The following is a 1,153,433-nucleotide window of genomic DNA, read 5'->3' on the forward strand; positions in this document are numbered from 1 at the left end:
GGCCAGTACAGCTTTATGCTGAGGTGCCTCTGACTCTCTGGTTTCTCTACTGGGAAATGTGAACTCAGGGAGGACAACCAGCCTCCCCAACATTGTGGGTTACTTTGTGGGACTCCCCTACTCTGATCTTGCACCACACGATTGTAGGGGGAATCTGTGGGACCCAGCCAACAGGAATTTGACTGTGATAAAGAAGTAGGGAGGGGCTTGCACATAGATAACTAGAATATAACTAGCACACAGATCTTGGTGGAATGTGTTCACATTTGCAGTGCCCAAGTGGTAATCCCAATTAGAAGCTTTGCTCATCTTCAGAACCAAGTTGCGGGTGCCCTCTGACCGCGGAATGATACGGATCCTCAAATGAGGACTTATGCTAGCCCTAGAGCCAGTTTGTCCCAGGCCTAAGCAAGGTGTTGAGTCCAGCCCTACCTTCTGTGAAGAGTGACTTCCACTAGTTCCAACTGACCAGAAGGACTGATGACAACTCCTGGAAGTTGTGCATCCCGGAGGCACTTGAGCCAAGAGGTGGGTGCAAAGCTAACTGCCTCCAGAGCAAAGGCAGTACTGGGCATTGAGTCTCTGTGTGTGTCTCAGGGGGAGTAATTCATAACCAAGGCTGAGGGTAGGTCCTGGCCCTTCCCAACTGGAGAGTCTAGTTGAGAAATCAGGAGTAGCCTGTTACCAGCCCCTCCACCTCTCACCCAGACAAGGGGGCTCAGATACAGCCCCACACACTGCGAAGAATATATTCTGGCCCCAACTGACCAGAAGGGCTCTTTACACCTCTTGGAAGATATGTGGCCCAGAGGTGCTAGAGATGAAAGAAGGGCAGACAGAGCCAATAGATGGCAGGACAAAGCCAGAGGAACCTGGGGGTGGGTCAGCTTGAATGAAGACAACAAAGCACTTTGCCAACTTTAGAGCTGCTTCTCCTGTTATACCAGACAAGGACTGTAATCCATATCCCACCTCATTGATGAATACAGTCTTAATCCTGCCTGACCAGAGCACATAGGAAGCGGTGTAGCCTATTCAACTGCCCTATGTATAGTGGCAATTAGAGAGCCCAGCCCTTGGCTTCCCCGTCTGCAGAGCAAAACTGGTACCTCACCTGGCCAGGGCACTCAGTGTACACTCAGGCCTAACTCAGGCCCTGAAACGATGAACTATTTAGGCCCTAGGCCCTGGCCTACTGCCCTGACAGAGTAGAGAAGCAAATTTATAGCCCCAGGTACTACTGAATATAGTGACAAGTTCTGACCATTTAGTAAAGCCTTACCAGAGAATTCAAGCAACAGGGGAGCCTATTCTACAGCATCCCTTGGGTAGGGAACCAAGCCAGCAGTCTTATACACCTGTTCTCAGCCAGTGGTACACACCCCCCAGTCCCCATCCTCAAAGCTCATAACACTTGCCTCAACAAAAAAATAGACTTTAATAGCAGGCCCCACCTGCCCAAAGACATTACCAACAGACACACCAGAAACGCAAACTGAGCTGACAGGTATAGAACTATCTCTGCCAATGTAATTCTGTACAGCTTGGAAAAGGAGCCCCTTCACTGAGATGTACAGATATCCATGTCAGCAGTCAAGGGTCATGAAAAAATCAGGTAAGTATGGCACTACTAAAGGGAAGTAATAAAGCTACAATAACTGGCCCTAAAGAAATGGAGATCTCTAAACTGTCAGACAAAGAACTCAAAATAATCATCTTAAGGAAGTTTAGTAAGCTACAAGAGAAGATAACTAAACAAAATAAAATAATAAGTTGACAAAAACAGAAATCATAAAGCTAAAAATTATGGTAACTAAACTGAAGAGTTCAATGGAGTTTCAAAACAAGCTTCAACAATGCAGATGAAATAATCAGTGTCCTGGTAGATAGGATGTTGGAAATATCCCTGCCAGAGGAGCAAAAGAAAAAATGAAAAAGGACCAAAGAAAGCCTATAGGAATTATGAAAATTAAATATGAATTTAATGAAAAGAAATAATATTCACATAAAGGAAATACCAAAAGGAAAGGAGAAAGAGAAAATGACAGAAAGCATATTTAAAGAAATAATGGCTGAAAACTTCCCGAACCTGGAGAAAGAAACGATCATCCAGGCCCATAAGGTCCAAAAGACCCCAAATAAGTTGAAACTGAATAGGGCTATACTAAGACACATTACAATTAAATCGTGAAATGTCAAAGACAAGGAATTTTAAAAAGAAGAGAAAAGAAGTTACATACAAGGAGGCCCCATTAGACTGTTGGCTGATTGCTCAACAGAAATATTTCAGGGCAAAAGAGATTGGGATACCTGTTCCAAATATTGAAACAAAATAAATCAACCAAGAATTCTATACCTAGTGAAGCTGTCCTTTAGAAACAAAGGAAGAGTAAAGACTTTTCCAAACAAAGGCCAAGAAAGTTAATTACTGCCAGACCTGCCTTTAAGAAAGGCTGGAGGTGAGTTCTTAAAATCAAAGTAAAAGAATTCTAATTAACATCATAAAACACAAAAAGTTAGCATTAATCTCATTAGTAATGCTAAAAATATTATATAGTTAGATTCTGCAATAAGGTAATAATGGTGCATAACTCAGAACTCTAATTTGAAAGTTTTTTAAAAAAGCAAAAATAGCCATAAATACAATAATGTGTTATTAGCTATACAGTATACAGAATGTAAACTGTAACACCAATAACTTAAAATGTAAGAGGGAGAAAATGAGTAAATTATACAAATTCTATTGAATTTAAGTTGCTTTCAGTTTAAAAGATGACATTATAAGCTTAAAATATTTTATGTAATTCTCATGATAACTATAAGGAAAAATACTGTAGTTACAGAGAAGAACATGATTAAAAATAGTCAAAGCATACTGAAACCAAAGACATCAAAACATATAAAAGACAGGAGGATAAGAAATAACAATGGATCTACAAAACAACTAAAAAACAATGAACAAAATGGGAGTAGTAAATCCTACTTGTTAATGATTACTGTAAGCATAAATGGATTAAATTATCCAAATCCTCTAACCCAAACATATAGAATGGCTGAATGAATTAAAGAAAAATCTCTAACAACATGCTGCCTACAAGAGACTCACTTTTGCCTTAAATACATGCATAGAGTGAAAGGATGGAAAAATACATTTCAAGCAAATAACAACAAAAAAAGCAGGGGTAGCTACTTATATCAACAAAATGGACTTTAACCTAAAAATGGTAAAAGACACAAAGAAGGTTACTATGTAATGATAAAGGGGCAAATATATCAAGAAGATATAACAAGTGTAAATATGCACTGGACAGTGAAGTACTAAATATATAAAATAAAAACAAACAAGAGATATGGAGAAATATGCAGTAATACAATAATAGTTGGGACTTTGATACCTCACTCTCAACAATGGATAGATCACTGAGACAGAAACAGTGGATTCATGAAACGTGAAAAAAGATATATAAGATATTCATCACCCTCAAGAGTTCCCTTGTTCCCTTTGCAGCTGGTCCCCTCTACCACACTCATTCCTAGGCAATACTTAACTTATTTTGTCTTTGCATTTTTGCCTTTTCTAGAATGTTATAGAAATGGAATCATACCATCTGTAGTCTTTTTTGCTTGGACTATTTTCCTTAACATTATGCTTTTGAGATTCTTCTAGTATGAACATATCAACAGTTCTTTGTATTGTTAAGTGGTATTTTATTATTGGCCTATAAGCAAAATGTGTTTTCCTTTCACCAACTGATGGGTATTTGGGTTGTTTCCAGATCTAGGCTAGTTTGAATAAGCTGCTATGAATATTTGCATACAGATATTTGTGTGAACATATGTTTTCATTTCTTCTGAGTAAATATAAGTACCTGGGAGCTGAGTAGCTGGGTCATATGAAAAGTGTACTTTTAACTTTAAAAAGAAATTGCTAAACTGGTTTCCAAGTGATCACACCATTTCTTTTCCCCACCAACAATGTGTAAGAGTCCCAGGTGCTATATATTTACATCATCTAATGTCTAAGCTTTTTAGTTTTAGTCATTCTTATAAATGTATACTAGTATATTTTTATGGATATAATTTACATTTTCTTGATAGTTAATGTGTTTGAGCATCATTTTCGCAATCTTTATGAGCCATTTGTTTATTGTCTATGTTGAAGTGTCACAACACATTTTTTGCCCTATTTTTAATAGGTCATTTGTATTCTTATGTTCAGTTGTAAATGTTCTTTTTATACTGAGGCTACACATCCTCTATTAAATATGTGTTTTGCAAACATTTTCTCCAAATCTGGTGCTTGTATTTTCATTTCCTAACAGTATCTTTGTGAACATATTTCTTTTAATTTCAGTGCAGTCCAATTCACCTATTTTTCTTCTTTTATAGTTTGTGCATTTGGTGTCATATCTAAGACTTTTACTGTGATAAATATTTTTCTGTATTCTTCCATATATTTTATGTTTTTAAGACTTAAACTTATGTCTATGATCATTTTAAATTAATTTTTGTATATGGTATATGTTGAGAATATCTTTTCTTCTTCATTAAATTAACTTGGCACCAAATATGCATATATATGTGTGGATGTATTTCTATTTTGTCCCATTAATAGATCTTTCTGTCTAATTACAAATCTTATATTAAAAAAACCTTTAAAATATATTGCTATAGCTTTTTAGTTACTACTGATTCAGTTAGTATGAGTCTTCCAGCTTAGGTTCAAAATTGTTTTTGCTTCTCATTGTAAATTTTAGACCCAGTTTTTCAATTAAAATACTCCTGGTTGAAACTTTATTGAATTTGTAAATTAATGAATATAACTATTTGAATAATAATATTGAGTCTTCTGATAACAGGGTCAACTTCTTCATTTACTTTATATCTCTCAATAATGTTTTGTAGTTTTCCGTGTACAGGTCTTGAATGTATTTTGCTACATTAACCCCTAAGCATTTCATGCTTTGTAATAGAACAAATCTTGACTTGTATCCTGTGTTCTTGACATACTCACTTTTTGGTTCAAATGACTCTTTTCTAGATTTCTGGGAATTTTCTATGTAGACAAGATGTTGCTATCAAATAAGACATGGAATTTCTCCTTTTCAATCCAAATACTTTACATTAATTTTTCTTTGTAATTGAATTTTCTTATTTTTTGAATAATAATCCTATTCTCAGTTGCTTCATTTTGGAAATTTGGGCTATCTTAACATTTTAATATGCATAATTGAAAATTTAAATAAAATATGTATCCCTTAAAATCTCTTTGGCTTATTTTATGTCATGTCGAACATTTATCCCTTAAAATCTGTATGGCTTATTTTATGTCATGTGTAACATATACCAATGGCTTTATTGACTTCTGTCACTATACATTAGTTTGCATTTTAGAACGTTTTAGATAAAAATCATAGTATGTGTTATGAAGTCGTGTATACTATTTTCCTTCATTCATCATTTTTTTGATATTTATCCATGCTATTGCATATATTAATATTCCCTTTCCTTTTGCTGCTGATTAGTGTTCCATTGTATGGATATACTAGTTTGTTCTTTTATTAACTTGCTGTACATTTGGATTGTTTCTAGCATTTTACTATTACAAATAAAGCTGCTATAAAGTTCATGTCCAAGTCATTGAATTGACATATATTTCCCTTTCTTTTAGGTAAATACCCAGGAGTGGAGTGGCATGGCATGATCATACAATAGGTGAGTGCTTAACTTTTTAAGAAACCACCAGACTGTTTTGTGTAGTGGTTTTCTCATTTAAGATAACCAATCAGCCATATATAAGACATTTTGTTGCTTCACATACATTCCAGTAGTTGATATTACCTTTTTAAAAAAACTGTACCAGTACTGTTGGGTGCGTAGTGATATTTCACTGTTTTTGATTTGTATTTCTGAATGGTTGAATGTCTTTTCATGTGCTTATTTACCGTCTGTATATCACTTTTAGTGAAACATCTCTTCATATCCTTTGACAATTTTCTATTTGAATCATTCTGTTTCTTAATGTTGGGAGTTGAAAGTTCTTTTTTTTTGAGGTATAATTGATGTATATTAGTTTCATGTGTATAGCATAATGATTTAATATATGTATATATGTGAAATGATCACAATGTCGAGTTAACATCCATCACCACACAGTTACAATTTTTTTCTCATGATGAAAAATTCTATTTACTCTCTCTAGCAACTTTCAAATATACAATACAGTATTATTAACTACAGTCACCATTCTGTACATTATGTCTCCTTAGCATTTATTTTGTAACTGGAAGTTTATAGTTTTGGCCCCTTTCATTCAATTCCCCAGCACCCCCAAATTTAAAATTTTCTAGAACTTCCAGTATAGGTTTAAAGAGAAGCAGTATGATTGAACATTCTTGTGAGATTTTTTTTAATTAATCATAAAGGTAAAGAATTTCATTTTTCACCACTAAGTAAGATACTTACTGCTGGTTTATAGATTATTATTTGTTTGCTGAAGCCCCCAGTTTGCTAATAATCTGTATCATGAATAAGATTTTTTAAATTAATTAATTAATTAATTTTGTTGTCATTAATCTACATTACATGAAGAATAATATGTTTACTAGGGTCCCCCCTTCAGCAAGTCCCCCCCACAAACCCCATTACAGTCACTGTCCATCAGCGTAGTAAGATGCTGTAGAATCACTACTTGTCTTCCCTGTGTTGCACAGCCATCGCCGTGCCCCCCCCCACATTATACATGCTAATCGTAATGTCCCCTTTCTTTTTCCCCACCCTTATCCCTCCCTTCCCTCCCTTTCTCCCCAGTCCCTTTCCCTTTGGTAACTGTTAGTCCATTCTTAGGTTCTATGATTCTGCTGCTGTTTTGTTCCTTCAGTCTTTCTTTGTTCCTATAGTCTTTGGGTTTGAGGTGAGTCTCTTGTAAGCAGCATAGAGATGGGTCTTGCTTTTTTATCCATTCTGTTACTCTGTGTCTTTTGATTGGTGCATTCAGCCCATTTACATTTAGGGTGACTATTGAAAGATATGTACTTATTGCCATTGCAGGCTTTAGATTTGTGGTTGCCAAAGGTTCAAGGTTAGCTTCTTTAGTATCTTACTGTCTAACTTAACTCGCTTATTGAACTATTTTAAACATTGTCTGGTCATTCTTTATTTCTCTCCCTTCTTATTCCTCCTCCTCTGTTCTTCATATGTTGGTTGTTTTATTCTGTGCTCTTTTGTGCTTCCTTTAACTGCTTTTGTGGGTAGTTGATTTTATATTTTGTCTTTAGTTAGTATTTGGTTGGTCTGCTTTCTTTGCTGTGATTTTATTTTCTCTGGTGACATCTATTTAGTCTTAGGAGTGCTCCCATCTAGAGCAGTCCCTCTAAAATATCCTGTAGAGGTGGTTTGTGGGAGGCAAATTCTCTCAACTTTTGCTTGTCTAGAAATTGTTTAATCCTTCCTTCATATTTAAATGATAATTGTGCTGGATACAGTATTCTTGGTTCAAGGCCCTTCTCTTTCATTGCATTAAATATATCATGCCATTCTCTTTTGGCCTGTAAGGTTTCTGTTAAGAAGTCTGATGATAGCCTGATGGGTTTTCCTTTGTAGGTAACTTTTTTCCTTTCTCTAGCTGCCTTTAAAACTCTGTCCTTGTCCTTGATCTTTGCCATTTTAATTATTATGTGTCTTGGTGTTGTCCTCCTTGGGTCCTTTCTGTTGGGAGTTCTGTACACTGCCATGGTCTGATCGATTATTTCCTCCCCCAGTTTGGGGAAGTTTTCAGCAAATATTTCTTCAAAGACACTTTCTATCCCTTTTTCTCTCTCTTCTTCTTCTGGTACCCCTATAATGCAGGCATTGTTCCTTTTGGATTGGTCACACAGTTCTCTTAATATTGTTTCATTCCTGGAGATCCTTTTATCTCTCTCTGCATCAGCTTCTATGCGTTCCTGTTCTCTGGTTTCTATTCCATCAATGGCCTCTTGCATCTTATCCATTCTGTTTATAAATCCTTCCAGAGATTGTTTCATTTCTGTAATGTCCTCCCGGACATCATCCCTTAGCTCTTGCATATTTCTCTGCAGCTCCATCAGCATGGTTATGAGCTTTATTTTTAATTCTTTTTCAGGAAGACTGGTTCGGTCTATCTCCTTCTCAGGGTTGCCTCTGTGATCTTGGTCTGTATCAATTTCTTCTGCCTTTACATGGCGATAGATATATTTGTGGGGAGCTGGCGCATGTGTTGGGTAAGGGAAAGTTCCTTCTTGCCAGTTTGTGGCCCTCCTCTCCTGGGAGAAGAGCGGCCTCTAGCGGCTTGTGCTGGGCAGCTGCGTGCAGATGGGGCTTCTCATCTTGCCCGGCCGCTGTGGAGTTTATTTAGCTCTGCTGCTGCTGTGGGCGTGGCCTGCCTCAGGCTGCCTCTCCAATATGGTGGAGCCGAGTCGGAGGGGGAACAGGCGGGAGGCTGTTTATCACAGTGAGAGGCCTCTGAGCTTCCCTGCGGGGGTTCGGGCGCCCAGAGTTCCCCGGAATTCCCAGCTGCTGCGCTAAGTGTCCCAGGGCACTTTCATCCAGCTGTGTGGTCCCTGTCCCTTTAAGAATTTCAAAAAGCCCTCGCTTTTCTTTGTCCCCAGGGTGCCAGCCTCAGGCACCTGCTCACCGGTCCTACTGTCCTATTTCCCTAGTATCCAGGACCCCACGCATGCACTGTGTCTGCGCTCCGGTCCGGATGCTGGGGCTGGGTGTTCAGCAGCCCTGGGCTCCGTCTCCCTCCCGCTCCGACTCCTCTCCTCCCGCCGGGAGCTGGGGGGAGGGGCGCTCGGGTCCCGCCGGGCCGGGGCTTGTATCTTACCCCCTTCGGGAGGCGCTGGGTTCTCGCTGGTGTGGATGTAGTCTGGCTGTTGTCCTGTGTCTTCTGGTCTCTCTTTTAGGATTAGTTAGTTGTATTTGTTGTATTTTCAAAAATATATATGGTTTTGGGAGGAGATTTCTACTGCTCTACTCATGCCACCATCTTGGTTCTCTCTGCCCATGAATAAGATTTCCATTTTAATTTTTTCAAATGCTTTTCTGCATCTATTAAAATAATCGTGTGATTTTGCAATTTGTTGTTGTCTGTAGTTGTTGGTGAATCATACGGATCGATTTTCAAGTGCTAAAAAATACTTTCATTCCTGGGTGAAACCATTAATATATTACTGTTTTACATATTGTTGGACTTTATTTGATAATATTTTGGTAAAAATCTTGAGCCAGCATTCATAAGAGATATTGGTTTGTAGCTTTGTTTTCTTGTGATGCCTGGATTTTTAGTATATTATAAAATATGTTTAAAAACATTTTTAATCCTCTATTTTATAGAACAGTTCATATTTAATTGGTATTCTTTAATGCTCAAATGTTTGGTAGAATTTAGCACAAGAGCATCTGAGCCTGGAGTTTTATTTTTAAGGACTATATATTTAATTTCTTTGATATTAGGTTGTTTAATATTTCTTCTTGAATGAGTTTTGGTAGTTTATATATTTCGAAGAATTGTCCATTTTGTCTAGTTTTCAAAACTATTGCCAAAATGTTGTTTATATTATTCCTTATTATTCTTTTAATGCCTATGGGAGACAGGGTGCTATCTCCTCTTTCCTTCCTGATATTGGGAAGCTATATTTTTCTTGTGCTCATTCTACCTTGAGTTATCAGTTTCATTCATCTGCAACTATTTAAAACTTTTCATTGATTTTATATTCTACTTTGTTCATTTTTGTTCTCATCTTTATTATTTCTTTTCTTCTGCTTGCTTTCAGTTTAATTTGCTCTTCACCTTCCAGTTTATTATATTCGAAGCCAATATCATTATTTTGAGGTGTTTCTTATTTGATAATATAAGCATTTACTGCTTTAAATTTGATTTTAAACATTGCTTTAGCTGTTTTCCACAAATTTAGATGTTATATTTTCCTATCCAGTCCATTCAAGATATTGTTTATTTGTCCTGTGGTTTCTTTAAGGTGTTGGCCATGTGGGAATGTGTTTCTTACTTCATGATTATTTAAGGACTTTCTACACATATTATTATTTATAAGTGTAGTTCAGTTTTGTTATGGTCAGGTAGCAGATTCTGTAAGATTTCAATTCTATTAAGTTTGTTGAGATTTGGTGTGGGAGGTTATAGCCTCCCTTACTTAATTTTTCATGTCTACTTGAAAATATTATACATCAACTGTTGTTAAGTTGAAAGTTTTAAAACTATCAAATAGTTGTTTTTTACTGTCTGGTAATTTTCTTGATTTGAAGTGTATATTTTCTGATATTTATAAAGCCACTGTAGTTTTTGTATTATTCTTTTCATGGTATGTCATTTCTCTGTTGTTTCACTTTTAAACAGCATATAATTGGGGATGGCTTTGTTGCTGAATTGACAAACTCTACCTTTTGTTAGATTGTTTAGACAAACTACATTTAAAGCAATTATTGATATGTCATTGATATGATAGCAAATATTTATATATTTATATCTTCTTATTTTTTGTTTCAATTTGTCCCTTCTTTTCTTTTTCCTCTTTTTAGACTTTCTTTGAATTGTTTTTACATTCAAATTTCCTCTTTTTATACTTTCTTTGAATTGTTTTTAAATTTTTCCATTTTACCTCTAGCTTATTGTTAAAACTTTTTATTTTGTAATGATTGTCCTAGGGTTTCCAATATAAGTTTTAGATTATAATGACCTACCTTCAAAGACTATTATACTACTTCACATACAGTGTATAAACCTTGTGCATATTTTCATTTCTCCCTGTCTCCCTTTGTGCTATTGATGTCAGATGTTTTACTTTTATGCACATTATAACCCACAAAATATATTGTTATTAGTTTGCTTTATATATTTTCTTATAAAGAGATAAAAAATAAGGAAAATATACTTTGTTTTCTTATATTTTTACTATACCTGTAACTCTTCATCTTTTGTGTAGTTATACATTTATCTGTTATGTTCTTTTTGAATAATTTTCATTAATATTTATTTTAGGTTCTGGGTTGACTGTTCTTCCCTTCACCACTACTTGTCGCCATGGTCTTCTGACTTACATACTTTCTAAGGAGATGTCTGATCTTTGATTCTCTCTATATAATGTGTTTCTATCTGGGGGAACCTTTATTAATTTTTATTAATTCCTGGTTTTTAAATGTTAAACCATGATGTGCATGTTATTCTTCATATTATCCTGCTTTGAGTTCTCAAAGATGCTCAGACTTCTGGTTGGTTGTCTTTCATTAACTTTATGCTGTTCTTACCCATTCACTGATTACTTCCTCTAATATGTCCAGTTTGGAAATAAGCCTGTTATAGAAAATTTTTAACTTTGATATAATTTTTTTTAATCTACAATTTCCTTTTGGCTATCTCACTGTGTCCATCCCTCTGCCAAATTTCAATCTGTTCATCCATGTTGTTTTTATTTCCACTGAGTTCATAATATATTTAATATATTTATTATATTTTAAAGCTCCTGTCAAATATTTTCAACAATGGACCATCTCTGATCTGATTCTGTTGACTTCTTTATCTTCTGATGGTAGTCCCTTTTACATGGTTATTTGTATCTTGTAATTTTTTTCCATTGGATTTTGGATATTATGTGCAAGGGAAGAGACTGAAGTTTATAATATTCACTCTTAGGGATCAAATTCTTTTGTCTGGTTGTGTTAAGAGTTGAGACAGTCTAGCCATTAGTTCCTATGATCCTGAACCCTAGGAAATGCTCTGGGCTTATTCTCAGCATTTTTGTCCCTCCCGTGACAGCAGCCAAACTGGCTTTAATAGATGGGGAGTCTTGCCCAGGGTATCTTGAACACAAGCACATTTCTTTTCTTCCAGTGACAATAGCACTCGGCTTTTTATTTAGGAAGTATGCTTGAAACAAGACATTTTCTATCCTTCCACTAGCAGTAGCTACTTTTTCTGGAACAGGAAGAAGGGAGATTTTTCTGTTTTTCTCTGAGGAACAGACAGCTTTGTTTTATTCCTTTCCCAGTGGTGACTCACGCATTTCTCAGATTGGGGGGCAGGGAGGTTTCCTGCCCCACACCTACAGGAGACAGCTCTTGTTTTATCTGAGAGAGGAGTCCTGGTCGCTTGCAGGTTTCATCCTCTTCCTCAACAGCAGCTGATTATCAGGCTCTCATCACTAAGGAAGGTTTTCTAAGGTATACATTTTTGCCTCCACTTTCTTACAGAAGCCTGGTGATGGCTTCTGAGAAACATCTGGCAGGGACTTGGGATGCCTTTTGTTTCTGGGACTCTCAGGGATTTTAACCTGTCATACTAGCTCAGATGCTGCATTTAGGTGTTTGTTGACATTTCAATTATTTTTTTTTCTTACCTACGTTCATGGGTGCTATTTCTCTGTCTTGTACTTTGCCGATGCAAAACAGTTTCTATGTCTTGTCTTTCATTGGAGGACTTTGTCATCCTTTGAAATTCAATTCACCTCATTGCCTTGAGACCTCACCTCACTGAGGGACTCAAAAACCCAAAAAACAAAAAACTCTGCTTGAGTGTATTTCCTTTGCTTTTCTTTTTGGGGGCAAAGCAATGTTCTCCTGTGGTTTTTCTAAATTCTAAACAGAGGTAAGACTTTGAATGGGTCTTTAAGCATAATCCTTAGTAAAAAAAGAAAAGGGAACTATAATGAGATACATAACATAATGCCATTTAAGTAAATTAAAATATTTGCACATTACGCAATTTGCATTTTGTGAAAACATATTCAGATAAACAGAAACATATTGAATACATTAAAATTGTTGCCTGTGGATGAAGGGAAAGAAAGTGGAATGTAGAGATATAAATGAATGAATTAGACAGTGAATGAAAAAGCAAGAGAGGAAACTTTCATTATACAAGGTTCTGCATATGCAATAAACTGGAGCTCTTGACAAACTCAGGCCCCTGTATCTGAGATCTGGAAGGTATTAACAAACCAACAATCAAACCCAAAACAGATCAGATAATACGGTGTTATCTTATTCCAATGTATTGTAATAAGTTGCCACTGTACATGCATACCATCTTTGTACATGTCAGAATATACTGCCTAGAATATGCTACATTTTTCATTTTAATAGTATTCACTGTCTTGTAGAACTTAAAATTCGACTCAATGCGTTGTTGGAAATATTTTCATATAATTTTTTTATGACTATATGTAGCTCATTGGAAGATGAAGTACAATGTCTGATTACTGTAATAGCACACAAGAATTACTATATTTTGGAGCAAAAATAATAAAATACTGAGGACATACATCATGGGGAAACATTGTATTTATTGATTTAATGCTAAATTATTTCCTTGAAATCATGTTAGGTCTGTTTGCCCATTTGAGATAAAAGCAGTAGATGAAATGATTTATCTAGGCTGTGAACATTGGGAGTAACTTGGGTCAGCAATTTTGCCAATTTTAAGTCTCAGTTTTTTCATTAGATTCATGAGATGGTTAGATTTTAAGGTCACTTACAAATCTTATAATAAGGAAGTCCCAGAAGGAGGATACTGAAGCAATTTGGCCAAGATACTGGGAAAATACATTCCTATGTTGGGACACTTTGATAAGGAAAAAAGAAAAGGGAAACATTTATAGGCTGAGATTCATCTGCATTCTTTAAAGAAACCAAGCCAGTCAAATATTAAAAGAGTAAGGATAAACTGCCATTGATGGCCTCTGTAGAAAAAGCCTTGAATAATATTAAATAAGATCATGACTTCACTCTCATGTGCCTGGACATCTACCTCTGTACGAGTCTCGCTGAATCTGCAGATTGAGAAGACTGAAAGTTCCTCCACAAAAACACTGTCAGTATTGTGCATGGGATTTAGATTCCCCTCCAACCTGGCTCAGTTTCTATCAAAAGCAGAGACTGAACAGAGGTTTTGTATAAAAGGATTTGTATCTAAAGAGCCAAACTAAGGGTCCGGTGAGCGTGAGCGGGGAAAGCCAACGGACCGTCCCAGAAGGTTCGCTGGGGGTGGCCCCTGGAGTTCCACCCTGTTCAGACCTTCTCGGGAGGAAACAGAATGCTTCGCAAAGTATTCACAGAAGATCTCTGAGGGAGAGCACTTGGCACCACTTCTTTTGTAGCTTCCCTGGTCGGGCCTCTTGTCCCTGGGCTTTGCCTGGGTACAGGCCACACAGTTCCTAACCACTGCCCCACATCAGGGCACTGGGGAAATCCTGAAAGAAGCAGAAAATCACACGGAGCATAGTGGGGCCAATGCACTGTGAACACACCGTAAATCAAATCCTGCAGGAAACGATTCACAGAATCAGGTGGCCCTGAGAGGATGCAGGGCAGAGTGTAAGAGGGTCTGATACAGCCTCTGGGCTCCTGAAGCTTTGGCAAGGCATGCATTGGTTGAATTGCCTCCACCTGGGATACGAGAGACAGTTCCCCTGTGCGATCCGTAGAGAATTTACTTCTTATTTTCTCCAGGCTAGAGTCAAGACCACTGTTAGTCGCAGAACCATTGCCTGGGTCTCTGCCTAATCTTTCAATATACTCAAGGATCTGTACAGGGATATTGGATGGGACATTTTTTTCTAATATACTCTATGTCTGTTTCATGGAAAAACTAATACATTTTTAAGTGCGGGGTTTAGAGGGGGCACCATTAATTTTCATAGGTAAGCACTCCCGGAAATAAGAAATAGTATTTTTATTCATTTACACTTGAGAGATCACTTTCCCCTGCTGTTTCTTCTGCTCTCCTCACTGTTGGCAATTTTCTATGCCTTTAAATAGCCTTCCAAGTGCTGGGGTTGCCTCATTCAAAGCTCTCTGTCTCCGAGTTCCAATAAACCCAAATCCATGCCATCAGACTAGAAACTCCAGGAGCTGGTTTTTGATTGGTCATAAGAAAGATTTTCTAAATTTCGAGTTGCTTGTTCCCACCTTATCTTCACAACACAGAAGCAAAGTAAAGCAGTCGAAGCCTTTATTTCCTCTGCAATAAACTATCTCTTGGGCAGTGATACTAGTTGTTGAAAGTATCTTCCACCTCCAGGTGAAAAATTAATTGATGTTTTTCCTTTCTTATATCAGAGTTTCCAGAAAAGTTCTTTTTAAAATTAGTGTTGTATGTATGTCAATATGTTTAGAAAAGTGAAATACAAAAAAGGTCTTTTAGAAAGGCTAATAAGATGTAATCTTCAAAAAAAGAAGAGTTAGGGACAAACTTCTTTAAAAAACGTAATACATTTGGCATCAATAAAAAAGATATTAGTCGGTGGCAGTGAGAACACTGGAGGTAAAATAGTAAGAGAAAAAGTGGAGGGAGCCAACAGAGGTTAGATTTGGCTCACAGAACTCTGAGAAAAATGGATGAGTCTTGGTGAAAACCTCAAACACATTTTGGATAGTAAAAGAAAAAAAAATTAAATCCTAACTTCTAACTCAGGATTTAAAATATTTGAAACTTTTAAGTCAAGACTATTGAAAATAGTAAATGCAATGTCCTTTTAGTATAGTTTTATGTTTCTCCTGGTCTTCACTGTGCTGTAAGCATTTTTTCTTTCTTTAATAATTAGTCTGCTCTTAGTATGAAATCAAATATCATTTCATTCCTTTTTGGTAGACGTTTATAAAAAGATTATGCTATGAGCTAATCAACAAAAGGTAAAGCTGACATTAAGTAGCCACCCACCTTTGGCATTCTCTGCTGTGAAATGCAAAGAAATAAAAGATTCACCCAGTGCGCGCCTCCCACCGTCCTTGCACTGTCACACAGGATGTGAAAAGCCCGACTCGGTGGGTTGGCAGTGCCACTGTGGAACGCCATGCGCTTTCACTTCCTACACAGTAAGTGTCCAACATATTAATCACCTTTGTTGACTATTTCTGGATTGCTCCTTTGATGTATTTCCCTGTAGAAATGAGTTAATAGAGTCCCAGATTTGATGTACACTTGGCATAGCTAGAATATTAAGTGGGATGGCCTTATGGCTGAGTTTAGAAGTGGCTTTGGCAATGGATGAGGAGAGACATTCAATCAGGCAGGAGAAAAAGAGGAGGACAGACTCACCCTCTTAGGGGGTTCATTGTCAATAGGGGAGGAGAATGTTGAAATTAGGAATTTGAAAAAAAGATGAAGCTTTGCCTGGGGCTTTTCTGTTTCGTGCACATGGCCCGAGCGTCCCTCCGTGGCATCTCCCTCGGTGCCGCGAGGCCCTTGGACCGGTGTTAGGAAGGAGACCATCTAATTCTGCCTTATGGCTTGGACTGCTCCATTACCTCTTGGGTTCTCACACAGGGTTACAAAAGACTTATTAATGAAAATATCTGTAACAGGCTGCATTTTAGAAAGTGAGGCAATAGAAGTACGAATTCCTTTGGCTTGAAGGCAGAGTGTCAGGCTGCTACGCTCACCACCATGCATGACAGGGCAGTTCAAATCCAGATTACTTTGCCTTTTTATAAACTGGTGATAATCAATATTTAGAGAGTGCACATTTTTAAAGTATTAACTTTAAGCTATACATAGCTTTAAGTAAAGAGATAAAATATTATCTAATGAATGTCCCCCTGAGGAGCCTGTTTCCTTGGTCCTTAGCATCCTATTTACCTCTTTTCTTATGAGTCTCACAGTTTCTGTGGCTTGATTTACATTTTATGGAAGTAGAAAAGAGTTTGAGCACAGATCTTTCCAACATCCTACTGCTCTACATTTCCCCAAACAGACAAGCAGACAATTCAAGGGAACAACTGATTAGAATTACATTTAATGACAGAGAATAAAATTCCTCTCTTCTCTCTTCTCCTTACTTCCATCACACTTCCAGAGTAATGTCAGCCAGATGTCAGACTGGAAGGTCACATTCAGAAGAGGTGGACAGAGAGGGAAAACTGATTGTATATTGTATCTCATAAAGTGTATTACATCTCATGTGTGTATGGATATATAATGCAGTGTGTGTAAGTGTACATATATATATATATAATGCATTATCATAAATATACCTTATTATTTGATTTGAACATTCAGTTTACAATGTGTATAGTGTTTATGTATGCCGGAAACAACATTCTGACTTATAGAATACTTAAAGGAATTTCATCATACTTGCCCCAATATTTTTTAAAAAGCTCCTTTTCACAAATGGTTGGAATTATTTACTGATTCATCATCTCCATAGTAGACCATGAGCTTCTAGAGGGCAAAAGTATTTTTAATCATCTTTGCACTTCATGGTACTTAGCAAAGTTCTTAATGTAAGACAGGTGTTCAATAAATATTGAATAACGGAATGGAAATTGTCCAAATGCACTGTTTTCTGTAGAATCTTTTCATCCCTTGCTTTTGATTTCACAGATCCTCTAATAGTTATTATTAAATTATTAGTTCAATTAAACAGAAGTTCCCTTGGGGCTACTGGAAGGGTCTATTCTGAATAGTCAGCAAGAGCAATTGTGTAATAACTCTAATGGGCTATTTCTCTGTACCTCTGAACCTCATTTTTTATTTAGCTGACATGTTCCTAAATGGACGGTATGTTGCAACTTCTGTGATACTTAACTGCTTCAAAGAAACTCAAAGAATTCCTAACAGATACTCTTTATAAAATGTGAAGAATTGTGACTTCTTTTTTACAGTATATTTATGTCATAGTGTCCTATGTTTTATATCAAATTTTCTTAACTCTATTGCTTAGTTAGCACTTTGAGGAAATATTTTGCTACTGTTCTCTAAAGTCTAAATTAAAGACATGCCAAGAATTCAGAATTTTTCAATGGAGTTTAGTAAACTTAAAATGATTTTACTCTAGATTTACCTTTTTGTTTCCATCTTCTCAAAAAATGTATCACATCGTAGCTGAATGGAAAAGATAACAGCAGAAAGGAAGTTTCTGGTTTAAGATTCAAGAGTGAAGTGTGGTGGTCCCTTAGATTCCATCACACCCTCTGGGCTGGCACACAGGGTTCTCTCACCTTCCAGAGATGACCCTCTGCAGTTTGTGCAAAGACCCCCCTGAGTCATGCAGCTCAGAAGATAGCACCTCCTCAGGCCCTCCGCTCTCATCTCCATTGCCTCTGGGAGGGAGAACAGAGTCAACTTTCAGCAGAGCCAGGAAAGCATGGTCTGTAATCTGAAGGAAAATGATTGCACACAGAAGGAATTGCAGGATTTGGCCAAAGTCCTGACAGCACTTGAGGGATCATGTGTTTCAGGCATGCAGTGGATTGTAAATTTATGTAGTGTTTCTCCAAGTGTGGCCTGGGACCAAGAGTGTCAGAATCAACTACAAACCTGTTAGAAATGCAAATTATTTGGCCCCACCCCAGACCTAAGGAATCGGAAACTTGGGGGTGGCACTCAACTGTCTGTGGTTTATCAAGCCTCCAGATTCTTCTGACGGACCACTTCATATCTTTTTAGCTTCACTAAGCCTTGTTCTAGCCACTCTTGTGGCTATCTGCTCTTCATGGGCTCCAACAGACTTCCTGAAGGTGCCTCCTGTCCTGGGGCTGAACTTTGGGTTCCAGAGGCCCAAAAAGAGTATGGGATTCAGCTCAGTGGCCATGTATATGCAATCAGAAAGTATGGGAATTCCCAGCTTCCCTAGGGCCACATCTTTGACATATGGGAGATAGGAATGGGGAATATATCCTTCTCATTTTCTCCCTCTGGATAGGCTGTTTTGAGATACATTTTGTATGGTTTCTTAAAGAAGAGTTCTATGAGATCAAGCAGTCAGTGGCCATCAACTCAATAACAAGTTCTTATAATTTACTCTGCTTTTCTGCTCTGCCTTAGTCCCCTGTCCCTCAGGTCAGCTCTCTGGGATTGCATTTCCTAAAATTGTAGGAGCGCAAAAGCCTTCTCCTGGGGCTCCAGTTTCTGGGGGAACCAGGCTAAGACAAAGGATGCCCAGTATGCGAGATTCATTGCGGTGTCATTGCTGCAGCTCTGATGTGTACTTTTTAGATTAGAAAATAATATTCAAAATAAATGTTTCTATAATAAAATATTATAGCAAACATTTTGTTACATTTAACATGTTAAATTATTAAGCAAATGTCTGGTAGCAAACTAAGGTATTGAATATATGCATTTAATTTCCTATTTGTTAGACAATTCTAGCAGATACTCACTGAGATGCTACACACAGTTTTCTCCTTTTGCTCTGCACCTCCATAAAGTTGAGCAGACTTATGGGTTCTTTAGTAGAACCATAGCCTCTGTACGCCATTCAGGAATGAGGAGCATTTTGCATCAGCCCTGCACTTACCTTTGTTTGAGATGGCCTAATTTTTATGCTGTTCTGTTGGATTTTCTTTTCTAGGAATTATTCACTTTGTAAACAAAGTAATGAAGAAAAGTTTATTTCCATTTCTGGGGGGCCTCAGTGGATCTTTATAGTAATTAAAACCTACTGTGATCCAATTTCCCAGAGGGCAGAGATGCCCTATATGGAAACATGTTAACAATTTTGGTGATCCACATCCGGGACAGGGATATTCAGCCATTCCTCTGTAATCTGCTTCCTTACATGCCCATCACTAGAAAGGAATGTCTCCAGCTCTGAGGAAAACTTTTCTGAAACCAGGCCATCCTTTAGTTTGTGATTTGGAGGAGGATTTGAGAAGCTTCTGAAGTGAAATATCTCTTTAATCTGTTGACTGTAGTGTCTTACAGTCCCCACTAAGGATCCTTTTTTCCCCAGCTTTATTGAGATATGACTGACATACAGTATTGTGTAAATTTAAGGTGTATGGCATGTTGACTTGATACACTGAAAAATGATTACCACCATAGGAGTAGCCAACACCTCTGTGGGGTCATCTAATCCCTGTTTCTTTTTCTGAAGTGAGAACATTTAAATTCTACTCTTTTAGCAACTTCCAAGAATATCATACAGTATTAGTAACTATAATCACCATGCTGTGCATTAGAAGCCCAGAGCATAGTTATTTTATGGCTGGAAGTCTGTACTCTTTGTCCAACATCTTCTCATTTCCCCCAGCAGCCCCTGATAACTGCCATTCCAATCTCTGTTTCATGAGTTTGGCTCTTTTAAGATTCTACATACAAATAATAGCATACAGCATTGGTCTTTCTTTGTCCAAATTATTTCACTTAAACGTTGTCGTGAATAGCATGATGTTCTTCTTCCTTATGGCTGAATAATATCCCATTGTATAATACACCACGACTTTATCCCTCCACCCACTGATGGATGCTTAGGTGGATTCTGTATCTCAGCCATTGTAAATATCTTGCAGTGAACATGGGATCTTTTGAGATCCTGTTTTCATTTCCTTTGTATATATACCCAGAAGTGGAATTACGGGGTCACAGGGTAGTTCTATTTTTAATTTCTTGAGGAGGCTTCATAGTGGCTGCACCAGTTTACATTCACACCCACAGAACACAAAGGTAGGTATCCCTTCCTTCAGCAAGGTTTGGTTACCAAGAGGCTAGTATTAGAATTCTCATTATACCTGGAAGGAACTAGTAATTATTAAACTTGCTAACAAATTAATAGATATGAAAGCTCTAAGGTGATAGGTTATATAAATCTGGAAGGAGACAGAAGAAGAGAAAAAGTCTTAAGTTATTTTATTTGAATATTCAAAAGAGCTGGATATTTGAGTGGAAAAAAGATATTTTTAGTTCTTTCCAACTCAGTGCATCTTCTCTAAGCTCTCTATTCGTAGCTCATTATGGTTATTTGGGATATCCACTAAAATCTTTTTCTTGGATCTTACACTATTTGGTATATCAGGATTTCTGGCCTTAACCTAAATCTATCTACTTTTCATACTTTCACACAACTCTGCTATGACCATTTCTTGATGTCGATTCCCATCCCACTCTACAGCCTACCTCTGGCTCACCCTCCATCACTGACTGGCCGGGTCCTCGTCAGAACTCTACACCATGATTTCTGGAATGAAGGTCCAGCAGCAATGGCATCCTCATTCACTCACAGCCATATCCCTAGAGTCCTTGCCAGCAAAGTGGGTAATTGGATAAATGGTAGAGATTCATACTGGTAGAAAGCTGGTCCTCTGGGATTTTACATGTTAGAAATGGAAAGGGAAACCAAAGAGAATAATGCTATCAATTGGTCATGAGACTGGGACCGATAAAAACAATGCCATTGATTTAGTCTTCTTGAAAAATTCCACTATATTATATTCATTCCCATGAATTTCCATAGATTGCTTTTACTGATAATTTTTAGTACATATACTGTATTTGTTTTAACCACTTCTCTGTATGCGGCTCTATTGATATTCTCCAATTTCTTAAAAGGTATTGCAATTGAAAATCGGGTTCCCCCTAAAAGTAGTCCTCTTGTGTGGAATTATGGTCATAGGATACATACGCCCAAAGGAAGAATTATTCAGTCAAATTGTATAACATGTCTTTTTGCTACATATCGTATATTACAAAACAAACAGCTGTGTTTTGTTGTATTAATTGACCCACAATCTCACAACCTTTGAATATTTCTCTGTAAGCAAAATTGTTTCACCCTTAGATGATGAACAGAACAGTGTCCTGAGAAACGTTGATTTCTTTTCTTTAATAAGTGACAAGTGTACATTTCCATGTATTTATAATTTATTCATAAACTTTGCCTTATTTAAGATGAAGAGCAATATTCCATTAAATAATCTTTAATAACTAAATGTAAACACTTTGAAAATCATGTTTAATGCAAATATTTTCCAAACATATTGATTTTATCTTAGTTGCCTTCATTTGTACAGAATTTTATTTATTTTGTATACTTTAATTTGTTAACGTTTTTTAATCGATTTCCTTTCCTATTTCTAGAAGTTAGCACATGCCCATAGAATAAATTTGTGTATAATTCTATGTATCATCGCTTCTATATCTAATCTTTTTCATTAAGTGATTTTATTTGTTGTCCATTCCTTTGGCTTTAAACAGCATTTGTATCTAGATGATCTCTAAATCTTTATGTCCTGATTCAAAATTTCCCTAGTGTCATGCACATGTCCAACCGATTTTCATACATGTCTGCCTTGCTCCAACTCCTGCCCACTAAAATATGCAGCCAGATAGCATTTTAATTCTTTTTTTTTTTTCATAAATAAGATCATCTGATTCGTCTATCTAAAACTTTCCATTGGCTTTTCATCCCCCATTGAATGCAATCCAACTTTCTTGTCCTGACTTTCAAGGCTCTAGATGGCTGTCCACTATGGGTCCACACCTACCTCTTAATTCATAGAATTTGTCCATTTCTCTGTATTCACACTGCACATTTCTCTGTCCTCAAATATGGCAAGCTTGTTCCCACCTCAAGCTTTTGCTTCTGCTTGTCTCTGAATGGAAAACTTGTCCTTGTCATGTGTGAATGCCTACCTCTTTTTTCATTGAGTCATTTTTGATGAGTTCAAAACTCATCTCCTCCAATATCAATCTTCAAAGAGGCTTTCCCAGACCACTCTACCTGAACAAAACAAAATACTTCTTAAGTCATTGTCTATAGTGTCATGTGATTTTATCTTAATGATAATAATACCTAGTACCATCTTATATCATCCTGGTTTTATTATATCTTTAAAGTGGTCTATTGTAAAAATGGTCTTCCTCCCTTACAAAAATAGAAATTCCAGGAGAATAGCCGTCTTGCATATTCCTCTTCTGTTCAGCCTGGTACCTCCAGCATCTTGAATAGTGAAAGTAACTCAGTAAACATTTGTTGAATGCATGATTGAATTGAATTTTTCTACTGCTATATAAAGCTGAATGTCATTTTGTGACAAATCAGGACATGAGTACTTTATTTTACTTGTTACCTTTCATTTCATAGTTTCTTTCTTGATTTAAATCTGAAATTTTGATAGGAAATTCTTTTGCACGGTCCAAAAACCTTAACTATAAAATTCTGTGTGTACATGTTTCTAGACCACATCTCTTTCTTGTCTGTTGAGTTCTCACTTTCATCACTTAAATAGGGAAGAAGTGTTTTTAGCTACTTGTGAATGCATCCAGAGTGCTTTGTATGTATACAAATAGCTACAATAAATATTTTTATTTTCTACCTTTTTTAAAACACAAACATTAGCAAAATGTAAATACTGTCTTGACTTCTATTTTTTCATCTAATCATATATCCTGGAGATTTTAGGTAAGTTCTCATTCTTTCTGTAGCTCTATCATTTTCCCATTGAGTGGATGTACCTAATTTAACTAGCACTAGTCCCATATCATTGGAAATTTGATTTTTTCACATTATTTTCCTTTTAATAATAATGCTGCAATGAATCTCCTTATACATACTTCAGTATGCATATAAGCAAGTGTCTAGGACATTACTCAAATTCGAAATGTTGTGTCAAATTCAAATTACATGCCCATCAGCCATGTACGATAGTCACTCTTTCCTCACAGCTTTACCAATAGGAAGTTTTATCAAGTATTTGTATTTTTGCCAAACTAATAGGTGAGATGGAATAATTTATCTTATTATGACTAATAGTTGACTATTTTTTAAGATGTATGAAAGCCATTTCTATTTTCCTTTCTACAATCTATATAGTCTTTGCCAAATTTTGCTATTTGATTCATATATCCATTTGACAGATATTTACTATTGTGGCAGGCAATGTTATGTATACTTAGGATACAACAGGTACACTGTCTTGCCTGAGGGTTTCAGCCCAGAGAACGTTCACTATGGATTCAGTGAGACCGAGAAATGACAATGAAACGTTCTTGGGGAAAAAAGGGTTTATATCAGCTTTATTCTCGTGGCAATAGGTCCAGCACTAGAATCACATCTGCATCCAGCAGTCCGCAGGTCCGCAATCCACCTCTGTCTCTGCCTCCACCCAGAGCACTGGGCAGAGCTCTTTATATAGTGACTTAGTCAATAATAGCTCATTGCCAATGGGTATAGAAGCAGTAAACTAGCAGCAGGCCAGTTACAACACCATCACGTAGTGAGGATGAGGATCCTGGCCATAGGAACTTCCATTTCCCCCATAATACATATGTGATATATGTTGAAAATACACTTATGTTTATGTGTTTTGACTTTGCATGTTTCTAATTTTCTTTTTGGCCATGCATAGGTTTTGATAGGTAATTTAACTTTATTTCCTTTCTAAACCTTATCCAGGAAGATTTCACTGCTGACCTGCATACAAAGTATATATTTTTGCACTATTGAATGAACTCCTCACTTTCAGGAAGTAGGTTTTTCTGGTGCCTAGAAAAAACTTCCACTGCCAGGCTACTTTCTACTCCAGTTTTCTTTCTCTTGTACAGCTTCTGCCAAATCTCACCAACTTACACAGTAAATACACATATATTTGCTGTATGCCCAGTATGTGTGTCTCCTAGTTTCACTGAACATGGAATGTGTGGGAAAGCTTTGTATAATTTCCAGGAACAACAGGTGTGGGGGGCAGGGAGCTGGTATAGACAGCCATATTCATACCAGTTATTTATTTTTATAAGACATGTCTAATTATATCCCCCAAGATAGTCATAGTCACAAAGAAAATCCAGAAAAACAGTTTTGGCTGCTCTTACAGTGTCTGGATAGAGGATTCTTGAAGGAAAAATTCATTCTTCAAAGGGCACTGATACTGAAAGTAAACTCTCAAGTCAGAAAATCAAGAAGGTATAAAACACAGAATTGCCAAGTGCCAAAAGGCAGACTAACTCTATTTTATCTCAAGTACCCTATTGACTTCTAAGACAATATAATTCTTGTAAAATACCTCTCCAATATCCTAACAAGAGTAAAGATATAAAGATGTTAAAAATGCTTATAACTTTAACAGAAATGAGAATTCCATAAAATTTAGCTATGGCTTGGGAAAAAGGCAGTGATGTTTGTGTCTCTTAAATAATATTCTACCATGACCATTATTCGGGAGTGGCAGTTAGTTCTGGCATCACCAATTTTGTGTAGCATATATTCCTATGTATATTGCATGAGTTAGTGATGAATAAGAATATCGCCCAGTTAATTGAGGCCTGGTCTGGCTGATATCCAACCCCCACCTTCCCCCACCTTCATTTCATAATGAAACGAAGAGTCAATATTTCATTTTCTAGGTGCACATTAACCAGTTTACAAATAGTTCAAGCACAATAAATAACTGGAGGTTCTCTTTCTCTCAGCCAGTCTCTCTGGTCAGACAGTAGCTTAGTAGAACTGGCTCTCGCTCTTCTCCCGCTGGGATGCTGGCCACCCCCAGGAGGGTAGGAGAGAGCAGGAACAGAACTGAGCGAAGGCGTAGCATGGCTGATACGTTGAGAGCTTTCATTGCAGTCAACTGTGTCCACCTCATTCTATTTCTCATACATTCTTAGAAGTTCCTAATACATGTACACAAACCAAAAGCACAAGTGAATTCACTTGTTTTCTGCCCTTCTAAAATGGGAAACTCATGGAGATATCTCTGAAACATGATTCCACATAAGGAAGGGTCCGTAGTAAGGGTAATGGGAGGTCTTATCTTTACTTGACTAGCAGGGAAAGGATTGTAAGATACAGGAACCATGTTGACATTTACCAATAAAAATAGATTTGCAGTTTGAAGTGATGGACATAGACATGGTAGTGCCAATGAGCAACACCAGATATGAGTAATCTGGAACCTGTCTTCATAAATAATTTAAATCATTAAAAGATCATTCTTTGTCTTTTAATCTAACTCGCTTAGTTCTTGTTTATCACTTTCCCTAACTATGTCTCTATCCTGCTGTTTACAGGCTTTGTAGACCTGAATGCCAAAGGGGTCCCTGGTATCTGAGGTCCATAAATCCTAAATTCAGTAAATATAAGCCAGCAGTTTCTTGTTTTTTCAATAGAAAAATACTCAATTAAAAATAACCTAATTAGAATGTTACAGGATATAGCTTTAAGTTTATTTATTTATCTGGAACTTACTCCATCCCTAATTCTAACAAGGAGTAATATCTTTTCAATTGCACATTCTTTTTCTTAATATTATAGCCATTTTACCAGAGGAAGGCATCCTCTAGTCTTCTCATAATATGACAAAATTTACTAATGGCTCAAACTCTTTATCTGTATAGCCAAGTAAATGTTTTCGAAAATAAATTTTGATTGCTGGGACAATGACACCCAGTGTCATATAAGGAAATAAAATAAAGGATCTTTATAATTCAAATGGGCAAAATTTGATTTTCTACTGTACCCTGTAATCTCTCAAATGCAGGCACCAGTGTTTTAGGTGGCATTGCATTCTCTAGAAGTAGGTCGGCATGTACTGAATAATGATCAGAGAAGGAAATAAATTTTATTTCGTTTGCTGTTATTGAAAATGTTTTTTTTTTTGTACCTAAGGAACATGTACCACATCTAAGTTTGTTGTACATACACCTAGAGAATCAATGAATTAAGATAATTAGAAAATTCCGAACAACAAACACCCTCACTGAAACAGAATGATACCTTCAAGAAGTCCCCTTCGTGGCTAGAATAATAGGTGAGTATTCTATGCTTTGAAATCAGAGGAGAGTTAGAAAATAAGTGAGTGTGAGCATGGGCATGTATTTTATTTGAATGTCTTGGATTTACTCTGCCCAAGATACCACTGAAAAAATAAGTTACTGGATATATACATATAATAACTTTATAAACATATATTTTCTCTCCTATACTGGAGAATCACCACATTTTTCTATTGTTCCCATCTTTTTCTCACAATAAATACTAGAATTCTAGTATTAGTATAGATAATTAGTAACTTTTTATTAGCCCATAGTATGAATGTATGGCATTTTAGAAATTCATAGTTCTTCAAAAGACAATAACACTGCAATGTAAAGGTGAGAATTTTGAAATGACCCCATCCTCCCTTTTAGTTCAGGCATCCTAGACTTCCCCTTCCGTGGGAGGCTTCTTTGCAGATTCATCCAAGGAACGGACCTGCCTAAGCTGGTCTCTGCTCCCTCTTTAAGTTTGCCAGTTTATGAGGTTTTTTTTTTCCATCCCAAAAGGGGTTTTAAGAGATATCTTTTATTACACCATTCATTTAAGAGATATTTTAAATTCACCAATTAGGTATGGCATCAAAAAGAGTGATCACATTTACTTTATAAAGCAGATGATTGAAAGTTTATCTTAAAGGCAAGAATGCTTCAAACGTGAACCCTCAACCATGCCCTATCATTGTATATTCCTAGTCTTTCAGTACATGTTCCGCACATAAGTATGGCAGGTTAGTGATCTCAACTCCTGAGTTTATTGTTTCCCAAAGCCGTAAAATTTAATTAACTCCTAAAATTTGCAGGCTTTAGTTTCTTGTACAACATAAGCACTAGAAAACCATTCATATATATCTCTCAGTTTTCTGCATCACTTTTTGAAAGTTAAAGGAAACATTTAGTGATTATTTGAAAATCAAGCCTTAGTATCTTTGACTTGTCGAAAGCCTTGGATCTCATAGATTTCTTCTGAAGAGCCCTGTCCCTTAAAGCTAGCTTTAGACCAGGGGAATATTTATGCAGTGGCAATACGACTATAAACATCTCTCACTGCCCTCCTCACCCACTCCCTCCCCTATTTATTGGTAAGAGTCACAGTTTTGCTATAAAATATTCATGTTTGGGATATCAGTCTGCTCCCTCCTGTCAAGTGGATGACAGTCAGCCTGGCAGGCAGCTGTGCATGTAAATTAATCAACCTCGCTTTATTGCCCGAGTACATCTTCTGTTTCTTTGGGATTGAAAAAATATCCAGCTGTTTTTCAGTTCATTGTGTAGTGGGGTAGATTTGGGAGGTTTCTCTAGATTTGACTGCGTTCTTCTCCAGTCTACTAGAACAGTTGGCGTTATTGTCTTCGTGAGCACTCTGTGAAGCCATTTGTGGATAAAAGGAAGGGATGCAACTGGCCATTCTTACAAAAATGTTGGAAGGGCTCATTGGGATCCTCAGGATCACAAACACACATGGTGAATGTTATTGGCTCTTCTTTACCTTATACTGTGGTTCTCGAATTGTGATCCTTGGGAAAACTACAGCAGAATCATCTCAATTAGAGCCCTGGGGTTGAGGCCAAGGACACTATTTGCACATGGGTTTTCGTTGAACAGTTTGAGGTCCAAAGCTCACATCTCTACAATCTGGTTCTAACTGATATTCTGCTGTTCTTGTTTATCACTTTCCCTTCTAAGCACATGAAAGTTTTCATGTTCTTTGGCATGCCATCCTCTTTCTTTCTTCCATGCCTTTATAGTTTTTCTCTACCTAGCCTGCCCACTCCCTTATGTATTTGAAAACCCTTACTCATTTTAAAAACTCAGTTCAAATATTATTTTTCCAGCTAGAGTCTGTACTCTATCTCTTTGCATCTACAGCTCTTTATATATTTCCAGAATTACATCTTTTTACATCAGGCTGCAATTAAGTATTTGCTAATCTGATTAACTCTAGGGTTTTGAATTCTCAAGGACAAGAATCACATCTCTTTTTTTTTTAATCCCTGTAAGTATTGGACTTATTTTCTAACAACATTTATAGTATTTGCAGCAAGCTGCCAACTCAAATTTCAAAAATACTTCTTAAATTTACATAGAAATGTGAATACTTTAAAAAATACATAAGGTGACATTTGCACACTTACTCCCTTAAATATATCTTTTAATTTAGAATATATGTTTAGGGCTTTCCAAAATTATATCTGTAGCAAATCATTAGTTGATAAATTTCTGCTTCTTTCATTAAGGTATGTTGACCAAGAAATATGCCTTTGTAGCCCTGAGAAACACTTGTGGTCCCTGAAATTCTATTTGCAAGTTATTTTGAAGAGATAAATGATTTTTTCAAAAGTTCACTTATGCTGTTTTTTTCTATTAATGAACCTTAATAGGAACTTTCAGAGGTCAACTTTGATTACCTTGTTGCTAGGTTATTTAATTTTTCATAAGCCTAGAAAGAAGAGTCTATAGCCTGAATCATTTCAATTAGAAATGATTAACAATGCTCACTACCAAAACAATTTATTTTTAATCTAACTCACTCAGTGTAAATGTATTTTCTTTGGTCCTGTTTTCAGAAAAGATAGAAATCAGGAGGTCACCATTCTCTGCACAGAAACTCCTCATATATTTGAAGACTATCAATAAGCCACTCTTTTCTAGCCTTTACAATTTCTCTCCCTTTAGCTGCTAAAATGCTTCCCATAGTCCAAATATTAATCATGTCTCTAGCTCTTCTCTGATTGATATCCTGCCTCCCATAATTGGTGGGTTTCACAATGCTTTTCCAGGTGAATATACAGTTCTATTTTGATTGCTTACATGTAAAACAGCATTTTTCTATAGGCAATTTAGTAGAGCTTTAAAAATCACATTTTCTAGAATGTTCCCACTAGACTTCTCTACAGGCTACAAAGATGATTAATATAAATACTTAAAAGTGCAAGAGATTGTTCCCATAAGTTCCTTTTTGGATAGTGCATTGCTAGTGTATAAAAATGCAACTGATTTTTGCATGTTGGTTTTGAATCCTGTAACTTGACTGAACTTGTTTATCACTCTGAACAAGACTTTATTTGTGTGTACAAAGCCTTTAGGGTTTTGTACATATAAGATCATGTCAATCTGTAAACAAATATTTTTGCTTCTTTCTCTATGATTTTTATGTATTTTATTTATTTTCCCATTTATTATAGAATTAAAAAGAATAAGATATTTGGGAATAAACTAAAAAGTTAAAACACCAGTACTCTGAAACCTATAAAACATTGATGGAAAAAACTAAAGAAAACACAAATAAGTGGAAAGACATCCATGTTTATGGATTGGGGGACTAGTATTGTTAAAATGTCAATACTACTCAAAGTGATCTACAGAGTCAATGCAATCCCTATCAAAATTCTAGTGGCATTTCTTACCAAAAGGGTGAAATCATTCTAAAATTAACATGCAATCACCATAGTCAAAGCAATTTTGAGAAAGAAAGAGATAGAGACATTGCATTCTCTGATTTCAAAATATAGTACAAAGCTACAGTAAATTAAAACAGTATGGTGCTGACATAAAAAGATATATAAGTCAAGGAAACAGAATAGAGAACCCAGAAATAAGCCCATATGTATATGATCAACTAATCTTCATCAAGAGTGCCAAGAACATGCAATGGGGAAAAGATAAGTCTCCCAGCAAACGGTAGTGGGAGAACTGGATATCCACTTGCAAAACAATGAAATTGGGCTAATTTCCTACACCACAAGCAAAAATTCAACTCAAAATGGATTAGAGACCAAAAAGAAAGATATGACACTATAAAACTCATAGAAGAAAACAAGGGAAAATTCTTGATGACACTGGTCTTGGCAATGGTTTGTTAGACATGACATTAAAAGCATTAGCAGCAAATACAAAAATAGACAAGTGGGAATACATCAAACTAAAAAGCTGCATAGCAGAGGAACCAAAAGAGTAAAAAGGCAACCTGTAGAATGGGGGACAGTATTTGCAAGCTATATATCCAGTAAGGGGTCAATATCCAAATATATAAGGAACCCATTCACCTCAACATCAAAGAAAACCCAAGTAACTAAAAATGGGCAAAAGACCTGAGTGAATAATTCTCCAGAAAGATATACAAACAGCCAACCAGTATATGAAAAGATGTTCAACATCAGTAATTATTAAGGAAATACTAATCAAAACCACAGTAAGTTATCACCTCATACCTGAAAGGATGGCTACTAGCAAGAAAAAAAAAAAGAAAAAGTGTGACAAATATGTGGAGAAAGTGGAATTTGACACTGTTGGTGGGACTGTAAAATGGTGCAATTGCTATGAAAAATGGTATGGTGGTTACTCAAAATATTAAAAATAGAATTGCCATATGATCTATAGATAATCCTCCTCCTAGATATTTATCTCAAAGAATTAAAATCAGGATCTCAAAGACATAATAATTTTCCTATGTTCATTGCCTCATGATTCAAAATAACCAAGACATGGAAACAATTTAAATGACTATCAACATGAATGGAAATAGAAAATATGAAGTCTATTCATATAATGGAATATTTTTCAGCCTTAGAAAGGAAGAAAATCCTGACATATACAACAACATGGATGAGACTTGAGGACATTATGTTAAGTGAAATAAGCCAGTCACAGAAGGACAAATATTCCCCTTACATGAGATATCTTTCAAAAAGTCAAACTCATAGAAGCAGAGAGTAAGTTGGTGGTTGTCAGGGACGGGGGGGAGGAGGTGGAGAGAAGTGGAGGATTTGCTATTAATCAGGTATAAAATTTCAGTTATGCAAGATGCATAAATTCTGGAGTTCTGATGTATATAATGTTGTGCCTACAGTTAACAATACTGCATTGCACACTTAAAATGTGTTAAGTGGATAGGTTTTACAATCAGTGGTCTTACTATAATTTAAAAAGTATGCAAGAAAGCATACCCTATGGATACTTTTATAACAGTTTTGAGAGTGTAAATTTAGTCAACTAATTTTACATCAAGGGACTTTCTCAAATGGATTGCTATGAAAATGCCAGTGGCCCAAAATAACAGGTCACTTAGAGCCTGTCTCCATTGAGTTTAAATGGTTCAAGTTGATACTATAATCAACTTCAGTTTACAAATCCACAGAAACTTGGTGTAATGCAGATAGTGAAGAAAAGATTGCAAACTGGCCCTGAACAGGTCATTATTTTAGGAATGATGATGGGCTAATGTGTATGCAAACATACCAGTCCCCTTTTTTCATCAGCTGTGCCTGGTAACTAAACATCTACAGATGTGTAGCTGTGGCTACAGTGAAATCTTTGGCCAAGACAAGAGAGTAACCATACACATGCAATGGAGTAAGATTTCCACTTAGCTCAGTGGGCATAACTACACTTGAAATTCCCTTTCAGTGTAACCCTTTTGGTTTTAAGCCGTTCTTCTCATGCTCTCTGCCCACATTAGTAATAGGCTGGAAGACTTCAAAGGAGAGTAAATGGTGGCCATCATCCTAGTTCACCATCACGGAAGAGGCATTGGCGTAGTGCTGATGTGTTGGAATTGCGGTGCTGCCAAGGAGGTCACTGCGTGGGTTTTTCTGTTCTTCTGCTATTCCTGATGGGACAGGGGCATCCTAAGCAGTAAATCCTTCTATCATGTTAATGGCACACTCCAAATTCTATGGCAAGTATGAGGTCTCCACTTCCCACTGCTCACACCTGCTCCAAGAACGGTGATAATATGTGTCAAGGCCAAGGGTATATAGCTACGTCTGGAAATTAGGTTTATAAGGAGATTGCTATTTGTATTTCTTGTCTATTACTTGTTAGTGTCTCTTCTTGGATCTTTTTTATTAGTATATCATTTCATACTTATTGTCTCTATTAGAACTTTATTAGCTGGGCTGCCACAGCAAGCTAAGCCTGTGCTTTATCTTGCTGTGAGACAAGTGCTTGTCAGGAACAGATCAGTTTGGAAACTAGGTTGAAAAGAGAGAAAAAGAAGCATTTTTCCAGACATCTTAGAGATTCCTTGTCTAAGCAACAAAAGCAAAGCAATAAATATCTGTCTGTCTATCCATCTATCTATAGAAAGAGAGTGAGAGACAGAAAGAGAGATCACAAAGAACTGGTGTATGTAATTGTGGGGATGAATGAAGTTAAGTCTGAAATCCATAAGGCAGAAAGTCAAGAAGGCAAAATCATAAACATACTGACAACTCCATGGGCCCTAGCTGAAGATGTTGTCACAAACAATCAGGAAATAAAGATCCTGTAAGGGAAAAACAAACTGTAGACCAACAATTGTTGGAGTATGGCTCAGGGGTTGTCTAAGTCTTCTTTTAAAGGATTTCCAGTGATTATGTCAGTTCCACCGGGATCGTCTCTCCTACCTAAAGCCAATTCTAATTATTTCTGCACGACTCCCTCACACTGGCACCCAGGTTAGTGTTTGATTTAAAAGAACTGGAAGAAAACATGTATATATTACAAAATGCCTTCTGTACTCCTTTCTGTCCTTGTAGTAGTATAGTCAGCCAACACATTAAAAAGTTATCAGAGTTGTGTGTTTTTCTGGAGTTTTCCGCCAACATTTTCTTCATTTGTGGCCTGTCAGAGGTCTCACTGGCCATGCAGTTATGAGCACAGAATTTAGAGGGCTGATCTTGACCACTTGGAGGCAAGGCTGCCGATCAAACTGTTGTAAGCAGACTCTAAATTTTAAGAAAGGGATGGCATAAATGAGATCTGGAAGGAATCTGAAACATCACTGTGCTTACTTGTTCATAAATCAGAAAGGTTCAGTGATTTTGCTGTCGTTACAGTGCTAGCTAGTGTAGTAAGAGATCATGTCTCATGGCCTAATCATATCACAGCATATCAGAATAACTACTTGAAGACGCCACTTTAGAATATTTCACATGTGGAAACCAAGGAAAGGAGAAATTAAATACCTTCCTTGAATTACTATTAGTAAGAGAGGTAGAATTCAACACAGGTAGCCTGTTTTCAGACCGTTTTAACCTCTGTCTTTCACTACCTGTCCCAGATTACAGTATGCATCTTGTGACTAATGGTAAAGTGTAGTATTTTTTTTTCCAGTAGTCTTTTATTTATCATGGAAAAATTATTGCAACTTACTTTTAACACATGGCACTTAAGAGAAGCCACTATCTAATGCTTTGTTTTCTTAGTTCCATTTCTTCTTCTTTTCTTAAATTCTCTTCTTTCTCTCCTAAGAAAAATACCTGAAATGTATCTGTATATTATGATTTGTGCCCATTTACATATTACTCACTATTTCTTCTCTTTTTCTTTCTGTGTCATGTCCTCCAACAGACAGGTTTTTTTTCAAGACATTTTTGTATATTCTAGGGTCTTTTCCTCATCTTCTCTAGTTTTCTTAACTATAAAACTTGAGCTGAGCTTTAACCTTATAATGGCTACACTTTCTAAATATCTGAAGTCTAGAATCTTAATTTATATTCTTTCCTAAATCCCACACATTTAAAACCTTTAGAAATGATACATATAAAAGATTGGCCACATGTTTAATGTGAATCTGGAAAATTATTGTTTCTTAGGGTAACATGGAACCCAACCATGGTATTCCTTAGAGAGTTTGAGTTTTTTCTATAGATAGGATTTTATTAGGTTTTACTAATACAAGTGGATTTTCATCCAACAGATTTTGGATGGCTTACTTCTATATGAAATATAAAATCACATTAAAAAATCAGACAAAAGCAATAAACAAAAATAAATAGTAGTCAAGAACTCAGGTAAGGGTGATGCAAATGCAGGAAGAAAAAGACACAGTTTTTGACAACTTTATTGAGATATAATTTACATATAAAGTTTACCTATCTAAAGCATATAGTTCATTGTTTTTCAGTTTATTTATGGTCATGTAACCATCACCATAACCTAATTCTATAACATATTCATCACCCCAGATAGAAACAGTGGACCATCACTCTCCAAGCACCTCTCTGTCTGTCTCTAAGAAACCACTAATCTACTTTCTGTCTGTATAGATTTGCCCATTCTGGATATTTTATATTAACAGAATCATACAATACATGGCCTTTTCTCACTAGCTTCTTTCTCTTAGTTTAATGTTTTGGAGATTCATACATGTTCTAAACATATCTCGGTACTTCATTCCTTTGCACGTAATTTTCCACTGTTTCATTGTTTATTCATTTATCAGTTGCTGGTCTTTTGGAGTGTTTCCACTTCAGGGCTATTATGAATAATTCTGCTGTGAAGAGTCACATATAGGCTTTCATGTGAATGTATCTTTCCATTTTATTTGGGGTATATACCTAGAAGCGGTATTATTGGTCATGTGCCAATGCTGTGGTTAACATCTTGAGAAAGGACAAAACCATTCCTTTAGAGAAATATGTTTCAAACCCTTTCCTATTTTTAAATTGTGTGAATTGCCTTCTTATTGAGCTGTAGGAGTTCTTTATGTGTTCTGAATGTAAGTCCCTTATCAGACATGTGATTTGCAAATGTTTTCTCCCATTCTTTGGGTAGTCTTCTTACTTTTTTGATGATGTTCAAAGTACAAGGATGTATTTCTGATAAAAAATATTCACCAGTTTCTTTAAGTGTTGATGTGTCTCAAAATCACCTGATTAATTGGAGAGAGAGAAATATACTGACACCAATTCTAGGGTCACTTAATACAAACCAGAGGCAGGTAGAGAATGTAGTGTTCATGGCTCTACTGTAGTCAAGGATCACTGAATTGATTAGCTTGGTATTCTAAAATACTCAGAGGGAGTGTTTACATCTGCTTTCATGCATTAAGACTTCTTTAAATTTTCAGTTAATACTCTCAGATAATATATATAAGAATGTTTAAGGTAAGACATTTGGGTATTATCCCAGTTTCAGTTTATAGATTTAACAAGATATAGAATTTTCTGTTTTTCTGAGATTAGGTTAACACACTTCCTAGCAAACTGGGACAAATTTCTGTAATTAGTACCATAAATATTTATAAAAGATTTCAGTAGACACAATTTAGCTTTTTAGATTTTGTATAAATGCTACCTTACTCACTATGTCAAATGTTTCCCTTGCAAATGAATTTTCTCATATGACTGCATTCAGAATCAATAGGGCTCAGGAAATTTCCTATACCTATACACTAGAGGTGACAAAATGCTGTCAAAATAAAATACAAGCAGATTCTCAATGTCAACATTTGTCTACATTTGATATAGGTTCCCAGAAAAAGAGTCTCATCACAAACCTATCATAAATAATAGCAGTGCAATCTACTACATTTTTTTTTACCCTGCTCTAGCTGACTTACTCATTCAATTATTTAAAAACATCCACCACTTTCAGCTCCTATATCTGAAGTTAAATATCTTAATCTATAATGACTTAAAGGTCATCACTTCATCTGTGCTTTGTGTCAGGATTATGAAGGCTTTGCATTCTGCACAAATTTTATACTACCTTCTACTTTGTATGAAGCCCTTTAACAGTCAGCCAATAAGTATTTACTTAAGGACATAGTTAAAATAAGTGGACAATTAGGTGGTGGTGTGAGAGGAGAGACAGAGGCTTCCTCCTAAAACTGGATACAATTAGAAAATATAGTTGGCGCAACTAATCCTGAGAGAGCAACAGGAAAGAGGACGGTGTCAGACTGCACACACCTGGAGAAAAGAGCAGACCTCAGCAAACGGGGTAACTACCAGAGCTGTGGCTCCAAGCCCCTCCCCCACCCCAGCTCAGCGGGGGGAGGAATAGAAATGGAGCAGGGAGGGAGTGGAAGGCTTGGGACTGCTAAATACCTAGCTCAGGAGATCTGCCCTGGGAGCACAAACCTACACTTCATGGTGCTTTCATGAGTCTCGCATGACTACCAGGTTGGAAAGTTAATACAGGCAGAGTCCCTGGGGACACTGGGATTCTGGCCACTTGTGGAAAGCAGGGATCCATATCCGGCTGCTCTGGGACAAAACTTATACCTGTGTGCCCTCCCACTGGCTCAGGCAGTGGAGACAGGCACAGGAGCCAGGAGGCGGGGAATAGCTCTTTCCTCCCCCCAGTACCGCTCCCCTGCGACCCCCGACATTGCTTCAGGTGATGAGCAGCTCCAGAGACTACAGCTTCTGGACACTAGAGGGCGCCATATACAAACATGAAACGCCAAAGGAACCTTGTCCAGAGTAAAATTGTTAATACAACTCCAGAGAAAGATTTAAATGATATGGACCTCGTAACTCTTCCTGAAAGGGAGTTCAAAATAAAAATCATCAACATTCTAATGGAGGTACAGAAAGACATCCAAGAACTCAGGAATGAATTCAGGTCAGAGATACAATCGTTAAAGAACATGATGGAGGGTATTAAAAGCAGGTTGGATACGGAGGAGGAGACAATAAATGAAATAGAAACTAGAGAAGAGGAATACAAAGAAGCTGAGGCATAGAGAGAAAAAAGGATCTCTAAAAATGAAAGAATATTGAGAGAACTGTGTGACCAATCCAAGCAGAACAATATTCACATTATAGGGATACCAGAAGAAGAAGAGAGAGAGAAAGGGATAGAAAGTGCCTTTGAGGAGGTAGTTGCTGAAAACTTCCCCAAACTGGGGAAGGACATAGTCTCTCAGGCCATGGAGATCAAATATCTCTCAACAAAAAGGACCCAAGGAAGACAACACCAAGACATACAGTAATTAAAATGGAAAAGATCAAGGATAAGGACAGACTGTTAAAATCAGCCAGAGGCAGAAATAAGATCACATACAAAGGAAAGCCCATCAGGCTAACATCAGACTTCTCAGCAGAAGCTTTACAGGCCAGAAGGGAGTGGCATGATGTACTAAATGCCATGAAGCAGAAGGGCCTGGAACCAAGATTACTTTATCCAGCAAGATTATCATTTAAATTGGAAGAGGGGATTAAACAATTTCCAGATAAGAAAAAGCTGACAGAATTTACCTCCCACAAACCATCTCTGCAGTCTATTTTGGAGGGACTGCTATAGATGGAAGTGTTCCTAAGGTTGAATAGCTGTCACCAGAGGTAATAAAACCACAGTAAAGAAAGTAGAACAGCTAATTATGAAGCAAATGCAATATTAAATTAACTATACACAAAGTCAATCAACAGATAGACAAAAAGTACAGAATTTGATGCCTAATATATGAAGAATGAAGGAGAAAGAAAAAGGAGGAGAAATAGAAAAGAACGTTTAGATTGTGTTTGTAATAGCATATTAAGAGAGTTAAGTTATACTCTTAGATACTAAGGAAAGTAACCTGGAACCTTTGGTAACCACAAATCTAAAGCCTGAAATGGCAATAAGTACATACCTATCGATAATCACCCTGTAAATGGACTGAATGCACCAATCAAAATACACAGAGTCACTGAATGGATAAAAAAACAAGACCCATGTGTATGCTGCTAACAAGAGAGTCATGTCAAACCCAAAGACATGCACAGACTAAAAGTCAAGGGATGGAAAAAGATATTTCATGCAAACAATAGGGAGAAAAAAGCAGGTGTTGCAGTACTAGTATCAGACAAATAGACTTCAAAACAAAGAAAGTAACAAGAGATAAAGGACATTACATAATGATAAAGGGCTCAGTCCAACAAGAAGATATAACCATTCTAAATATATATGCACCCTATACAGCAGCACCAGCATATGTGAAACAAATACCAAGAGAATTAAAGGAGGTTATAGAATGCAATGTGTTCATTTTAGGAGACTTCAACACACCATTCACTTCAAAGGACAGATCCACCAGACAGAAAATTAGTAAGGACACAGAGGCACTGAACAACACACTAGTAACAGACGGACCTAATAGACATTTATAGAACTCTACATCCAAAAGCAACAGAATACACATTCTTCTCAAGTGCACATGGAACATTTTCCAGAATAGACCACATACTCGGCCACAAAAAGAGCCTCAGTAAATTCAAAAAGATTGAAATGCTACCAAACAACTTTTCAGACCACAAATGTATAAAACTAGAAATAAATTGTACAAAGAAAGCAAAAAGGCTCACAAACACATGAAGGCTTAACAACATGCTCCTAAATAGTCAATGGATCAATGGCCAAATTAAAATGGAGATCCAGCAATATAGGGAAATAAATGACAACAACAATACAAAGCCCCAACTTCTGTGGGACACAGCAAAAACAGTTTTAAGAGGAAAGTATATAGGAATCCAGGCATATTTAAAGAAGGAAGAACAATCCCAAATGAATAGTCTAACGTCACAATTATCGAAATTGGAAAAAGAAGAACAAATGAGGCCTAAAGTCAGCAGAAGGAGGGACATAATAAAGATCAGAGAAGAAAGAAACAAAATTGAGAAGAATAAAACAATAGAAAAAAATCAATGAAACCAAGAGCTGGTTTTTGAGAAAATAAACAAAATAGATAAGCCTCTAGCAACACTTATTAAGAGAAAAAGAGAATCAACACACACCAACAGAATCAGAAATGAGAAAGGAAAAATCATGACGGACCCCACAGAAATACAAAGAATTATTAGAGAATACTATGAAAACCTATATGCTAAGAAGCTGGAAAACCCAGAAGAAATGGACAACTTCCTAGAAAAATACAACCTTCCAAGACTGACCAAGGAAGAAACACAAAGTCTAAACAAACCAATTACCAGCAAAGAAATTGAAGCGGTAATCAAAAAACTACCCAAGAACAAAACCCCTAGGCCAGATGGATTTACCTCGGAATTTTAACAGACATACAGAGAAGACATATTACCCATTCTCCTTAATGTTTTCCAAAACATAGAAGAGGAGGGAATACTCCCAACCTCATTCTAAGAAGCCAACATCACCCTAATACCAAAACCAGGCAAAGACCCCACCAAAAAAGAAAATTACAGACCAATATCCCTGATGAATGTAGATGCAAAAATACTCAACAAAATATTAGCAAACTGACTTCAAAAATACATCAAAGGATCATACAGCATGACCAAGTGGGATTCATCCCAGGGTTGCAAGGATGGTACAACATCCGAAAATCCATCAACATCATCCACCACATCAACAAAAAGAAGGACAAAAACCACATGATCATCTCCATAGATGCTGAAAAAGCATTCGACAAAATTCAACACCCATTCATGATAAAAAACTCTCAACAAAATGGGTATAGAGGGCAGGTACCTCAACATAATAAAGGCCATATATGATAAACCCACAGCCAGCATCATACTGAACAGCCGAGAGGCTGAAAGCTTTTCCTCTGAGATTGGGAACAAAATAGGGATACCCACTCTCCCCACTGTTATTCAACATAGTACTGGAGGTCCTAGCCATGGCAATTAGACAAAACAAAGAAATACAAGGAATCCAGATTGGTATAGAAGATGTTAAACTGTCACTACTTGCAGATGACATGATATTGTACATAAAAAACCCTAAAGAGTCCACTCCAAAACTACTAGAACTGATATCAGAATACAACAAAGTTGCAGGATACAAAATTAACACACAGAAATATGTGGCTTTCCTATACACTAACAATGAACCAATAGAAAGAGAAATCAGGAAAACAATTCCATTCACAATTGCATCAAAAAGAATAAAATACCTAGAAATAAACCTAACCAAGGAAGTGAAAGACCTATACCCTGAAAACTACAAAACACTCTAAGAAAAATTAAAGAGGACACGAACAAATGGAAACTCATCCCATGCTCCTGGCTTGGAAGAATTAATATCATCAAAATGGCCATCCTGCCCAAAGCAATATACAGATTTGATGCAATCCTGATCAAATTACCAACAACATTCTTCAATGAACTAGAACAAATAGTTCAAAAATTCATATGGAAACACCAAAGACCCCGAATAGCCAAAGCAATCCTGAGAAGGAAGAATAAAGTGGGGGGGATCTTGCTCTCCAACTTCAAGCTCTACTACAATGCCACAGTAATCAACACATTTGGTACTGGCACAAGAACAGAGCCACAGACCAGTGGAACAGAATAGAGACCCCAGATATTAACCCAAACATATATGGTCAATTAATATATGATAAAGGAGCCATGGACACACAATGGGGAAATGACAGTCTCTTCAACAGATGGTGCTGGCAAACCTGGACAGCTACATGTAGGAGAATGAAACTGGATCACTGTCTAACCCCATACACAAAAGTAAATTCGAAATGGATCAAAGACCTGAATGTAAGTCATGAAACCATAAAACTCTTAGAAAAAAACATAGGCAAAAATCTCTTGGACATAAACCCGAGTGACTTCTTCATGAACATATCTCCCTGGGCAAGGGAAACAAAAGCAAAAATGAATAAGTGGGACTATATCAAGCTGAAAGCTTCTGTACAGCAAAGGGCACCATCAATAGGAGAAAAAGGTATCTTACAGTATGAGAGAATATATTCATAAATGACAGATCTGATAAAGGGTTGACATCCAAAGTATATAAAGAGGTCACGCACCTCAACAAACAAAAAGCAAATAATACAATTAAAAAATGGGCAGAGGAGCTGAACAGACAGTTCTCCAAAGAAGAAATTCAGATGGCCAACAGGCACATGAAAAGATGCTCCACATTGCTTGTCATCAGAGAAATGCAAATTAAAACCACAATGAGATATCACCTCACACCAGTAAGGATCACCACCATCCAAAAGACAAACAACGACAAATGTTGACGTGGTTGTGGAGAAAGGGGAACCCTCCTACACTGCTGGTGGGAATGCAAATTAGTTCAACCATTGTGGAAAGCAGTATGGAGGTTCCTCAAAAAGCTCAAAATAGACTTACCATTTGACCCTGGAATTCCACTTCTAGGAATTTACCCTAAGAATGCAGCAGCCCAGTTTGAAAAAGACAGACATATCCCTATGTTTATCACAGCACTATTTACAGTAGCCAAGAAATGGAAGCAACCTAAGTGTCCATCAGTAGATGAATGGATAAAGATGTGGTACATATACACAATGGAATATTATTCAGCCATAAGAAGAAAACAAATTCTACCATTTGCAACAACATGGATGGAGCTAGAGGGTATTATGCTCAGTGAAATAAGCCAGGTGGAGAAAGATAAGTACCAAATGATTTCACTCATATGTGGAGTATAAGAACAAAGGAAAACTGAAGGACCAAAACAGCAGCAGACTCACAGAACCCAAGAATGGACTAACAGTTACCAAAGGGAAAGGGACTAGGCAGGAGGTGGGGGGAAGGGAGGGATAAGGGCAGGTAAAAAGAAAGGGGGCATTACGATTAGCATTTATAATGTGATGGGGGGCATAGGGACGGATGTGCAACACAGTGAAGACAAGTAATGAGTCTACAGCATCTTACTACTCATGAACAGTGACTGTAATGGGGTTTGTAGGGGGGACTTGGTGAAGGGTGGAGTCTAGTAACCATAATGTTCTTCATGTAATTGTAGATTAATGATAATAAAATGAATTAAAAAATAGTAAGTGGACAAATATCACAGGCTTGCCATTCCTCTTTGTTTCATGAAAATTGCATGTGAATTCTCATAGCCCATTACTTTAAAAGTGGAGGTAATAGGGATAAAAAAGAAGCAGGCATTTTTTCTACTTGGAAACCAAGGCACCATGACTGATATCTAAGTGATTCAGTTGTGTACAACCACTCACTGGTCCCTTGAATTACTCAATCCTTTACAGTTTAACTAGGTTGTCTCCCATGTAATTATTCACTCTGAAGTAGATGACAAGGTGTGGTTTTAAAAATATTGTGATATATCCATCATGGTTTGTTATCCTTAAGCAGCAACATTGATTGATGCATTCTGAAGACCTACAAAACAATAAAGTAAATTGTGGAAAGTGTGAGTTGTCATAGGTCACCATAAATACACCCTAGGTGAAGTTAGGGATGTCACTGACAAAAGCCTTTGTAACAAATAAGAGTGATAAATAAATAGTTTCTAGCCTCATTCTACGAAGCTCATCTCCTTTCTCCAAAGAAAGCCTGCTTATTTACATGAAGCCTCTAATTTAGCATAATATGATTTGAATCTTGGTCCACAGAGGGCTTTGTCCATCCCTTTTTTATTGTCCTGGGTCTAGCCCCTGCTGGGACAAGTCTGCCGTGGGAGATTGAAATTGCCTCCTTCACTTCAGCTGCAGCTGCCAAGATTCTGCCTCTCAGGCCCGTGTTCACCAAAACAATGATTATCTTGGACACTTGCAAAATCATGGAAACCTCATTTGCACCTAAATACATTCTATGTACATGAATAATAATTGCTCATCTTTCGGGTAAAATTATATAAACATACAGAGAAGGCACAATCTTGCACATATTTATGGCAGCATGGCTGAGAGTTTTCAGAAATCATTACATCAAGCTAATTGATCTTTCAAATTGTGCACAAGGAGGTCTGTCCACATTAACAAGTGCCAGCCTCGTTCTTCTCATCTCCTACTGTTCCACATCTCAAACCAAACTGCCTTACCCAGCCAAGTTCCTTAAACACAGTTTTAATAGACAATTTACACAGCATTTGATGTGCATGAGACCCTAGACAGAGGGTTTCATATGCAGGAAGAATATTCTACATAATCACAGAGAGCTGGTCATGGCATGACCATGACAAATGAACACTGAACATTGAACATTGCATTTACATGTACCTGAGTTCAAATCTTGGCTAAGTCTTATGCTAGCCTGGACTTAAACGTTCTAAGCTTTGATTTCTTCATCTCTGAAGTAAGGATGGTAATCATAACTCAGAGAGTTTAAGTAACTTGTCCAAAGAATCAGAGCCAGCCACACGGAGAGTCAAACCCAGGGCTGAAGTCCGTGTTCTCAAAGAATGTGTTTCTGGCTTCATTATTCTCTCGTTTGCTTTTCTACCTCTCATGAAAGTGTTGAGGTCCATCAGGATTCAAGAACACTGTTCTTCTCATAGCCTATCAGAAGTCAGGATGGCCTGACATGATCTTATGTTTCTGGACAATTTAAATCCTACCATGCCTTTTAGTTTTGGAAAAGTCCTCTGCAGTGTTTCCCATAGCCTGTCCACTCCTCTCTTTCTTGTTGCATCTCTCAAAGTGAAGTGTGGGCACCGTGTGTTGTGAGGTGTGGGTGGCAGGGCAGCACATGGTGACTGTTATGTATAGAGAAAGGGGGGACTGAAGGTAAGTAATGGGTTCTTAACTTCAAACCTTGTACCGGTGTCCTTGGAATCTGAGGACAAATGTTTTTCAACATTGGTGATTGTGTCTAGTGGACTGAAGTCTTTAGGCTGTAATTTTCTTTTTTAGTACTGGTATACATTGTGGCAAGTAGAGGTTAAAGATAGAAATGAAGGAGAGACAAAGAGTGCTTTTTGAAGTTGCTGAAATCTAAGTGATAACCATAAAGAGTTACACAAATGCATATAAATCCACAAGCCTTTAGAATATCCTTGCCTTTTGCTTTGTTTTATGAAGAACGTGGTGTGAACTCTTGAGCTCTTGTTGTTATAGGTACTTCATCCAAAACCATCTGACAGATTGGATTAGAGGAAACACAATACATCTCTGAAATGTTATTTTAACTCTCTTTATTGGCACATTGTGCACACACAGAAACTGTGACTTCGCAGAGTCCTTGTCTTCTCCCTGGTAACCTGAGGATGCTGAAGAAACAGATCTTTGAATTTCATTGGATTGACACTTATTTTTATCCAGTGGAGTGCAGGTCAAAAGCACTCCATAAACTGAATTTGTAGCTTTAGGAAGCAGTGTTCTGAACCAGAAAACAGGAAAGAGTATTAATCAAAAGTGAAAAGGTTCTGTTGAAGGCAGAACAGCCTTGGAAAATGGTTTGAAAGATCACTTGCCACGCACACAATTATTCTGTAGTTGCAGTCCATGCCAAGATGTTGAAGAAAACTGATAGAAAAAATGTATAATTCAAATACACACTATATATACAGTGTCATCCCAGTCACTCACCAGGGCAAGGCAAAAGTGACATAAAGATAGAATATTTTAAAAATCTATTTGTCCCATACTGTATGAAGTGAGCTTTCACTGCAAATATTTATTTCCATTATGAGGTCTACAGAGGCATAATATTGTTAAAATGAGAATAGTTTCTGAACTGGAGAGACTTTTATGGATATTTTAAAACATGTCTGTAAAGTGATGAATGACTGGCACTATTATTCCTTATTTTCATTTTTTCATGTATTTTACCAGCTCAGGAAGGTTCTAATTTAACATAACTTCCCATCACAGTTTGTAATTTCCTCTCCATTTTCATAGTAGTAAACTGAGCCCCTGTTACAGACATGGTTAAACTAGTTCAAGGCATTGAGGGCACAGTTTTGCCATTTTTTTAAAAAACACTTGTTCCTTAAAGATGGGACAATGTAGCCTTATGATGAAGCATTAGGTACTCTGTCTCACAGAAAACCATAATCAACCAAAAAGATATTTCCTTTCTTTGAAATGCCAAACCAGTGAACCACGTACTTGCCCCAGAAGTTTCTAAATAAGGTCATAAAAATACACCCCAAAATAACTGTCAATTCATAAAATGCCCAACTAGATAATAGTAGAATTAAGTGAAACCACTTATTACATTGAGTGGATTGTTTTGTTGAAATAACTAGTTAAGCTAGCATATTTCACTAATAGACTTTTTCTTTCATTCTAATGCCAATCATAGATTTGTTTCAGCTTAGGTAAGACTGTTGTGGAGAACTAGGAAATATTAAGTATCAATCATCAAAATATTCTAAAATACACTTTCAGAAATAATCCCATGAAGGAAAGAGGCAGTGTTTTTGGGGGCTCCCCACTAGTTCCCATATTTGGACTTGGAACTTCATTTGTTCTAATTTCATGGAACTCACTGTGCTTCAAAAGCTCGTTCTCTGAATGCAAGCAAGTCGGTCAGTTCTGTAAGGCCGCTTCATACTCACCCAAACTACTGTTTTTTCAGAGGAATCAAAGCACACTATGCAATAAAAATACAATGCGCTATGTGATAAAGTCAGTACACGCCTCTGATGGGCTTTTATATAAATGTCACTTCTTCCATATGCTTATCTTATTATTCTTCTGAAGATAGTATATATAAATGGGCCTTTGTTTTAATGCAAAGAGTATTTACATACATTAAACTGTCAATTTTTTGTCCTCTTTCTGGACAGCTTACTATTTTAATATTTTTCATTCTATCATCAAATACTTATTAACTGCCATATAGCTGTGTATATCACTATACATTTTGATCAACAAGTGCTTCCTGAATGCCCATTATGTGAAAGAAATTATACAGTGGGATTTGGGTGGAAAACTACACAGTCTGGGTGATCTTAGCCTCTAAAACCTTACAAAATGCAAAGTAATGAGCCAAGTGTTGCTCAAAATTGGAAGTCACGGTGTAATTTTAAGTCCTTCGATGTAGTCACAAATAATACCAGAGAAACTCCAACAGCTCACTGTAAACATATTTTGGTAATTAGACTGATAGCATTTAAAATACAGTTGTGCTATACCTTCAAATTGCATAAGTTACATACCTTATCTAATGCAAATGTACCTGATACCTGAAATATTTTAATCCCTAATAACATTACTAATTATTATTTTTAACTTCATGACATTTTAAAATACGTAAAGGGAGTTTTTATTTAAATGGACCTCTATGATGAATTGCTTGGTAGCTGAAGGAATCGCTCCAGGATTATGCAGCTATGCAGCAGAGGGAACCACTAAGATTTGACGTTTCAGAAAACTTTTAAATTTCTATGTTGAGGGAATAACTATTAAAAACTACTGTGGATTTATAGGACATTTTTTGTTGTTTAAGTTAGTCAAGTTTTAGTTGAAATTTTCTCATGTGCATCTTCAAGTCAAAATCTGGTGATTATTAGTATTTGAGATCAGGAGGACTAACTCTTGTAACCTTATGGCATAAAGAACCATCCACTTATATGTGTTTCAGTCTCTCAAGTGCCAAGAAGTGACTAAAGATGAGGATGAAAGTATAGCTACACACAATGCTGGGAGAATGCCCTGCCACTCTCATGAGAGCTGTGAGTGTTAACGATATATGGATAGTTGTGGGTGGAAAACTTACTGCTAATAGTATATGACTATGTGTTATTTTTTTTATTAAGGTATCATGATATATAATCTTATGAAGGTCTCACATGAGCAACAATGTGGTAACATTTTCCCCTATTATCAATTCCCCTTCTAAACCCCATTGCAGTCACTGTCCACCAGCATACTAAGATGCTATAGAGTCACTACTTGTCTTTGTGCTATACTGCCTTCTCCATGAACCCCCTACATTATGTGTGTTGATCATAATGCCCTTTAATCCCCTTCACTGTCCCTCCCCCCCACCAACCCCTTCCCTTTGGTAACTGCTAGTCTCTTCTTGGGTTCTGTGAGTCTGCTGCTGTTTGTTCCTTCAGTTTTGCTTTGTTGTTATACTTCACAAATGAGTGAAATCATTTGGTCCTTGTCTTTCTCCACCTGTCTTATTTCATTAAGCATAATACCCTCTAGCTCCATCCATGTCGTTGCAAATAGTAGGATTTGTTTTTTTATGGCTGAATAAACAATAAATTGTATATATGTGCCACATCGTCAGCGTTTGTTGTTCCTTGTCTTTTGATGTTGGCCATCCTAACTGGTGTGAGGTGATATCTCACTGTAGTTTTAATTTGTATTTCCCTGATAACTAGTGATGTGGAGCATCTTTTCATGTACCTGTTGGCCATCTGAAATTCTTTGGAGAAGTGTCTGTTCATATCCTCTGCCCATTTTTTAATTGGGTTATTTGATTTTTGGTTGTTGAGGCATGTGACTTCTTTATATATTTTGAATGTTAACCCCTTATCAGATATGTCATTTACACGTATATTCTCCCATGCTGTAGGATGCCCTTTTTTCCTGGTATGGTGTCCTTTGCTGTACAGAAGCTTTTTAGTTTGATGCAGTCCCATTTGTTCATTTTTGCTTTTGTTTCCCTTGCCTGAGGAGATGTGTTCAAGAAAAAGTTGCTCATGTTTATATTCAAGAGATTTTTGCCCATGTTTTCTTCTAAGCGTTTTATGGTTTCATGACTTACATTCAGGCCTTTGATCCATTTTGAGCTTACTTTTGTGTATGGAGTTAGACAATAATCCAGTTTCATTCTTTTACATGTAGCTGTCCAGTTTTGCCAACACAAGTTGTTAAAGAGACTCTTATTTCCCTGTTGTATATCCGTGGCTTCTTTATTGTGTATTAATTGACCATATATGCTTGGGTCCTGTTCCATTGATCTATGGCTCTGTCCTTGTAACAGTACTAAATTGTCTTAATTACTGTGGCTTTGTAGTAGAGCTTGAAGTTGGGGAGCATAATCCCCCCAGCTTTATTCTTCCTTCTTAAGATTGCTTTGGCTATTTGGGATCTTTTGTGGTTCCTTATGGATTTTAGAATTATTTGTTCTAGTTTGTTGAAGCATGCTATTGGTATTTTGATAGGGATTGAATTGAATCTGTAGATTGCTTTAGGCAGGATGGCCATTTTAACAATATTAATTCTTCCTATCCATGAGCATGGGATGTATTTCCATTTATTGGTGTCTTCTTTAATTTCTCTCATGAGTGTCTTGTAGTTTTCAGGGTATAGGTCTTTCACTTCCTTGGTTAGGTTTATTCCTAGGTATTTTATTCTTTTCGATGCAATTGTGAATGGAATTGTTTCCCTGATTTCTCTTTCAGCTAGTTCATTGTTAAAATATAGGCATGCAGCAGATTTCTGTGTATTAATTATGTAACCTGCAAATTTACTTAATTTAGTAATTAGTTCTAGTAGTTCTGAGGTGGATTCTTTAGGGTTTTTATGTACAGTATCATGTCATCTGCAAACAGTGACAGGTTAACTTCTTTCTTACCAATCTGGATGCCTTTTATTCCTTTGTGTTGTCTGATTGAATATTTATTATTTTAAAAACAATTTACTATTTTTGATTCTAGCTAAAACCAGGGAGGGAGAAAGGGAGGAAAAGCCAGAGGGAGGGAAGAAGGAAAAGAAGGAAAAGAAAGAGGTAAATCTTCATGACCTTGACAACAAAAGATAAAATAATTACATTAGATTTTAGCAAAATTAATAACTTCTGTGAATCAAAGGACATTAACAAGAAAGTGAAAGGAAAGAATACAAAATGGGAAAAAATTGCATATCATGTGTCTGATAAAGGTTCAATATCCAGAATATGTAAAGATCTTCTGCAGATCAACAACAGAAACCAGCAACCCAAATAAAAAATGGGAAGAGGACTGAAACAGACATTTCTTACATATGAGAAAAGATAATTTAAATGACCATTAAGCACATGAAAAAATGCTCAACATCACTGGTCATTAAGCAAATTCAAATTAAACCTACAATGAGATAGCAAACACCATTACCACCATCAGAAAATATCAAGACTGGGGAGGATGTGGAGACATTCAAACCCTAATACATGGCTGGTGGGAAGGAAAATGGTTCAGCCACTGGGGAAAACAATGTTATAGTTCCTTAGAAAGCTAATCAGAGAACGACCATATGACTCAACAATTCCACTGCTGGATACATACTCACTAGGACTGAAAGCAAGAGATTTAAACATACACTTGTACACCTATGTTCATTGCAGCATTATTTGAAAGAGCCAAGTGATGAAAGCAACCCAACTGATGAAGGAACAAAATGTAATATATACACATGCAATGTAATATTATTCAGCCATCAAAAGGAATAAAGTTCTGATACATGCTACAAGAGGAATGACTCTTCAAGATACCATGTTAAATGAAATAGCGCAGACACAAAAGGAGACGTGTGATCCCGCTTGCATGAAGTATCTAGAGAAGGCAAATTTATGGAAACAAAGAGTGCATTAGAGGTTACCAGGGACTGGAGGTAGGAAAGGGCACTTTTTGCTTAATGGATACCGAGTTTCTGTTTGGGAAGACAAAAACATTTTTGAAATAAATGGTAATGGTTGCACAACATTGTGAATCCAGTTACTGCCACTGAATTGCACACTTAAAAATGGCTTAAAGTACTGATGTTATATAAAGTTTACCACAATAATATTTTTAAAAAGTTACTGAAGTCTACTTGGATAAATAAAACTCTACAAGAAAAACAATTATATCATCATTCGTATTCTCTAAGAATTATGTCAAGGAATTTTATTGAGTGTTACAATGTTCCAGGCCCTGATTTAAGAACTGCACAATTATTAACTCATTTACTATTCATAATAACCCAGTGAAGTAGAAATTATTATTATGTTAGGCATTTTACAGATGAGGAGGCTGAGGGATGGGGGATTAAATAATTCCTGCTAGATGCAATAGACAGTCAGCAGCCAAAATGAGTGACAATCCAGGCAGTCTAGTTCCAGAACTGCTTCTAACCTCTAGGCTTGGCCATTTTGACATTTGGCACTTTATTTTGCTTTGATATTTTGGGCTTAAATTACTCGCCTTAAAAGGATATTCAGTGATGACTTGCAGGCCCATGTACAAGTGAAGTGAATTCTTTTCAATTCTTTCAAGACAAGTTTATGATGCTGTCTACCAATTCACCCTGGAACTGATTTAATTGCTTCTACTACTAGTTATTATTAAAATGTGGCAAGTAGTTATCAGCACCTTGGCAATCAAACTCTTCCTGTCATGTCTCATTTTCCATCTGCCACTTGAAAATTGCTCTTTAGACAGTTTGGCTCTCACCGAGAGCTGCGCTGCTGAAAGCGCAGTTTGGATATGGAATGTGTTACTGAAGGAGCCTTCCCATTCTTCTATGATCTTTCTGTCACAGTGTTCTGTCACCTGCACAGTGACAAGAGGACAGTTCAAATTTCTTCCTTGAAAGGGACCCATACTGTATTTAAGTCATCTCTGTCCCTGGTACAGGGCACCATGGTTGGCATACAGTAGGTGCTCAGAACTCTTTTAATACATGAAGGAATGAAGGGATGGCACAGCACCTCTGAGTCATTTCCTAAAGTCTCTTTAGTCCCTTAATCCATTCTGTGACATTATAGGTAGACAAAGCCCTGCGTCCTGTCCTTTACACATGTGCACGTGTCGTGCCGAGCTTGAGCGTACACTCTGGCCTGTTTCTGCAATGATGCCATGGTTGGACTTTATGTTGTTCTCTATTTGGAGTTGATACACTTTGAGTTCGAATGAGCTGATGATACAAAATATATCACTGAGTATGAAAAGGATTGAGGGGAAGGAAAATTATTTCTCGCCAGAGTAGAGAAAGCACTTTTTTTTCCCCCATTACTTCTTGATAGAGTCTTATCAGGGCTACAAAGTCTGCTTTTAGGGGGATGGATGTGAGGGGCTGAGGATGTACAGTAGGAAACGGAGCTCCCTCTCGGGTTTGTGCAAGGGCAGGGCTGGCACTGACGCATAGAGGGCCTCCTAATGCTTGCACCATACACGCCTCTCCTGCCCTGAGCCTCAGATATAAAAATGGCAGCCTCGGGCTGACACTGAATGAGTCCAGAGCAAACTTCACATGGAAGCAAAAGTCTGATTTTGAGATGTAGGAAGAGTATGGCCGTGCTCAGCTCAGGAACAGGCTTATAGGTATATGAGATCCCTCATCTTGATTTCATCAGGCTCCTACTAGGCCTTGGTGCAAACAGGCTCAATAATTTGAATTGCTTGGTTGGCAAATGTTTTATCTACAGGTATGTTTGGGTATCCCATAGTTACAGCCCAGGAAAGAACTAGGCTCCTGAGGCAGAGGAGATGGGGCGAATCTGTAAAAACCGGAAGGGACCAAGCTAATATTAGCCTTTAAGGAGGTCTGAAATCTGAAGATAAAGGTTCTATGGTGGTCTAAAGTTTTCAGCTTTGAGTGACTACTGACCATCCTGCTGTGCTAGAATATTCTGTGTAATGGAGACTTTCATTTTGTTTAAATAACTTCAAAGCATTATCAATGATTAGATGGCATTGTTTATGACTCTCAGCAAAATAACCGTTGCTTGTTGATGTGGACAGCTATAACATTCCATGTGTGGACTTGGTAAGTCTCACTGCCCCCAAAAATGTCAGCATTTCCCCCAGATGCCCTGGGATCCCTTTTGACTCTATCTTGTGGCCACGCTCCCACCCATGCCACCTCTCAGCTTCTATATACTTGATGTGTGCTTTTGTTCCTAGCAGCTTGCACTTCTCTTTGCAAAGGCCTGTGCTTAGCTCCTGGGTCCTGTCATGCCCCCCACACAGAAAGTGAGAGGCCTGGGAGATTGTGCCCTCTCCCACCTCAACACCAGCTGGAGGGAAGACCACAGTCCTTCACATGCATTACATGATCTTCCTGGCCTGCCTCCTGTCCCTCTTGTGAGAATCCTTGAGTCCCCCTGCCCCATATCCGGTCACTCCACCAGGCTGGATCACAGGCCTTTGCCTTTGGTTTCCTGTGAAAATACTCCTTTTCCTCTTTAACCAGCTAACTCATCCTTAAGGTCTTGGCTGAAAATAAATTTTCTTATGGATAATGTCCCTTGTCTCCTAACTCGGGGTTTAGGAATCATTTAATTTGATGTAATCCCAAAATGCTTTATACTTCCCTGACAAATTTACTTATTATTAATTTCCTATTTGAGCATGTTGAATTTCTTTTCTCACCACCACACCTCTGAACTTTGTGCAGGCGTGGATAAAGGTTTTAGCAAAACTGCTTTAGGAATCAACACTTAAACATATAAAAGTCAAATAAAGATAGAGTTCTATTGATTTTTTAAGGGGTCAGGGCTCAAAAGCTCACCAAAAATTCATGCTTATTCACAGAACGGATTTCCTAACTTGGGTCAATATCTGGCTACAAATGCGTAAGTTGTTCTCCTACCCTGCATCTCAGTTTAAATGCATCTATTTAAACATTTTAGAATCAGGGTTGGGTTGGGTCCCCTGCCACAAATATTCCCCACAGTAGAGCTCTTTGCCTCATCAATGTCTAGAAGGAGGGGATCGAGGTGCAAGGGCTTTAACCTGGTGGGCCTGGGGGGTGAATACCTACTCTGACGGCTTTTGTTTGGTCCGCCTGGGATCCATTTCATTTTTCAGTTAATTGCCAATGTCTAAAATCAGTAGGGTTCACATAAGGATTCGCCTCACTTCCTAATGGTGGGATTAATATCTCCCACAGCTGTGTTATGTTTGGTCATCACAAAATCTAACTTTTTCCCCAAAGAATTGCCACTGTCTGAAATTAAGAAGAGTTCACATAATAATCTGGCCTTTCTACCTTCACTCCCCAAAGCGGACCTTGGAGAAGAAGCGCTGGGTCTACATTACCCAAGGCTGGAAGGGAGTCATCTGCGTGGCGTTGATGACTTTCAGATGGGTGCATGCTCAGTGGGGCATTACGGCTTCATGTTGCCCCCTGCTCCCATCTGCATAGTGTCTGTCCCCTGTAGAGGCCTGCATTGCAGACGCCTGTGCTAACAGCTGAGCCACTTATCAAGGTACATGGTTAATGTGCCTGCCCACTCAGAAGCATTGTATGCCCGCCTCTACCGCAGTCTGCACCCTTGGCAGCTGTCCCGTACAGATGGTGTCATGTGGGATCCCTGTACGGGGAGGCTGCGGGCTGGTCCAGGCAGTGGGAGGCACTGGCAAGATCACTGGTGTCACAGCGCCTAAAGGGAATACAGTAAAGCACTTATTATTATTTTATTATTATTATTATTATTAATGTAGCCACCCCTTTCTCGAGTCCTTTGTCAAACCCTCTCTCCATTTCACGGGAGCTGAAGATCATGCTCTTCGGAGCTGCATCTGCCATCCCTGCATCATGGCCCAGCCCTGTGTTCCTACTTACTGACCACGTGCACGGCTGAGGCCTAATCTGCCGCCTGGCTGTGGTTTGTGCTGCTTTGACCTGACAGCAGATTGATTGGCTACTGGGCCGGGAGGCTCCTTGCTGGGCTCTCATGTTTCCCACTGTACTTGCCAAGGCTTCAAGGGGCCATAATGAGTGTCCCAGGCACCAGCTGCAGCCCGACTGGTCTTCTTATAATAAGCAAGGGTAGTCAAGCCTCTTATCGGCTGAGTAAGAGTGGTGTTTGTGACTTTACACTGTGTACTTTCTCAGTAGCAACCGGTATCAGAAGGCCTTTGGAGACCAAGTTTTGATCCTGGCACTGCAGGGAAAAGCTTCCTGCAGAAGAGAAGGCACTGGAAGCCCTATGGAGGCAGTGACTCTGAATCCTGCCCACGATGATGAGTAAGCTTTGGATCACTACTTGGTGCAGCTTGCAAGAGACCAGGGTGCCTAACTCCCAGCCATGTGCTGAGCCCTGAAGACCTTCTCAGCCTGCTCAGCAGCTCTGAAAAAGCCCTATTAGACTAGTTTCAGATTTAGTTATTTCAACAGCTTTCAAGCTCCTGCTCCCCACCCTGCACCACAAAAGTAGAGACAGACTTGGGCTGGACCACTTGCTTTGCCAGTTTGGACAAGCTAACCAAATTTTTGTGTATCTTTAACATAGAGATAATAATTTCATGTAGGAAGATAGAAATAGGTAAGTTATGTCAATTGCTAGTCCAGTATCTATTATATAAATGCCCACTTGAAAAATGTTAGTATTATTCATAAAATGGAATCTAAACTCTTCATCCCTACTAACTATAGAATGCTTGCCAAGCATTGGCCAGTTTTATTTTTCTCAACCACAGCATACAGTAGCATAATCTGTATAAAAAAAAAAAAGTATGTAATCTGTAAAATCAGAAAGATCTGGTTGAACTATCTAGGAAGTTAGGAAGTTAGGAAAATCTGCACCTCTCTAACTGTATAACATTAGGAAACTCAACTTATTTGTGTTTTAGTGTATTGTGTCTGGAATCATATTCCCTTGGTTCAGATTCCAGCTTTACATCCTTCTTAGCTATGTAACCTTAGGCAACGTACTCTACTTTTGTACGCATCAACTTCCTTGTCTGTATGTAGGCCTTAATACCTGATGTCATCTGCCTATTAAGTCATTGAGATAGTTAAAAAGGTTCATTCTTACCAAGTGCTTGTAACAATGCCTACTCAACAGAAGTTAGCAAAGACTAGTTTCTTGGTCTATAAAGTTGGTGAGATGGTATTTATTTAGAGTTATTGTGGATTTTAAATGAAATAATAAATTATACAGAACCAGACAAAATTTCCCAGATATGGCTGTATGGCAATGTCATATATTTTAATAACACATAAAGCTGTTATTAACACATAAATATAATAACATATAAGAACACATAAACATAAAGCATAATGGCTGATACATATTAATTGCTTGATAAATGTTGCCTGTCATCATTTCATGATCACATTAAGGTAAAGAAACATAAATCATGCTAACTTATTTGGATGCAAATAATCCAAGTAAGACCCCATACCATCTTCCCAATAAAGCCCCCCAGTGCTGCTTAGCCATGTACGTTTTTTGTAGGTGTGAAATATTAGGTCTCTCTGGTCTAAGCATCTGTAGAGAGAAGAGATATGAGCTTTCCTTCTATATCCATTGCATTTCTTGAATCCAACTACTAACTCTTGAAAACAAAACAAAACCTCATTTAATACCACTTCACAGAGACCTGGCCAAGGTCTTTTCTAAAAAACATATCAGTTTTCAACCTCAGTCCCCAGGGCTCTAGGAGGCTGTGTCCCACCTGAAATGCTTTGGGTATTTTGGGGCCAATTCCAGCTTGTGGTGAGTTTGGGTTCCATGGTCATCTTCCAAGTTGCTTAAAAACCTCCCCCACTGTCCCTAGTTAGTACTGGACCCATCACCCCCCTGACATGATAGTTATTTTAATAAAGAATGTGTGGCTTTTGGTGTAGAGCAACATAGAAGCTGGAAAAAGAAAACCCTCTACAGACTCTTTCACTGAGCTCAGCTAGGCATCTATCACTTTAGTCCAACATCAGAAAAATGGGATAATAGCCTTCCTGGGAAACAAGGTGGGCTTTTCCGGAGCCAAAGGGAGAGAGGTGGTGGAAGGCCAGGGGGACTTTGGCGGACACCTCCTCAGGTGGTTGTTTCTGAGAAGATGGTCAAGAAATGTGCTGAAAGGGTTTTTCATTAGATATATTGTTCAAATGTATTTATCCTAATCCACACAAATGGTTAAGTGATAGAACCACTGTTCTGAAGAAAATCCTCTGTTCAGGTCTCTTTCCCTGATTCTAAGCAGGACTGAACGAAAATCTCTGCAGAGTGTGTTTTAAAACTCATTTGAAACAAAGGAGGCCAGTGAGGTAACGGCTGGTTTAGTAAAAATGTGCTGCGAGAGAACAAGGAAAATTCCTTGCCGTAAAAGTATTTTTATTTAATAATTGGAAAAGCAGAATGAAACACCTGCAGTTTATAAATCAAAGTTACCATATGGCATATAACATTTGCTAATAAATTCTTAAAAGTACAACCCTAGGAGGGAAGCCTTTTTAAAAGTTTTGCTATAGTGCAATACCAGTTTATATTGGTTTACTTCATCCTAAGCCTTTTATTTTTTCAAATTTTAAGTTAGTAGGTTATAAAATTGTATTTTAAAGTTCATTTCAAACTCTTACTAGTGATAAAAATACACAGCAAAGCAAATGACTGGCACATGAATGGCAGCGATAAATTAACGATTAAGGCATCAGATAAACCTTTGGATATCTTTTCCTTAACTTTTTGTTAATGCTCAGTTTTATGTTGATTCTCAGAGGTTGATAGAAGCAGTAGTTTTTCAATGACAAGGTGGCAATAGCAAGAATCTGTTTTCAGACACCACAGAGTAGACTGCTCTAAGCATCAGTATTCAACCTCTCAGAATTTTTTCCAACATTTCTTCCTTCTCTTGGGAAAGAAAAAGCAATAATAAAAATGGCATCATGACCCCTTCTGAAGGCCCTATTAATTACTCTTACTTTTTGCATGGGAAAGAACAGTTTCTATTTTAAAGACAGATAATACATCACTGACTCCACATCATGAGCACCTTCCCGGACACAGACTGTCATAGACCCAGGTGTCACATATCCCAGTCCCCATTTACTTCCTGAGTATTTCATGCTGATTAATTCTCATACCCTAACTTAAATATTGACTCTGCATGGTAGAAATGGAGTTATTAAAAACTCTATTATATGCACACATCTGAGAGAGAGTTGCCTAGTAACGCCATTTTCTAAAGTCTCTAAATTTGTTTTGAATGGCCTTGGTGTCTGGTCTTATACTTTTTTTTGTTTTTTTGGGTGGTAACTGGCTCAACTTTATTTATTTATTTTTTTTAGAGGGCATCTCTCATATTTATTGATCAAATGGTTGTTAACAACAATAAAATTCTGTATAGGGGACTCAATGCACAATCATTCATCAACCCCAAGCCTAATTCTTAACACTCTCCAATCTTCTGAAGCATAACGAACAAGTTCTTACATGGTGAACAGTGCAAGGGCAGTCATATCACAGAAACTTTCGGTTTTGATCACGCATCATAAACTATAAACAATCAGGTCAAATATGATTATTCGTTTGATTTTTATACTTGATTTATATGTGAATCCCACCTTTCTCCCTTATTATTATTATTATTTTTAATAAAATGCTGAAGTGATAGGTAGATGCAAGATAAAGGTAGAAAACATAATTTAGTGCTGTAAGAGGGCAAATATAGATGATCAGTGGTCATATACTTTTGAATATCCTTAATGAATCCAACTCCAGTCTTTGCCCTCTGAGGATGGATTTAATACTTTCAATTGTCCAAAGGGTTCTAGAAGCCAAATCCAGTGCAAAATGAGCAGGAATAAGCTTTATTAGAACTAATTGCACTTATGAAATATTAAGTTCACTTCTTCTGTGTCAGTAAACTCATGAGTCATTTACTCTTAAATAACTGAGTGTATTGCCACTATTTTAGGTTAAGAGAAAACTTGTATAGGAGTATTTTTGAAGGGTGGTGTGTAAACCTGACTTGGTGACAAATAAATTTAAGATTAGTGAAATAGAAGCTTCCAATCTGCTGGATATCCGGCAGTGATTTTGTTTTCTCTATAAGTGCTATTCTAGAGCAAATCTTTATAATAATCCTGGGTAAAAAAATAAAAATTTAATGTATAAAAGGTGATACATGTTGAACAAGAAATATTACCACTAACATTTTGAACAACACTAATTGCTATTTACAAAATTTCTCTCATCTCTAATATCACCATTTGATTTCAATTTAAATAGTGCCACATATCAACCTTGTAGTGAGCTATTGATTTACCCACACACACAATTTGAAGAGCTTAGTTACCTTCCTATGAACAAATTTTTGATGGAAGTAGCCATTTGTCTTTTACAGAAAACATTTTCAAAATTGAAAATAGGGTTTTACATTTATGTTCATGTAATTTTCTCTGTACCTGTTTCTCCATGTATTTTTTAACCAAATTGCACAAAGGCTAATTTTCCATTAATATATTTACCATTTTAATGAAAATAAATCAGAAATGCTACTTGCATTATTTGCTGTATAATAAAATATTAAATAAAATTAAATAGAACATTGCAAAAATATTATTTGGCCCTTAACATCCTAATAGCAAAGAAAGTTATTTTGTTTTAAGCGTAAGCCAATATCTATATTGTATATGTTTTAATTTTCCTCCTCATTTTCTATTTCTCATCTGAATCTTTTGCTATAAAGGAGGTTAAGTAGAAATCCATAAATTTGTCATTTTTAAAGTCCATATTTACTTTGTACTAATATGCTAATATTAGAAACACAATTATTTAACAAGTAGTGTTTTTTTTCCCCAGACAAAACCTCAAAATACTAGAGGCAGTTATTTCCTATCCACTTTGAAAATACACACAAACTCAAAATTTAAAATAAAATGTAACTAGAGCTCAGAATGGCCATAGGAAATCATGGAAATTATGCCTGGCATATCTAACTCCAATGAAGCCATTTTTGGTAGATCACAGCTTAAGCATGCCCTGATTCTAGCAGTGTAATTGCCATCTTTAAAGAACCCTACAATTTTCTGTTTCAAAAAAATGATGTAAACACTTGAATAAATTAACTTTAAAAGAAAGAAGCACAATTTAGAGGGTGGAGCCAACATGGCGGCGTGAGTAGGACAGTGGGAATCTCCTCCCAAAAACATATATACTTTTGAAAATACAACAAACACAACTAGCCCTAAAAGAGAGACCAGAAGACGCAGGACAGTGGCCAGACTGCAGCTACACCAGCGAGAACCCAGCGCCTGGTGAAAGGGGTAAGATACAAGCCCCGGCCCTGCGGGACCCGAGCACCCCTCCCCCCAGCTCCCGGCGGGAGAACAATAGGCAGAGCGGGAGGGAGACGGAGCCCAGGACTGCCGAACACCCAGCCCCAGCCATCCGGGCCAGAGCGCAGACACAGTACATGCCCAGGGGGCCCTGGATACTGGGGGAACAGGGAGTAAGACCTCTGAGCGGGTGCCAAAGCTGATACCCCTGTGACAAAGAAAAGCGGGGGCTTTTTGAAAGTCTTAAAGGGACAGGGACTTAACAGCTTGACGGAAACAACCCAGGTCACAGTACAGCAGCTGGAAATTACAGGGAAAACCGGGTGCACTAACCCCCTGGGCAACAGCTCTGAGACCCCTCACGGAGGCAAACAGTCAAGCAGCCCCCCCATCCATTACCCCACCGGGCGCTGCGAAAGCAGAGAAGCAGCCTGAAACAAACTCCGCCCACAGAAAGGGAAATTTCTCCCTTCCGGCCAGGCAAGACACAAAGACCCACTCTACACGCAATTACCCAACACAAGCCACTAGGGGTCGCAGTTGTCCCAGTAAAGAAAGGCCAGTAGCAAGTGAAAATTTTGGCCCTCCCAGCTGACAGTCAATAGCACCTGTCAACATGAAAAGGCAAAAAAATATGATCCAGAGAAGACTAACCCAGACAGCTTCGGCATCTGCTACATCTTCCCCTGAGAAGGAATCTGGGGAGATAGATTTAGCCAGTCTTCCTGAAAAAGAATTCAAAACAAAAGTCATAACCATGCTGATGGACTTGCAGAGAAATATGCAAGAACTAAGGAAGGAGAATTCAGAAATAAAACAAGCTCTGGAAGGACTTCAAAACAGAATGGACGAGATGCAAGAGACCATTAATGGACTAGAAAACAGAGAACAGGAACGCAGAGAAGCTGATGCAGAGAGAGATAAAAGGATCTCCAGGAATGAAAGAATTTTAAGAGAGCTGAGTGATCAATATAAAAGGAATAATATAAGAATCATAGGCATTCCAGAAGAAGTAGAGAGAGAAAAGGGGATAGAAAATGTCTTTGAAGAAATAATTCCTGAAAATTTCCCCAAACTAGGGGAAGAAATGGCCTCTCAGACCACAGAGGTATACAGAACTCCCATGACAAGGGATCCAAGGAGGGCAACACCAAGACACATAAAATTAAAATGGCAAAGATCAAAGACAAGGACAAAGTATTACAGGCAGCCAGAGAGAAAAAAAAGGTTACCTACAAAGGAAAACCCATCAGGCTATCATCAGACTTCTCAACAGAAACCCTACAGGCCAGAAGAGAATGGCATGATATACTTAATGCAATGAAACAGAAGGGCCTCGAACCAAGACTACTGTATCCAGCACGAATATCATTTAAATATGAAGGAGGGATTAAACAATTCCCAGACAAGCAAAAGTTGAGGGAATTTGCCTCCCACAAACCACCTCTACAGGGCATCCTACAGTGACTGCTCTAGATGGGAGCACTCCTAAAAAGAGCACACAACAAAACACCCAACATATGAAGAAGGGAGGAGGAGGAATAAGAAGGGAGAGAAATAAAGAATCATCAGATTGTGTTTATAATAGCTCAACAAGCGAGTTAAGTTAGACAGTAAGACAGTAAAGAAGCTAACCCTAAACCTTTGGTAACCACAAACTTAAAGCCTGCAATGGCAATAAATTCATACCTTTCAATAATCACCCTAAATGTAAATGGACTGAATGCACCAATCAAAAGACACAGAGTAATAGAATGGATAAAAAAGCAAGATCCATCCATATGCTGCTTACAAGAGACTCACCTCAAACCCAAAGACGCGCACAGACTTAAAGTCAAGGGATGGAAAAAGATATTTCAAGCAAACAACAGAGAGAAGAAAGCAGGTGTTGCAATTCTGGTATCAGACAAAACAGACTTCAAAATAAAGAAAGTAACAAAAGACAAAGAAGGACATTACATAATGATAAAGGGCTCAGTCCATCAAGAGGATATAACCATTATAAATATATATGCACCCAATACAGGAGCACCAACATACCTGAAACAAATATTAACAGAACTAAAGGAGGAAACAGAATGCAATGCATTCATTCTAGGAGACTTCAACACACCACTCACTCCAAAGGACAGATCCACCAGACAGAAAATAAGTAAGGACACAGAGGCACTGAACAACACACTAGAACAGATGGACCTAATAGACATCTACAGAACTCTACATCCAAAAGCAACAGGATACACATTCTTCTCAAGTGCACATGGAACATTCTCCAGAATAGACCACATACTAGGACACAAAAAGAGCCTCAGTAAATTCCAAAAGATTGAAATCCTACCAACCAACTTTTCAGACCACAAAGGCATTAAACTAGAAATAAACTGTTCAAAGAAAGCAAAAAGGCTCACAAACATATGGAGGCTTAACAACACACTCCTAAATAATCAATGGATCAATGACCAAATCAAAATGGAGATCCAGCAATATATGGAAACAAATGACAACAACAACACTAAGCCCCAACTTCTGTGGGACACAGCAAAAGCAGTCTTAAGAGGAAAGTATATAGCAATCCAAGCATATTTAAAAAAGGAAGAGCAATCCCAAATGAACAGTCTAATGTCACAACTATCGAAATTGGAAAAAGAAGAACAAATGAGGCCTAAGGTCAGCAGAAGGAGGGACATAATAAAGATCAGAGAAGAAATAAATAAAATTGAGAAGAATAAAACAATAGCAAAAATCAATGAAACCAAGAGCTGGTTCTTTGAGAAAATAAACAAAATAGATAAGCCTCTGGCCAGACTTATTAAGAGGAAAAGACAGTCAACACAAATCAACAGTATCAGAAACGAGAAAGGAAAAATCACGACGGACCCCGCAGAAATACAAAGAATTATTAGAGACTACTATGAAAACCTATATGCTAACAAGCTGGGAAACCTAGGAGAAATGGACAACTTCCTAGAAAAATACAACCTTCCAAGACTGACCCAAAAAGAAACAGAAAATCTAAACAGACCAATTACCAGCAATGAAACTGAAGCGGTAATCAAAAAACTACCAAAGAACAAAACCCCCGGGCCAGATGGATTTACCTCGGAATTTTATCAGACATACAGGGAAGACATAATACCCATTCTCCTTAAAGTTTTCCAAGAAATAGAAGAGGAGGGGATACTCCCAAACTCATTCTATGAAGCTAACATCACCCTAATACCAAAACCAGGCAAAGACACCACCAAAAAAAAACTACAGACCAATATCCCTGATGAACGTAGACGCAAAAATACTCAACAAAATTTTAGCAAACCGAATTCAAAAATACATCAAAACCATCGTACACCATGACCAAGTGGGATTCATCCCAGGGATGCAAGGATGGCACAACATTCGAAAGTCCATCAATATCATCCACCACATCAACAAAAAGAAAGACAAAAACCACATGATCATCTCCATAGATGCTGAAAAAGCATTTGACAAAGTTCAACATCCATTCATGATAAAAACTCTCAGCAAAATGGGAATAGAGGGCAAGTACCTCAACATAATAAAGGCCATCTATGAAAAACCCACAGCCAACATTATATTGAATAGCGAGAAGCTGAAAGCATTTCCTCTGAGATCGGGAACTAGACAGGGATGCCCACTCTCCCCACTGTTATTTAACATAGTACTGGAGGTCCTAGCCACGGCAATCAGACAAAACAAAAAAATACAAGGAATCCAGATTGGCAAAGAAGAAGTCAAACTGTCACTATTTGCAGATGACATGATACTGTACATAAAAAACCCTAAAGACTCCACCCCAGAACTACTAGAACTGATATCGGAATACAGCAAAGTTGCAGGATACAAAATCAACACACAGAAATCTGTGGCTTTCCTATATACCAACAATGAACCAACAGAAAGAGAAATCAGGAAAACAACTCCATTCACAATTGCATCAAAAAAAATAAAATACCTAGGAATAAACCTAACCAAAGAAGTGAAAGACTTATATTCTGAAAACTACAAGTCACTCTTAAAAGAAATTAAAGGGGACACTAACAGATGGAAATGCATCCCATGCTCATGGCTAGGAAGAATTAATATCATCAAAATGGCCATCCTGCCCAAAGCAATATACAGATTTGATGCAATCCCTATGAAACTACCAGCAGCATTCTTCAATGAACTGGAACAAATAATTCAAAAATTCATATGGAACCACCAAAGACCCCGAATAGCCAAAGCAATCCTGAGAAAGAAGAATAAAGTAGGGGGGATCTCACTCCCCAACTTCAAGCTCTATTATAAAGCCATAGTAATCAAGACAATTTGGTACTGGCACAAGAACAGAGCCACAGACCAATGGAACAGACTAGACAATCCAGACATTAACCCAGACATATATGGTCAATTAATATTTGATAAAGGAGCCATGGACATAAAATGGCGAAATGACAGTCTCTTCAACAGATGGTGCTGGCAAAACTGGACAGCTACATGTAGGAGAATGAAACTGGACCATTGTCTAACCCCATATACAAAAGTAAACTCAAAATGGATCAAAGACCTGAATGTAAGTCATGAAAACATTAAACTCTTGGAAGAAAACATAGGCACAAACCTCTTAGACATAAACATGAGTGACCTCTTCTTGAACATATCTCCCTGGGCAAGGAAAACAACAGCAAAAATGAACAAGTGGGACTATATTATGCTGAAAAGCTTCTGTACAGCAAAAGACACCATCAATAGAACAAAAAGGAACCCTACAGTATGGGAGAGTATATTTGAAAATGACACATCCGATAAAGGCTTGACATCCAGAATATATAAAGAGCTCACACGCCTCAACAAACAAAAAACAAATAATCCAATTAAAAAATGGGCAAAGGAACTGAACAGACGGTTCTCCAAAAAAGAAATACAGATGCCAACAGACACATGAAAAGATGCTCCACATCGCTAATTATCAGAGAAATGCAAATTAAAACTACAATGAGGTATCACCTCACACCAGTAAGGATGGCTGCCATCCAAAAGACAAACAACAACAAATGTTGGCGAGGCTGTGGAGAAAGGGGAACCCTCCTACACTGCTGGTGGGAATGTAAACTTGTTCGAACATTGTGGAAAGCAGTATGGAGGTACATCAAAATGCTCAAAACAGACATACCATTTGACCCAGGAATTGCACTCCTAGGAATTTACCCTAAGAATGCAGCAATCAAGTATGAGAAAGACCAATGTACCCCTATGTTTATCACAGCACTATTTACAATAGCCAAGAATTGGAAGCAACCTAAATGTCCATCGATAGATGAATGGATAAAGAAGAGGTGGTACATATACACAATGGAATACTACTCAGCCATAAGAAAAGGGCAAATCCAACCATTTGTAGCAACATGGATGGAGCTGGAGGGTATTAGGCTCAGTGAAACAAGCCAAGCAGAGAAAGAGAAATACCAAATGATTTCACTCATCTGTGGAATATAAGAACAAAGGAAAAACTGAAGGAACAAAACAGCAACAGAATCACAGAACTCAAGAATGGACTAACAGGTACCAAAGGGAAAGGGACTGGGGAGGATGGGTGGGTAGGGAGGGATAAGGGGGGGCAGAAAAAGAGGGGTATTAAGATTAGCATCCATAGCGGGGTGGGAGAAAGGGGAGGGCAGTACAACACAGAGAAGACAAGTAGTGATTCTACAACAGTTTGCTACGCTGATGGACAGTGACTGTAAAGGAGTATATAGGGGGGACCTGGTATAGGGGAGAGCCTAGTAAACAAAGTATTCGTCATGTAAGTGTAGATTAATGATTAAAAAAAAAAAAAAGCAGTTCCTATGTGGTGACCTCTAATGAGTTCTACACAATGATATAAAGGGCATATAAAAGTGTAGGCAAAGGGTCTGTTTGTGTTTATACAGAGGATCAAAGCCTAATTTGGCTACCCCAAAAATGAACTAAGATACGATATGAAAAAGAACTTCCAACATCAGCACTCTCGGGAAGACTCATGACAGAAGATGATCAGCAAAAAAAAAAACTCCAACAAAGATCCATGCACTGCTACAGCTGTAGATGCACTCATCCCACCAGTTCCTAGACTTGCCATGGGAATGATGAAGGAGATATCTAAGCTGGCCTGTGCATACAGTAAAACAAAAAATTGGACTGGATCTATACTGTTGGAACTCAACCAAGAATTAGGAGAAGTGCAAATTGTAGCGCTCCAAAATCTTACAACCACAGACTATTTATCGTTAAAAGAACATATGGGATATGAACAGTCCCCAGGAATGGGTTGTTCTAGTTTATCTGAATTCTCTCAGACTGTTTAAGTTCAGTCGGACAATATCCACCATATCATAGATAAGTTTTCACAAATGCCTAAGGTGCCTAACTGGTTTTCTTGGTTTCACTGGAGATGGCTGGTAATTACAGGTACGCTTTGGTTAGGTAACTATATTCCTATTAAGTTAATGTGTGTGCACAATTTAAGTAGTAGCTTAAAACCTATACATGCTGAAGTTACTCTACAAGAAGATATGTCAAAGAAATAATCAATCTTCCCATGTTTTTTTCCGCCTGCTACTTCTATAGCTTTTCTTCTTCCTTCCTAATTACAACCCTTCAATAGAATTCGTGCCTCATATCAAATTTACTGAGTATCATAATTCTTCCAAGTGGTAAAGATACCTCAAGACAAATGCTGGGCATAGAAGCCACAGGGCATAAATATGCAAAGAAGTAAAAAGCTAACCTTTTCAAACAATAAGGCTTCCCTCTCACTTACCAACTTCACATTTCCCTGTATGGCCCCGGAAGATGACTGGTTAGCCAGAGACGGGTAAGATTCCTCAAGGGAGGAACAACCTAAGACAGGCACAGTCGCAGGGGGGCCATCAGGTGAGAAATTGGGGATCAACGAGGTGAGGCTTAGAACCTCACCCCCCCGTTCTGAGAGAAATCTTCTGCATACGTGGATGTTTATTGCCCTTGTCTAGCTCAGATTAACACATAGTCTACAGGCACACACCTGATCATCTACATTTGCTCTCTTACAACACTAAACTCTGTTTTCTACCTTTATCTCGTATCTACCTACCACTTCAGCATTTTATTAAAAAAAATAATAATAGAGAAATGTGGTATCCACATATAAATCAAGTTTAAAAATCAAATGAATATTCATATTTGAACTGACTGTGTATAGTTCATAATGCATGAACAAAACTGAAAGCTTCTTTGATGACTGCCCTTGCACTGCTCACCATGTAACTTATTCACTATGTAAGAATTTGTACTCCATGTAAGAATTTGTTCGTTATGCATCAGAAGTTTGGAGACTGATGAAAAAAAAAAAAAAAAGAAATAGGGAACCTGTTTAAAATACTGGAAACCTGTGGGAAGCTATGTTTCTTTGAATCACACATATTTATAGTCATTGTTCTTCTATGAAATCATCATTTTCAAACTGAGTCCATGGCTCACCTACCACTTTTGCTGAGGTAGTTATTTATCAAGCAAATAAAATACTATGGACAAAGAAAAAAAAAAAAAAAAAGAAAGAAGCACAAATACTCTGAGTATCCTTCCCTCCTCCTCCTTGAAAGTGAACTATAAATTTAAGAGGACAAACTAATAAGTTATAATGTTTCTAAAGTACCATTGGTTATACTTGGTTTCTAACATACTTTAACTTCTTTTTAAAAATTATGATAGATATACACGATTTGGTTTATCTTATTTCCAATAAGGAAACCAGTTGATTCAAATCCTGTATGTGAACTTAGTAAAGGGCAAAATAAACTTCAAAAGAGTGATTAGGTGACTACTTTTTGAAGTTAAACCAAATAAATACCCATAGCAATGATCCAAAATTCTTCAGTAATCAAATACGACAGGTCAATGTATTTCTATATCGAAAGGGAAGATACCGTGTATGTAGAATTACATGTCAAATTGAATAAACAAAACATATTAATTAATAGACTGAATTCACATTGATGAGTTTCATAGGAATGGCATTTGGGGGAAAAAAGAACCGATTCACTTTTGTCACAATGAAATAAGGAGGTTGAAAAATTCTCTCTGCAGAAAGTGACTATAAAGCTGTACAGACTGTCAAACAACTGTTTAAATGTTTGGGAAGTAGATAAGATGTATACAACAAATCAAAGAGTGTTTATTCAAACTGAAAACTATTAAACTTTGAGTAAGAACATGGGTGTGCTTGGAATGTCTTTTGACAAAATCGTTCAACTGGGATGGGACAGACCACTAAAATTAGCAGTCTCGCTGCTGCTGCTAGAGGTGGATCCCCAGTCAAAGCAGTGATCTCACTGACAAGCAAAAACAGAGGGGGCCAGTAACTCTGCTAGCCCTAGGTTTCAGTCCTTTTAGGACAAGTGCATAACTGATAGACGATTTTCCAGGGAGGTCCAGAAGGTACGGTGGCTGTAGGGAGCTTGGCCAATCTTTGTATATCCTGGGTAGACCCAAGGCTCAAGCACTGCAGAGGCTGAAGGAAGTCCAAACCACGCATGCATCACTGGCCAATGGATCCTGTGCACACAAGCAGAGGAGACATGAGAGGGCATGGCATAAAATAAGAGCCAGAGCAGACATAAAAATGGCTTAAACTTGTAAATGTGTTCCTTAGGCCACACAGAGATCTATCAGTAGAAAATGGAACATTTACTGTCTGGGTGTATTTGAGCACAACTTTTGAACAATCTTTGGCTAAATACCAAGATATGCAGACACAGAGAACCCCTTAGGATTCAAGCTTAAAAATAAAAACTGCAACAACAAAAAAGCAAAACAAAAATTCACAATGGAGGGAAAAAAGATTTCACAGATTTAATATAGAGAAGTTACCAAGCAAACAAATCAAAACAATTACAACCCTCAAGAAGAAAACATTAAAATTTCTAAAACATATAAAATGTCCTGTAATTCCATAAAAATCTATCAAGACAAAGAACTAAGAAACCGTGTCATCCTCAGAAAAAAAAAAAAAGACAGAAACTGTCATTAACTGTCTCTAGATATTGGCTATAGTAGACAAAGACTGCAAATCAGTAATTATTCATATTTTCAAAGAGCAGATGTCAGCCATATTAAAAGATGTAAAGGAAAATGTGGCACTAATGACTCAACAAATATTGTATATCAACAAAGTGACAGTAGTTATAAAACAAACCAAATGAAAATGCTTACAAAGTGGTCAAGAAACTTAGAATAACTACTCAAAATTTCAAAGTATGGGAACTCAGTAATTTTCAAATACTCTTGATGCTACACCTAAGGTCATCTTAAAAACATGTTTTTCTCAACATATGCATTGCTGTGTGTAGCATTTAGCAAATACTTTATCTCTATCACAGCTGTAACTGGTACTTCCTTCCTGGAAAAATAGGTTCTGGGATTTTTCTAGTGTCTTCACTCTTCTTCCTTCCAACCCAAAAAAAACTTGCTCATTCAAAAGCAGTAGATAATCCACTCAGCACATTCTATAAGGAAAAAATAAAATAATAATAAGCCCAACTATAACAATTTTTCATACCATTTAAGTAAGAAACAAAAGATAAAATTAGTACATTATGCATTTTTTTCCAGAACAAGACTGAAAATCCATTGATAGATGATGTACATCAGTGTGCTACTAAAAGAACAGAATCCAATTGAAAACGGTAAAAAAGCAGATTGAGATAAAAGAGTCAAAAGCCAGACTGAGACATCAGGACATTGGATTTTTGTACTCAGCTGCTCAAACCATCAATGTTTCCCAATCACTGAATGGAGACAGACGGGCCTTGAAGTCAGTGTGGTAGTCATGTGAAGATGGATTAGAGAGAAATGATGTTGAAGGCAGGAGAATTCAGAGAAAGGTATTTTCAGAACAGACAGTTGGACATCAGAGGAGGCCTGATGATCACTTCCGGGCCCCCCAAATCAGACCAAATGTGAAACTTCATTTTTAAGAACATAAATGTCCCAAACTCTGACAAGTTTACATGCATAACTTAACAGCCTGTGAGCCCTGACTCAACTCAAACATTCTCTCGTGACTTTGCATTTTCTTCTGACATCTTATCACAAGCTTTATGGAACATATATTTTCAAGAAATTTACTTTCCTATATATTGTCTAACAATGTAATTAAACTTGCAGCTTGGCTATAATACATATTTTTAAATACTACATGCTATCATAAAAATGTTATACATAGCACCATCTGTTGGCTAAGGTATCTTTAACAGATGAAAAATGTTTTATGTAAATTAGATTAGAATATCATTAAGAAGTTTGAACAGAGAAAGGGAAAACAGCTTTAATTTAGATTAGAAAAGGATGAACCCTATATGTGGTCACTGATGCAGAGTGAAGCCTGATCATTCAGATTATTTTGGATTCTGCAAACAGTAATAGCATCGATTTTGACAAATTAGGCTAGTGATAATTGGTCTTAATTAGAGTTAATAAAAAGGATAAAGAAAAAACCATACTCTATTTATTTTAAGCACACAGACCTCACCTAAAACAGGTATAAACAATGAATGTATTCAGTTTGAAGCTGAAATATGATGTGTGAAAAAGTCTTATGAAATAGAAACACCATTTAAGAGGCAGTTAGAAGATGAAATTAACCAAGTAATGTGTACATTACATATTTTTCCTTCCTTCAATATGTGAATATTCAATGGTGTAATATGTGTACACATGTAGTAAGATAAGCAGGAAATTTTAGTTGTATTTGTTTGCGTATACTTGGGAATTCAGGAATGAACTGAATATCTGTTCTTTTCTCAGTATGTATCTCTTTGTAGGTATTTGTAGCAAGAACACAGGCAGATTCTGCTTTGGTTTTCTTATTTGTTTCTTTGTGTTTGTTTTCTGGCTTTTCTTGAGGTTTTGTCTATTGCCATTAAGAAATACCAACAATTGAAAATTATCTAACAAATTCAAGCATACTGTTTTCAAGTGTTGGATTGTCACCATGCACTAGATCAGCATATCAACAAATATTAAACTGGGTTCCATGGCCTAATACTAGGCAATCCCTGTCTTTAAGGAGCGTATATTTTAAAACAAATTATAAGGCATTCCCATAAAGCATACTATAGAAAGAAAGGTGGTATGATTTTCATATGTAATGAATATTCAAGACAATAGATGATAATGGTGTTCAAAGGGAAGAGAGTCCTTTTAGATCTAAAGTAATGGGTGCAAGTGAATGCATTTATCTTTAATGCCATTTCTGTACTGATTTAGCAGCTTCTAAACTCTAGCCCACTGGCCTATTTGCTGCTTGCTAAATAAGAGTTTCATTGTTCTGTGTGTTTGTAAAATGCATCCTCCTTTCCTGGGAATGTTCATTCTCTTTCTTTCTTTGGTAAGCCAGACTCGCCCTCTAATAGTCATCTCACCAGGACTTTCCAAGTGCTTTGTAATATGGTCTCTGCTTATTTCCTTTACTTCTCAACTTCTCCAGTATGTGATCTGCTTCATTTGTGCTGAACTTCCTTACTTTCCCAGAGCATGTTATATTCTCTTTTCTGGATATTTGAATCGCCTGTTTGTCTGTCTGCAATACTTTATTTTTGGGGGGCATATCTCACCATTACTTTATAATTCCAGCTCATCCTTTGGCTCTCAGACTAGAAATTATTTCCCTTCTTGATGTTTTCCTTGGTTTTCTAATATGAGTTAAGAGTTGGTCTCAAGTACGCTCATGTACTACTGTGTTTTAGTATTTACTACAGCCATATTGTAAATTCTCAGTTCCTCTCTAGACTAATTCCTGTATATCTCCTTCGAGACTAGAGACCCTAACAGCTAGAACCATTTCTAATCTATGGTGCTGGCACAATATGTAAATGAATATATGAATGAATGATCTCTCATGAGAAGCAGAGGTAGGTAGCTATTCCTCTTTATGTTTCCAACTTTTGTCATAATATTTACTACAATTATTTTAGAGACTTGTTTAGTCTTTAAATGAAATGGCAAGAACTGTCTCTACAATTTTAAACCTGAGCATAATGGAATATGATTTAAGTAATGCTATGCTTTAGATAAAGGTCTATTAATATATTAATGATATTTTTTAAAATAAGGAATCAGAATTGTTAGAAGAGCTAGAGAACTGAGATGTACCATTTGCCTTTGATTCTGCTACAAATCGATTGTGTACACAGCAAACATTTACCAAACAACCAAAACACAGAACTTTAGTTCTCTGAATAATGCTTTACACTACTGTTTTTGTTTGCTTTTTCTCTGAAAGGTATCAGTGAATATACTTGATATATATGAAAATAAATTTTTAAGAAAATCTCTTTATTGTGGAATTTGCTATTACTTGTTATTTCTATAGTTTTAAAGTTACAAGGAATATGAATATAAATGACATGAGCTCTTTGAACTAGTTTGATAACCTAGAGTAAACATTTGTAAACTCTTACGAGAACCTTAAACATACATGTATATATTTTTAATTTTGAGTCAGTCTGTATATCCTGAAGAAAGAACAAATACCCAGTATTCTTAGAAGGCTGATTTAGTGTGTGTGTGTGTGTGTGTGTGTGTATGCCAAATCTCTGATAGATTGCAAATAGTTACTCCACACTACTAGACATTTTTGCGGAAACTGAGATATTGCAGTGGAAAAGTAAGATAATACCCCTGCTTTAATGGAGCTGATAGAGTTAAAGACAGGAAAATGAAAAGGAAATAAAATGAAGACATTGAAAATAAAAATAACTCAACAACAAAGTTGATTTTATTTAACTGTAACTTCCACTGAGAAAAATTAAGTTAGATAGTGAGAAGGTCAAGAGGAGATAGAATTTCAAATACACTGACCAGGAAAAAACCCAAAACCTGGAATATATGATACAGTTAGTGAAAAGGTAAAAGGGTGAATGATGCTATAAGACAAAAGCAGGTCAAAACTGAGTCACCAAATGTTCTGTTTCCTTTAGCACAAACTGATGTTTTATTGGAGGTACAGTTAACTCATGTCCCTTGGAGGCTGGGCCAGACTGGACAGCCTGGTGGGTTAAGAGGAGTGAGGGGAAGACAGCTTCTTTCCATTGTAGGTAATATCTTGGTAGAGCCACATGCATTTCATAGATGCTGAGAGGTACCTGTTGACTTGATCTGAGAAGTTTTTACTGGCATAAGCCACCTTCTCTTTCATGACAAGAATACATTCAGAACAAAACACATTGCCTAAAATCAGGACGCTAAAACCACAGAGACCATTATGTGAGGCAAGTCCATTTTAAGCCCAACAAACTTGAAGGGGTCCCTTTGAGCAGGAAATATTACAATGGGAAGAAATAGCTTCCTTACTGTGTCCTTTCTTTAGGACTAAGATCGATGCTTGCTATGAAGCAGCCTGCTCTATCTCGCGGGAGGTCATTTGGACCTTTGAGAAGAACCATGAGACAATCAGCCTGGTTTGAAATGTTTGTCTGTGGTCCTCAAATCCCTGAAGAAACTTTTTAAGATTCTGGCCAGGGCTGCTGCTGTTGAAAACAGTAAATATATTTTCAGAAAATTAGGGCAATCGAGGGTGAAATAATTCACCTGTAGCCTTTTCAAAACTTTAGTTTCCTTTTGGGAGCATGGATTTGGTCCTTCACCTCATTTGACTATCAATTTTGAGTTGCTCCATTAAAGTTTGCACTGAGTTAGGGCCAGGTTTTGGGGAGGGTATGAGAAAGTATAGAGAACTGAAAGGCTGTAGGCTGCTTTTAAGGCATGTTTTCTTGTGTGCATTTGGAATTTAATGTGTTTAAGGGTTTTAGGGGGAGGAGTTGTACTACCTGCCGTGAGGCAAATTCTGCTATGAAAAGTACAATTATTGATGTACAAGTTAGTGGTAATATCCACAGAGAAATATTTATTTATATTTTTATTTACCTCCATAATTATTAAGGTGAAGGGCTAATTGGTATCAACATCTGGTTTCACAATCTCAACTTTGCAAGTTAAGTTGAGGCTTTGCAAGTTAGCCTAGTTCAACTCTCTGTGTATATTAAAGTAGAAATTCTCTAAAAGAAATATACTTAGGGAAATTTCCTCCCCTATTATATGTGGAAACTAAGACAATTCAGCCTGCACACTTTAGGTATTGGTCTATCATTTTTACCACTGTCATGATCATCATCAAGATTCATGTAAGAGTATATGTGTTCCAGGAACTAATCTAAGTACTTTTTCATACACCTTATTTCATTTAATATCTATAGTAACATTATAAAGTGACTACTTTTTATGGCTATATTTTATGGGTGAGAAATAAGGAGACTTGACAGTACAGCTGAACTCTGCAGTCATAAGATTTCTAGTAGTGGGCAAAGAGGTCCTCAGTCCTCTCAGAGTGTCTGTGTGAAGACTGAACCCCATGTAGCTCCTCATACAATGCGAGCAGAACATCTGAGGAGTCAGTGTGTGGTCTAGAGACCAACATCTGGGGCGGGGAGACGAGAATCCTCTGCCTTGATTACGTACTGAATCTATTACTTACAAAATGAGGGCTTTGAAACAGTTGCTATCTCTGGTCTTCCCCCAGATATTTTTTAAGATATATATACATTAGTGATGTCCTACACAGCTTTCTCAACAGGCCTCTCCGACTCAAAGCATTATATTTTAGCCATAAGAGTCATTCTCTTATCTTATGGTGTTCTCAATACAGTCTCCTATTTACTGTTGACCCATGTCTTCATCATTTAATCCTGCAAATTAATTTGTTATTATGGAAATAAAACCCACAAGTCATTTTATGTCAAATATGTGTATTACAGCTAGACACACTTGATACAAAATTTATTGTATTTTTTGGCAAAGGGTTTTGGATCTTGAGCCAGCAAGCATTTCAAAAGCAGCTAAAGGAAAGATCATAGGAATGCAGTGTCTTGTGGTGATGTGGGTTAGAGCAAGGAACACTGAAATATTGTGAAGATAAATATACAAACGGTTATAAAGAGAGGTCATGACACAAGTTCATTCACATTTAAACAGGCCAGAAATAACAGAATCAGGTTATTTCTGAAAGTCATTATGAATGAGATTGATGTTTCTAGTCTCGGGAAATCAATACTATGTCGTCTCTATAGTACATCTTGATTTGTAATTCACATTGTGTTATGAAAAGTTATAAATCTCTAGGAAGAAAAGCCTAAGGAATTCATACAAGAGAAACTAAAGTTAGAGAAAAATAATGACTCTGCCAAATATTACACTCATTCCTTGTCTTTTACTGTTTGGTTCTAACTTTATGCAAAAAAGCCATGATATCTATCAAAAGCTATCATTGGAGGTCAAGTCATCTTTGTTTCTCAGTTATTGAAAGTCTAACTTACAAGTCAGACAACATATGGAACAGGGAAAAGTTTATATTTTTAAGACTTCATTTAAGATTATGAATATATATATATTTTTAATTAATGCAATATTCTAGTTCTTTAACATGGTATTTCAATTTATAACCTATGGCTTTGAGCATAGAGCTACCATGAAGAAGACAGGAATAAGATTTAATTTAATTTAATTTAATAGATTAAAGCTGATATGATATTTTAGACTTAAGTGAAAATTACTTGATACAACTCCTAGGGATGGGGTTACTTTCTTTGCCCTAATATATACAATTATCATCTACTTATACTTTAAGAAGGAGGATACAAAGTAGGTGTTTATTCTCTTTTTGAAGTCTCATTCCAAGTTCTTGGGCTTGTACCTGACTTGTTTTTATCATCCATGCCAAATAGAAGAACTTAGGCACATATCAGGCTCACAATAAGTGCATAAAAATAGCATAGCACAGCATATCATAGAATATTATAGAATGTTCTTTTTCCCAAACACTCATTGAAATCTGTCTACATAAAATAGTAGAAAAATAGACCTACCTTACATTGTTATTTATAACTAATTTTTTTTTAAGAAAAGAAACAATGGGGATTTATGTCCACAGCATGAATGGCAGATCCTGATGAATTTAGTTGCAAACCTACATTAGACTGTAAATGCCACTCTGAGTCAGATGATAAAGATCTTCCATCATTGAGATATGTCTTTAGTTAGCCTTTCTTTTTTCTTTAACACACTCAACAAGATTTCCTCAACACCATAATAGGAATACACACTCCACAACGTTCACTGTTGTGGACCAAATCACAGCACGCTGGATTACATGAATAGGTTCGGGCTACCTACCCACCCTACTATCTGCCAACCTGGCTTAGAAGAAATCTTGGCCAATAACGAGATTGTTAGTTCCATTCCACACTCAAATATGATGGATTTTTTGTTAGTGTTCTGGAGCCAGTGCTTACAGGAGCCAATTTTGCACATTTTCTCCTACTCTGTGTTCAGTGACATCACATTAACAGTATTAACAATATTACATTGACCATGGTGAGAATATTTACACCATGGAAACTGGCAAACACTATGAATTAGGCCTCTTTTTTTCTGATGACCAGATGTTTTCTTTTCTCTTTTTATTTCTCTTTTCTGAAGAATATTCTTTTATCCTCTTCCCATTTCTTTTTTTTTAAAAAAAACTGGTAACTTTATAACTGCTAATAATTATAAGTGATTATAGGCAAAAAGAAAAAAATTGCTATTCTTGAATAGTCATTGTAAGTATGTATCTGATATATTGTGTTTCAATACCCATGTCTGACTAACCTTTCAAGCTCTGATAATTCATACTTTAGAAAACATCCTTTCATATTTGGGCCCCTAAGTTTATTTCATTGAGGACTTAATTTTTCTTCCTATTATTTCCTACATGCTAATTTGCATTTTAGGAGTTGTCTTCAAACAGTGGTAGGTTGCAAAATATTGTTGATTATTTTTTAGAATGAAAGTATTAACGAAAACCAAAATAATATTTTTTTAAAGAAAGTATTATAATTTAACTTTAATTGTATTTAACCATTTTTGCTCATTGACAATATTTAAATGGTATTTTTTTCTCCTTTACTTTCTATGTGGGCCCAGGAATTAAATAACATCTTCTCTCTCATCTTTAATCTAAATAGAATTATGAAGTAAGTATGGAGTTCACATGGGATGCTTTCCATTTGCTCCATATGTATGTCAGAGTACATATGATTTATGCTTTTCTCCTTAAGTCAAACAACATTAGTTTCCTTTGAACATCTGGCTGGCATCTGGGAGATCTACTCCATGCATTATTAATCAGAATATCATTGTGAAGTTGGAGTAATGACTGAATGTGAATAGAATATATTTATATGTAGTAAAGTTCACGTTATTGATTTAATAGTACTCAGCGTCCTCAAGTGCTTTGGTTTTCAACACAGTTTAAAAACATTGCCAAAGCTTTATTTATTTAGTGAACATACACCGTATTGCTCTTCCAAAGTCCTATAGAGCAACAGCAATGAGGCAAGATCCAAAACGCACTTTTGTGTTCCTTCTTCAGTTATTGGCACAGAGCACTTTCCTACGAGCTGGTTCCGAAATTCCACAGCTGTCTGACTTAACATGCAATGCGCCCTCCTCTTCTTCCTTTCTCTACAAGTTCACTTGCCCTGTTTTGCCCAGTCTCCTCACCCCAACCCCTCTCCTTCTCTACCTTTGTCTGTCTCTTTTAAGATTCATTCCAACCTCCAATGAAGAAAAGTTAAAACATGAGAATTAAAGCACCTTTCAATGTCTTGATAGGTTTTCTCTTTAGTTTTCGTGCAGCCTTCCTTTCAACTCTACCTGAATTGTTTGCTTTCTTGTTGCTTTTCTCTGAGTACCTCTGATTCTTATCTTAATTTAAAGATAAATTATCATTTTTTGTTGTTGTTTAGGTATCCATTTAACTATCTCAATTTAAGAGTGAAGAATAAAAAAATAAAGAGAAAGATATTAAAAATATGAATTGTGATTCACGCAAAGCTAACAGAAATTATTTCCAAAAGCATTATTTAAACCCAAAATTCCAATTAAAGAATGAGCCCCATATTGAAACTTGCTACTCTTGATTTCTATGATTTTTTTTACCTTTCTGAGTGTTCTTTGGTTCCTTAGTTGTTAATCCTCTAAGTGTAGGGACGATGTTTAAATCAATATGTAAAGAATAATGTGCCAAATGGACACTAAAGATACGTGTCTCCGGTGATCTAAATAATCAAATGTTAAGTAGTTTTATCATCAGTTTTCCTTTTACTTATGGGAACAATTACTCAGCATAGTGAAAGGCAAAGGGAGAGAATGGTCTCTGAAGTTCCTTTTTCTTATGCTATATCTCTGACAATAGGACATGAATATGTCTATAACTTTGAAATATTGATTCTGATAGCAGAGTCAAAACCATGAAGGAAACAGGAGAGTGTGTTGCAACAGATTCCTCTGGACAAATCAACTCCAATAGCCCAGAATCCCCAGTGATCATGGCCATCTCTTCATCTCAGAAGATCTTTGTGATACGAGATCAATTATTTGATTCTCAGTTGCCTGAGAAATATGATGGCGACTAACCCTGGTTTTAAACAGCAGTGCCTACTTTTAATTTCTATAAAAAATATGAAATCTGATATTTCTCTCTAGTTCCTAGCCCAGCTTCCAAATGACTTTGCCCTGTGGTGATTATGTGCTATTAAACTCTGACTGAGGTCTTCCCCAGATGATGCACTGGTTAAGGAATTCCTTTAGTAAGGTTTGGGAAGTGCTCTGGGAGTTGGTGTAATGGAAGGGGCTTACTTATAGGCTGTCTCAGTAAATCAGAGGCTGCTATTTCACATCCAGGAAGGCTAATGAGCCAACGGTGACTGCACAATAAAAGCAAAGTGGGTGTTGTTCATCCCACACATAGCTGTTAGGAGGAAGGCGAACCAGCTGTAGATCACGCTGAGTCGCAGCCACAGAACAACCAATTTTACCATTTCCTACCGTTTGCTTTAACCATCAAGTTCAGCGCTTAAAAAGTCACAATGCAGTTCTGTATCTTACAGATGCCACATACTAAAATATTTTAAATAGACATTTCTCTTTATAAGCAAAAATAAGACAGTCTCATGCAAAGAATTTATCTACCAGGTAACAATTTAGAAAAAATAGAGGAGAATGGAGTGAAAATACAAGGAAGGGATGACCTCTGGTTTTCCATCACCCTCTCCCAGCCACCAAAGCCCCTCAGTAGCTATTTTCTGCCAGCTATATAGATCGTTACCTGGGGTGCCCTGGGGGTAGGTTGGTTTGCTCCTGTATTCTGAGGTGCATTCTCCTTGTACATGTGGGCTTACAGACACTAACACATTTCTACCTCTAATTATACTGTTATTCTGGGAAGAGATACTAAGAGAAAGCACAGAGGAAGGAACAGCAGTGTGGTCTATCAAAATCTAGGAGGAGTTTCTTCTTGCTATGCTCCACTAGCTAGGATCTCCAGCTCTCTTGGGGAGGAAGGACTTGAAGTGCTGACTGAGCTGATGAAATTCATAAGCAAATGCCTGAGTTGGAGATGTGAGAACAGACACAAACAGGAGAGGATGTGGAGAGACAAAAACTCAGCTCCAGTGAAAATGTGGCATGATTTTTAAAACAGAAAGAGTGATGGAAAAGTGGGGAGAAATGCAAATATTTTGGGGGAAATGTAACTATTCCACTCTCCCATTAAACAAGCTGGGTTGAGCCTATATACCTATGGCATGCAAGCACACACATACACACACACACACACAACACACAGAGTAAGGGACCATCAGTCATTCTTCTGTATTTTTATCTCACTATTGAGAATGAAAATCATTGCCCTGTATGGGATTTCAATGTCTAAATACCAGAAAGAAAAAAAAAGGCAGAGATAACTTTTTGCCAAATTGTGCATTCTTGTTCCAAGTTCACAGAAGTCCACTTACAAATTGCCCATGAGGGTCATGGATTTGAAACTCAGAAAGGGGTCTGCTATCCTTGGTCCCCATTCTGAGTTTCTGGACAGTCATGAACCTTTCATTTTATGTGATCTCATGGGTTACAGGGCTGTACACCTGCTTGGCTCACAGTAAACTACATTTTTTAAAAGTGTAAATATGTAACAGATGCAACAGAGGATTTCATTCTGGGAGGAATTTGCTTATAAATTCAGACACTGAGCACATCCCCCACAGTCATAATCCTATCGCTATGCTGTAGTTACCATATAGATTGGGAAAGTTGGCATTGTACGTTCCTTATGGAAATGAATCTAATGTGTTTTCCACATACTTGTTAGATATGCTCAATAAAACATACCCCATATACATTTAAAATATGAGACAGTTTTATGCATTTTATTAGAAATATAACCCAGTTAAACATTTCACATGACAGCAATAGCGGATAGGTAACATTCTATTTGCAAGTCTTTCTAGAACATATTGGGGTCACCAAATCTGTCAAAGCACTCTTGAAACCTACTTCTTCCTGGAAGTTTTCTTCAACTAATTAGGGAGTGATGCTGAAGCCCCCTGACATGAAAATTCTGCATATCCTCTATCTACACAGACCCTCAGAATTCCCTATAGAATCAAAGGACTTTATTTCCCCATTCCAGTTTTCCTTAGAGAAGTTACTCTGTACCTTTTCTCCTGTTGATACAGTAGATTTCCGGATCACAGTTTATCAAACTTCACTCCTGAGTGTACTTCCAATAAAAGTACATTTGCCATATGCAAGTAAGAACTCTACTAGCTATGAAATATCATCACATTGGTGTATTTCTATACTCATTTATTTGAAAGGTACATTTCATATCACTGTTATAGATGAGAAGTTGGTGGTTTTTTTTTGGCAAATAGAAGATGAACATAAGGGTAAATCAGTGCAAACCAAACGAAGTGACTGAATTCTAGCTTGAGTTTCAAGGCGAGAAGCAAGTGGTAGGGAGATACGAGGATGTAATAGGACCAAGCTGAGACTTGCCTCTGACGTAAGCAGAGAAAATAGAAAAGAATTAGATGTGCTTAGAATAAGAAGTAAAAAGGGATAATTAATTTCCTCATTGTTACTTAATGTTGTAATAGTAACACTGACTACAGTCTTCTTAGGTATTATTACCACCGTGTACAGCACGAATCTGGAGGTGGCTTGCTTTGTGTGTGTGCAGTGTTACAATGACAGCAAAGGTGTATAATGTGATGCAAAGTATAGACAGAAACATTTTTATACAGTAAAAAAATGTATAATTTCATATGTAAAGTTCAAAAACCCTCTAATCAATTATGATGCATCAAATACATGGTCACTTTGGTGGGTTAATGCAAAAGAGCCAGTGTGTGGGGGGGGTTTCCAGGGCTGGTAATGGCTTCTATCCAGGTGGTAGTTACATGAGTGTGTTTATTCTGTGAAAATACATCTAGCTACACACTTAATACATGTGTCCGTTTCTGTTGTGTAATGCTTCAAGAAAACATTATTTAATCTAGCAATAATAATAGAAAGATACACTTACTTAGAAAGTTCATAGGAACAGGAACTTTGGAGTAACGAGATCCCAGTGGGGTTCTGGAGCTGAGCGGTACTGGCTCATGAGAGCTGACAGCTAATTCTCAGGAATTTTAAACACAGCATTGCTAAAAATCAAGAGATATAAACTTGTACCTAAATAAATTATATTAAAAATAAGATGGCAAATACTCAAAAACACATCACTTTCTTATTATTTTACTGTTATTGGTAATCTTAAAGTTACGCTATCCTTTGTATTTCTATGGTGGAAAGACTACATAGTGTTGTCTTACTGCGACTTTGCATTCAGTGACAGCAGATTGTTACCTTGAATTGGCCATGATGGGTGTAATTTCACCACAAAAACCTGTAAACATTATAAATTAGGATTTCCTTTACCCCTGCAGGGCCAGTTGTTAAACATTATAACACAGAACTAATAAATCCAGCGTTACAACAGTGATATCAAGGATCAAAGATATTTGTAATACATACAGCTGACAATGGACTGATACCAGTTATATACAAAAATCATTAAGAAAAAGATAGACACCCACATAGAAAATTGGCAGAAGATTTGAACCTTATAAAAGGAGCTATCTACATGGTGAGAAAAGCATATGAAATGTGTTTTTCCTCATAAGTCATCAGGAAAATGTAAATTAAAATCATAATGAGATACAAATATAAATCCATCAGAATGGCTAAAATAAAAAAAACTGAAAAATCCAAAAGTGGATGAAAATATAGAACAATTAGGACTTTCCTACCCTAGCAGGAGAGGTATAAATTCGTGCAAACCAGTTTTGAAAAACTGTGTGACAGTATTTAATAAAGCTAAGCCCCTGAATGTCCCCTCTCCTAGCAATTCCCTAACGTGTGTTCATTGTTGAATGTTCTCAGCAGTGCTAGTCATCATAATCCAAAACTGAAAAGCAAAACAAATGCCTATCAACAGTAGCCTGGCTAAGTAAATGTTAGTGACATATTATGGAACAATGAAAAAGACTGAACGGTAACTATACACAAATCATGAATGAATCTTAAAAATAAAGTTGAGAAAAAACATGACTCACAAGTATACACAGTGTAGGACTGCAATCAAGGGAAAATAGGCTGTTCCAGAACAGGATAGTGGGTACCTTTGTGGGGGTGAAACTAGGAGGGGCTGCTCAGGAGACTCCTGGGGGCTGGGGAGATTCTGTTTCCTGATCTGGATCCTGGTTCCTTTGTGAAATACTCCTGCTGGCTGCAAGGTCTGTGCCTGGGGGCTAGTTCCTGTTTGGTAAGAAGGGAGATAAAAGTGTTAAAGAGATGTTGAAGACATGAAATTTTCTCTTTGAGACACTCAGAAGGAATGAGAGAAAACTGAAAATAGCTATACATTTAGATTTGTGCACACTCCTATGCATGTATGACATTTCAACAAGAAGATAACTTTAAAATAAAATGAAATATATTTGCCCTCCTGAGAAAAAGCCTATAGTTTGTATGTACTGCCGAATTCGTAGAGTCATTTCAACAGTGTCGTTAAAGAATCTCTGTTTATTCTCTCTGATAACCAAAGAGCTGGCTTTATCCCAAGTCTAATTCCCCTGTTGGATGTATGGCTACCTGCACTGGGGGAGGGAATATATATTCTTTGCTTAAGTCTGGCACAAGGCAGAGTTTTCTCAAATCTCTGTTGAAGAATGGGAAAGGACTCCCCAGTAGTCTGTAGCAGTTTTACCCTGGTAGGTCATTGGTCAGAAATTGACCACATGCTTATTCTTCACTAACGCATCACTAAGGAAATGGATATTGCCTTTCAGTTCAAGGCATAGGCCTGACTGGTGTTAATTCTCCAAATTTTAAGGTATGTAACAATACAGGGAATATAGAATACGTGTTTAAGGTCACATAGCACCCAAGCTATTCTGGTGCTTACTGGTGGACACTTTTTAACTGGTGTTCGATACTTAAGCCAACTTTTTAAACCTGGAAATTTCTCAGCATAGACCACATCAGAATGTGCATTGTGATAGTAAAGCATTAATTCTCAACCCCTATGTACCAAAGATCTTGTTAATGTCCTTAATGAAGTTCACAATTCTACTCACCTTCACATCTCAGCTTAAAATTTTGATACATTGGTCTAACTATAATATAAAAAATATTATTTATAGTAAACTAATGCTTCATTATTAAAATAGGTAGGATTAACTACAGTAGTTGATGTAATGATACAGCTGGATGTTTGTCAACATTTTATAATGAATAAGGTTATATTCAGAAGAAGGAAAATCACAATCAACAGAGGACTTTGACACGTTTCCTTTGTACATGACATTTTAATATGAGGACTAAATCGGCACATGACTATGTCAGCTACAATTGCAAACTGATACAGGCAGCTTAATTGATTCTGGCATCTTAAATACCACGGGCGACATTGTCATGAGTGGAGAGATTTTTCAAATGAATAACTCTTGGGAATTTTCCAAACAAAACAAGTTTTAATCTTCCCCCTGAATTATCTGGAAGTTGAATTTCTGGAAAATTTAGTACATACTAAAACTTTTACAAAATCTTTATTTTACATGCAAAGCAGAGTTAAGCTTGAGTTTTGTAAAATTATAAACAGGTTGTTCTTCTATGGTAATCTCCAGGGAAACATTCAAGTCACAGACCACACAAGTCATTTCTTTATTGCATAAGATTGTCTTAATATTGGAGGCTGTCTAGACACTGTCCTGAAACTCTACCCGTTAAATGCCAGCAGTGACTCAGACACATTTTGATAACTAAAAATGCCCACCCAAAATTTCTAAAATACACTTAGATTTCTAAAACACACCTACTTTAAAAAAATGTCTTAAAATAGAATGGGCATAGGTCTTTGAATTAGGAAGATATGGTTTTAATTCTTTACCCTAGCGCTCATTGCTTATGTGGTATTTAAGAATGATAATTCAGGGCCTTCATTTTCTCTTTTGAGAAATAATATGGCAGCTTTGTTTTTAGGGTTGATAAAGTTACTAGGCACAGAATAGATACTCTCCCAAAGTTATTTATCTTTCCATTCATTTCTCCTCCTGTTTCTTTCTATTTTACTCTAAATGACTCTTTCCGGCATCTTTATATGCTGAGAAGCTTTTACCAAGAAAGGAAAACATAAATCAAAAACAGGCTCCGATCCAGCCTAGGAGACTTTGGCAACCATATGGAAAATTATGAAAGGATGTAATTAATGATACTTTCTTTCTTAAAAAGGGATAATTGAAGGATTCAATTTGACCACTGTTATATCTATGTATTAACTGTTTGTTTAGTTCTTAAAATTTGCAAATAACCTAAAAACTTCTTTGCTAGCTTGAATTTCACACAGCCCTCAGATCAAAAGTCCAGACTATGTAAATATCACCTCACAGATAATATCATTACAGCTAAATTTTTCAGAGTAACAGTACCAAGAAAATTGGCTGAGATAGCTATCCACACAAACCCTGTGATGATTGCATTCAATTGTTTGTGTGTGTGTGTGTGTGTGTGTGTGTGTGTGTGTAACACATTAAAAAAAGTGGCTCTTAAGCCAATTTTCTCCTGTTGACAATTCACAGATTTCAAGAGGAGCAATTCTGAGTATAGTAATGAATTTTTTGGTTAGAAAAATTGTGATTGACTGCCTCAGAATTACTAGGGGTTATTTGGAAAAGTTGGAAATATTTTTTCCATATTTTTCAAAAAGCATAAAGGCTTATAGTTGAGGTAGGTCTTTGACATGGATATCTGCATATATTAGGAGGTTTGAAGGATGTGAGTATACTGCACTGACTCAAAGGTCCCCAACAAGCCCCATGATATCAACTGCCCTAAATATCGGCAGTATCCACACTAGAAACTTTACCACAGTTGCTTGTTCCATTGTTTTTAATTTACTAATATGCTCTGTTAATAGCTACATTCCTGGAAACAAAATGGAATAAATAGAATGCAAGTAATATATATGTATGTGTATACATATGTACATGTATGTATATGTATGTATACACACACACATATATATAATAAATATAGTGACCATAATGCAGCCACATTATAGAGGGATTTTCAGTTTTAAAGACAACAGCATCAGTACCATCTAAATAATCCTTAAACATTTTTTACCCTAGTGAGAGGGCCACATTGAATACTGATATATTGCTTTTCAGTAACTTAAGTGCTCTCAATTTTTCCTCCAGTATTGGAATAAAATCCTGCTTTTTTGACTGAGCAGTGGGCAACCTAGTTTTCTGGCACATATGATTTGTTTTATTTCAAATATACAAATCTTAACATATTAAAGCCATGCCTAATATATGAGAGATACTCATACAATAAAAGCTGTTACAAACAAGGCTTGCTGAAGAAACAACAGATTTATTGTTTCTAAAATTAAATTTACATAAGGAAGTGTAGGGGCTTTATAGAAAAAAATTAAGATATTTTTGAAAGACGTAAAATATGTCCTAAATTAAAGGGAAGCTATAATACTTTCATTGATGAGAAAACTCACAATATCACTGTTTCAGTCAAAGTTCCAACAGGCATTTGTATAAGGTAACAAATAGCTTATAAAATTTATATAGAAGTATAAATGCCTGAAAATATCTAAGACTCTATTAAAAATAAGGAAGGGGGAATTGATTTCCAGATATCAACTTCTTTTATAAAGCCAGATAATTAAAATTGTGGTACAGAAAGGCAGAAAAAGACAAACAGATCAATGGTACAGAGAATTCAGAAACATATCCTTGTGTATCATGAAAACATGGAATGAAACAGTGGGAGTTGACAGTTCTTTAAGAACTTGAAAAATATTGTGCCTACAACCTTCTGGTTTCTGAGGTTTCAGAAGAGAAATGTGCTGTCATCCAAATCCCCTATAAGAAATGCATAGTATTTTAGCATTATTGCAGTTTAAATGAATAATTAGATCAATTTATCAGTTTGAATAGTTCAAAAACACAATGTTGACATGAAAAGAATCAAAAGGTAGAATAAAATACACATTCTAGTAAAATTTATATAACATTTTTTAAACACTCAAGCTGTATTGAACATATTTATTTGTGTATGTATACAAATTGTTAACTTGGCCTAGAAATTTTCATACACAATTTATTACTGCGGCTCCCTTTTAGAGGTTGAGAGGGGATAAGATGGAAGAAGGGAGAAAAAACAGTGACCTTATGCATCATGTTTTGTTTCTTCTCTAAAATCAGATTTGAAGAAAATCTGATAAAACATACCCTTTTTCTGATCAAGAATACATAGGAGTATGTATTATCTTTTTGTTTTGAGGTACCTGTTTTCATTTTTTTTTCAGTATATAAAAAATAGAAGCTGCCATTTGTGGGTCCTCTCATTCCAAACTTTTTACTGATGGTAATTTTGATAATATAGTAAAAATATTAAATTTAATATCACTTGTGAAATGTGTGTCAAGAATTTGGTAAAATTCAGTGGACACATTTAGGAAAGTCACAGTGCCAGTGGTGCAGGAGCTGGGATGTGGACTCAATTACAGGCCCCTCTTTTGGCTGAATTATGGACATTCTGACTGAGAGCTACAATTAGGCACAGCTCCCTCTAAACTATAATTCTGTCTTAGGTGTCTAGTAGAGGTATACCTAGAATCAAAAGGGGAAATCTTATGATAGTAAGTCTTTTATTCTCTTACTATAAATTACAGAATTGACCTCCAAATCTATGATGTCTCCACATAAACTATACTAGGTAGTATTCTTTAAAAATTATATCCTGTGAAGTAGTAAATTATAAGGTTCCTAAAACTTCTAACCATCATAATTTTTACAAACATGAAACTCTCTTCGGTAATGCAACTGAGCTTACCCAAAATTAAAATATATATTTAGGTGTTGAAAATTTTATGCAGATGCTCCTATGCCATAAAACATTCACAGACCTATGCTAAAGTGTTGACATTTTGATTTAGACATAAGAATTTCTCTATATTAGGTATTTCTAATAAAGTAGAGAAAAAAATCCAACTTCCTGGAAGAGAAAGTTTTATTTTTGAGGCTTCTAGCAGTTGTAAATCTCTACAACCTCTACCTTGTAACTCTACTATGCATATGAAATTTCATTTGTCAAGTGTAGGCTTTAATATCCCATTGCAAATGTATGATGTTCTGCATGCATCAGATCTAAAGTTGGCTTTGTAAAATGATCATGTCTCTTGACCTGTCATATTAACTGATTGTCAGGGAGTTCTAAGTTCCCAACCAAACTTTTATTTGTTTTTCTCAGAAGGATTAGAGAAAGACAGAGAGGGAGGAAGAAGGTTGAAGAAACTTTCCTCATAAGGATAATAAGCAACAAATAATAATATCAAGAAAATGCCTCAACGCTCCCACAGCTCTTAGAATGAGAAGACACTGTTTTAAGCACCATAAAAATATTAACTTACTTAATGTTCACAACCATTCTCTGAAATAGATATTAATCTTATTCCTATTTCACAAATGAGGAAATAGAGTCACAGAGGACTGGAGTAACTTGCCCAAGATTACACAGCTAGTGAACAACGGAGCTGGGATTTGAACCCAGGCCTCCTATCTCCAGAGTCTATATTCTTGGTTGCTATGTCACAGTGCTACACAAAAATAAATGCAAGGTTTTAAAAAAGGTGTTGATAAAGAAAAAAACAAGGATTCAGTGTATCTTTTCATATCAATATTGTTTTAGATCGAAGAGTTTGAAATATGTTTTATAATGTTATTTTTTTCTCACCAAAAGTGTTGTTTCTATTTCTCATTGTCTCTCTTAGTAGCTGCGAGTAGGAGTCATCTAATAACACAAGCTAGAAAAATTAGACTTATTCTAGATTTCTACTTCTTTCATACTTTCTATAACTCTTCAGCGGCCACACCTCATGGTTTATGTATAGGAACATTCAAACAGTTTTCACTGACTGAGCCCTCTGGTCACAAACTGTTCAAGTTTCTTTACCTGTGATATTCTAATTCCACAAAGTTATTATTAATCCCTACGTGAGTTTCATAAGGTTTCATTAGTTTGTTTAAATCACTTTCTAATGAGTAGCTGAGCTGGGATTAAATTTATATCTGTACCAACACTCATGTTTTTACAGCTATAACATACAATTTCTTAAATGTCTGTCCAGTGGAACTCACCTTTTGAATCCCAGCCATACATCATAATTTAATTTAATTTAATACTTTTTTTATTTTATTTATCCCATCTCCACTTCTTTAAAATCTTAGCACATTTTCCTGTTTTTAGTGGTTTCAAAATTTTCTTACTCTCATTCACACAAAGCCTGCTGACAAATTATTATCTAAAGGACAAATTTAGTCAGGCCACACCTCTGTGAAAAATAATCCTCATTTGCTACAAGGGGCAGTTTCCTACATTCATAGGCCCTTCCTTACGGCTGCACACCTCCCTTCTTACTTACTCAGACCACCCCCATCTCCCACTGCACACACATGCTCTCCATGCCCCAGTTAAATTCAGCTATGGCCAAAGCTCTGAAATGCATTTCAGTGCTTTATATTTTTATATACATTTATTTATTCAAATCTCCTTTGCTGTGATGACTTTTGCATTTTTTTCATAAACCATGAACCTAATTGAAGTACTACAGCTTCATGAAATCTTACCCACATTCCTTTTCCTCTTCGTCCAGTCTGAGTTATGGCTCTTGCTCCTCTAGACATATGTTTATCATCAGACTTTGTTGTAATTGTCCATTTTATTCTTTTTAGATAATGCATACAACGCGAAGAGCTTTCAGAATAGAGTTTTAAAGAAGAACAGGTATTATTAAGTTCTTCAGATTTTAATGGTAGAACAGCTACATTTCTGAAGAATTTCTGAAAGGGTTTAGGTCAGGTCAGTGGTAAACTGTGAGAAGAGTCATACTTTTGCAGTTCCAATTAGATAACGTGTAGTTAAGCTAATAAATATTTCCTAAGTAGGCCTGCAAATGAACACTGCTCAGAAAGGGTTGTATATTATCATTTGTTTCATTTTGGAAATAAGCTCTTTTTAATCAATGGAAATAGGCTTTAGAATGTTGGCTAAAAAACACTGCAGATAAACAATGATTTTTTACCCTGTGTAAAGAGATGTTTCTATGTGGTTAATAAAAAAGGAAAATGTATCTTTGTGCTTCAGTGTCTGAATATCAAACTCATAAGGGTAAGTTAATCTGGTGTTCATGTTGGTAGGCAAATTATGCTATATTCAACAGATACTTGCTCGATGTCTGAGAGAGAGGAGGGGGGAGGAGAAAGCACTTTCATGGGCCCATTATGACCTGTGATGTTCACTGGGGTGCTGGTCCAGATAGATGGAGGTCAGAGTGCCAGAGCACACAGTGGGCAGTGGGAACAGCCAGCACGGAGCACTGGATGGAAGGGCCTTACATGTGTATTTCCGAAGATTTGAAGTTATCTTGAAAGTACAGTAATCCACTGGAGACTTGAACAAGGAATGTCATAAATGAATTGTAATTTTAGGAATATTTCTGTAGCCCCGTCTTCAGCTTTAGCTAGGAGGAGACTAATTGCATGGGGTTGCTTCAGGGTAAACTGATGGTGGAAAGACAAGACTAATGGTAATCAAGGAGGGCGGGAGACAAATGTATAGTCAGTGACATTGGCTAAGTAATAAACAGAATGAGATAGTTTCTAGAGGAGTTGCATATTGATGGTTGTATCAGCTTCCTATCGCTGCTGTAACAAATTACCAGGAATGTTGTGAGTTAGAACAAGGCAAATCTATTACCGTACCATTCTGGAGATCGAAGCCCAATCAGTTTCACTGGGCTGATTTCACAGTGACAGAGGGCTGCTTTCCTTCCGGAGGCTGTAAGGGAGAATCCATTTCCTTGCCTTTTCCAGTTTCTAAGGCCTCCTGCATTCATTGGCTCACGGCCCCTTCCTCCATCCTCAAAGCAGCCTCACAGGGTCTCCAAGACCTTTTCTCCTTCTGGCCTCTGCTTTATGACCCTGCCTCTCTCTTATAATGACCCTGTGATTACATTGCACCCCAAAGGATAATCCATCTCAAATCCTAAACTAAATCACACCTTCATAGTCTCCTTCCCTGTGTAAGATAACAATTGCACAAATTCCAGGGATTAGGATGTGGATATTTTGGTGTGGGAGCTTTATTCTGTCTATTGCAAAGGTAAATGAAAGGTTGAGTTTCAGGCTGATGTTCAAGTATATGTCTTGGTACTGTGGATAACCGATGATACTATTCTCTGATGCGAAGAATAAAGAGAGAGGAGAAGGTTGAAGGGACAGCAAGTGAGTTTATACGTGGACTCAGATTTTGGATTTGAGCTAATGGTGTGGGATACCATATAGTTAACCAGGAGGAAATTGGCCATTTGTATTAAAACCTTAGGAGGGAATTTGGCAAGATAATTTGATATCAGAGTCATCATCAATATTTAAACGAATTCATTTAAATGAATGGTGGGAATGATACTGTTACAGGTTGAGTTTATTCTCCTTGGTTCTTGTCCTTGACGCAACAAAGAATCGAAGGGCAGAGACCCAGTAGCAAAGCACAATGGAAGTTTTATTTGAATGCACTCCAAGGGAGCAGTGGGCCAGAGTCAAGGTAGGCAAAGGCAAGAAAGGGAAGCTCATTGAAATCCTGCTTGGCCTTGGGCAAATCTCTTGCTAACTCCTAAAGTCAGCGTCACCGGGTGTCCAGTGTTACTTGAATCTGCTTATGGGATTCTAAGCCCCTACAACCCCAGGTTCTGGAGGAGCTGCAGAGCACTGGATGGAGTAAGATTATGTTCTGAGAACTTCCCAAAGGAAAGAAAGGAGATTTTCAATCAGGCTACTGAGGAGTACAGTTGTACAGCTGCAGTCCTGTCTGGGTCACCCAGGTGACAGGAACTTGCAAGCCCCCTGTCAGAGCTCTCAGCAGCCCCTCCCTACCTATCTGGAGTAGAACAAAGAGAGTGACACACTCAAAGAAAGGGGAGTGCGGGCAGCCAGAGAGGGGGCTTGCTTAAGGGTTTAGAGCCTGGAGTTTTATAAGGCCTTTGGGGGTAGGAGTCGGCATAAGGCATCATGTATTCAGGTGATTTATAATTCCCCCACAGTTTTGTCTTAGAATAGGGTTATTTAGGTGACTGTATTGGTCCGGATCTCGTTATTCTTTATCCACATAAGTGTATTTACACTTTGAAGGTCTGTTAAGCTGGGCCTCTTTCACAGGCTAATTAGATTTTACAATAGCATGATCTAATTGGTACAATGAAGTTATGGGCTGCGCTCAGATGCTTTTCTTTATCTGGGGAATATGTGAACACTCCAAGTCACTCCTGCCTTAGAAACTTCAACTAATTAACTCATTAACTCTGTGAGTCCTTTCTGGCTCTCTGGTTTTATCTGGTTAATACTTGGAGGCCCTTTCAGTGGGCTCCACTGACCTTATTCTCCCTCTCCCCACTCATATCTTGGCTTTCTGCCTAATATTACTTGTGTTATATTAGGCCATTAAGGAATAGCTGGTTCTGAACTACCTCTCCTCCTATAACTAGCTATAAAACTTGACAAATATATAAGGCAGTGGTTTTTAGGCATTGGACAAACACTGAAGAAATATTTGAATTTCCTCATTTAATAAAATGCATTGACATTGAGATCCAAGAAAGTCAGTGAACAATAAGCTAGATAAACAGAAAGGCACATCTAGGTAAATCACAGAATATCATGAAGAAATATTTCTAGTTATTATATCTATATTTATTACTATTATCCTGACAAAACACAAGGATTCTGTATCAGAGAAAACACCAACTGTTTACTTAGAAAGCATCTTAGCCCAGGTTTCCCATTCCCCAAACCCACATGCAATGGTTCAGTGAGGACAAATGGCACCCATATACATAAGAGCATCCATAACACAGGACAGAAACCCCAAAATAAGAATTGGGAGTTCATATAGTATTCTTGGTGCCACACCTAATCCTTTTTCCAGACAGGTTGAATGCCCTTTGTTCTTGTGTTAAATCCTATTTGGCCCCTGCTTTATGACCCTGCCTCTCTCTTATAAGGACCCTGTGATTACATTGCACCCCAAAGGATAATCCATCTCAAAATCCTAAACTAAATCACACCTCAGAGTCTCATTTCCATGTGTAAGATAACAATTGCACAAATTCCTGGGATTAGGTTGTGGATATTTTGGCGTGGGAGCTTTATTCTGTGTATCACAAAGGTAAATGAAAGGTTAAGTTTCAGGTTGGAGTGGGAAGGTCCCTACGTTCATTACACTTTGGAATGCAAACAAATGGCTCAAGGGGAAATAAACCTACAATGTCTCTGAAGATCTCTATCATTTATGAATAATTACCAAGGATTGTTTACCCTTCCCTCATCCTTTAATACAAGTTGACAGTAGATTTGCTCTGAAAGCCCTGATCCTGCCTACACATGAAACAATTTTTTGTTTCCAAAAAAATGTATGCCAATAAATTTGAAAACCTAGATGAAATTGACAGATTTCTTGAAAACCACAACTTAGAATTTGCACACACACACAAATAGAAATCTGCATAGTTCTATAATTAAGGATTAAATTTATATACATTTGCACAAAGAAAACTGGGAGATTTAAGGGATCAATTCTACCAAACTTTAAGGCAAAAATCATGCCCAATTTGTATAAACTCAGAAGATAAAGGAGAAAGAAGCAATTTCTGACTTATCTACTAAGGCTGACATAACCTAACACCAAAACAGATGAAAACATGACCTAAAGGACATGAATTTAAAAAAAAGAATTGAAGGTTGACCTCTTCTGTGAATATAGAAGAAAAAATCCTCCTCAAAATATCAACAAATTTAAACTACCACCATAAGAAAAAAAGTGATCTATTACGATACAAAAATATAAATGAGAGTTCATCTCAGATACAACTCTAAACTCAATGAATTTCACAATAGCAAAATGAAAAGATTCAACTCATGTTACAGATGCAGAAAAATTACCTGACAAAATTCATGCCCATTCATGATAAAAGGACCCAGGAAACTGGAGTTAGAAGGGAATTTTCTAAACTTCATAAAAGTTGCATATGAAACACCTACATCTAGCATAATACTTAATGGTGAAATATCAAGAATTTTATCCCTAAGATTGGGAATAAGACAAGGATATTCACTATTATCACTTTTATTCAATATTATTCTCACAATAACATTTCTATTTCTAAATCTGCAGTTGTTCCCTATTGCAAATGAGACAAATTACCACAAATTTAGTGCTCAAAAAAATACAAATGTATTCTCTTAAAGTTTTGGGGGTCTGAAGTCTAAAATCAAGATGGGGGGCCTGATTCCTTCTGAGAAGCTTCAGAGGCTATCCTGTCTTCCAGTGTCTAATGACCACCTGCATTCCCTGGCTTGTGGTTCTTTCCTCCATGTTAAAACTGCATCACTTCAGCCTCTGGTCTGTCCTCATATATTCATTTTTCATGCTCCTTTGCTTCCCTCTTATAAAGGCCCTGATTTATTACATTGGACCCAACTAGAGAGTCCAGGTTGATCTTACACATCTCAAAAATCTTTAAATTAATGACGTTTGTTCTTATCATGTAGATAATATATATAAAGTTATAGAAATTAGCTTATGGACATCTTTGGGAAACTTTTATTCAGTCTAATACAATAAACATATATGAAAGGTCTATATCTGGCATTATACTTACTGGTGGAATATTGAACATTTTCTCCCCAAGACTGGCAATAAGACAGGTCAAGCATCGTAAGGGGAAGCTCAGGCTCCCAGATGGAATTCCTAAGACTCCTGTGACCCAACTACACGAGTCATACAGCATCATCATTTCTTCCACATCCTATTGGTAGTGCCTGCCCAAATTAGGGGGGAGAGGAATTTGGATCTATATTTTAATGAGAGGGGAGAGGGGTAGTGAAAATTTTGTGGCCATTTGTAATCTATAACACTGTCCGGTCTCCTCAAATGGATAAAGTCACCACAATTCAATCAGAATTTACAGCAAGCATTTTTTTCTTTGTGTAGAAATCAACATACTGAATCTAAAGCTTAAATTAGAAATTCAAACAACCTAGAATAGCCCAGATAATTTTTGAAAAATAAGAACACATTTGGAGAATACATACCAACTTACTTCAATACTGACATGAAAACTACAGTTCAAGGCAATGTGATATTAGTGTAAACATAGAGACCATGGATACAGGCTCACATGTATATGGCCAACTGATTTACAAAAAAACATATCAAAAATCGGTATTTCTAATAAATAGTGCTGGAGCAACTAGATATTTTAAGGAAAAATATGAACCATGACCTCACTTGAAACCAGCCACAAAATATATCAATATTTATCATGGACCTAAGTGCTAATATACAAGTACAGAACTTCTAGAAGGAAATACAGAAATCTCTGTGACCCTGAGATGGACAGATATCATTGATAGGATACAAAAAGTTCTAAACATGAAACACAAAGTGATAGGTTTGACTCATCAAAACTTAAAATGTTTACTCTTTAAACACATCCTTAAGAAAATAAAATGTAAGCCACATAAAGGAGAAAATATTTCCAAGACCTATATTTAACAGATTATCTATTTTTAGAATACAATTCAATAAGAAGAAGAAAAAGAACACAATTGTAAGTAATGGGCAAAATATTTGTTTTGACACATCATGGTAGATGGTATATGAATGGCCAATAAGCACTTGAAATTATTCTCAACATGTTCAGCTAGGATATGCAAATGAATCTGAAATGAGAAACTGCTCCATAGACATTTGAATGTCAAAATTAAAAAGTTTTAGGGAGTCTGCTGATGAGTAATTGCAAATTTCTGGTATTGCTAGAGGAGCTATAAAATGTAAACACTTGGGAAAACTCTCTGGTTGTATCTTATAAATACACATATACCTTTAAAGCCAACAATTTTCTCTTAGGAATTTACTCAAAAGAAATAACAACCTGCTTCTACCAAAAGACTTGCAGATAAATGTTCATAGCAGCTTTATTAATGATTATCAAAAGTTGAAAATAGTTGAGATGTCCATCAACATGAGAGTGAATAAAATTGTGGAATATCATACAATTGAATAATACTTAGCACTATAAAGAAAGAACCTATAGATACAATATGGATGGATTTCAAAGAAATGCTGAGTGGGGAAAAAAGCCTTACACAAAAGATATATGTGCCTGATTTTTCCATTTATGTGTGGTTCTGGAATAGGTAAACCTAATCAGATGAGTGATTGTTTCTAAAATGGGTGGAGGCAGAGAATAGCTATGGTAGGGCTTGAGGAAAATTCTTGGGTTATATTAATGTTCTATAATGTGAAAGGGGCGTAGGTTGCACGGGTGTGCGTATCTATCAAAATTCAGAAATGAATACTTGTTGTTTGTGTACCTTATTGTATGTAAATTTCATTTTTTAAAACTGTGAGTACTGAACTTGAATGATGTTCATGCTGAAATATTTAGGGAGAGTGAACTTATGTTTGCAATATATTTTAATATCTTCAGTTTGCTTTGGATGGACAAGTGGTGTAATCCATGAATAGATATGGAATAAAATGAGTACAGTCAATTATTTATAGTAGAACATAGGTGGTATGTATATGGGAATTCACTACACAATTATTTTAACACGGATGAATGCATGAAATTTTTCACAGTGCAATTATAGAACAAATATATGAAGCATGCTATAAATGAACATTCCTAAATACATCGAAATCTGTGAGATAGATTCTATTACTTTTTGCTATATATTCTATTGCCATTTTCTACAGTGACCCTTCCTGACAAAAGATTATATAGTTCAGCTCTGTTGTATTCAGGAGTGGTCATTTGATTCATGAGTAGAAGTGATGAGTGTCATTTCTAAGTGGAAAGGTTAAGAACCAGAACATGGTTTACCATTGTTTTTGTTCTCTCTCTGCTGTAGGCCTGGGGAATCTCCCAGGTAGACTTTCTCTATGTGCCTGACACTTCTTGAAGATGATGTAGGCCAGAGCTGTCACTGATCCAAAATGGACATGCATGAGGGAAAACCAAAAACATTTTTCTTAGAAGTCTCTGAGATGGTATTTCTTGCCAGAGCAGAGTCTACTGTATTCTGGTGTCTTCAGGAAGAGGAGGGGTCAGGAGATAGACAAATGATGATTAGATACATAGATGATAGATAGATAGATAGATGAGAGAAAGATAGGAAGACTTTGCTTTCACATTAAGTAACTAACAGATTCTAGGAAAATGGTTGAGCACCTGAGAAACATTAGCTTCAAAGTTCTCTCATTCTTTCAGGTAACCAATAACATGAGTTTATATCTTAAGAGTTTAAATTCTCTGCTACCCCTGATTTAGCTAGGAGAAGTTAAAATATCTTCAGTGGTACAATGCAGTGTGGAATGGAAACCAGTCTCAAAAAATAGAGCAGTTTGTCTTGGAAGAATGCATTATCTGTGACCCAGCAATATTTTCATTTATCAGGTCATTTAGTGCTCATGTTTTAGCTTCAGATACGATGACCATCAAAGAAAAAGAAAGAAAGAAAGAACAAAAAAAATCACTAAATCGTATAGCACCCCTAGCCCTACAATTTTAATTTCAGGGACCATGTAACATATTAAAAAGGTCAAACCAAAAATACTGAATTGCTAGAATTTTTTTCAGTTCTGATGTTGATTGTTTTCATTTTAATAGCATAACAGATTTTATCTCAGGCAATGGGATGTGTGAGAAGATAAAAATAAGAATGACAGGATTGGGAAAAGACAGACAGGTCAGAGGGAAAATGAAGAGCGATGAGGTGCAAAGAAAGAATATAGATGCAGATGTGGGGTGATAGAAAGCCTTAAGAAATGAAGAAAATACTGACATAAAGTACAAGGACACATTTCTTTGGAAGCTGAATTTTATATGATGTGGATAGCTGTCGTTGTTTTGGCATAACACAAAACAGGAATTCGTTTTTCCCATTAACCTTTCCCTAAGATCCAATATGCAGACAATGTCCATTCAGAGGTATTCAAGCAGGCTCCGAACATTGGCTCAACTTCAGATGGAATAGATTCCTACACTGGAAAAAAGAAACACTCTTCTAGTAAATGATTATAATAGATAAGAGGCAGTATAATGTAAAATGGCTTGAGCTATTAACATGTATAAAAATGCGATGGTGAAATGCACTGTAATTATCTAGTTTCTTTTTCTGGTTTGTTACCCTTAAAAAATTTTTAAGACAGATATATGATCAGTCTTTCAAAATAGTCTAGGTATGAGAGTAGACAATCTTTGTGATGGGTCAGCTGGCTCATAGAGCAAGACAAAGCTAGGGTCATCTACTGATGTTTGTACATAAAATCACGCTGTGGTTTTTATAACTTTAGCTCTTACTATTTAAATTCTCATAAGACAAGTGGCTAATTTTTCTCTGTTGGGTTTCTGTCAATTTCCCTGTCTGTTGTTCCTTCTTCAACTCCTAGTTCTAGCACTGTGGTGTCTCCATTTTTCTCCCTTCCATATCTCTTGCTCATTTTCATGGATGGGCCCTCAAACAAACAAAAACCAAACCCCTGTCACCTCCTGTCTATGGACTTGTGCATGTGTGTGCTTGGGGCTGTATCTGTGTGTGTGCGGAGGAAACACAGGTGAAGACAAGAAAGAATAATGTTAAAAAATAAAATGTCATAAAAAGGCTGAGAATCTGAAGTTGGAGAGAGAGAGTAGTTGCTGATAATGGACCAAGAACAAAGAGCAAGGAAACAGAAAAAAACAACAACTATGTTTTCATTTTTCCATTATTTTTGGTCAGTATTCATATTAAAATAAAATTTGATGATATCAGATAATATTTCAGAGGCAAAAGAACATTAATGGCTAGACAACACGTGTAGAAAAGAGATTCTAAGGAAATATGCTGAAATAAGCATGGAAAATTTTTCCTGTTGCTTTGTAGTAATGGTGAGAAGAATGTTATAATTGTTGCTAAAAGATGAAGAAAGGTGGGTTCAGATAAAGTAATGAGAGGTTTGAGAAAGTATGTTCTTATGTTTGGTCTGTTTAAAAAAGAGGTGAGAGTTCAAATATGTGTCAAACTAATGTCCTCTCAGAGAAGGAAATGGAAAAATAATCTTGGTACAGGAAGAAATTGAAAATAGTGGAGGAATCCAAGGAGGGTTTATAAACTCATTCAGATTGGATTTGAAGATAAGAGGAGAAAAATCAGTAAAAAGAGTTAGAGGAAATAGTTGATTATTGCTCCACTTTGTGGAATCATGTAGTAGAGTGGCCGTAGGGTGACCTTTTGAAGCCTAGAGAATCCTGAGAGCAAAACTGAACCAGGGAAACTGTAATTATTAAGAGCGAAAATTAGACTTCGCTGGTGTACAGGGCGGCATGAGGGCCAATTCTAGCAATTTCCCTTAACTCTCATGCATATGAGACCACGGGCTCAGCGATAGAGCTTTATTTGAGGTCAACAAGAGAAGCAGACACAGGTCCTACAAATAAAGCAGAATCTGAAGTGAAGTGAACAATATTTCAAAGAAACACAAAAAAGGGTTTTTTTTGTTGCTGTTTTCCTTCTGTCTTAAACAAGGAAGGAAGACATCATTCTCAAAAGCCTCCAGAGGGAGGAAGTCAGTTAAAACAGGACATGACAGGTCAGGCAGGGAGGGCAGACGAAAGGTGGCCAATAGAAATGAAAGGCACTGGATGCCTGCATGAATGAGGTACTCATTTTAGAGTCACCAGGTGCCCCCCTCCCCACTTTCAGTGACGTTAGTGACCTGTGTATGATCTAGTAAGACTGTCTTCTATTCTGGAATTTTAGGTTCTTTTGAGTAAGCAACATACTTTCTCAAGACTCTGCTTGTTTGCTGAGAGTCACTAAAGGAGGAAAGAAAAGAGCAGGCTTAGCTAGGAGATGGAGACAGTGGTGGTTCCATTTTCAGATAAAAAGGAAGGAAAGAAGACCCTGGAATCTAGTACTGAAGAAGGTCACCCACTGGCAGTCAAAATGCCCCTTATGAAGAACATTCAAGGCACATTCTTTTATTGCACATATTATTTGATGATTTGGGGAGACTGGTTTTGGAAAACTGTCATCATGAGCAGACAAGGAAAAAAACCAGGTAATGAAATTTCTAGAAGACTCTAACCTTCCCCAGGGCTTGTTTATGCACCCATGACTAACAAAAGTTCCTGAATTACTCTTGAGCAGCAATTGTTTAGGAGGCTAGTAAATATCTCTTTCAGCTAACACTGTTAACACGATACATCACCCTGTATTGATTTTCTCATTGTTTCTCATGTGCTGAAAAACAACACATTTCCCTTTATTCTTAACAAATATTTCAGACCCAGAAACAAAAGGGTGAAATCATATCACTGTGTATGCATATCCCCTGGGTTGAGGTTAGTCCAAGGGGCTTGAGGAAAAGGGATATGAATTAAAATATGTACAGAAGGAACAGGGCACGTCTCTGTTCCAAGTGACAAAAAAGTGAGGAGAGAGACACCAAAACTCCAGAGGGATACATTATTCCTGTACTTAAGTGAATTTTTTAAAATCAACAATTAAAAATAATGTTTCTTCAATAAAATTGACTTCAAATGGTTGCATTCACACAATGGATTAAGGTTGTCTATGTACAAGAATCCTCAGATTGTTGTAAGGTGAAGCTGATGTTGACTATTGTCCATAAATGCTCTGAGGCAAGAGCCTAACGTCTGACCACATTATGCCCAGCCTTGTGTAAACTTATATTCTCTCCTCTGCTGTAGGCCATTAAGACCTGAAGTTTACACAGCTGCTATAATCCTTGTAAGAGGTGTTTACACAATAATTCAGAGCAGGTAAATGCATAAATATATGGTTACTTACCTTTTACTCTTTCTCCCTTAAACGTTGGTTGTGTTTATTATTTAGCTTTAGGTCATTCTTTTTTAACTTTTTATCAAATTTTAGAATTTGATAAAATATGTATATAGAACATACACATAAATTCTTTAGAGCTTTGAGTCACCTTACTAAAAATCCTCCCTTTCAAGGGTATTTTTAAAAAACTATTTAGTGTTTAAGAGATGTGCCATGTATGGATTGGTTGAACTTTGATCACCACTCCTGTTGCTTTTTTACTTGTAGGTCATGTCAATAATTAAGCAGGGTCACTCCGAACATGGGAAATGGGTTAGAGGTGGGACAGGTATTTTGGGTTAGAGGGAGATGGGAGGGTAGGAGGGAGAAGGCAGAGGTGTGTGCAGGGAAGAGTAAGAAATAAACCAAAAGACAAGCAAGAAATGCAAAGTAAGGAATTTTCAATTACCCTTTGGCTCAGAATATTGTGTCTCCATAACATGATGCAGAGAAATCAATTTCTAGTCTGTTCTGAAGCCAAGATGTGACATGTGGCTGAACTCCACCCTCTATTAAATCCAAGTTTCAATTATGGATTGAATTCCTGTCATTCTCTATATTTTTTCTTTACTTTTCACAAGAACTAAAATAAATCAGTGGTGAGGCGGAACTAAAATTGAGGTAGAAAATAGGGAAGAGGAAATATTACATTGATGAAAGACCATTTCATACAGATTTCTTTTTCTCCTAAATGTCCTGTCCTGTTCTCCTTGTTCACAAAGAAGTTGCCTTTGAGATAGCTGCGACTCACACAGGAAGGAAGGTTGTCATTCTAAGCTCATCTCTGCAATTTACTAATTTGTGTTTGTTAAACCCGTTATGAGTCATACTCTAGAGTCAAATATCTTTGAGGTTACAAGCCTATTTTACTACTAGGGTATAGTTCATGTCTGTGATACTAACTTCTGACCTAGATAGAATTATTTCTGGTTCTCAGAACACCTGTCAAAGAGTTAGGGCTTTCTGATAAGCTGATTATTGACTATATAAACAAAAGCACTCCCAAGGTAAATATGTCTGTCTCTTTCAAAGTGTGAAAGACCTACCTGAAGAATTTAGGTGTGCTTTATCTACTTTGGCCCTTGAAATACTGGAATCTATCAGATCGCCTTTGCCAAGATAGACTAATGATTGATGGTTGAGGTAAACTTGTTTTCTATAGGCAACCGATTGACAACTTTGGTGTGAAATGATGGCAGAACAGTTTAGGAGTTATTTGTCTCTGACTTTATTCAAAAGATAATCAGGCCGGGCAGAAAGGCAAACAGCCTGAGTCCATACAAGCAAGTCCTCCAAACAGATTTTAAAGTCATAGTTAAGTCTTTTTATTTTTTAAGCTTGAAAACCTCTTACAGCCACAATTCACATTAAAAAAAAAAAAAAAGAACAGAGCCCACTTTTCAGATAATAATGCAGTGGGGGCCTTGTAAAAATTCCTTTGTATTCTTTGACTCATCAAGAATTACAATTTTTATATTCAAACCAGGTAGGCAGGTGATCAAACAAATGTAGAACAAAATGTGATTTCTTCAAGCTGGTGTAAAGCTGAGGGGATCTGTGGCACAGTCTGGCATAGAACTATATATGCTCTGGTGATCACTTTCTACTGAATTTTCTTTTAGAACCCTTGATTGGTTAAAAGTGAGTCTCTCAACTCCTCTGTGTGTGTGGACAAATTTCCCTACCATTTTGGCAGGAAAAAAAAATTTCCTGGCTCAAAATGGAAAACCTAAAGTGTTGAATCATATTTACACTGAAAAATAAGAACCCTTCTTCAATGCTCACATCCATATCGATGTTGGCACAGAGGTTTACAAGGACAATAAATTCAAACAGAAAGCAACTGTTTCAACTAGTTACTTTTCCTGGTTCCTAAGCTCTTCCTAACACCTACCATGCAGGCTGAGGCCAGCTGAAGGTTGGTAGATATAACTGGCTACTGGCTGTCAAGGTTCCACATGGCAAAGGAACTCTGTGTATACTCTGAGGGAGACTATAATACTGTTCCATCTACTTCTTAGTAACACTAGCAATAACATAGCTACAACCTCACACAATAGGTGTGAATACAATACAGTTGAAGAGATTCTGTGGCTCTGAGTTCCAACACTTGATGGCTAAAGTCATGTGCCTTCTGCCCTTACCTGACTATTGCTCAGCTTCAGTTCTTCATATCAGGGCACAAACCATCAGGGCCAGTCCTGTATGATTAATATAAATTATAAAAATTTTACACTCAGTAAATAATTGCTGAACAATGCATATAATCTTAAAATGCATTTGAGTGATTTGCAAATATTTTCCTTTTGTAACCTCTCTAACAAATATTAACATCTCTGTTTTACAGATGAGACAGTGATATCCAGACAATTCATAAGACTGCCTTTATTCTATATGGCTTAGTAAATGATGGAGGTGGAATCAAAATCAGTTCTGTTTTCTTCTCCAGGGCTGATTTCTTTGGCCCATACAACGTGGAAAATTAATTTCCGGTTGCCAGTTATCCCAGCTGGGTCTGTCCTCTGTAGGACTGAGGCCATAACCCCTATTGAGGCTGAGGATGTTACATGAGTTTTCTTATTCCCTATATTTGATTGTCCTTCTTTCTTATTTAAGCTCACCCTGGGTCTTCTGGAAATCTCTGACCGCTGTCAGCAGAGATTACTGTGGGCCGGAAGACAAGTCCACAATTACCCAGGTCAAAAGGCAGGGTGGTAAGCACATTCACTTTATCTGCCCATATTTTAAGAAAGGGAATCTGAGATGAATGGCCAGATACATCTTCACTTTTTAACCACATTTATAAGGTTAGCTTTTATGTAAGACACAGTGCTAGTAATCTACTCAAAAAGAAATGGGGAGTCTCCTGTTCCCTTTTTGAGAAATTCATTTGTTTATATACTCAACCAAACGTATTGAGTGCTTCGTGAGTGATAAGGACTGTGTGAAGTGCTGTGAGTATAGGGTGAACAGATATGCCATCACACCTCACCTACACATGGATTGTGTGTTCGGGTGAGGCGGACTCTGCATACTTGAAGTGATGATTGCTCTCAGCACCAATCACGCACATGGCATCTGCCTGATGGAATTACCAGAATCACAGTGCCTTCACCTTTGATTTCTGCAGGCATCCATCTTCTTGGATGGAATTGGTTACATTCTCTAGTAGAAAAGTAGAAGGAAAAAATCAGTGCTTAGAGTTACTGGGAAAAGGGATTGCAAACTAAAGCAAGATCCAACTTCTGCACTATTCTGGAGCTGGGCACCTTCCCAAATAAGGCCTGAGACCCAATGATCAAGTCAGATCCCCAGTCACTTCCACTGACATGCTGGGTCACAGTTACAACTATGATAGAATGATTAGTCTGGAGGCCATGTTGTAGATTCAGCTTTTTTAGTCTTTCATGGAAATTAAGAATTAATACTCAGAGACTATAGCAATCCTTACCTGCAAGTGGGATTCATAAGGATCCTTTCTTGAAAATGGAAAAATATTGGGAATGGCAAGCCAGCTTGGCCTTGATTCATTACAGACTCTTGGAATACTAGGCTGGAAGACTCTGCTAAAACTTAAAAGTATTTCCCTTGGTAGAAATGGGAGACTCCAGCTCTTCCTATGGCTTTATGTGCCATGAGAATCCCTTAAGCCACTATTGCCATTGCATACGGACAGAGAATGAACAAAAGAATTTTCTAGGTGGATGAGCCAAAAGCTCAATTTTATTAAAATGCCAAAGTGGTTGGCTATTATGGGAGATTAACAGAGAACTGCTAATCCTATTGCTTTGAGCTCTAAGACTTGATAGCTAAAGTCTTGTGCCTTCTGACCTTACCTGACTATTGGCTCAGCTTCAGTTCTTCACACCAATGGCCATCCTGTATGATTAATATAAATGCAGAAATTTACTTGCTGTCCTCCTATACCTTATCAGTATAGGAATGTTTAGGTGTTTTTAAGAATTTGTCCTGTGGGCATTCTGAGCTTTGTAAGGATATTAGGTCAGATTTTAGGGTATGTGATCTTTAGACATGTCCTCAACAAATAGAATTCTGTTACCTGTTTTGTAAGATAAAGAGTGAATTTACCTTCACACCAATGCAAAAAAAAAATCACCTAAAGATAGTCATGGAAAGGACTTTTTATTTGGGGGTGGGCTGATAAACCATATTTCTGGGGAGAAAAGGGTCTTTCATGTCACATTTACAAATTTTGGGGGCATATATACTTCTACTGTATGAGTTTAACAAATGGCTCTCAGAATTCCTGAATATTTAACAATTGGCTTTTGTAAGCCATTATAACTGGCTCCAGCAAAGGCTTTTTAACTGCATATTTCCCACACAGGAAGCAAGTTGACCTTGATGTAACCTAGCTTACTGTTTTGGACCAATTAAAATTAATTACGAAGAGAGCATTTTCCCTCTCCATTTGGGTGGAGACTGTGCAAGAATCAGACCACACCACTTAGGTTGCCAGGCCACGGAGGCATATTCCAAGGACATCCTTACCTTTACGCTGTGCTGAGGTCATGGTCTGCAGAAATGTCAAAGCAAAATGCACAGAGAGCAGCTCTCAACAATATCGCCAAGGAAGGAGCCTCAAGAATTGATGATGATACAGGAGGTAAAAGCAAGAGGAAATCAAGAATTGTAAAATACGTCAAGAGAAATAATTCATTTTTTGTAATCATTAATTCATTTAACATTAAACAATGTTTGCCTTATGGACCCTATATTCTTGTAGGGGATGAAGAAGTCAATATCAGTAATTCTTTTTAAAAACCCACATAAGACAATAAGAGATAACAACACATGCAATAAAGAAATTAAACAAGCTAATGAGATAGAGAAAGAGAGAGTTGGAATTCGCAGGTCATGCTGAGAACTCACATTTGAACCAAGACCTGAGTGATTAAGAGAGAACCAACAAGTAAATATCTGGAGTCAGCCATAGGGCAGAAGGAACTGAAACACAACGTACTTTGAGGCAGGAAGAGGCTCTGTAAGTTCACGTGGCAGGTCTGTGGCTGGAGCATGCTGAAGGACCATGGAGAAGACTGGGAGATGAGGCTGGACAAATGAGTAGGAGTAGTTCCCCTGGAGTCTCATCTGTCATAAAAAGACTTAGAATTTCATTCTAATTTTAAGGAGATGTCTTTGGAAAGTTTACAGCAATGAATGGTACCTGACTGTTATTTTTTAAAAGATCACTCCATTTTCTTTCAAGGAGTTTGGGTGGCAAAGGAATGATGGGTGGCTGGGAGTGGGCTAGTCCAGAAGAATCCAGAGACAGACACCTGTGGTTGCTTACCACTCAGTGTTCACAGAGATTTGCAGATGCGCAGAGCCCATAGAGGGCTAAATACTTGTCTTTAAAAGGAACTAACAACGTCTGTATTGAGAGTACACAGAATCCCAGGTTTTTGTCAGCGTAACTGAATGCAATAACTCCCAATGGCACAATGTTTTCTGCATAGCACAGTGCAATCCAACCTCTGAAATTAAATGTTTAAATGGAAGGGAGTCTACCTCAACTTTTATATTGATGGTTGCCATTGCAAATGATTGGTTTAGTCAGCAAATGCTAGCAGAAAAATGGAACTTGGAAACTCTCTGACAAATAATGGCTTGTAGTACAAAGAATGAAATTTAGTGAATATCTCTTCTCCAAAGAAATAAATTAAGGAGGGATCATTCATTTTCCATTTAATTGGATAAAAAGCCCTTCGTCTGATGACTTTAATTGTGCATACCACAGGCAGGCAGACATTTCATGAATTCACCATGGATTTAGAAGGTCATAGACAGCAAAAGCATTTCTTTCATTATGCCTATTTATGGATTCTAAGTTTCAGTAATTAACCCAGAAATGGAAGAAACCATTTTTAATTAACCTGAAGATAAAACCTTTAAGAGATCCATTTTTCTATAAAATTTTAAAATTATTCTTTATGAATTAGTTCTCATTTTAATTAAACAAAAAAATGCTAGATTGAGGTTGAGTCACTTACTGATGTGCCTCAAAATTAATTAGTTATTTATCATTATGAAATACACTTGCAAGACATATTTTCAAGTCTTGTTTGTGGTGAATTTTCAACTTCATCATTATAATGATAATATAATGGTGACAAAATGCAGTAGCTGTTTTATGTCTTTGAACTATTCCTCTTTACAAAGTAATTTCTTACATATGTCTAAAAATCAGATATATGATGATTCTCATTGCAAGTAAGGTTGTTACATTAAGCAGTTTCAGACCTGTTATCAAAGACCAGAGCTACACTTGTGAAAAAGTAAATGATTATGAATTAATTTCATTACCTTTCTAATTAACATCCAGTAGTTAGTATTGACAATATGTACAATATGTGAAATATCTATTGTCATATTGACAATATGTACAATTTTGTATAAGATTATTCTGTGTATATGAAACACACATATATGTTATTTACAGTCAGTTTTCTAAATATGAAGTGTCTTGCAACAGATCTTGTGTGTAACTTTTTGTTTACATTATCACTTTCTAGGTTAACTATTGGTGCATATGGTAACCTAAGATTCATAATGCATTAGCATACTAATCATTTATCCTATTGACTGGGAAAATAGCATTCTGATAAGGTGGAATCAGAAAGAGCTAGAAGGGGGGAAGGAGGAAGAGGCCAGTGATGAACAGGAGGAGGATGCATAACAGATCATAAACAAGTAACGGAATAACAAGAAGGAGAAGAAGAGGAGGAAGAAGAAGAGGAAGGAAAGGGAGGGAAGAAAGCAGAAGATGGGGAAATAGAGGGCAGTAGAAACTTGTCTGTCGTTCATTGCCTGAATCTGGAAGGTGACACTCACCTCTCCCCTTCCCCAGTATGAAGTCAGGATTGAGTGGTACCTTCCAGCCACCCTGACAATAGCTATCAAAACTTTGTTTAAAACTTTGTGATTTCCCATAATGTTTAACAGGTCATTTTTCACAAGCCAGCTACAGAAACAATTTTTTAAAGTCAAAATAATGTGGGAGGGATTTTATACTCCTGGGATTATACAGTGTTCATCTATTTATGAGGAACAGAATCATTCAGGTTATTTTAACAATAGAAAATATATTATAAGGACACATCAGGACCACGTGAGTCAAGCCTCTGAGAAACATAGTGAAAGACAAACACGTTTGCCTCTAAAAGAAAGCAGGAGCTGGAGGGTAATCAGGCCTCTTGATAAATTCCCAGGATTCTTGGAAGTTCTGCTGAACCTCTCAGCAGCAGAATTTCATTGCTCTTTGCTCCCATCAGTATCAACTAGCTTGTCCCATTTACTCCTCCTCTTAAACCAAGTCATTCATTTCCCCTATGTGAGTTTTCCTCTGAATCACTATCATCCCTGTTTGGGGAGAGCTTTGGCATCACACCACAATGAAGGCCACTGGCAAGCCTACATGTGAATTAGTTTTTAGTTTTATGAGTGTCACTCCTGTCCATTCAACTGTGGTCAGGAGGCTGGGTCAATATTTACAGCAAATTCCCTCCTTTTATGTGTAAGACCATGGGAGTGGCTGCCATTTGGATGTTTGGCTCTTGCAGTCTTGGAATATTTGAAATGTGATTCTAATTACAGCTTTGAAAGCCCCACCTTCTAGAATCTTAATATTTAAGTTATTCACTTAATGGTAATAAAAGGGGAAAGATGGCATCAAAGAGGAAAGAAAATCTGTATAAAGTTCTTTTGGCAATCTAATCATACTGGACAGTGAAATGTCTTTTCAGGGAAATACATCCCTGAACTTCTGAAAGCAGCACATTCATTTAGTCATTCATTCGTTACATGATTTATTCCACACATACTGATTTTCAACTACAGTTCATGAACTAAACAAATAAGGTCCCAGCCCCACATCCCCACCAGATTTCATGAGCCCTTAAATTATTTTAGGAAATAATATACAATTAACTAAATGATAATGGGGTATGAAGAATTTTGTACTTGAAATCAGATGGGGATGTCTATCTTCTGAGATTAAATGGGAGACTCCACATGAAATAGTTTACTCAGTGAAGGTATCTCTGATGAGATGCTACTTAAGCTAAGACCTGAGAAGTGAGAAAGAACCAACCAAAAATTGGGACCTTTGACTTCAGTATCCCCTTGTGTATTGCCTCACAGTAGTGAGGATTAATAGCACAAAACAAGGTTGAGTTTTTTTTTTTACATCAATTTATGACCTAGCTCATTCAGTTTTTAGGGCAAAAGTGGATCCAATGGGTAAGGTATATGGGGAATTTTCTTCATTTCTTAGTCCTTTATACCACAATGGTACTCCCATAATAAACCATTTATTGGCTTGTTTGAAATGTTACTGTAATTTGGAAATGAGAAAAGAAATTACCACCTGGAAGAGAGTATTTCTCAATAACGATAGGACAGCACATACCATGAAATTTTAGTAACAGCAGCTGAACACTGATCCATCTGGAAAGTTTAAACAATGCATCTGGCAATTTACAGGTAATCACTTGCCAAATTTGACAGAAAACATCATAAATATTTCTTATTACTACCAAACAAGACACCTGTGAGCTCAGGCGAACACTTACAAATCTAGGGGCCATATTGGCTGGCTGTCCTGAAGTAAACATAAAGTCAGCTAATGTTTCAAATTGGAAAATGCCACAAACATACAAAGAAGTTGTTAAATTTGCAAATAAAAGTAAGCGGCCTACTGGTAGGATGCTACTGGATTTCATATGTACGTGAGTCTTTGGCAGGATGACCATAGATGCCTTTTTTCCTGGAAACTCCTGATTTCACCCATAATTTTACACATTTTTAAGAAGAATCTAGCTTTACTTTTTCCTTTTCTATATAATGTTTGACTGTATATAATTATGGATTCAAAAAGTATGTGAATCGTTATTTTCAAAGTTTTAATTTATTACTTTTCAAGAGTTCCTCATGGTCTCGGCATTGCTGCATTTATGGTTGCATAATACCCTAATTAACTGCTATTGTAAACTTAAGAATATTTTCAGAATTTACCATGATAAATAATGTTGCTTTAAATTTCATATCTTTTATTTTTTCTCATGAATTCTATCTTTAAGTGGCAATATGTGAAAGAAGAGTGGTTTTTTCAGGTAACACCTCTGTCTTTACTCAAAGGAATGGATTAAAATTGGAGTTTAATTAAAAATGTCTTCCCAGTGGCAAACCTTAGGGAAATACCTTTAAGCAGCCAATGTCGTTGACTTCTTGAATCTTTCATTTAAGTGTAGGACTGATTGTTCTGTTCATGAACTTCCAAGTAAATCACAGTAGAAACCTGAGGCAACCCTGCAAATTCAGATCTCTGTGCCCAATGGGCTATATTTGCCAGAAAGGTGCCTTTAGTTTAATTAATGTTTTTTACACATATAGCCAGCATTGCTTGTTTAGGAAACTGGACTAAACTATGGGTAATTTCACAAATAATTTTTCCTATACAGAAAGTTTGTCCTCATAAGCATATTTACTCATTTATCATCATTTTGTCTATTTTGCAGACCTGTTTTGATTACTCCTAATATCTTCCCTTTTATCTAAAAAGTATGGTCTCTCTCTAATACCAGGTTATTTTTATTTTCAGAGTTGCACCTCATTCAGAATACAGAGGTTTCTTTCCTGAAAAGATGAATTGCCCATTTACTGCATATTTCATTTCCTTGGTAGGAGTTTTTGTGTTCAGCCCTGGTAGGATATGTTTGACTTATCTCTCTTGATTTATGTCACTTTCCTTTTCCATCTCTGCACAGCCCTCTAGCCTTCTAGCCTTTCCCATTCATTTGAGGGCACAAAGGCATGATGCAGGTGAATTGGCCTCCCTCAAGACAAAGAGTTTGACACAGATTGCAGAAACTTTCCTATAAAGTTGTATATCAGATGAAGAGTTGTTAAAAGAAATAGATGCCTAAAGCATCTCCTTTCACAATACCCGGAGAGGGAGTTTTTGTCAGAAACCATCATACTGAACAGGTAAAAATGCATTGCCCAACATACCCACGAACAGCACATTACAGACATTACTCCCATGAATAATTGAAATTGTTTCCCACAGAGTTCATATTATTAGCATTCATTTGAGCACCATGATAATAAATTCAGAGAAAAAACTCACTCTGAATATTTAGTAATATTTTGCATTTTTATGGTATGTTACATTTTGAAACTAAGGTTTCAATGAATTATAATGAAGTTCCACAGGATGTACTATGGATGCAAGTCAAGCTTGTTATGCCCATTTTGCGGTTTAAAAAACAGAGCATCAGAGAGAGTAAGAGATTTGCTTAGTAGAGCTGCGTGACTGTGATGTTAGAAGGAAATAACATAAAATTGCTGGTCCTTTTACTGAGGTCTGCAGTTTGAAGAAATTTTAATCACTCTGTTAGGAAAGGGGGAATTAAGACTTTTAATAGAGTAATATACATAGTGTTTCATATTGAAATTCAAGTGTCTAAATATCCAACGGAACTGATAATACTTCTCATTTAGGATGGTAGGTGAAGTAAAGAACACTGGCTTCTTGATTCTTTAAAACTCTTCATCAATGTAAATGACTGTAAGTAGGTATGAGGCACATGTGAGAATTCTAGGTAATGGCAGGTTTGAGATTCAGGTCGTGAGTATTCTTCTGCGTCAAGAAGCAATTGTACAAACTGATACGTGGGCTTGCTGAAATACATGATATTAAGTGCCTCCCTAAGGACTCTTTGTCTACAACCCAATTTTAAAGCATTTTGTAACTGGCCATGAGAAATTCAATGCCAAATATTACAATGTAGCCAGGCATTCAGGGCGATTAAAACAACTCTTAATTTCTGAAAACTCATCAAGTCAAGAAGGCCATTTCCTAAATATTTCCAGTTTATCACCTCCAAGTAAGGGAAAGGATTCTGATGTAACTAAACATTGTGTGTGTGTGTGTGTGTGTGTGTGTGTGTATTTAGTTTACTTATATTTTTTTGCCAAAAAAAGCTGTAGAGAAAAATAGCCCATTGTAAATTCTTCTAATACTATAAACAAGACTATACTTGCATAAATGAAAGCATGCAGAGACATAAAATGTATGTATTTTTTTTAAAGAGCATATGTTTTTCATGTAAATTATTCCATTATTAGGTTAGTGGAGCATGATAAACTTGGGACTCATTCGATGCTAACTCAGAAATAAGCATATTATCTAAAACTACCTGACAGTAGGTAAAGGTATAAGATACATTTTTCAAGTAAAATCTACATCAATACAAATTGATGGGATAAAAATAAGGAGCCTAAAGCACTGGGTTAACTTTGGCATATTTCAGGGCTAGTCCCAGAAGTTCTACAGTCACTTTTGACAAATGTCAAGAGTCAAAGCAGTAAGGTATTTTCACCAATGGACTAAGAATAGTAATAGGATTTTGGAAACTGAATATATTAGTATTGAAAGAACCTAGAAGATCATGTGCCTAATCCCCTCATTTATGGCAGTTCCTATTGGGGTTCAGAATTATTCTATCGAGTGTCCCAGAACAGATTAGTGGCAGAGATTAAATCAGAGTCCTGATCACTTGATTTTAGCTCTATTTTTCTTTTACGCTTTTCTCATCTTGCCTCTTGATGGAAAATGGCAACAAACTGAGAGTTGCTTTTTTAAAAATAATTCATTTCTGTATTTTGAAACGGCATGTCATAATGGTAAAATGCCAATCATTTAAATACGTGCTTCATAATGGTGAAAGCTTATTGTATCAACTAGTCTCTGTCTCCTACCCCCAAATTTTAGTGGTTTTTCTCTTGACTACAGAATAAAATTCCACCCCTTTGTTTTGATGTGTAAAGACATATAACCTTATTTATCTGAAAATAAATATTTACCTTTATTTTATTCACCCTCGATTCTTATGACCAATTTGCATTCTGGCCAAACTGAATTAATTTGGAGGCTCTTTCTTATTCTTTGCGACCTCCTTGGTTTGGCTCATATTCTTCTCATTGCATTGAATTTTATTTATTCTCTCTCCAACCTGCCTGAATGTTCTCAGCAGCAAAGCTAATCTTAAATTCCAGATCTTCCCTGAAGTTTTTCTGCGCCCCAGAGCTGAAAGAGAGCTCTCTCTTCTCTAAGCCTTTCTGAGGTTTCTTTCTAGAGCATATCCATATTTATCACATCCGATCTGCCACACTGTAAATTCTTTGCAGGTTCGATTTCCAGATGATTGATCTTTGTCTCTTGATAGCATTCCCAAAATAAAACACTTTTTCTTCATTCGTCTGCTCATTCATTCATCCACTCAACCAATATTTCTTTAGTTCCCTCTAAGTGCTAAATATTGTCTTGAGGTACTCAATAACTACTTTTTTGAATAAATAACAATGAGGTAAAAAGGTCAGTTTGAAAGGACCTAGAAGTTATATAAGAAGGCTACTGGACAACAGAGATAAAATAGACTCTGGTTCATTAGACTTCCATGCAGGTTAATTCTGTTGGTGGATAAATCCCATTTACAGTAATAATGGCAGCCTCTAGCAGATTCAGCAGCTGTAGCTAGGAAGAGAGAGAGAGAGAGAGTTAAATCCAGATTTTGTGTTCTATCCTTGATACATTAGTTAAACTAGCTTTTCTAGTGAAGATTTGAGTGTGAAAGCTAACATTTTCTGAGTTCTGAAGGACTGATTTCTACCCCCCAGCCCCTCATATAGTTTCTTAGCTCTTCCATATATAAAGCAGCTTCCTTTGAAATTAATAAGAATTCATATATGGCAGAAATAAAAATATTAGTAATAGTTCTTTAAACTCCTATCAGACACATACAAGAATACTTAGAGAAAGACTTGAGGAAATCATTTTGCAAGACCAAAACAAAAAAATGACTTCTAATACTGTAAAGAAAAATCACGTATTAAGATTTTTAAGGCAGATGGAAATATGTTTGTTTATATATTTATTTCAGACTCCAATAATTAATTTCAAATACCTTGATATAGAATGAATGGATGTCCTTATGCTAAATGCCCATATCATATGCCAGTGTTGCCTTATTTAAAACATAAAAAAGATACTTGTTGAAATTTTCTAAGAAATATCATTGCCAATGTTGTTTTTGCTTTTCAAGGATGGATGTGTACCTAGAATATAATATTGATGCCTTTCAAAACCCTCTTTAAAGGTTGATAAGAATTCTTCATGGTACACATCTTATAAGCACAGCCCAAAATATGGATTGTCAGGAAAAAAAAGGTAATCTCTCACTAGCCAATTTATCTTTTCTGGAGGGGAAAACTGCCTGGAGAACTGTACATCAGTGATGGAAATTAAAAAGGAATTAAAAATATTATCTTAGTTACACACTTGCTGTCAGCTTACATGTAAACAAAAACTACACTGTTAAATGAAGTGTGTTTGTTCTTATGCTGTGTCCTTTCTATGAACTGAGTCATGTTAATAGAGGTTACAGTTTGGCAGGTGGGAACTGAGCTATTGATGTGTCTCTCCAGAGGGTTGATTGCAAGCTTTAAGGATTTGACTCAAGCTGTTCAGCCCACTGAAGAATTGATACTATGTCACACTTTTCCAAAGTTACATATATATATTTTAAAAGGTTGTAAATAAGGTCATCATGAATTTTCCTCTCTTTTAAAAAATTTTTATACTGTCAAATTCAACTCTCAGGTTTTTCTGAGAAGGTAAAATGATGCTTCTTGAAAATGAGTAAGTTTTGGTTATATCATAACTTGAAGATTGCTTTTTCTTTTCCTACTATTTTTGGACATTTGTTTCAATATGGATGAGACCACAGGACCTCATCGCTGTTTCCTTCTTTTTTTTCCCATCTGATCAATTAACATTTTCTGATCAATTTCTTAGCCTATATCTTTTTTTTTTTTTAATAATTATTTTTTATTGAAGGGTAGTTGACGCACAGTATTACATTACATTAGTTTCAAGTGTACAACACAGTGATAAAGCATTTATATACATAATTCTAGGTTCCAGCTATCACCCTACCAAGCTGTTACAATATCTTGACTATATTCCTTATGCTATACATTACATCCCGGTTACTTATTTATTTTACCATTGGAAGTCTGTCCTTTTTTTTTTTTTTTTTTTTTTTTGTGAGGGCATCTCTCATATTTATTGATCAAATGGTTGTTAATGACAATAAAATTCTGTATAGGGGAGTCAATGCTCAATGCACAATCATTAATCCACCCCAAGCCTAATTTTCGTCAGTCTCCAATCTTCTGAGGCATAACAAACAAGTTCTTACATGGAGAACAAATTCTTACATAATGAATAAGTTACATAGTGAACAGTACAAGGGCAGTCATCACAGAAACTTTCGGTTTTGCTCATGCATTATGAACTATAAACAGTCACTTCAAATATGAATACTCATTTGGTTTTTATACTTGATTTATATGTGGATACCACATTTCTCTCTTTATTATTATTATTTTTAATAAAATGCTGAAGTGGTAGGTAGATACAAGATAAAGGTAGAAAACATAGTTTAGTGTTGTAAGAGAGCAAATGTAGATGATCAGGTGTGTGCCTGTAGACTATGTGTTAATCCAAGATAGACCAGGGCAATAAAACATCCACGTATGCAGAAGATTTCTCTCAGAACAGGGGGGGTGAGGTTCTAAGCCTCACCTCTGTTGATCCCCAATTTCTCACCTGATGGCCCCCCTGCGACTGTGCCTGTCTTAGGTTGTTCCTCCCTTGAGGAATCTTACCCGTCTCTGGCTAACCAGTCATCTTCCGGGGCCATACAGGGAAATGTGAAGTTGGTAAGTGAGAGGGAAGCCTTATTGTTTGAAAAGGTTAGCTTTTTACTTCTTTGCATTATTTATGCCCTGTGGCTTCTATGCCCAGCATTTGTCTTGAGGTATCTTTACCACTTGGAAGAATTATGATACTCGGTAAATTTGATATGAGGCATGAATTCTATTTAAGGGTTGTAATTAGGAAGGAAGAAGAAAAGCTATAGAAGTAGCAGGTGGAAGAAAACATGGGAAGAGTGATTATTTCTTTGACATATCTTCTTGTAGAGTAACTTCAGCATGTATAGGTTTTAAGCTACTACTTAAATTGCGCACACACATTAACATAATAGGAGTATAGTTACATAACCAAAGCATCTCTGTAATTACCAGCCATCTCCAGTGAAACCAAGAAAACCAGTTAGGCACCTTAGGCATTTGTGAAAACTTATCTATGATATGGTGGATATTGTCCAACTGAACTTGAACAGTCTGAGAGAAATCAGACAAATTAAAACAACCCATTCCTGGGGAATGTTCACATCCCTTATGTTCTTTTAACAGTAAATAGTCTGTAGTTGTAAGACTTTGGAGCGCTACAATTTGCACTTCTCCTAATTCTTGATTGAGTTCCAACAGTATAGATCCAGTCAAATTTGTTGTTTTACTGTATGCACAGGCCAGCTTAGATATCTCCTTCCTCATTCCCATGGCAAGTCCAGGAACTGGTGGGATGAGTGCATCTACAGCTGTAGCAGTGCGTGGATCTTTGTTGGGGTTTTTTGATGATCATCTTCTGGCATGAGTCTTCCAGAGAGTGCCGATGTTGGAAGTTCTCTTTCATATCGTATCTTAGTTCATTTTCGGGGTAGCCCAATTAGGCTTTGATCCTCTGTATAAACATAAACAGACCCTTTGCCTAAACTTTTATATGCCCTTTATACCCTTGTGTAGAACTCATTGGAGGTTACCACACAGGAACTGCCCTTTTTTTTTTGGTTTGTTTTTGGTATCACTAATCTACACTTACATGACGAATATTATGTTTACTAGGCTCTCCCCTATACCAGGTCTCCCCTATAAACCCCTTTACAGTCACTGTCCATCAGCATAGCAAAATGTTGTAGAATCACTACTTGCCTTCTCTGTGTTGTACAGCCCTCCCTTTTCTCCTACCCCCCCATGCATGTTAATCTTAAAAACCCCCTACTTCTCCCCCCCTTATCCCTCCCTACCCACCCATCCTCCCCAGTCCCTTTCCCTTTGGTACCTGTTAGTCCATTCTTGAGTTCTGTGATTCTGCTGCTGTTTTGTTCCTTCAGTTTTTCTTTTGTTCTTATATTCCACAGATGAGTGAAATCATTTGGTATTTCTCTTTCTCCGCTTGGCTTGTTTCACTGGGCATAATACCCTCCAGCTCCATCCATGTTGCTGCAAATGATTGGATTTGCCCTTTTCTTATGGCTGAGTAGTATTCCATTGTGTATATGTACCACATCTTCTTTATCCATTCATCTATCGATGGACATTTAGGTTGCTTCCAATTCTTGGCTATTGTAAATAGTGCGGCGATAAACATAGGGGTGCATCTGTCTTTCTCAAACTTGATTGCTGCATTCTTAGGGTAAATTCCTAGGAGTGGAATTCCTGGGTCAAATGGTAAGTCTGTTTTGAGCATTTTGATGTACATCCATACTGCTTTCCACAATGGTTGAACTAACTTACATTCCCACCAGCAGTGTAGGAGGGTTCCCCTTTCTCCACAGCCTCGCCAACATTTGTTGTTGTTTGTCTTTTGGATGGCAGCCATCCTTACTGGTGTGAGGTGATACCTCATTGTAGTTTTAATTTGCATTTCTCTGATAATTAGCGATGTGGAGCATCTTTTCATGTGCCTGTTGGCCATCTGTATTTCTTTTTTGGAGAACTGTCTGTTCAGTTCCTCTGCCCATTTTTTAATTGGGTTATTTGTTTTTTGTTTGTTGAGGTGTGTGAGCTCTTTATATATTCTGGATGTCAAGCCTTTATCGGATGTGTCATTTTCAAATATATTCTCCCATACTGTAGGGATCCTTTTTGTTCTATTGATGGTGTCTTTTGCTGTACAGAAGCTTTTCAGCTTAATATAGTCCCACTTACTCATTTTTGCTGTTGTTTTTCTTGCCCGGGGAGATATGTTCAAGAAGAGGTCACTCATGTTTATGTCTAAGAGGTTTTTGCCTATGTTTTCTTCCAAGAGTTTAATGGTTTCATGGCTTACATTCAAGTCTTTGATCCATTTTGAGTTTACTTTTGTATATGGGGTTAGACAATGGTCCAGTTTCATTCTCCTACATGTAGCTGTCCAGTTTTGCCAGCACCACCTGTTGAAGAGACTGTCATTTCGCCATTGTATGTCCATGGCTCCTTTATCAAATATTAATTGACCATATATGTCTGGGTTAATGTCTGGATTCTCTAGTCTGTTCCATTGGTCTGTGGCTCTGCTCTTGTGCCAGTACCAAATTGTCTTGATTACTATGGCTTTATAGTAGAGCTTGAAGTTGGGGAGTGAGATCCCCCCTACTTTATTCTTCTTTCTCAGGATTGCTTTGGCTATTTGGGGTCTTTGGTGTTTCCATATGAATTTTTGAATTATTTGTTCCAGTTCATTGAAGAATGTTGCTGGTAGTTTCATAGGGATTGCATCAAATCTGTATATTGCTTTGGGCAGGATGGCCATTTTGATGATATTAATTCTTCCTAGCCACGAGCATGGGATGAGTTTCCATCTGTTAGTGTCCCCTTTAATTTCTCTTAAGAGTGACTTGTAGTTTTCAGAGTATAAGTCTTTCACTTCTTTGGTTAGGTTTATTCCTAGGTATTTTATTTTTTTTGATGCAATTGTGAATGGAGTTGTTTTCCTGATTTCTCTTTCTGTTGGTTCATTGTTAGTATATAGGAAAGCCACAGATTTCTGTGTGTTGATTTTGTATCCTGCAACTTTGCTGTACTCTGATATCAGTTCTAGTAGTTTTGGGGTGGAGTCTTTAGGGTTTTTTATGTACAGTATCATGTCATCTGCCAATAGTGACAGTTTAACTTCTTCTTTACCAATCTGGATTCCTTGTATTTCTTTGTTTTGTCTGATTGCCGTGGCTAGGACCTCCAGTACTATGTTAAATAACAGTGGAGAGAGTGGGCATCCCTGTCTAGTTCCCAATCTCAGAGGAAATGCTTTCAGCTTCTTGCTGTTCAATATAATGTTGGCTGTGGGTTTATCATAGATGGCCTTTATTATGTTGAGGTACTTGCCCTCTATTCCCATTTTGCTGAGAGTTTTTAACATGAATGGATGTTGAACTTTGTCAAATGCTTTTTCAGCATCTATGGAGATGATCATGTGGTTTTTGTCTTTCTCTTTGTTGATGTGGTGGATGATGTTGATGGACTTTCGAATGCTGTACCATCCTTGCATCCCTGGGATGAATCCCACTTGGTCATGGTGTATGATCCTTTTGATGTATTTTTGAATTCGGTTTGCTAATATTTTGTTGAGTATTTTTGCATCTACGTTCATCAGGGATATTGGTCTGTAGTTTTCTTTTTTGGTGGGGTCTTTGCCTGGTTTTGGTATTAGGGTGATGTTAGCTTCATAGAATGAGTTTGGGAGTATCCCCTCCTCCTCTATTTTTTGGAAAACTTTAAGGAGAATGGGTATTATGTCTTCCCTGTATGTCTGATAAAATTCCGAGGTAAATCCATCTGGCCCGGGGGTTTTGTTCTTTGGTAGTTTTTTATTACTGCTTCAATTTCGTTGCTGGTAATTGGTCTGTTTAGATTTTCTGTTTCTTCCTGGGTCAATCTTAGAAGGTTGTATTTTTCTAGGAAGTTGTCCATTTCTCCTAGGTTTCCCAGCTTGTTAGCATATAGGTTTTCATAGTATTCTCCAATAATTCTTTGCATTTCCGTGGGGTCCGTCGTGATTTTTCCTTTCTCGTTTCTGATACTGTTGATTTGTGTTGACTCTCTTTTCTTCTTAATAAGTCTGGTTAGAGGCTTATCTATTTTGTTTATTTTCTCGAAGAACCAGCTCATGGTTTCATTGATTTTTGCTATTGTTTTATTCTTCTCAATTTTATTTATTTCTTCTCTGATCTTTATTATGTCCCTCCTTCTTCTGACCTTAGGCCTCATCTGTTCTTCTTTTTCCAATTTCGATAATTGTGACATTAGACCATTCATTTGGGATTGCTCTTCCTTTTTTAAATATGCTTGGATTGCTATATACTTTCCTCTTAAGACTGCTTTTGCTGTGTCCCACAGAAGTTGGGGCTTAGTGTTGTTGTTTTCATTTGTTTCCATATATTGCTGGATCTCCATTTTGATTTGGTCATTGATCCATTGATTATTTAGCAGCATGTTGTAAAGCCTCCATGTGTTTGTGAGCCTCTTTGCTTTCTTTGTACAGTTTATTTCCAGTTTTATGCCTTTGTGGTCTGAAAAGTTGGTTGGTAGGATTTCAATCTTTTGGAACTTTCTGAGGCTCTTTTTGTGGCCTAGTATGTGGTCTATTCTGGAGAATGTTCCATGTGCACTTGAGAAGAATGTATATCCCGCTGCTTTTGGATGTAGAGTTCTATAGATGTCTATTAGGTCCATCTGCTCTACTGTGTTGTTCAGTGCTTCCGTGTCCTTACTTATTTTCTGCGCAGTGGATTTATCCTTTGGGGTGAGTGGTGTGTTGAAGTCTCCTAGAATGAATGCATTGCCGTCTATATCCCCCTTTAGTTCTGTTAGTATTTGTTTCACATATGCTGGGGCTCCTGTGTTGGGTGCATATATATTTAGAATGGTTATATCCTCTTGTTTGACTGAGCCCTTTATCATTACATAGTGTCCTTCTTTATCTCTTGTTACTTTCTTTGTTTTGAAGTCTATTTTCTCTGATATTAGTACTGCAACCCCTGCTTTCTTCTCGCTGTTGTTTGCCTGAAATATGTTTTTCCATCCCTTGACTTTTAGTCTGTACATGTCTTTGGGTTTGAGGTGAGTTTCTTGTAAGCAGCATATAGATGGGTCTTGCTTTTTTATCCATTCTGTTACTCTGTGTCTTTTGATTGGTGCATTCAACCCATTAACATTTAGGGTGACTATTGAAAGATATGTACTTATTGCCATTGCAGGCTTTAAATTCGTGGTTACCAAAGGTTCAAGGTTAGCCTCTTTAGTATCTTACTGCCTAACTTAGCTCGCTTATTGAGCTGTTATATACACTGTCTGGAGATTCTTTTCTCTCCCTTCTTGTTCCTCCTCCTCGATTCTTCATATGTTGGGTGTTTTGTGCTGTGCTCTTTCTAGGAGTGCTCCCATCTAGAGCAGTCCCTGTAAGATGTTCTGTAAAGGTGGTTGGTGGAAAGCAAATTCCCTCAGCTTTTGTTTGTCTGGGAATTGTTTAATCCCACCGTCATATTTGAATGATAGTCGTGCTGGATACAGTATCCTTGGTTCAAGGCCCTTCTGTTTCATTGTATTAAATATATCATGCCATTCTCTTCTGGCCTGTAGGGCTTCTGTTGAGAAATCTGACGTTAGCCTGATGGGTTTCCCTTTATAGGTGACCTTTTTCTCTCTAGCTGCCTTTAACACTCTTTCCTTGTCCTTGATCTTTGCCATTTTAATTATTATGTGTCTTGGTGTTGTCCTTCTTGGATCCTTTCTGTTGGGGGTTCTGTGTATTTCCGTGGTCTGTTCGATTACTTCCTCCCCCAGTGTGGGGAAGTTTTCAGCAATTATTTCTTCTAAGATACTTTCCATCTCTTTTCCTCTCTCTTCTTCTTCTGGGACCCCTATAATACGGATATTGTTCCTTTTGGATTGGTCACACAGTTCTCTTAATATTGTTTCACTCCTGGAGATCCTTTTGTCTCTCTCTATGTCAGCTTCTATGCGTTCCTGTTCTCTGATTTCAATTCCATCAATGGCCTCTTGCATCCTATCCATTCTGCTTATAAACCCTTCCAGAGTTTGTTACATTTCTGCGATCTCCTTTCTGGCATCTGTGATCTCCTTCCGGACTTCATCCCATTTCTCTTGCGTATTTCTCTGCATCTCTGTCAGCATGTTTATGATTCTTATTTTGAATTCTTTTTCAGGAAAACTGGTTAGGTCTGTCTCCTTCTCTGGTGTTGTCTCTGTGATCTTTGTCTGCCTGTAGCTTTGCCTTTTCATGGTGATAGGAATAGTTTGCAGAGCTGGGACGAGTGACGGCTGGAAGGACTTCCTTTCTTGTTGGTTTGTGGCCCTCCTCTCCTGGGAGAACAGCGACCTCTAGTGGCTTGTGCTGGGCAGCTGCGCGCAGACAGGGTTTCTGCTTCCTGCCCGGCTGCTATGGAGTTAATCTCCGCTGTTGCTGTGGGCGTGGCCTGGCTCGGGCAGCTACTCCAAAATGGTGGAGTCGCGTTGGAGCAGGAGCTGCTGGGAGGCTATTTATCTCCGTAAGGGGCCTCCCTGCTCCCTGCCGTCCAGGGGTTTGGGTGCCCAGAGATCCCGGATTCCCTACCTCTGGATTAAGTGACCCGCCCTGCCCCTTTAAGACTTCCAAAAAGCACCCGCCAAAACAAAACAACGACCACCAAAAAAAAAAAAAAGAAAAAAATTTTTAAATTTTAAAAAAAAAAAGTTTTTAATTAAAAAAAAAAGGTGGTCGTTCGTTTTTCTTTATTCTCTGGTGCCAGCCTCAGGCCTCTGCTCACCGGTCTTTCTGCCCTGTTTCCCTAGTATTGGGGGCCCTATCCCTTTAAGAGTTCCAAAAAGCGCTCGCCAAAACAAAACAGCAAAAAAGCAAAAAAAAAAAAAAACGGTCGCGCGCTTTTCTTATGTCCTCCGGCGCCCAGCCTCCAGTGCCCGCTCACTGTTCTTGCTGCCCTGTTTTCCTAGTATCGAGGGCCCTGCACTCTGGCCCGGATGGCTGGGGCTGGGTGTTTGGCAGTCCTGGGCTCCGTCTCCCTCCTGCTCTGCCTGCTCTTCTCCCGCCGGGAGTTGGGGGGAGGGGCGCTCGGCTCCCGCGGGGCCGGGGCTTGTATCTTACCCCCTTCGCGAGGCGCTGGGTTCTCTCAGGTGCGGATGTGGTCTGGATATTGTCCTGTGTCCTCTGGTCTCTATTCTAGGAAGGGTTGTCTGTTATATTTTCATAGATATATGTTGTTTTGGGAGGAGATTTCCGCTGCTCTACTCACGCCGCCATCTTCCCGTCCTCCATCGCCTATTTCTGTTTCACCACTAGATTGTGTTATTTCCTCCTGCATTTCCAAGTCTACTTGTAATCACTGTGAACTATCTACATACCCTATAACTCGGTATTTAAATGATTCCACTTACTCCAAATTAGATATTTTCCACTGATTCTTTATATTTAATAATTTTTCATTTTGAATCCAGCATCATGCACAAATTTATTGGCCTCATTAGTACTGTTTTCTTCTCACATTCTTTCTTTTCTTGACCCATTTCACTATTTTAAAAACTTGGGAATGCAAATGATGTTGATATCTTTGCTGTAAGAGACTGCTGTGTTATCTAAAATACACCCCAGGATAAAATGAGGATATTTAGATGGAAAAAATCTTTACTTATATTTTATTTACCTATATATTGTATAAATGTATTTTATAATGTCAAGATCCAGTTATAATAAGTAATATTCAACTACTCATTATCAGTAAAGCTGAAATAGGTCTATTGCCATTGCAGGAACAGTGGAATTATGAAGAGTGAAAAAATATGAGCAGTCCACTGGAAAATTTGAGAGTACAAACAATTGAATAAAGAAGATAGTGATGGAGTTGTGTTGAAGGAAGGAAAGGAAGTGAAAGTATTTTTGAAATTAGATGATTTAAAATCTCATATAACTATAACCAATATGAAGATAAAAATACAAAATAATGATTTAGCATGTGAACCAAATTATAATATGCATAGTAAAGTACTTAATTCATATATCAGTACATTTTCACAAAGTGAATATAATCATTAAACCATCAGTCAGGTAAAGAAATAGAACACTTGGACAGTCCCAGAAACCTCTTTTGTGTTAGCAGAATATGATATGTAGATATTTTAATTGCCTTTGTTTTTTAGAACAGTTTTTGGTACATAGAAAAAATTGATAGGAAGGTACAGAGAGGTCCATATACCCTCTGCCTCCACGTACAGTCTCCCCCATCATCAACATCCTCACCAGAGTGTTACAATTGATGAACCTGTATTAACAAGTCATAATCATGCAAGTTCATAAGATGCATATGGTTCCTTCTTGATGTTGTAAATTCTGTGGGTTTGCACGCATGTGTAATGGAATGTGTCCATGATTGGAGCATTCTGCAGAGTAATTTCATAGTCCTAAAAATCTTCAGGGCTCCACTTATTCAGATTTCCCTCCTCTCTGACCACTGGCAATCACTGAGCCTTTTCCCTGATTCCATAGTTTTGCCTTTTCCAGAATTTAATACAGTTGGCATTGTATGGTGTGTAGCCTTTTCAGATTGCCTTATTTCACTTAGTTTGTTCCATGTCATTTCATGACTCAATAGCTCATTTCTTTTTGCAGCTGAAAAGTATTCAATTTTCTAGATAAATCACAGTAATCCATTCACCTACATTAGGACATCTTGGTTGTTTCAAGTTATGACAATTATGAATAAAGCTGTTATAAACATCTGTGTGCAAGATTTTGTGTAGACATCAGTTTGTGACTCCAAGGAGCATGATTGATAGACTGTATGGTAAGAGCATGTGTAGTACCAAACTATCTTCTCCAGTGACCCGTACCATTTTGCATTCCTGTCAGCAACCAATGAGAGTCTTATTACTCCACATGCTTGTCTGCATTTGGTGTCAGTGTTCAGGGTTTGGTCATTCTAGTAGATGTGCAGTACCTGTTTTAACTTGCATTTGCTTGATAACATACAATGTGAAACATCTTGTTTTGTGCTTATTTGCCATCTTTATGTCATCTTTGGTGAGGTGTCTGTTGAGGTCTTCAACCCTTTTTTTAATTGAGTTGTTTATTTTCTTACTGTTGAGTTTTAAGAATTCTCAGAATATTTTGGATAACAGTCCTTTATCAGATGTATCTTATACAAATATTCTCTCACACTCTGTGAATTGTCATTTCAGTCTCTTATCAGTACCTTTCATAGAGCTGAAATATTTAATTTTAGTGGTGTCTAGCTGATCATTTCTTTCTTAAATAGATTGTAGTTTTGTATTGTATCCAAAAAGTCATCACTAAAACCAAAGTCATATAGATTTTCTTCAAAGTTATCTTCTAGAAGTTTTATAGCTTTGTGTTTTGCATTTAGGTCTGTGATCCATTTTGAGTTAGTTTGTTATGAAGGGTGTAAGGTCTATGTCTATGTCTAGATTTTTTTTGCATTTGGCTGTCCAATTGCCCCATCATCATTTATTAAACTATTTCTTTGCTCTATTATATTGCCTTTGCTCCTTTGTCAAAGAGCAGTTGACTGTATTTGTACAGATCTTTTCTGGTCTCTCTGTTCTGTTCCACTGATGTATTTGTCTCTTCTTTTGTCAATACTGTCTTCATTACTGTAGCTTTATAATAAGCATTGACATTGGGCAGTGTCAGTTCTCCTAACTGTTCTTCTCCTTCAACATTGTGGTGGCTCTTCTGGGGGTTTTGACTCTTCATATAAACTTTAGTATCAGTTTATCAATCTCTACAAAATAGCTTGCTGGAATTTTGATTGGGATCCCTTTGAATCTATAGCTCACTTTGGAAAAAATTGGTACCTTGACAATATTGTGCCTTCTTATCCATGACCACAGTGTATCTTTTCATTTACTTACTTCTTCTTTTATATCTTTCATTCAAAGTTTAGAAGTTTCCCTTATAGCTTTTGTACATACTTTTTTTTAGACTTACACCTAAGTATTTCATTTTTGGGTGTGTTGTTATAAATAGCTTTGTGTTTTTATTTTAAAATTCTACTTCTTCATGCTGGTATATAAGAAAGCAATGGCCTTCTTGTGTGTATTAACTTTGTATCCTGCAACATTACTTACTGGGTCCAAGAGGGATTTTTTGTTTTTTGTCAGTTCTTTCAGTTTTTCAACATAGGCAGTGATGTCATCTGTGAACCAAGACAGTTTGATTTCTTCCTTCTCAATCATTATACCTTATATTTCCTTTTTTTGTATTATTGAAATCACTAGGACTTTCAGTATGATATTGAAAAGGAGTGGTGAGAGGGAATATCCTTGCTTTGTTCTTCATATTATAGGGAGAACTCATTTCTTACCACTATTTATGATGTTAGATGTAGGTTTTTGGAAACATTCTGTATCAAGTTGAGTAAGTTCCCCCTCTAATCCTAATTTGCTGAGAATCATCAACAGTGTGTGTTTGATTTTGTCAAATGCTTTTTGCATCTGTTGATATGATCATGTGATATTTCTTCTCTAATCTGTTGTTGTACTGAATTATATTAATTGATTTTTGAATATTAAACCAGCCTTACATTCATGGGATAAATCCCACTTGGTCATAGTATATAATTCTTTTAATACATTATATTTTGTTGAGTTTTGCATCTATGTTCATGAGAGATATTGGTGTTTTATTTTCCTTGTAACATGTTTTTCTGGTTTGGGTATTAGGGTGATACTTATCTTGTAGGATGAGTTAGAAAGTATGCCTTCTGCTTCTATATTCCTAAAGAAACCATAAGTAATTGGTGTAAATTCTTCCATACGTGTTTGGTAGAATTTATCAGCACACCTGTCTGGGTCTGGTGATTTCTGATTGTAAAGTTATTAGTTATTTATTCAATATCTATAATAGACACAGTCCTATTCAGCTTGTATATTTCTTTTCTTGTGAGTTTTGGTAAATTGTATCTTTCACAAAATTTGTTCATTTCATCCAGATTATCAAATTATGAGCATAGAATGGCTCATAGTTTTCCTTGATTATATATTTAATGTCCACGGTATCTGTAGTTAATTTTACTGTTTTAATTTCTGATATTAGTAACTTGTGCCCCCTCTTTTTTAACCTAGTTAGCTTAGTTAGAGGATGATCAGTTTCATTAATCTTTTCAAAAAATCAGCTTTTGGTTTCATTGCTTTTCTCCACTGACTTCCTGTTTTCAGTTCATTGATTTCCACCCTAAAAGTTATTATTTCTTTTCTCCTCCTTACTTGGGATTTTATTTGTTCTTCTTTTTCTGGTTTTCTAAAGTGGAAACTTAGACTACTGACTTTAGATCTTTCTTCTATTCTAATGTATGTATCCAATGCTATGATTTTCCCTCTGAGCCCTGCTTCCCTGCATCCCACAAATTTTGACATGCAGTTTGAATTTGCATTGAAATTTTAAATTTAAGTATTTTTTAAATTTAAAGTTAGAATATTTTTAATTTCTCTTGATATTTCTTTCTTGGTTCATCTGTTACTTAGAAGTACATTTTTAAAATTCCGTGTATTTTGGAATTTTCTATCTTCTGTTAAGGATTTCTAGTTTGTGTTCTGAGAGCAGACATTGTATGACATCTGTTCTTGTAAGCTTAATAAGTTTTGTTTTATGGCCCAGAATGTAAGGCTTATCTTGGTGAATGTTCCATGGGAGCTTGAGAAGAATATGTATTCTGCTGTTTGATGAAGTAGCTTATGGATGCCCATTATTTCTAGTTGGTTGATGGTTTTGTTGAGTTCAACTATGTCCTTACTTTTCTGCCTTCTAGACTTGTCCATTTCTGATACAATGGTGTTGAAGTCTCTGACTACAGAGTTGATTCATCACTTTATCCTTGCAGTTTCTATCAGCGTTTGTCTCACATAGTTTGACTGTTGTTAGGTGCATACGTGTGAAGGATTTTTATGTATTCTTGAAGAATTGGACCCTTATCATTATGTAATGCCCTTCTTTATCCCTGATAACTTCCCTTGCCCTAAAGTCAGCTCTTCTTGAAATTAATAGAGCTACTCTGCTTTTCTTTTTATTAATATTGGCATGGTATATATTTCTCCATTTATTTACCTTTGATCTATTTTATATCTTTATGTTTAAAGTGGGTTTCTTGTATGCAGTATATAGCTGGGTCTTGGTTTTGATCGACTCTGATGATCTCTCTCTTTTAATTGGTGTATTTATACACTTGGTGTTCAAAGTTGCTATTTTATATACTTGGATTAATCTCTGCCATCTTGTTGTTTTTTATTTTGGGATTTAAGTGAGCATTTTAAGTAATTACATTTTTTCCTCCTGTCTTACTATGTGGATTATGTTTCCTTTTAAAAACAATTGGGATGGTTGCTTACAATTTGCAGTGCATATTTACAACTAACCTAAGTCCACTTTCATGTTATACTATGTCATTTCACAGGTGGTGTAAGTACCATAAACAACCAAAATAAATTTAACTCTTCCCTTCTGTCTTTTGTATCATTTTTGTCATTTATTTTATTTGTACAAAAACATATATAAACACATATAAGTGTTTTTTTATATTGACACACACACAAATGCTTATACAGTCAAATAAATTGTTGCTATTATTATTTTGAACAAACTGTTATCTGTTAGTTCAATGAAGACTAAGAAAGATAAAAGTTTCTATTTTACCTCCACATATTCCTTTTTTGATACTCTTCCAGTTCTTTATATACACCTAAGTCTCAAACTATTTCATTGTCCTTTTCTTGGAAGAACTTTTTTTCCTTCACTTTTTAAAGAGAATTTTGCATAGTACAGTTTTTCCCTCTCAACAATTTAAATATTTCATTCTACTCTCTTCTTACTTGCATTGTTTTTTAAGAGATGTTGATGTTATTATCTTTACTGCTCTGTATGAAAGGTTTTATTCCTCTGAGTTTTTACAGGATTTTTTCTTTAGGTTGGATTTTTTGTAGTTTGATTATATACCCAGGAAGTATTTTTGGCATTTACTCTGCTTATTGTTCTCTGAGATGCCTGAATTTGTATTTTGGTGTTTGACATTAATTTGGGGAAATTCTCAGTGACTGTTTTCAACTATTTCTTCTGTTCCTTTTCCTTGTTCTTCTCTTTCTAGAAGTGCCATTTCATGTATCATACACCTTTTTGTAATTGTCCCATTGTTCTTAGATATTCTGTTCTGTTTTATTTTTTTTTTAATCTTTCTTCTCTTTGCTTTTCAATTTGGAAGGTTTCTATTGAGTTATCCTCAAGCTTAGAAATTCTTTCTTCAGCTGTGTCCTGTCTATTAATAAGCCCATCAAAGGCATTCTTCATTTGTTATAGCACTTCTTATCCCTATCATTTCTTTTTGATTCATTTTTAGAATTTCTATCTCTCTGCTTGCACTAACAATCTATTCTTTCATACTGTCTACTTATCCATGAGTCTTTAGCATGTGTGCTTTTAAATTCCCAGTTTGATAATTCCAACATCTTTGCCACATCTGAGTCAGGTTCTGATGCATGCTCTGTCTCTTCAAATTGTGGTTTTTGCCTGTGAGCACATTTTGAATTTTTTTTTCTTGTTTACTAGACATGATGTACTGAGCAAAAGGAACTGCTATAAATTGTTCTTTACGAATATGGTGGCAAGGTGTTGGGGAGAGAGAAAGCATTCTCCAGTCCTATGATGAGGTCTCAGTCTCTTGACTGTGAAGTTCACAAGTACTTCTTGTTTACCTCTGCATCCCTTTTAGTGGGACGGGATGGCTAGAGGGAGCTGGAGTTTAGTGTATCTCTTCCCCAGTTCAGTTAGGCTTTGACAAAAACTGCAGCAGATTAGGTTCTGGTTAGATAGTTTCTCTTCGGGTCAAACCTTGTGAAGAACAGAACGCTCGTGTATTTCCAAATGATTTCTTTTCTCTTCCTCTGCTGGCAGCATGAGGGGATTTCTCTCTGATATTCACTAAGTGCACCCAGTTAAGCCCCTAGAGATAAAACTCATGAAAATATGAAGGTCTCCTACGACTGGATCTTTCTGGGATTTTGACTTGTCCACACTGAGCCTCCAGCAATTCTTCGATTACACTTCAGGTTTTCCTATCTTGCACTCGTGTCAGTGGAATTTTTTGCATGAGAGTTTATGCTCTTGAGGCAGATGATAGTGGGATGCAGGCAATAGAGTTCAGGGCCCCTGTAAGTTTCAAGAAGTTTCAAGGCCCTTGTAAGTTTCAAAAAGCTCCAATCCAACTCAGCCATTCAAAGGTACACTTAGATAGGCCTCTGCTCTGATTGGTTATGTGCTATGCAAATGAAGCCTTGTACTTTCAGCCGATCAGAAGTGAGTTGTGATGTCATTAGTTTAGTTTTCTATTAGGTCTGTGGGGCAGGACTTCCTCCCTTCAGGAAGCTGCATAAACCCTTGACACAGTAGCCTTGACAGCATCTTCTTCTGGAGCCCCTCTTGAGGAGCAGGATACCTTTTATTTTCAGTCCTCATTAGAAGAACTTTGCTGGTTGCTCCATACTCTTGTCTGCTGGCTTCAATTTTCATTGCCTCTGAGACACGATCCTGGAAAAAAAACACTGCAGCCCGTACTACTCTAATTAAAGTTGTTTCTTTGTATTTGCCTGTCTATCCAACTTGGGGCAGTGGCTTGCCTTGTGACCTTATATCTCTGCACCAGTTTCCCCAGTGCTTCCCTCTGGCAACCACTAGTTTGTTCTCTGTGTTCATATGTCTATTTTTGGTTTTCTGCTTATCTGTTTTATTTTTTTAGATTTCACACACAAGTGAAATCATATGGTATTTTGGTCTTTGTCTTTCTCTGTTGACTTATTTCACTTAGCATAATACCCTCTAGGTCCATCCATGTTGTTGCAAATGTCAAGATTTCACTCTCTTTGTGGCTGAGTAATATTCCACTGTGTATGTGTACCACAACTTTATCCATTCCTCTATTGATGGACACTTAGGCTGCTTCCATATCCTAGCTATTTTAAATAATGCTGCAGTAAACATATGGGGTTCATATACCTTTTTCAGTCAGTGTCTTCATTTTCTTCGTATAAATATCCAGACATGAAATTACTGAATCATACGGTATTTTTATTTTAAATTTTTTGAGGAAACTGCATACTGGTTTCCATGGTGGCTGTACCAATTTACATTCCCATCAACAGTGTTCAAGGGTTTCCTTTACTCAACATCCTCACCAACACTTATTTCTTGGCTTTTTGATACTAACCCGACTGGTTGCAAGGTGATATCTCCTTGTGGTTTTCATGTGCATCGTCCTGATGATTAGCGATGTGGAGCATCTTTTCATGTGCCTGTTGACCATCTGTGTGTCTTCTTTGGAAACATGCCTATTCACAGCCTCTGCTCCTTTTAAAACTGAATTTTGTATTTTTCAGGTGATGAGCTGTATGAGTTCTTTATATATTTTAGATATAAACCCCTTTTTGGATAGATCATTTGTAAATACATTCTCCCATTCAGTAGGCTGCTTATTCATTTCATTGATGGTCTCCCTTCCTATACAGAAACTTTTTAGTTTGATGTAGTCCCACTTGTTTTATTCTGGTTTTATTTCCCTTGTCTGGAAAGACATATTCAGAAAAAAAGTCCAAGATTGCCTATGTTTCCATGTTTTCTAAATTTTGACTTGAAAAGATTATTCTTTCCCTAGTTACTTGACCACTTATTCAAAAATTAATTGATTATAAAAATTATCTGTTGACTCTTTTGTTCCATTGATATATGTCCTTCCTTACCCCTATAGCCCAGTATATTAATTGCTATAGTACCATAATATGTCTTTAGGTTAAGTAGTATAAATACTGTAACAGTATTTTTCTGTTTCAAAATTATTTCCACAATTCTAAATATTTTGCTTATCTATATATATTTTAGAATCAGTTTATTGGTTGCTAAAGAAAAGGAACTGCTGAGCTTATAAGTAGGATTGTATTAATTCTATAAATCAGTTTGAGGAGAAATGACATCTTAAAGTTATTGAGATATCCAATTCGTAAGCATGGCATATCTCTCCGTGTTTTTGGTCTTTAATTTCCACCAACGTGTTCTGCTCATGAAATTCCAGGTCAGAGAGCCCTACCAGATTGGTTCCTCATTTTGTATGCCTGTTAGTCTCTGAGCCCAAAAAGACAAAGGTCAGCTGTGACAGCTCTTAGTTCACTGGGATTCTTGCTATGGCTCTGTCAGTGGTCACAAGGGCGCCTAGAACTCTATGCAGAAGCCAGTCTTTTGGAAAAGGGAAGCCCAGAATTTCCCCATGTGTCACAGAGTGATGGTAAGTAGGGCCACACCTATTCTTCCACTTTGGTTCCTAGACCCAGGTATTCTTTATGTTGGGATTTAGGACCATCTAAAGGTCTTAATTGAATGTCTGTTCTTCATCCTGGAGAATGGTGGCCCATCCTCACAGAACATTGCCTCCAAGAGAGTGCTGATGATAATCTTAATTCAATTTTAGGAATGAGACATTTGGAAGATGTGAGATCCAGTTTATTTTCAATTTGCCCTGACTCCTGCAATATAGTTTTCATAATTCCAATCTATTGGATTCCCAATCACCAGGCCCTGAGTTATAACTTTGTTATGCTAGCCTGGAAATGCTAACAGAAGTTCTATTCAGCTTTTAGCCTTTTACGTTCTCTTCCAGAATATGTCATACTCAAATACATGTAGCTGGTAGGCCTCAGAGAATAACAGGGAAATTCTTATGATTTCTTTCTTTTGGGTTTTCTTAGTTTTGTGCCACTATGAGGTGGTCCTCAGTAAATACCTGTGGTTATTGTTGCTTCTTGCTTCAAGTGATTATTGGGTCAGTATGGCTAGAGTAGCTACTTATTTCATAAATTAGAGATAACACCATATTTACAATATTGCATGTTTTAGTTTCCAGCTCATTAAAATGTAGCCTTTGAGAAAAATCCAAGAAAATAGGGGAGAAAGGTCTTAACATGAAAGTTATGTCATGATTTTAAAGGAACTGATTCTGAGTATCAACTTAGAAAATGTGACTCTGGATGAAAATATCAGACTAAGAAAATACAAAGCAATTAATATTCTTTTAAGTGCTAGGCCATACACTAAAGAGACTTCCTGAGATAATTGTTATTCATGGTGGGTCTGGGTTTATTAATGCTCATGACAAGCATTTAAGCTTGGTTGCGTCCTCCAGGTCCCTTGCAGAATTCTGTGGCCTACTTTATTAGGGCCTATTTGTTCATGAGTTTATTCATTCAATACATATTTATATAATACCCAATATATTACAGGCACTTTGAAAGATATTGAGGAAAAAGAATATGTAATGAATGCAGGACCTGCTAAGAAGGAGTATACAGTGTAACACAGCAGATATTATTTTTAATTCAGTGAAGAAGATATTAAGTGACAGGTTGCAAGAGTGTATGAACCATCAAATAAAAAACGTTGAAAAGTAAAGCAGATGATATTTCTAATTACATATTATAAGGTCATTGAATATTTTTGCTGTTTGTACATAGTAGACACTCCATAGATGTTTTAATGACTCACTACAGTTTTCTAACTATTGTGGTGATAACACAATAATGTCTAAATCTTTAGTTTTTACAAATTAGAGCATAAGTCATATACACAATCTAATTTAAATATTTTTTCTTTCTTTCCAACACTTGTCAATAACATTGATATCCTTGTGCATTCTCATAAACTGGTAAAGCAATGGTTTTACTGCAATTTTAGATCATAAAATTCAAGAAACATTTGAATAGATTCTAATTATATAACTCTATAGTTGTGTATATGTAGATTATATATGTATGTGTAGATATATACATGTGTGTATGTATATATAACATATATATTTTCATATACAAGTCTTTTGTTATTGCATTATTTCCTTTGACCTGCAATGTTCCAAATAGATGTGAGTTGAAATTATGAGAAAAATATATTCTTCAACTTCCAAATCCTTAGGTGTGCTCACAGCAGCCCTTCACTGCAGGGAGTCTCCTGAAAGATTGTCTCGACTTTGGAACTGTCAGGAATGTTGCTGCCTCTTTTAAGCAAAAGCTTAGATTCTATTCACTTGACACACGTACTACTCCAAGTAGTTGCAGATCAATCCAGTTACATCTGAGCCACTGGAGGTCTCACTAAATAGTAACACTTGCTAACCACTTCTTGTCCCCATGTTGTCCTAAACCAGGGGGTATTTTCAGAAACATTTCCGAGGTCTCTCCCATCTGAAAAATGGGTACCTAGGTCAGCAACTTGGGCATCTGTCCTTTTACTGTGTGTAATGTATAAAGCAAGGCCGATATTACTTGCTGTCTATTTTGTAATTAAATAGCAAGAAAATGTTATCCAAAGTTACTAACTTTTTTCCCAACTCATGCTCCGTAATACTCAGCAACTTACATTCTTTTATCAAAAGGCAGAAAACGAGAGAAGCAGTAACAAGAAGCAGTAGCCAGCAGCCATTGTAACTAATCTGATAATAGGCTGACTTATCACCGGCTGCTTTTAGACCCCAGTACCTGTCATGTGTGAGGCACAAGGCTGGGCCCGGAGAATCCTAAACTCAGTAAGATATAGCTCTGCTTTGAGATGTAGCTAATTTACTGATGGCCTTCTTCAAGGAGTGTGCCTGTTTTCTGACACATTTTTTTCCCTCAGAGATTTAGAGTCCATCAAATGTTTAAATCTTTGAGACTAGTTTTTGTTGTTTTTGATCATAAGTGCCTATCAGCCAGATCAGATGGGAAGGGAATTTCCAGACCAGGGAAGCTCTTCACCTGTTGCGGAGGAAGGAACGCAGTGCATTGGTTTTTCCTGTTGTTGTTTGGTTGGTTATTTTGTTATCACACAAGGAATGATGTTCATTGTAAAATTTTTTAGAAATACAACTGTGTAAAACTGGAAAGCCTCTATTTTTCCTCACTCAAGTGTTTAATGTACTTAAAGGCATCTCATTAAAAGGAGCAATCAGATCAGTTGGGAAGTCTCAGGGCATTCAAAGGCTGGGGAGTCCAGAAAGCACCTGGGCCCCCTAGAGGAACGGCTTGGCTTTACTCCTGAGGAAGAGGAAGCAGTGAGAATGCTTTCTTGCCGTCAAATTGTTGAAAGGTCAGCCAGCGGAAGGCAGAGCAGTCTTGCACCAGGCAGCTGGGGCCAACTTGTATATGGTGACAAGGGAATCACATTTCTGTCCTACATGAAAGAGATTATCTTAACAATTAGTGCTGCCCAGTTATAGGGTGGGCTGCCCTCTCATAAAGGGTATGCTGCACATGGGATACACCTGAGGCAGTACTAACTGGCCGTCAGCAAGGACACTGCAGTAGGGTTTCCAGTTAGATATGAGGGTAGGTTTAGGGGATTTCATCTTACAGTGCATTTCTGCTTTCTCTCCTTGGCTCTGGGCTTTTTCTCTCTCACTTCAAACATCTACATTCAGGTCGATAGACTCCCAGCAAAGAAACACGAAATAAGTAGTTGGCTTATGAGCTATGGCCAAGAGAATGTGATGAACTATGTTCAGCACTTTATTAAGGGAACCTCAACCCTCTCGAGAGGAGAGCCTTGGGCACCCTCTTCCCAGAACAGATGAATACAAGATGTTGGATTTCTTTCGCTTTGATTAAGATGATTCACATCTCTTTAATGTCCAGGGCCTAGGGCCATTATGCTCAGCTTAAAGCAAACAAATTTTATTGTCTCTCTACCACATAGGAATATCCCATTTTTCCCAGAAAAATTCATAAGAAATTCTTGAATAAATACAAACATATCTGAAATGCTATTTATACCTAATATTGCCTGTGTATTAAAAAATAAAGCATATGAAATTCTGTTATTCTTGTACTTACTGATCGCCTCCTCCTCCACTTCTAATTTCAGTTGAAGAGTTTTAAAAAGAAAAAGAAAAATAGCAGAACAGTATGAGCAGACAGATGGCTATTCTGATGACAAAATCCATTTGACTTTTACCACACTGGGAAATGGAGAGCTTGATTAATAGTTGGTCAGCCAGTGAACAATATGGAAAGAAAAGCTACTTGGCAAAATGTTTCTCGAGTGAATATAAATACCTTATAATTGCTTGACTTAAATGTTCCTTGTGGAATCACCATTTTACATCAGTCTTGCTAAATATGCCTGCATGAACTAGCTCAGACCAACATAAAAATGATTCTAGCATTAAGACTAGAACATGAGCCATTATAAATGTATTTTAACCACATCTACTGATGAGGTGAAAAAGAAAATGCTACTGGAAATGTAGTGCCTTTCCCTGGATGACACTGTAATTCATTACAATTACCAAAGACAAAAAAGATCAAAGAAAGTCTGCCTATACAGATTATTCTTGGAATAATAGAACGTTAGAGTTGGAAAGAGCCTGAAACTTCTAAGCCACTTACCTTTTTTTTTGCAAATGAAATTAATGAGGCTCAGAGGAATAATGTGATGTTGCTGAGTGATTCACATAGTTTTCCAGCAAAACTTACTCTAGAACCTTAGATTTCTAATCTTCTAATCAATATGCTGTATCCTTTGCACCTTACTCTGTGTATAGTCAGTATTTCATAAATGGTGAGGTTATTTCATCTTTTTAAAGTTGGAGGGGACACTGAAGATTCAATTACATGTGTCTGTGCTATAGATGTATATGAAATTCAAGTCATGTATCTCCAAGTAAACCTGTGTGAATGGCATTATGTAATGTCATTAGAAAGAACCTAACTCCTTGTAAAAGCCTGGGACACATTATGATATGTATGAATTTTAACTACATTTATTTCTAAATATTGGTCTAGAAGGGGAGAGAATTTTCAAGTCAATGATTCACTTGGGACCATTGACCAAACTGTTGTTATTCTTGAGTTTTGTGAACCCAATTGTCATAGTATGGGAGAAAATAGCCAATAATAGCCAATAGGGGCAATAACAATAGAGCAGATGCTCCTTTGAGCTAAAATTTTCCAGGGTAATAAATTACGTGGGAAAAAATTGCAACAATTTTAGCTTCAAATTGAGAAAAATGTTCAAAATGTTGTGGTGGTTATTAAACAGTGGTATATTATGTGGATGATTTGAGGGGAGTTTTCTCTCTCTCAGTATTATTTGACTGTACTGGAGTGCTTATACTATTTTATTCATGGTATTTCCTCTCATTGCCTTGAGAGTATGCTGCACACACACACACAATGTGCTGTCTATAGCTGTACAGTGTCAGGTAATATCATTTGACATATGTATAGTACAGATCAGTATATGTGGCATTTTTCTTTCTTGGTACATTCTGTATAGTTTATAACAGAGGTTCAAATGTATGGTGTGTCAAGTCATGTCTTCTGTGTTATATCAACTGAATAAAGGAAAAGGTTGACATGATATAATTAGCTTAATTGTATAGATTACATTTGTCCTTACTTAAAATTGATTCTCATATTTTTGAATTGAAAGTTATTTGTAAAATTGGATAAGCCAAATGATTACACTCCCAGTTGTCCATTCTAAAGGCATTTTTATATTTTTAGTAGTTTTTTTCTGTAGGAGAAACAGTTGATGAACTGTTTATAGTCCCTAGACTATAATAAAAAAATGCTCAACGTATATTTTCCTGAATTACAGTGGATAGTTGTATAAATCAAAAATAGACATCACTCATAACTCATTAATGGTATACTTTAGATTGGTGTATATTACTGTATGTAAAGTTATCTCCCTGTAAGAATTGTGCCCACATACAGTTATTTAACTCTACTTGATACTACATATGCTGAAGCATTTAGAGGCAAAGTGCACTGATTTCTGTGTTATTTTGAGATGCATCAAAATAAAGATGAATGTGAATATAGATAGTTCCATAGATTAACACACATTTAATAGACAGAATGTGGCAAAATATCAATTGTAGAATCTATGAGATGATAATTGAATATTCACTGCAGTATTGTTTCAATATTTCCATATATTTGTAATTTTTCATAAAATTTCTGGAAAAATCTAGATATGCCAAGTTGAGGTTACTATTTGATAGTTTCCTTCAAATATCTCCAATCCTAGAGACAACTTTACAATTCCAGTAAAAACAATCAACTCAAATTTTATCAGAAAGGACTCATGACTTAACCAATTTTTAAATTTAAGGATTATGGCCTCAGAAACAAATGACATAGTACTTCAGGTACAATGCATTCAATGTTCATTCACTTCTAAACACTAGTTTCAAAGTGCAAGCTGTAGACTCTAAGTAAGTCTGAAGAGCAGGTCAGCTTCTCCCAATAGCTGGGGACATAGCATATATGCTGCTCAAGCTGACAGCCTTCTAGGAAACTGGAGCTGGTAACTCTCGCTCTTGAACATTACGTTCCTTGCCGTATGGGAATGCTGGCATTTTAATTATGCGTTGGTTCACATTCTGGAGCAAATCCCTTGTCACTCTCTGGCAACCCCTTGGCCTACCTTCCAGTGCGGTGCAGTGGTTTTCCACCTTCATGACAACATTTGTCAGATCATTAAACTCTCACTATGGAATGTCAGCACAAACACTGTGATAGCACGTGAATACACCCTCAGTGCCTGAGCTCCACAAATGTTTCACATGTGTTTTCTGTGCCAAGCCTTGTGCTTGGTCCCCAACACCAAGAGGAGAAAAACGCAGTGAGATATCAGGATTTTACCAAACTTAATAAAAAATGTTAGTCATTCAGGTCCTGTCTGAAAAAAGGATTTAAGAAAGAACTCTAGGAGAAAGGCATCTATTCTACTGGATTCTCAAGTTTTAATTTAATTATCAAGATAGATAATCAGATGGCCGCATAAATGCATATATTGAATTTTAATATTAATCTTTTAGGTTTAATCAAGGGAAATAAAAGAATTAAAAAATTGCTTCTATCTTGATGCTAAATCTGATTCCATAGGCAGAGTATATGTGTATGTTCCTTGTAAAGTCAAAATAATCAATTATCTTTATAATTAAATATTAACAAAATTTTAAATGTAGAAAATTTGGTAGGCTACTTTTATCAAATAATTAAAATCACATAATCTGTTTTTTCCCAGACTTCCAAGAAATTCAAAGTGAAATGAAATGTTTAGTAACTGTAACTATATTGCTTTTCTGTTTCCATTTTAACAATCATAATATATGAGGATTTTTTTAAATGTGACTGGCCAAAATCATTTTTTAGGAAGAGATTGATCATAAAAATACATAAAATATTAGTCTCTTGTATTAAATACATATGTTCTGCCAAATACATGTTCAAGATTTTAGATTAATATGTTGAGTTGTATTTTAATATATTGCATCGATATTAATGTCGTCCTATACTTTCTGACTATGGAGTACTTTCACATTGTTTAAAAGCCAAGGCAAAAATACACATGAAAATAAATGAAAATCTTAAAAATAAATTATTGACATCATCTTATAGGACAGCAAATCACATGTGTGTAGGCCTCCTCAAGTTAAAAGAGGGTCACTTATTTATATCTATTGGTGGGTGTGGTGATGGCTTTTTTTCTCCTTTCTGTGTATCTTAAAGAAAGTTGAAAAATTAGCTGCATTGCTTCTGATACAGGTCCAGGAAATGAGATTTGAAAAGAACTGGACGCATTTTCCATGAGAAACACAGAGCTTCCTAATTCGTTTTAGCAGTATCCTCGTCATCCATCTGCAGGGTATTGTATAGCCTCCGATATGCGAGCCAGGGAATGAGGGCCAGAGAAGGAAAGGGAGAAGGGGGTTGGGGGGGAGGGGGAGAGAGAGAAGGAGATGTTTTATAAGGGTTTATTTTCCCATCCTTTTCATTTGGATTTACCTACTATTCCAAAGGTGCTGGGATGATTAATGAAATAATAGTAATGGTAACACTCGGAGTCTCTCAGAAAATGTTATGTTACTTTAAAATATTATTATTGGCTAAATAGCAGTAACAACAATCTCTGAAAAACATAGTTATTGATTGATAACTGGTAAGCAGTCCCTTTCTCCTTAGGTAAGTGTGTGCTGCTTACAGAATTTGTTTCATGATGGCATTGAAATGTCGTCATTTCCCCCAAAGATGTACATGTCACCACTGAGGAAGTCCTTAAGAGTCTTGTATCTCAGGGAATGAAAGCCAATATAATGCTGCATTAAGTCTACATATATAATCTAATTATCAATTAATTATAAATGACTTAGTTCTATCTATGCTTATTATTGTGGAACATGTGGGACAAAGTTCACTTGTTTTATTCCTTATTTAATAAATTTCAGAAATATAATACTAATCTCAAAATCACTAGCTCTATGGCCACAGGTACTATGTTATTTATATCAAGACAACCTTTGGCTCTGGCATTGTAACAGGTTTATACTTATTTCAGCTGAAGCCTGCCAGTCCATCTCTGTTCTCCCATCCTTTCCTAGAGTAGACAATTTTCAATATTTGAAAGTTTACCTTCATTTCGAATTAGTTTTTTAGTGTTTTTGGCAAAACAGAATATCAAGTGGTAATTATTGTCAAAATACTGCTCTCATAATCATTTAAATTATTCGATGACTGCTTGGTTAGAGAACGTGATATTTTATTCAACTTAAATAGATACACAAGAAGAGAGAACATATTTGGGCAACAGTAAAGCCCATTTAACTCTTTTAGAGTCTATGTTTAATAGAAAATTCTTTTTTCAAGAGTTTTATTTTACTCGCTTGGTAAATTAGTGATTCTTTTACTATGAACAGCAGCAAACACATTGAAATGCACAAACTATGTACTAGGCACCATCTATTCAAATACCATGTATGAACTCATTTTACTCTTACAACAATCTGTTAGGTAGTACTCTTGTTATCTCCATTTTATGGATGAAGAAACTGAGGCATGGAATGATTAAGTAACTTGGCCAATGTCCTAACAAGTAAAAGGAAGAATTAAGAGCAGAATCCAGGTAATTTCCTCTAACATCCATGCTTATAAATACCTTCCAAAATATCTTTAGGGAAACACCTAAGAACAACTTATAGAATCAACCATATATCACAAAAAACAACTTCACGAATACCTTAGTGGAAATACATTTTAAACGCAGAAGCATGGGTTGTGTTTTCTTTAAGCACAACTGAGTTAAAAATGCCCACAATTTAAAAATCAAAATACCAAAAACTGAATTGGGTCTTGGTATTTAGAATACATTTAAACATTGTATGCTTCCCATTCCATATTTTATCTTGTCCACTGCTAAAAATTTTATACAATGAACTCCCATTACAATAAATTAAATTTGCACTTTATGCAGTACACCCTATCCAGTATTTTTAGTTAATCAAGCATAAACAACATGGTCTCTGCTTTCGGTGAATTTATAATCTAGAGGGTGGAAATGCAGGACCTCTGGGGGGTAAATATACATTGTGAAGTCAGATCACAGAAGCAATTCCTTACCATCATGAATAAACGTGAGCAAATGAGCATGGAAAGTTGTAAATATTACACACGGTGGTCTCTAATACATCACGGCAATTAGAAATGGCACTGAGGCACGGGTCAAGTTAAACATAGAGAATTTTTCAATAGTATGTACCAGTTAGGGGGGACTCAGAGAGACGGTGGGTACGAAGGCAGCCCTCAGAAGTACACTTACCAAGGCAGGATTTCAGAAGAGAGCCATCAGACACTAGCTACTTTTGCAGGATCTTGGATTACAGTTGGCGGAAAGTTAAAGGTTAAAGAAAGGAGATGTCCCCCTGCCTGTACGGAATTGACCCTGGTAATAGCCTGAGACCAGAACGCTTGGTTTCAGGACTCCAAGAAGGGCTGCCCACAGCCACAGACAAGCTCCTCTGGCTCTTGAACCCTCTGTTATATTCAGATTGCAGAAAAGTTGATAGAGGAATCTAAATCAAGACTTATGGTGGAGGAAAAAGAAGCCTTAATAGGCAGAGAAAGGGCAAAAGAATGTTCAACGGTATTACATTAGATAATAAAGAAGTGTGGACATATCTGTCTAAAGAATAACAAAGAGATGAAAATCCCTAATACAGCCACTGTGCCAAACCAACAAGTAATAAGAACAACAGGAAAGAACACAATGCAAATGGGGGAGAAAAGGAGAAACCAGCCTGGGAGAAAATGTAACTCCAGGAACAAAAGAAAACTTTCTCTATAGTATCCCTGTGTAATTTTCCTTACAGAATATCTTTATAAAAAACCATTTAAATGAGCAAAAAGTGAAAAATGAGACAATGAAACAACAGTTGAAAAGAAACAGAAGCCCTAATTAGTTTCATTGTAGAAACAGAGACAAAGAGGGAAATCAGGCAGGAGAGGGATCAATGCTATTGAAAATCAAATTATTCACATGTTGCAAGTCTTCAGTTAATCACATTATAAGCAGGGAGAGGGGAGAGAATTTTATTAATAGAGGGAAGATGATAGATGTGGACACAGATGAGGGTGATCTTGAATAAGGATAATTGTGACTGACTGAGATGAAGAAAATTCATTGTAATGAAGTAGCAGACAATTTTCCTAGAATGAAGGAAGAACTTAAAATGCATTTCAAAGGGTTGCACTTAATTACAGGAATGATACCAAACTGGACTCTGAGACATCGCCTAGTTAAGTTCTTGAATTGCAAAGATTAAAAAGAATAATTTTTAGACATGTCAAACAGACAAAAGCAAGTTACCTTGAGGCTGGCATCCATGGGAGTGTTCAATTCCATAAAGCAATAAAGCGATGTGTATAAAACGCTGAGGTGAAGGTGAGCCTGGAGCATCATGGGCAGCCAAGCTGTCGCTCCACTGCATAAGAATAACGTACATTCTCGCACATAAAAACTCAGCTGATTGCTGTCTTCTTGTCTTAATAAATGGGTGCCCATCAGACCAAAATGACTTCCTGTGGAAAGAAGCTGCCATCATTCCCATACACATAGGAGCAACAGACACAGGACTAGAAATGAGGAATGTTCAGAAAATTGGAGCACGATAGTTTTAAAAATGTATTTCCCTGACTAGCAGAAGCAGAATCACCTGGAAACTTGTTACAGAAGAAAAATTGGGGGTACCCCCTCAGATCTTCTGAATCAAATTTCAAGGGAAGGGACCAGACATCTTGCTTTTAATACATCTTCCAGGTAATTCTGATGGTCACACGAGTTTGGGAACCACAGTGTGAGTGTATTCCTTGTATGGGCAGGTATTGATATGCAGGGATCAAAGGTCAAGAGCAGTTTAGACTGTATGGGATTGGGATTTCAGCAACATCCCTAAGACTAGAGGGCCAAATGTAACATACAGGGACTCTGCAACCAAGGTTATTTTCCAAGTTTTACATTTATTCCTTCAGTAGCTACTCCTGCCTATGAAAGAGGAAATGGATATAATGGAATGGGTCATCTTAAAACAGTTTTCTATGACCAGTTAAGTCCAATGACTTCATGAAAGCAACTAAAGAAGCAGATGGCAGATGAATTTGGAAATAGGTAATAGAATATGTCAACAGAATGACAAAAAGTGGCAGAGACACACAAAGTCCCACCGGGATTTCTGTATGCATCATGGCTGCAGCCTTGAAATGAGCTGACGTGCTGAAGGGGGTCCTTGTGGGTGTTGTGTGCCGCTGGTCTCAAAGTCAGGGCACTTTCTCCTAGGAGACACAAAAGATAAATGCATGTGTGGAAAAACACTGTGGTTTATATATCACAAACTATAAATTAGTACATGATACCATAGATATACATTGAAACAAAACCAGAGGCTATGTGTGCATACCTCTTGAAGACATTTCTTGATGAAATCTAGGCAACAGTGAAATGAATAAAATGTCATATTATTGAAATATTTTAAATGAAGAGCTAAGACCAAGCAACTGGAATAATTATGGTTGCAAAATACAGAGGATTATTAACCTTCACAAAGAATGTATTTACTGTACAATCACCATGGACTGGAATTTGGTAAGACTCATGGTTGCTGCACTGCACAATGTCAGGGGAAGTCATTCCTCTAAGATAAAATGTGAATGGTGTTCCCTGTCATTAAACAATGCAGGAACTTGGGGAGGAAGACTGTGGGAAGTGTGGGGGAACCAATCCCTTATCGAGTTTCATACTGGCTAATCAGCTGACATGATTTAAAATCGAAATATAAAACTGAAAATACATAATGACTCTACATTTAGCAATTTTTGTATTCATCTTTGAAAAACTATTTTTATGTACCACACTCTCTTTCATAGAAAAAAACTGAAATTTATTTAAGTTCCTTGAGTTGTTCATTGTTTTCTTTCTATTGAATGAATTCAACTAAAAAGAAATTCATATTTTACTTAATAATAGCATGCATTGTCAAGTCCCACTTTTAGATACTTCTCTGTGAGTGATTTCTTGTGTTCTTTCTTATTTTGCTGGAATTTTTAATAATGAGCATTTACCAAAAAAGTCATTGTTAATTTTTTATAAAAAAGGCAATGTCCTTTTTGGCACTGTGACTTGTCCTTCTTGTGGCCTCATGTTTTCACATTCACAGTGAAGGCAATGTAGTTTTATTTTGCCAGTCAATGAATACTTTGTTGTAAAACCATGAAGTTAATCTTCTGCTCAGTTATAAACACTGAGTCTTAGTCTCAACACTTTCTCTCCATCTTACATTTATACAACTTTGTATAACAAAAACAAAATGAACAGCAAGAACAGTCATTGCATTCTTCTTTCTAATGGATCCTTATGGACAGACTAGAATTTATATATGCTCCCATCTTAAAACTTCTCTGTTAGACCAATGGTTCAACATGCATATACACACACGCACAATTTTTGACTCAGCTAGTATTTTTGGAAAACATTTTATGATAGCAAAATATGAGTAAAGGAGGTTGAGTATTTACAAGGAAAAAATGAAAAAGTGATACACTGGGTATTAATTCTCAGTTCATAATGTACACCACATCCCTTGAGGAAAAAGATCCTATTTATCTCAATGTATACATAATAAATAAACGATCTTGATTAAAGGCACATGCACTGATGCAAAGACTATAAGGCTATTCTGGAGTGGTTTTGTAGAGAACAAAAAAGGGACCTCAAAGCATCAGGGTAGAATCTGAGGGTCATTAGCGATGCAATGCCTAGCCATCATTTTTATTGGAATTTTGCAGTTAAGTATACTTTTTTCCAATTTAGAAAGTAATAACTATTCACTGTGAAAATTTTAGGGGAAGAAGCCCATTGAAAGCAGAAAAAAATGAATAAACAGGATCGATTGTTTTGAATGAATGGAATTAGGTATCAATTATAAATGTGACCAAGGAAGTAAAGATCTGAGTAAATTTCCATGTTTTAAACATTTAATATGGGACAGGACATTTTACTTATTTGATTATTAAATGTTTAACATTTAAACAACCATACATATCTTCTATCCCAAGATGAGTAAACCGAGGCTCAGAGAGATGACGTAAATTGTCTAGGATCTCAAGACCAGTTAGATGCAGAGCTGGGGGTCAAACACTGGCTCGGCATTTCCTAAAGACCACCTCGGAACCTGTATATTAGTAGTCTCAATCCTGGTTGCATATTACAATCTCATGAGAAACTTTTTTAAAGTCTTGATGCTCATACAGAGATTCTGATTTGATTGGTCTGGAGTGTGGCTCTGCTGTGGATCATTCTTGAAGCCTTCCAGGATGTGCAGCATGTAGTCAAGTCTGAAGCATGTCCCGTGTCAAACTCCTTCATCCTTTGGTGAAAAGTCCAGTAGCTCTCAGATCCCAGCCCTTTGCCTGTGACCCAAATTATAGTTTGCCCTTGGTTAGAATTTTTAGTTACAAATAAAGATAATGGACATTTCTATTCCTCATGTCAAACATATTAATTGTCCTGACAAATTTTAGTATAGGGCATGGGGACGTAGGAGAACCTATTAAATTCTAACATATATGTCCTGACAGTGCATATTCTAAAGATAGATCCACTATCAGCACGCAGCTTTGCCCTCCACCCTACTCCACATGTTTTGAGGATAGGGAGACTGTATTGAAACAACAGTTGTCAGATTCAGATTTACATTTTATTGAGATTTTTATGTAATGCCAGGTTAAAGTATTTTATTCATATCAACAAAGACTGGATCAATTCACTTGGAAAGCTTTTCATTTAAATAAGAATTGGAGTGAATAAAATAAAGGGACACATCTGCTGGAACCTGGAACAGCTTGTGGGTTGATTTTTGCCAGAAGAGGCAGACCTTCGGTTAATCAGCTCTGCCCTTACCAACAGATGTCACTGCAGTCAAGAAGAATTAACTGGTGAGGCGGTTGTACTCTGGGCAATGTGATGAGATCAAGGTACTAAAATTCAGTAACTCAGTAAGCAAATGTTAATGTTTTTCTGTTTTCCTTTTATACACACACACATGCATACAAACACGGTGTGTGCATACCAAATTTAACTGATTATCATTTCTTTGCTACTGTTCTCCACGTCTCATTCTTTCCCTTTGAGATGTTTTTGCAGAGGCTAGCCTTTGTGTGGATGAACGTTGAGAAAGCAAAGGGTGCTGGAGTTGCAGCTCACTTGGAGATACTTCTCTTGGATCCATGTTTCTGATTTTCAACTTGTATATTGATGATTATTAGTGATGTGAGTTTTTATAGGTGATTTTTTATTGTTAAAATAGAATTTTTATTGTTCTATGTCATTGAGACACGCAAAGCAGATAGCCATCCTTAACTAGTCCAAGGAGTCCTAAGTGACAAAAAGGACTGAAACAGAGAAAAGAATGTGACTCAAAGAAACTCAGAATTGGAGGAGGAGATAATGAGATGGGTCTGACAGCACAAAAGCATACCTAGTCGCCTACTCTCCAAACCAGCAGGGGCCTGGCAGCTGGGAAAGAAGAGGGTTGCAAAGACAGGCACCCACAGCCCACGGGCATGTCAGCCCACAAGGAGGAGCGATTTTCCTGCTTCCTGCCAGTGCTAAGGCTTATTCCATGATGGCTTAAGCCTGGGAAACCCACAGACATCCGTGGATATGGATCATGTCTGGAAAATTTCATTTCTTCATGTCTCAAGATATAAACTAATTAAGTATAAAAGAAAGATTTTCTTGGAATTCAAACTCTTTGGTTTTACAATTGAAATCAAATGCTTAAAAGTAGCTCTCAGAGCTTCCAGATCTTATTGGAAACCACAGTTGTATACAAACGACAAACAAATGTATCTTTGGTCTGTCTCCTCCTTATATGCTACTTTTCGGCAAGACCAATAATATAAGCAATCTTATTGCAATATTTTGAAGTGCCTTAAGGAAATGATCAACACATCAAAGCTATCAAGCACCTTAAATATCCACTAAAAAGTAGAACATCATTCTGAAGTATTTGTTTGTTTTAGTAAGCAGGAGAGAAATGTCCTTTGTATCAGTGTATTTGTTTATGAGCTGAATGGTACGAATCAGAGAGCCCATACCCCCCGACATGAGGCAGAATCAGGAGATATTATTTCCCTCTCAACAGGGATGTTCAACTTTCAGTTTCCGCAACATTTCTAAACAGAAGAAACATGCCAAATGGTCTTCATTTGCCTCTGAAAGCCTATTTTGACAGAAAGCATGTAGTAGATGATTCTGCAAGAAATGATACCCTGACAACTATTGACAGTCGGTACCATTAAAGGGCATTACTAGGCTAATTCAATCTCAACTGTATCTTGCATTAAATGAAGATAACTCTTCACTTCATCATGTTGTAAAGTCAGGCATTGTAATACCCTCAGGGCACTGGGGAAGAGTGGTATTTTTAAAACAAATATAATACATGTTTGCAACTCCAGAAATATAATGAACAATACCTTGCGGTGCCTTCAAAACATCAGTGTCTGTACTTACAGACATACAAACATACAGACAATTAAATAAACAAAAATCCTAAACTCACAGATCAACCTCAGATCATCTGTTATGGCTAATCAGTGTGGTGAGATCTTTAAGCTATCACATAACTTTTAAGTGAGAAGGACATCAGGAAATTCACACAAAATGATATTCGGGAACCATGGTGCAGGTCAAAATATTGATGGGGGAGCGAATAAAGTACAAGGCAGTTTTACTGAACTGATTTATTATACATCTATGCAAAACTGGGGAAATAATGTCATATTTCACTGGGATGAACTAAAAGATTATTGAACTCTACAAATCTCGATATATTTGGAACTCAGGGAGTTCATTATATGCAAGAAAAGTCAGAACCCTTAAGCAAATGGACTGATGAATGCAATAAGAATATTTAACTCTGAATTACTTTTTTGGTGTTGAGTTGTATGAGTTCTTCATACATTTTGAAAAGTAACCCCTTATTATAGATCATTTGCAAATATCTTCTCCCGCTTGTAGATTGCCTTTTCATTTTGTTGATGTTTTCTCTGCTGTGCAAAGCTTTTTAGTTTGAGGTAGTCCAGCTCGTTTACTTTTGGTTTTGTTTCCCTTGCCTGGGGAGATATATCCAGAAAAAAAGCTAAAACCAATATCCAAGAGTTGACTGCCTATGTTTTCTTTTAGAAATTTTTGGTTTCAGGTCTTATATTTAGGTCCTCAATTAATTTCAAATTTATTTTTATATACTGTGTAAGACAGTGGTGCAGGTTCATTTTTTCACATATAAACATCCAGTTTTCCCAACACTGTTTATTGAAGAGACTGTCTTTTCCCCATTGTATGATCTTGTCTCCTTTGTCATATATTAATTAACCATATAGGCATGGGTATATTTCCAGACTCTATTCTGTTCCATTGATCTATGTATCTATTCTTTTGCCAGTACCATATTGTTTTGGTAACTATAGCTTTGTAGAATAGTTTGAAATCGGGGGAGTGATACCCCCAACTTTGTCCTTCTTCAAGATTGCTTTGGCTATTCAGCGCCTTTTGGGGTTGCATACTGATTTTAGGATTATTCTGGTCTGTGAAAAATGCCATTGGTATTTTGATAGAAATTGTATCGAGTCTATAGATTTCTCTGGGTAGAATTTTTTTTTTAAGTTTCCCTTGGAGCCAAGGCCTCTCTACTTTTTTGAAGTCATACAAGGGATTATATACAAAGTTGGGTTTGAAAACCACTGACTAACCATATACCTAGACTGTATGGGTTATGGTAAGTGGCAGGAGATACATATATGATCAACACTCAGTTCATTTCCACAAGGAACTTAGCAGAGAGAAAGGCATAGGAAATAATATTATAGCAATAATAGTGATACTGCTATCATTAAGAAATATGCATAAAATACTGTGAAACTTCAGAGACAGATACAGCTAATTCTAGAATCTCAGAAGAGGAAACAGGAAACACAGTGTAAATGTTAAATCATGATTACAGAACAATTTTCACGCAGATTGTAGGGAAGAGAGGATCTCCTAAACATGAACTACATCTGCAAAATAGACCGGTGATCTGATGACCTGTCCAAGCAAAATCAAGCATTTAAAAGTACTAGAAAGGTGTGTGTGTAACAGACATTAAAAATTCATAGACGATGAGTGACATAGTCATTGAGAAAACTCTACAGAATGGAGAATGAATTCAGTGGAGAAAAGAACAGAACAGAAGGCCATTTAAGAAGCTGTTAAAATAGCCTGGATAAGGCTTGATTAAGCACGAACCTTTGACAGCACAATGGAAACAATGAAGAGAAATCAGATTTAAGGGCTATTTTGGAGTTAACAGTGGCATGGCCTGATAGCAATCAGGGTATGATGTTATAAAGTAGGTGGAGAAGTTGAGTATTTTTATTAAGGAAGAAGATGGATGATATGCCAAATACTGAGAGAATTTTAGAAAGTCATCAGTTTTAGAAATAAGTGTGGATCTGTTATATAAGGCATGAGGAGCAGGTTTCGAGAAGCAAGGCGTATCTTCTCTATAGCATCCCTGTTTGATCCAGAGTAACTTGGAGTAGACAGAGGTAGGTTGGCCTAAAAAGGTATGTAGAGATTTTATAGACCACCAGCCCATATGGGGCTGACAAAGCTGTGATCTCCACCTGGTCACAGAGAAGGAATCTTGCAGAAGTTAATCCATGAGACTGAGTGTTACAGTAACCTCATTTAATTCCTGCCAATTCTAGCCATGACTGACCCATAATTCCATGATAAGCAATGCTGAGCTTTTGAAGATTTAATGCAGTGAAATATCAAATATATAAAGGCAAGAATTGAACATATACACTGTTAGAAATATGTATATATATATATACATATTTCTATTGTTACATAATTGTTTAAATTAGGATTCTATAATCATTTGGCACTTAGATTCCAAAAGCTCCTATTCAGGCCCAAATTGCCTTATTTATATTTTCATATCAGGAAGTGGAGTTTATCTCAGAAGGCCATGAAAGAAGATGAACAAGAAAAATAGAGAGGAAAAAAAATAAAGCCATTCTAAGTCAATTAGGTGGTTCCACAGAAGGAAGACTGAGCCATGACATTATACAGCTGTTCAATCAGTAGCGTCTTTCACCTGGAAATGGACAAGTCTGCTTTCAAAAGCTTTCCGGCCTCTCTATTTAAAGTCAATTCTGTTTGAATGAAGTCTTTCTTATGAGTGAAAGGATAACTCCAAAACTTCCACCATTTCAACCTTAACTAGTTAATAATCCCCAAGTACAGTGATGTTGGAAGTCTTTTAAGGTATACATTTTAGTCTCTGTGGTCATGTGAACAGATGAGATTGTCTAGGAAGATGGAGCTGAAAGACAAGAATGGATGACTTGAATAGAAGCCTGAAGAAAAGCAATATTTACTGGTGATTAAACAAGTACTGTAGATGACCGATCCAAAGTTAAGGAAGGAAAGCAAGGAGACACCAAGACCTCAACGGGAGTGGCAAATGCTTCTTCCTTGCTCAAACCTTAACCACAAGATGAGTCGTTTTCTGCTACTCCGAATATGAGCTGTTACCAAATGACAAGCATGCCAGACTTTTTAAAGTACTGAGTATTATCTTAATAAATACTTCCCACACATTCTGCTACTCAAGGATTGAGGTACAAGGCCTTCCAAAGGGACACTTCTTTGAATAAGAGAAGATGACGTGAGGCCTTTTAGCTTGTATTAGTTGAAGATTCCTTGGGTGATTAACAATTATATCCTATCTTGACTTATGCCAACAACTGCTCAAATCCTATAGTGTTAAGATATGAGCTACAGGAAATCTATATAATTTAGAGTAAATGTTTTACCCAAAGGGGTAGCAGTACAATCTACTGCTATTATATATTATGTATTATATGTTATATGTTATATATTACATTATTATATGGGCACAGGAAACTAGTGTTCTTGCTTTGCAAATAGTTGAGGCCTATAGGAAACTGTTGTGAAAGTGAGATCTCTAGGATCTAGAGCTTGGAGACCAAGAGTAGAGTCAAAAAGAAATTTTGGGGGAGCTGCCTATGGTCCTGGAATTTCAGAAGACTACTGTAAATAAATATGAGCCTGCACTGGGATGAGAACCATTAGAGAAAAAGGGAGACTGAGTGTGAAAAGACAAGGGATCATGTAAACAAAATTGCCTTATTCATTAATTACATTAGGAATGGTCCTGGGCTAAGTGTATTTGATTATGCTCACCCTTAATTTGGACTTCAGATGGATGAAGTTATTAATTGACATTAACTTAATTAGAACATGAGGTACAATACAGTATTGTTAACTATAGTCAGTGTGTTTTACATTAGATCCCCAGAACTTACTTATCTTATTGCTGGAAGTTTGTACCATTTGGCTAACATCTTCTCATTTCTACCATCCCCTAGCCTCTGGCAACCACTATCCTATTTATCTTTCAATGAGTTTAGCTTTTTAAGATTCTACATATAAGTGAGATCATATAGTATTTGTCTTCCTTTGTCTGACTTATTTCACTTAGTATAATGCCATCCAGGTCTGTTCATGTTGTCACAAATGACAGGTTTTCCTTCTTTTTCAGAGCTGAATAATATTCCTGTGTGTGTATGTGTGTGTGTGTGTGTGTGTGTGTGTGTGTGTGTGTGTACCAGTCATCATTATCCATTCAACCACGAAGGGACACTAAGGTTGTGTCCATATCTTGGATACTTGTGAAGGTACTATAATGAGCATGGAAGTGCAGATATCTCTTTAAGATCCTAATCTCATTTTCTTTGGGTATAGACACAGAAGTGGAATCAGAGGATTATAGGATGATTGTATTTTTAATTAGATCTTAAATGTTCTTACATACACACAGAGGTAATTATGTGAGGTGAGGAAGTATCAACCAACCCTAATTCAGTAATCATTTTGTATGTAAATGTACCAAACCATTACATTGTACACCTTAAACTTACACAGAGCTATATGAGAATTAATCTTCAGTAAAGCTTGGAAAAGGGGGAAAAAAGAACATACGGTATAAATTTAAAAATTTCACTAAATGCTCAATTAAATTGAGGTAATTTTCTATAAAGAAGAAATTTTGAACATTTCTTTTTTTGTTTCCTGGTATAAAAAATTTCTTTTTTTTTGTTGCTTCTCCATATGTACAACACACTGTCTTACAAAGGCCTTCCCAACTTCTAAAATTTGCAAATAATATATATTTCCTTGGACACTAGAAAATGCAGGGAAACAAATGAAAATCGCCACCAGAATTGAAATATTCAGTAGTGTTGTCAAATGAAAGGAAAAGTGTAGTCAATAATATTCCTGCATATAATGATCATTTATAAAAATGAAAAAGAGGTCCAGTTTGTCATAGAACATACACATATATAGAATTATATATACATATATATATAGTATTATGGTTTAATATTAATGTTAATGAGATGTTTGTGATCTACATGAAGAACACTAAGAAATTATTGAGAGGTTTAATATAAACCTCAAAAAGTACAGACATATAACATTTCTGTTTGGTAGAAAGGCTTAAATATTTTTAAAAGGTTAATTATTCCTATTTAAGAATTTAGTGTTATTTTAAAATAAAATCCCAAAAGATTATGCACTATTGGTACCATGTAGGGATTTCTTTTCTGAGTTTCTCATTTGTGAAGAAGGTAGAGCGAAGGAAAAGAAGTGGACATTCTAAGTTTGTTTACCAATTGCAAGTTTTAAGAGAAAAATACAGAAGTAAATCTGTGTACCTGCTAGCTAGAGTTGAATGCAAAATATTTTAGTTCCTAGTGTTACAATGAAAGTTTTCACATCTATGACACACATAGAAAATGATATTCTTTGTAGGGCAATCTGAGGACAGTTAATAAGGCTATTTATGGCAAAAAGCTACCAGTTTTCCCAAGGGTTGAAAAAAGATCACTCTCTTGGCATAACTGTAACCTACATCCCACATACAAGGGTGTCCTGTTACACATCAGTTGAAAATCTCCAGCTAATGTACTGGACTAACCTGGATTTTCTTATAAAAATGACTGAATTTGGGAAAACAGGCATATCAGAAGCAATCAGTGTAGGAAACAAGAAAAGAAATATTGCCAGTGTAGCTTATTCCTCCTGGATTACCCTGACCTTCAGTTTCTACCTCGAGGGGAAAAATGACACAAAATGGAATCAAGGGACAAGAGAAAACCAAGAATTGTGAATTATCTGTGTCATCCTCCTATTATTTTTAATTTTAAAAATATTTTATTTAACTTATTTATGTATCTGTCTCATCTTCTCATTAGCAATGAAATTCTTCAGTTCTAGATCCCTATTGGAGACAAACTGGTATCCCTCACAGATACTATGTGTTTAATAACTATAAAGGGAGGTCAAGTGAAAGAAGAAAGAAAAGAGAGATAAAAAGTAAACGGAGGGTGAATAAGGGGAAGAAAATGGAGGGATATAAATTTAAGACTTTTGTATAGGCTTAACAAAGAAATTACAAATTGATGTTAACATTTATCCATAGGAACCGTGAATCCTATTTATCTAGACAGCTTCTCTTATTTATCACATTGCTAGTCACAATAGCAATAATGATAGTTATTAGAGATAAGAAGCAGAGAATACAGAGAACATGGGAAGGGGGGAATTTTTGACTCATTTGATCTAAGAACCATCTATTTTGTGAAATATAAGCTTACTGCCTAGACCAAAATACAGACTTAGAAATAGACAAGTTTATAGTACTTTGCAAACTGCTGTAAATTATTGGTGAAACAGCTTGGTTCAATATTTCTTCCAATACTCATTATGGATGAGTCCTTATGCTTTCGATAGTAAAGTTGTCACAGTAGCTTTGTATCAACCCTCTGTTACTTAGTTCTGCAGCAAATCCATATTAGCCAATATTGGATTGATTTATAAAGTGCTGATAGATACCCCACCAAAAGGCTTTCACATATAAAAAGAAATGGAAAGCAACAACTTTGTCCTTGACTGATAATGGCAACTTTTTGTAAGAAAAAGAGGGGGTACTTGAATATATTATATAACTGTGTATTAGCTTTTTTTCCTCTGCTCTTTTTATGAGTTACAGTATTTAAGGTAGAGAAAATTCACACAGGCACTTTCTCAGCATATAGAAATCATGTCTTTTATTCTTTACTTCCATTTACTTTCCTTTATTTAATATGACTATGTGTGTTTCCAAATGATGATTAATTCAGGTATATTTATTAAGAATGAACTCTTCCTTAGTTCATTCTTACATATATACCTAATTCTAGTCAGTTATTTTATCAATTCAGTATAGAGTTCAATACTGTAGCTCTGGATGGAAGGGTGTTCCTGGCCCAGGGCAAGTCCCCTGTGAATCTGATGAAACTGAAATGTCAAGGGAAAGGGTAGTTTGGAAGAAAGTCTTTTATTTCTTACAGTCATGAGCCATCTCCAGCTCCAGGTGACTCCACCAGCTGCCGCTCACACTCTCGTCCCCCCACCTGCCCGTTCCCACAGGAACTCCACGGGAGTGGGGGCTGTGGTGACTGACTGCCACCAGACCAGTTAGGTACCAGGAACAGAGAGAATGACTGTTTTCTCTTCACCCCTTACTCTGGATTCACCAGAGGCTGAAACACCCACTGATATGTAAATGACTAAGACCAGGCAGGAGATTCTGGAAATTCTGCCATCTACCCTACAAATATATTTTTTAATAAAGCACCCTGGAGATCATAGATAATATCTTTACAGTCCAAAATATCAAAAATGAACTATCTCAATTAGAGCATTAGAGAAGTCATATTTTTGTCGTGAATAGATTTACCATAATTTAAAATACTATATAGCTTTTATCACTATTCAAACTAGTCAGACTGTTGAAAAAATCAGTAATTGTTATGACTATTATTTGCCATAATCAAAACCCATAATCAGTTGTTTTTTTACCCCAAATATTAAATGTTTAGTGTAGGTATATGAGCAGTGCTGAGACAAGGTGAAAATTCCTATTCAAGATTAACTCATGTAGAGAACTGATTATTGAGTCTGAGAATGTGTAGTGGTGAATATGTAAAAATGTATTTAATGTGATTTTTATGTTGATTCTTGGATGAGAGGAAATTTAACTTTGTGAGTTTTGTGTTAATTCATCTCAGATATTCACAATCTATACTTCCTAAATATAGTCATGGACTCAAGCAAGTGTTTAAAAGGTATAAATAAATTCCTACATTAAGCAAATAGGGATACACACATGCATGCACCACTGTCCCTGGGACTTGGAGAAGCTTATTGACATTCTGATATTTTTATAATATGAGTATGGCTCATCTTCCAGTAGTTGATCCTTAACAATATTTCCCTCTTCTGTTTTCAATCATGAGAGAAAAACATAAACCATGACCAAATAGACCTAAATCTAGAAAACTCTAATCAGGAAGCCGGGGCTTCTGAACTCTACAAAATGACTCATGGCCAGTTATCTAACATAATCTAAAATTATATCCCTAGTATAAATGCAATCCTTGAGGATGTCTATACCTCCTTTGTATCCTATCTTCACTTGTATAGAATTAGGGTGCATGTGCTCCATCAAAGCTAGAACTTGTCTACCAAATTTGGGGTGAGGATGTTGACTAAAACCTGCTGATGTATTATATATTATGGAAATAATACAAAAAGATATATAGATGTCAGCCAAATAGGTGGCAATATTGGAAAAATATATAGACAATTTCCTCTAGGAACTGAGGTTATAAATTTTGTGTAGCAAAAAATACTGTGATGAGCATAGTCAGCAACCATCAACATGTCAACAAATAAGAAGCACATTTTGAGCAGCTATTATATATGATGATGTTATTGACCCACCATCAGCGGGGCATGTACTAGGAGCTGCTTGGGCTGAAAGGGATGATGGATCTGAGCTGATGTGCCTGGATTTCTTTAGGAACAGCAGCACAGAGTAGAGAAACAGAGTCTTCTTGCCAGCTGAATCTATGTGACCTGAACTGGCCTGTGCTGAAGGATTGCCTTTACTGGCCCCATTCTTATCTGGGCTCTGATAGGTAGCAGTGTGAAATAAAGGGTGCTCATGATTTTAGATTGTACTAGCGGTATTATAACTCTTGTTGTGGAAACCATTTGTTATTTAAAGACAAGGGGTTCCGTCCTCTTGAGGGAATAGTGTCCTTTCAACCAGCTAGAAAAGTGGTGTTTGCTCAGCCACCTGCTCCCTACCGTTTCCACCTCATGTAGACTGACTACCCAGCTGTGTGCTGGGAACAGTGACTACAGTGTTATCCAAAGGTTTGTGTTTCTAAAGCAGTTTTGTAAAGACTTCAGGCAGTGGAGTTATGTGGACTAGGTTCTGAATCCCAATATCCTAATACGGTATCTTAAGCAAATTAGTGAAATCTTCTGTGCCTGAGTTGTATCCTTAATAAAATAAGAATACTGATATAAAGAGTATAAATTAGACAAGAATACTAATACTTATTTCACAACGTTTTTGTGAAGACTGATTGATGATCTGACTCAGAGTAGGCACCAGGAAGTTTTAGTTCATGTATTCATTCACCCAACAGTATCAACTGAATGCCTGTTTTTTCCCCCAAGCACTGAAGCAGTACCAGGATTGGTGTGGTAAGCAGCACAGAGTCATTGCTGTCTCCTGAAGCTTATGTTCTAGATCTCTGTACCTAGTCCCTACACATTTCTCTTCCCTTCTCTAGTATTTAGTGTCAGTCATCTATATGACAACAATGAGAAAATCCTTCAGAAGTATCTCCCTCAAAATATGAGTCAAGAAATCCAAAGCAAATGATTTGATAAAACATTTCCTCTGGGTAACATGATTTTGGAACTCCATTGCTGTCACTCAAAATGTAATGCCTGCAGGTATGTTTCTGCAATCTTCTCACCATAGTCTAAGTATCATGGAATTTGTCAATTTCAGGAAAGTCTTTTACAAGTGAAGATAAAATAATTGCAAAAAAATAGGAAAACTTTTGGGAGATACTAGCTAGAATGTGGTGCAAACTGTATTTTTCTTTGTCTTGAAATGTATTAACATAATAAAAGGTAAATCTAATCTTGCTGATGTGAGAACCAAAGGATAAAGCAACCAAGCATTTGCACAAACTTACTATGTGCCAGATAGTGTTCTAGATGCTTTAACATATTCATGTTTTTAAACCTCAAAGCAATCCGATGAGGTAGATATTATTAATATGACATATTGCAGGTAAGAGAAATGAAGTACAGGGTTTAGGTGACTTCCCTAAGTCACAGATCATGGAAGTGGCAGGACCAGGATTCCAACACGGGATGTAGGACTTTCAAAGGCCTTTGTCATCTCTAGTAAGGCAACTGTAGGAAAAACAGCAATGCAACAATGAGATCAGCTATGACCTTCCATTCTCTATGTACATACCCACAGCTTTCAAGACAGTCATGCTTAGAAAAGAAATTGGGGAGAGTTGTAATTCTTCACTTCAAGTTAGCTTGGGAGATTGGGTAATTCCTAGCTCATTCTATGTTCAACGTAGAAGCCTCCTCACATGTCCTAATTTGGGCTTCTTCTTTTGGATATGGTTCTCTCATGCAAACTGTGCCTTCTGTTCCCCAGTGTCTGTCTTACTGATGCTATAACAACCACACACTTAGCAGCTTAAAACAACACACATTTATCATCTCATGTTTCTGATGGTCCCAAGCCCACCACAGGTCCTACTGGGCTAAAAATCAAAGTGTCAGTCATGCTGCCTCCCTTGTGGAAGCTCTAAGAGAGAAAGCATATCCCTGCCTTCCCAGCTCTGGAGGCTGCCAGCATTCCTAACTCGGGGCTCTGTCTTTCACCTTCAAAGCCAGCTATGCAGCACACTCCGGTGTCCCGCTCTGACTCTGGGCCTCCTGTCTCCCTCTTAAAAGGACTCCCATGAATTTATGGGCCCACGTGGATAGTCCAGGATAATCTACCCTTTTCAAGGTCCTTGACTTAGTCACACCTTTAAAGTCCCTTTGGCTCTGTAAAGAAACTTACTCCCAGCTTCTGGGGATAAGGAACTGAACTTCTTTGGGATACACTCAGTCTACCAGACTCAGTCTTCCTGAATTGTTTGATGGGATATTGTTTGATTTATGACATCGTTGCATTCAACGAGCTTTGTTTAAGAGAAAACCAATGTGGCCTTCAGTGACTCCAGTGGCTTATTCATTCTGTCACTGCTTCCTCAGATAATCCTGATGACTGGGCCTCCTTTGTAATTAAGACCCTTCTGGTTGGCAACACCAGGGGTTATATTAAAAAATTCTCTTACGCCATTGAAGAGAGTATTCATTATGTAGGCCAAATCTATATAAAACTTTTTATTAGTCTCCTTACCAGTTTTAACTAGAATGATAAATCTGACACCCATTCAACCATTACAGCTGGGAATGATAGTCACTCTAAATAATGGTATGCACATCTGTTACAGAATTCAGTTTATACTTTCATGAAACCTAAACCTAAGTCTTCAGAATTCCCATGATGTGCTTGTTTCAGATGAAGTAAAAACTGCAGTTGGCCCTTGGACCTGCACATTGCTGTAAACCAAAAATATTACAAATAGTATCTGATTTAATCCTTACAACAATTATTTGAATAATGTGAATTCTGATTCTTCTGTGACCCTACTTCCTAACCCTCTCTGAGCAGCAGCCACCCTGGCCTCTTATGATGTCTCAAATACACAATCATGCTCTCTATACAGGACCTTTTTACTTGCTGTCCCCCAGAAGGCATAGGGCTTCTTCATCTTATTCATGTGTGCTCAAATGCCACCGAATCATGAATAATTTCTTGACAATTCCATCTTTGGTAGTCTTCAAAACTCTATCCTCTCACTCTGCTTTTTCTTTTAAACACCTGTCAGTAAGGTCACTATATATTCTTTTGAATTTTCCTTAGCACTGCCAGTTCATCAGGATCCTGCTATTCTGCAGTGTGGCATGCCATCTATCACCAGTTCCTAGAACCATGCATGGCATCCAAGAAGCAGCCAAGAGGGATTTTATAGACCCCCAAAACTGAGATTTAGCAGCCTGAAGCAACAATTCCAAGGTCACATTCTCTACAAATATATGTCCAATATCTTTCATTTCATAACTGTTTCCAAAATGTGGTGCTATCTTACTGCTTCCCTCCCCTTGGATGTATGAGTACTGCCTAAATCAAACATAAACAAAAAAATATATAGACCTTTGGCTACAGAAACTCTCTCGTCAACCTACATGGCTTTTTCTGATATACAAAATATTAATAAGGACCCTAATGCTTTGATAGCAATTATATCTGTCTCTGTGAGTGCCACTCTCTGGCCGCTGATGTGCCAGGATCCTATTATCCCCCCTGATACCAGGGAGCCTAGTTCTAAGGCAGCACCCCCTTTGGTCAGCTCTGTGTACAGAGAAACAGCCAGCCTTCCTCACAAGCTGCTTCCTTTCCCTTGAGTTGAAGGCAGTGCTTTTCTGTGAACCCGAGTCAGGTGCTGGGGTCTCCAATCTCACATGTTAAATCCATTCTAGTCTCCCGTCTTCCTGGGTCTTCTGAACTGTTCAGTACTCATCAGGTTTCTGTAGCAGCTCCTCCTTTACCTGAGGTCGTTGAGCAAGCTTCAGAGGCCCTCCCAGCAGTGTACTGATGTGGCAGAAAAACTCTAAGAGGGGCTGCCAAACACCCTGCCTCACGGTCCTCTTGCTCTTGTAGAATCCTTTCCACCTGAGTGTGAGCAGAAATTCTCATGGACTTGCAACCAATAGATTATGGCTAAGATGATGGGATGTCATTTCTGTTATGTCATATAATGTTCTCTCCATTGCTGGCTTAGGTGAAATCAGGTAACTGTTGTGAGCTGCCCTATGAAAAGGCCATATGACAACCAATGGAGAGAAGCTGTTGGCCATTGGCCAACAAAACCTGAGGCCCTCAGCCCAGCAGGCCACAAGGAACTGACTTCTGCCAACAGGTGCATAAGCTTGGGAGTCGATCCTTCCCCAGTCAAACCTTGAGATGAAATTGCAGCCCAAGTTAACACCTTGGTTGTAGCTTTGTGAGTTTTGAAGCAGAGGGAGCAGCTGAACTATGAGTCCAGACCCCTACCTATAGAAACCAGGATAATAAAAGCTTACTATTATAAGCTGCTAAATTTGTGGTAGTTAGTTACACAGCAATATTTATCTAATATTGAGGACAGTCCCAAACACCTTTGCCGGAATGCAGTCTCCTATGTCCAGAATAGTGCTCAGATGTCAATGACTTTTCCCCTATTCGGATGTGTCTCCCATACATCCTCAGCTCAACATCTTCAAAATGCACTCTGCTTGTTTCCACCAGTACACTTAAGTCAGATCTTACAATCCTTTGTAAATGAATGCTCTCAGAGCAGAATATACCTTCCATGCTTGAGCTGAACTGTAGTTATTGGCCTGCAAGCAGGGAGGGGATGGAGGAAGAATACTGAAGAGAACAAGTTTTATTTTGCATGGCCCCTTTCTCATGTCGGGTCTTCTTAGTGTCTCTAGATAATAGGAGGCTGCTTGCTCATAAAGATGAAGAAGGAGCTGTTCCCATTAACCCAAAGGGTAAGGGCAAGTCAGGCTTGGAGTTTAATGATATCATTTGATCTGCATCTCAAAGTCCCACTATCTTCTAGTGCACCAAGTCTCATACTTGATATCACTTCGGGTTGTGCTACCCTGACATTCAAATCCTGAGACCTTCTTGACTTGACAACATGCTTTGGGTTTGATAGATGCCTGACCTAAGCCTGCCATTTTATTTTTTTAAGGCTTTCAAAGCATTAAGGTAGCTACCTCCATAATGCTTATGCTTATCATTGACCCCATAATGTGCAAGTGCCGCGGCAGCAACGTAAGCCAACGAACGCTTCACTCTCCCCTGTCTGTCATCCCGTCCTATCTCCTCATCATCATGAATTTCCTGAATGTCATGTATTAACACTACCCACCTTACATCAGCAAAGTTTAAAGCAGTACCTCACTGGTAAATAATCCAGTTCCAAAGTGTCATCATGTGTTTGTTTTCTACATTATTTGATACTTTTCTAGTATCAAATGTCTTAGCCTGAGTTCCCTCTGGAAAGCAGAACTGGAGAAAAAGGTCTTGCCTAAAGCGATTTATTTTGACCAATGATCCCAGACAATGGAGGTCTGCAGACACCAACACAGAGATGGAAGTTGAGTTAGTCACTACAGTGGGCAACTGGGGTTTGGTCCCTCTGGGACTTCCTATGAAGCTGTTTAAATGTATTTCAGAATTGTTTACCTGAAGGTTAAAGGGAGAGGATTCTTCCATCCTCACCCATCCCCAACCAGTAGAGGGTAAACCCGTGGGGTGTTACCTTTCCAGCATTCTGAGTTGCCATGAAACCTGTGAGTGCCCAGCAGGCCCACAGATATTCCTCGCCTTGGAATGAGACCCCTGCTGGAACGCAAACAAACCGTGTAGACCACGCTGGGATGGGATGCCGTAGGGGCGGAGCCGGGAGTAACATGCTTGGGTCAAATGGTGTCAGGTTCAGAGCTTTGTTGCCAGGGTTTCCCCGGCTGTCTGGTGTTGGATGTTAGTGTTGAGAAAGAGGAATGTGCTGGATGTTTCCAACTTCTGGGAAACTCATTTTAGTATCTAGATACTTTCAGAAGTCTGTCTTTATCTTCGAATTTTAAATGTCATTACCTTTCCTGGAACACAGGGGGCCATATTCATTTGCAATTTCTATTCCTCCTTCATTTTAATTTTTTTAAATAAATTTGAATGGTTTTGATAGTTTTGATGTGTTCTCCACTTCGGCAAACTAATTGCCATGAAATTAAATTATTTCTTGACTTTCTTATTATCTACTCTCAATTTTGTTTTAGTCTTTTAATTTTCTACAATTATCTGCATTCATGTTAATTACACCAAGCTTTTCCTCTGTTACTTTACAGTTTATAACCATGCCCGTTTTCTAATCAGATTATTTTACTGTTGAATTTTGAACATTCTTTATGTGGTCTAGTTAACAGTCCTTTGTCAGACATACGGTTTACAAGTATTTTGCCCCAAGAATTGCCTTCTTTTTGTCCTCTGAACAGGGCAAAAGAGTTTTGATAAGATCCAGTTGATCAGTCTTCCCTTTTGTGAACTATTTCATGTCTCTCTTTAGTTGTAGGACTTAAGTAGGTGGATATGCTTACAAATGAGTTAGTCAAATGGGAGATATTGATGATGTAGGAGAGATTTTGATGGATCGCTGGGCAAGAATCTGGCTCTGATTCAGAGCATTATGAGATGAACTGGCTATGTTCAGGGGAAGTAAAACAGGAGAAATCTGTATTAGGGAAGGCACATTGTTACTAGCTGCAGGAACAGACAAGTTGAGAGAATGATCATCTTGTGGCCATTATCTTCTTTGAATTAAAAGCTGTGGTCTTACCCTGAGAAAGATCCAGTAGGCAGTTCTGAGGTATGACACAGGCTTAAAGTAAATACTAAGAGATGTGTGTGAGGGTCCTTAGGGTTACCTGGGAGGCAAAGAAGCTCCCCTGGGGCTTAGGCTAGGATTCTCCAAACCTTCAACCAGTGGACTTGTTTTATTAGGCTGCTTTAGGGAAAAATGATAATTTAAATACCATAAGAGTCTTGAACTCATCGATTCTACCTAGGCCCTAACATTCCTTTGTCTTGTGTCTTGTCTCATACATTAGAGTTTGAGAAACCCTGAATGAGACCAAGAGGCTGCCCTGGCTCCGATGACTGGCAGGAATTGGGGCCTTTGATCTTGGCTGTTCTCTCTTCTTGGTACTACTGTGAACTGCAGCAAGAGTTGTCTGTCACCTTAGCCAGTTCATAAGGAAAATGAGGTTTATGTAACTTGTTCAGACCCAGCCCCGACTGAGTGCAAAAACTAGGCTCTCCAATATTTCCACCCCACCAGCTGTTGCCCATAGAAGGCATTGCTATTTTACTGGTTATTTTTAAGTAGAGTGCATTTGTGTTTAACAATTCAAGCTGTCATGTATATATTTTTGTCACCAAATATGTTCACTATCAATAGGACATATAATCTTTATTAGAAAATAGGGTACACATCTTAACTGCATGGACAAAGCAAGTGTCCACATTCTTTGTTATATCCAAATTGGTGCAAAAATAGCAGAGTGGCAGATGGAGATTTCTGTAGCCTTCGCAATAGAGGAATGAATCAGGAAAGCATATGTCCAAAGCCCATAGTCTTTGATGGGAAGGAGATTAACTCAGAAAAACATATCTGCAATATTACTGAGTAACTTTGAAGAATGTAATTTCTTCCAGAAGCAGTAAGTATCAATCTTAAAGTTCTCAAAAAATATTTCAGGATGCTGTTCTTCTGAATTACATCTACAAAACTTCTTTCTTTGGAAATACAAGCAGTCAGTTCTTGTTGAGAATGCATCGAATATACCCACAAGTAACAACTGTGCACTGACTTGGCTTTTATAGATAAATAATTTCAAGGCAAGAATGTGAAACATATTTCCAAGTTCCAGTGGACAATATCAGAATCAGAAGTTGTAGTGCTTATTATATGACCTAGTTAACACTAGGAAATTCTTAACATTTCAGGGTGGTGAATTAAACAAAAGGGGCCACAAGGGTTCCTGTTTCAATTTGAAATATGAATTTAATAGAATTTGAGCATTAGTATCATTCCTTACATACTCAGCAATGCAGGAATTTTATTTTAAATGCTTGAAAACATGCAGTGATTTTTGTAATTCAAGATATACAGGCAAGTACTTAACTCTTTCCCCAGTTTATAATCTAGATAGTTTCTTCTTCCATTCTCTTAACTTCCTTGCAGACGTGTAAGCAAAGATGTGTCTGTCAGAGCAATATCCTGAGGTCACCTAGAAAACCTAAAATGACTGTGATTTTTATCCCATGGTGATACTCCCAGGTTTCTCCTCCATTGTTAATATCTCATGATGGAAAGACTATTCATTGTTTTAGAAAGCAGCATTTTATTTTTTCATAGAATGGATTCAACCATACCTTAAAATAAGTGTTCAATAAATACAATTGTCAAACGAAATAGAGTAGCAGCAACAGATGTGCAAATGGTCTCCTTTCCCCTGGTAGCTGCCCTCCTTCCCTTTTCCGTGCCCACCACGGTCCTCCAGGCCACCATCCTCTAGCAGACCTCCCATTACCAGGCCCAGCCAGGACCTTTGCTCCTCTCACCTTCAGAACTCACTCAACCCCTCTACTACTGCACAATTTGTTTTTGGTTTTTTTTTGGTGAGCATTTTTTTTCTCTAAAATAAAATTGCAGTCTGTTCAAAACACAGAGATCATCAGAGTAAAATGGAGACTTTTCTCAAATAAAAAACTGTCTGCTTCTATTAGAAGAGTTTCAGTTCCTTTCAGACTGGAGAGGAACCAGTGTACATATATTCATTTGCTCATGTATTTAGTCTGTAAATATTTCCTGAGCACCTGTTATGAGATGAGCGCTGTTACAGATCTTTGAGATACTGCATTCTCCCCAGGACTTAATACGTACATCATTTTGCATGTTTTAGGTTTTTGGTATCATTGAAATAATGAAAATCAATTTAATGGAATCATTATAATACTAAATTGCTTCCAAAGGTGAAGTATTGAGATGCTCAATTTTCTCTGAATATACTTACCACAAAGGCAGGTTTCTAAACTAGTAGTCCAATAGTGTAGAGGCGATTAAGAAGCAAGAAAGATTTATGGGGGAATACATCATCTACCTAAAGTATTTGGGCAAGAATAAGAAGTTTTCTCTTTTTTTTTGAGGTATAGAATTTTGAGGAGTCTAAGTGGTTGATCTTAGGAAAAGCAGACTGTTACTTTGAAGACCTCAGAAAGACAGAAGAGATAAGTATACCCCAAATACGGGAAAAGAGCAAAATAGGTAATGCTGGATTGGCAAAGATTCCACTGGCCCTTCCTAAGCTCTTGTGTGCTCACCTGTGTCTCTTCAACAGTCACTGTTATTCTTGTAATAATCTGAATCCAGGAGACCAGTAGGTGGTAGAAGGGCCAATAGTCAAAAATGACCCTAATTCTCCCATTATTTCTCTAAACATTAGCAGCTGGCTTCCCAGGACATAATAAAAATAAATTGTTATAAGAGGAATCATCCAGGAGTGATTATGAACTGGTAAACTTATTTATGGACACCATATTTATTTACAAATATTTATTATTATAAGGTCAAATGAACAATTTACAAATGAAAGAATTTCATTTTTCATCATAAGACCTTATTGAGAATTGATGTTTAGTACATTGAGAATTGATGTTTAGTACATAGATTGTACTTTTTATTAAAAAAAGGACTAGAGATTGATCGATCCATTTATACAGCTCCTCTTCTCAGGTGGCTCTATTGATTCAGCATTTATTCTCAAGTATTTTTGAGCACTGGCATTTTGGGCATTGCACTGGGCACTGGGTTGACAGTCTTCGCTCCTCTACTACTTTTGTCTCCCTACACTCTGTCCCTCATATTTTAATTTATGGGTTTGCTTTTAAAAGCGGATTCAAAGAGTAAAATGACTTCAAAGACTACATCATCTCCCCAGACTTCCTTGGAGCTCCAGCTATGCAAGCCGAAATCTCCCGACTCCTCTTTGATTGCTCATTCTCTCTTATGTTCCATATTCAGTTCATTAGCAAGTCCCGGCATGTTCACCTCCTAAATATATCTCACATCTGTCCATCTCTCCATCTATACTCCCAACACAGACATCCGAACCCCGTCTTTGTTACTGTGTCCTCCTACACAGTCTCTTACTTCCGTTCTTGTTTCCCTCCATGCTATTTTTCAGAAAGCAGAATAATCCTAAACATAATAAATCAGACTACATTGCTACCCTCCTTAAAACCCAACACTTGCTTCCCGCTTTTCCTCAAATAGCATCTAAACTCCTGTTCATGGCATTCAAGGACTCTGATCTGCTCCCTTTATGTATCTTTCACTGTGTCTTATTTTATCCTCCTCTTCTAGTTCTTTGCATCTGTCTCATACGCATTATTTTATTTCTTAGCACTCACAAAATTTCTAAAAGGAAGAGGCCTTGCTTGTTTCTATCTCTCCTGGAACTGAGCAGAATACCTAGAACCCTGGAGATACAGAGGTAATATGGAAGAAATGAATGGGGATTCCCAAGTCAGTGAAAACAGATGTTTGAAGCTGAGCACCCTTAAAACATATTCTCTAGAAAGGCCTGAAATTCATACATAATAAGCAAATGAAGAATTATTATAAATTACAGTGCAAAAGGACAGAGATGAGAAGTTGGAGAAAAGTTAAGAAATAATAGTACACATCCAGAACTTTATCAGTCTAATAGGGGTTCTAGGAGAAAAAAAGAAAATGGAAAAAAAAATTGAAAGATTCACAGACATAAATAATGGGGAACAAACTCTCATGGTTGAAGAAAAATAGAAACCTTTCCACTAACACTTCATACTTCACAAAGACTCAGGGCTGGAGACACAATCATGAAATTTCAGAATCCTGAGGAAAAGGAGAAAAATCCTAAATACTCCTAGAGAGGAAAAACAAACAAGCAATCAAAATTCAAAAACAGTCTTTCCAAAAAGAAAGAAACATCACATTAGCATCAGATTCCTCAATAACAATATTGATTTCTATAAAAAAGGAGAATGTCACCCACAAAGTTCTGATGGAAAATAGATTCAAGTTCTGAACAAATAGGTTTAATCAATTGACCTTCCTATGGAAAGAAAGCAAAACTATTTTCAGACAAGCAAAGGTTAATTTTATCCTCAATAAACCTCTGAAAAATATTACTTAAGAATGTATTCTAGTAAAAGAACAAAAATCCAAGATAGTGAAATGTGGTTAGAAACATATGAAAGCTTAACTGAAAGACTGAAACTTCTATTTGGTTCAAATTAATTTTTAATGCATAAAAAACAAGACCAAAAACAATGACATAAAAGTCTCAGGTGATTTTGATATAAAATGGAGATGGAGCCTATTGCCTCATTTAGAAATGAAGTTAGAGGATATATTATTTTATAACCCTGAACAGTTTTTTTCTAATATCTAACTCTGTGTGTTGAAGTGTTCTTGATAAGCAAGAATTGTATGAACCTTTTACAATAAGATTGCGTTTATAAAGAATATGGTAATTTCAGAAATCAATATTATACAAGGGTAGAGACGAGATGAATTGGATGCAGACAAAAATAAAGCTGCATGGTCAGATAACATGGAGACACAGGGTCTGAGCCTTCAACTTTCCTGCATAATCATCAAATAAAATAATGCAAAGGTATCTGAGGTATGAAGCTTTATTTTTTCAACCTTTGCTTTCATTATATCTGACCTTGGCAGGCAGGCAGTAAAGAAAGGTGTGAGAAATACCCTAGGACTTCAAGCTAAGTAGGGCCAGATGAATACAACCATGCTAGTCTTTATTAAAACCCAGGTGAATAAAATGTATATACTTATAAAGAGTAACTTTATAAAGCCCCTAAAAACTTCCTACCAAATGTTCACTGCCTTGTTGCTGGGTCTCAACAGTCACAGTTCTGAAGTATATTATGTAGACCATTATATCATTGTGTTTCAAAATCATCCTTTCTCTCATATGTATTTTTTTTTTTAAGATAAGGAAAGGAACATAAAATAGAACAGCTTAAGGAAATTAGAATTTCGCAATACTCTGGAGGCTGAGAAGTTGATAAAGGATTTAGTTTTCCCTGTTAATGATTTACTGATCATCATGATATGAACTGATGAAACAAAATCTCTCCCTTTGAAATGTAAATGAGAAGCACTTTAAAGTGTATAGTGATATGCTATTGTGTCTCAGAAAACACTAAGACAAATTCGCTTTGGACTTTGGGGGAGGAAACATTAAAACTAGTATGTGTTTCCCTATGATACTCTTTGGGGTGCATCCTGATTGATTCACAAATATTTTCTGGTACTCTGGCTCTTCTTCAAGAAAGGATTTCGTAACAACAAATTCACTTTTTGATTTAATTATGTTCCTCAATTCTCGTTTTCTTTTTGAAAATGTTCCCTAAGGACCTACTATGGGCAGTAGTCTTTGCAGCTGTGTTGAGAAATGTAAGGATGGATAAATGATCTACCCCGAGCTTAAAGAGAAAAACAACCAGACAAATAAAAGCATGCTATTTGAGGCAAGGTGAATACCACATGTGCTGCTTCCTTGCATGATCTGCCCTTTCGCAGACAGGCACAAAGAATTAGAAACAGTCATTTCCTGGGCAGACCAGAAATTTGCTCATTGCAGCTGTTAGTTTAAAACTCATCAGAGTATTTGTGGTAATTATAAATTATGAAGTTCCTACAACCTGTTCTCCTATGATATAGACAGGGAATCTTTTGTAAGAACCCAAACTAAGACAAGGAGACGTGGAAGACTGAAACAAGAAATCATGAAAGAGTTTCCACAGAATAATTAGAGGCCTTTGGCTATCTTTTTAACTAGAGAGAAAGCAATTTCGTCAGTACCCTAACCTCTAGCATTCATTCATTAGTTTATCTGCTGCATTAGCAAGAACTTGAGCATGCTCTGAAGGTAGTCCCTGCCTGCAGCCCTTCTCCGGATGTTCCTTTATACATAGGTCCCAGTGCTCCATTCTGTCATCTCCCATTACTCAGACTGAGGGAACTGGGAATGGGAATCTGACCCAAGTCAGACCTACAAACTGTCATATGCTTGGAACAAGAGTGCTGCTAAACTTTGACGACTTTTCACACTCAGTGATGACTGGCTGAATGAGACCCCTTCTTGGGGACTTTAAATATAAAATACCTGAGGTACCTGAATTAAGTAAAATTGCACAGAAGCAGAGGCACACAGGGAGTCTGCAATAAACATGAGGCATGAGAAAGCAGGTACCATAGTGTAGAGGAAAGGAAAGAATGTGTAGTCACCAGGGAGATGGCAGCCGGCCCAAAGGAAAAAGAAGAGCTGAGTATCTATAAGCATTAAATACCAAGAAATGGAGTGTCAGGGCTTCTCTGCGGGGCTAGATGGCTGCAGAGGAAGTTAGAGGTTTACTCTTCTCTGTTCTGTACTCTCTGAGCTGATAGTCCACCGGACTTCCCTACTGCCTGTCAAATCCCATAGCGAGTCCCCCGCCCACCCACGCAGCCCTGTTAATGAAGGTTACCTGAGACTGCTTGTCTCTCTCCACACAGTCCCATAAAAAGAAGTGGCCTGGAACAAGATAGAAATGTATCCACAGAAGGGTCATTCCGGGCCTTTTTCTCCGCCAAATATGCAAATTGCAGGATTGATGGAGAATGGTTCTACAGAGGAATACTTTTAAGAGAACACAAGGTATTGCCTGGGCACGCACAGCCCTTGGGGCATGTTTTCTGCAGCACCCTGCAAGCGCGCTTCCCTGCCCACGTGACATGGCCCTTCACGGGTGGGTGATGGTTATACACCACACAATCCCATTCACAGTTGTTTCTGAGTTTCATAAATGTTGTCTTTAGGAACAATCTACATGAAATGTCAAAGAGCAATGACCAGGAAACAATGTTTTCCTTAACAAAATTTTGCTTGAAAAACTGGTCACCCCTGATCTATTTACCTTTTGTTTCAAAAGCATGCCTAATCTCATCAGGTGCATATCCCAGACCAAATGATTCTGATTCGTTTTCAGTCAACGTCTTCCTTATCTTTAATATCGGTGAGCACACTGTTTAAACCTCTTAGTGTCTTTTTATATTAGGAAAAATTCCACAGGACAGGTAAAACTTTGTTCTCTTGGGTCATTTCATCCTGACACAGTATTGATTATCAGTACCCGACAAAGAGGGACAGAGATGCAGGAAATGCTGTTCTGAAGATTATGTAGTGATTTGTCAGTTCTCAACAGCATTTTCCAAAGAATTAATAAGGAACTGTACCACCATGAAGCCAGGAGAATACAAGGTAGGCATGCTCCTACTGTCTAGCTACTTCGTAGAACTTCTGTCAAATTAAGAAATTACAAAATAGATCAAAGCAGCAAAGTCATGATTATTCTAATGGGTACCAACAATTTCTGATGATCATTGATAATAATATTCCTAGGTTAAAAAAAGATGAAATTATTTCAAAATTATAGTAACCTTAAAGCATTATAGTGATAAGTGAAGAAAGCTTTCCCAAACTAGAAAATAAGGCTTCCTCTAACTCACCTGCCCTAAAATAAGATGTAATATTTTGCACAGGAGAGAAAAAGAAATCGAGATTACAGAAATAGTTCCAAATGTACATGTACTTATATATGACTCAGATGTCATTAAAATGAGTTATATAATGCTGGTGATATTGGCATAATTGGTTATCCATATGGAAAACTCTAGATTTACACCTTGCTCCTTTTATAAAAATGAATCATTGGATTGGTTAGAAATGTAAAAATAAAAAAATATAGATAGATAAAAACAATAAAATGCAGGTATTTAGGGACTTCTTAAAAGACAGAACATTCAGAAGATATAAATAAAGAATATTATGGACATTCATTTGGTCAACAAAGATTTATTGAACACCAACAGTTATTGGCCCTATTCAAGATGCTAATGATTCTTGAATAAATATGGCAGAGTCAGCCCCAGCTTTTCATGGAATGTACATTGTAGTGATGGAGGCCAAACAAATAATAGGATGATCTTAGCAACCTTTTGAAAAGATAACAATATTGAAATGCATTACAGGATAAGCAGGAGATAGGAAGCTAATATAGATAGTCTGACCAGAGAAGCCTCTTTGTGGAGATGGCGTTTCAATGGAGACCTAAAAGATAAGGAGAGAAACATTAAAAAGTCTAGAACAGGGCATTCCAGAAAGAGAAAACAGCCAAAGTCTGCACAAATGCGTGCATTTGGCATGTTAAAGTATTGAAAGCCATCGATGTGGTAAGCAAGAACATAGTGAGTGAAGAGGGGATTAGTAAAAAGACGAGGGGATAGGTAATCAAGGGTGATGTTGTTTAGGTCCTAGTCTGTCTGGACAGGGTTTGAACTTCATTCAGTGCAGCTGGAAAATGTTGGAAAGTTTTAGTCCCAAAGTAAATTGCTGTGATTTTAATTGTAAAAGCACTGCAATATTACACTCATGTTTGCAGAATGGATGGTGTGGGGGACACAGGCAAGGGGGAAGCCAGTTTTGTTGGCTGTCACATTAACCCAGATAACAGCAGGTGGTGCTTTGAGCTAGAAGAATAACAACAGATACTGAGAGAAGATAGGCACAGAATGTATTCTAGAATTAGAGTAACAGATTCAATGAAGGATTCTAAGGAAAGAAGGATTCAGTGAAGGATTCTAAGGAAAGAAGAACAAATGCCTCAGGATTTTGCTGTGAGCTATTGAGTGACCCAGGGTGCCTGCAATCTACTGAGATGGGGAGGGACAGAACACTGGCAGGGAGTGTGTGGCACAGTTTGTAGAATTCTCTTCTGGACATGGGAGGTTTGAAGTGTGTATTCTATATCTAAGGGAAGATGTTCAGCAAACAGTCGTGTAGACTGGTCCAGAACTCAAGGAAGGGGTCGGGGCTGGAGACACACACTTGGGAAACATTAACATACAGATGATATTTGGGGCTACAAGACCATCTGAGATCACTAAGGGAGAATGTACAGATCAAGAGGAGGTCACAGGATACATATTCCTGCAAAATTTTAAATATCTGTGCATGAAAAACATGAAAATATCAAACTGGAAAAATACATCTAGTATAATCAAGCCAAGGGTTAATATGTCTAATTTTAAAAGAGCTACTATAAGAACAATAAATAAAATATTTTATTTAATTTTTGTTTCAATTGTTATTTCAATTTGAGTAATACAGAAATCCACAAAAGTAATCAGCACTTACCCACAATAAAAAAAAATGGATAAAGAATATAAATGGACATTTCATAGAAGAAGAAATTCAATAGGCCAATAAATGCATGAACAGATGGGCAACCTCACTAGCAATCAGGGAAATGCAAATTATAACAACTGGATATAATTTTCCATTTATCAGATAGGCAAAAGTTAAGGAGAGCATTAAGTCACTTGCTGATAAGGATTTATGGAAATGGATATGCATAAATTGCTATTGGAAATATGAATTTTATAGAATTTTGGGAAGGAAATTTGGCCTTACCTATAAATTAAGCATACATATACTCTGACTTAGCAATTTTCAATATTGAGAATCTATTTTAACTGTTTTTAAACATGTTTATCAGGATGTTGGTTATAGTATTTTTAGTGTGGCAAAATAAATTGAATGTTCAGCATAGGGGAATAAAACATAGAAAGCTCATACTATGGAATATTAGGCAGTTATAAAAGAAGTTTTAGATATTTGCAATAAATCTGTTTTCAAAAAGGGAACTTGGAGTCTGTTTAAAAATGAAACCTGTATGTGTGTATAAGTATATAATCTTTTGCTTAAAATATTGTGATATCAAATGATCACATTTATTTTCATCTAAGGAATCTGTAATTGTGGGTAAGTGTTGATTACTTTTGTGGATTTTTGTACTATTCAAATTGAAATAACAATTGAAACAAAAATTAATTTAAATATAATCAGTATTTTAAAGAAAGAAAGTATACCATTTTTTTAAAGAAAAAGGAAAAAATGCATTTTCAGAGCTGTTTAGTACTCATAAATTCTTCTGATCGTTGTCTGTTACCATGATGTGCACCTTCTATTTAACTGTTGAGGTAGAGGAGAGGATGTTAGTAAAGAGGGAGACAGAGGCAATTACAATCTTTGTTATAATACAATCTTTGTCAGCAAGACAGTTCATCATTGTGCACAGATGGGCTCTGTGAGAAAATTCTGAGGCTTTAAAACTAGTTTTTAGTTGTACAACCTGTCTTGAAATGGTTGTTAAAGAAAAGCCTTGTCGTAGATTGGGGAAGGCGCTACAAAGACTAACCATGTGGGCCATCCTAATTTTATAATAACTATAAAATATCAGATACTAAGACAAGAGCAGCTTGCAAATTCAACCGACACAGTTGTCTACCAATGAATTCTTCCTAGCCTCCTAAAGAGCAATTTAGCACAAATAGGAGGGCCACTGCAAATATATTTCAATTTTTGAAATTTTGGGACAACTTACAAGAAGTGCTCCCTTGTAAATGTAATATATGCCAGACTAATGTAAATCAAAAGGGATGACTCTGGAATAACTGTAGATGGCCAGAGATAAAGACCAAAAATGTCCTTAATTTTCCCTTATACTAACTGAATGCCTATTGAAAAAAGCTGTGAAAAATATAACCATAAAAATAAAACCCATACATATTTCTGGAAAGAATAGTGGCATATGTATATTTGTTTGTACAGAAAGTGGGACTATTCATAGTGCTCTTAAAATAGAGCATATAATTATAGATCTGTGCTTACCTGCCTGGAAATGCATCTAGGAGAAAAGGAATTATTTTCCTTCTCCTCCTTGGTACACGAGCCATTTGTACTTGCTGAATTTGATATAAGAAAGTCTGTACCGCTCGCTGCATTGTCCTTAGAATGTGCAGAGGGAAAAGAAAGTCACAGTCAAGGATTTGGGAGTCATGCAATTGTACTTGGTCTGAAAATAAAGAGTATCTTATCCAGAGATAAAAACAATTAAATTAAGGTAACTCAAATAAAAAATAAAATTGAAATAACATGGGCTTTAGAATCAGAAAGGAATTCTAGCCATGATGTTCGGTGCTCTTCACCTTCAGAAATGAGAGCAGAGAACAACTCATGGGGGTTCTGTTTCCCTCTCCGCCAGGGAGTCAGGCCACTGTCTGGGAGTCATGGCTATTCAAACATCACAGCATTGCATCCCTACTTCCACGCACTTGTAATTATACAGAACAGTTGTTTTCTAGACATTCCCCATGTCTGACTGCCCTGGTTTTAATTCTGGCTTTGCCATTGTCCGGCTGGTTAACCTTGGGCAAGTTGTTGAATGACTCTTTGCCTTTGTGTCTTTGTCTCCAGGCACGGACAGTGATGTAGAACCTAATTCTAATGTGAGATGATGTATCTGGCACATTATAGTAGCAATACTAATAGCTAATAACAACTATAAGGTTACTGAGTATCTTTACCTCTCTTAGTACTTTATATTTATTAAATACTTTCCTCTTCACAACCTTATGGTATAAATACTTAGAAAAACAGTGATATTGTTATCCTCACTGTACAGGTGATGAGATGCTCTCTCATGTAATGAACATACGTAAAGTTACACAGCTAACATGTAGAGATGCCAGAACACCAACAGGAGCATTATGGCTTCGAGCCATTCAGCTCTCCACTCCCTCCCAAAAATATCTTTGACTCTTTGTACATTACCTCTAATGCTTACAGCCTGTTGGATGAATTAGGGTCAAAAACAAAATAGCTCAAGTGAAAAAGAGGAGCTATCCATTCATAGGTTATGTGTACTGTCCAAAGTTCACACATTATTACTTAATCAAGTATGATTTCCCTCTGTTAAGTGTCTCATATGCATGTGTTTTATCTCTACAGTGAGATAACCTTCCTGACAGTAGGGGATATTCCAAAGTTCTTGATTTTTGCTCGTATTGATGGGTAATTAAGAGATTACTCATATTCCATGTGTACCTCCTCTCTGATCATATACCAAACAATCAATGCGTAGATATTCACCTGAACTCTCAATCGTAGTCATGCCTTTTCAGTCTGCCAAACTGATGGGCATGCATTTCAGATCAGTAAGATTTCAGTGAGGTAGATATCATTTATAAATTCCCATGGGCTATCTCTTGCCACATAATTTTCCAAGTTCCTGAAGATGTCTGTTGGTAGGAGGAAAACTCAACTCTTGAGTTGAATGCAGGCAAAGTACTCCTCGAATTAGACAGAAAGCACAGAGATCCTTTGCAGAGCAGTTCCCATGAGCAGCAGGTTTATAAATAATCTTCACCCTGACATAAATACAATCATAAGGGATCCAAGGTGAATGGTGTTAAAACCTGGGAAAACAAAGGCAGATGGACAGTTTGCCCCAAATGATCTCCTGGGCAAAGGCACAGAAAAATATGCAAATAGTGGCAAGAAAGCACAAGTCTGCTCAAGACGTAATTTTACAAGTTGATGGAGCCCCAAAGAAGAGAAAGCACATTGTGCTGGGATTTTGAAGGTCCTGTTTGGTGTCACCTAGTCATTTTTCTCTGCCTGCTTTTAAAAATCGTGTCCATTTGTTGCAGATATTCAACCTCTGCATGCCCTCGCTTTCCTGAGTTAAAATCTTTTTTGATAAGTAAAGCAGGAATATTGCAGGCTAGAATATTGCAGTAAACTGCTTGCTAAACTGTCATTCTTCTAAATGCAGCTATGCAGGGAAAGTGCTGACAGCTCAATTACTGTGAGGAGGAAAACTGAGGAAGTGCCTTTTGGAGAAGGCATTAAACCTGCCTACCAAGAGGCAAATGCCTTGTCAAATGCTGCCCAACACCTGTCTACACTGAGGAGACCTGATTATGTGTAAAGATTCACTATCTCATTAGTGTGGTAAACACTTACAACTTCAGGGAATATAGCATACAGAGGATAGGACCCATGCTCTTGCAGAAGACCTCTGTTCATCTTGTGACCTTGCATATCTCCAACCATTGCCTTTGATTTATACACTCATTCCTTCACTGAGCAGGCTTGCATTGAGGGTCAGCTCTGTATCAGGTCTGCTAAGAATGTTAGGGATGTATGGGAAGAAAAACACAATGTTGCTGCTTTCATAGAGCTTATATTCCAGTGGCAGTAAAACACAACAAAAATGATAAATAAATAAATAATTTCAGATATTACTATTTAATATGAAGGAAAGAACCACTGTGATTCAAAACTAATTAATTAGTGTAGATGAGGCTACTGAAGATTGGGTCCTTAGGAAAGTCTTTGCTGAGCAGGTAACATCTTTATTTTTAATTAATTGAAGTATACTTGACATACAATATATTTTAGTTTCAAGAGCACAACATAGTGATCCAACAAGTCTATACATTACTAAATGCTCACTACGGTAAGTGTAGTTACCATCTGTCACCATACAAAGATACTACAATATAATTGATTATATTCCCTATGCTGTGCATTTCATCCTTGTGACTTATTGTATAATTGGAAATTGGTACTCATTTACCCCTTTTAAATATTTTCCCCATTCCCCCACAGCCCCTCCCCAATGGCAACTACCAGTTTATTCTCTGTATCTATGAATCTGTTTCTGTTTTTTTGTTTTTAGATTCCACACATAAGTAAAATTATACAGTATTTGCCTCTTTCTGACTAATTTCACTAAGCTTAATACCCTCTAGGCACATCCATGTTGTCATGAATGGAAAATTTTCATTCTTTTTCATGGCTGAGTAATATCTCACACATACACACACACACACTGCACCTTCTTTATCCATTCACCTATTGATGGATACTTAGGTTGCTTCCATATCTTGGCTATTTTAAATAATGCTGTCATAAACATAGAGGTGCATATATCTTTTCGAATGTTTTGTTTATTTTAAGCAAATATCTGGAAATTGAATTGCTGGGTCATATGTATCTTTATTTTTAATTTTTGGAGGAACCTCCATCCCATTTTCCATAGTGGCTGCACCTATTTACATCCCACCGACAGTGTACAAGGGCTCCTTTTTCTCCCCATCCTCACCAACACTTGTTATTTCTTGTATTTTTCATACTAGACATTTTTTACTAGTATTTGTCACTGACAAAATACTAATCAGTATTTTGATACTGACTGGTGTGAGTTGGTATTACCTCATGATGGTGTTTTTTTTTGCATTACCCTGATGATCAGTGATGTTGGATATCATTTCATATGTTTGTTAGTTACTTGTATGTCTTCTTTGGGAAACTGTCTATTCAGGTAACCTGCCCATTTTTTAATCAGATTATGTGGTGGTTTTTTTTTGGTTGAATTACATGAGTTCTTTATATATTTTGAATATTAGCCCCCTATCAGATATATCATTTGCAAGTATCTTCTCCCATTCAGTAAATTTCCTTTTGTTTTATTGATGGCTTCCTTTGCTATGAAGAAGTTTTTTAGTGTGAGGTAGAGCCACTAGTTAATGTTTGTTTTTGTATTCCTTGCTTATGGGAAGACAAATCCAGAAAACATTCCTAGGACTCATGTCTAAGAGTTTACTGCCCATGTTTCCTTTTAAGAAATTTATGGCTTCAGGGCTTACATTTAGGTCTTTGATCCATTTTCAGTTTATTTTTACATATGGTGAAACTAAGTGATCCAGTTTCATTCTTTCACATGTAGTTGTTCAGTGTTCTCAGAACCATTTATTGAAGAAACTGTATTTTCCTCATTGTATATATTTGCCTCCCTTGTTATTGACCACATAAGCATGGGTTTATTTCTGGGCTCTCTATTTTGTTCCATTGATCTATGTGTCTATTTTTGTGCCAGTACCATAATGTTTTGATTATTATAACATTGTTGTATAGACTGATATCGGTGAACCTGTTACTCCCACCTTTGTTCTTTCTGATTGCATTGGCTATTCGGATCTCTTGTGGTTCCATATAAATTTGAGGATTATTTATTCTAATTCTGTGAAATATACTCGTGGTATTTTGATAGGGATTTCATTCTGTAGATTGTCTTGGGTAGTATGGACATATTAGTCACTTCAATCCACAAGCATGGGATATCTTGCCATTGATTTTTGTCATGTTCAATTTCTTTCAGTATTTTAGAGTTTTCGGAGTACACATTTTTCATCTCTCTGGTTAAATTTAGTTCTAGGTATTTTATTCTTTTTGATTTAACTGTAAATGGGATCATTTTTTAAATTTCTCTTTCTGGTAACTTGGTATTAGTATACAGTGTGTATTTTATCATGCAAATTTACTGAATTCACTTGTTAGCTCTAATAATTTTTTGGAGGGATCTTTAGGGTTTTCTATATGTACTATCATGTCACCTATAAATAGTGACAGTTTTATTTATTATCAATTTGGATGCTTTTTATTTATTTTTTCTGTTTGCTGTGGCTATTATATTGAATAAAAGTCATGAGAGTGGACATAGTTATTTTGTTCCTGAACTTAAAGAAAAAATTATTGACTTTTCACCATTGATTATGATATTATCTGTAAGTTTGTCAAAAACGGCCTTTTTTATTTTAGGTATGTTCCTTCTAAACCCACTTTGTTAAGAGTTTTTGTCATTAATGGATGTTGAATTTTGTCAAATGCTTTTTTCATCTATTAAGATGAGCATATGGTTTTTTTCCTTCTTTTTATTAATGTGGTACATCATGTTAATTGATTTGTGAGTATTGAACCATTCTTTCATCCCTAGAATAAATCCTACTTGGTCATGGTGAATGATCCTTATTACACACTGTTGAATTTGGTTAGCTAATATTTTGTTGAGGACTTTTGCATCAGTGTTCATCAAGGATATTGGTGTGTAATTTTTCTTGTTTATTAGTGTCTTTCTGTGTCTTGGTATCAGGGTAATGCTGGCCTCACAAAATGAACTTAGAAGAATTTCTGCCTCTTCTATTTTTTGGAATAGTTTGAGAAGGATAGGTATTAAGTCCTGTTTGAATGTTTGGTCAGATTCAGCTATAAAATCATCTGGCTCTGGGATTTGTTGGTAATGTTTCTTCTTTTTTGATTGAAGTATTGTTGATATATCATCTTTTTTATTTTTTATTGTAGTAATTGATTTCAAGTATACATTGGTTTCAAGTATACAACACAGTAGCTTAACAGTTTCAAGTATACAACACAATGGCTTAACAGTTGCCCATATTATTAAATACTCTCCCCAACTAGTGTAGTTACTATCTGTCAACATAGGAAGATGTTAGAGAACCACTGACTGTATTTTCCATGCTGTACTACTATCCCTGTGACCAACTTACATTATGACTGAGAAGTTTTGTGCCACTTTATCTTCTCAGCCTCCCTACTGGGAATTTTTAATGGGCAATTCAGTTTTGTTACTTGTAATCAGCCTGTTCAAATTTTTCCTTATTCCATTTTGGAAGATTGTGTGTTTTAGAAATTTATCCACTTCTTCTATGTTATGTAGTTTTTTGACATATAATTTCTCATACTAATCTCTTATAATACTTTTTATTTCTGTGATGTCAGTTGTAACTTCACATCTTTGATTTCTGACTTATTTGAGCCCTCCCTCTTTTTCCCTGATGTGTCTGGCTAAAGGTTTATCAATTTTGTTTGTGTTTTCCAAGAACCAGATTTTAATTTCATTGACCCTTTCCCTTTTTTTTAGTCTCTATTTCCTTTATTTCTGCTCTGATATTTAGCATTTTCTTTTTTCTATTAACTTTGGGTTGTGTTTCTTCTTCTAACTAGTTCCTTTAGGTGTAAGGTTAGACTATTTTAGATTTTTCTTGTTTCTTGAGGTAGGCCTGAATCACTATAAACTTCTCTCTTAGAACTGCTTTTGCGATGCCCAGAGACTTTCACCATTGTGTTTCTATTTTCATTTGTCTTGAGGTGTTTTTTTCATTTCCTCTGATCACTGAATCATTAACCAATGGGTTTAGTAGTATGTTGCTGAACCTCCACTATTTGTATTTTATCCAGTATTCTTTTCTTGTAATTGATTTCTAGTTTCATACAGTTAGAGTCAGAAAGATGCCTCATGTGGTTTCAATCTTCTTAAATTTATTGAGATTGTTTTGTGGCTCAGCATGTGATCTCTCATGGAAAGCATTCCATGTGTACTTTAAAAAAATGTGTATTCTGATGTTTTGGGATGGAATGTTCTGTATATATGTTATAGCCCTGGTGTAATGTTTCAGTCAAAGCCATTGCTAATTGTTGACTCTGTATGATCTATCCATTGATGTAAGTTGAGTGTCAAAGTCCCCTACTATTACTGAATTGCTGTCAATTTCTCCATTTATATCTATTATATTTGCTTTATATACTTGGAATCTCCTGTGTTGGATACATAGATATTTGCAATTTGTCATATCCTCTTGTTCGATTGACCCTCTTTGATTGTGTAATGCTCTCCTTTTTCTCTTATAGTCTTTGGTTTAACACTTATTTTGTCTGATATAAATATAGCTACCCCAGATTTTTTTCCTCTTCCATTTGCATGAAACATATTTTTCTATGCTTCCATTTTCAGTCTGTACGTGAGTCTAAAGTGAATCTCTTGTAGAGAGCATATAGATGGTTGCTGTTTTTTATCCATTAGTCACCTTATATCTTTTAATTGGAGCATTGAGACCATTTACGTTTAGAGTAATTATTGATAGGTGTGTATTTACTGTCATTTTGTTTATTGTTTTCTGGTTGCTTCTGTAGTTTCTCTGTTCCTTTCTGCTTCTCTTGCTTTCTATCCTTGTGATTTGATTATTTTCTTTAGTGTTATGCTTGGATTCCTTTCTCTTTAATATTTGTTTATCTATTATAGGTTTTTGGTTTGTGCTACAAAGTTCATATATAAGATCCTAAGTATGTAGCCATCTATATTAAGTCGATGGTCATGTCAGCTCAAACACCTCATGAAAGCACTACATTTTTACTCCCCTCTCATGTTTTAGGTATGTGATCTAATATTTCACATCTTGTTACCTTGTGTACATATCCCTTAACTAATGCAGATATAATTGATTTTACTACTTTTATCTTTTCAACTTCATATTGGCTTTATAAGTGATTAATCTACCTTTACTCTTGTTTGTCTTTACCACTGAAATTTTTCCTTTTATAATTTTCTTCTAATTCTGGCCTTTTCTTTTCTTCTTATACATGTCTCTTTCTTCTAAGTCCATTTCTTATGATACCTTAGTGTCAGTGAACTCATTTAACCTTTTTTGTCTGGGACACTGTTCCACTCTCCTTCAATTTTGAAGGACACCTTTGCTAGGTGGAGTATTCTTGGTTGTGGTTTTTTTTTGTTTTTGTTTTTTTTATCTTTCAGCATTTTTTAACCTTTTGGCCTGCAAAGTTTCTGCAGAAAAATCAGCTGATAGACTTGTGGGATTTCCCTCATACATAAGCAGTTGATTTTTCTCTTGCTGCTTTTAATATTCTCTTTTTCATCTTTAATCCTTGATATTTTAATTATTGTGTGTGTTGGTGTAGACCTCCTTGGGTTCCACTTGTTTGGGAATCTCTGTGCTTCCTGGACTTAGATGTCTGTTTCCTTCACCAGGTTAAGGAAATTTTTAGGTATAATTTCAAATTAATTTTTTGCCCCTTTCTCTCTTCTCCTTCTGGTACCCCTATAATGCAAATATTAGTATGCTTGTCCTAGATATTGTCCCAGAGGTCCCTGAAATGATCCTCATTTCTCTTTATTATTTCTTCTTTCTTTTGTTCAGCTTGAGTATTTCCATTACCCTATCCTCCACATCACCAATGTGTTCTTCTGCATCTTCTAATCCAATGATTCTCTCTGGTATATTTTTTATTTCACTTGTATTTTTCAACTCTGATTTGTATCTCTTTATTGAAGTTCTCACTGAGTTCATCCACTTTTCTCTCAAGTCTGGTAAGGATCTTTATAACCGTTACTTTGAACTCTTAATCAGGTAGATTGCTGATCTCTATTTCATTTAGTTCTTTTTCTGAAAGTTTGTCTTTTTCTTTTGTTTAGAGCATATTACTCAGTCTTATCACTTTGACTTTCTGTTTTTGTTTCTCTGAATTAGGCAAAACAGTCTTGAAGGAAAACGCCCTTTGTGTACTCTATGTGCCTGGCAGCTTTGGGCGGCTGGCTAGAGCTGTGACCGGCATAGGCTGGGGGCCCTGGGGTGCTCCACACCGAGGCTGTCCTGGGAGGATGGCCGCAGCTGAAGTGAACATGGGCCAGGTGGTCCTGGAGTGCTCTGCACCCAGGCCGTCTTGGTGAGCTGGCTGGAACTGTAGTTGGCTCTGGCTGGTATGGTCCCCTCTCTGCTGGCCTGGTGCCACTTTGGTGGGATGGAGGGAGCTCAGGAGGCTGTTGGTTAGGGGGCCGCCTCAGGGCACAGCTGGAATTAGTACCTGGGGCTCACTGAGGGAGAGGACCAGCTAGAGCACCCAGACCCTGCTCCCACTGCACTATCAAGATGGATGGGGAAAGTAAGCAATGGCCTTCTGCAGCACCTCCATCACCAGAGTTCCAGCAGTTCTCCCACCGTTCGGCAAATCCTGTAGGGTTAGTCATGGATTTCCTTCACTTTTATTCTAGTTGCCCTGTAAACTATATTTTGTTTTCTGTGCCCCCAGGTAGGTGTGTTTGTATGCAGGTCCCTCAGGGATATCCCTCCCTCCTGTATTTCATAGTCTCAGGGGTTGATTTTCTGTAGATACTGTGTCTCTGTCTCTCTTGCTGTTCTTGTGGTCTCTCTCCTTTGTTGTGCAGAAGCTGTTCAGTCAGCCCTTGGTTTTTTGGCCCAAGGAATTGCTCTGTATATTTGGGTAGTTTCAGTATGTCTGCCTGGAGTTGGGGGTAGTCAGATAGAATTAAAACCCAGTATAAATATCCCAAATAAGAACTAAACTTGTTGAACTGGACATAGGTTAATGAAGTGTGACTAAGGATAAGAAGAATGGGGAGATTTTAAGGAATAAACTCCAGATCATGATGGTATATATATTTTATTTTATGATAGACAGCCAGTAGAGATGTTTGAGTAAAGGGCTAACAACATGGTACATTTTAAAAAGATCATTTCTAACTTGTTAAGTGGGGAATAGAGGCCAGGAGACAAGTATACTACGTAAAAGGCATCATTCTAGGTGAAAGATCATGGTGAGTTCAAATAGAGACAAGAGATTCCACTTGCAGAAATTATAGAGCAATTTATATGTTACTCTCCCACAGCAAAAAATTATAAACAATGGAAATTTTAAAAAATAAAAACAACTATTTGTAGGCACCAAAGATTGACCAAAAGCAGGTAGAAACTGAATGGCTCTTGAGAAAAAGGCACTAAACATCTTGAGATGTATTTATGCAACTTTTCCCTGAAGTTCCCAGTCTGCATGGACTAAAGCAGAGAAGAATCTAGCAGATACTGTCTCTAAGGAGTCAGGGAATGGAAATTGGTGCTCCAGAGATATTCAAAATTGAGGGAGGAAATTTTGGAAAGAGGTGCCACCAAGTGAAGGGGGAGCCCCAAATCTCTATATAAATTCTAATCAGGCATTTTTTTGACCATGGAGCCTGGGGAAAACTAACAGCTGAAAGGCTGCAAGAACCAAGAAGACCTTTCAGAAGCTGCTCCTCACAGAGGAGAAAGAATTCAGGGGTTTCATCCAATTTGGTTAACTTCCTCTAGGACAAAACTCATTAATCTTCAGATAAAGGTAAGAAAAATCCAGAATTTCTATAATGTGTCTTCCACCATGTGTAGTATAAAATAAAAAGTCATTAGACATGCCAAGAAACAGAAAAAAATGTGACTCCTAAGTCCTTTTCTTCGACCCATAGACAAGAGACAGAACAGTTGAAAAACCAGAGATGATGTAAACATCTTAATTAGGAGAAAAAGACTTGAAAGCAGCCTTTCCACATATGCTCAAAGGCTAAAAGGAAAATAAGATCATAATAAATAAACAAAGTAACTTAGTAGGGAAATGTCAATTAAATATTCTTGTAATACAACCAAATGGTAAATTTAAAATTAAAATGAGCAATACTAAAAGAAAATTCACTGGGTAGCATCAAATAAGACTGCAGATGGCAAAAGGACCAAAATTTAGTGAAATTGAAAGTATATAAAATTAATCAATTTGAAAAGCACGAAGAAAAATAATTGACCTGTAGGACAATATGAAGTAGTTGTATATGCGTATAGTTAGTTTAAAATGGAAAAGAGAGAGATTGGTGCTGAAAAATATATATAAAGGAAAAAATTACTGAAATTATTCCAAATTCAGTGAAAACCATAAAGTTATAAACTAAAAGTACTGTGGCCTAAATTTATTGTAAAATGCTACCTTAAAGATATAAAAAGTTATTTATCCCAAGCAGGATAAATGCAAAGAATGCTATACTCAGGCACATCATACTCGATACTGCATATTCCAATAAGAGAAAAACCAATGATAAAGAGAAAAATCAAATTTGATGAAGGGGAATAGTAAGAATTCTCATCAGAAACTTGGGAGGTAAGAAGTGAATTCCTAGTACTGGGGAAAAAAGTCAGCCCAGAATTCTCCATTCAGCCAAAAGATCCTTCAAAAAGAAAGACAAAATAATGACATTTTATAAAGATGAAAAATGAGCTACTCAGTTGTCATCAGACCTACACTGTAAGAAATGGTAAAGTTATTGAGCTGGAAAATAATTATACCAAATACAAACTTAGAAGAAATTAAAAACACCGGAAATGATAAATATGTTGGGAAAAGTAAATGGGTATATAATTTTTTTCTCTTAATTCTTTAAAAACTAACTTTTAAAAGCAAAGTTATTGTATAGTTTATGGTGTGTAAGAACGTGATGTATATGACAACTGTAGCACAATGCATGATGAAGAGTGGGTTACTTGAAATATATTGTTTCATTTTATGTGACACAGTACAGTGTGAATTCTACACAGACTGAGATAAATCAAAGAGGCACATTGTAATTCCTAGAACAGCCACACACACAAAAAAAAGCAAAGAAGTAACTAAAATGTCAGTAGATAAATTATATTAGAATTCTAGTAAAATATTCAAATAATCCAAGAAAGGCAGAATAGAAAGAACATAGTAACAGCAAACAGGTGGTATGGCTACAGAACAGCAAAATGCCTAAATTAGTTAATAGTAACAATTTTATCAAGTGTGAAAAGACTAAACATTGGATAAGAAAGTCATCTGTGAAATATATTAATTCCAAAAGATGAAGTTTGAATAGGAAGACACAGATAATTTGAAGTGAAATTATGGTGTAGAAGATACATCATGCAAGCAGCACAATAAAGCGACTGGCCATATATTATTATGAGACAAAATTGATTTCAAGATGAGGAATATTGTAAGAGGCAATGATAAAAGGTAATTATGGAAAAAAAAGTTCCATTCAAAAGGATGACTTAAAGATCACAAATGTACATACACCTAATAACAGAGCTTCAAAATGTGTGAAAGGGAATCAACAGGACAAAAGGAAGAGAAAGAAAAATCCACAATTACAGTTGGAGATTTTAACACCCTGTATCAGTATTTGGAAGAAAACTAGACAAAAAGATCACTAAGGATATAGAAGACTTGGAAAAAAACCATTAAAACCTCCCTTGACCTTACCAAGTTGAATTTATATATCACACATTCAACTGCAGGATAAAAATCTTTTCAAGTTAACATGGAATATTCATCAGAAATGGACCATAAATTATAAAATACAAATGATTGAAATCTTATAGAACACACTGTCTGACAGCAAGATAATTAAAGCAGAAATCAATAACAAGAAGGTATGTATAAAAGCCCCCATTATTTAAGTATTGAGCATCACACCTCTAAAAAACTCATGGATCAAAGAAAATAACACAGGGAAATTAGAAAATATTCTAAACTGAATGAGATTGAAAATACATCATATCAAAAATAGTGAGATGCACATAGAGCAGCAGTATAGGAAATGTATAGAGTTCAGAATTTGTATTAGAAAAGAAGGAAAACATGCCTTTCTATTTTTTCCTGTCCTTAAAATTGGGTGAGGAGGAGCAAAGACATCTGAAGTCTGTATCTATATTTTAGGGAAGTACATTTCAGTGGTCCTGGCTGGCAGAAAAATTTAGCAAGAGGCAACATCTAGAACAAATACTTCACAGAATTTTTCCTATTTCATTAGTGTAATTTTATAAATATTTACATGAATCTGCTGGGGTCTCCTTTACTTGGCCTTCATAGCAAAAGTCCCTGAACTATACTCCCCATCTGAATGTGACTCAGTCTGCACCAAGCTCCGGGGCCAGTCGTGGGAGGGCAGAAGCTATGGCAGGCATACTGCACTAACCAATGAGGCTTAGATCTCGGCTCCATTATCAAGGGACACAGTTTATGTCAGGCCAGGCTATTCCCTTGTATGCTGTGATAATCTCCAAGCTACCCTGTAGCCTATTGCCTTTATAGCTGGAATAGCCCTAGATTCTACCTATACCATGTTTTTTCCCTGTTAGGATGGGGGTCCTACATCCTGTGCACTGGCTGTAGTTAGTGTTTTTCCCTAGACAAGGCCATCCATTCCTTAAAGGGAAGAGGTGAGAACAAAAAGAAGAACTGTTGTTGGAAACGATATAGAAAGATTATGCAAAGCTCATGCTTAGTGTCATAACCCAGGGCATGCAAACCTGTTCTGTTCTTCTAAAAATATCTATTGTAGGCTTAAGCAGCATCCACAAATTTGCACCTAGAAACCACACAGAGGTATTCCTGCCACCTACCAGATCTTTGACAAGTAGGAAGATAGTTCCTTTCTCACCAGTCAGAGAAACGTGGGACTCTCAAGCTTCCCTTGGTCCACTTTTTTCCTGGCCACTTGTTTTTCCTGGAAGGACTCTCTTAAATACTCAAGACTTTCCATCTACCCTTTGCCAGGGTCTCCTAATAAGAGCACTGGCCTATTGACATGTAGGGCCTTTATATCTTGCAGAGCTTAATGCTTAGAAGCTTGCAGTGGGCCCTTAACTCATGCCTTCCTACAGAGCTTTCCTTTCTTGGAAGGAGATCTTTACCACATCCCCTCTGGATTCTGTTGCCATGTGAGAGTGCCATGTCATCTGTCATGATCATGGTTAAAATTTAATCCTATTATTCTCCCTTCCCCAATTTTCTTCTTCCATCAGAAAACTCATTTCTAGGAAGAAATAGAAAAGTATATTTACCTCTGCTCAGTACACTAAGATGCAGTGGCAGCAAAATCAGAACTAAAGATTTGCCTTATTAAAAATTGCCAATTGCTTTTCTTTTCAGTGTAAAAATGTTCACGTTACCTACAAAGCCTGGCAATTTGAATGCAATTAAAACACATCCATTACCTTGCAAGAATCCATGACACACAAAACTAGTTTAAGTGGGCAAACAGACCCCCCAAAAAGAATTTTGAGCACCAGTGGGAAGTAATTTCCTGTAATTTTTTAATAGTAATAGGGGCCAAGAAAATGTTATGAAACAGCCTCTATTTCCATGATCAACAGGGTAGTCTTCCTTGACACATTAAAAATATCTGGTAAGAGGTAAAAGTAACCCTTGGCAGATGAGGTAAACAGTCTGTATTTTCGAAGTGTTGGTTGTGTCATATTAAAAAGTTGTTTTTTTTTTTATATTCAGCTTCAAAAATCTGCCTTGAATCAGCAGTCACTGCATGTCAACTTATAGATCCTTCTTTACACTTAACATTGCATTGCAGGCACTGTTGAGATTATGGCTTTATTGCCTGTCACCATGGATGCCTAGGACCTCTGCACCTCCAAGCTGCCTTCACAGCTTGTGACTCTTCTGACAATCCAAGAAATGTGGCTTTTCCTTCTTTTATTTCCCTCCATTGGCTATGATGTGAATAGGCTTGTGGCATGACCATATTCTTTAGGGGATGGAAGACCATAAGAGAGTGGCTGACAACAAAAGAATATGTTTGTTAAAGTCTCATTTTGGGGGTTGCCTTGGAGGCAGAAAGCTGGGGATCAGAAGAATCTACAGATTGTTAGTGGATTTATTGATAGCATTTAAGTATTAGGCATGTTAATCTAAAACTATAGGTTTCTGGATTCTCTTAAAAGGTCAGAAGCTATTGAAATTACAGACTTGGGTGCTCAAATAGCACATGCAACTAACTCTTCCCTTGAGGCTGGTTTCTCTCTGCCATTGTCCTCCTAGTCTTTTTCAACCATTCGTATTTCCTAGGCACTGGGGGCAGTTGTTTGAGATCTCTGGATAATGGCTTTTCTCCTTGTCAGAAAACAAAAATAAAAACAAAAACATAAATAAAAGCAGTATCCTTACAGAGAAACACAATAGCTGAGACCTTATGACTCATATATAAATATGAGTGAGTTTATTAGATTGCCTTAACAATTTTACCTAGTATTATTAAACCTAGCAAGAACTTAATTGGGAAGTAGTGACTTAATTGGGGAAGTTTTACAAATCATGAATCTCAAGGGTTTAAGACCCCAGATAGTCATTTCTCAATAGGAAGAGGTTGTTTTCATTCAAATATCAATTTTCTACTAAATCTTGCCAAAGGAGACACAAATCTGCCTGAATCATCTGGGCAAATGCCTCACACAGTCAGATGATAATCCCAGGAAATGATTCTGGAGATCAAAAAGGTGTTTGTATGCAACTGAATTTTATTTCAGTAACAAAGCCACCCACCTTCGGATCCCCAGGGACACTTTAGTCAATGATCTCTGCCCATTTCTTCAGATCCCCAGGGACACTTTTGTCAATGATCTCTGCCCATTTCTTCAGATCCCCAGAGACACTTTTGTCAATGATCTCTGGCCATTTCTACAGCAGGGAAAACTTCAGCATACCTCAAACTTCTCAGTCAGAATGGGTCTTCTAAGAATATTCAGAGAAGCAGAATTTACTGTGGTTTGAGTCTCCCACAAAATCATTACAATCTCATGCCTTAAAATTTTACACTGGTCTGGTTATACTCCATGCTACTCTAGCTAACAATTCCATATTGAGTATTGGTATTACATTGTAATGCATACATGGGATTTCTAGTCAGAAAAAACATTCCTTTTACTCATGGCTCTATCACGTTTTAACTGTGTGACCTCAGGCAACTTGCCTGACCTCTCAGAGCTTCACCCATAAAATAGGCATAGTGCTGCTATTTCAGAGTTAGATGAGCTACATAAGGTAATGAACATGACAGTGACTGACTGTCTGGCACTCATAGTCATTAGATAAATATTTGTTTCCCCACTTGCCAACATCTACTAAAAAAATAAAAGAGCTGCTCTCACCCTTTGCTTTCCAGCATGTACTTGTCATACTTTTTTATACTGAGAACCAGCATCTCCACTTTTATTTCTGAGAAGCTGCAGCCGCATTGAGTCTTACGATGCATTTACTGATAGGTTTTAGTTACAAGAGAACCTAACTCAAACTTTAAACAATGAAAATAATGCACTGGACCAAACAGATAAAACCTTGAGATAAAGCTTGATCAAGGCCCCGAATGACGTGACCGGTGTCAGTTTCTCCCTGTTCTTAGGACTACTGGTCCGTTATGAATACCCGTCTCGGGCAGGCTTTACCCTCATAATTCACAAACTGCTGTCACCATTAGCAGAGACTATGTGGATACTCATTTACATTCTGTAAGAAGTAGAAACTTCTATTTTCCCCTGAGGTGATACCTAAATCCCGAATTAAGTCTCATTGACCTGATTCACTTGAGTTACATCATGTGCCCCCCACGGCTAGGGACCTGGGATATGTCTATTCGTAGAGCCAATTTAGGGGACCCTGTCATAACTCTACGTGGGGATTTTTCTCATCCCAAAATCCTAGCTGGGAAATTTAATTTCCAACAGGAAAATGAAAGGGAGAAGTATGTTCTGAGGAAGCTAGACAGTGGCCACCAAGCTAGAATGTGTTCACCGTTCGAGTCCAACTGCCCAGCACCCCCTTTGTGACGCCGTATATTCTCCAGCTACGTGCCCGCCTCCCCAAGCACGGATGAAGCGTCCTTCATCAGAGCTCTTGGAGACCTTCTCTTTCTCCTCATTCTTCAGCAGAGGGGAGCCTCATGAGCCACAGCCTATGGGATTCAGAATTGTGGCAGAAATGATAAAATCAGAATCCTGGGGGCCCTGGGTCTGCTTCTCACCATCTATAGGATCTATCATCGTTCTGATGGTAGAGGACACAATACATATGGAGAGTAAAACTTACTTAACAGTGTGCTTGGCACATAGAAAGTGTCTAATAAATTAAATAACCGCTCTGTACTAATGAGACCATGCTTAGAAGATACACCTATAAAACACTTCCCAGCTTTTCCCAGTCAAAGCCTCTGTCTCAAATCTGCTCCTTTGTCCCTTAGACAAACGCAGGAAAGTAAATGTACAGAATGTGGGAAGTAACACATACCTGCTGTATAAACTGTATAAACCCCTGACAGCAGGAAGGTATCTATTTTTATTTCTACCAGACCATTTAGCATATTAATTTGTATAAAAATTGCCTGCAAGCCAACATTTATTATAGATGATTTCAATAAGTGCTCAGCCGAAGGTTTGGTGGTGTTGATATTAACAAGATGATGCCATCAAGATGCTCTGGGTGCTTTTATGGGAGGGCCAATGAAAATATGGGAAACGTACATGAGAAAGTGTCAGCGCTGCAGGAATTCCTTGGGGGTGGAAATCACTGAGGCTGAATCCGAGCAGGCATCTTCACCCAAAGTAAAGTTAGGCCAGCTCTGAGAAGGGCCTGGCCAGAAGCACTGGGCCAGCAGCACTTTTCTTTATTCCCTTCACCTTGATGGAGGTATAATTAACAAACAGAAAGTATACATTTAAATTGTTCAGTGTAAGTTTTTGATGTATGTATACATTGTGAGATAATTACTACAATCAAGTTCCTCACCAAATCCCTCACCTTATACAGTTCCCATGCTTTTCAGTGCAGTGAGAATACCTGAGGTCTACTTGCTCAGTAAATTTCGGGCACACAATATAGTGCACTTAACTATGTTGCTATGCTGTACATTAGATGTCCAGAACGTATTCACCCGCCATCACCAGAACTCTGTACCCTTTGAGCAGCAGCTCCCCGCTTCCTGACCCTCTAGCCCCTGGTGACCACCATTCTATGCTTTACTTTGTTGAGTATGACGTTTCTAGATTCCACATATATGAGAGATCTGCAACTTTCTAAAGGAAGCAGCCTGTCTGTAGCAGTGGGCAAATTTGCAGCTGTGCTGGTATCTCTGCCCGGAGAGAAATAGAAAAGGCAGGTGTTTGCTGACTAGAAATATGAAGGCAGTGGGTGACAGCCAGAGAAATAGGACGTGTGGGGAAATTGGGAAGGACCACAGAGCTGGCTACAGAGTATAACAGGTTTTACCTGTTAAAATTATGACCAGTGCCTCCTCTTGTGAGTTTTATTGGCCTTTTATATATATTTTTTCCACTATTTTTCTTTCATCAACATAACCTCAAATCAATATGATTATTTTTCTTCTTTTACTTCACTACAGACCAGACTTTCCCTTGTGGCATCATTTCCCAATGCTGGAACATGAAAGCACACACACACACACACACACACACACACACACACACACACACACACACGTGCCCACATGCACATTTTTGTATGATTTGCCAATAATGTTGTTCTCAATGTCTCTAACTCTGCTATCTTTGCCTCTGTAAGCATTTTGGCATCATCCTTCTCCTAAAAAGCACACTTCACATCCTTCTAAATTATGCAGAGGTTATTGAGATGTAACAATGCTACATCTGCTTTGATTCTAATAAATTCCAAATAAGAATGTTAAATCCAAAATGTCTCTCTTCAGCAGCCCGCGCCATGTCTACAGGAAACATTCATTGTTTTGGGTTTACTTGACTACTTCCCAGGTCCCTTCAGGAGTGAGTAGGTTTGAATAAAAGGAGAAGATGATAGGGACCCTGTGTAGCCATGGGGCAATGCTGAGACAGAGGCTGAGCTGGCAAGATGTGTAAGTGGGAGGTTGGAGGAGGGAATGATGACAGCTTTAGTTGAAATTTTTAGGAGTATTTCCATGCTACAGACATGCTTTCTTGTGAACCTGCTGAGTACCTTGTATTTAGAGACACTCAGTGAAATATTCTCCTTCCTGCAAATGTTCCTAATAAAGAATATACCATGTTCTCCACTGGTCTGCCCCATAAATAATGAACTACCTTCTTCCCATGAGCACCTAAAGAAAATTTCAGATTAGGAGGAAGCTCCTGTAAAGTCAAGTATTGTGAATTTTTTTTTATGGCTTTGGCTTTTCATTTAGAAGATCAGATCTGTTTCTTATAAATTATTTCCCTTCATCATCCCTTATAACTTTATTTTGGGCACCTAACTAACCTTTAAGAAAAATAATCTTAGGGGAAATTCCTCCTTAGAGAAAGGACTGGAGCCATCATAAAGCTGGAACTGAGGATACAAGTGTTTTCTGGGCAGCTTTACTGCACTAACTTAGATACTTCTGAGCAAGTCACATGGCTTTGCTGATCTCAGTAGCATCATAAAGCAATTGGAATTGAGCCAGATGAAAATATTCTTTTTGTATCACTAGCCTAGTAATTGCCACATACCTTACCTTTAAATCTCTACGATAGCTCCCTGAGAGGTATATTTTAGCAAATGAGGAAAAGGAGGCTGAAACAGGCTGAGTGGCATGCTTAAATTCACTCAAGACTAAATCGTGGAGCAAAGACACAAAGACAGAGCCCTCTGGCTCAGCAAACCATTGCACTTTTACTAGGCTGCGGTTCTCAGCCTTTGGATGGTAGTAGGAACAGCTATTTAGCTTCAAGAGTCTATCATTATATTCAGTGATAGATATTCACTATATATGTCTTCCAAAGAGCAGTTCAAAATGTTAAAAATAAGCATTTATTGATGCCTGTTTTATGCCAACTGAAGTACACTTGGGTTACAATTAACAAGAATCATTGCAACTTAGGAGCTAGAGTAACAGTTGTATATAATGAAGGTAAGATTCCAAGACCTAAGAGAAATTCGGAAATGATTTTTTATTGATAGCCAAAATTATTCCCTGCAAGAGGGTACTCATAGCATGCTAAGTTGTTCAGAACAATTCATCCTTTGGGGGATAAGGATGAGGGTGAGAATGAGGCTGAATCTGTAGGGTCTCCTTGAAAAGATCCTCATGTAGTTATTTGGCTAGAAATGGGTGCCTGAGAGGACCACAGAAAGAGAATGCTGTTTCTGGGAGGGACAATAGCAATCAGTCAAGTTATTCAAAGGGGACTATTTTAGTATTAAAGAGCTATTTTTTAAAAGTTTTCTAATCCATCATAGCCCAATGTAAAACTCAATAAAAATAGAAAAATGAAATCAAAATATGTATAAAATACAAGCCTAATTAAAAGAACTATGGATTCAACACACATAAAATGTACACTCTGGTTGTTATAAATTGCCCAAACCCATGCTCTCAATTTCTATACCTAAACTGTCGTGGACCAGTAAAAGTCTGCAGACTTGGCTGGGTCATTCTTGGAGTAGTATTGCTTTGGTCCATTGATACCTCACCAGTCAGGTCAGCATTAGCGATAGTAATGAGCAGATCCCTAAATAGGGGGAGGCTTAAACATAAAAGAAATTTATTTCTTGACTGTCACAATCCAAGGGGCAGTCCTCAGTGCAGCAATGCGAAGGACAAGGGTCTTCCATCCTGTAACTACCATGCCTAGCTTGCCAATCAGGGCATTTTAATGCAGACATGGAAAGAGAAAGAAAGCACAAAGAGGCAGTTGCTTCTTAAAAAGCATTGGTCCAAAATAAACACACATCATTTAAACTCATATTGGTGAGAATTAGGCATGTGGTCACACAGACACAAGTGAGTCTGGGCAATATAATTACAGAATGAATAGTTACCTCTCACAAGTTAACTATGTTATGGGAGAGGACGCATAAGCTTTATGGGACAGTTCACTCTGTCTTCCTTCATCAAAACTGATCATTATTTTAGATTCAATCCACTTTTGTTATGAGAGTAATAACAACAAAATAATAATAATAATAATAATGACAGATGAAAGAGTCAGTATTTACTGAGAACATCCTATATACCAAGCATGGAACTAAAGACTTTGAGTCATGATTTTATTTTAATTAGATAAATTGGCAGTTCAGTTATTAGTAAGGTTTTGTCAGAGGTTCTTGGGTCTGATTGCTTCTGGGTGAGCTAAAAAAGGAATTTCTAGGCTTTTATGGTGGAAGGCTGGATTTTAGAAGAAAACCCCTCATGAAAGAGCATACATATAAATCCTTCCTTTGTTTTATTGCTTCCCACTGTAAATATATCAACAGGGACACAGGATTTTAAACATATGTGAGAGGAGTTAGACAGAGGTTCTTTGCCTTGTGTAGTGTTTGTGATTGGTAAGAGAATGAGTTAAGACTGGGTGGGGCACAAGGAAAATTTCCATAGTTAGCAAGTCAAAAGTCATTTGGTCTGACTTGGAAAGTATTACCACATGGTTTCCAAGGAGAATTTTAAAACATCCTCCCAAACATGGAGGTTTTCCCATTCCTTTTCAAAAAACTTTATTTTAACATGGAGTATTCTTCGGTTGACAGCACAAAAGGAAAATAAACATGTCTGAGATGCAATGGGAACTGGAGAAGGAGGGACTAAAATGGGTGAACTTACTTTTCACTCCACTCTCTTACTGTTCTACCCTTAATATCAGGTGAAAGCCCTCAGCTATATTTTTAGCTTCTCTGATCTGTCAGCAAAATTGTTTGAGATATTCTGCTTCTGTACTGCTGGTTCCTTTCAAACAAAAAGAGGAATCCAGACAACCTACAGTACCTTTCCTTGAGACCATCTAAGTGGAGATCCTGAGAAGCTGAATGGCAGGCCAAGAGGAGGAGGTCTCTCCCTCCTTGGAGACAGAATACATCTACTTTTTCACCTTAGGCAGAGTAGGAGGTCAGACCTCCATGAAAAGGGGAAAGATGAAAACAACTAAATTTTAGGGAGCTCTTTTAGACTCAGTGATGACTCATGTGACACTGATCCTCAAGAAACTCAGATTCGAAGGAGAATATGGGTTCATAAAAAAGGTTGGGGGTAGGGTAGAAAATGAGAGAAGAAAGTGTGAGAGCCCACACCCCCTGGATGTCACCCAGGCAAACAATTCTATTCTCTTCACAGATCTATTTCCTATTAAGAGCCAAAGCTTTAAGCTGCTGGGGGAGGTCTAGGAAATATTTTCACCCTGAGGGCTCAGTCATGCAAGGTCTCCTGAAAACTGAGAGTGGACAACGCTAGGACAAGTGTGGGGGCACTCCAGGAACCTAACCTACCAAGTTAGGTAACGTCAGGGCACTGCTGAAGTGCAGTATGCTGGAAGTCAATATATTAGCAACAAAAAACACAGACTCAGTGTAACTACTGACCAGACTTGCTTACTGACTTAATCCCATACACACTAACAGCCTGATAGAAGAGGCATGACCATTTCTAGGTTTAAATGCCATTGACTTAGGTCTCTACTGTCCTTCTACATACAATGGACAAAAGTTTAAGTTTTTAAAAAACCAAGACCCACAGAAAAGTAGGGAAAATGTCCCATTTAAAATGTTAAATGATAAAGATGTTAAAAACTGATCCAAAGAGCACCCCTTGGCTGGAATTATTCAAAAGGTACTATACACAACCAGTTAGCAAATCATATGAAATACTGGAAAAGCTAGAAGACATGCAAGAACAAATGAAGAATTTCAGCATAGATGTGGAAGTTATAAAAATTAATCAAATAGAAATGTCGTAAGTTTAAAAAAGGAGAGAGAAAGGAATTCTTTCAATGTGTAGATTGAGCCCAAGTTACATTGAGTCACCCACAAACGGGTAGGGAATTAGTGACTTTGAAGACCAGTCAGTTAACATTATCCAAATGGAAAATTAAAGAGGAAAAATTCCAAGGGTGAAAATATAAGATAGAATGGAGTAACTCACACTTTTAGGTAACTTCAAGCAGTCTAATACAAGAATAATTGGAGACCTACAGGAAGAAGAGAGAACCAGGCAGAATAAATGTTTATAGAAAAAATAGCAAAGATCATAATTTCTTGTAAATCTAAACACTTTCCACAAGATTCAAAGTTCTAATACCTTGACATACCTGAGAGAAATAAAAAAAGAATGTCCACCCACAGACAGATACTTGAATAGTTACGGCAACTTTATTCACAACATCCACAAGCCAGTTAACAATTGAAATGTCAGCTGATAAATGGATACATAAATTCCATTATAGCCATATAGTGGAAAATGAATAATCCTCAGCAATAAAAAGGAGCAAACTGTACATGCATCAAAATGTTCGAATCTCAAACACATTGTACTGAGTGAAAGAAGCTAGGTACAAAAGCTTGCATTATTCCATTCGTACGACATTCTGAAAAAGGCAAAATTATCCAGTCAGAAATCAGAGCACTGTTTGCCAGGAGCTCAGTGGGAGGAATGGGACTGCTTACAATGCTTTATTAGGGACGTTTTTAAGGAGATGGAAATATTCTAAATCTTCCTCACAGTAGCAGACCAAGACTATCAAACTGTCAAATCTCATTAAACTGTATACTAAAAAACGATTAATTTTATTATAAGTAAATGATACCTCAGTAAACTGTGGTGACTTAAATACCTTGGGAAAAGTTAAGGAAAGTACGGAAGTCTTAGATGAAAGTATTTTTTACTAAATAAGATCTCCCCAGCATACTTCTTTGCCTAAAATTATAGGGAAGTCTTACTACTGTGTCTTAATAAATGGGACTTCTTAGATTTATTAGTTCACTGATATCTTTGAAAATAGGCAAAGCAGGATTTTGGCTACAAGTTCAGAGAACATAGTTTTTTAAAAGCTCTCAATGAATAAGAAATAACAAGATGACAGCCTTGTAGGAAGAACCCACACAATATGATAACACTCCATTCCTGGAAAACTGTCTTTAATGGTTATAAGACCTTGAACAATTTTGTAAATCCCTTTTGAAAGACATGATCTTTTAAATTATATTGAGTCACTTCAATTAATTATGAAGAAAATAGGAAGTTAAGGCTGAGAGGAATGTGGGTTACTTTGCCTCTTAGAAACCTGTTTTTGGATAAAAGTTATTAAAATATTTGTACCTTTTGACACAGAATTTAACTTTATAAATCTAAAATAAGAAATAAAGAACATAAAAAATGTACAAGAATGTTGATGTATTTTAATCTCAATAGAAAAAGTTTGAAATACCTTAAATTTCTTATATCCAAGCACATAAATTATTAAGAAAATTATAACATCAATAATTCTGTTTTTCCTTTTAAAAATCATCAAAAAGGCTGTATATTTACATGGAACTGTCTGATACTATAATGTTAATATTCAGCAGAATATAAAGTTAGATGTGAAATGTGATTATAGTTATGTGAAAACTGGAAAAAGTACAAATTTATTTAGAAGATATTTTTAAATAAAATAATGTTGGCTGTTCTAGGACTCATGGTATAATAGATGCATACTTTATTACACTTAGTCCTGCATGGTACTAATTAATATTAATTGTGTATGAAAAATGTTTTTGAAATCTTATACTTTCACCATTTGTCCCCAAATTAGTCCAGAGGAGCTAAGATCATCTGTTGAGTCACAGCTCTGGGCTAAAAGCTTTATGCTTGTCTGAGCAGCAAGGTTGGTTCTTAGTGAGAAGAAGTAATGTGATAGAGAGGGGCGGTGCAAAGAGAAAGATCCCTTTCTGGGCTTTAAAGCTGGCTTTGTAAGTTTTTGTTACTGTGGTTTTTCTTCCATTGCAGGCTGTAGTACCATGCATATTAGACAACCAGAATTTGTTACGGCTATTATTATACCAGTTATCTATTGCTGCGTAACAAGTTATCCCCAAACTCAATAGCTTAAAACAGTATGTTCACAGTCTCACTGTTTCTGTCATTTAAGAATATGGGTGTGACTTGACTGGAAGCTTCTGTCTCAAGCTTTCATGAAACTGGAGTCAAGCTATTGTCAGGGGCTGCAACCACTTGAAGGTTCAGCTGAGCAGGGGAACTCTGTTGTGGAGCTTACATGGTTCCTAAACATGAAGCCTTCACCGTAGACTGCACGAGGATCCTCATGACATGGAAGTTTATGAAAAGAGAGAAAAAGAGAGAGAAAGAATGCACCCAAGATGGAAGTCACAGTCTTTTTATAACCTTAGTAGCATCATATCTCTTCTGTCAAATTTTGTTAGTTAGAAGTGAATGAGTAAATCTACTTTCTATTCAAGGGGAATGGATGACATATAGGCATCAATACAAGTAGTCCAGAATGACTGGGGGTCATCTTAAAGGCCTCTACCACAGCTGTCTTCACGTTTTCCATGGCCAAGCTTCACCCTGGCCCTATAGGAATTCCGGCTCTTTTCCACCTGGAATATACCTATTTTTTTTGGCTGACACATACACATGCATGTTAATATGATCATTTCTAATCTTTATTAGTGACATTAACACATTGATACTTAAAGTCAGATTTCTTCGTAAGTGTAGCTCTCTTTTTTATCACAATATTTTTTTCTTAGGTGATAATAATAACAATCAGTTGTTTGAAGGCCTTAAAGAAAACCATGATTTCTAACTCTTTATACAAATAATTTATCTAAAAGGAGAAGCAACAGATTCTGAGCAGTTGTCATTTATGTAATAGATTGACAGAATATATCTCCATGATTAACTGTCTAAAAATGTTAAGCATATTCATAAATATAATCCAATGTGTAGGCAGTAGATGCTGCAGGTAATCTCGCCATTCCTAGATACGACAGGAGCCAGAGAACACCCGTATGATATCCATGTCCCTGTCTTGTACTGAAATAGAAATTAAGCAATTTAACCTACAACCGAAGCTTAAACCCTGTGTGATTAAAAATAACCTAAAGCCCTAATACTTAGTTTAATTTCAGAATGAGAAATGACATAAACTGGTTACTCAAATAAGACTCCCTTGGATTAGCTAGGTGATCTACCAAAACAGAAGTCTGCAGATCTGCTCTGACCAATAATTATGCTGATAATTGACTCATGGATATTCACTATTTTGCTTTTTTTCTCCTCTATGTGCACAAGCCTTCTTCTAAAAGAATGCACTCTTTATTTTGTAGAATTTGTTCATTCATTCCCCCATAATATGTAGTTCTGGAGGAAACTGCCCTCTCTTCAGATAACCTCTCTTTTCCCAGCCACATGGAGAACGGGTGCCTGAATCAGGCTGACAGACTCATTGTGATCCTTTCTGTTGAACAGTCCTTAGCTTGGGATTGGACACATGTGAGCTGATCAGAGCTTTTTTCTTTAATTTTTTTGAAAAAGCTAAAAAGAAGAGGCAAAAATGAGAAAATGAGAACCTTGGAAATGCCAGTGTCTGCCTGTTTCAGAGGCATGGGAAAGGTTGTCTGGAGAAAGCTGACTCAGGGACAGGAGCCAGAGAACACCCCTATGACGTCTGTGTCCCTGGCTTCGGTCACCTGAGATCGATCTGCTAGACCTGTTGTTGCCCAGATAGGTTATATGAGTTGATAACCTCTTTTTTTTTTTTTTGTCTAAGCACATTTAAATTAGGTTAATGTTACCAGATGTCATCACATTTAGCTCATGCAGAAATATTCATACTTACATATGGGTAATATATGAATTACAGGGAGTAATAATATGAATGAACTAAAGACTTAAAATGTAAATGAACAGTAAATAGATGAGAAACCTAAGTAACATAAACGTGTGAGTTTCCAGTAAATAATATAAAAAAGAGTGGTTGGGTGTGCCTGAAGAATAAAGGTAATAATTTATGAGGGAAAAACAGAAATAGTTATAGTTTATTGAGAGCTTATTATGTACCAGGTGATAAGCCATGGCTTGCATATACCCAGACAAACCTTTCTAATTATTATGTTAGCAATCCTGTGAGGTGAGAAAATTGTTTTCACTTTATTGTTGAAGACACTGAGTTTAGGGGAGGTGACTATACTTATTCAGGTCATTCAGTCAATGCACTGTCAGAATTTGAACTAAGACTTGTCTGACTCCACGTCTATATTAAGCCATGAGTGCTAGACTAAGCAGACTAGGCACCAGAGAGAAACTAAATTTTGTTAGCTTGTACGTGTGTGTTGGTATGCATGTTTTAAAATAGGATCTACCTTTGTGAAAACTGTATTTTTCAAAGGTGAGTTTTCATAGTGGTATGCAGAATTGGATCTGAAAAGGGCCAGACGTATGTTAAGAAGCCATTAAGGAAGCTCAAGAAAGAGTCCAGGTGTGGGATGATACTGGGAAATGTTTATAATAAGCAAAATTATAGGTTTGTGCGTGTTGAGAAACTTCCCAGTATTTGGAAAATACAGGGCCAGATTTTGTATGTATGGTTTACCATTTCCTAAGAAATGTGTGTCATAGGAACTCTGATTGTGAAGGTAAATTTAAGAAGTCTTATCTGATCAATGCTTATAGCAGCAAAACCGTTTTTTCCCTGCAGAAAAGAACTAAAAGATACAAGGTCTCCTGGAACAGATTCAGAGATGCTACGCTACCCAGCTTGGAGTCACAGGTAATTGCTGAGGTGATTGACAGTTAGACTGCTTGTTCCTACCCCCCACAACTGGTTGTCCAGAAAACCACTAAGATTTGCAGCTGTGTCCCATTATCCCTGGTTTTCCCCCCTTGCTTGTATTTTGAAATAATTCAGAGGGCAAATTAATTGATTAATACACTTCATCATAGTCCTGGTGAAGATGATATACCTTTACTCCCTGTCTGATTTTTCTCTACTTCCCTGGAAAGGAGTGTAACACAAAGACAGAGCAAAGACAAGTTCCCAGACCTCCTGATTTCAAACTGAATCTTCATCTACAAACCATATAATATGCCTGACAAAATCATGTAATTTCAGCATATTCTTATTTAACATCTAGTCTGTGTCAGACATTGAGCTTTCAGCTAAGGGGCATGACATCAGTCAGTAGACTAAGACAAAGGATTCTTTTAGGAAATAAATCAAGAATGCAGCATTTTCTTTATATACCATGAATTAGAGCCAATTTAAGAGACTCAGGTATCACTACATACCTTGGAGGAGTCAGTGACAGACACAATAGATTATCGTTAAAAATGGTAAAACCTATACTGCGAGACCCTCCTTCAACCACAATGATGGCTTGGCTTCTGTCTGGACATCCCACATATATCAGCAGCCCACAAGATGCCCTCTCCAATTATGGGGCTGTTTCCAAAGCTAAGGGCATCAAGTGGTAATTTTTCTGTTCTCCAGCTCCAAGGAACACATCAAAGTAAAAATATAACCTCAGGTGTGGGTGGATAGGGACAAGCAGTAACTGCCAATCAACTCAGAAATTACATGTAACTCCAAGCTGGTATTACCCTAGACAAGGTAACAGGAAGAACTCAATGGGAGACCAACCTCATGCTAATTAAATTACTCAGAGCAACTTGATATTAGCTTTACATTTGGATTAAATACATGAATATCTTGGTTCACAGTGGTGAGTTTATGAATGTTTTAGTTAAACCTTATGTTTAGATGCAGAAATGTTCCTATAGATAGCAGGGATGTTTCCAGAATTTCTTTAAAGGAAGGATTTAGGGATGGCAGTCTGGTTTTAGATGGGATGAAAGGAAGTGTGTTTCAAGAACATTTGCTTAACAGTTTTTAAAAAATATTATTGTCTATATTAAAGAGCGGGAGAGGTACTCTGGGGCTTGGGAGGGTGCTTTGAACCCTAATGGGGCCAGTGCCTCTCCCCACGCCTTATTCTACCAGCCACTCCATGATATTCTCACTTAGTGAAATTATTGGCTATTTTAGGACATCTGACAAAGTCCCAATTCATCCGAGTTTAACACAACTGGTTTGTAGCTTTAAATTTTAGTCAATTTTCAATTATTTTATCTACCCAACATCAAACAAACATTCTAACCAAAATTTTCACAGAAATAATAGAATTGGTCGATTGTGACACTATATAATCATAGCCCAAAGCTACATTGCTACATTCAGAATAAGCAACCGTATTAAAACTAAATATGCAATTTAATCATTTGTAAAAATCAAAGCAAGTCACAGCAACTATTTCAGAGCTTATCTAGAAACTGATTAGTGGGAATTTTAAATATTCAAAAATGGCATTTTGCGTGTATAAATGTATTTTGTATGTATAAATGAATTTTAGCAAATTAATTTGGTTTGTCTACAATGAATTCTATACACTTTGAAATTATTGCTCCCATAATTGTGAAGAAATAACTTGTCCTTTAGGCAATGAAAAGAGCTAATTTAACTAAGTGTGTAGAGCAACAAACTTTTAATGATGGCTCATATCTACTGAGTGCTTACAATATGCTCAGCACTATAGACTAGCATTTCATATTTTCTCATTATCCACTATGTTGATAAGAAAACAGAAGTACAGATAGATTAAGCAATTTGACCAGAGTGATAATTTGAACTTGGTTAGTCTGATTCACAATATTTGCTTATGACCCCTTTTGTAAGAACCATGGAGAGCGTAATAATGTGCTTCATTCAGAAAGACTTGTTAATGACATTACATTTATAAAGAAACTCATAATCAAATAACTACTTTTTTTGCTTAAATTTTTTTTCAATTTTGGCCATTGGGAGCTCTTTCAGTAAGTCCTATGTGATCACCCCCATCTCTGACACATTCCCATTTTTGTGATTTTGTTTTGACACTTCCTTACTCTCTGGCACTAAGATACCCAGGTATAAGATGGTGTGAAGAGAACACTTATATTTATTTATAGGAATAATGAATATTCCTGCCCCAGTGTTAGAATCATGCTTTTCTCCTAGAAGTCCTGTTTTTTTAATTAGACATGGTATTAGAAACCAAGATCTGGGTAACAGCCATGACAGGTGACATTGTCATAGCCTTCTCAACAGAAAAAGCAAGAATATAGACTCTTTCTATAAATATTTCTCTATATGTCCATCTCTATTTATATTAAGCTAAACATAGGTTCATATTGATGTCTCTAATTCTGATTCATTACTACATAGAACATTCTAACTTTCTTCCTTAGCTTGTCTGTAACCCCCAGCTCCCATAGTGAGATACCTGTCTCCTACAAGCAGCCATCCATTTACTTATTTAAGTCCAGTATACATGTATAGTTGACCCTTGAACAAAAATGGAGGTTAGGGATGCAGGACCCTCACCAATACAGTCAAAAATTCATGTACAATATTTGACTCTCCCCAAATATTTGCCTTACTGATAATGTAAACAGTCAATTAACACATACTTTATATGTTATATGTATTATATAATTATATAGTCTTCCAGTAAAGTAAGCTAGAGAAAAGAAAACATTAAGAAAAACATAAGAGAAAATGCATTTACAGTACTATATGTGTCAATACCATGTTTATATCATTTGTTAATACAATGAATCATCTGTCTCAGTGTCTCCATCAATATTGCCCTAGATGATACAAACACTGTAGATGTTATACAATACCAGATATCAAAAATGAAAAGATAATGAAAATTCATATTTATTTACAGGTATAAACAGTTCATGCCTTGTTAATGAAGAAGCAGCAATATGATTGCTTTATGGGTAGCCTGCTTTAAAGTAAGATTGCTTTAAAGTAGCCTGGCCTTTATACTAATGAATGAATCATTCATAAATCCTATGGCATATACTAATATCATTGTATTCAAAACACAGTATTGGAAATATTGTTACATTTTTAAAAAACATTACCTGTGATGATAGGTTGATACACAGTTTCTCCAATCTGGGGGTGGGGTGGAAGGGGCATACATACATATGGTAATGTAATTATTTGTAAGCAAAGTTATAAAAATTAACATTGTTAGTTTTATATTAAGTATCACTCACCTTCTGCATATGTAAGGACAGGCTATCCACTTGCACACAAGTCTTGCATGTGATGAATACTTGGACCATGATGGTGAAATCAAAAACTTCTCACACAGTTCTTGCCATACAGTTACTGTATTTGCACACAAAGATACCACATATCCAACATATAAATTTTTTGAACCCCATGATGATGCTTTACTATTCATGAAGTGGAGGCCAGTCATCATAAAGGTCTGCATTCTCTGTGTCTTCACGTTGAGTGGGCTGAGGAGGAGGAGGGTGGGGGTTGGTCTTGCTGTCTCAGGTGGGTTGGAGGAGGTAGAAGGGCAGACAGCAGAGGCAGGCACATCTGATGTAACTTTATGGAAACACATCATAATTTCTGCCTCACTTCTTAGCTTTTCATTTCTCTGAAAATGTATCTATGGGACACCAAGCCTCCCTCCACCCTGTGCTTTAGGTCTGGTGTCTGTATCGCAGAAGAGGTCATGTCTTAGAAGAAATCAAAAGCCATCTTGAATAATTGGAGCCCCTCTGTGAGACCGTCTAACGTCCATTTGTTTTCTGGCCCTGCTTATCTCATGTCTTCTTCCTCATCGTCTGGCGCTGGTTTGGAAGTGCTCATCCCCATCAAGTCGTCTTCTGTTAATTCCTCTGGTGTGGTGTCTATTAGCTCTTGAATTTCGCTAGGATCTCTATCTTGAAACACTTCATTCCCACCTTTTTTGCCAAAATCTTTTTCATGATTTCCCTAATCAGCTCTGTTGTAAATCCTGTGAAGTTATGCACATTTGGACACTGTTTACTCCACGAAGAATTTGTTTCAGATGACGTTTCACAGCTTTTTCTGTAATAATGATGGCATCTTCAGTGGTGTGATCTTTCCAGGCTTCCATGATCTTCTCTATCAGGGTTCTCTCCCCGAGCATTGGCAGTCCTTTCCACAGAGCACCGTATGTAACGAGCCTTCGAGGTCCTCATGACCCCCCACTCTAGAGTCTGAATCAGAGATACTGTGTTTGGGGGCAAGTAAAATTGACACCTTTGTTGTTGAGCTTATGAGATTCTGGGTGGCCAGGGGCATTGTCCAGGATCAAAAGAACTTTAAAAGGCAGTCCCTTTCTGGCAAGGTCCTTCCTGACCTCAGGGTCAATGCATTGGTGGAACCAATCCAGAAAAGGGGTTCTGGTTGTCCAGGCCTTCTTGTTGTACAGCCAAAAGGCTGGCAGCTGGTGTTTTATCTTTTCCCTCCAAGGCTTGGGGCTCAGCAGCTTTACAGGTAAGGGCAGTCCTGGTCATAAACGACACTGTGCTTGCACTAAATTACTGTAGAGTTAGTGTATCCCTTCCTGGATAAAACCATGGTGCTTGCTTCTCTTCCTTACTGATTTGTGGCATTTTTTTTTTCCAAAATAGGATACTTCCATCTGTATTAAAAACCTGTTCAGGCAGATCCCTTTCTCCTCAATGATTTCCTTAATAGCTTCTGGGAACTCATTTGCTGCCTCTTGATTGGCAGAAGCTGCCTCTCCTGTTATCTTGACATTGTTTAAGCTGAACCTTTTTCTAACATTATCAAACCATCCTGTGCTGCCATTAAATTCACCAGCTTCAGATCCTTCACCTTTTGCATTAAGTCATCATATAATGATTTCACCTGTTCTCGAATCATTAGGGTCTGTAGGTACACCTTTCTAACAGCAATCCTGCACCTGCACAAAAGCTACATTTTCAATACAAGTTAAAAAGGTACTTTGCAAGAAGTACAAGGTTTTCATGCCGGCTGGTGTAGCTGTAGCCACAGCATCATGAATTTCCTTTTCATTTTTTACAATGGTCCTTACTGTGGATATTTTTATCTTGAGATGGCAGGCAATTGCAGCTGAAGACCTCAATCTACAGAACATAACAAGATATTCAACTTTTCCTTGTAATGTCATGACTCTGCTTCTTAAGTGCACTTTCAGCACCACTTAGTGGCAGTTTGTATGGGTCTCATGGGGTTATGCAAAGCTTACAGTATTGCACTAAACACTATTAAAAATATGTGATGCACAAGAGATCACTTCTTACTGATACACAATTTGCTGGAGAGAACAACTTCTCACGCAAAGATGATTAGTGTCACACAGTGTTTTAAGCAGATACTCACAACATTTGAGCCCTTCCCAATAGCAGCAGGAGGTGACCACAAAATTATTATGATAGTACAATATGTAGTACAGTTAATTTATACAGTTATGTTTTAATGCTGCATTTCCACGTTTACATTTCTCTGAACTACAAATGGTGCCATGTACAAATCTATATGTGTGCACAAGTTTTGATGAATTTTGACTTTTTGTCTGAGATTTGCACATGTTATGGTAGTAAATGACAAAATAGACTAGTATCTATGTGTATTTTATGCATTTGTGATGCAGCTTTCTCCTTATTTAAATTTTTTTTGATATTTCTAGGCAGTTCATCTGCAAGTTTTTTCAAATTGTCACAAATCTCCAAAACATTTGCCAGTATGGTTATTAGAAAGAATCTGGATGTTAAGTGGATGCTTTCACTTGTTTCAAACCCATGTTGTTTGAGGGTCGGCTGTATAGTGTTTTGTTATTAGAGTTTTCATTCCATCCTGGAATCCTCTGGCCTCCTACATGATTTTTAATTGCATACATTAAGATATGATCTTTGTGCTATAAATTTTTATGGGTTTTCACAAATTCATTCTGTCAGGTATCTATCACTGAAGGATCACAGCATAGTTTCATAAATAAGTAGGGAGAAGATACAAATCTCCAGCACAGATGAATTTCAAATAAATTATGTAGATAGTACACCCTCTAGGAGACGGCATAACTCTCCTCTCCTTAAGTGATTTCCTTCCCGAGAGTACAGTATGGAAAAGGGGGGGAATAGCCCTATACTGGAGACACCTGCCAAATACCACCTCAGCCAGGTGATTAATTAAGGTCAGCGTCAACAGTAATGAACCATGCTGACGGCGGCTACCTCTGACATGACGTGATAGGGATGGCCGTTTATCTCTGATTTTCCCCTCCAAAACCCATGACCCCGGTCTAGTCATGGGAAAACCATCACATCAAACCCATTTCATGGATCTTCTGCAAATATCTGATTGGCATTCCTCAAAATTGTCAAGGTCATTAGAAACAAAGTAGGTCTGAGAAATTGTCAGTCAGAGGAGCTTAAGGAGGCAGGAAGAGCAAAGGTAGTGTGGTGTCTGGATGGGATCCTAAAACAGAAAAAGTGCATTAGGCAAAAAGTAAGGAAATCTGAGTAAAGTTTGGCCATTAGTTAATAATGGCAATACCGGAAATTAATTTTGAGCACTGCACTCTACTTATGTAAGATGCTAGTTATGGAGGGAACTAGAAGAAGGTATATGAGAATTCTCTCTACTATCTTTAATTTTCGATTAATCTGAAACTATTCTAATATAAAAAGTTTAATTTAAAAAAAGTAAAATAGGAACAACTTTTAAAGAAGCATGACTCTAGGATAGGTGAACTTCTTGTAAACTAGGTTGTTATGTATCTAAGTGGTTACGAGAAATTTCCTGGAAAGAGTAGCTGTTAAGATTTCAAAATAGAATTTGAAGGACAGACATGAGCAAATTCCAGACAAGAAGTTATTATGACCTGGGAGTAAGTTTTGAGAAATAATTTGGGTGGTATTTTTAAAATGTGCTAGAATACTCAACATATATAAGAAAGACATGAAATGTAACGACCATGTCTATTTTCTGGAATATCCAAATATTGGAAGTGTGTAGCTGGCAAATCAGATTTTGACAAATCTAAGTGTCACAGGTCTCTGGAAAAAGATGGTAGTGCTTCTCAGAGATGTTAATGGCTGCCCTGAATTCTGTTGGTGCGCTGCAGTAACTTCCTTTGGAAGGCCAAGCATGTGAGATGAGCTCATGTAAATTTACTCTCCTGTTCCAGGGTGACTAAATAAATAAAGCCTTATTCAAACACTCTAGCTTTTACATATCTTTGAAAAAAGACATATCACCACCCAAATCATTTTTTTTTCCTTCCGGTAGTCATTATGTTTCATATTCCTTTCTTCATCACTAAATGAATTCGTGGAATATTTCATTTTTCTTCTTTGTTAGGCAGTTGTTCTGAATATTTCTTCTGTCTGACAGTGAGAAGTTGGTGGTGCCTCTTAAACTTAAATCTGTGGCCTGCTGATAAGCAGTTGGTCTTGTACAGTTCAACTGTGCACCCTTCTTCCCATTAATGATCATTTTACTATCAATCTCCTCAGGGTGAGGAAAGAGAGGCCTTAGAGAAGATGTGCTGGGTTGACACACAAGCCTTTTCAAAGCTTTCTCTTTTCGTGACTGTTAAAAAGCCCCAACTGTATGATAGTTGTGACTCTCAAAGAGTCAGCACAAAGTGACAATAATACCTTTCATAAAGAAAATAATGAGGGTTTGCTAAGTTTTGAACAGGTCCTATAGTATATGTAAAGATTAAATTCCAGCAAGTCATCACATCCTACCTCCAGTTGATTATAAGACAGGCAGAGCTCCTTCTGGATGGAGAGAATCCTGGCAGCTACTAGAGCCAAATCCTTAACATGGCCGCCAAACTTCCAACTCCTAGTGACTAATTCTTACACAGATTTTTGCTTAAATATAGCATAATGAATGCACAGCTGCAGAGGATGTACAAAACAGTCAGAATTGTACACATTGCAATCTGTGAGGGATATTTTTCTTTCTTTTTATGTCTGGGGCGTTGTTTCCCACAGCCGTGCGGATGCCGTCTTTGGCAACCTGCCATTTCTCTAACACATTCATAAAACAATTGCAATGGCACTACCTGGGAGTTTTTCACAGAGAAGCATATAATATAAAACAGCTGCTCTTCTATTGAAATCATTCTCGAGTGTCAGTCTGAGATAGGAGTGGGCATTAGTTTGAGGATCATCGATGAATAAAGACAAAGTGGGGTTTTGACAAGTGATCTGTGGTTCCTCTTGTGTTTTTGCACAGGAGCTTTCTGTGGGGTTGCTCAACAAGAATCCCACATGTCAGTTGGGAATACCGTTCTATTAGCTTCGGCACAAAATGTAACAGCTCTATCCTTTGTTAAGCAGAATATTCTCAGTGAGGTTGGAAAGATCATGGTCCTTAAGGAGTATAATTTATAGGATGTGCAAGGTGGGGAATAGAGAAATCAGGGATTTCCAAAAATTCATGGTTCTATGAAGTAAATGCTTGCTTTTCTGACGATAAAAATCATTAACCACAAGTGACAAATGGTATGTCACTTGGTGACAGTTTATATATGTGTATGTGTGCATATGTGGGTGTGTGACATACCATTCTGTCTGTGGCATAGTTAGCAAATATTTTAGTAAACATTCATTGCACACTATATATGATATATTAGTGACTCGAAAAGGAGCTACAAAGGGAATGAAGCATGAATGTGCCTGCCCATATGGAGTTTATTTTTACTTTTAATGAGGGAGACAGAGTTTCACATAGCGGTGTGATAAATAAAAGGGAGGTACATACATAGTCTCATCTTCCTTTTAAACTCCCAAAGTACCCATGCTGTTCAGGAAATAGAGGAAGGCAAAGCTTCAGAGAAAATAACATTTGAGCTGTTTTCTTAATGAATCAGTAGGTGACTAAATTGAGCAGACTGAGTAGAAGAAGTCTGGTAGAAGACTGGGGGGAAATGTTTCAGAGGCCAATAATATTATCTGCAGAGGGACAAAACTACAAACACTGTTATTTGAGAACAGTAGGTTTGGAACAAAAAGCAAGTACAAGGAAGAGAGAAGCTGAGACTGGAGAGAGGAGAAGCCAACGGATTGTGTGCATTGGTGATGAGCAGTTTGGACCTCACTGTACACCAGCATTGCCCTGTGTGTTCCTGTCCAGTTGTTCCCTAAAATTGCTCTGTCCAAAAATAAAAAGTTTTCGGTGGAAAATGCATTAGTAATACTATGACATATGTCTCCATCTTAGAGATTCATGATTCATATTAGGAAATAAAAGGCTTGGAGGAGACTTACAATAAATAAAGCAGTTTAACTAGGCAGTAGGGACCTAATCAAAAGATTTAAAGCAAGGAAGTGTGCTAATAAGGTTCATTTTAAGGAGCAAATTCTACCAGCTTTGTGGAAAATGAACTACAGTAAGGAAGCCAAGGAGAAGAAAGCAATATTATGAGTCCATGGGACAGTGATGAGACCCTAAAAGAAAAGAAGTGACAATTGAGCTGGAAAGAGTCATAAATGTTTTCAGGAAAATAGGATCTGCTCACTGAGAATAATAGAGGATATAACTATAATAGCATGTTTTCTATTGGACTACATACAATAAGTTTGTGGGAGCAGTATATTGCCGTATTGATGGCAGTAAAATTAGCTATCGTAAATTGAGTATCTCCTCTGTGTTTCACACTATGGGCTAGACATTTTAAAAAATATATTCGTTTTCTCTTCACAGCTAAGGAGGGATTTTTGTGGAACATGAGCCTCATGAAGGTTAGGAAAACTAACCCATGAACATATATTGAGCACCTAACAAGTTATATGGTAGGTTTCCAGCCCCAGAGATTCTGCGGTAGTACCTTTGGGGCCAAGTGCACAAACTGGAGAAGAACCTGCACCCAGAAGGGACCCTCAGAGCAGAAGCCCCCAGGGGCGAGGTCGGGTTCCCTAGGCCAATACTTTGCTTGGAGAAGGGGATCTCTTCATCCTCACATAGTTGTGTTTTGTAGTCTTGAAAGTCTGCTAAGGACAATGAGGGAAAGAGGGCTGCTGGAAGATCCAGTCTGGGGCTAATGCTTGCAGCGCTGCCCAATTTTCAGAGGCCACTGAGACAGTACACTAGTCCTTCTTGACTTTTCCAGAACTCAGGATAAAGAATGGAGTCTTCTTCACAGCCAGACCTGATGGCGGAAAGCCCTGTGCGAGGGTTTGTGCATCTCCCTTATTGGACAGTTCGTTGGAGTGTCCCCGGAGCCCTGACTGCATTCATCTCAGACCCAGTTATTAAATAAGCTGTGACCTAATTCGCCAGACTGCAGCCGTGGAATGTACAGCCAATGATGAGCCTGGCTGGCAGCTACTATAGCTGGCAAAGGGCGAGAGAGAGAGTAATGGGCATGGAGTCGGAGAGAGGATGCCTGAGGGAGCCTACGCAAAAGTATTTCCATTTCTGGAGGAAAAAAATATTCAAAGAAACGAGCACATGTTAACTAGCTAATTTAAGATGAATAGACACAAATAGCATGGTAAGATGAAGTGTCCAGGGCATTCTTTTTATTCATCTATTTATTCCACAAAATGTATTAGGTGCCTTCTAGGTGTCAGTCTCTGTGCTTAACTGAAATGCAGAAGACTTAAAATAGGGACATGGAAATGCTGATATGATATTCCCTACCTAGGCCCTGCTAGAAAGGCTTGAAAAATATCTTTTCCTTTTCACCCAGGAATCCGCTCCCACACCACCTCTGGGGGGCCTGCCAGAGAGAGTTGGGATCCCAGGATGCTGTGTCTGAGTGTGGCCACCCCTGCAGAGCACAAGGGCGATCGGCCTGCCCTGGGGCTTAGGAGGCACTGGAACCTAGACTCCTTCCTATTGGGTGTTTTTTATGGTACTCATTTATTCCTGGATGATTTTTTGACAGCATCACAAACAGCCTTTGAAATCTTAATGGATTGACTCCCATTAGCCTGGAATCGCTCCATCCTAACACTTGGAGCAGTATTTCCTGGTATCCACTCCTCTGGGAGGGGAGCTAGCAAAAGCTAAGGAGGTGGAGGTGCAGAGTTGTTCGGGTCTAGAGGGGGTCATAGCCGGATGACTGCAGACAGGTGTGTGCTTCCAGAGGGTTCCTGAAGAGTACTCCGGGAAATCAGAATGTGAAAACTCTTATTCCTTAGTGATAAATTTCTAAATAAATCACACTCTAAAGTGTATTAGTTAAAGACAACAGTCTAAAAATATAGTTAACCTTCATAAGTCGTTTGTTATAAAACAGCTGCACAGACAGTAAAACTGTGATCTGAAAATTGAAATCAGCGCATGACTTTCCTATACAGATCAGCACAGAGATGAACCGTTCACCAATTTATAACAACATTACATACAAAGGTCTCTTTCTCAGGAGAAACATACAGGTAGAGGTCGTCCTCAGGTTCCGACATAGAGTAAGGTAAGAAGATAAGATCCTCTGTCAGGGAATACTGTTAGTTTTTACTTTCTTTGATATCAGGTCCCAAAGCCCAGTTTTGACAAAAATTAAGATGTTTCTAGCCAAGGAGAAGGGGAAGGACACTTTCCATGCTCACAATATATTGAAAGAGCTGCCTGTGGTGAGCGACCACTCACACTGCCTCGGCTGGTCGTTCTAAAGGCTAGAAGGTAGAAGAAGGAGTTTTGTGGATGGTGGAAGCACAGGAAGAAAGATGCTTCTCACTGGAGAAGCGCCCAATGACACACTCCCTCCCTTCCTGACGCTGCACAGAGGGCTATGCCTCCTTCTGATCCAGTAGCATGGCCACCGCGGGACAAGACTGACCACTTCCCTACCTATGCAGACACCGTTAACTGACTTAAACTGAGCTCCAAAAGGGGCAAAGTAAACCTATTTATGATGAGAAGCAGTGAAGGATCTTCCAATCACAAAATTTGCAAAACCACGAGCATGTTATTTAATACGGGTGTCTGAAAGAAAATCAGAGAGCAAGGTTTATCACCCACTGTGACTGTTTTCCTTGGGGCTGTAGCATTATGTTTGACTGATTAGGTGAATGCTGACCTTCACAGTGATCCTTTTTTAAAATGCTGAACTGAGATCAAGAGGCAAACTGTCTTATTTGAGAGACCCATTCGTGGTAACATTTTATAACATCATGGTGAAATAGCTAACAAGTCACTAACGGCAAGCTATGTGTGTTTAGAAGACATGCCAAAACATTAAACTGGTTTTTTAAATAGCGAATAAATTGAGGAAAACTTTCATACTTGGGCCGTTTCCTTTGCACAAAAAACCCTCCTGTAGAACCTTGCCAGAGTAAATACTTTTTATCCATAAGCAAAAAAGTTTCTGTGACCATGTAGCTGAATCAGAATTTTGAGTAATTCCAAAACACAAGTTATTTATCTTTGCATTTCCATTTTCTTCTCCCTCTCTGAATCCATTTACATTGATTGAAGTTTAAGAAAGGTTTCAAATCATAACAGAATCCTTAAATGCCTGCATCTGAATTAACATCAATGAATGTGACACATAGCATCTGATATGGACATCGCCCAACCTGGGATTTTACCAGGGGGCCTGGATTGCTTTCAGTTTCACTGGCCAAAAGAAAAGTTGGTCCAGGCCCTTCTCTTCCCAACCACTAAAACATAAGGCAAATTCTGATACCCTGAGGCACTATTCCTCGCCAACCATCTGCACCCCCCGCCCCGCCACCAGGCATCTCTCCGTGATGTAAGCCCCAGGCTCTTTTCTTCAAGTATGAAGCCTAAAGGATTTCAGGAGCTAATTGTCACCGACTTGGAAGTCAAATCGCAATGATAAAGAGGGAGTATTTGGCCTTCACAGTTTTCTAAAGTGCCTATATTGAAAGCATGAAATAGCGTTTCAGGAATGCCAGAGAGTGGATACTTCCTTGTTCTTTCTACTGGATTCAAATGAGGTCTTTTGTGCTCTAATGCTTATTTTGCAAGATTAATTCAGGCTATAATCAATACAGTCAAACTCTAGTTCTTTTGAGACTGAAAGTCCACAAAGCAGAAGAATAATTGGACATTTAAAAATACAGAGGAGGTAATAATGCTTTCGAAGAGCATATGGTGCTGACCACCAACTCAAATGGCTTGATTAAAATAAAATGCTATTTCTATTTGAAGTGTCAGATTATTTTCTCTTTCTATAAAATGAGAAATATTAGCGCAATGGTTAGCTCATGTCCGGAATCCTCTGTTATGGGTAGCCAGTGTGTTTATAGTTATGTGTAATCCCATGGACATATCTTACGCTTCTTTGATGTGTTTTGCTCTCTTGTTGATTATCATTAACCTTTCAGACAGCAATAAAAACAGGTGATAATGACAAGTGGCAAACATAACAAACTTCAGACCTTCAACCATATCTGTTTACCAGTTTAGAAATCCCATTTCTTCAACATACTCCATTATAAACCAGTTGTTTTTGCCAGAGGGATTTCTAAGTACATGTCACACCTGATAAATCTTTAAGTACATCCTGGGTTGCAGAAAGTCAAGAAAGTAGGGACTGCAAAGCAGGTCAAAGGAAAGGCTGACCTTTGGAATCAGACAGCCCAGTTTCAAATCGTACTGTGATCTAAGTATATATATGTGATCTTGGGCAAATTACTGTCCTTTATTGAGCTTCCATGTCCGCATCTATAAAATAAGGATATGAAGCCCTAATTTCTCATGATAGCTTGTGAGTATTCAGTGAGGTAAACAGTAAAAAGCACCCATCTGAACAAATGATAGCTTATGGAAGTGTTAGAATAGTCTTTGAAAACAGCTTCTCAGTTTTAAGAACAGCCTACTCACTCCCTACCTTCATCTAGTCCCCTCCCCCTGCCTCTGGCCAAAATAAAGTGATCATATTAGAGACAAAACCAATAGATCTCATAGGGATGGGTGGATTTGTGCTTCCTTTTGGGTTCTGTGTCAGCATCTCTTATTTAAGAACCTAGATGGTCATCCCCTCAGAAAGGGAAATTCTCAATGAAAAATAAATAAGTCTTGTCCTGCACTGAGAACTGCAAATCCCCTGCTTCAAAGATTTCCTTGGCTTCTAACAAAAAAAATGCATGCTGCTCTTTTCTTCCCAAAGCCCCCCTGAGAGAATATTTGTCATCTGTAAAGCAAAGTTGCCATGAGCCGCTATGCCCATTCTACCACTGAGCCTCGGAGAACACTCTGAAACCACATGCAATAGCAGCAATACAGCACAGGCTTTTGACTAACATTTTTAAGGCCGTGTGCCAAGAGCCAGATCCGGTTGATATCAAGAAGTCTAAACAATTCCACAACAATATGCCTACTGCTCTGTTTCCACAGCTCTGTCTCATTCTCTTCACCCTAGCAAAAACATTTTGGAAAGCCACGCTTGTGTCATATCTCTCAGGTTATCTAATCACTGAGTTTTTAATTTAAAAAAACACAGAATGCAGTTTAGATGTTTTCCTGGAGTATCCCACACCACTTCTCTCTTCCCTTGACTACCAGATAAAAGATTAATTCCAGAAAATTGGTCGCTTTCTCTCCAGGCACTTTTTTTAAAAGTTAAAACATTTTTGGATGTGTTGCCCCTTTTATGTATGTTGAATATTAAAATGTTCATTGTATATACACTTTAAACACTTTGCAAATCACTCATCAGCTCAATAACTGGCACAAAATCTGGAATGTTCTAACGCTCTGTGGTTCAACACATCCCAAGCTTAAGGACAAGATTGTTTTTACTGAGAAAAACTTCAGTATGTTCAATTCAGAATTGATGTGTTTCTGCTGCTCTGATCCAATTAGGCCTGTCCAATTAGAAAGAGACATTTGGCTTTTGACATGATTGGCACAAATTTTTTTTTTCTTTTTTTTTCTAGAAATTGTTTACTTTCCACAACCTTGTTTCCTTTTTGATTGGCACAAGTTTTTAATAAGGCATCCTTGAAAGAGTATTAATATGCTAAAGAGCCCTAATTTCTAAGTTAGGAACTTCCATCTATGGCAACTAGTTGGGAATGATTACACATATATTGGAATTAATATCCTAAACTTATTTTCTTGCTCACAGAATGACTATAAAGGCCAATTTCAACTGGTTTTAAAAGTTTTCTATTAATGTAAGGAGAGAGGTTAAAAATGAAATGACCTATTTGTATTTAATGTCTTCAGTTGACCATGAAACATTAATAATTGCTAAAGAAAAGTCTTTCAGTGTGTTATATCACCAAGCAAATAAATAGCCTAGGGACCTTGGGAGTTGACTTTAAATCATCATTGTTTTAAGCGAAACCTAATTTTGCTATGGTGTTAATGATTAAACTGTGACTTCTTTATATTTTACCAAAGGCGAACATTCTAAAAATTAATTCTTTCCCAGTTAACTTTCAAAAACTTAGATCACTAAAAATACCTTTGTGCCATCTTAACCGTACATATATTTTTTTTGTAAAAATATTTCTTCTTGATGAATTCACAAAACATCTAAAACCTAGTCTTCCATCTAGTTTCAAAAAGTGAAATGAAATGTGTGGAGAACCAGGAAAGAGCTACATTTTGGAATTTCCAGAAAGGGAAACATAACATCATTTTCTTCTGACTTGGAGAGTTAAATGCAGTACTAAGCCACTGGACTTAAGAAAATAATACTTTATCAGAGAGGGGTGGGGAATGGAGTTTGTGATTGCTGGGCTTGGAGTCAGGAGGACATACACATCTGGCCCCCAAATGATGAATACACCTTGTTTTATAAGCCAGGTATGCCTAGTGCTAATAAATAAATCAGTTCACAAGAAAATGCCAGAAGAGGGGACTAGAGTGTGGCAATTCACAATTCTTTTGGAATGTGTTTGCTGGGTAAACTATTGCCAGGCTGCTGAGGGTGACAGACGTGAGAAGAGAGAAGAGCTTTGTATGCATTTTGCCACAGTTCATCTCGATTTAAAGAAATGAATGAAATTCAGTGCAAACTGTGTTGTATCCATCGGGATGGATACAAACTTGACCTTTTTGGCCAACTTGATTGTGCTAATCATCCAAGTAAGAGAGATTAAATAAGGTAATACATTTATTTAAAAGTTAAAACATTTTTGTTTTCAAAACCAAAGCTTTAGTATAAACCTCATTAACATTCTTTGCTCACCCACGTATACACACAATATACATATTGGAAATCACGAAGGTAGGATTTTCTCAGAAAATTTATTTGAGAAGAAATGACGTGGAAATCCCAAACAAAAAATTATAATTCAAACTGAGCTGCTAAACATATAAAGACTTCTCTATGCAAAGATTCTCTAGATCTGTATCCAGAATTTGGCAGGATACAACATGTAAAGAATAAGTTAACTGTGACTGAATTCTTTGCCCAAATCTGTTTAAAGGAACAGTAGCTTCAGCTTGCTTATTTTGGACTGGTTGTTGAAATTTCAAATATGAAAAGCAGCTCACTTTGTTACCCTATGAAATATTGCTAGATATGTAAAGACAAATTTGTGGAGGAAAAATAAAGCAAGAATGTTAAAATGGCCTACAGAAAGAAAATAACAAAAATAACTGAATTGTTGCCAAAGAAAAATTCAGCAAATTAAAGACTTTCTATATCTTTATTTCTATTCTATGTCTCTTAAGCTAAATTTTAATACTTAATTTGTTGGGTAAATACTCACTTCATCATGATATGTGTACATTTACCCCACCAGCATTTTTAATATTATTCATGTTCCAATACCTACTATCCCCCATATTCTCAGCACTATATAGCAGAACACAGAACATTGACTACAAAATAAAAGTCTGAAGACAGATTGATTAAGAATTAAAATGAAATTATGAGAAATGTCAGAGTGTTCTCTTCAAAATGATCATACATTTGAGGATTTCTGTAACACTGATTTGAAATGCTTGTTTCAATGGTCTTCAAAAGAATATCAGCAATCATCAGAGCTGATTGGATCAGAAAAATGAAACATGGCTCCTGTAATTATACCTTTAGATAGAGATAAATAGCTATAGATATAGACATAAGTAGATAACGTTTGTTCAGCTAGAGGGTTATTTTATTCATTAGGCTTCACATCTGTTATGTGATTGAATTGCTGTTAGTGAATCTATGGATTGGCCACAGAGCTGCCTTCGCCATCTCGGGATGCTGCAATTCGGGCATGGAATTAATTCTGGGTGATGGGCATGTTAACAAAGAGGGCTGCTGAAAAGCCATGAGGTTCACAGCAACAACAAAAATTCAAAGTTATCATAGAGGCTATCACAGCAAGTATCTGACTGCAGCCCTCTGCGACCAGCTTATTAAGAAAGGCTCATTCTGATTCTCAGTTTCAGAAAAACCATTTGAAGTTTTACATTATAGCCACAGATTTCTATTAATTTTACCAGAGATGAAACAAAAATTTGATACATTTTTGTGTAACAAAGATCGTTACTGATTGAATAATGGGCATGTTGTAAGATGAGTTTGGGTTCCCGAGGAGGCTCTTGGGAATGTGTTCACATTCAGAGAGTTCTTGCCACAGGGAAAACTGGGCTGAGTAGCTTCTGCTCTCAATTCTCATTACTCTGGACACACCCAAATTCATCAATACAAGGATATTAGAAGGACTAGATGTCATCAAAATATTTGTGGCTGACCAAAAGAAACCAAAACAAAGGAGACCTGAGTTTGTGTATATATAGATTGCTAGATAGACAGAGGTAGGGTTTATTTGTTGTTTCATTTTCACAGAACTCCAGGTAAAGATGTCCCCTAAAATTCCATTTCCCAGTTACCAGCATACCTAACAGAGCTCCAAAACATTTATATTTGATTTTTTAATTAAACAGGCACATTCTCCTTAATCTATAAAAACTCCTGTGGTTAATATCTTTTACAAGCTTACTAAAAGTCTTTCTCTTTTAACCTGCTTAATAATGAAGGAAATATGTGTGTGTGTAGGAGGGTGCCTACCTCTGTGTGTTGTGGACTCATGGATATAACATGCGTAACAGTGCTCGCTCCTGGAGAGAGAGGGGACTGAACTATCTCCGCACAGTCGGTAAAGAGCGGCAGCTCCAGCTCCTGTGAGGGCCCTGTCCACCTGGGCTCCCTCCCTCGCCTCATCTGTCCCTCTCTGCCAAGCAGCTCTTCCAGATCGAGCACAGGAGGGGAGCCTCCTTTAGCACAGCAGGAGTTCCAAGCCAGGGGCAGGAATCTGGCCATATCAGTTCTTTGTGCCTCTGGTTTGCTGTTTTTAGATAATTTGCACATCACCTTGGGTCTGTTGTATGCTATTTTGCTATTTGCTCATATTTTACTTCTTAGATTGGGTTATGGATTTATGGGTGTTTAGTATATTACGAATTAAACATATAGCAAATAAAAGAGCAAGGGGCAAATACACAACTGGACACCTGAACTTAGTGTTCTTCGTTTCTGCGGTGGTTTTTCCTAAGCTTTGTGGCTCTGAATGATAGGCTTTAGTTACCTTTTCCACTTCTAACTGACAGTCAGCCAGCAAATTTATCCCACATATTTTCCTGGAAGACATAATCCTTACTGACATCATCGATACCGGGAGCACTGCCCAGAGAGTAAGATTCAATATTAATTGTTATTACTTATTGAGCATTGACTGCATACTTTGGATTACCTAAAACACAGGAGACAAGTTCTCTGGCCTGAGGGTTTTGTAGAGCTTCAATTAGTGAGACAGGAGAATTCAGCTGATGCATAGACAGGAGAGACTGAGTAATGTCGTGTTCCCTCCGTGGCCGCCTAGCTTTATGTACTCACATAACAGGTCTCTGTTAATCTTGCTGGAGATCTCACTCTCAGAGTGACGGCTTTTTTGTTGTGTTTGACTTTTATCATCTGTTTGTCCAATTTTAAGGCATTTCTACCTCCTTACATATGTAGGCAGCTTTCTAACTGATGTTATTTGAGGAATGCACAATGATCCAATGTGTCCTACTGTTTCTCCAGTAAACTTGCTGACATTTGTTTCTAATCATATTTCTGACAATATGCTAACCAGTCTACCTGTATTTTTTCATTAACTGTTCACTAATTAAAAAAAAAAACACTTGGTATAAGGTTAAAAGTTTGTAAGAATAAGAACATTTCAAACAGGAGGGATGGGAAAAATGCAGAATCTCTTTTAGGAAGAAAATTCTCATTTTGTCAATGGGCATATTTAGACATGAAAAGTGGATTTCCTCTCTTGCCCAAAACACACTGAGAATTTTCAGTGGAGAAAGTCTGTAACTCAATTGTTCTGCTTGTAGAAGTAAGTGGGAAGCTGGATTTTTTTTATCCAGAAACTGGAGGATCTAATGACTGAATTATTTTAAATTTGGAAATAAAGAGAGGTGAGGAAAAAAAATGGAGAAGAATCCATTTGCGAAAGCACTGGAAGAGTCCGTTTGGGAAAGGAGGCTAGGGCCCAGCTGAAGGGCAAGTCCATCAAGAAATTCCCAAGGTAGGGAACAGCCAAATTTTTCAGGGCAATGATACCTGATATTCCATTTTAAGCTTCTCTATGTTGAGTTATAGTCCTCTCTGCTCACCCAAACTTTGAGGAAAATCTATTACATGATCCAGGTGCCAAAGGCAGTTCCTCAGAAAGAATAGAAGCATGATAGATAGAATTTCTAAAATGACTCCTCAACGATGCCCTAGCCTAATCTACAGAACCCACTTATATGTCAAGACGTCACCCCTGTGTTTAAGCTATTTTATCAAGTTGACTTAAGACTGGGGAGATTAGCCAGGTAAATCGAATCAAAACACATGGGCCTGTAAAAACAGAGAGCTTTCTCTTCCTGAGAGCAGAAGAGACACAGGAAGCCTCCGAAGGACTTGATGCATCATTCTTTATGCAGAGAGGAATGCGATCATGTGAGGGAACACAGATGGCCTAAAGGAATTGAGAGAGACCCCTGGCTGACAGCCAGCAAGAAAACGGGGACCTTAGTCGTACAACCACAAAGAATTGGTCTGCCAACAATATAAATGAGTTTAGAGGTGGATTCTTGTCCGCAGACTCCAGATAACAGCTGAGCTCAGCCAACAGCCTGATTGCATCCTTGAACATAGAGCCCAGTCAAGCTGTCGAGCTCATTCAGATCTACACAAATGTCAGCTAATAAATGGGTGTTGTTTTAAAACCAGTAAGCTGTGGTAATCTGATACATGGAAATAGAAAACTAATAAGTCATCATGGGTCAAAAGGAGTGAACATAGAAAAGGCATCATAAGAGAAAGAGAGAAGGCATCAAAGAGGAATAGGACACAGAGGAAAGATGGCAGAGATGTGTAAGCTGCAGAGGGAGGACTGAGGATTTCACACGGTGGAATGGGTGCTCATCCATTCTACTTAAATATTGAGTGTTTGGGAACACCCTTCAAGTGTTCAGACTTGGAGTAATACACTGTGGAAAAGACATAAAATTATTGCTCCCATTTTAGGAAAAAATTGGTGAATAGGGAATTTTAGTGACCTGGGACATGAAGGAAGGTAGAAAGTCCCTAGCTGGGGTACAAAAATAAAGCTATAGTTAGCCATCTTATATATCAAATGCAACCACCAGAGATCAGAGGTCTTCTGTGGGTTCCAAGATAATATCAAGTAAACTATGGATTAAAGGTATGCTTTTGACAACAATGGTATTACACTTGCAATTGGATGGCATTAGTCCAGAATATGAGAGGTCAGAATATCAAAACACATATGCTTTCTGAAGACTGTCGATGAAGCATGGAAAACTCAACACACATATTCACCGCTAATCTGCTGAGGCACTCCATGAAAGTGTCAGACATTAATGGCTCTACATCGCCATGGCAGAAAGACATGAAATCTTATAATTAATCTTGGAATCTCCTTTTAAGCCTTTTCTTAGGTCTTTTTAATTTTCAAGTCCTGTTTATTCACAGTGTCTCTTTTCATCTCTTGCAATGTATTCTCATAGCTGCAACTTTTGGTCAAACTTCACCTGTTTTATCACCAGGCTAATACAGTAGAGAAAGAAGGCTGAGAAGTCTCAGTGTCCTGAGCCTCTGATCTAGCATCTTGCAGAATAATTGTGTGGAGTGACTTGTTTGCTCAAAGCCTTTTCACAGTTTCTAGGACCTTCTGAAACAGTTCAAAATACATTAGCATAGTAACCAATAACTGTGTGACCTGCCATCAATATCTAATTGTGGCTGTATTTGTATATCTAGACACAAACAAGCATACACACACACACACAGCCAACTGGGACCTCTCCGTGTTAGCTGGCCTTCCATTGCTCTCCCCCATATCACTCTGTTTTTCCTAGATCTCTCTCTTCTCCATTTTATTTTGCACTCAGCCATCCTACGTAGGCCAAGATGTAATGTAGAGATTGCGTATTGGTGGTTCACAGGTTAAATACGGGCTTCATATATATTTTGTGAAATTAATTGGGTGCATATGTAATTTATATGTATTTAAGTTTTTTATATACAGAGTATAATGAGTTAATATATAGTTATACAAATCACACCTATAAATATATATGTATAAATTACATACATATAACATTTTGCAAAATTTGAGGGCCAAAGATTGCATATAAAACACCCCGACTGGTAGCTTCTTTGGAGAAATCAGAAGCCCTTGCCATACCAAGTCATTCTCAGCTAGAACTAAGGAGAATTTTCCCCTTTAAAAAGAACCTGTACTTTTCAATGTTCCTTAGTCTTTGCCGTCCCCTTTGTCTCACAAATGGCTCACCCACTGTCTTCATTTGTATCACTTTCCTGTCCCCTGTAGACCTTTAAGTTGGTAACCCTTGGTTTATGTCTTCTCCATGAAAACATCTCTGGTTATTCCATTCACTTGAGTTTCCTGGTTTCCCTGCACTCCGGTATATATTTTCAAATATTTGTTTTACATGTTTTATATTAGCAACAAAACAAACAAATAAATAAATATACACTCAAAAGCAACATTGGATTTTCTCTCTCCTAATGCTTCTTAAGCTCCTTGAGAGTTGGATGAAATCTCATTTGATGTTTTTTCTCCCAAGGAACTTAGCGAAGTAAAATACAAGTATTTAGCAAACATTTTTTCAAGATGGTGAATGAGTAAATAATTAAGTTTCCCTAAAACACATTTTCAATAAATTTAATTTGTCATTTTCATTAAAATGACAAATACACAGATATAGCTCAAGTGAGACTGACATACATAAGAATTATTTGGAATTGTCACTTATATATATAATTAGTTTTTGGTGTTTTACCTTTCACAGCTTAATAAATTTGGTATTCTTCAAACCCAGTATTTGATAGTTTCATTTGCACATGTTTTCCCTCATATTCTCTGTAATTACCTTGATGGAGTCCTTATTTGGACACTCGCAGATCTATCTAGCCATATGGAAATAACTCATTTGATATGACCTTGAATCATTACTTCAGCCTCTCAAAACACTTTTCTATTCAAGTGAAAAAACCAGTCTTCATTAGTGGTTGAGTGATTTGTTCAAGGACAGAGAGTTATTGAATCTCACAGTCAACCTATTAAACCCAAATTACTAAGAAGATCATAAATTTGGAGACAGGGCTCATCTTTCCAAGTTGGATAAAGCATAGAGTTCAGTCTCATGGAATCCGGTCTCAGATTTGTTTGAATGGTTTAAGCATCTGGCTCCAGGGAATTAAGAAAAGTGGACTAATGTTCAATAAATTGTCTGACTAAAATGTAGCTGTTCAAACAGAATAAAAATTGACTAATGGATTACTCGAAAATTGGTAGCATACCTCCTGATAGATTAGAGACCTAAATTCTTCTTTATCATTTGATCTAGGAGGAGAGAAAAATAAACAATTCCTCTACTCCTTAAATTTGTACCTGCATTTAACCTTCTAAATACTCTGCATTTGTTTTGCTTTCCTTAGCTCTGGAGAAAAGGAACGATAAGCTCATGACGTGAATTAAAGTGTGCTTGTTGCATATTAGTCTAATGGAATTGTCAGGTCTCATTAATAATAGGAATGTATCACTTGCAATCAGTCAGCTATTCATTGATAGAAATAGCAAGGCTGTCTTCATTTTTTAAAAATACCATTTAGTTAGACTGAGATTCTTTCTACATGTTTTACAATTGTTTTACAAACCATTTTACAATGACTGTCATTTTCACTTTTTTAGAAGAGTTCATTTCTGTCATGTCTATGTGACTGCAAAAGAATCAGATTAAGTTAAAATATTTAGTTTGGCTGATTTATACACCACTAAGTGGTTTCTTCTTTTCCTTGAACCTTGGTAAATCGTAGAGCAATGTCCTGGTTTGAAGGTAGGGGCATTTTATACTTCTCATTACATGTATGTGTAAAGAATTAAAAATGAGCCACGCTAGTGATAGCATGAACATGGGCAGGGAAATACGTCAAATTTGTGGGTTAAGGTTTAGTTTCTAACTCCCTTTGTTTTCTGAAACTTCTGCTAAACAAGCCAGACCATGAGGTGAATCTGCTTTCTGTCCCTCGCAACTTTCTAAGAATCCTGAGCCAAGAAAAATCTTTATACTTCAATTTTTCTCCCTATGATATACGAAAATCATAGAAGTTTCAAGTGTGAAGTAAAAATCAGTTTCTCTCAAAATGCTGAACAAGTAAACTACAATTCATTTTGATATCTGCCTGCTGGTTATTTTAAATATAATTTTAAAAATACTTAAAGGGTAGTCACAGTTTCCTGTGTTAAAAAAAAAAAAAATCAATAGAGTATATGGCCTCAGTGTCATTATGCAAAACACTAATTTTTTAAAATTCATCAACAGCTCCTTCTATTTACAGTTAGTGGGCATGATTAATAAACATGTAAATGATATTCTTTCCTTTTCTTTTAGGTAAATTTTTACTGAATATAAAGAGCAAACAGAAAACACACAAGCCATAATTATACAGTTTACTCTGTATAATCATATGCAAAGTGAGCGAGCTCATTAAACCAGTGCCCAGATAAAGTTACAAGCAACCCGAATGCCTCATATCTCCTCCCTGGCACCATCCTCTGGTAGGTAACTACCATTTTGAATTCTGACACATAGATTCATTCTTTTCTGTTTCTGAAAGTAGTGTGTACTCTTCGGGCTTTTTTTGTTTTAAGTGTGTTATATTTTTTAGTTGATCCATGTTATTGCCTACAGCAATAGTTTGTTCATTCTAATGATGTCCAGTATTTTTTTTGATGAATACAGCACAAAGTATTTGGTTTGGTTTCCTTCAAGGCCACTACAAAGACTTTCGTCATAAAGTGAATAAACATATCTTTATTTATTTTTTTATTTTTTATTTTGAAGAACATTATTTTACTAGGCTCTCCCCTACCCCAAGTCCCCCCCACAAACCCCATTATAGTCACTGTCCATCAGTATAGTAAGATGTTGTAGAATCACTACTTGTCTTCTCTGTGTTGCACAGCCCTCCCCTTTCTCCCACCCCCCACATTATACATGCTAATCATAATACCCCCTTTCTTCTTCCCTGCTCTTATCCCTCCCTACCCTCCCATTCTCCCCAGTCTCTTTCCCTTTGGTACCTGTTAGTCCATTCTTGGGTTCTGTGATTCTGCTGCTGTTTTGTTCCTTCAGTTTTCCTTTGTTCTTATACTCCACAGATGAGTGAAATCATTTGGTATTTCTCTTTCTCCGCTTGGCTTATTTCACTGAGCATAATACCCTCTAGCTCCATCAATGCTGTTGCAAATGGTAGGATTTGTTCTCTTCTTATGGCTGAATAATATTCCATTGTGTATATGTACCACATCTTCTTTATCCATTCATCTACTGATGGACACTTAGGTTGCTTCCATTTTTTGGCTATTGTAAATAGTGCTGTGATAAACATAGGGTTGCATCTGTCCTTTTCAAACTGGAGTGCTGCATCCTTAGGGTAAATTCCTAGAACTGGAATTCCTGGGTCAAATGGTAAGTCTATTTTGAGCATTTTGAGGAACCTCCATATTGATTTCCACAATGGTTGAACTAATTTACATTCCCACCAGCAGTGTAGGAGGGTTCCCCTTTCTCCACAACTTCGCCAACATTTGTTGTTGTTTGTCTTTTGGATGGTGGCCATCCTTACTGGTGTGAGGTGATACCTCATTGTAGTTTTAATTTGCATTTCTCTGATAATTAGCGATGTGGAGCATCTTTTCATGTGTCTGTTGGCCATCTGAATTTCTTCTTTGGAGAACTGTCTGTTCAGCTCCTCCGCCCATTTTTTAATTGGATTATTTGCTTTTTGTTTGTTGAGGAGTGTGAGCTCTTTATATATTTTGGATGTCAAGCCTTTATCGGATCTGTCATTTACGAATATATTCTCCCATACTGTAGGGTACCTTTTTGTTCTATTGATGGTGTCCTTTGCTTTAAAGAAGATTTTCAGCTTGATATAGTCCCACTTGTTCATTTTTGCTTTTGTTTTCCTTCCCCGGGGAGATATGTTCATGAAGAAGTCACTAATGTTCACATCCAAGAGATTTTTGCCTATGTTTTTTTCTAAGAGTTTTATGGTTTCATGACTTATATTCAGGTCTTTGATCCATTTCGAATTTACTTTTGTGTATGGGGTTAGACAGTGATCCAGTTTCATTCTCCTACATGTAGCTGTTCAGTTCTGCCAGCACCATCTGTTGAAGGGACTGTCATTTCCCCATTGTATGTCCATGGGTCCTTTATTGAATATTAATTGACCATATATGTTTGGGTTAATGTCTGGAGTCTCTAATCTGTTCCACTGGTCTGTGGCTCTGTTCTTGTGCCAGTACCAAATTGTCTTGATTACTATGGCTTTGTAGTAGAGCTTGAAGTTGGGGAGTGAGATCCCCGCCACTTTATTATTCTTTCTCAGGATTGCTTTGGCTATTCGGGGTCTTTGGTGTTACCATATGAATTTTTGAACTATTTGTTCCAGTTCGTTGCAGAATGTTGTTGGTAATTTGATAGGGATTGCATCAAATCTGTATATTACTTTGGGCAGGATGGCCATTTTGATGATATTAATTCTTCCTAGCCAAGAGCATGGGATGAATTTACATTTGTTAGTGTCCTCTTTAATTTCTCTTAAGAGTATCTTATAGTTTTAAGGGTATAGGTCTTTCACTTCTTTGGTTAGGTTTTTCCTAGGTATTTTATTCTTTTTGATGCAATTGTGAATGGAATTGTTTTCCTGATTTCTCTTTCTATTGGTTCATTGTTAGTGTATAGGAAAGCCACAGATTTCTGTGTGTTAATTTTGTATCCTGCAACTTTGCTGTATTCCAATATTAGTTCTAGCAGTTTTGGAGTGCAGTCTTTAGGGTTTTTTATGTACAGTATCATGTCATCTGCAAATAGTGGCAGTTTAACTTCTTCTTTACCAATCTGGATTCCTTGTATTTCTTTGTTTTGTCTAATTGCCATGGCTAGGACCTCCAGTACTATGTTAAATAACAGTGGGGAGACTGGGCATCCCTGTCTTGTTCCCGATCTCAGAGGAAAAGCTTTCAGCTTCTTGCTGTTAAGTATGATGTTGGCTGTGGGTTTATCATATATGGCCTTTATTATGTTGAGGTACTTGCCCTCTATTCCCATTTTGCTGAGAGTTTTCATCAAGAACGGATGTTGAATTTTGTTAAATGCTTTTTCAGCATCTATGGAGATGATCATGTGGTTTTTGTCTTTCTTTTTGTTGATGTGGTGGATAATGTTGATGGATTTTCGAATGTTGTACCATCCTTGCATCCCTGGGATGAATCCCACTTGGTTGTGGTGTATGATCCTTTTGATATATTTTTGAATTCAGTTTGCTAATATTTTATTGAGTATTTTTGCGTCTATATTCATCAGGGATATTGGTCTGTAATTTTCTTTTTTGGTGGGGTCTTTGCCTGGTTTTGGTTTCATGGAATGAGTTTGGGAGTATTCCCTCCTCATCTATTTTTTGGAAAACTTTAAGGAGAATGGGTATTATATTTTCTCTGTATGTCTGATAAAATTCCGAGGTAAATCCATCTGGCCCAGGGGTTTTTTTCTTGGGTAGTTTTTTGATTACCGCTTCAATTTCTTTGCTGGTAATTGGTTTGTTTAGGTTTTGTGTTTCTTCCTTGGTCAGTCTTGGAAGGTTGTATTTTTCTAGGAAGTTGTCCATTTCTTCTAGGTTTCCCAGCTTCTTAGCATATAGGTTTTCATAGTACTAATAATTCTTTGTATTTCTGTTGGGTCCGTCGTGATGTTTCCTTTCTCAATTCTGATTCTTTTGATATGTGTTGATTCTCTTTTTCTCTTAATAAGTTTGGCTAGAGGCTTATCTATTTTGTTTATTTCTCAAAGAAACAGCTCTTGGTTTCATTGATTTTTTTCTATTGTTTTATTCTTCTCAATTTTATTTATTTCTTCTCTGATCTTTATTATGTCCCTCCTTCTGCTGTCTTTGAGCCTCATTTGTTCTTCTTTTTCCAAATTTGATCACTGTGACATTAGACTATTCATTTGGGTTTGTTCTTCCTTCTTTAAATATGTCTGAATTGCTATATACTTTCCTCTTAAGACTGCTTTCGCTGCGTGCCACAGAAGTTAGGGCTTTGTGTTGTTGTTGTCATTTATTTCCATATATTGCTGCATCTCCATTCTAATTTGGTCATTGATCCATTGACTATTTAGAAGAGTGTTGTTAAGCCTCCATGTGTTTGTGAGCCTTTTTGCTTTCTTTGTACAATTTATTTCTAGTTTTATACCTTTGTGGTCTGAAAAGTTGGTTGGTAGGATTTCAATCTTTTTGAATTTACTGAGGCTCTTTTTGTGGCCTAGTGTGTGGTGTATTCTGGAGAATGTTCCATGTGTACTTTAGAAGAATGTGTATCCTGTTGCTTTTGGGTGTAGAGTTCTATAGATGTCTATTAGGTCCATCTGTTCTAGCGTGTTGTTCAGTGCCTCTGTGTCCTTACTTATTTTCTGTCTGGTGGATCTGTCCTTTGGAGTGAATGGTGTGTTGAAGTCTCCTAAAATGAATGCATTGCAGTCTATTTCCTCCTTTAGTTCTGTTAGTATTTGTTTCACATATGTTGGTGCTCCTGTGTTGGGTGCATATATATTTAGAATGGTTATATCCTCTTGTTGGACTGAGCCCTTTATCATTATGTAATATCCTTCTTTATCTCTTGTTACTTTCTTTGTTTTGAAGTCTATTTTGTCTGATACTAGTACTGCAACACCTGCTTTTTTCTCCCTATTGTTTGCATGAAATACCTTTTTCCATCCCTTGACTTTTAGTCTGTGCATGTCTTTGGGTTTGAGGTGAGTCTATTGTAAGCAGCATATAGATGGATCTTGTTTTTTTACCCATTCAGTGACTCTATGACTTTTGATTGGTGCATTCAGTCCATTTACATTTAGGGTGATTATCGATAGGTATGTACTTATTGCCATTTCAAGCTTTAGATCTGTGGTTACCAAAGGTTCCAGGTTACTTTCCTTACTATCTAAGAGTCTAACTTAACTCACTTAGTATGCTGTTACAAACACAATCTAAAGGTTCTTTTCTATTTCTCCTCCTTTTTCTTCCTCCTTCATTCTTTATATATTAGGTATCAGATTCTATACTTTTTCTCTATCCCTTGATTGGCTTTGGGGATAGTCAATTTCATTTTGCATTTGCCTCACAGTCAGCTGCTCCACCCTCCCTACCATGATTTTACTACCTCTGGTGACAGCTATCCAACCCTAGAAACACTTCCATCTATAGCAGTCCCTCCAAAATAGACTGCAGAGATGGTTTGTGGGAGGTAAACTCTCTCAGCTTTTGCTTATCTGGAAATTGTTTAATCCCTCCTTCAAATTTAAATGATAATCTTGCCGGATAAGGTAATCTTGGTTCTGAGGCCCTTCTCCTTCATGGCATTTAGTACATCGTGCCACTCCCTTCTGACCTGTAAGGTTTCTGCTGAGAAGTCTGATGTTAGCCTGATGGGCTTTCCTTTGTATGTGATCTTATTTCTGCCTCTGGCTGCTTTTAACAGTCTGTCCTTATCCTTGATCTTTCCCAGTTTAATTACTATGTGTCTTGGTGCTGTCTTCCTTGGGTCCCTTGTGTAGGGGGATCTGTGGATATCCATGGCCTGAGAGACTATGTCCTTCCCCAGATTGGGGAAGTTTTCAGCAACTACCTCCTCAAAGACACTTTCTATCCCTTTCTCTCTCTCTTCTTCTTCTGGTATCCCTATAATGCGAATATTGTTCCGCTTGGATTGGTCACACAGTTCTCTCAATATTCTTTCATTTTTAGAGATCCTTTTTTCTCTCTATGCCTCAGCTTCTTTGTATTCCTCTTCTCTAGTTTCTATTTCATTTATTTTCTCCTCCACCGAATCCAACCTGCTTTTAATACCCTCCATTGTGTTCTCTAACAATGGGATCTCTGACCTGCATTCATTCTTGAGTTCTTGGATGTCTTTCTGTACCTCCATTAGAATGTTGATGATTTTTATTCTGAACTCCTTTTCAGGAAGAGTCACTAGGTCCATATCATTTAAATCTTTCTTGGGAGTTGTATTTATAATTTTACTCTGGACAAGGTTCCTTTGGTGTTTCATGTTTGTATATGGCGCCCTCTAGTATCCAGAAGCTCTATTCTGGAGCTGTTCCGCCCCTGAAGCAATGTCGGGGGTCACAGGGGAGTGGTACTGGGGGTAGGAAAGAGCTGTTCCCCGCCTCCTGGCTCCTGTGCCTGTCTCCACTGCCTGAGCCAGTGGGCCATACGCACAGGTATAAGTTTTTGTCCCAGAGCAGCCAGATATGGATCCCTGCTTTCCACAAGCAGCCAGAATCCCAGTCTCCCCAGGAACTCTGCCTGTATTGCCTTTCCAACCCGGTAGTCATGCGAGTCTCATGAAAGCACCATGAAATGTAGGTTTGTGCTCCCTGCGCAGATCTCCAGAGCTAGGTATTCAGCAGTCCCAAGCCTTCCACTCCCTCCCTGCTCTGTTTCTCTTCCTCCAGCCAGTGAGCTGGGGTGGGGGAGGGGCTGGGGTGTCGCGGAGCCACAGTTCTGGTACGTTACCCCATTCGCTGAGGTCTGCTCTTTTCTCCAGGTGTGTGCAGTCTGATGCCATCCTCTTTCCTGTTGTTCTCTCAGGATTAGTTGCGCCAATTAAATTTTCTAATTGTATCTAGTCTTAGGAGGAAGCCTCTGTCTCTCCTCTCACACAGCTATCTTTAATCCAACATATCTTTATTTTGAGCGTATACTGGATCATTAGGTCAAATGGTAGACCCACATTCAACTTGGTGGATATTGCCAAATCATTTTCCAAAGTGATTTTTTTCCCAATTTATGCTCCCCCAAAACATTCCAGCTGTTCTATAACCTTGTCCACACTTGGTATTGTCTGCCTTTTATTTCAGCCATTCTTGTGAGTGAATAGAGTTTTTGCTGTTTTGTGATTTTCATTTCTCTGATGACTAATTAAGTACTTTTCTTATGTTTATTTGCTATGCTGGGTGGTATCTTAGTTTGAACCAACTCAAATATCTTCCAGATGGGTTCTTAACATTAGGGCTCAAACTGTCTTTTTTATGAGAATGAGACTATATCAGTGGATTAACGCCTACGTGTCATGAGAAATAAAACTGCAAAAGACATTCTTCCTTCACTCCCCCAATTTCATCCTGACTATCCCCAAACTCTTGTAAATGTAGGTTGGGTTAGGCTAAGGGGAGATTGGGTAGATACAAAAGAAATGTCTAACAGAGCTAAAGAAAGGTGTCATGACATTCATAATTTTCCTATTGTTGAAAATATTTTTAACTTCAACAACTCCAATCAAACAACAAACATAAACAAAAAAGAATACTCTTCTTGTTCAACAAAGACCACCCAAAGTGCAGACTGACAGAGATAAGAGAACACAGTCCTCCCTTGCATTCTGTGGTCCACATGGAAGGAAACAACCCCACAGACAGCAGCCAACAAAGAACATGGTAAAGGAACTCAAAGCTGGTGCACGTGCAAGCGCTCAGCACTTCCAAACAATAGCAAGGGTCCGACAACAAGCAAACACCAATGACTGGTCATGGGTAACGGCAGCAAGAGCCATCCTGAAGGGAAAGAGAAACTATTCTCTAGGCCACACTAGTTCTAAAGCCTTCACCTGGTACTTAGCAAAGAGAGTCTAGAAAAATATATTAAAACGAAGTTATATAGGACTTAAAGAATAGATATATGAGTGGAGCTGATCAGGTATGAGGAAAAAAAAAGTGACTGTGCTGTTTAGACAAATTATCTTTGATTGCCTCTGAAAGACACTTCAATGGTCTAAGGGAGACGTGTAAAACAGAGTAAATTAAGAAAAGACAAAAGGGAAGAGAGGTAAATTGGGCAAGTCTCTTGGAATGTGAAAGAGACAAACTAATATGCCAGAGTGTCTTGAATATTTTTTGCATCCAAAGCTGGGGAGTGAAGCACCTGTGTGTGGGTGGTGGGTAGGGGGACAGCAAGCTGGGAGAGAAAAATCAACTGGACAAGAATGTCTCCGCTCAGCAATCCTGGGAGGCACCTGGCACCCAGTGAGGCCCCCGTGCTAACAGCACAAATGCTGCCAGTGTCAGGCTCCTTTGTCCTTGACACCCCTACCTTTCCTGTGGTGCCAATATACACAGAAAGGGCCAATGGAGGTTTCCTTTGCTTTCCTTTGTTTCTTTTTCTTTTCAAAATATGACCGTCTAACCAAATTCCCAGCCTTTGTGTCATCTGAATGGATTCTCCCGTTTTAGCTTTTTGACAGATGGCTTTTCCTTTGCCATGTCTGCCTAGCCCACTCTCCTCTTTGCCAAACCCTTCTCCATTCCCTTCTTAAGAGAGACACGCCTCTCTCCATGCATATGATAGGTGAATCTGGGTGGGAGGAAGGGCTATTTTTTCCCGTTGACGTGTGATTGGGCATTTGTGACATATTGCAGTTAAGACTGTGTGCCAATTATTGACTTGGCTATCAGTCTCATTTAATGTGATTCCCACATAAAACTGTCCACACAAACATATACATTTATATATTTTATTTTATAGTTAGGGAATAAGGGTCTTTCAGCTTTAAAATAACAACTGGCAGGTTGTGGATGTTGCCTGCCTACTGAGTAGTTTATTGCGAGCAAAGCTACATTAACCTGAGCCTGGTCATGGCACTTTAATTTATCTTTGGAACAGGATTCATGATTTGGATGACATTTTATTTTCCCTTAGTCCACAGTTAAATGTATTTCCATCCTATGGAGCTCGGCCTAGGCTTAACTCAGTAACTTGGACATGACATCATACCTAACTTTTTAAATTTAAGTGTATAGGCTTGAGAAATTAGCTTACAGATCTAATGAAATATTACATGATGTTAATTTTGAAATCTCTCTCAATGCATTACATAAAAGATAAAAGGTGTCATGTTCTCTATTTGTGAGGAAACTGGAATGGTAGGACAGTCCACCTGCCTTTATGAAATCATGTAGCACCCCTACCTTCGTCCTGACCCTGGGGACTACGTAAGCTCACTTATTTTATTCTACCTTTGCAGATAAAAAAGTGGAGGCACAAAGAAAGGAAATCACCCAGGACCTTAAAGCAATATTGTGTTGGAGGGCAGGTCAGCACATTCCAGTTTATTAGCTAGATTCCATGGGGTTTCCACACTAAAGAATGATTTTATTTTGATCCATATGTAATCACTATTCTGTGAATAGCGTGGCAATCCAAAACCATCTTCCCAAAAGTTCTGCTTTCTGGGCTTTCTGAGAAGGGCACGTTTTCTTCTACCTCTCCTCCTCTCAACTCACTTCTCTTTAAAAAGTATGGTTAAGCATAGCCTGGGTTACTGTATCTGTTTAGGATGTCAGTAAAGACCTAGAGATCAATGAGCAACATCAAGAGCATAAGTCCAGGTTCCATGAATAAATTTCCCCAACCATGAAATTCAAATAGGTTTATCTGGATGCCTCCGAGAAAGCTGGAACATGAAGCCTCCCCCACTAGAACTGCAGGGAGCAGCTTCATTGGGGAAATACTGGTCTGGCAGATACAGCTCTCCATGAGGGTTGAGTGACAGCATCATGAAGCTGGAATCAGGACTCATTACAGGAAATTCTGAGCATTTGTCTGCGACACTACCGTCCTGCGACCCCAGGCTTTCTGTTGGAGAGTCCGCATGAATACATCTGGGACGTAATAAGCCAAACCACAGAGATTTTGTGCTGAAAAATAGAAAGCAGCAATGCTGGAAGTGGGCCAAGGTTATGGAAAGGCATGAGCGTATCATATAATATGGATGTCCAAGATGAAATACGGATGTGCCCGCATGATGAGCGGCATAAGGCCAAAACAGAAAACACATCTGCCCTTTGACTTTAAGTTCCAGGCATCTGCACGTGGGAGACATTTCTATAGAGGAAAAAGCTCAAGAATGGGAAATAAAGCAATTGAGAAGTTGATTTTGATGGAGAGATTAAGTGAGGTAAATGGGCATAGGCTGCCTATTGTAGACAAAAAAGACAAAGATTTAAACAAGACCTTGAAGAATTTGTTCTGTATATCCCTACTACCTAGCAGAGTTCCTGGCACACAGTGTGTGTTCAATAAATACCTGTGAGATGAATGAATAGTTTTTAAATATAAACATTATTATTTTAAAAATGTCATGGTTCTCTAGTGCTCTTGGGAAGATTAATAAAGATGGTAGACTCAATTATTATCTCCAAGCATGAGACAAAACTTATGTAGTCTCATAATGCACAAGGGGAAAATGAACTTCCTCATGATACTGCTTACGACATCCTCTTGGACGTGGAACATTCCAGGCCTGTGCATAAGCCCCTGCAGTTGTTCCAACATCCACAGACAGAAGCTGGAGATTTTTGTATATAACAGATCATAGATTTTCCAGAAGGAACTGCAAATGATGAAAGCTTGCAGCCCACATGCCACCCAGAACCCTATTGTTCCTCATGTTTGGACATCTAAATGGAACTTAATAAATTGCACTTTACTGAATATATGAAGAGTTTTGGCTTTGCCTTGTTTTTTGTCACAAATTCCTTCTGCAATGGAATTATACTGTAAATCTTGGCTGATTTTTAAATAGCTAAAGTGTATTCACAGTGTATGGCTGCAAACATATAATGTGGCATGCATTTGATCAAAACTTTAATAAATTGCAAGAAAAATCTATGTTTCCCATATGGGAAGTTGGAAATGAAAGAGTAATGCTTATAACCCAACAATGCCATGTTTAAATTATTGTCCCTGGTGAAATTTATCCAGAATTCTAGCCCTATAGAGGAGATCAAAGGGAAAATCATGGAGACTGCTGCCATCTTCAATGGATCACCTGCAACTAAAATGAAAACAAGTTACCTTGTATCCAAAGATCAGGATGTAGGAAGACTGAGGAGTACTGAAAGGTCCATCCAATCGTTTGTCCTTTTTTTTGTTTGTTTTGTTTTGTTTTCATTAATCTACAATTACATGAAGAACATTATGTTCATTAGGCTTTCCCCCTCACCATAGCTTGTCTTTTAATAGAGTTTAAATGGTCTCAGAACATGCATATTGCTCACAGAACTTTTAGATACAGAGATAGAGCCTCTTTTGTGACCCCCTTGCTTTCTCGGGCTAGCAGTAAGCAGACACAAAATAAGAAGTAAGTGTAAGAAGATATAAAGTAGATGACTGGAAAATACAATTACCAACATGTGGACAGGCTGCTGTGGCATTAGATCACCTTCTGCTTCTAAGCAATTACTTAGAATCTTATATGGCTAATCTTAGTTTCCTACTGGGTGAGGCTAGCCTTTAATCCAAAACCAAAACGAGCCTCCCACACAGAATTCTTATTCTATGCAGGGCTATTTTTGCATTAGAACATCATTAAATTCAATTAACTTTTTGAGATGACATGGAGGGAATATTGCCAAGAGGAGCCACACACATCAGACCATTCAAGCTCTCAAAATAGAATGGGTATCTGTAGGCTCTCTGCGGGTTCTTTAGCTCCTGCTTCCTGTTCTACACTGGGGAGGGTGACTTCCAGCAACACCAAAAATAGAATAATCATCTGTTTTTCTCTTTTCTTTACCAGTGATGTCCTTATCACAAACCCTGGGTCTCTCTCAAGTTTACCTTCTTTGCTGTCTCTACAGCACTTACTTAGCTGTTCACCATAGCTTGTCTTTTAATAGAGTTTAAATGGTCTCAGAACCATTTAAATGGTCTCCCCTCTTTGCTGGATTCCAGGACACAGGATTGCCCTATTTCCCCCATCTCTCTGAGCCTTGGTTGGCTACCTCCCATATCTGTCCCTTACCCTTAATGTAAATTGCATATAAAATTCTGCCTTCACAGCTCTTCTCCTTCCTAGTGTCTGTCCATTCATTCCTTCTTGTAAAGAATCCTATATCAATAATGCACCCAATTTTCATGGCCAAGAGACCATGTCTCCATGAATGTTCCCTCATCATTTTAAATTTAATATGTTTACAGCTAATCATCCACTTCCTCCTCATGTATGCCATCTTACTGTTTGTCCCCCTAATTTTCATTGAGAGCTTGGGACAGAAGCTACGGTCCCAGTCACACAGACTTAAAACCTGAGAGTCCTTCCTAGGGTTGGTCTGCATTACAAATCTAGTCGTCAATCTTGAAGAAAGTAAGGAGGTAAACAGTACTCCCTTACTGTCTTTTGCATGTATCCCCTTCTTTTCTATTGCTACTGACAATCGAGTTCAAAGCTATCTTCTCTCTCTTGTGAACAGTATCAATAAGATTTCTCTTTTTATAATTCCTTCTTTGAATCTCCTGTATGCAATAGTGAGAAAAAAGTATTGTTAAAGCACAACTCTGGTCAAACTGTCCTCAATCACATCACTTTCAGAGGTTTCCCAAGCATTCCCGAGTAAAATGCAGGAAACATGAGGAAGACTAATTCCAAAGCAAAGGCATTGGGTTAGATGAGAGGGAGACCAGAGGAAGAATCAAAAGTAATAGCAAATATTTTCCATGAATAAGCTGCAGGCCTCTGGATATATGCCAAGGTATCACCAAAGGAATCATGGGAAGGGGTCATGGTGGTGTGCAAAGAACCACCCTCTGCAACTAGATCTCTACCCTTCTACACAGCATCCTTCCCTGCTCCCTCAGTATCATTCTCTAGATACACATTTATAAAATTAATTACAGCTCCAGGATGTATTATGAAATTTAATCAATTTCATGGCTGTTGGCATAGGTCTGGGAAAACAAGTGAGAAGCCTGGGGATGAAAAGCTTCAGGTGGCCTCTGAAAGGCTGAAAAGCTTCTGCACTGGGCCGAGTCACGAGGAATAGTGTTCCGATGTATACGTAGTATCACCAAGTCTCTGTTGTGTCAATAACTGCTGATTGTCTAGAAAGGGAGGTACTGCTATAAAGGGTTAGCAGCCCTTCCCAATAACAAAGATTTATTTCTGAAAAAACACTTTGATGCTGCCAAAGCCCAAGAACAAGAAAATTACTCTTTCTCTCTGAAAGGTCTTATTATACCACACAATGAAAATCACAAATAATTCTTCAAATCCAGATTAAGTTCCATTTTCCATGAGCCTTCCTAAGCCATTAGAAAAGTTTTGGTCCCCTACTTTATAAGAATTTATCTGAATATCATTTACAATTTATTATATTATGTCAGATGTCAAAGTTACTTCTATCTCTTAACGTATTGTCCATTCATCAATAGCTATAATGGAACTTCTGTCTTTTGTTGGATAAAATATGGAACATGGAATTAAAAGACGGGTTTGAGAAACATCTCTGGCATGTATGAGTTCTATGATGGGCTTTGAAGTCCATAACCTTTTTGAGATACATTTTATAATCTGAAAAATAGTAATAATAGTCTTTCCTCAAATAAGCAATTGTGAGAACTTTTATGATCTATCTGAAAGTACTTTGAAAATAATAATGTGCTCGGCAAATATTACTTATTATGCATATCCTACACTGCACCTAAGCAGTATCTTTTATATATGAGGTGCTCAATAAATGCTTATAGAATCAAATTGAATTTCAACCCTTCAAGGTAAAATGGGACATATTTATTAATACAAAATTTAGAAAATATACTTTATATCCTGAGATTGTTTTTTATAGATAAACAATTCCCCCAATGAATACAAACTAATAAGAAATTGCATTAGTAGTAGCTCAATATCTGAAATGTTCTGGTTTAAAGCAAAATATGTCTTCATCATTTTTTTTGGAGTTATCAAGAATAGAACATAGTCAGGCTTGATAGTACTGCCTTCGGCTCCAAAAGACAGAAAGAACATGTTTATAAAGGCAGACAAACAGAAAGTGAATGAGAAAGAGAGAAATTAATCACTGGGGAGAGAAACAAAGAACATGTATCTTCTACCTAAAGAATACTATGATTGCATTTCTCTGCTTTCACATTAGTAGGGCAAGTGAACATCCAGAATAATAATCATCTTGCTTTAGGGAAATGCTGATTTTGATATAAAGCATAAATGCTTTCTGAAGTCTGATCAGACCTAATCAGACCTTAAATTTGAGGAAAAGAAACAAGGTTAGTTTAGATTATTAGATATTCCACATATAATTTTCATGACCATAGAATGTAGATATTATTATGCCCACTTTATAACAGAGAAACCTGGAGCACAGAGAGGAGGGTTCTCACTGCTGCTTAAGGAGAAATTGTCAAGAGGGCCCAAAGTTATATTGGTGTTGTGCCTCGGAGACAGGTGTGAGTGGTATCGAGGGAAAGACTCCTGTTCTGTGCAGAACTAGTGTATCCCAATTCATGACATTCATTCTTGGTGTCTCGGGGGGGCATTATGCTGGTCACAGACATCAATATTATCAGGGATGGCCAACCAGTCTCTGGGAGAAAACCTAGAAGACTTGAATGGCTTTCCAGGAAGCAGTCCTTAGTAAGAGAGCCTGAGAAGGTGAGAAAGAATAGGGTAGTCCTAAAAGCAAAAATGATAATGGCCAGCATCTTCTGAATGCTTCTATGTGCCACTCAATATTTCTCCCCTCTTCCCTTATTGAAATGCTCAAAACAACGCTATGAGGCATGCCTCCTATTCCCGTTATGACAGGTCCAGGAATGGAGGCAGAGATGAAATACCTTGTCCATGGTTATGTAAATGTCAGTTGGTTACAAAGACTTTGCTCATAACCATTCACAACAATGCCTTCATGCTCCCTGCCCCTCTGGAGAGAACTGAAGCTGCCCACCTGTTTATGGGCAGGTGTGTCAACACACACCTGCAGTGCCTGTAAGTAACCTGACGCCCCTGAGAAGGGGACTGAGGATCTAGGTGAGCATGTAGGGAGAGCAGTTCTTAGGGCCTTTCACTGCTGAAGAGCCAGGTGTTCCTGGGTTAAACTGCCTGAAAATATAAATGGAGTTCAGGTCCCCTGGACATATGGAAGATGCTCATAGCTCAGGTTCCTCTCAGAAAACCCTCCTCAATTTTCTAGGATCTGAGGATAGAAGGAAAAATATTTCCATGTTGCTATTTTATTCTAATGTCATTGTCAGCTCCTCACTGGAGCCACTGCAAACCTTTTGGCTTACTCTTGGCCAGGCGCATGTTCCGCCGCCTGCCTGTATGGGCGTATCATGGGCAGTAGGCTTATCAAAGTAAGTGTCAGAGAGGAAGGAAGACAACTACGTAAGGAAGCTGGAGAGGAGAGGCTCACCTTATAGGGGGTCTAACAGCTGTTTCCTTATAACGTTTTGGGGCCCCCTTCCTGTAGAACATCTAAACACTGAAGTATGGAATGTCTTTTGATGACCCCAACTTGTCAGAACCTTGTTCTTTATCTATGAGTTTTCTCTGCCACCAGATGCATGAAGTAGCCCTCACATGAGACAACTGCTTCCAGGCCCTGCCTTTACACTATGGTGCAAATGAATAATAATGATTTGAAACAATGGTTCTTAGACTTACATTTTTGTACAATGGGACACTTCTGCAGTCTAGTAATATTTAGGATAACCTTCTCAAAATGGTGTTTATAAGTACATAAAGTATTTTCAAATAATATATTAAAATACCATAATCAAGTTATGTCAATATAATATTAGCTATTATAATATATATATGTTATATATTAACATATTTTATGCCTTGTAAATATAAATATAAATTATAATATATTCTAATAAATTCTAATAATTGCATATAAATATAATTATAATATAGTCTATATGTTCTAATAAAATATATATAATGCCATATTATATATGAATATATATGTTATATTACAATATATATTATCTTATATAATATAATGTGGAATTAATAGATGTATTTAAAATATATAATAGAAATCATTTGCATTGAAACACAATTATCAAAATATTCAAACATTTGTAATATATATGTTCTTTAATGAGTAAACCAGGTAAAGTTCTGGCAGGAAGTCTATCATAGTAATTTCTAAGTAATGATGAAGGTAAACAGTATTTTGCCATATTGTGACAACCATTTATGAGTAATTTCTAAGTAATGATGAAGGTAAACAGTATTTTGCCATATTGTGACAACCATTTATGGGACAAAATATCTGTGGACCTCTAGTCATGACAAAATGACAGTTGTTACTGCTGTGCATGTTGCATACATTCATAATTGAAGACAATACTAAATTTCAGTTAGAAGTTAGTGGAAACAAAGATTTGGTATCTTTCTGTCCTCAATTTATCTTTATGGATGTCTTTGGGATTCTTGTAGACTTAAGATTCAGAACATTGAACTAAGTGGTATCTTTTAGAATCCTTTTCTGATTTTTAAGTTTCATAAATGAAAACTATTGAATTGTAAACATTAGTTACCAGATGAGAGAGAATTTAGGCAAGCAAGCCATTGTTTTCTTCCCATTCCAAAAAATCATGCCATTAACTGGGGTAACTGCTATACATACAGAAACCCTGAAATTCCCTTTTATCTCACAATTTGTCATCCAAAGGGGCAGTAAAATACACAATTGCTATTTGCTGAAGTTAATGCACTTAAAAATTTGAATTCTCATTTAAATTAATATCCAGTTGCCTGTCTAGTCACGCACCAAGATATATATATAAAAATAAGCCACAGGCAAGTTAATTCTGAAGTAGAGATGCATGCATGGGGGACCTATCCTAGGAGGCATCACAATACACATGTATCCTAAGGAGGCAGAGGGCTGATGGACCGGACCTAAAACAACAGAGAGCAGCACTCAACAGGGAGGGCGTCATAGGCGACAGGTGTGCAGCTGCTACACATCGTTCTCGTGTACGGCTAGCCCTATGGATGACCTAGAAATGAATTCCTTCTTCTGGCCATGGAATTATGGACCCTGTAAGAGTTAAGTTTTGTGAAAACCACCCTAAATAAAGACTGCACAAATCATTTTAATTACATACCTAAAACATACATGTACTCTTAAAAATTCAGCTGTCACAGATGAAAATACAATGTCTTCTATCACCATCCACAGTCCAGTTCCTTTCCTCTATGTGAATATATCAATGCTGAATATAGGTCCATACTTCTTCTATTATATGTATATATTTGGTTTATGAGTTTCTTTTTGTCATATAATTGGTAACATGTACATATTTTTTAATTTTATTTTTTCTCAAAAGCGTAATTTGATATCCCATATTAGTGCACATATCTATTCCTCTTAGCCATTGGGTATGTACTATAGCTTACATAAGCATTCCTTCTTTATCGGACACTTGGCATTTTCCAATATACTTACCATTATAAACAACACAGTAATGAATGTGTTTCAAACACTTCTTGAATTCGTGTGCTGTGTTTCTGTAGCATATAATCTAATAAATAGTCTCGCTGGGACTTTGTGTGTGTGTGTGTATGTGTGTGTATGTGTGTATACACTGCCAGGTTGTTTCCTGAAATGTATAGATTTATATTTACATCAACAATGAATAAGAATTCTGACTTTCCATGCCCTTGCCAACATCTGACCTGAAAGAACAACAGGCCTTTATTCTATAGTCAATCCCTACTGGAAGAACTACAGAACTGAATTTAAAGTCATTCCTGTACAAGAATTCCAAGGTCCTCTTTTTCCAGACGCAGTTAGTTTTTCTTATGTTCATTGATCAAAGATAAGGAAAGCTCAAGATGCTACCAGCCAGAACAAATGCAAACTGGAAACTCAAACCTTATATTCCAATCTTTAGTTTTCAGTCTGAAAAGAGAGGAGGAGTGAGACAAAGAGGAAGACATTGAAGGGAGGAGTAATGGGAATGAGCAAGAAGGAAGAAACTAATATCCTCAAAAGAAATGCAGTTATGCACCAAGTTTTATGTTAGGGGCTCTGATAGGAGGATAAAGGGTGTGTACAAGAAGGCTCCTGCCCCAGGGAGCTCTCAGTCTAGGGAGAGAGGAAGCTAAGCCATGGACACTTATATTCAAGTAAGACACATGTTAATATAGAGGTGCTGTGGGATCATGAGAAGGGACACCTGACCCCATTAGGAGTCCGGCCCCTGCCTGATGAGGAAGACAGGGAAGAGGAGCCACTTGAGAGGACTGCCATGCTTACCAAGGCCTCCACCACCCTGGGATTCCATATCTACACTGAAATCTAGATACCACATAATAGAGAAGCTGTCCTTACAACACATGCAATGGAACAGTCTTATAACTCAGGCTATTAATGAGTTCTTTTGGGATTTGGGTGAGATTCAACATGGGCCTGTCTTAGGAATTCTATATTCTAAAAAGCCATTAATGAAGAAGGTCCTAATAGCTATAAAATATTGAGAAAGAAAAAACGGCTCCCATGTATATGTAAGTACTAAAATGGCAAAAGAGGCAAATAATGTTGGAAGAGTTTTTTGTTTCTTTATTAAAAATGGCAAAGAATGGGATTTCTGTAGCTGTGTTTTTTGGTTATTTTTTAAAAATGGCAAAGAATGGGATGTGTGTAGCTACTGTGGTAATGCTGTCTGTGGCAGCGGACTTAAAAAATAAAACGACACGAAGAGATGCCAGGAAAGCGGCAGGATGGACGTGTATGTTTATGTATACTTGTGTTTATACAAAGCCTTTGCCCACTGCCATAGCCTCTGGGTACATTTGCATAATTAAACACAGCAACCTAATCAGCATGCTGGAAAAACATCAATAACTAGATAGTGCTCCAAACTTAAACTCCTCTGAACATTCTCTAGGAAATGCATGTTGCTAGTGAAGTCCACTAGTAGACAGGCTGAGCCTGTTATTGAGACGTATGTCCTGAAGGTCAATGGACTCTGCCTTTTGAACCAGCATAGATAATGGTATTTCGTAGTGTGGGAGCTTTGACTAGGAATATCCTTTCCAATAGAGAACTTTCCTCTAGTGATCTCTAAATTCAACAGTGCTCTTAAGAACATACGTGGCTTCTTTGGTTGGGAGAATAAAGCAATACTTTCCAATTGCACCCAGAAGCACTCAGGGAGCCTGGCTGTTCCATTCCTGTCAATTTGTGAGGCATCCGGGGCAGGAGGAATTTCAAAGAACCAGCTGCCGCCTAGACAGCTGGAGCCCGCCAGAGCCAGCCAGCCCTCTGCTCTCCCTGTCTCTCCCAGTGCCGTGAGATCCCTGGGAGGTTCTTTGTGCTGTGAATTTCTAGTGAAGCTTATTTCCACCTTCAATTCTCTTATGCCTTCATAAAGTGAAATCCCAGCTCCCCGTCATGTTCAAGTCTTAAATGTCTTGGTTTGTTTTCACGGCTCTATTCAAGTACGAGTGCCGGGAGAATTAATGAAGGAAATGCTGATGGAGAAGGGGCAGAAAGGACAAAGCATCTCTCCATGGGCTCCCGCTAACATACCGATAAGAGAGAGGAACAGCATAGGGCAAGCAGGGCTCATGCATTACTCAAGTTGTCTAGGCAATAATGACCCATTTGCTCTCAGGGTGGAAACAGGGCTGTGGATACAAACCAGAAAGCATATGCTCTTGCAACAAAAATACATCATGTCACTTCCATTTTCTCTAATAGCTGTAAAACGGAGCCTGGAACATGACTGAGTCAGAGAACAAGAATCTTTCCATGCAAAATAGCCTATTGAAGCCCTATCTTCATAAACTAACATGTAAAGGATCAAATGTTCAGCCTTGGTGGATGTAGATTGCTTGTTTTCAATTAAAAACATTGATTGCCCCGGAAATATGATTTGGTGTCCAGGGAGACCTTTTTCTGAATGGAGCCCTGCAATGGGGAAACATCTGTTGGCTTGGGACTTTCAGTTTTCCCGTGCCCGACTTTCACCTCTCTGTGGAACGTCATACGTGCTAAGGCATCGTGACGTTATACATGCATTATGCACGACTCGACAAAACGGAGTCGTGGATGGACGTAAGAAGAAAATGCAGATCAAAATATATGCAAAGTTAAAAGGACACTTCTCGTTCCCAGTTGTTCTTTTAGTAGTTGTGATCCTCATTCCCTCCAATTTGCACAGGTGTGTTTGTCACAGTACCTTGCAGAGTTTGAGCTGCTCATGAACTGAAAGCACACAGCTCAAGTTTACAGCCGTGAGGCCGTTTCCTGCCAAATTGAGCCTCAATGCAGAACTTGCCCCATTCCTCTTTATTTTCTCCTTTACACCATTTGTGTACAAGCCTCTACCTTCTATTAAGTTTTAAGCTCCTGTGAAACCTACATTCTATTTTTATTCATCTTTTCATATCTTCCAACATAGCCCCTAACACAGCATCTTGTTATCATTAGTAGTTCATTAAATATTTGTTGGAGATACAACAGATTTCAGTATTTCCCAAAGGGAGCTGCATACTATGTTTAGATCATAAATTAACCTCTTTATCTTAACAGCATAATTATTTATGCTTATTAAAATCATATAACATATATCTGATCCATAACTTTACTGGCATCCTTATGACAAGTTATAAAGGACAGTGAATCTTCAAATAATAAATACTAACAATATTAATTAAATACTAAGATAGGTTTTCTGTGAATATGGCAAAAAATTGTGACAATGGTGTGTTTGAGAAGCAATGATATGAGGAAACTAAGGGGTCCAAACCTAACCAGTATTTATGAGAATTATCAATAGGTTTTAGTGGAAAATAATCAAAATCCTGAAGTCAATTTCAGAGCAGGGAGTAGAACCCAGGACTCTTAAACGATGTTGGGAGTTGGAGCCGGCAACCACTCTCAATCTTGACATTCTCATCTATAAAAGCAGCTGATTGGAAGTGGGCTGCATAGTCTCTCCTGTGCCCATAAGGCCCAACATAAGAAACAAATGAGTGTGTTTCAGGATGTCTGTGTGCTCCTTAAAGAGACAGTTCTAGCTTCTTTTTTGACCTGTAGTAATTGAAGTTTTAGATAATATTTTTCTCTTGGTAAATAACACATTTTATAGAGCCAGTTTATGCTCCCATATGTTACCCATGATGGTGTCTTTCTATTAAGGACTTCTCGAGCACTTACAGCCACACTTCATCAATAAACACAGATTTATATTGCTTCTATGAGCTCTAAAGTAGTAAATTTTCTCTAAACAAGGCTTATGGTAAATATAATTGAATTACGGAATCAACGTACACATTTATAGAGCTACCATGTTACTGGAAGCCCATGAACAATGTAATTGATGATAACCAGCAGAGCATTTACCATTAGATACGACCTTGCCAGCCTGTATTTCCTTCCATATTCTCGGCTTTCCTATATGTAACTTTTAGGAAATGAGACTTCTTGAATGAAACTGCCTCTGTTTGCCTTAAATTTTTACCTTCTTTTCTGACTTTAACTTCTTTAACATGCCGCTCTGTGAGATCTGTTAGTATGGATGACTATAAAAAGGTTCCCTCTTGTTAGATTTTGGGTCGGTTTAAACTATAAAATGAATAGACAATTTTACTTCCTATCTGGCATGAAACTACATGACTGAGAACAGTCTAACATGAAGTGTAATTGCTCTAGTGATACCTGAAACTGGCCTCAGAGGAATGGTGTGTGAAGATCTCCGTCGATATTAATTCCATTAAAATTGTGTCTCTCGGGTCAGCCCCTAACTTCCCAATTTTTCTTTAGTGATACAGTATGACGCTATGGAAGTATGTTCACAATCAGATTTGCTCTCCTAAGCAGATGTTACAGCCGATCTTTTGTTCACCTCGGTCAGTTGGCTTGAGTGACCTAAGCAAAATGCTTTATTAGATGAAATGTTCCCAATTACTCAGTGGATTAATACAAATCTGTTTATCTGAATGTACATCTGGCAGCGTAAACCCTCCTCTGAGTTCATTGAGAACACTCTAAGAAAGGTCACATTGCTGAAGAAAATAAAGAAAAAGCAATTGAGTGTTTTCAGACCAATGGGGCATGCTTTTGTACAACCTGGCAAACAATGAACTGAGAGACCTCATATCCTAAAAGGCAGTGGGACTATTCCTAAGTGGCTGAAATGACAATGAAGCATGAGTGGATCATTTGGAGATAATAATACCTTGCATATCCAAAATACCACTTCCTGTCCTAAAACCTACAGACCAACAACTCAGGGCCCCCAAAGAGTGATGTTTTAAAAAAATTCACTTAAGTGTCTTAATTATTTACTTCACTTTGATAACCAAATCATAAGGCAAACACATTTATTTAACTCCACCATGAACCAGCCATTACTTTAGGCCTAATCACATATATTTTCTTAATCTACTTAATAATGATATGAACTTAATGATGATATGTAATTAGCCATATTTTCCAAGTGAAGCAACTGAGACTCAAGGAGATTAAGTAACCTTTCCCAAGGTCACAGACCTAATAGGTAGAGAAACTGGGGTGTTAACATAGACAAGCATGGTCTAGACATGCTAGAGCCATGTACTCTGTACTGTACTGAATCATATACTGTATCATGTATCTCAAATGCTAGGTTGAGCCATAGAGAATTGCTGTTTTATTAGTCAAAAGGAATAGAACATAGTCAAGTATCTATGATTCAGCCTAATAAACTTGGAGTTGCTGGACTTTGGATGAGGCACAGAACAGGTTGCATGACAACACAAGAGGGGCTCTGAGTGTGAGGGACCACAAAACCTCGGACGGTAGGAGCTTTGGAGAAAGTTTAAGAGTGTGTTTCATATAATGACCTATATACTTTTGACCAGGGAATAAACCAATGCTTCCCAAACTCTTATGCACATACAACCACTCAAGGATCCTGTTATCATGAAGAGTGCGACTCATTAGGTTTAGGACCTGCAATTTTGTATTTCTAACAAGTTTCCAGGTGATGCCAGGGTTTTGGTCTGAGAACCATACTTTGAGCAGCAAGAGATTAGACAACTGTTATTTAAAATGAGCATCCATTCTTCAAGAATTGTTTGGCATCTATAGCAACTATTTCCAGCCCACAAAGTTACTAAAAGCAGTCTGTTCTTTGCCTGGCTTTCCCAAGCTGAGAAATGAGAGCTCTGCATGGCTAGAAGCAAGGACCACTGCATTCTGTGAGAATCACCATAGGGCACGTGGCTCTGGCTCTGTTTTCTTCCTAGCTCTGCTCAAAGTCTCTTCCAGGACTAGATAAGTAGTAAATATTTATAAAAATGATTCCTTTATCCTAGATAGAAAGATACCACCAACTCTGTGATGGGTTGTGTTAGTTGTAAGCAGTGAGAGAAAGATAGTAAATTCAAGAAATTCTGGTTATGGTTAAACTAGAGAGACCATTTTCCAACCATGCAAGACTAAATTCTCAGAGTTTTGAATCTCTAAATTCAGCTTTTTCTAAATTCTTCTTGCAAACTGTTGCAGCTCCTCCTTCAGCTCACCCATATCTTCCTGTTTTATCACACATAACCATAAGCAAACACTGGCACTTTCAACATTCTGTTTGGAGATTTCCTTTGCCAAAATCCAAAAGTTGATTAGGTACACGTTCTGTTTCCCAGCTTATTACAGGCAACAATTTGCCAATTGCTTTGCTACTATAGAACATGGGTTGGTAGTTTTCCAGTCTGTAGTAGAAAATTTCTGTGCCATTTTCCAAGACTTTGCTAAGAGTTTCCCACCCATTGTTCTAGCAAGCCTTTAGCAATAATTTATTCACAGCTTTTCCAACTTCTTCCTACTTTTTGGCCCCAAAACTAATGCCACATGCTTTGCATTTTTGGTTGGCAACAACCTGCTTCTAGATATGAATTTTTGCCTTAGCTCTTGCTATATAATTCACCCCAACACCTAACAGCTTGAAATAATATACTTTTTTTTTTTAATTCTGTGGATTTTCTGGACAATTCTTGTGGTCTGGATTCTCTGCTGGGGTTTTGGAAGGCCTTGGTGTCTAGAAGCTCTTTTCACATGATTTCTCGTTCACAGAAGGCTGGTCTGACCATGGTAGTCTCAGGGTTCTAGTAGTAATGGCAAGCAAGCCCCAGGTGAAAGTATTTTTTTGCAAGTATTTATTGGCAAGGTATCGCTTGCATCATATTTGCTAATGTCCGCTAAGCAATTAGTCACATGACCAAGCAGCAGTTCGGGGGAAGGAAAGAGACTTCACCTACTGACAGAGCTGTAAAATATTATGGCTTTTTTTTTTTGAACTGCTACTCTAGCCCCCTAAGAAAGAGCATTCTAATTTATTAAACTATTTGGACAACTAAAAATCCATTTATTTATTTACCTGGACTATGTTAGAACTGCCGTCCTCCTGAGGGTATCGGCCTCAGGCAAGTTCACTCTGGATTTGGTGAGAAAGTTTAAGGGGGTACAGGGGCTCCTCCCAAGCTTTACTCTCATGGTGGTGGGTTGAGCGCCAGAATCCCGTCCGCCTCGTCTCTGCCTCTGGCTCAGCCTCTGCTCAGGCTCTGTGCTCGCCTCCAGCCTCTGCTCCCACTTCTACTGTTCTCTTGCTCTCTTCTCTAGGCTCTGTTGTTAACACCAGGGAACCTCTTTTTATAGCAATATCAGCAGTAATGGCTTATTGCCAACAGGTATACGAGTATGCACTTGCGCAGTAGGCTAAGTATTACATTAGCGCATGTATATAATGGGTAGATTAGATTAGGATCAGGTGAGAATCCTGGCCACGGAATTTCTATTTTCCCTATACTGCCATTTCAAGAAACATACAAACACACATATGCTAGATGTAGACACAAAATGCATACATATACATACATAGCATATGTACATATGTATAAAGTATATATGTATATTCCTAAGAGGATTCCTGGACCCAATTTTAACATGTCTGTGGAAACTTCTCCACACCAACAAGCAATTCTTAGGTACCACCAGCAGAGTGTCTGTGATTCAACTCAGTTCTGACACTACTTCCACCCTGAGATGCAACCTGTCTGCCCAGGTACAGGGCTCGGGCCCACAAGACAGCCACAGCCCTCTACTGCAGATGCCAGTCACAAGCCCAGGTTCTTACCTGTACTTCTGACCATTTGGCCATAAACGAGAGGTTTCTGTGACCCCCTCCATGGGTTCAATGTGCTAGAATGGCTCAGAGAATTCAGAAAAACCTGTCTACTCACTAGATTACCAATTTCTTAATGTGCTAGAATGGCTCACAGAATTCAGAAAAACCTGTCTACTCACTAGATTACCAATTTCTTACAAAGGATATGGAAGGATTTGAATCAACAGCCAGATGAAGAGATATTTGGTTTGGAACAAAGAAGCTTGTGTCCTGTGCAGACAGGGACCTGGCAGAGTAGCACATGGAAGCATTCTGGTTCCCTAATCTGGAAGCTCTCCAAAACCCCTCCTTTTGGATTTTTATGGAGGCTTCATTATTTAGTCATGATTGATTAACTCATTGGTCATTGGTGATTGATTCAGCCTCACACCCTTCTTCCTACCCTGGAAATAAGGGATTGGGACTGTAAGTTTCCCACCTTCTCTTCAAGGTTGGTTCCCCTGGCAACCAGTTCACATCCTTAGGTGCTCTGCAAAACCACTTTCATTAGCATGAACCCAACTGTGGTAGAAAGGTCTTGTTATGAATAACCAGACACTCATTTCCCTTTTATGGCTCTGAAGCCAGTTCTCAGGGACTGAGGACAAGAGACCAAATATTGTAACAAAGATGTTCCCTTTGCTCTTATTGTTCAGGAAATTCCAAGGGTTTTAAGAGCTGTGAGCTAGGAACTGTGGATGAAGTTCCAATATATATGAGAAATATATTTTGGTTATTTGAATGACCAAATACATAGATTTCTTATAAATCACAACATTGTAATTCCTAAATCAGAAATTAGATGTTTCTCTTTTGAATGAAAAAGCATGGGACTCTTTTTAAAAAATAAATCCTGTTGCATTTTTCTCTATTTTATTTTGCTGTTACTGTAATACTCTTTACCTTAATTCACTTTATTTGGTTCAAGACCTTTAAGGTGAGAATTTTGTTAGTCAAAATCATACTACATCATACATCAAAATCATGCATAATTTTCATGCATTCTATAAATCAATTATATTTTATGCAGAGTCATATGATACATTCCCTTTTTTAAAATGTTCTTTTAAGAACAACATTCCTGTAATTGCTATAGTGTTTACTTTCTGAATGCTGTCAACCTTAAAAATGCCAGTTATTTTACTAGCAAAATGAGTTTACTTGGGTATAGCAGAGGAATTGTAATTCCACACATGCAAGTTACAATGAACCAAAAGCAATCCAAAGAGACAAAGGGAAAATCAACATATACTGGGTTTTAGGGTAATTGGGGAGGGTTATTTTAAACAAAAGTTCAATGGAGAACAAGTTTGAGGTTATGATGGTTTCTCATTGGCCACAAACAGTGCATTGTATTAAGGTAGGGGCTTAATACTCTTCGTCTTAAAAGCAGGAGATGAAATTCTGTGGGTTTAGCCAGCTTGAGCTGGTCTGCAGGTGAAGCCTACTCCAAGGGTCCTGCAAAATATCTGAGCCAAATAACTGGTGATATCTGTGTCAGAGAGGTTATCTGAGGAAAAAACAGCACAGGCTTTTCAAATAAAAGGCCATCAGTGAACTGGTTTCATTCCAAATTAACTGTAGGGTGTACTGTTTCAGTAAAATGTTAACAAAGGTAGAATTGAATTATTACCTTTACTTTCCAGGGGTTTTCTTGAGAGTTCTAATTTAAATTATATGTTTAAATCATTCCAAGTAAAACAAATAGTAATTTTACATACCTGGGATATTTTTTCCACCTAAGACATGTAGCCAAGTACTTCAATATTGAAAATTTAATTCATCTTTGAAAGATTAGAGTGTACATGTAATCGTGAACTTGATCCATTTTCTGTTAGGGCCTGGAATACTTGAATATGAAGATATTTTGGCAACATAATTACAAAACAATAAATGTGGTTTTTATTTGTCCATAACAATTCAGAGCAGTTTTTCTTATACAAAAACACTTAAGTAATCCAGAACTTATTTTGTGACTACAAGGATCTTAAACATAATTAAAAACTGAGTAATAACAAGAGAGCTAAAATGATGTGTCGTCAGACCCTGCATCAAATCCCCGAGGCCCTCTCCAGTACATACGCACTCTTGTTTTACCAAATAATTCATTTGGGAAATGGGTTTTGAACACTGGTTTACATCAAAGAGATGCTAGGGACAGAACCAGGAAGAGCGAGGAGCCCGTCCTCCTTGCTGTTATGGAGCAGGAGATGATACCAGCTAGGCAGCCACAGCATGTGCGGCTTTGAATGGAAGGACTAGAAGAATTCTTGATGGCCCAGTGATGTGGGAACTGCCTGCCAAGATGGAAGGACTGAAAAAAGATTTCCCCCAAAAGGCAGTTTCTGAACTGAAACCTGGAGGTTAAGTCAAAATGTGTCAGATGGAGGTAGTGGTAAGGAGGGGCAGGAAGGAAGGGAGATGATTCAGGGAGAGGAATGGCATGTGCAAAGCCATTGGGATGATAGAGGGTGGCTCTCTCCACCTCCTCTCACTTCTGCCATTGGGCCAAATTTCAAACAGTCTGCTTCCTCTGTCTGGCATTTCTTCTCACCCCAAATCACTCCAATTGCAAATGCGCTCTGCTCAGACTACTGTCTGAATCCTCCATGTCCTCTCTTCACAGAAGGAAGACACCAATTAAGCTCTTTCTCCTCCTTGCATGCTGTCAGAGAACACTGCCTTTTACCTTTGTAACATTTACCCCCCGCTTTGTAACATTTACCCCAATTGAATAAAATAATTCAGTAATGAGTTTAGTTCTTGTTTGTTCTCATGGATTCAAAGCCCCGCTAAGGCAAGAACTGTGCCTATTTTAATAACCTTGGCCTACCCAACATATTTCACACTCTAGAACTCTTTCATTAGATGAATATGTGAACAAACAATAAAGCACTCAATGTTGGCTACCACCTTCTTCTTACATTTTGTATCTCTAGCAGCACGAAGCAACTCAGGTACAGGCAAGATGAGGCTTGTATTTACTGAATGATGGTGTTTTGTGAGGTGGCTATAATTAAGAAGGAAAACTGAATATGTTGGAAAGAAATATGGGTCAAAATAATGGGTGAAATTGATAGAGGCAGAAAAGGTACAAGTTAATGGATTAACGATCTTAAAGGAGGATTACAAACACCAGGAAAGAAAACAGGAGTTGAGAATGGGTAAATGAGGGCATTATAGACCCATTCCTCAGAAGGTCTCTCTGTTAATATTTCCCAGTGGCATGTCTCCTAGTTTTCCAATAAAATAATGTAAATAAATACATGTATGTGTCAATATAAATTTCTTCAATCAATGTTTATAAAAGGAAATATTTATTTATGCAATTTTTAACTCAGTATAACATTCAGAAGCTACGACTCTTTGTTTTGGTTCATATGTTCCTAATCTTTTACATGCACTTGGTGTAAGAAGAGTCCCATAGTGAAACCAGCACCCCTTTCATCCCTCACTTCCTACTTTCAGTTACTTGGCTATACATAACGTGCTAAGAATGCTTATTGGTTTTCAATTGTAAGCATTATCCTTTGATTGCCGGCTGTGAATGAGGATTTAACTCTCTCTAATCCCTTCTCCTTGGCTGCTACAGATGGGCCCCTCTTTGTACTCCCCTGTTCCCTAATATTGTAATTTAGGACAGACCAAAGTTCACTGTTTGTACTATAACTACTGCACATGCTCTCCCGTCCCCGTCATCCGGGACAGATGTCCTTCGTCTCTCTTATGTTTCATCTCTTGTTTCTTGTCTCCCAAATCTTTCTCCCTTCTTGGTTTACTCCCTAATTATGGGAGATTACAACCTCCAATAACTTCCTGAGAAAGGAAATACACGGGATCATAGGAAGTTTTCTTACATGATGATGTTTTGATTGGATAAAGAATTCTGTATTGGAAATAACTTCCCCGCAGAATTGTGAAGACATTGACTCACTGTTTTCTACTTTCTGATGTTGCTGCTGAAAACATCCAAGCCCTCCTGATACTGTGATTCCCGCTACGTAACCACCACACCCTTTCCCTCTGCCACCTCCATGGAAGCTCATAAGGTCTTCTGTCCATTTTATAATATGACTTGGTGTGATCGATCTTAGTCATGTATGTAGGTAATCAGTAAGGCCTTTCACCTGACAGTGAAAGTCTTATAAATATTCTTGAATTACCTCATAGATAATTTCATCCATTTGTTTTTCCTTTTCCATTTTATCTGGAATGCCTTGTATTAAGATGCTGAACTTTTTTGGAAATCTAATTTTTTCTTATATCTTCTTCACAAATATTTTCCAACTATGATTTTCTTGTGTACTCTTCATTTCTTTGACTTATTTTTCATTGTTTTTTTTAATTTTCAAGAGCTCCATTTTGGTTTTCTGTGTGTTCTTTAAAACAGCAACTTATTCTTGCTTCATGGATTCAGCATCTCCCCTCAGTTAGCTGAAGATATTAATGATAGTTCATTTGAAGAATTATTCTCTTTGCCTAATATTCCTTAAGGCTGCTTTTGTTTACATGCGTGTGCACAAGTATGTGTTGGTCTTCAAAAATATTATACTAAAGGCTTTTCTTGGATACTGCTTTTAACTTATTTTGGTCTTTCATTTTTTTTGTTGTTGTTACTGTTAAAGACTTTCTTCAGATATTGAGTAATCCATACTTTTCTGCTCATATTTAAGACTGGGATGCTGGAAAGAGGGTTGGGATCATGCAGATTTGCTGACTGGCTTCTGTTCTGCCTGAGCACATGATTTTGTGTCTTTACCTTGACAGGCCAAGTCACCAGAGTGGGATGGTTCAATCTCCTGTCAGCATTCGGGAAGCCAGTTGGCAGGAGAGGGTTCAGGAGCCTTGGGAATTGGTGTGCAAATACTAATACGCTGTTTCCATACAACACTCCTAACCAGTGACTGTGCCTACCTTCTCCTATCCCTGAGTCTCTTCTGTTTTCCTTCCTGAGAGAACAGGCCTCAAGTTCTGCTGAAGTAGAGGAGAGATGGTTGTTAGGCGAATGGAATTTAGAGGGGGGATTGGGTCAGAGTTATGCAAAACCCACAGGGGACCTTCTTGGTTTCAGCCAAACATTCAGATTGACAAGTGTACCCTAGGCCACGCCAGACCAGCTGCTCAGAGACGAAGGCAGGATCCACAGCTGGGCAGGAGGACAGTGTCCGGCATTTCTTCAGAGTTCTTGCAGCAGCTGGTATAACAGTTCACACAAACACCCAGGAGCTGGGCTCACCCTAGACCACAGCTCCAGGGCCAGGACGTGAGTCCCCATCAGGAGGTACAGGAGTCGCTCTGGCTTAAAAGATTCACGCCTGATAGAAGGCGGTATCTCCTCTAAGAATTCACAGACACAGCTTCCCAAGTCCTTGCAAAAGACGTACCAGTTACAGGAGGGAGGACCACAGTCACATCCAGTCAGGATGTAGTGTATCAGGAGTCACTTTTGTCATAAGAAATATTACCTAATGACGTGGTTAACGTACCTTTGGTATCAGTTACCAGAGCAACAGAGTTAGTGGGCTAAATGAAGTTCAAATTCTCAGACCCAAAGGAATGGATGTCATTAAGCCTTTATCCACACAAGTCTGATTGCTTCTTTTACTTCTTTTTTTTATTATTAATGAAACAAGAAGAAAAGCCACACATGGATAGAAATATGGAGAAGAAGGCAGGCTAACGTGGTGTGAAGATAAGGGCATTTCTACCTCTTTCTGTATTCTCAAGGAGCGTGAGGTAGAAATATGGCCATAGAGTAAGTATGGGGAACGCAGTGTGGGAGATGAGAGAAGGCAGGAGGAAGTGTGAGGTCTGGCCATCTTGTGTAAGTATTTGAGGGGACCCCAACTCCTCCCCCAAAACGTTACATATAAGGCTTAATTTATAAGTATGGCATATTACTTAGGCTAAGCTAAATACAATAATAGACTTCAAAATGTGTAATGGCCCAGACACCATGAAACCTATGTCATGCTCATGTAACAATCTTAGGCAGGAACATAGTGTGGGGAGACCATCATTTTGGGGAGACCAACAGCAGAGCCTCTGCCATCATCTGCACTTGGCTTCTAAAGTCACTGGGCCCTCTTTTTTCCAGCCAGAATGAAAAAGTTCAAGGGGAATTTCATTTGAAGTCTGCCTGCAAGTGGCATCTGTCACTTCTGCAGAGTGACTCCTGCACCAAATTCAACCAGCCAGAGAACTAAGGCAAACAACCACATTAGTTTCAAGTGAGGCTGAGAAATGCAGTCTAACTAGGTGCCTATTAAGATGGGTTTTATTGAGCCTTAATATGTGCCTTAGGAAGATTTCTATTAAATATAAAATAAACATTATTTTAGAATCCAAGGATGTAGCCCATTATTTTAAAAGAGCTTACTTGGAACATCTAATTCCTTAAAAATGTCAGGTCAATAAAGTGGTATTTTAAAAATCAGTAGCAATAATCCCTAAAGCATTACATGAAGGCTAATCATTATGTCATTATAGTGGTAATTTCCATGTACATACAAAATTCTTTTATATAAAACATACCCCTAGACTTTGCAAAACTGCCCATAGGTCAATTACCTTCATAATAAATGTAGTATTCATTTTTACTTTAAGAGAGACATTTATTTTTATCTCTATGGCTTATTTTCATGGCTATTTACTTCTTTCAATTCAGGTACCAGAGTATCTATTTAACACTACATGTCACCAAGTTACCAGGTGGTAGTGGACATGCCATTTTAATGGGACAAAAGCCAAATGTGGAAGTAGGAACATCCAATTCATTCAAATGCTTCTGTTACTCAGCCTGACACGTACTGAGGCTCCATTGTTTGGTTACTTTACTTTTCTTTTTTTTTTTAGTATTATTAATATACAATTACATGAGCAACATTATGGTTCCTAGACTCCCCCTATTATCAAGTCCCCCCACATACCCCATTACAGTCACTCTCCATCAGTGTAGTAAGATGCTATAGGATCACTACTTGTCTTCTCTGTGTTATACTGCCTTCCCCATGTCCCCCCCGCCCACCGTGGTTACTTTACTTTTTAGTGGAACATGGGAGCTGTAGATAGCAGAGCAAATACCGTTTTTACTTTAAAACACACTCAATGAACCAAAATAAAATAATTGGAGGATAAATCTTTAAACTCACCCTTTAAAATATATGTTAAAAAATGTATCCTACCCCTTTGCTCATTAGTGTGAGTTATTTTATCACGAATTTAGTTTTACCTGTTTAAGACATATATGAGGTATCTTTTGCTTCACTTATGGTGGTTTAAGCACACCTATTTTTTTCTTTTTAATAAAGTGACTTCCCCCAAAAAGAGAAGAAAACACAAGCTCACTGTTTGACAGCCTGTTTCCATTCATTCACATCTTTCTGTAACATTATCCTTTTGATCTAATGCGCTCCAGTAAAAGATGAAAGTTTTCATGGTGTATGAGCCAGACTTGCATTGCTGTGCTTAAGTTCCACAGGGATGAAAGGAAAATGCTGTCCCTACGCTTTGATTATTTTTGCATATGTGTAACTTAGAAAGTGACTGTAAAAATTGAAACTTTCCATGGGTCTAGTTTGTGAAAGGCAGCCTCTCACGGCCAATTTAGAAGAATAAACATTCAAATTCTGAATATTTGAAAAATTATTCCAAGGCCAGTCCTGTGGCATTTCAAACATTTAAACTTGCCCTCATTGATGACAGTCCTTTCTGTGTGCTGAGGAAATTCACACATGTGGCATAACTATTTCATAGTTGGGTAGTGGGGGCGTCTTTAGAAGCCTGCCCTTTTACTCTCGGGCTGGGGAATAACAGTGAACCAAAATGACACAGTATGACAGTGTGTCTGTAATCCCTCAGCCTCAGGAATGAAGATACAATTACAAAGGAAAATAAGTCTGCATATGTTCAGAACACTTGCTATCCTTAAAAAGCAGAAAACAGTGTACATTTGTTTAGGCCCTAAAAATCATCAGGAAACATATTTCTCATCAGAGGTTACAACAGAAAAAAAATATTCACATGTCTAATTTTATTTGAGGGAAAAAGAGACAATTGGTTTTAATGCTGAGTTAGCATTCCAAGTCCTTTAAGTGTAAGATGTTTCCTTCCAAAGTGATATTTTCAGAATGTAATACTAAAAACACCATGGAATTAAAAGTGACCCCAAAGATTGTCTTGTAAATCTCCCTCCCCCTTCTGTTGATGGCTAAAGTAAGACAAAATGACGTCAATTGAAGGTGATAATAATCGTAAATTTTAATTCCATACAATGGCCAGGAGGACCTGATGCAGGGTGAAATCTGATGTGCTGTGTCTGGCTGGGTTTTTAATATTTTACCATGATAAGCACAGAATCTGAACATCACTTTTCTGAAACTATGATCAGAATTCCAGAAGATCTAGATTTCTGCTCCCTTTTGTTTTTATTATTGAGAACTTCAAGCTTGTATGTTATAGAGATTACACATCTCCCAAACACTGCTCCCTGCAATGCTGGTGATGTATGAATTTCCCTGACTCTATAAGGACCTTTGGTCTTGGACGAATGAGCATGTCCAAGAAGCTCTGGGAGGTTCTTTATGGTTCAAAGTAATCTGGGAACATGTCATCTAAGAAACCACAGTCTGTTGTAAATGTGCAAGTGGTCCCATTACTCGGTGTAAATATGACAAGATAGAGAAGGCCTGTGAAAATGCTACTGTCTGCCAGTCACCTCTTCAGAAATCCTTCATCCCATCTCCCATAGCATCTGGTCACATCTGTCTGTTTACGTCTCTCATGTCCATTCTTCCCCTTCATCCCACCACTCTCCTCTTCACTCAGACCCTCGTTATCTTTCATGTGCACTTTTTCTATCATCTCCCAAGTCTTGTTCTACACCATTGCCAGGATGCACACCTGGCCATACCATCCTCTCTTCTGTTTAAATGCAAACTTTCTGTGGTTTTACCATACTTAAACAATGAAGTCCGACTCCTCAATGAGGAACAGGACAGGAAGTTGTTTATCTACCTCCTCCCAACCCCTCTGCTCTCACCTCTGACCCCTACCCAACTTCCCCATGTGCCAATCAGAAATGGCCCAAAGCCACTCACAGTTTCATGTCTGCCTTCCCTGCCCCTTTTATTTTGTATGCCACACTGTCCTTCTCTCAGCTCAGCTGCCTTAAAAATCTTTGAAATTAAAATTTTAAGTTAACATCTTTAATATGTTGCTGGCATACCTAACCATCTCCTAGACCTAGCCTTGGCTGGGGGAGGACACTACCTCAGCTCAAAACCCCTGCTACCATTTTGTGATTTCTCTTAAGGTCAAATGTATCATGTACCCTCAAAAAAACAGAGCAGATTGAATGAAAAGTAAAATAGCTGGTTTGTGTGACAGGAGAGATGTGAACACAGGGAGCTCTGTGTTTCACACCCACTCTTGCTTCTTTCTGCATTGAATTATACTTGCTCTTGGACGAATGGAGTCCCAGAACTACCACCATGCAGATCATAGCTCCAGAGGATATTGGATACGGGCGGGATGCAATGACTTTCAGGCAAATCTCATGCCTTGGGGCTATGCAGATCAAATATGCTGTTTGGCAACTGACTGATGGTTCCACTAACTGATATTCAAGTGACTTGAGAGTTAATGGAAAGGTGTATAGCTTCAATGCCAAGAAGAAAAATATGTGCTTGGCTCTATCTGAGTTCAGACATTCTCATTACTGTTGGAAAGAAGGATTTACATTTGGCAGATCTTTTCAGGTATACCCTATAAAAGAAGAAACTGTTTTGTTCATCCTGGCAAGAGCAATATTTTCCCTTTTAGATTTATTTTTTAAATAATTTGCTGATTGGAAAGTCAAACAGGTAAATCATTTTCTACAGAAGTAATGACATTCCCAGGCCAGCAGGCTTTAGTTTAAAATACTAAACCAGGTGCTGTCTGGAATATCCATTTCCAAACCCTGTGCCAATGGGCTCAAATCCTGGCATGCCAGACCTATGTTGGAATGAGTAACATACTTTCAAAATAGAACTAGCAAATCAAAACCTTCAGATTTCTGACCTTGGCCTAGAGATATGACATGCTTGAGGTTGAATTTACTATTTACTATGAAGCATCAACACCTGGCTGCATAGTAATCGTGAAAGAAGGTGACATTTAATTGTTAGTAAAACCACAAAGTTGCCCTGAAGCAAAGTCTATGATATAAAATGTCTATTAGAGGGCCTATGAACATGCATTTCAGTGCTCCCAGTCAAAACCATACTGTTAATCTCACCTAGACTTTCTGTTGCATGAGTTACTCACTGTTCAGTGTTGTGTGATTTTCTGACTCCATTCTAAATTCCCTAAGAGTAAGAAAATGATCATCTATTATATTTCTTCCATAGCCTCCATCCCTTTTTTCATTTATTCAGTGTTTCTTAAGTGTCTGTTACTTTCAAAACAGCAATGCTGAGGGTTGCAAATACAAACTTCCCTGTTCCTTACTCCTGAAAACTACAGTTTAATGAGAAAAACTGGTATGAAAACCAATGGCTATAATGTGCAGGGAAAAGTGGTATACTACAGGCCTGTAAAGAATGCTTTGGGACAAGAAAGCGAACACGTAGGCCTGGGGAGTTGGGGAAATCACCTTGGACTTGGCCTCGAAGAATGAGTGGGATTTGAACCATAGCAAGAAGGGGATGAACAGCACAGGTAGCGGCAAAGACCAGAAGACTGCCCTGTAGGGAAGAGTGTGCTCACCTTAGTGCTGGTCCCAATGAGTTTGGGGCTGGAAGAAAACGCCTTTTCCATAAATCTTGCTATAATTAGATGATTTCTGTAAAAGAAACAGGAACATAATAGGAATGTAAATTCTGAGCAATATAATACAACAGAAGTGTGTGGTTTAAGACAAGCAATTTGGAGCCACACTGCCAGGTATGGATTCCACCCTGAGCATATAAATGCTTAAAACTTTCAGCAAGTTATGTAAATGTTGTAAGCTTCAGGAGCTTAAATGTAAACTGAGGAGCTATTAGTAACTGCCTCCTGGAAATTATTGTCCAGATTAAAATAAAATTTAAAAATTTCTTAGGAATGTGATGGTTATGTGAAAACTTACCATAAATATTAGCAACATATGTTTGAATTATTCACTTTTTAACAGTGTTATTGAGTTATAATTCACATACACTACAATTCATCCATTTAAAATGTGTAAGTCAGTGATTTTTAGTAAATTCACAGGGTCATGCAATCTAATTTTAGAATGTTTTCCTCCCCTCAAAAAGATAGAGAAATTCATTCTCTATTTCTACCCTCCTACCTCCCAGGCCTGAGTAAAACCTAATCATTTTTCTGTATCTATACATTTGCCTATTCTGGATATTTCATATAAAAGTAATCTTTAAAAAATGTGGTCTTTAGTGTCTAGCTTCTCTTTTTTCTTAAGACAATGTTTTCAAGATTCATCCATGTTGCAGTATTTCATTCTTCTTTATGGTTGAATAATATTCCAATTATGGAATGCCACACTGTAGTTTCATCAGTTGGTGCATATTTGGGGTTGTTTCCCTGTTTTGGCTACTTTGGATAATGCTGCTATGAACATTTATATGCAAGTTTTTCTCTGGGTGTGTGTTTTCATTCCTCTTGCCTATATACCCAGAAGTGTAGTTGTTAGGCCATATGTTAAGCCTATTTTTAACATTTTGAAAAAATGCCAAACTGTTTACCAAAGCAGCAGCACAATTTTATTTATCAGCAGGAATATGCATGACAGTTTCAATTTAACCATATCCTCATTAAGGATTATTTTATATATTTTTGTGAAAACTGCTATTGAAATTTTGATAGGGATTGTATTGAATCTATAGATAACTTGGGGTAATGTGGACATTTTAATGATATTAATTCTTTTGCCCCATGAATGTGGGTTATTTTCTATTTGTGTTGTCTGTAATTTCTTTCATCAATGTCTTGTAGTTTTTAATGTATAGATTTTTTACCTCCTTGGTTAAATTTATTCCTAAGCATTTTATTGTGCTTGATGCTTTTATAAGTGATGCTGTCTTAGTTCTTCCTCAGGTAGTTTATTATTAGGGTATAGGAAAATAATTATTTTTTTGTGTGTTGTTTTGTATCCTGAAACTTTACTGAAATTGTTTTGGTGGAGTCCTTAGGATTTTTTATATACAAGATCATGTCATCAACAAACAACACAATTTTATTAATTACTTTCAGATTTGGATGACTATTATTTCTTGGTCTTGCCTTATTGCTGTGGCTACGACTTCTAGTATTATGTTGACTAGAAGTGGTGAGAGTGGGCATCCTTCTCTTGTTCCTGATCTTGGAATGCAAGTGTTCAGCTTCTCGTTATCACAGTGTGATGCTACCTGGGGGGTTGTCTTATATAACCTTTATAGTGTGGAAGTAAGTTCAGTCTTTATTCACTTTGTTGAGAGTTTCTATTATGAAAGGATGTTGAAGTTTTCCAAAAGTTTTTTTCTGTATCTATTGAGATGATCACATAATTTTTATCTTTCATTCCTGTGGTATTTCACATTTATTGATTTGTGTATATTGAGCCATCATGTATCCCACAGGTAAATCCCGCTTGATCATGGTGTATGATTCTTTCAATGTGCTGATCAATTTGGTTTGCTAGTAATTTGTTGAGACCTTTTGCCTTTATGTTCACTAGGGATATTAGCCTAATAGTTTTCTCTTCTTGTATCATCAGTATCAGGGCAATACTGGGCCTTGTCAATTAGTTTGGGAGTGTCCCCTTCACTTAAAATTTTTGGAAAAGTATGAGAAGGATTGGTATTAATTTTTCTTTAATACTTGGTAGAATTCACCCTTGAATCCATCTGGTCCTGGGTTTTTCTCTTTTGGAGTTTTTTTATTACTGATTCAATCACCTCACTTGTTATTGAGTTGATCCAATTTTCTATTTCTTTATGATTCGGTCTTCGTAGGTTGTGTGTTGCTAGAAATTTATCTATTTCTTCCAGGTCACCTGGTTTGTTGGTATAGAATTGTTGATAGTAATGCTAGTACATTATTTTTGCATCTATTATGATAGAATGTTCAACACTCCATCTCTCCTGTCATTGTACATTTTGCCACGTCTTTTTCTTTAGTCTTTTTTTTATATATAAGAAGCTGCCTTTGCCCGTGTCCAATAAGAACTTCTATAATTTAAAAAAAGTGATACAGTCATATGTTTTGGATTTATCTTACAGGCCCCTCTTGGATAATCAAATTTCTCTTTTGAATATTAAAGAATCTAAAAAATCTTGCACAGAGGAAAATGGGCTCTTTATGAACCACTGTTTCCTAGTCATGTGATACTTTATGGATAAGAACAGAACAAAGTGTGTGATCTGGAAATTGGAGGCCATGGTAGAAACAGAGATGCAGGGAATAGGTGCTAGGACACACCAGGGATCATGGGCCGAAATCTCCATTTAAACAGTGGTCAGTGGAGGTGTATCTCTGCCATGACACGATGAAACACGTAACCCTACCCCTCAGCTGCTGCCAGAACTTTTATGCCATCCAAGGAAGGAGGCACATGGAGGAGAGAACCTTTGCCTGATCATGTGCTGATTACAGAGACTGGATTTTAAATTAAACTGACTGAGTTGCCTTGGTTCTATTTCTCCTTTGACATAGGAAAATGTTTGTGTCCCCCAAAATTCTATGTTGAAATTTAATCCCCAAGTATTGATATTTGGAGGTGGGGCCTTTGAAGGTGATTGTTATGAAGGCAGAGCCCACATGAATGGGATCAGGGACTGTATAAAAGAAACCCCAGAGAGTCCCCCACTCCTCTGGCATGTCAGCACAGGGGGATGTCAGCAGTCTGTCACCCAGAGGAGGACGCCCCCAGAACTCAGGGATGCTGGCACCCTGATCTCAGACTTCCAGCCTCCAGAACTGTGAGAAATAAATTTCTGGTGTTTATAAGACACCTAGGCTCTGATATTCTGTTATAGCAAATGCCCTCCAAGCAAAAATGAATAAACCAGATCAAAGTTCAGTTCAGTTATAAAAATAAAAGGAAGGTACATATTTAAACACTTGCATTTCAAGATTAAAAGTTCAGACCTGCTCTATTGCCTTGCAATATTCCTATGTAGATATCACTTGAAAACTAAGAAAAAGATGAAATATGAGGTGAAAAGGAAAATTTAAAAAACATCATGGTGAGTGGATGTTTGCCCTCATGTTTTTAAGATGACCGAATATATGGTGCTCCAATATTTAACAGAAAAGATGCCATTATGTCACTTGCCATGTGTGTGTGCGTGTGTGTACACACACGCACATACACACACACTCACACACACACCACTCAGTTCAAATATGCTCAGAAGAAGTTGGCTCTTAAATTTCTGTCATTATCCCAGGCTGGTGATCACAATGCATTAACTTTAAATGACTAAAATTATGTGTAATAATTCATAAATTCCCCATTATATCTCATTTATAAAAATTTGGACAGAAAACCTGGACCAAATTTTTCTTCTGTGCAAAGAAAGATATGTCCTACAAAACACTAATGTATAAGTAGACCACTTGGGAGATGCCTAAACAACTTATGAGTAACTTATGAGTATACAAATACTTTTGAAGCATGCCAGGCAATTTATAAGCTTTTATTTATACAAGAATTGCTGAAAGTTAATGTAGAAGGTATTTATATCTATCCATTTAAACAAGCCCCTGCGGACCATTAAAATGCAACACTTAGATGAGTTCTACATATTATACTCTGAAAGAAAGTGCAGTTACAGAACAACACACAGCATTGTGCATGACCCCCAAAGTCATGGCAAAATAAACTTCTGCAAAGAATTTTGAGTTCTGCCTAATTTGCACACCTTGATCTTGTGGATTAGTACTTCTGTTTGCATCTTGCTTTAGTTATATTATCTTTTATTTTCAAAATTGTCTCAAGAGCTCAGTATTTTTTCTTTCCCTTTGTATATTTTGTCCCTTCCACCTAAATCACTCTACCCCAACATTTCTCCAAATTGGAACTTTCCAAATAAACAGAACTGGGAGGCAGTTCCTCTTCTGGGAACCTTTACTCCCATCAGCAGTCAGAACCTTTCTTTCTTACCTGCTGACTCTGTACAACAAAATTCTGTGCACGAAATAAAGGACTTGGACAATTTGCCTGGTGATCCAGTTTTTTAATAGCCCTGAATACTGCATGCCAGGCATGATACAGAGATATCCATTAGCTTTTAAGGGATGAAGTGAACAAAAAATGACACACACCTCTTTCACAGTGACAACAACTGTGGACTTCTTTATTCCTTCCAAATGGATCTGCCAACTGAGGTCATCTCAGAGCTGTCAGGGAACTGGTATGTAGAAGTTTGTTCAGCATTCTGACACACACTTAGGAAATAAGACTGATGATGGTCAAATCTGCCTGCGGGATGATAAATAACAGCAACCTTCCGCAGCTTATCCAGAGGCCGGTGGCTGACAGCAGATGCATCTGCTTCAGTGTGTTGTCCTCTGAAGTCAAATCCCTGGAAGACAGAATCACATCTATTTCTGTTACACAAACTTTACTGAAAGTAACGACACTAAAAATTATTCATACATGTCCAGTGTCAACATTAGTCACATGAGTTTAGGAACCCAGGAAGAAGGGGTTTCTCATTTAACTTGGATGTATTTTCCATTGCTTTGCAAGCATTTTAAGGTTGCTTGCTGGGAATTCCTTTCTGGGAATCACTTCATAGTTCTTGCATGATAAATGATACATTAGCTGAATAAATTAAAGTTTTAAATATATTTCCTGCATATATACATTCTTTATTAGTGCCAAGTACTTCTAAACCAACTACTCTAAAATATCAATAACTTTATGTGTCAGGTGGCTAATGTGATCACCAACATAAACTGTGGAGTCTCCTTGGCCTAATTTCTAAATCTCTAGGAAGCTGTACGGATTGGGGCTATGAAGTGCTCCTTGGCTATTTTCTGTTTTCATACCTTGTGCAGAGCCTGAATTGAATTTTCAGAAAAGAGTTGATATGACTTTTCAGGCATATTCTTTTTTTTTTACATCAAAAAATATTGTTATCTACATTATTAGATGCTTGCCCCAACTAGTGTAATTACTATCTCTCAACATAGAAAGATGTTACAGAACAATTGGCTATATTCTCTATGTTGTATTTTCATATCCATGACTACTCTGTATTATGATTGCAATTTTGCACCTCTTTATCCCTTTCACCTGTTTCACGCACCTACCCTAACCCCTCCCCCATGGTAACCACCAGTCCTTTCTCAGTGTCTATGAGTCTATTGTTGTTTTGTTCATTTTGTTTTGTTTTGTTTTGAGATTCCACATGTAAGTTAAATCATATGGTATTTTTCTTTTCTGCCTGGCCTATTTAACTTAGCATAATGTGCTCTTGGCCCACCCCTGTTATTTCAAATGGCAATATTTCTTTCTCTTTTATGTCTGAATAATATTCTGTTGTATATATGTACCTCATCTTCTTTATCCATTCATCTACTGATGGACACTTTGGTTACTTCCATATCTTGGCAGTTGTAAATAATAACAGTGAACACAGAGGTGCATATATCTTTTTTGAATCAGACACTTTGTTTTCTCTGGGTAAATTCCTAGGAGTAGAGTTACTGGGTCATATGGCATTTCCGGTTTTGGTTTTGCAGGAACCTCCATACAGCTTTCCACAGTGGTTGTACCAATTTACATTCCCACCAACAGTGTAGGAGGGCTCCCTTTTGTCCACATCCTCACCAACACTTGTTACTTCTTATCTTTTGAACAGTGGCCATTCTGACTGGTGTGAGGCAATGTTCACTGTGGTTTTTATTTGCATTCCCCTGATGACTGATGTGGAGCACCTTTTCACCACCTGTATGTCTTCTTTGGAAAAGTGCCTATTTGGGTCCTCTGCCCATTTTTTAATGGGATTTTTTTATGGGGTGTTGAGTTATGAATTCTTTATGTATTTTGGATGTTAGCTGCTTATCGGTTATATCACTTGAGAATGTTTTCTCCCATACTGTAGGCTGCCTTTTTGTTTTATTGATGGTTTCCTTTGCTGTACAGAGGTTTTTTAGTTTGATGTAGTCTCATTTTTTCATTTTTTGTTCCCCATGTCTGGAGAGATGTGTTCAGAAAAAAATTACTCATGCTTATGTTCATGAGATTCTTAGCTATGTTTTCTTCTGAGAGTTTTATGGTTTCATGTCTTATAGTTAGGTCTTTAATTTATTTTGAGTTTACTTTTGTGTATGGTTTTAGACAGCAATCCAGTTTTGTTCTCTTGCATATAGCTGTACAGTTTTTCCAACACCATTCATTGAAGAGACTATCTTGTCCATTGTATATTCTTGCTTTCTTTATTGACCATATAGATGTGGGGTTATTTTTGAGCTCTATTCTGTTCCATTAATCTATGGGTCTGTTATTGTGCCAGTACCACACTGTATTGATTACTGTAGCTTTATAGTATAGCTTGAAGTTAGGGAGCAAGCTATCTCCAGCTTTGTTCTTCTTGCTCAGGATTGCTTTGGCTTTTCAGGATCTCTGTGGTTCCATATGAATTTTAGGAATAATTATGTCAAATAAAGCTCCAGAATAATGGCAAGTCATTTTTTACACTACATGACATCACACAAATCAACTTTTATGTTAAGACAGTAAAAATAAAATGTCTGAACCTTTTTGAAAACATATATAAGCTTCAATTAAGATATTGTCTACAAAGGAACTCCTGGCAGCAGGAAACTGAAGTGGTTAGCAGCCTTCTCTTTTGCTTGCTGAAGCTCACTGTAGATCTTTCTACTCTCACTAACCAAACACTGAGAGTGTTTTTGAGGAAAATGTAAGGTGCAACATTGGAGGCAACAGTTTCTTCAGAAGATGAAAAAATACTTGTATTACTAAGAGGTGGCATTAGATACTTTATAGGTTGCTGCCTAAGTAAAAAATAAGGAACCTGAGTAATTAGATCTTTTATATCAAAATGTATCATATACCACTGTATTTCAATTAATTGCCAGACTAACTATAGGATGACAAGAGATTTTGAACTAGTTTTAGGGACACTTAGCTTTTCACCACTCAACCCTACATTAGTAAAGAACAACATAAAGGTTGAAAATGTCTTATTGAGATTTCTTCAGAAATAATCGTTAGTACACTAGTGTCAGTGTGTACACAAACACATATATATAAGCACATGGGGACAGGGGAAAGGGTGTTTATCTATCACCTGAAATCAAGAAAAGTGTGTAGAGGATTTCTCCTGTGGTATCTTAAATTTGGGGGGTATATAGGTTGATACCTGTTGAGAAGTGTTGAGATCCAAAAGCAAAAGGCTGTGGGTGGTTAGACCAGCTTTGGTTGGGATCTGGGTGTAGGAGATTGAAAGACAAGACAAGCCACACTGGGAGCAAGCTGACCTTCCACTGACCTGATAGTGAATATGTGGTTCTGGTGGGCAAAATCCCTACCTTGTAGAAGGCAGCTGTGTCAGTTTTAACCTATGGCCACAAATTTGTTTGATATTCTCCTCCAGTGAAGAAGTAGGAAATTCCCTAAAGAAGCTTAGGACTGAATCCTTCAAAAGGGTTTGGCACAGGTGAAGCTAACATGACTTCCTAGCCTAGGTTATAAATGAAATATACCTTCCAACTTTCTTCTGGGATACTCATTTTTTGGAGCCCGGAACTCCAAATGCTGAGTTTTTAAGCCACAATGCACCAGTGTCTGATAGTCACCCTTTTCAATAGTCACAGCTGAGGACATAGCAGACAGCCAGCATCAACTGCCAGTCAAGTGGGTAGCCTGTCTTGGACATCCATCCGGTGGAGCCTTCAGAGGACATTAATGACAGCCAGCATGTGACCATAGCTGCATAAGAAACCCAAGTGAAAACTGCCCAGCTGTGTCCTTCCCAAATTCCTAAACTATAAAGCAGTGAGCAAAATAGTTGTGTTAGATCACGTTTTTTTAAATTAACGTATCATTGATATACAATCTTATATTCTTTTAATATAACACAGTGGTTCAACAGTTACCCATAGTATTAAACCCTCACCTCCACTAGTGCAGTTACTATCTTTCAACAAAGGAAGATGTTACAGAATCACTGTCTATATTGTCCATGCTGTACTACCATCCCTGTGAACAACTTATATCATGATTGACAGTTTTTGCGCTCCTTTATCCCCATCTCCCTCTCCCTCCTCCTTGGCCCCTCCCCCCATGATAACCACCAGTCACTTCTTAGATCACTTTTAAAAAGCAACTTATCATGCAGCAATAATAACCAGAACAGGAGCTAACCACTAACCTCTCAAATCTCAAGAGAAAAGTTTTAAAATGATGACAGTTTGGAGTTTTTTTATTTTATGGGATTGGAAGAATTTTTGTTATTTCAAAAATAGAGCCCATTAATATATTTTCTGCATATGTCAAGAAAAGCAATGAGATTGTCTTAGATTTCATTCTGCAAGGAAAGGTATGCCCCATAGTGCTGATTAAAAATAGCAGTTGTAAAAAATAATGATGTTGCTTCCTTGCAGCACCATGTGGAGTCCAGCTTATTTAATAAATCAGGTTCCAGTCCAGGTAGAACACCACCAGCTCCATCATCACCGTTACCATAACAAGAAATTCATGTGGCCTGATTAAGTTGTTAAAGAGCCTCTATTAAAACACATTTATTTTGGCAGGCAAAAAAGAGGCATCTTTATAATTCTTCCTTAAACCATTTTTAGTGATGAGCTAATTATCAGTGGTTTCTTCGTAGATGATTCCTTAAAAGACAAATCCTTTTGAAGCTGACGTCGAGGCCCAGGAAGCCAGTCTCAGTGTCTCAGAAAATGGTGGGGGAAGAGGATGGAAAGAATCAGAAGGAAAGAAAAAACACCAAAGACAATAATTTTGCATGTTTCTAATCTATTTACACACTGAGATGACCTTATGCTTGAATTATCTTTGGTTTCTTTTGATGTAAGGCTCACCTTCTTCCCTGAACTACAGAAGTAAGTCCAGTTAACCTGAACTGCCATCATTCTCCACAGAATCTCTCTCTCTACTAATCTCCACAGCAGCAGAAAAACTATCAATTAATTTCTCTCTTAATTAAGTTGCAAAAAAATTCTCTTTTACTCCAGTGTCCTGCCTATGTGACTCCATGTAGCAGGTCAGGTTTTGAGATCACCCCAAGAGTCCACCTCCTTGTATGACCCCCACCATCCTAGGTGTTGGTGGACCTATAAATGTGTTGACAGGTCACTCCTGTGATTAGGTTTGTGAGGGAAGATCCTCCTCGCTGGCCCTGGCCTCATCGGGTGAGCACTTAAACACACAAACTATGGGCAGGATTCCACGTGAGGCGGGTTCTCTGTGTCTGGCTTTGAAGATTTGAAAATATCAGCTGGAAAGAGAAGCAGGTGGCAAGGGACGCGAGCCTCCTCTAAGACCTGAAATTAACCCCCCAGCCAACACACCAGCAAGAAAAAGTCCCCAAGCCAACGACCATTAGAAACTGGATCCGCCAACAGCCTCAGTGAGTTTGGAAGCAGACCGCCTCGCTGAAGTTCTTCCCCAGAGGCTCCAGGAAGGGACGTAGCCGTTCTGACACCTGATTTCCATATGTAAGACCCTGAGCAGCCATCCAACTACCTCAAGCCCAGACTTGTGACCTGCAGAACTGAGAGCTTGTAAGTGGGTATTGAGTAAACCTCAAAATTGGACATGACTTGTTCACAGCAGAAAATGAATGCAGGCAATTAGATCATAATTTTACTGTATCTAATGCAATTCCAGAAACATAAAGTTAATTGTATCTCAAATTTTCTTAGTGTAATGAAATCACTTTTGTCTCAGGGTCAATAAGTTAAAATAAAGGTCAAATTCACTTTGGTAAATTATTTATTGTATATCGTTGGGATTATTGGTATTTAAAAAGTCATCACATCTCTAACTACTTTTCTATCCGAAGACATATGCTACATCCCTCAGGATCCTCTTTCACAAAACTTGGAACATTAACAAATAGTCCACTTCAAGGAATTTAAATAACAACTGTTGTCAAATTAACCAAAATGTATTCAGTCCTTCTTTGAGGAGAACTTTTATTTCAACTCACACCTCACTGGGACATGAGTCTTGCCTCTTCCCTCTTTTGTTGTATTTTCTCCCTAAATGCTACTTGCTCTTCTGAAAAGAAGCACCATGTGCACACATCTCCTTGTGTCTCCCTTTGGTTACACTTGAACATTCTGGCCCTAGAGTCCCTTACATGTTTGCCAGTCTCCACAATGCCACTGGCTGAGTTTCCGGAGAGTGTGGTCCATGTCCATTGACAGCCTCCCTCAAAAAGTGATGAAATAACCCCAAGGAACACCTTTTCTCTTTGTGAGAATACCCTTCTTTCTTCTTCCACTGACTTAGCCTGCATTTTCTAGAAAACAAATGCATACATGCTAACTCTTTATCACAGAATGCAATCCCAGAAGATTAGTTGTAAGGGAAAAAGGGAAATTTGCAGGGAAGAAGAGAGAGCAAATACATGAGGATATTGACCAAGCTAGCCGCAGCTTTAAGATAAACACAGCTCATTGTTCAGACTCCTGGAATATCTGCAGAGAGGCTGTAAGAACCATTGCATTTTATCATATTTGAAGCATTCTGACCCTGGGGAAGGAAGGGAGATATATTTATCTGCTAGATCTCTTGTACTCCATTGCCAACATGTCAAAATCCATTCCTCAGAGCCTTCACACCCTGGTGTTGTGGGGTGTGACCATGCCCTGCAAGCAATCAGTGATTCTTAATCAGAGAGCAAAGAGCCTCTATAGATCCAGCCAACTATACCACATAGGGCTTCTGTGCAGGTAATGGCGGTATAATAAAAGTATCATTGATTCAGCAAATGACCAAAAAAATGAAACAAGCCATTTCTCCAAGTCTTCTGGCTGGAAAGTAAAAGGGACTGAGCCTTAGGGTGAAGATGATCTGGGGTGTCACCTGCACTGAATGCTCATCACCTTACATGAGAGTATCTATAAAAGACCATCACCAACTATGTTTTACCCCATAGCTTACACAGTGAACACAAGAAACATGGCACCCACATGGTTACTTGCCCCTGGATTCCTCCTTGCTCGCCTCCTTTATATCCTTTAATCCAAATCAAACCTCCATCCCTCCCCAATCTCTCAAACTTTTCCACAGTGTCCTTTGGAACTAATGGTCTATCAATCCCCTAATCCTGAATATTCAAACTCTCTTCTGTGAATGAACCTTAATTTAAGCTTCCCAGGTTCTCTAGAAATTAACTTGAAATTTATCACAGAGCTAAACGTAAAAGGTGTTCCAATAATATTTTTAGAAGAAAACACAGGGGGGAAAAAAATCACCTGACTTTGGGTTAGACAAATAATTATTAGATACAAAAAAAGAAAAATTAGATCTTATAAAGTTATGTTTTGCTCTTGGAAGTCACTAGGGAATTTAGGCATAGAAATCATCTTGGAATTTATTTCCATTCCTGATCTAGTTTAATTGTTTCTCGTTGCCCCAGATTTCTAGAAACACTCTTACGTAGATTCTCCATTTTAGTTTTGCTGGAGTCGAGTATTCACAATTGATTCAAAGGAGGTAAACTGTTAAAAAGCATCATTATTGGCCCAAGCTCTGGTGTGATGATTTGGAAGTGAACAGATTTAAGGTTTTCTCAGATGTTGAAGATACCGCCTCATTGTCTTCTGGCATCTTTTGCTGATCTAACATCTGATACACGAATTTACGAAGTGTTTATTCTTTGTTCGTTAGTTTTATCTTTCAGAAGTTTTTAGCCTTCTTTCCTCTGAGTCCTACAGTTTCACCACGTGTGTCTAGAGATGGATCGTTGGCATCCATTGTGCTAGGCATTCGGGTCTTTTTTTCAGATATGGCGCATTGTTTCCTGTTATTTCTTTGATTCTTCCTCCCACTCTCTCTCACACACAATTGTCTTTGTTCTATCTTTTGGGGACAGCTATTAGCAGAAGGTTAAACTTCTTGTATTTTCTTGGGTTTCTTGGATTGCTTCACACGTCTTAACTTTTCTCTAAGGTTTTTTTCATTTCTGGCATTTTGTTCTTCCACATAAAAGATTTGCTTGGGTCTATTTTCCAGGTCTCCTATGAAACTATTTCATTTTGGCAAACACATGTTTGATTTTCAGGAATTGCATTTTGTCCTCTCATTACTCTGTTTACATAACAGCTTCCAATTTCAGTGTCTTTGCAGAATTTTCTGTCAGAGTATCAATCAGACTTTATCAAAACCATTCTTCTCGACTAACTTAAATACATAGGTTTCTTCAAGCAGCATTGTTTGTTTATTTTGATTCTTCTTTGGGCAGATTGGTTTGTCTCTAATTTCAGGCCATCCTGGTGCCCTATTCATATCTATAAGGAGAAAATTTAATCAATCAAGAAGCAAAAATCCTCTATCATTGCTTAGCTTTTTGTTTGTGAACAGGAACTGTTGACTACCAGACAATTTTTAATTAATTTTTGGTTTGGAAATGATTTCAACATAACAACTTTGTACAAATTAAAATGGTACACAGAACACCATATATCCTTCACCCAGATACATGTGTCATTAACATTTACCTCATTTTATTTGCTCTACCCATGTATGTATGCATGTATGTGTGTATATACATATATATATTTTTTTAATCACTTAGGGTAAGTTTCACGCCTTTAACCTTTAAATACATGAGTGTGTATCTCTGAAAAATTGAGATAATCTGTTCCTCCTAAATCAACTGTGTCAATTGTTCTAAGAATGTCTTTGTAACATTTTTCTCTTTCCAGTGAAGAATCCAGTCTAGGATCAGATATTTTATTTAATTGTCATGCCTCTTTAGCCTCCTTTAATCTGGAACATTCCCACAATCTTTCTTCATCTTTTATGACATTGGCATGTTTTGAAGAATACAGCCCCTCTCTTTGAAGAAAAGGTTTCATTTTGTGTTTGTTTAACACTTGCTCCTGATTGAATTTAGGCTACACACACTCAGCAGAGATATTGCACAGGTGAAGTTGTGTCCTCAGGGGATCACATCTGAGGCCACATGTGGCCATATGTCCCGTGCTAATTATGTTAATTTGGATCACCTGGTCCAAGTGCTATTAAGTTTCTTTACTGTGTAATTACTGTTCTCCCACCTTGCAACTAATAAGCAGTCCATGAGGAGATACTTCGAGACCATGTCTATACTTGATTCTCATCAAAATTTTCCCTGGGCTTAGTATCCACTGATGACTCTTGTTTGATCTCTGTCCTGATGGTTGCAGAATAATGATTTTCCTCTGTGTGTATCAGCCACCTTTTTCATTCTACTGTAAGCAAGAACTGTCCATTCTACTTCACTTACTATATGCTTATTCATCTAGTTATCATTGGTATGGGCTGAATTCCTACTTTTCTATGGTTTAAAAAAATTTACTATATTATTTTGGTGTTTAAAGTATCCTAAATTTGGCCAGTGGGAGCCCCTTTAAGCTGCCTTCTATGTCCCTGTGACATTCCCTAACCATTTGTCTGGGGGCGGCTGGGGGGACAGTACACTTGCTTTTATTGTGTTACAGCAAGATGTTCCAGGGTCATCTTGTACCTACTCTGTCCCAGCCCAGAAGTAAGCCTTTTCCCTGTGAAGTCTTCATTCCTCTTAGTGAAGAATAGTAGAGATCAAGACCTCAACACAAGCTATGCTCACTGCCAATGGTTGTCTCTTGGCCATTTCAGTGGACATAGCTAAGAAATATATGCATACATACATGTAGAATATAAACACACACATACACATAATATGTACACATGTATATTCACATGTGCATATGCACATACAAACGTGTGTTTTAAGAAATAGGAGTTCATACCTATATTCCAATTCTAATCCACAGGAATACCTTTTTCCATTCTATATTTGAATTCCACCTCCTTCACAGGGAGAACCCTGGTTCCCAAGTAAATCAACACATTTACTCATTTGTTTAATCTAATATTAGATACAGATTAGCTAGGAATTCACCTGTGCAGTAGACAAGCACACTGAGATGACTTAAGGACTCCACACTCCATCCTGCCCAAGATTGAGGTATATAGTCAAATATTATATTCATAGATGACTTGGATTAATTCTTTCTGCTATTTGTCTCTCTTCTTCCTTGCCTCCTTTTCCCCTTCCCTTCCTCCCTTCCTCTCTTCCCTCCTGCATATACAGTTTTGTTAGATGTCACCAATCTCAGTGATGCAGGATCACTTGCATTTCCACTAATGATACAGAACAGTGCCTATTTCCTGCAAGCGACAAGCTCTATTTTGCTGAGATGCATGATGAGCAGGCGGTGAAGCTGGATCCGGTCTTGCTTACTGTCTCAAATGGTACATTGTGGGCTTTCCCTTAAAGATTAAGGGTTTTCTTTTGCTTATTTTTCAGGGTGTGGGATATTTCCAGCCAGGACAATTGCTCTGTGTGTTGGGAGATGACAGGAGAGGAACATATTCTTTTCATGGTCTTTAAACAACAGCCTTATAGCCCAGTCTGAGTTCTTCTAACTGTGTGTTTAACGAATGACAATACTGGGAATTGTTGGCTCCATGGATTGATACTATTTCATGAGTCAAAACATTTCTGCTCATTAGAGCCCAAGGAATCTTTAAATTGGCTTTTATACTGAAAATAAAGCAAAACAATAAACATATATTTAGAAGGCAAAAAAGCTCCTCTGAGGAATCGTCCTCTGATGAATAAGATGATATTAGCTGATATTCATGGCAACAGCAGGCTACGAAATGGTATAGTTTTCTTTACATCCTTCATTATTTTAGGACTTATTGTTAAGTTCACTCAGCTCATTTTATTATCAAGGGAGGAAGGCAACCATTTGTTAACTTACGTGGTTCTTACCATCACCAGTATGCTTGTGTCAGTGTATTTTCTGTGGAAGGCAAACAACTGTTAGGCATTAGTTGTTCACAAATATCTGTTGAATGAGTAAATAACTAAAGACAAGACATATTCTGAAATGGGAGGATATAATTTTAAATTAATGTCAAGAAAAGGAAGGAAATTGGAGACAATATTTTTGTTTTACTTCTATCCTTTCAGCTAATTACATTAAGAAACAAAGAAAATTTTGCCATAATAACAAATGTAAATTATTTATTGCACTGGCACATGGTGCATTTCATTTCATTTTTAAAGCAGAGCACAACAGTGACCATTTGACCTTCCTTTGGGGTTAGCCCAAAATGCAGTTATTTTTGCAGTAACTTATTTAACAAGGCCAGCCCCTGTCTATAATCTTCAGAGTATATTGGATGATGAACATTTTCAAATTACATGGTCTGCAATTCCTGGTTTCACTGCATTTACACCTGCTTTCAGACTCACTGAACTGCATTTGATGAGGCTGCATTTGGCCCCAAATCTTTCTTTGGGTACATAATTGAAACTGTTCTACCAAATCTGTTTCACTTAGACAGTCTATAGTCACATCATTCTGTCAGCCACTGAGAAATACCTATATACCACAGACACAGCACTTGTGTTAAAATGCCACTTAATCTCTCTTCTTTGGTGTGGATGGCATTCAACCCAACTGTTCAGTGACAGACCAGGTTGACAGGTTCCGTGACAAAAAAGTGACTATTTCAGTGGCTGCATCCTCTGAGTATTATGAGTATTCAGACATGAAGATGTCACATAAGAAGGAATATAAAAAAAAAAGGTCTCCAATTTCAAAAACAGGTGTCTCCAAAGCTTAAAATGAAGACTTCCATATGCCCAATCAGATGTAGTTGTCAATTATTTGATCCCCTCTTCTTCCAACAGGGACATTATAAAGCATCAGACGGTTTAGAGAGTTGGATAAACAGATACTAAGCACAGTTCTCTCAACTGCTTTTTTTTGTTTTAACTCACATACTTAGAAACTAACTGATTTATTTCTCTGGTCAGGCATAGAGCAATAATGGCCAGCTTGTAAGTTTGTCTTTATTCTGTACCAAAAAAAAAAAAAATTCCCTTCTAGGCTTTCTTCAGATGTACATGTTTATCCAAAATGGAAAAATGGTGCTGGTTCAGTAGAGAAATTAATGACAGAGAGGGCACACTGAAGCACAGGACAGAACTTCTGTTTTATTGAAGTCAGTTTCAAGGTGCATATAAAGGAAAGTAGGCAATGTTGCTAGAGTGAGTGCAAAGTAAATGAATGAAGAATGAATGCAAGTAGCAAAATCATTAGAATGTACCTACTGGTGATGCTAGCAGCTCCTTCTGCTGAAAATGCGCATCACAGATATACACTATTTCTCTTCAGTTTTTATATAGATGAAGGACCCTGAGAACAGCATTATCCTTTGCCATGATAATGGCATGGACACTGAAAAAGCTAAGAGAGACTGGTTTCTTAACATGAGAAAAAAGAAGAATTCTGTATTCCTACACATAATATTAGGCTAAAGACTTTATGCCTTATCCTCTGTGGGACCTTAAACTCATCACATAAACTCCTGTACATTTGCTTTCTCAAGTGTGAAATATAGCAATTGCAATAAATAATCTCATTGCCATACACATTGGCAAAATGACCAAATGAGAATACATTTTTGTCAACTGGGAAGTGTTACACAAGTTGAAGTTGTTACTGTAACAGTGTATTTTCCCCAAGGAAGACTGCTTGGGGTGGTTGCTCTGTCCTCTATCTTCTCATGGCAAATGAGTCTCCCCTCTAGCTCAGACATAATTATAACATGATATGGTAAGTGCTCTCTCTACTTGAAGACAAAGAGCTAACATGGGGAAGGGGATGCATCTGAGAGTTCTGTGTCCCAGTGCCTTATAAAGTGCATGCCACTTATTACAGACTCCATAAATTCATGACCATAGTATTGTGTGACCAAGTACAATCAGTTTGAAAAAAAATGTAAATACATTTATTTATTCAGCCTATACAACATCAGAAGTGTTGGACAGAAAGGTAAACACAGAAACCTGTAGGTTATTCTATCACTCCTCTATTCCAATCAAAATCAGTTCCCTAAACCACCTAACTATAGAAATACATAATCCATGATGATCATGGCTTGCTATTACAGGGAACATGAAAAGACCTGATAATACAACCTGAATTAAGGTTTGGCTGAGCATTTGGAGAAAAAGGGGTTCAGAAAAACTCTAATTGCCATTACTTTTTGGCAAGCCAAAGAAAAGTCAAAGAGAAAAGGAGAAGGTGATCACATACAGAATAAAAATACAAAAAACTTGAACTTGATTCCAGAGTAGAAAAACTGATTCTTCCTTATTCTTCCTTTAAATCTTCAATGAATAAGCAGATATTTAAAAAATATCCCAATGATTCCAAAGGTGAAATTTTATTCTAGGAAATTACATGTCTTTTTGTCATTCTGCATATCCAGTTTCCACTGTGGGGCGGGGATCCACCCACACCAACAAAAATTCTAAGACACCAGTTGGTTGTCTGAGAATTCAACTCAATTCTGACATTACCCAGAAATAGCATCAGATTCCACATTGAGGACTCAGTCCGCTAAGATTGTCCCCCACCACCACCCACACACGTAGAGGACCCCCCCACACACACAGACACGTACACACACACTTCAGATGCTGGTCCTAATACCTCTGACCAACTGGCTGTAAATTGAAGGTTCCTGTGATCTACTCTTCAGCTTTGACTAATTTGCTAGAGTGTCTCTCAGAACTCAGAGAAACACTTTACTCACTAAACCACTAGTTTGTTACAAAAGGATATGACGCAGGAACAGACAGAGGAGATGCAAAGGGCCAGGTATGGGGAAGGGCATGGCGCTTGCACGTCCTCTCCAGGCACAGCACTCTCCCAGCCCCTCCACGGGTTCACCAGCCTGGAAGCTCTCAGAAGCCTGTCTTTCTGGGTTTTTATGGAGACTTCATTACATAAGCATGATCACTTGAATCATTGGCCATTGGCAACTGATTTGAGGTCAAGTGCCTCTCCCCTCTCCCCTCCCAGGGGCAATAGGTGAGACTAAATTTTCCCACCCTTTTATCACATAAAAATCACATTGACTCCATTGGCATCTGGCTCCCTTCTCATTAACAACAAAAAACACCATTATCACCCTCTACACTTAGGAAGTTCCAAGGATTTGGGGAGCTGTGAGCCAGAAGCAGAGGAAGACTAAATATATATTTTTTATAATATAATCCACAATACCACAACATGGCTTCTAATACTATGGCCCAGAAGCACATGCATAAGGAAGGCCTTACATTGGGCCTTTGGTAACATTTAGTGCCTTATAGTTCATGCTGCTTCCCACTAATTAAACTTGAATTCACGTAACCTTGAGTAACAAATGTCAGCAAGAAAAAATGCTGCCAGAGTACTCGTCTGTGGTTCTCAGTCCACTGGGGGGTCCCAGAGAAAGGCCTGTGTCAGCAGGGCAAATACGCCTACTGGGAAGCCCACAGAAGGGTGCGCAGATTTGGCTGTTCATTCAGCCTAATTCTTTGTTAGCTTATTTTAAATAGCAGGTGGCATAATTTTACTATTTCCCCTAGGATACTATTCTTTGATGATTCTACTTGTCTCCCCCAACTGAGATAGACTCATCTGACTATCCTTGAATTACCTTTTAGTATTTCTGTCAACCTTGAGCTTAGACACAGGATTTTTCCCCTTCAAATATTCATAGTATTTCTCTTGGGTTCCTTTTATTGATTACTTCACTAATTTAATACACATGCTCCTTTAATTTTTCCACATGCATAAATTTGTCCAGTCTATGTATGATTATTTTTCTTTAAACTATTTCCAGGTGTTGGGTGTTTCTGCTTCTAGGCTCTGAGTCACCTGCTAGGATCGTTAAGTGCTTAGAAACCACCAGAAAACCACCAATTAGGGCTCATGACCTAACCAAAATGATTCAAAAAAGAAATTTAGATTACTGAGCTTTTATTTTTCTTTAATAATACATTTTATAGGTGGTAAAGAAAATCGCCCTATACCTTACCAAACAGTTGATTCATTTTATTCATCTCATCTTAAATAATTGTTAAGACTCTTGCGAATGGCACGAGCTCGGGAAAATAACACTGAAATGGGACTAAGACAACCTGAGTCTTAGGGACTCTGCAAAATGTGACTCAAGCATCACAGAATGTTTTTCACTTCCTTGCATAAAGAAAGAAACCGTATTAGCATTGTAATACCTGTCCTGCCTTCTGTGTAGAACTGTTGGGGGTTCCCAGTGAGATACTGGGAATAAACAGGCCTTGTATATAGTGCATTAGAATTATAAAGTAGGATTAGTCCTTCATGCCTTGCACACTGGCTTATAAAAATGGTAACACTGCCACTTTTTCATGCCATTGTAACTGAGTTTAACTCAGTGACCATGAATTCACATAAAACCATAAGACTCTGATGAGAAAGTATTTCATAGGTGACATGTCAAGCTATTACTAAGAAGAGGGTTGAGAAGGTTACAAAGAACCACATTAAAGTGGGGGAATGACAAAGCATTTGAAAAGAGAAAGAAGAATGTGATTATTTTATTAGAAGGAAGGTGAAAGGTCAGAAATGAAAAGGAAGAAACAGGAAGCTCAGAAATGGGCAAAGAAGAGTCATGGAGTCAATTAGGTGCGGAAAGGCCACTCCAGATGCCAGAGGAAGTGTGGGAGAGGCGTCTTCTGGGACAAGGACCCAGACAGCTGCAGCAGACTGTGACTGACGCTGCAGATTGTAAATCAAAGACAATGTTTTTCTTTTTGGGGAAAGGGAAATAACACTCATAAAAACATTATTCTCTTCCTTATGTCATTGCCCAATTTTAACCTTTCCTTTTAGGATATGCTTACAAACGCTGCCCCCCAAATCTTAAAGTCTTATAGTTACTTTTTAAGAAGTTCTAAAAATTAAGTACATCCATAAAATTTCCCAAGAAAATAGGGGGGAAAACAGAAAGTGGTTGAACCAATGCCAGGTTAAAAATCTTGCCCACACACAGCAAGGAGTCGCCCAGATGAGTTGGTTATTGTCATATTCTGATTCCTTTAAGAGAAGCCTTAGTAAATTTAATTCCTGAATCAAAAAAAAAAAAAAAAAGGAAATCCTTGTTAGGCTCAATACGTTGAAAATCTTGTAAAAAGAGCATATTAAAAATGAAGGTTCTCTGAGTTCATAGTATCATCTTTATCCACCTAAGAACCCAGTTTAACAAACTCAGACATTAGTAATAAATTTGTACCAATTCGACATCCTCAAAGTGTTTGAAATCCTGTCTTTCCTATTTATCCTTGAAGCAGCAGCTAATTATTTTGTTGTCTTTCTGCAGGGAAGGGTAGCTGTCTTAGTAGCCTCCTGCCTGCTGCCTTTACGAACAGTCAATGCTCAGCTTAGGTGTTCTTGTAACACCTTTCTTGAAACAGTTCTCAAATGCTGGTATCAGGACCACTTTTATTCTTAAAAATTAATGAGGACCCTAAAGAACTTGGGGTATGCATGTTATATCTATCAGTATTTGCCGTGCAGGTAGTCTTCACTTTGTGTTACCATGTTAACTGAAACTCAAGTATACAGAGATTTTAGCTGAATTACCACAGAGCTGAGCAAAAAGCTAGGACACTGTGGCAGCATGCACGGGTCACATTTAGCATAGGTCAGTGTGAATTGAGGATTGCTTTTATTGGAAGCTAAAGTGAAACATTTACAAAATATTTACTTACCAATTTATTAAAAAATAACAGTAGCAAATTAATAATATGTTGACATTAATTAAAACTATGTTTTCTGGAACAAAAGAAAATTAGCAAGAACACATTGTTTTACATTTTTGCAAATTTTAAAAATATATGCTTACCAGAAGACAACTGAATTCTTATTATCTACTTTTGCATTCGATCTTTTGAGATCTGTTTTGACTGAAGTATGTAAAGAGAATATGGACTAATGTAATTGGAAAGAAGAAAGTTGTTTTATTAGTCTTCTCAGATAATTATAAATATTCTTTGATAGTATATCAAAATTGGCAAGAGATAGAGTCTTAAAAGTTAGATGCAATGAAGAATGTGAACCTATCTATATCAGCTAACTTTTCATTATCTTTTATGTTAAAATAGATTAATTTATTTACTTTGCATTTTAATGGATTTTACACATGCATTATTTTTTTTTATTTTTTAGCATTATGCAATGGTCATTTGGAAAACATTAATTCATTGAATTTTACCAATCTTCTAAATGTTGAAATACTTCTTTATAAAATATCAATAAAACAGCTCATGAATCCCATAATCTCATCTGGAATGACTTTCAAGAATTAGCAAGTCATTAAGCTATCAGAGGCAAATATAAGTTATACAAAATTCTAATTTTTCTTTGAAAAAACTAATGTTATCATTTGCAACAAATATCCTATGTTGTCTTCTTTGTACTGACAGCCTCACTTCATTCATTTTTAATATGCATCTGTCAAATACACAGGTCTGAACAACCTCACATTATCTGTTAGTCATTCTTTCAAATAAAAATTATTTTCCATGAACTTGTCAGCTTGACATTCCAACAACAAGCTCTTCCTTGAGACAGTTGTAGTTTGTATCAAAAATGCTTAATGTATAGTTTCAACTATACCACATAGCATATTAAAAAGATAATTTATTATGATTCAATAAAGTCAGTAATCTCTATTACCTCATCAAGGACATTCTTAAGTGAAACTGGTTTTTTCTAACAGAAAGTGCTTTGCAATTAACAATATATGAACTGCTAGTACTGTTTGATGCTCCTAACTTGATGTGGGCTAAGATGCCAGATTTATCCACCATTATTTTCCAAACATCTGTTCAAATAGAAAACAAGTAAAAATAAGTATATAATGTCAGTATTATTATGAAAAAAGTTTTAACCCTGCAGACCCCTGAATGTGTCTCAGGAACCTCCAGGGAGCCACAGACCACACTTTGAGAATCATTGCTTTCAAGCCAATCTGATTGTATCAGGCCTTTCATCTTTTGTCCTCATGTCAAGCATATAATCTCCAGATCTGATAGAACTTTGACAGTCTGGACCCACCTGCCTGCAGACTCTTGGCTGCCTGTCTTGCTGCACATGTCCTCTCTGTGTTCCTACCTGAGCTCACTGTGTGCCTTTCATCATTTTGGGCTTCTGTGAAGGTGTTACTTTCTGCCAGATCTTTTTCCATCTCTATTTTCCTGAAAAACTCCTCATTTTTAAAGATCTAATTCAAATATCAGCACCCAAGCAAAGCCTTTTTTCTTACTCCCGGCCAGCTGACCAGAGTTAGGTCCTTCTTCCTCCGGGCTTCTAAAGTACTTCTTTTACTCATTCAACAAAATATTGGGAGCATCTATTCAAACCAGGCACTCTTCTCAGAGCTGAGAAAACAGAGATGAACAAGAAAGGAAGACGTGTCTAATAATCTGATCTATAAAAACTTATCTAATAGGACTTAAATATTAATGGAATGATAGACAAAATACAATAATAATAAAGTAAATAATAAAGTCATATGGCTTCAGATAACTGGTGATAAATGCTTTGAGGAAAGAATGAGAAAGAGATGGAGAATCATTGGGTAAATCACAAGTATTAGTTAAAGTGTTCAGAGAAGGATCATCTGTGGAAATAATAGCTGAGCTATAACAGGGAGATTGAGAGGAGTAAGTCAGGTCAAGAAATGAGGAAAAGCATTCTTGATAGAGGTAATGGTAGATGCAATGGAAATGTGAACTCAGGGTGCTGAAAGAATAGAGAGAACCCTAAGCCACACATAGCTCATGACAAAGAAGTCAGATTCTGAGTGGATCCATTCAAGTGTGGGCAGCTGTGGAGACATCCATTTTCCAGAAGCAGCTTGGAAAAGTTCTGGGGGGTCCCACAGTACCTGCATGGATGGCAGTGTAAGCACTTTATCCACTGTGCAGTTTGTGGTTTAGGTCCCCTGAGAAGCCTCCAAGCCTAGTTCTCAGATCCTACAAATGATGCCTTGAGCAACTCTATACCCTGAAATTAGTTATCTTTTTCTTGAACTAGCTAAATCGTGTCTATTGTTTGTTGCTAAGAGCCTTGACTCACAGAAGAGTCCTCACTATATACATGTTATTTGGGATCTTGGGGTGCATGGGATAATCTAGGGAGTAAATGGGGATGAGAGAGCAAAGATGAACTCTTGTTGCCTTTCAGTTCCTTACTTCCCTAGATAGATCGTGTCAGCTAATAAACTCTTCACTGGTAGGCCCTTTGGTTCCCAAATTTGAGATATGGATAAATTCACAGAAACATACAACCTACCTAACCTGAATCATGAAGAAACAGAGAATCTGAAAAGCCTGATATTAAGCAGATTCCATCAGTAATCAAAACCTCCCAACAAAGGAAATCCCAGGACCAGATGAGATCATAGGTGAATTATACCAGACATTTAAAGAAGAATAACTCTAATCCTTCTCAAACACTGCCACATAATTGAGGAAAAGGAAACACTCTCAAATTCATTTTACAAGGCCAGCATTTCCCTGATACCAAAGCCAGATAAGGGCAACACAAGAAAAGAAAATTACAGGCTAATACCCTTGGTGAATATGGAAGCAAAAATTCTCAACAAATTACTAACAAACCAAATTTATCAGCACACCATGATCAAGTAGGATTTATCCCTTGGATGCAAGGCTGGTCAGCATGTGCAAATCAATAAAGGTAACAAATTACATTAATAGAATGAAAGATAAATACTGTACAGTAAAAGCACTCAACAAAATTCAACATCTTTTCATGACAGAAACTCTCAACAAAGTGGAACTAGACTCAGTGTATATCAACATACAAAGGTCATATATGATCAGCCCATAAGTAACATCATACTCAACAGTGAAATGTTGAAAGCTTTCCCTCTGAGATCAGGAACAAGACAAGGGTGTCCACTCTCACTACTCCTATTCAACATAGTACTGGAAGTCCTAGCCAGAGGAATCAGGCAAGAAAAAGAAATAAAAGGTACCCCAATCTGATAGCATATAGAAAATCCTAGGGACTCTAGCAGAAAACTGTTAGAACTAATCAGTGATTTCAGTAAAGTTTCAAGATACAAAGTCAATTGTATATTGTGTGTATATCAGTGTGTCTACATAGTAACAATAAAACTGTCTTAAAAAAAATGAAGAAAATATTCTTATTTACAATAGCAATAAAACACTGAAATACTTAGGAATAAATTTAACCAAGGAAGTGAAAGATCTTCACACCAAAAATTATGACATTGATGAAGGAAGTCAAAGAAGAAACAAGCAAATGAATGACATCCTGTGTTCATGGATCAGAAGAATTAATACTGTTAAAATGTCTGTAACTCTGGGGGAAAATCTTGGGGCAAAATACCTTGCAAACCAAAATCAGTCAAAAGGATAAAGTTTAAGAAACCCGTTTATTGTTTACGAGCAGTCGTTCTGTCTCTCTCCTGACCTGGCTGCAGCAGAAGAGAGCTCTATCCAACCTCTGTGGTCCAGATAAACCCTTGCTCAACCATGTAATTACCTACTGATATGGAGATGGACTACCTCTCTTCACCCCTTGAAAACAACTATTGATATGCAGATGCACTAAAGCCAGGCAAGAGATTCTGGAAATTTGCAACTTTACCCATAGCACATCCCTCCAGAAATCTCACCTCACAATCTACATGATCTCCATGTTCTGCAATAGTCCCTGTGCAAGAAAATTGGAGCATTATAACCAGACTAAAAACATAAAATCATGGCAATCCTCAAGGTGGAGGATTCAGTTAGATTCAAAGTTCTATGCTCACCCATTCCACAAGCAGTCAGTAGTTGAACAGGAAGGGAGTTCAGAGCAATCATCATGCAGCAGCTGCAGCCAGGGAACACATCCAGGCAGGAAGGATTGTAGGTGAAAATATCTTAAGGGTGATAAGATACATGTTTGAATTATACCAGCATAGGCAAATCTTGTCTTAAGGGTACATCACATAGTATGCATGCAAGAGAGTGCTCCTGTGATAGGACAGTGGCAGGAATGGGATCTAATCCTGGTATAGTACACCAGACTTTCACCCCACTCCCTGTGGGAGTTACAGATGGGTCAGTATATGGGGCTACAGGAGGTACATGCACTGGCCATAAAGATAAAACAAACTTCTCTGTAAGATGCTCTTACTTTCTGGACATTTTGGGTATACTACCATGACCTTTGGGGGCCCCTCTGCTGTTACTCTAGGAATACACATGAGGCCAGCTTCCAGGCCTTTTCCCAAGGTGCAGGAAGGGCCAGGCAATGCTGCTCCATGTGTCAAAATGTCCAAGGCCATGTCCATTCAACAATGTTTCCAGGGTTTAATGCAGTTGGGGCTGGTAGCAGGATGTTTCTCTGCTGGCCATATCCTGGCTTCAGTAACTCCTCTTTGGTTTGCACATACAGTTGTATAGGAGAGGCAGCATGTGTGTTAGCATGTCCACAGGAACCAAGGCTCCTTTTCAGGGCTTCTCATTCAAACACCATAGCACTGTCCATAAGCGAACTGACCAGTCCCATAGACAATTGGTGTTCAAATTCAAGCCAGATTTCAACAAACCTTTGTACCTCTCTATCATGCCAGCACCAGTAGAGTTATACGGTACTTGAAATTTCCACTTTATTCCTAATTGCTGCACCCATTCTTGTAATGCATGTCCAGTAAAGTGGGTGCCTTGATGACTCTCAGTCACCTGCAGCCAGCCATAGGCTGCAAAGAGACACTCTAGGCCCCTTTTGGTGGTTTGCTGATCTGCATGATGTGCAGGAACAGCAACCAACAGGCCAGTAGCTGTGTCCACACAAGTCATGGCAAAGTGATATCCTTCTGATATTGGCAGAGGCCCAATATAGTCTATCTGCCACCTGACAAGGGGTATTGGGCCCTTTACTATTGTCCCATGTTGCTGCAGGACTTGGTGTAAGTCCCTCTTAGAGCACACAAGGCACTCATTCCGGGCTCTGCTGACTTCTTCAAAGGTCAGTGGCAAGCCCCACTGATGGGCTACAGCCCACATTGTCTTTTGCCCCGTGTGTAACAAACACTGATCTAACCATTTGGCTATATCAGAGGCAGGCTTTCCTTTTAGCCAGTACACCTGGGCCAGTGTGTCTGCTTCATCATTCCCTGGGGATGCCAGAGGCAAATGGCCAGTCACATGATATACAGTAACAGTCTTAGTCTGACCAGAGGCCCACAGGTCTTGCCACAACTCTTGACCCCAAAGGGGTCAGTGACCGACCATCCAGTTGGCATAATGCCATGGTGGTAGCCACAGGGTCAAGCCCCGATAGACAGCCCAGCTGTCAGTGCAGATAACTATACAGGATGCCTCCCGGGTGATCATGAGCCATACTGCCTGCAACTCAGCCCATTAGCTGCTCTTCCCTTCTCCATCTTCCATTCACATTTTCTCAGTCTTAGGATGGAAAGCCACAGCCCTCCACTTTGGGGGCTGGCTATGACTGGAGCCATCTGTATACCAACTGTCTTCAGGTATAGCGGCTTTTCCCTCCTGATAAGGAGTCTCAGCTACCAATCCCTCAAAAGCAAGTTCTTCCTGCTTTCCATTGGTATAGGTCACTGGCCCCAATAAGCACTGGAGTTCTCCACTTCAGTACAGAGGGCTCTGTGCTGCTGTAAACATGTGCCCCATTTGGCCAGTGTAGGCATCTGTGCCATGCCACTCTGTGCTCTTTGGGTCCAGTCTCACACCCACCCCGCGATGGGATAGGTGGTTATTACCTTGGTTGTAGCTGTTCCAGTGATGGGCTCCATAGCCGGCAAGGCGTGGTACACAGCAACCAATTGCTTGTCTATCAAGGTGTGCCGGACCTCTGCTCCTTCCCATAGTTGTGACCAGAATCCAATAGGTTGGCGTGTCCATTCAAACTGCTGCCAAAGACCCCATCCATAACCATCTTCAGTTACATGAACATCTAGCTCACAGGGCCTTGATGAGTCCATTTCACTCAAGGCCTGTATGGTCTTGACTGCTTGCTTAGCAGCAGTAAAAGCAGCTACACATCTCTCATCCCAGTCCCACCTGATGCACTTTGATACCAACTAGTTAAGGGCTTCAGAATTTGTGCCAAGTGCAGGATAAACACTCGGCAGTAGCCCCAAAGACCCAAATCTCTTATAATACTGCCACAGTGGTAGGGGTGGGGAAAGCCTGGAACTTGTCTATGACTGCTTCAAGAATAGTTTTAACCAACCAGACGACTCCTAGGAATTTTACGGACAAACTAGGTCCCTGAACCTTCATGCTGTTCGCAGCCCATCCTTTCTCCTGTAGATGTTGCAGCAATATACGAGTACCCCTTCTACATCTGCAAGAGAATCAGATGTGAGCATATCATCAAGGTAGCAATATAGCTGCACCATTTGCAGTTTCTTCCATGAGGTATCCCTGTGGAAGGACAGTGAACGTCCACTGCTAGCTTTCCCATGTAAAGGAAAACTAGTCATGACTTAGTGTGTCCATAAAGGCTGCTATAGAGGGGACAGCAGCATGCAAAGGGGGTGTGACTTTATTCAATTCCCTGTAGTCCATGGTCATATGCCGGGAGCTGTCTGGCTTTTTCAACTGACCACACTGGGGAATTAAAAGGACTATGAGTGGGCTTTATGATGTCCACCTTCTCCAACTCTTGTAGAGTTTCTCCAATTTCCTGTGCACCCTAGGTAATTCATACTGCTTAGTATTTGTCATTTGCCAAGGTACAGGCAGAGCTACAGGCGGATGCTTAGCACATCCCCTCAGAGTTGCCTTTACCACACATAACCTCATTCTGAATTCACCTGCAGTGGTCTGTAACCACAGGCCCTGCAGGATATCTACCCCCAAAATATATTTCAGGATGAGAGAAATGTACACAGTGTACTCCTCTGGGGGTAAACGCCCTATCCCCAATGGGATTAGGGCTTTCTTTACTCTAATTGCCTTGCCCACATAGTCATCTACCGCAGCAGGGGTACCAGGAAAACACTCAGGGTTGCCATGAATCAGAGAACACTCAGCTCCTGTGTCCACCAGCGCTGGGACACATTCTACATTCACAGGGGACCAATGAATTGCTAATTCTACATATGGCATCTGGTCCCCACCACGTACAACAAGGTGGGGGCCTTGACTCTCCCCTCAGTTGAACCACAATGCCCAGTCATCCTCCTGTTGGGGTGAAGGCCCAGGAGAAGCCTGAGTTCTGTTCCCCCAGGAAGGCTTACAGGGACACAGGCCGGTCATGGGGCTTTGCCTCCAGCTTCTGTGTCCAGGACCTCAGCGGCTGGAAGTGCTGCTCTGGCTTTAATTGTCACCACAGTTCTAATAAGATCCTATTGGGCTGCCCATCAAGTTTTTCTTTTACTACCCAGGTCTTTATCAAATCAACCCACATCTGGGTCCTTGAGACCTTCATGGGGCCCTTTGCACCTCTCCTTTCAGTGATAGCTCATACTTCCTTCCGTGCTCTCATTGTTTCAACCTCCTCTGTATGGAGCTGTATGGAGCACCAGATTTCTCATCCCTACAGTGAACAACTCCTCATCCAGGCCCTGGGTGTCCATATTATAGATGATATTTTTCATGCCCAGCTCTCGTAATACCTGCTGGAGCTCTGCATATGTTTTCCAGCTAATGGGTGAGCATGGTAAATCACCGTGATTAGGCCAAACTGCCCTGATGGCTGCTGTCAACCAAAGCAAAAGCACCCAATTCCATGACATGTGATGGGCACTTTGCAAACACTGTGGGAGTGAAGTGTGAGTCATCAGGGAAGCCACTACTCATTTCAGAACCTGATATAACAATACTTTCCACCCCCCTATCCCAGAGATGCAAAAACCATGTAGACAGAGGTTCTGATGGCTTCTGCCAATATTGGGGATGCTCATGTCCACCAGCTCTTCCTGGATATAGGGCCAGAGCATGGAGTGCTCCACAACCTGGGGAAGGGGCAGCTCCTCCCCCTGAGGAGCCCATGGTTGTTGCATTTTTACTTTCTTAATTACAACCGGGTGGGCCTTTAATACAGGAGATGCTGGTGCCTTGGGCAGTGGCCTTGGCAACAGATCAGCCCTCAGCCACACCCCCTCATCCTTTCCTGACATCTCCTCTACCATCTCAGGAGCTGAAGGCACTGCTCTTTCCTCCCCCTCCTCCACAGCCTCCTGCAATACAGATTCTCTCTCTGCCTCCTCCCTCGCTGCTAACTTATCTTCCAGGAGCTCGACCCATCTTCTCAATAACTGTCTCTTTTCCTTAAGGGCTTCCCCTAGGTCATTGCTCAGCTCCTCCAAGTGATGCTGAAGTGTGTCTCTCTCCTGCCAAAGTCTCTCTCTCTCCTCGATAACCCTCTCTGTCTCCTCAATAACACTTTCCACTATCTCAACGAAAAGAGATCCTACAACCCCAGATGCTACATGGCCATTCAGGGCCTCTAAGCAGTCTTCTATCTGATGTAGGGCTAATTCTGCAGCTTCTGGTGTCTCCACCCTTCTCCAATTCTGGGGAAGGCCTCACCTTTCTAGGAGGGGCTACCCTAGACCAATTCCCCACTAAGGGCTCCCCAGTTGGAAGCCCCACATATAGGGGGTTCCCAAGTGAAGCTGCATTCTCTACTACTACAGCCACTGGGGCCTCCCCACCATCTCTAGGGGCAGCCCACCCAAGGGTCCCACCCATGTAGACAGATTTTGGGTTCAGAGATCTCACCAACTACCAACACATGTAACTCCAGCGGGAAAATCCCAGGGCCAAATACCTTTGAAACTAAAATCAGTCAAAAGGAGAAATAAAGTTTAAGAAACCCATTTATTTCTTATAAGCAGTCATCCTGTCTCTCTCTCAACCTAGCTGCAGCAGAACAGAGCTCCATCCAACCACTCAGGTCCAGATAAACCCTCGCTCACCCATATGATAACCTATTGATACAGAGATGGGCTAACTCTTTCCACCCCTTGGAAACACCTATTGATATGTGAGAGATTCTGGGAATATCGCAATTTTACCCACAATGTCCCCATTACCCAAAGCCATCTATAGATTCAATGCAACCACTAATAAAATTTCAATGGCATTTTTCACAGAAATACAACAAATAACTAAAATTAGTATGGAACATAAAAGACACCACAAAGTTAAGAAATCCTGAGTAAAAAGGACAAAGCTGGAGGCATCACACTTCATGGTTCAAACTATACTACAAAGCTATAGTAATAAAAAAATGCAGTACTGGCAAGAGAAACAGGCACATAGACCAACTTAACAGAATGAAGAGTCCAGAAATAAAGACACTGTCAAGTAAATATTCCTTGGGAAGGGATGATTTCTTCTATAAATAGTGCTAGGAAAACTGGATATCTACTTGCAAAATAATGAAATTGGACCCCTATTTTACACTATTCACAAAAATTAACTTGAAATGGATTAAGGATTAAATGAAAAGTCTGAAACTCCTTGACATTGGGCATAGCAGTGAATTTTTGAATATGACACCAAAAGCACAAGCAGCAAAAGCAAAAATCAATTCTGGCTGTGTAACCTGAACAGCTCTGGCAACAAAATAAATAATCAACAAAATAAAAAGCCGCCTATGGAATGGGAGAAAATACTTGCCAAACTATAAAGCTGATAAGTGGGTAATGTACAAAATATATAAGAAACTCACAAACTCAATAACAAAAAGTAAACTGATTGAAAAGTGAGCAGAAGAATGGAATAGACATTTTTCCAAAGATGTATATATGACCAAAAATACCTGGGAAGATGTTCAACATCACTAATCATCCAGGAAATGCAAATCAAAACTACAATGAGATACCATCTCATACCTGTTAGAATGCTTAGTAGAAAAAAACACAAGTGTTAACAAATACTGATGAAAATGTAGAGAAAAGGGAACACTTGTATGCTGTTGGTGGGAATGCAAATTGGTGCAACCACTATGGAAGATACTATGGAGATGCCTCAAAGTATTGAAAACAGATATATGATCCAACAATCCTAATTCTGGATATATATAAATATATCCAAGGGAGATAGGTCACTATCTTGAAGACTTGTGCACCCCATGTTCCTGGCAGTATTATTCAAAGGCCAAGACATGGAAACTGAAGTGTCCACTGATGGATGAATGAATAAAGAAAGGGTGGGGTATGAGTGTGTGTGTGTGTGTGTATGTGTATTAATATTGTTCAGCCACGAGAAATAAGGAAATTCTGCTGTTTGTGACAATATGAATGGACTTTGAGGGTATGATACTAAGGGAAATAAGCCAGAGAGAGAAAGAAAAATACTGATAATCTCACTTATATGTAGAACCTAACAACACTGAATTCATAGAAACAGATACTAGAAAACTGGTTGCCAGGGGCTGAGGGGTGGGAGACAATGTTGGTCAAAGGGTACAAACTTCCAGTTACAAGATGAATAAGTTCCAGGGATCCAATGTACAGCCTATAATAAATAATACTATAGTATATGCTGGAAAGTGACTATGAGGGTAGAGCTTTAATGTTCTCACTGTAACAACAAAATGGTTACTCTATGAGGAGAGAATTTGTTACCTTCTTGGGGTAATCATTTTGCAATATACATATATCAGATCATCTACTTTACTCAAAGTCTACTGTTAATTCCATTAATGTTATCTGCATACCAAACACTTTCACAGAAACATCCATAGTAGTATTGGACCAAATAACTTGGCACCATGGCCCAAGTTGACACATGAAATGAATCACACTCACCCACCCACCCTGATTTTGGACAGAATCACCCAGTCATTGAACTTTTTTTTTTTTTTTAAACAGAGTGGCAAACTTTTTAGTGTTTCAGTTTTTTAGTCTGAAGATCCATGATTTATGGGACACCAACATAGAATGCCTCAGAGGGAACTATCTAATCAGTGAGTATGTCTTCAGGCAATTACAAGGAAAGGTCAAGGAGAATCCCCTGTTGAATACTAAAATCATGTTGAATGTAAAGTGAAAGTTGCTTCAACCCTGGTGAGATTCATCCCGACTCCCTGAAGCAGAATTCACTGAGATGTATAACCCAAGTTATACTTGCTTTATAAATTTATCAGTCAAAAATATTTAGATGTTACCAGCAGCATCCCAGCCTCGTGGCAGAGAAAAATACATATGGAAACTGTCTTGAAGGACTCACAATCTGGAGAAAAAGGTAGAAATCAGTAGAGGATCATATGCACATACACACACACACACACACACACACACACACACACACACACACACACACATATTCCTGGTGGATGTTGTTTTTTAAATCATTCAGAGAATGAGGTTCTCCATAAAAAATGGAGAGATCCTTAGCCATGGAGATCAACTTTTCCGGAGCAAAGGACATTAAGCTTGGGACATGGTGACAGACAGAATTTGAAAACTGAAGGATACCAGAAGAGACAGACAGTGGCAACAAAAGTAAAATGAAGAAACTGGCTCAATTTGTCTGAAAGTAAATAGAAGTAGGCTTGAGGGAAACTAAACTTGATCATGATGAGCACTTCAAGTTCCCAATATTTGCAAAAGCCAGTTTACAGTTCATTTTACCCTTCCTAAATTCAATGAAACATAAATGCTAAAATATTTATGAGAGTTCTTTAAACAATTAATTATCAGAAAATACAAAAGCAGTTTCTTGCTAAAAATCACTACTTCTCTGACCTCTTTACTTCCTAATAATCTGCATTACTCACAATTTCAGTTGTTTTTCTTCCCTGAGCCGTTCTACACAAAGTGAAAAACAATCTATTGAGTTGTAAGAGCTCCTGCATGTTTACTACGAAACAGACAAAAGAAATTTCTCTTTCAACTCCAGATTTGTTCTCTAGCTAAGTGATCTTCACTCCTAAACAACAGTTTCACAGTGAGAATCAGTATCTCAAAAATGGGTGGAACCACAAATCCCAAACAAGGAATGTCATTTACAGCACTGAGTTTAAGATTGGGTTGTCTGGACTGAAATTGCCTATAAAATGCTTAGAATGTTGCGTGGAACATGACAGATACAAAAATTTCTAGCTATTAATCCTCTTTACTGTAAGAAAAAATAATCACGGGCCATCTAGCATGACATCAACTGACAGCAGTGACCATTTAACTAGGAAATTTAAACTGCAAAAGGAAGCCTTTGAAAGTTTTAACATAAAGGAGAAGATAAAAGATGAAGAGAATATTATGTTTATGATAACTCTTTTCCATTTTACCATGCTGAAATTATGCAAGGGTTATCAGATTAAACCAGGTATAACCATCTTATTTGGGGGGAAGTTCTAGAAATTTATTTCTTCCTAATTCCTCTTTTTCAATTATCCTACTTTTGAAGACATGATTTCTTTCTGAGGAGCATATTCTTACTCCTTTCTGTGAAATGACTTTCTAGCCTCACATGTTGATAACACACAGTTATAACTAGCACTCCTATGAAAGGATATAGATCATTTTTAGGATTTCTAGGTTATTCACCACACAATAGTTACAGCTAATCCAAGCTGTTGTATTTTCAAGGACGCGGCTGCTTTTCAGGGCATAAGGCTGATTTTCTTATCTCAGCCCTGCCGCCTTTAGTTATGTTTGTGATCTTGATCCTCCTGAATTCTTTCCTGTAGGGATTCAAAACAGTATTCCTGATTTTCCACATGAGCTTAAAAATAGCACGTTGACTTTCTTTCATGTGTACATAACAAAGAAAACCTGAAAACCTTCTTTGTGGTGGTGTGGTTGATTTGTATTCTTTAAAGGGAGCTTTATATTTTTTAGTCCTTTTGCTCTTGTAGAATTAATATGCTTTTCTTGTGTCTAAAATAAAAAGCATCTGTCAATCCAATTTTTTTGTAATGTTGGCATACCACATGCATTCATTCAGTAATTCAAAATGTATGTATTATGAACATATCTTTAGGGCTTACCCAACCAAGGTGAAAATATCTTGCAATTCTTTAACCTTACTAAATATTTCAACTTCACATATACTAGGATATATAGCACCCAAATGTATAAGCCTGACAGATGTGTTCTAATTACTTTTGGCTTGGTGTAGGTATTTTTCTATTCTTTCTCCAAATAAGATTTTCTAAAAAGTCAAAGAGGTCAAGACTCTGTTCTGTGCTTCAGTAAATAGTACTGATATATCTTACTAGATGGAGACTACCATTACACACCTCCCCTGGGGTCCAAGATACTGATGACCTCTTTTACAAAAAAAGGAAATGAAAACGTCCAGCACTCTGTCTATAACAGGACGCCTCTGATGGATTTAGTCATGCAAGGTTACAGCTGTCAAAGGAAATGCTTGGTCTACCTCAGTTTGAATCACCTGTCTCATTTTTCTTCTGGAAGGGAAAAAAACCTCTGAATTATTCAAGCCAATAGAGAATCTTTGTTCTAAAATAACAAGAGTGGAAAATGCCAACATGTACAAATTTCCATTTTGTCATTTGTTTAGCCATGGGCACTTCTGTGAGTTATTCTGAGCCTATGTGACTATGTAAGATAAAATGGTGAACGGTAGGAAATATGATCATTAATTCGTCTCAGAGAAGTGAACAAGGGTTCCCTCAGTACTTAAGACCAAATGTGTTTTTAAAAATCCCTGGATGGAAATTATAAATTCTAGAACAGGCTACTTTGAGAAGTTGTAATTATCATACAATTAAAATTTACTCTCATTGTTTAAGAAAACTCTCTGGCAGAAATGTAAGTTCATTTTTTACTTGGTACAGCTCTCATCATTTAAAAAAAAAAAGCCCTTTCTGAAGTGTCAAAATGGTGAATTTCTAAAATTATAAACTAGTGTATTTGATACTAACCACAGCTAATCATTACACAGTCTATGCGAGCCTATTCATGAAGAATCTGTTTTTAAAACCATTTCATGTATTTATAAATATATATGAGTAAGCAAACAACTATACAAATGTATCTGCAGATATAATGAAGTGTTATTATCATGCAGTGTCAATTGGTGTCTTAACAAAAAAATGACAACGTAAATATAAAAGTCAGAGATAAGACTAAGAGAAGAGCATTTGTATGTAAGCAGGAATGAACAGGAAGGAGCGTTAATGAACCTGAGCATTGTGGGGGGGAGCACCGAGCATACATCCGGAGCGCGTAAGCGTACAAGAGTGATCTTGGGGTCCAAGATCTGAACGATGAGGATGAGGCGGTCCAGCACCACTACTGGGTGGGGTGCGGGTGGAGCCTCTCTTATCTTTTGATCTCAAATTTCACTTCAAATCAGGAACTTGAATGATCATTTCTGAGTTTGGTTTTAGGAATTTAAGTTGAGGTTCAAAGGAGAGAACAGGATGTGCTCCAGCAAATAACAGAAGTTGTGAGCACAGCTGGGGAAGCTGGTGAGTGAGGGACGGTAAATGGATGGCACATGGCATAGGACCTTATAAGTCATACTGAAGCTCTAGACTCTTAACAAGCACAGTAAGGACCTGGTAGTCGGATTTTAAGCAGAGGTGCTTCGTAATCAGACTTAATTTTTAGGAAATCTTCCTTGGCTTTAATGTGGCGAATGCATAGGAGATCAGGATCTATAATACAGGAAGACAATACTATAGTCAGCAGACATCCATGTACTATTTGAAGGACATATGGCCTTCAGTAGAAAAGGGTCATTGAGAGTAAAGTGACGTGTGTGGCCCTGGGAAGATAACTTGGATTCCAGATAGAGATGTGAAATTCATTCTTAAATAAATGTAAATGAAGGAATGGGTGAAACCTCTCAGAATTGTGGGGAAAGAAAACATAATTCCTAAGGCAGAAAGAATCCTAAGAAACACGGGAAATTTAAAGAGCAGGATAAGAAAAAAGAGCCTGAAAAAGGACACTTTCAGAAAGATGGAAGGAAAACTTTTTTTAAATGATAAGAATTACCATAATAAAGAGAAGATATATTGCATGAGGCTAATGTACATTAAGAGTGTTGCTGTGTCAGAAAATGAATAAAAACGAACAGAGCAGTGCTTGGAGGCAGAAGTATCAGGGGAAATGAAGCTAAGGAGTCACAGTCACTTATTCATTCATTCATTGATACATTCAGGAGCTTCTTACGAAGCATTCGTTGTAAAGCACTGTAAAAGATGTTGCAACAAATATGAACACTGAATCAAGCAGAGAGGCTGGCCTTCAGGAGGGTGAGGACTATGGTAAGAGATGAGACATGTGCCTTCATAAATAATTTGGGTAGAACAAGACATGTTTCCTAAACAAAGCACGGAAAACATACTAGGGAAGGTCAGCAAAAGCATACAAAGCACGACCAGAGGTCAGGCACGATGTAGATCCTCAGCATATACATACTGAATCCAGTTGCGCCATCCAGCTGGAGAGGGTTAAAAATGGCTTTCTGTAGCAGTTGGCATGTGCCATTAAAATAGGAGAGGATGCTTAATATTTAAATATAAGAGAAGGGATTTAGATAAATCGGTGGCAGGTACAGGGGCAGCAGCTGGAGCAACTTAATCTGGAACAAAGACCTGAGAAATGTATTCATTTAAAAAATATTTTGAGTGTGTGTCTATATTAACCTCATATTCCAAACAAAGAAAACACCTCATTTTTGTGGCAGTGGCAGTTTCACTGATCAAGAGCTAAAAATAATAATAGCCATATCCATTCAACAACGTATAGTGTCCAAAATACTTCTGAGTACATTTCATATTTAATCCTCAAAAACAACTTAACCAATCAGGACCGTTATCTTTGCATGTGTAGTATGAGATCCAAGTAGTAAAATAGAATAGAATCTAAGGCTTTCCTTTGCCCTATACCCCATGTTTTAGAATGTTGTGGACATTTTCATAATGGCACTTTTCATAAATAAATTTTACAATATTTAAAAGTGGATAAAGCCATTCAAAGGAAATTCTAATTCTTGGTCATATCAGCTGAGAATAAAAGTGTCTGGAAGAGCAAGTGGAGTGTGTAGTGTGTTGGTTCTGTCATGCACACGGTAAGGGCTTCAGAATGAAATAACTGGGTTGGTCTCGAAGCAAGAGCTTCAGAGACTTATGCATATTAAATGGAGGGCTTAGCAAAACACAGTAAGGACATTTAAGCGATCTCAGCTCTGAGTGACCATTTGGAAGCCCTGTGTCTGGCCCTAGATGCACGTTCATAAGCTGGTTGCTGATTACCTGAAAGCCATTGAGTATTACAATAACATTTAAAGGCTTGTGTGGAGATTGATGGGGAAACAACAATGAGGTCTGAAGATCTCTCACCTAGAGAGATCTATACGGTTTTTATGTACTAACAGAGTCTGTGTATGTTTATACTGGGTGTATAAGTCTGGGATGTATCAATTCAGTTCTCATATGCAACATGCTAAGTATATATACATGTTATCATTCAACTCATAAAACCCATAATTCAGCATCTAAAAAGCTACTTTTTATTTTAATTAATTCTCCATAGGGCATTAAATATATAAATAATAATATTTTATGTATGAAGAATGTCCACTAACTTAGATATTTAGACTTACACACAATCCTTTTCAAGTAATACATCTTCTGTGCTTTCCTCTTAAAGTAGCATAGCAGAAAGTAGTACATTTACTTAAATTTCTAGTGAACATTCTTAGACTCCAAAACCTTTCCATGTATGGACCTGTTATATGCTATGAACCTATATCACAGTACTTAGATTTTATACCTAACTCAGTGTTACTGTGCTAAGGTTATGGATAACACAGTTCTTAAATACCTGCCCTTGATGTGTATTGTGTCAGATGTAATATCCCCAATGAAAAGTGATATAAGTTCTCTCTTTGGAAATTTGACAAGGAATACAAAATGTTAAGTAAGGTGCCCTTAACATACGGCTTCTGCTAGGCCCCCTACATTACCAAATGTGCCCCAAAGTGCCCAAAGACAGAGGGGTTCCGAGGCACTACGCTCTGCCAAGCTTCTCCTTACCATTCTTGAACGTTAGCCAACTTTAGCTTAAACTTCTGCCTTAAGTTTAATGCCGTTGCATAACACACACAGAGTAAAAATCGCTTCCAGTGCTTAAACTGAAAAGCGCCACTACCCAGGAAGTCAGAAAGGCAGATTATTTTCATGTTAGGAGCAGGCAGTGGGAATAAAGAAGAGGTAAGATTCTGATGTACAGATCGCAGTAACTCCTGGTTAGAAAGCACTTTCCCCTTAGTTCATTTTTCACATCCCAATTCTAAATTATTATTGATGTTTTCGAAAATCTCAAATCTTGCTAGAAATTCGATAGGCGTTTAGGAATAACTAAAGCAGGTTTTGTCCCCCTTCACTGGAACAAACATAAGAACAAACGGTCATGGATTTACAAGCATTCCCCTCCCTACATGCATTTTTCTGAATGGCAGGCCATGCTGAAGACTTTGTTTTTAGTATGTGTGTGTGCTTGTGTGTATCATCTAGGCAGGAGTATCATAGTGTGTGTATATATCCTTATGTATAAACGTTTTGAGCAGGAAAATGGAAGTCATCCATATGAGACAGACATATAGGAAAATTGACTACTCTGATTTTCTGGAATGATTTTCTGACTGAAAATAAGAAAGGTTTGCAGGAAGCAAATGTGGGGACAGAGTCTATCACTTTCTAAGGGATGGATCCATATATTCTGCCAAAGCAGAATGCCCACGGACCTCCTGAGTTTTGAAGTTTTGTATTCTCATAGCAGTGAGATAAAAGATCAATTTGGGACCTGTTAGGGTCCAGTCAACAAGCGGTCAATAACAAAATCCGTGGTACTTAGGAAAGTTCATCACACTGAAGCCTTCTGTGTCCAGTTCCATTAGCTAACAAAAGAGACTAGACCACGTCACAGTGTCATGAAACTGTTTTGAAATTCAGTTAATTTGACAAGAAAGAAATATGTTTTTCTCATCAGTTTTTATTTCTTTCCACAGTACATCACAGCATGAAATGTCTACCACAAAAAGCAAAATGTGATCGAATAGAAGCATTCTAACAAGACCAAGTGAATTGGATCTGGCATACAGTATGTGATTTCACTGGACACGTGGTAAAAAATAAGCTCTATTTTCCTAAATTGGATTGTGAAGCTCCTAGGCTGACACAGTAAAAGTTTGCAGTGCATATATGTTGTCTTGTAGCAAAATAGATCAGATTCATTTTAGTGACATTCGCTCATGTTTGTATCTCATGTTGCCCTTCCAAAGGTGAATGTACACCCACCTCTTTAATGTGTCTTACATGTTTGGGTGAGGTTCAAGAATGGGACTCTTCAAGATCTTAAAATCCATGCAAGCCAAAGATAGGAATTACCATTCTTGTAGAATAAAAATTGAGACAACTTAATTAATCCTCCAAATTCATGTCCAGAAATACATGATTCCCTTATAGTACCTTTACCCCTAATTATATCATTAATGTATTTTATATCATCTTCTGTGTTGTACTGGACATTTACTAGGGTGGGAAATGAGTTTCACTTACTATACACCTCTAGCACCTGCATGGTGCTACCATCTGGGCAATGGTAGGCTCTCGATAAAGATGCCCGTTCCCCACCCTTGTCCCCCCAGTGACGCACTTGCCCTTCTCTGCTATCTCAGAATGTTTGCTGTTACCGTCATTGTTGAATGGCCTGCTAGGTAGGGGTCACAGAACCACACGCACCAGTCACTTTCCCTCAGAAGCCAAACTCCTAGCCAAACTTACACAGGTTTTTTTTTTCCTTTCTATTTCTTACTATTGTGTTATCAAATTTAGGCAAATTCACTCAAATTCTGCCACTCTAACATTTTGATTCTAAATTTCACTTCAGATGAGGAACTCGCATTGTAGAACCTGAAGAATCAAAAGTTAGCATAAGCACAGCCATCTTAAAGGCTCAAACACCATTTTCTAATCTAGAAGGAGAAAAATTACTAGAACTTTGAAAAACAAGTTAGTCAGCCAGTGTTAATTGTAGTGACCTTTAGTTAGCCAACCTCAATCAGTTAAGCTTATCTTGCTAGAACCACCCTAAACATTCCGAAAGTGATTTTATCTAATCAGACCCCCAGGATGAGGCGTCAGCCGAAAATTTATGTGTCTATGGAAAAAAAAAAACAAAAAAAACAACAAAAAAAACCACTGTATTGTGACTGTAGAAAATACTGCCCCTTTGAAAATGCTATAAAAACTTCTGGCTTTGTGAGTTCGGGGTCCTCGTTGAGACCCGCTGCGTCGGGCTAACACATGGACCCCAGCTAGCTGGCCTCTGAATAAATTCCTCTTGCTTGTCGCATCAAGAGACGCCTTCCGTGAGTGATTTGGGGCGGCGTCCTCCTCTGGGAGAATCCAACAGCATGATCTATTTCTCGGGTAAAGCCCATGGCATTGAATGAATGGAAGGTGAGGTTGTAAATTCCAGATTATTCTGTGCTCCTCCTGCATTGCAATACATGTTTTATTTTTTTCTGGAGTGATGTTTACTGCAGTTCGCTATAAGCATCCTAATTTAACTTACCCATCTCTAACCATACTTTCATCCATGTAAGATGTCAGCAGTATTTCCTGAGAGCTTTAGGGCCTGCTCTGATTATACAAAAAGGAAAAAAAAACATTTACTAGTGTCACCCAAGCAGTAACATTACAAATAAGAACATATCTAAGTCAACAAGATCCTCAAAAGAACTACAAATGAATGTCACTAAGAGCTCTAAGCCCAGAAAGGGTTCTCAAATAGGAAGATCAGCTAATAAGCCCTAATTCGCCTTTCAAAGTCCAAGGCTGATTATGTTTGGTTTTCCCACACATACCAAATGATACTACTAGTCTTGTAACTTTAGAAATTTGCTGATATCAGAGACAATGTAAAGGGATTTCTGCTTTCTGGTAATGACTAAGTTATTCATAACATCCTTGCCTCACCTTTCCACTACCATATGGAAAACTTATTAAAACTTTCTAAAATGCAAGGGTGACATAAAAAGATAATAAGGAATCGCTAGGATAAAATCAAAAGGAAATGGAGAACCCTGGGCATGAGCAAGGACCTCACACATTTCAGGACCTGTAGGGCTTTTCTCTGAGAGCTTTGAGCTGTCAGGGAAAAAACCACACTAGATGGAATGAAGAAGACAAAGAAGAGTTTATTGAAGGCTATTACAATAAGGGAGACAGATTTCAGAGGACACAACTCCTCTGAAACAAAAGACGGAAGCGTTTGCAATCGCTTGGTGAGCTCCTGGGAACGTGCTGTGCTGGGAGGAGGCTGGCTGGGGTGGTGGGCCACCTGTTTGTTAATTCTAATTGGCACCCATGGAAATTAGGCTCCTACCCTCCCGCGGAGACTGGGAGGTGGGGCCCCCTCTTTCTTGATGATTAGCTTTCAGTGGGATGGCTCCCACTTCCTGGAAAAAGACATCCCTGGGTGGTTGAAGATTTATGTCTCAAAAGGGCAGAGAAAGAATTTGTAATTGCGAGTTTTCTGAAGTGAAGAAGAGGAAGATTAGGGTCCTTAAGTTAGAAAGAAGCCTATCTAAAATTTGCTCAAGGTGAGGGAAACATTAAGGTTATGTTGGTCAGAGCTTCAAAGCAAAGTCATGCACACACCAGTTGTCTGCTTTTGAGAATGGACGCCCAGGGTCAGCCCTGCCTGTCATCACCCCCTGTTGTGCCTGGTGCTCCACAGCCGGGAAATCCTCCTGTTTGCTCCGGAAGAAGTCTCTGGTGTCCCGCAGGGACTGGGAAGGGGTCGGATCTGGTCGCTCAGGACTGGCAGATCCCCTTCTAACATCTCACCGCACTTTTCTATCCCAAGTCTCAGCCTGACCTTCAGTGTTGCCTGAGACTCTCTGGGGCTCTAATGAATTAGACTTTTTCTCATCATTATCCCTTCCTAGTAGTATTTAGATTCTAACCTTTGCTGGTATTCTTATAGCTACTCTATGATCTGTCTGATGTCTTTCCAAAACTGGTTGGAATCTCATATTCACCATTGCCTCGTATGATATCATTCTCTTAAGTCCTATAAGCTGTAATATTTTTGTGTTTATAACTTTTCCTTTCTTCATTTTATTTTAATTATTCATGTGAGAGGGAAGATAAATACATGTAATTGACTTCCTATGATAAACCATAAACTTAAGCTCTTTGCTGCTGACTTTAATGCAGGTACCATCACGTTCCAGCCTGCAGCCTGGCAAGAGATGGCCAGCAGTGGGAACAGCTGCACGGCACACAACATTCTGACTTATCTGCACAAATATGTACCAGCTGGGCCAGCAGGCAGGGTGAATGCCGACAGCATGTGCCCAGAGGTTGTTCTTGCTGTGGGGATGACAGAAGAGACCTGAGGTCTCTCTCTTCACTTTCTCTATTAAAAAACACTCTTCTGGGTGATATTTCTTCCTGAGGTTCAGTAAGGTATTGAAGGATATAACTGGGCCTCTAAAAAAGTATTATACAAGAGAGAACTGGGACTTTGAATTTCTCATATTTTCAATAACAAAACTTGAAAAGGTCTCAAGTGGCAAATAAAAATCCTGAAAGTATTTTTTTAAAAAGCTCTGAGAAGAAAAACAACTGAGCTTTTTTATGAATTAATTTTCCAGAAGAGAATGACAATTGACAGAAGCAGAATATTTAAAAGAAATGTTCATGAAGTGACAAAGAGAACTATGTCCACAAATCAAATGCACACTGGGCAAAATTAGTTGTAAGGCATATGCTGGCCCAACATTTGAATTTCATACATACATTTAAAAAATCCTAAAGGCTTCTAGGCAGAGGCAAAAAAAAATGTGTTAACTGAACATAATCATATATTAGGTTGGCCTAAAAATTCAGATTTAAAATCTGGACTCAGTGATGTTAATGTGAGAAAATGGGATACAGAAATGATTATGTAATATGATCCCAAACAGGTAAGAAAAAATGTGGAAAAATAGGAATCTCAGCAGAAATAATGCCAAACTATTAGGAGTGGATGCCTCTGATTGGTGGCCATTTTATTAATGTAAATTCTGATATTTTATGATTTTTTGCTACTTTCTGAATGGAAATGGTCCTGTATTGCATTTAATAATAAGGAAAAATATAGTTTAAAAGCAAAGAAAAAGAAACAAAAACATTTTTCTCACTAACGTTCTTTCAGGCTGAGATAGGTTCACTTTGGATCATAAAATTCCGAAATGGTTTCCCGACATCACTCACTCCTGAGCACTGGTTATACCTTAAAGACTGAGGAAGCCTGTGATATTTCAGTCTAGTCTCACATGAATTTCAAAGCCTTACCATAAGCTTTCTATGGTCCTAAAACTTTAAAAAATTCTTTATAACATTTTGGAGTCATAAAAACAAACTTTCCATTAGAAAACACTACATTTTTTTTTTTGAGAACTAAAAATTTCTGTAGATGCAATGATTTGCCAAAACACAACATGCTTACAGGTGTAAATTGTGCAGCTTGCCTGAGGTCCAGTTTCTGCTATTTCTGCAAGGGTCAGAGTGGTCATAAAGAACCATCTCCTGGCACTGCTGGCTTTGTGTTTTTTGAAGGCTAGTGTAAAAATCACATGATTTATTTTTATTTCTGCAACAATGAAATTATAATAAGACTGATTTTCTAGGGCAAAGTTTGCAAAATTACAAACTAAAGGACACAATATAGCTTACATACATGCTTTGCTTGGCTTATGCATTTTTTAAATCAATTGGTGCCCCCAATTTAAAGATCAACAGACTGTCCCCCCTCAAAATTCTGGATGTGGAGGCTTCTCTTAAAAACACAAAGGTCTGGAAATACGGGGCAGGAATTGGCTGGAGGGGAGTATTCCTATCCTTTAAGGCAGGTCTGTTTTCCAGGCTTTAGAAACCTACCTTACCTATTTAGCTGAACTGCCTGGCTCCAATAAGCATTTGAATGGGTGAACTGTTTTCTAAAGGATGATGTTAATTCTAACTGACATCTATAATTATTTAGTGAATAGTAGATACCGTGGAGGCTACTTGTAGTGTTTTCTGTGAAAAATTGTTGCTGGCTTTGGATTCAGACAACCTGGATTGTGTATCAGTCAGGATGACTTTGGATGTAGCTCAAATGGCTTCAACAAAGTTAAATGAATTTATCCTCAAAATTAGAGGGCCTGAGTTGAAGCAACTCCAAGGACAGTCAATTGAGAAACATAACGTGGTCCTCAGGGATACAGAAACATTCTCTCTTTCTGCTCTGCCGTCCTCTGAGAATTGGTCTTACATTCATACTGGCTTAAAGGAGACAGAATGGCCCCCACACCAGTTATCACACAGAGACAACACACACAGCAGAAAAAGGGGGCAATCTTCTCCCTTGGATTCTTACCAGAATCCCTCCCTAGCATATCTTCCTTAATATAACATTGACAGAAACTGTACCCCACATCTAACATCACATCAAACAGAGGCAAGGAGAATAGGATACCTATGGTAGGCTTACAAGGTTCAAATTACCTGTGAGTGTGAAATCATCTTCCCTTAGCACACAGTAGGTAGCAGTGGGGAACAAAAGCACCAGAGTAAATCACAGGTCTATCACAAGAAGGAAAGAGTGTGTACAGGGAATTGATTTTAGATACATAACTAACTGTGTCTGGCACAACTTAAAAGCAGTTCTGAGGCTTTGTACTGACCTTTGACATAGTAATCAGTTTTTCTGACTTAATGTTCTTTCATCTGTAAATTGGGAATAATGGTACCCTTTCACAGGCTTATCACAAATATTTAATGTAGTAACATGTATGAAAGTATAGGTATTTCATAGGGGTTTGTTTTTTTCCCAAAACACCAGATATATTTCTGAAAATGGAAAATAGTAAAGTGGAAATTACAAGGATTTTAGAAATTAAAAGTTTTAAACAGATGATGGAAAACTTTTTGAAAATGTTTGCAAAGTTCTGTCTCAGGTGAAGACTTATCTTAACCTCCATGCAAATTTCTCGCTGGATGAGAAGTATCATTCAGATTTTGAAAGTAATGATTGTGTGTTTATGAGGTTTAGTTCTTTCTTTTATTAAAGAGCACAGTGGACATAGTCAGTACTTTATCAACACAGGTGAAGTTTGGCTCAATTCAATATGTGCCCCCTTTTCCCTGCTGGCATTTAGATGAATGAAAACACTTGGTTATTTGATATTCTACCAAAGATGATACTTTGTGGCAAGGTACAATATAAAGCAGGTGCTACGGCATGCTCTGCTAGGCAGGATGACAAGTGATGGCTTCCCTAGAGTCATAGCAAAAGACAGATTGAGTGAATCTTGCTCGATGATGGAGAATCCACACACCAGGGCTGCAGATTAAACTCTGCCTGCTCAAGTGAGAGCGCTTGCATTTGTGCTCTCAAGAGAGCTCTCATCAAACGGCAGGGAAGAGTGGAGCTCTGCTGTCTGCATAAAACACAGCCACCACCTGATGATCCCTGTGAAGAAGCCTACAAAATCAAAACATGACCTTGGAAAACAACAGATGTTAAGAATCCAAATCCCTCTGGTTTCTAGGATATTGCTGTTTCTTAGAGGAAAGCACAGAAACCCTGCAAGGTGATCCAAATATTAACTGGGAATTCCAGCAAGTTCCAAATGTTCTTTGCATTTACATGTTAGCACCATTACGCTTTTTGGAGATCATCCATCAGAGGGCATCATTTGCTGACATTTTTGGTCGCTTGTGACCTTAATGACAGAGTACTCATACCAGGCCTGGAAAACAGAATAAAACCACCCACAATGGCTGCAGTTTCTACTTAGTGAAGTGTGTTTCGACAGATTAAAAAAAAAAAAAACAGAAGGAAAGAAAGATAGTGTCTTGGTGAGAAAACTGTTCCTAGTTCCTTCTCCATGTAAATGCCATCAGTCTTCTAATTTCTATACCTCAACATCTTCAACTGTAAAATGAGAATAATATCTATACTTCCTATATAATTCCTATTCCAAATAACTTTTATAAATTTTAAAGCATGACAATAACTTTAAAAAAATACTACATATTATTTTACAAGTAATCTCCACTACCCCACAAAGAACAAAGATCCAGAGTACAGAAAAAAATTAAATGTGTGCACTAATCTATTAATAATAAGCCAGACAATTTAATACAGGAAAATCAATAAAATGGTTTTATTTATGAATACAAGTTTAAAAGTCTTAAGTGCAATATTGTAAATGTTATTTCAGAATGTATAAACACATCTAAGACAAAGAGTAATTTATCCCAGGCATGCAAAGATGATTAATATTAGAAAAAAATGTACTAACATAATTCACCGTATTAATAGATGAAAGAAAAAAATATAATACTATCTTTATAATATACAAAATAAAAGATGATTGATAAATCCAAAATCTATTCATAATAATAAAAATAAGTTGTCAGGTAGTAATGGAAAAAAGGGGCTTCATAAGGTCAATAAAAGAGACTGATCCAACCCCACAACAAACATGATACCAAATAGTGAGGAGCTGACAGCACTCCATTTAAGGTCAAGGACACAATAAAGACACCTATTACGTCTATTTCTACCCAATAAAGAATTATAGCACCTAAGTAGTGCGATAAGAAAAAAGATTAAAAAGTACAGGAAGATAAAAAGCAAAGGAAGAAAAATATCTAATATTATTTAGAGAATGATATGGTTGTCTATGTGGGGTATTCTGAGAATATTATAATTAATTGGAGAGTTTGGCAAGATGAATATAGGAAAACCAACCTCATTTGTCTGTACTGTCATATAAAGTTAGTTTAATTTTCAGGAAGGCGAAAGTAATCTAAAAAATTATAAACTTTATTGGAGAATACAAATGACCTGTAAAAAATAAGAGCTGTATCATGTTCCTGGGTAGAATGGTGGAATACCATAAAGTTTCAATTTTCCCCAAAATGAACTATAAATTCAATGCAATTCAACTAAATTCTAAATTTATTTTAATGGTAATCTACCAAAATTATTATGGAAGAAATGCTATGAAGAATGGTCAAGACAAATACATTCACAATTAAATAATATAGACACTCTTATTCTTTTGGAGGGAGCTGAAACATTTGACAGTAAGTTGCAGAAGTCATGAGCTCTTCACTCTTAAATATTTCTGTTGTATAACCACTGAGCAAATTTTAAAAATGTAACATTAGTATTAGCACTATGTAATACAGTTCACATTCAAATTTCACTGATTGTTGCCAATGTCTTTCTCCTTTAACGTGGAGCAGTTCCTCCCTTTTCTTTGTTTTTGTTCTTTCAGGACACTGGTATTTTAAAGAGCACAGGCTCAGCGTCTTATAACATACAGCTCAGTTTGAGTTTTTCTCATTGTTTCTTCATTATGTAATTAACTTTATGCATTTTTTTGCCAGAAATATTTCTCCTAGGATTTCTGGTTCCTTTTAGGAAGGATCTGTATTTTGGAATAAAGTGCTGAAAATCCAGTATCACGTTGAATAAAAATGTTGAGAGTATTTGTCTTGTTGCCTGATCTTAGAGAAAAAACTTTCAACTTTTCACCATGAGTATGATGCTAGCTGCGGGTCTGTCAAATATAACCTTTATTATTTTGAGGTATATTCCCTCTATATGCACTTTGTTGAGATTTTTTTTTTGTCATGAGTCGATGTTGAATTTTGTTAAGTGATTTTCTTTATCTATTTTGATTATCGTATGTTTTTTTATCCTTCCTTTTGGTAATATGGTATTGCATTGATTGACTTACACATGTTGAACCATTATTGGGTGTTATTCCATCCCTGGAATAAATCACACATAATCATGGTGAGTGATCCTTTTAATATATTTTGAATTGGGTTTGTTACTATTTTGCTGAAGATACGTGCATCTACATTCATCACAGATACTGATCTGTAATTTTATTTTTTTGCTATGTCTGTGGTCTTGGGGTCAGGATAATGATAGCCTCATAGGATGAATTTGAAAGGATTCCTTCGTTTGCAGTGTTTTGGAGTAGTTTGAGAAGGATAAGTATTAACTCTTCTTCAAATGTTTGGTAGTATTCACCTGTGAAGCCTTGTAGTCCTAGACTTTTGTTTGCTGGGAGTGTTTTGATTACTGATTCAATTCCATTACTAGTAATCAGTCTGTTCAGATTTTCTACCTCCTCCTGATTCAGTCTTGGAAGATTATAAATTTTAGGAATTTATCCATTTCACCTAGGTTGTCCAATTTGTTGGTCTATTAATTTTCATAGTAACCTCCTAACCTTTTGTATTTCTGTGGTGTTGATTGTAACTTCTCCCCTTTCCTTTCTGATTTTGAGTCCTTTCTCTTTTTTTCTTGATGAGTTTATCAATTGTACTTATCTTTCAAAGATTCAGCTCTAATTTCATTGATCACTTATTTCTGCTCCGATTTCCATTTCCTTCCTTCCAAACTTTGAACTGCATTTGTTCTTTTTCTTATTCCTTTAGGTGTAAGTTTCAATTGCATATATATGACTTTTTTCTTGCGTCTTGAGCTAGGCCTGTATTACTACAAACTTCTCTTTTAAAATTGGTTTTGCTGTGTCCCAAAGATTTTGAACCATCATGCTTCTGTTTTCGTTTGATATTCAGGTATTTTTTTATGCTCTCTTTGATGTCTTTATCAACCCATTGGTTGTATAGTGGCATATTGTTTAGCCTCCATAAATTAGTGCTTTTTCCAGTTTTTTCCTTGTAATTGATTTCTAGTTTCATAACCTTGTAGCTGAAAAGATGCTCGATATGATTTCAGTCTTCTTGAAGTTACTGAGACTTGTTTTGTGGAATAACATGTGATCTATCTTGAAGAATGTTCCATGTTGACTTGAAAACAATGTGTATTCTGCTGTTTGGGGATGGAATGTTCTGTATATATCTGTTAAGTCCATCTAATCTAATGTGTCATGCCAAGCCAATGTTTCCCTGTTGATCTTCTGTCTAGATGATGTATCCATTGATGTAAGTGGGGTGTTAGTCCTCTCCCATGATTGTATTACAGTCAATTTCTCTCTGTCTGTCTGGTAATATTTGCTGTATATATTTAGGTGCTCCTATGGTGGGTGCATATTTATAATTGTATACCTCTTTCTGGATTAATCACTTTATTCTTATGTAATACCCTTCTTAGTCTCTTGTTACAGTTTCTCATTTCAAGTCAATTTTTTATGATACAAGTACTGCTACCCAGCATTTTTTAAATTTCCTTTTGCATAGAATAGCTTTTCTCATCCCTTTACTTTCAGTCTGTGTATGTCTTTAGGTCTCCTGCCATATATAACAAGGGTCTTTTTTTGGTTTTTCATTCAGTCACCCTAGATCTTTTGATTGGGGCATTTAGTTCATTTACATTTAAATAATCATGAATAAGTGTGTACTTATTGCCATTTTGTTCAGTTTTCTCTGGGTTTTTTGGTAGTTCTTTGCCCCTTCCTCTCTTGCTCTCTTCCCTTGTGAATTGATGATTTTCTTTAGTGTTATGCTTGGGCTCCTTTCTCTTTTTTATGCACCTCTTACAGGTTTTTGTTATGTGGTTGCCATGACATTCATATAGAGAATCCTATGCATATAGCAGTTTATATTCAGCTGATGGTTGCTTAAATTTTGAACATTCCAGAAGTGCTACTATTTTATTATCCCTCTCTAAATTTTTCCATTATTTTATGTATGCATTGACTAATATTTGTGTATATAATTGATTTAACTACTTTTGTCATTTGAACTTCAGACTAGCTTTGAGATTGATCTATTATCTTTGCTATTTGTTTGCTTTGACTAGTGAAATTTGTTCCTTTCATAATTTTCTTACTCCTGTTTATGGCCTATTCTTAAAGAAGCAACAACACTTTCTGTAAGGCTGGTTTGGTAGTGATGAACTCCTTTAACTTTTGTCTGGTAAACTATTTCTGTCTCCTTCAATTCTGAATAATAACCTTGCCATGTAGAATATTTATAGTTGAGGGGTTTTCTCCTTTCAGCACTTTGAATATATCATGCTCTCCCTTCTGGCATGCAAAATTTCTGCTGAAAACCAGGTTAACGTAGCCTCATGGAATTCCACTTGTCCATAACTTTGCTTTTCTCATGCAGGTTTTAAGATTTTCTCTATTATTTTTAACATTTTAATTTTTTTATTGAAGTATCTTTGAAATAGTCTTATAATAGTTTCAGGTACATAATAGAGTGATTAGACAATTATATACACTGTGAAACACTCAACACAATAGGTGTAGTTACCATCTGTCACTATACCAAATTACTATAACATTATTGACTATATTCCCATGCTGTACCTTTTATCCTGTGATTTATTTATTTTATAACTTGAAGTTTATACCTTTTGATCCCTTTCATTTATTTGCCTCTCCCTCTTTCTTCTTCCCTCTGGCAACCATCTGTTTATTCTCTGTATTTATGAGTCTATTCTTGGGTTATTTGTTTATTTATTTTGTTTTTATAGATTCCACACATAAGTGAAATCATATGGTATTTTTCTTTCTCTGATTAATTTAAATTAGCATAATAACTTCTTTTTCTATCCATGTTGTCACAATGGCAAGATTTCATTCATTTTTTACAGCTGACTAATATTCCATTATATGTATACCACATCTTCTTTATCCATGTACTGATGGACACTTTGACTGTTTCTATATCTTGGCTATTGTAAATAATGCTGCAGTAAACATAGGGGTGCATATATCTTTCTGAATTCATGTTTTTGTTTTCTTTGGGTAAAAATCAAGAAGTGGAGTTTTTGGATCATATGGTATTTCTACTTTTAATTTTGTTGAGGAAAATCCATACTGGTTTTCAGAGTGGTTATACCAGTTTACATTCCCACCAACAGTGCAAAAAGGTATCATTTTCTCCATATCCTCCACAACATTTGGTATTTCTTGACATTTTAATTATTGTTTGGTGTGGCCCTTCTTGGATTCATCTTGTTTTGGGCTTTCTGTGCTTCTGCACCTGGATGTTTTTTCCTTCCCCAGGTTAGGGAAGTTTTCAGCTATTGTTTCTTCAAATAAATTTTCTGCCCCTTTCTCTCTCCTCTTCTTCTGATAACCTTATAATGTAAGTGTTACTACACTTGAAGATGTCATAGAGACCCATATCCTATCCTCATTTCTTTTTATTCTTTTTTTCCATTCAACTTCATTGATTTCCATTACCTGATTTTCCATATTACTGATACATTCTTCTATATATTCTAATCTGCTCTTGATTCCCTTTAGTGTATTTTTCACTTCATCTCTTATATTCTTCATCTGTAACTGGTTTTTTAATATTTCCTATCACTTTGTTGACATTTCCCCTGAGGTCATCCACTCTTCTCTCCAGTCTTGAGAGTATTTATGACTATTACTTTGAACTCTTTATCAAGGATACTGCTTATCTCCCTTTCATTTAGTTCTATTCTGGCATTTTGTTTTGTTCTTTCTTTTGGAACAGCTTCCTCTGTGTCCTCACTTTGTCTGACTCCCTGCATTTGTGTCTATGTATTAGGTATGTAACTGCTCTTGAAAGGAGTGAAGGCATTCTGTGGTACCCAGGAGAGCAGTACCCCCAGTCATAGTAACCAGGTGCTGCAGGGGTGTCTCCTATGTGGGTTGTATACACACTCCTATTGTGTCAGGACCCAAACTGCTGTGAGCTCACTGGTGGGCTCCCCTCCTGGCTATGAGCTATGACTGCTGCTTCTTTGCGTACACTGGTTTGCAATGCTTGCTTTTGTGAGGCTAGCCAAAAGGCTTGATTGCTGCTGCTACAGGTGCCCTGGTGGGTGGGGCTGGCTCTCAGCCCTGCTGTCCGTAGTGGCCTGCCATGATTACTGTGGATGCACTGGTGAGGGGGGCTTCCTCCCCACACACCTGTCTGAGATGCTTGGCTGTATCTACTGCCAGTGGGTGGGGCTAGCTCCTCCCCTACATGAGACTGGAGTCACTCTGGAGGGGTACTGGGCCCAGATAGTGCTGCCCACCAGGTTTCGGGGGGAGTAGTTGCTCTGGGAGAATGCTGGCCTAATTGAGATGGCCTGCTGGGTATGGTGGAGCAGGAGTCTCTTTGCAGGGGCACCTGCTGGGGTGGGTAGGCTGGGTGGAGTGAGTCGGCAGGGGAACGCCTGGGCAAGGCAAGCTGTGCTATCATGTCAGATGCAGAGAGTCAGAATTATACCCTGAAAGCATCAGGCTAGCTAGGCTGAAGGAAGGCAAGGAAAATGGTGCCTGCCAGCATCTCCTTTCACAGAGAAGTCTCCACAGATCCCCGTCCCTTCACCACAAGTCCCAAAGGTAGTCAGCAAATCTCCTTCCTGTATAACCCAGGGACGTTTCAAGCGGCTGCTTCTGCGCTGGGCTTCAGACTGATCAACACTGTATGCTGGCCCTCCAGAGCAGGGACAGCCTTCCATAGCCATCTGGGACTCCTGGAGGGTGAGCCCTGATGGTTTCCAAACTCCCAGTGTCAAGCCCCATTGACTTTTCAAAGCCAGATATTATTGGAGCTCATCCTTCTGATACAGATCCCCAGGGCAGAGGGTGGGGCTCGATCCCCATATTCCTCTGTACGTTTTCCCCTCCCACGTGTGAGTTACATGTAGGGTGTTGAGGGAATCGTTTAGATCCCAGTCCTGTCTCTGCCTTTCTACTCTTGTCAATGCGGCCCTCTCTGTATGTCACTAGCTGTGTAAGATTTGTTCTGCCAGCCTTCTGGTCATTTTCAGAGAGAGTTGCATTACCTGTAGCCGCTGCCTCTGTATGTAGGAGGAAGTGATCGCAGGAACCTCCTATTCTGCCATCTTCCCAGAATGCAATTACATATTATTATATGGGCTTTATTTTTCTAACAAGATGGGCATTGAAGATAACTGAGAAAAAATATTTAGGATATCAATTATAAAAACAGAAATCCAGAAAAAACAGAGGAGTGTTAAATGAGTTTTGACCTAGATAGACTTTTTTCCCCACTGTTTTGAAATAAGGTATGAAAATTTGTAAGCCAGTGTCTTCCTGTGAGGGGGAATGAAGGCTGTAATGCATTGTTTAATTATTTTAAGTTGCAATAGAGCTAAATTAACATTGCCATGAAATGCATATGAACATTTTACATCATAGACTAGGAAAGATTCAGAAAATATAACTTTCTTAAGGAGGAGGGTCATTCAACTGAATCTAGTATTAAGAGATTAGAGGAGGTAGAATTAGGAAACAATTTTTGGGGAAAAATTAGCAATACAGAAAGAGAATCAAAATGTGGCAGATCTAAAGTAGCATCTGTGAAATTACTTATATCAGTAGGAACAGCACAGAAAGGAGCAGAAGGTAGTCAGTGGGCAACAGGCAAGTTACTTCCTAGGCCACAATTATGAGATAATAAGACCATTTTCTCTTCCATTAAAAAAAAAAAAGATGAAAGGGTGATTTGTCCTAAAATAGCATGTGGGTGGATAGACACAGTAAGAAGCTGGGGAAATTCAGAATGGTGCAGGGCTGTGAATGCATAAAATAAGAACAGCATTTGTTAAATCATGCCTCAGCCTAGATTCTTACCCGTTGTAATTATTTAATGGTCTTTGGTAGGACACTTAACTTTTCTGAACCTCAGCTTTCTCATCTGTTAGTAAGGAGGATGTATATTCAATTATCTAACTACTTCTCTATCTTAGCATTTATGACTCTATGAAATTCAAATCATTTAAACAATAAATGTTAAATCTAATGAAACATATTGATCAAGTGTATGCAATGTGCAATGGACTCTCCTAGGTACATTATACATATATATCATCTCATGTCTGTTTCATGAGGTTGGTATTACCAGATTTTTTTCAGAGGTCTGAAAAGTGATTGAGATTTGATCATTTGTTCAAGATCACTGACCCTACTTGGTGAAGGAGCTGGTATTTGAAGTTACATCTGAATTTCAATGTCCATACTCTTTCTGATAGACCACCTAGGCTAGAAATACTGGTGAAATATCCCTGAGAGTGCCATACACAGCAAAGAGGTGGCAAGAATAGACCTGGAATGTGAAAAGTTCTCAGCTGAAATATTTTTCCACAAAGAGAATCATTTTGGTAAATCATATACTTTGTTCAAAATGTAAAAAAAGTGTTGTGGGAAATTGTTCTTTACTTATCATACCACAGTGTGAATTATGTTAGTAAGAATAGCATTTAGCTGAGACAGCATTTCTCTGAAATTTGATTGGGTATTAGAGAAAGGAGAGAGAACATGAGGGGTGGGGTGGTGCATAGCATCATATAACATGGAAGATTTCAGATACCCAAAAGCAGCAGAAAAGTACTTGAGAGCTTATAGGACAGAAAAGAAAGAACTTCTTAGGGAGGGAGAAGAGCTCAAAAAGGGGGAATAATATTAACAAACAAAAACTGCACTACTTAGAATATACTTGTAAAATTCTAGGCAGAATATGATGCCTGTAAATACTGAACAAGTATATCAAGGTAATTTGAAAACCAAGTTTGAGCAATTGAGCTCATTCTCCTGTTTCTTGTACTCATCATTCTCTCATTAAATATTTCTGGAATTTCCAGGCTAATCTTATCTCCCCACGATAGTCTCACTTCTGCAATCAATGAGTCTGGGGTAGAGGTGAGTTTGGGAAAGAGAAGAAAAGAGAAATACAATGAAAATGCAGACCTGAGATAAGATGAACAGTTCTATTAAACTCACCTCATCCTCTTGCCTTGGGAATATCAATCCGTTATGATGTTTTCTAGGCTTATCAACATGTGAGATTTCAGAATCCACCCTCCTAATCATCCACCCAATGCCTGGAGTTTGCTATACATTGATGATGTTTAGTAAACACTGTCAAAGAAAGAAATGGCTTTCTATGTTCTCCTTGTCTCTTACTTTACTTTCAGTTTGTGAAAAACCATGTTCAGGTTAAATTATAGAAAGGATGGATAGGATCAGTAATATTGTTCCCTAGAATCAATAACATTGTTCCCTAACCTTAGGTTCCTGAGAAATATTCCCATACACACACACACACACACACACACACACACACATACACACACAGCCAGCATTAAAAAAAAAATGAGTATGTGTTTTCTTTAATTTAGGCAAAAAGCACCTTAGTCCCAACTAAATATTTTCAAGTGAATGATGATTTGGATATGAACTAAGGGGGAACCTTTTTCTTTATTCAAAAAGCCTGATTTAGACACACACTGTAAAAGACTTCGATAGCCATGTTTAAATTATTAGAGGCCTTGTAAGTCAGTTGTTTTCTGTTTCTGGATCATTTACATTTGTCTATTTCTTGATGGTTTTCATATTCTAGTTATTGGGCTCAAGTGCCAACATCGTATTTCTAAATTATATTTCAATCCATGCTTCAGATAACCTGATGGACGGATGCAATAAAAGTATACTTTGTAATACTGAGGCCACTCATGCCATTATAGAAATAGAATGTCAGCATTTTCATTTCCTTTATACACCTTATTTGTTCAGAAATTATATAGAGCCATAAAAATTTGCTTGGCTGCAAGGTATTAGCTCAGCCCAAGAATAAACAATTAGATAAAAAACAAAATAGTTAAGACAATTGATTATAAGAGTAAAGTTTTCGCTAACTGTATATGTGACCTGGGTTTAATGTCACTTAGAGAGACTCTTTCTACCACAACAAGAAAAGAGCTAACTACACTAGGATTCCCAGGCCAGAGGGAAAAATCTAAGTACAAACACACATGCCTGAGGCTATTTGTTGGGTAGGTTGGCATATTTCTTTGCTTTACTGGGAAATAAGAGGAATTAAGGTGAGAATAAAATTTCCATTTTGATGATATTTTAGTTTAACAGGAGAATTTTTGATCAACAACCACAGAAACTACCATGAAACTTCCTCATGTATATAAAGGTCAATCTTATAGATCAAGGACTGAAAGGTTCAGACTTCTACAGGACAGACATCAATCTTTAAGCATTTTTTCTTTTTTATTAATTTAAAAAATTTTGTATTTAGCATAATGTTAAGTAATAATCTGGGGACCCACTCACATGGATTTCTCTCCCACGTAGTAGTGCTTTAGCTAAGCTGAAACAGAATATCACAAACTGGGCAGCTTAAACAACAGACCTTATTTCCCACAGTTCTGGAGGCTAGAAATTTGAGTTCAGAGTGGTAGTGTGGTCATGTGGCCCTGTTCCTGGCTTACAGACGCCCACCTCCTCACTGTGTCCTCACGTGGCCAAGTGAGGGAGGGCTGGGGTCTCTCATCTTCCTCTTATAAGGGCACTAATACCTTCATGAATCACCACCTCATCTAAACCTGATTTTCTTCCAAAGGCCTCACTTCTAAATACCATCACCCTGGAGGTTAGGGTTTTAACTACGAATTTTGAGGGGATACAAACATTCAGTCCAGAACAGACGGTTATATACACTTCAGGTTGATCTGTTTTATGTATTTATATTTTAATTTTATTGAGATACAATACTATAGTAGTTTCAGGTATACAACATAATGATTCAACAGTTACATATGTTATGAAATAAACCCCAGGATAAGTGTGATTATGATATTATAGACTTTTTCCCCATGTTGTACTTTTCATCCATATGACTTGTTTTATAATTGGAAATTTGTGCCATTCCTCCATCTCTTCCCCTCTGACAACCACCAATTTATTCTCTGTATTTATAAGTTTATTTCTTTTTTTTGTTTGTTTTTAGATTCCACACAGAAGTGAGATCATATGGTATTTGTCTTTCTCTCTGTCTTATTTCACTTAGCATAATACCCTCTAGGTCCATCCCTGTTGTCACAAATGGCAAGATTTCATTCTTTTGTATGGCTGAATATTATTCCTTTGTGTATCTGTACCGTATTTTCTCTATCCATTCATCTATTGATGGACATTTAGGGTGCTTCCATGTCTTGGCTATTGTAAATAATGCTATGATAAACAAAAAAGTACATGTATCTCTTCAAATTAATGTTTTCATTTTCTTTGGGCAAAATCCCAGAAGAGAAATTACTGATGGGATGCCAGTTCTATTTTTAGTTTTTGAGGAACCTCCATTCTGTTTTTGTAGCAGCTGAACCAGTGTTTATTCTCACCAACAGTGTACAAGGGTTCCCTTTCCTCCATATCCTTGCCAACATTTGTTATTTGTTGACTTTTAGATACTAGCTGTTCTGACTGGTAATATCTCATTGTAGCCTGATTGGCATTCCTCGGAGTATTAGTGATGTGGAGCATCTTTTCATGTGCCTGTTGGTCATCTGAATGTCTTCTTTGGAAAAATTTCTAGTCATGTATTCTCATTTTTTTAGTTGGAATTTTTTGGTGTTGGGTTGTACGAGTTCTTTATATATTTTGGGTACTAACTCCTTATAGAATATATCATTTGCAAATATATTCTCCCATACAGTAGGCTGCCTTTTCATTTTGTTAACAGTTCACTGTGCAGAACCTTTTTAGTTTAATATAGTCTCACTTGTTCATTTTTGTGTTAGTTTCCCTTGCATGGGGAGACACAAGCAGAAAGTTACTGAAGTCAGTGTCTATGAGTTTACTGCCTGTGTTTTCTTTTAAGAGTCTTAGGGTTTTAGACCTTACATTTAGATCTTTAATCCATTTTGAATTTAGTTTTGTGTGTGCTGTAAGAATATAAAAGTACTTATATTCTTTTGCATGTAGCTGACCAGTTTTCATAACACCATTTATTGAAGAGACTGTCTTTTCTCATTGTATATTCTTGCCTCTTTTATCAGAGATTAATTAACCATATAAGCTTGGGTTTATTTCTGGGCTCTCTATTCTGTTTCACCAATCTGTGTGTCTGTTTTTGTATCAGTATCATACTGTTTTATTATTAAAGCTTTGTAGTATGGTTTGAAACAAGGGAACATGATCCCTTCACTTTTGTTCTTATCAAGATTCCTTCAGTTACTCAAGGCCTTTTGTGGTTCCATACAAACCTTAGGATTATTTGTTCTAGGTCTGTGAAAAATGCCATTGGTGTTTTGATAGAAATTACACTGAATCTGCAGATTGATTTGAGTAGTATGGGCATTTCAACAATATTAATTTGTGCAATCCATGAGCACAGTGTATCTTTTCCATTGATTTGTGTCTTCAATTTCTTTCATCAATGTCTTACAGTTTTCAAAGTACAGGTCTGTCACCTCCTTGGTTAAATCTATTCCTTGGTATTTTATTCTCTTTGCACACTTGTAAATGGAATTGTTTTCTCAATTTCTGCTAGTTCATTATTAGTATATAGGGATGCAACAGATTTCTGTGTATTGATTTTGTGTCCTGTAACTTTAATGGATTCATTAGTTCTAATAGTTTTTTGGTGGAGTCTCTAGTAAAGTATATATAGTATCATGTTATCTGAAAACAGTGATAATTTTACTTCTTCCTTACCAATCTGAATGCTGATTATGTGGCTAATTGTAAAAGTGCTTAGAGTTTGTATGGAACCTTGACATGTTTCTTAAAGGAAAAGCTTTCAACTTTTACCATTGAGTATGATACTAGTTGTGTGTTTCCTATATGTGGACTTTCCCATGTTGAGGTATGTTCCCTCTACACTTACTTTGTTGTTGAATGCTTACTCTGCATTGACATGAGCATATGCTTTTTATTCTTCATTTTGTTAATGTGGTATACCACAATGATAGAGGTGCAGAAATTAAACCATAATTGCATCCCTGGAATAAATCCCACTTGGTCTTAGTGAATGATTCTTTAATGTAATTCAGTTTCCTAATATGTTGTTAAGAATTTTTGTGTCTATTTTCTTTGGGGATATTGGTCTGTAATTTTCTTTTTTGAGTAGTATCTTTGTCTGGTTTTGGTATCAGGGTAATGTTGGCCTCATAGACTCTTGGAAGCATTCCTTCCTCTTCAGTGTTTTAGAATAATTAGAGAAGGATAAGTATTAACTCTTCTTTGAATGTATTTGGTAGAATCAACCTGTGAAGCCTGGGTTTTTGTTAGTTGGGAGTTTTTTTTATTACTAATCCAGTTTCATTACTAGCAACTAGTCTGTTCAGATTTCCTATTTATTCCTAGTTCATAATTTGGAAGATTGTATATTTCTAGAAATGTCTTCTAGGTTGTCCATTTTGTTGGCATATAATTTTTTATGTAGTCTTTTATAATCCTTTGTATTCCTGTGATGTCAGTTTTAACTGATCATTCATATATCATTTTATTTATTTGAATCCTTTCTTCCTTTTACCTGATAAGCCTGGCTAAAGGACTATCAATTTTGCTTACCTTTTCAAAGAATCAGCTCTTTGTTTCATTGCTCTTTTCCATTATTCCTTAAGTCTGTATATCATTTATTTCCACTCTTTTCATATCCTTCTTTCTACTAACTTTGGGCTTCATTTGTTCTTCTTTTACTACTTCTTGTAGGTGTAACTGATTTCCAGTTTCATATGCTTGTGCTGAGCAAAGACATAATTTCAGTCTTCTTAAATTTATTGGGGCTTGTGTTGTGGCCTAATGTGATCTATCCTGGAGAACGTTCCATGTATATGCATAAAGAATGTGTATTCTGCTGTATGTATCTGTTAAGTTCATCTATATAATGCATTGTTCAAAACCACTCTTTCCTTACTGATTTTCTGTCTGGATAACCAATCTATTAATGTAAGTGGGATGCTGAAATCCCCCACTATAATTGTATTACTGTCAAATTCTCCCTTTAGGTCTGTTATATTTGGGTGTTCCTATGTTGGGTATGTAGATATTTACAACTGTTATATCCTCATGTTGATTGGTCACTTTATCATTATGTAATGCCCTTTTCTTCTTGTTACAGTCTTTGAAGTCATTTTTGTCTGATACAATACTGCTACCTCAGCTTTTTTTCCACTTCCATTAGCATAGAATAACTTTCACCCCTTCACTTTCAATCTTAATGTGACTTCAGGTGTGAAGTGACTCTCTTGTAAGCAGCATAGAAATGGGTCTTTTTTTAATCCATTCAATCACTGAATATCTTTTGATTGGAACTTTGATTCCATATACATTTATAGTAATTATTGACACATGTGTTCTTGCTCCCATTTTGTTTTCTTATTTTGTAGTTCTTGTCTGTTCCTTTCCTTTGATCTTTCTCTTTATTTTTTGTATACCTATTACAGGTTTTTGGTTACCACGAGAAATAATCAATGCCCTAAGTATATAGTAGTCCATATTAACGTAGTTGTTTTCTCTTGCTGCTTTTAAGATTCTTAGCAATTAAAACATCAAAGATAAAAGACAGTCTGTCTAGGTGGGGTTTCTCTGTGCTTCCTGGTGTTTTTAGGCCCTTACTCTCTCTTCTCACCTTCTGGGACCCCTCCCAGGTGAATGGTTATGTTGTCCCTGAGTTCTCTTAACCTATCCTCATTCTCAAAATTATTTTTTCTTTTGGCTGTTCAGCCCGGGTGCTTTCCATTACTCCATCTCCCTCATCCATTGATCTGTTATTCTGCATCTGATTAGTCCTTTTTATATTTTCTTTGTTGATGTTCTTAGTGCATCCGCTCAAGTCCAGTGACTATAAGTCCATTTTGTTTTGTTCTTTCATTCAGAGCACATTCCTCTCTTTCTGATTTCCTGTGTTTGTTTCTATGAATTAGGTGATGCCCACATCTAATCCAGTCTTGAAGGAGTGGCCATATGTGGGAATGTCCCCTGTGAGCTGCTTGTGCTGGGGACTTTGGCTGGAGTCGTGCCGGAGCTGCAGGACAGGTGACCCAGAGGTCCCCTGCTGAGGTGGTTGGAGCTAAATCTGCGGTTTGCCATTGGGTGCTGCCCTGGTGCGACAGCTGGAGCTCAGAAGCCAAGACTCTGCTCCCGTCTGCACTCTCAAGGTGGGGGGGGGGGGCAATGTAAACAACGGCTCCTCGCCGTCACCTTCGACCCCAGAGATAGATCCAGCAGTCCTCCCACTGTTTGGTGGGCTCTCTAGGGTAAGTAGGAAGGTTTCCATTACTTATATTCCAGTGGCCCTTTAAATCAGCTTTTGTCCATTCCCCCAGGTGGGTGATTTTGCTTTTGGGTCCCTCATTCATGGCGCTATTGTCAGGGGTGAAGTTACCATCACGACTGCGTCTGTCTTTCCTGCTGCGCTCTGTGCGGTCTCTCTGTCCTCTGTTGTGCAGCAGCTGTCCAGCCAGTTCTTCTTCAGGAGGACTTTCTATATGTAAGTGTGTACGTCTGTGTGTCCCTGAGGGCAGGTGAGTTCACGGTCTTCTTGTGCTGCTGTCCTGGATGAGACCCAGTTGTTCCCCAGCAAGCGATGATGCCAAATGAACTGTCTTTATTTCTTCTTTGAAGTGTGATCCTCTAAAAAAAGATACATATTTTTTTATACTTTTCTATTTTATTATATCAACATTGTATATTCCACACTCTGTTATATGCTTAAAGCTGAGCTGTCAGCATTTTACTTTCTATTCTGTACCTTCGTAGGTCTGCTATAGTGGCCAAGCCACCTTACCTCTTCCGTCTTCAGCCTCCTCATCTCTCACGTGGGGATGAAATAGCATCTAACTCAGAGGTTATAATGAGTTATATTAATTGATAAACTGTAAATACCTGGAATAATGCCTGACCCACAGTAGCAACTAAATAAGTGCTAGTCGGGGAATTAAATGGCATAAGCCTTGCTAGACCACATTCTCCAAATCCATATATTCACAGAAAAAGAAACCTTCACAACAGGAATGACCAGAAAAGAAGCCCCCCACCTCAGGGCCCCAGGATGTCCATGACACAAATGGAAAGCAAAATGAAAAGAGGAAAAGATAATTTGCTTCATTTGATTGACTATATTAAAAATAGGATATCCATTAATTTAAAATCTCATAAATTCATTGCCAAGTGTTAAATAGGAGATAAGACATTAAAAATTCTTACCTTTAGTGTATTCAATAGTTGCCACTTTTTTCCTTTTAAAGAGTTGTACAACTGCAATTTTTAGTGTCACAGTACTTCTTTCTAACAAAACATTTCACAAAATGTATTCCTAAAGTTATATTTAACCAAAATCGATTTAACATTTGCCATCACAAAAACTATTTTAAGAAATTAAAGATGAGGTTTTTTCAGTCAAGACTAGAGTCACAGACTGATTTTTGAGAAGTAAAATTTGCTCAAAAGAAAATTAATATTTCCTTTGGCTTTTCTGGAATAGGAAACTTTCCATTTTCTCATAGGCAATTGTGAATTTCAGTTGAAGGGTTGATTAATACCAAAGCAAATTGGTTTATCTTATATAAAAGTAAAACTGTAAAGCTGCTTAAATTAAATCAAATTAAAGCATTAGATTCAAGACAAAGAGAAAAGCATTAAATCCATTTTGTTTGGGTGAGAAATACAGGTGTCTAATACAAGCTTCTGTTAGAAAGAAAACCACCAGCCCAAAGATGCAATCACTCATGTTAATTTTAATGTAATGCTAATGTCAGTAATCCAGGATAATCCTAACCTAACTACAGTTCTAGCACCCCCAGGAATGTAACCTTTTACTAGTCAACATGGAATTTCCTCATCAGCACTAGGAAATTTACTAATAGACCCCTTTTGTTTCCCTTAGGAGGGTGACTTTGCCTAAAACAATGGAGTCTTTGCTAATAATTTCCTGATTTATGAGTTGATTAATAAATCCAGTTAGATCTTTAAATGTATTCAGTTGAATTTTTGTTATTTAACAGATTTGGTAGTACTGACAGGATCTGAAGTGAACTTCCAGTGGCATTTGGCAAAACAAGACACACGGACATGACACCTCTTGGACCCTTTGAATTCACTGCCTTTCTACCCGTTCAGAAAGTAAATTCCTCTGGGTTCTAAGCTCTACCATCTTTGCATTCAAGCTTCCAACCAATCGGCTTTTCTTTCAGGGCAGGTCAGTTTGAGCTGGCAGAGGGTTCTGGCTGGAGCCCAGCTGGAGACCACAGGTCCCTAAGTGGAAAGCCCTAAACCTTAGCTCTGTCCCTGGATACAAACTGGGAAATGCTGGTGGCAGCTATGATTTTCCATTTTGTTTGCAATCAGTCTGCAGTCTCCAGTCTTTGCCCATCCGTTCCCCAATCTAAGTTCCACAGGAAGTGGTGGTGGTGGTACACACAGGGCTGCTCCTGGTTACTGCCCGTGTATTTAAGGAAGAGCTTTGTCTTTTGTGTAGAGGGAGGCTATGCTGATGGGGATCTCAATAGGTCAAAAAGGCACAAAAACGGATGGGCCTGGGTCAGCTTTTCAAGTAACACTAGGTCAACCTGCTGACTTCAAGAACGCTTCCACGCAAGGAGGGATGCTGTAAAACACGCACAGTCCCACAGTACCTCACTCTGAGGTATTCGTTTGGTTCTGAGAAACCCAAAGGCCTAGCTATAAGAAATGGGATCTTCTAAATCCAAAGAGTTGAATGTGCCATCTTCTACCACACCTGCCTATTTTACATCTAAGAACTGTAAGTCTGGAAGCTCTAGATCTCTAGCAAAAATGGCAAAATCTTACTAAGACCGTTTTTGTGTCCTGAGCACTTGTCTTAATATCTGACAGGATAAGGACCCTATGACTAGACTGCAAATGTAGGTTAAACTCGATGTGCAGCCTGAGTCCTACCCAACCCCTGCCAGCCCTCAGGGAAACCACAGAGTAGAATGACTACGGCCAGTGGGAGGAAGGTTCCCACTAGATGAAATCACTTAGAAAGTGCATTTAAAAGTAAAGTCTTTCAAACTCCAAAATGACTTCATTAAGAGTTTCACTGCAAAAAATCTAATGTGAAATTGAAAGATATGAATTACCTAAAAGAAAAGACATTAAGACTGGCATAACTACTATTGCTTTCCTCTATTCTCCATCTGCAGTGTTTTTTCAGAGTGGAAACATGAAACTGCAAACAAAAGTCTGCCCCATTAGTAGCCTTATAGACACCTCCATTTGGACCCCTCGCAGAGTTAATGAAACTAAGGGATTTTCTAGTAAAGTAATGTGTGCTTCCCTTGACCAGCCTAGGAGAAACTCTGGTAGATACAAGGAGAAAGCCTGTAGAGAAGATCTTGAAAAAACTGGCAGAAGCCAGCAAAGGGTGAAAATTATCACCAAAAGCAGCACCTCTGAATCTCTGTCTGTAGCTCCCAGTCAAGGGAGCAAAATAAAATTTCATGTTGTCCCTTCCCTTCTCTGCCCATGACAGCTATTGTCTTCTGGCTGGTTTGTTTTAGCTACTGAAAACTGGGCTCGGTTTTCTGCCTGCCTGTTCATACTTTTGGCTCTCTTTGGAATTGGCTCTGGATCTTAGAAGGTAGTAAACTTTCAGTCTCTTTGGGGACAGATCAAAGAGTTTGACCCAAGGGGGCTGATGCAATACTGCCAAAAGTATTGACTGTCCCAGCTGAAAACTGGCAAGATATTTAAAAGACTTTTTTTTTTTTTAAGTAGCTCTGTAATCAAAAATCTGGCAAGACTGGAAGTCAATATTCAAAGCCTGATATAATTTTTTTAAGGTCTTCTCCCTTATGTTAACATTAGAACTATGTACCCAGAAGGGAAAAAAAGCAAACTGAGGATAATGTAGTTGGATAGGTGGATCAACCATTATTTAAGTTACAAGCCACTCTGTAAGGAATTGAGAGCGACTGTCCTCTTCTTACAAATGTTTACAAAATTAGAAATGCACATTAAAGACAATTCAAATTCCTCCCATTCCTTTTCACCAATCCCAACGTCTGCCCAATTAGTTTCAAAAGGCCTCTAACCTCTCGGAGAGCTCTCGTGTCTAGCTCATTCCCCATTCCTAAGCCTGAAGGAAAAAAAAAAAACAGATAGCCCCCAGTTTCCATATAGTTACTTGTCAAGAGCAAATACAAATCTTATAACATTCTCCACAAACATCAGCAGAAAAATATTTAGCCAGCTAAGCTCGTAACCTTAACCTATTCCAACTGTCAGAATGGATACAACTGTTCTTTCATTTGCTTGTGAGTTTTGCATTATCACACCTGTCTGTTGGCTGAAAACAAGAACTATAGGTTCTCTGTTTCTGTCCATGTGTTATAGATTTATGTGGTGTTTTCTAAATCCAGAATTAAGCATTTCTAAATCTCATAAATATAAGAGAACAAAACCAGTTTTTTTAAGTTCATGCGATCTAGGATAAGTTTTAGTAAATAAAAGCTAGTTTAAATTTATTGGTTTGATTAAAGCAGTCCTGGAGTTATCAACATTAGGTATGCTTTCATTCTACGTAGGGTTACTAATCAAATAAGTTCATGTTACCTCTATTACAAAATCTATCAACAAGAAATGTGGCTGTCTCATGTTAAATTAAGTTTTTATAGGTAATCTAAAATAATTATTAAAAACAAATAAGTTCAATAGATGTAAGTAAGATAAAATGAACTTCCAGCAACATTTGTTTCTATTTAAAGAGTTTCCCCAAATCTTAACTCAAAGCCTTAGACTTTAATTAGGGGATGGATAATCATTAAATCTGCTTTGTTTCCAAATAAAATACTGAAACATTAATTACTGAACATATGTTTATCTATTTTTAGCTTCTTATAACAGAGAAACTAAAAGATATTTGGATGTGTTAGTGCTGCACTGAAAAACTGACAAAGGCGTATGATTATAGAAATTATGAAATATATTCATAAATTTGCCAATGTAAAGGATGCTAGTGTTCACTTAGTTTGACTAGAAATCAAAGCTTCTAAAACTTTAAAAGTTTGAATGTAATTAAAGCTACTAGAAATAATAAGGGAAACATCACTGTGTGCAAGAACATCATGCTTTCTTGCTGCAGGTATGAGGAATTGAAATGCAGATTTCTTGAGGGAAAAGTAAGTAATTTTATCCTCAAGCAAAACTGGTTATGGGAAAACAGGACAAAATCTAATATAAAAGAGAAAGTTGTGGCAGATTTGTGAGAAAGGAATCTTTGAAAAGAAATTTTAATGGATGGTTAAACTGGCTAAAATTAAAGTGAATAATATACTTAAGAATTGATTTAGTACTGAAATTATGCCAATGCAAGACTAGAATTTGGTCTTTTCGTTAAAAGGACAAATTATTGCTCTGTGGTTAGTAAGAAATTGGAACCAAAAGCTTTTATTTATCTTTAATGTAATCTGACTAGAAAAAAAATCATATGTTTTGTCTTTATCAAATCTTACAGTTTTTTTAAGAGAACAATCTTTTCAATATTAAAAGAGCTAGAGTTTACCAGCAACTATGTAACCTTCTGTATTTGCTTGAGAAGTGTTTGGCTAATTAGGTAAAAAAGTATTGTTTCACAGTGACCTATGATCTTATTTGACTAAATGTTTTTAAATCTCTTTTTTTAAAAAATGTACTTTGCCAAACTTCCCCAAATCAAGTTCTAAATGAAGTCTTTTTTGATCCAGAAAAAACAAACTAATTAGGCTTGATACACTAAATTACATGGGAAACATTGTCAAGAATACTAAGCTTTATTTATGTTGTATTTGTATATAAGTGTTCTAGAAATTATGCAAACTTCCTAGAAATCTGATATGTCCAGGTGTAATGTTATCAGTTCTAATTATTCTTTTACCTTCTGAAATGGTGCTCATCAAAACTGAGGCTCACCTAAAAGAACTAAAACCTGAATATTAGGGAAATGCCCCAGCTGGCTTTCATGCAAAAGCAGCTACAGAATCTATAAAGGTTGTGGCTCATGTGGATGAAAAAAGGCTCCCCCCCCCTCAAAAAAAGAAAAAAGATTTAATGTTGCTAGACTTTTGCCATGCTAATGTACTTGTAACATGGCAACAATCTGTTCCTGAATCAGAGAAATTAAGATGAGTAAACAATGGTTATAAATTAAATGAACCATTGGGGCTATCGGAGAGCAAACCCCATTTATTGGTTTTTACATTCCTTCACCCACCATGGTGTATTTAAAGTGACTCCAATTATGAATCCACATTGGTGGGGAGACTTTGATGAAATTGTGCAAACAGTCTACCAGCAATGCCTCAACCATCGGGTCCATAATCCTGGAAAAATTATTTTTATATCCCCAGAGGCCTCAGAACTCTTCCCTCTGGATCTTTTAACTACCTGAAGCTGGACTTCATGACCCTGCCACTTAGTGTGGGTTATCAGTATGTCCTTGTTATTGTGTGTATGTTTTCTGGGTGGGTTGAAGCTTCCCGTGCCTCAAGGCTAATGCCCTCACAGTAGCAAAGAGACGGTTAGTAAAAGTGTTTCCCACTTGGGGTATACCTTTAGTGATCTCCAGTGATGGAGGCACCTCCTTCACCAGGAAAATCACACAAGCTTTTAGTGAAAGCTTCACAAAGTTCTTGGGATTATCACTGTCCTCATCATCCTCAATAATCAGGTCAGACTGAAAAAATGTGTTATCTTCAAACAAAAACACACTCCACATGAAACAGTCACCAGAAGACGATGGCTTTGCTGTATAAACTTCTGTTGATCCCTTGTTGTCTTGTGCTAGCGTGACCACCCACTGAAAGTCTTTAATGTCTTATGCCAAACCCTATCAGCAACAAGTTAAAGAAGTTCTCCCAGACCCCATTTCAAAGGCTCCTGTTAGTTACAGTCCAGAGCCTGGTAACTGGGTATTATGGAGACATCCTTGAAGGAAGATGGATCTCAAGCCCCATTAGAAGTGACCTTACCAAGTACTCCTGACCACAGGCACTGCTGCAAAACAAGAAGGTAATTGACAAGGAAGTAGCTAAGGTAATGGAGCAGGACCTCATACTTTAACTACACATGAAAACCTTCCTCCTCCTTTTTCTTTTCTTTACTCTGGCATTGGCCTAGAAAGACAATATCTTCATTTGTTATCCTTACATAATTACTAAGAGGGGTAACCTCTGGAACTTGGAATAGCCTTTTATTTCAAACTAGGAGAAAACCTAACTATGCCCCTAACTTTACACAAGCAAAGTAAGACATCTCATCAGTCTACTGGATTTACATAGTCCAGTTAGAAAAGACCTAGTAGGAGGCATTCCTGACTCAGAACTGTCTTCTTCTGGCAGGGCCGTACTTCCCTGGTTAAGAGTAAATGAGAATGAGAACATGATCCTTAAGTCTTGAAGACATTACAGATGCCTTGCTACAACAATAGCTGACCAAAAAAGGTCTTAGACTCTCTGGCCAAATTTGTTATGTGAGCAGGGAAGTGTGTCTGCTATGGCTAACACTACCTGCTGGACCTGGAGTAACACTTCTGGGGAAGGTGAGACTTGGTTACACAGATCATAGGAGAAGCCACCTGGTTGAAAAAGGTGACTCCTTCAGAGGGGCCTTTCTTTGATTTTTGGTCTTGGGAGTCATGGCTCCAAATTACACTCCAAACAATGGGCATTATCCTGCTTAGAGTGGTCATGATAATCTCCCTGGTGCATTTTATTCTCTCAAAGGCTTTAAATGCATCTCTGCAGCAGCTAACACCAAGCAAGTGATCTCCCCAGGACTGGAACATCAGAAAAGGAATGAAGATGACAGACTTTAAAATTGTGAACCTGACATTGTGACCTGTGAATTCAACAAAAGCTGTGAGAACTACCGAGCGGTATCTGAGAATCTGATCAGAGGGGAGAAATTGTTAAAACACAGACCCAAAGATTAGGTCATTCATATTAATGGCCCTATGTCAGCAAACCAAAACTTAATACCTAGCTTCACTGCAGTTTCAGGCTCCCCAGGAATATAGCCCTTAACCATTAGCGTGGACTTATCTGGTTAACACTAGGAAATTTACTAATAGACCCTTTCCATTCCCCTTAGGTGGGTGGAGCCTCTCTACCTTTAAAAACCTTTCTCTGCAGCTTAATGAAGGTGCCTGCATTCATGAATCAACTAATAAAGCCAATTAGATTTTTAAGTTTCCTTGGTTGAATTTTTGTTATTTCACACTTCTATTTCTGAACCTACACCTTCAAACTGAAGAAAGGAGCAAGATCTACTGCTCAAATTGCCCCCATTTGAAGTATTAAAGAGCACATTGCATACATAGTGTTCTTTGGCAGAGCGGGGGTATGGGGGTGGTCCATTCATCTTAAATTCGCTCATCTAATGGTTCCTCCATCATGACATGAGAATAGAAATAACAAGGTAGATTGAACCTGTAAAAGCAAATTACTAGTGTACAAAGGTTTCTCTGATGCTCAAGGTGTATGCCTGCCCCATCCCTGGGTAAACCCCAACATTTGTTCTATTTCCAACAGGCTGCCTGACTGCCTCTTGACTCTAATTAACTTGTACTGATGGAGGGTAAAGCACGTCAGTAATCCAGCCAAGTTCCGGGCAGAGCGAGGATGCCCCAGACAGCAGAGCACTCATCTGGGATTGAACAGAAGTGAATCGAGACACAGAACACCACCCCGTCTAATTAAGCCCCTCTCTCCCGCCCCGTGCCCTTAGCCGTCATCACTAATGCTGGTACAAGGAGGCCCACCCAGCTCACAAAAGGCCTGGGTTCCTCCCAGCACCTCTGCTACCCCACCTCCCCTTTCGGTGTTGTGTGAGATACGAGAACATCGCAGCTTGTGCAGATCTTAACTACCCACAGGCACGTAAGTAAGTCGTTTTAAATGAATGTGAGGGAGGGAAGAGGAAAGTCAGCACCAGCTATTTTGGGAGCAATTTTTCCTCCCAAAACTTCCTTGAAAAGATTTCAACTAGAGAGAGACATGTGTAATGAAAGTGGGATCCATGTCGGAAACAATGAGAAGTTTCAGCTGAGCTAGAGAACATGAGATGAAATTTAAAAGACAATCGCTTCTTGTTTGCCTAAGAACGGTTTGCATAGGAGAGGATTGAAGCCAACAGGGGTGGAATCCCGTCCACATCTTTGATGGACAGGGTAGGCCTGCAGGCAAGACCAGCTGGGGGACAACCAGGAGATCCCCTTCAAACCAGCGGACGCCTGTAGGGAGGGTTCTGTTTGCTAAAGCCACACTGAGCAGAAAGCCTCCTGCTTTGTAAAAGGGACCCCGCAGGGACTGGCTTCTGACAAGAGCAACTGTGTCGGGCTCCGGAGCTCCCAATGGTTTTGGAAAACATGAAATGGAAACTCTTCATCACGGAGGCACGCTCAGTTCCAGCTCTCATTTTCCCCTCTCTTCCCAGGCTGCCATATCTCTGAATTTGCACAGCAAATTGAGAGGAAATCATAGCTGGACAAAAATCTGGAGGAAATCATAGATTTGCTGCAATTTAAGATGGATACCTTCACTCTCAAAGGAAATTTTTTTTTTCTATTTCACTTTTTCATCCTTAACAATGAGATTAATACTTGCAAAGAAAACAAAAAACAAAACCCGGCATCTCTTGAAACAGGAAATACAACGTGTTCTAAAGAAATCAGCAGCTACGTCCTCTGAAATAGAGCAGTGGAAAGAAGAAAATGACATTTTCAAATGTTTTATTTGTATTTTTAACAAGATTGAAATGGTGCGTCAGAATCAAAATTCTGCAATCAGAATGCCTCTATGCAGAAAAGGAAAGAAATGAAGATAGCCGTGCCCACAGCAAGTGTTTATTGTTTAGCTGCCATGTTGCAGGCACCAAGCTAGGCTCTGGGGACCCTGTCCTGAATGAAGAAGACACACTTCCTGCCCTTCACAAAGTCTGCATTTAGATGATATGCCATTCACCTGATCCCACTCAACTAAAATTAACTGAAATTAGTTAATGTGCATGGTGCTGCGGAGGCGGACTGCCCCATAAATAGCACAGATGCCAGGAGGCTCTTGATGAAATTTCTGAAATCAGGAATGATTTTTTAATGTACAAACTGACATTTAAACTGAGAAGGAAAACATGAGTGGAAATAGCCAATGCTTGGGAAACTATGAAGAAAGGAGATGAAAAAGTGCCTGAAAAATGAGAAAATATATATATATTCCAAGAACCAAGAGGCCAGGGTGAGAGCATGAGGGGAAAAAATACAAGATGAGGCTCAAGAGAAAAGCAAGGGCTGGCTCCTCCAGAGCCTAGGAAGCCATACTGAGGGTTTTGAGTTTTATTCTAAAACTAATGAAGAGCTGATGTGATGAAAGTTGTTTTTAGAATAATCCTCTTGGCAGCTCTGGAGAAGAGGTAGGCAGGGGCCAGGAGGAGAGGTGGGGATGGGAGGGGACAGTTACCTGTGGGATGAAGGCATCTGGTGGATTTAACTCATTGAGATCTTGAAATACTTCATGGAAATGTAAAGCACTACAATATATTGCTGATTTAAAATCTGCAGCGGAGGAAATGAATGGAAAATTGAAAAATATGACTGCAGTTGGAAGTGAAGTCATGATATTCTTGCAGAATTCGAAGGAGAAGACAAAAAGGATGAATGTGATGTCAGAAATCATAGGAGGACAGGCCTAAGAGATCACACATTAGGGAATCGAAGAGATGAGGATGGCCACATGGAATAGAAAAAAAGGAGCAAAGAAATAATATAGCATGGTGTTTGATTAAACAAATGACTATCAAGCTACAAAATACATGGAAAAACCTTAAATCCATATTGCTAAGTGAAAAGCTAGTTTGAGAAAGGCACATACTGTATGATTCCAACAATATGATATTCTGGAAAAGTTAAAACCATAGAGAAGTATCAGCTGTTTTCCAGGGGCTCAAGGAATTGGGGGGGGGTAAATAGTTGGGACATAAGGCAACTTTAGGGCAGTCAACTATTCTTTATGACACCGTAATGATGGTTACATGTGTCAAAACCTAGTGAATGAACCTTAATGTAAACTATAATGATGTGTCAACATCAGTTCATTAATTGTAAAGAATATTCCCATCACATTAATGAAAGATGTTAATAGATAAAACGGAGGCAGTCAGGGGTGGAAGGAGAAAGGGGTATTGGAATCTGTCTGTGCTCCATGCAATTTTTCTGTAAACCTAAAACTGCTCTGAAAAAAAAAAACAACTAGTAAAAAAAATAAAGAAGAAATAACATAAGACAACTTTCCAAAGCCAAAGAAAGGCCAGAATTTAAAGATAAACATGTTTACTGAGTATCTGGAAAAATTGCTTTGGGTCATGACACCAAAAGAGAATAAAACCAGACTGAAAAATGAGATGTTTGGTAGTAATAAAGGCAGCTAAAGGAGAAACAGAAGGACATAGAAAGAGAGCAGGAAAAAATAGTCACTATGAATCATCTTGATTACCCTTTAAAATAGGCATTTGGAAGACATATCTAGAATACCGTAAGGGAGAAGTTGGAGCCCATGCAGCCACCAATCAGAGAAAGTGTACATGGAAAACCAGTGTTTCCTTGGGCCCCAGCCTACACGGTACAAGCAGGGGGCTTTGTAGAAGGCGATGTAACTACAGTTGGAAACCAAATAGGAAATCAAATCTGTTATGCCAAAGCAGGTGGTTAGGCTAGACAAAAGTGAAATGAAGCTAGATGATACTAGGAAGACATAAATATGTATAATAGGAATAAATACTCCCACAAATGGCTTATCACCAAGGGCGGATGAATTGGTTGTATGGCACAATCAGAATGGTTAGAATTGTCTGCTTATCAGTCATGAACAAACACATCTGGGGGCTAATGCAAACTCACAAAACCTGATTCCTTCTTGACTCCTTCCAAAAATAATCCCTTTTGCTAGAGTGCAAACACATTTTTCCGTTTCTTCATTTTGTTCTGGTTTAAACCATTCTCTCTCAGAGGTTGAGCTCTCTACTCACTCTGAGCAATATGCCTTTTATCTATCTCCTTATCTAAGATCAAGTATTTCTCAGGCCTTTGCACAGTATTTTCTCATGTTATACCTAGTGTTTTTCCATAGTTAGAAGGACTGGGATATTCAGGGGCCTAGAATATCTTTGCAGTACCCTGGCTGGATCAAGGAAACTGGGCCTTTTTGAATATCAAACCTGGAAAGAACCAAAATGTACAACATGGGACAGCTTTGGTGATCAGGGCTAAGTGCCACCTCTCCCTTACAGAGTATTAAAAATTATTTATGCCAGAGAAATTTGGGAGGCTAAAATAGGCATGTTTTTACTGACTAAATTCAGATTTAGATGACTGTTATTTCTTTTTCTTGCCTGGCTTAGCTGGTGATCCTGCAGACTATCACTCAAGGCACATGGTATATACTAGTGTATACTGGTGTACTGGCTGGTGTGCATGTGCACGCGTGCGCGCGCACACACACACACACACACACACACACACACACACACACACACACCCCTATTGTTTATACTGCAATTACATTATATAGAAAATTGCTTTTAAAGATTTGTAAAGTAGTTCTTTTTCTTAAATCTCTTACATTTTTGTTTGTATTAGTCATTTGCTTATTCTCTCCTTGTTTTTTGGACAAAAAGAAAAGCTATTTAAATTATTCCAAGTTAATAAGGTATCCTTTAAATCCAGGACAGCCTCAGGCTCTTAAAGCACCAGGAAGAGCTGCCAAGAAAAGGGGCAACTTTAAATTACTCAGTATGGACTTTGCAGCTGTATGTGAATACTTTAAAACAGAATTCCCATTGGTCTTTTGGCATGTAGGTTTTGACCCTCCAAAAACTGATAAGACTCAGAATAAATGACCCATATCAACATGACAGTTTTCATAATATTCTGGTAGTAAAATTCAGTAGAATCCTTTAAAAATGCATGAAAAAGAAAAGCTTCCATTAACTGGAAACAAATGCTGCTATTTCTTTAGAGGATTACAACTTTCTAGTTCGCTAACTTACCCCACATTACAGTCTAGCAAAATATTTATGCACAAATACAGGCTTAGGTAAAGAAGATTAACTGCCCCGTGGGTTTAGCAAAACTCTCCAGGTCAAAAGTTTCATCTTAAAAAACCTAAAAACATTTTTATGAAACTCAAAAGACTTTCACACTGGTTGGTTAAATATATAATAAATAAAATTTTAACCCTAGTCAAAATATATTTTTTATAAAAGCAGATGTGTAAAAATGATGTGCATTTTCTATAAGATTAAATGATGTCTCTTGCTCTAACATAGCCAGCAAATTTTTGAAAAAGAAAAATAGCATGTATTCTTTTTTAAGTCCTTATGGAATAATATTTCTAAAGATTGGTTCATTAAAAACTACTTAATTCTATGTCATAATTGAATTATAGGGCCAAAAGTTTGTGTTGGCTTTGTAAAAAATAGACAGTTGCTGCAGACATAATGCACGATGAGACAATTACAGAGATGGTTTTATGCAGGTTGTTCCAGTATAGAGAATCTTTGTTAATGATAAACATCTCAAAGCAAAGGGAGAACAATTGCACTTTATGAAAGAGGGAAATCATGAGGAAGGGTGCAGGAGGGTGTCATCTGGGAATACACAAGGTCAACGTGGTCCTTCCCTGCTGGCAGTTTCTCAGAACACAGAAAAGCGGGATTTAAAAGAAAAAAGGACTGAGGAATTTCTCAGCTATTGTTTTCTGGCAATACGGGGCTTAGTAAGGTGCAGCCCTGTCATAGGCATCTATTTAAACCTTCAAAACCATTGCTAGCATATTAATACACACACACATGCACACACACACAAAGATCTCTAAATTTCTTATGATAGTATTTATTATCCCTGCCTTACAGCTGTGTAGATATAAGTAGCTGGGAGTAATTTGGATTATCATGCAAGCCTGTTATGCCAAAAGTTCAACTTGGGTGTGAGAGAATAAAAGGTTTTATTCTCATCTTCCTCGATATCCATAAAACTTCTACCTATTAACAGTGGAGTAGCCATTTCCTAAAATTCATTGTTTTGTCAGATTATGAGTAAAATACAATTAGTAATTCTGATTTTTAGTGAAATGGAAAACATTGTTATGGGATTTTTAAGAACCCCAGGAATTACACACTGGCCTGACTGGGCTGCTAGACATGGGAGAATATAAGGGCTAGAGGAATAGGACTCCATGCCCCGTGGCAGGGACGTGGGTCTCATGTTGGGAGCAGGGCATCTGGAAAAGAATGTGCATCAGGTGGAGAGAGAGAAAAGTGGTGGGCAGCAGTTTGGTTTTTAATGGGGTCTGTCCCTATAACTGACTCAAGTTTTCTGACCAGTTTTTAACCTCCTGGCACTGATGAAGATGCCACGAGGGTACCATTGCTGCAGGTCACAGCCTGCCTGTCTCCTAGAGCAGGAATAGTAAGCAAGCTCAGGACTTCAGAGAAATCATACATAGGGAACCAGATTCACACTGTCTGTGAAATTGGACATAGACTCAGATCTACCTCCACTATGGGCTCCAAAGACATCTGGGTCCCTGGCTGTCTTTCCTGGAGAGCTCTCCGTACAGCCCTGCCCTGAAACCTGCCCCAAGACACTGGGCTTCTCTTTCCCTCTCCTTCACTCCTTATGAACTCTTTCAGTCAGTGTATTTATAAGAAATGCATACTGTATTCTGGATTAATATGGTGGTAACATTAGGTAGAGGTAATAAGCTATCTACCTTCATGCACAGGCATATTTACTTACATAATTCTTTGTTCTCTGCCTCTTTCCATTAGAATGTATGCACCATGTGAGATTCTTATCTGTGAGATTCTGAGACAGAAATCCTTATCTGTTTTTATTTGCTGTCAATTCCTAGACACTGAGAAGAGCTGACATAATAGTTGGCCCTCTGTATTGAAAGAAATGACAATAACTGAAGAATAATGCTGTAGGATCAATGTAATTATCGTGCCTTAGTCAGACTTTGCTATTTAGTCCCTATCAAAAATATTGAGTGAAGAAAGTGATATTTCTAGAATGATAAAAAACTATGTATTCCACTAAACACCACAGACTCTAGTAAAGTTATCTTAGTTCTTCAATCATTTGTATTTTTATTTTATACACTTCAAATTTCCTCAGAGAATATGATAAGAAACAAATGTTCAAAACACGTAACATTGTTTTTCTTGAGAACATTTTCACTATATAATTCAGAATGACCTCTAGAAAGTCTTACATGAAAAATATCTCTGGGGAAGTATAAATACTAAAGTTGGTCTTCCTCAAAGGAACCAATGGGCTTTCCCTATCTGAATGTGATGATTACTTATTTAATCATATCACCCTTTTTGCTTTGGCATTTGGGAAAGCTCAAAGGCAAATTTAAATTTGAACACTCTTACAATAAAAGTGTTGGTATATTTGTTTTTTTAAAGTTATTGTATGACTAAATGCCATTATTATGGCATTACTTAATATTTGGACAGGCACAGTGCTAAGGTATTTAGCAAAATCACCCTATTAAATTATTTTGTAAATTGAATAAAAGGTTTCATGCCTTAAAAATGGTAAGATTATTCTTATTATAGATGAGAAAGGGAAGTTAGATGGCTTTCCCATGTTCACATAACTAGACAGTATGGAGGCTCTGATTCAAACTCAGGTGTGAGTGACTGCCCATGCACTGTGTCCAGCCAGTAATGTACATTCCTTCCTTAACCTCTAGTCTACCTTACTTCTTTTCTTGCTCCTATTAATTTTACTTATATTTTGCATCATCTAGTTCTGTGTATATTTCTCATTAATCACAATGTTATTTTATGGTTTGTGTTAGCTGCCTCCAATCCTCCGTGAAATGAAACAATATATGAAAATATTAAAATAGCAATATGAAATACTCATATACTAAATGTCTACCAAGCAACTAAGAACTCTTTGAACTTTGTCTGTGAGGGTTGAATTGTGTCCCCCAAAAATCATATGTTGAAGTCCTAAACCCAGTAGCTGAGAAAGTAACCTTACTTGGAAACAAGGTCATGCTAGAATAGGGAGGGCTCCTAATCCAAAACGACCGGTATCTTTATAAGAGAAAAGAGACACAGAGACACGCATGCAGAGAGAGAAGACATGGGATCAGACACAGTGGAAGGATGCCATGTGTGACAGTGGCAGAGATCGGAGTGGTGCATCTACAAGCCAAAGAATGCCGAGAATTGCCAACACCACCAGAAATTAGGAGAAAGAAATGGAACAGTTTCTTCCCGTCAGAGAAAGCCTGACCCTGTCAAAAACTTGGTATCAGACTTCAATCCTCCAAAACTATGAGAGAATAACTGTCTGTTGTTTAAAGCCACATGGAAATCCTAGGAAACTAACACGCTCCCCCAACATTGCTGCTGGAAGGCAGAGCGAATTCCCAGTTAGCATGAGACTCTCAGCTAAAGTCATTTTGGTAGCAGTTAGGAAAACTGGAGGCAGTGTTTACATATAATTGTTAGCATTTCTGGCAGACACTTACAGATATTGAATGAGACCAAAAAAATGGAACATTTGGACTTAGGAGTGGATAACTACCTCATTAAGCTATAGCTGTTGAGGGAAGTTGAATGGCGCCAATATTTGTTATTATACAGATGGGGCACAAATAACAGCACAGTTCTCATGAATATCACCTTGGCTCATTGCAGAATCCAGCTCTTTGCAGTTTACCGAGTTCTAAAGCAAATTTTTGATATGGCTAAATTAAATAACAATTGAACAGGGAACAGTAGAATTGATCACCTCAATTTATCACCTTAAAAATATATCAATGGCCCTTTATTTTCCTGATACAGCCTGTGAATCACACTGTCTCTTTTGGTCTTTATCTTCACTCTACCTCCTTCAAAGTACAGTGTTCAACACTACAAAAAAAATACATTGCTAAAAGTCTTTAAAACATATATATGAAGTGACTTGAATAAATTGGAAAAAAAAACAAAACCTCTAAATGTTAATGAATTGTAGGGGAAGAAAACTGTTCCCTTCTTTCCTTCTATATTCTTTGGCTGGCCTAATCACTACATAACATGAGACAGATTCACAAGAGGAAAATAAATTTAATTTCATATGTACAGGAACTGCAAAGATATGAGACTCATAGAAGTGACCAAAGCAGTCAGCTTTTACACCCTTTAGACAAAGAAACAATAAATTTGTGAAGACAAAACAAAGAGATTTAGGCTTGGGGTAGCAAAGTAATGAAGAAGTGACAAGCTTTGTTTAAATAGACTTCTTTACCCCTGAATTCCCTGTCTAGGATGATAAAGATGCTTCCTACCCTCCTGGTACAGGGAGGTTACCCTCACATGGGAGATTAGGGGGATAAAGGAGGGTTGAAGTGTCTTCCTTGTACCTGATGGTTCTAAAATAACTTTAATTAAAAATAATCAATATGCCAAAGTGGTATATTTGGAGCAGCATAGTCTGCCCACCGTCTGCCAGAACTGATCACTTGAGTCTGACTTTAAACCCCAAGCATATTCCTTAAGTTCAGGAGGCAAATAAAAACACCACAGCTGGGCTCGTATCCTCAAGCATTCAGAGAACAAGGATAGAAAGCAATAATGAGCTTATTTCTAGCCAAATGAACCTTTTATTACTTATCCTTAACTTCTGAATATTTCATCAGTGCTCCACTGAAACAGAACTGACATTGTAGTTTTTTTAAATAAGGTATTATTGAATATGTGGTAATGGTTATTGAATCAGGAAATTTGTTCTGAGGAGGGTATAAATAAAGGTTATGGTAAGGAACCTGCAGCTCCTTTATTGCACCAGTCTTGATTCCAAAGAACCAGGCAATTGATAAATGTGCGGTCTGGTTGTTTTAATAAGATTGAAGTTTGCACTGGAGGTTAGATCAAATCTCTTCAGAGTGGCTCATTAAATCCTGCTATTGGTGCTTGTCCATTACTGAACAGTCCCCAGCCTTCACAGGAGGAAAAAGAAAAACTGTCCTAAGGTTCTTTATCTGAAGATGTTATCACTACATTTTATGCTGTATCCTTAACTTTTCCTACTTCTCCAGTAACAAATCTGTTTCAGACATTTTTTGTGAAAACAGAAGTAATATATACCCAAATTATCAAAATTTTACTAAGTTTCTATTAGTTATGTTCAGGATTTATAGAGTTATGTACTGGAGTTTATTAACAGAAGCCTCCCATTTTTCTATATTTGCATTTAGTCCATCAGCAGTTGAGGCTTTTATTGTGTGAATCCCATGAGTGATTACCAACTGCCTCCTTCATTAGTATTTCTAGATTAAATGATACTTAGCTTTTTGTGCAGTTGTTTATAGCTACTAGTTTTCTGAACAGGTCTTGCTTTTTTGAAGATCCCATTCATCTTCCCAGCTCTATTTAAGTAATCCTCAGTGACTTAAAGTAATATTTAATTCTTGGCCACCCACAGAGTAGGAATAAAATAAACTCTCGTGTATTAAAAGGATGGGAATACCACAAAACAAATCTCAGTAAATTTAAGATTGACATTGTATCAACCATCTTTTTTATCACAATAGTAATGAAACTACAAGAAATTACAAGTAATAAATTACAAGAAAAAAACTGGAAAAAAACACAAACACATGGAGGCTATATAACCAATGAGTAAGAAAAGAAATAAGAGAGGAAATTTTAAAAAATACCTGGATATAAATGAAAAGAGAAACAAAATAGTTGAAAAATCTTTGAGACACAGCAAAAGCAGTTCTAAGAAGGAAATTTATAGCAATACAGGCCTAACTTAAGAAACAGGAAAAAATCTCAAACAAGCCAACCTCACAACTAAAGGAACTTAAAAAACAAAGCCCAAAGTTGGTAGAAGGAAACAATAAAGATCACAGGGAATAAATAAAATAGAGACTAACAATAGAAAACATCAATGAAACTAAGGATTGGATCTCTAAAAAGATAAGCATAATTGATAAACCTTTAGCCAGACTCATCAGAAAAAAATGAGAAGACTCATATAAATAAAATCAGAAATAAAAGAGGAAAAGTTAAGTAACAAGCAACACCACAGAAATGCCCATAATTATAAGAAATTACTACAGATAAAGTATATGCCAACAAATTGGACAACCTATAAGAAATGGATAAATTCCTAGAAACACACAATCTGCCATGACTGGATCAGAAAGAAATTTTAAAAAATCTAAACAGAATGATTACTAGTAAAAAAACTGAATCAGTAGTCAAAAAATTCCCAGGAATCAAAAGTCCATAACCACATGACTTCACAGGTGAATCTAACAAACATTTAAAGAACAGTTGATACCTATCTGTCTCAAATTATTCACACACACACACACACACACACACACACACACACACACACACACACAGAAGAAAGGATAAGGAATGATTCTAAAATAATTCTGTGAGGCCAGTGTTACCCTTATTCTAAAACCAAAGACACTACAAAAGAGTTAAAATAACAAACCAATACCCCTGATGAACGCAAGATGCAAAAATCCTCAACAAAATATTAGGAAATAAAATTCAAGAATACATTAAAAGGCCCAGTTACCATGGTCAAGTGGGATTTTTCCCAGGGATGTAGGATAGTACAACATCTACAAATCAGTCAACATTAAGAAAAGGAAGGATAAAAACCTTATGATCCTCTCAATAGATGCAGAAAAAGCTTTTGATAAAAGTCAACATACATTCATGATAAACACTCTAAATAAAGTGAATACAGAGGGAACATAACTCAAAAGCTGAAAGCTTTCCTCAAGGATCAAGAATAAGACAAGGATGCCTGCTATTACTATTTTTATTCAAAACAACACTGAGTGTTCTAGATATAACAATCACACAAGAAAAAGGAATACAAGGCATCCAAATTGGTAAAGAAGTAAAAATTGTCACTAATTGCCAATAACATTATACCATATATAGGAAACCCTAATGACTCCACCAAAAATACCTTTAGAACAAATGAATTTAGAAAAGTTGCAGGATATAAAATCAACATACAGAAATCTGTTGTGTTTTACACACTAGTAACAAAATAAAGAACAAATAAATAAAACAATCCCATTTACAATCACATCAGAAAGAATAAAATACCTAGGAATAAATTTTAAACAAGGAGGTAAAAGAACTATACTCTGAAAACCGTTAAGACATTGATGAAGGAAATTGAAGTTGACACAAATAAGTGGGAAGATATACTGTGCTCATGTATTAGAAGAAATAATATTGTAAAAATGTCTATACTACCCAAATCAATCCACAGATTCAGTGTAATCCCTATTAAAATACAAATCGCTTTTTTAAATAACAGAACTAGAACAAATAATGCTAAAGTTTGCATGGACCACACAAATAGCCAAGGAAATCTTGAGAAAGAACAAGTTGGAGAACTCACACTCCCTGCTTTCAAGCTATTCAATAAAGCTATAGTAATCAAAACAATATAGTATTGGCACAAAAATAGATACATAGATCAATAGAACAGAAGTGAAAGCCCAGAAGTAAACCCATACTTTTATGTTCAATTATCTACAACAAAGGAGGCAAGCATATCAATGGGGAAAATAGAGTCTCTTCAATAATTGGTGCTGGATATACTGTGCAGTTACATGCAAAAGAATGAACCTGAATCACTTTGTTACAACATAGACAAAAATAAATTTGAAATGGATTAAAGTCCTAAATGTAACACATTAAACCATAAAATTCCTAAAAGAAGTTAAAGGCAATAAACTCTTAGACACTGGCCTTGGCAAATTTTTTTCAGGATATATCTCCAGGCAAGAGAAAGAAAAAAAATAAACAAGTAGGACCACAACAAACTGAAAAATTTCTGCTCAGTGAAGGAAATCAACAAAACAAAAGGCAACCTACTGAAAGAGTAATTGTATTTGCAAATAATATATCTCATAAGGGGTTAATATTCAAAATACATAAAGTACTCATACAACTCAACACCAAATAAATACTCCAATCAAAAATTTGACACAGGAACTGAATAGGCATTTTTATAAAGAAGACATGAAGCATGCATGAAAAGATGCTTAATATCACTAATCATCAAGGAAATGCAAATCAAAACCACAATGAGGTATCACCTCACACCAGTCAGAATGGCCACCATCCAAAAGACAAGAAATAACAAGTGTTGTCAAGAATGTGGAGAAAAGGGAATCCTCCTACACTGCTGGTGGGAATGAAAATTGGTGCAGCTACTATGGAAAACAGTAAGGAGATTTCTCAAAAAATTAAAAATACAAATACCATACAATCCATTGGTTCCACTTGGGTATTACTTATCCAAAGGAAATGTAAACAATAATTGTAAAAGATATATGTACCCTGATGTTTATAGCAGCATTATTTATAATAGCCAAGACATGGAAGCAACCTAAGTGTTTACTGATAGATGACAGGATAAAGACAATACAGCATATATATATACATAAAGTGGGATAGTACTCTGCCATTAAAGAATGATATCTTCCCATTTCCAACAACATGGATAGATATAGAGGGTATTAAGTGATATGAGTCAGAGAAAGTCAAATACCATCTGGCTTCACTTATATGTGGTATCTAAAAAACAAAGCGAATGAAAAAAACAGAAATAAACTCATAAATACAGGGGAGGTAGGTTGAAGGATATAGGCAAATAGTTGAAGGGGAGTAAGAGGTTCAAACTTCCAGTTATAAAATTCACAGAGATGAAAAGTACAGCATAGGGAATAAGGGGAATTAGGTCAATAATATTGTAATAACTTTGTATGGTGACATATGATGACTACAGTTACAGAGGTGACCATTTCATAATGTATATATTAAAAAAACAGGAGTAAATGGAAACCCTCTACATCCCTTGCCCATCCACACCCATAAAAGGGATAAATAGAACTACTTCCAACTTCCTTTTCATAATTTCTCTCTTCCTAAAAGTCTTTATAGATAATTATTATTTTTTGAAGGGTAGTTGACACACAGTATTACATTACATTAGTATCAGGTGTACAACATAGTGATTCAACATTTATATACATGACAATTCTAGGTACCAGCTATCACCATACAAAGCTGTTACAATATCTTGACTATATTCATTACATCCCGGTTACTTATTATTTTACCATTGGAAGTGTGTACTTTTTTTTTTTTTTGTGAGGGCATCTCTCATATTTATTGATCAAATGGTTGTTAACAACAATAAAATTCTGTATAGGGGAGTCAATGCTCAATGCACAATCATTAATCCACCCCAAGCCTAATTTTCGTCAGTCTCCAATCTTCTGAGGCATAACAAACAAGTTCTTACATGGAGAACAAATTCTTACATAGTGAATAAGTTCTTAAATGGTGAACAGTACAAGGGCAGCCATCACAGAAACCTTCGGTTTTGCTCATGCATTATGAACTATAAACAGTCAGTTCAAATATGAATACTCATTTGATTTTTATACTTGATTTATATGTGGATACCACATTTCTCTCTTTATAATTATTATTTTTAATAAAATGCTGAAGTGGTAGGTAGACACGAGATAAAGGTAGAAAACATAGTTTAGTGTTGTAAGAGAGCAAATGTAGATGATCAGGTGTGTGCCTGTAGACTATGTGTTAATCCAAGCTAGACAAGGGCAATAAAACATCCACATATGCAGAAGATTTCTCTCAGAACAGGGGGGGTGAGGTTCTAAGCCTCACCTCTGTTGATCCCCAATTTCTCACCTGATGACCCCCCTGCGACTGTGCCTGTCTTAGGTTGTTCCTCCCTTGAGGAATCTTACCCGTCTCAGGCTAACCAGTCATCTTCCGGGGCCATACAGGGAAATGTAAAGTTGGTAAGAGAGAGAGGCAATATTGTTTGAAAAGGTTAGCTTTTTACTTCTTTGCATATTTATGCCCTGTGGCTTCTATGCCCAGCATTTGTCTTGAGGTGTCTTTACCACTTGGAAGAATAATGATACTCGATAAATTTGATATGAGGCACGAATTCTATTTAAGGGTTGGAATTAGGAAGGAAGAAGAAAAGCTATAGAAGTAGCAGGCGACAGAAAACATGGGAAGATTGATTATTTCTTTGATATATCTTCTTGTAGAGTAACTTCAGCATGTATAGGTTTTAAGCTACTACTTAAATTGCGCACACACATTAACATAATAGGAATATAGTTACATAACCAAAGCATACCTGTAATTACCAGCCATCTCCAGTGAAACCAAGAAAACCAGTTAGGCACCTTAGGCATTTGTGAAAACTTATCTATGATATGGTGGATATTGTCCAACTGAACTTGAACAGTCTGAGAGAAATCAGACAAATTAAAACAACCCATTCCTGGGGAATGTTCACATCCCTTATGTTCTTTTAACAGTAAATAGTCTGTAGTTGTAAGATTTTGGAGCGTTACCATTTGCACTTCTCCTAATTCTTGGTTGAGTTCCAACAGTATAGATCCAGTCAAATTTGTTGTTTTACTGTATGCACAGGCCAGCTTAGATATCTCCTTCCTCATTCCCACGGCAAGTCCAGGAACTGGTGGGATGAGTGCATCTACAGCTGTAGCAGTGCGTGGATCTTTGTTGGGGTTTTTTGATGAGCATCTTCTGGCATGAGTCTTCCAGAGAGTGCTGATGTTGGAAGTTCTTTTTCATATCGTATCTTAGTTCATTTTCGGGGTAGCCCAATTAGGCTTTGATCCTCTGTATAAACACAAACAGACCCTTTGCCTACACTTTTATATGCCCGTTATACTCTTGTGTAGAACTCATTGGAGGTCACCACACAGGAACGGTCCTTTTTTTTTTTTTAATTATCACTAATCTACACTTACATGACGAATATTATGTCTACTAGGCTCTCCCCTATACCAGGTCCCCCCTATGAACCCCTTTACAGTCACTGTCCATCAGCATAGCAAAATTTTGTAGAATCACTACTTGCCTTCTCTGTGTTGTACAGCCCTCCCTTTTCTCCTACCCCCCCATGCATGCTAATCTTAATACCACCTACTTCCCCCCGCCCCTTATCCCTCCCTACCCACCCATCGTCCCCAGTCCCTTTCCCTTTGGTACCTGTTAGTCCATTCTTGAGTTCTGTGATTCTGCTGCTGTTTTGTTCCTTCAGTTTTTCCTTTGTTCTTATATTCCACAGATAAGTGAAATTATTTGGTATTTCTCTTTCTCCGCTTGGCTTGTTTCACTGAGCATAATACCTCCAGCTCCATCCATGTTGCTGCAAATGGTTGGATTTGCCCTTTTCTTATGGCTGAGTAGTATTCCATTGTGTATATGTACCATATCTTCTTTATCCATTCATCTATCGATGGACATTTAGGTTGTTTCCAATTCTTGGACATTGTAAATAGTGCTGCGATAAACATAGGGGTGCACCGATCTTTCTCATACTTGATTGCTGCACTCTTAGGGTAAATTCCTAGGAGTGCAATTCCTGGGTCAAATGATAGTTCTGTTCTGAGCATTTTGATGTACCCCCATACTGCTTTCCACAATGGTTGAACTAACTTACATTCCCACCAGCAGTGTAGGAGGGTTCCCCTTTCTCCACAGCCTCGCCAACATTTGTTGTTGTTTGTCTTTTGGATGGCAGCCATCCTTACTGGTGTGAGGTGATACCTCATTGTAGTTTTAATTTGCATTTCTCTGATAATTAGCGATGTGGAGCATCTTTTCATGTGTCTGTTGGCCATCTGTATTTCTTTTTTGGAGAACTGTCTGTTCAGTTCCTCTGCCCATTTTTTAATTGGGTTATTTGTTTTTTGTTTGTTGAGGCGTGTGAGCTCTTTATATATTCTGGACGTCAAGCCTTTATTGGATCTGTCATTTTCAAATATATTCTCCCATACAGTAGGGTTCCTTTTTGTTCTATTGATGGTGTCTTTTGCTGTACAGAAGTTTTTCAGCTTAATATAGTCCCACTTATTCATTTTTGCTGTTGTTTTCCTTGCCCGGAGAGATATGTTCAAGAAGAGGTCACTCATGTTTATGTCTAAGAAGTTTTTGCCTATGTTTTCTTCCAAGAGTTTAATGGTTTCATGACTTATATTCAGATCTTTGATCCATTTTGAGTTTACTTTTGTATATGGGGTTAGACAATGGTCCAGTTTCATTCTCCTAAATGTAGCTGTCCAGTTTTGCCAGCAACACCTGTTGAAGAGACTGTCATTTCACCATTGTATGTCCATGGCTCCTTTATCAAATATTAATTGACCATATATGTCTGGATTAATGTCTGGATTCTCTAGTCTGTTCCATTGGTCTGTGGCTCTGCTCTTGTGCCAGTACCAAATTGTCTTCATTACTATGGCTTTATAGTAGAGCTTGAAGTTGGGGAGTGAGATACCCCTTACTTAATTCTTCTTTCTAAGGATTGCTTTGGCTATTCGGGGTCTTTGGTGGTTCCATATGAATTTTTGAATAATTTGTTCCAGTTCATTGAAGAATGTTGCTGGTAGTTTCATAGGGATTGCATCAAATCTGTATATTGCTTTGGGCAGGATGGCCATTTTGACGATATTAATTCTTCCTAGCCATGAGCATGGGATGCGTTTCCATCTGTTAGTGTCCCCTTTAATTTCTTTTAAGAGTGACTTGTAGTTTTCAGAATATAAGTCTTTCACTTCTTTGGTTAGGTTTATTCCTAGGTATTTTTTTTTTTTTGATGCAATTGTGAATGGAGTTGTTTTCCTGATTTCTCTTTCTGTTGGTTCATTGTTGGTATATAGGAAAGCCACAGATTTCTGTGTGTTGATTTTGTATCCTGCAACTTTGCTGTATTCCGATATCAGTTCTAGTAGTTCTGGGGTGGAGTCTTTAGGGTTTTTTATGTACAGTATCATGTCATCTGCAAATAGTGACAGTTTGACTTCTTCTTTGCCAATCTGGATTCCTTGTATTTTTTTGTTTTGTCTGATTGCCGTGGCTAGGACCTCTAGTACAATGTTAATTAACAGTGGAGAGAGTGGGCATCCCTGTCTAGTTCCCGATCTCAGCGGAAATGCTTTCAGCTTCTCGCTATTCAATATAATGTTGGCTGTGGGTTTTTCATAGATGGCCTTTATTATGTTGAGGTACTTGCCCTCTATTCCCATTTTGCTGAGAGTTTTTATCATGAATGGATGTTGAACTTTGTCAAATGCTTTTTCAGCATCTATGGAGATGATCATGTGGTTTTTGTCTTTCTTTTTGTTGATGTGTTGGATGATATTGATGGACTTTCGAATGTTGTGCCATCCTTGCATCCCTGGGATGAATCCCACTTGGTCATGGTGTACAATCCTTTTTTTTTTTTTTTTTTTTTTTAATAATTATTTTTTATTGAAGGGTAGTTGACACACAGTATTACATTACATGAGTTTCAAGTGTACAACACAGTGGTAGAACATTTATATACATAATTCTAGGTTCCAGCTATCACCCTACCAGGCTGTTACAATATCTTGACTATATTCCTTATGCTATACATTACATCCCGGTTACTTATTTATTTTACCATTGGAAGTCTGTAATTTTTTTTTTTTTTTTTTGTGAGGGCATCTCTCATATTTATTGATCAAATGGTTGTTAACGACAATAAAATTCTGTATAGGGGAGTCAATGCTCAATGCACAATCATTATTCCACCCCAAGCCTAATTTTTGTCAGTCTCCAATCTTCTGAGGCATAACAAACAAGTTTTTACATGTAGAACAAATTCTTACATAATGAATAAGTTACATAGTGAACAGTACAAGGGCAGTCATCACAGAAACTTTTGGTTTTGCTCATGCATTATGAACTATTAACAGTCAGTTCAAATATGAATACTCATTTGGTTTTTATACTTGATTTATATGTGGATACCACATTTCTCTCTTTATTATTATTATTTTTAATAAAATGCTGAAGTGGTAGGTAGACACGAGATAAAGGTAGAAAACATAGTTTAGTGTTGTAAGAGAGCAAATGTAGATGATCAGGTGTGTGCCTGTAGACTATGTGTTAATCCAAGCTAGACAAGGGCAATAAAACATCCACGTATGCAGAAGATTTCTCTCAGAACGGGGGGGTGAGGTTCTAAGCCTCACCTCTGTTGATCCCCAATTTCTCACCTGATGTCCCCCCTGCGACTGTGCCTGTCTTAGGTTGTTCCTCCCTTGAGGAATCTTACCCGTCTCTGGCTAACCAGTCATCTTCCGGGGACATACAGGGAAATGTGAAGTTGGTAAGTGAGAGAGAAGCCTTATTGTTTGAAAAAGTTAGCTTTTTACTTCTTTGCATATTTATGCCCTGTGGCTTCTATGCCCAGCATTTGTCTTGAGGTATCTTTACCACTTGGAAGAATTATGATACTCGGTAAATTTGATATGAGGCACGAATTCTATTTAAGGGTTGTAATTAGGAAGGAAGAAGAAAAGCTATAGAAGTAGCAGGCGGAAGAAAACATGGGAAGATTGATTATTTCTTTGACAAATCTTCTTGTAGAGTAACTTCAGCATATATAGGTTTTAAGCTACTACTTAAATTGCGCACACACATTAACATAATAGGAGTATAGTTACATAACCAAAGCATATCTGTAATTACCAGCCATCTGCAGTGAAACCAAGAAAACCAGTTAGGCACCTTAGGCATTTGTGAAAACTTATCTATGATATGGTGGATATTGTCCAACTGAACTTGAACAGTCTGAGAGAAATCAGACAAATTAAAACAACCCATTCCTGGGGACTGTTCACATGCCATATGTTCTTTTAACAGTAAATAGTCTGTAGTTGTAAGACTTTGGAGTGCTACAATTTGCACTTCTCCAAATTCTTGGTTGAGTTCCAACAGTACAGATCCAGTCAAATTTGTTGTTTTACTGTATGCACAGGCCAGCTTAGATATCTCCTTCCTCATTCCCATGGCAGGTCCAGGAACTCGTGGGATGAGTGCATCTACAGCTGTAGCAGTGCGTGGATCTTTGTTGGGGTTTTTTGATGATCATCTTCTGGCATGAGTCTTCCAGAGAGTGCAGATGTTGGAAGTTCTTTTTCATATCGTATCTTAGTTCATTTTCGGGGTAGCCCAATTAGGCTTTGATCCTCTGTATAAACACAAACAGACCCTTTGCCTACACTTTTATATGCCCTTTATACCCTTGTGTAGAACTCGTTGGAGGTTACCACACAGGAACTGCCCTTTTTTTTTTTTTTTTTTTTTTTTTTTGCTATCTCTAATCTACACTTACATGACGAATATTATGTTTACTAGGCTCTCCCCTATACCAGGTCTCCCCTATAAACCCCTTTACAGTCACTGTCCATAAGCATAGCAAAATGTTGTAGAATCACTACTTGCCTTCTCTGTGTTGTACAGCCCTCCCTTTTCTCCTACCCCCCCATGCATGTTAATCTTAATACCCCCTTACTTCTCCCCCCCTTATCCCTCCCTACCCACCCATCCTCCCCAGTCCCTTTCCCTTTGGTACCTGTTAGTCCATTCTTGAGTTCTGTGATTCTGCTGCTGTTTTGTTCCTTCAGTTTTTCCTTTGTTTTTATATTCCACAGATAAGTGAAATCATTTGGTATTTCTCTTTCTCCGCTTGGCTTGTTTCACTGAGCATAATACCATCCAGCTCCATCCATGTTGCTGCAAATGATTGGATTTGCCCTTTTCTTATAGCTGAGTAGTATTCCATTGTGTATATGTACCACATCTTCTTTATCCATTCATCTATTGATGGACATTTAGGTTGCTTCCAATTCTTGGCTATTGTAAATAGTGCTGCAATAAACATAGGGGTGCATCTGTCTTTCTCAAACTTGATTGCTGCATTCTTAGGGTAAATTCCTAGGAGTGCAATTCCTGGGTCAAATGGTAAGTCTGTTTTGAGCATTTTGATGTACCTCCATACTGCTTTCCACAATGGTTGAACTAACTTACATTCCCACCAGCAGTGTAGGAGGGTTCCCCTTTCTCCACAGCCTCGCCAACATTTGTTGTTGTTTGTCTTTTGGATGGCAGCCATCCTTACTGGTGTGAGGTGATACCTCATTGTAGGTTTAATTTGCATTTCTCTGATAATTAGCGATGTGGAGCATCTTTTCATGTGTCTGTTGGCCATCTGTATTTCTTTTTTGGAGAACTGTCTGTTCAGTTCCTCTGCCCATTTTTTAATTGGGTTATTTGTTTTTTGTTTGTTGAGGCGTGAGAGCTCCTTATATATTCTGGACGTCAAGCCTTTATCGGATGTGTCATTTTCAAATATATTCTCCCATACTGTAGGGATCCTTCTTGTTCTATTGATGGTGTCTTTTGCTGTACAGAAGCTTTTCAGCTTAATATAGTCCCACTTACTCATTTTTGCTGTTGTTTTCCTTGCCCGGGGAGATATGTTCAAGAAGAGGTCACTCATGTTTATGTCTAAGAGGTTTTCGCCTATGTTTTCTTCCAAGAGTTTAATGGTTTCATGGCTTACATTCAGGTCTTTGATCCATTTTGAGTTTACTTTTGTATATGGGGTTAGACAATGGTCCAGTTTCATTCTCCTACATGTAGCTGTCCAGTTTTGCCAGCACCACCTGTTGAAGAGACTGTCATTTCGCCATTGTATGTCCATGGCTCCTTTATCAAATATTAATTGACCATATATGTCTGGGTTAATGTCTGGATTCTCTAGTCTGTTCCATTGGTCTGTGGCTCTGCTCTTGTGCCAGTACCAAATTGTCTTGATTACTATGGCTTTATAGTAGAGCTTGAAGTTGGGGAGTGAGATTCCCCCTACTTTATTCTTCTTTCTCAGGATTGCTTTGGCTATTCGGGGTCTTTGGTGTTCCATATGAATTTTTGAATTATTTGTTTCAGTTCATTGAAGAATGTTGCTGGTAGTTTCATAGGGATTGCATCAAATCTGTATATTGCTTTGGGCAGGATGGCCATTTTAACGATATTAATTCTTCCTAGCCACGAGCATGGGATGAGTTTCCATCTGTTAGTGTCCCCTTTAATTTCTCTTAAGAGTGACTTGTAGTTTTCAGAGTATAAGTCTTTCACTTCTTTGGTTAGGTTTATTCCTAGGTATTTTATTTTTTTTTGATGCAATTGTGAATGGAGTTGTTTTCCTGATTTCTCTCTCTGTTGGTTCATTGTTAGTATATAGGAAAGCCACAGATTTCTGTGTGTTGATTTTGTATCCTGCAACTTTGCTGTATTCCGATATCAGTTCTAGTAGTTTTGGGGTGGAGTCTTTAGGGTTTTTTATGTACAGTATCATGTCATCTGCAAATAGTGACAGTTTAACTTCTTCTTTACCAATCTGGATTCCTTGTATTTCTTTATTTTGTCTGATTGCCGTGGCTAGGACCTCCAGTACTATGTTAAATAACAGTGGAGAGAGTGGGCATCCCTGTCTAGTTCCCGATCTCAGAGGAAATGCTTTCAGCTTCTCGCTGTTCAATATAATGTTGGCTGTGGGTTTATCATAGATGGCCTTTATTATGTTGAGGTACTTGCCCTCTATTCCCATTTTGCTGAGAGTTTTTAACATGAATGGATGTTGAACTTTGTCAAATGCTTTTTCAGCATCTATGGAGATGATCATGTGGTTTTTGTCTTTCTTTTTGTTGACGTGGTGGATGATGTTGATGGACTTTCGAATGTTGTACCATCCTTGCATCCCTGGGATGAATCCCACTTGGTCATGGTGTATGATCCTTTTGATGTATTTTTGAATTCGGTTTGCTAATATTTTGTTGAGTATTTTTGCATCTACGTTCATCAGGGATATTGGTCTGTAGCTTTCTTTTTTGGTGGGGTCTTTGCCTGGTTTTGGTATTAGGGTGATGTTAGCTTCATAGAATGAGTTTGGGAGTATCCCCTCCTCCTCTATTTTTTGGAAAACTTTAAGGAGAATGGGTATTATGTCTTCCCTGTATGTCTGATAAAATTCCGAGGTAAATCCATCTGGCCCGGGGGTTTTGTCCTTTGGTAGTTTTTTGATTACTGCTTCAATTTCGTTGCTGGTAATTGGTCTGTTTAGATTTTCTGTTTCTTCCTGGGTCAGTCTTGGAAGGTTGTATTTTTCTAGGAAGTTGTCCATTTCTCCTAGGTTTCCCAGCTTGTTAGCATATAGGTTTTCATAGTATTCTCTAATAATTCTTTGTATTTCTGTGGGGTCCGTCGTGATTTTTCCTTTCTCATTTCTGATACTGTTGATTTGTGTTGACTCTCTTTTCTTCTTAATAAGTCTGGCTAGAGGCTTATCTATTTTGTTTATTTTCTCAAAGAACCAGCTCTTGGTTTCATTGATTTTTGCTATTGTTTTATTCTTCTCAATTTTATTTATTTCTTCTCTGATCTTTATTATGTCCCTCCTTCTGCTGACCTTAGGCCTCATTTGTTCTTCTTTTTCCAATTTTGATAGTTGTGACATTAGACCGTTCATTTGGGATTGCTCTTCCTTTTTTAAATATGCTTGGAGTGCTATATACTTTCCTCTTAAGACTGCTTTTGCTGCGTCCCACAGAAGTTGGGGCTTAGTGTTGTTGTTGTCATTTGTTTCCATATATTGCTGGATCTCCATTTTGATTTGGTCATTGATCCATTGATTATTTAGGAGCGTGTTGTTTAGCCTCCATGTGTTTGTGAGCCTTTTTGCTTTCTTTGAACAGTTTATTTCTAGTTTAAAGCCTTTGTGGTCTGAAAAGTTGGTTGGTAGGATTTCAATCTTTTGGAATTTACTGAGGCTCTTTTTGTGTCCTAGTATGTGGTCTATTCTGGAGAATGTTCCATGTGCACTTGAGAAGAATGTATATCCTGTTGCTTTTGGATGTAGAGTTCTATAGATGTCTATTAGGTCCATCAGCTCTACTGTGTTGTTCAGTGCTTCCGTGTCCTTACTTATTTTCTGCCCAGTGGATCTATCCTTTGCGGTGAGTGGTGTGTTGAAGTCTACTAGAATGAATGCATTGCAGTCTATATCCCCCTTTAGTTCTGTTAGTATTTGTTTCACATATGCTGGTGCTCCTGTGTAGGGTGCATATATATTTAGAATGGTTATATCCTCTTGTTTGACTGAGCCTTTTATCATTATGTAGTGTCCTTCTTTATCTCTTGTTACTTTCTTTGTTTTGAAGTCTATTTTGTCTGATATTAGTACTGCAACCCCAGCTTTCTTCTCACTGTTGTTTGCTTGAAATATGTTTTTCCATCCCTTGACTTTTAGTCTGTACATGTCTTTGGGTTTGAGGTGAGTTTCTTGTAAGCAGCATATAGATGGGTCTTGCTTTTTTATCCGTTCTATTACTCTGTGTCTTTTGATTGGTGCATTCAGTCCATTTACATTTAGGGTGACTATTGAAAGATATGTACTTATTGCCATTGCAAGCTTTAAATTCGTGGTTACCAAAGGTTCAAGGTTAGCCTCTTTAGTATCTTACTGCCTAACTTAGCTCGCTTATTGAGCTGTTATATACACTGTCTGGAGATTCTTTTCTTCTCTCCCTTCTTGTTCCTCCTCCTCGATTCTTCATATGTTGGGTGTTTTGTGCTGTGCTCTTTCTAGGAGTGCTCCCATCTAGAGCAGTCCCTGTAAGATGTTCTGTAGAGGTGGTTTGTGGAAAGCAAATTCCCTCAGCTTTTGTTTGTCTGGGAATTGTTTAATCCCACCATCATATTTGAATGATAGTCGTGCTGAATACAGTATCCTTGGTTCAAGGCCCTTCTGTTTCATTGTATTAAATATTTCATGCCATTCTCTTCTGGCCTGTAAGGTTTCTGTTGAGAAATCTGATGTTAGCCTGATGGGTTTCCCTTTATAGGTGACCTTTTTCTCTCTAGCTGCCTTTAACACTCTTTCCTTGTCCTTGATCTTTGCCATTTTAATTATTATGTGTCTTGGTGTTGCCCTTCTTGGATCCTTTCTGTTGGGGGTTCTGTGTATTTCCGTGGTCTGTTTGATTACTTCCTCCCCCAGTGTGGGGAAGTTTTCAGCAATTATTTCTTCTAAGATACTTTCCATCTCTTTGCCTCTCTCTTCTTCTTCTGGGACCCCTATAATACGGATATTGCTCCTTTTAGATTGGTCACACAGTTCTCTTAATATTGTTTCATTCCTGGAGATCCTTTTGTCTCTCTCTATGTCAGCTTCTATGCGTTCCTGTTCTCTGATTTCAATTCCATCAATGGCCTCTTGCATTCTATCCATTCTGCTTATAAACCCTTCCAGAGTTTGTTTCATTTCTGCGATCTCCTTTCTGGCATCTGTGATCTCTTTCCGGACTTCATCCCATTTTTCTTGCGTATTTCTCTGCATCTCTGTCAGCATGTTTATGATTCTTATTTTGAATTCTTTGTCAGGAAGACTGGTTAGGTCTGTCTCCTTCTCTGGTGTTGTCTCTGTGATCTTTGTCTGCCTGTAGCTTTGCCTTTTCATGGTGATAGGAATAGTCTGCAGAACTGGGACGAGTGACGGCTGGAAGGACTTCCTTTCTTGTTGGTTTGTGGCCCTCCTCTCCTGGGAGAACAGCGGCCTCTAGTGGCTTGTGCTGCGCAGCTGCGCGCAGACAGGGTTTCTGCTTCCTGCCCGGCTGCTATGGAGTTAATCTCCGCTTTTGCTGTGGGCGTGGCCTGGCTCGGGCAGCTACTCCAAAATGGTGGAGTCGCGTTGGAGCAGGAGCTGCTGGGAGGCTATTTATCTCCGTAAGGGGCCTCCCTGCTCCCTGCAGCCCAGGGGTTAGGGTGCCCTGAGATCCCGGGTTCCCTACCTCTGGATTAAGTGACCCGCCCTGCCCCTTTAAGACTTCCAAAAAGCACCCGCCAAAACAAAACAACGACCACAAAAAAAAACAAGAAAAAAAATTTTTTTAATTAAAAAAAAAGGTGGTCGTTCGTTTTTCTTTATTCTCCGGTGCCAGCCTCAGGCCTCTGCTCACCGGTCTTTCTGCCCTGTTTCCCTAATATTGGGGTCCCTGTCCCTTTAAGACTTCCAAAAAGCGCTCGCCAAAACAAAGCAGCAAAAAAGCAAAAAAAAAAAAAATGGTCGCGCGCTTTTCTTATGTCCTCTGTCGCCCAGCCTCCAGTGCCTGCTCACTGTTCTTGCTGCCCTGTTTTCCCAGTATCGAGGGCCCTGCACTCTGGCCCGGATGGCTGGGGCTGGGTGTTCGGCAGTCCTGGGCTCCGTCTCCCTCCCGCTCTGCCTGCTCTTCTCCCGCCAGGAGCTGGGGGGAGGGGCGCTCGGCTCCCGCGGGGCCGGGGCTTGTATCTTACCCCCTTCGCGAGGCGCTGGGTTCTCTCAGGTGTGGATGTGGTCTGGATATTGTCCTGTGTCCTCTGGTCTTTATTCTAGGAAGGGTTGTTTTTGTTATATTTTCATAGATATATGCTGTTTTGGGAGGAGATTTCCGCTGCTCTACTCACGCCGCCATCTTCCCAAGTCTCTACAATCCTTTTGATGTATTTTTGAATTCGGTTTGCTAATATTTTGTTGAGTATTTTTGCATCTACGTTCATCAGGGATATTGGTCTGTAGTTTTCTTTTTTGGTGGGGTCTTTGCCTGGTTTTGGTATTAGGGTGATGTTAGCTTCATAGAATGAGTTTGGGAGTATCCCCTCCTCCTCTATTTTTTGGAAAACTTTAAGGAGAATGGGTATTATGTCTTCCCTGTATGTCTGATAAAATTCCGAGGTAAATCCATCTGGCCCGGGGGTTTTGTTCTTTGGTAGTTTTTTGATTACCGTTTCAATTTCGTTGCTGGTAATTGGTCTGTTTAGATTTTCTGTTTCTTTCTGGGTCAGTCGTGGAAGGTTGCATTTTTCTAGGAAGTTGTCCATTTCTCCTAGGTTTCCCAGCTTGTTAGCATATAGGTTTTCATAGTAGTCTCTAATAATTCTTTGTATTTTTGTGGGGTCCGTCGTGATTTTTCCTTTCTCGTTTCTGATACTGTTCATTTGTGTTGACTTTCTTTTCTTCTTAATAAGTCTGGCTAGAGGCTTATCTATTTTGTTTATTTTCTCAAAGAACCAGCTCTTGGTTTCATTGATTTTTGCTATTGTTTTATTCTTCTCAATTTTATTTATTTCTTGTCTGATTTTTATTATGTCCCTCCTTCTGCTGACCTTAGGCCTCATCTGTTCTTCTTTTTCCAATTTCGATAATTGTGACATTAGACCATTCATTTGGGATTGTTCTTCCTTTTTTACATATGCTTGGATTGCTATATACTTTCCTCTTAAGACTGCTTTTGCTGCATCCCACAGAAGTTGGGGCTTACTGTTGTTGTTGTCATTTGTTTCCGTATATTTCTGGATCTCCATTTTGATTTGGTCATTGATCCATTGATTATTTAGGAGCGTGTTGTTAAGCCTCCATGTGTTTGTGAGCCTCTTTGCTTTCTTTGTACAGTTTATTTCTAGTTTTATGCCTTTGTGGTCTGAAAAGTTGGTTGGTAGGATTTCAATGTTTTGGAATTTTCTGAGGCTCTTTTTGTGGCCTAGTATGTGGTCTATTCTGGAGAATGTTCCATGTGCACTTGAGAAGAATGTATATCCCGCTGCTTTTGGATGTAGAGTTCTACAGATGTCTATTAGGTCCATCTGCTCTACTGTGTTGTTCAGTGCTTCCGTGTCCTTACTTATTTTCTGCCCAGTGGATCTATCCTTTGCGGTGAGTGGTGTGTTGAAGTCTCCTGGAATGAATGCATTGCAGTCTATTTACCCCTTTAGTTCTGTTAGTATTTGTTTCACATATGCTGTTGCTCCTGTGTTGGGTGCATATATATTTAGAATGGTTATATCCTCTTGTTTGACTGAGCCCTTTATCATTATGCAATGTCCTTCTTTACCTCTTGTTACTTTCTTTGTTTTGAAGTCTATTTTGTGTGATATTAGTACTGCAACCCCTGCTTTCTTCTCGCTGTTGTTTGCTTGAAATATGTTTTTCCATCCCTTGACTTTTAGTCTATACATGTCTTTGGGTTTGAGGTGAGTTTCTTGTAAGCAGCATATAGATGGTTCTTGCTTTTTTATCCATTCTATTACTCTATGTCTTTTGATTGGTGCATTCAGCCCATTATATTTAGGGTGACTATTGAAAGATATGTACTTATTGCCATTGCAGGCTTTAAATTCATGGTTACCAAAGTTTCAAGGTTAGCCTCTTTAGTATCTTACTGCCTAACTTAGCTCGCTTATTGAGCTGTTATATACACTGTCTGGAGATTCTTTTTTTCTCTCCCTTCTTATTCCTCCTCCTCGATTCTTCATATGTTGGGTGTTTGGTGCTGTGCTCTTTCTAGGAGTGCTCCCATCTAGAGCAGTCCCTGCAAGAGGTTCTGTAGAGGTGGTTTGTGGGAAGCAATTTCCCTCAGCTTTTGCTTCTCTGGGAATTGTTTAATCCCACCGTCATATTTGAATGATAGTTGTGCTGGATACAGTATCCTTGGTTCAAGGCCCTTCTGTTTCATTGTATTAAGTATATTATGCCATTCTCTTCTGGCCTGTAGGGTTTCTGTCAAGAAGTCTGATGTTAGCCTGATGGGTTTTCCTTTATAGGTGACCTTTTTCTCTCTAGCTGCCTTTAAAACTCTTTCTTTGTCCTTGATCTTTGCCATTTTAATTATTATGTATCTTGGTGTTGTCCTCCTTGGATCCTTTCTGTTGGGGGTTCTGTGTATTTCCGTGGTCTGTTCGATTATTTCCTCCCCCAGTTTGGGGAAGTTTTCAGCAATTATTTCTTCTAAGATACTTTCCATCTCTTTTCCTCTCTCTTCTTCTTCTGGGACCCCTATAATGCAGATATTGTTCCTTTTGGTTTGGTCACACAGTTCTCTTAACATTGTTTCATTCCTGGAGATCCTTTTATCTCTCTCTATGTCAGCTTCTATGCGTTCCTGTTCTCTGGTTTCAATTCCATCAATGGCCTCTTGCATCCTATCCATTCTGTTTATATACCCTTCCAGAGTTTGTTTCATTTCTGTGATCTCCTTTCTGGCATCTGTGATCTCCCTCCGGACTTCATCCCATTTCTCTTGTGTATTTCTCTGCATCTCTGTCAGCATGTTTATGATTCTTATTTTGAATTCTTTGTCAGGAAGACTGGTTAGGTCTGTCTCCTTCTCTGGTGTTGTCTCTGTGATCTTTGTCTGCCTGTATCTTTGCCTTTTCATGGTGATAGGAATAGTTTGCAGAGCAACGGCTGGAAGGACTTCCCTTCTTGTTGGTTTGTGGCCCTCCTCTCCTGGGAGAACAGCGACCTCTAGCGGCTTGTGCTGGGCAGCTGTGTGCAGACAGGGTTTCTGCTTCCTGCCCGGCTGCTATGGAGTTAATCTCCGCTGTTGCTGTGGGCGTGGCCTGGTTCGGGCCTCTGCTCCAAAGTGGTGGAGTCGCATTGGAGGGGGAGCGGCCTGGAGGCTATTTATCTCCGTAAGGGGCCTCCCTGCTCCCTGCAGCCCAGGGGTTAGGGTGCCCAGAGATCCCCGGATTCCCTGCCTCTGGACTAAGTGACCCGCCCTGCCCCTTTAAGACTTCCAAAAAGCACCCGCCAAAACAAAACAACGACCACAAAAAAAAAAAAAAAGGTGGCCGCTCGTTTTTCTTTATTCTCCGGCGCCAGCCTCAGGCCTCTGCTCACCAGTCTTACTGCCCTGTTTTCCTAGTATTGGGCTCCCTATCCCTTTAAGACTTCCAAAAAGCGCTCGCCAAAACAAAACAGAAAAAAAAAAAATTGGTCACTGGCTTTTGTTATGTCCTCTGGCTCCCGGCCTCCGGTGCCCACTCACTGTTCTTGCTGCCCTGTTTTCCTAGTATCCAGGGCCCTGCACTCTGGCCCGGATGGCTGGGGCTGGGTGTTCGGCAGCCCTGTGCTCCGTCTCCCTCCCGCTCTGCCTATTCTTCTCCCGCCGGGAGCTGGGGGGAGGGGCGCTCGGCTCCCGCGGGGCCGGGGCTTGTATCTTACCCCCTTCGTGAGGCGCTGGGTTCTCTCAGGTGCGGATGTGGTCTGGATATTGTCCTGTGTCCTCTGGTCTTTATTCTAGGAAGGGTTGTCTTTGTTATATTTTCATAGATATATGTGGTTTTGTGAGGAGATTTCCACTGCTCTACTCATGCCACCATCTTCTGCCCTGTCCCCTAAAAGCCTTTATAAGAGAGAACCCAACTAATGCTCATTCATCCAAGCATTTGCCACAGCCTATCACTTCAAAATTAATACATAAAAACTAATAATTTTAGCACACTTAGGATTTTGCATGGCTGTTTGTTGAATGACAAACTCCTTCTGACAGGGATTTCTACTGTTTATTTGCACATTTCTATGTCAGCTATGAAATCATAATGTATTGATGCATATTATCAGTATTATATTTCATATGTTTAAAGTATTATAATTTTCTTAACTCTTCAGTGTAGTATCAAGGAATGGTATAGACATATACAGCCAATACTACTACTACCATATCAACTTTGCAAGCCTATTCCCTAATTTTCCACACTGGAAACTCCATTTCACTCTGACGAGCCAAAGCATTACCTGCCATGTTCCCCACTTCAAATAATGCTCACACCAGCCCTTCTCATTTGGTGTAACTGACCCTTTCTACTGAAATGTATATTTCTTTAATGTTACCCATCTTTCCTGCCCAGCTCTACTTATAACCTTTCTGAGAAACAGGCTTCACTTACTATCTAGCTAACTCTTTTAAAATGTTGAAGCATGTTAAGATCTACCTTCCTCATTGAATAGTTCCAGATTACATATACTTTTCTGTACATTCATCATTTGTACCTCCAATTAGCTTTCTTTAAAATGTCATATTTCTTTAAAATTTACTTCTGCCTTCTTTCCATAAAGCAATAAGTATTTTTGGATAGACTAGTGTGATAAGCACTTATTTTAAAAACAAATACACCTCTGATTCCAATTTGTATTTAAATAGCATTTAAAAAAATTATTACCAGAATTCATCTGAATTAATACCCAAAGTTTAGAAATATTTTGTGAAAACACACTAAAATACATTTTGCAAATAAAATTTGAATGAATCCCTTTTTATCCATTTAAAAAGTTTGCTTTCTACTATATCAATAGAAGCTTCTAACATTCTATATTATATGCCACTTATGGGGGAAAAATGGCACTATTTAAACTACATCACAGTATCATTTTGAAAAGTACCAGTTTTGTAACTATAACAATATACAGTATCATCAGTATTATTAACTAAAATTTAGAAAGATATGTATAATGAATAGGAATTCAGTTTACATACTGAACCCAAATGAGAATTGGCTTTTTTCCTTTTTATGAACCTAATTAAGTATAATTGGATCTGTGAAATGGAAGTTTTAGATGTCAGAAATACAGGTGCTGCGTGTACAGAGCTAACCTAAATGTGAAAGTTAGATATAAATTAATGTCTCTGCAAGTTCTAGAGAGAGACTTTCATATTCTAACAATTAAAGAGGTAGGCGAAGGTAATCTACAACCTTTATTCTTAACAATTAGTTGCTTATCAGAATCCCTTCTTGGCTAGTTATTTAATTCATAGAATTAGACCTCCTGGCATCTATATTGTCTCATTGAATTAACTAGAACTCTTTCTCAAATTGCAAAGAAAGTTTGAAAATTTGCTCTGGGGATTCTCTGTAGAGATTGGGGGAAGGGTGAGCTACTCATCGTTCTTATACATATTTCCATCCAAACTCCACTGGACATCAACCTTACGCCAAGCACTGTGCAGATATTGGGGCTAAAAAATGAATAAGACAAGATAATCTGCCCTGGACATGGCGACTGAGGATAGAAATTTAACGCCCTTGAAAATCAAGTGCTTCAAATTTTTCCAGCATATAAGCCTTTACCAAAAAAAAAAACAAGTAACCAAGTAACTATGGCTTGGTAGGGATATTATCACATTATCCTTTTAGTGATCAGATTTGCTCCAGTAAGAATTAATGGCTTATTGGGAATGGAAATTATTGGGAATGGAAAACAATTTTACTTGTTAAAAACGTGCATTTTTAACTATACATAAACACACTGTCAATATAACTGATCAGGGAAGGGGAGAGAGGAGCACCAGAAGAGGGTAAAATTGTAAACCTGCTATGATCCATGAGTCATATATACTTTATAACTCTTCTCATCAAGTCCTCTGAGGTCGCAGTTACTACCCCCTTTTACAGAAGAGAAAGCTATAACATTTGGAGATTAGTTTTACCAGTCATTTGGCTACTATATGGAAAAATTAATATTTGAGCCTGTGGATGGCTGTTCCACAGTACACTCTCTTGCCTCGACATTATGTTCTCCTCTACAATATAATTAATTGAAAAATGCAATTAACAAGTCCACTATTTTTTTTTACTAATAGTACACCAAGCAGTTTGACTTGCTGCATGAAAATGATAAATTGATTCCATATCAATTTATGGAACACAGAGAGAACAGCACTTTTTTTTTTTTTTTAGATAATTATTTTTTATTGAAGGGTAGTTGACACACAGTATTACATTACATTAGTTTCAGGTGTACAACATAGTGATTCAACATTTATATACATGACAATTCTAGGTACCAGCTATCACCATACCAAGTTGTTACAATATTTTGACTATATTCCTTATGCTATACATTACATCCCGGTTACTTATTTATTTTACAATTGGAAGTGTGTACTTTTTTTTGGTTGTTGTTGTTAGGGCATCTCTCATATTTATTGATCAAATGGTTGTTAACAACAATAAAATTCTGTATAGGGGAGTCAATGCTCAATGCACAATCATTAATCCACCCCAAGCCTAATTTTCGTCAGTCTCCAATCTTCTGAAGCATAATGAACAAGTTCTTACATGGAGAACAAATTCTTACATAGTGAATAAGTTACATGGTGAACAGTACAAGGGCAGTCATCACAGAAACTTTTGGTTTTGCTCATGCATTATGAACTATAAACAGTCAGTTCAAATATGAATACACATTTGATTTTTATACTTGATTTATATGTGGATACCACATTTCTCTCTTTATTATTTTTAATAAAATGCTGAAGTGGTAGGTAGATACAACATAAAGGTAGAAAACATAGTTTAGTGTTGTAAGAGAGCAAATGTAGATGATCAGGTGTGTGCCTGTAGACTATGTGTTAATCCAAGCTAGACAAGGGCAATAAAACATCCACATATGCAGAAGATTTCTCTCAGAACAGGGAGGGTGAGGTTCTAAGCCTCACCTCTGTTGATCCCCAATTTCTCACCTGATGACCCCCCTGCGACTGTGCCTGTCTTAGGTTGTTACTCCCTTGAGGAATCTTACCCGTCTCTGGCTAACCAGTCATCTTCCGGGGCCATACAGGGAAATGTTAAGTTGGTAAGTGAGAGAGAAGCCTTATTGTTTGAAATGGTTAGCTTTTTATTTCTTTGCATATTTATGCCCTGTGGCTTCTATGCCCAGCATTTGTCTTGAGGTATCTTTACCACATGGAGGAGTTATGATACTCGGTAAATTTGATATGAGGCACGAATTCTATTTAAGAATTCGTTGTAATTAGGAAGGAAGAAGAAAAGCTATAGAAGTAGCAGGCGGGAGAAAACATGGGAAGATTGATTATTTCTTTGACATATCTTCTTGTAGAGTAACTTCAGCATGTATAGATTTTAAGCTACTACTTAAATTGCGCACACACATTAACATAATAGGAGTATAGTTACATAACCAAAGCATACCTGTAATTACCAGCCATCTCCAGTGAAACCAAGAAAACCAGTTAGGCACCCTAGGCATTTGTGAAAACTTATCAATGATATGATGGTTATTATCTAACTGAATTTGAATAGTTTGAGAAAAATCAGACAAATTAAAACAACCCATTCCTGGGCACTGTTCACATCCCATATGTTCTTTTAACAGTAAATAGTCTGTAGTTGTAAGATTTTGGAGCGCTACAATTTGCAATTCTCCTAATTCTTGGTTGAGTTCCAACAGTATAGATCCAGTCAAATTTGTTGTTTTACTGTATGCACAGGCCAGCTTAGATATCTCCTTCATTCCCATGGCAAGTCCAGGAGCTGGTGGGATGAGTGCATCTACAGCTGTAGCAGTGCGTGGATCTTTGTTGGGGTTTTTTGATGATCATCTTCTGGCATGAGTCTTCCCGAGAGTGCTGATGTTGGAAGTTCTCTTTCATATCGTATCTTAGTGCATTTTCGGGGTAGCCAAATTAGGCTTTGATCCTCTGTATAAACACAAACAGACCCTTTGCCTACACTTTTATATGTCCTTTATATCATTGTGTAGAACTCATTAGAGGTCACCACATAGGAACTGCATTTTTTTTTTTAATCATTAATCTACACTTACATGACGAATACTTTGTTTACTAGGCTCTCCCCTATACCAGGTCTCCCCTATATACTCCTTTACAGTCACTGTCCATCAGCGTAGCAACCTGTTGTAGAATCACTACTTGTCTTCTCTGTGTTGTACAGCCCTCCCCTTTCTCCCACCCCGCTATGGATGCTAATCTTAATACCCCCCTACTTCTCCCCCCCTTATCCCTCCCTACCCACCCATCCTCCCCAGTCCCTTTCCCTTTGGTACCTGTTAGTCCATTCTTGAGTGCTGTGATTCTGCTGCTGTTTTGTTCCTTCAGTTTTTCCTTTGTTCTTATATTCCACAGATGAGTGAAATCATTTGGTATTTCTCTTTCTCTGCTTGGCTTGTTTCACTGAGCAAAATACCCTCCAGCTCCATCCATGTTGCTGCAAATGGTTGGATTTGCCCTTTTCTTATGGCTGAGTAGTATTCCATTGTGTATATGTACCACATCTTCTTTATCCATTCATCTATCGATGGACATTTAGGTTGCTTCCAATTCTTGGCTATTGTAAATAGTGCTGCGATAAACATAGGGGTGCACTGATCTTTCTCATACTTGATTGCTGCATTCTTAGGGTAAATTCCTAGGAGTGCAATTCCTGGGTCAAATGGTAAGTCTGTTTTGAGCATTTTGATGTACCTCCATACTGCTTTCCACAAAGGTTGAACTAACTTACATTCCCAGCAGCAGTGTAGGAGGGTTCCCCTTTCTCACAGCCTCGCCAACATTTGTTGTTGTTTGTCTTTTGGATGGCAGCCATCCTTACTCGTGTGAGGTGATACCTCATTGTAGTTTTAATTTGCATTTCTCTGATAATTAGCGATGTGGAGCATCTTTTCATGTGTCTGTTGGCCATCTGTATTTCTTTTTTGGAGAACCGTCTGTTCAGTTCCTCTGCCCATTTTTTAATTGGGTTATTTGTTTTTTGTTTGTTGAGGCGTGTGAGCTCTTTATATATTCTGGACGTCAAGCCTTTATCGGATGTGTCATTTTCAAATATATTCTCCCATACTGTAGGGTTCCTTTTTGTTCTATTGATGGTGTCTTTTGCTGTACAGAAGCTTTTCAGCTTAATATAGTCCCACTTGTTCATTTTTGCTGTTGTTTTCCTTGCCCGGGGAGATATGTTCAAGAAGAGGTCACTCATGTTTATGTCTAAGAGGTTTGTGCCTATGTTTTCTTCCAAGAGTTTAATGGTTTCATGACTTACATTCAGGTCTTTGATCCATTTTGAGTTTACTTTTGTATATGGGGTTAGACGATGGTCCAGTTTCATTCTCCTACATGTAGCTGTCCAGTTTTGCCAGCACCATCTGTTGAAGAGACTGTCATTTCGCCATTGTATGTCCATGGCTCCTTTATCAAATATTAATTGACCATATATGTCTGAGTTAATGTCTGGATTGTCTAGTCTGTTCCATTGGTCTGTGGCTCTGTTCTTGTGCCAGTACCAAATTGTCTTGATTACTATGGCTTTATAATAGAGCTTGAAGTTGGGGAGTGAGATCCCCCCTACTTTATTCTTCTTTCTCAGGATTGCTTTGGCTATTCGGGGTCTTTGGTGGTTCCATATGAATTTTTGAATAATTTGTTCCAGTTCATTGAAGAATGTTGCTGGTAGTTTCATAGGGATTGCATCAAATCTGTATATTGCTTTGGGCAGGATGGCCATTTTGACGATATTAATTCTTCCTAGCCATGAGCATGGGATGCGTTTCCATCTGTTAGTGTCCCCTTTAATTTCTTTTAAGAGTGACTTGTAGTTTTCAGAATATAAGTCTTTCACTTCTTTGGTTAGGTTTATTCCTAGGTATTTTTTTTTTTTTGATGCAATTGTGAATGGAGTTGTTTTCCTGATTTCTCTTTCTTTTGGTTCATTGTTGGTATATAGGAAAGCCACAGATTTCTGTGTGTTGATTTTGTATCCTGCAACTTTGCTGTATTCCGATATCAGTTCTAGTAGTTCTGGGGTGGAGTCTTTAGGGTTTTTTATGTACAGTATCATGTCATCTGCAAATAGTGACAGTTTGACTTCTTCTTTGCCAATCTGGATTCCTTGTATTTTTTTGTTTTGTCTGATTGCCGTGGCTAGGACCTCTAGTACAATGTTAATTAACAGTGGAGAGAGTGGGCATCCCTGTCTAGTTCCCGATCTCAGCGGAAATGCTTTCAGCTTCTCGCTATTCAATATAATGTTGGCTGTGGGTTTTTCATAGATGGCCTTTATTATGTTGAGGTACTTGCCCTCTATTCCCATTTTGCTGAGAGTTTTTATCATGAATGGATGTTGAACTTTGTCAAATGCTTTTTCAGCATCTATGGAGATGATCATGTGGTTTTTGTCTTTCTTTTTGTTGATGTGTTGGATGATATTGATGGACTTTCGAATGTTGTGCCATCCTTGCATCCCTGGGATGAATCCCACTTGGTTATGGTGTACGATGGTTTTGATGTATTTTTGAATTCGGTTTGCTAAAATTTTGTTGAGTATTTTTGCGTCTACGTTCATCAGGGATATTGGTCTGTAGTTTTCTTTTTTGGTGGGGTCTTTGCCTGGTTTTGGTATTAGGGTGATGTTAGCTTCATAGAATGAGTTTGGGAGTATCCCCTCCTCTTCTATTTCTTGGAAAACTTTAAGGAGAATGGGTATTATGTCTTCCCTGTATGTCTGATAAAATTCCGAGGTAAATCCATCTGGCCCGGGGGTTTTGTTCTTTGGTAGTTTTTTGATTACCGCTTCAATTTCGTTGCTGGTAATTGGTCTGTTTAGATTTTCTGTTTCTTTTTGGGTCAGTCTTGGAAGGTTGTATTTTTCTAGGAAGTTGTCCATTTCTCCTAGGTTTCCCAGCTTGTTAGCATATAGGTTTTCATAGTAGTCTCTAATAATTCTTTGTATTTCTGCGGGATCTGTTGTGATTTTTCCTTTCTCATTTCTGATACTGTTGATTTGTGTTGACTCTCTTTTCCTCTTAATAAGTCTGGCTAGAGGCTTATCTATTTTGTTTATTTTCTCAAAGAACCAGCTCTTGGTTTCATTGATTTTTGCTATTGTTTTATTCTTCTCAATTTTATTTATTTCTTCTCTGATCTTTATTATGTCCCTCCTTCTGCTGACCTTAGGCCTCATTTGTTCTTCTTTTTCCAATTTTGATAGTTGTGACATTAGACCGTTCATTTGGGATTGCTCTTCCTTTTTTAAATATGCTTGGAGTGCTATATACTTTCCTCTTAAGACTGCTTTTGCTGCGTCCCACAGAAGTTGGGGCTTAGTGTTGTTGTTGTCATTTGTTTCCATATATTGCTGGATCTCCATTTTGATTTGGTCATTGATCCATTGATTATTTAGGAGCGTGTTGTTTAGCCTCCATGTGTTTGTGAGCCTTTTTGCTTTCTTTGAACAGTTTATTTCTAGTTTAAAGCCTTTGTGGTCTGAAAAGTTGGTTGGTAGGATTTCAATCTTTTGGAATTTACTGAGGCTCTTTTTGTGTCCTAGTATGTGGTCTATTCTGGAGAATGTTCCATGTGCACTTGAGAAGAACGTGTATCCTGTTGCTTTTGGATGTAGAGTTCTGTAGATGTCTATTAGGTCCATCTGTTCTAGTGTGTTGTTCAGTGCCTCTGTGTCCTTACTCATTTTCTGTCTGGTGGATCTGTCCTTTGGAGTGAGTGGTGTGTTGAAGTCTCCTAGAATGAATGCATTGCATTCTATTTCCTCCTTTAGTTCTGTTAATATTTGTTTCAGGTATGTTGGTGCTCCTGTATTAGGTGCATATATATTTATAATGGTTATATCCTCTTGATGGACTGAGCCCTTTATCATTATGTAATGTCCTTCTTTGTCTTTTGTTACTTTCTTTATTTTGAAGTCTGTTTTGTCTGATACCAGAATTGCAACTCCTGCTTTCTTCTCTCTGTTGTTTGCTTGAAATATCTTTTTCCATCCCTTGACTTTAAGTCTGTGCGCGTCTTTGGGTTTGAGGTGAGTCTCTTGTAAGCAGCATATGGATGGATCTTGCTTTTTCATCCATTCTATTACTCTGTGTCTTTTGATTGGTGCATTCAGTCCATTTACATTTAGGGTGATTATTGAAAGGTATGAATTTATTGCCATTGCAGGCTTTAAGTTTGTGGTTACCAAAGGTTCAGGGTTAGCTTCTTTACTGTCTTACTGTCTAACTTAACTCGCTTGTTGAGCTATTATAAACACAATCTGATGATTCTTTATTTCTCTCCCTTCTTATTCCTCCTCCTCCCTTCTTCATATGTTGGGTGTTTTGTTGTGTGCTCTTTTTAGGAGTGCTCCCAGCTAGAGCAGTCCCTGTAGGATGCCCTGTAGAGGTGGTTTGTGGGAGGCAAATTCCCTCAACTTTTGCTTGTCTGGGAATTGTTTAATCCCTCCTTCATATTTAAATGATATTCGTGCTGGATACAGTAGTCTTGGTTCGAGGCCCTTCTGTTTCATTGCATTAAGTATATCATGCCATTCTCTTCTGGCCTGTAGGGTTTCTGTTGAGAAGTCTGATGATAGCCTGATGGGTTTTCCTTTGTAGGTGACCTTTTTTTTCTCTCTGGCTGCCTTTATTACTTTGTCCTTGTCTTTGATCTTTGCCATTTTAATTATTATGTGTCTTGGTGTTGCCCTCCTTGGATCCCTTGTCATGGGAGTTCTGTGTACCTCTGTGGTCTGAGAGGCCATTTCCTCCCCTAGTTTGGGGAAGTTTTCAGCAATTATTTCTTCAAAGACACTTTCTATCCCTTTTTCTCTCTCTTCTTATTCTGGTTCCCCTATAATGCGGATATTGTTCCATTTAGATTGGTCAATCAGCTCTCTTAGAATTCTTTCATTCCTGGAGATCCTTTTTGTCTCTCTCTGCATCAGCTTCTCTGTGTTCCTGTTCTCTGTTTTCTAGTCCATTAATGGTCTCTTGCATCTCGTCCATTCTGTTTTGAAGTCCTTCCAGAGCTTGTTTTATTTCTGAATTCTCCTTCCTTAGTTCTTGCATATTTCTCTGCAAGTCCATCAGCATGGTTATGACTTTTGTTTTGAATTCTTTTTCAGGTAGACTGGCTAAATCTATCTCCCCAGATTCCTTCTCAGGGGACGATGTAGCAGATGCTGAAGCTGTCTGGGTTAGTCTTGTCTGGATCATATTTTTTTGCCTTTTCATGTTGACAGGTGCTATTGACTGTCAGCTGGGAGGGCCAAAATTTTCACTTGCTACTGGCCTTTCTTTACTGGGACAACTGCGACCCCTAGTGGCTTGTGTTGGGTAATTGCGTGTAGAGTGGGTCTTTGTGTCTTGCCTGGCCGGGAGGGAGAAATTTCCCTTTCTGTGGGCGGAATTTGTCTCAGGCTGCTTCTCTGCTTTCGCAGCGCCCGGTGGGGTGATGGATGGGGGGGCTGCTTGACTGTTTGCCTCCGTGAGGGGTCTCAGAGCTGTTGACAAGGGGGTTAGTGCACCCGGTTTTCCCTGTAATTTCCAGCTGCTGTACTGTGACCTGGGTTGTTTCCGTCGAGCTGTTAAGTCCCTGTCCCTTTAAGACTTTCAAAAAGCCCCCGCTTTTCTTTGTCACAGGGGCATCAGCTTCAGCACCCGCTCAGAGGTCTTACTCCTTGTTCCCCCAGTATCCAGGGCCCCCTGGGCATGTACTGTGTCTGCGCTCTGGCCCGGATAGCTGGGGCTGGGTGTTCGGCAGTCCTGGGCTCCGTCTCCCTCCCGCTCTTCCTACTCTTCTCCCGCCGGAGCTGGGGGGAGGGGCGCTCGGGTCCCGCCGGGCCGTGGCTTGTATCTCACCCCTTTCACCAGTCGCTGGGTTCTCGCTGGTGTAGCTGCAGTCTGGCCACTGTCCTGCGTCTTCTGGTCTCTCTTTTAGGGCTAGTTGTGTTTGTTGTATTTTCAAAAGTATATATGTTTTTGGGAGGAGATTCCCACTGTCCTACTCACGCCGCCATGTTGGCTCCGCCTCCTACCACTGACATTTTTGAAATAAAGTGCTTACACAATATAGCTTAAAAGTTATTGTGTTGAGGGGGCGGAAGATGGCGGCGTGAGTAGAGCAGCGGAAATCTCCACCCAAAACAACATATATCTATGAAAATATAACAAAGACAACCCTTCCTAGAATAAAGACCAGAGGACACAGGACAATATCCAGACCTCATCCGCACCTGAGAGAACCCAACGCCTCGCGAAGTGGGTGAGATACAAGCCCCGGCACCGCGGGAGCCGAGCGCCCCTCCCCCCAGTTCCCGGCGGGAGAGGAGCGGGTAGAGCGGGAGGGAGACGGAGCCCAGGGCTGCCGAACACCCAGCCCCAGCCATCCGGGCCAGAGTGCAGGGCCCTCGATACTGGGAAAACAGGGCAGCAAGAACAGTGAGCAGGCACTGGAGGCTGGGCGACAGAGGACATAAGAAAAGCGCGCGACCATTTTTTTTTTTTTGCTTTTTTGCTGCTTTGTTTTGGCGAGCGCTTTTTGGAAGTCTTAAAGGGACAGGGACCCCAATATTAGGGAAACAGGGCAGAAAGACCGGTGAGCAGAGGCCTGAGGCTGGCACCGGAGAATAAAGAAAAACGAACGACCACCTTTTTTTTTAATTAAAAAAATTTTTTTTTTTTTTTAATTAAAAAAATTTTTTTTCTTGTTTTTTTTTGTGGTCGTTGTTTTGTTTTGGCGGGTGCTTTTTGGAAGTCTTAAAGGGGCAGGGCGGGTCACTTAATCCAGAGGTAGGGAACCCGGGATCTCAGGGCACCCTAACCCCTGGGCTGCAGGGAGCAGGGAGGCCCCTTACGGAGATAAATAGCCTCCCAGCAGCTCCTGCTCCAACGCGACTCCACCATTTTGGAGTAGCTGCCCGAGCCAGGCCACGCCCACAGCAACAGCGGAGATTAACTCCATAGCAGCCGGGCAGGAAGCAGAAACCCTGTCTGCGCGCAGCTGCGCAGCACAAGCCACTAGAGGCCGCTGTTCTCCCAGGAGAGGAGGGCCACAAACCAACAAGAAAGGAAGTCCTTCCAGCCGTCACTCGTCCCAGTTCTGCAGACTATTCCTATCACCATGAAAAGGCAAAGCTACAGGCAGACAAAGATCACAGAGACAACACCAGAGAAGGAGACAGACCTAACCAGTCTTCCTGACAAAGAATTCAAAATAAGAATCATAAACATGCTGACAGAGATGCAGAGAAATACGCAAGAAAAATGGGATGAAGTCCGGAAAGAGATCACAGATGCCAGAAAGGAGATCGCAGAAATGAAACAAACTCTGGAAGGGTTTATAAGCAGAATGGATAGAATGCAAGAGGCCATTGATGGAATTGAAATCAGAGAACAGGAACGCATAGAAGCTGACATAGAGAGAGACAAAAGGATCTCCAGGAATGAAACAATATTAAGAGAACTGTGTGACCAATCTAAAAGGAGCAATATCCGTATTATAGGGGTCCCAGAAGAAGAAGAGAGAGGCAAAGAGATGGAAAGTATCTTAGAAGAAATAATTGCTGAAAACTTCCCCACACTGGGGGAGGAAGTAATCAAACAGACCACGGAAATACACAGAACCCCCAACAGAAAGGATCCAAGAAGGGCAACACCAAGACACATAATAATTAAAATGGCAAAGATCAAGGACAAGGAAAGAGTGTTAAAGGCAGCTAGAGAGAAAAAGGTCACCTATAAAGGGAAACCCATCAGGCTAACGTCAGATTTCTCAACAGAAACCCTACAGGCCAGAAGAGAATGGCATGATATATTTAATACAATGAAACAGAAGGGCCTTGAACCAAGGATACTGTATCCAGCACGACTATCATTCAAATATGACGGTGGGATTAAACAATTCCCAGACAAACAAAAGCTGAGGGAATTTGCTTTCCACAAACCACCTCTACAGAACATCTTACAGGGACTGCTTTAGATGGGAGCACTCCTAGAAAGAGCACAGCACAAAACACCCAACATATGAAGAATCGAGGAGGAGGAACAAGAAGGGAGAGAAGAAAAGAATCTCCAGACAGTGTATATAACAGCTCAATAAGCGAGCTAAGTTAGGCAGTAAGATACTAAAGAGGCTAACCTTGAACCTTTGGTAACCACGAATTTAAAGCCTGCAATGGCAATAAGTACATATCTTTCAATAGTCACCCTAAATGTTAATGGGTTGAATGCACCAATCAAAAGACACAGAGTAACAGAATGGATAAAAAAGCAAGACCCATCTATATGCTGCTTACAAGAAACTCACCTCAAACCCAAAGACATGTACAGACTAAAAGTCAAGGGATGGAAAAACATATTTCAAGCAAACAACAGTGAGAAGAAAGCAGGGGTTGCAGTACTAATATCAGACAAAATAGACTTCAAAACAAAGAAAGTAACAAGAGATAAAGAAGGACACTACATAATGATAAAGGGCTCAGTCAAACAAGAGGATATAACCATTCTAAATATATATGCACCCAACACAGGAGCACCAGCATATGTGAAACAAATACTAACAGAACTAAAGGGGGATATAGACTGCAATGCATTCATTCTAGGAGACTTCAACACACCACTCACCCCAAAGGATAGATCCACTGGGCAGAAAATAAGTAAGGACACGGAAGCACTGAACAACACAGTAGAGGGGATGGACCTAATAGGCATCTATAGAACTCTACATCCAAAAGCAGCGGGATATACATTCTTCTCAAGTGCACATGGAACATTCTCCAGAATAGACCACATACTAGGCCACAAAAAGAGCCTCAGAAAATTCCAAAACATTGAAATCCTACCAACCAACTTTTCAGACCACAAAGGCATAAAACTAGAAATAAACTGTACAAAGAAAGCAAAGAGGCTCACAAACACATGGAGGCTTAACAACACGCTCCTAAATAATCAATGGATCAATGACCAAATCAAAATGGAGATCCAGCAATATATGGAAACAAATGACAACAACAACACTAAGCCCCAACTTCTGTGGGACACAGCAAAAGCAGTCTTAAGAGGAAAGTATATAGCAATTCAAGCATATTTAAAAAAGGAAGAGCAATCCCAAATGAATGGTCTAATGTCACAATTATCGAAATTGGAAAAAGAAGAACAGATGAGGCCTAAGGTCAGCAGAAGGAGGGACATAATAAAGATCAGAGAAGAAATAAATAAAATTGAGAAGAATAAAACAATAGCAAAAATTAATGAAACCAAGAGCTGGTTCTTCGAGAAAATAAACAAAATAGATAAGCCTCTAGCCAGACTTATTAAGAAGAAAAGAGAATCAACACAAATCAACAGTATCAGAAACGAGAAAGGAAAAATCACGACGGACCCCACGGAAATGCAAAGAATTATTGGAGAATACTATGAAAACCTATATGCTAACAAGCTGGGAAACCTAGGAGAAATGGACAACTTCCTAGAAAAATATAACCTTCCAAGATTGACCCAGGAAGAAACAGAAAATCTAAACAGACCAATTACCAGCAACGAAATTGAAGAGGTAATCAAAAAACTACCAAAGAACAAAATCCCCGGGCCAGATGGATTTACCTCGGAATTTTATCAGACATACAGGGAAGACATAATACCCATTCTCCTTAAAGTTTTCCAAAAAATAGAGGAGGAGGGGATACTCCCAAACTCATTCTATGAAGCTAACATCACCCTAATACCAAAACCAGGCAAAGACCCCACCAAAAAAGAAAGCTACAGACCAATATCCCTGATGAACGTAGATGCAAAAATACTCAACAAAATATTAGCAAACCGAATTCAAAAATACATCAAAAGGATCATACACCATGACCAAGTGGGATTCATTCCAGGGATGCAAGGATGGTACAACATTCGAAAGTCCATCAACATCATCCACCACATCAACAAAAAGAAATACAAAAACCACATGATCATCTCCATAGATGCTGAAAAAGCATTTGACAAAGTTCAACATCCATTCATGTTAAAAACTCTCAGCAAAATGGGAATAGAGGGCAAGTACCTCAACATAATAAAGGCCATCTATGATAAACCCACAGCCAACATTATATTGAACAGCGAGAAGCTGAAAGCATTTCCTCTGAGATCGGGAACTAGACAGGGATGCCCACTCTCTCCACTGTTATTTAACATAGTACTGGAGGTCCTAGCCACGGCAATCAGACAAAATAAAGAAATACAAGGAATCCAGATTGGTAAAGAAGAAGTTAAACTGTCACTATTTGCAGATGACATGATACTGTACATAAAAAACCCTAAAGACTCCACCCCAAAACTACTAGAACTGATATCGGAATACAGCAAAGTTGCAGGATACAAAATCAACACACAGAAATCTGTGGCTTTCCTATATACTAACAATGAACCAACAGAGAGAGAAATCAGGAAAACAACTCCATTCACAATTGCATCAAAAAAAATAAAATACCTAGGAATAAACCTAACCAAAGAAGTGAAAGACTTATACTCTGAAAACTACAAGTCACTCTTAAGAGAAATTAAAGGGGACACTAACAGATGGAAACTCATCCCATGCTCGTGGCTAGGAAGAATTAATATCGTTAAAATGGCCATCCTGCCCAAAGCAATATACAGATTTGATGCAATCCCTATGAAACTACCAGCAACATTCTTCAATGAACTGGAACAAATAATTCAAAAATTCATATGGAAACACCAAAGACCCCGAATAGCCAAAGCAATCCTGAGAAAGAAGAATAAAGTAGGGGGGATCTCACTCCCCAACTTCAAGCTCTACTATAAAGCCATAGTAATCAAGACAATTTGGTACTGGCACAAGAGCAGAGCCACAGATCAATGGAACAGACTAGAGAATCCAGACATTAACCCAGACATATATGGTCAATTAATATTTGATAAAGGAGCCATGGACATACAATGGCGAAATGACAGTCTCTTCAACAGGTGGTGCTGGCAAAACTGGACAGCTACATGTAGGAGAATGAAACTGGACCATTGTCTAACCCCATATACAAAAGTAAACTCAAAATGGATCAAAGACCTGAATGTAAGCCATGAAACCATTAAACTCTTGGAAGAAAACATAGGCGAAAACCTCTTAGACATAAACATGAGTGACCTCTTCTTGAACATATCTCCCCGGGCAAGGAAAACAACAGCAAAAATGAGTAAGTGGGACTATATTAAGCTGAAAAGCTTCTGTACAGCAAAAGACACCATCAATAGAACAAGAAGGATCCCTACAGTATGGGAGAATATATTTGAAAATGACACATCCGATAAAGGCTTGACGTCCAGAATATATAAGGAGCTCTCACGCCTCAACAAACAAAAAACAAATAACCCAATTAAAAAATGGGCAGAGGAACTGAACAGACAGTTCTCCAAAAAAGAAATACAGATGGCCAACAGACACATGAAAAGATGCTCCACATCGCTAATTATCAGAGAAATGCAAATTAAAACTACAATGAGGTATCACCTCACACCAGTAAGGATGGCTGCCATCCAAAAGACAAACAACAACAAATGTTGGCGAGGCTGTGGAGAAAGGGGAACCCTCCTACACTGCTGGTGGGAATGTAAGTTAGTTCAACCATTGTGGAAAGCAGTATGGAGGTACATCAAAATGCTCAAAACAGACTTACCATTTGACCCAGGAATTGCACTCCTAGGAATTTACCCTAAGAATGCAGCAATCAAGTTTGAGAAAGACAGATGCACCCCTATGTTTATTGCAGCACTATTTACAATAGCCAAGAATTGGAAGCAACCTAAATGTCCATCAATAGATGAATGGATAAAGAAGATGTGGTACATATACACAATGGGATACTACTCAGCTATAAGAAAAGGGCAAATCCAATCATTTGCAGCAACATGGATGGAGCTGGAGGGTATTATGCTCAGTGAAACAAGCCAAGCGGAGAAAGAGAAATACCAAATGATTTCACTTATCTGTGGAATATAAGAACAAAGGAAAAACTGAAGGAACAAAACAGCAGCAGAATCACAGAACTCAAGAATGGACTAACAGGTACCAAAGGGAAAGGGACTGGGGAGGATGGGTGGGTAGGGAGGGATAAGGGGGGGAGAAGTAGGGGGGTATTAAGATTAACATGCATGGGGGGGTAGGAGAAAAGGGAGGGCTGTACAACACAGAGAAGGCAAGTAGTGATTCTACAATATTTTGCTATGCTGATGGACAGTGACTGTAAAGGGGTTTATAGGGGAGACCTGGTATAGGGGAGAGCCTAGTAAACATAATATTCGTCATGTAAGTGTAGATTAGTGATAGCAAAAAAAAAAAAAAAAGGGCAGTTCCTGTGTGGTAACCTCCAACGAGTTCTACACAAGGGTATAAAGGGCATATAAAAGTGTAGGCAAAGGGTCTGTTTGTGTTTATACAGAGGATCAAAGCCTAATTGGGCTACCCCGAAAATGAACTAAGATACGATATGAAAAAGAACTTCCAACATCTGCACTCTCTGGAAGACTCATGCCAGAAGATGATCATCAAAAAACCCCAACAAAGATCCACGCACTGCTACAGCTGTAGATGCACTCATCCCACGAGTTCCTGGACTTGCCATGGGAATGAGGAAGGAGATATCTAAGCTGGCCTGTGCATACAGTAAAACAACAAAATTGGACTGGATCTATACTGTTGGAACTCAACCAAGAATTTGGAGAAGTACAAATTGTAGCGCTCCAAAGTCTTACAACTAAAAACTATTTACTGTTAAAAGAACATATGGCATGTGAACAGTCCCCAGGAATGGGTTGTTTTAATTTGTCTGATTTCTCTCAGACTGTTCTAGTTCAGTTGGACAATATCCACCATATCATAGATAAGTTTTCACAAATGCCTAAGGTGCCTAACTGGTTTTCTTGGTTTCACTGCAGATGGCTGGTAATTACAGATATGCTTTGGTTATGTAACTATACTCCTATTATGTTAATGTGTGTGTGCAATTTAAGTAGTAGCTTAAAACCTATACATGCTGAAGTTACTCTACAAGAAGATATATCAAAGAAATAATCAATCTTCCCATGTTTTCTTCCGCCTGCTACTTCTATAGCTTTTCTTCTTCCTTCCTAATTACAACCCTTAAATAGAATTCGTGCCTCATATCAAATTTACCGAGTATCATAATTCTTCCAAGTGGTAAAGATACCTCAAGACAAATGCTGGGCATAGAAGCCACAGGGCATAAATATGCAAAGAAGTAAAAAGCTAACTTTTTCAAACAATAAGGCTTCTCTCTCACTTACCAACTTCACATTTCCCTGTATGGCCCCGGAAGATGACTGGTTAGCCAGAGACGGGTAAGATTCCTCAAGGGAGGAACAACCTAAGACAGGCACAGTCGCAGGGGGGCCATCAGGTGAGAAATTGGGGATCAACAGAGGTGAGGCTTAGAACCTCACCCCCCCGTTCTGAGAGAAATCTTTGCATACGTGGATGTTTTATTGCCCTGGTCTAGCTTGGATTAACACATAGTCTACAGGCACACACCTGATCATCTACATGTGCTCTCTTACAACACTAAACTATGTTTTCTACCTTTATCTTGTATCTACCTACCACTTCAGCATTTTATTAAAAATAATAATAATAATAAAGAGAGAAATGTGGTATCCACATATAAATCAAGTATAAAAACCAAATGAGTATTCATATTTGAACTGACTGTTTATAGTTCATAATGCATGAGCAAAACCGAAAGTTTCTGTGATGACTGCCCTTGTACTGTTCACTATGTAACTTATTCATTATGTAAGAATTTGTTCTACATGTAAGAACTTGTTTGTTATGCCTCAGAAGATTGGAGACTGACAAAAATTAGGCTTGGGGTGGAATAATGATTGTGCATTGAGAATTGACTCCCGTATACAGAATTTTATTGTCGTTAACAACCATTTGATCAATAAATATGAGAGATGCCCTCACAAAAAAAAAAAAAAAAGGACAGACTTCCAATGGTAAAATAAATAAGTAACCGGGATGTAATGTATAGCATAAGGAATATAGTCAAGATATTGTAACAGCCTGGTAGGGTGATAGCTGGAACCTAGAATTATGTATATAAATGTTCTACCACTGTGTTGTACACTTGAAACTCATGTAATGTAATACTGTGTGTCAACTACCCTTCAATAAAAAATAATTATTAAAAAAAAAAGTTATTGTGGAAATAAATGAAAATCACCCAAATGAGGACAAAGAGAGTTTATTTATTAAGGGCCTTTTATAGCAAGGGAGTCAACCGCCATAACTTGCATTTGGCAGAGACTCCAAAGTAGGCAGGGTTGGAGGAAAGTTTTAATAGTTCAAGAAAAAAACACACAAAAACCAAGGAGGGCTTCCGGTACAGCCCCACTGGAGGTTTGCTGGCGTGGGGAAGCTGGAGGTAGGCTCACTAGAGTGGAGCATCTTTGGTGACTGGTTTGGGAACATATTTGGCTTTGTCTCCTTGGTCCTGAGTTGGAATTGGAGGCAACATACAGGGAAGCTGGTGCTCACTGACCACATACTGACTTTTCTACAGAGGGGGGCCTTTGGCTTCCTTGGCCAATTGCAGCTGAAACTGTGGGTAAGGGATCTATTGTCACATAGGGACTGGCTTTTGACCATTTCTATATTCAGTCTCTTAGCCTTAATAATTGTATTATTTCTTAGAATTCAAAACAAGGTACTTAATGCTATAATTAGCCTGTATAAATCTGGTTATACTCACAACAGGATGCATTTCTTATTATATTTTCCCTATTTACACTTCCATTCTTGTAGCAATCATTCTACATTCTCCTTGTCTTGCAAATTTTCAACTCCTAGTCCTCTGACATCATTGCTCAATTGCTGATTGCACTTACTATTTTTCTGAGAAAGAACCATTGTAGGTTCCTCCAACTTTCTCTACCCATCTTCTGAATACTCAACCATGCAGGCCTCCTTCCTTCCTGTTAACTCTCCACGAATTATCCCTGCTCACATCTAAGGCCAATCCTTCTACTCATACAATGGATTTCATCCCCTTGCCCATTCAGGGATCTCTCTCAGAATTCTCCCCATTCTGTCATCCTGCGCTTTTCCATCTTTACTGCATCATTTTCAGCAGCATATTTAATGCTCTAGTTTATTCCATCTTAGAAAAGTCTTCTTTACACCTTATACTACTTTACAGGAGTCCTACTTCTAAGGCTCCTCATTATAGCAAAATTCCATAAAGAAAACTTTGCTCTGTTTCCTGTATCTTACCATCCACACTTCCATGAATCCACATCTGTTTGATTTTTACTAATAAGTGCTCATTTTCTGAACTTACATGATTAAAAGTTCACAGATGTTTTTGACATAGAGACCAATGGGATGGGATGGATATTATTAGTTTTTTCAGAATATAAGCAGGAAAAAAAATAAAACTAGTTGCATTAAAAAGTTACAATGATTAAGATTTTTTTCCCTCTCCATTTTTTAATTCTGTTCTTTATTCAAATATATACTTAGGGCCTAAAATTATATATCAGGCAGAAAATGTTGAACAGTGTGTGCTTTTCTGATATCCTGGAAGAGCTTGAAATTCAATTTTAAATGTGCTTTCTCTAATATCTGTGGAGCATTTCCAACATGCTTTCTAGGTGGGAAGCACTGAAGCATAAGAAAACACCCAAAAGTATGGAGAAGGTAACAATTCATTATATTCCCTGGGGCTTGACATTTAATTATGATTAATTTCCCATGTAAATGGGCTTTAAAAAGATAAAGTTCCATATGATTATTGTTACTCAAACATTATAAGAACTTTATCTTTGAATTCTCTAATCATGCTGTTTCAAAGAGCTTTAGTGCTTTTTTCCCTTCTATTTGAAATAACTCAAACTTTCTTCTATTAAAACTGGATTATTGGGATAGCTGATAAATAGAGTTGTGTTTACAAAGATATTAAGAAAGTCACTTCTACTTCTTCCCTGGCTCAGGACTTAATACTTTGATATTCCATCTGAATTGACAGGATGAAGAGTTGAAGAAAATGTATTGAGACTTTCAAGAATACATTCTTTTTTAATTAATAGGCTTTATAACAATTTTTTAAGTTTACAGAAAAATTGATTGGAAAAACAGAGTTTTCACACACATCTCTTTTGACCCCATACAGTTTCTTCTATTACATTTTGTATTAGCATGATATGTTTGGCATACTTGGTGAGTGGATATAAATACACTATTATTATCTAATGTCCATAGTTTACATTAGGGATCACTATGTATGTTGTAAAGTTTTATGGATTTTAACCAATGTATCCATCATTACTGTATAATATGGAATGGTTTGCTGTCCTAAAAAATCACTTGTTCTACACATATTCACTATCCCTCCCTCTCTTCCACTGCATGCTTGGCAAGAACTAATCCTTGTACTGAATTTTCCCAGAATGTCATATCATTGAAATCATATAATATCTAGCCTTTTCAGATTGGCTTCTTTGATTTAACAGTGGGCTTTAAAATTCCTCCATGTCTTTTCATAGCTTGATAGCTCACTTATTTTCATTGCTATAGTAATATTCCATTGTCTAGATACACAACAGTTTGCTTATTCATTCACCTATTGACAGACATCTTGGTTGATTTCAAGTTTTGGCAATTGTGAATAAAGCTGTTACAAACATTTATGTGTACATTTTTGTGTGGACATAAATTTTCAACCTCATTTGGGCAAACATCAAAAGAACATGATTGCTGGATTGCATGGTAAGAGCATATTTTGGCTACTTAGTAAGAAACTGCCACACTGTGTTGCAGACTAGCTGTACCATTTTTGCATTCCTCCCAGCAATGAATAAGAGCTCCCATTGTACTACATCCTGGTCAGCACTTGGTGTTGTCAGTGTTTTGAATTTTAGCCATTCTAGATGTATAGTGGTACCACATTCTTATTTAAATTTTGAATTCCCTAATGACATATGGTGTTGCACATTTTCTTATGTGCTTATTTGCCATCTATATATCTATGTTGAAGGATATATTTTTAATGAATACTCACTGCTTATTAGGCATTGCATTTGTTAACCTTTCACAGAGAAAAATATACCCTGAATTTTTTGTTGTGGCTTTGAAAAGAACGTAGATTTACTTTCTGAGTAAAGTGGCAGTTTAGCAAATGGTATAAACTATCTTATTCATGAAGAAGTCCACCATGAAGACACTGTACTCAAATTATATGGGCAAGATGCATATATTTTTCAGGATATATATCTTATGTATAAAATCCTGAGTCTTTTTCCCTTCTAAAATGGCTCGTTACTCTCAGAACATGTGTAATTTCTACATATTTGTAAGAAATGTGGGATATTCAACTCAACACATGTATATCATATGATACAGTGATTTCACTCTTGGAATATACCCAACAAAAATACACACGTATGTTCATCAGAAAGTATAAAATGTTTATAACAGAATTAGTAATTCCAAAACTACAAACACCCAAAGTCTCTTACAAGAAGACTGAATGAATAATTTGTGATATATGCATTCAGATAGAATACAAAAAGCAAGAAAAGTGAATGAACAAATTATTGCTAAAGCAATAGCCTGAATGACTGTCCAAATATGTTAAAAAACAGAAGCTAGAATTTCCTGTTCTGGGAAGATAGGAGAATAGCAAGTTCTTGCGATTACCTCCTTCCATGTACACACGGAGGCAGCATCTATGTGTCACGCAACCAACTCTGAAAATGACCACAGACCAGCAGAATAGATTTTCCAGAGCTAAAACATAAAGAGAAGTAACATAGAGGACAGTAAAAGGGTCTGGGACATAGTCAAGATCTAAACCCTTCCCCCATCTCATCCCACAAGTGGGAGGGAGTGAGGTAAGAAAATAAAACCCCACACCTGGCACCCTTGGCCCTGGAGACCTGCACCAAGGAGATGAGCCCCTATAACATCAGATTTGAAAATCGGCAGAACTTAACTCTGGGAGACTAGAGGGGCTGTGAGAAGCTGAGTCTCCACTCTTAAAAGGCTGGTGTGCTGTCCATTGGTCTGAGGCACAACACAGAAGCTGCAGTTTGAGAAGTGCTAGGGTTATAAAGGAAAGGGATTCATTGACTAACTTTGGAACATGTACCAGAGGGATGGAGATCTACTAGAACTTTCTCTGGAGAAGGACATGATAGAGGGCATTTTTCTTGTACTCCCTCAGCCTAGTTGGCTGGATATCTGCAGAAAAGTGCAGTTCTAATACTTTTCATCTAGTGTACCAGCACTACCAGCCCTACCATGGGATTCCTCTGCATACTCGCCCTACCCAGTCCACTCACCCAAACAGACTCACCTCCATAGTAACTCCTACCATGCCACACTCAGTGAACAGCCTACATCAGTACAGCATCACCCCACAGAGGCTCCTGATGCAGGGAGCTAACCCTACTCATCAACATGTCAACAATAGATACACCTGGACTTCTCAGGCAGCCATGTTAGAAGTAAACTGTCCCCACAGGTAGGGCCACAGTAACTGCAGCTGGTTATCAATAACAGCTGGACTAAGGGACAGCACTGATCACCAGCACAGCTGCAGCAGTCCAGGCCAGCCACAACAGGGGTGAATGCACCCACACAGGGATACCTACAGAGCATCTGGCTCTGGTGACCCGGGTGTACTTGCTTTGGGCACCACAGGATGCCTACCATACAGCCACTACTTTTAAGTAGAAGACAAGCTGACCTACCTAATACATAGAAACAATCACAGAGAGGTAAAATAGGAAGAGAGAATATGTTCTAAACAAAACAACAAGACAAAGCACCATAAAAAGATCTTGAAATGGAGATAAGCAATCTACCCTAAAAATACAATAAATTATTGCTCATAAAGATGCAGACCAAACTGGAAAGAAGAGTGGGAAAACTTAGTGAAAACTTCAGCAAAGAGATAGAAAATATAGAAAAGAACCAGAGTTGAAAAATAAAATTAACAAAATTAAAAATACACTATAGGGAATCAATAGCAGATTAGATGATGCAGAAGAACAGACCAGCAATCTGGAAGACAGGGAAGTGGAAAGCAAACAAGCTGAACACTAAAAGAAAAGAAGACAAATGAAGAAAGGAAGGGAAGAAGGGAGATAGCAAGGAAGGAAGGAAGAAGAACAGGTTGAGGGACCTCTATGACAACTTCAAGCATAATAACATTTGTATTATAGGGATCTCAAAAGGGAAAGGGAGAGAGAAGGGGGCATACTAACTACTTGAAGAAATAATAGTTAAAAACTCCACTAACCTGGAGAAAGAAACAAGCATTCAAGTCCAGGAATCAAAAGCCCAAACCAAAATAGACTTGAAAACCAAAACTATAACAGGAGACAAAGAAGGGGGTTATGTAGGAGAGAGGAAAAGATGACAGTGTGAGAAGTGAGGCAGAAATCTCCTCCCAAAACAACATATAATATGAAAATACAACAAATACAACTATTCCTGAAAGAGCGACTAGAAAGAAGACTGTGACAGACTGCCTATATCTAGAGAAAAAAAGAAGACCTCACAGAAAAGGGTGAAGTAGCAAAGCCACCATCTGGTGGGATGCGAGCCTTCCGCTACCCAGCTCACTGGAGGGAAGAAGAGAATTGGAGTGGGGAGAGAGTAGAAGGTCAGGATTTCTAAATACCCACCCCTGGAGATTTACTAGGGGAGCACGAATCCATATTAAATAGTGCTCTGGAGATCAGAGGGGTTGGAAAGCAAAGACAGGGAGTAATACTCAGAGACAATTCGATTCCAGATGCTTGGGGAAAACAGGCACCCACCTGCTGCTCTGGGACAGAAGAAACGTGAGTGCTTTGAAAGACTTCTGAACAGCAAGAGCACTGCAAATGGGGCAAGGATTCCACAGAGTTTGCGGCTCAAAAGAAAGATCAGGTGGAAAAAATCATCTCAGCCCACTCAGCCAGGCAGGTTGGAGACTTTCAGGAGCTTTAGGTGCTCCATCCACCTGGCTGGCAACACAGCGCCCAAGGCACCCCACTGCAATACGCAGTCTGCTGCTCCTTCCACCTGGCTGGAACTTGCTTGCAAATATGCTGCTCCCATTATAGCACCAGCCAGCCAGAGGCTCCTCCCTGTGTGCTCAGAACACTGGCCCTGGCATTGGAGGCAGGCGCTGTAGCGGGGAAACAGGAAAGAGTTCTTTCCTCCCAGCAGGCACCAGCACTGGTCGCCTGCGACCCCACCATTGCTTTAGGTGCTGGGCAGCTCCAGAGAGTAGAGCTTCTGGGCACTAGAGGGCGCTGCATACACAAAGCTATTATTCCATAGTAATCATTAAAGATATGAAAAGGCAAAAGAACCTTGTTCAAACCCAAATACCTAAAACATCAGAAAGAGGGCTCAGAAAAACTGAAATCAATCTTCTAGATAAAGATTTCAAAATAAAAATTATAAACATACTAATGGAGCCACAGAAAAATATTCAAGATCTCAGGGAGGACTTCAAAAAAAAATAGAAATTTTGCAAAATACAGTATCTGAAATGAAACATACAATGGAGGGATTGAAAAGTAAATTAGATGAGGTAGAGGAGAAGGTAAATGGAATAGAAATGAGAAAACAGGAACACAAAGAAGCTGAGGCAGAGAGAGAAAAAAGCATCTCTAGGAATGAAAGAAGAACACAACTCTGTGACCAATTCAAACAGAACAATATTCACGTTATAAGGGTACCAGAAGAAGAAGAGAGAAAAAGGGATAGAAAGTGTCTTTGAGGAAGTAATTGCTGAAAACTTCTCCAATCTGGGGAAAGAAATAGTCTCTCAGGCCATGGAAGTACACAGATCTCTCAACACAAGGGACCCAAGGAAGACAACACCAAGACATATAATAACTAAAATGAAAAAGATTAAGGACAAGGACAGAGTATTAAAAGCAGCCAGAGAGAGAAAAAACGTCACCTACAAAGAAAAGCCCATCAAGCTATCATCAGCTTTCTCAGCAGAAACCTTACAGGCCAGAAGGGAGTGGTATGATACATTTAATTTAATGAAACAGCAGGGCCTCCAACCAAGAATACTCTATCCAGCAAGATTATCATTTAAATTTGAAGGAGGGATTAAACAATTCTTAGATAAGCAAAAGTTGAGTAAATTTACCTCCCACAAACCATCTCTACAGTGTATTACAAAGGGACTGCTTTAGATGGAAGTGCACCTAAGGCTAAATAGATGTCACCAGAGAAAATAAAACCACAAAAAAGACAAATTAATTACTAAGCTAATGCAAAATTAAATCAGCTACACACAAAGTCATCAGGGGACAGAAATAGAGTACAGAATATGATACATAACATATAAACAATAGAGGAGGAAGAAAAAGAAGGGAGAAATAAAAGAAAGAACCTTTAGATTGTGTTTGAAATAGCATAGTAAGTGAGTTAAGTTAGACTGTTAGATAGTAAAGAAGATACCCTTGAACCTTTAGTAATCACAAATCCAAAGCCTGCAATGGCAATGAGAACATATCTATCAACAATCACCCTAAATGTAAATGGACTGAATGCACCAATCAAAAGACACAAAGTCACTGAATGGATAAAAAAACAAGACCTCCTATATGCAGCCTATGAGAGACTCATTTCATACTCAAAGACATACACAGACTAAAAGTGAAAGGATGGAAAAAGATATTTCATGCAAACAATAAGGAGAAAAAAGCAGGAGTTGCAGTACTTGTATCAGACAAAAATAGACTTCAAAATAAAGAAAGTAACAAGAGACTAAGAAGGACATTACATAATGATAAAGGGGTCAGTCCAACAAGAGGACATAACCATTATAAATATATATGCACCCAACATAGGAGTACTTACATATGTGAAACAAATAGTAACAGAATTAAAAGAGGAAATTGAATATAATGCATTCATTTTAGGAGACTTCAACACACCACTCACCCCAAAGGACAAATCAACCAGACAGAAAATAAGTAAGGAGACAGAAGCACTGAGCAACACATTAAAACAGATGCACCTAACAGACATCTATAGAACACTCCACCCAAAAGCAACAAGATACACATTCTTCTCAAGTGCACATGGAACATTTTACAGAATAGATCACATACTAGGCCACAGAAAGAGCCTCAGCAAATTTAAAAAGATTGAAATTGTACCAACCAACTTCTCAGATCACTCACAAAGGTGAGAAACTAGAAATAAATTGTGCAAAGAAAACAAAAAGCCCACAAACAACTGGAGGCTTAAAAATATGCTCCTAAATAATCAATGACCAAATAAAAACAGATCAAGCAATATATGGAGACAAATGAAAACAACAACTCAACACCCCAAATTCTGTGGAATGCAGCAAAGGCAGTTCTAAGAGGAAAGTATATTGCAATACAGGCTTATCTCAAGAAAGAAGAACAATCCCAGTCTAAGATCACAATTAATGAAACTAGAAAAAGAACAAATAAGGTCCAAAGTCAATAGAAGGAGGGACATAATAAAGATCAGAGAAGAATAAAACAATAGAAAGAATTAATGAAACTAGGAGCTGGTTTTTTGTGAAAATAAACAAAATAAATAAACCCCTAGCAAGACTTATCAAGAAAAGAAGAGAGTGTATACAGATAAACAGAATCGGAAATGAGAAAGGAAACATCAATACAGACACCACAGAAATACAAAGAATTATTAGAGTATACTATGAAAAATTATATGCTAACACACTGGGTAACCTAAAAGAAATGGACAACTTGCTAGAAAAATACAATCTTCCATAACTGACCCAGGAAGAAACCAAAAATCTGAACAGACCAATTACCATCCATGAAATTGAACTGGTAATCAAAAAACTATGTAAGAACAAAATCCCTAGACCAGATGGCTTCACAGCTGAATTTCATCAAACATTTAGAGAAGACCTAATACTGATCCTCCTTAAATTTATCCAAAAAGTAGAAGAGGAAGGAATACTTCCAAACTCATATACCAGAACCTAATTCCAAAACCAGGCAAAGACACCACAAAAAAGAAACTTACAGGCCAATATCCCTGATGAACATGGATGCAAAAACACTCAACAAAATATTAGCAAACCAAATTCAAAAATACATCAAGAAGATCATACACCATGACCAAGTGGGATTCATCTCAGGGATGCAAGGATAGGACAATATTTGAAAATCCATCAATATCATGCATATCATCAAAAAGGAAGGCAAAAGTCACATGATCATCCCATAGATGCTGAAAAAGCATTTAAAAAAATTCAATATCCATTCATTATAAAAACTCTTAACAAAAAAGATATTGAGGAAAAAAACGATATTGAGGGCAAGTATCTCAACATAATGAAGGCCATATATGACAAACCAACCGCGAACACTACACTTAAGCTTTCAGACTTAAAGTATAACAATATACTCAAAGCTTTTCCTTTAAGATAGGTAATAAGACAAGGATGCCCACTCTTCCCACTTTTATTCAAGATAGTACTAGAAGTCCTAGCCATGGCAATCAGGCAACACAAAGATATAAAAGACATTGATATTGGTAAGGAAAAAATCAAACTGTCACTGTTTGCAGATGACATGATACTGTACATAGAATACCTAAAGAATCCACTCCAAAACTACCAGAACTAATAACTGAATTCAGCAAGTTTATAGGATACAAAATTAATACACAGAAATCTGTTGCATTCCTATATACTAATGATGACCTAGGAGAAAGAAATCAGGAAAATATTATATTTATAATTGCATCAAAAAGAATAAAATACATAAGAATAAACCTAACCAAGGAGGTGAAAGATCTATACCCTGAAAACTACAAGACACTCATGAGAAAAATTAAAGAAGACAACAATATATGGAAATACATCCTGTGCTCATGGATAGTGAGAATTAATATTGTCAAAATGACCATCCTGCCTAAAGCAATCTACAGATTCCATGCAATCCCTATCAAAATTCCAAGAGCATTCTTCAACAAACTAGAACAAATAGTTCTAAAATTCATATGGAACCACCACAAAAGACCCCGAATAGCCAAAGCAATCTTGAGAAGGAAGAGTAAAGCTCAGGGGATTACTCTCCCTGACTTCAAGCTCTACTACAAAGCCACAGTAATCAAACAATTTGGTACTGGCACAAAAACAGACCCAAAGATCAATGGAATAGAATAGTGAGCACAGCTATAAACCCACACCTATATGGCCAATTAATATATGATAAAGGGGAAATGACAGCCTCTTCAACAACTGGTAATACAAGTTGGCAAAACCAGACAGCTACATGTAAGAGAATAAAACTGGATTACTGTCTAACTCAATACACAAAAGAAAACTCAAAATGGATCAGACATAAATGTAAGACATGAAACCATTAAACTCTTAGAAGAAAACATAGGCAAAACTCTCTTGAATATAAACACGAGTAACTTTTTCCTGAACACATCCCCTTGGGCAAAGGAAACAAAAGCAAAAATGAACAAATGGGGCTACATCAAAATAAAAAGCTTCTGTACAACAAAGGACATCATCATAACAAGAAGGCATCCTACAATACGGTAGAATATATTCATGAACAACATATCCGACAAGGGGTTAATATCCAAAATACATAAAGAACTCACATGCCTCCACACCCAAAAAGCAAATAACCCAATTAAAAGTTGGGCAGAGGATCTGAACAGACACTTCTCCAAACAATAAATTCAGATGGCCAACAGTCACATGAGAAGATGCTCCACATCACTAATTATCACAGAAATGTAAATTAAAACCACAGTGAGATATAACCTCATACCAGTTAGGATTGCTAACATCCAAAAGACAAGGAACAACAAATGCTGGTGAGGATATGGAGAAAGGGGAACCCTCCTACACTGCTGGTGGGAATGCAAATTAGTTCAACCATTGTAGAAAGCAATATAGAAGTTCCTCAAAAAACTAAAAATAGAAATACCATATGACTCAGGAATTCCCCTCCTAGGAATTTACTCTAAGAAAACAAGATCTCAGATTCAAAAAGACATATGTACCCCTATGTTTATCACAGCACTATTTACAATAACCAAGATATGGAAGCAGCCCTATTGTCCATTAATAGATGAATGGATAAAGAAGAGGTGGTACAAATACACAATGGCATATTACTTAGCTATAAGAAGAAAACAAATCCTACCATTTGCAACAACATGGATGGAGCTAGAGGGTATTATGCTCAGTGAAATAGGCCAGGTGGAGAAAGACAATGCCAAATGATTTCTCTCATTTTTGGAGTATAAGAATAAAGAAAAACTGGAGGAACAAAACAGCAGCAGACTCACAGACTCTAAGAAGGGACTAGTGGTTACCAAAGAGAAAGGTGGTGGGGAGGGTTGGTGAGTAGGGAGGGAGAAGGGGATTGAGGGATATTATGATTAACACACATAATGTAGGGGGGTCACAAGGAAGGCAGTATAGCACAAAGACAAGTAGTGACTCTATAGCATCTTACTACACTGATAGTGACTGTAATGGGGTATGTGGTAGGGGACTTGATAATACAGTGAATGTAGTAACCATAATGTTGCCCATGTGAAACCTTCATAAGATTGTATATCAATGATACCTTTATAAGAAAATAAATAAATAAACAGAAGGGGTTTATATAATGATAAAGGGTTCAGCCCATCAGGAAGATGTAAGAGTTATACATATCTATACACATAGGAGCACCTAAATAAGTAATGCAAATCTTGACTGACATAAAGAGAATAATTAACAGTAATACAGTAATGGGGGAGGAATTTAACACCTCACTTACATCAATGGATACATCATCCAGACAGAAAAACAATAAGCAAATACTGGCTTTGCATGACATATTATACTAGATGGATTTAACAGATATATACAGAACATTCCATTCAAAAACAGCACAATACACATTATTTTCAAATGCATATGGAACATTCTCTAGGTAGATCACATTTTAAGCCAAAAAGAAGTTTCAATAAATCTAAGATTGAAAACATATCAACTGTCTTTTCCAACCACAGCAATATGAAACTATAAATCAGTTACAAGAATAGAACTAGAAAAACCCCACAAACATGTGGAGGCAAAACAACATGCTACTAAACAACCAATGGGCCAATGAAGAAATAAAAGAAAAACCTGGAGAAATATGAAAACAGAAATGCAACAGTTCAAAATCTTTGGAATGTGGAAAAGCACTTCTCAGAGGGACATTTATTTTGATGCAGGCCTCCTCTGGAATCAAGAAAAATTTCAAACAATCTTACCTCAGATCTTAAAGGCTCTAGAAAAAGAGCACACAAAACCGAAAGTTAGTAGGAGGAAGGAAATATGAAAGAACAGAGCAGAAATAAATGAAATGGATACTAAACATATAATGGAAAGAGCAATGAAAGTAAGAGCTGGTTCTTGAAAAAAATAAACATAATTGATAAACTGTTAGCCACTCACTAAGAAAAAAAGACTCAAATGAAATCAGAAATGAAAAGGAAAAAATTACAAACAACACCACAGAAATACAAAGGCTTATAAGAGATCACTACAACTAAAAATATACGCCAACAAATTGGACAACCTAGGGGAAATGGATAATAGCTTACAAGATTAAATAAGAAAGAAACAGAAAATCTCAACAGACAAATTACTCCTAATGAAACTGAATCAGTAGATAAAAAACTTTCAACAAACAAAATTTCAGTATTAGATTGCTTCACAGGTGAATTCTACCAAACCTTCAAAGAAGAGGTAATACCCATCCTTCTCTACATATTCCAAAACATTAAAGAAGGAAAACTTCCAAATTCATTCTATGAGGCCAGCATTCCCAATACAAAAACTAGACAAAAACACTAGAAAAAATGGAAAATTACAGACCAATATTCTTGATGAAGATAGATACAAAATTCTGAACTTTGAACTTTTAATAGAAAACTGAATTAAAATTTCATTAAAAGGATCATTCACCATAATCAAGTGGGATTTATTCAATGCATGGATGTAAGGATGATTCAACATCCACAAATCACTCAACATGATATATTACATAAACAAAAGGAAGGAAATAAATCTATATGCTCAGTTCAAGAGCTGCAGAAAAAGCATTTGACAAAATTCAACATCCAGTCATGATAAAAACTCTAAACAAAGTGGGTATAGAGAGAGCATACCTGAATATAATAAAGGCCATATACGACAAACCCACAGCTAGCATTGTACTCAATAGTGAAATGCTGAAAGCTTTTTCTCTAAGATCAGGAAAAAGACAAGGATTCCTACCTGCACCACTTTTAGTACTGGGTGTCCAGGGTACAGCAATCAGTCAAGAAAAAGAAAGAAAAGGCATCCAAATTGGTAAGGAATAAATAAAAGTGTCACTGCTTGCATTTGACATGATACTATATATAGAAAACCCTAAAGACTCCATCAAAAACTCTTAGAACTACTGAATGAATTCAGCAAAAGTTGTAGGATACAAAATCAATACACAGAAATCTGTTTCATTTCAATATATAAATAAAGAACAAGTATAAAGACAAATCGAAAAAAATAGCACTCATGATAACATAAAAAAGAATAAAATACCTAGGAATAAATTTAACCAATCCTTGGATACCTTCATTTATAAATATCCTCTTCTCCATCCAGCTGCTCTCTAGTTCTTCATATCACTAAGGTGAGTATGACTGCACCCAGGTGCCTTCCAGGCCTCGGACAGCAGTACTGGAGGCAAACATTTGAATTCCTAGAAAGGAAAAAGCAAAAACCAGGGAGGAGCTTTGGTAAGAAGGTGCGATACCAGACCGGCCAATGATATTTTAACTGAATGTCCAGTGTTTTATCAAGAATTAAGTTGGATGAAACTGGAGTGGAAAGGCCAGTAACAGTAGCAGGAAAGAAAGAGTTAGAATTTTTGTAATAGTTAATCTGACAGTAATTGATTATCAAGCTTCCCCCAAAATCTTCTAAAAGTGAGGCCTTCACTTTTCCAAACAAGGGTGGTGACCACCTGGGTCATTCTGTTTCCAAATATGATCAGATTAGAATTTTTATGGTAAAGATCACTGATGCACCAAACAGGATTGGCAATTATTAATGGAGTAAGAGATGGTCTGTAATACAAAATACTAGGAGTAAACATCCTATAATTCTTATTTTAAGGCAAAAGTCTTTAGAATGTTTTAGTATTACTGTACTTTTAAAAGATAATTAGATGAGGTTTAAATTAATGGTCAAGATATTTCAAATATATCAAAAAATTTTTTAAACTGAATTTCAAAGACATTTCATCAAATCACATATAGACTTCGTCCACTCTAAGAGCAGAAAAGGAAGGAGAAAAATACTTTTTAAAATTCTTCTTGAGTATCATTTAAATTGCAGGCCTGGATTTCTAAATTCACTAAGTATGCTAATCTTATGTGCAGGTCTTTGTGCAATGAATCCACTGTTTTCAAGGCTTTTAGAAATGCATGGTTAGCCACTACACCAGCTTCAATACAAGATTCCCCAGAGCTTTGCTTATCAGCCGGATATTCCAAATCGTCCCAATACAGAAGCATTCATGCATGTACACCTACAAGTATATACATACTTCTCACTCATTGTATGTATTTTTAAAAGATGTATTAAGTTGGTTTTAAAAGATGTACTAAGTTGGATGTACAGGAGACCTGGAGCAGACTATTAATTTGATATTGAATAGGAATATTATCCTAATTAAACAATGATTTTCTCGATGTTCATTTTCTGCCCCACTGTCCATAGAGAAGATGAATGATGATGTCTGCAGAGATAATGGTTTTAAGGCTGGCGATGCTGCTGATGTCGCCTAAGTCTTGCTTACCATGTGCTAAAGTTGTAAGCATTTTCACATGCAGCGTTATCATTTAGTTCTCTTAACAACTCTAGGAGGTTACTACAGTTTTATGAAAGAGGAAATTGCAGTCCAGCAATGTTAAATACCAGCTAAATTCACACAGCTGATAAGTCAAGTCTCTTGGTACATGCAGGTTATTCAATAAATATTTGTGAAATAAATGGATAATGATAGAAAGGGAGGAAGGGAGGGGGATCTGATGTATACATACTTGAATTGCCAATTTGTTACACAATGTTAAAAGAATAGCTTCCAAATCAGTTAGTATCTACCTCAAGTTTTTCAGAACAACTCAAGGTTCTGTTAAATTCCATTAAAAATCAAAATTTGTTTTGCTTGCCTTTAGTTTGGTTTTGTTTTAGCTTAATGCCATGGATACTCAGACACATTTTATATTCTACTTAGCTCCTCTAATTGCACATTTTGCTTAAGCTAGATACTTAAAAAATACTAAAGAATATATCAAAAAGAGCAGCCTCAGAAACTCTGAGAAGAGTACTGGGTTAGGGTTGAATAAAGCTACAAACGGAATGAGGAGTCAAATCTTCCTTTAAGCACCTAAGATTAAGTGCTTGTGAATGTTTTAGATTGTGATATTCCCAGTCCAAATGTATTGAAAATAGAAAAATAACAGGTTGAGTCAATAACATGCTTTATATAAAACAAAACATGTTAACCAGTTGAATAAATTAGGCTCAAAAAATACCAGAAAGTACATTGTAGAAAATAATCTTATTCAGGCAAGTGAATACACTGGTTGATACATGAGGTTTGACCTCCTTCAGAGATCTATTTTCTGTTATTCTAATGAGTCACTGTCACATTTTCTCCAAAGGCTCAAGAATATGAATATAATAGTCATTCCGTCCCTTTCTTCAGACATATAATTCACAGAGGAAAACTTAGAGCTAAAAACTTCGAGGGAAACACACATTCAATATTATGGAGCAAAGATGATGCTATATTTATTTTCCTTAAATTTTCTCTTTTTGCACTTCCCAATTTTTTTTAAACAATCCAAGGAAAGGACCAAGGAATTCATTCAGATTTGTATTTTGAATGACTGAATTAATTGGAGGCACTTTAGTTAGGCTGACCAATGAGCTTACACAACAAGGGAGTTAGATTGCCTGCAAGCTAACTTACTATGTCCATTACCATAACGGTATTCTTAGGCTAGAACAGTTTATTTCATACTTTGGCACAACCGACTTGAAGGCTTATATAAACCGATTTCTGGCGCCACCCCTGAAGTTTCTGATCCAGTAGGGCTAAGGTGGGTCCCCAGTATTTACATTTTCCAGCAGGTTTCCAGATAATGTTAATGGCTGCTGGACTCTGTGAAACTTTGATAACCGCTGAGCCAGAAGTTCCTTGGCAACAGAAAATATGTGTATATCTAAAATATTTTTCTACTGAAATAGCTTTCTTAAGTTGACTGACTAGCTAGATCTAATTCCAAGAATTTTGAGAGAACAAAGTCAACATCTTTAACAATGAGCATTACAGTATTGATGACCTCTTATCAAAGTAAATATCAAAGTCAAGTTCAGGTGAAAAAAATAAGTTACACATTTCTGTTAGTATGTGAAAAGTATGAAGAAAATTTCTACCATGTTGGCAGGGAGATGATGCTTGGGAAGAAGGAGTAGGTAGTGGTTTGGGATTTAGCAACCATATGCGAAATCGACAGAACCAAGTTCTATTTTGTACTGAATATCTATGAGGAAAATATTCTCCCTTACGAAAAATAAAGTTAGGGCAAAGGGTTCAAAGGTAAATGTGATACTTAAAAGAAAAATAAATGGGACTGTTCCAAGAAGGACAATTGTGATAGCGAGGAAGAAAAAAGATTCAAACTTTTTTAGATGAAAACTGTTTGTTGCAATGTAGAATGTATCGAATTATGTAACAGGAGTGGGTCATTACCAACGCTTGGCCTGGTGATCTGACCATCAACGTGCCTGAAGTCCGCATTAAGAATACAGTCAAATAATGAGGCGACAAACTGCTAGACCTGAATATGCCCATGTACTTGGGACCCCACAGCTTCAGACCACATGTGCTCGCTTCTTCAAGGTAAAAGGCAACATCCTGGTTTGTGCATTCAGGAACCAGAAGCAAAAATGTATCAACTATGACACTTTATGAAACAAACAAACAAAAAAAAAACGCAAATGGAGAAGCAGCGCAATAACCTAGATTAAAGGGAAAGGATCACTTTAAAACTCGTCTTTTCAGCTACAGAGGGTCCTATGTGTACTGAGAGGACTGAGGAGGTAGAAGAGCTTGAAGGCTGGGTGGGCAACAATGTAATGCATCTTCATTCCTAATATTTCCAATACTTGGTGCCGTGTTTACTACAGAGTAGTAATAAATGTATTATTTACTCTCAGCAAATACATTATTTAATAGGGGAATCTGATGAAATAAAGTATTACAATGCTACATCCTACAAAATGTCCCTCTTCAAAATATTTAACCTGAATTTAACCATTTCCTTCTAATTTCTGACTTACACAAAATGCCAGGGAGAGAGGAACAAATTCAATGGCAGCAAGAGGAAACAATCCGAAAAATCCAGATTGTACAGTCAGTTACTATATGACAGAGGAGGCAAGATTATACAATGGGGAAAAGACAGTTTCTTCAATAACTCGTGTTGGGAAAACTGGAGAGCTACATGCAAGAGAATGAAACTGGATCATTGTCTTACTTACACCATTCACAAAAATAAACTCCAAATGGATTGAAGTTCTAAATGTAAGACATGAAACCATAAAATCTTAGGAGAAAACATAGGCAAGAATCTTGTGAACATCAGCATGAGTAATTTTTTTCTGGATATGTCTGTCTCCCCAGGCAAGGGAAACAAAACCAAAAATAAATAAGTGGGACTACATCAACCTAAAAAACTTCTGCACAGCAAAGGAAACCTCAACAACAAAAAAAGGCAGCCTATTGTTTGGGACGATATATTTACAAATGATATATCTGATAAGGGGCTAATATCCAAAACATATAAAGAACTCACACAACTCAACACCAAAAAAAATTTAAACAAAGAAAAAATAGAGATGGCCAACAGATACATGAAAAGGTGCTCCACATCACTAATTATCAGGGAAATGAAAATTAAAACCACAATGATATTTCACCTCACACCAGTCAGAATGGCTGCTATCCAAAAGACAAGAAACAAGTGCAGGCGAGGATGTAGAGAAATGGGAACCCTTGTGCACTGTGGTGGGATTGTAAATTGGTGCACCCACTGTGGAAAACAATATGGAGGTTCCTCAAAAAACTAAGACTAAAAATACCACATAACCTAACAATTTCACTTCTGGGAATTTACCCAAAGAAAACAAAATTACTAATTTGAAAAACTGCAGCACATCTATATTCATTGCACCATTATTTACAATACCCAAGATATGGAAGCAACCCAAGGGCCCATCGGTAGATGAATGAATGGAGAGATATGGTACATATGCACAATTGAATATTACTCAGCCATAAAAAGAAAGAAATCTTGCCATTTTAGACAATGTGTATAGACCTAGGGGGGATCATGCTAAGTGAAATAAGTCAGAAAGAGAAAGACAAATACCGTAGGATTTCACTTATATGTAGAATCTTAAAAAAAATAAAACTAACAAAAAACAAAAAATAAATAGACCCAAATACTTACAGCAGACTCTTGGTTTACCATAGGGATGAAGATGCGGGGTGGGAAATAAATTAAGGGGATAAAGAGATAAAAACTTCGTATTACAAAATAAATTAGAGGAATGGAAGTACAACATAGAGAATATAACAATTAATATTTTCATATTTTGGTATGCTAACAGGGGTATGGTAACTACACTTACTGTGAGAAGCATTTAGTAATGTATATGTCAAATAACCATGTTGTACATCTGAAACTAATATAATACTGTGTACTAACTATATTGCAATAAAAAATATGCTATAAAACAACTGCCTGGATTTCTTCAAAAGCCAATAAAAGTCATAAGAAGAACAAGATAGTGTTTTAAATGAAAATAAACTTAAGGGAAATAAAAATTAAATATAACATGGTGTCCTCAGTTGGATCTGATCTGATCAAGAGGCTCTGCATGAAACTGAACACGGAGTAAGTGTGACACAGCATTAGAGACTTATTGGATGTGATAATGGTACTGGGTGGTATTTAACATAAAGGCTTTATTAGTGATCTCATATTGAAATATGTAGGGATGAATGCATGGTTTTTATAATTTACCATAAAATACTTAAGCAAAACTCAGGTGAAGCACATATGCCAAATATTAACAATGACTAAATCCAGTGATGGGTACATTGGTATTCATTATATAATTCTTTATTTTTTTGGAATGTTTGAAAACTTTATAATAAAAAAGTTAAGTTATATAGGAGACATTAAGAATTATTGGTGGAGTAGGAAGGATTTTTCTAACCCCACACAATTGATGAGTTGACATATATATCTACTAGAAGTTTAAAAATTCCTAATCTATGGAATAGACACTTTCTAAATATCGTATCACCTTGATATATTCATTTCAATTCTGATAGAATATGATACATTCTAAGATAGCACCTTTATTTTTTGTGTGCAGTCATTACCCTTCCCCTCATAAAATCTTCTAGTAAAGAAAGGAAAGGGGAGAAGGAAGAAAAGGAGAGAGAGGGAAGGAGAAGGAGGGAGGTGAGAGGAAGGGAGAGAGGGAAGCAGATTGTAACTGACCGGATGCAGCTAAAATTTCCTATCAGTTAAAATTTCTCTCATGGGCTTTGATAGCTTACAGGAAAACAGAAATTGGCTCTAAAAGCAGAAGTCTCCTGCTAAGGACTTTCTTTTTCTGAGCATTATCTATGATTTCAGAGATGTTTCAGTGATACATCAGTACTAAGAAATTCATAACAGCATTTATGATAAATTTCATGAAATAGTACATTTGTGTGGCTGACAATATTGTCATTGCTGTTGGCTATTAATAGATTTTTTTTCTTTTCTTTGTCATTTTGGTATCATTAATGTACAATTACTTGAACAACATTATAGTTACTAGACTCCCCCTATTATCAAGTCCCCCCCCAACATACCCCATTACAGACACTGTCCATCAGCGTAATAAGATGTTATAGAATCATTGCTTGCCTTCTCTATATATATTGCCTTTCCCATGTCCCCCCCACACTACATTATGTGTCCTAATCGTAATGCCCCGTTTTCCCCCTTATCCCTCCCTTCCCACCCATCCTCCCCAGTCCCTTTCCCTTTGGTAACTGCTAGTCCATTCTTAGATTCTCTGAGTCTGCTGCTGTTTTGTTCCTTCAGTTTTTGCTTTGTTCTTATACTCCACAGATGAGTGAAATCATCTGATACTTCTCTTTCGCCACCTGGTTTATTTCATTGAGCGTAATACCTTCTAGCTCCATCCGTGTTGTTGCAAATGGTAGGATTTGTTTTCTTCTTATGGCTGAATAATATTCCATTGTGTATATGTACCACATCTTCTTTATCCATTCATCTACTAATGGACACTTCAGTTGCTTCCATTCCTTGGCTATTGTAAATAGTGCTGCGATAAACATAGGGGTGCATCTGTCTTTTTCAAACTGGAATGCTGCATTCTTAGGGTAAATTCCTAAGAGTGGGATTCCTGGGTCAAACGGTATTTCTATTTTGAGTTTTTTGAGGAACCTCCTTACTGCTTTCCACAATGGTTGAACTAGTTTGCATTCCCACCAGCAGTGTAGGAGGGTTCCCCTTTCTACACATCCTCACCAACATTTGTCATTGTTTGTCTTTTGGATGTTGGCCATCCTAACTGGTGTGAGGTTATATCTCAGTGTAGTTTTAATTTGCATTTCTCTGATGATTAGTGATGTGGAGCATCTTTTCATGTGCCTGTTGGCCATCTCAATTTCTTCTTTGGAGAAGTGTCTGTTCAGCTCCTCTGCCCATTTTTTAATTGGCTTATTTGCTTATTGTTTGTTGAGGTGTGTGAGCTCTTTATATAATTTGGGTGTCAACTCCTTATCAGATATGTCATTTATGAATATATACTCCCATACTGTCGGATGGCTTTTTGTTCTACTGATGGTGTCCTTTGCTGTACAGAAGCTTTTTAGTTTGATATAGTCCCACTTGTTCATTTTTGCTTTTGTTTCCCTTGCCTGGGGAGAAATGTTCATGAAGAAGTTGCTCATGTTTATATCCAAGAGATTTTTGCCTATGTTTTTTTCTAAGAGTTTTATGGTTTCATGATTTACATTCAGTTCTTTGATCCATTTTGAGTTTACTTTTGTGTATGGGGTTAGACAATAATCCAGTTTCATTCTCTTACATGTAGCTGTCCAGTTTTGCCAACACCAGCTGTTGAAGAGGCTGTCATTGCTCCATTGTATATCCATGGCTCCTTTATCATATATTAATTGACCATATATGCTTGGGTTTATATCTGGGCTCTCTTTTCTGTTCCACAGGTCTATGGGACTATTCTTGCACCGGTACCAAATTGTCTGGATTACTGTGGCTTTGTAGTAGAGCTTGAAGTCAGGGAGTGTAATTCCCCCTGCTTTGTTCTTCCTTCTCAGGATTGCTTTGGGTATTCAGGGTCTTTTGTCATTTCATGTGAATTTTAGAACTATTTACTCCAGTTCATTGAAGAATGCTGTAGGTATTGTGATAGGGATTGCATTGAATCTGAGATTGTTTTAGGCAGGATGGCCATTTTGACAATATTAATTCTTCCTATCCATGAGCATGGAATGTGTTTCCATTTATTGGTATCTTCTTTAATTTCTCTCATGAGTGTCCTTTAGTTTTCAGAGTATAGGTCTTTCACTTCTTCGTTAGGTTTATTCCTAGGTATTTTATTCTTTTTGATGCAATTGTGAATTGAATTGTTTTCCTGATTTCTCATTCTGTTAGTTCATCATTAGTGTGTAGGAATGCAACAGATTTCTATGTATTAATTTTGTATCCTGCAACTTTGCTGAATTCAGATATTAGATCTAGTAGTTTTGGAGTGGATTCTTTAGGGTTTTTTATGTACAATATCATATCATCTGCAAACAGTGACAGTTTAACTTCTTCTTTCCAATCTGGGTGCCTTTTCTTTCTTTGTGTTGTCAGATTTCTGTGGCTAGGACCTCCAGTACTATGTTAAATAAAAGTGGGTAGAGTGGGCATCCTTGTCTTGTTCCTGATATCAAAGGAAAAGCTTTTAGCTTCTCACTGTTAAGTATAATGTTGACTGTGGGTTTGTCATATATGGCCTTTATTATGTTGAGGTACTTGCCCTCTATACTCATTTTGTTGAGAGTTTTTATCATGAATGAATGTTGAATTTTGTCAAATGCTTTTTCAGCATCTATGGAGGAGATCATGCGGTTTTTGTCCTTCTTTTTATTGATGTAGTGGATGATGTTTATGGATTTTCAATGCTGTACCATCCTTGCATCCCTGGGATGAATACCACTTTATCATTATGGATGATTTTTTTAATGTATTTTTGAATTTGGTTTGCTAATATTTTGTTGAGTATTTTTGCATCTATGCTTATCAGGGATAGTGGTCTGTAATTTTCTTTTATTGTGGTGTGTTTGCATGGATTTGGTATTAGAGTGATGCTGGCCTCATAGAATGAGTTTGGGAGTATTCCCTCCTCTTTAACTTTTTGGAAAACTTTGAGGAGGATGGGTATCAAGTCTTCACTAAATGTTTGATAAAATTCAGCAGTGAAACCATCTGGTCCAGGAGTTTTGTTCTTAGATAGTTTTTGGTTACCAATTCAATTTCTTTGCTGGTAATTGGTCTATTCAGATTTTCTGTTTCTTCCTGGGTCAGCCTTGGAAGGTTGTATTTTTCTAGAAAGTTGTCCATTTCTTCTAGGTTATCCAGTTTGCTAGCATATAATTTTTCATAGTATTCTCTCATAATTCTTTGTATTTCTGTGGTGTTCATAGTGATTTTTCCATTCTCATTTCTGTTTATGTGTGTACTCTCTCTTTTATTCTTGATAAGTCTGGCTAGGGGTTTATCTATTTTGTTTATTTTCTTGAAGAACCAGCTCCTGCTTTCATTGATTCTTTCTATTGTTTTATTCTTCTCAATTTTATTTACTTATGCTATAATATTTTTATGTCCCTTCTACTACTGACTTTGGGCCTCATTTGTTCTTCCTTTTCTAGTTTCATTAATTGTGAGTTTAGACTGTTCATTTGGGATTGTTCTTCTTTCCTGAGGTAAGCCTGTATTGCAATATATTTCCCTCTTAGCACAGCCTTCATTGTGTTCCACAGATTTTGTGTTGTTGAATTATTGTTGTCATTTGTTTCCATATATTGCTTGATCTCTGTTTTTAATTGGTCATTGATCCATTGATTACTTAGGAGTATGTTATTAAGCCTCCATATGTTTGTGGGCTTTTTTGTTTTCTCTGTGTAATTTATTTCTAGTTTCATACCTTTGTGATCTGAGAAGTTGGTTGGTACAATTTTAATCTTTTTTAATTTACTGAGATTCTTTTTGTGGCCTAGTATATGATCTATTCTTGAAAACGTTCCATGTGCACTTGAGAAGAATATGTATCCTGTTGCTTTTGGATGGAGTGTTCTGTAGATGTCCATTCGATCCATCTGTTCTAATACGTTGTTCAGTGCCTCTGTCTCTACTTATTTTCTGTCTGGTTGATCTGTCCTTTGGAGTGAGTGGTGTGTTACAGTCTCCTAAAATGAATGCATTGCTTTATATTTCCCCCTTTAATTCTGTTAGTATTTGTTTCACATATGTCGGTGATCCTGTGTTGGGTGCATAGATATTTATAACAGTTATATCCTCTTTTTGGACTGACCCCTTTATCATTATGTAATGTTCTTCTTTGTCTCTTGTTACTTTCTTTGTTATGAAGTCTATTTTGTCTGATACAAGTACTGCAACTCCTGTTTTTTTCTCCCTGTTAGTTGCATGAAATATCTTTTTCCATCCCTTTACTTTCAGTCTGTGTCTGTCTTTGGGTTCAAAGTGAGTCTCTTGTAGGCAGCATATAGATGGGTCTTGTTTTTTTATCCATTCAGTGACTTTATGTCTTTTGATTGGTGCATTCAGACCATTTACATTTAGGGTGATTATCGATAGGTATGTACTTATTGTCATTGCAGGCTTTAGATTCATGTTTACCAAGGTTCAAGAGTAATTCCCTTACTATTTAACAGTCTAATCTAACTCACTTCATGTGCTATTACAAACACAACCTAAAGGTTCCTTTTTTTCCTCCTTTTTCTTTGTCCTCCCTTCTTTGTATGTTATGAATCATATTCTGTACTCTTTGTCTATCCCTTGGGTGACATCTATTTAGTCTTAGGAACATTTCCATATATAGGAGTCCCTCCAAAATGCACTGTAGAGGTGGTTTGTGGCAGGTAAATTCTCTCAACTTTTTCTTATCTGAAAACTGTTTAATCCCTCCTTGAAATTTAAATGATAACCTTACTGGGAATAGTATTCTTAGTTCAAGGCCCTTCTGCTTCATTGCATTAAATATATCATTCCACTCCCTTATGGCCTGTAAGATTTCTGTTGAGAAGTCTGCTGACAGGCTGATGGGTTTCCCTTTGTATGTGATCTTTTTTCTCTAACTGCTTTTAATAGTCTGTCTTTGTCCTCGCTCTTTGCCAATTTAATTATTATATGTCTTGCTGTTGTCTTCCTTGGGTCCCTTGTATTGGGAGATCTGTGCACCTCCATGGCCTGAGAGACTATCTCCTTCCCCAAATTGGGGAAGTTTTCAGCAGTTACCTCTTCAATGACACTTTCTATCCCTTTTTCTGTCTCTTCTTCTTCTGGTACCCCTATAATACGAATATTGTCCATTTGGATTGGTCACACAGTTCTCTCAATATTCTTTCATTCTTAGAGATTCTTTTTTCTCTCTGTGTCTTAGCTTCTTTGTATTCTTGTTCTCTAATTTCTATTCTATTTACTGTCCCTTCTACTACATCTAATCTGCTTTCAAATCCCTCCATTTATGTTTCATTTCAGATATGGAATTTCTTAATGATTGAATCTCTGAATTAAATTCATTCCTGAGTTCTTGAATATTTTTCTGTACCTCTGTAAGCATGTTTATGATTTTTATTTTGAACTCTCTTTCAGGCAGATTGGTGAGTTGAGTTTTATTTCACCCTTTTTCTGCAGTTTTATGAGATTTTGGTCTGAACCATGTTCTTTTGATGTTTCATATTTCTGTGTGGTGCCCACTAGTGTCCAGAAGCTCCAGTCTCTGGACCTGCTCAGCCCCTAGAGTGAGGCTGGGAGTCGTAGGGGAGCAGAGCTGGTGCCTGGTGGGGAGAAAGATCTGTTTCCTGATTCCCGTCTGCGGTGCCTGTCTCTGGTGTCAGAGCCAGTGGGCCCAGCACACAGGTGTGAGCCTCTGTGCTTGGCATCTCTAGCTGTTGTAGGCGGGGCCTCCCTCTGGCCAGCCCTACGCCAGCACAGTGACTGCCAGTTTGCGAACAGGTGCTGGCAGGCTAGGAGGGAGGCTCGGCAGGCTGCGTGTCACAGTGGGGGCCTAAGAGCTGAGCAGGCAGCCAGGGCTATGGGGCACCTGAAGCTCCCCAAAGTTCCCAACCAGCTGGGCAGAGCGCATCCAGACAACCTTGTCCTGCTCTCCCCTCCTCCATGCAGCAAGCTCCATGCAAACCCCTCTCCTTCAGCAGCCCTCTTGCTGCTAGGAAACCTCTCAGACCACCTGCCTTTCCCTTGTCCCAGAGAGGCCGATGTGGATCCTGTCTTGCACAAATGGCCAGAATCTGTCTCTTAAGCATGCTGCCTGTCCGAGCTCCCCAACATCCAGAGCACCACACAGTGTAGGTTTCTGCTCCCAAAGCAGATCTCCAGGGCCAGGTGTTCAGCAGTTCTAGGCTTCCACCCCCTCCCCCGCTCCATTTCTCTTCCTCCCACTGGTAAGCTGGGGTGGGGGAAGGGCTTGGGTCCCACCGGATCAAGGCTTTCGTACGTTACCCTGTTCCGTGAGGTCTGCTCTGTTCATGAGGTCTGTATGCAGTCTGGTTCAGCCTTCTTTCTTGTTGCTGTTCTAGGGTTAGTTGCATCAATTAACTACATTTTCATACTATTTGTGGTTTGGGGAGGAGTTCTCCATCTCACCTCTCATGCCATCTTAAATCTCTCTGTAGTTTCTCTAATGGTTATTATGTTTTAAGTTTTTTGTCAGTCAAAAAAGCTAAGGAAGTGATTGGTTAAACCAAATCAAACAGGCAAATTTAAGTGTAGAACTTTTCAAATCTTTTAATATACTGTAAGAAGTAGTGCTTTCCAAACTTATTTTGGAATAAAACTTTTAATAATATCTTGAGGAAGTTGTATTCTACATAACATCTTGAACCTTGAGGAAGTTGTATTCTACATAACATCTTGAGAAAAGCTGCTTCCAGGTACTACCCCTGTCCAGGGAGCATCAGAGGAAGACTACCTTAGCCTAGGTCCCTCCATAAAGCAGAGACTGAGACAAACTTCTGTTTGTAAGTAAATTTATTGTGGAAACCTATCCCAGGGAATATGAATGGGAAACTAGTTATGAAGCTGGTAAGAGGAGAAAAAAATAATCCAAAGATGCATTGAGTTGACCACTGTCATGGGCAACTGGGAATTGATGCTTTTTGGTACTCTTTAAGAACCATGGAGAAAGCTTTTCCAAATTGTTCACCTGAGAGACATAAGTGGGAAACATTTATTCACTGGATCCTGTAGTCCCCTATTAATTAAGGGTTGCCTGGTGAGTTAACTCCCCGCTATTTCCAAGTTCATGCTGAAGTAAAATAGCTACCTGGATCCCTGGGGGAGTTGCACACTGTGCAGGATGCTGGTCCAGTAGATGTGGAGCAGAGATCAAGACAGATCACAGTGCAGCAGGTGAGCCGACTCTGATGGTGTCCTGGGGCTAGAGATGCACATCACTGATGCAGCAAGAGAAGAGAGGAACTGAGCCATCTTCCAATTGTGCCCAAGGACTGAGTATGAAAAAAGGGAGCTGTATGGAAGAAATGCCCCAACTAAACCATTAATTAGTAGGACAAAATGCCTTAGGGAAAGGTGAATAAATAGGATGAGGTTAACTGAACCCATGAAATCTTGAAAAGAAAATAAAGCAAACCCAATCTCATGGCATTCTCAGCAGTTGCTGTCTTATAGAGATATTTGTGTTGTTTATCAGCCTTCTTATAAAGGACTGGTATTCTAATTCTCCTCCTCATAGAGCACTGAGGCAGCAAGGCCTTCACGAAACAAAGCAATCATAGCTGACAATTACGCAAACTGGTGTGCAGAGTTTACGGCAGCAGTCTGCTAGATTCATTGACACAGTATATTTCCTTGGTGCTCTGTCATCCAAAGAGTGTGTCATTTCAGTCCTCATAGCTTTCATCATTTTGTATTCTTCTATGGCATCCAAGACGTCATTTCTATTATCCACTCATCTCATTTCACACTGTCACCCTATAGGCTCCTGCTAATCCTGTCATCTTGCCCTCCCCCTTCACGCTTTGCATTATTACTAAGCCTTTGCTCTTTGGAGCCCCATGTCCAGAGTCCTGGCTGGCTGTTACATGAAAGCGAATCCTTTGAGACCAGAAATTAGAGTCCTGTAAATGTACTTAGATGTGTTGATTCCTGATAGTGACACCCTCTAGTTACACCTTGGATATGCTAACAACAGTGTTGCATTACGCATTCTGGCCTTTCCAGCCTGGAGTAATTCCTATGGGAAATGTGTCAAAGTGCTGTTATCTCACATTTATGTTCTTAGACAAAATCTCTGATTGATAGGAGGCAAACTAACCAATTTTAGTTGCTTTTTCCTATCCTTCACCTTCAAATCTTTACTTCAAGGTTATAAAGTATACCTAAAATTTGGAAAAAGTAGAATAGAATGTATAAACTCCCAATTAATTGCTGATGAAAGCATGTTCTCCCCGCACACCTCCCAACCCCACCCCCGCCATCAAATGCATTTTATTCAGCAAGTAAAAAGTCTGAATTTGTAAATTGAGTTCATTCAAGCTTAAACTGGGTTTGAGCTTGAACAGCTCACAGCATTTGGTTTAGCTTATAAATAGCACCTGACACTTCCCAAATTCAATTAGCTTCTGTTCTTGCAAAGTCACATTATAAGCAAAACTTGAGTCTATAGGCCTGTTTTAAAATGGCCTAAGTAAATTTTAGTGTGTGAGATTTTATTTTTGCATAATTTTTAAACTGTTACTGCATCTCAGGGAATAGATTAGATCATTTTTTATCGTGAATATTGCATTATTAGAAATTTGGGAGAATGGAGGTTTCTGTTTGATCCTTTTCCCGTTTTTGTTTTTTTTTTGCAGTTTAATGACTTAATTTCAGTGCTGAAATGAGGGAAATTACGATTCACTTTTTCTTGTCTTACGTAAGCTAGAAATACCATGTTCAGTGGGCCTTACTTATTACTATTGGGCAAAAAATTCCATAGAGAGATTATTTTTCATTTACTTTTTTCCCTTAAAGACACACAACAGATGGTTAAAATAAATATAGTAAGCAAACCTCAGATAAAATAAAAGCCAGGATTAGAGCTCTCCATTGTTTGTGATATGTTATTTTTTAAATGTGTCTTTTTCCTAAATCAAGCTTGGTCTCTGTATAAAAATCTGATTGCAAGAAAGATTTTAAAAAAAAGGAGAGCAAAGAGAGGCACTAAAATAAATAGGGTTACAGTAGAACATTTAGAAAAGAGAGGTAAGCAGGGAAATAAAAACAAATAAATAACCCTCTATTATCTCAACACCCAAAGATGGCTTTTATTAACAATTTTAAGCATATCCGTACTGATTCCTTTTCTATATATATGAGATTTCAAAAATATGAAAATCACTTGAAAAATGCCCCAGAGTGGGAGTAGTTATCATTGTTATGGCTGTATTTAATCCACTCCATACTGGATTAGACTAGCCATTTATATATTTTTCTCAACACATATCTTTTGAACATCTACCATGCTTCAGGCACTATTCTCAGGGATGAGGAAAAAGCATTAGACAAAGCAGATAATAATCTGTATCCTTCCAGAGTTTATATTCCAGTGGAAGGAGACACACCAGGGTGCATGTATGTGTGTGTGTGTGTGTGTGTGTGTGTGAATGACAGATAATCAAATAAATACTATGCGCTACAAAGTAGTAAGTGCTGCAAAGAACATAAAGCAATGTAGAACAAAGAGGCACCAAGAGATGGTAGAGAGGGGCTGCAGCTTAAAATAAGTCAGTCAGGGAAGGAAGCCCACTACCCAGAGGATGTTTGGAAGGGCTTAAAGAAGGTAAGGAAGGCAAGCAGAAATTTCAGAGAACACATGAATGCCAAGCATGTTTGGAAAGAGCAAGAAAGCATGGCAGGAAGAGAGTAAGCAAGGAAGAAAAGAGTAGGAGATGGGGATGGGTTTGACAACGGAGCGTTTTATATGCCTCAAAAGGACATGGACTTGTACAACTGAATGGATGGTTTGCCATTACGAAGTTTTGAGGAGATGGGTGGCAGGTCCTGATTTGTGATGTCCAGTAATCATCTTGAATGCTGTGTTGAGATATATTGTGTATGTTGGGGTGGGGAGATGAATTGACAGGAGAAATAAGGAAATTGGTAAAGAAACTATTACAATACTCCAGATGAGAGAAAATGATCACTTGAACCAGGGTGGGTGCAGTGCAGATGGGAAGAATGCATTAGGGCATATATAAGAGAACATGTAATCAAGAATGACTCCAAGGCTTTGAGAGGAAGAAATTACCATTCATGTTAATGTTGAGAGATCTATCACACACCCAAATGCAGGTGTTGAGTAGACAGTTGGATAGATGACTTTAGAGTTCAGTGATGCCTTCAGACATACACAATTGACAATGATCAATTGATAATCAAGTGGATGAATATAGTAGAGAAAAAAAGGAGAAAAGAAGATTAAGGGCTAAGCACTAGCAAACCACAATTTAGAAGTTGTCTGGATGAGAAAAAAACCTGTAAAGGAGATGGAAAAGGATCTGTGAGTGAGGTAAGAGGGAAACCAAGGTATTTGGTGACCTAGAAGCCAAGAGAATACAGTATTTCATGTAGAATGTACTAATAAACTGGGTCCAATGCTGCAACAAGGTAAAGTAACATGAGACCTGGGGTTAGAAAATGGGATCTAGCAACCTTGCAGTCATTGGCAGGGTGACCGTAAGTCCAGGTTACCTGGTTTATTCCCAATGGCTCACTGTAATCATTATTCACACTCTCTTTCACTCTCAAAGATAAAATAAGTTAGCTGGACAAATTAGGGGAACTGGACAGATAGTGAGGGGACTAAAATTTAGAATGTCAAAACATGGCATCACAGGTTATATATATTTTCTAGATGATGGCCACAGAAAGGGGGTAGCCCTGGAGAGAGACAGGAGATAAAAATCTTCAAGATGTAGGGGGTGTGACCAGGGCTTGGTAGATGACTGAGAGCTACTGTATTGTACAGTCTGGTGACATGGTGTTCAGGCTAAAGCTTTTGTGGAAGAAGTGAGGAAGGATGGTGTGGAAATGATAATGAGCCACAAGGAGGGTCTCTCTTCTACTTCAGGTCCAAGATAGAACGATGTGGGATAAAAAAGAGCCACACTTGAGAGGGCTTCCTGGAAACAGTTAATTTAGGGAAAAGGTGGGTTTTCATCATGGTGAGAAGAGAGCAGATCACTAAGATTGCAGAGAGTTCACTGAGGACTGATGTTGGCTTTTAAAGAGCACAGGAGGACTGAAAGAGTTAGGGAAAGGAGGGAGATGGTGATCAGAAAAAAAGGGTATTTGGAGCCTTACATAGATTCGAATCCAGAGCACAGTGAAATACCTGGAAGTCTTGAGCTTCTTACAACTGCTGACAAAAGCAGTTTTCTAAGGACATAATCAGTGTGAGTCTTGTTGGTCTCAAGGAAGAGCGCGGTCCTAAGAGTTAGTAATTAGGAGTATTATGTGAGAGGGAAATTGTTTTGGTTAGTTCTATGTCATGAACTCTAGCTCTATATTTAACTAAATTTAAATATGCTATGAGATCATTGTAATGGATGAATTGAATTATATTGGAGAGACACAAACTAATGCATTAATAAATTCAGTAAACATTTATTAAATGTCTAACACATGCTAGCCATGGTAAATGCTAGAGAAACAGCAAAGGAAGGTTTTGCCTTCATGGACCTTCAAATACAGCAGAAACAAACACACAATGAGAAGAATGAGCATTCCCAAATTACTGTGGAAGCTCAGAAGAGGTGACTGGGATAGATGGTAAGAGAGAGATGAATGGAGCAATTTACTAACAAAGAGATGGGTGTGGGATTGAATGAGGAAATAAACCATACTTCAGAGGAAATATAAGCACCAACCTGAAGAGGACCGTGATAGTGGACAGCGGCAAACCGCAGAAGCAGCGAGTAAGCGCATAACACGCAGCCCTGGAAAGCTCGGTGAGACATGTTTTTTTCTTTTCATTTCTCAACTATTAGACATTGGGTAATTGCCACCTTTTCTTTATTATACAAAGCATGATTGTTGTTTATAAAAATGACTGTCTCTTAGATACATCTTAGTGCCAGATATATGGCTTTCCCTTGGACATTCTCCCTAGACTTGGGATTGATAAGACAAACATGAATATTTAATCTAATTTTAAAATACTGCTGCACTATACTTTCATCATTAAATCCTCTTCCCCCACACTCTTCTCAAAAATTTGTATTATCAAAAATTAGGTTTTTTTATTTTATATGATTTATATGATAGATGAAACCTGAAGTCTCATTTTATTTCTTTATTTGTGATACTGTTCACTTCTTTTTCACTTATATTGGCTGATTATATTTCCACCTCTTAACAATCTAGCACATGTTCTTTACCCATTTTTATTAGAATTTATTTTATGTCTGGTTAATTGATTTGGGGTATTTTTTAAATTAGTAATACAATTAGTTCTTTGCTTTTTACTAATGTTTTCCTGGTTCATCTTTGTCTTGACTTTTATATGGTGTTTTGCTATGGAAAAATATATTCATTTTTTTATTCATTTATTCATTCCTTTGCTGTGTTTCTAAGCATTTACCATGGCTATCATGTGTTAGACATTTAATAAATGTTTATTGAACTAATTAATGCATTTAAAAATTTTATAGTCAAAATTTGTATTAGTCTTTTCACTTATAATTAAAGATTTCCGCTTATACTTAGAAAGGTTTTGCATTACAAGATTAGTGTTTTTTTCCTAGCATACCTATGATTTCTTTGTTTTTATTTTCCTATTTTTTAACTTTTCATTTATAAATTTTATACAATTAGCATAGATGAATAGAGACTGAGGAGGAAATAATAAAAGATATGCCTAGGATTTAAACCTATGAAGAGGCTAAACATGCCATCACCCAACAGAGAACATGTAGAGGGAGGTGCCAGGAGTGACCCAAAGTAAAAGGGGTTTTCTTCTACAGGATGGAAAGTTACTTATCTGCCTGAACTCTCCATTTACAGCCTCATAAAAAAAGGAAAATGATCCCAACTTCCCTATAAGATTGTTGGGACTATGTTTGTAAAGGGCATAACAAATGTTAACTATTGTTTATTGTTTTCATTATTATTTCAGCAGGATCAAATACTTGTCTCTGACATAATAGAAGAAAAACTATTAAAAAGGAAAAGAGCGTACAGAGTTATTTCATTATTTTAAATACTCTATTTTTGTAATTTTATTTATTAAAAAGTCTTGATGAAAATAAATGACTTCATGAGATAAAAGATTGATTGTCTAATGAATTGACTCTGCATCAAGATGTTTTCAAAAGAACACCTCACCTCTGGAAAGGAACACAGCTATGATATCAGTTACATAAACTCAAAGCAGAAGTAGCTTCTAGAATTATCCAAGCAGAGTCCTGGTACAAGTCAGTGTACATTTTAAAGGAAATAATTTCTCCCCTGCCCTCCATTAAAAACATGCTACGGATTTGCCCCAGAAAATGGCTGTGATATATCTTAGCTGGCTGTAAGTTACATTTAAGATAAGTGATTCTGAAAGAAGATAAAATGAAAATTCATAAAGCCTCTCACAGAAGACATCAAGCTGGTAATTGTAATTATTGGTTTGTATCCAGATTTTCTACGTGGACTTTTGTAGCTCTGTTCCACCTACATATTTGAAAATACAATAGCCCTCATTTCCATATTGTTCCATGTTTGCTCAGCGTCAAGAAATGAGTACTTTTGGGTAACATGTGGACAAGTTGCATCCATATAATAATGGATAGTCAGAATCTCATCCCCATGATCAATAGAAATTGGAACCTACGAAAAAAAGCTGCTGCACTTTTTGTGATATTGGCATTAATATTTTAGTAATAGAAACTTTGAAATGTCCTTTCTCTCCTTGAGTTCATGAAGCCCCAAGAGAAGCTTTACAGACTCATTATCTTATTTCATGTTGGGTTCTTCACCTATGAATCTCAAAGAGTAAAAATGAGATTTAATGACTTTTGAGGTTATCATACTTTTCACACCTACAGTACTATACAAAAGATCTACTTCATAGACTTGACTTTGACCAGCAAAATGATCCCTGAACTGGCAAATTTTAAATTCCACAGAGTTCCTTTTTTATTGAAGTATGGTACAATACAAAAAAGGTACACATAGATAGCTCAATGTCTTATCACAAATTGGGCACACCTATGACAGCCCAGCCAATTCAAGACATGAAGTAAAGAACAGAAGACTTCCTAAATAATTATTTAAAACCTGTAGTTATTTTCAATTTCACTCTAAAAAATTTAGAAAATATAAAAAGGTACAAAAAAAATAAATTTTAAATGCCTAGTTTAAATTTCTTTTTCATGTACATATAATTTATAAATGTTGTTAAACCAATACCATGCACAATGACTTTTGGCCAAAAACATATAAAGAATGGGAAAATATTGATAATTTAATAATGTATTAAATATTTTGCAAAAATATATTTTTTACTTAGCAAATACTATTCTCTCATATGTACACAATAAGACAAGTCTTGCCCCAATCACATACTGTTTTAACTAGAATGTTTTAAACTTGAGCATTCTATTTCAAATAAGAGTGCCTCCTTTTTCAAAATAACATTTATTCTACTAAATGAACTACATAAACATAAATAAATTTTGAGCAAAGTATGATTTTTTTGTCTTTAACATACCAAAATGATTTCACATTTAGTGAGGAAAGATTCATAGTATTGTAATACTGAGTCTTCAACACTGATACATTTTTTATTTTCTTTCTCTATTTTATTACTAAGTTTTCACTTTCTGTCATTTTTGTTTTGGTATCATTTTTCCTTTTTTGGAAACATATATAATTATTATGCTATTGTGAATGGAACCTTTTTTTCAATAAATTTCTAATTGGTCACTACTATTTAACCAACTCTGTGAAATGACTATATTTATGTTGTCTCAATACATGAAACACTTACAGCTCTTGAGTAGCTATTTCTCAAGGTATATTTAAAAATCATTTGAAATAATATATTTTTCTCTACCTTTACCACTTTTTAACCTCTGTTAGTTTCTTGGCTCACTGTTTTCTGCGTAACTTCTAAAAGAATATTAATAATGCTGATAGGAGATATACTAAGCTTATTACTGATATTAATGGAAATGCTGTGTTTTTTGACTTTATATATTATGGTGACAATATTTAGGGATAAATATGATCTATTATGTTAAGGAAATATGCATCATTCCTAACTTATTAAGACTTCTACAGAATCAGAAAGAGTGCAAGTATCTTTTAAGATTTCCTAATAAAATTAACATAGTAGAGGCGGAACCAAGATGGCAGCATGAGTAGAGCAGCAGAAATCTCCTCCCAAAACCACATACATTTTTGAAAATACAACAAAGACAACTCTTCCTAAAACAGAGACCATAAGACACAGGACAACATCCAGACCATATTCACACCTGCGAGAACCCAGCGCCTCATGAAGGGGGTAAGATACAAGCTACGGCCCTGCGGGATCCAAGCACCCCACCCCCCAGCACCCAGCAGGAGGAGAGGAATCGGAGCAGGAAAGGAGAGTGAGCCCAGGATTGCTGAACACCCAGCCCTAGACATCTGGACCAGAGAGCAGACACAGTGCATGCGTGGGGTCCTGGATACTAGGGAAAACAGGACAGTAAGATGTGTGAGTGGGTCCCCGTAGCCAGTGCCCAGGGGATAAAGAAAAGCGAGTGCTTTTTGGAAGCCTTAAAGGGACAGGGACCCCACTGCCAGACAGAAGCGTCCTGGGACACGTAGTCCAGCAGCAGGGAATCTGGGGGAACTCTGGGCACTCTAATCCCCTGGGCAGCGGGGAGCATGGAGGCCCCTCACGGAGATAAAGAGCCTCCTGGCCATTCCTCCTCCAACGTGGCTCCACCATTTTGGAGCAGCTGCCCGAGCCAGGCCACGCCCACAGCAACAGCGGAGATTAACTCCATAGCGGCCAGGCAAGAAACAGAAGCCCCATCTGCGTGCAGCGGCCCAGCACAAGCCACTAGAGGTCGCTGTTCTCCCAGGAGAGGAAGGCCACAAACCAACAAGAAGGGAAGTTCTTCCAGCCGTTACTCATCCCAGCTCTGCAAACTATTCCTATCACCATGAAAAGGCAAAATTTCAGGCAGACAAAGATGAGAGACACAACACCTGAGGAGACAGACCTAACCAGTCTTTCTGAAAAAGAATTCAAAATAAAAAATCATAAACATTCTGACGGAGATGCAGAGAAATATACAAGAGCTAAGGGATGAAGTCCGGAGGGAGATTACAGATGTCCGGAAGGAGATTACAGAAGTGAAACAAACTCTGGAAGGGTTTATAAGCAGAATGGATAGAATGCAAGAGGCCACTGATGGAATAGAAACCAGAGAACAGGAACGCATAGAAGCTGAGACAGAGAGAGATAAAAGGATCTCCAGGAATGAAACAATACTAAGAGAACTGTGTGACCAATCCAAAAGGAAAAATATCCATATTACAGGGGTACCAGAAGAAGAAGAGAGAGAAATAGGAAGAGAAAGTGTCTTTGAAGAAATAATTGCTGAAAACTTCCACAAACTGGGGGAGGAAATAATTGAACAGACCGCGGAAATACACAGAACTCCCAACAGAAAGGACCCAAGGAGGACAACACCAAGACACATGATAATTAAAATGGCAAAGATCAAGGACAAGGAAAGAGTTTTAAAGGCAAATAGAGAGAAAAAGGTCACCTATAAAGGAAAGCCCATCAGGCTATCATCAGACTTCTCAGCAGAAACCTTACAGGCCAGAAGAGAATGGCACGATATATTTAATGAAATGAAACAGAGGGCCTTGAAGCAAGGATACTGTATCCAGCACGATTATCATTTAAATATGAAGGAGGGATTAAACAATTCCCAGACAAGCAAAAGCTGAGGGAATTTGCCTCCCACAAACCACCTCTACAGGGTATTCGAGAGGGAGTGTTCTAGATGGGAGCACTCCTAAGACTAAACAGATGTCACCAGAGAAAATAAAATCACAGCAAAGAAAGCAGACCAACCAAATACTAACTAAAGGCAAAAGATAAAATCAACTACCCACTAAAATCAGTTAAAGGAAACACGAAAGAGCACAGAATAAAACAACCAACATATAAAGAATGGAGGAGGAGGACTAAGAAGAGAGAGAAGAAAAGAATCTCCAGACAGTGTATATAAAAGCTCAATAAGTGAGTTAAGTTAGGCAGTAAGATACTAAAGAAGCTAACCTTGAACCTTTGGTAACCAAAAATCTAAAGCCTGCAATGGCAATAAGTACATATCTTTCAATAGTCACCCTAATGTAAATGGACTGAATGCACCAATCAAAAGAAAACAGAGTAATAGAATGGATAAAAAAGCAACACCCATCTATATGCTGCTTACAAGAAACGCACCTCAAACCCAAAGACATGTACAGACTAAAAGTCAAGGGATGGAAAAACATATTTCAGGCAAACAACAGAGAGAAAAAGCAGGGTTGCAGTACTAGTATCAAAAAATAGACTTCATAACAAAGAAAGTAACAAGAGATAAAGAAGGACATTACATAATGATAAAGGGCTCAGTCCAACAAGAGGATATAACCATTCTAAATATATATGCACCCAACACAGGAGCATCAGCATATGTGAAACAAATACTAACAGAACTAAAGGGGGAAATAGAATGCAATGCATTCATTTTAGGAGACTTCAACACGCCACTCACCCCAAAGGATAGATCCACTGGGCAGAAAATAAGTGAGGACACGGAGGCACTGAACAACACACTAGAACAGATGGACCTAAAAGACATCTATAGAAGTCTACATCCAAAAGGAACAGGATACACATTCCTCTCAAGTGCACATGGAACATTCTCCAGAATAGATCACATACTAGCCCACAAAAAGAGTCTCAGTAAATTCCAAAAGATTGAAATTCTACCAACCAACTTTTCAGACCACAAAGGTATAAAACTAGAAATAAATTCTACAAAGAATACAAAAAGGCTCACAAACACATGGAGGCTTAACAACATGCTCCTAAATAATAAATGGATCAATGAACAAATTAAAATAGAGATCAAGGAATATATGGAAACAAATGACAACAACAACACAAAGCCCCAACTTCTGTGGGACGCAGCGAAAGCAGTCTTAAGAGGAAAGTACACAGCGATCCAAGCACACTTGAAGAAGGAAGAACAATCCCAAATGAATAGTCTAATGTCACAATTATCGAAACTGGAAAAAGAAGAACACATGAGGCCTAAAGTCAGCAGAAAGAGGGACATAATAAAGATCAGAGAAGATATAAACAAAATTGAGAAGAATAAAACAATAGAAAAAAATCAATGAAACCAAGAGCTGGTTCTTTGAGAAAATAAACAAAATAGATAAGCCTCTAGCCAAACTTATTAAGAGAAAAAGAGAATCAACACAAATCAACAGAAACAGAAATGAGAATGGAAAAATCACGACAGACTCCACAGAAATACAAAGAATTATTAAAGACTACTATGAAAACCTATATGCTAACAAGCTGAAAAACCTAAAAGAAATGGACACTTCCTAGAAAAATACAACCTTCCAAGACTGACCCAAAAAGAAACATAAAAGTTAAAGAAACCAATTATGAGCAAAGAAATTGAAATGGTAATCAAAAAACTACCCAAGAAAAAAAACCCCGGGCCAGATGGATTTACCTCGGAATTTTATCAGACATACAGCGAAGACATAATACCTATTCTCCTTAAAGTTTTCCAAAAAACAGAAGAGGAGGAAATACTCCCAAACTCATTCAATGAAGTCAACATCACCCTAATATCAAAACCAGGCAAAGACCCCACCAAAAAAAGAAAATTACAGACCAATATCCTTGATGAACATAGACGCAAAAATACTCAATAAAGTATTAGCAAACCGAATTCAAATACATATCAAAAGGATCATACACCACGACCAAGTGGGATTGACCCAAGGGATGCAAGGATGGTACAACATTCGAAAATCCATCTTCATCATCATCCACCACATCAACAAAAAGAAGGACAAAAACCACATGATCATCTCCATAGATGCTGAAAAAGCATTTGACAAAATTCAACACCCATTCATGATAAGAACTCTTAGCAAAATGGGGATAGAGGGCAAGTACTTGAACATAATAAAGGCCATCTATGATAAACCCACAGCCAACATCATACTGAACAGCGAGAAGCTGAAAGCTTTTCCTCTGAGATTGGGAACTAGACAGGGATGCCCACTCTCCACACTGTTATTAAACATAGTACTGGAGGTCCTAGGCATGGCAATTAGACAAAACAAAGAAATACAAGGAATCCAGATTGGTAAAGAAGAAGTTAAACTGTCACTATTCGCAGATGACACGATATTGTACATAAAAAACCCTGAAGACTCCACTCCAAAACTTCTAGAACTGATATCGGAATACAGCAAAGTTGCAGGATACAAAATTAACACACAGAAATGTGTGGCTTTCCTATACACTAACCATGAACCAATAAAAAGAGAAATCAGGAAAACAACTCCATTCACAATTGCATCAAAAGAATAAAATACCTAGGAATAAACCTAACCAAAGAAGTGAAAGACCTATACCCTGAAAACTACAAGATATTCTTAGGAGAACTTAAAGGGGACACTAACAAATGGAAACATCCCATGCTCTTGGCTAGGAAGAATTAATATCATCAAAATGGCCATCCTGACCAAAGCAATATACAGATTTGATGCAATCCCTATCAAATTTTCAGCGACATTCTTCAATGAACTGGAACAAATAGTTCAAAAAATCATATGGAAACATCAAAGACCCTGAATAGCCAAAGCAATCCTGAGAAAGAAGAATAAAGTCGGGGGGATCTCTCTCTCAAACTTCAAGCTCTACTACAAAGCCATAGTAATCAAGAAAATTTGGTACTGGCACAAGGACAGAGCCACAGACCAGTGGAACAGATTAGAGACTCCAGACATTAACCCAAACATACATGGTCAATTAATATTTGATAAAGGAGACATGGACATACAATGGCGAAATGACAGTCTCTTCAACAGATGGTGCTGGCAAAACTGGACAGCTACATGTAAGAGAATGAAACTGGACCATTGTCTAACCCCATACACAAAAGTAAATTCAAAATGGATCAAAGACCTGAATGTAAGTCATGAAACCATAAAACTCTTAGAAAAAAACATAGGCAAAAATCTCTTAGACATAAACATGAGTGACCTCTTCTTGAACATATCTCCCCGGGCAAGGAAAACAACAGCAAAAATGAACAAGTGGGACTATATTAAGCTGAAAAGCTTCTGTACGGCAAAAGACACCATCAATAGAACAAAAAGGAACCCTACAGTATGGGAGATTATATTTGTAAATGACAGATATGATAAAGGCTTGACATCCAAAATATATAAAGAGCTCACCCACCTCAACAAACAGAAAACAAATAATCCAATTAAAAAATGGGCAGAGGAACTGAACAGACAGTTCTCCAAAAAAGAAATTCAGATGGCCAACAGACACATGAAAAGATGCTCCACATCGCTAATTATCAGAGAAATGCAAATTAAAACCACAATGAAATATCACCTCACACCAGTAAGGATGGCTACCTTCCAAAATACAAACAACAACAAATGTTGGCGAGTTTGTGGAGAAAGGGGAACCCTCCTACACTGCTGGTGGGAATGTAAGTTAGTTCAACCATTGTGGAAAGCAGTATGGAGGTTCATCAAAATGCTCAAAATAGACTTACAATTTGACCCAGGAATTCCACTCCTAGGAATTTACCCTAAGAATACAGCACTCCAGTTTGAAAAAGACGGATGCACCCCTATGTTTATCACAGCACTATTTACAATAGCCAAGAAATGGAAGCAACCTAAGTGTCCATCAGTAGATGAATGGATAAAGATGTGGTACATATACACAATGGAATATTATTCAGCCATAAGAAGAAAACAAATTCTACCATTTGCAACAATATGGATAGAGCTAGAGGGTATTATGCTCAGTGAAATAAGCCAGGTGGAGAAAGACAAGTACCAAATGATTTCACTCATATGTGGAGTATAAGAACAAAGAAAAACTGAAGGAGCAAAACAGCAGCAGAACCACAGAACCCAAGAATGGACTAACAGGTACCAAAGGGAAAGGGACTGGGGAGGATGGGTGGGTAGGGAGGGATAAAGGGGGGGAAGAAGAAAGGGGGTATTATGATTAGTATGCATAATGTGGGGTGTGGGAGAAAGGGGAGGGCTGTGCAACACAGAGAAGACAAGTAGTGATTCTACAACATTTTGCTATGCTGACGGAGAGTGACGGTAATGGGGTTTGTGAGGGGAGACTGTAATGGGGTTGGTATAGGGGAGAGCCTAGTAAACATAATATTCTTCATGTAACTGTAGATTAATGATAAAATAAGAGAGAAAGAAAAAGGGAATTACTCCCTCATAGGATAAAACTAACTGCAAATCAACGATTAATACATGCTTTACATATCCTTAATTTTCATCTTTTAAAGGGTGTCAGATGATCAGCTATGGAAGTACATTTTTCTGATAATATTCCTTTCTCTTAAAAAAAAAAAAAAAAGCAGTTCCTGTGTGGTGATCTCCAATAGGTTCTCCACAATGGTATAAAGGTCATATCAAAGTGTGGGCAAAGGGTTTGTTTGTGTTTATACAGAGGATCAAAGCCTAATTTGGCTACCCAGAAGAGGAATTAAGATACGATATGAAGAAGAACTTCCAACATCAACATCCTCTGGAAGAATCATTCCAGAAGATGATCATCAAAAAACTTCAACAAAGATCCTGGCGCTGTTGCAGTTGTAGATGCACTCATCCCACTGGTTCCTGGACTTGCCATTGGAATGAAGAAGGAGATATCTAAGCTGCTCTGTGCATACAGTAAAACAACAAATTTGACTGGATCTATACTGTCGGAACTCAACCAAGAATTAGGAGAAGTGCAAGTTGCAGTGCTCCAAAATTGTGCGACTATAGAATATCTACTGTTAAAAGAACATATGGGATGTGAACAGTTTCCAGGAATGTGTTGTTTTATTTTGTCTGATTTTTCTCAAACTATTCAAATTCAGTTAGACAATATCCATCATATCATTGATAAGTTTTCACAAATGCCTAGGGTACCTAACTGGTTTTCTTGCTTTCACTGGATATGGCTGGTAATTGTAGGTCTGCTTTTGTTATGTAGCTGTATTCTTATTATGTTAATGTGTGTACACAATTTAATTAGTAGTTTAAAACTTATACATGCTTATGTTACTCTACAAGAAGATATGGCAAAGAAATAATCAATCTTCCCAGGTTTTCTTCCATCTGCTACTTGTATAGCATTTCTTCTTCTTTCCTAATTACAACCCTTAAATAGAATTCGTGCCTCATATCGAAAATTACCAAGTATCATAATTCTTCCAAGTGGTAAAGATACCTCAAGACAAATGCTGGGCATAGAAGCCACAGGGCATAAATATGCAAAGAAATAAAAAGCTAACCATTTCAAACAATAAGGCTTCTCTCTCACTTACCAACTTTACATTTCCCTGTATGGCCCCGGAAGATGACTGGTTAGCCAGAGACGGGTAAGATTCCTCAAGGGAGGAACAACCTAAGACAGGCACAGTCGCAGGGGGGCCATCAGGTGAGAAATTGGGGATCAACAGAGGTTAGGCTTAGAACCTCACCCCCCGTTTTGAGAGAAATCTTCTGCATCCGTGGATGTTTTGTTGCCCTTGTCTAGCTTGGATTAATACTTAGTCTATAGGCACAGACCTGATCATCTACATTTGCCCTCTTACAGCACTAAATTATGTTTTCTACCTTTATCTTGCATCTACCTACCACTTCAGCAATTTATTTAAAAGAATAATAATAATAATAAGGAAGAAATGTGGGATTCACATATAAATGAAGTATAAGAATCAAACGAATAATCATATCTGACTTGATTGTTTATAGTTCATAATGCGTGATCAAAACCGAAAGTTTCTGTGATATGACTGCCCTTGCACTGTTCACCATGTAAGAACTTATTGACTATGTAAGAACTTGTTCACCATGTAAGAACTTGTTTGTTATGCTTCAGAAGATTGGAGACTGTTGAGAATTAGGCTTGGGGTTGATTAATGATTGTGCATTGAGTCTCCTATACAGAATTTTATTGTTGTTAACAACCATTTGATCAATAAATATGAGAGATGCCCTCTCAAAAAAAAAATTAACATAGTAATATAACCAATAACTGTTTCACATTAAAACATTCTCAAGCCAGCATTGGATTAATAGATAACAAATCTTTATCCTGGTACAGGAAGAGTCAGGATGGCTGTAGAGGAAGACCCTGAAGTCACTTCCTCCCACAAACACACTGAGTATACACTTACATAAAATACAGTTCCTTCTAGAGAACTGAGGGCTGATTGAACAGCTTGTGCACAGCAAAGGACAGAAGGACCACACAGAGAATGGCAGGAGAAACAGGGACTCGGGAATGATGGGAATTTCCACCTCAGAAGCTAGGAAATACAATAGAGAAGAATATCACTGAAGGATCTGCATGCAGATTTGCCCACATTGGGGCACAGAAAAACTGGTTTAAAGAGAAACTGGAAAAGAAGTGAAGGAAACCCACTTACTAACCCAAGAGCATCTGCTAAATGGTGGGGAAACTGCTAGAACTCTCGCTGGGATCAGAGGTGCTAGAGAATGTCAACGTTTATATTCTCTATCCACCTCAATAGTACAGATGGGAGCAGCATCCAGGTGCTCTAGCTGACCAGCCAGCTTAGTGAGCACCAAGCCCTTAGCCTACAGCAGCTGCAGATACTCCCCCAGGCAGCCCTTCTGTCTGTGCTCATCCAAGCTCCAGCCAACCTACCAAGGCAGCTGGGAACAAAGCACCCAGGACTCCCAGCCCTACTCGCTTCAGCTCCAGCCTCCTTGCCAGGGTACCTCCTGCACTGAGTGTCCTGAAAGCAGCCCATGTTGGTTTCAGCCCCAGGCACCCCACCAGGGGTCCCCATAGCAGAGTGCCCATGGATTCCAAGTCCACATCCAATAGGGCTCCAGCCAGCCAGCAAAAGCCACTAGGTATACAGCCTACCCAGGGGATATTCCTATGCAAGGCCTTCCTTGGACACTGGGAGCAGTAACTGCCTCATTCATAAAAGCAAACACAGAAACAAAATGAGGACACAGAGGGATATGCTCCAAATGTAAGAACAAGACACAACTCAGAAAAAGAACTAAATGAACCAGAGTTATGCTATATACCTAGTAAACAGTCAAAATAATGGTCAAAATAATGGCTCAGCAGACTTAAGCGAAGAGTGGGTGAGCTCAGGGAGAACTTCAGTAAGGAGAGAAAATATAAAAAGAACCAATCAGAGTTGAAGAATACAATAAAAAATGAAAAATACATGAGAGGGAATCAACTGCAGATCAGAGGGTGCAGAAGAATTGATCAGCAATATGAAAGATGGGGCAATGGAAAGCTGAAGAGCAAACAGAAAAAAATAATTTTAAAAAATGTGGATAAGTTATGGGACCTTTGGAACAGTGTCAAGCATAGTAATGTTCATGTTGTAGGGGTCCAAAAAAAGAAAAAAGAGAGAAAAGGGTGGAAAACTTATCTGAATAATAGTTATAAACTTCCCTAACCTGGCAAAGGAAATGGACATTCAGGTCCAGGGAACAGAGAGAGCCAAAACAAGAAGAACCCCAAAAGGTCTGTAATAATCAAGACAAGTAATAATTAAAATGGCAAAGAATAAAAAATAGAGACTCTTAAAAGCAGCAAGAAAAAAACAACAAATTTCATACAAGGGAAATCTCATAAGGCTATGGGCTGATTTTTAAGCAGAAACTTTGCAAGCCAGAAGGGAGAGCATGATATATTCAAAGTGCTGAAAGGAAAAACCTACAACCAAAAATACTCTACTGGGTAAGGCTGTCATTCCGAATTGAAGGAGAGAGAAAGAGCTTCCCATGCAAAACTTAAAAGAGTTCACCAGCACTCAAGTGGCCTTAGAAGGAATGAGAGAGGGACTCCTTTAAGCAATAAACAATAGGTCATAACTAGAAGTGAGAAAATTAGGAAAGGTAAAATTTCATGAGGAAAAGCAAACAAAGTAAAACTAGAAGACCAATCACTTAAAAGCCAGTGAAGTTTAAAAGACAGAAGTAGTAAAATCAATTACATCTACAAAATTAATTGAGAGACTCACATAATAAAAAGATATAAAAGAAGACATCACATACAATGAGGGGAGGAGTAAAAATTTAGTCCTTTGGGGATGTGTTTTGAACTTAAGTAACCATCAACTCAGTATAGACTGCTATATACATAGGATGCTATATAGGAACCTCATGGTAACCACAAACTGAAAACCTATAACAGATACAAAAAAAAGGAAGAAAAAAAAGAATCTAAGAGTAACACTAGTAAAATCATCACTCACAAGGGAAGAGAGGAAAAGAAGGAACAGAGAACTTCAAAAATAATCAGAAAAATATTAACAAAATCACAATAAGTACATGCCTATTAATAATTACCTTAAATGTAAATGGACTGAATGCACCAATCAAAAGACAGAGGTGGCATAATGGTTAGAAAAACCAGTATGATCTAAATGCTGCCTACAAGAGATTTGCTTCAGACCTAAAGACACACAGAGTGAAAGTGAAGGGATGGAAAAAAATTCCATGCAAATGGAAGCAAGAAGAATAGAGTAGCAATACTTACATCAGACTAAATAGACTCTAAAACAAGAGACAAAGAAGGATATTATATAACGACAAAGGGATCAATGTACCAGGAGGATATAACAATTGATGCATCCAACAGAGGAACACCTAAATATATATGGCAAATATTAAGAGACAAAAGGTGAATCTGGTAGTATTATAACAGTATAATCTAGGGGACTTTAACACCATACTTACATCAAGAGTGTGAGATCCAGACAGAAAATCAATAAGGAAATGATGGCTTCAAAAGCCACATTAGACAAGGTGGATGTAACAAATATTAGAGAGCATTCCATATAAAACAGCAGAATGCACATTCTTTTCAGGATATTCCACAGGACAGATCATATCTGAGGCCACAAAACAAGTTTCAATAAACTCAAGAAGACTGAAATCATATCAAGCATCTTTTCCAATCACAATGGTATGAAACTATAAATCAATTTAAAAAACTGGAAAAAAAACACAAAAACGTGCAGGCTAAACAACATACTACTAAACAACCAATGGGTCAGTGAAGAAATCAAAGAGGAAATCAAAAAATTTCTGGAGACAAAAGAAGATAGAAACACAATAGAAACCAAAAAGAAATAAGGAAAGCAAAAAACAAGTTAGAAATAAAAAAAAGACAAGGCATCAGTGTTGGTGAGGATGTGGAGAAAAGGGAGCCCTTGGGGTCCACTGCTGATGGGACTGTAAGTTGGTGCAGCCACTGTGGAAAGCAGCATGGAGGTTCCTCAAAAAATTAAAAGTAGAAATAGCATGCAGTACTTCTACTGCATAAATGGGTGAAGGGAATTAGGAGGTACAAAATTCCAGTAATAAAATAAATAAGTCACCAGGTTAAAAAATACAGCATAGGGAGGATTGGCAATGATATTGTGATAAGGTGTATGGTGACTGATGGTAAGTACACTTACTGCAGTGAGCATTTCATAGTGTATATAAATGTTGAATCACTATGTTGGATACCTGAAATCAACATAATATTGTATGCCAATTATATTTCAATAAAAATAAATAAATATCTATATATAAATAAAAATAAATAAGGGCAGAGCCAAGATGGCGGCATGAGTAGGACAGTGGGAATCTCCTTCCAAAAACATATATATTTTTGAAAATACAACAAATATAACTAATCCTAAAAGAGAGACCAGAAGACACAGGAAAACAGCCAGACAACATCCACACGTGCGAGAGTCCAGTGCCTGGTGAAAGGGGTAAGATACAACCCACGGCCCGGTGGGACCTGAGTGCCCCTCACCCCAGCTCCCCGCGGGAGGAGAGGAGTCGGAGCGGGAGGGAGAGGGAGACCAGGACTGCTAAACACCCAGCCCTAGCTATCTGCAGAAGAGCGCAGACACAGTGCATGCGTGGGGTGCTGGAAACTAGGGAAACAGGGCAGCAAGAACTCCAAGCAGGTCCCGAAGCTGATGCCCCTGTGACAAAGAAAAACAAGTGCTTTTTGAAAGTCTTAAAGGGACAGGGACGCAACAGCTGGATGGAAACAACCCAGGTCACAGTCCAGCAGCTGGAAATTCCAGGGAAACCCGGGTGCACTAAACCCCTGGGCAACATCTCTGAGACCCCCTCACAGAGGTAAACAGCCAAACAGCACCCCGTCCATTACCCCTCCGAGGCCCCACCATAGCAGAGAAGCAGCTGGAGGCTGGCAACACCCTCAGCAAGGGAGCTTCCTCCATACCGGCCGGGCAAGACACAAAGACCCACTCTACACGCAATTGTTCAACACAAGCCACTAGGGGTCGCAGTTGTCCCAGTAAAGAAAGGCCAGTAGCAAGTGAAAATTTTGGCCCTCCCAGCTGACAGTCAATAGCACCTGTCAACATGAAAAGGCAAAAAAATATGATCCAGACAAGACTAACCCAGACAGCTTCGGCATCTGCTACATCTTCCCCTGAGAAGGAACCTGGGGAGATAGATTTAACCAGTCTTCCTGAAAAAGAATTCAAAACAAAAGTCATAACCATGATGATTGAATTGCAGAGAAATATGCAAGAACTAAGGAAGGAGAATACAGAAATAAAACAAGCTTGGGAAGGACTTCAAAACAGAACAGACAAGATCCAAGAGACCATTAATGGACTAGAAAACAAAGAACAGGAACACAGAGAAGCTGATGCAGAGAGAGACAAAAAGGATCTCCAGGAATATAAGAATTCTAAGAGAGCTGATTGACCAATCTAAATGGAACAATATCCGCATTATAGGGGAACCAGAAGAAGAAGAGAGAGAAAAAGGGATAGAAAGTGTCTTTGAAGAAATAATTGCTGAAAACTTCCCCAAACTAGGGGAGGAAATGGCCTCTCAGACCACAGAGGTACACAGAACTCCCATGACAAGGGATCCAAGGAGGGCAACACCAAGACACATAATAATTAAAATGGCAAAGATCAAAGACAAGGACAAAGTAATAAAGGCAGCCAGAGAGAAAAAAAAGGTCACCTACAAAGGAAAACCCATCAGGCTATCATCAGACTTCTCAACAGAAACCCTACAGGCCAGAAGAGAATGGCATGATATACTTAATGCAATGAAACAGAAGGGCCTCGAACCAAGACTACTGTATCCAGCACGAATATCATTTAAATATGAAGGAGGGATTAAACAATTCCCAGACAAGCAAAAGTTGAGGGAATTTGCCTCCCACAAACCACCTCTACAGGGCATCTTACAGGGACTGCTCTAGATGGGAGCACTCCTAAAAAGAGCACACAACAAAACACCCAACATATGAAGAAGGGAGGAGGAGGAATAAGAAGGGAGAGAAATAAAGAATCATCAGACCATGTTTATAATAGCTCAACAAGCGAGTTAAGTTAGACAGTAAGATAGTAAAGAAGCTAACCCTGAACCTTTGGTAACCACAAACTTAAAGCCTGCAATGGCAATAAGTACATATCTTTCAATGATCACCCTAAATGTAAATGGACTGAATGCACCAATCAAAAGACACAGAGTAACAGAATGGATAAAAAAGCAAGATCCATCCATATGCTGCTTACAAGAGACTCACCTCAAACCCAAAGAAATGCACAGACTTAAAATCAATGGATGGAAAAAGATATTTCATGCAAACAACAGAGAGAAAACAGCAGGTGTCGCAATACTAATATCAGACAAAACAGACTTCAAAATAAAGAAAGTAACGAAAGACAAAGAAGGACATTACATAACGATAAAGGGCTCAGTCCAACAAGAGGATATAACCATTATAAATATATATGCACCCAATACAGGAGCACAAACATATCTGAAACAAATACTAACAGAACTAAAGGAGGAAATAGAACGCAGTGCATTCATTCTGGGAGACTGCAACACACCACTCACTCCAAAGGACAGATCCAAAAGACAGAAGATAAGTAAGGACACAGAGGCACAGAACAACACACTAGAACAGATGGACCTAACAGACATCTATGGAACTCTACATACAAAACCAGCAGGACACACATTCTTCTCAAGTGCACATGGAACATTCTCCAGAATAGACCACATACTAGGCCACAAAAAGAGCCTCAGAAAATTCAAAAAGATTGAAATCCTACCAACCAACTTTTCAGACCACAAAGGCATAAAACTAGAAATAAACTGTACAAAGAAAGCAAAAAGGCTCACAAACACATGGAGGCTTAACAACACGCTCCTAAATAATCAATGGATCAATGACCAAATCAAAATGGAGATCCAGCAATATATGGAAACAAACGAAAACAACAACACTAAGCCCCAACTTCTGTGGGACACAGCAAAAGCAGTCTTAAGAGGAAAGTATATAGCAATCCAGGCATATTTAAAGAAGGAAGAACAATCCCAAATGAATGGTCTAATGTCACAATTATCGAAACTAGATAAAGAAGCACAAATGAGGCCTAAGGTCAGCAGAAGAAGGGACAGAATAAAGATCAGAGAAGAAATAAATAAAATTGAGAAGAATAAAACAATAGCAAAAATCAATGAAACCAAGAGCTGGTCCTTCGAGAAAATAAACAAAATAGATAAGCCTCTAGCCAGACTTATTAAGAGGAAAAGAGAGTCAACACACATCAACAAAATCAGAAATGAGAAAGGAAAAATCGTGACAGACCCCACAGAAATACAAAGAATTATTAGAAAATACTATGAAAACCTATATGCTAACAAGCTGGGAAACCTAGGAGAAATGGACAACTTCCTAGGAAAATACAACCTTCCACGATTGACCCAGAAAGAAACAGAAAATCTAAACAGACCAATTAACAGCAACGAAATGGAAGTGGTAATCAAAAAACTACCAAAGAACAAAACCCCCGGGACAGATGGATTTACCTAGGAATTTTATCAGACATAAAGGGAAGACATAATACCCATTCTCCTTAAAGTTTTCCAAAAAATAGAAGAGGAGGGAATACTCCCAAACTCATTCTATGAAGCCAACATTACCCTAATACCAAAACCGGGCAAAGACCCCACCAAAAAAGAAAACTACAGACCAATATCCCTGATGAACGTAGATGCAAAAATACTCAACTAAACATTAGCATACCGAATTCAAAAATATATCAAAAGGATCATACACCATGACCAAGTGGGATTCATCCCAGGGATGCAAGGATGGTACAACATTCGAAAATCCATCAACATCATCCACCACATCAACAAAAAGAAAGACAAAAACCGCATGATCATCTCCATAGATGCTGAAAAAGCATTTGACAAAATTCAACATCCATTCATGATAAAAACTCTAAGCAAAATGGGAATAGAGGGCAAGTACCTCAACATAATAAAGGTCATATATCATAAACCCACAGACAACATTATACTGAACAGCGAGAAGCTGAAAGCTTTTCCTCTGAGATCAGGAACTAGACAGGGATGCCCACTCTCCCCACTGCTATTAAACATAGTACTGGATGCCTAGCCATGGCAATCAGACAAAACAAAGAAATACAAGGAATCCAGATTGGTAAAGAAGAAGTTAAACTGTCACTATTTGCAGATGACATGATACTGTACATAAAAAACCCTAAAGACTCCACCCCAAAACTACTAGAACTGATATCAGAATACAGCAAAGTTGAAGGATACAAAATTAACACACAGAAATCTGTAGCTTTTCTATACACTACAATGAACCAATAGAAAGAGAAATCAGGAAAACAATTCCATTCACAATTTCATCAAAAAGAATAAAATACCTAGGAATAAACCTAACCAAAGAAGTGAAAGACCTATACTCTGAAAATTACAAGTCACTCTTAAGAGAAATTAAAGGGGAAACTAACAAATGGAAACTCATCCCATGCTCGTGGCTAGGAAGTATTAATATCATCAAAATGGTCATCCTGCCCAAAGCAATATACAGATTTGATGCAATCCCTATCAAATTACCAGTAACATTCTTCAATGAACTGGAACAAATAATTCAAAAATTCATATGGAACCACCAAAGACCCCGAATAGCCAAAGCAATCCTGAGAAAGAAGAATAAAGTAGGGGGGATCTCACTCCCCAACTTCAAGCTCTATTATAAAGCCATAGTAATCAAGACAATTTGGTACTGGCACAAGAACAGAGCCACAGACCAGTGGAACAGACTAGAGACTCCAGACATTAAGGCAAACACATACGGTCAATTAATATTTGATAAACGAGCCATGGACATACAATGGAAAAATGACAGTCTCTTCAACAGATGGTGCTGGCAAAGCTGGACAGCTACATGTAGGAGAATGAAACTGGACCATTGTCTAACCCCATATACAAAAGTAAATTCAAAATGGATCAAAGACCTGAATGTAAGTCATGAAACCATTAAACTCTTGGAAGAAAACATAGGCAAAAACCTCTTAGACATAAACCTGAGTGACCTCTTCTTGAACATATCTCCCCGGGCAAGGAAAACAACAGCAAAAATGAACAAGTCGGACTATATTAAGCTGAAAGGCTTCTGTACAGCAAAAGACACCATCATAGAACAAAGGAACCCTACAGTATGGGAGAATATATTTGTAAATGACAGATCCAATAAAGTCTTGACGTCCAAAATATAGAAAGAGCTCACAAGCCTCAACAAACAAAAACCAAGTAACCTAATTAAAAAATGGGCAGAGGAACTGAACAGACAGTTCTCCAAAAAGTTAATACAGGTAGCCAACAGACACATGTAAAGATGCTCCACATCACTAATTATCAGAGAAATGCAAATTAAAACTACAATGAGGTATCACCTCACACCAGTAAGGATGGCTGCCATCCAAAAGACAAACAACAACAAATGTTGGCGAGGCTGTGGAGAAAGGGGAACCCTCCTACACTGCTGGTGGAAAAGTAAATTAGTTCAACCATTGTGGAAAGCAGTATGGAGGTTCATCAAAATGCTCAAAACAGTCTTACCATTTGACCCAGGAATTGCACTCCTAGGAATTTACCCTAAGAATGCAGCAATCAAGTTTGAAAAAGACAGATGCACCCCTATGTTTATCACAGCACTATTTACAATCACCAAGAATTGGAAGCAACCTAAGTGTCCATCGATCGATGAATGGATAAAGAAGATGTGGTACATATACACAATGGAATATTACTCAGCCATAAGAAGAGGGCAAATCCTACCATTTGCAGCAACATGGATGGAGCTGGAGGGTATTATGCTCAGTGAAATAAGCCAAGTGGAGAAAGAGAAATACCAAATGATTTCACTCATCTATGGAGTATAAGAACAAAGGAAAAACTGAAGCAACAAAACAGCAGAGGAATCACAGAACCCAAGAATGGGTTTAACAGGTACCAAAGGGAAAGGGACTGGGGAGGATGTGTGGGTAGGGAGGGATAAGGGGGGGGAGAAGAATGGGGGTATTAAGATTAGCATGCATAAGGGGGGGAGAAAGGGGAGGGCTGTACAACACAGAGAAGACAAGTAGTGATTCTACAACATTTTGCTATGCTGATGGACAGTGACTGTAAAGGGGTTTATAGGGTGGACCTGGTAAAGGGGAGAGCCTAGTAAACATAATATTCTTCATGTAAGTGTAGATTAATGATAACAAAAAGAAAAAAACAATAGAAAGAAAAGGAGGATTACTCCCTTATAGGATAAAACTAACTGTAAATCAACGATTAATGCATGCTTTAAATATCCTTAATTTTGATCACTTAAAGGGTGTCAGATGATCGGCTATGGAGGTACATTTTTCTGATAATACACCTTTCTCTTAAAAAAAAAAAGCTGTTCCTGTGTGGTTACCTCCAATGAGTTCTACACAATGGCATAAAAGGCATATCAAAGTGTGGGCAAAGGGTCTGTTTGTATTTATACAGAGGATCAAAGCCTAATTTGGCTACCCAGAAAATGAACTAAGATATGATATGAAGAAGAACTTCGAACATCAGCACTCTCTGAAAGAGTCATGCCAGAAGATGATCATCAAAAAACCTCAACAAAGATCCACGCACTGCTACAGCTGTAGATGCACTCATCCCACCGGTTCCTGGACTTGCCATGGGAATGAAGAAGGAGATATCTAAGCTGGCCTGTGCATACAGTAAAACAACAAATTTGACTGGATCTATACTGTTAGAACTCAACCAAGAATTAGGAGAAGTGCAAGTTGTAGCGCTTCAAAATCTTACAACTACAGACTATCTACTGTTAAAAGAACATATGGGATGTGAACAGTTCCCAGGAATGGGTTGTTTTAATTCTTCTGATTTCTCTCAGACTGTTCAAGTTCAGTTGGACAATATCCATCATATCATTGATAAGTTTTCACAAATGCCTAGGGTGCCTAACTGGTTTTTTTGGTTTCACTGGAGATGGCTGGTAATTGTAGGTCTGCTTTGGTTATGTAGCTGTATTCCTATTATGTTAATGTGTGCATGCAATTTAATTAGTAATTTAAAACCTATACACGCTTATGTTACACTACAAGAAGATATGTCAAAGAAATAATCTTCCCATGTTTTCTTCCGTTTGCTACTTCTATAGCTTCTCTTCTTCCTTCATAATTACAACCTCTAAGTAGAATTCGTGCCTCATATGGAAATTACCGAGTATCATAATTCTTCCAAGTGGTAAAGATACCTCAAGACAAATGCTGGGCATAGAAGCCACAGGGCATAAATCTGCAAAGAAGTAAAAAGCTAACCTTTTCAAACAATATTGCCTCTCTCACTTACCAACTTTACATTTCCCTGTATGGCCCTGGAAGATGACTGGTTAGCCAGAGACAGGTAAGATTCCTCAAGGGAGGAACAACCTAAGACAGGCACAGTCGCAGGGGGGCCATCAGGTGAGAAATTGGGGATCAACAGGGGTGAAGCTTAGAACCTCACCCCCACTGTTTTGAGAGAAATCTTGTGCATCCGTGGATGTTTTATTGCCCTTGTCTAGCTTGGATTAACACTTCGTCTACAGGCACACACCTGATCATCTACATTTGCTCTCTTACAACACTAAACTATGTTTTCTACCTTTATCTTGCATCTACCTACCACTTCAGCATTTTATTTAAAAATAATAATAATAATAATAATAATAATGGAGAATTGTGGGATTCACATATAAATCAAGTATAAAAATCAAAGAAATATTCATATTTGACCTGATTGTTTATAGTTCATAATGCGTGATCAAAACCGAAAGTTTCTGTGATGACTGCCCTTGTATGGTTCTCCATGTAAGAACTTGTTCATTATGCTTCAGAAGATTGGAGACTGACAAGAATTAAGCTTGGGGTGGATTAATGATTGTGCATTGAGCATTGAGTCCCTTATACAGAATTTTATTGTTATTAACAACCATTTGATCAATAAATAAGAGAGATGCCCTCTCAAAAAAAATAAATAAATAAATAAAATAAAAATAAATAATACTCTGTAAATACTCTATATTTCTAGACACTGAAAGACAACAGTGACCTCCAAGCGAACCCTCTCTCAATAATCCCTCCAAAACAATAGAAATCTAGGGGAAAAAAAACTATACAAAAATTGTACCTTCCATATAACTTGAAGATAGAAAATATTAAATATCAAAACAAACATAACTAAAAAGAGAAAAATCACTACATCCCAGAGCATGATGCTACATGTTCTTTCTCATCTTTGTCTGTGCCTTTGTAACAAAGCAGGCAAAAGATGATCCTTTGAGATCAAATAAATTGGTAAGTCCTCAGCCAAATTAGCCAAGAAAAAAGGGACAAGATACATATTAACAATATCAGGACTGAAAGAGGTGACATCACTACGTGTTCTAGTCATGGTCCTCAACTGTGGAAGGAAGGAGGAAAAATATGAATTGTGGACAGTTGAGAGAGAAGCCTCTGGAGTTGGACTGAAGTTGGAGGTCTCGGTATGGTCACTGTGAAACTTCTCAGCTCTGTCCCTTGTAAGGGCCTAGAAGCAGTGACATCCCAGTATGAAGGAGCCCACCTACTACCTAGATCCTGGTTTCAAAATAAGTATTTCAAAGGCTGTTGCAGAGTTCTACAATTACTACTGACAAACAGGTTGCACAGGAAAAGAATACCGTAACTGAGATAAGACTGATGAACAGAACACATTATTTAGGCAAGTTCCTCAAGCCAAGAAATCAGCTCATAGTTTTTAGGGGTTCTTTCTCCCTGGTACTTAATAGTAATTTCCAGCTATAACCCTTGGTTCATTGACTAGACTAAAATTTTCTAAAATACACAAAAACATCCAGTCAGCTCTTATAATCGAGTCTCCCAAAATAGAGTTGGAAGTTGTAATTCACTCACAAGACTGAGTTAAGACTATAGTGTTGCTTAACTTCTGAATGATATCCACACTTTTCCTTCTTTTACTTTTAATTGTTCATGTGATGTATACCTGAAACCAATATTGTATATCAACTACACTTCAATTAAAAATAAATAAATAAAAATAAAATTGCAAATAAATAAATAAATGTTCATCTTATTCATTTAATCTATTGATGGTGATAAACTAATGTGTATGTCAGTTTGCTCTTGAATTTATCACTGGTATCTATTTCAATTTGTTCATTCTTAGTAGGCAAGAACCATGTTGTTAAATTGATCTATCTCCTACTCAGCACAACAGATAATTTAATGAACTTTGCTTTAATGATAATGATGGTTTAAAACACTACTAAATTGGAAGTTTACAGATTTGCCTCCTTTTACTCCTGGTGGTCATTGCATTGACTGTGATGAGCAGATGGTCCGTGGAGCACTGTAAGCTATTTCACACAGAGATGGTCCTCTTTCTCTGCTTACTTCAGCCTCAAATAACACATAACTTTATGTTTTTTTTTCCCCTAATGATATATATCACTAGGTATTCCATTAAATTGTACTAGCTTCTAAAATCGTACCAACAAAATATAATGGTGATCAAGAACACAATGTTAAAAGCATATTATCATATAAATTCACAGTGAGCATGTTTCAAAGTTTTGTTTGACTAATTCACAATGGGCCAACAGAAAGACAAATAAAATAAGTGAAGTATAAAATAAGTAAAATATAAATAAGTAAAAGAAATTGGAAAAAGATAACTTAGGTTTTTTAAAATGATTAATAAAATCATTACCTTGGGGATTACCCTCTATGTAAGACAGAAATCAGTTGCATCACTACTGTACCAAAATAATCTGCATATTATCTATTACATCAAGTTAATCTCTAACTTTACAGAATCTGGGTCCTGGTTAATAGTAAATAGTAAGTCAAATAAGTCTCATTTCCTTAAAAATCGATGACCTAGTTTGATAGATAAAGCTCCAGTGTGACATTGAAAGAACATAATTCTCCTTTGTGCCTCATTTCCAGGTTTTAGTTGGCTTTCTCAACAAAATATCACATTTATTTTTAGTATTAAACACAACATAGAAACTAATGATTTGTGTAATGTGCAACAACTGCTTCTCTAAATTCTCATAAAAGCAAATTACTTTCCAGTAGTTTAGTTCAAAAAAACTTTATTTCTAAATTTTATTCCCATAAGTCCCAGATGTGTGAAGTATGGGGTATAAAGACTCATGTTTTATATTTTATAAGTATTTAAAATTTGTTTTATATTTTATTTCATAAAAAGACCCAATTTTTGTAATTTTTAGGTTTTTAAAATTTATTTTTATTGCAATATCATTGATATACAATCTTACATTGGTTTCAAATATATAACACAGTTGTTCAACAGTTACCCATATTATTAAATTCTTCCCCCACTAGTACAGTTACTATCTGTCAACATAGGAAGATGTTATAGAATCACTGACTATATTCTCCATGCTGTACTACCATCCCTGTGACCAACTTACACTATAATAGAGAATTTTTGTGCCCCTTTACCCCTCTTCCCCCTACCTGCTCTAACCCCTTCCCTACCACAAGCACCAGTCCCTTCTCAGTGTCTATGAGCCTATTGCTGTTCTGTTCATTCTATTTTGCTTTGTTTTTATATTCTACAAATAAGTGAAATCATACAGTATTTGATACTTGGAATTGGCCTAAAGAAAAGGGTACCTGGGCTTTGGCAGATCCAATTTTATATTTCTAATTGTATGTATATAGTACACACATGTGTTTATATGTGTATATAAACATACATGCATATACACACTTATGCACATGTATGCAAACACATACTGATGTGAATCTAAGTTTCCTCTTTTTGGGGATATTCTATTGTCTTGATCTGGTCAAATAAATGAAACAGTAAAAGTGAAACTGACAGTAATATCTAATGTTATTAATGTTCATTTGGCAGAATGTATGATACCATATGAAAGTACCAGTAGGCGGTTCCCAATTTCTTATTCTCAGACTTTTGACAAATTAGAATTGATACTAGGTGCACACTTCTAGAAAAAACTTCCACAGACAGAACTTTTGTAGTTCAAATGCTCTATGGTTGAAATGCTTAATCTTACACAATTATTTTTAATCTTCAGAAAATTAATTTTTCCAAGTTGCTTTGGATGTTTCTGAAATATTATCCACATGCTAGCCTTCTCATATTGTTTATAGCTATGTTCTATTTTTCTGGTCACTTTTGAATGCACATATTTTTCCTGGATGATATAAATTCATTTGTCATGATAGTGGCTTCATATGAGGGTCACTGCGTTGATTTAGTTCTTCTATATTCTTGATAGCTTAAATGCATGTTTGCCTTTATTTGGAAAGAGAACACGATTCCAAAAGTTGTACAAAGAGAAATATGTTAAATCGTCAATCTAGGACACTAATCTTGAGGGCGTTCCTTTAAATGACTGGCACAATAAATCGCTTGCTGCTTTTTGAAACTGATCAGAATAAACAGTGCAACTATTGAACAATTCAGATATTTCAGGGCATTTGAGATGGTGTCCTGCTTTTCTGTTTAATCAGATGATATGAAAACACACTACCATCCATAAAATATACTTACTAAATGTATAAAGAATATGTTCAAAGCATTAAATTATTTTTCACTAGCTCTCAGAAAACTAAGGAGCTTTAATTCAATGTTACTGTCTATTAGACTAGCATTTTAGTAAAAAGACCTTTACCATCAGAATAATTGTTAGCTAGGTACTACTGATTCTTTTTTGGTACCTACCCGAACTATTGCTAAAAAAAAATTCTTAAATGCACAGTATCTGTATATACTCTGGCCAGATTCCTTTATAACACAACAGTATTAACTGCAGAGCCTCTGAAATCACATCCACTCCGCTTCAGCAATTGAGCTACTGCTGACTGACATCACTAAGCCTTGTACACAGTGTGCTATATGCATCCAAGTCACATTTACAAAACTGAGACTTACTTCAGGCTACAAAGAAAGCACTCATTATTTAAATAGGCAGAATTAACACATGCCTTCCTAATCCACCTTTCAGCAAAACCTGAGATTAACGATAGATGGAAGAAATTTTAAAATTCAACCGCTTGGAAACATAAAATATAAAATACTAAAGGTGTATCTGATAAATAAGTAACGACCCTGCATTTGACTATTTAAATTTAAATCAATTAAAATTAAATCAAATTAAAACCTCAGTTCCTGAGTCACACCAGCCACATTTGAAATACTCACTAGCCAGGTGTCTAAGAGCTTTAATACAGTGCAGAGCAAATACAGATGATTTCATCAAGCAGTACGTTCTGCTTCTTTGCTAAGCTAGTACAATCAGTGTCACCTTCTCCATTAGGCTGACTCTGATACTGTGTTGACTTTTATCCCAATTTTATCTCTATCAGGTGAACATTTGAAGAGAGCCATCATCTACATTTATAAGGTACATATTTTGCTATTTATCTATTTAGAAACCTTACAACCTACTTTTTGCATATGTTTTTGTTAAGAACTGGAAGTGATACATTAAAATTTCCTACGAATTGGCTTCCTGCTAATTTCCACTTGCCTGTTTAATATTATTTCCTTAAATGTTACATTACCAATTTATTCAATGCATAGATGGAGAAAATTTTAAAATAGAACCACTTGGAAACATAAACTTGGAAAATGCTGGGAGCTGTACTATCTTCTGATTGACTTGTAGCTTACATTAATCCCAAAACTCATGATTGCCTTCTCTTTAAAAAAATAAAAAATTGAGAACAGTGATGTACAGCAAAAATATTAGAAAATGATGTTACATTTTCTTTTATTTTCTGTTGTGACTTGGAAGTTAGAATCCAGTTTTCATTCTTCTAGAGTATATAAGAAAATGTGTGCTGCATCCCCAGGCAACCATGCCTGCTAAAGGTCTCCTGGCTTACATGCCTATGACCAGAGTTTAAACTGAACTGTATGATTCAGAATTTCCCAAACATATACTGAGTTTCCTGCCTGATTGCTTTTTTCAGTTTGTCTCCTCTCCAGAATTCCCACCTCAACCCCCTCCACCTTCAAAATTCCTGAAGATCTCAAACATTTCTAATATATGTTGAGTCATTTATATTTATAGAATTTACTTATTTATTCTCCTTCTATCCTGTGAACTTCCTGAGAGCAGGAATTCATAGGTTACTAGTCCATGTTATCATCATGGAACTAAGTATATATTAAGTGCTTAATATATATTAAGCAGATTTAATTGACTACTATCAAAGTGTCAATTGACAACGAAATATAAGGGTTATATTTGTGACATACCAGTAACTTTTCTACTTCACAACTTGAAACAGAATAATAAATGGAAAATACAAGGAGTAACACAACAGTTTCCGTATCTGGTAATTAACCCCAAATGAAAGGATGTTTTCCTTTTGCCAGGTTTGCTCAAGAACTTTTCTTTTTAAATAAATCATACAGATCCAGCTGGATTTGCCTTTATAACCCTCCCCCATCTCATTTCCGTCCATCCTTCCGCTCAGTGACCTGCTATCCTGAAGTCAGTGTGCCTTATCCTCTGCATGTCCAACATTCCTCGTAGCCTGTTTTTAAGGTGTGCTATGATGCCAAAGACTCTGTTTTAGAAGTGGTGAATCCATGTTCATTACTTCTCAAGATTTTAGTTGTAAATGACTGCCTTTGCTTACCATTTAGAACCCTGGAGCATCAGAGAATATTTCTTAAGCAAGTAGATAATTATTTTTGCTATATTTTATTTCTAAACTCTGCAGATAAAGTTAAAGAGAAACATTGTATTCCTTTGTGAGAGTTTTGTGTTTTTTTCTCATTCCTTTCCACTGCCTTCACCGACAAACAGTGGCTGCCAATTTTATTTCCAGGAAAATTGATCCAAACTACCTAGGCCAAAAGCTCTTAGAAAAATGCAAACTACAGTCAATTCTTAGAAATACAATTGATTAAAGGTCTAAAAGGGTATGTGTTGATTTAAAAGCTATATATTTAACCAGATCTGGGCTTTGCCCTTTAAAAGAGGCACAGAGTACTTTCCTTTAGAAACCTCACAACGCACTCAGTGCTATTAGGTGGCATTGACTGAGGGTCTTTTAAGAGCAGAACACTATGCTAGGTTTTGTTGATAGCATAAGACAATTGAACCACTGGTGAACAATACCTGACCTTGTATAATTAAATCGAGAAGGGTCTTTGGCAAATTATAAATCCTAATGGATTTGTGACTCAACAAAGATCAACGAGACCTGAAATAGCCAAAGAATATGTAATGAGGGAGTGATTTGAAGAGTGAAGAGGATTTGCATGAGTTAGGGCAAGAAGAACATTCCTGGCAATGGAATGCCCTAACTGTGCTGGCTGGTGGGGACTGGAGAAGGTGGAAATAAGTCTGTATGGAAACAAAAAGGGGAAGAGAATGGATGCCAATGTCAACTATACTTAGTTTTTTTGAAAGTGCCTGACTTATGATTCCTCTCTTTCCGGTCATGGCCTGGATAAGCAATGATGATGAGCCCTTAACACCGTGGTGAAAGAGCCTTCTCTGTCACCGTGTGAGAAAGAGGCTTGCAAAAGTATAGGGATGTTTTAATGTTCCCTATGAGAACTTCCTTGAATCAAAAATAATATGTAGCAGTGGGTTTCCTTACAACCATTCCACCAGATGTGTTCGAGGAACATTCACAGATTTATCAGGGAGAGAAATGAGGCACAGAGAATTAAAGCGGTTCAGCCACCAGCAAAGAGTTCTTCTGGGACAGAGCTGAAGAGAATCCTAAGTTTAGAAGAAGCATTCAGAGGCCCTCTACTGCTGCTCTCATTTGTCGGCTCACTGTATTATGCAGTGCCCCCCAGAGGAGAAATCTCTATGTCCTTTCTCACTAACTTCTTGAAAGTTTACAAACCCACATTAGCTCTCTCTACCCCGAACGGCTCGTGCTTGATTTCAGCCACATAAACTGAGTGAACATCACTACAACAAACACGTTTCCTAATATTTTCAACTGCTTTTCTGGTTCAATCTTTCAACCAGAAAGGCACATGGCTGGTACGTTTATTCCTTTCCAGTATAAATTTTTAAACCACGCCCACTACAAAGTCAGGAGGTTTTTAACAATAGCTGTTTTTGTAGATTTTTAAGGCACAAAGTCAGGCACATCAAAGTTACCTTGTGCAGAATTTGAACTTAAGTGGCTTATACTACATATGTTGTTTCTACTCAGTTTAGTGTGTTCGTGTGTTGGCAGTAGAGTTGGCAAGGAAAATATATGCCATCTCAGTAGTTGTTGTTACCCCTTACCCTGCCTTTTGCTCTGCTCCAGGTTTGTGTAACACCAAATCTCCACTCCTAAAGGATGTGTGTCAGGCCCTATTTGTGGTGGGAGAGTGTGAAAACTCTACCCCAGATTTCAAGAAACTTGCAGAACCAAGTTTCACAAAACAGAAAAACAAATATTTTTCAATGTAATCTACTTCTCTTCAATCAAATTTTAAGTACAACAGCAGCATGACGTGTTTACAGATTGCTGAAATCAATAATTCACTGAGAGATCTGTGAAAGAAAATACTTCTGGATTCCCCTACTAATGACTAAACTTCTTTAATTAAGTAGGAGAAAAAGTCAAAAGATTTATTTTCATGTGTTTTCCTTTAGTAAGCATAAAACTAATGTCACTAAAGATATTTCATTGTGAGAAGAAGTTGGCTCATATGCATATAACTGCTAGTTAGCAGTACTTTGTACAACTATCACCTAGATGCCATTTTCTTTCACCTTCAAAGGGACATTGCTTCTGCAACATCCCCCCTCTTGGGTTTCTACTTTCCCTTGCTACGGGATCGCTGCACAGACTCCAGCTCCCAACTATGTCAGGGTTTGCCTCAGTTGCAGAGGCAACTTACCAATCACATGCCCTTCCTGGTGGGCACACATCCAGTGACTGACTGAGCCATGTTAATAAATACCCAGACTCAGTGCGGACCAGTCTTGACCCTCCATTTATGTTCATAGCGCTCCTCAGGATTGCTCAAGACTTTTTGATCTTGTATCATGGCGCAAATACCCTATCCTGCTTTTCTTCTTCTCCCTCCACAGGTGTTAATCCCTAATAAATATCCAACATGCCACCGGCCATCTCAGTGCCTCCTACGGAAAATGCAGGCAACAGAGTTCTTGTCAAGATCCTGGTACAGCCCTTATGCTACTAAACCCAATGGCCGACTTTTGATTCTCACCTTACTAGGACTTCTCATTGGCTTTCTGCCACTTCTTCTCATGCCCTATTTCTTCAGTTTGTTCTCACAAAGCAACCAGAGCAATTTTTTAAGAAATATAAAATAACTCATTTCCCTGCTCTGCCTGAGACTCTTCTATGCTTGCCAGCTCCACCTGAGTAGAAGCCAGAGTCTTTATAATCTCCTCCAGAGTTTCTTCACCACTGTGGTGAAAGCAACTCCTCCACCCCTAACCCGTGACTTCATCTCCTCTGCTACTTTCCTCTTGCTCATCTTGCTTCAGCCACATCAGCGTTATCACTGCACCTCCGTCATATCAATCACGCTCTTGTCTACAGACATATCCTAAACAGGAACTAGCCCCTTCGCTTCCTGCTCTACTCCAACACTGCTGCGCAGACAGATCTTATTTACCTACATTAATTAAACCAGCCCCTCCTGCCCTCCCTGTATTTCTATTTCTTTCTTTCCATCGCATTTTTCACTGACACACATTGTGCTGACTTGTGTGCTTGTCTCTTCCCACTGAAGGAATTCCCATAAGGAAAGAAACCTGGTTTGTTTACTTTTATAATTACAGAATCCAAACTAATTCAAGAAATTCAACAAATCTAATAAATAAGCATTGAGTGATTTAATTAATGAGTCAACTTCTAAGAGTGTAATACATCACCTTCGGAAAAATAACAGAGCTGCTCCGGGTATAAGACAGAGAGTGGCCTAATATTTTGTAACATGCTGGAAACCCACGGCAATATTATATAGCTCTGAAATGAACGTATCTAGGAACACTCGCCTATTGTTTACTCAATATCCCTTCTGGGCAAATGCCCTTCCACACCTGTGGTAATGGGCAAAAGTATCAAACATCCTTTGGTTGGAAACTTTCCTAAATTCCAGGGCTGTTCTGAATGCTGTCATTATATATGGAAATGAAAGTGAAGCTTTTTAAAGCTAGAATTCTATTTTAAGAAAAGGTTAAGAGGTTCAGTCACTATGATAAGGACTCTGACACATATTAATTAGCAAGGAAGATAGACTGTGATGGAATATTCTTAAAATACAACATGATTTTAAAGATATGTTTATTGTAACTAAATAAAGACTTTATGCCAACATTAGGGCAAATGCCACTAAATTGAGATTCCTAAGTAGAATTTAACCAGCCAGACTATGACTCATGGAATGATCAGGTCAAGACCTCTAAGGATCCAGATCTGCTCGCCAGTCTGCATTTCCATATCTAAATTTAGGTTGTGTACACTGTAACAACAAAAGGACATTGGGACCATAGTGACGTAGTGACGTCCATGTAGCGAAGTCGTTCAATTATAATGGTCTTTGGGGAGAAAAAGTAACGGAAAAAGAAGAAACAAATTCAGTATGCCCAGTTGAAGGCAGATCACACTGGCAGAAAAATGAACACCTGGCTACTTCTACCTATTTTTCAACAGAGAAGCACTTCAGCTTGGGTTGTGCCCTGCATTATGCCCACATGATTCCTTATCTATGCAAATGTTTAGAGGAGAGAGAAAGTGTCTTCATTAGTAATCAGTTAAGTGCTAAGGACAATTTATTTGAAGAAAAATAGTCTAAGAAATACTATAGCTGGGACAACCTCTTTCCAAACTTAGCCCAATTTTGTTGATTTTCAGTAGAGAAGTATTTGCTACTGACAAAGGTAAAGTTGTTACATTTTAAATTAAATACCATATGGAGAAACATAGACTGTAAGGCCTAAAATTGTAGAGTTAAGTACTAACAGTATATTAAATTATAGATTTTAATTTGCCTTCAGGAAAATATTTTAAATTTTTAAAATGAAAGGCTTCAATTTTGATCAGAGCTATAGTCTCTTAAAAGGGCTCAATGTCCTAACCATGAAAGTAAAGATAAGTGTAAACATGATTGCTTACAGAAAGGATTCTTCACTGAAGCCTTTGGGGAATTTAATAGAATTAAGAGCTATTAATAGTATTGTAATAGTAACAATATTAATAGTTCACATTCATCAAGTGCTATGTGCCAGCCAGGATTTTAAGGGTTTTCCATATAGTTCCCCTTTTATCTTTACTATTTCCTCCTTCCTCAGGAGTTAGGTAACATTAATAATAATCTCTTACACAAGAGGAAACTGAGACCAAGAATTCAAATATCTTGGCACAGACAGAGAACTAGAATGTGCTCGGTCCAGAATCCTGCCTGACCCAGGTACACTGACCTCAAAGTGCGTGTATTTAATCACTACACTGTTACCACAAACAATTAGCTTAGGGGATAAAGGGCTGAAACACAGAGCTCTAGGAGGCAGTCTATTTATATGGTGCCAGGAGAGGCAGTTGTAAATTGCAAAATCCAGGCCATCTTCAGGTCATTTTCTCTCCCCAGTGGCAAATATAAATAGCTTGACTAGTAGTTCTGACAGAGCACATCAGTTGATTTGGCATCAGCAGGCAAAGGCATTGTCTAGCTCCCATATACTACAGGGAGGTTCTTGGCCACAGTCCTCGTCAGCATTGCTTCACAGTGCTGTTAATCATATACTCCCAGCAGAGGTTCAAGCCACAACAGAGTACATATTAGATCCAATCTTCACAGCTCAGCGGCTTTAAGGAAAATTTAAAGGATGGCATACGCCCTCGATATCATCTTATTGCCATGTCAAAAGATTTACTCTTAGGCAATTCCTTTTGGAGTTTGGCTACCCAAAGAAATTACTCAAAATCTTAGGTAAGTAAATAGAAGTTAATGGTAATAACGTGTCTCTAAATCAAATTTCCATTGAACGTTTGATACAAATTAGACAGTGTTAGCAAATGGTACAGAATAGTTAGGTGATAAAAAGACTGGCTTTACAAAAAGTATTGTACCTCCCACCCCCACCCAACACACACACCCCATTAAACTTTTTTTTAGGTTCTGCATTTAGAAAGTTCATCTTTTTCTTTTGGATTTAACTGCCACCTTTCTGTGAATAACACAAATAATTTCAAATCCTATAAACTCACCTGGCCTGAGCAACTCTGTCTCTTGAAAGGATGCCACGTTAGCTGCTTTCAAAGGTCCCTTGGGACATATGAATGGAGACTTGTGAAGTTGAACGTTACTGGTGTTGAGAAATGACATAAAGAGCCTCAACCTGTGCCAGTGTACTTGGATCTCAAATTTGAGGGGCCAGGGTTACTGTCCATGCTTACCTGGTGTAGGAACTGGCCTGACTGTAAATACTGATTTGAGTCAAAGATCATGGCGAGGAGAGTAGGCCATGGGGATCCAGGGGAAAACATGAGGAGAAGCTAGGGAAATAGTCTGAAGACAGGAATAGAAAGGCGGCTGGGATAATAATGCCTGTGAACAATCCTATGCTGTATTCCTTAAGAGAGCATTAGTCACGGTTTGTGTGGCAAATTTCCCCCAAATTTAGCAGCTTCAAACAACACGTATCTATTACCTCACCATTTCTGCGGGTCAGGCATCGGAGCACAGTGGGACTGGATGCCTCTGGCTCAAGGTCCTCAGGACGAGGCCGCAGTCAAGCTGGCAGACACCACAGCCACCTCAGGTGGGCCTGCGGCTGAAGGATCTGACTCCAAGCCCCTTCTCGTGGGTGGCTCTAGGTCTGCCTCAGGATGTGGCAGCTGGCTTCCTGATGGCGGGAGAGCTAAGGGAAGGAGAACACCGCAGACCTGAGCTCCTGTCTCTGTGTAACCTAACCTCAGAAGAGACAGCCCAACCCAACCCTTTGTCACGTTCTGTTCAGTACAAGCAAGTCCCTAGGTCCAGCGTGTCCCGAAGATGGGGATAATACACAAAGAAGTGGATACCGGGAGGCAAGATGAGCTGGGAGCTGGTTCAGAAGCCGCCTACCAGAAAGGGTGCAGAAAAGCTGGGCTGTCACCCAGCCAGGAGGAGCCCGGCCGCGTTTGGGTGTTATGTCGATGGTGGTCTTCACAGTCGACACCTTTAAAGTCACCCAGGGAGCGTGCTGAACCCCTAGCTTTCTAGACCTCGTGTTAGAAATCTCAATTCCAGAGGCCCAGGGAGGGACACCAGCATTTTTAACATTCCCCTCCAGTTAAAACATAAATGGCTTGCTGACCACACATGCTGGGAAACACTGGTTCAGACAAACACTATTTTCATGCCTTAAACACTGAAATGATTATAGTCCCCACTCCCCAAACACACACTCATTGAAACTTTTTTAAAATAAAAATACTAGACTGTACAAGAAATGTAAAAATAATAAAACTTCAATTTTTCTTATGAAAGCAATTTCAAACAACGTTATGAAATGTCACTTAAAACCATTTATAACTGCAATTTAGGTGATTGCTCCATGTGCTGGCACCTGTGGTCAGTCTGACATTGCCTCTGTCACCTCTAGTGATTGTCGTGTCCTGGGGACGGTGGCCCAGTGGCTCTGGGAACAGATCTCTCATGCCACCCAGCACTAGATGGGTGGATTATTTCAAATTACCCAAACTCTGGGTTGTTTTGTTTTGCCCTTTTAGAAGTGGGGATAGTGTCCACCTCAGTATGAGTGTGCTGTAGAGTAAGTGGGTGAGCCAGAAGTGGACCAGGTGGCACAAAGCAGGCACCCATGTGAAGGACCGACAATATATATGGAACCTGGTAAGTGGCAACTCATGATTCCTGCAGCAGGACGATTTGTGGCTATAGATAAATACATTTCTTCATGAATTTTCTCTTCCCATTCAGGGTCAGGCACGATCATCACTGTTACACTGTTATGTGTTATTTTGTTTCCTTACTTCTTTGTAAATGCTATTCAGTTTTAAGTTTTTCAAAAACATCTTTTAAACTGAATTTATCTGATTATCAAAGTCATGAACTGATAACTGTTTTACTCACATTTTATATAAAATTAATAACAGCATGTTTTCAATGCTTTTTGATGACATGTCTATTTTTTAACCTTTGTTAGTATGGGATTTGCAGTTTAGAATAAGTGTATTTGCTATTTTCAGTTTTGGAAATTATTTTGACATTATTATTTAGTGTCATTGCCAGATGGGCAATAATTACTTAAAAAATCCTATATTTAAATGGCTTCAGAATTCACCACCATCCTGTTAAACAAAAGTTCTTGAGCTCTACCTAGCTGTAAAAAAGCATGTATATATGTATATTTTCCAATAATATGTTGGTAATGTGTTAAGATCTTGTTTCCCCTACAAAATGTTGGATTAAGAAAAAGAATTCGATTATAAACTTTATAAACTATAAAAATTTCTCCCCAAACTTGTATTTATCTCTCCATTACTGTCTCATATTTGTTGTTAAAGAGTTAAAAACTCTGATTTCCTTCTATCCTCCATTTTGTAAGTAAACCATATTTTAGCACTGATGATTGCAAAAATTTATTCCTGATCTTTGTAATTAATTGTTTTTCCAGTATGTGTCCGGACGCACTGAACTCTCTTCATATATACTTGCATTGTTAGAAGCCATTTCAACATGATCTTACTGATTCTTTGTCTTCATTGTTAAGCGGGGGTCATAAACTCCAGTAACTCCAGTGTCTAGACAGGTAATGTAAACAGTGAAGTGAGTCCTGAGAGGAAACGCAGACCCCACCCAAAGGAGGGGCTGCTCCTCAAACTGAAGAAATAGCTGCCATTTGGAAAAGGGATCTCTGTGTCTGAACAGTCTAATTTTTCAAGAGAAGGCGTGAAATCACACTATTTAAAGGATGGCTTAACTTTTTTTTCCTACAGAGACATTGTACGGGTCAAATAAAATATATCTGCCAGACCTATTTGCTTCTAGACTCTCATTTGACAGCACTGAGTTCAAATGATCAATTAGTCTTTCCTTGATTCCTCCACTCAGCAAGTATTCATTGCATGACTAGGGATGTGCCAGTTTTTACTTAGGAACTAGGTATATAATGATTTCTCTTTTAGTGAATACTATTGATTGGAAATTTTTCCACGTTGTAGTTTTTCTGAATTTCTTTTTCAGATAAATCTTGGGATGGATGCTATTATCTGCATTTTACATTTTCATCCCCCTTTCTTGGTGATACATCTTTTATTTCTATTTCAAAGTCTATCACCCACACCCTGGACTTTCTGCAATGTCAGATCCATTCTTTACCCACCTTGACAAGAACTGTATATGACAATCTTAGTCTCCTTGCAGTTGTTCTTTATTTGCACAACCCCTTCAGATTTTTATTTTTGCTTCTGCTTAGTAGAGGCCATATCATTATGCACTATACTGATGATCAGTTTTGATGGACTCTTCCTCAGAATATTCAAGATTATATGCCTGTTGCATGTGCTGTAATGTTTGCAGGTCCCATGGTGGTTAGTTTTTGTTTTTTCATTTAAAATTCTTCCTGTTATTTGAATGAGAAAAACTCCATCTTGGTCGCATGTTTGGCCACGAAGTGATGGACCTTAGATTTATAATCTGATTCTGGTGAAAACCCTCTTAAATTTTGGAAGGAGAGCAGTCTTATCTACCAGGTTCCAGGCCTAATGCTCAGCGTCCAGTGTGAACTCTCTGATGCGGCTGTGCTCACTGAGAACAGGAAGGGAAAATGAAGACTGACCTGCTGCTCACATTGCTACTGAAGCTCCTCCAGGCTCCAGTCCGCCTGCAGCGCTGTGTCTATCGGCTCCATAAGCCTATAATCTGGGTGATAAAATGGGCTTCAGGTAGCCTCCTTGCTGCTCGTCCAACGTGCCGAACTTACTGTCCTGGTTATCGGCATTGAATAAAATAGGAAAGGTGAAACACAAAGATGAGAAATGTCTTCTGAGGGCCACTAATATCCGGGCACACATTAACTCTCCACATGCCATTAGAAGCCATCAGATCAAATTTTAGTTTCTGAGTTTTGTTTTTGAGCAGTTCTAACTATTTGTAAGGATTAATATTTACTTTTATTCTTGCTCAAGATTTTCCTGGTATCAGAGAGAAATTTTACTCCTTTTACTAGACATTAAACATATTCAATCTTGCCATTACCATCTGGATCCACTAAGCCCTTTATATCTATGTTACATTATGGAACTTTGGTGCTTAATTTGTCTATATTTTGAAATATGTTATTATTCATCATCCTAGAGTCTATTTTATCATTAATCTTTATTATTCATCACCTATCACCACCAAGGATGTTTAAAATAGCTAAAATAGGAAAATAGAAAACATGATGGACTAGACTTGGAAGGATATAATTTCCTTCCTTAGATTTCTTAACATATTATCTAAAGTTCTATACCATCTTTCAAGGTATGAGACCCTATCTGTATTTTGTTTCTTACTTCCACTGAACATAATTGGGAATTCAGAATTTTTTGAATTTCCACCCAAAATATGAAAAGAACAAAATTGACAAAGGAAGATGTTTCACATGTTAAGAGAACAGTGCTTTAATAATGAGAGTGAAATTATTTATATAAGTGAAATCCTACATGAATTTTCCTGAAACTTAAGCACTTCTTAGTGAACAATACATTTCTAGGAGTCTAAAGAAAAAATATAGTCCTGACCAGCTAGTCCTAAAACAGGAAAAGTCTAACCATGTGATCCTTTACAGCAAGAATCTAGATCATCTAATTTTCCTAAAAGTATATGTGACAATATTTTTTCACCTTTTATCGTGTTTGTATACCACAATTCTCTTGATACAAAAAGTGTTGCTATGCTTAAACTAATAACAATTCTGGTTATTTTTACTCCCTTCATTCTTTTGTAAATTTTTCATGAAATGGCTGAAAAGTCTAAACACCTAAAAGTGGTTTATTGGCCCCACATGGTGAGTGCAACAATGAAATTCCTGGTTTCCTAAGGGCATAGCAAATACTGTGTGCTAATTGATGCAAAGTTGATTATGGCTGTCATGATTCTTATCCTCATCAATATCAAATCATGTAAACCATGAATGGGTCACTGATAATTTTTCTCAATTAATGGATGTAGCTTCACTACAATGACAATAGGTATTTTGTTCATCTTTACCTACAGTAGTGATGTGAAATTTCCTCTTTATCTCCAAGTACACACTGGTGAGAAATGAGAAAGGAAAGTTGGCATCAGAAGCTGCTACCTGAATGTCATTTGGAATCAGAAGTCAACATTTATTTTAATATGAAAAAAAAAGATCAGAGAAAAGGAAAGAGAGTTCTAGATACAAAAATGACAAAGGAAATGAAAACAAAAACATGTAGAAAAAGAATAATTATTAAAGAAAATGAGAAATGAGATTCAGAGAAAAAGATAGAGCTGAGGAATTGGAAGGACCTTTAGAAAGAGGGAGAGATTGCCCAGTTCAAACATTTTATCACTCATGCATTTAGCAGCCACATAGTGACTCAGTACCATGTCTAAATGTGTCAGGAACTATGCTGGGAACATAAAGACAGATCCTGTATTTCCGGGGTTCATAGTGCAGTGCGCAAGTTTACAAAATAAACAAACTCCCCCACCCCACCCCCATTTTACAGTAAATCTTCAGTTTCATACACAACAGTATCACCTAACATATTCCGGTGAACTAAAGTTATGCAACCATATGAACACAGAGCAGTCAGATGGGATAAGTGGAGAAGAGATAAAAGGACAATGGAAAGTCAAAGGTGGAAAGATAGAATTCTATGATTTATTGGAAAAATAGCATTCTACCTCTTTTATTTACAACAACAAAAAAAACTCCACTAAACAACCATGGTGCCATTTAGAAGAAAGTGTGAAATATTATAGGAACAGAGAAGGAAGGAATTGATCCTGCTTGGTGGAGGTCTTAAGGGAGTTGGTCAAAGTAGGCTTCAGACAAGAGGTAACATAACGGCTGTCCTTTTTAAGTATAAGATCCCTGGGTATTTCAGAAAGAAAAGACATTCTGAACACAGGAAGAAATGCATAGGAGTTGGGAGAAAAGAAAGCTGTTGTATTCAGGAAGCAGAAAATCACCAGATTTGAATAGAGCCAAAGCACAAAGGAGTAACATGGTGATACCAGGGAACACTGCTAGGGAAGTGGCCGCGCTAGGGGGTGTCTGCATTTGCACACTGCTCAGAAGGTAACTGGGTGCTCCTTAAGCAAGGAGTGACACAAAGCACTCTCTGAGAAAATTATAAAATTTCATCATTTATAAAATGGAAATAAAGTACAATTTTTTAACTGATCTTATTATGCTCTGAATTCCCTGTTTTCACTGGTAACCAAAGAGGTAAGGATTTAAGATAGGTAAACTTAACCTGGCCAATCAAAGGGGATTCAGTTCAAAAGATGGTTTTATGACAGCCTTTATCAGGTTAATTTTTTCAGTCAATTCAAAGCTCAAGTTCAAAACCAAAACTACTTTCCCCTCTCAAAGTACCTTTCCTCTTTCCTCTTTCTCAAGATGCTTCAGGTAGAGATAGAAGAAGACAGAGTTCTTCTCCTCTTACAGACTTAGGCATTGGTCTCTCTGGGTCATACGCAGTCTGCCACTTGTGGGGATAAATGAAGTCATTAGTTCCCAAATGCTTGAAACTCAGAATCCCTTTCCATTAAACCCATTAAGATACTCAAAGAGTTTTGTTCATGTGGGTTACATTGTTTATATGTTTATGCAGGTCAACTCTTAATATTTATCATACTAGAAATCAAAACAGAAAAATGTTAACTGGACATCAATTTTAAAATAAGTCATTACATATTAATACAAATGATATTCTTTTGAAAAATAACTACATTTTCTAAAAAAATTAGTGATAAGAGTGGCACTGCTCTACATTTCAGAAATCTAAAGTCTGGCTTAATAGAAGATGATTGGATTCTCAGAAATACTTGAGCATCCAGTTTTCTGAGATATGTTGTTTTGGTTGAAGTAGTTGAAGAAAAAAAATCCAGTCTTATACACATATTTTGTTGGAAAAGACTGTTCCAATTGTCTTTTCACAAAAATGTGGATATTCTTTGACCCTACAAAAAACCCAACTCAACAAGTGAGAACTTAAAAGTAAGTAGTACCTGAGTAGTCTGAAACCATATCAATGATCTTTCTGTGTTCTTTCCATACTCAAGTTAACCTTTGAATTTCAGTACCTCTTTTATTCATGCATGGTTTTGTAACATTGCTTGGAAACTTTTGGTTGAATACATTACATAGATCTTCCATATGTTGATACACCACCTCATACAACTGTCAAAAAACATTTATCAGTTCAACACCGATCTCACGAACAATGTCTGCCAAGCATACAGTAGCAAATAGAAGGTTTTCAAATGTATTGGTTTTCTATTGCTGCCATAGTAAATCATCACTAGTCATGATCTCACAGTAGTTCAGAAATTCAGCTGGACTTGGCTGGTTCTTCTGCTCTGGTCTCTCAAAAGTATAATCAAGGTACTGCCCAGCCTGGTCTCTGATCTGGAGGCATTGTAGGAAAATTTGTTTCCACCAATCATTCAGGTTGTTGGCAGAATTCAGTTCCATGGGTCTGTAGGTCTTGTTAGTTCGGTATAGCTTGTTAGCCAGGAAGGCTTTCAGCACCTTAAGGATGTGGTTTGCTAGCCATGTTGCTCTAGCCTCATCATGCAACAACCATGTTCCATTGTTCATACTCTGAATCTCTTTTGCAACTAGGTAGAGAAATTTCCCTGCTTTAGGCTTAGTGATTAGAATGGCCCCACCAGGAAAATCCAGGATAACCTCCCTATCTTAAAGTTGGTAACCTTTATTGTATTTGCAAATCCCTCTTGTCATGTAACATAAAATATTCATGGAGTTTAGGGCCTTGTAGGACGAAGGGGTATTTCTAATTTTTCCTTGAAAACTCTTATTTTACTACCCGAAACAAATATAATTAGTGTTTTCTCTTGAAATGACAGGCTCACTTTGTTCATTTTCAAGAAAGTGAAGTCTGCCTGATAGCCAAGTCTAAATAATCGTTGTGTTTCTGTCCCTTGTTCTTTTACGTAAAAAGTGTTATGAAGAAAAAAGAAAAAAAACCCAGCTACTTTAGTTCACAATTCAAAAAATCCTGTAAGTGGTTTTCCTTGAGACAAATATCATACTTTATTACATAGAATTTTTTACACATTTTCTATCTTGTCACACAGAATAACAAATAGATGTATCTTCAAGGGGAAAGATTTATAAAATTACCAGTTTTCACTACTTCATCAAGGACATTCTTAATGACATTGGCAGTTTTCAAATCCAAGTGCCAGTGAGGAATACAATGACTTCTGCCATGACTCAATGCCACTGCCTTGATTCATGCTAAAGCACCAGGAGCTTTGGCCATTATTGCTTTATATAATTGATGTAAACATCAAAAATATCTTAAAATTATATAAAAAATAGTTTTGACCTTGCAGATTGTCTGAAAGGGTCTCAGGGACTCTCAGATTTGCAGACCATAGTTTGATAACTACTGAGCACCAAAAACTACAATTTTTGAGAAATCATATGCTTGGCTGTAGTTAAAATTAACCCTGAAATCTAAGTGGCTTAATGTAATAAGGGCTATTTCTCACTCATCAAAAATGCACTCCTGACATGGGTGACTCATCTGGAAATCTCATCTCCACATAGTGATGAAGTGTTCCCAGCCTGTCTTTTAATTTTCTGTTGTATGGTCACACTGTGGACAGTTGGGTTCTGCGAGACAGTTATCATTTGAGTTTTCCCATATAGAAGCAATCAGAAAGTGGCTGAAGTTACAGAACTCTAAGAGATCACCTGGTTTGACATTGAACACAGCTCTTTCATGTCACTGGATGAAGGCTCTTGACTTGCAGCTCAGGCAGAGCTCTTGACCCCCAGTGCCTGCATGTAGCCTCATCTTGTAGCTTGGCCTTCTTCTACTCACCTTGGAGATTCCCAGATAGAGTGTCCCAAGAGACAGGAAGAAGAATCTTCCTTCCCCTTAGGGCCTGGGTATGAAGCTTGGCATAATGTTATTTCCACCATGTCGTGTTGGTGAAAGTCACAGAACCTGACTTGATTCAAGAGGAGGGAGATGGGAGGTACGGCAGAAAATGTGTGGCCATCATTATTCCATCACTGCATGATTGAACCTTAGCAAATTATAATTTTCACCGTTCTGTTCTATGGATCCTTACTGGGACACAGTCCCTCTGGCTTGGGCCTCAGATACCTTACTGCTGAAACTTGTCTGTCAAGGCAGCAGAATTGTATCTGCTTTTGAAGTCCACAGTTCCTTACAGATTCCACTATTACGAAGCTTTGGAGCTCCTTTGTCTCAAGCCACAGGCCTCTTTTTACCCACCAGTTCAGTGCCTAAGCTTCCTACTTCAAGGGCATTCAGATTCTTCTAAATCTCCTACCAGCCTAACAGCAGCGAAATATGGCACAAGGGATATCTCAGGCCATGCCTACCACCACCCTCTGCTAACATTGTTCTACCACATTTATACCTTTTTGGATAAGCTGCTTCTTTAGTGAATTGTAATTTTCCCTTCCCAATCTTACTAGATATTTCTATTCTAGTCACCCTATCCTTGCAATAAGATCTGAGAGTTTGCAGAAGTGCAAGGACACTCATGTCCACCCACTTATATTTCTCTCTTTCTTGGCTTTACTTCTCAGTTCCAGGAGGTCTATGTCTCTTTGATTTTTAGAAATATTTTAAAACCCATCCCTTTATACTATAGCTAAGAGTAAAAATAAAGTTTGAGCAGAACTAGTTCTTGATAGATGAAAGGAAATATTTATAATTTAGAAGTGAAAACACAGTTTTATTTCTCAACCTTCTGGGCTTCAAGAGTCCTTTCTCACTATGATACAGTTCAGCAATGCCCTATTTGTTCTAGTTGGCAAACTATAGTGTGCAATCCAAATCCAGTCTGAGGGCCAAATTGAGCCTGTTTTTGAATGGTCCATGAGCTAAGAATAGATTTTACATTTAAAAGGTGTTGTTAAGCAAACAAATGACCAAAGAAACTAAAAACCAAAGAAGAATATGAGAAGGAGGCAATATTTGGCTTACAAAGCTTAAATTATTTACTGTGGTCCTTTACAGAAGAAAAATGTGCTTAGCTCTGTTCTCTCTGTATGGCATCATCTTTCCTCCAGACGTGATGAATGACTTTCCTTAAATGCTTGCAGAAGTACAGTAAAGCTTGGTACTTCATTTTAACTAACTCAGTTTAACATTTTGCAAAAATCCCCACTTCATGTATAAGAAAAGATCTATTTCAATATCTGCCATATAGTGAGTGTCCAATAAATGTTATTTTCCTTTCTAGCCCTCTCTTCTTCAATGAGGATGATGATGAAAAAAGAATAAAAGTATATAATTTAACTAACCAGAAAGATTAAAGCATTTTAGATGCTTTAAATACTTAAAATCATTTAATTTCTTTTGATGGAATGGAAATGTTTAAAAGGAATTTTGGGGAAGGAGACCATGGTAAATTTGTTTATAGAAAAACTGAGCTTCAAGTGCTCTTCTACTGACTTCCTAGGGAATCATTTAGGAATATGGATATAATGTAAAGAAAGATTGGGGGTTCAATAGATAAATGTACTTCTCATTTGGGCCAATATGTGACAGCGGAAACTACTAGAGTATAAGCATGAAATCATTAAGAAAGAAATCAGAAATAAGGAGTCAGAATGCAGGAGACCATGAGTATTTAAGAGTCAGGAGAGAGAAAGAAGTCAGAGAAAGACCAGCCAAAGATTTAGCAACAGAACCAAGAACAAGTCTTTGTGGATGCCAAGGAAATGATTAATATAGAATCCAATACCCAAAGAATTTAAGCAATTTCTCCAAGACTCCCAGGTAGATATTTTTAGAGTCAGTATTCCAAATATCAAAACTATATTTTTCCCACTACTAAATACTGACACATCCACTCTCCCCCCACCACAAACAACTTGTATTAGTTTCCTGTTGCTACTACAATAAGTTAAATATATTCTTTTATAATTCTGGGGGGCAGAAGTCTGGAATGGGTCTGCTGGACTAAAATCAAGGTGTCAGCCAGACTTGTTCATCTGGAGCCTTTAGAGGAGAACCTGTTTCCTTGCCTTTTCTACCTTGTAAAGATGACCCACATTCTGAGCTTCTGGCCTTCCATTTTCAAAGCCAGCAATGGCCGGTCGTCTGTCTCAAATGGCAATGAAACTTCCTGTACCCCTCATCCACATTTTAAGGACATCTATAATTACATTGGATCCACCCAGATGACCCAAAATAATCTCCCTATTTCAAGGTCAGCTAATTAGCAACCTTAATCCCCCCTTGCCATACAGCCTGCCATAGTCACAGGTTCCCAGGGTAAGGATAGAGCTGTCTGGGGATGATTGTTCTTCCTACCGCACCACTCCACTTCGAATTGCTTCCCACCTTTTAGTCATTCCATCTCAAAACCTGGGAGTCACTTTTGTTCTGAATCCTAACTTTAATCAGTTACTAAATTATGACAAGAGTCCTTTCATTCACTTATTCATCATTTTAACAAGTACATAATGAGTAACCTCAAGGTTCAGGGTATTATTCATGACTTTAAGGAAAAAATAAACTATAATGCTTGTTTTCAGGAGCTAAAATCTGCTTCTCTCTGTGATAGGCTTTTCTTCCTCAATCTTTACTGTCATACCTGAATTTAACATCTCATTTTTCCTGCTCTCCCTTTTATCACCTTTTCATTTTGCACACATCTAGCGGCCAACTTTACCTGAATATTCAGCCCAATGTCATGTGTTTAAGTATTTTTTCCTAAGGGTTTAGCCGCATATGCACACTGCTTATGAGTGTGCTGGTCTCAAATCAACCCTTCAGCTTGTCCATCTTTCCTGCTGCTCATTTGTCTTTAAAACGTGCCTAAGTATCCAAATATATCCTCTCTTAACTTTGTCCTATGTCCAGACACCCCTCTGAGCAGCCTGTTCTGACTTACAAGTGACCAACAAAGGTGGAAACGTTGTTTCATTGTGGTACTTATCTGTTCAAAAGTCTGCAAAAAGGCTTCCTTTACTTTGCATACTTACTGAATGCTCAATCCTATAAATAAATCCCAGCCCACATTCTGTTATCAGGACCTGTTCTGCCTATGAGTTATCTTTACGACTTTGCCAATAATCACGTGCTGCCTATAATCCATCTACTCACTTTCCTATCATGTCATGTTCATGCCAACAGGAAGGCATTTGTTCCTGACCCAACTCCAGCCTGAAGTAGCTACTCTACATCTCTGCCTTCATCACAACCATGTTCTTTTATTTCTCCCAAATAATTACTGATAAGGAAATTACAAATTACAATGAAATTCTGCCATCTTATAAGACAAAACAAGGCACTAATAAATAAAGAGAAACAAACCCTTAGGTCCAGGGTCCTTCTGCAATCTCTTCTTCAGTACTTTTCACCCAATGATGTAGTAGTTTTTGCTTTCAGAGAAAGTAAAAAATTTAGAGTCAGTAAATATGGTACTTTTGATAAATAATGTTACTCTTTATTATTTAATATTCTCATCATTAAGCACATATAAACTCAGGTATAGCAATCATACATTTGACTTTTCCAAAGTAAATCACATCTTTTACCTGTATGTTAAACTTGAACTTTTACATGTTAGGCACATGTTAACTGCCAATCACATATTCAGTTTAGTTACATAGAACTAAACATTTTATTGAGATTTTTACAACTTTAGTATCTCATGGTGGAACAAATTCACCCTTGAGCCAAATTACAACCAAGTCATGTTATGTCCCTAAATAATTTTTACTAATGAGTCAACTTCCAACCAAAGTGAATTTATATCCCAAAGTACTTTTTGCTGATGAAGCAGTTAAAAATTATAATGAAATTTTGCCACCTTAGTAAAACAAAACAAGGCACTAATAAATACAGAGGAAAACTGAATCAACAAAACCAATGCCTATCTTAATAAACTAACAAAGCAGGAAACAAAAAGGATCAACTCCAAGAGCTAAATTAAGGCATATGGAACAAGTGGGCCATTTAATCTTCTTTAATGGCTCTGTGGCCCAGTTCCACCCATTAACTTCAATGCTTAGTTTCTTGAGAAATCAATCACCATCACATCTGCTTAATTATCAAAGTCAAACGACTTGACAACACTCCCAGTCCTGCAGTCTTAGCCCCCCTCCCCCAACGGCCTTCCTGCATCCCACTCTTAAAGTGCATTTACCTAAAAGAGGAGTATTCAAGGCAACAGGAGGTTCTCTGGGGAATTACACCTTGGGATTGTTCTTTTATTTATCAGAAGTATCAACAATGGCAGTATTTCAAAACATTTGAGGGCTTCATCTGGAATGCACTCTCGCTCCAGAAAAATAATCTATGTCCTAACATGTGTGCAGAATAAAAAATGCCACCGCGGCTCACCTGGCACAGGGTTGGTGAGTCACAGAGAAGGTGATGTGACATTCCTGTAGGTAACAACAATTCCTTCAGGCAAAGACTCAAAAAACTCAAAAGGAGTTGCTGTACCTGTAACGACTCTTCTTGTGTTAGCAGGGTGCATATGAAGCACACAGGTGAGAGGTGCTGTGGGTAAAATTGCATTATTTCCAGAACCTCTCACCTGGCCTTAGTACATCTCCATATCAATATGTGTTTCCAAGGGGTGGAGAGAAGTAGTCAATCTCCATATCAATAGGTGATTACAAGAGGAAGCAAGGGCATATCTGGACCTGGGAGGTTGGGTGGGGTCCCTTTTTGCAGCTGGGTCACGAGAGACATGAGTGAGCAGAAGTAGACGACTACTTGTAAGCAATAAATGGGTTTCTCCCACTTTATTTCTCCCTTTGACTGATTTTGGTTTCAGACGTAATTTGCCCCAGGCTGGGAGACAGATATTTCCTGCCCCACCAGAGTTACAGGCGTTTCACCTGTCAGCATATCAGCTTTCAACGGATGATACATCTCTAATTCTCCACATCACAATACAGAAAATTACTGAACATATACATGGATTCTGTGTCAAACAATTAAAGCAGGAGCCCCTATAGGTATTGCATAAACATCATTATCTTGTAAGAATATACTGTATGTCATAAATCACAGTATTTGAGCGGTGCTAAAATAAAATGCTAAGAATGGCAATTAAAATGTTTTCATTATAAATGCTTTTTTTTTTAAATTGTAAAACATAGAAAATATCTTTGCCTGTAAAGCACACGCTCCTCTAGAAATGCTTTCATATTCTATGGAGCATCTCCCAGGGAGATGCCATATTTTTGTAACTGGTGGCCAACCTGTTGTGCAGACATTTTCTCTATTGCACTTTCCTAGCTCTCCCCTTGAATTCCTTCCAAAACTAAGGAGCCTTAAAACTCAAAAGGTCTTAGAGAAAAGCAAAATTAAGGAAAGATATCTTTGAGGCTGACTATAAAATTGGTTGCTTTATTTACATACAATTATATATTTTGAAACATAACAAAAGTCATCAGCCAGCCTACCTTGAAAGTTCTTTGTATGTAAAACACCATGTTTATGTTTATCTTTATCAAGCCTCCAACACCTCCTTAACCCATAGAGAACATGAGGTTCAACAGTGATTACTGGAAAAGGTAGGGAAGAGGAAAACTAGCATCAGCCAACCTCAAACCAGCCTCGTATGGTGCTGATGGATTCTGGTGGTGCACTGAGCCAGATGCCCCCTCCACGTGAGAGCCATGACAGTTTCACGTGATTGTGAATGCTTAGTTTCACTTAATCTGACATCACCCAGAACGAGCTTTTCTTGGCACCATATAAGAGCAATGTGTTTTTTGTTAAGGTAAACTTCCTGCCTCTTTTGTCCAGGCCCTGTGGGCACAGTGAATGCCGGATTTGCTTGCCCCTACCTGGGAGAATTAGGATAAAACCGGCAACAAGTGAGTATGAAAAACAGGATTTAAGAGGTAAGAAACTGTCAATAAAAAGGTAGCTAGAAGGCTTACCTGGCTGTCTCTGGCTCTCAGGAAAACTGAGAGGAAAGAAGACTGGTTTGGCAGTTACACTTCAAAGAAGACTTGGATCGCTTTAGACAAAGCTTTGGTGAACTTTTGTTCTCTACTTGTTACAAGTTGTGAAAACCCTCAAAAAGGAAACAAAAACCCCAAAACTTTGTTTATTCTTATTTCATTACTCTTTGGGAAGGAGAAGACTTTATCTTATTTGGCTCTAGACCCTACAAAAGAAATGTAGCTGTGAGAAAAAGGAGCTGTCATTTTCTACAGCAAGAGGATCAATCCTGTGGCAGACAACAAAAGACCCCAGTACCTCAGGAAGCCCCCCACCTGCCCCCAAACCCAGCAGTAGCTCTGGAGGAGTATTTTCAGGAAGACCCCCCTCTTAGGTAAATCTAGGTGTACCTCAATACAGCTTCCAAAAAGGGAAATGTTGTGAAGACTGAAAGAAAGATGTTGAAGGAAGAATGCTTCAGTGTCACACAGATGGCACCTGCCCACCATCCTCCTGGGGATAGACAACCATTCTTAGGGGGCTCATCAGTGAACCCTCTGGGGAAGAGATTCAGTGATTTCTATCTTTTAAAAGACTCCCAAGTGATCTTGGTAATCAGCTAGTTGAGAAACATATTTTGTATGTAATTAACTCTCAATTACTTAGAGTAGTGTGAATCTTTTTTGGAAGAGTTTGAAAAGGGCTGACTGGATTCGGAGGGCTCTGAGTGTTTGATAGGATTAAGCAGGAAGCCATATGGCCCTGGGCTTTTGTTTGTTGGAGGTTTTAGAATACCAATTCAATCTCCATACTGTTAACAGATTTGTTGGGGTGTTCTCTTTCTTCATGACTTAGTTTTGGTACTTGCATACTTCTAGGAATTTCTCCATTTGTCCTGGGTTATCCAGGTTGTTGGTATATAATCTCTTAGGATCCTTTTAATTTCTGTATCATCAGTTGTAATATCTCTTTCATTTCTGATTATATTTATTTCAGTATTTTTCTTAGTTTAGCTAAGGGTTGTTCAATTTTGTTTATCTTTTCAAAAAAACAGCTCTTAGTTCCACTGATTTTTTTCTATGGTTTTTGTATTTTCTATTTCATTAATTTATACTCTTATCTTCCCTCTATTAACTTTGGGCTTTGTTTGTTATTCTTTTTCTAGCTTCTGCAAGTTTAAATTTCAGTTGTTTGAGATCTCTCTTCTTTTTTAATGTACTTGTTTATTGCTGTGAATTTCCCTCTGAATATTTATTTTGCTGCATCACAGAAGTTTTAGTATGTTGTTTTTTCATATTCATTTCTTTGACATGTTCCCCAATTTCCTTTTTGAAAATTTCTCCTTTGACCCAGTAGTTGTTTAAGAGTGTGCTGTTTAATTTCCACATTTTTGTGAATTTTCCAGTTTTCCTTTTGCTCTTGTTTTATTCCACCTCAGTCAGCAAAGATACCAGTTATCATTTCAATCTTAACGAAATTCATTGAGACTTGTTTTGTGAAGTAACATAAGATCTATCCTGGAGAAGGAATCATGTGTACTTGAGAAGAATGTGCATTCTGCCGCTTTTAGCTGAAATGTTCTGTGTGTGTCTGTTAGGTCATTTGCATTAGCTCATTCTGCAGTGAGCCATGAGAAAAGTTATGGCATTTTCCTGCCCAAGCTATCGTCTGTGATCTCTTTCAGGTTGCTATAGTGTGGGGGACCTATCTGAGCTCCAAACCAGGCAAGACTAGGGTGAGTCCTCTGGGCAGACCCCTTGGAAATGCTGGGGTGCTGGACATACCAAGCAACACTCTCTTTCCCTTGGTGGAAGCCAGGAGCTGTAAGACTCTCTGATCCTACGACCCTTTCCAGGATGAGGGACTCTGGGTTGAGGGTATCTCAAATCTCCTTACTAGTTTCTGGTTTTCTGTTTTCCCAGGCTCAAGAGCCTTTCATTCAGTTTCTGTATCTGTCCCAAAGGGATTTTGTCTATGAATGTTGCCTAATTGGTGTATTTCATGGGTAAAGATGGTCTAGGGCTTCCTACTCTGTCACTGGGTCTCGTCAACTGTTATACTTAATTACCAACAACTGTGAATTGGAATCTGCATTTATGAAACACAGTTCTTGAGGCCTTTCTGTTTTGTTTATTCTCACCAAAATGGAAGAGGTAATTTCTTTATTTTTTGTGTGTCTCACTGTGTTCTAGGTTTAATAGATTTGTGATTCAGTCTTTTCCTATTTAACTTTGATACCATGTGTATTTTAGAAGAAATTTTATACATACAAAGAATATAATTTAGTCACATTTATTATTGCATAAAAGCACTATATGCTCAGTGAACAAAGAAACAAAGGAATAGCTCTGAACTCTGACATAATAATTACATGATAGTGCTTAGAAAACTTTCAGTTGGGTTCATAGATAGGCTATTTTTTCTAGAGATTTTTCTCCTCTGAACTAAAAGGAGTTTCTTGTGCAAAACCCTACCAAGACCTCTAGGGAGTATAAAAATATGCTTGAAATGTGCAATTAAATTCAATGCCACTCTAGAACATCCCTAAATAATAGTAAGGTAATTAAAAACATACAGTCTCTATGACTCCATTTTTAAGGGATTATATAATGTCTACAAGACAAATAATAATCTTGATGAGGTTTAAGAAAATATATGTGCTATGAGGACAATAATCTTTGCCTTAAGAAATTACAGATGTTAAGAAAATATAAACACAATAAATAAGTGATTACAAACTGAGGTAATTACTATGAGGCTAACTCCAAACCCAGAGAGACTTCCATGAATTTTTTTTTCCTCTGCTGTTCTAAACAAACTGTGTTACATGCAAGAAACTGAAGCAAGTCCTTGTGCAAGGTTCTCAAAATGTATACACAGTCTGTTTGATTTGGCAAAATATTTAAGTATGCCACACATGATACTTGAAAGAATGGAATGGGTACAAATCTGCCTAAAATCTCTAATTATAATTGCCCAGATATACTTTCTGCACATCTATAATTCAGATACAAACAGCTATCTAGCTCTTATTATGAAATTCTTCAGGCATCTAACTATAACAATGTATCTGGATTTCTTGCTTTTCTTTCTCTCATAGGGTAAAACTTACCTTAACAAGTCAGTGGCATTTATTTATTCATTCAGTATGTATCAATGTTCCCTTTGTTAGGTGATATGCTAGGCACTAGGAACAGAATTAATCTCTGCCTTGGCAGCAATATCAACTAGTTATAAAGACAGATATTAAACTAATATGCAAAACTGTGCTATATAATCACAAATTATAGTGGGAAACTAGCAGGGTACTGCAAAGGGAAGTGATTTAGAAAAACTCATTAAATTGAGGTGCTAATCATTTTTGTATAAGTAAAATAGAAATTTTAGCTATGTTCAACATAAATGAAATTCTATCCAGAGGTCTCTTAAATCAAACACTCTTGAGTAGCATTATGCTGTGATCAGAATGACTGTGTATGTTTCCAAAATTTTAGGATTTCTGCCAAGATCCTTGGTTGCAGAGTATTATCTACATCAACAATTTTTGACTTTCCTTCTATTCTAGCACTCACGTTGAATGATGCTGATTGCTAATATATTTGGATTTATTTCTACCAACTTCTTTGTACTTTTTCTTACTCTGCTTATTCTTTGATTCTCTTTTCTAATTTTCTGCCCTCTAGTGTATTGATCGAGCTTTCTTTATTATCTTTTTTCCCCTCTACTGATTTAGAAGCTGTGTATGATATCATTTTCTATAGTTAATTTAAAATTTTTAACATGCACACTTGACTTAACAAAGCTAAAGTCATTATCTTTACTCCTATGCCATAGAGTGCAAGAAATTTAGACTACTGTAATTTTGATCACCATTACCAAACACACACATGCACACAACCACACATACTGTCTCCATCCACAATAGGTATGTTTCTTGCATTCCACCTATAACTTCTTCATTATTCAACACAGTCTATCAGATGAAGGGGAAAATGAGTGATAGAGAGTAACCTATATTCTACTGTAATTTGTAAAAAACAAAACAGTAAACCAAAAAAAGTTGTATTCCTTAACTTTATAACTTGTGACACGTGTGGTTAATTTCTAATGGGTTAGGTTATTTATACAAAAACACTAAACCACCTCAATAATACAGATTATGTGTTTTCAAATTCTCTCCCAATAGCTTTGTCACCAGAAGTCCTCCTTCATCATAAGTCTTAGACCACAGTCAGCTAGCTGTGCAACAAGCATTTCATACAGTCGTTGCTGAATGGTGTCAACTGGTTGGTAGCCCAGCTGAGTCTTCATTACCAGGAGAGCATAAAGCACTGATGAAAATTGGAGGGTGTTTTAGTGAAATATCTGAAAGTTAACCTGTATTGACTGTCACTGGATTTATGGTATCTAGGGTTTAACAGATAACATATCTAATGCACATGCAAAAAAATAAAACTAGGTTGTATATATTACACATTTGGGAATATCTTCTGGCTTCACATAATTTCACCAAATTCTTTAAGGGGATGATTTAGTAATTCACATATACTAATGAAACTATTTGGGGAATCTAAGAAGACACCAACAATTTGTTTATATATTTTGTTAGGCATAGAGAAAAGATTTAGACACGTATGTTCTAATATTGGCTCTAGCACCTGTTAGTTGTATGACTTCAAATAGTGACTGAACCTCTCTGAGATTCAGTTCCTGTATCTAAAATTATATCTGCATTTCAGAGTAATTATGAAATATCAAGCTGATGTAAAGTTTGTACATTAAAACTTTGTACAACAAATATCTAGCACAAAGCAGACAATAAATGAAGCATTTTTTATGATTACTGTATGAAATCATTACTTATTATCCCAGTCTATGCTAATCAAGCTATAACGGCATATTATTTAAACACTCTCACTGAATAGTCATAATAACAGCACAATTCAGAACAACTTTCAGATAGATACTAATCAAATAATCTCTATTAAATAAAGCTAGAAGACATTTTAAAAACAGAACTTAGACAATAACTGAAGCACAATATCAGACAACAACATTATATAAAATCCACCACTTGAAATCTGCATAAATACTGCCTCTCTCAACATTGTATTCGTCACATAAAACTTTCAGAGTTCCATACATTCTCACACACACTTAGATGTTGCCCATAAAATAAATGTTGACTTGGCTCATCAAAGACATAACTGAAACATGAAAAGCTGTAACTAATTCATGGATAAGTCATATAAATAAGAGACATAGATCAAATACTGTTATTTTGTTTCAGAATTACTTATAGTCACATCAACTAAAGTTTTAAACAGAATAAGCATGTCAAATATTAGATATATATTCATGCCATGAATATGAAAAGGAAACAGTATATGTGGATCAGATGTGATAAAAGAAGTTTTCTTACTGAGCTGAATTTAAGATGGAGATAACAGAGATAAATTATAAAGGTTAGTGAAATCTTGTGAAATATCCTTTATATGTGCAACTTAGCAGGTATAAGAATCATTGAGGAAAACATCATCTTCTGACTCCTCCTTCTAAAAGAGGAAAACTCTAAATAAGTTTTCCTAAAAGTGGAAATGGAGAGTAAGCACTTTGTCTAGGCTCACTTTAGTGAAATGTTTTACATCTACTTCCTGAAGGAATAGATAAAAATAGGTACAAGCATAAAAGATGAACTTTTTCTTACTAAAATAGTGCATGCATACATTTTTTCTAAGTTGAAATACCTGCAGAGTTATCTAGTAATGGTTCTGGGCACTGCTTTAAAAATTCTCATCTTCCTAATAAAAACAAAAAAGACATCTGCTTTCAAATGGGGCCTCCACTTTCCTATTTAATGCCTAGGGAGACACTGAAAAGGATGAAACTTCAAAGGACATGGATGGCATCTAAGTTTAGGAAAAACATACATGTACAACAGAGCTGATTGAGTGGAGCTGACACACTTAACCACTGGCTCAACCATATTATAATTATCAAGACAAAGGGAAACCTCTCATATGATAGGAGACAAGGTATTCCTTTGCCCTTACATGGTACTTATACATAGAACCACAAGGCATTGACCAAGAAGCTCAGCATTGCCAGAGTATTCCTCCAGTTCTTTAAAATCAACAGTGACAACCCCCTCAGACCAGCTGGTTCCTAGGTTAAAGTTACTAGCTACATAAACCCCGGATCCTGTTTTTCCTTCATTAACATTTTATAAATAATTCCTAATTTCCACTCCTGGAATCTAGTTTCATAACAAAAAAATTGATTATGTATTAAAAGAAAACAAAGTTAAAAAATATATAGCCTTAATGAAAGTAGGAGCTGGTTCTTCTAGAAAATAAACAAAATAGATAAACCCCTAGCCAGACCTTTCAAGAAAAATAGAGAGAATACCCACATAAACAGAATCAAAAATGAGAAAGGAAAAATCACTACAGACACCACAGAAATACAAAGAATTATTAGAGAATACTATGAAAAATTTTATGCTAGCAAATTGGATAACCTAGAAGAAATGGACAACTTTCTAGAAAAATACAACCTTCCAAGGCTGACTCAGAAAGAAACAGAAAATCTGAACAGACCAATTACCAGCAACGAAATTGAACTGATAATCAAAAAACTATCTAAGAAAAAAACCCGTGGTCCAGATGGTTTCACTGCTGAATTTTATCAAACATTTAGTGAAGACATAATACCCATTCTCCTTAAAGTTTTCCAAAAAGTAGAAGAGGAGGGAACACTTCCAAACTCACTTTTGAGGACAGCATCACCCTAATACCAAAACCAGGCAAAGACACCACATAAAAGAAAATTAAAGACAAATATCACTGATGAACATAGATGCAAAAATACTCAACAAAATATTAGCAAACTGAATTCAAAAATACATCAAAAGATAATCCATCATGATTAAGTAGAATTTATTCCAGGGATTCAAGGATGTTACAATATTTGAATTTCCATCAACATCATCCACCACATCAACAAAAAGGACAAAATCACATGGTCATCTCCATAGATGCCAAAAAAACAGTCGACAAAATTTAACATCCATTCATGATAAAAACTCTCAACGAAATGGGTATAAAGGATGAGTACCTCAACATACTAAAGGCCATATATGACAAACACACAGCCAACATCACACTAAATAGTGAGAAGCTGAAAGCCTTTTGTTTAAGATCGGGAACAAGACGAGGATGCCCACTCTCTCCACTTTTATTCAACATAGTTTGGGAGGTCCTCGCCACGGCAATCAGACAACACAAAGAAATAAAAGGCATCCAGATTGGAAAGAAGAAGTTGAACTGTCACTGTTTGCAGATGATATGATATTGTACACAAAAAGCCCTAAAGAATCCATTCCAAAACTACTAAATCTAATATCAGAATTCAGCAAAGTTGCAGGATACAAAATTAATACACAGAAATCTGTTGCATTCCTATACACTAACGATGAACTAGCAGAACAAGAAATCAGGAAAACAATTCCATTCACAATTGCATCAAAAAGAATAAAATACCTAGAAATAAACCTAACCAAGGAAGTGAAAGACCTATACTCTGAAAACTATAAGACACTCATGAGAGAAATTAAAGAAGATACCAACAAATAGAAACACATCCTGTGCTCATGGATAGGAAGAGTTAATATTGTCAAAATGGCCATCCTGCCTAAAGCAATCTACAGATTCAATGCAATCCCTATCAAAATACCTACTGCATTGTTCAATGAACTAGAGCAAATAGTTCTAACATTCATGTGGAACCACCAAAGATCCTGAATACCCAAAGCAATCCTGAGAAGGGAGAATAAAGCTGGGGGGATTACGCTCCCCAATTTTAAGCTCTCCTGCAAAGCCACAGTAATCAAGACAATTTGGTACTGGCACAAGAACAGACCTATAGACCAATGGAACAGAATAGAGAGCCCAGATATAAACCCAAGCATATATGGTCAATTAACGTACGATAAAGGAGCCATGGATATACAATGGGGAAATAACAGCCTATTCAACAACTGGTGTTGGCAAAATTGGGCAGCTACATGCAAGAGAATGAAACTGGATTATTGTCTATCCCCATACACAAAAGTAAACTCAAAATAGATCAAAGACCTGAGTGTAAGTAATGAAACCATAAAACTCTTAGAAGACAATATAGGCAAAAATCTCCTGAATATAAACATAAGTAACTTTTTCCTGAATGCATCTTCTTGAGCAAGGGAAACAAAAGCAAAAATGAACACATGGGATGACATCAAACTAAAAAGCTTTTGTACAGCAAAGAATACCATCAACAGAACAAAAAGGCATCCTACATTATGGGAGAATATATTTATAAACAACATATCCAACAAGGGGTTAACATCCAAAATATAAAAGAACTCACATGCCTCAATACCCAAAAAGCAAATAACCCAATTAAAAAATGGGTGGAGAATATGAACAGACAATTCTCCAAAGAAGAAATTCAGATGGCCAATAGGCACATGAAAAGATGATCCACATCACTAATTATCAGGGAAATGCAAATAAAAACTACAATGAGACATCACCTCACACCAGGTAGGATGGCCAGTATCGAAAAGACTGAGGACAACAAATGCTGGCAGGTATGTGGAGAAAGTGAGCCCTCCTACACTGCTGGTGGGAATGTAAGTTGGTTTCACCATTGTGGAAAGCAATATGGAGGTTCCTCAAAAATCTAAAAATAGAAATACCTTTTGACCCAGCAATTCCACTCCTAGGAATTTACCCAAAGAATCTCAGATTCAAAAAGACATATGCACCCCTATGTTTTTTGCAGTACTATTTACAATAGGCCAAGATATGGAAGCAACCTAAGTGTCCAATAGTAGACGAGTGGATAAAGATGTAGGGTATACACACACACACACACACACACACACACACACATATACACACAAATATTATTCAGGCATAGAAATGAGTGAAATCTTGCCATTTGCAACATGGATGAACTAGAGGGTATTATGCTAAGTGAAATAAATCAGATAGAGAAAGACAACCATATGATTTCCCTTCTTTGGAGAATCTAAAAAGAAAATGAACAAACAAAAAACTAGAAGTATACTCATAAATACAAAGAACAAACTGATGGTTCCCTGAGAGGAAAAGCATAGAGGGATAGGAGACTTAAGTGAAGGGGATAAAGAAATGCACAATTCCAGTTAGAAAATAATAAGTCATGGAAATGGAAAATACAACATATAGTCAGTAATACTGTAGTAACTTTGTACAGTGACCAAAGATAACTATCCTTATTGTGGTGAGCATTTCATAATAATAGTTGAATCAGTGTGTTGTACATATGAAACCAATATAATATTGTATTTCAACTCTTTCAACTCTACTTCACTAAAATAAATAAAATAATGTCTAGTGTACCAAAAGTACCAATATTCTCAGACATTTTTGTTGAGAGTATGAATTAAATACAATTATTCTGAAAAGCAATTTGAAGATGCTTATCAAAAATGTTTTAAAATACATATTTGTCTAAGGAAACCATCATAAACTCATAGACAAGATAGATGTCCAAGGATTTCGTATTTGTACTTATTTATAACAGGAATTATTTGGCTGTGTCATAGGGAAGTTGTTGCATATAGGGAGATGACTGATTATATCATAGATAGTATGCTTTTGTTCATATCATATTAAGGGACTGCATTACGACACAAGAAAATACTATTATTTTCATCTGTATACATTTCTCCACTCATTCAACAACCATGTATTATACTTATTGTGTATATATGACATGACAGGAACTATACAACTAAAGGAGAGTCCTGTAAAAAGTTAACAGACCTTATTCTTACTATATTAAATTACGATTTAAAGTAAAATTTTAATTTTTAAATTTTTGTATTTTCTACTTTATATAGTAAGGAGGAATGAGTTCTAAAACATTTTTTTTACCTTTCCTAAGTAGCAAAGTATTACTAGATGTAGCTATTCAAAGCAAAAGTTTAAGCTTAGAGATATCTGAGTCAGACTATAGATCTATGCATTGTTTATACGATCTGCTACTCAATTTGTAAATCAATAAGTGTAAGCTGAGTTGTTTTGAGCTTTTCCTTGGGCTTTGCTATTGCACTGGAGTGTAACTAGAATTGTTTAAAAACATTGATTTAAAAACCTTGAGATTTAACAGTAACAAAAAGTCATCCTTAAAAGATACATTTGAATTTGCCATCACACAGTTTTAACTGGAACTATACATACCTGGCAAAAAAATAAACACACAGATTTGTCTTTAAAGATCAGATGATACCCCAGAAATAGTCACCATTGAGTAATTCTCATTACAAATAAGAACCACACATTGCTACTTAGGTTAATGGAGAAGGATAAAGAGAATGGATTCAGATCATCACAGGGTCTTCCTACATCTTGCCAACAGACAGGTAAGCTCAAGGAACAGACTGGCTTTAGTGTGGAAAAAAAAAAACAAGGCAAAGAAAAATTGAATGTAACAAATGTCACTATCGTTCAGCCAAATGTAGTCAGGAGGTGTCTCATAGAGAATAACAAAAGGTTATAGGCTCAAGAGGGATATTTAATCAAAATAAATGGCAGTCTAGCAGGTAGGATTCTTAAGAGATGTTTTGTCAAAGTTGAAATGATTTTGGTCTCATTTTAAATGTGCAGCTGAGGTTTGCTCAGCATGTCGTAGAAAAGGAGTCTACGAAGAAGGGTGATCTAGCCCTCTGCCATTTATCACAGCAACTTTGATGGTGAGTGGGTATTTCCCAATGATGGCTTAGAAAAGGAATTTGAATGGCCCCTGGGCAAAGTTCACAGCCAGAGAGCTGGGTAGGGGGAGAAGAGCTCTGGGAAGCCGAAAATATAAAAGACCCTATGTCCAAACAGGGCATAGATGTCACTGCAGATTTTTACATAACAGAAATATGTGTTCGGGTTTGCATTTTGACTGGAATGTAAAGATCATTTTGACTGGAATGTAAAAAAAAAAAAAAATAGAGTGGTGTGGTCAATATAGGAGGCAGAGGGACAGGGAAAGAGTTGTCAGGTGACTGCCAGAGCTAGAGTTGGAAGAGAAGTTGGGAAGCAATGGAGAGAAGGGTGAGTGTTAATTAAGTAGGAAAAGTGACACTTGGGGATTGACTGAACTTGGGGGATTTGCTAAAGACAGTGAGCAATCAAACTTAATCCTGTTTTTTTTCTTTCTTTCTTTTTTTGGACAATGGCGGATGTTGTCACTCCCTGAGACTGAAAATAAAGCACGGATATGTTTGGCACAAGTGAACAAGAGGAAAATGACAGTTTCAATGCGGAAAAAGGAGAGATATCCAACAGTTAGATAAAAGTTTGGTACTCAACAGAGAGGTCTGGCCCAAAGAGCAATTTTTGCCATGGGTTTGAAGGGATCATCGAGAGAGAGAAAAGACAGGACCTGTTGGGAAGAAGGAGGGGTTTAAGGTGCCACAACCACAGAGATGGGAGAAAACCACGAAGATGATGACACCATCCAGGTTAAAGAGAGAGTGGTATAAAAAGGAAGAGATGGTCATCAGTGCTGTATGCTATGTGGGGGATATCACTGGGTCCAAAAGGTCCTTTAGATTGAGAAGATATGGGGTTATTAATGGCCACATCAATGAGAGATGTCCATGGAATCGTGGGCAAAATAAGGGAGATAAATCTTGATAAAATATTTTGATTATAAAACATTAAAAAATAAGGGCAGTAGCAGGGAAGAATAGCTAGGTTGAAGGATAGATTGAATTTGTTTAAAGTAAGGGAAAGAGTTGAACATTTCAGTAGACAGAAGCTGGGATTCATCCAAGAAAAAGTCCCAGGTCACAGAGAATCTGTAAGAGGTAAGATCCGCAGCACAGGTGTAAGGACGAGTCCTATTAATTCACTTACAAAATTATCACTGTAGTAATTTGTATATGTAAGTGATTTTTTTTTAAAGGGGGATGTGTTTCACCTTATCCAAACACACAAAGCATAAATACTTCAATTGATAATAACAGGGTAAAGGCCTCCAGCTCTTGTAAGTTGCCATTTTTCCTTTGAGGTCATGAGTTCTTATGTTACTTCTCTCTCCTGCTGAGAATATCAGGAAACCAAAGGGATGCATCTCTAGAGTGTGAACCGTAACCACTGGATTAGAGATCTAACAAGTTTGGAATCAAGTTTTACAAACAGATGCACTGACCTAGAAAAAAGTAGCAGATGAGTCCTTTATTGGAGAAAATGTGTTTTCAAATCAAGAGAGACAGTAGAAACTGTGAAGTCACAGAAAATATCAGGTTGTTGATGCATTTACTTAGCAATTGGCATGCATTCCAGTTATCTATCATTGCTGTAACAAACTGCCCCCAAACCTACTGGCTTACAATGATAACACTCAATTATTTGGGTCAAAACTCTGCCATGTGGACAGAACTCCATGGGGACAGTTCATCTCTGCTCTGTGTAACGTCAACTGGGGCAACTCAAATAGAATAGCAATTTGGTGTTGACTGCTAGCTGTAAACTCACCGAGAACTGTAGTTCGAGGCTTTGGTTTCTCTCCACAAGAGAATGCTTCAAGTTTCCTTATATCTGGATTCCAAAAGTGACTGTTCTGAGAGATAAAAAATGGAAACAATCCACCTCTATGGCTTGACTGTGGAAACTGTTACAACATCACTCAGCAATATTTTATTGGCCAAAGCAATCACAGAGCCTGCTCAGATTCAAGGGAAGGAACACAGACCCCTATCTCTCGGTGAGAGAAATACCAAAGAATTATGACCATGTTTGATCCACCACTGTATATGTGTTTTTTAATTCTCTAGCAGTAGGAAATAGAGAGGTTTCCATTATTTTCATCACTTAATTTCAGGAACAGACCATTTTATCTGAGCAATACTTTTGGTAATCATAATTTATTTAAGACCACAATACGTACATTTGCCTTCCAAATGGATGGGGGACTATTTTTAAACAAATCTACCAAAGGATCATTTAGTAGGTGCAGATTCCCAAAGAACTCTGCCAGATGCACAGTCTAATGAATATTCCCCCCAGGAAATTCTGATGAGTCTATAGTCCCTCTGTGTACAGCTGGCTTCATTTGCAGCCTCTTGGTCCCATCTCCAGCATGACTGCTTAGCAGTGCTGCCCATCAAGCTGATGTCTATTAAGGCCAGCCAATGATATGACTCTGCTAATTGTATTAGAATATGTAACCAAGCAGAGCCTCTTGGTGTTTTGACAGCTAGACTGTACTCCATAAATAAAAGTGTTTATTCAAAGTGGCAAATTCATTTGCAGATTTTCCTTGGAGATGGCACTTAGCATACGACCCTCTGCTATCATTTTTTAGGATTCACATTCTGTAGTTTCTAAATGCTTTTCAAGTCTCAAAGCACAAAACAATAAATTCTTAACCAAGTAGTTCTTTAGTGGAATCAGCAAATCTACCTCCTCCAAAGGGCAGGAGGATGCAGATCCTGGTCATGTTTTTATTATCCTGCTCTAATGAACTGAGTCTAAATTTCTAAAATTCTCTGCTTTCGGTGGTAGTCCCTGAGATTTGTAATCCTAAACTGGTGCCAGAGACTGTTTTCCTATCAGCAAAACAGAAGAAACCATATTTGCAAATTCTTTAAGATCTCCCAAGCCAATCTGTTATAAAAATGAAAACCACTATTATGACAGGATTTAGCCCATAATTTAATTGTTGTGCCACAGTAATCTCCTTATTTATTCTGACTGAAGGCAATCACAAGTCTGTTCAACACCCAGAGTGAGTGGAAATAAGCCAATTCAGTCTAAAAGCTCAGAACAAAAAACACAAATATCAGGGTGATTTCAGAGTAAATGCCTGAGTAAGCAAAGCACAAAACAATAAATTCTTAACCAAGTATTTCTTTAGTGGAATCAGCAAATCTGTTTGTGGACCTTATGTGTAAGACAAATTTGATTCTTGTACGAGAATCCAGAACCTGAGACTTCATCCTACCCAAAGGAAAGTGGTTAGCTTCATCTACAGTAATGAGCAGAGTTCAGTTAACACTGTCAAAGAATGGTCTTGATTATAAAACAACATAAGGGACGGGAACATGTTCCATACTCTTCATTATGTCCTCTCCACCTACCCCCAGCCCATCCCAAAACAAGAGACCCCGCTCAGCTGTGAATGAAGCTCTTCGACTGCTATGAAGCTAATATACCAATGACTGCTTTTTTTTATTTTTTCCAATGGCATGCTACCTAAACCTGTCTAAAATTCATATTCATACATTTGCTTTGATCTTGTCTTTGTTTAATCCAAAATTTGTCAAATTCAATAGTTTAAACTTTGTGATCTCTCTTGAGTTATTTTAAGATAACCTTTTGAGGACATATGTACACTTCTGGAGACCAAAATAACTTAAATGGATGGAGGTTACTGAAAATTGACCTGTTAAAAGATTTAAGCTAATTATGATTTGGCATGAAGCAACTGTTCTGCTTATCGGTTGAGTTTGGGGCAACTAAGTTGCAAACACAGCTCTATTCTATCTACATCCACACAAACTGTAATCTCTCATTTTATAATTTCCACAAATACTCAATTATTCTTTAAAAATCCTGTTCTATAATATGAACAATTCTGCCTGTGGAAGACAGACAACTCTCAGGAATTAGCACAGTGCTATTATCATTACATAGACTGCGGTTAAAAAATGTGGCTGGGGGGAGCCCCTTGGGCATTTTGCTTGTCAGACACTGGAGCCATTTGGTTGAAAAAATATTCCGAAGAGTTATTTTTGTGATGCTTTATCTTTTTATGAGCCTATTTGTTTAGGGGTCATCTGTGGTCCTCTCCATAAATGTGGAAAAGTTATTTGATGACATAAAATGTCCATTCTGCATTTGACACAGCTAATAAAAGTATTTTAGATGTGTATTTCATTCTTTTTTTCTCCTATTTACGTAAAATATATTTTAAAATTATTACTATAATTAAAATCACCAAAACATTAGATGTCAGCTGTCCTAATTGCCCTTTCATATTGTTCTTGGTAGTCTTGCTAATGCAACTAAAGGAAGAGCAGTAGATTTCAACAACTAGGACATCGCCACTACAAAAGCCTATATACATAGCAAGCTTTAATGCAATATGATGAAAAAGGATGTTTTGAGAAGATCACTATAGCCCAACTGTTCTGTAAAACCTAAATGTTCTTTCCTTTCAGACTAAACACTTTCATAAAAATAACTCGGTACCTAATGCCTTCGTTTACTCTCTCAGTTCCCAATTACAACATATCTTATTCCAACTGAAATCACTCTTGTTTATCAACCAGTCACAGCTATTTGAGTGATCTCACCATTTAATCTCAGGCTGTCATTTGCCTAGCCTCAGTGCTTGCAAGAAACTTGTGACATCTCTGCATTCTAGATCGAGCTCACTCCCCAGGTTCTGATAGCTGGGGTGCAATTCCTTAAATTCTTCACTAAGTATGGGTAACCTCAGTGGCTTCTTTTCTACTTTCCACTCATCCTGTGGGTCAGCATAACTTATATCTTCCTTTGCTTTTGATTTAATAAGGTGGAAGCCCCAAGCACAATCCTTGAAACCTGCCTTCCTCCATCCAAATACCCGAACTTCTACAGAACCCTTCCCATTGCCACTAACTCCCTGGGAAAGGGTTTTACTATCTACTCACTCCTCAGTGTTCAACCCGTTATCCTGGGTTGAACGTCGTAAGACAAAAGACCCAAATGATTCTGGTGAGTAATGTTGAAGGCTAGGTAAATGGAAGCACTAGTTGCAGAAATCTGAGGTTGAAACACTGCCAAGTCCAAAGTAAAAAAAAAAGACAAACAAACAGATTCCCTAGGGTTCCAGAAAATTAAGAAAGGTAACAAAAACATTAAGTAGTTTAATAGGATAATGGAAATAACAATCACCTCAGAGACTCATAAACCTGAATCAAGATTCTGAGTTTTCAGGATTCAAGTTTTTACACATGTGTTAGGGAGAAAAGAGAACATATTAGTAATAAATGCACTTATTTTTAGTCTCCCTCTACTCCATCACTGTCTTTGCTTATGTGACCAGTTTATTCTTGAAGTTTAACTTGTTAAAACCTAAAGCTATCCTTTCAAACTTCTGCCTCAGCTATAGTCTACCAAATTCCTCCTCCTGCAGGACAATGGCTTTGTGAACAAAGTACCGGGCTTCTAATGCTTTCATTTGTTGGTGATTCGTAACCTTAATCTACTGAGACTCAGTTCTGTGCATTCTAAAATTATAGCCTCACCTTCAATTCAACAACACCACAGCTGTTCCGTGTCTCTTTCCTCATTCCCCACCAACCCTCTCCCTTTCCCAGATATGCTCACAGAGACTGAGTGAATATTTCTCCAGGACCAAAGAGATCTGCGAGGTTTCCTTTCACACACCCCCTCTCATCTGATTGCGAAGGCAGGTAGGGATAGAGGAGGCAGAGCTTTCCTGTGTGATGGTCCAGGGATGTTTTGCAGCACCCTCTCTGTTCTTGGTTGCTTCGTAAGAGCCACTGTGTCTCTGTGACAGATATACAGATGTCAGCTCACGCTTGAGGTATGTTGTGTTTGTGGGTTCTTAGAAGAGACCCCATGCCAAGGTGTGAAGTCCGGCTTGGGTTTTTCTCCCATATCCACATTTAGTCTTTGCCATGGGTAGTACAACCTGTTGGGATCCCACAGTAGCATTAGGATCGTGGGGTACAGGACAGGATGAGGGTCCACTTAACCAAATTTCAAAGCCATATATTTGCTCTGTGAATATGCAGGGGTAGTGATGCATCAAAATTAGATTTTTCAAAACCCAAAAAGACACATGAATGTCAACATATTTTGGGGTGTCTGTTGATTGCTACATTAATGTTGCCAACCATTTATTTTTCTCACTGAAGATAGAGAGTTAAATTTTCATTTGCAAGTTTTCAGTATCTTCTTTAGGAGATAGAATAACAACAAAAACATTCTACAACCCTCTCTTTATGTGTAGAGCCTATTCTGGAATGAAAAAGTTAAGATTATGGGTAGTTGAACTGCTGTACCCAAAAAGGCCAGGAATTGTCATGATTTGGGGAATTAAACAAATCCTGGTTACAGTTTAGAAATTGATGAGATTCTAGGAAATCTGGGTTTTGGTGCTGTCATTGATTCAATAGTAGGGTGTAGGGTTGGAACATGGATGCCAAAGTTTCTCTGAAGAGCCCCCAAAATCTTGGAGGAATATAGTAACACTTAAAATTTCTGAAGCCAGACTTGCATGATAATCACCTTATGGTGGTGATTTTTTGGAAGAAAGCAAAAGGTCTACACCTGAAGGCTAAAGAATTGGAAACAAACATTAAGAGCAAAAATCCAAGATCCTCACTTTTCCATGATCAGCATTCAGTGCAGGAAAACAAACAAACAAAAAATACTGAAAAATATTTGGCAATAGCCGTTTCACTGATGTAGAAATAGAACCACAGTTCTTTTTATATTAACACAGAGTTGCAAGGTGAATCCTGTGAAGAATGCCGAGGCAACAACATGTAATACAATTCACTCAGAAAATAAACTGAAAACTAGTAGAACAAATCTTACACAGCTAATGATAGAGAAGGCCACATTGTGACGGATAAAAGGTAAAGAGATCAGATGGGATACAAACCAAACCCCAAAACCTGCACACAACTCACAAGCAGGAGAGAGGCACCTCCAGCCCAGGGGACCTGCACAAGGAAGAGGAGCCCCTAAAAAGGCAGGCTTTGAAATTCAGCAGTGCTTTGCCCAAGGAAAGCCAGGACATGATGCAAAGCTGAATCTCCACTCTGGGAGGACCAGTGCAGTGTTGTTCAGTATGAGACCCAGCGCAGAAGCAGCAGTTTGAAAAGTGCTGCTAGGGTTATATGTGAAGATTTACTAATTTTTGGATGTGTTCCAGAGGGACAGGGATCTGCAGTTTTCTCTGGGGAAGGTGGTGCTAGAAGCCACCATTTTTATTGTCTTCCTTTAGCCTAGCTGACCAGACACTTGCAGGATCCAGTTTTGTCACTCTCCATCTACCCTTTCGTGCCCCTGCAGACTCACTCCGTCCAATCCAATATCCTTTACGGGCACCCCTCACAGGAGACTCCTGCTCCACATACTGCCTCAGTCAGGATTGACATCCCCCTAGAGCACCCATCAGTCAGCACTAGCCCAGAAGAGCACCCTTGCAGAGTAACTCCTGCCACAGGGAAGGGAAGAGCTAGCCCCAGCTGCCAGCACACCCACAGTAGATACACCCAGGGGTCCTAGACAGTTACATCCAGAGCAAACCCTGCCTACCAGTGCACCAGTTGTCATGGCTGGCCATTCCTGACAACCAGGCAGAGGGTCAGCTCTGCCCACCAGCACCATTCCAGTAGTCATGTCCCAGCCATCATAAGGGTACATGCATCCAAACCCCTGGAGCACTTGGACCAGGGAGACTGGGCTGTTCAGCAGCAGGAGGTCTACTAGTAGGGTCACTACATTCAATACTTGGAGACATAGATGACCTACCCAATACACAGAAACAAACACAGACAGACAAAATGAGGAGGCAGAGGAATATCTTGCAAACAAAGGAACAAGACAGAAAGCCAGAAAAAGGGCTAAACAAATGGATATAAGCAATCTATCTGATAAAAGTTCAAAGTAAAGGTCTTAAAGACAGTTGTCATACTGGAGAGAGGAATGGATGAACTCACTGAGAACTTCAACAAAGAGAAAGAAGATAAAAAGCACCAGTCAGAACTGAGGAATACAATAATTGAAATGAAAAATACACTAGAAGTTATCTGCGGCAGATTAGAGGATGGAGAAGAATGGATCAGCGATCTGGAAGACAGGGTAGTGGGAAGCAACCAAGCTGAACAGTGAAAGAATAAAAATAATGAGGAGAGGTTAAGGTATCTTTAAGACTGCTTCAAGCAATCTATAGGTCCAATTTTTTTGCTAGAGCAAAGAATCCTAAAATTTTCATGGAACCACAAAAGATGCCAAATAGCCAAAGCATTCTTGAGGAAAAAGAACAAAGCTGGAGATACCACACTCCCTAATTTCAAACTATACTACATAGCCATAATGATCAAAGCAGTATAGCACCTGCACAAAAACAGACACACAGATCAATGGAACAGAATAGAGAGCCCCCAGAAAAGCCCATGCTTATACGGTCAATTAATCTGTCACACAGGAGGTAAGAATATAGGATGGAAAATGACTCTCTTCAGTAAATGGTTTTTGGAAAAACTGGACAGCTACATGCAAAAGACTAAAACTTGTCCATTTTCTTATACCATACACAAAAATAAACTCAAAATGGATTAAAGATTTAAATGTAAGATCTGGAACCCTAAAACTCCTAAAGGAAAATTTAGGCAGTAAGCTCTTGGACATCTTAGTCTAAGCAATTTTTTTTCTGAATTATGTCTCCCCAGGCAAGGAAATCAAAAGCAAAAACAAACAAGTGAGATACACTGAAATAAAAAGTTTCTGCACAGCAAAGGAAACCATCAAAGTATGTAGAGAACTCATACATCTGAACATCAGAAATACATATATAATCTGATTTTTTTAAATGGGCAGAGGATTTGAATAGCTATTTTTCCAAAGAAAACATAAAGATGGCCAGCATACACATGAAAAGAGGCTCCACTTCAGTACTCTTCAGGAAAATATGAATCAAAGCTACAGTGTGATCTCACCTCATGCCATTCAGAATATCTAGTATCAAAAAGACAGTAACAAGTGTTGACAAAGATGTGGTAAAAAGGGAACCATCACACACCAAGTCTAGACTATAGACTTGAACAGTCATCATGGAAGACAGTATTGATGTTCCTCAAAAAAAGAAGAATAGAAATACCATATAATCTAGTAATTCTACTTCTGTGTATTTACCTAAAGAAAATGAAAATACTAATTAAGAAATATATATACCTCTATATGTATTACAGTGTTATTTACAATAGCCAGGATACAGAAGAAACTTATGGTCCATCAATAGATGAATGGATAAAGAAGATGTGGAATGGAGTATTACTGAGCTATAAAAAATAATGAAATCTTGCCAATATGACAATATGGATAGACCTAGAGGGTATTATGTCAAATGAAATAAGTCAAAGACAAATACCATATGAATTCACTTATATATGGAATCTAAAATAGTAAGCATTTTATAATGTATGTAAATGTTGAATCACTATTTGTACATCTGAAACTATATACTAGCTATACTTATGTTAAAAAATTAATAAAAAGTTACACAAAGTTGTTAATGGAACCAAGGATAGTTAAATTACTATGTGGTATTCATTGATTTAGTTCTTAAATCTCAAGTAAAAATATTGATAATTAAACCTAAACTGCATACAGTGAACCCTTGTGCTCTAAAAAAAAAATTCAAAGTCCAACAAAGAAATCTGCAAATACCTTTTACATGATCTGGTCTGTTACTGTTTCAAAATAATGTTTTACTATGTATTCCTTTACACTCAAATAATAGATTGACAAAGGCAGTATCACATGGAAAACAGTAGAAAATACAATCGAACCTTTGAAAACTTACAAGCTTGCATATTCAAATGAGATAATCTCAGAAAGTTCTTTGAGAGCTATACAAAACTCTTTTCACATAAGGTTTTACCATGTGTAGTTCCATTTTTTTGCGCTTGTGATGATCTTTAAAAGAGTGGAGAAACCTCCCCTGTTGGTTCTCATAGAAGAAGCTGGCATCATTATGGAAACTTGATTTCCTATTACTGTTGGAGTGGTAAGTGCAGAGATTGAGGAAATGTTCAACTTGTTTTGAGACAGGCCTCCCTCCCACACTCTGCCATCAGCTTAAGGAAAAATGGCCTTCAAAAGAATTGCTTAAGACATGCTATCTATTTCTGAAATTAGCAGAAAGGGCCAGTTTCAGATTTCATTTAAATCACCTATTTTACTGCCACATAAAATTACAACTCAGTATTACAGCTTTTCTTGAACATGGAAAGTCTCTGGACAAGACTGTCAGGTTTTATGTGCTAAGCCCCACTATCAAATCCTTATAACTCTATATGTAAATGACATGCTTAGAGGTGATCATCATCTGTGATCTAATATTTTCATTTTTAAATGATCTAGCTGCAGGTTCTCAAAGCTAATTTTTTCTCTTTATTCTCATTCAAATTATTATGTTAAATTACTCTATTTATTAGAATACCTTTAAGCTAAGGATAACAAAGAGCTTTGAGAATCATGAACTAAATCTCCCCTAAAAAGCAGGCTGGCACAAAGCTACGATCGCCTGATAGATGGGTAGGACAAAAAACAATGTAGAGGTTAAGTCTCCCTGTTCAAGGTCAGTCACTGAAATAGTGTCCACTCTATATGCAACAGGTTAACCCTTTGAAAATGAAGGACTCAAGTGACCAAGTGACACTATTCAGACAAATTACTGCAAGGCTAAACTTTGAAGTAGGAGAAAGAGAGTTTCTGACAAAGGCTGTCTGACAAAGTATATAAACTGGAGTGTCTCTTAAGGGTAGTTAATGGATGGTCCTCATTAAGTGTGTATTTTTAGGATAGATTTTGGCACGTATTATACAGGGCCAGGAATCCTGAGGGTAATCAGTCTGATCCCTCTAGTCTTAGTTGGCAAGAAATTAAGAAAAAGCCAGTGCAGTCTCCAGTTGTCCAATCCATGGACATGTCATGCTCCTTATTCTAGTGTATCTGATCTGTTTCTGACATAGAAGAAAGATGCAAAGGAGAATGCAGTCCAGTGTCCATCTATGATGTCCTTCAACTGAAATATAACAAACATATGTACCTCAATTATGGAATATAAATCACATCAATGTATCCAGGGAGGCTCATGCATTTGTATGAAGAACTTTCTGTTAAAGATGTAACAAATTACATTGCCATGTCATTTACAGACCCCTAAATGATTTATTTTTCACTGAATTGAATCTTTTTTCTATAAAAATTGGAAATAACTTTAATAGAAGATAAAGCTCTTATTTATCTAGATATGACTATGTTCCACAGGAAGTTTACAACAACCCAAGTGCAAAGACAAAAAAAAAATGTGTTTTTTCCTGCCACACACAGTATTGACAATCTTCTCTTAAAGCCTACACTCAATTGTTAGTTGGGATGCCAAACAGATGGCATACGGATCTTTAGAACTAGGGATGTGATGGAGAAGGGGCAGGCTGGAAGTGGGAGGTGGTTCAAGCATCAGAATGAATTCAACTCAAGAACAATCTGGCTTTGTCCACAATGAAACTGAAAGTCCAGCCAGAGGCCTATTAGTGATAAGATATAATACAATATAAATTTATGTATATATATGTAATATATACAGAGATAAAGATAATTATGAATACATAATTATTTTGTGTGTGCCTTTACATTTCAGTGGCAGAATTTCAGTCAATAGACAGTCAAATAAGTTATGGTTCATTGATGTTTTGAATGCTCTGACTACTTCAATCATTAGGCAGATCTAAGTTCATGACCATGAGGATTTCCAGTGTATATTTTCATATTTTAAATGGCAGACCATTAGGCCATGATCTTATTTATTGAAGAAAATACCTATGGTGTATGCAAGTGTATGCTTGTATGATTAATAAAAATGTAAGGATACAGGATCCAGAAAAAGATGGCGGCATGAGAAGTGAGGCAGAAATATCCTCATTAAACCAAAAATAACATGAAAATACAGCAAATACAACTAATCTGGAAACAGTGACCCAAAGGCTACAGAATAAACTGCCTAAATCCATGGAAAAGAGAATACCTCACAGGAAAGGGTAAGGTAGTAAAGCCAGGGTCCAGCAGGATCCAAGCCCTCCTCTGACCCCAGCTCACAGTGGGGAGGAAGAGAAACAGAGTGGGAAGGAAGCAGAAACCCAGCAGCACTAAACACCCAGCCTGGAGATCTGCCCCAGGAGCACGAACCCACATTACATGGTGCTCTGGAGATTAGTGGGGTTGGAAAGCTAAGACAGGGGGAATACCTGGAGAGACTGAGATTCCAGCTGCTTGTGGAGAATAGGTAGGCACATCCAGCCACGCCAGGACAAAAGAAAGGCGGGCAGTCTGAGAGACTTCCTAACAGCAGGAGGGCTGCTAATGGGACAAGGATTACACAGAGCTTGCTGCTCAGGAGAGAGGACAGGTGGAAAAAATCTTCCCGGCATACGCAGCCCAGCATATTGGGAACTTCCAGGAGCTTCAGGCTGCAAATGCATCCCTGAGGCCCCCTACTGTGACACACAGCCAGCTGCTCCTTCCTCGCAGCAGGTACCGGCCCACACACATGCTGATTGTGCCTTCATGCCAGGCCAGGCAGAGGGTGGCTTAGCCTACAGCAGCTAAAGGGACATAATGCAGAGGCTCCTTTCTATGCACCCAGCCCACTGGGTCTTGCAGCAGAGGAAGGCACTGCAGCTGCAAAGAAGGAAAGAGCTCTTTCTTTCCAGCAGGCACTAGTGCGTGCTCCTGTGACCCCCCATCAATGCTCCAAGTGCTTTGCAGGTCCAAAGAGTAGAGCTTCTGGGCAATAGAGGTCACCACCTACACAAAGTTATTATTTCATAGCAATCACTAGAATGAAAAGGCAAAAAAAATGTACAAACAAGAATTCAAATGCCAGAAAGAGGGCTAAGTGAAATTGAAATCACCAATCTTCTAAATAAAGATTTCAAAATAAAAATGATAAATATATTCAAAGAGCTACAAAATATATCCAAGATCTCAGGGAGGACTTAAATAAAGAAAACTTTGAAAAATACTGTATCCGAAATGAAACATACAATGGAGGGATTTAAAAGTAGGTAATAGCTATTACCAGAGAAAATAAAACCACAATAAAAGAAGTAGAACAATTAATTACTAAGCAAATGCAAAGTTAAATCAAACTACTCACAAAGTCAGTCAAGGCATACACAAAGATTAAGGAATATGACACCTAATATATAAAGAGTAGAGGAGGAAGAAGAAGAAGGGGGAAAAAATAACCTTTAGATTGTGTTTTTAATAGCATAATAACGGAGTTAAGTTAGACTGTTAGATAGTAAGGAAGCTTCCCTTGAACCTTTGGTAACTACAAATCTAAAGCCTGCAATGGCAATAAGTACATATCTAAAGGTAATCAACTGAAATGTAAATAGACTGAATGGACCAATCAAAAGACGTAGAGTCACTGAATGGATAAGAAAACACGACCCATCTAAATGCTGCCTACAAGAGACTCACTTCAAACCTGAACATATACACAGATTAAAAGTGAAGGGATAGAAAATACATTTCATGCAAATAATAGGGAGAAAAAAAAGCAGGAGTTACAGAACGTGTATCAGACAAGTAGACTTCAAAACAAAGAAAGTAACAAGAGACTAAGAAGGACATTATATAATGATAAATGGCTTAGTCCAACAAGAGAATATAACCATTATAAATATCTATGGACCCAACATAGGCGCAACTACATATGTGAAACAAATACTAACAGAATTAAAGGGGGAAATAGAATGCAATGCATTTATTTTAGGAGACTTCAACACACCACTCACTCTATGAGTGACCTTCCAAGACTGACCCAGGAAGAACAGAAAATCTGAACAGACCAATTACCATCAATGAAATTTAATTGTTAATAAAAAAAACTACCTAAGAACAAATTCCTGGACCAGATGTCTTCACCACTGAATTTTATCAAACATTTAGAGAAGACCTAATACCCATCTTCCTTAAAGTTTTCCAAAAAGTAGAAGAGCACAGAATACTTCCAAAATCATTTCATGAGGCCAGCATTACTCTACTACCAAAACCAGGCAAAAACACTACAAAAGAAGAAAATTACAAACCAATATTTCTGATGAACATATATGTAAAAATCCTCAACAAAATACTAGCAAACTGAATTCAAAAATACATCAAAAATCAATCATCATGACCAAGTGGGATTTATTCCAGGGATGCAAGGATGGTACAATATTTGAAAATCCATCAACATTATAAATGGGTATAAAGGGCAAGTAACTTGACATAATAAAGGCCATATATGACAAACCCACAGGCAACATGATACTAAACAGTGAAAAGCTGAAAGCTTTTCCTCCAAAATTAGAAACAAGAATTCAACATAGTACTGGAGGTCCTAGCCACGGCAATCAGACAACACAAAGAAATGAAAGTCATCCAGACTGGTAAGGAAGAAGTCAAGCTGTCCCTGTTTGCAGATGACATGATATTGTACATAAAAAACCCTAAAGAATCTACTCCCAAACTACTAGAACTAATAACTGAATTCAGCAAAGTTGCAGATACAAAATTAGTACACAGAAATCTGTTGTATTCCTATGCTAACAATGAACTAGTAGAAAGAGCAATCAAGAAAAGAACTCTATTTTCAATTGTATCAAAAAGAATAAAATACCTAGGAATAAATCTAACCAAGGAGGTGAAAGACCTATGCCATAAAAACTGCAAGAAGCTCATGAGAGAAATTAAAGAAGGCACCAATAAATGGAAATACATCCCATGCTGATAGACAGGAAGAATTAATATTGTTAAAATGGTCATCCTGCCTAAAGCAGTCTACAGATTCAATGTGATCCCTATCAAAATACCAACAGCATTCTCCAATGAACTAGAACAAATAGTTCTAAAATTCATATGGAACCACAAAAAACAAAACCAAAAATGAATGAATGGGACTACACCAAACTAAAAAGCTTCTATAAAGCAAGACCAAAAAGGCATCTTACAGTATGGGACAATATATTCATAAATGACTTATCTGATAAAGGGTTAACATCTGAAATATATAAAGCACTCACATGCCTCAACACCCCAAAAACAAATAACCTGATTAAAAAATGGGTGGAGGATATGAACAGACACTTCTCCAAAGAAGAAATTCAGATGGCCAACAGGCACATGAAAAGATGCCCCACATTGCTAATTATCAGGGAAATGCAAATTAAAACCACAATGAGATATCACCTCATACCAATTAGGATGGCCAACATCCAGAAGACAAGGAACAGCAAATGCTGGCGAGGATGTGGAGAAAGGGGAACCCTCCTACACTGCTGGTGGGAATATAAATTGTTCCAACCAGTGTGGAAAGCAATATGGAGGTTACTCAAAACACTAAAAATAGAAATACCATTTGAGCCAGGAATTCCCCTCCTAGGAATTTAGCTGAAGTAAACAAGATCACCGATTCAAAAAAAATACATGTGCCCCTATGTTTTTCACAGCACTGTTTACAGTACCCAAGATATGGAAGAAACCTAAGTGTCCATTGGTAGATGAATGGATAAAGAAGAGGTGGGATATATACCCAATGGAATATTATTCAGTCATAAGAAGAAAACAAATCCTATCATTTGCAACAACATGGATGGAGCTAGAGGGTATTATGCTTAGTGAAATACAAGTACCAAATGATTTCCCTCATTTGTGGAGTATAACAACGAAGCAAAACTGAAGGAGCAAAACAGCAGACTCACAGACTCCAAGGAGGGACTAGAGTTTATCAAGGAGAAGGGTTTGTGGAGGGTGTGTTGGGAGGGAGGGTGAAGTGGATTAAGGGACAGTATAATTTGAACTTACAATGTACGTAGGTCATGAGGAAGGCAGTACAACACGGAGAAGACAAGTAATGACTCTATAACATCTTACTGTGCTAATGGACAGTAAGCAATGGGGTTGTAGGTGGGGGGACTTGATAATATCGGTGAATGTTGAAACCACAATGTTGCTCATGTGAAACCTTCGTAAGATTGTATATCACTGATACCTTAATTTAAAACGATGTAAGGATACAGGATACATACTCAGGTGTTAACAGTACTTGTTTCTACAGAGGGAAGTGGGGTTTGTAAGCAAAGGGTGTGTTTTAGCTCTATTCTCTGTATATTGGAAGGGTCACAGTCTGAGCCTCTCTTATATGTGCCCCTTTGGCATGTGAATTATTTTGAGCTGAAGTCAGTCAAAGCTCAAAAGGCTCAGGATGAGAGATTGTACTTCCTGTTTAACTGCGTAAAAGAATTTAGATGGAGGGTTTGGCCCAGGAAGAGAATTTAGAGTTTACTACACAGAATATGAGCTAGGTGTGGTAGGCTGGGGGAAGCCCTGTAAGCCCTGGGGGTCAAATTTCTCTGTTTTCCATTGTCTCTGAAGTCATAGCAAACATTTGTTTACCAAACATTTGCTCTTCCCATTTTTCTGTAAATTGTCTTGCTCCCCTTTGAGGTCTCAGCCCCCTACCCCCTTCTCTTTAGCTCAGGATGGCCTTAATTGCTTGACTGCATGGTGATCTCATTTCCTTAAGGGGCTCCTGCAGGTTTGTAATTCAATTAGTTCTTCCTCTGTTACTCTGTCTTCTATCAATTTACCAGCCAAGGAACCTAGAGGGATAGAGGAAAAATGTTTCCTCCTCAACAACATGTATTATTTGAATGCTTAGAAATTAAGCATCTATTTGTTTTATTTGAACAATCTGCACGTGATTTTCAAGTCTGCATAGCATAGTGGTTAAGACTATAGGCTCTGGAGACATGTTGCAGGTGCTCAAATCCACATCGCCACTAGCTGCATAATCTTGGGTCACATACACTGTGTCCCCGTTTATCCATATATAGAAGGTCAATAATAATGGCTCATACCTCATAGGGTTATAATGAGAATTAAGTAATCTAGTTTAAGTTATATGTTTAGGGACATCCCCAGTAGATAGCAAGAATTTAGATATATTGGCTATAATGGTCATTATATTAGATGACTTTGATGATGACAAGATGACAAACAGGGCATCAGAGAGGAATCTTGCAGCATAAAGGCAGAAATATAATTCAGTCAACTGGATATGATATCACTGGCCTTAGACTTAAACCCTGGCAATATTTAATCTCAAAAAACAATACAGCAATAGATTTGGAATTCTGAGCCGTTAAGTGAGTTCCAACTGTATATCCAGACCAATTATCATTCAAGTATTAGGAAAACAAATAGTAATTCAGTAGTAAGGCAAATATACAGTACCATAAACTTATTTGTTTACAGTTTATCAAGGATTCAGAAATAAAGATATATAAGGATAGTAGCAAATACCATGTATTTATCACCCATTTCTATTCTATATAAAATTGTAATGTTTTACCATTTTTCTCCAAACCTGCCCCAACCCTTACAAATACAGTTGAAGACGTCTGTTTCCTCTTGTCTCATCCCTTTCCTGTCACTCTCTGCTTATGTCTGGGTCTTTACATTTGTTTGAATTTGGTGGGTTTTATTTCCCATGTACATTTTAATAACTTATTTAGGAATATTTTCTTAAATAATATGTAGTAGTCTCTGCATGCTTTCAACTATATACAAAAGAACCTTAAAATGTGATTTTTCTTGCTTTAGTTAATACGAAGGCACGAAGGTATGACTGACGTCAAATATAATAGGGAGGGTCTGAGCACAAGGCATATTTTCAATAGAGGTTTTCAAAACACTATTTTTATTATTCTTGGGCCCTTCTTAGGTACCCCCATTCAGATTCAGAAAGACCAAGAATTTGTGGAAAGGATTCTTTGGACAGAGCTGTTTCCATAGTACGATTCCCCCCACCTTCGAGGGGAGTGGGTGCTGCTTCCTTCCCCACCACCTCAGGGAGAACGGGCTTTGAAGGGACCACTTAGGGAGTTTGAGAAGTTTCCCTTTAAGGCTGAAATCACATTTGACTGTGAGCTGACACATGCCTGAAGAATGTAAAGGAAGGACGCAGCAGGGAAGGGAGAGAAGGGAATGTCTCAGAAGTTAACTGTAGTCACCCTCATAGCTGAAGAAGTCTGGGTCCACATTTTCCCTGAACCAAGAATATTGGGAACTGTGAGAAGTCTGTGCTTTTACCCTACATGTAAGCTAACAAGTTATGTTGCCCTAATTTCATGGATACTGACAGAAGATAGAAGACTTCTGGGTCAGAGACCACAGGTGCTTTGTCACCGGAAAAGTAGGAGTCAGAGCATCAGTGTGTGCACTAGTTCCTCAAGCCCCAGTTCCCACAGGTGATACAAGGACTGAATTCTTTCACAAGCCTTGGGGTGGAAGGGGAACAAAATCTACCACCTCAAATAGGCCTCTTGGGCACACTGATTACTTTAAACTGATTATTTTTAAGCAACAGCAGATACAGATAAAGCTCTGAAAATTGAATAGAAGTTAGCCTGTTGTAAAAGACATTGGCATGTATGAAGTCAAATCTCTATTTGTAAGGGTATCTCCCTCGCTATCCCAAGAACAGGGGGCATGCCTCTATATCTCTAGAAACTTTTACCAATGCAAAAGTCAATGACTTCAATCTGTCCAAGAACCTGACCCCTGTTTAATATGCTTTTGCTGCTCAGCTCCCATAACTGGCTTCCTTACCACCCCCTCACCCATCATCTTTTGTCTTTAGCAGGAGATAGTATTTAAGGTGGTGGCTGGACCAATTTGTGGGATCACTGTTTTCCCTGGGTATCTCCCATGTATGCAAGAGATATAAATGTGATTAAGCTTCTGTCTTTTATTACAGGGGTGTCTCAGCCAAGAATCTAGAAGGTTAGAGAGAAACGTATTTTTCTTCCCCCACAGGATGCATCAGGAGAGGAAACCCACACAGGAAGAATATGTGGCTTTCATAATGGGTGGCAGACTGTATGATCTTTGCCCCAGAAGGAGATATTATTTTTACTGTACTGAATGGTAAACAAACTACCCTTGCTTTGGGGCTAGAAACCTCTTTGTTGCCCAAGACTGTTCCCTATAGTAACATCCTTAAAAAGATAGTCTAGAACAAACACAGAGAGTGCCTCTGCTCAAAAGACATGTTAGCAACACAAAAGACCCATGGAGAAGTTTCTCTCAACACAGATATGAAGTGGTGAGAGACAGGGCCTCCCTGGAGCCACTTCACGTCCAGCTGAAAGAAGACAACAGGGAAGGGTAGGTAGCAACTCCAGAAAACCAGGGGCTGTGGAGGGAAGCCCTTAGCAAAATGGAAGGCATGACATAGTTCGCAGAGGTGCAGACTAAGAGACCCAACAAAGGAGAATTATGGTTTACTTACTGATCTCTGAAGACATACGAAAAATATAGCATTTAAATTGAGAATGATTTAATCAATCAGAGTTGGGGTTCAAAGTATTCCATTGAAAGAGAATATAAGGAGTTAAAAATGGGAAAGACATCACAAGTGTGATTCAGGAAACAGAAAGAAGTCCAATGTCACTGAAAGAACACTTATTTATTTTATTTTGGTGAACATTTTAATGCTCATTTCTCAAAGTACCACATTCTTGTTCCTCTTTCTGTTTATATAGTGACTTGCAAAGGGGCAGCAATGCTGCCTTGAACTGATAGAATCAATGGCCATTTCATACATTAGGGAGAAGGCCTGACATCTGCCAAGAACTAAGCTGAGTACAACCCACACTACAGACACATTTAATATTTCCACTGGCTAAAAGAAAAAGTCCTAGTATAGACCTACTTGGAGTTTCAAAAACTGACACGAGACCAACAAAGATAAGGAGTTTGAGAGCAAAGTTTTCATAACAACTAGGTAAAATATACATTCACTTTATTATTGCTTTAGGTTCCAGAAGAATTTAATAGTGGAGCTTCTTTAGCTTTCTGCCCCTTTCTCCTAACTACACAAATGCAGCTTATTTCCATGAACCATAATAGATTCCCAATCTAACATGACATGTCTTGTTCTGACATTTACAAACAGACAGCTGTGGGAACAGATAAATCTGACACAATGTTTATTTTCTGAGCTTGTGAAAGGAAACAGGCTGCTTCTGCTTAATAAAGCTCATATAGCATCATACATTTAAACACTATGATGAAACTATCCCTGAGGGGGAAAAAGTGACGGCATAATCTGAAATGTCCATTATATTATCTAACATTATGTGCGTGTCCCATGCAGCATGATATATAGCTGCTGAGAATCAGGTAACATTGAATTGCCTTTGCTTCAGTTCACGTACTGGGAATATAAGAAAAGGACTCCTAATATATGCATAACATTCAAAACTTCTATTAAAATTCAGATGAAGAATGAAATGATTGGACTGTTATCATGCAGCCCTAGAAAGACCTGATTATCGTGTATGCCTTTAAAAATATAACTCTTAAATATTGCCAGTGATAAACCAGCCCTGAAATATTTCTAAAATCTCCCGAGGATTACATTAAACAGCCAACTACTTCCTCCGTAACGTTTTTCATTCTTTCTACACCCAATTTCTGTCTTTTCCAATTATACTGTTTCCACTGAGCACACAGCTATCTTGACTTAGAGAATGGTAAATATAAAGTGAGGACACATTCATTAGAGGAAAAGAGGACACCACTTCCAACAAAACAAAAACCAGGAGGAATTTTCTGGGTTTGTTTTTAGTTCTTTTTGCAATGAAAACACAATTCCCCTCTAGGCTACCTTTGCAGCCCCAAACAGCACACGCGCGGGAATATTTCTGGCTGCTCTTCAGAGTCTGCTAATTTCAGATGGCGTGTTCTCGGCGGGGATGGGACGGGCGGGGTCAGTTTTACCCTCCAGGGGACAGTGGAGACCTTTTTGATTGTCATGATGTAAGGGGTGGGTGCGTTGCTACTGGCAGCTAGCAGGTAGATCCCACAGCAGCTGCTGAACGTCTAGAATGCACAGGGCAGCCCCCAAACAATCACCCAGCCCGAGCCACCGATTGCATTGAGGTGGAGAGCTTCGCTCCAGCTGAACATCCCATTCCCCACATCACTTGCAGCTACTTTTACTGCATTTCTTTCCTCTGAACAGACTTTTGATTCCTGTAATAGAACTTCTCTTCTAAAGCACCAATTGCCTATGATTCAACTAGTTTGAATCCTACTCTAACCCCTACATCTTGTTTTTATATTAACGAACTGTCTTTCTTATCTCCAATCTGCTATAGAGCAAAGGAACTGATGGCCTCTCTACTTTCTAAACATATAACCAGCTTTTGTGGTCTGTGACAACTCACTCATTTCTTTCTAGAATATTCCTTAAAAAACAACATCAAAATCCCAGGAACAGTGATGGCATCTGTGGTTTCCCATTCTCTGAGCCCAAATATGCCCTTTGCCCCTAAGGATGCTACTGAAAATCTCTCATCATGTTAGTTAAACCATCAGGCAAAAACTGGAGATACACCTACATGGGAGTCAAATCACCCTCATCTCAAAGTATGCCTAACACAGTGACATACTCAGGAATCCAGCAGTGGGGTATTTGTGACCAAGGAGTTTTGCCAGCATCTATTTGGGGAAGAACTGCAATTATCCACTTGAATTTCTCCAGAACTTTTTAAACATTCCTGTATCTGGCTGCTTACACTGGATCACTACCGCTGTCACTCAGCCAGTATTGTGACCACAGCTGTACAGCCAGAGCCCCTTCAGGATTCACAGGTTTGTTCACTCAGTGGCAGGCAGGGTTCTCAGCTAAGCCTTCTCTGCCCAATGCCCTTGACTTGAAGAGAGCCACTGTGGCAAAGGGCATGCCCCCTCCCCCGAGCATCCTACAGTGACAGCAAGGGAACAAGGACCAGAGTCCAAATCTGGACAACCTGGACAGGCAATCCAAGCATCAGACTCCTCAGGGGGTACACTGAGCTTTGGTATCACTGCGTGGAAGCCTAACTTCTTCCTCTGCATAATCCAGCTTCCTTGCCTTCCCAGGACATCCCCTGATAAACTTTCTGCATACTCAACGTCATTGCGGAGTCTCTGGGAATTGACCAGCAGCCTCAAATTTGTCAGATCACCTTGTGCTTATACTGTATGGAGCATATATTTTGCATAACAATACCTATAAAAATAGGCAGTGCTCATGACAGCAAAGATGAAATTGAGATTTAGACCTTCATTGTTAAATAAAATGTTTTCCACCCAAATGAGTGCTTTTGTTTCCTTCTACGTGCTAAGGATTTTAATAGAAGGCTATATTTATTCTACTTCCTAACACAGATTCAGTGTGCTGACGATTATTTTCTTGTTGAGTGCAAATGTGGAAGGGTGTAATTTTGCTAACAGTTCTCTCTTTCTTCTTTCCTTCCTTCTTTCTTTCTTTCTTTTTTCTTTTTTTTTTCTTTGTAAGAGCCTGGATTGATGGGCCACTAAGCTAATTGATAGGTCCCACTGTGTGAGAAAGGCCTCAGTTTGATTATCAGGGCTGTCTCAGGTAGAAAACTGAAATCACTCGGTATTCAATTAGTTATTGAATCTTGACACACCAGGTGCAGGGGTCACTCCACAAAGTGGTTGCTTTTGAGTAAGAAAACACATTCAGAAAGGGGTTTAAAGAAACTTGGCACCACTGAGCCATTCCATGATAGATTACCTGAAATGGCCTGTGTTCAACATCAGAACTGGGCTGCTTTGACAGTAGGTGAGAGAATAAATCAATGTATTTGGCAGTGCTATAAACAAATCAATATAAAAAAGGAAGAAAAATTGGGCTTTCAAGCAAGTTTCAGAAGTGCCCTCTAGATTTAGATAAAACAGCCTGGATATTGTGAGGCCTCCAACTTCAGGAAAATAATCAGCCAGTTTTAAAGAAAGCAGGGCCTGTCCCTGACATTGACCTTACCTTATCATTTCTTAATTTCACTGTTTATTAAAAATAGCATAAGAACCCCAAATGCTTTATTATTCAAACTTTTACTATCATAAAAGTGTAAAGCACAAGTAATGGGAAATGGGCAGGGAGAGCAGAGCAATGTTCTCTTTTCCTTGCCTTTTATTATCAACACTAATAGCTGCTGGTTAATTCCAAATAGATCAGGCAGAATTAAATCTAATTCAGAGTCCTCCCATTTTCAGATTTTACAGCAATCCACCCAGCACAGCACCAGGAGTTAAGAGATGCTCCCTAAGTGTTGGTTAAGAGAAGGCATCTACTGAGTCCTTAACCAATAAATAAAAGAGTGAATTACACTTACCATTCAGCATAATCCAGGACACATCCACCAGTCAGGAAAGGTTTGGTGTAAATGTGTCTCTCTTGCTGCTTCAGCCGCCTTGCTTCCCACTATGCCGGATAATAAGTGGGAAAGGGGTTGGAAAGAGGAAATAGGTACAGCAGCTGCTGATCCTCCCCTCCACCCTTTCCCTACCTTTTGGGGCACCAGGTGAAAATCAGATAAGTCACTTGGTGACACTAGTTTCTATGGTATCCTTTACAAAGAGCTCTGCCCACCATGCAGTGTGCCTGCCTGCCTGATTGCAGAGCTCAATCCACCCTTTGATGGGCTGCAGCATCATTGACAGGAGCCTGGCAGCATCAGGATCTCTCTCTTCTGACTTTACTATCTCCATGCATATGCTAAGCCATTGAGCTCAACTTCCTGCCTTCTCCAAATCTCAGCAGAGTGATTTTGTTTGAGACACTCACCTCAAAAGTTATGGATCCCTGTTAGGACAATAGTCACCCTTTGCTTTAATAACCAGGAGGAAAAAAATCCTGAAATAAGTCCCTGCCAGCTAATATGCAACAGGTTCTCTTATCTCTTAGTGATATAAATGTTTACTCATGTCACTTGTGGCTTAAAGATGGCAGAGTGAGAGATGAGACAGAAACCTCCTCCCAAAACCATATATAATATGAAAATATAACAAATACAACTAATTCTGAAAGAGATACAGGAAAGGAGGCTGTAACAGACTTCCTACATCTGGGCAAAAAGAGAAAACCTCACAGAAGAGGATAAAGTACCAAAGCCACGATCTGGCAGAACCAAAGCCCTTCCCCTCCCCCAGCTCACCAGCAAGAGGAAGAGAAATGGAGCAGAGAAGGGTTGGAGGCCTAGGACTGCTGAACACCCAGCTCTGGAGATCTGCTCTGGGAGCACAAACCTACATTACATGGTGCTCTGGAGATTAGTGGGGTTGGAAAGCCGAGACAGGCAGAATACTTGGAGAGACTGAGATTCTAGCTGCTTGTATTTGGCCACTCTGGAACAAAAGAAAGGCAGGCGCTCTGAGAGACTTCCCAACAGCAAGAGGGCTGCTGAAGGGATACGGACTGCACAGAGATTGTTCCTCAGGAGAAAGGACAGCTGGACAAAATTGTCCTGGCCCATTCAGCCCAGCAGGCTGGGAACTTTCGGGAGCTTCAGACACTCCATCCCCTGGCTGGCAACGCATCTCTGAGGCCCCCCACTGTGACACACAGCCTGCTGCTCCTTCCTCCTGGCTGACACCGGTTCACAAATCTGTTGACCCCACCATTGCGCCAAGCCAGCCAGAGGATGGTCCCACCTATGGCAGCTACAAGGGCATAGCAGAGAGGCTCCTCCGTGTGCGCTCAGCCCACTGGTCCTGGAGGCAGGCACTACAGCTGGGAAGCAGGAAAGAGCTCTTTCCTCCAGGAAGGCACCAGCACCACACGCCTGTGACTCCAGGAGCTGAGCAGATCCATAGAGCAGAGCTTCTGGGAACTAGAAGATGCAGCCTACACAAAGTAATTTTTACCAATATGAAATGTCAAAAGAATCTGGTACAAACCAAAATCCCACATACATCAGAAAGAGGACCAAGTGAAACTGAACTCACTAATATTACTAAAAATGATTTCAAAATACGAATTATAAAATTCTCACACAGCTACAGAAAAATATTCAACACCTCAGGGAGGAATTCAAGAAAGAATTAGAAACTTAAAAAAAAACAGAGTATCTGAAATGAAACATACAATGGAGGGATTTAAAAGCAGATTAGATGAAGTAGAGGAGATGGTAAATGAAATATAAATTAGAGAACAGGAATACAAAGAAGCTGAGGCACAGAGAAAACAAGGATCTCTAGGAATGAAAGAATATTAAGAGAACTGTGTGACCAATCCAAATGGACCAATATTCACATTATAGGGGAACCAGGAGAAGAAGAGAGAGAAAAAGGGACAGAAAGTGTCTTGAGGAGGTACTTGCTGAAAAATTTCCCAATCTTGGAAAGGAAATAGTCTCTTGGGCCATGGAGGTGCCCAGATCTCCTAACATAAGGGACACAAGGAAGACAACACCAAGACATATAATAATTAGCAGGGCTAAAATACAAGGATAAGAACAGAGTATTAAAAGCAGCCAGAGAGAAAAAAGATCACATACAAAGGAAAACCCATCAGACTTCTCAACAGAAACCTTACATGCCAGAAGGGAGTGGCATGATATATTCAATGCAATGAAACAGAAGGGCCTCGAACCAAGAATACTCCACCTGGCAAGATTATCATTTAAATTTGAAGGAGGGATTAAACAATTTCAAGATAAGCAAAAGTTGAGAGACTTTACCTACCACAAACTCTCTCTACAGCATATTTTGGAGGGACAGCTATAGATGGAAGTACTCCTAAGGCTAAATGGCTGTCATCAGAGAAAATAAAACCACAGCAAAGGAAGTAAACCAATTAATTACTAAGCAAATGCAAAATTAAATCAACTACCCCAAAGTCAGTCAACAGATAGACAAAGAGTATACAGAACATGATACCTAAAATATAAAGAATGGAGTGGGAAAAAAAAGAACCTTTAGATTGCATTTGCAATAGCATACTAAGTGAGATAAGTTAGACTGTTAGATAATAAACAAGTTACCTTTGAACATTTCGTAACCACAAATCTAAAGACTTCAATGGCAGTAAGTACATACCTATCGATAATCACCGTAAATGTAAATGGTCTGAATGCACCAATCAAAAGACATATTCAATGAATGGATAAAAATCAAGAGCTGTCTATATGCTGCCTACAAGAGACTCACTTCAAACCCAAAGACATACACAGACTGAAGGTATAGGGATGGAAAAACATATATCATGCAACTAATAGGGAGAAAAAAGCAGGAGTTGCAGTTGAATCAGACAAATGGACTTCAAAACAAAGAAAGTAACAAGAGACAAAGAAGGACATTTCATAATGATAAAGCGGCCAGTCCAACAAAAGGATATAACCATTATAAATATCTATACACCCAACATAGGAGCATCTAAATATGTGAAACAAATACTAACAGAATTAAGGAGGATATAGAATGCAATGCATTCATTTTAGGAGACTTCAACACACCACTCACTCCAAAGGAGAGATCAGCCAGACAGAAAATGAGTAAGGAGACAAAGGCACTGAACAACACATTAGAACACATGGACCTAACAGACATCTACATAACACTCTACTCAAAAACAGCAGGATATACATTCTTCTCAAGTGCACATGGAACATTTTCAGGAACAGATCATATACTAGGCCACAAAAGAGCCTCAGTAAATTCAGAAGGATTTAAACTGTACCAACCAGCTTTTCAGGCCACAAAGGTATGAAACTGGAAATAAATTGTGCAAAGAACATACAAAAAAAACATAAAAAGATATTATGCAAAGAAAACAAAAAAGCCTCCACATGGAGCCTTAACAAATTGCTTCTATATAATCAGTGGATCAGTGACAAAATAAAAACAGAGATCAAGCTATATGTGGACACAAATAAAAACAACTCCACACCACAAAATCTGTGAAACACAGCAAAGGCCATGATAAGAGGGAAGCATATTGCAATACAGGCTTAGTCAGGACAGAAGGACAATCCCAAATGCACGGTCTAAACTCACAATTAATGAAACTAGAAAAAGAAGAACAAATGAGGCCCAAAGTCAGTAGAAGGAGAGACATAATAAAGATCAAAGCAGAAATAAATAAAATCAATAAGAATAAAACAGTAGCCAGAATCAATGAAAGCAAGACTAGGTTCTTTGAGAAAATTAACAATATAAACCTCTAGCCAGATTTATCAAGAAAAAAAGAGAGAGTACACACATAAACAGAATCAAATATGAGAAAGGAAAAATCACTACAGACACCACAAAAATATAAAGAATTATTAGAGAATACTATGAAAAATTATATGCTAACAAACTGGATAACCTAGAAGAAATGGACAACTTTCTAGAAAAATACAACCTTCCAAGACTGATCCAGGAAGAAACAGAAAATCTGAACATACCAACTGCCAGCAATGCAATTGAATTTGTAATAAAAATAAGTACCTAAGAACAAAATTCCTGGACCAGATGGCTGCACTGCTGAATTTTACTAACATTTACAGAAGACCTAATATGCATCCTACTCAAAATTTTCCAAAAAATAGAAGAGGAGGGAATGCTTTCAAAAGCATTCTGTGAAGTCAGCATCACTCCACTACCAAAACCAGGCAAAGACACCACAATAAAAGAAAATTAAAGATCATTATCCCTGATGAACATAGAACCAAAATACTCAACAAAATACTAGCAAACCAAAATCAAATTACATCAAAAAGATCACCCATCATGACCAAGTGGGATTTATTCCATGGATGCAAGGATGTTACAATATTAAAAAATCAGTCAACATCATAACCACGTCAACAAAAAAGACAAAAATCACATGACCATATCATAGATGCAGAAAAAACATTTGACAAAAATCAACATCCATTCATGATATAAACTCTCAAAAATGGGTATAGAGGGCAAGTACTTTATCATAATAAAGACTATACACGACAAACCGACAGCCAACATCATACTTAACAGTGAAAAGCTGAAAGCTTTTCCTCTAAGATTGGGAACAAGACAAGGATGCCCACTCTCCACTTTTATTCAATATAGTACTGGAGGACCTAACCATGGCAATTAGACAACACAAAGAAATAAAAAAACATGCAGATTGGTAAGGAAAAAGTTAAACTGTCCCTGTTTTCAGATGACATGATATTGTACATAAAAAACCCTAAAGAATCCATCCCAAAACTACTAGAATAACTGAATTCAGCAAAATTGCAGGATATAAAATCAATACACAGAAATCTGTTGCATTTCCATATACTAACAATGAATTTGTAGAAAGAGAAATCAGGAAAACAATTCTATTCAGAATTGCATCAAAAATAATAAAATACCTAGGAATAAACCTAACCAAGGAGGTGAAAGACCTATACCCTGAAAACTACAAGACATTCATGAGAAAAATTAAAGAACACACCAGTAAATACAATTACGCTCTTGGCTAGGAAGAATTAATATTGTCAAAATGGCCATCCTGCCTAAGCAATCTACAGATTCAATGCAATTTCTATCATAATACCAATGGCATTTTCAATAAACTAGAAAAAATAGTTCTAAAATTCATATGGAACCACAAAAAGACCCCGAATAGCCAAAACAAACCTGAGAAGGAAGAATAAAGCTGGAGAGATTATACTCCCCAATTCCAAGTTCTACTACAAAACCACAGGAATCAAGACAATTTGGTACTGGCACAAGAACAGACCCATAAATGAATGGAACAGAATAGACAGTCCAGATATAAAAAACCAAATATATATGATCAATTAAAATATGATAAAGGAGCCATAGATATACAATGGGGAAATGACAGCCTCTTCAACAACTGGTGTTAGCAAAACTGGACAGCTACATGTAAGAGAATGAAACTGGATTATTGTCTAACTCCATACACAAAAGTAAACTCAAAATGGATCAGAGACCTGAATGTAAGTTATGATACCATAAAACTCATAGAAGGAAACATAGGCAACAATCTCCTGAATACAAACACGAGCAATTTTTTCCTGAACACATCTCTTCGGGCAAGAGAAACAAAAGCAAAAATGAATGACTGTGACGACACCAAACTAAAAAGCTTCTGTAAAGCAAAGGACACCATCAGCAGACCAAAAAGGCATCTTACAGTATGGGACAATATATTTGTAAATGACTTATCTGACAAGGGGCTAACATCTCAAATATATAAAGAACTCATATGCCTCAACACCCAAAAAGCAAATAACCTGATAAAAAATGGGCAGAGGATATGAACAGACAGTTCTCCAAAGAAGAATTCAGATGGCACATGAAAAGATGCTCCACATCACTAATCATCAGGGAAATGAAAATTAAAACCAAAATGAGATATCACTTCACACCAGTAGGATGGCCAACATTGAAAGAATAAGGAACAACAAATGCTGGCAAGGATGTGGAGAAAGGGGAACCCTCCTACATTGCTGGTGGGAATGTACATTAGTTCAGCCATTGTGGAAAGCAATATGGATTCTTCTCACAAAACTAAAAATAGAAATACCATTTGACCTAGGAATTTCACTCCTAGGAATTTACCCAAAGAAAATGAGATCTTAGATTCAAAAAGACATATGAACTCCTATGTTTATCACAGCACTATTTATAATAGTCATGATATGGAAGCAACCTAAGTGTCCATCAGTAGATGAATGGATAAAGAAGAGGTGATACATATATACAATGAAATATTATTCAGCCACATGAAGAGAACAAGTTCTACCATTTGCAACAACATGGATGGAGCTAAAAGGTATTAGCTCAGTGAAATAAGCCAGGCGGTAAAAGACAAGTACCAAATGATTTCACTCATATGTGGAGTGTAAGAACAAAGGAAAAACTGAAGGAACAAAACAGCAGCAGATCACAGACTCCAAGAAGGAACTAGTGGTTACCAAAGAAGAGAGGAGGGGGAAGGTGGGTGGGAAAGGAAGGAGAAGGGGATTTTGGGGCATTGTAATTAGCACACATAATGTAGGGGGATCACAGGGAAGGCTGCACGGCTTAAAGAAGGCAAGTAGTGACTGTTCAGCATCTTACTGTGCTGACAGACAGTGACTGCAATGGGGGGTGGGGCAGGACTTGATAGTATGGGTGAATGTAGTAACCACAGTGTTTTTCATGTGAAACCTTCTTAAGAGTGTATATCCATGATACATTAAAAAAAATGTTTACCCATGCTTAAAGAAACTTCTCTCTAGAGCTCAGAGCCCAGAATTTTGTTATATAACAGAGGGCTATATTCTGTGCAATTGGTTTTTTTTTCCCCCTCTTCTTAGATCAAAATCGGTGAGTGGATTTAACTTTTTATCTGACAGTATGTACCTGGACAGAAAATTAAAGTTCCTATGGTCAGGATTCTCACCTGACACTGGTTGGCTTGCCCACTACACACGTGTGGGCAATACGTTATTATTGACTAAAGAGCTCTGCCCAGTGTTCTGGGCTGCAGGGTTGCAGGAGAGCAGAAGCTGGAGTGGTGACAGCGCAGAGGACAGAGACTGAGACATCTGCATGGGGGACAGAGATTGAGATGGCTGCAGGGACAGAGAGGCCCAGAGGCAGAGACGGGTTTGCTGCATGCAGACTCGCTCGGAGTGGATGGGATTCTAGCTCTTGACTTGCCACCGTGAGAATAAAGCTGGTATAAACCCTTTCACCCCAAAAACGTTCCATTGTCATTTTTAGGTCTCACCGAATCAAGAGTGAAGTTGCCCAGGGTTGAAACCCACTGGTAAGACAGTCCCTTTTCTGTGCTTCAGTTTTAAAGTTTTCACTTTTAAGAAAAATGACCAACATTTACTTTGTGAAATGCCTGCTTTTCTAACTTGCTCCTTTTTGATCTGTCAAATTTGCAATTTCAGGACTCCTGTGACATCATACATAGGACATGAGCTCTCCTTTAGCTCAGACAATCTTAATGCACTGGAGGGATGTCCCTGAAAGCTTATACTCAAATAGTTATCTCCACAGCCACCTGTGCTATATTCTAATTTAGTGTATTATTGAAGTCCAACCCAAGGAAATTAACATAATTGTGTGAAAAAACTGAGGAAAAACGTCTTACTTTTGATCTCTATTTGCATTACTTAGATAATTCCTGGCTCACTCAGTTCCCCAAGCCATATATTTATTCACTTTTATTTTGTGTCAGAAAGACCTGGTGAAGTATCTCAACGTTTGATTACAGACCTAAAGCATGAGGTTTCATGGTCTGCAACCTCAAATTATTTCCAGACTTTTTGAGATACTGTGTTCTATAAATGTTCCTACACACAGCTGCAAATAGTTTTACAAAGTATTACTTCTCCAAGCTGGCTTCTTAAACTTCTTTGTGTGTACCTCATTTAAAATGGACATTTTGTGAGACTTTTGAGGTCAAATTTGTAAGACAACACATGAAGGGAACGAGCACACTTATCAGTATAAGTTGAGCAAAAAAATTAAATAATGACAAGCTGTGTGATACTGAATCTAGCTGGAAACAGACATAATTCAAACTTCATATCTCATTTGGCTTTCAAACAGGATGTGACCAATCATCCCAATTTACCAAGAAGTGTCCCCCCTGTTTTAAAGCTGAACATTTCACATCCTGGGAATTCCTCAGTTCTGGGAAAATGTCAGTCCTGGACCGTTGGTCACCTTATTTGTAGAGGTGCTTATAAAACACCACCAACAATTTATAGCATAGGTTCTTAATCGTCTACCTTGAGAGCAACAGAAGAAAATCAGCCACCTGGGCAAGACGGGCAAACTGTTGGAGACCTTTTGTAATAACACTGTATAGGTTTGATGAGGTTCAGGACAGGCCACCCCAAAAGGTTCTGCTTTGGCATATGGATTATTTGAGCTGAAGGTAATCAAGACCTAACAGGCTCAGAAAGAGCTGTTTACTACTTCCCCTTTAACTGACTAAAATAATTAGACAAGGCACCTGTCCCAGTTAGCGCTATTACCAAAGACTTAACCTGCACGGCAAGGCAAACATCTGTTCACTGAAGACTTGCTCTTCCTATCTCCCTGCTAATTGTCTTCCTCCCTCTGAAGTCCCGGATCCCTGCCCCTTCTCCTTAGTTCAGGTTGACATAGAAACGTCAATTGCCTGACTGCCTTTGCACCTCCAATTTTGGGGGCTCCTGTATGTACAAAATTGTTCGTCTTATGCCAATTTAATTATTCAACCAGCCAAATGGGGACTTAGAAGGGAAGACAGGAGAAGTATTCCACCCCTATAGTTTGATTATTTAGAAATTTTATAGTGTCTGAGGGTCTCAGGCTTTAAGCTGGAAATCCTTGATTTTATAACATGTATTTGTTTATAGGTGGATACTGTATCAATCAGCAGCATGTACATACAGAGCCAGGAAAATGCAGGAAGAAAGAACAAAAAATTTTATAAATTGAAGCAGTTATGGTTCTAAACAGTGTTGTAAATGCATGAATATGACATTTGGGGCAGTGCTGAGACCAACAATGATTTTAAAATAGAAACAACATTTAGTTTCGAAAAATGAGACCTGTGTAATATGCAGGCTCAATGAAAAGTTTTAATCCTAAATTAAATCTTAGAAATGGAATGGCTTAAACATTTCTGAATTTAATCTAAGTATGGCCTACTAGCTAAGGTCTGCTCAGCATTTCCAAAATGAAATTCTCTCTTTGAAGAAAGCATGTAAATGTCTATGGTGCCAGGTGAAGGGGAGCAAAATATACCACCCCAAAAACATGCCCCTTTGGCATATTGATTATTTAGGGCTGGTTATTTTTAGGAAACAGCAGATACAGGCAAAGCTCTGAAAAATGAGTAAAGGTTTTGTAAGAAATTTGCATATATAAGGGTAATCTCCATTTATAAGTGCATCTCCCTGTCTGCACCAGGAAGAGGAGGGCTGTAAATCTCTAGAAACTCTTATCAATGCAAAAGGCAGTGACTGAAATCTGCACATCATTCTGAACCTTGTTTACTGTGCTTTTGCTTCTCAGCTCCCATAACTGGCCTCCTTCCCACCCTCCCATCCCATCTTTTGTCTTTAGCTGGAGATGGTATTTAAGGTGGTGGCTGGGCCAATTTGGGGGGTCGCTCAGTTTTTCCTGGGGATCTCCCATGTATATAGGTGGCATAAATGTGATTAAATTTTTGTGTTTTTTTTTTTCTCCTGTTAATCTTTCTTTTATTAAAGCTAATCTGTCTCAGCCAAAAAACCAGAAGGGTAAAGGGAAAATTACTTTTGCTGCCCACAAAGGCACAGAGTGGGGCAATAAGGATGCACCCCTAATAACCTATAGTTGGAGGCAATGGAATAAACAGTTTAGATAGGATTTGAAGGAAGGTTAGGCTCTTGCTGATGTTCTTCTTTGGCCTATCCAAAAAATGTTGATGTAATTCTGGTAATTCCTTTCCTTCCTGATATATCTTCCTTCTAATTCTTTGCCTTGGTGATATCCTCCATGCCAGTGTCCTCAATCAGGGGCAATTTTGTCCTCCAGGGGACAGCTGGCAATGCCTGGAGCCTTTTTGGTTGTCACAACTGGGAGTGCAACAGGCACCTGGAAGGAAAAGGCCAGCTCTTTCACCAACCACACCCTACAATGCACAGGATGTTTCCCAGAGCAAAGAATTTTCCTGTACAGAATGTCAATCACAGCCAGGGTGAGAAACCCTGGCCTACACCCACTGCTCATACACGCTGTTGACTCCCAAATGCCTCTTTTAGCTTAGATCTCTGCCTAGAGCTTTACACGGGTATACGTAGCCAATTATTCTACACCTACAATTGAAATAATATCCTCGCCCAAGATGCATGTCCTGAAGTTTCCACTATTAAAACAGATGACAACATCCTTTTGCCAGTTTCCCAAACTGGTATCTTAGGTATAATTTGTGTGCCTCCTTCAAATTCTACCATTTCCCAAATCCCATTACTTTCTTTTCCCTAACAGTCCATGCAAAGGTTGACTTTTGTTCATCCCCATCAGGGTTCTTTACCTCTGCCTAGATTATGACAGAGCCTTATTACATAAATATTAACTTTTACATCATTAACTTTACTTCTTCTGCAAAACTAAAGAGAGAAAACTTATTTGAATAGTGTCAGGAATTCCACCCACCATTTCACTTCATGAGGATTTGACACAGGGTCAGCAAGAGATGGGTGAGATGCACTTTCTAGTTCCTCCACGGGTCTCAGTCCCTGTGTGCCTTTTTCATGTGTGTGCTTCTTGCTTCCCTAAGGGTCTAGACAGTTTCAGAAAAGTCTGATATAACACCCAAAGGCAAGCTAACCAGCTCTTGAACCAACCACATGGCAGACGTATTCTGACTGGAGGAAAGATTACCTGTGTTGTCTATCTATTTAGAGATAGAAGGTCAAACCCAAACTGGCATTTTTGGGATTTTCAAGGCACTTCTGACACCTTAAGACTCTTTGGACTTAACCTATCAAACTTAGAAAAAAAAGTCCTACTTAGGTGTGAGTCCACTGCATTAAAACAGCCAGCTTTCCTTAGCCAGTCTATAATAGCCAGGGTGAATTCCAAGTGCTAAAGCTAGTTACTATGACCCAGGCAAAAATTTTGAAGGTTTCTCGTTACTGACAGAGCAAAATCCAGACTCAGTTTTGGGGAATAAAAAACTTTTCACAATCTCATTCTTGTTTAGCTCTTGAGCCTTATGGCTCATCATTTCCCCTCTTAGAGGCACAGAATAAATATTAGCACTATCAACCTAGCAATGTCCTCAAGAAATCTTAAATTTTATAAGAGATTTAGGATAAACTGACAGATTCCTCGTATCAGAGACTAAAGTTTACAGAAACAGCTAGCTTTTATGAGTATTTACTACTGCCAGAGAGATAACATGGAAAATAAGACTGGGTGGTAATCTTCCTGTTGTCCTGGTCTTGGACCGGGAGAGCCAGCACCCTCTCCTTAGCACCTTAGCAGAAGTCATTGTCCAGCTCCCTGTGTTCACACAGCCTGCATGCAACCCGTTGCCCTCATCACTGCAAGGGAGGAACCAAAGAAAGGAGGGATTGGAAGGACATCTTAAGGCTAGTCATCAGAGCCAAGTATGGTTTGGCCAGCTGGGGTTTGCATGCACAGTCCTTCTCACCTCACCAGGAAAGTGGGTTGGCTTGGAAAAGGTGGATATGGGGAGGCTTTTGAAAGGACTTCTAAATGCATTTCCACATGTGCTCCAGGGAATATTTGGATGCAGTCCTTCTGGTAAACATATACACTGGCATACATAGTATCCTTTATTTTCACCAAAAAGATCCCATATTTCCATATCAAAACACATAGATTTACCTCATTCTGTTTAACAGCTGATATTATAATTTTTTTAACCACTTTCCAACTAATGGACATTCAATATATTGCAGCTTTTTCCTATTATAAACAATGCTGCAAAGTTTACTCGGTACACTCCCTACCCACTCTGAAGAAATGGTGCACTTTCATATCCAGCTCTGGGAAAAGATTTTGTTTCTTTACTCACACGGATACTTCCTGCTCCAACACCAGAAGAAGGGGGGGGATTAAAAGAGCTGTCCACACCCATGGGCCTCTAGCCAAGGCCAAAGTAGAGTGGGAAAAATGAGATCAGAGAGTTAAAGTGGACCAACTTGTGTTTTTAATTAAATGAAAGTGAAGCGAAAACAGTGTAATGGTTTAGGGATGGGGAAAGATGACTTGATATGCATAAATACATGCTATTTGAAAGACAGATGGGAAGAAAATAATTCTATTTCAATTTTAATATCACTTCAAGTCAGACTGCTCAATAGATGGCTTAATTTACAATTCTAATATTTAAAAGACCTAGAAAAATCACTCTAGAATTCAGTTTTGGAGAAGATGCTTGTAAGAATATTCATGAAAATATTTGAGGTAATTTTTACTTTAATCATTATTTTTTATTTTGCTGTGAAAGAATACTATACAGAAATAAACAAAAGAGATTTTTAATCCCATCACTTACAAAGCCCCTACTGACATTAAAATGTGTATTGCATGTAAATGGTAAGAAAATATATGCAAAGGATTTTACTATAAAATGCAAATATTCTTTACCTTAGCACATCCAGTAACCTCTGTTTATTTCGTCAAAGGCAACCACATTTAAAAAAAAATTTCTTCTGGTAAACATATACACTGGCATATATAGTATCCTTTATTTTCACCAAAAAGATCCCATATTTCCATATCAAAACACATAGATTTACTTCATTCTGTTTAACAGCTGAAATTATAATTTTTTTAACCACTTTCCAACTAATGCACATTCAATATATTCCAGCTTTTTCCTATTACAAACAATGCTGCAAAGTTTACTCTGTACATATATCTTGGCTGCTTTTGTGAAATATAAAAGGATGCCTGTTTCTCTCTACATATGCCAACCCTGAATACCATCAAACTATTCATATAGGTGCCAGTCTGATGCATTAAAATATTACCAATTTGTTATTTTGGTTTACATTTAATTATTAGTGAGATTGATTTTTTAACTTATTTAACTTTCATTTCTTCTTCTGTGAAATAGGCATGTACACACACTCTTTTTTCTATGAATTTTTCAACTTTTTCTTACTAATTGAAGGAGATCTTTGTAAATCAAGTAAATTTGCTTTTTGCTTGAAATGTGTAGTATACTAATTTTTTGCAATGCATGACATATCATTTAACTTTCTCTAGGTTATTTAAAAATTGTAAATGTTCAAGTCATGAAATTACTTAATGTTTTTCTTATAGATTCTTGGTTTCCTGTATTGTTCAGAATTACCTTATCCCAAGAAATAAATTAGTGCTTATGTTCTTTTAACAAGTTTATGAATTAAATCTTTACAATTAAAGCTTTATTTCATCTGGAATTTATTTTAGTGTATTGGGAATGACATAAAATGAAATGGCTGTTCATTTCTCAATCAGATGTGTAGAATAATCTTTGTTCCCCCAAGTATTTGAAATGCAACTCCATCATATACACATATCCTTATTTCTTAAGTCAGGAATGAGGGGTCAATCTCAAATGTCACCACTGTATTTTAGCCCTTTTTCAGAAGAGATAACTAATGTAACTTAAGCTGTAGAAATAAGAAATATCAAATGTATGAAGGAATAATGACCACTTTCTCTCAGGTAACTTGACTATAATACTAGAAACTTCCTTCACAAAATCAACTGAAAAACTATTGGAGAAATAAGCATTCAGTAACAGCTGGTGATAAAAAGTAGTTTTTCAACTGGCTCATTGTCTATAGTATTACATTTATTATGATTGAGTCATTTTTGCATTCTAAGCATCTCAACTGGCCATGGTGTGCTGGTATGCTTGTATATAATTTAATTCACTGTGTTAATACAGGCATTCCTTGTTACCTGAATCAACACAATCCTGAAAACGTGTTGAATACAAAATTTTTGAGTAACAGGAGCCTTTGTTCTATTATTTTAAACATAAAAATCATTCATTCCCATCCTACTTCAAAATCCCAGTTTTCCCTAAATACCCTAAATATTTCCATTACTCACTGAGAAGTCCTTCATTGTATAACACATTCAAGACACTAATTACCTAGTTATTCAATGATTTAACATATGAAAGGGCTTATATGTGGGTGACACATAAAGATCCTATTTAGAATGCTATGATAGAATATAAAATATAAATTACATTTTGAATTGATAAGGGAACAATAAAGACTTAGAGACCTAGTAAATATTCACCTGAATTTACTTCTAGGGACAGCCCAAAAACCCTGATCCAACAGGTTAGTTAGGCCCTATACGATGCAGTTTTCAGGGATGGGAACGGGTACAGGATTTTTTTTTAAGAGACACATCCTAAACAATCTTAACTCATTTTGGCCTAAGAATCAATTAGTTGTTACTTACTTTTTCCTATTATTTTCATCACAAATGGACTTTTTACAATATACTGTCGTTTGCCAAACAGTGGTTTCAAGACCCATTCCAGTGGGAAAGGTACTTTTCATAGGTAGCTAAATTCATATTTTAAGTTTTGTACAAATTCAACTTAAATACAGTGAATCCCAGACAAACCTCCATTTGACTAACTGGTTATAAAACAACTTTTGAGATACACCCTGCCTCTCTACAGAGACAAGAGCCAATTTTTTTCACCTGTATTTAGATAAACTAGTTCCTTTTTTTATTTTCCTATTAGGCTAGTGTTATTATAAATATTTTCTTTTATTACTAGTTCATATTTTAAGCTTTCAGAAGATAGCTCAACAACCAGAGACTGATCCATCCACACAAAGCCAGACATTTTTCTCACTTAGTAAAACTATGTGTCTGCAAACACAATAAAAATATTAGGGTGTGTACGTCATCACTTTACTACCATATTTTTTTTAAAGCATTTACTCTGTTTGTTCACCATTTAGTATCTTTCGTAAATGAAGAGTAAAGGCATAATTTTTCATTTTAAGGACAGTTATATTGAAAAATGATAGAGAGAGAAAAAAGAAAGAACAATCAACTGAGGTTATAAAGATTTGGCTTCTAATAACAGTGTTGCTAATTTCTTGGGCTAAGTTAGAAGTTCCCTTGTTCCAATTTTCTCATTTGAAAAAATAAGCAGTTTAGAATAGTCTCCAAGATTCTCCACCTTTATCATCCCATGAGTTTTAAACCATCTGAAACAATTCCAGAGACAAACCTAACTAACTGGTATCAGCTCTGTGTTTTCAATGTTTAAATGCTTTCACCAAATGGTTTATTCATTTTCAAAATTTTCTTATTATTTCAGCCTTTTCTTTTAGGTAGTGTATTCATGATAGATTAACACAAAGCATTATAACAACAACAGCAAAAATAATATCTACAACTACTTCAAGTTCAGACACCAATCTTAGGAAAAAAACAAAGTTAAAATAGTTTAGCACATTTGACAAGCTTACCATTTATTTTTATCGTTTCCACAACTTCTGAATTCCTCGAAACCACATCTGTCAAATCTGTAAACATAGGAAGGAAGACATGATGATTAGACAGTCATGCTTTCCCCAGGTGGTAATCTCAGAAGAAATCTTCTCTTGCAGAATGACAAGCTCAAAGAGATCTGAGTAATTTTCAGATAAACATCCTCTATGTTTCATGTTTTAATCATGATGCAGCTTTTATGTTTCAGTAATTATTCAGACAATTTCTAATGACAGAATCATAGGTTTGTATAATCTAGAGATAAATAAGAGGTTCCACAAATTAGCCTATTCACCCCCATCAGGAAAATATTCAGGTTTGATCTGCCAGCTTACAATGTATGCAGGCACCAGGGTTGCTTTGTACTCAGCCATCCTATTCAACCCAAGAAGCTTCTGGTGCAGAGGTTTAAAGGACTCCTTAGCCACAAGAGTCCATTCACTTTGTAATGGAATGTACGTAATAGTTTAACCTCTTAGACTTTATCACATCACTCTGTCTTGTCCTCTTTAAACACCTGGAATCTGAGTCAAAATTGGAAAGCAATGAGATTTTCACCAAGGGTGAAAATGTCTTCTCAATAAAGAACAAAAATCCATCTGACTTTGGAGAATATTCTCAGAGAAGGTTTTTTGTTTTTTTTTAATGTTTGCTCTTTAGAAGAGTCCTATTAAAGTTTCATAATTTCTGTCACTTTTATTAAATAGTTAGCTGTTTCCTCTGTCAATCCTTTCCCATTTATAGTTTCCTTCCTAAAAATCTCAACTTAAGAAGGTACACAGAGAGTAAGAAGCTGAGCCAGTCCATGGCTCATCTTCATCTATTTGTATCTGGAGGGAAAACTTCCTTTTGGGTTAAGATACTGACCTTGGGTGGGACTCTCACACCTTTCTATTTCCTCCCACTGGCATGTTGACTCTTGCCATTACTGCTGGTACTGAGGCCACCAGGCTTTATTTTTAGGCCCAAGGATGGAACAATCACCTGCCAACTTCTAAAAGTGTGGGGCAGATATATTATCAATATTCTGAAGGCCACTGTTGGAGAAAGCAATAATGTACATGAAAATTAGGTGCTTAGCATAGCCTACGTACCCCCAGTGAGCCAATGGTGTTGTTTAAAGGTGAGAACAAGAGATGAATAAATACCACCATTTAATAGAGAAGAACATGAATTTTGAGGTGTGGCAGGACTGGTTTCCGAATAAGGACTCTGCCATTTTCTGGCTTTCTGAATTTGGGAAAGATACTAAATATCTGTAAACCTTGACTCCTCATTTATAAAATGAGTGTAACAGGGGAGTGGAGAAGAAAATATGGCGGCATGAGAAGTGAGGCAGAAGCCTCCTCCCAAAACCACATGTAATATGAAAATACAGCAAATACAACTAACCCTGAAAGAGAGACCAGAAAGAAGACTGTGAAAGACTACATATATCTGGGGAAAAGAAAAAACCTCACAAAAAAGGGTAAAGTAGCAAAGACATGATCCAGCAGGATCCAAGCCCTCTGCCCATCTCATCTCACAGGTGGGAGGAAGAGAAACGGAAAGGGGAGAGAATAGACACCCAGCACTGCTGAAAGCACAGCCCTGAAGATCTGTTCTGGGAGCATAAACCTACATTACGTGGTGCTCTGGAGATTGGTGGGGTTGGAAAGAAAAGACAGGAGGAATATTTGGCAAGACTGAGATTCCAGCCACTTGTGGAGAACAGGTACTCACAATCAGCTGCTCTGGGACAAAAGAAAGGTGGGCACTTTGAAAGACTTCCTAATAGTGAGAGGGGCAAGGATTACAAGGAGCTTACTGCTCAGGAGAAGGGACAGGTGGACAAAATCACCCCAACACACACAGCCCAGCAGGTTGGGAATTTTCAGGAACTCCAGGTGAACCATCCCCTTGGCTGGTGATGCAGGACGAAGTGCCCCCCACTGTGATATGCAGCCTGCAGATCCTTCCACCCAGCTGTTACTGGTTCATAAATTTACTGCCCCTGCAATTGCCCAAGGCCAGCTGGAGGGCGGCCCCACTTACGGCAGCTACAAGGGCATAACACAGAGGCTACTCCCTTCCTTCTTGGTCCACTGGCCTTGGCAGTAGAGGCAGGAACTGCAGCTGGGAAGCAGGAAAGAGCTCTTTCCTCCCGGCAGGCACAGGTGCCACTCATCTGCAACCCCTGCCATTGCTCCAGGTTAGAGCTGGGAACTGCAGGGCGCCACCTACACAAAGTTCCATAGTAATCATTAGAAATATGAAACAGCAAAAGAACCTGGTACAAATAAAAATCCCTCTAACAAAGGAAAGAGGGCTAAGTGAAATGGAAATCACGAATCTTCATGATGAAAATTTCAAAATAAAAATCATAAACATGCTTATAGAGCTACAGAAAAATATTCAAGATGTCATGGACCACTTCAAGAAAGAGAAAGAAATTTTGAAAAATACAGTATCTGAAATGAAACACATAATGGAGGGGTTTAAAAGCAGATTGGATGAGGTAGAGGAGATGGTAAATGAAATAGAAATTGAGAACAGGAATACAAAGATGTTAAGGCACACAGAGAAAACAAGGATCTCTAGGAATGAAAAAAATAACAAAAGAACAATGTGACCAATCCAAACAGACCAATATTCACATTATAGGAGTACCAGAAGAGGAAGAGAGAGAAAAAGGGATAGAAAGTCTCTTTGAGGAAATAATTGTTGAAAACTTCCCAAGTCTTGGAAGGAAACTGTCTCTCAGGCCACAGAATGGCACAGATCTCCCAACACAAGGGACCCAAGGAAGACAACAAAAAGATACATAACAATGAAAATGTCAAAGATCAAGGACAAGGACAGAGTATTAAAAGCAGCCAGAGAGAAAAAAGATCACATACAAAGGAAAACTCATCAGGCTATCATCAGACTTCTCAACAGAAACCTTACAGGCCAGAAGGGAGTGGCATGATATATTCAGTGCAATGAAACAGAAGGGCCTCAAACTAAGAATACTCTACCCAGCAAGATTATCATTTCAATTTGAAACAGGGATGAAACAATTTCGACTTAAGCAAAAGTTGAGAATATTTACCTCCCACAAACTGTCCCTACAGTATATTTTAGAGGCACTGTTATAGATGGAAGTGCTCCTAAGGCTAAATAGCTGTTACCAGAGAAAATAAAAGCACAGTGAAAGAAGTAGAAAAATTAATTACTAAGCAAATACAAAACAAACCAACTACCCCCAAAGTCAGTAAAGGAATACACAAAGAGTACAGACTATGACACCACATATATAAGGAATAGAGAAAGAAGAAAAAGAAGGGAGAAAAAGAAAAAGAACCTTAAGATTGTACTTGCAATAGCAGACTAAGCAAGTTAAGTTAGACTATTAGATAGCAAATAAGCTACCCTTGAACCTTTGATAACCACAAATATAAACTTGCAATGGCAATAAGTACATATCTATCAATAATCAACCCTAAAGTTAAATGGAGTTAATGCACCAAGCAAAAGACAGAGTCACTGAATGGATGAAACAACAAGATCGATATATATGCTGCCTACCAAGAGACTCACTTCAAACCCAAAGACACACACAGACTAAAAGTGAAGGGATGGAGAAGGTACTTCATGCAAAAAATAGGGAGAAAAAAAGAAGAGTTGCAGTACTTGAATCAGACAAAATAAAATTCAAAACAAAGAAAGTAATAAGAGACAATGAAGGACATTCCATAATGATAAAGGAGTCAGTCCAACAAAAGGATATAACCATTATAAATATCTATATACCCAACAAAGGAGCCCCCACATTTGTGAAACAAATACTAAAAGAATTAAAGGGGGAAACAGAATGCAATACATTCATTTTAGCAGACTTCAACACACCACTCACTCCAAACAGTATATCAACCAGATAGGAAATAGATAAGGAGACAGAGGCATTGAAAAACACATTAGAACAGATGAAGCTAACATATATTTACAGAACACTCCACCAAAAAGTAACAGGATACACATTCTTCAAAAGTGCACATGGAACATTTTCCAGAATACATCACATACTAGGCCACAAAAAGAGCCTCAGCAAATTCATAAGGATTTAAATTGTACCAACTTCTCAGGCCACAAAGGTAGGAAATTAGAAATAAATTGTGCAAAGAAAACAAAAAAGCCCACAAACACATGGAGGCCTAACATCATGCTCCTAAATAATCAATGGATAAGTGAACAAATAAAAACAGAGATCAAGCAATATATGGAGACAAATAAAAACAAAAGCTCAACTCCCCAACTTCTGTGGGATGCAGCAAAGGCAGTTTTAAGAGGAAAGTATATAGCAATAGACTTATCTCAAGAAAAAAGAACAATCCCAGATGAACAATCTAAAATCACAATTAACGAAACTAGAAAAAGAAGAACAAATGAGGCCCAAAGTCAGTAGAAGGAGAGACATATAAAAATCACAGCATAAATAAATAAAATTGAGAGAACAAAATAGGAAGAATCAATGAAACCAGGTTCTTGTTCTTTGAGAAAATGAACAAAATAGATAAACCCCAGCCAGAAATATCAAGAAAAAAATAATGTATACACAGAATCAGAAATAAGAAACGAAAAATCAGTATGGACAACACAGAAATATAAAGAATTATTAGAGAATACCATGAAAAATTATATACCAAAAAAATTGGATAGCCTAGAAAAAATGGACAACTTGCTAGAAAAATATTACCTCCTAAGACTGACCCAGAAAGAAACAGAAATCTGAACAGACCAATGACCAGCAATGAAATCAAATTGGTAATCAAAAAACTACCTGAGAACAAAATCCTAGACCAGATGCCTTCATGGTTAAATTTTATCAAACATTTAGAGAAGACCTAATATCCATCCACCTTAAAGTTTTCCAAATAGTAGAAGAGGATGGAATACTTCCAAACTCATTCTATGAGGTTAGCATGGTTCTAATACCAAAACCAGATGAAGACATCACAAAAAAAGATAATTACAGACCAATATCCCTGATGAACATAGATGCAAAAATACTCAACAAAATACTAGCAAACTGAATTCAAAAATACATAAAAAATATCATCCATCATGAACAAGTAGAGTTTATTCCAGGGATACAAGATGGTACAATATTTGAAAATCCATCAACATCATACACCACATAAATAAAATGGACAGAAATCACAGAATCATTTCAATAGATGCTGAAAAGGCATTTGACAAAATTCAACATCCATTCATGATAAAAACTCTCAACAAAATAGGTATAGAGGGCAAGTACCTCAACATAATAAAGGCCATATATGACAAACCCAGAGCCAACATGATATTTAGCAACAAAAAACTAAAAGCTTTTCCTATAAGAGAAGGATGCCCACTCTCCCCACTTTTATTCAGCATAGTATTGGAGGTCCTAGCCAAGGCAATCAGATAACATAAAGAAACAATAGGCATCCAGATTGGTAAGGAAGAAGTTAAACTGTCACTGTTTGCAGATGATATGATATTGTACATAAAAAACCCTAAAGAATCCACTCCAAAACTACTAGAACAAATAACTGAATTCAGTGAAGTTGCAGGATACAAAATTAATACACAGATATCTGTTCCATTTCTATATATTAATGATGAACTAGAAGTTAGATAAATCGGGAAAACAATTCCATTTATGATTGCATCCAAAATAATAAAATATCTAAGAATAATTCTAACAAAGGAGGTGAAAGACCTATACCCTGAAAACTACAAGACACTCATGAGATAAATTAAAGAAGACACGAATAAAATGGAAATACATCCCATGCTCATGGATAGGAAGAACTAATATTGTCAAAAAGGCAATCCTGCCTAAAGCAATCTACAGATTCAGTGCAATCCCTATCAAAATTCCAAAAGCATTCTTTAATGAACTAGAACAAGTAGTTCTAAAACTCATATTGAACCACAAAAGACCCCGAATAGCCAAAACAATCCTGAGAAGGAAGAATAATGCTGAGGGGATATGCTCTACTACAAAGCTCTACCACAAAGACATAGTAATCAAGACAATTTTGTACTGGCATAAGAACAGACCCATAGATCAATGCAACAGAACAGACAGCTCAGATGTAAACCCAAGCATATATGATAAAGGAGCCATGGATATACAATGGGGAAATGACAGCCTCTTCAACAACTGGTATTGGCAAAACTGGACAGCTACATGCAAGAGAATGAAACTGAATTATTGTCTAACTCCATACACAAAAGTAAACTCGAAATGGATCAAAGAACTGAATGTAAGTCATGAAACCATAAAATTCTTAGAAGAAAACATTGGCAAAAATCTCTTGAATATAAACACGAGCAACTTTTTCCTGTACACATGTCCTCGAGAAAGGGAAACAAAAGCAAAAATGAACAAATGGAACTACAACATCAAACTAAAAACCTCTGTAAAGCAAAGGACATCATCAGTAGAATAAGAAGGCATCCTACAGTATGGGAGAATATAGTCATAAATGACATATCCAACAAGGGTTTAACATCCAAAATATATAAAGAAGTCACAAGCCTCAACATACACGAAAAGCAAATAACCTGATTAAAAAATGGGCAGAGGATCTGAACAGACACTTCTCCAAAAATGAAATTCCGATGGCCAACAGGCACATGAAAAGATGCTCCACATCACTAATTATCAGGGAAATGCAAATTAAAACCACAATGAGATATCACCTCACACCAGTTAGGATGGCCAACATCCAAAAGACAAGGAAAAACAAATGCTGGAGAGGATGTGGGTAAAGGGGAACCCTCCTACACTATAGGTGGGAATGTAAACTAGTTCAACCAATATGGAGGTTTCTCAAAAAACTAAAATTAGAAGTACCATTTGACCCAGGAATTCCACTCCTAGGAATTTACCCAAAGAAAACAAGATCCCTGATTCAAAAAGACATATGCACCCCTATGTTTATTGCTGCATTATTTGTAATAGCCAAGATACGGAAGCAACCTAAGTGTCCATCAGTAGATGAATGGCTAAAGAAGAGGTGGTACATATACATAATGGAATATTATTCAGCCATAAGAAGAAAACAAATCCTACCATTTGCAACAACACGGATGGAGCTAGAGGGTATTATGCTCAGTGAAATAAGCCAGGCAGAGAAGGACAAGTACCAAATAATTTCACTCATTGTGGAGTATAACAAAGAAGCAAAACTGAAGGAACAAAACAGCAGCAGACTCACAGACTCCAAGAAGGGACTAGTGGTTACCAAAGGATAGGGGTAGGGAAAGGCAGGTGGGGAGGGAGGGGGGATTGAGGGGCATTATAATTAGCACAGGTAATGTAGGGGGATCACAGAGAAAGCAGTATAGCACAGAGAAGACAAGTAGCGACTCTATAGCATCTTACTATGCTGACGGACAGTGATTGCAACAGGGTGTGGGGGGTCTTGATAATATGGGTGAATGTAGTAACCACAGTGTTGCTTAGTTGAAATCTTCATAAGATTGTATATCAATGATACCCTAATAAATAAATAAATAAATAAATAAAAAGTTTAAAAAATGAGTGTAACAATCATATCTATTTCATTAGGCACTTGTGAAGGATAAATGAGAATATGTATATATAATATTTAGAATAGTGTTTACATAAGTTCTCAGTAAATGCTAGTTATTATTATTATTGTTATCAAGAATATTGTAGAATTCAGTTCAGAGATCATGTTCCCAATAGTGAACAGGACATAGAAACTGATACATAGTATGTGCTTCCTAAATATATATTTAATTGAACTGAACTATATTCTAATTAGTATTTTTCAAATCATCGTTCCATTCCATATTTCAAATCACAGCCTTACAAACAAGCCTTTGGTGTTCAACTTACAAATACATTGTAGAATATACTATTTTCACATTTTCTTAGTATTTTGATAGAATATCAATATTAAAATGTAATACAGATAGATACCAATATATGCATATGTCCCTACAAACACACACAGGTTTTAAGACAAATGAGTGATACAGAGAATGTAAATTAGATGCTCCATTTTAGGATGATACAATAGCATTTAAAAGTAAGTAATTAAGATGAGACAAAAAGAAATACTTCTCTGCATAAAGCTGCATTAACCCATGGAACAAGGTCCCATAGTCCCATAGGAAATTATTGAAGCAAATAGTTTACTATGATTCCAAAAAGGATTTCGTGTAATAAAGCAAAATTTTGAAAGTGGGTTGCAAATTTGTGCCTACAGATTTTCAAAGGGAAATGAGATTTTCCCATGAAAGTGGGCACTCTCGCATGCTGAGAAACCAGAGGTGAAAGATCATGAGTCCATTTCAAAAGTTAACTTGAAATTACTTTTTTAAATTGGCTTCAATTAGTTAAATATTCTAACCTTGTTACTGAAAACAGACTCAGGCATTTATAGACAGAAATAGACAATAGTCATAGGTTTGTAATCAAGGAAACACAAATCTCAAATAACCAGAATGAATTCTAATGTATTTTGCAAGAAAAAAAAGGTTTAAAAAATGGCAAGCTAAGAAACCAATGGCTGTGCTTTGTTCCCAAAGGAATATGTAAGTCAGGGCAGTCAGTCCAGAACTCCGTCTTCTCTAGGGTGATGGACCCTGTGGTTTTGCTTAGTATCTTTGACCACAGCAGGAATAATGGCATTTGGGTGGCTTCCTATGTGCTGGGTGTTGTACTACGCACTTTACGTAAGTGATCTTATTAATCTTGAAAACTTAAGAGATAGCTGTTAGTCATTTATTTATATTTAACCAGATGACAGGCTGCAATGTGAAGTCAAGGTATCTAATCTCACACAGCTGGAAGAGAAAAAGCTAGAATGAAATAGAGTGGTCTGATTTCAGACTACTCATTTTATGACTCTGAGACCCCAGATGAGCCATCACTGAAGGAAGATTATCTTTTGGTGTAGTTTTATTACTAATTGTTTCTATTACATTATTTTTGAGAGAGTATGAATCCTCCTGCAGAGTATAAATAGACTCCCAAACTTTCTAAGTACATGTGAGTTTAATATATAATGCACCCATTTGTGTAGCTGACCTTCAGGTTGCCTTCAAGGAAAGACCTCAGTCACCGGAGCACCCTGACCATTTTCCTGCCAGCACGGAATCTCAGGCTCGCCAGCACTCACACCAGAGAGAGGATCTTGACCAGAGATTTTTATGATTGACCTTGTGATTTTTGACCATGGTGATCAATTTCTTTGTTGCTGTTATTAAATTTTCAGAAGGAAGATAAAACAGTCTTTGCCAAAGGTACCTCCATTTTTATGTCATTGTCAAGTTTTTATCTACACAAAGGAATCAAATGAAAAATTAGTTTAATAACTACAATAGTATCTGCCTTTCACTGAACACTCACTATGTGCCAGGTATTTAATGTACAGGATCTCAGACCCTCATAGTAAGTTTAGGTATATATTTTAATATCCTCATTGTGTAAATATGGAAATATTTGAAGTAATTTACCTAAATACATACAGTGGGGGTGGGGGTGTATAGCTGAAAATCAAACCAGATGTGAAGGACTTAAAAAACAAATGTCTGCCATTATCCCAAACTGCTTTGTACAGTTGGTCTTCTGCTTCTAAACTGACATGTGTGTATTTTGGTCAGATGGAAATAACTATGTTGTGGGAAAATGAAAGATCCCATGGCCGGGATCATCATCTTACCCTAAACTACTTAGTGATGTAACTGTCCTACTGCTAGGCTACTGCCTCCATACCCCTTGGCAATGAGCTATTACTGACTGAGTCACTATGTAAAGAGCTCTGCCCAGTGCTCTGGGCGGAGGCAGAGATGAAGGATGGTTACAGACCTGCAGACTGCTGGATGCAGATGTGATTCTAGTGCTCAACCTGCCACTAGGAAAATGAAGCTGGGTATAAACACTTTCACCCCAGGAACATTCTGTTGTCTTTCTCAGTCTCCCTGAATCTATAGTGAACCTGCCCAGGGCTGAAACTCTCAGGTGAGACACGTGTTCATTTAAACACAAGAACCAACAGGAACATCCTAAGAGCAAAATAGAAGCTTCACAAAGCCCAACCAAGATTACCAACATCACCATTAATGCTTAATTAAGCTTTGATATTAGTATTAAATATTACTATAATATTATGAAGAATTTATACATTGCTTCAAGGCTGCAAGGTGAATTTACATTAAATTTTTCCATTACTTCATCAATGGACACAAGGCAGGTAACAAATACCACAACCTTACAATGAAGTACAAAAATAATTAAAATTCATATATGATCACAATTAGTTAGTTCAGGAGCCAAGCCCAAACATAAACCTGGGTATTCCAACTCCAAATTCAGTATTTGGAATAACCCCAGGTGGTGATTCTTTTGCAAAATAATTCATGGAACTTGAAGCAACATTAGTCAACTGTTTAAATATGGGACTTGGATCCAGCAGATCTTGGTTCAAGCTTCAGCTCTGCTATTTTCTAATTGTATGAACAAAGGAAAAATCACTTTATATCTCTGAGACTGTTCCCTCATCTGTAAATAGGAAGTTAGTAACGACTATGAAATATAACTGTTTTGAGGACTAAAGGGAAGACATCCCCAAGTGGTCTTTGACAACACATAAATAATTTATTGATAGTTTCTCTGATCCCAAATTTAGAACCTTTTTTATTTGGTAGAAAGTCAACAAAGATTTTCCATACTTTAGATTAATATCAGGTACATGATACAAAAAAAATAACCTTTTCAATATGTAACTATTCCTTAAATCTTATCATCTTTTTACTATCTTATTTGTTTTCAGTCTATCCTCTGGCTTCCAGCCACTTTGATTAATTGAAATAAATTTCCTTTCTATTGTTACCATTAGAAACACAATGTGTTGTGTCAAAGCCAATGTTCTTTATTCTTGAGATTTGGCCAAAAGTCAAGCTTCTGTCTGGATTCAGAATGCAGCATAACCGTTTTTCAGATGGTGCAGCTTCTCTGGCCACAAATTTACTCTATTGTGCTGACAGAGTAGAAAATATATTTTAATCATGGAGTTTAATAGATATGATGGTGAGGTTACATGGAACGTAGATTTATACAGCAACTAAGGGTTATTTAGTCTCGGCCTTCTGACACACCATCAAGCAGGACGAGGCCTATAGCCACAGATACCCTGACTTTCCCTCTTGTATTTTCACTAATCTTTGTCCCATATCCACCCATTCATCAGGGCATGTCTAGGTAGCACCATGCTGATATGTCACTTTTCTGTGTAAAAACCTTCAGGGGCTCCCCATTTCCACTAGAAGGAGAAACAGTCCAAGTTCTTTAGCACAAGTCCCTTCCGACTGGGTCTAAAGCACCCTCTTCTTCCATGATCAATTATACAATTTATACTGAGACCAAATTTGAATGTCTATGTGACCAGAGCTTGCCCAAGATTTGCTCTTCTTCACTTACATGCTTAGTAAGTCCCTCCCTGCTGGTATATGAAAATTCTTTCTAATCTTCTAGGCAGAGCTTAAGTATCAATTTCATCAAGGGAAGTCCAATGACAAGGATATTTCTCTTCTCAGAATACCAGCAGTATTTCCTGTAATGCACATCTCATTGTACCTTGGATGTCAGCTAATGTGAGCAGCCTTATACTCTCTTCTACATGGTGAGTTTCCCAAAAGCTGAACTTCGCGTTATCTCTACCTGCAGCTCCCTCAGTGCCAAATGACCCATGGTAATTATTTAATAACTGTTAAATCTTTATCCAGTTATCCAAGTCATAAAAAAGAAAACTCCCTAGGACAGAAAGACAGCTCTTCTGGAGAGCAAACGCCAGTTGCTATTACCCAGGGTCAGAAGAAAATAAGAAGCAGGTTCTGTTCTTTATGGTCTTTAGATTTATTCAGGCATGTGAACACCAATGCTATTTCCAACAATGGAATGATACATCTCAGAGCCAGAGGAGCATCTGCCAGCTGCAGAGTTTGTATGTTTTCCCTCATTTTTTTCTTCTCATGCATGTTTCGGGCACGTTCAACAACATCTTGTCAGCAAAGACCATTAGGGCATGGGCTGCAGGAGACTGAAATTGGGTCCTATCCACCCTGTATTTTTTTCAGTGTTCCATCTTACTCAAAGAAAATTCAGTGGAAGATATGTTGCTTATACTTTCGAAGGTAGCAATGTACCATTGCAACAAATAATAGCATAATAGCAAATTAGTCTCATGTCACTTTGAAGAAAATCTGGGGTTTCTAGCTGACAAAGAGTATGATTTGCCTTTCAGTAACTTTTGTCTGTTTTTACACATCTATGTGGTAGCTTAACTTTGTGTACTTCTCAAAAACATTTGAGACACTTGTAGTTAAAAGATCAGTTACGGGGGGGCAACAGCATGGTGGCGGAAGTACCAGTATGTATACCAGGAGACAATAAATGCTCTTTCCTCTCTCATTAATAAGGCTTACTTTGATTGATAACTTTCCTTTGATTATTTCTAGTGTCTCTGATGATGATACCTGTATCACTGTAACAACATATAAATAAATAAAAATTAAAATGATAGCTTAAAAAATTTCTCCTGCCTATCAGGGACTCTTAAAGGGCTTTCTGTGTATAATTACTCATGTAATCCTAGCAATCACTCTTTGGGGTAAATTTGTCATTATCTCATTTTACAGTTTAGAAAAGTGAAGCACAGTCTAATTTATCCAGGTTCCCATTTGGGCACGTGGCAGGGTGTTCAAACTGTCTCCGGAGTAATTTCCACCATCTCCTGGAAGCTTCTTAGAATGAAAGAATCTCAGCCTCCACTCCTCTTGTCCTACCTCCTGGTGATTCATAAGTTTATTAAAGTTTGGGGAACACTCATGTAAAGCACCACTTTCTACCACCCTGCTTTTACATGCCACACTGTCTTATGAGTAGCATTCAAAGAATATGCACCAGAAGTAATGTGTGGTGTTTCATAGTTACACTGAAATCACATGTGCTCCGAACTCTGTAACTTTCATACTACATTAACTAATAGATACAAATAATGATGAGAGCAATTTTCTGACTCTAGTCAGCGATGGTTAGAGAGTGGTGATTTCCAATTTTGATTAGAGCTATCCTGAGTAATGTAAATTAAAAATTGAGATTCCAATGAATTCTCTCCATTTCTTGATATAAACCATCATCATATTTTCTGCAAGAATCCACTCAAAGAAGGCATGTATTGTTTTTCACATGATAGAATGCATTTTAAGCTAGCAATAAGGAAAGATAGTTTTGTCCTTTACTTTTCCACATTTGCATTAAATTATTATTTATGTCTCTTTCCAAATGAATATTGAAAATAAAATGCATACACCCAATCTGCTGCTATTAAACAATGAATAAAAACTGTATTCAACAGATGATCTGACTTCTAAAATACCAGTACCCTTGCAAAAACCTGATGGTTTATTTCATTAAAGGGAATCATATTTTAATCATGTGAATGTATTTCTTCAAAAGTATCACTATTTCTTGAGTAGCAAGTTAAGATAAACTTACCATTAGTAGACCGGAAATATTTCCATATGTAAGAGATTTATATACTACATTTTATTACATTTCTTCTTAGAACTTAAAATCAATGTGAATAAAATCTCAGTCATAATATAAGTTGATCATGAGGATGGAAGTACAGCATGGAAAATATAGTCAGTGATTCTGTAACATCTTTTTATTTTGACAGACAGTAACTGCACTAGTGGGGGTGAAGGTTTAATAACGTGTAACTGTTGAATCACTGTGTTGTATACTTGAAACCAATATAATATGTACATCAACTATACTTCAATAAAAAAAGAATTAAAGAAATCAATGTGCATATTCAGTATCTTTAAAAAGATCATATCAATCAATGAAAGCCTGTCTTCAAAATATCTGTTCTGCAAAGCATTGAATCAAGCTAACCCTCTCACAAGATATTTCACTTATAAATATATTTTGTGAAGGTTATTTTTTAATTAGGTAACTTGCATTGAAATTCTCAGTTTAAATTCATCTTCTTTGCCAAATATTCTGGAATAAAATTATTCATAACTTTAATACATGTCTTTATATGTCTTCACATAATTATCACTATGTATATTTATAGCTATATAATTTTTCATTGTCTTGAAAATAGTTTATACTATACAATATTTTCCAGAGGAACTATATCTAATGTATGAATTAGAACAAGGATAATATTTTTACTGAAAATTGCTAAGAGACTTTAATTAGCTATTTTAACAAATCAGAAAGATGCAGAACTTCATTCTGGAAAAGAGAGTTATCCAAGACCAAGATAAGTAAAAATAATCCATTCAAATGCCCAGAGTTCACAAGCCTGAGCATATTTTGACATATAGTTTTATGTGTTTTCTGATCTTTTGTATTTCAACATGGACATTGCACAACTGAATGGGGAGAACAAAGTCTAAATACCTAAATGCAAAGTGTTCAAAAGGTAAAAAAAGAATATGCTGCTGAGTTTTTAAAGGAGAATGAGTTTCAACTTTTTAATTTTTTTAACAGATAGTCTCCACTGAATGAATGGCACAGTAATCGTCTGGTTAAAGTGAAAGAATGTGGCCATTACCTTGAGCCATTACTTTGGGTGGCTTTCTCTCTATTTCTTATCAAAGTTCTCGATCTCTAAACCTCTTCATCTGAAAACAAATACTGACAAAACATAATTCCATCCCCTAAAGCATCTATGGATTTTTGAAGGACCCCAGGCTCTTGAAATGGATGATCATTACTGTGAATAAATAACTTTACAATGGAAAAGAAAAAAAAGAAAAACAACCCAATTTTTTAAATGAGTTAAGTATATGCATAGGATACACACCCTTGCACATCAAAAAATTTGTGATAACTATTTTTATCTCTCAGTTTAAAAAAAGTTATGAAGTTTAATATAGACAATGTGAGTATGAGATGAAAGCAGAACCTTCATTTTTCTTGAGAGTGTAAACTCAGTTCTGTGTTTCTGAAGCTATTTTGGTGATAACTAATAAAATTTTTTAAATACATATCCTTGAACAAGCAACTTCCAAAAATCTATCCAATAAAATACTGACATACTTGTGCAATGTTAGATTTAAGCAATATCAAAAAACTGGAATGAATGAGATAAATCTATGCATAAATGATCTATGAAAAACTAAGACATTTCACTAATCAGAAAAAGCAATCTCACAGAATGATTCCACTGCTACTAAAAAGTTACTATTCTGTTTTATATACTTATATCTCTCTATAGATAGTTCATTATGTTTATAAAAATTTATGAAACAAACACACAAAAATTTAATAGTCCTTATATCTAAGAGTGGGACTGCCGAGAAAGGACTTCATTTCTTACTCTCTACCTCTGGATTGCTTAATTTAACATTAATTTTCAAGACAAGCTTACATTTGGAGTGTATGAAAACATAATAAAATAATGATAAAAGACAAAAACTATGTTCCCACAACCCTATCGCTATGTCTTTTATTAAATCCTTCAGTTACACTGCAGTGCCATCAAGATAAAAACCTTGGAAATCAGTAAGAAAAGATGAATAATTCAAGAGAAGCTGAAGAGGATAATGAACAGAAAGAGACAGTTAGTGAAACTAAAGTAAAAGTGGATAATAAAGGCAAAAATATTTTCAATCACTCTAATACCTCAAATATAAGATGAAATAAAACAGCAGCAGCCAGACTCAGCATGGTGTAAAGGGCATACTTTCATAGCCATCTATGCATTACCTCTGTCCCTGGGGCACTAGACTGCATGGCAACTGGTTGTTCATATCTCATCGTTGCCCGTACCTTGTGGATTCTTGGGGGTCGCAAGCCATAATTCCCTTTTGTTTTTGTTGTGATTTTTGCAGCTCTCGTACCTCCTAGAGCTACCTGGCATGCAGCAGAGTTAGTTAATTAATTTGAATCAATGAGCAAGTGCCACATTTACAAACTGCATAGAACAAATAGCAAAAGGGAAAGGCATGCTTCTTTAAAAGAATGATAGTGAGAGGAAAGAGAGCCAAGTCATTTCAAATTCTCATGTAACTCATTTTAGGAAGCCAAAGGTACTGATCCTTGCTCAGTGTTCCCAGAGTTATTATATCATAGATACAATAATCAAATAATTATACTATGATGTACAACTTGCTCTTCATTAGGTTGTGAGGTGATTAAAGGCTAGATCTATTTTTAATGTATTTTTTATTGATGTATAGTTGATACACAGTATTGTATTATTTTCAAGTATACAACAGAGTGATTTGACAGTTACCTACCTTATTCAATGCTCACCCCAACTAGTGTAGTTCTGATCCATCAACATAGAAAGATGTTACAAACTATTGATTATATACTCTATGCTGCACTTTCATTCCTGTGACTCTTTTATATTATGATTGAGATTTTGTGTCTCTTTATCTCCTTCACCTATTTCACCCACCCAACCCAAAACTAGATCTCTCTTGTTTCTATACTCCCAGTGCCAAGATATACAACTACCAAACAATAGACACTCATTTATGTTTGCTACGTTGAAATGAATTGTACCAAAAGCTCTTCTAAATTAAAGGACATAATTCTTAGTTAAATGTTTATTTAATGCAATGGATCAATAATATAGTAATTAAATATTAATGTTATGATATAGAATCAGCATAGGTATTATGTGTATTTAAGGTATTGTACTTAAGGTACGGTATGGAAAGTACATTAACAAGATGCAATTAGTGGTATTTCATATAATAAATATATATAAACATCTCCATTTTATGTAACTTGGATGATAATTCTACTTTCATAATGACTGAAAATTTATAGATGCTGGATCTGAAACATATATAACATGATACTGGTGAAAACAATAATTGATTTGATGACAGATTCTTAATATCATAAATTCAACTTTAGTGCTGCTCTGTGTAAGAGCAAATTCTTTTGCAAATTTATTTCATAATTTGGTTTCAAGGAATACATAAAAGTAAAAGGACAGTTTTGGTGGACCCAGCAATAATAACAAGTATATATGTAGCTATTATGAGGGGCCAGATTTTCTTCTACACACTTGACACCTAATTATGTCATCTCTACTTTACAAATGCAAAAATTGAGTTCCAAAGAGATTTAGTAAGCAGTCAAAGTTCATGCATCCAGTAAATGGCAGCATCCGAATTTGAATGCATGCCAAGCTGGCTCTGGAGACTATGTTCTTAACCACAGCATAAGATTTTCTCCTTCAAAATCCAGATAACAAAGTCTCAGGGTGGCAGGAATAAGTGTGCATTATATAATGTTCTAAGTTTGCTATTGGTGTATCAATTCATGTCTCTCTATGTGTGTGTGTGTATACATGTACACATATACATATATGTATATATAGATATACATAGATATACGTCTATATGTACACATAGTAGTAGGTGGGTAGGCAGAGGGAATAGGGATAACTTGCTAAAATGCCTTTGTACCTTAGGAGAGGTGTAGTTAGTTAGTTTTGTTCCAAAGCACCATCATCAAAGATACTTTTTATTTTTTTTTGCTACATTTTACAATCAGGACAGTATGCCAGGTTTCAGAGGGCAATAAATGTGCCACTACATCCTTGTTGTTTGGTCACTAGCATCACCTGGGAGCAGTGCAGAATCTCAGGTAGTACTACCCCTGACCAACTGAACTAGAATTTTTATTCAAAAAAGACCCTGGTGTGGGAGACCTTTCCCCATGTGTATCTCATACATCATGTTTTCTCAGCAGAGGCATTGACAGCTTTTGTTTTCAAAGATATTTGTATAACAAACACTTGGAAGACAGAGATGCTATATCCTTCCAGGAAGAAGAAATAAATATGTTTGCCATTGGGGTTCATAAAGCTAATGTCTCCCTCTGGAACAAAGGTAGAGCAGATCTGTTTGCAACTCTTCCAATGATTAAGGTTTCCTACATTCGAGGCTCCTCAGCAGAGATGCAAACCCCCTGCGGTGCAGCCTGCAATGGGCCACACTCTGCATTGCCCTCGGGGACTTAAGGAGCAAGGCAACCAAAGAGAACGTAAGCCCCAGGCTGCCTGCTGTGCCATGAGTAATACATTCTTTCCTCTCACGCCCATTAGCCTCAGGTCTTCTGCCTGCATATAAGAAACTGTGGGAGGTAAACTTACTTGCCTGAAGGTAAGGTAAAATCTCAGACTCTCCACAGTTGTTGATGCCCAGGTGTTCATTCGTGCATCAAAGTCTGACAACCACTCCCACTACCTCATTTCAAATTAGCAGGCAATAAAGCACAGGGGAGATACATTGAAGTGCAAACCCATGCAGGCATTATTTAGAAGTAGGGTTCTGTGCATGCTGGAATGCCAATACAAGACTGAAGTAGTAACACAGTTGGAGGGCTCTGCTCCTCCAAGTCAGTTCTTCCAGAATACAGGAAGTGATTTTTTTTGAGGGGGTTGGGGAAAGACAAAGCTCTTACTTCAACGCTGCTGGCACAACCATAAATTCACAATTTAAAAAATATATGACCCACAATTTCCTGGAATTGGGTACTCCACATGTGCTCTGAAGTTGGAATTGTGCATTACGAGATTCCATACATGCCCTGCATCCACCCCCATCTGCAAGAATAAATAACAGTAGCCCTCCCAGTGAGGAAAGCCTTTGACACTGAAAGAAATGTGAAAAGAAAAAAGAACATATATTTTCAGACACATTTATATCATCTTGTAGCAAAACACTATACTGCTATGTATATGGGTTGTCTGGGAGAAGATTCAGGTGTTAAAATGCAAAATGGTGCCATGGCCCAAGAATAACCATTTGATGAGATATTTACATCCATCTCAAGCTCTTCACCCATCATCATCTTTAAGCTGTATAATTACAGACCCTTTTGGTAGTTTATGTCTAATTAATAAATTGTTTCTGATTTGTTTCACTTTTCTGGAATTTATAGACTATAAATGAGACCAGCTATAACAAAGAATTCAATAAAAACAACTTTTTGCCTTGAATTGAATATGTGGCCCTATTTTATGCTAGAATAGTAGTTTTCATTTTTGGATGCCTCTTAAAAACACCCGGGAAGCTTTTTACCTGATGATACCAGGCCACACCCCAGACCCATCACATCAGAATTTTTTGGGGTGGGATCTGAAGGGCCCCCACCCATAAGATGGCTAACCTCCTGCTTCTCTTCCGGGTCCTCGGTTCCCGCCAGTGCCATCTGAACCCCAATCACCCCTCACCCCCCTAATTCCAGCACCTAGCCAATAGCCACCAGCCCCGTAGAAGTAACACCACAATCACCCCATGCCCCTTCCTATATAACCCAGCACCTTTCCCTAATAAAGCAGAATTCTCCGGTGAATTGCTGCTGTGTGTCACTCCTTTCCTTTCAGTGGTGCCGAAACCCGGGAGACGGGACACCCCAACTGGGCCCCGTCTTCCCCCCGACACCAGCAGCAGCTTGCCCTCGTCCTCTCTTTCCGGTGCTGGCTCATCACACTCACCACTCCTTTCTGGCCTTTGGGTAAGTTTTCCCCCGGAGTGGGCCGCTCTGCCCCGAGCTATCGCAGCGCCATTGACCGTGATCGTCCGGCAAGGCCCTGACGCTCGGGGACAAGGAGGGAGCTCTCCCCGCCTCAGGCCTTCACGGCTGCGGCGGACCCTCAGGCCCCTCCTCCAACAGCCATGAACGAGGTGACTCCTTTGCGGATGAGAACGCTCCCTTCTCCCCCACCCTCCTTCCGTTCCTTCCGCCGAGAATTCTTTCCACCGAAAATTCCTAGTACTGGGTTCCTCGTGACTCCGGCACTCTGCCTTCTTAGAGAAGCCTGGGTGACGACCACACTTCCTAAGAAATTCCGACTCGTATACGAGTTTCCGCAGACCCCCAGGGATCATCGGGGACGCCCTTTGTCTCCTTGCCGTCTGCTCCCAGTCCGAGGATCTCCGTTCGTCTTCCCCTGTTTGTCTCCTTCTCTGTCCTTTAGCCATGGGAGCCTCCTCATCCCTCCCTGGAAGCTCACCTCTTGAATGCCTGCTCAAGCATCTAGCCACCCTCTCCCTGACGCCTGATAGAAAACCAAAACTTCTCCGTAAATACTGCTCCCAAGATTGGCCGACATACCCCCTAGACAATCACAACCAATGGCCGGCAGGGGGAGCTCTTGATCCTGACATCACTCGCGATCCTTTAACTACTGCCAGTGCCTGAAAAAATGGAAGGAGATTCCCTATATTGAAGCTTTTCGCCTCCTAGCTCAAAATCCCAGCCTCTGCACACCCTGCTCCCCGCCCCAAGTTCTCCTAGCCTGCAAGCCATCTCCCTCCCCTCCACACACTCCCAGTCCCTCCTCGATTACCTTTGACCCAGACGACGAACCTCCGCCATACAGGCTTCCCCCTTCAGCCCCTCCCCCTCCTACAAACCATCCGCGCTCTTCCGCCGTCGCCGTTGCTGCCTCCCCCTCCTCTCCTACAACAGCCCCTTCCCCTTCCTCCACCACCACCTCCACCGCCTCCCCCTCCTCTCCTATAACAAACCCTCCCCCTTCCTCCACCACCATCTCCTCCCCCACCTCACCCCACTTGCAGTTCAAGCCTGAGCCTTACAGCCCCCCTCTAACTAAGTTCCAGGAGCCTTCTCTGTCTTTGCCCCCATCACCTGTTTCTCCCCCACAGACTGAGCCTGAACCATTCAGTCCCCCTCAGACTCGGTCCCAAGGGCCTCCCAAAATTATCACGTCTTTGCTCCCATCACCTGTTTCTCCCCCACAGACTGAGCCTAAACCCTTCAGTGCTACTCAGACTCGGTCCCGAGGGCCTCCCAAAATTATCGCCCCCCTCCGGGAGGTGGCAAGATCCAAACGCATCGTGCACATTCACGTCCCTTTCTCCTTAGGAGATTTAGCCCAACTTGAGAAACGCCTAGGTTCCTTTTCCACTGATCCCACAACATATATCAAGGACCCTCCAATCATACAGCCTCACACATCATGACATTTTCATGCTCCTGGCCAATACCCTCCTTCCTGAAGAGCACAGACGAGTTTGGGACTTCGCCCAAACGCACGCCACTGAAACCAACAGGACTGACCCCACCTATCCCCCTGGCCCCACCGCTGTCCCCGAACAAGACCCACACTGGGATTATAACACCTCCGTGGGTCTCCGCTCTCGAGATATTTTCGCCTCCTGCTTAATAGCAGGTCTGAAAAAGGCAGCTCATAAAGTAGTCAATTTTCAAAAGCTCCAAGACATAATTCAAAGGAGGGAGGAGACTCCTTCCGAGTTCTTAGACAGACTCACTCAAGCCCTATTACAGTTTACCAGTCTAGACCCAGAAACGCCTGACGGGAGACATGTCCTTATGACATACTTCCTAGCTCAAAGCTACCCTGACATTAAAGCTAAACTCAAAAAGTTAGAACAGGGCCCCGCTACCCCACAGACTGAGATCCTAACAGTGGCCTTTAAAGTCTCCCATAACCAGGAGGAGGAGAAAGAACGCCGTAAACAAAACGCTGATCAGGCCAATTTGCAAATGTTGGCCCAGCTGATAAAACCACAACCTGGGCGCTCCTCTACAAACAAGCCCTCCCCAGAGCTTGTTTCAAGTGCAGAAAAGAGGGACATTGGTCAAGGGTGTGCCCCTACCCCAGATCTCCTACCACCCCATGCCCCAGATGCCACAAAAAGGGCCACTGGGGGTCTGATTGCCCAGCCACCCGAAGGGGAGGCTGGACGAACAACCCCCATCCTAAGCTCGCCGTAGTGGGGCTGGCAGAAGAAGATTGACGGGGCCTGGGGGCTTCTCGCCCGACCATTTCTATCACCAACCAGGAGCCCAGGGTTACCTTAATAGTAGACGGTCGCCCCATCTCCTTCCTCCTAGACACAGGAGCCACCTTCTCAGTCTTGCGAGAATACCGGGGCCCTACCACGCCTGCCATTACTCCAAAAGTCGGGGTAGGAGGTAAACAGATTTTCCCATTAAAACCCCCCCCTTTTATGCACAATCCAGGACAATCCCATACCTTTCTCCCACTCCTTCCTAGTTATGCCCCAGTGTCCCATCCCTTTACTAGGACGGGACATCCTTTCTCTCCTCCATGTTTCCATAACTATATCCACTCCCACAGCCCCCAGTACTCCCTTTCTGATGGCCCTCATAGCCGACGAACCCCCTCTACCCAATGAAAGCTCCAGTTCCGCCCTCATACACCCTGTAAATCCCAGAGTTTGGGACATTACAAGCCCCTCCGTGGCTCTATGTCCTCCTGCCTCTATCAAATTACGTGACCCCTCTCAGTATATCTGTCAGGCCCAATACCCCCTAACCACTTCAGCCCTCATAGGCCTCCAACCCATCATTCAAGATCTTTTAAACAAAAATTACCTCAGACCCACTCACTCCCCGTTTTATACCCCCATATTAGCTGTTAAAAAAACCAATGGATCTTTCCTTCTCGTCCAAGACCTTCGCCTCATCAACATGGCCATCGTCCCTATCCATCCCTTAGTCCCAAATCCATACACCTTTTTATCTCAGATCCCTGCCTCGGCCTCCCACTTCTCAGTCCTAGATCTCAAGGACACATTTTTTTCTATCCCTCTGGACCCCTCCTCCCAAGATTTTTTCGCCTTTACCTGGACGGACCCATACACAGGACATTCTGAACAACTCACTTGGACAGTTTTGCCACAAGGCTTCCGAGATAGTCCCCATATTTTTGGACAGGTCCTGGCTTAAGACCTCAAACAGTTTCATCATGATCACTCCGAGTCCACCTTATTACAATACGTGGACGATCTTCTACTCTGCAGTCCCTCGTGGGAACAGTCTCAACTTGACACTGCCTCCCTACTTAACATTCTAGTTTCCAGAGGTTACCAGGTATCCCCTGTCAAGGCTCAAATCTCTTCCCCTTCTGTCACTTACCTCGGATTTCTTCTATCTCAACAAAGAAAGTCCATTACCTTAGACAGAAAACGGCTCCTCTCTGACCTGCCCGTTCCCAAAACCAAGACAGAAATCCTTTCCTTTCTAGGCCTGGCTGGGTATTTTAGGGCATGGATCCCTAACTTCTCCCTGTTGGCAAGACCCCTATACGACCTCAGCAAGGGCCCTCTGAAGAACCATTATCCTCCTCACCCCGACACTCCTTCATTAAGCTCTGTCGAGCCCTTGTGGAAGCCCCAGCTCTCCATCTTCCTGATTTGTCAAAGCCCTTCTCATTATACATTCATGAGAGGTCCAGTCAAGCTCTAGGAGTCCTAGGCCAACATTATGGCCCATCCTTTGCCCCAGTAGCTTATCTTTCCAAGCAATCAGACCCCACAGTTCAGGGATGGGCCCCCTGCCTACGGGCATTAGCCGCTGGACAGCTCTTGCAGAAGGAAGCTCATAAACTGACATTCGGGGCGCCCCTTACTATTCTGTCCCCACATCACCTAAAGGATCTCTTAACCTACAAAAGTTTACAGACTCTCCCTTACTCCAGACTCCTGACCTTACTGTCCTCTTTCCTCCAAAATCCAGACATTTCTTTCCTCCTCTGCCAGTCCCTGAATCCGGCCACTCTTCTTCCTCTACCCTACTCTCCTCATACTCCCTCGCATGATTGCCTGGAAGCCCTTCACAACTTCCTTCTGTGCCACTCCACGATCTCTGAAGGAGCCCTCTCACACTCTGACCTCATCTGGTTTACTGATGGGTCCTCCTTTAAACATGAGGACACCCTTTACGCAGGATACACAGTAGTCTCCTTCGAAGACGTCATTGAGGCACAAGCCTTACCCCCCGGTACAACCAATCAACAGGCCGAACTCATTGCAGCCACCAGAGCTTGCACTCTGGCCCGGGCCATGTCTCTCACACTGTACACTGACTCCAAATATGTATTCCACATTCTCTTGTCTCATGCGGCAGTATGGAAAGAACGAGGCCTCCTCACCACAAAAGGGAATTCCATCACTAATTCAGCCTTAATTACTAAACTTCTAGAGACTTCACAACTCCCACACCGACTGGGCATAGTCCACTACAAATCATATCAAAAGGACGACTCCCCCATTACAAGAGGTAACAATAAAGCTGACAGAGTAGCCCGGTCAATTGCCCTATCAAAAGAAGCACCAGACGGCGATCCGTCTGCCCCTGCGGTTTTAGCCTTATCACAAGACACCCTCTGTTCCCAGGACAGAGAGTCTCTCTTCGGCCTCTTACAAGATCTGTTCCATCCTAGCCCCCAACCCTTAATCCATTTTTTACAATCCTTTTTTTCTCTCTCTCCTGAAGACAAAACCCTACTTGACCAAATCACCCGCAGGTGCACCATTTGCCAACGCAAACCCTAATACCCCCCTCAAGGCCCAACCCTTCCTGGCTCATCAAGCACGGGGTAATGTCCCCGCCGCAGATTGGCAAATAGACTTCACTAACATGCCCCCCGTATGGCGTACCAGATACCTACTCGTGTTAGTAGATACATTTTCCAGATGGGTCGAGGCTTTCCCCACCACTAACAAGCGAGCGTCCGCAGTTGCCTCTATCCTCACCCAGATCTTTCCTAGGTTCGGGATGCCCACTTCCCTCCAATCAGATAACGGCCCTGAGTTCACTGCCCAAATTATTCAGAACCTCTCCAAGTCACTCTCACTCCCCTGGCATCTACACTGTCCTTATCGACCACAGGCTTCGGGAAAAGTAGAAAGAGCCAATAGGACTCTAAAAGACACCCTGACCAAACTATCTCTAGAACTACACCTTGACTGGGTTTGTTTACTTCCCTTAGCTCTACTCCACATTCGGGCCCTCCCAAAGAAACCTTCCTTCTTGTCACCCTTTGAGATCATGTACAGCTGCCCAATTCTACCCCCAGGGCTCCCTTCCCACAAAGGACCGATTCCTCCCAATATGGCCCTTCCGCTACTCTCTCTCCTCTGCACCGAACTGTGGAAATATCAGGATTGGCTCCTTCCTGATCCATCTGCCACCCAAAATCCTCCTGTCTTACAGCCCGGCCAACTAGTGTTTTATAAGCCGCCAGAGGATCGGCCCTCTCTCACCCCAAAATGGGAAGGTCCACAGCCAGTTATTCTCTGTACTTCCTCGGCCGCCAAGGTCTTACTGCCTGATAACTCTGTCACCCCTTGGATTCATATCTCCAGGTTGAAACCAAACACCCAGGACCCACCCTCTCTGGACACTCAAGACCCATCGGTCACAATCCAGAGTCCTTCGGATACAGCCCAAGATGCTGTCTACTCTACCATGCCTCATCCCTCTGATCCCTTGAAACTCCGCATCTCCCGTTCACCTCCTTTATTATCCATACCCGAATCATGACTTTTTCCTCCTTAACTGCTCTCTCGCTTTTTTTCCTCATTCCGATTGTCTTCCCTGCCACCCCAGCCTCCTTTGTATGGCGATTCAAAGTCAGACAGACTTACACACAGCATCAAAAAAAGGTTACTACCCTCATTGCCACATCAGACTGCCCTCTGAAAGGCGGCTCCGAACCTTTATACCTCCACTTTCCTCCCTCCACCAAAGTGTTCACTAGCAGCTACCTTTATTCTCCCTACCTCTGCTTCCTCTATGACCAAAACAAGCCTATTGCAGGTGATGGCCAGACACCTACGGGAGATGTCCCTACTGGTCTTGCACCATTCACTACATGGGTAACTCCCGGTACCCACAGTATTACTCCTCCAACCGTTTCATAAAATATCCCAACAGCTCATTCTCCTTATTAATCCCAGATCCCTGGAACTGTTGATGGGCCACAGGAGTCACAGCCTCAGTTTACTATGGGGGGTCCTTGACCCCCCATGGTACCCTTCATATCTCTCGAGAGTATGTTTCCTCTCATTCCCAGATCTCTCATGTTGCATCAGACATCGAACTTTCCGAAAAAGTTACTGTCCATACTCTTGACGGCGCCTCTTCATCTTCTTCCCCCCGCTCCTACTCTTGGTTACAGCTCATTCAAGACACCACCATCTTTCTCAACCACACCCTCAACACCGCCAATTGTTTCTTGTGCGCATCACTACAGCGCCCACTGCTGGCCGCTGTGCCCCTTAATATTTCCAACTACTCCTTCCATGCAGAAGGCCAACCCTTCCGTCCCCTGGCAGACATACCCCTATGGGAACCAGAATACGCAGATAATCTCACCATCCACCACTGTGTAGGCCCAACCCCTACCCCCTCCAGCGCATTTCACTGTCTCTCTATCTACACCCCTACCTCCAGCTCTAAGACTTTTACACAACCAGGTCACTTCTTTTGGTGCAATGGCAGTCTTTTCAACTCACTGCCTCCCAACTCCAATATACCCTGCATTCTCGTCACCCTAATCCCACAGCTTATACTTTACAGCATGGCAGAATTTCTTGAGCTCCAACCTCCCTTGCCCTCACACACAGAAAGGGCTGCTTTCCTTCCCATCATGGTCAGTATCTCTTTGACCACCTCAGCCACTGGGGCAGGGTTTTCGGGAGGAGCCTTGGGTCACTTTCTATGGGCAATTAGAGATCTCAACGCCAAACGTGAGGGAGCCCTGACATCCACTGCTGATTCCCTGGCCTCTCTCCAAAGACAGGTCACTTCGCTAGCTAAGGTCACCCTTCAAATCCGGCAGGCCTTAGATCTGCTTACAGCCGAAAAGGGTGGCACCTGCGTCTGCCTTCAGGAAGAGTGCTGCTATCACATCAACGAATCCGGCATTGTAGAAACTGACATTACCAAACTCACCGACCTTGCCTCCAGCCTCCACTCTGCTTCCAATTCCAACCCATTCTCTTCAATACTAACAAACACCTTCCTCACCTGGCTGTGGCCCATTGCAGGCCCTATAATAATCATTCTTCTTGCCTGTCTCTTCTTACCTTGTATAGTAAAGTTTATCAAATCCCAAGTCGGTAAAATCTCTAATCAAACTTTCAACCAATTTTTACTCAGGAACTACCAGCTTTTAGCCACAGAAGATCCCTCACCCTCACGTAACCTCCTCACCACACGCTGAGATGGACCCCTCTCTCCGCTGGAAACTGTTCCTGGAAACAATGGCCGCAGACGCCTGGCTTCTGGCACCCATATCCTCTCGGCACCATTGGAATCAACAAGTCCTAGACCTATGGTTACAGGGAACCTTCATTGATTTCCAACCTGAAGAAGTCCACATCTACTCGTCCTTACTGTGGGGAGTCCTATCAACCCTTTCCTCCCAGTCCTCAAGCCCTCACTCCCTTCTCCACCCCCATTCAGCAGGAAGCAGTCAGAGAGAAAGCAACGTCCACAACCCCATAGAGGAGAAAGGGGGGAATGAAGGGCCCCCACCCATAAGATGGCGAACCTCCTGCTTCTCTTCCAGGTCCTCGGTTCCCACCGGTGCCATCTGAACCCCAATCACCCCTCACCCCCCTAATTCCAGCACCTAGCCAATAGCCACCAGCCCCGTAGAAGTAACACCACAATCACCCCATGCCCCTTCCTATATAACCCAGCACCTTTCCCTAATAAAGCGGAATTCTCTGGTGAATTGCTGTTGTGTGTTGCTCCCTTCCTTTCAGGATCTAAGCACCAGTTTTGTATTTTTTTAAAAGTCCCTTAGTATTGTCAATGTGCAGCTCATTAAAAACTACTGAAGGAGTATATAAGTTTCAGAAAGGCAAGGATTTTTGTCTGATTTTATTTCATGAATATATTCCAAATTCCTGTAATAGGGCTTAACACTCAATAAATATTTGTGGAAATAAATACTGTATTTTAAAAATGAATTTATTGCTTTAGTCTTTTGAAGCCACTTAACCCAAACATCAGGAAGTAACATTTTGAAAAAAGTGAACAAATAGGAAATACCCAGGACCAATTCACTAGGACAAAGAAAATGGTTTTATGAAGCTCTGAATTTGGTTAAATTGTGCATCCATTTGTAGATAAAAATCTGCTATAAAATTAAAATAGAAAACTAGGGGATAAATTTTTATTTAAATCAATGCAATGACTTCCAAGAAAATTAATTTTCCAATTTTTTGGAACTAAGTGAATAATATCTGATAACCACTATCTTAGTTGGTTTGGGTTGCTGGAACAAAATACTGTAGTCTGGGTGTCTTAACACACATTTATTTCTCACAGTTATGGAGGCTGGAAGCCTGAGATCAGGGTGACAATGTGGTCAGTTTCTAGTAGGAGCCTTCTCCTCATTTACAGATGGCTGTCCTCTGGCTGTGTTTTCACAGGGCAGAGAAGAGAGAGAGGAAGCAGGCTCACTGTGTCTCCTCTCACAGAGGCACTAATCCCATTAATAAGGGCTTGATGCTCATGACCTAATCACCCCCCAAAGGCCCACCTCCTAATCCAATCACAACAGGGGTTAGGATTTTAACATGTGAATTTTAGAGGGACACAAACACTTGGTGCATAACAACCACTCACTGTAAGTAGACAAAACAACACTATAGATTTTTGTATTATCCTATTTTCTTGTCTCTTTTTATTGCCTGTCCTTATTTTAATTTTCTTCTCACTTCTTTTGGTGAGCTATGTGTTTTTGGTGCTACTATGCTATTTTGAATTCATTTGGAATAAGGTAAATTATGAATTAATGAAAAAAACTAAAAACTTATAGATGGAAAACTTTTTTTTAATTTGAAAAAAAGATTTAAGAAAGAGATAATTGACCTTTGGCCTGTATTACATTTTATATACCCTTTAATATAACTAAGGGTGACTGATTTTCAAAATTTCCCCTTTAGTAATTTCAAACTAATGGAATTAGTAAATCAGAAATTAGTTCTTTCTCCTTCCATCTTTTAGGAGAGTGTTTCCCCTGAGATTCCTAGGCCATAGCCCAGAGATCTGAGAGAGATGGACCAATGGAACAGAGAAATAAGGTAATTCCTATCAGAGATTCTGTAGACGGGATGGTGATATGGCTGGGATGTAGAAATAGTCACTTCTGATATATCGTTTAAATAAAAAAAGTTGTGTTTCTCCTGAGGCCTTTTTCATTCCCGAGCTTTCATACAGATTTGCTTCTGTAAGGAAAATGGAAGTTCCCAGGCCAGGATGCTCACCCAACCCTAATTTACTTGCCCACTGTGCACATGCAATGATGTAACTGGCCTACTGCATAGGCTCATTCTTACACACCTGTCGGCAGTGAGCCATTATTTTCTGTGTTGCTATATAAAACAGCTCCACCCAGTGCTCTGGTGGAGCCAGAGGTATAGATGGATTTCAGACTTCCCAAATACAGACATGATTCTAGTGCTTGAGCTGCCACTGTGAGAATAAAGGCTGGCATAAAACCTTTTACCTACAATGTTGCATTGTCATTATTCAGTCTCACCGAATCCAGAGTGAACTTGCCCAGAACTGAAACCCTCCCGCATGAAATTTTTGTGTAGTTGGCAGGATTTACTGCAGACTGAAAAATGGAAAAATGGAATAAGCTGTCCCCATGGGAGGGATGCTACAGCAGGCTGCTCCTATAGATAGGGAGACACTGGAGTATCCCCCAGTGGGCATGCATTCCAAGGTTGCGATCCTCCTAGGCCCATGTCTCCTCTAATGTCTTTGTGGATTGGGCACACACCCTAGCAAAAACAGCTACACACTGGGGTACATGGAACTCCCTATCAGTACCACCACTGGCCTCCTGTAGAAAGTGCAAATTGTGAACTGGAACTGGTTTTAATACTCCTGGAATGACCACTTGGTGTCATTTAATCTCCTCAGGCTTGAGGAGGACTATTATTATTGTTATTTTTGTTGTTATACTTTGTTGCTATTGTGGAATATGGTTACAAGGTTCCAACTTTTTCACACAGGGACCATCGCAGAAGACTGAGTTCTCCCATGGAAAGTGTTAGTCATGAACTCATCTGAGTAAATCTGGTTTTAATATTATTATGATTTTTGTTGTTATCCTCTGTTGCTGTTGTGGAATCTGGTTACAATGTTCTAGCTTTCTCTCACAAGGAAGCTCGTGGAAGATTGAGGGCACATAGATTGTGAGGCAAGAATCCTGGAGGGGTGGGTGGAGTGTAGGGAAAATGGAAGTGCCTATGGCCAGGATACTCACCTGACCCTTATCTACTTGCCCACTGCACATGTGCAGTGATGTATTATCCTACTCAACACGTGTTGGCAACAAGCCATTATTCTCTATGTGGTTACTTAAAGTGTTCTGCCCAGGGCTCTGGGAGGAGCAGAGACAGAGAAGGACTGTGGACTTTCCAGATGCAGATGCGATTCTAGTGCTCAACCCGCCACCATGAGACTAAAGCTTGGTATATCCCTGTCATTATTTGGTCTCACCAAATCCAGAGTGAACTTGCCTGGAGCTGAAACCTTCACTGCAACACTTTTAGGAAAAGAAAGGCAGAGAAACAATTGTCTGAAGGTCTGTGTCTCAAGTGACTGATATCAACCTGGTAAGTCTCACACTGTAAGGTGAACACTTCATCACCTCAAAAACTAAGAGTAAAAGACGCCCAAGAAAAGAGGCTGAAATCTAATGCTACTAACAATCAAATGTACAGTCTTAAATATTATGTTTTAATATTATATATTATTATGCATTTTAAATTATATTTTAATGCTCAAAATGGTGGGAATTGTTTGAGGAAAGCAAAGTGGGTGGACTCCAGTTACAATCAGTGAGGCCACCTGTGCCTCCTCTTAGCTGGTCCAAATAATCCCCACCTGGTGACCCAGCTCTAATTCAGGCTGCCAGGTAGATTCTGTTCCAAGCAAGGAGAGTTAAACCTAAGCTCTGTGGCTAAATCTCTCCTGCTAAAACAAGGCCAAGTAACTCTTTCTTTTTCTGACTATATCCCCTCTTCACAAAGGACTGGCCCTTAGTCATTTTCCTGCAGGTCCTCCCATACCTGGAATTGTTTCTGTGGACTGGAGACCCCTCTCCAACTCAGCCACTCTGACTGACCTGCTTGCCAGGTTCACTCATAAAGTTTTCAAATGTATCATGGGCAAATTCGTGAATTTTAAGAGAACTGTTCAGATATACTAATATTTCACCTTCCATTATTTTCCTTTTCCCATTCTGTTGCATTAGAAAATAGTAAGTTAGTAAGTTTTTGGCAACTTCAGTTCTTAACTATTTAAACTCAACTGACTCAAGCTTTTTCCCTCCTCGCCTTCTCCCTAGGGTAATACTTAAATCCCAGAGCCTATGCACTGAGAGGGACTGAGGGGAGAATTTGAGAAAACAGGAATTGTTAAATTCTTCTGTTATGCTATATTAAAGATTCATTAATAGAATTAAGTGAGATCAAGTATGCAAAACACTAGCATCATGTCTGGTGCATGAGAGATGCTACATAAAGAGAAACATCTTTTTAACTTCAGAAGTTAAGAACTTTATAATTACTGAGAATCTTTAAAAAATATTTCCTCTCCGTATTCCCTATTCCACACATATATGGTAACACCACCATTATTTTCCATCTCTCTGGAAGGACTCAAAATGAATCTTGACTTTCCTTCTGGAACTTACTCATTCCTCCTGAGAGGAGGGGACTTTCCAGACCAGGATGCCTGGAAGGATTTCTACTCGTGCACAGCTGTGGATTGGGCAGGGTAACTGAGTGGAGGTGACTCCTTGCAGGAGACCCCTCCCTGGGGCTTCTGTCCCTTCTCCTATTGCTTACTTCCTGGGTCACAGTCAGGGCACCTCCCTGCTGCCCAACTCCTTCCTGTAACCAGGCAGGTTCTCCCCACCTTGGGGTGGTAGGGGAGGGAAATGAGATCAATTCAGGGTGGACGATGATTCAAACAGCATCACCCAATCCACCTTTACCAGTAATGATTATGATCTATTTAGGTCCTAGATCCCAATTGGGCTCCTTTGTTCTGTCCATGAGATATGATTTATTATCACCCCCAATCCTCCACCTCAACATGAGTTAATTATTATTGTTGTTATTACTAATATTGTGTCTTCATGATAATTGAGGAAATGGATTACTTTCTAAAAAATTAGAAGGGAAAGCAGAAAGAGAAAACACTATAACTTAGAAACACTAATTTTTTCTTTTTTGCTGAAAATGCTGAGAGATACCTCCTGTGAGAAGAGGAAGCACATTTTCTAATTCCCTGGTTGACAAAGTTGTAAGATAAGTCAGCCTGTTCCTGTCCAAGATTCTTATAAGGGGAATTTATAGCCTGACTCGTTTATCCTGAGAACAGATTTCTGATAAACTCTCAGGCACAGACACAAAGGAGGAGAAAGAAAATGAAGGCTGGGAAACTAGGAATCAGAGGCTCATGGCAGCGAATGGAGCTGTTACCCCGATGGTGGGTGGAAGCCACAAAGGTCACTAACCGCAGGGGTGAGTGTGGCGCACACAAGGAAGAGTCAGACCCTCCAGAGATCGGGAAGTGGGTAATGCTGGCAACTCCATTTAGAAAGAGAGGGAATGAGATAGAGAATAAACGTTTTAGGAAAAGGGTATCGGCAGAACAGGCTGCTGGGAAAAGAGCACCAGAACCTAGAGAACTGAAGCTCAGACTCACCTTTCATGTTCACAAGCTTCATCTGCGTATAAATCACCATCACTCCATCTTTGAAACAGAAGGAGAGAGATTGGATTGCTTTTCAGGTTTTTTCCAGGTCCAGCGTTTTCAATTCCATGAAGTTGGTACTTTTCAATCTAACTTGTTGCTTTTGACAATAGAGTGAAGGAGGGCCTTTAAATCTAAATAAGCTACTGGGGTAAAGTCGAGTGACAGCTGAAAAGTATACTAATATCACTCCTAAAATTCTCTCTCCTGCTGAAAAACAATGGCTGTGAACTCAAGTGATCGCTGCTGAGTTGGGAAGTAGAAAAACAGGAGGAAGGTCTATTAGGTCTCCCAAGCACCACCACCCCCAAAAAAGATGAATGAAATAGAATCCCAAGATGCAGTTTTATAAAATAATGGACACTTTTTTTTAAAAAGAAAATATTGTCTATAGAAAGGGCATCTCGATTTCTGCATAGAACGGGAGGATGGATGTGTAGTACTACCGAGTTTCTATGGCTCCTGAAGCCACTACGAATAATGGAGGTGAGTTCAGTGGTCAGAAGCAGCCAGGTGGTTTCTAGATTGAATTTTTAACTCTCTCAGAAGTTGCAAAAACTTTCACCAGATCACACTGGCCAGATCACACTGGAAGAACAAAAAAATCTTCCACTCTAACTCAAGTTTTTCCTAGAATAACTGAGAGATGGAGCATGTTTTCACTTTTTCTAAGGTGGTAAGGTTCTTCAATGAAAATATCAGGGACACCTACTTAGAAGTTCTGCACAGACATTTACAGAATGTGCAGTTTGACCTTAAAAAACGGACAAAGAAAACTTATCGAGAGTTTCTCAGAAACAGCAAAGGAAACTTAATTTGCCATGTCCCACTTAATTTGGCATGTCCCTGCTCCCTGCACACCAATAGGTTTATCTTTAGAACCAAGAGTAACTCGGTATACTCAAATTTGAAAGCTGTCAGATTACAAGCCTGAGACATTTACTCCTAACTATGCGATCTAAGAGGACATCTGCACATTTTCTCCACGATGAAATGCAAATTCTTCTTTGCTATCTTTCTCTGGCACATATTTAATTTTGCAAAACATTTGTGCATACACACACAACTGCATAAAACAAAGAAGTGTTGCATATCTGCTTCCTTTCTGGGCATGGGATTTCAGCTCTCTAGCTAAAAAGCATTCATTTGTTACCTGCTTATGCAATGAATTACAAAGCTACACATCGTAATTTCTCAATAATTAAGTTACAGGGATAGAAAACTACCTTCAGCTTGGATGAGCCTCTACTTGGCTGCAGAGACCCATGTTATACCATCCCATTGATAATCAAGCACGGTGGCTCCCTTTTTAATGCATTTTTGATCACAAGTCCCTTCCCTAAAATGTATATAAAAACAAAGTTATTTTAACTTGATTAAATGTAGAATATTTTTTTATGGTTATCATTTCTGAGCCCATTGCCATCTTCCACAAACATGCTCATTTACCAGGCATAATTATGTGTGATTTTCTCTTTTTGTGAAAGATAAATAATTTGGCAGTCTTGCTTCACATATTTTTCTATTTCAATACAATTCATTGTTTGGCAGGGTGTCCTTTATCTTGTGCTAGTTAGTGCGCAGAACAAAAGAGTTTTCTTTAGATCAACTGTGCTGCTTTTCTGTAAGGCACTGCTGTTCACACCAGGTTTATAAAAGACCCTGAAAGGCTGATAGCACATTAGGTTCTGATCATAATGATGCTGTTCTTTGTTTACAACTTACATAATTTGCTGTAGTGGTGCAGGTTCATCAAATTGGGACAAAAGGAATAGAAAGTACATTTCTGGGACTCTAAATAGAATGGATAAGCTTGGACTGGCTCTGGTTTCCATTGTACTTCTTTAAATTAACTTAGGAGCCACATTCCCAGGCCTCAGTGTAGGAGAGAAAAAGTTGATTTGTTGCTTTATTATATGAGATGGTGTGTGTGTGTGTGTGTGTGTGTGTGGTATTTTAAAGTTAAAGCCCATATAGGAAAAATGCAGGATTATATAGTTCCAGCTTATTTGATAGTCCTTATCTTAAACTCTCAATTAAATCTGGATCCAGACTGGATTCTCCACACTAAAGAAACATTTACATTTGGTTTCGGTAGAAAAAGTTGAACTACAAGAAATAAGTCTATCCTCCAATCCACTTCTTTCTCTATCGGTGCTGTCCAAAAGAACTGTCTGCAATGATAGAAATAGCCCGTATCTGCCCTATCCAGTAAAGTAACCACAGCCTCATGTGGCTATTGAGCACATGAATTATGGTTAGTGCTTCTAAATAACTGAATTTTTAATATTATTTAGTTGTTGATTTAACTTCAATTTAAATAGCTATATGTGGCTAGTGGCTACTGTACTGGACAGCACAGTCCTGTATTGCTCAGTTTGCCCAACACCAGGGGACATCAGCTAGCTTGCCTGCTGGGCCTTCCCTCCTGAGGTTATGCATGCATAGTCTGCAGCCTTCCGTGCTGCTCTGTGGAGGAGTTATGTCACTGAATGGAAAGGGGAGGGTGTCTAATTTTCCTCTTCCATCAGGAAGTCAGGACCCAGTGAATCTAACTGACAGCCACCCCCTCCGGAAACATTTAAACCTTTCAGCTCCAGCCCTCTATGAATCCCAAGTTATATCTGGAACTCTTCACAATTACTACATCACCTCCTCATCCCACCTCCTCCTCTAAATGTGTGTATTTAAATCACACTTTGACTACAGTTTGGTTGCTAAGAGTAGACTGGGAGTTTAAAGTGCTTCCCCAACAATCTGTTCTATGTCAGAAGCCAAGAGATATTTTCAAAACGTAAATCATACTCAAATCCAACTTCATAATCAAATCTTTATTTAGACATCAAATAGGCATTTCTGACATGACAAAATGCCCAATTTATAATATGATAAAATACTGAATTTCTGCTCATTCTTCTCCCAGTCTTCTCCATCTCAGAATACGTCACCACTGTTCATCCAGGTTCAAAGGCCCAAAACAAAGTAGTTTTTTCTCTCCATCTTCTCTCCACCTATATTCTATATCTAACCCATTAGTAAGCCTTATTGGTTCTATATTCAAATTCTGTCTAGAATCTGATCCACATCTATAAACCATTACCCCCTCTTGCCTGATTTTTGCAATGACACTCTGACTGTATGCATCTATCCATATATCCACCCCCCTCCTGCTTTCCATAATTCCTTAGTCACATTTCATGGTGGGAAGATGCTAATAACTATACCAGGTCAAACCTCCAGTTCTGAGTCGTGACTACCTTTCTTAACTACCTCAGCTCATGTCCTAGCCCGGTGCCTCCTCCACAGCTTTCTTCCTGGTCTTCAAACACATTAAGCTCATACTTTCCTTGAAGACTGTCTCTTACATACACAGACTGGAAGGCTCTTCCCCACATCATCCCACAGCTCACCCACTGACTTTGGTTTTCTTGGTCACCATCGCCAGTCATTCTCTATCCTCTTACCCAACTACATCTTCCTCATAACACATGCCATTACACGCAATTATATTATTTCATCATTTGTCCTTCCACTTTTATTTCTTGGCTTTTCTTTTGAGAATGTGTGCTCCCAAGAAATCAAAGGTCTTGTATACATCTTACATACAGATCTCATCTCAGCACATAGACTGGTATCCAGCATTTAATAGGTGCTCAAACAGTTTTTGAATAGATTAATATAACTTGATTTTGTCACTCATCCAAGCACATACACAGACTGATACACAGACACATGCAGAGACACATAGGCCACCTTAAGAAACATACTCTTATACCCTTCAAATGTTCAGAAGTTTCTCCTTGTTTGTGGGATAAAAAGATTTTTCACCTTAGTAACAAGGTTTTACACAACATGGTTTCCACCAATCTCTCCAACATCGTCAAAGATCGTGCTTCCCACTCAGCCTCTCCATTATAGCCACACCAACCTGCTCTTTGCCCTTGGACTCAATGTATTCCTTCACACTAAAATAGTTTTAGGATATCCACTGCTTGAAAGGCCCCTCTTTCTTCTTACCCAACTTAATTTCCACTGATCATTCATACATGAGAACATGAGTCCTTTCCACATGGAAACAGTCTCTGAGCTCCCTAAATGGGTCAAATATTTCCATTTAAGATGGAGACTTTCATCCTGGATGAAAAAACTGGATCAATGAATGCCAATGATGTTACTTATGGCTATTGAGCCTCTGAGTACACCTGAGTAGTGAAAGTTTAGCTTTACTTGCTGCTATGGCATTTCAAAGTAATTAAACTCACAAGTAGTTCCACATTAGTCACATTCCGCCAACTGCAAGGGATGCAGTCAGGGAGATGGGATGGAACAGCAGGCTTTACATGCTTTCCATCACCATAATGGTGACAGAGATTAAGTTGACATTGCAGAAGTTACTAGAGCTTCTATTTACCTACTGCTATTTACTGTGTTCCCCCAGGACAGCCTGTAACATCATTTACTTCAGATAAGGTAGGTTTGACAACACGCTGAACATTAAAAGGAAAAGTGCCAGGATAAAATGAAAACAACACGGTGTCCTGGCAAGGGGAGCAGATAGATGAGCTATAGACAAATGTGAGTTCATTAAACATCTGGAAACAAGGACTGGCATGGTGAATACTCTGTCCTTTTCATGAGTGTATTTTCTAAACATCATTTTACAAGAAGAATACAAGTGGGAAGGTTATTAGGAGAAAAAAATTAAAAGGCATATTCTGAAATGTGAGGATTGAGAAGTGTTCCCCAAGTACCAATTAGTTAAGTAGGTGCTTATTCACCCCTTCAGAAAGGAGAGAAGCATGTCTCCATCATTTCAGAATCTGTTAGATCTTTCAGCATCTAACTGGCAGGTCACTGAACAAAATCCTCCTGGCTCCACATCTGAGTGGGATTCAGAGCTCCTGCTGAAGTTGGGGGTGGGAGACAAAACTGACAATATCTAAGGCATTTGTGGGATTAGTCTACACTCAGACTTGGCTATTCACTAATTGTATAGGACCCTGTATATTTAAAGGGAAAATCTGAGGGTCCTCAAGTAAAAGAAAGCCAATAGCCAGGGTATCTGTCACACAGCACAATAAGGCCAAGTGTTACATTAGACACACACTCAGTTTATGTTTCTCCCATCATCCTTAATTAGCTATGATTGAATCCATGTCACACTCACATAGGGTTCGTTTCCACTTCTGTCAACAGTGTTTTACTCATAAGTTCTCCTATAATGATAGTCCTCCTGTCTGTTCTTCAGCCAAATGGCTACCTGTCCACTCATCTCTGCCTAACACTCAAACACGGTTGTGTCCTTGTTCGTGGGCACATCAGAAAGGGGTGGTTTATCAGGAAGCTGACATGACATTCTCTGAGCATCTTCTGTATCAGTTACATTTGGATGGCTCAGGAACTCTCAAATAGAACCAAACAGAACACTCTTGAAACTTCCCGGCGTGAGAAAGCAACCTAACATTGTGCTATGAAATGTGAGAGGATAAGACAGTTTAGATTTGTTTTAACTACCAGAAAGCTTATACCGATTTATCAAATGGTAATCTCCAACTTAGTTAGGTGGGTTCTAGATTGTATCTTTCTAAGTGGGTATTTCTAGAAGCAAAAGCTTAATTGTCAACACAAGTTCAGTTCTGACAGAAATTTTTCCACTTATTTAATAAATATTTATTGTGCAGGCACATTTCCAGGTGCAAGGATTTAAGAGATTGTGTCCTCAACATTTTCATAGCTTAGTGGTAAATACAGTGATGTGAATATACTATTATGTTGCATAGAGGCAAATGCAGGGCTCAGGGAAGACAGTTAAAGTTGCTGAGCTCTGCCTTGGACAATTATGAAAATCTTCCCTGAAGAAAAGATATTTCAGCTGAGATCTGAACTGTCTTCATGTTTGGCAGGCAAAGAGGAGGGCAGCTACATGGTGAGGAGGCGGGAAAAGGTAGACAGAGAACAGTGTGCCATCTTGCGTCAGGAATATCAAAGGTTCACAACATCAGAAATCCTGGAATTGCTAGGATTAAAAAAGAGAAAGATTTAAAAGGCTCCATATTGTCATTTCTACTGGAGAAAGAGATAAACACATGATGTACTTCCATTGATATGTCTGTCATGTAGGTGAGATTTGTGGTAAGTTGAAGTCAAGTTTGACTCATTAGATTATATAAAAATTGCCTCCTGAAGTGATGAAATGGAGATAAATAAGGGGATAGTAACATAAGATATAGTTAATCAATAGAATTTGGACCTCAACTCTTCATCAAGGCCATTAAAAACACTCAATTTTTATCATAGGCAAGGAAATAATTTTCCTCTGGACTCAAATAATTTGGCAAATGAAATAGGGTCTACATCAAAGATAACTGAGGCCAGTGGAGATAAGTACACCAATGTGTGATATATTCTTTCCTCCTTGCCACATGTAAATACATATTTCTTAAATCAACATTTTTTTATTTCCTGCAAGACACTTGGCTAGGCAAAGGCATTTTTAAATGAGCAAAATGAAATCATTTCTTCCCAGAGAAGGAACAGATGAGAAAAACAATGATTTTACTGCCATACAACAACTTTTATAACAAAGGAAGACACAGGGAATAAGAGAAAATAAGGAATAAAGTAGCCCACTTGAAAAAGAGAAGAGTTTTAAGCTCCTATAGACTGCTCACATTTTGACTTTCTAAATAATGGTTGGGAGTTAGCAGGTGGGCAAACAGGGGAGTGCATTTAAGGTCCAGGGAAGATCAGGAGCAGACACACGGGTAGGTTAGGGACTCAGTATTTTGCTATGGTTGAACTAGTTTATAATGTGGGTAAGGAAAGCACAGTATGATCAGGAAGACAGAGAAAGCCTTATTTCTCATGTTTGGAATTTGGGTTTATCTTACAGTCATCATGGGGCCATTAAAGGAGTTTAAGGACATAAAGCAACATGAATGGAACTGGAGTTTTGAGGATCATTTAATAGTAATGGGAGAGTTGAAACTGGATCACCCAGAAGGCAAACAGAAGTGGGGGTTCAAGTCTTCAATTTTTTAACTTAGATCATTTAAACAATTGGGAAGAGAGTATGAATTACAGAGATAGTTAGAAGGTGAAATTAACGCATATTGTTGAAAATGCACAATAGTTAACATAAACCCTCACCCCAAATTCAGGACTCACTTATACTCTGACAAATATAAATATATTTACGAGGAAAGTGGAATAATATATGTGAAATAATAACTATGTTGTTAGTTTATATGGCTACTGTAAAGCAAAAATTACTGCTGACTTAAATGACCACTAATTATATGACATTACTTCTCCTTCAGGAACTGAACAGGAATGAAAGCGTGCTGCATACACACACACACACACACACACACACACACACACACACACGCAGGCATGCACGCACACACAAATTATAGAAAAATAGGTACATGTCAGGGTGGGCGGAATCGTTTAAACAATGCAGGTATTTATAGGATTTAATAAACCACTTTCCCACATACTATATGGTGAATTATCATCAACACAACAACAACAAAAATCTCAGGCAAATCAAAAGCCTAAAAAATACAAATGATGGCAGATAAAAAAATTGTTAAAATAAATGAAGGTGCTTAATAATTCTTGCTGAAGCCTGCAGACAATGTGTAGAAATAGAAGCTGGTGCCTCAAGTTTTCTGTCAGGTGAAAAGAAACAATTCGGCAAGCAACAGTGAGCTGATATGCAGCTAAATAAACAACCAGGAAGAAACACCGCTGTGCCAGTGCTTTTTATAAAGTTAAACCAAGCTGGGTGGCTTAGAGCTGGAGAAGGAAGTGCTAAATATGTAACAGCCTGAGGCCTCACTAGACCCAAATATTAGTTATTTCTGAGTAGGTCAAGCAAGAGTCAATAAAAAAGAAAGCAGGATGAGTGGTGGGTTCATAGCAAGCTAATAATGCCCTTCTGGGATAAACTTAGGTTTCAAATAGCCAAAATCAAATATTTAAGTTTCAAATACTTTATTATAGACCACCAGTTTTGGAAATAATCAGGTGAAATAGCTAGAAAATTGATAAGCTCTGCAAATCAGAATCATCCTTACTATAGCTTCTCTAAGCTAGTGGTTTTCAGTATGGGTAAAAGAATCATTTGTGATGGAATCATAAGGAAGTTTATTAAATGTAGATTCCTGGGCACCACCTCAGACCTACCAAATCATAATTTCTAAAGGAGAACCTGGGAATTTATTTTTCTTACCAAACTGCCCAGTGATTCTGTCTTATAATATATGAAAACCATTTTCTGTTGCTTTTTGTTCTGTTCTCAAATGCCATAGTTCATTGACAGAGGGATGGGTGGAATGGATGGACGGGTGGATGGGTGGATGGATGGATGGACGGACAGATGGACGGACGGACAGATGGACGGATGGATGGATGTATAGCCAATTCCAAGCCATTTATTTGTCTTTTGCAGCAAGTAAGAGCTTAACTAGTTAACACCACATAAAAGACATAGACTGTTTAGAAAACAAGTTCTTTTAAGATAGAGTAAACATACATGCAACAATTAGATAACATGAGAAGTGGTTTATATCTGGTGCCAAATTATGTGGTGCAGAACATGCTCACCAAAGTAAATCAAAGGATGGACTTATCTGTGATTCTTTCTGCTCTTTACCTTGCGTGCATCCCTTCAACTAATTAGGGCTTCTATACAGTAATCTATCAGGAAGTCATTATCATTTACTAAACCTTTTAACATTATACTATTAAACATTTGTTGGAGAATTAGGGGGTAGTGTCATTTATAAATTTCTTTGAAAGGATGAAAGTCTTTGGTTTCCTGGTGGGAGGAAAAGCAAAATAAGATGATGTGAATACACTTAGTAGACTATTACAGGAAGAGATCCCTTCAAGGCAGAGCGTTTCTTCTCCCACGACTCTATGAATCTCTTTTACAGATACACTGGTCACAAAGAGGGACTCTAAACAGACACAAGGCCTCCTGATTTTTCACTGGGAGGGAGCAAGTGAAGGGTCAGGTTTGTGGGCTGATGGCAGTTGTCAATCAAACATTGTCAAATTTTATAGGCCTGTGAAATATATGTGTATGTTGCAAATTCTGAAACCATAAACTCACCCAATTATTGGGAAATCTGTCTCTATAGACCAGGTATCTAGGGTGGACTTGAACCTCAGGTTGTTAAATGAAAGATACAAAATAAGTTTGTACAGACATGTACATAATTTACCAACCTGCTCTAATTTAGATCAGCAAATCCTTCTCTCCTGATGGGCACTGCTGAGAGCAAAATGTATGATTGTCTGCTATTCCTTCCACAAAAAGTCTTTACAAGCTTGGGCAAGTAGGTGTGGGGCAATTTTCGATGCCATTATCTACAGTGTTTTTTTAGTTAATAACAATTTTTGATCCAGATTCTTATGAGAGTGTTATTTAGAAATGGCAAGTTACAAACTTCAAAATCTAAAAATTACTTCAAAAAAAAAAAAGAAAGGAAAGAATTGATCAGGCTCATCTCTTAAACATTAGAGTTGCTTCTAGATCACAGATTCCCACCTGCCAGTCAATTGCATGCCTAGGAGGAAGGCAGAGAGGGTGACAAGGATGAGATTCAGCTGTTTCACTCTATCCTGTCTGGAAATCACTCAGCTCGGTGCCCATCTGACCTTGCCAAATTTCAGCTGCCAAGTCTAAGGTAGGCTCAGTTTTTTCACCCCCAGCTGACCAGCAACTGCAAAAAGATTTAAGCCACCAACCTCAGGATATGACAATACAAGGGACAGTAGTAGGCAAGCAGGTAGTCACGAGGCTGAGGCATAGAAGAGCTGTAGGACTCACTTTTAGCACATTATTTCCTTTAAGATTTATTATGGCGAAAGTTTAACAAGACCTAAACTCCTCTGTGTCTTAGAGCCATACTTTGGCTCAGACCGTCCTCACCAGTTTGGGTAGAATTTGAGTAAAATAGGAATGAATTCCTTTTGACTGATTAAAAAAAAAAAAATGGAGGATTTTCCACAGAGAGTACTTTGGTTGATAGTGATAAATCATCTCTATGAGTGAATTATTAGAAAGAACCAACATTGTGATTCCAGGACAGACTGTTCATCTTTCTTGTCCATCAGTGTAATTCTTTAAGGAAAACAAAAATCCCTATGTTGATAGGCTAAGAGGGAATATTCTTTTAAAGACCTTTTGTGTGAAGCTTTGTATCAGAGAGAAGTACCATTCCACAGTAATAGTGGCCAAGATGTCCTGAAAAGTAATTTGAAGTTTTCCCTAAAAACTGTCTAGAAAGCAGGAGTGAAATAATTGGCAACATATCAAATTATGCATCATTCCTTCCCCAAGGATCCAAAAAGTCTTGATCAATAGGAAAAATCCACATCCAAACTCTGGGTTTGCTCAGGTTTATTGTTGCCATGACGTGGACATGTTCATCACGGGATACACACTTCCTGTCACATCAGAGCTATTACCAGGAGACTGAGTATTGAAAGCTTCAATTTCTTCCTTCCTTCCTTCCTTCCTTTTTCTAGCGGAGCTCAGTGCATATGCGGAATGTCTTATAGACCACAGGCCTGCTGGGGAAAATGGCCTTTGTGTATTTTTGCCTGACTGAGTCATATCACATGGCAGACAAGCATATTATATGGCAGACTCGGTTTCCAGAGAACAATTTCAGTTCTATGCAGCTGCTTTTCACTCCCTCACATCTGTAGTGTAAGGGTGCAGCCAAGTGCATGCTTTGCACCTTCAAATATCCAAGGATCTTTTTCCAATAACATCCCAAAGTCGGTATTGTTTTTATTGGAGGGTGTAACACTGTCAGCTTTTGAAGACTTGGCTGAGTCAGTAGTTCTGGTAGTTATGGTTCTTCTTCTATTTTTAAATGGTCTGTAATGGAAGTCAGTAGCATTCAGATTCAGTGCCTAATAAGATCACCCTAATTTGAAGGAGATAACAGGCTCACTTAGACCTGTACTAAAATGGTAGTTGAACTAGAGATCGTTTAATGCATATTTGTGGATGGCATTTCAACATTTGGTTTTATGACCAAGACGTTATGTAGCATTTTAGAAAGTAGATTATTTATCTTAATACTTGAGTATGAAGAGTGTTATTTCTCAAGAAATTTAAGATAAGCAAACATAGGCTTATCTATTCCTGTTATCTACATAGATTACTCTGTAAATAGGTGAACATTAAGATAAGCAAACATCGGCTTATCTAGGCTTATCTATGCCTGTTACCTACATAGATGAGTCTATAGATAAGTGAACATTATCAAGCACTCTTTCAGGCACTATCAACATAATCCCTGCCAAAAGTGTTCATAGTTGTGTGCAGTAGCTGAACCAGTTTTACAGAAGCAACTTACGTTTTCCTAATGAAATCATACATGAAATGTTGGTATAGATAAAATCAATATAACTGCCACTTCATTGGTTTAAGTTTATTTTATAAATATAAACCTATAAAACTTTATAAAATAAGAACAATGATGTATTTTTAAATTATTAATTAAAACAAAATAAAATAAATATATAAAATAAATAAAAATATTAAATAAAATATTTTTTAAAATTTTATATTGTCAAGCTTACAATCCCAACTCGGTCTCTGTAGTATTTATTTCTGTGGTACATTTTAGTTACACAATATCAAAAAACCCAGTTATTCAGTAATTATGTGCAAAAGTAGCAAGTATTTAACTCCTCATCATGACAATTCAAGATACTCTTCCTGTAAACAGAGATAGAAAAGCTTTGTCCAAAAAGATACGCACAAAATGAATTCATGTAGTAGACAGCGCTGAAGATTTTGTGGTATCTAATGTGTTAAAAATATCATGTAACACATTTGATCATACATATTTATAACCTTTTAAAACTTTCTTACTTTTAAATAATTTTAGACTTAGAAAAGTTGCAGAAATAGTACACTTACAGTATATCTTTCACCCAGGTCATCCTAATGTTAACCATAGAGCAATTATTAAAAACAGGAGATAAATATTGGTGCAATACAATTAACTAAACTATAAACCTTATTCAAATTTCAACAGTTCTTTCAAAAATGTGCTTTTTGCATTTGTAGGATCCAATCCAGGATTCCACACTGCATGCAGCTGTTAGCCAGTAGTGCCACTTCCTCAGTCTTTCCCTTGTCTTTTCTGATTTTGAGGCTTGAAAATACTGGCAAATTATTTTGTAGAATGTCCTTCCATTTGTTTATTGTTTTCTCATGATTAGAATGAGCTTATGAAAACAAAGATTTATTTTTAATTGTATCAATTATTGTGATAGCAACACAATTCTATCTGTGGCTTGATCTATTTCATCAATTTGGAAGAATTCTTGGCATATATCTCTTCAAATACTGCCTCTCTTCTACATTCCCTCTCTGGAAATCCACAGAGAATTGTGGATCATATTCCATGCATCATCCATGCTCTTTTCTGTATTTTCAGTCATTTTTTTCTCTCCTGCTTCAATCTATTTTCTGCAGACCTAGACTCCAGGTTTTTAATCCTCTCTTCAGCTGGACCTAATGAGTTAATGTATCAATTACTGAATTTTTTGCTTCATTTACTATATCTTTATAGACTCTAGTTCACTTTTTACATTTTTTAATCTACAGAAGCCTGTTACTTTATAACTCCAATATCTGGATTAGTTGTCAGTTTATTTCTATTGTTTATTTCTTTTTTGGCTTTTGGCTATTTGATCCTGAATCTTGGAATTCCTAGTAGTCTCTTTTATTGAATATTGGCCATTTAATCTTGAAACTTTAGTTGCTGTTATAAGTCTCTAGAGAGAAATTATATTTCTTTCTATTGGCAGAGAGAATACAGGAAGATCACACAGATCTAGTTGCTGTTGTTTCAGTCATTCTGAGGAATGATCTATTTCTGATTTGCCCTTACTTCAATTTTGACAAACCATCAGGGATTTCAACTGACAGCTGAGGTGTTTCCCATGGCCCTTCATCCTTGATGAAACCTAACATTACAATTTTTTGTTTCTATAACACTGTGAGACTTCATAAATCTCTGGTTACCAATTTAGTGCTTTTAGAAGCTGATTTGCTCTTAGTTCTTTGAATCTCATCCTATGCATACACAACTCTTTTTCCCCAGCATCTTGTTCCATCAAATGTTATCTTCCTTGGAAGACTGAACACAGTTTTTGTTAGTTTTTTACTTTTTTCTCTGTGGTTCAGTGACATGACATATGCTCTGAGCTGCTCCTTTTTTTTTTTTAGCATCTCTTCCTAACATCAATAATTGGCAAATGCCCTGAGCTGAAAAACTGTGGTGAGGATATACCTTAGTGCATTTTCTTTCTCTCCAGGATCTTGGCCTTACCTATATGTCAACATTTTTGTGTTATGTTCGATTACTTTTGGTGAAAGTGTTAGCTCTATACAAGCCACTGCATCCTGGTTGGAAGATGAAGTCCTGCTATGGACATTTTTCTGTCATAACTTCTCAGGCATATGTCTGATGCCAATACAATGTACCCACCTATCAAAGAGAACACTTTGAGTGGTCTTTTTCCAGGGGTCCCCTCCACTAATCTGGGTGACAGCCAGATCCCCTTCTCCCTCAAAGTGGCCACTGGCTCTCTCAAGAAATAACTCCCCCTCTTCTCACTCTCGAGACTTTGAAATCCTTGATGTTGATGTTAGCGTCTGCTCCCGTTCAACCATGGTGGTCTATCTGCCAATTAACTGTGGAATGTGGCAACTTTTTCTTCATCCCCAGTCAAAAGGGAAGACCAGCTGAGTCATTTGAAATATTTAATTTAAAATACATATCAAAGATGTATTAATTAACTCAAGGGGAATCTTTTCATCAAATATCTGTATATCAAATCATCACATTGTACATTTTAAATATCTTAAAATATTTTGTCAATTATACCTCAATAAAACTGAAAAACAATCCATTAAATATCTCATTTCACATCATTCAGAAAGGAAATGAACATGTCTCCATGTTAAAATCTAAATCCACATGAATTTTCCCCTAAATCTTTCTTCCTGATACCAAATACAAAGGCAAAAGTTGAAGTTAGGAATACTGCTTTCACTGAGTTGTCCTCAAAATTGCACAATTGGTCATAAATTACATATCCACATTAAATCTAAGAACTTATTCACTATGTAAGAACTTGTTCACCATGTAAGAACTTGTTTGTTATGCTTCAGAAGATTGGAGACTGTTGAGAATTAGGCTTGGGATTAATGATTGTGCATTGAGTGTCCTATACAGAATTTTATTGTTGTTACCAACCATTTGATCAATAAATATGAGAGATGCCCTCTCAAAAAAAAAAAAAAAAGCCTTTTCATTGTCCTTAGCATTTGATAAACTTTGTTTTACTTTATACTTGGCTTTCAGGATTCTATCAAGTTTTGAAGAATTCTTATACATTGATGTTTGTTTTTCATCATTTATATCTCATTAAAATGAGTCTAAAGCCCAAATTCAAGTGTTCAGGGATCTACACTGAATTCTCTCACTACACTCATATTTTCTTTCTTATTGAAATACTTCATATAATTAGTATTGAAGTTCTAAAAGCCTTCTAACATTACAGAGTGTTTTTTTCCAGACTCTCATGGTGTAGTGAAGTACCTCCATCTTTTCTAAAATGTTTGAAAAATGACTTGCTTCATATCAGCTACTGCTTAAAGATACAAAATGAGATACTAAAAATGATCTATTATGTTACATTAATTTACAGTATTTTCTGAATTGACAAATTATGTATATTTTCATTTTTGCCCCTTTCAGTTACATAATATACTAAGCTTATATTATCGGATATCTTAAAATCAGATTTTGCAAAGTATTTAATCTGTATGTAAGATTCAATTGAAATTCACATTAATTCCAATATTCTAAGAAGAAAAAAAATGGACTGATATTAGTAAGAGGACCAAGCACTAATAAGTATCTTAACAACTTTCCAGTATAATGTTCTATGTTGAGGTATAGTGTTTACCAGCATACTCATTATTATAATTTAACTTTAAAATTATGCAGAAAATTGAATAAAAGTCTTTCCAAAATTTAATTTATCCTTGAATAACTTTATTTTTAAGCCTCAGTTTTTAAGAAAGACTATTTTGCAATAAATCTTCATTATCCTCATATGTAAATATCACTGCTTGGTTTAGTCAGTTCACTAAAGAGATTAATGATAATAAATAAGCTCCATATCTCATATGTAACTGACTGATATATCTATTTCTGGATCCTTCTGTGGATGTGGGTGGCCATTACATGTCATGTTCTTATAAACTACTTGTTATAAATATCAGTATGCATAATGGCCTTATCATGCATCTCACAAATCAGAGAAGTTACTTGTAGGGAATGTAAGCCATAAGACATATACATTGATGGATGATTTATTTTTGGTATATACAGAAAGTCTCTTTAGCTTTTCATACTGGTAAGAAATTGGAACTATCCAAGAACTGTAAGCCTGGTGCTTCTGTGTGGTTAATGACACTGCGTCTAGTGAGGAGAATGAAACAGAAGGCCTCAGAGCTAAGTAAGATTCATTTAAAGGTCTCTTCTGATGCAAGAGCTCAGTGGGATTTCAAGCAGTGTACAGTGTGGAAGGTCACAGACAAAACCTACATAAAAGGTCTTTGTCTAGGAAAGTCTTCTGCATAATCTCTCCTCAAAAATGGCTCAATTATATAAAAATAACTTGTTGGTAAGTTCACAAATTCAGTATACTACTTGTATTTAATTTGATACCCAAATATTTGAGTCATGGTAAATAAGTATGATATAGGCTGATATCCACAGAAAATTCATGATCTGTTTTTAGTGAACTGTTTTAGTTGTTCATTTTTAAATCTGAACTACCCATAAGGAATTCAACTTGACAGCTTAAAATGGCATTCTTTTTCTTTCCTGAGCTTAACTTCTGCTTAATATCCAAAAGGAGAGAAAAAGGACAAAAAAGGTGCAGACTTGGGAACATCAAACAACTAATCATTGAAAACATTGAATGTAATATGTAGGTGGAGCTACACATCAATTCTATACTATTACTAAATCATAGTGTGCAGAGCTTCCTAGAGAAAAACAGTGCTGTTTAATCAGAACCATGATAATTCAAAATTCCTTTTACATTATTGATCCTAGCACTCCTTTGCTACCTCTAAATAGTATAGCTGTAAAGATGAGTTTGGTAAAAATAGAGTAATGGACAAAGTTTGACTATAATCACATAATGGATTCCCTGTAAAGTAATTTACTATGCTTAGTTCAATGAAGAAATAATGGTTTCTGCTTGTGGTCAATGCCACCTATTGCTTTATTCATTAGTGTCTTTAAAGATGCTTATCAGCTTGTATAATATAGGTAACAATTACGTCACATGGATTTAAAAGCAAAAAAAAAAAAAACCTTAAATGATTATAAACAGTCTCTCCATGTTTATCAGGAGATATTTATCTCCATGCTAACGCACCTTCACCAATCATCTGTTCTCTGCTCAGGTCTTCTGGGGAGCTAATAAGTAATTTTGGTTATGGAATGAATAGATGTTTTACAAGAGAGAAGAATACTTAAAAATGAAGAGAGCTATCAAAGTGCTTCATTTAAATTTCCACATCCACTAAAATGTATTGTACTGTGCTACATCAAATTGTTGTTTGCCCTAATGCTGAAAGTAGGGTGCATCTATGAAACATTTCATAAGCTAAAATGGCATACAGTGAAGAGGCGATGACCATTAATCCATATGGAAAAATATTTTAGCATTCCCAGACCCAACAGTAACTTCTCTTAGGCTTTTCTGATACCTTAGGCACATCTTGCTAGTGAATGCATAAAATATTCCCAGATAAAGCACCGACGCTCCCAGGCACAGTTCAAAACTGTGACAGCGTGACGCTGAGACACTGGATGGGTTCCCCGGAAGGAGGTTGGCAGGGCGCCCTTGCTTCCTGGTGTGTGCCGCCTCCGTAAGGGCTCGGTGCAAAACCAATGCTGAAGGCCATTGTCACTTTGCACCCTTTTTAGCAAAAGGGAAAATCCTCTTTGGATTTCTTTCTGTTAGTGAAAACAGGTAGGAACACGGTCTTTTGTAAAAGCAAAGTGTTAACTTTCAAAAGCCAGTGAATACCTGTATACAACCTTAATTGCTTCCTTTCTGTTTATCATCTGCCATAAACCATTTTTTTATGTATGAAATCAGATGAGTTTGGTTCACACCCTTCCCAACTGTCCTCACTTTCTCTTGTACCTCCACACAAATAACAGCCTTTATACTTACACTTCTCTCAATATCTGACTTTTACATAAAAAATGAGAGCCAAGAAGGCAAACTTATTCTGCAGCAACAGAGAAATAATTCTCAGGCTGAGTTTTATCTTGAAATGTTTCCTTTAACAGTGAGTACGACAGGACCTATTAGCTTCTCTGGGTGAAGGTGCGAAGCCAGGCTCACCTTCAGGAGCCCTCGTTCTGTGCACATAAGGCTAGAATCCTTCCAGCTCACCTTAACAACATTTCGACTGCCTCTGTTTCTGCTCAACTGCTTTCATTATCCCACGAATAAGATATAGGAAATAAAGGGCAAAAAAGATGAAATTTGTTTCATGTGTGAAACCAAGAATAACATGTGGCTCAACACCCTACCATGTTTCTCTCCAGCTTGCAAGTGTGACATTTCTAAAGTCACACAACAGTTCAGCTCACAGGCGTGATTTACCCAGATGCACTCAGGGGTCCAGAACAACAGGGAGGCATCACTGCCCAGGTTGCATCTGATGAGCCTTGCTGGCACCGGCTTGACCTGGAGAGTTCGTGCTGTGTGCTGCCCTCCTGGGGCGGCAGAATCAGTCCAGGCTCCCATCCCCGGGGAGGTCTGGACCCCTCGCTCTGAGAACAGCCGTCAGAGGGCTCCTGCCGACCACCTCTTTTCCTTCTCTTGCCCATACTTCTCTAACTCTGATTCTCCTTTGTTCTTCCCAATTTTAGAGCCCCTGTTGGATCCTGGCCCACAGCTGGATGTTAATTAATCTCAGGTTATTCATACCCAGGGATGGCTTCTACTTACCACTCCCACAGTTGTCACACAACAAAAGGACAGAAATTGTCTAAATGATCTAAAAGGATTCGATATAGGCTGATGTTTTAAAAAAGAAATGGTTCCTCATAACCATCCTCAAAGGCTCCTCTTAAGTTACTTCCAATCGCAGTTGCCCTGACAGAGTAATAGTGAAAAACACAAACTGGAAAATCTAAATGGGCTGGGAAAACAGCTGTCTACCCATGCCGGAGACACAGGCCAGTTAATTAAACACACGATCAAGCTATGCTACACGGCACCTAGGAAAAACCAGCCAGTCTCTCTTGGCTAGAGTAGAGCTCTGTATTATTTTGAATCCTTACTAGCAGCTTCTAAAGTCTAGAATCAGAGTGAGGATTTGCATAATTCTCTATACACCTCATTTTATTTCTCATTGTGTAGTGAATGTTATTTTCATTGAGGTCATGAACACAATGAAATATTTTAATTAGTATTTTCTAAATGTACTTCAGAATGACATTGCAACTTAATGACACAAAAAGTTAGCAAACACAAAATTCCCCAATGGGATTTTTGGGATGAGGAATACTAACCAAGGTCCTGAAGACCCAATGTTTGCCAAGATTTAAAAAGAAGATGAAAATGTGAATAGGTAACTTTAAAACTCCAAATACAACTAGAACAAAAATTAAGATGAATAGTCAAACAATGGGTAGGTCAGGTTTACTGCCCTAAGCATCAGATCTCTACAACAAGGCAAGGCATGTAAGACACACTTTCAAGCAGTTAATGTAGCAAGATAAAGTCTTTGTTCCTACAAAATTGGGCTTGTTCCCAGAGCTGTTATCTGTAAGCTCTATGGCTCTGGGCACACCAAATATCCTGCCTGAATCTCAGCCTCCTTGGTAAAAAAGGAGATGGCAAAATCTGCCTGTAAATCGACTGTGAAACTTTTCAGCACATTCAGTGTAAACGTAATTGAGGGCTGTGTGTGCCTTTTCTGGGTGTAAAATATGTATCTAATTTCAGAAAATATAATAAAGTATAACAAAGAAAACCCTACCACTCCTTGAAAATAGATTGGAATTTCTCCCTAATATTTTTATCACTGCATCATAATCCTAAATCTTGCCTTTTTTCACTAAGCATTATATCATGAGTGCTGTGGAATAGGAAGTGCCTGGATTTTGGAACTGCAAACCCCCAAGTCTGACTTCCAGCTCCCCTGTGGAATTGAACAGATTGCTTAAACTTGATGGGTCTCACTTACTTTACTTAGATGATGGGGATAAGATTAGCTACTTCATAGACCCAGTTAATGAGATAAGGAATGTAAAATGTCTAACACAGAGATTGGTGTGTAATTCAACAATAAGTATTATTAGTTCCTTCTCATTCTACCCCAAAAGCTCGTGAAGTCAAGACATGGGATCCATCAGGCAAACCCACCCATCAATCAAGTGGGAACCATGTCAAGACTTGAGTGTTTTGAAAGATGCCAGAGGTGTGTGGTGTCATGCACACGTATGGATGTTGTGTGTGTGTGTGTGTGTGTGTGCAAGCATGTGTGTGCCTTCATGTGCTTTTGCTTAAAACCCTGCCAGGGCAGAAGCCTCTTTAGTGTCAGGGACAGGGAAAATGTACTGAGCAGTGGATGGCTGCAGAAGGATCCCTGAGCAAAGCTAAGGCAGGCTGCTCCCCATGCCACAGTGCTGCTTGGTATCTCTGTCGCCAGCCAAAGAGGGGCCACCTTCCATGTTCAAATCTACTGGGCCTTTTGCCCTGCACAGCCTCTAAGCAGCAGGCATCTCCATCTTGTGCCTTACAGCCATGGTGTTAACATGACCTGCTGAGATTTTGCAAGCTCTGAACCAAAAAAGGTTATTTTTCAGCTGGATGTGGCTCAGGGAATCTAAGGAGAGTGCAAGGTAATAAAATCAAGACTCTGCCAAAAAAATTACCCCCTTATTCCCTGCCATTAAGATAGTTCTCCTTTACTCTACAGGATATAAAGAGGATTTAGTTGAATAAATTCTATTATATATTACAGCCACCATTTACAACAGAAAGAGTTTCCACCCACCTGCTTAGAAAAATGGGCAAATTACTAGATCATGACTTAAGGCCACAGAAATATAAGTCTCTTGCTAGCAGGGAACTCCAAGCAGCAGATAAAAAGATTCAAGATGATAGAGACATAGAAGGTGATAGAGCAAGGAATGCAGCTTCTGAAATTCCCTCTGAAAGTCACAGACACATGGGAAACTTTTAGAGACAGCAATGTGAGCTGCAATCCATGGAATTGTAGACTTCCAGGTATGTCCACACAGAAAATGAACCCTGAAAACAGGCAAGGATTTTGACCACCAACAAGTTAAATTTCAAGCTTTTCTATAAAGCCCTTTGAAAATCAATAGTCTTTTCAAATAAACAAGTTGTATTTTTTATTCTCATTCAGTCAAGCTCAAAGTGAAACACAGAGCTTAGACACACTGAAGTTCCCTGACAGTTAAATGCATTTGTAACACTGTTGATAAAAGAAAAATTACGTATTTTAATGCATAATGGAGACCTATATCTCCTGCCAGCTCTGAAAGTTTTTAACTATAATTTTCCCTTTCTGAAACTGTGATTGTTCCAACTCATTATGTTAAGTTAAAAATAAAATAATTACTTTAAAAAAATCCTGCAAACATTTTGAGCATTTTCTGAAGAGTAATGGCCTTTAGTTGGTTTCTGACTTGACAATTCTACTGCATGAATAGGACCTACACAACTTATATGTAAATAATTTTAAAAGCACTTAAGTGGCTGCCAACTTTGTCTTTCCTAGGCTAGCTTCCCTTTATTTAAGGCTGCAGATACTTTTAGATAACTATTCCTTCTAGGATGTCAATCAAATTGTCAGGAGTGCCTAGTTACCTGGGGACATAGGAAGGACACACACTTTGGCAAGATACTAGAGCAGTTCCCTCAGGACTGGAATCTGGAATCCCTTCACCCCTGATGAGCAACTTTGCCTTCACCCCTGATGAGCAACTTTGAACAAGTGACTTAGTTCCATGAAACTAATATGCACTTTTGACTCCACATAGATTGCTGACCAGGAAGAGATGTTTTGAAAAATTAATAAATAAAAATATACAAACCTTGTTATTTTTCTGGAAAAACAAAGTATTAGAAATTTTGCAAGACTAAGTATTACAGAAATACATACTATGCAGAGTGAAACACTCCCCCAACCATTTTCTCATCCTCTAGAGATAACTGCTTTCGATAGCTTTAATATTTCTCTACCTACCTTAATGTATTATTATTTTTACTGTGGTTGTTCCACTTTTTAAACAACAATGGGATCATGATACACTTATTGATCAGCAATACTTGTTTTGCTCTGTGAGACTACATTCATAATGGGATTACTTCATTATGGTTAATATACCACAATATTCTTGTGTCCCATGTATTTAACCACTGCTCTACTGAGAGGTATTGGGTTGATTTTCATTTCTTGTTTATACAAAATGATGCAGTTAAATTCATTTACACATTTCTATACACACACACCACACACACACGTTTTTCTTAGGAGAAACTTCCAGAAGCTGCAGTGGCAATGTTGGATCAAAGATACACACATTTCAGATTTTAATAGCTTCTGTCCAATTACCCTGCAAAAATGTCCCAATTTACAGTTTCACCAGCAGAGTTTGAGAGTGCTCATGTCTTGAAACTCTTTCATTTCTCCTGTATTCCCTGCAGAGCCTATTATAGTTCTTGGCACGTAATCAGCGTGTGATATTTGCTTGAATGAGTGAATAAAATCACTGCTGTTAAGTGATCAGATAGTTTATTTACATAGTTATCAATGTATATAGGTACATGGATCTGTGCATGTATCTTTATAAATGTGACATTATAGTCTTCAGATTCAAAAAGCATCCCAAATAGGTCTATTTAAAAGACTTGAGATATGAAAGTCTCCATACTTCAGTAAATTGTGATTGTTTAGTTAAATATAATTTGTGGCTTCTGAGCACAAGGGACTGAGTCATGCAATGTTTTTGGCATTTTCCAGAATGTACACTTGTATTTTAAAGTCTTAAGATCAATGTAGCATCTCTACAATAACTTTTGTTAGGAGCACTCAACTACACCAAAAATAGATTTATTGCATCTCTACGCTTTCAAATGTAAGCTTTCTTTTCAAACTAATGAACTGCATTCTCTGAACACAAAGTATTCCCTAAAAGCAAGTTCTGTTTAGAAGCTACTTAACTCTCAGAAGGCAAGGGTTATAAATGTTGAAGTTATGATTTTGGGGTAGCAGTAATTTGGGCTTTGGGAGGACTGGACCTGCTGGATACTGTGACCAGTCCAAGTATGCCTCACTTCACGCAAGAGATGCTTTTGTCAAACAGCCTCTAAGAAAAATCCAAAGTATGTATAAAATTATATTTTAATTCCCCAGAAAAGAGTGTACTTGATAATAAATCTACTTAAGACAATGTAGAATATAGTTTACAGGATAATTGAGGGATTCTTAGTAAATAACAGTTTTTTCACTTGATTTCTGTAATTTTTTCATGTTGGATCTATAATTCCACTTTAAAATTCATAAATGGCACATACTTGTAGTGCCAAACGATTAAATTCAGAACTTGAGTTCAGTACTAAATGAAAGCAGTTTTGTGATGTCAGACCTGGAAGTTCATTTGAGCTACTGGGGCAGGGAATGGAAAGATTCAGAACTTAACGGCCAAGGTCACACTAAAGCTTGAGATCAAGGCAAAGGGGCTTAAATGCAAGTAAGTATTCCAGAGGCAGAGGTCATGAAGACTCAGAGAGTCAAGACAGATAAGTGACAGAAAGGAGGCAGACAGATGGGAAACGAACTAACACGTATTGATTTCTCAAGATATACCAGGCGCTCTGGCAACATCCTTGCAGACAGCTCTTATTTCTCTTAATCCTCTCAACTGCCTCGGAGGATCATTTATACTGTTATTTATAAAAAAGGAACTTAGGCTCAGAGACCCTCAGTGGCTTTTTCAAGGGCTACTCAGCTGATTAAAGTCAAGGTTGAAGCAACAAGAGGGTGGCCTTTGACCTACCCTATGCTACAGCGTAATGTGAAGATCCAAGCCAGAACAACAACGTATCTTACAACAGAAAGAGAACCTGTCCCCAAAATAAGCTTCTGAAACTCTCCCTATGAGAGTAGGAAGTTATCATGGTTTCCTCAAATGAAATAAGCTTAGTCTAGCAGTTTCTGTAAGTATCATTCCTGGTCCACATCCATAAGTATTGTCTGAATTCTATTAAATAAATGGATTTCTAGGCCCAACCTACATCTATTAAATCAGTCTTTTGGGGTTGGAAGCCAAGGAAATAAGTTTTAACAAACAACCCATGTGCCTTTTAAACACAGTGATGCTTTAGAAATACTGATTTAAAAGCTTACAGTTAGGGCTAATAGTATAAACCTTGACACCTAGCATATGCAGACAAATCTGTTATTTAAAATTCAGAGGAAAGATACTGGTATTTAAAATTCAGAGGAAAGATTCCAGTTTCTGAATATGATTTAAAATGATAGAAATGAAGAAAACAGAATGGATTCTATCCTTAACTAATGAATTAGGTAATAGCAGAAGAAAATGAAATATACATTGTAAATTAATTTCAAGGATTGTCAAATAACAAATAACAGAATGACTAAACACAAAATATGTTGCAATTACTAAACAGAAATACGTCACAACAGATTAAAAGGACTGAAATGAGAATTACCCAGAATTGCATCACTTATGAGTTTTCAGACCTTTGAGGCTTGTAAGATGTAAATAGTTGGAAGAGCAATTTCTAAAGCAGTTCTTCAACTAGTATTTCAGACACATTAAAATAAGGCCTCAGATAGTAAAATCTACCTTCATTTTAATCACCAATTAATCTCTGTGCTTAAATCTGATAAACTCTATGTATGAAGGCCAAGAAAGCCAAGGACCAAAAACTACGTAAAACTCAATTTGGAATTTTACACACAATTTTTCTAAAGGAGGAAAGGGGATTCTTTATAGATCACTTTTGTCACCTAAGATAAACCCTATTAAGATCAAGCGGAAAAGAAATATTAGAAAAGAAACTTCTTTTTCATTCATATGCCTTTCAGAAATAATTTTAGCTTTTGTATGTTTTTTGCATTTCAAACACCAGCTATGCCCACAATAATTTCCTGACACATTTACCTAGGTTAATTACTTACATCTTCCAGGCATAAAAATTAAATATAAAGAGATTTTTCACCCATGAGTACATGGATAAGTTATATAGCCATCTAGGTAAACACAGTTACGTTTGCTATATTTTACCTATGTTCCTAACACTGTTCAAGTTATTTATATGACTCATGTAATTTAACTCCTGTAACAATTGTGTGAGATGTAAGTCTTTTGAGTATCCTCATTTTAAAAATAGAAAACCAAGGTCCAGAAAGAAGAGGAAAGTTGCCAAAGTCATAGAGATAGTAAGTAGTAGGTCCAGGATCTGATCCCAGATATTTGGCTCTAGGGATTCCTGACCTCAGGAATCTTAACCACTCTGCTGTAGTACTTGCAGTAGCTAGGAGAAATGGGGACCTACCTGGTACTCAAATCAGCACACATCTCCAACAATGGGCACTTCAATATTTTAAGAAAATAAATGCCACGATCTACAAAAATACATATAGCAAATGAATTCAGTGAGCCACTTCCAGAGTAAAGTACAGATTCCATCTTGATTCTACCTAGCTCAACTTTTAGCATCTATGTTTACAATGAGGATCAAAGTTGATACTGAAAAAGCTGAATCTGACAGATTCTAGAGTTTATTTTCAAAATTAAAGACAAATAGAAATGGCCTCAGTTTAAGTAATATGTAAATACTTATTCCATATTTTATTCAATGCTTTGAAAATTGACAATTCAAATATGGTTTTGGAATAAGGTAGATTGGATTAAAATCCAAACTTAGTCATTTACTACTGATAAGCTCTTTGCCAAGTCACTTCACTATAGTAAGTTTCACTATTCTAATCCTACAAATTAAGGAGGTGGCTTAATTATGACCCAGAATACTATTTATGGACAGGCTATATCACAGTCCTCTGGGGTGCTATCTAACTACAGATTCTTTTAGGATTTAGCCTAATGTATACTAAATCAAATTCTCTGGTGGTGGGGCTTAGCATTTTAAATCAACCATCAGGTGAACCTGTGAGCATTGTATTTTGAAAACCACTAGACCAGATGACTTTAAAATTTCCAAGACACAATTTCCCAATTGTATCCAAGGTAAATAGCAGTTTCTTCTCTTCTCCATTTTAAAAGAAAGAAATGTCAAAGAGCTAATAATTTAATTTTATGAAAAATGTAGGTGACAATGATTGGTAAAGATCCTATACTTTATCACAAAATCACAAAGCAAGACAGGACCACCTTGCAAAGCTATTTGACCTTTTACCTTTAACTAAGACTAGTTTCATCAGGCTTGAAGTACCATATCTGGAAGGTTTTTCTTGATCATTGTGTTTCTCCAAAAGTGCAACAGACTCCAAAAATGATCATCAGCAGATGCCCAGAGAGTTATAATCCCATATAAATACTAAATTCTGCTATTACAAGCTTGAGGGAATATTGCTTGAAAATTACTCTGTGTAAGAAAGTAATTTATACTTACCTATAATTCATTCACCACAATTAAACAGTGAACTTAAAACACTAGAGCACCATAAGGTTTCCAGGTGGTGCCTTAATCAATTATGAGGAAAAAATTCTAAGATCCTCTCTTGTCTCATAAAAGTAACTCCTTCACTATTTTTAACTCTAACAATAGAGGAGAAGTTACATTATCTGGAAATCAGTCAGAATGAAGTGAATTCCCATATATCATGTTGAAATAAATTTCCTAATAAAAATACCTCAATATGATTAACACCCAATATATAAGTAGTGCTCAATAAATACTCACTTAAAGAGTGAATGAATGAATTTAAAATGTCTGAGTAGACCTACAACTCAATAACAAGAAATAAGCAATTCAATTTTTAAAATGGGCAAAGGCTATTTCTCAAAAGAGGATATAAAATGGCCATAAACACATGAAGAGATCTAATCTTTAGGCAAATGTAAATTAAAACTACAATAAGGTACCATCTCACATCTTTTAGGATGGCTGCTATGCAAAAAATTGAAAATAACCAATGTTGTCTAGATATGGAAAAAATTAGAACTTTTGCACTGTTGATAGGAATGTAAAATGATACAGTCACTATGGAAAATGGTATGGCAGTTCCTCAAAAACTAGAATAGTCTACCATATGACTCAGCAGTTCCACTTCTGGATATATACTCAAGAAGACTGAAAGCAGGGTCGCAAAGAGATACATTTATACACCCACATTCATAGGAGCATTGTTCTCAATAGCCAAATATAGAAGCAACCCAAGTGTCCATAGAAAGATGGCTGGATAATTAAAATGTGGCCGATACATCCAATGGAAGATTATTTCATTCTCACAGATGCTGTAACGTGGATGAAGCCTGAGGGTACTATGCCAAGTGAAATAAGTCTGTCATAAATGGACAAATACTGTCTGATTCCACTTATCAGAAGTACAGAGAGTGGCCAGATTCATAAAGACAGAAAGTTGAATGGTGGTCCCCAGAGGCTGGTGGACAACAGGGAGTTAGTGTTTAAATGGTACAAACACTAAGTTCTGTGAAATGAAAAGAATTCTGTGGATGGCAGGACAACAGTGTGAATGTTCTTAATGCCACTTAAAGGTATACTTAAAAATGGCTAAGATGGTACATTTTAAGTTATGTGTATTTTACCACAATTAAAAGAAAAGTTTAGACAGAGATTCTTCTTTGCTGTCACAAGGAGTTAGATGACCCCACAAATCCATATTATTGTCACTTAGACAGAAACACGTGGCTCAATACCAGCCCCTCATGCTGTCCAGCCCATACTATTCCTAGGTTGAGCATCTCAATATTGACCATCTTCTCTTTTTCCCACTCTCTTCACAAAAAAATATGTCTGAAAGTCCCTTCTTTGGAAACTAATTTTTTAACTTCTAAAGTGACATTTAATTGTCCTGGTGAACTAGTACTTCTGAATTCATGCCTTTTTGGATTCACCAGCCTCATTTTCTTACCCCTCTGATATGGGAGTCATGAACACCCAAAATAAGTTTTTCAAATATCAATTTTTCTGAGGAGAGGGTCCATGGATTGTTTTGAAGTTCTTAAACTGAAACGGCACACACACATGCACACACACACAGTGTCTCTTGGGACAAAGTTTAAAGGTATTTTCTCAAGAATGACAGACCAATGGGAAAAGGTGGTTATTTATTTATTTTTTTTGGTAGATAATTATTTTTTATTGAAGGGTAGTTGACACACAGTATTACATTAGTTTCAGGTGTACAACACAGTGATTCAACATTTATATACATGATAATTCTAGGTACCAAATATCACCATACCAAGTTGTTACAATATTTTGACTATATTCCTTATGCTATACATTACATCCCAGTTACTTATTTTACAATTGCAAGTGTGTACTATTTTTTTTTTTACGGCATCTCTAATATTTATTGATCAAATGGTTGTAAACAACAATAAAATTCTGTATAGGGGAGTCAATGCTCAATGCACAATCATTAATCCACCCAAAGCCTAATTTTCGTCAGTCTCCGATCTTCTGAAGCATAACGAACAAGTTCTTACATGGAGAACAAATTCTTACATAGTGAATAAGTTACATGGTGAACAGTACAAGGGCAGTCATCACAGAAGCTTTCAATTTTGCTCATGCATTATGAACTATAAACAGTTCAAATATGAATACTCATTTGATTTTTATACTTGATTTATATGTGGATACCACATTTCTCTCTTTATTATTATTATTTTTAATAAAATGCTGAAGTGGTAGGTAGATACAAGATAAAGGTAGAGAACATAGTTTAGTGTTGTAAGAGAGCAAATGTAGATGATCAGGTGTGTGCCTGTAGACTACGTGTTAATCCAAGCTAGACAAGGGCAATAAAACATCCACGTATGCAGAAGATTTCTCTCAGAACAGGGGGGGTGAGGTACTAAGCCTCACCTCTGTTGATCCCCAATTTCTCACCTGATGGACCCCCTGCGACTGTGCCTGTCTTAGGTTGTTCCTCCCTTGAGGAATCTTACCCATCTCTGGCTAACCAGTCATCTTCCGGAGCCATACAGGGAAATGTAAAGTTGGTAAGTGAGAGAGAAGCCTTATTGTTTGAAATGGTTAGCTTTTTACTTCTTTGCAGATTTATGCCCTCTGGCTTCTATGCCCAGCATTTGTCTTGAGGTGTCATTACCACTTGGAAGAATTATGATATGAGGCACGAATTCTATTTAAGGGTTGCAATTAGGAAGGAAGCAGAAAAGCTTTAGAAGTAGCATGCGGAAGAAAACATGGGAAGATTGATTATTTCTTTGACATATCTTCTTGTAGAGTAACTTCAGCATGTATAGGTTTTAAACTACTAATTAAATTGCACACACACATTAACATAATACGAATACAGTTACATAACCAAAGCATACCTGTAATTACCATCCATCTCCAGTGAAACCAAGAAAACCAGTTAGGCACATTAGGCATTTGTGAAAACTTATCTATAATATGGTGGATATTGTCCAACCGAACATGAACAGTCTGAGAGAAATCAGACAAATTAAAACAACCCATTCCTGGGGACTGTTCACATCCCTTATGTTCTTTTAACAGTAAATAGTCTGTAGTTGTAAGATTTTGGAGCACTACAATTTGCACTTATCCTAATTCTTGGATGAGTTCCAACAGTATAGATCCAGCCAAATTTGTTGTTTTACTGTATGCACAGGCCAGCTTAGATATCTCCTTCATTCCCATGGCAAGTCCAGGAACTGGTGGGATGAGTGCATCTACACCTGTAGCAGTGCGTGGATCTTTGTTGGGGTTTTTTGATGATCATCTTCTGGCATGAGTCTTCCAGAGAGTGCTGATGTTGGAAATTCTTTTTCATATGGTACCTTAGTTCATTTTCGGGGTAGCCAAATTAGGCTTTGATTCTCTGTATAAACACAAACAGGCCTTTTGCCTACACTTTTATATGCCCTTTATACCATTGTGTAGAACTCATTGGAGGTCACCACACAGGAACCGCCAGTTTTTTTTTGGTATCATTAATCTACAATTACATGACGAATATTATGTTTACTAGGCTCTCCCCTATACCAGGTCCCCCCTATAAACCCCTTTACAGTCACTTTCCATCAGAATAGCAAAATGTTGTAGAATTACTACTTGCCTTCTCTGTGTTGTACAGCCCTCCCCTTTCTTCCACCCCTTCCATGTATGCTAATCTTAATACTCTCTTTCTCCCCCCCCCTTATCCCTCGCTACCCACCCATTCTCCCCAGTCCCTTTCCCTTTGGTACCTGTTAGTCCATTCTTGAGTTCTGTGATTCTGCTGCTATTTTGTTACTTCAGTTTTTCCTTTGTACTTATGTTCCACAGATGAGTGAAATCATTTGGTATTTCTCTTTCTCCGCTTGGCTTGTTTCATTGAGCATAATACCCTGCAGCTCCATCCATGTTGCTGCAAATGGTAGGATTTTCCCTTTTCTTATGGCTAAGTAGTATTCCATTGTGTATATGTACCACATCTTCTTTATCCATTCATCTATCGATGGACATTTAGGTTGCTTCCAATTCTTGGCTATTGTAAATAGTGCTGCAATAAACATAGGGGTGCATTGGTCTTTCTCAAACTTGATTGCAGCATTTTTAGGGTAAATTCCTAGGAGTGCAATTCCTGAGTCAAATGGTAAGTCTGTTTTGAGCATTTTGATGTACCTCCATACTGCTTTCCACAATGGTTGAACTAATTTACATTCCCACCAGCAGTGTAGGAGGGTTCCCCTTTCTCCACAGCCTCGCCAACATTTGTTGTTGTTTGTCTTTTGGATGGCAGCCATCCTTACTGGTGTGAGGTGATACCACATTGCAGTTTTAATTTGCATTTCTCTGATAATTAGCGATGTGGAGCATCTTTTCATGTGTCTGTTGGCAATCTGTATTTCTTTTTTGGAGAACTGTCTGTTCAGTTCCTCTGCCCATTTTTAAATTGGGTTATTTGTTTTTTCTTTGTTGAGGCGTGTGAGGTCTTTATATATTCTGGACGTCAAGCCTTTATCGGATCTGTCATTTTCAAACATATTCTCCCATACTGTAGGGTTCCTTTTTGTTCTATTGATGGTGTCTTTTGCTGTACAGAAGCTTTTCAGCTTAATATAGTCCTACTTGTTCATTTTTGCTGATGTTTTCCTGGCCCGGGGAGATATGTTCAGGAAGAGGTCACCCATGTTTATGTCTAAGAGGATTTTGCCTATGTTTTTTTCCAAGAGTTTAATGGTTTCATGACTTACATTCAGGTCTTTGATCCATTTTGAGTTTACTTTTCTATATGGGGTTAGACAATGGTCCAGTTTCATTCTCCTACATGTAGCTGTCCAGTTTTGCCAGCACCATCTGTTGAAGAGACTGTCATTTTGCCATTGTATGTCCATGGCTCCTTTATCAAATATTAATTGACCATATATGTCTGGATTAATGTCTGGATTCTCTAGTCTGTTCCATTGGTCTGTGGCTCTGTTCTTGTGCCAGTACCAAATTGTCTTGATTACTATGGCTTTATAGTAGAGATTGAAGTTGGGGAGTGAGATCCCCCCTACTTTATTCTTCTTTCTCAGGATTGCTTTGGCTATTCGGGGTCTTTGGTGTTTCCATATGAATTTTTGAATTATTTGTTCCAGCTCATTGAAGAATATTGCTGGTAGTTTCATAGGGATTGGATCAAATCTGTATATTGCTTTGGGCAGGATGGCCATTTTGACGATATTAATTCTTCCTAGCCACGAGCATGGGATGAGTTTACATCTGTTAGTGTCCCCTTTAATTTCTCTTAAGAGTGACTTGTAGTTTTCAGAGCATAAGTCTTTCACTTATTTGGTTAGGTTTATTCCTAGGAATTTTATTTTTTTTGATGCAATTGTGAATGGAGTTGTTTTCCTGATTTCTCTTTCTGTTGGTTCATTGTTAGTGTATAGGAAAGCCACAGATTTCTGTGTGTTGATTTTGTATCCTGCAACTTTGCTGTGTTCCGATATCAGTTCTAGTAGTTTTGGGGTGGAGTCTTTAGGGTTTTTTATGTACAGTATCATGTCATCTGCAAATAGTGACAGTTTAACTTCTTTACCAATCTGGATTCCTTGTATTTTTTTGTTTTGTCTGATTGCCATGGCTAGGACCTCCAGTACTATGTTAAATAGCAGTGGGGAGAGTGGGCAACCCTGTCTAGTTCCCGATCACAGAGGAAACGCTTTCCGCTTCTCAGTGTTCAATATAATGTTGGCTGTGGGTTTTTCATAGATGCCCTTTATTATGTTGAGGTACTTGCACTCTATTCCCATTTTGCTGAGAGTTTTTATCATGAATGGATGTTGAACTTTGTCAAATGCTTTTTCAGCATCTATGGAGATGATCATGTGGTTTTTGTCTTTCTTTTTGTTGATGTGGTGGATGATGCTGATGGACTTTCGAATGTTGTACCATCCTTGCATCCCTGGGATGAATCCCACTTGGTCATGGTGTATGATCCTTTTGATGTATTTTTGAATTTGGTTTGCTAATATTTTGTTGAGTATTTTTGCATCTACATTCATTAGGGATATTGGTCTGTAGTTTTCTTTTTTGGTGGGGTCTTTGCCTGCTTTTGGTATTAGGGTGGTGTTAGCTGCATAGAATGAGTTTGGGAGTATCCCCTCCTCCTCTATTTTTTGGAAAACTTTAAGGAGAATGGGTATTATGTCTTCACTGTATGTCTGATAAAATTCCAAGGTAAATCCATCTGGCCCGGGGGTTTTGTTCTTTGGTAGATTTTTGATTATCGCTTCAATTTCGTTGCTAGTAATTGGTCTGTTCAGATTTTCTGTTTCTTTCTGGGTTGTAAGGTTGGAAGGTTGTATTTTTCTAGGAAGTTGTCGATTTCTCCTAGGTTTCCCAGCTTGTTAGCATATAGGTTTTCATAGTATTCTCTAATAATTCTTTGTATTTCTCTGGGGTCCGTCATGATTTTTCCTTTCTCGTTTCTGATACTGTTGATTTGTGTGGACTCTCTTTTTCTCTTAATAAGTCTGGCTAGAGGCTTTTCTATTTTGTTTATTTTCTCGAAGAACCAGCTCTTGGTTTCATTGATTTTTGCTATTGTTTTATTCTTCTCAATTTTATTTATTTCTTCTCTGATCTTTATTATGTCCCTCCTTCTGCTGACCTTAGGCCTCATCTGTTCTTCTTTTTCCAATTTCGATAATTGTGACATTAGACCATTCATTTGGGATTGCTCTTCCTTTTTTAAATATGCTTGGATTGCTATATACTTTCCTCTTAAGACTGCTTTTGCTGTGTCCCACAGAAGTTGGGGCTTAGTGTTGTTGTTGTCATTTGTTTCCATATATTGCTGGATCTCCATTTTGATTTGGTCATTGATCCATTGATTATTTAGGAGCGTGTTGTTTAGCCTCCATGTGTTTGTGAGCCTCTTTGCTTTCTTTGTACAGTTTATTTCTAGTTTTATGCCTTTGTGGTCTGAAAAGTTGGTTGGTAGGATTTCAATCTTTTGGAATTTTCTGAGGCTCTTTTTGTGGCCTAGTATGTGGTCTATTCTGGAGAATGTTCCATGTGCACTTGAGAAGAATGTATATCCCGCTGCTTTTGGATGTAGAGTTCTATAGATGTCTATTAGGTCCATCCGCTCTACTGTGTTGTTCAGTGCTTCCGTGTCCTTACTTATTTTCTGCCCAGTGGATCTATCCTTTGGGGTGAGTGGTGTGTTGAAGTCTCCTAGAATGAATGCATTGCAGTCTATATCCCCCTTTAGTTCTGTTAGTATTTGTTTCACATATGCTGGTGCTCCTGTGTTGGGTGCATATATATTTAGAATGGTTATATCCTCTTGTTTGACTGAGCCCTTTATCATTATGTAGTGTCCTTCTTTATCTCTTGTTACTTTCTTTGTTTTGAAGTCTATTTTGTGTGATATTAGTACTGCAACCCCAGCTTTCTTCTCACTGTTGTTTGCTTGAAATATGTTTTTCCATCCCTTGACTTTTAGTCTGTACATGTCTTTGGGTTTGAGGTGAGTTTCTTGTAAGCAGCATATAGATGGGTCTTGCTTTTTTATCCGTTCTATTACTCTGTGTCTTTTGATTGGTGCATTCAGTCCATTTACATTTAGGGTGACTATTGAAAGATATGTACTTATTGCCATTGCAGGCTTTAAATTCATGGTTACCAAAGGTTCAAGGTTAGCCTCTTTAGTATCTTACTGCCTAACTTAGCTCGCTTATTGAGCTGTTATATACACTGTCTGGAGATTCTTTTCTTCTCTCCCTTCTTGTTCCTCCTCCTCGATTCTTCATATGTTGGGTGTTTTGTGCTGTGCTCTTTCTAGGAGTGCTCCCATCTAGAGCAGTCCCTGTAAGATGTTCTGTAGAGGTGGTTTGTGGAAAGCAAATTCCCTCATCTTTTGTTTGTCTGGGAATTGTTTAATCCCACCGTCATATTTGAATGATAGTCGTGCTGGATACAGTATCCTTGGTTCAAGGCCCTTCTGTTTCATTGTATTAAATATATCATGCCATTCTCTTCTGGCCTGTAGGGTTTCTGTCGAGAAGTCTGATGTTAGCCTGATGGGTTTTCCTTTATAGGTGACCTTTTTCTCTCTAGCTGCCTTTAAAACTCTTTCCTTGTCCTTGATCTTTGCCATTTTAATTATTATCTGTCTTGGTGTTGTCCTCCTTGGATCCTTTCTGTTGGGGGTTCTGTGTATTTCCGTGGTCTGTTCGATTATTTTCTCCCCCAGTTTGAGGAAGTTTTCAGCAATTATGTCTTCCAAGATAGTTTCTATCCCTTTTCCTCTCTCTTCTTCTTCTGGTACCCCTATAATATGGATAGTGTTCCTTTTAGATTGGTCACACAGTTCTCTTAATATTGTTTCATTCCTGGAGATCCTTTTATCTCTCTCTATGTCAGCTTCTATGCATTCCTGTTCTCTGGTTTCAATTCCATCAATGGCCTCTTGCATCCTGTCCATTCTGCTTATAAACCCTTCCAGAGTTTGTTTCATTTCTGTTATCTCCTTTCTGGCATCTGGGATCTCCCTCCGGACTTCATCCCATTGCTCTTGCATTTTTCTCTGCATCTCCGTCAGCATGTTCATGATTTTTATTTTGAATTCTTTGTCAGGAAGACTGGTTAGGTCTGTCTCCTTCTCAGGTGTTGTCTCTTTGATCTTTGTCTGCCTGTAGCTTTGCCTTTTCATGGTGATAGGAATAGTCTGCAGAACTGGGACGAGTGACGGCTGGAAGAACTTCCCTTCTTGTTGGTTTGTGGCCCTCCTCTCCTGGGAGAACAGCGGCCTCTAGTGGCTTGTCCTGGGCAGCTGCGCGCAGACAGGGTTCCTGCTTCCTGCCCGGTTGCTATGGAGTTTATCTCCGCTGTTGCTGTGGGCGTGGCCTGGCTCGGGTAGCTGCTCCAAAGTTGTGGAGCCGCGTTAGAGGGGGAGCGGCTGGGAGGCTATTTATCCCCATAAGGGGCCTCCCTGCTCACTGCAGCCCAGGGGTTAGGGTGCCCAGCGATCCCCGGATTCCCTACCTCTGGATTAAGTGTCCCACCCTGCCCCTTTAAGACTTCCAAAAAGCACCCGCCAAAGCAAAACAATGAGCACAAAAAAAAAAAAAAAATTTTTTTAATTAAAAAATTAAAAACACAAAAAAATAAAATAAATAAATAAAAAATGGCTATTAGTTTTTCTTTATTCTCCGGCGCCAGCCTCAGGCATCTGCTCACCAGTCTTGCTGCCCTGTTTCCCTAGTATTGGGGCCCCTGTCCCTTTAAGACTTCCAAAAAGCGCTCACCAAAACAAAACAGAAAAAAAAAAAAAATGGCCGCTTGCTTTTCTTATGTCCTCTGATGCCAGGCCTCCGTTACCCTCTCACCGTTCTTGCTGCCCTATTTCCCTAGTATCCAGGGCCCCGTGCATGCACTGTGTCTCCACTCTGGTGCGGGTGGCTGGGGCTGGGTGTTCGGCAGTCCTGGGCTCCGTCTCCCTCCCGCTCTGCCTGCTCTTCTCCCTCCGGGAGCTGGGGGAAGGGGCGCTCGGCTCCCGCGGGGCCGGGGCTTGTATCTTACCCCCTTTGCGAGGCGCTGGGTTCTCTCAGGTGCGGATGTGGTCTGGATATTGTCCTGTGTCCTCTGGTCTTTATTCTAGGAAGGGTTGTCTTTGTTATATTTTCATAGATATATGTGGTTTTGGGAGGAGATTTCCGCTGCTCTACTCATGCCGCCATCTTGGCTCCACCTCCAAGGTGGTTATTTAAAGAGAACTTTTATATGCTCAGCCACATAAACTCAGGCCCTGTATATGATAAATATGATTATAAACAACCTTTAAGAGGCAATTGTTTGTAAACATGGAACCAAGACTGGACTACCTTTTAAACTTTGATTCATTCTCTTCATACTTTAATTTAGATGACTATCAAGAAGAGAGACCATAGCACTTTATATCTGTTCTAGTTTTGTCATGTGACACCCACTGAAACAGGAGAAACACAAGTCAATGTACTTGTTCAAACACAACCATAACACAAATGAGATGATTCATTGGCTCCTAATTATTGCTTTATAACACATCTATGCTCTACAACTAATCCAACATATTGACAACTAGAAATGGATTCATTGATGAGAGAAACTGCAAAAGAGACCTATGATTAATGGTGATAATTGCAAATCCAGACCCTGAAGTTAATTAACATTGCCAACAAACAGGATGCACAACTTTTTTTTTTTAACTGTTGTGAGCTCCTAGAGCTTAAGAACTGTGAGTTACTGTTTTATATCCCCAGCAGCAAAACTGCACCCAGAATATAGTTTCTTAAATAATGGATATTTAACTGACCTACAAAATGAGCATCTTCAGTGAAAGTTGGTTTTCCTTTCCTTTCAGGTGGAAGAGAGAGAACAGGATTTGAGTTATATGAGCTGCGTGAGTTGAATTTTAACACTTTTAATAAAAGACTAAAGAAACTAGAGCTTTTCAGCCACAATGCAGAGAAAATCAACGTATATATAAAGGAATCTACACACAGGAAAACTTGTCTCTTCCAAATAACAAGGTCTGGAAATGTAAGGTAAAATGGCTGGACATATGTCCAATGAAGATTTTATAATTAGAATGGGAAATTGATGACTAGCTTGACATCTTTTCCCCTCATAATTTAAATAATAATATGGGAATCAATTTTAGTCTTATTAGGATGTCTTACAAATGATTGTGCATAAACTTCATGTAAAGAAGTCAGGGTAACTGGCTTTTCTAAAGATCATAAAGTTTTACAAAATATTTTTACCCTACAAAGGGCAATCTAATGTAAGGCATAAGAACCATTACTTGATGTGATGAATGTTATGTGGTGTGGAATAACACTAGAATACAAAATGATATCTTATCTTATTAATGAATGTGAAATTCTAGAATTGTAATTATGAGTTATATATAAATAATTAAATCTATATGCCCCAAAGAACTGAATTAAAATAAAGCAATGAAATCCATTAGATATATGAAAATTCTGATTTTTTTCTACCTTATAATGTTATTGGAGACTCCTCTTTAGTCTACAGAGACCCCTCTGATATTTAAGTATTTGCATCTTGTTCATCACTAAGAGCACATTAAGAGTGAAAAAAAATAAAACCTGTCTTCATATCTGAAATTTTATATTTTAGAAACATGCCAGGAAAAACTTGAGACACACTGGGGGCTTTACAAACACACAGAGGTTATAAGAGGTTGCTGTATGTTCTCTTTCCGTTCCCCAAAGCATGCTGTCCTCTGTTTGAAGGATCCTCGTACAAAGATCACTGAGAAAACAATTCTCCTAATGCTCAGAGAAGCTGTGAGCTGGTATCAGCGAGGAATCAGATTTTCTTCCAACCCATAAAAGGAAATTTCCTGGTATGTAAAGCAATTAAATGTAATTTAAGCAATTAAAATATTAAAAATTAATCCTTTTCTGGGTCTCCAAGCTAAATTAGGAGAGGAGTGAAGCTAGGTGGCCCGCATACGGGTCCTGGGCCTCACATCTGTACTGTCCCTTCTGGCTCTGCTCTGGACCTGAGGACACTGACCCGCCCCTCCTAAAACCCTTCCCACACCCCTGGGCTGCATTTCCCAGGCCTCCCCATCAGGGGGCCCCCGACTGGGGCAGGTCCTGGCAAGAGAGTAAGAAATGGAGGAAGGGAGAAGGGAGTTTTCCCCCCTTCCTCTCTGCTAGGGAAAGAGTTGCTTTGTTTTTCCTTATCTGTCTTCATTGTTCACATGGCACTTACTACTATCCATAATTACATTATAGCTAACAAGATAGTAAATGTGACTTTTCCTGTTTGTAAATTTTCACTTAAGTCACAAGAAAGAGGACATTAATAAGTAACCAGACGTCCTAAAGAGAGGCACTAGGAAAATCTTGGCAGGACTGAGTAAAGGAAGCAACACTGAGCTATCGCCACCAGCCCATCCAAGCCACTTCGGAGACTAGAAATTTGAGATGGAATTCTTCAAAGGGAAATGATAAAGTAAAGAGTGACTATGTTTTCATCCTCCCCTCTCCTGCCGATAAAACACAGGAGGCATATTCGGGGCCCAAGAGAAACAGTCGTGGAGGCAGGCTGCAAAAGGAGAGATTAGCATTTCACAGGCTGGAAGCTCAGGATTCATCCTAAAAACTGAGCACAGGAATGAAGCAGGTGAGCAAGTTCTTAGAAGACCGTGACTTTTATCATCACCAAGATTCTAGGGCTGGATGTGAACTCAGAGACGGATGCGGACTATTCCCCAGGAGAAGACACAGTGCTGGCTGGATCACCACATTTGCCCAACTTCTTCTAAACCTCATTTTGCTGATCTCGTCTTGGAAGGAACCCAGCAGGAGTAAGGAGCAGGTAAAGAGCAAGGAACAAAATGTGCCCCTTGACCAAGCATCTTAAATGTCAGCGATTTGAGAATGATAAAGCCCATGACATTTTAGACCCCCAATAAACCAGTTAAAGACATATTTTTAAGTGAATGAGTCTGTATCCTCACTAAATGTTAGCAAAACAAAACAAGGACCTTGTCTGAATTCTTCACTTCCGTATATTCAGCATCAAAAACTCGACCTGACACAAGGTTAAATCTCGATAAATACTTAAATGGAAAGGATTAAATGAGCATTAAAGAAGGATCTAATAAAGTTCCATATCAATAACATGGAACTTTAATTTTCTAATTGCACATTGAGCTTGTGTTTACTTCTGTTTGTCTCTGATGCTTATTGTTATGATAAATAACTGACTAAAAGGCAAAATTTTCAGTCAACCATGAGTTTTGTCTAAATCATCAAAGAAGTTTGAGTCCCCATCCTCCACATATACACAAATATACTAAGTCAAATGCCTTTTTTATTTCTTTTTTTCGGACTATTTAATGGAATAACTAGATATTTGGGGTTTACATCATCACAGCCACGTGTGCAGTAATTAAAAAGATGATTTCAAGTGGTATTTACATTTAACAGCATGCACCAACTTTGCCATATGTTTTCTAACCCTTGTCAACTTGTTTATGTGGCTTTTTATCTGCAGGCAACAGCTTTGTTCCTTGTGGCTGGAGTCACACACTGTGAGAACAAACGGAATGAAAGGTAGAAGAGAAGTGCTCACGAAATTCACCTGTGCACAGGTGGCCTCTCACACTGGTGACTTAATTCTAGGAACACTCAACACAACCAAAGAGACACACTTAGCACAGAGTTCTTCAAAGACTCCTTTCCTGATCTCTGACCTATAGGATATCCACACTGCAGTGCCAGCTGACTGGGGTAAGCCTCTGTGTGGGGGGTGCAGGCAGGAGCTCATGTCACATAGGGATATGGTTTTGTTCCCCAGAAAGATACCCCTGCCAAAATGTCAACAGTAGTTACCTTTAATGAGAACGTGAGCAAGATTCTGCTCTTTGTTTTGTAGTTATCCATATTAATTTTATATTGTTTCCTTTCAAGCACTGGGATTATTTTATAGATAAGCATTCAAATAAAATCAATATATTTGATATATAGATATATACTAAGTCAATATACAAAAGTCTCTTGGATTACCCTGAGTATGATCATTTCTAGTTCTAGATTTGCAACTAGACTTTCCTAAATAAGTAGGGATTCAAATAAAGATTCAAAATGTATGGAAAAAACCCACAAGCATTATTTACCCCCTGTGTCCTGTCTTCCAGTGGGGGGTAAGGGGGAAAATTATTCATTAAAACAAGAAGTTAAGATTCCACTATCTCAGTGAGAGTTTGGGTGAGGAAGGATGAGTAACCAGTATGGGTCCCTGTCCTTGTCTTCACCATTGTTCAGTTAGCGGAAGGATTCCTTCACTGGCCACAAAGAATGCAACACAGCACCATTAAATGAGTCGTGTCTTGTTGCCATAGCCTCTCCAAAGCAATGGCCTTGGACACTTTCACTTAGAAGACCGTTCGACTGAGCACTTTTCAGTAAGACTGAGCAAGAAAGCTGAGTGGTTCAGTTGTTTAGAGTCTGGGCTCCATGAACTGTCTAGAGTCATTTAGAGTCCGTCTAGAGTCCACGAACCCACCCGTCCTTTTAAAATGTTCACTTAAGGCAATATCCTGCTACATTTCAAACACAGCATGCAAACATATTTTTAATTTACATTGGAGTATAAAAGCAGGTTATATCAGGCAACTGTATATTTAAGGCACAGAAGCTTACCACCTGGCCATTAAGGAAAGAAAGTTCCATTATCAAGTGGCAACTGCCTAAAGAGCCTTCCAGCTGAGAAGGAATAGTGTCAATATTGTCCGAGGACTCCACAGTCAAACGACCTTTCTTAATATATTTGGGTTGACCTCTTATATTTTGATATGGACATTTGTATCTAGGTCACTTGGGGAGTGGTTTAGGGCGTAACTTTGAGGAAGGGAGGGAAACAGGGTTGGGCAGAGGGAGAACTTGTACTGGGATTCATTGTCTACCAGAGCCCTCAGCCCGTTCTCCAGGGACCCCCTGGACTGGTATGGCCTTTCAGAACTGCACCAAACCCAGGCAAAGCAGCCAGCCTTTAGCACCTCCCACCAACCAGGTGTCGGAGGAGCGTGTAGCTTTGGGGAAGGCAGCTCCCTCCGGGCCAGGGAAAGGCTTGAAGGGAGATCTGCTGAGTCACCAACAGTGACATCCTTCACTCCCCACTGGGGATACGAGTGTTTTGGTCCAGAAGGGTGGACGGGGTGGCGTTCCACAGCATCCTGTACACTGGATGTCTCATTTAGTAGGAGATACACCCAGGGCTAATAAGTCTCTCTCTAGTAGGATGCTTTTGTCTCTCAAATTAGGCTGTGTTGAATATATTTTTAAACAATAGTTCAAAGGCCATAAATTTTTTCTTTTGGGAATATTTGGTCCTAAAAGTTGAAGACCATGTTTCTGAGTAATAAATAGAGTCCTCCAACACTACCAAGAGGAAAGAGTATGTTGATGAGAAAGAACACAGCATTTCCGTACTATTCTCAGTGAGTTTAACTAATATTAGGCGTTTCAGATTAATTGGACAATGTTGACAACAATAACATTATCATTAATGGGCATTACAGTGAGCTGTTTTGTGTAGATCAGGGACCTGGATAAACTCTTCTGTCAAGCGTGAAACTCTGCTCTCTTGGGAAGTCAACTGTTCTCAATAATAACAGACACCACTGGAAATCAGAATCCTAGGACTACTCCCAAACCGTCTGTGTCCATGTGCAATGTGAAATGACTATATTTGGAATATTACCTATGTATCATGAGCAACAATATTAAGTTATTGATTTAATGAACTCCTACTGTGTATCAGATAATAGGCAGGCATCTAAAGCAGGAACTAAAACTCAAGTTAATCAGTGAGCTCAAATTGTGTTTGTGTATACATACATAGGTATTACACATATGTAGATAAACACACAAAGGCACAGACACACACAAATGAGATTCTAAGTATCTGTGATTTAAGAAAGTTTAAGATCAAGGGCTACAAAGAAAAATATCATGGTCCCTGCCTACCAGTCCTCCACCTCAGTGAAGATATTACTACTGGGTTTTCTCAGGGGACAAGGACTTTGAGAATGAAACATAATTATATAAAAAGAGGCAAAGAGCTCGGGAATTTTGGTCTGAAATGTCAAGGCACATCCTAGCATTCTCACTCACCTTATAAATGTGGACAGCCCCTGGATCCTACTGAGTTTCAGAGTCATCGTGGGAAATGGGAATATTGCCTCATGGGACAGTGGGGAAGTTTAACCAGATGTGGATATGAGCTGAGTCTAGTACAGTGCCTGGCCCGGAGTACACCACTCCAGATGTCAGCTAGTGTTAAAATAGTTACCGCTGTTCTCATTGTCCCCACCCCACCCCTACCAACACCCACTTTAATATCTGATGAGTTCTCAGGAATGAGAGCACAGATAGGAAGGATAGGGAGCAAAAGAAAGGTGTCAGAGAGAAAGAGCATCAAGATACAAACCTGCATGCTGAACACTGTGTCTCATCCAAAGATAACGTCACAGTACCTTATTACTGATATAAAGTGCATCATGTACTAAAACCAATGCCAGGTACTGATATGAAGTATAATAGGTATTACAGTTAGAGGCCACTGGTTGTCAGGTGTTCTCAGTTGGTGGTAATTGTTTCTGGGAAGAAGCTAAGAGGAAAGTTAGATATTGTCAGACCAATACTAAAATCAGCAATAACTCAGATAGTGGACAAAATCAACAATATAATGAGTTGATCTTAACAGTGGGCTTTTCTTTGAGACAAACCCTCAGAATGGAGGCATTATGTCTTTAGATAGGGAACAGTTCTAAAGTCTTCCCACCTTCTTTTGTTAGGTAAAAAGATAATATTAAATGGATTCTTTAACTATGTGAAAACTAATCCTTATAATCAAGTCACTTAAAATTCATAAATGTTTATTTTGTATGCTAAGGGCATAGAATAGCCCATTTGGAATAGTTTACTTTCAATTTTTTGGCATCTCAAATTCAATTATCACATGCACCTTTCCTGCCCTAGGGAATTGGTGGGGAGGAGTGGAGCATGACTGTGTAGATGAGGATAAGGAAGTGAAAGCGGATACAATTCTTAATGTTTTATGTCCTTGGTGGGGCTGGATTCAATCACGTGCAGTAGTTTGTCTATTACTAGATCAGTTAGGACTCTTGCGGGTGTCCCTGGATTCCAGACACAGCCCTACACTGGTATCAATCCTGCACAGGACTCTGCCTGCTGCTGGTGTCCTCACACTACCACCCTGGGAAGCTGTCATTGGTTTCCACACCTCGGTGCCCTGAACAAATTCTCTGCTGCCTCTGCCTTTTTGTATAATTAGTGCCAGATTCAGTTTCCCATTGTTGGAACCTACCTTCTCTGCCTAAATCGATGAAGATCTATGTTTTCTAGCTCAAGGAGCAGAAATGGGCTCTGCTCCCTGTATGGCAGAGAATTTATCAAATGAACGAGGTACCTGAAAGGCAGAAAAACTGAAGAAACTGACAGATTTCCATGACAAAGCCCAAGAAAAAGGACCGTTCTCGGAAAGCTCTCCACTTGCAGTCTAACACTCATGACTTCAAAGCTAACTTCTTGTATTTCTTCAGCTTTTATATATTCCTAACTCTCATGTAGATTGCTTTGGGAATTAGTATGCTTATGTAATTATCTACAGTTCACAGATAGTTTGGTTTTATTAAAATTAAAATGCCTTGTCAAAAATCACACATGAAAATGCTAAAGATGAGCCAGATTTGAGGCACAGATACTGGCCTCCCTGAACTTGATACTGAAGACACTGTGTGTCCTCTTTGTGTTTTCTAAGGATACCTATTCATTATTCATTCAAATTTAATTGTTCTAGCCAACAACATGAAAATTATCTTACGTTAGCTACACAAAGAAAACTAAAAAGCCAAATAGGACTTGAATTGAATATTATAATGGGACAGGTTCCAATAAAGCCCTTATCACTTGATAATGCTCACTGGTAACTCATTCAAAAACTGCCTAACAAAGGTCAGCTGTGAGGCAATGAATTCAAATGAATTATTCGACCATGACCGAAAAGATTCTTGCCCAAAGCTGATGCATTACTTTTCAGTGCCCCTTTCAGGATTTTCTTTGTCTATCACTATGACATGTATGCTATGTGATATGAAAGCCCCAAAGAATAGAGCAGGAACTAGCACCTGGGAGATCTCTAGGATTATAAACATAGGATGCAGAGGAGTGATAGGCAACCAGGCCAGAGCATGGTCTCTTACTTCCTGTGGATGTAGTTTATTTTGGAATTTTCTTACTATTGTTTGCTCTTGTCTTGGAAGATGTTTTGCTTGGAAACTAAGAACTGTCCCTTCTTAGCTGGTTTAGCAGGTGAATTCCTAAATTTTAAGAAAAAAAATTCTTTCTTCTAAATTTCTAAGAGTAGCCTCTATTTCCCCTTCTGAAGAATAAACCTCTACATGGAACTGCACTGGAATGTTGGCTGCCCTCTATCAGCAATGGACCTTTGTGGGGTTCAACTAGCTCAGCAAGAGATGGCACTGGGGTTATTGTGTCCAAAAGATCCTAAAATGAGCAGGTGCCATTTATCTGTGTGCGTGTGTCTCTTGTGAATGTAGAGTGTATATCTGGGAAGACAAAGCTGTGACATAACAGTGTAGAACAAAGGGATCCCAGCTCTGAAGCCAGCTGACCTCTAGATCGAGCTTCTCATGCCACAGGAACTATGATGATGGTGCAGAAGACAGGAAGGCCACTCTACTCTGACTTGCATTTAATGTTGATCAACTGAATACTGAATAAGCTACTAGGTAAGCAGACTGACCTAGCCAGATAATTTAAATGCTCCCAGTTAGGCCTAAAAAGACTGATTTTCATTCTAAAAAATGATTTCCTAACAACTGACACTTCCCCCATAAAATGGAGTTGGGAGCCCCTGACCCCAGAGTGTTCTAGCAGGAGCTAGATGCCAAGAGGTCCCACACCCTACCAAAGGGACTCAGCTAATGAATTATTGATGGATAGTAGTCAGTGGTCTACAAAATGCCTTGTGACCCTAGGGCTCTGTAATTCTAAAATCCAGCTGTTAAAAACAGAACTACAGTCACACCAAATAGCTGCCAGATGAAACAGATAATGAAGACAAACATGTATGACAGGGTGGAGCCTGAAGAACTAAGTCTCAGAGTCAGTACCTCAGTTACTGAGTGAGGGGCGGCAGGGATACTGGCCAGGGGGCTGCTGGCTTGTCCCAGACTGGTGGGTCTCTCTGACTTGCATGATGTCTATCTGGCAGCCATCCTAATAGAACTGTTCCTGGACCTCCTCTGGAACTGTTAGGCAGAAAAATAGATACGAGCCAGTAGAGGGAGAATAGGACAGTAAAGCCCACTAAATGGGACACAAGGAGTTAACCAGATAAAACCAGAGAGCCAGAAAGGACTCACAGAGTCAACAGCGTGTGCAATGTGTGTTCATTCCTCATGCTCTGATTCTGGGCTGACCTGCAACTTGCCGCAGCTAATGCAGGGGAGACCGGCAGAGACATGAGACAAGCATCGTGGTTAATTTCCCTAAAATATTCCTCACATACTCTGGTAACCAGCCAATGATTTATTTTAAGGCAAGGCAAGCAGTCTTAACTGATATGTTCCCAGTGCTTGTGAGGGACCACTGTCTTGGAGAGGTACAAAAAGTTTGTCCTACAGAATCACCTAGAGGACTGACAGTAGATAATGATGTACTCTCTCTCCCCAGAGATAGACATTTTGAGACTGCCTAACAAGCCTATGGCGCCTGACCCTTTACTATTATCCTGTTTTTGAAAAATCCCTAAATGACAGAATCCCAGCTTTTGGGTGCACCTCTTCTCTGAAGTTGCCCACACTCCCCTTTCTTTGAGTGTGTACTTTTTTACTTTAAATAAACTTTTCACTGCTCAACTTACTGCATTCTGTCTCTGCACTCTTCCAGTGGTACGTGTTTTGTTACTTTGCTATTTCACTCTATTCTCCAGACTTAAGTACAAGTCTCCACTCTGTCCCTGTCCTGCTTCAGACAAGTAGTGAGGGGCTTTTGAGCTGATTTGAGCTTACAAGTTGCTGTCGCCTGGGTGACCCGGATGGAACTGCAGCTGTACAATAGTGCTCTTTAGTAGCCTGCCTGTAAATCTCCTTTCTTTGCTTTGGGAAGTTCTCAGAACATAATCCCACTCCATCCAGTGCTCTGAGGCTCCCCCAAATTCTGGGGTGATAGGGACTTACTTCCCACACAGCGTAGATCCAAGCAGACACTGGACATCAGGTGACACTGGCTTTAGGGGTTGTCAGAGGAGGTGCTCTCTCCCTTAAAGGGGTCCAGTGAACTTCCCTTATCCTTCTGTTCTTCCTTTTGTTCTCAGCTGCCTGCAAGGCAGCTTCCATTTCCTTGCTACTTTCACTCTAATGAATTCCTTCCACATCTTGTAATCCTCCCTGCCTTTCCAAACCAATTCCTCCCCAACAGAACTCTTCTACTTAAGTTGAACAAGAGAACAAAAAGAAAACACGCTGTATCATAAATTTAACTCTCTTGATAAGCAAATTTTACTTAGAAGCACTTAGAAGAAGCACTACACTCTGTATTATCTTTACAAATGCTGGTACTATTTAATGAGCCCAATGCAACATTGCAAGTTTTAAAGAATGGCTTGAGAGTGGAAATGTTGAAAAGAAAATTGGATGTAGTTCAACACCTAAGCCCTCAGAATCAGTATACTGAAATATGTGAGGATCATCTGTTTAAGGATAAAATTCCTGTTAATTCATTCTTTCTGGCTGCACTGGCTTTTCCTTGTTTATGTATATATGATTGATTGACTGATTGATTGATTTGTCATTGCATTTAGTAGGAAAGAAGGACTAATGGGTATTATGGGTTCAGAGTGAATTTTAACACACCAGGCAGCCAGTACTAAAACTAAGTCATTTTTTTCCTAGTAGCCATTTCTTTTCCAAATAATAGCCAGGAATGAGACACCAACTAAAGGAAAGCCATCTATTCTGCCCTCAAATTCTTCCAGAAGAGCTTCGATTGCTCCTCCAAAACCATGAGCTTCCTGGATGTAGGCATTCCTTTTTACTTGCTTTAACGTAACGTTCAAAATCATTCCAAATTTCATCTGTAAATCTTAATTTTTAATCTCTTGTTGATGCTTCAAATACCTTTCTTATTCATTAGGCAGCATTTTCAAAGTGCATTTCCCTGTAATCTGTACCTCATTTAACATTATTACTTGAAATTACTCTAGGATGTGGTTAGTTCCAAAGATTTCCCACAAAATAATGTTGTATTGCCCTGTTTAGTTAAGGACACAGTGATCTTAACAAAGGGAATGGGAATTAGCTATGTGAGTAATGGGATCATGCATATGTAAGAATAAACATACTCATCGTGAGTCAAAATTCTTCTAGTATCAGACTCTTACTCTTCATTGTTAATAGAAATGCAAATGGTGGAAATATTTTTCTCATAAGCAGATTGCAAAAGATAAATGATTCCCTCTACTTTCTTTCTGAAGGACTACTATTACTACAGTTGTATTTAGTTATTGGAAATCCCATGAACTCCTTGCAGACTCTTCATGCGGAGCACCTGCAATTACCTAATGCTTTGCCAGGTATATGTGCCTCAATTCTGGGTTTGCAGCTGAAATTGTTTCACTAGGGGTTAAGGAAGGAATATAGGAGAATTAAGATAACTAAGTCATGTCAAGTTACTCTAATGTAATTGGAGGTTAGGCTTTAGCCCTGGGATTGGGGAAACCTTATAACTAGAACTAATTCAGAAATTTGGAAACTGTGAGAGAGAAGAACTTAGACATAGTGCAACTGAATCTTAAAATTTGGGAATTTATGATAATTGGAAGGGACAAAGATTAGGATGAGAAGGTTGGAATGGAGAAAGTGCATTGTCAGAAAACATAAAACCACCCAGTAGGAACGAGCACTCCTGGCTTGCTACAGAGAATGTCCTGCTTAATTGGGGCACCACTTTGCACCTTCTTTGGGCGACCCACAGAGAGGCAGCTGAGGCATGGTGCACTTATTATCTGCCCTTCTCTCCTGCACACATTCCTCCATCAATCACGCCCGTGCCATTTCTCTGAGGCATCACAGTCAACCTCCTTTTGTTCCAACTTCAAATCATGGCCTAATCAGTACCTCTGAACCTTGTTTTGCCTCAGGTCTGCATACATTTTTGAGAAGATTTATGAAAAACAATGCAAACCACTGGCCCCAGCACCAGGAAGAAGGGATTAGGAAATGCCATCTTTCAGCAGCAACAGAGCACTCTTTGTCCTTCTCCCTTACTGTATTCTTTATATTCTCCTATTCAAAATATTACTGTCAGTTCCTACAATATACATAAATACTAATGTCTAATTAGATTCATCTCCCAGTAAATTATTTGGGACAACTGAGTTTCATGGGGGGAAGGGAGGACAAGTAGCAAACAGCATACCTTGGACAAAATATATCAAAATATTCAGTTAATTCCACAGGATTAACTGAAAAATACATTTCACAAAAAGTAGTGTCATCTGATAGTAATGCATATCCTTTGCAGAAACACCTTCACTTTTACTTCATTTTTTTTCTCTTTGATTTGCCTCTCATATTCTCTTAATAATCTTAACGAATCACTGGCATCAGTAATTCTTGTTTGCACCCTCTTCAATAAGAGCTAACCGGCTAATTTTTAAGAAAGCAAAAGTGGAATTCCAGATGAATGCACACAGGAGTTACAGGAGAGATTTCCTAGTGTTACCAGGTACGTATCAGAGTTGAGATCTTAAGTGTGCTTCTTTCTGTCCACTATCCTTGGCTGGTTTCCACAAGGCTCTTGTCTTGTCACTATGGCCCCTGTCCTGGGCATCTCTAGACGAAGCTGCTCATCTGCTGCAGTTTCTCTTTGGCACAAGCATCTTCCAGTTTACCTCTCCTCTCTTCTGTGGCCACTTCTTCCTCCTAAATCTAGCAGTTTAACTAAATTGTCATCTTTGGAAACATACATCCATCTTTCTTTACAATAGGACTTTAAACCAAGTTTTCCTGAATATTTCAAACTGCCCCAAACGAAGAGGTTTTGATTTGCTTTGGCAATTATCTGTTATAAGCTGTGGCTACTGAACTGACCTCAGGCATCCACATGCCCCTGGTCAGTTCAGAGGGCAATGCAACAGATGTCCACCATGGGTCAGTCATATGCTTTCTCTGACCCAATCGGCTGTGACATGGTGGAGCGCAGACCTCCGTGACTAAGGGTGGGAACCCCTCTGAGGAAGGCTAGGGATCACATGCCACTTACAAAGATGAAGGAAGGAATCTTTGTGATGACTTCATTCATAATTGTCAAGACTTAAAAGCAGCCAAGATGTCCTTTAACAGATGAATGAATAATAACGATAATAATAACAAAACTTTGCCACGCCTATACAATGGAATATTAGCCAGGGATAAAAAGACATGAGCTATCAAGCCAAGAAAAATCATGAAGGAAACAAATGACATCATTAAATGGAAGAATCCATATCAGGGGGCTGGAGGGAAGGATGAATAAGTAGAGCACAGCGGACTTTTAGGACAGTTACAGAATGAACAGTTCCTCTGTATGATTCTGTAACATGTCACATGGATACATGTCACCATACATTTGTCCAAACCCACTGAATATGCAACGCCAAGACTGAGCCCTAATAAAAACTACACTTTTGTTCATAATAATGCATCAATATTGGCTCACCAGTTGTAAGAAATATTCCATGCTAGTGCAAGACACTGATATTAAAAGAAAGTCTTCCGGGGGTGAGGGTGCTGATGAGGAGGTACAAGAGAACTCTTTGAACTTTCTGATCAATTTTCTAAAACTGCTGTAAAAAATAGTCTACTCAGTTTAAAAATGAAGAAGGGAGACAGAGACAAATATATGGTGAGCACAAGGGAAATAGGAAAGTCAATAAAATCTATGAGAAATGTCTCTAGAACAGTTCTTTTTCTATAGGTCCAAGTTTCTTAATAAAAAGTACTGAGTTCTGCAAGTAATGTTAGTTTTTAGAAATAATACTGGCAAATCCAATCCCCTAGTAGCAGATAAAATTCTGAAATAGTATCTTAAGAATTTTGGTAGTTTGGGACTGAGAATTCTAGCCATAACCAGAACAAAGGAAGTATTCAAATATGTTTGTTTGTTTTCAGTTAAAAATAAACAAATAGATTTTTCCCTTTTCCAAAAATATAACAGAATTAGTGATCAAGGATAACTGCCTAAAATGAAAATATCCAAACAGCATATATTAATCAAATTCAGGAGAACATAAAACATACATTTCATTTGTCAAGATTTGAATAGGTCACTGCTCATGAACAGAGCCATAAAAAAAGTTAAATCTTTAATGAAAATTTTAAAAAGCCACCACTAGAGAGGTATCACAGTCACAGCAAAATGCCGTCTCTTATCTCATGGTGCAGTTATTTTTACCACATCAGCAATGGAAATAAGGCTGGAAAGGTGGTGCAAGCCCATGAAAACAAAATAAAGGGAGACAAGTCATAATTACACAGAAAATGACATTTGGACAAGGTTTTTATAACTCAAGAAAGGTCAGAATAGATTGGAGTAGAGAACAGAAGTCAATCTTGGCAAGCACCTGCCTGCAACTTTCATTAAAAAAGTCAGAACTTGAAATAAGAGGAGAAGACTACATAACAAAAGATCTTGAAATAGATACCTGTATTTTTCACCCAGCGAGACCAGGAGCTCAGGAAATATAGGCATCACAATCTGTCTGAAACTTGAAAGAAAGTCCTCTGAAACTTATGCTGGGAATGCCTTTAAATGCAGTGAGTAAAGAGATGTGATAACTTACAGGAAATGAGAAGTCCTCAAAAGATATCTTAAGAAGAATCTTTTATAAGAGAACATAAAAGTGACTTCCTTAGCCAAAAGATAGGATAAATAATATTTAGAGAGAGCAAGAGAAAAGAATAGGATCATTTCCCACATTTCACTACATAAAAGATGTGATAAGCATGTAAGTCTAGTCTAGCCAAATGAAAATTGCAACTCCAGAAAATGCCTACGTAGGAGGGTCACCAGATAGGCAATCTTGTTATGTATGTTGGGTGGGATCAGTAAAAACACATCATACGAGAATTAAAAAATCAATTCTCCACATTACACAATGGCTTCTCCATTATTTTTTGTGATTTACTTTGCACGGATACAGACACAATAGCACAGTTAACTGGTTTTATTAATGGCAGGCAGACAAAAAAAAATACAGATCAGACTAAAACAGAGTTCAAGCTTCCACTTCATATATAGAAAAGTAGAAAGGCACAGCTCCCATTCTATCAAGAAGAAAAAAAAATGGAAATATCTACAAATCCAACTTTTCTTGAACACACCTGAGATCTAAGGTCACACAGTAATCAAGTAGCCTGAAATCTAAAGAAAGACAGGCACCTTCAAGAGAGCAAGACTCAGTGCTAGCTCACTCGGGGAGACGTCCAGAGGAAGACAGGTTTGGCATGCAATCAGCTAGGAAGCTTTCAGTGAAAATGTTTGTGAATTTCTAAAACCCAAATATGAGTCAGTGGGGGAGCAGAGAACCCTAAGGAACACAGGCACTAGAGAGGTTCACAGCCAATTTGCAAGCTCTTCTCCCTGGACCTCACAGGGCGCTCAAAACAAACAAGCAAATGGACACTGGGGACAGAGCAGCAGCCTCCCTGGGAGGGCAAGAAGAGCAAATTCTGCTGTGAAAAATGCATGAGACCTGCCCTGGAATGTTCTTCCTTTAGGAGGAAAAACCTGGAGCAACTTGGGGAAAGGCAGCAAAAACTGCCACCCTGGGACACACATGAAGACTCGCTGTGGGTGGGACAGGAGAAGAGAGAAAAAAAATCCCCTCTATTTCTAGGCAGGAGGCAGACAACGGTCCTAGACCCAGATGCACTGGGAGGGGTAGAGATGCTGAGGAAGTTCTACTTCCAAGACCAAGGGACACAGAGGTTGCCTAAGACTGAGGAGAAAACAAGAAAGAGAGACCAACATCCCATTCTCTCAACAGGCTCACAGGCGTGGAGTTTCAAGTGTCAGAAGTCTGCCACTGGGAGGGGGATAAAAACTTTGAGAGACCCTATCTGAGCAGCAGGCTTATAGGGAAAGCAGAAAGCTAAGGAAGTATCATGAGTAACCATAGCAACAACAAAATCCAAGAGAGCTAATACTTAGCAAGTTTGCATGACACACACTCAATATACAAATATCACTTGTATGATATTTGTACGAATAAACAATCAATGAATGAAAAATCATTAAATACTTAGTTGTCCATTAAAATAGGTGTCAGAGCTCTATGCTGCAACCTACAGAGCACTGCACTGATGAGAGAAATCAGAGAAGGCCTAATTAAATAAATTCAGAGCTATGTTGTATTCATGGTTTGGAAGACTCAGTATTGTTAAGATGTCAGTTCTCTCCAAACTTAACTATAGATTCAGTGCAAAATCAATGAAAATTACATGGGACTTTTTTTATAGAAATTGAAAACCTGATTGTGAAATTTGTTGGGAAAGGCAAACAATTTAGAATAGCCAAAAACACATTTGAAAAAGAAGAATAACATTGAAAAATCCACACTACATTATTTCCAGACTTATTAACAAGCTACACTAATCAAGAAATAGTATACTAGTGAAAACAAAAACACATAGACCCAAAAGAGAATAAAGAGTCTAGAAGAAAACACAGGAGAAATGACTTTGACCTTCAGTTAGACAGCAATTGCTTTTATTATTTGTATTTCTCCCCAACTTTTCAGTTTGAATAATTTTCAAACCTACAAAAGATACAAAGTAATGTAGTGAACACTTAAACACTCTCTCTTTCTCTTCCCCTCCTTTCTCTCTCCATTTTTTGGTTTCCTTTTTTCTTATGTATGTATTTTCATTGAGTATAGTTGACATACAATACTACATTGGCTTTAAGTATACAACAAAGTGATTCTGCAGTTATCTACATTATTAAATCCTCACCCCAACTCGTGTAGTCACCATCTGCCAACACAGGAAGGCGCCACCTAACCAGTGACTGTATTCTCTCTGTTATACTTCCATTCCATGACCAGTCTTTATTATGATAGAGATTTTCTGCTGCTCTATCCCCTTCACCCACTTCACCCACCCACTACAACGCCTCCTTCATGGTGACCACCAGTCCCTTCTTGAAGACAACAATTTCTTTAGGAAGCTGAAAACATGAACTACATAAGAAAAAGCAGGTGAATTAGATTTCATCAAAATTGAAAATTTCTATTGCTACTAAGAGTGAAAAATAAACCACATTTTGGGAGAAAATGTTTACAATATTCCTATCTGATAAAGGATTTTTTTCCAGACTATGAATAAAACTCCCAAGATCAGTAATAAGAAAACAAACAACCCAATATTAAAAAGTGGTCAAAGATTTGATCAGGTGTGTCACTAAGGAAGAGAAGTGGCTAGCAAATAAGTATATAAAAATATGCTCATCAAAATTAGTAATTTGGCAAATGCAAATTTAAGCCACAGCGAGATTCCCTTTACACATATTAGAATGGCTAAAACAAAAAACACTGGTGATACCATGTGCTTGGGATGATGGGGAGCAACTGAAACAATTGCACTTTGTAGGTGAGACTGAAAAATATTCATCAGTTTCTTTTAACGTTAAACATGACTATTATATGACCCAGCAATTGGTATTTACCCAGGCGAAACAAAAACTAATGTTTATTCTTTTCCAGGGCATGAATAGTATAGCAATTTTATTCATAATTACCATATAAATTAATGATAATTACTTCTTTTCTTTATACCATTTTGGCTTACAAAGTCTCATGGGGATGTTTTTCTTTCAGATAGCAGAGGAGGCCTGTAGTTTGGTATCAGGGAGCATGGTGCCTCCAGTTTCTTTCTCAAGATTGCTTTGGCTGCCGTCCATGGCTATTTCACACAAGCCGTCTTAGGTGTGGTTGCAGGAGTGGGTCAGCCACAGCCGGAGGAGGGTGCACAGATCTCAACGATTAATCCCCTAGTAAAGACTCAAAGTGCTGGTAACTTACCCGACCAGAAGGCTCATGGTGTGTAAATGCTCTGGATGTTGAAATGAAAAGCAAGTCAAATTTTCCTTTTCTCAGTGTTAAGCATAATATCTGACAGCTCTTCTTACAAGCCTTCTGCTCTTTCACCCAATATTAACTAATAAGCAGCTCTCATATCTGACAGACATCTTCTATGCATCCTTTTTTACTGTGAACAGAAACTGAGAAAAGGTAAATACTAATTCTTGTTAAGGGTAACTTCAAATACTTGAAGCATAGTGGTAAATTACTCCATGGCTTTTTTTGTCCAAATTAACTCTAAGCAATTGCTGGCATAGATTATATTTTCCTTCTATTAAGCATCGATAGTGTGCTTTTTCAGTTTTTCTCCAGAGGTCCTTATCTGTATTAATCCAAAACTCAGAGGAAAGTTATCTAAAAAGGGAGTGATTGACAAGAACATGACCAATACTAGGCATTATTTAAAAAGCTAAGCACATTTTATATGATATTAAAATGACATAGAATCACACATAGTAACAAAGTATCAGAATATAATCACACACACCTATAGCTGCACATTTCAATGCAGTTATTTAGTATGGAGTCCAGTATGGAGCCTCTTAGTATACAGTCTGATATTTTTCTGGAAATTTCAGGGTGGATACTACAGCTAAATTCTTTAGTGATGTAATAAACTTACCCTGAGAAAATGCCTTCCTTCTCAGGTGATCTGTTGGTCAAGATGGACTTAGAATCTCTTTGGAATTTCTTCTGATCCTGCAGCACACTCCTGTGAATATCCATGGTTATGGATTCATTGTTAATGTTGAAAAGGGATTTAATTTTTAGAAATAATCCAGTCATTTGAAGTTTATAACTTGGTGAGTAATGAGTGCATTATCTATTCCAGTGCTTAACAAAAGTAGAGTAAAATAAAATAAATAAAATAACTAGACGGGTCTTCTTACTTAGTCATAAATAGAAGCCTAAATTAAAAGGAAAGTTCCCCAAATCATGAGTAAGGGTAGCTTGGTTGAATAAGTGTCTAATGTGCCAAGTTGACTATTTTGAGAATCAGCTTTTATCTGGATGTACATGTTGTGTCATCCTCATTATTGTGGATCCAAACCTCATCCATTATAATTACTGGAAAAGAGTTTGGAGGAGGATTTTTTTAGTTTTCTTGTTAGAAAAGAAACCATCTCCGGCTAATTCAGCTAGTGATCAGCCGTAGCTCCTAGATCCCTTACGCTCTACCAGCCCAGAGCTGGTGATCTCCATTCTGAAGCTGCATACAGTCTCTGCCCAATTACCCACACTAATGGAAGGCTGCAGTGGTGCAGAGAATCTCAAACAGCAGCTGATGCAAACGCATTTCATTTTTTGGTTTGGAATGCAGCATATGATTAATTGTGCAGAGGACAATTCATATTTATGGCTGGCTTAGGCTATGCTCACAATCTGTGTGTGTGCTCTCAGAGGCACTGCCTGAGCAGCAGCAAGCAGGGCTGGAGAAGCTGCCTCAGTGGGTGAGAGCTGGTCAGCAGCAAAACTGCACCAACAATAGTCAAACATGAGAGTTGCCTTGTGTGGTTTATTGAATTTTGTTTAGGCTTGTCTGCCATCAATACACGGACTACATTTTCCTCTATGTACATCATACTCCAGCTAAACTAGAGTATGCTTTTATTCATTCATTGATTCATTCATTAATTCATTCATTCACTTGTTTAATAAAAATATAATGACCACTATCTGCCAATCATTATTCTAGGCACCAAACAGAATAATATAATAACAACACACATCTTCATCTTGCCCTGACACATTCCTTTATGCCTATAATTGCCTATGCCTGAAATTCCTTCCCCTTCTGCTCTGGACTTTTGGGAGCATCTCTTTCTCTTTTTCAAACACTGCTAGTTTCCTTTAGGGTATCCACGTGGCTTGGAGACATGGCTCCACCCTGAGGTCTAAGACTCAAGCATGGGATCCAGGACAGGCCAACCAGAGTGAATCCCAGAACTTTTGCAAGGAATCCCAGGCAGGATGTGTGTGCACCCCTCTGCTCTTCACTGAGGCATGACAGTCAAACTGCACAATGACTGTGTTGTCAGGAGCGGAGCCTGCTGACCTGCAGCCAAAGCTGATCCACAAACAGCAAATGGAAAGGAAGAGACAAGTTTAGGATTCTGATCGCTCTTTTCCTTCAAGACTCTTTAATTACAGGAACAAGTTACTTTGTTTTATGGTATGGATCACTTTGAGGTAGGCTTTTCCATCACTCACAAATAAAAACATCATACTCAAAACATTCTCAGTGCCTTGTGAAATGCTACTGATACCTCAACGGGCCATCTGAAAAGTTCTCCTGATGCCTGAAATAGCACATCGTGTATTCCATGCAAAAGGCACTCTGGACCCAGGGACTAAAACTGGAATGTGGGCTCTCCCGACAGGAGAATGTTGCAGCCCTGACCTGAGGCAAGGTGAGATTTCATTTTATCCCACTGAGCTTTCCTGACACTCTGCATGAACGTGTCTTGTTCGGTATTGCCTTCTACTCTGCTTTAAGATTATGTCTATATTTATATTCTTCCACTTTCAATACTGTACTCCTTTAATTGAATTGTCCCTGCTGAATTTCATTTGTTTTCTTTTCCAGCTAGCCTCAGTAATTTAAAATTTTAATGCCAATGTCTCTGCCACCAGACTCTCCACCCAACGTAATGTCATTAGAGAACAAAAATAACTCAGTGTCTGCGTCGTAATCCAAGATCAATACTTAAATAGAGGTTATAGTACAACTCACAGTAAATTAGACATCAGAGTTAGCTATTTAAATATTTCATTTTCACTTTGGGCCTCCTGCAAGTGATTCAAAATGGAGAAGAATGATCAAAGCTATTCATATTCCTGAAATCAGGAAATGAGGCTTGGAGGCCAGATCCAGCCCTTACTAGCTATGTGTTTTTCAGCAAGACATTTAACCCCTGGGAGCCTCAGGCTTCTCATTGAAAAAATAGGGATTATATGTGAACTACTTGGTTTATTTAGTTAATTTGTAAACTATAAAACACCTTGAAATTTTAATGCTTTCATCTTCTTATTTAACAATATTGATTGAACATCTAAGTACCTGGTCAATAGGAAGCCATCAGGGATACAGAAAGAAATGCTGTCAAATCCACTGAGGAAAAACATCAAGTAAAGGAAAACAAAATTCAGAGAGAGGCAACAGGGAAATTTTCTTCATTTGGTATGACACAGACTGTTGGCTATTCATAAATTAAAAAACCAAATCTGTATCCTCTTCGTATGGGACACATAGCTAGACCACATTCCCAAGCCCCACAAGCAGACAGGTGTGCCCATATAACTGAGTAATAGGATCTAGGAGCATAAGTGGAAGTGATATGTGTACCATTTCCAGGTCGAATAAATTAAGAAGTGGCTATGCTCCCTCCAGCAATTTTTCTCCTTATCTGATAAAATGGGAATAATAAAGCTGTAGGGAATAGTGGAACCAACCATAAGCTAGAAAAACATGAATAGCCAACTCACTGTACGTACAACAGGCATCCCCTATTCTAGAACATCTGGCCCAAATTACTAGGAGAAATACATAAATATTTGTGTCCATTTATTACTTAAGCCTAATCTATTTTAATCACTCGCCCAGGACACCATGATCTTTTGGTTTTCTGTCTACCTGTCTGGCAGTTTCTTCTTAGTCCCTTTTCTGGTTCCTTCAAATCTTTAATCCATGAATTTCAGAATGTCCCTGAGTTGTCTTTGAACATTTTCTATTTTCTATTTGTGATCTCTTTCTCAGTGATTAGAGGTTTTTGGCTTTACTTTGAGTAAGAAAGAAAGCATCCAACCTCATGGATTTAACGACCATTTCTAGGATGTAATTCTTAAATGCTTACCTCTCACAAAGAACTTTCCCTGAAGTCTAAACTCAACTATTTAACTGCACACTTGACATCCCTACTTGGATAACTCACTGTCATCTCAACTTAACATGCCCCAAACTGAGCTCCTCAGACTGCTTCCCAAGCTGCTCCCTCTCTGTGTCTTTCCATCTCAATTGCTTCTGCCTAATTCTCTTACTCTGCACCTCAACTCTCAGCCACATCCTCAAAGCATATGCAAAATGTAACTACCACTTATCACTTCATCACTACCATCCTGGACAAGCCACTGTCAACTAACACTGGATTATTATGATAGCCTACTAAGAAACTGCCTAACGTCAACCTTTGTCCTTTTACTATGCACTGTCAATATAACAGCCCAAGCCATTTAAAATCCTTCTTTCCATTTAAAATCCTTCAATGGTTTCCTTTTCACTCAAAGAAAAAGGTAGTTGTATAATGGTTCTCCACATCTCTATATGATAGGGCCTCTAATTATGTTTTTAACTTAATTTTTTTTATATACTTTTCTCCTTTTGTTGACTGCTCTAGCCTCCTTTCTTTTCTTGCAATTCCTCAAGCACTCCATGTATACTTACACCTCAGGGCCTTTGCACTTACTTTCCCTTGTGCCTGATCTGCTTTCCTCCAGGATATCCTCATGGCATGCTCCCTTATCTTCTTCAGGTCTTTGTTCAAAAGTCACCTCTTTCGTGAGATCTTCCCAGATGATCCTATCTAAAGTTGTAACCCCCAAAAAGTCCTTCTTGCTCTTCCCTAGTTTATGTTTTGTCTCTGTCACTTCTCATTAGCTACCATTTATGTATTTTACTTATTTACTTTTTTATCTATCTCTGCCACTGAAACATAAATTCTAGGGGCCATATTTTGCTTGCCTCATTAACTTTTGCATTATCAGAACATAGTGTAATGTCTGTACATGAGCATAGTTCAATCAATATTTTTTTGTGAATAAATAACTAAATATTTCTAATGTTTTTTCATCTTGAACTGATACAGAAAGTTGAATAGAGCCTACCCAGGTAAAGAACAGAGATGAACAGCAACATGATCTAAAACATATGAATGAAAAAGGTAACGTGGAATACTTGGGTAACCTGACAGTAGATGATCATGGTGTGATCATAAGGTGCTGTATGAAGAGTGATAAGGGCTGAGACTAAAGATTTAGGCAGGGCCTAAATTATGAGGACTTACTGTCCATGCTACAGACATGGATTTTATTCTAGAGTCCCTGGGGAGCCACTGAAGGACTTTCAAGTAACAAAGTGAAATAGCAAGACTTACACCTTAGAAAAATTACTCAGATAACATGATAGAGGATGTAGTGGAGGGAAGTGAGGTCAATTTAGGGTGAATAATTAAGAAATTATTGTAGCAGTCCTTGATAAAAATGCTAAGAGCAGAAAATAAGAGAAGGGGATGTGTTGAGATATATTGATGAGGTAGAAATAACAGTAATTGGTAAGTAATTCAATGTTGAGGTTAAGATATAGCAATAAACCCAGGAGAATGGATTGGGATGACACTCATCTTGTAAACTTTCTCCCATTCCTCTCACTTACCTATTCTCTCTCCCTGGGGGTTGGTGCTCCACCTGGGGGGCAGCCTGTTTTCCTGACTGGCCACCAAGAGCACAAATGATGAAACCAAGAAGTTAGTTTCTTGTGGTACAAATACTGAGAGGTGGGAAATAAAAGACTGAGGAAAGAATCAGACATATACATTCCTTCTCCGTTCTCTCTTCTGTAGATCACTTCAAGGCATGATTTCAACTTGCAACATGGTTCAAGAAGTTCTGCAGGCCCAGAGAATGTATTTTACAAAAGGCATTTGCTGTGCCCCTTTTATAGTTTGTTGTACAGCTGGGGCCAACAGAGCGACGCATCATATTATGCGGCTTCCTTCCTTCCTTGACTCACGTTCAGTTTGTCCTCATCCGTTCCCTGCAAAGCTTGCATTTCTCAAAGTGTTAACACTTCAATCCTTATCTCAGGATCTGTTCTCCACAGCCCCCTGGGTAAGGCATTTCAATTCTAATGTTTTAATTTTAAGACTGGGAGAGTGGTGATTCCATCTGGGCCTAGGGAGTAGATTAAAAAATTTCGTGTATATATATACTGTTAAGCATGAAGTGCTAGAGGAATATACAAGCAAACATTGTGTAGTCTGCTCTGGAGTTCAAGGAAAAAAAATGTCTGAATGAGAGGTACAGATCTGGAAATCATTAGCATAAAGCTTTTGGTGGAGTCTTGAATGTAGGGTATGCTATGCTCTGAATGTCTGTGTCCCCCCAAAATTCATAAGTTGACATCTCAATACCCAATGTTGATGCTGTTAGGAGGTGGGACCTGTGGGAGGTGTTTGATGTCCTCATGACTGGGATTGGTGCCTTTATAAAAGAGATCGCAGAGATCTCGTTAGCCACCTCTGCCATGTGAGGTCACAGTGAGAAGTGTGTGACCTAGAAGAGAAGACCTGACCCTGCTGCCCCTTGGACTCAGCCTTCCAGCCTTCAGGACTGTTGTTTATAAGCTACCTAGTCTCTCGAATTTTGCTGAAACAACCCAAATATATTAAGACAGAGTAAGAGAAAAAATGTCTATGGAATATAAATCTGCAAGAGCTGAGTATATATGAGAGGGAATCACCCAAAATACAGAAGAAAAATAAAAGAGTGGGTCAGTGGAAGTTAAGAGAGGAGAGAGCTGCAAGATGGCCAAAGTATGCAACATGTCGGGTGTGCCTGAGTGACAGATACGAAGAGGGGAATACCTGGACGATTCTGCAGTCGGTCTGCTATGGCTGATACTGTTGGGAGCTCTTTCTGTGGAATGGAGGTGTCAGGAAGCAAACTGCACTAGGTTAAGTGGTGTCAGGGAGGCTGCAAGGCAGAAAAGATGATAAATTCCTCTTACAAGAGACATTCCTTGGAAAGGAAAGAGGTGACTGGCATTTGCACCCGAAGAGAAATTTCACTGTCAGCGAGCCTTTCTGAATGACACAAAACAGCAGTGGCATTTAAACAGTAAGCCAAGCTTATTAGAGCTATCATCCTTCCATAGCTATTGCTAGTATTAAAACCAGTGATTTTGTGAGCTAGAAGACATTGCAAATCACACATACGCATTACATTCGAGTTATCAGATATGTTGATACTGTTGTAACAAAATAATACAGAATTAATGACACTTTTTCCACCAAAAGATAGTACTAATCCTGGAAGACATTTTCCCTAAGACAGAATACAAAAAAAAAAAATCTGTAGAACTTCTACTGTCACGCAGCAAAAATTAGCCATCTCTGGTTGAGCTGTAAGAAGTATTTACAGGTAATGATAGAGAAAAAGGAATCTCATTAAATTCCAAAACAATACACATCTACAGAATAACAAATTTAGGCCCAGCAGTTACTCATGACCGTAAATATACAGTTTATAAAGACTCCATGCTTAAGGTCTGATCTATGAATACTTTGTTTAGGAAGATTAGGAAGTTTCTTCTGTTACAAAAAACACTGTAAATCAAGAAGGTGATAATTCTGACTTTAATTACTAAGAGAACTGTTGTAATGTAGGATAAAGAAAGTTTGCTGATAACCTGAAAAAGAAAATGATGAGCAGAATATGGAATCTGAGTTTATGGAGGACAAAGACTATTCCCTTAGCCATACCTGCTTATGCTTTCACCAATGGATTAACCAGTGAGAAAGACTGGAATTTATATCTAAACAACATTATTTATAACTTGGTTGCCATGTCAATAGAGATACATGGCCTGTAGATCTCCAGGCATTTCCCTTAATATTTGAATAAAAATAATGTAAGCCCCCATCAGACTTTGCCACAGGAAATCCAACTTTATTGTCTTTCCCTGTCCACATATTTCTAGGAATCCTCATGGAAATTACTAAACATTCCATAAACACAAGGGGGCTGTCCTTTGTCTGCTCAGCCACCTATCTCACTGCCCACATATGTTGACTGTCTCTCTCAAGCACACTTTGCCACCACATACCAGGAATCCAGGCTGCCACCATTCCCTCTGGATCACTTAACTCTAATTTAGACACGGGCCTCTCCGTAAATTTCAATCAGTCTAGATTTCACATGAGACTAGATTGTGAAATTTAACCAAGTTTTCCAAAAGCTTCAAGATCAGAGGAGGAAACTGACATTCAGAAAAGAAAAAAAAAGAAATTAAGTGGACTTAAGTTATGACCAGACTCCACAAGCCACTTCTGGAATATTTTACTTCTGAACCCGCGCTTTGTTAAGTTTTACAGGGTCACTTACGTCCAAATCTGGGGATATGACTCAACATGCCTCCCCACTCTAGAGTCCAGACCCTCCACCATGCTGGGGATCTCATGGAGGAAAGACTCTGCTTTCTTAAGTAAGAATCTTTAGAGATGCAATACAGATACCTCTTTACATCTTCATTTCTTTAAATGGTAAGTTTCTCTGCTTTAATTAGCATACTGAAAAAGTCCACTAGGCTATTTTTCCTAAAATAAAGGAAGCCTTCCCTCAAAGGTGAATTCAACAATATCTCAGCCTCATTATTATTTTTTTAAATGAGGGCAAGGAGTTTCAGTCTCAGCAAGAGCACACATTATGGCAAAAAATTTATTTTTCAATTTTGTTAAACGACAGAACTCAGTATACGACAGAATATCAGGTATTAAGGACAGTGGTCCCTGAGAGATGGGGAACAAATGAGAGATAGGAAACAAAACTTACCAGCTGGAAACAGTTTCCAGGTTGCTACACAAGCAGAGGAACACAAGTAGAGACCTGTGGTTTCCCTGAATTAGAAAACAGAACTGAGAGCTCAGGGAATCCGAGGTGGCTGGGGTTCCCAAGAGATAACCAGTACTAACCTAGACCCCTTAGTGCACACATAAGGGTCTGTATGATTTGATCCAATCATCTATCTCCAGTTCTATCCATTTGGGAATCTCCCCTCACAATGATCTGTCAAGCAAGTCAAACCTCGTGCAGTTCCCTGAGCATGTCTCTGTCTTTGCCTTCCACCACGGAAATCACTCACACTGCCCTGCTCTGAATATTCTGGTGTTCCCCTGGTGCAAGCTTAATGACCAAATCCTGACTGAAGCCCTACTACCTCAAAGAAGCCTTTTCTGAGATTCTATTTCTACCTCTGATTAGAACCCAAAATGTCCTCCCACTGGGCTCTTCCATAGCTGTGGTAGACTGAATAATGTCTCCCCCAAACATATCCACATCCCTATCTCCAGAACCTGTGGATATGGTACCTTTATGGTAAAGGGGAAGACATGGTTGAGGATCTTAAGGCAAGGAGATTATCCTTGATTATCTGGGTTGATTCCAATATAATCACAAGTCCTTAAAAGAGAGAGGTAGGAGGGCTGGAGTCAGGAAAGGCAATGATGATTAGAACAGGGGGTGAGGAATTTGGACATGCTACCTTGCTGGCTTTGAAGAAGGAGAGGGGGCTACAAGCAAAGGAATGCAGGCAGCTTCTAGAAGTAGAAAAGGAAAGAAAATGGGTTCTCTTCTAGACCTCCAGAAAAAAACACAGCCTGCCATCACTTTGACTTAAGGACTTCTGATCTCCAGAACTGTAAGAGAACACATCTGTGTTGTTTGTTACAGTAGAATAAGAAAGGGACAAAAAAGCCCACATCATTTCTCTCAGTGTCTCCCATATATTAATACCTGAATGCATTTCTTTGCTACTGTGTATCTCCTTGCTGGTAGGCTGTCGGCTGTTCTGAGTTGCCATGATCAGGGCACGTTATCTCTGAGCCCTCACCACTTAGCACAGAGCCTGGTGCATTAGGCACCCAGTAAATGCTTATGGAGTGAATGGCTAAGTAATGCAGTCAGAGAATGCCTATTCATATTCCTAACATTTAATCCAATTCCTTCAATTCCTTACTTCAGTCCCAGTGACTGAATGCCTTGAAGAGCCAATGAATTCTTATATTATTTTAACTTGGAAATGAAGTTTAACTTTCCAATACTGATCAGCAGTGTGTGTTTGGACTATCACTCCAGGACAGTTCTAAGTGAAGAACTGTCATGGGAAGAATCACAGAAAGCAGCATGTTGAAGCCTTGTTTTAATCTGCAGAAAACCTCCATAACACTGGTTTTACTACAGGAAGAAGACAGCAAAGAAGCTGTAATCTTCACTGATCTCAGCCTGAGTAAATAACCAATGCCTGAGAAAAGGAATCTGAAGTTTGGGTTGGGAGCTGGACTGGACAGCCTTCTAGTATTTTCTACCCCTAGATACCCTGACTGCCAAATTCCAGCCACCACTGCATGGCACGGACCCTGTCCCAAATGGTGGGAGTGACTCCCGGTCACCTTCTAGTCATTATGGCCACATCCAGGGCCTTGGTAATGCTTTCTGGTCAACCCTGTTTGGATCTGTGCATATACTATTCTATAAAAATATAATTTTTACAGTCAGGTTTAAGATGTGATTTAAAAAATGTCTGTTGTGGGTCGAATATAGTTTATAGGTTGATCTATGAATTGTGCCATCATTTAAAACAATTTGATGAGACATGACTTTGGGTTCCAAACAGACTCTTTAAATATCATGCTGCATATAGCTCAAATAGACTGAATTTCTAAGTAAATAAATACACCTATCACATAAAGTAAACAACTTTGGAAAAAGCCAATGTTTTTAATTCATCAGAAGCTCAAAATTTGGGCAGAATAAAATTTAAACCTGATCTTTATTTACAATTTACATTCTTCTAGTGATTTTGAAGCTAAAAAAGTATAGGGATCTCATGCCTTCTTTCCCTGGCAGTGACACCAAATAGCCACCCTGAAAGTATCTTGACAGGGGAACAGAGTCACAACTTACAGAGAGCAATAGGCAAACTGCTCCAGTGATTTCTCAGCCCTGGCATCTCTTGTTAACATCAGCCTTTTTCTCCCTTGTAATGCCAGACAAATTAAATGATCAGGGCTACTGCTTGTTACTGAACATCCAAAGGGATTAAATTTCAACGATTCAGCAATAGATGGGTACCACCAGAAGGAAAACTGCAAGCCAATAAAGAGTTAGGTTGAGTTTATGGCTCTATAGTGTACCGTCATCTAAGAGCGTGCAGTGATTTGCAAAACAAGAAAGCTGTAGGCAATGTAAGCCTTTGACACAGACACTTAAACAAGACCGACAACTAAATTCTTGCCTCACACCCTGTGATGATTCCATCATCATTCGGGTTTTTCTCCCCTCATGGCTTAGCTGGTAAACCCGCAGTAAAGTGACCCATCTCAGAAGTAAAACCATCCCAGTGGCTCTTGGCTCAAGAAAACCAAAAATGAAATCGCATGACATTTAGAGTAAACATTATGGATTTGCTTAAATAAAATTAATCAGTCTGCTATTTCAAGATTCCCAGTAGTTCTAACTCAATGAGAAAAAAGAAAACAGAAGGGGCCAGCAGCCTCTGTCTTTCATCGGATTATATGTAGGCAGCTGGCATGAGTCAAGCCATTTCTTTGTTGAGGGAGCTGTTAATCATCTGAAGAAGAAAAAGATGGTACAATTTTAAGTACTTTTCTACAACAACTACTTTTTTTATGTGTAGCTTCAGAAATTAGTTTTTGTTCTCTCCATTCTACACTGGTAATTTTTTCCCGAGCTCTCTAAGAAATAGTCACAGTGAAAAACAAAGCCTATGTTCTGGAATCTGTCTTGTTTTAATTTCCCATTTATGCCACTTACACTATAGATAATAGATTTGCCCTAGTTCCAATATGTCCTGCAATGATGAAAGTAAATAAAAATACCATTCAGCCTGACTTGCACCTGAACTTGAGCTAAAATATTCTAGACTTATGTGGTCCAAGAGAAATCACTACACTGTTTCTATGAGCAGATTTTTAGCCATTGATCATGTATGAAATCAATGATTTCCAAACATTTCAGTATAGAAGCAACCGTGGCAGAGCAAAAACCACTTCTCCTTCCCTATGATATCACTCCAAGGGGAACGTGATACTGCTTCTGACAGCCCGCCCCTGGCCATTTCTTACGCTGTGGAAATCGAGTGTTTTGGGCAGGGGGATAGCAGAGAAGAAAGCAGAATCGGACTTGGAGGCAAATTATCCCCTTTATTGAGGTTTTGTCTGCTTCCTCTTCTCTCCTTCACTTCAGTACAAAGCTGAGAGTAGGTACGACCCCATTGAAAATATTCTGTGACAACATGGGAGTCGGTAGTTGCAACACAATTAATTCTACCCAATGTCCTAAAGCCATATGGTCATTCTAGGCAAGAAGGCAATATCAACCATTTTCTCTTTTGTAGCTCCATTAATCATGCTATCTCATCTCCTCTTAGTGTATTAATTTCCTTAAATTCCAAATAACACGTGCTTCCTTTGGTATATTTTAGAAAGTGCAATGGAGTAAGCAAAACTTTAATTCGCTAACTTTCTCCAGAAGAGTCTCCCTCCCCATTTAGATCTAATCTTTTCCCTTCAGCTTCTCTCTTTACTCCCTTCCTACCTTTCATAAACATACCCTGAAGGTATGTATACTCTTCTTCTTACTTCTAAAATTTAAATTTTTGTATTTTTGGACTAGATCAAATTATAAACAGCTTATAAGAATTTTGAACCAGAGGGCTAATTGCACATATGTCAAATAATCTTATGATAAAGGAAACGATCCTGTCTTTTAAAGAGTTTTAATTATATAATTGTTTTAGACATTTGTCTGATATTTTCAGTTATAACATGTATGTTTTCAGTATCATGAAATCAAAAATTGAATTAAATGAATTCTTACTGAAAATAAGCTACCCACAGAACTGGGAGATATCAACAGGAAGCCTCCTATTTGAAATCTATTTATTTTTGTTTATAGCAAGACTTCGGGTTTTTCCAAATGTTGTATTATTCTTATTTCTAAAATACACATGCCACAACATTCTAATCTAAAGGCACATTTTATCTCAATTACTTTTATTATGAACTATATGCTGAAGAAGTACATCTGCACTTTGTATTCTCCTACTCTGTGTGCATAAATTGCAATGTGTCTAAGTCCTAAACATTTTCCCAGCCCACTCGGAGTAGCAATGTGAGAGTTTCTTTTGATGTATTTATGTTCACATGAACCATACATACTTTATTCTATATTTGCAAACAGGATAAAGTTTCTAATTCTGTTTTGATTTTTTCCACCTAAATCTTGATTAAAGGATGTAACACTTGTGTCAGGAGAAAACAGTGACTGAGTTACAACCTAGAAACATCTCCTCGATTTTCTACAAAGCAATGAAAAATGTCAGGAGAATTCAGTTTTATCGCTGGGTCTGCCCCTGACCAGCAAGGTTAACATTAAGGAAGTCATTTACCATCGAAGGGCCTAAGTCTCCTAAAATACCAAATAAGAGGGTTTATATGAAGCAGCAGTTTATCTCTTTCTATTGATGAGTTGTATTCCTTTTTATGTATATACCTTATTTTGTTTATCCCATCACCTGCTTATGGACATTTGGGTTACTTGAAGTTTTTATTCATTTGAATAATGTTACAAACTGTACAAATGTACCATCCTTTTGTGGACCTATGTTTTCATTTCTCTTGAATAAATAACTAGTAGAATTTCTGAATCATATATGTTTAACATTAAAATAAACTGCCAGTGCTCCAAAAGAAATGTACCTTTTTAAGTCCTAACTGCAATGTTTAAAAGTTCCAGTTGTTTCATATCTTTACTGGGACTAAGTAATGATGAGCTTTTGCATTTTAGCCATTCTAGGGGATGTAATGCACCCTTAGTTGTTAATTTTAATTTGCATTTACCTGATAACTATTGATACTGAACATCTTTTTTTAATGCTTATTGACAGTCATCATATAGGTATATTTTGTAAAGAGTGTGCTCAAATCTATTGTTCATTTTTTTAAATTGGATTGATTTCTTTTTACTGTTGAGTTATAAGAGTTGTCATATATATTTGGGATATATCTTTTGTGCAATATGTATCATGAATATTTCTATGAATCTGTGCTTTGCCTTTTAGTTTTCTTATCCAAGTTTTATCATTTTTTCCTTAATATTTAGTGCTTTTTCTGTTCTAAGACATTTTTGTATTCCCTAATGATGTGATGATATTCTTCTAAGAGTTTTATAGTTTTGATTTTACATTTAGGTGTACTAACCATTTTATGTGTGGTTTTGGTATAGTGTGAAGCAAAGGTCAAGGTTCATTATTTTCCATCCACTTATCTACCTGTTCCAGAACCATTCACTCCAAACAATATTCCTTCCCCTTTGAATACCTCAGCACCATTTTTGAAAATCAATTGATCATATATGTATAGGTCTATTTCAAGACTTCATATTCTATTCCTTTGGTCTCTATGTCAATCCTTAGCCAGCATCACACTGTCTTTATTATCATAACTTTATAGTAACTCCTTTAATCAGGAGCATAAGTTCTCTGCTTTAGCCCTTCTTCAAAATTGCCTTGGCAATCAAATATATTTATTTGATGCCATATAAATTTTAGAATTGGTTTGTCAGTTTCTAAAAAAAAAAATACAGTAGTATTTTGTTTGAGATCGAGTCAAATCTATAAACTAATTGGGCGAGAATTGACATCTTGATAAGATTGAGTCTCCCAATAAATAAACATGGTATATCCTTCCCTTTTTAGAGCTTCTTAAATTTCTTTCAGCAGTATTTTGTAGTTTACTGAGTATGAGTATAGATTTTGCACATATTTGTTAAATTATCCCTAAGTATATGATGCTGTTGATGTTATTGTAAATTTTATTTTCCCACTTATCTGTTGATAGTAGAAATGCTATCTATTTCTAAAGGTCTACTTATCCTGGACATTTCCTATAAATGGAATCTTATAATATGTGGTTTTTTGGTAACAGGCTTCATTAAGCATTATGTTTTCAAGTTGAATAATATTCTCTTTTATGGACATGCCACATTTTATTTTTCCATTTATCAATTATGTATTTACATTATTTGTACTTTTTGGATATGAACAATACTACTCAGAATAGCTGTACACAAGTTGTTGAGTGGACATATGTTTTCTCTTGGTTATATACCTCCTAGGAAAAAAATTCCTCTACCAAACACAAAGTAACTCTAAGTTTAGCCTTTTGATGAACTTCCAGACTGTTTTTCAAAGTGGCTGCACCATTTGATGTCCCACCACCAGTTTATGAGGTTCTAATTTCTCCAAGTCCTTGCCAAAATATATTATCTGTCTTTTTAAATTATAGTCATCCTAGTGGGTGTTAAAGGGTATCTCGTGATTTTGATTTGCATCTTTCATAGCTAATGATGTTGAGGATATATTCATCTACTTACTGACATTTGCATATTTTCTTTGGAAAAAACATCTATTCAGACCATTTGTTCATTTCTTAACTGAATCATTTCCTCTTAATATTTGAGTTGTACGAGTTATTTCTGTATACTGGATACTACCCTTCTTAGATATATGATTTGCAAAATATTTCTCCCATTCTGTAAGTTGTAATTTCACTTTCTTGATGATGTCCTTCAAATGACCACAGATTTTCATTTTGATAATGCCCAATATATCTATTTTTTTCTTTGGTTATATGGATTTTTGTTGCTATAGCTAAGAAACCATTACATCATGCAAGGTCATTAATATTTATGCCTATATTTTCTTCTAAAACTTTTAAAGTTTTAACTTTTATATTTAGGTCTTTGATCCACTTTGAATTAATTCTGATGTATGGTATAAGGTATCTGCCCACCTTCATTCTTTTGCATGTGGATATGTAATTGTCCTAACACCGTTTGTCAAAAGTCTGCTCTTTCTCTATTGAATTGTCTAGGTACCCTTGTTAAAAATCAACTGACCATAAATGAAAGGGCTTATTTCTGGACTCTCAGTTCAATTCCACTCATACATATGGCTAGTACCACACTATCTTGATTGCTATAGCTCTGAGGTATAGATGAAAAAAAGGCAAAGCTGTAAAACCATTAGTTGCATTTATTTGGGGCCTTAAGGGTTGCCATCTGGACACATAGATTTGGGAAGAAACCCAAATGTGTACTCCAAAGAAAGTAAAGCGTTTAAGGCTTTTAAAGGCAAAAGGGGAACTTGAAGGGGGCTTGCATGTGTTGTTTTGAGGAAATTTTTATTGGGTAAAGTTATTGTAACTTATGTTTAAATATATACATAATTGGTTGCTAAGGCTACTCACCAGATGAAAAGCCCACTTTGTTATAGGGAGCAAATGTCTGTCCAGGATGTTTATGGTTTGAGGGCATAAAAAATGGAATAAAAAGTTTAACCTCTTTCTGAGAACGGTCAGTTTCAGAGAAGACATACATAGACCCTGTTTTCTTAATGGCCCTCTAACTCTATTTCAGTTTACTGTCATTGTAATGAAGACTCCATTTTGTCTACATTATAATTGTTATTAACCTCAAGTCTTATGAATTTACTAAATTTGGTTACTTGTTCTAGTGTTTTTTGGTAGACTTTTGGGGATGTTTTACATATATGATTATGTCATGTGCAAATAAAGTTTTATTCCCTCCTTTCTAAACTGGATTCCATTTATTTATTTTTCTTGCTTGGCTAGAAAATCCAGTACAATTTGAAGTAGAAGTAATGAGAGTAAATAACCTTGTGTTGTTCTCAAACTTATGGGAAGAAACGTTCATTCTTTCATGATTAAGTTTGACATCAGCTGTAAGTTCTCTGTAGATGTCCCTTTATATCTTGCTGATGTTCTCTTTTATTCTTTATTTGCTGAGAGCTTTCATCATGAATTGCTGTTGTTATCAAAATAAGTCTATTCATTTAAAAAAAATACAATATTTTGCTTCCTATGAGCCAGGAAGTGTTCTAAAAAGCTTTACAAACAGTATCTCATTTATTCCTATCAAGCCTATCAACACAAAATACTATTGAACTAATAATGGACTACTCTTGTCCCCACCCACAGATAAAGACATGGGCATAGAGAGGTTAAGTAACTTGCCCAAATCACATGACTAGTCGGTAGCAAAGGTGGGATTTGAACCAAGAAAACCCGGCTCCAAAATCAGTGATGGTAACCACTATGCTATGTTGCTTATTTTCCTGATATTCCTCACAAATGGTGCAGATTTAATTAAACACAACCTAAAGACTGCCTTTTCTTTGGCAATGGGAGTAAGCAGTTGGATAAACCCACTCCATACATTAAACAAGATAGTGCATGGACAGAGGTAAGAAAAAAACAACTGATAAAGATACTGACAAATTTCAAGAAAGTAACTTAACAAAACACTTTTCTATATGTTTACTCAGTGTAATTCCAAATAATTAGTCTTTTAATATCCTTCTGCCTAATTGCTGTAACATATGGGCTGGACTCCAAAATTTCAGAAAATATTTTCCTACAGGAAGTGTCATGAGTAAGTGGTTATGTTCCCAGGAAAACACAAAAAAGGCCTCTGTAACTCATGGCGATGGTAGAGTGCACATTCAATTGGCCTTTGAAATCAACCTGCTTGACATTAAGATACATCCTCTCCTTTTGTGAACTGCATAGAACTGGACAAGTTATTCAACTGATTTGTCTATCAGTTTCCTCATCTATACCATTGGGATAATATTATTACTTATCTCAGAGCATTATTGGTATTTTTTTAATGTAAAGTGCACATGAAGTACTTCACACATTGCCAGTTGAAAAATGAAGTGAAAACATATGGTCACCCACAGTGATCTCATAGGCAAGGCAAGTGGTGCAGGCCGTAGAGGCCTCAAGTCAGCCAGGACAACTCATGCTGGGTTGTGAAGGTGCCATACAGCTGTTCTCACCTGTATGTTAAGATAATACTGAATGGAAGTCTGTTTTTCATGTCCTTTGTTGAATTCTTTAGGAGAATGCCTAACAAATCCTAATCCTCGCCTCCTCTCACACATAGATAGTATCAGAATGTGCACAGTACGTTCTTTTAAGACACCAAATCAGAGATATATGCTAGCCACATTGCTTGATGTATTTATTGATAAACGTAGCTTCGTAAAACGTAACTAACTTCTGTCCCTGTTGTAAAAAGGTTCATAAATTGTTTCCAGACAAAGGTCTTTGAAACAGTCTAATCAGAACTCTCTTTGACTGACTGTCCTCCTGGGTCATGGTCCTCAGTAAGACTGAATAAACTCTGTCTTTCTTAATACAACAGCTGTGTTTATTTCAGTCAACACTTGTGTATTTATTTAAGGTCAGTAACAATTATGCTTTTAAGCATATACCCGTAAAACAATATATTAATTGCACTAACTCAGTGATACCTACCCATAATTTCTTACACTGCTTCTATGGGAAAATTAATTCTGAATTCCAGACTGGGATGCCAGGGCCACAATTAACTTAAACATTGGAAGCTTCATTGGTGTCATTTCGGGGCAAGGTGAAGCTTTGAGCTACCAGCACTTTCTTGATTTTATCTTCTATATAATCATGAGATGATACTTCTTCAGGCCTTGTTTGTTTGTTTCCGCTGCTCCATCTTTTTGTGTGAGTACATCCTGAATCAACTCTTTGTAAATCATTTCCTATTGAAATTCCTTCTAAAGGAATGTCAAAAACATTTACAAGGGGCTCCCATTGAGTTATAACACACAGTAGACTCTCTATTGGTCATATCCTATCACCTATACGTTCTTACAACAGACCTTTATTCATTTGATATAATCCAGGAATGTATTCCATATATAGACCAGGAAACCAAGAGAAAAATAATGCCTTCACTTGAGAAAGAATCCTTTAAGAGCTGGCTTAGTTGTGGGGTGTTTTTCTCTCTCACATTTTTTTTTGGTTTTATTTATATTTCAGTTTCCAGTAGCTACAAAACTGTATTCAAAATACCCAAAGTGTTAAATCTTCTACAAAGACCAGCTGTCTGCCCAACTGCAATTTTTTAAATTAAGCTGCTTGGATTGGAGGATAGCAAAGAAAAAAAAAAAAAAAAGAATGTGGAGGAGGTTGGTTGAGTACATATGAAAGTGAAAGGATTTGCTTCTATTATAAGAAAACTGTTAATTTTTTCAAAATACTACAACGTTCAAACCTAAAAATGATTCCACATGTTATTTGTCTAGTCAGGGTGGTGGACAAAATAAGAAGGTCAATAACTCTGTATATTAATCCAGCTATACTTTTCCAAATAAACCCTGAATTACATGCTAATGTCTTTCTTGCCAAAATAATAAATATTTTCTTCATAAAAAGGTCACAAGAACCAGAGTACAGTTTTTACATAGGAAAAATTTTAAGCAAGCCTAATGGACTTGGGATACGATTGAATCTCCTGCCATATAGCTGGAATAAATATTAAATCTCAGCCATCAGTTTCATAATAGAAATCTCATTTCAACTTTAATTATATCTACTCTCTTGGTACCCTGATTATAAAAATTCAAGGAAAAAAATATTTAAAAATAAGTTGCCCTCACAAAAGGGTTTCAGTCCCTCTGGAAGGTAACATGGTTCAGGGCGCTAGCACAATGATTTATGGCTGACACGATGATCACTTTGCTGGGTGAAATTCTCATCTCATCTCTACCTTATTAAGGAAATCTGAAGCCAGTTTTTTTCTGCATGCGCTTTCTAGGGTAACTATTGATTTTGATACACTAAAGCATAATCTCTAAGTTTCTTATAGACACTGCCTTTAGAAAAGGGCAACATTTTGGGGAAATGCATGTTAATACGGGTGGTTGTTGCTTGAAGTTTAAAAAATATAATTGCTCTTGAAATGTGTTTATGTGATGCATGTGTGTATACACGTGTATGGGTGCACTTATATAGTTATCTATATATCTGTACTGATGATATGTATCTACATAGAAATAGAAATAGAAGAGAGAGAGAAAAGAAAAAATGACCCTGACTTCATACACAAACATTATTGGCATGTAATTAAATGTTCAAATGATCCAAACAATAAAATCAAATGTGTGGGAGAGAGTGACATGCTCCCACCAACTCAGTGAAGAAGGCTTTTCAGACACCTGTAGAGAGAACAGTATTATCTGGATGTGATCCTTCCATTATCCATATCTGCTAAAACCAGCTGCCTCATTTTATCACCTGAAAGACCCAAGCTTGTGTCAATCATGAACACTCGCAGTCCTTGGGCAGTGGAAATATTTCAGTTTATGTATGCCCTATGTCACATGCATGCCTGGCCTCCTCTCTTATATCTCATCTCCCCTGTCTATTCTGCCCAGCTTCTCCACCCCAAGGATTCCTGCATTAATGTCAAATAGTCCCACATAATCAAGTCCTCAAGTCACACTAAAGCTACCAACCAGGAAGATGCCAGCAAGTCCCAATTATCTTAGATCCCCAACTCTCCTGAGCACTTGACAGACAGGCAATACTCTCTCTTGCATAAAAGACTCTCTTTTGCAGTTTTACCTGAACTGTTTCCCTCCCCAACAAGAAAGGGTGAATAAGAGCAGATTCCTTCCTGGCAAATGGGTGGTGGTGGGGAGCAGCAGAGGTATTCAGAGGAAAAGAACTTTTGTCCTGTCATACAAACAATCTGAACCTAACCTGCTCACCATCAGTCCCTGGAAATGGAGCAACCAGAAGCTGCTCAGAGCAACTCTGTGATCACAAAGAATGTTTTCTAGTAACATTTTTTTCAACAGTGCATAATAATATGTTCCAAGGTGTCTATCCTAATTTTGTTTTTAGTTTGGTATTTGTACTCCTTGTGGTCTGAACAGCCAGAATCCCCATAGTTTTCTCCAAAATAAGTAAGAAACTGATTGTTGGTTGTTAATACCATCAATTATGTACTTTTCATTAGAATGAGAACTCATTTTAAGAGACTGTGCATCAATAGTATAGAACACTATGTTTATAAATGTACACAATTCATACACAATTTGAAGACATTTAATCACACAATAAAAATGACCACCTCTACAATAATGCTTATCTCTTCTCTTATACAAATAATGCTTATCTCTTCTCTTATATAAATTTGTAACACACTCACTATGTCTCTGCATGTCAACATTTTCCTGTATCCCAGCATATTTTCTTTTTTGAACGATTTTTTCATCTAGCCTTTCTCCTATCGACTTTGCTCATTAGACATAACGCTCATATGATTGATCAGTTTTCAGAGTTTAGTACATAGCTCACAGCTCTTCAAGGCTTCAGGACAACTTCCTATCAAAGCCTATTTAAATTTTCCTTGAGTTAACCTACTCACCGTTAGTTCTCTCTCAATTACAACGTCTCATGGAAAGAACCTATTTGCTTTTCTTATTAGCCTACTTTTCCCAGATTTCTTGCTTTACTTCATGACCAAAAAAGAGTAACTTCTAAACAGAGATAATGCTATTTCTTCACTGCAAGCCCTCTTAAATAATAGATAATTAATTTCAATCCATTCCTCTTCAATGAAGCATATAAACTTTCTAAAGATAGCATTTGTCACTTGCCAGGTTAACCATACATTTTGAACAAAAAAACCATTTGCTTTTCAACTTCCAGAAAAATGTTTGATGCAAAGAAACATTTGCTGGTTTTTGAAAGATTATGATTAATGATGGATTCAAACACACTGAAGGTTTAGATATAGAGAAAGAAATGAAATTGGTAGAAGAAAGATGCTTAGATGATGCAAATAGGTTGAAGAATAATATAAAAGGATTAGCAATCAGTGAATCAGCTTTTTATTAAAAATAAAAATTCATGAGATCGTGTATAAGCATTAAAGTACAGAAAGCTAATATTTGTTCATAAAGCCATCTCAATGAAAGCCAAATGCAGAATATTAAACTATTAGACTTATGAGGTAGATCAAAGGAGTTCATTTAATTCCTTAATAAATGGAAATGTACAAATATGCTCTGAAAGGGAAAAATATGCACTAAATGCCTCATAAAAGATACACTGGGTATTAAGACACAAGATTAGCAAATATACTTCGTAGGATGATTTTAATTAGCATAATAGGCTTTTTGTTTGTAGGTTTTCTATTGGTTTAGATATGATTTGTACTTCTCTACCCCCTGCATTCCCTTAGACATCAAGCCCAGCTGGTCTTTCTCAATATCTTTAATATATGTCCCTTTCTTTTAACTCCACAGGCACTATCCTAACACAAACGCTGTCACCTCATACCTGAATGCTGACAGTGGCCTCTTAAGTGACTGGTTTTTAATTTTTCTTCCATCAAACTCTTTCTACCTACCACTTTCAGAATAAAATCTCTTTGGTAACATTCCTTCCCTTTTCTAAAACCCTTTAGTGTTTCTCTGAGTCCCACTAAGTAACTTGTGAAAATGTCACCCATTGCTGAAGTCCCTCAGTGAACTGATGACAGCCAACCGTGTCTTCACTCACACCTCCTCTGTGCTGAAACAGAGCTGGGCTGCCTCTAGCCTGAAACAGACCTACAATGCCTAGTGTTCCCAGTCTTCCTGCCTTTGTTCATGTAATTGCCTCAGTATGGAACACACTTCCAACCTCCTCTATCCCTATCTGAATTCCACTCATCTTTTACAGACTTCTTAAATACACGTCGTCCCCTCCACAGGCTTGTTTTTTCATATTTCTGCAATTGAAAATTACTTCTGTTTTAAACAACAAGCCTCATTTTGGCACAAGTCAAAATTCTAATTTGCAATTGATCAGGTGCCTGGGGTTTGTCTGGGCCTGGCAATTTTTGTACTTTGTTCCTGCCACATGGTAGTGACATGCTGACTTGTTCAATGAATGGGTTACACAGAAGAGCTTAGTGGTAACTTAATAATGAGCCATGCTTTAACCCTCATAATCATAGCTGTCAAGCTTATAAAATAATTACCAAAACATATTATTGATACTCTCCATGCATTACTTATCGAGAAATGTAACAAATTTATGCATATCAAGTGCTTACCATAATGCCTAGTACATAAGTGCTAAAAAAATGTTAGTTGTTATTAGTATTAGCAGTAATTGTGTTAGCAGTATTTATAATAATAGTCTGTGTTAAAGCTTATGTCTCTCTTCATCTTTTTTGCATATGTTCCCAGTAGGTGGATTTAAAATGTACTTATGTATTTAAAAAGAGTTAAGAGGAAAATATCGAGCAAGTTAGGAGCCTGATAACTTCTAGAGAAGTTAGAAGTCCAATTTTCTAGTTTAACATGGGGTTCAGAACCTTCTCTCCTAAAGAGAGGCATCGTGTCTAGACATCTAGTTACCTGGTGGCACAAAGTACAAATTCATCATGTCCTTTGTTCTTTCTACCACACATCTCATTACCTTCCAGCTTGTCCTTATCTCTGTATTAATAACCTTTACTTTCTGACCCAGAACCATGAGGTACTGTTAAAGAATTGCTCTTGTACCAAATAAAGATGAGCTCCTAGAAAGTCTTGCCTCTGATTCACATGTGCTCAAACCAAGAAGTTTTCCTCACCTAAATTACAGCCTCTTTCTGGTGGATGGGCTGGTTGTACCCTAAGCTCCAAGATGTCACAATTAGGAATTTCAAAACTTCCAAAAAAGGACATTTTTCTCTGCAAGTTCAATGCTCTAAACTATAGAAGAAGCATCTGGGGGAGGCTAAGATGTCAGCACTCCAGGAACAGAAGAGAATCAGAAGAAAACAGGCTGGCAGGTGATGATGAACACAACCCAGCAAAGAGGAACCCACTTTACTCTCAGAATCCCGACTGGAAGAAATGAAGAGGAACTAGGGAAGTGGCAGCTCTCTGGTCTAAGGTTGGACAATGGATGATCTTCCCTCTTTAAATAGGCCCTTCATGGAGATTATTATGAAATGCTGCATTGCTTCAATTAATTGCCTCTGTTTTCTAATACTTCGATGAACTCACTTTCAAAAGAGGAAATAGATTATACTATGAAAAAAATCTGGATAAACAGGGAAGCTACTTTATAAGTATGTAATTACCCAACAATAAGTCACAGCCTGTAAGTCAGAGTGCCTCTAACACAAGCAACTGGCATTTAAAAAATGTCTACCTAAAACAATGTTGAGGGAGAGCAGGTAATATTTACCCAGCTCAACTTTATTTGCTCTTAAACATTTATTTTGCAGCCCAGATTAATTTGATAGACTTGAACAATGACACTGTCTGCCAGAAGAGTGGGCACTTGGGTATGACATGCTTCATTCAATGAATACAGATAACTATGATTTATAACAACCTACATACCAAATATCTAAAAAAAAACAGTTTAACTGAAAATCTTACATATCCATTTAGGGAGAGATTTTTTTAGCAACACTTGCATAGCACAGTGGAAAAATCAGAAAGCTCATCTTACCATTTAAAGGTGGTAAAGGTACATGATTTTAGGCATAACAGATCAGCCTCCTGGTGAACCATCTCCAAACACTGCAATTCAGGATAAGAGGTCCAAAGGTGACCATCATTGGCATAATTCATCTAACTTAAAGGTTTCAGAGTGTGACCATCCAGGGCCAATACAGATTCACAGCTCTGAAATCTAGCTTCCTTTTCCCAGTGAAAAGACTTTTCTGTCTTCAATAAAAGCAGATTGTTTCATATAATGGGTTCAAGGTCAAAATTTCAACAGTAGAATTTTAGAAATACTTCTTTGAAGAGAGTTTAATCTTGTTATTTGGAAATGTTAATTGTGAAACAATATCCCAAAGATACAGAAAAGCTAATTTTGTTTTCTTCTGTTGTCTTTTGTTTTTGAACCTGAAAGACTATCTATGTATCTATATACACATCTACCAACAAAAGTAAGGATTACAGACTGAGAAATAGTAACTGGCCAGAGATTTTGACTGCCTTTAGAGTCTTTGTAGGGCAACATCATTCTATAATATGAAGCATTGTTAGAAAACAAAGATGCTTTGGAAAACTGTGTATGAATAGCCTTAGTCAATTTGTCATATAATCTTAGATTCACATGACCTCTGGACATATCCATTTGGGGAAAGATTTTTTTGGGAAGAAAGACAATAAAGCACCAAGATAGAAGGTATTGGACAATTAAGGAATTGAAGAAGTGTTTTTAAGCACCTATATGTAAAAGCTTACATTAATTGGTGGCAAGTGGTACCTAGATGTATTATTAAACATTTTTCCTACCCTCAAGGAGCTTATAACCAAATGAGAGAAAAACATATTCAATACCAGTTTTAATACAAAATAAAAGAGTATAATACAATATTAAGAGAATTTAAAACAAAGCATAAAAGAGATATGCAATTTCCTTTTTAATATGAAAATGCCATGGAGTTTTAATTATCAGATTGGAATTTTTTAAGTTTGATTATATCAAGAGTTGAAAGGATAAAAGACATATTTGCACAATGATAATTATATGAAAAGTATTTCCCTATAGTCAGCCTAAAGGGGAAATTGGTGCTATATATTAAAATGAAAAAATATGCATTCCTTATGATCAGAAATTCCACATTTTAGTCTATCATCCGACGTAGAATTTTCTCATGGGTTTCATAAGATGTGAGCAGAAATGGTGATTGAAATATTCACTTTAATCAAAAGAAAAAAATAAAACCAACTTTATTGTAGATATAATTTATCCCACCAAGAGTATTATTCAACTGTGCATTTTGCTAACCCTATTTTATTTTGGGGAATCACCTCTTGCATAGGTGTTGATAACTTCAGACAATATTTGGGCTCATGTCAGGTAAATCTCTCTTGTTCAAAGTCTCTCTTTTGACCTTTGCTATTGAGCAGAGTGACGAGCATTCAAGAAAAATAAACTGAGGATCACTGACTTCACAAGTATCTTCTCTGATAAGACTGTCAATTGTTCCTGCTGCCTCAACCCTCAGAGATACACAGAATTTGATTTGGAAGTTTTCCAATAAATCATTTGAATACAGTGTCTTTTCTCAAATGCTGCCTAAATATGGTACCATCTTAGATGAAATATTCTGATATAAGATTGGTATGGAAAAAAGCAAAAGCTTTTCTGTATCCCACCAAGATATAATTATATAGATCCATTCTTAAATAAATAAAATTTATAAAATACATAGGATTAAAGCTAACAAGCAAACGAAAAAAACTAGGAGAGTAAAATTATAAAACTTTACCAAAGGACATAAGCTAACATTTCATTATCTATAGTGATATTCCGCATTCTGTATGGAGAGACCAAGTATTTATCTAAAATGCCCATTCTTCATTTAAAAAATGCATGATATTGATGTAATCCCAATTAAAAGGTCAGTAATTTTTAGTTGAACAGGTTAAGCTTATTTTAAAGATATACAGGGCAAAAAATATATGATCGAAGAGCTAAAAATCTTTTTAAAAGGATAATTACATGGCACTTGAAATGCAAAATATCAATATACATAAACAGTTTAAGAAATTTTAAGAGTGTTTGTATTGTAAAAATATGCAAATAATAGAAACAATGGAAGCCAATGAGCAGACTTGTATATTTATGAACTTAATTTTATGATACTTGTAACATTACCAGGTGGTGAAATAAAGTTTTGATGAGAAGTTTTGGACAATTTTGGAAAAACAAAGTTACATGCCTATCAAAAACCATGCCTCAAAATAAATTCCAGGTTTATTACAGAGTCAAAACCATATATATGCAAAGCATAATATAGATGCAAAGTAAATAAAGACAAAATTTGAAATAGAGGCTAGGAACAGATTGAAAAAGAATTTATTGCCAGGGAATTTCCATGTGTAAGCAACTGGGAATCATAAAAGTTTTTTGACAGAGGGAGAAGACCAAAGATGCTTCTTAACAAAGGAATTTGTTCAGCATATAAAGGATGGCGTAGAGCTGCAGTGGCAAGCCAGGTGTGGAGGGGACTGCCATGTACACAGCTGCTCAGTTTGGAGTCAAAAATATCAATTATGAAGTGGTTACAATAGTCCAGGAGAGAGAAAGGAAGACTACTTCAGTAACTATGGAAAGATGAGAATCATATCTGAGGATCCGAGAATTGTAAGAGAGCTAAGAAAACTAATACTTATGGAATGTGTGTATTTGTTGGAGATTCTAACTAGCTCATGGGCACACAAGAAGTAGGTTGCTAAGTCTGATCTCTCCAGTGCTGACCCTATGTTTTGTATGCCTCTATCTATCCCAAGTTGCCTCGCAAGTAACCTACCCTGAGGTGAGGTATAGTCACCCAGACTTATCCGGGTCAAAGCCTAAGACAGAAGGTCTCTGAGTGGGTATGTGCAGGAAAGGGTTAATTCTGCAGGTTGGGTTGCTCACACTAGGCAGTTTCCAAGAAAGGTTTGTTTGTATTCATGACTGGTCTTATATGAGTTCATGGAGATGACCTTGGAATATTCTGCTGGATAAAAGTGTTTTTGTATGGCTGAGGCCTTGGGCCATGCAGAAACACTTTGATCAGATAGTTTATGCTCAGAATGTGATTTATGATGAACGCCTGTTCTTACTTCTGATGGCAGGCAGCCGAGTAGCTGAGGTCAGAAACATGGATGCTGCTGCATACCTGTGTGACTGATCCTCAATAAAAACCCTGAACCTTAAGACTTGAGTGAACTTACATGGTTGGTAGCACTTTGCATGTTTTATCACCCTTCATTGCTGGGAATATGAAGCAAGTCCCCATGTAACTCCATTGGGAGGGACCATCTGGAAGGTTATGCCAGGTTTCTCCTGTACTTCTCCCCTTGTGAATTTTTCCTGTGCTGGTGTTATGCTGTAATCTTTCTCTGTAAAAAAAATTTAACAGTGAGCATACCAGCCTTGCTGGATCCTGTAAGTCTTTTCAGCAAATTGTTGAGATGAGGGTGTTCTTGGGGACCCCTGACCCAGACCAGTTTCCTTACGAAGGACTACTCTATCATAAGTGTTAATTGTGTTTTCCAGGATGGGCAGGGAAGGAAACTGAGAAAGAATCTGAGACAGAAGCAGAAGAATACATTGTTTTGGAAAATAAGTTGGGGTGGATGGATGGATGGATACATAGATAAATAGACTGAAATAGGTTGGAAATGAACCTCAAATATCACTGTCCTATGTGTGGGGAGCTATTATTTATTTGATCATCTAATATGACTGATTGGTAGATGGATAATGGATGGATAGATAGATAGACACAGAAAGATATAGGCAGATAGATGACTGACAGATAGGTAGACAGTTGGAAAAGGACAGAAGTTGATGTTCAAAGTGGGTAAAGAATGAAATTAGCTCATATGAGGGTATTTGAAAATCAGAGATAACCATAAAGGAAATAGTTTTGATAGAATGAGAAAAGGACCTGAAGAGGTTTTAAGAGTCACTAGGATATTAGGAAATAGGCCTTACATGTAAAGTATTCATACAACTTAGAGGGACAAAGGATAGAGGCCCGAGTTTGATGCAGTCATAGGAATAAGTTTTATTGGTTTGGTTTCAATAGGATGTGAATAGGATATGTGAGGTCAATTGTAAGACCTAAATACAACTTATGTTCTGTGCTTGTCTATGCAATTAACCCTTGCCACACAGTTTCTCTGGGCCCCAGTTATCTCATCTGTAATAAAAGGGGCTGATTCTACTAATATTTCCTTTGTCATGGGGTTATTGTGATGATAAAATGGTAAGGGTTTTTTTTTAATGTCATGGTAAAATCTAAAAGACTAAATACTTAAAATGCATTATATTTTACCTCCATTTTATGTATAAACAGGAAATATAATTAGGCAAAATGATAAATAAGAATCTAAAATACCTTGTTCTCTCTGTTTTCAGCTAATGGGTATTTAACAAGTACATATAGTAACGTATAAAAAACGTATCACTGTGGGGCACAGCTCTGCCATTGCTAGTAAATTTCTAGAGTTACAAAAGAAACACCAAGTTGTTGAGCTTTCTCATCTCCTATTATATATTATTAAACAGAGAAAATGATTGCAATTTAGGTTGCAAGTGAACTTCAAATATCACCATCCTGTGTTGGGGGAGCTACTATTTAAACCTCTATAAGGACACTACATACCAGATAAGAAGATTAATTCTAGATGATTATTTTCTAAGAAACAAAAGATTGCCATTTGATTTAGCCTTTGGGTCAATTTATTTTTCACAAAATCTGAACCATGACATTAGAAATAATTGGGTTGTGTATGAAATTTCAAACACATATCAGCAAGATTAAGTACCTTTTTTTTCTGAAGAGAAAGCAGTTAGCCTAGTTTACAGCTGAATTTTTACTTTTTTATGACAAAGGTTCTTCTCGTAGCTCTATAATAGATTCCCTCTCTGAAATGCCCCGGTTCCATAAACCTGAACTTTATGACCTCCTAACCTATGGAGTGGAACACAGAAGTCAGTAGGACAGAGATTATTGGACTCAGGATCCGTCATGTGAACTCAAGGGGAAAATGGTCTTAACCCTCAAAAGTTGGTTCTCAGAAGCTGCTTTATAAAACAAATCGGTCAATTTCAAACTGGCCTCATTGCAGGAGAACTTCTCTTTAGTTTTCACTATAACAATGAGCATGCTGTACTCCTGAAGTATCTTAAATCCGCCATGTTGTTTCTAATAAGGAAGATGGTGACACTGAGTCAGATGGGGGAGGTACACAAAGAAAACCTAGTAAGTGGAGGATGCGCAGGCAGTCCCACAGTGACGCAGCACAGTGTAAATCACGCTAATGCACTTCCTCCTCACACATTTTGAGACAGTCTTAAAACTGAGTAGCCCTTAAAGGGACAATTGTTAAAGAGACCCTTTCATAGTAACAGAAAGTAGCATTGCCAACATCTGTGGTCTCAAGAACCAATTATAACTCAAGAATAAATGCAAGGTCAAAACATATTTGTTTTGACTGGCTCTCACAGGTTGCAACAAATATTTTCTCTCTGAGAAAATGACTATTTCGCACATTTTAAACTCTTTTCCTGGATCCTAACAGTTATAGTGCACAAACCCATCTGAATAGGACACCTGTCTTTTAAAAATACAAGGATAGTTGCTTATTTAACATTAATGACTAATTACTCAAAACCTGGTGCATAGATTGAAGTTTGCTAGAGTTCATGTGTTTGGTTCATAGAGTTGGACTTTAAAATCAGACTATGGTTCTTTTCAGAAATTTGTTTTCACTTGTAAGGCAAAGACAAAAGAAAACCTGGCAGAGATAATTTTGAAATTAAAAACAGAATTTCCAAGTGTATATTCATGGTATGGTCACAGAGAAAGCCAGAATTGGCTTCATACTGACTGAACCTCAGCCCAATACCCTAAAGGAGAGAGGAGTCTCAAAAAAATCAGGTTTTGAAATCCTGCTGGAGTTCTGGCACAAACCGACTGTGGACTATAAATTGACACACAGCCTTGTCTATAGTTCATTGCTTTTAGAGAACTGCTAGCATGTTGATGAACAATTATTACATTGGTGGCAACTAACAAGTACTTTCTTGCTATTTTAAAACTCATGTATCTAGTTTATAGCTCTCTCTTCCTCCCTCCCGCCTGCTTACCCTCCCTTTCTCCTTCTTACCTGTCTTCCCTCCCCTTCCCTTCTTCCCTCCTTGAACAGCAAGGCTAAATGTATCAACTGAGAGCATTCTATGTCAGACAGGGCAGACTGACCATAAAATTGCTAATTGATACCTGCTGGTCTGGTGTGGTTAACTGACTTTGAGAGGTTGGGTTGTGGTACAATATTAAGCCAAACAGATTTGGAAGGCCTGTCAATTAGATACATATTTAGACTGTCTCTTAAGTGCATTTGTTTATTTAAACTTGATTCATAAATACTCCCCATGATTCTGGTCTATTAATGAAGACTGGTGCATTATCAAAGCCATGCCTTCAAAAATTAAGGGCACTTAATATTTATTTCTGATAAGATACTCGCTAAATCTCTAAATTTTGCCTTTCAATTTATGAATATCTCTATGTTCCTGTCAAAACAAAACCTAAATTACTGTGTGCATAAGAAGAGGAACAGCAATAAGAGTACACAGAGATGATTAGATTTTGAAGTCTGTAATTATTTTCTTACCATGCCCCCTTGTCCCCAACCAGAAACCAATAATGCTGAGAAGTACATTGTTTGTTTTTTATTTGCCAGTTAAGTCAGACTAGCTTTCTCCTCCTCAGAACCACTGCTTCCTGGATGGTATGACAATTGTATGCCCAATCCAATCTTATTCAAGTACTTGGAAAAGTATTACTGAGGTGGTCCGATTCTAGGGTCAGCAATCACTGTGTGTCTTGGACAAAGATATAGCCAGTCGTCACTGGTTCTGGGAAGTCCGTGCTATCTTTCTCTTAACTGCATTGCCATTAGTGTCCAAAGTAAGAGAACGATTATATTCATTTGATCACACATGACATAACGAACCATGTCAGCAAATGTGTACAGGATCACCAGAGAGCCTCCAAAATCTTCTCTGACCTTCAGTAGTTAAGAAAGTCGGTGCCTGGGAACCACTGGACGGGCAGGGACTGCATTTCCCAGCTGACCCTGAAGCTAGGTGTAGTCATGTGACTAGTGTTCATCACTGGAGAGGCTGCCGCATTGGTTTGTGCTACTTCTAGGCTGAAACCTGTTAGAGGTGATTGCACCTCCTCGATATGCTTTCCTCCCTTTGCTTCATGGAATGTTGATGAGAAGTGTGACCCTGGAAGAGGATCCACAGAAGATGGCAGAACCACTCTCAGACTGGGTCCCTGAATGACTGAGGAGAGCTGTGCCCCCTGTCAAACAATAATGGACAATTACACGAGAGAGAAATAAACTTTAAGTCACTGAATATTCTAGGTCTTTTTGTTATAGCAACCAGCATCGCATTCCCTAAAACTTCAAAAAACCTAATTCTTTGAAAGAAATCCCAAAACAGTAATGAGACAAATGCTGGTGAGGATTTGGAGCATCAGCAACTCCCATTCATTGCTGGTGGAAATCCAAAATGGTGCAGCCCTTTGGAGCACTGTTTGGTGTTTTCTTAAAAAAATTAAACATGCCATTGCTAGATGATCTAGCAATGAGGGTTTGTGGTATTTACCTAAATGAGTTGAAACATATCTACACAAAAACTTGCAAATTAACATTTATAACAGCTTTACTCATGGATGTCAAAACTTGGATATAACCAAGATACGCGTCAACAGGTGAACAGATAAGCAAACTGTAGTGTATCTACAGTTTATTACAGAATATTACAGTACTACAGTACTACAGAATATTATCCAGTGATAAAAGCAAATGAGCTATCATGTAATGAAAGGACATGGGAGAAACTTAAATGCTTATTGCTAAGTGAAAGACACATTATGAAAAAGCCACACACTGTATGATTACAGTTATATGACATTCTGGAAAGGAAAAGCCGTGAAGACTGCAGAACGATCAGTGGTTACCAGGGGTGCTGAGGAGGGAGGGGTGCATAGGTGGGGCATAGGGAATGTTTAGGGCTTGAAACTATTCTGTGTGAAACTCTAATGGGAAATTGGTGTCATCATGTCAAAAGCCATAAAGTGTAAAGTACAATGAGCTCTGACAAACTATGGCTTTTATTTAATCATGTAACAGTTTTGGCTCATCACCTGTAACAAATGTTGCTTATTAATACAAGATGTAAATAGTGAGAGTGGAGAAAGGCTAAGGGCTATATGGGAATTCTCTGTGCTTTCTGCTCATTTTTTCCATAACCCTAAAACTGCTCTAAAAGAAGACTATTCATTTAAAAATACATATATTTCCTTCTTTTCCTTTTCATCATTAATGCACTTATACAGGCATATGTACACACTCATGCACAACAGAGGGCTTGCTGAGGAGATGAGCAGCAGCATAACCATGGAACTTACATTCACAGAAAAAAATGATGAAAATGGAACAAGGGAAACATGAAAAGAGAGGGATTTGAACCCCCAGTAAAGGGAGGTGGGAGGTTACAACACTGTGTGCCGAGGCAGAAAAGAAGATTCAGAGCAGGATGTCCATGGCTGCCATCTCATTTTAGTCACTACTGTCAGCTCATCTGGGAGAGTGAGAAACCACCAGGGTATCAGACCTCTAAGACCTGCTAGATTTCTCAGGACCTCTTCAACAGACCTGCAGCCTAAGCCGCATGCCAGAACAACTTTACCAAGGCAATATTTAAATAATATTTATCAACTTGATTGTTTATGCTATAAGCACTACCACTGGTTTACATAATGTAGTAATCCCAATTTTAAAGATAAGGAACTTGAGTTAAAGAACTTGCCTAAAGGTATCCCATGAGTTCATAGCTTGTATTTCTTTCCTAGTGACTTGAACTCAGAATCCACAATCTTATCCAATATGTAAGTTTGCCTCCTGGACTCCGGAAAACTCTTGCTTAGCAAAACAATTCCTAGTTTCCATAGATCCCTCCCCCCGCCCTGCAACCCCGCTAGAAACCCTGAGTTTGCCTTCACCAGCCCCTTTGTCATTTGCTCATCATTCCTCTTGTTACAGGGTTAATCGCCTTAGTCCTTTCTCGAAAACACCGTTTGCCTAGAGCCACAGCCCTGCAGCTCGTGTTACTTCTTACATAGGAATGACAGGACCATCAACGCAGCACAGCCCTGAGTTAGCACTGCTTAAACCCGGCCTTAATGTAGGGTTTACAGACAACCCTCCTTGGAAATCATTTCACCAGATGGCCCTGCTCTCTCCCCCACCCTACAAACTACATCAGATACTCCAGCATTTCTTAAAGCTGTCAAGGTTTGGTACTGAATCTGAGCCTGGGTGCTTCGGAATCCACTAAAAGATAGGCCAGTCAAGGCTCAGGAAGGAAGTGGAGCCATCATTTGGACAGCCCATGACTTTCTATGGGGTCAAACTGCAGAGCTAAGATTGAGCAGCATGGAGAAAAGCTCCTGATGAGGCCCTGAATAACACAGAAAGGTTTATGGAAGACAAAGTGCAGAGTGTTTGCTTCTTGGAATTAACCAACCTAAGAATAAAGTAAACTTTGTTAGCTGTTGACCCAGATTTTTAGATGAAGAGACAATCTAATGGTGCCATGGGCTGGTTCTGGATGACGTGTGGTCTGCTTTTTGTTTTTAGATTTGTAGAGTTCTGTTTGGTTAGTTTTCAACATTTACAGTGGATTTTATAGCTTTTTAAATTTTTTTTTGTAATTCTCTCATTTTTTAAACAGGTCAGAGTTCATAGAGCAGACGGGTGGTTTTCCCTGATGTGGGTCAGTAAAAATAACCTTGAGAAGATATTGAATTCTATTAAAAAATTTTTAAAAACATATGTGTCTGTGTTCATATATTTATTGTTTTTCAGCAAAAGGACTTAAAAGAAATAATACATATCATAAATTCTCAAAATTACATAAATCTATAATTTTATTGCTGCAATCTCAGCATCTTAAAGGACCTGAGACAATAGGGGAGGAAAAGCTATGCAAAAGTTCCAGCACCAAGGGGAGCTCAGTAAATGGCACCTACTTTTAAATCAGAAATCTAAGGAGGATTTGGGGTTATTTTCAATGGTTCTGATCACAAACACAGTTTCACATCATTGGAGACTCATGGGAATAAGAGCTATTACTCCCAAAGTACAGTGATATTATCCATTGATGGCACTGATCCAGTCACTGTGAATGTGCAGTGTGCTGCTTCAATGTGTTAGCAGCCTGAGTTCCAGGACAGCAGCGTCCAAAGAGATTATCAGTCCAAGGGCTACATGGACACAGAATGGTGTCGATGAACTGGCACCCACATGGAACCAGAAGTATAGTCCTGATTTAATGGAATAAGCAGAAGCAAGAGCATCCGAAATTTCAGCACATCACCTCACTTGGTGTAAAATTTCTTCTAGGACAAATGCTAAACAGGGGAAATCGACTGTAGTGTCTATGTTGGGTGTTCTGAGATTCCATTTCCAATGTGATGGCTGGGAATTTCTTCCCATGCTAACAAACAGTTCTCTATCACCCCCTGGGTGTCTGAGAATTTAACTCAATTCTGATGTTTTGTACCCAGAGATAGCATCAGATTCCACAGGTTCAGGGTTCAGTCCTATAAACCTATTCCTTCTCTGCCATAAATGCCAGTTGCAAGTCTAAGTTGTTACCTGTGCATCTATAAATCAGAGATTCCCACAGCCTCCTCCTCTGGTTTAATTAGTTTGCTACAGTGCCTCACAGAACTCAGAGAAACATTTTACTTAAAAGTAAATCAGAAACATTTCTGATTTAAAAGTAGGTGCCATTTACTGAGCTCCCCTTGGTGTAGAAACTTTTGTATAGCATACCAGTTTATTAAATAAAGAATATATTCAAGAACAGCCAGATGCAACAGATGCATAGGGCTGGGTAGGGCACACAGGGCTTCTATGCCTTCTGCAGGCACAGCACTCTCCCAATCTCCATGTGCTCACCAACCAGAAAGCTCTCTGAAATATGTACTTTGGGATTTTATGGAGGCTTTATTATAAAAGAATGATTGATTAAGTCAATGGTGATTGACTTTCAACCTCTAGCCCACTCTTCTCCAGGGAGATCAGGTGGTGGGTCTGAAAATTCCACCACTCTAATAACTGGTTCCTACCCACCCTTAGGTGCTTTGCAGAAGTCACCTCATTAATATAGCAAAAGGCATCGTTATCACTCTCTGCACTTAGGAAACTTCAATGGTTTGGGAGTTGTGAGCCAAGGACTGTAGAAAATCAAACATAAATGAGAAATGTATTTTGGTCATTGAATGACCATATATATTTCTTATAAATCACAATACCACAGTGTCATTTTGTACTGGATCAAGATAGATAATTTAAGATAACTTCTAAAAAGCCATTATGTTGCTGATGGTGAGTATGTTTAGTTTGTTTTCAAGATCTGCTAATCATGCCCTTATTACAACTGAGGAAATTCTTAGATTTAGACCCCTGTAGATCAATTACTCCTTAATTTCTCAGCATATGTGGATTTAAAATCTAGAATTGGGAAGTTGGGGCTTCTGTTTTGTCACATTATCAATTAATAGTAAATACAGAGACAATGTTAGAGATCATCCCATTCAGAAAATAAATAGTAATACAAACCACAGAGTTAAAGCGAGCTACAGAGAAACATCACAGTCCTAGATCAGGCTAACCATCCTATACCGAGTTACTTCATTCAATAGCTTCAGAATTTAAAGGACACCAGGAATTATGGCCCATGAATGAGAGTTTAGGAAGCATGAGAAGCCCCTAAAAATGTCTGAAAGAGCCATTTGAAGTACACATCTGAACTAAATGAAGGAAACACTTAATCTTCCCTCAATGATGGGGTACAAACCTATTTCTGTTTTGAAAAATGAAACTGGTTCCTGATTTACATATGGTTACCAATTCGGAGTTGATTTCCAAAATAATAAATGCTACCTCATGATTTTTTTCCAGAATTTCAAAAGAATAAATTTTGTACCTATATTTGTGCACACAAGTGAATACTGTGTATAATATATAAACAATGACTATTTAGTATTTGCTGGTTTTCTGGTTTTACTTGTTAAAACCGGTTTCCACTCATAATTTGACATAGCAACACCTTGAAGAATCATAATAAAGGCATAATTTCTAGCCCAGTGCACAGATTTTCCAAGGAAGTGCACTAAACATACATAATTTCTGTATAAATTGTATGAAATGTGTATCTGCAGCACTGCAGGACTGGAAAAGACCCAGATTACCGATTCTTTGCTTCACTGCCTTTAATGCAAGTCATCTACCAAGGTAATGAGGTAGACGACAGAAAACTTAATATTAATTTTGTGTGGCCCATTCAAACCTTTTTCTCACAAAAAAAGGTTTAAGTGGTCGTACTTAAATTAATACCACTTCATCAGAAATAATCACTCTCTGGGTTCCATGTATGTTAAACCAGATGACTGTGGTACAAAAAAATGTCTTGCATTATCCAACATTAACCTTAGCCTAGAGCAAAACAATAAAGCATCTACTTGGTAAAGCCAAACTGCTTTTAGGAAATGCAGAAGTTGATTCTTTTTCAACAATTGATTTTTTATTATATTCCACAGTCAAGGACTCTTAGTGAATTTCAAGATTATCTGCAATACGTATTCTTAGAGGAAGACTGATTCACTTATAAAGGTGGTTTTGATATTATTTCTGTAAATGGACCTTGCTTTAATATCATCAATAAAAATAAATTGTGCATTTTCAATGATCTTAGCAAAAAACAGTAATAATGATGAAAGTGGTTTTTGTAGCACCATAAATACACTAATTATAATAGGAAAATATAAATATGGAATTAATTGTGGTGTTAGAAAATAGAATAGGAAGCAGAGTCCTTTTTACTTGTAATCATGTTTGTGCGCTTGACTTTTTCATTATTTGCTGAATGCCCCTTGCTTGTGTCATTTGATCCCTCTTTTTCCCATGCTGAACTTTCTTGTGTGTGAGCAGGGGGAGGAGCTGTGACACTCTAAAAATAAAATTTTAAAAAAAATCCCATTTCCTGCTCTAATATACCAATTTTATATCCTGTCTGCTACAGCTGAAGATCGGGCAGGACCTTTAATGAATTGTTTCTTCTCCAGAAGGCAATATCTGCTATGCTGACACTTCAGAAAACAGCTTCTGGTACATTAGTGGGTCCTTAACCCTGAACTGCAAAAGTAAATGTCTAACATGGAAGCGACCTACTGCCCTGGGAACTGCGGCCCTTTATGAGAGAGACACTGAATGGTTGTCTGGGATTAACTTGAGCCAATGCAACTCTTGAGCCCCTTCTTGCCTGTCACTCATTATTTTCTAGCAAAAATTGATTGATAATAAAATTAGTTTTTTAAAAAAAATCCTACCATTAATTTAATAATGTAAAAGTGTTATTATTCCTGCCCTCTCCCATCCAACATTGTGCCATTTCCCCAGTTACTGTAGTTCATTAGCAGCTCTGCTGGTATAAATTTTTTTAGATAAGTTCACCTTTCTCAAGGAGCAAATGAAAAGGGCAAAGCATGACAATTTCTCATTTTATAAAGGGAAATTTATTCAAGACTTTTTTTCCCCATTTATCACTGAAGACACATTACAATTAAATGCCTTCATTTGCACATAAGTAGCCTACAAACTCTTTTTTTAACTCCCCAGGTATTTGCAGCGTGTTTCTTTCTAGCTATTTTATGTCTCCTTTTTACTCCCTTCATCTATTAAGCAGTCTGATTCAGAACCTGCATTAAGAACTTCAGTAATGACAAAAGGGCTGCTGTAGAATGATTTTCATGAAATCCTGCATGGGGAAGCAAACTCCAAGTAAGAGAAGAATCAAAGGGATCAGTAAATATCTATGTATTTCTTCTCCCTGATTGCCACTACAATGATTAATTCAAAAATCATTTTTTATGACAATGTTGACAGAAAATAGGAAACTAAAACTTAGGAGAAAGAAGTCCATTTCTAAATGATCTAATATGTCTTTGGTTGAAAGTGATACATTCATTTTCATTAGAAGTGAAAAATCCTATCGCCTAAGTATTTTGGAAGCCCATGTAGAATGTTCCATTACATTGTATGCATTCTCCTTTCATTTATACAGATATGATTGCATTTGCTCCTGGAATTAAAAAGAAGCTGTCATGATATTTTTCATTATATTAATAACTAGTATGTTTGTAGCTGCCCCTTAGAGACCTACAGCATACATATATTTCTTTTCTGATTTATTTCACTCTATAACATAAATATTTCAATTTTACCACTCAGTTTCCCAAATGGAATTATGTGTACCAATCACTGTGCAGTATAAAGATGTAGGCTGAGAAGCTGGAAACATGGATTCTAATTCAGGTCTTTTTGACCTTGAACAAAACTAATAACTTCCCTGGGTTCCCATATCCTGAGAAGCTCTATACAAATATGAGTGTTGTTATTATTACACATTTTCTATAAAGTGAAAGTGTTGAACTAAATGAGCTCTCTGAGGTTATTTCTATCTCAAAGTCTATGACTGTCTACTCAAATATAAACAGTTTTCCATTATTTCAATTGATTTCAAACATGAGCATGCACAAGAACAATTACCTTATACAAATCACTAAATAGACAATATATTCCATATCACAGAAAATATTCTGAATATTAATATTCAACATGAGTGCAGAATCTGATTTGCATTTCTTTCTTGATAAGAAGATGAAGGTTATTTCCATAGGTCATTTGAAAGGCAATTTTCTCTAGATTTTCAGTAAAGGCATAATTTTACACACAGCTTGAACTGTAGGTCAACTTTCTAAAGGTAATAAGTAGAAAAATTGATTTTTCAAAGAGAAAATCCTTATATTCTAACTTTATAAAGTTCAATTTTCTTGCTGGGTTTTCCTTATATTTCTTAATTAAACAGTAGTTTGCAAACTTTTGAAAACTATAAAAGCCTTTCTTTAAACAAACTCAAGTTACATGAAAGAATGGTAATTAAATGGGTATGAGACAGACCACCACACACCCCAGACAAATTTACAATCAAATGTCCCCAAAATCTTCTCCAAAGTTCATGAATATATAAGGGATCAGTGAAATTGAAGAAGAAAGATTTTGGTAGGGAAATTTGGTAGGGATCTTTCATGGATCCTTGCCTGTCTCCTTCCCTGTGGAAGACAGAAGGAAGGGGCTCTTGCAGCCCCTTTGCATTAAGGGAAGCTATGTGATTCCTTCAGGGAAATTGAAAATATTGGCCTTGTGTATTCTGAAATGTTAAAGAGCACAGGCACTAATGTCTATCATCTATGAAAACTAAAGCAGCTAAGAACTTGCAACTCACCATCAAACAAGAAAATTTAGAGAACGAGCTAGGAGCTGACTAGTCCTCAGTGAGAGCCAGGAGCTTATGGTCTGTATTAGGATCAATTTGCTGCTGTGCTGGGCTCAGTTCTGATTTAGTCTGAAATAGGCACATGAGTTTCCCATGGGAGAGATGATCATAGGAAGACTAAAACAACAAAAGACCTCAGCAGAGACAACCTAAATGTCTACCACCAAATTCCAAGAGCTAAGACACTAATCCAAAGATAACACAAGGAATAAAGTCAAATATTAGGTCAGCTCTCCAGTCAAGGAATCTGCAAGGGACCTATGAAGAATCAATGAGAATTCCCCAGGAGAGAAATAGTCAGGTTTAATTTTCATCCAGGTCAACTAAAAATTTCAGCGTCAGCTGTCACTGTAAACAAATTCAGTGGTTTTACCAATATTTTGAATTTCACAATCTAAAAAATGAATTAAAACCATGTTTGCAACTTAAAGTGGTATTAGGAGTGACCTGCTTATTATTTAAAAGAGAGCAGAAAAGTCAAGATTAACTAGAGTTGCCCTCTAGCTTCAAGTGAAGTAGATTATCCTATTAAACCAAACTTAAAGAAAATGGAAGATAAAATTAAAATTGTATTTTAATTGTTCATGACCCTTGCTTGTTCAGGCCCCTGCCCGCTGTCTTAATCCAACTCCTCTGAATATTTCCAATGTATTTCACTTCCCACCATAGATGACTTGAACACCATGTTGTATATCATCATCACTATAAAAAAAGACATTTAAATGTCCAAAGTCAATGAAATTCATTCTCACGTGACTATCCAAAATGAAAAATGTCACAACAGAATTTTTAAATCAGTGTATAAACTTAATAGTTAGATTTGAATTCATGTTTACAGACTTAAATAGAATTTCTAGATACTCTGGGAAGATTGAAACCAGAAAGCTTTCCCATGACTAAGATGTGTGGTATGTCCCCAAATCAGTCCATTTACCCTCAGCAAAATTAGGTAAAAGGAAAAACTTGTTGCAAGGCAAAGATGTTGACTTTTAGATGGGATAGAAGGGAAAATTATAGATTTGTGGTAAGAAGATATATTACACACAAATAAAAGTGCAAAAGGTAAGACTTCAAACTAGAAACAAAATCAAACCAACAAAAATCACAGATTATTTAAGACAGAGAATGGGTTTGTGAAGTTTAACTAATGAAATTTTCTTTACTGGTCACAACTGTGACATATTTAATTCCATTTATATAAGGTAAGGAATCATCCAAGCTAACAGTCAAGCATATCTTATGGGGGGAAAAAAAAATCTATAAGAAGAAAAACACCATAAACTCAAGTTCTGATTTATCTTTGGTCTCCTCAAATATTTTAGAGATACATTTAGAAAGTAGCTGATGGAAATCAGTGAGAAATTAAAATGTTATGTAGTGTTTAACTGCACATGTATTTCTCAATTTTTTTCCAAGATAAGCTTGTTACATACGTTGTCTCTATTTGTATTCAGAATTAGAGAATTTAGCCAATAACACAAGAAATGGACTCTGCAGCTATTCATAAATAGGTAAATAACACATTTTAATTGACTTTAAACAATAAAGAAGTTTGATGGATTCAAAGGCTAAAATGGTACAAGATGAAATGTTTTATACTAAAACAAATAAGACTCATTATTTTTTATATTTGATACAATCTTAATGTGATATCTATATTTGCTCTCTAAAAAACACTTGTAAATGGAATAAAGTAAAAAAAAAGAAAAGAAAAAAAATTGAGAGAATAAAACAAAGAAGAATCTCAAATGGTTTTAAGATTTGTTTGAAAACAAATTCATTGAAAATATGATCAGCCATGTAGGGCTTTGATTAGATGAGATACAATTAAGAGGAGATTAAGGTTAAAAATCCTACAGCAATAGAGTTGGAAGTCAAAGGTACACTAACTACTTATATGTGAATTTAGACTCTTTGGAAGTTATCTAGATTGTCAGCTCAATGGAACTGTCAAGACCAGCACCTGGTAAAATGTTAACTCCAAAAATGTACCAAAAATAGTTATCAAAATTGATTTAGCTTATTTACTAGGTAAACTACTATATGGAATATACTCACACATACAGACACACACACACAATCAACATATAAATGTGCACATTCAGGCCTACACAGACACATAGACACTGACATATACACACTAGAGACTTGTATTCCCTTAGGGAGGGGACTTCACCACTAGTCAGACATTTCAGGTTCAGCAGGAGAACTTCGTTTCTTCACTTAATCTTACCCTGTATTTTAATTCCATATATTGTGAATGAAGCAATATTCATGTAGTTCCAATTCACTTAAACTTGACTAATCAAAATATTGCTTACATATACTTCTAGATATGCAAGAAACTGAGAAATTTTCCCTAAGCTTTTTTTTTTTTTTATAATTGAAAATTACACTTTGGTATAAGAAAGCCCACTTGAATCTCAAAAGGTTTGTACTCAGGTCTAAACTGAGCAGTTCAAAGGCAGTTCAAACAGAAAATCTATTTTGTAGTGCATTACTAATGTTAAAGAATTTATTCTCTATTAAATTACTCAAGGATAATGTACACTTTAAAAATGTTGGAACAGATACTGAGACTACAGATTTAATGGTTTACCAAAGATATTGCAATCTAGCTGGTAAATAACATGCACTTTATATTGGTAAAAAACTTGGGTATCATGCACACCGATGAGCTTGCAGCCCCTGTGGAAACACTGAAATCTGTTAGGCAACACTGAGTTGGTATTTGCAAGGAAGTTTTTTCTCCCTTTTAAAAAATGTTAATTTTACAAACCCAAAAAGCCCTGAATCCAAACACTTAAGTACATAAAAATAATGATTCTGTTTACAACTTGTAGCTATGAATTTCTAAATAAAATTCAGATGCATCTGTTTTCTAAAGGATATAAAGGTGTTTCCATTATTTTATGCTTATTAAGTTGTAATAGCAGGCATCAAATGCTATAGGCAAGTAACAGAGCTGACTATGCTAAACCATTAACTCATTATTTCTGGTACAGAATATGTTTAAAAAAGTTTTCCTCCCACAGACTTATTCCATCTTATAGAATGTCTGAACTCTGAGGTCATAGACTGGTACTCTTTACACGAAATTCACTCCCAGACATAGTCTCTATGGCCTCCATGGTGATATAATATTTATTGATTGCCAATACTTAAAAATTAGGAGCTTTTACAAAGAAAAAAACTTTAGATTTCAATGTTTTTTGAAAAATTGGTAGGTCTAGCAATATGTGGGTTTTATTTTAGACAAATAAGCAGCAGAAACTGAGCAGAGATAAAATTCAGATGCATCTGTTTTCTAAAGGATATAAAGGTGTTTCCATTATTTTATGCTTATTAAGTTGTAATAGGCATCAAATGCTATAGGGAAGTAACAGAGCTGACTATGCTAAACCATTAAGTCATTATTTCTGGTACAGAATATGTTTAAAAAAATTTCTACATTCTACAAAGCTCTCTTTCTACAAAGTCATTTTCTCTCCACCACTATAGTCACCACCATTCCCTATTATATTTCAGTTATTAAGGTGAATATGTTACTCTTTTTTTACAAGTCTTGGGTATTGTCTTTTTTACCTTAAAACCTTCTCACTATACTTATTTATATTATTGCCTGCTCCCTATGAGGTCTATTTAAGACCTCTGTTTTATCTATTCATTCTCTTTCCATGAAATCCATACAACCTTCTGTATGACCACTTAATGTTTTCACTACTCAAAAAATCTTTAGCATTGGCTGACCTGCATTATTATATGTCTTATATATTTTCTCTCTCCCCCAATAAACTGTAAGCACTAGGGAAAAAGGAATTAAGCCTTATCAGGTTTTTTTATCTCCAGCTTTCAAAATATATCTAAAATATATTTGATTCTTAAGAAATGTTTTGTTGACACTATTATGGGTGGTACTGTTAATGGTGAAACTCAAATTCTGCTTCAGTCATCATTTCTAACAATTTTCTCAGACTCTTGAGGTGATACGGATGGTAGTATTGACTACCTAGAAATATGAGGTCTTCAGAAAAAAGACAAGTAGAGTAGAATAATGCCCATTTGAGAATATAAATATGCTTGACTTACACAAAGCATTTTGTATTTAAAATAATGAGACTATCTCAAACACCTAAAATAAAACTGATGTTCTATAGCCTTACACTTTACACAGAAAAACCTGGTCAATTAGATTTCCACCTTGTGCCCTGTTCAAACAAACAACATATATGAAGCAAATGTCTTCAGACACTAAGCAACAGGCAACACGGATTTGCGATGCTTGAGAAAAAGAAAAGATACAAAGTAGATCTCCACAAGAATTCTGGTTCCCTGCTAGGGAGCACTTCCTGCCACACAGTAGGAAGGTAGAGCCCAAATAGACCATCAATTTACTGAGTTGAGGAAGCAGAAATCAGAGGTTATGGCCTTGGTTTAGGACAGGTGGTAAACCAACCAGGAGGTCACGGAAATGAGAGATTAATAGAAGAGCTGAGATAACGAACTTGCCACACATCTGTCTGAACAATAAACTATACTCGAGTGTGGGAAACTCAACAAAGCCCAACATTAAAGCTTGAGAAGTTACAGAGACTTTCAATATGTTCCTCAGTTCACACACAGCCTGGGTAGCAGAAAGGAAAAGCATCATGGACTGAGCATCCATAACATTTACCAAACCCTGTGGCAGAGCACTAAACCACACAGCTGCAGAGGACAGCTCTCGGAAGGCAGGGAAAAAATTGAGAAGAGATATCAGCAGCTATACATCACTACGGGGAAATAGATTCTGCCATTAAAGTAAAGGCAGATTAATGAAACAAACAAAAACTTACAGAAAAATGAAAACAGAATCCAGAGTTGCAGCAACATACTATTGACAGTTGTTTTCAATCAAAAAGTAATAAATGTGACCCACATACATACTCAGGAAATAAATCAGTCCATCCATCTTTGCTTTCTGAGCTCAGTGAAACCACTTTGGATGAGAATTTAAAGAGCTACTCTAAATATGTTCAAAAAGCATGCTATCACTGAGTCAACAAATAGAGGATATCAACAGAGAAACTCAAACTATACAAAGAACCAAATGAAAATTCAAGAGCTGAAAAGTAAAATAACTGAAATGAAAGTTTCACTAGATGTACCCAAGGACAGATTTGGGATGGCAGAAGTAAGAAACAGTGCTCTCAAATAGAAAATCTTAAGATTATCCAATCCAAAGCAACAAAATAATCTTGAGAATAAGAAAAAAGCACCACACATCACATACAGAGGAATAATAATATGACTAATTGGCTTCTAATCAGAAACACTGTAGACTAAAAGGCATGAATAATGTAGTTAACGATTTAAAAGATGAAAAGTATCAACCAAGAATTATATATCTAGTAAAACTATCCTTTAAAAATAAAAGTGAAAACATCTATGTATATATGTTTTTGTGCATATATATTTTTTCATCTCTTATGCTTTTTAATAATCATGTAACTGTTTAAAGCCCAACTATAATATTATAGTGTCAGGTTCATAACACCAAGATGAGGGAACAAATTGAGCTGTTTTTGTGAAATTGATTATTTTACTGGAATTAAATCAGTATTAATTTGTGGTGAACAGTGATAATTTAAATATGTATATTAAAATCCCTAGAGCAATCACTAAAATGTTAGTTCATAAAAACATTAAAAATATTGCTACATGTTAACAAAGAAACTTAGATGATAAGCTAATTGTTTAATATATTTTTAATAAGATTATTTAATAGAATTTCTTTAAAACACATTAGATCAGTAGAATATACTTATGAAATAAACAGAAAAAATAGCAGCATGACAGGCCTAGTCTCAACAATATCAGTAATATCATTAAATTTGTATTGATTAAACATTCAAATTAAAAGGCAGAGATTGTTAGAGTGGATTGAAAACAAGCAATATCCTTTGCTACCTACAAGACATGGACTTTAAATTCAAATACAAATTCAAATTCGAACTCAAATTCAAATTCAAATAGGTTGAAAGGCAAAGGACAGAGAAAGTATACCATACAAACAAGAACGGTTAGAGCTGATGTGGCTATTGCTTAAAATTGATATAAAAACAAGGACTATTCCTAAAGACAAATGGACCATATCATAATGATAAATAACGTTTCAGCATTTTGGTATAAAAAACATTCTTAAATATATATTCACTTACCAACAAATGCCCAAGATATGTGAAACAAAATTTAAACAATTAAGAGTATGGACAATGTAAAGATTAGAGTTGTAGGTTTCAAGACTTCTGTCTCAGTAATTGACAGAACAAGTAGACAGAAAATCAGTAAGGATATACAATGAAACAACTCTATCAACCAATGTAACATAGCTGACATATAGAACACTCTATCCAATAATAGCAGAACACACAGCTTTTCCAAGTGCAAATAAAAACTTAGCACATGTGAGGGTAAACCACAGATTAGACTCTAAAAGAGTTTCAATATATTTAAGAGAATTGAAATCATATAAATATTTTTTCTGACCACACCAGAATTAAATTAGAAATCAAAAACAGAAAGAAGTTAAGCAAATCCTAAAATAGAGCAAACAAAAAATCAATATATTTCTAAATAACCCATGGCTCAAAGAAAAAATTAGATATTATGGAAAGCAAGATGGAGGTTTCTCAAAAAATTTAAAATAAAACTACCACCTAATCCAGCAATATCAATTTGAGGCATATATCTAAAGGAAATGAAATAACTATATTGAAGGGTATCAGCCCTCCCATGTTCACTGCAGCATTATTTACAATAACTAAGACATGAAACAACATAAGTGATGACAGGTAAATGGATAAAGAAATTGTAGTATACATATGCAATGGATTATTATTCAGGCATGAAAAAAGAATGAAATCCTGATATTTGTGACAACATGGATGGGTGTGGAGGACATTATGTAAATTAAAATAAGCCAGACACATAGTAATATGTAACATTTAAAGGGTTAAAATATTTAATGGTATTAAGTGACAATTTATTCTAAACTGATAGAGCCAGCAAATTTAAACAAAATCATAGCAAGATTTTTCATAAAAATTGAAAAGCAGATTCTAAAAGCAGAATCAAGAATAGCCAAAATAATTTTGAAAAGAAAAGTTGGAGGACTTATACTACTGAGTTCAAAACCAGTATAAATCTACAGTAATCAAAACGGTGTGGTATTGGCTTAAGGATGGGCATATAAATCAATTAAAGGTAATAGTGCATTTTTAGGTATACTCACACATACAAGATCAAAAATTCAAACAAGCAGCCAAAGTAATTCAATGGAAAATAATAATATTTTCAATAATTGGTGCTGGAAAAATTAGATACTCATGTACAAAAATAAATAAATAAATGCAAACAACAAACAAACCCAAAAAACTGAATCTCAATTTTAACACCAGGGCACAACTAAAAATTTCCTAAAAATGGGTCATAGGGCTAGTTGAAAAGCTTAGAACTAAAAACGTTGTACAAGAAAACTTAGTAGAAAATTGTATGACTTGGTTAGGTAACGATTTCTTAGCATATAAAAAGCAGGAACCTTTTGAATAACTGATCATTTGAACTTATTCAAAGTTGAAATTTTTGCTCTGGAAAAGTCACCATTAATAAAATGAAAAGGTGAGCCACAGACTGAGAACATTTTCAAAAAATATATTTAACAGAGCGATTTTTATCCAAAAAAAAAGAAAAAAACATACAACTAAATAATAAAGAGACCAAAAATCACAATAAAAATTGGACAAATGATTTGAATAGACACTTCATCAAAGAAGGTATACAAACAGCTAAAGCACATGAAAATATGTTCAACCTCATTAGTCATTAGGGACATGTGAATTAAAATGACAATGAGATATCTCTATATATCACTAGAATGGCTAAAATTCAAATGACTAACATTATCAAATGTTGACAAAGATGTTGAAAAACTGTTACACCCATACAATGATGTATGGAATGTAAAATGGTGGAGTTGCATTGGAAAAAATTCTAGAATTTCTATTTAAAGTTAAATGAACACCTTACAACACAACCCAGCAATTCCATTCCTAGGTATCTACCCAAGAGAAATAAAACATTTATTCACACAAAGTCTTATAAGTATTCATAGAAAAAATAAAAATAACAGCTAAAAACTAGAAACAATCCAAATGTTCAACAGGTGAACAAACTGTTACATTCAAACAAGAGAACACTACTTATCAATAAAAAAAAAATGAAGTACTGATACACATCACAACATGCACTTAACAGCAAAATCATCATGGTAAGTAAAAGAAGTCAGAGATTTACAAAAGAAAACTGTACATTATACAAATCTGTTTATATGAAATTTCTAAAAAGGCAAGATTATAATAATAGGAAACAAATCAGTGGTTGCTTGAGTTCAGAAGTAGGAGAGAAAGGTTGATTGTAAAGGGACATGAGATAATTTTATGTTGATGGAAGTATTCCAGATCTTTTATACCATTGTAAAACTGTATGAATTTACTAAAATTCACTGTGCACTTGAAATGGATGATTTTTATGGCATATAAATTATGCTTCAGTAAGACTGTTTAAAAGTTCATGTGGAAAATACAAAAAAAAATTCTGAATGTGTCAACACCTAATAAGAAGGCTTCAAAATACATGAAGTATATACTGACAGACCTAAAGGGAGAAATAGAGCCACATTCACAACTGAGGGTATTAATTAACTCCTCTTCTTCATATTGATCGATTTTGGGAACAAAAAGATGAGTAAGGATATACAAGATTTGATGGGGTGTCAATTACATAGTCTTTACATTTCTCAAATTAAATTGTGCACTTAAGATCTGTGCATTTTATTATATTTACATTAACAATGAAAGCCTGACCCATTCAATAGTGCAATAGAGAGAGAGGACCAAAAGAACCAGACAAAAACGATTAGTAAAGAGGTTAAATTAATGGTAAGAGTAACATGTCACAAGACAGAAAAAGAAGAAAAAATGAAACGAGATAAATAAACTTTCTGAGATTCCTTTCTTTGTCACAGCCATGAAGTGTCCATATAGTATAAACCATTCATGGCATTAGTAAAATTTCTATGACTGAAAATTACTTTTTTGAAAATATCACTTGAAAAGATCATAGATTTGACTTCAAAAGCAAACCAAAAATATGGTATTACAAAATAAATAAACCCCTTTATAAATGGATGCCAAATGGTACACTGAGAAAGATATATTTGAATCAACATAGCAAAGTATTAGTTCCTTAATATATAATGAACTCTTTAAAAAAAATCAATGAGAAAAAAATTAACAACTCTGATAAAAACTGTAAAAAAGATGATGTGCAATACCCAGTGGAAACAAAAATTTGCCCAGTTAATACATGAAAAGATACTCATCTCATCAGTAATCAAAAATAAAATTAAAATAGAACTGCATGCCACTGAGATCATTGATATGTTATGTATCTTATTACCTACACTTTGTTTTTCAAAGAAGTACATTTAAATAGGCATTGTGTCTGTCAGAGTTCTGGCAAGAAAAAGATGGCATACTGAAACAGTGTAATTGAAGGGAGTTTAATGAAGAGACCCTTCACAAAAGCTTATGAAGAGCAACAAAGAAAACATCTCTACAATGGGAAAAGCAGGGGCCATTGTCATCTCTAGGCTGGCAGAAGCAAGGTAAGGAAGCAGTTGCTTAAAATCCCCAGGAAAGAGGAAGAGCTGTGTGACACAGGCCAACTGAAGGAGCTGTGGCCTTTATTCTACAGTCATTAGCAACCCAGCAGGAAGAAAAGGAAAGGGCATAAATACCCCACCCCAGTTTCCTCCTTCCTGCTGATCTCCGGTGGGTGCTTACCTTTGGTTGAACTCAGCTAGAAGTCAGCAGGGAGTGGAGATCCACACAGGTCAGACTTCCAGGGCACAAGCCTCGCAGAACAAAGCAGAGAGTAGATGTAGATGGGCAACTATCAGATGACCTGCACAGCCACATTCCTGCAAAGAGGGAAGGGGGCTTGATGGCATTTGCAAAGTCTTTGACAAGGGAATTTGATGCTGTACATTAGGAGCTGCAAAATTATTTTTCTCTTTGGCTTAGTATTTTTATTTCCAGGAATTTATCTTAAGGAAAAAACGTGTACAATAGTCTCTTTACAAGTAGGCTTATTACAAAATTATTTTGTGAAATATTTGAAATAATATTTCAACATTTAGTAAAAACCATATGATAGAATATCATTAAGTATCATGTATGTTCTATAGAAATTACAAAAATTGTTAACTTTAAGAAGCAGGAAACAAAATTATCTATACAGTATATGAGTACCCTGTGGGCTGGAATTTTGACTATTCACTTTTGTCCCTTCACCACCAAAAATGGTGCCTTCCATATAGCATATGCCATATGCAAATGTTAATGCACAGGGAAAAATTAAAGAACATATTAATGTCCAGTGCCTCTTTCTGGATGGTAGAATTAAGGGTGATGTTTAATTGTTACTTTATGCCTTTAATTTTTAAATTCTCTTTTTTTATGATAAGAAAACAAATCATTTAAATAAAAAAGATGTTTTCTAAAATTTTAAGCATCAGTATAGGGACCCTGTAAAAGCCTCCAGGATCCTGAGAAGTCTGCACTGTTTCATCCTATTGAGGTCTGTGCTCTACCAGTGGGAAATCCCTTAGGGAAGTCCAAAGATGGAGAGTAAATCTCAGAAAAAAACAATAAAAAACCTACTTCATCCTCCTACCAGCACTGGAAACAATGGCAGGATTTTCACTTTTGTTAATTACAATTTCACATGTTTCCCGGGGCTGTACTGTCATCTGTGATGACAGGAGGCTTAGGCTTGAGTCTCTTTTCTCTTACAGGTACAAAATAGTTCACATAGATGACAAAGCAGTTAAAGATTGTAATGGAACTATTCTAAGCACTTTCAAAGGTAAAGATTAGGAATTCTAAGGAACATAAAAACCAAGCACAAATTCCTCCTATTTCATATTTAGAAAACGAAGCTTAAGAGTATTCAGCAATTTTCCCTCTTCTCACAGTATGGATAGGAAAGGAAGTCTGGACTGCTGAGTCCTGGTTTAGTATATTGCTGTTTTTGGTATATAAAAACCAGTTTTAATAAAACAGCTGAAATCCCCAGCCATGTCAATCTGACTAAAACAAAAGGGTTACTTAATAGTAGAAAAACTGAGTTGAATTGGCCACTTAGAATTAATTTGCTCTATTCATACACTCTGATTCAGATCCATTGGGATAGCTTTTAGATTTTTGCCAGTTTCAGACTGTTCTTGCAAGCATTTGTTTCCTTGAAGGACCTGATGGATCAAAAGGGAGATGTATCAGTCTAGGCCCAAGCAGGAGAAAAAAGTCATGCAATCATTTTACACAGGGGAAGCTCATATAGCAAATTATCCAACTATGATTGTAGAGTAAGTGTAAGATGCAAGGGAATGCTAAAAGGATACTGTGTTGCTCAGAGAGAGTATCCAAGGAAAGGAAACTTGGAGAGGAATTCATCTCTCCAAGGCTGAGGATTAGACCCACTGGAGAAGGCGTGGCTGGGATCCCCTGGATGGCAGGGAATTTGGCTGGGATGCCCAGCTCGCAGTCAATGACTGGACCACAGTCGCTGGGCAAGCAGGCAAAAAGCTGAAAGCACAGGTGAGCTGCAGCTGGTGGGGAATACACTGCTGAGCAATGATGGTGGCTGCTCAATCTGCTAAAGAATCTCTTTCCTCTTATAACGTCCCTCCAACACCCCCTACTGAAAAGTTTAATATTGTGTTCACTTTTAAGGAGAACAGTTTAAAGGAATCTCATTCATTATTTCAGAGCAGGTATTAAAGGGCAATTTCAGCCTGAGAAGCAATAAATTGATAAAAGGAAATGCGCCCTAGTAGGTCAGGCTCCAGGTCTCTGTCCCCAATCCATCTAGAGCAGATCTACTATTCTGTTTAATAAATAGTGATCCCCTGCAACATTTATTTGAAAGCCAAAAAACGCTGAAAGATATTATGGGGAAAAGGTATGATGACATAAAAAATTTAATTTTAGATTTCAAGGAAACTATTAACAGAATAAAACTGTTAATGGCATTTACAAATTCTTCCTGTAGGACAGCCCAGACTACAGGAGGAAAGAAGTTTGTGAGAGAGCTACAGAAAATAAAAAGTGCAACTAACAAATGATTGGTGCTTAAGTTTTGGGAAAAAGAAAAGTATTGTCATGTGACAAGTGAGTTAAGCATTTTAATGAACTTGGTAATTCCATAGAAATCAAGCAAGTGGAGAGAAACGATCTTTTTTTGTTAGCCTAGTAATGGAGGTAATGAACAAAAAATGATAAAACATTGCTTATTCTCTTTAGGCACTTAAATAGAAGAAAAAATAAATGGAGGAAATAAAAGTTAGATATTAGATTTCACTTTAGTAACAATTTTTTTTAAGTAATAAAATAATTTTTAAAATGTTAGTGGATGGGAAATTTAAAGATCTGATCCTCAAAATAAGTTGAAAATGAGAGAATAATTCCTTCTCTTCCTCCTGCTCCTACTGTCAAAGTTAATTAGTTATAAATCACCCTCATATAATAAATGAAGATTACTGTAAACTCCATAAGGGTAAAATTCAGTTTTCAAAATGCAATACCAAACAGGACTCTACCCTGAAGGTTCATCTTGTGGACTCTCAGGACAGCTGCTTATCTAATACCAGTGGTAATGATGAGCTTTCATTCTTTTATAGCATTTACCAATTGCTTGAATTGGTTTCAAACATCAAGTCAAATATCAAGTCTCTGTCATGTGTGCTTTTAATTTAGATGTGAATTAAACAAAATGCTAATTAAGCTTAAATGTCAGAGCCTCTTCCTTGCATGGGCCCCTTCAAGCAATACACCTGATGTATTTTTGCAGGGTTTACAAAAGTAGGACACTTAAACCAAAACTGGTTAAGACTGTTGGCTCTTTCCAATTCCAGTTTATCCCCCAGCACACTTCTCTTTATGTGGGATCACATGTGGAGTGGCTACTAAGTACCTAAGCTGGGAACAACTGAGACTGATTTTGTTAGGTTTATAGGTCTATACATATGGATGGCAGTCATGTCTGTGTGTATTGTAGTCACTCCTAGCCACCCTGGTATAAGCATGGCTTCCATGAAATTCTCACAGCCCACTGTATTAACTCTTGTTGGGGGACCAAAGGTAGAGAGCAGAGGTCTTTGCAGAGCAATTATCTTGTCCCACTGAAGTTACCAATAAAAGAATGAGGCTAATGGAAGAAAAAAAGTTTGAAATACAGAGTATGAGAAGCTACTCTGTGGAACATTGCTCCAAATCTTACATATCATGCTTACAAAAAAAAAAAAACAACACATTTTTTAATAGGACTTTTTTCCCTATATTTGACAGCAATAGTATATTTACCTGACATTAGTGAGTCATGAAACTGAAAAAGGTTTTAACTATCAATAGTGTAAAAAAACAAAGTTCAATCAAAAGACTAAGTCTCTGTAGAAAATATTATTAAATCATAGTCATAGGAAATGGCAAAGTTTGAAGTCAAAAATAAGTAGGAAAGTGCTGTATTAGGCAATTAACTAAAATATGATGATTCTCTTTTAGTCTTTTGTAATTTTGCTAGCATTTATCAGCTTTTCATTTTTTATTTTTTATAATTTATTTCCTTACCCTAATGAACATTCACTTCCATATGTGGTTTTGTATTTTACTTCCTTTTTCTCTAAATTGTCTCAATTTGTATAAGATTGAGGCTTCATAAAACTGGAGATACCCCGGACCTTTTCATTATTTCAAAACTCTTACCATGTTGGGTAATTATTGTAAAAGAAGCTTTATATCACATGTCTAGGTCACCTTCTCATAACATTAATGGCCCTACTTTTTTCTTGGTGTACACAAAGCCAAAATGGAATATATCCCCTTCTCTAATCTGCTTCCTTATTTTTACCCACACAAACCTTCAAGAAATAGCTGACCCCATTCAAAGATAACAAAGTGTCAGGCTCCTAGATACAGGAAAATAAAACAAAATAAAATCTTGGAAAAAAGCAAAAGAAAAGGGCATACATAAAAAAGTAGATGAATAAGACACAACATAAGACAAACTATCTTAGAAAATAGAAAATGAATTCAAATAAATAGATTTCTATCATTGCAATTGATTGACAGATATCTTGATTTCTTTCAGAAAAAGAAATGAGACAAGAGTCAAAAGAAGAGATTTTGATTCACAAATGAAGTTAACGTAAGACTGAGAGCACTGACGGGAGGATCAAGCACGTCAGACCCTGATGACGTGTCAAAGTCCCCGGCTGCTGCCCCTCCCACATGGGACCCTGATGACGTGTCAGAGTCCCCGGCTATTGCCCCCTTCCAACCTGATATGTTAGCCAATCCTTGCACCGCTGTAAATCTAAGCTCTGCCTCCCCCTACCTTCTTTAAAAACTCGCTGCCTGTCTGCTTATGCGTGCGAATTCCCCAGCCTCTATTTCTGTAGACTGAGGAAATCTCGCCCTGGTTTTTGCGTTCAAATAAATTACCTGGCTCTTTGTCGCCTCTCTTCGCCTGCTTATTTCGGCTAGAATTTATCTTACAGTTAACACTGGCTAGTAGAGTTTAGCAAAGATATGGAGAAGAGAAACAAACATATTGCATAGTAGTATCATGTGTTATGTAGATTAAACAATAGAATAAACATATATGAAAATATAGATACATAAAATGAAACTGGAAATGGGAAGAACCCAGATAAAAAGACAAAGAAATAAAGAAAGAGAGGAAGGCAATGATATGGAAACAATTTTCCAGCAAACATACTTCTTGTCCCTAATGCACAGAAAAGTGCTTGAAGCAGCACACGACGCCCCAGGAAAAATTGACACAGAATACATACGAAAACAAATCCTCAGGAAGGTGCTGAAATTGAGAGATGAATAAAGAATCACATGGGCACTCCAGCAGAAAAAGTAAGTCATACACAATAGGTGAAATTCAAGTTGGCCTCAACCTTTTTCCAACTCCACCCAAAGCCAGGGACAAACAGGAGTAAAAGGGTCTCTACTCAGCGTTGTCATCTAACTGTGCCATTTGGAATTGCGGCTACCATCCTGGGACTGGGATGAAGCCAAGAGGATAATTCGACATCAACACACTGAAAAAAGTTGATGAATGAACTTCTCAGTCAACTCCAGATCCCTCTATTACATTTAAGTGATAACATCTTATTGCTTAAGCCATTGTGATTTCACTCCTTTGTTACTTGTTGAAAGGTTCCTAGCTAATGCAAAGAGGATGCAAACACAAAATTCGACAGTGTAAAAATAGTAACATAAATAACATACATCAAAAGAAAATAATAAATAAATAAATAATAAATAACATACAATAGAGTATGAGGGTAAAGATATGCTGGTGAGGATGCGGAGAAAGGGGAACCCTCCTACACTGATGGTGTGAATGTAAATAGTTCAACCATTGTGGAAAGCAATATGGAGGTTCCTCAAAAAACTAAAAATAGAAATACCATTTGACTCAGGAATTCCACTTCTAGGAATTTATCCAAAGAATGTAATTTCTCAGATTCAAAAAGACATATGCACCCCTATGTTTATTGCAGCACTATTTACAATAGCCAAGACATGGAAGCAACCTAAGTGTCCATCAGTAGATGAGTGGATAAAGAAGACGTGGTACATACATACAATGGAATGCAACAACATGGATGGAGCTGGAGGATATTATGCTCAGTGAAATAAGCCAGGCGGAGAAAGACAAGTAGCAAACGATTTCCCTCATCTGTGGAGTATAACAACAAAGCAAAACTGAAGGAACAAAATAGCAACAGACTCACAGACTCCAAGAAGGCACTAGCGGTTACCAAAGGGTAGGGGTGGGGGAGGACAGGTGGGGAGGGAGGGAGAAGGGGTTTGTGGGGTGTTATGATTGGTACACATGGTGTTGGGGGGGATCATGGGGAAGACAGTGTAGCACAGAGAAGGCAAATAGTGACTCTGTGGCATCTTACTGCAATGGGGTATGGAGGGGCCATGATAATATGGGTTAATGTAGTAACCACATTGTTTTTTCATGTGAAACCTTCATAGCGTGTATATCAATAATACCTTAATAAAAAAAAAGTTTGAAGAAAAAGTTTGTACTAATTTCTCATCCTTTGTTTCTAAAATTCAAAAAAAAAATCTAAAGTTGAAACAGAATAAATAATTTCATCCTCAAAATTATGTTATATTTTTCTTTTCCTAACATTACAGGAATCTTTCAAAAGCTAATATTTCTTATAGGGAAGACATTTGAATATTTTATCAAAAAGTTAGCAATTTCTAAGTTTCACTTCAGATGCTTTATCCTGTTAAACTCAAATGAAATTAATAATTTTAAAGAAAATAATACATAATATGAGCCATTATTTTTTTAAATTATTTCTATTTATTTATCCTTGAGTCTTTGTACAGAAATATATGAATTTGGGGACACCAAGTATTAATAATAGATACATTAATAATAGGTATTCCAGGATAGCAAAACTTAGTGGTTTGGTAGATTCTGTTTTCTTTTTATTTTATTTTTTGCTTGGCCTGAGTAAAGGCAATACTGTAAACAACACAAAACAAAGTGAATAAACAAATTAAAATTGTTACAAAACAAATAAAGTTTGTTTTCACAGAACAGTAAGATTGTTAATCACAAAAATTGAGCACCTATTTTGAATGCTTACTTATGTTACGTTAGAACAGTGAAACTCCTTACAGGCAATAAGATATTATTTACTTCATGTTTCATAGTTACACAAAACTAAAACAGTTATGGAAACATATACCTACCTAATTCTATGCCTATTATTGAAAAAAATATGAATGAAAGAAACTGATATTGGAACATGATTATCTACATCAAAATTTAGGATTGTCAGTGGTTTTAACTTAATATTTTTGAACTCCCTCTTCAAGGAAAATTATATTTTATATGGGATTGCTTTATGAAAGAGTGTAAACATCAGAGAATTCTTTTTAATATTTTTAAAAAGAGAGTAAATCACATAAGGAGTTAAGGGGAGGGACTATCCTGAAAGGAGCGCTGGAGAGCTTCCTCCCTGTGGCAGTGTTCTGTGTGTTTTCCACCTTTGCTAATGCCCACCTGGTTAATAGTCATACACTATCACCTCAGGGGCCATCTCTTAAAAGGGGTCTTTGAAATCTCTGTGTTCTGAGAGGCTGTGTTCCTTGACACCCTGTGCATATCTCTGTAAGATAAATTACCCCATTATATTTGAAATTATCTGTTAGCTGGGCTTCTCTAAGTGTGGTCCCAGGCCAGAAGTGTGAACAGCACTGGGGGACTCATTAGAAATGCACATTCTCAGGCTGCACCCCAGACATGCTAAGTCAGGAATTCCAGGGGTGGGTCCCAGCAATGTGCATTGTCACAGTCTCCCAGGTGATTCTGACGCCTGCTGGCTGGAGAGCATGCCAGCTGCTTTCCCAGAAGACTGTGAGCTCTGTGAGGACAGCATCTTGTCTCATTTGCTGTTGGATTCCTGAATCCTGGCATTGTGCCTGACACCCAGTACACGGTCCTTGAAGACTCAGTCTGACAAAAATAAAAGCCTTCAAAAAGTGAAGCTAAGGGCTAACTTTGATCATGTCTCATTCTGTTTCAGGTATTGTATTCGGCATCTCACATATACTTAGTCACTTCATTCTTCCAATATTCCAGTGGGGCAGATACCATTTAGCATCCCTGTTATTGCACATTAAGAAATGAGGCAGAGATAGACAAGGAAACTTGACAAAAATACACAATTAGCAAATAGCAGAGCCAAAATAGGATCTCAGTCAGTTTATATTCAGAGCCCATCCCCTCAACATGAAATTCTGTAACTTCACAATTTGTGAAAATACCCAGAATAATTACTTCAGATAAGTCTTCCTCTTAAAGCACTGATATTTATCTGTGCTCTGGGTCTTATATATCAGTAATATAAATAGATGATATTTTGGCCCCATGCAGAATATTTTACATGCAGACTTCCACTGATAACAGATGAGCCTCTCAAAATCATGTACAAAATCATGGTCGAAATACTCCCAGCAATGAAATGGGTCTGGATTTACTCATAATCATCATAGAGATCTAGCTAAACAATTTCCTAACAAAGACTTGGTTCCATCATCTGACTTAAAAAAAACCCCTTTCTGAGCTTTAGGCTCACACCCAAACCCTACAGATGCTGAAAAATCCGTTGAAAGATTTTGAATTGGTAATCATTGCGGGATGAATCAGAACTCAAATTGACAGTGTGACAAAGCAAATGTGTTCCTCATCACATTTTTTAACAGTTACTGCTCAGATAACATAAATGAATGTGTTTTATAAATTGCGTTTGTTGAAAGTTAAGCTGTAAGTTATAATTTTATAACAGTATTTAAGAAAAAAAGTCCATAAATCATCAGAGGTTAAGAAGGCCACTTTCATAATGTCAGCTCACTTCAATGGACACATGACTATAATAGATCATTTTGCTGTGGTGAAGTTAAGGCAAGATGTGCTCAGGGTGCTTCAAAGCTGTAGTTTGATCATTTCCATTAAATTTCACTTGGGGCTATGCCTAATGCTCAGGTTCTACAAAGACTGCAATTTCTACGTGTAAAATTATGCCAATTTATTTTCATTTTGAAAAAACTGCCAATACCCTCCAGTCCTTAAAAATGACAAAATCCTGACAGATTAAATTGTTCACAATCTATTGCTAAAATATCTCATATAAACAACAAAGATTGAATCGAGTGACTCAAATTACCACAAGGCTAATTACCGTTTTTATCTTCATTATGGAAGCTGGCTGTAGTACTTCTTAATGCCATCATTCCTTGTGGTGCTCTGGCCAAACAGCCAGCCTGCAGGTGCTGTGGCTGTAGCTCCTGGAATTCAGCCTGATCTTCATCTTTGCATCTTGACATTGCTGCCAGGAAACAGATTAGATTATGTGGCTGCTGAGCTATGGAAGTACCGCTTGGTCCAGTAATCTTATGCAATGCACAATGTCCATTAACAGCAGCCCTGCAGCATTGTAACTGAGGGTCAGGGAAGAAAGGATTCCATCACACTACAAGGTGTTGGCCATGTAAAGAAATTAGTCAAGTGAAGGAGTGGGTAGAAAAACAGACTAAAAGACGTACAAATTGTCAACAATAATAGGAAGAAAGAAAGAAGGTGGTCAAGGAGACATAAAGGTTGTTATTTTTCCTTTAGCTGGTATACCTTTAAGGGAAAATACGTAAAGAGGATAAAGTTCCCTAAAGACCTGTTACTATGTTTGTCTATCACTGACAATGGAAAAATTGTGGAAATGAAGAGAAAAAATGAATCTCCAGTCGATTTCTGTAGCAACATATGGCAATATTCTGTGCATGAAGAGAAGTCACTCTATTCTGATTTCTTGACAGGTTTACTCTGTGGTTCATGGACCATCTTTCCAAGGGTATGGAGACAGACACACAGGATGTGCACCAAATCACTCAAAGAATGAGTGTATCAGTCAGCAGCTGCTAATTATATGCTGTGTTTCCTACTGGGCTTCTCGTTACTCTGAAGGGAAGCTACCCCTTAGAGAAAACTCTTTGCATAAGTCTATGCTCACAGACAGATAACAGATATACCTAGATGAGGCTGATCAGCTGAAACTGAACTGAACACATGTTGAGCTGGTTGTTTTGGGTGAAAATAGCCAAGACATTAAATGAACAAAAGTGGGAAAGTTTGAAAATCCAAATAGTTTATCACTTATTTATCTAGAATATGTGTAGTAGTTTTTCTTTAAAAAATATGTTTTGATATTGCAGTGAGCATGGGCACAATTCTAAGATTCCCTATATGCTGGTGAGCACATCCTGTATATAATACCCTGCCCTTGAGTGTGGGCAGGACTTGTGAATACGACAGGATGCCGTTTCTGTGATTAGGTTACTAGTAAGTTGAGTTTGAGTTCATCAAAATGGAAACTATTCTGGGTGGACCTGACCTAATCAGGTGAGCCCTTTTAAAGAAGGGAATTGCCAACTCCTGCTGCCTTTGCAGATGAGCCTTGGTGGGCTGTACAGGTGCAAGAAAATGAGTTCTGCCAACAACCACGTGACCTTCTAAGAGGACACCCAGCCCCGGCGGACACTTTGATGCAGCTGGTGGGCCCTGGAGCAGAAGCCCATCTGACCTTGCTGAACTCTGACCCACAGCAACTGTGAGGTAACACATGTGTTGTTTTAATCCACTAAATTTGTGGCAATTTGTTATACAGAGATAGAAAATTAATAGATTTGATGCTCAAAATTGAGATCTTTCAAGAGCATTTCTTGTATCATGATAAATTTCTGTGTAAGTGATGTTTTCCACTGAATCAACAGTATTCTTCAGTCGTGTTTCTCTGACTGAACCTGAACTGAATCTTTGTAATTCTCACTCAGGTATCACTATAAAATCCTAACTTTTCAGACAAATTGTGAAACTTCAAATATTTCAACTCCTCTGGTTCAATTTTCATTTTTTCCATCTTTACATAAAACTCTGACATTTTCAAGGAAAACTAGAAAAGATCAAGGTTCTTCCATTCAATGGATTTCAATCAGTTTTTTGTCTTCTTAATTACCAAAGAAAAGCAAATAAAATTTAGAAAACAAGAAGAAAACCAATTAGATCTGTGTTATAATTTACACTGTATATGGTTACTTTATTTAATTTTAGAAAACTAGCTTGAAAGTGTTGATTTACTGTTTAAAGATAGTTAAAGGTAAAATTAAGGAATTCAAATAAAATACTCCAAATGCAAATTGACTTATTGATAAACAAGGATCAATGACTTAAGACCCACATTTTCTCTATTAGATAAATTGAACAAGGAGGGGATTAGTTATGTTCAACCCAGAAAAGGACAGGTTGGTGAGAATATATTCATTTGCAGCCTTTCTTTGAAAGTCGCCGAGTACTAAGGCAGACCTCATTAGAGGTGTACTGCACAAAGAGCTGTTAACTTGTATTCATTTATGTCTCACACGAAGGTACTTAATAATAAAAGTAATCTAATAATGATCAATAATGGTGGAGCAACTGAATGTGATGAGCACTGTACTAGTAATGTTTGGACATTATTGTATTTAATCTTCATAACAACACTGTGAGTATGATGCTCTCTTTATCACTCACATATAAACCAATAATAACAACAGCAGCAAGAATAACTAGAACAGCGTTTCAACTATCTAGTTCCAAACTACTGATCTCTTTTTTTGGATAAAAGATGTTCCTAATAAGTCTAGGTGAAGAACAAATTAGGCCACATTAGTGACACCAGAAGGCACCATGTTGGGAAGCAAAGCGGATAGTAAAGTCAAGCTAAGAGTTCCAGGGGCTTCTCTGGGTTTCTTTTCTTTCTTATCATGGCAAAGATTCTTCCACAATGCGCTTCATACTGTGGTGCAGGATGGCGGACACATATACTCAGTTCCACACCCCTGTTTTCCAGTATGCTTCCAGTATTTCAAAGCCAAATACTGGAAATCACCTTTTCATAACATATGATGGCATAAAGGTATGAACAGGGACACAAAACTTATAAATGCAGATATACAAGATTTTTAAAAAATCATCCATTTATTTGGCAGTTTTTTCCACTTTATTGTTTTCCTCTGATGGTGTATGATCAAGGGTAAAGCAGACCATGAAGTCTTTTCCACTGAAGACGCCTAGTCACCTACAGCCCATATCCCGGATCAGAGTTCAGTGGTGGTACTGCTCCGTAGCACCTAGCTGCTACTGACACCTATTTCCTCCTTTCTACTACTGCTAAATCCTCAAGTGCCCTTATGACTACCACAGTACACGAGTTTACCACTTGAAAGACTAAATGAATCATTCCAGACATATAGTCTGCTAAATCATGATAGCTGTTTTCAAATATTTTAAACACTATTATCAGAAAAAGGAATTGGGGTGTTATTGTGTGATTCCAAGAAACAGAATTAAGACAATGTGTGAAGTTAGATGGAAACATCAACAAAGCTGTCCAATACGGTACTTAATTAGGCAGAGTTCCCCAACAGTGAAGGTATTCAAACCACAGCCAGGTAAGCACTTCTTGAAGGAGATCCAGAGAGTCAATCAGCAGTTAACCTTGAATCTAAACACCTTTACCTCCCCCAGCCCCTCACATAGTGACTCAGGTATAGTAAGTACCATATATACATTTCCTGACGGAATGAATATAAATAGGTATGTGTACAAAACATCAATTGCCGTTTATATTTTCAGAATAATAAATAAATGATAAACTTTTATACTTTGGATTCCACAATTCTAAGAAATGGCACATAACAAAAAGTCATAATTCATCAAACAAGCAGTTGGAATAGATACCTCTTTATGAAATGAAGACACACAGGTCATTCCTCATTTCTAGATGGCTGTACACTCTCCAGGATATACTGAGGTAATCATTTGATAAAAGAAAGGGAGAGCTTCTAATCTGGTTTGAAAATCCTTCTTTGACAGCCTGAAAAAGATTAATATACAATTAACTACATTCTGCATGAGCTTTCCCTCATGTCTCTATATGGCTTTCTAATTTCACTGTCAACTCTGTAATGTGTAACTGAAGGAAAGAGTAAAGAGGCAGACCTATCCTCCTAGGGGGGAAAGACCCTTTCAGAATGTTTCAAGATATGTCCTATGAGGTGTCATAAAATTCAAAATACCTCGTTTGACACTAGAGGTTATGGACTATGCACCCCACCACGAAAGAGGCCTGAGGGGTGCTTGTGGAAAGATCTATACTTGCACACACTGTCTAGAACAATTTGCTCTAAGAGCTCCAGTTTCTCTGGACTTCCCAGAGCTTCAGACACCTACACTGCAGCAGAATTGGATCCTTCAGCAAAGCTCTTCCTCCCCTAGCCTTGTTCATCCTGCTCAGTAAATTTTCTGAGAACAAGGTACCTACACAGAGCTCTCAGGTACGCCTAGCTCTCCCTGCAAAAAGCTTCTGAAAAGCCACAAGGAAATTGCTCCCTCCCACTGCTTCTCCGTGTAAAAACTTGGAAATGTCTTGGCATTCATGCTGTGGGATTGTGCCTGATCTTTCTAAGATTACTCTCCTCTGAATGATGTTTGTAAGAATCTTTCCAGGGTAGAAATGGGCCATTACTAAGCCTGCTTTGTACTGATCTGAAAACGTGGAACTGAAAGCACCAAATACATGATTTTCAATGCATGCAGCATAGGGAATATAATCAATATTATTGCAATATTTTTTAATGATGACAGATAGTAACTACACTTAAGCAATTAGTAATGTATGCAATTGTTGAAACTCTAGATTATACACATGAAACCAATATAATATTGTATATCAACTATACTGCAATAAAAAAAGAAGAAACTAGGGATCATCTAAGTTCCTTTTTTCACAATGATAGAATATTTTACCTACTACATTAAAGCATACACAAAAATATTAAAACATAAAATTGGGTTTCTTTTATATGATGTTGATGGTAAGTATGGTCACACTGGAAGTAATATCATGGTAGAAATGTTTCATTGCTGATTCCCTGATTTTGATGGTTGTATTGAGGTTGTAGAGGAGAATGCCCTTGTTTGTTAAAAGTATATGAAATATTTTGGGATGATGAGACATTCTGTTGGCAGCTTGCCCCCAAAATTTTTAGGGGACAAATTCTTCTTATTGTTCTTGGGTCTTTTCTTTCAAAGTAAAAATAAAAAGGAAACCTAAATTAAATATAATGAGATTCTAGAACTCCATTTTACCTTCCAGATTGAACCCAGTGAGGACCCAATTACTAGTGTTAGGGGAAATACTGATAGCTCCTGGTGCGCTGCAATAAGGAAATGGTTAAACTTTCAGGGAAGTTGCACTGGGGTGGTTTGACAATGGAAGGGAATGCAAAGGTGGACACACCCTCTCAGGCATTAGAGTCAGTAGTAATAATTACACGTGTATTGCAATTGGATGGCCATTGGTAAATACTATGTTTGCATTGGATAAAGTGAAGGCTAAGGATGACTAATTATCAACTTCAGCGTAAGTGTGAAAGTCAGAGACACCAGTAAAGTATTAGAATCTGACCTGAGGACTGAGTCAACTTTCACATTGTGTCACAATAATAGTGCAAAGGGATTTGGACTATATGAATCTCTCACAGAATATCACATTGGTCTACCAATGTAGTAGAGAGCTTATATACCCTTTGAAAAACAGTTCTTGGCATGTTGCTGGGCCCTGACAGAGAATCTAATGGTTGAGCCTAAGATCAGAAGCAGGATTCTATTAGATGAACCAAGGATGAGATTAGATGGGCTCAGCAGCATGGTGGGGAAGGATGGTAGAAGAAAAAGGCCACACTTATGTTATGGATAGTTTAATACAGTAGATATGCACAAGCCTCAAAATGACTGGTACTAAAATGTAGCTCAACTTGGGATGTCTTTGAAGGATGGTGGTGGGGAGAAATCCTCCAATGGGCAGTGATAGTAATATTAATGAGTTTGGACTGCTGTGCAGCAGTGAATCGCTTAGCTGGAGTCCTGGGAAGAAAAAACTGGAGCATCAGAGAGAAGGATTTCTGGGGAAGAGCACGTGAATGCACCTACGCAAGAGTGCATGGAAGGTGAAGATTATTGTGTCCCATGTTAACACCACTGCAGAAGAGTGGCACTAGCCAGGTGATGTTGGTCAGCATCTGCCCTTGGCTGGCAGTTACGGAAACTATTCTTGGGCCCAACTGCATGTATTCCTCACCAAGGTTGGCCTAACTACTACTGCTACTAAGTGTCAAATCTTCCAGCAACACAGACCCATGCTGAGTCCCAGGTATACCACCATTTTTTGAAGGGCACAACTGAGCACTTGATGGCAAGTTAACTGTATAGGATCCTCTCTACCCCAAGATAGGCATCTATTTATGTTGCTGGGGTTGAGATATATGATGGATATTGTTTGCCTCAGCCAGCAACACTACCCAAGGTCTTGGAGTTCTTGATCCACCCATATAGTATCTACACCATTATCTTATCTTAAAGGAGGGGATCTATATTACAGTCATCAGTGCAGAAGTAGTGCCATGAGATGGGATCCATTCATCCCATCAAATACTATGCTTCCTAATGGTGCTAGAATGAGAAAGCAATGGGAGGGAAATTTGAAGGCATGTCTGAAGCATTGGCTTAGAGAAAACACACTGCAAAGATGAGGCAACAGCCTGCATGATACAGTATGCTCCTTAAATCAAAAATCAGTTAGGTGCTGTGTCTCCAACAAGTAGAATACCTATCAGTTCAGGAACCAACGGTTGGAAAGTAGCAGTGGTCTATTACCATGACTCCAAGTAACCCACTAGGATTCTTTGTGCTTCCCAGATTTTCAGCTTCAGGGTCTATGGATTTAGAGGGCTTTGTTCTGAGAGGGATATTTCAAAGAGGGGACACAATAAGCATTCCATTAAATTTTAAGCTCTAACTGCCACCTGGTTGCTCTTTCCAAGAGGCCAAGAAGTAAGGAAAAGATTGCCCACTTTGGCAGGGTGATGACCCTGATCATCAGTAGGACATAAGTCTACTGTTATCCAGTGTGAGAAGGTGATCCACAGGACCTTTTCAGGAACTCTACTGCTCTAATTTGATGATAAATGCACAAGAACAGCAGCAAGATCTCAGATTCCTGAGAGATCAGGATCTGTGTCACTCTACCATGTAAGCCATCTAGTCCAGCAGACAGGTATTGCTGGTGGGGAGAAGAATCTAGAATGGGTAATAGAGAAGGCAGACGATAAACATCAGTTGTAAGCCTGAGACTGGCTTCAGTATCAAGTAGTTTATCCCATTAACCTTCCTCTTTTGAGATTCTCCAAGAAAAGAGAACAACCAGAATCCTTGAGAAGCTTTCTCAGGTAAGTTGAACTTGTTATATGACCCAGGTGGACAATGGCGGTACATGGGGTGAAGTATAGTGGAGACAGTGGCAGACCACCAAACCCTCTTAGGACTCAGCCACTCATTCTCCCAGCTTTGGGGAGCACTGGTGACTGATGGATCACAGATGATTCCCTCTCCAGGAATGTGCCTCTTCACCTGGGCTGCCCATCTTTCTTAATTAGTGGATGTGAGGACATACAGGCTGAGACATTTTGTGTTCCAGTTATGGTAGCTTGGAAGAACCCGCCCAACTCCAGTCCTGCCCTTGAGACTGGCTTGGGCCTCTGTTGCACTTGCATGGCTACTCTAATTTTCCCTCTGCTGTTCTTCCCTCTCTCCCTCACAGGGGTTGTTTCTGAAAACTCTCTCCAATAATCTCCCTACACACAAATTATGATATGTCTGTTTCTTGGGGAACGTAACCTAAGATACTACTAGACAGGAGGCATCTAATTCAAATGTGTGGAGAAGGGGAACAACTATTTTTGAAACTCTTGGGTTCCATACAGTATCACACCGGCGAATCTTATAGAACAAAACACAAATAATAACAATGAGCGGGAAAGAGTCAGAAGCCAAAGGGCAAGTGAATCGAGAGGCAGCAGCTATTTATGTCAGACACCTAATACGTGCCTCCCACAGGGGCTTTACACATTTAGTCATATTTTATTCTCAACAACCCCACAAAGAAATTATTACCCCAATTTCATAGTGGAGTTCTAAAAATTAGAAAATTTTAATAACATATGCAACCAAAAGAGTTTGTATTACCTGAACCCCGAACTGATTGATTTAATTCTCCCTAGAACCTCTTCTTCCATTTGTAAGAATAAGGTTAAGGGAGGCAGAGCTGGGAAGAGTGGCAAGGCAGTATTAGGTTTTAGGCAATCACTAAAAAATGGCCCAAATCTAATCTAATAAGAATAGATTTAGATAGAATCAAATTTATTGAATAGTTCCTCTCTGCCAACCACTATCCTGTGCTACGTACATGGATTTTCTCATTTAAACCTTAGGACTACTGCCTAAGGAGAGGTAATATTATTAACCTTTTCTTACCAGTGAGGTACTCAAAGGAGTTAAATATCTCATTCAAGCTCACAAAAATAGTACAGTCCAATGGTTCTCAAACTTCAGCATGGAGGAACACCTGAAGAACTTGTTAAAACACAGAATATAGAGTTCTGCTCCCATAGTTTAGGATTTAGAAGATCTGGAGTGGTGTCCGAGAATTTGTACTCCTGCAAGTTCCCACATGATGCTGACATAGCTGGTCCAGAGACCACCTCTGAGAGTCACTGAAGTGTCAAGGACAATGTTCAGAATCAACCTCAGGTCTCCTAACTACAGAGCCCACACGTACTTGCTAAACACACACGTTCAGCAGAACTAAGCCAGGTTAGGAATGAGAGCCATTGTACCAACCTGCCCTAGTAGACAATTTCTTTGTAAAATAATAATAATCCAACCTTCCACCAAACCCATGAAACACTGTGAAGCTTAACATTTTCCCTAATATGAATACAAATTCCCTTAAGAGGTATAAATAACCAAGCACGTAAATAGCAATTTATTGCCAAAGGGAGATTGTACTGTTGGAGGTCCAGAGATGTAAGCACGCTCCAGAGAAAACAGGTGGTGCCCGCCAACGGCCCTCATGAACAAAGGTGTGTCAGGAAGCTGCTGGGTGTCACGTGGGAAAGAAGCCCACCAGGAGGTGGGGGAGATGAAGAAAGGGAAAATGGTCAACAACAATTTCATTTCCTGCCATTTCCCATTGATTTGGCCTGAAAAGGGGGCTAGTGGCTTTTGCACAATCCTTGGAATTAGACAGTAAAATTGCTCTAGGAGAGGTTTGTAGTTATTTCTATCCTGTTCCCTGGCTCTTTGGAGGACAGATAAAATGTATAGACCAAGTGGCACATAATGTTTTGAGAAAGACGATGTGTTTTAAGACTGGGTTACATTCCTGTCACAATTAGAAGACAGCACCAAACAAGCTATGATCAAGTGCCTGCACCTCTGCCACAGTTAGTAAGTGTTAGTAGAAGCCACAAAGTATCAGGGAGGGGGACTTCTGCTTGGAAACATCAGCTTCTTGTTCCTGCACCTCCCAGACCACAAGACAACAGAATTCAACAAAAGGAATTTACTCCAGGCAAACACCCTGAAACAGAATGAGCTTAAACACTCTAGGACCTAGAATAAAGCATGTTCCGTGGCCTGGCAGTTTTATTCTTATTAATTATTTCTAGCATACTAGCAGTTTCATATAAGTAGCTATAAATTATGGACTTTATTTTGAAGGAGAAACAGTACATATGTTACAACATGATTCATCTGGCAAGATGAGAATATTTCAACTGTCTTATTATCTTTGGATCCCTTGGAGGGATGAGGCAAATGTAATTAAATGGAAAATAACTCCATCACTTTCAAAGTGAGATGACTTCTGACCCCTCTTCCAAAAATACTCATGCATTATATTATCTTTTCTTTTTCAAAAGTGTTTTCTTTCCCACTTTTCGCTACGCCATTGAAGGATCAGTTACCTATATATGTTCTGGAAAATAAAATAACCAAAACTTAGAAATAAGGCAAAAAGAAGAGGTCTGTAACTTTTTAAAACATTATATTAGAGCATTTTCTAAAAAGACTGCCTGAGGGTCACCTGAATCTCTCACAGAATATAATTTTGATTTACTATTCACAGTTGATTACGGCTCACATGTCTTGTAAATCTGTAAAGATAAAGGTTGATTTGTAGAAAATGAACCAGGTGTGATTTTTTTTTTCCTGTTTGATAGAGAAGATAATTCCCCAAAGGTTATAGCTTATTGCCCTATGGGAATATTAATGAGTTCCGTATCAGACTAAGCAGTCTTATTCCAAATTTCTTTTTCCACTGACCTTATAAATCTGAATTTCTCCCATCTTCATTGAATCATCTTTGTCACCCTGTGCTAATGAATTAAATAAAATTTTGACATGTGCTAACTACTTGTATGAGTCTTATTTTTTAATAATTTGAGACTTGTACATTTTCATGTATACTGAATGGATCCATGTTCAAATCTTTTAATACCTTTTATTCCATGTCTTATTTTAAATTTGGCTGGGAGGCAATGGCATGAATGAAGCTGAAATCAACACAGTAAGGTCAGCAATCATATTATGGATATCAGGCAATAAGACTAATGTTTCTTGCTACCTTAACCAGGGCTTTGAAAATTATAGGGCACTAATGAATATTTTTATGTAAAAATGTAAGGTGTCTCAGAGCAGTTAAATCAACTAAACTGCTCCCTTGGAACTGATTTATAATCTGTCTTACCATGGACTTGTGGATATTGGTAGCTTGGTTCAACAAACATCTGATTGATAGTGAGTAAAAAAAAGAAGGCGGCATAGTCCATGCCCTTGTAGGCCTTACGGTTTAATCCATTCATTGATGTATTTCATCAGCATTTATGGAGTGCCTCCTAAGTATGCACCCTTGTTTGATGTAAGCAGTAAACACATTCTCTGCCTTTCACCAAGCATGCTTTTCAGAAAAGTGGGAATAAGAGATTCAAATGGACTCATACAAAAAGTTGGGTGTTGATATGTGCTATGAGGTAAAACCAAGAGGAGTAAGAGATCAAAAAAGGGAGCTTTTATTCTATATGTGGCACAGGGGTATGTGTACATGAGGAGATGGGTTTTCCAGAGGAATTTTACACATGAGCCAGAAACAGAACGAAGTGAAGGGACAGTGTTATTCATAATTTATATTGATCTAAAATAAGCGATGCTATAAATATTCATTGTCTGTCTTAGATAAACATTCTAAGAAAATATTTAAAATATCAAAACCCCTTCTAAGTGATGAGTGAGAGATAATCTTCCTAAACAGAATTTCTATTATAACATTATAAGCTCATTCTAAAAGTTAAAAACAAAATGAATTTATATCTTCTTTACACAGTTAACTACACAGCAAAGGATAGTATGATTTCTATTTCCATATCAAAATCTCTTCGATTCCTAGCATCAAAGTCAACATAATTACCTCTTCTTATTTTCTTTCAAGTCCTCAAAATCATGTCAAAACTCATCTAGGTTATATTAAGAATTGCAGTCCTTAGTCATGGATTATCTCCCAATCACATTGGAATCACATTAAATTGCCTGGATGATGTAACTGGTTTGGGGGCAAAACCTGAGCATAGGCTTTGACAGCTGCCCAGGTGCTTGTCCTGTGCAAAGTTAAGAAGCACCTTTGTAAATCATAACTTTACTAGGCAGATTCCCCCTCTGCTGGCTCCCACCCAGAGTTTCTAGTTCTCTTTATTTGTTCCAGAAGAACCATGCCTTGTTTACCACATTAATAATATCCTCTCTTACTAAACCTTCCTACTGGCACATTCCATTTCACCTTTTTATCTGAAGACATTTTATTCCTTAGAGCTCACATATCTCCTGTTTTCATGTGCATGAGTCACTTCCTAGACCTGTTCTTCACTATCATTCTGAAATTTCTTTTCATTGAAATTGGTTTAGTTCTACAATTTCATGTGAAGTCACACTTCCTTCTCTTGGCTTTACCTTGTTATGCTGGGATATATCTGAAGAGACTTCCTTAGAAATGACGTATGGACATTCTTTTTGGTTCCTCATAGATCTGAAATTTTTAAAATTACACCTTTACACATGATTCATAATTTAACAGAGTAAAGAATTTTAGGTTCAAAACTATATTTCCTTGAAAACTGGAAGAGATTGTTGCATTTTATCTAACACCTAATGCTGTTAATGAGGAGTATATGTTTCTCTGATACTTGGTTTTTTTAATTAAGGTATCATTGATATACAATCACATGAGCAACACTGTGGTTATTAGATTCCCCCATTATCAAGTCCCCACTACATACCCCATTATAGTCACTGTCCATCAGCATAGTAAGATGCTGTAGAGTCACTACTTGTCTTCTCTGTGCTATACTTCCTACCCCGTGCCCTCCCCACATTATGTGTGCTAATCATAATGCCCCTTAATCCCCTTATCCCTCCCTTCCCACCCACACTCCCCAGTCCCTTTCCCTTTGGTAAATGTTAGTCCATTCTTGGGTTCTGTGAGTCTGCTGCTGTTTTGTTCCTTCAATTTTTGCTTTGTTCTTATACTCCACAGATGAGTGAAATCATTTGATATTGTCTTTCTCCACCTGGCTTATTTAACTGAGCATAATACCCTCTAGCTCCATCCATGTTGTTGCAAGTGGTAGGATTTGTTTTCTTCTTAGGGCTGAATAATATTCCATTGTGTATATGTATCAGATATTAATTATCCATTCATCTACTGATGGACACTTAGGTTGCCTCCGTATCTTGGCTATTGTAAATGGTGCTGCAATAAACATAGAGGTGCATATGTCTTTTTGAATGTGTGAAACTGTTTTCTTAGAGTAAATTCCTAGGAGTGGAATTCCTGGGTCAAATTGTATTTCTATTTTTAGTTTTTTGAGTAACCTCCATACTGCTTTCCCCAATGGCTGAACTAATTTACATTCCCACAAGCAGGGTAGGAGGATTCCCCTTTCTCCACATCCTCACCAGTATTTATTGTTGTTTGTCTTTGGGATGTTGGCCATCCTAACTGGGGTGAGGTGATAACTCATTGTGGTTTTAATTTGCATTCCTCTGATGATTAGCAATGTGAAGCATCTTTTCATGTGCCTGTTGGCCATCTGAATTTCTTCTTTGGAGAAGTGTCTGTTCAGATTCTCTACCCATTTTTTAATCAGGTTATTTGCTTTTTGGTGATTGAGGTGCGTGAGTTCTTCATATACTTTGGATGCCAACCCCTTATCGGATATGTGATTTATGAATATATTCTCCCATACTGTAAGATGCCTTTTTGTTCTACTGATAGTGTCCTTTGCTGTAAAGAAGTTTTTTAGGTTGACGCAGTCCCACTTGTTCATTTTTGCTTTTGTTTCCCTTCCCTGGGGAGATATGTTCATGAAAAAGTTGCTTATGTTTAAATTCAAGAGAGTTTTGCCTATGTTTTCTTCTAAGATTTTTATTGTTTCATGACATACATTCAGGTCTTTGATCCATTTTGAGTTTACATTTGTGTATGGAGTTAGACAGTAATCCATTTTCATTCTCTTGCATGTAGCTGTCCAGTTTTGCCAACACCAGTTGTTGAAGAGGCTGTCATTTCCCCATTGTATATCTATGGCTCCTTTATCATATATTAATGGACATATATTAATGCTTGGGTTAATATCTGGACTCCCTAGTCTGTTCCATTGGTCTATGGGTCTGTTCTTGTGCCAGTACCAAATTGTCTTGATTACTGTGGCTTTGTAGTAGAGCTTGAAATTGGGGAGCATAATCCCCACTGCTTTATTTTTCCTTCTCAGGATTGCTTTGGGTATTCACGGTTTTTGTGGTTCCATATGAATTTTAGAACTATTTGTTCCAGTTTGTTGGAGAATGCTGTCAGTATTTTGATAGGGATTGCATTGAATCTGTAGATTGCTTTAGGCAGGATGGCCATTTTGACAATATTAATTCTTTCTACCCAATAGAATGGAAAGAATTTCCATTTATAGTGTCCTCTTTAATTTCTCTCAAGAAAGTCTTGTAGTTTTCAGTGCATAGGTTTTTCACTTCCTTGGTTAGATTTATTTCTAGGTATTTTATTCTTTTTGATGCAATTGTGAATGGAATTGTTTTTCTGATTTCTCTTTAGCTAGTTCATCACTAGTGTATAGGAATGTATAGGAATAAACAACTGAACCAGGGATTTTCAAGGGGCCCCTTGAACTTCTCTGGTAGTTTCAACTTCACTCTCAGTTCCTGGGACTGATTTAATCGGAGACAGGAGGAATTGAAATGACTCCAAATTCCAATAGTCAGTAATGTCACAGTCTTAGCCTGTCCACTTCTGGGCTGCTATTTCATCCAGTCATTCTACATGGTCCTTGTAATTGGCATTCTCCACAAGTCCTCTCTGTTCAGTTGTTTATTCTCTGTGGATCCAACAGGGGTGGGGTTCTGCTTTGTTTAACACCTTTTCCTCATGAGCTGGGCACCTGTGCACCTGCTAGGCCATTCTGCCTAATGCTACTTGCCTGATGGTGAATCAGTTGCTCTAGATTCCACACTCTTTGTTCCTTCTACTGTTGGCCTCCATTTTCATTCTCCTCATCACCATTCATGGTGATCTGGAGTTGTATTCTTTTAGCATTTTGCTTGCCCACCAGCCTGAACTCCTCAGCACCTTCTCATCATTACTTTCTAGGACTTGTCTAAACCCCTAAGCATGATACAACTCAATTAATGCCCAGTGGTTAGATAGGACAAAGTTGACAAATTTTGAGAATGACAAATTAATCTGAAACAATATTAAAGCTCCATTTCTCACAATCTTCACTGCCTCCTCCCCAATTCTGACCTAGTATTTTAGCTCTGCTGTGCTCTCCCTTGTACAGGGAATGGCAGGGGCCAGGAGTGTAGGTTTGGATAGAAGTGGAGCTCTGATAACCACATATTCTGGAAGTATGGCAGACTGTTTGTTTCCTGTCTGGCCAATGGGTTTCAGCCCAAGTTCACTACAGACAAATTCAGTGAGACTGAAAAAATGACAATGGAACATTCTTGGGGTGAAAGGGTTTATACCCAACTTTGTTCCCACAGTAACAGGTCAATCACTAGAATCCCGTCTACTCAGAGCAAGTCTGCATGCAGCAAGCCAGTCTCTGCCTCTGGGCCTCTCTGTCACCCAAAGCCATCTCAGTCTCTGTCTCCTCAGTGCTACCACCACTCCAGCCTCTGCTCTCCTACAGCCTTGTAGCCCTGCCACCATGTTGCCCAGAGCACTGGGAAGAGCTCTTTATATAGAATCAATAACAATGTATTGCCCACCCATGTGTAGTGAGCAAGTCAACCAGGGCCAGGTGAGAATCCTGGCCACAGGAACCTTCACTTTCTCCACATTTCCCTAACCAGGAAGAGAGAAAATAATATCACTACCTCAGATGATTCTTAAGAACTACCAGAGATTATATACTGTTAGCATCTAGAACAATCCAGATATATATTTTGGCACTCCTTGCTGCCCACCTCTTATAAGGCATGTGCATGTGTTCCAGTCCTACTCAACTCACTGAATTTGCCTGTAAGAATCTGAGTGCATGACCTTGGCCTGAGTATTTAACTTGATGTTCTTGATTCTAGATTTTGTTCCCATCTTAAAAGAAGTACCTAAGACCTAAACAACTGTTTCTGAATTCTGTGCTATTTTTAATCACTGTAAATTGAGGAATACTTATACTATAATTTAATTTGTGAAATTTAAGTTAATCACTTTGGGAAAAGACTATTTCTTGTTATTTCAGATAAATGGTAACTGAATATTTACTCATGAAAACATACTGGTGAAATTATCTGGGGATGAGAAACCATCACTAGAGTTTTGGAAAACTTAAAAGTTAAAAAATTTTAGATGTATTTATTTAGTTTTATACCCACCATAGCTTGTCCTAAATTGTTAGATGAAGAAGTTTTTTCTAAAATTAGAGTGGTTAAGAATATGGCAACAGTTTTTCAGTTAAATTATGTCAGTGCTAGGTAAGTATTGCTCTATGGGGGAAAAAAAAGGAAATTAAGAACAACTTGCATGTCAGTTTAAGTGTAATCATTTCTTGTACCAGTGGTTGTCACCCATGTAGTTGGTCCATATCTTGGGGTCATTAGTATTTTTAAAAGCTTCCAGGTGATTCTAATATGCAGTCATATTGGAAGACTACTGTCTTATATAGTACAGAGAATGTCAACACTAGCACGTTTAAAAAGAGCAGGTTTAAACTTTAATCCCAAGTATAGCGTAAGTGAAATATGGTGGTTGCTAAAGCAGTATTATTTAAAGTCATGTTTACCAATATTGCCTATTCATAGGCATCATCTGGGGCAGTGGTTGCAAATGTTGATTCTTCCATCCCTCTTCTGATTCACCTCAGATTTAGTCAGTCTGGAGCAAGAACCATGAATATGCATTTGTGGGGAAAATGAAAGTTCCTCTGGCCAGGATCCCCACCTGACCTTAAACTACTTGGTGATGTAACTAGCCTACTGCTAGGTTACTGCTTCCACACCTATGGGCAACAAGCTATTAATGACTGAGTCACTATAAAGAGAGCTCTTCCAGTGCTCTGGGTGGAGGCAGAGACGGAGGTGGATACAGACCTGCAGAGAGCTGAATGCAGATGGGATTCTAGTGCTTGACCTACCACTGTGAGAATAAAGCTGAGTATAAACCCTTTTACCCCAAGAATGTTCCAATGTCATTTCTCACTCACCGAATTCATAGTGAACTTGCCAGGGGCCAAAACTCTCAGGCTCAACATTCAAACATGTACACCAGCTGATTCATAACATCATACCTGTATAGCAAATCTGAAGTACGGACTCCAAAAAAGACATAAACTTTGGAGGAGGTTAAAGTACAGTGTTAAAGTCATGAGCCTGTATGAGAGTTCTCATATGTAAAAGCTGGTACTACAAAGAATCAGCAAACTATAACCCACTGCCTGTTTTGATAAAGAAGATTTTATTGGAACACAGCACACCTACTGATTTATGTATCGGTGAGTGCTTTGGTACTGCATTGTCAGGGTTGTATAGGTGCAACAGAGGCTGTGTCGTCTACAAAGTGGAAAGTCTTTACTATCTCCTTTACAGAAAAGTTTGCTAGCCCCTTTGCTGAGATCACCTTACCACTGTGAAAGTCCCTCCTGGGATTGTGTCAAGTCAGCAAAAAGCACAGTAGAGGAAGGTGAGAGGCTGTGCCCTGAATCCTGCAGGTATCTGAAGCTATTTTTACTGTGGGGCTTTTCAGTTAAAAACTATACATTATTTTTGTTTGTTTTTGTGCTGCTTTACTTTGCTCTTACTTAAGGCACTGGAGTTGGCCCTTCCTTTACTTAGAACAAAAAGAGCTCTGGCCAATACCAATTATGACAATTAAAAATTCATGCAGAGCAGAAAAAAATAACATAGCTGACATCTTTGTAGTATTTAAATATCTGACCAACTTTGACTGACACAGAGAAACTAAATGATTTTTGCAAAGAATATAAATATTCCTTCCTAAAAGTGGCAAATACTTTCCAGAAACAACTGAGGACAGACTAGCAAAGGAATTTTTCTATCAAAAACACGATGAAGACTACACATTCATCCTGCTCTGAGTAGGGCTTCCCCGACAGCCTGGAGAGTTAGGATTAACAGCACATGCATAGGTCACACCCTAGACATTCGTGTTTTACATTTTGCATTTTTAGGCTTATAGTAGCTGCTAGTTGAAACTAATATGGCTATACAGGTTAACTCTTTGGTTAGTTTAATTCAAAAGTGTTTCACGTTCACCTTTAACCCTCTACTTTTTTGCACAGGATGTAGTTTACAGAACATCCTCAATAAAAGGAAAAAATGAGCCTGAGCTAGCTGACCCAACATTTTCACCTTAGGATGCAGATTAAGGTGGTGTGTAACAAGAACTTAAAGAATCAGTCCTCTCAGAGTGCATTCTTATCCAAAAAAGGAAGCAAGCCCCTAAAACACCTCTGTTCTTTTCCAATTGGATGATGTCTCCTTAAAATGTCTAGTCTGTTTCATAAATTCTTAGTAGCAACGACCTAAGCTGACCCATGCTCTTTATAACCACAGAGTCACTTTATTCATGATCCTTGATAATTTTTGCATTAGAATGTTGCTGACTCTTAACCTTACTGAAATAAAATAGGCCCAAGACCTGGTGCAACTTAGTGCATTTTCTGCTCACTGTGTCTTGACTTGGAGGATACATCCATTTGGTTTGCTGGGTAGGGTAAGCCACACTGTGAAGCAATGACGTTCTCTCTGATTCCATCAGGAATATAGTGAGTCCTTGTCTATGCAGAGGTAGAACTTTCTGTGTTCCAGGCTTTACCTGTAAAAATTATTTCTAGGAATCTAGCACTTAATGCCTTTGTTTCCATTAGAATAAAGCTTGCTTTAAGTAAGGTCTCTCCAAGTCCTCAGTTGAGAACTAGAGATCTTAGTTCATATTTGCCCCAACTGTCTGAAATTCTTCATTTTACTCATAACAGGGGTGACATAAACCATCTGCTCTACATAAATCTCACTTGAAGATTGGAGAATAAGATTGCTGGTTAATCTTCTAAAGTTTCAAATAAGACTTGGATCAGTCAATGGAATGAAGCACCTACATTTTACTGAGAGTCTTCTCATTAGGAAACTTCATCGCACACTCACCACACACTTTGTTCTCTTTTGGCAGCACTCAAAGAGAAATCCCTAAGGGAGGATATGTCCATAATAAGGGTGTCCATATTAGTCACCTATAGCTGCAAAACAAACTACTTCAGAACTTCACGGCTTAACACAATCACATTCATTACATGGAATCCGAGCACAGCTTGGTCTGGACTCCCACAAGGCTGCAGTCAAGGCTGGAGCCACTGCCATCTCAACTGGGGAAGGTCCACTTCCAGGCTTGCTCACCTGGCTGTTCCATGATTCAGTTCCTCACGAGCTGTTGGACGGAGGGGCAATCTGCTGTTTTCCAGAGGCCTCCCCCTCTGTTCCTTGCCATGCAGATCTCTCCAAAGGGAAGCTCACAACACGCAACTGGTGTCATGAGAGTGAGCGAGCAGGAGGGCGAGAGAGAGAAGTGCAAGCAAGTTGGAAGTCACACGTCTCTTCCAACCTAACCTCAGATGTGGCATTCTTCACTTTTGCCATATTCTATTCAAGGGAAGCAAGTCACCAAGTGCAGCCCACACTTAGGCTGAGAGGGTCACACAGGGTGTGATTATCAGGATATGGGGACTATTGGGAGCCATCTTAGGAGTCTGATCACCACCATGTCCTTATGAACCAATCTGCCAAAGAGGACCGAAATCTCCAGTGGAAAAAAGGATGAGCTGTGGGAGTTTATTTCTTGACTGACAGGAGTTGTCAGATGTTGTGAAAAGACTTGTTCCCATCCTTATTTGAGGAGCTACTTCAAACTTACTCCTCAGAAATCTCTCCAACCCATCTCCTCTACCGTCATATTTAGTTCCTTACTCACAGAGAAAACACTCCTTTCAGACTTTGTTCCTTATCACAGAGAAAATGAAAGCAATCAAATAAGATTGTCTGAAGTGTAGACTTTTAGAAGAAAAATATGTGGCTAAATTTTTGCTCATTTCCTTTTTATTCTGATTTCAAGTAAAGGGAATTCCTGTTTGAGGCTATATATCTTTCCTTTCTGCTCTAGATCTAACCTCCTCCTTCTCTTGTACCCTCAACACAATCCCCCTGATGCTTCTCTTGTAGCATGTCCAGCACCCAAGTTTGTCCCACGTTCTCTCCGTGTCCCCTTCAGATAACAGCCTTTTGCTCTCCCATTAGCTCTTACCAGACGTATTTAATGTTGTACAGCAAGTCCTAGCTAGAGATAAAGACAAGAAAAGGGAGCAAAAGTATAGAGATTGGGAAGGCAGGAAGAAATAAAACTGTCTGTTTGCAGATGACATTAGTGTTTATGTAGAAAATACACCCACCCACTTGAAATTAATAAGTGAGGGTAAAAGGCAATTACTTTTGTATTAGGATACCAGCAATGAAAAAACAGATTTTGTAATTTTAAAAAACCTTACCATTTATAATCCCCAGAAAAGAAATACTCAAGTATAAATTAAACAAAGATGTATAGGCTCTCTATGCATGAAGATAACCAAACTCTAATGAAAGGAATCAAAGAACTAAAGATCACGATACAGTTTACAGAGGCATCAGAGCCAAGGACTCATACTCACTAACGTAGACAGTACCTCTGGCAGTGTCTGCTGATAGGATCCTGACCATTTCTCCCAAGAACCCAATATCTTTAATCTTTCTCTTTATTCTTCTACTACTTCTTTCAGCACCAACTTTCTCATTATCTTTTTCAATTAACATCCTTTCATATCGCTGAAAAGTATTGACACATAATTTGAAATGACTAATTTCAATTTGTGTATGTGTGAATATATATACAAGTGTGATGTGTATGGGTGTAAACATTTTTCTTTGAAGAGAATAGTGCTTTTGATATACAAGATTTTTTCTCTGTGTGTCAAACCTACATTGTGCTAATTTTCTTGTTCTTAAATCTATGTACACAGTAACTATCAATGTCAGAGGAATAATTACATTAATTAAATAAAGTTACTCTGCTTCCATATACCTTTATCAGTGGGATTTAGCCATAATCAACATACTTAAAATTTATCATGAGAAACAATTTATTAAATCAATGTCAATAGCATAAAAAAGTGGCCCATTTTTCTTACTCTTCTTGGCACCATACAATTTTCTAATAATATGAAAAAAAATTAAGTTGGAAAAACTGCCAGAACTTTATATTGTATATGATAGTTATTAAATATAAGCTACCTGTCCCTTTTTACATGATAATAGTTATTTCCTGCCCATTTCAAAAAAAAAAAAAGTTCAGGAAATCCAATTACGTCAGTGGACAAAATAATGCATCATTTACACTTTGTTCTATGGTTAATAAGCAAAGTTCAGAAAGATGTTACAGACTCAAAGAATGTAAAATAAACATTCCATTGACTTTTAGGGACATAGAGTGCCACAAGACTTATTATTTCAAAGGGTACAAGGTACTACTAGAAGATGGATCACAAAACCATATATTTTGAACACCATTAATAACTTAAATTTGTTCAAATCTAGTAGTAATTTTTGTACAAAGCATTAGTTTTCATGGAGCGATAGAATTGCTACTGACTTGGGTGTCTTCATTAGTTTAGAACTTCAAAACAAAGGCCAGAAAATTAGAAAAGAGCAAGCATGAATTAGAAAAATGAAATATTTTTCACATCTAATTACTCCCTAGCAGCACATACACCCTGACAATTTTTTAGCACTGGATCACATAAACTATATACTTGTTAAGGAGTGACTGAAAAATTGCACAAAGTGTTTTATTGGCTTCATGTCATTCTTTGAACAGTGGCAAGTAATGAACTCCATTCTTGAGGGAAAGAGACCACTTGTATTCAAGTGCCAGTTACTTACTTTCCTAATCAATTATGTCATTCTTCACTAAATACTCTAAAATTACAGTTTTAGGCCCTGGCTTAAGAAGTTGGAGCTCACAAAACTATGATTACCAAATTACTTATTCCACAAACTGGCTGAATTTTGACACCCAAAAAGAACTGTTATACTAAACACTACTAAAATTTTCTTCACTATACTGCACACAAGGCTGGGTTAGGCACCTGATTCACTTCTCTTAAATAAAATGAGTTGGGGAGTGGGGAAAAGTTAAAGTGATGTTTTCTATTGTTGAAATCACAAGGCAGCCTATTTTATTACAGTAATTATGTTCACATTTGTTGAAGAGATCACCAAATGTGGAATAACAGTAGCATTTACTTGTCAACACTGAAACATAATTCCAATTTCCAGTTTGAGTTGCAAAATAGTCCAATATCATACTGTCTTAATCCAGTGCACGTCTTAAGAGTTGGAATGAGCCATGAATATTTCCATATCCCCATAGAGACTAAAGAATAATCACTGTTATATGTAAATACATTTAGTGAAACTACTCTAGAGACTGCAGTAGTCACTGCAGTTATTAATGAAGCTGCACTTAATTTGGTGCTCATCCAAATTACTCTCTAGGAAAAATTCAAGAGGCTGAACATAATCTGAGCTTAGATTCCACACCTGTCATATTTGATAAACTAGGTTAGAACTAATAAAATTGTTTGCACAGTAGTGGTGACCACTTTTCTGGTTAGGATGTGAAATATGCTCCTGTTCTCCTCCCAAAGTTAGGCATGACTGTATTCTGAGTATGTCACTCACATGATCTAATGTTTGTATCTCTAGGGCCCCTGGCTGGTTTATGTATAAGGTAGCCAACCCAAAGCCCAAATGAGCAGTGGAAGCCAAAGTGAGGATGGCCAACTACTGTTAGGGTGCAGATTTGGCCATGCTGTCACCACTGTCCTTTGTCATTTGAAAACCTCCTGCAAATATACACATATATTTTAATTGGGTTGTGCCTTGTAGTAAACTTGGTAAATTTGGTTGGTTAAGTCTTGGCATACAAATTGTTGGCTTGCAGGACTAAGACACTTCAAAAGATCCCCAGAAGACTACATTGGCACTGCCCGTGCCTCTCTGAGGAAATAAATTGACAAGACTGTCCTTTATATTTCCAAAACCACAGAACTTTACAGTTAGTGTATACAAGTGACACAGCTCTCCTTATCCTGACAGTCTTTCAGACCTGAACTTGTTTGTCTTCAGAGTCTCTCTTGCCACCCTTATCTCTATCTTTCCTATCCTATTTCCATAGCTTGATAAATCAGGGTCTAATTTGCTCTCCTCTTTTGTATTTTCTGCTCTTGCCTCGATTCCATTTCATATCTGTCAATAAAGACCAAATTCCATCTATGTTTGGTCATTTTCTATTTTAGCAAATCCATCATTTTACCTTTGAATGTTCCCTTAAATCAGAACACAAATCCAGCAGTTAGGTTGACAGGAATCAAACACTGTTCAGGATTGACTTAAGAAACTGTTTTGCTTCTCCAAATCTATCTACTCTAAAATTACAGTTTTAGGCCCTGGCTTAAGAAGTTGGAGCTCACAAAACTATGATTACCAAATTACTTTTTCCACAAACTGGCTGAATTTTGACACCCAAAAATAACTATTATACTAATCACTACTAAAATTTTCTTCACTATACTGCACACAAGGCTGGGTTAGGCACCTGATTCAGCTAAGTAACAATTCATTTTATAATTTTGGGTAATTATTAGAATTAACAGATGAATTCAGTATAGTTTCAGGCTAAAAAATCAGTATACAGAAATCTGTTGCATTTCTATATACAAATAATGAACTAACAGAAAAAAAAATTCCAGAAATCAATCTCATTTATAATTGAATCAAAGGACTAAAATATATAGGAATAAAGTCAACCAAAGAGGTGAAAGAATGGGACTCTGAAAACTCCAAGACACTGATGATAAAAATTGAAGAAAACACAAATAAATAGAAATCTATCCATGCTCATGGATAGGAAGAATTAATATTATTAAAATGGCCATACTTTCCAAAGCAAACTACAGATTCAATGTAATCCCTATCAAAATACCAGTAGTATTTTTACAGAACTAAAACAAATAATCCTAAAATTCATATGGAACTACACACACACACACACACACACACACACACTGAATAACCAAAGGAATCTTGGAAAAGAAGAACAGAGCTGGGGATATCACGTTCGCTGATTTCAAACTATACTACAAAGCTAAAATCAAAACAGTATGGCAATGGCATGAGAACATATAGATCAACAGAAGAGAAGAGAGAGCCCAGAAATAAACCCACGCCTATATGGTCAATTGATAAATGATAAAGGAGGCAATAATATACAATGGGGAATACAGTCTCTTCAATAAATGGTGCTGGAAAAACTGGACAGCTACAAGCAAAAGAGTAAGACTGGACAGCTTATTTCACCATATATAAAAATAAACTCAAAAATGGCTTCAAGACCTAAATATAAAACCTGAAAGCATAAAACTCCTAGAAGAAAACATAGGCAGTGAGCTCTTGAACATCAACATTAGCAATTTTTTTCTACATATCAAGTAATTTTTTCCTACATACATTCCAGTCAAGGGAAGCAAAAGCATAAATAAACAAGTGGGACTATAAACTAAAAGGCTTCTGCACAGAAAAGGGTACCATCAACAAAGCAAAAAGGCAACCTACTGTATGGGAGAATATATTTGCAAATGATATATCCAAGAAGGAGCTAATATTTAGAATATATAAAGAACTCATAGAATATAACACCAAAAAAACAGTAATCTGATTTTAAAAAGGCCTGAGCACCCAAATAGACATTTTCCCAAAGAAGACAAACAGATAGCCAATAGACAAATGAAAAGATGAACAACATCAGAAATCCTCAGGGAAATGCAAATCAAAACAACAATGAGGTATCACCTCACACCAGTTAGAGTGTCTAACATCAACAAGGCAAGAAATAAGAAGTGTTAGCAAGGATGTGGAGAAAAGGGAACCCCTTACACTGCTGGTAGGATTGTAAACTAGTGCAGCCACTATGGAAAGCAGTATGGGGGTTTCTCAAAAAACTGGAACTAGAAACACCATATGACCCAGCAATTGGACTTCTGGGAATGTACCTGAAGAAAACAAAATCACTAATTCGAAATGATATATGAACTCTATATTAGTCACAGCATTATTTACAATAACCAAAATATGGAAACAACTGGAATGTCCATCAACAGATGAATGGAAAAGCAGATGTGGTATATACAATGGAATATTACCCAACCATAGAAAAGAAGGAAATCTTGCCATTAGTGACAACATGGAAGGACCTAGAAGGATATATTATGCTAAGTTGAAATAAGTCGGGAAAGACAAATACCATATAATTTCACTTACATGTGGAGTCTAGAAAAATAAAACAAATGAACAAACAAACAAAATAAAAATAAACCCATAGACATAGAGAACAAACTGGTGGTTGCCATAGGGGAGGGAAGTGCGGGGAGGTGTTAAATGGGTGAAGGGAAAAAGATAAGTGAAAGGGTTTGATATCTTCATCTGGGTGATGGTTACACAAGTGCACATACATGTCAAAATTCATTGAGCTGTACAGTAATATTTGCACATTGTATGTACTCTGATATTTTTAAAAACTATTTTTAAAAAAAGCCTGGATAAAGAAAAGAGAAGATAACGAACTTCCCCTGGAAGAGCCTTCTTGAGGGTTAGAGTTGATCACGTCTCAAACTGTGTCCTATTTGCACAATGCAGAAACTTCTTTCTTATTAGGGATTAGGTTCCGGATAATCTGAAGAGGGGGAAGCCTGTGCACTAACTCAATACTGTGAAATACCAAATGCAGGTCTTGCACTGTAAGGTGGATGTGTTTTGTGTGTTAGGTGATGTGATTTCATTCAGTTGGGATCATTAGGACTGTCCTCATCCGTGTTCAGCATCCCATACTTGCACTTTCAGTCTAGTAAAATTTTTTAGTTTTTCCATGAATTTATTTCAAGTAAAGAGAACAAAAAGTAGTCATATTTATTGATAATAGGGTTTATCATCTGTTCACTCACGAGTGTTCGGTGACTCCTGAGAAGCCCTACACCAACCTGCAGAGAAAATTAGCTCCCTTCTCATTTTGACAAGAAACCCAACCCACAAAGCATGTTGTGATTTTAATAGTCTTTTGTATTCTAGCATCACAGGGTGTTTTGACTGTAACCCCTATTATATAATTCTGTTTTCCCCTAACCTGAGGTCCTTACTAAGCCATAGGTTTTCTTTTTCTTTTACAGACTTTTCACTTACCTATTATTTAGTCTCCTGCCTCTGCTCTTATTTCCTTTGGGAATCTAAAATCTCCACCCTTATTACACAGTGTGGTTGAACTCCACTCCAGTTCCTACCCCCAAATTCATGTATCCAAACCCATCACAATAGTGTGCAAAAGAAATATCAATATTAAGATCCATCTTTCTCGGAGGACACATTAGTTGCACCCTTTTGTTATTTTATGTGACCTTTGGTGTCTTATCCTTGAATCTGACCTCCACACACCCAGAACTTGCAAAATGTATCTTTTCAAAATCCCTAAGGTACTCCATTTAAGAATATTTGCAGATCACATTTTCTCTATTTCTTCATATGCATGAAAACAGACAACTCTAAGATGAGGTCATTTGGTTATCTCAACTGAGGAGTAGGGAGTTTCACCATATTATTCTTGCCCCTTTTCCTTTATAGCATATCTGTTGGCTTGTGGATGACTCCATTCTCTAAAGAACTTATTACTGAATCCAGAAGGAAAGTCAGCTATTTTCACCAACACATTGTTGGCCGATTTTTAGATGCAGAGGAAAATTCTTTACACCTCCCATGCATATCCCATTTTCCATGGGCCTAAGGAGTCCTAGAACAAACACCAAAACTGGGGAATGGATACAGAGCTTCCCTCAAGGACCTCACATTCTTTTTTTGAGATTCTGAGGGAAATATCAAGCACCCTATTCATTAAAAACTGCATAGCAAGGCCTCAGTCTACAAAATATGCATACTATTGTGGCTCATTCACAACACAGACGTGGACTTAGGATTGTTTTACAACATCTGGGATATTCTCTAAACCTTTCAAAAAAAGAAAAATGAATTCTATTGAAATGCTACAAATTTTTAAGCAATGAAAGCAGTTACAATGTCATTTTTTATGCTGTCCCTCATTAACCAATATCCTTTGTCACTTGAAAAATGCAAGTGTCCTTAATTCTCAATATAGAATTAAATCTGACTGCCAAATGACATTGTCAATGACTTCTAATTAAAAACACAGGTTCTGAAAATCCAACCTAGCATTTTATTCCCTTATCAGCCAGTAATTAGGAGATCCATGATTTAGCTGGCTTTCTTTTTTTGTTCTTTATCAAAACATATGCCCTAGTTTATTAAACATGATTTAAAGTGATGTAGCTTTTACAGTTTTACATCAGTTGATCGCTATCAGTAATGAAATGTACTGCAATTTAAAGCAGGAGATAGTCATTAATCTTTAAGACAATGATCACTGACATTTAATAAAATACATTATGCAAAGACCATGGCTTAAGTCTACTTCAAATATTCCTCATCACATCTGGTCTTCTATGTGCTTTCTCTTACAAAATAAACAAGAGAATTACTATCTTTGGGACTGATGGCTGGCTCAATCTGACCTGTAGTGTAATTACCATTCTGCTATAAGTCATGATCTAGTAATTTAACATAAAATAGGCAATTCAGTTACATATTCCCTTTATGCAACTCTTAAGTGAGAAAAAACTTTCTATAATGCCTCGTGTCATTTGACTCAACCTTTATTTAAAAATTTTATGTCATATATTCAAGGCTAAATTAATCACATTTCTCCCTAAATTGGCCTTATCCCCTCATTTCCCTATTTCTTCAAATATGAGTATTCTCCTAATTATCCAGGCTTCGTCCCTAGAAGTATTCCTTGACTTCAGTCTTTTCTGGATTCACTATCTTTAATCATTCATGTTTCATATCCATGTCTTTTTCTACTTTTGCATTAAACATATATATTATTTTATATTATATATATATATATAAATTATATATACATTCTTACATATTTTATATATATTCTTACTTCCACTTTCCAACACTTAGACCCAAGTCTTTACTCCATTCATTTGGACAATTTCAATTACTTTCTAAGTAGTCCTTTTAACTTCCAAGCATTCTGCCCTCCAATCCAAACTGCTTACATATTGCACATTCATTTTCTTGCTACAAAGCTGACATCACTCCCTTTCTCTTTTCAAGCCCCTTGCCCCCTGCCAGCTCCTCGCTGCTTAAAAATTAAACCCAAACTCATTAATCTAATAATGAGGCCCTACACAATCTGAATCCAAATGTCTTCATTATGATCAAGATCAAGTCATAATGCTTTTCCTTAATCATGTCCTTACTTTGCTTTTCTTTTGTTCTTTGCCATTCCCTATACATTTAATATTCTCTATGCTCTTCTTTTACAATCTATTTTTCAAGTTTTTATTTAGATTCTCCTTTCTCACATGACCATACCCTTTAGAAGAGATCTCTCCCCTCAACTCTTAAAAAACTTTGTTTGCCTTCTCTGAAGCATTATGGCTTTTTTCCCAGTCTTTAATGTTAGATTTATAGCCATCAAAGATACTGACATCACCACATTCTTTTCTTGATCTAACACAGAGCACTGCATATAGGGAATAGTCCAACAGATTCATATATATATATATATATATGACATGGCATATACATAGATGACACACATGAAATAATAGTCTTCATATAAATCAGGGTTCAGTAAACTATGGCCTGCAGGCCAAATATCTCCTCCTAGTTTCTGTAAATTAATTTTTAGGGGGACACAGCCATGTGTATTTGTTTACACTTTGTCCATGGCTGTTTCTGCACTAAAACAGCAGGATTAAGTAACTGCAACAGAGACTCTATGACCCACAAGGCCTGAATACTTCAGGCTTTATAAAAAGGCCCTTTACAAAAAAACCTTGCTGCTATGTGATATAATACATTGAAGTAAAGAAGGAAAAAATCAACTTTGTCTGGATGCCTGAAGCTTCCACAAGGCATGTCCATTCTTGATCCTTTTCCATCCATCACTGTCTGCCCTTTGCTGCCAGTTTACCCACTGGTTTTATAAGACTGTTCTTGGCTAAGCCATCTGAACCTGGGTATTTGTGAAGTGTTTCTCAAGAGCACACCTGTTTAGAGGTACTTAAACTGAGACACCTTAGATAAGCTTCTGCAGTCAATATTTAGGACATCTGCTGATCCTCACAGAAGGCCACTGACAAGTGACAGCTGCCAGTCAGTCAGAAAGAACCTATAAATTTCACGAGTATAAGACACAAGCTAAGAAGGTGCAAAGCAGTCCAAGCAATGATGGCAAATTCCCAGTTAACCATTAGAAGCCTTTTTAATAGGAAAATGCTTCTCAATAGGTCAGAAGAATACATGTCGCTGATTGATTTTGTCAAAATAAGAGTGATTTTGGCAATTTCAAAACTTTTTAAAAGAGTCTTCTCCAAGTAAAAACACCTAAACAGTACTCTTTCCATGGGAACTGAAATAATTATTTTTGTACTTTTGTATTCCTCATTTGCCCAGTATATCACAGCATGATCATATACATATTTATACATCTATTTTGTTAAGCATTCCTATTTCCAATTTAAAAATTCATAGGCTTATATATATTCCAATTTAAATTGTGTGTAAAAATCACATAGGCTATTTTAGATTATCCTAGCTACATATAGTTTGATGCTTATGTATTTATTTATTCAGTGAATATTTCTTAGGAGCTATCATGTTCCAGGTATCATGGAAATCATATGGCATCACAAAAAAAAGGACAGACTTCCAGCGGTCATAGCAGTGTTTGAATCCCACCTCCACAAGCTGAGTGCATATAGATAACTTATTTAATGTCTTTCAGACAAAATTAGATTCTTTGTAAAATGTAGAATGTAATGGTTTTTTTCTGAGGGTTGTTCTAAGAATTATGTGTGGCAGCCGTGTTAGTCTGCCTGACTTATAACCACTTCAGGCTCTGCCTTCTGCTGAGCACACAGGTGATCACTAGATCAAAAGTGGACCTGTTACAGTGAACTCTGCCTCCTGGAAAAGTCCTAACGGTGGGCATTTGTCCCAAGTCAGGACAATCAGAGTCCTTCTCAGGGTGTTTACAACTACTGCTGGGGCAAAGGTCTCTTTGCCTATAAGATCACGAAACTGGAAGAGAGTAAATGGAGAGACTGATAAAAATGTCTCGTCAAGGAGAGAAAGATTGTATACAGCAGGAGGGAATAAAGCTAACAAAATTGATGGAGAGACATGGAGCTCCCTTAGTTTCAGTCCCCAGGTCACTAGGGTTGTCCTGAAGTCCTTCCACTACATCCGCTTCCTGCTAAAACTGTGTTTTTTGCAACTGGATTCCTAGCTAATACAATATAGAAATGCTCACCAAAGCACAAAGAAAGTGCACAACAGATGTTAGCCACCTCATTCTACCTCCGGGCACCTGGGAACAAGGGATGAATAGTGTGGTGCTGACCTCAAGATGCCTCTGGCTTAATGTCTTCACTTTTTTGAAAGCAGGGATCTCGTTTCTCTTGTTCAGTTCCAACACCCAGAGCAGTGCTTGACACATAGCAGGAAAACAGTAAATATTTGCTAAATGAACAAATGCTTGATTAAATAACTATAGCACTGACATAATGAGTATTATAATAGACACAGAAAGATGTTTAAGAATGTCTAAATCCAGAGGAAACTAACCTACCAAGGTTATTGAAAGAATCATAGATAAAATATATATGAGCAGTAACAGGAAAGGAATGAAATTGTTGTTGGAAATATAACAGCTATGAGCTGCTCCATGATACTCAAAGAGCAAGCAGTGCCAATCGTCTCCGTTTTTCTAAAGGAAAGCAAATCTGGCTCTAATAATCTACTTATCAATGTCATCACTGGACCCTAAGTCCTGCACTCCTCTCCCTCTCCATCAAATCACACAGAATGCCTGGGCTCAGGATATCCTGGGCAATTAACAGAGGAAGGCCCTGGCCTCAGGCCACAGTGTCACTGCCTTACCTGAGCTCCTGCCACTCTGTGCTCTTGGCCAGCCCCACCTCCTGGACACTGTCCCTCTGAGTCCTTGCCCCAGTGCCCACTCAGCAATCCCTTTCAAATCGCGCCAAGCACACCTGCGGCATGGCATCCAAGGTCACGTTATTTTAACGGCCAGCTCTCCCAAGAGACCCACTAGTCGTGCATCTCCAAGGCGCAGCGTCTGGCCAGAGCTCTGATCTGCACCACCTGGATGTTTCTACAAACCGTCCTCTCCCCATTCTGTTAGAAGCCACCTCCAGAAAAGAACACACTTTTTTAACTAAACATAGCTTTTTTCTTTCCTCTCTTAGGTAACATGAAGTTTGATTTCCTAAGTATGATTTAGCTGGACCTTCCAAAATGTCCTTTTATCTCTACCTGGAACACAAACCCATGCTCCTTAAAGGAGGAAAATTTTTTTTTTTCTTTTTCATTGGGATTCACTGGCAATCAAACAAGAAAGACCTCTTTGGTCAAATATTTCTGGCACTTCTTTGTTTGTGAAAAATTGCTCTCCTACGTTAATGTGTAGAATCAATGCAACAATGATGTTAACAATGATGATAAGAACTCAGAAGAGCCAAACATAAATGCAGATTTGCCCACTTTCTAGCTACACATTTGGAAGGAAATGTCTATTGTGATGCATTTTCCCCAGGAGAAATACTGCTCTAAGGACTTAAAATAATTGTCAGTTTAAGTTCAGTAGAACAAGAAAGCATCTTTTACTACTTCAGAAACATGAGGCAAATGTGCTCATATTCTGTTCAGGCATAGGTAAGCATAATTAATCTGCATCTTCCCAAATAGAAGGGAAGAGGCTTGAACTTATTACAATAAAGGAGGCATGAGTAGAAGGCATTACACACATACACAGAGAAACCATACACTCCTTGTTCATTCCAACTCTGACATAGTTGAGGACTTTCGGTGTCATTCTGGCTTTAATACTTTGTTGCTGAAAGCTTCTTTAGCTGGAGGCTCAACTGCCAACCCACTGGCAGTCCAACTATTTTTCATGTCAGCTGGTGATGAGCAATTACTGGCACATGAATCTGGTATCACTGCCTCTCAGTCCTGACCCTTTCCTGAGTTTCAGTAGCCTTACTGGAGCTAGATGCACGAATCCTAGGTGCCCTGTGGTAAAATAAAAACTGAAGATTTAACAATATATGTAAATCAAACCACCGTGCAGTACACCTTAAACTCATACAGTGATGTATGTCAATTATTTCTCACTAAAACGGGGCATAATAGAAATTGAAGGATTAGAATGCATTGAAAGAAACTGCAGTCTTATGGGTCATAACTTACCAGGATGAAAAAAGATATTAACATCAACAGATTTAATGTCTTACTTCAAGAGAAATATATTTCTGAGAAGGAGCTTTCTTTTGCCCCTAAAAGCTAAGCAGAGACATTTCCCCTGAGAAGGAAAAATTGGCAACTGAGCCAATAATTATAAATATAGATGGTGCATTGACAATATCATAGATTCCCTCTTTGGGGTAAAGAAAATGCTTATAAGATTTAAATAAGAGCTCAGTGTCCAGATATGTGGAAATTCCCCAAATCAGCCAAGAGATTGATAATCTTTTTAAACTAAATTTTAACTCAATAGCTACTTTGCTACAGAAATGAAACAAGAATATCTACTCCACAAAGCGATGTACCTTTCCTAAAATTATCATGGCCTTAAAATAGCATAGGGCATTCCATCCTAATGTACTACTTTCTTATTTTATAGGTTAGAAATTCATGAGATGTGATTAATCCTGCACTATGTTCTGTTCTCTTTAATATATGTATCATGAAAATGAACTACTGTATGCTTTATAAAGGGTAGCACTTGCTATTGCTTTGTCATTTTAAATATTATATAATTTGATCAGTTAGTGAGGGGAAAAAATGGAACCACTGCCCAATTCTCATTTAGAAGACATAAAAACTCAAGAAAGTGTTATACTCCACTAAGTATAACAGCTATTAATTCTTACCATTTTGTTCTTATCTCAAAAGTGGCAGTGAAGAACAGAAAGCCTAGAATTATTTCATCCCCTGGACAAGATTTAGAAGAATCATCAAGTGGTGCAAAATTGGCCTATTTTACCAAAACTGGTAAGACAACTTTGAAAATAAAAAGTACTTACTTGCAAAAATTGTACTCAAATTGTCCAGCATGCTGGCCAGTGATCAAAGTAATATATGTTTGAGGGATAATTCCTTGAGGACCACTAACCGTAAAGTCTATGAGCCAAGCAATTGTAAAGCTTAATCTATGATATGCAAGGGAAAGTGAGTCATCAACAAATAAATACCTATGCTACATAAGTTAAGGTCTTAAATGCACTCTTTTTAGGTAATATGAAAATACGGTTGTAATTAACACAATGGCAAAATAAAGTAAGAAGCCTCCTATTCATGCAGTCTCATACAAGCAGGTGTTTACTCCCTGGTAAACATACCTTTATGGAAATGTTAGTTTGAAATGCTGAAAATGAAATGTGCATTCAGTTTGGCCAATAACAGCAGAGTACTTGCTTGGCTAACATTTCCACAAACTATTGCCAGTTGCTAAACCTTGGCTAGCACTTATACATCTGCAGGGAGAAGGGCATACACATTTCTAAAATATTTGACTTGCACATATTATTTACCATATGGATTTGGCTCAAAAGGTTATGAATGCACTTGTCACATTTAAAAAGTATTTGGCCTGTATTTGCAAACACAGTCTATTTAATCTAATCTTCACTGAATAAGGGATGTGTATGTGTCTTTGTGTGTGCGTGAATGTACTCATAAAATAAATATTTATTCACAAAGAATGTTTCACTTAGGCTCATTAAAGAAGGTTTTAATTTAGTCAAGGGCATGTTTGTTGAGGATATTTTAATATCTTAAATTGTTCTAGCTTCAGAATCAGAATTTAGTACACCTAATAACTTTTATATATGACTGGGGTGTGCTACTTTACAGCTTGATTTGCAAATTTTAGTTTCCATTGTGAGATGTAGATTCCCACCAGACAAAAATGGAAGCAAAAAAAAAGAGTCTGCCCCCTCCAAAGCCTGAATCTCCTGTGCTTTCTAGGTCAAAGAATTCCTATATGCCGAGGAGTGTCCTGTGGAGACAGAATCCAGCCTGCACTCCTACCTCAGGGCCTTGACTATGAAAGTGACCACCGGCTGCTGAGGAGCAATGGTCTCCACAGAGCACGGCTGGAGTACGGCAGCTAATACCACACCCCAGCCTCTGTTGCTACCCTTGTGGTGTCTCCCCCATACACCTACTACTTTAGCAGCTTTAGGTTCATTGAACGTGGCTCTTTGGCAAAATGACCAGGGCAGTCTGGATCAAAGGCCTTTAGAGTTCTTCCTTTAGCCATCCTCACAGGTCAGGAGTGGTAGTAGGATACAAGCAGATTCTTTTAGAAAGAGCTGGAGCATAAGATCCAATAACAGGTAAGAAAGCCTCATGAGGGAAAGGACTTCACCTGTTATATGTCAGCATGTAAAGCAGAAACTGCAAAACAGTAGATACTCAAATGGAAGGAAGGGAAGGAGGAAGGAAAGAATCTGGCATGCAATGTCCTGATGGATGTGCTCTATCCACTGGGAAATGTGTCTCCAAGGAGCAATGTTACAAACAGTGTGGTTCTATATGAAAGTTGCTTCCAGAACTCAACGACAGGGATTAAATCTCCTTGGTCCAGGCATAATGAGAAGTGTCCAAGTATGGCACCCTTATTTATGCCTCCTATTGAGCTTATTTCCCTCATAACTTCCCAGAGGATTTGGGACCCTTTCCAGGGCTTGCCATTCCACTAACCTAGACACACCAATTCTTATTCATCTCATCCAACTCAGTACAAAGGTCACTCTACTGGTCTTTATTTTCTCTACTCTTATCAAAACATTCAGGGACTCTGTTGCATATATGCCACAGGGCCAGGAATAAGATAATCCAAGTACACTCAGATAAACTTCTTGACTCTAGATCTCAAAGAGAAGGGGTGAAATGTATAACGTCATTCCTTTTCTTTCTAGATAAACACAGATTTCCACATGCAGTTTGGCCAAGCCTCTCCCCAGACACTTAAATGCTGAAAAAGGAGGACTGGTTTTCCTAAGCAGAGCAAAAATTTTTTTTACCTCTAACATTGTAGTTGGCACTCTTGCATCGATAGCGATCACTGCTTAAGACATAATCCCAAAATTTACGACTTAACACAACAAATACGTGCTATATCACATGATTTCTTAGGATTAGGAGGACATCCATGGCATGGAAGTGGATTCCCTCTGAGCCTTCAAATAAGACTGCAGCCCTGGCCAGCAGCTTGACTTCAACCTTAACTGGGTGTCCACTCATGCTGTTATTGGCAGGTCACAGGCCCTCACCACATGGACTTCTCCTCAGAGCTGTTCCTCAAAACTGCTGTTAGATTTCCCCAGAATGGGCAAGCCACAAGAGAATAAGTACTCAAGAAGGAAGCCACAGATATTTTATGGCCTTATTTCAGAAGTGACATCCTATTTCCAAGGTCAGAATCATCATCTAACTCAGTTCCATATGTGAAGAGGCCCCTTGGGTGGGGTTCCTTATGTACAGCTGCTGTCTACCTGTAGACCCACACACCCCAATGGACCATAGGGGGATGGGATAAAATAACTGCTCTCACATTCCTGTTGAAGAAGAAAAAGTGGAAAAGGCACTACTCCATAGAAATTCTGAAATCCAACCAGGAAAATGTTGGATGTTCCTAGATTAGGTCTCAAGATCTAGCAGCATTTCTCCGTAGTTCTTGACTCTGCTTATTGGACTCCAACTTCTGCTCCCTTGGTAACTTTCCTTTCTCATGAAAGATATCATGTGGTGGTAGCAGACCAGCTTTTTCAGCCTGTTTTTGCCAGTAGAATTCAGGGATCTAAGAATATGGCCTAATTCTTAACATTTTATCCCCCTCAATCCAAGTTGGTGGGTATTTCTGCATCACTTCTTAAAGAACAAACAGTAAAGGCTTCCTTGGAATTCTTAGTCTCACTACAGTAAATAAAAGCCATACCCACAAATCCCTTTGAGATAAGCTCTTCATATGATTTCTACTGTTTGACTGAGAAGACCTGTGAGGAACACCTCTATTTTCTTTAGAGTGTCTTTTGCCTGTATGTTATACTGATACACCACCTTAGATCTTTCTCAGATTAAAAAAAATGTATTTTACCGCTGAAGCCTCGGCTTCATCTTTGGCATGTGCTTTTTTGGCTAGGAAGCCATTTCTTGATTTGGCATCATTTGGCATCTGTAGAAGCCAAGAATTTTCAAAACATCTGTTTCAATGTACAACAATCCTTCTCTCAATTTCTCCCTCCTCTTGCATTTTACCCAAAGCATCAAGAATTCAGACATAATTTTCACCACTTTGCTTGGTAACCACCTTTGCTGCTTCATTCAGTTCATAAGACACATTTTCCACTTTCCAAGTTACTGAAGACAATGGTGTTGCTAAATTTCTGCCACTAAATAACAAGTACCCATTCAGCTGCCAATAGCATTCATGTCATTTTCCTACAGGCCTGATGAGCAGACTTATCAAAGACCATGAATTTTCTGTTAGGGACTTTCTTAATTCACTTTAGACATTTGCTAACAGTCTCCTCAAAGATTATTGTCTGTTTCAAAACCACTCCCACATTTCAGGTTTTTTTGTTTTACTAGCATCTCACTTTTATATTTTATATAACTATTTCTGTGTACACAAATTACTACCCAAGTTTAGCAATTTGAAACAACAAACACTCTTTGTCTCACAGGTCTGTGGGTCAGGAATCTGGATGCTGCCCGCTGGCTACCTGTGGCTCAGGGTCATTCCTGAGTTTGCAGTCAACCTGATGGTTCTGTCTGCAGTCTCATCTGAAGCCTCAACCAGGGGAGCTTCTTGCTTACATGGTGGTTGGTAAGCCTCTCCTGAGGGCTTCCTCATGAATGGCAGGTGACTTTTTCTAGGACAAGTAACCCAAGAGAGAAGAGCCAAAACAGAAGCCATAATTTTTTACAATCTAAATGAAGAAATGACATCTCACCACTTCTGCCATAATATAATCATCAGCAGCAAATAAGTCCAGCCCACACATAAGGAGAAAGGGTTAGGTAGAGAGAAATGCCAGGGGCTAGAGATCATTTGGGGCCATCTTAGAGGCAGTCTATCATAAGAAATGTAAAAGGGCTTCAAAAATAATTTGTTCACTAAGACTTAATTAATCCAAGAAATACCATCAAAAGGGAGTTTGAAGAGCTCAGAAAAAGACAATTAGTTAATAAGAAAAGAAAAACATTGTAAAATAGTAAAAATACCATGTAAGAAATTGTCCAAATAAGAAAGATAATTTGGACAAAATATGGTGTTTAAAGGGAAAAATATCCATTTGAGCTTGACACTAAAATGTTCTCATTCATGTACCACAGGTTTAATGACACATGACTACATTTTTTTTTCCTATAGAGCCAGACACACCTGAAGAATGATTATGTCAAACAACTATACATATCCCCCATGCAAATTTTAGAATTAATATATATACTGAGAATTAAACTAAAATTGTATTTATAGGCATATTTTAAATGTTACAAACCTTGAAATGTAAAAGGTAACTACTGTAAGTTACAAAGTTAGAAATAGCAAAACATGATAATTTCCTCCATTTTAATAGTGGTAAACAAAAAACATACCCCATACATTTAATTAAGCACATGTAAGAGTGAATCATTTATATATATATAGTTAAAAATTATGAGGAGAGCAACAAAATTTTAAAAAATGAAAGTGTAATAAAATTTGAAAGGGAAAGAATAAATGTATAAAGGATATCAATTTATCCATTTTTGAAGATAGAAGCTTGAATATATTACCTAAAGTGATTAACCAAGCAACAGAATTGTAAATGTGTTGTTTTATTTTATGATTATGATAAATAATGCAACCAAAAATGCTTACAACGGATGTGGAGATGGAATTAGGGAAGCTGGCAGTGGTTAAGATTTACTTTAAACTCAACACCATTCTAAATTGTTTGTTTTGCTCTTGTATGTGTCTATGTATTATTTGGACAATTAACCTGAAAATACTCATAACACAAAATTAAATACTCATAATACAAAAAAATTTTCTTGACGCTCAGTGCCTCAAGAAATTGCTCTAGCTTTTAACTTCTGTTTTATCTTGTCTGCAAGATGAACTTCCAGCGGCCCTCCTGGTGACTCCCACCCCAGGGGTCCGGTTTGGCCCCTTGACTTCTCTATGACTGAGAATATGAGAGAAGTGACATGACATGACTGCTAAGGCTAAGTCCAAACAAGTCTGGCAGCTTCTGCCTACATCAATAGAAATTCTCCATCTGGGACGTCAGCAGCCCTGCAAGGTGTGCGACTTAACTAAGAGGACCATGCTATGGGGAAACCCAAAGAGAGACACGCAGAAAAGTCACCCGGAAAAAGAGATGCTCAGCCCATCCCCCTGCTGAGGTTTTAGACATATGACTGGAGAAATGACCTTGGACATCAGCTCCAGTTGAGCCTTCAGATGTCTCCTACCCCAGCTATGATGAGAGACTCCAGATGAAGATTTCCCTGCTGCTCCTAGTCAACCCATAAAACCACAAAAATTAAGTAGTTGTTCTAAGGTACTAAGTTTTGAAGTAGTCTACCATTCAGCAACAGATAAATTCTAATCCAATTTTGCTTCATATAATTGAGTCAGAACTATGAAGATTCCCAGTACTATTTTAATGGCACATGGCATTCAGTCGTGACAATTAATCCACAGTACTTCTAATAGGCATCTCTGCCACTAGAGCTTGCAAGTCGAGGCAGTGGCCCTTTCTTCGGTACAAGTCAACACATTCATCTTTGCCATCATCTTTTTTAGATGGCAATTGACCATTCCCTCTTGGTGGGTTAATTCTTTCTTTGGTGGTCAATGTGCTCCCTCATTAGAACAGAGGCAAACTATTACTGAATCTGTTTTCTGGCCTAAAGAATGCTTGGCATTTGGAATAACCTAATCTTGCCCTAGTAAATCTCAAACTTCATGTATTGTATATTTTTTCATGTGCCTTATTTTTAGTTTGAGAGTTGGGATACTAACAATCATCACCAGCTATATTAAGGCAGCTATCCTGTATTCTCATCTTGGACATGTCATCTCCAAAGTCAAAACAAAGCAAAAACAAACAAAAATAGAGTGAAATATGAATAAATGTCATATTCACAGCAGCATCAGAGAATTTAAATAAAATGACAAATTTGAATAAACAAACCCCCAAGTTCAAATTTGAGAAGAAACTAGTTTTTATGCAGTCAAAAAATTAAAATTCCATTAAAACAAAACTGTTGTGTCTTAAAGGTACTTATTTTATGCATCCCTAGTGTGAAATGATTCATTAAAGCAGGTAGCAGAGAACCTGTCTTGGGATATTTTTAATTCAATATTCAGGGCAATGTACTTCATTTATTTGAAACATGGGAATTTGGCCATTAAAGTGATATAAAACATCGCATGATGTTTACAACATTGTATTCCTGAACCTTAAATCCAGTTATTGCAACAGACATGAATGGGTACTGAAAATGTAATTGTGTATTTCTTCAAGACTTATCCATAATCACCCAAGGACAAATTATCATAGGGGAGTATCATGAAGTATAACCTACAAAGCACGAAATTCATCAAAGCTTTATTTTCTGTTGGTTTTGCTTTTCATGTGTGACATTCCGGGTTTGGCTTTTTGTTGCATGATGTCATTCAGTAATATCTGAATGAAGAGCTGACCCCCTTCCTGACCCTGGGGAATCCTCACAGTTCCCAGTTTTCAGGGAAAGTGTTCCCCTATCCGCCCCAAGAAAGGATGGGGCAGAGAGTGAACTAACCTAGAAAATCCCTTTTAATCAGACAGTTCTGTGGAGGAAAAGATAAAACCAAGAAAGAAAAAGTCAGTGTCAGATGATTCAAGTCATTCCAAAAACTCTTAGTCTATCAGAATCCATCAAAAACCAGAATTTTTAAGAGATGATGTTAGAATGGTGACCAAACTCAAGGTAGTTAGAACTTTGAGTAGAAGCTATGAATCCCTAAGAGTGGCAGGATTCCAACATTTCCCCTAGTTAGAAGTCCATTCATTTATCTGTTCATCCATTGAGTACCTACTCTATGTTAGGCACTGTTTTAGAAGCTGGGGATAAAAAGATGAGCAAGACACACTGTTTGACTTTAAGGTGTAAGCAGCTTAATAAGGGTTATAAACAAGTGAACAGTCAGTTACAACCTAGTGAGGATTAAAGGAGCAGAGAGAACACAATTTTAGTGGGTAAAGGACAGATCATTGGAAAGTTGCCTGAAAAAAGTTGCTGAAGTGATAACATTAAATCATATTTTAACATCAGAATGAGCTGAGAAATGATTTAGATAAATTCTCATTATTTTTCTGGATGAAGAGATTCATTTGCCTCACACATCTTTGTCTCTTGCCCCATGAAAACACCGTTACATGCTCTATTGCCTTTACCTGAAATACTCTTAAATTCCATCTCTTTTCTACTTTCCCACTTACAGTGTTCAACATCTGTCTAGAGTGTGACAACCTCCCTTGTAATTGCACTGTCTGTATTCTTTCCTAACTGCAGTCAGTTCTCCATGACTGTCAACCATATTCTGAAAATGCAAATTCAGTCACATGATTTTCCTGCTTTGAAAGACTTTCTAGTATTTCAATTAGCTAAAGGAAACAATCAAAACTAGGAGTTTTATGCATAATGTCTTTAATCCAGTTAGTTGTGTTCACAAACCATCTATCCATTTACTCATCTTTCTATCCATCCATCTATCTGTCCACCTATTTCAAAAGCATGAATTTAAGTGTATACACTCCCTGCTTATCTCTAGATGATTTATCAGTCTATCAGAGAAATCAAGTTTCACTGGGATGAACAGTGAGTTCATACTCAAAGACGTGTGTTCTGCATCCCTTTCTGATAATAACTCTCCTGAAAAGCATAAACATGTTTCCTCTCTGCATTTGTTTCTCAGTCCATGAAAAGTGCCAAGGGACAACTATGTCATAGTTCAGCTAGACTAAATTACTGCTCGTTTCTTTCATTTCCAGTCCTTTGCTCAAATTTCAACCTCTACCCATAATACTCCATCTTGCCCAGCACCCTCCTTCCAGCTCAAGTTTACTTCCCCTTCCCACCAGTCTAGACAAGATTCAGCACAAAGGACAGCTCCTGTGACACTGTCACCTGAATGACACGTTAATGTCCTCAAAAGTTTTCATGTAGAATTTCAATTTTGTTCAATTTTATTTATGACAAATGCAAGTACATCTTCTGACTTTGCCTTCAAATATGCCACCTAGTAGCAAGAAAAGATGGGAGAAGAGTCCCTTATAAAAATAAACAGGAATGAGGGGGAAAGAGGTCTCATCTGTGTAACCCATACCTAATAGAAAACCCTAACTTCTAAGCAAGAACTTAACTTTCTAGATAAATCTTTGAACTTAGCAACTTTCAAGTCCAATTTTATTATAACTACATTCTGCAGTTTAGTGGCAGGTTTTGAATTTGTTATTCAGTTTACCTTGTAGAAAACATCAGGAAATTTTCACATATCTATAAATAGAATTCTGTGAGGAGAAAGGGGCTTTAGGAGAGATATGACTATATTTTATGAGCCAGCACAAACTGCTTAAGGGAAATTCATTAAAATATACTTCTAACTTCTCTAAGAGTTCTTGCTTTGAAAGCAATTAATTTTTCCATAGAAATCCTTCAGTTATTTTTCTTTCTAATTCCACTTAACATTTCCTTCCTCAGTGGGAGCTGTCTAGGGCAATGCTGTGTGACGGTTATCTGTGATGATATAAAATGTTATGTATCTGCACTGTCTGAAATGTTGTGGCTATTAAGCACTTGAAATATGGCTACTGTGACTGGGAAACTGTATGCTTAAATTATTTAATTAAGTATGTGTAAAGCTTAGTATAATTAACAACATGTAGCTTATGGCTATCATATTAAACACATAGATGTAGCATATACTCCATTTGCCCAAATTTCTGAACATATAATCAAAGATCATATTTGGGTATCATTTTCCAAAACTGATAAGGAAACAGGAGCCTTTCAAATGAGAAACACTGTACATTTTATTTATCATACTCTAGAAGGACCTTTCTGCTTTATTTCACTCCTATCTATTTTCAAAAAGAATTTGAGGTGACTTTATTTAAATACATAATTTGTATTTTGCTGCAGATAATATAAAGTTGACACAATCAACTTGCCACAATGGTGCTTACAAATTCAGGTGAAATAAGTATTATATTATTACTTCCCATCTATCTATCTAGTAGAATAATAAATTAAAAAAAAATATATATATATATATATGTATGCATATATAAATGTTGCAACTATGGAAAGTATTATGATGTAAAGGTTGTAATCTTTGGCAGCCTGCAATAGGGAAAGCGACCAGGAAACATAAAGGATGAGGTAGGTAGACTTACATTAGGCAGAGAGGAGAGGTAAAAACATTCCAGGTAGAGGGAACAGCATGTGGAAATGTCCTCTGGTGGGAGGGGTCACGATAAGCACAAAGAAATGAAGCAGCTCATTTTGGCTGTTAGGACCCAGACATTGAAGAACCTTGTGCACCATTTTATTTATTTATTTATTTTATTTATTTATATTTATTTTTTTTTGAGAGGGCATCTCTCATATTTATTGATCAAATGGTATTAACAATAAAATTCTGTATAGGGGACTCAAAGTACAATCATTAATCAACCCCAAGCCTAATTCTCAACATCTCCAATCTTCTGAAGCATAACGAACAAGTTCTTACATGGTGAACAAATTCTTACATAGTGAATAAGTTCTTACATGGTGAACAGTGCAAGGGCTGTCATCACAGAAACTTTCGGTTTTGATCACGCATCATGAACTATAAACAATCAGGTCAAATATGAATATTCGTTTGATTTATATACTTGATTTATATGTGAATCCCACATTTCTCCCTTATTATTATTATTTTTAATAAAATGCTGAAGTGGTAGGTAGATGCAAGATAAAGGTAGAAAACATAGTTTAGTGCTGTAAGAGGGCAAATGTAGATGATCAGGTGTGTGCCTATAGCCTAAGTATTAATCCAAGCTAGGCAAGGGCAACAAAACATCCACAGATGCAGAAGATTTCTCTCAAAACAGGGGGGGTGAGGTTCTAAGCCTCACCTCTGTTGATCCCCAGTTTCTCACCTGATGGCCCCCCTGCGACTGTGCCTGTCTTAGGTTGTTCCTCCCTTGAGGAATCTTACCCGTCTCTGGCTAACCAGTCATCTTCTGGGGCCATACAGGGAGATGTAAAGTTGGTAAGTGAGAGAGAAGCAATATTGTTTGAAAAGGTTAGCTTTTTACTTCTTTCCTTGTGCACCATTTTAAAAAGTCTTCTTTCCTTACCAGAAATCTATTCAGAAGATTTTAGCCATGAAAATATCATTTTGATTTCAGTGAACTGGAGTTCAGGGTCAGAACTTATGTTTGTAGGTAAACTACCTAGGAGGCTATCCCAAAAGTGTAGGAAATGTCACACAGGTACCCTCAACTAGAGTGTGGTGGTGGGCATGAAGAAAAATAGATGGATTTGCGAATGCTTCAGAGATGATGTAGAAGTACACTAAAGGAAAGATAAGTGTCAGGCTGACCTCTCATTGTTTGGCCAGAAACTGGGTGAATGGCAGGACTATTTACTGAAAGAGGACCATGATTTTGTTTTATTTCATTAGAAGATTAGGGTAGCAATAATGAGCAAGGTGAAGCTCCACCATGAGATTTCTAGGTGATGGATGAACATATTCGCTTTGCACTCAGAAGGAAAGATGAGCCAGAGATAATAAATTATGAATCAATCTTATGTAGATAGAAGTTAAAGGAGTGAGAATGGACAAGACTGTCAGTGGAGTAGGAAGTGGACATTGTCTCCAGCCACATAGAGGTCTATATTCAATGGATCATTAGAAGATGAGTCTGCAGAACCTAAAGAAATCATTAGAAGTTAGAAGAAAGCCCAATAGGTTATTGAATGACAGAAGTCAATAGAGAAAATTGCTTACATTTCCCCCTTATAAGTAAAATTTGATGTGGTTTTTAAAAAAATGTAAGCATAAAAAAACAGGATAAAGTTAAATAAAAAATATAAGCATAAAAAAAAGGATAAAGTTAAAATAAAAGTTATTCTGTGGGCCAGAATAACTTAAGTAAAATAAAGTAACTCCAGGAGAAGGTCATTTTTTATTTTACAGAGTGCTATGCTGTTCCTAAATACATAAAACAAATTTGGTTCTGAGTTCTTTTGTCCCCTATCGCATTTTCTCACGTGTAAAACAGGGACGAAATGCTACGTGTCTCAGTGTGTTGCTGTGAGGACGGAATGAAGAACTGTCCATCAAGCACAAGCAGCCTCAGCAGTAGGTTCAGGGAAGTCATGACCATTACAAGCAGCAATGCTGGAGCGGTGGTCACAGTGCTAGAAGATACAGTCTCAGTACTTGTCATAAAACACTTTGATTTTGTGCGATTTTCCCCCCAAGAAAAGAGAATCTATTGTGCTTTTTTTTGTATTTCATTAGGTCTGATACACTGCCTGGCACAAAGTAGACTCAGTGATGCTGTTTAATTACTGCTCTTTCAATGCTGCTTTGGATTTATTTTCCAGTAATTTAAAATATCTGCTGAGAAATTATAGAAAGGGATTGGCAATGGTGCATGAACTAACGATTTATTTTGGATATAAGTGTGAAAGTTTATTCATAAATGAGTGTGCTTTTCTAAATTATAATCCATCGATGACAATGAAGCATAGCCTATTAGAAAGCATTTCAAAATCACTGATAAATTCTTCCTCAGGGGCCATGTACAGGGGAAGTGAAGACTTTTTATTGGTAAAAAATCCTGAAAATTACTGTAACTCATTTGTTGAGGGTAGCCAATTAGACAATCACCTGATTAATTTAGGATTGTGTTTTCAGTTAATGGTTGACACTTATGTCCACATGACCAGCTTTCGCAGATAACAGGGCTGAGATGCTCAGTAGTTTTATATCCTGTACTGCATACTACTCGTCTCAATACCTATTCTATTTCTTCTATTTCTTGCTCCCAGTGAAAAGTTGGCAGCTTAATGAGAAGAAACCTGTAGTCATTCAAACCACCTTTCCTGGAACATTTTAACTTTAGCAATCTGTGTTGGAACTAACCATCACAATGCAAACCCAGTGGCTTCTACAATTTGCTTGGAAAATATGAAAGTAACCAACCTCAGCTACAATCAGTTGATCAATCAGTGAGTATTGATTGAATATTCAGCATGATATTGAGTAGAAAAAGAACCTAGAACTCTAACCTAAAAAAAGCATATTAACGTCATCATTTACTATTTACATAATGTTAAGTACTTTGCAGGTATTTTGAACTTTAATTCTAAATAACAAATCTAAAGTAAAGTAATTGAGTGACTTTCTCAGTGTTAAACTCTGGTCAGTGGTGGAACCAGGATTCACTCCAAGAATTTTGACCCTATGGACCACAGTCTTTACCACTACCTCCCCAATATCTGAGGACCCAACCACGTTTTATCTTGAAGACTCACGCTACACTTTTTATTACATGGTTTAAAGGGCTGGGTCAGAAAATTTTCATACCACATTGGATAGGCTCTGAAAATTTGTGTTATTTCATCTGTCCTTTTGAGATATACAATACTGAGTATTTTCCAAATTATAACAGACAGGTTTTTTTTGTTTGTTTGCTTGTTTTTTTAAGGTTGCAAATCTTGAAAGGAAGATTTTTTTTTCTTTGTATTTCGTTCTGAACCTGAATTCAAATTACGAAACTAATGACAACTATCAATTTCTACCTGTGGCCTAAACAAGGGTTATATATATGAACCTTCCAGCATTGCTGAAAACAGGGCACTCTTACTTATTTTAAATTCAGTAATGTACGTCTTGGGCTGTACATAATAAATGTTGTTTGGGGTATAAAGATTGCAAGCATCAATCATAATTTGACTTTTTTTTCTATTGAATGTCTTATACAGGCACCATAGCGTGACCTTACCCATTATAAGGTAGTTAATGGCATTGAAAATTATACCGTACACTATAAATTCTGCTTGAAATATAACATATTTTTACATTAAATTAAATATAAAGAGAGTATATAATCTTTGCAGCGGTATTCTCCCCAATCCTGGAATCATCAACTAATGACCCCGTATAAATGCAGGAGCCAGCATGATCTATGTGCTATTTACATCTCATATGTATTCAGAAGAATATTCTAAGATTGGTTTAATTCTAAACTAAAGTCACCATATCCTAATGAGACTCTATGAGCAGAACAAGAAAACTCTTCAGCATGAGCAGACGTCTACAGCTAATGGTAACTCAGACCTGGGGCAAGGGAAACATAGCTGTTCATTTCAAATTTTGTAAGAATATGTGCTTTTCATCTAAATTAATAAATATTCCAGGAAGCATGTCTTAGAATACCTGAGGATTCTGTGTTTTGAGGATAATTCTCTTGAGAAATATGTCATCTAAATGGAGACCAAAAAAGATGTTAGCAAAACCCACTTTGTAAAAGAAGCACATATTGTCTTTTAAGGGCACTTTTTCTAATAGATTTTCATTATTTAATATGTATGTGCATTAAGCCATGAGTTCTTTTCCTAGGACCACAGATGGGCTTCAGAGAGATTCATGAGACAATGACAAAGAATAACATTATGTGCAAGCATATGCATGCCCAACAATGGTAATTATATATCTATATTTTTTGTTTCTGATATTACATACTAGATTTCTGATAGTAGAATTGGGTTTTTTAAAAAACAAGTGGCTTTAAGGAAAGCCTCTTCTACTATATTGATCTATCTCTGTTACCAGCAAAGGAAGAAACACTGTGCTATACTCTCAGCTAATACTGACTGATAAAAGCACTTAATACAAATAAAATGGGAAACCGTGACACACTCCTAGGCTATGCTTTTCAATGCCACTCTCCATTTTCCTTATTCTCCTTCCCAAGGCCTTTCTTTTACATTCAGTCCCACTGTCCTGATCCCAGATATCTATTAACTAATCTATTGCTTAAAATATGACCCTTTTTGCACAGAAATGTTTGATGACTCTCTGATCATGGAATTTCCTGTTCCTTGCTAGTGTAGCTATTTGGGCAAAAAGGTATTTCTACAACAGTGTTTATACAAAATACAGAATGAATGCTACTACTAATGCATGATCCCAGGTCTTATAAAAAACAAAATTTTACTTTATTTAAGCAAATGGGGAGTTACTTTTGTTAAGTGATATCTTTGTTATGACCTTGGTGGTATGTAGGTGTCTGAGTGCATGCATAGAAAGTATGTTGACTTGTAATTAAGTAATGCTACAACTGCTTACAATTGTGGTAAAGACTTATAATGATGGCAGGAAATACCTAAGGTTTGTAAAAAACCTCCATAAATCATATCATACTATATTTAGCCTACTCATATTACAGCCTACTGTAGCAATATCTATAAACAAAGTATGTTGCTTAATACTTATAAACAAATATACTAAAAGGCTAATATTCACTGAAGAGAATATAAATGGTACAAAAGAATGGAAAACTTTGATCCTTACTTCAAGAATAATATTGATTTTATCCTCATATTTAAGGTTATTATGTTTTTTTGTATCTTTGTCCCCCATTTTTTTTACATTTGTTTTGTTATAATGGTCAACAGTTTTATGAATTATGTGGTATAACCCAAATGCAATCATCCTGCTGGAAGAGAATGAATTAGCATAGATTTGGAAAATTCTGAGATATTTTTGTTTGCAGACTAAGGATAAAACAACCTATCAGTAGTTCAGTATTATATTGTTGAATTTATTAGTCTACAGTTTCCTGGGATCTTCCATTCATGAAAAGATGCCAGCTGATTATTGCTTTTTTTTTGCCCTGTGACTTTTGTGACTTTAGCAATGTTAACTCAATTCAATGGACTTTATTTCCTCACCAAAGCCTTCATATAGCTGTAGTGCTTTAGTGAAGTATAAAGCAGCAGTGAATCTATTTAAGTATAGAGGAAAGAAACAATAACTTTTGATGACCAAATAACATAAAAAGGTCAGGATACTGAAATCTAGAGGAACATTATTTTTCCCTTTGAAAGAAAAAAAAAAAGAAATCGCAATGAAACTTATTTGACATTAATTTCATGACAGAAATTTATTTTTATTTTAGAAAGTGAATGAGTTCATATTAAGCAGCATGAAAAGAAAACTGGCATGGTGTATTGGAAAGAGCATGGCCTATAGCCTGAAATAGATTAGGTCAAAATTTCAAACCTACCACCTAAATATCAAATTTCATAACTTCTGATCAGTGGTTCTTTGCTCACATAAGAAAGTAGTTAAGATCAATCTTACAAGGTTAAAGGGACTTCATGTGAATGCTTGTTGCAGAGTAAGCGCACAGGAAATGTTGATTCCCTTCCTTCATTACTGGCAGCCTAAAATGCAAGCATTCAAAAGAATAACAAAAAAAATCAACCACTATCATGTCCTCCACAAAACAGAGGGAAGGTGAAGGAAAAACAGGATCGAAGTAACTGACTAAATATTTCTCTTAGTCTGTTTTGCTTAAAAATTGTTTGGAAAATAACTGGGCAAAAATAAATAAATAAAAGGCATTCAAATTGGAAGGGAAGACTGAAAACCATTTTACTTGTAGATAACATAAACTTTTATATAAGAAATCCTAAGGATCCACTGTACATAATTAGAACTAATAAATAAGCTCAGCAAGGCCACAGGATAAAAGATCAATATACAAAGGTCAACTGGGTTTCTATACACTATCAATAAATAATCTGAACATGAAATTAAGAAACCAGTTTCCTTTCCAAACAGCATTAAAAGGATCAAAAGAATTGCAATACCTACACCTAGACAACATTGTTGAAAAAAATTAAAGATGATCTAAATAAATGGAAAAACATCCTCTGTTCATGGATCAGAATACTTAATATTCTAAGATGCCAGTATTTCCTAAATTAATCTACATATATTTAACACAACTCCAGTCAAAAATCACAGCTAGGTATTTTGAAGACATTGAAAAACTGATACTAAAATTCATATAGAAATGAAAGGGCCTAGAATAGTAAAACAATTTATTGATAAGGAACAAAATTAGAGGACTTATACTTCCTGATATAAAAACTTACTACAAAGCAATCATAATCAAGACAGCAGGATACTATTATAAGGTTAGTTACAGATAAATAGAATTGAACTGAGAGTTGGAAATAAACTCTTACATTTATGGTCAATTGAACTGTTAACAAACTTGCCAAAAAATTTCAGTGGAGTAAAAAAATAAGTCTTTCAAGAAATGGTACTAGGATGATTGGATATGCCTACACAGAAGCATGAATTTGGACCCCTACCGCACACCATACCCAAAAATGAATCATATGTGTAAGATCTAAAGCTATAAAACTACTGGAAGAAAATTTAAGAGTAAATTTTCTTGACCTTGGGTTAGGCAATGATTTTTCAAATACAAGATTAAAAGGAAAAACTATAAAAGAAAAAATAAATTGGACCTCATCAAAAATCTTAAACTTCTGCACATCAAGAGACACCATCAAAAGAGTCAAAAGTAAACCCACAAAGTGGAACAAAATTTTGCAAATCTGATAAGGTACTTGAATCCAGAATATATAAAGTACATTAACAATTCAATAATAGGAAGACAAATAATACAATTCAAAACAGGCAGAAGGTTTGAATGGACACTGCACCAAAGAGGATATTGGAATGGCTAATAAGCAATGAAAGGATGTACAACATCAGTATTCACTGGGGAAATGTGAATCAAAACCACAATTTGATCCCCAATCCACAATAAATCAAAACCACTTTACCTAATAAAATGGCTATAAACACAAGGATAGACAATAACAAGTGTTGATGAGGATATAGAGAAATCAAAACCTTTGTATACTGCTGGTGGGACTATACAATGGTGCAGACACGTTGGAAAGGAATTTGGCAGTTTTTCAAAATGTTAAACACAGAGTTACCATTGCCCCAGCAATTCTACTCCTAGATACCTGAGATAAAAAAGTGTGACCACACAATGATTTGTTCATAAATGTTCAGAGTAGCATTACTCATAATAGTCCAAAAGTAGAAACAACCCAAATGTCCATCAACTAGTGAATGGATAAAGAAAATGTAGCATATCTATAAAATGTCATAACATTCAGCAATACAAAAGAATGAAGTACTGACACACGGTACAACATAGACTAATCTCAATTACGCTAAGTGAAAGTAGTCTGACACAAAAGAGTATACAATATATGATACCATTAATGTGAAATGCCCAGAAAAGGCAAATCTACAGAGGCAGAAGCAGATTGATAAGAATAGGGAGTGACCTCAGTGGGCAGATTTATTTGCGAGATGAAGGAAATGTTCCAAAATTGATTGTGTTGATGGTTATACAACTCTGTAAGTATACTAAAAACTAATCTTACATCTGAAACAGGTGAGTTTTAATGGTATATAAATTATATCATAATAAAGCTGTTAAAAATGTTTGTAGAAAGAATTTTATAAAAAAATGTAATCTGCCTAGCAATTGTCATGGAAATATAGGTGGTAATGTTTTTGTTATTGATATTCGATTGATAGCTTGAGACTGTATTCTATCTTGTTGAAATAAGAGAAAGATTGAGTAATTATGGGATGATTCTAATTCTATCTTCACTTGTGCCACTGAGAACAAGTATTCTAAGAGTGGAAAAGATAGTACAAATGTGATATAGAGAGCTTAAGTAAAAAACCCTTTGTTCTAAACTTGATTAGAATGATCAACTCATGAAGCACCAATCATGAAGCATATACACAGATACAGGTGTGGATACAGACACAGATGTAGAGAGGTGGATACAGATAGATATAAACATAGATGGGTTTATCCTAACTTTATTCAGTGAAGAGCCTTAGCCATAATGAGCCACCCAACATCAGTGGCATCCCTTGTATCTGAATTGTATTCTTGAGATAGCATTTCAAAGTGAAAAGAAGCTAGACTTCCTGAAGAAATGGCAGACAGAAATGGGCAGGACGTGAACACGTTGATGCTAAAACATGTCAGTCCAGACAGTGAGGACACACCCAATGACAACCAGGTCATATCAGAAAGACTGAAGACACAAATTGAAGGGGTCTTAAATGACCAAAAATGGGAAATTTTTTAGCTTCAACATAGTAATATCAAATGTTTAAATTAATAAATTAATAATAATGATATTTAAAAAGAATAATTGATCACCTTGGAAGGTAGAGAATTCATTATCTTGGAAACTGGAAAGTAAAGGGAAACAAGAATTTATCCTGCCTGGATATAAATTCCTTACTGGATAATCCATTAACAGATTAGAGAAAAATTTTTTTTGTTAAAGTATTTCTACCAGCACGTGAGAAAATAATGATATATTTGCAATCCCCATTTAATTGGTGGATCTAGGCACTGAATAGCAACAGCTGTGATAGCGCAAAAAGAGAGACCACCAAATATTAAGTGCCTCCTGTTGATAGAACAGAATATTACCTCTAGTTTTGCTAAAAGAATAGAACCTGAGTTAGAAAATGCCTTTTGATCAGCTGTCCATTTGTAGAATGCAAAGAGGATAAGGAAATGCATTGAACTGCATCATCCGTATGCAGTCAAATTCAGGCTGGCCATCTCTACTGATCAAATGTCCTTGGTTGTTCAACAGATATATAGAAAGGAAAAGAAATGAATGGAAAAGGAATCTATAGATTAAAAGAGATTTAAAAGACAGTTGGTTTTTAAAATGAGCAAGACTAAAAACTCTACTGTGCAGGATGCACCCTTGAGGGACAGAATTATACAACAATGCAAGGAAGTGACTACGATAATGGTCAGGATAATAGATACTCTGGGGTAAGTGTAAGGGGGTATGAATGGCACAGGACACACAGAGGGACATCACTGGTGTCTGGTAAAATTCTGTTTCTTCATTTAGGTGGTGATTACAAGTGTTTACTTGATATTTGCTCATTAAATTGTTCAGTGTGTGTGTCATTTTCTGTTTCTGTTTTTTTTTTCCTCAATATGAAGAGTAACATAGTTCTTGAAGAGGTAGCATTTAAGCTTCAAACACAATGGAGAAAATAAAGGCAAGTAAAATATTGTCAATAAAAAAACAAATACAGGAAATTAGTACAACAGAAAGCATGAGCACAATGAAAGACCAGGCCATTCAACCATAAACAAGAAAGAAATCCTGACATTGGGACACCATGGATGAACCTAGAGGGTATTTTGCTCAGTGAAATAAGCCAGGCGGAGAAAGATAAGTACTGTATGATTTCACTTGCATATGGAATTGAAAAACAAAACAAAACAAAATGAACAAAACAGCAGTGGATTAGCAGACACTGAGAAGTGACTGGTGGTTACCATGCAGAGGGGTTGGTGTGGGTGGGTGGGCAAGGGAGAGGGATAAAGGAGCACAAAAATTCCCAATCATAATATAAGGTTGTCATGAGGATAGGAGCATAGCATAGCTCAGAGAATATAGCCAGTTATTCTGTAACATCTTCCTATGTTGACAGATAGTAACTGCACTAGTGGGGGTGAGAACTTAATAATGTGGGTAACTGCTGAATCAGTGTATATACTTGAAACCAATAATATTGTATACCAACGTGTATCAATAGAAAAAAATGGAAAATAAAATGAAGAATTAAAATGCACTGGGGGGAAAAAAGGTCATTAGCATTAGTACTTTTAAACTCAATAATTCGTTCGGCCTACCATGCCTCACAAACTTCAGAATTAAACTGTCACATTTATTTATTTTTTAAATTTGGGTAAAGGCTTATTCATTCGTTTGTTTGTTTATTCTAATGGTTATGTTGTATTTGTGTGATCTTACTGTTTTTTGTTCTTCTTGTTATTGTTTTTTTAAAATTCTGTGGCAGTTTATATCTTGGTAGAGAAGTTTCATATGTATTGTATATCTGACTTCTTTGGTTGTATTCCTGTCACCTTATTCTTACCTTATCATTTTCACTTTAAAGATTTACAGTATTTATACCCCTGTCTATAATTGTAATCTCTCCTGTTATTTTTCTTCAGATCTATAATTAAATGGATGTAATGCCCACACAAGTTACTGTAACAAAGGAAGCACACTCTTTAAATCATCATTTGACTCATGACTTGCCGGTGAGTTGATTTTTCATACTTCAGACCAATCTAAGCAAGATTTATCAGCAGATACAACAGTGAAATCTTTACTATTTGATTTCAGAAGCACAAACAATTAAAGTTGATTCTAAAAGAAATGTCAATATTCCAATGACCCAGAAGAATATGCAATTTTTTCAAAGAATGACCTCCAAAAAATATCTAATTCTAAGTGTATTGCCAGTGGTATATTAAAACTTCCAAGAAATAGAAAATCTCCAAGTTACATAAACTGTTCTAGAGCATACAAAATGAAAGAAAGCAACCTATTTTTGAACAGTGTAGAGTCTGCACAAGTATCAACAGACAATAAATTAGATCATACTAAATATTCCCCTAAAGACCTTATTGTATATCAGGACTTGACAAAGTTGGGAATCTTCTGATTATATGTTAACATTTCCACCAGAATTCAATAGGCATCTTTTATTTCATTGTTTCTGTGCATTTCACTATTTTCCTGAAATAAGATTATAGTGAAGGTGAATATTAGAGACATTTATTTGGACTTGTAATAAACTAATTTTTCTCTTCTTCTTAAGTGCGTATTTGATCCAAAATTACTCATTGTTCAGTTGGTCTCTAAAAAAAGTGACTTGCCTTTAATGCTATATTTAATTTATATAAAATGTCTTTAACTTTTGGAAGTTTTTTCTTGTTTTGGTTTTATCATTTTGACAGATGGATAATAAATTTTGAACAGCTATTTTTGGTTCTCTTCCCTTTGTGACATCAGAAAATGTGAGCAATATAAAGCTATGACTTTGCTACTCCTCAATCATATTTAGTCCAAAGTCTTGAAATTTTTTAGAACTGAAATATCTGATTTAAATATCACAGATAATGAAAAAGTAACCATTAAATAGGAAATTATTATTGCATTGTTAGAGAATTATGTCAATTAAGTAAAAGAATTTGCATTTGAACATATGCATATATTTTTCAGAACAAAATACATCTTAAATATATTTTCTAGAAAATACATTCTACAACTTCTATGTCATGGGCTTATTAAGAGGGGATTCTATTCCCACTCCCACTAGTTGTGGCAAATCATGGTGCTTCGATTCTCTTATTAATACAATCATCATACACTCTAACCTGTTCTTTACCAATGAAGCACAGTATGCTTTTGCAATGATATATGCTCATTACATTTCCAAAGCAAACTATTTCTTCACCAAACATAAATAGAAGTTGGCATCCTTTAAAACCTCTGCTTACAAATTTCAGTAGTTGAAAATTTATTTTATGTTATCTGAACTATTTCAAAAACCACTCTTATGCTTATTATTGACAGTTCTGTCCTATAGCTTATACTTGACACTTTGCTCTTTTCTCCTATGTTCCTTAAAATGCTCTTAAATTGGACTTTTTAAGCACCCGTGTCCTCATCTTTTGTAAACATTAACTTCAAATAGCATCAGTTGCCTTTATCAGCTGACTTGAATGCTTTCCTAATTCTCATCACATCAACTACCAGAGTAATTTTATATTTTATTATGATCGCCTGATATTCTTCTACAACACTTGAACTCCAAAATCAAATCCAAATTCCTTTTCTTCTCCCCCCTACCCAGCTTTCCCAGAAATGTATATGCAGCCATATGAGGGTCATACCTTGATTAATTAGTATGAATTTTTCAGGCCATGTATCAACTAAAAATTGCATACAGTTGTTGGTAATAGAGCACCAACTACAGTATTTTCTAAAATTTACTTTCTCATGTAAGATAGGAAGTTATGTATTACAAGCCTGGTATCTCTTTTCCAAAGTAGGAAGTCCCCAAGGTCATTAAGGAATCAAACTTCTATTATCTTTCTTTTTTATCACCATCTTAAGTACATGTTACCTGCTCTCAAGGTCACAGGATAGCTGCTGAATGTCCAGCCATCACATCTATTTTCCAGGGAGGCAAGGGGCACAACAAATAGTTCTCCCAACCAAATGAGAGCTCATTAAAGAGCTATTCTGGAAACCCCACATGGTGGCTTTCATTCATATCTCATCAGGCACCCTTCAAGGCAAGTCAGGCAAGAAAATATCTTCCAGCTGAACACACTGCTAGTCCAAGTGAAATCAGAGACCTATTATTGCATTTGGTAGGGCAGTTTATGCCCAAATAGGCAGTTCTGTTTCCAAATAACAGATTAGAATTGTATAAATCAGATGTCAATATTTGCAACAGCCAAACTACTTTTTATGACTCTTAATTACGTGTGTTTCCTTAAAATAAAAACTATCAAATTTGCTTTTATAGACTTTTATTTTAAGTTTGTCATTTGAGTATTTGTCACCTCAGTATGTGTAATATAGTTTTTGTTATAAAGACAGTGTAATAGATGAGTTTCAGCAAATTGGATGTGGAAGTTTCCAGATCCCCTACTACTTCCCCCTTAACTACCACTACCACGAGAATACACACACACACACACACACATACACATGCATATTTATTATGTGGATGCATACAATTAGTGGGACTTAATGATGGTTAAGAGAATGCAAAAAGAGAAAGAAGTCTTTTAAAGAAACTAATGAAAACTGGTGTTTGAAAATACTATTGTAAACATATCATTTAAGAGTTAAACTCTTAAATTTTTTTTTTTTGTAAATAATTATTTTTTATTGAAGGGTAGTTGACACACAGTATTATATTACAATAGTTTCAGGTGTACAACATAGTGATTCAACATTTATATACATGACAATTCTAGGTGCCAGCTATCACCATACCAAGCTGTTACAATATCTTGACTATATTCCTTATTCTATACATTACATCTCGGTTACTTATTTATTTTATCATTGGAAGTGTGTACTTTTTTTTTTTTTTTGTCAGGGCATCTCTGATATTTATTGATCAAATGGTTGTTAACAACAATAAAATTCTGTATAGGGGAGTCAATGCTCAATGCACAATCATTAATCCACCCCAAGCCTAATTTTCATCAGTCTCCAGTCTTCTGAGGCATAACAAACAAGTTCTTACATGGAGAACAAATTCTTACATAGTGAATAAGTTACATAGTGAACAGTACAAGGGCAGTCATCACAGAAACTTTCGGTTTTGCTCATGCATTATGAACTCTAAACAGTCAGTTCAAATATGAAAACTCATATGATTTTTATACTTGATTTATATGTGGATACCACATTTCTCTCTTTATTATTATTATTTTTAATAAAATGCTGAAGTGGTAGGTAGATACAAGATAAAGGTAGAAAACATAGTTTAGTGTTGTAAGAGAGCAAATGTAGATGATCAGGTATGTGCCTGTAGACTATGTGTTAATCCAAGCTAGACAAGGGCAATAAACATCCACGTATGCAGAAGATTTCTCTCAGAACAGGGGGGGTGAGGTTCTAAGCCTCACCTCTGTTGATCCCCAATTTCTCACCTGATGACCCCCCTGCGACTGTGCCTGTCTTAGGTTGTTCCTCCCTTGAGGAATCTTACCCGTCTCTGGCTAACCAGTCATCTTCCGGGGCCATACAGGGAAATGTGAAGTTGGTAAGTGAGAGGGAAGCCTTATTGTTTGAAAAGGTTAGCTTTTTAATTCTTTGCATATTTATGCCCTGTGGCTTCTATGCCCAGCATTTGTCTTGAGGTATCTTTACCACTTGGAGGAGTTATGATACTCGGTAAATTTGATATGAGGCACGAATTCTATTTAAGGGTTGTAATTAGGAAGGAAGAAGAAAAGCTATAGAAGTAGCAGGCGGAAGAAAACATGGGAAGATTGATTATTTCTTTGACATATCTTCTTCTACAGTAACTTCAGCATGTATAGGTTTTAAGATTGAATTGCGCACACACATTAACATAATAGGAGTATACTTACATAACCAAAGCATATCTGTAATTACCAGCCATCTCCAGTGAAACCAAGAAAACCAGTTAGGCACCTTAGGCATTTGTGAAAACTTATCTATGATATGGTGGATATTGTCCAACTGAACTTGAACAGTCTGAGAGAAATCAGACAAATTAAAACAACCCATTCCTGGGGAATGTTCACATCCCTTATGTTCTTTTAACAGTAAATAGTCTGTAGTTGTAAGATTTTGGAGCGCTACAATTTGCACTTCTCCTAATTCTTGGTTGAGTTCCAACAGTATAGATCCAGTCAAATTTGTTGTTTTACTGTATGCACAGGCCAGCTTAGATATCTCCTTCCTCATTCCCATGGCAAGTCCAGGAACTGGTGGGATGAGTGCATCTACAGCTGTAGCAGTGAGTGGATCTTTACTGGTGTTTTTTGATGATCATCTCTTCCAGAGAGTGCTGATGTTGGAAGTTCTTTTTCATATCGTATCTTAGTTCATTTTCAGGGTAGTCCAATTAGGCTTTGATCCTCTGTAAAAACACAAACAGACCCTTTGCCTAAACTTTTATACGCCCTTTATACCCTTGTGTAGAACTCATTGGAGGTTACCACACAAGAACTGCCTTTTTTTTTTTTGGTATCACTAATCTACACTTACATGGCAAATATTATCTTTACTAGGCTCTCCCCTATACCAGGTCCCCCCTATAAACCCCTTTACAGTCACTGTCCATCAGCATAGCAAAATGTTGTAGAATCACTACTTGCCTTCTCTGTGTTGTACAGCCCTTCCTTTTCTCCTACCCCCCCATGCATGCTAATCTTAATACCCCCCTACTTCTCCCCCCCTTATCCCTCCCTACCCACCCATCCTCCCCAGTCCCTTTCCCTTTGGTACCTGTTAGTCCATTCTTGAGTTCTGTGATTCTGGTGCTATTTTGTTCTTTCAGTTTTTCCTTTGTTCTTATATTCCACAGATAAGTGAAATCATTTGGTATTTCTCTTTCTCTGCTTGGCTTGTTTCACTGAGCATAATACCCTCCAGCTCCATCCATGTTGCTGCAAATGGTTGGATTTGCCCTTTTCTTATGGCTGAGTAGTATTCCATTGTGTATATGTACCACATCTTCTTTATCCATTCATCTATCGATGGACATTTAGGTTGCTTCCAATTCTTGGCTATTGTAAATAGTGCTGCGATAAACATAGGGGTGCACTGATCTTTCTCATACTTGACTGCTGCATTCTTAGGGTAAATTCCTAGCAGTGCAATTCCTTGGTCAAATAGTAAGTCTGTTTGGAGCATTTTGATGTACCTCCATACTGCTTTCCACAACGGTTGAACTAATTTACATTCCCACCAGCAGTGTAGGAGGGTTCCCCTTTCTCCACAGCCTCGCCAACATTTATTGTTGTTTGTCTTTTGGATGGTAGCCATCCTTACTGGTGTGAGGTGATACCTCATTGTAGTTTTAATTTGCATTTCTCTGATAATTAGCGATGTGGAGCATCTTTTCATGTGTCTGTTGGCCATCTGAATTTCTTTTTTGGAGAACCGTCTGTTCAGTTCCTCTGCACATTTTTTAATTGGGTTATTTGTTTTTTGTTTGTTGAGGCGTGTGAGCTCTTTATATATTCTGCACGTCAAGCCTTTATTGGATGTGTCATTTTCAAATATATTCTCCCAAACTGTAGGGTTCCTTTTTGTTCTATTGATGGTGTCTTTTGCTGTAAAGAAGTGTTTCAGCTTAATATAGTCCCACTTACTCATTTTTGCTGTTGTTTCCCTTGCCCGGGGAGATATGTTCAAGAAGAGGTCACTCATGTTTATGTCTAAGAGGTTTGTGCCTATGTTTTCTTCCAAGAGTTTAATGGTTTCATGACTTACATTCAGGTCTTTGATCCATTTTGAGTTTACTTTTGTATATGGGGTTAGACAATGGTCCAGTTTCATTCTACATGTAGCTGTCCAGTTTTGCCAGCACCATCTGTTGAAGAGACTGTCATTTCGCCATTGTATGTCCATGGCTCCTTTATCAAATATTAATTGACCATATATGTTTGGGTTAATGTCTGGATTCTCTACTCTGTTCCATTGGTCTGTGGCTCTGCTCTTGTGCCAGTACCAAATTGTCTTGATTACTATGGCTTTATAATAGAGCTTGAAGTTGGGGAGTGAGATTCCCCCTACTTTATTCTTCTTTCTCAGGATTGCTTTGGCTATTCGGGGTCTTTGGTGTATCCATATGAATTTTTGAATTATTTGTTCCAGTTCGTTGAAGAATGTTACTGGTAATTTGATAGGGATTGCATCAAATCTGTATATTGCTTTGGGCAGGATGGCCATTTTGATGATATTAATTCTTCCTAGCCACGAGCATGGGATGAGTTTCCATCTCTTAGTGTCCCCTTTAATTTCTCTTAAGAGTGACTTGTAGTTTTCAGACTATAAGTCTTTCACTTCTTTGGTTAGGTTTATTCCTAGGTATTTTTTTTTTTTATGCAATTGTGAATGGAGTTGTTTCCGTGGTTTCTCTTTCTGTTGGTTCATTGTTAGTGTATAGGAAAGCCACAGATTTCTGTGTGTTCATTTTGTAACCTGCAACTTTGCTGTATTCCGATATCAGTTCTAGTAGTTTTGGGGTGGAGTCTTTAGGGTTTTTTATGTACAGTATCATGTCATCTGCAAATAGTGACAGTTTAACTTTTTCTTTACCAATCTGGATTCCTTGTATTTCTTTATTTTGTCTGATTGCCGTGGCTAGGACCTCCAGTACTATGTTAAATAACAGTGGAGAGAGTGGGCATCCCTGTCTAGTTCCCGATCTCAGAGGAAATGCTTTCAGCTTCTCGCTGTTCAATATAATGTTGGCTGTGGGTTTATCATAGATGGCCCTTATTATGTTGAGGTACTTGCCCTCTATTCCCATTTTGCTGAGAGTTTTTATCATGAATGGATGTTGGACTTTGTCAAATGCTTTTTCAGCATCTATGGAGATGATCATGTGGTTTTTGTCTTTCATTTAGTTGATGTGGTGGATGATGTTGATGGACTTTCGAATGTTGTACCATCCATGCATCCCTGGGATGAATCCCACTTGGTCATGGTGTATGATCCTTTCGATGTATTTTTAAATTTGGTTTGCTAATATTTTGTTGAGTATTTTTGCATCTATGTACATCAGGGATATTGGTCTGTAGTTTTCTTTTTTGGTGGGGTCTTTGACTGGTTTTGGTATTAGGGTGATGTTAGCTTCATAGAATGAGTTTGGGAGTATCCCCTCCTCCTCTATTTTTTGGAAAACTTTAAGGAGAATGGGTATTATGTCTTCCCTGTATGACTGATAAAATTCGAAGTAAATCCATCTGGCCCGGGGTTTTTTTTCTTAGGTAGTTTTTTGATTACCGCTTCAATTTCATTACTGTTAATTGGTCTGTTTAGATTTTCTGTTTCTTTCTGGGTCAATCTTGGAACGTTGTATTTTTCTAGGAAGTTGTCCATTTCTCCTAGGTTTCCCAGCTTGTTAGCATATAGGTTTTCATAGTATTCTCTAATAATTCTTTGTATTTCTGTGGGGTCCATCATGATTTTTCCTTTCTCGTTTCTGATACTGTTGATTTGTGTTGACTCTCTTTTCTTCTTAATAAGTCTGGCTAGAGGCTTATCTATTTTGTTGATTTTCTCGAAGAACCAGCTTTTGGTTTCATTGATTTTTGTTATTGTTTTATTCCTCTCAATTTTATTTATGTCTTCTCTGATCTTTATTATGTCCCTCCTTCTGCTGACCTTAGGCCTCATCTGTTCTTCTTTTTCCAATTTCGATAATTGTGACATTAGACCATTCATTTGGGATTGTTCTTCCTTTTTTAAATATGCTTGGATTGCTATATACTTTCCTCTTAAGATTGCTTTTGCTGTGTCCCACAGAAGTTGGAGCTTAGTGTTGTTGTTGTCATTTGTTTGCATATGTTGCTGGATCTCCATTTTGATTTGGTCATTGATCCGTTGATTATTTAGGATCGTGTTGTTAATCCTCCATGTGTTTGTGAGCCTCTTTGCTTTCTTTGTACAGTTTATTTCTAGTTTTATGCCTTTGTGGTCTGAAAAGTTGGTTGGTAGGATTTCAATCTTTTGGAATTTTCTGAGGCTCTTTTTGTGGCCTAGTATGTGGTCTATTCTGGAGAATGTTCCATGTGCACTTGAGAAGAATGTATATCCTGTTGCTTTTGGATGTAGAGTTCTATAGATGTCTATTAGGTCCATCTGCTCTACTGTGTTGTTCAGTGCTTCCGTGTCCTTACTTATTTTCTGCCCAGTGGATCTATCCTTTGGGGTGAGTGGTGTGTTGAAGTCTCCTAGAATGAATGCATTGCAGTCTATTTCCCCCTTTAGTTCTGTTAGTATTTGTTTCACATATGCTGGTGCACCTGTGTTGGGTGCACATATATTTAGAATGGTTATATCCTCTTGTTGGACTGAGCCCTTTATCATTATGTAGTGTCCTTCTTTATCTCTTGTTACTTTCTTTGTTTTGAAGTCTATTTTGTCTGATATTAGTACTGCAACCCTGCTTTCTTGTCGCTGTTGTTTGCTTGAAATATGTTTTTCCATCCCTTGACTTTTGGTCTGTACATGCCTTTGGGTTTGAGGTGAGTTTCTTGTAAGCAGCATATAGATGGGTCTTGCTTTTTTATCCATTCTATTACTCTGTGTCTTTTGATTGGTGTATTCAGCCCATTAACATTTAGGGTGACTATTGAAAGATATGTACTTATTGCCATTGCAGGCTTTAAATTTGTGTTTACCAAAGGTTCAAGGTTAGCCTCTTTAGTATCTTACTGCCCAACTTAGCTCGCTTATTGAGCTGTTATATACACTGTCTGGAGATTCTATTCTTCTCTCCCTTCTTATTCCTCCTCCTCCATTCTTCATATGTTGGGTGTTTTGTGCTGTGCTGTTTCTAGGAGTGCTCCCACCTAGAGCAGTCCCTGTAAGATGTTCTGTAGAGGTGGTTTGTGGAAAGCAAATTCCCTCAGCTTTTGTCTGGGAATTGTTTAATCCCACCGTCATATTTGAATGATAGTCGTGCTGGATACAGTATCCTTGGTTCAAGGCCCTTCTGTTTCATTGCATTAAATATATCATGCCATTCTCTTCTGGCCTGTAGGGTTTCTGTTGAGAAGTCTGATGTTAGCCTGATGGGTTTTCCTTTATGGGTGTCCTTTTTCTCTCTAGCTGCCTTTAAAACTCTTTCCTTGTCCTTGATCTTTGCCATTTTAATTATTATGTGTCTTGGTGTTGTCCTCCTTGGATCCTTTCTGTTGGGGGGTTCTGTGTATTTCCGTGGTCTGTTCGATTATTTCCTCCCCCAGTTTGGGGAAGTTTTCAACAATTATTTCTTCTAAGATACTTTCCATCTCTTTTCCTCTCTCTTCTTCTTCTGGAACCCCTATAATATGGATATTGTTCCTTTTGGATCGGTCACATAGTTCTCTTAATATTATTTCATTCCTGGAGATCCTTTTATCTCTCTCTATGTCAGCTTCTATGCGTTCCTGTTCTCTGGTTTCAATTCCATCAATGGCCTCTTGCATCCTATCCATTCTGCTTATAAACCCTTCCAGAGTTTGTTTCATTTCTGCGATCTCCTTTCTGGCATCTGTGATCTCCCTCCGGACTTCATCCCATTTCTCTTGCGTATTTCTCTGCATCTCTGTCAGCATGTTTATGATTTTTATTTTGAATTCTTTGTCAGGAAGACTGGTTAGGTCTGTCTCCTTCTCTGGTGTTGCCTCTGTGATCTTGGTTTGCCTGTAATTTTGTCTTTTCATGGTGATAGGAATAGTCTGCAGAACTGGGACGAGTGATGGCTGGAACGACTTCCCTTCTTGTTGGTTTGTGGCCCTCCTCTCCTGGGAGAACAGCGACCTCTAGTGGCTTGTGCTGCGCAGCTGCGCGCAGACAGGGTTTCTGCTTCCTGCCCGGCTGCTATGGAGTTAATCTCCGCTGTTGCTGTGGGCGTGGCCTGGCTCGGGCAGCTACTCCAAAATGGTGGAGTCGTGTTGGAGCAGGAGCGGCTGGGAGGCTATTTATCTCCGTAAGGGGCCTCCGTGCTCCCTGCAGCCCAGGGGTTAGGGTGCCCAGAGATCCCCGGATTCCCTACCTCTGAATTAAGTGTCCCGCCCTGCCCCTTTAAGACTTCCAAAAAGCACCCACCAAAACCAAACAACCACCACCAAAAAAAAAAAAAAATTTTTAATTAAAAAAAAAAAAAAAAAAGGTGGCCGCTTGTTTTTCTTTATTCTCCAGTGCCAGCCTCAGGCATCTGCTCACCGGTCTTGCTGCCCTGTTTCCCTAGTATTGGGGTCCCTATCCCTTTAAGACTTCCAAAAAGTGCTCACCAAAACAAAACAGCCAAAAAAAAAAAAAAATGGTTGGTCACTTTTCTTATGTCCTCCGGCGCCCAGCCTCCGGTGCCCGCTCACTGTTCTTGCTGCCCTGTTTCCCTAGTATCCAGGGCCCCCTGCGCTCGTACTGTGTCTGCTCTCTGGCCCGGATGGCTGGGGCTGGGTGTTCGGCAGTCCTGGGCTCCGTCTCCCTCCCGCTCTGCCTGCTCTTCTCCCGCCGGGAGCTGGGGGGAGGGGCGCTCGGCTCCCGCGGGGCCGGGGCTTGTATCTTACCCCCTTCGCGAGGCGCTGGGTTCTCTCAGGTGTGGATGTGGTCTGGATATTGTCCTGTGTCCTCTGGTTTTTATTCTAGGAAGGGTTGTCTTTGTTATATTTTCATAGATATATGTGGTTTTGGGAGGAGATTTCCGCTGCTCTACTCACACCTCCATCTTCCGCTCCCCCCCCACTTAACTCTTAAATTTTATGAGAAAATTATCTTCCTCATCTAGAGTGTCCAGGGAATTTTGCAGTTCTTTTCCAAAGTAGGTAGTCTTCATTTGCTTTGAAAAATTGGGTCTTAGAAAAGGATACTTAAAATGAATTTGCTTAAAATAAGATCAAAGTTTAATAATAAATATTTTAAGCTTGTTTAGGATTTTATCTTGGACATAAAAATTTTTTTAATTAATTAATTCTATTTTATCAATATTGAACAAAATCTAGGTTATCATTGCAATTATGTGCTATTTAAAGAAGGAAAAGAATATTCCAGATCTATTGTTCTTCCTTATATACATTTTTCCAAGGATATTTATGAATGCTGGCATTATAAATATCTTTCACATATAGTTGACTTTCACAACATAGATATGAAGAGGAGTGCTTCTGAAAGAAGTATTTGAAGATTTCATCAATTTCCTCAAGAGCTGCTTAAACACATAGAATATTTTTAAAAGTACAGAGAAAGACCAAGAGATTTTAAAATGAGGCATGAACCACATCCCAGACTTAACTAATGTTAAAACTTTGCTGTATTTGCTTCAGATGTATTTTTTAACGAATAAAACATGAGAGATAAAATCAAAATCTTCCTTGGTTTGTGTCCATTTAGATGTATGGATCCATAAAACATATACCACGACGTCCTATTTTACGTCTTTGCATAAATATTTCATAGTATTTATATAATTCCATAAAACTTATTTTTAAATTCGACATTATTTTGGAAAATTGAGCTTATTTATTTAACACTTATGTAGCTTTCCATTACCTGAATATTCCATAATTGATTTATTGGTAAATTGGATGATGTTGAAATAAGTATCCGTTACATAAGTTTCTGTAAGGTACACATTCAGATAGAGGATTGCTAATGTATTTATTGTCATAAAATAGTTACATCTTTGACTTTGACATTGCCAAATTTCTCTCAAAGATGGCTGCGACATTTTATACTTCTGCCAATAATTCCTACCTTCTTACACACTCACAAATGAAATTCTTGGTACTGTCATCACCATCTTAAATGTTTGCAATTCTGATTAGTTTGAAATAATGTATATTTCCTTATTGTAATTTCCATATGGCTGAACACTACTGTTTGTTTTTATTAAATGTATTTATGTATATTATTTGCTAACCATTTGCTGTTGCATTTTTTGTCTTACTGATTTGTAAAAAACATTATTAATTTAGGATACCATTATCTCACTGTGTAATCTATGGCTAATACTTTATCACAGATTAACTGTCTTTCAATTTTATTATTTTTCAATCTCCTTTTTAGTATCTTTTAAAATATGCACATATTATATAAGCATGTGTGTTAGTTTGTGAAATATAACAAAATAATAATCACGTGGAAATTCACCACTAAAACATTATCAATGCCTGTATCCTTCTCCCCACACCCATGACCCATCCTCTTCTCCAAGCTAACTACCACTGCATTTTTGTATTTAACATTTCTTTACTTTTTTAACTGTTATTTCATCACATCTGTATGTACACATAAATTATATTTTAAATCTTGCTTTCTTTTGTACACTTACATTTACATCATATATTTTTCTGGGCTTGCTTTTCTCATTTAATTAATCATGGATACATTATATTTCCAAAATGTATCCATGGATTAGAGAATTTGTTTCTGGTGTCTGCTATTTCTGGTGGTTCTTAAGGGTAGTGTATTTTGTAGATTAATTTAGACTACCTAATGTACATTGTTTTTGAAAATAGTGTTTGCAGAAATAATTTAAGATCCAGGACTATAGCATCATCTTCTAGAGTGTATTCTTCCTTCCTTCTGCCCTGAATTTGGAGGTACTCCTGATTCAGAGTCACATAACTCTATTATTAAGTGTGAGGTTCCCTGATGAGAAACCAGAAAACAGTTCCTCTGAGGGCTGCTAAACACAGTGAATTATCATATGGAAAGTGTAGACATTTGGGGTTCCACCTCAAAGTGGAATGGTGAAAGGCAAGTGAAATAGCATTCAAAATCAGAGGAGGCCTCCTCCCTTACAGCAGACTATAGGCTTTAGAAATACTAATGCCTCAAAGACACCCAAATGTAATCTATATATGGAAATTTATTATTTCCATATTTATAATCAATTTTCCTATCATTACTTATTGAGGATTCTACAAGTTTGGTCACTTTTAATGCTTTGTGGCCATATATAAAATTCTGAAAAATATGTCAGTCTGTTCTCCATCGCCTTATTTTCTTCTACTGACTTGGTTTTTCCTTTGATTCCTGGGGAAATCCTGTACTGTCTAATGAATCATAATCTTATGCTTGGCTTGTTTTCAAAATTGCCTTCAATATATTCTTGGCCCTCCACCCTTCCAGGTATTTAAGAATTCTTCCAGAAAAACTGCTGAGATTTTGGCTGGGATTACATTGATGTTGTAGACTAATCTGGAAGGAACTGATGCCTTTTCAAAGCTGAGTCCTCCTGTTGATGAATTTGGTATTTCTCCCCATTTACTCAGATTACTTTTATCCTATCTTTCACAGTTTTATTGAGATATAAATTATGTACAGTGAACAGCACATATTTAAAGCATACAACTGAGGAACTTTATATATATACTTCAATATACATATACTGTATGATGAGCTTTCATCATCACATCCAAAATAACAAACATGATGAAAGTCTTCCTTCTGCCACTTCCATCTTTTGCCAAATCCATCCATTTAACCTCAGATCTGCTTCTGGCCCTAAATACTAGATTTCACTTTCTAGAATTTTCTCTATATTAATAAATTAAGCTGATTCTTGTGTACTCTGTTACTTTGTCACATCTGCTTCTCTCAGCATAAAGATTTTGAGATTCAACTGTTATTGAATTTGTCAATAGTTTATTCTTTTTTATTGATGAGTTATATTCCATTGTATGGCTATGCTATAATTTCTTATCCATTCACCTACAGACAGATATTTGGGTTGTTTCCAATTTGGGGATTACTGAGAATAATTATATTATTGAGATATAATTGCTATAATCATCCATGTACAAATCTGGCTGATTTATGCCTCTGTTTCCCTTGAATACATACTTAGAACTGGAAAAGCTAAACTGTATAAGATAGTTTGCCTTTTTATGATACTGATAGACTGTTTTAAAAAGAGATTTCAACATTTTATATGTTCACTGGTAATATGTAACAGTTATAACTTCCCCACATTATTGCCAATATTTGGTGTGCTCAGTTTAATTTTGTCTATTTTAGTGAATGTGAACTATTTTTTTCAATGTGGTCATTCCGATCATGTGTAGTGGTATTTCTTTGGAATTTTATTTGTATTTCCCTAATTACTAAAGATATTGAGCACTTTTAAATGTGTTTATCTGCTCTCTATGTGTCTTTTTAGGTTGAGTATCTGACAAAATAATTTCTTTTTTTTAATGGGTTATCCTATTTTATATGAAATTTGAAAATTATTTTTGTACTCGAGATACAAGTCCTTTGTTGGATATGTGTTTTGCCAACAACTTATCTCAATTTCTGCCATGCCCTTTCATTTTATAAGTGGTGTCTTTTGGACAACAAATATTTTTAATTTTCATGGAATCCAATATTGGTGTTTTCTTTCCTAGTTCATGCATTCAGTTTCTTATCTAAGAAATATTCCCCTGCCCTATGTCACTGTGATGTTCTCTTGTTTACTTTGGGAAGCTTTCAAGTTTTGCCCTTGACAAGTAAGTTATGAGTCACTTTAAATTAACCTTTATATATGGTATGAGATAAGGGGTCAAGATGCATATTTTTATTTATGGATATCCAATTATTCCAGCACCGCTGACTGAAGAGACCATCTTTTCTCATGTCAAATTTCTTTGGCATCTTTATCTTTGTCAAAAATAGTTGGTTATAATTGTTGCCAATGTCTGTGGTCTGTTTTCTGTAGGCTATCCTTACCCATTCATATATACACTTAACTTTATATAAATACTTCACTGTCTTACTGGCTGTATAACTACTAAAATCAGTAATATAAGTCTGCCACCTTTATTCATCTTTTTCAAAATTATTTTGGATATTCTTCATCCTTCAAATTATCATATAAATTTAGAAACTCCCTGTCAATTTCTACCAAAAAAAATATCATATACTTTAATTGGGATTGAGTTAAGTCTGTAGATCAGTTGTAAGTACTGACAGCTTAACCATATTAAATCTTCAAATCTGTGGACACAGTGTAGCTCTCCATCCACTTATGTCTTATTTAAATTATCTCACTAAGCTTTTTGGAAGTCTTAAAGGGGCAGGGCGGGACACTTAGTCCAGAGGCAGGGAATCTGGGGATCTCTGGGTACTCTAAAGGGAGCACGGAGGCCCCTTACGGAGATAAATAGCCTTCCAGCTGCTCCCCCTCCAACAGGGCTCCACCACTTTAGAGCAGATGCCCGAGCCAGGCCACGCCCACAGCAACAGCAGGGTAAACTCCATAGCAGCCGGGCAGGAAGCAGAAGCCCTGTCTGTGCGCAGCTACCCACCACAAGCCACTAGAGGTCAATGTTCTCCCAGGAGAGGAGGGCCACAAACCAACAAGAAGGGAAGTTCTTCCAGCCGTCACTCGTCCCAGCTCTGCAAACTATTCCTATCACCATGAAAAGACAAAATTACAGGCAAACCAAGATCACAGAGGCAACACCAGAGAAGGAGACAGACCTAACCAGTCTTCCTGAAAAAGAATTCAAAATAAAAATCATAAATATGCTGACAGAGATGCAGAGAAAAATGCAAGAGCAATGGGATGAAGTCCGGAGGGAGATCACAGATGCCAGGAAGGAGATTACAGAAGTAAAACAAACTCTGGAAGGATTTGTAAGCAGAATGGGTAAGGTGCAAGAGGCCATTGAAGGAATAAAAACCAGAGAACAGGAATGCATAGAAGCTGACATAGAGAGAGATAAAAGGATCTCCAGGAATGAAACAATATTAAGAGAACTATGTGACCGATCCAAATGGAACAATATCCGTATTATAGTGGAACCAGAAGAAGAAGAGAGAGGAAAAGGGATAGAAAGTGTCTTTGAAGAAATAATTGCTGAAAACTTCCCCAAACTGGGGGAGGAAATAATCGAACAGACCACGGAAATACACAGAACCCCCAACAGAAAGGATCCAAGGAGGACAACACCAAGACACATAATAATTAAAATGGCAAAGATCAAGGACAAGGAAAGAGTTTTAAAGGCAGCTAGAGAGAAAAAGGACACCCATAAAGGAAAACCCATCAGGCTAACATCAGACTTCTCAACAGAAACCCTATAGGCCAGAAGAGAATGGCATGACATATTTAATGCAATGAAACAGAAGGGCCTTGAACCAAGGATACTGTATCCAGCACGACTATCATTTAAATATGACAGCGGGATTAAACAATTCCCAGACAAGCAAAAGCTGAGGGAATTTGCTTCCCACAAACCACCTCTACAGAACATCTTACAGGGACTGCTCTAGATGGGAGCACTCCTAAAGAGAGCACAGAACAAAACACCCAACATATGAAGAATGGAGGAGGAGGAATAAGAAGGAAGAAAAGAATAGAATCTCCAGACAGTGTATATAACAGCTCAATAAGCGAGCTAAGTTAGGCAGTAAGGTACTAAAGAGGCTAACCTTGAACCTTTGGTAACCACGAATTTAAAGCCTGCAATGGCAATAAGTACATATCTCTCAATAGTCACCCTAAATGTAAATGGACTGAATGTACCAATCAAAAGTCACAGAGTAATAGAATGGATAAAAAAACAAGACCCATCTATATGCTGCTTACAAGAAACTCACCGCAAACCCAAAGATATGCACAGACTAAAAGTCAAGGGATGGAAAAACATATTTCAGGCAAACAACAGCGAGAAGAAAGCAGGGGTTGCAGTACTAATATCAGACAAAATAGACTTCAAAACAAAGAAAGTAACAAGAGATAAAGAAGGACACTGCATAATGATAAAGGGCTCAGTCCAACAAGAGGATATAACCATTCTAAATATATATGCACCCAACACAGGAGCACTAGCATATGTGAAACAAATACTAAAAGAACTAAAGGGGGAAATAGACTGCAATGCATTCATTTTAGGAGACTTCAACACACCACTCACCCCAAAGGATAGATCCACCGGGCAGAAAATAAGTAAGGACACGGAGGCACTGAACAACACACTAGAACAGATGGACCTAATAGACATCTATAGAACTCTACATCCAAAAGCAACAGGATATACACTCTTCTCAAATGCACATGGAACATTCTCCAGACTAGACCACACACTAGCCCACAAAAAGAGCCTCAGTAAATTCCAAAATATTGAAATTCTACCAACCAATTTTTCAGACCACAAAGGTATAAAACTAGAAATAAATTCTACAAAGAAAACAAAAAGGGTCACAAACACATGAAGGCTTAACAACATGCTCCTAAATAATCAATGGATCAACGAACAAATTAAAATAGAGATCAAGGAATATATGGAAACAAATGACAACAACAACACAAAGCCCCAACTTCTGTGGGACGCAGCAAAAGCAATCTTAAGAGGAAAGTATATAGCGATCCAGGCACACTTGAAGAAGGAAGAACAATCCCAAATGAATAGTCTAACATCACAATTATCGAAACTGGAAAAAGAAGAACAAATGAGGCCTAAAGTCAGCAGAAGGAGGGACATAATAAAGATCAGAGAAGATATAAACAAAATTGAGAAGAATAAAACAATAGCAAAAATCAACGAAACCAAGAGCTGGTTCTTTGAGAAAATAAACAAAATAGATAAGCCTCTAGCCAGACTTATTAAGAGAAAAAGAGAATCAACACAAATCAACAGAATCACAAATGAGAACAGAAAAATCACAACAGACTCCACAGAAATACAAAGAATTATTAAAGACTACTATGAAAACCTATATGCCAACAAGCTGGAAAACCTAGAAGAAATGGACAACTTCCTAGAAAAATACAACCTTCCAAGACTGACCAAGGAAGAAACACAAAAGTTAAACAAACCAATTACGAGCAAAGAAATTGAAACGGTAATCAAAAAACTACCCAAGAACAAAACCCCCGGGATGGACAGATTTACCTCGGAATGTTATCAGACACACAGAGAAGACATAATACCCATTCTCCTTAAAGTTTTCCACAAAATAGAAGAGGAGGGAATACTCCCAAACTCATTCTATGAAGCCAACATCATCCTAATACCAAAACCAGGCAAAGACCCCGCCAAAAAAGAAAATTACAGACCAATATCCCTGATGAATGTACATGCAAAAATACTCAAAAAATATTAGCAAACCGAATTCAAAAGTATATCAAAAGGATCATACACCATGACCAAGTGGGATTCATCCCAGGGATGCAAGGATGGTACAACATTCGAAAGTCCATCAACATCATCCACCACATCAACAAAAAGGACAAAAACCACATGATCATCTCCATAGATGCTGAAAAAGCATTTGACAAAATTCAACATCCATTCATGATAAAATCTCTCAAGAAAATGGGAATAGAGGGCAAGTACCTTAACATAATAAAGGCCATATATCATAAACCCACAGCCAACATTATACTGAACAGCAAGAAGCTGAAAGCTTTTCCTCTGAGATCGAGAACTAGACAGGGATGCCCACTCTCCCCACTGTTATTTAACACAGTACTGGAGGTCCTAGCCACAGCAATCAGACAAAACAAAGAAATACAAGGAATCCAGATTGGTAAAGAAGTTAAACTGTCACTATTTGCAGATGACATGATATTGTACATAAAAAACCCTAAAGACTCCACTCCAAAACTACTAGAACTGATATCAGAATACAGCAAAGTTGCAGGATACAAAATTAACACACAGAAATCTGTAGCTTTCCTATACACTAACAATGAACCAATAGAAAGAGAAATCAGGAAAACAATTCCATTCACAATTGCATCCAGAAGAATAAAATACCTAGGAATAAACCTAAATTATCTCACTCAGATTTGCAGATATCAGTGAGCACAGCTAGCATATATTTTGTTAAATTTATGCCTGTTTCATATTTTAATGTTATTATAAATAGTATCTTAATATTCACTTGCTGATTCTTTATTGCTAGAATATAAAAACACAACTTTTTGTGTATTGATATGTGTTTTAAGACTGCTAAACTTGCTTACTTGTTTTGTAGTATTTTTTTAATCCCCTTGGATTTTCTACAAAATTTACCTTGCTGTCTGTGAATAACCACAATTTAATTTCTTCTTTTCCAATCCACGCTTTGTTATTTCCTTTTCATGCATGATTGCACCAGCTTCCAGAACAATGAAGAATAGGAGTAGCCACAGCAGATTTTCTTGCATTTTTCCCAATCTTAGGAAAACTGGGGAAGACATTCAATCTTTCATTATTAAATATGATGTTAGTAAAAAGTTTTCTGTAGATAGCCTTCTTTGGGCTAAATAAGATCTCTCTAATTCAAAATGGCTGATAGTTTTTATCAGGTATGTATCAAATTTTGCAAAATGTTTATTCTGCAAATGTTGAGATGATCACATGGTTGTTGTCATTTAGTCTTTAATATTGGGAAATACATTGACTGATTTTCAAATGTTTAATCCACTTGATATCCTGAGACAAACTCATTTGGTAACAATATATTATCTTTTTTATATATTGTTGGAAACCACAATACACTAATACAAATACTAAACCAACGTTAAGCATTTTTACATCTATTTTCATAAAAAAAAACATTGGTTTCTGGTTTTATTTTCTTGTAATCACTTTGTCTAATGTCAGGGTAATCCTAGCATTATGAAGTTATAGGGAAAGTGTTTGTTCCTCTTCTATGTTCTGGGAGAGTTCAGTTTGTTTCTTCTCTGTTTTTTCTTGGTTCGTCTGACTAGAAGTTTACCAATTTTGTTGACCTTCCCAAATAAGTAGCTTTTGGCTTCACTGATTTTCTTCTCTACTTTCTGTTCTCAATTTCATTGATTCTTACATTCTTTTCTTCCTTCAGCTTTTGTTGGGTGTTTCTTTCTCTAGTTTTTTAAGGCACACGATTATATTACTGATTTGGTATCTATTTGTTTATTTTTCTACTCGAACCTGTCAATTATTTAGTTATTCTCTCTACCTTAATATTATTTACCAGGCATTCTACCAAATGTTCCCTTTTAAATGGCTTGAGTGTGATTGGGGCAGTGTTTGGACATCATTTTTCTGGCTTCATCCTTCTGATTGCAAGTTGTATAATTAACTTTGCAATGGACTGCCTTTAATTTGAAATGTTTAAGACATGAGTTACATCTACACGATGGGCAGAGATGCTAGTGGTCAGTGCCAAGGAACATTGTCCCCTTTTAAATTTAAGATTGGATATTTGGTGTGTGTTAAAAGCCACACTTACTCCAATAATAAAATGTTCTAGTTCCCCACATACATTTTATGTATTTCCCAGGAAAAATGCCTTATGATTAAACTCTAATCCACAATTATATGCATGGACTAAGCCTGAGCTGAACATGTTTATAAACAGCGAATGCAGTGGGTGTCACCTTGACTGGTATCCTAGAAGGTTATTTAACATCTTAGGGCTTCAGAATACATGTACAGGTTTGATCAGGCCATTCTGAAAGAACATTTCAGCTCTAGCTATATGACCCTATGCATGTATCTAAAACTTACACAATTTTTTAATTTTACATTTATCTTCAGTTGAGGGCAAGGTTACAAAGTATTTACCCTCAGTTAACTGAATTGCTTCTCTCTTGACCAACCTCATTCCATGTACAGGAACAAATAGCTGAGATTCTTCTTCCCACAAATTTCCTGCACACACACAGTTTATAGCACAATCTGCCTTCAAGTCATAGATAAATATTAAATGAATATGTAAGCAGAAAACATGTTTAAGAGAAGTAGTAATAATGAAACAGTATAAACAGATAGCAACAACTACTATATTTAGCACATTATAGTAATTTTCTAATTCAACCCTCATAATAAGCTTATGCATAGATTTATTTTGTTGGCATTGCATAAATGAGAAAATTATATTTAGAGAATAATACATAACTAGGCAAAACCAGTAAGCAGCAGAGGAGGGATTCCTTTATGCTCTGAGTTGAACATGTTTTCTATTTTCTTCATTTATAAAACTGTAAATCACACTCTAATTATTTTTAGTTTTCCATGCTCTCATTTCTAGTTTTTCACTAATATAAAGAAACTTGTACGTAAATTAGGTAGTTTAGAACAGTACAGTATTAATCCACTACCTTCTCAATATCAGATCTAGGAATATATAAGCTGAAGCTCTGCAATACCCTTAGATTTACATATTAAAGGGAATTTTCACAGAATATGAAATACCAAGAAAATTTAAACAGGTCCCAAGTGACAAACTTCTTAACCTACTTGTGTGTTTCTGGAGTAAGTGAAATACATGAAAGAAAGAGAAAACAGAAGCAGAGCAAAGCAGAGAGGCTAAAACAGATGAGCTGGAAAGGAAAGCAGAGCCAAAGAGAAAACAGCAGTCCTCATCAAATTTTTATGCTTTGCACTCCTTTTTCATTTTTTTATCGCTGTTATTTTTTAACTCTGGTAACTTGAATACACTATCTTCATTGAAATCACTTCCTACATTAAATACCCCATTCCCCCCTCCCACCAGACACTTTAGGATTATTGGCATTTTACCTAAGCATGCCACTCATGGGGAAAGAAAACAGGAAAAGGTAGAACAAGGTGAAGGAAAAAGAAACAGCTCCACAATATAAGCCAGGTCTGCCTTCTTAGCTTATGGTTTGCACTTTTCTTCTGATTGGACAGACACGGTATTTCTAGCTCGCACCTCACAGCCTGTCAACACTCTAATACTTCATAATTTATAAAACAGCTTTCTTTCCCCCAAAGCTCAATATACTTTACAGATGACTCATTGATGCTCACAATATTTCTTCAGGGAACTTAGGCAACAAGAATTATTATGTGTTTTACCAGGGGAAGGACTGAAACAACAAGAAGCCATTATTACGAGTGAATTACAGAGACCGAGGAATTTCCTATCTGGTCTTACCTCCCTGACTGCATGGGCTGTAAAGACAGATGAAAATTACTAAGTCCTGGTATGCAGGAGGTTAGGATTTCGTAAGGAAAAAAAGGCAGGGTAAAAAGTAGTTATCAAATGCCTGCCTAACTTCTCCACGTGGTGTCTAGCAGTTAACTCCAACTGAACATAGTCTCTAAAACAAAATCCTTGATCTTTCTCCTAACACCACTTCCTTTTCTAGACTTTTCATCTCATTATAGGACTATGATACACCTAGTTGATCAAGCAACCAAACTGGTAGTTTCTCACTATTTTTCCTTTTCTCTCACTTCCCTCATCTGTGTGTGAGTTATGACTCTGCCTGCAAGACTGACTGTAAACAGATGCACATCTACTTCACTCTGATACCATTCTAGGCCACATTGCCATCATCCATTCTAACCATCTGGTAATCAGACAAAACTGGAAACTTTCCAACATCTACTACCACAGTGCCCTGGTGTTGCTGGGATCAGCAGTACCGTCACCATCCCCTCCCCCGAGTTTAATGGCCTCCCTTCTCCCATCCTTATCTCTCTCTTCATCACAATCCACTCCTAACAAAACAGAAAAACTTAGCTGTAACTTTTATCAGTTATACATCTAAGTGGCCACAATAAAGCAAATAATTACATTAGTTTTATTAAGAAATCCCTTAGTTTATAGTCATATGCTCTTCAGAGATAATCACTATCAATTCATTTGGTTTGTGTGTGTGTGTGTGTGTGTGTTTATAAAACATGTTATATTTATATAGCACACTAGTTCTTTATTTTCCATTTTAAGATGTTATCTATTCACCCCCATCTATGGAAGATGGAAATTTAGCTCTTAAAGCATCGCCCTTCAGAAACCACATATTCACCTTCTATGCCCTCATCCTTCTTACATATTGTTATCATAATTTTGGTTATATAACTATCTGGTGTTTACATAATTTTGACTGCATAAGTGTTATTTATAGCTATATTATACCTATTTAGTTATTCTAGATACTTGTAATAAATTTAACTCAAACTCTCCCTCAGCTGTGAGGTTTTCCTTAAATATATTCAAATACATTACATAGTCTCTCAATTTCATTTTTTCTACCTCTGTCTTTCGTCTATTCTATTTGAACTGGTTAACTTTAAACCTGATACACAGATATCATTCTAGCATTCTCCTTCATCGTCATCCTGAAAATTCTCTTTGCAGGCTTAATACCTGTGCTCTGTTATATGGACCCTGTGCTTCTTTCCTGACTTGCTCATTTTTATGGAGTACCTCCTCTAAGAGCTTTTTGAGGAAGAGAGAATAAGAGGTAAATTTTTTAACACCTTGAATTATCTCAAAATTCTTTGTCTTTACCCATGATTAATAATTGAACTCAGAAAATATTCTAGATTTTAGAATGGGAAGCATTTCACTCAGAATTTTAAAGGCATTGCTTCATTGTCTTCTAGTTTTCAGTATTGCTGCTAAAAAGTCTGAAGCTACTGTAATAATAATAGTTTGCATGAAACTTTTTTTTTGGTTTTTTAATTCCAGAAGATTTATCTGAAATGGTCTGAGATTTTATAATATTTATGGTGCCTTGATATGTATCATTTTCCTCTATTGTGCTGATTCCTTGGTGAAACCTTTAGGTCTGGAATTCATAACATTTGGTTCTGAGAAATGTATTTCCTTGATAATTTCTACTCCTCCATTTTATTTTCTCTTTCTAGAATGCCGATTATTTGGAAGATGGACCTACTAAAACAGCTGTCTGATTTTCTTGTACCTATTTTCTCACTTTTCATTGTATCCTCTGGGAGCTTTCCAAGACTTAATCATCCAATCCTTTTCGTTGGCATTCCATTCCCATATTATATTTCAATATTATGAGATTTATTTTATTTACCTCATGTGATCATATTTTGGTGCAGTACCTTCTAGTGTCTGATTGAAGATATTAGATTTTTTTAAGGTTTTTCTTTGCTCCATGCATAGACTTAATGTTCATCAACCCATTATCTTTCACTTTAAGTGCTGCAGTGATCTTTTAAAATGCTTAAACAATACTTTTCCTCTGTTTAAGCTTTCTAGTATTATACTACTGCATGTACAATAAAGCCTAAATTTCATACCATAGGCTACAAGGTTGAAAATTATTTGTCTCTTGACTACTTCTCCAAATTTACCTCATCTCATCATTGTAGCTCATAGAAACACAAATATCTATTAAATAAATGACTGTGGCAAAATTCAGATACAAATTTATGTAACCTGAAATTCATGGTTTTCCCATTCACCACACTATTTCTCTGCTAATGTGGACTTCCATTCTATTTCCCACTCCAAATTATCCTACTTATCACTATATACTGATCTTCTTAATACATGGCCTAGTCATGTATTCCTACTCTAAAACCATTCCAAATTTTTGCTGAAAAATGAAAGAGGAGTTAAGGTACCAGTCTAGAAATCAAGGCGCTTCCAAATACAATCTCAACCTAACTCTCCAGTCTTGCTCATAAAAAAGGTTATTGGTAGAAATGAATAATCTCATCTGTTTATTCTGTCAGTGAATGGGCCAGATAATTGAGTTATCTCTACCCAAAAAGACCCAAGAAGATGGTCTTTTACTGAAAAAGCCATTTTCTAGTGTTTGGGTGCAGAATGTGAGTTCACTCAAATACTTAATTATTTTTAGCAAATAAAAAGATTTGCTATTGTCCCACAATGTCCCTGAATAGTGGGAAAGTGGGAATGAAGAAGGGGAGAGCCCTGGCGGTGCAGGCTGGTTCGAAGCAGAGTTTGGAAATGAGGCAGCAGGAGGGGACAACAGGGGTTGGAACCTATAGTAGCAGGTGCGACCCAGAAATAAATAAAGCCTGGGATTAGCAGCTACACTAGAATCCTGTTTAAGCAACAAGCAGGAAGAGATATAAGGACATAGATAGAAGGACAGAATTTGCCTATCACTCTTCTCCTTAGTTCTAATTGGTTTTGAATCCATCAGGAACAAACTCCTTCCCTAGGGCCACTGCCCGTATTCAGGGCACTGTCTCTTACAGGAGCTGCTGAAAAAGCCTCCTGATTGTCTCTACACGTCCAATCTTGTTCTAGCCCTAATCCACTCTTTACGCAGCACTCAGCATGATCTTTAAATCCAAATCTGCTCACTTCCCTCTCCTGCTGTAATCCTTCTAACTACCTCCAGTCGCTCTTGGCCTAAACCCAGAATCCTTAACTCGGTTCAAACTGGACTAGCAGGCCCTGCATCTTCCAGCCCCAGATTGAGTCCATAGTATTTTTACACACTATTTTTCTCCCTGGTCCTCTCCAGTCTGCTAATTCCTGTTTACCTCTCAGAAAACAGCTCAAGTGTCACCTTCAGAGGGAAACTTTCCCCGAGCTAAACATTACATCAAGCCCTCATCAGATTTTCTCCTTGGTAGCACACATCTCTTCTGTAATTGTAATTTTTTATTTAATATCTATCATTCCCTGAGTTGTAAGATACATGAAATTAAGTGTGTAGACTCATACCTAGTACATAATATATACTTAGTTATTATTATTGTAATAACAGCAATAGTTATTTCTTGAATGCTTACCATGTGCCAGGTGCTCAATGAATTATCAACCTTAATTTATCCCTATTTTATGGCTGAGAAAACTGAGATACAGAGTGGATTATAAGAAAGTTTCAAAGCTCATGAGGCAGGGAAGAACACTGATTCTGGAATCAGATTACTAGGCTTAAGTCCCAGCTCTGGCACCAGCTGTATAATATTAGGCAAGTGATAAGTAATAACAATGCTTATCTGAACAGGTGTCAGGAGGATTAAATGGGGGGTGAGAATAAATGAAATTATTCATCACTAAAAATATTCAATGCATATTTCCAGGGGTATGACTCAAACACTTCAGTGAACTACCTCTAATGTTCAATCACTGGGATTTTATTCACATGAGTCCCCAGTAGCTAGAGTGGTACCTACTTGGGAATAGTAAGGAATTACTGTTTCAGATATACAAGTTGTAGCCATTCATTATGGTGCTGGAGCATGTGTATTACATACAGAGTGTAACCATGAACCACTGTGCGGGAAATCTGAGCTCTCCTAAACGGATTGGGTGTTTCACAGCATCTGGGTTCAATACACTAAACAAAGCAATGTTCACCAGTGCTAAGTGAGAGGCAATATAATTTAGTATTTGAGCATCCCATGGGTGTGAGGTGTTTTCTTCCTCACATACTCCACATTTTTCAGATAATCAGCATTTTAACAGAAATGTTTTTAAGAAGCGTGTCCACAAAATCATGTCCCTGACTTTGTTTTGCCAAAATTTTTTCCCTTGGAGAGGAAAACATCCACCCATAATATTATATCATAATGTGATAGGATTAAGAATGAAAATCAGCAATGTCATGGCTGTTTTTCCAGTATAAACAATAATGCGTATCTGTGTGGGCAGCTCTACCCTGTCTGTGAAAATATAACAGCAGAGTTTGCTGTGCCCTTCAGTGTACCTGGAGACTACGCTGTTCTGAAATACCTCGTAAGTGGAAAACAGCCTTTCTCTGGCACCTAAAGAGGTTTATTATCTGCTCCATTAGAGTCATGCCCACTCAAGGTAAAACAATTTCTAAGGGCCTTTTAGAACTGCTCTTCAATTTCTTTTTACCCTCAGTGCATTATTATTTTCTACTTTGAGAAGCATTCACTTGAGACTTGCAATCTGCTTGGGTGAAACAAGGTAGCTATACCACAAGTCCACAGCCAAGTTAGAAGTACTTATAGATTCCAACAAAATAGCACCAATCTAGACTAGATTCTGTATATTGTCTGATTGATGGAACATAGGAATGACTAATTCAAAGGTACTAGCGTTAAGTCTATCTACAAGTTTGCAGTGATAAACTAACTGAAGGTAACACAGTTTGTACTCTTTAAAATTGTAAGACAGTGATGGTAAAAAAAAAAAAGAGAGAGAGAGAGAGAGGATTCTGGGGAAATGACAATTGTATGCAGTTCCATTTCTCTCCACCAAGCCAATCTTTCTTAGATCTAATGGTCCCTGGAGCAAAGAGATGACTTCATTCTGTCAAAGTCTACTGGAGACCAAGCTTGGAGCTTCTGACACACAACCTTAAAGCATGAGAACTGAGACAAATTGAGCATCATATCTGTGAATGCCCAAGGGACATTAGGCTGGTATGAATATGTCTTAATATGCCCATTTCCCTCACCTTTAACATGCCAAATGGTGCTGAGAGACTGGTATTAGCTATTTCTCTGCAGTGCATGAAGGTAGAGGAGAGTGTAAACACATCTAGATACATATAGTATATAATCCAGTGTGTATACATCAGACATATATTTATATAATATAAAATACAGACATACATATGTATATATTATCCATCTAAATTTGAATGCATAAGATATTTTGCCTGAAGATATATAACTAAAGTACTAAATAAGAACACAAACAATTTAAAGAGCTATACTGACAAGGATATCCTCATCAGTTTTCATGTTACACACCCCTTCTCTCGATTGATCATAGGGCTGCTACCTTTATCTGTGGTTCCCTTATTGAACAGAGGCCTTTTATTTTTATATATTCGCATCAACTGTCTTTTTTCCCCCCACAAATTGCACAGCATTTTAAGAGATCCCCTATTAAAATGCGATTGCTCAAGGAATCATTGCATGGTATGGAATAGTTCATCACTGATACCATAGCAAGAAATGACCTGCCAAAGATCCGGAGTGTGTGCTACGTACGGATCTCGGGTGGTGGTGTGCTGTATCAAAATGAAAGACGACAACAGCTGAATGAGCCCACAGGACAAAGTCAGAAGCAAGGTGTTGCTCAAAGGGAAGCCAGAAAAGCAAGAAAACATTGAGGAATAACCTTGCTATTTGTGCTTAAACTGGTCCTGACAGTTAAATTTTAATAGCATATGAAACCCAACCAGGATACAAGAAATTTCACTTTCTCCATTTTCCATAAAAGCTGAATTTACTGTCCAGCTGAAAGTCTCATTCCATATAGAATTGGAAAATATAACCTTTCTAATTAAGACTGAACTAGGACTTTTCAGAGTAAAAGCAGTTTGTTTCCACCTCATATCCCTTCCTCCCTCTGTTCCCCAGGGAAGCATCTCTGTCTTGGGTGTGCTTATGGCCTGTGGTGCCTACAGGAAGAAATCTCCTTGGCAACCATGAGAAAAAAAGCCCTCTCAGCTCTCCCAGAATCTCCTTCCAGGAGGCCTTTCTCAGTGTCTTCCTCTTCCATTCCTTTACCTTTTTCTCCCCCTCCTGACTTCAGACCCACCGTGTCTCCTCAGAGGAAAGGTGGTTCCGCCTTCCTGCACCACCTCCAGTCCTTCTGTCTTACACCTGGACCGCAGCTTTAGAACACAAAAGTCAGAAATGTAATACCTTTGTTCTGTGGTTATAAAGTGGCAAGCTTCCACTTTAAAACAAAGGATTGTTTACGTGTAACATCTGAAATGAGGAAAGGTCAAGGTACACAAACAAAACCCACTCAAGTAATCCACAGAACATTTACATTATTATCTAGCCACATTCTGCCTTCTACCTTCAATCTTTGCATCATGATAAAGCAACTGTACTTTTCATACAGATGATTCCCTCCCCCACTGCACCCCTTCATGGAAAGTGGGGAAAGAGTCCTTCTCTAAACCCATAGTTTCAGAAAAGCAGTTTACACAAACAAACTATTACATAGAAAGATGGGTGTCGGGTCTCCCAGACTGCCCACAGTCACATGAATAAGCTTGGAGACTTGGCAAAATGCATACTTTCCCCCACACTTGTCATTCCAGGGGATGATACAAACAGCAATATGATTTACCCATTGGGATACATGTATAAGTTATGTTGTCATTGCATAAAATGATGCTGTATGTAACATATCATTTATACTATCACTTAAAAAATTCAAACTCATTTTGAATAAAATTTGATAAACTTTCATTTACTCCCATAAAACAATCATAGTCATAGCATTTAGAAAGTGCAAAAATTAAGGTAGGAAAATTAAGTGACTGGTCTACAGAACAGTGTTGAAAGTAAAATTTCAAAACCAGTGACTAATAATACCTTGGGAACACATTTGCATTAAGTCATTTGGCTATTCATGGGATATGAGACAGAGAAACTCTAAAGTAAGTTTGCTTAATGACTATATTTAATGTGAAGTGAGTGAAGGATGGTAAGAACACTTCTCACCTTTTTTATTTTTTCTTTTTCAGTGTGCAAAACACCGGTAATACAGAACTGTGGGTAATTTGATGTGATCAGATACCAATAAATAGATTTTGAACAAACATCATGAATTTCCACAGTGCTCTTACTTCTTTATTATGTTGTCCTTTTCCATATTCAACTAGCACTGAATAAGTCAACCAGTCAAAAATATATTATTTAAATGCCTAGTCAGAGAATGCCATGATGATTTCTTCAAAAAACCCAGTGTCTTTCTTTATACAATAATATGCTGCCATTTTAATAGAAGCGATTTTTGGAATAAAGATAACAAAATCAAATTAGATGGTAACCACTTGCTAAATGGGGCTCAGTTTCCATGTGCATGGCCAATTTTACTTCTTTTATGCAGAACCCTGGGCCTGAAACTACCCTAAGCAGAATTACAAGTATCTTGCAGAAAAGTACTTTAGTGAAGCTTAATTAGCCAAGCCAAGCCCATCAACAACTCAAACTCCATTGGAAGTAGGTAGTCAGACCATCATTTATAGAAACAGCACACCATCGGATAGCACTCTGCATCCTGATCTACATGAGTGAACCTCTGGACCTTCTGAATTTTCTTATTTCAACTTCTATAGATGCATACAGGCTACTCTTTTATTGGCCAAACTCTTCAAGATTAAATTTCTTGCTTGTATGGTATCTTTCAAAATTAAAAAATAAGTAAATAAGGAGATAGAGAAAGAAAGAAAGAAAGAAAGAAAGCCTCCATAGGGTGATAAAGCTTTTATTGCACAATAAGTATATAAAAGCTAATTGCACATTGCAAAGTTGATTTTTCTGGAAAAAAAATGAAAACTAAAATACCATAACTTTGCCTAGAGATATGGAAAGTCATTTTTCTAACTTATGCTTAAAATTTATTAAATTTAAATATGCTTATTAAACTTAGAGTCTTCCTGTTTTCAATAGCTAGATTTTGTGAAACCAACTAAGTACCAGCATTGTGGTGAAGCCAAACACTCAAGATATGGTTCCTGCCCTCAAAAGCACGATAAAGAGATGACTACACAGCAAATGACTATCTGATATGACTATATGGTAAATACAAATGACTATGTAGCAAATCAAACTATGACTTTGAAATAATAGAAGCCATAATAAAGTGCAGTGAGAGAAAAAGAGAAGGTGCAATTAATGCCACAGCAGAGATAAAACTGAGTTGGTTCTTGAGACCAGGAAGCATTTCAACAGGTGAAAATAAGGATGGCCTAAGAAATCAGAGCGAATACATAAAGAATGCAAAGGGTATGAAACACTCTGAAACCACAAGTAGTCTAGTGGGGTGCAGGGAAAATGGAAGTCCGATGGTCAGGATCCTCACCTGGTCCTAATCTACCCACTGTGTACGTGCAATAATGTAATACCTCACCTACTGTGCAGGCACATGCTTGTATACCTGTTGGCGATAAACCATTATTGGTTGTGTTGCTATAAAAGAGCGCCCCCAGTGCTAAGAGCACAGCCGAAAGAAGACAGCAAGAGAGGAAAGCAGCAGAGGAGCAGAGCAGAGGCTGGAAGTGAGGGCAGAGTCCAGAGTGGAGGCAGCAGCTGGGGCAGAGGCCGAGATTGAGGCAGACGGGATTCTAGTGCCTGGCCTGCCACCGCGAGAATAAGGCTTGGTATAAGCCCCTTGGTAAAGCTTGGTATAACATGAAACCATGTTTCAAAACCCTCAGGTGAGACATGGGCATTGGAGAAGATTTATATTTCTATCTTTTACCTAAATCATAAAGACTTTCCATATAATAGTGAACAGCCAGTTATGCCAAACTGCAATTTCTGGAAACAATCAGGTAAATTATTTTGTGGAATGCCATGGTGAGAGGGCTGGTAATTTCCAACCCAATTTACTTATGATTCTCCAAATTAACATTTCTTCTCAACTGTTACCATTTTGTGATTTTTTGTTTGTTTGTTTCATTAAATGGCTCTCATACTCGTCTAAATTGCTGAAACATCATATATATAAATTGCTGCCCTTTTGTAACTTTAAGAAACAAAACCATCTGAAACAAACAAGCAGATCTAGACTATTCATCCTAATAGGCACTACCAACAGATCACCAACATTTTGAGGCTCAGATTAACTTATGCCTCGATCCTAAGCTCTGTCTTGTCACAGATGTTAAATGTAGTATGTGATGAATGATTCTGGAGGTCTGTTGTACACCATTTCCTGCCCAAAATATCCCTGATAAGAATGCATAATATATTATACATGTTCTTGAAAATCTCTATCTAGATGCACAATAGCAAGCTGACAAGTCACATTAAAGATGCCACAGTGATTTAAGAATCATAAATTAAGAGATTAATATTTCAACAGTTTTCATAGGTAGAATAACAGGGGGCTACTATGGAACTTTTGCTCTTTCAATTTCAACCAAAATCTCAATAATCAAGAAACACCCTATTCCATACCAAGGTTCAGCAAACTTTTCCCGAAAAGGACTAGTTAATAAATAGTTCAGGCTTTGCAGTTCATAAGGTTTCAATCACTCATCTGTACCAGAGTTTGGAGGAAGCATCTGCAGATAACATGCAAATGAACAGGTGTGGCTTTTTCCAATAAAGCTTTATAGACATTGAAATCTGGATTTCAGATCATTTTCACATGTTACAAAACATTATTTTCTTTTGACTTTTTTCCAACTATTTAAAAGTATAAAAAACCATTCTTAGAGCACAAATCATACAAAAAATTTGACCAGCAGGCCAAAGCTCACCAATCTCTTTTCTATAATGAGGTGGTAGACTGCCAATGTAGGACATACTAAGAGATTATAAAATAAATTTTAACAGTATTTGTTATGTCCCACTTCCAGAATATATAAATGATAGAGGTTTGAGTGAAAAAATATATATGTGTGTGTGTGTATAAATATATATATATATATATATATTTCTTTGGAAAAGAAAACCGAAGTGTCATGGCATTCTCTTTTCTCCCTGATAGAACTTTCTCCCCACCTTAAGGCAAGAAAACATTTGGAAAGTTAAAGAGGTTCAGAAAAAAATTCCTATGAGAGAGTTCACAGCACGCTGTTATTTCCCCACCACTCTCAACATCTGGAGAAGCAAGGCGTGCTTCCTGGTACATGAAGACAATGTGTTTACCTTGAAGTTTTGTGTTGAGAGGCAGACAGAAACAGAGCTGCACTGGCAGATCCATGCACTTCAGTCTGTGGGAAAACAAGAACGGATGAGTTTTTGCTTGGCCCAAGAGAGGAACCTGACCTATGTTCATTTTAAAGGGGTCACTAATAGTAAGATGGCCCAAGGAAAAGAGACACCAACAATGAAAATGTGTGTGGGGTCCACTTTGGGAGTCAGGGGGTTGGGCATCTGTGTGGATTTAAAAGACTTAGGAGACAGGAGCCTCTGTTTTCGAGCCCTAAGGAACCTACAGTTGGAGTTCCATGGGAGAAATGGTTTGGAAAGCCCAAAGCATCCAGTGAAGAGAGTCAGCAAGTGTACACCTTACAAATTGAAAAAAAACCCAATAATGGATTATAATTGTGACTGCCACCAAAGCTTGTGCCTCTTTCCCCAAAAACATTCTCCCCACAGAGAAGCATAGGGAAGGAAGAAGAAAAAAGGAAGAAACAGATGAAAAACTATCACCTTCCCCCTTTCCGGGTTTCCCAACCTGAAGCCCACCCAAGATTGGAATTATGTGATTATTTCTCTGTCAGAGACATCTTAACACAAATAACTGTAACATGCTTTGAGTTCTTTTTTAAAAATTGAAGTATAATCTATATACATTATATTGTATTCATGTTTAAAACAAATTTGACATTATATAAATGCTCACCGTAGTAAGTGTAGTTGCCATCTATTACCATACAATTATTACTCTATTATTGATATATTCCCTATGCTGTACTTTCATTTCTATGGCTAATTTATTTCATAACTGGAACTTTGTACCTCTTCAGCCCATTCACCTATTTTGCCTATCCTCCACCTTCAAGGTCCATCCATATTGTCTCAGATAGCAAGATTTCATTCTTTTTTTTATGGCTAAGTAATGTTCCAATGTATATATGTACCATGTCTTCTTTATCCATTCATCCATCAATGGACACTTAGGTTGCTTCCATATCTTAGCTATTGTAAATAATGCTGCAATGAACATAGGGGTACATATATCTTTTCCAATTATTGTTTCCTCTGGGTAAGTTTCCTAAAGTGGATTACTAGGTCACATGATATTCCTATTTCATAGTGGCTGCAACAATTTACATTCCCACCAACAGTATACGAAGATCCCCTTTTCTCCACATCCTCACCAATATTTTTATTTCTTTTCTTTTTTCATATTAGCCATTTTGACTGGTATGAGGTGATGTCTCATTGTGGTTTTGATTTGTGTTTCCCCCATGATTACTGATGTTGAGCATGTTTCCACGTGAACAAGACCATTTTGGGGTCTACAAGGTATCGGAGAACTTTTATCTATGAAGGGCTATTAAAACTTAGCAATACAGTTGGTTCCACCCTGGGGTAAGAAAATAATCATTTGGCACAGAAAATTGTTTTAGCGGTAGGTGTTACCAGGGAGTGGCGGAGAAGAATAAATTCAGGTTCTGCTTACACCCTATTGGCTCCCTTTTGTTCAGAAATAGTCATAACTGGCAAACTTCTTAAAATGTTTTTTCATTTGTATTTTCAATCCTTTAGAATTGACATAGCAATAACTGAAGTTCTTGAAAGCAAAGAAAAAAATTCTTGAATTATGTACACAGTCCTACATTGTAGTTTTGTTTCATGTTGGCATAACATGCTCCCCTTGCCTTTGGTAGTAAACACTGATTATTTCAGAAGCAATTTCAATATTCTTTAAGTAAAAGTGATAAAGGAATCTAATGAATTTCTCAAAAGCAGCCCATTTTTCAAAGATGATTGTAATATCATCAAATATTTATTTTTCTGAACTTTACAGATAGAAATGAATCATTCCTCACTTAGCATGACGTATGGGAGGAAATATGTAGCATTTCCAAGATCTGCTCTTGATAACATTTTCAAGCTCTTGCATTTATAGCAAAATATAAATTTGGCAATGAGTGGTAAATGACACAATTACAGCAACATTCACATTTTCCTATATTTTGAGAAGTTGCTTAAATGCAGGCTTCTTACCATTTCTAAGAGAGAAGGGTTTGTGTCAGGGATCACTTTACAACTCACCTTTCAAGGAAAATTGAACTGGATAGATATTCAACTTTGTAAGCTGAATTTGTTTTGCCCCTTGCTATTCTAGGTCATACATAACATATACTATCTATACCTAGGTCGGGTGAACATAAAATTCATCTTTTAAAGCAGAGTGAAAGGAGGGCACTATTAATATATCAGTGCAACATATGTAAACTGTGATTTGCTGGCCACACTGCATGAATGGGTCACCTTGGCTATAACTGACTGCCATAAATAAGTTCCCCAAATGTCTTTTAAGCAACTCACAACCTATCAATAATGTACTCATAAATATATGTCTTCAGGGTTTAGCAAAATAAAACATATATTCATCATACTTGGATTTCCAAGTAACAAAATTACGGATTTTGCCAAGTATTTTCCTAGTACTCCAGCCCACCATAGGCATAACATTTTGCCCTGGAAACTTAGAAGTTTTGTTTTGGTTCTCCTTCTCAACTTTCAAACTCAGATCTCCAAACAAACAGCAGGAACCTCATGATGTGGGTTACTGCTGCTTTGTAATTTCCATAATGGACGTCGGTAAATATCAGGGAGATAAGAGGGGAAATATGCACTATAGGTAAAGATAGGGGAGCACTGCTGCTTTTGCGTCTTTTCATTTCACTAGATGACTTGGGGTTTGGGAAATTAAACATCTCAAAGATTAAAAGGACTTGGGGAAATGATTTAATAATCATTACAATAATTTCCACAACCTACTTCACAGCAAGATGTAGTTTTCATTAAATTCGGCCACAGATGAGTGAGCTGCAAAGACGTGGCTGAGCACCCAGAACAAAGGTGACTTACCGAAGTTATAAGGAAACAGAGTAAAAGTGCTTCTCATCGGTTCCAAGTAAGCAAAGACACCAAGACAAATTCCTTGCATTGAAATTGTGTCTAATTAGTTAATGGATGTGTTGGAGGGTAATGTTACCAATTTGTTGTTATAAATGGCTTTCCCATTTCCTCCCTTGTTGAAGGGCTTTCTTTATTACTCATGAACTTTTCAGATTGCACCCAAGGCTCAAAGCAGCTTGAACTCAGCAGGAAATCACCGTTCCAAACAGACTCCTCAAATTGATGTCTATCTCCTATGAGAAATTCAGGATCCTGTAAACAGGGTGACCGGAAACTCCAGGCCTTTGAAAGCCCATGAGCTGAGCATTGTCAGTGAGGATTGCTCCCTGCTGCAGCAATGGGCTCCTTATCACTTACTTTTTTCTTATCACCTCCCTAAATTTTAACACTAAGTTAGAGAAATGCAGGGTCCCTAGTATCCCTCACCATTCTTAACATGACCCAAGCCAGTAACTGCTCCCGTTTCCCATAATGGTTGATCCCACCTTTCATTAATGTCTTCAAGGCCACCCAGAGAACACTCTCATCTACTTAGGAAGAAAGGGAGGTCACAGATTCGGTCTCCTGTACCTACCCAGGTCATTATGTCTCCACTCCCTCAAACCGCCTTCTGGCCAGTGCCTTCCAGGCTCCTGTGCTCAGACCCTGTCCTCTGAGCTTTGCCCGTGGCTACTTCTCCCATCTCCTAGAGCTTCAGGCTTTCTCTCTCTGCTCTCTCCCCATCTCCCATCCCTACCACCTATGAAAATGTGCCAGCTTCTCTCATCTAAAAAATCAAAACAAAAACGGAAAAGCACATCAATGGAATAAGCGAAATCTCTGTTTATTGACCTTTTAGTTCTCTTTCTCATAATGAAACTATATTTTTATATCCACCGAAATTACAACTCTACCTTCACTTCTAAAATGTGTCTTGTCCAAGTCTCTAACTCTTTCATTCACGTATCCATTCATTCATTGCTCAATCCACTGTCTTCAAGGCCTTCAAACACTCCCTGGTGTCCAGGATGGCTTCCCTAGTGACTATTTTTTAATCTCACTGGCCATCGCTCAATTTCCCCACAGGTCCCTCTTCCTCCTTTCCCTTCTTGAACATTTGTCTTTCTTAGAATGCAATATTCTCCATGTACACACTGGGCGTGCCCTCAATTTCTTGTGCTCTTCTGGCAATTCCATATTATGCATCCTCCAGAGCCTCTTGCCTGAGCTTTAAATCTGTATATCGTGCTTACTTTTGGATGCTTCTACTTGATGGAACTCAAACTCAACAACCTAACTCACTAAAACTTAACTCATTCTGCCCCCTCCCAAACCTATAGCCACTCTTTCAGGATTGTCATGACCTGAAGTGATGTCCAGTCTCTGAAGTTAGAGACCCATGAGTTATGCTATATAATCTGCATTGACTCTTTATTATCCACATATTTCAGCAGAGCTTACCTCTAGATATTTCTCCTTTCCTTCCCATCGATCCAGCCCCACTTACGGCTGCCTCACATTAGGGCATTAGCATCTTCCCCTTGGACTCACGCACTGGCCGTTTCCATACCTCCGACCTCACTCTATCCCAGCAGCTTTTCTGCTGGAAGAGAAGGAAAAGACAGCCAAGTACGCAACCCATTACTGCCGGCCAGCCTGCCTGCTCACAGATATCAGCTGGTGAGTGCTCAGAAATTACACCCAATCGCCCCCACTACTGCTTTGAGTTGGCAAAGGGAGGGGACGAGAAGTTCTCTCTCCCTTCACTGCTTTGATGTCGGATATGAGAATGAGCACCCAGCTCTGCCTTGTCTTCTGCTGGAAGCCAGGGAATCCAGCCTCACTGGCCTTTGTTATTCACTCGGTGCTGGTGCTGTCTCACCTGGGACAGGTAGGAAAGCTCGGGGCCTGACAGCGTAACATACAAGTGTTCCAGGAGCTGAGTTCCCTACAGAGAATGTTAGAGCCTCCTAGGGTTGATTTGAAATGAGAGACTTTGTTTCACTTTTCCATGAATTATTAAGATAACAAGACATGGGGAGGGAGCAGGATAAGAGGAACACAAATGATCAAAATCATGAGATAAAGATCTGAGGAAAGCAAGAACACCTGTGGGGGGTGGGCAGTATGGTGAACCATTTCAAGGGGGAGATGAAAATAATACACTTACTGATACTTTTTTACATTTTGAATTATCTTAGAAAATTTTGAAAAAGCTACAGTGGTGACATTAGTACTCTCACCCACTAGCTGAATTACTACTGTGTTGAAAAATCTGTTCCCACATTAAATGCAGCTATACTGAGCTACTATAAATGGACTGAAGTATTGCTTAGAGACAAACAAGAATTTGAAAGAAACCATTGGAAATAGGAGATCCGGTAACGGTGACTGACCCTTTACATGCTCCTGAATTCATATTCCCCTACCCTTGTCAGCGCCTCTAAAATACAACTGCAAAACTGGTTGGATAAAGTCCCAAGAAATCCTTCCTAAGGCCTTGTGGCCATAAAATGATGTTCATCTTGCAGAAGCAAGAAGGCAAAAATGTAAAGGGCAAAAAGCCTATGTCTGCACATAACATGACACAATGACAATTTAAGCGTAGCTTGGGTTTGAACTGATGAAGTCAAAAACTCTCAGAAAGAGACATTTAGCCAACAGATGAGATACTTAGAATTCTGCAAATCAGCATTTTTTAACCTGTGTGATGATGTACAGATGAAAGCTCTCGATTCTTTCATTTTATGCAAGGGAAATAATGAAAATATGAAACGAAAATTTAAATGAGCATTTTAAAACAAGAAACTATGTTGTATTGACTGACATATTATCCAGCTGCATCCTCCGTCTCACGTGCACAAAGAAACTAAGGGTAAGAGAATTTCAAGAACTTGACCAGATGCATATAGCTAAGAAGATGGCCATGGACATCCTTGGATGGTGGCAAGAGATATGGATGCTGCCTCCAAGCTACACATACCCTACAGAGAGGGAAAGAAGCGGCTTTATACCTAGAGATGCCAGCTGTCACTGCGTATGTGAACATATATGCAAACATCACTGGTGGGCATTTCTTGGTTCCTAGAAAAAAGTTTTCATGTCCTGACCCAGATCCTGCCCACAGATAATTTTTTATCTGACTTTTAAAAAATTAAGCTAAAATTTAAATGTTGGGAGATTTTACATAAAATCCCAGAGCATGGGATTCTCTTGAAAAATTAGCAGATCTGGCAACTCAGCACTGTCACTTCTACATGAAAATCATCCCTTGGAGCTAAATAGTCCCTGCCATTAATGTGGCATGAGGTCTCCACTTGACACCCCATACTTATTCAGCTCACCTGCCCAATCTGTAGAGTTAGAGTTTGTCACATCTCTTTACCATCTTTCATGTCTGCTGTTAAGCCCTTCATGGACTTTTTAACTATAGTAAGTGTTGCACTTTTTTTTTTGCTACAGGTACTTTTAAATTTATAGGTTAAAAAGTAATGATAAAGCAATAGAGATAGAACAGAGACAGGGAATTTTTTTATTCAGGGAGTAACTAGACAAGAGTTGAAGTGGAAACACCAGTAAGATCTGTGTGAAAATTTCACTTGATTTTACTAACTGATTGAATGGTGAGGCACACCCCATTGTTAATACGACAGGGCCCTCAAGGGCATCATCTCTGAATCTTATTAGAGGATGTGACACACAGGGGCTTCACCAGCCTTCTGACCCATCAGTACAAAATCTCCATCATTTTAAAGAATAAAAACCTTTCAGATTTTACAGCATTCTCACCAGCCCCAGAAAAAATAACCCTTCAGAAACTTTGAGTTAGGAAGGGTGTGTCAATTTTCAAGTAAAATGATTCTGAAAACCCAATCATGAGCTTCAATTGTATTGGGAACATGAGAAATAAGAGAGAAAAACTGTTAGAATACTTCGAGCTTTTGCCTACATGTGTTTTTTGTTTGTGTGTTTGTTTACACATATATAGCACTAAATGGCAAATTAAACTAGGAAGTTAGAAAACAGATTTTTAAAAATAATTTAATAGAAAAGGTATTTATTTTATACTCATACAGAAGAAAGATACCCTAAGAAATTGATATCTATTTTATGCTAGATGTAGATATACTTCAAAAACTGTCATATCATCTTGGGATTTAAATTTCCTGCTAATATTAAATGAATGAATTATTGATATCACATACCAACTGCATTTCCTTTTATCTTGCTTAGCATCTGTCACTGCAAAATACCAAACTTAGTTATCATCATAGAAGGGGAAAGATTGTTAGAATTTATTCATTAGGGTTGTATGAATTTTGGGCCAATTATATGCATTTGATTTTCTAATTGATACCCTGGTTATTTCTTTCAGTAAGGGATAATATTGAATCACACATACATTTATACTTATTAATAGTTAAATCATTAGAAGTTCAGTTGCAATATTTAGGTACACTGATAATTCCCAATAAGGTGAAAATTATTTAAGTAGTGGATGTCTTAAGAGCTGCAACATAAATTCAAATCCTTTTTCTTGAATTAACAGTTTGCTTCTAGTTTATCATTTTAGACACCAAGTATCTTTATGTTTCTTACACACACACACACACACACACACACACACACATCAGGATGGCAATCAAAGTTCTGAAGGTGATATTAGAACAACCATACCACAAGCATCCACAGATCTACACTGACTTGATAGATAGTTTAATGTTTCAGGGAGCAATACCCTGGAACAAGTTTAACCGCAGCTCTGTCTTACAAATAGGAAGACTTTAAAATTTCATAAAATAGAGAAACTAAAAAGTGGGTCAGTTGTCAGTAATGCATTAATTTTTCAACACAAGAACTTAATTCTCTTCCACTCTTTTTTCAGGTTTCCTTTGAAGTTAACAGCAGCCCAAACGGAATAAGCTGGTATATAGAATCAGCATATTGCATTTGTTAATACAGAAGATTTGGAGTACAAAGGAAATTAATGAGTCCTTTAAACGAGCACAATTTTATGTTTTGCTTTGAACACGTAGTTACATCGAAAGGCAACATTTGTGCTAACCTGGTAAAAACAAGAAAGACACAGCAAGTGGCAGGGTTTCTGTAGTTCAAAGAAATCCACAGGGAGCCTGCTTCAAACCACAAAATCCCTACTCCTCATTACCCATATCTAGTAGCAAGCCCTATTATTTGGGGGAGAGCAGATGCATAAGAAGGAAGAAAACTTTCTTACTTCTGAAAGAGTATCACCGTTCTGACATACAGACATACTATATACCAATGAACTAGTCTAAATATCCATCACATATCACACATTGTCATCTTTATTTCCAATAGGGATGGCTTCACCACTGATATCCTAGTTAGTTGTTAATAAATTCTATAATATCTTTCAGATATGTACCAAACACATCAATTTCTGGTTGTCAGTATTAGGGGCACATCTCTCCTCATAAAACTGTTGCTTTTGAATGAGCCAACATATTCTGTCATGTTACAGCTTCTTTTGGTTGTTTAAAGGCCAAGATATGTGACAAAGACTCAATGACTTGAGAGAAGTTGTCATCTTCCTCAAGATCCCTTCCTGTTACACCCTAACAAATGATTCCAGGTTAACATTTTGGAGTCTGTTTTTGTACATCTCTTAAGAGAATTATACCTCCATATGAGGCATCTTCTCCTGGCCAAACTCACAAACTAATTCCAGTTGTGTTCATCTCACTTATTGGAACCTTCTGGTTTGCTGCATTATGTTCAGTTCAGGAAAGCCACCACCGGGACTCACTTCTAAATGTAAATATCCCGGAAAGAATGATAAACTGGGAAATCACTCTGCTCTTCCTTCATTTTCACTTTTTGCATTGACCTAAATCAGTGATCAGCTACATGTAGGTTATTTTATATTAAACCAATCATTTTTTTCCCTGTAATTAGGTATTTGACTTTACTTATGGTACAGCCAATAAGATAGTACAGTGAATCCTGATAATGTATGTTACAATCGTCTGAAGAAATTAATATTAATGGGTGGGGCACCAACCCCAGAGATTCTGATCTAAATAGTATAGAGTAGGACCCAGACACCAACAGGTTTTCAATGGGAGGCGGGGCTCCATTGTAAGGTGATGGAGGATTACCACTAGACTTATGGTGGTGATTATCTTGTAGAGTAAACAAATATCAAATTATAAAACTGAAACTCATCTAACGTGATATGCCAATTTTACCTCAACAAAAAAAGTAAAGAAATATTCCCCAGCTAAGTGAAACAAGATAATCAAACAAGTTGTTGGAAACCTAAAGTACTTTTGCCTCTCACCTTCTACTCTACTATTCTTTGGGAGAAAAGAACTGAGAAAAACTGAGACAATTGTTTCAATGAATTCAAATAATATAACCTTAAAACCTGTCAAGTTTCTGTTTGTCAATATAGTTCAGTTGTAGTTCAATATAATTATACAACTGATCTTACTGACATGCATTGTTTACAACTAAAAAAGGGATAGCATAAAATACAAATTTTTACTTAACTGAATTTGTGAATGTATGTTCCTCTCCGCAACTATAGGGCCACTCTTTTTTATATACATGAAAAGAAATAAATGGCGTTTCAATGTTTTTACTGCCCAAAATAACAACTTAGACCCTAAATCAACATGAACTATCGTAATATCAATTGATAAACTAACGTAACTTTTTAAGAGAAAGAGAGAGAGATACAGACAGAAAAAGTGACAAAGGTGATCAGCCGTGGATCTATAGGTCTTGGAGAAAGCTAACATCTGCAAGCTGTACCAAAGAGAAAAATAAATTTCAAATGGCTTACAGTAAATTCTTTGAATTTGGATACATATGATCAATAATCCCCTCTCTATATGCTCTCAGAGAGCTCTAAAGTAATAGGAATTTATGTATCAATAAGGGAAAAAAGCACCTCAGTTAATAGAAGCTACAGTCAATGTTGATATCCACTGCACAAGGGAGATACTTGCTTATGGCATGCATAGCTGAGTACTAACTTTTATAACACCAGAAACAGAAATTATTAAGTGGTTATAATAAGCCAGAAGTGAACAGTTTATTTCCATTATCACAGCAAATTCCTACACCAACCCTGCCAAGAGGACAAATTCCTGTGGGGAATTTACTGCTCACACACAAGAGCACAGCAGGTCAAAGCGGAGTTGAAATCTACCGGGCTTCAGGTTTGCAACATGTAAGCTTGACATCTAGAACATCAAGCAGTAACTCAAACAATTTGAGCTAGTGACCCAGGCATTCCTAGCATTCAAAGATCCCTTATACTAAATCACATTTCTTTTCTTCTCAGGGTTGTCTTGCTTTAATGTTCCCTTTTCTCCCAAAGAAGAGTAGAGTAGAAGGTGAGAGGCAATAGTACTTTAGGTTTCCATTCCTGATTTCTGCAAAGGGCAAAACACCTACTCTCATGCAAGTCAAGGTCAAGGTCAAGCACTCAGCCCAGGAAGGTCAATGATTCAGGGTATGTCAGTGTTGACCTGTCCCACCAATGTACTCTCCTAAGTAAAGAGCAGTTCTGCGAACGGAGCTACCCCAAGGACACACAGTTTGTCACAGTCAGAAAGACTCTCAGGCAGCAGTCAGCTCAGCACGCCACATGATTAACTGATTCTTACGAAGTCCCTCAGCTTCTCCTCAAAGCTCCAGGGACAGGTAACTAACTCACCAGTTGATGAGGTGACGTATTCCATCTTCCAAGAGCTCATAACTTTAAAACCGTGCTTACTTGTCTTGAGAGAAAATTCACCAGACTAAACTAGAACCATTGGTCCTCACTCTGCCTTCTCAGAGCCACCCAGAATAAATATTCTCAATAATACTTGAAGATGGTATCATTTTCCACTACTAAGCCTTCATTTCATGAACTTAAGCTCTTTTCCACAGCTCCTCGGCTACTATCTTCAGACACCTCATCATCTGAGTCACTCTCCTTCACTTGCCTATGATGTCATCACCCTCCTAACATGTGCAGCTCAGAACAATTACAGAACAGGGTGCAGTACGATGAGGGCGGGGTCACATGGGACTGTACGCTGCAAGAGACATCTGTCAAAGAGTTTGCTTATTTCCCACTCAGTTTCTAGTTAAGCACTTTCCCTATAATCTATCTAAAGAGTAGATTTCCCTTTTTTCTTTTTTCCTTTCTTCCCTTTGTCCTTCCTTTTGCATCCAGGTTTAGAACTACCCAAAATCAAAATGTGCTTTAAAAGTTCCTACTTTTTATAAGTTGTTTATGATTTCCTTCTATATTTTATCTCAGTTGGTAATTCTTGCCTTGTGGCAATAGAAGAGAATGTCAAGAAAGCTTGAAGCCTCTTCCCCACAGCAACATGGCTAAAGTAGTCTAACCTACCTTAAATGGAGGAGAATTTCATATCTATTATGGGAGATACTGTTTTTCTTCAAATTTTAATTAAACTTTGTTAAAAGAGTATGTCTACATGTGAGAGTCCTATGCTAAAACATTCATATACAGATCATAACTCACCAGTCTTTCAGATATTACTCAATAAGGATGATATTGTTTACTGGGAAAATCCATTTCTGTTGTTTCTAAATTCTCAGATCAGTTGTTGGATTTAGAACCACATACATCCTGATGGGAAAAGAGACTTTTCCCACATTCTGACTGAATACTCTCGTCAGAAATGAAATGGGTATTGGTCTCTGAGGAGGAAATTCTGGAATCATACCAGATGATCTATCTTCCCTGGTGCTTACATTGTAAGGAGCTAAATGCACCACACTATTAGAATAAAATGAATTATGCAGAACCTTTGACAGACAGCATGTATAATTTCTTCTTGAAAAACTCTTCAAATCATTCTGTTCCATCTTTGATTATGTGCTAGTTATGCTGCAAATAAGTAACCCCTCAAATGTTTTAAAACACACATACATATGGATTGCATAAAATTAATATCTTTACCTTAACAAAAATCATTCTAGGAGCACATGTGCCAGTAAAATATATTTAAGGCAGTTTCGGCACTTCCACTAAACTGTATTTTCAGAGGCTTATAATGTGGTCATAAAAATTCATTCCAGGCTAAAATTCAGCACCAAGGAAAATGTGCTCTACACTTTGTGGATAACCATTTCCGCTTCTTTCATTTCTCATGACTGATTTAAAAAAAGTTTCCACTGAGTGTTTTTCAGAAGTTGAGACATTAGCCAAACTGGCAGGGATCAATAGCACAACTGAAATGCTGGTCATTTTTTAAATTTATTTGCAACTTTTCCCTTCCCTCTCTCTCCCTGCCCCTCCTTCCTTCCAAAATACCCAAGTTAAAGAATTTTTCACATATACCCGCATGTCTACAGAGTATACATCAAAAAGTGCATGGTACCATGCTTCAGAAAGTTGGGATGGGGCACTTTGTGGCTCTGGTGCCATTACAAGGACAAACATGCTTTTAAAGACTCTGTCAAAATCTTGTTAACATCCTGCCACTGCTTTATTCCTAGCAAAGCAACACAGGAAGGGTTAGAAAATTAAAAGTGTTTCTTATTGAAGCATGACTAGAACCTGGAAACCCATTAAGTCCAGATGGACGTCAGCTCGAGAGGGAACACCGGCAGGAACCCAGACCACTTCTGGGACGCCGACGTCTGATGGACCAATTCAACTTGTGCCTCTCACCCTAAGAGAGAAATTAAAGATCTGCATCTGAACTGTTCTGTCAACTCAACTGGTTCACTTCTCGGCTTTGGGCAATGAAAGAAAACAAAATATGGCTTTGCTTTTTTTGTTTTTACTACCAAATCTCTCCCATCCACAGTCCTTGGGAGACTAGTTCTGAGTATATTTGGGAAATATCATGGCCTTTACAGCCTTGGTAATAATGTATCAAGTAAATGTGTAATTTGAAAGATGGCTTTCACAGTATTACCTCATGTTCTCCTAAAGACAACTCCAGGAGGGAGATTTTCCCTGGGTGTTTCTGGAATCAGAGAGATGAAGCCTTTAGTGCTGGAGGGAGAAGCCCAGCTCTGGTTTCCTCGGGCTGAGGCTGAAGGGCTTTCAGTGGGAACCGTCCTGCTCCCTCCCCATTCCTCGGGCAGATGGTTGGGACCCTCTGGGCTTCCTGCAACCCCAGCCTCAAAACACCCGGCAGGGGACCCCTGCTGGTAACAGCTTCCTTTACCTCCACTTCCAGAGCCAGAAACAGAACCAGAAGAGTAAAAGCCTTGATAAAACATATCCAGAGATGGAGCAGAGAAGCAAAACACAAGATCGGTATTATTATTTCTCAGTATTTACTGTGCCCAGACAAAAATGAGAAATGGAGCCCCCATCTTATTTGGAATGATATAATTTGAATGATTTACCAAAAAAATAAACAATTCTAGATATAGGTTAATTTCACATCAGTAACAATCAGACTTCATCCATATTTGAAACTGCATGATCATATATATATATTCCTTCCCCTCATATGAATCGCATTAAAGGTGCAGGAAGAATTTAACAAGACTCGTTTGTCTTCTTACCATTAATCAAAAACCTGACTTTAAAAGACAGACCACTTTGGCAACCATCTCAGGTTTCTACTCATTTTTGAAGCCATGATAATTTTTCTTCTTATTGTTAGTGTTTCTCCATATTGCCAGTTATGTGCTGTGCATGGGGTGGGGGAGATAAATGTACTAGAAAAATTTCTCCTCTTTGTTGAAATCGGTGGGGAGAACATACTCAAAGGGCAAAATAAAGAACAGATGCATCTCTGTTTTTATTACTGCTTAATGTCTTTCTTCCCTAAAATGCTCATTTTTATGTAAACAACTTTTCTTTTCAGTTACCTTTATACTAGACAACGTTATTAATTTTCAAATGTCTTGGCTTCATTCCTTAGGCAACAAACTCTTGAGTGTCACTTCTAACCATGGACCAGAAGAGAGTATTTTAAATAATGACAGGAAGTTGGTTTTTTATAATATTGTCTGCCGAGGGGAAAACCCCTACTACATTGCAGGTATAAGGGAGTGCAACAATATTTGTGCCGTTTTACCTGTGTCCCTTTGTTATGTCTGTTAATTATTGCTGGGTCATTGCTGATACACTGAAGGAACAATAGGCAGAAGGAATATCCTCTTTCCTCCATCTCCAAAAAAAGAGGACACAAAATGCTTCTATGCATATGTCTTACTAATAAAAAAGCAAGGACTCTTACATAGTTATATTCCATTGCATAGTGCACATTTAAATCATATTTAAATGCTTGTCTGACACGTTTTCCTTGAGGGCACTAATGGTAGTACCTTAGTTCAAAGGTTAGTTTCTCAGTAGTTTTTCTGTTGTCTTAGACTAATAATTTTTCCTATAAGTCCCATGAGCTGTGGAGAGACTTTCTTCAAATTACCAAGCAAATGCATAATAAATATTTGCTTTATATATTAACTCTAGTGTAACTGTTCTGAATTTCTGATCACTTGATAGTTATTTCCCATAAGCTAACTGTTGAAATAAATGTGTTGAAATATAAAGCCATGTAGTAAAGGCCAAACTCCTTGGCATGAAATACCAGGTGTTCCCAGGATCAGCTTCTGTTGACCTGGGCGGCGTTGGGTCCCACTGCCATTCCATTTGAAGGCTAAGCTCCATTCTACCAAAATTCTTAGTTTATTCAATATTTCACGTTGATGTGTTTCTTGTCTCTCTGGGCCCCTAATGTTTATTCTTTTTAACTAAAACCTTGTCCTTTGCTCAATCCATCTGGAAAATCTCCGCTTCTCTCACAATCTGACTTCTGCTCTTTTACATCCCCCTCACCTCTTGGAGAGCCCTTACCGGGATGTGGGGAATTCATTTCTTTATGCGTCTGTCCACTTGAGGGCTTGTGTTGTCTTCTGGGTATTCCCTGAGCCAGTACAATGCTGTACGTACACACATGGCTGATACCTAGGGACTCAATAAATCCATGTTGTATAAGTGGCAAAATATGGCAATGTATCAGCAGAGTCCTCATTTTCTATAATCCTTTGACTAATGTTAACGTGTTACTACAGACTGGATGTACGCCCATTATGAATGTACTAAATTAGAGAAATGTTTGTTCTGAGTTTTTTGCAGTTCTATCATAATGAATCCAAAAATAAATAAATAAATAAAGATCTTGAGATTAGATAGCCACATGGTTAATACAAAAGGCACCGGCCTAGACACCAGGAGATAAGTTCTGGTTCCAAATCTATCACTGACCCGGTGAATTCTGAACCAACGTCTTGATTTCTCTCGACTTCACTTTCCCACGAGTTAAATGTGGGGGTCACAAGATACAAACTCTGAAACCCTGTTCCTCTGACATTCAACATCCCTGTCATGGGGAAGCTTCTGTGGGTCACTGGCATCCCATTTTCTGTCTGTTCAACCTTAACCACACACTAGACACTGTAACAACAGTGGCCAGATCTACACGATGGAAGGAGCCCCAGCCCTGCCTTTTTGACTTCACAACCACACAATGAAGTAGGTGCAACTATGCCAACTGCCAGGTGAGCAAATGGAATCTCAAAGTGGGTAAGTAACTTGCTCCATCTCCCATCTGCTAAGTAACAGAGCTGGGACTGAAATTCAGATCTTTTGAATCATAGGCTTTCCCAATCTAGGTAAGCTGCTCCCATTCTGCCTCAGAAAATTTTTTAAAAAAAGAAAAAAAGATACCAAGGAACAGTGGTGCCCTGCACTAGAAATAATTATAAATATTTCCATTATATAAAGTATATGGGTGACTGAAGTTGATGAATAGGTAATAGAATAAATTCTACTCTCTTTATCATCATGAAACCATTTTTGTAGTGAGTTTCACTTTCATTTTTCTGTTATAAAAGTGCTGTTACTTTTGCTGCAGAATGTTAAAAAAAAAGAATGAACGAATGAATGAATGAATGAATGGAGAGTATGGGTAATTCATCTTTCCATACTATAATTTTTTCTTCATTTTTATTATCATTTTCAGAAATTAGAGCTTACAGCTCCAATGTGATTGTACCCACACATGCATAGTGAAAGCTGAGACAAGTATTGGACTCAAACTAAGTGAGAGTGTCACATATGTCTGGGGGCAAGGAGGGGCACACCAGCTTACATGGTTTAATCAGAAACAGTCCCTCAAAATTTCAACTCATTTTCTGTCCATAAGTACAGCTTATGTGTTTTAGCAGCTGGTATACTTTGGCTATACACTTGAGATAACATGCGTGAAAATATTAATAAAGAAGTTAGAGGAGTGTGTTATCTATGCATGTGTAGTCAGTCAGTCAGGAGCAAATACAGAAAAATTAGAAGGGACTGGTACAATTTAAACCACAGGAAGACAGATGGTCGGGAGAGATTTTGTTTTGTATTGGTTTGTAAAGGCATTCAAACTCTGACTGAGAAAAAAAAAAGCAAGTAGGTTTTTGAAAGCTTTTGCTCTGTCATGCCAAGGAAAACCTAATACATCCCTCTAACTATGAGCAGATAGCAGGAGAAAAGAGAAGGGGTCACAGCAATCTATCAGCCTTCAAACAAACATATCTAAGTTGCTACAGGTAGCACAGTACCTAATAAGAAGTCCCAGGCTTTGTGAAGTGCTCCCATTCACTGCTTAAAGTAAAAACAGAAGATTTATATTATACACACTTCTTATCCTGACACCTACTCATCTTCTACTTTTCAGCTGAGGGAAAAGAACATCACTTGATTCCATAAGCTATGAACAAGGATAATCGTACATTTTTAATTCTGTATAGTTTGAAAGGTTCTAATGGGGTGGGGAAAACCTTAAAATCTTTGACTTGTTCAGAATTTGATCACGTTGTTCCATCAAAACCATAAACAAATCTATATCTGTAGGTATAACCATTATAATTTCTATAGGGTTATCCCCAGACTTTCATTTGGTTAACATGGCTAAGTATACGTGTCTGGTATAGATCTTATTAGATTATCTCTACTAGTAATGACAACTACTAGATGGTACTCAGCTAATTAGAAAATAGAACTTCAAGGTTTCTGATGCAAATTTTAATAATATTTGTAGTAGTAATTACTTGAGAACTGAAACCATATAAAGCCACAAAGTTTATGTCTCTATTTCCACAAATTTACTGTTATTATTCAAAAAACATCTCTCAGGAAGATGAAATTACAAATAACTTTACTGTTTGTTTCAGGAAATTTCCGGAAATCTATTTACCTAACCTATTCAACTAACCTCATCAGGACTGGAACTCTGGCAGAATAATAGATTGCTCAACTGGGCTTATCAAACAACTGTTTATTCATCCAGGTTTATTTTAAAGCCCTCTCCTGGCTATGCCCACCAATTGTAAACTATTAGATCTCAAAATATGCACAATCCCAATCCCATTTCCAATCAAATTATACCATGTGGCAAAATCTGCCCACCTATAAATATTATACATGTATCATCCGGGGCCTCCTGCACTGAGACATTACTAGGATTTATCACGGTGATCATCTCTCATTTGATGTATAGATTATTTGGGCGGCCTATTGGGGTGGATTTAACAGAATACAAATATTACCTGTATGGGGAAGATAAATGTTCTACTTTACAGGTTTTAATAGTCAGATTAAGACAAAGGAATCATAATCCCATTCTTCTTATGTGAAGTGGGCTCTGGTTCCCACCAAAGTTAATTTCCAGCTGATGGCTGGACTTAGAAAAATCTAGTTTTGCCTTCTAATTTATGGATCCCTTTCTCAATATGTTGTGGTTAATTTAAACCATAACTCATTTATGCCTGATTAAAGACACGTCAGTTAATATGAACAACTTATTTGATGTCTGTGGAAACAGCCACTAAAATTTTCAAGTTAAGATGAATTCAAAGTTGCCATTAGAAGAGAAAAAATACATTGAAAGAAAGTTACTAAAGCAAAGGTTTTAACATTGACTACAGTTGAGGATTTATTTTAACTGTTATTTGTTCCTGGTGGAATCTGAAAAAAATTTAAATGATTAGCTTCAAAGATACCTGTCATCATTATATATGCCTTTTTAAAGTTGAATATGATATTAAATTATGGTCCTAGGATTATCCCTACCTGTTTTTCCAGAACCAAGGATAGAAGAATAATTTTTTAAATGGTTTTTCCCAGACGCCTTATTCAAAACTTAATTTTGGTTTGGTGGGAGACCATCAGTGAGCCTTTTATGTTACACATTTACAAATAAATTATATTGGTTGTTTGTTTCTACTAAAAGAAAGTCCCAGAAGGAAGTTGACAAATGGCCATTAGAGTTTAACAAATTTTAAAATATATATTTCTTTTATATATATTGCAAATTTTTAATATATCTTGTATATAAAACTTAGGTCCTGCAGAATATGGCAATAATAAAATATGCAAAAGAAAAAGATAACCTAATATGTTTAACAAAATATTCCTGATTGTTTAAAAATATTATCCCCATAGTATTGTATTCTCATCTACATCATTTTGCCAGATTCCAAAAATGGTCAATAGAGCTATGTAAAGAGAAAGGCAATTCTGTATTACTGTTTTATAAAGCACATCTTGATAATTTAGGGGAAATAAAAGCAAGAAAAATACATAACATTTGAAAACATATTTAGCTTTTTTAAAATTTAAGTTGATATATAATACAGTGGTTTGATATTTATATACATTAGGAAATGATCACCTTGGTAAATATACTTCCTATGGGTCACCATACGAAGTCACTACAATATTATTGACTGTATTCCCTATGCTGTATTTTCCATCCCCATGACTTACCTATTTTATAACTGGAAGTTTGTACCTTTTAATCCCCTTCACCTGTTTCACCCATAGCCCTCCCCTCTGATAGCAATTAGCATAATACCCTCTAGGTCAAATTATGTTGTCACAAATGGCATGAGTCCATGCTTTTTTGTGGCTAAGTAATACTCCATTACATATATAACTTGTGTATTTATTCCTTACCCATTCGTCTACCAATGGGTACTTAGACTGCTTCCATATCTTGGCTCTTTACAATATAACATATTTAGTTTTAACTGTGTACAGTATTAAAGCAATAAAAAGCTTCTGTGGATGATGTGGATCAGTTGCAGGTATTTTAAGCAGTACACTTCATTCTTCTCAAATCTCAAAACAATGATTCTCCATTAGGCAGGACAAGAGAGGGTCTTATTTGTCTGTCTGTCCTTTACAGAGTCTGGCACATAAAAAGCAATAAACAAATATTTCCTAAGAAATATGTGTTAATTATCATAGAACTTTGAAATACTCTAGTCCTGTAAGTAATTTCTATTTCCAAGGAAAATCATGATTTTTACCACTTGGAATATTGTGCAAAATATTTTCAATTCAGGGAATCCTAAGCTGGGAAACCAAAAAACTAGACTCAAAGCTGGGAAATTTAAGTTTCTGTCACCATTAACCAGTTCCCCTGAGGAAGGGTTACCACTCTTGGGTGAGAGGTAATCTTTCAGTTCACACTTTGCACAGGCAAGATTGGCTCATAACAACTCTAGTGGAAATTTGGCTGTTTCACAGTAAAGGGCTGTCAAAGTGACAGTTTGGTATTGGTATTATCAATGCTACCCCAAGTGATTTTAAGTACCTTTTATGTTAAATATTGTTCTCCAGGCTCTCACAGTAACCAAGCACACTATATATGGCTCAGTTTCTATAGGAAAAAAAAACAAATACATGCACAAATTACAACCTGAAATCTTTAAACACAATGCATCATTCTTCTGCAATTGTATATATTTCCAAGTAGCTCTTTGTCAGCAGAATGTATACCTAAACAAGTCAAAAATCAAAAAACCATTTCCTAAACATTAGACAGTCAGTCAATAAAAAACTTCATTTTATTTTCTGGACTCTACCTAATAGGCCTTCTTTTTTTAACTGAATAATTATCCAAGCATTGCAGAGGTATAACCAAGGCTAAATCTACGAGTACAAGCTGAATGTCCATTTTGTTAGTATTTTGACTATCTTCTAGAAGAAAATGGAAAAAAGAACATTGAAATTTTATGAGCTTTTCTCTGGATATAGCTAAAAAGGGAGGATCAGTCCTGACTCCAGGGTACTGCAGTCAATAAGGCAAGGGTGCTGCACTTCTGTTTAGACTTTTATTCATAGTCTTTTTTAGATTTAACATTTTATGATAAAACGTATATTCTTAAAAACTATGCTCTTTTGAGTTTATTACAGTGTGCTTTTCACAAGGAACTAATTTCTGACCAGAGTCTAACAGTTTAAAATAAAAAATAAAACATCTACTTTTCTTTTTTGTTTATTAAAGTACCATTGATATACACACTTATGAAGGTTTCACAAGAAAAACAGTGTAGTTATTACATTCACCCTTATTATCAAGTCCCCCTCATACCCCATTGCAGTCACTGTCCTTCAGTGTAGTAAGATGCCACAGAGCCCCTATTTCTCTTTCTGAGCTACACTGTCTTCCCGGTGACCCCACACACACCAATCATGATACCCCACAATCCCCTTCTCCCTCCCTACCCACCCTCTCTCCACCACCCCTCCCCTTTGGTAACCACTCATCCCTTCTTGGAGTCTGTAAGTCTGCTGCTATTTTGTTCCTTCAGTTCTGCTTTGTTCTTATACTCCACAAATGAGGGAAATCATTTGGTACTTGTCTTTCTCTGCCTAGTTTATTTCACTGAGCATAATACCCTCTAGCTCCATCCATGTTGTTGTAAATGGTAGGAGTTGTTTCTTTCTTATGGCTGAATAGTATTCCATTGTGTATATGTACCACCTCTTCTTTATCCATTCATCTACTGATGGACACTTAGGTTGCTTCTATATCTTGGCTATTGTAAATAGTGCTGCAATGAACATAGGGATGCATATGTCTTTTTGAATCTGTTGTTTTCTTTGGGTAAATTCATAGGAGTGGAGCTACCAGGTCAAATGATATTTCTATTTTTAGTTTTTTGAGGAACATTCATATTGCTTTCCAAATGGTTGAACAAGTTTACGTTCCCATCAGCAGTGTAGGAGGGCTCCCCTTTCTCCACATCCTGGTCAGCATTTGCTTTTCCTAGTCTTTTCTATGTTGGCCATCCTAACTGGTGTGAGGTGATATCTCATAGTGGTTTTTATTTGCATTGCCCTGATAATTAGTGAAGTGAAGCATCTTTTCATGTGCCTGTTGACCATCAGAATGTCTTCTTTGGAGAAGTCTGTTCATATCCTCCACCCATTTTTTAATAGGGTTATTTGTTTTTTGGGTGTTGAGGCATGTGAATTCTTTATATATTTTGGATGTTACCCCCTTGTCAGATATGTCATTTACAAATATATTCTCCCATACTCTAGGATGCCTTTTTGTTCTGCTGATGGAGTCCTTTGCTGTACAGAAGCTTTTTAGTTTGATGTAGTCCCATTTGTTCATTTTTGCTTTTGTTTCGCTTGCTGAAGGAGATGTGTTCAGGAAAAAGATGCTCATGTTTATATTCAAGAGATTTTTGCCTATGTTTTCTTCTAAGAGTTTTATGGTGTCATGACTTACATTCAGGTCTTTGATCCATTTCGAGTTTACTTTTGTGTATGGGGTTAGACAGTAATCCAGGTTCATTCTCTTGCATGTAGCTGTCCAGTTTTGCCAACACCAGCTGTTGAAGAGACTGTCATTTCCCCATTGTATATCCATGGCTCCTTTATTGTATATTAGTTGACTACATATGCTTGGGTTTATATCTAGGCTCTCTACTCTGTTCCATGGCTGTATGGGCCTGTTCTTGTGCCAGTACCAAATTGTCTTTATTACTGTGGCTTTGTAGTAGAGCTTGAAGTTGGGGAGCATAATTCCCCCTGCTTTATGCTTCCTTCTCAGGATTGCTTTGGGTATTCAGGGTCTTTTTTGATTCCATATGAATTTTAGAACTATTTGCCCTAGTTTGTTGAAGAATGCTGTTGGTATTTTGATAGGGATTCCATTGAATTTTTTTATTGCTTTAGGCACAATCGCCATTTTGACAATATTAATTCTTCCTATCCATGAGCACAGGATGTGTTTCCATTTATTGGTATCTTTTTTAATTTCTCTCATGACTGTTTTGTAGTTTTCAGTGTATAGGTCTTTCACTTACTTGGTTAGGTTTATTCCTAGGTATTTTATTATTTTTGATGCAATTGTGAATGGAATTATTTTCCTGATTTCTCTTGCTGCTCGGTCATCATTAGTGTATAGGAATGCAACAGACTTCTGTGTATTAATATTGTATCCTGCAACTTTGCTGTACTTGGATATTAGATCTACTAGTTTTGGAGTGAATTCTTTAGGGTTTTTTATGTACAGTATCATGTCATCTGCAAACAGGGACAGATTAATAAAGTTATTGGAATCCTTGCCAATCTGGATGCCTTTTATTTCTTTGTGTGCCTGATTGCTGTGGCTAGGACCTCCAGAACTATGTTGAATAAAAGTGGGGAGAGTGGTTATCCTTGTCTTGTTACTGGCCTTTAAGGAAAAGCTTTCAGCTTCTTGCTGTTAAGTATGATGTTGGCTTTGTGTTTCCCATATATGGCCTTTATTATGTTGAGGTACTTGTCCTCTATATCCATTTTGTTGAGAGTTTTTATCATGAATGGATGTTGAATTTTGTCAAATGTTTTTTCAGCATCTATGAAGATGATTATGTGATTTTTGTCCTTTTTGTTGATGTGGTGGATGATGTTGACGGATTTTCAAATGATGTACTGTCCTTGCATCCCTGGAATAAATCCTACTTGATCATGATGGATGATCTTTTTGATGTATTCTTGAATTTGGTTTGCTAATATTTTGTTGAGTATTTTTTCATCTATGTTCATCAGGGATATTGGTCTGTAATTTTCTTTTTTTCTGGCATCCTTTCATGGTTTTGGTATTAGAGTGATGCTGGCCTCATAGAAAGAGTTTGGGAGTATTCCCTCCTCTTCTACTTTTTGGAAAACTGTAAGGAGGATAGGATTGGTATTAGATCTTCACTAAACATTTGATAAAACTCAGCAATGAAACCATCTAGTCCAGGAATTTTGTTCGTATGTAGTTTTTTGGTTATCAATTCAATTTCTTTGCTGGTAATTAGTCTATTCAGATTTTCTGTTTCTTCCTGGGTCAGTCCTGGAAGGTTGTATTTTTCAAGAAAGTTGTCTATTTCTTCTAAGTTATACAGTTTGTTACATATTTTTCATAGTATTCTCTCATAATTCTCTGTATTTCTTTGATGTCCATAGTGATTTTTCCTTTCTTATTTCTGATTCTGTTTATGTGTGTAGACTCTCTCTTCTTCTTGATAAGGCTGCTAGGGGTTTATTATTTTGCTTATTTTCTCAAAGAACCAGCTCCTGCTTTCATTGATTCATTCTATTGTTTCATTCTTCTCGATTTTATTTATTCATGCTCTAAAACTTATTTTGTCCCTCCTTCTACTGACTTTGTGCCTCATTTGTTCTTCTGTTTCTAGTTTCATTAATTGTGAGTTTAGACTGTTCATTTGGGATTGTTCTTCTTTCCTGAGGTAGCCCTGTATTGCATCATACTTCACTCTTAGCACAGCCTTTGCTGCATCCCACAAATTTTGTGGCATTGAATTATTGTCATTTGTCTCTATATATTGATTGGTCTCTGTTTTTATTTGGTCATTCATCCATTGATTATCTAGGAGCATGTAATTAAGCCTCCATGTGTTTATGGGCTTTTCCGTTTTCTTTGTGTAATTTACTTCTAGTTTCATACCTTTGTGGTGTGAGAAGCTGGTTGGTACTATTTCAATTTTTTTCTAATTTACTGAGGTTCTTTTCATGGCCTACTGTATGATCAATTCTCGAAAATGTTCCATGTGCACTTGAGAAGAATGTGTACCCTGTTGCTTTTGGATGGAGTGTTCTGTAGACGTCCGTTAGGTCCATCTGTTCTAATGTGTTGTTCAGTGCCTCTGTCTCCTTACTTATTTTCTGCCTGGTTGATTTATCCTTTGGAGTGAGTGGTGTGTTGAAGTCTCCTAAAAAGAATGCACTGCATTCTATTTTCCCTTTTAATTCTGTTAGTATTTGTTTCACATATGTAGGTGATCCTGTGTTGGGTGCATAGATATTTGTAATGGTAACATCCTCTTCTTGAACTGGTCCCTTTATCATTATGTAATTTCATTGTTTGTCTCTTGTTAATTTCTTTGTTTTGAAGCCTATTTTTTCTGATACATGTACTGCAACTTCTGCTTTTTTCTCCCTAACTAGTTGCATGAAATGTCTTTTTCCATCCCTTTACATCCAGTCTGTGTATGTCTTTAGGTTTGAAGTGAGCCTCTTGTAGTCAGCATATACATGGGTCTAGTTTTTTCATCCATTCAGTGACTCTTATGTCTTTTGATTTGTGCATTCAGACCACTCACATTAGGCTGATCATCGATAGGTATGTACTTACTGCCACTGCAGGCTTTAGATTTGTGGTTACCAAAGATTCAAGGGTAATTCCCTTACTATCTAACAGTCTAATTTAACTCACTTCGTATGCTATTACAAACACAACCTAAAGGTTCTTTTTTTTCCCCTCCTTTTTTTTCCTCCTCCATTCTTTATATATTAGGTATCATATTCTGTTCTCTTTTTCTGTCCCTTGGTTGACTTTGGGGATAGTTGATTTGATTCTCATCTGCTTAGTAATTAATTGGTCTACTTTTTTTGCTGTGGTTTTATTTCCTCTGGTGACAGTTATTCAGCTTTAGGAATACTTCCATCTATAGTAGTCCCTCCAAAATGCACTGTAGAGGTGGTTTGTGGGAGGTAAATTCTCTCAGATTTTGCTTATCTAAAAATTGTTTAATCCTGTCTTCATATTTAAATGATAACCTTGCCAGGTAAAGTATTCTTTGGTTCAAGGCCCTTCTGCTTCACTGCGTAAATATATAATGCCACTCCCTTCTGGCCTGTAAGGCTTCTGTTGAGAAGTCTGGTGATAGCCTGATGGGTTTTCCTTTGTATGTGATCTTTTTTCTCTCTCTAGCAGTTTTCAAAATCTGTCCTTATCCTTGATCTTTGCCATTTTAATTATTACATCTCTTGGTGTTGTCTTCTTTGGGTCCCTTGTGTTGGGAGATCTGTGCACCTCCATGGCCCAAGAGACTATCTCCTTCCTCAGATTGGGGAAGTTCTCAGCAATTACCTCCTCAAAGACACTTTCTATCCATTTTACTCTCTCTCCTTCTTTTGGTATCCCTATAACACGAATATTGTTCCATTTGGATTGGTCACACAGTTCTCACAATATTCTTTCATTTTTAGAGATCCTTTTTTCTCTCTGTGCCTCAGCCTTTTTGTATTCCTCTTCTCTAATTTCTATTCCATTTACCATCTCTTCTACTACATCTAATCTGCTTTTAAATACCTGCATTGTACGTTTCATTTCAGATATGGAATTTCTTAATGATTGAATTTGCATTCTAAATTCATCCCTAAGTTCTTGAATATTTTTTTGTACCTCCATGAGCATGTTTATGATTTTTATTTTGAACTCTCTTTCAGGAAGATTGGTGAGTTCAGTTTCACTTGGCCCTTTCTCTGGTGTTTGTGAGATTTTTGTTTGAACCAGGTTCCTTTGCCATTTCATATTTGTATGTGGCGCCTTTTAGTGCCCAGAAGTTCTAGCCTCTGGAGATGCTCAGCCCCTGGAGTGATGTCCATGGTCACAGGTGAATGGCGCTGGTGCCTGGAGAAGGAAAGAAGTGTTTCCTGCTTCCCAGCTGCAGTACCTGTCTCCACTGTCAGAACCAGTGGGCTGAGCACACATGTGTAAGCCTTTATGCATTGCATTTGTAGCTGCCGTAGGCAGGACCTCCCTCTGTTTAGCCTGACGCCAGGGCAGGGACTGCCAGTTTGCAAGCTGGTGCCAGCAGGCCAGGAGGAAGGCACAGCAGGCTGTGTACCACAGTGGGGGGCCTCAGAGCTGAATAGCCAGCCAGGGGGATGGAGCTTCTGAAGCTCCTGAAAGTTCCCAACCTACTGGGCAGAGCACACCCAGGCAACCTTGTCCACCTATCCCTTCTCCCGCGCAGCAAGCTCCATGCAAACCCCACCCCTTCAGCAGCCCTTTCACTGCTAGGAAGCCTCTCAGATCACCTGCCTTTCTTTTTTCCCAGCAGCCAAATGTGGATCCCTGTCCTCCACAAATGGCTGGAATCTCAGTCTCTCCAAGCCTTCCAACCCCACTAATCTCTAGAGCACCATGCAGTGTAGGTTTGTGCTCCCAAAGCAGATCTCCAGGGCTGGGTGTTCAGCAGTCGTGGGCTTTCACCACCTCCCCACTCCATTTCTCTTCCTCCTGCCAGTGAGCTGGGGTGGGGGAAGGGCTTGGGTCCCGCCAGATCAAGGCTTTGGTACATTACCCTGTTTTGTGAGGTATTCTCTGTTCTCCAGGTGTATGCAGTCTGGTGCAGGCTTCTTTCCTGTTGCCTTTTTAGGATTAGTTGTATTAATTATATTTTGGCATTATATGTGGTTTTGGGTGAGTTCTCTGTCTCACTTCTCATGTCACCATCTTGAATCTCTATTTTTCCTCTTAAGAAATAAAGGAAATATGCTTTTCAAGTGGAAATGTGAGGCTGATATGGGTTTTATGAACCCATGCATCTATTAATTCAAAAGATACTGAGCACCAATCCAAGCTAGCTGCTAATGTGGGCTGGATCAGAAGAATATATTTTGCTTGAGTTAAATTGCTTAGCAACTTACTGTTAAGATGATATGATATGCAGACTTTACAGTAAGCCTTTGGTCACCCTGCTGACTTGTAGTACAGAAGGAAAGACCTAAAGATAGGCTAAACTGATTCTAAACTGCAAACTAACAAAAAAGTGCATTATTGAAAATGCAGAAATATTACCAAGGTCTGAGATTGCTGACCTGTGACTATAATAAAATCATGTGAATGATCAAATCAATGTTGATTAACCTGCCATAAAATTCACAAGACCACCTTTAGGGAAATCAAAGATAGAGATTTCTCTGAGACTTGCACTTTATAAAAGTTTGCCCGGTATCATCAAGACCCTGGGAAGAGTGTGAGGGCTGGGTTCTAACAGAGTCAGATTGTAGTGGCAAGCAAGTGATTACTAAAGGGTGCCAGCCATAAAGGATGTGCTTTAAGAAGCTAGAACAATGAAGGCCCTGGGACTGCAAGCCCTGCTGAGCCACAGACATGGCAATGCTGAGGCTGTGAATATGTGACCCAGTGTTCTCAACAATTTTGGCTAGGCTGCCCTAGTGTATAACAGCTTCCATTCCTGAAGTCAATGCACAGAGAAGGTTAACACTGACAGACCTGGTGACTGCCAAGGGACCCTAGGGGCTGGAGGATACTCTTCTTATTCACATGCACCAAGCATGCTGTTCTAACTTAAAACATCCCAGGGAAGTCCTTTGGCAAGCACCACAGCTTCTGTCCCTCTTGTTTCCAACCACATAGGGCTCATGGTTGTTCATTCATGCTGGGATTCTGTTTCAGTGTTTTTCAGATCACAAATCTACCCTAACATCAAAGGGCCTACTTGAAGTTGAAAGAAAACTAATTGTTGCAGTCATAGTATAGGAGGCCAACCTCAGTCGTCCTTTCTTCACTGCAGTTTTTAGATGGATTGTAAGTTTCATGTTAGAAAGAGATTTACACAGGCACTGTGATGAATTAAGTGCAAGTACCTACAAATCTGAGTCTAATATCCACTAATATTTCAAAATAAGACCTTTTTGGTAATGGAATTTTGTTTTCTTCCAAATTATGGTTTGACAGAAATGAGTAACATCAATACAAGCATGAGATCAAGTGAAGTCTTTTCAGAGATTTTTTTCATTTCTTTTTTTTTTTAGTAAGAGTGTACATACTCTAAATCAATTCCTGAAAAGTTTAACCCTAAAGGGAATTTACCCTTAATTCAGTACAACATTTCCTTTTCACCATTCATCACTTCTCTGTTGCATGATCTAGAAAAGTTGAAAGTTCTCCCCACCTTCTGCCGGGTTGAACACAGATTAATGTTGCAGTGCAGTTAAGGAGATGAAGAAGACAGCTTGGAGTAGCAGCAGGGACAACTGCGCAGAGGCAAGGCAAAAAATATTCATGACATCCGAAATGCTGAGAAAGTGTTCAGGAATCATGAAACCTATTTGGAAAAATAGGTTGGCAAGTTTGACACAGTCATGATACTAGATTAAACTTAATTTTATCGGCTCCTTGTTTAATATTTAGTTGCATCTGCGTTTTGGAGCAAGAGATGGCAGATGTACTGAAAGGCTGCTAAAGTGAAAGCAAAGAGAGAGGATCTTATTTCCCAGGAGAATGCATGGGCAGGTAAAGCCATCAGTTTCTATATGCCAAGGGTTTCAGATTCAGCCCTTCACATTTCATTTTCATTTCCTCTAGCCTGTATGTAAGCATTTATTTGGCTTATTTTTATTCTTATCAGTTTGTGTTCAGGGACAGTTTTATTTACACTTAGAAAATGTTTATGCTCTTTGTAAAAGGTGACAGAGTGTTTTTCAAGTTAAATGATAACGGATAAGGTTTATTGCAGAAGTTGGCCAATTCTGGGGATTACTATGGATGACAAAGATCGTGATCGAACAGGGTTAGTGTCTTACCTGTGTCAGATAAATATAACTGAAATGACTGTCATAGACTAGAGTTTTGTTCCAGAGCAGAAATTCAATACTAAAGGACCTAAAGTGTCAGAGTCAGATGGTGGATGAAAGAAGAAAAAAGAGCTAATCCCAAGCTCAATTCACATTAATCAATATATCATTAGCTCCTCTTAACAGAGCTGTCTCCATGCTAGAAATCTCTGTCATGAAAAGCCTCCTCCCTTATGAAACTTCAATATATCTCTTGGGATGTGTTCATAAAGAAAGCACAGAGTACACTTTTTTTTCTCTGTGACTAAAGGAAAATAAAGGGTGTCTTTGTAAACTACCCTGGAAGGCTTCCTGTGAAATGAGGGCAGCAGATTAATTGGCTACAGGACCCCTCCTAGTGATCCTGATAAAACATTCATGAATCCAAACAAATATATAGGAATGGAGAAAATCCCTGAAAACAAAAGTAAGAGTTGACAATGTGCCAAACTTCTGGGCAGGGAGAGGACAGCAGTTCACACTGAAAGTACATTCAGTGGGGGCAGATTCAAAAACCCATTCTTTAACCCATCCTGCTTGGCTGGGTCTGAAGGGTACCCCTAAAACTGCTCAAGAAGGGAAGAGCAACCCTGACAGTCGGGTTCTAGTCCCTGAATGCCAGATCATCACTGCCCGATGAGAAGGAGCTGCTCCCCAAACCCATGCGTCTTCTCTCTAGAATCAGCCAGACTCTGAGCCATTCCTACTCCTTCCCCTGGTTCTCATGGACTCTTCTCTTCCTAGAGCCATTTAGAAACTACAGCAAAACTTGAAGATTGGAATCGCATAGGAGCACAGTGTTCGGAATTCATGAATAAAAAGCCTACTGCTCAGTATTCTGTTGCTTATCTAGACCGGCACTTCTCAAATTATCTTCTGTGAGGGACCAGTTTATGCATTTTTTAAAATTTCCAATCTGCTGCAGACTTAAACTTTAGAAATTAAAATAAAAATGAACTACGTAGAAAATTAATCATCTGCCATACAAAATAGAATACAGTATGTGTTTTGAACAATTACGTTCAACAGACATCAAACAATTCTAATTGTGATTCTTTAAAAAAAAGTTTCAAAGGCTTTACTTTCAATTTCTTTACTTATCTTTTGTGGACCTGTAGCAAATATTTTGCATATGTGCACCAGTCTGGGAAGCACACTTGGAGTAGCTCATGATTCAGTATGCAGCACGAAGAAGCCCATGTCAGCCCAGTTTTTAAAAATGAATTGTGTGTTTGGCAGGTGATTCAAGCAGAATTGAGCACATCTTTTTTTCCTTCAGATTTAGACCTGAAAGCCTAAAGCTGCTGCCATCCAACTGGAAAGGACATTCCGCACTCCGTCCCACCAGTCTTTTAGGAAGCACTGGGATTAGCCAGGTTTCTTGCAGGGTGTATAAGAAACACTAGAACACAAAGGAAACAGGACAGTTCTCCAAATCAGAGAGTTCTATCTCTGCGGACAGCTAATGAGAAATATGATTACAGAAGTCCACAAAAAAAAGAGAAATAACAATTTTTGAATCAAGAACAAAGGGTCACAAAAAAGAACATGAGATGAAAACAGAAACGCAATGATTTGATTTAATAGAAAAAGAAGGAAATCTTTCATAGATTTATAATCCCTTAGTGAACAGAATAGACATTGAAAAAAGTCACACCAATTGTGTTGAGGACAAACTTGACTGTTAATCTAGAGGAAATAAAGAAATGAAAATGAGGTAGGGTAAAAGATGTTAAGGACAAGAAACACAGATCCAAGCTACGATTTCCAGAATTTCCTGAGGAGACAATAAAACAGAAGCCAAAGGACTCGATGAGTTTCAGGCAACTTTCAGAGTAGGGAGTCAATAAATAGTGGAGTCAGTAAATATTGGCAACAGAAAGACGATTCTACCAGGGACTTACTTTAATCAAGGTCAAGCAGCTATTCAGCTACTCTGAACAACTCTGCACTGAAAAAAATAAAATCAAAGAATGTAAGTAGCATTCTAGAAATGTACTTAAAGTATGCCTTTTTCCTCACTACGAGTTAGGGGTGGGGAATGGCCTGAGGAACAGAAACGTGTGAGCACACAGGCTCAGCAGGAATGGCCCTTGTGTGATAGCACACCCAGCTGTGTGTCATTCTGGTTTGCTTAACCTTTTGGTTATGTCCACTGACTACAGCCAGTATATGGGTCACTAGAGGAAACTACAGAATTTCTTGAAGGGGCAGCTTATGAGCATCCATGTGGGCACTTTCAGATTAGTGTGTGATCACCTCTGGGGGAAGGAGTAGTGGGGATATTTTTTGCGGGCACATTCTCTATCTCCCCAAGAGATGCTTTTCGGCATTGCCACCAGAGGGATGGCAGAAACGCGTCCTAACACATCTCCCTTTATTCGTCCACGTGGGCCACCATTCCCTGTCACTTTCACACTCAGGCCCAGCCTTCTTCCAAGCTTTTACATGGTTTTTATTACTACAGATTATTAGCTAAGCACCATCCCACTGAGTTATACTTTACGACATGTATATTTCTGATTCTCTCTCAGTAGTGCCCAATCCTCTAGGGTTTTTTTAATCTTTCACAGAAAGTATACAAGAATAAAGTAAATACAAATGAAAAAAACAAAGGCTTGCTCACAGGAAGTCACTGTGTGGGTGTTTTGGGAAGTATGTGTGTATGTTTGTGTGTGTGTTGGGGGTATGGGTAATAATCAGTCACACACAGAATGTAGTGCAGCTCCACAGGGAAGTTGCTGAGAAAGCCTGAATAGGCTAACGGGGCTGACATTGGCTTTTCCTGCATGAAGGTAACTGGCCCAGGACTTTCATTTTATCACAACTGTTTTTGGCCCCATTTTCCTTGTGTTATGGGTACATTAAAAGGGAGAAAGGATAGTAGAAGATGTAAACAGGAAGACAAATTTTGCAGGAAGAAAGCACTGCTAAAGTTACAAAATTAGGACATGATCAGGAAAAAAGAGGTAATCCAAACAGCTTCCATTTAGATTACTGGGAGGTAAAACAAAACAAACAATACAAAAAGATATTGGGCGGAGGACTTACTGCACAGGCCATACTGAATGTCAGACCAAGGAGTTTGACGCAGAGTCAGCAAACGTTTCTGAGCAAAGAATCAGTAGATGAAAGTGAACCCAACGGAAGAATTTCCTAGAAATATATTACCCATTCAATAAGACTCCTTGAATTAAAAATGGAAAAAGTGAACTATTCAATGTATTTCTAAGTGAGACTAAGTAAAGATAAAATGAGATTCCTTAAAAAGAAAAATATCTAAGAACTGCTCACAATAACAGTTATAGAAGTGGGGTGAAGGCGGCCCTAGCAGTATCTAGTATCATCCTTTGATAAATAGTCTCAGAATGAGATCTTTGAGGAAAACCCTAAATAAATTTAGTTACTGAGTTCTAAATGCTAAATGCAACCAAAGGTCAAAGGCAAAATATCTTGTATAAGTAGAATTATTAAAGTCTGAGTGATAAATAATAAAAGCTAGCTCAAACCACTCTTTTACAAAAATGGGATATTTTAAAAAATACTAAATAAATGAAAATGGCAAGATCAATAGCAGCAGAGAAAATACAAGACAACAAGTGAATAAATAAAAGAGGAACTCGAGATAGATCCATGCAAATGGAAGAATTTGCCCATCTGATAAACAGTGCTGGGAGAAGACAGAAAGTTTAAAGCACATGAAAACTGAGTCTTTGCTTGGAGCATTTAATTGCAATTCATTGCATCATGTTAGAATAAAAGCAAGAAAGAATGATAGACGTATAATATCAAAAGTTCATTCGTATCTAGGGGAAAGACAGTTATCAGTAAAAAATCACTTGAACAATGTATTACAAAATAATTTGATAAAATTAGATTGTGTAAAACACAAATGGAAAAGTTTGAAGGCATTAATGCTCTGAACCAAAAACTTTATAGAGATCTTTCAAAGGTCCTCCCAACTACAGTAACCACTCACTGCACTTAACTGTATCACAGGAGGAAATTCTCTTCTGAAGGATACTTTATATCCAAATGGGCATCTCATACAGCACCTTAAAATGGCAAAAGTTTCGAACCATAGAGATGACAGGATCAAACTGTAAGGAGAAGAACCTCAATAAGTAGCAGGAAGTTCTGCAGCTGTGAAATTCAATAGCAGAAGAAAGTGTCTGAGTACACCACCAATCCAACTATTTTATGTAAAGACAGTTTTTCTCCTGCCACCGTAAAGCATGCTAAATACACAACAAAACCCAACAATTAACATATCAAATTGATCAGAAACAAAGTACTTGACCAATAAAGTTGAATAAGACCATTTCTTTGTGATCTAACCAACTATTTTATGATCATCTTGCAAACCAACATCTAACTCATAACATTTACCAATATTCTTTTGTCAGACAATGAAAACAATTAAATTTTATATTGAGAAAAATATGTAAAAATAAACCATCTGTGTCTTCAGTCTGAAACAAAGAAATATATACAAGCATTCATGTAAATATACATGTAAATATACAATTTAGAGAAGGAGATGAAAGGAGGGTGAACATTAAAATGTCAGGAACTTAATATAACTTAGTCTAAATTTAACAGTATCTGGAATGATAAGAACACAAATGAAGAATGAAGACAGTGAGGGGAAGATATTAATGTTCATGAACTCAAATACAAAAAGAGGAGGTTTCAAAGGGTAATCATATTTAAATTGCTGTCTTCTACTTACCATCTCTCCTCAACTCTGACCTCTAATCCACACACTATGTGAAAATGAAATGACTCCATGCTGAAGCTGGAAGTGAAGACTGTATCTTAAGCAGAAAGAGGATTCCAGCGGCTGCACATAATTCAGAAAGAGATGCAGCTGCAGCAATCAAGTAGTTTTTAAAAGTGCTATTGCTGTCAGTGGAAAAGCAGTCCGTAACTTCTAGGGGGAGCATAACAAGAGGTAGCTTCACTTACAGCAAAGTAAAAGAAAAAAGATATCGGTAGCAGTAGGCAAGAGGAGAAAAATGGATATAATGAACTGGGAAGATCCACATTTATATGGGCAGAGGCTAAAAAGGGGAAAGAAAAAAATATAGCCTCAAATTAAGAACCTCTGAGAAAAGCCAGTATATTTTAAAATTTACAGATATTTAAAAACTTGCAAGCATTTTTCACATCAGGGTCTAGAGGAAGGCTCATAAATCAAAAAATCAAGCTAAAAGGATACAATACTTTGAAGAAAAAAAAGACTAGTGGATATTAAAATCAATGCCATGGACCCCATTTTGCACACTTTACTGATAACTGGAATATGAATTTAAGCCCTTGGAGGAAAACCAAGTGTCCTCTTATATTTTAATAAGTAGCTTTCATATTGCCCTGTAGCAAATTTATTTAGAAAAAGCTAAAATGCAGCTAAACAAAATTTTATGATTATGATTCCATAGGGCCACTGGATTTAATATTTTGATCAAAAATTTTGGCACATGTGTCCCTGGAAAATAATTGTTTCTGGTGAAGTCCCTTTGGGCTTTCCTTCTAAATAGCTATGGGTAGATTAGCAGGATAGTCAATTCATCCAGAGGCTAGGACAAAGCAGCCAAACCAATTAATAGAAAGAGCTGTTACTCCAAAAGTAGACAATAAAATAGTGAGATTAGAATCAAAGGATAAAGGAAAGAAAAAATAATTAAAAACTTGAATCCAGAGGAGGGATTCCAAAGGTACGATTGTGAAAAACAGATAACTAGCTCAGAAGCAGGCATCTGGTTTCTTTAATTTCCTTACAATTTCACACACTCTTTGTTGCTAACCCCTGGTGATCATTTTCACCACTACTAACTCAGCCGGTCTGCATCCTGAGTCAGCCTAACTTTCAGTAGAATATAGATGCCCATAACGGCATTTTCTCTTCTGTGTGACATCAGTTTATAAGACAACCCACATTCTTCACTTCTAAGTAAGGTTAAACTAAATTTCACTACTAGTATAGAGTCCTCACACAGCCACACAGTGAGGACCAAACCAGACCCTCTCAACCCAGAAGGCATTGAGATTCTCAAGGATCAATTCAGCTCCAAAGGATTGAGCTCTAATCAGTTCAAGCAATAGGCAGCTGAGTTACAACTCCATTGAAAATCTGCACAGATTTCTGATGATGCTGAGAAACAATGGCAGTTACAGAGTAATTCTTTTGTTAAAATCCCATTTAGATGAGATTCTTAAATCAGTCTTTCTCTTGACTGTCTCCAAATCCACAACATTCCCAATCATTGTATCTTAGAAAGTACCTCTAAAGTCTGCATCCATTATCAGTCCAGCCAAACCTCCAGCCCAGACTATTTTATTTAATGCTATTCAATAATCAGGGCATTGTAATACCTGATAAAAGGTTTCTAAGCCTTAGTGTTTATCATCCACAAATTACAAGCAATTTATTTTTCTGTGAAAGCTATTCTTAAACCCTGCCTTGCAATTACATAGAGTTGGAAAACTGGCTCCTATTCTCAGGTGCATATTTAGGACATTTTCTCCTTTAAGTAATATTGGAAAATATACTTTTGGGGCTCCAGTGTGCTAAATGGAATGATGGACTTAGATTTGCAGCAAGGATCTCCTCTCTGCACCCTTAGTACTTGGTTCAGTCTCTGGAACATAGAAACAGCATAACATGTGGTACTTTTTCCAGATAGTTTCCTACATCTTATGTCTGGAAAAGGTTTATACATATAATATATATAAAATAAGTTTATGCCATATCTATATAAGTGGATGTAATGTTACTGCTTTCTAATGAAACAAAGTGCATCATTTCATTCTAGCTATAAAATTCACATAGCAGGCAATGATTCCTTAAAAAGTACTTAATAGGGTAGCCACATCATATAACTTCTTGTTGTGTAGTGGAATCATGCAATGATTCAAGTTTATTGAATGTGGCTTAAATTTTTAATACACCATTTGTGGTAGTTTTTTTAATTATAAAAAAATGTATCCTCCACACATGAAACTTAGAAATGTATAGAAAAGTACAGAAAAAGAGAACTCCTGGTGATCTCACCATCCAGCGATAACTACATTACCAGTGTAGTTTAAGGTTTTCATTCTACCATTATATTTTCTGTTTATTTAGAATGTTACCAGTAATGAACAATAATAAATCAGCTTTCTTCCTCATCACTCCAATTGTCCACACTGTTGCAAGACAGAGTGTTGGGAGGTGGTAGAACTTACTAGATAAAGCAAAGCATCAGTTCTGGCATAAGACAAGGGTCACATTCTCGATCGGCCACTTCCTAGGGGCATGCGCTTAGTACATCAGTTAAGTTTCACTGTCTTCATCTTAAAAACACAGACAGCTGTAAGGATTAAAGGAGATGGTGTATGTCGAAGTGCTATAAGCCATGCCAGGCACACAGTTAAGTGTTGAAAACCCATTACCCAGCCAACCTTAAGTCTTCCTTCCCAGAATAGTGCAACTGAAGCACAGATGGGGTTCCAGCATTAGGCAAAGACCCATCCATCCCAAAGACATTCAACGGAGCCCACATCAGGCGGCAAGGAACAGATGGGGCGACTATGAGGAGACAGCACGGCACTGTTCTTTGGTGTAGTGGGGGAACCTAGTGCTGGTAATTTCTCTTGTGAATGCCCAAAAAAACATAGAGCATCATAGCAGGAAGTGAACAAAATTCTACTAAATTGTAAGCTTTATGGGTCACCCTCTGGTACCCAATCTGTGCTCTGAAAGGATGAAACTCTCCCTATACTCTACCCAGCACTCAGGACGTGCTGTTACTTAACTTTAAAAACACCAAAATGAAACACTGGCGTCTGTGCACAGGGTGAAACAAGTTCCTCTTTTGCTCAGTTGCTTTACAAAGCTTGTTTGGAACTATGACTCAGACCAAATTCAAATTTCACACCCGGCTTAGGTCTTAAGCCTGAGAGGACAAGGTGAGAACTTGGCCCATTAAACATTATGGAGTAAGTCAAGTAGCCAAGAGTTTTGTGGAACTCCAAGCATCTCCAGAATGACTTCGGGCTCTTCGTCAAAGGCTTCTGAGGTTTCCAAAAGGGGGCTCTGAGCTGGTGAGTTCATGCTGTCACACCGGGAGACTGGCAGGCAGACAGGTCTGTGCAGACAAATACCTTCCTGCGTCCCATTCGGGCTCAGCACAGGCTCTTCTCACATTACTGCGAGTCACTCTGGGTTAAGGAACATTTGGATAATAATGGCAGCAACGTTTCACAGTTCACTTAAAACTTTATAAGGTTTGGGTCTTTGTAGAGGAGAATGCATGAATATATAAAACAAGCATGTTGTTTAGTTGAACTATTTGGCCATGTGTGTTTTCAGTGTCACTATGCCAGCAAAATGTAGGCAATTTCTATGTTCTTTTAAATAAAGTGAGAGAATGCAAACCTTTACGGCTCACTCGAATAAAGCTGTATGACCTACATACCACATATTAAAAACAATTATTATGCTGTTACCAGACAGTATGGGGTACACTACCAGAGGCACTGTTATTAGGCATGCCTCAGCACAGCTCTTAAAGAATCCAGATGCTGGTTTTCAACTTAATCTCTGTGGTGTCCCCTAGGAAGTAAGTGTTATAATCACAGCCTCCTTCTTCCTTCAAAGTTTTATAGAGCTGAGCCAACAGGAGAAGAGGCCTCCTGCTGTTACTTGGAGGGCTGTAACTGCACTAGCCTTTCCCTTCAACAGCCATCACAAGGACCTGTGTCTTCGTGAAAGCTCCTGATGCACAAGGTGAGTCCATGCCCCAAGGGCAAAAACTGGTTCACAGAGGAATTTCTCAGGACAAGGCAGACCCTATTTTTTAATTACACTTTTTCTTGCTTATTCATTTTGCCATTCCAATGGAAATAGAGGTGGAGCAAATGAATTTATGATTTGGGTTTTCAGAAACATGATTTCCAGTCAGGTTTTTTTATAATAAACAAAGAAATACTCAAGTAGGAAAAAATGGTTAAGATGAACCAAACCAACTGTGGATCAAACTCTCCAGACAGAACCATCGTCTGTGTATCTAAGAAAGGATTCTCATGTGTGACGGGAAACTTCCTAAGTGGAATCACGGTGGCACATGATTTCCGCTGGGAAATGGTGGAATCTGTCCATTCTGCTGTGAAATTTTTTTATAACTGTTCACATATTTTGCCTTGAGAGATGACTCTATATGAGTTTGACCATTGCACATTTTTAATATTAGCTTCATAAATTTGTGTCAACCAAACCTGTACAATATTTCATTAGATTTTTAAAAATATGACATTGTTGAATTTACAAGATGTCAAAATTTAAAATACACATGACCTTTGACTCCAAAATTCACTTCTAATAAAGTCACCCTATAAATGTTCTTTCACTTGTACACAAAGTTATGTTCCAGGTAACTGAAACGTTTTTGTTTGTAACAAGCAAAACAAAACAAAAAACTGGAAATAACTAAATACCCATCAATAAAGAACTAGTACAATTACTATGGAGCCTATAAATGAGTTAGGTCTGTATGTACTAATTTGGTAAAAGCTCCCAGATATCATGTTTTTTTTTTAAAAAAAAAGGGTAAAAATAATGGTGTTTACAGTATATACCCACTAATATTTCCTCAGTGTATCATTTGTAAGTATACTCACAACCATTCTTGGTTATGAGTTGATTTTTTAAAATATTTTTATGAGTTTTTTTTTTCACAGACTCAAAAGAGAGATGAGAGGTGACTACATGTACTCAAGTCTGCCATCCTGATTTGGAATTTGTTCATCTTAATTGTTTTTTCATATTATTAAATTTTAAAGCAACTCTATTATTTTTCCATCTAAAACACAAAAAACAAACAAAAAGATGATGTGTTTTCAGAAACATAATTCCCAATCAGATTTTTTATAATAAACAAAGAAATACTCAAGTAGGAAAACATGGTTAAGATGAACTAAACCAACCATGGATCAAACTCTCCAGACAGAACTACCATCTGTGTATCTCAGGAAGGATTCTCATGTGTGAAGGGAAACTTCCTAACTGGAATCACAGCGGCACAGTGGTTTAGCTGGGAAATGGTGGTGGAATCTGTCCATTCTATTTTGTTTGTTTGTTTGTTGGGATTTTTTTCTTCTTATTCGTATGTTAACTGAGTAGGATCCTATTAGCTATTCAGGACTTACATGGTGAGTCAGCACTAAGTCACGAAGCAGTTGTCAGCACTCTGACTGAATAGGACAGTGACGGATTTTGTCCCTCTTTTCCGGGACAGGAAAACTAAAATCAGGCTTTCCACCACATATATTTTATAAAATTTATTTTTATTTATTACTTTGGTAACATGAGGGAATGTTAAGGTTCCTTGTTGCGACAACCAAAAAATATAAGTATCAGTAAAATTTCAGAACATCCCAGAGACGGTTGTTGTTAATAATAAGAATTTACAGTATATTACAAAAGGGGGGAGTCATGATGATTGTGTATAATTTCTTTCTTAAAGGATTATTTTTTAATTAATAGTCTTTATTTCTTAGTGAAATTTTAGGATAAATGAGTGGAAAGCACAGAGAGTCCCCATATACTTCCCCTCTCCCCACACATACCAGTTTCCCCTACCATGAATATTGGGAACGCCTTGCATACATGTGTGCCACATTTGTTAGAACTGCTGAGCCAATACTGATATATTCTTGTTCACTAAAGTCCATAGCTTGCATTAAGTTTCACCCTGTGGCTTGTACATTCTGTGGGTTTTGACAAACATATAATGACATGTCCCCCATTACCCTTCCTTGAATCTAGTCACCATGGCACTCACTCTAGACATCTGCTCAGAACTGCCCTCACAGCAAAAGACTGAAGCAGGTAAGACATGAAATACTTTATCCTCCTCACTCACTGCCTAACATGGGGCCTTCTCACAGCCACAGGCTCTACAGTCATAGGTAGCAACCATTTTGATTCACAGACAGGAAGACATTTGTGACCCACAGCATTCTCTATGTCCACCTTCTGGGGAGAGTCTGCTTTTGAAGCTGTTGTCTGGAGAGTTGACCATTTAAACCCCAAGGCCTGGGCTGCTTAGAGCACACCTCTGAGTATAAGAGCTTGAAGGTGGCTGGGCCCTTGGAACCTGATTTGCAAGGTACTGTACTTTATCAGTGGGCACATGCTAATCCTAAACTGTCTATTTAAGGTGTTGACTCTTTTAAAACAGGTTCAAAAACATCTAGAATAACTTTTCTGTCAATAGAGATTTATCTGGTGCCTACTTGAATTTTCTTTTACCAATATTTTCCATTTATGAAATTGTCCACTGTGTGACCTTACAAGATTCACATTTTCTTTAATCATTTTCTGTCCAATCACATTTGAATTTTGTGTTGAAAAATAGGACAAATTATAAACTCACAGTGTGCAGCATGGGGCCTACTCTACATACACATCAAGTTTAACTAACACAAATTTGTTTTGGGTTGAAAAGAAAAAATACACCCTATAGCCAGAATGATTTCTTTACCTAGAATTATATAAAAGCCACCCCAAAATATTATTGGAAAAATCACATTCCTGAAGTGAATTAGGTTTGGCATTTTAAAAAAAATACAAAAAAAGAAAAATTAATCTTTGACCTCAGTTCTAGTCCATTCCCCAAAATGAGGGAAAATAGGGCACATAGTAGTATGCAGACTTAAGCCTTAAATAAAAATAAAACCTCAACTCAGAACCTGTAATTTATAAGAAATGACTTTTTATAATGTAATTCATAGGCTGTCCAACCTTAAAATGTTGTCAAGATGTGTCACATTTCGCCATTAAAATTTAAATGTGACAGTCTACTGGAGCAAGGGGCACGTTTTTTGAAGGGTGCTATTTCAGAAAAATGGTTAATTTTTGTTTGGTTAATGAAACAGTGGGAAGTGTTGTGATGGATAATTGTGCTACCCGGTTCATCATTATAACTTGACATTTACATAGGTCTTTATATTTTCAAAATGTTCTACAACCATTTTTCTTGGTTCCATCGATATTACCTTGAAAGGTAAATTCATTCTTCAGTCCACATTTTACAAATGAGCACAAAGACGCACAGTGAACTCAAAACAAGTTAGAGGCAAACCTAAGAAGTTCTTGCTTTGGCAGGCAGAAGCCACTGCATTTTGCCCCTCAGGGAACTCTAAACCTTTCTATTTGAAAATTCCCAAAGAGAATTCAGTTGTGAAACATGTTCCCAGCCACAGCCGGCCCCGCTTTTAGGGACTTTCCTAGTCCAGGAGGTCCAATTATAAATTTAATCTAAAGTAAGTTCGGGTATAAAGTAATATGGCAAGTCAGAGTTACTGTAATCTTAACAATCCTTTATTTTAAAGCAACCGTCAAAGACTTAAAAATAACATGACTTACCCGGTAAGTCAAACTTTCTTTCTAAGCCTCCTGCTCATTCTTTTTCTCACTGGAACAATATAACTACTGTTCAGGTTCTGTTTGCAACACCCCAGGAAGTCCTCTGGGTCTGCCCCATGGTTACAGAGAAGAAACGGGAGTCATAAAAGTGGGGAATAATAGGGCCATTATCTGACATTTGATTGAGAAATTTAATCAGAGGGCAGAATTTACATGGCTCAGCCCAAGTGCCCCTCTGGACTTCCCTTTCTTGGCTCCAAAACACCCCATCACTGTCATCACCACCTACCCTCTGGCCACAATGAACCTGTACAGAACCACCTTACAGGGTGGCAGTGTTCTCTCTGTGGATAACACAGAAGCCTCAGCTCAGGTCGAAAGGATGCCTACCACTCAAAGTCCTAAATGCTCATTTTACACAGTCCATCTGGATGTTAAATTGAGTTTTTCAGCTTTGAAAGGGTCCTAAAAGAATTCAGATGTTTAAAGTAGAATATTTGAATTTTAAGGAGCCTCAGTTAAGCTAAAACATCCATTTTTTAAGGGATAATATGTATTGCAAGGCAGCTAGACTCGGATAATCTGGATATATCCCAACCCACAAAATTCACTTAGTCAATTTGAGGATTAGACTTTGTGGTAATAATATGCATGATGAAGAACTTGAAAATAAATTAATCAAAAGAGCAAATTCAATTTCTTGATCCTGCCATAAATACTGCCATTCTTGGTGAATGGCATTTTATGTGAAGAGCTCAGAGAGTTAACAAGGCCTAATGGGGACAAGAATAGATTAAATTATTAATGAAAAATGAATTTATCATCCTTAAATGGAAACACCTATTCCTTCAAGGGCAGGATTCGAAATGTTTTTCAATCTGAAATCAATCTATTTAAAAATATATTTTATGTGCTTGAAGTGCTACTAAATGAAGTAGTTGAGTAAATTATGACAATACTTGGTAGTACATATGTGTGTGTATGCACACAGTCTCTTAGTTAGCTCTTCGGAAATGAACAATAAATTAGGAATTTATTGTTGAAGTTGTACATTGATCCCCAAGTTAGAGGCCCTATATACATACAAACAAAAAGATGTGATAATGCATATTTGAAAAAAAAAGCCTACTTTCTTATTTATTAAGCTTTTACATATTCTCTGTGATTCTAGAAAATATTATGAATATTATGTTGACACTGTAGTTGACATTATGTAGGTGTTCTACATGTTCATAAAATGAACTTTTATATATATATATACACACATATTAAATTTATTAAATGTCAGCCTAAATAGACAGCCATAAATAACTGTGAAACATCATCACTGTTCTGAACAATAGAGGCCCAATGCCAAAACTAGACTCTGAGTTTGTTATTCCTACCTTAAGGATCACATAAATTTTGTTTTATGATTCAATTTTCCCTCCATTAAAATTAATAAATAAAAACAACAATACTCTTCAGAACTGTTCATATATTTCCTTGCATACTAATTGGCTGAATTGACTGGAATAGAAACTTTTCCATTCCATCTATTCCTGTCATTTTGACCTGAATAAACGACCCACGACTTGTGTTTGAGAGGTAGACTTGTGTCCAGAAGTGGAGAGGCACTCAGTTCCCTGAGCCAGGGAGCTGATATTTTATGGAGGTAGGACTGATTTTTACTTGCCTTTTCTAAGTACATTAACAGTGTAAGCTACACTTTTGAAAGCATCTATAAATCATAAAATGAGGTAAATAGAACAGTGCATGTCCATAGCTATCTGCCTAAAAGCCCTAAGAACATAGAGGTATACCTCGTCCTTATAGAAAATCCAAAAGAATGCCCTTGAATTTCATTTTTACCTCCTTCCAATTGACCTGTACTACCAGTCAGGAATGAAAATCAATGGCTGTTTATTTTAAATGCATAAAGCAGCATGTGATTACAGGGCAATACAACATGATTATAAATTTGTCATTTTCTTTTATATTTTATGCCTTTTTGAAGTGACTTACATAATATATCAAAGAAGTGAAATAAGAGTAACTGTATAAACATTAAGGATTACATGTTCCTAAAGTTTAACATGGATGCATAGAAACAGGTGTATTTACAAATGAATTCTACAATGAATTCTACCAGGCCCCTTCATCTATGCTTCCCCAGCAGCCCACCCCAAGAAGGTGTGACTCTAGTTCCAGATCCCAGCTGCCATGTAAATCATGTCTTCAGATATGAAAGGAATGAAATCTCCTACCCTGTTTTAATTTGTCCCAGTGTATTCCTTACTCTGCCCAGCACTTCCATAAAGGCTAAACTGCATTGCTTACATTGCTAGTGATGCTGCATTGTTCATCTTTGCCTCAATTTCTTTAATGATATAATAAAGATAACATTCAAGATATATTAGTCCATAAACATAAAAAGATAAGATGGAAAGAGACCTTGCAACAGGACAGCTACATGTAAAAGAATGAAATTGGATGACTATCTTACACTATTTACAAAAATAAAATCAAAATGGATTAAAGACTTGAATGTAACACCTGCAACCATAAAACTCCTAGAAGAAAACATAAGCAGTAAGCTCTTTAATATTGGTCTTAGCAATATTTTTTTTGGACCAGTCTCCCCAGGCAAGGGCAACAAAAACTAAAATAAACAAATGGGGTTCCATCAAACTAAAAAGGTTTTGCACAGCAAAGTAAACCATCAGCATGAAAAGGCAGCCTATAGAATGCAAGAAAATATTTGCAAATCATACATCTGATAAGGGGTTAATACCCAAAATACATAAAGAACTTGTATAACTTAATATCCAAAAAAACAAACAATGCAATTAAAAAATGGGAAAAGAACTTGAATTGACATATTTCTACAGAAGACATACAGATGGCCAAAAGGTACATGAAAAGATGTTCAACATCACTAATCATCAGGAAAATGGAAATCAAAACCACAGTGAGATATTATCACCTCCCACCTGTTAGAATGGCTAGTGTCCAGATGACAAGAAATAACAAGTGTTGATGAAGACATAGAGAAAAGGGAACCGTCACACACTATTGGGGGGAAAGAAAATTGTCGCGGCCTCTGTGGAAAGCAGTCTGGGACTCCTCACAAAATGAAAAATATAATTACCATATTTTCCAGCAATTCTATTTTTATGTATTTATCTGGAGAAAAAAGGAACACCAATTTGAAGAGATACATACACCTCTATGTTCACTGCAGCATTACTTACAATAAGCCAAGATATGGAAGTAACCTAAGTATCCCTCAATAGATGAATGGATCAACAAGAGGTGGTACATATATACCATGGAATATTACTGAGTCATAAAAAAGAAGGAAACCTTGCTATTTGCAATGATACAGATGGACACAGAGGTAATTATGCTAAGTGAAATAACTCAGCAGAAAAAGACAAGTACCATATGATTTAATTTACATGTGGAATCCAAAAAACAAAATAATAAGCATAACAAACCAGAAACAGATCCTTAGCTACAGGGAACAAAGTATTGGTTACCAGAGGGCAGACGAGTTAGAGGAGCAGGTGAAACAGGTGAAGGGGATTAAGAGGTAAACTTCCATCTATAAAATAAACAAGTCACGGGCATGTAATATCCTGCATAGAGAATACAGTCAGTAATGTTGTAATATTTTTACAGATGGTAAGTAGACTTGCTGTGGAAATCTAAATTAAAAAAAACAACAACAAAGAAATCACTATGTCCAGAGTGGTGTTTCTGAACTATTTTTTCAATACCACTCCCCAAGTAGACTTCTTACACATATCCAAGTTACCCCCTCTATGAAATTTTACTATTATAGATTTACTGTGTATCTGTTTATATATTCTATGTATATCTATGCTTCATACATAAAATGATTAGGATTTTTTCCCCTTAAGAACCAATTTTTGCCCCCTTGGGGCAAAATCACCTTTGCGTTGTATGTATTTTTCAAGTAAGGAAACATGATCCAAATAGAGCTAGTAAAATGATAGTAACACACTTCTATCACAATAGTATCAGTCAACTATAGTGAGACAAATGTACCACCTCTGACAATCACTCGCGAGATCCTGAAGTATTTCATCTCTGGAACAGAGCCTAAGGAAGCGGTGATGCTTCTGTGGCCCGTACCTCCCTATCTAACGTTTCCCCTTAGTTCTCTCACTGATTCCACAGACACAATCCCCTTTTGTCATGCCAGTAACACCAAAACAACACAGAACTTCTCCTTTTCTCAAACCATTTAGGACTTCTTTTCCCATTCAGTTTTTCTGTCTGTTTATTACAACAACACCTTTCCATAGCATCTGCCATTGATGAGAAACCATCTTAAAGATGCACGAACATGCACGGCACGCAAGAACACACACATGCATGTAGAATACATACAGAAGCCCATCCACACATGACACACTGCAGTGGACAAAGGCCACACGTGGTAGCACACATTTCATACTGCTGAAGACCAGAGGCCACTGCATGATATGACAGATCGTAGAGGTTGTTCATGATGACGTTTAAACATCTCAGTTTCACGTCTAATTATGATGAATTCCCGAAGAGCGCACTTCCCTTCAGTGCAGCTTAAGCCTCCATGTGGAACTCAACCACTTAATATTATAGTATTTGACAACATAATAGTGAAGAGTTCAGAAGCATAATCAATAAAAATAGATTCTACACCAGGGCAAAAAGGCAATCAAGTAAATTCAGAAGGGGGCTGACTCAGCTCCATTCTCATTAATCAAATGAATCACTCAAAACCCTGTGGAAATAATGGCTAAGAGCCTCAGAGATTCTGACTAGCAGAAGTGTGTTTAGGCCTGTGTTGTTCACAAAAAGGACAATCTTAGCAGGACTTTAATTTTGTGGTTAAAGTGGTAGAGCTTTCATCACAGAGGTTTTATAGTGGTTTTTCTGTAAAGAATATGAAGCCAGAAGGCAGGACCTGGGCCTTTGGCCTGGTTTTGATCCTTGCTGGTTTTCCTTTCCTAGGGAGTTCCCTAACCTCTCAGAGTCACTCCTCTCTTAGGCATGGGTTATTGTGAGCTCAAAGGAAATGATGATCGTGGGTTACGCTAGGCTGCTAGGTGTTGACAGAAATAAGGAACGTCCTATTTCATCATTAGTGATATCCTACAGTCACTGTTACCTATTCTTCTCTCATCCAAATGTATATTAAGCAAGACTTTGGTTTGCATTTACTTTCAACAGGACAATATTAAACTTTGAACAAGTTAGGGTTCTGGGAACATTGCCGTATCTCTACAGTCTTGATGAGAGATGCCTGAAGTTGCAGGCACTGAACAGTGAGTTCCACAGAAAGGATTCTTAGAGTCCATCTCCTTCTTGCTCTTCCAGATAGTTGTCAGGCCATCCCCTATACACCCTGGGCTTCAAATTGTTCCTATTCTTCCACTCAAAAATCATTAAGTGTGCCACATGGTTCTAAACACTGAAGCAGGAGCAGGTGAGAGCAGTGAGGTGCAGACCATTGCACACAGGCACAGAGAGGCTCAAGTGTCTTTGCATTTCAAAAAAGCAAATGAGAAAAGACAGGGTTTATACCACTTGTCCTGTGTTCATGTTGGTACACTTGTGAATTCTATTAAGAGTTATGAACTATTCCTATTTCCCTAGTTCCCCAGAGGTGAATGTGTAAGTGAAATGGATACAACAAATTTGAAGTTTAGATTAAGATGGATGGCATATCTGTCCCCAAATTCCTGTGGCCAGACCAGCAAGCACAGAAGGGAATGGTACCCCTCTTAAATTTCCTGAATGCTCACATCACATGCCACCATGTCTAAAGCTCTTTGTGGGTACATACACTTTCAACTACATGGGAAACTCCATGATGTTAGGGATCATGTCATTCATTTTCTATCCCAAAATGACAGAATTGACTGTAGCACATGCTAGACATGAAACAAATGTTCACTAAGTTAAAATGAACACAGAGAAGACACCAATGGAGGTAAAAGTTTTCATGCTTTCTTTTTATATTCACACTTGGTTATCATATTTTGTGTGATACACTTTCCACATTGTGTATCTTTAAAATTCCTTATGTACTAGTTTAAAATACGGTCTAAAAAAAGGGAGAAAGAGAAGAGAGCTCTTTGAAATATGATTCTAAGAGGGGAGAAACAGTAAATTATTGGAAAGCCCCACTAGAATTTATCACAGTAAATTCTACCCCAACCTTTACCTCAGCCTCCCATTTGTAATGCTATTGATCTTCTGAGCATTTTGTTTTAAAGCATATTTGTGAAGGTTACATTAGCCTTAGCAAGTGAATCTCTACCGTTTTAAGATGACAAACTACACACCTGATCCTTGAGGGGAGAGTTAGAGTTTCTGATGAAAATTTCAACACAATTACTTGGGGGCCTTTTCACTGACAGAGACTGCCTCATCGTGAGCGAGCCCGACAGTAATTCCGGTGCTGTGACCATGGTCTGTGGAACTGTCCCAAGCTCCAGTGCTTTATAGAGTGCAGATTATTGAAACGGTTGCTTGGACTTCTGTTATAGTTGTTGGTGTTGAGTGTTCAGAAGGAACAGATTCTATGTCTACCCAAGGGATGGTTTAGTTGTATGGCTGAACTCTGTGAAGAAACAGTTATTTGTTTATGCCAGTTTTTCTCTAAAGTGTATTTTATGTAACACTGGTGGTATCCATGTTAATTTTACTTGGTAGGTGATAAGCAATGATTTTTGGTGGTAGTGTCATGCACTCCTTTTAATGTATATTAAAAATATAAAACCAGCACGGCCAGACCCATGATTTCTTGCATGTCCATTGTACAAGACAAGGCAAATAATACTTAGAAATGGCAAAACTATATGGTGCAAGAACAACAATTTTTTGGAAACACTACTTTATACCAACAGTTGATTCCTTAAGGACAGAAAGTAGATAAGCCACTCAGATTGAGTAGTTGTGTCATTTTAACCTGCCATTTTACTTTCTGATGTTACAAAGCACACCTCACAGAATGTTCAGCTCTAGATCAAGATAAGCACATATAAAATCTTCAGAAGGAGAAGTCTCAGGGTGTTAATCAGCTCAAATGACTTCTGGATTTAGATTCAGCAAAAGTCAAATCATTTCCCCTAAAACATAACTGCGTGCAGTAAAAAGTGGATGTAACACCTGAGCTTTCTGCAATTCTGGACCAAAAAAAGCTCTTTCGATAGGACCCTTTTGCATTTTATTCCCTCTGCCAAGAACACTCTTCTCCCAAATCTTTGCATACTATTCCTTTCTTGTCTTACAGTCTGAGCTTAAATTCACCTTCCCAAAGAGCCCCCCTTACATGCTATTTGAGAGGATTCCTTCACTCTGTGTTTTTTTCTGTGATTTTTGTTCACTTCTTTCATAAGAAATAGTAATCGGCTATTAATTTCTTTACTTTGTGTGTGTTTATTTCCCTCCCTTTCCCTTGAATGGATGATCCATTAGGGCAGGAACTACCACTGTCTTGTTCATCATTTTTTTCCCTTCCCAGTATCTGCATACAGTAGGTCCTTAGTAAATATTTTTAATGGTTTAATCCACCTGGTGATTTCCTTTAATTATTTTGAATATTCTAATCATCTTAACAAGATTCTTCGGATAAATTCAGTTTTCATCATAATACTGAAAACATAAAATAAGATAAACTGCATTATGTCGGTTTTAAAATTATTCATATAAAACCAAACTCACGGAATAACTCTCAGCACTCAGATTCTGCCCCTTAGCTTTGCCTTGGGAAAGTATGATGTATCTCTCATTCAAACACAAAGTCATACCAATTTAAAACCCTCAACTCCAGGGTGCCAGAAGCCATCCTGCTCTTTACAGCCTTAGCAATGCAGTTTTTCTTTCTGCAATGTGTTCTCTGATTAATTATCCAACTAGTAACTAACCAGTCCTTTCCTAAGTTTTCTTTGTTGAAATCTATTTTTCTCTTTGACATTTGGGTTTTTCTATCTTCCTTGTGTTATTTTTCTGCCTATCATTTTCTCTTTCATTTTCCCCAAGAAATGTCACTGGAAGACTATATTTCACCCTCATCTTCCAGTACATATGAAGGAAGATGTGTAATAGCTCAACCTATTCATTGACGTCATTCTTTTTTAAGTTCCAGTTACATGCTGTGTATTACAAGTTGTACATTTTTTATGAAATGTTTTCTTCACAAAGCTGTATCATTCCAAAACTCCTTTGAATAAATTGATTGCTTAATCAATTCAACAAAGACTTGTTCAACACCTACGACACAACTGACACTGTTCTGGGCTTTGGGGAACAGTAGAGAAAAAAATATGAATTCCATGCTCTCATGGCCTTCCAGCTGTTCAGGGACCTTCCCGTCAGAACGTATGTTCACGTATATTCATGCACGTGCACACAAATGCATCTACACATCTATGCATCTTTGTCCTGCCATATGTCTGCTGAAATGCGCAGATTCTATATAGGGGGGAAGGGGAGAATGTCTATTAAGACACAATCAGCAGTACTTGTCACATCATTATTACTGTAGTTTATTAACTACACCCAGGAAATGAATAAAATATAAAAATCTTCAAATATTTTAAAATATACTTTGTAATCTCTGGGCTCTGGAAACATATAATCCAATAAGAAATAAAAGACACAGGGTAATTTAACTAGCAATATGACCAGATTTCTTATCGCGGCATAATTCCCCTCAAGCCAGATTTCCTCAGTTCTCTCTCCAACCTCAGCTCCAAGTCCTTTGAGAACTTTCTGCTCTAAGTATCAACATTCTTCTGAAAAACACCATTTTCTTTCCCCATCCCACACCTTTGCAGGTGCTCTTTCAACCCCCCCAGCATTCTAATTCATCTTGCAAGTTTTCTTCATCCCTCAAGACGAAAGTCAAGTGATAATACTTATCTCAGACTCTGGCTCATAGAGGTTCTCAATAAATGGTGTTGAGTGAATTAACAAATATAGACACAAATATAATATTGCTAAGAACTCTCTATCAGTGATGCAAATGCGTAAGTCCTCAAGGTTCAAAGTGAGAGAGGGACCACTCAGGCTAAGTACTCAAAAGGAAAGGGCCTGTTTTTAAAAAGTATAAAAATAACTCTGTATTCTAAAGAGTGAGAAACCAAGGAACAACACAAACGTGACTTAGAAAGACATCTTTATTTTCCTCTCTCTTGACATTTGTATTCTGCCTAACATCCATGATGAAATTCCAATAACAAGTTTCCATTTGTACTGAAATGTCACTTAGGCTATTTATGCTATCTATGCTATGTTTATTAAGAAAACGATCTGGTACATAAGGTTTGTGACCTTTGTTTCTTTCTCAGAGAAAAATATTTGTTTCCTTTGCAGTTAAGCAAATTTTCCAGATTAAAGTGTCCTGGTAAGTTGTTGGTAGGCTCAGTCCCCACAGCCTTCCTGGTTACTGACAAAGCAACAATAAGGAATAAACTTTAACATTTTAGATTAAACAATGTTGCCCATTTTTAATATACTTGACTAAATGTATCCTAAAATGTTGAGAATGACACTATTTATATATCGCAGATGCAACCATGTGAATAACTCATATGACAGAAATAAAGTCACAAAGTCATTTCAATCACCTCAAATAGGTATTTGGGTTGGGCCAAGATGCTCATGCAGTTCAGAAAACTCTATCGGCCTAATTTATTTTCTGTCTATCCCAAATATTCTCTGCTTCGATTTACAGAAGTTCTGCATTTTCCACAGGCATGACAAACTCCAGTCCAAGCCAGGGTTCTCTTGCTGTAAGAGTAGGAGACCTAACCTGAGCCTTGGAATTGCTTCTCCACCTGAGGCTGCCTCCCCTCGAGCACGTTAGTGGGGCTGCAGAGTTTCAGCCTCATCCTCTACAGTGTGAGGAGCAGGGAGGCAAGTTCTGATCTCTGGAATCTGCTCAAGCAACTCAAGAATTCTGTGATTTTTGTGAGTATTTTTAGCTCTTCTGGGCATCTAGAAAAGGGTTTCCTTCTCTTTGGAATTTCTTCCAGGTTCTGCCAAGAGCAAATCCCTAGGGCTTGGCTGGTTCTCTAAATCCCAGGTCAATGATAAATGATTTTTTAAAGGTAATATCATGACTCATACAAATATAAAATGTATAAGATTTTCTAACTTATAAAAGATTTCCTTTAACTTATTAATGCAGTAAAATGTTGACCTTGTTTACATTGGTCAATTAGACTTCTGAAATGTATTTATAAAAATATGAAAAACTGTCCATTCATGGGATAATAATTAATTACACTCTACCATATGAGATTTACTTGCATTTCTATGGGCAAGAATTACGTGCATTATTATAGGTTTTCTACAAATATTATCACAAAATGGCTCCAAGGCAATAAAAGGTGTAGATAACACAGAAAGATGCGCAACATATGAGACTCAGTAATCTTTGGGGGTCTATTTCACAACTTTTTTCTGACAGAGATCCCCCAACTTAATCAGAGAACTGCAACCCTTGTCTCATCCTAAGTACGACCACCTTGCAAAGTTCAAGGCATATGTTTCCTACCAAGATAAATGTTTTTATATTTCAAAATGGAAAGACAGAAAGGACCTTCATTTCATTTAAAGCAGTTCTTTTCAGGTTGAATTTTGAGACAGATCTGTTCAAGTGAATTATAAATCACATAAATATAGAGCATCCCTGCTTAAAGCTGGGGGTTTGGGGAGTCAGTATCAGACTCTTTTCTCATTCCCAAGGCAGCCCTGACTGTTTACAAATCATCTAAAGTCTTGTCTCACTTTGGTGTGAAGCATCATCAAGCTCATCCAAAACGAGTTGATGGCTATGAGCCCTTGAGACACACATTTAACCCAACCTCTCTTTAAAAGGTTACAAGTGAATGATAATAATTATCTTATAATGTGGATAAAAGAATTAAATTTTTTTAAAAACATAAATAGTCAAAAAGCAGTAACATGCAAAAGTCCAACAAAAGATGGATAAATAAATGTGGTATGTACATAATGGAATATTACTTAGCCATAAAAATGAATGAAATTTGGATAAATTTGGATAATTTTCAATGTGGATAAATCTTGGAAACATGATGCTAATGAAATAAGCCAGGCAAAAAAGGACAGATATTATCTGATTTTACCTCTGTGAGGTTTCTATAATAGGCAAATTCATAGAGACAAAAATATAATACTTATTACTAGGAACTGAGGGGAGGGAGAATGGGGAGTTACTGTTTTGTGGGGACAGAGTTTCTGTTTGGGATGATGAAAAACTTCTGGAAATGGATAGTGGTGATGGTTGCAAAACACTGTGAATGAACTAAATGTCACTGAATTAAAAATTCCTAGGATGTTAAATTTTATGTACATTTTACTATAATAAAAATATGAAAAAATTGTAATATAGTTATAGTTATAGCTTTAAATTCTGACCCCTACTAAGGAGTGCATTAAAAATATCTCATCATTGACATTTTAGTTTACTTACTAACAATGAGAAGTCCAACAAAGTTCAAACCAGGTAAAACCTAACTCTCTCCTTATATCCATATTTTTTTGTTTCCAATCTATTATTCTTAATGAGATCCTGTACTGTTGTGAACTTTTTTATTCCAGATCTCAAGGACTCATAAGACAATAACCAAAGATTCACTATATTTATCCAGCATTAAGGCTTAACTACATAGCTATAATAACCAAGACAGTGTAAATATTGGCAGGCAACAGACATGTAAGTAGGTCGATGGAACCAAACAGAACACCAAGAAATAGTTCCACACAAATGTGGCCAACTCACTTTTAACAACAGTGAAATAGTCATTCAGTAGAGGAAGAATAACCTTTTTTTACCAAATGCCCTTGGAGCAATTGTACACCCATCAGCAAAAGTATGAACTTTGACCTAAACCTAACACTTTATATCAAAATTAAACAAATAAAATTAGGCAAAATTTACAGACTTAAAACGTACAACATTTAGAAAACTTTTAGAAGAAATTCTTTAAGATCAAGGGCTAGGCAAGGACTTCTCAGACTTGACACCAAAATCATGATCTATAAAAAGAAAATTTGATAAATTAGACTTCATCATTTGAACCTGCCCCAGTGAGATGATAAAAAAATAAATTATAGACTAGGAGAAAGTTTTGCAAACCACATACTCAACAAAGGAGTAGTGGCTAGGTCATATAAGGAACTCCAAAAACTCAGCAGTAAGGAAACAATCCAATTAGAAAGTGGGTAAAAGACATAAAGAGACATTTTGATGAAGAAGATACACAGATTGAAAAAGCCATGAAAAGACATTCCACTTCAGAGTCACCAGGACCAGGGAAATGCAAAATGAAAACTACAATGGCTAAAGGAAAAAAAAGTGACAACACCAAATTCTGGCAAGGTTGCCAGGAAACTGGATCACACATACATTACCAGTGCAAATTTAAGATAATAGAGACACTCTGAAAAACAATTCAGCAAGTTCTTTTCAAATTTAGAAAAATTATTATGTGACCTAGCAATTACACTCTTGGACATTTATCCTATGGAAATGGAAATGTTTATTTATATAAAAGCCTGTACATGAATGTCCACAGCAGATCTATTTGTAATAGCTATGAATTGGAATCAGCCTAGGTGCCATTCAACAGGTGTATAGTTAAGCAAATGGTGGTGTACACATACTGTAGAATACTGCCAACAATAAAAGGAATGAACTATTGATACACACAACAATTACATGAATCTCAAAGGCATTATACATAGTGAAAACAGCCTCAAAAAGATACACAGTGTATGGTTATATTTACATAATATTTGTAAACAATGGAGTTTTACAAATGGAAGTTAGAGAAGTAGGAGTAGGAGGATTGGTTGTAAAAGTGCAACACTAGGCACCCTTGTGATGATGTAACTTGACTGTGGGGATGAATACACAAATCTACACATGTGATAAAATCATACAGAACTGAACGCACACCCATACAAGTACAGGTAAAATGGAAAATCCGCATGTTGGGTGAATTGCATCAGTGTCAAATCATGATTGTGAAATTATCCTGTAATTTAACAAAATATGACTATTAGAGGGAACCGAGTAAAGTGCTTGTGACAACCCTCTGTATATTTTCTTACTGATGGATGTGAGTCTATGGTTGTCTTAATGAAAATTTTCCATTAACAAGTAAGGACGAAAGGCTACCAAAAACAGGAGATTCAGAACAAGAGAAAATATTTAGAATATTACAAATGTGATACCAAAAAAGTAAACCAAAAAATCAATAGTAAAGTTGAAGTAAAAAATGGGGGGAAAGGTTAAGAAATTAACAGTTCTGTCTGGGAGGCCAAATACTAGATACTATGAATTCAGAAAGAGTGAACAGAGGAAATGATTGGAAATGAAACAAAGAGCATCTCCAGCACTAAAGACCTCAGTTTCCAAAATGAATTGATGCATTAAGGCACAGAACAATGAATATATAATGCCAACAGCGAGGCACACCATGCTGCTCTTTCAGGAACACTGAGAATAACAACAGAATTCTAAAGCATGTACACTGCGAAAAATTAGGTTGTATATAAAAGATTAGGAATTGAAGTATCACAATTCTCATCTAGAAGTTAAAGAACAAGGCCATCAACAAAATTCCAAGGGGAAATGATTGTTGGTTAGACGTCTATACCTAATGAAGCTATCAGTTGACTATATGGGTGTAAAATAAAAGCATTTTTAGATATTTGAGGTCCCCAAGAGTTCATGTGTGGTGCCACCTTTTTTGTTTTGGTAAACACCAGAGCATGTGCTCTACTGAAGCAAGGCAATAAGCAAAAGGAATCACAAGATCTGGAAAACAGGACCCATCTCCAGACTAATAAGCATAATAATAACAACAACAATAATGAAGGGCATTCCCAGGATGCTCAGAGCCCATCAGAGAAGAGATTCCAGTCTAGACTGGAGCAGGAAAATGAAACACTGGAAAAATCTCTTCAAGACAAAAATTAAACTGAGTTTGATGCACTTGAGCACAGTGAGAGGCTTACTGTTTGAACAGATTTCAGGGGCGAATTAGTGGTAGGTAGAGATAAGTACAGGCAAATGATGACAAGACAGTTAATACTTTCTGCTATATGGCATGACAAGCTCAGAATACTACAGACGGAGACGTAGTTGTGATAATGTAATCCCTGTAGAGTCACTTAACCAAAACACACAAACAGACATAACTGTATAGGGGGTTGGAGGAGGGAAAATGTGTGAAGACGAGAGTAGGTGCCTTGTGTGTGGGTGGGGAGGGAGGTCACGATGATAATGTCAGAGCCTCATCATTCACACTCAGCAATCAGTAAAAAAATAGCTGCCACTGTAAAGCTGAAAAACATTTTCATATTTTAAATATGAATGTAAATAGAAGAAACAGCAGAGAGTGGTGGAAATGAAGGCCTCTGGGGAATGGTAATTTGGAGGGGGGAGGGATGGAGGAAGAGTTACTATTTTTAATTATCAGCCCTTTAGCACCATCTTCATTTTTAAACATGTATAGCACAATCACTTAAAATAAAACATAATGCAAATAATTTAAAAAATTTACAAAACACACACAAAAATTAAAATTACCCCTATAATCCTGCCACCCAGAGGGCACCACAGCCAAAATGTGGGCCTGTTTTCTAAAATGGTGATGCAAAGTTAGAAAAAAGAAATAGCAGATTCAAACAAACACAAAGCATTCAATTACACCTCCCTTCGGAAAGTAGGCTTAATCTTCAAGCACTCTTTTGAAAACACTAAATTACAATTGACACTGGGGAAATCTTGGCAGGAAGTAAACTGAGTAGCTTGGAAAGGAATTATCCACAGCTGTCCCCACCTGGATGTATCCAAAATTGATCGTTAAACATGAGAAAAACAGAGGACTCACTAATTGAGAAAGATAATCAACCATCTACCTTAGGGTCACATTTGTGGAAGTTGATTCCGTTTAATTAGGCCTCCCAACATCAGTGTTAAACTACAAGCTATATTTCACATGCCTGCTACTTTTCTCAAGTGAATTGTGTTATAACTTACACTTCTTAGTCTTTTAAATTAAAAAATGTCATATACATCTTATAACCAGTTACTTTTACATCATATCTTTAAAGTGATCCAACTTACTGAGAATTACTATACCCTAATATACCATCTACACAAATAACAGGTCTCACCATAGAAATCTCATCTTATTTCACAAGTCATTCACAAGAAAACTGGCTGCAGTTTTCTTCAGATGACCACTGATTTAAAATGTAGTTAAAATGTCCCATTATTTTCCTTTAGCAGAATTTGTCACTTCCTTGTCATGACTTAAAGAATAGCCTATCTGCTAGCCTTGGGTTTAAGATGTTAATTGTGACACTTAATGTGGAAACTATGATATCCCTCTCTACCAATGCAAATATTTCCATTTAGGAAGGGCAAATTTACTGAAGACTTACGGCCTCCGGGACCATTTCTAAACATCTCCCACATTCCTAAAAGTGGAAATGTGATTTTTAACAATATGAACTCAACAAAATGCTAAAAAACTAGCCTGCCAACATCTTTCTCTTGCTAGATTTGTGTATGATTGATGTCTGGGGCTATTGTATAAATTTCCATAATTTATGCAAACAATGCTAAGCAAATCACACAACAAAAACAATCATATTGATACAATAAACTCTCTTGAACACTGGTGACTTGGCACCAATTTTTTTAATAACTGGAAATATGAATGTACAGTAAAAGATAAGTAAATAAGTACACATAGACTAGTATTTTATATTATTAGAACTATATCATCCCAGAAGTTATATCCTTTGATAAAATGGTAAGTTATTGGTCTGTTAGAACTAAAGAAAAGGAAACTAGGTTGTGAAATAGGCAAGTCTTAACTACCCATGAACTATTCCATATATCAGAGGTATGGTTTGAAAATTTCACCTGGAAGGACATTAACCAGAATGGAATAAATTTATCAGCACAAAGGTCCTATATATAGATTTCATCTTTATTAGTTTCCATCATAAGTCATATTTTTATCACATTGTGAACACATGATTTTTACCTAATTTGGGGAGTCTAGATGTAACATTTTAATTTTGTGGGCTGGGAATATGTTATACCCTAGGGAAGATTTATAACACACAGGGGGGCCTATACTGACTATGTGCTTCTGCCCACCCACCCCTATGCTATTAATTTTATTGCCAACCTAGCCCAGAGAACTAGAAATAAAACTCAGTAAATATTTCCATGACCAGAATGGAACCACAATGCTTTAGCAAAGAAGGTTTACATGCAAGGGCTCCATACGATTACAGACACAGGCAATCAACCTCACAAAGGCTTTCTCATACACCCTGCACATGCAGAGTCAGAAATGTCAAACTCAGCATACCCCTTAAGTTTAACTTAGGAGCTCCTCCACCAAAGGCTGGCCCTCTCCTTGTGTACACCATCGCAGCAAACAAGTCTCTGAAGTGGAAACTTGGGAGTCATCTATAGACCCTCAGAAGTGACAGGTGGTTAACATCAGGGAGTGGTTGGGGTGGGTGAAAGAAATAGGTGAAGTGGATAAAAAGGCACAAAATTTCAATCGTAATACAAACTAGTTATGGAGATGAAAGTACAGCATAGAGAACATAGTCAATTGTTCTATAACATCTTTCTATTAACAGATAGTAATGACATTAGTGGGGTGAGGATTTGATAATATATGCAACTGTCAAATCATTATGTTGTATACTTGAAGCTAATGTAATACTGTACATCAATTATACTTCAACAAAAAAATTTTTTTGATTTTAAAAATCTTGGGAGTTGAGGGAGAGAGGCTTAAAAATGGCAATGTGAGAGATGAGACAGAAACCTTCTCCCAAAACCACATATAATATGAAAGTACAGCAAATACATCTAATCCTGAAAGAGCAACAGGAAAGGCTGAGGCAGACTGCCTACACCTGGGGAAAACAGCAGACCTCAAGGAAAAGACCAAAGCCATGATTCAGAGGGACCCAAGCCCTTCCCCCACCCCAGAGAAATGGAGCAGGGAGGGGTTAGAGGCCAAGTATTGCTGAACATCCAGCGCCGGAGATCTTCTCTGGGAGCATGAACTTACATGATACTCTAAAGATCAGTGGAGTTGGAAAGTTAAGAAAGGCGGAATACCTGGAGAGACTGAGATTCCAGCCGCTTGTGGAACACACATGTACATAACCAGCCACTCTGGGACAAAAGAAAGGCAGGCAGTTGGAGAGACTTGCTAACAGCAAGAGGACTGCTAAAGGAACAAGGGTTGCACAGAGCTTGCTGCTCAGAAGAAAGGACAGGTGGACAAAATTGCCCAGGCCCACTCGGTGCAATAGGCTGGGAACTTTGAGGAGCTTCAGGAGCTCCATCCCGTTGGCTGGCTACATAGCTATGAGGTCCCCCACCGTGATACAGTGTGCTGCCCCTTCCTCCCTGCCAGCACCAGCTTGCAAACTGACTGCCCCCACCACTGTACCAGGCCAGGCAGAGGGCAGCCCCACCTATGGCAGCTACAAGCACAAAGCACAGAGGCGTCAGACTGCATGCTTGGCACATGGGCCCTGGCACTGGAGGTAGACACTGCAGCCGGGAAGCAGGAAAGAGCTCTTTCCTCTGGACAGGCACCAGCACCACTCGCATGCAATCCCCGCCATCGCTCCAGGGGCTGAACAGCTCCAGAAAGTAGAGCTTCTGGGCACTAGAGGCCACCACCTACAAATAAGAAATGTCAAAGGAAACTGGTTCAAACCAATGTCAAAGGAAACTGGTTCAAACCAAATTCCCACAAAGACCAGAAAGAGGACCAAGTGAAACTGCACTCATCAATCCTCCTGAAAGAGATTTCAAAATAAAATTCATAAGCATGCTCACAGAACTACAGAAAGATATCAAGAACTCAGGGAGGAATTCAAGAATAGGTACAAACATTGAAGAATGCAGTATCTGAAATGAAACATACAATGGAGGGATTTAAAAGCAGATTAGATGAAGTAGAGGATATAGTAAATGAAATAGAAATTACACAACAGGAATAAAAAGAAGCTGAGGCACAGAGAGAAAAAAGGATCTCTAGGAATGAAAGAATATTAAGAGAACTGTGTGACCAATCCAAACAGAACAGTATTTGCATGAGAGGGGTATTAGAGGAAGAAGTGAGAGAAAAGGGGATAGAAAGTGTCTTTGAGAAAGTAATTGCTGAAAATTCCAATCTGGGAAGGAGATAGTATCTCAGGCCATGGAGGTGCACAGATCTCCCAACACAAGGGACCCAAGGAAGATAACACCAAGACATATAATATTTAAAATGGCAAAGATCAAGGATAAGCACAGACTTTTAAAGGCAGCCAGAGAGAGAAAAAAGATCACATACAAAGGAAAGCCCATCAGGCTATCATAGACTTCTCAACAGAAACCTTACAGGCCAGGAGGGAGTGGCATGATGTATTCAATGCAAGGAAGCAGAAGGGCCTAGAACCAAGAATACTCTACTCAGAAAGATTATCATTTAAATTTGAAAGAGGGTTTAACAATTTCCAGATAAACAAAAGCAGAGAGAATTTATCTCCCACAAACTGTCTCTACAGTGTATTTTGGAGGGACAGCTATAGATGGAAGTATTCCAAAGGCTAAATAGCTGTCACAAGAGGAAATAAAACCACATTAAACAAAGTAAACCAATTAATTACTAGACAGATGCAAAATATAATCAACTACCCACAAAGTCAGTCAAGGGATAAACAAAGAGCACAGGATATGATACCTAATATATAAAAAATGGACGAGGAAGTAAAAGGAGGACAAGAAAAGAAAAACAACCTTTAGACTGTGTTTGTAATTGCATAATAAATGAGTTAACTTAAACTGTTAGATAGTAAGGAAGTTATCCTTGAACCTTTGATAACCATGAATCTAAAGCCTGCAATGGCAATAAGTACATACCTATTGATAATCACCCTACATGTAAATGGTCCAAATGTACCAACCAAAAGACAGAGAGTCACTGAATGGATAAAAATACAAGACCCATCTATTTGCTGCTTACAAGAGACTCACTTCAAACCTAAAGACATACACAGACTAAAAGTGAAGGGATGGAAAAAGATATTTCATGCAACTAACAGAGAGAAAAAAGGAGTTTCAGTACTTGAATCAGACAAAATGGACTTCAAAACAAAGAAAGTAACAAAAGACAAAAAGTATATTCCATAAAGATAAAGGGGTTAATCCAACAAGAGGATATAACGGTCATAAATATTTATGCACCCAATATATATGAAACAAATACTAACAGAATTAAAGGGGGAAATAGAATTCGATGTAATCATTTTAGGAGACTTCAACACAACACTCACTCCAAATGACATATCAACCAGACAAAAAATAAGTAATGAGACAGAGGCACTGAATAACACATTGGATCAGATGGACCTAAAAGACATCTAAAGAGTACTGGCCCAAAAGCATCAGGATACATATTCTTCTCAAGTGCACATGGAACATTTTCAAGAATAGATCATATACTAGGCCACAAAAAGAGCCACAGTAAATTCAAAAAGATTGAAATTGTACCAACCAGCTTCTCAGACCACAAATGTATGAAACTAGAAATAAATTATGCAAAGAAAACAAAAAAAAAATGAGGCTTAACAACATGCTCCTAAATAATCAATGCATCAATGACGAAATAAAAGCAGACATCAAACCTTATATGGAGATAAACAACAACAATAATTCAACACTACAGAATCTGTGGGATGCAGGGAAGGCTGTGCTAAGAAGGAAGTATGCTGCAATACAGGCTTACCTGAGGAAAGGAGAACAATCTCATATAAACAGTCTAAACTCACAGTTAATGAAACTAGAAAAGAAGAACAAATGCAGCCCAAAGTCAGTAGAAGGAGGGACATAATAAATATTAGAGCAGAAATAAATAAAATCAAGAAGAATAAAGCAATAGAGTCAATGAAAGCAGGAGTTGATTCTTTGAGAAAATAAACAAAGTAGATAAATTACTAGCCAGACTTATCAAGAAAAAAGAGAGTGTACACACATAAAGAGATTCAGAAATGAGAAAGGAAAATCAATATGGACACCACAGAAATAAAAAGAAATATTAGGGAATACTATGAAAAACTATATGCTAACAAACTGGATAACCTAGAAGAAATGGACAACCTTCTAGAAAAATACAACCTTCCAAGGCTGACCCAGAAAGAAACAGAAAATCTGAACAGACCAATTACTAGCAATGAAATTGAATTGGTTATCAAAAAACTAAGAACAAACTCCTGGACCAGATGGCTGCACTGCTAAATTTTATCAAACATTTAGTGAAGACCTAATAACCATCCACTTTAAAGTTTTCCAAAAAGTAGAAGAGGAGAGAATACTTCCAAACTCATTCTATGAGGCCAGCATCACTCTAATACCAAAACCAGACAAAGACACCACAAAAAAAGAAAATTACAGACCAATATCCCTGATGAACATTGATACAAAAATACTCAAAAAAACATTACCAAACTGAATTAAATAATACATCAAAAGGATCATCCCTCATGATCAAGCAGGATATATTGCAGGGATGCAAGGATGACACAATATTTGAAAATCCATCAACATCATACACCACCTCAACAAAAAGGTAAAAAAACACATGACCATCTCCATAGATGCTAAAAAAACATTTGACAAAATTCAACATCCATTCATGATAAAAATTTTCAACAAAATGGGTATAGAGGGCATGTAACTCAACATAATAAAGGCCATATATGACAAACCCACAGCCAACATCATACTGAACAGCAAGAAGCTGAAAGCTTTTCCTTTAAGATCAGGAACAAGACAAGGATGCCCACTCTCCCCGCTTTTATACAACACAATTCTGCAGGCCCTAGCCATGGAATCAGACAACACAAAGAAATAAAAGATATCCAGATTGGTAAAGAAGAAGTCAAACTGTCACTGTTTGTAGATGACATGATACTGTACATTAAAAAAACTAAGAATCCATCCCAAAACTACTAGAATAACTGAATTCATCAAAGTTCAGGACACAAAATCAATACACAGAAATCTGTTGCATTCCTATATACTAATGATGAACTAGCAGAAAGAGAAATTAGGAAAACATTTCCACTAACAATTGCATCAAAAAGAATAATACACCTAGAAATAAATCTAACCAAAGAAGTAAAGACCTATACCCTGAAAACTACAAGACACTCTTAAGAGAAATTAAAGAGGATGCTAACAAATGGAAACTCATTCCATGCTCTTGGCTAGGAAGAATTAATATCATCAAAATGGCCATCCTGCCTAAAGCAATCTACAGATTCAATGCAATGCCTATCAAAATACGAACAACATTCTTCAGTGAACTGGAACAAATAGTTTTAAAATTCATATGGAACCACAAAAGACCCCAAATAGCCAAAGCAATCCTGAGAAGGAAGAATAAAGCAGGGGGCATCTCGCTTCCCAACTTCAAGCTGTACTACAAAGCCACAGTAATCAAGACAATTTGGTACTGGCACAAGAACAGACCCATAAATGAATGGAACAGAATAGACAGTCCAGATATAAACCCAAGCATATATGGTCAATTAATTTACAATAAAGGAGCTATGGATATATAATGGGGAAATGACAGCCTCTTCAACAACTGATGTTGGCAAAACTGGACAGCTACATGTAAGAGAATGAAACCAAATTATTGTCTAACTCCATACACAAAAGTAAACTTGAAATAAATCAAAGACCTGAATGTTAAGTCATGAAATCATAAAACTCTAAGAAGAAAACAGGCAAAAATCTCTTGAACATAAACATGAGCAATTTTTTCCTGAATGCATCTCCTCAGGCAAGGGAAACAAGAGCAAAAATGAATGAATGGTACTACATCAAACTAAAAAGCTCTGTACAGCAAAGGATACCAACAGCAGAACAAAAAGGCATCCTACAGTATAGGAGAATATATTTGTAAATGACATACCCAACAAGGGGTTAACATCCAAAATACATAAAGAACTCATACTTCTCAACACCCAAAAAGCAAATAACCCAATGAAAAAATGGGCAGAGGATCTGAACAGACAATTTTCCAAAGAAGAAATTAAGAGGGCCAAGAGGCACATGAAAAGATGCTTCACATCACTATGCATCAAGGAAATGCAAATTAAAACCACAATGAGATATCACCTCACACCAGTTAGGATGGCCAACATTCAAAAGACTAGGAACAACCAATACTGGGAGGATGCGGAGAAAGGGGAGCCCTCTTTACACTGCTGGTGGGAATGTAAATTAGATCAACCATTGTGGAAAGCAATATGGAAGTTCCTCAAAAAACTAAAAATAGAAATATCATTTGACTCAGGAATTCCACTCCTAGGAATTTACCCTAAGAAAACAGGATCACAGATTTAAAAAGACATATGCACCCCTATGTTTATCGCTGCACTATTTACAATAGCCAAGAAATGGAAGCAACCTAAGTGTCCATCAGTAGATGAATGGATAAAGAAGATGTGGTACATATACACAATGGAATATTATTCAGCCATAAGAAGAAAACAAACCCTACCATTTGCAACAACATGGATGGAGCTAGAGGGCATTATGCTCAGTGAAATAAGCCAGGCGGAGAAAGACAAGTATCAGATGATTTCCCTCATTTGTGGAGTATAACAATGAAGCAAAACTGAAAGAACAAAACAGCAGCAGACTCACAGACTCCAAGAAGGGTCTAGTGGTTACCAAAGGGGAGGGGTGAGGGAAGGCAGGTGGGGAGGGAGGGAGAAGGGGTTTGAGGGGCATTATGATTAGGACTCACGGTGTGGGGGGAATCCTGGAGAAGACAGTGTAACACAGAGTAGACGAGTAGTGACTGTGGCATCTTACTACACTGACGGGCAGTGACTGCAATGAGGCATACGGGGGACTTGGTAATATGGGTGAATGTTGTAACCACAGTGTTTTTCATGTGAAACCTTCGTACGATTGTGTATCAAGGATACCTTAATAAAAAATATAAAAAATAAAAATCTTAGGAGTCATAGTGATTTCTCCATTTCCCAAAACACCTACATCAAATTCAGTCCATCCACTCTACCTTCTCCTTGATCATTACCTGACTCCAGATCTTCAGGTCTCATGTAGGAAATTCTAATAGGTGGTTTCTAACTGTCCCTTTTTGCTTTAAAAACCTTCAATTGCTTCTCATTGTTCCTAAGAAAAAGTCTGAAACACTAATAAGAACTAATGTATTTGTGTGATCTGGCCCTTGCCTACCTCTCCAGTCTCTAACTTCCTCTGCTTCAGATACAGGATCTTTCTTTCTATTCTTATATTGTGCTAAGCTTACCCACTTACTGTCTATTTGCCCCCAAACCTTTGCTCTCTCTCTTCCCTACCTTGTGAGTTAGTCTTACACATTCTTAAGTACGCATTAGGCTAAATGCCACTGCACTGTTCCCTTACACAAGACATCCCTCCCATGTTTTGCTCTGAGGCCCTTTTCCTTCTCAGAGACTCTACTTACTTGAAGTTTTGTATTTAATTAAGGTTTCTGTCTTCTGTTAGGGATTTCTATAAAGGACTAGAAAGTAAACATTTTAGGCTTTGCTGGATACATGGTTTCTGTTTCAATCATTCAATGCTGCCCTTGTAGTGGGAACGCCACCACAGAAAATAAGTAAAGAAATAGATGTGGCTTGTTCTAGCAGCCTCTTGGCCATAGCTTGTCCTTGCTTTCATTAGATGATATAAACTCCATGAAGACACCGGGGGTGTTTTGTATTGTTCACTGTTCTCAGTACCCACTGCAATTCCCGGCATGCAATAAGCATTCAGTACATATCAGTGTGTGTGTCTGTGAGTGAGTGTGTGTGTGTGTGTGTGTGTGTGTGTGTGTGTGTGATAAATTAATAAATTAATAAAGTTTTCAATCAACATTATTCAGCTATGCAGGCATAATTGTGCTTTCAGTTATGCTTCTAATCTACAAAAATTAAAAAGTAATTGTTTGACAAAGGAGGTTGCTCTTAAATGATCTAACAATTATTCAGATTTGCTCTTGATATGCCTGATAGTCTCAGAAAAACTCAGAAGAGAAGGTTAAGCAATCACTGAGGAACTTTTTCTAGAGGGTCCCTTAAACAGAATAGGAAATGGGAACTAAAAAGAGAAACCATGTTCCAGTATTCCCTTTTCACTTAACAGGAAAACTGACAGGAGCAACTAAAATAATCTTCCTTTTTTAACTACTGGGCTGAGCACAGACACAGTAATTGTAAAAGGAATAGACACAACTATGAATCATAAAGATACTCCAAAGGATGGCTGGAAACTTCAGTGGTAGCCAATTAGGCACTTAAGCTTCACTCTTAACGTTTTTTGTTATTTTTTCCCATAAAAGAATAGTTCCTGGGACTTCCACCCAAATGACGAATTGAGCAGACACAAGTATATCCATCTCTTCTCATTTAAGGCTGTTTGGTGGAAATATATAGCCAAGCTTGAAGGCAAAGGAGGAAAATATCTATGAGCTAGAAACCCAGCAAGAATTTAAGCTAGTGAGTCATAGGGAAAAGGAACTAGATATGTACCCTAGGGGCCCAAATTTTAAGCCAGTTGTGAAAGCATAGATTTAGGAGATCTTATCACTAGAATCAAGGAAGCAACACTAGGCACCCTGCAAAAAAAAACTGGGCCCCAGGAAAGAGCTATTACTTAGGTGAATGGTGATTTGGTATTTTCTTTCTAGTAGCCAACTTAAACTGAGAAACAAACTGAAATATTGGTTCAGCTGTGGTGAACCCTACAGGATCACCTGAAAAGGAAATGAAGAAATTCTCCAGAGTACGGCTAAGGAAGAAAAACACACATTAGCAACAAAATCGAGTCCATAGATTCAATAGATCAGAGCATTTACAACCAAAGAACTAGAATACAGAACAATCTGAAGGGGATTTTTAAAGTATGTTTCAGGAGGGCAAAATGGAACCCCATAAAAAGAGGATGTAATGAAAGGCTGGCAGATACAAAAAACAACTGATGAAAAAATAACATGTAAAATAGAGTCAGTGAAATAAAACATTCAATAACTAAACACTGTAGAGGTGCTGAAGAATAAATTACTATGATGAAATAAATCAATGATCTCTCACAGAGTAGCAGAAAGTTATGAGGAGCAAAAAGTATGAAAAAGAAGGTAAAAAAAGAAAAACCACAAGAATCAGTAGAAATTCCAGAAGGGAAGAATAGTGAGATTGGGAGAGAAATACATAGATAATTATAGGACATAAACTTCCAATGATTGAAAATATAGTTCTTTGGACTGAAAGTGCTTCCTGATTTGCAGAGATGGTTTTTAAAATTTTCACCTAAACCTAAAAATTATTAACAAGAAGGTCTGAACATTTTCCACATGAGGAAAAAATCAGTACTCAGAAATCAGTACCTGGGGAACAGACCCAGCAGAATGAACACAAGCCCAATCAAAACGGAGAGAAGACTGCTCAGCATGAAAAACTGAAATGAGAGGACCACAGAATAATAATATTGCCAAAGTGCCAAGGCAACATTTATCAACCTAAAATCCCAACAAATCAGTTTGAAAATAAAAAGGAGACATTTTTAGATATAAGTTGTCCACAAGAATTTCTACACATAAATGGGCACTGAATTACTAAAAGACATATTCCAGGAAGAATAAAAATAATCCCACAAATGGAGGATTGAGGGAAATACAGTGTGAAAATAAAAGTCTATCAAACATTTATGGAAGGAGTGATGCCCATTCTCTACAATCTCTTCCAGAAAACAGAAGCAGAAAGATTACGTCCTAACTCATCCTATGAGTCGAGCATCACCCTAATCTCAAATGCAAAGATACTATAAGAAGGGGAGACTACAAACTAATATGTCTCATGAATATAAAGATAAAAATATTACCAAATTAATCTAACAATATGAAAAATAAAAGATTATTCACCATGACCAAGCGGGATTTATCCCAAGTATGCAAGACTAGTTCAATTTGCAAAAACCAATTAATATAATCTATCACATCAATTGGCTAAAGAAGAAAAATCACATCCTACCTACCTAACCATACCAACAGACTCATAAAAAACACTGGACGAAGTCCAATACCACTTCATGATAAAAACTATCAGAAAACTCAGAGTAGAGGGCAACTTCCTCAACTCTATACAGAACACCTACAAAAACAGACAGCTAACCTCATCCTTAATGTTGGAAAAGTAGATGCTTTCTCCCTAAAATCAGGAACAAGACAAAGCTACCCACTTCTCGGCACTCCTGTTCAACACTGTGCTGGGAGTCAGTGGAGAAGAGATGATCTTTTCAATAAATGAACTTACTTATAAATAAACACAATCAACAAATGTTAAATATATCTAAAATAGACTCTAAGGACTCAGGTGGAAAAAGATTTCTTAAATAAGACACAGAAGTACGGAGAACAATAATAAATGTGGTCACCTTAAAATAAAACATATCAAAGTGCTATAAGCAAGGTGAAAATGTGGATGGCTGACAGCAGACAATACGTATAATGATCAAAGGATTCATATCCATTCTTCAGTTCAGAGTTAACACGTTTAGATTTTCTGGTGACGTTTGCAGCTGAATATCACAGGTCATCTGAAGGCTACTGGAACATCAGCTGAGCTAGATTCTTCAAAGAAGACTTACTCTTTCAGTAGATCAAGCAGTCTGTGGTATCCTCGAGAAGCTAACACTGATATTTGTAATTGCGGTGAGACTCATGACTGTAGGAAGTCACCTTCCTCCCTACCCGGGAGAAAGGATGCTCTAGAAGCAAACTGGAGGTTAGTGGACTCTTCTGTGTCACTGACATGATTCACACCACCACCCACAGTGCTGGCCAAGTGGAACTGGCTCCATCCCAAGGTGCGAAGAAACCAGAAGCTGTATAGCTTTTTGCATAATCATTGCTGATTTCTCTATAGCATTAGTGTCCAGAAGACTGAAGAAATATACCTGAAATAGTTGGATTATCCTAATAAACGGATATACATAAAAAAATTAAACCCATCTGTGTCAATAAATAGCAACTCCATTCTTGTAGTTTCTCATGCCAAAATCATTGAGTCATTCTTAACTTCTCTATACTCCAGAATTTGTAAAGAACATCCACAAATCAATAATAAGAAAAATATACTCAATCATCAAAGAAATGAAAAGTGGAAACCAGAATAGCCAGTGAACTATGAAGTCATTCAACCTAACTAATTACTGAATAAATTAATTATTAGTAAAAACACTTCCCACTTAATTTGCCAGTTGGTAAAAACTGACATGTCTGATAAGGTCAGGCTTGGGGAAGCTTCAGAAAAGGAACGGTTCTCTCAGCTACAGCTAGTAGAAGCATAAACTGGTAGTTACTTAGAGCACAATTCAGCAATTGCTAGTGGATTTATTGTACATCACACAGCTCAATTTAGCAATTGCACTTCCGGGTGACACCTGATAGAAATCCTACACATATACAAAGAGACCTACACAAAGAAGCATTTCTCCTTAACCACAAAATCAAGGGAACAACCTAAGTGTCTACAAAGAGAAAAGTGGATACAGATATTCATACGATAGGGCGCAATCTCAGGAAGGAAGTTCATAAAGCAGATAGAATGTGGAAACATCTCCAAACCATAATGCTGTTAAGATGTAGGATGATCTACACATCATCTTATGATTTGTGACACTTAAAATACACCAAAAATAATATTTTTACATTGTCAATGCATACCTATGTGCATAAAATGGAATAAAAGGATAAATATTAAATGTATGATATCAGTGGCTTTCAGGTTTAGAAGAAGAATAGAAATGTAAGTAGTGGTAAAAGGTGAGTTCAGTGATATCTGTAACATCCATGTTATATAATAATGATCGCTTCCAGGTAAAAGAAAAACTAGAAATGAATATGAAGAAATGCTAAGTAACCATTATTAATTCTGGGTGTTGGATATATTACTCTTCCCAATTCTTTGAACATTAAAGTCCTCAAAAAAATAAAATGGTATCTTCTCTACATAGTACGTTCTCTGCCTTTTTTGCTTTTATATTCACTGGGCCTTACGAAATAACTGTCCTTGTCTATTATAAGGTTCTCATTCTCTTTCTTACATTACCTATGTATTTTTATGAGTACTTATTTCCCCACAGACAACAGTGGTGAAAACAACACAATAAAATGAATAGTGCAGGTATGTGTGTTTATTGAAACACAACAAAGGGAACATTAAGATATGTTAATTTACAACTACTGGTGTGGACCTGCAAGTGGGGGGGGGGGAGGAAGAAAGACGTCGTCCATGAACCGCACCCACACTGGGGCGGCCAAGGGCAGCTTCTTCCCCTGAGCATGGAGTTTTCAAGGAGGGCAGAATTTTCTCCTTGTACGTTTAGTCTGAATAACAAAGAAATTATTGGAGAGTATGGACTCATTACCCCCAGGAAACAGCTGTGCTGTGCTCCTCGCCCACACGTTCAGGGTCTGCTCGGCACTGAGTGGTATTTTGCAGAGATGGGCTCAGAAACCGCAGATGGTTGATGACTCAGGAGAGTGGGATGGGCAAGAATGCTGCATTTCATGTTTTTATCCCACTTTTCTTCCAGGTTGGGAAGGAAATAAGCTTGTGGAGGCACTAGCTTGGTATCTATGCAGAAAGTTATTTTCCAGAAGGTTTTTGCTCAGTATAAAGGACCAAAAACCGGGCTGAAAAACATCACACCCGGTGAGCCAATCTGATATTACTGGTAACACTAACTCCAGCCTCTTGGGCCCAGTTATTTTCTTTGTAATGACAATTGGATGAATTGATATTCAGTCTGTAATCTATTCTCAAAATGACATGATGTGGATTTTCATTTTGCTCCTGTTATTAACCCACTGTTGAGATGAGGCTTACCATTTTACAGATGATACACAGATAAACAGATGTGTTTATATACAAATACATGTGTGAGAATGTGTTTATGTGTATATATTCATACGTATGTGTGTGTGAATGTGTGTATCTTTTGAAAAATGATGCAACATATTTGATACACCTTTAGTCAAATCTTTATGACAACAAAATTAAGTATCATTAACATGCTAAGGAAGTATATTGAAGAGTAGGGCATATAACGAGCACATGATTAGAAAAATGGGTAAAATACATAAATGGGTATGTCTCAAAAAGAAATGACCAATAACCAATAAAAGTGTTTAATATTACTAATAACTGAATACACTTAATTAAAATAGCATGAAATGTCAACCTTTTTCATCTTTACAAATCCAGTAAATAATGATAAATTCCAGTGTTGACTTTGATCTTGAAAAATGGGGACTCTTATAAACTCTCCTCTGGTGAGACTATAAATTAGTATATTAATTAGAGGGTAATATGAAGGTGTGTATCCAAGTTGCAAGACATATGTATATTTTCTGAATTTAATCTAAAGAGAAATCACATACAAAGGCAAAGATACTCCCTGCAATGTAGTTTACATGAAAAATACTAAAGTTAGTGATAATATTTTTTTTTTATTTTATATTTGTATTGCAGTCAATACAACAAATAAGAGATGGACACAGAACTACATTTGTGGGTAAAACTGCGATATTTCCAGAATCTGTTGCCTGGCCTCAGTACATCTCCATATCAACGGGGTTTTCAAGGGATGGAGAGAAGTAGTCCATCTCCATATCAATAGGTACTTATAAGGAGGTTGGGGAGCAAGGGGGCACCTGCATCAGAGAGGTATTTTGGGGGTTCCCTTTGCAACTGGGTCACAAGGGACAGACATGGGTGAGCAGAAGTAGATAACTGCTTTCAAGCAATAAATGGATTTCTCCCACTTTATTTCTCCCTTTGACTGATTTTGGCTTCAAAGGTTATTTGCCCCAGGCTGGGAACATATTTTCTCCCAGGAGTTACAATGTTCATGATGTGGTATTGAGTGAACTCCCAGTTCACAGAATAACATATGTAGTGTATGGTATGTTTAAGATTAGTTAAAATATTTTGGTTAGGTAGATGCAAATACACATGTATTAGTCATGATTGTCTCTGAGGAGTGAAGTCATGAGAACTGAGAGAGAATCTAGTTTTTTATGTCACATACTTTTGGCTTGCCACAACTTTTATACCTGAACTTTATGTTTTTGTATTTTAAAGTATATTCTCCATTTTGAAGATATTACTAGGAAGAGAGGACAAAAGGCAGATGATGTAAATGAGAAACCGAGTCCAGGAACAACTGAAAGCTGGCTTTGATCTGGGTTTCTTAATATTACTCTCATTTCGTGCATGTCTCCTAAACATCAGAATCCATTTCCCCTACGTGTCTTCTTGTTAATACCCAGCAACGCTTTGTTTTCGGAGATTCCTGAATTATCTCCTTTTGCTTCTACCCTCCCTCCCTGGGCGGAAGAGAGCTCTCCTCAGCAGAAGAGGACAGCGGCCACACCTTAACTCAGACAGGGACAGAGCTGGTCCCCAGGACAGCAATCACAAGAGCAGCTGCGCTGTACCCAGCGAGGGAAGCTGCTGAATCCCGCCACTCAGAAGCGCGGCACAGGGCCGGCAGGAATCGGTGGGCTCATCAATAGCCCTCTAACTGCCCACTTACAGTGAGGCTGGAGGCCTTGGCACAATGAGGTCACAGAATCTCTAGAAGGTAAATCCTAGTAATTTCTGAGCACACATGACATATTTATTTCTCCAGTGAGTAAGAAAATTGGGCTGTATCTTATGGTGGTGTCTGTTTTTTTTAAGAGACTCATTTTCTTGTTTTGTGTTGTATTTCTAACCTTTCTTTCTACACTATGTTACAGTTAGGGCTTCCTTGCAAAACTTATAGCCCAAAAGTTGCTTACAAATCTATTTCTATTCTTTTGACTTCAGACAAACGATCCTTTGAGGATAGGCAAAAGAACTGCCCACTGTTGTGTTTTTAGCTTTCACTGCACTTTAGTGCCGAAGCTTGACATAAACCCTTCAGTCAGACACGCAGCAACACAATGCAAAATGAGCCTTGGGGAATTTGGTGACTGTTAGGAGATTAGAGAGCTGCTATTCACAGTCAGTATTTAAAAACCAGCAAGCTATAATTTGAGGGCAGCCAATTAACTTCAAGGTAGCTGTATCTGTAGAAACATATATAGATATAAATACATATTTTCAGATTAATGAAAACGTGGGCAAGGGCTGCTCTGCTTAAATTTTTGATTTACACATTTTCATAAATACCAACCAAATTATATTGACTTTACTCCATTGAAAAAGGTTAATCTGCCCACTTCCTAGGGATGAAATTAGCATTAGTGCCTATAATTTCAAATGTTTCTGGGTGTGTATGTTGGCCCTTACCTGCAAAACACATTCCCCACTTGGCATAATCTTGAGATATTTTGCAAGGATCACTTGCCCTATTCTTGGGAACTCAGTAAAACAAAACAAACTCAGAAGATTTAAAGTTCTACGAAGAGGAGGCTTACAGTCTTAAGACAGAGAAAATGAGAGATAATGTAAAACATACATGCAAACCCAAAGTGGATTCCAATAAAATATAAGAATATGTCACTCGCCTACTAAAAATCGTCCAAAGCCTTCTGCTCTCACTCAAAGAGCTAATGATTATTAGATGCCCCTCTCCCCATCCATAGCTGCCCTTCTTGCCCCACACAGGGCTCCTCTCCTTCTGCTCAAGCTGCTTGACCACACTGGCCTCCCTGCTCTTCCAAAAAAGCATCAGGCACACTCCAACCTCCACGCCTTTACACGTACTTCTTTCCCTGGACCAATTTCCTTCCACATACACACAGTGTTCCCTTATCCGCTTTCAGGTTTGCCTCTGATGTCACCTTTCCAAAGACGCCTTCCTTGACATCTGATAAAACTGGGATACTCCCTTTCTCCCCTTCTAATTCAGTGCACCTTCTCCCTCTCCCTGCTTTAGTCGCCACAGTGCATACCAGCATATGGTGACTATGTTTATTTATCTGCTTATTTTCTCTCTCCTTCCATTTGAAAGAAGTTCCCTGAGGGCAATATTTTGTCTGTTTTGTTTAGTCCTGGTCACCAAGCATGCAGTAGATATTGAACAAATATTTGTTAAGGGAATGAATATATTTTTATTGAGTGAGCTAATGAATGAAGAACAAAAAAATGAAAGAAAGTCAGCAATGAAGGAACATGATTTGTGAATGGGACTTTATGAGTATAGCCAGAAGAAAAAGGTGCATTTAGGCACCTATTAGCTTACTATTAATTTAAGAGAAAGTTAGAGTTCTATGAAAAAGCAGGACACATGGCAGAGATGAAAGAACAGTAGAGATCATCTGCGGGAGTGTTTTCCAAACTCAACAAATTTCCCAAGCAGACAAAACTATTCCATTATTTACTTCTAAATAAGATGGCTTTTACCAAGAACAACAATACCTGAAAATATTCAGCTTTAAAATACTATGCTAGGATTCTTGGGCTATCGTTGACATTATTGTCTCTAACCCACACCCAATCTACCAAGTTCAACTACTTCTTATCAACTCCACCGATATCCCACCAGTCCAAGCCACTGTCATCTCCAGGGGAGCTGCCTTAAGCCTCCTACCTGGCGTTTGTGCTTCTTCATTTATAACCCTATAGCTTTGCTGACTCAGAGTGATGACACTCAGGACAGAAACCCAAGGCTCTGCCACACCTAGAAGGCCCTGTGTGATATGGAGCCTGGCTCCACCTCCGACCTCATTTCGGTCCATCCCTTCTCCCCCCCACCAGCGGCCATGCTGGTCTTCTTGCTGTTCAGCACACCAAGCAAACACATGCCCCAAGTTGTTTGCACACATGGTTCCCTTGGAGCATTAATCCTCCAGGTAGACACATGGTTCACACCCTTCCCTCATTCATCACCTCCTTCATGGTTTAGTCCAAATCATCACCTCCTCAGAGAAATCTCTCCTGACCATCAAATGTAAAATTACAGCCCGTCCTTTATGTCCTTCCATATTTTCTGTTTATTTATAGTCTTTCTCATTTCCTAACATTATATTATAGATATACCTATTTCTATACTTTTATTGCTGTTTCCTCAGTGGCCATAACAGTACCAGGTTCAGAGTCGGTGCTCAAAAAATATTTATGGACAGCAAGAGCATCAAATGTGATACATGGAGAAGCTGCAAGCTGGGATACATTTTAGTCACTACTCACAGGAAGAAACGGACTTAAAAAATGGATTTATAGCTTTTCAGAGACCAATATGTTCATAATTAGAAGTCCTTTTTCCACATTTTTAAGTTCACAATCACTTCCTACTCTAGGGGAAAACATTCAGAACCACTATAAAAATTGCTGGAGTTTTCAGTTCCGTGTGATGACTGAAGGTTCATGGGGTGACAGAGCTTACGTTTTCCTCAGTCCTCACTTAGTCGGCATAAAACTGACTCAGTCAACATAAGCAGTCAGAACAAGACAAAAAACTCAATTTCCAAATTAGATACCTTCTCTCTTCTCATCTGTATTAAAAAACAACCTTGTTTGTGACCTGCACTTTATCACTGTGGTTTTAGAAAAATGTGTATTTCCTAAAAGACACAAAAATATTCAGGAGGAAATCAGGCTCTTAAATCTCAAAAATCTGTTTATAGGATGCATTTTCTAATCCTATATAATTTATAGAATGTGTTCATCTAATCTCCTAGTGTATTATGATTCCTTCCATTTAAGGTAATAAAAAGGGAATTAAGTTGCATGTTTACCATACTAATTTGGGTCTCCTTTAAAAAGGGAGCCAGAGAAATAGAATACTATACATATCTAATGTGTGTTCCTTCCTCTCCAGTTGCTGTTTTCCTATAATGTTACTTTTGCAATAATAAAATAAATCTGTATATTCTTTCTCCCAAATCTGAATAAAAAGTTTTGTGTACATACTTAGAGAAACTTCTGTGATTGTAAAATGTCAAGATCTCATAAAACATGTTTCTAAAGCAGAGACAGGCATATCTGAATATGTTAGAACTCAGGCAGAATTTAAAATGTCCCTATTCCCCAGTCCTTATGCAACCTCCCTAATCAGTGGGTGCTCTGCTATTTTTCCACCACAAGGAGAATTTCAAGTGGGTTTCTCCCATTGGAAAAGAAGGCCAAAGACATCACTGAATAGATATATGTGTGTATGTGGGTGTCATATAGCTGGCTTGAGCCACACATACATGGACTTGAACTGATAAAAAGCTACATTGTAAATGATCTCCATGTTCATGTTATATGAAATTACTGATGATGCTTTTATGATTCCTCTTTAAAATAAATTGCAAAGTATTATCTGGATATTAAAACATTTTCCACTCCAGTTCTTTCTCTGCTTTTAACCATATACATTCTTAATATGCTGTCAAAACAGCAAGGTCTGTCATCATTCAATTTTTACAGTATCACTTCTAATAAACAGGAATGTAAACAACATAAAATCCATAAGGCAAACATCCACTCATTTGTCTTGACTAAAATCAGTCTTTGAAAGACAAAGTTTTGATTCTAAACTACAAAGTGTGGTGAATTTACAGGTAAGCTAGCACTGTCTATATGTAGAGTCTAGAGGGTTCTGGAATACCATTTGCAAAAAGTATTTTCCAATTATTTATAGGAGCTTCTTCATGCCCAGTCCAGTTGCAGGCACCTAACACAACATTACTGAATGAACAGACATGGCTTCTATCCTTAAGGATGTCGGGTTACCACTGCATGACTTCTCATTATAATAATGTGTAGGCACATAAAAACACGCACAGACCTCCATGCAGGTGCTGTTTTGATCTTTTTTTTCCAAAGAAAAGAAAAATTGGGCAGTTTCAAAGCCACTGCCTACTGCTTAGAAAAGTAGAGGTCATGAATGTTTCATTGATGTATCTCAGATGTTATACCTTATGAATGAAGGGTTTCTATGCAACTTGATTGTGAAAATTATCTGCCTATGGGAATTCAGAGAAAAAAGAAAACTATTTTAAGAGGGTGTTTCCTGCATGAAAAAAAGGTTATGATGATGCATTGTTAATTTCAAAACTGCAGTTTTTAAAAAAGTCATGACCACAACCACAGCAATGAAAATACCATAAGTAACTCACTCTTCCTACCATAAAACTGGCTGGAACAGTGCAGGCTTTTGGCTACATCTACACTGCTGATTAATTCTTTGAATGCAGGAACTGTACAATCATTTAATGAAATGAACACTGACACATATTGCCTCAACTTAGAGAAAAGAATAAAAGCAGATTTCATCGTGTTTTAATACATATACAAAACAGGGTTTGTGTGAATGACCACTTTCAAAGGCTTCAAATGCCTTTTATTCACTCCTTGATATGCATTCACAACTCCGTTGACATCAATGAGAACTACTCGAGCGTATTGAAAAAGAACAGGCCTTTATGTGTATACTTGTACACTGAAACAGTAAGTCTGTACACTCTCAAAGAAACCTATTTGATTGTCTTAGTGTTAAGCTGATTTAAAATCACTGGCCACACTGTGTGAGATAGGGAGAGAGAGATGATTAGCAGGGAGGAGAAGGATCCAGGCATTACACAGCCTAAGTTGCCTTGCCATAAATTGTCCTTATTTTCCTTAACCACCAAGGACAGGAACTGGTTTCTTAATTTCTCTTTCGTACTAAATGGGAATTACATTGTCACTATGTGGAGAGAGGAATGACACAGGACAGTTCCGGTGGTTCCCTCCTGGCTACCTGGCAATAAACTGCAGTGGGAGTTGGCTCACGGCCTCAAATTCCCACAGGGTCTCTGGGTGGCGGTGGCACAGTCCACCATGGCATCTATCTCCACTTGAAGATTATTCTCATGCTTACAAAGGCCTTCCTTTGTGGCCACCTGACAGAGGTTAAGTATAATAAGAGCAGGATGCACGCAGCCAGGCAAGGTGTTTGACAGAGTCTGGGACAGAGAACATCATTACCTACAATACTTCTGAGATAAATAAACCTTCAGACAAACATTATGTGAACAATTAGAAAGAATGTCTCTGGTCCCACATGCAGAACAAAGATGAAATACCATTCAGAGTTTCAGGTTTCCTACTTAATGACTCAAAATCAAAACAAGCAGTTAATCTGTGATTAAGCAGAGTTCAACCGAGCAGGATCTGAGGCTTGAGCAGCATGTCTGAGGACACCCAAGAGACAGTCCTCATCTAAAGGAGCTCAGTATGTTCATTCACGGCAGCGTGTCCTCTGGGACAGATTGACTGATGATCCTTTAGCTGCCATCTTAAGTCGCAGCATTTCACAGTAGAGTTTGGTAGCGGCGTACAAAGTTAGAGAGGCATTTTCTACTAGGACTAGTTACCACAATTCACAATTTGCAAAAAGTACAGAGGAAAAGTGTTGCCACATCAGAAGGCAGAGTGGACCTCTGATGGAAGCATCTGAAAGCTTGCCAGAATTTCATGATGCATTATTTTAATAGCTCCAACACTAAATCTTAAGATGTAAATGACCACATGACGGTTATGCACTTGGATTTTCTCCTTTGCTCACTGCATACCCAAAACATTAGCCTGCTGAATGCATTTGTAGGCTCAGTACTTCCAGACTGACGATTGCTGCTTTTGGCACCAAGTTCTTGGTGATAAATAGCGATCCCCAATTTTTCTCAGCCATCCGTAACTATTTCATTGTCTTGTTTAATTAAGAGACAGGAAAATTACTTTTAGGAAGGTATGAGTTAACAAATCATTATTTTTCTTTAACTTCTAACATCTCAATCATATTAGAACTTGCTGTAGTCTCCAGTTTCCCAAGACCAGAGCAAAGAAAACTGAAAGATCATCACGTCTGGGAACATTTGAACCATGAAAAAGATACTACATAGCAATGTGCATAAGAGTCCAAAGAGATTGGTAAATCTAAGGGGCTTCTGCCCACCTGCAGATGGGTAATGGCACTGCAGTGTATTTCATCTGGTGCCAACTTCACGTATTAGAATTAGAAAGATCATGGGCCTTGGAGAGTCACACACAGCAGGGAAGACCAGTGTCCCTCTGCTACCCACTGGTTAAGTGATCTTGGGGATATTAACCAAGGATGCAGTTTTCTCACTCATAAAGTATAGAGAGGAGTATTTCTCTCATGGAGCATTAAAAATTACAGCAGATAGGGATCCTGGCACCAGAATAAGCAAGGTCTTACTAGGCAGTCAACATTCAATAAATATCAGGTAGTACATGTTACCTGCTGTAGTTTACATTTTAGAAATGAGGAAACTGAAGGTGAGTGAAAGATTACTACTGATGAAACCAGAGCAAAATCCCAGCTCCCTTATGGAGGACCTGGGACTCCCTTATACAGTCCTTTCTGTAGTACGTAAAACTACCCCTTGTGTTAGCGTGTGTATGCACATGTATGTTTCATCCAGATGTCCTGGGGCTGGTACCACTTCTGCTTAGCCAAGACAGCTCATCCCCAGGGCCACTTCCTCCTTTCACTGAATTCACTGGGCTCCTTTTTCCTCCAAAGGAAACTTGAGATAATCTTTGCCATCAACAGGACACTGAATCCAGTTCCGAAAAATCTCTGCTTCCTTCTTACTCAGACATCTCCACAGTGGGAAACCCTCCCGCCAACGGTGTGATTACTCAGCACCACAATACTGACAACATTTTTAGAGCAAAAGGCAGATACCTTTACCTCTAATGATCAAGATAATTTTTTCATTCATGTTTATTGAGAGTGTCAGGTGCTCATGATATAGAAGTGAGTAATACATGCAAAGTCATCACTCAGATGAGCTTAAATTCCAAAGGGGCAAAGAAAGAAAAGCAAGCACACAAACAGTTCATCTGGGTGATCTTGGACGAGTCGTTTTGCTGTAGTAAACCTCATTTCCTCATTCTTAGAACTGAGGGAGTATTTTTTATAAAATCCATCACTAGCTAGGAAAATATAATATTAACCCATTATATCAAATTTTCACTACAAGTGCATCAAAGCACTAAATGTAAAAAGAAAAGTCATAAAACTTTAAAAGTAAGGAGAATATTTTATAACCTTGAGCTTAGGGACATCTTGTAAAGAGATTTTTTAGCCAATAAAGAAAATGTAGACATATTAATACCATAAAAAATTTACATATTATATATATATGGTCACAGAACCCATAAACAAAGTCAAAAAACAAATGAAAGATTAGAAGTAAATATTTGCAAAACATACAGTAAGTATTCTGAACATGCAAAAAAAATGCTCTAAAATGGATAAACTACCCATTATAAAAATGGACAACAGCTATGAATCACAACCAGTTTTGCATATCAGAAAATAAAAAAGAATCACAATCCGAGTAGTCATCAGAAAAATACATAAATTATGTAAACAAGAAAAGAAACTTTGTCAAATAATTCGACAAAATCTTTAAAGGCCAACTGCATTCGGTACTGATAAAGGCTTAGAAAAATATTTTCTCTCAGACACTGTTAGTAAGGTTACAAATTATGACAAATTTTTGGAAAAAGTAATCTGAAAATACTTACTAAACTTTAAAATCACATACCCTTTGACCCCAAAAATCCCACTCCGGGAAAGTATCCAACTGAAATAAAAGTGCAAGTGCTTACAGATCTATATAGAGAGATTTACAGTGGCATTATTTATTACTGGAAAAAAAAAAGAACTGGAGACAGTCCAGTCTTGAGGTCTAATGTCCCATCTATAAATGAAGAGCCCATTTATAAAGAAAGGTTTTGACCAATTATGTTATACCTATTTAATACAATTCTCTGAGCTCTTAAAAGAATTAAGGCAGATTGTATGCATTAACTTGCAAAAAGATTACCTCATTGGTGAAAAGAACAAGTTACCTAATAATATATATTAGTTGATCACAATATTGTTTTTATCTGTATGTATAAATGCCTTTTATATTTGTACAAGCAAAGAATATAATAATGAACGTTTTAGGATTTGTAAAAAATCAGTACCTAAGAAATTCCTTTAGAGAGGTAGTTTAAAAACAACAAAGTGAGAATGTATCTGTGTACATTAGGCACTCCTTTATTTTGGATTTTTGCTACAAGTGTGTAAGACTTTCAAAGTCAAACCATTAAATAAAACACACAGTGTGGTAGGGACCTGAGCAGAGATGTATGCAGACAGTTAACAGATCCCTGAGAGGGAGCAATCTGCTTTTGTGGAGCAGTCAGGGAATTTCCATGGACAGGGTAGCCTTTGGGCTGAATCTTGAGAACACTACAGCAATGTCACTTTCATTGGTCTATAATTTTGAGGAGATGGAATCCAGTTCTGATCCTCTCCTTAATGCCAGAGGTGCTCTTTGGTAGTCTGATTCTACTAAATCAGACTCCATTTGGGGCCTGTCACCTTGTGTTCGACAAAACCACCACAATACCATTATCATGTCTAAAAAAAAAACCTTCAGTAAAACCTTAATATCATCAAATAGTCAGTGTCCATATGTTTTGTACCTTTGAAAATTTCAGTTACCTGCCTCATGGAAAGAAAGAAGCCAAAATTCTGCTCAGTTTTTGTTAAGGAGCGCATTCATTGTAGCCAAGGACAGAGGGATTATTAATAGTAAGGAGTTAATACAAATGTACCACTTGCAGGACCACATCATAGAGAAGGAAACGAGAGTAGAAGAAACTATCCCAGGTCCTGCTCAGCTGGGCTTTGGAGGGGAGCCCAGAAAGATGGCATTTTAACCTTTATCGCCATTGATAATCACAACCAAGAGCTGATTACAACACAGAATGTGATAGTCACATATTTTTGTCCTAACATTCAATTTCAACTGGTTATTCTGTAATTACGGATAGATTATTGGAAGCTAAAGCTAATAAAGAAGTAATAAGATGCTCTTCCCATAGGAGTACAGTAATGACTCTGAATTATACAGTATTTCAGAAAATGGATACAAATATCTTATTGGCAATTTAAATACTTACAGTCCTCAGACTTCTATTTCATGATGGAGTAGCCATCATCTTTACAATGAGCATACCATACACTAACAGATTAACACAAATATATTACCTACTCAGATCCTTCCTTATACACTTGCTTTGAAGGTGAGAATGTTGAATCTATTACTCCCCTGCCCAAAACAGTATTTTAAGGGAGGTAAACCCATTCAATTAACCATGATTAACTATATGGCTCCATAATAATAAACTCTATCTATAAAATAATTGGAGGTACTAGATTAGATCATTTGCAAGGACTCTTTTGATTAAGGAGTTTTATTGAGATTTTGATTCTTTCTACTATACCTAATTCTTCACTTACCATTGTCTCTCTAAATATCAGATGTTCTATCAGGAAAGGTGTTAAGAGTATCATCTTAAAACATACTTAGAACTACAAAATAAAGGGGATCAGGTTGCCTTCTACATTGGAGTAGAAACCTATTACTTTGCACATTTGAATAACATTTTTCATAAAGAATCTTGTTTCTTATGACTTGTCAAATGATATGCCAAATAAATACTTATTGACATAAGCTTCAAGTAGGCAGGAGAAGAAAAAAATACATTTTAAAAGCCAACACTTTTAAATTGTCCACTGTATTTATATCTCAGAAAGCAAAATGATTTACTTGTGGCACACATAAGGCAGAAAACTTTTCTTCTGCAAACCAAGTTGATTGTTTTTGTTATATTTGCTTCTGTATCCTTTCACATGTAAAAGATATCTTAATAAGAAAAAATGTAACCCATCCTCCCAAATATGAGTCAGTGAATAAAACACAGACATGCTGACTTTGAATTATTCTTACAGAGCAAATATAATAGTATCTAGGCTCAAAGGAGATAAAGTTTTTACCCAATTACATGGGAGGAGAGGGAGAAAGCAGGGGAGTAGAAAAACCTTTGCAGAGAAAATTGTACTTGAATTTGATCTTGGCAAATGAATAATAAAAAAAACAAAGACAGGAAGTTATTCCAAGGAATATCAACTCCAAGGAAAGGAGTCAGCATAGGGAAGAGAAGATGAAAGAGAGAAAGGCTCAGACATCATGCTAGATATTTTCAACAGATACACTTGTTTAATGTTCACTGCAATCTGATTATTATTATCATAATTTTATAGATGTGGAAAGTGACGTTCAGAGAAGTTAATTAAGTTGCCTAAGGTTAAACACTCAATAAATAGCAGAGCCAGCCTTCCAATCCTAGAAAATGGCTTCAAAGTCACAATTGCATGGGAATAATCATTTATTCAAAAAGTCTTTATTAAGCACTCACTGAGCATAAACAACTATAGTTAAAACCAGTGATGCCAAGGAGTCCAAGATGTAATTCCTGTCTATGAGGAGCCTGTTGGGCTCTTGGGCTGGGTCAGGACATAGTAAGCTTCTGAGTTGATCTGCAATAATCTCACCAGCCTCTTACTTCCTGCTGTTTTCAGTGCTCCGCGGAGTACCCTCAATTCATCCTCACTGGGACCAGGTAAATGGCTGAATCCTATTCACCACTGAATCTGCTTTGAAACAAGGATGATCCTGTTGCAAGCAGGGGGAGTGCAGGGCTGTCTGGAAAAGTAGCTAGAGAAGCTTCCATCTTGAAGGAGCAGCCACTGTCCCTAGAGGTCTCAGCTCAAGTGTCCTGTTCTTTGGGTTTCCTTGGATAGATGCTTAGGAGCAGAAAGACCCCAGATGTTCCCCTTCCCTTTTCCAGGAGGGGCTAGGGGTGCCCAGGAAGAGCATGACTCCTCTTCTGTTGCAGGCCTGGTGAAGCTCTTGGAGGCAAGAGTTAAGTAATAGCTCCTCCTAGTTTTCTTCTCTTTGACATTATCTTTGTCCTAACAATCCATTCCTCCCCATTTCCTATTTTCATCCTTCTTGATGTGCTAACATGAAGTAAACTGTCCTTATTCTCAGGAACTCTAACCTAGGAGAGTCATCTTGTTTTCTAGCTCTGCAGAGCTTACTCGTCTCCTGCTCGGGAGGAGCATTCCCTGTGCATGCTGACATTAGTGCACACACACTCGAGCTACATCTTGAGCCATGTCCCTGGGCCAAAGAGAACGAGGCTCATCTACAGGCTTTGAGCACCCAACAGAAGAGATGTCCAGATCTCAGGGACTACTGATAAAATGTGGATACACTTCCAGTTTTAGATGAACACTAGCAGGGATAATTTCTGCAGAACACTCCCCTGCAGTGCAGTTGCCAACTGCATAGAAAACCTAATTGTCCCACGGTATCTTTAACTTGATTTTGGAAAATGAAATGCATCAGCCAGAGACTATAGGAAAAAGCAGCATAAACTGAATACTTAATACACATACACATGGATTTGTTATCCGTCATTTTGGTAAATACCTTGCTGTTCATGCCTTCATGTTCTACTTCTTAGGGAAATGAGAGAAATATTTTTTAAAATTCTATATAGATTTGTTTCCTCTGATTAATTTATTAATAGATATAGGAGGCACTTGATACATTCTGATTTCTAGAGTTGCTACTAACCTACGTAAAATCAAAATCACAATCCAATTAGCAACTGCCTAAAAATGCCTTGAAGATTATTAGCTTTAAATTCTGCAAAGCTGTGTTTATTTGGCTTTTGATTTTGAATATATCCCAACTGACAAATTAAGAACTATTAAACCCTGGTTTGGTTTGAGTCTCTCTGAAAAGGCTATCCTTATCAAAATAAAATGGGACCTAACAGCTCAAAGACATAAGGTTTGCTTTATCTCAGACAAACACAGCTAGAACACAAGAAATGAGGAAGAAGGAACATTAGCTGGAAAGGCTTAACATTTTCTTACCAGCGAGCACACTGGCTTTGGAAAACCTTTCAACTTAACAATGGTTTGCATTATCCTCAGTCATCCATTTTTCTCTAAATCCTCTTTCATAGGCATTTCCCAGAGTTCTGTCCACACAGCTTGACAGTTTTGTTATTTTGGTCTGATTTTTCTGCAATTTTCTTTCTCTGCTGTCTGGACAATTTTATCATTTGCCATATTTTTCAGACTGGTGGTTGTATTCTCCCTTCTGGACTGGGGGCTTTATTCTGGTTTGGATTTCTGGACATTTGGCAGGCTACAGCTATAAAATGCAAGAGATTTGGAAGCTCTGCACATGGTAAGTGTACTGTGTGCTTTCATTCACAATGGGCTTCTGTTGTTTTACAACAGGTGGGAAAACTGCCAACTCTTATTTCCTCTGCACCCACTTCTGACATATTTAAACAAGCCTGTAGTAGTGACTCACAGCAATGAAGGTTTGTGGGTTTTTTGGTTCTTTTTTTATTAAGGTACCATTGATATAAACTCTTATGAAGGTTTCACAAGAAAAACAATGTGGTTATAACATTCACCCTTATTATCAAGCCCCCCCCATACCAAATTGCACTCACTGTCCATCAGTGTAGTAAGATGCTAGAGTCCCTATTTGTCTTCTCTGAGCTACACGGTCTTCCCCACGACCCCACATACACCATGGGCATCAATAATGACACCCCACAATCCATAATCCCTCCCTACCCACCTGCCTTCCCCCAACCCTCCCTTTGGTAACCACTAGTCCCTTTTTGGAGTCTGTGAGTCTGCTGCTATTTTGTTCATTCAGTTTTGCTTCATTGTTACACTCCAAAAATGAAGGAAATCATTTGCTATTTGTCTATCTCTGCCTAACATTTCAATGAGCATAATGCCCTATAGCTCCATCCATGTTGTTGCAAATGGTAGGATTTGTTTCTTTCTTATGGATGAATAGTATTCCATTGTGTATATGTACCAGATATTTTTATCTATTCATCTACTGAGGGATACTTAGGCTCTTCCATTACCTTGGCTATTGCAAATAGTGCTGCAGTAAACATAGGGGTGCATATGTCTTGTTGAATCTAAGAAGTTGTTTTCTTTGGGTAAATTCCTAGGAATGCAATTCCTGGATCAAATGATATTTCTGTTTTTACTTTTTTGAGGAACCTCCATATTGCTTTCCACAATGGTTGAACTAGTTTACATTCCCACCAGCAGTGTAAAGAGGGCTCCCCTTTCTCTGCATCCTCGCCAGCATTTGTTGTTCCTAGTCTTCTAAATTGGCCATCCTAACTGGTGTGAGGTGATACTCATTGTGGTTTAAATTTGCATTTCCCTGATAATTAGTGATGTGGAGCATCTTTTCATGTGCCTGTTGGCCATCTAAATTTCTTCTTTAGAGAAGTGTCTGTTCATATCCTCCACCCATTTTTTAATAGGGTTATTTGCTTTTTGGGTATTGAGGCATGTGAGTTCTTCATATATTTTGGATGTTAACTCTTTGTTGGATATGTCATTTAAAAATATATTATCCCATATGGTAGGATGCCTTTTTGTTCTGCTGATGGTGTCCTTTGCTATACAGAAGCATTTTATCTTGACGTAGTTCCATTTGTTCATTTTTTATTTTGATTCCCTTGCCCAAGGAGATGTATTCAGGAAACAGTTGCTCATGTTTATATTCAAGAGATTTTTGCCTATGTTTTCTTCTAAAAGTTTTATGGTTTCATGACAAATTCAGGTCTTTGATCTATTTTGAGTTTCCTTTTTGTATGGGATTAGACAATAATCTAGGTTCATTCTCTTGCATGCAGCTGTCCAGTTTTGCCAACACCAGTTGTTGAAAAGGCTGTCATTTCCCCATTGTATATCCATGTGGCTCCTTTATCATATATTAATTGATGATATATGCTTGGGCTTATATCTGGGCTCTCTAGTCTGTTCCATTGGTCTATGGGTCTGTTCTTGTGCCAGTACCAAATTGTCTTGATTACTGTGGCTTTGTAGTAGAGCTTGAAGTTGGGGAGCATACCACCCCACGCTTTATTCTTCCTTCTCAGGATTGCTTATGCTATTTGAGGTCTTTTGTGGTTCCATATGAATTTTTGAATTATTTCCTCTAGTTCATTGAAGAATGCTGTTGGTATGTTGAGCGTAGGGATTGCATTGAATCTGTAGATTGCTTTATGCAGGATGGCCATTTTGACATATTAATTCTTCCTATTCATGAGCACAGGATGTGTTTTCATTTATTGGTATCATGGTTCATAGGTGATATACTTACTAATTTCATAAAATGTTGGCTAATAGTTCTCCAAAACAGCTACATAGGTCAATACTTCATTTTATATCATGAAGGTTCCTTTTTTTACCCATATCCTTACTATCATTTGTATAGGTTGATCTAATTTTTACCAACTTGGTATGTGTAAAACGATCTAATTTCTGGTTTGGGTTTTTCCAATAGCTGACAAGGCTGAGAATATCTTGGGAAATGTGCCTACTGCTTAGTGGCTGCCAAGATTCAGAGCCCACATGGGGGGAACAGCATAAGGCAGGACCTACTGGAGGTAAAGAAGGCTGAAGCTGGCTGGATCATGGCCTCGCTCTAGAGCAAATACATATTGTCCCTCAGGGAGGAGACAGTCCGTGGGAAGTTGGAAGTAGAATGGAGCTAATTGGAGTTCAAACCCTGTACAGAGCCCTTTTGTTTCCAGGAGACTGGGGCCTAGAACAGAAGCTGAGAATGAAGCCTTCATGCTTGACAAGCACAGGATTCATGATGAGGGCCATGGGATGTAAAGCCAGGGGCTTCCTCTTTCCCTGAAGGCTCTGGGGAAGTGACAGGGAAAAAGAGTTGCAAAAGAGACAATGGGTTGTTGAAATACATGAGCCTGTTCTCTACAGTGGGGAAATTTCAATAAATGTTGGGGCTGTTTGGAATCACAAGGTGTTTGCAAACCCACTATACACATACACCTCACACATAACTTATGTATGTACATAAGTTATATGGTACTGCGAAGACAGGACACTTAACCATGTTCTATGGGGCAGGCATGGGTCTAAGCCTGTTCCTCTCAGGTAATGCCTTATCCTCACCCTTGGGGAGATTTAGTAATGTGGTTACCCTAGGTACATATAGTAATTGTCTTTTGTTTAATCCATATCATTAGCTCTCAAGTTTTTATATGAAGTGCAAGATAAAAATCCAAGTTGATGGTAGAGTTTGTGCTGGGTAAAAGGGATCCCCACCCTACCCCCACCCACCCCCGCCGTCAGTGGTCTGCTCTGATGCACGTGTCACAATGCTGTGGAACCCTGTCTCACTGACATCATAATGGCCCTCCTGCTGTACTTAAGCACCGGCCAGGCCAGTGAGTGAGTGAGTGAGTGCGGAGAGAGTTGCTTGTTGTTCTTGAATATACCTACTAGATTCTTGGCTGTCATCACTTTAACCTCCAGCAGCAGAGTTCCAGGGAGGAAGGCACCTGATTTTGGTCGGTCACTCTGTGAAGTGCTGAGCCATGAAGCGTAAACGAAAAAGGAAACATCTTGAAACCACACGTGCCCCCAAAGCTGCCAGGATGTCAGGAGGTTTGTGTCAGTGATACTCTCTGGGCACTGGGGAGCTAGAAACCGTCTTCTAAAGAAAAAAGGAGTGAAGATTCCTACTTATGGGAGAGAAAGGGCAGGAAGGCGGGAGGGAGGAGGAGGTGTGGGTGCACCACTCGTTCTCAGGGACCAGATCATCTGAGGGCCGAGAGGAGGTTCCCGTGACCAGGTCCTTGTCTCTGTGGCTCAGGACCTGTGTTCCCCACATCATGCCGCTCTGGGTTCCTGTATCACAGACGTAGTGATTGATTAGTATAATATTTCTTATAGAATGTATTTCCCTTTATTTCCTTTTTTACAATGTTATAAATTTTCCAATAATACTTTTTTCCAGTTAATGAAGAAAGTGTGGCTCAAAGAGGTAAATGAAAAATTAGGAAAACAGTTTGACTACCTAAAATTGGAGGTGCAGGGATGAGAGAGTAAAGTCATACTGAAAATGAATTGATTTCTTAGATTGTCTCAGACACTGAGACCTTTCTTTCACTGTCTCAGTGTATAGAAAGGTAAATGTGAGGCTCCTTTATGAAATGTAAGAAAAAACCAGCGGGACACACACACACACTTGCACACACATGTACAGACAATACCATTTAACCACGATGGTTGAATTGATAAAGCGACTCTTTCTGGAAAAAGGGGAAACTGAAATAGTTGTAGTGACTGTGAGGTTTTAAAAAGTAAACAAGTCCTATGAGGAAGAGCAGGTGCTCAGTAGAGGGAGGGGACAGATCAGGACCAAAACCGAGGGTCCCAGTGATGGCTCATGAAGAGAACATGACATTTCCAACATTGTTTGGGATTTCAGCACACTCCAGTGGGGCCTAGGAGAGAGGCTAGGGAAGTGAGTCTGTCTTCAAGTCAGCTTCAATACAAACAGTGCATGTTCAGAGATATTTTTTAGTGTAAACTATGACACGTAAGACACATTCACACCAATTCACACCTACACACATATACAGCATAAGTAAGCCAAGGGAAGACACAGAGTAGCTTCTAACATAATGGCTTGCTTAATACATACCAGGTCCAATTATGTGCTTCTCAAAACTCGTTTTATCACTAACGGAGTAGATTCATTAGTTGTACTAGAAGAGGCCTTAATAACTAATACACGAAGGAATCTATTTCTTATGTAACAATTAGTGTATGTGAAGGAATAGGGCAAGTCTCCCTGCTGATAGAAACTTTTTTATAATTAACACTCACTTTCAAATAGACCCCAGGTTATCAACACCCCAGAAAAGGAAAGAACACGGCTGTGCAGAGGAGGATTTCATGCCTGTGCCTGGCTGCCACTCATTTCTCGCTGCAGAAAACTTAGTCACATGGTCAGAACTACATTAGCTCTGGAGGAAGCGTGCTCCCGACCCAGGGCCCAGCCCCCTCTGAAAGCAGTGAAATGAAATCCAGGAAAAGGGCAGGTTGGGAGAAAGGCTTTTCTTCCTTGCAGTCACTGGCAGCTCATGCTCCCCAGCCTGGCACACACACTCCACTGCCCCACCTCTGCTGGAGACAGTCTGAGTCACCGTGGTGTGTGCTGAGAGCGAGAAGGGGCCGAGGAGGAGCCAGGCAGGGAGACAGGGTAACGCGATGGCCCAGGCTCAGAACTGAGTCCCTTCCCTCAGCAGGGCCATAAGTGACCCCTTGCCCAAGAACTGCCTGCGGTATCTGTTTCCAATCCCCAGGCAGAAATGTATTATGTGGGTGTGTCTGCCTCCTTTGAAAGTGGTTTTCAAAAGATCTGAATAGGGAGGCTGAGAGTCTTGGAGAAATACAGAAATACATTCCCAGAAGAGGAGTCTGGGGCAAGTGTGTAAAGTCTTCATTAGTGCATCTCCAGCACCATGGCTGCTGCCCAGGAATTCCCTGCGAAAATGCTGTATCTCGACCCCTTTCTGTATTTATACTGACATCCCTATCTTTCCATTCATCAATACAGATACCAATCTAGACAGGCAGGCAGGCAGGCAGACAGGCAGAAGTCTTTTAAAACTTGTACCCCATGTCCTCTAATTATATAATTTCTCATGAGGAAAAAGGAGCTAATATCCAATTTTAGTCACTAGTTTTTGATATTCTGTATACATCTTTAGAAATATCACATACAAGATACCCAGTATCACTGACATCCACTACACACAATTTTCATAATTGCGGTTTCCTTATATTTTGGAGCAAGTGAAGTTTCAAATGCTTAATTTCATGCGAGGGGTTTCAGTGCCTAACGTGATTGTCCACTCAACATCTCTTTTTTGAATGGATACAGATCCCAGAAAATGCTCCATCTGTTTTTCTTGTATTCATTCCTCAGAATTCGAGAATTCTCAAGAGGATTCTTCTGAGTCTGAGGCACGTGCAGTGGTTCCAGACCGCAGTCAGACACCAGGAGAAGAGTCCTCTGTCTCGGAGTATTTCTCCTGCGTGTCGAGTCCAGGAAAGCTTCCTGCTGCTGCTGAGGACGGTAAGGGAGACACAAAGGCTGGACGGGATGAATAGCTGGTGTGGCTCGGCCCAATCCCTACTTACTTCACTTTCCCTTCAAAAACAGGAAAGGGCTTCAGGGCAGAGGAACTAAGACTGAAGCCTCTGCAGAGGGACAAATTGGGGGTGTGCTTTCAAGGACAGGGCAGTTCCCCATGTGAACACTGGGACACTGTGAGATAACAGTGTGGGAATTCAACTACCTCTTCCCTCAGATCAGCACAAACTCACTCACACACACATCCTATACTCCTTCATACCAGACAGAGCCCCATTATCCGTTCCTGTCACTTTTTCTCTCATGTGCACATGCCTTCATTCCAGATGCGTCCTTCCCATTCTCTTCAAGCGTTACACAGATACACACTTCCACCTTCCCTGCTCACGCAGTCATGCTCAGACTCTGCTGTCTACACACTAACCCATAAATGGTGTGCACCCTGTCACACAGGTAACTTGTTTTACCTCCCTCATTAGAGCTAGCTACATATCTCTGTTCCATTTATAAAGACACACTTTGTGAAATCCAGTCACTCATGATCTATAGATGGAAAAACCAATATTACCACACATTTAAAACTTTCAAGGGAAAACGGTATTATGCTATCCACATAAACAGAGGCTATCTGGGTTCACTGAAGATATTACATAGCAGACTCTTATTGTTTATTTAATGGATGGATAAATACACAAACACCAAGCACGGACCACATCTATCATTTTTATTTAATTTTTCCACAAAAGCAGCTCTACAGCATGAACACAGGACAGGGGCCCCAACCCAAGGCCAGAAAGCAATGGAAAAGCTTCCTGGCCCTGGTAAGAAGGGACCACTGAATGGGATGCAATAGACAGTGGGGATCTAGGCAGAGCCCAGAGATGAGCTGAGTGATTCTGCTCATCAGTCAGCACAAGGCTGCCCAGTACAGAAAGGAACTCAAAATGCTTCTCCATCTTCGTTAATATAATCCCCAGTGGAAGCAGTAAATTCCAAGGGAAAATACTTTGAAGGATTGGAGCGAGCCCAAGGAGACAAGGGGAGGGCAGAGAGTTATTTGAGGAAATGGTGGAAGAGGGCCTAAGGGGATGAGTTGTATCAGAGGAACATGGAAGAACATGTCAGTATGAGCTGGGCAAGGACACGTTATATTACCAGGAAGGTGTGACAGCACTAATAGCCTAAAGCAGGCCCAACACAGTAGGATCCTCAGGTCCTGACCTGGTTCGAGACCCCAGCACAGTAGTATCCTTTCATAGCCGATGTTCTCAAGTTCAACCCTACACAGACCCATCTGCACCCCTGATCATCATCATTCACTTCCTTGTCATCTTCCTCATGCATCTGAGTTCTCTACTCTGTTTTTGTCCCAACCATACAAAAGTGCTGCATTAGTTGTCCCCGTGTTTTAATGTTACGTGAACATGAGTATGCAATACATGCTTTGCGTCGTCTTCTTTTCACTCTCTGTACTTGTGTTTGTAATCAGCATCCATGCTATATGTGACTGTAGTTCCTTCATTCTTGGCACATAAATAGTGTCTTTATTGATTTCACTTTTATGAGCACTTGGGTTACTTTCAATCTGGGGCTACTCTAAAAGGTGATATTCTCAAAATTCTATTACATGTATTTTGCTATATGGACATATTTCTATTTGGTGAATGCCTCAGAGTTAGAGGGCTAGGCTTTAGTGTTCATATTCTACTCAACCCCTTAGAGCTCAATCTTTCAAGATTTTACTTTGTAATGCAATCATTCACATGCTGCTCTACATTTATTGTTGCATGCCCTGTCCTGTGCCCTCATTTACTTTAGACCGTCAAACAGTTCTACATTGAAAACTCATATATTCTTTCTCTTACAGCCATTGATTTTCATATCCTTCTGTGCTTTCACTGTTACCTCACATTTCACAAATACATTAATTACTCGTGTCAAAGAGAATACTCCCAATAATCCTGTTGCACAACTAAGCCACCTAACATGTGAAACACGCACACACATGCATAATCACAGGACACGCAGTCTGCACACATAGATACGTGCTGACCTAAAACACAGACACAAAACACACATACCATTCTCACACATACAGAACTATCCCATGTTCAAATGTGCAAACACCAGATCAGTCACACATTAAAGAATTTATACACACAAAGCACATGACATTCCTCACACCATTCTGCCACAATGTGTGCATGATACACACACCTGACACATTCATTAGAGATGAAGGTCATCTTAATTCACTGAGGAAAAGTGAGCTTGGTCAGCAAAACAAACACACTGACTAATAATAAATAGTTAAATTCTGCAAAGATAAAAATTCACCAATTGTTTCATCTGAGATTGTAGATCTAAGAGGGGGAATGCAAAGGGCACACCCACAAAAAAAATGGTGGAGGAAAGCCAATGGCACCAAAAATCTTAAGCAAGGTGAGTGAGTGAGTGTGAGGAGCCTGGACTACAGAGTCCAGAGAGAAACCCAGAAAGCTGACATAGGCCAATTCTCTGTCCAAGCCAGAGATAACTGTTTAGGACAAACTCAGGATTTCCCTGAGGGACAGTGGGGAGAGTACGTTAGGGAGAAGAGTGTAGGAGGGAACAGAATGGAACCAGCCGCCTCCATTACTTTCGCTCCATTTTCCAGGAGTCTCAAAGCTCCACGCATGGGGTGCACCGCCTGGGTACTCTTTGCAGTACCCAGCTGGGGGTCCTGAAGTAAATGACGGACCCTCTGAATCAGAACGCTATGCCTCTGGCTCCTCTCTTGACTCGGCCTCTTGTGCTCCTCAGTAGAGAGAAAAAGCTGCTGAAGTCTAGGCATACCAGGGCAGTGGGAGTCTGCACAGACCTGTAGAGATCGAGCTCAGTGTCTCTGCTCAGTCAGAGAGAAAGGTCTACTTTGGGCCCAGTCGCAGTCTCCTCCTCTCCAATTTGGGAGCCTAGGGCTCTGGTTCCATGCCATCAACACGAACTCATTTCAAATACTCCCTTAATTTAATCACATCTGCAGAGTCCCATTGGCCTCCTAAGGTTAACATTCATCGGTTCTGGGGAATAGGATATGGCATCTTTCAATGCTGGGGGACCTTACCCAGATTATGACAACTAAAACAAAATGTGTTTAACCCAATGACATATGTAGTCAGGTAAACAAGTATTAAAGTATTTTATCTAATCAGTACTCTGTGGCAGCACAGGTCCAAGACAGAGGGCAAGAATTTCCACACAGACAACATGTGTGTTTTATACCCTCCCTAGCCATTAAAACTTGGGCAAAATCAGAAACTGTTAAATACTTGTATTTTGGAGCTCTGGCCAGAAAAGAGACTGCAGTCTCCATGCATGTAGGACACAGAGTGAGCAATCAAAATGTATGTAATCGATGAAAGACTGGCTGTACCTCAACAGCGGGTTCACAGTGGGGGCGTGAGGGGGTGTATATCAGGGTCGTGGCTGACTGGAGATAGAAACTGCTACAAACCCCTGCCCAGACGTGAGAGAACACAGAAAGATAACAAGCTTTCTTTCTGCTCTCGGAGATATGCAGCGCATGTACATAAGGCACAACCTTGAGACTCAAGGGAAATCTCAACAAGGACAAGTGCCCAAAAGTGCAATGTATCAGATGGGGCTGTGTTTGAAAAAGTAGAAAAACTGGCAAAATGACAGAGAAATTGAGAAGGTGTAAAATTCAAGATAGGCGATGAGCATGATAAGTACGGATGAACTACCGAGTCCGAGCCCTGTGTGGGCAGGGGACATGGAGGAGGGTGGCACACTGAGTAGGCCGCTGACAGCTGTGCCATTTAAGGGTACGTAAACTCTAGAGAGCAGGGCAGGGGCCAGCGCTGGGAGGGGTAGTCTGGAGCCAACCGTGGAGGCCCTCCTGGAGTCCCCTACTCCAGCTCAGGACTCAGCAGTTCCCCCCAAGCCCTGGCCCTGCACAGCTCTGGCAACAGAGGCCCCCATCAGGTTCCCCAGAGCAGACACCTGCGAGAGGAGACCGGGGACAAGAGGTGGGCAGGAGGGCTCTCCTGTCCCTTCCGACTCTCCCCGGGGGCAGGAGATGGGCACTTTTGTTTGATGGTCCCCAGCTGACAGACGGAAGCACTGAACCCGTGTATACATACTCCAAGTATATTCATCCAGTAAGTAGAGTAATATCATCAAATAATACAGGCAACTTACTATGTACTAGGCGAGAACCTGAGCCTCTGATATACTGCAGTATACATCTTTAGAAATACCACACACAAGATGCCCAATGTCACTGACATCTACTACACACAATTTTCCTAATTGTTTCCTTATATTTTGGAGCAAGTGAAGTTTCAAATGCTTAATTTCATGGGGGTGGGGGGCGGGTTTCAATGCCTAACCTGGTAATCAACTTAACATGTCTTTTTTGAATGGATAGAAATCCCAGAAAATGCCACATCTGTTTTTTTGTATTCCATTCCTCAGAATTCCAGAAATCTCAAGAGGATTCTCCTCAGCCGGAGGCACGTGTGGTGGTCCCAGACCACAGTCAGACACCAGGAGAAGAGCCCTCTGTCTCGGAGTATTTCTCCTGCGTGTCGAGTCCAGGAAAGCTTCCTGCTGCTGCTGAGGACGGTAAGGGAGACACAAAGGCTGGACGGGATGAACAGCTGCGGTGGCTCGGCCCAATCCCTACTTACTTCACTTTCCCTTCAAAAACAGGAAAGGGCTTCAGGGCAGAGGAACTAAGACTGAAGCCTCTGCAGAGGGACAAATTGGGGGTGTGCTTTCAATGATAGGGCGGTACCCCATGTGAATACTGGGACAGCTGTGAGATGGTGGGCTGTGCTGATAACAGTGTGGGAATTCAATTACCTCTTCCCTCAGATCAACAGAAACTCACTCACACACACACTCTATATTCTTTCATACCAGATAGAGCCCCACTTCCTTTCACTTTTTCTCTCATACACACATCCCTTCATTCCAGATGCGTCCTTCCCATTCTCTACAAGCGTTACACAGATACACACTTCCACCTTCCCTCCTCACACAATCATTCTCAGACTCTGCTGTCTACACACTAACCTGTAAATAATGTACACCCTCTCACACAGGTAACTTGTTCCAGCTCCCCCATTAGAGCCAGCCTAAGCACTCAAACACTCACAGGCCCTGAAATGAATGCGTTGTCATATACAGGCTTTCTATTCTGCATACCACTTCACCCCCAAAACTTTCAGGCCAAAGCCTTCAGCCCCTCAGAGAGCTGCACTTCTGGGAAGCTCAAGCACACTTCCTCCAACAAACTCCATCTTTAACTGTTTCACAGTAAGAACACGTACCACCCCTGTCCACATGTATTGTCACACCACAAACACAGGTACACCGTCATTCACCACCCCCTTACCAATGTCAGAAGCACTCAACAGCTGTGTCCCAGAACACACACAGACTTTTACACCCTCAATCCCACATAATCACACCACACACATACCTCAGATAAAATGTATGTCACACGGCATTCTGTGATTTCACATATGTGTGTACTTCCAGGCCATGTGCCCACATAGGAATATTCTCTTGACCATCTCAACTCCTACAGACTTGACACACTTATTCTAGTTTTCTCATGTCTGAAATTTCCTTTCCCAGGAGGAGGAGGAGGAATCCCTCAGTGGCATCAGGATATTCGTCGTACTGAGCCTCATGAGGTGACTCAACCCCAGGTCTTGGAGGAACAGGAAGCTCCCTCCCTGTCTACCGAAGACTCCTTTCCACCATACCTGGGAAGGGCACGCGTCAAGAAGATATACTACAGGCGTGTCCAGATGAAAAGAGGTGTGGCCGTGTTATGGGATGAGGTGGAAGTCTATGAGCCCGCCTCAAAGAAGACCAAAAGACAATTTGCTATTTTTGAAGAGGCTGAAAAAAAGGGTGAAGAGGCCTCAGACATATGGAGTGGCTTGTCTACACAGGAACTCCTGACTGTCAGCGATGACAGTGAAGACCCACAGGAGAGGGAGCAGGCTGGCAGTGCGGTGCAGCCTCCAGCCCAGGAGGAGACAGAGCAGGCTGGCAGTGCGGTGGAGCCTCCAGCCCAGGAGGAGACGGAGCAGGCTGGCACTGCAGTGGAGCCTCCAGCCCAGGAGGAGAGCCCCAGGGCCGAGACGCCTGAGTGGCTGGTGGCCCTGGACAGCGGCTTCAGGTGCCTGGGCTGCTGCCGCATTTTCCCCAGCTTGGAGGTCCTGCAGGACCACGTGGACAATGCGGTCCGTGAGGGCTTCAGCTGCCATGTTTTCCAGCATGCCTTGGCTTGGCTGAATAAGAATAAGAAAGAAGAGGACAAGGAGGAGGAGAAGGAGGAGGAGGAGGAGGACCAACGCAAGACCATTTATACACCAAAGAACACTTTGGCAGGAAGATATCCTCCTGCGAGTATGTAGATTTTTTCAGGCCCTAGGAAAGTGGAAGTGAAGTATTCCAGACTCTACTGAGGGCCTTTATCTCTTAGCAGCCATGATACCCACTTTGTTTAAATGTATCCACCACCTTCCCTACCACCACACAGGAACAGGAGCGGAGCGCCCCTTTTAATAGTTTCCACTGCTCTCCTGAAGACGAGGGACAAAAGGCAGATCACACCATGCAGAAGACCAAGGCGTCCTCATGCAAACCAAAGAACAAGGAACACCAGTCTAGCATCTCTACCAGTACGGCTGAGAACAGGAAACTGGCTGGAAGTGGAAACTATTAAAAGGGGCCAGCTGCAGAAGAGGTGAGGGTCCCAGGGGTAAGAGCACATCTCAAGGATACTTGGGATTCAGTATCAAAGGCCAAGGGAGTCACAAGGCTCAGGACAAGGCAGAGCTAGGCCTTCTGTCCTTGAGAGTCGGTTGTACCCTTTTCCTGGGTGTGAGTGGGATCTCAAACTCCATTATGTGATTCCGATACCTGAGAGGAGACTGCGTAGCAGTTGCAACCACTTGAGAGAAACAAACCATGCAATCCTTTCTTTCCCCCTAGGAAAAATATCCCTAGGTATATACCAAGATGTAGTAGTTCTGGCCACTTCCTTAAAGTCTCAAGTGTAACTGGGGAAGGAGGGAGAAAAAGGCGATGCTTTTGCCGTGGACCATTTCTCAGTTTAACATGTTGCTTCCTGTAGGGACACCCGTGTGCTCTTATGATGGTTCACAGCCCTCACATTTTCTTCTTACTATTACAGCACCAAGTGTCTTGTTCTCTCAGCAGCCAGTGGAGGAGTTAAACATAGACAAGCTGAAGAGACATTGTAAAGCCAATAAAGAGAGTGTGTCTTTTTAGTTAGCGGGACAAACGAAGGGCTGCTTCTCCACGTTCCAAAAGTCACAGTTAGAATGGAACCTGGAAAGGGTCCTCAGCTTTCTAAATCATTCAGGAAATCCTGAGAGTGGCTGAACACTTGTCACTGAAATAAGAGCTGCCTTTCTCATTGAATGGATCCCCTTCTCTGTTTTGGTTCCTTCAGAGCAATGTAGACCTACTGGCCTGAAGATTTCAAATGAAGGCGTCCGACACAGACCTGCAATCTGACAAGAGCGCTGCACTTCTCGTGAGCACCAGAGCAACAGGCAGCGCTGGCCTGGCCTGGCCCGAGCCTCTGGAGCTGTTTCCTGTTGTCCCGGGAACATGTAGTGGCCGGCTCTGGAGAAGATAGCCACACACAGCCAGGCGGAGCCCACAGAATGCTGGGAGTGCTACACATGCAGGAGACCTGTGGAAAGAAGTTCCTGCTCCTGTTCGTCCCTGTCAGGGAGGCAGGGGCCACTGCTGAGTTCTACTTCTGTGTTCTCAAGTCTCTTCATACATATCTGTGTTGGGCCAACCTGTGCTAATTTCTTATCTTTTGTCTGCAACTCAAATTAAGGTCCATGAGCCACTACTACTGGACTTATTTTCAACTCCTCTCTTTTGAAGGACTTGGCTGTTTCAGCTGTCACTTTAACTAAGCATCCCTACTAACCCTTCAATAAATCTTTGTTTCATCTCAATTAGCCTGAGTCATTTACTGTTGTTTGTAATCTAACATATCTTAATGGATATGCAAATTAGCTTTAGCATAACTTCTTCCTTTTTGATCACTGAAATGGTATAGCCTAGGAAGGAGTAGCACACAATATTCCTCTGAGTTTATACTGAAGCAATAAGGGACATATACTTATACTCAGTATGTATACTATGTTCTTGATTAATTAGGAAGCTGTGTTGAGAAGGTTTACATATGTATACAAATAATTAGACTTCAGTAGAGAAGACCCAGGCTTAAATTCTTTACCAACTCTTAGCAGCTTTGCACACATTGGGTCAGTGCCCTCATCTTCAAAGAGGAGAGCGTGTTACCTAAAATAACAGGGATTGTGAAGGTAACAGACACTGTCTGGCATAAATGAAGGCTCAAAATAATTTCTCATTCATTTTTGAGATTTGTTTTCCTTACCTCCGATAATGAGCAGTTTGATTATGTGTCTGGGTAAGGTTTTTAACTTTTTTAGTTTCTATTATTAAGATTTGCTGAGCTTTAAAAAAAAAGCAAACTTTTAAATGTTGATATAAACTCACAAGAGGTTGCAAAAGCAGTCCACTGGTCCCACGTACCCATCATGCAGCCGCCCCCAACATGATCACAGTACATTATCCAAACAAGGAAATTGATTGGAACAATACCATAAGCCAGACTACAGACCTTCCTCACATTGCACTACGTTAGCAGGTGTCATTCTTATGTTTTCAAGTATAATTCTATGGCATTTTCTCCTTTGTGTAGATTTATATGCCCATCACTGCAATCAAGGTACAGAGATGTTCTGTTTCCTCAAAGCAAACCCCTTGTGTGGCTCTTGCTAGTCAGTCCCATCTATCCTTCCTTTCCCTAACTCCTGGTGACCACTCTCCATCTCTCTCTACTTTCTTTTCATGTCAAGAACTTAATATAAATGGAATAATTTAGTATGTAAACTTTTGAGTTTACATTTTTTATTTCAAACATAATTCCCTTAAAACCCAGCCAAGTCATTGCATATATTAATAGTCTATTACTTTTATTGCTGAGTATTCCATTTCGTGATGTAGAACAGTTCAGGGTATCACATATTCACAAGGACATTATGCTGTTTCACATTACTGGTGATTATAGGTTAAGTTTCTATGACATTAGTGTCAAGGTTTTTGAGATAAATTGTTTTCATCTTTCTCATATAAATGCCTAAGAGTTTGGTCATATGATAAGAGTATACCTTCTTTAAAAACTGCTCACCAGTTTCCATAGAGGCCTTACCATTTTTGTATTCCCACTGATCTATGAGTAATTCTGTTTCCCTGCATCCTCACCAGTATTTGATAGTGTTAAGTATTTTTAAGCCACTTTAACAGACACACAGTAGTATCTTGTGCTTTTAACTTTCATTTCCCTAATGATAAGGGTTGCTAAACATCTTTTCCTGTACTTATCATTTGCATATTTCTTTTGTGAGTTGTCTGTGTAAGCTTTTTGCCCATCTTTTAGTTGGGTTATTATTGAGAAAGTCCTTTATATATTCTGGATATTATATATATGTATTGAGTTCCACAACTTGGGGTGAGGGGAGGAAATTTATGCATCTCATACTGTTTTACATGTTCTAAAAAATATATACGACTTTTGCAACTTAAAAATAACATTAGTTAAAGGTAATAAACATTTTATTTTTTAAAAGATTACATAGGCGGAGCCAAGATGGCGGCGTGAGTAGAGCAGCGGAAATCTCCTCCCAAAACCACATTTATCTATGAAAATAAAACAAAGACAACTCTTCCTAGAATAAAGACCAGAGGACACAGGACAATATCCAGACCACATCCACACCTGCGACAACCCAGCGCCTCGGGAAGGCGGTAAGATACAAGCCCCGGCCCCACGGGACCCGAGCGCCCCTCCCCCCAGCTCCCGGCGGGAGAACAGCAGGCAGAGCGGGAGGGAGACGGAGCCCAGGGCTACCGAACACCCAGCCCCAGCCATCCGGACCAGAGCAAAGAAACAGTGCGTGCGTGGGGCACTGGATACTAGGGAAACAGGGCAGCAAGAACAGTGAGCGGGTGCCTGAGGCCGGCGCCTGAGGACATAAGAAAAGCGAGCGACCGTTTTTGTTGTTGTTGTTGTTGTTTTGTTTTGGTGAGCACTTTTTGGAAGTCTTAAAGGGATAGGGACCACAATACTAGGGAAACAGGGCAGCAAGACTGGTGAACAGATGCCTGAGGATGGTGCCGGAGAATAAAGAAAAACGAGTGGCCACCTTTTTTTTTTTTTTTAATTAAAAATTTTTTTGTTGTTGTTGTTCTTTTTTTTTTTCTGTGTGGTCGTTATTTTGTATTGCCGGGTGATTATTGGAAGTCTTAAAGGGGCAGGACGGGACACTTAATCCAGAGGTAAGGAATCCGGGGATCTCTGGGCACCCTAATCCCCTGGGCTGCAGGGAGCACGGAGGCCCCTCACGGAGATAGACAGTCTCCCAGCCATTCCCCCTCCAACGAGGCTCCACCATGTTGGAGCAGCGGCCCGAGCCAGGCCACACCCACAGCAAAAGCAGAGACAAACTCCATAGCAGCCGAGCAGGAAGCAGAAGCCCTATCTGCGTGCAGCTGCCCAGCACAAGCCACTAGAGGTCGCTGTTCTCCCAGGAGAGGAGGGCCACAAACCAACAAGAAGGGAAGTTCTTCCAGCCGTCACTCGTCCCAGCTCTGCAGACTATTCCTATCACCATGAAAAGGCAAAATTACAGGCAAACCAAGATAAGATAACAGAGACTCCAGAGAAGGAGACAGACCTAACCAGTCTTTCTGACAAAGAATTCAAAATAAAAATCATAAACATGCTGACAGAGATGCAGAGAAATACGCAAGAGAAATGGGATGAAGTCCGGAGGGAGATCACAGATGCCAGAAAGGAGATCGCAGAAATGAAACAAACTCTGGAAGGGTTTATAAGCAGAATGGATAGGATGCAAGAGGCCATTGATGGAATTGAAACCAGAGAACAGGAACGCATAGAAGCTGACATAGAGAGAGATAAAAGGACCTCCAGGAATGAAACAATATTAAGAGAACTGTGTGACTAATCCAAAAGGAAAAATATCCGTATTATAGGGGTACCAAAAGAAGAAGAGAGAGGAAAAGGGATGGAAAGTATCTTAGAAGAAATAATTGCTGAAAACTTCACCAAACTGGGGGAGGAAATAATCGAACAGACCACGGAAATACACAGAACCCCCAACAGAAAGGATGCAAGGAGGACAACAGTAAGACGCATAATAATTAAAATGGCAAAGATCAAGGACAAGGAAAGAGGTTCAAAGGCAGCTAGAGAGAAAAAGGTCACCTATAAAGGAAAACCCATCAGGCTAACATCAGACTTCTCTACAGAAACCCTACAGGCCAGAAGAGAATGGCATGATATATTTAATGCAATGAAACAGAAGGGTCTTGAACAAAGGATACTGTATCCAGCATGACTATCATTCAAATATGAGAGTGGGATTAAACAATTCCCAGACAAGTAAAAGCTGTGGGAATTTGCTTCCCACAAACCACCTCTACAGGACATCTTACAGGGACTGCTCTAGATGGGAGCACTCCTAGAAAGAGCACAGCACAAAACACCCAACATATGAAGAATTGAGGAGGAGGAACAAGAAGGGAGAGAAGAAAAGACTCTCCAGACAGTGTAAATAACAGCTCAATAAGCCAGCTAAGTTAGGCAGTAAGATACTAAAGAGGCTAACCTTGAACCTTTGGTAACCACGAATTTAAAGCCCACAATGGCAATAAGTACATATCTTTCAATAGTCACCCTAAATGTAAATGGACTGAATGCACCAATGAAAAGGCAGAGAGTAATAGACTGGATCAAAAAGCAAGACCCATCCATATGCTGCTTACAAGAAACTCACCTCAAACACAAAGACATGTACAGACTAAAAGTCAAAGGATGGAAAAACATATTTCAGGCAAACAACAGCGAGAAGAAAGCAGGGGTTGCAGTACTAATATCAGAAAAAATAGACTTCAAAACAAAGAAAGTAACAAGAGATAAAGAAAGACACTACATAATGATAAAGGGCTCAGTCAAACAAGAGGATATATCCATTCTAAATATATATGCACCCAACACAGGAGCACCAGCATATGTGAAACAAATACTAACAGAACTAAAGGGGGAAATAGACTGCAATGCATTCATTCTAGGAGACTTCAACACACCACTCACCCCAAAGGATAGATCCACTGGGCAGAAAATAAATAAGGACACAGAAGCACGGAACAACACAGTAGAGCAGATGGACCTAATAGACATCTATAGAACTCTACATCCAAAAGAAACAGGATATACATTCCTCTCAAGTGTACATGGAACATTCTCCAGAATAGACCACATACTAGCTCACAAAAAGAACCTCAGCAAAATCCAAAATACTGAAAGTCTACCAACCAACTTTTCAGACCACAAAGGTATAAAACTAGAAATAAATTCTACAAAGAAAACAAAAAGGCTCACAAACACATGGAGGCTATACAACATGCTCCTAAATAATCAATGGATCAACAGACAAATTAACATAGAGATCAAGGAATATATAGAAACAAATGACAACAATAACACAAAGCCCCAACTTCTGTGGGACGCAGCGAAAGCAGTCTTAAGAGGAAAGTATATAGCAATCCAGGCACACTTGAAGAAGCAAGAACAATCCCAAATGAATAGTCTAACATCACAACTATCAAAACTGGAAAAAGAAGAACAAATGAGGCCTAAAGTCAGCAGAAAGAGGGACATAATAAAGATCAGAGAATAAACAAAATTGAGAAGAATAAAAAAATAGCAAAAATCAATGAAACCAAGAGCTGGTTCTTTGAGAAAATAAACAAAATAGATAAGCCTCTATCCAAACTTATTAAGAGAAAAAGAGAATCAACACAAATCAACAGAATCACAAATGAGAACGGAAAAATCACGACAGACTCCACAGAAATACAAAGAATTATTAAAGACTACTATGAAAACCTATATGCCAACAAGCTGGAAAACCTAGAAGAAATGGACAACTTCCTAGAAAAATACAGCCTTCCAAGACTGACCAATTAAGAAACAGAAAAGTTAAACATACCAATTACGAGCAAAGAAATTGAAACGGTAATCAAAAAACTACCAAAGAACAAAACACCCGGGACGGTCGGATTTACCTCGGAATTTTATCAGACACACAGAGAAGACATAATACCCATTCTCCTTAAAGTTTTCCAAAAAATAGGAGAGGAGGGAATACTCCCAAACTCATTCTATGAAGCCAACATCACCCTAATACCAAAACCAGGCAAAGACCTCGCCAAAAAAGAAAATTACAGACCAATATCACTGATGAATGTACATGCAAAAATACTCAATAAAATATTAGTAAACCGAATACAAAAGTATATCAAAAGGATCATAGACCATGACCAAGTGGGATTCATCCCAGGGATGCAAGGATGGTACAACAATCGAAAATCCATCAACATCGTCCACCACATCAACAAAAAGAAAGACAAAAACCACATGATCATCTCCATAGATGCTGAAAAAGCATTTGACAAAGTTCAACACCCATTCATGATAAAAGCTCTCTGCAAAATGGGAATAGAGGGCAATTACCTCAACATAAAAAAGGCCCTATATCATAAACCAACAGGCAATATTATACTGAACAGCAAAAAGCTGAAAGCTTTTCCTCTGAGATCGGGAACTAGACAGGGATGCCCACTCTCCCCACTGCTATTTGACATAGTACTGGAGGTCCTAGCAACAGCAATCAGACAAAACAAAGAAATACAAGGAATCCAGATTGGTAAAGAAGTTAAACTGTCACTATTTGCAGATGACATGATATCGTACATAAAAACCCCTAAAGACTCCACCCCAAAACTACTAGAACTGATATCGGAGTACAGCAAAGTTGCAGGATACAAAATTAACACACAGAAATCTGTAGCTTTCCTATACACTAACAATGAACCAACAGAAAGAGAAATCAGGAAAACAATTCCATTCACAATTGCATCAAAAAGAATAAAATACCTAGGAATAAATCTAACCAAAGAAGTGAATGACCTATACTCTGAAAACTACAAGTCACTCTTAAGAGAAATTAAAGGAGACACTAACAGATGGAAACTCATCCCATCCTCGTGGCTAGGAAGAATTAATATCGTCACAATAGCCATCCTGCCCAAAGCAATATACAGATTTGATGCAATCCCTATCAAATTACCAGCAACATTCTTCAATGAACTGGAACAAATAATTCAAAAATTCATATGGAAACACCAAAGACCCCGAATAGCCAAAGCAATCCTGAGAAAGAAGAATAAAGTAGGGGGGATCTCACTCCCCAATTTCAAGCTCTACTATAAAGCCATAGTAATCAAGACAATTTGGTACTGGCACAAGAACAGAGCCACAGACCAGTGGAATAGACTAGAGACTCCAGACATTAACCCAAACATATATGGTCAATTAATATTTGACAAAGGAGCCATGGACATACAATGGCGAAATGACAGTCTCTTCAACAGATGGTGCTGGCAAAACTGGACAGCTACATGTAGGAGAATGAAACTGGACCATTGTCTAACCCCATATACAAAAGTAAACTCAAAATGGATCAAAGACCTGAATGTAAGCCATTAAATCATTAAACTCGTGGAAGAAAACATAGGCAAAAACCTCATAGACATAAACATGAGCGACCTCTTCTTGAACATATCTCCCCAGGCAAGGAAAACAACAGCAAAAATGAACAAGTGTGACTATATTAAGCTGAAAAGCTTCTGTACAGCAAAAGACACCATCAATAGAACAAAAAGGATCCCTACAGTATGGGAAAATATATTTCTAAATGACAGATCCGATAAAGGCTTGATGTCCAAAATATATAAAGAGCTCACACGCCTCAACAAACAAAAATCAAATAATCCAATTAAAAAATGGTCAGAGGAACTGAACAGTTCTCCAAAAAAGAAATACAGATGGCCAACAGACACATGAAAAGATGCTCCACATCACAAATTATCAGAAAAATGCAAATTAAAACTACAATGAGGGGAGCAGCAGAGGTGAGGCTTAGAACCTCCCCCCTCATGTTCTGAGAGAAATCTTCTGCATACGTGGATGTTTATTGCCCTTGTCTAGCTTGGATTAACACATAGTCTACAGGCACACACCTGATCATCTACATTTGCTCTCTTACAACACTAAACTCTGTTTTCTACCATTATCTCGTATCTACCTACCACTTCAGCATTTTACTAAAAATAATAATAATAGAGAAATGTGGTATCCACATATAAATCAAGTTTAAAAATCAAATGAATATTCATATTTGAACTGACTGTGTATAATTCATAATGCATGAACAAAACCGAAAGCTTCTGTGATGACTGCCCTTGCACTGTTCACCATGTAACTTATTCACTATGTAAGAATTTGTACTCCATGTGAGAATTTGTTCGTTATGCATCAGAAGATTGGAGACTGACGAAAATTAGGCTTGGGGTGGATTAATGATTGTGCATTGAGTATTGACCCCCCTATACAGAAATTTATTGTTGTTAACAACTATTTGATCAATAAATATGAGATGCCCTCACAAAAAAAAAAAAATATATATATATATATATATATATATATATATATATATATATATATATATATATATATCACACTTCCAATTGTAAAATAAATAAGTAACCAGGATGTAATGTATAGCATAAGGAATATAGTCAAAATATTGTAACAACTTGGTATGGTGATAGCTGGTACCTAGAATTATCATGTATATAAATGTTGAATCACTGTGTTGTACACCTGAAACTAATGTAATGTAATACTGTTGTCAACTACCCTTCAATAAAAAAAATAAATAAATAAATAAATAAATAAAACTACAATGAGGTATCACCTCATACCAGTAAGGATGGCTGCCATCCAAAAGACAAACAACAACAAATGTTTGAAAGGCTGTGGAGAAAGGGGAACCCTCCTACACTGCTGGTGGGAATGTAAAATAGTTCAACCATTGTGGAAAGCAGTATGGAGGTTCATCAAAATGCTCAAAACAGACTTACCATTTGACCCAGGAATTCCACTCCTAGGAATTTACCCTAAGAACGCAGCAGTCAAGTTTGAGAAAGACCAATGCACCCCTATGTTTATGGGAGCACTATTTACAATAGCCAAGAATTGGAAACAACCTAAATGTCCATCAGTAGATGAATGGATAAAGAAGATGTGGTACATATACACAATGGAATACTACTCAGCCATAAGAAAAGGGCAAATCCTACCATTTGCAGCAACATGGATGGAGCTGGAGGGTTTATGCTCAGTGAAATAAGCCAAGTGGAGAAAGAGAAATACCAAATGATTTCACTCATCTGTGGAGTATAAGAACAAAGGAAAAACTGAAGGAACAAAACAGCAGCGGAATCACAGAACCCAAGAATGGACTAACAGGTACCAAAGGGAAAGGGACTGGGGAGGATGGGTGGGTATGGAGGGATAAGGGGGGGGGAGGAAGGGGGGTATTAAGATCAGCATGCATAGGGGGGGTGGGAGAAAAGGGAGGGCTCTACAACACAGAGAAGACAAGTAGTGATTCTACAACATTTAGCTATGCTGATGGACAGTGACTGTAAAGGGGTTTATATCGGGGACCTGGTATAGGGGAGAGCCTAGTAAACATAATATTCTTCATGTAAGTGTAGATTAAAGATAACAAAAAAAAAAGAAAGAAAGAAAGAAAAGGGGGATTACTCCATGATAGGATAAAACTAACTGTAAATCAACGATTAATGCATGCTTTAAATATCCTTAACTTTGATCACTTAAAGGGTGTCAGATGATCGGCTATGGAGGTACACTTTTCTGATAATATTCCTTTCTCTTAAAAAAAAAAAGCAGTTCCTGTGTGGTGACCTCCAATGAGTTCCACACAATGGTATAAAGGGCAGATCAAAGTGTGGGCAAAGGGTCTGTTTGTGTTTATACAGAGGATCAAAGCCTAATTTGGCTACCCAGAAAATGAACTAAGATACAATATGAAGAAGAACTTCGAACATCAGCACTCTCGGGAAGACTCATGCCAGAAGATGATCATCAAAAAACCTTAACAAAGATCCAGGCGATGCTGCAGTTGTAGCTGCATTCATCCCACCAGTTCCTGGACTTGCCATTGGAATGAAGAAGGAGATATCTAAGCTGGCCTGTGCATACAGTAAAACAACAAATTTTACTGGATCTACACTGTTGGAACTCAACCAAGAATTAGGAGAAGTGCAAGTTGTAGCACTCCAAAATCTTACAACTACAGACTATCTACTGTTAAAAGAACATATGGGATGTGAACAGTTCCCAGGAATGGGTTGTTTTAATTTGTCTGATTTCTCTCAGACTGTTCAAGTACAGTTGGACAATATCCATCATATCATAGACAAATTTCCACAAATGCCTAGGGTGACTAACTGGTTTTCTTGGCCTCACTGGAGATGGCTGGTAATTACAGATCTGCTTTGGTTATGTAACTATATTCCTATTATGTTAATGTGTGTGCGCAATTTTAGTAGTAGCTTAAAACCTATACATGTTGAAGTTACTCTACAAGAAGATATGTCAAAGAAATAATCAATCTTCCCATGTTTTCTTCCGCCTGCTACTTCTATAGCTTTTCTTCTTCCTTCCTAATTACACCCCTTAAATAGAATTCGTGCCTCATATCAAATTCACCGAGTATCATAATTCCTCCAAGTGCTAAAGATACCTCAAGACAAATGCTGGGCGTAGAAGCCACAGGGCATAAATCTGCAAAGAAGTAAAAAGCTAACCTTTTCAAACAATATGGCTTCTCTCTCACTTACCAACTTTACATCTCCCTGTATGGCCCCGGAAGATGACTGGTTAGCCAGAGACGGGTAAGATTCCTCAAGGGAGGAACGACCTAAGACAGGCACAGTTGCAGGGGGGCCATCAGGTGAGAAATTGGGGATCAGCAGAGGTGAGGCTTAGAACCTCTCCACCCGTTTTGAGATAAATCTTCTGCATCCGTGGATGTTTTATTGCCCTTGTCTAGCTTGGATTAACACATAGTCTACAGGCACACACCTGATCATCTACATTTGCTCTCTTTCAACACTAAACTAAGTTTTCTACCTTTATTTTACATCTACCTACCACTTCAGCATTTTATTAAAAAAATAATAATAATAATAATAAAGGGAGAAATGTGGGATCCACATATAAATCAAGTATAAAAATCAAACAAATATTCATATTTGACCTGATTGTTTATAGTTCATAATGCATGATCAAAACCCAAAGTTTCTGTGATGACTGCCCTTGCACTGTTCACCGTGTAAGAACTTATTCACTATGTAAGAATTTGTTCACCATGTAAGAACTTGTTCATTATACTTTAGAAGATTGGAGACTGTTGAGAATTAGGCTTGGGATTGATTAATGATTGTGCATTGAGTCCCCTATACAGATTTTTATTGTTGTTAACAACCATTTGATCAATAAATATAAGATATGCCCTCTCAAAAAAAAACCTGCTCGCAGAGCAAATTTCTTTTGATTCCTTAAAACTTCAAAATCCTAAAAAAAAAAAAAGATTATAGCAAAATTATGTATGCTAGATCAAATTTATTGCTTGACGATTACTGCATACAACACTTAACAAGGTAGACTGTACTAAAAGCTCCAATTTATAAGGGAGTTAAGAAAGAGTATGACAGTTTAACCATCCTAAGTCACACAGTTTGTATGTGGTTTCAGTAGTAGCCTTTCTCAGTTTATTTGCATAACTGAGATACAGGAAATTTTCTTAGAAGTAGAATAGCTGTGTCCAAAGTTTACAGAGTTATTGGCAAATTGCCCTCTACAATTATTATTTCCTTTTATACACCCACCACCAAGGACTGCTTGCCCATTTTCTTACCAACATGGATTATCAGTCTTTAATTTACTAAACTCAAAGGTGAAAAAAATACTTTATTCCTCAAAGTTTCATTGCATTTATCTTAGGTTGAATATTCTTTCAGATGTGTGTTGTCCATTTAGAATTTATTGCTAAAGACCAATTTCAAGGGAAGAAACACAAAATATCAAAGACACAAATTTTTTCCCTCCAATCCTGGAAGGATGTCTTCATCCATGAGATTGTATCTTTGATGACTGAACAGGGTAAAATATCATGATTGACCCTATTAACTGTACTGCTGAAACTTACATCTAAATATTTCAGTGATTATTATTGACTGGGAATAGTTGTGAGTTGAAGGAAAAATAACCTCGAGACAACATGAATATTCTAATCCAAAGTTATAGATCTTACTTCTGAAAAGAAGCCAACAATGAGAGACTGTCTTGTAACTCCCTTTTTATTTTTCTCTAAATGTTCTGAAATGCTGTCTTGTGTTCCATCTCTGCTTCTGAGGAGCAGTATCACCATGGGCTCATTGCTTAACCTCTTAAGGCCTGATCTTCTAATATGCAAAATAGGAATAATGATAGTTCCTATCTCAGAGGACTGGAATAACAGAGGAAGATAATGCTTTTCAGGTGTTTGTCACATTAAATATTCTCAATAAATGTTGCTATGATCAAAGCTAGACAAGCCGATTTATATCAATGGAAGGTCTATAAGGAGCTGCCTACATCCAAGATAAAATTTGTAATGAAAGGTAGGACATGGTAAAATTGCAACAAACTAATCTGAATTTAAATGAAAATGGAGGCTTAATATTTCTCCTTCATATCACTGTTAACCATTCCTGATCTGTCAGAAAATCTGACTAGAAATTCTGTGGAGAAACTATTTCATCGTACAACAAAACATAACATGGTAAGGGTGGATTAATAAAATTCAAAATGAAAGTAAGTTATAATTTTATTTATGAAATATTTTAACTCGATTTCTTGTCCAAAACTTTTTCATTGTGCTAAGAACACTTAACCAGAGCTCTAACCTCTTAGATTTGTAAGAGCACCTATACAGAGCAACTACAGCACTGTTAAGTATAGGCAAATACCATACAGCAGGTATGTAGACTTGCTCATCTTGCATAAATGAAACTTTATACTTGTTGAATGGCAACTTCCCATGTCTCCCTTCCCTCAGCCATTCTGCTCTCTGCTTCTATGAGTTTGACTATGTTAGATATTTCATATAACTGGAGTCGAGTAGTATTTGTCATTCTGTAACTGACATTTCACGTAGTATAATGTCTTACTGGTCCATCTACTGTCACAGATAGCAGTATTTCCTTCTTTAATAATTGCAATGAACATGGGAGTGCAGATGTCTCTTTGAGATCTTGATTTCAGTTCTGTTGAAGAGGGAATGTTGGATCACATGGCAGTTCTATTTTTGATTCTTTGAGTAAACTCTCGACATTCCCATTCAACAGTACACAAGGGCTTCCAATATTTCAACATCCTCACCAACACTTGCTATTTTTTGCGTTTTGATAATACCCATCCTAACAGAGGTGAGACAATATTTCATAGTGTTTTTCATTTTTGTTTCCTTGAGTAGCAGTGATGTTGAGAATCTTTTTATATACTTGCTGACCCTTTGTGTGCCGTCTTTAGAGAAATGTCGATTCAAATCCTTTGCCCATTTTTTATTCAGGTTTCTTTTTTGCTAATGAATTCTAGGTGTTCTTTGTATATTTCCTTATCAAATACATGATTTAAAAGAATCTTCTCCCATTCCACAGGTTGCCGTTTCACTTTGTTGACTGTTTGTTTTACAGTGTAGAAGCTTTTTAGTTTGATGAAGTTCCACTTGTCTACTTTGCTTTTTTGCTGCTTATGCTTTCAGTATCATATCCAGAAAACCATTGCCAAGACCATTGTAAAGCTTTTCCCATTTTCTTGTAGAAGTCTTACAATTCCAAGTCTTAAATTTAAGTCTTTAATCCATTTTGGGTTGACTTTGTATGTGGTGCTAAATTAAGGGTCCAATTTAGGAAACACATGATATACAAGATAGGAAAAAGTTTTAAAATAGTGAACAAGTTTTTTTGAAAAGAAAATTGGCAAATCTTTAGCTAGACTAAGAAAACAGAACACTCAAATAAAATCAGAAATGAAGAGGAGGCATTATAACTGCTGCTAGAGAAATAAAAGGATTATAAGAGGCTACTATGAACTATTATATACCAATGGATTTGATAACCTAGAAGAAATTAATAAATTCCCATAAACATAACCTACCAAGACTGAATCAAGAAGAAATATAAAATTGGGACAGACCAATAACGAATAAGGGGATAAAATCAGTAATGAAAAGTTTCCCAATAAAGAAAATCCAGTACCAGATGGTACCACTGGTAAATTTTACCAAACATCTAAAGAATTGTTGTTCTTTCTCAAACTTTCAAAAAAATCAAAGAGGAATGAACATTCCTAAAATTTTATGAGGCCAGCACTACCCTGCTACCAAAGATAAAGACAGACACTACAAGAAAAAAAAATTTCAAGCTGATATCTCTGATGAACAGAAATGCAAAATCCTTAAGAAAGTATGACCAAACTGAATTCCACGGCACATTAAGGGAATCATATGCCATGACCAAGTGGGATTTATCCTTAGGATGCAAGGATGGTTCAATGTACACAAATCCATTGATGTGCTATACAACACAATAACAGAATGAAGAATAAATATCACATGATCACCTCAATAGATTCAGGAAAAGCATTTGACAAAATTCAACCTTCTTTCATAATAAAAACTCTCAACATATTAGGTAAAGAAGGAATTTACCTCAACATAACGAAAGCCGCATTTGACAGGGCCACAGCTAACATCATGCTCAGCAGTGAAAAACTGAAAACTTTTCCCCTAAGATCAGGAATAAGGAGACAAGGATGTCTACTCTTGCTGCTCCTATTCTATATGCTGCTGGAAGCCCCAGCTGGTGCAATTAGGTAAGAAAAAGAAACGAGAGGCATCTAAATCACAAAGGAAGAAGTAAAATTATCTCTGCTTGCAAGATGACATTATCTTATATGTAGAAAACCTTAAACACTCCACAGAAAGCTGACAGAACTAACAATGAGTTGCAGGATACAAAGTCAACATATAAAAATCAGTTGTATTTCTATATACTAAAACAAGCTATCTAGATAGATAGATAGATAGATAGATAGATAGATAGATAGATAGATAGATAGATAGATAGATAGATAGACAGATAGATAGATAAAATAAGCTATCTGAAAATGAAGTTAAAAACATGATCTCATTTAAAATAACATTAAACACACACACACCACTTTGGAAAAAACTTTACCAAGGATGTGAAAGTGATACACTGAAAACTACAAAATAATTTTTTAATTATTGTTTTTTTGGTTTTTTTTATTTTGGTATAATTAATCTACAATTACATTAGGAACCTTATGTTTACTAGACTTCCCCCATCACCAAGTCCCCCCCACAAACCCCATTACAGTCACTATCCATCAGCACAGTAAGATGCTATAGAATCACTACTTGCTTCTCTGTGTTGCACAGCCCTCCCTGTACCCCCCACAACATTATACATGCTAATCATAATACCCCCTTGCTTTTTCACCCCCTTCTCCCTCCCTTCCCACCCATCCTCCCCACACCCTTTCCCTTTGGTAACTGTTAGTCCATTCTTGGCTTCTGTGTTTCTGCTGTTATTTTGTTCCTTCAGTTTTTTCTTTTTTCTTATACTCCACATATGAGTGAAATCATTTGGTATTTGTCTTTCTCTGCCTAGCTTATTTCACTGAGCATAATACCCTCTAGCTCCATCCATGTTGTTGCAAATGATAGGATTTGTTTTCTTCTCATGGCTGAATAATATTCCATTGTGCATATGGAATATTATATTCCATCTTCTTTATCCATTCATCTACTGATGGACACTTAGGTTGCTTCCATTCCTTGGCTATTGTAAATAGTGCTGCGATAAACATAGGGGTGCATCTGTCTTTTTCAAACAGGTCTCCTGCATACTTAGGGTAAATTTCTAGAAGTGGAATTCCTCAGTCAAATGGTAAGTTTATTTTGAGCTTTTTGAGGAACCTCCATACTGCTTTCCACAATGGTTGAACTAGTTTACATTCCCACCAGCAGTGTAGGAGGGTTCCCCTTTCTCCACAACCTTGCCAACATTTGTTGCTGTTTGTCTTTTGGATGGTGGCGATCCTTACTGGTGTGAGGTGATATCTCATTGTGGTTTGAATTTGCATTTCTCTGATGACAAGCGATGTGGAGCATCTTTTCATGTGTCTGTTGGCCATGTGAATTTCGTTTTTGGAGAACTGTTCAGCTCCTCTGCCCATTTTTTAATTGGATTTTTTGCTTTTTGTTTGTTGAGGTGCATGAGCTCTTTATATATTTTGGATGTCAACCCTTTATCAGATCTGTCATTTATGAATATATTCTCCCATATTGTAGGATGCCTTTTTGTTCTCTTGGTGGTGTCCTTTGCTGTACAGAAGCTTTTCAGCTTGATACAGTCCCACTTATTCATTTTTGCTTTTGCTTCCCTTGCCCAGGGAGATATGTTCATGAAGAAGTCACTCACATTTATGTCCAAGAGATTTTTGCCTATGTTTTCCTCCAAGAGTTTTATGGTTTCATGACTTACATTCAGGTCTTTGATCCATTTTGAATTTACTTTTGTGAATGGGGTTAGACAATGATCCAGTTTCATTCTCTTACATGCCCAGTTTTGCCAACACCAGCTGTTGAAGAAGCTGTCATTTCCCCATTGTATGTCGATGGCTCCTTTATCATATACTAATTGACCATATATGTTTGGGTTACTATCTGGACTCTCTATTCTGTTCCACTGGTCTGTGGCTCTGTTCTTGTGCCAGTACCAAATTGTCTTGATTACTGTGGCTTTGTAGTACAGCTTGAAGTTGGGAAGCGAGATGTTCCCTGCTTTATTCTTCCTTCTCAGGATTGCTTTGGCTATTCGGGGTCTTTGGTGGTTCCATATGAATTTTAAAACTATTTGTTCCAGTTCACTGAAGAATGTTGTTCATATTTTGATAGGCATTGCATTGAATCTGTAGATTGCTTTAGGCAGGATGGCCATTTTGACAATATTAATTCTTCCTAGCCAAGAACATGGAATGAGTTTCCATTTGTTAGTGTCCTCTTTAATTTCTCTCAAGAGTATCTTGTAGTTTTCAGGGTATAGGTCTTTCACTTCCTTGGTTATGTTTATTCCTAGGTACTTTATTCTTTTCGATGCAATTGTGAATGGAATTGTTTTCCTGATTTCTCTTTCTGTTAATTCATTGTTAGTGTACAGGAAAGCAACAGATTTCTGTGTATTAATTTTGTATCCTGCAACTTTGCTGAATTCAGATATTAGTTCTAGTAGTTTTGGAATGGAGTCTTTATGGTTTTTTATGTACAATATCATGTCATCTGCAAATAGTGACGGTTTGACTTCCTCTTTACTAATCTGGATGTCTTGTATTTCTTTGTTTTGTCTGATTGCTGTGGCTAGGACCTCCAGTACTATGTTGAATAGAAGTGGGGGAACTGGGCATCCTTGCCTTGTTCCCAATATTAAAGGAAAAGCTTTCAGCTTCTCACTGTTAAATATGATGTTGGCTGTGGGTCTGTCATATATGGCCTTTATTTTGTTGAGGTTTTGCCCTCTATACCCTTTTTGTTGAAAGTTTTTATTATGAATGGATGTTGAATTTTGTCAAATGCTCTTTCAGCATCTATAGAGATGTTCATGTGGTTTTTGTCCTTTTTGTTGATGTGGAGGATGATGTTGATGGATTTTCAAATGTTGTACCATCCTTGCATTCCTGGAATAAATCCTACTTGATCATGATGGATGACCTTTTTGATGTATTTTTGAATTTGGATCGCTAATATTTTGTTGAGTATTTTTGCATCTTTGTTCATCTGGGATACTGGTCTGCAATTTTCTTTTTTTGTGGGGTCTTTGCCTGGTTTTGGTATTAAAGTGATGCTGGCCTCATAGAATGAGTTTAGGAGTATTCCCTCCTCTTCTATTTTTGGAAAACTTTAAGGAGGATGGGTATGAGGTCTTCACTAAATGTTTGATAAAATTCAGCAGTGAAACCATCTGGTTCAGGGGTTTTGTTCTTAGGTAGTTTTTTGATTACCAAATTCAGTAGTAATTGGTCTATTCAGATTTTCTGTTTCTTTCTGTGTCAGCCCTGGAAGGTTGTATTTTTCTAGAAAGTTGTCCATTTTTCTAGGTTATACAGTTTGTTAGTTATTGTTATTTATTAGTTATTTTTAGTTATTTGTTACTAATATTAGTTATTTTATTATATTTATTTTATATATATTTTTTTATATAATTTTATTTTATATATATTTTATATATATATAATATATAAATATATAAAATATATATATAAATATATAAATATATATATTTATATATATATTTAATATATATATATAAAAAATAAATATATAAAATATATAAAATATAATATAAAATATATAAAATATATTTTATATATATATATTTATTTTATATATATAATTATATAATTATATATAATTATATAACAAATATTAGTTATTTGTTAGTTATTGTTAGTTATATATATTGTTATACATGAAATGTGCACACATGCACATTTACATGAAATGTAAAAAATATAACCATACATGTACTAGAATAACATGGGTCAATTTCTTTATAAACCCGACTGGAGAGCACTTCCCTTATTATGATCCAACATCAAGAGGCAAATACTTGTATTTAATTGTATATGAAGCCATGTTGAAATTGAATAAGGAAATTGCCGCACAAGGCTAAAGTTTACCCAACCCAAGACCACCGTACATATAAATTAGAATGTATGACCACAGCTCTAATTTTATTATGAGGTCAGAATATTCAAATGGAAATATTATCAGCGTCATTTAAAGTTATCTAATAAATAGGATAGAAAAAATAACGGCTAACAAAGTAACAAGGACAGATTTCTTGAACAATGTATATTTTTCAACAGATATTTACCATGACAGACATTCATTGACTCTCTATTAATCAATGTGCATATTCCAAGTTAGAAAGTTTATCTCAGTTGTCAATATAACTAAGGAAATTTGACTATAATGTTATGTTTCATTGAATGCTTCCTTTAAAATAATATTTTCTTCTGTAAAACATTCCTGAAAGGCACAAAAATAGACATGAAGTAGTAAAGATATTGTGCACATCCTTGGATAAGAAAAAACAACCTTATAAAGATAACAGTTTTCTGTCACTTTATAAATTGAATATAATCTAAATAAAAATATCATAAAAAATGCTTCTTAAATTATAAAAGTTCATTTTAAATTTCACATGGAAAAATAACCAAACAATAATAGCCAGGAAAATCCTGAGAAGCAGAGAGCTAATTCTTCCAGATATTAAAACATCATAAAACATCTGTAATTAAACTATATGTTATTGGTAGATGAACGAACAGACTTACTAAGGGCACAGAACAGAAGGCTCACAAATGGATCTCAGTGCACTGGGAAGTTTAGAATACAACACAGCATTTCAAATTAGTGCTGAGAAAACTGTATAGTCATATAGGATGGTACAAACTTGGTTCATTCCTCACATCTGACACCAGGATAAATTCCAAATGCATCAAGGTTTGAAATGTAAAAAATATAACCATACATGTACTAGAATAACATGGGTCAATTTCTTTATAAACCCGACTGGAGAGCACTTCCCTTATTATGATCCAACATCAAGAGGCAATATAAGGAAGGGTCTAGTAAGCTTTCGTAGCTTTAAAAAATAATGCCTGCATAACACACAGACACACACTGTAAGAAGAATAAAAAGACAAATTGCAAACTAGAAAATATCAATAACGTATCACAATAAAAATAGCCTAGAAAATACAAACAGCATTTTATATTTGAGAAAAAGACCAATAGAGGATTTGTTTAAACATATGTGTATGTGTGTGTATAATATATGAAGATGCTCATCCTCATTCATAATGAAAAGGACAAATTAAACCTATTTTCAGAAATGATTTCTCACCTATCCCACTGGCAGCATCTAAAATTTTGCCAACCTTTTCTACAGTTGGTCTGCAGGGAGTCGGCACTCTCATATACTGCATTGGGAAGGCTGAACGATACAACCCAAGGGAGTATAATGTTCAGCAAAATTACATATGCAATTACCCTTATCTCAGCAATCCCACTACTAGGAACTTTCACAAAGTATATTGCCAATAGTACAAATGAAACAGTACAAAGATTATTCATTCTAACAGTATTTGTAATAATACTGGGAAAAATCAAGGTCCATAATAATTAGGGACTGTTTGAATACACTTGAGTGGAGAATTCTGCAGCTATGAAAATGAATGAGGACAATGCCACTCCGGTGCTGTGATAACCAGGACAGACTGTCAAGTGAAGACACCAACATGCAGAACAGTTTTCATAGTATATTGCTGTTTCTGTAAGAAAGAGGTGCTAGAAATGTGTGTGTATGCATAGGCACATTCCACTCCCATGTGAATATTGACTCACTTGCACACATACGTACATGTGCATGTATGTGTATATGTGTATTTATGTATATATTTTTGCATACATATGTATTATTTTTAAAAACCCAGAAAGATAAATCACAAATTACCAAAAATTGTTCCACATAAGAGGAGGCAGGAATAAAAATGAAAGTTGGCCTTTTTTGCATTTTTACTTCAGAGCATTGCAAATGTTTTACATAAGCAACAAACAAAACTAAAGTTAATAAGCAAAGAGCTTCCCTGTATTTTGAAAAGAACTGGAGCAAATGAAATTAACTGTATATTAAGCTAATGGAAGAACCATATAAAGAAATTATGTTGAGGAATTAGCAATAAAACAGTATTTTCACTATTCAGTTCTTTTGGGATGGATATCCTAAGGACAAAAAGAACCAGAATGAAATCTTAAATCATATTCAGTGGTTTTATTAGTAGAAATGCTGGCATTGTTATTTTGAGACTCTTATGAGTATATTGTAGGATGAAAGGACTAAGTAACTATGTAATGCCACTAGGAAGAAAAATTTTCAGACTAAAGGAGTTTTGAATATAAAATCAAAGAAGTACCCTATAGTCTGTAATTAGAATTACCAATATTCCTATAAACTCATGAAATATTTTCTCTATGTAAATAAGTTTGGACTTCCAAATTCTTTCGACTGAATCAATCCAAAAGAAATAATTCAGTAGCAATGGACAAACTTAAAAATCCTCATTTCAGAATCAACTTATCATTTCCTACAAAAAGAACAAAGTGTCTTGGGGAAAAATGGCTGCTTCCAGGTCTGGGAATATTTCATATGAGCCTGGGTCATCTTGTGCCAAAAAACAGGAAAGATTTCAAAGATTACCATAGTCATATAAAAAAAGATACAACTGCCAACAATCTCTTGTTGGCCAAAAATGGGGTAGTTTGAGCATCAGAAAAAATGTTTGCTACTCATTAGAGCACGTAAAATATGTTCTTAAGATAATCTTTGGTCAACTGTGAAGTTGCTAAAATAGGAACTCATCATTCTGCAAATTAATAAAGTCACATAATCAAATCTTTATTCTGCCATTCTTGTGCACTCTATTTTGAGGTAACAATATTGCATGAAGGAAAGTTATTCTTTACAGGGGAATTTCAACACAAAATGCAGAAGGAATGATAAAATGAAAAATCGCAGTACTGTAACCTGTAAGCCAAGAAAGGATCTTGGCAATCTTTATCAACAGATGATCACTAGGTGACAAACTGATGTGATGAGAAACGTTGTAATAGACATATGGGGTTGAGGACACTTTATACCTCTATTATATTTTAATATTACTACACTGGGACTTCCAGTGTGACACACACTAGAAAACTCACAGCACCTCCTAGAGTACCTTTTGAAGTTCGTTTGCTTCAGAGAGACAGAAAGGGAGAGAGAGGTGGTGGGGTAGGGGGAGACAGCCCGAATCAAATTAATACTTTAGACTGACGTTTTACGGGAAATACGAAGAATGTATAAAATAGGTGAATTAGGAAATGAGGCCACAAAGAAGCAACCAGCCAAATCCAGAATGTAAAAATCCCTCCGGGGCTGGTTTCTTTTCCAACAAATAAACAGCAGGGAGTAAAAAAAGGGCAAGAGAAGGTAAGAGAAATTTACAAACAATAAGCAGGTGCAAAGTGTGGATATTGTTTTAAATTTTGATTTCAATAAATTATAAAAAGATGTGTTTTAAATAATTGGGCAAAATGAATATTCTTAGTTGTGATAATGATCATCTATATATGAAAAAATTCATTACCCATTAAAGGGATATTCTGAAGGATTTATGGTATTTGGGATTTGTTTTTTTTTTTAAAGTGGGGTTATTGCTGAAACAAAATTGCAAAATGTTGATAATTGTTGAAGGTGGGTGATGGCAGTTTATAATGCTATTTATTTCTCCTTTTAGTTTGAAAATTACCATGATAAAAAACTTTTCAAAATCGAGTGACTCTGTCAATTTCCATCTTATATGGGATTATACTACTAGTAACTGCTCCCCTTGTGGAAACATTGCACATGAGATTCACAATACATAGATTTCAGCATGAGATTCACAATACATACATTTCTATTGTTTGGTTTTAAAAAGTGGTACTTATACTTTGATCAGACCTGGTGCATTTACAGGCAGAATTCTCAGTATGTTCTGTCTCATGTGCTTTCTTAATCCATTAAGTAATACTATATAGGAATTTTCTTTTTTAGTTTGCAATGAAAAATCAGACAAAATTCTGCCTGTGAAGCACCCTCTGCTTTTATGTTATTTTATCTCCAGAGGTTCCCAACTTGAAGATCCTGAACCTCTGACAGATCACAGAGGAAACCAGGAAACCATGAAATAAACACGGCATATTGCCTTCATGTTTTACACATGTAAGTAGCATTATATCTAAAGCTTACTGAGATGCCTTTATGGTGGATAAAATAAACATTTCAATTAACGAATACTTAAATTATGACTCCTCTTAGGTAAGGTTGTGCTTTTTTGTTTGGGGGTTTTATTTTACATTGCTGTAGCCTGCATGGAGGGGTTAACACATAAATGAAGCCCTCTGGCCTTGTACAACACACTGACTCTGAGCTCTGGGGATCTTTTGTCCCAAAGATTACAAAATGCAAAAGTACTCTCATTTGTATCACAATTACATCAAGCTTTAGCATAATTTAGAATGTGTAAGCCAACGAAGACGACGAAGACGACGTGGCATAGGCAGTGTCAATAGCTAAGAGAGTACAGAACTAGGTCTTCCTAAGTCATAAACTGAATCCCTACTGGGGTTGACCTCAACCTGGTCTCTGGAGTAAGTGGCTATAGGACATGGGAGGAATGGACTGAGTGAAAGAAACAGGCTACAGCCAAATGAACTCCACATGCTGGTAACTGGCTGCATGTTTATGCCCATTGATTTAGACCAGATGAAACCTTGATTAGTCTTTCTAGATGTTTCTTAAATATTTTGTAGTTTGCAGTGAATCCTTTATACTGTCCTTGAACAGGTACTTCTAACTTAAATTCACCTTTGATGTCCTCTACCAAATATTTCCCTTTCTTCAGATGAGCATCGCCAGGTATAATTGTAAGTGCATATAATGAAGGCATAATGCTTTTAAAATAATATGCTGGATTCTTGTTCTTGTTCCTTCATTTTTATGAAATGTTAAACACTGTGTGTACATGAGGGATAGGCTGTAACTGACTGAAGAGCTTCCTCTTCCTCAGGCCCAGCTAATACTGGAGGAGTCCTAGGTCCTTAAATCCTTAAGCTTAAATACCATGTGGCACCATTGCAATCAAGGAGCAAGAGAAAAATATTTAAGGTAGGAGTAAGATGAAGGGATATATCTACCACTGTTTTAAAGAAGCCTGAAATTAGAATATTGGGAGTGTAACAGAGACCCATATTGATTCTCTCCCCTGTCCTCTGTATTTGTTAGGCTGTTTTCCTTAAGTAATTCTCTGCCTGGATCTCTCTTTATGCTTCTTTTTCTTTGAGATAGCAAAAGGCAAAGCAAATTCATTGCTACAAGATGTTTCTATATATGAAAGTCCTTAGTTCACCTATGAAGATCCACTCTACCTTTAATTCTGCCTGTAGGCAAAGAAATTTTTAATATTTATAACTAAATTAATTTGAGATGAGAAATGGAAGGGCAATTCTTATAAAAAACGAACAGGTGATGTTCTCAGTAACAAGCCTTGTGGCTTTGCTTGTAATGACCAGGCCTCTGGGTCACTTTAATAAGTCTGGTAACTAACTATCAATTCAGAGGCAAAATGATTAGAGTGGGGGAAAGAGTAATAGGAACCCAAGATTGAAGTGACTATCTAAGAGGCTAGTTAAAATAGATTCATTCCCTGGTAGTAGTCATTGATGACTGTTTAAAGAAATAGAGCAATATGGCGTAACGGAAAGGAGTAAAGCTCTGTGTGATGGAGGGGAGATGTAGGATAGGTCTACTTATGGTTTTGCTTGTATCTCAAGAGCACAAACCCTCTGCTCATAACCATTGGTGTCACAGCTGACCCATCCAATAAATCAGCTCCAGAGAAATTCACTTTGGTTTCTTTATTTGTAAAGTAGAAAAATGAAAAAAGAGCTCTCCTTGAGCTCCTTGACTTATCCAGGCTAAGATAACTTATTTTTTTTTGAAGAACAAAATATGCCCTCACTAAAGGTAAAGTACTGTGGGAGTCTGAAATTATTAGCAAAAAAAAAACCTCATTTTGGTTTTAGACATAAAACACAGGATGTTGGTCATTGGATCATTCAGAATTTCTGGTTAAAAAAAGTTAATCTAATTTCATTAATTCCTTTTTATCTCATAATTAATGGATAAGACACCCCCATTTTGATTATACCATGGTAGCAACTGAATAATTAACAGGGCTGGATACAGAATAGCGATTGGGTAAATACCTGTGAATGGGTTAGTGGCCACACTGGACTCCCATTCACACTGGAAGCTATGTCCCTCACAGTCTTTCTTTGTCCTGCACCTATGGCACGTTCCCTGGATACTGCACTCATCTCGGCTAGGAGGACAAATATGTGGGTATGCAAGCAAATAAAATTCCTACTCTAGGGTCTTTGAGCCAATACAGGAAATCAAATAAAAAGCATGCTGGAGTTTGAGCCCCTCCACATATTCTGATGAAGCTATAAATCCATTAGGAATGGTTCAGAGAAGGGCACTGGCAATGCTCAAATGTTGATCCAAATTTGTTATTAGCAGCTCTGCTAGGACCAATCTCTCCTTCCGCACACATCACTGAGGAGCACCCTTCCCCTTCAGTAATATTTAAATGAAAAGGCACCAGTAAATGAAGCATGAAAAGTTACTCAAAACGTAAACACAAAAAATGGATATGCCATTTTTAGTGATGGTGCAAACGCAGATGGCCCCAGGGATTAAGTCAGGTATTACAGAGGTATAAAACAATATGATCCAGTTGTAAGTAAAACAGCAGAGCAGGATCAATTGAAAAGGATAAAGGGCCTTGGCCTCCATGCAAGAGAAACACTAGGAAGTGGTGGGGACTCCAGCGGTCCTCAGACCGTAAGTCTTGTCCACAGGGGCAGCCATGGCTTGGCTCCCACCACAGAGTGGCCCTGAGAGTGATCTTTAAAGGAAAGGCAGAAGCTTGTATTTTATTTGAAATCTCTCAATTTTTAAATATTAAAACCAATTCAAACAAAGTTGAGGCCATCCTGACAGCCAAACAAAAACATAGTTCTACTGTGGCAACATTAACCTTTCCTTTTTGGTATTTTGAAATGTTTTGCATTTTAGACACTGTTTTCTGAGAAATACAAGGAGCAAATTATGGCTGTTCCATCTTAAGTTAATTATATAATTAGGAAAAGAATGTTTAACATTAAAAAAATATCCTGGATTTCAAAAGTTCCTGATAGAGGCTATTAGTAAAATTTTAGTTAATTCCAACAAATCCCATGTGGTTGAAGTTGCCATGTGCCTGGCATCAATGTTATCTTCTTTTGGAGTCCTTCCAAATTTGTTGTTGTCAATTTTTTCCCCATTTTCTCTACAAGCATTTGTGGCTGTGCTTTATATAATATTGGAAAGTAAATATTTGTGTATATGTATATGTATATAATATGTATGTAATAAATATTTCCTGAGGTAAAAAGGCTTCTTTATGAGCTCTCTGACTCGTCAGCGTCTATGACTACCAAAAGGCTAGCTCAAATGAGGCCAGCAAAGAAGAACGCTGATATCAGTGGTGATACAAAAATGCCTCTTTAACATATTCATATAGATGAATATTCCACTTTCTTTCCATGACTTCTTTAGCTATTATACAGTTAGTCAAATCTCCCTATATACTTAAAATCTTAGCATCAAATTCAAGTCACTGGATAAAGGTCTATAAGGCACCCAGAAAAATGGCAAATTCTAAGAAATAGTGGTAAAATTAATATTCCCAAAATATTGCATCATTATTAATTATACTAAGTACAACAAAAGAGATGTAGAGAAATCATACAACTTTAGAGAAAATCTTAGCACAGCTTTAGTTTATCAAAACCCACAAGTTGAAATGCAAATATATGGTAATTGTAGGCCAGTATGCATAGTGACTCTCCTGTGAGCACCTCGCATGCTTCCAGCAGTGTCCTGCACATCTTTTCATGCAACTGTGAGAGGCAGCCATTCCTACCTCAATTACACACACTAGCAAAACTAAAGCTTAACTGTGAATAATCCCTAGCAGTCACACAATGGCAAGTATAACTCCAGTCAGAATTGAAATTGGGCATAGAAAATTCTAGGGAGATGGAAGGACTTCAGGAGGTATCTGATCCAATATCCCTATTTTATATTTGAAGAAATGGAAGGTCATCAAATCACATCACTGACTACCTCAAGGTCTCAGAAGTATATCATTTCTCCTTCACTTCAAGTTAGTTCCAAACATATGAGTCACCTTTGCTTCGTTTACTAAAACCCTCGTTTGTTCCTCTACCAGAGGTGGGGGTGATCCATCCTGCAGGTGTCACCTTTAGGAAGAGGAAATGAAGGAAAACTGTCCTTTCAGAACTAATCTACAAGTGAAAACATCTACTAGCAAAATTAATCTTTCTCTTGCTAAATATTATCCACCACTTTCAGTAAAACTCTGGTATACTAAGCTAAAAGAATCTTTTATTCTCTCTCTCTCTAGCAAAAGCTCTTTGTATTATCCTATCTTGATATGGACTGTAACCTCAGGAAAGAGGCAGAAAATTATCTTGCCCAAGGAAGAAGTGGAAAGAAAAAAATGAGTGTCACCATAAGAGAGACAACATACACAAAATCCATCAGCCATGCCAGAGTCCACAAAGTGGGAAAAACACCAGGTTAGGTCCACTGCTTCTTGAAAAGTTTTCCTCCAGTCAAATGGTGATAGAAGTACCTCTGGAAATAAACCTCCAAGTTGCTGATGGCCTGTGGGGCTGGGAGGATGGACCAAAAGGACTGTCTCCTAGAAATGCTTTTATTGTCTTAAGAGGTAGAATAAAACTGTGCTCTGTGCAGCAAACTGAGCTCTGCTGAGGATCACAACAGATTTATACCCCAATCTTTCACCTCTTCCTCTCTGGTGTATTTCATAGGCAGCTTTTCTAACTGACTGCACTACTACAAATAGACTCTGTCACTGTAGAAATAGGGCTGTCCTTTTATAGGCAGATTGATGGTTTAGGTGTCACAGTTTTGGAACAGTAGCATGACTGGGGCAAACACTGACCTCTATAAATCCAATATTGACAAATGTCCTATGCAACCCAAATGATTCTGTTTGTCAAATTGCCTTTATCAAGGCATAACTGAAAAACACAGGATACAATCTTGAGGAGTTCTTGGAAATGTGTTACTGAACAGTTACAGAGGAAAGTGTTAATGAACAATTTAGTACTATAAATGATCATGAGAAGAACCTTTTAACTGTATCTCTCAACCTCAAAAAATATGCCAATCATTCTTGACTAATAAACAGACATCAGTCTGGATCTACAGATTTTTAAACTTGAGACTTGTATCTTATGTTTCATTTCTCAAGTCACTGGAGACAAAGTAAAGAAGAATCAACTGTAGACTTTGTAACAATCAAAAGCTTGAAGTGTACCTCCTAGGAATTCAAATTTAAGAATATTCAGTAGAAAAAATTTGAGACAATAAATTTTATGTCCTAATTTCTATAAAAACATTGATTTGGGGGCCCCAACTTAAAAGTAATTATTTTATTAAAAAGTAAAAAGCATCAGATTCAAGGAATATCCAATCAACAATTCTCACTGTATATCCTTAATTCTAATATTGGCACTAAACATCCATTTCCCTTTCACACATGTTGTTCTATCCGTTATTGGATATTCACTAGTTATTTTCAGCAACACAGAATTCCATCAACTGTAAAAAACATACCATTATTTTATATACTACTAAGAAATAAGACATACTGACAATTATAAGACACATTGTGATTGCAGAGATGATATTACAATATCAAAAAATGAACCCCTCAAAATTGATGAAAAAATATCTCTGGATCTTCACAGAACATTATTATTAGAAGCAAATAGCTAAAGAGATATGATGGAGTTCAGTAATTGGCATTTTCTTGCTATCTCTAATATCAAAATGTACTCATATTTTGGAGTTCAGGAAGAGATGTTTATTTGATTTTTGCTTTCCAAAACCCAACACATCCTTATCTACACGATGTTAAAATTTTGCTGACAGTTTGAAAATCAAATTCATATGGAGAGGAGAGCCATCCAGGCATAAATAAACAAGCTATAAACTAGAATCTAATGAAAATAAGTGTTGAGCTACTCAGGCCACAAACAAGAAAATCCCCAGCTTAGCTTTGTCCATTTTAAATATGCTTGGTTTGAACTTTCTTTGAAAATACCACTTATGTTTGGGCAGCTATCATCTTTCAGACGTTCATACCAACCTTGGACCCTTCCTGTTCCCAGGGGCAGATGAAGCCGATCATGCATTTAAAACGTTCTCCTTGAACTTCGGTAGGAGTGTGCTGACTGATACCAGAGACAGTGAAATCCTAGAATGTGTGATCCTATGGCTGAATGCATCCAAAGGGAAAAAGCCTAAGAATGGACTTGTCCCTTTTCTGACACTAGGAAGGACATTTCCATAGGAACCAAACATTTTTCTTTCTCCTGAGAAGAAATACATAAATCCCTAACAAGTCTTTACACAAAAAGCAGAAACTCCCTGCTTACGCTTCTACCACAAAAACAAACACTGGTCCCAGATTTACTTACGGAAACATACCTTTACCAAAGCCTTTGGCTTAAACACATGCCTCACCTAATCCCTCCAATGACTTCCACATCTCATACATCCATCTTTCTATTTGACATCTCCCATGGCATGTCTAATGTGTCACTGTCTTAATATGGCCGAGTCCCTGTGTGTTAACCTGCCCCTCCTGTCTTATCATTTACTGTCACATATGACACTGCCATCTCCCCAGTTGTTCAAACAAGAAACCCAGGACTCTGACCTGAATTCTCATGGAATTTCACCCCCAACATCCACTCCAGCAACAATGTAAAATATAGAGCAAACCCTTTAGTTCAGTTTCCCCTTTTATTAATAATACCCTAGGAGAATCTACCATTTGCAATAGGAAAGCCTACCACATCTGTTGCCTGGATTCACAAGTTGCTTTCCCCCAGGGCCCTAATCTACTTTCCATTCAGCAGTCACAATGATCCTTTCAAATTCAAGTCAGACTCTGTAGCTACTCTGGTCTAATTACTTTTTTTTTTGGTGTTGAGGCATATGCACTCTGTATATTTTGGATGTTAACCCCATATCAGATAAATCATTTACAAATATATTCTCCCATACTGTAGGTTGCTTTTTTTGTTCTGCTGATGGTATCCTTGGCAGTATAGAAGCTTTTTAGTTTGGTATAGTCCCATTTGCTCATTTTTATTTTGTTTCCCTTGCCTAAGGACATGTGGCCAGGAAAAAATTGCTCATGCTTATGTTCAAGAGATTTTTGCCCATGTTTTCTTCTAAGAGTCTTATGGCTTCCTGCCTTACATTCAGGTCTTTGATCCCTTTCCTGTTTACTTCTGTGTATGGAATTAGGCAGTAATCCAGTTTCATTCTCTTGCATGTAGCTGTCCAGTTTTCCCAACACCAGTTATTGAAGAGGCTGTCTTTTCCTCATTGTATATTCATGGCTACTTTATCATATATTAATTGACCATATATGCATGGGTTAATATCTGAGTTTTCTATTCTGTTCAATATTGATCTATGGGTCTGTTCCTGTGCCACTGCCATACTGTTCTGATTACTGTAGCTTTGTAGCATAGCTTGAAGACAGGGAGAATAATAGCCCCAGTTTTTGTTCTTCTTTCTCAGGTTGCTTTGCCTGTTTGGAATCTTTTATGGTTCCATGTGAAATGTAGAAATATTTTCTCCAGTTCATTGAAAAATGCTCTTGGTATTTTGATAGGGATTGCACTGAATCTGGAAATGGCTTTGGGCAGGATGGTAATTTTGACAACATTAATTGTTTCTATCCATGGACATGGGATAGATTTCAACTTATTTGTGTCTTCTTTAATTTATCTCTTGAGTGTCTTACAGTTTTTAGAGTATAGCTCTTTCACCTCCTTGGTTAGGTTTAGGTATTTTATTCTTTCTGATGCAATTGTAAATGGAATTATTTTCCTCATTTCTCTTTATGTTAGTTCATTGTTAGTATACAAGAATACAACCCATTTCTGTGTATTAATTTTGTATCCTGCAACTTTGATGAATTCAGTTAATAGTTCTAATAGTTTTTTGGTGGAGTCTTCAGGGTTTTCTATGTATAATATCATCAGCAAATAGTGACAGTTTAACTTCTTCTTCATCAATTTGGATACCTTTTATTTTTTTGTGTTGTCTGATTGCTGTGGCTAGGACCGCCAGACTATGTTGAATAAAAGTGGTGAGAGTGGACATCATTGTCTTGTTCCTGATCTTGAAGGAAAAGCTTTCAGCTTTTCAGCATTAAGTATGACGTTATCTGTGGGCTTGTCATATATGGCCTTTATTATGTTGAGGTACATACCCATTTTGTTGAGCTTTTATCATGAATGAATGTTGAATTTTGCCAAATGCTTTTACAGCATCTGTTGAGATGATCATGTGGTTTTAATCCTTCTTTTTGTTAATATGCTATATGATATTGATTGATTTATGAATATTGTACCATCCTTGTATCCCTAGAATAAATCCCATTTGCTCATAATGGATTATCCTTTTGATGTATTTTGAATTTGGTTTGCTAATATTTTGTTGAGGATTTTTGCACTTATGTTCATCAGAGATTCTGGTCTTTAATTTTCTTTTTTGTGGTGTCTTTGTCTGGCTTTGATATTAGAGTGATGCTGGCATCATAGAATCAGTTTGGAATATTACCTCATCTTCCTTTCGGAATGCCTAAATAAAGATGGGTATTAGCTCTTCTTTAAATGTTCAGTAGTAAACAATTAACCCAATTAAAAAATGGGTGGAAGACCTGAACAGACATTTCTCCAAAGAAGAAATACAGCCTTTTCATGGCCTACAGGCACATGTAAAGATGCTCTACATTGCTAATCATCAGGGAAATGAAAATCAAAACCACAGTGAGGTACCGCCTCACACCAGTCAAAACAGTCACTATCTAAAGACAAGAAATAGTAAGTGCTGGTGAGGATGTGGAGAAATGGAACCCTCCTACACTGCTGGTAGGAATGTAAATTGGTACAGCCACTGTGGAAAGCTCTATGCAGGTTCTTAAAAAAAAAGTAAAAACAGGAATACCATTCAACCAACTAATTCTACTTCTAGGAATTTACCTGAAGAAAACAAAATCCCTGATTCAAAAATATATATATGCACACCTAAATTAATTGCTGAATTATTTACAATAGCCAAAATATGGATGCAACCTGTGTCCATTAATGGATGAATGTATAAAGAAACGGTACTTATATAAAATGGAATATTATTCAGTCATAAAAAAAGAAATTCTGCCATTTGAAACAACATGGATGGAGCTAGAGGGTATTATGCTCAGTGAAGTAAGCCAGATGGAGAAAGACAAATACCATATGATTTCACTTATCTGTGGAATATATATACAAAGCAAAACAGAATGAACAAAATAGCAGTAGACTCATGGATGCTGAGAAGGGACTGGTGGTTTCTATGGGAGAGGGGTTGGAGTAGGTGGATGAGGAAGTTGAGGGGGATAAAGAGGCACAAAAATTCTCAGTTATAATATAAGTTTGTTACAGGGATAATAGTATAGCATGGAGAATATAGCCAATGATTCTGTAGCATCTTCTTGTGTTGACAGATAGCTGTACCAGTGGGGGTGAAGATTTAATAATATGGGTAATTGTCTAACCACTGTGCTGTTTACTTGAAACTAATATCAGATTGTATATCAATAAAAAAGAATTTAGATGTCAACTTAAAATGTAAAAAGAAAAATACTACTCCCTTTTTTTCACTGAGAGTTACTTTACTCTCTGAGCTGCAGTTTTCTCATCTGTAAAATGAGTAATAATACTACCTTACCCAGTAGCCATGATGATGAAATGACTCAATACTTGCAAAGCTGTTTGAAAGAGTGTTTGACATGTAGAAAATATCTCACAGAGCCTAGTGGTGGTTGTTGTTCACAACTGAAATGTAAAGCCCTCACCACTTCCTCTCCCCCTGCTCTCCTGCCCTTCTCACAGGTCTGATCTTTGTCTTTCTCTAGCACACTAGGCTAATTTACTTCTTAAGGCCTCTGACCTTCTGTGCTTCCTGTTACAATCAGTTCCCAACCCACTATGAGCTGGCTCCCCCGTCCTTTCTTTCCCACTCATCCCTTACCCCTCCTTTTCCATGTCAACCACCAGTCTGTTCTTTGTGTTTACAAGCTGATTTCAGTTTGTTTGTTCATATGTTTTGTTTGTAAGATTCCACATATAAGTGAAATCATATGGTATTTGTCTTTCTCTGACTTATTTCACATAGCATAATACCCTCTAGGTCCATCCATGTTGTTATAAATGGCAAGATTTCACTCTCCTATGGTTGAGCAGTATTCCATTGCATATGTACCACATTTTTTTTATCCGTTCATCTATTAATGGACACTTAGGTTGCTTCCATATCTTGCGTACTATAAATAATTCTGTAATAAACACAGGGATGCATATATCTTTTTAAATTACTGATTGCATTTTTCTCGGGTAAATTCCAAGAAGTGAAATTACTGGGTGGTTTGGCATTTCTACTTTTAGCTCTTTCAGGAACCTCCATACTGCTTTCCACACTCACTGCACCAATTTACCTTCCCACCAATAATGCACAAGAGTTTGAGCTGGTTCCTTTTAATCATCCTCAGATTCTGTACAGCTTCTTAATGAGACTGTCCCTGGCCACCAAAGTAAATTAGCACTCCGTACATGATTCTGCCACATCACTGTTTTATTCCCTCTTTACTCCCTAAACGTCTTCGTTATGTATCTGTAAGCCTCTTTACCACCTCCATCTCCGTGTAACTATGACAGCAGGGCACATTGTTACATGCTATCTGACTCTGGGCAAGTCTTTGGGTCTTGGTTCCCTCCCTCATATGTATACTAGGTACCTTAAAACCTTCATCTTATAATTATAGGAGTTAAAATAGTTCATCCATGGCAAGCACCTAATAATACCTGGCAAATAAGTGGTTATAACACACTGACTTCTTCTTTAAAAGGAAACCTAAATAAATGCATTGTATAAAGCCAACCTGTACCTGAGGAGGGAGATCATTAGATGTGGAGACTAATGGCGCACTGGCCCAGTACAGGACCAATTTGCCAAAAACCTGAGGATTTGTGAGTCTACTCTGTGGATTATGATTTTAATTGAGTAAGAGATGCAAAACTTTGGTCTCGGAAGGAAAGTGATAGGACTGCCTTGACTTCCCCGCTTCCCTGAAGCCCAGCTGAGCTAGGCTGGACAGCTGGAGAAAGGCACCATGACCTCAGGTAAGTGGCCTTAGTGCCCACGGTATGGAACTCCCAAGATCACCCAAGATTGTTTAATGGGCCTGGAGATATCCCATAACAGCTATTTCTACCTAGTAAACCAAGTATTTCTTCCACACCCACTTGGACTAGCCTCAATCTATGTAAGCTGGTGCAGAGGTGGGGTTCTCCTGTTGGGGGACTCCTTGTAGCACACCCAACCTACTGGCAGGGCAACACTCCTGGCTGAACAACTACCCAGGCATGAAGTACCTCATTCCTTCTGCTAGAACTCTGCTCCTGAGTCAGTAAAACCTATCATGCCTAACACATCATGTCATTAGTGGTCTGGGACATCATGCGCCTTGCACTGAGCCCAATAAATATTTACCACTTTTTCTACACAGAGCTTTTCACACAACTAGTAAAACCATCAATCCATTTATGTGTGAGATATGTCCAACATCACAGAAAACAAATTGCAAAACAGAGAGATTGTTCATTCTAGTGTAAACCTGAGATTATTTTATGATATCTCATTTTAATTATAGGAGACATAATTAATAAATTTGCATCCTGCTTACTCACAATCTGTCCATGGTATAATTTTACCCTTTGACTTGTGTCTAAATGACAAAGCAACTCTGGTAAAGAGCAGCTCTGGGTTCAGAGGTAAACACATTCATCTTCCAATTAGTTCTGATTAAATCTATCCACAGGCATGTTATGTGCCAGGACACTGATATATGCCACGAGGATGCACTGCTATGAACTCCATCTCAGCAAAGTCTTCCAGATGGAAAATAAATTAGAAAGCTTCCTCCAGAGAAAATGAGCTAACAGGAAAGATTTGAGTCTCTTGGTTTAGGAGCTTTGCCTAGAGTTAGTTCCTCTGGGGGAAATTCAGTGAATGTGTTCTTAGCAATTCTAGGAAGTCTTTGAGATCTTTCAAGACAAACATTATGGTCTTATGTAAATTCAAGTAAACCTTCTCTGGGAATATAGCCCAGGGAAGTAAATTTGCAAAGAAGTTTTAAGAGTTCACTGCAACTTGACTCTCAAAAGAATAAAATATGCATATTCACTCTTGCTTGACTTTAGATGAAATCTAACTGGGAATGTAGAAAATGTGTAAAATAAAGTACAGGAAAGAAATGGAAATTAGCCTCAAATTTCAAGATTACATGAAATAACTACATCATGCAGGAAGTTCCAGAAACACAGAGAAGGATATAGTAGAATAAGACCTACACTATCCACACAGGATTGAGAAACACAGCCCAAATCAACAGTTACCATGAATGAGATACTCACAAAACTGTCATTCTAAATGACTGATTCCTAAATGTCAGTGCTAACAACTGCTAAATTCAGGAAATGGCAATCTTTTCTGAGTTAGCAGAAACATGCCATCATACCCAGTTTTATATTAGATTGATGATGAACACTACTTCACACCTCTTCTCATGTGCTATCTGACTCACACAGGCTCACATTAGGAGCCCATGAACCCATTATCTACATTTCTGTTTGGCAAGGTAATGAAATGTATTTATTCTCATAAATAACTTACCAATGGCACCTGCATTAGTGACATTTTTCATACTGACTGCAGAGTAAATTCAGTGCACAATTAACAAGGCACAAACAGAAATTAAAAATGGCCAAAAAAACTGCAATAAAAACATACTAAGGGGAAAGATGGTATAGACATACTTTTCCTTATTTCTATTGTTAAACATAACTAGAAACCCTGGGCATTATATATAACACAGACATAGAAGATGCTGAAAGCCGGAGAGAAGGCAGACTGCCTACCGACCTCAAGGCCCAGAAATCAACACAGTGGTAAGTTCTTGGTTTGGTTTGGTTTGGTTTAGTTTTGCCTTATATGCCCCAGACATGGAGCTGAAGAAGACATTAAACCAGAAATGCCAACCAGAGGGGAAAAAAAACAGTTTGCCCTCTCTGGCCAAATAATGAGGAAAAGGATAGCTTGCAAGATACAAATATTTTGATAATAGTCACTCTACTGCAGCCAAACACCACAGAAAGAACCGTGGTCCTACCTCTAGGCATGCCAATCAAGGCTGACTGGAGTCACGAGACTTCCAGGCTGTTATGAGGCACCAGTGGGAGGTAAACAATCCCTGCTCAACAGTGCTAGTGGTCAGTGGAGAACATATGTGGATCCTGGACTTCCACCATCATCTGGCAATAATGAGAAGCCCACCACCTCAGTTCCACCACCAGTGTCATCAAAAACCTCACTTGGCAGGATTTTTTTACCCTCATTTGACAGGAATGAGTGGTATCAGAGGAAGCAGATTAAAAGAGATTTAAGAAAGATCCAAGGACTCAAAATACTGAACTGTCTAGCTGTTAACCAAAAGTAATTCCTCATACCAACAATCAGGAAGATCACAAACTTACCAATAAAAGACAATCAATAGATGCCAACACTGAGATGAAAAGATGTTGGAATTTTCTTACAAAGATATTAAAGCAGTTATCATTTTTTTTAAAATTCAATGAGCAATTGTCAATATCCTTGATACAAATGAAAGATATAGAAAGCCTCAGTGAAGGAGGACTGAATGGAAATTCCAGAACCAGGAAATACAGTAACTGAAATAAAAAGCTTAGTAGATAAGCTCAACAGCAGAATGGAAGGAATAGAACCAGTAAACTGGAAAATAGAACAATAGCAATTACCCAATTAAAACCACAGACAGAAAATATACTAAAAACAATAAATGAACAGAGCCTTAGGGACCTGGAAGACTTAACAAAAGAACTAAAATTCATGTCATGAGAAAGGAGAGGAGAAAGAGTGTGCAACTAAAAAGCACCCAAAGAAATTACAGCTGAAAGCTTGTCAAATTTGGCAGGAGACATAAACCTACAGATTCAGTAAACTGACTGAACACCAATAGGATAAGGTCAAGAAATTAAGCCATGATACACCATAAATGAACTTTGGAAAAGTAAAGAAAATTCCTGAAAGCAGTAATAAAAGAATGACCAATTATCTATAGGAGAAAATAAATCTGAATGCCAACGCACTTCTCATTAGAAACCACAGAGCTCAGAAGGAAGTGGCATAATATTTTACAAGTGCCAAAATGAAAGAGCTGTTAACCCAGATCTTTACCCAGCAAAAATATTCTTTAGGAATAAAGGGGAAATTCTTAGATAATTGAGATAATTTTTTTGCCAAAATACCTACCCTAAAAGAATGCCTGAAGGAAATTTCCTTAACAGAAAGGAAACTATAAGAGAAGGAACACTGGGACAGTGATAGGAAGAAAGAACACATGAAGCAAAAATATTTAATACCTACAATAGGTTTTCCTTCTCAAGTTTTCTACATTATGTTTGATTGTGTAAGCAAAGAAGATAATACTGTCTAATGCATTTCCAAATATAGGTTGACAAAATATTTAAAGCAATTATATTGTAAATGTAAAATATTTATGAACTCACAAAAGGAAGGCAAAATTTCTACACTTCACTCAAACTGGTAAAGTGACAATAGCAGGCTTATAATAAATGTGTTATATATATAATATACAACCTTGAACAATTACTAAAAGAGCTGTACAAAAAAAGAAGCAGAAATGAAAACCAGAGAGAGAGCAAACAGAAAATAAAAAAAGAAATGACAATGTAAAGTCTAACATAATAATAATTACATTAAATGTACATGGTCTAAATAACCAAACTAAAAAAGACTGACAGAGTGGTTTAAAAACTAATACTCCACTTTATGCTATTTATAAGAAACTCACTTCAAATACATATAGGTACACTGAAAGTAAAAAGACAGAAAAAGGTATATCATATACATATTAACCAAATGAAAGCAAAGGTAAACATATTAACACCTAATGAGGTAGAACTCAGAGCAAATAAAATTACCAGAGACAAAGAGGGGCATTACCTAATGATAAAAGGGTCAATCCATCAAGAAGAAATAGTAGTTCTAAATGTGTATGAAACAAATATAACAGAGCTACAAAATCTGCATGGCAAAACTATTGGCACTGAAAGGAAAAATGGACAAATTCACAATTATATTTGGGAACGCAACACACATCTCTCAACAAGTTGTAGAACAAACAGACATAAAATCCTAAAAGGTATAGAAGAACTCAACAACACTACCAACTAACAGAACCTAACCAACATTTATAGAGCACTCCATATGATAGCACATTACACATTTTCAAATGCCTGTGGAATATATATCAAGATAGACTCTACCCTGGGCCACAAAGCAAACCTAAAAAATTTAATGACTTGAAGTCAAACAGAGTGTGTTCTCTGAATAGAATAGAATTGAACTAGAAATAAATAATAAAAGGATAAGAGAAAAATTTCCAGACACTTGACAGTAAAACAACACACTTCTAATAAACCAGGGTCAAAAGGAAGACTCAGGAAATTTTTTTAAAAATACAATGAGAACATAACATAAGAAAATTTGCAGGACAAAGCTAACATGGTGCTGTGAGGTAATTTCATAGCACTAAATGTATATATTACAAAAGAAAAAAAGTCTCAAATCAATAATATAGGGTCACACTTTAAGAACATAAAAGAAGAGAAAAATGAGCCCAAAGCAAGCAAATGGAAGGAACGTTAAATATAATAGAAATCAATGAAAGAAAAAACAAAGAAATAGAGAAAATAATAAAACAAAGAACTAGTTATTTGAAAAGAGCAATAAGATTCAGGAAATTAAAGATGGCGGCGTGAGAGGTGAGAGAGAGAACTCCTCCCAAAACCAGATATAATGAGAAATTACAGTTAACACAACTAAACCTAAAAGAACAACAGGAAAAAAGGCTGTGCCAGACTGAATACACCTGGAGAACAGAGCAGACCTTACAAAAGAGGGTAACATACGAAAGCCTTGATCCAGCAGGACCCAAGACCATCCCTACCCCAGATCACCTGCGGAAGGAAGAGAAACAGAGTGGGGAGGGGGTGGAAGCCTAGGATTGCTGAACACCCAGCCCTGGAGATCTACTTTGGGAGCACAAACCTACACTGCATGGTGCTCTGGAGATTAGTGGGGTTGGAAAGCTAAGACAGGCAGAATACATGGAAAGACTGCAATGCCAGCCATTTGTAGAAGACAGGGATCCACTTCCGGCTGCTCTGGGACAAAGGAAAGGTAGGCGGTCTGAGAGGCTTCAAACCAGTGACAGAACTGCTGAAGGGGCGGGGATTGAATGTAGCTTCTTGCGAGGGAGAAGGGATAGGTGCACAAGGTTGTCTGGGCGCACTCTGCCCAGCAGGTTGGGAACTTTCAGGAGCTTCAAGCACTCCATCCCCCTGGCTGTCTATTCACCTCCAAGACTCCCCACTGTGATACACACCACACTGCACCTTCCTCCAGGACTGCCAGCACCGGCTAGCAAATTCGCAGTCCCTGCCCTGTCATCAGACCAGTCAGAGGGAGACACCGCCTATAGCAGCTACAAATGCAAAGCACAAAGGCTTACATGTGTGTGCTCAGACCACTGGCTCTGACAGTGGATACAGGCACTACAGCTGGGAGGCAGGAAACAGCTCTTTCCTCCCCCCAGGCACCAGCATCACTCCACTGCAACCCCTGACATCACTCCAGGGGCTAAGCAGCTCCAAAGATTAGAGCTTCTGGGCACTAGAGGGTACCATATAAAAATATGAAATGTCAAAGGAACCTGGTTCAAATCAAAATCTCACAAACATTAGAAAAAGGGGCAAGTGAAACTAAACACACCAATCTTTCTGAAAGAGAGTTCAAAATAAAAATCATAAACATGTTCATGGAGATACAGAAAAATATTCAAGAACTCAGGGATGAATTTAGGATGGAGATTCAATCATTAAGAAATTCCACATCTGAAATGAAACATACAATGGAGGGATTTAAAAGCAGATTAGATGCAGTAGAAGAGACAGTAAATGGAATAGAATTAGAGAAGAGGAATACAAAGAAGCAGAAGCACAGAGATAAAAAAGGATATCTAGGAATGAAAGAATACTGTGAGAACAGTGTGAACAAACCAAATGAAACAATATTTGCATTATAGGGGTACCAGAAGAAAAAGAGAGAGAAAAAAGGGATAGAAAGTGTCACTGAAGAGGTTATCGCTGAAAACTTCTCTAATCTGGGAAAGGAGATAGTCCCTCAGGCCATAGAGGTGCACAGATCTCCCAACACAAGGAACCCAAGGAAGACAACACCAAGACATACAAAAATTAAAATGGCAAAGATCAAAGATAAGCACACTTTTAAAAGCAGCTAGAGAGGGGAAAAAAGATCACATACAAAGGAAAACCAATCAGGCTATCATCAGACTTCTCAACAGAAACCTTACAGGCCAGAAGGGAGTGGCATGAGATATTCAATACAGTGAAACAGAAGGACCTTGAACCAAGAATACTCTACCCAGCAAGATTATCATTTAAATTTGAAGGAGGGATTAAACAATTTTCAGATAAGCAAAGCTGAGAGAATTTACTTCCAACAAATCACCTCTACAGGGAATTTTGGAGGGACTGCTATAGATGGAAGTGTTCCTAAGGCTAAGCAGCTGTCACTAGGGGAAATAAAACCACAGTAAAGAAAGTAAAACAATTAATTACTAAGCAGATGCAAAATCAAATCAACTACCCCCAAAGTCAATCAAGGGATAGACAAAGAGTACAGAATATGGTACCTAATATATAAAGAATGGAGGAGGAAGAAAAAGGAGGGAATAAAAAAGAACTTTTAGATTGTGTTTGTAAAAGCATAATGAGTGAGTTAAATTAGACTGTTAGATAGTAAGGGAATTACCCTTGAACCTTTGGTAACCATGAAACGAAAGCCTGCAACAGCCATAGGTACATACTTATCGATAATCAACCTAAATGTAAATGGTTTGAATGCACCAATGAAAAAGACACAGGGATAAAAAAACAAGAGCCATCTATATGCTGCCTACAAGAGACTCACTTCTAACTGAAAGAGATACACAGAGTGAAAGGAAAGGAATGGAAAAAGATATTTCATGCAAATAATAGGGAGAAAAAGCAGGAGTTGCAGTATTTGTATCAGACAAAATGGATTTCAAAACAAAGAAAGTAACAAGAGACAAAGAAGGACATTACATAATGATAAAGGAGTCAGTCCAACAAGAGTATATTACCATTATAAATGTCTATACACCCAACAAAGGAGCACTTACATATGTGAAACAAACACTAACAGAATTAAAGGGGGAAATAGACTGCAATGCATTCATTTTAGGAGACTTCAACACACCACTCACTCCAAAGGACAGATCAATCAGACAGAAAATAATAAGGACACAGAGGCACTGAACAACACATTAGAACAGATGAACCTAATAAACATCTACAGAACACCCCATTCAAAAGCAACAGGATACACATTCTTCTCAAGTGCACATGGAACATTTTCAAGAATAGATCATATACTAGGCCACAAAAAGAGCCTCAGTAAATTCAGAAAGATTGAAATTGCAGCAAATTGCTTCTCAGACCACAAAGATATGAAACTAGAAATAAATTACACAAAGAAAATGAAAAAGCCCACAAACACATGGAGACTCAATAACATGCTCCTAAATAATCAATGGATCAATAACCAAATAAAAACAGATCAAGTAATATATGAAGACAAATGACAACAATAATTCAAAACTGCAAAATCTGTGGGACGCAGCAAACGCCATGCTAAGAGGGAAGTATACTCCAATAGAGGCCTAACTCAGAAAAGAAGAACAATCCCATATGAACACTCTGAACTAACAATTAATGAAACTAGAAGAGAAGAACAAATGAGGACCAAAGTTAGTAGAAGGAGGGACATAATAAAGATTAGAGCATAAATAAATAAAATCAAGAAGAATAAAAAATAGAAAGAATCAATGAAAAGCAGGATTTGGTTCGTCAAGAAAATAAACCAAATAGATAAACCTCTAGCCAGACTTATCAAGAAAAAAAGAGAGTCTACACACATAAACAGAATCATAAATGAGAAAGGAACTATGGACACCACAGAAATACAAAGAATTATAAGAGAATACTATGAAAAAATATGTGCTAACAAATTGGATAACCTAGAAGAAATGGACAACTTTCCAGAAAAACATAACCTTCCAAGGCTGACCCAGGAAGAAACAGAAAATCTGAATAGATCAATTACAATGAATGAAATTGAATTAGTAATCAAAAAACTACCTAAGAACAAAACTCCTGGACTATATGGTTTCCCTGCTGAATTTTATCAAACATTTAGTGAAGACCTAATACCCATCTTCTTAAAGTTTTCCAAAAAGTAGAAGAGGAGGGAATACTCCCAAACTCATTCTACAAGGCCAGCATCACTCTAATACCAAAACCAGGCAAAGACACCACAAAAAAAGAAAACTAAAGAACAATATTCCTCATTAACATAGATGCAAAAATACTCAACAAAATATTAGTAATCCAAATTCAAAAATACATCAAAAAGATCATCCATCATGATCAAGCAGGATTTATTCCAGGGATGCAAGGATCATACAACATTCTAAAATCCATTAACATCATCCACCACATCAACAAAAAGAAGGACAAAAACCACATGATCATCTCCATAGATGCTGAAAAAGCATTTGACAAAATTCAACATCCATTCATCATAAAAACTCAACAAAATGGGTATACAAGACAAAAACACAACATAATAAAGGCCATATATGACAAAGCCACAGCAAACATCATACTTAACAGTGAAAAGCTGAAAGCTTTTCCTCTAAGATTGGGAAGAAGACAAGGATGCCCACTCTCCCCACTTTTATTCAGCATAGTACTGGAGGTCCTAGCCACAGCAATCAGACAATACAGAGATATAAAATCCATCCAGATTGAGAAGGAAGAAGTTGAACTGTCCCTTTTTGCAGATGACATGATATTGTACAGAAAAAAACCCTAAAGAATCCACTCCAAAACTATTAGATATAATATCTGAATTCAGCAAAGTTGCAGGATACAAAATTAATACACAGAAATCTGTTGCATTCCTATATACTAATGATGAAATAGCAGAAAGAGAAATCAGGAAAACAATTCCATTCACAATTGCATCAGAAAAATTAAATACCTAGGAATAAACCTAACCAAGTAAGTGAAAGAACTATACTCTGAAAACTACAAGACACTCATGGGAAAAATTAAAGAGGACACTAATAAATGGAAACACATCCTGTGCTCATGGATAGGAAGAATTAATATTGTCAAAATAGCCATCCTGCCTAAGGCAATCTACAGATTCATTGCAATCCCTATCAAAATACCAACAGCATTCTTCAATGAACTAGAGCAAATCCTTCTACAATACACACAGAACCACAAAAGACCCTGAATAGCCAAAGCAATCCTGAGAAAGAAGAATAAAGTGTGGGGAATTTTGCTCCCCAACTTCAAGCTCTACTACAAAGCCACAGTAATCACAACAATTTGGTGCTGGCACAAGAACAGACCCATAGACCAGTGGAACAGAATAGAGAGCCCAGATATAAACTGGTCAATTAATATACAATAAAGGGACATGAATATACAATGGGGAAATGACAGTCTCTTCAACAACTGGTATTGGCAAAACTGGGCAGCTACATGCAAGAGAATGAAACTGGATTATTGTCTAAACCCCAAACACAAAAGTAAACTCAAAATGCATCAAAGATGTGAATGTAAGACATGAAACCATAAAACTCTTAGAAGAAAACATAGGCAAAAATCTCTTGACTATAAACATGAGCAACTGTTTCCTGAACGCACCTCCTTGGGGGAGGGAATCAAAATAAAAAATGAACAAATGGGACTACATCAAGCTAAAAAGCTTTTGTACAGCAAAGGACACCATTAGCAGAACAAAAAGGCATCTTACGGTATGAGAGAATATATTTGTAAATGACATATCCAACAAAGGGTTAACATCCAAAATATATAAAAACTCACACCTCTCAACACCCAAAAGCAAATAACCCTGTGAAAAAATGGGTGAAGGATCTGAACAGACAGTTCTCCAAAGAAGAAATTCAGATGGCCAACAGGCATATGAAAAATGCTCCACATCGCTATTTATCAGGGAAATGCAAATTAAAACAACAATGAGATATCATCGCACACCAGTTAGGATGACCAACATAGAAAAGACTAGGAACAACAAATGCTGAAGAGGATGCAGAGAAAGAGAACCCCTCCTCCACTGCTGGTGGGGATGTAAACTAGTTCAACCACTGTTGAAAGCAGTATGGAGGTTCCTCTAAAAACTAAAAATCGAAATACCATTTGATCCGGGAATTCCACTCCTAGGAATTTACCCAAAGAAAACAACTTCTCAGATTCAATAAGACATATGCACCACTATGTTTATTGCAGCACTATTTACAATAGCCAAGACACCTAAGTGTCCATTAGCAGACGAATGGATAAAGAAGAGGTAGTATATATACACAATGGAATACTATTCAGCCATAAGAAAGAAACAAATCCTACCATTTGCAACATGGATGGAGCTAGAGGGCATTATGCTAATTGAAATAAGTCAGGCAGAGAAAGACAAATACCAAATGATTTCCCTCATTTGTGGAGTATAACAATGAAGCAAAACTGAAGGAATAGCAGCAGACTCACAGACGCCAAGAAGGGACGAGTGGTTACCAAAGTGGAGGGGTGGGGAAGCGCAGGTGGGAATGGAGAGAGAAGGGGATTGTGGGGTATCATGATTGGTGCACATGGTGTGTGGGGGGTCACAGGGAAGACAGTGTAGCTCAGAGAAGACAAATAGGGACTCTGTGGCATCGTACTACACTGATGGACAGTGCCTGCAATGAGGCATGAAGGGGGATTCGATAATAACGGTGAATATAATAACCACATTGTTTTTCTTGTGAAACCTTCATAAGAGTGTATGTCAATGATACCTTTATAAAGTAAAAATATTTTTTAAAAAAGATTTAGAAACTGACAAATATAAGACTGACAAAGAATAAAGACAGAAGACACAAATTATTAATATCATGGATGAAACAGTGGGTGTCAGTACAAATCCTGCAGACATCAAAAGAATAATAAGACAATACTGTGAACATAGGACCAGCTCCAAAACTAAGAACACTTCGAAAAACCTCTTCTCTCTGCAAAACTACCTCATTTTTTCTCTCTGCCGGAGAAATCTATAAGGCCTGAGTGTATGTTCTCTATTCCTGTAACAGAACATGAGTCTCTGGATCCTCACTTCAAAGTCACAAGAGATAGAATCCCACTCAGTTTGGCTCAGGCATCTATGCCTGGTCAGATCAACCAAGGCGAGCCAGGTGAGGGTTATGTGCCAGAAAGAGCCCACTTCAATGAGGAAGAAAGGATGGGCATCACTGGTCAGGGTAGACCCTCCTGGAAGGGTCTACAAAAATGCCTTTGGAGAGTGCCACATACCCTCACTCCTGAGAGGAGCAAGAGAATTGGGATGTTAGAACTTTATTGCTTACCTCCTCGAACAGCCATTGCTCTTTGCAGATTCTACCCATTCTTCAACACTCAGCCCCAACCCACCTTATCTGCATATCCAGTTCCTCATTGATCTCAGCTCCTGAAAATTCCCACTGCACCAAAGCAAAGTAATGTACAGGTCATTTAGGCTCTAACAGTCCATCGCCACGTATGGCTCACTATTATTCCGTATCTGTTAGCGTTGATTCAGAAATCGTGACTAACACTTCTAAACACCCTTCTGTAGTTGCAGCTTTCCTATACACACATTAGCATGGCAGGTGCTCCATAAATTACTATTTGATTTATTAAATGATCACTGACACATTTCTAGAGTCTTTTCCAAAGTGGCATCTAAGAAGCTTCCTATTTTGAGTGATACAAAAATATGGAATATGTTGATTTACATGTAGAAGAATATTCAAGAAATAATCTAGACATTTTCATACTGAGCTATAAGAATTAAAACACGAGAAACTTTAAGAGTTATTTACCACTGATATGAATTATTTCCCACAGAATGCCTGGATGAAAAAAAGTACCTTTCTTGCTTTACTGGCAATACAGTTGAGATCCAGGGGTGCTGAGGGAATTACTTGTGGTTCAATACAAAGTCAGATACGAAGGTGAGACTTAATTTTATGTGTGTATTCTTTTCATTTATTCACTTGTTATTGATTGCATGCAATGATTCTATGAAAAATACTAAGAAATAAAATAAAAGATCCCAGCTTCAAAGAGCTCATAAGTCAGTGGAGGAGATGTATAAATAAGTGAAAAGATAAAACAATATACTATTATCTTGAAATGCTCCATCTCTGATCTTAAGTCCCATTACCCTATGCTTAGACCACAAACCACATAAGATCCCTCATTTTCTTATTTTTAGTATATTTAGATATGTTTCTTACTGAAAACTTTTCCCTCTGTGCCACTATATTCTCCTCTGGTCTATAAGTCACCTCCTCTCATTTCCTGTCCTGTCTGTACTCCACACTAAAACAGGTCAGCCACTCAAAATTGTCTCGAATTCTCTCACTCTACTGTTTGTTCATTCATTCAATCAGTTAGCAAATGCGATTAACACCTACTTTACACAGGCACTGTCTAGGCACTGGGGGTAGAGCAGCGAATCAAATCAAGTACCCAGGAGTTTATGTAGCTGAGAATCCAGCCATCCCCTCAGCTTCTGTTTTACATTCTGACTTAACTCCACTAAGAGAAAGGATGTACTGATGCAATTAGAAATGTAGGATCTTCCACCTCACCCAAACTTTAAACTAATGAGCCATTTGTGAATCCCCGTCCCTCCCAAATGTTTCCCCTTCTCCTCAAACCATGTAGCCCCTAATCTCCTACTGTTTGCCAATGGCCTGTCCTCCTTCTTCACTAAGAAAAGCAGGCCCATCTTGTGTTTCCTCTCTTCCCTGCATTCATCATCTCTCCTGGGGCCTGGCCATTCCCCCTTACGAGGTGAGTCGCCCCCTTGTGTTTCATATCTTGCCGGCTCCTGTCTCCTCAAGGACATTGTCCTGTTGTCTGACCAACATGTTATTCTTGTGCCTTTAACCTCTATAATGAGTCTTTCTCCTCTACCTATAAACATACTAAGTCCCTTCTATCCAGAAAAATAAAAATCAATTCTTCTTCTCTGATTTCTTTCTCTAGTTCTTATTCTCTGACTTACCTTCCATTAGAAATAGTAAAGTGAACCCTTAATGAAGAGAAACTTTAAAACGTCCAATACCCTAGGTGGTCTGGTGAGGGATCGTGGTGTCAGAAACCTCTTTGTGAAGAATCACATGGTGTAGGTATGATGTCTGTAGATGCCAGCATGACAGTCTCAGTGACTGGGCTGCAGTTCTGAATAGCACTGTTTGTTGTGGGACAATCCCTGGGGTGGTCCTCTTGATATATGTTATCTGGACTCAGTTAAAGCAAGAGCAACATTTCACTGCCATTGGCTAAAGCTGGGAAGCCTACCATGGGGCATATGCGGTGAGCCTGACAAGAGGTACAGCTCACAGAAGATAGCAATTGGGAGGAAAAGACTCATGCCTTTTGACACCATGACGGCGCTTAAAGGAGGCCTCTGGGCCAGGATGATTTGTGTCTACTGAGTGGGCAGGGCGCGGCTGGCTGGCCTTCCTCAGCTCCTTTCCCACCTGCCCTCTCTCCAGAGAGACAGAACAGCCTTCTCCATGAGGGTCACCTTGCTTTGGGTTTCCAGCAAGCTCTGCTTCCACCTTGAACATCTGAGTATCATCGTTCCCCACCTCCTCATGCCAGGACACCCATGAAGGTGGGATTATCTGCTGGAGACACAGCAGAATCTCCTCCACCAAATAAATGAACAAAGATAGCAAATCAGTGTTTGATCTTAACAATATCTACAAGATCCAGAGAAGCAATGGATATAAAACGCTCTAACCCTTTTTTTCCACTGACTGCAATATCATTTCCATTATTTCTCCAAGCTTCCATTCTGAATTCAAAGCAATTTATCTGAAGTTCAGACACTGTCACTGAGATTTAGTTTCAGTTTTATGGCAACTGCAGGTCTCTAATAAGTATGCTCCTTTCATTGATTTTGCTCCCCTTCAGCTGCTGCTATAAATGTAATTGAAATTTTTTGGGTTTTTTTTCCTCCTGACCTAACTTTTTTTTCTTCTTTAACTGACAAGAGAGTACTCAGTGCAGTGTCCTATGAGTTTCATGTACGCCATTAGGAAGAAATAGTTTCTTCTGGAAATAAATTTTCCTATCATTTCCCTTTAACAAGTTACATACTAAATGAAAAACAAGCTACTCCTCCCCATTATATACATGTTAGCTTGTCAGTTAATTTCAGGATTAACTTTAGGGGTTTGTAACATGAACTATGTGTAGTAAACTGAGTTTTAGGCAATATTCTTCTTTTAAATCACCTTTCAGCATTGAGATTTTTCTCTGTTGATGGACTAGCACATTCATATAAGGCTGGCCTGGTTCCTATCCAGGAGTTAATTTGAGACCTTGGAAGTGAGAGAAGCCTGATGTGGTGCCCAGGCAAAAACACAAGCACTTTCTAATGAGAAAAGTAATTATCCTTGATGTAGAGAGACTGACTGCCATAAGTCTTGTCTGCCATAAGCCAAAACCCAGCATCTCCTGTCTCTCATGTATAATCCTTGGGAACATAAGGTGACCAATTGAAGGGCCAGCCATATTTCACTCATTCTTTCCTTTTTTTTTTTTCCCTGAACTTTCCACACTGATTTTAAATGTCCCTTTCAATAGATACTGTATTCTCATATGTATTTGGTTAGTTTTTGGAAGACACTACTCTCTTTTACTTATACATCCCACTTTAATTCTGTTGTGTTAGAATATATTTTAGAGTCTGGCAAGTTGGATCCTCCTTCATTTATCTTATTCAAAAATATTTTGGGTTCGCTTACACATTGATTCTTCCAAATAAATTATGTAAAAGTGTTATAAAATGCCATAAAACTTTTCCTTTGTATTTTCAAAATGAAAACAATGAATTCAACTCTGTAAGTATCAATCTTGCATTTCTTTAGGCAATTACTTATATTACACAATTTTTAATACTATATTTAATAAAATTTACCACACCATCAATAGTAAATAATAAGTAATAGTAAATAGAATGTAAAACCCCTGTTTTATATACAATCAAGAAAGAAAAGTCACTGTTGATTATAGTAAGATACTATGGATTATTACAGATGTTTTAATTTCAAAGATGACATAATTTGAAAATAGTGCATCATAGAGTCAATGAAATATGTTAACCCTTACCTTCATGGCATTCTAAAAGACTGTTGTAGGTGCCTAAACTTCCTATCAGTAAGTTTATCACAAGTTTAGTGACTTGTTTTACTTATATTGGACTGTTAGTGAACATCTAATTAAAGAGCCATAGATACAGAAACACACACAAGTTCTAACTGCACAGTTCAATGGATTATCACAAACTGAACACACCCACATAACAAGCATCCAAACCAAGGGTCAGAATATGATCAGCACCCCCAAAAACTCCTCTTGGGCCTCCTCCTAGTTGCTATTCCCCTCCCAGGGGAAGCTCCGATATTGACTTAAACAGCATTTGCCAGTTTCTGACTTTTATATAAATGGAATTGCAGAGCATGTACAATTATACACTGTGGACTCTTTGGTGTCTGGCTTTGCTTAACATCCTATTTGAGAGATTCACTCATTTTGCTACAAGTACATACAGAACCTCATTCTAATCTCCATGTGTATGTGGCACTGCATTGCATAAATACAACATGGTAATTCATTCCACTCCTACTGGGCATTTGCGTAATTTCTAGCTTCACATATTTCTTTTATACAGGATGTACTACTTCCCGTGAAAATGATGACTAGAAAGAAACAAATGATCACTTCCTGGTGTGTTTAAAAATAAAACATGTAAATATATCTTAACACAGATGGACTTAACTCATTGTGGAGTTTTGTCCTGATGTACAGCAACGATGACATTTTTGAAGTATATGTATTTTCTAAGATCAAGAAGAGAATATAAGCAAAACCATGAATTAGTCTGATTTAATGAATTAGATTTCTCTCTTTAGAGGTTAAGTTATCATTTCTCACTGTTTCCATTATTTTCCCACTAATATTGCCACCTGGAAAGTGTCCTCAAGCTCTATTAAATCCAGTGGTGTAATGGTTCCAAGATTTAAAAATCTGTATGTTAAAAGACATGGTTTGATAGATTAATAGCAGTGATCATATTTTAACATTTATAATTTCATAAAAATGAAGAATAGACCACAGACTAAATATTTACCCAAGTGATAAAAATGAAGTAGGAAATCAGTTTAAATGTTAGCTGACTTAGTAAATGGTCCAATTTTCAGAAATATCTGAGGGTCTATGCTAATTTCTGAAAGATCAGGCTCCTGATCAGGAAATCACAAGACATTATTTCTAACTACTTCTAAATAGATAGTTTTTCTAAATAGTAGTACTTCCAAATATATGGAATTATGCAAGAGAAGGTGCATTCATCAAAAAACCACTGTTTAAACATGGTCTCTGTGCTATGTACTCCGCTGTGTCCTCAGGGACATGGATAAGGCAGCACCTTGTTGCCATGCCTTCAGTCCTAGAGGCTTAGAAGGAGCACAGAGGCCATGTGGAGCTTGGAGCCCACGTAGGGTTTCAAGAAAGCAAGCACCAGCGTGAATAAGTAACCTAACAGCTCCAAGTTTCAGTTTTCTCATCCAGAAAATGGGAATCACAATGTCTACCTCCCAGGACTCTGGTGAAGAGGAAATGAAATGATACGTGGACAGCATTCAGACTGGAGCACATAGCTCTCATTTCCTTTAGCCAGTGATATGTAAACTCTGTCTAATGAAATCTTATGCAGAACTAGAATCAAGGAGACTGGTTAAAAGCAGCACACTTTGAAATTTGATGGTTCTTCCATAAGTCATAGGGAAAATATAACCAACTCTTTGCCTCTGGGCAAAATGCTCTTCATCCACATCAGAAAGATGGTGAGTCTTCTTTCAACAAACTCTTTTGAGGAAGAAATCTCACAGGCTCAGTTGTTAGCTGAAATCTATTATCTGCTAACCATTAAAGGCAAGTACTGCATCTTAAAGTTGCAACCAAATTACTCGTAGTATTGAAAAGGAGCTCCTTTCCCTTTCCCTTGATGGGAAATAGAAAACAGCTATTTGTGGCACATGCGTATTATTACTGCAGGTTCGTTATGTCTCCCTCTCACCTTTAAATTCTTCTCCTGGGAGTCAATAACTAGAGTTCCTTCCAATTGTTTTTAAATATTTATTTATTCAATCCTTCTTATTTTCATCACTGTTCTTTCAGACATTTCAACTCTCGTATCTCACTCCATATTCTTTAAACCTGATAGAAACACTCTTCTCCACAGAGAGAAACTCTGCCCAAGAAAACAAAGGCTGCCAAACGTCAACCAAATGGAATCTGGTGTGGGGTGCAGGAGGGTGTGGGGTGTGGGAGGGTATGGGGGTATGGGAGGGTGTGGGGGTACAGGAGGGTGCAGGGATGCGGGGAGGTGGGGGGGTGCGGGAGGGTGCAGGGTGTGGGAGGGGAAGAGACCTGAGGACACAGAGAGAGATGAGATTGAAAGTCTGTCTCTAGACACAAATACTTAATTTGTTATTAGCCTTGGCAGTCCATTTGTACTATGTTGCATGGATAAAGTTACAAAAACTGAAGCTGAAATTTATCTATTTCCTCTCAGCTCTGATTCTGTACCTTTCTAATCTTGTAGAAATGGCACTTTGATTCAGAATTCCTGTTATTCACATTGTTGGTGTCCTAGAAAACACACTACTTAGAGCAAGGATGTTACCGTTTTGCAGGATCAAAACAAGCCAATCAATAAAGATGAGATCAATTAAAGGTAGGAGGGGATTGCGTATATTGAGGACCTCCTGTACAGCAGGCCCTAATTTAAACTTGTATCTTAATTAATAAGCACAGACACATAAACAAGTAAACTGAGAATTTTTTTAAGTAATACCCCCTAGGTCACACAGTTATTAAGAAGTGTATCTAGAAAACAAGTTACAAATGACTTGAACTCGAAAGTCCATGATAAGAGGGTGGAGGTGTAACTAAAAGAATGAAATCTTAAAGGCATATAAAAATGATTTCCAAATGTTTTCCTTCTCAGACCTCTCCTAAGAACTCTCCAACTGAAATAATTAAGTCCAATATACCTACAAAATATCCTCTTTCCAACAGCATAATAAAAGAAAAATTGCCCCGTATGTCTGGACCCCGTCACCCCCACCTGACAACCAGTCCGGAAAGCCACTGCATTCCCATGGCATGGGACTGAAGGCAGGCATATTTTCAGAACGGAAGTTCCTACCTCAAGCTGAGAACTGGCAGGTAGAGAAAAACTTTAAGCAGCTCCTTGCCCTCATGCCCTGGCAGCCACATGCCACCTGCAGGACGACCTAGGAAGAGCTACTCCCATATTACAAGAGATGACACTCCATGAATGGCTCTGCATCGCCCCTCATCATGGGCCTAATGAATACATCCCAGACCTAGTCAGTAGCTATTTCTCATTTCATGTGGCTTCCATCTTGGTAATCTCAGGTCATCAGATTTTACATCTATAATGTTAATAAAATGCCAAGTATCACAAAGGGGATGAAGTGAAGTAATGTTCTTTTTAATTCAAAGGCCTCGCTACACATCTGTGCTTTACAATTATTTGTCTAAAACAAATTGACTCATCAGTTAATTTCCTGCACCAAAGTAGTATATAAATTAAAATCTCAAGCATTAAGGAATAATGACATTAGAGTTATGGATTTAACCATTCTATTGATTCAAAACAGGTCTTTTCCTTGGAAACAGCAGTAGATAAAAACTATGACTAAGACATAGCTAATAGCAATTAATGTGTAAGGTCAGGGACCAAATCAGTTTTAGTCCCATTATGAGCATTTCCTGGTTACTAGTTTGATTTTGACCCTGTTAATACAGATGTCAGAGGGCACAAGGGCACACCAAGTCTATTTAAAACATAGCTCTTCATGCCCAAATGGAGCCTTCACCGTGAACCAGACAAAAAGCAATGTTGTACATCTGACAGCTCCTGCTGTGCTTTTCACCAGGGAAGCTTGCAGTTGCCTTTCGCATCAGTTTTCTTTCATTGTTTTAATTGCTTTGGCTGAATGTGTCTCCCCAAATTCGCATGTTGAAATCCTAACGTCCAAAACAATCGTACTAGGAGATGGGCCTTTGGAAGGTGCTTAGTTCGTGAGGGTTGAAACCTCAGGAATCAGATTCAAGCCCTTATGAAAGAGAACGCCACAGAGATCCCTAGCCTCTTCCACCACGTGAGGATACGCAGATGCCTGCCCCCCACAGAAGGCCCTCACCTGATCTCAGTACGCCAGCCTCCTGAACGGAGAGAAGTAAATTCTGTTACTTATGAACTACCCAGTCCATGGTATTTTGTTATAGCAGCTCATACATAAAGACAAAAGTCACTGATTTAAACTATCTTAGATGGAACAGAAAGAGCAGGAACAACAAAAGGTTAAGTTTTCAATGGTACTACATCCTTACAAATGGTTGAAATAGCCTTTAACTTAAGAGGGTAATTTGAAAATGTCTTAGGAAGCAATAATGGCTGAGTGACGAAGAAGAAAAAGAAGGCACTAAATTAGGTTATGTGTCTTGGACAAGAAACTCCCAAGGAGCAAAGTGTTCATGAAGGCCCAGGAGAGGGAGAGTGTCCAGGCAGCCCACAGTCCTCACACACTACCCCAGAACTGAGTGGGGGTGCGCCAGGATAACGCTAAAATGTGACAACAGGGTCTCGTAGAAGTATGCGAACATAACTCTCTTTCCGAATGAACATTTTTTCACTGAAGTATCATTGATACACAATATTTTATTGGTTTTAAGTACAATACAGTTACTCAATAGTTACACACATTATTAAATCCTCACCCCAACTAGTGCAGTTACTATCTGTCAACATAGAAAGATGTTATGTAACTACTGACTGTGTTCTCCATGCTGCACTTCCATCCCCATAACCAACCTATATTATGACTGAGGCTTTTATGCCTCTTTATCCCCCTCACCCTCCCCACCACCCATGGTAATTACCAGTCAGTTCTCAGTATCTATGAGTCTACTGTTATTTTGTTCATTTTGTTTTGTTTTTAGATTCTATATATAATTGAAATGATATGGTATTCGTCTTTCTCCACCTGGCTTATTTCACTTAGAATAATACCCTCTAGATCCATCCACCATCCATGTTGTAGCAAATGGCAGGATTTCTTTCTTTTTATGGCTGAGTAATATTCCATTGTATATATGTACATTTTCTTTATTCATTCATCTTTTAATGGATGCTTAGGTTGCTTCCATATCTTGGCTATTGTAAATAATGCAGCAAAGAACAGGGGTATACAGATCTTTTCACATCAGAGATTTTGTTTTCTTTGGGTAAATTCCTAGGAGTGGAGTTACAGTATCATATGTTATTTCTATTTTTAGTTTTTTTGAGGAAATTCCCTACTGCTTTCCATAGTGGCTACACCAATTTTGCTGTTCTCACCAACAGGGTAGGTAGGAGGGTTCCCTTTTCTCCACATTATGACCAACACTTGTTATTTCTTGTCTTTGGGATAGTGGCCAATCTGACTGGTGTGAGGCGATATCTCATTGTGGCTTTCATTTGCATTTCCCTGATGTTTAGCAATGTGGAGCAACTTTTCATGTGCCTGTTGGACATCGGTATTTCTTCTTTGGAAAAATGTCTGTTCAGGTCCCTGCCCTTTCTTAATAGGGTTGTTTTTATAATGTTGAGTCATATGAGTTTTTTATATATTTTGCATGTTAACCCCTTATGGGTTTAACATATATCATTTGCAAATATATTCTCCCATACTGTAGGTTGCCTTTTTGTTCTGTTGATGGTATCCTTTGCTGTACAGAAGCTTTTTAGTTTAATGTAGTCCCATTTGTTCATTTCTATTTTTGTTTCTCTTGCCCAGGGAGACATGCTCAGAAAAAAATTACTCATGCTTATGCTCAAGAGATTTTTACCCATGTTTTCTTCTAAGAGTTTTATGGTTTCATGTCTTATATTTAGGTCTTTAATCCAATTTGAGTTCACTTTTGTGCATGGAGTTAGATGGTAATCCAGTTTCACTCTCTTGCAGGTAGCTGTCCAGCTTTCCCACACCATTTATTGAAGAGACTGTCTTTTCCCCATTGCATATTCATGGTTTCTTTATCACATATTAATTGACCATATAAGCATGGGTTTATTTCTGGACTCTCATTTCTGTTCCATTGATGTATGGTTCTGTTCTTGTGCCAGTACCATACTGTTTTGATCACTGTAGCTTTGTAGTATAACTTGAAGTCAGGGACTATCACACTCCCAGTTTTATTTTTCTTTTTCACAATTGTTTTGCCTGTTCATGGCCTTTTGTTGTTGCTTATGAATTTGAGGATTATTTTCTCCAGTTCACTGAAAAATGCCATTGGTATTTTAATAGGAATTGCATTGGATCTATAAAATGCTTTGGGTAGGATGACCATTCTTTCTGAATGAACTTTATGAACTCTTTCAATAATCTCAAATAAAATTATTGATAACTATCATTCATACAGCAATTTGCAATTGAAAATACACACACTCCTTACTATGAAATCAGTGTAATTATCATACCCATTTAACAGAAGCCTGATTATTGGCAGGTAATTCATTTGCGCAATGTAACCTAATTAGTAAGAATCAGAATTATTGACTTAGGTCCTGGTCCTCTGATAGCAAATACCACATGTTTCCCTTTATAGCACATTATTCTAATAAGCAATATGTGTGGCAAACATAAGAGAAACAGAGTTTGCTTTCTGTCTCTCCTTGCTAAGGGGTAAGGATTCTTTTGCTGAACCAGATCCAGCTGTTCCTTTATAATCCCAGAGGGGCAGGGGGAAGGAAGCCTTAAGACTCAAAGAGGTGAATGCCATCTGCATAATGAAAAGATAAGGCTGGGGGCCTGGGAGAGAACTGGAGGAGCTCTACTGTCTCAGGGTAGAAGAACATGTGAATATAATAGGGAATGCTTTCTCCTAAAGCTAGTAGGACTGTTAGAATGTTTGAAATCAAGAGAATTTCGGTGGAATTTTAAGAAGTTATGCTAAACATTACTTTACTAACCTGATGTGTTTTACTGTTGCTGCTATAGTTTTGGACAGATACACAGATATAGATATATTTCATATACAGATGAAATATATACGTGTCATTTTTCCTTAGTAAACTGCTATTGCTTTGGGTTCATGCTAAGATTGGATCACATGGCTTCTAGATTTACAAAGGTTTCACTTGTGTAATGATTCTTACTATATCCTAGTACTTGATGGTAAAATGTAAAAGCCAATACTGGACAATTCTGCATAAATACATAGAGTCAATATAAAAATTACACAAATATATAGTGAACCAAACCAGTCTTCCTCACTAACACACTCTACCCTCAGTCAAAATGACCAACTTGTTTTCCTTAAAAACACTCCAGACTTTTCTAGCTTTCTATCTTTGCTCTAATACCCCTGCAAGAATGGCTTCCTATCCTTCTCCAGATGGGAATAAAGAATCTGAATTTGTAGATCTCTTCTTTGAACAGAACTTTTTAACTCATTCATTCACATGTTCATTTTATAGGAATTCACTGAATTGTGGGGGCTACATAATGCAAGAGATAGGGAGACTTAAACAGAGTTGCCTATTTTGAGAGATACTATACGAAATTGGAGGATAGGGAACAGCCAAATCCATTTCCAAATAACCTAGATACAGTAAAAACCGTAAGACCTTTTGGATATGTGAATCTTCTTTAGGTGTTCTGATCATTTCCACTGAGCTTAAGGCAGCTCATTAGCTGATTGTCAAAGCAAAATTATTCCTAGATTTAGCCATTTGGAAACCAAGCTGGGGAACTGGGAAGATGCCCAGCAGCTTGTAAGGAGAGGTTTCTATCTCAAGACCATGAAAAGGATTTGAATATTATAAACTTAATAGTGTTAATTTCTGAGTTATCTCCTGACCATGGACATTGAAAAAATTGGTCTTATTGGTGACTTTAGTGAGACAAAGTCCTAATAATAGTCAGGCAATTGAATAAAACTGCTTAATACATTCCCTAACTTTACACCAGACCAGGAGTTAAGTTCCTTGAGGTAACAGGTTGAAAAGGTCTCTGACACAGTAAAGAATGAACAGTGTAGTCGCTCATCAGTGACAAAAGGAAGATGCTCTCTTGTGCCCAAATGAGGTCAGAGAATCCTTTCCCAGCTCATGCCAACTGTTGGTTTTCATTTTCTTCTGGTCTAGTGTGTTAGACTCTACAGATATCCAAGCTACTGACCAGGGTAATATTCTCCTTCCTGGGACGCTCTCAATGTGGAATCATCCATTTGATCCCACAAGGAAGGCGAACTTCCTTTCAGATAATGGCTGAAATCCACATAAGATGATATGCACTGGAATACTTTAAAAATAAACCAATACACAAGGGATGTGGGCAAACAACCTAGAAATTTTTGAATAATGAATAGGCACTCTGGCAAAGGAAAACCAAACCTCTATAGATACTACTTGTTACAGGAAAGGTATCAAATGAATCTTGAAAAAATCTGGATTCAAGACTGTTTTTAACAGGGTTAACTATCTTTATTTCGATTAAAATCTGGATGCTGTTTTATTGGTATATTAGGAGTTTAAAGTGACTGTTTAACTCAGAAAAGACACAGGTATGCTGCAGGGGCTTTTTTCCTTGTTACCTTTGTGCTCTGTCATCTACTTCCAATTCAACTGCTTACCTGGTATCTAATCTCTACTCTCCATTCCCTTCAGCCTTGAGGCTCTTTACAGATGTAAAACTGACCTATGTGAAATTCATTCTCTTCTCTTTTCTCTGCCCACCTACTATTAGGCCAAAATTCACTCAGTCCAAGGGACAAAAGGCAAATAAATGGCAGAGGAAATACATTAATTGAACTTTCACACCTGAATATTTAAGCAAGAATTACAGTTTTGATGAGCAAATGTTTTTTGGATCTAGGAATGTAGATATTTGTAAAGGAAGACCATATAAAAATGCCCCCATTTAAATCTGTTATAAAGGATTTGGACTGTAACTTTTTTGCTGTCATGTGCATGGACAAAGACAAAAAAAAGTAACATTTCAAAAAGTCAACAGTTTTATTTCTGCATGGTAGGATAATGTGATATATCTCCATATTTGCAATGAGCATGTACAATTTTAAAGTCTGGAAAAAGCAGTTAGCCTTTTTTTTGGAACATATTGTACTTTCATAAAAGACTTACACAGATTTTGTCTTTTTGCAACAGCGCCAACAAAGTAGAACTAAAATTTTATTTGATTCCAAAAAGTGTATGTTCCTTTTGAATTTAATAACTAGCATTTATGACAGGATATACTTGAAGGAGAAAAAACAGCTCGATTTTGCCTTTGAGAAACAAAGTAGGTTTTCTCTATAGACAAAATGAGTGTAATAAAAGCCAAATGTTTTAACAGATGAGTAGAGTGTTCATGGTAAAAAAAAAAAAAAATACAAGAAGCCAAAGTCATCTTTAAAGTAAGTAGTTTTAGAATCATATGGTGTATATATAACAGACAGTTGAAAAGGTTTTATTCAAGCATAATCTAACACAGGCAATGAGTCTTTTCCAGTGAAAATAAACTTTAACTAGGATCACAGATGACATTCTTAATCATATTCAATGATCAACTCTGATCTTTGCAGTGATAACACAGATAAACACACAGTAAAATGATGCCACAGTAGCTTAAATTCCTGAGGGTCTTCAAAGCTTTAAATGAAGGCTAATGTGCTTTAAAGCTGAAATGATTCCAACTAGCCCTGGTATCCAAGATCTCCAAATTCCTCACCAGAGAAACACAACTTCAATACATTTCAAAAAATATTTACTAATTGTCAACGTGTTTCAGATTTTCTAACCCAGACATACAGATTCCAAAGAACAATTTTGCTGACCTTAGTTATGCCACCTGGATTCACATCAATGGTATTGAAAACTCTAAGCAACACTTCAGGTTTTTCCAGATTTGTACCACAATGAACATTCCCTCTAGTTAATAGAGAGATGATTTTAAAACTAAAATGTTCTTGCAAAACAAGCCCAAGGCAATAATCCCCTTAAAGACATCTCTGTCTAGGATCCTAATTCCAGAGCCATGAAGCTCCATTTACATACTGATGGGAAAAAAGTAGGAAGTCATAAACCCAGTTTCTTCTGTGGCACACTGAATGCAAGTTCAGTGAAAGCTATGGAATCATGTGTTTATGTGACAGAAGTATCAGGTGTGGGAGAAGGTGGGCAGAAAAGGAACAATAATAGCTCAGAAATTTCAAACACTAGGCATTTTATACATATTACCTAATCAAACCTTACTGACAGCTTTATGAAGTAGCATGACTTATCATTCCGATTTTATGGATGAAGAAACTGAGGCAGAGAAGGATGGGTGATAAGATCAGGTGGTACAATTAGTAAGCAGCAGAGCACAACTCATATCCATAAATATGTCTAATACCAAAATGGGAGCTTTAAATTCATTAACTACCCCCACCTTTCAAGATACTCTGCCCAGTGCCACTATTTTTCTGTAAAAAAAGGACTTTAGGCAGCTTTGACTGAAGTCTGTGTCTAGGATACTAACATTTCCATGAAAACTGAATTTTCCTCTCTTTCAGATCCTTGATCCCTGGCTCCAGTGCTGGCAGAATGGAGAAAGGAAGTATGGTGTACTTTCCAATCAAATTTACATTGTCAAGCACAAGGGAATGGAGAAACAACTCTATTACCTCAGGTAGCTTCTCACACTGCTGGAACCATTCTAAAATAGTCTTGCCATGGATCTTGCACAATCTACCTATTTTGTAGATGAGGAAAGAGGGAGTAAAGTGAGTCAGTCAACATCACATGGACAGTTTGTTATATTACTAGAAGGAGCACTCATGTCTGACTGCCTCCCAGGCCACTGTCTCTTTACTATGTCTTACGTGCCTTCCATTCCAAAGTCCAGTAGCTGCGAAATGGTGCAGCACCTGGCTGTATTGTACATTCTTTGATCCACACAATGTTTATAAACAATGAGTCAACATATTTTAAATAAAGATATTACACATAATAATATATATTCTCTTTAAAAGAAGAAGAAGAAGAAGAAGAAGAAGAAGTAGTAGAGCAGGGGGACATCTGGCGGACCAGAGCAAGCATTTTTGTATAGCAACAACTTTCAGGACAATGGCCATGAACTCCATAACCCACATCAGCTGGCGTCACTCAGCAACTGCACGTCAGGTGTCTATGCTCCCCTTTGGTCCTATAGGTGCTTCTGATTGGACCTTAACCTGTGAATATGATGGTGGCCACTCACACTCTCCATCAAATATTTCCAGTTTGCTTCCCAGGGACATTGCAGCACTGTACCTCCCTACACCTCTGAGGCTTTATGAATTCACCTTAGCCAAGGAAATGTGAGCATAGGTGACATGCGCCACTCTTGGAAAGAAGCTTTAAATGCCAGGATGTGACTCACCACTCCTTCTTTCCCTTTGCTACAGTGAAGAACTGCTTGCTCTATGGGCCTGGATCCAGGAGGGAGGATGGGGCTAAACAGTGCTCATAGTGGGCCTCAGTGGGCATTTAACGTGAGAAAGAAATGAACCTGTGTTTTAAGCTATAGAGGTGTGGAAGCTGTTTGTTACCCATATCATCCAGCCTGTCTTGATTATTACCACCACATTATGAGGGGCAAATAATGCCATCTTTGCAAAATCAGCCACCTGCTGCCTATGGAATTTGCTGACTCACCTTTATGCTGCAGGTCAAATGGCCTCTATCAAGGAAGAGAATGAAGGGAAAGAAGGAGAAGGAGAAGAAGGAGAGGAGTAGAAAGAGGAAGGATGGGGAAAAGAGAGGGGAGAAGGGGGGACACAAAAGGCAGTGGCTATTGGTGACAGTGCAGTTTGCTGGCTACAGAATTCTTCCAGATGTTACTGGAACCTTCATGGGGATTATACTCTAACACATCTCAAGTTTACCTACCCAGTATAAGTTGTCAACATGCAAGTCTTAGACCACTAGACAAGAGAAACCATAAAGGCCACGCTCTTATTTTACAGACACAGAAAGTGAGACCAAGTTTTCAGTGCTGTAGAACATAACTTTCTACAGTGATGGAAATATTATTCTACACTGTTAGAGATACTAGCCACATATGACTAGTGAGCACTTGTGGCTAATGCAACAGAGAAGCTGAATTTTAAATTTTATTTTAATTAATATAAGTTTAAATATTCCCATGTGACCAGAGGTTGTTGTTTTGGACAAGTTTAAACAGTTTTTCAAAAGAATGGAAGTAGCTAGTATCAGGGTGAGGATTCAAAAACAGTTCCCCTAAATTTCAATTTAGAGTATTTTCCAAGCTCCTTAGAACTATGGATCAGACTGACTTTTGTCCTAATACATATATGAATAGTCACATGTTTTTCCCTGCCCTACTGTTTCATATAAGAACTCTAACGGAACTCTGTCCTAACATCTCAAAGGAGTTTAATATTCCAACACTTTCTATACCATCATGCAAGTATGGGGCTCTAAGTATGCCTGCTCCTGATTATAGGTAATGTAGTCATTAAACATAGAAATTTTAAAGAAAGAAATTTTATAGAAAATAATTTATAATGCTACTGTAAGCCTCAGGCATGAACTTAGTAGGTGACTTCATGTCAAGTAACACAATTTGGGGAATTTTCTAAAATGCCTGTTTACTTGTGTATCAACAAAGATTCTAAATATCTTTCCCATCTTCTAACTATAGCTTGCACACCATGATAAAATGAGAAATATGGTACAAACTATAAAACAATTTTCTATTAAAAAGCTAATAAATAGATTTAAATAAATACAAACTGGTATATTAAAGAGTGAGAAGTGATTTGTCTTTATGATCTGACATTGGTGTGAGAGAAGACAGAATGTGATCTGAGGGTTACCTTCAGGGAAGAATATACTCATTGCTGAGCACTTACTCTGCAAAAGCTCTTGACATATATTTAGTTAAAGTGCACCTACAAGGAAGATTATCTTTATATTTCTGTTTATTAGACTATCCAGATCACATATCTAGTAAATGATAAAACTGCATTCAAAATTAGGCAGTGAGTCTGTGCTGTAATTTGCGGGATAAAAATAGAAAATGTAAAAATTATGAAGGGCTAAGAACCAGGAAAACTGATTTCTGTCTTAGATCTGTCATGAATTCACTTCAGAAAATTGAGCAAGAAACTCAACTCTTCAAAGGTCATTCCTTTATATTTATAATTTCTAAAAATGTTCTACATGTTCCCCAAGGCAGCTGGAATACTATAAAAACTATGGATTTTAGATTTCAGTCCAAGTTAAGGTTCTGTTTAGTCCTTAGGCATGTTTCTTAATGTGAATCTACTGGCCTATAATGGTATGTGCAAAATGGTGCTAATATTGCCATTTTATAGATTTGTTGTATGGATTAAATGAAATAAGCCACTAAAGTACCTGGCATGATGCCTACCTGTAAAAGGGCTCAGAAATTATAGTTTTCCTTTTCCCTTTCTCCAATCCTGTCCCAATATGCTAGGTGAAACTGCCTACATAAACCATTCCTTACCTCTCAGTAAACACTAATTAACTGGAAACACTGTGGGGGATTCATTTATGATCTGACCATGGTATATAATGACTAGCCATCATCTGTGCTTTTGATGTAACAAAGCTCATATCACATCAATGCATAAATCTCAAGGCATGTCTATATGTAAGAAGAAAAAGAAAATGATTTTCTGACTAGCAATAAAGTCTTAATGCCTAAACTAGGAGTGTAACATTTGCCAGGCAGAATAGCAATGAAACAAATCAATAATCAATTTAAGTACACTGTCACATAAAAAATGGACATTGTAAATTACATATTATTTCCAAACATTAAAATATTCGGTGGGGGGAGAGAAAAAAAGACAGCAGTGTGAGAAGTGAGGCAGAAGTCTCCTCCTAAAATCACATAAAACATGAAAATACAGCAAATACAACTAATCCTGAAAAAGCATCCTGAAGACTTCAGAACAGACTGCCTACATCTGGGGAAGAAGAGGAGACCTCATACAAAAAGGTAACTTTGCAAAGCTGTGATCTGACAGGACCCAAGCCCTTCCACAATACCAGCCACAGGCAGCAGGAAGAGGAACAGCAGGAAGAGCAGGGAGGGAGTAGAAGCCCAGGACTGCTGAACACCCAGCCCTGAAGATCTGCTCCAGGAGCACAAACCCACATTACATGGTGCTCTGGAGATTAGTGGGGTTGGAAAGCAAAGACTGGTGGAATAGTCAGAGAGACTGAGAGTCCAGCCACTTGTGGAGAACAGGTACACACAACCGACCCCACTGGGGCAAAAGAAAGGTGAGAAGTTTGAAGGACTTCCCAGCAAGCAGCAAGAGGGGCACTAAAGGGGCAAAGATTACACAGGGCTCTCTCCTCAGGAGAAAGGGGAGGTGGACAAAACATTCCAGGCATGCTCAGCCCTGCGGGTTGGGAAATCTCAGGATCTCCAGATGTGCCAAACCCCTGGCTGGCAATGCAGCCCTGAGGCCCCCACTTTGATAGGCAGCCTACCACTCCTTCCTCCCAGAAGATACTGGTCCCACTCACCTGCCACCCTGTCATTGCACCAGGCCTCCTAGAGGGTGTCCCACCTATGGCAGCTACAGGGGCATAGCAGAGAGGCTCCTCCCTGTGTGCATGACCCACCTGACCTGGCATTAGAGGAAGGTGTTACAGCTGGGAAGGCAGGAAACCCTCCCAGCTGAGCTATTTCCTCCTGGAAGACACCAGTTCTGCTCACCTATGACCACTGCCATTGCTGCAGGTACACGGAAGCTCTAAAGAGTATTCTCCTTGCTTGTGCAATCACCTGATGGCCCACACAGCTAACTTTACAAGCAAGGCAAAAGGTATACACCCACTGCTCACCAACAGCTGGGGCTGCCACACCAGAAATTGAGCTTCTGGGTCCTAGAGGGTACTACCTAAACAAAGTTATTATTCCATAGGAAATGCTAAAAAGAATAAAGTGGCAAAAGAATTACGTCCAAATAAAAATTAGAAGAAAAATCACAAGAGGGCTTAGTGAAACTGAAATCACCAATATTCTTAATAAAGATTTCAAAATAAAAGTCATAAGCATGCTCATGGAGCTACAGAAAAATATTCAAGATCTCAGGGAGGACTTCAAGAAAGAGAGAGAAACTTTGAAAAATACAGTATCTGAAATGAAACATAAAATGGAGGGATTTAAAAGCAAATTAGAAGAGGTAGAGGAGATGGTCAATGGAATACAAATTAGAAAACAGGAAAACAAAGAAGCTGAGGCACAAAGAGAAAAAAGGATCTCTAGGAATGAAAGAATATTAAGACAAATCAGCAACCAATCCAAATGAAACAATATTGGCATTATAGGGGTAAGAAAATAAAAAGTGAGAGAAGAAGGGATACAAAGTGTCTTTGAGGAAATAATTGCTGAAAATTTCACTAATCTGGGGAAGGAAATAGTCTCTCAAGGCCATGGAAGTGCACGGATCTCCCAAAGCAAGGGACCCAAGAAAGACAACACCAAGACATATAATAATTCAAATGGCAAAGATCAAGGACAAGGACAGAGAATTAAAAGCAGCCACAGATGGAATATTACTCAGCCATAAGAAAAAAACAAATCCTACCATCTGCAACAACATGGATGGAGCTAGAGGGTATTATGCTCAGTGAAATAAGCCAGGCGGAGAAAGACAAGTACCAAATGATTTCACTCATCTGTAGAGTATAAGAACAAAGAAAAACTGAAGGAACAAAACAGCAGCAGAATCACAGAACCCAAGAATGGACTAACAGTTACCAAAGGGAAAGGGACTGGGGAGGAAGGGGGGGAAGGAAGGGATAAGGGTGGGGAAAAAGAAAGGGGGCCTTATGATTAGCATGTATAGTGTTGGGGGGCACGGGGAGGGCTGTGCAACACAGAGAAGACAAGTAGTGACTCTACAGCATCTTACTATTTTGATGGACAGTGACTGTGAACTGGGATGTGGGGGGGGACTTGGTGAAGGGGGGGAGCCTAGTAAACATAATGTCCTTCATGTAATTGTAGATTAATGATACCAAAATTAAAAAAAATAAAAAATAAAAATAAAAATAAAAGCAGCCACAGAGAGAAAAAAAATCACATACAAAGGAAAATCCATCAGGCTATCATCAAAATCCTCAGCAGAAACCTTACAGGCCAGAAGGAAGGGACATGACATATTTAATGCAAAGAAATAGAAGGGCCTCAAACAAGACTACTCTACCTCGCAAGACTATCATTTAAATTTGAAGGAGGAATTAAACAATTTCCAGATAAGCAAAGGTTGAGGGAATTTATCACAAACAAACCAACTCTACAGGGTATCTTAAAAGGACTGCTCTAGATGGAAGTGCTCCTAAGTCTATAGCTGTCACCAGAGAAAATAAAACCATAGTAAAGGAAGTAGACCAATTAATTACAAAGCAAATACAAAATTAAATCAACTACTCACAAAGTTAGTCAATGGATACACAAAGAGTACAGAATATGACACATAATATATGAAGAGTGGAAGAAGAAGAAGAAGAGAAAAAACAAGAACTTTAAGACTGTGTTCGAAATAGAGTAATAAGGGAATTAAGTTAGAGTGTTAGATAGTAAATAAGCTGGCCTTGAATCTTTGGTAACCACAAATCTAAAGCCTGCAATGGAAATAATTACATATCTATCAATAATCACCCTAAGTGTAAATGGACTGAATGCACCAATCAAAAGACATAAAGTCACTGAATGGATAAAAAAACAAGACCCATGTATATGCTGCTTATAAGAGACTCACTTCAAACCCAAAGACATACACAGACTAAAAGTGAAGGGATGGAAAAGATATTTCATGGAAATAATAAGGAGAAAAAAGCAGGAGTAGCAGTACTTGTATCAGACAAGTTAGATATCAAAACAAAGAAAATAACAAGAGACAAGAAAGGACATTACATAATAATAAAGGGGATGGTCCAACAATAGGAAATAACCATTACAAATATATATGCACCCCACATAGTAGAACCTATATATGTGAAACAAATACTAACAGAATTAAAGGGGGAAATAGAATGCAATGCATTCATTTTAGGAGACTTCAACACACCACTCACTTCAAAGAACAGATCAACCAGTCAGAAAATAAGGAAACAGAAGCACTGAACAATGTATTAGAATAGATGGACCTAACAGAAATCTACAGAACACTCCACCCAAAAGCAGCAAGATACAAATTCTTCTCAAGTGTACATGGAATGTTTTACAGAATAAATCACATACTAGGCCACAAAAAAGAGCCTCAGTAAATTCAAAAAGATTGAAATTGTGCCAGCCAGCTTCTCAGACCATAAAGGTATGAAACTAGAAATAAATTATGTAAAGAAAACAAAAAATCCCACAAACACATGGAGGCTTAACAACATACTCCTAAATTATCAATGGATCAATGGCCAAATTAAAACAGAGATCAAGTAATATATGGAGACAAATATAAACAACAATTCAACAGCCCAAAACCTGTGGGATGCAGCCAAGGCAGTTCTAAGAGGAAAGTATACAGCAATACAAACTTAGTCGTGAAACAACAATACCAAATGAAGACACTAAACTCACAATTAATGAAACTAGAAAAAGAAGAACAAATCAGGCCCAAAGTCAGTACAAGGAAGGACATAATTAATATCAGAAAAGAAATAAATGAAACTCAGAAGAATAAAATAATATAAAGAATCAATGAAATCAGGAGCTGGTTCTTTGAGAAAATAAAATATATATATATAAAACCCTAGCCAGACTTTGCAAGAAAAAAGAATGTACACACATAAACAGAATCAGAAATGAGAAAGGAAAAATCACAGTGGACACTCAGAAGTACAAAGAATTATGAGAGAATGCTATGAAAAATTATACGCCAACAAACCGGATAACATAGAAGAAATGGACAACTTTCTAGAAAAATACAACCTTCTGAGAGTGACCCAGGAGTAAACAGAAAATCTGAACAGACCAATGACAAGCAATGAAATAGAATGAGTAATCAAAAAACTACCTAAGAACAAAATCCCTAGCCCAGATGGCTTAACGGTTGAATTTTATCGAACATTTAGAGAAGACCTAATACCAATCCTCCTTCAAGTTTTCCAAAAATTAAAAAAGGAGTAAACACTTCCAAACTCATTCTATGAGGCCAGCATCACTCTAATACCAAAACCAAAGACACCACAAAAAAGGGAAATTACAGACCAATATCCCTGATGGACATAGATGCAAAAATCCTCAACAAAATATTAGCAAACCAAATTCAAATATACATCAAAAAGATCGTGTATCATGACCAAGTTTAATTTATTCCAGGGATGCAAGGATGGTACAATATTAGAAAATCCATCAACATCATACACCACATCAACAAAAAGGACAAAAATTGCATGATCATCTCCATAGATGCTGAAAAAGCATTTGACAAAATTCAATATCCATTCATGATAAAAACTTTCAACAAAATGGGCATAGAGGGGAAGTGCCTCAACATAATAAAGGCCACATACAACAAACCCACAGCCAACATAATAGCAAAAAGCTAAAAGTTTTTCCTCTAAGATCAGGAACAAGAAAAGGTTTCCAAATCTCACCACTTTTATTCAACATAGTACTAGAGGTCCTAGCCATGGCAATCAGACAAATCAAAGAAATAAAAGGCATCAAAATTGATAAGGTAGAAGTTAATCTGTCATTGCTTGCAGATGACATAGTATTATACATAGAACGCCCTAAAGACTTCACCAAAAATTTATTAAGACTAATAACTGAAATCAGTAAAGTTGCAGGATACAAAATTAATACACAGAAATCTGTTGTATTACCATATACTAATGATGAACTACCAGAAAGAGAAATCAGGAAAACAATTCCATTTACAATTGCATCAAAAAGAATAAAATACATACAAGCAAACCTAACCAAGGAGGTGAAAGACCTATACCCTGAAATCGATAAGACACGCATGAGAGAAAATAAAGAAAATACCAAAAAAATCAAAATACATTCAGTGCTCACAGATAGGAAGAATTAATATTGTCAAATGGCCATCCTGCCTAAAGAAATGTACAGATTCAATGCAATTCCCATCAAAATACCAATAGCATTCTTCAACAAACTAGAACATATAGTTCTAAAATTCATGCAGAACTACAAAAGACCCCAAATAGCCAAAGCAATCCTGAGAAGGAAGAACAAAGTTGGGGGGATTACGCTCTCTAACTTCAAGCTCTACTAAAAGCCACAGTAATCAAAACAATTTGGTACTGGCACAAGAACAGACCCATAGACCAGTGGAACAGAATAGAGAGGCCACATATGAACCCACACATATATGGCCAATTAATGTACGATAAAGGAGCCATGGATATACAATGGGGAAAAGAGAGCCTCCAAAAAATGGTATTGGCATATCCGGACAGCTACATGTAAGAGAATGAAACTGGATTACTGTCAATCTGCATACACAAAAAGTGAACTTGAAATGAATCAAAGACCTGAAGGTAATTCATGAATCCATAAGACTCAGAAAATAACATAGGCAAAAATATCTTGAATATAAACATGAGCAACTTTTTCCTGAACACATCTCCTCAGGCAAGGGAAACAAAAGCAAAAATGAACAAATGGAACTACAGCAAACTAAAAAGCTCTGTACAGCAAAGGACACCATGAGCAGAACAAGAAAGAATCCTACAATATGGGAGAATATAGTCATGAATGACATATCCAGCCAGCAAGGGTTAACATCCAAAATATATAAAAAACTCACACTCCTCAACACCCAAAAAACAAATAACCCTGTTAAAAAATGGGTGGAGATCTAAACAGACACTTCTCCAAAGAAGAAAATCTGATGGCCAACAGGCACATGAAAAGATGCTCCACATTGCTAATCGTCAGGGAAATGCAAATTAAAACCACAATAAGACACCACCTCATACCAGTTAGGATGGCCAACATCCAAAAGACAAGGAACAACAAATGCTGGCAAGAATGCAGAGAAAGGAAAACCTTCCTACACTGCTGGTGGGAACAAAAATTAGTTCTACCATTGTGGAATGCAATATGGAGGTTCCTCAAAAAACTAAAAGTAGAAATACCATTTGATCCAGGAATTCCACTCCTAGGAACTTACCCAAAGAAAACAAGATCACAGATTCAAAAAGACATATGCACCCCTATGTTTATCGCAATACTATTTACAATAGCCAAGATATGGAAGCAACCTAAGTGTTCATCAGTAGATGAGTGGATAAAGAAGAGGTGGTATATATACACAATGGAATAGTATTCAGCCATAAAAAGAAAAGAAATCCCACCATTTGCAGCAACATGTATGGAATTAGAGGGTATTATGCTCAGTGAAATAAGCCAGGCAGAGAAAGACTAGTACCAAATGATTTCCCTCATTTGTGGAGTATAATAACAAAACAAAACTGAAGGAACAAAACAGCAGCAGGCTGAGACTCTAAGAAGGTTCTAGCTGTTACCAAAGCAGAGGCACTGGGAAGGGTAGGTGGGGAGGGAGGAAGAAGGGGATTTAAGGGCACTATAATTCACAGTCATAATACAGGTAGGTCACGGGGAAGGCAGGACAGCACAGAGAAGACATATAATGACTCTACAGCATCTTACTACACTGATAGACAGTGATTGCGATGTGGTGTGCAGGGGCAACTTGGTAATATGGGTGAATGTAGAAACCATAATGTTGTTCATGTGAAACCTTCATAAGATTGTATATCAATGATATAAATCTTCAATAAAAAAAAGACTTGGAAGCAGACTATGCTCTCATAATAGAGAAAAATAAATACACACAAGAACTCAGTTGGACAACTATGTAACCATTTATGAAATATAAGTAAACATACATTTGTGTATATATATATATATATCTGTGAAAATGAGATTAAATTCCTTGAAAAAATCATTGGCAAATGTACTTAAGAGTTTTCAAAAAAGGAGATTTCTAGGAGGGAATACAAACTAAAATGCAATTTTTTTAAAATTGACTACATAAAAGTTTTCTTAAAATGTACCCAATCTGATCAAAATTTAAGAAAATGTTTTATAGAAATTATCAAGTTCATTCTACAATTTTTATAGCGATGCAAAAATCCTAGGATAACCAAAGCAATTTTATAAAAGAACAAAGTTGGAGGCCTTATCCTGACTTCAGAACTTAGCATAAGCTATAACAATCAAGACGATTTGTACTGGCAAAAAGAGAAACATTTAGATCATCAGAACAGAATAGAGCCCAGAAATAGGGTCCACAGCACATGGGCGATGGATTTTTTACAAAGGTGACAAAGCATATCAATGGGAAAGAGCCTTTTAACAAACGATGCTGAATCAACCCACTATCTGAAAGCGGGGGGGGCAGAGAATAGTGACCCTTGTCTGATATCATATACAAACTATTAACCTGAAATGGAACATAGAAATGCATGTCAACAGTACCCAGCATGGCTCCCAGCTTATACAGATGGGTAGCAAGGAAATTACACACTCTCTCCATGTCCGAGGCATCAGAGACCCCTCAGCACAGGAAGTGAACATTAGCTGAGAGCCTGGCCAGAAGCTGGAATGAGAAATGGAACCAAGAAAATCCAAAGTGGGACATAAGCGAATCTGATACTTGATTTGATGCTCACAGCAAACCTATGAGTTAGACACTCTTATTAGCCCCATCTTACCAGTGCATCAAGGAGATACACTCGAGCCAGGCTACACGACAGCTAACTTGTGGAGCCAAGATCTGAAAGCAGGTCAGTTTGACTGCACGGCCTATTAACCACCACAGTAGACAAGCTTCCCACCATGATCAGGTTAAAATTGAAAAATGCAGGGAGTTTAACATGTTAGTTTATGAAAGAGCTTTCCTTGCCAGCAGAAACATTTGCTATCTTTACCCAGAACCAGAAGGAATAACCAATCCCACTGTATCATGGCAGGTTAGCTGATGACTCACAAGCCGAGTATCTGATCTTCTGGGCACTGCAGTCATCCCCCTGCCATTGCCCAGCCAGAGGTCCCAGCAAAGCTTCTGCATCAGCTTCTCTAATTCTAAGGAAATTCATACGTTTCCCTCACTTTCTGTCTGCCTGTGTGTAGTTTGAGGAACATTAAAAGGACATTTTGAATTAGAACTTGCAGCATTCATTGCTGCTCATTCCTGTTAGATCCAATAGAAAGCAAAACAAGAAATTGTTCCATTTCCCAGGTAACTGTTAACTTTACCTGGGCAGAGTTCTATAAAACACGTGATTACTATTGGTGGAAAGGCTGTAACCCAGTGGGTGTCACTTCTCGTCTCCTTCATGGATTCAGCGGGAGATGATGCAGCCTCATTGTTTTCTTATCATAGAATAAATAAAGCAATACAATCAGATGCTTGGGATATTCTGAAGCTGTCTCATGGTTGGTCAAAGTTCTCCTATAAGCTGTACTCAAAATGTTTCAGTAGAGATTTTTTTAAAGGATTTGGCTAATGGCACAAAAAGGGTCACTGGGTGGCCTTTATACACTCCCTGGTCCAGAATGGGAAGGTCTGACTTTTGAGAACCCATGGGCTGAGTGAAATCACAGTGTTCAAGGTAGCCTTGATCGCAGAGATAATACAATGCAGAAGGTGTGTTGAAGGAGGTCAGCTACCCCAGGCCCACCCTCTGCATTTGAAGCATGTTGCTGTTCTGCCCACCACAGGAGCCCTCTCCTGTTGGCATAGCCTGTCTCTGATGTGCACTGAGACTCATACACAGCGTTACACCTGTGGTTTAAAGTCACTCTGTGATTTCTAGTGACTGACGCCACTATGAGGCATCTATGGCCCAATCTGGTGCAGAAGCCAATGGAAACGAACAGAGTTGCTGCCATAAAGGTTGCCACTAACCTTCTTGTTCCCCTTAAGAAATTAAGTACTCCAAATATTAGAGCTCAACATGAAAGTAAAGATCATCTATCTAGGATTTCCCAAATGTCTTTTGCTTGTGATTTTGGCCATATCTGCATCCCATCATTACTATTATTTACTAAATTTTTTTTATGTCTCACTGTTCTTTTTACTTAACATTATCACCCCAAAAAATCATGTGCTTTATATGGTATATATATTTATTCTAATACACATTGAAGGAAATGTATAAGAAGTAGTAATATCCTACACATACCACCTAAAATCACCTTAATGACCATCACTGTATATATATCTCACCTTTGTAAATACTAAACTTCTCAAATATTCCCTCTTGGATGGATGAACTGATAAAATAAGTAGACCTCCCAGTGCTACTGATGTATTTTGCTGCACAGCTGGGACTCACACTCAGTTCTCTTGACTTTGTATCATGCTGACTCAACAGCATTGAAGGAAGGCATGATGAATGAGCAACTTTAAAACGTTCTGCCCTTCTCAGCTCCATGTGGTGATTAAGAGTCTATACTGTTGTTCAAGCAAAACCAAAGCAACCCACGGCCCACCCACCCACCCAAGTTGTCCCTCCTCCATGCTTAATGATTCTAGCAGGCTTCTCCTGTTCCATAGCTTTTACCCTTCATCCTTCAACCCTCATCAGCATTGTCCTTCATTCCATCACTGTCAGTGGCAGTGACCTCTTCAAAGTTGGAGCAAAGGTCAACATGCTGTACTTTGCCTACAAATCACCATCCTTGCACTGAGCATTTAGAAAGTGTTTTACAATCTTTCCAAAGCCCTTTCCCAAACTTTGTCATTTTTTATTCCTCCCAATACCCCTGCCTGGTACATACGTAAGCCACACAGGGAGTTTTGTCAGCATTGCACACTGTGATCAAAAAAGGAATCTGCCATGTTTGTACTAATAAGGAAGAAGGAAGAAAAGAGTCTGATAAAGAATTAGCATAAAAATATCACAATATATCTGTTAATATATCCCCCTTTGAACACACATTTGTATTGCTAACATGAGTGATGGAAAAGTATTCATGCCATGCTAAGAAATGAACCCTGCTTCCATAAAATGTTCCATTTTATCCATTATCTTAAATGATGGGCTCATGAAAGCTGTCAGTGAAGTCAGTTCAACATCCCAGCCTTCAATGAACAGAATAAAAAGTGACATCCTCTTGATTAGAATTAATTTATTTGCCATGGTAGAACATGCAATATCCATCTCCCTAATGGTTCTAAAGTCCTTGAAAGAATGGATAAGGCAATGAAAGTAAATAAACAAGGCTCCTGGGAGGGGACAAGATTTGTTCAGCTTGAGTCAGAATAGCTCTAGAGAAAAACAATTCCTAAACACATACCAGAAAGACAGACAATGTTGGTGGCCAAAGGCACCATCTTCAGTAAATGAATCATTATTAATGCTGTCAGCCCAGGATGTGGGATCCGATAAGCTAGTGCATACAGGCCACATACTCATCCCAGGCCCCACTGGGTGGACTTCTTTAAATAAATCTCTCTAAAATATAGAACTACACTTGAAAGTTCACCAACTTTCAAAGGTCACTAGTAAATCACAACTGCAGGGTACCACACGGAAGCTTAACGACCTTAAGAGTCAACATACCTCCCTGCTTGTCACCTTAATCACACAGAATAGCTCATTTGCCTCAACCTGACCTATCAATGGCCTGTTAAGCTGTGTCGCCACAAATTACTATTTGTAGGGAAACATTCTTAATGGTTCTCAAATGGTTATATAAATTCTTATACATATATGAGTTCATGCTGCACAAACATGAACTCTGGTCTCCTGCCATCTCTCTTCACTCCACTATTCTTCCATGCCCAGCACACCCCCTTGGCTTCCTCCCCCCCCCCCATGCCAAATCACTGCACCACCCCTTTAAGAAAATCATAAATAAAACAAAACACAAAATCAGAAAAACAGAAAAACAAAACCTACTGGAATATGCCCCTTTTCAAACCACAAACTGATGAAAGAAATATTTTAAAACATATGACAAAAAGATGTGGTGAGATTATTAATACATAAAGCAGTCTTAAAATCAGTAAGAATAAAGCAAATGCCCTGTAGGAAAGCCTTGCACAGACGATAGAAGCAGACAGTGCACCAAACAAGATGTGTAAATTGCTGATAAGCATATGAAAACCATTCAACATTTTAAATAATCCAATGTGCAGACATAAAACTGAAATAGCATTTCCTGTCTATTAATTGAGACTTTAAAAAAAAAAGAATTCCTAGTGTTGGTTATAGTATGAGGAAGCAAAAATTCTCATAATAAGTTTGTGGAAATGAAAATTTACATGATCTTTATGAAAGGCAACTTGGCAATACATATAAGAATTATTATAATGGGCAACTCAGTTGTTACGATGCTTCCTCTCCTAAAAACTATCCTGAGGAAGCAGTAGAGATGGCACAAAGATTTCTATAAAAGGGTATTTATATTTTACAGCATTATTTACTGTGCTGTAAACTTGAAAACAATCAAAATATCTATAATTTATGATTTGGTTAAATAAGTCATTGTATATCATGATATATGTGATTTGTATATATTAATATCATGATATACTGTTACATCATGATTTATATTGTTACATCAATATAGAATGCAATGAAGCAATTAAAAATAGTGAAGTGTATTTATCAACATGTAAAATGTCAAAATAAAAGGAAAATCAGAATTTTGCATACACTCATATTGTGATATATATCATATATACATATATATGTTGGACATATATAAGAAATAATTTAAGCTGCAAGAGCTTTGACTTTGTGCTTTTTCCAAAAATTCCACATCTCTATAATTAACATGTAAGGTTTTCATAATCAGACTCAAGGCATCCATGCCCAGATAACACATGCATTAGTCATCAATTTTATACTGCCTTTGCCATTTTTTAAATGTTATTTCATGGGAATGCAAAACCAAATTGATGCACACCTGCGCTGGGTTATCTGAATTGCACCCATTCCATACAGAGGTCCACATCGAGCTAATAGGTACTCTGTAGAGGGAATGTAACATCACAAATGCTAACTTGGTACCCCAAAGCTAACCATCCTCTAAGTGTGCAGTGCATGTTCCATAGTAGCAGAGTATGACAATAATCTCTGTTGAGAATTCTGACACAGGATTCTTTCATCTTCAGAAACCAATCAGCAGGTCAACAGATACAGGTGTCCTTCAGATGCAGAGTGAGTCATTCTACACAAACAGTCCATGGCCTGAATACCCTACTCCAGCCTTATACTCTTCTATTAGCTATTAGGGCCCTGTTACATAATCCTGAGGCAGTGATTCAGATGTCATGGCCTTAATGGATGAATACTGAAAGACCCTGTACTCAATTTCCTTGTGCCATTTCTTCATTAAAACCATGCTCTGGGTCGTTTTCTAAAGGGCCCTAGAGAATCTGGCAATTCATTGAATGTGCTAGGCTGCATTAAAACAGCAGTCCATTGGGTCCCACTTACATTTCATTGCAGAGATCAATAGAGCACTCTATTCAATGCAGAAGAAATTTGGTCATCCTTCTTTGGCATGACTTGGAGTCAGTGGTCAGTCTAAGTTTTACTCCCAAGTATATGGAGATTTTTCTAGGACCACCTAGTCTGTGGGCTCTGATCAAAACTCCCACAGACAGAAGGGAAAGGAGTGTTGCCATGGGTCCTGCTCTTCTTTCTGGAGAGGCAAGTCCATTTCAGAAGATTTTAATACAAATAAATACTAAGCTATTTTCCTCCTCTTCTTCAGAGTGATTAGACATATGATGATTTAACAAAGGAAGAGTTGAAGTTATATGTACAAGCCCAAGAAATATCTTTAATATTAGGAGGACCTTTTCTGAACTTGAAGCTGATTCAGCAGCTGAGTGAATTGATTTGAGTCCAACAGTATCACTTTATTTGCCTAGAATAATGAACTATGAAAGCATGGGTGTCGGAGTCCGGGGATTGCCTTTGAGATTTTGGGGCAACGCGAAGAGCAAAGAAGGCAGCGGGAGTCATCATGAAGGGTGCTCAAACAGGCCACTGTATTCTGCACACAGCTGTACTTCTTATACTGCTATACTGCTAATTCCTGGTCACATGGGTGTTTTAAGATGCGCATGCATGTGGCCTTCATGGCCAGGCATCTTGCCTTCAAGGCCTTTATCTAGCTCTTTTCCCATGGGTACAACAGGTTTCTCAAGGCCAGACATATCTAGGGTGAAGGAGCAGGCAGCTGTCCTCATTGAACAGTAGGGAAAGGTCGGGGGCCTTCCCTGCAATGGGTCATGCCTAAAAGAAGGGATGGTACCTCCATAAGTCCAGTTGTAAACAGTGGCCAATTATAGAGCATGAAATCTCAGTGTACATTTAAAATAACATTCTTAGTCATTCACATGCATTAAATGTGTCTCATCATTCCTCTTTAATACTAGTCTGGTTTAGAAAATAAGACCAAATGTGAAGTAAAATTGAGAGCTATAACCACTGAAGAAATATCTTAGGAAATCTGCTATTTCTCAAACACTGTATTCTTTCATTTCAGCTGGTCCTGAGCCTAGCTTTGACATTGAGATGGGATGTTTTCAATGACGGAGATTCAAGGCATGTATACTTGAGCAGTGACAAAGATCCAGATACACATACATTACGTTATCATTTTTATACTTTGCCTTCAGGCAAGAAGCTCTCAACAGCCCATCTCTATTTCAGAGGAAATGGCTAAACCCAATTTCCCAGGTAAAACAAAGTCAATTTTCACCACAATGTAGCTATAAACAGGATGCCCAGCCTCGAAATAGGAACTACATTATTCTTACACAAAAGGTCAGAGACATCTGGCCTCAATATTGTTTCGTGTTCTGTTGGCAATAAAACATTTTCTCTTTGAAAACTAAAATGTTCACACAAGTTAGGAAAATTGCTAGAGTTTTCCTAGTTAACTGAGCTGAAATTTATTCCTAATACTTGTTCTCTTATAATTTAATAGCAGTCTAACAATATCCAACTTCCTTTTAGCGTTTTGCATCAAAGTATAATAAAAAGATATGGTGAAGGGGCTTTTAGCAGAGGATAAAAACTTTATGAGCATGAAGTCTCTAGTTAAATGCTTGTGGATGCTTATTTAGCTGTTTTTCTTCATTAAATATGAATTATAGCTCTTTAAATGCTGATTTGGAAATCAGGAAGGTTTAGTTTTACTCTACTGCTTTATATCCACAGGCAACATAAATCTATTTAAAAGCTGATTTAAGAAAGCAACTTGGGGAAGCAAATTGCTGGTGATTTGATCCCTTGAATTTTACATGTTACATAATCAAAATCAGGTTGTACTGAGTACCAAAAATGTTTATTTGAATGTGATTGAAAAAGACAATTATTTCTTAAAAGGCAAAGGATGGGTAGTGGTGGAGTTCAAGGCCTACTTGCAAAACTAAACACATGTGCAGCATTCAGAGCTCAAACAATGCCCCATCAAGTACAGGTAGGGTAAAGAGGAAGCCTCATTAGAGGCAATCTGCCGAAAGGCAGGTTTTTTTAAATATCCCTATGTTGGCTTCTTGATTGGAAAGTGCTGATAGCTATTAAAATTATAACTCAAATGCAAAAATACATTTGGATTATTATTTTCATACTGAAAGCAAGCCTTTTTTTGGTTAGTATAGCATTAAACTACTAAAGTTTAGAAAAGGACAAAAATTTTATTATTGTATGCCATATTTAGCAATGTGGTGTCTTTGAGATTAAGGTTAGCTTAGCTTACCAAGCGACTATTTCCACATCTTTCACACACCAAAGTAAAGAAATAAGGTACAGACATCCCTTTGTTTTAAGACTGTCCTAGAACACATTTTATCCAAACTGACATCAAGAATTGTTGGAAATGGAAAGTATCGTGTGGTATCCACAGCGTTGTTTTAATAGTTTTCTCACTCTTAAGTGAAGGGACACAAACTGATTCACTTCCCATTTTCCTGCAAAAGGAAAGTTGACTTTCCATGCAATGTTCTGACAAATATTATCTCTTCCCACTTCCTCACAGCTGAAATGAACACACGTGTGTGCACGTGCACACACACACACACACACACACACACACATACACACAAAGGACAAGAGATGTTTTTTAATTTAGTCTTTCTCTTTTATCTCATTTTCAATGCTGGATGATCAGAGACAGGCTCTAGAACTTAATTTCTTCTTTTGATTTAATAACCACGTGTCCAGTTGTGGATCTTATGACCTTAGCAATTTCCATTATTTAGAAAAAGCACATTCCATGGTGGTGATTTCTGATTTGGCTTACACTTAAATCACCTCTACCAACTCACAAAGCATAGGCAGACACATCAGGCATATCTTTTTGATGTAAGCAAAAGATAAAGGAGGCACATTTTCAGAGCCTTCCAATTTTGACCACTAATCAAGAGTCAATTATGCACAGTGAAATCAATTCTATTCTTAAATTTTTTTAACTTTGAAGGAAAAGGACAAATTATACAGTTATTTATCACAGAACTGAACTTTTTAGGTATGGCCAACTGTTCAGAAGTCAAGCAGAAAAAAAACTGTATTGCAAGAAAAACATGCAAACTTATTGGCTCAATTTTGTAAACTGAGAACTATGGTAATCTTACAGTAAAAATGACATTTGTATACAAAAGATTCTGCTGAATAGAGAGCCATTCTACTGGTGAGGTAGGATGGTTATGTAAGTTCTTTCTCGTTTCTGTTCAATCTAAATCACTCTGATCATATTTTTTTTTAATCCAAACTGATTTGCAAGTCAGAATTAGAGACAATGTACTGACTAAATTACTACTAACTTTAAGATAAAGAACAAACCAAGTTTGAGGTAACAGAGTCAAATGTGAAAAGATATGTGCTATAAACCACTACTTAGTAAATCACTGGCAAAGAAGTAACTAACAATGATTATTATTATAATCACTGAATATTGGTAAGATGACAATTCTCCAGGTTAACTAAACAATCGGTTCTTTGAGTAAGCCATTCCCAAATCCTCCCCCCAGAGTGGTTTTCATGAGGACCAAAGCTAAAAGAAGCTATTGAGTAGCTTAGCAAAGGTTGTATCAGTCACACCTAAGGATTTTCTTCACGAACTGGAGTAATTCGGTTGACTCTACTAACAGTAATAAGACACTTTTCACAATAAACTATGCACAGGCAAGGCCAATAGGTTGCTCAGGGAGTGGGATAGACTAAGCAGTCTAATCATTTAGTACAATGCCCTAAATTTTGAAAAAAAAAAGTTATTTTTCTTTTCAAATAAATCCCCACCTTCCTTCCTAGCAATAAAATGTCTTCTGAATCAGTTTCTATTCTACCTACTGAATTCTGTCTTTCATGATATTCAGCTAGACTCCCTATTCTTATTGAGGCATCTGTAACGGTGCCACTCTTGATTCTGATTTTTTGGTTTGGTATTTTTTTTCTTTAGTTAAAAAAAAAAAGGATCTGGTCTGCATATCCAGCTTTATTAAGGCACAGCTCATAGTTCATTCCACTAGTGTTTTCATTTATAGACCTAAGAGTTTTTATTTGACTTTCTTATATTCCCACTTCACTTTATAAGGACTTGAAGTGGTTATGAAATTGTACTGTAAGCTGGTATTTCCTTAATTTTAAAAACATTCAAGGGAGCCTGAAATATATACATGGATTATGTATATACAGTATATAATACAGTATGTCCTAATACATTCTTGGGGGGTTAACTGAGGCCAGAAAAGCAGCAGCATAGGCTGGAAATGAGTATAGAAGGAGATATCCATGCACATGATGGTAAGGTAAATTAAGTACAGTGCTGAATTTCCCCTCCTTCTCCTGCTTTTTCCATTCCTTCCAAGGGAGGAATGTCAACAAGCAGTGTTAAGATGAGTTGGGGAACCTGGGCATTGTTAGGGACAGGACCTAAGGCAGAAGCTGTAAAGACCCAGCCAACCCATATCGGCATTGGCATGTTTCATAATATCGTTGAGCCATTTTGGTAAATAAAGAAAGCTCACAAGACCCATTATGCTTATTTCTTCTTGTATCTTCCTGGTCACATTAATGTGTTATACAATGTGTTAGGACAGTAAATTGCAAATAAAAATATTTTACAGCAAAGAGGTTCACTTTATTTTTGAACCTGTATCCTCAATTTTAAAACTGAGTCACAATGCCCTCAATTTAATTCAGCAAGTTCAGTGAATATCTGCATGTACTATGTAGTAAAGTCCCTTATGTAGTTTCCACAAACAGCATTTATTCTAAGTACAGTTCTATAAAAAGATAACTTAGACCCAGATCCCATCAAAGATATATATAGTCTACAGTAGTAGACGTAAGAACAAAAAATGATTCATTCCTATATCATCAGAGCACGGTAAGTCTCTTAAAGGAATACTAATTTGTAATAATTTAGAGAAGAGATCATTCGCTTGGAGGGAACAGCAAATGTAGATTCCAAAGACTTCTTCATGGAGCATGGAGGCAGTACCTGAAGAAGTAGAAGGGGATGAGGAAACAGGAGGTAAAAGGCCTTAATAACCACGGAAGCAGAAGCACACATACCCCTAGGTTTTGTGTGGCAGTCAGCAGGGCCGCTGACTGAACATGCCATGACCCCTACAGCACACAGTGGACTCTCAGAAGCTGGGCTTGGCCATCTGACCGACTGACCAGAGAAATGTCCGCAGAACTGATACAAATCTCTTCCAGGTAGAAGCATTAAGCACCATGTTGGAATTTACCACATACTCTTGCCCTGGCCTTGGCGATCTGGGATGTACGTACTGAGGTGGATCCTCTGTGTGTTAGCTTGTGTCCATGAGTGGGCATGAGAAACGGAAGCTCCAGCTAATCTGTGGTGAGGGAGACATAGACTTTTGCTGCTATAAGCCAAAAACATACATATATATATATATATGAAGAGGTAAATGTGTGTAAGGCATAAAGAGCAAAGATAAACTAGTAAAGAAAAGAGAGAGAAAGAAGATTTATAAAGATACAGGAAAGCAACGTCATGAAAGGCATGAAGGGAAAGTTTCCAAAAGAAGGAAATTTCAAATAGCCCGGAGCTGCTGATAGAGGGAGATGAGGACCAGCAGGGTGAAGACGAAAATAAACAAGGGTGTCGATTCTAAGAGGTCATCTGTGGTCAAGGAGAGGAGACCGTGGGGCATGGTAGCCAGAGCATCAGCATGTGCAAGTCAGTAAGGGGCAGATGGGGAGCTGGAGGAACACTGAGGCTGCTTGGCCAAGGAGCCCATGACCGAGGGTGCCATAAAAATAGCCTGAGGCTACAGGGAGGCAATCTCATTGGTAGTATTTATAAAGAGAGAAAAGTATAAGCATATTTCAAAGTAGGAGAGAAACTGCTGAGAGAGAGAGAAAAAGAAATATTAAAAGGGCAAAATGAAAAGAGAGACACATCCCAGAGGGCGGAAAGGACAGAAAGTCAGAAGAAAGTTGCAGGCTCACCTCAGAAGACAGACAGAGGGACAGAAAGAAGTGTGGTGGAAGGAATGGTTCCAAGTCATTTCTTAGCTAACCTGACTCTTTCCAGGTGAGGACGCTAAGACTCTCTGGCCAATAACTAACATTTGTACTGCATTTGAAAAGTTTTAATTCTTAAGAAAACACTGTGAATTATATGGTATTTTACAGTTGATTAAAGAGAAGCTACTTGGCTTAAGGTTTCATAGGTAATAAGTCATAGAGCTAAAAATGGAGCTCAATCTTTGTTCTCCAAGTCCAGAATAAGAAGCAATATTTCTTCTAAATAAACACAAGAACTGTTGGTGACCATGAGTCATTTATTTAAAATATAAAAAGGGGAATGAGCCCCTTTTGGAAAATTTATATAATAATTCAGGATGAAAAATCCTTGCACGCCAAGGATCTGTGTGAGTCAGAATGGCAAGGGTCAAACTCTGCCTCAGCCCTGAGTAGATCTCTTGGGTCACTTTCATGCAGACCTAAAATTCTTGTTCTAATTGAAGTGACATTCATGAAGGAGCCATGGTGGGGTGGCACTGGGGAAATGTGAACTCTCCTAACCTCTTCTTAGTTCTTAGGTGATGAATGCTAATGAAAATGAGTCCAGAAAAATAGAAAAAAGAAGAAATATCACCTAACAGAAAAAAAAAAACCCAATAGAAAAAAAAAAACCACCCTCCCCATCCAGCTCTCTTCTGGTCTGCTATTTCAGTTTCATTAGGATTATATGAAGAAAAATGAATCTCTCAGAGCCTAATGTGAAATTGTGTGCCAGACTTGTTTATCCCTTTGTAGCTATAGGAGGCACTGCTCAAAAGAGGCAAGCAAAACAGCATTTTGGAGTTTATAAGGAAAATCATTCTCTAATTTTCGCAGAATTCAAATGAAAGCTGTGGTTTGAAGCCACAGAAACAGAATTAAATGTGAAGTTTAGAAGGGATTAATTTCATAAATTTCTTAAGTTGTTGATGGAACCATCTGGCAGTTTGAGAGATAACCATTAAAGTCTGTACAAGAAAATTTCTTTCTGTAAGATTATAATGACTGGATATTATAACAGCAGGAGAATAAAAACTAATGCATATTTTATCATTGAAAACAAATGCTCTGGACTTTAAAGGCATGTGGGATTTCTGCTCACTTCTTAAGGAAAGCATCTAATACGCAATACACGCCTTCCGGGTTCTCAGAGGGACTGCTTCATTTGATCTTCAGGAGGGCTGCGAAGGAATTTTCACCTGCACGATTTCAGAGGAGGAATTGTGACCCAAAGACGCCAGGCTACACTCAGTGTAAGCCATACAGGTGTAAGACAAAGTGTAAGCCATACAGGTGCAGCTTGAACTAAGATCCTTCTTGCTCAGCACTATATGCCACCAAACCGTGCTGCCTCTTCTAGCAATTATTCCTATTTATCAGTCAAGTTTAGGTGAGGACCAGGGAACTGCTTGTAATAACCGACACAGGTGTTCTGGCCAGTCTGAAAGTCAGTGATTTGCCAAGCGTTTTCATGAAAGCTCTCCTGTTAGTTTCTCCACCCAGTCCTGACTAAACTTCATTATTCTTACTATGTTAAGAAAGAGAATATATGTTGCATTTCAAGGTAATCTGACTCACAGACAAAAGCTGTGGTTCTTAAACTTGGATATTCATCAGAATCCTCTGAGAAGCGAGGAAAACATGCAGATACCTGGACCAAAATATGGTTCAGATTTGGGCCCATGTATCTGTATTTTAATAAAGTCCCAAAGTTTTTCTGGTGCCTATTATAATCTGAGATCTACTAAAATAGTGTTGTCCCAATATAGTGCAGTGGTCAAACAGCCTACTCAAACCAGAATGCCTGGGATGGAATTCCAGCTCCAGCATATGTGGGGTGTATACGCTTCCTCAGATTGTCATTTAATCTCTGTACAAATCCATTTTCTCACCTACAAAATGGAGGTAATTATCTATCTCATAAAATTCTTGGGAGGACAAATAAATTCCCATGTTTTGAGAAGAGTGTATCTGAGATTATCTGGCACATCTGAAATGCCCCACAAGTGATAGCAATTGTTCATCCGATACTCCGTTTAAGGAGGTAGAGCTGGAGGCTTTGCGATGCTTCCCACCTTAGGCAGCCCCTGTAAGCCTCTCTGCCGTCTGGCAAAGCAAGGCCGCTTCCCGCAGGGTCCACCAGCACGCAGGGGGCACATCAGTGGTCAGCAGAAATAGTTTTTAGTTAACTTGGCTACACACGGAGATCAATTGTTACCCGCTACTGTGGACGACCCCAACCATCATTTTTTGTGCATCCCCTTGCGCGTCCGTGTGGGCTTCTCCGGAGGTGCCTACTCCAACACCTCAGCCGCTTCTTCCCCAGCTCACTCAAAACCAATGTTTCCTTCCACACAGCTACCATGAGCGATTAAAAACGGCAATTACTCCTATCTGCCACAATTCTCTAGCACAACTTCTATAAAATGTACAAGCGGATGCACGGGGAACCAGGAAGCAGGGCTGCCCTGCTTAACCGCTTTAGCGAAGGTCACACGCCGCTGAGCTGCCTCACGGGGGCTCCGGAGCCCCGTAGGTCTCAAAGCCCAGGAGCCGCCAGAGAGAAACCCGGCCTGGCTCCCATCCACGGAGGGAAGGTAGAAACGGAAGGAAGACAGGCGCAGGCCACTCCAGATTGGTAGGCGGCCATCTGCGTAAGCAAAAGGAACTCACTTACCAGGCTTGTCTTCAGCGGCTGCCAGACCGGTGGGTCTCCGCACCTGCCACCAGAATCTTTATGGAGTTTGGACAGAGGCTTTAACTGGCTCAGCCACTACTCAGTCCAGAAGGTCCCAACCCCTTCCTCCAGGCTGACGCGGACAGCACCGTGTCTGAGGCGCTGCGTACATTCCAAGTCCCGCGTAGGGCGTGAGGAGGTCACGTGGAGGTCACGCCGTCTAGATGACCCCTCCCAACAGAGCCACGTGGTCAGCCCCGGCCTGCTCAGCTGTTCAGAGCACGTCTCTACAGTAGCCTACACGTTCCCCCACGCTCGCTCCCGTCCCCATCCTCTGCCCTGCACAGACCCTGCCCTGCCTACCGCAGCTCTGTGGCCTTGGGAAGTGAGGTGAGAGTGGATGCCAAGTTCTAACAGTCTCTCCACATCACTTTCTCTCCATATCCTCAGACTCATCACCACTCCACAGATCAGTCACCCTCAGGTTCCTGAACTCCCCCACATGCACCCTGAATCCTCAAAGCACTTCGCTCCTCCTCTTCGTGGTTATTTGCCTGGAAGTCTTCCCCCAGTGAACCTTTGATGTGCAGTGTTAACCCTGATTCTTCAAGACATTTTTAAGGGCCCTCAACAATTGACTGTGGAGACAAGGGCAGGATCTCTATCTTCCTTTTGCTGTTGAATCATGAATTTGTTCTGAATGAATAAATAAATGAACAATTCCTTTTGGTTTTCTGTAAGATTTTCCTAATATAAACCAAGAAAAAACTCTTGACCTTTTTAAACAAATGATATCTAGGGCATACCAAAGTCAGTGACTAGGACATGGAAAATTCTACAGTACTCACAGAACGGAGCTACTAAGATTACTATGTTTATTTATTCACAATTGTGTTAACCATACACTTGGCAAACATGTATTGAGGGACCTCTGTATTTCAGGCACTGTTCTTGATGCTAGAGTCCTGCCTTGAATGATAGACAGGAACCCTACTTACATGGACTATACATTCTAGTGAGAGAAAACTAAAATGAAAAAGGACACAAGTAAATAAAAATATATTCCCTGTCCCTTGTAAGACATACAGAGAAAATAAAATGAAATATTATGCTGAGAGTGAATAGGAGAGGCTAATCTGAAATGAACAGACAGGAAGCATATCTAAGAAAGTGGTGTTTGAACTGAAGCTTGAATTACATAGAACCACCAAAACAAACAACATTTTCTGTACAGGATCAATGAACAAAGCATAGCTTTTCAGGACCAGACATTGCCGTTTCCCACTTCTTCTGCCCATTGAATGTAAGACACTCTGTCACAAGAGCTCTCAAGTCCTCATCCTTTTCCACCCCTATTTTTCTGAATCTTTTCAAGGAGAAACAACAACTGGGTTTATTAGCTCAAACCAGTTTGTGCTCACAAGTGACGTCAATTCCCCTCATGGACATCAGCAAAACCCTTGAACGTGGGACCCTTCTTGTATTTTGTCATCTCATTAGCCTCAATATGGCTGCTTCACTGTCTTCATAAAATATCTCAGGAAGGAGAGTTATGGGAGTGTGTTCTCTGTGCTGGGCACTCTAAGTGACATCTGAGAAACACAGTGATCAGCAAAGCCCTGGGGTGCTAAGGTTTCACAGCTGTGCCCACTGTTTCCTACCAAATGTCTTTGAAAAAATTCCCTCTTTACTGGTGACTTACTTCTGAACTGTCATCAACTTATCAACATTTTAGCTAAATGCGAGTACAAACTTCTAAGTATTATTAACACCTTCACCTAGGGTAAACATATCAACTTTTTAACATCCTGTGGTAAATAAGAAAGATTAATAATTTGAGGGTTGAAGTGATACTATGTAAAGTTTAGAGTTCTCTTTTGCCTACTATTACTACTTACTATTACTTATTAGCTAGAGAGAGAATACAATTAGCATTTTTTTATTCACAGAATTTGAGAACAAGACAACACAATATGCAGATCTGCCTACAGTAAGAGTCACGTTTGAAACCTGCAATGCAGCAATGTTGATACTACAGAGAGTTCTAGAGAAGAATAAATTCAACCAAAAATTTGTGCTAAAAGACATGCTGCCTGCTTAATTCAAATGAAAGCAAATTAGATGTTTATGAAAGAAGCTAAATGGCATAGAAAAAAGAGACTAAGGCAGAAAAGTTACTTGAATATTAATATAGGAGTTTTAGATTATTTGTTTACTGCTTAAGAGATTCATTTATGCCTGAAAGTAAAAAAATATTTTCAGTAATAAGATAATTGTTTACAATTGAGAATAAATATTGCAGAATTCCTGACAGGAAATAAAGCAGTCTTTACCAAAAGTGGGGAAAAATTTAATATTGCAAGTACTTAAGAATGTCATGCAAACAATGAAAATTGTGTTGTTTTTCTATACTCATTCATTTTCTTATGACAAAAGGCCCAACAAATTACATTACTAGATTAGTTAAGCATCAATGATAAATAATTGTATTGTTCATTATTCACCCCAGAGCATAGGGAGTATAAAAACTAACTAGAGTCAGGAAACTCTCAGAAATATATTTATAAATATACTTCTCAAAGGTTTAAAAATATTCTCAAGAATATAAATTATAGAATTCTTCAAGATACAGTGAAAGATCAATATATATAATTTAAAGCTGTTGTAATACTGAGAAATAAATTACCAGTATCTCTTAGGAGCTATTTTCTCATTTACTTTGTCTTTCATTAATTCATCAGTGACTGGGTTAAGGGATCAGAATGGGCCGGGTATGGTCCTGCAGACTGAGAACAAAAAAGGAATAAGATGAGAAATTCCAAAGATCCGTTGATCCTTCAATTTCATCAAGGATCTTTCTGTCTATGGCAGTTGTCCTTAGCATATTCACACATGCACACAATCTGTAATTACTTTCAGAGCATTCTAAAAATGCCTAAAACCCATCCATGGACTAATTTGCCAGCTGTATCCTGGGTTAAGAAATGACAGACTTGGAGGGGGAAAAGGCAAAATGCTCCCATTCTAACAACTCACATGCTATGCTCCAGAGTACTCCACTGATCTTTGATGGTTGGTGTGTGTTTAAATTAATCTAGAGTTTCAAACAAACACAATTGGGTCAACCTTATTTGTCTGCTGGTTACAAGAAGGAATAAAGGCTACCATGCCAAGAAAACAGCCACCCAGTCAAAGACCCGGAGGGCCCACTGAGTTGTCCAACATTCTGACTTCCCCTGAGTCATCTTGATACTGAGGTTAATGAAACTTATGCGCATCTATACTTTTAAAGTTGGCCTGCTGCCCCCAAAACTGAGCTTACAAAACCCTAAATATCTCTGTCTGCACTCCCTTTCATCTATTGCAGAGTTCAAACTGTAGATGCATAATGTGTGTGTGTGTGTGTGTGTGTGTGCCTGACACATGTTTTAAATAAATGAAATTAATCTCAATGACAAAGTTATAAACCCATTTTGTTTTCATTTTTGCCTTTGAACAATACAGAAAATAATTCCCTATTCTATTACTGATGCTAGATTATTTAGGACATACATTCCTGTCTTAGTCTGATTGGGCTGCTGTAACAAAATACCACAGATTGGGTAGTTTATCAACAATAGAAATGTATCTCATGGTTCTGGGGGCTGGAGGTCTGAGATCAGGGTGCCATTATGGTCAGGTGAGGACTTTCTCCTGGGTTTTAGACATCTTGTTGTATGTTGTATGTTGTATGAACATCCACTATGTTCCCACATGCTGGAAGGGCTAGGGAGATGTGTGGAGTCTCTTTTATTAGGGCACTAATCCTATTTGTGAGGGCTCCACCCTCACAACCTAATTACCTCCCAAAGGCCCACATCCTAATACCATCAACTTTGGGAGCTAAGACTTCATAAGAATTTTGGGGGAAAGGGGGCCCAAACACTCAGACAAACCAATTCCCTCATATCTCAAATTGATATAGCCTTATCAATTTCCAGCATAATTGACAAAATTTCAATTTTATTTCTGATTTTAAAGTATATCTGTAAATTAATATTAGAAACATAGTTGGATAATATAAAAATGATTAGTATCCTTCAGCAAATAATTAGCATCAAAAAGATGGTCATTAACAACAGTATTATGTTAACAAATGTGGGAATCTATAGCTAAGGCAACAGAACAAAAAATAAAATGTGAAAATAAAACAAAGAACTCAGGAGAAAACATCATTCTTACAGATGTTATGCTGTTCTTTCTGAACACAGAAGAGACAACTGAAAAAAATAAAATCAATAGGATCGTTCAATGAGACAACCTATTACCGAAATTACATACATAAAAGTCAATCACTTACATGTGTGCATATAATAACCAGTTAGAAGATATAATGAAACTGGGCCATGTTCACAAAATATACTACACAAGGCTTAGGAGTAAACAAAATAAGAATTATAAAGTCTAGCAAATGTGAAGAAAACTATAAAAATGTGACTTGATTCAGCACTATTCTATCATCCTGAATAGCAAAACTAATTTCGTATATATTATAGAAATGTGAATTCTCCATATGTAGATCTACAACTTAATGTAATGCCAACAAAACTCTCAGCAGTAATTTAACTTGATGGAGCATTTTCTGAAGAAAATAAAATGAATTATCAAACTCTTTAGAAACATAAATAAGGAATAAATTGCCCTTTTAATATTAAAAGTACTATAAAGAGTCAACAATGTAAACCTTCCATTACTGGCTCATACATAGACTGTGAGGTTAATGGACCTTTTCAAGCACCATATGTGAAGTATCACATGGATTAAAGAGTTAAATAGAAAATGAGAAGTCATAAATAAATTTTTTTTAATGGCAATGAATATGTAACTAATCTTAGGATGAAAAAGGCTTTCTAAATCAACATGTGAAGTCAAAATTTACACATGCTTATGAATAATTTTGATGGCATAAATTTAAATTTGCCATCATAAAAAAGCATAAACAACATTAAATGGCAGAAGCCAAAACAAGAAATATTTCTTCAAAATTTGTGGCACACAAAGTTAATATTCTCAATAAATAAATAATACTGATAAACATCCTAATAGCAAAATGATAATGAAGATGAATAAGAAATTTACAGAAGGAAAACCAATTGAAAATTAGCATATCAGAAATATTCAATCCCAACTGCACCCAGAAATACAAATTAAAATGTGATACTTTATTCTAACAGCTATTTATCAGGCACTTAACCATCTGCAAGGAATTTTTTAGGTCAGTGGCTTTTCAAAGTGTGGTTCCTGGAACAGCCACATTTGGAACTCTGATTTGGAAACTTGATAGAAATACAAATTCGTGGATCCTACAACATATTTTTGAATCAGAAACTCAGGTAGTGGGGTCCAGCAATGTGTGATTTAATAAACCTTCCAAGCAGTTCTCTTACACACTAAGATGTGAGACTCTGTGGTTTAAGTGCACAAAATGGACAAATATCCCTTTTCTTGAAGAACTTAACCCTTGGAAGGAAGAGAGACAATAAAAAAGAAACAAAAAGAAACAAAAAAAGAAACATTTTGTTTCTTTTTTTGATCAGAAGAATGACATATTTTGATCCGAAGAATGGAAAAAGCACAGCAGGAGGAGACTGGGAGTGTCAGGGGAAAAAACAACTTATAATTTAAAACAGGGCATTCAGGAAAAGTACAGCAGAGAGAATATAGTCAATACTATTATAATATCTTTGTATGGTGACAGGAGGTAGCTACATTTATTGTGGTGAGCATTTCATAATATACATAATTGTAAAAAAAACCGAAACCAGTATTGTATATCAGCTATGCTTCAATTAAAAAATAAATAATAGAAATAAAATGCAGTGCTCTGGGTAGATGTCATCGAGAAGTAGTTTTTGAGCCAATGGCTTGATAAAGATGAAGGATTTAGCCACATAGGGATATGGAAGGAAGAGCTTCCCGACAGAGGATAATCAGTGTAAAGACCCTTGTGTGTTTAAGGATTCCTAAAGAAAATCAGAGAAATGAGAAAGACAGAATTGTCATCAACGGAAGTGGAAATTCCTGTAGGTCAAAAAACCTGTAGGTATCTGGAGAAGGATTAGTTTGGTGTGGACATCCAGAGCTTTGAGATATTTACTGGAAATCAAGATACATAATAGAAAGGTATAAAGTTCATTAGAGGGCTCTGGATACAATTATGTATTTGGGAAGCATGAGTATATATAGATGGTTCTTAAATTCATGAGAATAAATGAGGTCACCAAGGGAATAAGTGTAGATAGAGAAGAGGATAAAGAACTCAGCTTTAAGGTATTTCAATGATATAGTAGGGAGACGTTTCAGGGTTTTTGTTTTTCTTTTTTTTGCAAAGGAGAAATTACTTTAATAGCAGCAGTACACCACTAGGCAGCTATTCCAAAGGTCATGAAACAGAAACAATGAATTCACTGACCAAATAAAGATGTTCAAAGCAGTACATTTTGAATCAATTAAAATATATAATGAAATACAAGAGGAGAGTGTGGGGTCTGTGAACACCTAGGACGGAGTGCAAGTGTGCTGAAAACACCACACTACCTGAACTGTACATTATAGAATGCTCACACTCCTTGTTACTGGCCACATCAGCCTTCCTGCAGACAGTGGGTATGAGAACTGAGGCTAAGTAGGCAAGGGTCCTCCCAGATGGAAGGGCCCTGAAGCAAACACTCACTGCTGTGCCCTGAAAAGGTTTAGGGGCAGTGACTCCCAGCCATTGAACTTGCCATTAACTTCAGAGAAAGTAACACATCTACTGTTCCTCTAGTTTTCTATGCTAGTATTAGATAGTATTATGCTAGCATTAAATAGCAAAGGAAATGCATTTTGCAACCAGCAAAGGAGACTAACAAGAAGAAAGTTAAGAGGCACACAACCAAGAATAGGTGTTACTCTGGAAGCCAAGTAAAGGAAGTCTATTACAGAAGAAGAAGGATGATAAGAAAAGACTAAGACATAATTACTGACTTCTCTGGGGGTGATCTCTGGTGATCTTCACAAAAATGATGTCTAATGGAGTGGTGGGAGTGAGAGCCTGACTGGAACGGGCAGAAGGGAGAATGGAGGACGGGATTGTAGACCACGTATATCAACAACCCCTTTAAGGACTTTTGCTGTGAAGGAGATTAAAAAACTACGTGGTAACTGGCGGAGTAAACAGAGTGGATAGATTTTTTAATGTTGGAAAAATCACAGTATTCTTACAGGAATGATCCTGCAGAGAAGGGAAATTTATGATGTAGGAGACAGGAAGAATTACTGGTGTGGTGTTCTTGAGTGGAGGAGATGATATATTCATTTTGTGCACATACTTAAGGGCCATGCTTTACGAAACAATTTAGTTCATCTTATGAGAAGTGAGAAGGAAGCACATGGTGCTGGGAAGCTGTGGGGTCTCTCTTCTGATTATTTCAATTTTCTCAAGAAACAGGAATCAAGGACATTATCCGCAGAAGCGATAGAATCTGGAGGTTTGAAGAGAAAGGAGGTGTGACCTGGTGAAGGAGACTGGGGCAAGTGCTTTACACAGGCAGGAGCACTTGAGGTTTGTGATCAATGAGAAAGACAGCGGAGTTGACTTTTCTGTTTTAGGTGGTGCTTTGTTCTCCTGGCCACATCCACCGACACAGTGCAGATACAGAGCAGGGTAAAGGTTGGATTTTTCCCAGATTGCAGTTTTACTAAATGAGCCTGATAGAACAAGAGAAGTTCAGAGGAATCAGCAATGTTTGCAAAGGGATGATTGTAATGACTGACCATAAAATTTACATGAGAAGGTCACTGAGAGAGGTCCAATGAGTAACTGCACGCTACAGGAATGATGCCAATGCTGATTCTACTTTTGTAAGAGGTTGTATTCGAAAGCAAATATTTATTCATTTTGTTCCCAACAAAGAACTAATACTATATTATTCTTATATTATAACTTTCACAGAATCCATTTTGAAATGCCACTCTTGGTTTATGACATGCATTTATTTCCAGTAAAAGTCCTCCATGCAAAAGAAGCAATCAAAGAAGAGGTAAGCATATAAATATGACAATGAAAGAATTGCTCCTTTTAAAAACAGCTACTCTCAATCTCTGGAAGGCACTATATTTTCCTTCTTTTTATTCAGAATGCAGTAATATTTCCTGATTTTTTTCCCATAAAGGTAACTGTACATTTATTTTCCATGCTTTCAATCTTATTTTTGCCTGCAGAGTTGTTAATAGAACTTGCAACAACTTTTTTCTTCCTTGAATAAAAGATTCACTGAAAAGAGATCACAAGAAAATTGTTCCATCATATAAATACAAGTGACAGTGTCTAATTTTGTTGTTCATTCTCATAGTTACCAGAGTACAGACTTGGTGACACATAATATGGCTGAGCTCACATAGACTGCAGAGTAAAAGCAGTTTATCTCCCCATGAGGGTATCTAACTCAGATTAATGGGGCTTTATTTATGCTATGCCAATGGGTTATCGAAATTATCTTACCATTGGACTTAGAAAAACATTTCAACACATTATATTTCAGGAAGTTATGATCTACCTGTCAGGTAGGTAGATAGATAAATGAGAATTTCTTGCATTCTAGAATTGCAATTCAATCCTTTTGAAGTTTTTATGTTGGTTTCTTTTTCTCTTTCCATCTAGACAATCCCTTATGCCCATATGTGTTTACAGCACAAATCTATGTGTGTGTAATGTCTCCCTCTGCTCTACTAGAAAACTGCATATGTTAGACTACAATGATGGTGGTGTGCAGAGGGATCTCTGTGAACTGGCCGATAACTAAATTGAACATTCACGCTGAGTCTATGATGAAAAAATCCTCATTGTTTAAAAGGAAACAATCATCTCCAGATTGCATTTTATCTCTCTTAACCTAGAAAATGTTAATCAAACTGACAACAGTGTTTTGGTCCTGGAGCCCATTACAAGGGAACAACTAAGGTTTTTTTTTGTTATATTAGTTCTTTGTAACCACAGATTTTACCCAGTTTTTACATGTTCCTAGGACTTAACATACCTAAAAGAAATAAAAGCAAAAGATTATAAAGTAAACCACAATTTAAAAAATCAGATGGGGGACTCTCTTGTCCCCTCCATGCCGAATGCTCTGTCTTTTCACTTTATCTCTAAATAAAAGCCTGTACCTTGCTCTCCTACCTTGAGTGTTTGTGAAGCTCATTCTTCGGCTTTGTGAACAAGAACCCTGGCATCATCTTTGGGGTCTCATCTGGGATAACTTCGGAGAAGCCACAAAACTGCAAATAGTAATAGAAATGGAACCTGGAATAGAAGTGCCAATCTTCCGAGGCCCTCTCAACTGACCACTGATGGAGACCTAACTGCACCCTTTACTACGCCCCTTCTCAGCATGAAGCAGCCAGAGCAGTCATCGCCCCCTTTCCCTAGCAGCAGCTAGGGTCTCTATCTGTAATGGGGGGAATGAGACAGGGACCCTGGATGTAGTCAGAGTAGGGTGAGGGCCTCTGGAGGGGGCAGGGTGGGATATTTGCAGTCAGAGCAATGTAACTACATACAAGGAAACCCCCCTACTAAAACTCTATGTTAAACATTAAGCTCTAGAATCATTCTTCAGTGAGATCAGTTAATGTTCCCCAGATAAAGAAGAGTAGCAATGCTTTATTATAATCATGTGTAAGATTCACTTTAACATACTAAAAGGCCCAGGCCTATGTGCGGTCTTTCCACCTTCAGACCTGATGAAGTGATTTTGCAAACTGGGCAACTAATTTAGCAAGTAAGCCGAGGCATAAACAACACAGTAAAAGGCAAGAAAGATTCCACCTTAAAGATAAGATTGCATTTTAATACCCAAGAAGTTAAGACGTTAGAAATTCTTAACTTACTCTTTAGCAAACACTACCTTGGCCCACCTTGGGGGCTGAGCAGGTGGCCTTGTTTCATATGCTCCCAGACCAAGATGCTGGTATCTCAGGGAGAAATAAATCATCAGAGGAAGTTACTTGTGTTAAGTTAATTCTAAATATTCAGGGACCACTTAACAAGTCCACACCCCTAAGTTTTTCATGTTCTCGAAAAATCCTCAGCTGCCTATAAAACCCCCTAGACAACGCACCACTATGGACTCTCTTGTCCCCTCCTGGCGTGAGACGGAAGCTCTGTCCTTTCACTTTATCTCTAAATAAAAGCCTGTACCTTGCCCTCTTAAAAAAAAAAAAAAAAATCAGATTGGCCTCTCACTTTCTGCCTTAACAGAAGATGGGTCCTTCATGAAAAGACTGAGGCCTGGGATGTATCAGGGGTGCATTTAGCAAAACAAGTACCACGATGAACATTCACTATGCTGTTATAATGCTGCTGATCAGGGTGTAAGCTAATTTCAAGTGCTAAGTGTAGGTTTGGGATTTATGCCTTGTGTAAAACATAATCAACTTCCATTATTTCCGTGAATCATAGCATTTTAATCTTTTCTAATTAGATGTGATTACTATTCTTTCTCACTGCAGGATAGCATTGAAGCATAAAAAAATACGAGGTGTCACATATATTGGTGGGGGCGGGGGGGAACTCCAGATACAGAAGGGAAAAATACAGGCATTCTTCGTCAATATGAGTTTTTTGTTCTCAGGTGACACTAGCCATTCCCTTGGTGGGAAAAAAAGTGGGCACTGTGACAAAAACATGGTAGGTAATTATTATCTTTTTATAATATTCTTTTATAACAAGTGGATCAAGGTACAAGGGCAAAAATAATTTTCAGGTAGAGAATAAAAGTTTAATGTCAGAGTCTGTGCATTTTAATTAGGGCAATTTAGCTGATAATAATAAATTGTCTTTTAAATATTATAAATAATGGACCTTTCCAACAAATAACCTTCTATTCCTTCTATTTTACCTTCTGGTACACTAAAACCAAACTTTCACATAGAAATCAAATAAGACATCATCCAAATGAAAAGGATCAAAGATGCATAGTTTTAACTCCAGCTGTTCCCATAAAGAGCCATCAGAAACAAAAGTGTACAGGAAAGATTCCACGTGGCCTTATTCTCCATTTAGGAAAATTTTGTATCAAAATTATTTATCCATATAGAGAAATCCCTCACATATCTTTTTTTTTTTTTTTGCACATGAGTTCTTCAGTGAGCACTGTTTACCCATGTAGATTCTGTAGAATCAGTTGTTAAGTACATAATTGGTGAGATTAGGCTCAAATGACACAAATTTAACAAGTTATTTTTAATTATCTGTCTACTTGTCATATAAATCATACAATTTTGGGGGGGAAACGATCTGCTTTGAGACCTGGATTAACTACTTAAGCTGTCTACATTGATCAAATCAACAGGTTAACTGTTCATTTGAATTCTCCTCTTCATCTTACATTGTGCAGAAAGCAAAAAACTAAAATCAATAAACCAAAACAGTTAAACTAATTAAAATGATAAAGATTCACCTTTTAAATGCTTTCATGTTGATACAACCTGAAAGACAAGAAGTTGGAAATTTTTACAAATACATTACACAACATAAGGGAACCCCCCAGGTCATTATTCTATTTCCAAACTTATGGCTGCCAAACTCAGAAAAATTCTGGATAAGCAACATAGATTACTCAGGTTATCAAAGTTTTCCTAATTGGCAGTTCACAATTTCCAGCTGCTCTGAAAAAAACCTATCACCCAAGGAAATGCTGACATTTTTCTGCCTCATTAAAATCTTCTGCAATATTCTGTGTGAATATATTGTTCAATTAGCCATTATTTCTGAAGATATACAAGGAGGTGATAAATGATTAGGACACCAAATGCATATTGTGATATTAAAGCCTGTTTACACTGCACCCACTTGCATATTTAGACAGTACTAGACTCCATAGCATGGTGGACAAAGAGAGTTTATCCTATGGAGCACATTACACTTTGTACTTTAAAATGTAATTGTGTTACAGTTTCAGTTTTCCCATGAATTCATCATTATTCTTTCTAATATATTTTCATAAATACCTATGTATTTTAAGGTTTTTTTGAACAAAATTAAAAGATATTCTTACAAGTCCCTTGATAAAATTTCAGTGAGTTATATATAGTTTATTTTAACTGGGCAAAATTTTTACAGTGATGACTCCTGATTTCATCTCTTGGGCAGCCACTGTGTGGATCTCAACTATATAACCTATATATAAGGTCATTGTATAGATTTGCACAGAAGCTATGAATCACTGATGGTTAATATCTGGAGTTATGGTCTATGCCATAAAATTTAATGGAGAATTTCAGGGGAATAAAAGGAATTACAACTAATACTAGTCTTACCCATGCAACCCGGCCTGTTTTTCTTTATTAAAAACAAATATTCATACATACCAAAATTAATAAAATCAACAGAAATGAATTCCATTTTGCAGAGAAGTGTCTGCTTTCAATTGCCATAAACCCACAGCCATGCTATGACACATATGATACAAAGGTGGAGTATGTCCAAAATATTTAAGGTTTATACATGTCAGTTTTCTTCTTCTGATAGAAAAATACTGCAATTGTTATAATGTCATAGAACAAATTGAAACATAGCATATTTCATATTTACATAGTATGCTAAGGGCCCTTATAAACATTCCCCAGAGCCTTGGTGAATATCCTACTTTTTATTCACTTCTATTCTGATGTTTTAATAGCACAATTACCACAGTAATTTTTGTAGTCATATGCGATTTGCCACTTTCATGTTTGTCCACCACATCCTTAGGGGTCTTTTATCCAATCCCCTTTGGGAAGAGTTAATGTAGCACTCTGAAGGCTCTGGAAACCTGGAACATAGATAATAACACAACAAACAATCATATGAAAGTCTGAATTGCTGAATTCAGGTTGCCTCTCCTTACGTTTTGTTCTACTAATAAAGTCAAATAAGCCATAAAGGCTTACTTCCCCTTAACATCACTTTTAGGGTATGTCACAGGAACATTATAATATTTCTTAGAACAATATAATACAGATATCACCTTGACATTTAAAAATCTATTTTTGCTGAAACTTTCCAATAAAATTAATGCATTCCAAACAGCAGAATATTTGCCCTTTACTCCACCCTAATGTCCATCAGTATATTGTCACTGTACATGGGCATATTTGGGTATTTAAAAATTAGGTTCATTTTTCTATGTGGCTCTTGAAAACATTCTTTATAAATTTTAGTCCCAGATCACTTCCCACACATTTTGCTATCTACATGTAGGACCTAAGGTCATGACTACCAAGGCTAGTGCCTGGCAGTTGTACTATGCTACCATGCTGTTGAACTTACAAAGAATCCTCTTTACTCCCTTCCATTGATTTATGATGCAAGGAAATGGGATGTAGAGCATATTAAACCAAAGAGTACCACGGACTGCTCCAAAAAGACTCTCTCACTACACATCCCTTTGCTATAAACCAGGAAGCCCGGCCCAGTGCAGAGGGTAATCAGCTTCCGGAGCATTGTATCTTGGATTCAGGTACTGTATTTTGGGAGGCCCTCCCTACTCCACCATGTCTTATCTGGTATGTTCAAAGCGTTTACAGCTTTAGTGAGGTATAATTGACATATTAGCAACTACACATATTTCAAGACTACAATTTGATAAGTTTTGGCACACGGTAGACACTCAGGCAGCATCGCCACAGTTACCATGATGAGCAGTGCACCATCCCCGCAGCCTCTTTGTGCCTCTATGGTATCTCTCTCTCCCCCCCTTCCAGGACTTACCCCTCCTGAGCCACCACTGATCTGCTTTACATCACAAAGATTAATTTTCATTCTATAAAGTCTTATGTAAATGGAGTCACATAGTAGGCATTTTTGAAGCAGGGCACCAGGATTCTTTCACACAGCATGATTATTTTGAGACTCAAATGTGCTGTTTTAAAAATTGACTAGTTTTCCACTCTATGGATATACCACCATGCATTTATCCATTCATCTTTTGTTGGGTATTTGGGTTGTGTCCAGTTTTTAGCTATTACAAATAAGGCTGCTATGAACATGTATGTGGGTCTTTCTGTAGACAAATGCCTTCATTTCTCTTAGATAAGATACTTAAGAGTCGCATGTCTATGTCATTTGGTAGGTGCATGTTTTGCTTTTGAAGAAACTGGCCAACTGTCTTCCAAAATGGTTTGCCATTTTAGAGTCCCAGCAGGGTGAATGAAAGTTCCCATTCCTCCAAGTCCTCACCCACTCTTGAAATGATTAGTGTCTTAATATTAGTGATTCTAGAAGCTATGTATGAGTAACTCTTTGTGGTTTTAATTTACATTTCCATAAAGGATTACTGATATCAGCAATTTGAGAAGAGCTGATAGGATAACCATATCTTCTTTAGTAAAGTATTTGTTCAAATCTTTTGGCTACTTTTAAATTGGGTAGTTTGTCATATTAATATTGAATGGTAAGAGTTCCTTATATAGTCTAAATGCATGTCCTTTGTCAAATATATACTTTGAAAATATTTTTCCCAATGTCTTGTCTTTTCATTTTTGTAACAGTGTCTTTGAAAGAACAAATATTTTGATTTTGATGTATTAATCACTTTTTTTTCTATAGTTCATGCATTTGGTGTTCAATTTAACATATCTTGGCCAAACCCAAGCCACTCTAGATAAATATTAGCATGTCATATATTATTTCATCCTTTTACTTTTAACACATTGTGCCTTTGTACTTAAAATATGTGTCTTCTAGCAGCTTATAGTGGAGACTTGCTTTTTAAACTTAACATAAGACTGTCCACCTTTTAATTGGAATGTTAGGCTATAAACACATTATACTGATGTGGTGTTTAACTCTACTGTCTTGCTTGTTTTCTATTTGTCCCACTTAGGATTTTGTTCCATTTTCTCTCCTTTCCAACTTTCTTTTGGATGAAGTATTCTTATGATTCCATTTTAGCTCCTTCATTGATCCACAAACTATACTTCTCTGTGGACTGATTTGGTTTGTTGTGTTTTTTAGTGGTTGTGTTGGAGATTTTAGTATACCTCTTTAACTTATCATAATCTACCTTCAATTATGTTAACTTAACCTACTTCACCTACAACAAAAGAGCCTTCATGGTGTACTCCCATTGCCCTTCTGCTGCCCTCTGTTCTACGGTAGTCATTCATTTTGCCTCTCTATATATTATAAATTCCTCAGTTCACATTTGTTAATTTTAAACACTCAACTATATCTAGAAGAGATTTTTAAGAAAAAAGAAAAACACAGGACTTTTATAACATTTTATCATTTTCAGGGCTCTTTGCTTCCTTTGTGTATATTCAGATTTGTATGGTAACATTTTTCTTCTGTGTCCAAAGAACTTCCTTTATTATTTTTGTAGCACAAGTCTGTTAGTGATGAATTCTTTCAGCTTCTGTATGTCTGAAAGAGATATTATATCTTTTGATAAAAGGTACTTTCACTAGATATAGAATTCTAGGTTGACAGGTTTTCATTTCTTTCAATACTTTGAAGATGCTGCTCTACTTTCTTCTGGCTTCCATTATTGCTGAGAAAAAGTATACTCTTATTCTTACCTTTGTGCCTCTGTACAAAATGTATCTTTTCTAAGTGATTTTAAGATTTTCACCTTATCACTGGTTAAAAACAATCTGATTAGGATTGTCATGGTACTGTTTTCTTGGTTTTTATATTTAGACCTTGTTGAATTTCTTGGACCTCTGGGTTATCATTTTTATCAAATTTGGAAAAATTATGACCACCATGTTTTAATTAATAGACTTTTTATTTTTTTGGAGAAGTTTTAGGTTCACAGCAAAATTGAGCAGAAAGTACAGAAACTTCTCACACACCCATCCTCCACTAGGGATATCCCACACCAGAATGGTACTTTGTTACAATCAGCGAACCTTCATAGATACATTGTTATCATTCAAAGTCCATAGTTTACATTAGAGTTCAATCTTGGTATTGTACATCCCATAGTTTAGAGTTCAATCTTGGTATTGTACATCCTATAGATTTTGACAAATATATAATGAAATGCATCCACCATTGTAGTATCATACAGAATATTTTCACTGCCCTAAAGATTCTCTGTGCTCTGCCTGCTCACCCTTCCCTCCCCATAATCCCTGGCAACCACTCGTCTTTTTACTGACTCCATAGTTTTGCATTTTCCAGAAAGTCATATAGTTGTACCTGGCCTTTTCAGAATGGCTCATTCACCTAGCAGTATGCATTTAAGTTTCTTCCTTGTCTTTTCATGGCTTGATGGCTCATTCATCTTTAGTGCTGAATAATAATCTATTGTCTGGAGACACCACAGTTTGTTTCCAGTTTGGGACTATAAATAATGCTGCTATAAATATCCACATGCTATAAATAGTTTTGTGTGGAAATAAGTTTTCAATTCATTTGGGTAAATATCAAGGAGGGCAGTTGCTGGATAGTATGGTAAAAATATGTTTAATTTTTTAAGAAACTGCCAAACTGTCTTTTAAAGTGACTGACCATTTTTTGTTCCCATCACTCGACATCCTCACCAGTGTTTGGTATTGTCAGTGTTCGGGATTTTGGCCACTCTGATAGGTGTGTGACAGTATCTTATTACTGCTTTAGTTTTCAATTCTCTGCTGGCAAGATGTTGAACATCTTTTCATATGCTTACTTGCCATATATATTTAAGTTGGGATGATTTATATTATCATGTCCTCATATTCACTTATCTTTTCTTCTGCAATGTCTATCTGCAGTTAATGTTATTAGTATCACCCAGCCTATTTTTCATCTCAGACACTGCATTTTATACATTTAAAAGTTTGAGTAGGGCTTTTTTCATATCTTACATATATCTCCTTTATATGCTCATTTTTTCTCTACCTTCTTGACTATATAGAATCTATTTATAATAGCTTAATTTCCTTGTCTATTAATCCTACTACCTGTGCCATTTCTGTCTCTTTCTATTGATTAAGTTTTCCAAGTTGCATTTTCTTTCTTCTTTGCCTGACTAGTAATTTTAGGTGAGATGCCAGACTTTGCAAATTATACCTTACAGAGTGTTGGATATTTTTATATTCCTTTAAGCATTCTTGAACTTTGTTCTGAGGTGTAGTCAGGTTACTGAGAAACAGTTCAACCTTTTCAAAGCTCTATTTCAAGCTTTGTTAGGTGGAACAAAACAGCTTTTAGTCCAGGACCACCTTGGCCCCATGATCAAGTGCCCTTCTGAGCACTCTGTCTGATGTCCCCCAAGTTACAAGGTTTCTCCACGCTGTCTCAAAAATGATGAAGCCCTTCCAGCCTGGTATGAGCTTTGCAGAGTACTCTGTCTTCCCTTTGCAGTAGTTCTTTCTCAAATAATTTCCTTAGAGGCATGCACTGATCAGTATCAGCTGAAGACTAGAGGGGACCCAAGAGATCCCAGAGCTCACTCTCTGCAGCTGTCCATTTTTATGCAGCTCCAATACTCTTCCCTGCAAATTTCATCCACAATGGCATAAAGAAATGTTAAAGACTCCATCTGTCTTCCCCTTTCTTGTTCTGTTCCATGGAAACTCTCGTCAGGCAGTAAGGTGGGACAGTCATTGGTCCTTATCATGTTTGTTTCCCCCTCTTCTGGCTCAGTATCCCATGCCACCTGGTATCCTATCTCTGTGGTCCATTGTTTGAATTATTTTGTCTGCAGCTGGTTGTTTTGCTGGATAAACAAGTCCAATCTCTGTTGCTCCATTAGGGTCAGAGCAGAATTGTCACACTTTATTTTTGTAATGTAAAAAAAGTTGTGTTATTTATTTGACCTTCATATCACAGCACGGCAGAGATGCTAAAGCACACTAGGAAAGCTCCTTGGACTTAGCAGGTCTTGGTGTGACCACAGAGACCAGAGTCTGCAGCTGCCCCAACACAAAAGATCTTGGCCTCGAGCAGTCATTTGGGAGTGATGATCATCAAAGTGCACTTGTCCAGTTGGCCTAGAGGCCATTCAGCTAGGACAGCTAACTTCTTGGTGCTCTTTTACCTGCCTATGGGAAGTTTCTGCAGCTGGGGTGAGTACAGGCAGTGTCTCAGGCATGCCTGCAGCAGCGCATGCTACCTTCCAGCCTAGGGCAGCTGAAAGGTGTCCTCTTGCACCCTCACTTCTGAGTGGCTGTGCATGCATTGGATGAAGCTCCAGCATTAATCCTGGTTCTCCTGCTTGACGAGGCACTAGTCATTCTTTTCCTTCTCCCATCAGTGTACAGAAGCAGAGGATCTTGCTTGCCAGGGCTGCATTGCGGCAGCACACCTCATAGTTGAGGAGAAATAGAACTAGACGCCTGTCTGCCTCTTTACATGGCAGCAGACCAAGGGCTGATGCTGTCATGGAACCTATAGATTTAGATTTCTTTCTTTCATTACCATCACATTTGTCTATCAAATATTTTAAAATAATACATGTCAGCTCTCTAAAATTCAAAGAAATGGGGAAGATGGCGGCGTGAGTAGAGCAGCGGAAATCTCCTCCCAAAACAACATATATCTATGAAAATATAACAAAGACAACCCTTCCTAGAATAAAGACCAGAGGACACAGGACAATATCCAGACCACATCCACACCTGAGAGAACCCAGCGCCTCGCGAAGGGGGTAAGATACAAGCCCCGGCCCCGCGGGAGCCGGGCGCCCTTCCCCCCAGCTCCCGGCGGGAGAAGAGCAGGCGGAGCGGGAGGGAGACGGAGCCCAGGGCTGCCGAACACCCAGCCCCAGCCATCCGGGCCAGAGTGCAGGGCCCTCGATACTGGGAAAACAGGGCAGCAAGAACAGTGAGCAGGCACTGGAGGCTGGGCGACAGAGGACATAAGAAAAGCGCGCGACCATTTTTTTTTTTTTTTTTTTTTGCTTTTTTGCTGCTTTGTTTTGGCGAGCGCTTTTTGGAAGTCTTAAAGGGACAGGGACCCCAATATTAGGGAAACAGGGCAGAAAGACCGGTGAGCAGAGGCCTGAGGCTGGCACCGGAGAATAAAGAAAAACGAACGACCACCTTTTCTTTTTTTAATTAAAAATTTTTTTTTTTTTTAATTAAAAAAATTTTTTTTCTTGTTTTTTTTTGTGGTCGTTGTTTTGTTTTGGCGGGTGCTTTTTGGAAGTCTTAAAGGGGCAGGGCGGGCCACTTAATCCAGAGGTAGGGAATCCGGGATCTCTGGGCACCCTAACCCCTGGGCTGCAGAGAGCAAGGAGGCCCCTTACAGAGATAAATAGCCTCCCAGCAGCTCCTGCTCCAACGCGACTCCACCATTTTGGAGTAGCTGCCCGAGCCAGGCCACGCCCACAGCAACAGCGGAGATTAACTCCATAGCAGCCGGGCAGGAAGCAGAAACCCTGTCTGCGCGCAGCTGCGCAGCACAAGCCACTAGAGGCCGCTGTTCTCCCAGGAGAGGAGGGCCACAAACCAACAAGAAAGGAAGTCTTTCCAGCCGTCACTCGTCCCAGTTCTGCAGACTATTTCTATCAGCATGAAAAGGCAAAGCTACAGGCAGACAAAGATCACAGAGACAACACCAGAGAAGGAGACAGACCTAACCAGTCTTCCTGACAAAGAATTCAAAATAAGAATCATAAACATGCTGACAGAGATGCAGAGAAATACGCAAGAAAAATGGGATGAAGTCCGGAAAGAGATCACAGATGCCAGAAAGGAGATCGCAGAAATGAAACAAACTCTGGAAGGGTTTATAAGCAGAATGGATAGAATGCAAGAGGCCATTGATGAAATTGAAATCAGAGAACAGGAACGCATGGAAGCTGACATAGAGAGAGACAAAAGGATCTCCAGGAATGAAACAATATTAAGAGAACTGTGTGACCAATCTAAAAGGAGCAATATCCGTATTATAGGGGTCCCAGAAGAAGAAGAGAGAGGCAAAGAGATGGAAAGTATCTTAGAAGAAATAATTGCTGAAAACTTCCCCACACTGGGGGAGGAAGTAATCAAACAGACCACGGAAATACACAGAACCCCCAACAGAAAGGATCCAAGAAGGGCAACACCAAGACACATAATAATTAAAATGGCAAAGATCAAGGACAAGGAAAGAGTGTTAAAGGCAGCTAGAGAGAAAAAGGTCACCTATAAAGGGAAACCCATCAGGCTAACGTCAGATTTCTCAACAGAAACCCTACAGGCCAGAAGAGAATGGCATGATATATTTAATACAATGAAACAGAAGGGCCTTGAACCAAGGATACTGTATCCAGCACGACTATCATTCAAATATGACGGTGGGATTAAACAATTCCCAGACAAACAAAAGCTGAGGGAATTTGCTTTCCACAAACCACCTCTACAGAACATCTTACAGGGACTGCTCTAGATGGGAGCACTCCTAGAAAGAGCACAGCACAAAACACCCAACATATGAAGAATCGAGGAGGAGGAACAAGAAGGGAGAGAAGAAAAGAATCTCCAGACAGTGTATATAACAGCTCAATAAGCGAGCTAAGTTAGGCAGTAAGATACTAAAGAGGCTAACCTTGAACCTTTGGTAACCACGAATTTAAAGCCTGCAATGGCAATAAGTACATATCTTTCAATAGTCACCCTAAATGTTAATGGGTTGAATGCACCAATCAAAAGACACAGAGTAACAGAATGGATAAAAAAGCAAGACCCATCTATATGCTGCTTACAAGAAACTCACCTCAAACCCAAAGACATGTACAGACTAAAAGTCAAGGGATGGAAAAACATATTTCAAGCAAACAACAGTGAGAAGAAAGCAGGGGTTGCAGTACTAATATCAGACAAAATAGACTTCAAAACAAAGAAAGTAACAAGAGATAAAGAAGGACACTACATAATGATAAAGGGCTCAGTCAAACAAGAGGATATAACCATTCTAAATATATATGCACCCAACACAGGAGCACCAGCATATGTGAAACAAATACTAACAGAACTAAAGGGGGATATAGACTGCAATGCATTCATTCTAGGAGACTTCAACACACCACTCACCCCAAAGGATAGATCCACCGGGCAGAAAATAAGTAAGGACACGGAAGCACTGAACAACAAAGTAGAGCAGATGGACCTAATAGACATCTATAGAACTCTACATCCAAAAGCAGCGGGATATACATTCTTCTCAAGTGCACATGGAACATTCTCCAGAATAGACCACATACTAGGCCACAAAAAGAGCCTCAGAAAATTCCAAAAGATTGAAATCCTACCAACCAACTTTTCAGACCACAAAGGCATAAAACTAGAAATAAACTGTACAAAGAAAGCAAAGAGGCTCACAAACACATGGAGGCTTAACAACACGCTCCTAAATAATCAATGGATCAATGACCAAATCAAAATGGAGATCCAGCAATATATGGAAACAAATGACAACAACAACACTAAGCCCCAACTTCTGTGGGACACAGCAAAAGCAGTCTTAAGAGGAAAGTATATAGCAATCCAAGCATATTTAAAAAAGGAAGAGCAATCCCAAATGAATGGTCTAATGTCACAATTATCGAAATTGGAAAAAGAAGAACAGATGAGGCCTAAGGTCAGCAGAAGGAGGGACATAATAAAGATCAGAGAAGAAATAAATAAAATTGAGAAGAATAAAACAATAGCAAAAATCAATGAAACCAAGAGCTGGTTCTTCGAGAAAATAAACAAAATAGATAAGCCTCTAGCCAGACTTATTAAGAAGAAAAGAGAGTCAACACAAATCAACAGTATCAGAAACGAGAAAGGAAAAATCACGACGGACCCCACGGAAATGCAAAGAATTATTGGAGAATACTATGAAAACCTATATGCTAACAAGCTGGGAAACCTAGGAGAAATGGACAACTTCCTAGAAAAATATAACCTTCCAAGATTGACCCAGGAAGAAACAGAAAATCTAAACAGACCAATTACCAGCAACGAAATTGAAGAGGTAATCAAAAAACTACCAAAGAACAAAACCCCCGGGCCAGATGGATTTACCTCGGAATTTTATCAGACATACAGGGAAGACATAATACCCATTCTCCTTAAAGTTTTCCAAAAAATAGAGGAGGAGGGGATACTCCCAAACTCATTCTATGAAGCTAACATCACCCTAATACCAAAACCAGGCAAAGACCCCACCAAAAAAGAAAACTACAGACCAATATCCCTGATGAACGTAGATGCAAAAATACTCAACAAAATATTAGCAAACCGAATTCAAAAATACATCAAAAGGATCATACACCATGACCAAGTGGGATTCATCCCAGGGATGCAAGGATGGTACAACATTCGAAAGTCCATCAACATCATCCACCACATCAACAAAAAGAAAGACAAAAACCACATGATCATCTCCATAGATGCTGAAAAAGCATTTGACAAAGTTCAACATCCATTCATGTTAAAAACTCTCAGCAAAATCGGAATAGAGGGCAAGTACCTCAACATAATAAAGGCCATCTATGATAAACCCACAGCCAACATTATATTGAACAGCGAGAAGCTGAAAGCATTTCCTCTGAGATCGGGAACTAGACAGGGATGCCCACTCTCTCCACTGTTATTTAACATAGTACTGGAGGTCCTAGCCACGGCAATCAGACAAAATAAAGAAATACAAGGAATCCAGATTGGTAAAGAAGAAGTTAAACTGTCACTATTTGCAGATGACATGATACTGTACATAAAAAACCCTAAAGACTCCACCCCAAAACTACTAGAACTGATATCGGAATACAGCAAAGTTGCAGGATACAAAATCAACACACAGAAATCTGTGGCTTTCCTATATACTAACAATGAACCAACAGAGAGAGAAATCAGGAAAACAACCCCATTCACAATTGCATCAAAAAAAATAAAATACCTAGGAATAAACCTAACCAAAGAAGTGAAAGACTTATACTCTGAAAACTACAAGTCACTCTTAAGAGAAATTAAAGGGGACACTAACAGATGGAAACTCATCCCATGCTCGTGGCTAGGAAGAATTAATATCGTTAAAATGGCCATCCTGCCCAAAGCAATATACAGATTTGATGCAATCCCTATGAAACTACCAGCAACATTCTTCAATGAACTGGAACAAATAATTCAAAAATTCATATGGAAACACCAAAGACCCCGAATAGCCAAAGCAATCCTGAGAAAGAAGAATAAAGTAGGGGGGATCTCACTCCCCAACTTCAAGCTCTACTATAAAGCCATAGTAATCAAGACAATTTGGTACTGGCACAAGAGCAGAGCCACAGACCAATGGAACAGACTAGAGAATCCAGACATTAACCCAGACATATATGGGCAATTAATATTTGATAAAGGAGCCATGGACATACAATGGCGAAATGACAGTCTCTTCAACAGGTGGTGCTGGCAAAACTGGACAGCTACATGTAGGAGAATGAAACTGGACCATTGTCTGACCCCATATACAAAAGTAAACTCAAAATGGATCAAAGACCTGAATGTAAGTCATGAAACCATTAAACTCCTGGAAGAAAACATAGGCGAAAACCTCTTAGACATAAACATGAGTGACCTCTTCTTGAACATATCTCCCCGGGCAAGGAAAACAACAGCAAAAATGAGTAAGTGGGACTATATTAAGCTGAAAAGCTTCTGTACAGCAAAAGACACCATCAATAGAACAAGAAGGATCCCTACAGTATGGGAGAATATATTTGAAAATGACACATCCGATAAAGGCTTGACGTCCAGAATATATAAGGAGCTCACACGCCTCAACAAACAAAAAACAAATAACCCAATTAAAAAATGGGCAGAGGAACTGAACAGACAGTTCTCCAAAAAAGAAATACAGATGGCCAACAGACACATGAAAAGATGCTCCACATCGCTAATTCTCAGAGAAATGCAAATTAAAACTACAATGAGGTATCACCTCACACCAGTAAGGATGGCTGCCATCCAAAAGACAAACAACAACAAATGTTGGCGAGGCTGTGGAGAAAGGGGAACCCTCCTACACTGCTGGTGGGAATGTAAGTTAGTTCAACCATTGTGGAAAGCAGTATGGAGGTACATCAAAATGCTCAAAACAGACTTACCATTTGACCCAGGAATTGCACTCCTAGGAATTTACCCTAAGAATGCAGCAATCAAGTTTGAGAAAGACAGATGCACCCCTATGTTTATTGCAGCACTATTTACAATAGCCAAGAATTGGAAGCAACCTAAATGTCCATCAATAGATGAATGGATAAAGAAGATGTGGTACATATACACAATGGAATACTACTCAGCCATAAGAAAAGGGCAAATCCAATCATTTGCAGCAACATGGATGGAGCTGGAGGGTATTATGCTCAGTGAAACAAGCCAAGCGGAGAAAGAAAAATACCAAATGATTTCACTTATCTGTGGAATATAAGAACAAAGGAAAAACTGAAGGAACAAAACAGCAGCAGAATCACAGAACTCAAGAATGGACTAACAGGTACCAAAGGGAAAGGGACTGGGGAGGATGGGTGGGTAGGGAGGGATAAGGGGGGGAGAAGTAGGGGGGTATTAAGATTAACATGCATGGGGGGTAGGAGAAAAGGGAGGGCTGTACAACACAGAGAAGGCAAGTAGTGATTCTACAACATTTTGCTATGCTGATCGACAGTGACTGTAAAGGGGTTTATAGGGGAGAGCCTAGTAAACATAATATTCGTCATGTAAGTGTAGATTAGTGATAGAAAAAAAAAAAAGGGCAGTTCCTGTGTGGTAACCTCCAACGAGTTCTACACAAGGGTATAAAGGGCATATAAAAGTGTAGGCAAAGGGTCTGTTTGTGTTTATACAGAGGATCAAAGCCTAATTGGGCTACCCCGAAAATGAACTAAGATACGATATGAAAGAGAACTTACAACATCAGCACTCTCTGGAAGACTCATGCCAGAAGATGATCATCAAAAAGCCCCAACAAAGATCCACGCACTGCTACAGCTGTAGATGCACTCATCCCACCAGTTCCTGGACTTGCCATGGGAATGAGGAAGGAGATATCTAAGCTGGCCTGTGCATACAGTAAAACAACAAAATTGGACTGGATCTATACTGTTGGAACTCAACCAAGAATTTGGAGAAGTGCAAATTGTAGCACTCCAAAGTCTTACAACTACAAACTATTTACTGTTAAAAGAACATATGGCATGTGAACAGTCCCCAGGAATGGGTTGTTTTAATTTGTCTGATTTCTCTCATACTGTTCAAGTTCAGTTGGACAATATCCACCATATCATAGATAAGTTTTCACAAATGCCTAAGGTGCCTAACTGGTTTTCTTGGTTTCACTGCAGACGGCTGGTAATTACAGATATGCTTTGGTTATGTAACTATACTCCTATTATGTTAATGTGTGTGTGCAATTTAAGTAGTAGCTTAAATCCTGTACATGCTGAAGTTACTCTACAAAAAGATATATCAAAGAAATAATCAATCTTCCCATGTTTTCTTCCGCCTGCTACTTCTATAGCTTTTCTTCTTCCTTCCTAATTACAACCCTTAAATAGAATTCGTGCCTCATATCAAATTTACCGAGTATCATAATTCCTCCAAGTGGTAAAGATACCTCAAGACAAATGCTGGGCATAGAAGCCACAGGGCATAAATATGCAAAGAAGTAAAAAGCTAACTTTTTCAAACAATAAGGCTTCTCTCTCACTTACCAACTTCACATTTCCCTGTATGGCCCCGGAAGATGACTGGTTAGCCAGAGACGGGTAAGATTCCTCAAGGGAGGAACAACCTAAGACAGGCACAGTCGCAGGGGGGCCATCAGGTGAGAAATTGGGGATCAACAGAGGTGAGGCTTAGAACCTCACCCCCCCTGTTCTGAGAGAAATCTTCTGCATACGTGGATGTTTTATTGCCCTGGTCTAGCTTGGATTAACACATAGTCTACAGGCACACACCTGATCATCTACATTTGCTCTCTTACAACACTAAACTATGTTTTCTACCTTTATCTTGTATCTACCTACCACTTCAGCATTTTATTAAAAATAATAATAATAAAGAGAGAAATGTGGTATCCACATATAAATCAAGTATAAAAACCAAATGAGTATTCATATTTGAACTGACTGTTTAGAGTTCATAATGCATGAGCAAAACCGAAAGTTTCTGTGATGACTGCCCTTGTACTGTTCACTATGTAACTTATTCATTATGTAAGAATTTGTTCTACATGTAAAAACTTGTTTGTTATGCCTCAGAAGATTGGAGACTGAGAAAAATTAGGCTTGGGGTGGATTAATGATTGTGCATTGAGCATTGACTCCCCTATACAGAATTTTATTGTCGTTAACAACCATTTGATCAATAAATATGAGAGATGCCCTCACAAAAAAAAAAAAAAAAAAAAAAAAAGGACAGACTTCCAATGGTAAAATAAATTAGTAACCGGGATGTAATGTATAGCATAAGGAATATAGTCAAGATATTGTAACAGCCTGGTAGGGTGATAGCTGGAACCTAGAATTATGTATATAAATGTTCTACCACTGTGTTGTACACTTGAAACTCATGTAATGTAATACTGTGTGTCAACTACCCTTCAATAAAAAATAATTATTTAAAAAAAAAAAAAAAAAAAAAAAAAAAATTCAAAGAAATGTAAAGTTTAAAATTAAAGGCATCTTCAGACACAACCATTGCTCAGGTATTGTTCTTTAGACTTCCCAGCTTATATTGGAATAGGCAACGTTTTATAAATATGCATGTGTGTGTTTGTGTGTGTATGTGTGTATACATACATACATGCATGCACACACATTTAAACACACATGTATTAGTGAACTTTTTTCACTTAACCTTGTTTTGCAATTGTTTAAACAATTTCAAAATATAACATTCACTGATGGGCACAACAAAATATATTTAAACATTCCTTAATAGTGAAATATTTCAGTTGTTGAAAGTTTTTGAGCATTATCAATGCCAAAAATTTTTTAATGTCAAATTACATTGAATAAAATTTTCTATACATTCTTGTGTTACTATTTAAATTCATATTTTTCATTGCTATCCTTTGTCATTCAGTCAGTACACAAGTGTTAATGTTTATACACCCTCAGAGGTAAAAATAGATCAGTGTGTGTGTGTCTGTGTGTGTGTGTGTGTGTGTGTGTGTGTGACTCAATGTCCAGTTCACTGTTACATGAATCATCTAAGAGTTTTAGGGAGCTGCTCTCTACTTAGCTAGCATAAGTTGTAGAGTTATAAAAGACCTCACTTACCAAAATATCTCCTCTTGATTGGTCTGTCAAAAATTTCTAATTTTCCTGTCACTCCTTAAAGACCTTCTGAAGGTGCTGTGCATTTTAACTAGACTAAAATAGACTTTTACTTGAGAAGAGTAACATTAGCAGAGATTACTCTATCAAATTATTCCATTAGCACCCATTATCATTTAAAAGAATGCACAGTCCTGAGGGAACGGGACTTAAGATAGACAAGTTTGATTGCCAGCAGAAAAGCTAAAATACATGGTGGTGATAAAATGTTAGGTGCAGATACATGATGGGATGGCAACTTCCACCTGAGCATCAGCGGGAAGCCTTAAGGACAAAAATCAAAGGAGTCACGTCATGTCCACAGCCATGTCAAAAGGCTGTGTCCCAAGGCCATGTGTGCCACATGTGTCTGCAGCTGGGCACATGTAGTTAAGGATATACTGGCCAGGAGAGGAATCGGCATAGATGGGACAAAGGATTCTACCTGTGTTTTATAGCTTCCTACAGTGCATATATCCTGCACTAAAAATCAAACTGTTAAGACTTTTCTCAGTAGCCATAAAGTCAAACAACTCTCAAGTGGTGTCAAGACATACAGAAAATACATGAGCGGGAGCTCTACTGTGATGTAAGCAAATAGTAACAATTAGCAATATCTCAGAGCAACTTTTTCTCATAAATAATTATCAAATATTTTTATCATCCTAAATGTACACAGAAATGGCCCAATGTATGAAGAGTTTCTTTCCCACATAGAGAAGAAAGACTAATGAAGCAGGGGTCAAATGTTGATATACCCATGTTCATAAAACCCTAAAACCATGTCCCTGCTCATCCTACCAGTAATTTCCTCCTAATAGTCAATTGCAGAAAGAGCAATTTTTTCACCATGGAGTATTTTCTTCTTTTCTCCTAAATTCTTCTCACAAAACTATTCAATATTTCCTTCTTGGCTGTTAAGCTGCCAATTACACACAGAAAACTACCAGACTGGTCACTTTAACTGATATTAGACTACATTTTGAACAGAGAGTTTAAACAAGTTACCTGGCTATTTTGACACTGTGTGGACATGAATTGTGCTACATTGACTCTATCATTCCATTTCTTATTAGTTATCAAAAATGGACAAAAGACAGAAAGGAAATGAAACAGAATGGTGTTTCAGCCTGCCATCTTAACACTAACTCACTAACACTATGATAAACATTTTGGTACAAAAAATCTTTTAAGCTCAGCCAGAACCAGTTAGAATGAAGCATAGTAGCTGAGCAAACATGCTATGAAATTAGACTGGTCAAATATATTGGCTCCCCTTATCAGCTGTGTGACCTTGACCAGTTACTTAACATCTCTGTGCCTCAGTTTTCTGATCAGTAAAATGGGATGATAGTAATACTTCTCTCACAAGGTTACTATGAGGATTACGTAAAATACATAAATCAGAAATGCATCAGACTCCTGGAAAGAGCTTTATAAATGTTAGCTACTGATATTATTCTTTTTGTCATTATTATTATTGACTCAGTATTTATAAAGTACTGCTGGTGTGGGAGGATGAGAGAAACATAACACATGGTCTCTTTCCCAAGGACCTTCAGTCTCATGACAAATAAAAGCCCCACTGAGGAAACAGTGAGAGAGCAGAGGTGTTATAGCTCGTAATTCTCATTACTAGCTCGGCTGTACAGGATCGGCTTAGGCTGCCTTTGCTGAAGTAGGGGTTTTGGAAATGCAGACATACAACGCGGGCCGTAAGGAATCATTTCAAAAGTTGCCTTAGGGTCTCCCTTGGACGTATGGTGCCCAGATGTGTTTTGTTTGGCTTGTACAGTATTTTTAAAACATTTTAATTAGTTGCCAACATTTAAAATTAGATGACCATCCACCCTGTGTCACCCATTTAATTACCTGCCTGATTCCTGTCATTATTTGAGTTTGCAACTTCTAATCTATGGACTGAACTCCCATTCTCATTGTCACTGGTTAACTACAAGCTTTGGTAAACATATTAGAATGATTTATTTTCTTCACATCATGTCAGAAAGTTCTGCTCCATGCATACTAACAAGGTTCCATAAAAATTGTCCTTTTTTAAATTCTTTCTTCTTAGAAGCTGATTTGTAACCAGTCTAGTTTGGACTAGATTCAGAAATAATTATAAAAAGCATTATGGTTTCTTCAACTGTTATGTCTCTATTGTTCCTTTTTTATTCGACTATTGGATTAGAGCTTAATGAACTATCTTTTACAGGCAGAGAAAGAATAGTATATTGCAATGCACTGGGAGAACTTAACACAAATCATTGCAAAAACTGGCAACAAAACAAAAACTTGCAAAGAGACTAACTCCTGATTTGACCTTGGTTAAAGCTGAAAGGGCTGCTGTTGTGCATTCAGGGAAGAATAAGAACACCACCAAAGTTATGTCTACATGCTATTCTGATCACCTTTCATTCACCTTGTTGGTGAAAGAGGTACCCTAGGTCCTAAAAGGTTTGAGACAGTCAAATGTACTACACCCAGCGTGCACAGATGGTACCCACAGCCATGTACCAGTCTGGGAAGGAGGATACTACACGCCGGCAGGACCACATGGGGGACACACTTGGGCACAGGGTGAGCCAGCAGGGGCTGCAAAAGGCAGGCTTTGTAGTGGCAAGAGGTTGAGGTGACCTGTGGAAGGATGGGATTGGCTTGTTGAATAATTTTGCTGGCTATTAGGGAAGTGGAGTCCATTCAGTTGAGGTCCAGGTGGGGTGCAGCTGATCCATCTGATGGGGAACTAACCAGGTGGGAGGCAGCGAACTTAACAGTAGGTTTTGGGGGGCCATGCAAGGCTCAAAGGTATCAAGGCAGTGCAAGGATTTTCAGGCCTTTTAATGCACATGCACACATTTGGTTTTTTTTTTTTTTTTTTTTTTACTCTCCATCCTGATATTTTGAAATCAGGTATGGAACAGTATAAGTTTCTAACTAACATATTTCATGTACTGACTATATCTCTTATAACATCAAGGTTTTCAAATACACATTTTTTGATGAACTACTCTCATGGACCATTCTTTTCCTGTTTAAATTGTGGTGAATTGAACATATCCTTTCTATAATTCTCTTTCAAGTCAACTCAGACAACACCTCTCCATGCCACCATCTCTTTTGCTTTTCAATAAATTCCCATAGTTCATGCTTGGTAAGTTCAAAGAAACAGGTTCTGTGTGCCCAAATCTCAACTTTCAAGCTCTGTTCATTATTTTATGATTCCTTATTACATTTCCTTCAATATCACCTTGCTGTCACTCCTCCAAAATTGCCTTTTTATGATCTATAGATGATTCACACTCACATTGTAGACCTGAGAGTTGGACACTGTCCACGGAGAAGTAGCAGGTGCCCACAGCAGCCCAAGGGGAAGGAGAAAGGGGCGCAGTATACATGCCCTTACCATGAGGTCTTTTGTTTTTTTCCCATGTCTTTATAAATTAGTCAAGCACATGTCTGTGTTATCAGTCTTAAATGCTCTCTATTCACGATATCATGCCAGTCCCACCACCTTGTCAAACCATATGATAGTCTTTACACATTTCAACATATCCAGAAGTTGTTTGCCCACGCTATTTCACTGCAATATGCCTCAACCTGGCTGACTTTCCTTACTGTCCTCCAGCCTTGAGCCCTTTATTCTCTGAAGAATTGTGAGGTCAAGGATATGGCTCTGAGTTTTCTCTGTCAAATATCCCTTGTTCCCTGCCTCCTGTTCTCTCCACCTCTTCAGTCATCTTCCTGCTGGTCCTACTGTCTGCTTGTCTGGCATCTCCAAGAGGAGCGGCTTCTGGTCTTCTGAGAGGCTGCCTTCATTGCTCTTGGTGGTCTCTGACAACAGCCTATTTGCTGAGCACATGCTCTGTGGGGCACGGGACATGAGCTGGAATGGACTTCACTGGATCCAGGAAGTGTAGCGCTTCTGAAGCCAGACCTTCAGGAAGAGAACCCCAAAGAGACTACGTATATGTGCGTTCACTGCAGCAACCCTGGAGTTCATTTCCATAGACTCAGAGGCGTCTGTGTACTCTGAAAATTCCAGAACCACTTTTATATCACCATTGACCTTCTACTTAGCTTCTTGGTCTATGGAGGAATCCAGAGGCTAAAGTTATGCCCATCCTCCAGCTCCACGTGAGAAAGGAGAGACACCTTATAGGTTGGATGTACCAACAGGCTACCAAATTTTGGTAAGTGAAGGAATAGGCTATTTTCTATTTCACCTCTTTTTGCAGAACATCATGATAGGCTTCATCTGTGCCACCTGCGTGAGTCACTCTGGGATGCTTAGCTGAAGCAGCACAGCGGAGCCATTCTATATTTTTATATCATCTTCTGGATTCCTCTTGTGCCTTGCCTATCAGTTAATTTTCTTATTGAGCAGCTAAGAGTGCAAGGAATCTTCTCAACAGAATGTGCTACAGGAGTACAAGCTATGTCCCTCCCACTGGCACTAACCTGTTGCCCTGTCATGTACCCTCCATGGGAGATCTCTGCTTGCTAGTAAGGTCTACACTGTGCACAGAACAACCAAACCAGACACGGAATACTTTCTCTAGGGTTGTGTATTCATGCCTTTTTCCCCCAATAACTAATTACTATGCAATACACTACATTTAGATAATCAAACCCAGCCTTAGACCTTTCTCTATGCCACGTTCAGCTGCTAAGTGTCTCTCAAGTTCATTTACCTATGGCAGAGATTAATAAGGCTTCAATCAAGTGACTATACCTGAAAACAGGTTTTTTGCCAATATAACTATAACATAACTATATCATTAATGTTTTCCAAGTACCATCAGTACTCTACTGGCCAAGACAGTGAACCAGAGTATGTCAAATATGCCTGGAACATAAACTATTAGTCCTGTTTTTGAATTTTATTAAAAATTTTAATTACTGATGGTTTGTTTGTTTTTCTGTTTTAACCAGGCCAAGTTCCTTTAAACTCATATGATGTCTTTCAAAACACTGATAAGCCAGTTATGGTTTCAGAAGTAGAAACTCTGCAAACTTCAGGAATTTATCTCTTTTTCCCTCTATCCCAGCTTCTCAGTAGCCTTTTTAAAAGGTCCCATGTCTGTAAAATCATGAATCATTATCAGCAAACTCAGTCACTGGTGTCACATTTACATATTCACTGCCAAATAAACTTATTTTTAAGCTAATTTCAACTTCTGATACAGTCATTATTGCTTGTCAAGCGATAACATACATGGCTTTCACAAGTTCATGAAAATTACACAGTTGTTAAATTTTAGAGCAAGAGTTTAACACTGAGAGAGAAAAAGGTTTTTAGAGTAAGGGACAAGGATCATTTATGCTAAAAATGGCCTTTCATTTCCTAATAGGACTAAGACTAGGAACCCTGCAGCCGCACCCTGTACATCAGGTTTAAGTGAGAGCAGACGGCAGGCCCAAGGTCATGACTTCATCCTTCCCCTGATGTGAGAACGAACCCCAGAGACCAGGATTAAGAGTCCGCATATGAAGCCCATGAGGACAGTGAGAAACAGGACAGGAGTGTGGAGTAGATGGCAGGCGGGGGGTGGGGGGCAGGTTACAAGTCCCCAGGGCCCTGCTTTCTGTCCCTGCAGCAGCCTGTCAGAACATCAGTCCCCTGAGGAGTCACACCAGAATCTGGTTTATGAAGCACTCCAGGTGGAACTGGCTCCCAGTGCAGGGAGGTCTTGGATGTGACAGGAGGACCCCAGTACTGTGGCGACCTGGGGTCTGTCCCCAGGCCTGGGCAGGCTGCCTGCACCCACATCCCTGCAAGCCCCTCTGTGCTCACCTCCCTGCATTTTCTGCAGGAGAACGACTGCTTGCCCGGCCTTTGATTTCTCCCATGGCCTGTTACATTTTCTCTCTAAAAGGTAAAAGCCATGTTTTTAACTCCTCTTTTCGTTTTGTAAAATCATTACTCTTTCATAGAACAGCACCATTTCCTTTTGAGGCAAAGTCTAAATGAAACTGGACAGGCCATATTTGACTTAAACATACGTTTTCCAAGCAGTTTTATTCCATTATGTGAGGATTTAGCACCACTCCGCAGTCCTAAGTGGCATCAGAATACACTTTCACTATAGAACTGTCAAAATGTAATATGGCCTACAATAAAACCTAATAGGTAAATAAAGTAACAAAACCAACTTCCTGTTCAAAAGGGCAGTGCAGTAATATTTTAACATGCACTTCTGATGCAAGATACTTATATCTTACTAAATAAATTTATTTGCAGTCTGAATGCCTCATTCCCAGCCTGGTACATTATTTGGGTTTAGTTGTAGTTTTTGTTAACATTATAATCAAACTCATAAATATAAGGCAGAAATTTGGCCAGCTGGGAAGGAGCCAAAGTAGACTTGTATGCACAGCAGATCTCAATGATTTCTCTGGAATATACTAAAATATTGCCCAAGAACTGTGGATTAGAGAAGGAGATGGTTATCAATTTCTCTCTTATAGGGTAGACTTTCAAGATGGGGATTTTTTCTTTCTGTTTTCTACCATAAATGTGTATCTTTTTCTTTTTACTCCCCCTTTCTTCACCCAGCTTCTGAAATTGCACAATCAACTATTTATCTTTCCTTGGGTTGCTTTCTCTTTGTAAATCTTTCAATCCAGTGTATTTCTTGAGGTGGCTACATGTGCCTCTTGCTTTATTCAATGCACACAATGGCATTCATTTTATACATGAAGCAACCTAACAGAACATGGGATGGGGTTCTGTTTTTTTTTAAAAGATCACATCTTGGTTCAATAAAATAAGGCAACTCTCTATTTAAAGAATAATTCCTCTCTGTATATTAGATTTGGGATATGCATACAAATAATAAGAAAATACAGCAATGAAAATGTATACTTCTAGAATACCATAAAATATCAATAGAAGACTTGTCTTTTTTTTCCACATATGCCCTTGTAAGAAAGGAACTGAAGTCATAAGGCTCTTCTTATAGGCCATCAATGGAAATTATACAGCCTCCGTGCAGCTAAAGGAATACCAAGTAAGATCCAGAAGAATTCATACTCCACTCTCCATCCTCATGTTTGTTCCATTGCAAGGATATTCTCCAAAATTTCTGGGTTGACAGCTATTGCTTAGGCAATTTTTTATTCATTTTGAGAGTTACAGTTTCTGTCATTAGTAGGCCAAACTGACAAATTATCTATGACATATTTATGCTATCAACGGCATCCCCCGGCAATCAAGATGTTGGAAAACATACTTGAGTAGCGACATATATAGAATACGCTAGTTCACCATCTGGCTGTTTGGGTTGAAAGCTGGAGAGACTTCTTTTGTTTGAACTAGGCAGCATGGAGATTGTGACTGGTCCAGTGAAATCTCGCTAATTGACATTTTCTGTTGCAGGAAATGGAGACCATGCTTCCCAACATGGACAGAGTCCTGTTTGCCTGGCAGTTCTCAAACGTCCTAGAGGAGAATAAGCCTGAATCACATGGAAACCGTTTTTTCCCAAATGCGCATTTCCTGAAAGCTATGGATGGGTCTACAAATATCACCAAGCATATGAACTACATCATCTTTGCACTCTCATACGTGTGTATTCTTTCCTTAGACTGACATCATTTGTCAGCAGTAATCACTTTACTGACATGCAGGTAAGTTACATACCAAGTAAAATGACTTGCATATACTACTGAATTGTTTAATGTACAGGCCGTTAGCTATTCTTAAGGTCTTGAGATGTCCATTAGAAGAATATGGAATATATTCTCCTCTTAGAGTGGAAGTATAGTGTAGTGGTTATCAGTAAAGACAATCATATCAGAATTCCTGGTTTGACTCTCAGATACGTCATTACCTGTGTGTCCTTGGGTAAGCAACTTAACCTCTCTGTGATTTAGTTTTAACATCTGTAAAATAATTATATTAATAAGATCTCCTTGACAGGGTCATTTGAGAATTAAATGAGAATACATATGTAGAGCACTTGGAGCAATTTCCTGCCATTTAATAACTAATATGTATGGATAGACACTATTATTACTATTGCTATTATCATTATAAATAAAGGAATATTATCCATATGTCACATGTCATTTTGGACAGAACTTTTTCACGTGAGTTACATTCTTCACTTGGACCATTCCCCCTCTTCTAGATGGGAGCTCCTTGGGGGTAGGTCCATTCTTTTCCCTGTCTTAAACTCAATATTGACTACTCACACTAATCATGGACCCTGCCATCCCTACCACCTCTTCTGAGGGAAACTGCCTGCTACCCCCAGGTACCACACAGATTTGCTCTACTGGGTCATGAAGCCAAATACAGTCTTTTCCTAGGAATGCAAATCATGTAATATGGGGAGAACAAGTGGGTTGGCTTCATTGAGAGAAGACACAGTCAGCAAAGGGCCATGAGGGACCATTGTGAGGATTTATATGGAAATTATGCAGAGACACAGATACAAGTAGGGAAAAGCTACAAGGAAGAGAAAATGTAAAGTAGAGGGTAAGGCAGCCCATGCACAGTGGGAGGGGACATGGCAGAGTGAGAGCAGGAGGCCCAGGGTGCAAAGGAATGAGGGTCTGAGAATGTCTCCCAGCAGCCCCCAACCACAGCCTCCCAGCCCTCCTCCAACCAATGTATGACATTCTGCTTTTACTTAAGCTTTCATATGCTCATCCTTGATCTTCCCAATAAGTACCTCTGTTCATGGGATTGTCTAGGTGGCATTTCTAATTTTAAAAATTGTATTAACTGTATTTTCTTATTTTCTATTTTTTTTAATTTATAATTTGAAATGTGTACCTCTTTATTCCCTTCACCTATTTCACCCATCTCCCACCCCCTCCCTATGGTAACCAATAATCTATTGTCAGTATTCATGGGTCTATTTCTTTTTTGTTTGGTTGATTGGCTTTTGTAGATTCCATGTAAAAGTGAAATCACACGGTATTTGCCTTTCTCCATTTGACTTATTTTGTTTAGCATGATACCCTCCAGGGCCACCCATGTTGCTGCGCATAGCAAGATTTCCTTCTTTTTGTGACTGAGTAATATTCCATTATGTACATGCACCACAGCTGCTTTACCCATTCATCTATCAATGGGCACTTGGGTTGCTTCCATATCTTGGCTATTGTAAATAATGTTCCAATGAACATAGGTGTACATATATATGTTCAAATTAGTGATTTCATTTTCCTTGGGTAAATCTCCAGAAGTGGAATTACTGGTATTTCTATTTTTAGTTTTTTGAGGAACCTCTATATTGTTTTCTACAGTGGCTACACCAATTTACATTCCCACCAATGGTGGACAAGAGGTCCCTTTTCTCCACATCCTTGCCAACATTTGTTATTTCTTATCTTTTGGATAGTGGCCATTCTAACTGGTGTGAGGTGATGACACATTGTGGTTTCGATTTGCATTTCCCTGACGATGAGTGGTGTTGAGCATTTTTTCATGTGCCTGTTGGCCAGCTGTATATATTCTTTAGAAAATATTTTCTGTTTTTTTGATGTGCTGACATCTGGGGCCCTGCTGACCCAGAAGTGGCTACCCCTCCCTGGCTAATTCCTAGAGACAGTAAAGGACTCGCCTTGGAGTGCACATTTGATATGCAAACCAACCAGTCTAGAACCCTTATGTCCAACCACCTCTTTCACTGACTTAAGGGCATTTATGATGAAAGCCTAACTGACTAAAAAGACCTGAGGAGGCCAGACCTGAGGAAAGGTCAGAGCTGAGATCCTCTTTCCCTGAAATATGAGCTCTCTGTGATGGCTTTCAGAGTTAAAGTCGGTGCTATGAACTGAATCATGTCTCACCAAAGTTCATGCCAAAACCCTAGAGGCCTAATGAGATGGTAACTGGAGATGCAGCTCGGAAGGAAATTAGGTTTGGATGTGAGGCTGTCATGATGGCATTCGTACCTGAATAAGAAAAGACACCAGAGAACTTGCTTGTCTCTCCCTCTCTCTCTCTCTCTACCACGTGAGCACACAGTGAGAAGGTGGCCCTCTCCAAGCTAGGAAAAGAGCCCTCACCAGAGAACCAAACAGGCTGGCACCTTGATCTTCAAGTTCCCAGACTCCAAACCCATAAAAAATAATTCCTGTTATTTAAGCTCTGCCCCCACCCCTGCCAAGTCTCTGGTATTTTGTTACAGCAGCCTGAGGTGATGGATGCAATAGGGAAGGGCTCAAACAAAATGCCAGCTCCCAAACTGAACCTTTGCAAAACCTAATGTCATCATTGCCTGGTTGTATACTTGCTAACCTGATGAAAAGTGGCGGCTGGCGGGAGAGGATGTACATACAGATAATGATAGGTAATGATAATGGTGCAGCTTCTGAGGCCGCTTGCCTTTATGACCTAAACACCATTTCCAGGAGTAAATGTTTCTATCACAGTGCGACAGATGTAATAGGTTTTGGAGGTTGCATTTTCAAAAATTAATAATACACACGCTGTGTGAAAACATTATGTTCAGAGGCATGTTTTCGGAAGTTTTTAATAGAGTATCTTAAATCACCCTAAAATAAAGCCACAGAAGTTTCTCAATGTGAGACACTAGTAACAGGACATGAGAAGTAGATGTATAACTGCAGTGTATGAGAAGCTAACAACAAAAAAACTAGGGTGTAGTAGTGTTTCTGTTCCATTCACTGATAAAAATTGTTCTTAATTATATATTTTTGCCAGAGAACAATGGGGAATCAGTAAGTGTTAATGAAGAATTAAGAGGGAAAAAATACACAAACAACATAAGTAATAAACCAGAGAAGAAAAGCTAGCTTCTATCCCCTCAGGTCTCATTCAGAAAACCCTGTGCAAAGTAATCCACTTCTGTGTGTTGAACTCAAGGGAAAATTTAACAACATGGTAACAATTCAAGGTAGACCTTTCCCTGAATTCACTGACCTAGTGGAAAAGTATTTGATTATAACTTGGGTTGTTATAATTGTCAGTGATAGCCACTTAACTTTGATTTGGCTTCTAAGATAATCTTTAAAAAGCCTGTGCCTTATTTCTTCATGCTGAAAGGGGGAAAGTGGAAAAACCAAATCATTTACTCCTTAGATGAGCTCTATTTTTACCTCCACCTGTGTACATACAAAGAACTGAGAGGACGAGAGACACATTAAACACGGACTTTCGGAGTCTCATACTCTTAAGTACAGACAAACAAATGCATGGTGCTTGATCCCTAAGAGGCTTAACATGTGGGACCCAAGTGGGAAGGAATGCCTCTTGGAAAAAGAATTTAGAAGGAGCTAAGCAGTCTGAAATTTTTTAATCATCTTCTTCATGCTTCCATTCAATTGTGATCAGCTTCCTTGACTAGAATATTTTGAAGTTCATTGAGCTACTAGTATAGACAGTTTTGCAGTTCCAGTTACTTATGCTATGTTGCTATTGAATAGCTTTAAACTCACCATAACCTGAAATTTGTTATTTATAGCACTTAGACACACTTCGACTGTTGAACCTGCAGAACTCCCCAGATGTGCCCCTTGGATGTCAGGCGGACTGAAGTACCAGTATTTACTGAGCATCGCCTATGTACCAAGTATTACATAAAGAACTAGAGGTACAAAAAGGAATATGACATATCTCCATCCTCAAAGGTTTCACAGGACACAGTGTATAGATAGGAGTGGTTAGCCAGCAATGCCCTTCCTTAAAGGTTAACTGCCAAGTGAGCTGTTCAGATAATTAGTGCACAGGAATTCCCACTCATGGGTAATCGCTGCAGCCAAAGATCAGGTAAAGGAATTTACCTTAACCTTGACTCGGGTAACCAGATGATCCAAAGACACAACATGGAGCCCCCCAGTCTATGAGCCGTGTCCAATACAGGATGTGAGAGCAGTGTAGATCCCCAAAGAGCTAAGTAATATTCCAAATGTAACAAGAAAACGTCTGGTGTGTTTGAGGGGCTCATTCCCCTTACACGGTGTACGCCTTGCTACTATTGGCTGTTGTTGGATTGGTCACCCGGTTGTTTTTCACCTCTAGAAAAATCAGGAAAGGGATCCAGGCACAAATACAAGGAGCCCAGTGTGAATGTGCCATGTTTTACATAGAAAGATGAAGCCCTAAGTAGACAAGGTACTTGGAGTTTTTCTCAGTGGTGAAAACTGCTTCTGACGCATTTAGAGCTCTTCTTGCCCATGTCGTCCTGTGCCCAGGTAAACACCTGAGAAGTTATCACTGCTTAAGAGCACATGTGTTGGCATGAGATAGCTCTGACCTCACTTTCTAGCTTGGTCACTTACCAGTCATGAGACCTTGGCCAAATCATTTGTCCTCCTTCAGCCTAAGTCTCCTGATGAGTGACATGTGAGGGGTAAGCGCTCAGCTCAAAGGAGAATCCTGAGGATTCAATTAGAGGATGTGTGTGAAGCCCCTGATATTTAGTAGGTATTAAAAATAAAATTTAAAAAAGAACAATGGCGACTAATCTTGCAAATTAGCAAAAATATTCTTGCCCATGCCAAATGCCAAATGACCCTTCCTGCTGCCTCCAGGACTAAGTTCTGGCCTCATTACCCCCAGCTGAGCTAACTGGCCACAAAGCCAGGAAAATAAGAAATATCCAAGGCAAAATGCTAGACGACCAAAGAAACATCAAGAAAAGAACAAATGGGGGCAATGGGCTAGGAGAGGGCAGATGAGTCTAGGAGTACACAGCCTCCACTCTAAGGCTGTGTAGAGACTGAACTGCAAAAGACTTTGCTGAAGACGTTCATGCATCAGCAAGTGCCCGCGGGCTATGCTCTTTCTCCACATTTCAGGCCCTGTTCCACCAACACATCCCAACATTTCCAATGCCCCCCTTCCCCATTAAGGAGAATGCCTGGGACGGGCCACATGGAGAGATTTACACTGCCACGGCTGTCAGCAGGAATTCCAGCATGGTGATTTACTTTAGTATCAAATTCAAAACCAGAAATTCTTCATTATCATTTAATATGAGTCTATTTCATTAACTAATTTAAAATCATGCATAATTCATCACATACATTGTTCATTTATAGTTTAGTGTGTCTTTCCCTAGATGTAATCTCTATATTAGTTTTGCCTCATTATTCTTCTTGCATAAAATGATTGAACTATACAACATTTCTTTCTCAATGTAAATAGGATGGCTCTTTATTCTTTGTCAAATGGGGTCACTGATTTCCCTATGTAACATAGCATTCCTATCTTGTATTTTCAAAACACTTTCCTATACATTCTCATTTTATCATTCTAATAATCATGTTTTCCTCAACCTGATTATGTTATTTTGTTTACTTTAAAAGCAAGGAATCTATGATACCAGGAGGCTGAGAAACTAACTCAAGTGAAATGTAGTGATAGATTTAAATCTAGAACTCAAATCTCCTAGCTTCTAATTCTCCAATTTTCTAAACAAAAATCCAAAATTTGGATTTTTTCTGACTTGAGAAATTATCTATACGAAAACATGCATCAGCATTTAGCTATAGGCTAACGAATCAGTCCTCTCCATTAACATAATATAATAATTTTAAAGTACTGACTCAAAGTGTATATTTTAAAGTACTGACTCAAAAGTGTATTTTTATTATTCTTCAGGTATGCTTAGGCCAACAGATTAGAAGGCAATAGCTACTGAAAAGATAGTTTGTTATTCATAGTTCCTACAAGGAGGGGGCACATTACTACCCACGGGACACATAGAGAAGCAACAGGTCAGCCAGGAGACAGGGACTGAGAGGAAAATGTGGGCAAGGGCCTTTATTGTGGTTTCCATGGAAAGGAATGGGTGAGGCAGGGAAAGCAGGCTAATATTGGCCAATCTCAATAATTCCAGCAGAGTAGGGTGCAAAAGTGTTGTCTCTGGCTGTGTGATAATGTGGCCCTGGGATGATTAAAGCAGGGGCACAATGTCCCTGAGTGTGAGAACCTGACAGATGAGGTGGTGAGGGTGTGGGCTCCAGACCGGTTAGTTTGCATATATGAAAGGCACCCTCAGAGGTAAGTTATTTTCTCTCTCTAGGAATCGCCAGCCCTGAGAGGAGCAATCTCCCAAGGATCAGCAAGACCCCAGAAGTCAAAGCATCAGAAACACAAGGTTAATATAAACACCTGATCAGATCGTTCATATGTGCCAGACACGGTGCAAAGTTCCCTGCATGCATTATCTTACACGTACTTTCTAACAGCCCTGTGAGGTACATACTATCATCTTCACCATCATCACCTCTATTTCATAGATGGGGCACCTGGGATTTAGAGACAAAAGAAACTCGGCCTGGTCAGACAGCTAGTAAGTGAGGAGATAGGGAGTAGACCTGCAGCCCAGCTACAAGACATGCTTTTAGCCAATGCACTGCAGCATCTCAGGGATGCCTTTAATGTTTCAGTAATGTTTCCATCAGCCCCCAAACAGTATCCAGGTTATCATGTTCCTAAGCTGATCAATTAGATCAATTTGTGTTCACATTACCTGATGAAGAATCTGCTGCATGACTGGAAGTGGAGACTGAAGGTAGAAATAAAACTCTGAGAAATCTGACAAAAGTCTCTTGACTTAGGAGTTTTTGTATTCAAACTCCAAAATCAGTTTCCTGACATCTATTTCTTTTTTCTTTGATTATAAATTCACTGTCTCTTTACAAACTTATCTTGAATTTTGTCTCTAACTCTGGCTGCACAGCACTGTCCCTGCATAGCCACGAGAAAGAGAGTAATCTCTAACTCTCAAGGATGAGGTTCTAGTTCATGAGGGCATTGGAAGGATGAGCAAACCTAACACATTACAGCATAAAGCTCAGAAAAAAAATACAGGTGGTGGTTTATCTGGTGATCTAAGCAAGGCCACCTATAGGATCTGCCTAAAAGGGAACCACCAAATCCTGTAGGTTGAATCCAGGGGACCACCAGAAGACAGAAAGTTTATGAAGGTGCCCCCTCTGCCACAATGATCAGTTCAGTCATTTCCTATGGTCACCAAGGCTGCCTACCAAAGCCTGTAGTTCCCTGGCTTGTTAATTGTGCTGACCTTACAGTGTCAGAGACTCTGTATGTTAAAGGAAGAGCACCCACCTCCACACCCTCCCCCACACCCCATACACACACACACACACACACTGCCATAGCCCTGGGGAGGCATTGATACCGTGTGAAGATAAGGCTCACTCTGCTTGCAGGATCTTTTTAAAAAGTACTGAAGGCAGGAAGAAAGGGCTCCCCACTGTGAGGAGTAAATCTCTTTATTCCAGTTTAGTTCCTTATCCCCTTAATTCACAGGTCTTTGATACTCTGATGACATCCATTATAAATATGATCAATAAAGGGACCATCTGATTTATTATCACTTTTGAGGGGGAAGGCCCTCTTACACAGGGATGAAGGCACAACCAGGTTCTAGTCCAGATGAGCAGGAATGTGCAGGCCCCTGAGCTGCGGGAAGAGGAAGACCCAGCTGGCCGTGATACGCATGCTGGCTTTGGAATCGTTTGTCCTTGTGTGTTATGTGTGATCCCAGTGGACACCAGAGAGATGGCATGTGAAAGCATTTGGTGATCAGATCTCCCAAATGCCGAGCGAAGTGAGTATTAAGGTTTACACAGCCTCCTGTATTGGGAAATTTCTGTGTATATCTAGATATTTGCCATAGCTGTGTGTATTGTCATAATTCTGAAATTACAGCCATATTAAACAATGGTAAAAATATTGGGGGGTGGAGCCAAGATGGCGGCGTGAGTAGAGCAGCAGCAATCTCCTCCCAAAACCACATATATTTTTGAAAATACAACAAAGACAACTCTTCCTAAAAGAGAGACCAGAAGACACAGGACAACATCCACACCACATCCACACCTGCAAGAACCTAGCACCTCATGAAGGGGGTAAGATACAAGCCCTGGCCCGGAGGGACCAGAGCACCCCTCACCCCAGCTCCTGGTGGGAGGAGAGGAGTTGGAGTGGGGAGGGAGAGGGAGCCCAGGACTGCTAAATAGCCAGCCCTAGCCATCTGGACAAGAGCACAGACACAGTGCATGAGTGGGGTCCTGAAAACTAGGGAAAACAGGACAGTAAGACGTGTGAGCAGGTCCCCGCAGCTGGCGTCCTGGGGACAAAGAAAAGTGAGTGCTTTTAGGAAGTCTTAAAGGGACAGGGACCCCACTGCTGGACAGAAGCATCCTGGGACACTTAGTCCAGCAGCAGGGAATCTGGGGAACTCTGGGCACTCAAACCCTCTGGGCATCAGGGAGCAGGGAGGCCCCTTACGGAGATAAATAGCCTCCCAGCAGCTCCTGCTCCAACGCGACTCCACCATTTTGGAGTAGCTGCCCGAGCCAGGCCACGCCCACAGCAACAGCGGAGATTAACTCCATAGCAGCCGGGCAGGAAGCAGAAGCCCTGTCTGCGCGCAGCTGCGCAGCACAAGCCACTAGAGGCCGCTGTTCTCCCAGGAGAGGAGGGCCACAAACCAACAAGAAAGGAAGTCCTTCCAGCCGTCACTCGTCCCAGCTCTGCAAACTATTCCTATCACCATGAAAAGGCAAAGCTACAGGCAGACAAAGATCACAGAGAAAACAACAGAGAAGGAGACAGACCTAACCGGTCTTCTTGACAAAGAATTCAAAATAAGAATCATAAACATGCTGACAGAGATGCAGAGAAATATACAAGAGAAATGGGATGAAGTCCAGAGGGAGATCACAGATGCCAGAAAGGAGATCGCAGAAATGAAACAAACTCTGGAAAGGTTTATAAGCAGAATGGATAGAATGCAAGAGGCCATTGATGGAATTGAAACCAGAGAACAGGAACGCATAGAAGCTGACATAGAGAGAGACAAAAGGATCTCGAGGAATGAAACAATATTAAGAGAACTGTGTGACCAATCCATAAGGAACAATATCCGTATTACAGGGGTACCAGAAGAATAAGAGAGAGAAAAAGGGATAGAAAGTGTCTTTGAAGAAATAATTGCTGAAAACTTCCCCAAACTGGGGTAGAAAATAATCAAACAGACCACGGAAATACACAGAACTCCCAACAGAAAGGACCCAAGGAGGACAACACCAAGACACATAATAATTAAAATGGCAAAGATCAAGGACAAGGAAAGAGTTTTAAAGGCAGCTAGAGAGAAAAAGGTCACCTATAAAGGAAAACCCATCAGGCTATCATCAGAATTCTCAACAGAAACCTTACAGGCCAGAAGAGAATGGCATGATATATGTAATGCAATGAAACAGAAGGGCCTTGAAACAAGGATACTGTATCCAGCACGATTATCATTTAAATATAAAGGAGGGATTAAACAATTCCCAGACAAGCAAAAGTTGAGGGAATTTGCCTCCCACAAACCACCTCTACAGGGTATCCTAGAGGGACTGCTCTAGATGGGAGCACTCCTAAGACTAAACAGATGTCACCAGAGAAAATAAAATCACAGCAAAGAAAACAGACCAACCAAATACTAACTAAAGGCAAAAAATAAAATCAACTACCTACTAAAAGAACTTAAAGGAAACACAAAATAGCACAGAATAAAACAACCAACACATAAAGAATGGAGGAGGAGGAATAAGAAGGGAGAGAAGAAAAGAATCTCCAGACTGTGTATATAACAGCTCGATAAGCGAGCTAAGTTAGGTAGTAAGATACTAAAGAAGCTAAACTTGAACCTTTGGTAACCACGAATCTAAAGCGTGCAATGGCAATAAGTACATATCTTTCAATAGTCACCCTAAATGTTAATGGACTGAATGCACCAATCAAAAGACACAGAGTAATAGAATGGATAAAAAAGCAAGACCCATCTATATGCTGCTTACAAGAAACTCACCTCAAACCCAAAGACATGCACAGACTAAAAGTCAAGGGATGGAAAAACATATTTCAGGCAAACAACAGCAAGAAGAAAGCAGGGGTTGCAGTACTAGTATCAGACAAAATAGACTTCAAAACAAAGAAAGTAACAAGAGATAAAGAAGGACATTACATAATGATAAAGGGCTCAGTCAAACAAGAGGATATAACCATTCTAAATATATATGCACCCAACACAGGAGCACCAGCATATGTGAAACAAATACTAACAGAACTAAAAGAAGAAATAGATTTCAATGCATTCATTTTAGGAGACTTCAACACAACACTCACCCCAAAGGATAGATCCACCGGGCAGAAAATAAGTAAGGACACAGAGGCACTGAACAACACACTAGAACAGATGGACCTAATAGACATCTATAGAACTCTACATCCAAAAGCAACAGGATATACATTCTTCTCAAGTGCACATAGAACATTCTCCAGAACAGACCACATACTAGCTCACAAAAAGAGCCTCAGTAAATTCCAAAATATTGAAATTCTACCAACCAATTTTTCAGACCACAAAGGTATAAAACTAGAAATAAATTCTACAAAGAAAACAAAAAGGCTCACAAACACATGGAGGCTTAACAACATGCTCCTAAATAATCAATGGATTAATGAACAAATTAAAATAGAGATCAAGGAATATATGGAAACAAGTGACAACAACAACACAAAGCCCCAACTTCTGTGGGAAGCAGCGAAAGCAGTCTTAAGAGGAAAGTATATAGCAATCCAGGCATATTTAAAGAAGGAAGAACAATTCCAAATGAATAGTCTAACATCACATTTATCGAAACTGGAAAAAGAACAAATGAGGCCTAAAGTCAGCAGAAGGAGGGACATAATAAAGATCAGAGAAGAAATAAACAAAATTGAGAAGAATAAAACTATAGAAAAAAATCAGTGAAACCAAGAGCTGGTTCTTTGAGAAAATAAATAAAATAGATAAGCCTCTAGCCAAACTTATTAAGAGAAAAAGAGAATCAATACACATTAACAGAATCAGAAATGAGAATGGAAAAATCACAACAGACTCCACAGAAATACAAAGAATTATTAAAGACTACTATGAAAACCTATATGCTAACAAGCTGGAAAACCTAGATGAAATGGAAAACTTCCTAGAAAAATACAACCTTCCAATACTGGCCAAGGAAGAAACACAAAAGTTAAACAAACCAATGATGAGCAAAGAAATTGAAGTGGTACTCAAAAAACTACCCAAGAACAAAACCCCTGGGCCAGACGGATTTACCTCAAAATTTTATCAGACATGCAGAGAAGACATAATACCCATTCTCCTTAAAGTTTTCCAAAAAATAGAAGAGGAGGGAATACTCCCAAACTCATTCTATGAAGCCATCATCACCCTGATACCAAAACCAGGTAAAGACCCCACCAAAAAAGAAAATTACAGACCAATATCCCTGATGAATGTAGATGCAAAAATACTCAATAAAATATTAGCAAATCGAATTCAAAAATACATCAAAAGGATCATACACCATGACCAAGTTGGATTCATCCCAGGGATGCAAGGATGGTACAACATTCGAAAATCCATTAACATCATCCACCACATCAATAAAAAGAAGGACAAAAACCACATGATCATCTCCATAGATGCTGACAAAGCATTTGACAAAATTCAACATCCATTCATGATAAAAACTCAGCAAAATGGGTATACAGGGCAAGTACCTCAACATCATAAAGGTCATATATGATAAACCCACAGCCAACATCATACTGAACAGTGAGAAGATGAAAGCTTTTCCTCTGAGATCAGGAAAAAGACAGGGATGCCCACTCTCCCCACTGTTATTTAACATAGTACTGGAGGTCCTAGCCATGGCACTTAGACAAAACAAAGAAATACAAGGAATCCAGATTGGTAAAGAAGAAGTTAAACTGTCACTATTTGCAGATGACATGATATTGTACATAAAAAACACTGAAGACTCCACCCCAAAACTACTAGAACTGATATTGGAATACAGCAAAGTTGCAGGATACAAAATTAACACACAGAAATCTGTGGCTTACCTATACACTAACAATGAACCAACAGAAAGAGAAATCAGGAAAACAACTCCATTCACAATTGCATCAAGAAGAATAAAATACCTAGGAATAAACCTAACCAAAGAAGTGAAAGACCTATACCCTGAAAACTATAAGACACTCTTAAGAGAAATTAAAGGGGATACTAACAAATGGAAACTCATCACATGCTCTTGGCTAGCAAGAATTAATACCGTCAAAATGGCCATCCTGCCCAAGCAATATACAGATTTGATGCAATCCCTATCAAATTACCAGCAACATTCTTCAACGAACTGGAACAAATAGTTCAAAAATTCATATGGAAACACCAAAGACCCCGAATAGCCAAAGCAATCCTGAGAAAGAATAAAGTAGGGGGGATCTCACTCCCCAACTTCAAGCTATACTGCAAAGTCATAGTAATCAAGACAATTTGGTACTGGCATAAGAACAGAGCCACAGACCAGTGGAACAGATTAGAGACTCCAGACATTAACCCAAACATATATGGTCAATTAATATTTCATAAAGGAGCCATGGACATACAATGGGGAAATGACAGTCTCTTCAACAGATGGTGCTTGGCAAAACTGGACAGCTACTTTTAAGAGAATGAAACTGGACCATTGTCTAATCCCATACACAAAAGTATATTCGAAATGGATCAAAGACCTGAATATAAGTCATGAAGCCATAAAACTCTTAGAAAAAAACATAGGCAAAAATCTCTTAGACATAAACATGAGTGACCTCTTCTTGAACATATCTCCCCTGGCAAGGAAAACAAAAGCAAAAATGAACAAGTGGGACTATATTAAGCTGAAAAGCTTCTGTACAGCAAAAGACCCCATCAATATAACAAAAAGGTACCCTACAGTATGGGAGAATATATTTGTAAATGCCAGATCCGAAAAAGGCTTGACAACCAAAATATATAAAGAACTCACCCACCTCAACAAACAAAAAACAAATAATCCAATTAAAAAATGGGCAGAGGAACTGAACAGACAGTTCTCCAGAAAAGAAATTCAGATAGCCAGCAGACACATGAAAAGATGCTCCACATCGCTAATTATCAGAGAAATGCAAATTAAAACTACAATGAGGTATCACCTCACACCAGTAAGGATGGCTGCCATCCAAAAGACAAACAACAACAAATGTTGGCAAGGTTTTGGAGAAAGGGGAACCCTCCTACACTGCTGTTGGGAATGTAAACTAGTTCAACCATTGTGGAAAGCAGTATGGAGGTATATCAAAATGCTCAAAACAGACTTACCATTTGACCCAGGAATTGCACTCCTAGGAATTTACCCTAAGAATGCAGCAATCAAGTTTGAGAAAGACAGATGCACCCCTATGTTTATTGCAGCACTATTTACAGTAGCCAAGAATTGGAAGCAACCTAAGTGTCCATCAGTAGATGAATGGATAAAGAAGATGTGGTACATATACACAATGGAATATTACTCAGCCATAAGAAAAGGGCAAATCCTACCATTTGCAGCAACATGGATGGAGCTGGAGGGTATTATGCTCAGTGAAATAAGCCAAGTGGAGAAAGAGAAATACCAAATGATTTCACTCATCTGTGGAGTATAAGAACAAAGGAAAAACTGAAGGAACAAAACAGCAGCAGAATGACAGAACCCAAGAATGGACTAACAGGTACCAAAGGGAAAGGGACTGGGGAGGATGGGTAGGTAGGGAGGGATAAGGAGGGGGAAGAAGAAAGGGGGTATTATGATTAGCATGCATAATGTGGGGGGTGGGAGAAAGGGGAGGGCTGTGCAACACAGAGAAGACAAGTGGTGATTCTACAACATTTTGCTATGCTGATGGACAATTACTGTAATGGGGTTTGTGGGGGGGAATCGGTGTAGGGGAGAGATAGTAAACATAATATTCTTCATGTAATTGTAGATTAATGATAACAAAAAAAGGGGGATTACTCCCTGATAGGATAAAATTATCTGCAAATCAACGATTAATGCATGCTTTACATATCCTTAATTTTGATCTTTTAAAGGATGTCAGATCATCAGCCATGGAAGTACATTTTTCTGATAATATTCCTTTCTCTTAAAAAAAAAAGCAGTTCCTGTGTGTTGATCTCCAATAGGTTCCTCACAATGGTATAAAGGGCATATCAAACTGTGGGCAAAGGGTTTGTTTGTGTTTATACAGAGGATCAAAGCCTAATTTGGCTACCCAGAAAATGAATTAAGATACGACATGAAGAAGAACTTCCAACATCAACATCCTCTGGAAGAGTCATTCCAGAAGATGATCATCAAAAGACTTCAACAAAGATCCTGGCCCTGTTGCAGTTGTAGCTGCATTCACCCCACCGGTTCCTGGACTTGCCATTGGAATGAAGAAGGAGATATCTAAGCTGGCCTGTGCATACAGTAAAACAACAAATTTGACTGGCTCTATACCGTCAGAACTCAACCAAGAATTACGAGAAGTGCAAGTTGCCGTGCTCCAAAATCGTGGGACTGTAGAATATCTACTGTTAAAAGAACATATGGGAAGTGAACAGTCCCCAGGAATGGGTTGTTTTAATGTGTCTGATTTCTCTCAGACTGTTCAAGTTCAGTTGGACAATATCCACCATATCATTGATAAGTTTTCACAAATGCCTAAGGTGCCTAACTGGTTTTCTTGGTTTCACTGGAGATGGCTGGTAATTACAGGTATGCTTTGGTTACGTAACTATACTCCTATTATGTTAATGTGTGTGCGCAATTTGATTAGTAGTTTAAAACCTATACATGCTTATGTTACTCTACAAGAAGATATGTCAAAGAAATAATCAATCTTCCCATGTTTTCTTCCATCTGCTACTTCTATAGCTTTTCTTCTTCCTTCCTAATTACAACCCTTTAGTAGAATTCATGCCTCGTATGGAAAATTACTGAGTATCATAATTCTTCCAAGTGGTAAAGATACGTCAAGACAAATGCTGGGCATAGAAGCCACAGGGCATAAATCTGCAAAGAAGTAAAAAGCTAACCTTTTCAAAGAATATTGCTTCTCTCTCACTTACCAACTTTACATCTCCCTGTATGGCCCCGGAAGATGACTGGTTAGCCAGAGACGGGTAAGATTCCTCAAGGGAGGAATGACCTAAGACAGGCACAGTTGCAGGGGGGCCATCAGGTGAGAAATTGGGGATCAGCAGAGGTGAGGCTTAGAACCTCACCCCCCCTGTTTTGAGAGAAATCTTCTGCATCCGTGGATGTTTTGTTGCCCTTGTCTAGCTTGGATTAATACTTAGTCTATAGGCACAGACCTGATCATCTACATTTGCCCTCTTACAGCACTAAATTATGTTTTCTACCTTTATCTTGCATCTACCTACCACTTCAGCATTTTATTAAAAAGTAACAATAATAATAAGGGCAAAATGTGGGATTCACATATAAATCAAGTATAAAAATGAAACGAATAATCATATCTGACTTGATTGTTTATAGTTCATGATGCATGATCAAAACCGAAAGTTTCTGTGATGACTGCCCTTGCACTGTTCACCATGTAAGAACTTATTCACTACGTAAGAACTTGTTCACCATGTAAGAACTTGTTTGTTATGCTTTAGAAGATTGGAGACTGTTGAGAATTAGGCTTGGGGTTGATTAATGATTGTGCATTGAGTCCCCTATACAGAATTTTATTGTTGTTAACAACCATTTGATCAATAAATATGAGAGATGCCCTCTCAAAAGAAAAATGGTAGGCATCATAATCTAAATTTACCCTGATTCCAAAAGGAATCAATAAACATTCTAAGATAACTAATAAGTCAAGGAATCACTGCGAATATGGGATATTAAGAACCAAGGAAAGTTAATACTTGTAAGAACAAAATTAAGAAAAAATGGCTCACCCAGTACCACTTGAGTGTTCAGCTCAAATGTGATTAAAGGAAAATTTAGGAGGCGTTATTGCAACCACTGGCTATAGAAGGGCCTAACACCTGAGAATGCAAAAGAGACCAAGAGTCAATACTGCTAAGCCAGGCTACAGGAACACTCCTGATTTCATTATTTCATTATATATGCAATATTGCTTCACAAAATGTCAATTATCCACATACTCTTATGAAGCGGAAAATCTGCTAGGGAGTTAAAGAAGGTTTGCAAACATGTGTAAGAAGAAACTGGGTGAGTACCTTCAAAGATACAAGAATGAACCACTAAGATGACTCAAAGGAACAAACTGCCAGGGCTGGCTCAGGGTGATTGTAACCCTGAAGGAGCAAGAAAGGTTTCCTAGAGGAGGCAGAATTTGAAATCAGCATTGAAAGATGGAAAAGGAATTGACAAAGGGAGATGAGTGGCATTCTGGGCACAGGCAATGATGTAAGCAAAGGAAGAAAGTGAAACACTCCTTCTTGCTGGAGTGCAAGACTGGAAAGGTCGGTCATGGGCCAGAATGTGAGAGGACCATCGAGTTCGGCGGCTTCTAACACAGACTTTCTTTACAGCAATTGCAGAGGGATGATCCAGTTTTATTTCCTAAAAATTTGCTGTGATGGTTGTAATTATTCATGAGAATTAGCATACCTTTGGGAAATAGAATTTTGATGGAAGTATTTGTGCTCTCAGATCCAAAGGTAAAATCCCCCAAGTCAGCCCAGCTGTGGGCAACCTAGATTAAAAAAAGAAACTTTAAAATGTTTTCTATTAATCTAAAAGCAAAAATAGCAAAAGGGAGGCTGCAAACGAGCAAAGGCTCTCTGGAATTTTGCACATTAAAGCCATACCTAAAGTATAGCTATTTCTGAATGTCATAAAAAGTTTAAAGATGTTTACAATGCCTTTGAATTTCATGAAATTGAAGGATGGTCTTTCTTCATAACAACCTGGTAGCATAATTAGGACATTAATTCATGATTCCTACAGAACATGTCTTACATGTAAGAACATGTCTTACAAACTCTTTACTAATAATAGTAGCTAACACTTAAATAGTGCTTGCTATGCACCCAGTACTATTTTAAACACTGTACATATATTTATGGACACAGCCCTTGTTTAAATGAAATTTTAGGACCAGAAAAAAATAAGACAAATGTATAAGGAAACCTGAGGATCTGCTGGGCTCTGAGGGAACAGTTTTTAAACTGCTGTTGTAGACTTTCCACAGAAGTGTACCCCAAGAACCCAGCGCCAGCAAGTGTTGCCTAGCTCCTGCTTTGAGAACTATGGGCATGTCCAAGAATGATGGCAGATAGGTTTATCTGCCCTACACAGTTTCAAAAAAAATTGTATTGGTTGCCAACACTTTAGAATTAGTAATTTGAAATGAACATTTGGATCGCTGGCATCTCTAAGAAAATCTGAAGATCTGGCAGCCATGGATCCCATCATCTTATATGACAGCCATATCACACGGGGCAGAATCCTGGGTGCACCCTTTAGACAGTCTACGTGCTTGGCTCTTTAGCTCACCACTGCACCCCACCCCCGTCAAGACTCCTTCCTGGCCTATAGGTTACTGGGTTTGAAAACATTAGCTTAGGGTATAAATTTCAAATGCTGAATATAGATTACCTGGAGGTATGGCTGGGATGTAGATGCTAGATCAGAAAGAGGTTCACTTTAAACTTTTTTGACTAAGCTAGGAGAATGTAGAGATAATGTTTGAACATATAATCTTAGTTTTTCCATTATTTTTCTTCATTTTCTGTTCCAGAATCCTTCCATGACAGGATTAGAAATGGTCTAGCCCAGCACCTTCCTCTTATGGATATGGACACCGGAGCCGACTGGCTGGGGAATAAACCTACAACCCCAGTTGTAGGGTTTCTTCATGCAAGACTGGATCCCAAAACCACCAAACCTGACCGTTGTCTTTGTTCCCTGAAGAAAGTGTTCTTCTGGTCCATTCTTAAACATTTTAATTTACTGTTATTGGAATTTATGTAGATTGTGTGTGCACACACTATTGTGTGTTTAAGGCACAGAAATATAGATGTGGTTTTAAGTTTAAATGAAGCAAAAGAACTAGGAAGACAAACAAATGGCTCCAGTCATTAAATACACATTATGGAAATTAGCCAGCTTTTTGTTTTTAAGAAAGAGGTACTCCATCATTCAAGAATGACATCAAGTCAGTTCTGTTTCTACTGTAGGTAATAACCACAGGGACTGGGCATGGCCTCGAACTTAAAGAATGTTGAGCCAATCCATTAAAATTTACAATCCTATTCCTAGAGCAAAGAAGCCTCTAGAGGTCTTTCTTGGCTTAGCCTCAAATTCTAATGATAACTCATAAAGGGATTTCTTAATCCAAGAATGACTTCTTTGAAGTTTAGAGTAAAGAATAAAATGATAAAACCTAAGTCTTCATGTCTGAGTGCCCCAGAGGTCACAGTCAGGGCTAGGAAGGGAAATTTTCATATACTAGGACTTTCTAGGCGTAGTGTCGGCCATATTTGGTTTCTAGGGTCAGCATAACAAAATACCACAGACTGGGTGGCTTCAACAACAGAAAATTATTCTCCCTGTCTGGAAGCTAGAATTCTCAGATTAAGGTGTCAACAGGCTTGGTTTCCCCCTGAGGCCTCTCCGCTGGGCTTACAGACGGTCCCCTTCTTTCCATTTACTCACACGGCCTTTCCTCTGTGCACACACCTTCCTGGTGTCCCCCCTCCTCTAGTAAGAATACAAGTGCCTATTGGATTTGGAACCACTGATATGACCTCATTTCACTTTAATCACCCCTCTAAAGACCCTGTATCCAAAAACAGTCTCATTCTGATATATTAGGGGTTAGTACTTCAACATATGAATTTTAGGGAGACACAATTCCACCCATAACATCAGCACAAGTCAAAAGAGGAGAAAAAAAATCCATGGGACTAGAAGTAAGATCTTGATTTAGCCACAGAGAACTGATACACAGGCCCTGTTCTGGGTGCACAGAACTCTTATTCCCCTGATGCAGGGGGTCAGACTCCAGGATTGCAGCAAAAATGTGATCCCCTCCCAACCACACTGCCATACGTCTGTACACCTACTGGACGCCTCACTGGGAGAAAGTCCGGAGGACCTGGGCCAGGAGGCATCCGGAGCTGGCACTGGGACTCTGAGGGTGCTGCCTGCTTCAGCACTGTGCCCTGGGCATCTCTCTTGGCTCATCCCAGTCTTGATCCTGAGGAAACCTAATTATTAGGACTGTGGAAAGACTGAAACCAAAAAGGCACATGACTTCTGGTCCAAATGTCAGGCCAGCCTGATGCTCACGTCAGAAGGAAGGGAAGCATGGGACCCCAGGAATGATTTCCTCCTTCCCTGTGTTAAGGTTACATAGCAGTCAGAAGAGGAAGAGAAAAAGGTGGGGGTAAAGAGCTGATGGACATGAAGCTATGGGGAACATATATTTTGTCTAAGATAGCTAAAGAATATGTTAAACTCTACTTGCTATTTCAAAGGTAAGAAATGGATAGTTTTAAAAAGTGTGGAACAGTTACGGCCACAGAGATATTGATGGCAAATGCGTACCTTGGTGGATGTGCCAAGGTGGTAAGGTAATTGAGCAACTGGATGCCACCCCACCCCTACCCCCAGCAGAGGAGAAAAGACACAGAACAGTGAGGCACATAGGACATTGCTCAGCCTGATAATTCTAGGGTTGCTCTTTACTTTCTCTGGGAAGGCATCAGATCAAAGTTGTCTGATTAGAAGTTGATTTTCTAACACATTCTTGCAAAAATACTGAGTATCCTGTGCTCAGGATGTTTGTGATCAATGGGGTGTGATTCATGCCTGTTGGAAGTAGCAAGCCCCACTAAGAACAGTGGTTGTGATGGGTTCGGGGGTTGTTCCCTCTAGGTCTCTGCCAGGTGAAAGTCTACAGCGCAGGAGGGCACACAGTGTGAAACCTCTGTAGCTTTACAAGAACTCTGACCACCGTTCTCCCTGGCAGGCACCTGGTTTGACTAGGAGATAGTTCAGTAATGTGATTAAACTCTTCTACAGTGATCTTTAGTTTTTAATTATGGTGTAAAGGTTGACAAAAACTGGATTACTTAGCCCGAAGAAGAAAAAGCCTGAAAAGTGCCTTAGTAATTGCCTTCACTATATAAAGGATTTTTCATGAACACTATCAACTAAGTGAAGGCTTATTGTAAGGGAGCAACAGTTCCATAGACACAACAGTGGGGGAGAGGGCATAAATGGATCTTAGGACAAGAATTAAGGTTCGAATCTTTGGAAATCTTGTGAAGTTAAATACTAGACTGTAGTTAGGAGCTGTTAACAAGGGCAGTTCTTTTACAGAAACACAGTGTCCTGAAAGTCTCTAAATGCTTCATGACTCCCTCTTTGTCCAAATGACATTTCCCTTCACGTCTCATCTCTTAAGTTTCTCTCTAGCAAAAGTGATGATTTTAGTCATATAAAATATACTAGAAAGAAGCCCCATTAGCCCAGAGCACATTGTGTTCTAAAGCTTATATATTCTGTAAATGTTTATTGCATGACAGTGAGTAAATACAAAAAAGACTAATTCAGTAGCCAAAATCCAGAAGCTCATTTCACTGAATTCACTCTACTGTGGAGCAACAGTAACCAGATTTGAATTCTCAGGGAAAAGTATACCAAGAAGCATTTGCTTCAGTGACAGGTCATGTATCAATTAGAATAAAAAGCACTATTGACACTGGGACATTTGAAGGCCCTGAGAACTCATCTGCTTGAACACATCTCCCCCAGCCCACAAACATCTCCCAAGCCAAGCCTCACTTCACCAGGCGGGTCTTCCTGGAGGTGAGGGATTCACCCTCCTCAACCTTAAAGCTACAGCTCTGTCTGTAGTGGGTATCACAAACCCAAAGAAATTATGTTGCCACAGAAAAGATGAATTAAGGCATTTCTGAGAATACAGATAGGAAAATTAAATGTCTCTTCAGGGGTTGGCAACTAGGAAAACAATTCTTGGCTGATATTTCTACTCCAGGTTTAAATTCCCAGGTGTCACAAGGGGTTAATATCCAAAATATATAAAGAACTCACACTCCTCAATACCCAAAAGGCAAATAACCCGATCAAAAAATGGACAGAGAATATGAACAGACACTTCTCCAAAGAAGAAATTCAGATGGCCAACAGGCACATGAAAAGATGCTCCACATCGCTAATTATCAGGGAAATGCAAATTAAAACCACAATGAGATATCACCTCACATCAGTTAGGATGGCCAACATCCAAAAGACAAACAACAACAAATGTTGGCGAGGATGCAGAGAAAGGAGAACCCTCCTCCACTGCTGGTGGGAATGCAAATTAGTTCAACCATTGTGGAAAGCAATATGGAGGTTCCTCAAAAAACTAAAAATAGAAATACCATTTGACCCAGGAATTCCACTCCTAGGAATTTACCCAAAGAAAACAAGATCCCAGAATAAAAAAGATAAATGCACCTCTATGTTTATTGCAATACTACTTACAATAGCCAAGATATGGAAGCAACCTAAGTGTCCATCAGCAGATGAATGGATAAAGAAGATGTGGTACATATACACAATGGAATATTATTCAGCTTAAGAAGAAAACATATCCTACCATTTGCAACAACATGGATGGAGTTGGAGGGTATTATGTATGCTCAGTGAAATAAGCCAGGCAGAGAAAGACAAGTACCAAATGATTTCCCTGATTTGTAGAGTATAACAACAAAGCAAAACTGAAGAAATAAGGTAGCAGGAGACTCACAGACTCCAATAAGGTACTAGCAGTTACCAAAAGAGAAGGGTAATGGAGGGCAGGTGGTGAGGAGGGAGAAGGGGGTTGAGGGGCATTATGATTGGCACACATGATGTGTGGGGGGTCACAGGAAAGACAGTGTAGCACAGAGAAGGCAAGTAGTGACTCTGTGGCATCTTACTATGCTGATGGACAGTGACTGCAATGGGGTATGGGGCAGGACTTGATATTATGGGTTAATGTAGTAACCACAATGTTGTTCATGTGAAGCCTTCATAAGAGTGTATATCAATGATACCTTAATAAAAAAAATTCCCAGGTGTCAGTCTGATTGGCCCAGCAAATGTCACCTGCTCCAGATATGGGCAGGGAAAGACAGACCCTCAGTGTGAAACCTTGGTGCCTTACAAGAAAAAGAGGAACATATGCCAGGCAGATAAAAAACAGAACTACTCTGGCCCCTTCTACTTTACAAATGGTAAAAGAGCATTACAACTCATGCAACAAAAATTGTCTGATTTAGGAAAATGTGTGATATTAACATTAACATTATAGGGTGTATCCTGAGTAGTCAGGCCTAGAAATCTTTGGAAATAAGTATTCACTTTCATTTACCAGACACAGCTCATCACTGATTTTGATAGCCCCCTGATTTCTTTCCCCTACTTCTTCCCACATCAGTTTCCATCAATGATAGAAGAGTACTTCTATCAGGACAAGAGAAGAGTAACTTCAAGCTTTCTTAGAACACAGAGATAAATTCAAGGATATGTAGAAAATAGTGGACTACTTCTTCTCAGTCACTAGAAGAGATATTTTTTAAGTCTTACATTAATTTTTCATTACCCCGTTCTAAGTCAAACTTTTGCCTATTACACTTCATTCTTTGGAGACTTCTAGTCCTGGTTTACTAACTCTCTGCATTTTAAAATATAGGTCAAGAACAAGTTACAGAGTCCTTTAATTAATTATGCTCTTCACAGCTTTAAGATTCTCCTTCCAATGACAGTTCATCACTTATGGCCTCATTTTCTTTTCCTTTTTTTTTCCAGCTTTACTGAGGCATAATTGACAATTAAAAACTTTATAATTTGAGGATGTAGGACTTGATGATTTAACATGTGAATACATTGTGAAATAATCCCCACAGTCAAACTGATTAATATCCATCACCTCATATAGTTACCATCATCTTGTGGTGGTGGTGGTAGTGAGAACCCTTAATATCAACCCTCCTAGCAAACTTCAAGTATACAATACAATATTGTTAACTCTAGTCACAGTGTTGTATGGTAGATCTCCAGAATTTATTCATCCTCAATGTAATCTCCACCAAAATCTCAATGGCATTATTTATACAAATAGAAAAAAATCCTAAAATTCATATGGGACCACAAAAGACTCCAAAGAAACAAAGCAATCATGAGCAAGAAGCTGGAGGCATCATACTACCTGATTTGAAAGTAGAGAACAAAACTACAATAATCAAAAGAGTATGTGCGTGCATAAAAACAGACATATAGATCAATGGAACAGAATAGGGATCTCACAAATAAACTCACACTTACAGTCAACTACAGATAGTGTGCAATAAATGATGTTGAGGAAACTGGATGTCCACATCCAGAGGAATGAAATTGAACTCTATCTCATACCACACATAAATATCAACTCCAAATGAATTGAAGACTTAAACATTAAGAGCAGAAGCTATAAAACTATTAGCAGAAAACAAGGAAAACTTCTTGCATTGGCCTGGCAATGATTTTTTTTGGATATGACACCAAAAATACAGGCAGCAAAAGCAAAAGTAGAAAACTGGGATTTCATCAAACTAAAATCTTATGCACTGCAAAAGAAGAAATCGTCAGACTGAAAATTCAACCTTAAGAATGGGAGAAAAAATAGTCGGGGTTTTGTACATGGCAGAGCAGCTCCCTTGCTGTGATCTATTGAAACTCAGCCCTCGACACAATAAAAAAAAAAAAGAAAGAAAGAATGGTAGAAAATATTTGCAAACTGTATATCTGATAAGGGATTAACTTCCAAAATGTGCAGGATATTCATACAACTTGATATTAAAAAATAAAACATACCAAATAACCCAATTTTTTCAAAAGGGCAAAAAACCTAACTAGACATTTCTCAAAATAAAAAAGTCACAAATGGCCAACAAGTATATGAAAATATGTTCAACATCACTAATCATCAGGAAAACGCAAAGCAAAACCACCATGAGCTATCACCTCACATCTGGTAGAATGACTATTAAAAAAAAAAAAAAAATAACAAGTAGTGGCAAGGACAGGGAGCCAAGGGGCTGATGCATGCTACTGGTGGGGATGTGACTGGTGCAGCCAGCATGGAAAATCCTACGGAGGTTTCCAAAAAAACCCAAAAACTAGAACTACCATATGACCCAGAAATCCCACTTCTGGGTATTTATCTAAAATTACTAAAATCAGGGTCTCAAAGAGAAAGCAACACTCCCATGTGCATTCTAGCACTGGCTGACTTAACCCTTCATGGTACACTGTGAAAGAGAATAGGGTCTATCTAGTTTAAATTAGCCCTTCAGGGACCCCCTCAGTAAGGAGGTAGCATTTAATCTAAGACTAGAAAAATGAGCAGCCAAAAAATGAGAGGAAAGAATGTTTCAACCAGAGGGAGCAGCAAGTGCGAAGGTTCTTAGATGGGAAAGAGCTTTGCCACTTGGGATAATGAAATTGAGGCCAGCAGCATGATGGAAAGAAGGCAATTAATCAAAGGGAGAGACTCCGATGAACACAGAAAAGCAGACAGGGACCAGACTGCACTCAGCCTAAAAAGCTGTACTAAAGATATTCTACTTTATCTCACATACAACAAAAAATCAGTGGTACATTTTAAACTTTAAAAAAAACTCACCTGGCTGCTTCAGAAGACATGAATTAGAAGGAATGAAGAGCAAGGTGGAGAGACCAGTTACAAGGCGACAGAAACAGTTCTATGAAAGTGACTGAGGCTTAGACTAGAGGTACAGTGAAGATGAAGAGGAGAGGGATTCAAAATGGATTCAAATCTTGGGCCCAGGGGATGCAGTATCATTTCCGTCTGCTGATTGGGCAGGTGGGCCAGGACAGTTACATTTACTCTAGGGAGAAGACTGAATGGAGCAGGGTCCAATTTATAGGGGAAAAAGCAAGAGCTTCATATGCACCGAATAATTTTGCAACACCACTCCCCACAAATAGCCAAAGGATCAGAATGGAAGATAGCAATTTCATCCAAGACAATCACTGCTTCATTAACTATTTATTAAACAGCATAATTTGTTTTCCCATTCAAATTCCTCACTCAGCAATCTTGGTACAGGGGGTCCCTAACCAGTTTTTATTACTATGTTAATAGGAAAAACCAGCAGCTTCCTCTTGGGTCTGATTTCTTCCCCTTCCAATGAGAAACCTGATTCTTTGTAAAAAAAAAAAAATGTAAGTGGAAAACTCATTTACTTCAAGAATTCAAAATCAATTCACCGTAACTCTAACATTCTTAATGTGCAGAGACTTTGGGGTTGTGGTCCACCACCTGTATAAATACACAAGCACAACTCTGAGGGTCAGACCAATTAAATATATAATAAACTGCATTCAAGAAAGCAGTCACAAAGAACTGTAGGTTTCAAATCCAGCATTAGAGCCACAAGCCATAAAGGAACAATGACAGATAATAAATAAAGGCGGGGGGGTAGGGGGTTGTCTTGGTTTAAAGTCTTTTTTTATGTATCATTTCAAACACCTTCATTTTTATCTCTTTTTTTTGACTGATATTTTTAATTTTTATGCTTTTATGGGGTAACTAAAATGCAGTCAAATATATTTACCTTAAATCCTAACCAAGATGGTAATAGCTTAGATTAAGGTTAGGAAAATTAAGCATGACTTTAGCAAGGGGGACCTCCCACAGTTCATCTGGGCCATACCACCGAAGTTCTCAATACATGGCTAATGCCCAAGAAATACAGACACTTTCTTTTACTACCTTAGCAGTAAAATTTATTTTCAGATAAGCAATTTTGAGATCAAGTGATACAGACGATGTTGTCATGCATTAAACTTGCAGTGAACCTGCGTGTCACTTGTATTGCGCCACTTTATCAATTTATGCAATGCTTGCATCGTTATTATCTAGAATTGATCATCATTATTATTCCCCAATGTGTTGTCCCTTAAGTCTTTGACTTAGAAATAGCATTTGCATATTACTTTATTTCTACAAGTTCTTAATAGTTGGACAGTACGATGTTCTGATGTTTCATATTGCTTTTCCCAAAATAAACCATACAATTTTTTAAAGATCAGTTAATAAGTATGGAACATTTCAAGTCATACTAAAAGTCATGTTAGCCAAAAATCATGAAGGATCCAAACTACAGAGCATCCATCAGCACACCAGAGTCACAGAAAGTAACTTTGTTTTGCTGTTAGAATCTGTTGCTCCATTTGTTTAAATAGAAGATGCTTTAATGCCCTCTTTAGGTACAGCTGACATAACTTGAGAGCTTGTCTTCAGGACAAAAAGATATTATTCCATCTCAATGCATTTCTACCAAAAGGCAAGTCTGTTCCAGTAACTTTTTAGATGGCTGACATAGCTTTCCCTTCAGAGCTCTGGGTCATATATGTGATCTACATTAATTTGTGTTGACATGTAAATGGGGGGTTAGCCACTTAGAAAAGTGTATCTTCATGAACTTTAAGATCAATTGCAATGAACTATGGATTAGTGAGCTGTTGAACTACTTTGGCAGTTGCAAGTTTTGGTTTCCAAAAAAAAATTTTTTTAATAAACAGGCAAGAGAAGAAAAACCTACTTCTGGACTATCAGGCTGCCTGTCAGTGACAGAGACTCACGCTTGCCTCTTTGGCATCACATACGGCTTAACTCTGTGTTTCCAGCAGTTCAGGACCAGGTAATGCTACAGAAGCCAGAACATTCCCAAGCTTATCAGGGATGATGGGAGAAATTTGAAAAAATAAATAGGCATTTAGTGATTAATATTCTGGACCAGCAGATTTTTCATAGCTGCTTTTGTTCTTAATTGTTAAAATCATCTTCAATCAGTTAGGAATATATCTGAACAGATGAATGAATATTTAGACCCAAGTGTGTGCGTTGTGTTTTGTATGATTGTGTGTATATATTTGCAAATGCAACTTATTACAAACTGAAATAGAGTTGAGGTCACCAAGAATCTGACCCTTCAATAATAATGTATTACAGCAACTCAATTATTATTTTGTAACTAGCATGATGATATATACACTAAATAAAGAACTAGCAATTAATTGGTGGTGTCAAACTTCAAAAACTACTGAATATTAAAACTTGTATAAAAATTCTAAAAATGATTAAATGCCTTGGTAACTGTGTAGATAGCAAAAATAAAGTAACTAGGGCTTTTATGCTGTTCAAATTGCTCTATTAATGAGGCCACTAAAAATGTTTACCAAACTGGTTTCCTAACACATATTAGGTATTCAAAAATGTTTATTGAATTAATGAGTCATTCATTAACTTTGCCTTTTGAAAGCTGTCACCAATTACCCAATTCAACATAGGGACTTTAGGGGACAATCAGTGGTCTTATATTGAGCACTCAAACTGGAGTCTAGAACGAATACAGCTGTGTCAGACATACTTCTAGACCTCTGGAAATCTCTTTTTTGTTCTAATTTCTCCTGGTAAGTTTGTAGAACTGGGATTTTCTTTCCTCTCATTTACATTATATTCTCAATTAAATTTTATGTATTTATTTTATATAGTGGCATATAATCCCACAGATGACATAAGGTTCCTTGGTCCTAAGGCAATATGTACATTTTAAAGAAGCCAAATGTTAACTGCAAAGTAAAAGGTCAAAGGAGGTATATGATAAAAGTCAGCAGGAAAATATGTACAACTTCTGGCTGTGTAAGAGCAAAAGGGAAGGTTGGGTTCAACAGGTTGAGTCAAGGATCCACCAATAACCTATAACCACATTTTATTAATATTTCCTTTACAAGTCATTGCCTCTTCTTTTAGTTAATAAACTTTTTATTCTCATGATTTTACAAAGAGGTCTGGGTGCCCATAGTTTGTCCTAATCAAAACTGTCCTTCTCTAGTGATAAATCCTATCACGGTAGGAATATCTCTTTAATTTTCTGTAAAATTTCTCCCTGTTTGGTCTAATGCCAAAGGCAGGCTATTCTCTGGTTGATGATAACGATTGTCTTATGATACAACTTCCTTCTTCAGAGTATTTTTTCACTTCAAAAACAGTTCTACAAGCTTTGGATTCAGACCCTGCAGGGACCTCACTGCAATCCCTCCCTGACCTCCAGGTCCCCTGGTTCTTGTTTCAAGGAAATACACTGGAGACCAAAAGACAGAGCGCCTGTTTGAATCAACTTGAAGGGAGCTTCTCACGTGTTGAGCTCACATATGGTTACTGAACAGAGGGAGAAAAGTACCCTGCTTGTTTTTCAAGTGTTTGGGTAATTTTGTTTGTGCTGCCATATGGCACCACACCCCTCTGCCCATATTTCAAATCTTTTTTTTTTTTTTCTTTAGGCCAGGCATAGTTATAAAACGAAGAGGAGAAATTAGAGTTTGGAGGTTTAATTATCTTCACATGTCAAGGACCCCAAGACACCCATAGCCCCCTCTCCCATATTTTATCACATGGAACCACTTGGAATGTCTCCTTTTATTGCAGCCTCGAATCACTGCTGGTGGTGCTCATACTGAGAACACTTACCTCCTCCAGGCAGGAAGTGTGTCATCTTGGGACGATTCCCAGATGTGAGGAAGCAAACTGGCAGCTATACACACGCTATGATTCATTTAAAATAGCATTTTACATTTAAAAAGGAGGAGGCGACCTGTGCAATTATTAGAGATAGAACTTTTAAGCCTTTAAGATATTGCCTGGCAATTTTGATAATGGAACTTAATGGGGTGAAAACCAAATCTTGAGAATTTAATGAAATGTATCTGTTCAGGACTCAAACTGATATCAAACATTTTAAACTGCACATAAAAACATTATCTTCCAAACACTAGGACAGTCACACTATTAAAAAAATAAATACAACCTTCAAAATGTTGTTTTCTTCCTCATTAAATGTCAATTGCTTCAAGAGACAACACCAGCGTACAGAGTTAAAAGACTATCCTATCCCTGATGGGATGTTTTTTCAGGCATAAAATTCTTTATCTTCACCATCAGCCATCCTCAAATAAAGAAAAACTTTGGGTCTAATGAATGGTTTTGAAACAAGCCATCCCCTTTATTCCGGCTAGTCGGAAACAGACTATCCCTTCAGCTCCCACCTCTGTCGGGAGCCCCTGCAGAAGGCTTCACAGCACTGTCTCTCCTTCTCCACCCCTTCCCATGGCATTTACGCAGGCCTGGGAGGGATAAACCAGAACCTGAGACCAGGCGGCTCGAGCACTTCCAAACCTAGCTGAAGGCTAAGCTCAAGATATCGTGACAGGCAACCCTTGCAGGTAACCAGTTCTTCACGTCTGGAGGTTTTCTGCCAGACTAGACTTCTTCCACAACTAGACCAGTTAGAATGTTTTAAACTGGGAGTCGTGGTCAGCCTGTCTGGAGAGAAGCAAGGTTTGTCAACTTCTATCTACATTTCAGTATCTCTGCTAATAAAATAGAGCCTGGTAATTTTCCATTTGGAGAGCAGTGAATGATAATGGTGTAATTAATATTAATAGAGCCATTACAGCTTCACAGATCATTCACATATTTAAGTGAATTCTCCATCTCTTCCTCTCCGGACTATTTTTGCATTGATATTATTACAACCTTTAGATCTCTATTTTAACTTCTGAAGGCAATTTACCTCATCAGTTTAATATCAAAGGCAAAACTGGAAAACTTCGTTTGAATGTAATTTTCATCATATTATTTTTTCAAGATTTCAAACTTTTCCTCATAACAGACACCCTACTGCTACATCACTCAGGTGTTGAGCAGTTGCTTACATACTACCACCATTTACATATGTCCCCAACTATGCAGGCCTCTCCTAAAATTTAGAAAGTTTTTTTCATTAGAAAGAATCCAGAATGAGAAAGTCATATGGTAGACCAGATGACAAAAAGGGCAATACTGGCTCAAGATGATGCAGGTCACACATTCACTCGGAATCCACTAAGCAAAGAGAGGGTGCATGTATTTGTCACATGCACTACTAGACAGCATCTCAGAATGAAACTACAGTGAAGGAAAAGAATAGGTGCCCATTACTGAAACAAAGCTGTGAATCTGGGCTGAATCCTCTTTGGACCACATGATGATTCCTTCAAAGTTCGAAATCTTGCATCTGGATTGTGATCCCTAAAGGGAGATAAGAGTCTAAAGACAGAGGACAATTTGGTCTATAAAAATTTGGGAGCCCATTCAATACTACAATTGACCTTTAACTTTTTTTTTTTTTTTTGAGAGGGCATCTCTCATATTTATTGATCAAATGGTTGTTAACAACAATAAAATTCTGTATAGGGGAGTCAATGCTCAATGCACAATCATTAATCCACCCCAAGCCTAATTTTCGTCAGTCTCCAATCTTCTAAAGCATAACAAACAAGTCCTTACATGAACAACAAATTCTTACATAGTGAATAAGTTACGTGGTGAACATTACAAAGGCAGTCATCACAGAAACTTTTGGTTTTGCTCATGCATTATGAACTCTAAACAGTCAGTTCAAATATGAATACTCATTTGGTTTTTATACTTGATTTATATGTGGATACCACATTTCTCTCTTTATTATTATTATTTTTAATAAAATGCTGAAGTGGTAGGTAGATACAAGATAAAGGTAGAAAACATAGTTTAGTGCTGTAAGAGAGCAAATGTAGATGATCAGGTGTGTGCCTGTAGACTATGTGTTAATCCAAGCTAGACACGGGCAATAAAACATCCACGTATGCAGAAGATTTCTCTCAGAACAGGGGTGGGGGGAGGTTCTAAGCCTAACCTTTGTTGATCCCCAATTTCTCACCTGATGGCTCCCCTGCGACTGTGCCTGTCTTAGGTTGTTCCTCCCTTGAGGAATCTTACCCGTCTCTGGCTAACCAGTCATCTTCCAGGGCCATACAGGGAAATGTAAAGTTGGTAAGTGAGAGAGAAGCCTTATTGTTTGAAAAGGTTAGCTTTTTACTTATTTGCATATTTATGCCCTGTGGCTTATATGCCCAGCATTTGTCTTGAGGTATCTTTATGATACTCGGGAAATTCGATATGAGGCACAAATTCTATTTACGGGTTGTAATTAGGAAGGAAGAAGAAAAGGTATAGAAGTAGCAGGCGGCAGAAGTAAACATGGGAAGATTGATTATTTCTTTGACATATCTTCTTGTAGAGTAACTTCAGCATGTATAGGTTTTAAGCTACTACTTAAATTGCGCACACACATTAACATAATAGGAATACAGTTACATAACTAAAGCATACCTGTAATTACCAGCCATCTCCAGTGAAGCCAAGAAAACCAGTTAGGCACCTTAGGCATTTGTGAAAACTTATCAATGATATGGTGGATATTGTCCAACTGAACTTGAACAGTCTGAGAGAAATCAGACAAATTAAAACAACCCATTCCTGGGGACTGTTCATATCCCATATGTTCTTTTAACAGTAAATAGTCTGCAGTTGTAAGATTCTGGAGCGCCACAATTTGCACTTCTCTTAATTCTTGGTTGAGTTCCAACAGTATAGATCCAGTCAAATTTGTTGTTTTACTGTATGCACAGGCCAGCTTAGATATCTCCTTCTTCATTCCCATGGCAAGTCCAGGAAATGGTGGGATGAGTGCATCTACACCTGTAGCAGTGCGTGGATCTTTGTTGGGGTTTTTTGATGATCATCTTCTGGCATGAGTCTTCCAGAGAATGCTGATGTTGGAAGTTCTCTTTCATATCGTATCTTAGTTCATTTTTGGGGTAGCCCAATTAGGCTTTGATCCTCTGTATAAACACAAACAGACCCTTTGCCTACACTTTTATATGCCCTTTATATCATTGTGTAGAACTCATTGGAGGTCACCACACAAGAACTGCTTTGTTTTTTTTTTATCATTAATCTACACTTACATGATGAATATTTTGTTTACTAGGCTCTCCCCTATACCAGGTCTCCCCTATTATACCCCTTTACAGTCACTGTCCATCAGCATAGCAAAATGTTGTAGAATCACTACTTGTCTTCTCTGTGTTGTACAGCCCTCCCCTTTCTCCCACCCAGCCATGCATGCTAATCTTAATATCCCCCTTTTTCTCCCCCCATCCCTCCCTACCCACCCATCCTCCCCAGTCCCTTTCCCTTTAGTACCTGTTAGTCCATTCTTGAATTCTGTGATTCTGCTGCAGTTTTGTTCCTTCAGTTTTTCCTTTGTTCTTATACTCCTCAGATGAGTGAAGTCATTTGGTATTTCTCTTTCTCTGCTTGGCTTGTTTCACTGAGCATAATACCCTCCAGCTCCATCCATGTTGCTGCAAATGGTAGGATTTGCCCTTTTCTTATGGCTGAGTAGTATTCCATTGTGTATATGTACCACATCTTCTTTATCCATTCATCTATCGATGGACATTTAGGTTGCTTCCAATTCTTGGCTATTGTAAATAGTGCTGCGATAAACATAGGGGTGCATTGGTCTTTCTCATACTTGATTGCTGCATTCTTAGGGTAAATTCCTAGGAGTGCAATTCCTGGGTCAAATGGTATGTCTGTTTTGAGCATTTTGATGTACCTCCATACTGCTTTCCACAATGGTTGAACTAATTTACATTCCCACCAGCAGTGTAGGAGGGTTCCCCTTTCTCCACAGCCTCGCCAACATTTGTTGTTGTTTGTCTTTTGGATGGCAGCCATCCTTACTGGTGTGAGGTGATACCTCATTGTAGTTTTAATTTGCATTTCTCTGATAATTAGCGATGTGGAGCATCTTTGCATGTGTCTGTTGGCCATCTGTATTTCTTTTTTGGAGAACTGTCTGTTCCGTTCCTCTGCCCATTTTTTACTTGGGTTATTTGTTTTTTGTTTGTTCAGGTGTGTGACCTCTTTATATATTCTGGATGTCAAGCCTTTATCGGATGTGTCATTTACAAATATATTCTCCCATACTATAGGGTTCCTTTTTGTTCTATTGATGGTGGCTTTTGCTGTACAGAAGCTTTTCAGCTTAATATAGTCCCTCTTGTTCATTTTTGCTGTTGTTTTCCATGCCTGGGGAGATATGTTCAAGAAGAGGTCATTCATGTTTATGTCTAAGAGGTTTTTGCCTATGTTTTTTTCCAAGAGTTTAATGGTTTCATGACTTACATTCAGGTCTTTGATCCATTTTGAGTTTACTTTTGTATATGGGGTTAGATAATGGACCAGTTTCATTCTCCTACATGTAGCTGTCCAGTTTTGCCAGCACCATCTGTTGAAGAGACTGTCATTTCGCCATTGTATGTCCATGGCTCCTTTATCAAATATTAATTGACCATATATGTCTGGGTTAATGTCTGGATTCTCTAGTCTGTTCCATTGGTCTGTGGCTCTGCTCTTGTGCCAGTACCAAATTGTCTTGATTACTATGGTTTTATAGTAGAGCTTGAAGTTGGGGAGTGAGATCCCCCCTACTTTATTCTTCTTTCTCAGGATTGCTTTGGCTATTCGGGGTCTTTGGTGTTTCCATATGAATTTTTGAATTATTTGTTCCAGTTCATTGAAGAATGTTGCTGGTAGTTTCATAGGGATTGCATCAAATCTGTATATTGCTTTGGGCAGGATGGCCATTTTGACGATATTAATTCTTCCTAGCCATGAGCATGGGATGAGTTTCCATCTGTTAGTGTCCCCTTTAATTTCTCTTAAGAGTGACTTGTAGTTTTCAGAGTATAAGTCTTTCACTTCCTTGGTTAGGTTTATTCCTAGGTATTTTATTTTTTTTGATGCAATTGTGAATGGAGTTGTTTTCCTGATTTCTCTTTCTGTTGGTTCATTGTTAGTGTATAGGAAAGCTACAGATTTCTTTGTGTTGATTTTGTATCCTGCAACTTTGCTGTATTCTGATATCAGTTCTAGTAGTTTTGGGGTGGAGTCTTTAGGGGTTTTTATGTACAGTATCATGTCATCTGCAAATAATGACAGTTTAACTTCTTCTTTACCAATCTGGATTCCTTGTATTTTTTTGTTTTGTCTGATTGCCGTGGCTAGGACCTCCAGTACTATGTTAAATAACAATGGGGAGAGTGGGCATCCCTGTCTAGTTCCCGATCTCAGAGGAAAAGCTTTCAGCTTCTCGCTGTTCAATATAATGTTGGCTGTGGGTTTTTCATAGATGGCCTTTATCATGTTAAGGTACTCGCCCTCTATTCCCATTTTGCTGAGAGTTTTTGTCATGAATGGATGTTGAACTTTGTCAAATGCTTTTTCAGCATCTATGGAGATGATCATGTGGTTTTTGTCTTTCTTTTTGTTGATGTGGTGGATGATGTTGATGGACTTTCAAATGTTGTGCCATCCTTGCATCCCTGGGATGAATCCCACTTGGTCATGGTGTACAATCCTTTTGATGTATTTTTGAATTCGGTTTGCTAATATTTTGTTGAGTATTTTTGCATCTACGTTCATCAGGGATATTGGTCTGTAGTTTTCTTTTTTGGTGGGATCTTTGCCTGGTTTTGGTATTAGGGTGATGTTAACTTCATAGAATGAGTTTGGGAGTATCCCGTCCTCCTCTATTTTTTGGAAAACTTCAAGGAGAATGGGTATTATGTCTTCCCTGTATGTCTGATAAAATTCCAAGGTAAATCCATCTGGCCCGGGGGTTTTGTTCTTTGGTAGTTTTTTGATTACCGCTTCAAATTCGTTGCTGGTAATTGGTCTGTTTAGATTTTCTGTTTCTTTCTGGGTCAGTCTTAGAAGGTTGTATTTTTCTAGGAAGTTGTCCATTTCTCCTAGGTTTCCCAGCTTGTTAGCATATAGGTTTTCATAGTTTTCTCTAATAATTCTTTGTATTTCTGTGGGGTCCATCGTGATTTTTCCTTTCTCGTTTCTGATGCTGTTGATGTGTGTTGACTTTCTTTTTCTCTTAATAAGTCTGGCTAGAGGCTTATCTATTTTGTTTATTTTCTCGAAGAACCAGCTCTTGGTTTCATTGATTTTTGCTATTGTTTTATTCTTCTCAATTTTATTTATTTCTTCTCTGATCTTTATTATGTCCCTCCGTCTGCTGACCTTAGGCCTCATTTGTGCTTCTTTTTCCAATTTCGATAATTGTGACATTAGACCATTCATTTGTGTTTGTTCTTCCTTTTTCAAATATGCTTGGATTGCTATATACTTTCCTCTTAAGACTGCTTTTGCTGTGTCCCACAGAAGTTGGGGCTTAGTGTTGTTGTCGTTTGTTTCCATGTATTGCTGGATCTCCATTTTGATTTGGTCATTGATCCATTGATTATTTAGGAGCGTGTTGTTAAGCCTCCATGTGTTTGTGAGTCTTTTTGCTTTCTTTGTACAGTTTATTTCTAGTTTTATGCCTTTGTGGTCTAAAAAGTTGGTTGGGATGATTTCAATCTTTTGGAATTTAGTGAGGCTCTTTTTGTGGCCTAGTATGTGGTCTATTCTGGAGAATATTCCATGTGCACTTGAGAAGAATGTGTATCCTTTTGCTTTTGAATGTAGAGTTCTGTAGATGTCTATTAAGTCCATCTGTTCTAGTGTGTTGTTCAGTGCCTCTGTGTCCTTACTTATTTTCTGTCTGGCGGATCTGTCCTATGGAGTGAGTGGTGTGTTGAAGTCTCCTAGAAAGAATGCATTGCATTCTATTTCCTCCTTTAGTTCTGTTAGTATTTGTTTCAGGTATGTTGGTGCTCCTGTATTGGGTGCATATATATTTAGAATGGTCATATCCTCTTGTTGGACTGAGCCCTTTATCATTATGTAATGTCCTTCTTTGTCTTTTGTTACTTTCTTTATTTTGAAGTCTGTTTTGTCTGATACCAGAATTGCAACACCTGCTTTCTTCTCTCTGTTGTTTGCATGAAATATCTTTTTCCATCCCTTGACTTTAAGTCTGTGCATGTGTTTGGGTTTGAGGTGAGTCTCTTGTAAGCAGCATATGGATGGATCTTGCTTTTTTATCCATTCTATTACTCTGTGTCTTTTGATTGGTGCATTCAGTCCATTTACATTTAGGATGATTATTTAAAGGTATGTACTGATTGCCATTGCAGGCTTTAAGTTTGTGGTTACCAAAGGTTTAGGGTTAGCTTCTTTACTATCTTACTGCCTAACTTAGCTCACTTGTTGAGCTATTATAAACGCGATCTGATGATTCTTTATTACTCTCCCTTCTTATTCCTCCTCCTCCCTTCTTCATATATTGGGTGTTTTGTTCTGTGCTCTTTTTAGGAGTGCTCCCATCTAGAACAGTCCCTGTAGGATGCCCTGTAGAGGTGGTTTATGGGAGGCAAATTCCTTCAACTTTTGCTTGTCTGGGAATTGTTTAATCCCTCCTTCATATTTAAATGATATTCATGCTGGATACAGTATCCTTGGTTCGAGGCCCTTCTGTTTCATTGCATTAAGTATATCATGCCATTCTCTTCTGCCCTGTAGGGTTTCTGTTGAGAAGTCTGATGATAGCCTGATGGGTTTTCCTTTGTAGGTAACCTTTTTTTTCTCTCTGGATGCCTTTAATACTTTGTCCTTGTCTTTGATCTTTGCCATTTTAATTATTATGTGTCTTGGTGTTGCCTTCCTTGGATCCCTTGACATGGGAGTTCTGTGGACCTCTGTGGTCTGAGAGGCCATTTCTTCCCCTAGTTTGGGGAAGTTTTTGGCAATTATTTCTTCAAAGACACTTTCTATCCCTTTTTCTCTCTCTTCTTCTTCTGGTACCCCTATAATGCTTATATTGTTCCATTTCGATTGGTCACTCAGCTCTCTTAAAATTCTTTCATTCCTGGAGATCCTTTTATCTCTCTCTGCATCAGCTTCTCTGCGTTCCTGTTCTCTGTTTTCTAGTCCATTAATGGTCTCTTGCATCTCGTCCATTCTGTTTTGAAGTCCTTCCAGAGCTTGTTTTATTTCTGTATTCTCCTTCCTTACTTCTCGCATATTTCTCTGCAAGTCCATCAGCATGGTTATGACTTTTGTTTTGAATTCTTTTTCAGGAAGACTGGTTAAATCTATCTCCCCAGGTTCCTTCTCAGGGGAAGATGTAGCAGATGCTGAAGCTGTCTGGGTTAGTCTTGTCTGGATCATATTTTTTTGCCTTTTCATGTTGACAGGTGCTATTGACTGTCGGCTGGGAGGGCCAAACTTTTCACTTTCTACTGGCCTTTCTTTACTGGGACAACTGCGACCTCTAGTTTCTTGTGTTGGGTAATTGTGAGTAGGCTGGGTCTTTGTGTCTTGCCTGGCCGGAAGGGAGGAAGCTCCCTTTCTGTGGGTGGGGTTTGCCTTAGGCTGTTTCTCTGCTTTCGCAGCGCCCGGTGGGGTGATGGATGGGGGGCTGCTTGACTGTTTACCTCCTTGAGGGGTCTCAGAGCTGTTGCCCAGGGGGTTAGTGCACCCGGTTTTCCCTGTAATTTCCTACCACTGGGCTGTGACCTATGCTGTTTCCGTCCAGCTGTTAAATCCCTGTCCCTTTAAGACTTTCAAAAAGCCTCCGCTTTTCTTTGTCACAGGGGCATCAGCTTCGGCACCCGCTCAGAGGTCTTGCTGCCCTATTTCCCTAGTTTCCAGCACCCCACGCATGCACTGTGTCTGCGCTCTGTTGCGGGTGGCTGGGGCTGGGTGTTTAGCAGTCCTGGGCTCCCTCTCCCTCCCGCTGGAAGCTGGGGGGAGGTGTGCTCGGGTCCCGCCGGGCCGGGGGTTGTATCTTACCCCTTTCACCAGGTGCTGGGCTCTCGCACGTGTGGATGTAGTCAGGCTGTTGTCCTGTGTCTTCTGGTCTCTCTTTTAGGATTAGTTGTATTTGTTGTATTTTCAAAAATATATATGTTTTTGGAAGGAGATTCCCACTGTCCTACTCACACCACCATGTTGGCTCTGCCCTCTGACCTTTAACTTTTAAATGAGGATTAAAAGTAAGAAAAAACGTAAGTCCCTATCATATATATGGCTCTTTAGATTTCTTACTCCTTTGCACTAATGTCATTCTTCTTATATATCTAATTTAAAGGAATACCATTTTCACTAAGGAATTCTGAACATGTGTAATAGAGGAAGAATTGCCCCAAGTTTGAATAAAATCTCTTTCAAACATAACTTAGAATCTTGCAATTTAAATGGATTGTTTAAATGATTCCATTTAGTTATTTCAGATTTCTTTGGAGACCTGTAATGTGGGCTCTATTATCAGAAAACACAGTAATGAATTCTCTGACAGAGAAGTGAAGAGAATAAGGGAACAAATTGATAGAACTTTCTTGTCTAGGATTTGCAAGTGGCTCTATTTTAGATCTGAACATCTAAATACTCACTCAGACCCTTTCACATAGGCATATAGTGGCCTTTGGGCCAAATAACTTGCATTTGCAGGACAGCACCCAGGATCTGTAATTTCAGGTATTTGTAAATAACCTTAGACAATGGTTGGTATATAATAGACGGTTGACTGGTAAACCTTAGTTATGCCCTCATGGGTGATCAAAGAGATGTTAAATATTTAACCCTGTTTCTTTAGTACTTTATCCCAACCAAATAAGTGAATGAACCTGTGTTCATATTGCCTGTGATCCCAGTAACAGGATCTAAGACTAAATAAGATCATGCATCTGAACAGCTCTGAGACCTCTTTAAATAAACTCCTCAATAAGAGTTCAATAAACAGTTATCCAAGGACCTGAAAAAGAGAGAGCTTCCCTAAATAGACGCTTGAAACCAGAGAAACAAAAGCAGCCCAACTTAACATTCTCCTGAGCACTTTATTCCATTTATCTTATAGGACTGTGGAGAGGATTTTGAAAGTTAGGTGCTATTCTTATCCCCGTTTTCCAGATAAGGAAACAGAAATACAGATCAAATGGATGATGTGCTCTAGGTAGTAACTATCTTAATATAGCATGACTAGTGTATATACTACTATATGATAGCAGTTGAAGTATAACAGGGGTTGCTTGCTCTAAATAAACCCCAATTCTGTTGAACTCTAGAGCCTCATACAATTAATTTTGCTAAAATTCAAAGAAATAGGTATCTTCAGTTCCCATGGGAAGAAAACTCCTCAATATAAGATGTTTGAAATGAACATTACAATTCAAACAACCCCATTTCTGATGATGGAGGGGCAGGGAGGACTCTGTATGCCTGTGTGTGTTTAATATTTTATTTCTGTGGTTCATTGAACTACAGCACTCATTCACATCACTCAATCTGTATTGAAATATGAAGGCTGTGGTGGAAATAGCCCACCAAAAATTCAAAGATTCCAGTTCTATTCAAATTGCCTTAGATCTGCTAAATATAATTTTTAAAATCAAGCCACAGACCCTTTCATAATCATGATGTCTGTATGGAAAATTGTAGAAATTATCCAGATAACACAACACATAAGCAAAACTGCACCTCATTTTCTCTCCATTGTTGATGTCATTAAACTATGCTTATAGTTTTTGATGTATTTCATGATAGCATTTGGTTAAACTTGACAGAAATTGAATTACCACTGGCCAGCCTTAATGGAGAGATCTCTTGAGTTCTAACTTGTATCATGGCTTCCATCTCTATTTTCAGATTAGTTTTATCTTCTGAAAACATGTTCATTAAATCCAGAAAACCATATTCTCCTGATTAAACTGAGACGGTTTATTTTTTTTGTTAATTTGAGATCAGATTATGCACTACTCTGATCAAAAAACAGGAGGTGATTATATTTCTTCTAGAAAGATTGATTGCCCAGCAAGACGTGGGGGGAAAAAATAATAATAATCACAATTACAGCTGCATAAATATAACTCCCATGCAGTCTTTATGCTTAACAATTCAAAACAAATGGTAAAATGCAGCCTGGAAGAATACTCTATGTTCATACTACTTAGCCAGGATCTGCACATGCCTGTTATTATGAATATGCCACCTCTACTGCTGTGTCTCTTAATATCTGATAAAGAAAAAGACATGTACCTGGTGAATCCAGTCCACTTCAGGAATTGAGTGATATTTTACTTTTGAGTACACAATGAGCAAGTTGTGCTAGGATGTCAAGTTTAATTAAAAGCTCATGACTCACATAAATGTATACTCATAATGATGTACTATTTACTATGTCAATTGTACAGCCAGCTCTACTATTATGACTGAAACCACAGATTACCAATCAAATCTTTGTTACTGGCTGATTGTTTGAAGTGACTTTAAGTAAATTGTCAAGGCAGATTGGTTAATGCAGAAGAACCAATAGGTTATAAGTTAGGAGACCACAGACATATCCTGAAATGAGAATTAGGAAAATTTCAAGAGGAAACTAGGATACTGGGAATGGGGAAAGGCATCACTTTTGATCATTTTTTACACGTCCCCAAACCCTGAAACTAGGTATCTCCCAGGCTGGCTCTCCAGTTTGATTTTCAGAGCCTGACAAAGCTGGTCAGAAATATTTATTAGATATCTTGTGCTAAAATGAACACAGATGAAGTGTTAAAGATGCAACAGAGATGATGTGAAAGATGCATTAGACTTTCAGTGTTATCAGCAGTCACCAGTTTGTCATTCAAGTGCGTACTGAACATCCACATGTTATACAGCAATAGCCAACTAAAATGTGATCGGATTCATTGTTCGTGTGACCCATTATACTGTTAAATCAGCAGAATAGTAAACTGCAGTGATTACATTCCCACTGCTCCCATGCATTTGCACACGGATTAAAGGAGATTAAGTACATAAAGCTGTTAACATACCGAGTGCTTATAGTAAGCACTAAATAAACATTATTACACAAGGTTGGGAGAAATGCTCTTAAAGGGTTCGATGGTTAGAAGAGGGCTTAAAAGTGAGACATTAAGACTTCAAAAATTTAGAAATTGATAAATCAAAAAGCAGAGTATCATTTCAATACAGTTTAAAAACCTATAAAGCTTTTCTTGATACACTTACTCAGGAAATATGTTCCCCCTCTTCCAAAAAAATAAATGTGAATAGTGTATAAAACCTTTTAGATAGCTGTAGAATTCTGGTATAAAGGAAGATACTTCCTAGAAACTCAAAGCACAAATTAGTGAACTTAGTGCTTAGTGAAGTTAGGGCATTTACTTTTTAAATTTAGATATATCTATTTTATGTTACTAGCAGCTTCACTATCATTATCACATTTTGTATATGTCTGTGTTTCACATCTTCTCTGCAGAATGTTAGACCATTATGGCACAGGTACACTTTCTTACAGGCCCTTGAGCAAAGGACACACCAGTAAGTATTTATTTATGTAAGAATGTCACAAATTTTATTTTCCTAGATTTATTTTTCTGTAAGTGTCATTGAGTATGAACGCTTTTCATATATTACTCTTCAAAAGAATTTCTTTATGTTTTCAAATATACAGTTAAAAGATAACAAGCAATAAAAGGAGACCATACAGAAAAACACATCTAAAAAGTATACCCTCATCCAGGACAATATTTTCTAACACTGAAACACAAAAGAGAACAAACTAAAATAAGCTTTCAAATTATAAGAAAACAACAAATTCTAAAGTAATAGCTTGCAATAATTTTGCTGTCAGTCTTACAGTATTGTTTTTACAGAAATAAAGAAGTAAAAATTTTGTTCATCTATTTCATCCTGCAGTCTAATATATAATCAAAGAGAGAGAGAGAAAGAGAAAGAATTTGAATATCCCAAGCCAACAGATAATTCAGCCCTGTGTTTCTGGAACTATTTTTCTATGGCTACCTGACATATATTAAGGAATTGGATTACAGAAAACATATTTTCTTAAATCTAGTGAAAGACTGAAAACAAAGTAACTAAATCTCAGGTAAATAAAAAATGCCAGTTACCACTGGATACACTGGGGGGCTTGGCAGGACACAGAATATTAGTCCTGAACAGATGGGGTCTGTTGGTAAGCAGAAAAAAAAAAGCCTAAGTAGAATAGTAAATAGGATATATTCTGTTAAGCATCTATGTTCAATATGCAAAGGGTAATTTTGATTTGAAGACTATGAAAATAATCCTTACAAAACATATACTATTTGACTCCAGGCTGTATGTATTTCTGCTGACCAAAAATGGAAATGGCACTTGTATTTCTGTGGCTGTTTATCTGATGACATGCCAATTCAGCCACATGTGTAGTCAAAGAAATTCAGCAAATGGAGAAATGAACAGAATGCGAGTGACTCAGAAGACAAATGACCATCTGTTCTCTCTTTAGTTCCATGTCTTTACCAGACCTCTTGTTCCTCAGAGAAGTGAAAATAACATGGATAATCTCTCTTCCAATCAGGCTGGAGAAAGATGCCAAATACATACAGAATAAAATACAGCAAAAATAGCCAATGTGTGTATGAGAGCACTTGGACATTGTTGGAAATAGAAACCGATTTCATCCCAAAATGATTTCCACCCAGAGAAATAAAATCCATCTTATCTGTAAGATAGGAGTAAAGTAATAGCCTGAGCACACCCATATTTCTCTCCAGCTCATCCGATTCTCCAGAAATAATATTAAATTACACATGAATTAAATCTGTAACAGCCCCACAAATCAAGACATCTCAAAGGGACCTAGAAATGTTGAGGGATCCCCCAAAATGAGAAGACAGACAACATCTGAAGTAGGAAGCCACAACTCAAAGGGTGTGCTAGTCCTTCTGCTGAAACGGTTGGGACTGTCTATGAGGGGGTCACCTACGTCTGCAGTTGGATGTATGGCAAGTAAGAGAAGCCATGGGCATCCACCAGGCTGACTGGTCAGATGCATATGGTGCTCCATTTGCCCACTCCACCCTCAAAACACTAGACTAGAAGAGCAATGGGGTGCTTAGATTTGAAAGGCTGAGCAGTCCCCCAGAAAGCTGGTGATGATCAGTAATTACAAGGAGCTCTCTGATCAGAAGAAAAGGCCCTTTTTATTACCCCTCAGCAAACGCCACCTTTCATCACATAAAGTTTTTAGAAAAACTGACTTGTTTCACAGCAGGTACTACAACTGCTTATTTATAGAAGAAAAAGTTATCCCACCATCTTGATTCACTGATTATCACAGGAGATAGAAAAAAATCAGACAAAAAAATTGGTGTTATATATAGTCATAGAACGTCCATTTAGAATTCATATGAATACAAAAAAATTGATTCAGCAAACATGTCAGTGAGCTTTTATAGAAGAATTTGCCTTAAATTCATTATTAGAAACACAGAATTACAGTGAAGTCTTTTAAAATAAATGGATATAACTTGTGTCAAAGTCAAAATGCTGTATCTGAATGAAACCTACCAACTCTGCTCATTAGGTGTCAGTGTAGGTGCAAAACCCCTGCCGCATTTAAGAAGAAGCGAACCCAGTTATTGGAGAGTTTCCCATCTTTTCAGTACCCTGGAATCACATCCCTCTGAGCCCTAAACTCCCGCAGCACCGCCCTGACCCCTGTCAGCCTGTGATGCCTGTGCTCTGCTAAGGAGCAGTGCTGACTTAGCAGTCCCCTCCTAAGGGGATCATGATGTGGGCTTCCATCCCCGTCCCTGGTTCTGCAGGGAGCGTCTGATGGGAGGAGGACCTCACCTGGCTCATCCATTTGTCCACAATCTCTACAGTCTCAAAGCCCACCCTCTGCTCTGGCTCAGCCAAGTGACTTTCCCCTTTCTGGGACAATACACTGACCCTGTCTCGCTGCCTTATTCATCACAGTTTTCTCCATCTCCAGAATCAGTATATTCCTGGACACCTCTATTTTTTTCCCTCGTATATTCACTAACTTCTGAGGTTTTTCTCTGTAGTTTTCATCAGCCTCTTCCAAGCTCAGCACCTCCTGAAACTGGAAACACCTAAAGCAGGTGGTGTCTATCTCTGCTACCAGAGGTTTCTCACGGGTACCCTGTCCTGTCATCTCCCACAGGAGCTGGAGTTTGGATGGCTTGCCTAGCTCCCCATCTGACAGTCAAGCTTGAAGCCTCTGAACTGGAAGATGTCCAGAGGAGAACTGTGTGTGTGCAAGGGGAGAGGATGGACTTCCTCCCAGGCTTACAGAAGACACATCTGATGCAACATAGGCCTACAGACAGAAGCCATGCACCTAGAACATATCAGTTCTTCCTGAAGAATTAATCTAGGAAACTAAATGACTGAAGGCAAGGAAACTGAAGTTTGAAGTGACAAAGGGGCTATTTTGATCAAAGCATCTTATAGATTCTTTCCACAGCACAAAGCCTTCACATAGAAATCTCTTCCCATAAACCCTAGTCACACAACCTCTAGCATTTGAACGGAACATACATTACATTCTTTCTGAAAACAAGCAGGTATTTACAAAAGATAAACATTTAAGTTATTTTCCTCTTCATTTTATTTTCACCAGTCTTCCACAACACACACACACACACACACACACACACACACACACACACACACAGAATGCTTCTTAGGATGGTCATTGCAGTGTCGATATGGGTATTTTTCACCTAAAGTGGATGAAGGGAAATTGGGAGTGCTCACCGTTTCCAGCCCTATTTCTTTTGGTTTTCCAAGTGGCAACTTTAGAACTCACTCCATTCTTGGACTGTCTGGACGGAGAAACAGCTCTGCAGCTTCTGACAGGTTTTCTGCCAGTCCATGTCCAAACTGCATGGCATCCAGCCCTGTCCTGGTTACACGTTTTTGACCAAGAGATCACATTTAAACTGAACTTCAAGAACACAGTTTACCAAGAGAGCATCTATCTGCAGAGAAGGCAGAAAAAGGACTGAGGCTCAGTAAGTCAAGGCTGCAAAAGATGCCGAATCTGTGAGGCTTCGGAGCCCCATGCGGACAGCTCTGCCTGTGCAGCGCTGCTTGTCGGAGTGGAGCGCTCCCGGTTTCCTGCGTTCTCTTTTGTTCGTCTTCTCTACAGTCTCTCTGGAAATGTTGCACATGAGGGACACCAGTCTCAATTACATTCTTCTCATAAAACTTTCCATTTTATGAAATCCATAAATTCCTTTTTCTTGTTTCACTCATGCGGAGAAAAACCAATTCTCCTTTGGATCCCTTACTAAAGTTAAATGCATGCAATAAGCCCATTTCTGAAAATAAAAATTAAACTCTTATCCACAGGTTACATTGGAACCTCATGAGCTTGGCCATCAAATCTTGACAGACTTTGGCTCTACTCTATTTCTTTTCATGTATTCTTTGGGACTTGATTTCAGTTAATAAATCAGGCTTTTCACCCAGTCATAGGGCAGCCTCTGATAGCATCACCATATCTGATGCTCTGTCAGATGGCTTCCTCAGCAGTTCAGCCCTTGATTTCAGTAGAATAAAATAAAATAAAACACCATTTAGTCCATACCAGAGGTGTTTGTGTCTTGACCTAACTAAAACAGATGTATCTATATGACAGAAATACCATGTTATAAGTCACAGCCCAAGTGTGTGTCTTTGTGTTCCAGTACACCTATATTTCTAAATGACAAATTTAGGAACAAAAATATGACACTGTTGAGGTAACGAACATTGAAATAAAGATGGGGCATAAAAAATACTGAAATAATGAAAGAATGTTCCTATGATTCACCTTCACTACAGTCCTAAAAACTTTAGTTAACGTGAATTTTCTTGAGCATTTCCATATTCTAATCTTAGCCAAGATATTCATATAGTAAATAAGACTACAACTGGCCCACAAACAAGAGCTTGGCCAAATGTCCTATATTTAATTTCTAGAATGAAAGTATGGAAAGGAATAAACTAGAAATTTTAATCCATTTATAAAAGTGTCACATTTGCAAATACTTTATCAAAGGACTGGCACACCTAGAACTCCCTACATGAAGCACTCTACCAGCTTATCAAAATTTCAAAGATAAATTAAATTATAAATACCAAAGTAATTCAAAATAAATTATAATTACAATTCTGTTTGAAAGAAATTTGTTGAGATTAAGTATAAAATCACTAGCACTTTTGAAACAATATAGAAAATATTAAAATTTATCATGTGTGCTTGGTATGTATAGTAGGGTTCCCCCACCCCAAAGACACATAGAAAATAGTTATGAGAATGCTCTCTTGAGAGTTAATCTTACTAACCAAATTCAGACATAAATCTATCTAAAACTAGATTATCACCTGATCTAATATCAAAAGAATTTCTCCATTTCAGAGGATTGATCGAGGGATATGTTGACAATGGTCATTCTCACATCCTTGTTCAAAAAAAAAAAAAGGAAAAAACAATCCCTGTTATAATCTGTATCCATTGGCCTAAAGTTAATATACAGAAAAGTTCTTTTTCTGAACCCACACACACCAGCCCCCTGCTGATTATGTTGATAAACCCACGGGGAGAGAGAGTATCAGGATCTCACAGACTTCACAATTCTTATTCCTGTGTAGTAAATTTTCATAGAAAATTAACAAGCTTTCTGAATATTATAGGATATTAATTCTGTTCCCTAAGTTTATGTCATTTAAAAAGGCAGGAACAGTTGGACTTATTTATCATTAAATCTTCCATTACCAGGGCAAAGTGTGACATATATCACAGTCTCAGTATATATTTTCTGACTGAAAGGACGTTAGGAATGTGCAATCCAAACACCTCTGAGGTAATCTAGTCTTGATGGCAGTAATATTTGCTTTAATAAATAGACAGAGTAGAAAATCTGGTTTAAATGATCAGTTGTGAGATAAGGTGTTAAAATGAGCTCACTCCCAAGTGAAGTGTCTTAGAGGGCAGACAAAAAATATTTTTTCAGGATCCAGAGTCAAGCACCAGATAATGAAAAATGGAAAATTCAACAAGGTAATAGATGCTAATACCTAAATACTGTCATGATGTTGAAAAGCCCATGTCAGTATCTACTAATGTGTTACAGTTGTAACCTGGGGACAACCTGGACCTGAGTGGAGCTGTGCATGTATATTATGCCCACGATTTTGAATAATCATAAATATTTATTCAAACAGAGTGAGAGTAAGTAGGAATTATTATCTCTAAATTGGCCTAGTTCTCCAGTATTTGAAAGTCATAAAAAATTATGAGGAACTAAATTTTAAACTTTAACCTTTAAAAAAAGAAGGGGTTTACATTAAACTTGAACACTCCCCTCCCCAAAAAAGGAGAACAATTTAGACCACTTCTACCCTTCATCCAAAGTGCCTCATGTAAAGCAAAACGTACACACACTGGTCATAATTCCCAATCTACTTAACTGTGAAATAAATAATCTCAGGGAGCCAGCTATATAGAAGCACACAAATTATAGTTGAAAAGAGCTATAAAATAAATACTGACTCTAAAACATGGGGTTCCACTTCTGATAATATGGAAATCTAGTAAAACTGTTGGATCCCTTGGCAAAGATCAACCCTGAAAGAGCTAGAGAATGAAGATGCATGCATAAACTGTGAAATTCCCAGCAAGTGACGAGCTATTTTTGAACTAGTGTTTATATATGTGTGTGTAGAAGGCTTAGGTAAGGAAGTAGGTGGGAAATCCATTGATAGAGGAAGTGCTAAGTTCCTGTCTTATTGAGAGAGATAAATATCAACTCAAGCCATAAAAGTAATAAAGAATGAGAAAGAGGAGGGGCGGAAGATGGTGGCGTGAGTAGAGCAGCGGAAATCTCCTCCCAAAACAACATATATCTATGAAAATATAACAAAGACAACCCTTCCTAGAATAAAGACCAGAGGACACAGGACAATATCCAGACCACATCCGCACCTGAGAGAACCCAGCGCCTCGCGAAGGGGGTAAGATACAAGCCCCGGCCCCGCGGGAGCCGAGCGCCCCTCCCCCCAGCTCCCGGCGGGAGAAGAGCAGGCAGAGCGGGAGGGAGACGGAGCCCAGGACTGCCGAGCACCCAGCACCAGCCATCCGGGCCAGAGTGCAGGGCGCTCGATACTAGGAAAACAGGGCAGCAAGAACAGTGAGCAGGCACTGGAGGCTGGGCGACAGAGGACATAAGAAAAGCGTGCGACCATTTTTTTTTTCTTTTTTGCTGTTTTGTTTTGGCGAGCGCTTTTTGGAAGTCTTAAAGGGATAGGGACCCCAATACTAGGGAAACAGGGCAGAAAGACCGGTGAGCAGAGGCCTGAGGCTGGCACCGGAGAATAAAGAAAAACGAACGACCAGCTTTTTTTTTTTTTTTTTAATTAAAAACCTTTTTTTTTTTTTTTTTAATTAAAAAATTTTTTTTTCTTTTTTTTTTTTTTTCGTGGGCGTTGTTTTGTTTTGGCGGGTGCTTTTTGGAAGTCTTAAAGGGGCAGGGCGGGTCACTTAATCCAGAGGTAGGGAATCCGGGATCTCTGGGCACCCTAACCCCTGGGCTGCAGGGAGCAGGGAGGCTCCTTACAGAGATAAATAGCCTCCCAGCCACTCCCCCTCCAACGCGACTCCACCATTTTGGAGCAGCTGCCCGAGCCAGGCCACGCCCACAGCAACAGCGGAGATTAACTCCATAGCAGCCGGGCAGGAAGCAGAAACCCTGTCTGCGCGCAGCTGCGCAGCACAAGCCACTAGAGGCCGCTGTTCTCCCAGGAGAGGAGGGCCACAAACCAACAAGAAAGGAAGTCCTTCCAGCCGTCACTCGTCCCAGCTCTGCAGACTATTCCTATCACCATGAAAAGGCAAAGCTACAGGCAGACAAAGATCACAGAGACAACACCAGAGAAGGAGACAGACCTAACCAGTCTCCCTGAAAAAGAATTCAAAATAAGAATCATAAACATGCTGACAGAGATGCAGAGAAATACGCAAGAGAAATGGGATGAAGTCCGGAAGGAGATCACAGATGCCAGAAAGGAGATCGCAGAAATGAAACAAACTCTGGAAGGGTTTATAAGCAGAATGGATAGAATGCAAGAGGCCATTGATAGAATTGAAACCAGAGAACAGGAACGCATAGAAGCTGACATAGAGAGAGACAAAAGGATCTCCAGGAATGAAACAATATTAAGAGAACTGTGTGACCAATTCAAAAGGAACAATATCCGTATTATAGGGGTCCCAGAAGAAGAAGAGAGAGGAAAAGAGATGGAAAGTATCTTAGAAGAAATAATTGCTGAAAACTTCCCCACACTGGGGGAGGAAGTAATCGAACAGACCACGGAAATACACAGAACCCCCAACAGAAAGGATCCAAGAAGGGCAACACCAAGACACATAATAATTAAAATGGCAAAGATCAAGGACAAGGAAAGAGTGTTAAAGGCAGCTAGAGAGAAAAAGGTCACCTATAAAGGGAAACCCATCAGGCTAACGTCAGATTTCTCAACAGAAACCCTACAGGCCAGAAGAGAATGGCATGATATATTTAATACAATGAAACAGAAGGGCCTTGAACCAAGGATACTGTATCCAGCACGACTATCATTCAAATATGACGGTGGGATTAAACAATTCCCAGACAAACAAAAGCTGAGGGAATTTGCTTTCCACAAACCACCTCTACAGAACATCTTACAGGGACTGCTCTAGATGGGAGCACTCCTAGAAAAAGCACAGCACAAAACACCCAACATATGAAGAATCGAGGAGGAGGAACAAGAAGGGAGAGAAGAAAAGAATCTCCAGACAGTGTATATAACAGCTCAATAAGCGAGCTAAGTTAGGCAGTAAGATACTAAAGAGGCTAACCTTGAACCTTTGGTAACCACGAATTTAAAGCCTGCAATGGCAATAAGTACATATCTTTCAATAGTCACCCTAAATGTTAATGGGTTGAATGCACCAATCAAAAGACACAGAGTAACAGAATGGATAAAAAAGCAAGACCCATCTATATGCTGCTTACAAGAAACTCACCTCAAACCCAAAGACATGTACAGACTAAAAGTCAAGGGATGGAAAAACATATTTCAAGCAAACAACAGTGAGAAGAAAGCAGGGGTTGCAGTACTAATATCAGACAAAATAGACTTCAAAACAAAGAAAGTAACAAGAGATAAAGAAGGACACTACATAATGATAAAGAGCTCAGTCAAACAAGAGGATATAACCATTCTAAATATATATGCACCCAACACAGGAGCACCAGCATATGTGAAACAAATACTAACAGAACTAAAGGGGGAAATAGACTGCAATGCATTCATTCTAGGAGACTTCAACACACCACTCACCCCAAAAGATAGATCCACTGGGCAGAAAATAAGTAAGGACACGGAAGCACTGAACAACACAGTAGAGCAGATGGACCTAATAGACATCTATAGAACTCTACATCCAAAAGCAACAGGATATACATTCTTCTCAAGTGCACATGTAACATTCTCCAGAGTAGATCACATACTAGGCCACAAAAAGAGCCTCAGAAAATTCCAAAAGATTGAAATCCTACCAACCAACTTTTCAGACCACAAAGGCATAAAACTAGAAATAAACTGTACAAAGAAAGCAAAGAGGCTCACAAACACATGGAGGCTTAACAACACACTCCTAAATAATCAATGGACCAATGACTAAATCAAAATGGAGATCCAGCAATATATGGAAACAAATAACAACAACAACACTAAGCCCCAACTTCTGTGGGACACAGCAAAAGCAGTCTTAAGAGGAAAGTATATAGCAATCCAAGCATATTTAAAAAAGGAAGAACAATCCCAAATGAATGGTCTAATGTCACAATTATCGAAATTGAAAAAAGAAGAACAGATGGGGCCTAAGGTCAGCAGAAGGAGGGACATAATAAAGATCAGAGAAGAAATAGATAAAATTGAGAAGAATAAAACAATAGCAAAAATCAATGAAACCAACATCTGGTTCTTCGAGAAAATAAACAAAATAGATAAGCCTCTAGCCAGACTTATTAAGAGGAAAAGAGAGTCCACACAAATCAACAGTATCAGAAACGAGAAAGGACAAATGATGACGGATCCCACAGAAATACAAAGAATTAATACAGAATACTATGAAAACCTATATGCTAACAAGCTGGGAAACCTAGGAGAAATGGACAACTTCCAAGGAAAATACAACCTTCCAAGACTGACCCAGAAAGAAACAGAAAATCTAAACAGACCAATTACCAGCAACGAAACTGAAGCGGTAATCAAAAAACTACCAAAGAACAAAATCCCCAGGCCAGATGGATTTACCTCGGAATTTTATCAGACACACAGGGAAGACATAATACCCATTCTCCTTAAGTTTTCCAAAAAATAGAGGAAGAGGGGATACTCCCAAACTCATTCTATGAAGCTAACATCACCCTAATACCAAAACCAGGCAAAGACCCCACCAAAAACGAAAACTACAGACCAATATCCCTGATGAACGTACATGCAAAAATACTCAACAAAATATTAGCAAACCGAATTCAAAAATACATCAAAAGGATCGTACACCATGACCAAGTGGGATTCATCCCAGGGATGCAAGGATGGTACAACATTCGAAACTCCATCAACATCATCCACCACATCAACAAAAAGAAAGACAAAAACCACATGATCATCTCCATAGATGCTGAAAAAGCATTTGACAAAGTTCAACAACCATTCATGTTAAAAACTCTCAGCAAAATGGGAATAGAGGGCAAGTACCTCAACATAATAAAGTCCATCTATGATAAACCCACAGCCAACATTATATTGAACAGCGAGAAGCTGAAAGCATTTCCACTGAGATCGGGAACTAGACAGGGATGCCCACTCTCTCCACTGTTATTTAACATAGTACTGGAGGTCCTAGCCATGGCAATCAGACAAAATAAAGAAATACAAGGAATCCAGATTGGTAAAGAAGAAGTTAAACTGTCACTATTTGCAGATGACATGATACTGTACATAAAAAACCCTAAAGACTCCACCCCAAAACTACTAGAACTGATATCGGAATACAGCAAAGTTGCAGGATACAAAATCAACACACAGAAATCTGTGGCTTTCCTATATACTAACAATGAACCAACAGAAAGAGAAATCAGGAAAACAACTCCATTCACAATTGCATCAAAAAAAATAAAATACCTAGGAATAAACCTAACCAAAGAAGTGAAAGACTTATACTCTGAAAACTACAAGTCACTCTTAAGAGAAATTAAAGGGGACACTAACAGATGGAAACGCATCCCATGCTCGTGGCTAGGAAGAATTAATATCGTTAAAATGGCCATCCTGCCCAAAGCAATATACAGATTTGATGCAATCCCTATGAAACTACCAGCAACATTCTTCAATGAACTGGAACAAATAATTCAAAAATTCATATGGAACCACCAAAGACCCCGAATAGCCAAAGCAATCCTGAGAAAGAAGAATAAAGTAGGGGGGATCTCACTCCCCAACTTCAAGCTCTACTATAAAGCCATAGTAATCAAGACAATTTGGTACTGGCACAAGAGCAGAGCCACAGACCAATGGAACAGACTAGAGAATCCAGACATTAACCCAGACATATATGGTCAATTAATATTTGATAAAGGAGCCATGGACATACAATGGCGAAATGACAGTCTCTTCAACAGGTGGTGCTGGCAAAACTGGACAGCTACATGTAGGAGAATGAAACTGGACCATTGTCTAACCCCATATACAAAAGTAAACTCAAAATGGATCAAAGACCTGAATGTAAGCCATGAAACCATTAAACTCTTGGAAGAAAACATAGGCGAAAACCTCTTAGACATAAACATGAGTGACCTCTTCTTGAACATATCTCCCCGGGCAAGGAAAACAACAGCAAAAATGAGTAAGTGGGAATATATTAAGCTGAAAAGCTTCTGTACAGCAAAAGACACCATCAGTAGAACAAGAAGGATCCCTACAGTATGGGAGAATATATTTGAAAATGACACATCCGATAAAGGCTTGACGTCCAGAATATATAAGGAGCTCACACGCCTCAACAAACAAAAAACAAATAACCCAATTAAAAAATGGGCAGAGGAACTGAACAGACAGTTCTCCAAAAAAGAAATACAGATGGCCAACAGACACATGAAAAGATGCTCCACATCGCTAATTATCAGAGAAATGCAAATTAAAACTACAATGAGGTATCACCTCACACCAGTAAGGATGGCTGCCATCCAAAAGACAAACAACAACAAATGTTGGCGAGGCTGTGGAGAAAGGGGAACCCTCCTACACTGCTGGTGGGAATGTAAGTTAGTTCAACCATTGTGGAAAGCAGTATGGAGGTATATCAAAATGCTCAAAACAGACTTACCATTTGACCCAGGAATTCCACTCCTAGGAATTTACCCTAAGAACGCAGCAATCAAGTTTGAGAAAGACAGATGCACCCCTATGTTTATTGCAGCACTATTTACAATAGCCAAGAATTGGAAGCAACCTAAATGACCATCAAAAGATGAATGGATAAAGAAGATGTGGTACATATACACAATGGAATACTACTCAGCCATAAGAAAAGGGCAAATCCAATCATTTGCAGCAACATGGATGGAGCTGGAGGGTATTATGCTCAGTGAAACAAGCCAAGCGGAGAAAGAGAAATACCAAATGATTTCACTTATCTGTGGAATATAAGAACAAAGGAAAAACTGAAGGAACAAAACAGCAGCAGAATCACAGAACTCAAGAATGGACTAACAGGTACCAAAGGGAAAGGGACTGGGGAGGATGGGGGGGTAGGGAGGGATAAGGGGGGGAGAAGTAGGAGGGTATTAAGATTAACATGCATGGGGGGGTAGGAGAAAAGGGAGGGCTGTACAACACAGAGAAGGCAAGTAGTGATTCTACAACATTTTGCTATGCTGATGGACAGTGACTGTAAAGGGGTTTATAGGGGAGACCTGGTATAGGGGAGAGCCTAGTAAACATAATATTCGTCATGTAAGTGTAGATTAGTGATACCAAAAACAAAGCAAAAAAAAAAAAAAGGGCAGTTCCTGTGTGGTAACCTCCAACGAGTTCTACACAAGGGTATAAAGGGCATATAAAAGTGTAGGCAAAGGGTCTGTTTGTGTTTATACAGAGGATAAAAGCCTAATTGGGCTACCCCGAAAATGAACTAAGATACGATATGAAAAAGAACTTCCAACATCTGCACCCTCTGGAAGACTCATGCCAGAAGATGATCATCAAAAAACCCCAACAAAGATCCACGCACTGCTACAGCTGTAGATGCACTCATCCCACCAGTTCCTGGACTTGCCATGGGAATGAGGAAGGAGATATCTAAGCTGGCCTGTGCATACAGTAAAACAACAAATTTGACTGGATCTATACTGTTGGAACTCAACCAAGAATTTGGAGAAGTGCAAATTGTAGCGCTCCAAAGTCTTACAACTACAGACTATTTACTGTTAAAAGAACATATGGCATGTGAACAGTCCCCAGGAATGGGTTGTTTTAATTTGTCTGATTTCTCTCAGACTGTTCAAGTTCAGTTGGACAATATCCACCATATCATAGATAAGTTTTCACAAATGCCTAAGGTGCCTTAATGGTTTTCTTGGTTTCACTGGAGATGGCTGGTAATTACAGATATGCTTTGGTTATGTAACTATACTCCTATTATGTTAATGTGTGTGCGCAATTTAAGTAGTAGCTTAAAACCTATATATGCTGAAGTTACTCTACAAGAAGATATGTCAAAGAAATAATCAATCTTCCCATGTTTTCTTCCGCCTGCTACTTCTATAGCTTTTCTTCTTCCTTCCTAATTACAACCCTTAAATAGAATTTGTGCCTCATATCAAATTTACCGAGTATCATAAATCTTCCAAGTGGTAAAGATACCTCAAGATAAATGCTGGGCATAGAAGCCACAGGGCATAAATATGCAAAGAAGTAAAAAGCTAACCTTTTCAAACAATAAGGCTTCCCTCTCACTTACCAACTTCACATTTCCCTGTATGGCCCCGGAAGATGACTGGTTAGCCAGAGATGGGTAAGATTCCTCAAGGGAGGAACAACCTAAGACAGGCACAGTCGCAGGGGGGCCATCAGGTGAGAAATTGGGGATCAACAGCGGTGAGGCTTAGAACCTCACCCCCCCTGTTCTGAGAGAAATCTTCTGCATATGTGGATGTTTTATTGCCCTTGTCTAGCTTGGATTAACACATAGTCTACAGGCACACACCTGATCATCTACATTTGCTCTCTTACAACACTAAACTATGTTTTCTACCTTTATCTTGTATCTACCTACCACTTCAGCATTTTATTAAAAATAATAATAATAAAGAGAGAAATGTGGTATCCACATATAAATCAAGTATAAAAACCAAATGAGTATTCATATTTGAACTGACTGTTTAGAGTTCATAATGCATGAGCAAAACCGAAAGTTTCTGTGATGACTGCCCTTGTACTGTTCACTATGTAACTTATTCATTATGTAAGAATTTGTTCTCCATGTAAGAACTTGTTTGTTATGCCTCAGAAGATTGGAGACTGACGAAAATTAGGCTTGGGGTGGATTAATGATTGTGCATTGAGCATTGACTCCCCTATACAGAATTTTATTTTCATTAACAACCACTTGATCAATAAATATGAGAAGTGCCCTCACAAAAAAAAAAAAAAAAAAAAAAAAAAAAAAAAGGACAGACTTCCAATGGTAAAATAAATAAGTAACCGGGATGTAATGTATAGCATAAGGAATATAGTCAAGATATTGTAACAGCTTGGTAGGGTGATAGCTGGAACCTAGAATTATGTATATAAATGTTCTACCGCTGTGTTGTACACTTGAAACTAATGTAATGTAATACTGTGCGTCAACTACCATTCAATAAAAAATAATTAATTTAAAAAAAAAAAAAAGAATGAGAAAGAAACAGAGAAAAAAGAACTTAAATAATAAATTCATAATATTGGTAAAAATAGGCCCAAGTAAATCAATCATTACAATAAACATTAATAAACTAAATTGGAAAATTAAAGGTTAAAGGCTGATAGATATATACTGCATGTTAATAATACACCAAAAACTAGGACTTGCAAATATTGGGTGAAACCATAGAAAATGACCTACCAGGGAAATGATAAACAAAATAAAACTGGAATAGCTATATTAATATCAGATAAAGTATACTTTAAGAGAAACAACACTATTAAGAATGGTGAGAATCATTACATAATGTTTAAAGCCTTAATTTACCAAAAGTTGTAACAATCTAAAACACGTGTATGGATTGATGAAGATGGCAACACAGGAGTCTCCTGAACTCCCCTCCTGCCACAGACACACCACATGTACAGCATCACAGGGAGCACTTTCTTTCAAAAGAAATCCAGAAACCAGCTGAAAGATTTCCACACATCAGGTAAAAGAGACAATACCCACACGGAAACAGGTAGACAAGCCTGAGACACACTCTTACCATAAACCTAACTCCTGACACAAAACCATACAATCGTGATGAAACTCCCAACTACCAGCTTCTCCCTGAGGACTGAAAGGCTTGACCCCATATTTAGCACCTGAATTTTTAAGACTCCCACACAAGGGAGGGGCCTTTAAAGCACCTAGCTCTGAAAGCCAATGAGGCTTGTGTCCACAGAACCACAAGACTACAGCAAACAAAGAAGCAGTTGCTAATAGACATGTAAGCACTCACCGTGGTTATTCATTCAGGGCTCAGCTCAGAGGGAAGAGGGAAAAATGCCCATCTCCCATTCACACCACAATGGTATGCAACTAGAAATCAGTTGCAAAAAGAAAATGGAACATTCATAAATATGGGGAGATTAAACCATATGCTGCTGAGCACCCAATGGGTCAAAAAATAAATAAAAGATATAAAAATTATTTTGAGACAAATTAAAATGGTAACACAATATACCAAAATTTACAGGATACAGCAAAAGTAGTTCTAAGAGTGAAATTCATAGCAATAAATGCCTATATTAAGAAAAAAAGAGCTCAAATAACCCTAAATTTACATCTCAAGGACCTGGCAAAAGAAGAACAAATGAAGCTCAAAGCTAGTAGAAAGAAATGACAAAGATCAGAGTAGAAATAAATGAAATAGAGATTAAAAGACAATAGGAAATATCAATGAATCTAAGAGCTAGTTTTTTGAAAAAATAATCAAAATGGACTAATGTTTTATAAGACTCACCAAGACAAAGAGAGAGAGAATTCAAATAAAATTAGAAATGATAGATGAGAGAGGAAAAAACATGGTGGTGTGAGAACTGTGGCAGAAATCTCCTCCCAAAACTGCATATAATATGAATACACAGCAAATACAACCATTCCTGAAAGACTGACCAGAAGTAAGAGTGCACCAGCCAGTCTACATCTGTGAAAAGAGAATATCTTACAGAAAAGGGTAAAGTAATAAAACTGGACCTGGTGGAACTGAGCACTCCCCCCACCCCAGCTCACTGGTGGGAGGGAGAGAATCAGAGCCAGAAGGGAGTAGAAGCCCAGGACTGCCAAATACCCAGCCCTAGAAATCTACTCTGGGAGCACAAACCCACATTGCATGGTGCTCTGGAGATTAGAGGAGCCGAAAACTGAAGTCAGAGACTAAGACTGCAAACAGGTTCCCATACTGGCTGCTGTAGGACAAAAGAAAGGCAGGCACTTTGAAAGACTTCCTAACAGTGAGAAGGCTGCTAAAGGGGTAAGGATTCAGGAGAAGGAACAGGTGGACAAAATCAGCCTGGCACACTCAGCCCGGCAGGTTGGAAACTTTCAGGAGCTTCAAGCAATCCATCCCCTGGCTGGCAATGCAGCCCCTAGGACTCCCACAGCAACAAACAGCTTGTCACTACTTCGTTCATGCAGGCACCTGCCTGCAAACACGCTGTCCCCACCATGAATCCAGGCCAGCCAGAGGGCAGCCCCACCTACAGCAACTACATGCTTAATGCAGAGGCTGCCCCCTGAGTGTGGCTCACTTGCCCTGACGGTGGAGGCAGGCATTACAGCCGGGAAGTAGGAAAGGGTTCTGTCCTTCCAGCAGGCTTGGCCACCACTTGCCTGCGAACCGCGCCATCACTCCAGGTCAGGCAGAGGGCAGCCCTGCCTACAGCAGCTTAGGGCCTTAAAGCAGAGACTGCTGCCTGCACGCTGCTCACTGGTCCTTACAGCGGAGGGCGGCACTGTAGCCAGGAAGCAGGAAAGGGCTCGCCATTTAGGGTAGGCACCAGTACCACTCACTGGTGACCACTGCCATCAGTCGAGGTACTGGGCCACTGAGAAGAGCAGAGCTTCTGGGCACTAGAGGCACCGCCTACACTAACCTAATATTTCCCAGCATCCAATAAGATTATGTAAAGGCAGAAAAACCTTGTTCAATTCAAAATCCCTCAAACACCAGAAAGAGGACTCAGTTAGACTGAATCACCAATCTTCCTGAAAAAGAATTCAAAATAAAACTCATAAACATGCTAATGGACCTATAGAAAAATATTCAAGAGCTAAGGGACAAATTCAGAAGGGTTACAGACACCCTAAAAAATACAGTAGCTTAAATAAAACATACAATGGAGGGATTTTAAAGCAGATTAGATGAGGTACAGGAGACAGTAAATGGAATAGAAATTAGAGAACAGGAATACAAAGAAGCTGAGGCACAGAGGGAAAAATGGATCTCTAGGAATGAAAGAATGTAAGAGAACTGTGTGACCAATCCAAAAGGAAGAATATTTGCATTATAGGAGTACCAGAAGAGGAAGAGAGAGAAAAAGGGTTAGAAAAGAAATAATTGCTGAAAACTTCCCCAATCTGGGGAAGGAAATAGTACCTCATGCCATGGAGATCCACAGATCACCCAACACAAGGGACCTAAGGAAGATAATACCTACACATATAATAATTTAAATGGCAAATATCAAGGACAAGGACAGAGTATTAAAAGCAGCCAGAGAGAGAGAGAAAAAAGATCACCTACAAAGGAAAACCCATCAGGCTATCATCAAACTTCTCAGTAGAAACTTACTGGCCAGAAGGGAGTGGCATGATGTATTCAATGCAATGAAACAGAAGGACCTCAAGCCAAGAATACTCTACCCAGCAAGATTATCATTTAAATTTGAAGGAGGGATTAAAGAATTCCCAGATAAGCAAAAGTTGAGGGAATTTATCACCCACAAATAATCTCTACAGTGGAGAAGGAAGAAAAAGAAGGGGGGAAAAGAAAGAACCTTCAGATTGTGTTTATAATAGTATAATAAGTGAGTTAAGTTAAACTGCTAGATAGTAAAGAAGCTGCCCTTGAACCTTTGGTAAACACAAATCCAAAGCCTGCAATGTCAATAAGTACATATTTATCAATAATCACCCTAATGTAAATTGTCTGAATGCACCAATCAAAAGACACAGAGTTACAGAATGGATAAAAAGCAAGACCCATCTATATGCTGCCTACAAGAGACTCACTTCAAACCCAAAGACTGAAAGTAAAGGGATGGAAAAAAGACATTTCATGCAACTAATAGGGAGAAAAAGCAGGAGTTGCAGTACTTGTATCAGACAAAATAGACTTCAAAACAAAGAAAGTCGCAAGAGACAAAGAAGAACATTACATAATGATAAAGGGGTCAGTCCAAAAAGAGGATATAACCATTATAAATATCTATGCACCCAACACAGGAGCACCAGCATATGTGAAACAACTACTAACAGAATTAAAAGGGGAAACAGAATGCAATGCATTCATTTTAGGAGACTTCAACACACCACTCACTCCAAAGGACAGATCAACCACACATAAAATAAGTAAGGACACAGAGGCACTGAACACACTAGAACAGATGGACCTAACAAACATCTACAAAATACTCCAACCAAAAGCAATAGGATATACATTCTTCTCAACTGCACATGGAACATTTTCCAGAATAGATCACATACGAGGCCACATAAAAAGCCTCAGCAAATTTAAAAAGATTGAAATTGTACCAAACAGCTTCCCAGATCACAAAGACACAAAACTAGAAATAGATTGGACAAAGAAAACAAAAAGGCTTACAAACACATTGAGGTTTAACAGCATGTTCCTAAATAGTTCATGGATCAATGACCAAATTAAAACAGAGATCAAGCAATATATGGAGACAAATGAAGACAACAGCTCAATGCCCCAACTTCTGTGGGACACAGTGAAGGAAGTTCTAAGAAGAAAGTATATTGCAATTCAGGCCTACTTAAAGAAAGAAGAACAATCCCAAATTCACAATTAATGAAACAGGAAAAAGTGAGGCCCAAAGCAGTAGAAGGAGGGACATGATAAAGATCAGAGAAGAAATAAATAAAATTGAGAAGAATAAAACAGTAGAAAGAATTAATGAAACCAAGGGCTGGTTCTTTGAGAAAATAAACAAAATAGATAAACCCCTAGCCAGACTTATCAAAACAAAAGAGCATCTACACATATAAACAGAATCAGAACTGAAAAAGGAAAAATCACTACAGATACCACAGAAATACAAAGAATTACTAGAGACTACTATGAAAACTTATATGCTAACAAAATGGATAACCTAGAAGAAATGGACAACTTTATAGAAAAATACAACCTTCCAAGGCTGTCCCAGGAAGAAACAGACAATCTGAATAGACCAATTACCAGCAACAAAATCGAACTGGCAATCAAAAAACTAGCCAGGAACAAAACTCCCAGACCAGATGGCTTCACCACTGAATTTTATCTGACATTTAGTGAAGACTTAATACCCATCCTCCTTTAAGTTTTCCAAAAAGTAGAAGAGGAGGGAATGCTTTCAAACTCATTCTATGAAGTCAGCATTACTCTAATACCAAACTAGGCAAAGACACCACAAAAAAAAGAAAATTACAGACCAATCTCCCAGATGAACATAGATGCAAAAATACACAACAAAATATTAGCAAACCAAATTCAAAAATACATCAAATAGCTCATACATCATGATCAAGTGGGATTCATTCCAGGGATGCAAGGTTGGTACAACATTTTAAAAATCTATCAATATCATCTACTACATCAATAAAAAGAAGGACAAAAATCACATGATCATCTCCATAGATGCTGAAAAAGCATTTGACAAAATACAACACCCATTCATGATAAAATCATCTCAAGAAAATGGGTATAGAGGGCAAATACCTCAACATAATAAAGGCCATATATGAAAAACCCACAGCCAACATCATACTTAACAATGAAAAGCTGAAAGATTTTCCTCTAAAATTGGAACAAGACAAGAATGCCCACACTCCCACCTGTATTCAACATAGTTCTGAAGGTCCTAGCCACAGCAATCAGGCAACACAAAGAAGTAAAAGGCATCCAGATTGGCAAGGAATAAGTTAAACTGTCCCTGTTTCCAGATGACATGATATTGTACATAAAAAAAACCCTAAAGAATCCACTCCAAAACTAGTAGAACTAATATCTGAATACAGCAAAGTTGAAGGATACAAAATTAATACACAGAAATCTGTTGCATTCCTATATGCTAATGATGTATTAGCAAAAGAGAAATCAGGAAAACAATTCTATTCATAATTGCATCAAAAAGAATAAAGTACCTAGGAATAAACCTAACCTAGGAGGTGAAAGACCTATACCCAGAAAACTATAAGACATTCTTGAGAGAAATTAAAGAAGACACTAATAAATGGAAATTTATTCCATGCTCTTGCATAGGAAGAATTAATATTGTCAAAATGGACATTCTGCCTAAAGCAATGTACAGATTCAATGCAATCCCTATCAAAATACTGACAGCATTCTTCAATGAACTAGAACAAATAGATTAAAATTCATATAGAACCATAAAAGACTGCGAATAGCCAAAGCAATCCTGAGAAGGAAGAATAAGGTGAGGGAAATTACACTCCCCAACTTCAAGCTCTACTACAAAGCCACAGTAACCAAGACAATTTGGTACAGGCACATGAACAGACCCATAGATAAATGGAATAGAATAGAGAGCCCAGATATAAACCCACACATATATGGCCAATTAATATATGATAAAGGAGCCATGAACATACAATGAGGAAATGACAGACTCTTCAACAACTGGTGTTGGCAAAACTGGACAACTACATGCAAGAGAATGAAAATGGATTATTGTCTAACTCCATACACAAAAGTAAACTCAAAATGGATCAAAGACCTGAACTGTAAGTCATGAAACCATAAAACTCTGAGAAGAAAACATAGGCAAAACTCTTGAATATCAACATGAGCAACTTTTCATTAACATATCTCCTTGAACAAGGAAAACAAAAGCAAAATGAACAATTGGGACTACATCATACTAAAAAGCTTCTGTATGGCAAAGGACACCATCAGTAGAACAAAAAGGCATCCTACGTTAAGGGAGAATATATTCATAAATGACATATCTGATTAGGGGTTGACATCGAAAATATATAAAGAGCTTCCATGCCTCAACACCCAAAAAGCGAATAACCTGATTAAAAAATAGACAGAGGATCTGAACAGACACTTCCCCAAAGAAGAAATTCAGATGGCCAACAGACACATGAAAAGATACTCCACATCGCTAATCATCAGGGAAATGCAGATTAAAACCACAATAACATATCACCTCACACCAGTTAGGATGGCCAACATCCAAAAGACAAACAACAACAAATATTGGTGAGGATGTGGAGAAAGGGGAACCCTCCTACACTACTGGTGGGAATGTAAATTAGTTCAACTATTGTGGAAAGCAGTATGGAGGTTCCTCAAAAAACTAAAGATAGAAATACCATTTGACCCAGGAATTCCACTCCTAGGAAGTTACCCAAAGAAAACAACTTCTCAGATCCAAAAAGACATATGCACCCCTACGTTCATCGCAGCAGTATTTACAATAGCTAAGACATGGAGTCAACCTAGGTGTCCATCAGTAGATGAATGGATAAAGAAGACGTGGTACATATACACAATGGAATATTATTCAGCCATAAGAAGAAAACAAATCCTACCATTTGCAACTACATGGAGCTAGAGGGTATTATGCTCAGTGAAATAAGCCAGGTGGAGAAAGACAAGTACCAAATGATTTCACTCATCTGTGGAGTATAACAACAAAGCAAAAACAGATGGAACAAAACAGCAGCAGACTCACAGACCCCAAGAATGGCCTAGCTGTTACCAAAGGGAAAAAGGTTGGGGAGGGTGGGTGGGAAGGGAGGGATAAGGGGATTAAGGGGTATTATGATTAGTGTACATAATATAGGGGGGGGCACAAGGAAGGCAGTATAGCACAGAGAAGACAGTAGTAACTCTATAGCATCTTACTATGTTGATGGACATTGACTGTAATGGGGTATGTGGTAGGGACTTGATAATAGGGGGGAATGTAGTAACCATAATGTTGCTCATGTGAAACCTGAGCATAAGATTGTATTATCAATGATATATTAATAAATAAATAAATAATAGGTGAAACACTATCCCTAATAACACAGAAATACAAAGGATCCTGAGAGACTACAGACATACCTTATTTTATTGTGCTTCACTTTGCTGTACTTCACAGATACTGTGTTTTTACTAAGCAAAGGTTTGTGTCAACCCTGTGATGAGCAAGTCTTTCAGCATGATTTTTCCATTAGTATTTGCTTACTTCATGCCTCTGTGCCACATTTTGGTAACTCTCACAATATTTCAAACTTTTTCATTATTATATTTGTTATGGTGATCTGTGATGAGTTACATGACTCTCTGAAAGCTCAGATGATGGTGAACATATTTTTAGCAAAAAATATGTTTTAATTAAGGTATTATATATATATTTTAGATCATGCTATTGCACATTTAATACACTACAGTATAAAGTAAACATAACTATTTTAGGCACTAGAAAACCAAAAAATTCATTTGACTTATATGGCTGCAATATTTTCTTTATTACAGTGGTCTGGAATTCAACCCACAGTCTCTCCTGAGGTATGCCAGTACTATGAACAATTATATGTCAATATATTGGACAACCTAGGGGAAATGAATAAATTCCCAAAAACATACAATCTACCAAGACTGAATCATGAAAAAATAGAAAATCTGAACTGACCAATTCCCAGCAAAGAATGAATCCATAGTTCAAAACCGATAAGTCGGGGACCAGATAGCTTCACAGGTGAATTATACCAAACATTTAGAAAAGAATTAATGTCAATCCCTCTCAATCTCTTCTAAAAAATTGAAAAGGAGGGAACACTTCCAAACTCATTTTATAAGACCAGAATTATCCTTACACCATAGTCATAAAATGGAACCACAAGAAAAGAAAACTACAGGCCAACATCCATGATGAATAGAGATGAATATCCTCATCAAAATACCAAGAAACTGAATTCAACAGCATATAAAAAGGATCTTACACCATGAACAAGTAGGATTATCCCTGAGATGTAATGATGGTTCAATATGTGAAAATTAATGTGATACAGCACATCAACAGAAGGATAAGAACCACATGATCATCTCAATAGAGGCATAAAAAGCATTTGGAGAATTCAAAACCCTTTTATATTAAAAGCTCTCAACAAACTAGGAAGAGAATGAAATTATGTCATAATTAGAAAATAATTAAGACCATATATGAAAAGCCCAAAGCCAACCTCATACTCAGCAGTGAAAAACTAAAAGCTTTCCCTCTAAGATCAGGAGCAAAGCAAGGACACTCACTCTCACCCTGTCCAGTCAACATAGCACTGGAAATCCCAGCCAGAACAATTAAGAAAAAGAAACAAAAGGCATCTAAACCAGAAAAGAAAAGTAATATTGTCCCTGTTTGCAGATGACATGATCTTAACTATAGAAAACCATAATGACTTCATAAAAAAAAACTGTTAGAAATAACAAATAATTTAGTAAAGCTTCAGGATATAAAATCAATAAACAAAAATTAGTTGCATTTCTATACACTAACAGTGAACTACCCAAAAAAGGAAATTATAGAAATAATTCCACTTACAGTAGCACACAAAAAAAGAATAAATTTAAGGAGGTGAAAGGCTTACAACACACTGAAAACTATAAAACACTGATGAAAGAAATTAAAGATACAAACAAATAGAAAAACATGCTGCTTATGTATCGGAAGACATATTGTTAAAATGCGTATGCTACTCAAGGTGATCTACAGATTCAAAGTAATCTCTGTCAAAATCCCAAAGGCATTTTTTACAAAAATAGAAAAATCAATTCTAAATGTCACAGGAAACCACAAAGAACTCTGAGTAGCCAATTCAGTCTTAAGCAAGAACAAAGCTAAAGACATCACACTTCCTGAATTGAAAATATATTACAAGCCTATAATCAAAACAGTACGATAGTGTCATAAAAAGAGACACAAAAATCAATAAAATATAGAGTCTAGAAATACACTCATGCATATATAGTCAATTAATTTTCATCAAAAGAACCTAGAATATGCAATGGGGAAAGGATAGTCTCTTTAATGAAATGAAGCTGGAAAAACTTGGTAGCCATACGCAAAGAATGAAACTGGACCCCTATCTTGCACCATAAACAGAAATCAACTCAAAATGGGCTAAAGCCTTAAACTTAAGACCTGAAACTATATAAGTAATGGAAAAAAATATGGAAGGAAAGCTTCAGAACTAATAATTTTGTGGACATGACACCAAAAGCACAGGCAACAAAAGAAAAATAGACAAGTGGGACTAATCAAACTTTATTAAAAGTGCATAGCAAAAGAAACCATCAATAAAATGAAAAATCAACCTATGGAAAGCAAAAAAATGTTTGCAAACCTGATAAGGGGTTCATCTCCAAAAATATATATAAGAAAACATATATATTCAATAACAAAATATCTAATAACCAATTCAAGAATGGACTAAAGATTTAAATAGACATTTCTCTAAAGACATACAAACAGCCAATAGGTATATGAAAAATTGCTCAGTGTCACTAATCATTAAAGAAATGCAAATCAAAACTGTAATGAGATTTCCCCTCACACTATCAGGATGGCTACTATCCAAAAAAAAAAAAAAAGACAACAAGCATTGGGGAAGATGTGGAGAAGTTGGAACCATTGTGTATACACTGCTGGTGGAAATGCAAAATTGTGCAGTTGCTATGGAAAACAGTATGGTGATTCCTCAAAAAATTAGACATATATTTACCATAAGATCCAGCAACCCCACTTCTAGATATTTACCCTTATTGAAATAAGGATCTTAAAGAGATAGTAGCACTCCCACATTTACTGCATCACTATTCAAATTAGCCAAGATGAGGAAACAACTAAATGTCCATACATGGATGAACAAAGAAAATGTGGTATATACATACAATGAAATATTATTCAGCATTCAAGAAGAGGGAAATCATGTAATATGAAACAACATGGATGAAACTTGAGGACATTATGCTAAGTGAAATAAGCAAGTCACAGAAGGACAAATACTGCATGCTTCAATTTATATGAGGAATCTAAAATACTCAAACTCATAGAATCACAGAATAGAATAATAGTTGCCAAGGACCAGGGTGAGGGGAAAATGAGGAGTTGTTAATCAATAGGCATAAAGTTTCAGCTATGCAACATGAATAACTTGTACAGATCTGCTATTGAACATTGTGTCTATGGCTAACAATACTGTATTATACACTCAAATTGGTATTAATAGGGTAGGTCTCATGTTAAGTGCTCATACCACAATAAAATGAAATTTTAAAGATAATAAAATCAGGAATGGTACAAGAATGCCCAATGACAATTTCTCTTCCATAGTGAGTTAGTGGCCCTAACTGGCACAACAGAAAGAGATCAGAAACATGGAGATTAGAAATGAGGAAATGTAACTTATTATTTGAAATGATATAATCAATTGCATTGTAAAATCTCAAAATTATGGGATCTATTAACAAAGTGGCTGGATATTTGAAAGTCAGTTACATGTCCATAAAAGAACAGCAAACTAGACGACTTAATTAAAAGGAAAAGGCATCATTTTATAATAGCATCAAAGAATACAAAGCACCAAAGAATAACTGTACCAAAGGTACTTAGGATCTCCACAGGGAAATCATAGAAGTTTATTAAAATGGATCATTTTATCTAATATAGGCTAACTCTTTTCTAATGTCCAGAACACTCTACTCCATGGAAAGTGAGGTTCTAAAACTCATATTTTCAAAGAAAATACAATCTTTTCTGGCTATATAATGGCTACAATCCTTTGCACCAGGCCAAAACTGCCTTTTTGGCACCCTCTTGGTACCCTGAAAATGACATTCTATTTCCTCTACTTACCGACTGGTTTCTTGGGTTATCCCTCTGGCAGAAAGTCTGTGTGCTCAGAAACCCAGCTGAATCAAATTAGACCAAATACCTGTCTCAACATTTCCTCTATGTTGTCTTTCTTTGACCTCTATTTAATCTTCCTTTACCTCAACTCACACTTCCTACTCTTCAGCAAAGTTGGTCCTTCCTAGCTTATATATTCTTCCATTATCTGTGCTCAACACTAATTATTAGCTCTGTACAAAATATGAACTCCAAAAACAAACATCTGTAGTGCATGTTTGTAAGTGTGTATATGCATGTATAGATATATCTCTTAGAACATAATGGTATAAACCTACAACATGCATAACTATAGGGCCATTTCAAAAACTTTGTACATAAACTTCTTATTCACATTAATGTGCAAAGCAGAGGCAGATTTAAAAATAATGAAATTTAAAAGAAATCAAGTACAGTTCCTCAATAATGTTTTTAAAAAGCCATTTAAAACAGAATTGTTTCATCTCTGAATTATTTCTCTCATAGTATACATACTCAGAGGTAAAATTTAAATATATATGCACATATATATGTATGTATGTGTACATACATACACATGCCCCAAAGATGTAGAACATGCAAAAAAAATTTAAAGATAGAGTTAGGAAAGTGCTTATTTTGATATATGAAAAAGTCTGCATGCAAGCTTTATGTGACTGAAAGTGCCTGAGATATGTCTAAAATCCAATGAAATGGCAACTGAATGAAGCAAAAACTGACATGGTACAAATTATTTTAAGCCATGGGGAAGAACAGTTGAGATTACACCTTAATTTGATTCAAGTCTTCAAACCACAAGACAATTGGATGCCAAATAAATTTGTCTTGGCAGGCATAGCTATTCAAAAATCTCTTACCACTTTCCCCTGAAAAACTACAGATAAATATTTACCAAAGTCCACAGCACTCTGTTCACTGAATAAAGAAATCTTGAAATAAAACAGTTACTATACATTCTGCTACAAAGCACTTTTCCCTTGAATAAAACCTATGATCTAATTCCAAGGGTTCAACTTTTCTTCTTGAGTTGCTTAGGGAAAGTGGATAAGCATGCTGTTGAAAGAGAAGTCCTGGAAAGTCACTAAACTTATTCACTTATAACCTCATTAACTTGCAACAGGTCTAAGGCACCTTCAATCACTTGTCACCTCAGAGGTTCTTACTTTTCTTCGCTTACATTTATTTTCACCCAGCCTACTACTATCTCACTACATGGCACCAACGATACTGTTGTTGCCTCACTAAATTCCACCATGAACTGACACCCAACATTGTAATTCACTCCCAGGTTTACCATTTGTACTGGTTTATGCCACCCACAAACCAGAGCCCCACAAACCAGACTCTGAGAGTCTCTTCCCACTCAACAAGAACACTATTACTAAAAATTGAGTGAATTAAGGTATTTTTCCTTGGAGATTTAAGATTCTTTTACAACATATAAAACCAAAATCAAGTTCATGAACAGCAACTCTGCAGCTAAAGCAGGCTTTCAAAATTCAACCCTCATTCAAAAAAATCCAGAGGATTCTACTAAACATTTAAAGAAGAATTAATACCTGTCCTACTCAAACTATTCTAAAAACTGAAGGGGAAGACAAGCTTCCAAATGCATTCTATGAGGCCAGCATGGCCCAGATACCAAAAAACATGAGACTACAAAAAAATTACAGACAAATATCCTGATGAACATAGATGTAAAAATCCTCAATAAACTCAACCAATTAAATATGCATTAAAAATATCATTCGTTATGACCAAAGAGGATTTATTCATGGGATGCAAGGATGGTTCAATATCTGTAAATCAATAAATGTGACATACCACAGTAACAAAAGGAAGGAAAAAAACCCATATAATCACTAAAAAGATGCTGCAAAAGCATTTGATAAAATTCAATGTCCATTCATGATAAAAACACTTAACTCAACAAAGCAGGTACAGAGAGAACATATCTCAACACAGTAAAGACCATATATGACAAACCCACAGCTGATATACTTAATGATGAAAAAATGGAAGTTTTTCCTCTATGGTAAGAGACAAAACAAGAATGTCTACTCTCACCACTTTATTCAACATAGTACTGTAAGTCCTAGCCATATATATATAAAACCCTAAAGACGCTACCAAAAAACTATTAGCATTAATAAACAAATTCCATAAAGTCACAGGATACAAACTAATATACAGAAATTTGTTGCATTTCTATGTAATAAAAATGACCTATGAGAAAGATAACTTAAAAAAACATTCCCATTAAAAAGAATGAGATACCTAGGAATAAAGCTAACCAAAGAGGCAAAAGACCTGTTCATTGAAATTATAAAATACTGATGAAAGAAACTGAAGATGACATTTATAAATGGAAAAATATCTCACGCTCATGGATAGGAAGAATAAACTGTGTTAAAATGGCCATACTACCCAAGATAATCTATACATTCAATGCAATTCCTATCAAAATACCAATGACTTTTCTAACAGAGCTAATGCAAATAATCCTAATATCTGTGGTTCTAGAAATAAACCCACTCTTATATAGTCAATAAATCTATGACAATGGAGGCAAGAATGTACACTGGGGAAAGGACAGTTTCTTCATAAATGTTGTTAGGAAAAGTGGACTGTATGCCAAAAATGAAACTGCACCATTGTCTTACACCATAAACAAAAATAAACTCCAAATGGCTTAAAGACCTAAATATATGACCTGATATCATAAAACTTTCTTCTAGAAAACAAAGGCAATAAACTCTTGAACATTAACATATGTAATTTTTTCTGGACACATCTACCCATGCAAGGGAAACAAAAGCAAAAATAAATAAGTGGGGCTATATCAAACTAAAATCCTTCTGCACAGCAAAACAAACCATCAACAAAATGAAAAGACAATCTACTGAATGGGAGAATGTATTTGCCAATGATATATCTGATAAGAGGCTAATATGTAACACACATATATAAAGAACTCATTCAACACCAAAAAATAATAGTAATCTGATTTTAAAAAGGCCAGAGGACCTGAATAAACATTTTTCCAAGAAGTCAAAAAGATGGCCAGTAGACATATGAAAAGATGTTCAACATCACTGATCATCAGGTAAATGCAAATCAAAACCACAAGGAGATACCACCTCACACCAGTAAGGATGACTAATATCATAATAACAAGAAATAACAAATGTTGATGAGGATGGGGGAAAAAAATAACCCTAGCACACTGTGGGAGGGATTGTAAATCGGTACAGCACTATGGAGAGCAGTACGGAGGCTCCTCAAAACAGTAAATATAGAAGTATACAACCCAATTCTGAGAATTACCTGAAGAAAATAAAATCACTAATTCAAAAAGATATATGCCCCCCTATGTTTATTGCAGCACTATTTACAATAGCCAAGATATGGAAGCAACCTAAATGTCCATCAGTAGATGAATGGATAAAGATGTGGTACATATACACAAAGGAATATTACTCAGCCATAAAGAAGAATCGAATATTGATATTTGAGACGACATGGATGGACCTAGAAGGTATTATACCAACTGAAGTCACAAAAAAGACAAATGCCATACGATTTCACTTATATGTAGAATCCAAAAAACAAACAAAACAGAAATGGACTCATAAACACAGACAGTGGACTGGTGGTTACCATAAGGGAGGGTTTGGGGGGATGAGTGAAATAGGTGAAGGGGATAAAGAAGTACAAACTTCCAATTATAAAATAAATTAGTCATAGGAATGGAAGTACAGCATAGGAAATATAGTCAATAATATTGCAGTATCTTTGTATAATGACAGATGGTACCTATACTTATTGTGGTGAGCATTTAGTAATGGATATAATTGAATCACTATGCTGCGCAGCTGAAACCAATATAGTATTGTATATCATCTATATTTCAATGAAAAATTAAAAAACAAAACAAAACAGAAACCAGAAGTATCCAAAGGATCCATGGCTTCAGTGATATAAAATCCTTCTCAACCTCAACCCAAACTCCTTCCCCAGACCTCTCTCCAGTCACTTCTTACACACATAAACCCTTTGTGCATCACACACCAACCTCACGACAGTCACTTGATGATTCTGTGCCTTGGTCTACTTTGCTCTCTGCCTGTAAAGCGCTTCCCTGTCTTTTTTCTTACTTGTCAAAGGCCTACTCATCTTGAGACCTAGCTCAAAATTCATACCCCGATTTTCAGCTTTGCCAAAATCTCCATCCAACTTCTAGTCAAAAAAATTAAAATTGCTTTCTCAGATATTCTCCCACTGATCTTTATATACACTTCTATCATAGCACTCAATACACTACATATACATATGTACACTACATACACTATATATATATATATATATACATATATATATATATGGTTGTGATTCTGGTTTTATGTATTGGTCTTTCTTGAATCTTCACATTTAATTGATTTTAATGCATATTTGTCATTTGGAGGCTACTCGGCATCTACATAACTTTCCTATTTGGGGTGGAGTTGTCAGAATTAGCAAAACAAAAACAGGACACTCAATTAAGCTTCAATAACTTATTTCAACTAACAAATTAACAGCCACTTATCTAAAATTCAAATTTAACTAGTTATTCTGTATTTTATTGGGCATTACCAGTTCAGGTAAGCTCAACACTGGTAGATGACAGAGACACATTTCCACTAGAAATGGCTTAGGGGAGCAGATAATCTCCCTGCAAAGCTCAAGTGTGGGTACAAGACCTCCACTCAGCCATCAGAGGTCCCTACCCAGTCTCACTCTGGAGTGAGGTAACAAGAAAGGTTACGGTGGCAGCAGCCAATGCCCAGAGCCCCACTGCTCACAGTCCCCATTATGCATTAAAGCCATGTGTAATTGCCCCTCCTTATTTTTCTTGACTTCTCTGCAGACTTCCGCATAGTTAACCATCTTCCTTATACATTCACTTCCTTTGAATTCTGTGACATCAAACTCCATTGGTTTTCCTCTCATCTTATTAGTTATTCTTTCTTGGTGTTCTCTAACCTCTTCTCTCTAACTTAAATATTGGGTAATTTTTTCTAGGCTCTCTTCTCTTCAAACTCTCCACTTTTTTTTTTTAGGTAAATTCATGTCAATTCCAGGGTTTACATATAATACAATGACACCTAAATTCATCTCTCTAGCTCAGATAGCTCCTCTGCATGTCAGACCTTCATACCCAGCTGCATAAGTGGATACCTACCTACCCAGGCAGGTATTTCATAGGCCCCTGATTTTATATGAGTGAAATCCAACTCATATTTCCTCAAAACATGGTCTTTGTCCTGGTTGTATTATGCAATCAATGGTAGCCACCAAAGGTCCAGAACACAGATTATGATTCAAACAGACACGGGCTCTATTACCACAGACGCCTAACTCAGTTCCATATCAACTGGCTACTAAACCTCTCTAGCTTCAGAAAATACACTCATATTAATTGAATGAAAGAATAAATCAGCACCCAGGTGTGTTCTTTCCTCCATTCTTTATTATTTCCCAACATCCATTAGTATTTCTCCAGTATATTTTTTTCTCAGTCACATCTATCCTCACGAACAGAACTCTCTTTATAGTTACCCAAGCATCTGAGTCCCTCTTATTTCAATTCTGGTATTAGAAACAATGGGATTTCCTTTGCTAACGGTCTTTCTATCCCATGCTTCCAAACCCCTGAATTATTCACCTAACGTTTTCTAAAATACTTCTCTACATCAATATATCTCAAACGTTTTTTTAGCTACAAAATACATACTTATTATTCAACAAACATCCACATCACTCATTTTAAATAAGTTTTAAGTATTATGATTTTAAGTTACAAAAAATCCCATATATTGAAATTAGTATTTTCATTAATTTCCTATTGATGATAGGGAAAATATTGTTTCTAATCTTTCACCAAAATCTCTGCATAATGCCAGTGAGAAATAGTAAAACTAGCTATAAGTTAGGTATACATCCAGGTTGATGTATTTTCTTAGTCTTATAAGTCACCAGAATAGGAGCATTCTAGCTAAAAAGCTAAACACTGATGAAAAAATTATGAAGAAATTTCACATCAAACACTGTTTTCAATGCTCCTTCAGAATATAAACTGGCAACCATACCACATTAAAATGTTTTAATTTGGAAAATTAGAGCAAATATATTTATTTCCACTTGATAACATTGTTTTTGAACTTGGGAAGTAATTTTGTGGTGGCATTTAGCTGTTAATATAAAATACAGCCATAATTTACAACCAACATTTTCCTCTGAGGAGTCAAGAAAATCAACACTGGGTGAGAATCAAACTCATAGTTTTTGAGCCATGTGCTCCACAATTTAGTCATATTTGAAATCTGAATATACTTTAATTTAAAAAATAAAGTCATGATGTTTGTTTTGAAGCTATAAATTTAGTTTTTTCAAGATTCAAGTATATTACTATAGTTCATCATTGAATAAGCCATTGAAACTATTGGCAGTCAGGATCAAGAAGGCAGAGTTCATATCTCTACTTCAAAAACTGGTGAGAGTGCTTCTTTCCCAGTGATAGCCAATATACTCCAGTTAAAAACCAGTCTTACACAATCGGTCCATTTCTTCTCAAACACACTTAAGGTGTAAATACTGACAATACTGTCATTGTATTCATAATTTTCATTATTTAGTTTCACTGAATGAAGAGAAAGAAATTGTTTCTAATAAAATTTTGTACTGTGAATAAATCAGTTTGTTCCTTGGTGTTCAAGGCAGTCTTTGATCCACCCAGTAATGCTATGCCTCCCTGTACAAAGAGTTTACACTCTGCCCTGTCAATCTCAGAACACCTTTTTTACTCTGCCACGTAGTTCAAATACGCTCATTAATAATATTGAATAATCTTTTCTGTGTCATTATATTTAGTGATGACCAAAACATAAAGTCATCAAGCACTTTTGTCTCATAAACTCACTGCATATTTACCAAGAAAAGTACTCCTGTTCAGCACATCCCTGGCTTTGTCCAACTGAATTTGCTGGATATTTAGGAAGTACACCACAATAACTGCCTTTCTAAATCCTACATCCTTGATATTATGCAACATCCAACAGTGTTATTTGGTTTTAAAATTGTAACTTGCAATGCTACAATTGCAAGTTACAATTTTTCTTTCTCAGCATTAATTCTAGTTTATAATGTTTTGGGCAATATTAGGATTTGTACCTTTTTTTTTTTTTGAGGTATGTATTATCAAAAAATCCCATGGCAAATTTTGTATTTTCTTTGATTTAATAACAAGATTCAATAATATCCCATGTAAATTTTTTTAAATTTTGCTCCCAAAGATTTGAAGGTTCTCCAGCTTTCTAGTTTGATCAATTGCCCTTTTCTTCCTTTTCTTGTCCCCAAACTTGTGATTGCTGTGCTCTGACTACTTGGAGATCCCAGCAATTCTCTAAATAAACATAATTTTTTTCTTGTTCTCATTCTAGAAGAATTTGAATTGATTTGACTGACTGATTTACCAGTACTTTGAAAATGACATCATAATAAATACAGCTTGTTGTCTATATTCAGCAGAACCTAGAAATAAATGCATTGCAGAACCTATAAAATTATATTTTCACATATCCATCTGAATATTTATTACATCTCTTACCTAGTTTTCTTTTTTAACTGCTTGTGTGAACTTATAACACTTGATTAATTATTTTTCTGAGAACATACAGATTTGTTTTCTGTCTATACATTATTTTGAGATGATACATTTACAACTTCTGTCAAGGCTTTTATGCTTTTATAACACATTTTAATCAATTTTTCATGAATTGGGGCTAAAATGCAAACCAATTGTAAAAACAAAATGTGAACTTAGCATAAGCAACAAGCAAATGATGTGCAAATACTTTAGTCAAGACAAACTATTCCCTGATAACTGAATTCAAGCCATAATGAACCGGCTAATTTAGTACATACAGCACATAGAAGATTGTCAGAAAACACTAGAATTTCTGGAAATCTAAAAATTAACCTTCTATTTAAAATCTGGGAAATGTATGTAAACAAAAGTGTTTCCTTCCTTTGTAAATGTCAGATCACTTGGCAGGTAAATGAGCATCCGCAGGCTTTTAAAAACCACATGTTGAAAAATCTTATTCAACACATTAAAATACATGTTACTAAAAAAGTGTTCCATGGTCAAATACCTTTGGAAGATTCTGAGCTAAATAATCTGCCAGGTTTCTTTTCAGAGACTCTCCAAGAACAAATACTTAGCACATGATATCGCTTAGCTGATTTCTGAATCAGCCTTTCTTCCCTTCTATGGAAGTTTCTTTTGGAACACGGTTTGAAAACGAATTTCATAATTTGTTCCTTCAATCCCAGCTGGAGTTAATTAATTCGTGGGTGTAATGAGTCTAAGCAGGTCTCATTTATGGCTTAGATTTATGCCCCCAGAAAAGGCTCAGTGCCTAGATAGGCATGCCAATTTACTTTTTTCTGGAGTCCTCAGCTGAAAGATGTTAACCATCATTAATTCTTAAGAGTTACAATTGTATTTACCAATGCCCACGTGTTCCTTGCATCATTAGGATTTCATGTAGTCTAGAATTTTGTATTGTCCAGTAAAGATTCAGTTTAATTTTCTAGGCTCTTGGATCTTCACATAACTCCCAAGGTAGTGAATTTCCTTTCTTTTTTCTTCTTCTTTATCATAGCCATCCACTTACCATTTCCTCATCCTGGTATTCCTTAATCCTCATAGCATTTTTTCTTCCCATCCCCCTTCTTGGATTATTTCTTCCACCTGTCAAAACACATTCAACACATTAGCAGCAAACCCTAATACAAAAGAGAAAGAAACCACTGCTTTGAATCAAGGTGGATTTCTTTGTTATAATTAATTCTGAGTCTGAGGAGATACTGGGACATAGTGGAAACGTGCGGTTGTTCTGGATTAAAATACTGAAAATTACCAGGAATTTGAATTTTACAAATTACCAGGAAATTGAATTTTAGGAAAGTTTCTTATCCCTAAGAACCTCAACTTTGTCATCTGTGAAAGATATAATTAATACCCGAATGCAGCTTTGTGGTATAGAATATACTGGAAAAGAGAAAGTAATCATTGTTCATTACTCTCACCCACTTCCTTGGGGCAGGAAGCATTTGTGGCTCAGATACATTATTTTGATCTCACTGACCCCATCGACCAAGCAAGAAGGTTAAACAGGATGATGTTAAAGGCCCTTGAATTTCTAGCATCTCAGATTGTTTGTGAGCTCAGGCATGCTCCTTTCCCCTCCTTCTATAGGAATCCAGCCACACGCAACACCCAGGATTGGGAGCTGCAGAAAGGCAAACGCGGCATCTACTTGCCAGGTCACGGGAGCAATTTCCTGGGTGCCCTTACTTGATATGATGACGTTCTTCTGTGGACTTCTCTAAAAACTCCTCTTATAAATAAGCACAGAAATCGTTTATTTATATTTCTCATAGGCCAAATATGCTTCCTTAAAACCCAGGATTTCCAGAAGTTTTATTAAGAATTTATATATTCTGGCAACGAATTTTGGTCACTAGCTTCTGTGAAACCTGGTCAAAGATATTCTGGGCACCAGCCTTATACATGATGAGTGGCTCTTCTGTTTCCAATAAAGGGAGTTTTACACCAGTTTAAGTCTCCTGTACAATCTCTCTACTGTTTTTTCTTCATTGTAGCATTAAGAACACAAGGTAAATGTGTAAATCTTTGAAATAAAACTGACTTCATTAGGGTTGCTGATATGTATTTTCTTTTCTTTCGAGTCTCTTCCAGTGAGATGGATTGCTATAAATCTAAGAGTGTATTACAACACTTTGCTCTAAAGCCATTGCTCCAAATGATAACTCTTCAGTGTAAAGTAACTGCAGCGGTCTCGAATACCCCGTATGAGAGCTGCTGCTGCTCAATACCGACCACCTTGAAAATTGCATAGAAAATTAAACAAATCCAATGAGCTAAGGTATATTCATGTAACATTACCTGTCTGACAAACTCACTCAAGCTAAAAATGATTAGCATTAAATCAATAAATTCAAACTGTTTACATAATTGTCTCAATCTTTTAGAATTCTGCTGTGCCACTTCCTGTTCACTCTTTTTCCACTACAACTATCATAGTTGATAGATTTTTAATTACCTTGCAAGCAATGATTCTAAAATGAGTTGGAAACAACTTATTATTAAAATATAAACATTTTCACGCACCTCCCATATTTATATAGACTTCACTTGTACCATCTCATTAGGATCCTTCGAGAACCATTCCTATTTGATAGTCACAGAGGGTAATGTTTGGAGAGACTGGGTGGCTTGCCCAAGATCATCCAGCTAAGAAAAGGCAGAACTGAGGTAAAACACCAGGTCATCTGATCCCAATGTCTACGTTCAGACACTGCCTGCCAATTTGTTACATCGTAGCCATAAAAAGTAACATTTAACATATTTTCATTTACCTCTAATTATTCACATCTCCTTATATTGTCCATATATTTTTAAAAGTTCTAACAGACATGTGACCTAAAAAAGGACTTTGAGAAATATAATACACTTTTTAAGCAGCTGCCACATATTATTTATCTTGTATCTTTATCTCCAATTTTTGACTAAGTATTGTCCTTTCAAATAGAGAAAGTAACGATGTGCATAATAGTACTTGAAAAGATCCCCAGTCTAGAATATCTTCTCCAATACCTAGTATATCTTTATGAGACATACATCTTGTGAAATGCAGCCACCCAAAGAAATGGGTCACACATCTAACGATTATCAGGCACCATTTCAGATAATGAAGGTAATGCATCTCCACTAACAAATATGGTGAGATCCCCCAGTCCAAACGGAAAGAAGGGTTAGGTCTGTCTTGTTTTGTTTTTGTGTGTTTGTCGAAAGCAGGCAAGGATGCAGAGTATTATTTAGAGGTTGGAGGAAGGAAAAGAGATAGCTGTGAGGTGTTCACTGGTGACAGATGCTCAGTATTAAGGCCCCCACCTCATTATACGCCTGGACTTAGCTGCTCTAAATTGAGTTAATTTTACAGGGCATTAACACTATTACGTGACCCTGAGAAATCTTGAGGCTGCTTGCCCTCTGACCCCCACACCACCAAAGGCACTAATTCAATACCCACAGCTCTCTTTCTGACCCTTTTCTTTCTGTACAAAGTGTGGGTCCTCATATGACCAGAGGCATTAGATATTAGGGAAAATCTTTGTAACAGGTCAACACATCTTTGATAAAAGGAAGTGCCCAGGATGCTCAACTATTCTACCCTGCACTTAAAAGAGAGAAGAACCCAGGTCTTTGCATGTGCTTTTTGAGTTGCCTAACATCACAGTTTCAGCTCAAGGAATACTGTCCAAATTCAAGGTTTTTCTCCCTTTTTTAAGGAATTAATAAATGACAAATGATGACATTTTCAGCATGGAATTTGTTATTTGGATTCCATCTTTATGATCTGGTATCAGGCCCACTGTTCTTCAAGCTATAAATAAAAATGCAACTTCCATCTGCATTTCAAACTGAGGTGGAAATAAAAAAATTTAACATTTTCATTTTTTTCTGAGTATCAGTCACACTCTGTATGCTCCAAAACCATCAAGACAGACTTCCCGCTGTCTCTCCTCCAGAACGATTTCTTGCAAAAGCCACAAGAAAAGAATAACTTATTATTAGCACACCTAGAGCACATATAATTTACAGCTCTACCTGCCTATTCAGCATGGAAATGAGATTCCCACGCAGTTTGGAAAACAGAACCTAAGACTTCCGTAACTATGTCAGTTACAATCAAACAAGTAAAATAAAATACACCCACCCGCCCACAATATATATAAAGAAAACAACCTCTTAATTTCCACTAGAATCTGGAGGGTTCAGAGACTGCAAAATAAAGATCCATTAAGAACAAAGGCATATAAATATCTAATAAGTCACAGCTCCTCCAAGGGGAAAAATGGACCATTAGAAATTGCTAGTAACCCAATCTATTTCCCTGTGAGAAAGCAGGGAAATGCCTGGGTTGGCCATTGCTCCCACGTTGGGTGTGTGTGTTTGTGCAGTGTGTGGTGTCTCTGCATGTGTCTGTGGATGTGGTTGTATGTTAGATTTTCTTCTTTGGAATTCAATTTTAGAAAAAGCAATCAGATCCTACTGGGTAGCTAAATGAATCAACCTGTCTAAACTTTTTTTTTTTTTTACAAGAACTCTATCTACATTCCAGCATCTTGAAACTATTGTAAAAACACACACCAAAAAAAAAAAAAATTAAATTAACCCCCAGTGGACTATAAAGGTTGCTGTTAATAATGCTCATCTGAACTTAAGACTTCAAGTGCTGCACGCCTGTCAAAGAAAGGCGGCAGACGCTGAGGAGGGGAAGCAGAGAGAGGCTCAGCACCAGGCAAGCACTGTCGGCTTCCACAGGTACAAACTGCAGATGGGAAATAGATTGCTCGCAAAATAAATTATTTCCTGCCCCCCTGTAATCTTTCACAATCTGTGTGGCAAAGATTTCACTACTGACACTGTCAACATAGTCTTAGCATCTGCAGTCATTTACCGTGACCTAGTGGGTAGAGCAGCCTTCCCCAAATAACCAAACACCAGAGTCTGCATAATGCAAAACGCCTTCTGCTTTCCCAAGCATACAATGGAGGCAGAAAAACGGAATGGGTCCAAACGCTGCATTTATTTAACAAGGTGGTTATACAGAGAGCAAGCGTTTAAGAAGTCTCTTTTTATTTCCAAACTTCTGGCTCGATTTACACCAAGACAAATTCTAAAATGCTCCTCCAGGAAAACACTTAGCAAATGACGGTCCCCCCCAAGCACATACAAACACACCCACACACATCCTTATCCTTCTCTCGGCCCCACTCCCCCCTCCACAAGTGAAGCATCCTAATGAATTCGTTATTGCTGTTCCACTCAGAGCAGCAACAAGGAGATTAAGGCCATTTTCTGGGAGAAAATTTAGTCAATGTACGAGCACTTGAGAACAGCCTGAAACCACACGGAGGTATGGCCTATAAGAAAAAGCCTCTGTGCTTCCAACTCTGCCTATTGTGAGTAGACCACTCTGGGTAGTATTGCATTTTGGAGCTTGAGAGAGAGCCACAGATATCATGCTTAGACTCATACTGAAAATTGGCTTTCACAAGTATGGCTTTGAAAAGGGAATGCTCTGCAGAACAGCTCCATCCCTACAGAATGAGGCCATGAGAAAAAAATAAAATAAAGAAATATAAAGAATAACACAACACAAGGGCCCGAAGTGAAGGTCACCTAACTCTTATGAGCAGGAGATGAGATGCCCTTTGACTGAAGGATCACCTAACATCACTAAATCATAGAGTCAGGGGACCCTTTTAAAGGGCATTCAGTTGACCCTTCTTGTTTGCTAATGATGAGAAAATTCAAAGGCAAATTTCTTCGGGATTAAATACACAGTGTGGGGCAGAACCAAAAGAACCCCAGTTGAGAGGTCTCCGGTTGGGAGCCTCATATCCAGTCACAGAAGCTCCACCCTTTACTGCGCTGTAACTCAGAATTCCAGGGCAGCTCAGCACGCGAGTCTTATTTGGGCTTCCAGGGCATGGTGCAAAGCAAAACGTGGAAAATTCACTATGCAACTCACACTGTGCTTTGCACATAATAATCACTCAAATGCATAAGTTGATAAAGATGATGATTCCAGGCAAAAAGGCCTATCCTAAATGTACTGTCCTAAGGAAGGAAGTGATTCAAAAACAGTTAAATGTCTATCCAAAATACACGACAGAATACTAGCCATGATAATGGATGTGTCAGCTACTCACATCTTCTTGCTTCTCCCTCGCCTGATTAAAAAGCCCTCCTAGAGCTTCGGCGTGTGAGAAAATGAGATGGCAATGCTGTTCACCCAGGTGTCCAGCCCAAAGGAACCTTGTGGGGAGAAGGAATTTGAGAATATTAGAAAAATGGAATCACACAGAGCTCTGCTTGCCGTTACCTCAGTTGACTTGAGCAAAAGTGTGTTGTTTTAGAACTTTCTGGTTCCCGGGGGAGTGACTGGATGTACCTTCATCTCACTATTAACCAGTCACATATGAGAACCTTAGAAACACAGTGACGTCCCGTTCCCGCCCCCCACCCCCTGGGTCCACTACATCAAGCAGCCGCATGTTGTCCGTCTGTAGAAAGACCGCCACTTGCCCTGCAGAAGCTGTCAGAGGATGGAAAAGGTTATCTGAGTGTCTGACAGTGAGACAGCCTACTTGGGAGAAAGGCAAAGGGTCAAAGCCCTGGCCTAGAGTTCAAATATTTTTCTATTACAGTAACAATCCTGACTGAACTGTCAATGTTCTAAATATATTTTCCTTTGTTCAAGTTTTTTTCAATCACTGATTAGTCATTTCTGGAGCTGAAAAGAGACCCAGTTTTCTAAGAAGTTTCTTCTTCCATCAATAACCTTTCCTTTCTCAACAAGGAGTTATAGATGATGACTCCAAAGTCTGGATCAATGATATACTTGATGATAAGTATAAGAGACGGAGAGAAAAAACCCACCTGGTAACCATCTCTCCAGGTGTAGTTAAAAATACCGAGGTTTGAATGTCTGTATGTTGATCCAGAAATGTACAAACAACACTCTGTTTTAGCCAAAGAGATATGGACGCTATGCATCACAAAAAGATGTGAGGGAAATGAAATCACACTTTTTGTTATGTAGAGACTAAGACTAATTTTGCTAACTAGAGACTAAAATATTTTTTCATTATATTAGGCCAAAACTAGAGAAATGGAAAGATGGAGCTTAGAAAACCTGAAAGTATTATCCTATGTAAACAAAAAAGAAATAGAGAAAGTGTATCAAATTAAATAGACTTCACTTTATATCTTGCTCCTGATAACTGCTCCTTCACTCTTGTTAATTTGTGTTTAAGAGAGGAAGTATGTATTTATCATACTTTTAATAATACTACTGTTTACATGAATTAGCATGGGGTTGGCCTGGTAATTTAGGGTTCCTAGAAAAGACCCATTGCCTTGACAGAGGTCAGTGTTACACAGCAAATGCCAATATAAGCCTGGTTAACAACATTTCCCAAAGAGGATCCTCACAAATAATATTTCTAATCTAACATTCTAAATAGAATCTGGGCACCTTTTGGGTGATACATTTGGAGGCCTTTGCTGTGATGAGATTATAGCATTTTGACACATTCAACAAGTTTTAATATCCATAATGTTCAAAATTTAAGTACCAGGGGTGAGCTTGGTATGCTCCCTTAGCAGTATCTGTTGGCTGTGGCAGAACCTACTTGTACAGGGAGAGGAAGGACACAGGGCAGGACAGGAGGGAAGCAGGGGGGTGAAGGGAAAGAAGTGCGCCGACCCGGGAATTCGTGAGCAGCATTCGGGTGTCTGAGCTGCTTTCCCACCCTGGGCACCACTTACTGTCAGAGAAGCCTGACCCAGCGGGAGAGCCCGGCCGCCGAGGGAGTGGCCCGGGGAGGGCCCCGCTGCTCCGTAAGGCTTGATGGGGCCCCCTCTGGCCTGCTAGCCCATCTCCAGGACAGATTCCACATGGGGGTGGGGGGCACGCTTTTGCAGCTCTTCCATATGGGCCTTAGGTGGACAGAAATTGCTTAATCACAATCTTTGCACAGCTGTCTTTTATGTGCTTACCTGATTATTTTCATAATGGCATTAAATCCCCTTTGGGGGCTGATGTGACTTTTGGAAATGATAAAATTCTTAGCTATGAGTAGAAGGTTTGAGAGGAAAATCAGTGCCCAAAAAGGAACAACAGTAGTGGTAACCAGAACTCGGATAAGGCTGTCGAAGTTAGCAAAAATATAGCATGCCGTGTTACATAATAAACAATGATTTTTTTTTTAGCACAAGTATGTCCCTTGCAATATTTTGTACATAGTTACGTTTAAAAAACTATTCACAGTTTATCTGAAATCCAAATGTAACTAGGTGTCCTGTATTTATTTGGCAGCCATAGTTTAGGGCTTCAGAAAGCCGAAAGCAGCAATGAATTATTTACCTCTCATTGTTTCCCACTGATTTCATACATAAAACATAAAAGAATTGCCTTCTATTATATTCACCAACAGAATTATATCAAATTCAGCACAATCAAAGAGTACCTGAAGCACAGAAGAGGACTAGAAAATTAGACAAAGTTAATTATTATCCATCTGTAAACATTTTTCCTACACAACTTAAAATGTAACTCTTAAAAGAGTTTAAAATCAACATTGCAAAGTGGGTTACCATTCTCTTAATCATACCCATAGGGTTTTACAGATTCAAAATCTGCTCAAATTTAAGTTGAGAGATACTTATAACTATGTACTAAATTTGAAAAATATACATACACGTACATGAAACAAGCAACTCTATGGTCTATACAGCAAAGATTAATCGAGAGGTCATGTAATTGCGTCATCCTAAATGTCAGATCAAATCAGTAGTTCTGAGACTTGTATCCCCCAAAGTCATCTTGGGGAAATAATGGATATCAATAAATATAAGTACTCTTGATATTATGTCAGAAGAGCTAAGGTCCCAACAACCAAAGTGATCCTTTTGACATTTGTAAAAAAAAAAAAAAGGAGGGGGGAGAAAATAAAATCTATGAAAAGAAAACTAACATTTCTGCATGAGCTAGAAATATCCTGGGGAGGGTGGGGGAAGATCCCAAATCCTATATCCGTAAGGTGCCAACACCTAGAGACCCCTATTATGGATGCCATCTGATCTCCAAGCAAGGGGCTTCCACACCTTGCCTGATTTACTACCTAAAACAAGGCTAAGAAGGGACAAATGGCACAGTCTAGATCTCCAAATGTCAGGATGACAGATGTTATTTCTCTGTTTCAAAGGACAAATCACTGATGCAGAGAATAACAAAATTTCAAAAGCACTCTGGCTTGGTATCCTGGAAGGAAAATAAAGTGAAATAGTAAATCCTATCTTGAAGTAAAAGCCTGTATCACAGAAGCAAGAATACAAAGTGAAACAGTGAGAAACCCAACAGAAAATGGAGAAAAGAAGTTCGCTTCATAGCAGCTAAACCTCAGACATGGAGTTCACGCCCTCTGGGTGAAAGGTAAGTTAGAGAGGTAGACGTTTAGCCTAGATATGGGATTTTCTAGAATGAGGCCCCATATTTCCAGATAGAAGACCTTGCTTCCCACTCGTGTGATTCTAACCTCTAGAAAGCTGTATAATTTCTCTTTACCTTAGTTTCTTAATCTATAAACAAACACGATAATTTATTTCAAAATTATTACAAAAATACATTTATTTCATAACAATGTTGTTACAAAGATTAAGTCAATTAATATTTGTAAGGTACTTAGAATAGCATCTGGCACATAGAACACCTTCAAAAGTGCTTGCCATTTCAAAAAATCTTGAACATGAGGAATCCCAAGAAGTCAAGAGGCCTGGTTATTAACAATAAAAAGAAATCATCATCATCAGATGAGCTAAGGGTGTGGTATAGCACCCTACTGAGCATTCACATATATTATCTCATTTAATACTTCTGATTAAATATTCACAATTATTGATCCTTTTTATTAAGAAGAGGTTTTTTCCAATATCACGTGGGGAATGCATGTCACCCATGAGTAATGATAGCAGCTACATAGGAGTTTTTAAACATATTAATTTTTGAATTTATTTTTAATTTGGTGGCTTAACCAGGTTCCACACTCTTGCTTGACCCACTTTTCTCTCCTCTTTACTTCTCTTTACTGTAGGATAAATCAGGCTAAGAAAAAGAGGCAAAATATAAATTCAAACATGCCAAGTTTTGGTACCTAATTTTGGCAGTCACAAGACCGTAACCAAACTATTCGGGCACTTTCCTAAATTGAGCAACATAAATAGTTCCATCTCCCTTCCTGTCAATCATCTTTTCACTCCAGCATAATTACAAGGTTCTCTCCTATGAATATCAGTGTTTAAAATAATTGATGCAACTGTGTACAGCTCAATGATGAGTTTAAATGAAAATTTTGATAAATGCAAGTAATTGGTGTTAATTTACATATTCCCCAATAATTATCTTTGGTTGGAGTAAACAGTTTGAGGTTCTCCACTGCATCTTAAATCATCAGGATGACAGTGCACCTACATGGAACTGGTTGAAAGGTCACTTTAGGACAGAGGCAAATAGTGTAGGTAGAGCCCAAGAAGAGTGCGGGCCAAGGGCCAGACAATGCAAAGACTTCATTATGATGAGCAGATGAGCTAAAGGCCTGAGCACCTTGTTCTCACAAGAATGAGGTAAGAGGCTATTATTCATTTATAAATATGAATGAGTCCCTAATATTGGCCAGGCACTGCCCTAGGCATTGCTGACTCTGTGGGGAGAAAATAAAAGACTTGACCTGCTCCGGACATATAGTAATGGCAGCATGTCCTTATAATAATGTGACAGGTAGAGTGTCTCTGTACAAGTGAGGGTTCTGCTGAGCTGTGAAATGAGATTATGCAAAAATGGATGGAGGGATAGTCAAAGAACTTTGGCAAAAGGGATGGAGAGTCATTGGAATGGAAGAAGCAAGTGGAAGCATAAACGATGAGGTTGAAGAGCTAGTCCTGGCCCAGCAAGTCACACTAATCGAGTTTTTTTTTTTAATCCCAAGAGCATTGTGGGGGTTTAAGCAAGGGCAGGAAGTAGGGGTGGGCTAGGGTAACACTGTCGGCCTTTAGAAAGTTTGTTCCAGCAACTGCATAGGTAGACTCAATAGAAGGTTATTACAGTGGAGTGAGCAAGTGGTGACGACAGCTTGGAATAGAATGGATGAAACTGAGGGACCTGACAGGGGGGTGGACTTATTAAATCATGTAAATTTGCACTAAAAACATTGCCTGGGATGTAAAAGCACTTTGTAAGTACTTGTGGAAAAAGTATTGAATGAGCCTATATGAGAATGAGAGAAAAGAGGAGTCAGGCTGATACCTGAGGCTCTGGATGATATATCTTAGACAAATGGTGACCCCATGAAGAGACAGGGCATACAAGGAGAAGGCCTTGCTTTGTGTAAGAGTTCTCAACTAGTTTTAACCTCGCTGAGTTGGAGATGTCTGTAAGTCATCTAAGAAACAGGTCTGGAAAGCAGGGAGAGGGGATGACCTGGAGCCAGGAGGAGAGGGATTATCTACACAGATAAATCTGTGAATTTATGGGATTGAAGTGATTGAAGCCTTAAGGATAAATGCTATTGCCCAGGGAGACACCGGAGAGTGAGAAAGGAGCAGATGGAGACCAAGCTGGGAGGAGCTCTGTAAGCACAAGCGTCCTGGAGAAGGAGGCCCTAAGGTGACAGCACACCCAGAGAAGAGCAGGCGCAAAGACCATCACGGAAAGCAAGCCAGGATTCAAGAAGAAGGCAGCGAGCAACAGTGTTGAATGCAATTCAGAAGTCATGCATGACAAGACCGAGAAATATCCTTCGGGTTCAGTGACTTCAGTGACATGGAAGTCCTTAATGAGTTTACAAGAGCTGTTTCAGTAGAGTGATGGGACCAGAAGCCCCCACTAAATCGGGTACCTGGGTGAGGGTTGAGTGAGGAAATGGAGACACTGTATATAAGCTAGTGGAAAAGAAAAACAGCATGGTGCCCAGATGGGAATGAGGGAAGTGCAATGATCAGGATGTGAACCAAAGAGAATCATTCACCTGATCTGAAGAGGCTGGATATAAGCAGAGAGAAGAGATAATCAGATGGGAAAGTTTCCTGAGAAAACTCAACTCTGAGTAATGGCAGTGTTGGAAATGCTCTCAGCAGGGTTGTGTGTATGTGTGTGTGTGTGTGTGTGTGTGTGTGTGTGTGTTCTTTTTTTTTAGCACAATTTTGATATGAAAATTTGGGGGGAAGGGGCTCAAAGAGGGGACAAGATGACCAAGAAAGCACCTAGAAAATGGCCAAAAGCAGCCTATCCTGGGAAAAACTTGCATCGGATTACAAATTACACAATATCTATGGTAAACCAGCCTTTGACATTCTCTAATATTGCTCCACTAAGAGGAAAGACATACCTTAAACTTATAATCCATTTTCATATGCTTTTTGTACAGGTGGAGAGTAAGAAAGAGTGAGGCTATCTATCAAAAATCACGTGCATAGAAAACACATCAATATCCCAAATACAGGCGGCAATCAAGTGAGTTGGAATTGGAGGATGCAGGGCCTTTGGATAAATTTATTTGATTTAGTGTTCTTTGCCCCACACCATTGCCCTGTCCCTCATCAAAATACATATTTAAAAAATGTATTTGTAATTGCTAAAGCAATTGCTGTATATGTGACTGCTTTTTGTGGGAACAATGGAAAAGACACTAGAATAGTCTGAGGAGGAGAAATAAACACCATGACTTCCTGCCTTTTTCCTCTGGATGGATAGATGGATGGAAGCATCAGGGAAGATTAGATGGATCCATGGATAGAATTTCTGCATTTGTGCTGGAACTTGATATCTTTATTTACTCAGAAAGTAAGGCCACCTTCCCAGGTGCCTGAATCCATGGGAGCCAGCCGCTCTACTGTGCAGGGAGTAGGCATACCAGACTGTCACTGGGACTGCCAGTGACATATCATGGGACTGTCAGTGACAGATCACTCACTTGATTTACCCACATACGGGTGAATGCTGTCATTTTCTTTGGTTGCTAGTCTGATGCCAATCGAGTGATGGTAAAATTAGGGCTTAAGTTTAGGAATAAGGGGAAATGTTCTCAAACTCCCAGCAGAAACCTTCTGTTACAGCCTGGGTTAACAAAGAGTCCAGCACTGGGAGAGGGGACATGTACATGCAAGGGGGCACTGGCCTTGGTAATTACTCATTGTGGGTCTGTCTTCATCAGGGTCTCCTGTAGAGGATTTTTGCCAAGGCAGGATTTGGGCACTGCTGAATCCAATGGGCTAATATCAGTGAGTTTTGGTTTCTCACATAAACTAAGCATTTGCTAAGATTTTAAATCAGAGTTTTAAATATTAAATGATAAAAGGGAACTGAAATATGCCCAAGTCCCAGAAATTGAGTGTCAGCAGAATAAGGAAACGGACTTAGAATTATTGTCCCCTTCAATGAATTACTTCAAAGGAAAGAAGCTGTAAACTAAAAGTTCCTTGATCATGAAAAATGTAACTGCTGTATAATAAACCCCCAAACTTACAGCTCTGTCTCCTGCCCCTTGAACTAACTGCAAGAAAATCAAGGGCAGCAGGTCTGAGGTTGATTTTGAAGTCATTTTGTGGTAATTTAAAGTAATTGGGATATTTTTTACGACAGTTGCTTTAAAGAAGAATATATGGCTTTGCTATTCCTTGTGACAGTTCTTTGAATTACACCTTCAGAATAAGAAGTATGAGACACGGCTGTTAATTTATAGCAATACACCCATTCCACCATCACGGGCTGGCATTACAAATGAGCAAAGGAGAAAAACAGGCTCCGGGCACCATGAGAGGGGCCCGTGAGCGCTCTCACCCAGTCTAGCCTCTTTGCTATCCAAGTGCACATCCACGCGATTCTGATACGGCGCTCTGAAGTCAGCTGCATCTTGGAGCCAAATGGCAACTCATCTGGAATCCTGAGTGCTAAGTGAAATGCCTAAAACATGCAAAAATCTTAATCAGTAAAGGGTTAGGGAAAAAGAAGCGTGTTCTATTCATAATTAGGCAAAATCGAAGCATGATGACAAACGCTCTGCCTGCCTGTGTCCGAGTTGCTGCTTGCTGGGGGTAAAGCTTGTCAGTTGCTGCGCCTCTTAGCACAAATTATGTTTGATCTCAGGAGGGGCTCTTCAGAGCAAAAGACTCTAAAGATGTTCTCAGTATCTCCTCTTCCCTCCAGTGGGCCTGCTGGGTGGGCCCCTCCATAATTAGACACTGGTTTTTAGTGGGCTGACTTGAGTGTTCAATTAGGTCTCCTTTCTTCCTAGCATTCCCATTTTAATATGAATGAACACAAAGCCAGTTATCGTTTGGAAGCATGCTTTTGAGTTGTACTGACAGTCTTCGTACATATTTGACAACTATCACCAGGAGACACTGCCCCTGATTCAGATGTAGGGAAGGAAAAAAACTAAAAGACCTCAATTTCTGTTTGACTCCAACAAAAATCACGATGTCCCTCCTTTCCTAAATAGAATGACAGGCCAAAGGCTGGCTGTTCAAAGTGTGCTCCACAGGCCAGCAGCATCCTCACCTGAGAGCTCTTTAAAAATGCAGAATCTGGGGCCCCGCCTCAGATCTACTGAAACAGAATCTGTACTTGAACAAGATGGGAGGTGATCTGTATGCACATTAAAGCTGGAGAAACATCAATCGAAAGCCAACAAAATATTGGAATAAAGTTTCTGGTTAAGAAGAGAAATGAAAGGGGGAAAATGGTGTCCTTGGTTTGTCTCCTCACTGAAACCGTGAGCATAACGCTTAGAGTTTTAGTGATTAATAAAGAAGTGAATCAGGATACAGTTGGTGTGATAGACCTCAGTGAGGCCCAGCAGGATTTCCATTCTCTTCTCATCCTAGGCACAGGGGAGGATTGCATTTCCTGGTCCCTGTAAATGTGGGCATGGCTGGGTGACTTGTTTTAGCGAGTGAAATGAGAGTAGAAGGAGATGTGTGCCCTGTCCATGTGGACACAGTTAGGAGCTGGTGCACCACTCCCCATGCTTTCTCTCCCACTGCCAGAGTGGTCAGGGAAGCCCATGCTGATGGGCAGATGCTCAAAAGACAAAAGAAAAACAAAGAAACAGAAGGAGAGAAATGCTGTCATTTTTGTCTCCTTACAAAAACGGTGCACATGAAGTATAGAATTTTAGCGATGTCCTGAGAAGTCTGAACGTAACTCCACCAGCACATGGAGGACAGCTACCCCCAGACAGATGCCTTGACCATCTTGGGCTTTATTATTGCAGTGCAACCTCATCTCTCCAACTGACACCACTGGCGATGTAAATGAAATGAGGACAGTGGTCACTGCCCACTGGCAATGGAGAGCTAAAGAGCTTTGGAGGACAGCTCAGCCTCCCCTGAAAGGCATCCACATCACTGTAAAATCCAGTGTAACTGGGAAATACCTGATGACCTTCAAATTTGGCACTGCGCTGCTGCATAACACAATATAGCATCTTGAATTACAGCCTGTAAAAGCATGACAATTCAGTCCTTTTTGGTTTGGAGGAGAATGAAGAGGCTCTGATACAATTCTGGCTCTCCTCTTTTTCCTATAAATACCCAAATCTTCTGTTTTGTATTCATTGCAAGCTTTATCCATCTGTTTCTGAGGTGCTTAAAAACATCTACAGGTTTTACATAAAACAAGGATGTCACTGCAAATGATTCCTCCCCTAGAGCACATGAATATGCCTGGATAGCAAGAGTACAAATATACTGGTTTTCTGTGCTTACTGTGTCCACTGTTCATTGGCTTTTAAGAGAGACAGAAGTGGGCTGCAGCTTACCCTTGTTTTTCAAAGCACTAACTGGCGTTGTACTGTGGTTAATGATACTGAAAGGTCTCTGATGGTGTCACCAGAATCTCTGGGCTCAGAGAATTAAAACTAATCTAGAGAATCTCTGGTGTCAAGCCCAAGAATGTAACTCCAGATACCCTTTCTAAAGGTCTACTGACATTATGCAGGAGAAATTTTAAAAAGCTAAACAAAATACTTTAATTGTATTCATTTCCAATTATTTGTGGCTAGAGGACACTATACGCTGACAGAGACACCTATTCCACAATAGAAAAGAATCCATTAGCTCTCTACTCCATCAGGCAATGCCATTTGATGGAGAAATGTTGATATAAGAAAAATACTGATGTAAGAAGTAGCTAAAGTAAAGAAAGTAGTTACTGAACAAAACTGATGAACTTGATTAGGTCCGAACATAAAATCAGATCATGCTCCTATGTGATGATATATAATGGGAACACTAAGGAAAAGTATGTGAGTATTTGACCCAAGTCTTATGTTCAAACTTTCCTTGATCAGTGCAACAGAAAAATACTAAACACAAATCAAGGACATTTATTTTAGGTGTGATAATGATACTGCAATTCTATTTTTAAGGAAAAGACCTTGTCTTTTAAAGATATGCTGAAATATTCCAAAATAAAATAATTACAGAGTCTAGGCTTTGTTTAATTATAATCTGGGTGGAGACAGGGTGAAGTGAGTGTGTCCATAGATAAAACAAGAAGGGCCAACTACGATTATCGCTAAAGCTGGGTGATGGGTATATCACTTTCATGGCACCATGTACTCTATTTCTATGAATGTTTGAAAATTTCCATAATAAGGAATTTTTTTAAAGATTTAAAAAACAAACCAAGGCCTAGGAACTAATAGCTTGCCATGCCAAGCCCTTGACTTACAATCAAAGTGGGTCAGCAAAGATAAAAGCGTGCACAAGCCAGCCCAGTCTCCTCATTGCTCTACCTGCCTGACCTGCATACAGGATTGTTACTGATTACATTTAATCAACTCTACTAATTTACACTTGATAGCTGGATATTTCTGAGACATTTCAAAGGAACACCTATTTATGCTGGGGAAGGGAAATTTGTCTACTGAGTATTTAAAGCTTGTTGCTCCCACGTGCCCCTTTCTTGTGCTCCAAAAACAAGACAGGCTCTCAATTTGTCTGTCATTTACTTTTTTTGAAAAATTCCAGATGAGTCATTGTCTCCTTTAAACTTAATTGGCATGTATTAGAACTCTGATTTTCTAAATTTTCTTCTACTTATCCTAATGTCCTTGGCCTCCTAAAGTGAATTAGGTATACTTCAAATTTTGTCTTAATCACTGTGCTCTTTAGAAAATTTAATTTCTTGGCTTTGTGGAAGATTCTCTTTCTTTAACACACACACACACATAGGAATTTACAGAATAAATAATGGAGGAGGGGGTTTTGTTCTTTAAAACATCGTAAACCTGCAATAAAACCAGAATATTCTAAAATAGTTTACAGACTAAAATTTGACCAATTTTGATCTCAGGATCTATAGCAAGGGATAGTTGCAAGATGATGCTTTGACTTCTAGTAATATTTTCTAGAAGGACTAGAATGGAAAAATTATTTGGACACAGAAAACATTAGTAATTAAGTTAAGAAAGGTAAATTCATGGTAGGAATTTTTTATAAGAACCAACCAAGCTGTCTTTCATCAGGTAAAAGCCTATAGTTAAATGCCATTTAAAATAATTTATATGGAGTCATCAAGGAAGGAATTTCCTCATTTTTCAAGGCTGCAACATTTTCTAACCATCTAAAGATCACTTGCAAGGAAGTATATATTGGAACAACCACTTCAGAAAGTTATTTGGCAACATCAGTTAAAGCTGAAAAAAATGGATATCTTAAGTACTAAACAATTCTACTCCTAAGTGTATACCTAACAGAAATGAATATGTTTTTTCACCAAAACACATGTACTAGAATGTTCCTAGTAGGACTTTCATAATAACTCTAAGTTGGACACCACCGAAATAGCCATAATCAGTCAAATAGATAAATAAATTGTAGGATATTCACAAAGCCACAAGAGCAGAACCCTGTAGGTAAAAATCATTAATCTCACTGTTTCCAGTAAACAACACTGACAAACTGGTACAGATCCCCCCAGATTCTGACGCACGATTACAGAGCAATATCTTTAATGTTTCATGCCTTTCCCAGGGAGTCAATGCTGTGGAGGTACATTTTTTAACCATTATGACAAAAGGCTAATTCTAGGCCTGCTGGAATTAACCCTCAGAGCATACCAAGTTAGCCTATTTTAAGGCCATCCCTGAAATAAATACCACTAAAGATATCATCTTAGGGCTACTGTAGCATTTCCAGGAAATCCCTGGTAACTTACAAATTTATAAACCACAAAAGATCAATATATTAAATCACTGGACCTCCCTGGAGAATTTAGCAATATTTTTTGCCAAAGGATCAAGCAGAAAAGGTACCTAAGCAATGGGATATGAGATTCATTGAGAAATTGGGGAAAGTTCTGGACATACCAGCAGGCAACTGTCCATACTAAGTGCTGGAGGCCTGCAGGATTCCAGAGCTGCAGATGGCTCCCTAGCCCTGGGTTCTATATACCCATTCTTCACCCAAAATGAAATGTTCACAACACCACCTCTTCTTTTAATATATGTGTATGCAATATATATATACATATATACTTAATTATATGCATGTTATAAGCACATGTGTCTTATGTCAGTCCCTGCAACTTTTATTGTCCAGGCCACTCAGAACTATGCCAGTCTTCTGATGGTCTAATTTAACTAGTCCACAAGGAATCCGGAGAACTTTAGTAACTAGAAGAATGTTAAATTACCTGCCAATAGAGGAAACAACTGTGAAATTACCTTACTTATACCACAGAATCCTTACAAGCTCTGGATTTGGCAGCATTTGATACCTCCAGAACTGAAGAATTGGGGAAAGGGGCTATAATTTGAAGGAGTGTGGGAAAACTGAAAATGGTACTTAGATCCTCTAATCCATGTTGCTGGGCAATTTCCCTTCCCTCATCTCAGCAGGAATTTGTAGATTTAATCACTACGGTTCTCTGCTGGAGGGGATGCCTTGCACAATTGAGAGCATAGATATATATCTATAATTTCTAACTGTGTGTCTATAGTCAGTCCCAATTCTGAAAGCAAAAATTGCAACTTCACTTCCAGAATTCCAGCAACCAGATTGTTATCCTCTAAGCAGGAGACTAAAAGGCTCTTCCCTACAGAATCTGTCCATCTCAAGAAGAAACACCTCGAGATTCTGTGATTAGAAGTTGCCCTCACAAACAGCTCAACCAAGTCACCCTACAATAGAGCAAAATATCAACATGCCCCATCCACAGAGTGGGAGCAGTATCCTCATCTATTAGCAGATAGTCAAAGATGACCAGAAAAAGCTCTTACTGAGAAGGGAGAATCCAAACTTACATAAAGAACAACTTTGAGGAAACAGACATTATGAGAAGAAAAATCTTAAATAATCATTTTCATCAGCATTCTCAAAGAGATGAAAGAAGATACTGCAACACATACTGGACACTTCTAGAAAGAGCTTCTAGCATACAAAAAAAAAAGGAAAATAGCTCATGCAAGTTATAAGACATGATGAAAAAAATGAGAAACCCAATAGAAACATCAATAGGAAGAAACTTTTTCAGAAAGGAGAACAAAAGACCAGGAGATGGAAAATGGCTATGAAAAAATAAGAGAATAGTCCCTGAGATGCAACATCCAAACAGTAATAATTTTACATAAAGAACAGAGAATGTGTAAAGGAAGAAATTATCAATAAAATCATTCAACCTGAATTGCCATATTGAAATGGCCCACTGAGAGCCCTGCACAGTGCATCAAAAAACAGTTGCATCAAGGCATAAGTTGGTTTTTCAGAAATTTGGTGACAAAGAGATAATTCTACATGTTTCCAGCAGAGTGAGGGAGAATGGCGAAGAACACATCAAACACACAGTATGAGGAATCAGATAGCTTTGGAACTTCTCAATAGAAATCCTGAAAGCAAGAAGACAGTAAAAAAATGACTCAAAATTCTCAAGGATAATGATTTCCCCAATGTAATTCTATACCCAGCTCAATTACCATTCAGCATGGAGGTAAGATAGACATTTCCAGACTTGACATGTCTTTTGAAAATGTATATCCCTCCCATCCTTTCTCAAAAATCTACTAAGTGATGTGTGCTAACAAAGTAAGAATAAACAAACAAAAGGACATTAGTATCTGGAAACAGGAGACCCAACCCAGGAAAGAGGCAAAGAGGCAAAAAGAATCTTCAAGACAAGGAAGAGAGACCCCAAGGTGGCAACTGTGCACAAGGGTTCTAATCTTGTAGTTCCATTTACCTGATGACAGAATGCCTGGATGAGGCTGGCACACAATATGTGCATATCTTATTTGTCTTGATTATGTGCTGAGGTCCCTGTTCTCCTAAGTACCCTGTACCCTGACGCAGATGAGTTCACTCATTTCATTTCACAGAATTCTTCTGTCTTTGGGTAAACCTGAGACTGGCAAAGTAGGCCATAGTGATCTTAAGAGAGGGAAACAGAAAGCAGTCTACTCATTCTTGAATGCATTTCTATTGGGTTTTCAATACTAGCCCAGCTAGATACCCTGATTAGTGTATGAGCCCCATTTTCCCAGGACTCACTCAGAACCATGTAGACTTGACTTTTCTGACTAAGGTCTCTTGGAAACTCTAGAGATGCCTAAAGCCAATGAATCAGAAACTATTCATTTTATCTTCTCCAGGAAGTCTTCATCTAAAGGTAGTAGATTTGTGCATGTTACTCAGTTTTTCTGGACCAAGCAATATATTGTTTAGATTTAAAAAAAGAGCAGATGCACTTGGAGAGGGACCAACTGGGAACCTGGGTGGGTAAACAGTCGTTTTATAATTTTATATATAATATATACAATATGGTATATATATATATGTGTGTGTAGTATACTTATATATTTAAATTTCACAATAAAAAAATTGAGCCTGGGTGGGTACACTGTCTTCTGTAATTTCACACACACACAAAAAAAATCAAAATAAGATGTGAAAATAATTTATAATCCAATCATATAAATACAATCACTTTGATCAAAACAGTTTCTATGTGTGTTTGTATCTGTTTTATGTGACATTTTCAATTGCTTTAGATTTTATTTTTTCATTTAACATTTTGCACACATCCTCCCAAGTCAAAATATATTCATCTTTTTTAATGCAGTATATGAGTGTTCCACAACATACTCAACTATTCTCAGTAGGCAACTTTCTATCTTGAAGTTTTCCTCTTCTGTCCCTTTCCCTCTGCTCAGAAACACAGTAACAAACAAAAAGAAAGGACTGTAAGACACTGAGAACTGACTGGAGGCAAGCCCTCTAGTGTTCCATTCCTGGTGTATCCCATTCACTGAGAGAGATGACCGTTAAAATTAGTTTTGGGTTTTATGTCCATAAATTGCAATATTCCATTGTTGTTTTTGGTTAAAGGTGTTGAGGTTGTATCATCCCAATAATAAACACAATAATTAATCTTCTTGGAAGAAAGAGTCTGCTGCTCCATCTATTTTAATTGTGATTAATTTTTTTTGGTATTCAAATAGTAAGAAACGTTTAAATTAAAAAAGTTTAGGATCTCCCTGTCACCCTCACCACCACTATTCCTTTCTGTCCCCACTCCAGCCCACTCACAGGGTAATTCATGATAAGAGTTTGGCATAGATCCTCCCCTACATTTCTCTGCAAAACTCTCCCTTTCCAAGAAAAGAAAGTATTTGCACTGCAAAGGGTTCCACGCAGCCTCTCTGGAGGCTTCACAGCATCAGAGATCATCAGAAACCCGATGCCAGCTGACACAGCTGCAGAAACAAAGGGGCCATATAATAATCTTGTCCTTAACAAGTGCCTGTGATCCTTTTCACTTTCCTTTATATATCCATCTACCCAAATCGCCGTGCAACTGGGCGGCGTTCTGTTAACAGATCCACAGGGCCCAATTCCTTTGAATGAGCCCATTTGAACTCATTCAGGAAATTGTTTACAGGCAATCCTCTTTATCCAACTCAGACTCCAGAATCCTGGGAACCAAGTTTCTTCCCAGCAGATACACAAGAGGTGGCGACTACACTCGCCTCCCATGCCGGGGCTGGCTTCAAATCAAACAGTCTCTTCAGAAACCCAGATACCTTTAACTGACCATTAGGGCCTGTTACAAAGCATGGTATTCACAGGAAGACATCAATCTGCACTTTTTGCCAAAGCAGCACAATGTCCTTCTTGAGTGCTTATTAAGCAGTCATGAGAAAACACTTGCAGCCCAGGATCATGTCCATAAGCCCAGTTCAAGGCTCTTCCCACCCCAGGCCCTCTCTTGTTTCCATCACCCCCCACCCGCCCCCATCCTTCCTGTAGTTTAATAAAAGGGGTTAATGGCTTACAAGAAGTAGAGAATCAAAAACACTTCCAACTACAAATCTTGCCAAAGGACAAGAGAATTAAGCTGGATATGACTCCCAAACATGAATCAGGATCACACATGCAGGGATCAGAATAAATTCATATATGTTTCTTCTTTTTATAGATCAAGTGGAGAGAAGATACCACAAGCAGATGTGGGTGAGGACCAGATCTTGTAAGGCTACTTCCTAAATCCTAACTCATTTAATGTTTGGTGACTTGGCACAGTGAACAGAATCAGTCACAAAGTATCCCTACTCTGGAATCTGGTGAACAAAAACCCAAACCTTTCGTACCAAGAACATAAAATTTTATAAATATATTTTGCTAAAACTAAATGCAATTAACCATTTTAAGGAGATTTGTCCATTTAAGAATAAAAATTGGAAGTACAAGAGCATATTTCATTCTTTATTCATTTGTCACTGTTTTCATACTGTGCCATATTATTTTCTATCACTATACCATAATCAGATTGTGTTTTCCTAGTGTTTTATCATGATTTCTATGAATAGATTATTAATTATAGCTGGCTCAGATTTATTGAATGTCACCACAGTGATATCCTCTGGTACCATGTGAAAAATGAAGCTATTAACAAATAATCAAGTGAGAAAGGAGTTTAAATTTCTTTTCTGTAGGAGTTCCTCTATTTCAGGGTGTTGTTTTCACTGATCAATAAAACACAGATTTGCCATCATGCAATGAAAGTGAATACACTAAATTGTTTATTGGTGGTTGGCTATCCTTAATTTTGTTAATTTCCACTTTGAAAGTGGGAATTTTCAGTTTCTGTTTTATTTATTCAGGAAATATTTCCAAAATAGTTCTTCTGTAGAAAAAAAAAAAGCATGATACTTCTCAGAACCACTATCATCAGATCTATTTGAATTATATTCTTGTCCCTTGAAGGGAGAAAAAAGAAATCTCTCTCTTCTACAACTACAAGCTCTCTGAGACCAGAACTCACATTTGGGTCACTGCCAATACCTAGCCCAGTTCCTGGCACATAGTAAGCAGCTAATAACTCTGTGATAAATGAATCAAATTAAATGAATGAGTAAATTAACATTTAAGATATCATTAAAACTAATAATGTAACCTTTACATATTCAAGTCAGAAATGAATAGTTTTCTGATAGGCTGTGGGTATTCAATGTAATATTTTACAAATCTCTAATGCGTTTATGCATCTGTATATCTTATTCAGTCCTTCCTTTGTTATAAAGAGAATATATGTTTTGTCCAACTGGACTGTTGCTTCATTCTCTTCTCTCTAGCATAGAATAATTTATATCTATAGGAAAATAACCTCTGTGTTTTTCTTTTGCAATGACTAAAAGGGTGAATCCAGAAAAGGTTGATAACCTGCCTCAATACCAGAGAGGGATAAGGGATAGGTTAGCCACCACTTGCAAGAATGTCTCAGAAACTAGGAGGAATAGAGAACCCCCAGAGTATCTGGTGGAAGAAACCAGTTTTGCTGACCTCTTAAAGCCAGTAAGGCTGATAACCATGACATATACTTAGTTAGATCTGTGGTAAGACAGGCAAGTAAATAAAAGACATAGGAGCATTATGCACAGAGGATTAGGGAAGTCTTCCCAGAAATGTTGATACTGAGCTGGGCCCGTCAGCACAAGAGCTAGGTGAGAGCTAGTGGCAGAGTGGGAAGTGGAAGAGGACACATGAAAGGCTCAGACACAAGGAAAAGCCTGGCGCATCCATGCAACTGTGAGTTTCATGGTAGATTGGACAAGAGAGGGTGAAACAGATGCTCCTAGTGACCAGGACCAGATATGGAGGGCCTTGAACTCCACACCAAAGAGCACAGACCATCCTACAGGTAAAGATGGATCAATGAAGGATTCTTGATGAGAGACCATTATGATCAGTTTGCATTGGGAGACAAAAATTAGGTATTGGCGAGGGCCAGACTTGTGGGCAGAGAAACTGCTCTAGGAAGTTACTATGTCGGTGATAAATTCTGAGGTCTTAACAAATGCCCACTGCTAACACAAAATTAATCTTAAAAATTTCTCCCCTCCTAACTGCAGCATTTCCCTCTATTTATTCTATCCCTTGCTTAGGAGAGTCCCTCAAATAGTTTACAAAAGTATTTGTTTCACCACAGGACTTCCATTTTCTGGGACATCTACACACTTAAAAATACTAGCCAGCCAGTAATGGATACATTCACAGAATCGATTTTCAAGTCTCAACTTCAAAAAAGGCATGCTTATCACTGTGTTCATTTTTTACACCAGTGTCATTATCATCCATCCCAAATTTTATTTCAGGCAGACACACTACATAATTAGAGAGCCCTCTGCACTATTTGATGTGAAAATATGAAAGGGGAGGTTTGTTTAGCCCTTCTTAGCAGTCATAGCTATTGCTGATTCTATCGTTGCCCCAAATGACCATTTAAATAATGCAATTTATACACGGTCATAAAAAATAAAACTACGTTTATTTTCTGTAAGAACTGTTTCATCGTTTACTTGATATCTGAACACACCCAGACACTAAATTACACCATCTAGAACAAGGTGATCTGCATACCATTGCTGTAGGTATTGCTTGCTAATACAGGAAGATGTTTACATGTCAAATTAAATAATAAAAAGCCCAGTCATGAACATTATAAGACATTTGCTTTATGGACTATATAAATTTATTAGTATACATAAAATAAAATGCTGTAATTACATTAAGCAACCAGTAAGAATTACAACCACATCGAGCCTATGACAGCCTAGTTCTTCATAACCACTGTGATGATAGTTATGTAATCTCGAGGAAACCTGTAGCAAAAATAAAGATGGAAAACAAACTTCTGAAATGTTCTTGTAATGCCTTTTATTGAGGCAGGTATTTTATTATTTTCACTTAAAAAAAAAACAACTTTACTTATTTTGTTTACAATGGCTTTCTTTTTCATTCTGTCCCAAGAGAGAAAGGGAGATCCCACATTTTCCCATTTCATGTAATCTCAGTGAAAACTGGAGGTTTATTCTGAAATAGCATATAGGTTAGCTACACCTTCAGTGAAGAAATTTTAAAAATGTATATTTTTAACAGAATTATTCAACAAGTTAATGAAGGTCAAACTGAGCAAAGGTCACCATGCCTGAAGCTGACATACTAACAGCTGTTATGAAATAGAAGGTCCTGGATATTGCTTTTCTTCTCTTCTGTAGGAGTTTAAAACAATCTTTGATATTCTTCTGCTTATAAAATATAAAATAGAGATAAGAGAGCATTAGAGAATGAGGAGAAAAGGAGCTAGGAATTCACTGATTCTTTCCAGTTATGCTGCCTGAGGTAGAGCTCAACACTGCAGATTCCCTAAGTACAGAATCGTGGTTATAAAGTGACCATATTCTAATGTAATCTATGAGGAAGAGGAAAGTGGTTTAGAACTTTGGTCAAAGTTCTACATGAAGTTAAAAAAGAGGGTGGGGAAGGAGATGAAAGGGAGAGAGACTAGAAAGGAAACAGCATTTTATGTAATAAAAAAGGAAGAAAAATAAATGAAAGCATTAAGTCCAGTTTAAGTATCATTTTCTTCCCTACAAACCCAACATGTTCTAAGTAGATCTGTTATTGTTCATCTTTCCTAAGACGCAGAGACCACTGCATAAACCAAAAACCAGTTTGCATCCCCTACATTCTCTTGTTTTATAAAACAGCCAAAAACGCACAATTAGAGACAAATTATACACTAAAATTAAGATGAAAAAATACATTAAAATGTGCTTCCACACGTAAACTATGCACAGTACATATGTGTTACATGACAAAAACATGCCACACTGAAGCACTGTCAAAGTTCATCCTTAGCATGTCTGCGATTTCCAAGAACATATAATTAGATATCTTACTACACAAGTAAGGAACACTGGTGATCATTTCAAGCACAGAAGGATGTTTTTGTGAATCAATAATTCAAGAAGCACTTAACCAATCAACATAAAATAATAAATAATAATTCAAAAGTTATACTGAAGTGCTCTGAACTGGAATACATTCAACAAGTTGGCAATAGCCTGCTTTTACAATCTGCTTTTTCATCTCTCTGAAAAATAAATTGCTCCTGCATAAACAATATTTCAGTGACTGACAGAGTTGGCAGCTAGGCTGAAGACAGCAGGGATATTAGCAACCATGACTAATAGCAAAGCGGGGGGTTGCAAAGAGAGGAAAATGTATACATTCAAATTTAAGGGATAGCTGTTGTATTTCACAGATTCCTTTAAAAAATGTGGGATGACATATTGAGGCCACTGTTGATTAAAAAGATATATCACAAGGGAGCCTTTCACCTCTGAAATCCTCAGAGGAGCCCCTCGGAGTTGTGCTGACCTACCCCTTCCTGCTGTGGGCACCCCATGGGTGCAGACGGCTAAATTCCTCTCAACTGGGTTCACCCACTGCGTGGTGTGGCTCATTAGTGAAGGAAACTGAAGACATAGTCCCACTGACTGTAACCCAGCATGAAACCTCACATCCACCAGAGCAGAGCTGGAAGAACAAGTTGGTGATACTCAGATGTAAAAGCCTCAGTTTAATTATAAGTTTTCCTCATCAATTTCCTCTACACCATATTTACTGGGACAGCCTATTAAATACCATCTTTCAGTTAGTTCCGTAACAAAACCTATTCTAAATATACAAAAGACAAAAACATACTACATTCCCTGAGCTGCTTCCTCAAAACATTTCTCTCAGAAATTCTTTATTAAATTTCTGTCTTGAAATTTTAAATCCTGCCTTGAAAAAGAGGTGATCTAATTAGATGGAAGAGTAGCAATACATTTCCCCAGTCTCCCAAAGGGAAGTGCTCCTTGATAGAAGTCGTGGAAACTCAGTTATCTACCACCCGCCTTAAAAGGAAATGTTCTCAGTCAGTCAGGCCGTGCAGCAGAGACTACTTGCTCTCCCTCCACACCTAGTCACCCTCTTTCCTCTTCCTAACAGCCCCCAAGTTTAATGGAGACCATGGCACCCAGTCGTCTGTCTCAAGCTTCCCTTGCAGTAAGTGTGCCGCTGTGATTGCATTCTGTCTTTTGGGATGTAATGAAAGTGATGATTACAACTTCTGGGAGCTTACCTTCTTCCTCTCACTCCTACTTTTTATTCCTTTAAAGAGACCAGCTAACTCAAGTGACCATACAGCCTGGTTTACTCAAGACACACAGTCGTTTTTCTTCTTCCAGGGTCTGTAGTCACCCTAATCTGAGACAATTAGATGAAAACTGCATTGAGGGTGGCCATGTAATAACATAGAGAAAACCCTGCTACTTTGGCCTTTGTTAGAGCAGCTGAAAGGGCAGATACTATGAAATCAACAGGAAAAAATTGGAAATCCTTGTTAAATTTCAGAATAAGACACAATTATTTCCTTCAAAGTGTCTAGTGAGATGTTGAATATTTAAACAGATAATTTTAATCAAGGCAGGATTTATTTTAAATGCTTGGAAATATAATTAGAAAAGAAAACCAGTGGGTGACTTTCCAAAATAAGCCAATAGTTTTTGTCTAAGGAAACCCAAGAAGGCTTCTTGGATGCAGCAGCATTTAACCTGCGCATTGCTTAATAAACATGAGAAGTATTTCAAAGGCAGCAAAAAGATTCACAGTGAAGATTAGCCTCAGCAAAGATATCAAGGTGGCAATGTAAATGTCATTTCCTAGAAATAAAATAGTTGAGTATCAGGTAGGTAGGGTGGGAAAAGTTGGAAAAAGTTTTAACTAGAATCCAATTTTGGAAAATATGAATGCTATTCTAAGTTCAGAGTTTGTTCTACAGTAAGTGTGAAACCACTGAAAATATTCCTGAATATTCCCTTGAGAGGACAGAATGACTTCAAAAAATAACATATTTTCATCCATAGAACACAGGACTGATCAGATAGGGTTAAGGAGGGGAAAGAATTAATAGTATGTGGAATATTTTCTAAATAACTAACACTGGCCTTAACCTCTATTTTCTGCTACCTTTTAGCCCTTTCTTACCCCGACTCTTATTCAGTCAGCTACAATTTGCTTTGCTTCTTAGTTTCAAAAGTCAGGGCCTTGAGGAAACTCAAACCTTGAGGAAGAGAAATCAATAGATTTGTAAGAAACCAGGAATAATTGAAAGTTGGGCTATAGCCTTCCCATGCCGCATTTCTTTCACACCAAGATTCCCCTGGAGCTGGGAGAAGACAAAGTTCTTTATCAGAAGCAAGACACTGATGGTTCCTGGGAAATGGGTGCTGCACTGTGACTGTCCCCAAAACTCCCAGGAAATTTTGTGGGAACTGGCAGTAGAAGGACCAGTGGCACCTTCCTAAGTCGAAGACTGCAGGAAATGATCACGTGAGACATAGCAGGATGGTGTTACAGGATGCCTAAGACCTCAGCCAACTGCAAGAGGTCATGACTCAGTGTGGCAGGAACTGAATGGTTCACACGTGCCCAAGAGTGCAGAGAGGTAGCAGATGGAAGTAGTGCCCTGGTAAGAGCCTTTCAAACAGGAACTTGGGACTTTGTTGGGTAACCTGCTTGTTCCAGGAAACCAAGGAGCAGACAGAGAATGGTATGACTGAAGATGCGAGCATTGCAAGATGGCACAGCAGGTCTAATAGATGCAGCCTGCCACCAACACTATGGCACTATGGAAGCCTTCTAGAACTTAGGTTCAACTCAGCAGAAAAGGGGAGGGAAACCCTCACCGATTAGAACAGTATTCTGCGACTCCAGAGAAATAATTGCTCAAAAGAGAAATTAAGTTCAGTTGCAGAAAAAAAGAATTTTTACTCACTTGTGCTTTATGATGATAGGCAATGTCAGATTAGCATTTAATGTCATTGAAATCTCTAGTCCGGGAACTTGAGAAGATGCTACTTGCAACTATGACAGGTAATAACACAGGTAGAGAAAGAGAAAATAACAGCATGACACAATTTTTAAAAATTCTGCCTAATTTAGTTAATGATGAGAATCATTTACTTAAGAAATTACTCTTTCTACTTTCTTTAACTTCTTCAATGAAAGACTATTGATTAGTCTTAAACATTTGAACATTTTCTCTAAATCAAGCCAAAAGAAAATAAATGAATTAAATGATTTAATAAATTAAAATCTCAGAAATGAAATGGCAGTTATAGTGAACCCTAAAATTAAGTTACAATGAGAGCAAATTAAATTAAAATATGATTACAAATTAAAGATTATCCTTGTAAACTAAATGTCTATTTTTAATTAAATGTTTTCCATTGAGTTTCATTACCAATACTGTAACAATGTCATTTTATAATCGCAATACAATATTTTAACAACACAAATAATTAAAGCTAATGAACTAACATGGAGTCTATCATTTACAATTTCATTTTATTGGAAAATCTACTCCCTGTGCCAAGCCAGTTTACCAAGTAATTTCGAGGAAACTGAAGAGGAAAATGGAACTGGGTGGAGGTGGGGAGGAAGACGTGATAAGGAGAAGGAAAAGAAATAGAAAGGAAAAATGAGAAAAGCAACAAGTAACAAGCTCCCTGCTACCAGAATGTGACTTTAGCAATAGGACAATGAATCCCAAAATTATGTCCAAATTCTCTATGCCCCTGTTAACTTATGCAGCCCCAGGCAGTGAGCATATCCAGTTAGCAATGTCTTGCGCCTCCACATGCAGTAAGAGAAAGGAAAGAGTCAGCAGAGAGCAAGATGAAAGAGAATCTCTCACAGAACAAGCACAACTGCAGGGCCCCTCAGGGCCTGAGGGAGGTGGGCTTACCCACACTTCCAACGGATCAGTAAGGGTAGTGTGCAGCCCTAGAGGGATTTTCCAAGGGTCTGTACCCTTTCGGGGCACGGGTTCCTTGTTACTCATGTTCAGTTACCTAGGAAACACACTCTACCCATTCCCACCAAAATAATCAATATCAAGGTGATTGTGAGACCTGCTTTTGATCACCAAAAATGTAATGTTTTAAACCCTGAGTACTTGAATCAAAATTGAAAGTAAAACTCATTGACTTCAAGTGCTTGGCCCTCAAAAACATGAGTATACAATTAAATGAATTGTTCTCTTTCTTCAAAGGGCTGAAAATTTTTATTACGTATCTATTCAGTATATATAATATAAAGCAAGCATATTTATATCAGAATTAAAATCTGGTTTATAGTTATTTTATTTCACAATTGGATCCCTTTTCCCTCTTAATAGGTCAGCAAGTTCACGAAAATACTTTTAAAAAGCAAAAGGTATTGCCATAGGCAGGCAGGAAGGTATTTACTATTTTAATAAGGGGTATTTTGCAGTGCATTCGAAGTTTAACTCTATTAATGTTCCCTATAAAAAACATCAGAACAAGTGTTTCACTTTTGTGAGTTTACCATGCAATTGTACCAGGAGTCCTTTGGAAGAAAAGAACATATAGAACTTATTAAGATGTGTTTCAAAACAGAAGACAAAATAAACACAACAGCTGATTCATTTGCAAAGAAATATTCAATGTGTCTGTATCCAGCAACTTAAAAAAATTAATTCATTTCCAGGTTTTGGATTTTTTCTTTCCAGTCATAAAATTTATGAGAGAAAGAAATGGAAATATTTATGAGAGAAAAACTTTTGTGCAAAATGTGTGAACATTTGGGATGCCACAATGTTAGGATATATTGAACCAGACCAAGCTGTCAGTTTTTGACCATTTTTGTCCTACAAAAGAGAAACTTCCTATACCTAACCTAATAATTACCTTTTGAAACATGAAAGCTCCCCCAAAAAACTATTTAATAAAAAACAAAATTTCCATTTTTCAAGTATCCCTAATAAACACACTTAACTAAATGGTCTCTTCCTGAATTATAAGGGCTGAGCTAATGAATTTGAAAAGTAGTTTCATGTGAAGTCATCCCCTAGACCAATCCAGATTGTAAAATAAGCTGCTAGGGGGAAAGAAAATGTATATTTAAGATGTAAATAAAAAGAGTAACTTCTGTGTAATCACTTAATTTAAGGAATTCAATGTTTTCCTTAAGGAAAAGATGTGAGAATTCCTCCAAATCCTAATGTAGGCTTACCCTGAAGAATGTAGCTTTGACTTCTTTAGCTAAACTGTGCCAACAACTCATTGTGCAGGTCAGGTGTAGGTCAACCAGTCAGCCTGGCTTAGCCTCAAAAACTTCTCCACGCAGTATAATTGGAATAATACATTTCAGACATCAATTTAATAACCATTTCATCCATGTAAATCATTCATCCTACTTCCTATAGCAACTCACACATTGAATCATGGACATGAACCCTCCACAGGAAGGGCTGGACCAGGCCTAGGACTTAGAAGTCATTATTCAGTTTTGTGTGTTCACTTAGATTATTGATAACATAACCAGCATTCGCTGAGAAAGGAAAGGGTCCTTTAAGTCCCTAAAGTTTCACTCCACACATCAAAAGGGGGTGTGAACATAAAGCCTTACTGAGGCGGATGGTAGATGGTAGGAAAATGGGAAATACCTTCCCAGTGGAGTAAAAAGTCCTTGTAGGATGCAAAGAAAAAGAAGAGGTAAAGGTGAAATGGTTTGTCTGGCTTTTCACACCCACCCCACACCCCAGGGTGAAAATCCAGGATGATGATGTCAGAAATAATCAGAAAATCCTGGAAAAATCCTCAAGTTAGGGGTTTACATCTTAACTTCCTAAAGAATAAACTTAGAAAAATATCAAGGGCCTTAAGAAAGCCTCACAACTAGAGTAACAACAGTGAAGTAGAAATTGCAGTGTGGGACATCATTAGGCAGAGAGGCACTGAGAAATGGTACCATGTGTTGGGCATCACAACCCAAATGTTCCTGCACATTCCCAGGTTGGTGCCGAGGACAGCTGAGGGTCCTGGCTGAGGGTTCACCTGGGACAGGCAGGGGTGCGGGTGGGTCAGGAGAGTAGCCACTCAGTGGAGGACAAAGGGACCCTGAAGCAAAAGACCACAGGACGGACTGCCCAAACCAGTAATAAAATGGGAACTACAACCAGGCCGCAGAGAACAGCAGGAATCTCTTCTCCAACCTCCACCTCACCCTCCTGCGTGAGCCAGTCCAGTCCATCAGAGGTGCAGTGGGAGATAGAGGTGGCAGAACTGAGAGCTGGGTGTTCAAGGATGTCACCAAAGCCAGGCTGTTAACTGGAAATGTCAGGGAATTGTCACCTCTGTTCACCCTGCTTCCACATTCTAGAAACCAACATACGGTCGGGCATTCCTACCTCTTCACCTCCATGCACCCACTCTCCCCTGTGTGCACCGTACTCTGCCACACTGGTCTCCCTTCCTTCTTGACTCACCACGGACTGAAATGCTCTTCCCCTGCTCTTTGTGTGGCCGGCTTCTCCCATCATTCAGTTCTCAGTGCGCTGCCCTTTTTGTTTTGTTTTTTGTAAAGTATTTCAAACAAAACCATCATGCTTTACGGTGAAACCTTTGAGAACAATTACAATTAATTCAGAAAAAAATGAATCAAAGATGCCCGCTGTCTGCATCATTATTTCACTTTTTCTGAAAGTAGCAGGCGGTGCAATTGTAAAGAGAAATAAAACTTAATTATTGGCAAGATACAGGCATGAAATGATATTCACTTGATATATATTCAAAAAAACCAAGAAAATTGACTCAAAAACTATTAGATGTTTGGCATAGAGAACAATAGCATTTCTATAGACAGACAGTAACCATGTGTGAAATACAGTGGGAGCTCTTAGTGAAAAGATTACAGACTGAATAAGCACATCTAATTTTGCTTTTTCTTGAACTTCACCAAAACTACAGCAAAGGGAATTTTTCTAAGGGCATAAACTCACAGGGATGGGAAACAACAGAGAGAAAATGCCAGTAGAAGTATGTAAGCTGCAATACAGATGGACAAATGATAAACCACCCAAGAAAGGCAAATCTCAAATCAATGGGGGAAACTGAAAATGTACCCAATTTATACAACAGAATCTCAAAAGGCACAAAAGGAGAAAACACAGTCTACTTCTGGTCATCTCTCTGGATATCAGCTTTAGTTTGGTTTTCCTTTCATTTTATTGCTGTGATTTATACCCCACAGTACACACCTGACAAAAGCATACAAGTCAACAGCTTTTTAGCGTATTTGTGGTTGTGCCATTATCACCACGACCTAGTTTCAGAACACTGTCATAACTGGGGGCCCCAACTTCAGTGGCACTTTCCTACCTACAGATGTCCTCCCTGGTTATGCTTGATAGACCCACACTCATTTCTTGCTTATTTTCTTCAAGCACTAACAATGGTCTCCAGTCACTTTACTTCATTAGTGGCTTCCTTGTTGACTGTCAACTTTTCTCCCTAAAATGTAAGCTCCATAAAGAGGGAGTTTGTCTCTCTTGATCTTCTTTGTCACCCAGTTGGTCACACAGCACCTGGGCCTGGTACATAAAGTGTAGTCACTAAAAACAGCTGGTGAATGAACAAGCCAGTAAGACATGATTACAGCAGAAGACAGAGCAGAGCACGGTGGTGTTGTCAAGAGCAAGGCCACATGGCGCTGAGGAGGAATGGTAAGCAGGAGATGGACCAACTGTCCACCTGATATTTGAAAGATGAACTAACCCTATGGGACTCATAGACCCTTTAGGTTCTTGGCCAGTAGGGAACAGTGGGAAGGGCAGGTGTGAAGAAGAACATAGTACCACTAATAAGACTGGACTAATCTCATGCAATTAATTGAAAAAATAAAACAATATGACCCTATATGCAGCTCTTGCTGGCAAATCATTCTGACTACTCACACTGCTAACACATTAAAATACACAAAGTAAACGTTCTTTGATGCATCAACCACATATCTGGTATTGTTAATTGGATGCTGAGGACAGGGTACTAGCAAGCGACCTAGCTACTTTGTGCATTTAAGGATTTGTGCTTTTATAAAAGACATTAGTAGTTCCTAAATCTTAAGAGCTGAGTATTAAATGGAAATAATGAGAACACTGCCTATCATATGCTCAGTGTCTTACAAAAGTAATCCAGGGTTTGTAGAAGTAGCAGTGGAGGTAGTGGTGGGGGTGATACGAACGGGAATAGGCAACAGTAAAATGATGGAAGTGCAGCCCGCTGTGCCTGTTCTATGGGGCAAGACAGTCAGATCTAGCTCAGTGTCAAGCAGTGTCAAATACAAAGTACTAAATTAATATTGAATTGACTTCTGCTCAGTGTTTCCTGTCATACTGCAAGATGATTTGACATAATTGATTTTTCCTCAAGAACTGAGTGCATCAGCAGGTTTGTAGACCCTGTTGTTGGCAAATGAATTCCAAGTAATTCATTCTTCACTTTGGCCCAGCAGGTGTCAGGACTGCTGTGTTCCTGAGTGTGTGAATGTGAGAGTGCCAGAAATGATAAGGAATGGACCGTGACTCTGTGCCCTGCAAGCAGAGCATAAGAACATCGTGTATTTTAGGAAGCAAAGTACAAAAATAGTGGACAGTCCCAAAATAGCAAGCCACAATATTCAGAGATCCAGAGAATTGTTTCTTTAGAGGAGTCACTGGTTTGCATTTATTATAACATGTCCAATGCTTCCTCCTCAAAGATGAATGAGAGAAGCTTTCACGTAGCTTTTTAGTTGACTTCACCATTGATTTATCCTACAGGATTTATGAATTAGCTATAAGAAAGCTGGAAAGCAGGGTGGCAAAGGGGTTTTACCTAATGATGTGCAGCAAAATCAGCTGCAGAATCAGGGCAGGTCTCCAGACCCAAAAAGCAAGGAATAAGAACAGTTGTTTAATTATTTAAGAGGAGTTAGGAGAGAGTTCTCTGAAAGAAGAGGTTTTCAGCACAAACAAGTATAAGTGAGCGGACGTCAAGTTGAAAGAGAATATGTTATTTTTGAAAATAGCCTGAAGGACTATTTTCCACCTATGAAATAAAAGACATATTTAGTGAACATTCTGCAGAAGGGTAAATGGGATAAAGTGAAACACTCAAGATCAGCATAGAGCAGAATTATACATCTTATGCTGTAAGAAGACAAGAGGGGGAGGAAGAAATGATCACTAATCCTTATAATAAATTGCCTGGTCCACTTCTAGCTCTTCCCACAACATAAAACTCAGACACACATAGGAGAGGAGACCTCCAGATCACTCCTGTGCCTGCTGATGAGGGAGGTACACAAAGAAAGATTATTTCTGGCAATTAAAACATACAAATTAAGTTCTCCTAAGCATAGGTGCAGTAATCCATGAAGCCACAACTAATATCGTACATTCATTTTAAAAAGTAAAAAATAGGGGTATTCTTGGTTTGGGTAGTCCTTTACTAATTAATCAAATAATGAGACTGAGTCTCCAGAACAGGCCTACTGTCTTCTTATTACATCCAGTGTCTAGTTGTTATGGTAACTCAGTTTCTTTAACCAAAGTGCATTTCCATATACACAAAAGTATGCATCTATATCTTTGGGGCAATGAAAATGAGAATCAGTCTTTGACCTGTCAATCATGGGCAGATAAAAAGCACAGAAACCCCTAAAAGAGTGAATAGGCTGTGTCAGGGGCACCTGGGAACAAATGTCAAAGGCAAAAGCAAAGACGACAGGTCTCCAGGAAGGAATGATTGGGTCTGGAAGGTGAAGCAGTGGGATGGTGCTGAGACTGTGCGGGCACACTGGCATGACTGATCTCCACTTCCACTTGCAAAGTGGGGCAGAAAACTTCTCTGAGTCTGTAGAAGGGGTTGAAATTTAGGATGGACAGTATGGCACTGAGAGAGGCAGAATGTTCAAAAGCAAGGCTCTAAAAACCAACAGCCAGGGTTTAAGTTCAGTCTCTACCACTTAATAGCTATGTGACATCCTGTCAGTCTCAATTTCTTAAAAACTTAAAAGGAAATAATAATAGAACCTGCATTATAGAGCTAGTATCATTACTAAATGAAATAATCTGCGTGCCACACCACGTATGCAGCGTATATATAAAATGCTTGAATATGAGCTGTTAGTGACATTGTTACTATTGTTCAATCCATTCTTATAGAGCACTTTCCACTCACCAGGCACTGTTCTAGGTCCTAAGGATACAGCTGTGAACAAATACATATATAATCTAGCATTCAGGAAGTGTTAAGTTCTACGCAAAAAAAAAAGTAGGATAGAGGGAAAGAAGGAGCTGGGGTAGTGGTAGGAGAACTGGTAGATGAGATCGGATGGGAGGACAGTGCTGAACCACAGGAAGCCTCAAGGGCCACGATGAGAGCTTTGTGCAATATTCTAACCCACTGGGAGACTGATAACCAAGGAACAACATGATCCAATTAACAACCTTAAAACAATCATCTCGGCTGAGGCTTCATAGGGAATAAGCTATTAGGGGAAAAGACTAGAAACAGGAAAACCAGACTAGTGAAGAGTGGGTATGGCTGGAGTGACTGAATTCAGGATATATTCTGAGGGTAGACCTGGCAAATTTTGTGAATTATAACAGAACGAGAGGAAGCAAGCATGACTCTAAATGCAGGGACAAGTGCTGCTGTCAGATGATGAGATGAAGCTGACAGGCAGAGGACTGGGGGTAGAAATCAAGAGTTCCTTTTGGGATACAGTAATGCGGTGAGGCTGAGCAGATATCTGAATGGAAATCTGAAGTAGGCAGTTAGAGGTATGAGTTAGAGTTCAGAGTAGGAGTAAGGGCCAGGGAGCCATAAATTTGGGAGTCATCAGCATTTGGATGACATATAAAGCCAGAGAATGAATGAGATCAGGGAAGTGAGCATAGCTGGAGAGAACAGGAGGCCCAGAACTGAGCTCTGGGGTCCATCCACATTTCCATGTGGAGCAGAGAGGCAGAGAGGAGTGGCCAGTGAGGTGGTGTGCTTCCCAGATATGTGGTTGAACTGCGTATGCGTGACTCCCAAAAGTGGAGAAAGTGTTTCCAAAAGGAGGAAGTGAACAAACATATCAAATGCTGCCAGGAGAGTAGGTAAGGTAGGGACCAGGACTAGCCAGTGGCTTTGCTAAGGTAGAGGTTGTCGGGGACCTTACAGGAGGTCTTCAGGTGGAGTCCTGGAGATAGAAGCCCACGTGCAGTGGGAGGCAGAGACTAGTGATGCAAGTCAACTCTTGCATGGAGGTTTGCTGTAAAGGGAAGCAGAAAAATGAACAAATACCTTCAGAGGGATATGAAGACAGGTGATAACTTTCAAATACTGGAGATATTTTAGCAGACTAAAGGCTTATGGAAATGGTCCTGTAGATGGAGGGAAATGGTGCCGGCAAGAGAGAAAGTGCAAAAGCAGGGGGTCCAACTAGATAGGTTTGCCTTCGATGGGAGGAGAGAGAGCAGAATATATGAGGACAGTTATGGGCACTTTAGTAGATTGCGTGATTGCAGACAAAAAGGTTCTGTTCTATTTCCTTCTAGTTTTTCAGTGATATAAGAAACAAAGGCATCAGATGAGCATCAGAAATGTGAGTAAAGCATAGGAGGTTTGAAGAAAAGGGAAGATATGAAACAGGTATAAGTGGGAGAACTAACCAATCAGAAAAAATATATATAACAGGATGGCTGAGCAGTATTGAGAGGCCACTTGAGGTTTGTGGTTATAAATTTAAAGTGAGAGCAGTCAGTCTTTAAGTGTGTTTTTCTCCATATTCAGATGCTCAGGTTCAGGCGCACAGCAAACCAAGAGTTAGATTTAGCCAGGGTCATAGTTTGCGCACTGCATTTCACCAAGGGCAAGAGGACAAGTGCATGCAGGGGAGTGATTATAAAGAGAACCTTGCAACCCAGACCAAATAGGGAGGAAAGGTCAGTGGATGGGAAGTCCTTTGAGTAGAACAGAATCACCAGAGTGGAAATATTTTAGCATTTCCTGAGATAGGAGATGGGAATCAGAGAGCACGATGGCCAAAATTATGATTATTTCTAACAAGAACATGTGGACAGTTTTCACTTACTGCTGCAGCATCCATTCCTCCTTCTAAAGCAAAAGAAACCCTGAGAAGGGATTTCATCCCATTTGGGGTTGAGTTGTGTCCACAATAAAAAATATGTTGCAGTCTTCACTGCCAGTACCTGTGAATAGGACCTTATTTAGATAAAGAGTCTTTGCCGATGTAAGCAAACTCAATGCAGTCCTTAGGGTAAGCCCTGACCCAGGACAGCTGGTGTCCTTAAATGAGGGACACAGATGCATGAAGAAGAATAACATGTGGCAACACAGGCAGAAACTGGAGTTGTGCAGCTGTAAGCCAAGGAATGGCGAGGACTGCTGCCAGCCCCAGAAGCTAAGAAAAAGCCTATGACTCCCTACACCCTTCAAGAGACCATGATCCTACCAGCATCTTTATTTTGGATTTCTAGTCTCTAAAATGGTGAAGGAATAGATTTCAATTTTTTTAAGTTACCCGATTTGTGGTATTTTGTTAGGGCCACCCAAACAAACTTAATACACATCCTTTTCTATTTACAGCCCAATCTTTTGGGTAGGTTAGAACCTGCCCCTAGCTCAAGGAGCACAGCAAAGTCCAGCTCCCTGGCCAGGTGGATGCTTGAGGGGTAAATGTGTGACTCAACCAGAGCTAATACAACTTTCAGAGATATTTGTTGGGCTTCTGATTTTTAAAAAAAAACCTCTCCCTTTTTCTGAATTGCCGACAAAACTCTCTTTTTGGTAGACATGGAGAATGTTCTATCTCTGGAAACTGCTGGCAACCATCCTGAAACTTTGAGGGGAGAATCTCCCTCACACTGGTGTCAGGATCAAGGAAACAAAGCAAAGATAATGAGAAAAAGAGACTTTTTCTACCCTGATATCTTGCCTGAGGGGGACTGTCCCCAGGCAAGTTCACTCTGGATTCAGTGAGACGGAATAACAATAACACAACAACAGAAGTTAGAGGTAAAAGGGTTTATACCAAGCGTTATTCTCATGGGGCAAGTCAAGTCTAGAATCACTTGCTCATTCAGCAAGTCCACAATCTGCAATCAGCCTCAGCCCTCACCCTCAGGCAGAGCACTGGGAGGAGTTCTTTATATAGCAACATAGACAGTAATGGCTCACTGCCAACAGGTGTGTGAGCATTGGCCTAGCAGTAGGCCGATTATATCAAGTAGATTAGGATTAGGTGAGGATCCTGGCCGTGGTAACTTCAATTTTCCCTACACATGGCTCAAAGTAAACTTTGAAACTGGAAGTTTCAGTTACATGAACTAATACATTCTCTCTATTAAGTCAGTGAGTCAACTTTTAGAGAATCAACCATTTAGATCTTTACCTTATCCCACTAGCCTCTTAAACAAAACATCAAACACCTAACCTATATTGACCAAGGTCGACAACATTCCCCATGGCTTCACTAAACTTTAGACAGGTTTCTTCATGACCATAGGCCCCTGACCTCCCTCTCTTTAAAGAATTTACTTAGAAAACTTTCGGTTGTAAATTCTCTCCCTGCCCCTATGAGACGTAAAACTTTTTAAAACCCTCCTGCCAGTTTTAGAAATGATGAACATCTTAAGAATGGGGGAGCCATCTGTCTTGCCAATGGATTTCAGCCCCAAGCAAGTTCAGTATGGATTCAATGAGACCAAAGAAATGACAGTGGAACATTCTTGGGGTGAAAGGGTTTATACCAAACTTTATTCCCACAGTGGCAGGTCAATCACTAGAATTCTGTCCACTCACAGCGAGTCTGCATGCAGCAAGCCGGTCTCTGCCCCTGGGCATCTCTACCCCCACAGCAGTCTCAGTCTCTGTCCTCGGTGCTACCACTCAAGCCTCTGCTCTCCTGAAGCCATGCAGCAGCCATGCCACTGTGTTGCCCAGAGCACTGGGCAGAGCTCTTTATAGAGTCAATAACAACATATTGCCCACAAGTGCATAGTGAGCAACCAACTAGAGCCAGGTGAGAATCCTGGCCATAGGAACCTCCACTTTATCCACATCATTTCTTTGAAATGGAAGCACAGAAGACAGCCTCCCTGTCTTGGGTCTCCATGGAAGGGTAAGAGCTTAATTTCAATAAGCACCAATTAGCAAACACAAAGGGCTTAATCCCATTGACCGCCTCCCCAACATCTTCCAGTAATTTCCACTACCTTGCCTCAACACTTAAAACACCTTTGCCTTGGGGGCTGGGGTAGGGCAGGAAAAAAAAAAAAACACTTTTGCATCTGGGGAGTTGAGTTCAATCTCTTTATCCCATTGCAATAGCCTTGAATAAAGTGTCCCATGCATGTTTAACTACATCCAATGCATTGTGTTTTCTTTGTTATCGCAGGATCTCCTCTATATTCTGCTTTAGAAAACCAGGCACTACATAAAATATTCACAACTTTCATAGCAAGTTATTCTACTTATGTGCCCTTAATCTGACATTTTCCTGAGCAGCACACAGCACCAGTTTGTTCCAATAAAACAAGCAGCTTTGTTCCTTGTGGTAAAATTGTGAGCATTTCCAGAATATCTCGCCTGACTTTAGTACATCTGCATATCAATAGGCATTCAGAGGTGGAAAGAAGTATGGCCTTAGTACATTTGCATCATTCCTCAGGGGTGGAGAGAAGTTCATCTCCATATCAGTGGGTAATTACCTGGGCAAGGAGGGCTTATCTGTACCTGAGAGGTGAGGGGGAGGGCCAGTTTTGCTGCTGCTGGAGCAGGAGGGAGAGATGGGTTGGACTGCAGTTTTGTAAGCAATAAACAGGTTTTAAACTTTATTTCTTCCTTTGACTGATTTCGGATTTTAGAGGTATTTTGCCCCAGGATTTCCTCTCCCCAGACTTACACCTGGCGCAGTCAGTAGGATTCCTCTGAACCTGAAATCTGTCATAATGGGTGCAGCCTTTGAGAGGGCCACCCCTAGAAATGGTGGGGAGAAGTGGTGCTCACACCAAGGAACATGTGTCTACACTCATGCAATCATGGAGGTGCCGCCACTGCTGCTGGCCACACTGACCCTGGCCCGTGGCCTGAGCCTAAGGCTACTGCTTCTGCCACTGCTGCTGCTCCTGCTGCTCAGAGCCTGGTCACAACTATGGAAGGGAGCAGAGGTCCAGGTCACCCTGATAGAGAAGCACCTGGCTGCTGTGTACCACACCTTGCTGGCTACAGAGGCCATCACTGGAACAGCTTCAACCAAGGTAATAACCACCTATCCCATTGTGGGGTGGGTGAGAGACTGGACCCAAAGGTCATGGAGTGCTGTGGCACAGACACCTACCGTATATCATGTGATTGAAATGGCATCCCCAGGGAATGATGAAGCAGATGCATTGGCCCAGGTGTGCTGCCTAGAAGGAAAAACTGCCTCTGATATGGCCCAATGGCTATATCAGCATTTGTTGCACATGGGGAAAAAGACAATGTGAGCTGTAGCCCATTGGTGGGGCTTGCCATTGACCTTTGAAGAAGTCATCCAAGCCCAGAAGGAGTTCCCTGCACGTTGTGCAGATCAACAAACCACCAAGAGGGGCCTAGAGAGTCTCTTTTCAGCCTATGGCCAGGCACAGGTGATTAAGAGCAATCATAGCACCCACTTTATTGGACATGAGTTGCAAGGATGGGTGGAGCAATTAGGAATAAAATGGACATGGCTTTGGACATTTCGACACATGGACCGGCGATGGCTGGCTCTTCCGGCATCTTGGGGAAAAGGCCTGGAAGCTGGCCTCATGTGTATTCCTGGAATAACAAGGATGGCTTATCTGTACCTGAGAGGTGAGGGGGAGGGCCAGTTTTTCTGCTGCTGGAGCAGGAGAGAGATGGACCGGTCTGCAGTTTTGTGAGCAATAAATGGGTTTTAAACTTTATTTCTCCCTTTGACTGATTGCAGTTTTTAGAGGTATTTTGCCCTGGGATTTCCTCTCCCCAGACTTACATTCCTCTATTTAAAGAAGAGGCCCAGTGTTTGCAGAAAGTAACATGAGCAGTACCTTCCTACTGCACCTTGCTCGGATTTTTTCCAGTTCATTTTGTGCTTTAAATTTCCTTCCTCTGGCTTCCTCCTATGACTTTTTCTCTTAGCCCTGAAGCTTCGTCTCTTTCCCACAACCAGGCTTTCCTTCAAAGTCAGACCACCTGAAGGTCTTTTCCTTGTTTATAGGAAGATAATCAACTACACCCTCTCACACAGAGTGGGAAGACTTCTTCAAACAGGAGATGCTTTTGAAATAGCCTGGATAGCTTGCTAAGGCAGCCAATTTAATTGTCAGGAAAGCACGCCCAGAGGCCAAACACTTCAGTCTGTTTCATTGCGAAGTGCTTCTCTTGAGTAGAAACAAGGCTGTAGGTGAAGTTTTCAACTGAAAATCCCTTTTTTTTTTCTTTTTGTTTTGGCTTTACAATACTAACACTTAACCAAGTGAAAATTAAAATTTAGCCTTTCAATTTAAGCTTTGTTCTGGTGACACTGGCAAGCCCGATCACTGAGCAAGAATGTTACAAGGAGATAATATAATTAGCTTTTAATGTTCTTGCTTCTCCAGGCCACATCTTCCCACCAGATTGTCTGAGTTCCCTGTTTCTCTTTAAACTGCCCTTAATTATTCCAAGCTCGCATCCAGAGTTTTTGAACTTCCAGAATAGAACGATCAAGACAAAAAAATATAACCCACAGATGCTCCTCCTCAGATGTAAGGAGCCCATGCTGGGATTGTGGATGGAATCAGATGTTTCTCTCCTTCCTTCCTTGGAGGAATAAGGTGGCAGCTAAGAAACAGTAGCTTCCCTTGTCACCATCTGTCTTGCCAATGGATTTCAGCCTGTGGGGGAGTTGGGGTTCCTATGGCCAGGATCCTCAGTGAACATGAACCACCTGATGATGTAATGGGCCTGTTGCTAGGCTACCGCTTCCACACCTTTAGGCAATAAGCTATTATTGCGCTGTATAGAGAGCTCGGCCCAGTGCTCCAGGCAGAGGCAGAGATGCTAGTGCTCGACCTACCGGGAAAACAAACCCTTTCACCCCAAAGAAACAGTTCTGCTGTCATTTCTTTGGTCACACTGAATCCATAGCGAACTTGCCTGGGGCTGAAACCCATTGGCAAGACAATTGGCGAAGTTGGCAGGGTTCATTGTTGACCAAGGAAAAAGACAGGCTGCCCTTATGGGAGGGGTGCTTCAGCGGGCTGCCCCTGTGAATGGGGAGACAGTGGATCGTCCCCCAATGGGTATGTGGTCTGAGGTGGCTTGCCTCCTAAAGGGCTGGGCTCCACCCCAGGACTGGAGGCAAGTGGAGGTGATACCTGAGGCAGCAGGGGTGGCCCTTGGTATAGTAAGTAGATCTTTTGAGAGTCAGACCACCTGTGAGGCAGTGGGGACTGTGGGTTGGCTGTTTCTCACAGTATTAAAAAAGTCTACAGAACAGAAGGACACGCTCCTGGAAAAGACCCAAAAAATGGAGGCACGAGAACGTGAGCTGCAAACTTCTGTGGATTCCCTGAAGAAGAAAATGGCATTGATGTGAGAGGAGACAGCATGAGAATGCCAGCAGGGAGGTGCCACTGAAGAGGTAAAAGACTCCTTACAGTATGAGACGGCAGCACTGCCAAGTGCTCTGAAGGAGGAAAAGGCCATCAAGGAAAAAGATGAACTCCTGAGGGAGGCACAGGTGGAGGTGGCATGACAATGCCAACTGCAAAGCGCTGAAGTAAGAGAGCTGCTGGGGACTGAGCTAGCATCGCTGCAGGGCATGGTGGAAAATGTAAAGGGTTAGCAGAGGAGGCACTCGGGGGAGGGGAGAGAAAGGTGCCATCAGCCCTGGAAATGGAGGAGCTGGGGAAGGATGAAGGGGTGGTGCCGGGGGCACTGACCACTCCTGTACTGAAAGCACACCCAGTGGTTGTAAAGAAAATAAAGACCCAGCAGCTGAGAGCTCCCCAAGGAGAGGAGCAGCTCCCTCCCCAGGTCATGGAGCACTCTATGGTCCACCCCTATACTCAGGCTGAGCTGGTGGATTTCGGCTCCCAGTTTAGGCAGAAGCCTTGGGAGTCAATATCAGCTTGGCTCCTGAGTCTGTGGGACTTAGGGGTGGATGGAATTGTTCTGTCGGAATCAGAGATGGGAAAGCTGGCTTCCCTGACAGTTCAGCCCACCTTGAGGCAGCAGTTACCAAGTGCGCATCAGACACCAGGGAATCATTTCCTCAGTTGGCTTATGGCTGCACTTCATGCTGTGTGGCCCAATCAGGGTGATCTACCATCCTCTCCTGTTAGATGGCAGACATATGCTGAAATCCAACAGGTGTTACAAGAGCTAGGCATAAGAAATACGGTCTATAGTCCAGAGAATTATGGCCCAGATAAAGAGATTTTCACTACTGGGATGAGAAATATTGACCTTCAAGTGGCTCCAACATTCTTCTTTGGGTCTCTAGTGGCCATTCTTTCCCCTCACTTAAGCCCATAAGCAAGGTGACGTAGTAGCAGACTTAGGAGAGGCTGAGAACATGAAAGAAATAGGTCTGCTACTCACAAGAAGAATTTAAACGGCCCAAAGAAGGTTACGAGGACCCACATGTGGGTTGATTTAATATGGACAGGAGCAGATGGAAGGAAATTAGACGGGAAGTCAAATAGGATCTTACTAGAGCTATGGCAACAGCTTAAACCAGAACAGCAGTTCCAGCCATTAAGACCAAAGAGGCAGAGATCAGACAGAGCCACGAGTCCGGCCTGTGTGTTTGCAAGACTTCCTGCTGGAGAGTGAGCCAACCTCACTCGAGCCCACACAGGAAGGTGACTGGGAAACACGGTTTGACTGAAGGGAAGGTCAAGGTATCTGCCCTGAGGGACCAGGGAGGACTGGAGGCCACATGTTGAAATAGCTATCCACTGGTCCCCAGTGAACATAAAATGTGTCCTCGCTTGGGTGGGCACAGGGGCTGAATGTTCACTGATTCATGGTGACCCTGAGCGGTTCCCCAGGGCCCCCACTATCATAGATAGATATGGGGGTAAGGCTATCAGAGTGAAATCCCCTTGGGAATAGGGCATCTACCCCCAAAAGAGTATACTGTCTGTGTATGTATCTCCTATCCCTGAGTGTATTTTGGGGATTGATATCCTGCAGGGTCTGTGGTTGCAGAACACTGCAGGTGAGCTGAGACTGAGAGTACGTGTGGTGAAGGCAGTTCTGCAGGGACATGCTAAGCACCTGCCCATAGCTTTGCCTGTGCGTCAGCAGGTGACTAATACCAAACACTACAAACTGCCTGGAGGGCATAAAGTGATTGGAGAAACTCCCCAGGAATTGGAAAAGGTGGGTATTATAAAGCCCACCCACAGTTCTTTCAATTCCCCAGTGTGGCCAGTAAAAAAGTCAGATGGCTCCTGGCATATGACTGTGGATTACAGAGAACTGAATAAGGTCATACCCCCTATGCATGCTGCTGTCCCCTCTATTGCGGGCCTGATGTATACCCTCAGCCATGAACTAGGAACATACCATTATAGGGTAGATCTTGCTAATGCCTTCTTTTCCATTGACATTGACCAGGAAAGTCAGGAACAGTTTGCTTTCACGTGGGAAGGACGGCAATGGACTTCTGCAATCCTTCCACAGGGATACCCCCACAGCCCCACCATCTGTCATGGACTTGTAGCCCAGGACTTGGCTACATGGGATAAACTGCCAACAATGTGGCTGTACCATTATATTGATGATGTCATGCTCACATCAAATTCTCTTTCAGATCTAGAAGGTGCAGCACCTAGACTGCTGCAACATCTACAGGAGAAAGGAAAGGCTGTGAACAGTGCCACAGTTCAGGGACCTGGTTTGTCTGTCAAATTCTCCGGGGTCATCTGGTCAGGTAAGACCAAAGTTATACCAGAAGCAGTCATAGATAAAGTCCAGGCCTTTCGTACCCCCACAACTATAGTATTGCTACAGGAGTTTCTGGGTCTTCTAGGCTAATGGAGAGTGTTTATCCCACACTTGGCACAAATTCTGAAGCCCTTATACCGGTTGGTACGAAAGGGCACCAGGTGGGACTGGGATGAGACATGTGCATCTGCCTTTACTACAACAAAATGAGCAGTCAAGGCTGTGCAGGCCTGGAGTGTGATAGACCCATCAAGGCTCTGGGAGCTGGATGTTCATGTGACTGAAGATGGTTATGGCTGGGGTCTCTGGCAGTGGCTTGAACAAACTCGCCAACCCATTGGATTCTGGTCACAACTCTGGAAAGAAGCAGAGGTATGACACACTTTGATAGAAAAACAGCTGGCTGCCGTGTATCACGCCTTGCTGGCTACAGAACCCATCACTGGAATGGCCCCAATATAGGTAATAACCACCTATCCCATCTTGGTGTGGGTACGAGACTGGACCCAAAAGCCAAGGAGTGGTGTGGCATAAACACCCACACTAGCCAAGTGGGGTGCTTACCTACAGCAATGTAGTGCCCTCTCTAGTAGTCCCTTGAGTGAAGAACTCCAGTGCTTGTTGGGGCCGGTGACATATACTAGTGAAAAGCAGGAAGAACTTGCCAGAGAGTCCCTGTCGGGAGAGAAGAGCCCCTACACCCGAAGATGCATGGTACACAGACGGCTCCAGCTGCGGGCAGCCCCCAAAATGGAGGGTTGTAGCTTTCCATCCTAAGACTGAGACAATATGGATGGAAGATGGTAAGGGGAAGAGCAGCCAGTGGGCAGAGCTCTGGGCGTGTGGCTTGTGATCAGCCAGGAGCCCTCCCCTACACTTGTCTGCACTGACAGCTGGGCCATCTATTGGGCCTGACCCTGTCTGTGGTTACCAACCTGGTACCATGCCAACTGGCTGGTTCGTCACCGACCCCTTTAGGGGCAAGAACTGTGGCAAGACTTATGGGCCTGTGGTCAGACTAAAATAATTACAGTGTACCATGTGACAGGTCATTTGCCAGTGGCATCCCCAGGAAATGATGAGGCAGATAAATTGGCCCAGATATGTTGGTTAGAAGGAAAGCCTGCCTCTGATGTAGCCCAATGGTTACATCAGCGTTTGTTGCAAGCAGGGCAAAAGACAATATGGACTGTAGTCTGTCAATGAGATTTGCCTTTGACCTTTGAAAAAGTTAGTAGAGCCCACCAGGAGTGTGTCATGTGCTCCAAAAGGGACTTACACTGAGTTCCACAGCAACATGGGACAATAGCAAAGAAAATATACCCCTCGTCAGGTGGCAGATAGACTATATTGGGCCTCTACCTGTGTCAGAAGGATATTGGTATGCCATGACTTATGTGAACACAGTTACTGGACTTCTGGTTGCTTTTCCTACCCATTGTGCAGACCAGCAGATGATCAAAAGAGGCCTAGAGTGTCTCTTTGCCACCTACGGCCAACCACAGTTAATTGAGAGTGATCAGGGCACCCATTTTACCTGACATACACTGCAAGAATGTGTGTGACAGCTGGGAATCAAATGGAAGTTTCATGTACCGTACAATCCAACTGCGGCAGGCATGATAGAGAGGCACAATGGCTTATTAAAATCCGGACTAATAAGGAGGGGCGGAAGATGGCGGTGTGAGTAGAGCAGCGGAAATCTCCTCCCAAAACAACATATATCTATGAAAATATAACAAAGACAACCCTTCCTAGAATAAAGACCAGAGGACACAGGACAATATCCAGACCACATCCACACCTGAGAGAACCCAGCGCCTCGCGAAGGGGGTAAGATACAAGCCCCGGCCCCGCGGGAGCCGAGCGCCCCTCCCCCCAGCTCCCGGCGGGAGAAGAGCAGGCAGAGCGGGAGGGAGACGGAGCCCAGGGCTGCCGAACACCCAGCCCCAGCCATCCGGGCCAGAGTGCAGGGCCCTCGATACTGGGAAAACAGGGCAGCAAGAACAGTGAGCAGGCACTGGAGGCTGGGCGACAGAGGACATAAGAAAAGCACGCGACCATTTTTTTTTTTTTTTTTTGCTTTTTTGCTGCTTTGTTTTGGCGAGCACTTTTTGGAAGTCTTAAAGGGACAGGGACCCCAATACTAGGGAAACAGGGCAGAAAGACTGGTGAGCAGAGGCCTGAGGCTGGCACCGGAGAATAAAGAAAAACGAACGACCACCTTTTTTTTTTTTTAATTAAAAAAATTTTTTTTTTTTTTTCTTGTTTTTTTTTGTGGTCGTTGTTTTGTTTTGGCGGGTGCTTTTTGGAAGTCTTAAAGGGGCAGGGTGGGTCACTTAATCCAGAGGTAGGGAATCCAGGATCTCTGGGCACCCTAACCCCTGGGCTGCAGGGAGCAGGGAGGCCCCTTACGGAGATAAATAGCCTCCCAGCAGCTCCTGCTCCAACGCGACTCCACCATTTTGGAGTAGCTGCCCGAGCCAGGCCACGCCCACAGCAACAGCGGAGATTAACTCCATAGCAGCCGGGCAGGAAGCAGAAACCCTGCCTGCGCGCAGCTGCACAGCACGAGCCACTAGAGGCCGCTGTTCTCCCAGGAGAGGAGGGCCACAAACCAACAAGAAAGGAAGTCCTTCCAGCCGTCACTCGTCCCAGTTCTGCAGACTATTCATATCACCATGAAAAGGCAAAGCTACAGGCAGACAAAGATCACAGAGACAACACCAGAGAAGGAGACAGACCTAACCAGTCTCCCTGAAAAAGAATTCAAAATAAGAATCATAAACATGCTGACAGAGATGCAGAGAAATACGCAAGAGAAATGGGATGAAGTCCGGAGGGAGATCACGGATGCCAGAAAGGAGATCGCAGAAATGAAACAAACTCTGGAAGGGTTTATAAGCAGAATGGATAGAATGCAAGAGGCCATTGATGGAATTGAAATCAGAGAACAGGAACGCATAGAAGCTGACATAGAGAGAGACAAAAGGATCTCCAGGAATGAAACAATATTAAGAGAACTGTGTGACCAATCTAAAAGGAACAATATCCATATTATAGGGGTCCCAGAAGAAGAAGAGAGAGGAAAAGAGATGGAAAGTATCTTAGAAGAAATAATTGCTGAAAACTTCCCCACACTGGGGGAGGAAGTAATCAAACAGACCACGGAAATACACAGAACCCCCAACAGAAAGGATCCAAGAAGGGCAACACCAAGACACATAATAATTAAAATGGCAAAGATCAAGGACAAGGAAAGAGTGTTAAAGGCAGCTAGAGAGAAAAAGGTCACCTATAAAGGGAAACCCATCAGGCTAACGTCAGATTTCTCAACAGAAACCCTACAGGCCAGAAGAGAATGGCATGATATATTTAATACAATGAAACAGAAGGGCCTTGAACCAAGGATACTGTATCCAGCACGACTATCATTCAAATATGACGGTGGGATTAAACAATTCCCAGACAAACAAAAGCTGAGGGAATTTGCTTTCCACAAACCACCTCTACAGAACATCTTACATGGACTGCTCTAGATGGGAGCACTCCTAGAAGGAGCACAGCACAAAACACCCAACATATGAAGAATCGAGGAGGAGGAACAAGAAGGGAGAGAAGAAAAGAATCTCCAGACAGTGTATATAACAGCTCAATAAGCGAGCTAAGTTAGGCAGTAAGATACTAAAGAGGCTAACCTTGAACCTTTGGTAACCACGAATTTAAAGCCTGCAATGGCAATAAGTACATATCTTTCAATAGTCACCCTAAATGTTAATGGGTTGAATGCACCAATCAAAAGACACAGAGTAACAGAATGGATAAAAAAGCAAGACCCATCTATATGCTGCTTACAAGAAACTCACCTCAAACCCAAAGACATGTACAGACTAAAAGTCAAGGGATGGAAAAACATATTTCAAGCAAACAACAGTGAGAAGAAAGCAGGGGTTGCAGTACTAATATCAGACAAAATAGACTTCAAAACAAAGAAAGTAACAAGAGATAAAGAAGGACACTACATAATGATAAAGGGCTCAGTCAAACAAGAGGATATAACCATTCTAAATATATATGCACCCAACACAGGAGGACCAGCATATGTGAAACAAATACTAACAGAACTAAAGGGGGATATAGACTGCAATGCATTCATTCTAGGAGACTTCAACACACCACTCACCCCAAAGGATAGATCCACTGGGCAGAAAATAAGTAAGGACACGGAAGCACTGAACAACACAGTAGAGCAGATGGACCTAATAGACATCTATAGAACTCTACATCCAAAAGCAGCAGGATATACATTCTTCTCAAGTGCACATGGAACATTCTCCAGAATAGACCACATACTAGGCCACAAAAAGAGCCTCAGAAAATTCCAAAAGATTGAAATCCTACCAACCAACTTTTCAGACCACAAAGGCATAAAACTAGAAATAAACTGTACAAAGAAAGCAAAGAGGCTCACAAACACATGGAGGCTCAACAACACGCTCCTAAATAATCAATGGATCAATGACCAAATCAAAATGGAGATCCAGCAATATATGGAAACAAATGACAACAACAACACTAAGCCCCAACTTCTGTGGGACACAGCAAAAGCAGTCTTAAGAGGAAAGTATATAGCAATCCAAGCATATTTAAAAAAGGAAGAGCAATCCCAAATGAATGGTCTAATGTCACAATTATCGAAATTGGAAAAAGAAGAACAGATGAGGCCTAAGGTCAGCAGAAGGAGGGACATAATAAAGATCAGAGAAGAAATAAATAAAATTGAGAAGAATAAAACAATAGCAAAAATCAATGAAACCAAGAGCTGGTTCTTCGAGAAAATAAACAAAATAGATAAGCCTCTAGCCAGACTTATTAAGAAGAAAAGAGAGTCCACACAAATCAACAGTATCAGAAACGAGAAAGGAAAAATCACGACGGACCCCACGGAAATGCAAAGAATTATTGGAGAATACTATGAAAACCTATATGCTAACAAGCTGGGAAACCTAGGAGAAATGGACAACTTCCTAGAAAAATATAACCTTCCAAGATTGACCCAGGAAGAAATAGAAAATCTAAACAGACCAATTACCAGCAACGAAATTGAAGAGGTAATCAAAAAACTACCAAAGAACAAAACCCCCGGGCCAGATGGATTTACCTCGGAATTTTATCAGACATACAGGGAAGACATAATACCCATTCTCTTTAAAGTTTTCCAAAAAATAGAGGAGGAGGGGATACTCCCAAACTCATTCTATGAAGCTAACATCACCCTAATACCAAAACCAGGCAAAGACCCCACCAAAAAAGAAAACTACAGACCAATATCCCTGATGAACGTAGATGCAAAAATACTCAACAAAATATTAGCAAACCGAATTCAAAAATACATCAAAAGGATCATACAACATGACCAAGTGGGATTCATCCCAGGGATGCAAGGATGGTACAACATTCGAAAGTCCATCAACATCATCCACCACATCAACAAAAAGAAAGACAAAAACCACATGATCATCTCCATAGATGCTGAAAAAGCATTTGACAAAGTTCAACATCCATTCATGTTAAAAACTCTCAGCAAAATGGGAATAGAGGGCAAGTACCTCAACATAATAAAGGCCAGCTATGATAAACCCACAGCCAACATTATATTGAACAGCGAGAAGCTGAAAGCATTTCCACTGAGATCGGGAACTAGACAGGGATGCCCACTCTCTCCACTGTTATTTAACATAGTACTGGAGGTCCTAGCCACGGCAATCAGACAAAATAAAGAAATACAAGGAATCCAGATTGGTAAAGAAGAAGTTAAACTGTCACTATTTGCAGATGACATGATACTGTACATAAAAAACCCTAAAGACTCCACCCCAAAACTACTAGAACTGATATCGGAATACAGCAAAGTTGCAGGATACAAAATCAACACACAGAAATCTGTGGCTTTCCTATACACTAACAATGAACCAACAGAAAGAGAAATCAGGAAAACAACTCCATTCACAATTGCATCAAAAAAAAATAAAATGCCTAGGAATAAACCTAACCAAAGAAGTGAAAGACTTATACTCTGAAAACTACAAGTCACTCTTAAGAGAAATTAAAGGGGACACTAACAGATGGAAACTCATCCCATGCTCGTGGCTAGGAAGAATTAATATCGTCAAAATGGCCATCCTGCCCAAAGCAATATACAGATTTGATGCAATCCCTATGAAACTACCAGCAACATTCTTCAATGAACTGGAACAAATAATTCAAAAATTCATATGGAAACACAAAAGACCCCGAATAGCCAAAGCAATCCTGAGAAAGAAGAATAAAGTAGGGGGGATCTCACTCCCCAACGTCAAGCACTACTATAAAGCCATAGTAATCAAGACAATTTGGTACTGGCACAAGAGCAGAGCCACAGACCAATGGAACAGACTAGAGAATCCAGACATTAACCCAGACATATATGGTCAATTAATATTTGATAAAGGAGCCATGGACATACAATGGCGAAATGACAGTCTCTTCAACAGATGGTGCTGGCAAAACTGGACAGCTACATGTAGGAGAATGAAACTGGACCATTGTCTAACCCCATATACAAAAGTAAACTCAAAATGGATCAAAGACCTGAATGTAAGCCATGAAACCATTAAACTCTTGGAAGAAAACATAGGCGAAAACCTCTTAGACATAAACATGAGTGACCTCTTCTTGAACACATCTCCCCGGGCAAGGAAAACAACAGCAAAAATGAGTAAGTGGGACTATATTAAGCTGAAAAGCTTCTGTACAGCAAAAGACACCATCAATAGAACAAGAAGGATCCCTACAGTATGGGAGAATATATTTGAAAATGACACATCCGATAAAGGCTTGACGTCCAGAATATATAAGGAGCTCTCACGCCTCAACAAACAAAAAACAAATAACCCAATTAAAAAATGGGCAGAGGAACTGAACAGACAGTTCTCCAAAAAAGAAATACAGATGGCCAACAGACACATGAAAAGATGCTCCACATTGCTAATTATCAGAGAAATGCAAATTAAAACTACAATGAGGTATCACCTCACACCAGTAAGGATGGCTGCCATCCAAAAGACAAACAACAACAAATGTTGGCGAGGCTGTGGAGAAAGGGGAACCCTCCTACACTGCTGGTGGGAATGTAAGTTAGTTCAACCATTGTGGAAAGCAGTATGGAGGTACATCAAAATGCTCAAAACAGACTTACCATTTGACCCAGGAATTCCACTCCTAGGAATTTACCCTAAGAACGCAGCAATCAAGTTTGAGAAAGACAGATGCACCCCTATGTTTATTGCAGCACTATTTACAATAGCCAAGACTTGGAAGCAACCTAAATGTCCATCAATAGATGAATGGATAAAGAAGATGTGGTACATATACACAATGGAATACTACTCAGCCATAAGAAAAGGGCAAATCCAATCATTTGCAGCAACATGGATGGAGCTGGAGGGTATTATGCTCAGTGAAACAAGCCCAGTGGAGAAAGAGAAATACCAAATGATTTCACTTATCTGTGGAATATAAGAACAAAGGAAAAACTGAAGGAACAAAACAGCAGCAGAATCACAGAACTCAAGAATGGACTAACAGGTACCAAAGGGAAAGGGACTGGGGAGGATGGGTGGGTAGGGAGGGATAAGGGGGGGAGAAGTAGGGGGGTATTAAGATTAACATGCATGGGGGGGGTAGGAGAAAAGGGAGGGCTGTACAACACAGAGAAGGCAAGTAGTGATTCTACAATATTTTGCTATGCTGATGGACAGTGATTGTAAAGGGGTTTATAGGGGAGACCTGGTATAGGGGAGAGCCTAGTAAACATAATATTCGTCATGTAAGTGTAGATTAGTGATAGCAAAAAAAAAAAAAAAAAAAAAAAAAAAAAGGGCAGTTCCTGTGTGGTAACCTCCAACGAGTTCTACACAAGGGTATAAAGGGCATATAAAAGTGTAGGCAAAGGGTCTGTTTGTGTTTATACAGAGGATCAAAGCCTAATTGGGCTACCCCGAAAATGAACTAAGATACGATATGAAAAAGAACTTCCAACATCTGCACTCTCTGGAAGACTCATGCCAGAAGATAATCATCAAAAAACCCCAACAAAGATCCATGCACTGCTACAGCTGAAGATGCACTCATCCCACCAGTTCCTGGACTTGCCATGGGAATGAGGAAGGAGATATCTAAGCTGGCCTGTGCATACAGTAAAACAACAAAATTGGACTGGATCTATACTGTTGGAACTCAACCAAGAATTTGGAGAAGTGCAAATTGTAGCGCTCCAAAGTCTTACAACTACAAACTATTTACTGTTAAAAGAACATATGGCATGTGAACAGTCCCCAGGAATGGGTTGTTTTAATTTGTCTGATTTCTCTTAGACTGTTCAAGTTCAGTTGGACAATATCCACCATATCATAGATAAGTTTTCACAAATGCCTAAGGTGCCTAACTGGTTTTCTCGGTTTCACTGCAGATGGCTGGTAATTACAGATATGCTTTGGTTATGTAACTATACTCCTATTATGTTAATGTGTGTGTGCAATTTAAGTAGTAGCTTAAAACCTATACATGCTGAAGTTACTCTACAAGAAGATATGTCAAAGAAATAATCAATCTTCCCATGTTTTCTTCCGCCTGCTACTTCTATAGCTTTTCTTCTTCCTTCCTAATTACAACCCTTAAATAGAATTCGTGCCTCATATCAAATTTACCGAGTATCATAATTCTTCCAAGTGGTAAAGATACCTCAAGACAAATGCTGGGCATAGAAGCCACAGGGCATAAATATGCAAAGAAGTAAAAAGCTAACTTTTTCAAACAATAAGGCTTCTCTCTCACTTACCAACTTCACATTTCCCTGTATGGCCCCGGAAGATGACTGGTTAGCCAGAGACGGGTAAGATTCCTCAAGGGAGGAACAACCTAAGACAGGCACAGTCGCAGGGGGGCCATCAGGTGAGAAATTGGGGATCAACAGAGGTGAGGCTTAGAACCTCACCCCCCCGTTCTGAGAGAAATCTTCTGCATACGTGGATGTTTTATTGCCCTTGTCTAGTTTGGATTAACACATAGTCTATAGGCACACACCTGATCATCTACATGTGCTCTCTTACAACACTAAACTATGTTTTCTACCTTTATCTTGTATCTACCTACCACTTCAGCATTTTATTAAAAATAATAATAATAAAGAGAGAAATGTGGTATCCACATATAAATCAAGTATAAAAACCAAATGAGTATTCATATTTGAACTGACTGTTTATAGTTCACAATGCATGAGAAAAACCGAAAGTTTCTGTGATGACTGCCCTTGTACTGTTCACTATGTAACTTATTCATTATGTAAGAATTTGTTCTACATGTAAAAACTTGTTTGTTATGCCTCAGAAGATTGGAGACTGACAAAAATTAGGCTTGGGGTGGATTAATGATTGTGCATTGAGCATTGACTCCCCTATACAGAATTTTATTGTCGTTAACAACCATTTGATCAATAAATATGAGAGATGCCCTCAGAAAAAAAAAAAAAAAAGAAGGATAGACTTCCAATGTTAAAATAAATTAGTAACCGGGATGTAATGTATAGCATAAGGAATATAGTCAAGATATTGTAACAGCCTGGTAGGGTGATAGCTGGAACCTAGAATTATGTATATAAATGTTCTACCACTGTGTTGTACACTTGAAACTCATGTAATGTAATACTGTGTGTCAACTACCCTTCAATAAAAAATAATTATTAAAAAAAAAAAAAAAATCCGGACTAATAGTCTGCAGGGATGGTCAGTCTGCTTATGGTCCATGCTACGGCATTTGAACAAGAGACCCTGAAAGGGAGCCCTGAACCCCGTAGACATGTTAACACATATGGCTGCCTCCCCTATACAACTGCAAGTACAAACCAAGGAAGAATCACTGAAGCTGAGGTTCAACCACTAGAATAACATCTTGCTGCCAGCACCAACTGCACTGAACCATGAAGATTCCATTGAGTGTATGTGGCCTTGGACCATTCAACACATGGACCAATGATGGCTGGCTCTCCTGGCACCTTGGGGACAGAGCCTGGAAGCTGGCCTCCTCTGCATGCGTGGAATAACAGCAGAGTGGCCCCCAAAGGTCACAGTAGTATATCCTGAACAGCCAGAAGGTAGGAGCATCTTACCAGGGTGTTTTGTTTTATCATTATGGCCAGTGCATGCACCTCCAGTAGCACTATATATATAGACCCTTCAGTAATCCCCATGGGGAGAGGAGTAAAAGTATGGTATACTAGACCTGGATGGGACCCTCTTCCTGCTTCATTCATATCACAGGACCACTCTCTTGCATGCATCCTACCTGATGGACAAGATTTGCCTATGTTAGTGTCATTAAAACTTGTGTCTTATCACCCCTAAGGTCTTTGTGAATTGGGAACTTCCTCTGGCTTGAGGATTGTTATAATTTTTGTTATTAGGAACCTCCACTGGCTTGAGGATTATTATAACTTTTGTTCTTGTTGTATCTTAATTTTTGTTATTATCTCTAAGTTGTTGTTATCCTCTGTTGTGTTGTGGAATCTGATTACAGTGCTCCAGCTTTGTCACACAGGGACCATTGCAGAAGACTGAGAGCATGTAGATTGCAAGGCAAGAATCCTGGAGGGGTGGAGTGTGGGAAAGTTGGGGTTCCTATGGCCAGGATCCTCACTGAACTTAAACCACCTGATGATGTAACTGGCCTGTTGCTAGGCTACCACTTCCACACCTTTAGGCAATAAGCTGCCATATATAGAGAGTTCAGCCCAGTGCTCTGGGAGGAGGCAAAGACACTAGTGCTCAGCCTACTGCCGGCAGAAGAAGCCAGGTAATAAACCCTTTCACCCCAATAAATGTTCTACTGTCATTTCTTCTGTCACACTGAATCCATAGCGAATTTTCCGGGGGCTGAAACCCATTGGCAAGACATAGCCCCAGACAAGTTCACTATCAATTCAATGAGACTAAAGAAATGACAGTGGAACATTCTTGGGGTGAAAGGATTTATACCCAACTTTATTCCCATGGTGGAAGGTCAATCACTAGAACTCCGTCCACTCAGAGCAAGTCTGCATGCAGCAAGCTGGTCCCTGCCTCTGGGCCTCTCTACCTTAACTCCAGGGGGAAAATCCGAGAGCAAAATACCTCTAAGACCAAAATCAGACAAGGGAGAAAAAAAGTTAAGAAACCCATTTATTTCTTACAAGCAGTTGTCCCATCTTTCTCTTGACCAGGTTACAGCAAAAGAAGGGCTCCACCCAACCTCTCTGGTCCAGATAAACCCTTACATGCCCTTGTAATTACCTGTTGATATGTAGAAGGACTACTTTTCTCCACCCCTTTGAAACACCTATTGATATGCAGATGAACTAAAGCCAGGTAAGAAATTCTGGAAATATTACTTTTTTACCCGCAGCCCATCCCTCCAGAAATCTAGCCTCGCAATCTACACATTCCCCATATTCCACAATGGCCCCTGTGTGAGAAACCTGGGGCACTGTAACCAGGCTAATAACATAAAATAGCAACAGCAATAAAATAATGATAATCCTCAAGCCAGAGGCTTCAGCTAGGTTCAATGTTCTATGCAGGTTAAGTCCATAGCTCACCATTCCACAAGCAGTCAGTAACTGAACAAGTAGGGAGTTCAGAGAAATAATCACGTGGCATCTGCAGCCAGGGGGCAGGTCCAGGCCACAAGACCTAAAGAAGAAAATAACCTTAAGGGCTATAAGGTACATGTTTTAATGACACCAGCATAGGCAAATCTTGTCCATCACGTAGGATACATGCAAGAGAGAGATCCTGGGATAGAACAGTGGCAGGAATGGGGTCTCGTCCTGGTCTAGTATAGCAGACTTTCACCCCCTCCCTGTGGGAGTTACAGATGGGTCAGTAGATAGGGCTATGGGAGGTTCATGCACTGGCCATAAAGATGAAACAAAACTTCCCCACAAGATGCTTTTACCTCCTGGATGTTTTGGGTACACTACCATGATCTTTGTGGGCAACTCTGCTGTTACTCAAGGAATACACAGGAGGCCAGCTTCCAGGCCTTATCCCCAAGGTACCAGAAGGGCCAGCCGTTGATGGTCCATGTGTCAAAATGTCCAAGGCCAGGTCCATTCAACAGTGTCCCCAGGGTTTAATGCAGTAGGGCTGGCAGCAGGAAGTTGCTCTGCTGGTCATATCCTGCCTTCAATAACTCCTCTTTGATTTGCACATACAGTTGTATAGGAGAGGCAGCAAGGTGTGTGAGCATATCCACAGGGCTCAAGGCTCCTTTTCAGGGCTTCTCATTCAAGCTCTGCAGCACTGTCCATAAGTGAACTGACCAGGCCCATTGACAATTGGTGTCCAACTTCAGGCCAGATTTCAACAAACCATTGTACCTCTCTATCATCCCTGCCCCAGTATGGTTATAAGGTACATGAAACTTCCAATTTATTCCTAATTGCTGCACTCACTCTTGTAATGAATGTCTAGTAAAGTGGGTGCCTTGATCACTCTCAATCACCTGTGGTGGGTCATAGGCTGCAAAAAGACACTCCAGGCCCCTCTTGGTGGATTGCTGATCTGCACAACATGCAGGAAAAGCAACCAATAGTCCAGTAGCCATGTCCACAAAAGTCATGGCATAAAAATATCCTTCTAATATGGGCAGAGGCCCAATATAGTCTACCTGCCACCTGATGAGGGGTATTGGCCCCCTTACTATTGTCCCATGTTGCTGCGGGACTCGGTGCAAGTCCCTCTTAGAGCACACAAGGCACTTCTTCCGGGCTCTGCTGACTTCTTCAAAGGCCAACGGCAAGCCCCACCTATGGGCTACAGCCCACATTGTCTTTTGCCCTGCATGCAACAAATGCTGGTGCAGCCATTGGGCCACATCAGAGGCAGGCTTTCCTTCTAGCCAGCGCACCTTGGCCAGTGGGTCTGCTTCATCATTCCCTGGGGATGCCAAAGGCACATGGCCAGTCACATGATATATGGTAACTGTCTTAGTCTGACCAGAGGCCCATAGGTCATGCCACAATTCTTGCCCCCAAAGGGGCCAGTGACCAACCATCCAGTTGTCATGATACCATGTCAGTAGTCACAGAGTCAAGCGCCAATATACAGTCCAGCTGTCAGTGCAGACAACTATAGAGGAGGGCTCCTGGGTGATCAAGAGTCAGACTGCCCACAACTTAGCCCACTGACTGCTCTTCCCCTCTCCATCCTCATCCATATTGTCTCAGTCTTAGGATGGAAAGCCACAGCGCTCCACTCTGGGGGCTGCCCACAACTGGAGCCGTCTGTATACCAAGCATCTTCAGGTATAGGGGCTTTTACTTCCTGATAAGGACTCTTGGCTACCAATGGCTCAAAAGCAAGTTCTTCCTGCTTTCCACTGGCATAAGACACTGGCTCAAGTAAGCATTGGAGTTCTCTACTTAAGGGGCTAGAGAGGGTGCTACACTGCTGTAAATATGTGCCCCCATTTGGCCAGTGTAGGCATCTGTGCTATGCCACTCAGTGGCCTTTGGTTCCAGCCTCTGGGTCCGACCTTGGTCGGAGTTGTTCTGGCAATGGGCTCTGTAGCCAACAAGTCATGGTACACAGCAGCCAGTTGCTTCTCTATCAAGGTATACTGGACCTCTGCTCCTTTCCATAGTTGTGCCCAAAATCCAGTGGGTTGGCATGTCCATTCAAGCTGCTGCCAAAGACCCCATCCATAACCATCTTCGGTTACATGAACATGTAGCTCGCAGGGCCTTGATGAGTCCATTTCACTCAGGGCCTGTATGGACTTCACTGCTTGCTTAGCAGCAGTAAAAGATGCTTCACATGTCTCATCCCAGTCCCTCCTGATGCCCTTTTGTACCAATCAGTATAAGGGCTTCAGAATTTCTGCCAAGTGCAGGATAAACACTCTCCAGTAGCCCAAAGACCCAAACACTCTTGTGAGACTGACACAGTCGTAGCAGTAGGGAAAGCCTGGACCTTATCTATGGCTGCTTCAGGAAAAACTTTAGTTTTATCCAACCAAACAACCCCCAAGAATTTTACAGACAAACCAGGTCCCTGAACTGTGGTGCTGTTCACAGCCCATCCTTTCTCCTGTAGATGTTGCAGCAGTCTAGGGACTGCCCCTTCTGAATCTGCAAGAGAATCAGACAGGAGCATAGTATCATCAGTGTAGTGATACAGCCACACTGTTTGTGTTTTCTTCCATGAGCTACAAGTCCATGACAAATGGTGGCACTGTGGAGGTATGCTGTGGAAGGACAGTGAATGTCCACTGCCGGCCTTCCCATGTGAAGGCAAACTGTTCCTGGCTTTCCTGTGCTATGTCTATAGAGGAGAAAGCATCAACAAGGTCTACAACAATGGTATGTCCCAGTTCATGACTTAGTTGTCCATAGGGCTGCTATTGAAGGGACAGCAGCCTGCAGAGGGGGTGTGACTTTATTCAACGCCCTGTAATCCATGGTCATTTTCCAGGAGCCGTCTGGCTTTTTCACTGGCCACACTGAGGTATTAAAAGGACTATGAGGGGGCTTTGTGATGCTCACCTTCTCCAACTCCTGTAGAGTTTCTCCAATTTCCTTGTGCCCCCCAGACAATTTATACTGCTTAGTATTTGTCACCCACCGAGGTACAGGCAGAGCTACAGGTGGGTGGTTAGCATGTCCCCTCAGAACTGCCTTTACCACATGTACCCTCAGTCTGAATTCACCTGCAATGGTCTGTAACCACAGGCCCTGCAGGATATATACCCCCAAAATGTGTTCTGGGATGGGAGAAATGTACACAGTATACTCCTTTGGTGGTAAACACCCTATCCTCAGTAAGATTTGGGCTTTCTTCACTCCAATTGCCTTACCCCCATAGCCATCTATCACAGCAGGGGTCCTGGGAAAGTGCTCAGGGTTGCCATAAATCAGAGAACATTCAGCTCCTGTGTCCACCAGCGCCAGGACACGTTGTACATTCACAGGGGACCAAAGAATTACTAATTCTACATGTGGCCTCTGGTCTCCACCATGTCCCCCAAGGTGTGGGCCTTGACCCTCCCCTCAGTCAAACTGTGATACCCAGTCATCCTCCTGTGGGTGTGAGGGCCCAAGTGGATCCTGAGTACTGTCTCCAGGGAGTCTTGCAGGGACACAGGCCAGGCATGGGGCTTTGCCTCCGGCTTCCGTGTCCTGGACCTCAGTGGCTGGAACTGCTGCTCTGGCTTTAATTGGTGCCACAGTTCTAACAAGGTCCTATTGGGCTGCCCATCAAGTTTTCCTTTCACTACCCCGGCCTTTATCAAATCAACCCACATCTGGGTTCTTGAGACCTTCACGGGGCCCTTTGCACCTCTCCTTTCAGTCATAGCCCATATTTGGGCTTTTATTATTTCAACCTCCCCCAGATCTGCTAAAGTACGAGTAGCCTCACTTATGGGTTGCCCTCTGTGGGGGGCAAGAATAGTCACTAGGAACCCAAAGAGAGATGGGGAAGCTGTATGGAGCACCAGATTTCTCACTCCTACAGTGAATAACTCATCATTAGGGCCCTGGGGGTCCATATTATAGGTAATATTTTTCATGCCCAGCTTCCATAACATGTGCTGGAGCACTGCATATGTTTTCCAGCTAGTGGGTAAATATGGTAAATCACCCTGATTAGGCCAAACTGCCCTTATGGCTGCTGTCAGCCAAACCAGAAGCACCCAATTCCATGACGTGTGACAGGCACTTTGCAACTGCGGCTGGAGAGAAGTGTGAGTCATCAGGGAAGCCGGTCTGCTCATTTCAGAACTGGACATAACAATGTTTTCCATCCCCATATCCCAGAGACACAAAAGCCATGTAGGCAGAGGTTCCAATGGCTTCTGCCGATATTGGACACTCACGTCCACCAGCTCATCCTGGATACAAGGGCAGAGCACAGAGTGCTCCACAACCTAGGGAGGGGGTGGCTCCTGCCCATCAGAGGCCCATGGTGGTTGTGTTTTTACTTTCTTATTTACATCAGAGTGGTCCTTTAATACAGGAGAGGCTGGTGCTTCAGGCAGTGGCCTCGGCAACAGATCAGCCCTCGGCCCCACCCCCGCATCCTCTCCTGATGCCTCCTGCACCATCTCCGGAGATGGGGGCACTGCTCTCTCCTCCCCTCCCCGACGACCTTCTGCAAAGTGGACTCTCCTGCTGCCTTTCCCCTAGCTGCTGCTAAGGAATTTTCCAGGAGCAAAACCCATCATTTCAGTAACTGTCTCTTTCTTAAGGACATCCCATAGGTCATCACCCAGCTCCTCCAAACAACGCTGAAGTGTGTCTCTCTCCTGCCAAAGTCTTGCTCTCTCCTCAACACTTTCCACTCTCTCAGAGATCCTACAATCCCAGCTGCTACACGGCCACTCAGGGCCTCTAAGCAGTCTTCTGTCTCAGGAAGGGCTAATTCTGCAGTTTCCAGTGTCTCCATCCTTCCCCAGTTCTGGGCAAGGCCCCACCCCTCTAGGAGGTGCTTTACCCTAGGCCAATTCCCCATTAGAGGCTCCCCAGTTGGAAGTCCCACATCTAGGGGGTTCCAGAGTGAAGCTGCACCCTCTACCTCTGCAGCCATTGGGGCCTTCCTATCATTCCTAGAGGCAGCCCGCCCAAGGGTCACATCCATTTAGACAAATTTCGGGTTCAGTGGTCCTGCTGACTACTGCCAGATGTAACTCCAGGGGGAAAATCCCGGGGCAAAATACCTCTAATACTGAAATCAGTCAAAGGGAGAAATAACGTTATGAAACCCTGCTTGTATATTTCTTACAAGCAGTCATCCTGTCACTCTCTTGACCATTCTGCAACAGCAGAAGGGCTCCACCCAACCTCTCTGGTCCAGATAAACCCTTGCACGTCCTTGTAATTACCTATTCATATGGTAAAGAACTACCTCTCTTCACCGCTTGGCAACACCTATTGATATGCAGATGCACTAAAGCCAGGTGAGAGATTCTGGAAATATCACAATTTTACTCACACTACCCACCGCAGCCATCTCAGTTACTGTCCTCAGCGATGCTACCACTCCAGCCTCAGCTCTCCTGCAGCCCTGTAGCTGTGCAGCAGTCAATACCACCTTGTTGCCTGGAGCACCTGGGTGGAGCTCTTTATATATAACAATGTATTGCCCACACCTGTGTAGTGAGCTAGCCAACCAGAGCCAGGTGAGAATCCTGGCCACAGGAACCTTCACTTTATCCACATCATCATTGTGCCAATATTGGGAGAGCTTAGCCCTACTACTCATGAGGGAGCCACTAATGGGCTTTATGAATAACAGTGATATGTTCAGTTTGTTGCTTAATAGGTTTGGATGTACTATGGTGTCCCCCCTGAGGGTTTCAGCCCTGGGAAAGTTCACTTTCATTGGAATCTCATGGATTCAATGAGACTGAGAAATGAAAATGGAGTGTTCTTGGGTTTAAAGCATTTATACGCAGCTTTATTCTCATGCTGGCAGGTCAAGCGCTAGAATCCCATCTGCCTCCAGGGCAGCCTGCATGCAGAAAGCCTGTCTTTGCCTGTGGGACTTTCCACTGCCTCACAGCCCCAGAGCACTGGGCAGAGCTCTTTATATAGAGTCAATAATAGCTCACTGCCAACATGTGTGTTAGCATGTGCCTGTGAGCATTGCACGTGCACAGTGGACAAGTATATCAGGGTCAGGTGAGGATCCTGGCCATTGGAACTTCCATTTTCCTTACATTTGGAACAGAAGCAGACCAGCAAAGTAAGTAACTGTGGGGATTTTCAGTCCAGGTATGGGATGAAGGTTATGCTGATAGCAGTCATGGTTCATGAGCAGATTTGAGAAATTTTAGTCAGAAAAATCACGTGGATTTGGTGATTGAGTAGATGTAAATAAGAAGGGGTTAGAGAGCTGGAGATTTCAAGTGTGACACCCAGGTTTCATGTTGGAACAACAGGGTAGAAAATAATAGATGACATTCATTGATATTTTCTATTTGTCTAGCATGTTCTCAGCCTTCTACATATAGTCTCATTAATACAACAAAATTTTTAAGTACATACAACTGCTATTATTCACATTATGCAAATTAGGAAACTGGAGCATAGAAGATAAGTAGTTTGCTCTAAATCACATGGCCAGTAAGTGTGGGAACCAGGATTTGATGTGGTCGTGCTGTTTCAGAGTCCATGCTTCTAACTTCTGTGACATTCACTGAGGAGGGTGTTTCAAAGATAAGATGTTTGGTTAAGTTCTGAACAGGCTGAATTTCAAGTGCTTTGGAGATATCGCAGGAGAGATGTTGTGTAAGTCATTGAAATATACAGGACTCCAACTCAAGAGTAGGGACTGGATAGAAAGTAGAGATTTGGGTCATTAGCATGTAGGTAGTAATTGAAACCAAGGAATCAATGAGATGGATTGTCCAAAAGGGGTCCAGAGGCAGAGGAGCAATGCATCAGGACTGAGTCCTGAGGAACATCAATATTGAAGGGGTAGGTAGAAGAGGAGGAATTGACCAAGGGGGTAAAAAAAAAAAGCTATGTTAGAGGTAGAAAGAAAATCAGGAAAGTGTGAAGTCATGAAAATCAAAAAAACATGGTCAGCAAGAATAAATACTATCAAGAGAAAGGTGAGAATTTGAAAGTGTCTATTGTTTTGATGCAAGGGAAGTAAACCTGTGCTAAGGCTGGGAAGAATGGAGCAAATACAGAGGATGGATGAAGATACAGGCAAAAGGAGATGAGCAATAGACAAGGCCCATGACAGTGTGTGTCAGCGGGGCTGGCTCAGAGCACAGGGTGGAAGGTCCCGGGTAGGAGGCAGGACACCACTTCCTTATAAAAGAAGGGAAGGAAGGAAGATTGAGCAGGGAAGCTGCAGTGAGAATTCTAGACTTGGTAGCAAACAGTTTGGCTGAATGGTTTCTGTGTTATCTGCAAAGGAGGAAGTGCTACCAGGCTCATCTCATGCCCAGTGCCCACTGGATTTTCTATACTAGTGGTTTCCAAACTGTTTTGTTATTGGGGATCCTAAATATCTTTTATTTATATGGGTTATATCTATCTACGTTCACTGTATAAGAGATTAAAACTGAGACATTTAAAATGGTTTATGTATTGCTCTATTGAAAATAACAATAGTAAAACTGTTACATATTAACAAACTATTTATTTTATGAAATATACTTTTTTCCAAACAAAAGATAATTTAGTGACAAGAGTGACACTATTATGTTTTCTTTGCACATCTCCTTAATATTGGGCTGCATAGAAGATAGCTGGATCCTCATACCTCCTTCTGAACCCAAGGTATTGTAGTCTGCTGTGTAATGGCTGGTAAGCATTTTACTAGCCTTGCCAGACAACTGTAGCTATTATTGTTTGTTATAAGCCCAAGCAGACAAGTGGTAGTTTCCCAAAGATCGGTTGCAATGAAGAATCTGGAATCCCTTTCCATATTCTGTTACACTAAAATCTATTGATTTGTCTTGCATCCAGTCTTATTAGATTACATAAGGACAGAAATAAATTTTTCTGAATGGTTGTACTAGGATCAACAGTGTCCAATTAGATTATGAAATTGGAGACACTGGTAAAGTGATGCAAACAAGATAATCAGCCAATAAAAGAGCAGAAATTAGAGATTTCCAAAGTATGTGGTTTGGAATAAGGGTGAGAGAGGGGCAGCACGGATGACTTCCAAGAGGTGGGAAATAAGCAGCGACAATGTTATGGGTTAAACTGGATGCCTCCAAAGTATGTTGAAGCCTAAACCTGTGAATATGACCTTATTTGGCAATGGGTTCTTTGCAAATGGGATCAAATTAAGATGAGTTCAAATGAGTAGCATGAGCCCCTAACCCAACATAAATGGTGTCCTTCTAAGAGGAAAATGCCATACGAAGAGAATGACACACAGAGAGAATGACACGTGACAACAGGCAGAGATTGGAGCAGTGCAGCTGCAAGCCAAGGAATGCCAATGACTGACAGCTACCGCCAAAAGCCAGTGGAGGGAAGGAAGGAGTCAATCCAGAGTCTCAGAGCGCACGGCTCCCCTGACTCCATTTCTAACGTCTAGCCCACAGAACTGTGAAAGAATAAATTTCTGTTGGCTGAAGCCACCCAGCTGGTGCTACGTTGTTACAGCAGTCCCAGGCAACTATACAGACGGAGTAGCAGGACTACTATGTTCTCAATACTAACTCCTCCTTTCTGTAAGGGGAATCCTACATCACCACCCATTGCCACGTGACTTTCAGTACATTTCACGGGAATGAATATACCTCATTGCTCCACTGAAGTTGAGTTTGACCACATGACTTACTCTGGCCAAAAGAATGTGAATGGAGGTGATGGTGCTGTACAGTAGCAGAAGCTTTAAGAGCCCCTGGGTGTTTCTGTTGGTTCTCTTGTCCTTTCCCTCTTCCAATGGTATAGCAGGTCCCCATAGGGGCTGTTCACTAAGCCAGGGCTGTTTCTTTAGCCTGTGTGTCAGATACACAACCTATCTGTATGCCACATACACTTTGCTGAAACCTATAGAGATTTGGGGTTGTCACTGCGACAGAGCCTGGAAAAATACAGGGCCCCAAATCAATTTAGGCAAATGAATTCCTCTCCATCAGGGCTAGTGTTTTAGGTATTGGATTGTCATAGATATCATTAAATAATTCTGCCTATGGAGACTACTTCAGACATTGGCATTTAAAATCTCTTTTCATGAATCTCTAGTACTCTACTGCTAACTGCAAGAAAATTACCTCATTTTCTTTACTCGATGAAATTTCAATAACACAAACCTAGCTTACAGTTTTATCAAACTTATCAGTTACCTATACACTGATAGGTTATGATTCTATTTTTCACCTGAATGGAGCCACAGCACGCTTACCACCTTAGCTGTGCATGGGGGCTGTTGCCCATGGAGGTGAAAGTCTAAGGAGGATCACAGGACAGCTGTAGTGTTTCACAGCCACAGAACTGTGGCCAAATTTCCTAACTTCTTTAAATCTAGTTTCTGAAATGTGTAACAGAACTGATACTGCTTAATATTTGAGAAGAGGCACTCAGGACAGTTGAATGGACAGAGGTTGATTTTTAATATTTTTATTAAAATGTTTAATATTAGTACTTTAAGTCCAATCCTAATGAACTAAGACAGTAAAGAGTTTAGAAACTGCTACAAACTGAATATTTGTGTCCTCCCAATATTTGAATGTTGAAACCTATTCCCAAATTTGATGACATTAGAAGGTGGGCCTTTGGAAGGTGATTTTCGGTCATGAGGGTGGAATCCTCATGACTGGGATTAGTGCCCTTTTGAAATGGACCCCAGAGAATTCCCTCACCCCTTCTGCCACATGAGGTTACAGCAAAAAAGGTGGCTATCTATGAACCAAAAAGCAATTTCTCACTAGACATGGGATCTGTTGGTGCCCTGATGTTGGGGTTCCCAGCCTCCAGAACTGTGAGAAATAAATTTCTGTTGTTGAAACCACGTGATCAGTGGCATTTCTATTATAGTGACTTTAATGGAGTAAGGCAGAAATAAACTGTAAGTACTATGAAAATGCGGGTCATAGGATACTGTATATGACTTTTATTCATTCAAGAAATAATTGTTGATAATGTAGGATGTGCCAGGCATTCTTCTAGGCATTGGAGATAGACCGTTAATGAAGCAAACAAAATTCCACTCTTGTGAAGTTCACATTTCTAAATGATATGTTATTTATTTCTATGTCTATTTTGTCATGAGGTCTTGAGCACAGGCTTTAGTTCTGTTAATTGGTACTGCCACTTTTTAGAAAGTACATCTATACTATCTTTTCTAATGTAATTCTAAGGCTTCCATATTGCCTAATTTTTCAACAGTATAATAACAGTAATTGGTATCAATATCCATTTAGAATTACATTAGCAGCACTGATTTTACAGTCCCTGAATGGATATAATCAACAAAGGAAAAATGTTTACTAAACATTAGTTAGTCTGGAGACAGAGATAATAATTTACCATTCATATAATGACAGACTTTACTTACAGACAATTTGAGAGAAATGTCACTCTCTTTATTCAAATGATACAATAGTGCAATTAAAACAAGACATTTGTCTTCAAATGTGCCTTCTCTATCACTACTAATGCACTGGGTCATTAGTTCCAACACTGAATAGGTTCTCCCTACCCCATTCAATTTAAATAGTGTACCAGATAATATATAAGAGCACACTTTGTACTCCAGCTAATAGTAGATAATGGCTCTTAAAAAGAGAGAGAAATTGCCTTACTTTTTGATGGCTACAGAGAACACACATATATATATGTATATATATATATACACACACACATATATATTTGAAATTGTTGAAAGATAGCAAAACACAGCTTTCATACAAAAAAACAAAGCTCATCATCACCTCTACAGAAATTAAGGATAATTTCAAACTGGGATAAATCAATGCCACACACAAAGAGCAAGTGTGTCTAAGAAGTCTTACCCTTGTTTTGCTTTAATCAGTATAGCAGACAGCATAGCGTTAGCTGGCCTGGTATCATTTCCTACTTCTTGATAAAGTGTTTGAATCCAAATACTTCAGCAATATACTATAACATTTTCTTGTAATGTAAGCTAATACTCTGTCAATATACTCTGAAATATGAAATTGAATCAACATTGAAATTACATCCTTAACAGAAAAGGGAAGATGTATTTCTCTCAGTGGTGGTGTTAATTCTATGCATTAAAGGATTTAAGATAATTCCTCTGCTAAATTCACTAACTCCTTAAATCTATCTTCAATCTGTATCAGCAGATACAGTTATGATAGAAATCACCAGGACATACTAGCAACAGAGAACTTTCATATTCAATAAACTTCAACTAAATACCAGCCATGTGTCAGACAGTGTCAGATCCTGGCACTAAGACTCCACCCAGGCTTCAAGTTGTTTAAGATTGAACAGGAGCAACAGATAAGGGAAATTGTGAAGAACTGGGAAATAGTTTGGTTAGCAAAGAATTATACTTTGAAATCAATTCAGGGCCTAACAGTTGAACAATTTCCCATAGCACCATGTGAATGCTGAATCAATAGGAAATGGATCAGATCAAAAATATGTAAATTTCTCTTAAAATAGTAGACCGGCTCCTAGGTTAGAAATGCATGATTGATTTAAAGTATTCCAAGAGAAGGAAAATCTTGAATAAATGTCTGGAATTAGATTATTAACATTAGATTAATGGTACTATTAAATTAATGTCTTAAGCATTATTAGGGAGATACTGATTTTTCATGTACCGGTATCCACCATCCTAGAACAGGCTTTTAGGCAGCTCCTTTAAATTTGGATTCAGGTATTAACATATGTAAAGTCAGAATGCCTGGAGCCAAAGGAGGAAGGAGATGTCTGGCCCAAGATAAGAAATGGTGAAAAGTCAGAGTCAGATGGTTATTGTCTTCCACTTGAAGAGACCAGTTCTCAGAGTTTGAGACTCCATCTCTTAGTCCAAAATCCAACATGATTGTTTATTTTGGAAGAGAACTAGAAAGAGATACATTGGTGCTAGCAAAGACTGATTTTTATTTCTATCAACCCGGTGCAGTAGAGAACTTTTGCATTCTCAACTTAAATCTCTACTAAATAGCAACCCATTGAATCAGAAGTGGAGCCGATTCCATTTGGCCAGTTAAGTGAGGGGCCACGTGCAGATATCCAGAGCTATTTAGGTGTAACTCTGGGGGGAAAATCTCAGAGCAAAATACCTTTGAAACCGAAATCAGTCAAAGTGAGAAATACAGTTTAAGAAACTTGTTTATTTTTTACAAGCAGTTGTCTTGTCTCTCTCCTGACCAGGCTGTAGCAGAAGAGAGTTCCACCCAACCTCTCAGGTCCAGATAAACCCTTGCATGCCCTTGTAATTACCTACTGATATGTAGATGGATTAAATCTCTCCACCCCTTGAAACACCTATTGATATGCAGGTGCACTATAACCAGGTGAGAGATTCTGGAAATACTGCAATTTTACCCACATTAGGACACCTGGCTTGGTGCTAATGGCCAGTTGTCTGGCTAATCTGCCCGTGGTTCAGCACTGCCTACAGGGAGGAGAAATGAATCAGCCAAGCAATCACAAATATCTGATTTGCCTGATAGCTAGATTTCTCATTTTAAATAAATAACTTGATATTCTGGCTTTTAATCAGTCTTATGATTTTCTCAGTGTGGCACTGTAGCATCCCCACATCTATCTATTCTGGGGCCCTGATAAAACAAATTTCCTAGTCCTGCAAAACTGAATCTAGCCTAGGATAAATACACGAACAAAATGCGATCTGGTAAGGACCTGTTTTGAACAACATGTCTCCTCCCACATTGACCATATCTAACTGAACCAAGGATTGGTGTCCAAATCAGAGCAGGCTAGAGAGAGCCTTAGCACAGGAAATGGGTGATAAAAATATAGAGTCTGTTAGACTTTTCTTGGGAAATTTTCATGTAACTTCAGAAAGAGTCAACAGATGTCAGGATGGATAACAGCGCAGAGACAGAGAGACAATGCAGTAGAAGCTAAGAGGCAATAGAGGCAACATGGCAGAGAAGTCATCAATAAGTAGAATCCATGAGATAGAGGAGTGAGCTGAGAGCTGGCTGGTGGGGACTGGCAGAGACGATGTTGCTGAGGCACCATAACGCTGGAGAGGAGGCCACTACCGTGGCTCTAGCCTGCACAATATTCTCCTTCTCCTTGGGGCCTATCTGTAGTTATGGAAGCAATTCCTTGTTCCTTTATTTCTTTATCTGTCCTTCCCAGAAACTCCCACTGAGTGAAACAGCCAATCGTGTTTTATTCCTTACAACATGGAAGAGCCTAATACGACTTTTTTAGAAACATTTAAATATAGACCTCCTCCTTTACACAATTTCTAATGTGAAGGGTGTTTTTAAAAGATGATAAAATGGTTTCTTATGCTCATGTGCTAATGAATTACCAAATAAACCCTTTTTTGGATGAAAACTTATTCAGTACTTTTTCAACCAAACCACTAAACAAATTTTTTTATGTTTAATGTGTGACCAAAAAAGTAAAAAGTTCAGAATTATCTCTCATAAACAGAAAAGTATTACTTGTCACATGTTCTGAAAACAAAGCAAATAAACCTGACTGAATCATTTTCTGATCCATGAGATAGAAGATATATGATGTATTTTGTCCCTGTTGATTTAATAATTTTTTTTCCTGAGGTTCAGTAATTTGATTCAAGCATAATCATTTAGCTCAATTTATTCCTGCCCTTCCATTTCTGTCACTATTTCTAGTTCTGGTCTCATGTCTTTCACCAACTGAATTTCATGTCTCCAACTGAAGAATATATTTTCCTGGAGACCTTCAATAAACATCTAATCTGTACTTGGTCCAGCACTAACTACTAACCTCAGCCCAAAATGTAGAAAGAGAAGTATCTCCAATTAAAATAAAATTAATAATTAAAAAAAAATCTTAACCACTAGCTACGAATATAGGCTTAATGGATACCAACATAAGAGTCTATACTAGATAGTACCATAGACTGTATTTGAAAGGTTTTTTTTTCAAATTGGAAAAGTACAATAACAGTGCTGGTTATCTTTGATAAAATAATAAACTAGTGTAGGGAGGAAATCACTGTGGACAAATTTCAACTGGAAAAACTTCTTGGGCTATGTGAATATTGGGTTGGGCTTTGCCTGACAGGTAGGATTAGAATGGCGAGCAGAGGAGAGACCATATCAGACCACGGGGCACAGAGTCAGGAAATGTTTTCCAAGTGTAGGGGTCAGGATGAAGGGTGCATGGAAAAAAAAAACAAGCTGGGCAGTGGGGTTCATTGGGGAGAGAGCTCAAATACAAGGCACAACTGCTTGGCCCCATAAGAACTGTAGACCCTAAGCAGGAAATTATCCTAATAAAAGTGGTTCCAAGAACAGAAAGGCTGCCACCAGCAGGACCTGCTAGGAGACCTCTGTAATAATCTAAATGCAATAAAAGTTACCAGAGTCCAGTCCACTGGAATATGGCAATGAGAAAATCAATCAGACATAATAAGGGAATGACTGGGAATTAGTGGATTAGGAAATAGATATGAAAAGAATTGAAGAGAAAGCTTAACCAACCTCTTAGAACCATGTCAGCAGACTTGGAAAGTGAGGATGTCAAGTGGGGGAAACAATGTGTTGGGGTGAGGAAACTGTAATTTTGAAATCGTCAGAGAGTGATTCTGGTAGAACTGGACATAAGAGAGGGGGAGAGTGTGCCCTTTGTCCTGCCTCTGTCCTGGAAGGTGACAATCACATGAATTCAGAGCCATTCTGATGTGCTCACTACCTGGCCATGTATAAAAGTGTGTGTTGTCTGGTAATCCAGTAGAGCGCAAGCTCGCACGCATGCCACGGATAGTTGGCAGCACACAGCACAGGCCTAGAGCACAGGAGGAAATGCTCATGCCAAAGTCATGCTGCAGCATGACAGTGACAGTTATCAATAAGGAAATGGCAGACACACGCATCTCAAACACAAGGGTCCATTAACAACCCTACATTTCTAAAGACAACAGACTCTTGGCTGAAAACAAGGTACCGGGAACTCTCCCTACAGAAACTCTGACCAGCATTTACCATTGTTTTGAGCAGTTAGTTTCTCTGAGCCAAACCTCCCAATTGATCCATGGTGCTCTCTCCAGATTCTCTCATCTTCTCTGGGATCTACTTGGCTTCATGGCCTGACACACCCTCAGTCTCTGAACTGGGACCACTGTGCTCACCGTGGGTTTGATCTTGTCTCAGACTCTGGATTCATTACTACCTTAAAAGCAGATGGAATTTAAAGAGCTCTAGACTAATGATTCTGTGGCTCCGCATTACATCCAAGCTACATGTACAGCCCATACTATTTTGACTTCTTATGCAGAGGACACAGGTAAGAGGACAATTGTTTTCTATGGAATCAAGCCACCCAAGCTAGGTCACTTTGTCTGAGGTTCTGTCTTCTCCTCTATCTGAATTCTCTAGAACTCCAAGTTCTGCCTGACCACGAATCTATATATCTGAGTCCCCAGTTATTTGTGTGGTATTTGTGCTAAGGACTGTCAAATAAGTATTCCATACCAGTGTATGGAATAGTTCCCTTTTCAAAGGTACTATTTAAACAAGATTGTCCCCTTCTTACTCTCAACCTCATCATCTAAATTGAACATTATTTAGTCTAGTATCAAAACTCCTTGAGTCAGAAAACAGTATGACTTTTTAAAAAAATAAAAGCTATAGTCACATCATGGAAGAACTATGTAAGTTAATAACTGTATTTCAGGAGAACGGAAAGTATAAGCATGAGCCCTCAAATATCTGGAGAACTGGTTTTTTATAAATCACTGTTTCATACCCTAAAACACTTAAGTTTGACTAATCCTAATAAATCTTCTTTTGATTAAGTGAAACAAATCTGTTTACATCATGAAAAAGAATATCCTAAAAACCTATTTATGAGACATTTAGTGCCTTGGACATTATGACCACTTTCCTTAAGGGAAGATATTTTTTGTTCAGTAAAAGCAATAGTTGGCAAAGGAAACCTACCCATCAAAAGTTAATAAATCTGGCCCAATGTTTTCTTTCAACTTTGAAATTGAAGCCAGAGTAGGAGCATTATTTATGTGTATGGGTGTATAAGTAATGTATACTCAAATAAGGGCCAAGTCACAATTTGGAGAAGTTTCATCGTTAGGCTAGCTTTGCTTCTGTTTTGTTTAGATTGTATGATTGTCTGCTTGGGGGTGGTGCTGGGCTTCCCCGTGCTTTGCCAAGGAACCTGAGAGGAAGATCAGGGAAAGCACTTTGCAGGCTCCGGCTCGGGGGGATGCCCACATGTCCACAGGCCTTTCCATCTACTACCTCCACTGGGTGGAAAGCTGAGGGGAGCCCATGCCCCTTTCTCATCCAGGCCCAACCAGCTGAGCAGGATGTTGTCTCCTCTGCATGGCCCTGCCCATCCTCCCCCATGGATTCTGCACTGGAGCACTGGTATGAGCAGTGTTTTCATGAGGCACCAGGCAAGCATCAAAAATCAAATCGGAGAAAGAAGACTGGGAACTGGGACTCTATTACCAGCTCATTTTCTCAGGGCAACTCAGGAAGGATCCACGAGGTGAGAATTTAGGCCCTGAGAGGTCGCCCCACGTGGATGCTTCTGCCGTACTAACACCCTCATCTTCCCAGCTTTCCCACATCATCTTCCCTCAGCCAATCTAAAAAAAACTATCTCCTGGCCAGTAATCCACCTCCCTTCTCCAGAAAAATCCCACCCTCCAGCACTGGAGCAATGTCAGCCCCCTATTCCTACCTGTTTCCAGCAAATTCTTATGGCTTCAACTTTAGCTAAAAGTTAGTGTAGGTATTCGTCTGCTTATGGTTCTTGTTGGCTTCAAAAGGATAGATGAGCTCTGGTGCTGGAAATGTGTGGTAGGAAACAGTAAACAGCTTGATTTTGGTTGACTCTCCACAAGTGAAGTGAGAGACTGAATATGACAAGGGCCACCAGACCATATACAAAAACAGAATTCCACCCCACCGTCCACAGCAGCCACTAACCCGTCAGCTACAGTAGCCAGAGCAGGAAGCCAGCCTGCTTTGCCAGCCTTGTTGTAACAACTCAGACCACTAACTCTAGCATCCCATCCAGGAAAGCAAACGGTAACCCCTGCAACATGCAGCCCCAAACAGCCAGAACTTGAGTAATCAGTAATAGAGTCCTTAATTTTTTATCCCTATGTCTAACGTAGGGCTAACGAGAGAAAGCCAAATATGTACCCTAACCAATATGTACCCCCAACTACCCGGCTTCCCATTGGCCCACCGGTAGCCTCCCCTTGCAAACAGCCTCTATTCAGGACATACCTGAAGGCTTCCCTTCCTCCCCCGGTAAAGTGTTCTCATTCCTCGGCCTGCCTTTGAGTCTCTGCGAAATTGGAAGTGATAGCGCCTGACTCGCAAACTCTGAACAAAGAGCCTTTGCTTCTTCTCCTTTGATTGGTCTTCGCTCATTTCCATAGAAGCCTAGTGCTAAGTTCCTTCATGACTAAGAGCAAGTGCATCTCATCGCAGTAGGAACTAATTAATTACCCTAGGCAGCCTCAGGTTACTAGTCTACCAGGAAGGAAACATGCTCCTCACATTAAGATGATTTTAAAGCTACTTCTTGAGAACCTTGAGAAATCGCTGACATCATTTTGCTAAAGGAACATCTTTAATAATAAGATGTTATTATTCTCATTCCTGCTTTTATTACTAGAAGCCTGCACATTAGCTAAGAATGGTTTTGTCTGAGGCTACCAGAATGGATGGCCCAATCTCCCAAGAGATGATTTATGACCCTAACTGGAGGTGGGAAAGTCGTTTCATTCTATCTCACTACAGTTAATTTACTTTTCCTCTATTTGAAAGGAAAAACTTTTTGAAGACATCAACAAACCAATGCAATAAAGAAGATGTATTATAAGTTACCATCTTTGGAAAGAGCAGGAGGAGACAAAACAGGAAAACAGGGAGTGTTTACCTAAAAGAAACATCACACAAAGAGATTGTTTAATAAATTACTTCCATTATCATGGAATGGAGGGAGTGGGGACAGGATTCCAACATTTCAAGGGTTTCTTTAATTTGTTGAAATCATTTGGCAACTGGGAAATAAAGAGACCAAAAGATTTACAAGGGATTTCTTGGGACATTTACAGATTCAAGCAGAAAGCTATAAAACTGTCATTTATTTACATTATATGTGGAGGTAGGAGCCCCAGATTAAGAATAAATTTTACGACCGCTGTAAGACTGTGTCGGGAAAATAGGTTGGAAAAGCCTACAAGTTCCATGTTTGCATAAGGAATTAAGGAAACACCCAATAATCAAACATACAAAAAGTATCCCAGAAGAGGAAATACGGGTTCCAGGCTTGACCCAATAAGAAGACCCCATCAGAGGAACAGTAAGATTACATTTGCTGTGCTTGATCATAGGCAACATGCTACAAGTGGCAAGTTAATATGGAATAAGCTTTTACCCTCAAAAACCCCTGAGAGACTTTAAGAAGTATGACAAGTAGACAGGAGGAGAGAGACCTTCTCGCCACTTCCTCATGGCCCAGGGCAGGGAGCGTCTGGCCTCCTGAGGGCAGCCTGGCTGTGCAGGTAGCAGCAGGAGGCACATGCTCCCCTGCCTGCAGCCCAGCCCCAGGGCAGTCAGCTCCCTGCGCCACATTTCCAGAGCAGTGGTGGGCACACTCCCCAGGCAAGCAGAGACAGCATCCTTGGCCTGAGCATCAGTGTCATTGTCATGAAGGGATGCAGGGCTTCCCAGGGAGCAGGGACCACACAGGAGGGCTGGTCATATGCTCACACTAGTTAGAGAAATACGTAAGGAAGAATCACAAGTAAATGCAGAAAATGTCCAACAGCCCCCAAGGTAAAAGACGAAGATGAGAACCAGAACAACAGTACTTATTACCATTTATATGATCCCCATTTTTCTTCAAGGATGATAAATGGTTTGGGGAAACACTAGTTACAGGGAGTATATCATTTTATTTTCCAGTATGTTATTTTGAAAATTTTTAAATGATGTGTTTTCTCTCTGTCTCCCTCCATTCACCACCACCTTGAATCATGGTATCTGGCAGCCTCTCTGCCATCATGACCCCAGAGAACATTCCTTTCAGACTGGAAAAGGAAATTCAAGAGAACTTCCACAGCAGAAGAAAAGTGGAGTAGGAGGTGGTCAGATACATGCGTCCTACGTCCAGCTCCAGGGGAAAAGCCTGGAAGGCAGGGTGATAGTGAGGTGGAGGGGCACACAGGACATCCAGGCAGGGCTGGCCTCCGGAAGGTGGCCCAGGAAACCTGCAGGCGTCTGGGAGTAGCTGGCAGGCGGCTCAGCGCCACATCAAGCGGGCACAGGAGGGAGGAAGCCTGCAGATGGAGGTGGCCAGGCAGCTGAGCCGAGGGTCTGCTCCTGGCTTTTCTCCACCTCCACAGGGCATGCTGGGGCTCATGGAGTCCCAGGGACCTGGTGCAACACATGCAGAGATGCAGAGGCACTCGGAGGACTGCTGGACTGGCAGAGGCATGGAGTCCCGACATGCTGCAGCACAGGGGGATTTCTTGATCAAAAGAACATGGCCAGAGTCACAGACTACAGCAAACGGCGACATCCCGGTGGGGTCAGATGTGCCTCAGTGCACACCAGGCTGGGGAGAACAGAAAAAAGGGATGCCTGGTGGGCAATGAGGCCCCCAGCCCGACACCACAAGATGGCATAAGGCCCTCCCCCTTACACAGCACCTGAGAGGCCGACTGGAGCTGGCGGGGAGAGAAGCCTGAGAACTGAGCATTTACCCAAAAGAGAGTGACATGAAAAAAAGATAATTAAGGAGTCAGGGAATTATTTTGCAACTTCAGAGAATTCCCCCTTCCACCCCCCCCCCACCCCACTATACACATACATAGAAGGAGAAAAGCCTCATGAAAAAATATTCTAGCAATTGCAGAAAAATTCCATTTTATTGTTACATCCAAGTTGACTGCACACACTTTTATTCTAGTATTTTCTCAGAATAGTATATATGTGTATCTGTGTGTATATATATATGTATATACATATATATACTCATTAGAAATTACATATATTAGTATATATATTCTTTAATATTATAGTTTATGAGAGAAAATGCAATTGACATGGAGGGAGAGAAAGGAAGTTCTTAAGACAAATGGATGAAGATTGAATTGGAAATTCCCTCTTTGCTCTGAGGAGAGGCAGTGGGCTTGGTAGGAAGTTGAAGGTCAGAGCGTATCCTGGAGAGAGGGCCACCCTGAGGTGGGTAGACCCAGTCCAGCAGGCCGAGGGTACTAACGGTGTGAGGGGAGACACGGGAGTACAGCAGGACCGTCAGCATTAATCATGACAAATCTATAACTGATGGAGATATCGACATTTTCAAAGCGTGTTTCCAATGTTGTGATGAATCTATGCCTATACCTTCAAATGACAGTAAGAAAAATGGTGAGGCATTTCTTCCATACACTGTTTACTAAGCTTTCAAATTCAGTATTATTTTGGAATCATATTTTATTGACTCCTGTGAAGTTTGAAGTACATGAGTTGTATAAAGAAATGGAATCATGACAGAAAGATCATTCCGATTCTAACTTATTACAGGTATTGTGTGGAGTAATTTACAGTAAAGAAGATGCTTGTTCCCAGTAAGAGCCTGGGATTTTGTTAATGCCATTTTTCACAGCACAGTACTGCACTCGCTGGCATGTAGGTCACACTAGAATTACAAAGAGTTTGCTTTTGGAGGGGCCGACCAGAGAGATCTGGAAGAGTTCTCCAACATACCTACGTCCCAAGGTCACACTGTTATCTATAGTATTCTTAAATACTGATGCTCTTCAGTTTCCTGGTCCTATGCTGGGCCCATACCTCACTGAGCAACAATTCTGAGCACCCAACTCCAAAGTGTGGTGCAGGCCCCTGGAATGGCATTTGCCTGAGAGCAATCAAAAGGAGAGTGAGTCAGACAAATGCCACTGGACTGGAGGCAAACTGCAATCATGGACGACAGCTGAGGATTCTTAGTGCAATCAGGGGGCTTGGGTTTGCCCTTCACTGCAAGGAGGGGAGAATTAGAAATAAAAGTTAAAGTTGATTGTAAAGACGGTTACACAGAAGAGAGTGAGGCATTCTCTCTGACGCAGTGCCTGAAATTCTGGAGAAGTCGGAGCAGCCTTAGGCCCCCAAGGGCTCCCCTGCATCAGTAGGAGGGCACCATGGGCCCCAGCTGCAGAGGCAATATGTGCCAGCTGGGCACCAGTGCCCGGCAGAGATGGCGCACTCAGGCGAAGAGGAGGCATCCCACAGAGAGGGCGTCCGTGTCCAGCAAAGACAACAGGACCCAGAGGACCCACGGGACCACTGCCTGGGCTTGTTCATGAACACAACTCAGAAGTCTCAAGGCCGTCCAGCTCTAAGTACTCGGGGGAGGGAAAAGGACTTTGCAGGAGACGGTTCTCCTGAGTGGACAGATTGACACAAAAGGCACACAGCACAGGCTGTTCCTGTAACATCTCCCCGTGTAGAGATGAGGGAAGCGTAGCTGGGGAACGCAAATTACATAGATGTCAAGGCAGCTTTCCAGGATCCTCCTCAGAGTTCCAGACATTCTTAACCTGGGCCCAGGACCCTTACACAACCCAGAAATTTTTAGGGAATAAAGACTTTCAAGTTTTTATAAATAAACTTACAAGTTTGCAATAGTCTATGTATGTGTCCTTATGGATATTTTTTTCTGGAAAAAATGTTCCTGATTTTAATGGTCATTAAAGGGATATGTGACCCCAAAGAAGTTAAGGACCTAAAATATTTCTAGCAGTATCTCACGTGTACATCTCATTTCTCAGGACTCAGTGGAAATAGGAAAGGCCTCCTTTGGTCCACTCTGACCACGTTAGAGCCGCTTTCAGACGTCTATGACCAAGTGTACCTTTGACCTTCGGCATCTTCGCCCTGCAGTGTCAGAAGCTCCCATCCACGTGGTGGGGCCATGCTTTCTCTCCCCGATCCCGCAGACTTGAAGCACAGAGCAGTGTTTAATCTACCTCTAAAGAATCTCAATGGATCCCAGATGACAAAAAATCCAAGTTGCAAAAATACAGCCCTTTTTCAGATTACTTATGAGCCTTTCATATAAATTTCCCCCCAGTAAAAATGGTGGAAACCAGGGCTGAGAGAAGCCGGTAAAATCAGGCTCCGAGTACATAGCAACAAGCCTGGTCTGAATGGAGAGATAAGATGCTGGACCTGCCCTCACGGGTTTTCTTTATGGCAAGGAAATTTTTTAGTGATTCTTAGTTTTATGGTCACAGCAGCTGCAGCTGATAACAGAGAAGCATCCCATTTTCTTATTGAGTTGTGTAGGCATTTTATATGTGCCATGGAAATAAAAAGACCAGGAAAAATAGCATAAGGGCATGATTAAACATCAGATGATTCACAGACTTTTCATTTTCTTCTTTTTAGTGAGCACATTCTAGCTCTTTCCAAGCACTATTAAGTTGGGGCACTGTAATGATCAATCCACTCAAATACACAACTGTTGCCAGTATATAACCTTAGTCCAGCACCACTGACCTTGTAGGTATTCCAATTCTGTTGAGGCAATTGCCAAGAGAAAAATTATAAATATAGGCTGTTGCTGCTATAAGCAAAATTCACTGCAGAAGCAGTGAGTTCTGAGATAAATTGACCCAGGAATCCACCAGATCCCCAAGGCCTTCCTATTGTGTTCACTAGTCAAGATTCTAACATGAGCACTAAATCAAAAATTCTAGTTTCCAGGGGAATTTCTGTCCTCAGAACCTTAAAGAGTGTCTTAAAAATGCATTTTACTATGCATATCAAGGCCTAAAACAGAATTAGGCACTTCAAAAATTATTACCCTGTGATCTATGGTATTGAGATAATCCAGCAAATTTTGGTGACACACAAGGACACATTTTGCAGAAAAGGGGATTTTCAAGGAGCATTTCTTATGGTTGAAACTATTTTTTTAATGACAATAATTACTTATTCAGGAGACACTTAACCACTCATGGTGGGATAATCTCAAGACACAACTGCACATTTTTAGAAATTTAAACCAAAATTAATCAATCTATCTAATTTCTACTAAAGGGAGAAGAAATATTCTCTGAAGACCATACTTTCTTATGAGGCTGTAAGTTTAAGGCAGCAGTATAATTAGAAAGAAATTTATTAAGGGGCTGGAAATTATCCTCAAATTAAAACATTTACAGCCTAGAGCTGTAATTAGGGTAAAGGGAAGGCAGGAGATTCACAAGGCAATCTTGGCTGCTTCTGACTGCTCCGTGGATACCTGCCTTTGCTAATTCATCATCTTGCTTCCATTGATAATTATGATGGCTCCCCAAGGTTTGATAATGACTCTTCTGTTTTCATTTCCTTTCCCACTATTTTAATCATTAACTTATATGATTTTAACAATTCACATGGAGATTGAACTAACTTTGAGCGATGCCCCCTGAACACTAAGCACTGTGTTAGACACTTTTAGGGTTAACGGCAAACGTTCCGGGAAGTGTCTAATTCTCCTGATATTCCTTTCCACCAAATAGTTCCACGTGACTTTCTCAGCTTTATCAAAAATCCATTCAGGATGTGGTGTGGTAGGAAGACACCCGAGAGTCAAGGGTTAGGGTTCTTATCCTAGCTCTATCACTGATGAGCTGTGTGACCCTGGGCAAGTCACTAAGTCTCAGGAAAGTAAAGATACTGAGCTAGATCAAAAGTCACAAGCCGGTATTCCACTGGACAAATCCAGCATTTAGACATACTTGTTGCCTTGCACATTGATTTTTAAATCTGGAAAGCTTAGAAAAAATCTGGGTTACTGTCTTCTCTTGAAAAAGTAGATCTAAGCCTGATTTCTGGAATGGTAATAATTGACTGCAGTCCAATGGCAGCTGCCCCTTTAGATTGTTCCCTATAATTCCCAATATTCCCTGTCATATTGCAAGTGTTTCCTTCATCCATTTACTTTAGATGACTTGCCTCTCAATCAGAGGGCCAAGCTGAACACTAAAATGAACAGTTTTACTTCTAAACCCAGCTTATTATTTACTTTATCTCAAGACTTCTCCCCACCCTAGTCCAGTACCACAAGCAGACATTTGAAATCTACCTCCAACTTTTCAGTGTTAAATGAACTCATATCTTTTACTTATGGCCTTCTCATCCCTTTCTAAACAGTGGCTGGCCATTTTTGTCATATCTAAGCCTGCAAGATTTTAAAATCTTGTTTTTACATCCTCCAACCTTTACTCATAATCAAATGCTGTAAGTACCTTCTCAGAAATTACAAGTCCCATCCTCTAATACCCAGTTCATTATACTCAACCCAGTTTTCTTACGAAGACTCTCCCTAACCAATTCATTTGTTGAAAATAAAAATAACTATATGCCCTATAAGTCTATAAGACTTCTAGTAACTTATGCATCTCCCAAAGAAAGCATGGGTTTCAAGGATTTTTGTAGCAGAGGCTATAGGTCGTTACCTACGAGCCCTGCATTCATCCTTCCTCAATTACAAAATCTGGATTTTACTTGGGGTGTCAATGCAATGAGCTAAATGACTATTGTTTCCCAGACATCCTTGCAGCTAGATGTGACTATGCAACCAAGCTCTGGCCAGTCTGAGATGCAGAAGTCTTGCACGGGAATTCTGGAAAAACTAAGTACAGGGGAGAAATCTTCTCCCCCTCTACCTCTTTTCTTCCTTATGACTACAAAACAGATTTGATGGCTGGAGCTTCAGGAGTCATTTTGGACCAAGAGATGTAATACCTTTGAAAATGAAAGCCATGCCCTTAGTTGGTAAGAGAAGAATGACAGGGGGCAGAGTCTCTAATGACCACATATTACTGTTTAGTGTGTACATTCACCTACTAACATTCTAGTGCGCACTCAACTCCAGTAAAAAAAAAATTGCTACTAATCTTTCCTATCAGCAGCCAAATCTAATTCTGACAGAGGTTGACTGTCTTCTCCAGCTGGCCCACCTTCCTCGTAATACTTATATTTTCTCTACTCCTCTTTTCAAAACTGTTTATATTTCACCTCATCTATGAAGACTCTAAATTTAATGCATCAAGCCCCTGCCACCCCCTTACCCAGGGAACCTCTCTGCCCCTCATACTGCACTAAGTTCCTTTCCTAACCACTTTCTTAGCACCAAGGCTGAAATGTTTTACACAATGGATCAGAATAAAAAATCGAAGGGAGGTCCTTAGCAGAAAGAAAGAGATGGAGAGTTTGAAGTATCAGAGGAAAAAGGACCAAGAATGGAGAGGACTCTGGTTGACTCTCAGTTTGCTGTGGAGGAGCTTATGTTATGTTATAATGTTATGTTACGCTACGTTACGTTACGTTACGTTATGTTATGTTATGTTATGCTATGTTATGTTATGTTTGTTATATATGTTATGTTATGTTGTTATGTCATGTCATGTCATGTCATGTCATGTTTTGTTATGTTTTTAACCTATGAGGCATCTGTATCCCCCTCAGCATGGAATGAGCCATAAAAAAAGGAGAGTTTAGGGAAGCCTCCAATTAAAAGGGTATGACTAAAAGAGGTGCTGCATACTAGGAGCAGAACAGGAACTCTCCCATAGGGCATTTTTAGTATTCCTACAAGGCTTCAGGCTGGCCCTGCATCTGGAACCAAGACTGGGCTTCAGCACAGTGCCCAGAACCAGCCTCCCCTCTCACACAGTCTGTCCAGAGAAGAGCCCAGGCCTATCTTTGTTCACTGCATCACTGATGTCTTAAGAGTTTCCCCATCTCGGTATGTGCTTGTTTAAACCCCACTTCTCAAGTCATCCTTAGTTTCTCAGAAAATCACAAGATGCACCGTGGTGAGAACCAGGGAGCCGCCCTGCCTCTGACTACTTCTTTGCTTTCCCTGCCATTCTGATCCCATTAGAGTAAAATGTATTACAGAAATCTCTCTCATCATCTCTTCCCTTTATGAGCAGTTATCCTGTTACCTGCCAGCCAAGTAAAATGTCACAAAGGTCACTCTCAAAGAAAGTAAAATGATACAACCATGAGCACAATAGAAAAGGAAAAACTAATGGGCCACTGACCTTAATATACTTACATACCCAGGGATCAGTTATGTGCAATTCCTTGGAGCCTCTCCACTTTGAGCTAATGAAGAGAGAGTTTGTTTATTTGCACCACTCAGGGGGAGAAAACGCCGTTGCAGTGTCTTGGAATTTCATCCAGACTCTAAAAGAGCATTAGGATTGAAGATAAAATATCAGCATGATCCCAATAGGGGTAAACCCAGCACAGAAAGCATGAAGGTGAATGGAGATGGTTAGAGACCCAGGCCACAGATGCTGTCAAGAAGGGTGTCAGCACATATAGCCAAGCCCAACCATTAGATTGAAATGCTTCACTTTTTTAAATTCAAGCTTTAGAACATCCAATATAAATTTGCTTAGGCAAAGTAGAGAATAGACTGATTCAGAGTTGGCTTAAGACATGGCTGCTTGAAAGGTCTCAAATGATGTCACCGAATATTCTCTGTCTCCTCTCCTTTGCTCTGCTCTCCTCTGCATATTAGCTTCATTTTTTCACACAGTCACCCTCAATGGCCCATAAGTGGTTTCTGTAGCTCCAGATCTTAGACTTGACAGCTTCCTAGACCTTAGCCTGCAAAAACTAAGGCATGTGTTTCCTGGTAGGGTCTAAAAAAGTGCTCTCAATCCTCACTCTGCTAGAACCTGCCCGAGTCACATGCCCAGCCTTGAAGCAATGACAGGGCTAGTGAAACATGAATGACTTCACACCGGGTCATGTATTTCCCCCCTGCAAATGGGGAAGACATTTGAGATGTGGTCACCAAACAAGGCAAAATTGTTAAGAGGTTAATGGCCATAAATAAACCCTTACGACACAAGCATATCGCACCCTGGTTATGGATAAGTGCATTCTGTGGACAAGAAACAAAGATAGGGACACTGAGAAAAGCAGGAGAGAGAAATTACTTTATCAAAATTGTTAACAAGGTTGAATCCTAGTTACCATAACATGGGCACAGGTCAGTAGCAGAGAAACGGCAAGAAGAGATTTGGGCAAAACTCTAACTCCCACATACCAAGGTCAAGACCTGTCTCAGTTTCTGGTAAGAGGCATGTCGCCCCATGTATGGCAAAAGAAACACCCCAGACGTGGAGCCTGACATTCTTCTGCTGAAGAATGGAGTGGCTTGAGCTGGGTCCAGAGAGATTAACTCCATGCAGTTTATTTAAACCCTGGGTCTTTTCATTTCCTTGGCAATGATGAGTCTGAGAACAAAGTTTCCGGCTGCTCTGCTTTCATGACCCTTGGCATAGCCTGGTCTGTGAAGAAATCAATAGCAGCAGCCAAGGTCTTGAAATTGTCAAAATTATGCAAACTTTGCCCAAACTGCAAAAACAGTGACTAAACAAATCAGGCCCAGAGGGTAGCAGGACCGCTGAATACCTTCATTTGGATTCTGAGCTGGTCTCCACTCCTATCAAAAGATGCAATTCCAAAGCAGGAGGGCACTCACTGAAAGGCTGTGGGTGTCAGCGTGGGGCTGCCTCACTGACGCTGACAGCCCCGCCTCTCTGGGGAGTCTCAGGACAGGTCTGGATACTGGGATCATCAGCTGCCAGAGGCGAGGTTCCAAGCGGCTATTGGCAGGCATGGACAAAGCAGGGACACATGTGAGCAGGCAGCATGCGAAACCCAAGAGCAGTGACTGAACGGCAGGGCAAGGGTAGTTACATTCTGATGCCCATTCCCACACAGAGCCCAGATCTAGCACAACAGAGCTTTAGAGAGAACTGGCAGAGGTCTTGTGCTCCAGGGCTCATCCTAACTGCGCCTGGTGCCCGTGCTGGGCCCGATTCTCCAACTCTGCCTGCGTCAAGGCAGGTCCTTGTTCCCACAGGTCACGGCAGACTGCACTTCACCCCACAGTTCTACCCGGAAAGTCTGAATTCCATTCTAACAAACTCGTTTTTAATTTCACATTCTCATTCTAACTAGGTTTGGTTTTATATCCCTAGATTGCTTTGAAAAAGAGAGTAGTCTTATTCTAAATCTTGATATATGCCATAGCAGAATGTAGTAGGATTCCTTGTCCAAATATTAATTTCCTGCCAAGCTTAAAGTTGGATTCTGTTTCCAAAATTCCTTTGCAAATTCAAATTATTTAGTATATACATCGATTAAAACATTTAAGTATGTATTGACATTTAATTTGAATGTGTTTATGTGTTATACCACCAAATAGATGGCATATCTATTCAAGACAGAAACAGAAATTTAAGTAACTTCTGCACCTGCATAACAATTAGACAAGTGCCAGTGACTTTCTTTACTCCTTACCTGAGGCTATGTGACCACTGTCTGCAATTTCTACCCTATTCTAGTTCTGGAATCAGTCCCTTTCTTGGACAGGATAACTGTCATGAGCTGCTCGGATCAGTACTGAGGGATCAGCATCAAATCATGCTTGCTGTCAGCCATCCCCAACCCCATTCAAACAAGCAGACTTCTGAGAACCATAAATACGCTTAATCCCAGCTCCCTGGTAGGTTCCCACATCCTGAATCCCAGCTTGATGGTATGCCCTCTGCCATGATTTTTCTAAATTAGAAGTCTTGCTAGTCACTTCCTCCAGTTCCCCAAGACTAGCTTTTCTCAGCTATAACCAGACCTCCTTGAAGCTTTCCAAATTCTACCTCTTGGACAGTTAGTTTATTATTTTATAATTACTTTCCACCTCCCTGTCAGTATATTCTTTTTACACCTTCTAGACCAGCCCGAGTCCTCCAACTTGCTAAGAAACCACCTGTACCCACTTGCCAATTTCAATATGCATAGGACACGATGTTCCATCCATCTGGCTAGACCTTTCCTGCCCCCCTGAAACTTGACCACAGCCTGCCGTACCTTTGCCCATAAATGCTGCCTGTCCTGGCCACTTCACTATGTACAATTCTGGCTTGTATATTACAGAGAATCAATACTTGTGGGAGGTTGTTAATTTTTGTTTTTATATCCTCAAATAATTGAAAGTGGGAAGATGGTCCTCTTTCTGTAAGCCTGGATCTGTGCAGTATTTCTAAACACCTGAAGTCAAGTGTTATTTTCCTTTTTAGGCCATAAAAGAATATAGTTTATTTCTTGTCCAACACTAATTTCCCCACCATGCAGATCAGCATTCTTAAACTTTGCCACTGAAAAAGCTGCTACTTCAAAGAAGAATACATTCTTCATGTGTCAGACTTTCTCCCCTATAAGCTGTAAATGTCTTTAAACTCTAATGTCTTATCTCAAAAATAAATACAAACTTAGCTTCTATCTCATTACACATACACATATACATTGCATTTTTAAATATTTAATTACTTATCATCAAGTAGAAACTGTAGCCACTTTAAGAATACAAATTCAATTTATTCTGTGGTTTCACACACTTCCATATCCATCCATGTTCCCCCAGCAGGTATTCACAGCCTAGTTTGGTAATGCATGTACACCAAGATTAACGTTCTTTACAGAAGAAAATCTCAATGATTATAAGATTAAATATAAATATGACTGAGAAAATCTGCCATCTTTAGCCTCCTTTAAAATTTCCTGTATTTTCTCTTTCTCCATGTCCCTTAAGGAATAGGATAACTATGTTTTCCTAAGAACATTTTGAAGTTAAAAAGCTTTTATTTGTCCTCTCAAAAGGAAAATGGCAATTTCCAGATACCTCAAATAAGATGAAATATGTGAAAGATGGCGGCATGAGAGGTAAGACAGAAACCTCTTCCCAAAACTACATATAATATGAAAATAAAGCAAATACATCAAATCCTGAAAGAGCAACAAGAAAGAAGGCTGCAGCAGACTGTCTACACCTGAGGAAAACAGCAGACCTCAAGGAAAAGGGTAAAGTACTGAAGCTGTGATCCAGAGGGACCCAAGCCCTTCCCCCACCCCAGCCCACCAGAGGGAAAAAGAGAAACAGAGCAGGGAGGAGATGGAGGCCTGGGACTGCTGAGCACCCAGCCCTGGAGATCTTCTCTGGGAGCACGAACCTACGTTGCATGGTGCTCTGGTGATTAGTGGGGTCAGAAAGCTAAGACAGGCAGAATACTTGGAGAGCCTGAGATCCCAGCCACTTGTGGAAAACAGGGATCCACATCCAGCCACACTGGGACAAAAGAAAAGTGGGCAGTCTGAGAGACTTCAAACAGTGAGAGGGCTGCTAAAGGAGCAAGGATTGCACAGAGCTTGCTGCTCAGGAGAAAAGACAGGTGTATAAAATTGTACATGCACATTCTGACCAATAAGTTGGGAACTTTAAGGACCTTCAGGCACTCCATCCCCATGACTGGCTTTACAGCTCCAAGGCCGCCCACCATGATACGCAGCCTGCTGCACCTTCCTCCCAGTCAGCACTGGCTCGCAAACTGGCTGCCCCTGCCATTGTGCCAGGTGAGCCAGAGGGCGGCCCACTCTATAACAGCTACAAGTGCAAAGTATAGAACCTTCTCCCTGTGTGCTCAGCCCACTGGCCCTGGCAGTGGAGACAGGCACTGCAGCCGGGAAGCAGGAAAGAACTCTTTCCTCCCAACAGGCACCAACGCCACTCCCCTGCGACCCCTACCATCACTCCAGGGGCTGAGCAGCTCCAGAGAGCAGAGCTCCTGGGCACTAGAGGGCGCCACCTACAAATATGAAACGTCAAAGGAACCTGGTTCAAACAAAAATTCAACAACCGCCAGAAAGACAGCCAAGTGAAACTGAACTTACCTGAATCTTTCTGAAAGAGATTTCAAAATAAAAATCATGAGCATGCTCATGGAGCTACAGAAAAATTTTCAAGAGCTCAGGGAGGAATTCAGGAATGAGATACAAATGTTGAAGGAAACAGTAACTGAAATGAAACATACAATGGAGAGATTTAAAAGAAGATTAGATAAGGTAGAGGAGACAGTAAATGAAATAGAAATTAGAGAACAGGAATACAAAGAAGCTGAGGCACTGAGAGAAAAAACAATCTCTAGGAATGAAAGAATATTGAGAGAACTGTGTGTCCAATCTAGACAGAACAATATTTGCATTATAGGGGTACCAGAAGAAGAAAAAGAGATAAAAAGGAATAGAAAGTGTCATTGAGAAGGTAATTGGTCATCTGGGGAAGGAAATAGTCTCTCAGGCCATGGAGGTTCACAGATCTCCCAAAACAAGGGACCCAAGGAAGACAACACCAAGCTGTATAATAAATAAAATGGCAAAGATCAAGGATAAAGACAGAGTTTTAAAAGCAGCCAGAGAGAAAAACAGATCACATACAGAGGAAAACGCATCAGGCTATCATCAGACTTCTCAACAGAAACCTTACAGGCCAGAAGGGAGTGGCATGATATGTTTAATGCAATGAAGCAGAAGGGCCTGGAACCAAGAATACTCTACCCAGCAAGGTTATCATTTTAATTTGGAGGGATTAAATAATTTCCTGATAAGCAAAAGCTGAATTTACCTCCCACAAACTGTCTCTACAGTGTATTTTGAAGGGACTGCTTCAGATGGAAGAGCTCCTAAGGCTAAATAGCTATCACCAGAGGAAATAAGACCACAGTAAAGAAAGTAGACCAATTAATTACTAAGCAGATGCAAAATCAAATCAACCACCCCCAAAGTCAGTCAAGGGATAGACAAAGAGTACAGAATATGATACCTAATACATGAAGAATGGGGGAGGAATAAAAAGGAGGAAATAAGAAGAACCTTTAGATTGTGTTTGTAATAGCATACTGAGTTAAAAGACAAAAAAGATGAAATACGTGATATGATTTTTATTTGTAACTTTACTGAAAATACATTAAATTCATGTACTAATTTTGGAAACCCATTTGCATCTATAATTAGTAATATCAATATAAACTCTTTGCTTTTTTTTTGAACTATTCCATCTCTGGCCCCTACCTTTCAGAGGAAAAAAAGATTTTAAGCATAACATTCTGGAAATAAAAGTCAACTTTTCTGACTGAGATTATGATACTTTTTGGTGCCTATTAATAAGGATAATTTTATATCAATTAAGATTGTTAACTAGATGATATGGCCCAAAATGTTACTTTAATTTGATGGCCCTTCACACAGAAGACCTAAAACAAAAGCCAGCAGACCTGGGAGCTCAGTCCTTCAAAAATGAAAAGGCAGGTTTTATTGTACAGGAAATTTCACAAAACAGTAGCATTTATTATGATGTAGTGAGATGGGCAGAAAGACAAGATAGTGATCAGAATGGAAGACTTCAAAATTCAGAAGATCATATCCTGGAGGAGCCCTCAGGTCCTTTTTGGCCTCACCATGTCCTCAAGTATTGGACTTTGCAAAGAATAGGAGAAGAGAAGAAGAAAGGAGTTTTTGAAAAGCAGTGATAAAGGGATTTCTGAGTTCTCGAAACCATCTTCATTGCAACAATTCGACTCTGCTTCCTGCTTCAGTGAGGGTTCCTGGCATACGAAGTAGGGATGAAGCACTGGGGCTATTTGCAGATTTATGCTAAAATTTGACTTCTTAAGCTCAGGAATATAGTCGATTGAGAGTTAGATAAAAAATAGTGCTTTAAAGGTGCCCTACACAGGAGTTCAGGGCATGAAAAATCACCAACCAGCTTTGCTAAACAAGTGGTCTCGGGAGAAAATGTAGAGAAGATATAAAAACCCAGAAAAGTCTGTAGAATATGGTACCTTGCCAATGGTCCTCACCAATGGTCCTAATACCAGTGTCACCAAAAGTTATGGATGGAAAGTGCTTCTCAGATCAGTTTTCATTCATCCAAATCATATCACTTCTCACTTATTTTTACACTCTAATAAGTCTAGTTAATGCCTTCTTTACTATTATAACATTCCTTTCCCACCCCAAACCATTGCATGTTTTTCTTCCATAAAAGTGCATTCTCTAAAATCAAATAAACCAACAAGCCTGAAAAGCAGACAATGAGGGAAGGGAGAATACATAAAATAGATACCTTGTATAAAATACGTAACATAGATACTACCTATATCTGTCTTAGAGTACTTTGGTTGTGTGGTTCCATGTTCTCTTACTCTTACTCCCTCAAGTCCGTTTCTATCAATTGTATCATCAACTTAACAACACTTTTTGGGGGACAAGTACAAGAGAGTGACTCCTTTACTCCTCTGTAGGAAAACCCGTTTGAGGACAAGTTCTCATCCAATTCAACAGTCTAAAGATTCCTCATCATCATTCTTGGCATCAACAGTTTTCAGAGCACGATGATGACCCAGTCTTTACATGCCATACTTTCATATCTCTTCTTATTTAGCAACTTTAGGGTCAATGGCATAATTGCAAATGTATATTCTATGCTTCCCATAAATCTGTACTTCCCCCAATTTGGAAAATCATAGGTCTAAATTTGTTGGGTTATTCCAATTCTTTATTGAATTCGTTACTCAAACTTAAATAGCTTTTCTTGCATGTCACCTGGAAGCAGGTGACTGTGGCAGATAATCAGTGATAGTCCTTCATGACATATGAATTGTTCCTGCAAGCCTGTTCTAGTTTGAAGAGAGAAAAAGGAAGCTCTGTCCAACAAAGCAGTAATTTTCTATCACATAATTATACTGACTGGGATTTGAAAATCATTTGCATTCACAATCTCATGTCATGCTGCATCAGGATATGGTATCTTCAAATGCATTTACATGACACATGGTGCTACCAGCACCAGTAATGTAGCTGAGCAACTATGAAATCAACTAATGATCCTCTGAACTGGAGCAAGTTCTCACATGCCAATGAAGTGTGTCCAGCACTTGTTGGCTACCTGGCTTCTTCTGCTATTAATCCAATAGAATGTCTCAATTTTAGAAACTATGCTCTAAAAGAGACCTAAAAGGAACTCAATGGGGCCATAGGCAAAGGGACTGTGTTTTGTTAATGGACTGATATGGACAGCTTCTACAGAAGACCGACCAGTCTCTATCTGGCAAAGCTTTCATTTCTGGGAAGTGTGCTAGACAGAATTTCTAAGAGGGCCTCTTAAAATTTACCCTGCCCTAGTCCTCAGTGACCATGAATATAAAATATCACACATATGAATATGTTTTGTTATGACAAAAGGGACTTGCAGATGTAATTAAGGCCACCAGCCTATGACCTTAACATATAGGGAGATTATCTTGGACTGTCTGGATAGCCCAGTGTAATCACACAAGCCCTTGGAAACACAGAATGTTCTCTGGCTGGTAGCAGAAGAAGGGGGCAAAGGGGCAGTGAGAGAGATTCAAAGCAGAAGGGGTTCAATGTGCCATTGCTGGCTTAAAGATGGAGGGGACGCCACAGGAGCGAATGTGGGTATTGTTTTAGGCAGCAAATTTGTGGCAAGTTGTTCTGGCAGTGGTAGGAAACTAATGCAGGCAGGCTGTGTGTGGAGAGAAGAGGATGCAGTCTTGTACAGTCAGCCCGAGAGGCCAAGCAGCCCAGGCCAAGGGCATGACCTATGTCCTGCTAGCTCAACCCCACCTAGTAGAAGCAGAGAGAACAGTACAACCACATGACATATGCATGTGGACCATGAAGGTGGACATAGCATTAGGATCTTGTAGAGTTTCTCTTTTTAGGAAAGAAGTACATACAGACTTGTTCTTCTACACTTCAGTTTTAAGTGTTTTTTTTTTTTAAGAAGTTTTTCCTGGCTCAGAGCTCAGGTAGTCCAAAAATCCTTAAGATCCACACCAAAATGGTTTTGTATAAGGCAATGCTTTTAGTGGACTCAGCATATGTAAAATTCAACATATCATGTCACAAAGGTGTTTTCCATGACCTTCTCAATGATATATATCAATTTAGTTTTCTAGTATCCCCTTTCATCCAATCTTCACCTCCAAGACAATTATCCCCTCTCCTAGAAGGGCCTGGCACTTGTCTATTCATCCACCATAGATTAAATGACCCCTATTAGGTGCCAAGACATTGTATTAGGACCTGAGGGTGATCAAAGATGAACAAGATAGAATCCCTCTTTCAAGGAGATTCAAGAAATGCAGTATGGGGGACTGAACACAAGAGAACACTCACTCACTGAGCTGTCACAAATCTTGAGAGAAGAAACCGGAAACTGGAAGATGAACAGCTTGCTGAGGTTCACAGCGTCACAGCACACAGAGAGAATGGAAAATTCTGCCATGGACCTCATAAGAGACACCGAGTATTTGTTTAATTTTTTAGTTCACCTTTAAGCAGACCTCTAGGTACAGAAATAGTAGTGAGGTGTGAGCAATAAGTTTAATAAGTGAAAACACGGGTGAGAAAAATACTAAGTGTTACAGTTTCATCTGTACACACCTAATCAAGAGGAAGAATCAATGAGAAGGCATTTGACCTGTGTTTTCTTGATACTGTTAGTTCTATAACTAATCCAGCATCCTAGGAGGTGAGGTTTGTTTTTCTTACTTATGCTACAAATTTATCAGTGAAAATTTACACCTGTCAACACAGATTTACAGCACCAGAACTACCTACCACAAACACTACAGGCTTCAAGGGCACACAGTTAAGAACTTGAAACATTAAATTACTTTAACACTTGCTAATATATTTCAGTTTCATTTGTATGAAATGATAAATAGCCAGAGAACTGCTAGAAAAATTATTTTAATAATAATTTTGATTTTTGCATCTGGCTTTCCTTAAAAATTCTGAAGTGATCTTCATGTATGAGTCACTGTTTCCAATGCCATCTACTGAAGACAGTAATTCCGCCCACATGGGGGACATTGCAGAAAAGAGGGCTTAGGTTCCCTCCCTGTCTTGGAGCAGTTCAAATGCTAAAGGACTCACATGCTTTGCAGTCATCCCCACTCAAATTCTTTTCATTATTTTTGTAGCAAAGGCAGATCTTAGCGCTGTGACCAGAAGAAATAAGGAATCTGTGTGCTTAGGATTGTGCTATACAGCCAACAGCATATGCGATGACTCCTGCCCACAAGAAGCATTCAAAGCAGTCACACAAGAAAACAGGGCTGCATGAGACTCCATGGATGACCTTCCCTTTGCCCTGCTCTGCACCAGTCCAGGCACTCATCATCTTGTGCCTCGATAACTACAACAGTCTCTTAACTGGCTCCAGTCAGATACCTTGCAAATAATTCCTCTACCACATACAGACTTAAACAAGACGTTTTGCTTTGGATTACACTGCACCCCTGCTTAAAATCTTTCAACGGCATAACAACAAGTAAAATTGAAACTAAGTAAGTATTCAAAAACCCATGGCCTGGCCTCTGCCCACCTCTCCCTCTAGCCTCTTCTCTGGGCATCCCTCTTGCCCCGCCCTTGTAACACATGATCCAAACACGCTTAGCTATTTCCCATTATGCAGCACACCAACTGGGCTTCCTCCCCCAGCGCTTTCCTGTGGCCTGGAATTTTTTTGCCCTTTTGAGTCTCTCCAGTTCCCCCCTCCTTGGGTCCACGTCTCCCTGTTTCCTGACAAATACCTGTTTATCTGAAGAAATGAAGTATCATCTCTCTACAAAATCTTTTCTGCCCCTGCCCACAGTCACCCAACCTCCACAGGTAAAAGTGACCACCTCTCCTCACTGCCGCCTCAGTATCCTCTGTAGATTTCCATCAGACTCCCTGCACTGGGCTGGGAAGCATCCTTCTCTGTGCGTCTGTGGCGCTGTGCCGAGCTTCCTGGAGGCAGCAGCCACATCTTTGTGTTTCCCTGCACAGCCTGCAAGGGCCTTGGGACACTCACTGCTGGGAATAGAAAAGCCTACACATGAAACAATTGCAAATTTCAAACAATAGCTGACCATCAAGTGCAGTGCAAAGAAAAGTGTATCTTGCTCTAAGCCCCTTCAAAATCATAAGAAGTCACACCACATAACGGAAAGAATTTTACTGTTGGATAGACCTGAATTCACACCCTGACGCGTCCACCTCTTAGCTGCATGACTGCGTATATGTCAGTTCCAGTCCCTGTACTAACCCACCTCACAGCGTACTTGAGAAAAGATTAGATGAGATAGGTAATGTTCCAATCCAGTAGTTGCTAAGAAAATACCCATTCTTATCCCTTTTCTCTGAGAAGGGAGAGTGATTATATGTGCTAAATGGCTTGAGTACAACCTTGTAAAGGCAATGAGATCTCTGCTTGACTTTTCAGCAAGGACTTGGACAGATCTTGCTAGAAAGTGCCAGCCACATGGGGAAATAGTGTGAGCAAAGGCAGTTGACCTGCTTAAACTCTTCCCAGGCACACCTAATATCCAGTCTTCAGAGGCTGTATCATTGCCATAATTTGGCCCCTCATAGTAATGTGAGAATAATTACACATGAACATAATCCATAGAGAGAAGACATAAAATAGTCATTATACATTTAGGAAAGACTTGTTTGTTAGTGAAGGATGGTCCCCAAAATGATGTTGAAGGGCATTGGGCTGTCCGCTCATTCGCACAGAAGCAAACATTACACCAGACAGCAGAGCTGGCATAACATCTGCCGACATTCCAACAAACACAGGGTAGGTAACGATTTCCGCGTGTGGGCGGTTCAAGGGTTACTGAGAAGTCTAAGGCAATCTCATTTACTTTTATGGTTAACTATTCAAGAAGCATCTTTTTTTCTTTTTTTAAATATCTGAGTGTTTTCATGGCTGAAGGGAGAGGCCAGGATAGCCTGGAAAACAATTTACAATGATGTGTAAAGTACTTACATTTTCCAAAATGTCTGGTTGCTCAATTATTCCACCTCTATTAAGAGCTTTTAGCAGCATCTGATGCAGAATAGTCTCAATCCAATCACCCCCTTCAGCCGGAGGAAGCAAGCGCTGCCCAGATGGAAAAGCCCAAGTCTGAAGTGGTTTACCAACTCAGGCCTCCGTCCCGAGAGCTGTCAGGAGGCTGCTCTCACTAACGCCAGTTCGTTTCCTCTCGGATCTCTTGTTGGGTCTGTGCTATCAGAAAACCAAAGCACTTGATTTCTTTCTACCTCTGTTGAGATAATGAAGGGTTTAGGTAAAAAAAAAAAAAAAAAAAAAAAAATCTAGATTGTAGGACAAGGTTTAAAGGGATAGAGACACAAATGGCAATTTTCGCAGTACCTTGAATACAATAGGAATTTTAAGAATTTAAAAAGAATTACAAAGAACTGAAATGTAAAAATGCAAAGGTAAGACCAGAAAGTGAAAGCATGAAATGCTGAAATATTTATTGTCTCCCTTGTCTTACTACTCAAATGTTGTGTCCTTGCTCCCCAAATATTATGCTGGATTTTCTCATGTGTGGCCGATTGTGGAGGACTCTGAACTGGGCTCCTTGCCCCAAAAGCCTAATTTATACACAATATTCATATTGATTCTTTTCAAATGTTATGTCAGATCCTATCACTTCTCTGTGCTAAAAACTCTAATGGCTTCCAAAATCACTCAGAACAAAATCTATGAAGTCTTCACCTAGGCCCACAAGCCTCTCCAGAACTTTCCAGCTCCACCCTCCACTGCCCACCCTCCTGGGCTTACTCCAATTGACCAAACACTAAGCCAGCTTTCACCTCAGGCTTTGCACTGTTCCCTTACCCACCCCACCACCTTGCAGGCTTTCTCTCCATCCAGGTCTCTGCTCAAATGTCACCTTCTCAAATGTCCCCTTCTCTGACCTCATCTAAAAGCTCTGTCACTTTTTACCTGCTTGCCTGGCTTTACTATTCTTAGCCATTATCATGGCCACACATTACATTATTTGTCTAGTTTATCAATTCATCTGTCTTACCCATTAGACTGACAGCTGCAAGACAGGGGATGCTGTACCCCAGAGCCTCGATAATCAGATAATCGAGGCTGCAGGAGAGAAGGAGGAGAGGAGGTCGGAGGAGAAGGCTCCCTTGTCTTACTACTCGACTGCTGTGTCCTTGCTCCCCAAACAACTGGACCTCGGACTGTTTGGACAGCAACTACTTATCTCCCTTGATCCCTTTGCTAGAGACAGTAACACCAAAGAAAAAGCATGGGCATTTGAACCAAAGAGACCAGAATTTAAATCCCATCTCCATCACAGAGTCCTTTTCCACTTTGGATAAGTTTTTTAACCTCTCTATGGAATTTGACAGCTGATAAAACTTTAAACACCCATAAGCATTTGGACCAACACAGGCACTGAGGCTACCTTAGAAAAATTGTTAAAAGAAACTAAATTAGCTAACTTCCACTAAAACTTGGCAAAAGATACATAACTGATCTATATTAGCTCTCTGCCCCCGCCACCCTCCCAGCAATCTTCCAGGGTACTGTGCCAGGTAAATGCACCTGAAATAAGCAAAAGGATGAATGGCTGCTCTGTGCTGATGAAAACCAACAGTGAGCCAATAAAACGACTCAGGTGAACGTACTTTGAAGATGGCAGTGCGCTACACAAACTGCAGGAATCATCTTTAGCATCATAAAGACTTATTTTAGTACCAGGCTTCTGTGTCATGAACTTCTAATCATGTAAATTAGCTTGACCATGGTCCATGCAAAGACGGCTCCAGGATAAAGAATAAGCCAAGTAAAGAAGAAACAGGGAAAAGCAGAGGGTGAGTTTCAAGGGTCGCTGCACCTGAGAACGCACTTGGGCAAACTCGAGGCTGAATGCCAGGTGCGGCTGGCCAGAGGCTTCAGTACGTGCCCCAGCAGACCTACATGACTAGAGTTTCCATCTTTGCAGGAGAAGAAATGGAAGCAGGAGACACAACCAACAGACACACGGCTCCTCCGTGGCCATCATTCCTGCTGCTGTGGGCCCACCATCAAATACCAGGATAAATGGGACCAATAATACAGTAAAAATCATCCCACCAGTTAACAGATGTGAGTAAAATATAGGCAGCAGAGAATTCAGTTCATATTTATCACCAGCCTACATGGACTCCGCCTGCATCACCTCCTTCAAGCACACGGCGCTGCAGGGCGGGGTGCCAACATTTTTCTGAGTTCCTGCAATATGCTAGGTCTTGTGCTAGACACCATCACATACATTATCTCCTTTTTACTTCATAATAACCAAAATTAGCTTTATTATCCCCATTTTCTAAAGGAAAACACTGAGACTTGGGAAGCTACTGAAAATATTGAAACTAGAAAATAGCATTTCTCCAGCTTTGCCAAAAAGAGAATCGAGTCACCCCTCCCATTTGTATCATTACACTTTATAATTTACAAAGTGTTTGCATGAGCGAATGCATGACCTTCACACACCCCTTGAGAGGCAAGTGATGCAGTATTAATATTCTCACTAAATAACGGAAGCAGCCGAGGCTCAGAGTAACTGAGTGATTTGTCTAAAACTGCACAACCGGTCAAGGGGCAGAACTGGGAATTGAACCTGCTTTCCTAATTCTGAAAATCATGCTCTTTCCACTAAGAGATGATTTCCTACTTTCCAAGAAGAGGACTAGGTTTGAGGAAACAGTATGTATTTTACATCAGAGCTGGGAAAGAGCATAATTCTCATCTAGAACTGCCTTAGTAATAGATCGAGCTCCCTGAATTACCTAGAGTAACAAAAGCTATTGATAGCTCAAAATCTCAGTGGTTCAACACTAGAAAAGCTTACTTCTCACTCACATAAAAGTCCAAAGCAGTATGTGCTGGGGCACGTACTGACACATAGCAACTGAGGGACCCAGGCTCCATTCACCCCTTACTTGGGCCTCAGAATCCTCTGCACCAGGGCAGAAGGGGAAGAAATGGACATACATCATTCCAGCTTCATTGCCCTGGGAGACCTAGTCGTGGGCCATTCCTGGATTCAGGAGGCCCAAGCAGTCCGTGGCTAGACAGCCACTTCACAGGAACAACCCTGTGTTACACAGAAGGGAGGAACAGCTCATCTCCACCACTAACAAACACAACCAGTGATAAGCGGCTGTGAGATGATGCCTTCACTCAGAAGTCAGCTGAGATGGTTTTACATGGCCATTTAAATATTAAATGATTGTTTAAATATTTGCAGCTGCTATGTGTACTTTTGAAGCATACAGATAATAACAAATAAATAGACACTTACCCCTGAGGATAGTGGATTCTTATCCATCAGGGAACGTGAGATTACCTGTGATGCAGGTTTAAAAAAAACATAGATTCCCAGGATCCAGACCCAGAGATGCTGATGCCTCAGCGCCAGAGACCATACTTCATGAAACACTGGCATAGGACCAGTTATTTCATGACTGGTGATTATACCATGTCTGCTTGATGTCAGATTGGAAAGCAGAGAAATCTATCAGTCTTCTGACAGCCCTTCACAAACTCCAGCAGAAGTCATGTCCAGGAAGGAGCAGGAAATCTATGTGATTTCAGATTTTCCACATGCAAGTGACACCCATTCCCATAAAGGGTTTGTTTTGCAGCCAGTTTCTATTTTCCGATCTCCCTGAAAATGCGGAAACAACCTGGCCCTTCCCAGAGACTCAGCTTACTTCAAATGGCAGCAGTTGCCTCACAAGGACAAAGGAGACAAAGATGGGTTGGGTAGATCTAAAACCTAGACATAGTAACAGGCTATATTTAATAACTTCTATTTTACTTTAACACTGTGGCTCTCTCCAGAGCAGGGAGAAACTGGGGATTGTGGTACGGGCCATGCGCAAGTTACGAAAATGAAGGCTGCTTAGTAACCTTGTATAACATGACATCGGATTTTTCCTTAACACAGGAAGCGAATCACTTCTCATATCAGGCAGTTGCCCCAGAAGCCTTCAAACTACTTTAAGTGTAGTGCTGTGTCCCAGAAATCATTCTGAATGGTATCAGCAGTGATCCTGAGGAATTCAAGAACAGTCAGAGAAAGTAATTCAAAACACTTTCCACTTTGGGTGTCTTGAAAACACCAATTTTATTGGAACAACAGAAATATAAGTTAAGACTTAGAATGCCCAGCTTCCTCTTGACTACCAGGTTTTACAAAATTGCTTGTTGAATTAGATAGCAGAAAAGAAAAAGGCATTCAGAGAGCACCTGAACGTGAGCCAGGACAGGTGACTGGGGACAAAAGGGACACCAAGGTAATCGGTGAGACCTGCAGCAGGGCCTGGCAGCTGTGGGGAGGCAAGGGGTCATGGTCTAGGCACACCATAATGCCCCCACCTACTCAATGCTTTAGATAAGGCGCCTTGAGAGCACTGGAGAGTAACCCAGTAACACATGCACACCCTCCTTGGAGCCCTGGAGGCCTCCCAATTCTCCAGCACGGTGAATCCAAATTACAGTCCATGAGCCTCAAGCTCCCTGAACACTGGCCTCTCCATGCCTTCAGCACGCACAGCCGTCACCCTCTCAGCTGCCTTGCAACCCTCACAATGTTGCTTTCCTGCTCCTCTGCCTCCCGCACACCTGACCGACTCACGTCACCAAGCTTCTCTCTGCTCTCACAAGCTACCTCCAGGCCTTCCCCTACTGGGCACAAAGGGCTTGTTTGCCTGGTCACTACAGTCCTCCACACCACTGCTCCAGACTCGATCTTGCCTCCTTCACGTCCTTTGCTCTCCCTCATCCACAGCACCGCCACACCGGGCAACATCGCCACCACTCCACGCCCATTTCCCACTCACCCCAGATCTAGGGCTGCTACTGTTCTCCCGGGTGGGTCCCTGTCCCTGCTTCCTGCCTCCAGTTTCTCCCCACTCTGATCTGCTCTTCAAACTATACCCAGACTATCTGGCAAAAAAGTAACTCTTAAAATTCCAACTGTGTATAACCCATGGTGTTACTGATTGCCCTAATGGTCCCACCTCTTCACCTCCCCTGGAATCTGTGTTCTTTGCATGCAAATCTTCAGTTCCCTCTCATACTGCCTCTGTCCAATAAGATGCTTGCTTAAAAAGCACTTGCACAATTGGCCTTGATTGCTCTCACACCTCTCTAGTTACCATGACAATACACATAGGCTGGCCTACGGGATGAGAGACGTGGAGAGTTGAGTGGCCCCAAGTCATCCCAGTGGGTGGAAAACTTAGATCAGTCAAAAACCCAGCACCAGACATAGCGATGAGCCTGGCTGCAACCAGACCTCAGCTCAGTCCACCCTCTATCACCAACCCACAGACCAAATACTCGCTTACCGTGTTAAGCCACTGGTATGTGGCGTGGTTTGTTAAGAGACGCTGTTATAACAACACTTAACCTATATGGCAATACACAATAAAAGTGATTTCCGAGGATATCTAGCCCCATCTTAGCCAAAATTAAAGCTTCCTGTTCAATGTGACCATCATCTCTCCACCCTGCTGCCTGTGGTGTTTACCTGCTCCTGGGCCGGCAGCCAGAATAGGTCAGATATGGACACACCTTCTCATACACACAGCCCTGCCTCCCACTGGATGAGCAGAGAAGACTTCTGGTGATGGGTGATACTCCCTGTCAGCCATGAAAGGAGTAAGCCAGTGGCGGCTCAGTTTCATCATAACCTCAGGAACTGGTGACGGCGGATGTTTGTTCCGTAACAGTTGGGGTTTTACAGCCTAGACCCTCAGATCGGTGACAGAATCTAGGCAGGAGCACTGCCTTCTTGAATAAACCCACCCACCATCTCAGAGAGACCTAGGTGTCATCTTACCTAGGCTACAAGCATCCTCCAAAGGACACGTCAGCAGGACACAAGCCCACCTTTCCCCTGACTCCTCCCCTCAAAGAGCCCGCCAAAAAACCTGGCCATAAAAAGCCTCTGAGCCTGTAAGAGATGCCTTCTTTGTTCTGCTGGCCAGGACGGGGGTCCCTCTCAAGTTTAGCAATAAGCCTGCCTGGACTGTCAGGTTTGCATCCCCTCTTTTACTTTCATCGGGGTAAACGAATATTAGAAGTGTGCATCTCAGTCTTTCCTATACAATGATCAGCAGTTTCCCAACAGAACAATTTTTGCAGGGTTTGTTTCCAATCTGTCCCATGTCTGTATATGGGGGCCCTGGGGGAGAGAGTAGAAATCCTTGGGATACAAGTAAAGGGATTTTGTGAGGATTTGGAGAAGGAGAAGAAGCCAACCAATACTTTGAAATATCCCACAACATATTTATGTTTTCTCTCTCCAACCTGAATATGAATTCTTTAAGAACAGGTTCCCTATCCATTCCTGTTTTGAGGTGGCAGTAGAAACAACGGAAAGAAAACTGGATTTAACATCATGAGCTCTGTGAGTAGGGAAAGTGATCTAATCTCTGTTTTCTGAGAGTAAAATAGGAGTCGTGTTGTCTTATGTAATCAAAGATAGATAATAGATAGAATAAATAGATCAGCTAAATGTTACCTCCTCATGCTAAGAAATCATCCCTTGTGTTACCCCAGCCTATTATTCTCTATTATGTTACTTTTCATTTTCTTCATAGTGTATTATCATTATCATTGATATCTTAGATATCAAGATATCTAAGATTATCTTACATATTTATTTACATTTATTTTATATTCTCCCCAACTCAAAGGCAAGTTCCATGAAGGCAGGGTTCCCATGAGAGAAAGACCCAATGAGGGAACACTATTTTACTATTATATGTGCAGGTTTTAGAAATTGTTAGGTACGTGGTAGCTACTCAATAAATAATCATTAGAAAGGAAGGAAGGAAGTATGGATGGACAGACAGGAAGGGGAGCAGGAGGGGAGAGGAATGAATGCATGGATACTTTAGGATTATCTGACTTCTTGTTAATAACTTGTAGTCCATCAAAGAAATTGTATTTCTTTGGGCACAATTGGATTCACAGAAATAAGTTCAATTCATAAAAAGAAAGGTAATATTTTCTATGCATTATTAAAAAAATTACTTGGGATTCATAGAAACATTTCAGTCCAAAGATTTCTGTGTTCCCTGATACTTAATTCATTCTCTAAATAATCATGAGTTTGGTAATTCTGCATATAGATACACATACAAATCCAATCAAGACAATAAAATAAGCCATTTAGCCCTTCTGAGCATATTTCTTTGTCTGCATAGTTAAAGAGTTGAATAACATGATTTTTATGGCTGCTTTTCAAATTTTGTGAGTTAATGATAATTAGGAAAACTACCATTTCTGGCTCCAAGTTCTTCTCCAAGAAACCATAATCTCTACCAGGCATATTCTCAAAACTAACTACAGAAAAGCACTACGGTTGGGTCTTCACTAAGGTGCTACATCCTGCTGTTGAAGCATGCTGCAGAAAGGTCAGCAGGACTTAACAGAATCTTGATTTAAAAATTCCCCTCTGAGAACATTAATTTTGAATGTAAGAATCAGATGCCTTTGGGCAGAGCCGAAGGAGCATTCTCTAGCCAGGGGACTCAGCCCACACAGAGCAGACCCTGCCATGAACTCAGAGCTGTGCAAGTACAAAATGCTCTCTGGCCTACAGAATAATCATATTACTCTCAATCTTTCTAGAGCCTTCCTTGAAATAACATGAATGAGGATCTAAAATGACATTAATGGAATTTTGTTCCCACCCTCTTGATTCAGTTCCATCGCAGTAGGTATTTTAGCCAAGGTTCTTTTGTTTGGAAGTAACAGAAAACCTCTTAACAAGGTTACGAAAGAAGAGGACATTTTATAATGGGACAATGTCATCTTGTGGGATCTGGGGCAGGAAGTATATGCCTGGGCCCCCATTGGTGTAAAAATGTTGCCCAAGAGGCAGCAGGAACAAGGCCACCAGCTTCTCGGTCTTTTTCTCAGACCCTCTCATCTCGGCTCCGTCCGGCAGCCTCGGCTCCTCTCCCCACAGAACTGATTTTACTTTCTCCATGAGCGTGATCACCACCCGGCCTCCAAGTCTACACCAGCTCAGTTTAAGCCACGTGCAGAGGCTGGTGCCGACCCCTCCCTCACCCAATCCAAACTCCTAGGAAAGAGATTCTGATTGGCCTGGATTGAGCCAAGAAACAGCTTCTGTTCAAATCAACTGCGACCAAGTGGGCAATCCTATAGAGCACACAGAGCTGTGAGGAGTTCATATGTGAGTCAAAAGGGGGCAAGACACAGAAACACAAGGTCATTGCTAAGACACTCCACGGAGGCCTCCCTTAGCATATCTCCCAAAGGACTCTATGAAGAGGGAGGCTGTTACCGCAAAGGCTAAGAAATCACCAGACTTAAGACTTTTCCAACAAGCATCTTCAGAACAAAGGCAGAGATCCACTGATACACACACGTATTCATCACCTACAACGCTGCAGCTAGCAGTCCAGTGTGGGTCTTGGCAGGGTGCTGCCCTCTCGGGAGGTTCCGGGAGACTGTGTTTCCTTGCCTTTTCCGTCTTCTAAAGCCTCCCCACGTTCCTTGACTCGTGGCTCCTTCTCCCATCTTAGCACCAGCCACGTCGCATCAAATTTCTTTCTCTGACCACAGTCTGACAGGTTCTCTGATTTCAAAGACCCATGTAATTAAACTGGGCCCACTCAGCTAATCCAGGATAATCACCCCATCTCAAGGATGTTAACTTAATCTCATCTGCAAAGTCCCTTTTGCCATGTAAGGAAACATACGCACAGCTTCTGAGGATTACACTATGGGCACACTTAGAGTGTCATCATTCTGTTTATCACAGAAAGGTTCGTGAAATTAAAAGATATTGACTACTTCCTCTTTCAGGTGTTTTTTTCTCACTTGCCTAAATCTCATAATTATTATCCAACTTTTCATTCAGGAATCATTTCATAATGGAAATATACAATCCTTGTGCATATGAAAATCCAAGAGTTTTCAGCCTCACCTGCAAAGGCCTTACCGACATTTGATTTGATGTGTATGAAATATCTGCCTCACCAATGATCATTTCTATAAAAAAGCAAGAGGAATACATTTTGAACCTCTGCTCATTCTCAAACTTTTTCTAGGCACTTTATATCTCTCCTTTCACTTAATCTTCACAATGACCCTACAAAGTGAATGGTATCGTCCCCATTTTACAAGTCAATAAGGCAATAATAAATAAACTGTCCAAAATCAAATGGATAGTAAGAATTTACACTAGGATTCAAATCCAAAGCCCTGTGCAGCCCCAGAGGTGCTGTTCTTTTCTATATATCAGGCAGCCACTAAAGAACAAAACCCCTTCCTTAGGTGGCTTTATAATGTTCTGCTCTTCTACAATCAGAAATAGCAACCACTCCATGAACAATATCAATCAATCCATTAATAAGCCAAGACCCCAGCAGGGCAGACCACGGAGAAGCGTGATTCAGCCCGAGCAGAGCCTCAGTGGTGGTGGGGCTCACTAGGATCTGAGGATGACCAGCTGCTTTTTGCTACTTTTCATGCCTTAGGTTTTCTTTCGAATCCTTCCAAATCACTTACATAGAAATAGACGTGGATGTGAAGAAGAGATAGAAAGAGAACTGTGCCTCAGTATCCCTATCCATAAACGGGACATAACGACAAGCTCTCAACTAATGTCAAATGATTGCTGGGGAGCTAACTTACATAATATACGTAAAGCACTTAAAAGAGTGCCTGGCAGAGAGGAAACGGCATATCCTTACCATCACCACTACCATCACATCATCTTCAAACTTCAAGTACTAACAAGAACCAAAAGGCCTCTAAAAATTGCAGAGAACTCCACAGTATGGGCTACACAAATTACCTCCTTATGTATCTGGGTTTCTTTGGTCTCAAACATGGGCATTGGTTAGACAATGAATACCCTCTTATTGGATGTTATTGGTTCATTACAATTACAGGCTTTTTACTCCTTAATGGTATTTCTTTACCATAGTAATCTGAGAAAATCCAACTCCTAGCCCATTTTTCAAATGTATATGTGTATACTGACGGATAGTGACTGCAATGGGGTATGGGGGGGGGACTCAATAATAAGGGTGAACGTAATAACCACATTGTTCTTCTTGTGAAACCTTCATAACAGTGTATATCAATGATACCTTAAAAAGAAGAAAAAAATTAAAATGACATAAAACTTTGGGGAAAAAATGTATATGTGTATGATTTCTCTTATAATAAAATGATATTTTGAACTTCATTTTTAGGGACATCTTAGATATGCAATATGGCCTTCTTTGTAAACAGGTAACTCAAAATACGGCATGCCACTTAAACTCTCATCCAAACTATTTTCTTTTATCAAACATTGAATCTACACACTATTTTCACCCAAAATGTATGTTTTCCAAGATATTTTCAGTAGTTTTGTTAGCAGTGGAATGTGTTGTATTTCCCCAGTTCTTGTCCTCTTGATGGAAAGGACTCAGTCGAGAGACCAGACAACAAGACAAAAATAGCGAGGAATTTGTTGGGTTAAAGCGAAAAATGCACTGCCTAGACAGGAGAATGGACTGTCTGGAAACCAGAATCAGCCCCGCTATTAGGATTAGGTTGGCTTTTAATGTTTTCAAGATGACAGAAAGTCCTGCCCTGCGTCGTACATCATTTGATTGATGGGTTGATTGACAGCTGTAGGTTATAGAACCTTATCCATAAGTACCTAAGTGAAGCCCATGGCGGGGCAGGGGGAGGGGGGTCCAAACCCACAATGCTGAGGAGACTTAGATATCCTTTTAATGAGATGGAGTCACTTTTGGACAAGGTCTTCAGACCTTGCGTATGCCCTGTGCTCAGGGAAGCCCCTTGGTCCTGGGCCTCTTGCCAGTCTAGGTGTCCTTGACCATCTGGGCCTCTGTAAGCTAGGCATCCTTGACTGTGGAGCTGGGAGCTAAGGTGGGCTCAGGGGTTGGCCAGGAGGAGTCTTCCTTGGTGATGGGCTGGCCCCTTTCCCCTGCTTATGTCTAACTAAGCACCTACTCTAGCTTCAATCCCCATTTTTCTCATCTCTTCCATTCTGCACTGCTTTAACTCCCATCCCGAATGTTCTCTTTGAACTTCGTTTGTGCTTTTGCTCCCCTCATCATCTCCCACTGTCTCTAATTTTTTCTTTTCTTTTTTTTGGACACTTCAGACCAGCTGTTCGCCTGCTGCTTCCACGGACTCCCTGAGCTCCTCCTCCCTCCTGCGACTTTCTCTCTCCTCTCCTGCTGACTCCCTCTGCTCCTCTGGGCTCCATGTGCCACCTCCCTCTCGCCTCCTCCTCAGCCGCAGACAGTAAGAGACCGGCCTGCCACTGCTGTCAGCCTTCTTCCCGTCGGTGCACAGCTGTTTCCCTGAGTAGAGATGAAGCCGCTTCAACCCTTCTTTTTCTCCAGTGCCTCATAACTTGCATCCTGCTGCACCACTTCCCACTTCCTCCCCTGCAAGGGTCCAACCTCTGCACACTGTCCCCCCTCCTTCGCATTCCCACATCTTCATCTCCGTCCCTGCGCTAGGCACTCATGATATCTAGGACTACTTGAAGTCTGCAACAGAATCCTGTCTGCTAGGCTTATGATGTAATTCACTTCCTCATGGCTCACTACATGAGTAGAGCGCTTCTTAGGATTTGCACCGCTTGAGAGCAGAGGTCTGAAGTCCAGTTTTAATCGTGCAAACATGCAGGGCTGACATCAAGAGCTGGAAGTTACACGATGTACGAATAGCTCATGGAGCTTCAAGCCTGAAGCCTAGTGCTTAAGAATGATTCTACCACTAAGTCCTTGTTCAAATAAAGTAATTCATTTAACCTGGCAGGGCCTGTGTAATCTTCAAAATGTGGTAGGCAAATTGTGATCCCTAGTTCCGATCATCTTTGCTGTGTAACAAACTCCCTTAAATTCAGTGGCATAAGACAATCACCATTCTGCTAAGCTCATGGGTTCTGTATGTTAGAAATTTGGAAAGGACACGGGGGTCAGCTTCTTTGCACTCTATAATATCTGGGACTTCCATAAGGGGACCCAAGTAGCTGGGGCTAGAACAGCAGGGGCTGGGAGGTCCACTTTCAAGATGGCTTCTTCAGTCACATGTCTGGTGGCCTTTCCATGTGCCCGGGAGCTCCTCACAGCATGGCGGCCTCAGGGAAGTAGAATTTCTTGCAGGAGACTGGGAACTCCAGAAAGTGATGGTCCTTTTCAATAAGGAAGAAATAGGTAGGCTAATCACATAGGGTGATTTTATGACCTAATCTTGGAAGTCACACGTGGACACGCAGTGTCCATTCCACTGTATTCCACTGGTGAAGTAGTTCAAGCTTGTTCAGATTCAAGGGAGAATAACTAGACTTCACCTGTTGATCGAGGAAGTGGCAAGGTCACACTGCAGAAGAGCATGATGGATGGGAGCTATGGTGGAAATCATCCTGAAAAATATGACGTGACACATCCCTACATTCCCCTTTTGCTCCAAAGGTCTGATTCTGAGCTTTATTTAGACTCTCAGAAGATGCTCAATTAAAATCTGGCCTCTGCTCTCCAGAAGGCAACCTGAAAAACATGGGATGTGGGCTTTTTATACACACAACGCAGCAAGAGGACTATGAAAAACCATTCTTGCTCAAGTATCAAGGTGTTTGGCACAGACTAGAGCCTCGTAAATGTAACAAGAATTCTAACAAAGGAGGTGTCACTGAAGGGCAGAGTAGTCATCATAGAATGGAACTAAATTAGCTGACTGCTCACATTATCTCACTTAATCCTCATAATTATAGGTACCCTGAGCACTAAGTATCACTCAGTGTTTGGCAGATCATGACACCGAGCCGCAGAGAGGGGAAAGAAACTAACCCAAGGTCCCACTGTCCATTATATCCACCTCACTACCACACTGACGATGCAGCAGGGACTGAACCGGGTTTGAAGGTGGGTGCTCTGTGTAGGATTAAGAAGGTCAGTGGCAGGGGTCAGGGCTGTTCAAAGCAGAGAGTTACTGTTGGGTTGCAGCAAATCCTAAGCTCTATCCTCTGCAGCAATGTCCACGTGTGACAATGTACAGCCTGAGGTTACTTTACTTCTTCAGAGAAAAGAGACATTTGCATGATGCGCCATTTGCCAGTCTCTGTAAAGGCTCCCAAACACAGGGTGTCCTGCCTAACAGAACGTATATGCCAGTGGGGTACAACACCTGGCTCCCAGCCATTACCAGGCACGTTACTCTTCCAGTTTCGCATTTCGTATTTACAGAATATTTGCCAATAACATAGTGGTTACTCCTTTCCACTCACAAAGAGAAGTGGGGAACCAACCAGTATGATTTTCATTTGCCAAATGAAGACATTGGGCGTTAAAATTAAAAATGGCTATTAAAATTATAATTTCAAGTCTTTCATTAAATCCCTGGAGCCACTCCCAGTCCCCCATCCGTTCACTTTTTAATTATTTTTAAATGTTGAGTACTCATGCGATGCTTTAAAATTTCATTATTCCATGCATTTCTGCCTTTGGGTTTCCCCCCCCCATTTTACTGAGACATAATTAACATACACCACTGTCTGCCTGTGGTTTGAATTCTCAGTCATATTTTTAAGATTTCTGGTTATAGATGAAGAATCCAAAGGGTCCTGGGATAGAAGAGAGGAGAAGGGAGACAAAGGCACAGGCTGTTTTTCCTTCAGGGTGCTAATTTGTTCAGCGCATTTGTGTTGACTGTCCTCGGTGGTGAGGGCCCTTAGGGGCAGACAATGCCGAGGGGGAGAATGGGGGTAGGGGACAGTACTGGAACCTGTAGGATGTTTAAATTGCTATCCAGATTCCCCTCCAAAAGTCCATCGATTGGAGGACTGGCTGACCAGATTCTGGTACGTCCACTTGATGGAATGCACAGCAAAAAGGAATAGGAAAGGTTGATGTTGACATCTACAAGATGTCTCTAGGCTATACTGGCAAATAAACAAGAGCAAAGTGCAGCATTGTGCAAGTACACCACATTTATGTGACATGAAGGGGTGGGGACAAAGTCTATGTATCCTTATTTTCTCATATTTTAAAAATAAATGGTGGAAAGATAAAAATTAATCAAATTGGTTATAGGGTAATGGGGGGGGACTTCCCCCGCCCACAGACATGAGCACCAGAAGCTTGAGCTGGAAACAGGGAGGAATCCTTCTGAGCACAGAAGACCCTGCCAGAGGTCTGCGCGAGCATCATCTCGGATCACTCCGCCGCCATCATAGGCTCCAGAAAGCTCCGCCCACTAACGCCTCAACCCCAGGCCTGAATGGGGCCCTGTCACAACCCTGGGTGTGGTTTCAGACGCTGGAACTAGGGCTGTGGGACCATGACAGCTGCCAGCCTCTGGGCTGACCTTCCTGCCTGAGCTGGTGTCCCTCTTTCCCCTCTCTACAATAGGCACGCACCTTCTCAGGTGTTGGGGGAACATATTTCAGCCCATAATATATAAGTAACTGCTCATCAGCTACAGCCACTTAACACTGGAATGAAGGGCAGTCCCTCATGGTCTCTTAGATCCGTTAAGGAATAACCCAGCCGAGCTGCAGAGATCCCAGTACTTACTCAGAACCTGGGCCTGTAGCCTTAACAATGCCCAAGACAGGAACAAATAATTTATCGAGCACATCCTAAGTCCTAGTCACTCTGCAAAGAGTTGCCTATACTTACCTCACTGCTCTTCATGATAACCCTAACAAGTACCTACTAGGATCACTCCTATTTTACAGATGAGGAAAGTGAGGCCCCAAGAGGTATAGAAAGTCACTTGTGGCTGTCAGAGCAGCATTTCAAACCCAGGCATCCTAAAGCCATACCCTTCCCTCTGTGCCAGGATGTCCTGACGCCTGCGAGCCTCAGAAACTTGTGCTCAGACAAGGGCTGGCTGATGAGAACAAGCAATGCTAAGTGAGCTGCTCTAGGAAGGCAAAGGAGTAACACACCTGGTCCCCATCCCCTGGGACAAGCTGCTGTCAGGACAAGATATCCACAGAAACTGGAAGAAGTAAATAACAGCACACACCACCCAGAGACCCTCAACATCCCAGAGAGAGAGAAGATGCTTCTAAGAATCCCCAAGTTTACAAATCCCCTTTTAGCATGCAATTTTCCTCATAAATGGGGACTATGCATAGCTTCATTCATAGAATTGCTTCATACCTGATCACAGTACAGACGGGGCAGCAGAGGGGAGCTTGTTCAGTCACCAAGTGAGTCTCTGCCCACAGCCTTACAAAGACTGAAATTCATCCCTCAGCACAGTGATCAATCCCCAGCAGGCCACGGGACGACCTCAGACTTTAAGTAGTTAGACCTGTGAATGATGATCCAGGAATTCCTAAGGTTTAGTAAGTATGTTTAAGGCCAAAATGAGAGAGGCAAATAATCAATGACACTATTACCAAGTCCTCTTCTGAATGACTTGCCCACTCAGTCACCTGCTTGCAAAACTGTTAGGTACGCCTCCCTCTAAGGATCAGTTACATCCTTTGAGACTCTTGTGCCCTCCCCTCAGCCTTCAGGACTCTTCACCAAAGAGGCTGTGGGCTCCATCACACCACACACACACAACATTTTACACCTTTTACCAACATTGGGCAGACGGAGATCAGTTGCTGTTAATTACAGATGCTTTCTGTCATAATGGGCCAGATTTTCAAAAGAGTCTCAACTGTATAGCTCCCAAATGCCATGCACAAACCTGGTAATGGTCCATGCAAATTGAATACTTAGTGGGTCTGTGTGCATTCCGTTCCAGGGACTGCCTTTGGAAATTTAGCCCTGTAACGCCAAAGCATTTGTAGCCTCATAATCTGTCATCATTAGCAACAATGCTTGACTTGGTGCTCAACATTTCTTATTAACCACGCAATTATGAATGCAGACAATGTTTAATCACTTTTACAATAATACAGCTGTGTTGTTGGGGAGCTGTCATTTACTGCTCATTAATGATTGATTTTTTTTTTTAACCATCTAGATTGTTTTCATGAGAACAGCAGATTAACTATAAAGAACTCATTATTGGTCATTAAGGGATATTAAAATGAAAACCTTTACAAGATGTGTCCTGTCTTGCTACATTTTGATGTCTGAGACTCTCTTGCCAGTGTGGGGGAGGAAGCAAAAAATTATTCCTCCAGAGCTCTGGCAAGGAGATCTGGCCAAGGAGAAGTGGAGTGAAGAGAGAAATTAAGAAAAAGCATCTCTTTTTGCTGTAATAAAACATTGATTACATTTTACAGTGGCTATAATTTACCCCAAATAATTACTTCAGCTATTGTCCAGCTTGTTTAAGGGCTGCCTGAGCTGTGGGTACCAATCGATTTGCTGCAGATTGCTAATAATGGGCTATTTTGAAAAGTTATAGCTATTTCTCCATACCTCCCATACACTGGAAGACACTGATCCCTTTCCCACACTGCACACTTAATTAAAGATGAGTCAGGGCACTACTTTATGGCCAAACTTTCCTTATACTTTGTTTGGACATATAGAGCTGGTTTCTGCTCCACCAGATGTCTCCTGGACATACCATGATAAAACACACTTTATCACTGCCTACTAACAAAGACAATAAGTTTAGTTTCAAGACCTGTTAAGACATTAGAAAGATCAGATTGCTCAATGCCATGGCCATCCTGGATTTCTCGTTCTGATGCTCACTGCACCCACACGTGGGACCCTTGATTTCCTCACTTGCTCAGTGGCTGCCCAGATCCTGGAAAACTGACCTGAGGGCAGTTTTTAATAAATCACAAGTCCCTTTCTCCTTTTCTGGCTCACCCTTACTCCAGGTCTCCTCTGAAACTTCTGCCTGAGTTCTTTTCAATATTTTGGATTTCTTTCCCAAGAGCAAGTATGATATGCATCTGTTTTGAAAAATATAGAAAAGCACACAGAAAAACTCTGAAGCTATCTGGGTCCCAGGACCAGAAATAACCACTGCTGACATTTTATATTTGCTTCTAGGATTTCTCCTGTGAGCATCTGCTATAGTTGCATGACCGTGGGTGAGTTCCTTATCCTCTCTGTGTCCAGTTTCTTTATACATTAGGGAAATAATAGCATCTACTTCACCATGTGATTATGAGGATTAAATGAGTTAGGGTTTGGGAAACACATGAAAGAGTGTTCAACACCAAGTAAGAGCTATGTACCTTTTAGCCATTGTAATTCTATAAACTGTTGAGGGGAAAGACATCATAGTTAACAAGAAAAAAATCTGTTTAAAGTTTAGCTTCCCAGGTGACACTGACACTGGGGACCCAGCAAAACTGGAGAATCACTGCTTTTTGTTTATAATTATAATGAGAAAAACAAACTGCAAATGAGAAAAACACTAACAAGGGCTGGAAGCATGTTCGGTCTACTGAGCCTCTCCCGAGAGAAAGATTTTGGAGGGACCTGCGAGGAGTCTTGAGCGACAAAGAACGATGTGGCGAGTGGCTAGATGGCTTCATTAGGTGCAAGAGCTGTGAGGGGCTGCTGACCCCCCCTTCTCCAGCTGACGCTCCTCTGCTTCTTTGTTAGGAAATAAATCTTATAGTTATATACCCACACTGTGCCTAGGACATTCCAGCATCATGCTCAGAAGGAAATCCCCAGAAATTGGAAAGCTGGGCCTGGAAAAAGCAGCTTCTCAAACGCCCTTTGCTTGGGTAGCGTGCGGAACAAAGGAGGCAACCTGCAGATCTCCCTGCCTCTGCCGTCACCCCGAGGCGACCAAGGAACACAGAAAAGCACAGGTACCACGAATACTGTATTATTGCTATTGTTTCACATTCAGATTTTTCTCCATACAATATGAAGTTTTCCATTTTCTTTTTAAAAATTTCAATCTGTTTATAATATTCCAGCATATTAGTATGCCATAATTATTAACTAACCCTTCTGTTAGGCATTTTTCCTTCTTTAATGCTCTCTATTAAAAATAACTCTTTGCTTTTTATTTATTGTTCATCTTTTATTCCCTTCATGAATGCTACCAAAAATTCTCTGATTTGCAAGTCTGTGCCCTAAGAACAAAATGTTTAGAACCACTGCACCAGAGTTTGATAATTGTATTCAAAGCTCTACAGTAAATTTTCTGATGCCTATTGTCCAACAAAAGTAAAACTGGCAGACTTTCTTTGTTGGAAAACCATGTAATTACCTATCACTTGACACTTTAAAGCACTTATCTCAATGATCTTCAAGTACCAATACAAAGTCTACAAAGTGATTTGTCTATTGCCCCAGTAAATTTTGGTTATGAAGATGTGGATGCATTGGCTGGTAAGACTGTCCCGGTGCCTCATACATAAAAGGATAAACAAATATTGTGAATCAGTAAATGACTGGATGCTAAAACATCTACTTATTAACATGAGAAGTCACTCTTCATATTAGTTAAATCTCATAGTAATGGGAAAAAATGACTAAAAAATTCATCTCTTCATGAAATATACATGGAGGGTCTCTTTGGATTTCATATTTTTCCTGTTGTCAGGTTAAATATAAACTAGTCGCTGGAGGTGGAAACAGAACATCTGCATGTTAACACGTTTGGTCATCATATTGAGGCCATCTGCAATCAAACTGTCAGTTCCGACCTTCTTCGTGATAGCCCCAGACTGCTAAAGCCTGGGTGACTTCTAAGAAAAGGAACTCTTCTCAACACAATGCTACAGAGGGGCTATCACTTCCCACTGGAAGTTTTTAACCCTTGTTGTATCACCTGGGAAGCTTTTTAAAAGGGGGAGTTACTAGTATTACCTGAGGAGCTTTCAAAAACTACGGATGCGCAGGTCTCATCCTGGGGTAAAGTCACCAGGGGTGGCACCAGTCATTGGTACTTTCATAGAAGTTCCTCCATTGATTTCAATGGGCCACCAGAGTTGAGGAGCACTTCTTCAGAAGGTGTGGCTAACTGGCACAACGTAAGTTCAGGCACCCCATAACTTCCAGAGAACACAGCACTCAAAAAGGCCTCCAGGCACCATTGTGCTCTGTGAAAACAAATTCATTCAGGCGTCGATTAGCTCTGTGAGTATCAGAAGTAATATAGCACTCCAGAGGTCATAATGAATCATCAAGTTGCAAACCTGTGGAATAATATGCCCAACTGGAATAACTGGTGGGCAGTCCTGACACCAACATGTCACTGGGATAAACTGGAAATATGGTACCAGTTTTTTTGAATTTTCAACATCCTTTTATAGTCACCGCTAAAATGGAAATGGGCACCCTTGCAACCAGGTTGAAAGCACCATGAAATGGCAAGAAAAATCTCTTCTCAGCTCACTGGGAACTTTATCTCCGAGGATTTCTGTGACATAGGTTGTGCTTATCCTCAGAAAGCCACCATCCCTGAAGCCTACCAATTCCTCCCACTGAGTCAAATAAACAGGCAAACACAGTCTGTTCAAATTCCATAACTAAATAATTAAGCTATGGAACTTTGATTTTCCAGTAACTTGGATAATTTACCTTAATACCTGCATGTTTGTAAATATATACATATATTTACCCAATAGCAGTATAAAGCAAGCAGTTATGAGAAAGAAATAACACTGGGCCAGGCTAGATTCTCATACAGGATCTTTTAACTAAATAGATATTTGACTCTAGACAAATAATCTCTTTTGGTCCATTTTTCTCAATTGCCAGCCATAAATAACAGTAGGTAATTTCTACCATCCCTTCAATTAAAAAAAAAAAATTCTCTGTAAGTTTATCACTTCTTAGAAATGACTTTTGTGAAGGATGGTAGCTAGGAGATCTAAAAATCTAAAAATTACATGACCATATAAATCCAATAGCCACAGTCCTTCAGTTGTACCTGGGAAATGATGTAACGGTGTACATGCAGGGACCATGAATATGCTGTAACCTACAAAACTGTGATTTTGCAAACAGATTATTAAGAATATAGTCATTATAATGTGAACTCTAACCCTTTGGAGAACATTTTTCTTCAAAATGCTTCTATTTACACTTCTGCAGGTATTAACCAATATGGAAATTTCACTCAGGACCACCAAAGATCATAAATTAGTTACTTCTGGAATCTTTATTAATATTTTGATGAATTAATATTAGAACTCCTACTAGGGAGTTAAATGGCAGAAGATACATTACATCAAATCTTCTCAATAAGATTTCCAGGGTGATCAAAACTCACTTCCAAACACAAATAATCAATGGATCAAGAAGAGAAGTCATATCCTCTTATAAAATTAGGATTCTCTTTTTATGGGACTGAAGCTGGGCATTGTCATATGAGTAGATTAGATTAGTAATGGTCCGTCCATATATAGTAACTCCTAGTATTTTAAGACCTTAGCATATGTTTTAAAATATGATACACACAGAGCTTTGAAAGGAATATTTAAGCCATGTCTGCAAAGCCTTCCAACAACAGATTTCATAATGGAAACAATGATAGACCTTTAATGATAGAAACATTAGAAGGCTCTGTAACAATATTGTAAATCATTTCTAAATAACAATATTGATAAGATGAGCCTTTCAAAATCACCCAGGACACCTCTTTAACAGCTAATTAAAACTAGGAAGTAGAGGCAGTTCTTCTATCATTCACAATATTGTAGCTCTGATCATCCCACAGTGAATGATTTTACTTCAGTAATAACCCGATCCAACATTCAGTTAGCCATTACCACATCAGACTTTATCTACTGGTAACAACTGGTTTGGAAGATATTGCCCTGCATGTGTTAATTTCATCGCGCTAATAAAGTTCCCTGTTATAAAATGCAAAAACATATTAACCTGTCTAATGCAATAGCAGAAACATATATATCTTTCTTGCAAAATGATAATACATCAGCATTTCATTTCTATTTCAAAACTTAAGTGGGTAAAGTGTATTAGAGGAATGGAAAGTAACAGCTATAATCTGCAGTGAACACAATAATGTAACTAAGTGCCAACAAATTTTCCTGTGAGTAATTGCACTTATGGTAATTTATACACATTCTATTACCTCAGCATTTGCATAACAATACAAGACTGCTCATTTCCAAACACTGAACACTGTAACAGAAGAAGCATATGCACCTTGTCTTATCCACAGAACTCAGAGAGGCCACTCTTGCTCCAGTTTAAGTCCCTTGGAACACCTAGCAAGCATGGACTGATGAAAACATTTAATAAAGATGTACATGTGACTAATGATGACAGGCTAGTATCCCAAGGGACAAACCCTGGCATAGAGTAAGCAATCTGTAAAGATGTGTTGAATGAAGGCAAGGGGAACTCAGGAGTAATAAGCATCCTGTTTAGGATTCCAGAATATGCCCTGGATATTCTTTTCCCTTCCACACCTCCTCTTCCCCTCCTGAGATGGCTCAAGCACTGCTCCCGCTCCTAAGTGAGGAGCCCAAAGCAGTCATGCTTCACCACCCCTTCTGAGACCCGCCAGCCCACCTGCACGAACTTTCCTGTCCCAGTATTTAGGATGTGACATGTTACCGCTGCCTAAACATTACCCTGCATTTGCTGCTCTATTGCTTCCTCCCAGACCCCAGGTTCCCTACTGGCTTGTTCTTCTTCCAGAATTTGAAACACGAAGATGTTACAATTGTTAGAATCCCAGTGGAAGAATGAATCATGTGATTAAAACGAGTATATGTGGCACTTTACTCACCCATCTCCAAGGACTCATCCATGACTGTCACCTCTTTATGAAGGCCATGCCTTGACTTTCTGCAGGAGACGGTTTCACAGTTGGTGCTGCCCACCTTAAGAAACCCAGTCATCCTACTGGAATGAAAAAAAAAAAAAAGTGTCTATGACTCAATTAAGCTCGAAGCAAAATAAACGCATTGCCACCTTCCATAGTTAAAGCAGAGAGGCCACACACCCTGCCGTCAGGGGCAGCTTGAATGCATCTGTATGCAAAGGGCCTGGGCACTGCCCTGGGACCTTCGTCAAAGGAGAGCATTGTACGAGCTACAGCCCGTTCCTGCTTAGCACCTGGAGGTTTATCCACACGGTGCAGGCAGGAATGCTCAGCTCTCTCGGGAAATGCGGCATTCTCACAAAAGACAGAGTACTGGCTGGAGGCCTGGTGAACAGGCATGGGAATGAGTAGGATTTATAGACTGAAAATGTGCACACAGACAGCACCGGGCTTTCTCAGGAAACATATGGGCTGCAGCCGCACTGTGGGAGGCCTAGGTGGGACCCCCAGAGCTTGGCAGAAACTCTAGTGGGGACCCAGGGTGGATGTGCACAGCTCGGAGCTGTAAATCTGGTAACAAACACTCCTTCGTGGTCTTCGGAAGACTGTGAGAACACAGACACTTTTAAGACTGCCGTGTCAGGGAAGAGGGAGGCCATTTGGAAAGCTCTCACACAGGACTGTTTCTGGGCTTCCAGTGTACGCACAGGACAAGGCTTTCCCTTCAGCCCATGAGGCAGCCACGTCCACAAGGTGAAACCTCCTGGAGAAGGCTGGGCCTCTGAAGGGACACACCCTAATTGGATGACAGTTTCTTGTTCAGTCCAAAATGCTAGCCAAAACATCTATTTAAAATGTATAATGAAAACTTTAAAAAAAATTTATCCAGCCAAAATGCTGCCATTTCATTAAATCTTATATTCTCCATTAACTGTGGGGGCCCCTCCGAAGGCAGCAGTGGGCTAAGAGGAGGCGGACGGGGTGGAGGTGGAGGAGCCCGGAAGACAGCTCACCAGCTGTACTCTTCCATTCGGGACAGGAGCCTTTGTTTCCTTGGCCCCACACGTACTCGGCCTGTGCTCTGGCCTTTCACAGCATTTTCATTCTGGAATCCATTTCCAGAGCTTGTGGCCTGCGAGGTTTTGTGGTCCCTCCCAAGAAAGCTTTCTTCACCTATTAATATACATTATAGTTCCTCTTCTCAGAACAGTGGTTCTTGGGAAAGCCAAACCATTTTTATGTAACACACATGTAGCTTGAATAGGACTTTTCAGTGGATGTGGATAAGACTTCTGTGCTGTGTTTTTTAGAGTATTTGTGTGTGTGTGTGTGTGTGTGTGTGTGTGTGTGATGAATCACAAGCAGGTTCTAAAAGTTCTACCTGTCCATTCTACTTAGTCTGAAGAAAGAGGGAAAAGAAAGAGATAAAAATACTCAAACTGTAATTTTCCTTTCAACTACAATCTTCTCTTGCTTGTCTTTAGACCTCAGAATAGACTTTTGGTCTGAAATTCAAGCCCATTAATTTGCCTAAACTTAATTCTACAATGACGCAAGAGAAAGCAGCCAAAATAATAACAAAGAACTATCAGGCCAACTGTTCTGTAACTAAAATGGGCATTTTATTTTCCAATATTGCTTTTCTCAAGTCCATGTCTTCAATTCACTATCAACACAAAAGAGTCCTCATCAAAACCCCCTCACCACACAGGAATTCTGACAATCCAGAGAAGCAAATGCTGACCTTACCGCTCGGACAATGTTTGCCAGTGGATGTTACCACCAGGCTCAGATGGGAAGAATGACCAACCTCCACTGATTCTCCCTGTTGTGCCCTGAACTACATCAGATTTCATTTTCTAACTGTATTTTCTCATTTCCCTTTGGCTTCACTGGAAATCACAGACAGAGGGTTACTATCACATTCCAGAACATGCCTATCTCCAAATAAACATCCCTACTTCTAAATGCTCAGATGGCCACTAACCCTAAACTGTGATATCCTTTATAAAGGGGCATGTGTAACTTGTGGTAAGCACAGTAAACAAGTGCCTTATCCATGAAGAACTATTTTCACTACTTTGCTATACCTTCTGAGTAATCCAAGTCATCTCAGGTTCTCACACTATATGTCTCCCAAGGACCACTGACTGCCATAACATACATATGTATCTATGCCTGTGTGTATACACACACACACACACACACACACACACACACACACACACACAAACACATTTGTGAAGTGAAAATGACATTTCCATCCTGTCTCTTCTATATATTTGGCAATATGTGTTTTCTATGGAATTTTTAAAAATAATAATAGGAGGGGAGCAATAACAATGGCAAATATTCCTCGAGTTGTTATAATATAGCAGACACTGTACTAAGCATTTTTGCATATGTGCATATGCAATCTTTAAAACCATGAGGTTTAGCTATTTACTAAAAATCTCTTGAGATAGGTACTATGATTATTACCAAGTTAAGAGGGTAAATGAAGGCATATGCCACCATCACAGAGGTAATCAGAGATTCAGAGTCATCCTTCTGTCTACAGACTCCAAGCTCTTCACTGCTATGGACAAGAGCATAGGAGTAGAACTACTGGCCTCAGTTTTAGTGGAAAGGGAAAAAAAATACATGCCATAAGTATATGTATGTCATAAATATATATATGTAGACTTTATAAATACTTTTTAAGCTTCAAAAGTTATTCCACTTCTCCAAAATGACATACATGCAATCTGTGAATTAAAACTTAATTGAGGAGAGAGGAAAAAATATGGCAGTGTGAGAAGTGTGGTGGAAATCTTCTCCCAAAACCACATATATTTTGAAAATACAGCAAATACAACTAATCTTAAAATAGTGGCCAGAAGTAACAGTATACCTGTCAGTCTACATCTGGGGGAGGTGAACATCACATGGAAAAGGGTAAAGTAAAAAAGCCATAACCTGGTGGGACCTGAGCACTCCCCCCACCCCAGCTCACCCAGGGGAGGAAGAGAATTGAGTGGGGAGGGAGTGGAATCCCAGGACTGCTAAATATGCAGCCCTAGAAATCTACCCTGGGAGCACAGACCCACACTACATGGTGCTTTGGAGATTAGAGAGGCTGAAAACCAAAGTCAGAGATGAAGACTGCAAGCAGGTTCCCACAACTGGCTGCCTGGGGAAAAAATAAATGCAGGAGCTTTGAAAGACTCCTCAACAGTCAGAAGGCTGCTAAAGGAGCAAGGTTTAGGAGAACAGGTGGACAAAATCATCCTGGGACACTCAACCCATTAGGTTGAGAACTTTCAGGAGCTTCAGGTGCTCCATCCCCCTGATTAGTAGCACAGCCCTGAGGTCCCTCACTGTGATAAGCAGCATGTCTCTCCTTTCTCCCCATTGGCACCTGCATGAAAACCTGCTGTCCTCACCATTGCTGCAGACAAGCTGGAGAGCAATCCAACCTACAGCAAAAACACAGCTTAACACAGAGGCTTCTCCCTGGGCATGGATACTAGCACAGAGAGTGGAGACAGGTACAGTGACCAGGAGGCACAAAAGGCCTTTTCCCTGCCTGCAAACACCTGTGACACTTGCCTGCGACCCTCCCCACCCACCACCATTGCCAAGGCCAGAAGGAGGGCAGCCCCACCAAAGGCACTTTAGGAGATTAACCCAGAGGCCACTCCATGTGCCTGGTTAAGCAGCACAGACAGTGGAAACAGGCACTGTGACCAAGAAGCAGGAAGGGACTTTGTCCTCCCAGCTGACACCCACGCTGCTCGCCTGACACCAATTCCATGGCTCCAGGACTATGAAAAGGAAGAATAACCTTGTTCAATCCAAAATCCCTCAAACACCAGAAAGAGGGCTCAGTGAGACCAAAATCACCAATCTTCCTGAAAAAGAATTCAAAATAAAAGTTATAAGCATGCTAATGGAGCTACAGAAAAATATTCAAGAGCTAAGGGATTAAAACAGGAGGGAGATAGGCACCTTAAAAAAATACAATAAATAGTATAAACAAACAATGGAGGGTTTTAAAAGCAGATTAGATGAGGTAGAGGAGATGGTAAATGGAATACAAATTAGAGAACAGGAATACAAAGAAGCTGAAGAGAGAGAGAAAAAAGAATCTCTAGGAATGAAAGAATATTAAGAGAACTGTGTGAACAATCCAAACAGAATAATATTCACATTATACAGGTACCAGAAGAAGAAGAGAGAAAAAAAGGGGATAAAAATGTCTTTGCAGAAATAACTGGTGAAAACTTCCTTAATCTGGGGAAGGAAATAGTCTGTCAGGCCATGGAAGTCCACAGATCTCCCAACACAAGGGACCCAAGGAAGACAACACCAGAACATATAATTAAAATGGCAAAGATCAAGGACAAAGACAGGGTATTAAAAGCAGTCAGAGACAGAAAAAAGATCACATACAAAGGAAAACACATCAGACTATCATCAGACTTCTCAGCAGAAACCTTACAGGCCAGAAGGGAGTAGCAGCATGATATGTTAAATGCAATGAAACAGAAGGGCCTCGAACCAAGAATATTCTACCCACCAAGATTACCACCTACATTTGAAGGATGGATTAAAGAATTCCCAGATAAGCAAAAGTTGAGGGAATTTACCTCCCACAAACCATCTCTACAGTGTATTTTAAAGGGACTGCTCTAGATGGAAGTGTGCCTAAGGCTAAATAGCTGTCACCAAAGAAAATAAAACCACAGCAAAGGAAGTAGACCAATTAAATACTAACCAAATACAAAATTAAATCAGCTACCTACAAAGTCAGTCAAGGGATACACAAAGAGTACAGAATATAACACCTAACATACAAAGAGAGGAGGAGGAAGAAAAACAAGGGAGAAAAAAAAAGAATCTTCAGATTGTGTTTACAATAGCATAATAAGTGAGTTAAGTTAGACTGCTAGAGAGTAAAGAGCTGCCCTTGAACCTTTGGTAACCACAAATCCATAGCCTGCAATGGCAATAAGTACATACCTATTGATAATCACCCTAAATGTAAATGGACTGAATGCACAAAGCAAAAGATATAGAGTTACAGAGTGAATAAAAAAGCAAGACCTATCTATATGCTGCCTACAAGAGGCTCACTTCAAACCCAAAGACATACACAGACTAAAAATGAAAGGATGAAAAAAGATATTCATGCAAACAATAGGGAGAAAAAAACAGGAGTGGCAATACTTGTATCAGAAAATATAGACTTCAAAACAAAGAAAGTAACAAGAAATAAAGAAGGACACTACATAATGATAAAGGGCTCAGTCCACCAAGAGGATATTACCATTATAAATATCTATGCACCCAACACAGGAGTAACAACATATGTGAAACAAATACTAACAGAAATAAAGGAGGAAATAGAATGCAATGCAATCATTTTAGGAGACTTCAACACACCACTCACTCTAAAGGACAGATCAAACAGACAGAAAATAAGTAAGGACACAGAGGCACTGAACAACACATTAGAACAGATGAACCTAACAGACATCTACAGAACACTCCACCCAACAGCAACAGGATACACATTCTTCTCAATTGCACATGGAACATTTTCCAGAATAGATCACATACTAGGCCACAAAAGGAGCCTCAGCAAATTTTAAATGACTGAAATTCTACCAACAAACTTCTAAGATCACAAAGATATGAAACTAGAAATAAATTGTACAAAGAAAATGAAAAGGCTCACAAACACATGGAGTCTTAAGCTCCGTAATAATCAATGGATCAATGACCATTGATTAGCATGCTCCTGAATAATCAATGGATCAATGACCAAATCAAAACAGAGATCAAGCAATATATGGAGACAAATGAAAACAACAGCTCAATGCCCCAATTTCTGTGGGATGCAGCAAAGGCAGTTCTAAGAGGAAAGTATACAGCAATCCAGGCCTATTTAAGGAAGGAAGAATGTCTAGTCTAAATTCAAATGAATAGTCTAAATTCACAATTATTGAAACAGGAAAAAGAAGAACAAATGAGGCCCAAAGTCAGTAGAAGGAGGGACATGATAAATATCAGAGAAGAAATAAATAAAATTGAGAAGAATAAAACAATAGAAAGAACTAATGAAACCAAGAGATGGTTCTTTGAGAAAATAAACAAAGTAGATAAACCTGTAGCCAGACATATCAAGAAAAAAAGAGAGTCTACACACATAAACAGAATCAGAAATGAGAAAGGAAAAATCACTACAGATACCACAGAAATACAAGAATTATTAGACAATACTATGAAAAATTATATACTAACAAATTGGACAACCTAGAAGAAATGGACAACTTTCTAGAAAAATACAACCTTCCAAGACTAACCCAGAAAAAAACAGACAATCTGAACAGACCAATTACCAGCAACAAAATTGAATTGGTAATCAAAAAACTACCCAAGAACAAAACTCCCAGACCAGATGACTTCACTGCTGAATTTTATAAAACATTTAGTGAAGACTTAATACCCATCCTCCTTAAAGTTTTTCAAAAAGTAGAAGAGGAGGGATTACTTCCAAACTCATTCTATGAAGCCAGTATTACTTTTAATACCAAAACCAGGCAAAGCAACACCAAAAAAGAAAATTACAGACCAGTTTCCCTGATGAACATAGATGCAAAAATACTCAACAAAATATCAGCAAACCAAATTCAAAAGTACATCAAAAGATCACCCACCATGATCAAATGGAATTCATTCCATGGATGCAAGGATGGTACAACATTTTAAAATCCATCAACATTATTCACTACATCAATAAAAAGAAGGACAAAAATCACATTATCATCCCCATAGATGCTGAAAAAGCATTTAACAAAATACAACACCCATTCATGATAGAAAAAAATCAACAAAATGGGTATAGAGGGCAAGTACCTCACCACAAAAAAGGCCATATATGACAAACCCACAGCCAACATCATACTTAACAGTGAAAAGTTTTCAGCTTTTCCTCTAAGATCGGGAACAAGACAAGGATACCCACTCTCCCTGCTTTTAATTCAACAGAGTTCTGAGGGTCTTAGCCATGGCAATCAGACAACACAAAGAAATAAAAGGCATCCAGATTGGTAAGGATGAAGTTAAACTGTTACTGTTTGTAGATGACATGATACTACTGTACATAAAAAACCCTAAGGAATCCACCCCAAAACTACTAGACTAATATCTGAATTCAGCAGACTTGCAGGATACAAAATTAATACACAGAAATCTGTTGTATTCCTATACACAAATGATAAACTAGCAGTAAGAGAAATTAGGAAAACAATTCCATTCACAATTGCACCAAAAAGAATAAAATACCTAGGAATTAACCTAACCAAAGAAGTGAAAGACCTATACCCTGAAAACTACAAGACACTCGTGATAAATTAAAGAGGACACTAATAACTTGAAATACATCCCATGCTCTTGAGTAGAAAGAATTAATATTGTCAAAATGGCCATCCTGCCTAAAGTAATCTACAGATTCAATGCAATGCCTATCAAAATACCGACAGCATTCTTCAACAAACTGGAACAAATAGTCCTAAAATTCATATGGAACCACAAAAGACCTGGGCTAGGCAAAGCAATCCTGAGAAGGAAGAATAAATCAGTTGGGGGGGGATTATGCTCCCTGACTTCAAGCTCTATTACAAAGCCACAGTAATCAAGACAATTTGGTATTGGCACAAGAACAGACCCATAGACCAATGGAACAGACTAGAGAGCCCAGATATAAACCAAGCATATTTGGTGAATTAATATATGATAAAGGAGCCATGGGCATACAATGGGGAAAGGAGAGCCTCTTCAACAGCTGGTGTTGGCAAAACTGGATAGCTACATACAAGAGAAAGAAACTGGATTATTGTCTAACTCCATATACAAAAGTAAACTCAAAATGGATCAAAGACCTGAATGTAAGTCAAGAAACCATAAAACTCTTAGAAGAAAACATAGGCAAAAATATCTTGAATATAAAGATGAGCAACTTTTTCATGAACATATCTCCTTGGGCAAGGGAAATAAAATAAAAAATGAACACGTGGGATTACATCAGGCTTAAAAGCTTTTGTACAGCAAAGGACACCATCAGTAGAACAAAAAGGTATCCTACAGTGTGGGAAAATATATTTATAATTGACATATCCAATAAGGGATTGACATCCAAAATATATAAAGAGCTCACATGCCTCAACAACCAAAAAGCAAATAACCTGATTAAAAAATGGGCAGAGGATGTGAACAGACAGTTCTACAAGGAAGAAATTCAGGTGGCACATGAAAAGATGCTCCACATCACTAATCTTCAGAGAAATGCAAATAAAAACTACAATTCACCTCACACCAGTTAGGATGGCCGATGTCCAAAAGACAAAGAACCACATATGCTGGTGAGGATATGGAGAAAGGGGAACCCTCACTACACTGCTGGTGGGAATGTAAACTAGTTCAACCATTATGGAAAGCAGTATGGAGGTTCCTCAAAAAACTAAAAATAGAAATACCATTTGACCCAGGAATTCTACTCCTAGGAATTTACCCCAAGAATGCAGCAGCCCAGTTTGAAAAAGACAGATGCACCCCTATGTTGATCGCAGCACTATTTACAATAGCTAAGATATGGAAGCAACCTAAGTGTCCATCAGAAGATGAATGGCTAAAGAAGAGGTGGTACATATACACAATGGGATATTATTCAGACAGAAGAAGAAAACAAATCATACCATTTGCAACAACATGGATGGAGCTAGAGC

The 1,153,433-nt window shown here is 38.3% G+C and overlaps 1 protein-coding gene and 2 long non-coding RNA genes across 3 annotated transcripts; 2 read left to right on the forward strand and 1 right to left on the reverse strand.

Moving 5' to 3' along the window:
• The first annotated feature begins 411,282 nt into the window (after window positions 1-411,282).
• Window positions 411,283-836,815, forward strand: LOC130680379 (uncharacterized). The gene is made up of 3 exons (XR_008993368.1): window positions 411,283-411,384; window positions 718,763-718,795; window positions 836,443-836,815. It is a non-coding gene; the product is annotated as an uncharacterized LOC130680379 (long non-coding RNA).
• LOC118917129 (uncharacterized) lies at window positions 731,235-917,420 on the reverse strand. Its single transcript, XR_005026692.2, has 4 exons — window positions 917,286-917,420; window positions 811,444-811,621; window positions 735,511-735,575; window positions 731,235-731,507 (listed from the first exon to the last, which is right to left on the reverse strand). It is a non-coding gene; the product is annotated as an uncharacterized LOC118917129 (long non-coding RNA).
• Window positions 823,666-830,489, forward strand: LOC118917128 (protein FAM170A-like). Its single transcript, XM_036894610.2, has 2 exons — window positions 823,666-825,535; window positions 830,030-830,489. The coding sequence occupies exons 1-2, from the start codon at window positions 825,331-825,333 to the stop codon at window positions 830,338-830,340; spliced, it is 516 nt and encodes a 171-aa protein (XP_036750505.2). The 5' UTR covers window positions 823,666-825,330; the 3' UTR covers window positions 830,341-830,489.
• Window positions 917,421-1,153,433: the final 236,013 nt, after the last annotated feature.

Source organism: Manis pentadactyla, chromosome 13 (genome assembly GCF_030020395.1).
Source record: "Manis pentadactyla isolate mManPen7 chromosome 13, mManPen7.hap1, whole genome shotgun sequence".
In the NCBI taxonomy this organism is placed as follows: domain Eukaryota; kingdom Metazoa; phylum Chordata; class Mammalia; order Pholidota; family Manidae; genus Manis; species Manis pentadactyla.

Excerpts from the sequence above, each read along its gene's own strand:
- LOC118917128 (XM_036894610.2), top strand. The coding sequence starts at position 825,331 with ATGGATACAGATCCCAGAAAATGCTCCATCTGTTTTTCTTGTATTCAT. Across the intron at positions 825,536-830,029 it reads TCCTGCTGCTGCTGAGGACG|AATTCCAGAAATCTCAAGAG; the intron begins GTAAGGGAGACA and ends TCCATTCCTCAG.